The sequence below is a fragment of the Triturus cristatus genome, chromosome 6 (genome assembly GCF_964204655.1).
Source record: "Triturus cristatus chromosome 6, aTriCri1.1, whole genome shotgun sequence".
Taxonomy (NCBI): domain Eukaryota; kingdom Metazoa; phylum Chordata; class Amphibia; order Caudata; family Salamandridae; genus Triturus; species Triturus cristatus.
The window spans coordinates 148,919,179-150,072,611 of record NC_140589.1 but is presented as its reverse complement, the minus strand read 5'-3'; the positions used below and the strand labels follow the sequence as shown (position 1 = coordinate 150,072,611).

At 45.6% G+C, this 1,153,433-nt stretch overlaps 2 protein-coding genes and 2 pseudogenes across 2 annotated transcripts in view; 1 reads left to right on the top strand and 3 right to left on the bottom strand.

Moving 5' to 3' along the window:
• Positions 1-315,970: 315,970 nt before the first annotated feature.
• CNIH3 (cornichon family AMPA receptor auxiliary protein 3) lies at positions 315,971-937,417 on the bottom strand. Its single transcript, XM_085609126.1, has 6 exons — positions 937,230-937,417; positions 794,989-795,057; positions 744,446-744,493; positions 380,105-380,217; positions 369,342-369,485; positions 315,971-316,966 (listed from the first exon to the last, which is right to left on the bottom strand). The coding sequence occupies exons 1-6, from the start codon at positions 937,308-937,310 to the stop codon at positions 316,936-316,938; spliced, it is 486 nt and encodes a 161-aa protein (XP_085465252.1). The 5' UTR covers positions 937,311-937,417; the 3' UTR covers positions 315,971-316,935.
• On the bottom strand, positions 655,519-656,133 carry LOC146816538 (ADP-ribosylation factor-like protein 4C; annotated as a pseudogene).
• On the top strand, positions 748,448-748,786 carry LOC146816537 (small ribosomal subunit protein uS10 pseudogene; annotated as a pseudogene).
• Positions 937,418-1,069,557: 132,140 nt separating the features above from the next.
• The window catches only part of CLIP4 (CAP-Gly domain containing linker protein family member 4), a 188,161-nt gene continuing 104,285 nt past the window's right edge, over positions 1,069,558-1,153,433 (bottom strand). Inside the window, exons 8-14 of the mRNA XM_085609523.1 lie at positions 1,123,690-1,123,776; positions 1,108,525-1,108,677; positions 1,108,067-1,108,201; positions 1,097,722-1,097,845; positions 1,084,350-1,084,414; positions 1,080,943-1,081,018; positions 1,069,558-1,071,729 (exon numbers count right to left, since the gene is read on the bottom strand). Coding sequence (XP_085465649.1) covers positions 1,071,411-1,071,729; positions 1,080,943-1,081,018; positions 1,084,350-1,084,414; positions 1,097,722-1,097,845; positions 1,108,067-1,108,201; positions 1,108,525-1,108,677; positions 1,123,690-1,123,776 — 959 coding nt within the window. The 3' untranslated portion in view covers positions 1,069,558-1,071,410. The remainder of the gene's footprint in view (positions 1,071,730-1,080,942; positions 1,081,019-1,084,349; positions 1,084,415-1,097,721; positions 1,097,846-1,108,066; positions 1,108,202-1,108,524; positions 1,108,678-1,123,689; positions 1,123,777-1,153,433) is intronic.

The window sequence follows — 1,153,433 nt, the reverse complement described above, 5'->3', positions numbered from 1 at the left end:
TACTAGATTTATGTATAGTAGATGTAAACTTCAGATGTTGTTGGACTGTATTTAAATACAGAACAAAATTGTTAAACTCAGAAATAGTGTCAGACCAAATCAAGAAAATATCGTCTATATACCTTTTCCAACAGGTGATCTTGGAATGGTATATATTGATATCATTAAGGACAAACATGTGTTCTAGGTGATCCATGTAAATATTCGCTAGATTTGGGGCAAAAATTGCCCCCATGCTGGCACACTGTTGATAATATTCACCTTCAGACACAAAGTAATTGTGTGTCAATGCAATCTGCAAAAGTGCAATAATAAAGGAAGTGTTAACCCGATCAGGTTTAGGTCTAGTGTCTAGTAGATCCTGAATCACTTGTATACACTCTTGTTGTGGTATATTTGTATACAATGAAGTGATGTCTAGAGTAGCTAGCCAATTTTTTGTAATGTCGTATGGTCTGTCTTCCAAAAGATTTATCATATGCATAGAGCTCTGACATAGGTCTCTTGTAAGGGAACGTAATCTTTAAAAAAGAAATCTATATATTGGCCGATGGGTTCAAGAATTGAACCACAACCCGACAATATAGGACGTCCTGGGGGATTGGTGGTATTTTTATGTATATTCAGGAGAGTATACAAAACGGGAGTCCTTGGATAATCAATATTAAGATACTCAAATTTTTTTTTGTTTACAAAGCCTTGCTCTAGGCCTTCTCTTGTTCTTTTTAATATCTCTTCTTCAATTCCAGCAAGCGGATTAATCTCCAGTTTTTTGTAATGTTTTTCTTCCCCTATTTGCTTCCTAATTTCAGTGTCATAGTCTTCTCTATTCTGAACAACAATCCCACCCCCTTTATCGGCAGGTTTCAATACAATTGAATTGTCATTTTTTAATGTCAACAAAGCTTTACGTTCATCCAAACTGATGTTATATGGGATAAATTGCTTACAATCCTTCAAACTCTCTGTCCCTGACAGAATTACCTTCTCAAAGGTCAACAATTCTGGTGGCATCATGCCATTGCTCGGATAATAAGTCGAGGGTGGTCTAAGTCCTGTTACAGAATCTTGTAGAGGACTATCTTTCCCCATAAAGAATATTTTAAGACGTATTTTGCGAAAGAACTGATACATCTCTGTTTTAAGATTGAAGAAATTTGTGCGTTCAGTTATAACAAAGGATAGTCCCTTACTTAGTAGAGAGATTTCAGAAGAGGATAGGAGGTGTTGAGACAGATTAAAGATGGGGATACTTTCAGTCCCTCTATTAGCTTGATCTAATATGGTTGGGGTCCCCACTGATAATATTTGTTTCGGGTTTGACGTTCCCCTGCATACTGATGCCATGCTCTCCCCCTCCTCTTGCCTCCTCGATCTAAAAAAGGCTGGCCCGTGTGATTATCTATACGACTTGGACCAGGTTGTACGTCAGAATCACTTGATCCTCCAGAGGACTCTGAGAAGGTGATTGGTTGATTCCTCCTAAATCTCCCCCAGGTATTTTGTCTATTCTGGGTACCAGTTGTGCTGTAATAATCCTCTCTCAAATAAGGATAAGCCTTTTCTTTAGAAAAGCTTTTGATATATTTTTCTTGATTTCAAAGGAGTTAAAGTCCTCTATTGATTTATTAAGCTTATCTAGAAGTATTTTAGTCTCCGCTATACTGTCATTACTGAACAATTCTTTCTCCAATTCTTCAATTTCTTTCAGTTCTGCTTTAGCATGATCCAGTGCTGTTTCCACACCTAGCACCATCCAGTGGCGCGAACAGGTTGTGGATATGGGGAACAACCTTTACAACGCAACTTTTACAACGCACTACCTTTACAACGCATTTTTTACAACGCATAATCCATTACAACGCATGACATTACAACGCATGACACTACAACGCATTTTTAAAAACTACCTTTACAACGCATTCCATTACAACGCATACTACCATTACAACGCATACCATTACAACGCATAATATTACACTACACTATCCAACACTTACCCTACTGATGCACCCCCTGGAGTTAGAATAGTAATTTTTACCCCTATACTATCCAACACTTACCCTACTGTTGCACCCCCTGGAGTTAGAATAGTAATTTTTACCCCTATACTATCCAACACTTACCCTACTGTTGCACCCCCTGGAGTTAGAATAGTAATTTTTACCCCTATACTATCCAACACTTACCCTACTGTTGCACCCCCTGGAGTTAGAATAGTAATTTTTACCCCTATTCTATCCAACACTTACCCTACTGTTGCACCCCCTGGAGTTAGAATAGTAATTTTTACCCCTATACTATCCAACACTTACCCTACTGTTGCACCCCCTGGAGTTAGAATAGTAATTTTTACCCCTATACTATCCAACAATTACCCTACTGTTGCACCCCCTGGAGTTAGAATAGTAATTTTTACCCCTATACTATCCAACACTTACCCTACTGTTGCACCCCCTGGAGTTAGAATAGTAATTTTTACCCCTATACTATCCAACACTTACCCCACTGTTGCACCCCCTGGAGTTAGAATAGTAATTTTTACCCCTATACTATCCAACACTTACCCTACTGTTGCACCCCCTGGAGTTAGAAAAGTAACTTTTACCCCTATACTATCTAATACTTACCTTAAATGTAATTTAATATTATGCGTTGTAATGGTATGCGTTGTAAAGGTAGTATGCGTTGTAATGGAAATGCGTTGTAAAGGTAGTTTTTAAAAATGCGTTGTAGTGTCATGCGTTGTAATGTCATGCGTTGTAATGGATTATGCGTTGTAAAAAATGCGTTGTAAGTGCATGCGTTGTAAAAGTGTGCGTTGTAACGTCATACATCCTGTGGATATACCACTAAATCCGCCTTTGAATTTTGGATCGTCGCGAAAAATACCAGGGACGTTTCTGACCACCAATCCTTGAGGAATAATTCCTGCCTTCAAATATTCAGTTAGCATGCGTGCATGTAATTCTGTTCTTACATGTTTTTTCTTCGCTTTTTCTATCTTCTCTAATAATAATTAACGTGGACTCACAGTAGAGGAGAGTTGATTGGAAAATAAAGAAGGTCCACTCATTAATTTTGCAATGTATTCTTCTGTGTATAGGGGAGCTTCTCTCTCTGACATCTTAACCCAAAACTAAAAAATATATATAAACCCTATGGATCATAGGGTATGGGAAAAAATCCTGTAAAAGGATAAGACCCTTGCGGTGCAGCCACCGCTCTAAATAATCTGAACAAGGGAACCCTACTCACATGGAGCCTAGGTATTAATTATTAAAAGGAAACGGTGGCTCGTGTGGATTAATAACCAAATATATGATATACAAAACACAATGGCAGTAAAAAAAGGGGTTAAGCGTGACGTCAGAAAGAAAAGTTCACCATACACATTAGAAACTTGGTAAAAAACATTTTTCTTTATATCTATAATGAAAAAGTTTTCATAAACAATTTCACAATTTACATTCAAAACAAAATAGCAATTTTAATAAATAATTCTGAAAAGTGTCCCAGTGAAAGAAGTGATTAAACCTAAACTAAAGAAGTGACCTTAAAGTGCAACATAAATAGAAGGTTTCAATTATTCATTCTAGAAGTGATCACAGAGTGGGCACTTTCCTGCCTTAGCCCTCTAGTGCCTGTAGCCCATCTCTGGGTCACATAACTGGGTGTAGCTGGCAGTTGGGCTTTGTGTATTCCTTCTAGACAGGCACACACAACAGAGAGCTTTGGTGTGCCTGAATGGGTCATCACTGGCAGGATGAGAGGGCTGAGCTGAGCACAGTCATACTCACACTTCAATAAGCTGTGTCTTGCCTCCACGCAAAGGGCTGTATGCCCCCAGTAGTCAGTTTGGAGACAGGACAGGGAAGGCAGGATGCCTGTGTATTTCAAAAGGAAACTTCTAGAAGGTTCTCCCCCCTTCAAAGACACAGCTAGGTATAAATACTGGACCTTAGATACCAACTCTTCAGTACACCTCTGAACCTGTGGATACTCTGCCAGGAATGAGGACTGCTGTGCTGCTGACGGACTGCCAATCTGCTGGACTGTTTCCCTACTGGACTACTGCCTTGCTGTACTGCTGCCTTGCTGTACTGACCTGGTGCCTGCTGCCCACTTGCCTGGGTGAGAAGGACTGGACCTGCATCTCTTGAACCCAGAACCCCAGATTGACTCCAAAGGCTAGTTGACTGGCCTCCTGAGTAGAACCTCAGGAACAGAAGGCTCCAACAACCTTTAACCCAGCACCTGGACTTTGCCATCTGTGAGTCTGCCCTGCCAAATGGTGCCATCCCAGTCCTGAACCATTGGAAGTGGGCCTAATTTGCTTGACCAGCCTCTGTGGTTCCAGCGGAACGGACAAATCTCCTCTGCTGCATGGGTTGACCCAAAACAGAACTGATGCATCGAGGCTGCTGCGTGTATTAGACTTGTCACAAAGACCCACATCCCCTCTGCAGCATCTTCAGAACTGCCGCTGTGCGAGGCATCCTCAGCGCAGGCCCTCCCATCCCTCATTGATGGCAGCTTCAACAAGAATGCCGGACCCCGCATTACAGCCTCGCAGCTCCACGGTACCAACGCATCGCCTTGACTGCGTGACGCATCCTTGATGCCAGACTTCACACCGCAAACCCTTGTTGACGGGATCCTCCACAACAAAGCAGGACCTTGCATCGCAGCCTTTACGCATCTTGAAACCAACACATCACTTCGGCTGCGCAACACATCTTCGGCTCAGATCATCGCAGTGGTCACAAACCAGGATTGAAGGTACTTTGTTCAGCGGGGATAACCAGGGTCCCTGTAGGAGGCCCGCGATCTATCGCAGTGGGCCTAACCTTGTGACATTGTTCTGGTCTGGAGCAACCAGATATACACAGTTGTCCTGAGCGTAGTTCGAGGAGTTTTGCTTATGCGAAACTCCGTGAAGTTACAAAAAAACTCTGCGAAGTTCCGCGAGTGGCGGAGTACAGTTCGAACTGAAGTTTGTGCTGGTATTCCTGCCACTTGGGTAGAAATTCTACCCGAGCAGCAGCTCGCGATCGCAAACTTACCGTTCGCAAACTTACCGTTCGCGATCGCGAGCGGGGAAAAAACTCTGCAGCACATCGCGAAACAGAGTTTTTTGCACACTGCGAGCAGAGCGGAGTGCGGAGTACAGAAAACTCCGCAAACTCCACGAATGGAGCGAAGTTCACTGCCCAGGCCTAATCCACAGTTGACGCTTTGTGCTTTTTGGAGCTACTTTCACTAAAATCTTTAAAATTGCATATCTCCAGTTCTACTGATTGGATTTTTATCATTTTGCTCTTGTTTTATTAATCAAAAATACTCTGTTTTCCTAAAATCTGTTGTGGGATTATTTTTATGTTGTGATGTCACTGTGCTACTGTTTGAATTGTTGCACAACTACTTTACACATCGCCTCTGAGTTAAGCCTGACTGATCTCTGGAAAGATATCCCAGGGTTGGGCACAGGTAAATTTAGGGTTTGCTTGTGACTTCTCCCTGAGAAAAAGTCTAGTTGCTCTTGAGAAGGGTTCACCCCTCTCAATTTCTTACAACACTTGAGGGGGGGGATCGGGGGAAGGCGGCGGACACGTGTTGGCTTATTGTTTTACTGTCAGAGACCTGCATAAACATTTACTAAAAGATACATTATTTGACTGAGAGAAAGTAGGTTTCAGACGATAAAGCAAATTTACTTTAAAATATCCTGCCAACCCATTAGTTAAACGAGTAAGAAGATCAGGATATGGGTTTGTTAGTTGGCAGTAATAATAAGCTTTGTTTGAGGGTGAGGAATTGTATTTTAATTAATCTAGTCTACTGGAAAGATAGAGGGCTTGGGTATTTGAAATGTCAGCTTATTTCCTATGCAGCTTCTAGGGAAAGTATTGTATAAAGGTAGGATTGAAAGGAAGACAAAAGTATTTCTGTATCTCTTGACTGTTGTCCCCTGAACTATTCAAACAACATTTCAAGCAGCGATGACCCACTTTTGACTCAATACCTGGAACCTAGAGTAGAAAAATGATTGAGGGCATCAAGGAGGTATGGCTGAACCAGAGAGGCGGGCTGCAGGAAAGAGAGTATCTTGGAACCCGAAGGAGGCTGGGGCTCTGGATCCACATGCAGTGTGATCTGGTGGAGTTAAATCAGCATCAATAAAAGGAATGTGGTCAATGTAGTCACCTTTGGATAAGTTGCCAGTCTGCTCAGGTGGAACTCTTCATACTAATTGTTTATGAATAATCACAGAATTTTCACATCTGATTCACAGTTTAGACGTTTGTGGTCAAAATGTCATGTAAGAGAACGTAAACACGTACGACAGAAGTAAACACCACTTTACATACTCCAAAGTGATTTTGTGAATGGGCCCATAACGTTCACTCGGTGCACAGGTATTCCGAATCCTGATTCACAAAACCAAGACGGGCAGAATTTCACATACGCAATTTGCGAAAGCAGAAACTCAGCGAGTGTGGCAGAATATCAGCATTCACAACTTTAGTAGTGCGACACTCCAGTATTCATGAGGTGTGGGGGCAGGGCTTCCTTCGTGGGCGGAAATATTTTTCTCAGAGACAAACAAAAGGAAAAAAAGGTACAGAATGTAGAAATGCACAAATACAGACACGTCTGCGTGCAGAAATTCTACCTAGTGGTAATTCCACACCTGTATATTTTACGGATCTGATCACTATTGGAGATCTGCGGCTGGTGAGAACGGACCCGGTGAAATCACCCATTGACGCTAGACGGCTCGCACAAGACAGAGCGCATGTGCAATGGGGGTGGGGGAAGGGGGGGGGGGGTGACGTAACGCTCCCCCAGGCTATTTCTGGTGTGAAAGAAATAGGAACTTACTTCACGGGCCCCTTGGGTCTGCCTTCGTTATTTACCTCTGGTGCTATAGCTCCATGACGCTCACACATAGTGCCAATATCGGCAACAGTTATCACAACACACATAAGTACATAAATAAAAACACACGACACTGAAAGTAAGTGGAGAAATATTGCTGCAGGTTTATTAGCATAAGCAATATGCAAACATGGTGGGTTATCTTACGGGCGATCCCAGGGCAGGCCAGCCCCTATGCCGCCTGCCCGTCTGATAAGCCTAGAGTCACCATGGCAACGCCAATTGGTGTATACCTAATGTTGGGAGGGTCCCCCCCTCCCACCTGTGGACCACCAGTCCACTTGCTACACACGCCCCCCCCGTGATGGGTGGGCGGAGCATACATGGCAGCCCCCGGTTGCTCAGACCCACAACCGCCTGTCGGATAGCGGGGCGCCGTCGGTCTTCCAGTGGACACGCTAAACATCCCTGGGTATCCTGGCTTAGCACCACACGGTGCTGCTGCATGCTATACCCCTTGGTATGTGCAGACCCTGGATCGCCCTGTAACTCCTCCTGCAACACAAAGTGAGAATTGTTAGAAAACCTGGCCCCCCCTTTGTCCCTCCGGATGCCGGGTAAGCGGATGGGCGGGCAAGGCGAACGAGCGGACAAGAGGGCGAGGAGGGGGCGGAGACAGAATATGTACCCCCCTGGCTCCTCCCTGCCGGAAGCAGCTATCTGCTGGGGTCTCCCTTGGGCCATCCCAGGGACACGACCTCCCACCCCTGTGCCTTCCTGTGGCACTAAGGCGGCCACCCTCAAAGGGGCGGGCCGCTGCGCAACCCCCCCCCCGGGCAGCCTTACATAGTGCCAATATCGGCAACAGTTATCACAACACACATAAGTACATAAATAAAAACACACGACACTGAAAGTAAGTGGAGAAATATTGCTGCAGGTTTATTAGCATAAGCAATATGCAAACATGGTGGGTTATCTTACGGGCGATCCCAGGGCAGGCCAGCCCCTATGCCGCCTGCCCGTCTGATAAGCCTAGAGTCACCATGGCAACGCCAATTGGTGTATACCTAATGTTGGGAGGGTCCCCCCCTCCCACCTGTGGACCACCAGTCCACTTGCTACACACGCCCCCCCGTGATGGGTGGGCGGAGCATACATGGCAGCCCCCGGTTGCTCAGACCCACAACCGCCTGTCGGATAGCGGGGCGCCGTCGGTCTTCCAGTGGACACGCTAAACATCCCTGGGTATCCTGGCTTAGCACCACACGGTGCTGCTGCATGCTATACCCCTTGGTATGTGCAGACCCTGGATCGCCCTGTAACTCCTCCACAGCCTTGGGAGTGGCCACCGTCACTACCAGGGCCCCCCACCAAGGTAGACCTATTTCCTTACAACCTGCTGCAGCCAAAGCTTCCCCTAGGTCCAGTAGGAAAAGAACCGTGCCTAAACTAGAGAGGTGCACCCCATCTCCCTCCCGGCACCCTGTGGACTTGGCGTGTATAAGACCATGCCTGATGAAGGCCAAAACCTCTTTGCTCTGCGCAACTGCGCATGGCTCCAGGTAGACCTTTTTACCTACAGCAACTGATGCCGGGCTTCTCCAAGGTCCAGCCAAGACAATCTACGCCCAGCTGGACCGGCGGGCGGCCTGCCCCTCAGGACAGGTGCCCTCATCCTTTCTAACTCTCCCGTGGATTTTGACTGAAATGACCGTAAACCTAAAACTAGGCGTTGGTCCAATGTAGCCTTTGAATGGCTGAAGAACAATCCCCTTGACAAGACACTCCTGCCTAGCAGTGCCAATGCGGGAGGGGTAAGAGTTGACAAGCACGCCTTACCTCCTCCTTCACTCAGTTGGAGTATGTCCATCGCATTCCCTCAGTCACCACCAAATGAGAAGCCTTGCCCTCCCAAACTTTTGCTAGTATACCAGGGAGAGACAGGACTGAGTGACCACAGAGGAGGACCAACGTGTAAAATTCTTCACTATCTTGGATACTGGGTAAGCCAAATGTTCTCCTGCTAATTGGTAGCCCAAAAGCATTACCCCGGGGTTTCCCTCAATCATGTGGACCATATCGCCCCCGAGGAAGGCCACTTCCACAACCTGCATAGCTGCCAGCCAGTGCTGAAGGGCAGGATACGTTCCCCGGTACCGATACTCGCATCCATGGTACCTGTTTCGTCGAACTCAAGGACGGGCTACTAAGTGAGCAACCAGGCTCCGCCCACTCCTGCCTGGCAGTGCCCATGCGGGAGGAGGTAAGGGTTGACAAGCCTGCCTTCCTTCCTCTTTCACTCCGTTGGAGTACGCCCATCGTATTCCATCAGTCACCACCCAATGTGAAGCCTTGCCCTCCCAAAATTATGCTATTATACCAGGGAGAGACAGGACAGAGTGACCACAGAGGAGAACAACGTGTAAAATGCTTCTCTATTTGAATACTGGGAAAGCCAAATTGTTCTCCTGCAGATTTGTAGCCGAAAGTGTTACCCCGGTGCTTCCCTTAATCATATGGACCATGGCCCTGTTGGAAGGCCACCTGCATAGCTGCCAGCCAGTGCTGGAGGTCGGGAGAAGTTACCCGGTACTGATGCTCGCATCAAGGTACCTGTTTCGTCTAACTCAAGGGCGTGCTACTAAGTGAGCAACCAGGCTCCGCCCTATTACCCCGAGGCCAAACCCAAGCCCCTCCAAGTTCTGCTGCCTCACCTGCCTGTTAACACGAATCCCAGGGCAGACCACCGGCCTATAATCCATGCTTGGCCATGCCTGAGCTAAAATACCTCTGAACAGCCTGACAACAAGCTAACCACCAGCATTGAGTTCTGAATGTTTCTGACGCTGCCAAGAAACATGCGCATAACTAAAGCAACTGGCACCATGCCATAAAAGTAACAATTCAACCTTCTATGAAACAAACGTGCCCTTGTGGCGATCCGAGTAGGCTCCCTCCAAGCCAGCAGCCCTACTCAGGCAACCCGCACCCTCTTGGCACTGGCACACCCCCGCCACAGCTGCCCTCGAGTGCCTGGTCGTGTGTAGCCACAGCCTAGGTTTCATCACTGCGTCATACCGGGGTATGAAGACCCATCTAACTCGACTGCTGAGTGCCCATTGCACCATCGCAAGTATGCCTTTGCCTGCTCAGAGTCTGGCTGTAAAGTTGGAAGGCATTGACCCCCCAGCCCAGGGTGAAGATGGCAGCATTACAGTACCTGGTGCTATAGAGGGTCCCCGACCCTGATGGGACAGAATGCAAATCCCTTGCTCCTGTTGAGCACGAACCCAAAAACCAATTGCTCACCATGGTTTAATACCTTCCTGCTGCTAATCATTTCCTAGCTGAATGTTGACAAATCCATGTTCTGTAATGGCACTACTTCGCAGCCTGCACCATTCTGCCAGTGCCGAAAAGACCTTTGTCATGCTGCCTGGCCTCATCAATCTTGCCCTGTTCTAGCAGCGCCCGCTTCAGCCGTGGAGCAAACAACTCGCCGGTACCCCTAAACTGGCCCTGATGCGAGACAAACCGGGCCAAGGCACAACAGTGAGTGTACTAACTAATAGCAGGTCTAACAGCGTCAACAGGCATCCTCAGCTTACAATAGGCGTGATGGAGTGAGGGTATCCAGTGAGAAACAAGATGACAAATTCCCATCTGACCGACCGTGGTGGGAACCACTCCTGTATATTCTAGTACACATGGTCCCAGTTCACCTGTCACTGCCTGATGTACGTGACCTAGGTACATGGTCCCCTAGCATGGCGGCATGCCATTGAGACCAACATCCAGTCCCCGATAAGTACCACTATCTGCCTATGCTACAATCTTGCCTGGCGTTCCTTCATGCCCAGCTATACCAGGCGATGAATGCTCTCCTCCGTCACTTGACCCGACCACACCTAGAATTACAAAACAGCGAGAGGAGGCAGCCTGTGACCTGCCCCAAAAAACCACCATCCCGCATCAAACCGACCCGATGGAAAGACAAGCACCTAATGCTCTACACCCCTGGAAGACCCAGGAAATAACCCATCGTACAAAAGCGAGTAAATAACAACGGACATCCTTTCAGCATCTGGAGGCCTAGCCCTTCCGAAGTAACCTGGGAGCCCAACGCCAGGCCTCAGCCCTGTGTCGTGAGTGATCTTTGCCCACTACCGTGCGAGCCAGGGCCCCCGGTGAAATTTTTTTATTTTTTTTTTATTTTTGGGTCACTGAAGCACACGAAAACCCCTAGCTGTTCCTTGCTGCTAGGTCTTCCTACCCTCAGGAGGCCAAGAACGACCAGGTAACAATAACACTCACTCAACACTAGGCATTCCAAGTCCACTCGGGCTAATTTGCCATTGCAACAAAGCATTGCAACCAGGCCCCCCCCAGAACCGCTGAGGCAGGAGTACTCCCAATCAACCTCCCATCTCACATCAATACTGGCTAGACTAAGCCTCTATGGTGCATAGGATAATGCGACATCATTGTGGCTGACAGGCATAGCCTCTTGATAAATGCCTCTGTTCAGGCATGGTAAGGCCGGGTCACCAACACTGCTAGCCAAACTTACTAAAGTTTACACTCCCAAGCCCTTTCAGTGTGAATTTTTTTTTTTTTTTTTTTTAGAGGGCACCCGGGATACCTACGGGCCCCGAGACCATCCCGAGGAAGGGTGTGCATTACCCACAGTAACAGCCGTGGTCATTATCGGTGAGGGTGAGCCCAGGCTAAGTCAGGCAGATCATTGCTTCCCCAGGTCTGTTTACAACATCTAATGAGTTACCAAATACTTTAAAGACATCTGCATGCATTACCACCAGAGTACGATGTTGGGCCGGTAGCGATGAACGATGTACACAAAAGGCTGGTAAAGCAGTGGCCACCAAGAAATCACACAACAGGTCAACCTGCCTGGCCCACTGCAGGCAATAGCCGGGAAATCACATCTCCTTCCGGGTCAAGGGACGTTGACGGACACAACAAAACGGGCCCCTCACGCTATGCCATTGACCGACTCGGGCCCCCGAGGTAATCTACTGTGGCGGAGGACACCTGCCCCTTGGTGGATGCTGTATACACCTTAGCCCTTCAGGAGCATGCCTCCAAGGTGGCCGACTCACCACGTGTACTTCGACAGTCCCAGCCCGGTAGAACTCAAGCAACGTCACCCAATCTCTAAGACAAGCGACAAGCCGTTGTCATGCTCAACCCCCAGTCCTAGTTGCCCGGTGCTAGCAAGTGCTTACATAATTATCTGTTTGCTCCAGGCCCTCTGCTACCCCTGGAGGATGTGGCTGTGAGGAACAATAATGCAGCTGGGTCGAGTAAAACCGCACCCAGAAGAGGCAAACGATGTGGCACAATACGGCCATCTAGTAATGGTATACTTCATTATTTTCACATATTATTAAAAACTTGGTATACTTTCTGGGCATAGGTTGCACTTCATAAGTACCAGCATAATCCTAAAAACCGCAAAATCTATAGAAAGGTGACCAGGTGCTGGCCTGACTCGGACCCCCGGGCCGCCGTTCCTGGTCGCGGGAGGCCCCCGCCCGCGTGGACAGCGAGCCGCGGCCGCCCCAGCATGCCTCCCTCAGGGCCACGCCCTGCACCACGAAGGAACACAACGTTGCGTGTGGGGTGGGGAATGGTGGGCAGCTCACCGGATGCGCGCACAGCCGCCCCGACCAGGTGGGGACAGGGCAGACTGTGCCCCACCCAGTGCCTCTACCTGCCTGCTGGACCCCCAGTGGAGCCGTCCTCAAGGCCCAGCAGTCCCGCTCAGGCCCGCCGCGGTGGGACAAAAGTACGCGTGTGAATCGGCGTGCAGGGAATGTTACAAAGCAAACGAACTCAAAATGTAGGAACCCCAAGACATCCCTACTAGTGGGCAGCATAGCCCAAGATTGCTTGGTGTGGAGAAACACAAGCTCAGAGTCTATTACTAGCTATATAAACCCTTTTTACAATGTCAATCAATGTTCTAACACTGTATGCCTTGCGGTGTGTTTGCAGTTCTGGGATGAACGTCTGAGCTCACTGTCGAATACCATGACTTCATTATTACAAAATGCAAGCAACAGAGGGGAGCCTCTCAGAAATATTGCTGCAGGTTTATTGGCTCTCCAGGGGGAACGCAGCATCCGGTGCTTCAAGAAGCGTAATAAACTTCCAATCCCGGCGCCCCCTAAGGAGCACGCACTCGGTGCGCTGGGCCCCGGTGCACCGCCCTACCTAACAGCAGGCCACTTACACCCTTTTCCGGCAGCAAGCGTGTTCGTCTGATACACCTACCCTTGGCACGATCTAGGAGGAAGAGAGGAGAGGATGAAAACGACAATTTAAATTCCCTGCTGCTATAACCTACATGCATGTCCCCAAGGCAGCACCTGCAAGAGAGTGAACGGGGAGGGGAGCCTGGGGAAGGTAAGAAGCGTTTGTTTTAACAGCTTGTGACACATCGCAGCGTTAGCGGGCACGGGCCCCTGTCCTGTGAGAGCCTTGCTATCCGAATGTCTCGAGCACGAATTCTAATACTCGACCTTTTTTTTTTTTTTTGGGAAATGGAGCTAAAGTGATTGCGCAGAATATAGGCTGTTCGGCACTATCAGCAAGCTCGAGTTTCTCTCCCAGTTCCCCAGATCACCTCCGCTCCCTCGCTGCTGTAACAAAGAAGCTAGGAGAATGCGGGCACCGATCCCGCTACCTCTCGCATGCTACGCGAGCGCTCTACCATTTGAGCAAATTCCCTTCCTAAAGTAACGCACTGGCTCGAGGCCGTTGACGAGCCTGTTCAGATACATACACCTATGCGAACTGACAGGAGCTCCGGGTCCCCGAGGGTGAGTGGGGATGGCGCGCGCGCCCAAATCAAACCCCCCTCGCGTGCGTGAAACCGCCCCGGACGCGACAGCCAAAGAAAGTCAGGAGGGGGGGTGAAATTCCACATGTCGCAAAGTGGCGAAGCGACCACGCGCCAGCCAACTCGCGCCAGACGGGCCGTAACGCACCTATGTCGACGAAGAAACAATACACCCAACTAACGAGTCTGGTGGAATGCCGTCAGGCCTGGGCCCACGCGCGCGAGTTCCAAAGTGCATCACACCAAAGAGAAAACACTGGACAGTGGGCCGCGCAGGCACTACCACTCGACAGCAAGAATGCGCCTACAAGTCTAAATAGGACCTGCAACAATTCCCTCAACAAGCTGCCTGGTCACGTGACCCCAGACTGGGCTAAAGGCTGACTGCGAGGCTTATTTCTCCCCGGGAAGCTCAGTGCTCGACGGGGCTAGCGCAGCCATGCGCTTGACAACCCGCACCAACAGAGCCCCTGAAGCGGAGAAGCGCACAGGAAAGGAGCATGAAATTCCCATTAATAATAATTTATTTATTTATTTATTTATTTTTAAATTGCAGCCCCGACTCAGCATACCCTTCCCGCCCGGGGTACCCGGCTGATGCACAAAGAAAAACCCGGACGCGAGTAGGGACATCGCGGTAGGTGCTGGCTTGCACGTTAGGTCTGGGGGGGGGGGGGGCCAGGGGCGGCGGGGCGCCATTGAGCGAGCGCGCACCGGGAGAATATCGAAGCCCCTCCAGGACTTGCAACCGAGGCGCGCACCCCCGTAGCTATTGCCGCCGGCAGGGAGGAAGGACAAACTTGCTCCGGACGTGCTTCGAACACGCAACCTGCTGAGCTAGCGTCAAACGCGATACCGTTCCGGGCCCTGGAAACCCCCGACTCAAAATACGCACTGATACGAGTCAAGGTTTTAAAGACATGTTGTTGCCATTCAGCAAGCTAGCCGGGTAACTGATCCTGTGGTTGCAGGGGCACGAGGAGTCGCCTGCTACCAAGATCACACAGTTGCGCCTTAGTTTCCAAATGCTCCATGTAAATCCTGGGGCAAGATGTTATAATGCTGAGACGAAAACGAAGCAGGCTTCTGTGAGGCCAACAGGGCCACCATGAGCATCGGAGGGTGGATACTGTACATGTCCGTATTCATTTAAAACAAGCACTGCGAAAGCCAGTAGGTCTGGCATTAGCTTCGTGTGTCCCACATAGTTCTTGGGAACAATGGGCAGGATGCAGGATTACAGGCACAGAGGGGTCGCTGGGATCTGACCGCAGCCGCAGCCTGATACTGACGTGAGATGTAGGTGTTCTAGAAGGAGTACGCCTTCCACTGTCTCCTAAACTGGAGCATGGCTGAGGCACACAGGGGCAACATTCCCGACTCTGGGCTCTTTAAGACTGGGGAGCGCGCGCGGCAAAGTCTGCCTGAACCCTCGTTCCAAGGCTCGAACCGTGGGCCCGACCGCCATGCCACCCTACATAAACTCCATTTCGCAGCGAGGCCATCCTTACTTAGCTGTCCAGCCGCCTCAACGATCCCCATGACCCGCCCGAGGCCACCACTGGCCGGGAGTCAACAATGCGAAGGGTGGGGGGGGGGGGTTAAACATACCTAAACACAACATACCGACGCTCAACAGCAGTGAGCAGTAAAGATTATGCACCCCCCAGCGCCGATATCCTCCGGTCCCTGCAAGTAGCGATGAGGGAGGGGGGGGGGGTGGCGGTGAGCGCGAGCGGGAAGCAGAGGTCGCGTACCCTTTAACGAGAGCAAAGCGAGAGATGGGCTCCCGTACCACTGAGCCACAGATTGTGGCCTTACCGTGAGCCACAGCTTGTGGCCTTACCGTGCCTAACCGCCGTGGTGTCCCTCTCACGCACCCACCAGATATGTCTACGCTGGCATTCACCCCTTTGCTGTCGCCTCAAGTTCGCCCAGCGGCCCCTTCCCCCACCACGCACACGGTCCCGTGCCCCGCCACAACCTCGAACCCCGCGCACGGCCCCCCCCCGCCCGTGGTACGCCGACCACAGGGCCCCGTCTCCTGGTACTGCCCAGGGACAAGGCCGGGCGAGAGGGAAGTAACCGGCAGACTCACCACGAAAGGCTGCAGCGGCGAGCGACACGACGGAGCACGACGAACTGCTGGCAAGGCGAACGAGCGGACAAGAGGGCGAGGAGGGGGCGGAGACAGAATATGTACCCCCCTGGCTCCTCCCTGCCGGAAGCAGCTATCTGCTGGGGTCTCCCTTGGGCCATCCCAGGGACACGACCTCCCACCCCTGTGCCTTCCTGTGGCACTAAGGCGGCCACCCTCAAAGGGGCGGGCCGCTGCGCAACCCCCCCCCCCGGGCAGCCTTACATTTCATTAAAGCGCCTTGAGGCTGAGAAGTGTCTAGCATCAGAAACGAGCAACACAGAGTTAATCAGAGCATGCACAGGATCAGCTGAAAACCAAAGATAAAAAAATAAATCACACATATAGCAAGTAGACAATGAGAACAACATGACGTGCACACAGGGTGCCACAGGGTACGTGCTACCTTCATTTGACCCCCTTGGGAAACCACGCAATACGAAGGGATGCCAGGAAGTGCTGATGCACATGTGCAGTTTATCATCGTATAAAGGGCGCTGTAAAGATGGCCTTTTAATGATGCAGCGCTAAGAGCACAAATGGGCCACAAACATGGATGCAGGGCTCTCTGTCGCCTAAGGACAGGCTTATAATGCACATTAACCTTTCCGCTTCAAGAGTCCATACGTGCCCCTTGTTCCTTCATGCCTGTGATGTGCCCTTTACATTCAAGCGAGCCCAACACGGCTTATGTGTCCTTCACTCTGCCAACAAATGGTGCATCTCTGTCACCGAGAGACTTTTGGTCTGTCTTGCCCGTGTGCAGTCATGTGCCATCACTTTCAGGAAACCAGCATTCCCGTTAAGCAGCTCAAACTAGCTGTGCAAACATTCTCTCCAAGGTGTACTCTGAAATCGTTCTTTCCAGAGTTACACCCTGGTATTCGTGACAAAAACATGCTCTTGTAGACTGAGCGATGCTAAAACAGGCAACGAGGCCCGTGGCCGCCCTTTGTTCAGGTGATCAAGAGATTTTTGTACAGAAGTGTTATGTTATGTTATTTTCACTTATAGAGCGCACGGTTATCCTAGGGTGTCCTGGCGCTAAGTGATCTTGCTTGTGAGCGTGGTTACAGGTCCGGACTGGCCACACCGGGCGTCGGGCGTTTTCCCTGGAGCCTCGAAGTGTGGGAGCCGGTTTTGCAGCGGCGGGGGTCGGTTCTGTTATTGAAGTCTGGTTTTGCAGCAGTGCTGAAATATTGGCCTCCAGTAACAAAAGCAGCAAGCAGTGGCTATCTAGCCCTATGGGGGCCCGTGGCGGACTCTGCGTTTGCCGACCCGTGGCGGCCGCAGCGAAGAGCAGGGGGTGGTGCTGGTGAGCATTTTCTCTGTTTGCTGCCGAGCGGCAAACGGGGGTGGGAGGCTTGCTGTTGCCGCCCTGAGACAGCAGGTGATAACGATGGAGGCTGCCGCCCTAAAACATGTGCCGCCTGGGGCAGACTGGTAAGCAACGCCATTAGCAGCAAGCAAGCGCTGCCAGCCTCCCAGGGCCAGGCAGTGCTTCCTCAGGGTCTGGTCCGACAAAATTGCCAGGGCTGCTTTGAGTTCCCACTCCGGCCCTGCACTGTTCTCCTTTGCTTTGAGGCCAAAATCTAGGTGGACTCAGACCTCCTCATACCAGCACTGTGGATCCACGAATGGCACTTACTTTACCTCTCACATCGCCATGCGGTTGTCGCGAGGCAGGACTTATAGTTGGTTATGAGATGAGCGGGGAGGCACAATCCTCTAAATTTGCTTGTGTTGAAGGCTTTTCGTGAGTGGAGAGGCTGGTGGTGCACATCAAGTGCTGGAGGGCTTCACATTCATGGATTCTCAATCCAAGACACTGGTGCAGCGCACAGTTGCCCACTCTTTACACGTCACAGAAAACATGACAATAATGATACCGGACTCATAAAAGTGTACGTTCACTTGCACGTGATTTCTACGTAACACTTTGATGCGTACACACGCTCTGCCTAACAACACCATCGCGGGGAGTCTTCACTATAGAATTTATAGTTTCACAAATGGAAGGCCCACTAAAAGTGAAAGAAATGCCTCTGAATGTTTAGTTCACAAAAACCATCCTAGACTAAAGACACATATTGATAATCAATGATTTAGAGAAACTGAAGTGATATGGATTAATAAAGTGATTAAAATTTTATGATAAATGTATAAGCTTCATTGCAACTAAGAGATCTGCATTTTGACACCTGTTCTATTGTAGGCATACACATTGGTAATGTGCACCCTATTTCAAACCATCCTGGTATTGCTGAAGTCTAGTTCATGAACTTAAAACGCATGTACATTTGTCTGTGTAACTCATAGATCTATCATTATCAGTTCCCAATAATCCTTATGTATCTAGCATTCTAAATTGAGAGAAACGATAGGGAATTTCAAATGTATGCATTAAGGTTACACGTATGTACTTTCAAATGTAGCTCTAGGGCATACCCATAAATGTGTTGTTTGATTATTTCTTATATGCTAATGAACTAAAGGTACTAAAGAATATTACACTCATACATGTTTTACTGTGCACATGTGTATTAAATGTGTATTATTTAATTTAATGTCCCATGTTAGCATACACTCAAAAGCCATGTACTTTGTTTCATAATTCATTGTGTTCCTGTATTTGTGGAAGCTGCTTATCTTGCACGTATTCTCATGTCTTCTTAGAGTTAGAAATTTTACCTTTTTGTAACAATGTTAGATAGGATGTGGCCTAACGGCCTGAGCTGCCGACTTTGGAGCTGGGGAACCAGGTCCGAGGCTCTGCGTCGGCTTAACATGCTGTGATTCTGGGCAAATCACTTAATCTCCCCGTGCCTTCCAAAAAAAATGAATGTGTACTTGTGTAATGTATCTGATGCTCATGTAAAGCACTCCAATACCTTTAGGTCGAGTTTGTGCTATATAAAACTGCAAAAAATAAGAAAAAAAAAAATAACATTGCCTGGGACTGCAATGTAGTCGGCGAGTACATGGGAAACCTGTGTACAAAGAGAGGACTTTTATGCTCTGACCTGAGTATGTGACCACAACGACCTTTCCATGACTAGTGTAGGATCTTTTGCCCAGGTTGCAGTATGCCCCATATGAATCCATACAGAGATTGATACAAATATAATGGACTCTTATTGATGCAACCAAAGGGGAGTTGCCAACGGACTCTTTCAAATTTAACTTATTGTTGTCTGGCTGGAAGGGGAGGAGGACTTCTTCAGACTTTCCCCTGAGTGCATGCAGATGACTTTGGACTTTCTTGCGGGCCACATGCTGAATGAACTCTCAATGCCAAACCTATTCTGCAGACTCTGTGCAGAAACGTCTTTGGACACCGACTTGAGCCATGTCTTATGCCCTTGCTTTAAAGTCCTTGATGGACTTTAAAGTACAATCCCTTATGTCTCTTTATTTCCCTTAAAAAAGTGCCTTAGACTAATGCTTATTTTAGACCTATTGAAGACTCTTAACTGAGTTTCCAAAATTCTTCTGTGGGTATTGCTTATACTCTTGTGTCTTATCCCTATTGTAGATAACCATAGGAGAATGGATCACTTGTCCTGTATTACAACCAGGGTCTGGTGTGTTGACCGTCTTTAAAAAACCCTCAATCACGTACAGGAGTGGTGGAGCAGTGTATCTTGATTATACGCTTCTGAGATCACGTGAAAGCATCATCATTGGGTGTTTTATTAAAATATGCTTTCCTCCACCGGGGGTAGCCCAACTGGTGATAACAGTAGTGACCAGTAATCGAGTGAGTGTGAGTGAAGTAAATTTAAAATTACCTACAACTCTCAACAATGAGGATTTATTCATTTGGAGATGGGGCAAGGTTAAGATCAGAGCAGTGCAGATATAGAAATGTCACTATTCTATAACACCTGTGAATCCATGTGAATGGTCGACATGTTTCAGATGGGTCGGTGGGCTTTCTTCAGGACCAGTTTGAGGCTCATTGCCTACTTAGCAACGCGTGGGGGTAGGTAAGTAACTTACCCTTCTTCTCAATTGTTACCGGTCAATAGTACCTGTAACTTGCAAATTCCACAATAGGCTCCGTCTTTGGTGCCCCGGAGTACTCAGAGTATTCTTGTACTAGGGTTTGTACTTGGACCATTTAGATTACTAATGTATCGATAAGATAAGATGAAATTATTCTCCGAATACCAAGTACTGATGTTGTTGTTCTGTATCGTAGCCACAGAGCTGTTGGTCTGTTTGATTCTTGTTGGCCTAAATTTCTTTAGGGAGCTTGGACTCCCTGTTGCTATTCTATTTTTCTGTAGCATGATCTTAAGAGTGATTTACCTTAACTTAATTGCTAACTTGTAATAAACACCCTCGAAATTTGGCTACTGATTCCTGGTCCTCAATGTGTAGCCAAATGGCTGCACTGTTAATGTAAATTAAATTGATCGGACAAGAAATGCTAATTCTCTCTCCCCTCAGTGCATACAAGAAAGATCCATCGGAGGACCAAGTTACCAAGTAAGTAAGTGTGAGTTAATGATGCAGTAAAGAAGGTAAATCCTCAGAATTCAGTGGGCCTGGAACGCATAATTAAATCTGCTGGATCAAATATGACAGACAAATTGCTTTTCTCAGAGACCCAGGAACTCTCGTGAGAGTTGGTGATGGCGGTGGCCATCTTGGATTGCTGATAACAACTTTGCTCATGTTTCACAGCGTCCTTTCTAGGCAAAAGAGCAGCAAAGTTGTAGATTGCTAATGATGTTAATTCTTCTCTCATTTACACAAATACAAATTAAAGGCAAGAAAATCAATATCAGTAGGTGCATACATATGAAGTTGGAGGTAATTACCATGGCAGCAGGAAGAGAGACCAGTAAGCAATTTCTTTGACCACGTATGGTTTGATTCAGTTTCAGGAGAGTCAGCTTTATGTCAAGGTCTCAGAGAGTTAGTAAATCACTATCATTGTGCAAAAGTTTTATGGTGAACATCCATGGCAGACTACCCAAGAATCTCTTATTGCCTTAAATTATCCGTTCCAGCCTGTGGATGGTAGTACTAACGGAGTGAGAAGGCTGTGTGGAGATACCTGGAGTCTCTGTTTTCTATCTTATTCCATTCCTCTACCCAGATTCTATTTGTCTCACATAATGTACTGTGCGTGGTTAGTAGCCATTTTGGTGAGTGTTGGAAAAATGCTTTTAACAGCGGTTGTGATAGTAGCACACGTAAATCTCAAATTTGACCCCAGTGGTCCCAAAACATGTCAAATCCAGGCCAGAATGATACTTATGCAAAACAAATAGTATATAAAAAAAACCTTTGATTAACATGTCTAATGTTTCAGGTCCATATGGATACCCATACTTTTACTTATGAATTGCACAGTTATTTGCAAAGGTAATGGGGAAATGGAGGAAGTTCAAAAAAGATCTAGGACCTGATTCTTAAAATGCCTCCGCACATGTAGTGGAGGCCCTGCAGTCTCTGGGGAGTCTCCGCACTCGGGGCGTAATCTCCGCAATGCAGTGGTCGAAGTGGGGGAAAAAAAGTAGGGGAACTGGGGGCGGTGACTCAGAGGGCGGGAATAACCCAAGGATTTGATCAGTGGGCGGAGCCAGAGGTGTGGCCAGAATGCTCAACCATCCCAATTTTTTGTATTTGTTTGGCATTTCACTGCCCAGTTTAATCACCAAATGGATCATACACATGATTATTTAAGGTTATAATGAGTTATTGACATTAAAATACATTCAGAAAGTGGGATATACTTCTAATCACAGAATGTCCTAAATACAACAAAATGTGGAAGCACAAGCCATTTGTCTCCGAGCGATGGAGTTTCTGTTATCAGCACTTCTCCCTTTTTCCACAAACAGCAGTTCAAACACGAATGGCAAAATATCCTAGTTTGCAAATGTTTTCTATATAATCATGGTTCTGCCATATTTGCCTCATAATGCAAGATCTGCTGCACGAGCTGACCATTTAAACAAATAAATTGTTTGTAGCTCAAACATATCAAAAGTTAATAAAAAATGTGACTTGTGTTGCTGCGGAGTGGATGGCCTATTGCAAAAGTTGACTAATCACCTTTCTCACTGCTACATTTGTATGTTACATTGGTACTAATAAGGCAAAATCTTTCCAGACACAGTTAGCGTGGGTACACATGTCAAAATATTAAAATATCAGAAAATATACTGCATTACGCTGGAGCCTTTTTTAAATGCATTATTTAGTCAACACTCTGGCATAATTTTGTCCTCCTTTGCTGCATAATTAATTCCAGTGGCCCCACAGCAGGTAGCACATGTTAATAGTGCTTGTGAATGAAGCAGAGAGATTGGAAAGTTTGCGAACTTAGTTTGGTGGGAGTGCAACTCCTGCATTGCCAATCCCTGGTGAGTTGCAGCTACTTCTGCTGTAACAAGGCCAATGGAGTTACCTATGGGTGAGGCAGACTGGCTTCAAGGGCAGAGCTGGCGTTAGCACTGGTGGCGCCCTCTGCATTAACGTTTGTTGGTGCTCCCCCATGACCACCTCCGCCACGGATTCCCTCACTACCCCCCTTTAACACTGCCCCTCAAGTCTCCATAACCACAGTCTCTCTCAGTTGCATTTAATTTGATTTACAGTGCCACTCATACCATTGTAGGTTGTCAGAGCACTTTACATCACACACATTACACAATCAATATGTGTGTAAATCACTGTATAGAAAATGTTACATAAGACTAAGGAAAACAAGGTGTAGGAGTCACATGACAACCATACTAGTAGGCCGTATAGTTTAATAGTGATTGGTCTGGAGAAACACAAACTCATAATTTAAAACGTATTACCATGGTTGGTGGGTTCTCTTTAATAATCAGAATTGATTTATATCCAAAAGAACTCTCTTTGCAATATTTTACAGTGCCACTCATACCATTGTAGGGTGTCAGAGCACTTTACATCACACACATTACACAGTCACAATAAATATGTGTGTAAATCACTGTATAGAAAATGTTACATTAGACTAATACTACAAGGTGTAGGAGTCACATTTCAACTATATTAGTAGGCTGTATAGTTTAATAGTGATTGGTCTGGAGAAACACAAACTCATAATTTAAAACATAATACCATGGTTGGGGGTTCTCTTTAATAATCAGAATTGATTTCTATCCAAAAGAACACTCTTTGCAACATTAGGATAATCAAAGACTAGGGGAAAAAACATAACACTCTAATTTATACCTTGCAGTTTGTATGCAGCTCTTAGATGACAGTTAATAGCTCACTGTTCTACGTTAGGGTTTTAACTTATAAACTGCAAGTAACAAAAGGCTCTCTCTGACCAAAGCAGTAGCCCACTGACCTATTTATATTATGTGCACTTTGTGATCTGCATGGTACATGTTCTTTGCAGCAGGCACATTAACCCTGTGAGCTACCTTTCCATGAGTCAGAACTTCTACTAGACAAAACTCCGATCTCTCTCTAGGAAGAACATTAATCACCAGAGTCATCATGACATTTTTATTGTTGCCGAAAATTGCTGGAGGCCACAAAGGAGGCAGCAAGCGCTTTTAAAACCATAATATACTTGCAGAAATGATGCCTCCACCCAAAGTCAGCACCCGGTGCAATCACACTGGTTGCACCGCCCTAGATCTGGCCCTTCTGAAGGGTCCTGTGACCTCAGTGACAGAGTCACTGTTGTTCTCGGGTGTGCTACTCCATAGGTCTGCCCGCAAGACTGGAGGTGAACTTCAGTATGGATTGTGGTGGACAAGCCTTGAAGGTTAACTTAAACTTGTCATGCTAGGGTCCACCTGCTGGTGCTAAGACACCAGGCTTTCTAAGGTCTTGCGAAGCCTTCTAAGGTCTAGCATGAGATTGTGCTCTCTCAGGAGAGTGGTCTGGTGGACTGGTTATTAAGGTTAAACTTGGTTCCACAGTTCCAAATTCAGCAGCTTTGGCCATAGTGCCACATCCTCTTCCCCAAAGAACACCATGCTGCCCCACTGAGAAAAACTCACACTGCCTTCAACTACAACCCAATTGTTGCCGGCTATAAACACCTGGGTGCGGCTACATTTAAATAACGCACTAGACAAGAGCAATATGCGGCCTACAAAAAAAAGTAACATCATCTTGGAAAAAGCAAACACTCATAGGGAATGCCATGTGAAATGTAAGCAGGAACAACATGGTTACCTTAACGCTTTTACACTCACTATTCAGAAGTCAGTGAGCGGTTTTGCCTGAAAAGTTAAGGACATGACTACAGGGCCCTGTCCATTGCTTATATCCTTACAAAACGTAAGCAGTATAGTAAAAAGACCACATCCCTGAACGCAGAGCCGCAGTACACATTTGATTTTCCAATCTATGCATTGCAGTACCTCCAGGATCGGTGCACTAGTTCCAAGCCCAGGGAAAACAAAGACAAGAAAACAACCAAAAAATAGCGCTTCACTAGCAAACTTTGTAAAAGTAGCGCTAATGTGTGAATAAAATACATCTGGGCAGTTTGCTACCACTCTGTCTTACTTTATTTATTTTTCATATTTTTATCCTTTTATTCCCGATGCTTACTTTGGAATTAAAATGTCAAAAGAATAAGACACTTCCAGCAAAAGTGTTTTTCTTTTTTGGATCCATTCACAGGGGAGCAAATAAAAGAAAGGAAAGGAAAGAGAGTGAGAGCCCCTTCTTGAAGTCAGGGTTTTCAGTAAGAGGGGAACTGCTAGACAGAAAGAGAGGGGAAGAGGGAAAGAGTGAGGGGGAAGCTGAAGCGGCAGAGCAGAAGTGGACACTGTATTTTTCTTCTCAGGGCAAGAAGGAAAAGACAGAGTCCTGTTACTTCTCTCCCGCCCTGCCCATCACGAACGCCATGAACGCTAGGAACGCCCTATAGGCGATGGTGATTTCTTTCGTCCTGGGACGCATTTTCAAAATAAATAAGTAGGGGAATGGAATCTTTGGAATTTAAGAAGTAGGAGCACGCCGTGCCCTGCCGATCCCGACCACTGCGACCACTTCCGCAATGAGAATTCTCATAGTGGAAAATCCGCACGAATGCGGGGACTCCCCCACTATAGAGACGCCTCGGCCTTGAGTGCGGAGGCCCTTTGTGAATCAATGCATGGTCTGTTGTAACCAGGAAAGCCATGAACTGCTGCTCAGCATAAACGGCGCTAAATCAAAATAAAGCAGCTCAGTCTGTGCATAGCAAACAATACACCAGCAAGAAACCTGGGTACAATCTGCTTCCTTAGAGAATCCTCAATACTGTCCATAGTGCCCTCATCATGAGAAATTCCATCCTATAGGTTGACAATGAAATCCAGTGGCGTAAAGCAAAATGATGGGACCCCCTGCAGAATGGTCTCAAGGGGGGCCCCTTCGCGGTTGAGCCTCCCCCCTACACTGCAGGGACCTGCTCAGCAAAGCAGAGTGGCTTTCCTGAATGCTTAACTATTTCTTATTCCATGCCACTGTACGCATTCTGCTAGGCATGCAACAGCATGGCTTAGAGAGTGAGGGGGCCCCCTCAAAAACAAGAAAACCTCGGGGGTCTCTGTTATGCTGCTGAGGAAGTCAGCAAACAAGTTTCAAGCTCAGTACGTATGTATGTATTTATGTATGTATGCATGTATGTATGTATGTATGTATGTATGTATGTATATATGAGTATTTCTTTCTGAAGCTAAACAAAGGACTGAAAAAAGGAAAGAAGCGCTGAGATACAGTTCTGGACTGTTGAAGAATGAGGCGGAATATATGTGGTTTGGGGCTTCTATTTTGTAACAACATATTTACTGAAGAGGTGAATCTTCCAATCCTTTCTGAATTTGCAGGGGGTTGAAGTTGTTCTGAGTAGTTCCAGATTGTGGGAGGTAGATGGAGAAGGCTTTTTAAAATATTTGAAGTTTTTTTTGTTTCCAGACTCGTGACGTCTTGACTTCTTGTCTTATACTGTTTTTCAGGAACTGGACTCCATTTCCCGAGGAGCAGTGCGCCTCCCTGGATCCCTCCCCTCGGCATACTCTGTGTTGCAATATTGCACAGAGGCTCAGAGCGTCCCTGTGGGGGAAGGGTAACAGCATATAGCATACCATAGGGAAAGATAAGACAAATAAAAAAATATTTACGAGGTTAATATAGTGATATAGATTTCAAACACATAACATGTTATTTTTGTGGTCATATATTATATAATATAGCCTTATAGCCCGCCGTAGCAGGCTATACCGGCTATTAAAGGCCTGCTGCATCGTTAAAGGCCTGAGATGAAGGCGAGGGCCTTTAACAAAGCAGCGGGACTTTAATAGCCGGTATAGCCCTGCTACGAAGGGCTATAAGGCTATTAGAACATTCTGCCACTAGAGGGCAGAATGTTCTAACAAATTAAACAAAGCCTTCAGGGAGCGCGAGGGGATTGAAATCCTCTCAGGCTCCCAGAAGCCTTTGTTCACAGCCAGAGCTGTGAACAAAGAAACATTGGAATGTTGGAGCTCCGGGCTTATACCAGCCATTATAAGCCCGGAGCACCCCATTGTTTTCAATGAAGCTTCCAATGTTCTAATACCTGGTAACCTACCTCTATCCTTTATGTGAAAATCAAACGATAAAACAGTAACAACATAGAAATGACAATTGTTATTGTACTTCTAAGTCCTGGCAATAAACCCCACAATAATAAGACAATAATAATCAACAATCGTTTCTTGCCCATTATTTCAAAATATCAACATTTAACTTTATTATCAACGGTTGGCTCGTTTGAATTAACTCATCTTAACAAACTCTTCTCCAAATGAAAAGTTTATAGTTGTATTCAGTAGTTGGTGGCCCTTGCTGTCCGCTGTGCATCAATTACTCATGATATTGAGTTCATTTCTCTCCAGAGCATTGAAGCAAGCAAAGGCTCTGCCCTTTTTTAAAGTACACCAAGTCATGGAAGCTAGGGCACACTGACATCATTACAGTAAAAGTGAAAGTAAAACGAGCTGATGGGCTTGTTTTACTTTCACTGAATCAGTGCTCGGGGTATAACTCAGCCCCTCGGACACTAATTACCTGGGGGGGGGGGGGGACATCATTGGAAAGAGGAGAATTCCCCCTTTCCAATGGTACCTCCTCTCAGTGGATCCCTGCTTGAGGATCGCCACAGGAGAGCGATCCCCGATCAGGGATCCACCCACTAAGCACCAGGAATAGGGGGAGAGGCCCCTTAAGCAAGGTGTAGGAAGGTGGATATCTGACTATGGTTACCCCCAAATTTTTGCCTAGTGTCTAGCTGGTTTTTCGACTTAGTTGGCCTGAGATCCTGCCATTCAGGCTCTCAGGCTATCTGCTCTCTCTGTAAAATGGACTCCATGTACCCTAGGTACATACCCAATTGGTTGGATCACCCTGTCAGCCCCTGTACCAGTGTACACTAGGTACCCAGGGCATTGGTGTATCCAAGGCCTGCCAGGGGCTGAAGCATGTATTATGCCACCCCAGGCTTGGCCTAACAATCTGACACAACTGGCTGATCACTCAGCTGGGGTAAGTTGGTGTAATCACCTCTTACTTAGGTGTAGTATACCTATACCTAACCTTAAATGGGACACCTGGTAACCTATGAGTCACTCCTATGGCAGGCCTTAACAATCCTGAAGGCAGAGTGCTTGGTTCCATGTGAGATGGTGCTCTGGCATGAGCTGAGCCTGTCTGCAGTGGTCGGAACAACTTCCTTCTACTGTTTCCAGATATCGTCATACCATATACTCTTAAGTGCATTATGAACCTCGCGGTTAAATGCTATCTTTGGTTTGGCTTTATCAAAACATGTCGAGTAAGGTGTCATACGAATTGGAATACTAACCCCTCGCCAATTCTGGCGACGGGGTTAGCATTCCACCCTTCTAGAGGGACACGACATGTACAGTACCTGAAACCCGGGTAAAATCAGACATAGCCTCAGCTCCACAAAATGGATGCTGCCACCACAGACACAAGTCTGCCCTCCTGCTGCTGGGAGTCCTTCCAGCTTGGGAGGTGTGGACAAAGGGTTTCCTGCCAGGGGAGGTGCGTGCACCACCCCAGACAGGATTTTGTGTATTGGTCAGGTAGGGCTTGAAAGAAACCAGACATGCCTGTGGCTCACAAGGAGCCTCGGTGCATATGCCAGTTCAAACCGGTCCTGGGGCACACCAGTCCCGGGCCTGGGGCGAGCTGGACAAAGGATTGGGGGTGTAACCACCCCCCTTCCTGGTCCCACCCATAGGGAGGGACCTAGCAGGTAGTCCGGCCCCTAGAATCCGAATAAAGGTAGGAGCTGTGTCCTAAGACTTTAGACATCCTGGAATAAACTTGAAACTAAGAAGAAGACGGGAACTTCGACGTTCTGCTGCACAGAAGACTGAAGAAAATCTCCCCTGTGGTCAGGGAGTGACCACCTTGCTAACGCAAGCACCATCCAGCGAATCAACGTCTGCTTTGCTGCCGCCTCCCGCCGGAGCCCGAGCCCAGAGACTGACAAGACCTGGACCTCCAGACCTCTCACCGCCCGATCCACAGTCCCTGAAAAGAGGAGACCCGTGGAGGCACCGAGACACGTGGAGCCAGCCATCTTGGAACGACTACGACAAGCTGACCAGTGCAACAACCGAGGCTCCCTCCAAGTTGTGCTTTGGGTCCTGAGAAGCCCAACCCTCGAGCAGCATCTGCACCAAAGGTGAGCCCTCCAGCATCTCCACGATCTGCGTGGGGCCCTTCTGCATTTTGCCACTCGACGCGCCTAACCGGTTGCTGGCCCGCTGGCTAGTGGCCATCTTGGCGACGAAATCTACGACAAACACCGCTGGTCTGGTTGCTCCAGACTGGCCCTTGCTCCCCTCCAAAGGAGCAATCCCTCTGACCTTGCTGGTCAGAACCAACAGCTGATTTCCGAATCCTCCTGCAATTGCTTTTGCCAAGGCTTGTTTGCTTCGATCAAGTCGCCGACACCGCCGACAGCGAGAGCCTGCGTGGGACAGCTCGTGAGCCGACTCCTGGACGTCGTCGACCTTCAGGGACCACGTGGCTGCGGAGACAAGCTACCCCTCATCACCTGTTTGCACCCGACATCGCCTGGTACCCACCTGGTGCCACGCTGGTCACTGGCTAGTGACTGTGAACACTGTCCCCTCTGCTTACAGGTCTTCAACATCTCCGATCCACTCTTGGATCCACTGCATCTCTCCCGGACCGACCGCCTGCAGCATCTTTGTCTTCAAGCTCCACGGAACAGATAGAAGAAACCCGACGCACTTCGAGGCCTATGCACCCGCTTCCTGTGGGTGAGGTAAAGCTGGCACACCTGTGCCCAAGTGTAGTATTACATCTCTAGTGCCTGTGTTCCAAATCTTAAGTTCCTAGGTCATCCGGAAGATTCCTTTTGCAGTAACTTTGTACTTTTTACGCACCCATTGAAACCTATGGGAGCACGCGTGTGACTATTTGCTCTGCACACGCCACCCGTGGACCTCCTGGTCACTAACTGACGTTAGCTCCTTGTAGGCCCAGCGATTCTAGAGGCCCTAGGCCTTTTCCCTTTTCTGTTCGTGGTACTTATACCACTATTTTAGTATATGGTTCGAGTGGCCACCAGGGCCTATCCATATAAAGTGCAACTTCTGTGTATTCTGTGATAATCTTGTTTGACGATTTGTGCTCCTGTGCTCATAAAGAGACTAGGGGTTACTTTGATAAATAAATACATATATATTTTGAATATATATCTGTGTGGTGTCCTTTCATTGGTATAAAAGGGGGTTGCATTTGGTAAAACAGCTGGCTTAACACGCATCACGAGTTTAGCCTCAAAGACTGCTTAGCCTACGCTACCACTAGGGCAGCTAGTCCGAAAAGGTTGACTTACAACCACACCATAAGGGTTGCTTGGCATGGTACAAGGTGATCACTTTAACTAGTGAGCATCATATACCAGGCCAACTTCTCACATTGGTGAGCAGCGGTTGGATTTGAGCTTGCTGTGTTTTACCATTGTAATCTCTTGGTTACCAATTGAAAGATCACATAGGTACCTGTAGGTACATATAAAACAAGATTAGATATACATAAGTTCTACTGAACTTAGTTGTTGTAGAGCAAAGGGAGTAGCACACCCTGACTACAACTACTAGATAGGTTTAGTAGGTAAACCCAAGTGTAGGTAGATTGCAACACATCCACCCACACTTAAGAGCAATGGCCGGGGCAGAGGGGTCCACTGTACCCATCTCTGTTGAGAGTGACCCCCAGAGGGCACCATCCAGCTTTGCTACCCTTAATCAGAATGAGCTCAGGCATTTGGCAACTCTTAGAGGCCTTAAACAGCCCAAGAACCCAAACTCTGCTGAGCTCAGAGAGCTCTTACAGAATGATGAGAATCAGAGAGCACTCAAGAAAGCTTCCCAGTTAGCCCCCTTAGGGTCAGGAACAGGAGGCCCCCCTTCTAAAGATGCCACTGAAGTACCCCTTCCCAATAGTCACCCCTTAGATGGGATGCCTACCACAGAGGATGAGAGTGAAAAGGATACTGACAGTAGTGAGGATGAAGGGAGAACTAGCCCAGTGCCAAGTGTTATACTTGGCCCAGCTAAACCAAGGCTATTGGGGACTGACAGTGGGTTCAACCCACTGGATCTCCCCAGTGGACTTAACACAGGGCTGGGAAGGCAAAGGAATCGCTCAGGTGACTCCAATGCTTCCCATGGCTCTAGAGGCTCTCAAGGTCACTCCAGGAGAAGGATGACCACCCCTCAGAGGAGGGAACATGAGGCCAAGATGCAAGAGGCCCAGCTGAGGATCAGGAAGCAGGAGCTAGAAGTAGCCCTGATGGAAGAGAAACTTAGCAAGGCTAGACAGCATAAAGAGAGTGGGTCTATACCCACTGGTGGCAGCAATGTCCCTAGGGACAAAGATAGGGTCTTTGACAATAGGAACCTGTCCAAGATTGTGCCCCCCTACAAAAGTGGGGATGACATCCACAAATGGATGACTGCTCTTGAGAGAGCCTGCAAAGTGCAGCAGGTTCCTGAAGACCAGTGGGCAGCAATCTTATGGCTCTCCTTTGAGGGGAGAGGCAGAGATAGACTCCTCACTGTTAGAGAAGAGGATGTCAGAAATTACAGAGTCCTGAAGAGTGTCCTAGTTGATGGGTTAGGCTTAACCACTGAACAGTACAGGTTAATGTTCAGAGACACCCAGAAGACACAGACTCAGGACTGGTCTGAATATGTGGAATGTGCCACTAAGGCTTTGGAGGGTTGGTTGCTGGGAAGTAAGGTGTCTGATTATACAGGATTGTACAATTTGATGATGAGAGAGCAGATTTTAAGTAATTGTCAAAACCAGCTTCTCCATCAACACCTGGTAGACTCAGATTTGACCTCTCCCCAAGAATTGGGAAAGAGGGCAGATAAATGGGTCAGGACCAGGATCAGGCCTAAAAACCAGGGTGGTGACCAAAAGAAAGATACCACCAAGCCTCAAGAGAAGGGTGGGGATAAAGAGAAAGAGAAACCTTCCTCAGGGCCCCAAAACTCCACACAGGGTGGTGGGTCCCAAGCTCCCTCCTCTACCACAGCTAAAAAGCCCTACTGCCATGAGTGTAAAACTCCTGGGCATTGGAAAACTGACAGCGGTTGCCCAAGGGCTAAAAACAAAACTGTTCCTCCAATTACTCCTGTCACACCACCTATTACTGTCAGCAGTAATCCCCCAGGTGGTGGGAGTGCCCCCAGAAATCTGGGTGGGTTTACTTGGGGAACACAGGGGGACCCTGGCTTAGCCAATTCCCCTACAGCAACCACTCTTGTCTGTGATGGTGGCATGGGGTTTGCCAACTTCACTGCCTGTCCCAACACTTTGGGTAGGTACAGACAGGAGCCCTACATCAATGGTACAAAAGCTGAGGCCTACAGAGACACTGGGGCTAGCATCACAATGGTGGCCCATTGGCTAGTTCCCTCTGAGCAGCTTTTGCCCGGTTTCTCCTACCAGGTGACTAACATTGATGGCAAACAGAACAGTCATCCCATGGCAGAGGTATGTCTCAGCTGGGGAGGGGTCACTGGCCCTAAAAGGGTAGCAGTGTCCCCAACCTTGCCTGTAGACTGCTTACTGGGGAATGACTTAGAACTCTCAGCTTGGGCTGGAGTTGAACAAGACACCCATTCTAAAATGGTAGGCCTTTCACAAAAGGGTAGGGGGGTTGTGCCATTCACAACCCCTGTCCAAATAGATTTCCTCCCTGAAAAGGTTGGAAGGGCAGTGGTAGCCACAGCCCAGGCACAGACAGACTTCCCTGTAGGGACTGGCAGAGCTGTGACAGTCACAGCTCAAACACAAACTGAGTGCCTCCCTGAAAAGGTTGGCAAGGCTGTAATGGTCTCAGCCTATACTCAGACTGACATAGGTGTAGTGAAGCCTGAAACAATGGATCACTCCACACAAACTGAGAGTAGTGGGGAGGAAGAAAAGTCTCCCTCTCCCCAGACATTAGGAAAAGGTCAGCCTCCTCAGGGATCTGACCTCACCCCTTGTGAAGGAACTGCCCCAGAGGTAGCCAGGCCTGGCCTGGCAGAGCCTCTGATGTCAGTGGCCCCTTCCAAGGTGGGATCCAGTCTGGTGCAGGTAGCCTGCCTCTCTCTACCCTGCCTCAGTCAGCCCAGGGCTGCAGAGGTCAGGGAGGCCAGTGGACCCCCAGAGGGCCCCTGTCCACAAGAACCCCCCCATCAAAAGAATGAGGATTGCCTGGCTAGTAGCCCTAGTCAGGTGATGGGTAAAAACATTCCTGAGGGATCTCCTTTACAGGTAGTTAGGGACCTCCCCCAGGGGGATTCTGTTGGGCACAGGCAAACATGGGACCTTAGGGCCCCAAACCTGACCTGTCCCTCCAGTAAGCCCACAAAAGGGACCCAGCCTCCAGCTTTAGGTAGCCAGAGGCTGACCCTGAGAGCACAGTGCAACTCAGTTAAAGAAAGAAAGGCATCCATGGTGGAGGATGATTGGAGGAAGCTGAGGCCTCACTTTGAGGACACTCACTTCAGTACTCCATCTCAACACCAGCCTTTTACTTTGCCAAGACACACCACAGGTAGAGATTCCCTATGGTGGAGACCCTCTGATACCCTTAGGGTGAGGGGTTGCTTAGTGGACCATGAGACAGGGGGTAACCATGCCAGTGCTGGTTCCTCCTTATATGGCCACTTGGGCAATATAGGCTTACCTGGTCAAGGTCAGCCTTATCTCCCTTCGTTTGGGGGGGGGTTGTGTAGGAAGGTGGATATCTGACTATGGTTACCCCCAAATTTTTGCCTAGTGTCTAGCTGGTTTTTCGACTTAGTTGGCCTGAGATCCTGCCATTCAGGCTCTCAGGCTATCTGCTCTCTCTGTAAAATGGACTCCATGTACCCTAGGTACATACCCAATTGGTTGGATCACCCTGTCAGCCCCTGTACCAGTGTACACTAGGTACCCAGGGCATTGGTGTATCCAAGGCCTGCCAGGGGCTGAAGCATGTATTATGCCACCCCAGGCTTGGCCTAACAATCTGACACAACTGGCTGATCACTCAGCTGGGGTAAGTTGGTGTAATCACCTCTTACTTAGGTGTAGTATACCTATACCTAACCTTAAATGGGACACCTGGTAACCTATGAGTCACTCCTATGGCAGGCCTTAACAATCCTGAAGGCAGAGTGCTTGGTTCCATGTGAGATGGTGCTCTGGCATGAGCTGAGCCTGTCTGCAGTGGTCGGAACAACTTCCTTCTACTGTTTCCAGATATCGTCATACCATATACTCTTAAGTGCATTATGAACCTCGCGGTTAAATGCTATCTTTGGTTTGGCTTTATCAAAACATGTCGAGTAAGGTGTCATACGAATTGGAATACTAACCCCTCGCCAATTCTGGCGACGGGGTTAGCATTCCACCCTTCTAGAGGGACACGACATGTACAGTACCTGAAACCCGGGTAAAATCAGACATAGCCTCAGCTCCACAAAATGGATGCTGCCACCACAGACACAAGTCTGCCCTCCTGCTGCTGGGAGTCCTTCCAGCTTGGGAGGTGTGGACAAAGGGTTTCCTGCCAGGGGAGGTGCGTGCACCACCCCAGACAGGATTTTGTGTATTGGTCAGGTAGGGCTTGAAAGAAACCAGACATGCCTGTGGCTCACAAGGAGCCTCGGTGCATATGCCAGTTCAAACCGGTCCTGGGGCACACCAGTCCCGGGCCTGGGGCGAGCTGGACAAAGGATTGGGGGTGTAACCACCCCCCTTCCTGGTCCCACCCATAGGGAGGGACCTAGCAGGTAGTCCGGCCCCTAGAATCCGAATAAAGGTAGGAGCTGTGTCCTAAGACTTTAGACATCCTGGAATAAACTTGAAACTAAGAAGAAGACGGGAACTTCGACGTTCTGCTGCACAGAAGACTGAAGAAAATCTCCCCTGTGGTCAGGGAGTGACCACCTTGCTAACGCAAGCACCATCCAGCGAATCAACGTCTGCTTTGCCGCCGCCTCCCGCCGGAGCCCGAGCCCAGAGACTGACAAGACCTGGACCTCCAGACCTCTCACCGCCCGATCCACAGTCCCTGAAAAGAGGAGACCCGTGGAGGCACCGAGACACGTGGAGCCAGCCATCTTGGAACGACTACGACAAGCTGACCAGTGCAACAACCGAGGCTCCCTCCAAGTTGTGCTTTGGGTCCTGAGAAGCCCAACCCTCGAGCAGCATCTGCACCAAAGGTGAGCCCTCCAGCATCTCCACGATCTGCGTGGGGCCCTTCTGCATTTTGCCACTCGACGCGCCTAACCGGTTGCTGGCCCGCTGGCTAGTGGCCATCTTGGCGACGAAATCTACGACAAACACCGCTGGTCTGGTTGCTCCAGACTGGCCCTTGCTCCCCTCCAAAGGAGCAATCCCTCTGACCTTGCTGGTCAGAACCAACAGCTGATTTCCGAATCCTCCTGCAATTGCTTTTGCCAAGGCTTGTTTGCTTCGATCAAGTCGCCGACACCGCCGACAGCGAGAGCCTGCGTGGGACAGCTCGTGAGCCGACTCCTGGACGTCGTCGACCTTCAGGGACCACGTGGCTGCGGAGACAAGCTACCCCTCATCACCTGTTTGCACCCGACATCGCCTGGTACCCACCTGGTGCCACGCTGGTCACTGGCTAGTGACTGTGAACACTGTCCCCTCTGCTTACAGGTCTTCAACATCTCCGATCCACTCTTGGATCCACTGCATCTCTCCCGGACCGACCGCCTGCAGCATCTTTGTCTTCAAGCTCCACGGAACAGATAGAAGAAACCCGACGCACTTCGAGGCCTATGCACCCGCTTCCTGTGGGTGAGGTAAAGCTGGCACACCTGTGCCCAAGTGTAGTATTACATCTCTAGTGCCTGTGTTCCAAATCTTAAGTTCCTAGGTCATCCGGAAGATTCCTTTTGCAGTAACTTTGTACTTTTTACGCACCCATTGAAACCTATGGGAGCACGCGTGTGACTATTTGCTCTGCACACGCCACCCGTGGACCTCCTGGTCACTAACTGACGTTAGCTCCTTGTAGGCCCAGCGATTCTAGAGGCCCTAGGCCTTTTCCCTTTTCTGTTCGTGGTACTTATACCACTATTTTAGTATATGGTTCGAGTGGCCACCAGGGCCTATCCATATAAAGTGCAACTTCTGTGTATTCTGTGATAATCTTGTTTGACGATTTGTGCTCCTGTGCTCATAAAGAGACTAGGGGTTACTTTGATAAATAAATACATATATATTTTGAATATATATCTGTGTGGTGTCCTTTCATTGGTATAAAAGGGGGTTGCATTTGGTAAAACAGCTGGCTTAACACGCATCACGAGTTTAGCCTCAAAGACTGCTTAGCCTACGCTACCACTAGGGCAGCTAGTCCGAAAAGGTTGACTTACAACCACACCATAAGGGTTGCTTGGCATGGTACAAGGTGATCACTTTAACTAGTGAGCATCATATACCAGGCCAACTTCTCACACAAGGGCTTGTCCTTTCCCTAGCAAATAAATTACTTTAGTCTTTCTGCCCCCCTGGGGAGGGCAGATGGGGGTAGATACACCTGATTTGCCCCATTCCCCGAATGGCAGAAAACCCACCAGACACTAGGGTAAATTAAAAAAAAATATATATAGTGGTGGTCGCTGTCCACTATGGGCCTGGCCATGCCCCCAACCCTAATCAAATATGGTGATAGTCATTTGCCCTCCTGGAGGGCAGATGGAGGTGACTTCCTCCAATCAGACCTAGCCGGGGGGAGGGCAGAAAGCCCACTAGACACCAAGGAATGTCTTTGTTTTAAGAAAATATAGGGCTGGGTGCAGTCTACCAAGGGCATGCTCTCACTCGAAGATCTTGACAGACAGTCTCTGTGCCCCCCTCAGGAGGTATTGGGTACTTACCTCTGATCTACCCCCCCCCCCCCCCCCAAGGAGGTCGAAACATCATTAGACACATTGGTAAAAACATGCTATAGGGGCAGCCCACTATGGGCAGGCCCATGACCCCAACCTTAAAAAAAATTGGGACAGACTTTCTTTTTTTATCCCCCCTGGAGGGCAGATGGGGGTGCCTGCTAGACATCAGGTAATATATTTTTTAATAAAGATATAGGGGTGGGGGCTGCCTACTATGGGCATGGCCATGCCCTCACCCCAACAGGAGGACAGAGAGCCTTTCTGCCCCATGGGGTGCAGATGAAGGCAACTACCCCGATCTGCCCCCCCCACCCACCCCGGGAGGCAGAAAAACTATTAGACACCAGGGCCAATAAAAAATAAATATTGGGGTGGGGGCTGCCATGCTCCCATCCCATAAACAATATGTTGACAATGTTTCAGACCCCCGTAGATGGCAGATGGGGGTGATTGCACGGGCAGAAAGCCCGCCAGACACCAGGGAATGCATTTTTAAAAAGAAAATATACCTGTGGTGGCTGCCCACCATGGACATGGCCATGTCCCACCATTACAGGAGGAGAGACAGTCTTTCAGGTAATGTCCCCCCATCTGCCAACCCTGGGGGGGGGAGCAGAAAACCCAGTAGACACCAGGATCTAACATAAAAATAAATATTGGGATGGAAGCTGCCCACTATGGGCATGACCATGACCCCACTCCTCCAAAAAATATAGTGATAGTCTTTCTGCCCCCCCCTGGAGGGCAGATGGGGTGAATACCCCCAATCTACCCCCTAGGGGAGCAGACAGCCCACTAGACATCAGGTGAAAAAAACATAGGGATGGGGGATGCCCACTGTGGGCATGGCCATGCCCCCAACGCAAAAGGGCACAGTCTCTCTGCCCCCACTGGGTGGATTGGTGCAATTACCCCAATTTGCCCCCCCCCCCGGGCAAAGCCTACTAGACACCTGAGAATATATTTATGCAGTATTTTTGTGGGGGGCTGGCCCCTCTGGATATTGACCCATGCTCTCCCCCACCCGTGGCCCAATAGGCTTTCTGCCCCCTGGGGGTGGATAAAGACACTATTGTCCCTTCTGGGAAGGGGATATAGCTCAATGCCAGGGTAGGCTGCATCCTTCCTTTGTTTGTTTTCGCATAGTTTTGAAATGCCTAGTGTTTAGTGGGCAATCTGTCTTCCCCCACCCACTCCAGGGTTGGATACGTATATTCAACCCATTTCTGCCCCCCATGGGGGACAGATTGCCCACTAAACACTAGGCATTTCAAAACAGAAGCCAAAATAAACCAAATAAGTGTGTGGCCTACTATGGCATAGAGCCACACCCACTCCACAGGAGGGGCAATAGTGTCTTTCTGCCCCCCCTAGAGGAAGGTAGGAGTTTTGTCCCAATTTGGGAGATTGCCCCAGATATGTTCCCTGGGGTGCAGAAAGTCCATCTGACATTAGGGATTTTGCCTTTAGTACAAAAGAAAGTGGTGCAGGTGTTGCACTTCTGCGGTGGCCATGCCGCCACCCCCAAAAATGGAACAAACCAGTCTTTTGCCAAAACCCCACTCCCGGGCATACAAGAGGTTTGCCCCGACAGGAACAGATAAGACCAAGGTCAATGGGAGTCCCCTAGCAACGGCTCCCATTGACCTTGGTTTGATCAGTTCCTGTTGCGGGTAGTAGTCCCAGCCACACAAGTGGTAGAGCTTTTATATCTGCACAAGTGGGGTAACACTGGGTGGTAGGAACTTTGTGCATTCTTGTGGATTCCGGAAGATTCCATCACAGAAATGTAAGGGACATGCATGGGGGTTAGGGGAGAAACGGGGAAACTACGAACTTTCTCATCAATAATCGGGGTCATTGTTGAGCAGGCCTTGTAGAGTTTGTATATAAGGTGCAACCCATTGTCGCTTTCGATAATCAGGGAAAGTGGGCTGAACAAATCTGGTTCCAGGGGGAACCCGGGGAGCGCCACCCGTAAAGCAGAATACAGCCGCTTAAGTACAAAACTGTCCATGGAAGTGGCGTCGTGAAAGCGGACATCTTCAGTTGCCGAAAAGATATGTCCGCCGGAATACAGGTCCCCCAGTTTAGAGATATCAATCTTGGTCAGAGTGTGTTGCACTAGCTTCTCACCAGTTATAGGAAGCCAGCGAGCGTTCGGGAGAGGGAGAGCCAAGGAATATAGCACCTGAGTACCCATGTACCGTTTAAGCTTTTCCCATGCCTAGTTGGTAGTCGAAACAGTCTGTATATCGGTAGGGTCCCTGGGCACGCCCCTGTCCATCAACTGTTGTTTTTGAATTTGTCACCCTGAGTGGGACGGGTATGCCCAGATGTGGGTCCTGTGCTATCCATGCTAGTGGAATCAAGCTATCCTGGCTGAAGAGAGGTGAAACCCTGAAACCAGTCCTAGGATGCTTGTTTCCAGTCCAGGGAGGACATTGCTTGGCAGTTGGGGCTGGACTGTTCCCATGAGGCACAGGGTCAAGATTGATTTACATATGGCTGGGTGCAAACTGGAATGGCATGGTGAGCAAAAAACGATGGATTTAGGCCCAGATCTCTGTACTGGGGTGAATGTATGACATTGTTCTGCATTCTGTCCATCAACTGTTGTTTTTGCATTTGTCACTCTGAGTGGGACGGGTATGCCCAGACGTGGGTCCTGTGCTCTCCATGCCACTGGAATCAAGCTATCCTGGCTGAAGAGGGGTGAAACCCCGAAAGCGGTCCTAGGATGCTTGTTTCCAGTCCACGGAGGACCTGGCTTGGCAGTTCGGGCTGGACTGTTCCCATGAGGTTTAGGGTCAAGACTGATTTGCATATGGCTCGGTGCAAACTGGAATGGCATCTTGAGCAAAAAAACGATGGATTTAGGCCCAGATCTCTGTACTGGGGTGAATGTATGACAGGTCTGGACAGTGTGCCGTTCAGACGAAGTCACGCCATGGGGCAGTAGTAGAGCAGTGCCGTGGTAGCCATAAATCTGACCGGCATACCCATGCGGTGCATGACAGACAAAAAGAAAGGTAATTCCAATGTGTTAAAGGCCTTCTCCGTATCGAGAAGGATTGCCGCGGCTGGAACCTCAGGGTTAATCCTGTGCAGGACTGAGAACAATGTTCTAAGATTCAAATATGTAGAGCGATGAGGGATGAAGCCGGATTGCGCAGGGGAAATAATGAATTCCTCAACTGTGATAAGAGATTGGCAATAGTTTTGTGAGTATTTTATAATCTAAATTGAGATGGGGCAGAGGCCTATATGACCCGCAGAGGGTCGGGTCTTTGCCAGGTTTGGGTAGAAGAATGATAACTGTTTCGCAGAGTGTGGGGAAGGATCAGTTTCTCCAGGGCCTCAGCGTACACATCGATCAGTTGCGGTGCCAATAGATCCTTAAAGGCCTTATAGAACTCGCCAGTAAAGCCATCTAGCCCAGGGGCGGAGGAACCGCGGAGAGCGTCAATGGTTCCGAGGACATCTGATTCGGAGATTGGTTCCGCAAGAAAGTCCTGCATGTCCTTTTCTAGGTAAACTAGTGCGATTTCGGAAAGAAAGGCTTCCTACGCTGTATGGTCCTGCCCCAGCTTGGAGGTGTAGAGAGAAGAAAAATAAGTCAAGAATTTGTCGCGTATGTCTGTGACGGAGGTAAGTACCACGTCAGTGGAAGAGTGTATTTCAGTGACATATGCTTTACTGTAGGGGGCCGAAGCATCTGCGCCAGAGTTCTGCGTGGTCGTTCACCCTCGCCATGACGGTGAGCGGTTTGATATTTGCCCAGAAAGAGGATCTCACGATCAGCTGTGTCTCTGTACTCATTGAGAAGGGCTAGACGCCGTCCCGGCAGGCCCGAGATGAGGGTGTGCCGTGCCTCATTGTCAAGGTCTGTGAGTTCCTGTTATAACCGCGCCAGCGTGGTGCGAAGAGCCTTGAGCACTCCCGCGTGTTTGGAAATACACACTCCTCTTATGCATGCCTTCAATCCCTCCCACAAAACCGCCCAAGTGTCAACTGAGCCAGTGGTAATGGCAAAATAGTTTTCAATGGCCTCGTGGATCTCGTGGAGGAACAGGTCATCATGGAGACCGCGACTAGGGAAGCGCCACTGCCTTTCAAACCCATCCGGTTGTGGAACCCGGAGAAATAGCTGGACAGGGGAATAGTCGGAGTAGGTCCTAGGGAGCGTCATCAGTAAGTGATACCAGGAAGAAACTCCAGGAGAGACAAACCAGTAATCAAGTCTGGTCCATGTATTATGTTGACCCGAATAATGTGTGAAATCAGTTAGGTAGGGATTACGCATGCGCCAAATATCGAGAAGGGAGAAATGGTCGCAAAGGTCAAGGAGAGCATGGTGTGGTCGCAGTTTAGTGTCAGGGGAGTTGGCAGTGCTGTCCAAGTTGGGATTTAGAAGGAGATTGAAGTCCCCGCCTACCCTCAATAATGTGAGCATAATTTTGGAGAGCTGGGCATGTAAAGAATGGAAGAATTCCGGGGAGTCAGTGTGCAGGGCAAAAACACACAATAAAGTGACACAGTGTCCCATTAATGACCCAACTACAATGGTGGATCTACCCTCAGCATTAAGGACGACCAACTGGAGACTGAAGGGGACCCTTTTGTGAATAAGGATGACAGCTCCTCTGGCGTAATTACTGAAATTGGCTAAATATCTGTGTATGCCCCAACTGGAAGCAAAGCGAGCAGGGTCAGATTTGGGCAAATGGGTCTCCTGCAGGAAGGCAATGTCAACATTGTGCCGTAGTAAAGAATGCACCACCTGTCACCTTTTACAATTGTCATTAAGACCCCGGACATTCCAGGACATCAGGGACAAGCTGGATCGGCCATCAACAGTACCCGGCTGAGCCATCTAGTGGTAGTGGAATGTATAACAGAATCGAGCACCTGGTTTGAAAAATAATCTGTGAGTGTGTGCAAAGCGAAAAAGGATCAACAGCTGCAATAAAACTACAATCACCCCCCCCCCCACCATCCCCCAGCCAACCTTACTGCAATGAAGGCAAGACAAACCCAAAGTTGAGAATGAGAGCTATAGTACCAATTGACTTTACAGTGGAATGAAACAACCTTGAAACGGTACCTCCGGAAAACCATGAACAAACCCTAGGTGTACACCAAGAAGGGTGGCAACGCCACGCCAGTCGACCAACTTTATACAACACATTAAACTGGTTAATAGTGAAATCCCCATACAGTTTAGTGAAAGCGAAGAAAGAACAGTGCAGTACAGTCAACCAACTCCGGAGCAAGAAAAGAGTTCCATGCTCGCGTCTGATCCACTATGCAGAGGATAGGGCCCGCTCCCGCCCCAGCACCCAGCCGCTTGATTGTTGTTGTGTTTGCAAGTGCGGCAAAATTCCTGCACGCCTTTAGGATTGTTGAAGATGCATGCCCGGCCCTGTACCTCAACCCTCATCCTGGCAGGATACAGCATGCCATATTTCAGTCCCAAGTTTCTGAGGGTGGCCTTCACCCCGTTATATTTGTGTCTGGCCTCCTGTACCATGATGGTAAAGTCTGGAAAGAGAGCAAGTTTGGAGCCCTGCCAGATGGTATCTCTGTGCTCTCTGGTGAGGCTTAGCGCAGTATCTCGATCTCGGAAGTTCATAATACGTGCAATGATAGGGCGCGGAGGGCAGCCAGGGTTAGGCCGGGGCCCCAGGGTGTGATGGGCATGCTCTACCACGAAGCCAGGGGTAAAGGACTCCCTCCCAAACATATCTGACAGTAGTATCTCAACAAAGAGGTCAAGTCGGCCAGTAGCGGTGGACTCTGGCACGTCCAAAATGCGGATGTTGTTGCGCCAACTGCGCGCTTCGAGGTCCTCGTTTTTAATAGCCACTTCTTTCAGTATGCGCTCAACCCGTTCCAGCCTTTTGACAGATTGTGCGGTGCCATCTTCGATATCAGATATTCGCGCCTCTGCCATGTCTAAGAGTCTGTCGTGGACCTGGATCTTGGCCCCCAATGCCTCCATATTCTTGTCGATAGAGTCAAACCGCCCATCTAAGGCCCGAAAGCCTGCTCTCATCTCCTGTAATAGCGCATTTGAAGTGGAGGAGGAGGCGTTAACATGATCCGAACCCTGTCTGCCCTCAGCCATGGTGGAACTCTCCTCAGCGGCCCTCTCGATTAGTTTCTCGAAGGGATGGGTCTTCTACTTAGGGTCCTTGCGGCCCATGCTGCAGCGCAGCGAGCAGAATAAGGCCGCAGTAATTTGTCCGCTGCACGGGGAGTGGATTATGAGGAGGCACGGGCCCAGGGATAAAGGCCATGATGGATTACTGTAACCGGCATGTGGGCCCCAGAGTTTAACGCAACATGCGTGATTTTTCCCTCTCTATGTTCTTATGAAGCAAGCACGCCAAATTTCCCTTCAAACTTCAGCGCGGAGCAGGCCCTTGAGATGGAGCAGGAATGTGACAGGGCCACCGCAGAAATGGCGTCAGGGGCCGGTGAGAGTCCGCTTTGCGTCACCGCGGTGAGCCCCTTGAGTGCGTGTGTATCGAATCTGCCACGCAGGTGTAATGGGGAGGTGGTGGGCTGGCTGTGCGGTCTGGGGGCAACAGGCACCCCCAGGGGATGGGGGGGCCAGTAGCACTCCCAATAACCGGCGCTATCGACTGAGGGCGGTCTCGGCTGCTCCTGAACGTCCCATCGGGCCTGTGCGATGGTGGTGTGCAGGCTGTACCAGCTGGAGGCAACAGGTATCCCAAGGGGACCAGGAGGGCCAGAAGTACACCAAAGGACTGGCGCTATCGGCAGAGCACAGTCATAGCTGCTCCGTAATGTCGGATCACGCTGGGCAGCGCTCTGTATCTCTGGAAAGCACCGGGGATCTCGCAGCCAGAGGTGATGCAGCACAGGGTGGGCGGAGGCTGGGAGTTGTAGGCTGCGATGCAACAGGGACACAGCGGGAGCCAAACCGGGCGCAGGGGGCAACAGGCCGCCTCTAACTTACCCCCTCCCGCTCCGCTCCCAGCGACCACTGGTAGGCTGCCTCCTGGGCTCAGTTGCGGGCCCTGTCCCCGCGGGGCCTTTGGGATGAGGCGGGAGTGTGAGTGTTGTCACGGGGTGACCAGGAGTAGCCGCCCCCCTACCGGGCCGATCGAAAGTAAAAAAGAGGGGGGAGTCAGGCCCGACCTGCACCCAGAGCACTCACCGCCAGAGAAGGTCCCCGCTCCCAGCAGGCTGCGGTCATTGGATCACATTGCTCCGTCTCGCAGACACTCCCTGCCCCAATCCGTGATCCGTGGTCACTGGAGCGCCGTCACGGCAGCGTCTTACCGCAATGTATTCAGCTCATCGCATGCAGTGGGACATTAACGGCACAGCGGTGATGTAGTAGGGGCGATTACTGCCCAGGATGTGGGGGATATTGCAAGTTAGTTGGGCCGATCAGCAGAGCTTTAATGCCGCACGGCCATCTTGGTCGGCGGCTCGGCCAGGCCCCCGGAGGCCGAATTCTTCACGGAGAGCGGCAAAGAATTTAAGAGCACTATGTCCGAGGACTTGGTGGACGCTGTAGATGCCTGCAGAACGCCAAGCCTCCTAGTTCAACATCTCACCACCTATATCGATACCAGTGTTGCCCCATAATGGTGCATGATCGTGAAGAGGATTAACCCTGAAAAGGTAGTTGGCCTGCTTCCATGATTTGACCATGGCTTGCAGCATTGGGTTGGTGGGGCTCCGCATAGGTGTGCCACTCTTGTAGAGTGGGTGCAGTCCTTGCAGACAACTCAGCAGGGTGCGCTCCGCCAGCACCCACTGTGGCAGATTCAAAGCACGGGGAAGCATGCAAGCAATCTGTTCCAAGTGCAGGACCAGATCAATCAATCAGGGGAATTATAAGCACACTACTCACCCGTGAGGGTCTCAAGGCGCTGGGGGGTGGGGTGATCAGTAGATCCATATCAACCGAAGAGGCAGGTCTTCAGTGCCTTCCTGAAGGTATTCAGGTAGAGGGGGCGCGTCTGATGTCGGTGGGTAGCTCGTTCCAGGTCTTGGCCTCGATGTAGGAGAAGGATCTACCCCCTGCTCTGGCTCTGCAGATGCGCGGGTTTCGGCGAAGAGGAGGTTGGTGGAGCGGAGTTCTGTTTGGGTACGTGGAGGGTGATTCTGTCGTTGAGGTATTGGGGCCTGGTGTTGTGTAGGCATTTGAAGGCATAGGTGAGTATCTTGAAGGTGACTCTTTTCTTGATGGGAGCCAGTGGAGCTTGCATAGGTGCTGGCTGATGTGTTTGTGTCTGGGGATCCCGAGGACGAGTCTTGTGGCGGTGTTCTGTATTGTCTGGAGTTTGCGGAGTAGGGACCTGTTGATTGTAATTTAAAGTTTACTGCTAAAAGTAGTGTCCACCAAGTGGAATTTTTGGACATCCTCATCTCAGGGTCAAACAATGTCATTGAGGTAAGTCTATATAGAAAACCGACTGCAAAGAACACCATATTACACTACCAAAGTTTTCACCCAACGAGCCAAAGAGATGCAATCCCTTTTGGAGAATTCCTGCGTATCAGGCGCAATTGCACTGACATGCGGGATTTCCATAGACATGGAGATGCCCTTCGGGTACGACTTCTGGCTAGAGGCTACCCACATAGGTTAATAAGACATGCCTATAAAAGGGCTAAATATTATGACAGAGAGGCGTTATTGGCAGGCACTGCCCGTACATCTAAAGATCAGGTGGTATGTGTCATAAACCATTCTTCATTGAATTATAAGATCAGAAACATCATCATGAAGAATTGGAAAATCTTGAATAGTGACGAAAATGAAACCCAGCTGGAACAACCGTTGGCAGCGTATCGCAGAAACCGCAATCTACGCGATCTCCTAGTGCACACTAGACCGACTCAATTGAACGCAGCACGTCAGCTAACCATATCAGGCCTGCCTCTGATTTTAGGAAATCACAAGTGTGGCTCTTATCATGCTTGCGATAGTGCTATGGTCACAGACTCCATACAATATGATGGAAAATGTGTGAAGTTACGATCTCTAACCAATTGTAGAAGTCACAACATTGTATATATGCTAGTCTGCCCTTGCGGCTTAGCATATATCGGAGAAACTGCACGAGAATTTCGCATCCGATATAGTGAGCATAAATCGGCTATACGCACCAAGAAAACCACAGCTCCGCTTGTACAACACTGTATCGATAAAGACCACTTGGAAAGTGAATTTAAATGGCTAATTCTGGAAAAAATACAGAGTAAAGCAGGGATACCGATGGAGACTATCCGTAAACAACGCAAAACTTTTTGGATCTTTACCTTGAATAGTGTTAAAAAAGGTCTGAATCTGGATATACAATGGTATGTGACTCAGTCTTGGTGAGGTCACCATTATATCCGAGGTGCACTTATTACCTGGCACATCGGGACATTTTCTTCTGAAGATGTCCAGTCAACTCTGACAGGCTTTGCATATTATACTGGGATAGTCTGTACCTTACAAGTATGGTAGTGATAAAATGGCAATGATAAGCATCATAGACTATTCCACATTCCACCTATTCTTGTTCCAGCTGTAATTATTCGGGTGGCGTAAATAAGTCCTTTCGTTACTCTTTTATGACTCTAATTTTTAAATCAGTAATGATCCTTTTGAGAGATACACTCTATGAGACATTTGTTTCTCAGTATCTTCTACAGTATTGCACGCTGATCTTGCTATGTTGTAACACTGTCTGGCCTTTTTTCGTATCACGAGTGCCTCTTAAGAATAACTCTACCTCTTGAGAGTAATTATTGACACAATTGTGCACTACGCGAGTTCCTCCTAATTCTTTCCCTTTTTTTCGCCACATTGTGAAGTATATATTCATCCTGCATTGGTATCATTCACCATATGCATGCCTCTTACGAAGCGTATGTGCGATATGTATTATATCGATTCTTATTTAATTTAAAAATATAGATATGTCTTTCTCTAACCAGTATGGTACAATAAAGTTTTGTAGGGACAAGCGTTAATGATTGGTCACATAACACCCGTTCCAAAATGGTGCTGACCAACTATGTAAGGTAGTCCTCTTTCTTTCGCTCGATTTTTTAATCATACTCCGCCTACCCATATGCTGCGTCGTTTTGATTGGCCAATTACGAACATATTAGGTTGAGGTTTACGACGTCACTGCGTACTGCCGCACCGCTATTGCTGGTCTACCCGTACGGCCATTTGGTCGAGAATTATCTGACGACGAAGGGACTCCAAAGAAAAGGTAAGCCGTTAGACGTATAAACTACCTACGAAGAGGTGTTCGTTTTCGTCACATCTCCTCGCATTTCTATTAGTAATATAATTCGGCATAAACTAATTTACGGCATTTCTAATACATCTTTTTATGTTGGGGCATTTGTAGATGTGACGAGTCTTCGGGTGAAAGTCTTACAACATAGTTCCGAACATATCTGACTGAGACTTACGATTTGATTGCGTATTGCCGCACCGCTATTTCTGGTCTACCTATACGGCCTTTGGGTCGAGAATTACTTTATGGTGAAGGGATTTTTAACAAAAGAGGTAAGCCTTTTTGGCTTTTATACCGCTTACGAAGAGGTGGTAGTACTCAATACATCTCTTCGCATTTCTTTCTTAAATACAATCTGGTATATAACCGGTTACATCGCCTCTAATCTTCTCCGATGTTTAGGTGTTTCTAGATGTGACGGTATAGCGGACGAAACCTTTGCAATATAGAACTTTTGTTGAATAACTGGTCTTGAAGACGACTCCCTGTTCAAACTTTAGATAAAAGGTTAGTCTTTAACTCTTGGACAATACCTTTGGAATAAATCCCGCCTTTTCTAGAGTATCGTTTCTTAGAGGAACATAAAAGTAATAACCACCGAATTTATGATCGGAAAATAGTTAATTCTTTCACTATGGTGGAAATGTACATATCTATTCATATCAGCATACCAGTACAGACATAAACAGTATATGGTGGCAATGGTACTATAATGTAGACACGCTTTTTTAAAGGAATATTATCTGTTAGATTACCAACTGTCAAATACGCCAGTGATGTGTCTTTAGGAAACATAACCTCTGCAGAGATTGTCCTAGGAGTCGTGTTCCACCAACGGAATAGTAGATTCTCTAACTCTGATTTTGTTTGTCACCTTTTAGTGCCATTAGAAAAGTGATATTGCATTCGGTCTTCTTGGCCTTTCAGATAATCATATCTGGATACCTACTCTTGGAGACTGTGACCTTGCTAATAATTGTTGAGTTATGAGGATGGGCAGCGAAATTAATTGTTAATTCAGCTATTGGACCATTCTTACCCCCTTATCATTAAACTTCGGCTTGTTACGATGTAGAGAATCTCACCACTAGGTCTCTGTACTTTCTTGACAGATTCTTTATGAATCCTTACTATCGAGTATATGATGACGCATCTCTAACAGGATATCTTTTATAAACAAGTAAGCTTCTTCCTCCCCCGTTTTCCTTTGTAGTATTGGGGTTTAGGTACTGCACAGAGGACTGTCATGTTGGTGTTACACGTGGTGTTTTACGTTTTTAATGGTGGTGGTACTTTATTCTGCTTTGAGATTAGTTGTTCTTAGTTGGAGATATGTCCTTGAATAAACTGCTACCCTCACGTATTCTCAACGCATGGGCTTTAAAAGTGGAGTGTTCAAAAGTGGAGTGTTGATAGCTACTTCACTCTAATAGGACCCTCTCTCTCTTTTATATATATTCTTTTCTCTCTTTTTTGTAAAAAAAAATAATTCTATTTTGCATCTAGTGGTCACCTAACTTGTGAAGATATCTTCCGTCAGCAATTTTATAGGGAATTTTGGGCCATTAATTGAATATGTATTTTTTATGTATATGTTGTTTCAGGTATTCCCTGGGCTTTATCGTTTCTGAATACATCTGTGGTCCTAATGAAGGTGGCATCCACGCCATCGAAACGCGTCGACCATTGACCTGACATTACTATCCTGCTTTTGCAGTTGTTTTGTTAGTCATAGGAGGTTATTATGTACCTTGTACCTCCAATGTTCAATATACGATAAAAATTTTGCCTCTTTTTCTATGTTTTTATGAAATGTGTATGAATGTGGAACGATTTGGTATGTGTGTAGATGTGATTGTGTGACGATACAGATCCTTTGTGATCTACATTAGGTTCTCCCAGGGACTACTGTTTGTTGTCAATCAATATGATGCAGATTCACTGTAATGCATTTAGTCAGTGAAAATTAAAAGTTTAAGTTATTTTTTTGTGATAAGAAAAAGAAATATATTGAATTCTCCTAAGAAAAATATAAAATGGCTAAATGATAAAAAATAAAAAAGTAAAAAATTGTAAATTTTTGTGTGGTGCATCACTGTTTTTTAGGCCCTTCTGTTTCCCTATTACAATTAAATTGTATTATCATCAATAGAGGTCGTGAGGGAAATTTCTTTATATGATTGTTTCTTTTCCCCTTTTTCCCTGACCTTAAGTAAAGTTCAAGGGGGTCCCATATTTGTTGCTGTGCATTCACGGTTCTTTAACCGTGGGATATTAGTTTTTGTGGTTTCTTTGTAAAGTTATTTATTGGAGAGAAGTATTTCTTCCTGTTTGGTGACACTATTTGTATCTTATTCGATTATGTTTGTTATATTGATTATTGACACGCTTTCCTGTTAAATCTCTGTTTCCTTGTATCTGGGTGCATGCTGTAGATTTTATAATAATAATAGCACTGGGATAAACAGAACTGCTGTATTGACTGGGTTGATACACGATAATATAATCCTATATTGACTTGGTATCAGAGATGGAGGGACTTAAAACTTTTGGTTTCACGGACGATGATTTTAATACCCTATTAGGACAAATAACGTCAAGTGATAACCCAACCTCCCTACAACTGCATGACAATGCGGAATGGAACAATTTATTGAATCTAAAAAAGAAATTCAAGCGTATGGAATCCCACGCAAACTACATGCTTGAATACCTTCGCGCAGGCGTTATACCATCAGGTTTAAGGGTACGCAATATTCCAGCCCTCTTCGTAGAAATCCGTAAGTTCCTGGAGCGGTGGTCACTCATTGCTAACCGCTGCTCCAGGGACTGGATGATCCTTATAATAGAAACTGCTAGAGAGGTTATGGCTGTGTTAAATCAAGAAATACTAACCTTAGAAGATAAACTAAAGACCTCTACCGCATTGGATGATGCCAAGGCAAAACTTGAAAAAGTTGACTCTGAATTGAAAGATTTTGACATCTACCTTACAAATAAAAAAACTGAAAAACTAAAAAAGGACATCAGATGGTACACAGAAGAAAAAGCATACCCTTACCTTAATGCAACATACTACCAAGATTGGAAACAAAATCAAGACCGTCAAGGGTATAATAACTACAATCCCAGAAGAAGAATAGTGAATTTCTCGGACACATACTCCTCAGACTCGGATAATGATAATGGACAGGAGATACCAGGTGGACAGTATGGCTCATATAGAGGCAGACGGATGGCACAACAATCATTCCGTGGCCAGTCCCCTTTTTTATCGAGAGGCCGATTCAGAGGCAGGAACAGGAGGTGGGCACCGAACAGAGAGGATTCTCAATCGATGGCCCCTCAACATCAAAATCAACAACCCTACTTTAAGACCCGCAATCAACAGTACTGGCGCTAGGAGGTGAGAATATGAGATTGGGAGGTGATGACACCATACCTATTTTCAACCTCTCCTCTACCACCCTCCAAGATGATGAACGCACTGTGCTGAGTAAGGGCTTATCATTTGTTCCCTGTACTCGCCCGAATTTTTTCAAATTGCATGAAGACCTTTTTTCTTTTTTCAGAAAAGTTAGATTAAAAAAGTTCTTCCTAGACCGTCCCCCTACTGAAGACACAGACAATCAATCTAGATGTAAACCTCCATCACAGTTTACTCCCACCCTTGACATGGTGGGCCCTGAGGTCAACATCTTTGAACAGAACGTTCTCAAAGAAATAGAACGTGTCACCAAAAAGCCACCGTATGTACACAATAATCTTACCCCTTCAGAAAATACCGCATTATGTGGCATTAAGTCCAATAAAGATCTAGTGATAAAGCCTTGTGATAAAGGTGGTGGGATAGTAATTATGAATAAAAATCAATATTGTGAAAAAATATCCAGTATGTTGGCTGTCCCCCAACACTACACTAAATCTCATCCCAAGGAATTATCAAAACTTAAGGGGATCATCTTAGACATCACGAGTAAAGCTCTGAACCGTGGTGATATATGTCAAGATGAGTATAATTTTCTGAATAAATCTTGCCCTAAAATTCCAGCTTTGTATGGATTACCTAAAACCCACAAGAATATAGTGGATCCTCCCATGCGCCCTATTATCTCCACCATTGGCTCTAGTACTGAGCCTCTGTCCAAATTTGTGGACTCTTATCTCTGTCCTCTAACACAGAATTATGCCTCATTTATTCGCGATACAGGGGACATGATTAATAAGATTGAGGGCATGCCATTTAACTGCAATCAACACATATTAGTGACGCTTGATATAGAGGCTTTGTACACCAACATCCCTCAGTATCAAGCGTTACAATCTGTTTCAGCCTTGCTACTTAGAACACCAGGTGCAAGACCAGATGCATTTATTTTGGAATGCTTGGAAGTGGTGCTCATGAACAACTTCTTTGAGTTTGAAGGCTCTACATACAAACAAATCAAGGGCACCAGCATGGGAGCATCTTGTGCTCCCAGTGTGGCTAACATATATATGGGAGAATGGGAACTTAAGAATATCTTTAATGAGGCTGCTCCCTTCTCTGACAATGTCATCGGTTGGAGACGTTTCATCGATGATATTTTTTTCATCTGGTCGGGTACTAATGAATCTCTGAACGAATTTATACTTTGGCTCAACGCGAGTGATTGTAATTTAAAGTTTACTGCTAAAAGTAGTGTCCACCAAGTGGAATTTTTGGACATCCTCATCTCAGGGTAAACAATGTCATTGAGGTAAGTCTATATAGAAAACCGACTGCAAAGAACACCATATTACACTACCAAAGTTTTCACCCAACGAGCCAAAGAGATGCAATCCCTTTTGGAGAATTCCTGCGTATCAGGCGCAATTGCACTGACATGCGGGATTTTCATAGACATGGAGATGCCCTTCGGGTACGACTTCTGGCTAGAGGCTACCCACATAGGTTAATAAGACATGCCTATAAAAGGGCTAAATATTATGACAGAGAGGCGTTATTGGCAGGCACTGCCCGTACATCTAAAGATCAGGTGGTATGTGTCATAAACCATTCTTCATTGAATTATAAGATCAGAAACATCATCATGAAGAATTGGAAAATCTTGAATAGTGACGAAAATGAAACCCAGCTGGAACAACCGTTGGTAGCGTATCGCAGAAACCGCAATCTACGCTATCTCCTAGTGCACACTAGACCGACTCAATTGAACGCAGCACGTCAACTAACCATATCAGGCCTGCCTCTGATTTTAGGAAATCACAAGTGTGGCTCTTGTCATGCTTGCGATAGTGCTATGGTCACAGACTCCATACAATATGAGGGAAAATGTGTGAAGTTACGATCTCTAACCAATTGTAGAAGTCACAACATTGTATATATGCTAGTCTGCCCTTGCGGCTTAGCATATATCGGAGAAACCGCACGAGAATTTCGCATCCGATATAGTGAGCATAAATCGGCTATACGCACCAAGAAAACCACAGCTCCGCTTGTACAACACTGTATCGATAAAGACCACTTGGAAAGTGAATTTAAATGGCTAATTCTGGAAAAAATACAGAGTAAAGCAGGGATACCGATGGAGACTATCCGTAAACAACGCGAAACTTTTTGGATCTTTACCTTGAATAGTGTTAAAAAAGGTCTGAATCTGGATATACAATGGTATGTGACTCAGTCTTGGTGAGGTCACCATTATATCCGAGGTGCACTTATTACCTGGCACATCGGGACATTTTCTTCTGAAGATGTCCAGTCAACTCTGACAGGCTTTGCATATTATACTGGGATAGTCTGTACCTTACAAGTATGGTAGTGATAAAATGGCAATGATAAGCATCATAGACTGTTCCACATTCCACCTACTCTTGTTCCAGCTGTAATTATTCGGGTGGCGTAAATAAGTCCTTTCGTTACTCTTTTATGACTCTAATTTTTAAATCAGTAATGATCCTTTTGAGAGATACACTCTATGAGACATTTGTTTCTCAGTATCTTCTACAGTATTGCACGCTGATCTTGCTATGTTGTAACACTGTCTGGCCTTTTTTCGTATCACGAGTGCCTCTTAAGAATAACTCTACCTCTTGAGAGTAATTATTGACACAATTGTGCACTACGCGAGTTCCTCCTAATTCTTTCCCTTTTTTTCGCCACATTGTGAAGTATATATTCATCCTGCATTGGTATCATTCACCATATGCATGCCTCTTACGAAGCGTATGTGCGATATGTATTATATCGATTCTTATTTAATTTAAAAATATAGATATGTCTTTCTCTAACCAGTATGGTACAATAAAGTTTTGTAGGGACAAGCGTTAATGATTGGTAACATAACACCCGTTCCAAAATGGTGCTGACCAACTATGTAAGGTAGTCCTCTTTCTTTCACTCGATTTTTTAATCATACTCCGCCTACCCATATGCTGCGTCGTTTTGATTGGCCAGTTACGAACATATTAGGTTGAGGTTTACGACGTCACTGCGTACTGCCGCACCGCTATTGCTGGTCTACCCGTACGGCCATTTGGTCGAGAATTATCTGACGACGAAGGGACTCCAAAGAAAAGGTAAGCCGTTAGACGTATAAACTACCTACGAAGAGGTGTTCGTTTTCGTCACATCTCCTCGCATTTCTATTAGTAATATAATTCGGCATAAACTAATTTACGGCATTTCTAATACATCTTTTTATGTTGGGGCATTTGTAGATGTGACGAGTCTTCGGGTGAAAGTCTTACAACATAGTTCCGAACATATCTGACTGAGACTTACGATTTGATTGCGTATTGCCGCACCGCTATTTCTGGTCTACCTATACGGCCTTTGGGTCGAGAATTACTTTATGGTGAAGGGATTTTTAACAAAAAAGGTAAGCCTTTTTGGCTTTTATACCGCTTACGAAGAGGTGGTAGTACTCAATACATCTCTTCGCATTTCTTTCTTAAATACAATCTGGTATATAACCGGTTACATCGCCTCTAATCTTCTCCGATGTTTAGGTGTTTCTAGGTATAGCGGACGAAACCTTTGCAATATAGAACTTTTGTTGAATAACTGGTCTTGAAGACGACTCCCTGTTCAAACTTTAGATAAAAGGTTAGTCTTTAACTCTTGGACAATACCTTTGGAATAAATCCCGCCTTTTCTAGAGTATCGTTTCTTAGAGGAACATAAAAGTAATAACCACCGAATTTATGATCGGAAAATAGTTAATTCTTTCACTATGGTGGAAATGTACATATCTATTCATATCAGCATACCAGTACAGACATAAACAGTATATGGTGGCAATGGTACTATAATGTAGACACGCTTTTTTAAAGGAATATTATCTGTTAGATTACCAACTGTCAAATACGCCAGTGATGTGTCTTTAGGAAACATAACCTCTGCAGAGATTGTCCTAGGAGTCGTGTTCCACCAACGGAATAGTAGATTCTCTAACTCTGATTTTGTTTGTCACCTTTTAGTGCCATTAGAAAAGTGATATTGCATTCGGTCTTCTTGGCCTTTCAGATAATCATATCTGGATACCTACTCTTGGAGACTGTGACCTTGCTAATAATTGTTGAGTTATGAGGATGGGCAGCGAAATTAATTGTTAATTCAGGTATTGGACCATTCTTGCCCCCTTATCATTAAACTTCGGCTTGTTACGATGTAGAGAATCTCACCACTAGGTCTCTGTACTTTCTTGACAGATTCTTTATGAATCCTTACTATCGAGTATATGATGACGCATCTCTAACAGGATATCTTTTATAAACAAGTAAGCTTCTTCCTCCCCCGTTTTCCTTTGTAGTATTGGGGTTTAGGTACTGCACAGAGGACTGTCATGTTGGTGTTACACGTGGTGTTTTACGTTTTTAATGGTGGTGGTGGTACTTTATTCTGCTTTGAGATTAGTTGTTCTTAGTTGGAGATATGTCCTTGAATAAACTGCTACCCTCACGTATTCTCAACGCATGGGCTTTAAAAGTGGAGTGTTCAAAAGTGGAGTGTTGATAGCTACTTCACTCTAATAGGACCCTCTCTCTCTTTTATATATATTCTTTTCTCTCTTTTTTGTAAAAAAAATTTTTTCTATTTTGCATCTAGTGGTCACCTAACTTGTGAAGATATCTTCCTTCTGCAATTTTATAGGGAATTTTGGGCCATTAATTGAATATGTATTTTTTATGTATATGTTGTTTCAGGTATTCCCTGGGCTTTATCGTTTCTGAATACATCTGTGGTCCTGATGAAGGTGGCATCCACGCCATCGAAACGTGTCGACCATTGACCTGACATTACTATCCTGCTTTTGCAGTTGTTTTGTTAGTCATAGGAGGTTATTATGTACCTTGTACCTCCAATGTTCAATATACGATAAAAATGTTGCCTCTTTTTTCTATGTTTTTATGAAATGTGTATGAATGTGGAACGATTTGGTATGTGTGTAGATGTGATTGTGTGACGATACAGATCCTTTGTGATCTACATTAGGTTCTCCCAGGGACTACTGTTTGTTGTCAATCAATATGATGCAGATTCACTGTAATGCATTTAGTCAGTGAAAATTAAAAGTTTAAGTTATTTTTTTGTGATAAGAAAAAGAAATATATTGAATTCTCCTAAGAAAAATATAAAATGGCTAAATGATAAAAAATAAAAAAGTAAAAAATTGTAAATTTTTGTGTGGTGCATCACTGTTTTTTAGGCCCTTCTGTTTCCCTATTACAATTAAATTGTATTATCATCAATAGAGGTCGTGAGGGAAATTTCTTTATATGATTGTTTCTTTTCCCCTTTTTCCCTGACCTTAAGTAAAGTTCAAGGGGGTCCCATATTTGTTGCTGGGACCTGTTGATGCCTGCATAAAGGGCGATCCCATAGTCCAGTCTGCTGGTAATGAGTGCATGGGTAACTGTTTTCCTTGCCTCGGGGGAGGATCCATTTGAAGTTCTTACGGAGGATGAGGAGGGTGTTGAAGCAGCTGGAGGTGACGGCGTTGACCAGTCGGTTCATGGAGAGGGAGAAGTCAAGTACGATTCGGAGGTTCTTGGCGTGGTCTGTGGGGGTAGGGTGCATGACCAGAGCATAGTGCTCAACTGAGGGGAGGCCCAGGCCCCCGCAAGATCGGTGAGCCAGGTGTTTGCTACTGGCTAACTGGTAACGGGACATCCCCCATACAAAATACTGTATGCTCCGGTCCACAGAACGCAGTAATGAAAGAGGGTCCAGTAGAGGCAACATGCAGCGGATGTAGGTGTATTGTGGCAGTGTCACCATCTGCACCGCTTGTACCTTACCACATGATGAGAATCCAACTTCATACACGCCAGCAGAGGATTAAGATTGTCTGACACTATGCCATCCAGTCCTTGGTTTATGTAAGCTCCTATGTACTGCAGGCGTAAGGCATTCCATTGGAAAGGATAAGCTGATACTGCTGGACTAGTGTTGCTGTTCTTATCAGGGGGAAGTGGGAACTCAGGGTGGTAGGAAATATGTGGCTCCCTGAAGATTCCAGAACTTTCCATCACAGAAATGTGAGGAAAATGGGTTTTATTAGTCAAAGTTTAAGATTTTCAAAGGATTCTGGGTAAACAAAAAACAGTGAGAGCCACACAAGTGATCCCACCCTGAATTCCCCAGGTATCTAGTTTTAAAAATGTGCTAGGTTTCCATGGGTGCCGGCTGAGCTAGGACCCAAAATCCACAGCTACCCACTTCGCAAAAAAAGGATCAATATTGAGTGCAAAATATACTATATCCATGTTGAGTTTAGAGACTTTTCCTGCGTGGGCACTAGGCATACCCATGTAAGTGAGGTACCATTTTCATCAAGAGACTTGGGAGAATGCTGGGAGGAAGGAAGTTTCTGGCTCCCGCAGATTCCATAACTTTCCATTACAGAAATGTGAGGAAAATGTGTTTCTTTAATCATATTTTGAGGTTTGCATGGGATAGTGCGTAAAAAAAAACCTCAACGTGAGCCAGGCAGTCACTCCAGCCTGGATTCCCCCAAGGGTTAAGTTTTCAAAAATGTGATAGTTTGCTAGGTTTCCCTTGGTGCCGGCTAAACTGGAGCCCTAAATCCACAGCCACCCACTTTGCAAAAAAAGGGTCAGTTTTGAATGGAAACATATTATGTATCCATGTTGCATTTTGGGCAGTTTCCTGTGGCAAGGACTAGGCCCACCCAAGCAAGTAAGGCACCATTTTCATCGGGAGATTTGGGGTAATCCTGGGTGGAAGGAAGTTTGTGGCTCCCCACAGATTCCAGAATTTCCATCACAGAAATGTGAGTAAAATGGTGGTCTTGTTAGTCAAAGTTTGAGGTTTGCAACATATTCTGTGTTAAAAAAACCTGGTAAAGGCACACAAGTCACCCCACCCTGAATTTCCCAAAGTGTTTAGCTTTAAAAAATGTGCTGATTTGCTAGTTTCCCTAGGTGCCAGCTGAGCTAGGGCCAAAAATCCACAGCTACCCACTTTAGAAAAAAGGGTCTGTTTTGAGTGGAAAATGTGATGTATCCATATTGCGTTTTGAGTCGTGTCTTGCCACAGGCACTAGGCCTACCCACGCAAGTGGAGTACCATTTTTAACAGGAGACTTTGGGGGAATGCTGGTTCGCAGGAAGTTTGTGGCTCCACACAGATTCCAAAAAATTCCAACACAGACATGTGAGAAAAATGAGTTTTTTTGTCAAAGTTTGAGGTTTGCAGGGACTTCTGGGTAAAAAATAACCTGGTTAAAGCCAGACGTACCCCACCCCGGATTCCCCTTGGTGTCTAGTTTTCAAAAATGTGCAAGTTTGCAAAGTTTCCCTAGGTGCTGGCTGATTTAGAGCCTAAAATGCACAGCTAACCACTTTGAAAAGAAGGTCAGATTTGAGTGGAAAAATGTGATGTATCCATGTTGCGTTTTGGGCCGTTTCTTCTTGCAGGCATTAGGCCTACCCATACAAGTGAGGGACCGTTTTTATTGGAAGACATGTGGGAGCACAGAATAGTAGAACATTTGTTCTTACCAACTGGATTTTGCTGTATATATGCCTTCCAATAGTAAGCCAGCGTGTAAGACAGGAGATATTTGGAAAAATACCCTCTATGTTGTATGCTGGCACAGGTTCCCACAAATTCAGAGAAGTACAAATAACCGGTGCTCCTTAGCTCCACATCTTGTGCCCATTTCAGAAATACATAGGTTTCTTTGATACCCATTTTTCACTCTACATATGTCACCCTATGAATTGGTTTATACTTGGTACATAATGAAAAGAGATTGTACGGTGCAGTTCAGTTGTTGACTTTGGGTACCTTAGATTCTTAGAGAACCTACAAACCTTATATATCCCCTCAACCAGAAGGGTCTAGTGGATGTAAGGGTATATTGCTTTTGTAAATCAGACATTGCGATAAAAAGTTACAGTTGAAAGAACATGTTGTCACAAATGGCTATTTTTTCCAACTCATTTTCGATATTTCTTGACTTCAACAGTTATTTTCTGTGGAAAAACCTTGGGGGATAGACGCATATCACCCCATGCTGAATTCTGAATTTTGGATACCTTATGTTGAAAAAACGTTTAAAAGCCCTAAGCGCAAACTACACCAAATAGCCAAAATAGGGGTCAGCAGCATGGCGGTGGGGTGGGCAGGGGGTGGAGCAGGCCCAGCAGTTAAGGGGTTAAGTGCCAGGAAATTGTTTTAAAATTTCAATGTTAATTTTTTAGAAGCTGTTGACTAGCTGTTTCTGTTTTAGAGTTTACCGTATCAGGAGAGCAGATTAGGGTGGGAGGAGGTGAACAGACTTCTTTTAACACACTAGCACTGCATTCCATGCTTGGGCTATTAAACATCCTGTGCATTTGACATAGCCACACAGTCTACCCCTGAAGCAGATACCAAGCCAAGCTGCCAGGAAGCATCTAAACTTGGAAAAAAGGGGTCACATCATAGCGCCTTGAGGCCTCTTCCCTGACATTCAGTGGAACAAAGAATACATGTCAGAGACTGGTGCTTCCTGTTGTTGTTGCAAAGAGTGCCTGATTTTATGGCAACCCTGCAGAGGAAGGGTTGTTCTGCTCTGATAAGTTATTGCTACTGCTGTAGAGAGCAATCAATCAGGCAGAACATATTCTAGTGATGTTCAGTTAAAAGGTAGAGAGCAAACTAGAATAAACCCATTTAATGGATCCTCAGAGAGCGTCTAACCTGGAATCAAAGTCAGGGATTTTAGTAATTTACACACAGCTGGTTCTTAATCCAATAATATCTAAAAACTTGACACAAAATGAAGCCATTTCCGAGCTCAGACTAGACTACTGTAAAGATTAAAAGTGCAATGGTAGACAGATGTAAATATTGAACATGCTAAAAAAAAACACTCTGTTGGGAAGAAAACAAAACTAAGCATGCTTGCGTGCTGTATTAACCATTTCAGGCTTTATTTTTGAAGATATTTGATATGACAGAATGAGGGACAGTCTGAGAAAGCAAACCTAAGGCATACATAATGCCTAAATATGACCGCTATCAGAAACAGGCGTGAATGTCCAGTCCCGCCCTCCAACTTGGAATAGGCATCACTTATTTCTCCGTTAAAAGGTTTCATGCTATTGGAGTTGACATGTTGCCTGAGGTCGAGCACAGAATAATGCTGCTTCCCTTAAGATGAGCTGACAGGGTGTTACTGGGGTTGCCATCTGCATGAGTTAGTCAATCAGTGAGGTTTTTTTTAAAGCTGTGCTGTGCATTAAGTCGGTATGTGGCATATTACCGATTTTTTATTATTTTTAGGATCTTGCCAAAATATACATTAACAAATAAAAGAATATGCACAACTTGAGGGATGAGTGAAGTCTGCGTAATTTGCTTTCGTTTCTTTTGGAAATATTATGCATAAGTATGCAAAATTACGTGAAATGCAAATCCCTCATTTAATGTCATATTTTAGCATGAAATACATTGCATTTCGTGCAAAAAAAATTGAAAGAAAAGCAGAACTGACGCAAACAACAGATGCTCGCATTCTTCTTGTTCGCGTTGTTCCGTGCTCCAGCGATATCATTTTGACATGAAGGGCAGCATATTTACGCGACGAGGCATAATCGCAGAATTTCAGCAAAAACACACAAGCGGAACGCGAATTCCCAAAATTACAAAAATGGGTAGCAGAGAGAAAAGGGAGGAAGAGAGAGAATGGACAGAGGTACACACTGGATAGGGAGGCAGCGAGAAAGGAGATTATCTAGAAGGGTCAGTGGGATGGGGGACAGAAGAGCTATGTGTTGCTGTTTTTCAGGTCTCGCCTACGGAGCGCGCATGCGCTACTTAGGCAAAAAGACCTTTTGCAATCGCTTCGGCTTTTCAGCCGAAAACGTGCACGCGTTCCATTGCCTTCAATGGCAACGCGTGCACGTGTGGCGATTGCAGTAATTTGTAAAGTGTGCGGGATGCTAAGGTCTTCACGCCTCTCTCTTTTTCCTGTGTTTGTACTCTTTTCGATCAGTGGATGTCCTGCACTCCTTCGTCTAAACGCAAGTTGTTTTAATGTTCCAAATTATAAATAAGTTTTCATGCGCGCAAACGTCCTATGACCGAAAAGAGAGAGGTATTTTAGGTTACAAAACAGCTCACAAGCATAACAATGACATCACAGGAAGTGTCATTACATGACCTTTCAAAACGGGACATCAAATGAAATGACCATGTTCATCCAGTGCAACAGAAGAAATCACGACGGCGACCACATAGAAACATAGATGCCTTTGCAGTCTATGTGGGGTCCAACGTGGCTTGTCCTTTCCTAGCCCCATTTCTCACTTGTGTGTCAGCATAACTTACCGTATCCTTTCCAGCCTGCTTATGAGTCGCAGAGCCAACAGAGTATCCAGCTTTATCCTCCCTAACACCGGTACAATGCACACATGCAGTGCCACTATCTATATTTGTGTGCGCATTAAAAAGTAAGGAGAAAGGAAAGATTCATGGGCAGAAAAGAGACAGCGATACTAAGTACAAAGGGAAGAAAGTCAGGAAGGATGAAACAAAATTAGGAAATATTAAAATGAAGGAGCTGTAAGAAGAGAGAACAGAAGGTGATGAGAATGGAACAAGGTGAAAGTAAGGACGAGAAAGGGATGAAAGATGACGGAGAGAGGATTAGTATACCTATAAACCTTTCAAGACACAAATGAGGGTGATATTAGTGTGACATGGTTAACTCCTTTGGAGGGCTGGAGATATTGGGGGTTGTAGGCAGTGACAGTTCGCACTTATAGGCGTTGGGGCTCTGCCACTCAAGTGTTCTGTTCTGAATATTAAGATGGTGTACAATCAGATAAGAATTTTGTTAATGAGTTTTAGAAGTCATTTGGACAACGATAGAAAACAAGCATTGGCATAGCCAATAGGTCTCACTTTTGTGACCTTATAAGTAATTAGTTATGCAGCACAATATCCTTGGTGCAACAACATCAACCGTTGCATGGCTAAACACTTATAAGGTCCCAAAGGCGAGACCTATTGGCTATGCCAATGCATGTTCTTTAAATTGCGTTTCTGGGCACGTGCCTCGCCCTTCATCCCCATCACAAGTAGGGAAGGTCTCTGCATTGGTATAAAATGGCTCAATCTTTGACAACAAAGGTTTATTGACAAATGCGCATTTGAATGGCAGCAGATGGTTCTACAGGAAGTGACATCAGCAAAACTGCAGCTGTAGGATGCTGGCGTGCAAAAACACCTAAGTGAGGCTGGTGTTGGAACTTGCATATTCACTCACTCGTACACCTACACATTCCTTACATTGAGTTAAGAATCCTGCTCCAGCACTCTGTCTGTAACCTACATTTAACTCCTGCCTTAACTGTACATGTTCAGTGAGTGATGTGAGTGCGTTCAGGGCTGCCCAGAGGGGAAGCAACCCCCTTTGTGCGATCAGTTACCACCCGCAACTCTGGGGTCTGTAGCTGATCAGTGGTTTGCGCCTCTAACTGAGGTCACAACTATTGCTAATTTCCATTCTGAATTCCAAATGGGAGCGGGCACCAGATTCACACCCTCTACCATCTACGATTTGGATTGGATCACAAAAGCCCGTTTAGAAGATAAAACTCTCTCTGGTCCATAAAAAGGCTTTATTATATTTGAAACATATCGTTTGTGGCTGCAAATATTTTCTTTTTGCGACTCTCAGGCTTAGCGACTACACATGTGTGTTATAATTGGCTTGTGTCTTTCCTATCTTTGGCTGTGTCTTCCCTGCTGCTCAGCTAGTATGAGTGTTAGAATGCCTGATGACCTCATGGAATGTTTGAGTGCCTGGCTTGTGTGTGGAGTGTCAGTTGATGGCAGGCAGGCTGAGCGGCAGGGAGGCTGCTCTTGGTGGGGTTACATTTCCGTCTATCTTCTTCTAATGAACTTACCTTGTAAGTAAGCTTCAATAAATCCAACCTGTTTTATATACCTGGCTCAATGGACTTTCAATTTACCACATTTGGCGACGAGGATGAGACAGTGTGGGAGCTAAGTGCCCCAGTACTGGATCGTAGGGTGATGTTGCCCTATGATGTGGAGGTTGTGGGAGCAATGTGCCCCAATTCAATTTTAAGAGGTTTTGGGACCTAAGTGTCCCTGTGCTGGATCATAGGGACTTGTGTTTCCTATTACATGCAGGTTGTGGGAGCTGAGTGCCCCAGTTCTGTTCCTAGGGTGGTGAGTACCCTTTTGTGGTGAGTGTCCTTTTGCGGTGAGGTTGTGGGAGCTGAGTGCCCCAGTTCTGTTCCTAGGGTGGTGAGAACCCTTTTGCGGTGAGGTTGTGGGAGCTAAGTGCCCCAGTTCTGTTCCTAGGGTGGTGAGTACCCTTTTGCTATGAAGTTTTGGGAACTAAGTGCCCCAGTTATGGGTCATAGGGAGGTGCGTTCCCCTATTACGTGGAGATTGTGGGAGTTGAGTGTCCCATTTCTGGATGTTTACCAGAATTTTGAGTTTTTAGTGGTATGCCAATGAGTGGCATTAATGCTTGTTTTAATTTTGCATAAGGGAGGTGAATGGGGTTAATCCCAACGTGTTTATTTTTGAGAATGCAATGTTTATGTTTAGTTTTTATAACCTCTTCCATGCTCATGACGTCTCCCGGCCGTCATGAGTCACGATGGGCGTGTGCGGACGACGGCCGGGAGACATCATGACCACGCCCACGAATGGAATGTCCAGCACTGCGGCAGCGCTGCGGCGGAATTTGCGCCGCAGCGAAGAGGATAATGCATTGTACATATTGATGTTTTTGTTTCCTTCTTATATTTCTGCATTGTTGTTTCCCTAAGGAAGGGGGATATGTTATAATTGGCTTGTGTCTTTCCATTCTTTGGCTGTGTCTTCCCTACTGCTCAGCTAGTGTGAGTGTTAGAATGCCTGATGATCTCATGGAATGTTTGAGTGCCTGGCTTGTGTGTGGAGTGTCAGTTGATGGCAGGCAGGCTGAGCGGCAGGGAGGCTGCTCCTGGTGGGGTTACATTTCCATCTATCTTCTTCTAATGAACTTACCTTGTCAGTAAGCTTCAATAAATCCAACCTGTTCTATATACCTGGCTCCATGGACTTTCAATTTACCACAATGTGCTCTATGGTTTGTGCAGTTTGGAAACATTAAAAATGATCAGGTTTAATTTAGTGGCAACTGCACATTTATATTCGCCTTTGTACATTTGTACATGTGTGAACCACACTTTGCAAATCACGAATGGAAACATTGAAACCTTTCCTAGTGTAAGTCTAATTTACGTGTGGATAAAACTTTGGGAACCAGACCCCAAAGATTTTTCCTAAATAAGAGCCTTAAACAAATGTACTAACATATAGCTTACTATATATATTTGTCAATGGAATCTTGAACTCTGTCACATTTATGGAAACAGTGTTGGACCATTTTGTGCTGTTTGAATGATATTTCAATATTTGAAATGTAGCAGTTTGAGCATTTATTTTCCACTTACGAGACATTATTAGAAATATACATCTTCAACATCCACTCCAATGAAAGTGCCCGAGTTCCAGCTACCGAGTAGGGTCCAGACCGCAATCCCCAGCAGCCTTCGTGGCCGTTGCTGCAACTTGCCAGTGCCCACAGGCGCATATATTCTGTGCACGGCCCCACAGCGAGGGAAGCGAGCAGGCCTAGGCCTAGGATGGGCCCATCTGCGCTCGTCAGCTCCAGGAAGAGGCAGGGCTGGGCAACCTCTCTTTCATTCCTCCACAGCTAAGCAACAAAGTGACTGAGGAGAGTGTCCTCACGCACTGAAACGGACTCTAAGTTTTAATCATGGGGACACGCACAGGGACATTGACACTGCGGCCTGCTACCACTACCATCGACAGTATGTTAGAGAGGGTTGTTCTCATCATCTCTAGTGAAATTGAACTTACTGAATGATGCTTATTCTGGGAAGTGAGGCATTATCGAACGGTTCAACAGCAGGAGGGTTCCCAGTGGATTCAGTCTCCCGTTCCGCAGTCAGTTACATGCCTACAGTTGCTCTTAGCACCGCAACGTCTCCGGGAACCAGCGATAATAACATAGCTAACAACACAGCTTTCCCCAGTGGAAGTTCTAAGGGTGCTGACAAGACTGGGCCGCAGCTAAACATGGACACACTAACCCCTGCTGCAGTCCCTGTGGCTAAGCGTAAAAGGAAGACTTGGAAGCACACCAGTTCCAAAAGGAAACAACCCACTCGCTCTAGTTCTAGTTTATCACACACTGTCCTGAGCTCGTGGATACAGTCTCCATCGATTGTCCATATCCCTGAGCTGGCATCAACTAATTCCATTAGTACACAGACTGAGGTTGCAACCTTTATACCAGCACATAGTGTTTCCGGGGATGTGCTTTTTGACACCGTCGTTGATACTGTCCTCGCACAAGTCATAGCATTGATAGATAAGAACTTCACCTCCCTTTGGGAACGTTTAGATCACCTGGATGCTATGTTGAACAAATTGAGTGGACAACAAGAGACTGATCAGACTGTTGCTACCGCAGGGGTGGGTTTGTCTTCATTAACTAATGCTGGGTCGAGCTCTGGTCCATTGATCCCAAATCTAACTTTGTCTAACGGCCCTCGGCTCGATAGCCCATGTGTAACATGTAGCAAAGTTAAGGAGCTCCTTGTACCCAAGGCCGGTGAGCATGAAAACCATCCCTTCCTTAACAGTGTACGAAATATAGCCAGGTCTGCCCAAAACCTGCGCTCTACTAGCCAGTCTGAACCAGTGATTAGCTTACCTGGCGTGAACCCAGAGTTAGGCTCTCTGAGTAGTAGCATACCTAAACCCAAGGGAAAGGGACCATTTGAGTCTAACATGGAGGTTTTAGGACTACCAGCAGCAGCCTGTCCCTATGTTTTAGTTCTGGCAGGGGTACCAACCCTCAAGAAAGAACAGGGGGATACCTGGGACCAATTATGCAACAAATGTATGGACTGGCTATCCAAACACAGGAGGTTTAAGGTGTCAGATATGAATAACATCATTATGGTACAAAGAGTACGAAGAGTAGGATGGGTGGGGGTGTCAGCAAAGAACATAGAGGGGGACTTTGTTGTGATCAATTTTTGTAGGCCGTCCATGGTCAGATCATTATTGAGGGCACATGAAGACTCTACTACCAATCCCAAGCATATATACCCATTACCGTTGGGCTATTTTTATGAACCGTTCCCCTGATAAATAACGTTCCCCACCCAATCACGTACAATAGGTTCCTAGCACTGGCTGATTTGGATAGACAGGATTGACTAACACCACCTTTTGTAACTAATGTGTCCACTTTTATACTGAATACTCATGTGCATCCCTCAGAGCCACCCAAACATGATATGTTAAATAAAGCAACTAACGACTCTAATCTAAAAGTATTAAGTTGGAATATCGCTGGCTTACAGTCAAAAATATCTCTACCAGACTGACTAGATATAGTACAAGAGTAGGACGTTCTTATGTTTCAGGAGTCCCGGGCTACGCAAGACTTATATATCGAAGGGTTTGAATGTTTTACCACTTCTGCTTCCATTCCCAAGTTTGGTCGCCCATCTGGTGCTCTCTCAATTTGGGTCCACATTGCTGCGGAAGGTAGCATTAAGGTTTTAGATACAGATAGTGATAGATTTCAAGCATTAATCTATATGCGGTGTGTATCCATATGTTTAATTAACTTTTATAATGATGATTTTTATTCTGTACCTAATGTAAATTTCATCAACTTGTTTAATTTATCACAACCTTACATCGCAATGGATTTGGTAATACAGTTGGCATCTGTTTGGGGGGTGACGTTAATGCTAAAATTCCAAGGGAAACCACCTCAATCATAGGACCAAGCTCTAAGGTGCATCTATTTAATAGGGGCGTTGAATTACGAGATCATTTGCTTAATCATAACTTGACCAATGTTCGGGAAATTGATGCTGTATCTAATAACAATGACCCACCTCAACCAACATTGAGAGGTAGAGGTAGTGCCTCTACTATAGACTATGTTTTTATTTCTCCCACCCTTGAGGATTGTTTAGTGAAAGCTGAGGTTGTCCCGACTACTCATGGTGACCACAATCCCATTATAATAGAACTGAGAATTGCCCCAAGGCAGATATATAACAATGAGTGTGGTGCTAGGAATTTGACCCCCTCTCCAGACAACCTAAGATTGGTTTGGCGAGGAGCCAATTACACCGATCTTTTTTCTAAGATCGCAAGCCATACCTCCCTGGAATCCCCCAGGTGTCTAGTTTTCAGAAAAGTGTGGGTTTGGTAGGTTTCCCTAGCTGGCTGCCGAGCACGGGCCAAAAACCCAGCTGACCTCCCTTGCAAAACCAGGTCGTTTTGTGATAGGCAATTTTGATGTCGCTAGGACGCACTCGAACAGGCTGCCACGTTAAATAACGGGAATGCTTTCTGGGCTGTGGTCAAAAACATGAGATCTATGGGACAACCACTGACTCCAATAAGCTGGAACATAACCAGTGAGGCATGGGGAGCCAATTTTTCTATGATTTACTCAGCTCCAATACACAATGTGGCCCCTGTAAAGCATCAGGTCCCCTTTGGATCCCAATATCCTTACAGGAAGTTAAAGATGCCATCCATCAGAGCTTGGGAAATAAAGCCCCCAGACCTGATGGGCTGTCCATTAATTTGATTAAGTATAAACCTGAGTTCTGGTGGCCGGCCTTTTAAATGTTTTTAATAATTGAACAAATGTCCCTCTCCCAATTACCCAGCCAAGCTACTACAGGTCGATCTCCCTGATAGATAATACTATGAAGTTTTTAGGGAGGATCTTATACAACAAGATAAAAAAATGGGCTGAGTATGATTGTATTTTACAGCCATGCCAATTAGGATTTAGAAATAACATTGGCACTACAGAACAGTTCCTAAATCTTAATTTAATTATTGGGAAGTATCCCATAGCCTAGTAATCCCCAATATATCTGGCTTTTATGGATCTCACCGTGGCTTTTGATTTGGTCAACCGGTCACGCTTATGGTCTACCCTTTTAGAATATGGTTTAGACAAGGTTTAAGTTTATTTTTTAGCTTATCTGTATAAGGACCTGAAAGCCCGGGTGAGGTTCAATATGGGTGGGAAGGTCTCAAATGACATCAGAGTTGACAGAGGGGTTAGGCAGGGGTATGTCCTGCCCCCCTACTTTTTATTCTATATATTAATGATTTACACAAATTCTTGACTGCATTCACTAATGATGTCCCGAGAATCCATGGTAAGATACTCCCCACCCTATTGTATGCCGACGATGCGGTCCTAATGGTCAAACACCCAATGCATTACGTATCCTTGTGCAGGGTTTGGTGGATTTTATGGCTGGCTTAGATTTGTGTACTAATTTTAAAAAATCATTTATCATGTCTTGTGTGCCAAAAAAGTATCTTTTAAACACCATTGTTGTGGATAATCATAAATTACAACGCACTTGCACTTTTCCTTACCTGGGGTTGGCCTTCGCTGCCAACGGTTCCTGGGTCGACCATGTGGCATATAGCAGGAATACGTTTTCTAAAACTATAAATTCAATTTTTGGCCTTCCGCAGCCCAAAAGAACAAGGGTAATTTTAGCGCTTTTGAAAATCTATAAAGCACAGTGTATCCCAGCGGCAAAATGTGGAGCGGAGGTCTGGGGCTACACAAAGAGTAACAGTACCCAGCTTGAAGAAAACCGATTCTGCAGAAAACTTTTGGGAGCACCAATCTCCACATCGCAATATGTCTGTCATACCGAATTAAAACTGCATTATATTGAAGATTACATAAAGGCCCGCCCTGCTCTTGTTTGGTTTGCTATCTGGAAAGACCCAGCAGCGTCCCTCACCAGAGAGATGATAAGAGACTGCCTCAAGTGTGACAAGGGAAGGGAAATACCATGGCTTGCAGCAGTGAAGGAGAGCCCGAGTGGTATTTTTCATGCACTGATCTTCCGAAATCCCACTGAAATTGGTAATATGAACAAGAAAGCCCTTCGGGCCCCTTCACGCCCATTATAGAAAACTAAGACACGAAAGGAAGGCCCAGAAAACGCCGGTGGCAACTTACATGTCTATTGAGGATGCATCAAATACACCATCTAGTTACCTTTTAAAATCAAAAAGGTCGTTGGGAGAGAGGACTTCACTTCTGTTTAAGGGCTGGCACAGTTACACTTTTATTATGATTCCCTCTGGGCTTCAATGCTGATCTAGATCAATTACCATGCCCTTGCGATGGCAGGAGCGTGCAAATAACAGCCCACTTCGTATTTTTTTGTAAGTTTTACATCGAATACACAAAACAGTTTTTAATACCGTTTAAAAAAAAATCTTGCCTATTTGTTTTGACGCAGCCTACAAAGAAATTCTAAAGCTGGAAAATAATGAATTAACTGTTCCTGTAGGTACTTTTCTAAAAGTTGCAGTATGCCTCCGCAAAACAACGTGCCCTTTATGATGCCCGTTTTTTAAAATTAACTTTTATATATTGTTTTATAAATGGTGTGGCGGAAGTTTTAACCACACAAAATGTAGATTATCCTTTAATTGATGGCACGGCGGTTCCCATTTTACTATATGCGGACGACGCAGTTATCATGGCGAGAACCCAATTGGGCCTCCAAAAAGCTCTAACCTGTTTTACACTGTTTATGAGTACTAGAGGACTAAAAGTAAATATTGGGAAAACCTTTTCCATGTGCTGCTCCTCGAAGAAAAAACTCCCCTGTAATGTTTTTATTGAAAAGTCCAAGATAGCCCTTACAAGTACCTTCTCATATTTGGGGGTTGTTTTTAATGAAAAAGGTTCCTGGAAAGCAGCGATTAGGAGTAGAAACCTTGCTTTCGCCCGTGCACTAGGAGCAGTAAAACAGTTTTCCAACAAATTGGGGGGTAGGCCTGTACGCATTTTAATGGACATTTACAATGCCAAATGCATTTCAACCGCAATATATGGTTCTGGCCTATGGGGCATTGCTGACTGTCAAGAGATCCAAGTAAGAGAAAATTCTTTTCTGCGCTATCTCTTGGCGGTCCCAAATTCGTCCCCCACATATATCTGTCATAAAGAATTAGACCTGCCATACATTTCAGATTTGATTAAAGTTAGCCCCTTACTGTTATGGCACAAGATATGGACCAAAGAGGAAACTGTCTTTAATAGATCTATTTTGATTGACTGCCTTAAATTGGAAAGATGCATGGATATTCCCTGGATTGCTTACATAAAAGAATTTATGATCAAGATGGGACACCCAGCCTTCTTTGAAAACCCTGGTTCTTTAAACTCGATGTCCAGGAAGGATTACAAACAAAGGTGCCTTGACTTCCTGGAAAATCGACGTTGGTGTGATGAAATAAGCAAGAAATCAGTACTCCAACATAATTCACTGCTACAGGCCCCTGGTTTACAGTTGTACCTGTCCCCCGATTTTCCCAGTTATGACAGGATGCTGTTAGCCCGTCTGAGAGTTGGATCTTATTTTAGATTAATAACTTTCCCAGCTAGAAATGATTGGTCTTCACATCTAATTAAGTGTCCCTGCGATAATGTTGCAACACAATCGCAAATACACTGTGTCCTATTTTGTAAATTTTATTCATGGGGAAGAAGGCTATATTTGATGCCCCTACTGAAGTCCTGGGGAGTCAGGCAGTGCAGGCCTGCTTTTCTGAAACTGCTCTTACTCCAAGATGAAATAACTATTAATGCCTTAGCTAAGTTTTTAAAATTTGCTATTAGGTGTAGACTGTCGATGAACTAAGGCAGAGCTTGTCTTTATGCTGAGTAACTCGACTAAGCCGTATATAAAGCTGTAACACTTTTTTCTTAATGTAGTATTTTTAATATGTATGTATTTTAATGTTGCTTTTATGGTTTTTATACTGAAATCGAATAAAGCTATCTTGACTTGACTTGACTTGATATTGTTTTATAGAAACCCAATGGATATTGTCTGTAGATTCGTTTTTTAATCAGCCCACAATAATTTAGAATGATTTAAATTAAGAGGGTTTTTTTCATTAACTGTTTTCACCTGTTCCTAATAAGATGTTTGCTTATGCATGATTTTAGTCTTCTGATATTCTGATTAATGTACTTGTATACTTTTTCTGTTGTTATGTGAACTGTGCTTTTATGGATACACCACTATCCAAATAAAGATTTTTGAATTGAATTGAATTGAATTGAAAGTGTAACAGGAGGGAAGACAGCAAACAGACTGAAAACTTGTCAGTTCATTGTAGGATTTTTACTAGAATAAAGAGGTCTCATCTAACAGTAGATATATAGTAGCCTATAAAGAACATACTAGGCTAAGGGAAGTACGGCAGGCATCAATCACAAAGATGTTACTGTGAGTGAGTGTAACTTAACCTCCCACTGCACTCAACCTCTGATGTTCCCCAGCTTTGCCACATGAGAACACCCAATAGCAAAGGAACTTTCCTGTCCAAGTCGTTCTTTCACATAGCATGGATACAGGAAGGTTGCCACCTAAAAATAGCAATCACACCAAATTAACAATGGAAAAACATTACTACACAAGGTCACACAAAGAGACTGGGACAAACCGACAAACTAGTACAAGTTAAAAAAAATGTTCAGGTAGTGCACAGGAAGGACATGACCTATTTAACTCTTCAACCAGAGACATTTGTTTACTGAGTTTCTAACCCATATTTAGCCATTTGGTTGATAAATGGTGTCAGTCAAATAACAGCAACTCACATTTATGAAAATGGTCAACAGTGAGCTGCCAAAATGCATACTGGACCTTTCCCCTAAATTAGGCTGGATTGCAGATGCAGAAATCCAGGGAATTTAAGTTTGACCAGGTCATAGTAAGCCACAGAGCCAGCCTGACTCATCTGTCTTTGGAGAGATGTCCAGTTGGGGGGAAGACTTATTTGGTCTAAATCCGTAGGTTTGGGGGCAACTACAACGACTCAGTAGCACCTTAACAGAAGGTGAGAAGTTAAGTTGAATTTTACATAAGAGATACCTAGTTAGTTTGGATTACCAGGGGGTATTCCAAGCAATGACAGAAGAGAGTTAGGTGAAGGGTGTGCCAGTGTGTATGCAGTAACTGCCAAGAGGTGGTAGCATAGTGCTGTTCGAAGTCTGAGAAGCATCAGTGTGAAGTTGAAGCCATGAAAGGAGCTCAGTGTGTAGAAGATGCAGAAATAGGACAATATTTTCTCCTTGAGTATGTTAGTTATAAATCCTTGGATAAGGACCGCAATTGATTAGATGGATGATTGCCTCAGTATAACTGAGGAGTTGTCTATTCATACAATGCCCCAAGGCTCTTCCAGACATTCAAGCTGACAGCAATCTTGCATGGATTGGGAAGAGTCTCAACAAACTCCACAGGGATCTTTCCTTTTTAATAGAGTGAGTGCCTAAAGGCCATTACAAGGCCTGGAAGACACTGCACTATCCAAGTATATTAAGGCATTGCCTGGTAGAATAAGAATTTATTCCAGGTTTAGAGTAAACAGCATAAAAGCGATACAACCTGTTCTTCAACTGTTGCTCGGATGCAGATTGAGAGGTCACTAGGGTTCCATGGCGGAGAGGTGGGGCCTTCTGTCTAACTTCTCTCTAGAATAGCGGTCTTGGTTGCCTGACCTGGCATAAAGGGATGTAAGTAGTTCCATGCTACCTTTGAAGGTAAATATTCTATTATGCTATTTTAGGTCTTGCCTGCTAGACAGCCCATGCACTGTCTGTTGTGAGATGTATTGTTGGCTTCCAATGAGATTAGAGCTTGCCAATTGCTTACAATTGGTTGGCTTTTGTTAGTTACATATGTTTGCTTCCTGCTCATCAGCTTGTTTGGACGTTCTTGCCTGTTCGTGTGTTTGTTCCTCCCCTGGAGCATGGATGTTTTAATTGTGGTGTTACGCTGCTTGATTTCCAAGCACTACTTTTTTCTTTTTGCTTAAGCATTCTACAAGAGTGCAGGTGTTTTCCAACTCTGTTCTTTTTGTACTTTTCTCCCCCACATCAATTGTGCCCCGTGTTACACACTCTGGCCTCTGTCCTTCTCTCCATCAGCTCCACATTTCTCTCGCTTGCCCATTTGCTTCTCTCCCGCCTTTGTTCTTCTTCTTGCTTCCACCGCCACCTCAGCACTCCATGTTGCTATGACCCCTGCCCTCCATGTTGCTTCTCTCACTACCTATACGGTGGCTTCCACCCCCAGCCATGCCCCCTGTTGCTTCTGTGCCCCTGTTACTTTCCTCATCTGCTTTTTCTTTTAGTTATCGATCCAGTCCAGAGCAGTAGCTGTAAATATTTAAAAGGTTGCCACATAGTGCTGCCAGGGTTGCTGTGTAGCCTGGCTAAAAACCATTAGAAAAAACAATAGGTCCCAATGGCTTGTTTAATTCGGCAGCCACTATTGCATCCTATTCATGTAATTGGCTTGGCATTTTTGGATAGAGTTAAGGATCCTCTGGCATCTAATTCTATCCTTCCATTGATGCTTTCCTAAAGAGAGCTGTATTATTTACAATTGATTCATTCCCACCAGAGAACTACAAGACTTCCTGATTGCTGATCAACAAGGATTTTCTTCAACTTTAGAACTGCATTCTTGTTTTATGGAGGCCATTTCTGTGCTCTGACACAAAGTCCTGTGGGCAAACCAGTTATCATGACCACAAGTTAAAACTGCTCATCATAGAGGAGTGGGGCACTTTTAGCCTTTGCCTACATCCCGGGTATCTTAACATACTACCCCAATTAATTTCCACTTTTTGGAAGGCTGCTTGTGCTGTAAAGTGAAATGTGCAAGTCTAAACCTGTAGATATCATGCCCAATTATTTGGCAACACAGAAAGCTTATATCAGGTGTTGGACTATATTTGTGATAATCAGTCAATGCCATAAAGGGAAAGAGAGTGATGCTAGTGGGACAGGGATGCTAGTGGCTGTATTTGACAATCAAATTAAGGGGGTCATCAGCAACCGTAGTCTCACCTTTCCTTTCTTTTCAATGCCTCCATCATAGAGTTCTGGCTTGTATGTTGCCTCTGACATACTGTCTATGCGGATTTATTTTTGCAGTTATTCTTGAGAGGACATTGGTTCTAGCGGCTCTAGTTGCTTCCTTTAGAACCTGAGGACAAATCACTTAATCGGCCTGTGGGCAAAATATAAATTTGTGTAATTCCAACTTGATGTACATGATCTGCGATTGTCTACCAAACCCTTGTGTAATGTACAGCTAGGCTTCTGCTATGTAACATCAGTACATTCATTTTCTGAAGTTCATTGACTAAAGTGCATGCTATAAAGGCAATGGCAGATGACCTTTAATCAAGATTGGGGAACTACAGAGCTGATATTTAGAGAGGTTCTATTCCTGCGCTCCTTCATGTGCACATTTAAATAAAAAAGAAGGAGATAGTTCCTCTATAAGGCAGATGTTAGATCAGACAGAAACTACCTATTGTTTGCGTCGCTGGGGAAATTCTATTTCAGATCGTAATTCCCTCACACACCTGTTAGGGTTTCATCTTTCATCATAGGGCGCTCCTCGTCTGACCCGCGCTGCAATGTCCAGCGGGTCTGGTGGCATCTTTAGCTGAGTTCTTTTGATCTGAGAACGCCGTATGTGAATGGTGTGTGTTCGGGCTCAAAAAAGGAATTTAGTGTTGGTGTGTATCTGGTGATACGGTGATTTAAAATAGGTACCGGTCCTAAGGACCCTTTTATTCCAGAAGTAGGACTGGGGCTAAGTAAAAACAGTGTGGCTACCAATTGGTCATAAGGTACCGGGGTAGCTGTTATGCATGGCAGATGACCATCTGAAGCCTTCCTACGCTTGTGGAAAAAAGGTGAAGCTATTTAGTTTTCTGTCATTGTGTTCTTTTAGTTATAAGTTGGCACCTCACTTTTATGCTAGTGTTTTCCCATCAGTCCTTTTACCGCAGGGTGTTTGATAAACCTTTGCGTGGTTGAGTACAACCTGAATTCCATTTCTGGGATTAAACCCTAGAATGTGACATTTATCTCAGCTGGGGACTGGGCCTCTGACTCCATCATGTTTCCCTGCACCATGGGGAGTAATGTCATGATGCTATTCTTGGTCCATGAGATCTTTGCATGTTTCCCATATGATTCTGGTGGCAGGTCCATGTATACAGAGGGGCGTTTCCCAATCTATCATGGCCTCCTCTTGGATTGGATTGTACTGTGCTTTCACGTGCTTTCTGCTCAGTGCTTCCTAGATTGGTAGAGGTTAGTGGCACATTGCATTGCAACACCTTCAGTTCAGCTCTGAAATCTGGTCCCAGTAACTAACATACCACTGAAGCTCTCACCATGCCCGACAGTTCAGTTTCCTCCTTGCTTTTGCAGTGCATAGTTTACAGATTTAAATGTTTAGTTTCTGCTCAGCTGCTTTAGTCTGGCAAGCACAAGCTTTCAGATTCTTGCTAGTATGGTCGAGAAGTTACAAGCAACAAAAGAATAAGGAGAACTGGCCCAGGTAAATGGGTTAGCAGACAAGACACATTTTTAAAACATTTGTGGATTTTTAGGTTTGGCTTTAACCAAGATTATTTGATTTGCTAAAAATATGTGCATAATATGATTACTGCTCCATTGAGTGCGCAACTTTACCGGAAGGCTGGAAGCACGCAGAGATCAACCCCCTGCTGAATAAACCTTCTGCCGATCCTACGGACCTCACGGACAACAGACCCATCTCTCTGCTCCCCTTCCCAGCCAAAGTCATTGAGAAAGCCATCAATGCCCAACTCTCCGAGTTCACTGAAATGAACAATATCCTGGACTTCTCCTAATCATGCTTCAGAAGCAACCACAGCTCTGAGAATGCTCTCCTCGCCACTACAGATAACATCTGCACCCTCCTTGACCGAGGCAAGACTGCATCCTCCTGGACCTCTCGATCGTCTCCGACACTGTCTCCCACCACACCCTCTGCACAAGACTCCACGATACGATGGCATCCACAACAAATGCCCTTGAATGGAGCCTCTCCTTCCTCACCGGCTGAACGCAGAGAGTCAGACTTCCACCATTCAAATCAGAACCTACAGAGCTCAGCTATGGAGTACCTAAGGGATCCTCCCTGAGCCCCACCCTCTTCAACATTTACATGGCCCCGTTTTCAGCCAGGGTCAGAAGCCATGGACTCAACATCTTCTCCTACGCCGATGACACCCAGCTGATTCTGTCCCTCACAGACGAACCCACAGCCACCAAAAGCAACTTCCACGATGGGAAGAAGGCAGTCGCCACCTGAATGAAGGACAGCTGCCTCAAGCTTAACTCAGTCAAGACAAAAGTCCTCATCCTGGGCTCCTCCCCTTCAAGTGGAATGACTCTTGGTGGCCCGCAGTGCTTAGAATCCCCCCACAGATCACGCACAAAACCTCAGCTTCATTCTGGACTCCTCTCTCTCAACGCCTGTCACTTCTGTCTACTTCCACACACACCGCGCCCTTCATAAGATCTTCAAGTGGATCCCCACCGAGTCCAGGAAAACAGTCACCCATGCTCTCGTCAGCAGCAGACTCGACTACAGCAGCGCACTCTACGCTGGCACCACCCAGAAACTCCAAAAGAAACTGCAGACCATCCAGAACACCTCCACCTGACTCATCGTGAACATCACACTCCACAACCACATCACCGGCCACCTGTCAACAAGAGAATCACCATCAAGCTTCTCACACACGCCTACAAAGCCTTCCACAATGCCGGACCTGCATACCTCAACTACCACCTCTCCTTCTACACCCCCATCAGACATCTCCGCTCCACCCAACTGGCCCTGGCCACCATCCTAAGGATCCGCCAGACAATGCCTAGAGGAAGATCCTTCTCTTACCCCCCTGTGAAGACCTCGAACTCCCTGCCTCTGCACCTCAAGCAATCACCATCGCTGCTGCAATTCAGGAAGGACCTCAAAACCCGGCTCTTCGACTGAACCGCAGACCCAGACCCTCCCCCAGCACCTTGAGACCCTTGAGACCCTCACGGGTGAGTAATCGCACTTTATCGGTCCCTGATTGATTAATTCATTGATTGATTACTTATAGAGATTTTCAGCAGCCTTCTTGATACATTGTTCTGTTATCATGTCATTCACATTTCTGTTATCCCCATTACAGCATACAGCAGGAGGCAAAGGGCTAGCCCACTTCGGCCATTGGGTTACTTCCCTGTGATTTACGGCATTCTTGTCTTGCAAAAGGTGCACATCTAGGCACATAGTAGTTTGCTTCAGTGCTGGAGTATGCTGTGGAAATGTGTGCTTTTTGAGACACACAAATTATATTTCCTTTCACCCAATAAGGTTTTGGAAAAACCAATCCAAAACAAAACAAGCATTAAAAAAGTTGAAAGGCTGGCGGCCAAAGCCAGACCTATTGACTTTACCAATGCTTGTGCCTCCTTAAGTTTAAGCACTGCATTCAACAGGATATACATTTGTAACCTCTGTGTTCACAAGGACAAACACTGTGGCTTCTGGAAGGGATCTTCCTTTCTTGAGGTAGTCTTCCATCAGTTGTATTTCGTTCCCATTCTTTCCATTACCCAACAACGTTTCTCTTTAGTTTCTTTTTTGCACGATCAAAACATAAATCCTGCAATCATTTCTTAATTTCCTTTGTTACTACATTTATGCTATTTACCCTAACTGTAGTGTAGTTTAATACAAAAAGTCGTCTGTATCCACAATTCCTGTATGTTTCATAAAAAGCAGGACATCTTTTAAATTCTGCATAGTTTTCTTTTTTCCCATTCTTTGTTCCCATTCCTCATCATCCTTCTTTCGTCTTGTAACTATATTGAGTCTTGTGTGCACTCCTGTCTTTTCCGTGAACTGTCTTGTTCCAACATAAACAGTTTATTCTTTTGTATTTCCAGAATTTCTTATAATATTTTGTTGCATAAGGATAGTCAGTGAAATTGCAATCAGGAAACTGGAATAACTTTCACACACTATCTGTCTTTTTAGGTCTTGACCTATAGACAGGACTACATTAGACCTTTTAACCTTAGACCTATTGTCTACAATGTAATATATAAAGAATGGGGTTTAGGTCAGCCCCTGCTTATGACTAGATTTCTTTTTTGTCTATTGCAGTTCCCTGCTCCTTCCTCAATTCTCTCCTCCCTATTCTTGTGTTTGTCCCAACCCTGGAACATTTCTGTTTACCTTGTATCTATTTGGTTAATTGTGTTGTTCGACTGCTAACATGTGGGGCCAACTTTATTTTGCCTGCATTATTCCAAGAGAGTACATTATTGTACCCCCTCTTTTTCTCGCCTCCCCCCACTTCTACTTAATTTTTTACTTATTAACTTAGTTGTTCTATTTTGCTGACAGCTTTCCAGCTGTACAATGATACTGGGCCAGTTGCTTTTGGGCCTCAGCTCCCAGTGCCATTATCATCCACTGCACTCCCTATTTTCTGATTATTTTATTGCTTTCTTTCTTTTATTTTAATCACATTTTGAGAGAGCCCAGCAATGGTCTAGTACTCTGGGCTGCTCGTCTTTGACTGCGTTTCCCAAAGCAGTCACCTTACCTCCACCTCACTCCTCCTCACCCTCCCATAGTACATAATTGTTTAAAAAAAAAAACATTCAAATGCCTGCAGCTGCACTCTGCTACTGGGTTGTTCGCTTTCCACAATTACATGGAGTTGGGCCTGACATCCTTGGCGTGGTTCCCCCCAACTTTTGTCTTCCATCCTCCTGTTTTTGCAGACTTCGTTTTGGCTTGCTTTAGGGCTCTGTACACTTTACCACTGCTAACCAGTGCTAAAGTGCTTGGCTCTCTCAATTATACATGATAAAATTGGCTCACACCCAATTGACCTATTTAATTTACGTGTAAGTGCCTAGTACAGTGGTACTACCTGTACCCAGGGTCCATAAGTTAAATGCCATTGGCTGGCCTGCAGCACTTATTGTGGCACCCACTTAAGTAGCCCGTTAAACATGTTTCAGTCTTGCCATTACAGCCTGTGTGTGCAGTTTTAAACTGTCATTTTCACGTGGCAAGATAAGCGCCCTGCCAGGCCCAAACCTCCCTTTGTAATATGTTATGTTATGTTATGTTATTTTATATTTATAAAGCGCACAGATGCCACAGCCAAGCGGCGTCCCGGATATATATATCACCTTTAGGGTAGGCCCTGCACAGCCCAGAAGGCAAGGTGCAGTGTATTTAAAATGTTGGACATGTACTTTTACATTTTACAAGTCCTGGTAGTGAAAAACTCCTAATTCGTTTTTCACTACTGTGAGGTCTACCTCCTGGGTTCCCTTATCTCATTTAATAAGTGGTAACTTTCAATTGGGAACAAGTTGGAATGTTGAGTTTCGTGCCTAAAGAATTGTAATTTAAACCCCTACTTAATGGTGAAGTCAGATTTTAAATCTTAATTCTAAAAATGCCTCTTTTACAAAATTAAAGTATACAAAAAGTGATTGATGGAATGCTTGAATTAATCTCAGTCACTGGTAATTACTCGGGCCCTATCCCAGTCCATTGTTATTTTGCACACCATGTCACCTCAGTTTAGACCCAGCTATATGCAAATCAGACACATATCTAGGGACAGGAGATACGCCCTGCGGGCCCTAGAGAGGAGGGACAGGATGAGATATTCCCTCATTAAGGACACCCTTGTCACGAAGTATGGCCTCACCGCAGGAAAGTATAGGCAGAGGTTTAGGGACAGCAGAAGTTGCCCCATCAGTCCTGGGTGGGTTTTGTGGATTTCTTTTGCAAGGCAATGGTTGGTTGGGGGAAGGGCAGTGAAGGAAAAAGTTACCAGTGGCAGTTCAATTTGGTGGCAAGAGAGTACATGGTCAGCCTTTGTTTTGCAGAGCTGTGCCAACACCTGATTGATACCAAGCTCCTTGACCTCAGAGAGTTTGCCAAGGAGGATGACCGCTGGCTCAGCACACAGATGCACAAGAAGATATCTGAGCAAGATCATCACAAGGGGGGTGGGCACGGTCCCCATCAGAAGAAGGAGGGGTGAGATAAAATGAAGATCCCAAAAATAGTTCCACAAGGTAGGATTCCCAATCCCCACCTAAAAAGAAGAAGAATGAGTTTCTTGATCATAAGTTCTGAGGGAAGTTCATCCATAAGTGCTTCGAGTGTCATCAGTTTGGGCACTTCACAGGTGATACCAAATGTCCCAAGTGGGTACCTCCCCCTCCCACTGGTGGGCAGACACTTGGGCTGGCTAGTGTAGGGCTTGGGATGGAGATTTCCCCCTTTAGAATGGGGGTAGTGTAGAAGTTACCCTAGTGTCCCTGGGTGATGGAGAGGTGGTGGCAAGAGCCCATATGCCTAGCAATACCAAGAAGTACAGGCAGTGGTTCACCATCAATGAGCAGAGTGTTATGATCTGAGAGACACATGAGCCAGTATGACAACTGTCAGGTGTCATCTAGTATGCTCAGAGCAGGTAGTCCCCAATGTAGTCCACCAGGTTGCAGTAGCTGACATCCAAAACAGTCACTAGCCAGTGTCTCTGGTTTCCTTTGAATAGGGGGTGGTCTCAGGTTCCTTGAGGGTAGCTGTGAGTCCACCCATGCATGTGAATTGTCTGCTCGGTAATGACCTGGAGCATACCATCTGGAAAGTGGTGGTGTTCCGGTCCCACCTGGGGATGTTGGGGTTGCCAGAGTGGGTGTGCCTGACCGCACGGCCCATGACTGCCCAAGAGGGTAATCAGAAGGACCGGGAGTCTGGAAGAAAGTGCCAGGTACCTGTCAAAAAGAGAACAGCAAAGGGGCCCGGAAAGCCCACTCCTGAAACTTAATGGTCCAGGAGCAGGTGGAGCCTGAGGGCAAAGTCCCGGCCCTACAGGGGAGGACATTGCCACCCTGGGAAACCTACCTGAACTGACCAATTGGCAGAAGGAAAGATGTCCCACCAGGGAGGAGTACTGCAGAGTGCAGAAGGTGAGGTGTGCCCTACTATGGAGGGCCTAAAGCAGCAGCCTGTGGCCCAGGCAGCTGCAGACACATCTGGTGATCACATGATTTACTGGGAGAATAGTCTCCTGTGCAGCGAGTCTAAGGTACCTGAGCCTGGTGCAACCGGTGTGTTGTCGGTCACATGTGTTGTTGGTGCTTCAGGGCTTTCCTACTTGAGCTGGCGCATAATGATCCCATGGCAGGTTATTTAAGGCAGCACAAGACCTTTGGCGCTGACTTTCATTGACCCTGGATAAAGATGGCCCCAGATGAATTCTGCAGGTCTTGTCCCACCTGCTAGGCCAGTGAGAATTCAAGAGGGAAGCGTAAAGCTCTCCTGGTTCTCCTTGCAGACGGTAGCACCCCTTTGAAAGTGTGGACATCGACACCCGGTACCCATAGGCTATACTCTGAGGACAGTGACTGCACCCACAGTGGCCAAGGCACTGATGGGGAAATTTACCCATGTGGGGTTCCCCAAGGAGGTAGTATCTGACTGTGATACCAACTACATGCTGGCGTACATGAAGTCCATGTTCGAAGAGTGTGGGGTAACATATACATTCAGCACATCCTATAATCCCCAAGTCAATAGGTTTGTTGAGAGATTTAACAAGACCCTTAAAGGCATGATCATGGGCCTGTCTGAGCCCTTGAGGCATAAGTGGGACGTCCCCTTGCTTTACCTTTTGTTTGTATACAGGAAGATACCACAGAAGAGGGTTGGTTTCAGCCCCTTTGAACTTCTGAATGGGCATCCTATCAGAGGGCCGCTGAGCTCGGAAAGCCCCTCAAAATATGGTCAGCTAAATGTTGGCCCTCACCACCCAGATGAAATGCTTCTGGAAGGAGGTGAAGAAGAATCTATAAGCCAAGCTGGAGATTATGAAGCAGTGGTATGACCAGGAGGCCCCTCTGGTCGAGTTTCAGCCTGGCTAAAAAGTGTGGATGACAGAGCCCATGGAGCACATGGCCCTACAAGACTGATGGCATGGGCTTTATTAGGTGAAGGAGCTCAAGTGGGAGTTCACCTATCTAGTGGACCTCAAGATCCCTGGTAACCCTTTACGGGTCCTACATTTCAATTGCCTCAAACCCCACTTCGATATGTTCGAGGTCACCATGCTCCTAGTCACGGATGATGGACTGGAGGAGGACAGCGAAGCTTTCCAGATCTCCTTTCTTCCACGGAGTCGGGTGGGTCAGTGGAGTGACAACCTGTCCCCTACCCTGACCATACAGCAACAGAGGGACTCTTGCCAAGTGCTGAGGCAGTTCGTCTCACTCTTCTCCCTAACCCCATAGCTCACTACATGGTGTATTTAACACTGGGGACAGTATGCCTGTAAAGAATACGATCTACAGGCCATCCGACTAGGTGAGAGCCAGCATGAAGGAGGAGGTCTCCAAGATGCTAGAGCTAGGGTAATTGAGCCCTCATGCAGCTCTTTGTCCAGCCCAGTGGTGCTGGTCCCCAAGGTTGCCCCTTCAGGAACCACTCCTGAACTCTGGTTCTGCGTCGATTACCGGGGGTTCAATTCAGTCACTATGACTGACACTCACCCCATCCCCCGAGCTGATGAGCTCATTGATTGGTCAGGTGCTGCTAAGTTCCCCAACACGTTAGATCTAACGTCTGGGTACTGGCAGATTGCCAAAGAGAGGTCTGCATTCTCTACCCCGAAGGCCAGTTCCAGTTGTAGCTGATGCTCTTCAGCTTGAAGAATGCCCCTTGACAACTTCAAAAGGTTGGTCAGTCAGATACCTCAGAGCATGGCATAGGGTCCCTGATCTTACAGCTAAATGAAGTAGACCTATATCAACCAATAGCCTTCATCAGCGGGAGGTTGCTTCTCAGTGAACAGAGGTGGAGTATAATAGAATGGAAAGCATTTGCAGTGGTCTGGGCACTGAAGAAGTTGAGACCATACCTGTTTGGGTCTCACATCCAGGTTCAGACAGAGCACTGATGCCTCAGATGGCTACTGCAGATGAAGGATGAGGATCTCAAACTGTTGAGGTCGTCCATCTAATTACAGGGAATTAACTTCACGGTGCAGCCCTGAAACTGTCCATGTCAATGCTTATAGTCACTCCAGGTTCTTCCGCCTTACTGACAGGAACTCCCAAGATAGTGGGTAGTTCTCTCTGCTTTCAGTTGTGGGGGGGGGGGCACGTGTTGTTCCTGACATCCTTGACATGGTTTTCTCCCATCTTTTTGCCTCCCATCCTCCTGTCTTTGTTGACTTTGTTTTTGCTGGCTTGAGGACTCTGCTTACTTTACCACTGGTAACCAGTGCTAATGTGGTTGTGCTTTCTCCTTTAAATATGGAAAAATTGGCTCACACCCAATTGGCCTAGTTAATTTACTTGTAAGTCCCTAATAAAGTGGTACCACCTGTTTCCAGGACCTGTAAAGTAAATGCTACTGGTGGACCTATAGCACTTATTGTGCCACCCACTTAAGTAGCCCTTTAAACATGTCTCAGGCCTTCTTTTGCACCTGTGTGTGTAGTTTTAAATTGCCATTTTCAACCTGGCAAGATAAACCTCTTGCCAGGCCCAAACATCCTTTTTTAATAGATTTAGTTACCCCTAGGGTAGGGTCTACACAGCCCAGAGGGCAGGGTGGAGTGTATTTAAAAATTCTGAATGTACTTTTAAGTTTTACATGTCCTGGTAGTGAAAAGCTCCTTAGGATGTTATGCTATGTTAATTTAATTTAGTATAGTGAACCAATCGCACCTGAAGGTGTATTTTGGCGCTTTGCTTAAACAAAGGTAAGTCAGTACGCAAAACTAAAATAGAGCTGTCTTAAGAAATGTCCTAAATTTGACATGATCTGTGTAGGAATGGATAAGATATGGGAGATTATTACAACAGGACGGGGCAATGTAAGAAAAAGACTTGCATCTGCATGTGAATCGAAAAAGACGAATACGAGTCTGGAGTGGGACGTTGAGTAAGGCTTTATCCTTAGATCTCAAGTTCCTGACTGGGCAGTAATAATTAAGTTTCTGATGCAAGTAGCTGGGGCCTTCTCCCATTAAGGATCTGTGCGTAAGGCAGCAGAGTTTGAAAAGTGCTCTTTTTCTGACTCACAGAAAATGTAAGGCTCTCAGTAGAGGTACGGATGCAAAGCCGGAAGGAAGATTACAAACAAGCTGAGCTGCTCTGTTTTGGACTACTTGCATTTTGGACATCAGAGTCTCATTAACTGATGAAAGTAACACATTTCCAATCTACTCATAATCAGTGCCTGGACTAAAGTCTTCCTGCAAAAAAGAGGAAGCAAAGGGAAAGCTTCCCTCTGCAAGCGCATTGTGTTGAAACAGTTACCACTACTGGATACAACATGCTCTTTCATTGATAATGGTTGATTCAAGTTAATGCAGAGATTCTTAACTGACTGCCAAGAATGGGTGCATGACCTAACTCCGAAACCCCGATTCTGAAGAGCAAAGTTGTTGGACCTTGCCAAACAGCATATCTGTTTTATAACTGTTTAATTGTAAATAGAATAACATTTGTTTCCCTTATTAAATTAAATAGTGTTAACTTTCAAGTGGTAGCAGGTACGAAAGTTGAGTTTGGTGTCTAAAGAATTGTAATTTAATTCCCTCCTTAATGGTAAAGTCAGATTTTAAGCCACAATATTGAAAATGTCACTTTTAGAAAGTTGCCATATTGTTGTCCTAGCCATTTGGTGCCTGTATCCTGGGACACATGACTAGGTGTAGTTGTTAGTTGGTCTTTGTGTATTGCTCCCAGACAGAAAAACAAAGGGGGAATAGGTGTTGGCAGGATGGGCCATCTCTGACTTGATGAGGAGGAGTAGCTGTCACCAACCACACTTGCACATCACAAAGACTCTGCCCAGCATACTCACAAAGGGGTTTGACACCAGTCTTTTGTGTCCCCAGACAAGCTGGGGTCAGAGCTGGGAGGCAGGAAATTCCAAACAACTTTGAGGGTGGAAACCTCCAGAACGTTTCCTACTTCAAAATGGACACTAGGTATAAATAGTGGACCTTTAGACCCAACCCTTCAGTACACGTCTGCATCTGTAAAAGACTCAGAAAGACGGCTGTGCAGCCCTTCTGCCTGAGAGATATGGACTGGACTTGCATGTTGAACCCAGGACCACCAGAGGGACTCAAAGGGCTAGCTGGCTGACCTCCTGATTAGAGCCTCAGGGTTGGAAAAGTCTCCAACCACCCTGTGCCCAACACCTGGACTCGGCCTGCTGTGAGTCTTACTCCCAAGTGGTGCCACCCCAGTTCTTGGCCCTTAGAAGTGGGCTTGAAGGTCCCATGAACAGAACTGATGCAGCATGATACATCTTCTTGCATCCGCATCGGAACTATCGCTGAATGATGCATCCCGAGGCAGGAGCTCACATTCCAATCCGCAGCTTTCACGGAACTGCCGCTGTGCAACGCATCCTCGATGCAGGTCTCCCATTACAAGCTCCTCATCAACAGTATCCCTGACGATGATGCAGGGCTTCGCATCTCAGTTTCGCCACTTTCTCAGGACCATTCCAGCACAACGTATTTTTGACATAGATTCTCGCAATGCTTCACAAACCAGAATTTAAGGTACTTTGTTTAGTGGGCCCTGTATCCATCATGGTAAGCCTGAACTTATGACTAAGCTCGGGCGGAGTCCGCGTAAACTCTGTGGAGTGAAAAACCAGCTACGCGGAGTTCCGCTAGCAGGCGAAGTTACAGAGCATGCACTGAGGCAAGGGTTAAAAGCTGAGAGGAAGACGCTAGCCCATTCCTGATCCAGAGGAGGCAACCATAGGCTTTGGATGTTCCTTACCTTTTTATCCATCGACGATGCGAGAGGGTCCCTCGAGACTCAGGCTCCGACAGTGGCAGCCGCTGGAGGAGGCTCGGTCACGTGTCCGGCGTCCACCCGCTGACAGTACTCATATTTTCTTCTCACCGCTGCTCCTGATCCTTCCAGAGTCTTGCACCGGAGATGACGTGTGGAAAAACTATTCTAAGACGGCTGCTGCAAACATGTGGGAATGCACTGTGGCCACCTTAACTTTTGCTTTAGAAAAATTATTCCAATATGGCTGCCATGCATGTGCGCGCATATGCTGCAGCCATTGCCAGATGGTGGACTCTGAGTGATAAAAAAAACTGTGGCGAAGACAATAGGATGTACAGGCCAAACCTACTGGTTTTGCCAATGCTTGTTTAGCATTTACGTGTGTAGTTTTGTTTTTAACACTTGGTGGATAAGTTGATTTGTAAGATTTGTCTGGGAAGCCCGGTAAGTTGCAGCTTCCATGGGGTACTAATGCAAAGTCAGCAAAGACGGACATACATCATAGAAGTAAGCATCAGTATGTACATTTTCTTTTGTACGTTTGTGAATCAAGCCCTTTATTGTCTCTTCTTTTCTGTGACTCCTTTTTGAAGCCACACCCATTTTTCAACACCATAGCAAATGGGCAAATGTTTATTTATGTTCAGCACGCCTGCCTTGCACACTTGTGCAGTGGGATATTCCTTCTTCAGTGAATTAGCTAGGAACATATATCACCTTTTGAATATAATGTATTTACCAAGTATCCACTTACACAGTTATCTTCTATTGTAATTCTTTTTCAGGTTTTTCTTCAATAACACCTATTATGAAAAACAATACAAAGAATAAAGATTCGATTTTTTTTTTATATATTAATATTTTACACTCTCCTAATGGACTGCGGCTCTGGTCGTGTTATCAGCTGTAATCTTGGTATTAAGGCTCATCAAGCGACTGTTCACTGTTCAAACTTTAAAAGTACACGACTCTCGAAAGAGGCATTTGGAAATGTTAAACACTGAACTGAAGAGTTCTGGTTGTGGTGTCATTTTTAATGCGAAATATGATTTTTATTTGTTGCAATTATAAATCGCTCATGCTTTTATTATACAAAATGTCAATGGCTTTGCAGATAAAGAAAAAAATTGCAGCTAATTTTGTTCTGGTGATACAAATAGCTTAAGTTTTAACTCTGGGGAAAGACATTGCCCTTTATTAGACCCAATCATAGTGCCTACGGGGTCTGCAGGGGAGTCAGGCGCTACTAGACCCCGGCAGAGGAGGATGAGGTTGTTCGCCACTGGTGTCTTGGGGGTCCGTCCTACTCTGGCTTTGCAAACTGGGTTGAGGACAGCCCTGTATGCACTTGACTCTCAGGTTAGAAAGGGCGGGCGACCATAGCCTTCTCAGATAGGTAGTGTTGAGGCCAAGATTTCAGAACTCCACAATCAAACCAAACAACACACAAAATAACATACTGCCCAGACTTTTGTTTTTAGAAAAGAAAGTACATTTAATCTAACCTAAACACCACCCAATTCAATGAATCCACTATTCAGGGCTGTCATGAGTTGTGCTAATCAAGAGGTACTACACCCCACTTCCTACCCCGGTCACCACCTTTCCTCCTTCTGAGGGCAGGCACCGCTCCATTACTGTCCTGTATGGCAGGGATTAGTCTGTGGTGCACATTGCTCAAGGTTCTCCTGGAGCTGTTAACAATTCATTTCAAAGTCTCTAAGGTGGTTTTAAGTTCTCACAGTCTCAGCGAGCAGAGCAGTTTTACTAGTGTGCCTCTCAGTATCTCTTGTCCCCAGGGGACACTAGGCCCTGCAGCTACCTGCATTTGCTTGGCAGCCTTATGGGCTGATGTGGGTGCGGTGGGGACGGTTGCTCTCTCCTAGTGGAGCAGACTCAGTGGCCTCTGGGCTTTTTCGCTCCGGTGGTTGAGCGCAGGATGCTCTCGGCACTTCAGCTGGCAGGGGTTGCAGCCTCCAGGCCCAGTCTATTGAGGTGACGACACAGTTATGGCCAGCAGGTCAATTTAGGGCTGTCCGCTTCAGTGGCACTTTGGTCTATCGGTCGGTGGGGGCAGCAACAGTCACTTCAGCCACTAGCAGGCTGGTGGTCATTTCACAGTTACCAAAGTAGAGCGGGAGGCAGAGGTAGAGGCTAGGTTTATCCTCCTGACAGTTGCGTAGTGAGACAAAAATTGAGTATATCAAAGAAAATCTGCCCTTAGGGAATTAGATAGGATACAGCAAGAATTTGTTGTAATCACTTGTCTAGAATTTTTTTTTTTTTTTCTAGAAACCCCTCACCTGAAGGGTCTCTAGAAAAAAAGCATATTTTCTAGACAAGGGATTACAACACATTCTTGCTGTATCCTATCTAATACCCTAAGGTCATTTCACAGTGATAGGCCTCAGGTGAATTCTTAAGCCTTGTTTCATTAATTCTATACAGAGAGACCAGTTGACACTTTCTGAGCATGCACCAATCCTAGATTATTCTCACAAGCCTGCCAACTTCCTTTGGGTGCTCGTAAAGCTGGCCATAAGCTAGCTCTCCCCTTTCTTCGTAGATTCTTCTCCTGCAAGACCAGACAGACTTCTTACCTCTCTCAGCAGGTAGGGAGACTTCTCGGCTTCTTCAGACAGATCCTCAGTACCTCCAGCAGTAGTGGCGTCAGGTGATGCCCCCACACCTCTGAGAGACTGGCTGTGACACAAGTGCTCTTCGAGTACTCTGCAGACTCCTTTCCTTGGTGATGAAGAACTTGTGACTGGAAGACAGTGAGGTGAAGTTGGTCCACTTTTATATACATTTTCTATACAGGGGATGTATGTAGATCCATTGTCTCAACCTTATTTGGAGTGATTCTCTTTCAAATTTCCTTCTCAGGTTGCTCTTCATACATATCCTTTGTGGAGAGTGATGCTTCTTGCAACAGTACCAATGGAGATGTCTCCAAGATGGATTACTCATAACATGGGCACACTGAAGCGTGTGTGTTTTCTGCATGTGGCTGTCATCAGCCTTCTTGACGCAGTAATCAGAGATGATCAAAAGGCAGGCCTGGCCTAGAAATGTCCTCACCTTATACAACAGAAGCTGCAGATCTACCCTACCATCAACCAAATTACAGAGCTCAGGAAGAACTAATAAGCAGCTCTGTGCAAACAAAGTTTTCATGGAATTTCCAACTGTTGCCTTGTCTTCATTCTCCTCATTTTGATACCTGGCTCTCCACTCTGCAGCCACAGGAATGCAGGCAATACCGTGCATTGTCTGTGGAAGCAATCCTTACCCTCTGTCTTGTGTCATGCTTAGCCATGGGCATCCAAAATGGATTGTATTGGTTTCAGAGTCCTACTACCATACATGCATCAAATGCTCACTGTGATTGCACATGCAAAAAGACACTGCAGGCCTGATTCACAAAGGTAAACTTACACTTTTGTGTAGGACAGATCTGTCTTTTTATGCATGGAAACTCTGCACTTACAAAGATACTACTCGTAAAATACCTTTGTGAATTGCAAACAGTCAGAAACTTACACAAAAGTGTAAGTTTACCTTTGTGAATCAGGCCCAGGATCGGGATGTCAGTGCAAGGTGTTTGGTCTCACATAACAGTGACATTTTACATGAGAGGCTGCTCTCTGTTTGGCACAGATAAAAAGCTCTGGTTTCCACTATACATTGTTAAACCTTATTTTCTGCTTCCACTGCTTTGTGTAATGTTCCCAGAACAGAAGCAGTAGGCCCTTGTTAAATGTGAGGGCACACTCATAGTCATAGGACAGGTCCCAGACCATAATTGCCAGGGACAGCTCTAGACCTTTGTGCACACCGCCGATTAGTGTGATGTCAGGGCCAAAATAAAAGTCAGAACACCAACTTTATACTCAGCTGGGGTCTCAAAGCAGGGGAACACCCCTGTGCACCATGTAGGGGGACAGTCCTATCCCAGCATCACTGATGACACTTTATTTACTTATTAATGTATTTGAGAGTTTTGTAGAGCACTGCATGTCTCATTTCTGTTTCAAAATGCTGGAAATCTTGAGGATAAAAAGTCAGATTTGTTTATGATGAGTCTAATTGGTGAGGCAGAACCTAATCTGCTGCCCTTCATTTACATCCAGCTTACTGTACAAAGTTCAGTTGAAGGCTAGTTTAAAGGGTTTTGTTTTCAGCTGTTGTCTTAACTAATTGCCGTGGCCTTTGAACTCTCAAGGATGTGCCTCCACATTTAATATAGTTGGGTGCACTCTTTAAATACATTAAAAAAAGAATCTAGATTACCACACACATAACCGTAATGGCTTCTTGGTGCTGGCTGCAAATATGACCTGACATCAAACCAGAAAAGATAAAATAAATGGGTACAACATTGTTGGAACAACCAGGTTTTAAGCTGCTTTTGAAATGTAGATAGTTTGGATCACACCAGAAGTGGTGGATGGCGACAGCATTCCATTTGGTAGAGCCCAAAAAGGATAAGACACTAACCCCACTTCTTATCTGGAAACCACCTCCGCAGTCCTTCTGCGGTTTCAACGCACAAGGGATGTAAGGAATGAGTAACCAAACCTGGTCTGTAGATCAGCGTGGATATAAAACCATAGCTACTGAATTCCTTATAAAAGAGAAATAGGGCAGTCCTGAAAACACAGACCACTGTAAAATGCACATAACTTGGAAAATGGACCAGAAGTTCAGGGACTAGGGCAGAGGACCAACAAGACTACAGTTTGAATTTCTAATGAGGAGCCTGACTTGTACATGAGGGAACTCAGTCCAATTCATGAGCTTGCTTTCATAATTCCATGCCAGTGAGAGACTTTCCATTTGAGGCAACATTCAATGAATATGTGGTTCAAGAGAAAAATCTGGGGCTAACTCAATCGGCGCTCAATCTATCTTACCACAAAACATTTTGGTGAACTGAAGTCTCATTTTAGATTCGTTCTAAATCTTCCTCAAATTCCTTTACATAAGTATTACAGAGGTTTAAAACCTAGTGACCTGAACATTATGCATTATTTCATTTCCAAGCAAAGAAATGTATGAGGGAGGAGACTGGACCTGTGGGGGGTTACAGGTGAAACATCTCTTCACCTTCTGGGTGTGCTTTAAAAGTATTGCCCCTCACACTTATTGTCAATTCACTGGTCAGATACAGGAATCATCTTGAATGCCCTAGATGGTGACCCTCCGGAAGATGGAGACTCTTCTAAGGAATAGGATGAGAAACTTTGGAGCCACAATTCATGGACCACAAGGTGATATTGGATCTTGTTCTACTTTATCCCTATTATTCCTAGTGTGCAAATACAAAGCTTCATGTCACATTTGTATACACTGGGCCATCACATTTGTACTGCTAATTTTGCTACATTTCACATTACAATAAATATATCTACAGCCAGTGGGAAATGGAGTTGATACTGTACTTTGGTAAGGAGATTTTATGGATGTAAACACACAGGAAGAGACTGTTCCTGACATTTTTGTACTATTTCTGCTGATTTGGGCTTGCTAATAATTGGTCCATAACCTCATTAACACTCTGGACCCTAGATACTCAACATTCCTTCTCACACTGTTTGCTCTTCCAGGCAGTAGGAGACCTTCACACACCATAACGAGGTGTTTCAAGATTGTTGGGACGGAAAAGTCCTCTGCATGGTTAGACGTGCACCCCTGCCCTGAGCGCCCAAATATACTGTCATAGGCAAACATGAATCATGCTTGCACACCAAGACATAGGCTTGTCTTACAGATTGCAGTCTTGTTGGACCGAGAGGGGTGCTCAAATGCCCTACTCTCATAGTGATGGAAGGCTACCACTTCATAACATAATGTGCATTGGTAAAGCACACGTTCACCTGTAGACATCTTGGTGCTGAATAACAGATATTGTTACATATCTCAATGGTACTAATTTTATCAACCTCATATGGATAAAAAGCTGACTGGACCCACAGGAATTTGAACCTGTGTCCATGAAGTTGAACACAGACCTCTGCAGTGGACACATTAGTCCACTGAGCCACCAGACCCTTCACCAAGAGTTAAGCAGCACAAGTGCAGTGGTGGCAGCATACCATGCAGCGATCAGTAGTAGTGAACAGCTCCTTTTTATCCTGTGTCACTGGAGTGGGGCCATCAGACTCATTGACTTTTTAAATGTGCAGCTTCTGTGTGCTTAACTCACCCTTGGCCTACATCAGGTAGATTTGGAGTGAAGTGCAGAGCAGGAGTAGTGATTCTTGGCTGGATCTGAGGAAGGGTACATTGCAGGGATAGAGCAGTACTGGCTGGTACATTTGGGGTTAGTGTCTATATGCCTGCGAGGGATACATGACATGAAAGATGTAGTCCTTCGCAGTGCATCTTCAGTGGAAATGTGCTTGGTGTATGTGTACTTGTGTGAAGTACAATACATGAAGGGTGAAGTGTTGGGCAGCGTGTGTGTGGTGAGGGTGTGAGCTGACAGTACATGTGTTTGCAAACAGCACACCCTGGTACAATATTGACACGTTTCAGTGCTGAACGGTGCATTCAGACTCAATGTGCGTACTGAATGTATGTGTGCTTGCAGAGGTAAAATGCATGGAGGTAACAGTGCTGGACAGTAAGTTTGTTGTGAATATACATTGAGGAAGTGTGCCTGCATAAGTAATTATATGGAGGACCCTGGGTCATATTTTGGGTGACCCAGGCCTGCCCGGCGTAAACATGAGGAGTAGAGGAATTCCCCAGACAGATTTGTGGATAGCTGTATTCTTGTCACCTCGTGGGGCACACTGGAGGAAGGGATCCTCCTGTTACACTTCAAAAGGTTGCTCTTTGAATCAGTGATAGATCACAAGGAAGACATCAGGAAACATTTCAGGAAAGGAGATGGGGCTGATAATAGAATTAAACAGAGTAGGACTGGGAGCCTAGAATAACTTTTTGATGCACATATCACTGCGGCTTAAATTGTGGTGTGAACTCTGGTCACTCCCATGAATTGTGTTATGGGTCAATCAGCTCCAGAGTCCTGCCTACTGTGACAAACATCCTTTGAGGAGAAAAGAAAAGGAGAAATGTACACTTCAAAAGAAGCAGAACCCCTACATAAAACTTCAAAGACGTGGACCCTGACGCCTGGGAATGGACTATAAGAAGGGGAGGTTGAGACCCCAAAATGTACAATCCCCCATCTGCCAAGCAGCCCGGTAGGCTGTGTGAGAAGGGGAAGCTCTGCAAGGGTTCTTCCTGTGACCAGGATGGGGACAAAGACCTGGTAGTCTCCCTGCTGGGTGAGGGGACATCACCCAGGAAACTAAGACCACCTGCCCTGGAGCCTGAAACACTGGTGCTTGCCTGCTGGTCAAGACCAGAGTGGCCTGTGAGGAAGAAGAGAGTGTTGGAGGGAGGGAGGGAGGTCCAGTGGGGAACCCTGCAAGAGGATTCCCTGAGCAAGGTGTGAGGCTGTGCACTGATCGGGTCTATACCTGTGTGCAGTGTCGGCTCAGCAAACCCCTGTATGCCAGAAGAGGGCTGCTGGAGACTAAGCCGTGAGTTAAGCCGTGCGGGACTGGCCGAACTCATACCACTGCGCTGCGGTGACCCGTATGCCAGAGGGGACACTGATAAAGTTACTACTGTCAGAAGCGAAGCGACTCACTTCTGTCTTGGAGTGGGTGCTTGCACCAAGATAGTTTTCACCCAGGCTGCCAAATACTGTGGCAACCCAGTATGCCAGGAGGGGCTGTCAGTACCAACGTTGTCGAGGGATTCGAGTTGCTGCCTGAAGGAGATACTGAGGCTACTGTTTGGCAGGTTGGACCCTGCCCTGACTGACAACTGAGGACTGACGAGGATGACATGGATGACAAAGCGCCTTCGCTGGGCTCCAGTCAGGAGCTGAAGGAAGGCTCCTCCTCCTATGTAAAAACAGCTTACCACGTCTTCGAGAGCTGAGAGCTTCTTCAGCAACTGAGAAGAATTTCAGCAGCACCGCTCAGGAGACAGATCCTTTGCCACCGGGAGCTGCAACATGGCCGCAAGCAGCCAGACATCTCTGTGTCAGACTCAGACTCGTGGGCAATGGTGGTTGGTAACTTTTCAAAGTGGTGGGGTGTAAAAGGTTGAGAAGAGTTCAAATGAGTAAGTGACCCTAACTAACTGAAGGAGGTTCCAGGGCTGTTTCCCTCTGAGAAAAGTTTGAAAAACAGAGGGACACATTATGTATTTTCAAGTTAACTGGTAAGAAAGCAAAAACACATTTTGCCCTGTTTGGGGTGTGATGAAGTCAACATGCTTGGAGAGAAGGGTAGCGGGGAGGTGGTGAATACCACATACCATTGTGAGTACATCAACAAGAGAAATCACCCACTCACACTGGTGCAAAAATATTCCCTATAAAATATACCGAAAGGCCTAACCTCATCACACCCTAATCACATTATTGCATCTCAATTCAGTGCACATTCATTACCTCTGGGTATGCAAATTTGCCTGAGACCAGCACTTTGTCATAAGAGAATGCAAGAAATTTTTTAGACGAAACATAACATTGCATTCCCTAATTTTTACTAGAGGTGTACGAGCCACTAGAATCTCGAGCCAGGCTCTAGCTACATGACTGGCTCTGGCTCAGTTCGAGATCTTACTTGGAACCTCAAGCCCAAAACAAGCTGAGCTTTCATGCGGCTTCTGCCTGACACCCAGCGTCTGATTTCATGCACAAAGAATTAAAAACAAAGCAGTGACGTTCGATGTAAAAAAAAAAAAAAAAAAAAGAGCAAGGAATAGATATCCATCTCCTGGCTTAATTACACAACATGGAAGCAGAACAGCTTCCCGCCTTTGGCCAAATTGTGTGATCCTAGGCAAATATAGTATTTCATTGTGCCTCTTTTTTCTTCATTATTACATGTGAAAGCACCTTCAAATACATGAGAATAGGATACGTGCTGTATAAAACCTTCTAGTCTATAAAAAGAATCGCGGCCAATTGGCTGCACTTGACAATTGACTTGCCACTTGTTGCACTAGTGGTATTGACACCAAGGTGGGGGGGGGTGAAAGTTTCTAAATGTATTCTTTAAAAACAATCACTTTTAATAAATGCCTCTCAACTCTCTAATATAATGTGGAAGAATTAAGCAGAAGCACTACATTTAATTCAATGTCAAACATTGTCCTGTAAGTCCATGTTGTATTAAAGAGTAGACGTCAGATAATGGGGTGATTAAGTAGCATAATTCATGACATATGAATTCCAAGGCAGCTTTGATTGTTAAAATTTTGCACAATATAAGACCAGTGATAGCACTGATTGGGTTATGTTTATCAGCACTCGGAGGTGACTTCCTGACTGCAAAAGTGCTTTACATAAAGATCAAATGTAATCACAAGTCGAAATGTGTAAATAAACTTTTTATTTCAAGCGTACTTTTTGAGGTAAAGGAGTTTTTAAGATTAGAAAATACTCAAAGTGGCATCATTTTAATTTCACAGACCAATTTTCAATTGTTAAAGGTGGATGATTTTAAGTGTTAACCTTACAAGTCGAGTAAGCAATAGGCTTGGGTGGTAAATTCCGTTCCACTCACGGAATTTGGGTAATTTTGGGTTCCACAGAGAACACGGAATTGCCCAAAATTCCACGATCCGCGTCTTCGCGGAATTTTTTGCTTGTTCGCGCTTTCAAAATGAGTGTTCGCAAGATATTTCCCCCCGAGCACGCAAGCAGCGTTTGCGAACAGGAAAAAAGCATCTCGAACGGGCGAAATAAGCAATTCTGCGTGTTCACGAAACTGTGCGTGCTCGCGGAGATTTTTTACCGTTTCGCAGAGCTTTGCGCAGCGCGACTACGCAAATTCCACCCACCCCTAGTAAGCAAGCACCTCTTTCCAGGTAAACCACCAGAGGATTTTGAGAGCCAAATTTGTCCTTTGAAACAAGAGCCGACTCTCACTACTTAACCGGTATCACAGTTTGGAACACACACCATTCTTCTATAGTATTGCAAAACACCAAACAACATGCGGGGCTCACAAGCAGGGCTCTTCTGATGTCTCGATTGTACCTAATGGTTGTCACACCCCAGCCTGGCAACAATCCACCATGCTATGCTGTGACTGTAGTACATACTTTGAGCCGGTGCCGGTATCTGTCCTGAGCAATAAACAGCCAACACGTAGAATACAATAACAATGATATGTCTCTTCTGTCTAATAATTGCAACTTCTGTTACTTACAAGGATTAGAGCTTTTCAATAGCATCAATAACTATGAAAGGTTAGGGGGTTAAATGTGGTATTATGAGCTAGCCAAAATCAACAGTTACTGATGATATTATTAGACTCAGTCTATATTGTGACATTTTCTTTCCCTAATACACAGTCCTACTAAATTTGTAGGAGCCGTATAACAATAGCTAATTGATTGCTTGCATGGACTATAAATTACATTCTACTCAATATTGTCTAAATGAATTGGTGTCCAAACAACTTGTCAAACTGCACATATTTGAAAGAGAGTCATGTTTAAATGCCTCATGGAATCCCAACTATCTCCTTTTTGGAGCCTGTCAAGGCATGGCGATTAACTTTTCATCTTCTGTTACAATCCGCTTCTAATGCCAGGATATCTCTTGAGGTCACAGGGTGCTCTAAAAGTCCACATTAGCTCATTGTTTCAGATTCATATCCACTCCTTGATCAAATTGTTGAATATGATATTGCTGGTTGAGAAGTCTTGTTTAGCCCTTTGGTTAGAGTTTCGAAGAGATGACATGGGTTACAATCAGAACCTTGGTGGTTGGATGGCCAAGACAAGTGACCACGTTTGCTCCCAGTGAGCGGGTTTATTTGTTTCTTGTGTAGTAGATCAGAAGGCAGGTCAGAAACATGATCCATCTGAAGTAATCCATTGCCCATTCAAATCACAGCCAATCCATGACCCTCACTAGTAACAGAAGCCCAAGCTTAGAAGATAACACAACTATGTAGTTTTTCAATGCTTGCAACAAACACTTCTGTCTATAGCTTTGGTTTTTGAAGGTTGTGTGTTCACTAAAGATTGCTGGGAATACTCAGTTTTCCTGATTTTACCCTTCAGATGATTGTTTTGGAATTAAAATACGAAGGGCGAATAAATCTCATGAGATTATGCATAAAAAGGCTGTGTTGTGTGATATCTGTGAGTAACTAGTTCTTTACCTACTGAGAGGCCTTCAGCAGCGATTGAAGGAGACTTTAGCATAACAGCAGCTCTGGGCTCATCTGCTCTGTTCTTCAGCCACTCACTGTCTCTTATCTCTTTAGGAGCACTTCTGACCACACTCCAGATATTCTTATAGAGCAATGCACACAACAGATATTCTTGCAGGAGAGTGCACACATCAGATATTCTTTTTTGGAGATTATACACAACAGATATTCTTGTAGGACAGTGCACACACCAGATATTCTTGTAGGAGAGTGCAAACACCAGATATTCTTTTTTGGAGAGTGCACACAACAGATATTCTTTCAGGAGAGTGCACACATCCGATATTCTTGTAGGAGAGTGCACACACCAGATATTCTTGTAGGACAGTGCACACACCAGATATTCTTGCAGGAGAATGCACACATCAGATATTCTTTTTTGGAGAGTACACACAACAGATATTCTTGGAGTAGGGTGCACACACCAGATATTCTTGTCGGAGAGTGCATACACCAAATAATATTGTAGGAGAGTTCACACATCAGATATTCTTGTACGAGAGTGCACACATCAGATTTCTTATAGGAGCATGCATATACCAGATTTTCTGGTAGGAGAGTGCACACACCAGGTATTCTTGTAAGAGAGTGCACACATCAGATATTCTAAGTAGTCATGGGCCCATAAACACTGTGTTGTCAGTGGTGACACTACAAATTAGTAGAGGCTGATCTGGTATACTTCCAGATTCAATAGAGCACTTTCATGCATCTGACACAGAAAGAATGCTAGTGCAAAACCTACTGGAATACTTTTTTTAATATAGAAATGCTTATATTGACAGATTATCTCTAGCTGCCCAGTATATTACCTGCTGGCGGTCCCCAGAAGGTAGTTACAGTTAGCACCTAGTTTCCATAGGAAAAGTGTTTGCTTATAACTTTGATGCTGTTTGATGAATCTTCACGAAATTTTCCCAAAAAAGAGGCCTAGTTGTCTAATTCTGCATGGAAAGTTTCAGAGTGATCCGTCAAGCGGGGACCGAGAAAAGGAGGGGGGAGTACAAAATTGTGCATTTCATATGCAATTGCCCATAGGACTTTTAAACACAACTAGAACACACACTGCTGGATGGAAATACACCAGATTTAGCAGAGAGGGAGCCCTTGGTCCAGAAAGAGTTTTTTGATGTGGTGTAAATCTGTTCAGCACTTGCAGAGTTATTAAAGGGAACCAAATTGTATATCTAGGGACATGGACCCTCCGCGGATCTGTGAAATCACGCGCCACCAGCAATGCCATGATTGGCTTACCACAAGCTGAGTAGGAGGTTGCGGCCACCATTTTAAGTATCAGGGAATGGTTCCGGGGTCATAAAATGTGTCTGCAAAATGGTTACAGGGGTCAGTGTAGAGGTACCCTGACCCCACAGGGTTTTTCTCCACTTCGGGGATCTGCTGCGAGGCTGAGCACAGCCATCCATGTAAATCTGCAACAGATTCATGAATTTTGATTCACTTTGAAGAAAAAAAACACTTTCAGACCCATTCAGACACCCACACAGGTACTTCCACACCCATTTTATAGACCAGCACAGGCAGTCAAAGACCCACTCACAGACTCACACAGGTACTCACAGACCCACTCACAAACACATGCCAGCACTCAAACACTAATTCACAGACCCACACAGGCACTCACAGACCCACGCATACACTCACACATCCACTCAGACATTCGCACACCCACTCACAGACCCACACAGACTCACACACCCATTCACAGACCCACAGAGATACTCACACACCCACTCACTTTTCTAAAGGAACCATTATGTACCCAGGATATTCTGGCGTGGCGCATACACAGGAAAAGAAAGGCATTAAAAAGGCCAGTAGGTCGAGGTTAGAGGCTTGGTGAGAGAAGGTAGGGTCAGTGAGGGAAACCTGATAGGCTCACTGGGTGCGAGACATTAAGAGCTGCATGGAGGGAGAAGGGAGGCCCACTGTGCTCTAGATATAAAGAAGGGTCCAGCGGGCGAAGAAAGTGGCAGGGAGCTTAAAATAAGTATTTATATAATCACACAAAGACACACATGCACACATTGGCGGTCACCACTGGGAAGTTATTGTTAGGACTACTTTTATATAGGAAAAGCATTTTTCGGATCGCTAAAATCTTTGACACTATTTAACGAATCTTCACAAAACTTTCCTAAAAAAGTCACCTGCCTCAGCTCCTTCCTAGAAAGTTTCTAGGTGATCCCTCAAGGGGGAGGGGGGCTGAAAAAAAAGTGTGGGGGGGATTTTTTTCTTCGCCATGCAATTTTCCATAGGAAGACTTGATACAGCTACTGCCAAATGGGATAAAGGGAATTACAGCAAATTTGGCAGAAAGCGAGATCCAGAAAGCATGCTTTTTGTGGTTTGGTGTAAATATGTTTAGTGGTTTTGGGAAAATAAAAGCTCAAAATAATTGTATATTTCATGCAACGGAGGATCTGCGAATCTAACAGATCAAAAGGTGTGACCTGATTGTATGCCTCCACATCAAAAAAGAAGTGACAGCAGCCATTTTAAGACTCAGAGACTAAGTCCCTGTGCTAAAAAAAAGGTTTAAAAAACCTATAGGGTGAGAGGTCAGGTAAATCCTGACCCCTAGTCCTGGTGGGCAAACACATATTTTTTTTATCAGGTCTGCCCAGGATCGTGAGGAGGATTAGCAGATCTGCTAAACCGATAAAAAAAAGAAAATGATGGGTTCCTGCCCTTTGTAAAAATAAGCCCACCTCAGGATGAGCCAGGGCTGGCGGGGGGGGGGGGAGGCGGGGGGGTAGTCTGTGTATTTTAGTTTTTTGGGGGAGGAGACATGCCTCCTCATCCCCAAGTCGTATATCGGCCTAGGGAACCCCATCACCACGAACCTAAGCAGTGTACCGGGGACCCCATCCCCTGGGACACTGCTGTTTTCTGTCCGGGAGAGAGCGGTGGCACAGAAAAGAGCTGCTCCTGACTGCAAAAGGCAGAGTAGAATGGAGACTGCTCCCGCTAGTATCACAATGGATGCTGGCTGAGGAACCAGCATAGGTTCTCCCTGTAGCACCCAACGTTTTACCACACGTGGGTGCCTCTAGAGGGCACCATACTTTTAAGAATTTAAAAAAGGAAATGACCGTCTCCCGCCACAGTGTCTCTCCAAGCGGCCACAAACGTTAAAAAAAGGTGTGAGGGCCCCAGGAGGGCACCGAAAAATAAATAAATAAATGGAATAATAAATTAGCGGCAGGGGCCGCTCATTTATTATTCACTGCTCCAGACAAGAAGTCCCCCATAATCCCCTGCAATGGCTTTTTGTGTATATTTTAGGATCATGGTGGTGCCCCTAGAAGGGGCAGTGGCACAACTGAGCATTCTTTAAATGGTTTCAAGTGCATTGGGGGGCACAGGAGCCCCCCAGCAACATGTAAAACACAGTAAGTAAGCCCCTGCCATACACAGTGTTGTCATCAATGATGTCATTACAGATGTTGCAATGATGTTATCAATGACGTCATAGAACATATCATGATTGATGTAATATGGGAGGTAAGGAGCAGTGCATGATGAGGGCACTAAGGTGCCCCACCACGATCAAACCAATATGCCTAAAAAGGCTCTCTCAGGGCTCCGTGTCAGAGCAGTGAAAACAGTAAATGAGCGGATCCTGTTACTCATTTATTATTCTTTTTTTTATTTACAATTTTTTGGGGTGCCCCAGAGCTCACCCCAGCCAATCACAGTTTTTAAATGTATTTGTATACATTGGTGGTTGCGGGGGGGAGCCCCAAATTCCCTGTGGCCCCTGGCTGGTGGGAACTGGCAATTTTTTTTTAATGGGCACCACGGTGCCCATCTGAGGCGCCCACGACATACAAATAGCTGGAGGCTGCGGGGGCAGCTACAAGTCCATTGCGGGCAGTGCCTACTCCCCAGCTAGCACCTTTCATGGGTGCCGGCGAGACCCGACTTCTTTCCCTTGCTCCCGCCCTGGCAAGAGTAGCTTCTGTCTCTGCTCCTGCCAGGGCAGGAGCAAAATTATGTTTCCTGACCATGAGAGAGCGGGGATGGGGACCCCGGGACACTGCTTTGATCGGGTTCCAGGGAGGGGGAGGTTCCAGGGGTTGTTCTATGGAGAGGGGAGGGCAAGGTCCCCTCCCCCAAAAACATTTCTGGCCCTAGGGGATGGGGTCCCCGGGGCCCAAAAACAAAAATGAAGCCCCAGGGGATGGGGTCCCTGGGGCCTTGAAGAGGCTCAGGGAGGGGGGCCACATGCCCCATTCCTACAAACAATAAGTTGGCCCTGGAGGATGGGGTCCCAAGAGCCTTAAAGAGGCCCACTGAAGGGGGGCGCATGCCCTTGCCCCAACAATTAACAAATAATCCTCTGGGATGGGGTCCCCAGGGGCTCCAGAAGGTGGAGGTGGTGCATGCCTCCCTCAAATAAAAAACTCTGGCCCGTACTCAACACACGCCGTGAGGGGAACGGCAGTTCATTTGCATTTCACCGGAGCGCCGTGAGGGGAACGGCTGTACTACATTGCCCAGCAGTCCCGGGGCCGGCGCACAGTATTGACGCCATCAACGCGCCTGGAGGCGCCTTAAGAACTCGGAGCACCGAGTGCTCCTGGGGGTCCGTACTCAACACACGCCGTGAGGGGAACGGCAGTTCATTTGCATTTCACCGGAGCGCCGTGAGGGGAACGGCTGTACTACATTGCCCAGCAGTCCCGGGGCCGGCGCACAGTATTGACGCCATCAACGCGCCTGGAGGCGCCTTAAGAACTCGGAGCACCGAGTGCTCCTGGGGGTCCGTACTCAACGCATGCCATGAGGGGAACGGCAGTTCATTTGCATTTCACCGGAGCGCCGTGAGGGGAACGGCTGTACTACATTGCCCAGCAGTCCCGGGGCCGGCGCACAGTATTGACGCCATCAACGCGCCTGGAGGCGCCTTAAGAACTCGGAGCGCCAAGTGCTCCTGGGGGCCCGTACTTAACGCACGCCGTGAGGGGAACGGCAGTTCATTTGAATTTCACCTGAGCGCCGTGAGGGGAACGGCTGTACTACATTGCCCAGCAGTCCCGGGGCCGGCGCACAGTATTGACGCCATCAACGCGCCTGGAGGCGCCTTAAGAACTCGGAACGCCTCTCGCGTCGCGGGACGCGCGCGGGCGGCGCCGGGCTGAGCCCGGGCAGAGGGCGGGCCGTCTGTGGCCGTCAGAGGTCGGGCCGAGCCACCCCCCTTGGTTGCTTCCGACTAGAGGACAGGAAGCGGGGTGCCTTGCCAGGTGATATAATTGTTGTATGTGTTACGATATTACTACTTGGAAGTGGAATTGTCGGTCTCCCTGCAATTGGTTTTACAATGGCGAAACAGCTGGCTACATTGGATAACTACCTCGTTAAAGTGGTAAATCAAATAAACAATGAGCAGAGAAAATCCTTGGGGCGTGGGAGTACATCTTTACCTGCGCCGTTTCCTTCTCCCCCTGTGGTTGATAGTGCATTGGTTCCTGGTGCTGCCAGTGTTCCTGGGGCCGTGTTTGTGGATGCACCGGTCCCTACTATGGAGTTGCCGGAGGTAATTATTGAGACCCCAGAACAGTCTGTTGAACTATCACCGGTTGTTTCGATTAATACCCCAGAGCGGTCTATTAAGGCGAAGAGAGAAGTTAGGGCATGCAGGAAAGTGCAGCTCAAGTACGGGGGGCCTAATGTCAAGAAAAAAACTGTTCCTATATCTAAGACCATTGTCCGTAATATGGGGACTGTAACGGAGGCCTGTGCCACCAACTTGAACTTTGAGCAACTTGATATTTTGGTCAGTATTATTGAGGCCAAGTTTGTAACACTTGTCAAACCTCTGGTGGACAAATTAGACTTAATGACAGCCGAGGTCTCTAGGCTGGGTGATCTTTTGTCTGCTCATTGTGGTAATACTGTATGTCCTAGGCCAAATGAAAGAGTTGTACCAGCTAGTAATGTTGGGTTAGGGTACCAAGAAGGCATAGTGGGTAAGGCAGTTACATCTACCCCCCTGGCAGATCAGCATAAGAATGTAGCGGCAGCCCCTTTGTCGGTGATCCAGAGGAAAAAGGTAACAGCAGTCCATGTATCAGCCGACAATAGTAGGAAGGCCACAACAACACAAGCCAGTAAAAAGGAGGTGCCAGTTTTTAAGGGTAGTTAAATAAATCTCCCCCCTGACTGTGCACCCTATGTGGTGGTTCTCACTAATGTTCCACCTTTAGTCCCCAGTCTGTCTATGCCATATCATGAAAATGATGATTCTGTAAAAAACAAAACTATTTCTTGGTTACACAGACAATGTGGGTTTCCTCTGAATTACTCTGATCAAATACTAAGTACCAGAAGAGTAAATTGGATTGGCAACTCAAGGAAAACCTATAGGGGAGATTGTGTTATTGTGAATTTTAGATATCCACAACATGTTGCTACTGTTTTACTTAGAGCTGCCTCCCTAATCCCTGATGGAGACAAGGTGCATGTACACCCACTGGGTTACTTTTATATTCATTTGAATAAAGTATCTCAGGCTATCAATAGAGGTAGACCCCTTTTCCCCATTCCTTCTCCAACCTTTGACGTTCCAACATATAATAGATTTCAAGCTTTTAGCTCTTTGGACCTGAATGATTGAGAGCCAAAGGTTGGTGGGTTTAATGCGAACGCACATGGGGCCATGTTTAATTTGACACCACAACGGGGTAACATTGATACAATGCCTGCTACTAACGGGGCTACGAATGATCTAACCAGCATCTGGCCGAAGCTTGTGCCTGACGTTGAGAGGGATGCCGCCAATTCGACAGAACTCTGGGCCGGGTATTCCGACGCAGGTCCAGTCGATAACCAGACCTGTATCTCTGATAGCTGTATTAAGAAGGGGACAACAATGGTTAGTTGGAACATAGCAGGATGGGCTTCAAAGGAAAACAATCAGGGTTGGATGGACCTGGTTGGGACGTATGATATCCTCTGTTTGCAGGAAACGTGGTGTACTAGTAAACCTAGTGTTGATGGCTTTGCCTGTTACAGCTTGGAAGCCATAGAATCGAGACATGGTAGAGCAAAGGGTGGTTTGCTTTTTCTGTTGTCCGTGGATTTATCACTTACAGTTGTTAAACATATAACTGTAGGAACACACTCACAAATTCTGTGGGTTAGAGAAAAGGACGGCCATGAGGTGGTATTAATACATTTTTATAATAACATTTTTAATAACACCCGACATCTAGTTGTTGAGGAACTAGAAAGGGCACTCATGAAGCTTGTTATCGAAGCAAAATGTTCTTTTAACTTCATCTGGTTAGGTGATTTTAATCTTACCATTTGTCCTTTGTCACTCTCTAGGGCTTGTGGAGTGCTAGACAATAGTGATAATTATATTTCACATTTTCCCCATAATGCATATGGTGACGCCATTAACAATCTCATGGCAACTTATGATTTAGAGTTACTGCAACCTGGTAAGGACGCAGATGGCCAACCTATTCCCACTTATACGGGAAGGAACATTAATTCCCTCATTGATCATGTTATGGTGTCATCATTTATTGTGTCCAATTTTCAGACATCAATAATACAGGATCCTACACTTAGTGATCATAATCGTATCGTAATGGTAACTGAGATATGGAAGTGTAGCAGACAACAGGTGACCAAAAGCCGGTGTAATATTGAGTCGCATAGGCGAAATGGAACACGGTTAAGATGGAAGGGGGAAAAATCGGCAGTTGTCATGGGCATGATCGTATCCAAATCCATGGTTGAAATTGAAGGCATTCTGAATATGGATAGTACATCTACTGTTATCATGAATAACTTTATTATAATCAATAAAACTATTGAGGGTGTCTTCACCACTAGTAGGATTGCCAAGTCCCATCAGGGAAAGGGTTGGTTCGATCATACATGTACCTCTATCTTAACCCAATTGAAACAGGCCCTAGGAGTTAAGCCTAGGGATAAAACCTTGGTTGCCTACCTAAGATCTGAATATAAATTGGCATTGTGTAGGAGGAAGAAGGATTTACAACAAGAAGCGTGGGATAACCTATCGCAGGCGGCTGAAACTTCAGATAACTGCCTGTTCTGGTCCACGGTTAATTCTCCTTTTCTCAGGGACGATAAAGTACCACACCTTGTAGCTAACGTTGTAGTGAGACCTGGATTTCTCATTTTACGGCCATATTTCAAGGAACAGGCCCTATTGATGTCAAACCAAGAATTTGGCCCATAGTCCCTCTAGACATTACTCTGTCAGAAGTTGAGAACAGTATTAAGTCTAGTAAGGGGGGGAAGGCGCAGGGTCCAGATGGAGTACCCATCGATGTGTATAAGACAGTACCACTGATGTGGGGACCCATACTCACCCTGGTACTGAATGCTGCTGTAACAACCCTGATCCCACCTACGTGGGGAGATTCGATCATTGTCCCTATTTATAAGAAAGGGGACAAGGCGGTAGCTAGTAATTATCGTCCGATCAGTCTGCTTGACTCCTCAGTAAAAATTATGAGTAGAGTATTGTTATTTAGGCTGGAAGAGTGGGCGGAAGCAAATGAGATCCTGGCAAGCTCGCAATATGGGTTTAGAAAGGGACGTGGAACACTAGATCAATGCCTGAACTTAGACTTAATTATCGGAAAGTATACCAGGGCCAAGCCAGGCACACTATTTCTTTGCTTTGCCGATCTAAGCAGTGCATTTGATCTAGTGGACCATTCCATCTTATGGCCAGTCCTGTTGGAACTTGGCGAACCAGAGGCTACTCACTACGCCACTGGAGTCAAGCTATCCTGATAGTCTCGTCATGGAGCGCGGTTGCGCTGTGCCCATGACGAGACTATCTCGTCATGAACCCCACCCACTAGTGCAACGCCCGGCACAGGAGGGGGAAAGGGCGTAGCACTGAAGGGGTTAAGTACGCATGTCAGTTTTGCCAGCCGCCTTAGGCTAGCCAAACTGACATGCACACTTAGGTTTCTCCAAACCCAGCTGTATTGCACAGCCATGTTGGAGAAACAGCACAGACTCCCTGTGCCTGAGCGAGCGTTAATCACGCCCTCATGTTTGAGAGCAGCACAGGGATTGGATGGGGAGTCCGTGATGTTGTCCCAGGGTTTGCTGGGACCAGGAACTGGCAGCAGTGGAGAGCGCGAGGTGGCCAGCTGCACCAGGTAAGTGTTTCTTTATTATTAAACCCCCCTGCTGAGCACTCCCCCCTCGCACTTCCTTCCAGCCCCCTCTGCCCCACCCGCACAGCTGATATTTATCTGTGTCGGCCACCACTGACTGTAACAGAGGTAAGGGATGCAACGTCAATCAGAGTAAAGGTGGCCCAGATAGAGAAATTAAGAGAAAAAGAGAGTGAAAGAAATAGGGCAGGAAGGAAGAGAGAAAAGAAGGATGTACAAAAAAGAAGAAAGAAAATGTTAGAAGAAGGAAGAGCTGGGAGAATGGAAGGATGGGTGCAAGGGTGAAAGGATTGCGGATGCAACGGTATAAGAAGATTTACATGGTTGGCCGAAAGAAAGAATCGAAGGATCGATGAAAGGCAGGATGAATGGGTTGGATGGCTGGATGGGTGGATTGATAAAAGAAGGGTGAAATAATGGATGAATGGATGAAAAAGAATGGATGGATTGATGAGTAAAAGGATAGAAGAGCTTACTTGCTTCGCTCAACCGATGACATTCGCTGTATGGATCGAAGTGGGGGAGTGATTACATTTTGTGTCTACTTTCTTGAGTGACATCCTGCTCTGATCTCGGGTTACACCTTATATATTTTCACAAAAGATGCAAACAATAAACCCTGGTCCACACATGTTTCCCATCAACGATTTACACGGGGGAGGGTATGTGCTGTAAAAGAGCCCTCGACTGAGAGAAACTTTTCTTGTGTTTTTTGACCGGTTTAAGCATACCCATAACCCTCTTCAATCTGAGGCAGTTAGCCCTGTCCACAGAGCCGTGGCACTTAAAGCACCATTACTGTTCTGTTCCAGCACTTCTTGGTGTGGCGCACTGTATTTTCACACCTGAAATGGATATTGGATGCCGCTTCTTGTGGGAGTCTCCACTCAGACTGCACTTGAAACGAAAGCCCCCCTTTCTACCCAGTCAGGAGGTCAGCTGCCCGAGGTCCCCAGTGTAAGGCCCTGAGGGGGCTCCGCCGCGCTTCTCTCCAGTGGGAGAGAAAGCACTGTGGCTTCTAGGCGCTGTTGCACTGCTTCACTTGTGAGTCCTACTCACGGCCAAAGAGCTCACTACAGGAAATAAAGGCAAGCTCTATTTATCAACCAACCCCTGCACCCTTGCTTTCAGAACCGGGGTAGACCAGTCTCAGGGGAAATCTCACCCTTTGCTTAACTTCATCATGACAAATGTGTTACAGGAGTGTCAGAGCCTTGTTCCATGACCGAAAATGTGACAAGGGGACCAATGGCTGCGGGGAAGCAGATTCCACGGTAAATAATTCTATGATTTAATTAATACTAGGGAGTCCCAAATGCAAAGTTTGTACTGTGTTACTATAATGAAATCTTGTTAGCTTGACGTTAGTGGACCATCCCTTACTCGTGTTTTCAGAGTGGCACATTTTTAATGTGTGGTTTGCATTGCTTGACACTGACTGACCTCCCCTCTACCTGCCTGTGCACCAGGAACAAATATATAACCTTCACTATTTATTTAGTAGCATGAAATGCAGTTAGTCCTATGGCCTGGCTCACTTTGTAACATTTATAAAATATAGGTTTTCTGTTCCTGGGGTTTCTTGAGTCGACAGATGTTACAATAGTATACAATGAAGGCCTCTTCGCTCGGCCGAACAGAGGTGCTGTTTATATTTTGAAAGCAGTCTTGTTTTCTGTGTAAGGCATAGCACAGCGTTACCATTAGATGTAGGGCAAATGTTACTCTACCATGTGATGTGTTTTCTGTTTACCTGTTGGTTGTGATAAGTAACTTTCTTTGTCAGACCACAGTGACTGCACAGTTTCTCGGTCTAAAAGTGTATAAAGGCCACCATTTTGGCGATGAGCCAGATTTGTCTCCTGATTCCCTTCAAGGCAGACTTCATGTCAAGTCCTACATTACACAGAGCTTAGAAAATGTCCCATGTTCCTTCTCTCCTGCCTAACTGAGCAGTCTGTAAGACAATCGCTCCTTGAATCATATCGAGTCCACACCACTGCAGGCCCTGCCCACAGCCTGTTCACCTCTCTCAGAGGGCTCTTCCTCTACTTCAAAAGAGCCACCCCAACAGGTTACCACACAGGGCTTCAAATACCTAGGTATTTATATCACAGCTGACCCCGCGAGTAGATTTGCTCATAACCTGCTCCCACCCATGCAGGGATTGAAGAGTGATTCGGAACGCTGGAAGACACTTCCACTTTCTTTGTTGGGCAGAGCGTCCTTATTTAAAATGATGTCCTTGCCCCGGTTTCTCTACATGTTGCAGAATTCGTTAGATGTTGTCCCCGCGAGCTATTTTAAAGAAATTGAGAGCCTGCAACGAAGCTTGCTCTGGAGTGGAAAACCGCGCATAGTGCTTCCTAAACTGAATCTCACCTGGTACGACGGAGGTATTGGCCTCCCTGACCTTAAAAAATATTACTGGGCAGAGCATCTGGCAGCCGTTAATCACGGCACGTACAGGTGGGCAGATGATCCGGGCTATGCGATGGATCGGTGGTTATTACCAGGAGGGAATTACAACCCGGCGCTTTATTCAAGCGCAGGGAAACGCCACCTGACTGGACCAACTAAACACTCGGTGCAAGTTTGGCATGCGGCTAATAGAAGTCTGGGATGGGAACGTAAGTTAAGTCTAGCCATCCCACTATGGGATTCAGAACTGCTAGGGAATCTGTGGTCATCTAGAAGCTTCGACAAATGGGACCTTATAGGTATTTCAAAGATTGGGGACTTCTGGGTGAAGGGTGAGGTTAAATCATTTCCCGCCTTGCAACAGGAATATGATCTAGCTCCCACAGAATACTTTCGATATATGCAGGTTTGGCACGCCCTGCAAACTTGCCTCTAGAAGGGAGTAACCCCCCCTGACTCCTCGCCCCTTGAGGACAGACTTCTGGATGGCTATTTACCAACTAAGGCCATTTCACTCACCTACAAAAAGTTAGTGAATCACTCTGGCGAACCCCTTCTGAATATACGGGAAGAATGGGAAAGAGATGGCATTATACTTGATGACGAAGACTGGGCAATAGCGGTCACCTCACCAAGGGAGGTGGCCATCGCAGCCAGGCTGAGGCTGGTGCAGCTTAAAATTCTGCACCTTATCTACATCACGGGGCCATGTTTGGTGCAAATGGAGAGAGCAGAGGATGGTAAATGTAGAAGGGGATGTGGAAGTGAAGGAACATTCCTTCATATACTATGGGAGTTCACACACGTACAGAGGTACTGGAAGAAGATACATGAGGTAATGGGCGAGGTGCTTACACACGACATCCCCTTGGAGGCCAAAAGGTGTCTCCTGAATGTGTGGGAGCCCACTGGCCTGAATAACACACGCATCACTTGGGTTAAATTAGGATTAATGATAGCGAAATGTAATATTGCACAGAAATGGGGGGCAACACAGGCATCTACAGTATCCATCTGGAAGAGGGATATGGACTGGTGCATGTTCTGTGAGAAGACTGTATACGTGGCCAGAGGATGTCCGAAAAAATGGACCCGCATCTGGAATGACTGGAATATGTATAGAGGGAATATCTGTATTCCACCAGTAATGCCAGCTCAAGATGAATAAATGTAGACATGATACTAGTTACCAAATACTATGCTATTGTACACATGTACCTGGAAATGATTGATTTGCGAGGGAAAAAGAGAATGTACTGAGACATGCCTTGTGATGTTGATTCCTACTGTTAATAAAAAGAATTAAAAAAAAAAAAAGAGCCACCCCAGGTCATTTTGTTGTGTGTAGATTTAGATTCTGTATATAGGTTTCCCGATTTATGCCCTTATATAGGTACAATTCATATTGCCCTATTTAGGCATAGAAAATCCAGCCCTTATTTAGGCATTGTCCATGCTAACCAAATACAGGCATGGTCTCCTACATCCGTTAATCCACGTTACAACGAGTTCTTGAAAAACCAGACACTTAAGCCTTTATGAATTTCTCTTGCTTGAATATTGATTTCTCCAAGAACTCATTTAGTATGCATGAACATCTATTCCTTAGGGATTTATTCATGATGTTCCGATGTCTGACTTTTATGTCAATACAGGCATTCCTAAACACTTTCAAGGTATAAATATACCTGCACTTGCCCTGGCAAACCACGGTTCCGGTACGGTCCAGCTAGACTGCCTACTTGCGGTTCGCCACAGCAAGTTCGGAAGGAGATTGAGTTCCAGCCTGATGCACTGACCAGACGTTGTCATCCTCCTCGTAGAGAATCCAGCTCCAGTGTTTCTGACTCCCCTTGCGGGGTGTTAGATATAGAGTCCCGGAAAGAGATTCCAACCTCGCACATTCTAAGGTATGGAGCAGACTAGAACTTAGAGAAACTTTTGGCAACTCTTGGCAAAACTATAGCTATATCTAGCTATGCTTTAGAAAACAGCACCTACTTCTTACCTCGTACTACACTTAGGTTAGGTACACTGCGGTAGAACTATTTAGAAGCATCAGATGAATATCCACATTTTAGCCTGTGTTATTTATGTGTGTATTTTATAAATATATGTCATAGCTACAAACCATGCTATTGCAGTATTATTTTATCTTACTACTAACTCTGTACATATTGTACTTCGCAGCCTGTCTTACGATTGTAGCAGTTCATATCTCTTGCATGAGAAATAAGACTGTTCAATAAACCCTTTTTATTGAAACGCCCGTCTCTATTTCTGTGCAACTCTGTAGAAATGAAGCATGCACGATTGACTGAGTGAAACTGTTATCTATTGTTTCCATGGTTCTGAGATTGTTCCGACTCTAAGGGAAACAAAGTTGTCATGTTTATGCGGTTGCCAGAAACTAATCCCTTCTTGTATATTCGAGAAGTTTCTAGTGACCTCTGAGTTAGCTGGCACACACAAGTAATTAAGTTTAATGTACTCGATAGAGTCATACTGACTGCAGTCCTATGTCAAATCTATAGTGTATATTATTCCAATGCACAGAGCCTATCAGGGATATAGTAACTACACTACATGGCGCCCAACGTTTGGTAAGGCACTAATTTAACGCTAGATACTGAAGTAACTCAGTTGTGCTTTTCTCAGAGACCCCTACTCATAATACTCCATAAGACGTCTGGAGTGGGTAAGGGATAATATCCGCCATAGCTGAGTAGGACAAAAATCCTATGTATTAGCTGTTTGGTTTGTTCAACGTTGAAGGATACAGTGTTCCAAAATATTGTGCACCTTATCTTTGTTCCCTTGAAACTTGCTCTGAAACTTTCATTAAACAATGACCGAAAACGGCACAAACAACGATACTGGGGGAGCTGCGGCTGACCACGTCACAGCAGCTTTTAATCGTACGGGTTTTCAAGAAAACGACGAGGATGTTATAATCATCCATCCAAATTTAAGGATAGCCATCACTCTAAAACTTATAAAACATGGCCTAACACCAAGCGGTGGTAGAGCAGTTTTTGTGATAGAGGCACATGAATCTCACCAGACAGAGGTATTCTATTCATGGATAGTATTCCCAGAATCAAATCCAGTAACACACTTGTTTCACTTCCACAAAGAAGATGATCCACCTGAGGAATATATTCCTTTCCAGGATATTGAAATTCCACTCACATACCAGGAGCATGAGCTCTGGTTTGAAGGCACCCTAAAACATTACAATCACATTACCAGGATCGGTCTACTTGGTAGACCAGGAGCAACATGGCCGATTTTAGCCGGTTACACACCTGACCCTGACATTAAATCAATGTCGGACGAGGAATTACTTAATAACATACAAAAGCTAATAGAAATGTACACTTAAACCCCAACTGTCTGAAAGTCCTGAAAAGGCCTTTACTAAAAACAATCCTACCTCTTCTTAAAAGAAGTGGGAAAATAGCAAACAGCATTCAAAAGAGAAATATTCTCAATCCCGAGGTAGGTCTCCTCAAAAGGTGCCCTCTGAAAGGAGGTACAACCTCAGGAATAGGGATAATTTGAGAAAACCTGACAGATATCAAGATACTGATACACGTTCCTCTCGCACCTTTCAGATATCATCACAGACATCGGAAAGGAGAGGACGGTCAGAGAACAAAGAAGAACGCGTGAAGTCCAAAGACGATCAACGCGTTCAGAAAAACAAACAAAAACCTCAATTCTCCAAGAAGAAGGTAGCAGGTCTGAAGATCAGACATGCAGAGTATTCTGAGAACGCAACTCAAGAACGGAGAATAGGCTCAGACAATGTTGGACAGCGCAGCAGAAGTTACAGTAGCTCACCAGAACTTGAAGGGGCTTCTGGAGACAGTGGACATGAATGAGGACATTCAAGTTGAAACTGCAGACACCAGGGTTAGTTCTCCGCATAGGTTATATGAAATAACACTTTGTGTGTAGATTTAGATTCCGTGTATAGGTTTCCCAATTTATGCCCTTATATAGGTACAATTCATATTGCCCTTATTTAGGCATAGAAAATCCAGCCCTTATTTAGGCATTGTCCATGCTAACCAAATACAGGCATGGTCTGCTACATCCGTTAATCCACGTCACAACGAGTTCTTGGAAAACCAGACTCTTAAGCCTTTAGGAATTTCCCTTGCTTGGATATTGATTTCTCCAAGAACTTATTTAGTATGCATGAACATCTATTCCTTAGGGGTTCATTCATGACATTCCGATGCCCGACTTTTACGTCAATACAGGCATTCCTAAACACCGTCAAGGTATAACTATACCTGCACTTGCCCTGGCAAACCACGGTTCCGGTACGTTCCAGCTCGACTGCCTACTTGCGGTTCGCCACAGCAAGTTCGGAAGGAGATCGAGTCCCAGCCTGATGCACTGACCAGACGCTGTCATCCTCCTCGCAGAGAATCCAGCTCCAGTATTTCTGACTCCCCTTGCGGGGTGTTAGATATCGAGTCCTGGAAAGAGATTCCAACCTCGCACATTCTAAGGTATGAAGCAGACTAGAACTTAGAGAAACTTTTGGCAACTCTTGGCAAAACTATAGCTATAGCTAGCTATACTAAAAACAGCACCTACTTCTTAGCCCCTACTACACTTAGATTAGGTACACTGGGGTATAACTATTTAGCAGCGGCGCCACTATGGGGGTGCGGGGGGTGCGGACCGCACCGGGTGACACCCTCAAGTGGGGTGACACCAACAGGGCCCGTCAGGGGCCGGCTTTACGGCGGTGCGACCGGGTGCTGGCTTCCTGGGGGCGCCGTGTTAGAAAGTTTATTACGCTTTGAAGCACCTGCTGCAGCGTTTCTTCTGCCAGCAATTAACAGGCCTCACATAAATGTCAAGATAACTGGTGTGATTAATTATCTTCCTGGAGAGAGATCAGTGTTTTGTAAAGTTGAGGTTTTGACTTAGGTGAAGTTAGTGCAGAGGGTTAATATGCCTGCTGCAAAGAACGTGTGCCAAGTAGATTACAGAGTGCAGATCATCAGGTTACTGCTTTCAAAAGAGACATCCTTTTGTTGCAATTTATAACTTAAAGTCCTAATATTCAACAGTGAGCTATTAACTTTCATCCTAGAACTGCATATACACCTCAAAATATACATTATTAGAACATTGATTAATGTTGCAAAAAGGGTTAATTTGGCTAGAAATAGATTCTTATTATTAAAGAAAACTCCCAACTATGCTGTTTCTTTTTCGACTCTGCGTTTGTGCTTCTCCACACCAAGCACTATACTGCCTACCAGTATGGATGACATGTGACTCCTACACTTTCAGCCCTTTGGTTTATGTATCATTTCCTATACACGGATTTACACACCTATGATTGATTGTCTCTGTGTAATGTGTGTGTGATGCAAAGTGCTCGGACACCCTACACTGGTATGAGTGGCGCCATATAACTAATTCAATGCATCTGAGAGAGTGTGGTTATGGTGACTTGGTCACTGTTAAAGGGTGCTAGTGAGAGAATCCGTGGTGGAGGTGGTCATTGGGGGGGCGCCAACAAACATTGTCGCACAGGGCGCCACCAGCGCTAAAGCCGGCCCTGGGGCCCGTGTGCGCAGAGCAACCTAACCTTTTAGGAAGAGGACGTGCCTGTGCGCAGTGCACCCTGTCTCCTCTCCTTTCTTTTATTTGCTTCCCTGTGAAATGGATCCAAAAAAGAAAATCATGTTTGCTGGAAATCAATGTCGTATTTTTCTGACATTTAACTCCAAAATGCAGCATCAGGAATAAAAGTTTAAAAATATGAAAAATAAATAACTAAATAAAGTAAGACAGAGTGGTAGCAAACTGTCCAGATTGATTTTTATTCACACCCAAACACATTAGCGCCACTTTTACAGAGTTTGCCAGTGAAGCGCTATTTTTGTTGTCTTGGCTTTGTTTTCCCTGGGCTTGGAGCTAGTGCACCAATCCTGGAGGTACTGCAATGTGAGGATTGAAAAACAAAATTTGTACTGCTGCTCTGTATCTAGGGATGTTGTCTTTTTTTACCATACTGCTTACGTTTTGTATATAAGCAATGGTCATTGAAATGGGTCCATTCAGGGCCCTGTTGTCATGTCCTTAACTTTTCAGGCAAAAGCACTCACTGATTTCTGAACAGTGAGTGTAAAAGCGTTAAGGTAACCATGTTGTTCCTGCTTACATTTCACATGGTTTGCAAAATGTTGCATTCCCTATGATTGTTTGCTTTTTCCAGGATGCTGTCACTTTTTTTTGTAGGCCACATATTGCTCTTGCCCAGTGCGTAATTTAAATTGAGCCGCATCCAGGTGTTTATAGCTGGCAACAATTGGGTTGTAGTTGAAGGCAGTCTGAGTTTTTCTCAGTGGGGCAGTATGGTGTTCAGTGGGGGAGAGGATGTGGCACTATGGCCAGAGCTGCTGAATTTGGAACTGGGGAACCAGGTTCAGCCTTAATAACCAGTCCGCCAGACTCATGCTAGACCTTAGAAGGCTTCGCAAGACATTAGAAGCCCCGGTGTCGTAGCACCAGCAGGTGGACCCTAGCATGACAAGTGTAGGTTAACCTTCAAGGCTTGTCCACCACTATTCATACTGAAGTTCACCTCCAGTTTTGCGGCAGGCCTATGAAGCAGTACACCCTAGAACAGTGACCCTGTCACTGAGATCACAGGACCCTTGAGAAGGGCCAGCTCTAGGGCGGTGCAACCGCACCAGGTGCTCACTTTCGGTGGAGGCATCATTTTTGCAAGTATTTTATGGTTTTAAAAGCGCTTGCTGCCTCCTTCCTGGCCTCCAGTAATTTTCGGTAACAATAAAAATGTCATGATGACTCTGGTGATTAATGTTCTTCCTAGAGAGAGATCGGAATTTTGTCTAATGGAAGATTTGACTCATGGAAAGGTAGGTCAGAGGGTTAATGTACCTGCTGCAAAGAACATGTACCATGCAGATCACAAAGTGCACATAATGTAAATAGGCCAGTGGGCTACTGCTTTTGTCAGAGAGATCCTTTTGTTACTTGTAGTTTATAAATTAAAATCCTAACATAGAACAGTGAGCTATTAACTGTCATCTACTCCGCAGCAACACAATTCAAATTTTTTATTAACTTTTGATACGTTTGAGCAACAAACAATTTATTAGTTTAAATGGTGAGATCATGCTGCAGATCTTGCATTATGAGGCAAATATGGCAGAGCCATTATTATTTAGAAAACATTTGCAAACTAGGATTTTTAGCAATTCATGTTTGAACTGCTGTTTTGGTAAAGGGAGAAGTGCTGATGACAGAAACTCCATGGCTCGGAGACAAATGGCTTGTGCTTCCACATTTTATCGTATTTGGGGACATTCTGTGATTAGAAGCATATCCCACTTTGTGAACACATTTTACTGTCAATAACTCATTATAACCTTAAATAATCATGTGTATCCATTGGTTGATAAAACTGGGCAGTGAAACCAAACAAATACAAAAAATTGGGATGTTTGCGCATTCTGGCCACGCCTCTGGCTCTGCCCACTGATCCAATCCTTGGGTTATTCCCGCCCTTTGATTCTCCGCCCACAGTTCCCCTACTTTTTTTCCCCACTTCGACCACTGATATATCGTGTTGATGGATAGTGGGAACACCACACCAGTAAAAAGTACCATACCTATGATATTATAAATTCCAATAAACTGTTGACTAGCAGGTAGCCCACTGTACAACCTGATTAATGAATTATTATCACACTGTTGTTAACAGGCACATTTTGTAAATATAGGACCTACATTTACAAACGTTACTAAGGATTCTGTATGGTCCCGTTATTTGCCAACTGTGTCCACTGGCGGACTCGGGGCGGAGGAGGTCCATGCGGTAAGTCGTGAGGGGGTGACACCATGAGTTACCCGCACCGGGTGACACCAACCCTAGTGACGCCACTGCTATTTAGAAGCATCAGATGATTAACCACATTTTAGCCTGTGTTATTTATGTATGTATTTTATAAATATATGTCATAGCTACAAACCATGCTATTGTAGTATTATTTTATCTTACTGCTAACTCTGTACATATTGTACTTCGCAGCCTGTCTTACGATTGTAGCAGTTCATATCTCTTGCATGAGAAATAAGACTGTTCAATAAACACTTTTTATTGAAACACCCGTCTCTCTATTTCTGTTCAACTCTGTAGAAACGAAGCATGCATGATTGACTGAGTGAAACTGTTATCTATTGTTTCCACGTTTCTGCGATTGTTCCGACTCTAAGGGAAACAAAGTTGTCATGTTTATGCGGTTGTCAGAAACTAATCGCTTGTTGTATATTCGAGAAGTTTCTAGTGACCTCTGAGTTAGCTGGCACACACAAGTAATTAAGTTTAATGTACTCGATAGAGACATACTGACCAAGCCTGGGCGTAGTGGGGCTACGTGAAGCAGCGCGTAGTGGGGCAAAATCTACGCACACTCGCGCGCTCCGCGTAGCCCCACTACGCGCCGCCCGCCTCCCGCCCGCCCTCATTTTAAAATAATTTAAAGAAGGTTAAAGGTAAATAAACCACCTTACCTTCAGTGCGGCGTCCCGGAGAAGAAGTTACCGTCCAGCAAGAAGAGGGAGCCCCGGGACGCCACACTGAAGGTAAGGTGGTTTATTTACCTTTAACCTTCTTTAAATTATTTTAAAATGAGGGCGGGCGGGAGGCGGGTGGCGAGCAGCTCTGCTTCGCTGCGGCGTGTGCGTAGCGCTGCCTGCTATGCCTACTTCGTAAACGGCGAAGCAGGCAGCGCTACGTGCACTCCGTGGGCGAAGCGTAGCACGAAGCCCAGGGTTAATACTGACCACAGTCCTATGTCAAATCTATAGTGTATATTATTCCAATGCGCAGAGCCTATCAGGGATATAGGAACTACACTACAATTTCTCAAAGTCATGCTCTTCTAAGTGCTCCACTAAAATTAAGACTGCCGTGCCCTCTTTGTAGCCCCATCAATGTCAGCAGAAACTGCTTCCAATCCATGTTTTTCTTACCCTACCCATCTACCCTCACCTGCTTAACCCCTTCAGCGCTCATGACGGAGCCACTCCGTCATGAGCCACGGGTGCCGTGTGCTCATGACGGAGTGGCTCCATCATGCTGCGGCCGTTGGCCGCCGCTCCGCCCACGCTGCGCTGATTCCCCGCCTGTGCGGGCGATTAGCGCAGTGGGCGAAGTCATGACGGAACCACTCCGTCATAAGCACAGCTCAACCGTGGCTCATGACGGAGTGGCTCCATCATGAGCACAGCGCCACCGCGCTGCCCCCAAACCCCCCCCAGCGCTGCGGCGGAATTCCCGCCGCAGCCAAGGGGTTAATACTCAACTCAACTCAACTGCTTCCCAAATGCTCTCTTCTCTGCTTGATGGGCAGCCCACTCTACAAGCCAATGACCATAGAGTCACACCGACATCTTGCAGTCCCCTCACATACAGAAACTCGTAAAGACATCTTCCCTACTCCTAACACTCCCTGGAGCCCTACCACCCCATCGCACCCCCACTCTCACATACCCACAAACACAGGGTGACCTCCATTTTCTAAATGTATGCACATTCCCCTCCAAATACTCAAACTCTGTTGCTTCCATAGTCACCCCTGCCCTAAAAGAATGTGTCCCAAAGTAATTTGGTCTCACCCCCAATCCCCGCTTGACTGACCACCCGGGATCTTTCCAGGAAGGAGATGAAGTTAATTTTCTTAATTTGTGGAAATTTTGTGATGAATCGTCAAATGACACCAACGCTTTAGCAAACCAAAAGATGGCATGTCTGTGGAAAAGCAAACTAAACTAACTATCGAGTGCTGACCGCCTCTGGGTAATATGTATTGTGCTTCTACATCAGCATTCTAAGATGCCTTAAGGCAACACATTTCGATTCTCCTTACTAATTTATTTGTAAATAAATAATATAACAGTCTTGGTAATATATTATTTTAGCCAGTTAATGTAATACAACATTTTAGTTACATTTATAAAGATAATGCCATACTAGAGAACATGGAATTGTCTTTTCTTTCCTTCAATTTGTCTCTGTTTCGTTTTCCTTACGGTAACAGGGCATTTTTTGAGTAATTAGATCTTTGTATTTCTAGAATTCAAAGTCAAAACATACCCCCCCCGAGGCTCAATTGACCTTTTTTCTAGAGATTTTATAAAGCGCAAACTAGACCTGAAGGTATCAGAGCGCCTTCCATGAGCACCAGCTACGTTACAGAGACGACACATTCATGTTTGTTAGGCACAGGGGGATTCAGTGATTTGCCAAGAATCACAGGATGCTGAGCGTCCCTGCCGAGACTAGCCGTTAAGCCACATCGATGTGTGGAGAAGGATCAGGATGAAAACTTCAGACACATTTCATGATGTTTGGCGTCTCATTGTAGACGTCTGGTTCATGTTTCCAGCAGAGGCTGCCAGACTAATTGAGTTTTGTTTCAATTAGAAATGTTTCGGGGACATGCTGTTTCCTGCTGCTTTCTGCAGTGCTTAGTTAAGCAGGTTACGTGCTCACCGGAGGATCCCCGTGACGGCTGAGCACAGCTCCCGCAAGCTGGGCTAAAACACTAACCCCCCTCGGTAAAATAGGACAGAGTATCAGTCAAGCAGGGAGAAAGGCCAGCTTCATTTGCAAAAGTAAAGCTGCTTTGTGTGAGCCGGTCAGAAATGGACTGATGAGGTACTTTAGAGAGCCCAAGGGGGCGCTATTGACCAGGAGGAGAATGCTGTCTGCACACCTCAGGGATGTCCAAAGTAGTTCCAGGAGGGCCGGGTCCATGGCAATTTTTTAATACATAAAGTAAACATCCATAGAATTAATATTTCCCTTTTTATATTACATTTTCCTATTGATTTTAAAAACAAAATAACATTACAATTCATAAACTTGTCCCATACAATTGTATACATACAATTAATCTAAGTGGAATCCATTTAATTTGCCAGTGGTTATCTGAAAGATCTGTCATGGGCCTAGCCCTCCTTGGACTTATGTTGGACACCCAATGGTCGGCCACGCAAAGTAAAAGGTATGTCAAGGGCAGGCATGGTGTGCAAGCTGCTCCTCGCTGACGAGGCCCAAAACGCCTGAAAGCAGTCTAGGGTTACTTGCCTCTCATTCACAGAGGGCGTTTTAGTAGGTTGGCTGCCCCTTTTTGGGGAGGGGTGTAGAGCTCGTTGCAGCTCTCTCTGTGGTTGGTCTGGCTTTATCTGTGATAGAGCAATGAGCAAACAAATGATGGCATGGAATGCTCCCCTGGATAATGCCAGTGGTTATTCATTCAAGCATTTCATCCATCTCAGAAGAGGAGTTTGGCCATCACTGACCCCAATAAATATGCTCTTGGTAGCCTTCAGCCATATCTATGTGACAAGTATAGTTCTGGTGCAAAATCATCTTTAGCGTTTTCAATATGAAAGTGAACTTTTTATTGGAGCGTGGATTGCTAATTTCCTCGAGGGCCCAATTTTAAGTAATGGTTCGAATAGAAGTTAAAAAGGCAAAGCATCAGCGCCCATCACGTGGTTAGGTGCTGCACTGAAAAACAAAAATCCCGTTCATGAGGGCATGCGCGGGAGCAGACTCTGGGCCACTCCGGAGGCTTCCCACCATGAACCCCAAAGGGGAGCTTCCCTCCTCATCGTGAATCAGGTACCGCCCCCTTTGAGTTGTTGCTATCTGACCAATGGTGTTTCTGACTACAGTTGTGTAGAAAAGCCTTAGTAGATCTTTTACAAGAACGTCCTAGTACCTTTCCTGGGAAGAAAAGACTTCTTGAAAGGCTAGTTCTAGACTAGTCTGAACGAGCTAAGCAGGAAGGCTGGGGGAGGAGTCGTGAAGAGTGAAGAGGCTGCCCTAGAAGGGAGAAAGATGCCCGTCCATCTCCAGCTCACCCGCGTCAGTCTGTAATGCTGCCTGCTTTGTATGGAGGAGTCTTTTTGTGCAGGAAGGGGGACCTTCCTGCACAAAAACAATCCTCAGAGGCATGGTCTTCTTTCGATGTGTGCGGTAGAATGCAGCTTACAAAGAAAGAGGAAACAACCAGGAGAAATAAAGATATTTCTCCTTGTTGCGCCTCCGGTGAGGAGGCGTACAATTCTGACGCATTCCCAGGCCTACCAGTGTTGGTACATCTGGGAATGTGTCAGAATACACGGGTGGATGCGTGAAAACACCACGCTCGACCCATGGAACTCCTCCCTGCCACATATAAATGCAAGGCCGTGATTTGGTCTGCCTTGCGTTATTCTAGATTTATCAAGCCATACCGGGCCATGCTCATAAACCTCATTTAGGTTTCACCTTGTGTGGTGCAAGGATGACACAAAATGCCCCTGCGCGGTTTATGCATGCCTCAGTGGACTGAGGGAGATTGAGAGATGAAAAGATCTGCAGAAGAAAGGGAACAGAGATAGATAAGCAGAGCATAAAATAGTACAATTAGAGGAAAAGAATAAGAAAGAAATTAATAAGAGATAAGGAGAAGGGAGAGGAAATAAGAGCAGCAAAATAAAGAAGCACTGTATGCTCTGTGTGTGATTTGCAGGGCACCGGTTCCACACATTCTGAGGCAGCTCAGTGTGTCAGAGCAACTGCAGATATAGCTGTTTACCCTGCACGCTACAAGTCTTATATTCCAGTTTTGAAACCTTCTGGCCACACGCACTTACGAATAAGATCTGAGTGTTTTCTTGCAAGCCACAGTCTCTAATCCGTGGGAAAGCTGAATGGGGGGCTAAAGACATGCAGTTGTAACATATTTGCTATAGGTTCCAACCAGTGAGTTAATGCATCTAATTCAGATCGCTCTTTGGAGACTTTATGTCACAAGCATCAGTCATGGTGGTGTAGTGCCGCAGCACCGCACTAGCAGTGTGGAGTGTTCTGTGAGCAGTAATTAAAAGTGCAACAGTGTTTAAAATTGCGCGTTTCCCAATCTCTTCTGCGCTTAAAAATAAAACATGTTTGACTTTATTTTACTAAGTGTATAGTGGGCCATAAATGCCACATGCAGTTCCCTTTAAGTCCAAAGGCAACAAAATGCAAGCTATTTTTGCTTCTTTTACCCATGCCAGTTGTAGTGGGGGGTAGGTGGGGTATGCGGGGCTCCGGGGCCTAATGTACACGGTAGGAAATAAAGGGGACAACCACACTTGTTCACGGTTTGTGCCGTCAGCCACGAGCACTTACGTCACCATTATTTTATACCTCCTAGTCTGAACCTGGTCCAGGAGGGTGAATGCGTTACAATGTATGGGACGGGCCGGGTGGCTCACTACATCCCTCCTTATTCGTCTTGGTTCAAACAACAAACTAAAACAACAAACCAACAAAATAAACTAAAACAATGAAACAGGGACAGCCAATAGTCTCTCTATTCTTTGTTGTGTCCAGCAACCCTCAGCCCAGAAAGTCTCTCAGCTTTTGGCTTGGTCGGGGGTTGTTTCTCAGCTGATATGGGCCCCATCTCTGGACACCATGGTCCCCGAGCCTCGATGCGTTATTATTATTATTATTATATTTGAGTTTATAAAGCGCACAGATACCCGGGGGTTTCCCGGCGCTAACAGAGGAAGAGAAGCAGGGAGACAAGATGAACGTAGACATTAAGCAGAGAAAAGCCAGGTTTTTAGGCCCTTTCTGAATTTCAGGTAGCAAGTTTCAAAGCGCAGAGAAATAGGGAGTGAGTTCCAGAGTGATGGCGCCAGATAGGAAAAGGAGCGACCGCCAACTCTGGTGCGATTGAAACGTGGCACGGAGAAGGTGCCAAGAGAAGAAGATCTGAGGGTACGCACAGGACAGTATGGTTGAACCAGAGTGGAAAGGTAAGGGGGGGAGTTGCCTGTTTTAATCCTGTGCATGTAACAGAGAGCTTTGAACTTTGCTCTAGATTCGATGCGCAGCCAGTGAAGGCTGCGCAGGGAAACAGCAGCAGAGGCAGTTCTGGGCAAATTGCAAAGCAGGCGAGCTGCCATATTTTGCACCACTTGCAATTTGCGTGTTACTTCCTTGTTAACCCCAAGGAGGAGCACGTTACCGTAGTCTAACCTGGAGGTTACTAAAGCCTGGACCACAGTACGTAGGGTATCAGGCGGCAGCATCCATGCTATTTTTCTCAGCCATCGCATGATATTAGTACAGATGGCTGAGACTTTCACAGCATGCTGCTTCATAGACAATTGGCTGTCAAATGTAACTCCCAGGTTACGAGCCATGGTGGATGGAACCGGCAGGGGACCCATTTGCAGAGGCCAGTGCTTAGGGCCCCAGAGAGAGGTGTCAGGGCCGAATAAAAGAAGTTCGGTTTTATCGCCGTTTAATTTTAATTTATTGGTCAGCATCCAGTTGGCAATATTGATAAGCCCAGATCGAAGAGAAGAAGTAGGGGCGTGTTTATTAGAAGAAAGAGAGAAAATAATTTGGGTGTCGTCCGCATATGAAAATATAGAGAGACCAGATTGTTCTGCGAGAGAAGCGAGAGGACTAACATAAATATTGAAAAAGAGAGGGCTCAGAATAGAGCCCTGGGGTACACCGTGAGGGGACGGGAGAACAGAGGAAACAGAAGTAGGGGAAAAAACCTGGAAAGTGCGTGCGGACAGAAAACTGGCAATCCAGGCTAAAGCCATGCCATGGATGCCAGCGGCCTTTAGGGTGGAGAGGAGGATGTCATGAGAGACGGTGTCAAATGCCGCGCTTAAATCCAACAGGATAAGCGCCACCGTCTCTCCTCTGTCCACCTGTTGTCTAATTGCCTCAGTGACACCTAGCAGGGTGGATTCAGTGGAGAATCCAGCCCTAAAACCAGACTGGGATGGGTGCAAGAAATTGGTGGCCTCAATGTGAGAGGAGAGGCAGAGGTTAATGTGTTTTTCTAAAACCTTAGAAAGACAAGGGAGAAGAGATATGGGTCGGAAATTGGAAGGGTTATTGGGATCGGCGTTGGTTTTTTTGAGAAGGGGAACCACCATAGCGTGTTTCCAAACTGCAGGGACGGTGGCGTCCAACAAAGATGCGTTCAGAAGGGCTAAGATGGGTAAAAGAGCGGGAGTATCAAGACTGCTTAAAATTTGAGGAGGCATAGCATCAAGTGGGGAGCCAGATTTGATTTTAGCCATGAGTTTGGAGAAGAGTTCTCCCCTTGTCGTGGTACCTTTATTTCCATTTCTTTCTCTCCTTTCTGAGCTCCCATGAATTTGTGTGTTCTCCATCAGCAGTTTCACTCTGCCCGCTCTCCTGTCGCTACGGCGCCATGTCCTCATGGCCTCCCTGGGCGAGCTTCTTGAACCACGACATGTTTCTTGCTATCCGTCTCTCCCCTCTTTGCGCCGTCACCATTGTGCCTTGCACCTCCACAACTTCCCAGGGCTCTGATTCAAAAGGGGTTCTAAATTTCCATCCTGGGTGTCTGTCCTTTACAATCACCTCGTCTCCCCTCTAAAACTCGATGGTCTGAGCTCTTCTCCTTCTACTGGCCTGGTTGTTGTTTGTTCTCTTGGCTTGAGCCGCCGCTCCGTCCATTGTCCCTAGCTCCCAATCTTTGCTCACTGGAAAAACATCCTGCACAGCTCTCCTCATTATTAGATCACTGGGGGAACACCCCGTGGTGCTATGTGGTGTTTGCCGGTATGCTCTCAAAAACTGATACAGACACCCCTCCAGATCTTCACGCTGACCTACTCCAAATCTCAGGACCTTTTTGATCATCCTCAGGAACCGCTTCACTTCGTCATTAGCTTGAGGCCATTGCGGAGTTATTTCCTGATGCTGGATGTTGTGGTGCTCCAGGTATTCCCTGAATTCTTGCCCATGGAAGGGGGGCCCATTGTCCGTCAGTATTTCTTCCGGCGTCCCCAACAATTCAATTGTTTTTCACATTGCCGGCTTGAAGTTTTTAAAAGTGGTCAATCTTACTACCTCCACGACTGGAAATTTGGAATAACTGTCCAGCATGACGAGGGTTGATCTCCCGTCTGGGAAAGTTCAGAAATATATGTTTATGGCGGCCTAGGGTTTCGTCGACGGTTGCTCAGTGATTATTAGGGGCGCTGGTGCGTCACTCCCGGTAATCTGACACTCGTGACAGCTTCGCACTTTTTCCTCCACCATGCGATCCATTCCTGGGAACCACACTTTGGTACGCAGGCGGGCTTTGGTTTTTTTGATTCCTTGGTGCCCTTGGTGAGCCAGTTTGATCGTCCTCTTCCATAGTTTTGTCAGCATTACAATGTTCATGCCTCGGAGTATCACTCCCTCACTACTCTCGCTTCTTCTCGGCACCTCCATACTCTCATTTGTGCTTCTCTCTCTTCGTCTGTCCGCCTGCTCACTCCATCCAAGAAGTTCTTCCATTAGTGACTTTGCAGCGTTTCCTTCACTGCCACTAGACACTCATCTTCGTTGGTGGCCACCCTGATTTCCTCTAAAGACAGTGCTCGGTGACATGACACCCCCGTGACCTGCTTAATGAATGATTCAGCTCCCTCGTCCACTTCTTTTGGCTGTCTGGGGTCGAAGGCTAGGTGGTGGCGCGACATATAATCAGCCGGGTTGTTAGCTCCGGGGTGGTATATATTTTCAAAGTTGTAGTTTCTGATCTGTACGGCCCACCTCTCGATCCTCAGGGGCCCACTTCTCGCAGTTCCGGTGAATAGTGGGACCAGCGGCTTGTGGTCAGTCACTACTCTGAATTTGTGTCCGCACAGATATATGTCAAAATGCTGACACGCCCACGTATCACCAATGCCTCTCTCTCGATCTGTGCATACTGAGTCTCCACCTCTGTTAATGTCCTGCTGGCATAGGCAATGGGCATCCACTCTTCCCCGATACCTTGCTGAAGGAGTACTGTCCCCAGGCCAACTAGGCTAGCGTCTACCACCACCAGTTCCGTGGGGCGACCTGGTTTGAAATACGCTACAGTTGCCCCCTGCAGTAGAGCTCCTTTGACATCCTGAAACCCTTTCGCAGCCTCACTTATCCACTGCCACTTTGCTTTCTTCTTGGTGAGTGCCCTCAGTGGTTCCGAGAACGTAGCCAGGTGTGCAATAAACCAGCCACAATAATTCGCCATCCCTAGGAAGCTTCTCATCTCAGTTTGATTCTGGGGCATCGACGCAGCTTGGATCGCCTCCACCTTCGCAAAGGGTGACAAATGTAAAAACAACAGTTGATGGACAGAATCCAGAACAATGTCATACATTCACCAGAGTACAGAGATCTGGGCCTAAATCCATAGTTTTTTTGCTCACCTTGCCATTCCAGTTTGAACCCAGCCATATGCAAATCAGTCTTGACCCTGTGCCTCATGGGAACAGTCCAGCCCGAACTGCTAAGCCAGGTCCTCCCTGGACTGGAACCAAGAATCCTGGGACCGGTTTCGGGGTTTCACCCCTCTTCAGCCAAGGATAGCTTGATTCCAGTGGCATGGAGAGCACGGGACTCAAGTCTGAGCATACCCGTCCCACTCGGGGTGACAAATGCATAAACAACAGTTGATGGACAGAATGCAGAACAATGTCATACATTCACCCCAGTACAGAGGTCTGGGCCTAAATCCATTGTTTTTTCGCTCACCATGCCATTCCAGTTTGAACCCAGACATATGCAAATCAGTCTTGACCCTGTGCCTCATGGGAACAGTCCAGCCCGAACTGCCAAGTCAGGTCCTCCCTGGACTGGAACCGAGCATCTTAGGACCGGTTTCGGGGTTTCACCCCTCTTCAGCCAGGAAAGCTTGAGTCCAGTGGCATGGAGAGCACGGGACTCACGTCTGAGCATACCCGTCCCACTCGGGGTGACAAATGCAAAAACAACAGTTGATGGACAGAATGCAGAACAATGTCATACATTCACCCCAGTACAGCGATCTGGGCCTAAATCCATTGTTTTTTTGCTCAGCATGCCATTCCAGTTTGAACCCAGCCATAAGCAAATCAGTCTTGACCCTGTGCCTCATGGGAACAGTCCAGCCCGAACTGCCAAGCCAGGTCCTCCCTTGACTGGAACCAAGCATCCTAGGACCGGTTTCGGGGTTTCACCCCTCTTCAGTCAGAATAGCTTGATTCCAGTGGCATGGAGAGCACGGGACTCACGTTTGAGCATACCCGTTCCACTCGGGGTGACAAATGCAAAAACAACAGCTTGGATTGCCTCCACCTTCGCAAGGTCCACCTGTAATCCATTCTTCGAGAGCCGGTAGCCAAAAAAATCCACTTCGTTGACATAAAACTTTCCCTTTTCTTTGTGTAGCATAAGCCCTTGGTCGACCAGCCGTTAGAGTGTAGCTCGCAGGCATTCATGGCTCTCTTCAAGGGACTTGGAAAATATCAGCACATCATCGCTCACGTTTATCACATCCATTCGACCAGACAAGGCTCCTCGAATGGCGTCTTGAAAAACCTCCGCCACTGATGATACCCCAAAGCTGACCCGCTTAAATCTTCGCAATCCTAAATGGGTGGAAAATGTAATGATATAGTGGCTGGACTCATCAAGCAGCAGCTGGTGATATCCCAAGCTCAGGTCGACTTTGGAGAACCACTGTGCTCCGTTGATGTCTGCCACTATCTCATGTATGGTAGGGTTGATATGCCTTTCTTGTTTCCACACAAAACCTTATGGCACCCAGTTGCTTTGGTATCGGAGCAATCACAAGCCGGGACACCCACGAGGTGAGCTCCAACACCTTCTCGATCACTCCCGACTTTTCCAGCTTCTCCAACACCGCTTCCACCAACGGCCGCAGGTGAAATGGCACTCTTCGGTGTCTCAGTGCCACAAGCTTGATCGTTTGATCGATGTGTAGCCTTACTTTGACCCCTTTGAGGCACCCCAATCCTTCAAAGAGACTAGGAAACTCCTCCATGATCTTGTCTGCGTGAAACTGATGTATCTGTCTTGCAAACATCACTAGTCTCAAGTCCTCCGCTGAGTGGCAGCCCAGCAGGGTCCCTGCGCTGTCCTTGGTTATGTGAAACCTGGTCGTGGCTGACCAGTCTCCGTGAGTGACCTCCACCTCGATCATTCCTTGCAACGGAATGGGGGTGTCTCCCCCATAAGTGAAGATCTTCGCCTTAATGTTTCGAAGCAGTGGTTTGGGAGTGAGCTGTTCATATTGCTCGGCATCTAGAATGTTCAGAGAGGCACCAGTGTCTATAAATGCTGTGATTCTGTTGTCCCCTATGCAGATTTGACACATTGGCGGCGGTCTCTTTCGGGAAGTTGTCCTTCCAGTGTAAGATATCACAAACACTTTGTCTTCTTAGTCATCCCCCGTTATTCTCATGTTTTGGAGTTGGCTTGTCCCCCTGATCTGCGACATCCGCCTCTTGGACTGCTTGCCTGTGAGCTCCCAACTTTTTTGTTTTGCTGCCCAGCGTTGGAGCTCTTGTCGTACTCATGCACACTTTAGCAAAATGTCCAAACTTTCCACACTTCAGACACGCTTTTCCTTGTGTGGGACACCCCTCGAGGCGGGTGGCTGTCCAGATCGCAGTTTCCACATCCTTGGCTGCTTGTGCGTCCAATGGCGTCTCCTCTCCCTCTGCTGGTTGTTTTCCGAATTGCGTCCACTGTCTCTTCCTTGACCACTGCCATGTGTCCCTGCGCACCTCCTGTCAATCTTCTTGCCAGCGCCGATTCCATTTCTCCTGAGCGTGCATCAGCCAATTCATGAAATCTTCCTAGGACTAATATGTCATCGAGGGATATTCCCGGTTGTCCCAGAATGAGTTTCCGCAGATCCGACAACTTGCAGCCCTGAATTAGCTGAGCCCTGATCTCTAGCTGCTTGTCAATGTCCGTGCATGAACTGGCCAGCTTGCGCAGCCGCGCGAAGAACATGTCGACGGATTCCTCTTCTCTTTGCTTTGCTTGGACTACTTTAAAATGCTCAAAATCAGGATTGACTTGCGGGTCGAAGTAGTGGTCCAAGGCTCTCACCGCTTTGTCATAATCATTCCTATCACCGGTGTCCGGCAAGTCCTGAAACAATTCGTAAAGCTCATCGCCACCCATGTGTATCATGGTGGACCTCTTATCGGCACCGTTTGTTTCTCTCACCGCAATGAAGTTGTTTTCTCCTTGTCCTACCCACTTGCGCCATCTCGGCGCCGCCTTGGCCGGTCCGCCAGTTGGCTGAACTACGGGAGGGCATTCAATGTGGTGTGTGGGCTTTGTTCTGCCGCCGCCTGACCACCTCCCTCGGCTTGCGTCGACATCTTGCCTCGTGCAGTTGCACCTCTGGCAGTGCTGCCCCTTTCACCTCTGAGACCGTGACCCCCTGGGTAGGTGTGTGTACATGCTCAGCAGCCCATCCTGTGCTGTGTCTTCTCCTTTCAGAGGTGCTCTCTCTTTCTGTTGGGCCTCCTTTGCCCCTCTTCTGCTCCCCTACAGGCCTCTTCCGTTTACAAGGGTGCCTGCTCTCTCTCTGACGATCGCACCCCGATCTGGACGTTGCTGGCAGCTCGCGGCAGGGGTGCTGCACACCGGAAACACGGTACGCTCTGCTACTCGCACGTCGGCGGTCCTTCCGCCTCGTCTCCAGTCTAGTGGGGGGGGGGGGGGAGGGCGGGGCTCAGGGGCCTAATGTACACGGTAGGAAATATAGGGGACAACCACACTTGTTCACGATCCGTCCTGTCAGCCGTGAGCGCTGACGTCACCTTTATTTTATACCTCCTGGTCCAAGCCCGGCCCAGGAGGGCCACGGGCCGATGGCTCACTACACCAGTAACCCCGCCGTTCGTGCCCCACCACACTACATGTGCCCAAAGTCACCGTTTTGATGCTGTTTTTTCCCTTCGAGCGCTGCCAACAAGCAAATTGTACCTTAAACTGACTCAATTTAGTGTTACATTTTTATTAGTAAATCATACCAAATTCTGTATATACACAGTTATCTTTTGCTGTTTTTATGGGAAAATATGTTTCCCCATGAAAAACCCTTCCTCGCGGCTCCAGTAAACACTGGATGTTCCCTATTCTTCCCTACCCTTGAAATGTACTTACTCCTGCCTTCCACAGTAGTAAATCAGTATGTGTTTCCTGATGGGAAAACTGTCTGGAGGAGGAACGTGAATCCCCACCAACGTAGGAGTCTGTGGGTGTAGACCCACCTCGGCAGGATGGCCCACCAGTTCAACCCCAAACATCCATCATCTCTTCCAAGGTGTTGTAACCTGAATATTTCTTCTCATTGGGAAATTATCAGTTTAATGTATTTACATAAAATGCTCCTTCCTACTTTCCTTGGCATACGACAGGACGCAGTACAACTATCGAAGTTGTTGTAATAAACTTAATCAAGATTCTATAGGGTGCAGCTCTTTCAACCAGGTGTCAGAGTGCTTTACATTCCCCTTACAACTGTGGAGAGGGGCCAATGGGGAAGGGGAATGTTTGTGCAAAGATGGTAAGAGGGTGAAAGGCAAACCACGTTGTCAGAGGCAGGAAGGCAGTAACTGAAACTAACTAAAAGTAAAAAAGAAAATGTAAAAAAAGTAACTGAAAGTAGACGGGTCTAAACACCTACCCACAACTGCAGAAATGGCGTTCGACTTCCTCGATGGGAATTTCAGGTGGTTCTCCCCTGAGCAGGTTCTGAAAAAATCTGACTTTTCAGAACATGATTTTCATTTATAAAATATTCCAATGCTTTCATGGTGCGTTCCCAAGAATATGAGGGGCTCACCTCCAATAGAAGCCATTGCAGCAGCACTGGGCAGAGAAGGCATGACGCAGGATGCTTGTCTGGAGAGCCAGAGGAAGGACAGAGGGTTGAAGTGTTGCTTCACCTTGAATCTTTTAAGGTTGTTCTCAGGGTCAGGAAAAGTGGCCCGTTGTATCTCACGGAGACAAGTAGAGTACCACGAGTGTGGGCCTTTCCTAGGAAAGAGAAGAGGAGAGAATCCAGGGAAAAGAGACAACTGCAATTTTCTGCATGAACCAGGAAATGCAGTTGGAAATGGAATTTTGGATGTGGAGGAAAATGCTGTTTTTCACTTTGCTCCATTGTCTGATGTCCAAGGAGCAGTCCCTGGAGAAGGGTCGACCATAACAGAAGTCAGAGGAGTTTTGCTGAATCTTTGGACACCTGTTTTTGTCCGCTGTTTAGAAACACTTGTAAACTGTGCAGTAAAAGAACTGCATTTTCCAGAACTTTAAAGCTGGGGGGCAATACTTTGCTGCGCTGTCCATATACATAGCTGCTACTGCTACTCAGGGTATTGTTTTGAAAATAAGAGCAATTCATTGCTAGGTTCAAATATATTACTTCAAGAGACTGTCTCTCAAAATATCCTACTTTGTTTTTGAATATCTGCTGATACCTACATGTGATTTACTTGTACCAATATATCATTAAATGTTTTAATTTCAACGAAAATTCATTATTCACTTCTTCACCGTAGTATTGTTGTGTTGTTGCTGTGCATGTATCACACACGCTTTCTCTGAGGAAGGCCTTGTTTCTTGTGGCTAGCAGCCAAGGGCTATCTCCAGGTTCCTCCCAGATTCTTGCTTTCACTCTTAGCTTGTTTAGACTGTTTCAGAGGTCAGCCACAGCTCATATCAAAGCTGCAGCCTCTCTCTCCCTCATAGTCCATCAATAGGGTTTCCTACAAATGTGATCACATAACATAGCTAGGCTTCAGCTCAAGCAGCAGTGTTATTGCCTAAAAAAACCTCTATCAATACAGACGATGAAATACCTCCACACAAGCCAGGAAGTGACAACTAAACCATTAAATATCACTGTGGCCCACTCTGTAAATTTCTCTGGGTGATGCCAGCGAAGACATCTCCCCTCCTCCTTCTAGTCCCACCTAGGCTGCAATGTCAAGATCACAAGGCCTTGCTATTTCCTTTGTGTTCCTGTTATCTTTCCATTGTGGTGACCTTGAGAGCAAGACCCTGCAAATAACAAAGTCTTCCTTAGTAGGCCCCGATATCTGGTCTGTGATGACCATGTCTGTATCTACAAGGCCTGCAACAACGGTAAACTGGACTATCTTGTCAATAAGTTTGCAATCTCAGATGGTGAAAGGGTAACCTGCAGCCTCAACGTTGCATATGTAGACGTTAGAAACAGACATTTCCATGCTAGATAGACTTGTCACTAACTTAAGATGGATCCCTTGTCTCCTCCAGTCGAGGAAGGATCTATTCCAGTACTTTCTGCCATTCCTCTGCCCAAAAGCTTTCACCTCAAAAGAACCCTCTTATGGTTATATCTTATCACAAACCTTCTTAGATGTACTACTAAATGCCGCACTTCTGCAGTTTTTAAGGGCCTTAAAATAACTGATGACTGTTAGCCAGTTATTGGGTACTCGATGACATGTAATCTGTCCACACCATCGCATTGTTTAAACCCTGAACGCTTAATACCGAATAACGTAAAAGCAAATCGAACAATTGTGTAACTCTTGTGCTACTTCACATATATATTATGCTGAGAACCTGGATTAGTAACCTAATAATGATGCAATAAGTAAGGATCTAAGCAAACCCTGAAAGTGTACCATGCTTACTTCATTTCTCTGATGCCCCAGTGTTACGAAGAGCACCTTGGTTGATCCTCCGAAGCGGTTTACACCAAATAAAATAAAACTAATTATAAACTTTTGTCTCTGTTAGGCCTGGCAACTTTGGCGTGTTTTTCCCCCGTCTTTTTTTTGCTTCTGACCTCGTGGGTTTGACTGTCTGCTGCATTTCGTTTCTGCTGGTCTTAAAACTCTGGGCACTTTACCACTGCTGATCAGTGCTAAAGTGCCAGTGCTCCCTGTGTAAATTGGGATTGGGATTGGTTATCCATGACTGGCATATTTGATTTACTGATAAGGCCCTAGTAAAGTGCACTGCGTGTGCCCACAGTTTGTGCCACCCAGGAAAGGCCCTACGACCATGTCTCAGACCAGCCACTGCGGTGTCTGTGAGTGTACTTTTAAACTGCCGACCTGGCAAGTGCACCGACTTGTTAGGTCTTAACCTCCCCTTTTACTACATATAAAGCACCTCTAAGGTAGGCCCAAGGTAGCCCTATGGGCAAGGTGCAGTGTGTGTGAAAGGCAGGACATGTTCTGGTGTGTTTTACGTGCCCTGATAATGAAAACCACTGAAGGAGCAGTGAGTGTTGAGTAATCCGCCCAGAGACAGTCGCTGAAGCGGTATTGGCTGGGGTCAGCTCCTCCCACAGATTTCAGTAGTTCAGATACTTGATGCCAGGGATGTAGCGTGTTAAGATGCAGAGAGTGGTTCTTGGCCTTTAACACTGCGTAGGAGGACCCTTGTGTTTCAGGTCACCTTCCTGTCCACTGTGACCCATGGTCATGTTCTGGTGGGCTGGGCTGCTGTGGGCAGCTTTCAGGGGAGCTGGCATGATGGGGCTGCTGCTGGTGCTCTTCTGCTGACTTATCGGTGCTGCTGACATCAATAGTGGTCTTGCGGGGCTCCGTCATAAGGTGTTCGTGAGACTTCCAGCTGTAGTCTGTGCTCTGCGCCCAAGTGAGGGTGTTTTTCCTGCCTTTGTTGTCTGCTCTCATTCCAGGCATGGTGGTATCATCTCTGCTGGTGGCTGATTTCATCTGCTCAGGTTGTTTTATTCCTGGGACATTCACCTGTCTGTCTGCATGTCCAACCACACAGGAGTCCTTGTTTCTCCATTGAATCTTTGCAGAGCGCTTTGGTTTAAAGCACTATAAAAAGTGCGGAAAAGGAGGGAAGAAGGAGGAAGAGAAAGATAGAAAATCAGTGACAACAGGAAAAAGAACTCTGTGGAGTGAGATGGAGAGGAAGTGTGGACTGGCAGAAGAAAGAGGCAAAAGATGGAGTCACGGCTAGGCAGACTTGGCATTCAGCAACCCCGGCACTTCTGAAGCGGGTTCCTAATAAAACGTTTGGGCCCTACAGTTATTTATTTACAACTTAAGCACTAGTATAAAAGTACAAATGTAATCAGATACATATCCAGTGATCTGTACACAAGCCCCTACTGTTGCTGTTTATTTGCTCTTCATCAATATATATTGATCACTTTCATTTAATAATTGTCTTTTCATTGGTACACATTTTGATTTCGAGGCAGAATATTCTGGGCTTGCTATGGCAAATTAAACAAGGAAGCAGCGGTGTAGAAGAAAATTGATGGGGTTTATGGAGGGTTCCAAATCAATCTGTTTGCAATATGAGCCATACTGAGATTTTTCGGAGCCTATTAATATCTGTACAGGGTGCCAGCGAAGAGCCACATGCTAATTACAACACATGATGCCTCCTGTCTTCAAATGTATGTCACACTTGATGAAGAGAGGGTCTGCGCAGCTCTAGAGGGCCTGCGTGTGCTACGGCTGGATTGTGTGAACTGCACTTTGCATACTGTACCTCGAATATTTCAAGTAGATAAAAAGAGGAAGCGCATACCCTACTTTAAAGGAGACATTTAGGGTGGGGTAAAAGCACCTCCCTGTAACAAATCCTGATAATTTATGGGTTGAACGCTCTAAGGAAATACTGTCCCTCTCGGACCTCACCACCATGCCTAGGAGGTAAAGTATCCCAACCCTGCCCCCTTATGTCTTTTTATAACCTTTTTCATAGGACTCGGGACTGAGTCCAGAGTGGTAAGATGGCTGCCGCTACATCCTTGTTGATGTGGTGGCAGCCAATCATATCTCAGCATAAGACCTTTCAGCCTCGCAGATCCTTCACAGAGTGGAATATACAGTGTTTTTCGCCTTAAATTTCTCAAAAACTACTGAACGGACCAAATCACAAAAAAACCTATTTGTGGGTCAGGATCTAGCTGTCTACCAAATTTTGTATAAATGTGTAAAGCCATTTAGGCTGCAAATGTATCTAAAGTTCCTGTGGAAAAAAGAATGGATAAAACGCATTTTGGGATTCCCTCTTGACCTGCCTGCACCTCTGCATAGGTCCTGGCAGGTGAAAGTTTATTTACGGTCTGGTGGTGTCTAATTGGTTTCCTATTGGCCTCCCTATGTGCATTAAGTCCTGTTTGAGGATTGCTTCAGGTTTATTTTATTACTTGGATGTAAAGTTCACAAACATTATTGGCAGTCATCCTTGCTGTTGCCCCCTTTAAATATTAGAAAAAAGGCATTTGGAAAATGCTCTGTAAGCATTACCAGCTTACATGCCGTTCGAGCTAACCATAACTGATCATAAACATTTACTTTACAGTAATAATGGGGATTCAAGAGGAATATGATAGAAGACCCACAGTGGGCTTTAAAAAGATAATTTGTCAGGGTAAGACACCCACAGCCTCAGAGTGCCCCTAGAGAAAAAGGAACAAGCATTGGCATAGCCAATAGGTCTCGCCTTTGGGACCTTATAAGTGTTTAGCCATGCAACAGTTGCATAACTAAATGCTTATAAGGTCCCAAAAGCGAGACCTATTGGCTATGCAAAGCGGCCGTGGGGCCGCGAAAGTAAAAGTGATCACGATCAAGATCAAACATTAAAGCGGCAGTGCGGCCGCTAAAGTGAAAGTAATGGCGGTAAAGCGCGGCGCGCGCGCCCGCGCACATGCACTGTACCTCTAGGCTGGCCTGGTAGCACTTTTTGGAGCCCTCTCAATAAGTCTCGCCAGACCAGCGCATGCGCTGGGTCAGGCGAGACATAAAAATGGGCTTCCCATGTGTTCTTAATTTCTATAGAGCAAGCCAATCACATGACGTACGGGAGGGTCCAGAATGGAAATGAATAAACATTGGGTTCACATGGAGGAACACCTACGCTTCCTAAACTAGAAGAGAGAAGAGGAGATAAGAGAGTCTTATGATTTCAGACTTGTTCATCAGGAGAAAGAGCAGATTCTTTGTGGAAGATAGGAAAGCCTGTGGACTATTGGAAACAGGAAGTTTGGATATCAGCAGTTTAGACACTGAGTTCTCCAACTGGGAGTGATAGCAATAAGGTAGCAATAAGTCCATTAACACGGGTGAGAAGCTCACTGCCTCACATTAAGGGAATAAGGGATGGGTCTTAGCTCTCTGTAAATAATTATCTAGTAATGAGGGGCACTGAGAATATACATGACTAGAGGGCAAAGGGGTTCACAGGTAGAACAACCCATACAGAGATGGTAAACCATCTGGAGATGTAAGAATAGCGTTTCAGTCCAACAAAGAGACTCAGCTCTGCAATATATGGCAGGGTGGTATCTTATTCTGGACAAGCTCCACTAGATATTTCTGGGGTCAACTGTTAGATTTAGAGTGGATGCGAAGTAGAAGGTATATCTCTTCATGTGCGGTGGACCTACCCAAATGTACTGTGAAGAGTTACCAGCTGCTATTAAGGTGGAATTTCCTATACATGCCAATCTTCTCACTACAGATGGAGAAAAAAGTCAGATCACCTGAGAAGTGGGACATTTACAAAAACACAATTGATGATTTAGACATGTATTTCACACCATAATTTGTGTAACTATAGACAGGCACAGTTTTCTCAGAGAAAGACAAATCATTCTCTCAGGAAGTTACCAATTTCATGCAAGTTTGGTAACCATCAGGATGAATTAATAAGAGACTAAATTATAATGCACACTAATAATATCTGGAACCAAGAGAATTTGTGGCTATATGGTTATTCTCCACTTAAAGATGCAGTAGCATATTTGAAATTTGAAAAAAGATGAATTGTCGCTAAATTGAACTCAGGCTGCTATGGGCTAAGACAGTACTAAGGAGCAAGCTTGTGCTGGTTCTAACAAAATAAAACAGTGTATGCAACGAAGAAGGGCAAAGACTTGAATAGAGAACAAAAGCTTACTTTAAAGACAAAGAAAAATTTAAATCCAAAAGGCAAGAATGGTACAGATGAGGCAGTAAGAACTATCTGGCCCATGATAAAGGCTGTTCTCCTATAAAACAATTATGTTAAATTGCACAATTGTAGAACATTTTGCCAAAGTTTATAGGGAAAAAAGTTTCCCATCCAGGGTCATGTGCACAGTGGATAATTCAGAATTTGATTATTCTACTGAGTAGAGTAGCAATGTTAACAAATGCATTCTAAATGTTGAATTAAGTGTTTTGGATGTTAATTTACAATCCAGAAATAATAAACCAGTGCGTGAAATAAGCTTGGGTGGGGGCCTCATCATAAATATTGTAGCAGATTCGGGGATCACTTTAACTATGGCTAACAAACAGGTTTGGAAGGAAAAATGTGAAAAATGTGAAGAAACTTTAGGTAAAGACTTATTACACGTTGACATCCATCTAGAAGGTTTTACTGGTAAGGCTATTCCCATGGTAGGTTATAGATCTTTGGCATTTGAATTCAAAAAGAGGAAACATTTTGGGAAACTGTATGTGTCTGATACAGACTCTTCGGTTTGGGATGGATGGATCAAAGAGCTGTTGGGATTATGTCAGATCAATCCAGTTCAGAACAAGTTTTATTTATAGAGCAAGAAGTTGAATTCATTAACATTCTTACAACAGAATTTGTATTTCCTGGCACATTTTGGTGAACTTCAATCAATCAATCAATCAAGCATTTGTAGAGCGCACTAATCACCCGTGAGGGTCTCAAGGTGCTGAGGGGAGGGGGGGTGCAGCTATTGCTCGAACAGCCAGGTCTTGAGACGTCTCCTGAAGGACAGCAGGTCCTGAGTCTGTCGTAGGTGGGTGGGTAGGGTGTTCCATGTCTTGGCGGCGAGGTAGGAGAATGATCTTCCGCCGGTGGTTGTCCTGTGGATGCCTGGAACGTTGGTGAGGACGAGGTCAGCGGAGTGAAGCTGGCGGTTTGGGTTTTAGAAGGTGTGTCGTTTGTTGAGGTATGCTGGTCTGGTGTTGTGGAGTGCTTTGTGAGCGTGGGTGAGGAGCTTGAAGGTGATCCTTTTGTTGACTGGGAGCCAGTGTAGGTCTCTCAGGTGGGCTGTGATGTGGGTGCGGCAGGGCATATCGAGGATGAGGCGTGCGGAGGCGTTCTGCATGCGTTGTAGTCTTTTCTGGAGTTTGGCCATGGTTCCTGCATAGAGGGCATTGCTGTAGCCCAGTCTGGTGCTGACGAGGGCCTTGGTGGCTGTCCTTCTGGTTGCCATGGGGATCCAGCTGTAAATCTTGCGAAGCATGCAAAGGGTGTTAAAGCAGGAGGAGGAGAGGGCATTGAATTGCTGGGTCATTGAGAGTGATGAGTCCAGGATGACCCCCAGGTTGCGTGTGTGGTTGGTGGGTGTCGGTGAGGCTCCCAGTGCGGTCAGCCACCAGGAGTCATCCCAGGTGAAAGGGCGGAGCCGAGGATGAGGACCTCTGTCTTGTCCGAATTCAGTTCCAGGCGACTGTTCGTCATCCATTCGGCGACGGCCTTCATTCCTTCGTGGAGGTTGGTTTTGGTGGTGTCGGGGTCCTTGGTTAGGGAGAGGATCAGCTGGGTGTCATCGGCGTAAGAGATGATGTTGAGGTTGTGTGATCGGACTATGGTGGTGAGCGGTGCCATGTAGACATTGAAAAGGGTTGGGCTGAGGGATGATCCTTGGGGTACGCCGCAGGTGATCTTGGTGGCTTCGGATTGGAATGGAGGGAGGCGGACCCTCTGGGTTCTGTTGGTGAGGAAGGAGGTGATCCAGTCCAGGGCTTTGTTTTCGCATGAGGGGGGTTTCACATAACATTCTCGTAAGAAAATATAATACACATTTTGCACCAGGCTAGAAAAATGCTCTTAACTGTGAGGAAAGAGATTGAGAATCAATTGAAAAGTCTTGAAAAGGCTAAAATAATTGAAGTAATAGAATCTGCTTAATAGATGGCACCTTTGGTCGTGGCCAGACATTAACATTTTAATAGCATATTGTGCATTGATCTTTGTGATTTAAATCAAAACATTGTGAAGGATAAATTAGCATTAAAAATAATTAGTGAAGTGATGTAAGATCGAGAAATATTTTGAGAATGTTAGAAAAAGTATTTGACAGGAGAATTTCCCAAGTGTAAGATTGCTGACAAATTAGTAACATATATGGGACATCTTGTGTGTAACAAAGCCATTTTACCTAAACCTGACTTCTTAAAAGCCATAGTTAATGTTCTGTAATAATCAAACAGCCGAGCCGAATTCTACTCAAAATTTGTGAGCAATTTTGCTTACATAACTTATGAAATTTGGTAGGTATTGATGTAGGATACACATTTTTTTGGGGACCAGTTAACAAGAAAATGTAGACATGACAAAAAAAGGAAATGTATAATGCTATGCCTTTAAGTGGGATTGATTCATCTATCAGAACAATCATTAACACAGATGCCAGTAATAAAAGTAAATATGTTGTTTTGTCCCAAATTGAGGAAGGAGGGAATGAAGTCGCTGTTGCTTTTGCCTGTAGGTCAATTTCTAAGTCAGGGGAATGCTATTCTGTAGTAGAGAAGGAAATGTTGCGATGCGTGTGGGGGGTACATTAAATTCAGCTATTTGTTTGGGTTGGTGAGTTTAAAATAAGAACAGCACTCAAATCGTTACCATATAATTGTGTGGTAAATGATGTATCCGGGGACAAGAATAGTGCACAGATTTTCTAAGAAGTGCACTTCTACTATCCAAGGAGTGTTTAAGTAATGATTGGGAGGAATTTTGTGTCGCAAATATTGTATCTGATGTCAAGGCAATCTCCATGGTAGAGTTGAATGATGCAGATGAGAAAGATCTATAACTTTCTGAAGTTAAGAATATGTTTTGTTTGAATGGGAAAAAAAATAATTTGAGCAAGGAGGTAAGAACATTTTGGGAAGGAAGTAATGAACTCTCAGCAGACAATCCAGGATACATTTGAACAGGATTTAAAATAATTCCTTCAGCACTGCTGGGGCAAAAAATTTTGAAGATCAATCATGAAGGGCATTTGCATATTGTGAAGACTGAGAGAAGGACCAAGAAACACTATTGGTAGCATGGTATCTATAATGAAGTGGAGAAGTTTATTTGCTTGTGTGTCGAGTGTTCCTTTGTGTCCTGTAGCAGCAACTGATACTCCATGGGAAACTGTGTCTGTAGATATTCTCAGTCCTATATGTGATATGTGTGAGAAATTGATGGATGTATTAGACCTAGTTGATATGTTCTCAAAGTGGCAGAGGTTAAGGTAATGTCAAGGACCGATGTCGGTAGTGTAGTCAGGTTTCTTAGATGGAGTGTTTCAAACTTAGAGACTGTCGAAATGTGTGATAAGTGACAATTGCTGACAATTTTGTTCCAAGGAAGTGGGAAAATGTCCTGTCTAGGAATGTGTGAAACATAATGTTGCTTCTGCATACGGCCCTGCTAGCACTGGAATCCTGTCTTGGAAGAGCTAGGAACTAGATTGTAGGAAGTTAGATGATGATGTTACATCTGATATCTCTTTTGGGAGTGATCATATTGATGGACAAATAACACTTATTGTGAAGTAGAATCTTCATTGTCCCCACCAAGTATGAGAAATAGGAATGAGTGTGAAGGAATATTTATGATATGGAGAAGAGAGATAAAGGAGAGGTAAGGAATGTATATGTAATGAGGTTTCAATCAATTAATCAGTATTTGTATTGCGCGACTAATCACCCATGAGGGTGTCCAGACGCTGGGTAGCAGGGCTCAGTCGAAAAGGTCTTAAATCTCTTCCTGAATTTCTCCAGCAAAGGTGATGTCTGGAGATGGTGGGGAAGGCCGTTCCAGGACTTGGCGGTGAGGTAGGAGAAGGAATGGCCTCCTCTGTGGCTTCACGGGATGAGTCAGGTTTGTGCGAGGGTGAGGGTGGCAGAGCGAAGGTCTCTGGATGGTATGCTGGTCCTAGGTCATGGAGGGCTTTGTAGGCGTGTGTCAATATCTTGAATTGGCATCTTTTCTGGATGGAGATCCAGTTCCTAAGGTGTGATGTGATGCGGGCCTGTATGGGCAGGTTGAGGATGAGTTTGGCCGCTGATTTCTGTATCGTCTGTAGTCTTTTCATGAGTGCGGTGGTGGGTCCTGTATACAGTGCGTTCCCATAGTCTAGCTGGCTGGTGACTAGGGCTTGAGTGACAGTTTTCCTCATGGCAATAGGGAGCCATTTAAAGATTCTTCAGACCATGTGGAGGGTGTGGAAGCAGGCGGAGGAGACTGCGTTGATCTGTTACTTCATGGTGAGCTTGCTGTCTGGATGATGCTGAGGTTAAAGGCATGGTTTGTCGGTGTGGGGGTGGGTCTGATTTCGACAGTCCACCACCTGTCATGCCAAGGAGAGGCATTGTTGCCAAAGATCAGCACCTCAGTCTTGTCAGTGTTGAGCTTCAGAGAGTTGGTCTTCATCCAGTTGGCGACGATCTTCATGCAGTTGTGGAAGTTGGTCTTAGTGGTGGCAGGATCTGCTGAGAGCAAGAGGATCAGATGGGTGTCGTCTGCATAGGATATGATGTTGAGGTTGTGGCTTCTGATGATGTTTGAACATTCTGTAATTTGTCCCATAAAATTAACAATTTTTGTTTTCCATTTTATTGTGTATTATATAGTTTTTTTATTACATGTAAGGCTAAAGTGTTAGTGCGTTAATTGTTGTCAATACTAGTTTTGATTTATTACACAATTTTGCTTATTCTGTTTTATTAAGACGAAAGCTGTGTAGTGTGTCTCTTTTGTTCTGAGATGGGTAGCAACTCTGGGATTCCAATAATACGGATGCGCCGATCTTAGCAAAGGCTCCAGGGGTTGTCTCTTAAAACAAACCTATCCAGGATCGGGCTGGCCTGTAGGACAATCAGACAATGCCAGATGGGTTGGTCCGACAGGTGATTGTGTGTGCCAGTATGTTGTCTGTTTGTGGGCCTATTTTATGGTCTGGTGGACTAGTTCTTAGAGTTGATTTCTCTGATATTAAAACAAACATTACCTGCAGCAAGCTCGAATCCATGCAGTCTTCCTTACCGAGCAGGAATTCTATGGGGCCAGAAAATTGCTGTTCACCCTTAATGAATGCATGCAATTGAACGAGTGATTGCTGGAAGTGAACGCCCACCATGCGCAGCGTTGGAGGTTGCCAGTATTGATGGTCACACAGAAGAAAGTAAGCTAAAGATCATCTAAAGTGGACGTCCACCTGGCAGGATGAACTTGATTGCTTGTAAGAGAATACTTTGGTAGTCATCCTGTGGCCAGCATTCCTCCAACGCTTATGGTGTTTTCTAAGGTTTTCAAAGGGTAAGCGGGTGAGTTTGTCCAGGGCCATCTTGACAGCACTGTAGGCCACCGGGCAAAGAAGTACACTGGGCCCTGCCTACACAACCACTCACAGGAATAAAAATGCTTAATAGAAAATTTGTGTTAAATTCTGGTCTGAATGGGGCCCCTATACTTGTAAGGTCCCTAGGCAACTGCCCAGCATGCCAATGCGTTAAGACAGCACTGAGGGTGCCACCACGTGGGTATTTCCCTGTTAGAAATGAGGGTCTCTAGTTGGCAATGGTTTGCACCTTTGTCCAAATAGGGACACTTCCTCCTAGTCAGGGTAAGGGATTTATACTCCTAAAATAACCCCTGCTCACCTCCTTGATAGCTTGGCACGAGCAGTCAGGCTTATCGTAGAGGCAGTGTGTAAAGCATTTGCACATAACCAACCGTAATATGGTAAAAACACTACAAAAGGACACCACACCAGTTTAGAAATATATCCAATATTTTTATATATCCAAAACAAGACCAAAACTATAAATATCCAACATACAGTTACTTAAAAATATGCACTTTGCAAGAATGCTTCAGGTTTGCAAAAATAACTTGAAAACACAGGGCCCGATTCACAAAAGTAATCTGAGACAAAATACTAACTTTAAAACTTTTGGTATTCACAAAAGGCATTTAGGAGTAGTAAATTTAGGATTTTGTCTTAAGTTTGTCTTAAGTTTTGGTCTTAAGACAAAATTGTAACTTAAGTTTAACTTAAATTTAACTTAAGTTAGGATTTTGTCTTAAGACCAAAACTTAAGACTAACTTAAGACAAAATCCTAACTTTACTACTCCTGAATGCCTTTTGTGAATACCGAAAGTCGTAAAGTTAGGATTTTGTCTCAGATTACTTTTGTGAATTGAGCCCACAGTTCTTCTATGTCAGTAGCTCCGTCCGGATCTACCGGGGTGCTGTAAACAACAGTATCCAACAGTTCCATCTGACCGTGTCAGTCAGGGGCGTTGACAGACTCGTAAACAGTACCTTTTGTGTTGCAGCCGATACGTTGGTGCCAATTGTCGCGGTTGCGATGCGAAACGTAGCAGTGCGGCATGTGGTGCCCTCAAGTCGCAGTGTAGGCAGCGGTTCAGTGACGGTCATCCAGCAGCGTTGTTGAGACCAGGGCTGCGGTGCGGAGTGAAGACGGTGCTCGTTGCGGTGCTGACAGATCACGGTGCAGGCCACAGGGCCAGTTGCGGGGAGCTGGCGTTGGTCGGTTCGGAATACAATGTGAGACGGGGCAGTGCGTTGTGAGACTTACGAGCGGTGCCCCAATCCACAATGCGTTCACGGAAGTTGCGGTCAGCATGCAGCGACAGCATCGGTGAGACGAGGATGACGAAGTGAAACAAGGCAGTGCGTAGTGCGGTGCTCACATTTCACAGTGCAAGCAGCGGCTCGGTGGCGGCTGCGGCGGTCGTCGTCGATGAGACCAGGATTGCGGTGCGAGATGCAGCAGTGCCTCCTGCGGTGCCTTCAGAACACTGAGCCAACGACTGAGTCAGTGACGGAGTCAGTTGCTTTTCCCTTCTCTGTCGCAACTGAAACAAGGGTTCCAGAAGCAGTACTGAGAGGTTGGTGAAGTCATTGAAGTCTCTGAGACTTCAGAACAGGATGCAAACTCTACGTCAATCCCTTGGAGATACTCAGCACAAGTAAAGAAAGTTCAGCCCAGTCCTTTCACTGACCAAGGGCAGCAACTGCAGGCCAACCCAACAAAGCAACAACACAGCAAAGCGGCAGTACTCCTCCTGGAAGCTCTTCCAGCTCTTCTTCTTGGCAAGTTCCTTGATTCCAGCAAGTTCTCTGAAGTCTTTTATCTCCTTGAGACTTCCAACAGCAGGCAAGCTCTACTTTAAGCCCTTGGAGAAAACTCCAACAGCAGGCTGATAAGAGTACACTCCAGTCCTTTACCTGCCCAAGACTGAAGCAGCAAGCAGCAGGCCAGTCCTTACCCAGCCCAAGATGGAAGCAGCAAGCAGCAGGCCAACACAGCAGAGCACGCAGCAAAGTCGCAGTTCCTCTTGACAGCTTTTCCAGCTCTTCCGCCTGGCAGTAATCTAAAGTTCTGGGGTCTGGGCCCCAGTATTTATACTCAGTTTCTCTTTTTCCTTTTGAGCAGAGAGTATCTGTGTTCAGCCCAAACCAGTTCTGTCCTCTCTGGTCCAGATTCCCAGCAGGAGGTGGAGACAGCATTGTTCAAGGCAGATAGGGCCTATTCAGGTGAAATGAAAATCCCCCCCACTCTAAATGCAGACCAGGCCTATTCAGGTGCTAGTGAAAACTCCTCCCACTACTCTGAATGCAGTCCAGGTCTACTCAGCCCGGCCCTGACTCATTCAGGAAAGGCAGGACACACATCACCCCACCCCTACATCCCCTGTGGCCGTCTGAGAGAATGCACAGCCCCAGCACTTGTCACTCCAAAGCCAGACAGTCCACCCACAAACCAGCAGAGGCACATAGAATGGCTAAGCAAGAAAATACCCACTTTCTAAAAGTGGTATTTTCAAACACACAATATAAAAATCATCTTTACTAAAAGATGCATTTTTATATTCTGAGTTCAGGCATACTAAACTCCATCTTTCCATCTTGTCCCAATGGGAAGTTATATTTATAAGATGCTATAAATAAACTCCTATTCTATCCTCTGGGACAGATAGCCTTTTAATAGTGAAAAACGAAATACAATTTAATTCACTCTCAGGACATGTCACACACCATAGTACATGTCCTACCTTCACATACACTGCACCCTGCCCATGGGACTACTTTGGGCCTACCTTAGGTGTGTCTCACATGTAAGAAAAGGGAAGGTTAGGGCCTAGGAAGTGGGTGCACTTGCCAGTTTGACATGGCAGTACCAAACTGCGCACAGACACTGCAGTAGCAGGTCTGAGTTAAATTTACAGGCGGCTCATGTGGGTGGCCCAACCAGTGCTGCAGGCCCACTAGCAGCATTTGATTTACAGGCCCTGACACTCTCAGTGCACTTTACTAGGGAATTACTGGTAAATCAGATATGCCAATCATGGAAACACCAATTCGTAACACAATTTAGAGAGGGAGTATATGCACTTTAGCACTGAATAGCAGTGGTAAAGTGCCCAGAGTCCTAAAACCAACAAAACGGGTCAAAAAGCAAAAAGGTCTGGGTATTAACCCGTTGAAAAAGCCAAGTCTAACAATCCCGAACAACAGAACCATGTTTTCTGCCCGTCAAAGTCACAAAAATGGTGGAGCCCATCCACCGAGCTCACAGAGGGATAATTCCTCAGGGGAATAACTAACAGCAGGCAAAGCCGATCAACGCTAGGGTGGCACAACTTTCCCAGCCAGAGACCTGACAAGCGGTGAAAATCAGCTTTTTTAGCAAGTACGGTATTGACAAAGCACTCTTGATAATTTCATAGCCACTCTGTCAATCTGTTGTTTTTTATGCTCAAATGTAAAATGCATTTATCCTGAACTGCTTTAATCACTGAGCCGTATCGATTTTACTTTCCAAGTACTCCCCATGCCGCCTCTGCGCTGGCAGTAAAGGGCAGTAGGTCGCATTAGTCACCCTGTATTTTCATTCGCATCCCTTAGTACCCCCGAACCCCTGTCCACCTTTCTGGTACTGCTCACGGAGCCCCCCTCCCGCCACGCTGCAAGCGCGAGAAGGGCCGGCGGCCACGAGCCCTCTTCAGCTGAGACCTGTCAGCAGGCTCTAAGAATACAATGCCCCCTTCTTTGCAGGTCTCATGCATGCCAACATTTTAGTACAGAAAAGTGGGAGATTTAAAACAAATGGGGGAATGTATTTTCCCACTGACTTCTACTGAAGCAGAGGTAATTCAGCAAAAATAAAGCCATTTTTTATTTAAAAAATCGTGCGTCTCCCGTCTGATTCGGGACTATTGGTATACACGAGATTTGTGTAAATTAGCATTTCTGTCAATCATGAGTAGAATGGATATTTGGGAAAGTAAATTTAGAAGCAGCTGAGCAGCCCTAAATACTAGCTAGGCCGCGTGTTGAAACCAAGCGCACTCTAGTAAAGTAATCCATACACTAGTGCTTAATTTGTAATATAATAGATGCTGGGGCCCAAAGTTTTTTCTCTGAATCCCTGTGCAGTGGCGAATACCACGAGCTCCTCGTGTATCCATCACCAGACACTTTCTCTATCTTTTGTCCGCTCCTACTTTACTTGTTTTATTTTGACTTTTTTGGTCACTGCTTTTCCTTTTTTTCTGTTTGTGTTTCTCTCCCTTTTACTTTCGCCCTTTTGCGTTTTTGTCTATTGCCCTGGGTCACAGTCTGATTAGGAAAAATAAATACTGGTCGCCAGAAAAGAGTGTTGGTGGGCCCCACCCTCTACCACTGGCTCAAATTAAGCACTTTAAAACAGCTGGGAACAAGTTGAGCTGCGAACTGGCCAGTCACGGGCATCCAATTATGTTTTTACATCTGCTAAAATAATTCATGCCATTCTCAATGTATGTACACAAAGTATATTGCTAGGTGACTTTCTCATGTACGTTTTCAATCATATAAATATGCCGCAGGAAGGTGCTGCATAATGATAAGGCCAATCGTCCGGGATTTTGAATAGTGAAATGTTTTTTACACTTTCACACACACACACACTCATACACCCCCAGGTACTACAGAGGTAACAGCAATGCATGCTTCCTCACATGTGCAGGGCAAGTGTCCAGTGCATCAGCAGCACGAACTTCACCCACGTACACTGCTTTAAGCGGGATACAAAATGTATGGGGATCTCTACAAGAGGTGTTGCCTTAGAAGTGTAACTAGGAATCCTTTCCAATAGATGTGGCCGATGTAATAAAGGCATGGCTTAACAAGTGTCAACCCAAATCTTGGGCTTAACACAGCATGACCAGTATTTGAGTTCCTTCCTGTGAGTCTTCTTTTAGTGTATCCAGACATATTACAGAATGAACATACGCCTAAAACAAACCAGACATATTGACTTAGCCAATGCTTGTTAGGAGTATCAGATAAATGAGTAACAATCATTTTGTTTTGAATAATTAAAATTGAAAATATTTAAATTCTGAAAATAATGAGAATTAATTAAACATCACTACGGTGTGTGGAAGGGGGAGAGGTCTTTAGAGTGTCGCAATCACTCCAATTCTCCACTTCCCCCCACTTTACTATCCAGTCTCTCATTTTGGACGCCTACACCCTTTTTCGCCCACATCTTTTTGAAATTCACCATCTCCACATCTCACTCATCCTATCCCTCCTCTTCATCACTGTCTTTTCAGTCTGCCCTTGTATATGCACTTCTTTGCTTCAGCTCCCTTTCACCATGCCCTCCCTCTCTCCCTCTCTCTTTAATAAGATAATTGTACTACAATTCAACCAATTAGCTACACTATTTAAGGGACACTGACAGATACATCGGTACCTCCCCTTCGGCTTGGACAAGGAGAGGGGTACCGACGGATAGGTGAGCTTCCTTTCTTTATGTTTAGAACTTTGTACCTCGAAATGCTCAGTAGGAGACTTATTTTACCATGTTCTCCCTTTATTTGATGCATGGCAGGTATACTATTTCACAAGCTTGCTTGTGAGTGGTTTTTTCAAAAATATTTCTATAGACTGATATATTCAATTCTGATTTTCAAATACTATTTGTTTGAAACCTTGAGGTCAAGTAATCTGCATTGAATGGAGTCTGTTTTTTTAGGCCAGTGGTCTGTCTTTAGGGCCAACAAGGAAGTTTTATTCTAATTTTCGCAAGAAGGATCACATATACATTTTTAAGGATGTGTTTTCTTACACTTAATACAGAGCGGGGCCTCAGTACACCGAGCAGTTGCCGGGTGAGGTGAGGCACACTCCCACATAATGCTGGGTGAGTACATTCATTTTCCTAATTAATGTTTAAGGATCCAAAATTCATGGACTTATTAGCCTTTGTACTTTCTAGGCAAAGTGCTGTACTGAAACTGAGAGTCAATTATTTGTGTTTCATAAATTGTAAACACATATTTTTCTTCTTTTCAGGAACACTCAGACATCCCTTAAACTACTGGACAAATAAATGACTGTTTGATTTTGGTAGGGTATTGTCACGGTGATGTTCTTATCAAAGTATCTTTGTAAACACATATTTCTGCAGTAGCATTTTACCATACATGGTCCTGACGAAAGCCAGGTAACTGTAACCTTTTGGCTGACACATGTCGACCTCTATTGCTATAAGATAGTTATTTTTTCAAACTATAATTTTTACACTTGCTTTTTTAATCTTGGCACTTTTTTTGACACCGAATAAAGTTGGGTGATGTTATCAGGTAGCCATTTTTAATACACTTCTCTTCTGTTTTGCACTGCATCTCACATCTTTCTCAGTACCACTATGTTTTGAGACTTTTTCTCTGGAAGACTGCAAACTCATTGCATATACACAGTGTTGGTTCCCCTGAAATAGGGTGCACTGCAATGAGTTGATCCACCTTACTCCCAGATGATTATGTTCTGCCAGAAAGGTGGGCTGATGGGATTTGTCTCAACTTAGTGGGCTGAATCTGTCTTCTTCTCTTTGGCTCCCAGTTTCTTTACATTTTGACCGTCTCTCTCCTCTTTTGTTGTTTGTGTAGTTGTTGGGGGTTTGGAGTTTGCCTGGTCGTTAAAGCTTATTCCCCTTAGACCCTCCATGAGTGTTTTTTGTTGTTAGAAACATTTAGGAGACCATGGTGTGGTCCTATGAATGGCAGTCATGATTCCCAAAGTGGAAAAAGGTCCACTGAGCTGACTCCTTCTTGTAAATCAGATAACACCCACTTTGAGTTGTTGGTATCGAATGGTTGTATCAGGCTAGCCCCGCTTATGATCTTAACATCTGAGGGGCGAGGATGTTAACTTCTATGCACATAGGGGGATTGCTGGCACTTCTTGCCTTATTTTTGCACAGCATATCCCAGAACCTACATATGAAGTAGGCCGCACTTTTAACCTACTTTTCTCATAAATACCAGTTGAAGCACCACAGAATACTAGCTGCTCTAACATGATCCACATGTATGTATGTATATATGTGTATGGTATTTCTATAGCACAAAGCGAGCTAGAAATCAGGGGAGCGCTGTACATGGTCAAAGTCAAGCTTAAAGTTAGCAAGTCATAAGAGAAGAAGTTGGGTTGAGGACGGTTCCTAATCATGTCCCTTATCTTATCGTTATATACTCCGTCCCCAAGCATAGAGGCTTGTAGCCTCTATGTAAATAATGTAGAAATAGAAGGGACTCATGTTTATGTTGCAATCAATGGCTTGTCATTCGATAATGTGCAACCCAAATACACAGTTTGGCTCTTAAATGTGTTCCAGAGTTCAAGACCTCTGGCTCATACACTCTTACTATTCACCAATGCGCATGGAGGTCGTGCCCTTGTGAATATTAAGAGCCTATGGTTGTATCACCAAATACCAATGAGGTCCCAAACTTGTGCCCACTCACAAAACCTCTGCATTTGTCTATCAACTGGTGCACTAGAAAGAGGAGGCTGAGATCAATGTAGGACCACTTCAAATATTGTATTCTCCTGCCTTTATAACAGGAATCTGAGGATTCACTTCTAGCATTGTAGAGTCTATGTAAAAAGGTTAGCTGGTCTATGTTTGGACCACATACGCTTTGCACTAACATATTCTACCCATAAAGATGACCTTTGATGTCACAGAGCATCCCTCTGTGTCTATGAAAAAATCCACCACTCTGAAGGGGGTCCCAGATTTAAGCCATTTCAGGGTTTCCCTCGCTTACAAGGAGAACTCAGTAGCAAGGAGTTGGCTCCTGCACCTACGTTGAAGTATTCCAGCATCATGATTTGTGAGGTGTGTCTACTGTCGGAGTACCATCTGGTCTCCATGTTTTCAAAAATTTCACTATCAAATGCATGTTAAACACAAAAGAGCCGCTCCTAGTATGGTGACCTCAGTGCTACAATGGTATTTTTGTGAGTGCAGGCATCTCACAAAAAGTAAAAGACTGGTCTCACACACCACCTGGTGTCATGCTTCATCATTGACCAGTCCTCGCCATCTAAAAACTTGAGGGGCATATCACCAATAGACGGCGATAAATATCGCAAAGCACGCTTAGCGCTTTTTTATTTATCGCCGTCTGTCTAAAATTCCAGCGATAGCGGGGATATCGCCGTTTTCCATGGAACAACGCTGGTTTTCCAGCGATGTTCCATAGAAAACGGCGATATGGTTGATGATAGGGCCCTGTTGTCTTAGCCCCACAATCCACCTCCCATGTTAGGTATGCCTTAGTCAGGAATTTAACAGATATTAAATTCCTGCGTTAAGGCATAGTTAACGCAATTTCAAATATCGCTACCTCTCGTTGATGATATCACGAAGCTGGGTTAGCGATATTTTCCCATGGAGTTTTGTCAGGCACACCTCCTTTGCATCTCATTAACGATGCGAGGCGTGCTGACAACGGGCGCTAAGGCAAGGAAACATGCGCTAGCGTGTCCTTGTTGATAATGCGATAAAATTATCGCCGCTTTTCACCCGAAAACGGACGCTAAAGCGGCGATAATGTAATTGCCAGCCCTTGATAATATGCCCCTTGGTTTGATAGAGGGCGGGCATACACCTGAAGACAGGGATGCACTTCTAAAGCTAAGTGGGGGCCCTTACAAAAAAGTTAAGTTAAAAGGCCATTTCAGATGTCAAACTCATTTTAATGTAACTGGCATCTGTATGGTGTTTAAAATAAATGATCAGTGTGTTGGGGATTTTATTGTCCCCCCCCACCGCGAGGAGCTGGCTTCTGCATCTACGTTGAAGGATTCCAGCATCATGCTTTGTGAGGTGTGTCTACTGTCGGAGTACCATCTGGTCTCAAAGTTTTCAATCATTTCAGTATCAAACGCATGCCATGTATATGACAAGTTAGGAATGTGTACTTCTTTCATTCACTTATGTTGTTAACTGTGTGGTCCGTCGTGTGCCTTTCTGAAAGCTAGTGCCTCTTGGGTTCCTCGCAGTATGAGGCCCTATAATCTCCACCCCAGTCTCTTCTCTCCTCTCTTGTGTTTCCTACTGTTATTACCACATTGGCCATAACAAAAAAGCAATCAACAAATCCAACTCCCAGAACAAGCAAGCAAAGGATCTCCTACATCGACCTCAAAACAAAGCCTGCAAACCATCTCGTCCTCCTTCAGTGGCTTGTATTAAGAAACCTTCAGAGGAGCTGTCTATGGTCGGTGTTTCAGCTCCACTGACTGGTCCAAATCTTTAAAACCAAATTTTGGCCAAATGTCATTCTTTTCTGTATAGCAAAAGTCCTTGACACAATGTTTACCATGAAACTCCTCTCTCACTTCAAATTCAATGGTCTCTTGAGCGGTTTCCAGCCATGCACCTTTCCCATGCTATAAAACAATATCAATGTGGTATGAGTGGGACAGCGCTAAAATGCTTCACATCCTACCTCTCAAGCCACGCCCATCGGGTGAAACTGCTCTTCTCCTACAATCTACCACTACTATCACAACTGGTTTCCAGCCATGCACCTTTCCCATGCTATAAAACAATATTAATGTGGTATGAGTGGGACAGCGCTAAAATGCTTCACATCCTACCTCTCAAGCCACGCCCATTGGGTGAAACAGCTCTTCTCCTACAATCTACCACTACTATCACAACTGCAGTGCTTCACGCATCACCCTCAAGTGAAACATATTAAACATCTGCATGGCTCGCAAATCCACCTTTTTAGCAGTTGCAACATGCATTACTCACCTAAAACTGTAGAACGACAGGGTCGGGCCGCGCCGCCCTAGGGCCGCAGACCAATAGTGAATGTATAAAAATACATCAAAGACTAAGGTTATGCAACAAGGGTAACGTTGTTCCAGGACCCCTCCCACTTTTGCAGATGCTTGCATACTCGCTCCTGGAGCACCACCCTACAACTTACCTCTGACTATAGATAAGTCTCTCAGTCTCTCTCTCTTCCTTCAACTTACCATGAGTATGACTCTTTCAACTTGAGGAAGAGGACTCATCCATTAAACTCTACTTGAAGCCTACCTGTCAACTCACCCACTTTTGGCGGGAGTCATCCTCTTTCTGCTTCTATTCATCGACCTAACAATCAAAAGGGCATATGTTCAAGGAAGCGGCGGAGTGAGGCGTTAGCCATCATGGCTTAACGTCTCACTCCGCCACTTCAGAAAAGCAAGGCTGCACCATATTTACAACGATATGGTGCAGCCTTGCGTTTGCCCCTTCACTGGTGCGACACTTATATATTTTTGTTTATTTATTGAATCACAAATATGCAGTATCACAGCTACTACAAGCATGCTCAATGCCAATGTGAAATTACATCAGTTTTGGATAGATGAACCAATACAGCTTTTACTCCCTTTTGGGACTACCCACCCCCCTCCACCCTATCCACAGCAATCTAATAATGGAACAAATACAAAAAATACAGCAGTACATCATGGAGCCAGCAGTGTAAAACAATCTCATAAGAGTCCATGTAACATCTCTCAAGTTTGGGTGATAACCATACCAACATTGATCCAGGTCGTATCAGGGTGTGCCAGCAGACAGGCAGTTTCTGGAGCCCAGAAATAAATGGGCCTGGATGCCTCAGGTAACTCCTCAGCATATGTAATGAATTGTTCCTTACAAAATACAAGATCACAAACCCATTTTTTCAGTGTCGGTACAGCTTTAGAATTCCAGTACATTGCATGCTTAGCCATTAGTGTAGCTACTGCAACAATACGTGTGTACATGGTTTGATTTTATACAACAGTCCTAACAAGCACACTTCAGGTGCACATGCAATTATTTCCGATGTCATATCTGATAGTGCATTTACCACACCACTCCAAAATTTAAATATGGCATGAGACTGCCATGCCAAATGCACAAAATCCGCTCCATCCTGTACACATCTGGGACATCGCGCATCCGCACGCAATCTAAATTTGAACAGTTGTACAGGGTGTAATATGTCTGATGCAGATACCTACAATGAATGATGTGCAACTTGCAGTTGGCAGTGATTCGTCCAGTCAGTTTACAACACATTTCCCAATTTGCGTGGGACATGGGGGTCTCTGAAACAGCATTCAATTTTTGCAATGCTGGGGAACAATCCCAGTCATTCTCTCGCTGTGATGTATAATATATTCTGGTGATCAATTCCCTACATTTGCCACCTTTTAAAACCACCTGCAGTGCCCTCAGCATTTGTGGTTCGCGTGGAAAATCAGGCCACAAAGCGCATACGGCCGCCCGCAGTCTGGCATATGTAAACCCATGCATTAGTTTGTACTGCTGCCCGGCTTGAAAATCAGCCATAGTTAAAAAGGTTCCATTATGGTACATATCTCCTAATCTTGAGATCCCTGCACTTTGAAGAACATTAAGGGCTCCCATGCCACCGATATCTCCAGGTGAGCCTCGTTTGGCATGTCGGGTGCATAAATATATTCTCTCCCCCGCGCTTGGCCAAGGCAGCCCAGTGTAGCCAACTGGGTTGATTTCCCTGCTATTGCCGTCCTCGCAGCCATGGAGAATCTTCGCTGGCAATGATGTTGGATGTGCCGTATCCGCCTCCACCGCCAAATGCGGCTCAAACTTCTGCGGAAACAGCCAGTAATGTGCAAATTGCACCTGGGCACACAGGTATCTTGCGCCTCGAAACCACCTCTTTCAAACGACAGAGTTAATGTATTCCAGCTGCACCTCGGGTGCTTTCCAGCCCAAACCAGTGACAGTAAGCAAGTCTGCAGTGTTTTGAAAAATGTGATATTTAGTTTTATTGGGATATTGACAAACAGATACAGCAGCTTAGGAAGCACTGTCATTTTTACAGCAGCGATTCTATCTGCCAGTGACAGCTGCAGACGCCTCCAGAGAGAAATTTGTTTAGTAATTGCATTGACACCCCGTCCATAGTTAATAGTTCAGAGTTAATACAATCTCTGGGGTCTTTGTACACCCAAACCCCCAAATATTATACAAGGTCAGTAGACCAGGCAAGCGCATAGTCGGACACCACCTCTTGAGAACAATCGGTCAATGGAAATATCATGGACTTTGCCCAATTTATCCCCAGCCCCGAGTGCTTTTCAAATATAACATAATCGCGTAGTAGGGGAGATAACTGTGTGTCTGGATCGCGGACATATAATAACATGTCATCTGCATATAATGAGATGATCAATAGGTGCTTCCTAAACCCCAGTGTAGCCTCCGAGTGCTTCTGACGCATCTTACATGCCAACGGCTCCAGTGCCAATGAGAAAAGCATCAGGGACAGAGGACAACCCTGCCGCGTGCCCCTACAAATTGCAAATGCATCCAATACCCATCCATTCACTCTCACATGTGCTACCGGGTTGGTGTACAGTAGCTGTATCCATTTCACCAAAAAAGGTGGCAAGCCCATTCGCCGCAACACTACAAACATATAGCCCCACTGGAGCAAATCAAAAGCTTTAGCTGCGTCAAGCAGCACCGCAACGGCCGGGTCTCTTGATCCAAATGGTGTAGTACTGCAAAGATTGTACGGAGATTCTGCACTGTGGATCGCTTGGGGATGAACCCCGATTGATCTAGGAGAACTAATTTAGGGATCAGATGTTGTAGTCTAGATGCTACCATTTTGGCCAATATTTTGGTATCTAAGTTTATAAGAGATAGTGGTCTTTATGATTCACACCTATTAGCTGCTTTTTCGGGTTTTAGAAAAGTATCTAAGAAAGCTTCCCTGAGGGACGGGGGAAGTACTCCAGTTTCATAGGCTTCTACAAACACTTTTAGTAATTGTGGGGCAAGTTCTTCAATATATGCTTTATAGAACTCACTTGGCAGTCTATCCAGCCCTGGCGCTTTGGAGGTAGGTAGGGACCTAATAGCTTCTTTTACATCATCCACATCAAATGGTTGTACCAAATATTCACGTGCCCATTGGACAGCCGTCCCAGTGCTATATCGTTCAGATACTCATTAATATCAGCCTCAGCTACTTCCCGACCAGGCCCATATAGTTTGGAGTAAAAGTAAATAAATGTTTTATACTCTCAGGCGTGGAATGCTTAGAAATATCGTCAACATCTAGTAATTCGGTAATGTGCTCCTGTCCCCTGGGTGCTGAGGCCTCCCACCCTCCCCATAATATCGTGCCCTGGATCACCTGGATTTATGTAATACCTCCAAGGCCCTCTGCCTCCATAAACTCCCTCAGAATCAAAGCTGACTTCTTCCCATGTCCCTCAGTATCGGTTGAGCTACCTAATCTAGGATTCAAACAGACATTTAGATGTCCACCCCATATAACAAATGAGGTAGGATATGAGGAGATACGTCTGCATACATCATTAAAAAAGGTGAAATCATCAACATTGGTCCATAAATATTTACGAACAATACCATCTTATCACCCAGCTTACCCAACACAAGTAGTACCCTTCCTTGCTCGTCCCTTTCAGATCTATGAGGGGTATGAGGAGAATGAGGAAGCCACTCGTACCCCACCCCAGGGAGATCCAACACTTAGTTCCGTGCTGTTAGTAAGATACGTCTCCTGAAGGAATGCAACCTGTACATTCTGCCTGTCCAAGAAAGCTAGCACATGGAGGGGGCGTGGCTAGGCGCCTGAGGAGATGGCGGCGCTGGCGTGAGGGCTCCGTCCGTACTGGAGATCACGGGCGGTTCGCACACATGTTGCGAGTCAAGAAGGGGAGCATGCTTCGTCGGAAGGTCTCTGGACCACTCTGAGACCCTTCCCATCGTTGGAGCACACTTGCACAGTATTTTACCGGCTTTTACTCCCGGCTCTGCATCGGCCGCGACCGCCATTTTGTTTTTTCGCGCGAGTGGCTCCTTTCAGCAGCTCGTCCATGGTGCACTCGACGGAGCATGCCTTTAACACCCCGAGCAAATCGCATAGAGTGAATTAACATTGATGGGTGACTATTTTAATTAATTTTTGACACAACTGTCTTTTGGACTCAATTTTCTTTCCTTTTTTTATTCTCCTCATATCTGGCGGCCATTTTGTGCTCTCTACCTGCGTTTCCTGGCTTTCTGACAGAACTGCTTATCTGGATTGGCACCTCTTCACATCAAATCTCCCTGCTGCTCTTTTTCATACTTTGCGTGCTTTGGACCTTGCTCTATATTTGCCTTTACCCTCAGTTTGGTGGTCTTTACCTACATTTTGCAGTCGCATCTATGGCCGAAAATTCCGGCAAGACCCAAAAACGCAATTACATCAAAAACTCTAAGCTTTTTACGGAACTGGCTCATCTGGAAGCTTCTCAGCTTTCCCCCAGTAACGAGATGTCGCTGAATATAGATTCCTCCTCCCAGCCCTCAGTTAAGACGACACCTAAGCGTTTAAAAAAAGACCCACCTTCGCCTCCCAAGTCCTCTGCGGCCATTTCGATGGAACTAATCCTTGAGGAGATACGGGCCTTGCGCCCCTTCATGGAAGAGACCAACGCTAAATTGCAGGTTCTCACGGACAACTGGACCCGGATGGATGAACGAGTGTCATCGGTGGAGCGTAACGTCTCTTCTCTTCAGGATTCTGCAGCCAAGGTCACATTTATGCATACGCAAATTTCTTCCCTTCAGAAGCAGGTGGAAGAATTGGAAAACCGAAACAGACGCAACAATCTTCGCCTTTATGGCCTTGCGGAGGGCTGCGAGGGAAACGATCCCATCACTTTTTTCAAATCCTTTCTTCCGAAGATTCTGCATTTACCTGACGATAATCCTCTCAATATCCAGCGAGCACACAGGCTTGGACGAGCTCCCTCCTCTCTTTCCCCGTCAGTGAAGCTCAGAGGTGTTATAATGTATTTTTTGGAATACACTGATCTGCTGAAAGTTCTATCTGCGGCTAGAGCCTCTCCTCGCATCACCTGGTCGGGCTCCAACTTGTTTTTCGCGCAGGACTATGCCAAAGCAACTGCAAATCGCCGTAAGGCCTTCTTAGACATGCGACCTGACCTTCGTTCCATTGGCGCCAGATATGGCCTTTTTCATCCTTGCTTATTCAAAGTCACCCACAATAATAAGACTACGACCTATGAACAGCCTGAACGACTCCGAAGTTACCTGAATTCCTGCGGCCAGGCTGATATGGAACTCTCTGATCCTTCCTCTTCCCTTCCACCATGACTTTTCCCTGAATTCTTATATTGATGCTCCAGTTTTTTATACTTGTTGTTTTAACTTCTCTAATCCCGTTGATTCATTATGTTTATTCTCTTGTTGAGGGCTTGTTTTTCATAGTAGTATCTCCTATTCGTTCCTTATCTCATGCCCTTATTATTTGCTGACGTTTAACCCTGTTCCCCTTTTTCTCCCACAGATTTATGTTATGCGTTCCGTCCCGTATCTCTGGTTGGACGTTCCCCTGACCCTGAGTGTCCTGCCTTCTCCAGTTGGCCCTACCTCCCTCTCCCTGCATCCACGTGTACCCTTGTCTGTTCCTGTTCCTGATCATACCTTTCCTCAACCACCCCCTGTGAGTATTCCTCAACCTTTTTATATCACGTTTGTTCTTGTTTTAGCTTCCCTTACTTTGATTCCTTTTCCCATACTTTCAGGTGTATTGGTATCAGCACTCTTTATGCGATCTTTTTCCTTACTCTTCACTCTTTCCTTCTTTATCTTCATCGCTTATTGGCTCCCCCCGTCTATTTTCATTTGTTTTCATTACATTTTTCGATTTTTCTTTCCTCTCCCTCATTCACATTTACTTACCGATTTCTCTGGATTTCATTTTCTATTTTCTTGGATCTTAGCATCATCTTGTCTTTTTTCTATCTTCCCGACATCTATTTATCCTCTTTTCCTCTTCCTTCTTTCGTATATTTCCCCCTTTTTCCACATCTATTTTCTCTTTCTTTCCTCCTCTTCTCACGTGTTTGTTTCTCACTTATATGCTCTATCCCTCCTCTGTTCCTGTTTCTTTTTTCCTTCCTCCCTCTTCCCTCTTTCTTTGTTCCTATCTTTGCTCACATGTTTAAATCTTATTCTCTTATCTCTGATTGACATCTTTCGCGTTTGTAAGAGTTGCATCTCTTGTTCTTCTAGTCACGCTTCTCTCTCAACTTCCTTCTCATTTCTGGCTTTTTGGGCTAATTTTGATACTGTTGCCTTTTATTCTTTCTTCCTTGCTATTGTTCACACTGTCGAGTATCTGTCTTTGACCCTTTATTTCAGCATGTCTTTACTGGTTTTTCTTCTTTCTTTTTGTCTTCTCTCCTTTTCATGGGTTTTCCTTTCATTGGTTCTGGTTTTCATCTTTTTTGAAAATAAGCTACTGTTATGTCTTTGAATATATTGTCATGGAATGTGAAGGGTATCAATTCTCCGATTAAGCGTCAACGGATTTTATCACACCTAGCCAAATTGAATGTTGATATTGCATTCCTCCAAGAAACGCATTTAACTGATGTAGAGTCTGTTAAGCTTAAACGTGGATGGGTGGGTGAACTATTCTATTCACAGGGCGATGGCAAGCGAAATGGTGTGGCAATCCTATGTCGCAAGTCTCTTCCCTTTCAGATCCTTACCTACGAATCGGATGATTCTGGTCGATGGGTTTATGCCAAGCTGTCACTTAGGGGTGTTCCAATTTCTCTGCTCAACGTCTATGGCCCAACCACGGGTGAACCTTCTTTTTGGGCTGATTTCTCTCCACTTTTAACAAAATTTGTGGACCACAATTTTATTCTGGCGGGGGATTGTAATCAACCTCTTGATCCCTTTGTCGATAGGGCATCCATGGCCCCCCACATCCCCAACAGACCTCACAAGTTGTTTAGCCATGCTATTTCGCAGCATAAGCTAGTAGACTCCTGGTGCCTTTGTAATCCAAAGCTATGGGAGTACACCTTTTATTCTCCCTGTCACCATTCCCAGTCACGACTTGACTACATCTTTGTCTCACACAACCTTGCTCAATCACTTCTACACTCTGAGATAGGCCCAATACTACTTTCCGATCATGCCCCTGTTCTTACAAGTGTTGACATACTCCCTAAAATTGCTGTCCCTAGAAGATGGCGATTTAATAATTCCCTCCTCGCCGATCCCAAGTTTACAACCACTTTTACCTCTTTTTTTGACGAATATTTTCTGATTTAATACAGACGATGCCCTCCCTGACCACATTATTTGGGATGCTTTTAAAGCGGCTGCACGTGACTTTATTATTCGTTACGTTGCAGATAAACGCAAGACTGCGCGTAGGTTCACCAAACAGCTCCTTTCTGACATCAAGAAATTGGAACATGCCTACTTTACATGTCACTCTGCTGACAGCTTGAATGCCCTTGTTGCTGCAAAAATGAAATTCAATGAGAAGTCCACAGAGGACGCCTCCCTGTACTTGTTGAAGTCCACTGCTAAATTCTATGGGGGAAGGAACAAAGCAGGGAAGCTCCTAGCTAATTACTTGAAGATCAAACATAATAAGTTAAATATTGAATCTGTATATGACTCTGATGACACCTTGGAACACACGGATGTTGATATTCTTGCTGAATTCTCACGCTTTTATAAGACTTTATATACATCTGAAACTCAATCCTCTCCCAGCTCCCTTGCTAATTTTTTCTCCACCATTCACACACCACCTAATTTCCCCCCTGATCTTTCCTCTTTAGAATCTGACGTCACACAAAAGGAATTATTCACTGCATTGCAACATCTCAAACCCAATAAGGCTCCCGGCCCTGACGGTTTTACCGTCGAATTTTACCTCCATTTCTCTAAGTTATTAATTCCACGGCTTCACTCCCTTCTTCATACTTTTATTGATCGCGGCGCCTCTTCGGGGACGTTTTCGGATGCCCACATTTGCCTAATACCTAAGCCTGGGAAAGATGTAAAATATTGCAAAAACTACAGGCCCATATCTTTAGTCAATATTGACTACAAACTTTTCGCTAAAGTGCTAGCGATCCGATTGGATCACCTTCTCCCCGATCTCCTAGGCGAAGAGCAATCTGGGTTTGTCAAGGGCCGACATATTACGGACAATACCAGACTTTTATTTAACATCCTGTCAAAATCCTCCCGCTGTCAACACTCACTTGCAGCGATTGCCCTTGACGCCGAAAAAGCGTTTGATCGGGTCGAATGGCGCTATCTCTTTCACACCCTTACTTGGTTTGGTTTTGGCCCGAGATTTATCTCCTTAGTTTCCCTGTTATACTCTCATCCCAGAGCTGCTGTCTTTGCGAATGGTCAAATCTCCTCTTATTTTGATTTAGGTCGTGGCGTTCGCCAGGGCTGCCCTTTGTCCCCCTTATTCTTCAACCTTGCTTTAGAGCCGTTTCTGTCCAAATTGCGTCAGAATCCTGCTATTTGTGGTTTTCAGATTGCAGATTCTCACATTAAACTTGCTGCTTATGCGGATGATATTTTACTCTTTCTCTCTAACCCTGCAGAATCTATTCCTGCTTTTCTGAATGAAGTCCGAAATTACTCCTCTATTTCTGGGTATAAACTTAACCATGACAAATGTGAGATCCTTCCCCTGACCAAATTTACTTTCAAACAAGATTTCAGTGACTCTCAGTTTACTTGGTGTCCTTCCCATATCAAGTACCTGGGTTTATATATCACCCCCTCTGTTTCGGACACTGTCTTATGTATGTCCAAATGCGCACAAAAGATCGCTGATCTCACTGTAAGGTGGCATCCCTTATATTTGTCCTGGTGGGGTCGTCTTGACACTATTAAAATGATGATTTCCCCTATTATTCTTTACACGCTTTCTAATATTCCTGTACCCATCCCAATGAAATTCTTTAAAAAGATCAACTTAACGTTATCTTCATTTTTATGGAACTCTAAAAAACCCAGAATGTCTCTTGCCAGACTTATCCGTCCCGCCTCTGAGGGTGGTGTCAATTTCCCTGACTTCCCTGCTTATCAGAAGGCCTTTTTATTACGTCAAGCTTTCCTCTGGCTGCAAGATCCCACTTCTCCTTGTCCTCTATGGATTAAGGTTGAGCGCGCTCTCCTTTCTCCGTTTTCTTTTGCAGAATATCTTGCTTTTTCCCGCAAACCTTCATTGCTCCCTACTTCTATTCATAAATACACCCTTAAGCTTTTACTGTCTGCTACCCCCGGTCCCCCTAAAACTGTCGCTGATTTCCTTTCTTCTACCATCTGGCATAATAAATATCTCTTAATTGGTCGTAAGCCCTTTTATTGGAAATCTTGGAGAAGCCGAGGATTGATTTGGATCTCGCAGCTCTTCTCTGGCTCCACCCTCTTCTCTTTTCCTGATCTCCGTTCTTCCTTTGATTTGCCTTTATCCTTTTTCTCTAAGTATCTTCTACTCAGGGCTGCGGTTTTGGAGGTTTATGAGCGACTCTCGGTTTCTCCTCCCTCTCCTGCTCCGCTCACCCCCATTTCTCAACTTCACTCTATCTTGCGTACTACTCCCAAAGCATCCCTTATTTATAAACACCTTCATGCGCACGAGCTACTCAGACCTAAGTCCAAGGTTGAATCTCAGTGGGAAACCGATCTCGGAATAAATTGGCCGGTATCTCTATGGGACAAAATTTGGACAAAAATCCGTAAAACTTCTAGAGCAGCTTCCTTGACACAATCCTTATTTTTTATTTACAACAGACTACTTCACACTCCTTCTACACTACACAAGCGATTTCCCAGTACCTCAGACAACTGCTGGTCATGCGGCTCTCCTAATGCTACATTACCTCATATGCTATTTCTTTGTAAGCATGTGCATGATTTTTGGCTACAGGTGTGGGCTCAAGTTAATGTTATTTTCCACACTTGTATTCCCTTTTCTCTCACTCAACTTTTCTTGGGCAGTTTATCCCCTAGTTGGGACAATGTAGACATGTATGTTCGTATTGTCGATCTGCTATTTGCCATTGCCTTTCAGCAGATCACTGTTAATTGGAAAAATACATCCAATATCTCTTTCAAAGCGTGGTGGTACAATGTCTGTCACAATAATAGACTTGATAATGCTTTTGTTTCTTCTGTTCACTCAGCAACTAAACGTGCAGACTTATGGCACCCCATTACGTTATATTTAGATAATTGTGTTGCTCGTTCTTCTCGTCCATCGCCTGCTCAACAAGAAGTTCCTAAACCCCCATGATACCGTTCTTGTGTCCATAATTTTTCAATATACTGTTTTGTTTTTACTTTTTCTGTACTTAGTTGTTTAGATATGATTGATGCAATTTCTTTGCTTCTTTTAAAATGCCCATGATTATTATTTTGTTGTAGACTCTCTCTTACAAATTTTACTTTGCTGTAAACTCTCTCTGACATGTTGTATTCTGCAATCCCCTTCCTTCCCTTCCCATCCTCTCCCCTCCTCTCTCCCCTCCCTACCTGATATTCTGTATTGCATTCTCATTTTCCTCTGCCTAATAAAATTCTTTTAAACTGAAAAAAAAAGAAAGCTAGCACATTGCGAATTCTTTTTGGGTTATTCAACCCGCGTACATTCTATGTTATTATCTTTATCGTATCACCAATGCCGGAGCACACCATATTGTAATATAGGAATATCACCTACGCTGCACTGCAGTGATGTAAACCGTAAACAACCCATTCCAACAACCGATTCCTGCTGCTATTTTCCATGTCTGCAATGTACCCCACCTCCCCAACCAACCCCCACCCAAACAAAAAACTGTGAACCGCCCACCCCTCCCGTAACCCAAATGAATAGATGGGGAACACCCATTTGGGGGCACAAGAGTGCATAGAGCCTCCCTGTAATGGGGGGAGGAGGCTAACTGTGTCTATAAGCTGACACGACGGCACACAGTATCTAGTAATGTCTGATGGTGTCATCGAACCTAGTTCTCGCGCAGTTGATGTACATTGCTTCATGGCCAAAGTGTCAGATTCAGTCCCCGCAAAGGGCAGGATGACTCCAACAAAAGTTACCAGCCTATCAACTTTGAGCTATAGTTCAGGACTCTCCCACCTATCAGATCAACAGCCAAGGCCATGTGGAGGCCCCCATATCTGACCATAGTTAACATCCTGTGATCACTGTTCTTCATCAGCGAGGTAGTCACCTGTGTCCCGGCGACGCTTCTATAGAAGCTTTGCATGTGCCATTGCAAGTTTTGGGTTCGTGAAAACCTAGGACGCTCCCTCAAGACCAATCCGCAGCCTCGCTGGGTACAACATGGCGTACGGAATCGCCGCTGCTTGCAATATTTTTGGGTGGGAATGAACTCTCTCCTTGCAGCCTGGACAGTAGTAGTGAAGTCTGGGAAAAACACAAGCACATTCCCCGATCACGATAGTCCAGCAGCCTCGCAATGATAGGCCGCGATGGAGTGCCTGGGCCAGGACGTGTCGCCAAGGTGGGCTCGCTCTACTATTAACATAGGTGAGGAATTTTAAGCACCAGATATGTCCATAAACATAAAGTTCCATCTTACCAATATTAGTTGATTCCAAAGCCCCGTTATTCATACGTTGTTCCTCCAGGACCTCGCTTCCAGGTCTTCATTCTTGGCTTGTATTATCGCGAGCACCTTCTCCATATTGACCGATGTATCAGATATAGTTTGCACATCATCCTCAATGGTGGGCACTCTATGTTCCCCCTCTCTCAGCCTTGTGCCCTGTTTATCCAATCTTGCCACCATATTGTCCATTCATAAGTTAAGGGCATCAGTTTTACCATCTATGGATTGCAAGCTTTGCTGCATCTCAAGGAGGGTGGTTTCCAGGGTAGTAGCTGTGTCCGATGGGGCCTACACCTCTGTGTCCGAGGCCATCTTGCCTTGTTAACGACGCCCAGTTTTGAGCATTTCAAAAGTGAGGTGCGGTTGTGTCTTGTCCGGTTTTCCCATGACGCCTGACCTAGCAGTCAGGGCAGTATTAGCGTAGTACGGCACAGCCCCTTCACATTAGCCTCGCCCTATATCTGTGCCACTCACCCTGAAGTGGCTTCCAGGCCAGACTACAGAGGGCCACTTGCCATGTATCTCCGCAACAGGGGGCTATAGCTCCTGTCCAGGCGCCCCCGCATCTCTCAGGACGGTACAGGTAGACACTGATATGGGGGTCTGGCTGCTGATGGGAGCTAGCAAGTCACACAACGTTGCTCTCCTTTTCCTGAGATGAGTTCCTCCAGGCCCACGCTGCATCACAACACAGGGCTGGGTTCACCTGCATTCATCCGCCCAATTCGATTCAGGCCACCTGCTATGCCTTGCGCCTGACTAGTTGCTAATACGAGCCAGGGGGGCCACGCAATCAGCCTACTGTGTACGGCAGTCCCGTTGGCTCTATCGTCTGGAGTGCCAGCCTGGGGCTACACGGATCCACTGGCCATCTGCTTGCCTCCCCTTCCAGCTATAGCGCAACACGTTGTTCCCAGGCCTGGCAAATGTCGGTCCTCTTCCAGCACCAACCCACATCTCAATGCTCCGAGGGGCTAGTGCTATCACATCCTCCTTTCCTCCGGAATCGCTGCTGTTCTCCAGGCCACCGTGGCTCGGCAGCAGTCATGCTCTGGTCGCCGGACCTCTGCCACACATGTCAGCCACAGCCCCCGGAAGCTCGGGATCAATGCCAACAGCGGCCTTGTCTCTCGCACCAACATGCAACCGCAAGGAGTCCACATCCGAGTTCCACTGTAGTTAAAGATACCTGCAGTGCTCGGCGCTGCCATTTTATCGTAGGCATTTGCCATACCTTACTCGCCATGTCTCCGTCGACCCAATGCACAATATTTATATCGCCGTGCACTGGAGCCCATCAGCGGGCTGATGCCGCTGCCAATGTAGTGCGCCGCCGTGTTTGGGTGCAGGATTTTGGACGGATGATGTAGCTGGCTGGCGGAGCTGCACTAATGCGCAGCCATCTTGCAGTGCGCCTTCTAGCACCCCCACTGGTTCTACACTTAGCAGTGTAGCACCAACGCAGGCACACTTGCACCATAGTGCAAGGGTGTCTGCGTGCAGGGGAAAGATTGTTTATGTACAGGAAGGTTCCCCTTACTGCACATAAACAATCTTTAAATGCTATTTTGTCACTTCTATGTGTGCTGCTTAACGCAGCACACATGGAAGTCACAAAATTGCATTAAAAAAAATATATATTTATGTATAGGAAGGGGGACTGTCCTGCACATAAACAATCCAAGGCATTTTGTTTTTTCCATGTGTGCTGCACAAGGCAGCACATATGGAAAAAAGCACAAGCATTGGCATAGCCAATAGGTCTCGCTTTTGGGACCTTAAAAGTGTTTACCCATGCATCAGTTGATGTTGTTGCACCAAGGATATTATGCTGCATAACTAAATACTTATAAGGTCCCAAAAGCGAGACCTATTGGCTATGCCAATGCTTGTTTAAAGGGGGCCTAGAAATGGGTCTCTATCGGGCTCCGTTTTGTGCCCGGGCACAGGCGGTCTGTTTTGTTTTTCACACTGCAGTGACAGCAAGCACATGATGTGCACATGCTCACACTGCTCACTTCTCACTAGTGGAGAAGTCACGGCATGACGTCATGCCAGGGGAGCATTGTAGGGGGAAGGGAAATCCTTTAAATTGAGTAATTTTCTCTCTTTATTTCTCTTCTCTTTTTGAAACTCAGGAGCAGCAACTTTGTCGTGGTGTCACCAGGGCTTTAAGTGGAAGCGTTTTCAATATCATGTACAAGCCATAGTTGCTGCTTATTTATCTTATGCAGGTGACAAGCATTGACAAAGCTAATAGTCCTGACTTCTTGTAGGTATGATGTGACTTGTTGTATCATAACTGGATGCAATGACAGACAGCAAAATACAAGTCGGGCGGCACACTATTCTAAGCACAGCTTTTTAGCTGACCTGTTGAAGCCACGCCCTTAATTGCATTGGCCACGCCCCTCTGAGAGCCCCCCCCCCCCGTTTTTTCATCCCACTTAAAGCCCTGAGTAAAGGTACTGCATAAATTGCAGCAGTGAAAACATGCCCACATACACACAGACAGCACAGTGTTTGTGCAAGCTTGCCTCACACAGAAGTTTCCTTAAAGTGCAAGACAAGTAGGGCACCCTATCGATGCAAAGAAAAGGTAAAATATGGTAGCACACCAGTTCAACTCGCATACATTCGCAGAGCAGATGCATACTGGATGAAAAGAACTAGCACCGACAGAATTCAGCTGTCCAACACACATCTAATCAGCCCGGTTTTGTGCTTTAAGAGAACTCTGCTTTAATTCAACCCCCAAACGCACCCGGCAATAGATCACTTAGTCATGTTAAAATTAGTTTTTGTTATTAACGTAAATCTCCCTCGTTTTCAACCAAGTAAAGCCCCAGTTCTAACTCGAGTATATTGGAGTGTTAACAAATAAAACGGCATTTGGATTTTACATAGTGAGAAGTGTACGCCTACATTGGGCTCTCTTTGAACCACATCCCTTTTGTTCTAATTCAATTCTGAATGAATCTTTCATGTGCCTTGGGCCTACGACAGAAAGCAGACGGGGCAGCCGTCTAATTACGCCCAAAATGAGGCAGAAAGTTGTAGGGTCACCATGATAACTCTGCATAGGCGGCCCACGTCGCGCCTGCTTTCAGGGGAGCCCTTCAGCAGTAGTTGGCGAGCTAGACCTTTGCTCCCCTAGCCTTGGGTGATGGATGCCAGGTCAAACAAACCCAAAAGGCTTCCAAGGGTTTGCTCTGCTTCTAGCGGCCTGGGCCCCGCCCTTGAGATGTTGTCTTGGTGCACTAGCAGGAATCACTTACGTCTCTCTGACCCTTCTTATACCTTCCAGCTCCTACTAAAATGGTGCCAATGACTCGAATGGGCATTAGACTTAGTATAACTTACTTTATTCCACATATGTGCCAGATCAGAACAGACCATTCAGAGCTTCCTGTGAGACAGGACTGTCACTCTCTTACAAGACCACACCTTGCTACATCAAGTGGTCTATTTGGGAGTTAAATTAGAAACCAGCATTGGCAAAACAATAGGATTTGACTATTAAAAAAAAACATTGACAAACCCAATAGAATTCGCAGACATCATGTTACACAGCAACGCAAGCTGCTATGCAGCATGGCTTCAAGAAAAAATAAAAGAGCTATGATGCGGTCAACGCTGACTGCGTCATATTGCTTTAAAAAAAAAAAAAAATTAAGCCATGTTGTACAGTTGCTAGCGCCGCTGTGCAATATATTTAAAAAATGTAAGTGTCCCTTTGTAATGTAAGTGGTGTTCACGTAAAACAACCCAATACCTTCAGGTCGAGTTTGCATTACATAAAAGCACCAAAAAATGTATAACATAAAAATTAAACTCCTTCAATGGAATTGAAAAGGATATGAGGGAGCAGGGTAGTGGCCACGAGGGAGGTGAGGGGAGCAGGAAAGAGGACGTGGTGGGTTGAATGCGGGGGGGGGGGAGATTCGCAAGAACGGCAGGGGTGGTGTGTTCACACGCCAGGGTGGCGAGGCGATGGCTGCAGATCCACTCTTACGGAGTGCTCGCCAAGTGTCCCTGTGAAATGTAAGTGGTGCCCAAGTAAAGCACTCCAAAACCTTCAGGTCTTGTTTCCGCTACATAAATGCATACATAAAGGGGGAAATATTAAGCGGAGGCAGCCGACCGCAGCTACCAAGAGAAGGCACACAGGATTGGGGGTGCAGGAGCAGCACTGGGGGAAGTAACGTGGGGGCATGGGGAGGAAGCTGGGACGGAGGATTTGCAACAAAGAATGATAGGCTAAGAAAGTGAGTGAGCTAGAGGAAACTGCTGAGAAGGAGCTGTAGGAAATGGTGCACTCCAGAGGAGTGGAAGTGTGATAATCGTGAATAGTAAAGAAAGGGGAGCAGAAAGCATGGGCTCGTTACGTGTCCCTGTGAAATGTAAGCGGTGCTCATGTAAAGCCCTCCAATATCTTTGGGTCGTGTTTGCGCAACATAAATGTGCCAAGAAAGGTGCAGGTAAACGACAAACATGTGCACTCGTATGCAGCGCTCGTTCGGATTATTATTTTTCTTTTTTTAAGTACCTTCTGAGAGAGTAGCCAGTGGAAGGACAATGACTAGTCGTCGGCAACTGTATTTGGGCCAAGCTCCACACCACAGCATGTATGGCAAAACAGCAAGTGAAAGCAGACGATGGACATTCCGGCCAATCAGAAGCATGTAAATTGGAGCGACCTTGGAATGAACAAATGGCAAGTTCAGATAAGTACTGGACAGGTTCAAAGCCACTTTTAAGACTTTTTTGTTTTGTTTGAATGCCAGAGATTTCGCATACACAGCACAAGAGCGGTGCAGGCAACATCTAAAACCAAGCGTTGGCCGCGCGAGAGCGGCTGCAGACGCAATATGTGGTGGGGGAGAATCGGGAGTTGTGTGTGCACGTGCTTCATCGTGATCGCGATCGCTCTGAAAGCGAAAGTGATCGCGATGACGCACGAGTTTTCAAAGTGCTGCTGGCGGGCGGCTGCGCGCATGCACGATCGCGTGAACGCAAGCGTTAGGCCAGCCAGCAGCACTTCCCACATACAAAATGTCTCTTCGAGCCAGCGCATGCGCTGGGTTCAGCGAGACCTAAAAAACGAGGAAAAATAATGCATTTCTCCTCGTATCGCCAACTTAAGACCAGGTTTTCCCTGGTCTTTATTTTGGAGCTGCCTCCCATTTATGCCACCCTTGTAAATGGAGGGCAGCGTCAAAATCAATCACCTCTTTCTCGCTAAGCATAGCGTGAAAGGGGGCCTTATTTACAATATGAGGAATGAGCAGTTCCTGGGAATTACTGACTAAGGAGGGGGGAACAGGGGAAGAACAGGTCTTTCTTCGAAATGCCCTCACACACCCCAAGGCATGTCATGCTTCATCATTTGGGCATTTGCCCCTCGTCAGGCCGGCGCTGCAATGCCTGACGGGCTCCCGAAACCGGGGCTCTTTATCGGGGATCTTTTGAAGAAGCCGTATGGGTGCGTGTGGGTGTGAGGGCTGGGTAGTGCACAAGGAGTGAGGTATATAAAAAAGGTTTAGAGCCGTCCTACTTAATTCAAGTTTTTAATACTAAGGTAGCTCCAGCCTTATTAAAATTATGTAGAAGCCCTATTTAGGAGTAATGTTCCGTGAGGGCTAAACAAGCGTGGATGTGGTCAACATGTTTCGTGCCCCAGCTGCCCCAGAAGGGGTCAATGGCACTTCGTCAGGACCAAATAGAAAGTGTAAGGTGGGTGCACTACCGTTTAGCACTAGTTGCCAGAAATGGTAGGGGGTGATTAGATTGGGAACTGGTACTGGGATAAAGATAGACCTGTGGGAGAAGGGAAATAACAAAAAAAGGGGGGGGGGGGGAAAGAGAAGAGAGAGACACACATAACCAGCGACCACCTTATGGAACTTACCTCCGGTTAGCGGACATTACCCCTGTGGCCAATGCGTGGTTTTCCCACTGACCCGAGCTACCAAAACAGTCCAACTAACTACCAACTGGAGCTGGACCCAGAAAAAACATACTAACTGCAACACACGCAACTGTATCTACCTCATCACGTGTCCTTGTTCTTTACAATACATTGGGATGACCACACACCCAGTAAAAACAAGATTAACCGAACACAGAAGTAATGTACGTTGTAGGAAAACTAATACCAAAATGTGTTCACATTATGCGGAACACAATCACACGCCAAATGACCTAAATTGGACAATCCTAGAGGCCTTCCCTGCCATCACAAAAGAAGCCCTGTTTAGGAAGGAACAATGCTGGGTGTTCAAGCTGGGGTCACACTTAAAGGGTTTAAACGATGACATACCTTGGGCTGAACTGAATCATTAATATCTAGCCCACCCATGCAAATTCAGTATGTTATCAACCTTGTCTCTTTAGAGTCTCTTCCTTACAATTCCCTTTACAACTGATATAGTCTGACTCCCCTCTAATAATTACATTTGGTCGTTCCCTCGTGGTTTCATTGCCCACTTTGGAATTACCACGAGGTACTACATACAAAATAATTTTATCTACCTACACGTGATCAAGATTACACTTCTCCCTCCCCAATTTGACTAACTTCAATATTTCCAGCTCTCCCCGTTACAATATGGCCGCCACGACTAGTCCCTTTGGTCACTACCCCTTCCCGGATATCACCTGATAGTAGCGCAAAGGTAGCCCTATCCAAAATGGCCATCACGTTCAGGGACGCCCTTCGACTACGCTACTAAAGGATCCGCCAGGAAGTTCTCCATACGGGGCCCAGAGCGAGGGTAGGACACCAGCAAGTTGCTCGTCTACCTCCGTGAGTACTTTATCGTAAGACTGGTTCCCGACGGTAAGCATACTTGCCATTCAGGTGTGGCGATCGTGTTGGAGTAATTTTAATTTTAACCTTCCTTTCCCCTTTTTCCCTTTCGAATGTGTTCTCATAGATATCGGAGCAACTAATGTGCTCTGTTCTCATCCCCGTAAGCTGGAACTAGGTCACGAGGGATGAGTCTTTTACCGTGGGCCCCGCGCTACATCTCTGACACCAGCGCGCCTATTTGCATGCCTCTATGTCATTCGAAACTATTTCACCATTAGTCTCCCCGTTCCTCTACTTTAGGCTGGCTGTACTTGCACCAAAATGCAGTTTTTCCGCCTCACGTTTCGTAGCGTTTCGGTTGTTTTAATGATTTCTCAAAAAAAACCTTATTTTACTTTATTGGTCCACACGTATGTGCACAGTGACGGATAATTGTGGAGAACTGCACAAACTACCACGACTGATTAGAACATACAATTGCTCTTCTACTTAGTCACTCGAGATCGACTTTAGTCCGATCACTCTGCACAGGGGCGTCGGTCAAGCAACTACCCCTGACACTCTGTCGTTAAATTTGTCACGACGTACCGACCCCGTCCACCCCCTACCCACTGGCTGGACCCTGAGAGTACACAGTGATATCACGTTTTCACTTCACCTGTACGCACCACCGTCCAGTGCATCTATCGTTTGCCTCAGGCTGGTCTAATCGCTGGTTATGTGTGTCTCTCTCTTCTCTCCCCCCCCCCCTTTTTTTGTTATTTCCCTTCTCCCACAGGTCTATCTTTATCCCAGTACCAGTTCCCAATCTAATCACCCCCTACCGTTTCTGGCAACTAGTGCTAAACGGTAGTGCACCCACCTTACACTTTCTATTTGGTCCTGACGAAGTGCCATTGACCCCTTCTGGGGCAGCTGGGGCACGAAACATGTTGACCACATCCACGCTTGATTAGCCCTCACGGAACATTACTCCTAAATAGGGCTTCTACATAATTTTAATAAGGCTGGAGCTACCTTAGTATTAAAAACTTTAATTAAGTAGGACGCTCTAAACCTTTTTTATATACCTCACTCCTTGTGCACTACCCAGCCCTCACACCCACACGCACCCATACGGCTTCTTCAAAAGATCCCCGATAAAGAGCCCCGGTTTCGGGAGCCCGTCAGGCATTGCAGCGCCGGCCTAACGAGGGGCAAATGCCCAAATGATGAAGCATGACATCCCTTGGGGTGTGTGAGGGCATTTCGAAGAAAGACCTGTTCTTCCCCTGTTCCCCCCTCCTTAGTCAGTAATTCCCAGGAACTGCTCATTTCTCATACAGTACTTCATTGGTGCCTTACGAGCAGGACCTAAATAACTTGGCACCGTGTCCCTCCTTGGTTAAAAAAGGCCTTATTTACAAGGCAGCATTAAGCCATGCTAAGTGACCTAACGCTGCCTTGTAAATAAGGTAATGCCCCTATCGCCACCACAACGTCATAAAAAGTGATGTTGTGGTGGCGATAGGGGTTTGTACATATGCCCCAAAATGCCTCACAAGACTTTAATTGGATCACACACTTTTCAAACCTTTATCACCCTCCATAAACCTTTTCATTCTCTATTCACCTTTAGGGAGCCTGACTCCACCCGTATTTATGTGTCAAGAGGTTGAAAAGTATGTTCTACATGGACTACAGGTTGCTGAACTACTGCTTGGAAGTTCCTGTACCTGCTCTCCCCACTCCCCTTTATCACCACCCTCTGCCCCTGTCCCCCACACCTTCTGCCCTTCCCACTTCCAGGTCACTTTCATCCCTTACACGTACAAATGAGGTAACAGTTCCTAAGGAAAACAGTGCCAATATGGTCTGCTGTGGGACGAGAGAAAGATAGGGCAGAGGGAGGGTTGTGGGTAAGGTTCGAGAATGAAAATGTAGTGAAGACCAGATACTCCTGGGTGGTACTAGAAGTGCCCTCACACACCCTTGCGGGTGCAAAGCATCATCATCGGGCGGTGCTCCTCGTGGGGGTGGCGCTGCAGTCCCTCACGGGCCCTCAGGAGGGCTCTCTGTCGGAGATCTTTTGATGGAGTCGCCGTAGTTGTGCGTGCGGGGTAGGAGAAAGACAGTGTCGTGGTGAAGCTAAAAAGACCTTGTGGTACCCTAACAATTTATTGGTGGGTCCAGAGGATCTAGTAAAATATAACGGGGGATAGTGTATAATGACACTCTGAGTAGGGGAAGGCTAGATGTAAATAAGTCCCACTGCTCTCGACCCGATGGAGTGAGGGTTAAAATGAGAGAGAGGGTGTGAAAGGGGTGGTCATCCCTTCACAGTGGCGACCCAGCAGATAGATCACTTTACATAAAAAGACATAATAAAATGAATGAATTTATAAAACAGAAGTTAAAAATAACAAAAGACTAAAGAAAATAAGGCCCTCCTTTCCTCCAGCAAGGTAGTCAGAATTAATACGTCCCTAAAATTGCTTTACCGTCTGTATTTCATGGAGCACAAAACTGGTGGTAGAATTACACTGATTAAAAGAGAATATTTATTACTAGACTCCGTGTCATTATCCAGTCGAGAATATGGTAAACATCTAAAAAAACCTCTGCAGTGAGGCCCTTTTCCATAAGTGGAGCCACAGGCCCATTGTGCTCTGCTGAAACAAATGACAGTGTGCCACCATATGCTAGACTCCTATTAGTCACAATGGGGTCTTCCGTGCCCCGGCGCCTCCTGCCTGCTGTGGATAATGGCATTTTAATGCCTCCTTCTGCACATGTCTTTGTTTTGAACAGCGGGAGCAGGCAAAGGTTTAGAAACAGGTTCAATAATTAGGACAGGCGCTGTTAGCACTGTGCTCAGATGACGCAACTCGGCAGAGTGCACTGCAGGCGTCCCCCTACACCTGCAGGGTGACATCCATCACTCTGTACCCCCTCTCTACCTCTGCCCCTCCTCAATTAACGTGAGATAGAGGGGCAAACATGCACCCATTGAAAACAAGCATTGGCAAAACCGATGGGTCTGGATTTGGCGGCCAACATTTTGTCTTTGCCAGTGTTTGTTTTTTTGTCATGGCTTTTGTAAAACTTTATTTTTGGGGAAGGTGTCAGCCAATCATCAATATAAAAACAAGCATTAGCAAAGCCAGTAGGTCAGGCGTTGGCTGCTGTCCTTTGGGCTTTGTCAATGCTTCTTTTGCATCTTCATGGTTTTTGTAAAACTTTGTTGAGCGATCTACTGAGCTCATACCAATATATAAAAAACATTTGCTAAAAGCAAAAATATTTTTGGGTCTCAAAAAGCACGTGTGGACATTGTAGCGCCTGGCGCTGAAAGGAACTGCTTTGCGCAGTTATACTGCTTGGGAAGGAGCAGAGTGTTGTTACTCACAGTGAAGTTAGCCAGTGGCTAAAGTGGGCTGGACTATTGCTGAAAGATGTATGCTGTAATGGGTGGAAGAAAAATGTGAATGACACAACTACAGACCAATGGGTGAAGAGAGCTGCTTATAAGCCGCAATAAGTATACTATGTATCATCAAAAGATTTTAGACAATGACAGACCTAAACACCAAACACAATACCCTTACTATATGTAATATGTTTGTGAATATCCACTGGAAGCATTAATCAATGATGCTGTTTTAGCATGCTCACCATGTTAACTGATGCACTCATAAACATTGTGGTATTATGTTCTTGACGTCCCAACCGAGGTGGAAAATAAAAATGAAAGTTTCTCAGACAGTGAGAGTTGCCAAAAGATTATCTATTTGCAAGATCAACATTGAGACAGCTTGTGTGTCGCAAGAGAAAAGGGGGTGACGGAGGAGGTCCCCCCTCGTTGTGCCTCCCAAGGGAATGTCCCACTTACTTTCCATAATCCTTATTATTCCTATTCCTACCCATCCGCGTCCCAGTCATTACTTGTGGGGTGAATCCCTCCCCCTTGAGACAAGAAACTCCAGGACTGATGAAAAGGAATGGCTTGCGGAACCAGTATTGGGTGCCATAAAGAAACTATCATTCCCAGGATCCTCATGACCAACCAAGCTTAGATGGAGGCCGTGCTGTCAAGGGTGGGAAGGCGGGTCAAATGAGTAGGACGAGGAGTAATGGAGGTTACTGGTAAGTAATCAGGACAATACTGCCACACCCATCATCCTCGTCCCAGACATTACTCATGAGGAATACCAAAATCAACAAAACATAGAATGCCAGCAATCAGTCACCCTGTGAAATGTAATAAGGAAAAGCAAAGACTGTCATGGCGGAATGCAATTAGGATCCTCCGTACTAAAGTTCCTGCCATCATCCTGCAATCCATGATGATAGCAAGGTGCAGGTGGCAACCCTACACATATCTGCCATAGAGATTCCCTAAAACTCTCACCTTGAACCTGCAACATGCCCGGTTGATCAACTTTGGATCCCACATTGGACAGGAATCTCTTCCAAGGAGTAAGCTAAAGTAATAGTTTATCAGACTCATCTACTGACTGTCAAGGAGGAAGTCTTCCTGTCCTGACCTGCTGCACCGAAAGTCACAAATAGATGTTCTGTCTGACGTATCAAGATAAGTAGGCAGTGCCCATTTCATATCAATTGTGACGAGGAGCTCCTCATCTGGAGGAGAGAGAGATTGAAATATCACTGTCAGGAGCACCCCTGATCCTCAGGAAACCTGGAAATTTCTTTTGGAAGAAATGAAGGATCAGGAGACAAGACAACTTTATCTTCCAGAATGGTAAGAAAGTGAGGACAAACAAGCTAAACACCCAGTTTGCTGATCGTTCTAGCTGAAGGAATGGTTGTCAAGAATGCAGTTTTCACGGTCAGGAATTTTAAATCTACTGAAGACAGCGGCTCAAAGGGATGCACCTGAAGGGCTTTAGGAACCACAGGCAAATCCCAGGGAGTTGCAGTGGAGGTAGCTGGCAGGACAGAGGCCTGGATGAAGTATGAGACAAGACTAAGCTCTTCAAAAGGCTGACAGCCATAGCTTCCCCTTTTCGCAGAGATCCCTGTGGTTCCCTATATGCTTTCTCCAGACCGGGAAACGCCAAGGATCCCAACAATGGATACCAGGTACTTTTGCTGAGGAACCACTTTGGAGAATGACCAATGTCTTTTTGTAATTGAGACACTCTCTGGCCTGTTTTGTACTAAAAGGGCGACAGAGCTGCTAATATTAGTGTAGAGAAGGAGCCACTAACAGGCCCCCATCTCTGCACTGGCAGCAACACAAGGACTAGCAGAGTCAACTCGGCCTCATGAGTATTAATGTAGGAGTCAATCCTGCCTCATGAATATTAAAGTAGGAGTCAATCCTGCCTCATGAATATTAAAGTAGGAGTCAATCCTCCCTCATGAGTATTAATGTAGGAGTCAATCCTGCCTCATGAATATTAAAGTAGGAGTCAATCCTCCCTCATGAATATTAAAGTAGGAGTCAATCCTGCCTCATGAATATTAAAGTAGGAGTCAATCCTCCCTCATGAGTATTAAAGTAGGAGTCAATCCTGCCTCATGAATATTAAAGTAGGAGTCAATCCTCCCTCATGAGTATTAATGTAGGAGTCAATCCTGCCTCATGAATATCAAAGGAGGAGTCAATCCTCCCTCATGAGTATTAATGTAGGAGTCAATCCTGCCTCATGAATATTAATGTAGGAGTCAATCCTGCCTCATGAATATTAATGTAGGAGTCAATCCTGCCTCATGAATATTAATGTAGCAGACTCCCTCAATGCCCTCTGCCAAATAAGAACATCATCTGGCACAGCATAAAATGTTGGTGGGGTAAAATTACAGACCCTACGCAAACATCTGTGAACAGGACTACATTGCATCTAGCGTCAAGTGCATTTTACAGCACACTTAACTTTACATGCTGCATAGCAGCACTACATTTCAGAAAGCGGTAAAAAGGGTTGCTTCCCTTAAAGTTCGAACAGAAACCGACTGCATCGCGTCCGTGTAGTGAAAGTTTGTATAGTCTTACTTGTACTCGGCACTTAATGGCTATTTTAAGATAGGTTATGAAATTCTTCCTCTGGTCTTCTTTTCATATTCTGCACCAGGAACCTCTTCATCTGATAGTGATTATCCAAGGATTTGTAAAAGACTACACCAGTCTGTACTATGCGCAGTCACTAGAGAAACCAAGTTAAAGTTCCCACAGTTTTCACCTGAAAGTTTCAGTAACATGGCATGACACAGTTCCTGTTTCAGAAATGTGCTTTACTGCCCCAGCTACACCTGGGTTCTTGGTAGTACAGCAAGCCACCAGGTCATCCTGTCTGTCCACTCTCCACCGATGGCTGGATCTTGCACCGTCCTGCCTCTCACCGTAAAAAGAAATCTCCATTCCACATGACCCGGCTGCTTGCACCCCACGCTGTGAAGTGTTCCAGGATCTGGGGGTCCCTACTACACGAAGAAGTGAAATATTATACCTTGCTTTCACAGGCTGAAATGATTAGGCTCTGGGGAAATGAGGTCCCCTCCCTTTCTACAGGTCAGTGACCATTGAAGCCAGGCATTTACCCATTTAAGGCTCATGAGGACATTAGGCACGAATGGGGGATAATTAGTATTGAGTCTCAGGGGGGCTCAGTCACAGAAATCAGAATAGCACCCTGCTAGCACTTTTGATAAACATCAGACACACAATATGGCAACTTGTAAAACCTTAAGCGAGAAGTAGAAATAAGGTCTGGTGTGTCTATTGATGTTGTCTTACCTATTTATCTGCACACTGGAGATCCCTAATTTGAACTTGGTGCACACAATTACAGCTCAATTACCAAGAAGAACCGTGAAAATGTAAATACAATTTTAATGGCTGTGCACACGTACTTAGGGGCTGATAAGCAGGCCACAGCTACTCATGAGGTTAAAAAACAGATATTTGGGTAATAAAAAAAAATATGGGTGAACCCGCAAAATGATAGATGTCCTACTCATGGAAAGAGATGGCTGTCTAATGTTACAATGACAGAATTTTCTTTGTTGAGCAGTAGTCATCCCCCCTAACAAGTTGGAATTTTAAAAAGTGCCCGGCATACTTCAGTGGCACCCCTGGCAGACTGGTACATTTAGGATCAAACTATTAGCAGTTCAGGAAATCTTAAGTGGAGTAGGGTCATTAATAGATCTTGTGTCTTGGCACACAATTTCAAACCATTGTTTTCCTCTTAGTAAAAGGGTTTATATCTGCACACTATATCCGATAGGCACTGTATCCTCTGTGGCACAGATATTTGAACGCTGTACTTTCAAGTTGTATCAACCCGGCAGATATATTATTTTAGGCAAATTACTTTCTTATTTAGAAAAATATTTATTCTGACTACTTTAGAAGATCATGAATATTGTATTGTGTCCCTGTCAGGCCTGGATATACACCCTACAGATTTTAGCCAGTTTGTGTATATTGTGCTGAAAATGCAGCCTTTTGGCCATTTAAAAAAATAAAATCCACACTTGCTTGCAAAATGTAGAGCAGTCTTGGTTTTGTACATTTTTGCCACACTCTCCATATACCACTCTTGTAGCTGTGAGAGAGGTGTGACTGACATGGCCTGCTCCTGTCCTTCCCTCGTTTAGGGAGCACTCACATCTGATATGATCAAATCAAAACAGTATGACTGAAAACACAGTGAAAGCTGGGTTTGTGCATAAATAAAGTTTGAGGAAAGCGGTTAATTATATGGCGTGTAGGAGAGACCTCACTGTGTAATAAACTCACTACCTGTACTTGATCCAGTCAGATCCATTTGATAAAACCTAGCTCACCCTGGGTAGCTGTGCTCTGAGCAGTCAGCCTTTATCAAAGGAACACGAGCAAAGCATTAAGTACCAAAACAGGACAACAAGAAAGAAACAGGATATGATAAAAATCCAACATCCATTCATAGGTTGCATTTTTGTCTTTAAAAAGACACCGCAACAACACAAATCAACTGGAGGGATTTGCAGATATGATTTGTTTAGAGCAACATAAAATCTCTGTGTTTTCCATTCAATGCAATAAATCATTGTAATGTACCGTACTAGTTGCCAACCTCTCAAACTTTGGAAACCCTTAATAAAGTTGTAAACTACTACTATGACCTTGTTTGAGCGACCAACTCTAGCAGGGAGTCAGTCACAGAAGCCAAAGAGGCTTGGCTGGACAGTTACTTGGCAGTCAAAGCAGTCTCCAGATGAGCTCCGGGTTCCATGGGTGAACTACTATAGACTGCAATGGAGTGGTCCTGATGCAAGAGATACAGGATGCTGAAGGATACTGAGGATGCAGATCTGGTGTTGGGAAGGGGGTCTTCCCGGGGCAACTCATTGGTCCATGAACATGGCAGGACTACTTTGGCCACAGGGGTCAATGTCCCTTGGGGTCCAGTTGAAGTCCAGCCAACTTCCATCTTGGGCAATCAAACTAGGGAACAGCAGATCACTCCTTCTTCAGTACACTCGCCAGTACAGATCCGATCTGAAGTCTGGGTGCCAGTGGTGCCACTTTTATGCCCAGTTTGTGCCCTAGAGGAATGCAGTGACTACTAGACAACTGGATATGAGGCCTCCTCCTGCTTAGTGACAGTTTCCTGTGAAGTGTGGCATCTTACTAGCCCAGAATGCACCAGTCTGCCCACTCCCTATATGCAGAACCCTTCTCTTGGTGTGTGGAGATCACTAGCCCAACCTACAGCAGGGGATACTTGGGGACTAGGCTCCCACAGAAAAAACAGTTTGGCAATGGCTTGCCCCTCTTTGTCCTCGATGCCAACCTGTCCGCAGGAACAAAAGAGCAGCCCCTCTTGTGTGTGTCCACCATTTTGCCCTTCAATGGCAGCTTCACCCTTGAAGCTCACTTTTTGTGCTCACACACTGTTTTGGCCTTCCCGCCAGGAAGAGGTCACACTTCTTCCATAGCAGGCCCTTTGTGTTCCTTCCTGAGAGCCTTTTGCACCTATCCCTGGAGGGCAGAAGGTCGTCTTATGTCCAGCAACATTAAACAGTCACTGGAAAACTTAGGGCAACAAAGTTGCCACTTATAAAAGTTGTAATTTGTGGCATTTTTGCTAAAGTTACATTAATGTTGACTTGACCATCTAGTCAGATTTAATGCAAAAATTATTTTGTCAACTTGAGGTATCAATGTAGTAGTCTCATTCAGAAGTTAGCCCTGCTGCATTGTCAGTGTGCAACTCTGTACTCACCAATGGGGCTACTAGTCTTTTCACAGTAAAAACAATAATATGTGGTTTTTACTATCGGGACATGTAAAGTTAAGAAACACATGTCCAACACCAACATTTTAATTTAATGCACCCCCCCTTTAGGGCTCAGAAGCCCTGCTTTATGGGTTGAAGGTTTGGGCTTTGGGATTGCTTTAAATGCCAAAATCAAGTTAGCAGCTCTACCAGCCAGCAATGGTGGGCTGGAAGCCATACTCTGCTTTCTCTCTCTCTTGATGGCACAATAAGTGCTACTGTCAATGATAGACACTTTAACTTACAGCCCCTGGGTAACTCTGGTGCCCTATACTAGGAACTTCTAAGTAAGTTAACTTATGCCAATTGTGGTCTCACATAGGCAGCTTTTCTGTTGAGTTATGAGAACTACATCTGGATGGGAAACAGTCTTTACAATGCAGTTATTAACATGCAATATTTTTACCACACATCCATTACCACACATATGCCTTTACCACGTATGTCTTTAACACGCATATACATTTACCACACATGCCTTTACAACAAGAATGTAAGTATTTCGCAGGTCAGTGTGTGCATGTTTCTTTATATAATGCGGGTAAGGGAGCTTTTAGGGTTTATGAGTGGGTGAGGGTATTGTGGGGCTAGGGTGTTTTTAGGGTTTAGGGTGTGTGAGGGAATTTGGGTTGCAAGGGTATTTTTAGAGTTTAGGGTGGGTAGTGGTATTTAGGTGGCAGGTGTGTTTTAGGGTTTACTTTGAGTAAGAGTATTTGGGTAGTAAGGGTGTTTTTAGGGTTTAGGGTGGGTAATGATATTTGGGTGCTAAAGGTACTTTTAGGGTTATGGGTAAGGGTGGGCGGTAAACTCTGCTCCGCCGGCGGAGTTCACAGAGTTTTTGGCACTGGGTATTCCACTTGGAGGGCAGAGTTTGGCAAAAACTACGCCTACGCCATGTAGCAGGGTTTACTGGCAGCTACTAGTACACTTTTCCTGGACCAAGTGCTATCCTTAAATGTTTTATTTAAAGCGTATGAAGACTGCTGCAAATGCTGAAATTTAGGGATTATATTAAAACCAAGTGACTACAACGTTGGGTCCTGGTGATAAGAAGTAATCTGTTTAACAACTTAAGTGTGTGTAATTCATCCATTTCCCATTGCTTTGTCACCCCACCCTTTTAGTCAAAAGTTCCACGCAGCACGGCCACAGCTGTGTGTAGAATTTTGGACCCTGTGAGAGCATGGCTGCTCCACAGTCTGCCTTGGACGTAATTCTATATTTTTGTATTTTGAATTTACATTTAGTCAAAAGTCCTAGGCATTAAGCAATATCCCTATTGCAGGCCCCCAAACTGCCTTCCAGCCTACTCCTTCCCTTCCTGGAGTTTCACACCAGGGGAGAAGTGTAAGCCGTATCTGCCGGTATCTGGAGAACGAATGGGAAGTCAGACTTTGTTTTGGTGTCTTCTGCTTTGTTTGCAAGACTTTCCTCATTACCATCAAGCCCCTTCCATTGAAGTCAGCACTTCTTAAGGACTGCATTTTAAAGATCCGCTCTGCCGATCTAGGCAGCCAAGGAGGAGGTGCGTGTGTGCAAGAAAGCGGCTCGCACCAGAGAGTGGGAGCTGCAGCGTAACCAGCAGTGGGACCCAGCCCTACCGGACCAACAAAAGCAGTGAGCCCTGTACTGAGAGCAAAGATCAGCCACAGACCGGGGGTGGCTGATGTCAGGCGGGGGCAGGGCCATGGAGGGCGGGCAGCCTCGGAGCCTGCACCAAACTTTCAGAGCCCACAGAGCGGGCAGGCGCAGGCAGGCTTTCACATCCTGACTGTGCAGGCAATGGGCAGGAGAAAAACACGAGTCCGAGTACGGCAGGACTGTGCGTGGGGCCACAGCGGAGGCCACCTGATCTGTACCCAGGTAAGACCACCTCTCAATGACCAAGGAGTTCCAGGGGCAGAGATGGGGTCACAGCTCAAAGGCATCGGATCTGGGCTCAGGTGAGAGCACACACTCAATGCTGGGGGGGGACACAGACACAGCTAAAGGCACCAAATCTATTGACAGGTGACCACACACAAATGTAGGGGGTTAGGGAGTACAGTTAGAGGTGCATAGATCTGGAACACCTAGTGGTGAACGCCGCCGCTGCTGCTACCATGCAGCCTAGCACTCTGTGGGGCAGTGGAGGAACTCTGCCTGCTTGCGGAACTCCTTGGAATTCCACAGAGTTTTTTTATGCAACTCTGTGGAATTCCGTGTAGTGCAACTCCACGAGCTCCGCTAACCCCTAGTTTTGGGTGAGTACGTGTATTTGTCCCTCAGTAAAGCATATACGTTCATAACGTCACTTGAACCCAAGGACGTTATGGCTAGTGGGAGACAGATGTGACTACATGAATACAATGAAGTCTGGTTGAAAACAAGATTCAAGATTTGAAGATTATTTGGGATACAAAAATCTTTGGACACTGATGTGTATGTGCTCAGGGCTTAGATTTCTTAATGTTCATAACGTCTTGGGCTTGGCGAAGGCAAATCAAATATGTTTCCTCTTGTCTTCCACTTTGAAAAACAATCTGAAATCCTTAGTGGAGGTGAATGCATCATTCATCTAATGGAGCGCAATCTTATCTGTAGTGACTGTGTTGAGTGGTTTCTTTCTTGTCGTCTCCTGGTGAGAGCAGAGTCCATGATTCTACATTTTAAATACCCTAAGTATGCAAATAACCGAAAACTATAGTGCCACTCACACAACCACTCACAGACACACAGAGGCACTCACAGACCCACAAAACCACTCACACACCCACTCACAGACCCATAGCGCCACTCACAAACCCAGTCACAGACTCACAGAGGCACTCACACACCCACTGACAGACCCACACAGGCACACGCACAGCCACTCACAGACCCACACAGGCACTCACACACACCCTTACAGACCCATAGTGTACAGACAGCTACTCATACATTCACTCACAGATCCATACAGTCACTCACACACCCACTCACAAAGCCAAACCGCCACTCATATACCCACTCATTGATCTGTACATCCACGCACACACCCTCTCTCAAAATTTACAGGTTACAGTTAGGAAATAAAGTTGAAAAAACACAGAAATTCACTGACAAAAACAAAGGTTTCTATGGTTTTGTACGAGTGAAATCTGAGCCTAACTATAACGTGCCTAAAACCTTTGTTTTGTTCAGTGAATTTCTATGTTTTTTTTAATTCTATCTCCTAACTATAACTTCCCAGTAAATTATATACATATAGACCTTTGGTTTAATCACGGCGGAGACTTCTCCGACTCTGCCATGATTAATTCCCTCCGATGGAGGGCTGTCGGAAGCAGACCTCTAATTCCGTCTACCTACTTTAGAAGAGTGGAATTTGAGGTCAGTTTTCGCAGATCGTCTCCACCAGAAAAATCCTTCCATGGAGGACATCCATTGTGAGGGGAGCATTTTCTTTTTTATTTTTTTGATTGAAAAGCTCATATTGAGATATTTTTTTTAAATACAAAAGAAAACAGTTTGGTGCACGGCTCCGTCATGTTGACAGAGCCTTGCACCAAACTTCACCAAGCACTGCCAGGAACCACCATGATGGCGGTTCCTGCCAATGCTTTAAGAAATGACCACCTGCTTGGCGGTCATTTCTCGATTTGGAGGGCAGCACCTCTGTCACGGCAAGGGATTAATTTACTCCATCAATGTCAGCCCCTTTGTCCTCTAACTCAGTGGTTTTTAACCTAGGATCCATGGAGACCTGGTATCCCACAACACTTAATAAGGGGGTCAACGACTGTTCAGGAAAAATTCAATAATATTACCATATTACTAACATGTATATATATATGTGTGCATGTGTGTTTGTATATACACACACAACACACGAAAAAGACAAACACAAAATGTAAAAAATTTAAACGTTCTGTAAATTTCATGAAATTTGAAGATGGAGGTTAAAAATTAAGTTGGTATCCTTAGCTTGATTCATGGGAGCAGCAGAAGTCAAGCAAATTGAACTTTTTAAGTAGATGGGTGTCCTCATTTGACACACTAGAAAGTGCAAACAGAGCATGCAAAAGGGCTCAAAACGACAATGTGATATATCTAGCATATTGTTACATCTTTTCGAAATAAAACCAAACGTTTTCATCACTTGTTTGATGCATACTTTTTTCTGTATTTTGTGAATCGCTTTGAGGTTGAAGTCATGGAACATGCTTAGGCAGTGTTTCCCTGCTTCCAGCAGTGATTCAGTGGGGGGTCCACAGAATCCCAAATGTTAGAAACCGCTGATCTAATTGATCCCCAGGTGGTTTCGCTTAGATCAGAGAGATTGCTTCCCTTTGTGAAAGATGGGGTCTCTCTTAGCCTCTTTGTCATTTTGACAGGCATTGCCTTTGCTCGGGTTGTTGTTAGATGTGGGTCACAGCAGTATGTGTTGTATCCTACTATTTATAAAACATTTGTGGCCTGTGACATTTATTCATATAGACAATTCATGAATCGTTATATTTTCACTGAAGTATTTCCCAAACATGCCTCAGAGATCGAAGCAGAAAACATATCACTGGGAGCGTGCTTGCTATGTGTTCATTTGCACAAAGATAGCACTACAAGTTTCCATCAGCACTTAAATATGTTCACTGGAGTTTATAAAATGAAGCACTTTTTCTGTTTTGCTTTCTTTTTACTCTGTGCTCAAAAGTCTGCTGAGAGTCATATTTTGCGTACCAGCAATGTCCTGTCTTTTATTTTGTGCATAAACTGAACCTCATGTGTCCAAGAGTGATAAAGCGTTTCAAAGCCCCACATTTATTGCCAAAAACCAAGATTCGTGTGTCTGACAGGACCAACAATTCAGAACATGAGTTTTTGTGACCTATGGAGAAAAAGTAGTGCAAAGTCCAGGGACACGTCTGCAAACTTGTTTATTGCACATAGCAAAGCATTATTTTCACCATCAGCTCGTATTATGCAGATCGTGAAAAAAGTTGTTGAGGGTACACGCAGACACCTAGACAAGCTTTTCTCAAGAATCCACCTTGCCTATAATTAGAAATGTGCCCAAGCGGTTTGTATAATTAAACTTTTACCAAAGACAACAAAAACTTAGCTACGCGCTGATCTCAGGTGGACCATGAAGTGCCCATAAAAGTAAAAACGGTGTCCTCATCAGAAAAGAGTAATTATAACCTTGTTCTGTTTTATGGTGCTGCTGATGTGTATTTTAGTCTAACTAATTGTATGCAAATTGTTTTTGAAATACAAATGCTTGAAAAATATTTTTTGGCCCTGCCCAACCCTACAGGTCTGACTTAATTATGCTCTAAAGGAACATACACTGAACATACCTAAAGAAAATTTATGAAGCACAGTGTAGGATATCCGTGCCACTTATGGCATCCTTCCATTGCATTCCTCCAATACTTTTTTGTATACTTCAGTGCCAAGCCCTCAGTGGGATGGGTATGCCCCGATGTGGGTCTCATGCACAATGTGTCACTGGAACCAAGCTATATCTGGCTGATGAGCCCTACTCAGGGTGAAACCGGTCCTGGGTTGCTTGTGTTCCGGTTCAGGGAGGACCTGCCCGGCAGTTCAGTCTGAACTGTTCCAATGAGCAGGGTCAAGACTGATTTGCATATGAATGGGTCCAAACTAGGGTGGTATAGTGTGCAAAATAACAATAGACCGGTATGTAGCCCGAGTAATTACCTGTGGCTGGGATTAATTCAAGCATCCCATCCATCACTTTTTGTATACTTTAATATGTCATCCTAAGTGGCCTGGGGCTGCCCAGACGTGGGTCCCATGCACACTGTGCCATTGGAACCGAGCTATACGCAGCTGATGAGCCCATAACAAGGATGAAACCGGTCCTATGTTGCTTGAGTTCCAGTTCCGTGAGTACCTCAAATCGCACTCCAGGCTGGAATGTTCCCATGAGGAGCAGGGTCAAGACTGATTTGTATATGGCTGAGTCCAAACTGAGGTGGCATGGTGTGCTAAATAACAATAGACTGTGATGTGGGCTGAGTAATTACCAACTTTCATCCATCGCTTCTTTGTATACTTCAGGTCTCAGCCAGTTTATGGTCTAAGCCAGCAGACAATTTTGGGAAGCTGGTATTAGGATTCTCGGGCCTCAGAGTCATCTGTTGCATTGTTGTTTCTGTCATGAGGGTAAAACGGGTACACACTATAAGACCTATGGACCTGGCTGGAATACCCAGAAGTCCGTTTTGTTTTCCACAAGGACTGCTTTGCACCCCAATTTGAGATTAAGACTGCAACTGAAGTACTAATCAGTCACAGTGCAAAAACTAACATACCAGAGGAGTCGCAAAACACCCTACTTCATTAATGTATATCAAGCAGGAGCTCTTTTTTTGATTGATTGCGACTGAGAACGCAGGGATGGTGGCGTGTGAGAGACAGCAGAGCTCCATCCAAGCATTGGCATTCACTGAATGGCAAACATTTGTAAAGCCGTGCTGGACCCTGAGAGAACAGGGGCCAAATTTAAAAAAATGCTATTCTGTGAATCATACAGGAGGAACTCATGCAACAGTCCCCCAAAACACTCTTTGCTTCCATAATCCCAACGTCCTCCTTCAGAAGACGCTGGCTGTTCTACAGTGACGGCTTCCATTTTGGGAAAGGGATAACATCCCCATTATTCAATGGGAATCTGATCAACTACGTTTGCAAAACAATCATACGTTTCATTGTGACTCAGAAGGATGAGGGGGAGAGGGGTCCCCCATGAATGTTGTGTACTCTGTCCAATTTGTAATCAGTTGCAAGGGGACAGATAAAAAAATCCTTACCGATTCACAGTGTGTTTTGTAAATTTAGCAACTTGCTTTTTCACCAAATCATCGTCAGTTTAACGTCAGGGTTTACGACCTATAAATGCATGGCACACTTGTCTCCATATTCTCAACTAGCTACTGGAATAGTAAGGTGCTTAATGATTTCTCTGTCCTATTGATGTATGCATACGTTATAAAACTGTGTCCACTAGACACCCTGAAGTAAGGACGATACAGCATTTGCAGGTAAGAGCCTTTATTGCTGAGGAGCAACCACAGATACATTCATCTCCTTCCAACCCCAATACCGGTCTCCACGCAGTGGAACCAGAATCACACTCCAACCCCAAACATTCCAACCCACGAGGATGCACAGCAACTCGTAACCACGCGGATGCGCAGCCACACGTTACGAAGCAACACAACACTTCCCCCTTCCTTATACAACATAAAAATTAATTAATATGTACAACACGAAATATTTAACACCACTGTTGAAACCGTAAATCAACCTCACTCATTGTTAACCACATAATCTCTAAGCCAGAGAGGAGCCTTCCTTGCACATGGGGCTCTCTGATTATTAACAGGAGGATCAGAAAATGGAATGTTCTCCCCAGAACTAGGACCCGCCAACTCTGGAACCTCTGAGACCACCCCATCTCCCTCCTGAACACCTACAGGCTGCTGTACATTAGTACCATCAGGTAACCCAGAGGAAGGAGCAGATGCCACATAAAACTCATCTTCCAACCAGTCTGACTTGTAAGGAACATCCCCCAAGTTCTTACAAGACTTCCCCTGATGATCCATAGCAATCCTTTTTAAATTCCAAACCTCGCCATTTTTAAGGTTCACAGCATTGTGGAGCACTTCTACCACCTCTTCGGCGTCAAAGAAAGCGCTCTCTCCCTTGCATACAAACCCAGGTTTTTTAACTCTGACCCAATCTCCCACTTCAATCACAACTGGTTTGGTGGAGTGCTTAATATTATAATAGTCACTATTTTTTTTATGAACACGTTGCATTCTATTCCACACTTCATCCTTTGACCAGTTTACCAATCCTGACAGAAATAACCAACTAGGATTAAATTTGGACCGAGGATTACGTCCCCGCATGATAACAAATGGAGGTAACCCCGTTGCTTCAGTAGCAGTCACTCGGTAAGCCCAGACAGTCTTCCCTACCTGTGAGATCCAATCATGTGCATTACTGGAAGCAATTTGAATTATCCCTTTCAACACACGGTTGAATCGCTCAACCATACCATTCCCGCTAGGGTTATACAACGAAGTAGTCCTATGATTTACACCCAATTTTGCAAAATACTCCTTAGCCATATTGGAAACAAATTGGACACCATTGTCACTAATTAAAGACGATGGAATACCCTCTGAAGAAAAAACCTCATCCAAGAATTCAAGGACCGCAGAAGTATCTGCTTTATCCACTATTTTTACAACTGGCCAGCGGGAAAAAAGATCCATAAGCACCAAAATATACTTCTGAGACTCACATTTTTGATCTTTAATGGGTCCCAAAATATTGATAGCTACAATATCCCACGGCTCCTTTGCCACGATAACCTCAGACATAGGTGGTCTAAATGTCTTTAAAGATTTGTCCGAATTCCCACATGTAATACAATTTCTAACTACTCTTTCCGTTTCAATATCCAAACCAGGCCACCAAAACAATTTTTTAATCACAGCCTTGGTTCTGGAAATACCCGAGTGACCCTCATGGCACAATTCCACAATAGCAGAACGCAATCTCTCAGGAGGAACTACCCTTTCACCTCTTAACAACAACCCATCACAAAAAGATAGCTCCGATCTAACCTCCCAAAAAGGCTTCAACATGTTGGGAATACTATCTTTACGTGGCCAACCATTCAAAGAAAAAGACACAACTTTGGATAATGTTTCATCCTTACGGAATTCAGAATCCCATTCATCTCTATCAATAGCAGAGCGGCCCTGGCTATGAATTAAAGCCACTTGGAAATCATTCCATACCTCATCTTCACATTTTTCCAAACTGACTGGCATTCTAGATAAAAAATCAGCTACCAAATTCCAAATTATCTCTGCCAGGGGTATAGACCATTTTATGCGTAAAGTTCTGCATTCACATTGAAATCCTAGACAATCTAGATGGGACATTAGTTGACCCATCAGATGACAAAAGTTTAACTAAGGGTTTGTGGTCAGACCTAAGAGTGCACACCTTCCCCCAAATGAATGATTTAAAATGATCGAGGCCCCATGCACATGCCAATGCCTCCCTCTCGATTATCGGATACTTTTCTTCACATGGGGACAGGGACCTAGACGCAAACGCTATGATGTTTTCCTTGCCATTACCTGCGTACTGGGATAACACCGCACCCAAACCCTTATTGCTTGCGTCCGTAGTTACAAAACTTTCTGCAGAGGGATCAAAACTACTGAGGCAGGACGCGTTTGCAATTGAAGTCTTAATATCCTTAAAATCCTTATCGCATTCAGTAGACCAAGTGAAATTCACATTTTTCTTCAGAAGTTGACGAATATTGAAACACTTGTCAGCAAAATTCGGAACATATTTAGCACAAAATTCAGCCATGCCTAAAAAAGACCTAACATCATCTTTACTGCAAGGGGTTGCTGCCTCTTCAATAGCCGACACTAGAGATGCCTTTGGCCTAACACCGTTACAATCAATAACGTGTCCCAAATAAGTTACACTTTTACAAGCGAATTTACACCTAGTGAATTCAATAGTGAGGCCTTTACTTTCCAAGATTTTTAGAACCTTAGTGAGCCTAGCGTCATGTTCTTCCTTGGTTTCCCCATAAATTAAGATATCATCCTGGAAAAAAGTTACACCAGCCTCCTTTTTAAATAAATGGAACATTAACCGTTGGAAAACTGCACCCGCAGACGCCAGACCAAAAGGCATGGGGGTAAACTGAAAGCACCCAAAAGGGGTTATGAAAGATGTGAGGTGTTTTGAATCATGAGATAAGGAAATTTGGTGATAAGCAGAAGATAGGTCCACCGTCGAAAACCATTTTGCACCCTTAAGACAACTCACCATCTCATTAATCTTAGGTAATGGGAACCTATCAATAACAATGTTATTGTTGAGATGGCGAAGGTCCACACAGAGCCGAATTTTTCCATTGGCGCGTTTAACAATCACAACCGGAGAAATCGACTCTGATGCCTCTATTGGTTCAATAACCCTTGCTGCCACTAGTTTCTCTAACTCCTTGGATACTTCCTCTTTAACCAGTAAGGGCACATTGCGACAACGGTGAACCTTAGGGACTGCGTTTTCTTTAAGGCGAATACGATGTTCAAAACCAAGTAAATTCCCTAGTTTCCCGCTGAAAACAGACAGAAACTGTTTAATCATTTTTTCACCTAATGAAAAACCCTCATCCAGAATTAACACTTGTTCCTTGCTGTTAGGGTCAAGAATAATATGCAAAAGTTTCTGATCCAACCATCCTAAAACGGGAGGACCGTTTTTAGCCACATACAATTTAGCACAACAACATCTATTTTTAAATTAAAAAACAAACCACCTGAAACCAACAAGGTCAATTGTCTCCTCACCATAACCCTCAGGGTGGATATCTGGCTCGAATAATTGTTCCCCTTCCTTACTAATAAATTTACTTTTCCACAACTTTTCCTCAATTATAGTGTAAGGTGACCCCAAGTCAGCTATAAAATCAATTTTCACACCTCCAATTGTCATATTGCAAACCGGTTTGTTGGTACATGCGATGCCATTAATGTTTAGCATCAAATTACTCCTAAAACTGTTATTCAACTCAGCGCTCACAATCATGTCACCCGGATCAGGGTTTGGTTCATCCGCACTCTCATCCTCCGTAACACATCTTACTTTATAATTCCTTCTTTTACACACTTTTGCAAAATGACCTACCAACCCACAACTAGTGCATTTCTGCTTAATAGCAGGACAATTTTTACTATGGGCCAGGTGATCCAAACTTCCACACCTATAGCATTTAGCACGCTCTCTAAAGGCAGGTCTATCTTTAAATTTATGTTGACTCCTGTTAAAATCATTAGCATTAGGGACACTTGTCTTGCTCACTAACGCAACATTTTGGGTATCCTTTTTTAAAGCTACAGCACATCGACCTGAAATTTCCGCTTTCCTCACAATAGCTAATATATCATCTAGTGGGGAACCGCCATTCACCCATAATCTATCCTGGATTGCAGAGTTGGCGGTATGCATAACGACCTGATCTCTAATCAGATCGTCGTGCAAAACTCCAAATTTACAATCAAGAGCAAACCTTTTTAGGTCAGAAACGTAGTTATCAATGGTTTCCGAACTCAACTGTTTCCTCTGGAAAAATTGGTACCTAGTAACTCCTATACATACTTTGGGTTTAAAATAATTGTCCAGTTGTAACAATGCGATTTCAAAAACATTAACATCCCCAGCCGTAATGCTACTAGTTAATTGGTGAAAGGTCTTGATTCCCATAGCACCCAGAGCATGCAAAAGTAGTCTTTTCTTTTGTTCCGCTGACATTTTTTTCGCTTCATCCACGGCCTCAATGTAATTAACAAAATACACCTTCCACTCAGACCACTTGAGGGAAGGCTCATTTCCTGTGGCCCAAAATGGTTGAGCAGAAGAAATGCTAAAATTAGCATTATTTGGCTGAGAAGAACTTGCTCCTTCTGTAGACATGATGTAACTTGGGAAAGGTCTTGTAAAAATAGATACCACGAAGGAAAGTCACAGTCACCAGCACGAACAATCTCAGAAACCAAAAACAATAATCTTTGGAATACCTCCGTACAATGTACACGCTGCGCTGAAAGTGATCCCCTTTTTTAAGATAAACGATGAAAACGCTGCACTCTGCCGCCGATCGGCGCTTAATTCCGTTGCTTCCCCGGCTCCGGTCTTCGGTAACCTAGCAACGCCAAACAACCAAAATGGCCGAAAGGGGAGGACACTCAGCGTGGTGACGTTGCAGGATGCGCGTGATGGCAATACGTAGCTGACGAGCGATGTGTCCATGTGATGACGCTCACACGAACTCACACCCAATCAGCGAAGGAAAACGAAGAGGACGTCAGCACTCTGCCCAAGATCCAAGATCGCGCTTGTTTCCAAGGTTCCCTGCTCCCTCGAAAGATGCGATCCCTCAACGGCAACAGGTATTCATTTGCGATACATCTTGTAACGGCACTTAAGTACTTTACAGAACCACTTCCGCTCGTAGGGAACACGTAGACAATCGATCACTCTTTAGAGGCTTCACCACAAAGTCGTTTAGCTTGATATCGATCTCTCCTTCAATACTGCTCAGAGTATCCTATGAGAAATCTCCAAAAATGATCCAAAAATCGAAATCAACTTTCACGCGTGGGCTCGATGCTCCTCAGCACCTCAGTCGCCAATTGAAGTAAGGACGATACAGCATTTGCAGGTAAGTTCCTTTATTGCTGAGGAGCAACCACAGATACATCCACCTCCTTCCAACCCCAATACCGGTCTCCACGCAGTGGAACCAGAATCACACTCCAACCCCAAACATTCCAACTCACGAGGATGCACAGCAACTCGTAACCACGCGGATGCGCAGCCACACGTTACCAAGCAACACAACATTCCCTTATGGGATATATGTACATCAATGTGGAAAGGTGCCATTCATGCCTGGCAGCACTTTTTCCAAATTCTTTTGTCACTTCCCCGTGCGGGATATCTCAGTGCTTAGGTGTTGGGGGAGGGGTTTTCTGGTACCGGCAAACTCCTTAAATGAGGTGGTCTAATGCTCACTTCCAGGCCACCTCACTAATGTACAATTGATGTCTCTAGTGATGTTAAACACATATCTGATAGGCCAGAGAAGGGTTCTCTAGCCCCTCTCAGGTCCACAGACGGATTGAGCTGGTGAGCGGGTTACTGAAAAGGGCAAGGGCAGCTGTTACTGAAACATGCCTATCAGCTTGAGCCACTTTTTTGTTTTTTGGTTGGATGGAGCAATGTGGGAGAGATGGCAGGACAAGCAACCTAGCACCTCCCACCCTCCCTTGCACCACCCCTCCCATCCTCCACCCATTCAAATGTACCAGGAGGTGGAGATGGGTAGTGGGTGGAGTAGGATTGCTGCCTTTCCAATCCCCACTTCTTGATTCGGTTTCAGACAGCTCGTTCCTCTCCCAAAACATCTCTGTTCAAGAGAAGCATTAGGAGAGGAAGAAGCTTTGTGTCTATGCTCCAGCAAGGAGCCAGATGCTATTTGGATTTTCTTTAGCCTAAAAAAAGATTAAAATAGTGAAGTACTCCTTTCAGGGGTGTGGGGGGAGGGAGACAGACACACGATTCTGTACCTCAATAAGAATTCAGATGAAGTTTGGATTGGTTTTTAGCCTAAGCAATATCCAAATATTGTCACAATTCCGTGGGGTGGAGGAGAGACGACTATTGGACTCGGAGGCAGCAGGTCTGGATACCATGGATGTGTTATATGCAGATGGTGTATTGCACCCGTTTGCAGACATGCACAGAGTTTGAAATCCCAACAGGTCAGTTCCTGTTGCACGGTACTCTGACTGCGGCTGTGCACTCATTCTGGGGAGGACACAGAGTGGAGCCTAGGCTCCTCCATAGTTGCCGCTTCTTGTGTGACACCTCTAACACTCACTGTGTAGTCTCAGGATTGTATACTGTATTATGAGAGGATGTGTGTTCCACCCTTGTGGTTTTACAGGATCGTTGGGAAACAGACCTGGAGACCCCTTTAACAGATGGGCACTGGGCTAAAATGTGGGAGATGGTGCCTAGGAATTCCCAGAACGCCTTTTAAAGATTAATACACGTTTATGTCCTTCCAAGACATACCTCACACCCCTGAAACTATGGGCCTGATTATGATGTCAGTGGGACCACCACCAACAGCGGTGGCGGTCCCACCGAAATCCAGCATAGCGGTCCAACGCTTCTGACATGCTCCAGGAGCCCGACGGAGCGTTGGTCTGAGCGTAATCTCTACAATGGGGACGGTGACTGCGGAGGTACCATCATAGGGATAATGATGACCCTTTCCGACAGCCTTTCCAGGTGTTATATTCTGTAGTCAATGTTAAGTGAGCCTGAGTTATTCCCTTGTTTCTTGTAATGTGTGTGTGATGTCAGCTCATGATGTCACAGCTAGAATGTTATAATTCAAGTGGTGAGTCTTACAGATGCTGGAGTTGGTTGGCAGTTCAAGAGCTGTGTAGTCCTGCTATCTCAATAAATTCACATTATATCAACTGTATCCTGAGTGAATTACTACACCAGGGTGGTCCGACCACGATGGAAAGGCTTTCAAAAAGGGACTTTGGATGCCCTTAGCATGGCCCCCAGCCCTGTGGGCCTCCGCAAATGGAGCCTTACGTTTTCATGCTTCTACTTCGCATATACCGTTACTTAGCAATATATCATTACTTAGCAAAGTCAATTAATTTGCTGACTATTCACATTGTTGTTTGGAAAAGGAGGCGCTTCCATTTCCAAACAACGACGTGCAGCTCTGACATTGCCTGGGAGAGAGAGGTAAGTGGGGCAGTGTAGTTTTTGGGGTCATGCAGGGTGTTGTCTTTTAGTTTTTAGGGTTGTGTTTATGTAGTGTAGAGTAGTGTATTTGGGTTTAGGGTAGTGGTCGTGCAGGGGGTTGTCCTTTAGATAGGGTTGTGTTCATGTAGTGTAGAGTAGTGTATTTGGATTTAGGGTAGTGTTGTGGTGCAGGGGGCTGTCTTTTAGGTTTTAGGGTTGTGTTTATGTAGTGCAGAGTAGTGTATTTGGGTTTAGGGTAGTGTTGTGGTGTTTGTGTAGTGTAGGGTAGTGTTTTAGGGTACTGTAGTGGTGTTTTGGTAGTGTAGGGTAATGTAGTGTATGAGGGTAGGGGTAAAAGAGTCAAAAATGCATAGAAGTTGTATACTTAGTAATATACTGAGAAGTAAATGCATATTTAGTACTTTTAAATGTATTTACAAACTAAAAGCATGCGCAGTTATATCCTGCGTAGTAATGGTAGTTGCGATGTAAAAACATCGTAGTAAAAACTTGCGATTTAATGGTCTGCTAAGTAACATCAAATATTCCTTGTGTAGTGGCCCTTTTCCTGGGCCGCTGCTGAAGACGCAGTGGTAAACATCATTTTACGACCGTCTCCCCCGCGGTTGCATCATAATTGGGCTGTCAGGACCACCGACTCCTTGTCCGACCTCCTATGTACTGAGGCCCTTAGTGATTATTTTCCTCACCTGATTGCCCATGCTGTCATGTTGCTGCCGGTGATCTCCTTCACATGCTCTGGGGCAGCCCTCAGCTGACCCTTTATTGGACTGAGGTTGTGCGTCTATTAGCTGAGGCTACAGACCGTGCTCTTACACCTATGCCCCGGTTTTGCCTTCTAGACGTTTACCCCGACTCTGCTAAATATAGAGTCACTACCCGATTTATTGACTTGGCTTTGGTACTAGCTAAGCGTAGGCAAAGGGGAATGAATCACTAGTCCTGTGTATTATCAGGGTTTGGGGTTCTGGTCGTCTTAAAAACCCTCATTCACAAATTAATCTTGGGTGCGGTATACCTTGGTTCTCTGCTTCGTAGATTATGTGAAAAGCATCATCATCGGGTGTTTGTTATGCTTTCCTCCACCTGGAGGAAGACCAAATGGAATTTACAGTAGTGATTAGAAAAAGTGAGGATGAAAGTGCAATGTCATTAAAATTACCTCCATCTATCAATCTAGAATTTATTATGTTAAGGATGGGGTCAAAGTAAAATCAAGGGGGTAGTGCAGAAATAGAAGAGCTACTGTTCTAACGCACCTACTCAAAATTGTGGCTGGTTGACTTGTTTCAGCCCAAGTGTGCCCAATCGGGTCAGCGAGCTATCTTCAGGACCAAGAGGGAAAAGAGGTAGTAAAGTGCAGGGGAAAGTTGTGCACTTACCCTTCTTCTTAAGTGTGCCTGTTTGCACACTTGCGGGTTTTAGATGAATTTGTGTCTATAACTAGAATGGAAAATAGACCGTAAAGACAAGAGAAATGTACAAAACAACATTATTAGATCGATTGAGATCTCATTTTGTCAAAGATGATGCTAGTTGTTCATAATTCAAAGATTTCTGAATGTTAATAGGAGTGATAGCATAATAAATTGAGATGTTGTGATAGTTGCTGCGGTAGGCCAGTTTGGCAGCGCGTTTTGTGCATGCACCTTCAGTGATGCAGAGAGCGTCTTCCGATTTGGAAAGCTGTATTGGCATCAAAGAAACACAAGTCGGGCGATATTCATGCTCCGTAGTACACTGCAGTAGGCAAGTGTGGCGGAGAATTGTGTGCGGTCATCGACAGTGATGCAGAGAGCCTCACTGTGGACGTGGCCGCCCTGCAGACGGAGGTCCGTAGGTTGCGGCTAGCCAGTGACCTGACGGACCGTCGACTTGAGGACTCCGAAAGCAGGGCTAGACGGAACAACGTTCGTATCATTGGAGTGCCGGAAAGATCGGAGGAATCTGCTGCGGATCTTTTTGTGGAGGATCTGGTGACCAATCGTCTCGCGCCCAAGGGACTGAGCAAGTTCTTTGCGGTGGAGCGGGCCCACAGGATTCCGGGTGGTGCGCCCAAGGTGGGTGCTCCCCCACGGCCTATAATCGCCCGACTCTTTAACTTTCGGGATAGGGATGCTATCCTTCAGGCGTCGAGGGTGGCCGGGCCGCTGAAGTTTGAGAACTCCAATGTCAGCTTTTATCCGGACTTCACGCAAGCTGTCCAGAAACAACGGCTGGGATTTTTGGGTGTCAAACGGCGCTTGAGGGACATGGAGCTGAAATATGCCATGTTATTCCCGGCGAGGCTGCGGGTTGAGTTCCAGGGTCGTTCCCACTTTTTCGACCGGCCGGAGGCGGTTGGAGACTGGTTGGATGCCCTGCCTCGGGGACAGGATCGAGACAGTCGGATGGCGGAGAGCGGACGGGATGTAGTGGAGCAGGACTAGAACTAGGTCCCTGGCGATGGACTGGACTGGCGATGTTTTGTACCTTGGCTCAACTGCACTCTAGTTTGGCACAACATGCCCTCCAAATGTCTGGGGGTTGTGGGGAGCTTATTGGGATCTTTTCCTCCTTCTGGGGTTTTTTCCTTTTTTTTGTGGTATATGCTAGGGCGCAGGCACACTGCGAGTTGGGGGGGCTGTTTGGGCTCAAGCAGGGGTGCAGGGAGGGGGGAGTTGTGGTTCGGGGATTGTGGGGGAGGGGGGTTGTGGGGGATTGTTTGTTTGTTTCGCAAGGCAATGTGAAGTTTACTGCTGACTTATCCGGGTTGTGCTTTCCGGGATGTGGGTATCATATGCGGGAGTGGGATGGGGGGTAGGGGATTGAGAATCCTTTCGTGGAATGTGAATGGACTGGGGGACAGGATCAAGCGCGGGGTGGTGTTGCAGTTCTTGAAGCGGATTTCGCCCGACATTGTTTTCCTGCAGGAGACACATTTGATTGGGAACTCCTTCCATGCCCTGAATAGGAGGGGCTATCGCCTTGCCGCTCACTCTGGTTTCACTTCTGGCTCTAGGGGAGTGGGCATTTTGGTTAGGGCCTCTCTCCCATTGGAAGTGGACGAGGTGCTTCACGATGATAGGGGGCGCTATGTGGCACTGGTGGGGAGATGGGAGGGTAGGACTATTTCGCTCGTGGCTGTGTATGTGCCTCCGGGGTTACAGACGGCTACCTTTGCTGATTTGGGGCGTTTGGTCCTGGGACTCCCTGGGGGGGTTCTGGTGTTGGGGGGTGACTTTAATGCTGTTGTCTCCGGGTTGGAGGACCGTCACCCCCCCAGGGATCTCCCTAGGGCTCAGGCCTGGTTGGGGGGTTTTTTGGACCCGATGGGACTTGTAGATTGCTGGAGATTGATGCACCCGGGACAGGCGCAATATACCTTTCACTCGGGGGCCCATGGGAGTCTCTCGAGACTTGATTACATGCTTATGCCGGCGATCCAAGCTGGGATGATTGGGGAGGTGCGTCATTTAGCCCGAGGTATTTCCGACCATTCCCCTATATGGTTGCAACTGAAGGTTGTCCCTGGGGCAGAGGGGAGAGTGGCACCCATTAGCCCCTGGTATCTTCGTAACCCTAAGATCCGCGCGGAACTGGTCAAGTCCACTGATCACTACCTCACTGATAATGTGGGGTCGGTGTCGTCGGCCGTCTCCCTATGGGAGGCTTATAAAGTGGTGATCAGGGGGCAGGCCTTGTCCCTTATCTCCCATGCTAAGAGGTGCGAGAGAGCAGAGGTGGTTCGCCTGGAAGCTGAAATAGCTGAAATGGAGGAGGACTTTGAGCGGGGAGTTACTGATGAGAAATTGCATGTTCTCAGCCTCAAACAATCAGATTATAGAGCGCTAGTCACGGAAGCCGCTAAAGGGATGAGTAGAGAGCAGCAAGGACGACTATATGATGTGGGGGATAAGGCCGGAAAGTTGATTGCTTGGTTGGATAAGAAGGAGAGAGCGAGCAGGGTGGTGCCCGTTGTGGAGAGAATGGATGGAGTGCGTGTGACTGACCAGGTGGAGATCATTGACTGCTTCGCGGCTCATTTCCGCGGGGTATACTCTCCGGTTTCTGTGCGTTCGGAGGAGGATTCTCGTCTGTTGCTTAGAGACATTGCATTGCCAACCCTATCGGAGGCTGATGCAGCATTGATGGAGGCGAAGTTGTCGTCAGATGAGATCGCTCTGGCCACTCGCTCGATCGCATCGGGTAAAGCTCTGGGTCCTAATGGTCTTCCCATCGAACTATATAAGTTGCGTCCCGATAAGATAGCGCCGTATCTTCGGGACATGTTTTTTGCGGCACGTGCGGCGGGCTTCCTTCCCCCTGACCAACGCCTCGCCAACATAGTTGTGATACACAAAGAGGGGAAGCCGCGAGATCGCTGCGCCTCCTATAGGCCCATTTCGCTGTTGAACGCAGAACCCAAAATTCTGGCGAAGGTATTGGCTAATCGACTGGTTCGGGTCGTGGGCGACTTGATTCATCAGGATCAGTCCGGTTTTATACCCCATCGGAATACCGCTCTAAATTTGAGGCGGTTGCACGGCGTGCTTGCTAGAGCAGAATTTATACGTGAGCCGGCCATCTTGGCATCTTTAGATGCTACTATGGCGTTCGACACTTTGGAGTGGCCATATATTTGGGCCGTGTTGGCGAAATTTGGGTTCGGCCCTGAGTTTATTGGTTGGGTAAAATTACTATATGCTGACCCACTGGCTCAGGTGGTGGTGAATGGTAGGGTGTCGGCTCCCTTCGCATTGGGGAGAGGTACGCGGCAGGGATGTCCGTTATCACCCCTTCTCTTTGTACTTTCTTTGGAGCCTCTCGCCGCCTGGTTGCGTTGGGAGCCGTCGTTGCGAGGCATTAGATGGACGCCGGAGTTTGAAGACCGTGTCTCCCTTTATGCGGACGACATCCTTCTGTATCTCACCTCTCCCCGACAGTCGCTAACTGTATTGGTGGACGTACTGAATTCCTTTGGTCGCAACTCCGGCCTGGTCATCAACTGGGTCAAGTCGTGCGTCTACGTCCTCTCGGGTGAGGCCCCCCTCCTGCCACGGGATTGCCCTATCCAGATTGCTACCCTGGGGTTCAAATATTTGGGAATCTTTATCTCACTGGATCCCGCGGTCCGCTATGAGCGAAACCTTCTCCCTCCCCTCCAGCGATTGAAGGCCGACGTCGCGAGGTGGCGACGACTTCCGCTCGGACGGGCGGTATTGTTTAAAATGATGTCGCTACCTCGCTTTTTGTACACTTTGCAAAATACTCTAGATGCCGTGCCAGCCCGTTATTTCCGGGAGGTGGAGGGTCTTCAGTGCCAACTGTTTTGGGACGGGCGGCCGCGGATTGCTCTCGCCAAGTTGACGCTCTCTTGGTACGATGGGGGGGTCGCCCTCCCCGATATTAAACGATACTATTGGGCGTCTCAGTTGGCGGCGGTGAACCACGGGATATACGGTCCTGCCTTGAATCCGGCCTTCGAGATGGATACATTTCTGCTCCCGGGTGGGGACTATAATAGGGCTCTGTACGCGGTGACCCCGGACACGCGGTTGACAGGACCCATGCAGGTGGCGGTACGTGTGTGGCACGCGGCGAATGCTGCGATGGGGTGGAGGGATCGCTTGACTCGGGCGACGCCGTTGTATGCCTCTGGGCGGTTAGGCTGTTTGTGGAAATCGAAAGGCTTTGAGAAATGGGATATGATTGGTATATGTAAGGTGGGTGATCTTTGGGCGAAGGGGTCTTTCAAAACGTTTGAAATGCTTAAAACTGAATATAAATTAAACGATAGAGAGTACTTCCGGTATGCTCAAGTCTACCATGCGCTGTGTTCGGTTTTTCCGGACGTTGCTGCGATCCCCGAGTATTCCCCACTGGAGGATAGAGTGTTGGATGGCTATGTGCCCGACAGCACTATTTCTCTGATTTATAAGAAACTCATTAATGATCGTGTGGACTTGCTGCTCCGTCTGCGGGAGGCATGGACGGTCGATGGCTTGGAACTGGACGATGAGGACTGGGTATCGGCGGTGGCCTCCCCGAAAGAGGTGGCGATCCCGGCCCGCTTACGATTCGTACAGCTGAAGATCCTTCATAGAGTGTATGTCACGGGGCCCGGTTTGCTGCGTATGGGTTACTCGATGGATGGACTGTGTAAGCGTGGATGTGGCCTGTCGGGTACCTTTCTTCATATCTTATGGGAATGTTCGGAGGTTGTGCGATTTTGGAACGGTATCCACACCGTAATGGAGGAGGTCACGCACGTTGCTCTGTTGCCAGAGGCTAGGAGGTGTTTGTTGAATGTCTGGGAACCGAATGATTGTAATGCGGCACAGACGCAGTGGGTGACCTTGGGGTACATGGTGGCTAAGCATAACATTGCACAGCTATGGGGCTCCCCGAGGCCGCCCACGATCGAGGTATGGAAGGAGAATATGGACTGGTGTATGTTTAGGGAAAAGACGGTGTATGTGGCGAGAGGCAAGCCAGGGAAATGGACTAAGGTATGGGGTCCATGGAATTTATATCGTGGACGTATCTGCACCCCGCCTCTGCCATTAGAGGTCGATATTGCTTTGTCCCCCTAGCCGCGCATTTTGCGGGAGGGTGTGAGGTGTGTTCCATGCTTTGTTTTCCCGTTGCCCCCCTCTACCGCTTCCGGACAAGAACTGCTTTGGACACTGTATGTTGTTCCCCGTCCTGGGAAGAGCACGCTGCTATTTCGGACTCTCATTGCCTTGAGTGTGTTTTATATTTAATAGAAAATGAAACTGTTGTTTCCGATTGCTCCAGGCCTATGGCCACGGCCTGTTATATGTGCTCACGAACTGCTGGGCGCATTGCCTCTGGTTCATTTGAATGTGTGGCGTTGCACTGCGGGCCCTCGGGCTCTATAGCGGCCGGCCCTGGTGGTTGTAGGCCCTTGTCTGTATTTTATTGTGTGCTAATGGTTTCTAATAAAAAAAATTTTTTTTTAAAAACCAGTGATGCAGAGCTCGTAGAGCGAGTTTAGTGCTGCGAAGGCATTAAAACAGCAGATCTGTTACCTTATTCAGGAGATTTTCAAGCTCCGTCGGGGGATGGGCGATCGGACTCTCTCTATGGGTAGAGAGTAAAGAGGTTGAGGTATTAGCGATAGGTGCGCTATAGCGAGCAGATTCTTCACGTTTGGCATGACGTACCTCTGTGGGGTCCTATGAGCAACTTATGCTGGCTCCATCTTCCGTGCCCCGGAGGCGTGTGCCGGTAGCTGATGCTATTTGTGGTGATGACCGCATACTTAGCATAGTGGAAAGACTGTGTGCTTGTGTTGAGCATGTTTGGTGGCGAACGTTATATATATAAGGCTATTTATTTTATTTGAGGTTCTTGAAATGGTGTATTTCCAAGCAGTCTTTTGTTTAACACGTGTTTGAAGGTTGATCTTGTTGGGCACTGGGAGATGTTTTCATTCCAACCAATTGGTTGACATGGTTGACATGAATAAAGGCTGTTTGTTTACCAGATGTATACATGTGTGTAATGTAGTTGAGAAACGATCAAAGCCAATACGGATAATTCATGGGGTGTGGCCCCTCTGTACGATATAGGGAGCAAGATTAGTGTGATGACAGCAGTTCAAGTATGATATAGTCTGGCTCCATTAATGTTTATCCAGATCATAATGGATATCTATTATCAGCGTATGATTGAGTGCCACGGAATATTGTCAGTCAGCCCTTCATTATAGATTTTGAGGCGGTGGACCCACTGTTGATCTTTTTCAAAAAGGATGCTTTCTGCATTCTCATTTTTTATGATTAGTGTTTCCAGGACCACCCAGCTGATTTCTTCAATCGTGTGCTTGAAATTGATGAAATGGGTGCTCATTTTGGTGGTGGTTTTGTTGCACTTGATGTTGCTCCTATGCTCACAGATTCTCTGGTTGACCTTCGCGACAGGTCATGCCTATGTATTTCAGGCTGCACGGGCAAGTGATCATATAAATGATGTGGGTCGTATTGCAGTTCGTGTGATTCCTCATGGTCCATTTTAGGTCTGTTTTTGAGTTGTAGGGTCTTTGTGATTCTTGTGAGTTTACAGATAGAGCAGTACTCGCAGGGATAGTTACTTGTTATGGGTGCAAGTTTCCATGTGTTTGTTATCGATTCTATTCTTGGCCTGTTGGGAGGTGGTCTGGTGTGTACCAGTAGGTTGCGGATATTCCTTGTTCTCTTGTTTGGCCATTTGAGGGTTCCTGATGTGAGAATTCACCAGTTTTTGTTTACAATTTTTTTGACTGTGTTTGAAGCTGTGTTGTCACGCATGTGAGGATGTCTTCGTTTTGTTCTTTTGTGGAAGTTTCTAGAAGATTGTCTATGTGTTGGCTTCTTGCTCTCTTTTGGCACTTTTGTATTATTTTGTCGGGGTAGTTCCTTGCTTTGAGTGTGCAGCTCAGGTCTTGCGCTCGTGTTTTGTAGTCATGTATTTTATTACAGTTTCGTCTGATCCGTAAAAACTGACTGTATGAGAGATTTTCTCTTAGTGGGCGTCGGTGAAAGCTATTGAATGAAAGAATACTGTTTTTAGCAGTTGATTTGTAAAATGTTTTAGTGTTGATCTCATCATTCTCTATGTATATGGTGATGTCCAAGAAGTTTATGCTCATCTGCTGTGTATGTGAATTTGAGAAACTCATCTCTAGTGTTGATCCACCTATGGAACTCAGGTAGCTTGTCTCGGGTGTTGTTCCAGATCATCATGATGTCATCAATGTAATGTTTCCAGAAAAATATCTTGGTTTTGTAGGGATTCATGTAATTTAGAATGTGTTTGTTTTCAAAATTGCTCACGTAGAGCCCTGCTATACTAGGGGCGAAAGAACTGCCCAAAAATGTTCCGTAGGTCTGTAAAAACAGAGTGCCGTTGTATTCAAAAACGTTTTCCGTGAGGGATAGTCAGCAGCAGTCTAGTATGAAATGTCTCGGGGTGTTGTTCTCCCACTGTTGTGCGAATACGATGTCCTCAATAGTTTATAGGGTTGCTTGTTGTGGCAGGCTCGTATATAGACTTTCAACATCGAGTTCTACCAGACACATTGATCCTTCATGAAATGTCAATCCTTTCAGTTGATTAAGTAGATCCAGAATGTCTTTTATGTAAGTTGGAGTTTTGTGCACCAGAGGTCTAAGGTAGTGGTCAGCGAATTGAGATAGAGGTTTGAAGATGGAGCCTATGCCGGAGACGATTGGTCATCCTGGTGGGGGGGGTCCTGTTCTTGTGTATTTTGGGTAACAAGTAGAAGTAAGGGGTTCTAGGAGATTTTGTTTAAAAAAAAACTGCCTAATTTGTGGATATCCATCGGTTGATCTCAGCTTTATCTACCATCAATTCGATGATCCGTTGTAGTCTTGGTGTGGGATCCACAGTCAGGGTTTTGTAGAATTTTTCGTCAGATAGGAAATCTGTGCATTGTTTGTCGTAGTTGTCTTTGGTTAGTAGGACGGTTTCTCCACCTTTGTCTGGCAGTTTTATTATTAGGCCTAGTTGTTTCTGTAGTTCCTCGAGTGCTTGGCATTCTCATTTTGTTGTGTTCATGAAGGGTTTCTTCGTGGCTTTTTACAAGTTTTCTACTTCATTGAATAATGCTTGTATCTCTACGGGTACGAGATGGGTTGGTGGGCAGAAGGTGGATTTGTTATGTAGGTTAGCGTCGCTCTTAGTGGTGTTGTTTTCCCTGTCTTTGAGTTTGATTGCTTTAATAAGGGTGAAGGATATTCTTGGAAGTCAAATGAAGCACACATGGGGAGTCACAAACAAAAGTCAACTTTCTGAGGAGTGGAATTTAGTGTATAATATACAACTTGCTCTGTGTTTGTGGGTTGAACAAGCAATCCTGCGGCTTGGGCACATCAACAAACATCTTAAATTTCGTTTCGATGTGCAAGCCGAATCCTTAACCGGACAATCCACTGGTTCTACGATTAAAGTTAAGATGCAGCTTTTTCAGGTGGAGAAATCTCTTCTCCTACACCAACTATCAGAATTTTTCCCACCCATTATGGACATTTTATACTATCCCTTTTAGCTACGTCCTCGGATTAGTTTAAAAATCCACTGGGATTGCCTGTAAACTCCCACAGAGTTTTAAGTCTTTCAAGGTGTATACTTTCCCAACGCACCCCAACCACCCTTGTTCACTCCCTGTGCCCCAGCCTAACGAGCTTTGCCAAATCTGTCCTCTGGTCGATTATCCCCATGTGTGAGATTGAAGGGTTGGAGATCCTGATGCAGTAAATCAGATATTCCATTTCATTTGCAGATAGTTCTTAAGTACCAAAGCTTTTTGGGAAATGGGCCAACTATTGCGGCATGCAAAAAATTCTGTTGCAGCTGCCAGGGAGCCTCTGTCTCCTTTAGCAAGACACATACTTTCTAGTGGTCTCCCTTACAGACCTACTATCAGCCAAGGAAACAAAGGATCCCAAAACAAACAAAAAACAACCAATATAAGAGACGTTAGTAGCTCTCCAATTGGAATTCTAATTATTGCTTGTAATCAGTGCTTAATTTGAGCACGTGGTTTGATGTTCTTGGCACCAGAAGTTTATTGTGACCACCAGCACTTATGACAGTCTGCCTCTGGTGGCACTGTTTATCTAAAATATAGATGAACATAGCAGTTTATTTTATTAATTCTATATATATTAAAATGACTAAAGTCTGCTTCCCAAGCCATTGTTATAGCTCAGGGAGCCTGCAATAGTCTGAATTGTCACACTTGTAAGGTGTGATGGTTAATAGTTGTGTTAGTTGTGTCACTGGTGGCACTGTCAGGGGCAATGGGTGGTAAAAGCTGCAGTGGCCTCCTGGCGAGGGCCCTGGCACTTATTGTTTTTACAAACTAAGCACTGCTCGCAATTCCTGTGCAACCGCGTATAACGGTAACCTAACTACCAGTGGAGTACGGGTACCATCACTCTTATGTACCCTAAGACTTGCAGCATCGCTGTACATGAGCCACGCGTCTAACTAGAACTTGTTTTTAATGTAGTGCATGCCACCGCAGCTTATCGTTGCACTGTAGGTAGCATTTAATTAACAGTAATTATTGTATAAATCGTCTATGGACCATAGGAGGAGCAGGTCCTATCAGAATTAAAACCAATTGATCACACAAAGATGGCAGCAGTGACCGAATAACTCACTGAGCCGTCTTGCTGGCGGTAATATATTACATACTGACTTAGGCGTCAAGTCCACTTGTGGTAGATGTCATGCATTAGTCAATCTTTCACACATTGGTAATTCTTAAAAAAGGAAAATGAAGCATTCTTAGAAATTATCCTCACCTTTAAACAATAAACTATATTTAAGTATGTGGTTCATATTACTCAATACTCGGTACACAAAATATAAATTGGAAAAGTGCTATGTGTAAAAACTAATAGTATACAGTACAAAAGTATGATGTCCTTAATAGTTCAGGATACATAACAAGGAGGACACCTTTGGTCACCAAATGAAAAAATTTATTTATTTAAATGGGCTGATTAGGAACTGTGAGTACCTTGCATTAAGTTAACGCGGGAGCCTAGCTTAAAAACCTGTGCTTTTAAGACAATCCGAAAGGATGACCCTGACTACACCAATTTGAACAATGGAAATATGATGCTAGCTCATATCATATTTGAGATCTACTGCATCAAGGTCAGCACAGTGACCTACATCATGAGCATCTACCTGGCAGAGATCTTCGCTGGTCAACGTAGCACATGTAGCCAGAACATCACCAGCCGTATGATCATGAAACGCAAGTGAAAGACATGACCACAGGGGTCCAAATATAGGGCCTGATTTAGATCTTGGTGGACGGGTTACTCCGTCACAACAGTGACGTATCTCCTGTCCGCAGAAATATAAATCCCATAGGAAATAATGGGATTTATATTTAGGCAGACTTTTGCTGTGACGGAGTAACCTGTCCACCAAGACCTGAATAAGGCCCATACTAATATTTGGCGCAACGCAGCAAGACAACTTGCTTCACTGCACTGAGTCAAATGGAGAGGGCAGGAATGTGCCATATTTACTAATTCCTGCTATCTCTGTGTGCTGGCGTATTGAGGGCTGCCTAGTGGCTATGGAAGCATCCATGTGCCATGATGCAGGGGCAGCTGCGTTACAGGCAGGATTGTTTTTGTGCAAGAAGTGACAGCTTCCTGCACAAAAGCAATCCTCGGAAGCATTTTTCTTGTTCTATATGCTACAGAATACAGCACTCGTTGAAAGAGGAAACAACCTAGCTACACCTCAGTTAGCATGGCGTAGCACCAAATTCCATGGGTGGATGTGTGGGGACGCCCACTATCGGCCCATGGAATTCCTTCCTCACACAGAGTAGCGACTGGGCTGCCTTGCATTACTCTAGATTTAATAAGCCAGGCAGAATCACGCAAGGTGGCTTTAGTAGATCTGACTTAAGGGCTTGCAGTGCCTTCCATCGCCATGCGTCACTTTTCGTGATACAATTGCAACACAAGCCCTTAATAAATCTGGGCTAAATCTCTCCTTACTAGTAAGTAACCTGAGTTCCCGTTTTGGCTGAAAACTCTTGTTGTCGGTCAGAAAGGAATTGCATGCAGTGTGGTATTACAACGCTCAGTGCAGTAAAACGTATGGATTTTAAGGCACATAACCACTTATTAATAGCAGCTGGAATATATACCTGAAAATGGATTTTGGGAACCGCATGGGCAAATTGTATGCTGTACGGCCGACGTCTGCATGTTATTCCCCATTCCAGATGTGGCATTTATTATGATATGTTAAAGGTGAGGTAATGTCTTACAGTGTTGGTACTACCAGATGCGGGATTACTGTGCCATTTTACTGGTCCACCAGTAACGAGGTTGTAGGTGAGTAATGTCCATGCAAGTTGCCCTAGCCTTTTCCTGCACCTACTCCTCTAGTACTGTGGTGCTCCCTTGCTTTTCATCAAGCTTCGCCCATTCATAAGTGCATGAATTGATTTACAAAACCAAAGAAGTGCTCTATGCTTTTGAATATGAATCATGTGACTTCAGCAAGCAGAGCATCCTAGACATAAACCACCATGAGCAGCATTATGCAAATTAGTCCCTATATATCGAAATACAATATACATAATGATCTATCATGTTCGACAGATAAAGAAATTCAAGAACTGGGGCTGGTGCTATGACAGCGTCCACCATTTTGTTAGTGTGTTGATGATGCTTTTGAAGAGCATCTTTTACCCAGACTACCATCACCCTTTGGCTAAAGTTTTATCAGCCTGTTGTATCCAGGGTTCAAGGACCCAATGAACATGCACATTAAGTTTGGGAGAGGAGAGGGGTTTATGGCGGGTGTCGGAGATCCAGTTGGGACCTTTAAAATCAGCGTTAAATCACAGCTTGTCAGTGTGATGTGCAGTAATTTATCCAGGGCAGTGAGGCGTTTCAGCCTTTGCGGTCTGTGACTTGCGGCAAAAAGCTCCAGGCAGCCTGAGGCCTTTCAGAGATTTTTTGTACATGACAAGGAAAATGCGACTGATATTATCTGTGAAAGTTTTATGAAAGAAACACTATTTTTCTATATGCTGCACAGTAATCACGAATTTGGCTTCACCGACTCAGACTTCTTTGCAAGGTCAGTATATTGCATATCAAAAATTGGGAAATGTTAGAACCTGGTGTTTACAGTGCAGCTAGATCTGCAGAAGTGCGATACAAAGTGTTATATAAAAAAGTTATCATGATCATTATGTTATGTTCAAACATGGGGCCTTATTTACAGTTTGGAGGACGGGGTACTCCATCAAAAAGTCTTGGATCTCCTGTCCATCGTATTACAAGTGCTATAGGCTATAACATACTTCCTATTACTTTTTATATGCTTGGATGAAAGTTTTATGGTTGGGACCATCACATTATGGAATATCAATAACAGCTTTGTTTTGTCTCTCAGGTGGGTTAATCTCTGACCAAATACACAGCATATGGACATGGTTCAGTCTGTTTTGAAGTATAAGTGATCTTCACCGGGAGTAAGCAGAGTTTCCTTCGCTTTGTGTTTGGGATAAAAGGGACCGATAGCAAAGTTGTTGCCGCTAACATGATAGATCCTAACTTCTAGAGGTTGTGCTGCTTTGCCTGATACAAAAGGGTGTCTATCACACACACTGCGACTCTCTTCTCACTTAACTGTTAGATGATGAACTAATAGTAGAGACAGTGTTTCGATTGATCAAGGAAGGGAACCATCTTTACTTTAGTCTAATATGTTTGCTATCACCAGTCCAGCACCGGACCTCAATACCTCAACAAGAAAAACTCCTTCCACGTATCCAAGAGAAACCTCTGATCCGCCGACCTCGCCCTCGCCGAAACCTCCTACATCGCAGCCAAGACCTGGAATGAGCTCCTGATCGACATCAGACTCACCTCCTCCCTGAACATCTTCAGGAAGGCACGCAAGACCTGGTTCTTCGACTGAGCAGAGCTGCTTAACCCCACCCAGAGCCTTGAGACCCTCATGGGTGAATAGCACGTTTACAATCCCCCTGATTGATTGATTGATTGACTGTGCAGATCACACCTGTAAATTAGTGCATTAATTTTCCATTCCCGACTTTACCCAATTACTTTCAGGTTTGCATTATCACTATTAACTTGTATTTATTTATAACTATAGTTCCTAAATCCTGTACTATGCAATAATTCCAAAATAATGCATAAAACAAGTAAGTTAAATCGTGCCCACTACAAGTTCATTCACAAAGTGTGGCTGGATCCAAAGAACCATTTACAGCCTATAAATTTACATTTAAGGCAACAATAAGTCTCATTTTGCAGCTGTCAGATATCCACGTAAATGGTTGTACTACTGATAATTGTATGCCACAACTGCATACAATCAATCAGTAGAAACATGGTTTGCCCTTAGAGTCTGTGAATGCCCATGAACTTGTGAGAGTATGGGCATATATAAACTACTCTATGACCCTTTGCCACAATGGAAATGGTCAGAAATGTTCTCAAAGGGCTGGAGAAACCCCTAAACTTCACAGGCGGTAGGAAGGGGTTTTCCACAGGGATAAATGTGCCCTTCCCACAGAACCAAAAAGAACAAGCACTAGCAAAGCCTAAATGCGTTTTCCTTAAGGCCTATCGATGCTGCTAATGGATTTTGACTATGCAATTTATTTATTTGCAAAGTTTTATATAGCTCGCTAGACCCGGAGGTATCAGAGTGCTTTACATGAGGATCAGCGCGTTACAGGTTACATAATTACATCAATTACAGGAGCCAAGTATAGACATAGGAGAAAAATATGAGATTACACAATATTATGAGTTATTAGCGCTTACATTGCAATACAATTTTGCAGATACTGTGCAGCTTTGCTAAAGACAAAAGAAGAAAGGGTGATGACACGGCTGCTGTGGAGATGGAATGTAAAAAAAACAAGCATTTGCAATGCAATAGGTCTCGCATTACAGAAAGTTTGAGCTATTGGTGTTGCATTATTATTTACAACACCAATAGCTCAAACTTTTAATAATATGAGACCTATTAAATTGCAAATGCTTGTTTTGTATAAGCTCCCCATGCCGCGCTTTCACTTTAATGGCGGCTGCACACCTTACTTTACACTGGGCTTGTTTAAAAAAAAGAGGAATGCCCGCCAGTAAAGTGAACGTGCAGCATGGAGCACTTTTACAAAAAGAAATTGTTTTTCAACATGACAAACAAAAGCTTTTTGTTGTGAAAGCTCCCCATTCCGCGCTTTCACTTTAATAGCGGCCACGCACCTTTCTTTAGACAAGCCACATTTAAAGAAAGTGCCACGGCCGCCATTAAAGGTAAAGCGCGGAATGAGGCACTTGTAAGGAAAAAAATAGTCCAGCTAAAACGTACGGTATAAGAAAACTAATAGGCCGGTGCTCCTGGTTTAAAAATGGAAGTGATGTTTCGGGAGTTCTGGCCAATAAGGAGCAGTGATGGAGTTGTCAGCCAATGGCAAGCAGCAGCTGAAATTTCACTCCTGTAGAGTGATTACCTTGTGCATAGACTAGCCTTGTATGACCTTTCCCTGACCACTCTCTGTCTGCTTAAATTCAGGTTTAGAAAAAAAAGAATACTTGGGGCTAGGACGCTAGCGATTCTGGGAACTGCTGGTGGAAGTGGTGGTAATTCATGGGAGAAAGCGCACTAACACCAGGCGCGTGAGGTGACAGCAACAGATGCTTGCCTTGCATGATGTCACTTCCAGGTTACTCTTGGCAGGCCTTTCCTATCCCAGCTTCTGACCATTGGCTGAAGGAGAAATTTCAAAGTAGTGGGGCGTAGACTTCTATCGTAATTACACTAGTAGAGCACCAGAAGTGCTCGAGGAGTCCTTTACTTCGTTGTAAAATTTTGAAAGAAATGGAGCCAAATTGAACATTTTATAAAAAATGTACAAATAAAATGGCTAAAACGCCGTGAATTTTATAAATAATTTGGTTTCCCACCAAGAAAGATTTTAAAAAATGAGGTCAAACAATTAATTCCTGGGCAAAGTAAATAGCTCTGCACTTAACGTTTTACATGCAGGCCGGATACCCTGGAGTTTCCAAGTAGATTGTACAATTATTTATTTATTTATTTGCAGAACAGATGCCACTACAGCCTGGTGCCCTTTCACCCAGCTCCTTAACTCGCCCACCCTGCCGTTGTGGCAGCGGCTTGCCTGGCATCGCCTTTATTATTTCACTGCTGCCCCGGGTTAGTGCCAGCCCAAATGGCTCTCCCGCATGAGCCATGTTTGACCCCGGAAGCAAATTCAGTAAACACTTATTTTATCCACTATGCTCAGTTGTCCTCAGGGCCCGAGGCTTCTGCAAGATGAGTTCAAGTGCAACCAGTTGTGGCATGTCAGCAGCAGCAGTCCACACCCAGAGGCAACAGAAGTGCTTTCTTAGAAAGGCCTCCCCCGCAGGCAACATTTCTAAGTCAGATGCCTGCTCGTAACCCCAGCTCTGCATTTTACACTTGATTTGTCCTTTTTTTCTGGTTGAGCACACCCTGGCAGCCAGCTATGAAGATGCGAATTAGATTTATAATCTTTTCCTCTAGAAACCTTCCCTGATTTACAGTAGCGGTGGGCCAGGCCAGCATGCCCAATTCTTGAGGAGGTACCCACAAACCATCGCGAGGTGCAGTAAATCCATGTCTAACGGTAAGGCTGTGTAACATGGCAGCAACCGAGGTTGCAGAATGATGTAATGCCACATGTTCCTGGTGCCAGCGATGTACTACGTCAGCAGGTCAAGTGCCGCAGGGGGGTACGACAGAAGCAATAGACGAGCGCGAGCACGCTGCTGATGTCATGCTTGATGCCTTGTCTGGTGACATGATTACGATGTATGGCAGCAGCACACAAAATGGCATGTAGTGCAGTAATATGCCACCTCAGCCAGTAATATGTTGCAGCAACATGCTCAGCAGTAATTTACTTTATCACCAGGCTGGCTGGCACCATGGTGATGTACTCTATTGTGTTGTCATTTTTACATAGCGCCTTAAAATGCTGAAACAACTGTGAAGCGCTCAACATACCTCCACAGTGATGCACAACAAAGGCATACCAAATGCCGTGAGGAAGCGCACACAAAAGTGAAACTCGCGCGGCAACATAATTAAAACATAATTATGGTAAAGGAAGACACACTTGGGATGTCGGCTAGGGAAAAGCAGTACTTTGGAATTTCCACTTCAGACATCACTGAAAACCGTGACTTGAAGAAACGGTTCATAACCTCTCTTTCCTTCTTTAATTTATTTGCTTCCCTGTGAAATGGATCCAAAAACAGAAGAAGCCTGCGAGTGGTGCGCCTGCACGCACCACAGGAAGACATGTGGTTTCAATTATCGCGCCCGTGTCTGGGCACGATAATTGAAACCACATGGCCTTTGGTGCACGTAACAGACACCAATAGGCCAGGGGCGGAGCAATGCGCCCGCCTTTGGTCTATTGCCTGCTCTCTTTGGAAAAAACACGACCGCAAAGGCCAATAGCGTGTGCGATTCCTGGCTCCGTTTTGGAACCCCGGACAAAAGGACTCTCGCTGCGCGAGCAGTGCTGCGTACTGCATCGCTAGGCGCGAGACCTAAAAAGTATTGGAGGAGCTGCGAGTGTGGGTAAAGCAATACAGAAGGTTGGGGGAGACGCACATGAGAGAGAACTACATGGGGCCACAAGGAGAAGCACGCAGACAACAGAGAGTGCAACATGGAGACCCAGGGGGCAAAGAAACCCACAGGACTGAGAGAGCAACAAGAGTGCAGGTGGGGGAGAGAAAACACATGGTTCACAGCGGGGAAACACACAGGCTAGGGCAAGCAACACCAGCGTGGGTGGGGTTCAGGGGCGTGACAAAACTTGAGAGGGGACCCTCCAGACTCAGTCAAGACCTCTCAGGCCAGGGTACTGTGCTGAGGTGGCCCCATGGCGCTTGGGGCCCCCGCACCGCATGGGCTGCGGGGGCCTATGTCACGCCACTGGTGGGGATAGGGAAGAACATGGCAAGAGAGAGGAACATGAACCTGGGTTCGGGGAGAGAACCACAAGTGAGAGAAAGCAATGTGGAGCTCATTGAGGGAGAGCAGCACATGTGCAAGAATCAGCCATACCGAGTGCACTTATGCTAAAAAAGGCAGTCTGTTAAATGTCAGCACTCAGCAGTGGAATGTATAAAAGGCAGCCAGTCAGACTGATGGTAAAGAGTTTATGCTCCAGGCAGGGACGGACTGGCCTGGAGGGCAATCAGGCTATGCCCAAAGTGCTGGTTAGACAGGTCAGTGTGTGGGCCTGTTTTTTGGCCCGTTGTGCACCTGTTTAATGATCTGCTGGGCTGGTATTTACTATTGATTTCTCTGATAATAAAACAAACATTGCCTGCAGTAAGTTCAAGTCATGCCGTCTTCCATCCCTTGCAAAACACCCATACAGCGTACCTTTACAAATTCAAAATCACCCCAATTTGCAAACATGGACCACATTTTACCTATCTAATTCACTAAGGGGGGGGGGGCAAACATAATATTGGCAAGCAGCAACTTGGAAAGCCATTGAATAAGAAGCAACCAAATGAGAGTGACAAAAAGAGCCAACCAGTGGTACCAGGGGTGTGGAATTCCTAGAGCTCAATAGCCAGGGCATTTTGTTTGGGGACAAGGACAACACATTTTCTTGTTTATTTTGTCCTTGGGACAAGTAGGCCCAACCTCCTACAGCACACACCCTTTAGCTGCCAGTTTACAGTACCACATTATGGATCAAGGAAGGGCATTGTCTGCAGTTAAAAGTAATATTTATTTCCAAATAAAATTGAAATGTTGTAAGCTCAGACTGCACTACTGACAGTGGTTCCAGTGTAAAAATGTGGACCCGCGTTTGCAAAGTTTAACATTATGAGGTTACGTACAACGCTTCCAGAATGCTCTAGAATTAGATGCAAATATCGGCAGAAGCCTGAAAGCAAGATTGATGATCCTTTGCCTTTCAAAATAAATAGAAAATCCAACTAGGAAAAAAAAAACATTTTGTTAAACTACTGTGAAATTGTGGGTAACATTTCTTTGGAGCATCATTTAGTAAATGTATTGATGCATGCTAGTATTTCCCAAAAATGTTCATAATGGAAAATCAGTGCAGCCAGTTTCAACAACATAATGGGAAACATAAAAATAAACAAGCACTGGCAGCGCAATAGGTCTGATATTCGTGGTCAGCCTTTTGGTTTTGTCAAGGGATGTCTTGTTTTGATATGGTTTTCATAAAACTTAGTGGGAGCTGCCAGGCCCTCACCATTATAACAGACATTGACAAAAAGCAATAATATATTTTTGTCTCAAAAAGCGCACATTGATACAGTAGTCCCTGGCACTGAACAAAATTGTTTTGTGTGCCGATGTTCTCCTTGTGAAAGAGCGCAAGCAGATAGATAGATAGATAGATAGATAGATAGATAGATAGATAGATAGATAGATAGATAGATAGATAGATAGATTTTTAATAAAAACATAAGGTTGGTTAACTCCAGACCTAATTGGGAGCCAAGTGGCACATGCATCAAGAACTTTTTATTTCGCAAATCGGCCCGTTTGCTAACGCAAAAAATCCTTTTCAGATGTAGCAAACCCCAATTTGCGATTCATTAACCTGATACTGAATGACAAAATGGCTTTGCGATTCGGTATTTGGAAGGGGCGTGTTTAGGGCGTCCCTTCCAAATACCGAATCCTAACGGTATGCATAAATGTTTTGTGACTGTGAATGCGGTTGCAAAACATTGCATATTACCACCTACTTCAAGTAGGTGGTAACCCATTCGCTAATGGAAAGGGGTCTCCAAGAGACCCATACCCCTTTGTGAATGGTTGTAAAAGCATTTTTAAGAGCAGGCAGTGGTCCCAAATTCTTAATGAAAGTAACAAAATTTCGCCCATGGCATATGTCCTTGCATTAGTGCAGAGTTACTGCTTTCATGAATTCACAAGAAGTAGGCCAGAAAATGATACTCCTAGAAACAATGTGTGAACTTCTTTTTAGCATGAGCAAATATTGCTCATCCAAAAATCTGTTGAGCGCTTACAAGTTCAGTTTCCCTCCAACCACTTTTTTCCTAACCCTGGAAAAGGTTTTGCTTCTACCATTGTAAGGAGTAAATTTCCAATCTTTCTCAGTCTGAGAAAAGATTAGAGAAGAGCCGGCGAATACCTCTTTAGCATGCAATTTAGTAGGTTTGCACAGACTCAAAAGGGCATTCCAACCCTGGAACTATTTCTTGACGCTACCTTCAGACCTAGTATGTAGATCTGCGGAAAGGAGGCAAAAAAACAGGCAATTGCTGGAATTCAAACCCTACTATAATATGAGACCTGGCATTATCAGAAAGGCTAATATCAAAGCTTTTATATTATGAGATTGCTGCCATAACGAGTCACTGCATGCACTATGTGGCACCAAAGGGACAAGTGGATTTGTTTCACAGGACAAGTAGATTCATGAAGCAACCTGCCCCATGGACAAGTAGCTACTTTATTAAATTCTACACCCCTGTGGAAGCTCAGGTAAGTTCTTGGTAAGCCTACAATATGTATTTTGTAACCAGAAAACTATGCTGTCTGGTTGGCTCGACCTAAAAAGCAAATATGTGATTTTGCACAGCAGGTTGCCTTTCCAAAATAAAGAGTTGTACTGCAGCTTTCTATTGGAGAAATAGCATATGTCACATGTTGTTTTCATTAGTATGTCTGGAATGCTGTTACTGGCTCACCTTTCCAAGGATACTATTGGAAATGTTTAGAACTCCCAAAAGTAGTACTCTTATACTTGTATAAATGAATTTGTGTATGGGTATGGACATGAATGTAAATGTATGACTTTTTTGTGTGAATCATTCCTTTTGTACGTTAGTTTAGCATAATAAATAAGCAGGGCCACTGGAATTATGTGATTGTGTGGCTGCTGCATATTTTGCATAATTATGGATAGCCTGCAGTTTTTTTTTTTTGGAGTTTAGAAAGCTTTTATTGAATATAATAAACCAAGTAAAAACATCAATACAAAAGAAAATCATTAGGCCATAAGATAAAACATTAAAAACAATTGAATTCTTACAAGAGTTAAAGAATGCCAAAAAGGAAATAGGGGATATACTTAGGGAAAAAGCTTTTTATTTTTTTTTGAAGATATTATATTTAATATGCAAGGGAAGGCAAAAAGAAGACAAGGAAAGAGAGGGTAAGGGGGGAAGGGGGGAAAAGCATTCAATATATATGAAAGAAAAATATCATAATTAACATAAGCAAGTAAATACATATGTAAGAAAAACTAAATATCAGCTATAATTGAAAAAGGGTACAAAAACAAGATAATCAGGGGACAATTCGAGAGAGAAAATTGGTTAAAGGCAACCATATCAAATCTTTTTTGATCAAAAGGGGTACAGTGGTATCAAAAGCACGATCAAGCCTATGATGGTGACACAATACATTTCTTTCAAAAGAGGAGGGAGGGACCCCAAGGACAAAGGAGAGGGGTACCAAATATGACCTTAGTCAAAAAACAGAGCCTCCTTGTCATTAATACAAAGCAGTCAATACATAACAGTCAACGTACCTTTCACACTGCAAGGGTGAGAGTGGACAGCACAGATGTAGTCACAATAATTAAGAGAAAAAATAGTTACGTCAAGAAAATTTATTATCAATTTCATACATAAAAACTGCAAACCCAGTGCTGTATATTGTCATATGGCTATTTAAGAAGCGGTGACAGTATAAACTTATCAATGCACATTAAAAAACATCATCAACGATAACGAAACAAAAAATCATAAAATGTGAGGTTAGGGACACAATAAAAAGGACAAAAATGGTCCTATTAACAGAGGAAAATCACCAAACCAAAGACTCATTGATTGTGACCCTAGTCAATATTACTTCCTATTCAATATGTCACAAAGAATTCAGCCAAAGAAACAGCCTTCTGTGCCAATACAGCTGTATTAGCACAGAAGGCTGTTTGTACGCACCGTAACAGGCAAACGGAGTGCTTTTATTTTGCACCGAACCCTGGCTTGAATATAATTTCTACCCACATTGGATGGTGAAGCAGGGACTATATAGAAGAAAGCTGCCGAAGGTGCCAAAACGTTTGCGTGGGAGATATAAGAATATTACCTAAATAGAAAAACTTCTGTGTCGTGAAGTCTTTTTAGACTCATTTCAGATACATCCAAGGTACCTATAAACCCACCGTGAATGACTTATCCTGACCTCGGATAAAGACAGAAAGAATCAGTGGCGGTATTTGCATGGATACAGCTTCTTATATAAATAAGATCGTTGATTTTAATGTAACTGCTATTGGGACTCTATTTTAATCTTTCCTGATGAAGGTGTTGGCCGAGAATTAATAGCCCACCGAAACGCGTCGATGCTCTTATATGAGGAAACCACACAACATCTCTGATTATAATTCTTTGTGACAGATTGAATAGGAAGTAATATTGACTAGGGTCACAATCAATGAGTCTTTGGTTTGGTGATTTTCCTCTGTTAATAGGACCATTTTTGTCCTTTTTATTGTGTCCCTAACCTCACATTTTATGATTTTTTGTTTCGTTATCGTTGATGATGTTTTTTAATGTGCATTGATAAGTTTATACTGTCACCGCTTCTTAAATAGCCATATGACAATATACAGCACTGGGTTTGCAGTTTTTATGTATGAAATTGATAATAAATTTTCTTGACGTAACTATTTTTTCTCTTAATTATTGTGACTACATCTGTGCTGTCCACTCTCACCCTTGCAGTGTGAAAGGTACGTTGACTGTTATGTATTGACTGCTTTGTATTAATGACAATAAATTTCACCAGGCATTATATGAAATCTTTGAAGTATCTTTCCAATTGGTGGTAATTATCTGTAAAGAAATAGCTATATATAAATCTATAAATTTGCGTGCATTATAGTGAACATTCCATATAGGTGAATCACCACCCAAAAAGATATGGACAATCTCAAAGGAGTGGTCAGTAGTTAAAATTTAATTTAATTTTAACCAAATACGAGACCAAAAGGATTTAACTAACGGGCAGTGAAAGAACACGTGAAAAAAATTGCTATCGGTATGAGAACAAGACCAGCATTTTTTGGAATCTAACATTTTAAAGTGATGTAAGTCGGACGGGGTAAAAAAAAGTCTATTGTAAAAAAAATACAAAGTCTGTGTAGTACTAGCAGAGCGGGAAACAGTGTGTATCTTAGACCATAAGGAATTCCAAACCTGAAGGGGAAATTCCTGAGCTAGATCCTTTTCCCAGGAGAGTTCAAGTTTAGATTTGGGTCTTTCAGCAGAGGAGCAAGAAAGGAATTTATAGATAGCCGCAGCTCTGAGAGGAATAGAGAAATCTGGTAGTGGTGGGGGAGGGGTGATGTCGATAATAGGCAGAGAAGCATTTGAGAGATAATAGAGGCTAAGGAGTTTTTAAGCAAGGGATATTGAGAAGAGTGTGCGGTGGAAAGGTGAAAGGAGGCGCGAATGTCAGAATAATCTCTTAGGGAGTTATTAGCAAGTAAATGATCAAAGGTAATAATACCTTTATCAATCCATTCCTTCCAAAAAAGTGCTCTGTTATTTATCTTTAAGGATTTGTTATACCAAATTGGAGTAAAGGAAAGAAACTCTGACTGCGAAAGGGAGGAGCGAAAGATTGAGAGAGCAAGTGCTTTGGAATGTTTAAAGATAGGGGTAAGAAAACGCTGCGGAGGCTGAGATAAACGAGTAGCCGAATTGAAGGAAAAAGGTGAAAGTTGCGCAAGTTCTATGGAGCTCCAGGCTTTTAGAGGAGGATCATATGAATCAGATAGAAATTGCCATATTTGTTTTAGAGTAAAGGCGGAATGAAAACGAATGAGGTTGGGAAAATTAACTCCACCTGAATATTTGGGTTTTTGAAGACGAGAAATAGAGATCCTAGCTTTGCGTTTATTCCATAAGAATGAGGTGAAGATACGATTTATTGTTTTAAAGAAATAAAGTGGAAGGGAAATTGGAAGCATAGAAAGATAAAAATTTACAATGGGAAGAAGCATCATTTTGATAGTGGCTAACCTCCCCCACCAGGATAAGAAAAGGGGAGACCAATTGTCTATAAGGGAAGAGAGCTTTTTAACAATATCTTTCTGATTAAGCTTAATGGTTTCTCTAATAGTATTGGCGTAGAGAATACCTAGGCATTTAATATTACCAGAGTTCCATTCGAAGCCAGAGCTTTGAAACATGTGAGGAAGGCAATATTTATTAAGGGGTAAGACCTCAGACTTATCTATATTAAGTTTATAGCCAGAAACCAGAGAGTATTCTTGCAGCAATGAAAAGAGTGAAGGTAAAGAAGTGGTCGGATTAGAGATATCGAGTAAAATATCATCTGCATAAGCAGTGAACTTAATATCAATGTTCTGAAAATGTGAAGCCAGTATATGATGATGAACGTCGAATTTTTTCTAAAAAGGGTTCTAACGCAAGGATAAAAAGAAGAGGGGAGAGAGGACAACCTTGTCTGGTGCCTCTATGCAAAGGGAAGTAATGAGATTGAGAACCATTAACCCAGATAGAAGTAGAAGGAGCGGAATATAATAATTGAATATGTCGAATAATAGAAGGGCTAAAACCATGCCACCTCAATGCACCAAACATAAAATCCCAGCACACTCTGTTGAATGCTTTCTCAGCATCCAATGTAATAGCGGCAACTGGGGAATCCATCCTTGAGGCAAGGTGAATGATGTTGAGGAAGGTTCTCGAGTAATCAGTAATGGACCTGCCTTTGACAAACCCGGATTGATAGATGTTAGTAAGGTTAGGAATGACTTTATTAATACGAGATGCCAGAATTTTAGCATAAATTTTACAATCAGTGTTAATTAAAGAAATAGGTCGATAATTTTTACAAAGGGAGGGATCTTTATCTTTTTTAGGGATCAAACATATCATTGCCTGTGTAAAGAAACCTTTGGATTCTCCTTGAGCAAGACAATAGGTAATCAAAGAAAAAAAATGTGGTAAGAGGATATCCTTAAAATGCAAATAAAAACGAACCGTAAACCCACCTGGGCCAGGTGTTTTATCTTTGGGGAGAAGAGTAATAGCATTAAGTATTTCTTTTTCTGAAAGGGGGACATCGAGGGAAGAAAGATCAGTAAAACTATCAGAAGACTTGGGAATTGACTGAAAAAAGGAGTGAATTTGAGCCTGAGAAGGAACGGATTCTGGAGTATAAAGTGAAGAATAATGTTGAACAAAACAGTCAAGTATTTTGTCATCAGTGTACTGATGATTCCCGTGTGAATCAATAATGGTTATTATTTTGGATTTTTGTTTTTTAATTTTGAGATAGTTAGCGAGGGACTTGCCAGCTTTATAACGGCCCCCATACATTTTAGCATGGAAATTAAGAAGGTTATTACATGCAGAGTCCCAAGAGTGTTTCTTATATTGCATTTTAGCTTTAATGAGAGTGGAAAGTGTTTCTGAGGAACTTTTAGTGAAGTAAAGATGCTCCAGGTCTTTCATTTGTTTAAGGATTTGAGCTGACATTGATAGGGCTTTTTTCTTTTTACGGCATACAAAGTCGATAATAAATCCTCTGGCAGCAGCCTTAAAAGCATCCCAAATAAAATGAAATTGAGAAGTAGAATGAAGATTATTTCTGAAGAAATCTGCTGCAAAGAGCTTGAATTGTTCAGTAAACTGTAAATCTAAGAGGAGCGAGTTATTAAAGCGCCAGCGCCGTGAAGTATTAGCAGGTGAGTAGTCATAAATTGAAGAGCATGTTGGGTAAGAAAAATATAATCAATACGGGAATGCGATGAATGTACTGGAGAGAAAGAGGAAAATTCTAAAGTGTCAGGGTGAGAAAGTCTCCATGAATCTATAAGACCTCTAGAAGAGATGGCTTTAAAAAAGGACTTTTGCATCTTATTAGGTACATATCTGGTGAGTGACGTACGATCTAGAAAGGGATCCATAAGTTGGTTGCAGTCGCCACCCACAATTAAATTATCAGTCACATGAGAAGAAAGAAGCATAGAAAAATCATTCCAGAAGGTTAAATCTACACCATTAGGACCATAAACATTACAGAAGGAACATTTTTTATTATTAACATTAACATCTAAAAACAACCATCTACTACAGTAATGATGAAGCTTGTTCTGTAATTGAACAGACAACGATTTATGAAATAGAATAATAACACCATTTTTGTTATTTACTGCCGGAGAGCAAAAGGCCTCCCCAACCCATTGCTTACGTAAAGAAGACAAATCTTGTGAGTTAAGGTGAGTTTCTTGTAACAATGCAACATGACATTTCAATCTTGCTAAATGAGATAAAACACACTGTTTTTTAACAGGATTTCGAATACCTTTAACATTCCAAGAAATAACACGAAGACAGTTCATTTCTGGAAGTAAAATAAGAATAAATAAAAGGAAGTAAAGAAGTTAAAACAGAGTGGAAAAAGAGAGAGAAAAGGAAGAAAAATGTTGGGTAGATGTGAGTAACAAAGGAGAGCCCAAAGCGAGGAAGCTAAAGCATGTGTCCACCATAAAAAAGGTGACAGCAATAGAGGAAGAAAACAGCGGAGTACCATAAACATAGATAGGAGAGAGGAAAATATGGAATGGGGTAGGTATTGTAAATGTTGCCAAAAAAGTAGAGAAGAAAGGGATAAAAAGGAAAGAAAGGGGGAACTGAGGGTAGGAAAAAGGAGAGGGAGAGGAAAGGGGGAAGAATAGAAAGGAGGATAAGGGGAAACATAGTCCCCTAAGAAGTAGCAAAAGAAGGATGGCAAAAAGCCAGAGGGCTTTAGCCACAGAGAACAACTGAACAAAAAACATTAATGTGGGAGGGGGGCAACGAAGAACAAGACAGCGGAACCAGAAAGAGACCGCTATAAAGAGCAGGCTACCCTAAAAAAGGGAGAAAGAATGACTGAGAAGTGAAGTGCAGAATGAAAGGCAATGAAATAGGAAAAATGAAGGAACTTACCAAACATCTAGGGAAAAGAAAACAGCAGCGGGATGAGACGCACAATATAAACAACAGGGCGATATGAAGGGTGACCTTGACAACAACACTGAAGGGGGAAGACCTGCAAGACAAAGAAGGAGTGAACAAAGGAGACATAAGAACTAAAATATACATATAAAAATAAAATAAGAACAAGATTTACTACTCAGACATTAACAAAACAATTAGGATTTGCTCAAATCCATGAGTTCTCCTTTGTGAGTGTGAATGAACTTCTTCAGGTCTGCAGGATCTTCAAAACTAAAAGTTCTGTCCTTATAAGTCACTTTGAAAAAACAAGGATGGATTAGACCATAGCGTGCATTCATAGGTCTCAGTGCAGGTCGAAGGTCTAAAAATTCCTTCCGACGAGAAGCAGTAGGTTTAGAAACGTCCTGAGTGAAAAAAACTTTATGACCAGACCAAATCATTTGCTTATGTTGCTTTGCAGCTTGGAGAATCGTCATGAGGTCTGAGTATAGGAGGAAGTATGCAATGATTCCCCGAGGTTTAGATGTGGGAGATGTATTCCTAGGCCCAAGAAGATGGGCACGTTGTATATTGAAGTCTGAAGATTTTGGGAGACCAGCAATTTGAAGAACTTGAGTTTTCAAGAACTGGATCATGTCCGACCCTTCAGAACCTTCCGGAATACCATAAATGCGAAGATTGTTGCGCCTATTGCGATTTTCTAAATCCTTGGTAACCCTTTTGAGCTGGCTGATTTCCTTGGTAAGTGTGCCAACTCTGGCGACCACATCTTGAGCATCACTGATCCTCTGCTCTACATCAGAAAGTCTCGTATCTAGACTAGACCATTTATCATCCAGCCTCTGAAGTGTGGTAACGGTGTCTGTCATAAAGGGACGAATAAGACGTAGCTCCTCCATGATATCCTCAAGAGTAAGAGGCAGCGGAGATTTATTTGGGGAGGGCGGGTCTTTTTTTGTACGTTTGACAGAAGAGGCATTAGAATCCTTACGACCCCCTGAGGGGCCTACATGAGATTTGCTTGAATGCGCAGTATCCATGTTGCAAGTGTCGCAGCAGACAGCAACAAAGATGGCAAACAAAGACCGCAGGCAGAGCAGCAGTATTGGGGATGCAGCAGTAGTAATGTTGAGTGTTGCGCAGAAGAGTGAAACGACGCACCACAGCACAGCAATGGAAAGCGATAAAATATGGTGCGCTGCAAACGTGCCTCCGGGAAACACTGAGTTATCAATGAGAGCAGAACCAAGGAATCAACAGCATCAGCAGCACCAGAATTGCCATATAGTAAGGAATAAAAGTATATTAGTTTTGAGGCTGGGGACGTCACTTGGTAGGCTCATGCAGTAATCTCCTTACAGCGCTTGTTAGTGAAATTGAAACTAAAAATTACAATAGAGGCACTGAGGGAGTCCAAAGGCGGCAAAAAACCACAATGAAGAGGAAAAAAAAAGGAAGACTAGGCATGAAAAATGGCATTTTCTCTTTAACAACGTCAATTGTAGGAGGAAATGGGCCAAAGAGAAACAAAATGGGTCAAAGAGAAACAAAATAGCAGCAGACAGAAAAAAAAGCGCTGCATAATAGGCAAAATGGCGGCCGTTTTACTGAGGAAAACACAATTCAGCCGATAAGTTAACAAAAAGACCGCATTCCGATCTGATAACTTGCCGAGTCAAACGTTTCAACCTCCGACGTTAGAATCCATTCTTTTTTGTCGAATCTGCGCTGCTAAAACGTGAATCCTTCTTGATGAGCCGGCTCAGCCGAGCGGAGCTCCTCAAGCAGCGGCCATCTTGATTCGCCGCGCCTAGCCTGCAGTTTTTAACAAAACAATTAATTTGTTTCTAGCTCAAACTGTTCAAAAGTTAATTAAACCACTGTGACACAAGTTGCGGTGCAGTGGAATGCTCTTTGTAAAGGTTGACTGGTCACCATTTTGTTGCTTATTTCTAAGTTTAAGTGTTAAACTGCTACTAATGAGGTGCAACCAATGTCCTGACAGTTTTAATAAGTGTAAAAATGAAAAATTAATGAAGTAATACTTATCACAAAATGTGCTGCATTATGCGGCAGAATCTGCCTTTTGTGGTGCATAATTTATTCAACGCTGCCGCATAACTTGCCCCTTCCCTGTCGCATATTTCAGTGGCCCTACTCACCTCAAGTAATAATCACAATCCTTGTCAGGATGAACCACAAAGTGTCTTAATAAATGTGAGCTCAACCATCTGCTATCAATGGCACCGATCAGAATCAGAAAGGCTTAACTTAGGGCAAGTAATTACTTACTATGCAGTACCAAAAGAGTAAAGTTGAAATGCAAAACAATAAAAATCCCCAAATGAACTCGAAAAATTGACTTCAATTTAATTAACAAGATGACAACAATCCAATAAGTGAAACCAAAGATATTAATGTTTAACGTTTTAAGTATAAATAGTATTAAGTAGCACAAAGTGCCAACAATAGTCAAAAGTTGCGGTAGAACAAGGCATAGGCGCAATTTTACACTGAACGTGATGGCGTCCAGGTCAGATACACTATCTAGGTTTGTCCTGGTCAAAGATTTTACCTTCTGACTTCAGCCCTGTAGGTCATAATCCACCGCAAGAGAAGACTTCTAAAGCCCCCGGGACCTCATGAAAGGCACTTGGACACTCACAGGGTGGCAAGCAGAGGCTAATAGGAGAATCCAGTTCAGGTTCAGTTGCCACTGGTCAGCTGGGCACTTGCAGGAAAAGGCCTCTTGTAGCTTGCTGTATCCCTGTAGCTTTAACAGGAGGTGAGCCTGAAGTTCTTTGTCCTGGGTACAGGAGACAGAGCGAGTCCGGTTTACAAGGCTCTTTTCAGGCCACAGGCAGGAGGTCCAGTCCTCTTCTGATGTTTCGAAGGTCCAGAAAATATCCTGAAGTGGGTACTTGCAAATGCCATATTTATGTTGCGCTAAGTGGGAAGGGTATGCCCAGACGTGGACACCGTGCTCACTGCGCCACTAGATTCAAGCTAGCCTGGCTGATGAGGGGTGATACCCCGAAACCGGTCCAAGGATGCTTGCTTTCGGTCCAGGGAGAACCTGGCTTGGAATTTCGGGCTGGACTGTTCCTATGAGGAGCAGTGTCAAGACTGATTTGCATATGGCTGGGTCCAAACTGGGGTGGTGTCATGGTCAAAAAAATGATGGATTAAGCCCAGATATGTTGACTGGGGGTGAATGTTTGCATTGTTCAGCATTCTGTCCATCATCTCTTCTTTCTTCTTTTTACATTTATGCCTGGTATTTTCTAATGGGTTGAAATTACCCCTGTTGATGCCCTAACCAATATATTACCAAAGGGGATGATGGACGGAGCGTTTGAGCAAATCAAACACTCACCCCCAGTCAAATGATCTGGGTTTAATCCATCATCATTCTTTAGCTCACTACACCACCCCAGTTCAGACATGGCCATATGCAAATCAGTCTGACCCTGTGTCTCAGTCCAGCCCGAACTGCCAAGCCATGTCTTACCTGGACCGGAAACAAGCATCCTGGGACCGGTTTCGGGTTCATAACCCTCATCAGCCAGGCTATCTTGAATCCAGTGGCAAAGTGAGCAAGGGACCCACGTCTGGCCATACCCTGGCAACTTAGGGCGAACAAAGCGATACCAAAGGGGACTGTTCCCATGAGGCACAGGGTCAAGACTGATTTGCATATGGCTGGGTTCAAACTGGAATGGCATGGTGAGCAAAAAAACGATGAACTTAGGCCCAGATCTCTGTACTGGGGTGAATGTATGACATTGTTCTGCATCCTGTCCATCAACTGTTGTTTTTGCATTTGCCACCCCGAGTGGGACGGGTATGCCCAGACGTGGGTCCCGTGCTCTCCATGCCACTGGAATCAAGCTATCCTGGCTGAAGAGGGGTAAAACCCCGAAACCGGTCCTAGGAAGCTTGTTTCCAGTCCAGGGAGAACCTGGCTTGGCAGTTCGGGCTGGACTGTTCCCATGAGGCACAGGGTCAAGACTGATTTGCATATGGCTGGGTTCAAACTGAAATGGCATGGTGAGCCACAAATGATAGATTTAGGCCCAGATCTCTGTACTGGGGTGAATGTATGAAATTGTTCTGCATTCTGTCCATCAACTGTTGTTTTTGCATTTGTCACACCGAGTGGGACGGGTATTGCCAGAAGGGGGTCCCGTGCTCTCCATGCCACTGGAATCAAGCTATCCTGGCTGAAGAGGGGTGAAACCCCGAAACCGGTCCTAGAATGCTTGTTTCCAGTCCAGGGAGGACCTGGCTTGGCAGTTCGGGCTGGACTGTTCCCATGAGGCACGGGGTCAAGACTGATTTGCATATGGCTGGGTTCAAACTGGAATGGCATGGTGAGCAAAAAAACGATGGATTTAGGCCCAGATCTCTGTACTGGGGTGAATGTATGAAATTGTTCTGCATCCTGTCCATCAACTGTTGTTTTTGCATTTGTCACCCCGAGTGGGAAGGGTATGCCCAGACGTGGGTCCCGTGCTCTACATGCCACTGGAATCAAGCTATCCTGGCTGAAGAGGGGTGAAACCCCAAAACCGGTCCTAGGATGCTTGTTTCCAGTCCAGGGAGGACCTGGCTTGGCAGTTCGGGCTGGACTGTTCCCATGAGGCACAGGGTCAAGACTGATTTGCATATGGCTGGGTTCAAACTGGAATGGCATGGTGAGCCAGAAAACGATGGATTTAGGCCCAGATCTCTGTACTGGGGTGAATGTATGACATTGTTCTGCATCCTGTCCATCAACTGTTGTTTTTGCACTAACCAACGTATGGCTCAAAAAATAGTAAAAATGTTACTAGACCTTAAGGTCTAGTAACTTGAAAAATCTACTCGACCTAACTGTAATTTCCTTGACCTCTGTCTCTGAAAGCTAAGCAAATGTGACAATATATAGAAGGCAGAAAAATGTAAAGGCATCTTTATTGCTCATTCACTTTGTGAGCAATATAAATGCCTTTAAATCTTGTTTTCTTGTCACATTTGCTCCGCTTTCAGAGACAGAGGTCAAATATCATTTTGTCTTCCTACTCGACGGAAAGGTCGAGTAGGCCCTAAAAATAGCTTGTTCTGATTAAATCTAGCTCACCATAGCGAGCGGGCGAGTGGATTTTTTGAGCCCTGTACTGGGGTAAAGGTTCCCGGGGATAACCTTACCCACTTTGATAATTTTCAAGATGGCCAAAGTCCCAGCCACACTTAAGATGGGCTCTGAGGGCTGGGGCTGTGTGTGGGGAGAGTACTATGGGAATCCTAGTGTCGTCCCACATCAAACACTAAAATCCAGTTTGATGCTGTCACTGAGTCACTGAACCCACAACTACAGAGACAGATCCCTGGTAGAACAAAGAAAGAGGGTGTGGCTTAATGGCTACAGAGGCTGACTTTGAAGCTGTGGAGCCAGGTTCGAGTCTGGTGAGAGGCTCAAACATCCTGTGATTCTAGGCAAATCAATTAATCTCCCTATGCCTAAAAATGAATGTGTCCGTCTGTAATGCAACTGATGCTCATTTAAAGCCCTATGATACCTTTGGGTCAAGTTCACACTATATAAACCTGCAACAAAAAAAGCTGAGTTTCCTGTCTTCCTCTTTTGAAGCCTGTCTCAAATATAATTGATGTAAACCCAGCAGACCTGGCAAACAGGCTTTGGCACTGTAATGTCCAAAAAAGCCCATTATGAGGTGGGCTTATCAGGCTGGGGGTGGGGGGTCCTACCCAAGTTACTATTGATCTACTCTGCCATGTGTATCCCTAAATACAATTTACCTCCCAAGGTTGTAATTATGGCTTACCTTATGATAACTGTCTTCTCCTGGTCTTAATATACTGTGGGCCTTATTAGTTTCCTGTTGTAAAGCGCTCTGCCTCCTTATGGCAGCTATATAAGTGCTATATGCCTGCCATATAAAAGCAACCTGAATATGAATAGAAAGAGACCTTAGTCACTCAACTGATTTGTGACACTGTGGATGTTCTAAGGTTAGGTGGATGAGGAAAAACTAAGGAAAGCAAACAAGGGTTCTGGAGAAACATTTCCTTTCCTTTCCTTTCCTTTCCTTTCCTTTCCTTTCCTACTGTCAGGGTTGGAATGGCAGTAGCGGGTATGGCGGGCTTTTGCCAGGAGGCTGGAAGAGTGGGGCCCAGTTTTGTTACTGAGGGCTGGTTTTTCAGCAATGCGGCCCTCAGTAACAAAAGCAGCGGTACTGGGGGACGGTTTTGTTCAGCTGCAGTGCTTCACACTTCCCTCCTTTCCCCCCAGGTGGGGGCGGTCCGATAAAATTGCCAGGGTTGCTTTGGGTCCCCAGTCCGGCCCTGGCTACTGTCTTCATGACCCCTGGGATGCTGGAAGTACTAAAAGATAGGACAGTAATACCAGCTAATACCCCTATCTGACATCTACAAGTCTCCGAATCATGAAAGGAGCTAATCACCTGATGAGGATACTCAGGAATATCAAACCATTCCTTCCTCAATCTGATTTCAAGCAGGTGGTCCAAGCGCTTGTTTTGCCACGACTAGATTATGGCAGTGCTACGCTCTGTGGCCTCCCCAAATATACCTTGGCCCCACTAATGGCTTCATTGAACGCTGCTGCCAGATTTGCTACGGGTACCAAAAGAAATGCACACATATCCCCAGTCCTAAAATCCCTTAAGTGGTTGCCCTACGAATCACGAATTCAGCTAAAGATTGCCTGCCCGTTTCACAAAGCCCTCCATCTCAAAACCCCAAGCTATCTAGTGCAAAAGCTAGAACTATCAGGAGGCGGTATACCCTCAAGAATTGCTAAATCTTTCCTCCTGAAACCACAGATCTTTTGCAAAAAGAGAACGTGTCACCGTGCATTCTCCGGCTCTGCCCCGAAGATCTGGAACTCCCTTCCACCAGAAGTACGCAGAATCTCCCCCACGGTCGCTTTCAAATTGGAAGCTAAAAGATTCCTTATGATCAAGTTCTTACCTTAAATGGCTTTGGATCATCAGCTCTAAGTCATTGGGCTTACAACCTTACGACCTGCACTGGGTGCTACTCTTATTTAGCCTATCATTTGTTCCCCTCTTGCTCACTATGTACCACTTATTGTATTACTTACTATTGACCACCTTATTTTGTAACTGTTATGTTGGTTATTCTTATTGATGCCGGCACTGCACTTTATTACCTTCCTTCCCGCATATTGTAAAGGTCTCTGATAGCCTTCGGGCTCACGTTCGTGCTATATAAAACTTTATGAATAAATAAAATAAATACATACTAGGAAGCAGGTGCAAGGCACCAAGTTTAACCCGATTAAAAAATGTCTAAATAAACACAATGCATTCCAGTGCTTCAATTTCTCATCAGGTTAGAAGGCGCTATATAAGTGCAATTACAATGCAGTACAATTTATATGCAGTAACTCTTTTAGGGTTTCTGTACAGAGCGTGGTGGGAACAGTGAATAATAAAAGCATCCATGCTGCCTCCTCGTACAGTACGGAGCTGCATTCTAACGACGCCCCTTCGCTTTGACAGGCTTCTTTCCCAAGCACTGAAGCCACACGTTGGCACACTGCAGCGACACACAGCCGGAGCTGCTAATGCGCGCGCTTCTAAAACAGCACGCGCCCGCTCAAGCAGACAGCCCGACCTCCATGTGTCCACAGCATGGCGCGAGCCCCGGGCTACGGAAGCCTGCTTGGAATAATCTGATATGATAGCCCTTCGCTATTTGTGGCGTTCTGCCCGCTTCCCTGGGAGGGTGAGGGATATTTTGAGACATTAGCACAAAGGGAATGCTAAACTGCGAGATTCAAATGGTGCTTAGCACTCTCAGTAAATAATAGACATCACATCACCATTTTATCCGCATTAAGTAAGAAGTCTCTGCTTTTTCTGCACTTACGACAGTTGCATGAAATGTTTTTTCTGATTTTCAGTTAAGCTTTGGAAATCGGTACACAATTATACGTCTTACAGACACTTTATTCTTTAACAAATTGTATGTGAGGCAATTCAGAAATAGATGGCGCAGAGGTACAATTATAAATACGATGCTGAAGACGCAGTACAGTTCTCCAAATCTAATACTACCCACTTACTATATAGAGACAAATTACTGGTGTGCTCAGGCGGAGGTATTCTATTCTCACATTTTTATCAAACCCTTCAATTTTTTTATCTAATTGCATTAAATTGATGGTGGGTGCAATAATATATCATTTTACATAATAACATCTGATAGCAATATCATGAGGATATTTTTAATTAATCACTGTATAGTTCTGTAGCATTTATATAGCGCTTCAAATCCTTGACGAGTACTCAAAGTGCGCTGATTTGTATCGGGTCTCCTGGGCACCGTTTCAGGGTACATGTCTTAAAGGGTGCTTGTTGGACACGGTATGACCTAAAGGGGGTTTTTGGGAGAGGTGTCTAAGATTCAAAGACATGCTTCAAGCCTGGAGTGAAGAATGTCGCTCCACTTAAACATTAAGGGGCATATTATCAAGACAGGCGATAAAATTATCGCTGCTTTAAAACGGCGATAATGGGCTTGATAATATGCTCTATGGAATTCCAATTGAAGCCCATGTTAGATGTGAAGGACATTTAACCTGGACTTCAATTGGAATTCCATAGAGCATATTATCAAGCCCATTATCGCCGTTTTAGCGGCAGTTTTCTGCCGCTAAAGCGGCGATAATTTTATCGCTTGTCCTGATAATATGCCCCTAAGTGTTGCGGGGAGTGTGAGAAACAGACACTGCAGCGCATTTCGGCCCTTCTTACATATAATATAAGGGGAAAAGTACACCATGCCGTACCTGATAAGGATATTGAAAGTCACAAAGTAGTTCCATAACCATAAAGAGGAACGAAGCCAAAGATTGAGTTCCTTTATAAAGGTATGGCACTCCAAGGTGACTGACAATAGCCTTATGTACAGAAGTGGGTACTTTATCCCTTATAATACATGGTCACACCATCACCTTTCCCACAAACCACTTAAATCCTTTGTGTGCAGCTCTTTCATATGAAAGACAGCATGTTTGCAAACATGAAGACTAAAAGTTGAACCTCAAGTGCAAAAAAAAAAAACACATCAAAAACCTGTTAGATATTTGTTGCAAAAACAGGTTAGAATCAGTTCAATACAAGTCAGTTTAAGAAAAATAAGCCTCTGTAGCTCAGCATGAGTAGAAACATACAGAAAGATTATACATATTTTATAATTATGTAAGGAGTGCAAAAAACTAAACATGTTCTTTCTGCTTGTCACTGAAAGCTAGACAAAAACAAAGCAGAAGAAAGAAAAACAATGTTTAATTGTTGTTGCTTTGAACAGCTGCTTTAATCATGCTCTACTGTGACCTGACCTGCTTTTCATCTCAGCTGCTGCCTCTAGCAGCTGGCATTGTGAACTGTAATAAGCTATTAAAGTTGAGGGCTGGCCCTTTTCTTTTATATCTGAAACTAGGTGCGTCACAGAAATTATACAGAGATTGCAGAATCCCATGTATTATAGTATTCTATGTATTATAGTGTCCTATGGTTAAAGCCACCATGGAGTACTTAGGAAGTGGCTCGACCATGGAGTGTGCTAGTTCAGATGTGACAAAGACCACCTCCACTATGTTGGGGTATTGTTAAGCAACCGTGATATGTACTACGTGGCTCTCCCCAAAACTTGTGGTGGCCCATCCCCTAATATGAATTATTAAGCAGCCAGTGTGTACAATGTGTGAGCAACCTACATTTAAAGGCCTGACTCTATGTAGAGTTTAGCACTTAGAGTGTGTACTGAGTGGGTTCACCCAGCGACAGCTGAGCCGCATCATCACTGGAGAAACCTGAAAGCAATCATGGTGTGTATGATGTGGAGTCCACCCAGAAGGAGACAAATACTCAAGTCCCTGTATTTACAGATCAGTCAGTGATCCTACAGGGAAAAGTAGTTAGGTATGGGAAGAGAACACAAACACAGAGGACAAACCATTTTCAGCCATGTTAAAACAGGTAATTGTGGGCACAAATATTTCAAGTGAAGCATTATTTAAAAGAACCAGAGAGAGCAATTCAATATCCAACGGGAACAGTCCAGCATATCTCCGGTATCGAAGGTGGCATGGGTTCTCTTCGGTATCTTTTTCTTCATGAGACCAAACTGAAATGGCTAAGTGGCCATGTTGTGTGCATGAAGATGGAGTGGTTCTACCTACTGCGTACTCTACGAGGATGCTCCTGTGAAGGTGTTTCTGGAAACAATGGTACATGGTGATTTTCTTCTATCAGGAGACTAGTTGAGTATCCAACAAGACTCTTTAGGCGCTATCAGGCATATGTTAGTAGCCTCTGGCAGGGATTGTTTATAGTGTACTGATTGTGAGCCTATGTGGAGTAGCCTGAGCGGTAGTGATGTGCACATCTGAAGACTCTATTTCTCCTAGCCAGAGCTTGTGCATGTGTAAGTGTGACATTCAGCAGACTTCCTGGATAGGGAGGGAAGGAGGCCATCTTGTTGAAGATAGAACAGTATGCAAACCAGGGTGCCACCGGAAATAAAATGTCCAATAAGAGAAAAATTTCAGTCATGCTTCTCATTGCTCTGTGGGGGACGTCTATGCCTAATTGTAGAGGTTGAGGTGTGCTGCCTAAATATGGCTTGTTACAAGGAAATTTCAACAGGACCTATGTCACATATGTATTTAGGCACTTTACTACTGTTAGAAGGTGGTTCTGACACTCTGGGCCGCCTGGTTTTTTCACTTTTTGAGCACCTATTTGTTGGGCTTTTACTGTGGGAGAGCCTCATGAGTTGGGACTCACCCACAGTGAACTCATGATGAGAGACTGCATGTGGATTTTACTGGTGTCTTCCTAGCTTGACTAGGCTGCTGCGCAGCAGCTGGAGTATGGGGCACCGGGCTGGTAACATGCAGACACATGTGTACATGAGTGTGCACACGTGTACAGGTTGCGCACGGGAGATTCCTGGCATGCTCAGTCCAAGAGCAGCTACAAAGTGAATGGTGTGGCAAGACTAATGCAGAAATGGGTGGTGACATGGAATCTGCTTTATACAGTGGGAAGAAACATGCCAGGGAAAGTCAGTGTGCTTTGTAGTGTTTATTCCATTATTCTTTTATGGGGATAGGGAGCACCCGGGCTAGTTTTACTTCCCTAGGGCCTACAAATTCCAGAGAAGCACCACAGTCCACTGTAACCTATGTGAGAAGTATTCTGCAGAGTCCAAAGTCATATTTATACTGCTTTTGGGTCATCCAGAAATGTTATATTTCTCTGAGTTAGCACATAACCAGGGCCTGTTTATGAGCTAACTCAGAGAAATATAACATTTGCACAGGAAGAGAAGCTCTCTCTGGGGTGTGGTCTGCTGAGGCAGAGAGTGCTGGATCCTGGCGCAATGGGCAGTTGGAAGGAGGACTGTCCCAGGACCCTGAACAGCGCCAGGAGAGGAGGCCAAGACCAGTGCGCAGAAGCAGGGGCCTCTGCGCAGGGAGAAGAGAGGCCCAGGAGGAGAGCCAGGCAAAAGGCTGGCGCAGGGAGCCAGTGAAGACAGCTCCCTGCTGAATGCACCCTTCTTGAGACCAGGAGGGTGAGGGAAAGTGCTCCCAGTGGCTGGGGAGCGCCGCTAGGAGCAAGAGGAGGCAAAAATGGCGCAGATATGCCCCCCAGAAGGTAGGCGACCTTTGACCTCCAAGAAGACCGACGATGAAGCGCGTGGGGCTCCGCCACCGGTCTTGAATGTGCCCCTGGGGTGGATCAGGTCCCGGGGGCTGCGCCCAAGTGAAGCAAAGTCGGGGAGCACCGTCGTGCTCCCCGTGAAGTGTCTCCAGAAGGGGTGCCAGGAGCCCACCCGGGCCCCGAGGAAGATTGGAGACTGGGGAGCGCTGTCGCGCCCCCGGGAAATGGTGGGAGGGGCCCGGGATCCCAACTCCAGGCCCCAAAGAGAAGCCGGGGAGCGCCGCCGCGCTCCCTGTGAAAATGCCCCACGGGGTGCTAGGAGCCCACCCTTGCCCCCGACAAAAACGCTGATGGGGGAGTGCCATCCTGGGGCCCGGGACCCCCAACTCCAGGCCCCACTGAAGTCAAGTCGGGGAGCACCGTTGCGCTCCCCGTGAAGATCCCTGGGATCCCAACTCCAGGCCCGATGTGTACACGCGAGGTGGGGGAGTGCCGGTGCACCACCCGTGGCCAGAAGAAGGTGGGAGGAGTGCCTTTGCACTCCCCGAGGTCCCGTCGGACCAGCGGCAGCCTTGCGTCTGCCCGCCAGAGCAGGCAGACCAGAACAAGGAGGCCGGCTCCCGCGGCATCACGCGAGGGTGCTGGCCAGACGGGGAGCAGGAGGGGGCAGCCGGGGGTGGGCTCCCCGGGCTGTCCTCCATCACTGTAGCCATGTGGGGGTCCGGGTGGGACTGCCTCCCCCCAAGAAGAAGAAGGAAGGTGGGGGCCCGGGTGGGACCGGCCCCCCGAAAGAAAAGGAAGAGCGGCCGGAGGTGGGCTCACCGGGTCGCGAAAACACTCACCGCGGACGGCACGGGGCCCGGGTGGGACCAGGCCCCCAACAAAGAGCAGACGCGGCGGGAGGCAGACGGCACGGCCAGCGCAGCTCTCCCCGGAACAGCGGGAGAGCCGCTGTTCTGATATGCACGAGCTCTGCATGAAGTGCCCGATAATGCCTTGCAAGGCATGGGGACAGCTCTTTGTTTTGGTGCCGGGTGGCCCCCAGAGGAGGGGCTCGCCCTCCATGGTGGAAGGAAGTGCAGGGGGAGCTGCAGGAGCAAGACAGCCTCCCCCAGCATGAAGAATCCAGTCACCTCCCTAAGTCTCATGGGAACCTAAAAGAAACAACCCCTCAAGGGCTCAGCCGTTATTGTATCACCTCCTGGGCTGGAACATTCATTCTACAGCTGGGGGTGTATGGAGAAGTGCATCAAGGAGCAAAGGGCTGAGTGGGGGGGATGTCTGGAGAAGGGCATCCCCTAAAGATGAAGAGGTGTAATTGCACCAGTAGTGCATTTATTAACGTTATTTCTTTCAGAGGGACTGAAGGTCACATGTGCAATGTGAAGTACCTGTGTAAGGTGAAGTCATAAGCAAAGTGGGGTTATGTTGCCAGACATTCCTGCTAGGGTGTCAAGCTGTATATGCTTAATCCTATGATTTCATCTGTGCTGCCTTTAGGGGATGTAATTGCAAAGCATTCTAATGTCCAACAAATGTGAAGAGTACTGTCATTCTAAAGTGATGCTTAAACGTGTGTTCTTGCTGCTGCGCTTAGGTGAAGAACCCATGCTGGTAGCCCTTAAGATGTAGAGGTGTATACTTCATAGTCAGTAGGAAATGCTCCGTCAGGGTTGCGTGTCACCAGGGCAGTGGTACCTATTTTAAATGCTTGTTGAGGTACCGGGGTGGGTCGCCGCTGGGATGATACCAGTGCGCAGGGCTCTCGCTCCAGGTTAGGTTCAACTAACTGCATTTGGGGGCAAGATGATGTGCATACATGGGAGTGGTGGTACTAGACCCCACCCCCCTGCGGGAGGGGTGGAGATGTTATGCAATGTCACAAAGTAATTCCAACAGCTTATGTATATTTGTAAATTGGTGCACAGTATTGAGTAGTGTGTGTTTAATAAATGCACTCTTACTTTTATAAAGCAAAGTACAGACTGGACAATCAATTATTGAGTGTTATTGCTGCGCACCTGTAATGGCGATTACTAGCCCACACCACCTCCCTTGAGTAAGCCTCAGACTGTTCTGTAATGTAATGTAATGTAAAAAATTCTTGTAGAGCGCGACTTACACCGGACGGTTTCTTGGCGCTGATCACTTACTTGGGAAGGGGCACAGAGGGGGAGGAAAAGAGTGCTTATGTATAGATGCTGCGGAAAAGGTGAGTTTTGAGGAGAGACCTAAAGTGAGGGTAAGAGGGAGAGAGTCTAAGTTCCAACGGAAGTGAGTTCCAAAAGGAGGGAGCCAGGAAAGAAAATCTGAGACCTCCGTGTTTTTTGCGCCTGAACCTAGGCGTCTGGAGGAGCGCATGATGAGAGGATCGAAGGTGCCTAGGGGGAGCGTAGGGGTGCAAGAGAGAAGAGATGAAGGAAGGACCGATGCCGGCCAGAGATTTATGGGTCAAACAACCTAGTTTGAACTTGCAACGCTCCGATACAGGGAGCCAGTGAAGGGCTTTGAGCAGGGGGCGGACGTGGAGGTGTTTGGGTTGATGGTAGATCAGGCGGGCTGCCTGATTCTGTATCAGCTGTAGTCTTTTAATTTGATATTGTGGGATGCCTGCATACAGGGCGTTGGCATAGTCAATCCGGGAGATGACTAATGCCAACAGTGCCAGAGTAAGGGCCTCGGTGGTCAGGAAATTAGCTATTTTCCGGATCTTCCTAAGCTGGAAAAAGCAGGAGGACACAGTGGCACTGACCTGGTGTTTCATTGAGAGATCATGGGAGATGTAAACTCCCAGGCTTTTCACCTTGTCAGCAGGGCAAGGAGAGGGGCCGAGGGAAGGGGGCCAAAAGGTAGAGTTCCAGGGGTTGGATGGGCCTCCGACAAGAACAAGCTCCGTCTTGTCGGGATTAAGTTTAAGATGGTGAGCACCCATCCAATTACTGATGTGACAGAGGGTGGACTGAAAGTCTTGGATCGCTTCGTCCGAGGAATCAAGGTTGAAGACAAGCTGAATGTCATCTGCATAGTTAAATGCAGTGACATTCCTTCCCCGGAGGGAGCGGATCAGGGGGGTGAGATACAAATTAAATAGGAGTGGTGACAAAGACGAACCCTGCGGAACGCCGCAAGTAAGCTTCATTTTGTCAGCCGAAAACTGGGAGAGTCGGACAGATTGGTGGCGGTTCGTCAGGAAGGAGCGAACCCAGCTGAGGGCCGTCCCACTGATGCCCGCCTCTTTGACACGGTCGACCAAGATGGTGTGGTCGACCGTGTCAAAGGCCGCCAATAGATCTAGGAGAATCAGAGCTTGACTAGTATTAGAGTCAGCGCCTCTACGGAGTTCCTCCATGACAGAGAGGATGACCGCCTCCGTCGAATGGACAGGTCTAAACCCAGCTTGCGGGAGTCTAGGAAGTTGGACTCTTCAATAAAAGAACTGAGGACGCTGGTCACATGTGTCTCAAGTACCTTACTCAGGTAAGGGAGAAGGGAGATGGGACGGAAGTTACCCATAACCGCGGGGTCGGCGTTAGGTTTTTTTAGTATGGGAACCACCTCGGCGTTCTTGAACTGGCTGGGAACCTCACCAAGCAGGAGAGAGTTGTTCAGGAGGGCCAGCGGAGGGGCAGGGCAAGCCGAGAAGGCAGCACGGAGAATCGCAGGAGGGCAGCAGTCCGTGGGGGAGCCAGATGAAACTTTATTAAGCAGGGAAAGAAAGTCTCCTTCTAGTATGGGGGGAAGCTGGGTCAGGGAATGGGGATTAGAGGAGGGAATAGCCTCTGTAAGGGACATCGCCGGGGATCCAGAGCAGATACTATTTTTAATTTTACTGATTTTGTCTGTAAAGAATTGATTAAGGGAGTCACATAGAGCCTGGGATGGGAGGGGTTTAAGGGTCACCCTGTCCGGATGTGAGAGCTCCTCCACAATGGCAAAAATTTCTTTAGATTTTTGCACGGAGTTAAGAATTTTTGTGGAGAAGTAAGCAGTTTTGGCGACTGAGATTGCCTGTTTGTATTCTCCAGAAAGTTTTAAGAATTGTAGTTTTTCTGAGGGGTCATAGTTTCTACGCCAGCGGCGCTCGGCTTGGCGGAGTCCCAGTTTTAAAGATTTAAGGCTATCCGAGAACCATCGATGTGCGTCATGAGGACGCTTAGTTCTAATTAGCTTGAGGGGGGCAACCTTGTCACTGGCGGACTCTAGCCATTTGACAAGTGCGGCTTCTTGGAAGTCTATGGAGCCGGGACTGGGCAGACCCGAAGATGTTAAGGAGGTAAGAAATAGATCGAGGTCTGCTTTGTTCCAGTTGCGGGCCAGGAGGCTAGGGCCTCGGCTACGGGGGGCGGTGGAGGGACCAGGAGAGAAAAAGAGATTCAGGAGTGATCCGACCAGTGGCAAGGTGAGATCATGAGCGACTTAATTCCAAGATTGTAGGTCCACACTTGATCAAGGATGTGGCCCTTAGAGTGAGTGGCCGTGTGGACGTGTTGAAGGCCATTGAGCCCACTTAATAGGTCGGTGAAGGCCAAGGAGAGGGAGCTTTCATGGACGTCTGACGGGCAGTAGTTGAAATCTACCAGGACCAGGAGTTTGGAGTAGTTGATTGTGAGCTGGGAGAGTAGGTCGCCAAAGAGCGAGGGGAAATTTGGCATAGGTTGGGGAGGGCGATATACCAGAACGCAGGTAAGGGGAGACACCGAGGATTCAAATCTGATTGCCAGGTAATCGACCTGGGGGATGGTGAGTAGGGAGAGGGAGGTGAACCTAAGGGGGAGTTTGATAATGGCGGCTACGCCGCCACCAGGTTTCCCAGCTGGACGGTTGGCTTGGAGAATATAGTACCCAGGTGGGATGGCTGCCAAGATGTCAGGGGAAGAATCCTCATACAGCCAGGTCTCCGTTAAGAGTAGAATATCAGGTCGGTCTGAATCCAGGAGGTGGCATATGTCAAGTTGATGGCTGACTAACGACCGAGTGTTAAGGTATATGATTGCTAATTCCATATTAGCAGGTGCCTGAGCGGACAGGGATTTAGGGGGAGGGGAGGTGACTATGTGCTCGGGGGTAAGGGAAGACGGAAGGGTCCTGAACTCAGCGAAAGTACTACGGGCTTGGAAAATGCCTAGTTGTTGTAGTTTCAGGTAACTGGTAGCATCCAGCGGCCAGGGTGTGTATAAAGAGATCAGGTCCCTAGGGGAGTAAGATGTAAATTGGGCAGAGTGACAGGCCCCAGGCCCCAGCCGGCCGCGGACGGGCGCAGACGGGCTTGCCTTAGGTGCGCCTTCGGCGCGTCATGGTCGCGCCCGCTGCGCTCGTCCGCTGCGCTTCCGGTGGGGACACATACTATATACAGGTGGAGAAGAGGGTTGGAAGGGGGCGTGGCCAGTGCAGGTGGGCGTGTCCCACTGGAACGCGGAAATGGCGGCAAACAAAACACCAAACACCGCTCCCGCTGCAGCGCTAGATCCGCTGTGCGGGGGAGTCTCTGGCTGATAAAGATTGGATGTGCCAAGGGTAGGTAGGTCAACAAGTTTTAAAAACACAACAAATTACACTTTTAAAATAAGCTAGAGATCGTTGCTCCCGGCTGTGCCTCAGGAGAAGTAAGAGTGATGTGCGGCGCTCGTAGTCAGCGCTATAAGTAACCTAGGTGAAGGGGGAGTGGCCAGCGCAGGTGGGCGTGTCCCACTGGAACGCGGAAATGGCGGCAAACAAAACACCAAACACCGCTCCCGCTGCAGCGCTAGATCCGCTGTGCGGGGGAGTCTCTGGCTGATAAAGATTGGATGTGCCAAGGGTAGGTAGGTCAACAAGTTTTAAAAACACAACAAATTACACTTTTAAAATAAGCTAGAGATCGTTGCTCCCGGCTGTGCCTCAGGAGAAGTAAGAGTGATGTGCGGCGCTCGTAGTCAGCGCTATAAGTAACCTAGGTGAAGGGGGCATGGCCAGCGCAGGTGGGCGTGTCCCACTGGAACGCGGAAATGGCGGCAAACAAAACACCAAACACCGCTCCCGCTGCAGCGCTAGATCCGCTGTGTGGGGGAGTCTCTGGCTGATGAAGATTGGATGTGCCAAGGGTAGGTAGGTCAACAAGTTTTAAAAACACAACAAATTACACTTTTAAAATAAGCTAGAGATCGTTGCTCCCGGCTGTGCCTCAGGAGAAGTAAGAGTGATGTGCGGCGCTCGTAGTCAGCGCTATAAGTAACCTAGGTGAAGGGGGCGTGGCCAGCGCAGGTGGGCATGTCCCACTGGAACGCGGAAATGGCGGCAAACAAAACAACAAACACCGCTCCCACTGCAGCGCTAGATCCGCTGTGCGGGGGAGTCTCTGGCTGATGAAGATTGGATGTGCCAAGGGTAGGTAGGTCAACAAGTTTTAAAAACACAACAAATTACACTTTTAAAATAAGCTAGAGATCGTTGCTCCCGGCTGTGCCTCAGGAGAAGTAAGAGTGATGTGCGGCGCTCGTAGTCAGCGCTATAAGTAACCTAGGTGAAGGGGGCGTGGCCAGCGCAGGTGGGCGTGTCCCACTGGAACGCGGAAATGGCGGCAAACAAAACACCAAACACCGCTCCCGCTGCAGCGCTAGATCCGCTGTGCGGGGGAGTCTCTGGCTGATAAAGATTGGATGTGCCAAGGGTAGGTAGGTCAACAAGTTTTAAAAACACAACAAATTACACTTTTAAAATAAGCTAGAGATCGTTGCTCCCGGCTGTGCCTCAGGAGAAGTAAGAGTGATGTGCGGCGCTCGTAGTCAGCGCTATAAGTAACCTAGGTGAAGGGGGCATGGCCAGCGCAGGTGGGCGTGTCCCACTGGAACGCGGAAATGGCGGCAAACAAAACACCAAACACCGCTCCCGCTGCAGCGCTAGATCCGCTGTGTGGGGGAGTCTCTGGCTGATGCAGATTGGATGTGCCAAGGGTAGGTAGGTCAACAAGTTTTAAAAACACAACAAATTACACTTTTAAAATAAGCTAGAGATCGTTGCTCCCGGCTGTGCCTCAGGAGAAGTAAGAGTGATGTGCGGCGCTCGTAGTCAGCGCTATAAGTAACCTAGGTGAAGGGGGCGTGGCCAGCGCAGGTGGGCGTGTCCCACTGGAACGCGGAAATGGCGGCAAACAATACACCAAACACCGCTCCCGCTGCAGCGCTAGATCCGCTGTGCGGGGGAGTCTCTGGCTGATAAAGATTGGATGTGCCAAGGGTAGGTAGGTCAACAAGTTTTAAAAACACAACAAATTACACTTTTAAAATAAGCTAGAGATCGTTGCTCCCGGCTGTGCCTCAGGAGAAGTAAGAGTGATGTGCGGCGCTCGTAGTCAGCGCTATAAGTAACCTAGGTGAAGGGGGCGTGGCCAGCGCAGGTGGGTGTGTCCCACTGGAACGCGGAAATGGCGGCAAACAAAACAACAAACACCGCTCCCGCTGCAGCGCTAGATCCGCTGTGCGGGGGAGTCTCTGGCTGATGAAGATTGGATGTGCCAAGGGTAGGTAGGTCAACAAGTTTTAAAAACCCAACAAATTACACTTTTAAAATAAGCTAGAGATCGTTGCTCCCGGCTGTGCCTCAGGAGAAGTAAGAGTGATGTAACGCTACCCTCTGAGAGTCAGGCGCTACAATTGGGTGTTTGGTTCCCAGTGAAGGACAAATGTAGTCATGTTATTTGTGCAGGCCTCACAGGTACTGCCTCGTTTTCCAACAACTACTGTCTAATCTGATATGGTCTTTAGTCAGTTATAAGTACATCACAGCATTGATTGATCCTCAATATACATACAGAGCGATGCAGACATGTGTGGAAACCTTTCAGGATCCCTGCACCGAAAATGCTAGTGACAGTTTTTTAAACTTGGTTTGTACTTAGAGGAGTAAGTGTTTGTACATTTGGACACGGATGTTGGAAGTAGGTGTGCAGAAGGTGCCACAGCACCCCCAAAATTACCATCCTGGAGTTCAGAGGGTAAATGAACAATAAAGAGCCCTTTATATTTTGCTTTAGTTTTGTCACATTTGCTGTGCATTTTAAAATCAGAGGTCGAGTGCCAGGAATGTCTTCTTTCAAATTGCTGCTTATTCTTTTAACACAGATATTGGTGCTTCTTTTCTGTGACTGCAAAGTGAGAGGACTTTGTAATGTGAACTGTCTGATCATTGTGGTGGGGTACAAAGAGTGCTGCAAGATGAACCACTGGCTACATACTGCTCACTTACCACTCTCCTGTTGAATGGGTGGGGCTCATTTGCTACACTTGTTCTTTGAGTGACACTTGGATTTTCCAGAGTCCTTATGACTTGAATGATGTAACATTGATGGCCGCTTCTCCACTTTGAAAATTGTTCCAGCACTAATGCATTTGGAAACCTTTCACATGTGATTGACGCTCATTCCAGAAGAACATTTTTCATTACTGTGTCTGACTGAGGTATGTGCGGGGTTTGTAGGTTTACCCTGAAGGTGATTTTTGGACCTGGCCCTTTCTGCAGGGTCGTCCCCAGAGGTTTTGCCTTCATCCTCCTGTTTTCTGAACCCATTTTTGTTGGCTTTTAGGACACTGCTAACAAAGTGCTTGTGCTTTCTCCTTTACACGTGGTGACATTGGCTTGGCTTACACCTAATTGGCACATTTAATAGTGCCTAGTAAAGTAGTACTATATGTAACTATGGCCTGTAAATTAAATGCTACTAGCGGGCCTGCGGCACTCATTGGTCCACCCACTTAAGTAGCTCTTTATAACATATCTGAGGCCTGCCATTGCAGCCTATGTGTGCAGTTTTGAACTGCCAGGCATAATCCTTCATTTTTAATACATATAAGTCACCCTTAGGTAATGCCCTAAACAGCCCATAGGGCAGTCTTCAGTGTAGTTTAAAAGCTGGACATGTACTTTTGACTTTTATATGTCCTGGTTGGTAAAAGCTCTTACTTGCATTTTACACTACTGCAAGGCCTAACTCTTCTATAGGATAACATTGGGTTCATTTATTACATTAAACAATTGATAACTTACAATTTGGAGCAGTTAGGAATTTCGAGTTTGGTGTCCAAAGGATTGCAATTTAAAACCCTCAACCAGTAAAATCAGAATTTAATTCACCATTCTAAAAATGCCACTTTTTGAAAGTAGGCATTTTCTTGTCCCTACCATTTGGTGCCCACAGCCTATTCCAGGGTCATATGACTAGGTGTAGCTTGCAGGTGGTCTTTGTATATTGCTTCCAAACAGTGAAACAAAGAAGCATAGGTGTTTTCAGGATGGACCATCTCTGACTTGATGAGGGGGGAGCAATCACCTACCTCACTTGCACATCACAAAGGCTCTCCCTAAGCACACTCATAAAGGGTTTGTAACTATTCTATTGTGACACCAGACAAGCTGGGTCTAGGGCAGGGAGGCAGGAAATTCCAAGCACCTCTGAGGGTGGAACCACCAGAACCTTCTCCTACTTGAAAGTGGGCACCAGGTATAAATAATGGACCCTCAGATCCAACTTTTCAGCACCCCCCTGGACCAGTAGAAGACTCATAAGGACTGCACAGCTGCTTTTGGCAAAAAGGACTGCTACTCTGCTGCCCTTCTGCCTGAGTGAAAGAACTGGATCTTCATCTTCAACCCAGAACCAACAGAGTGATTTGAAGGGCTAGATGGGTGGCATCCTGATCAGAGCTTCAGGGACAGAAAAGGCTCCAACTACCTTGAACCCAGCACCTGGAATCTGTCCGCTGTGACTCTTACTGCCCAAGTTGTGCTATCCAGTCATCAACTGTTGTAAGTGGGTTTAAAGGTGCACTGCCAAACCAGCTGTACTCCAGTGGGCAGAACCAATGGCGTACAATGCATCTCCTTGCAGCTCCACTGCCGTAGCAAGATACATCCCCAATGCTGGACCTCGCATCACAGCCTGCAGCCTCCTGGAAACCGCTGCTGTGCGACGCAGCTTCGACGCAGGCGTTCGACGACAACAAAGGACTCGGCATTAAAGCTTCTTCAGGACTGCCGGTATGCACCATACACTTGACACAGGACTTCATATTACAAGCCCCTTGTGAATGCCATACTCGATGACAAGACAGGACTCCACTTTACAGCCCAGCAGCTCCCCAGACCAGCCTCTGTGCAACGCATCCTCAACACAGGATCTCGCAACACTCCACAACCAGAATTTAAGGTACTTTGTTCAGCAGTCCTAACTTGGTCCCTGCATCTGGCCCGCGCTCCATGGTGGTCGGCCTGAACTCTTGTACGGTTTCCAATTTTCACTAGGAACTCTTCATTTGTTGGACAACATAATCATTGGGATAGTGCCAGACCTGCTAGCTCACGGTTCCACCATAAGTACACATAAACCTGGTAAGGTAACAAATGGTTTGGGCAACCTCAGAACATGACAACCCTGAATTCCCAGGGAATCGTGGTAACAGATCTAGAACCTTTTCGCTGAGTCACTCGTGCTCACTCAGAGAGTTACACAAGAAATTCACAAAGGGGCCTTTTCAATATTTATTGAACCATTGCAATTCTTTTTTTTTTTTTTTTAAATTCTATTTATTAGTTTTCAAACAAAACAAACAGTAGTGTCATATACATTAACGACAGCTTGGCACAGTATTAGCACATTTATGGCACAGTTCCATCTCGTCCTGTAGGAGAAATAACAATGAGGCATTTACGCTGATATCTAAAAGTACCTTGCAGTTGTTGAAAGCATTATACAGGGCCACATTTGATCGAATTATACCTTCTGTACATAACACAGTGTCACCTCAGAGAGTTTTCAATCCAACCCCTCTAGTGAGGCTCATTCTCAGGTACCCCTGGCCAGCCCAAACCCGACGTAGTACATTCCAATCAGTATAACCCTATGACACTTCATCTCTTTAGTGGAGCCAACCCCACTGGTGTTTTTGGGGAGCCTAGGACCTCTCCAGGAAGCATGCTCCTCTTACTCTGTGGTGGTGTCCTTCCGTGGGTGTGCGATTAAATAACATTTTAGTGGCCCCCAGATATCTTTGTGCTTGGAGGTACTCGGAACAGCTCCGCATATGAAGTAAGTTGCTCCTGACAATATATTAAATCGTCCATCCAGACCTTAAATTTGGGCGCCCTCCCTCGGCCCCAGCGGCACGCCACGCGCCTCTTCGCCAGCAGCAGCGCCAGTGCCACATATTTGCGATGCACCGCTTTTAATGGCTGAACATATCCTAGTAGGGCCAGTAGGGGTGTGGGTTCAATGTGCTCATTTACCATCAAGTCTAAAGCTTCAAAAACCTTCTTCCAATAATTATATACTACTGGGCACTCCCAGGCTAAGTGTAAAAAATCCGCACCCGGTGCCCGACACCTGTCACAATTATCTGCAGCCCTCAGTTTATAGTTATACCTATACATCCTGGCCGGTGTATAATACAGTTTATGTAAGAATTTATAGTGCATTATACGCAGCCTACTGCTGGCCGAGACCTGCGCTGTCTGCGAAGAGCAGAACTCCCATTGCTCATACGTCAGCTCCAAACCCAATTCGACATCCCAGCGTGTCCTAGCTAGTGCAGATGGCTCCTTTCTGTGTGTGTGTACGGTACGATATATTAATAATACCAGTCGTTTGGCTGTCACACTTTTAAGAGTCAGCTGCAGTGGAGAAAGTTCAGGGGGCTCAGCCGGGAAGCTTGGAGTAAGGGAGCGGATGCCCTGACGAAGACGAATATATAAAAACACATCAAGCGGAGTATGCCGCAAGCCCTGAAGTATATGCTCTAGTTTCCGAAATTGACCGTCTAGATAATGATCCCCCCAAGTTTTAATGTGCGCACGTTCTGCAAATTTATGAAACACCGTTTCTTGAAGCAGGGGCATGCTGGGGTGGTAGACGAGAGGCAGCAGCGGGGAATAAAGCATAGGAGTATCTAACAGGCCACTTATGTGCTGCCACGCTGCCACAGTGCAAGCAACCGTTGTCATCGGCTGCTCCCTGCCAGTAGACACATCATACAGCGCTCTGTCTATCGGGATGGGATGAGCAAGCCAGTGTTCCGCTGCCACTTGTGGCATATATCACGGTTGACGCACCCAGAAAGAAGCATAGTGAGCCTGCGCACTGAGATAATATAATTCAAAATTGGGTACACCAAAACCTCCCTGCGAGTATGGCCTAATGAGTACACTCTACTGTAGCCGCGGGTGTTTGCCCCCCCACACCAAGCGTATCAATTCAGATTTCAGTGTTTTAAAAAAGTAATTTCCTGGATAGAATGGTATGTTTAAAAAAAGGTACAGTAATTGGGGCAATATCACCATTTTAATCAGGGATGCTCGTCCCGCCATTGAAAGAGGGAGGGTAATCCAGCGGGTCACGCATTCCGTTATACGCGTCAGGGCTGTTCCATAATTGAGGCGCATTAATGCATCCCTATCCCTCGTGACGCTAATGCCCAAATACCGCACTTCGTCCTCGCACCACTCCAGGGGATAATCTAGCGGGAAATGGACCGCTGCAGCCGTCAGAGGGAAGATGCACGATTTGCTCCAATTAATTTGGATCCCGGAGAGCTTCCCGAACACGATGAACTCCCTAAGGATTGGATTCAAATTGGTTTGCGGGTCCCGAACATAAAGAGTAATGTCATCCGCATACAAGGATATTAATATTTGCCTCATGTTGCACCGTAGTGCTTTGTCTCTATGATGCTGCCGCAGTTTTGCCTCTAGAGGTTCGACCGCGAGCGCAAAAAGTGATGGGGATAGGGGGCAACCCTGCCGGGTACCCCTTGTGACCGGGAACGCCTGGGATGTGCGACCATTGATGAGCACCTTAGCAACTGGCGAGCAGTACAATAGCTTAATCCATGAGAGAAAAAGAGGAGGAAAGCCCAAGCGCAATATCACCCCAAATATATAGTCCCATTCAATTGAATCCAAGGCCTTTGTGGCATCGAGAAACACTGCCGCCAAAGGCAAATCAGGAGCGACATTATTCAGTACCGTGAAAAGAGTGCACAAGTTATGAGAGGTAGCACAGCCGGGCACAAAACCAGACTGATCAGGCAATATTAAGGTCTCCAGCAATAAGCTAAGTCGGTTGGCTATTAGCTTGGCCAGTATTTTAAAGTCACAATTAAGGAGCGACAGCGGTCGGTATGAATCGCATTCATGAAGTGCTTTCCCAGGCTTTAATAATTAAACGATTAGGGCCTCTCGCATAGAAGGGGGAAGGTGCCCGACTTCCAGGGCATCTTCATATACTTCACAAAGTATGGGGGCCATCTGATCTATATACATTTTATAGAATTCTACAGGTATACCATCTGTGCCAGTGGCCTTCCCCGACTGTAGATGCATAATTGCATCCCTGACTTCATCAAGCTCAAACGGAGCGCATAGAAGCTCTTGTTGCCTGTCACTCAGCCATCCCAATGTCACATCATTCAAATAGCTATCCAGATCTAATTCATCAACCCTATGCGTGGCATATAATTGAGCATAATGTGTGGTAAAGGCATTGAGGATACTGGCCGTATCTCTGTGCACCACCTCCCCTGGACCCACGAGTTCCAGCACATGGGTGGAATAACTTGGTTTGCGAATCATGTCCGCCAATGCCTTGCCTGGCCGTTCACCCTCACCATAACGCCTAGCTGTCCAATATCTACCCCGAAAGCGCGCCTCTCACCGCGCTGATTCCATATATTCTGTCAGCACCTCTCTAAATTTTAGCTGGGCGGGACCATCCGGACGCGAGGTCAATTTCGTCTCCAGGACCTTAAGTTCGCTATCCAGGTTCCGCAGTGTGCCCATAATGTCTTTGAGTACTCCTGATCCCTTAGATATACAATAACCCCTGAGCGTTACCTTGAATGCCTCTCAAATGGTCTCAACCTTCTCGACTGAGTCTTTGTTCCTTACGAAAAACTCACGCACCTCCTCCCCTAGCTCCTCCTGAAAAACCGGGTCTAATAGAATGGGAGCGTGAAGTCTCCAGCTATTGCGTGGGGGGCCATAAAATGCCGACGTTAGTGTAAGTTTGACTGGAGCGTGGTCCGAATAAGTTCGGGCCAAATGCTGTACCTGTGTTATAGCTGGGCCCAGTCCGCGGGTCACGAATATATAATCCAGCCTCGCCCAGGACGCCGCCTGCGCCGTGAAGTGTGTGCCCTCTAGCTTGTGTGGGTGATAGTGCCGCCATACATCAATTAAATGATAAGTAGTACTGAGTGTGCCTTGTTGGATAGCTCGGGCTTTTGTGTAATGATGAGGGGCAGGGTGGGACCTATCAACCTCTGGGTTAAATGCGACATTGTCCCCTCCCCAAATGATATGATTTGAGCCTACATCAAAGATCCGAGCCCACAATTCGGAATAAAAGTCTGGGGCATCCACATTCGGCCCATAGCAGCAAGCCGGGGTGATGGAGTCAGAACCCAGCCTACCCCAAGTCAGGTAATACCTCCCCTGCGCATCCCAGGTAGCCGCAGCCAGCTGAAAGGGCATGCGTTTCTTTATAAGTATAGCTGTGCCCCGTGCATAGGAGGAATAAGAGGAAAAAATTCGATGCTTTGCCCATTTACTTGCAAAAGTGTTAAGGCTCCAGGGATTAAAATGTGTCTCTTGCAGCATGGCTACATGCACCTGATGCCGGTCCAGGTAGGCCAGTATGTGTCGCTTTTTACGTGCATCTCCCAACCCTCTGACGTTCCAAGTGATAAAATTCAGCTTTTCTGACGCCTTATCAATCAGGGGTATACGTATTCAATAATGACAAAAAGGTCCATGCCCGATGCCCACAATTCAAAGTTGAAAAGTGTATAAACTGCAGTACTACATCTTGTGCCACACGCTCAACACTGATATCCCCTATTATTTTCAGTACATGTAAAACCAAATCACCCTGTAGTGGGAAAAACAAATAGTAATGTAAAAAACCCTCTCAAGATCCCTCCCCCCCCCCCCCCACTGAAGCAACCCCAACTTGCCAGAGGTAATCTCCTGCCCCCCACCCTCCACAAAAAACAAAAAAAGGAAAAACAAAAAAAGAAACAAAAAAAACATTCAATAGAACAGAGACCAACACACATGGCATAGGCCATGCAGTGTGCAACCGTGGAGGAACACCCATGGGGAATCGCCATAGGTGGCAGCACTAATACTCCCCGCTCCAGTGGTCCGCCACATATGGTGAGGGTCGGACCCTAACATAGCTGAGGGCGCCCAGCATGTCGAACAAAGAACTTAAAGTGGCCGGTCAGTCGAACAGTATATGCAATGAGCACCAGACTTCCATCTGTCCAGCTATCGCAATTGTCTTAATGCCCACGCAGCAGCCCAGAGTGAGCCTGATCAGAAACAGGAAAATATCAGAGAGAAGCATTACAATAGTTACTGTGGGTCGTCGTCCGCTCCCGACGCCGAAGACCGCGGCGATGCAGCTGGTGCTCCAATATTGCGACCTGTCCGTTTCAAATGTTTAAGAAAGTCCTCCACTTGCTGTGGCTTAGTAAAAAAGCGCTGCAGGTCCTGATGGGTCACACGAAGGCGCGCGGGATACAGCAGCGCGTAATCGATTTGAGCTAGCCGCAGTTTGTTCTTGACCGCCATGAACTTGCGTCGTTCCTCCTGAACCAGGGGAGTAAAATCTGGGTAGATGAAGAATGTGTTGCCCTCATATGTCAGCTGCTTTTTGCTTCTTGCAATTCGTAAAGCGACATCCCGGTCCCTATAGTTTAGTAGTCACGCTATAATGGGACGCGACGTGCCCCCGGGTGGTGGGCGCGGCCCCAATGTGCGATGCGTGCGCTCAACTATAAACTGACTGGAGAAAGCATCCGCTCCGATAGAGGTCAGCAGCATCTTTTCCACATATTCCTCCATCCTCCCCGTATTGGTGGACTCAGGAATGCCTAAAACGCGAATGTTGTTGCGCCGACTGCGCGCTTCCAAGTCCTCATTCTTTGCGGCTACGACTTTCAGCAATTTCTCCATGTGGGTGACCTGCGTGGTGACCCGAGTAGTAGCATCCTCAGTGTCCAAAATGCATCTCTCCGTCTCTTTTATGTGATCTTCGTGTCCGTCTAATTTATGCGCGATAGCGTCGATACGTGATGACATCCTGTCGACCTTGTCCACTATGGTAGCGAACCCATGCCGGACCTCCTGAAGAATACTCTGCACATCAGTAGCCGCCATAGCTGCCCCGCTCTGGGCCTCCTCACTATTGTCCATCCCCTGGTTTTCCTGCGGGGTCCGAGCATTTCGCTTCATCGTCTCAAAACTCAATTTGGGCTGATGGTTATCTGACTTGCCCATGGCGTCGCGATGATGGGGCACTCTTGGCCTGATTGCCCACCCCACCGTCAGTGCTGCAATAGGGAGACCGGATAGAGCCCCCAAAATCCAGCAAGGGCCAGGTCGAGGTGAGGCAGCAGTACAGAAGGAATAATATGACACCCCTCCTCCAGCACATAGCACACCAGACTAACCTAGGTCCCCTAGTCCACCAGTAGCCAGCAATCCAACTCAGGTGGGCCATGGGGGAAATACAATAATGTTCCAATGATCTCAGCACATTGCTGCTCCGGGGGCCAGCACGCAAAACATTCCTCCTCTTGCCACCAGCAACTTTGAGAACAAGTTCAGGATGCCCTGTGCCCAGTGTCGTGATTCCTTGTACATCCTTAACCCCTTCAGCGCGGCGCGATCACCGCGCCATGCTGAAGGTTCTATTGAGCGGGCGGGGCCGTGACGGAGCGGTTCCGTCATGCGCACAGCGCAACCGACGCGCATGACGGAAGCGCTCCGTCATGCGCATTGAAGGGGTTAAATAGCAGCCCACGCTAGCCACCAGCCATGTAGCACTCATGACATGTATTAATTCAAAGAGCAGTTGATAGAGATTTTAATCTGGAAAACCATCAGTTTCCTGGGTCAGTTTTTGGTGATTAATAGCAGGAGATAACTAGATGTTGTGTCTCCACATAGACTATTAGATTACATTGAAAAGTCTGTTTGTCTTGAAGAAGGTGGAGTGTCACCGAAACGCTCCGTCAACAGTTGTCTTCTGAACCATTGCACGATTGGGTTTTTAGAACTTGTTTTTTCTGCACATGTATTATTATGTATCAATGTATTTTATGTTTTTATGAAATCGTCATGTGATTGACAAATATGAACTTATGAAGATTTTTGATGAGTACTTCTTAAATCATAATAATTTTTATAAATAAACCATTTGTACAAATATATTTTTTAGTTGGTTATACATCTTTATATAAAAATTGAAGTCTTGTCACTGTGTAGCAAATATATATAAATATCATATGTTGAGTATATAATAAGATTTTTATGACCTTATGTATGGTACCTATATCACATGATCAGCTGAGGTTTTGGAGTTTTGGAACAAGTGTTTTTTTTATTAAGTGGAAAAGGGATTCCTTTCTTTTAGTGTTTATGCACGGCCACACCTAGAAATGTGACAGACCTTGTAACTTTGTCCCAGTCTAGCGCACCAGATAAACACAGTTGGCGCTTTGTGCTTCTAGGCACTATTTTTACTTAAAACTTTGAAATTACACATCTCCGGTCCTATCTGTTGTTTTGGTTTGAAATAGTTTAATATTTTTTAATTCATTTTTCTAAATTGGTGTGGAAGTTTTTCTTGTGTTGTTGTTTTTTCACTTTATAACTGGTCGAAGTGCTGCATAAATACTTCACATGTTGCCTCTAAATTAAGCCTGACTGCTTTTATGCCAAGCTACAAGAGGGTTAAGCACAGGTTAAATTGGGGTTTGCTTGTGTTTTACCCTGAAAGAGATTGTGATTTATGCTTGAGAAGGGTTCCTCCCTTTAGCCAGTAATTTAATTCCCAACAGTGGACTTTAATCAAAGCAGTCGCAAGTCTAACAATCTCCTTCTTTTCTTCTCTGTTGGTTGTATTTCTAATAGAGATTGTTTTATGTAAGCCTATGACCGAACTGCCTGTAGAATTTATTAACACAATAAGCACCCTCCCAAATCCACAATCCTGGCAGCAAGAACTCATCCCTTCCTCCTACTATGTACAGAACCCTAAATCATTCTTTGCCTCACCCCACACAGTTCATATGGCCCCTTTATTGTTATGTGTAGCACTCAGTTGCTACCCAGCTAGATTTGTGCTTTAGAGGTCCCAATCCCCATATTCATTCTTAATCTAATGTTCTTGCTAAACATATTATTCAGTCTGCCTTCAACTGGATTGAAAAGCACTGAAAAATTGCCAAATTCCTTTATATAGTCAATCCAATATTCTTGCTAAACGTAGTTTTCCAGCAATCTTCAATAAGGTTGAAATACGGGGAAAAATTGGAAATTTATAATAATAAATTAAGTATGTGACAAAAAAACATGAACAAAAAATGAGTCACGCTTGAATGGAACCTGCAGGTTGCATTCTATTAGAATCAATTAAATAAAGCGGCTGTAGGTGTGTGGCATTGTGACACTGGGCACAGATTTAGTCAAGGGGCGACGGATTCAACAATGCAGCAATATATTACACATAAGCTGGTTCTGACAAGAAAGCCCTCCATACGCGTCTTCAATCTGTCCTCTTTTATCTCGGTGGTGGTAGCCTTGATAAACAAGAGGAGTAAAGTACATTATTGCGTCATGACCTTTCACAAAGTTTTACAGATTTTCATACAATGACAATGCCTATAAAATTAATTTGAATTTTAACAATGCACTTCTGACCTACTTTACTGCTCATCGTAGAGGTCATGGTCAGGTTGAACCAGTGGTTTTTAATTGGATTCACTTCAAGCGACTCTTCAATTGCATTGAATAGTCTTCTTACTTTATTTTAGAGTGCATGTTGTTATTTTATGTTCTATAAATTCTAAACAGTAAAGCACTGATGTATTATAATGGTTACCCAATTCACCAGTATTCATACAAAGTCTGCCTTCTTTTGTCCCAACCATCAAGATACAATGATTAGTTTTGGTAAAATGTGTTGTTGTTCAGTTCATTCTGGTAATATAATTAATTATATTGATCCTCTCATTGTTTATGTTGGTTTCTTAAGTGAGAAAGCAAGCTTTGTTCCCACAATGAGTTATTTAAAAAAAATATATATTTCTTATGATCTTTGACATTTTTGGTCCAAGAGTCAAAAACTCTGAGATGATGAATGATTCCAAGCCTAAAGAGGCTGAAACGTAGCGGTCCAGGTGGGTAAATCAATTAAAGAACAGACCCAAAATGAATCTGACCAGACCACTTTATTATTGTCCACGTACAAAGTATACATGGTCATAAGACCAACAGAAAATCATGCATAGATATTTACAGTGTGTGGCCAACCATATGAACGGTGCAAGGGTGTAATGTAGAAGGTGTGCAGTACTTAAATGGTATCTGAAGCAAACAAACACTCAAACTTTTATATAGATCAGAAATGAAGATAGTGCAATGTCCATTTCACATATGCTGTAATACCAAAACTCAATCTGTGATGTCTGCATTTCGATCCTTTCAATTCATTTTACAGGGTCTTCCTCATTTTCTGGGTTCTAGCTACACTTCATCTCATTGTGTGAAAGAAACTTTAAAAATAGGCATCAGCTGATCTCACAAGTTCAAGAGTTGAAATTGACTCAATTCATTTGGAGTCTTGTTGTTTCTCTACCTGAATAACAATATCCAAGTGTGGGATCAAAGAAACCTGAAAACAACACGAATCAGAGAAGATTTCCATGGAGCAGATGTATCTTGAGTGTGAAATCTTTGTAATGATAAATTGATTATTGTGGCCAATGTAGGGTGGTGTGGCACTGAAACTGTCTCCTGACAGCCCAATCATGCTTGGAATTTTTGAAAATTAGATTTAGGCAAATTCTGCTTTGGGGAGATAAAAGTGCAAGAAGAGACAAGTTACGAAGAGAAATGGCATAGAATGTGTAATTCTGTATTAAGACATAAAGCTATATGTCTTTCTTAAATGTCATAAGAGTAAGGAGCCTAGAAAAGTAAAGTGTATCATGCTTTGATTCTAGGAAGGTTAAGGACATGGAGAGGGGTGTTTGCACTTTACTGAAATGAGAAAATAAATGAACGTGTATCTGTATAATAGTTCTTGAGAATGATGTGAAGAGTTGACTGAAAAACTGTGATTGAATGTAGTGATTATATCAGTTGAATTTACTTTTGTACTGTGAATAGTTTGTCTAGTTTGGTATTTATGCCAATAATAAGTATTTTAATGCAGGTACATGGGCAGGAAGACTCATGCTAGGAGGGTAATTTATCTCGCCAATAGTAAATGCGACAACAACTTAAATTGAAGGAGAAAAGACCACTTAAGTAAAACATTGGGTCAACTATAGTGTGCTCCAACTCGTGTTTATAAGAATTTCATTGCAAGGAGGGTAGGCATGCAATTCTGTCTAATCCCATTATTAAGAGTGTCATTACATGAAGGGCACCTCTGTATGTTTTCCACCGCATGACATTTAAGGCCAGTAGATTTCAATCAGAATTGACTTTTGGTCTGACGTAAATTTGGACTGAAGGAATTTCCTTTACATCAGAGGTTTCTTAATTGCAGAGGCTCAATCTGTGGTTGGAAGATCCCATCAATGGAGAAATCTCAGTGTGAAACATCAACCACAATTTGTCACTACTTGCAGATTTCAGTGCTCATATATCTAGTCTCACCAACATTTTTTTATGGGTTATGGGCAGAGTGTTCCCCAGAATGTTGAGTGCCTTTTACTTACTTTCTATGAAGATCTGCCACCCTTTCCCTGCAATTCATGGTAGATGTTGCAGCACATCACCCTCTCTACATCACGGTTGATCCACCACCATTTGTGGTAGAATTAACATTGTAATAATGTACATTGGTGGAGTGGGTGTTGGATTTGAAGGATTTGCACTTGGTACAATATCTGTCATTTGCCAAACCCATAATTTGAAGCTATACCGCCATCAGGAGGTAGCGGGAAAACAGACATCTTTTTGGTGGATTTATCATTACTGCTTTTCTCTGTTTCAGGACATTTTCCCTTTTTCTTGACCATTTCAAAGCTGAACAGTGAGGTAAAATGCCTGGTTTTTGCTCAATATAAAGAAGATTGGGGTCTTATTTAGAGTTGGATGCAAATACAAAATCCTCATATTTCAGGGGGAAGTGCTAAATCTGGAGGAAACTCAACTGGTTGAATTTCCTTAATCAAAGGGATAGATCGAAGGAGGAAATTACACTGAAGGATTACCCTCCAGATACTTCAATAATCTAATGACTGATTCTAAAAAAGGCTCTTAAAAATTAGACCAAAGTTATTTAGAAGATAAGATGTGAATTGCCCAAGATCTAACTCCCTGTTCCCTGATCACCCTCATCTTCATCTCAAGATCTAGCCTGACTAGACACATCTTAAAACAAAACAAGCCACAAATCAAGTAAGTATTAGAAGTATGCAACAGTAACTCTTGGCAGGTAAGGAAACTAACTCAACACACACATCATTTATTCCATGTGTTTTAATACATGCACAATGTTTTATTTGGAGCTGTTTTTACATGCTGAATTAAATGTGATTCTGTACAAGGAGCTATTTAGTCAGGGTGTTTCCATACACATGATGCTATTTCAATGGCAGAGCCTCTGCTCCATGTAGACACAACCTTGGGAATGAATAACAAGTTTGTCAAACAGTTGCAAATTGTGTCATAAATGTATTAATGTTGCAAGATTTACCGAGATTTTTATTTTACTTTATTTTTTTACCTTTTATGGAGCATGAACAAGGTCTAGAGGCATCAGAGCGCTGTAAAGCATAAATGAAACAAAAAATCATGCTGGAATAAACCATTGATTAGATATGAATATATGAGAAATATGTACATAAATAAATACCAATGTAGAAGTAGTGTCAAGTCAATCTTAGAGTGGAAAACATTTAAGATTTCGAACAATTTGTGCAGAGTTTCAGACTCTGGGCACAGTAAAAATAGGTATTTGGCTCCGCTGAGAAAGATGCAGTAAATCAGAATGAAGCAGCTTGTCCCTGAAGATGTAAGTTACGCTGTTGCATGTGTAAGTGTGTATGACGGAGTAAAATAGGGATCTTCAGTAACTAAGGTATTTGACCAAGAGTGAGTTTACAAGAACGTCTGATGTTTCGGAAGAAACCAAAGACATTGAGTTTCTGAGTCAAGTAGTTTGGGGTGTTCAGCTTCAGGGTTTTATACATATTAATGCTCATCTGCCCTATTGAGATCATACACATGTAAGAGGTATTTTAGCTTTCTAACTTGGCATAAGAGGAATTCAGCCAACTTCGCCAGTGTCTGGATTTAGGCATTTAGAGGATACTGTTTATCATGGATGAAATCTAGCAAGTTAGCTAACTTCGCTAAAATTGTGAGTGACCCCCGGAGTAGACCTAACATCCTTGGTGTGGTATTCCACCAAACATTTTGCCTTCATCATTCTTGTTTGTTGAATTTGTTTTTGTTGGCTTTAGACTTTGCACTCTTTACTGCTGCTAACCAGTGCTACAGTGTTTGTGTTCACTCGCTAAAACATGGTAAAATTGGCCTGCACCTGATTTGCACATTTTATTTACTTTAAGTCCCCAGTAAATAGTACTACCTGTACTCAGGGCCTGTAAATTAAATGCTACTATTAGGCCTATTTTTCTCCCAATTTCTACCTGTGAATATGTATATAGTTGTTTACACTCTTATAATGTTCAGGCATACAGTAATTTTTGTCCTGATGATGATCCCGGCATCTATGTATATGGGATCAAAACGTCGTTGACTGCCTAAACACCGTGCACACAAACAATTTGTATACCATGTGTAACGGTTCTGCTGATTATCACGCTTGTTTTATTGTTCATATTATAAAACAAGCTTTCCTTTGTTTTGCCTGAAATTGTCCTTTGCGATTCAGCACCTTGAGACCTTGTCTTTACTCCCTTGCTATTGGATACAGGACTGTATCCCACTGTACATTGTTCGTTTAGCACTTTGATACTTGTTATTATGTTTGATTAAATCATACTATCCGGCTGGATAGAAAAATATAGAGCCGATTCTGTTCTATATTCATTACCTTGCTTCAATTTCCTTGCGACAGGGACCATTGTCCTCTTTAAAAATTGTTACCCAAGGTCCTTGCCTAATTAATTGGGTTCCCTTGTTCACTTCTAAAAACTATTGGACCTGCAGCACTCATTGTACCACCCACTAAAGTAGCCTTTTAAAACATGACTCAGACCTGCCACAGCAGCCTGTAGTCTGGTTTTAAAACGGTCATTTCAATCTGATAATATAAACCTTTTGCCAGGTCTAAACCTTTCTTTTTAATACTTATAAGTTACGTCTTAGGTGGGCTTGAAAGGCTCATAGGGCAGGGTGCGATTATTTAAAAAACAGGACGTGTACTTGAAACGATAGAGCACGACACAGCCTGATGCAGGACCTCACATCGCAGCACCCCGCAGCTCCTGATCGGCGGTGTCATCAGAACTGACGCAGGGTGATACAATGCAGCGCAGGACCTCACAGTGCAACTCCTTGCAGTTCCTGATCATCTGCTTCATCGTAACCAATGCAACCTGATGCAGGTTCTCGCATCTCAACACCAAGGATATAAAGGTACAACTCCCTGCAGGCCAAACTTGGCCCGATGCCCATCCCTCGCTCCATTGTTGTTGGCCTGAACTGGTGGCCTTTTGTCCCGGTCTAGCGTGACCAGATAACCTCAGTTGGGACTTTCTGGTTCTTGGATCTATTTTCACTTAAAAAGTAAAAAATCAATATCTCTGGTTCTGCTGATTAGATATTTATTGGTCTGGTGGCATTCTAATTATTAAAATTCACTTTATTTTTCTAAACTGGTGTGGGATTTTTCTTGTGTTGTGTTTTCACTTTATTCCTATTTGAGTGCTGCATAAATGCAGTACAAATTGCCTCTTAATTAAGCCTGACTGCTTTGCGCTAAGTTACCAGAGAGTTAAGCACAGGTTAAATTAGTGACTTTTTGTGGTTCACCCTTATATGGATTCAATGGCAGCTGGTGACATTTGAAAGTGGCAGCTGGTGGCATTTGAAAGTGGTGAGGCGTAAAACCTGGGTATGACTTTTATGTAGAGAGCAAAGCGGGCAAGCTTAGTGGACCAATGCAGGGTCCAGGGTGGTTACTCCTCCCGAGAAATACATGAAAAAAGATTGACAACTGGTACATTTGAAAGCAGATACATTTAGTAAGAAAGCAAGGTTAATAAAGCAGTGGGAACGTATATTCTTGAAACATTAAACACATCGAAAATTGCCCCATATCTTACTGCACTAATATGTTCAACAGTTACTTTAATGTGCAAATTCTACAGTATGACAACTTCAGGCCCTTTAAAGTGTGTGCTCGCCAAGTGTCATGTACTGCATTCACTGTATCAACTTTGGAAGAAAATGCTCTAACCAGGCTTCAGGAAGCACCCACAGTTGCTGGCTGCAATCAGTCATATAGAAATATGTGCAGACTGGTCTTTAAGTAGGATGAACAATTGGGGGCTCTCTAAAAGGGAACATGTAAATTACATTTCTGTGATTCCCACAGTGTGCCACCCGACCTGTATTTTGGTTTCTCTCTGAGATGTTATTGCATCCAGATATATAACACAACAACTGACATACACCTAAAACCTGTCTGTACGATAGGCTTTGTCAATGGTTATTAGCCGTTTAAGATGAATGAGTAACAACAATTTGATATTCACAATTAACACTGGAAATGTTTCAATCCTGAAGTTGTGAGGCTATGAATTAATTATTAAGGCCTGTGGAAGGAGTACTGGGTTTCAATAATATGTGCTTTATATTAGATATGCATGCCCTTTTTGTCTGCATATCTCACCCATCTGCACATTTTCCACCAACCCTCTTTCCTCTTCATCGCCCTCTTTTCACTCTCCCCCGAATGCACTTCCTTACATCTCTCCCATTTCACCGCTCCCACATACACTGCACTCACTCACTCACATTTAAAGACTTTATTTCCTTTTGTTTTTGCTTTGTAAATATTTTTACATCTGTGTACCCTCTTAACACACATTTACACAGAGTTTCAATTGCAACCTGAATACATGAACATTGTTCTGTGTGCTCTGCAGAGACGCCAACCCAATGACAGGCACTTTGCTTTGCCTTGAGCCTCAGTCAGTGGTGCTCTCAATAAAAGCCCCTCATAAACACTGTTCCCATGAGGAACAGGGTCAAGACTGATGTGCAAATAGCTGGGTCTGAAATGGGGTGGCGAAGTGATCTAAAGAACTATGATGGATTCAACCCAGATCTGTGACAGGGGTGAGTGTCTAAAAAGTTTCAGCGCTCTATCCATCATTTCCTTGTGTTGCTTTGTTCGCCCTAAGTTGGCAGGGTATGCCCAGACGTGGGTCCCTTGCTCACTTTGCCACTGGATTCAAGCTAGCCTGGCTGATGAGGGGTGTTACCCCGAAACTGGTCCCAGGATGCTTGTTTCCAGTTCAGGGAAGACCTGGCTTGGCAGTCCGGGTTGGACTGTTCCCATGAGACACAGGGTCAAGGCTGATTTGCATATAACTGGGTCTGAACTGAGGTGGCGATGTGAGCTAAAGAAGGATGACGGATTCAACCCAAATCTGCGAATGGGGGTGAGTGTCCGAAAAGTTTCAGCGTCCATCATCTCCTTATGTTTGCCTCATAAACACTTGACACAACTCAAAGTATGCACTATGCAAGAATAAGATTCACGAAAACAAATACAGAGACACACATAATGAAATAGCTAAGTCCATGGGGAATGAAAACTTAAGTAAAGCGTGTGAAATAAGAGAGGAACTAAATCGCTGACATGCATTACCTTAACGTTTTTAACATTAATTGTTCGTAAATCAATCCATGTTTTTAGCATTAGTGTTAACTTAAGGGCATGTCTGTCTGAGGTGAGGCGGAAGGGCGTTCCAGGCTTTGGTCGTGTGGAAGGAGAAGGAGCGGTCTGTCGATCTGGTCTTTCTGGTGCGCGGGACCACGGTGTAGGAGAGCTCGGCTGATCGTAGGGTCCTTTGGGGTGCGTTGAATTTGATTCCGCTGTTCAGGTATGCTGGTCCGGTGCTGTGGAGGGCCCTGTGTGTGTTGGTGAGTATCTTGAAGCTGATTCACACTTCTACGGGAAGCCAGTGGAGTGTGCGCAGGTGCTAGGACATGTGGCAGTGTTTTGGCAGGTTGAGGACCAGTCTTGCAGCGGAGTTCTGGTTGTTCTGTAGCTTGTGGGTGAGATTTTTTTTATTCCGACATAGCGTGCGTTGCCATGTCTGCTGGTGACCAGGGCGTGAGTGTCGGTCTTTCTGTGTTAGAGGGAGATCCATTTGAAGGTCTTGTGATCTGTCTTGATCCCTACGCTCATATGCAACCTATTTACTTTTCTAATTATTTTCTGGTAATTTTGAAAACCACAAAGAAAGCAAAGTATAAAAATAAACTTGTGGTTTAAAGTTTAAAACTAGCACTGTGCTGCAGCTGGAACCTTTCAACAGCGGCGTAGGGACGGGATGGGCTGGTGATTATCATTTTTCGTTGCCCATGTCTCGCTCCATCTTCTAGCATTGATTCGGAGCAGCTGCAGCCCACGCAATGTTAGGTAGAAGTTAGAACACAGCTCTGTGCATTGCTGTCCATGCAGCCATGTGTTCGCCTCATTTACAGGTTAGTCAGGACAAGTTAGGGATTGTTTTTATTCGTAGAAACAATTCCAATACAAGGTTGCTTGGTAAAGTATTTATGTGGTATGACTCTTGTTCAAACTTTAGAGTCAAATAGGAAAAGGTGACAGCCAACACATGCTTCGCCCCTTTTACATGGCCGTCTAGCCTGGGGCTTCCTCAGGGCATGGTCGGGTCTGACAGGACTTGGAATAGTCCCGTTTGGCACGCTCGTCGTGTCGTCAATCTCGTAAGTCGTATTGCCTGACGCATGTCTTCCATATCTGGCGTCATCAGCTCTCTGACTTATGAGATTGACGACACGACGAGAGTGCCGAACTGGACTATTCCAAGTCCTGTCAGACCCAACCACGCCCTGAGGAAGCCCCAGGCCGGATGGCCATGTAAAAGGGGCGAAACACGGGTTGGCTGTCACATTTTCCTATTTGACTCTGAAGTTTGGACAAGAGTCATACCACATAAATACTTTACCAAGCAACCTTGTATTGGAATTTGTTCTGCGAATAACGACAATCCCTAACTTGTCCTGACTAACCTGTAAATGTATCGTCTCCAATGGGGAAGGGGTCTCCCATTGTCAAGGACAAGTACTATACCTGGATTTCACTCAATTGATACGGTCAGTAAGGGATTGGGACTTACTACCCCTTTTATCTTGAACATGGGTTTGCCTCGCCCTGCAGGCTCGTGTGGCTGTTGGACAAAGGGCGCACAGACACCAAGCCACAATGAGCAGCCTGCACTAAAATGTAAAGCGCACGCATTAAGGCATTGCTACCCATCCATTTACCCCCTTGTTGACAATCTGCCACTCTCCTGCAAAGCTCAGGGCGAGATCGATTTTGTGTTGTTGCTGTGCCGTCACTTCCTGTTAGCTGTATGTATGCGGTGGTTGGTTACCACAAGGAGGAGCCCACTGGAGATGAGAAACCAAGAAGTGTAGGAGAGTCCGGCAGGACACATTCGAATCAGCCATCCAGCTATGAAATACAATGACAAGGAGGAAGACAGCAGCGGGGGCACCATATCTGGGAGCATGAGGTACCGACAATGCCTAATCTTACCCACAAACAACCCATCATGCCACTGCTAATCTACGTATGCATTGCCCTGCACCACAACACTGTCCGTCATGCTATGCTTATATATAGCAGCTGACACCACCCACATGGGCACAAGGATACCAAGTATGTGCACTGTGTTGCTTGGTAAAGTATTTATGTGGTATGACTCTTGTCCAAACTTTAGAGTCAAATAGGAAAAGGTGACAGCCAACACATGTTTCGCCCCTTTTACATGGCCGTCTAGCCTGGGGCTTCCTCAGGGCATGGTCGGGTCTGACAGGACTTGGAATAGTGGAGAAGTGTGGCTCAATGATTGGAGCGGCAGACCCTGATGCAGAGGTCTAGCCAGGGACCAGGGTTCAATTCCCCGCCTCGGCGGGTCTTGGGCTCAAAAATTCCACGGACCTAATAATTCTCGCCTCGGTGCCATTCCAATCATGGAGTCCCACTCTGCAACTCTGTGCAATAGCTTGCTTAATCTCCACAACGGCCCCCACAACGCTAAGGATGCCTGGCCTCCACCTTGGGGGTGCCCAGGAGTGGACGCCTCACAGGGAAAGCCAGGATGGGTTCCACAGCGGTATTCGTACAAGCGCCTTGAGACCCTTGCGGGTGAGTAGTGCGCTATACAAGGATCAATTTACATTTACTGTGTCTACAAAGAGGATTGAACTAGCGGGGGCCTGGGGAGGGGGTAAGAGCAGGAGGGATGATTGATTATTCCAGTGTTTGTGTACTGCGGACTCTACGGAATGACACGGAGTTCTTAGGTAACTCTGAGTAATTCCGCTGAGTTCAACTCTGAGAGCTCTGCCCACCCGTATTTAGAACCCAGCACCCAGTGTTGTCAGATAAAAAGAATCTAGTTTTTACCACTGCAGTCAAAAAGAATACCAGAATGGTATCATAGCTCAGGGAAAGAGCAAGCAAGGTTTAGTTACTCGAGGAAGAAGAACATGGGAGAAAGGCAGAATGAGAACACTAAGATCAAGGATACTGTGGAGACCAGTTCATGGGACGCTGAGGCTTAAAAACAGGTCTTCCAGGTCAGACAGAGAAGGAAAGCCAATCAGATTTGCATGAGGACCGCATCCTGGGTAATTTATGTACTCATGTGCCATTAGCAAGTTGCCTCACAACTGCGTAGTTGTATGGTTCCCCCTCGCTTAGTTCGATCACTGTTTTGGCATTTCCCTGCACTTTTGTTCTGCTCTACCCTTGTCCCTTATGTTTCTTCCCTGTTGTACTCCGTATGTCTCTGAAAACCAGTATTGAACTGATCTACTCCTGCCATGTAATATTCGACGTGACCGCCACTTCTCAGCGCCTCCCAGGGCTCCTGAGCTCAGGGAAGATTGCTTCCTGGGTTCATTATCAGCATTTGCTTGCAGGTAAGAGCAAAAGGGATGGGATTGTTGTGTATTGGTATTCTGATATCTCTGCGACTACTCACCATTTGCCTTTGTCATTGTAGTCAGACTTGCAGTGTCAGTGGTGTGTGCAATTCCCTTAAAGACCTCCATGGAAAAGAGTGAAAGCCTGAGTCCTAAAAATCTAAAACACCTGGAATACATGACTTCTACACCGGTGCATTTTCTCTCTCTTCTCCAATCCCTACTAGGTTATACATTCCTGTTTTTCCCCTAACTGTTCACATTTGGTAGAGAGTGATGGACTAGCATCAGAACTCCCTTATCCCTCAAATCTTCATACAGGATTGTGACAAATGGTTTGCTGATCCGCCAGTTTATCTCCATCTAGCTACCCTTGTGAATGAAACAGCTGTTCAACAACGTAAGCACTGCCCAAAATAATTCCTAGACAAAAGTATCATAACAATAATGACGGACATGCAGACTCTGTCTTTAGATGCAGGCAGAACACATACGTTGAATGGAATGGGGGACGTGTGGAACCTGAAAAAGGGTCGGGACCGGAGGTGTAAAATGAGATCCATGGCCTACTCTTGTGTAGCACATTGGAAAAATATAGGTGATATATAATGTAAAGGTGTCCCCAATCCCTCCCAGATTCCACAGTGACCATGGATCCTGAAATGGATGTGGCCTGAGCTGTTGCATGTGGTTGAGATTAATTTAAGTGCTCCCTCCCTTCATAACTTTGTTGTGTGTTGGAGTGGACTCTCCAAGTACGATGGGTATGCCCAGACGTGGACCCTGAGCTCACTGTGCCACTGAACTCAAGCTCTACGCCACTGATGAGGTCCCATATCAGATTCAACTTTTTATTAAATGCTCCTTGTCACAGTTCAGGCTGGAATGTCCCTATTGGAGCTGGAAAAAAGAGTAATTTGTATATGGTGGGTTTCTGTTTAAAGTGACACAGTTGGTGAAAAACGCTGGACTGGAATGAGGCATGCGTAATCTCAAGTGGCTGAGATTAATTTAAGCATTTTGTTTTCCATCACTTTGTTGTTTCCTGCAGGTTCCACATACACAGCAATTAGAAGATTAGAATAGTTGTAATACAGGACATACAGATGGCCATAACCAAATTTGCAACATACAAATTAGGGTAGAGACTGCACCACAATCAACTCTAGCAAACTACACTAGGGCATCTCAGAAGCCTGACCACTCCGCCATTCCATTTGGCAAATACCACCTTTTCAATTCAGACAATTTGAAGTTCCTAATCCAAGCTGGAGTAAAGTGTTTTTCTGTAATATAAGTTCCTTTTGAATCACATACGAGGAGGCATTTCAAAGTGATGGATGCATTTCAATACATTTGTTCTCTTAATTCTTGTTACTTTCTTTGCCCCCTTGCCATTATTTTTGTCTATGACTTTAAATCTGATTGACAGTACAGTTGCTTGCAGAGCTTTTGTTAACAATTATTAACAAAAGACATACATGGGCTTTGGGTCTGTCCAGAGGAGTACTTGTCTCTTGCCTCATGCTACCCGTTCATAGCTATTAAGTACACAGTGGCATCATTGCCATAGGAGTAGTCACCACTTCCTCAAGCAATCAAGAGAGGGACTCAACAAACCTTCCTTGCTTCTAGTCCATGACAAATTACTTTGCTATGACTCCTTAGGTTTCATCAACCGATAGATCCTTCCCAGGAGCAAGTCCAAGAATTACATCAATTACGCCTTGAGAATTTGGCATTAAAGTACACATTGGTATTGTGGTCTACGGCTAGCCCAGCAGTTCCTTAAAGTGTCCTGCATTTTTCTGGGGATTCTGTGATGTTAAGAGAATTTTGAGATTCTGGTGCATTATGGATTGTGGTATGCACAGTTTAGTCGAGATCTATTAAAGGTGAGTTACCGAGTGATCTTTCTGATTCTGCCTTCGCCTGGGTAACCCTTTCAGTAACACATTCAGATACTTGAATGAAGATACATGATACTTTCATTCTGAAAGACATTTGAACATCATCTGAGGAAGCATTGTGCAAAAATCAGCAAGGTAGAATAGATTTATTGACTTATGTGACTCATTTTCATCAATTAGCAATTGAAACTATCAGAGTTCATAGAACCCCCGCGCCGCACGGCCACCAGCTGCTGTGTGTGCCCCCTCGCCTTGCCCTCTGCCTCGCTGCCTGCCTCGCTGCCGGCTGACGCCGCTGGCGTCTGTTTTTGCTTGTTTTGTCTAGCATTTGTGCTTGTTTGAACTGCATTTTCCTCCCGTGTTAGCAGCTTTTGTCTGACTTTTGTGCCTGTATTTTTTCTAGTCAGTTTCTGCATTTTCCTCCCGTGTTAGCAGCTTTTATCTGACTTTTGTGCTTGTTTTGTCTAGCATTTGTGCTTGTTTGAACTGCATTTTCCTCCCGTGTTAGCAGCTTTTGTCTGACTTTTGTGCCTGTATTTTTTCTAGTCAGTTTCTGCATTTTTGCTCCCGTGTTAGCAGCTTTTGTCTGACTTTTGTGCTTGTTTTGTCTAGCATTTGTGCTTGTTTGAACTGCATTTTCCTCCCGTGTTAGCAGCTTTTGTCTGACTTTTGTGCTTGTTTTGTCTAGCATTTGTGCTTGTTTGAACTGCATTTTCCTCCCGTGTTAGCAGCTTTTGTCTGACTTTTGTGCCTGTATTTTTTTTTCTAGTCAGTTTCAGCCCTTTGCGTTCTCCTGCCTGTCTGCCCGCCTACCTCGCCGCCCTCCGCCTTCCCTCCCCGCTCCCCGCTTCCCGCCACCACCGCTGACCACGCCCCTTTTTCCTTTCTGTTCCCTCCCCGCTCCCGCCTCCCAGCTGCCCCGCCCACCCGCGCACTTGGCCTTATATGGCGACCGTGCGACGCAGGTGAGTGTGACCCACTTGTGGGACACCCCCGCGCCGCAGGCCACCAGCTGCTGTGTGTGCCCCCTCGCCTTGCCCTCTGCCTCGCTGCCTGCCTCGCTGCCGGCTGACGCCGCTGGCGTCTGTTTTTGCTTGTTTTGTCTAGCATTTGTGCTTGTTTGAACTGCATTTTCCTCCCGTGTTAGCAGCTTTTGTCTGACTTTTGTGCCTGTATTTTTTCTAGTCAGTTTCTGCATTTTCCTCCCGTGTTAGCAGCTTTTGTCTGACTTTTGTGCTTGTTTTGTCTAGCATTTGTGCTTGTTTGAACTGCATTTTCCTCCCGTGTTAGCAGCTTTTGTCTGACTTTTGTGCCTGTATTTTTTTTCTAGTCAGTTTCAGCCCTTTGCGTTCTCCTGCCTGTCTGCCCGCCTACCTCGCCGCCCTCCGCCTTCCCTCCCCGCTCCCCGCTTCCCGCCACCACAGCTGACCACGCCCCTTTTTCCTTTCTGTTCCCTCCCCGCTCCCGCCTCCCAGCTGCCCCGCCCACCCGCGCACTTGGCCTTATATGGCGACCGTGCGAACGCGCAGCGGTCACGCGCAGCGGGCGCGCCGATTGTGCGCCGAAGGCGCGCCAAAGGTAAGCCCGTCTGCGCCCGTCCGCGACCGGACCGCGCCCAGCGCCAGGACCCCTGGCCAACGAAGATCCCGACCGACCCGCCTGACGTACTCCGCCGCCACCCTCACCGCACTCAACACCGGCCGACTCCCAGAATGCCATCAAGCCACTCCACGACGTACCCACGGACCTTTCAGCTGCCACGCCTGCAAGTTCACCTGCATCCGGACCAGCCTCGCACCAGCACCCACCAAGCCGAACACCAGCAGCACCCACCTCAAGTGCATCCTGCTCAACACCCGCTCCGTCCACAGACACGCCATCGAACTCTGGAACCTTCTAGACGCCACAGCCCCTGACGTCGCCTTCCTCACGGAGACCTGGATGAACGCCTCTTCAGCTCCCGACATCGCCATCGCTATCCCAGAGGGCTACAAGGTCGTCCGGAGGGACCGAAACGCCAACCAGATGGGAGGAGGCATCGCCATCATCCACAGGAACACCATCCGTCTCACGACCAGCACCGACAACACCCTGACCAGCGCCGAACACCTGCATTTCCAGATCCACACCAACCCGAACACCACCCTCAGAGGCACCCTGATCTACCGACCCCCTGGACCACGCACACAATTCAGCGAGGACATCGCCGACTTCGTCAGCCCGCATGCCCTCCCCTCCGCCGACTACATCCTCCTGGGAGACCTCAACTTCCATCTGGAGAACAACAACGACCGCAACACCAGCACCCTGCTCGACAACCTCGCCAACCTGGGACTCAAGCAACTGGTGTCCACCCCCACCCACCTCGCCGGACACACACTCGACGCAGTCTTCTCATCCAGCACAGACATAGACTTCAGCCACGCCACAGAGCTTCAATGGACGGACCACAGCTGCGTCCACTTCACCTTCAAGAGAACGACGACCCACCAACACCAGCAACAGGCAGCCCGCAGAAGCTGGAACAAGATCACAGCAGACCAGCTCGCCACCTCCCTGAACCAGCACCCTCCTGCTAGCTCAGCGAACCCCAGCCAAGCCGCCGACAACCTCACGAAGTGGATCAGCAACTGCGCGGACGAACTCGCCCCACTGAGGACCCCGCCTAGCAGACCCGGCAGCAAGAAGGCCCCATGGTTCACCGACGAACTCAAGAGCTCCAAGAAGAACTGCCGAGCCCTCGAGAAAGTCTGGAGAAGGGAACCGACACCAGACAACAGGACCTCCTTCAAACTTGCCACCCGGAAACACCACCAGCTGATCCGCGCCGCCAAGAAAACAGCATTCAAAGACCGGTTGGACAACAACGCACACAACTGCAAGGAACTCTTCAACATCGTGAAAGAGCTTTCCAACCCCAGCGCAGGAAACAACGACATCACCCCATCGCAAGACCTCTGCAACTCCCTCGCTTCATACTTCCACAACAAGATCGCGGACATACATAACAGCTTCAACAACCAACCAACGCACACCATGACCGAACATCCACCCCCCACCACCACCCTCCACGCCTGGACCCCGATCAGCACCGAAGACACCATCCGCACGATGAACTCCATCCACTCCGGATCACCGACCGACCCCTGCCCTCACCACGTCTTCAACAAGGCCGACGCTGTCATCGCACCCCACCTGCGAGACATCATCAACACTTCCTTCGACACCACCATCTTCCCTGAGAGCTGGAAGCACGCCGAACTCAGCGCCCTACTAAAGAAACCTACAGCGGACCCCACCGACCTCAAGAATTACCGCCCCATCTCGCTCCTCCCGTTTCCAGCCAAAGTCATCGAGAAGACCGTCAACAAGCAGATGGCCGCCTTCCTCGAGACAAACGGATCCCTCGACCCCTCACAGTCCGGCTTCCGAGCCAATCACAGCACCGAGACCGCCCTCATCGCCGCCACCGATGACATCCGAGCCCTGATGGACAATGGAGAAACAGCGGCCCTCATCCTCCTAGACCTCTCTGCGGCATTCGACACGGTCTGCCACCGCACCCTAGTACGGCGCCTCAGCAACATCGGAATCCAGGACAAGGCGCTGGACTGGATCATCTCCTTCCTCGACGGAAGAACACAGAGAGTCCGCCTACCACCGTACAAGTCAGAGGCCTCCGAAGTCACCTGCGGCGTCCCTCAAGGATCATCTCTGAGCCCCACCCTCTTCAACGTCTACATGAGCCCCCTCGCGGCCATCGTACGCAAACACAACCTCAGCATAATCTCCTACGCCGACGACACCCAACTGATCCTCTCCCTGACCAACGACCCCGCCGCCGCCAGATCCAACCTGCACGAAGGGATGAAAGAGGTAGCCGAGTGGATGACGACCAGCCGCCTGAAACTGAACTCGGACAAGACGGAGGTCCTCATCCTGGGCTCCTCACCCTCCGCCTGGGACGACTCCTGGTGGCCTCCCGCCCTGGGCACCGCACCCAAACCGACAGACCATGCACGCAACCTGGGCTTCCTCCTGGACTCCTCCCTCTCCATGACCAGGCAAGTCAACAACGTCTCCTCGGCGTGCTTCAACATCCTACGCATGCTACGGAAGATCTTCTGGTGGATCCCCACCGAGACCAGGAAGACCGTCACCCAGGCCCTCGTCACCAGCCGACTGGACTACGGCAACGCTCTCTACGCCGGTACCACCGCCAAGCTCCAGAAGAGACTCCAGCGGATCCAGAACGCCTCAGCCAGACTCATCCTCGACATCCCACGAACCAGCCACATCTCCGGACATCTGAGAGACCTTCACTGGCTCCCCGTCAACAAAAGAATCACCTTCCGCCTCCTCACCCACGCACACAAAGCCCTACACGACCAAGGCCCGAGCTACCTCAACAGCCGAGTCAACTTCCACGCTCCCAAACGCCACCTCCGATCAGCCAACCACGCCCTCGCCGCCGTCCCCCGCATCCGAAGAGCGACTACAGGAGGAAGGTCCTTCTCCTACCTGGCCGCCAAGACCTGGAACTCCCTCCCTACCGACCTGCGCCTGACCCAAGACCACCTCTCCTTCAGGAAGAAGCTGAAGACCTGGCTGTTCGAGCAGTAGCGGCACCCCCCCCCCCCCCTCCCCCCCCCAGCGCCTTGAGACCCTACGGGTATGTAGCGCGCTTTACAAGTGTCACTGATTGATTGATTGATATATTTTCAACGTGTTTTAAAGGGCTAAATTAAGGGGAAGGTTCAATCACAGCTTTTTACTTCATTTTACGAATTTATTGATTTAATGCTTTGATTGAAGACAGATTACTTGCGAGACAAAACGAAAAAATGATGTTATGAGGAAGCTATTCTAATTTTTCCAGAGTTTTTTCCTCTTGTCGATCAGAGATTTCAGGAGACCCATTGCCTCATGAACAGTTTATGCATGTTGGAGCAGTTAGAGGTCTATTACCACAAAATGAAAATGAACTTCAGCAAAAGACTGGATTGTATTTATATTGTGGTGATGCTGGACATATATTTTAAGTCTGTGCTAAACAGACTCATAAGAATATTGGAAGAATCCAGTCATCTCCTGAAAAGAGATTAAAACAGGAGTGATTGGGTTTCCTAATATTATATCTTCTATGAGTTGGCTTTCCTGTTTTCAGTTCTATTTTTGGTAAATTCTGGTGGTGTTTTTTCAGTGTTTTTCAGTGATTTCAATACCTTAAAAAACAGTGATTATCAGTGGTTACACATTTTCGTGACATTAAAAACAACAGAAACAGTGTTTTCTGGTGTTTATGGAATATTTCCCTTGTATTATAACTTGCTTTCTGGACTGATAGTGCATGTGTATAGACAGTGTGCATACAGTTCCAAACACATTTTTGCAAATTAAACTTAGTGTGGTACACCATACATACTTCTTTAGTGAGTCTTTGGTCATGCACGCTCGCTCTTTCTTTTCCATGAAAACGTTTATCTGTGGAAAGGCCATCTCAACATTGGCACTCGCCAAAACAGCCAGTACCCAATTTACCTCTGGCCACTGACATAGCTTTTGGGGCCAATACGGGTGCACCTGAAGATTGTGATTCTCTGGAACAGGTTCTGCAACTTATGCGTTGAACTAGGCACATATGACCTCAGTTATTGAAGCGGTCAAAAATGAAGCAGTACTTTTCAAGGTCTGGAGAAAAATCCCCTTTACTGAAGGGATCTAGAACTTGTGCCGAGTACCTTGGTGAGGCTTCATTGACTTGGTTGGTGAAGGAACATTTCTATGCATCTTTGAAAGTCATTTCTCATGCACTGCTAAATAACATTTCCTAAATTGCTCCTCAACATTTCTTTGCTTACTAAGTGGCAAGAATTCTAACATGGAACTTGTTGCAGTGCTAAAGTCCTTAAAATTGTCGCCCTGCCTGCTCTCAAGGAGATGTTTCAGATCTACACCAATTAAACTGAACACTTGGTAGACAAGGGTGTTTTCCGACTCTAGTTATTTGATTATGTCCACTACAATAGTCATGTTTTCCTGTCAAAAACTAAGAATGCAGTAGAGTGTACTTTATTCACATCACTATCAATGTGAGACTGGAGATCCTCACATTTCTTGCCGCTGGCATCATTACTAAGCAAATATTCTGTAAACGGTCGCCACATCAATAATATAGCATTCACCGCCTCTAGGGCTGAGAACCCCCGTCTAAATGACATAGTTGGGATTACTCTTTCTTTGATGCCACATATAGCACAAAATATTTGCATTTTAGTTTACGCACATAACGAAACTGCACCAGAATGAACTCCAAAGTCAATAGCATTCTTCATTAACTCTGAAGATTGTAAAGACGCTGTCAGCATACCATCTAGCAAGTGGCAAGGAACTCTTACAGGGAAGCACTTGAGCTCGGGTAATGATTTTGACAGCTCGTCACACAACTTTTTCATATACAGAGCTGAATAACTGCGAATACAAACAATATCACTCCAATCTTTGTTGAGTTTAGTAAGAACATTTTACAGCAACATTCCAAGAGACACTTTTACATGTTTTTCAAACGTCTGGTGTTATGTTTTCACCACTATCCCAGATGCTTGGGGGCAGCACTCTTTCTACATATACTTGCCACTACACCTTGCTTTGAATGTTTAAAGCCTGGGGTGTTTGGCAATTCACCTACTATCAACACTGACACGCTAGAAAGGGGGGCTGATGTATCAGAGGGTTTCACCCATTCTCTGTCTGTGGTAAATGTGATGGTACATATTGGGAAACATTCTTATGAAACCAGCCATTTTACCTATCAGTGAAAGAATCAAACATAGCCAAAATATCAAATATGATTTTGATATTTCCTGATTCACTACAGTTTATAAAATATTTAAATAAGACCTAAAACATGATTCAAAACCAGGCATCTTTAGACCAAAGACCACAAAACTGAAAAAAGCAAAAGGAAGAAGAAACAGTATTTTAGTGACATCCTTAAACAACCAAACTCAATCAGAATAATATTAGCCCAGTCTTTCTTACTATTGCCTTGTATAACAAAGTTACATTATATTGGTCCCTTCAGGAAAAAATAAGAATGACTCTTTCACTCACCTTTTCCTATCTTTGTATGTGTTTTTTTTGTAAAGCGCACTGCTGCCGAGGCGTCGTGGCGCTGTAGACCGCTGGGGAACCCGTCCTGGCTATCCCTGTGAGATGGTCCCTCCTGGGTATCTCCAAGGTGAAACCAGGCATCCCCAGCGAATGTGGGGGGGCCGTTGTGGAGATGAGGCAAGCTAATGCCCAGAGTTGCCGAGTGTGATCCCTGGTTAGAGTGGGCGCCGAGGCAAGAATTATCGAGTCCGCTGACCCTGGTCCACGACCCTGCCGCGTCGGGAATTGAACCCTGGTCCCGGGCCGTCCTCTGTTTCTGGTTCTGCCGCCTCTAACCAGTGAGCCACACTACTCCACATCTTTGAATGGTATTTAGTTTTTGGCTGTGAAGGTGTTTTTTCAGTGTTTACATGTTTTCACTGGTGAGGACTATTTTCCTTTTGGTGGGGCATTATCAGTTATTATAGCTTTAAACCTAAAACAGGATAGCCTATCTATGAGTAATACTGATAATCATTTGTTCCTTCAACAAATGTTTTTGCATCAAAGAAAGATCAAGATATTCAACCTTGTATTCAATATAGAGGTTTTTGGTCGGATCATAATGCTTAAAGAACTTCTAAAGCACTAAATCATATGTGTACTCAAGCATCAATCTTAAGCCCTTCTGAAACTTAAAAAGAAGTTTTTTGTGGAAACGGGCAGTTGGAGTAGTTTTGTTTCATGAACAAGAAGATGATGAACAAGAACATCCTGTTTTTGTCTCACATTTGGTCCGAAAGAAACTACTTAGCTCTTGAGAGAGAACTGTTTACTTTGAAGGTGGCTTGCACTGAGTGAAGACATCTTTTGATGAACACTAGAGAACCATTTAAAATTCTAATTGATCATTGGAATTTACAGTATTTGTAAAATGTTCAGTGTAGGAATCATCCAAATTAGATGGGTTCTTTTCTTTGTAGAGTATGATTTCACTTTCATTTATATTCCTGGCTCAAAGAATGTTTTGGTGGATGCTTTTTCTTTGGACACACAGGCCTGCATAAGGTGGTTAATTGTTTATTTAGATGGTAGGAACAACCCCTTCAAACGTCCTCCCTCTCCAGCAACCAACGCTTTCCAGAACCCCACGGTGGAACTAGCAACGGTTACAAGGATACAACACATCTCCCTTTCCCACAACAATACAAAAAAACATTAATACAATACAATAAAAAGACATAACTGGATACTTGTGATACATAGCCAGAATGCATCATAGTCAAACACCAAAAATAGTACTAGAAGTCACCTTGTTGTGGAACACTAACATGCAGGTCCTAAGATCGTATGTTTACGAACATATATAATCATCTTTTTACTTGGGACTGCTCTTAACACGTTCATTATCCCTTCCTATGGCCATAGGTCTGGTAGGTTTGTTCTTATTTTTCAAAGCAGCGCAATTTCTTTAACTTCTTGCCACACCACAATCAGCCTTCTTCAACCACACTTTCCGTTCAAGTTCATTACACAGTGTAATTCTATGAAGATTCCACTTTTTTCCATCATCCAACCATACATTATTGCCAGACACCTTCTCCACACACTTTGGCTCAGACCACTGGTACAACCCCACCTTTTGAGTGCCCATTCTGCTACTCCTCACCCAATCACCAATAGTGAAAGTACGTGGCCCCTTCCTTAACTTGTCATTGTGTCTGATCACATACTTATCTTTATACTCCTTGACCCTGCACTCCAACAACCTCTTGTCCACACTTCGTGTCACATCCCTCAACTTCCACGCCAGTGAGACCCTTGTACCTGCTTGTCTTCCCTTCAAAAGCATAAAAGGAGGTTCCATTGTGACAGAATGGGGTGTGCTGCGGTAACTCCACAATATCTCCTTGACCGCTTCTTTGCAATTTCCGCCACATCCTTCACATAACTGTATACACTCCTTTAACACATGGTTAAATCTCTCAACAAGACCATTTTCTCTAGGATGATATACAGCTGTGGTATGATGTGACACTCCCACTTTTCCACTGGATTCAAGCTAGCCTGTTTGAACTGAGGTGGTGAAGTGAGCTAAAGAATGATGATGGATTCAACCCAGATCTGTGACTGGGAGTGAGTGTCTGAAAGGTTTCAGCGCTCCGTTCATCACCTCCCTGTGTTTGCTTTGTACACTCCCATTTCTGCCAGATACTCTTTGAACTCATCTGCAATAAATTGAGCTCCATTGTCCGTAACCAAGGTTTCAGGGCACCCTTCCCTGAGAAAAATGTGATCACAAAAATCTATTATATTAGATGTTTTAATTTCTCCCTTAAATGCCACTTCTGGCAACTTGGAATAGTAATCTGTTTTAATCATTTTAAAATTGTGCAATTATCTCTGGTTCCTTACCTGCTTATTGTACAGTTGGCGGGGAAGGGGGGAGAAGTCAGCAGTGGGTAGTTGCTCTCTTTCATGGGTACTTCCGCCCTGTTCCACCCCGGCGTGTGCCGATTGTAGCGGAGGGCGTTGCGCTGTACCACATTTGGCTTTCTTTTGTATTCCTCACTTCCGGGGATGAGCGTGGCGCGGGTGGAGCGGTCTAGTGCTCCCAGCTCTCATGCTATTAAAACGAATGCTCAAGCGGGTGCGCTGCTGGCGCGCCAAAGGCGCGCCTAAGGCAAGCCCGTCTGCGCCCGTCCGTGCCTGGATGGCACCAGGGGCCAGGACCCCTGCCTCTCCTATGGAGGTCAGGAAAGTGTTTACCGCTGAGGAACTGCTGGCCCACAGATGCGTGGGGGATACTGTCTGCTTACACTCCCTGCGGGCGTTGGGTGGGCGAAGTGACTGTGAGCATTGTGACTTCCCCCTGACACCTGACGTGGAAGCAAGGGGTAAAAGGGAAGTGCCAAAAACAACCTGCACCCCTCTATATTGTCTCTCTTTGAATTGTAGGTTGCTAAGTAAACATAGGATAGAAATCCGCGATCTTCTTAATGACCAAGAACCAGCTATACTATTTTTGGTTGAAACCTGGCTTAACGAGACATCTGCCCCTGATATCTTGTAGGCTATACCTGAAGGCTATACAATTCTGAGGGTGGACAGGGCGGCCAGAAGGGGGGCGGCATTGCTGCGATTTTCAGGAGAGATCTTCAGCTTAAATTGGAGAAACTCGTGCTTTTTAGCTGCGAAGGGGATTTTTTTTTGTCTGAATATCACTAGCTCTAGATCTGTGTCTGGGCTACTCATTTTATAGACCCCCTGGTCCGGGGACAGCCTTTATTGATGAACTTTTGGAAACACTTCCTCCATATGTCCTCCGCTACTCTAACTTTCTCCTATTAGGGGATTTTAATCTGCATTTGGAAAACAAAGGCTGTAATGAATCGGCTGAGTTTTTATTAGGCCTTCAGGCTTTGGGCCTGAACCAATTGGTCCATACTCCCACACATAACAAAGGTCATACATTAGACAACATTTTCACTAATTGTGCAGGGACAGTTGCCGCACTGCCGGTCCCTGTAGCCTGGTCAAACCACTACTTACTGCCTTTTAGTTTATTGGTGCCAGGTCTGGCCCTCCAGAGTAGTTGCTCCAAACCAACATTGGTCCGCAAATGGGCCGCACTAACTCAGGATGCCTTTGAAGAAGCACAGGCGGGCAGACCTCCTGAGGTAGGGGACAACATCCATCGTGCTGACAATTTAATATCTAGTTGGATGTTGGAGGCTGTGGACTCCCTGATACCGCTAAAACAATGTAAAAGTGGGCGTACATCTGCCGCTGCGAAGTGGTTCTCGAGAGATCTGGCGCAAATGAAATCCAGCTGTAAGCAACTTGAGTGCAAATGGAGGAAGAGCTATAGCAAAAGACACCTGAGGCTTGAGCCGGGTGTAGGGAGAGCACGCGGCTAGCGAGGTATTGTAATAGCCATCACTTCTTTTATTCTGATTGCTGCTGCTATTGCTTATTTGCACATTGCTGATCTCGCTGAGCTCATTTGCACATTTAGTGATTTTACCCGCCGAAGCAAGGTGGAGCCGCCATCTTGGGTGCTCCGAGGTTAGTGCTCTAGGCTTCCTCACTGTTCTCTACTTAAGGACGATGCCTACGCGAGCGCGCTCAAAGACACCTGAGGCTTGAGCCGGGTGTAGGGAGAGCGCGCGGCTAGCGAGGTATTGTAATAGCCATCACTTCTTTTATTCTGATTGCTGCTGCTATTGCTTATTTGCACATTGCCGATCTCGCTGAGCTCATTTGCACATTTAGTGATTTTACCCGCCGAAGCAAGGCGGAGCCGCCATCTTGGGTGCTCCGAGGTTAGCGCTCTAGGCTTCCTCACTGTTCTCTACTTAAGGACGATGCCTACGCGAGCGCGCAGCGGACGCGAGCAGCGGGCGCGCCGCCGGCACGCCAAAGGCGCGCCCAAGGCAAGCCTGTCCGCGCCAGGCCGGGCCCAGGGGCCAGGCACGCTGCCAACTACATCACATACTCGGCCCATTCACTTAGAGATCTGCAATTTTCATATCCCCCGCCCTCCCCTGCTACTTCCAGACGAATCATCACAGCTGGCCTCACGCGCCCTGGCGTACATCTCTCTAGTCGGCCTCTGCCCCCTGCTAACCCAGCCAGGAATGATACCCCTATCCGGGTGCTGTATCTGAACACCCGCTCCCTAATTAAACATCAAGTAGATATTTTCATCCTTTTATCTAATGAGAAAACAGATGTACTTCTACTTACAGAAACCTGGCTGACCTCAGATTCTCTTCCTGATATCCTGGCAGCCCTCCCCCCAGATTACTATATTCTCCATGCCGACCGTTCCGGTAATCGCTCTGGGGGCGGGGTGGCAGCTATTATTTCTAAACACGTCAATGCTACCTCCATTCCACCTCTTGCCCTTCCGGAAGTAGACAATTTAATCATTAGCCTGAAAACCAACGCAGGGGTTTTAATACTCCTCCTCCTATATCGGCCTCCACATCCTATGCCGCTCTTTGCATCCGCCCTGTCCGAACAACTCTCTGACCTACTGACATCCTACCCCAGACTAGCTCTTTGTGGCGACTTTAATTATTGGTTTAATGATGTCAACGCTGGGCCACACGCTACAGCACTCTTTGATGCCCTCTGTAGCCTTAATTTGACCCAACAAATCTCCTCGCCAACCCATATCAAGGGCCACATCCTGGATCAAATTTGGACCCATAACATAGCGCTCTCCAAGCCATTTGTGTCCCCTTGTGTCTGGTCAGACCATTATCTAATTGATTCCACCCTTACGGTCACTGGTTGGACTCCTGCCCCTTTGCTGGCTGGCGGCCTCTGTCGTAAATGGAACTCTCTTACGACTCCCAAAGCTACTTTACGACCTTAGCTAACACCCACCCTGCCATTGACTTCTCCGCCAAGATCGACATGTTGGACAGTGATATTGGAACCTGGTTAAAGGCGGCTAGTGATCAATTTGCCCCTCTTACTAAATTCCCCAGTGGCATTCCAACTCTCACAGATGGTTCTCGGGCGAACTGAAGAAGCACAAACTGAGGGTGCGCCAGCTGGAACGGACTTGGAGACGTGACTAATCCAAGTCTGACAGATTACTCTACATTATAGCCCGCAGAGAATACAAACACGCAATCCTCCTAGCCAAATCGGAACATTTTGCTACCAGAATCCTTTCTGCGGATAACAAATCGAAGGAGGTTTTTAAAATAATGAATGAACTAACCTCGGATGATAGAACCCTCCCGGGTCAGACCCCTACTCAAGAGACCTGCGATGCCCTTAATCTTTTCTTCCTCGAGAAAATTAATAAAATTAAGGATTCCATTCCCCCCCTCTCCCTGATACTTCCCCCAGTCCTTCCTCTGAACAACTCTTCTACTTTCACCCACTTTCCCTTCCTCAACCCCACCTCACTAGCTGATCTGGCAATTCGAGTAAAATCAGGTTCCCCCAACGACTGTTGCCCCCCTTCGATCCTGCGGGACGTCTGCCTCAAATTACCCGACTGCATTCTACCCCTATTGAATGGCTCTCTCAGCACCGGCAGCGTTCCTAACTCCTTCAAAGAGGCCATTCTGGTGCCGCTCCTGAAGAAACCTGCTTTGGACCCTGCGGAACACACTAACTACCGCCCTATATCGCTTCTGCTTTATTTCTCCAAACTTATTGAGGCTCACGTCACCCGGTGTCTTTCCAGCTTCGTCGAGACCTCTTGTTACTTGGAGCCCAACCAAGCTGGCTTTCGGCCAGCCCACTCCACTGAGGCTGTCATTTTAGCAGTTCTGGACACTCTGAGGCAGAATGCCGATACAGGGATCCCTCAGGCCCTTGTACTCCTGGATTTGTACGCCGCATTCGACACGGTTGATCATAACATCCTTCTCCAACGTGTCGAGCAGGCGGGCATCCAGGGCTCGGCCCTGCAGTTGACCCAGTCCTTTCTGAATGACAGAACACAAGCTGTCTGCCAGGGTCCTTACACTGCGCCCAAAACCCCCACCACTTGTGGGGTCCCTCAGGGCTCTGCCCTGTCACCTCTGCTGTTTAATCTTTACCTCCGTCCCCTAATCCACTCGCTTCACAGCTGGGACGTCACAGTGTTTAATTATGCTGATGACTTGCAGATCATCTTTCCACTCGATTCTCCGGATGCTGTAAACAACTTCCGCTCCACCATGATACACATCCAGGAGTGGATGGACTACAATCAGTTAAAATTAAACTCCGGCAAAACGGAGCTTCTCCTCCCTGGCTCTAGCCCCTCCTATTGGGGCCCACAGTTTTGGCCTGATAACTTTGGCCCTCCCCCGGTCCCTCTGAAATCAGTAAAAAGCCTAGGCGTGACCATCGATGCCGAACTTTCTCTCAGACCACAGGTGGGCACTGTGATCTCCTCTTGTATGTTCCAGCTCCGTAAAATCCGCAAAGTGAGCCACCTACTCTCATCTGCCGCTCTTATCCAGGTAGTCATTTCCCTGGTACTTTCCCGTCTAGACTTCTCTAACTCCTTGTACTACGGCCTCCCGAAATCCCTGTTGCATCGTCTCCAGGTTGTACAGAATCAAGCAGCCCGTCTAATTTACAACGCTCCCAGATGGCAGTCGGCCAAACCTCTGCTACATAAATTGCACTGGCTACCCATAGAACAAAGGGCGGCATTCAAGTTGGGCTGCCTCACGTTCAAATCTCTCCATTGCCCCAGTCCTGCTTTCCTGACGATTCTCATCAACCCTCACCGCCCTACACGCAACCTACGTTCAGCCCTCCTTAATCTGCTTGTTGTCCTTAAATCTAAAACCAACAATTTGGCGGACGCCGATTTTCCAACCTTGCTCCTCAGTTTTGGAACCCTCTTCCCTTACCCATCAAATCCAGCGGCTCTCTTCTTCATTTCAGGAAATTGCTTAAAACCTTTCTCTTCCCTCTACCTGGCTAATCCCTACCTCCTCTGGTCCCCCTGACTCTCCTCGGTCTTTTTTAGCACCAGGAAACCCATGGTGTCAGTGCGCTCTACAAATATCACTTAACATAACATACCATAACATAACAGGGATGAGAATAGACAGAAATATCGAGAGGCTTTGAAGCTTTACCATCGCCAGATTAGGAGAGTGCGAAGGGAATACTACACAGGGCAAATTGAACTAGCAAAAAATTCCATGAAGACCATCTTTCAGGTAGTGAAACAACTATCCTCTTTGGAACGGGTGACAGTTGCGCTACCTGCCTCTACGGATTATTGTAATAAGGTTGCTGACTATTTTAATAACAAGATTGCTAAGAATTATGCCACCTTTCCAGAAAGTAGTAGGAGGCATGCCCCCGCGCCTGGTTTGGAGACTCTGTGGTCCGAGGATAAGTTTACCCTCTGTCCTTTGGTGGAAGACGAGGTTCTCAGGCTGATGGAGGTGGTGAAATCTGGGTCACCTCTGGATCCGGTCCCTCCAAAATTTTTGCAACTAGGAAAGAAAATTATTGCTCCAGTTTTCACCTCGCTACTGAAACTGTCCTTTAGCACGGGGCAGGTTCCCAGCAACTGGAAACATGCCATGGTGGTCCCTCTGTTGAAGAAACCCTCATTGGACCCTCTCTTCTTGAAAATGTAAGACCCATTTCTCTACTTCCTTATGTAGCTAAAATTGCAGAGAAACATCTGAATGGCCATCTCTCGAAGATTTTAGAAGAGAGGCGGGTTCTTCACGATACCCAGTCCGGCTTTAGGCCTATGCATAGTACGGAGTCCACTCTCCTGCTGGCAGCCAAAGTGTTGAGGGCTGCGGCTGATGAAGGTAGGACCACGGCCTTGATTCTGCTGGACCAAAGCGCCGCGTTCCACACGGTGTCCCACGGCCTCCTTCTTGAGAGGTTACGGGAAGTCGGGGTCGGAGGTGTCATTTGGATTTGGTTGAAGAATTTTCTGGAAAATAGATCCTTCCAGGTCCTGCAACATCCTTTCAGCTCCAGAGTTTGTCCTTTAAACCAGGGGGTGCCGCAGGGCTCGGCTCTCAGTCCAACCCTGTTTAACATTTATATGCACCCGCTTGCAGATATTGCTCTGAAATATGGAATTCAGCTGGTGTCATATGCTGATGACACTCAGCTAGTTGTGACCCTGGAACAGAAGGAACCTGGAAGGGCTGCCGATTTCAGAACTTGCCTGGGGGAGCTTATGGACTGGATGAGACTGAGTTGTCTCCAGTTAAATGCAGGGAAGACAGAGGTGATGGTGGTTGGAAAACAGCCCTCTCTCGCAGCATTGGTGGTCAGAAGCACTAGAAACAAGGCCAGTGCCGAAAGCCAAGGTGAAAAATTTGGGAGTGTGGTTCGACGAAAATCTTTCCTTCTCCTCGCAAATATTGGCTGTGGCTGGGACTTGTTTTGGCATTCTGAAGATGTTACGTAAGATCTTGGACCTTCTCCCCCTGGATGCTAAAAGAACTATTGTACAGGTGTTGGTCACGTCTTGCTTTGACTATTGCAATGTCTTGTATCTAGGGGTGACTGCAAAAAATCTTAACATCTTGCAGAAGGTCCAAAATGCCGCAGCCCGGCTTATTCTGAATGTCCCAAGGAGGGCTTTGGTAGGAGAAGCTTTGAAGGAACTGCATTGGCCTCCTATCCGGGCCAGAGTTACCTTTAAGGCCTCATGTTTGAGTCACAGGATCCGTGGGCCTCTCCTGACAGTCCACCAGCCTGCTCGTAATCTGAGATCATTGGGCAGTGCAAGATTGATTGTGCCCAGGGTGCGGAAGGCGTGAATCGGCGGAAGATCCTTTGGTTTCTTGGCAGCTAAGGCTTGGAATCAGCTCCCAGTGGATCTGAGGACATCTGAGTCGGAGTCTCTGTTCCGCAAGAAATTGCAAACCTGGCTCTTCCGTCAACCCCCGAGAGGGCTAAAGTAGTAAGGTGCCATCTTGTGTGGATGTCCGCATTCATTGACGGGCAGCTTGGGAGGGTTTCTGGGGTCCATTTATGTCCTAGCGCGGGGACACTCCGGTTGGAGTAACCATTGCGCTTTATAAGCTTCCTAATAATAATAATAAGTGCAAACCTGTTAGTCATTCTCTTGGCCAAGAAAGAATCACAGATGTTCATTGCCACTTTCTGCCATCATCTGTCAGGTAATTTGGTTGATGCAATGGAGGATCCTTCAGATCGGTGGGAATTGTACACGCACTCTACGCAATCCCGCAAACACCTCTCCACATCTCTGTCCATCCCCGGCCACCAAAAAGTCTCCCTTGTTCTCCTTTTCATGCCTGATATACCACTATGTCCCTCGTGCATCAACTTAAGTAGCTTGGACCCCAAACTCCCTGGTACCACCAATCTGCCATTCCTAAGATGATGGATTCAACCCAGATCTGTGATTGGTGGTGAGTGTCTGAAAAGTTTCAGCGCTCCGTCCATCATCTCCTTGGGTTTGCTTTATTCCTACTTACCACACCATTCTCAACAGAAAGTTCTGACCATACCATCCCAAATTCTCCAAAATCTCTCTTCAGGCATAGCTTGGATTTTGACAATTTGGATAATTCCGCCAATAACCGCTTCAAAACATTGTCCTCCTTTACCGCTTGTTTCCACTCAAGTTCAGTTATGGCACCACTACAAGATTCAGCTACACTGGCCACAACACACTCTTTGAACGTCTCATCATCCTCCTCCATACACTGCCAAGGCAGGTGTGATAAACAATCAGCATTAATGTTCTGATTGCCAGGAACATAGTTCAACATAAAATCATAACCCTGTAATATGTACAACCACTGAGCAATTCTATGTGTTGCTCTGACTGCCCCTTTGGTTGTGAACAAATCTATCAATGGTTTGTAGTCAGATCTTACTTCAATATGAGTACCCCAAACATAGGTTTTGAAGTAATTAACACCCCACCAACACGCTAAGGCCTCCTTTTTTGATGACCGAATATGTGGGCTCTGCTCCCTTCAATGTGCGTGCAGCAAACGCCAATACTTGTTCTTGACCTTGTCCCTTCTGCACCAAGACAGCCCCTAACTGATAAGCACTGGCATCCACAACAATTATACTTTGATTCTGCCGGTTAAAAGGTTTCAAGGCCACTGCTTTTACTATTTGTTCTTTGATATCATTGAAGGCAGTTTGGCACTCGCACAACCACTCAAACTTGCTAGCTTTTTTTCATTAATTCTCTTAAAACATGAACTTTGTCAGCAAAACATGGAACAAATTTCGAGTAGAACTCAACTAACCCAAGGAATGAACGTAACTGTTCTTTATCGTTATGCGCAGGTGCATTTTCGATGGCATCCAACAACGTTTTCTTGAGCCTTACCCCCTCCTCAGACAAGGTATGTCCTAAATAATCAATTTCCTTGACGCCAAACTTGCATTTGCTGACACCTACAATCAGACCCGCCTCTTGCAATTTTCCTAGGTTCTTATCCAAAATGTCATCATGTTGTGAATGATTGGTGCCCCAAACTCGCACGTCATCCTGAAACACTAAAACTCTTGACATTTTTCCTAAGATGTTACACATTACCCTCTCAAAAACTGCGGAAGCAGATGCTAAGCCGAAGGGAATTGTAACGCACCTTCAGGAGTTATAAATGATTTTAAACGTTTAGACCCATGATGTAATCGTATTTTATGGTGTTAATAAATAGACAAGCTGGAGCAATACTATATTCTCCAGAAATATCACTACGCTGGCGCTTGTGGTTTCCAATGGGTCAGGAAGTGGGGGCAAGACAAGTACTCCGCTCCCTGGGGTTAGGCACAATGGACGACTTCTTCATTAACGGAGCAGTGATCAGTAGGGAAATTATCCAAGAAAGGACTCCCCACATGTCGGTAATGGCTAGATATCATTATCACAGGGCCAGACACATGCTGCAAGAGTTGCTGGGGGAGGATATGCTGGAGCCGCACGCTATAAGGTACACTCACAACATTGATACTAACAGAAACACCATCTAAATTAATCGCAACATTTTACACCAGTGCAAAGGAGCCGCGCAAACTGGCGATGCTGAAGGCCAGGATGGATTGTCAATGAGATTTGGGTGGAACCCTTAGTGATAAAGAGTGCCATTATTACTGCACTAGGACCAAAACTGTCACCATGAATGGACGACACAGGCTCATGCTCTTTAAATTCCTCCATAGGGACTTATTACACACCTGAGCAACAATATAGTTATTGGTTAGGTGAGGACTCAAAGTGTTGGAGATGCGGCGAGGAAGATGCCGGGTTTATGCACATCACTTGGCAATGCCCTGGAGTACATGTGTAGTGGAGTCAGTTATTCAGAGAATTGTGGTCCATAACAGGCATGGAATTAGACCAGACCAAAAGATGGCACTGCTGGGATACAATCTCAGTATAGAGAAATCCACCCGACCACTGAAGGCCATTGGCCTCCTGTTAGCCAAAAGAAGAGAGGCTATGAGATGGGCAAAGGGCCTGACTCCAAAAGGTTCCAAAAGTGGAAGACTGGCACACAGACATGCTTTATTGCAACACACAAACTCATGCATACAATGAGCTACTCCCTCCAAAAAGCAGACCGAAAAGCTGCTGGGGGCCATACCAAGTATACTTAATAGCGAGGAGGCAGGGATGAAAAATGGTTAGGCGGATCATGATTGATGAAAAATGAGCTATAGAGTACCTGCTAAACAGTAAGCATAGTAGCGCAAGCCAGTAGGAGCTCGCTTTCCATGCGCCAACATAGGGATAACAAGGGCCAAAGAAGACGTTCTAATCAATGTACTGAAAATGTTACTGTACCTGCTATAATGGGCGGGGAACTCAATGTCCAAGATGCGTCAAATGGGAATCTACTACTGTAAATCAATTGTACGGTGCTATGTCACATTTCAAATGATGCGATTGTATCATCTTGTTAAGATGTATTCTGTTTACCCTGGTTTAATAAAAACAATTTTTTTTTTAAGTACATTTCCACGCCTGTAAAGGTGATTTTGACTGTTTAGGTGATTGTGAGCTGAGTTAAGTACCCTTGTTATCAAGAAAGATCCTTTTTGTAAAGTACATATAGGTAAAATGGAAGTAAAGATTATGGCGGACACTGGGTCACCAATAACTATGCTATCTAAATCAACCTTTTAAAGATTCTAGTGTAACCAGAGTCTAAAGCCCTCTGCTGAGAAAGCTGTAGCTAATGGTGAGTATAGAAGAAAAAGTTTCCGATTTTTTTAGGATATGTTCGAGTTTGCAGGGAGGCAAGGGGTATCATGGGTCTTCATTAGTTGGGTCGACCAAGGTAGATTAGCAATTATATGCGACTCGCGACAAGTACTCCTGTAATGCTAGTTGAGTATATTTGGGGTAGGTATGGAGAGGTATTTAGAGGCAAAGTTGGTATGGTAGGAGGTTTTGACACCAGATTTTATTGCAGAAGGGAGCTATGCATAAGTCACATAAGTTACTTGATGTACCGCTGTGTGTTAGAGAAGACATTAAAAACATCATAAAGAATTGTGTGAACACACTTAACTGAGCCTGTTAATGCATCTGAATGGGTTAGTGAGGTTGTCATAGCAAAATAAAAGGAGCAGATAGATATGTTTATGCTCAGACCTGCAGTCTATAAACAAGAATATTTTGATGGATTGTCACCCTCTTACCAAAATTCAAGAAATGTTGATGTTAATAGGGGGAGCAAAGTGTTTTAGCACAATTGATTTAAAAGCTGCTTATTACCAGTGGGGTTGGAGAAGCATTTGCATTTTCTCACTACATTTATTACCCCATTCAGCACATATGAGTGTTTACGTTTACCTTTTGTTTTGACATCAGCCACTAGTGTATTTAAAAAATGTATACATGCGTGCCTGAGGTGCGGTGTTCATGGATGATATCTTTAATAATACTAAGAGTGTTGATTAATATATTATAGAAACTGTCCTGTGAAGGTTTGGGACAAGGTTGCTGTGGACTGTGCGGGTCCCATGAATGTTTTGCCTTTGGACATGTGTTATTCACTCATGTTCATAGCCATTGCAGCATTTAAGCTGCCAGGCCTAATGGTGTTTCTTGGGACCTCTTTCTTTCAGACACTGAGAACTGGACTACATACATAAATAAGTTGTGAAATGTCATATTGGAAGTGGCTGATATCCTGTGCAGCTGGAAGGCAGCAGAAATTGCCCCGATACACCAAATGGGCTCAAGGGATTCCCCCTGAACTACATACCAATAAGTCCTATTGACGTGGTTCAAAAGGTCTTCTACAAACAGATTCTGAAAAAATTGGATCTATGGAGAGAGGAACACCAAACCTCGTCATACCTACAAGCAGGGTTTAGGAGCCAGACAAGCACTATTGACCAGGTCCACAGTTTCATGACCATCTACTGGAAGACAGTCATCCTCCAGAAGTCCAACCTGTATCTAGTGTTTGTGGACTTAAAGTCTTTTTTTTTACCTGGTCCCTCGATGTAAACTCTGGGAGACTTTGAGAAAAAATGGTGTTCCATCTGATCTCTTAGACATTACTATCCGACTGCCCCACAACACATATGCTCATTTTTGATGGGTTTCTAGGGGTGAGCTAACAGAGCAGATAGGAGTCCACAAAGGCGTACTCTAGGGGTGTATTCTTGCCACAACCCTATTTTCCCTTTACCTTAATGATGCTGTTGCCTATCTGGAGGCTGGTGAGTGTGATGTCCCTAAGGTGGTTGGCTGAATGATCCTGCTGCTTCTTTTTGCAGACACCTTGTTGGTGTCCAAAACCCAGAGCGGCCTACAATTCCTGATGGACAGGTTTGTGGCATTCTGCGATAATCGAGGGCTGGTGATCAACTAATCAAAAACAAAACTTATGTCCATTAGCCCTCACAGATCATTGAGGGGTGCAATAATTCTGGAAGGAAAGCCTCTAGACAGGGTCACCGAATTTGACTACCTGTGAATTAAGTAAACTAGGACTATTGCATGGTCTCCCCAGGTCAAAAGAAGTAGTCTGAGCTTAACCCATCAAGCATCAGCTATCCTAAGACTTTATAAGTCCTCTCAAGTTAGGCGTATCTTCCCTACTCTGAAAGTATATAGGGCCAAAGCTGAGGGTAGTGCGCTGTATGGGGCAGAATTGTGGAGCTCATCAAGCTTAATCCAATTTGGCATAGCCGAAAATGCCTTCCCAAGAGCCCTGGTCAGTCTCCCTAAAAGCAAACCCCTAATACCACTACGTCAGGACCTGGGCATCATGCCAAATGGTGCACTAAGGTCCAGTTGTGATCCCTGCTCTATTGCCATAGGTTGAAGTCCACCGTGGAAGATTATTACAACACCTTTAACGAAATAGTAATGCTGGATAGATCTAGAAAAATCAAGTGGGTAATCTTTGTAGTGATGCTGGATAAATCTAGAAAAACCAAGTGGGTAATCTTCGTAAAGGACTCACAGACCCAGGTTGGTCTGGGGGAGTTCTGGTCTGATAACACTGGTACAGCACAACTATCTAGGGACACACACAAGGAAACCTTCTGGGAGCATAGGTGGGACCTTGAAATAAGGAAAGCGACCCAAGGTTCCCTCACTAGTGACTTCCTTGACTTTAAGCCTCAAATTGAGTTTGACACCTTTTTAGACAACATCCTTTCACCAGTTGCCAGACAATTGTACATAAAGTTTCGCTATGGCACGCTTCCCTTCTATCTTCCTGCTTCAAATGGAAATCTAGGAGCAATGTGTACACCGTCAGCCCAGCATGCCTACATGCAGAAGAAACCTTGCCACATTTTATTTTCTGCTGCCCTGGATATTCACGGCCAAGGAAAAGCAGGATCATTTCGATCTGCAGACAGCTTTGGTACAGGCAGCTTTATGCAGCACTCAGGCTTCTGCGGCTTCTGCGTACTGAGACACTAGAGTCGGTTGTTTGCGCTGTTGCCCAAAAATATCCCTATTGGAGCTGGAGCATCAGAACCAAAGCGCTGGGGTGAATTTCATACCCAGGCTCCTTTGGGGCTGCCTTCCAATTTATTCTCCTACGTGGAACTCTACACAATCTTTGCACACTTCTAGGACACCATATCAATTACATCTGTTATGTGTGTTTATAGTTTCATGTCATCACACGCTGCTTGCTCTCTGGTGTCCACTCCTAGCATTGGTATCTGTATGTCCTTTGGCCCGCAGACTTTTCCTGAGCTCAGGCGCACTCTCATAGCTCTTAGCGCACTGCCCCATTTTCTCTATGAGAGCTGCTATGATTTTGATTTATGATTTTGATTATTGTGGCTGCTATACACTATCTTTTTATTGTATGAAAGGTTTCACATGGGATTTTGTGGAATCTATGATTACCGAGGTGGCAAATGAGTTCTTGTTGAATGTTTTTCCTTGGGAGGGATCACCCAAACTGTCGATAATTGTGTTTAACTGGTTTCAGATACAAAGGAGAGATTTTTAAGGGATAAAGGTGTAAAACATTCTACGTCTTCCCTTTATAGTTCACAATCCAATGGAAAAGTGGACCAGGCCAATCGAGTAATAAAGGAAGGCATTCAGCCTATGGAATGGATGTAGTAGAATCAGTGGTGGCTCCTCCACTGAGGCGGAGGAAGGTCGCCCCACTGCTTGTAGCAGTGGAAAAGAAGGAAAAATAAAATGATAATAGCTGGATGTTATTATCATTTTATTTGTTCCTGCGTCTTTGTGGGGAAGGAGTGGTGGCACTCTGTAAAGTGTGCAAGAATGTTTGACCAGCCCTCTTGGGCAGGCCAAACAGTCACGCACACTTTGTATGTTCTCCATACAGACTGCATTACAGCCTACATGGAGAACATGCCAAGGCCCCCATTTCCCAATCGAACCACGGCGCTCAGACCAATCACAATGCTGCTAATCTCAATGCTGCAATGCAGCATTGTGATTGGTCAGGGGAGACTGGGTGATACCAATCACAACACTGTATTGCAGCGTTGTGATTGGTTAGGGGAGCCTGACGGTTCCTCTTCCGGCTGGAGTGGAGGGACGATGACGACGAGGGACGACATCGTGCGAGATGCGAGGAGGTAATTTTTCTTTTCTTTATCTTTACACCTGCCCGCCCTACCATCCTGATCCGATCCAGCCGCTACTGAGTAGAATTGTCAGAACGAAGATTTGGGCATATCATAATAACACCCACAACATAACTGGTAATTCACCTTTTAGTCTGATGAGATGCTAGGACTAGTTTCATGCCTGTCTGGTTGGAAGAGAACCGAATTGTCCGGCAGGGCTAAAGACTGTGAGTAAATGTTGTCTGCAGTTAGACAGTTCAAGATGAAAGGGCACCATGACCATAATCACTATTTATAGTCCAAAAATGCGTGTGTGGGCTCTTGGGTAATGCTGAGAGGATTGAACTTAAAAAAAGAGAAAGCTAGATTTGAACTTTTTGGGACTATTTTAAAAGTTGCTACATTTGCCTGTACCTCTGTCCAGTGGCTGGTGCAGATGATGGGCCATCATAGTCTGGTTTTCGGGATCCTTTTCAGAGAGAGGTTTGGGTGAAGTGAACTCCAACTTCTAGGAAACACATTTTGATGTTCCATCCTGACAGTGTTGTCGTAAGTGTCTGTGTGCTCAATTCTGTTTGCGATTCGGCTGGTAGGTCAGACGTGGCTGAAGGTGTTCCTGCTTCTTTGTTGTTGGATCAGGTCAGTCCTGTTGTTTCTCCTGGGTCTGGATATGTTATGCACATGACTTCTTCCATTGATGCCATGCAGCGATGGTGGTGGTCTGTGAGAGAATCAAACCACGTGTGCTTCTGGTGCTGACGGCAAAGTTCAGAACAGCAAACCAGTTTATTTACAAGATCACATGGATTGATGGGTTTTTGTTCGGGGAGGGTAAGTGTTATATCCTCTTAAATTGGATGCTACGAGCAAGTACATATTGTTTCTCGTACTTGTTCTTTTGCATGTCACAATGCTGGCTGTCTCAGGCTGCATCTTGGGACATTGTTTGCCTGTCAACGACAGCTAAATTCTTGCTCCAGAGCACCTGCTGTTTCGGGAGTTGCAGACCCGGGATCTGTTCCTGTGGGACCATGGCTTGTGGGCTCTAGTTTGCCTTTATATTAAAGGATTTTTCACTTACTTCACCATGGTTACTTCTTTCTGTTCATGCACCCTAGGACAAACACAACAGCGAGTAGTCTAATGCAGGGTTCTCTAAAGTCAGATCTGGAGCCCTGGATCCATGCCAGATTTTTAAGATAACTACATTTATCTAAATGGGGATATGCTAAAATTCTGGCATGGGTCTGGCCCTCTAGGAGAACCCTTGTTTAATGGATAGTGTAATTTGTCTGATGGTCTCCAACAAATCTGGACTGGGCCTCATCATTGAACTCCGGCATATATAATATTCACCTAGACTTGAGGTAGGGATCATTGTGAAAAGGTTAACATCAATATTAAGGAGCGCAATCAGTCTGCAGGATTTGCAATCTCTGGGATTCTTTTCAGGTTTTTGGATAAGTGCTATGTCTGCCTCTGCCATGGAAGGCATAACTCCCAGCTCCTCAGTGAAATTGTTAAAACGTTTAGTCATGGGGTGATCAGGTTTTATAGAAATCAGCTGGGAACCCATCCGGGCCTGCAATATCCCTGATTTAAGTGCGCGTCTGGCTTCTCTCACCTCTGCTGGGTCACTGGACCTACCTAGATCATATCTCTGGGTCTCTGTCACAGATGTCAGAGGTGCGGTTTCTAAGTATGTATTATGAGGCAGAGAAAGCACAGACGAAGCGCAGAACTGCAATAGTATTTATTGAGAATAATAATATAGAAGGGCAGCCGCCCCCAACTGCTGCACTCACTATACGTCTCCCTCTCACACTGGTTCTCTTAGGACTACTATCCTAGAGCTGCAGAATGTTGAACTCATACTCACAATCCAACACTACAAAGCAACCAATGCAGCCGGTAAGGTGAACTAAAGAGTACACAACAGTGGGCCCTATGAACGAAGAATACATTAGGTAAAAGACGGTCACAATTTGTTCACCGACTTTTACCGACTTTTACCGAAAGCATCCTTATTTTGCAAAACGATCTATGTATTAATAGGTCGATTCAAGTAATACATAATCGTAGGTAGCTCACAACTTGACCTACTGCATATATATTAATGAGGCAGGTCGCAAATTGCGACCCACATACGTTTGGCTACACCTACAGGCATACTGCCCTGCTGGGGTCAGCAAACCACCATGTCTGTGATTACTTTTAAATAAAGCATTTTTTTTAAGCGCAAGCCGTTTTGATACGTTTACAAAAAAAAAATCTTTACAAACTTTTTTTTTTAGATTAGACCATGGTCCATGGAACCACTGCCTACTCTTAAAAAATGATTTTTTACCATTTTGAAAGGTGGAAGGATTCCCTTGGGGAGCTCTTCCCGTTTGTGATTGGGTTACAACCTACTTTGAGTTGGTGGTAAAATATTTTTGTTTTTTGGCCAGATTTCTGTCGCAAATGAATAATACATCACTTGAAGAAGCGGTACTTGGAAGGAACGCCTTTAAAATGTTCATTCCAAATAGCAATTATCTTTCCTATACTCATTTGATGATTTGTAAAACCTTTCCCTAATCATTAGATGGATTTAGTACATTTAAAAAAGTGTTATAGCAGTTGCAAACCTTCAGATTGAATCTGACAACGGTGTGCAATTTGTCAGTCAGGAATTTCAAGAATTCTTGGTGCAAGGAGGTATTTCCCAAAGTCGAAGCTCACTTTATCAACCACAAATGAATGGTCTGGTGAATAGGGTGTTGAACAATTGTGTGCAATGGGCCATTGCAAGTAAATATGTTATGCAGAATGCTGTGCGTTCCATGTTGTGGTTTTACCCCACCACTCCACATTCCTCAACCAAAGTCTCGCCCATTGAATTGTTGAGGGGAAGAAAGCCTTCTCCTAAGGTGTGTCCTGGTTGGATGTCCGATAGGGTGAAGATGGATGCTATTGAGGGTGTGGGTGGGATAATCCGAGAGAATGTTGGCAAAGCACAACAACGTCAAGAGTTATATTGATTCTAGAAAAAGATCTCTACCACGGAAATTGCTATTGGTTAGGTGGTATCCATCAAGATTCCGGTTCATTGCAAAAAAGGTGATGAGAAATTCTCTGAGCTCATGATTGTGGACAAAGTGTGTGGACATTCCGTTAGGGTTAACAACAAGAATTGGTGGGACATGTCCTGTGTTATTAAAGTTAATGGTCAAGCTAACCCCAAGCAAACGTGCAACTATTTGGCTGAATCGGTCAATGACAATGGTTCTGATTTGCATATGCCTGTACCTACTGAGCTGCGTAGAAGCAGCTGACGATGCTCAGTTCCTGTGAGGTTTCGTTAGTTCCCTCGAAACCCTTGCCGCTCTGTTCCTGTGAGTTTTCATATGTTTCCTCGAAACTCTTTTCTCTTGTTCCTTTCTTTTCCTTTTTACTTGCTTCTGTTCCTTCCTTCAGGTTCTTCTATAGGTGTTTGTTCTCTTCTTGTCTTGCCTCTTCTTTCTCCTTTTCCCTTTGTTGATTTTTGTACTCTTATTTTTGATTTTTGTTTAAAAAACAACTAAAGGAGGAGGATAATGTAGTGGTGTATGTTTCAGCTTGAGACCTGTGGAATGCTCACAGCTTATGGTTCTGCTTGCATGTGTGCATTCCATAGAGAATTTAGAATAATACTGCCTCTGTTTTCACTAATGACAGTTGATTTTGCTTAGCTCTGTGTTAGCTGCTGTGCAGCCTCTGCCTGTGAGTAAACGTTACCTTTCACCAACCTCGTTAATTGTAGCGCTTCATTACTACAAATAGGTCAAATGTCAGGTCAGAATAAATCATTAATTGTACCTTAACCTGGATCATAAGGAACACAAGGAACAAATATAACAGTCCAACACACATTAGAATACATATATCAGTTATTCCTCTGAAATAATTTTACATGCCCATATAAAGGGCCACATGTATCAACCATTTTTGCGTTCGCAAACGGGTCAATTCACAGAATTGGCCCGTTTGCGAACGCAAAAAAGGGTTTTGACATGTATCCAACCCAAATTGCGATTCTGTAACATGTTACCGAATCGCAATTTGGGTTTGCGATTCGGTATTAGGAAGGGGCGTGTTTAGGGCGTCCCTTCCTAATACCGAATTGCATCGGTATGCATGAATGTTTTGCGACCAAAATGCAGTCACAAAACATTAGTTTTTTACCAACTACTTCAAGTAGGTGGTAACCCATCCGTAACTTCCCCGTTGTGAATTTTTGTAAAAGCATTTTTTAAGAGCAGGCAGTGGTCCCACGGACCACTGACTGCTCTTAAAAAATTAAATTTCATTTTTTTTTGTAAAGCATCCCGTCTTCCTTTAAGGAAAACAGAATGCTTTACCAAAAAAAAACATTGCTTTATTTAAAAGCAGTCACGGACATGGTGGTCTGCTGACCCCAGCAGGCCACCAACCCTATGATGTTTCCAATTCCTAGGGGTCGCAAATTGCGACCTACCTCATTAATATTGATGAGGTAGGCATTTTGTGATCTCCTAGGAATTGCAGCAAGTGTTCAACACACTTTCATGCATGCCAATTTGTGATTTGTTAATTGAGAATCACAAGGATTCACAATTAGGAAATCGCAAAATGGGGCCTTCATACATCTGGCCCAAAGTGCTTATACTGCATGCCCCATGGTAATTCAACACGCATGCACAAATTTATTTTATTCAGAGAACCGTAAAATAGGTTGTCATGTTAAAATAGCAACGACATCTATTGATTACAACCATGTGTCACTGTGATGTTTGTGTACATAATATAACTTGCAGACTATCACTTACCCCAGAGCGGGTAACTAATGGCTTGTTAAGGTTTAGGGCAGAGTAGAACGCATATTAGTGTCCTACAAATGAAAAAGAGGATCAAGAGGGGACTCGGTAGAGTCGAAGTCTGCCTACCAATTGGTAGAACACCATTGACGGTAGGTTTTTGGTTCAACTTACTTGCACGCAGATTAGCGTCCTCCTTTGGACCCACCCCAACTCTGCTTACCTCGGTGGAAGGCTGCCATGGAAGGAGGGTGGTCTATTATGGAAATGCAGCATGCCTCCATTCAAGCGTCATGCCATGTGGAGACTAAAGCACTGACCTAACCGGCCATAATGGAGTAAAAATTGGCTCCCAGCGGGTGATGAAAAAAGTTACGGTGCGGGTATTGGGCTATTCTGTGGGTATTTTTTCTAAACTTTGTCCCTAATAATGTCAGTTGGAATATTCCAGTGGTGACCATGGCCACTATATTTTGTGTACGATGAGATGGAAAATGACACAGTCTGTCATCTGATCTTGCGGTTAGTGAACACGTGCAAGTATACTCAGCTAGACATGTTCAGATCAATGGGCATATTCATTCATTGGAAAGAGCCATCTGACTTTTGTTGGTTATTTAGATGGTCCGGTAACAAATAAATAGATAGTATATTAAGTTATCACGACTACGCTTGGGGTCTGAAGTGTAATATTATAAGACCTCATTGGTCACGTCCTGGTGTATGTTCTCTCTATGACATAGTGGAAATATAAATGTTTGTATATTCCGTCAAGTCTCTATTAGTTCTCATGAAGGGCATTGACATAGGAGATCAATCAAATTGCTATTAGTCTCAGTGTTCCTAAAATCCCTTTATACCATTGGTGATCTTTGTCAACCCCTTTGGCTAAAGATGTAATTACTTGTTGGACAAGAGTGAGGAATCTTCCCTGTTGGTTGGGAGATTATGTGTGTAGATGGAAGTGAGGTAGGTACCCTTGCACTCACCATATTTTGCTTTTTATGGTCCCTTAGTGCTCGAGTACCTTTGGCCATAAATTATTTTCCTTTGTTCATTGGTTTCCTTTGTTTGTTATTTCTTTTCCAGTTGCTAAGGGGATAAGATGTTTTGCGACCTTCAGTATTAATGGAATGTTTACATCCTGTGTCGCTCTGTGATGACACTCGAGGCTGTAAGTTGGCAGCAGCAGCCCGGCCTGAGATTATCACCACGGGGTTGTTAGTGCAATAAATGTATCTGAACACAACGTACCTCAGGCGAGTTCCACAGAGCACAGTTAGCAAGACTCACTGAGAGCAACCTATCACAGTCCTTCTTTAAGTCTGTTAGAGATACTTGCAGGTCCACTTTTCATAAGGAGGTGCCTCTATTGGTGGGCTCGTTACTTCTTTCATCCCTTTTCTTGCACTCCCCCTGGTTTGGATTGATGATTCTTCGTGGAAAAGGAAAGAGTGGATCTAGCTCGGCGGCGTGTGGTACGGACCGGGGCACCTCTGCTCGGAGAGTACTTAACCACGCTGCAATTTCACTTTCCCCAAATGAAAGTGCTATTCGTTTTTAACAATGTATCAATTATTAAAAGTGATATATATTATTAATAAAAGCGATTCAATTATATTTTAATAAAATGTAATATTACTTTTGTAATTTTTAAAAAGTTATTCAAATATGTTAAAATAAAAGAAATACGGTTTTATTTTCTAACAGTTAAAATAATGCAACCGTGTTAGACCTGTCAGCCCTTTGGGTGGTCCCTCCTCATCATTATTTATTTTGTCCCACTTTTGCCTCAAACCCTGTTTGAATTTTTCCTTTTTGGGAACCACCAGACTTTTTCGTGTTGCTGCAGATTCAGGGAGCCATTTTAGCTACCCCTGAAACTTCTGTCTGAGGGCCTGGAGCACAAAATGGTGGCCACCTGTGACATCACCAGCATCCACTGGAACCTACCAGCACCTTCCAGAACATTCCAGAACCCTGTGACAGTTGGAGGCGGTTTAGAATGTTGGGAAGCTAAGACAGAGAGTTGGCAGTTGGAGCTGGCAGTTGGCACCTGACTGGTGAAGAGTGAGCAGCACAAACGTGAAGGAGGAAGGAGTGAAGCAGCAGGGGTGGAAACTTGTGCCTGGAGTGGGGTCCATAAACCCACCCTTGATACTAGTCCCTACTGACGGAGCCCAGCCTAGAGCCCTGTGTGGGAAGAAGTCAGAAAAACCATCCTGAGGACCTGGACAGCAGGAACAGGCCTTAGAAACAAGAGAACAGCAAGATCCTGACCTGGAAGCTGGTTTCCCTGAAGTCCGACGTCGAGTAGCCTAAGACCTGGAGCCCGAGGTGGAGAAGCGGCGCTGACTGGAAGAGCAGACGTCGTACCCGGAGCCGCCAGAGGTCGAGAGAGGGCGCCGTCAGAGGTCGTGAGGAATACCAGAGGTCGAGGAGGAAGTCACCCGAGGTCGAGTGAGCGGCGTCATCGGAGGAGTGAAGTCCGCCCTCCGGAGTCGTCGGAGACCGAGGTGAGGGGTAACGGAGGTCGGGAGTGAGGATCGCACTCCGGAGTCGCCGGAACCTGTGAGAATCGTGCCGGAGGTCGGGAGTGGAGGTCGCACTCCGGAGTCGCCGGAAACCTGTGAGGAGCACCGGAGGTCGGGAGTGAGGATCGCACTCCGGAGCCGCCGGAAGTCGACATCGAGGCAAGGCCGGCCGACGTCATCGAAGCCGAGGTCGCCATCGGACCGGAGCCGCCCGAAGTCGACATCGAGTAAGACTGCCCGACGCCATCGAATCGGAGGCCGAGATCGAACCGAGGCCGCTGACGTCGAGACCGGAGCCGCCGCCGGCGTCGTCAAAGAACTGACATTGTGCCGAGGCCGCCGACGTCGATCTGGAACCGCCTCACGGCATCGACACGACTCCAGCGGCGTCGGAGCATCAGAAAAAGGGCAGTAAGTGGAGTAGAGGGCGCCTAAGGCCCTGTGGAGACCTGAGAGACTGCTCTAAGGGGCTAGGGAGGTGCTGGAACCAACCTGACTGTGCCAGGGGTGAACTGGGACTAATCTAGAGAAGTTGTGTGGAGAGAGAGAGCCAGGTCTCTGGTATTTCCCCCCCTTTATCTACCTCAGTTTAGGCCTCAGCCTTGACCAAGCCAGGGAGTAGACACCCCCAAGCCTTCCACATCCCCACAAGCTGTGCCTGGGCCAAATCAGCCCTTAGGAATTCAAAAGTGATCTGATTCTATGAGTGTCACTGTCAGCTTTTAAGTATTTATTAGGGGCACTGTATTTATTGTATTTAGCCTATTTATTGTTCCACTGTATTTATTGGTCCACAGTATTTATTGATGCACAATATTTATTGGTTACAGTATTTATTGCCTCAGAATATTTAATTGCCTGTCTGTATTGCACTTTTATTTATGCCTTCAGTATTTATGATCACCCCTATTTATTGAATCAGTAAGCCAGTATTTATTTGTCCTGCACTTTCTAAAAAGCTTGTATATTGTGATTGTTATTTATTTTCTCCAATCAGCAACTAAGAGAAAAAGCAGATAAAGAAAGTTATTTTCATAATTTTTACGGTGTAGAGTCGTTTTTGGAACGGATGCACGCATGGTTATTGTTTGGGTATGTTGTATGCTTAGCACGGAGCCTGATTCCTGACCACTCGAGCCAAGCTACCACAGTGTGTCAGGAAGACCACCACCACCCCTTCTAGTGTGGGAGTGGTTTTCCAACATAAATTGGTGTTCAGTGGTGGGATAGAGCTGTGCCTACGTATACTCAACAATAACTGTGGGTAGTCCATAGGCCTACACCGGGAGTTTTCTCAAAGCGGCCTTCCTAATTGTGGGTTTTTGTTTTTTCCAAATTTACTCTGGTGGTGGGAGGAGGTATTATATAAGGTACCCCCCCTGCATAGTTACTGCACAAAACCTGTCCTCTAACCTGAGTGGGCAAGATGGAGTTTGTACTAGAAAATCTAGAAACGTACACTGTGGCCCAACTCAGGGAGTTTTGCCAGCGGGAGGGGGTGTACTGTCCCCCAGGAGCAAAGAAGGGTGCACTCCAAACCAGCTTAAGGGCTTGGGGGGAGGCACGCCGAGAAAGCAAGGCTGAGGAGGAAGACAGGGATGGAGAGCCTGACCCCGAGGGGGCTGAGATGTACCAACCTGAGGTGGGGAACCTGTCAGCAGGGCCCAGAACCATTTCTAGGAAGGGCAGCAGTGCCTCTAGCGGTGGCTTGTCTGAAGTGGAGCTAACGGACCGGAGGGAGAAAAGACAGCTCACATGGGACTTAGCAAGGCTGGAGAAGGAGAAGGAGGAGCAGAGGATGGCCCATGAATTACGACTGAAAGAAATAGATCTTCAGATCTTGAGAATCGGGGCACAACCTGTTCCTAATGGTGGCAGCCAAACCCAAGAGATCACCAGGGAACCTAAACCATACCTGCCAAAGGACATAGTAGCTAGCTATGGAGTGGGCGACGATATCGCCAAGTGGCTAGCGGCCTATGAGGTCTCGTTGAGGGCCCATGGGGTTCCAGAGAAGTACTGGGGAGGGGGATTGTACAAGTACATGCCTCCAGCTGGTAGGGATGCTTTATTGGCCCTCGAAGAGGATGAGCAGACCCCCTACCCCACCATGAAACTGGCGCTCATAAGGAAGTTTGGACTAACACCCGAAAAGTACAGACAGAAGTTCAGGGGTAGTCACAAACTGGGCACACAGAATTGGGTGGACTTCCTGGACTATGCAAAGAAGGCACTGGAAGGTTGGATTCAGGGCAGTGAAGTGAGGAACTACGAGGGGTTGTTTGACCTGGTACTGAAGGAACACCTGCTCGAGAAATGTTTCCCTGAACTGCGGCAACACCTGGTGGATAGCAAGCTGACCAGTCCCCGGAAGCTTGCTGAGGAGGCGGACATTTGGGCTAGTACCCGGGTGTCCACAAGGGGGACTGGAGGGGATACTCAAAAGGCCGGACAGGGCGCCCCCCAGAAGAAAGAGGGAGGGGAAAAGAAAAAGGAGTTCTCCAAAGGCCCCCAAAATAACTTCCAAGGGAAGGGAACAGGATTCACCCCTAAGGCTAACCCGCCCAGAAACCCTAATCCTGGCCAGAGTCAGCAGCCAAGGGTTGTCCATTGCTATGAGTGCGGTGGCGTTGGACACTATAAAGGAGATCCGAAGTGCTTGAAACGACCACCCCCTCCCACTGGAGGAAAGACCCCCGGAGTAGCTAGTGTAGTGCTCGGGGAGGAGATGCCCTTAACTAAGGGAAGGGAGTGGGCGGGTGTCACTTTAGTGTCCCTGGGAGAACGGGAGATGGTTCCTAAGATCCAGGTGCCCGCAAATACCGCAAAGTATGGGCAATGGGTCACCATCAACGGCCAAAGAGGGGAGGCTCTGAGAGACACAGGAGCCAGTATGACTATGGTGCGTAGCCAACTGGTGTCTCCAGAGCAGGTAATTCCCGATGTACTCCACCCAGCCGCGATGGCTGACGGCAGAACAGGCCACTATCCAGTGGCCGAGGTTCCCTTTGAATGGGGGGGGGTTGCAGGTTCACTTCGAGTTGCCGTAAGCCCTGCTGTGCCAGTCGATTGTCTGCTGGGAAATGACATGGAGCACAACGCTTGGAAGGAGGTGGAATACCGGACTCACACTGAGATGCTGGGTACACCTGACTGGGCCTGTGTTAGCACAAGGTCCGCGACTACCCGAAGAGGGAGTTCATTTCGGCTGGAGCCTGGAACAAAGGCCCAGCCAGCTGCCAGTCAAGGGAAGAACCGAGGACAGGAGGAGCCTGCCTCGGCGTCCCCACCCCGTAGGACGGATAGGCCACCGGAGGTGGTGGACCAGGAGTCTGCGGTGGGGGACGTTACCAACCTGGAGGACCTACCCATCCCGGCCGAGTGGCACGTGGAGGGAGGCCCGTCCAGGGAGGAATTCTGCCAGGGCCAGAGGGAGTGCCCTACCCTTGAGGGGCTAAGGCGACAGGCCGAAGCCCAGGCAGCAGGGAACGTTGAAGGGAACTACAGTGTTTACTGGGAGGATGGCCTCCTCTACAGTGAACCCAAGGCACCCCTACATGGATCGTCACGAGCCTTGGTAGTTCCTCAACGTTATCGAGCCTTCCTTCTGGAGTTGGCTCACGAGATACCATTGGCAGGACACCTGGGGCAAGACAAGACCTTCGCCCGTCTTGTCCCACACTTTTATTGGCCTCAGATGAAAGTGTCGTCCGATACCTACTGCCGGACATGTGTGTCTTGCCAAGCCAGTGGGAAAACAGGGGTGAAGCTGAAAGCTCCCCTGGAACCACTTCCTGTCGTTAGCACCCCCTTTGAAAGGGTGGGCATCGACATTGTGGGTCCGTTAGATCCACCGACTACAGCTGGTCACAGGTTTATCCTGGTTCTGGTGGATCATGCCACACGGTACCCAGAGGCAATACCTCTGAGGACCATAACAGCACCTGTTGTGGCTAGGGCCCTGATGGGAATCTTTACCCGAGTGGGTTTTCCCAAGGAAGTTGTGTCCGACAGGGGGACCAACTTCATGTCAGCGTATATGCGGGCAATGTGGAAGGAGTGTGGAGTGACATACCGGTTCACCACTCCTTACCACCCCCAGACCAATGGTCTGGTGGAGAGGTTTAACAAAACCTTGAAGGGCATGATCAGAAGTCTGCCTGAAAGCCTGCGGAGGAAATGGGACGTCCTCCTACCCTGCTTACTTTTTTCCTACAGGGAAGTGCCACAGAAGGGAGTGGGCTTCAGCCCCTTCGAGCTTCTGTATGGGCACCCTGTACGTGGACCTCTCAACCTGGTGAGAGACGGATGGGAAAGAACTCCCAGAAAGCTTCCCCAGGATGTGGTGAGCTACATGCTGGCCTTCCGGAGCCAAATGGCTAAGTTGTGGAAGCAAGCTTCTGACAACTTGGAAGCCAGCCAAGCAGTGATGAAGGCGTGGTATGACCACAATGCTCACCCGGTGGAGTTGGAGCCTGGCCAGAAGGTGTGGGTGATCGAACCAGGAGAGCTTAGCGCCCTCCAGGATCGCTGGTCAGGACCCTTTGAGGTGTTGGAGAAGAAGGGTAAGGCTACCTACTTGGTGGACCTGAAGACCCCTCGTCAGCCCCTGCGGGTACTGCATGCCAACCGCCTCAAACCCCACCACGAGAGGCCCGAAGTCATCTTGATGATGGTGACTGACGGAGGAGAGGACATGGAAAGCGAGCCTCTCCCTGATCTGTTTGCGTCCCAAGAGAAGGATGGGTCGGTGGAGGGAGTGATTCTCTCCCCATCTCTAACTCCTGAACAGCAGGAGGACTGTCGCCAGGTCCTGGGGCAGTACTCCTCGTTGTTCTCCCTTGTCCCGGGTAGGACTCACCTGTGCGTCCATGACGTGGACACAGGAGACAGCCCACCTGTGAAGTCCAAGATCTACCGGATGTCAGACAAGGTGAAGGCCAGCATTCATAGTGAAGTCACTAAGATGCTGGAGCTAGGAGTGATCGAACCTTCTAGCAGCCCCTGGTCCAGTCCGGTGGTGTTAGTACCAAAAGCTGCACCACCGGGTGCCCAACCAGAACTGAGGTTCTGTGTGGACTATCGGGGACTGAATTCAGTGACCAAAACTGATGCTCATCCGATCCCTAGGGCGGATGAATTGATTGACCGGCTGGGAGCTGCCCAATATCTAAGTACCTTTGACCTTACTTCTGGGTACTGGCAGATCTCTTTGACTGATGGAGCAAGGGAAAGGTCAGCCTTCTCCACGCCCAATGGCCACTACCAGTTCTGTGTGATGCCCTTTGGGCTCAAGAACGCACCTGCCACGTTTCAGCGCCTGGTAAACCAGATCCTCACCGGAATGGAGAGTTTCTCTGCTGCTTATCTGGATGACATAGCCGTCTTCAGTAACAGCTGGGAGGATCACTTGCGTCACCTGCAAGCTGTTCTCCAGGCCCTGAGACAAGCTGGATTGACGATCAAGGCCAGCAAGTGCCAGATCGGGCAGGGGTCGGTAGTGTACCTTGGACACTTGGTGGGTAGGGGAGCGGTGCAACCCCTCCAGGCGAAGATCGAGGCCATCATGGCCTGGGAACCCCCCAAGACACAGACTGAGGTCCGAGCATTTTTGGGCCTCACGGGATACTACCGCCGCTTCGTGAAGGGGTACGGTACCATCGTAGCCCCCCTCACGGAGCTCACGTCCAAGAAACAACCTCGACGGGTAGTCTGGACGGAGGCTTGTCAGCAAGCCTTTGAGAAATTGAAGAAAGCCATGTGCGAGGCCCCGGTCTTAAGGGCCCCAGACTTTTCCAAGGAGTTCATTGTCCAGACAGATGCATCAGAACATGGCATTGGGGCAGTGTTATCGCAACTCAACGAAGAGGGTCTGGATCAACCCGTGGTCTTCCTATCCCGGAGACTACTTCCCAGGGAACAGAAGTGGAGTGCAATAGAGCGTGAAGCCTTTGCAGTGGTATGGGCTCTGAAGAAGTTGCGGCCATACCTGTTTGGCTCTCACTTCCTAGTTCAGACCGACCACAGACCCCTTCGTTGGCTGATGCAAATGAAGGGGGAGAATCCCAAGTTGTTGAGGTGGTCTATTTCCCTACAGGGAATGGACTTTCAGGTGGAACATCGGCCTGGAGTGGACCACGCCAATGCAGACGGTCTCTCAAGGTATTTCCGCCTTAGTGATGAGAACTCCCAAGGGGTTGGGTAGCTCTCCCCACTTTCAACTGGGGGGGACGCGTGTTAGACCTGTCAGCCCTTTGGGTGGTCCCTCCTCATCATTATTTATTTTGTCCCACTTTTGCCTCAAACCCTGTTTGAATTTTTCCTTTTTGGGAACCACCAGACTTTTTCGTGTTGCTGCAGATTCAGGGAGCCATTTTAGCTACCCCTGAAACTTCTGTCTGAGGGCCTGGAGCACAAAATGGTGGCCACCTGTGACATCACCAGCATCCACTGGAACCTACCAGCACCTTCTAGAACATTCCAGAACCCTGTGACAGTTGGAGGCGGTTTAGAATGTTGGGAAGCTAAGACAGAGAGTTGGCAGTTGGAGCTGGCAGTTGGCACCTGACTGGTGAAGAGTGAGCAGCACAAACGTGAAGGAGGAAGGAGTGAAGCAGCAGGGGTGGAAACTTGTGCCTGGAGTGGGGTCCATAAACCCACCCTTGATACTAGTCCCTACTGACGGAGCCCAGCCTAGAGCCCTGTGTGGGAAGAAGTCAGAAAAACCATCCTGAGGACCTGGACAGCAGGAACAGGCCTTAGAAACAAGAGAACAGCAAGATCCTGACCTGGAAGCTGGTTTCCCTGAAGTCCGACGTCGAGTAGCCTAAGACCTGGAGCCCGAGGTGGAGAAGCGGCGCTGACTGGAAGAGCAGACGTCGTACCCGGAGCCGCCAGAGGTCGAGAGAGGGCGCCGTCAGAGGTCGTGAGGAATACCAGAGGTCGAGGAGGAAGTCACCCGAGGTCGAGTGAGCGGCGTCATCGGAGGAGTGAAGTCCGCCCTCCGGAGTCGTCGGAGACCGAGGTGAGGGGTAACGGAGGTCGGGAGTGAGGATCGCACTCCGGAGTCGCCGGAACCTGTGAGAATCGTGCCGGAGGTCGGGAGTGGAGGTCGCACTCCGGAGTCGCCGGAAACCTGTGAGGAGCACCGGAGGTCGGGAGTGAGGATCGCACTCCGGAGCCGCCGGAAGTCGACATCGAGGCAAGGCCGGCCGACGTCATCGAAGCCGAGGTCGCCATCGGACCGGAGCCGCCCGAAGTCGACATCGAGTAAGACTGCCCGACGCCATCGAATCGGAGGCCGAGATCGAACCGAGGCCGCTGACGTCGAGACCGGAGCCGCCGCCGGCGTCGTCAAAGAACTGACATTGTGCCGAGGCCGCCGACGTTGATCTGGAACCGCCTCACGGCATCGACACGACTCCAGCGGCGTCGGAGCATCAGAAAAAGGGCAGTAAGTGGAGTAGAGGGCGCCTAAGGCCCTGTGGAGACCTGAGAGACTGCTCTAAGGGGCTAGGGAGGTGCTGGAACCAACCTGACTGTGCCAGGGGTGAACTGGGACTAATCTAGAGAAGTTGTGTGGAGAGAGAGAGCCAGGTCTCTGGTATTTCCCCCCCTTTATCTACCTCAGTTTAGGCCTCAGCCTTGACCAAGCCAGGGAGTAGACACCCCCAAGCCTTCCACATCCCCACAAGCTGTGCCTGGGCCAAATCAGCCCTTAGGAATTCAAAAGTGATCTGATTCTATGAGTGTCACTGTCAGCTTTTAAGTATTTATTAGGGGCACTGTATTTATTGTATTTAACCTATTTATTGTTCCACTGTATTTATTGGTCCACAGTATTTATTGATGCACAATATTTATTGGTTACAGTATTTATTGCCTCAGAATATTTAATTGCCTGTCTGTATTGCACTTTTATTTATGCCTTCAGTATTTATGATCACCCCTATTTATTGAATCAGTAAGCCAGTATTTATTTGTCCTGCACTTTCTAAAAAGCTTGTATATTGTGATTGTTATTTATTTTCTCCAATCAGCAACTAAGAGAAAAAGCAGATAAAGAAAGTTATTTTCATAATTTTTACGGTGTAGAGTCGTTTTTGGAACGGATGCACGCATGGTTATTGTTTGGGTATGTTGTATGCTTAGCACGGAGCCTGATTCCTGACCACTCGAGCCAAGCTACCACAGTGTGTCAGGAAGACCACCACCACCCCTTCTAGTGTGGGAGTGGTTTTCCAACAAACAGTATTAGCTAAGGGGTTTTATTGTAAGTCTCTACCTCCATTATTTTCTATGTGAGGGTGTTGCAGCACTAGTGATTGGCCATGTGTGGTGCTGGACTTACTGCTGAGCTGGAGTACATGTACTACTGTTTTGTGTCCTGTCTGGCTGCAGTAACTTTAGAAGTGCAGATAGTGAACAGCAATGGACTAACTCTTACTCCCTAAATCTCACAGTGGCGGCTGGTGACATTTGAAAGTGGTGAGGCGTAAAATGATTGTCCTAATGCTGCGCAACGAGCGAGCGTAGTGAGGGGGGGAGGGCGCATACTGATTATTACGAAATAGAAGCTCTGTAATTTACAGCACTAAAAACAGCAAACAGTAGTAGACTGTAGCATAGAAAAACATGCAGATTTGACTGTAACCAAATGTCAGCAGTGTTAAGTATTGTCGTAATACATAGGAGTATGTGAAAGTGTGCGCTGTCCCCTCACCCAGCAAAACTTATGTTTGCATTTCACAATGTGTTGCCTGAAGCTTGGACGCCTCTAATGCACCGAACAACAACTATAACGTGAAAAGAAAAGAAATATGTCAAACTAAGAGCCTGACTTTGCGTCTCCAGTTCAGTAAATGAATTACACACTGTCTGTGAATGCCAGGCTCCCTCTGCTTTTTTTCGTAAATTGTTTTCAGCACCTGTCTCACCAACAAGAACGAGGGAGGAAAATAGTTGCGGCCTCGGTGCACCCACGGCTGCGGGCATGCAGTGAAATTACAAATTGGAACTAGCGAGCACAAGTTAGGGAATCCTACACCAAGGAAGGCTGCGCGGGCCAAATTCTACAGTTGACACGAACACTCCCTCCTTCCGCTTTACACCATATGTACAGTACTATCACTCATGTAAAACATACGAAAACTAAAAATGTCACTGCGGCGAAGACTATGCAATCAAAACTACATGTCCACAGACAACCAAGGGCAGGTCAAACGTCAAGCACAAGGCGACATGCAGCCTCAGCACAACATGAAAACACCATTAGCCAAGTCTGGCTGCCTCTGTGAGACGTGCCTCGAAGCCTGCGCCAAAAATAGATAATGATACGAAAGCGATGAGTTCGGTAAGCAGTCATTTCCTCCCGCTACGCCTCCCACTTTTCCTTTCACTTGGGAATTTTATTGTGATGTGCTCATAGGTTTATGGTGTAGCTACAGTTGGGACAATGGGGCGATATCCCAAATTAATGCCCTGCTATTAATTGGATAATCTGAAGGACGACCTCTGTAACTCCCTAAATCTGGCAATACTAAAGGATGTGTACAGTCGTGGCTCGCGGGGGGGGGGTCGCGCACGGGGGGGGGAATGAAATATTTTTTTTAAAAACGTACCTCACAGCCGGTCCACGCCACCTCTCAGACCTCTGATCCCCTGGGCGCCTTCACTAACGGTACTGGAGGGGCCTGCCAAGCCCTCTCAGCCAATCCTGGCGCTGCCAGCAGCGCCAGGATTGGCTGAGGGCACAGCTTACGCTACGCCCGCCGCCTGCCGATTAGGAGACCGAGGGCCTCCTAATGGGCATGCGCACGGCAGTAAAAACACAAGTACGCATGACTGGGCACGGGCTAAAAATTAATCTCCATGCCCACTCATGCGCACTTGTGCTGCCTTTCCCTGGCTTGTGACAATGCATGTCAGTCAACATGACGCCGGACCGCCCACGGTCCGACGTCATGCTGACTGACAAGCATTGTCAGTTAGTTCTCCCCACCCTCGGCATCTCTGAACTTAAGTAAACTAAGTTCAGAGACACCGAGGGAGCTGCGGGCGGGTGTGCAGGGGCGGGGGGGGCTACGCCCCAACGCCCCAATGGACGATCCGCGCCTGCCTAAACTCCTCCTTACTCTTGCCTAAAACCCTCCTTTTTCATTGCAAGTTGGCCCCATTTACCAACCACTCGGTCACCACTGCATTTAATGCTAAGGAATAAACTTACATGTGTGAGAATCTCCCCATAGAAAAGATAGAAGGGGCGGAAAGGGAGATTTACACTTGCAGGTTTGTGAACAGCATTTTGTAGAACATTAGTGCTAATGTAGAACTACTAAACATACTACACAATGCAGTTTGTGAATAGGGTGCAAACTTTTTCATTTACGCTTATGTATGTGCTTAGATCACTGCTTTTTCTTTATTTGCACACTTCTGACTAAAAGAGTGTATTTCACAACGCATATGCAAACATAAATGGGGTGTCATACAAACGTAACTGCTGTGTTCCTAACAGGTGTGTGAATAGTGCATTTCTGTTTTTCTTTTCTAATTGAGGAATCTTTTTACTAAGAATGGCACCCATTCCTATTTACAACCTCAACAACCTGGGAAGACTTGTGTACTTTGCCTTATTTTGCTGCTACTTTTATTCAAAGTGGGCTCTCACGCGCAATAAGGGTTGGTGCCCATTCCTGGCATGTGACACATGTCACTCTGTCATGTGGCATATGGCACGTGGGATGCTAGATTTGTCTGACTAACCCCAGACGATATTATTTTGTGGATGTTGTGCATAAGTTACTACTATTTCCCTAGACACTCTGCTGGAGACCTCTGACTTATGCAAAGCAAATTGGATTTTACAAGTGCAAAATGTATACAGACGTGCAAACAGTGCACGCAGGCACACACGTCGAAGTTACTCGGCCATTCGGTTTTAGATTAAATCTATAAATAAACATGAATAAAATGGCCTGCAAAAGGAACTTTTCAAACCGCTGGCGCAGTCATGATGTCATGCCCTTTTTGTTAGTGCCCTACAGGGAACCCGTCCTAACCCTGACCTCCGGCGTTGGTGGGCAGGGAGGCATCTGCAGGGCACCGACCCAAAACAACGCCATGGTAATTACTTGTGACAGATGAGAGGCGGCAACTCGCTTTGGCTGAAAGGCACACGCATGTAAACATGACTTTTCGGGCAAGTGCACAGGCAGTCACGGAAAATAATCTGCTACGTATCGGATAGGGATCGCGCCTCGCGTACCCGGCCCACAAATGCGCGAGCCCGCTTCCTGCGAGAGAGGGGGCTTATTCCGAAGGTATCAGCTTTACTACGTGAGGTATTTTCTTTGTTGTGCACAGGCAATGCGGGAGAATTTGTTATTCACCATCTCACAATATTTATTGATCGACGTAAATGTGCTTTTTTCTTTCCTCACAGAAACAGAATCCCAGGAATCTTTTAGTCTTTCTCCAGATTAGCATTGCTTTGGCATTTTAGACAATGAAAGGCGGATTTCCTAAAGGCAATAGTGCTGCACGGCCAACAACGTTTAAGGTTGATAGCCGCATCTCGACATCCACTCACACACACACTTTAGTAAGTGCATGTAGCGCCTTGAGACAAGGTAGACATTCTGCCTGTACTCTGGTCAGAGCCAACTTTTCTTGTACAGGCAGACGGAGGCACCTATAGGCTGTAACTCGGATGCACTGTCTGTCTGTCTGACTTGTCCACCATGGAAACTGATAAAGCATGCATTTAGAGTAGACCTCAAATTTGCAAGTGGTGGCCATCTTGGAATGGTATTTCATTAAACGTATTTCCATAGAAAAGTTAATACAAATAACAAAGAAAACACATCTGGAGTTAAAAAATGTTTCAAGGTGTTTTCTGCAATGACATGTGCCTTTCAAACTGAGCATTCATCACTTTATAAGTCAGTAGCCCCATCTGCAAAAATCCATTACAAAGGAAATGACATAGCACAATTTCCTGAAGGCCAGGTCATGCAAGCATAATTCAAGAATATCTTCATCGGCATATTTATTTATTTATTTTGAGGGTTTTATATCGCGCGGAGAAGACCCTTGCGGGTATCAGAGCGCTTTAGAAGGTAAATGTCGAAGACACATAAGCATATAGTAAATAACATAAAGTTCCATACACACCAAGAGTCATATCATCGCAATAACCCTGATTCAAGTGAATTTAGCCATGAGAAGAGATTTCACTTCTTTTTTCACTTCTTTTTTTAAAGATGCAGTAGAGGGATTCCGTCTAGTTTCTGGGGGCAGAGCATTCCAGATCCTGGGTGCCATCCCCGAGACGGCTCAGTTGTATGTATTCTTCTTGCAGTGGCGGCTGGTGACATTTGAAAGTGGTAGGGCGTAAAGGTTCATGATGAGTGCCCTGTGGCAAACAAGCGTAGTGAGTGAGCCTGACTGTCATTACAAGGGTTCCGGGGATTCTCCCTCGAGAAAATTTTGTAAAAAGTGTGGGCAAATGGTGCATTTTCAAGCAAATTTTAGAAAGCAAGAAGGGTCATAAAGCAATTGTGAAACTGTAGTTGACATCAATAAAAATATTTCATATGAAAAAGTCGCTGGTAACTGCTTATTCTGTATAATCATAGGACCGCTATTCTAACTCACAGGCCTGTTCACCAGAACACAGTGCACGCTTTCCTATTCAAATTGCTACTAGTGAGGCACGGGGTTGGGAAGTACTGGAGAGGGAAGGATAGCGCGCTGGAGCTGGCAAGATACTGGCAGCAGTGCTTCCCTGTGCCTCACCCACGCCAAGGTGCATTGCTGTATGTCTAAGGTCTTACTAACATCTGTTACTGTCAAAGGAAAACTCACTTTGGTGCTTTTTAGCTTATTTCTTTAGCTTTCAAAGTGACACAAGTCTCAAATGAAAGCTGCTGTAAATCATCTACCTTCCTCCTACCTCGGACAAGTACCAATTTGAACCTTAAAACTCTTCGATACTTGCCCTGTGCAATTCATATTTTCACACCTCCTCCGCTAACCAGCTCCGCCCAAAATGGCCTGGTTGTTGCACTACTTCTGTAGGCAGAATATCAATAAAATAATCCTTTCACGCTGCTCTTTCAAATTATTTTATCCCCAATTGTAATTGTCTATTGTTTATAATGAGCAACAAGTGCCAAGCTCCAGCTTCTAGGCGCAATATAAAATTATAAAAGGCAGAGAGCTAGAACAAGTGGTTGTGTTGTCTGCATTAGGGTGGGTGGCACCGGCGGCGTGCCATTGCAGGCTTTGTTAGCGCTTCAATGAAGTGAAGGTCTGTTGAAAAAGACAATTAAGTAACATCACTCCCTATGCCATTTTTGATAGGCGCCAAAGTGCATTTGTTCGCAGCGCATTGTAATACACTGGATGCCATCGGCTTATCTATTATCTACAAAATGTGGCCTGAAAGTTATTCTAGAGAAAGAGAGAGAGTGAAGGGGTGCAAGAAAACAAATGAAGGATAGTGCAGGAGTAGAATATACAGGCAGGAAAAGTATGTGCTGGAAGAAAGAACGGGGTGCAGAAGAAAAACACTGGTGGCACAACTATGGGGAGGGCTGCAAGAGAAGAAAGTAGAGGTGAAGGGTGACAGCAAGTGCAGTTGGAGTCGGGGCGCAGGTGGGGAGAAAAGGACATGAGGAGAGAGGGCCGGGTGCTGCATGGCATGGCCTGACGCAAAGGGACGGGGGGCTGAGAGGAAAGCAAGCCAGAGTGGGAAGGGCAGTGCTGGGGTAGAAACTGGGAAGGCGAACCCGAAGGACAGCACTACTAGGGGGAAACGCTCTCACATGTTAATGTCCTAAAAACACTTGTGTAAGGACACTTAGAGCCATGCCCGCACTCCTGCACCCTTCAAATGTGGTACATCAGAAACAGTTACAGCACCGAATTTTGGGCTAATCTTTCACAGTGAGCAAGAGCGACACGTGCACCAGATGGCATCCCAAATAAACGAGCCACACAAGTGTAATTCCTACCATGAGTCCAAGGGAAAGAAAAGCACTCTGTGAGGCAACCCAGGCAAGCAACTGTGCACACAAACATCTTACACAGAATTTGAAACTTTAATCTTTTGCTGCAGTAACAACAAAAAAAACACGAGCAGCCATCGCAGAATGTGCAGGATTTGGGAAGCCCGTTTTCGGATGGCATGATATGATTGAAGAAAGTAGCATACAGCTGCCCTTAATCAAAAGCTGGTAAGAGAAAAAGCTTTTCAAAGAGGGAATGCGTGCCACCGGAATATCAAAGCCTCATGCTCATGTACCATACTGTTGCACTTCATTTCTTTAGAGATGGTTAACATAAGCTTTGATATTCCAGTAGTGCGCATTTCAACTTACCGTCTTCTTTTTGAAAAGCCTGCCTGGAATTCGGCTTTCTTCTAATTCACTGAGCAATATGTCTGTGTGTTCACTCGACTTGGAGTTAGGATTCTGACGTCAGGTCACATGCTCGCTCCCATTCCCTTCAGAGGCTGCAAGCAACACCCATTTCCAACTTGTCACAAGGGGTGCTGCTTGCCGCCTGCCGCCTTTGAAGTGATTGACAGACAGCTCTAGGAATACAGGGCTTAAACCCTGGACGCCCGGGATTGCCTGAAAATCTGACGCTGCTGAGCGTCATAAATGGGAGGTCTCTTTAGACCCCCGGAAATTGCAGGCCAGGGCGGGCGCTAGGTAAGCCCTTAGCCTCTATAGGGATAAAAAACAGAAAATAAAACCTGGCTGTGTGGTGTCCCTCTCGAGTGTGCCTGGCTTCCTGACTCATCTCCGCAAGGAGAACAAGAGGCAGCCAGGCATTGAGGGCAGCACCCAGCATGGGCTAAAAGCCCTTATATAATTAAAAAGCAATTTATGTGGATGGTAATTGCTTGTGGGAATTACCATACAAATAGTTTGGAAATCTAGGTGGGCGGTGCCCTGGCACCCTCTACTGGCAGCCGCCACTGTCTTCTTGATGAATCTTTGTGGTTTCAGTAAGAGGTTATTGGCACTTCTGGACACTACCACATGAAGGCACCAGTTTCTGTGCCAGATAGCTGGGAGTGTTGTGATGAATGGCTTTATAGGTCATACATGCGATTTTTAGTTGAATTCTGGCTTCAAAAGGTAGGCAGTTAAGGGATCTTAGTTCCGGGGATATGTAGGAGTTACTTTTGGAGCCAGTAATGAGTCTAGCTATTGCGTTGATTGAAGCTCTTAGAGGGGCCGTTGAGGATCTGGGAAGACTGCAGTGAGAGACACTCCCATTTTCCACTCTTGGGATAACTAGAGCTTCTGCTGGCAGTTTGAGGTCCTTTTCGGGCAGGAAATGTTTTAGTTTTCTCAATGTGTTCATCTGAAAGTTTGCTCCTTTTGTTGCGGTGCTGATGTGTTTCTGCATATTTAGATTTCTGTCCAGAATTATTCCCAGTAATTTCGCTGAGTGGACGATAAGAGGTTGGCAGTTGAGTGCTGTTATGTGTTTGATCCAGTCTTGAATTATGGTTACTTGGGGGGAAGGAGCGATTAGGATGAATTCGGTTTTGAGGGTATTCAGTTTTAGATGGTTTTCGGCCAGCCAGGTCTGAGTTTTTTCTAGAGTTGTGTTGAGAGATTTGGTGTCTTCTAGAGAATGGATCTTTGAGTATAGTTGTGTATCGTCTGCGTTCATATGATACTGCACGTTAGAGGCATGGAGAATTTTGGTGAATTGTTCCATTAATAAATTGAAAAGTGTCGGAGAGAGGGATGATCCTTGTGGGACTCCTAAGGTGACAGGGATCGTTGCGATCTGTTTTGGAGGAACAAGGTGAACCAATTTAGAACGGAATCCGGATAATCCCATTCTATGTTTCAGAAGGTCTAGCAGGTTGTCGTGTTTGACTGTGTCGAAGACCGAAGAAAGGTCGAGCAGCATAAGTAAGCAGGCTTTGTTTTGGTCTAGGATTTGTAGTGCATCGTCTATTATGTGGGTCATAGCTGATTCAGGACTGTGTCCTGCACGGAAGCCGGATTGGAATTGGTTGAGGAGATTTAAGTGGTCTATGTGTTTTTCAAACTGAAGGTGGTGTACACATTTTTCTAAGCGTTTGGCCAGGGTAGGGATGTTGGATATTGGGCGGTAATTGTTCAAGTCCGTGGGGTCAACCATTGGTTTCTTTAGGATGGGGGATACCTGCCCAGATTTAAGGATTTCTGGGATGGTTCCTTGAAGGAGAGAGGTAGTTATAATCTTGGTCAAAGGAGGCAGTACCAGTGGGATGAAGTCTTTTAAGCAGTTTGCGGGAAGAGGGTCAGTAAAGTGATTGGCGGGATTCACGGCCATGAGAATTTTGAGTATAGCTTCTTCACTGTAGGTCTTGAAGGAGGACCAAGATGCATTATTTTTTAAGTCGAGCATTGGTGAGCTCCGGTGTGGGACTCCTCAGAGGGAATACGTGAGTCAGTATGTGTGATTAAATCGTTACGTCGGTCCTTCTTTATATTTTCGGTCTTTAGAGAGACGAAGGAGGCAAACGCTTCGCAGTTGGGTAGTGAACCAGTGTTAGTTTGGGTGAGGTGAGGTGCATCCTTAGATTGTGTTTTGATTAGCTCGAAAAGTTTTTGGGGACGATTCTTGGCCTGCTCTAGTTGATGACTGAAGAAGTCTGCTTTAGATCGTCTGATCTTTCTGTAGTAGGAGTTTCTCTTCATTCTTAGCAGCTTGAGGTGGTTGGCGGATGGTGCAGATCTCCATTTGCTTTCAATTAGTCTTAAGGATCGTCTGTCCTCATCGAGACTTCCATCCTACCAGGGTTTTGAATCTTTTATGAAGACTCTCTTCAGTTGCAGGGGGGCGACCTTTTCTAATACCATGTTCATGGAATTGAAGTAGTGGTTGGTGAGATCTTCAACCTCGGATAGCCCTATTGGTGGAAGATGGAAGTTGGAGCTGGAGGTTGTGATGAGGTCCACATTGATATTTTTCAGATCCCTCTTCCATATTTTAGTTCTTGTGGGTTGAGCAGAATTAAGTTTCACTGTTTTGTTGATGAAGAAAGTGATGATGTGTCGGACCGATCACATGGACTGATCGTAGTGAGCTGAATGGAATCGCCCTTAGAGATGACTTAGTCAAAGATTGACCCTTTATCATGTGTGGGGCTGTTACAGATTTGGGTGAGGTCGAGGTCCGAGAGGAAGATTTTGAGTCTATTGACCACTAAATCATTAGTGCCATTCCAGTGGAGATTGAGGTCTCCGAGAAATATTTGGGTATTTTGTTGTCTGGCATTAGTAGAAACAATGTCCATGAGATGTTGGATGAAGGTGAGGTTCTCACCTGGTGGTTGATAGAGAGTGTGCCAAGAGCAAACTGGTTTGTTATTGATAGTAATTTCTAAGCATAGGTATTAACAAGAGGGGAATACTGGAGACTGGGATCGGTTCACTGAGAGATTGTTCCGATATATGCAGGCAATGCCACCCCCTGGCTTATCCAATCTGTCTAGTCTGATGATGTCGTGGTTCGGGGGTACCAGTATGTCGAGGATGGGCGTAAAAGGTTCATTTAACCATGTTTCGATCAGGATTAATAGGTCCGGTTCTTGCGTAAGTATGATGTCAGCTAAATCAGCAGCATGTCTTGAGGCAGATCTACAGTTTAGCAGTATACATTGAAGACGGGGCTTGATGAGGGTTGAGTTGGGAATAATAATAAAGAATAACACTATTTGTTTTTAAATATTTAATTATGAAACGTTTAGAAAGAAGCCCAGGTTGCAAGGCAGTATACACAGATCATGTGTAAATTAATTAGCGACTAAAAAATGTGCTTTAATATTTGATTGCCAAACCTCACCAAACTGCAATCAAAACCCTTTGAAAAACAGAGCAATGAGGCAAAATGCACATTTATAAATATGGCTAGACAATGGAGATACCATGGATGTCCACAGATATCTCTGTCTTACTGTTACAACACTGAGCCAAGGAACTATGCACATTATAGCATCAAGCACTTCATCCCAGTTGATGATTTCCAGTTGAAGATCCAAGCACTGTTTCTTTCCAGATTTGGCTATAGAAATACGCAGGTTACTGACAGCTTGTCTTGTCCACTGAAAGCTCACCTATATGCAGAGAATCCACTTTAAGCCTTTTGAGGACAAAGCCCCATATATGTCAATATTTACAAACAGCTAAGAAAGAGTTAGAGAAATAAATGGGGGAATTTAGTTTCCCCATTAACTTATATTAAATGGAGGCAATTGTAACTGGGAGAAAGCTCAAATAAAAATTGTTCGCTTTGGAACTCAGTAGTCTCCCGCCTAACCAGAAGCACTGGCATGTATAACACATCTTCAACACGGATTACATTGGAGGCAGAGCACAGGACGTCTCTTACATAGTTATCACAAAACAAGTGTTCTTAGAGCTTCAATGCCTACGCTCAAGGAACAGTGTACATTTGGATAATCGTTCAAAGGTGTGCCCTGAGAAGCTGGAACTTCCTCTATCCTTTACAAAGGTCTTAATCTGGTTAACTCAACACTATAATTAAATGAAACCTGAGGAGACTTGTGTTTAGTCGTCAGCTTTCCAACTTTCTGATGCCCTTCCAGGGCTGTCAAAAGAGATGGGTAGGGAGGCATTGTTTCCTAGGCCCGCCCTCTTTCAGAGTCCCACCCTTTGTCAGAGCCCCACACTAGTTTCTTTATGGACTTAAAATTAGGCCTGCTTTTTGAATGATGAAGTACTTAAAATCACTAGACTGCACTCGTTGATGTACCACCCATGTCTTCTCTTTCCCTAATGGAGATGTTTTAATAAAATTAGAAACAGGTGCTCACCCCACGGGAGGCCCTAATTAACTTGTTGATTCAGACCCTCCAAACATTTCTAACATGCATGTCCCATCCTACTGAAACAACTTCAACTTTATTTTCCTCTTGCCCTCCTCTCTCCTCTACAGCTTCACCCTCTTGCCAGTCGTCCACTCACCCACCACTTCAGATACGTATTCTGTATTTTTCCACAATGCCCTCTGCATACATTGATATTTGTCTTGATGATCAGGTACAAACCACTTTTTCTCCTGTAAGTCCACCTCTCTTGCACAGAGTCCAATTACTTCTTCCCCTTTTATAAATAATTACAATTCTTAAATCTGTATTTTACTAAAGGCTTCACCCAGAGTGACATGGTAACTTTCAAGGCAGGCACAGCGTTTTGGAACACAAGCATTAGAGGGTCAAGGAAATGAATGAATGAATGAATGAATACTTTCTTATATAGCGCATGACTACCCATGGGCATCCCAGCGCTGTGAGACCTGGAAGATGTTGGTAGACCTACTTAAACAAAAACGTCTTTAGTTGCTTCCTGAAGATGGTATCAACGTCTAGCACACATGCTCCCTCATATAACTATAATCAAATAACGTATGCTGTTCCTGTCCTAACCTAGGGTGACACTATTCGGGCACCTCGTTAAATAAGTGGTCAGTGAGAGTGTTTTACTAATTGGAGCAAGACCCCTCATCCACCCAAAAGGAAGGCATGCTTCATCATCGGGTTAGCTGCATCAGCGCTGCAATGCCCAACGGGCCCCTAAACAGGGGCTCTTTCCTGGAGATCTTTTTCTCAGTTTGCCTTAAAAAAGTGTGTAAGTCAAGAGATGATGACAGTGTAGACTGGTAAAGTGGAAGATAAAATGAACCCCATTAAGAGTTCTTTATTCTGGGGCTTCCTGTTAAAGAATCAAATCAACAGTGGATGTACTGGAAGATAATGTTCCTATCTATCTTCTTGATCGGTCAACATTTTTCTTGCCCTTTTTAGTCTATGTAGATCTATGGCAATTCATAAGGACCACAGAATCTACATGTAGCTGGGCTCTAGTTCAATTTAAAGTGTGTACCCACAACACTAATCCACCAGGCATTGTTGGCAAAGATATAATTCTGCATCCTATTTTTTTGTGAAGAGATAATCCAAAACACTCAAACCAACTCAATCCCCACCGGAATCAGACACGCGGGTTCCTTGACCACTCATTGGCGTTCTATACGCCGCTTGTGAACATTGCCATCATCCTACCCCGTCTCTGTGGTCAACACCTTTTTTAAATTTCAAAATTTGAAAATTACGGGTCCTGCGCTAATCACTCTCATCCCTGGGTTTTTGCTACACAAATTACTGTAACTAAAAGCTCAGGGAATTTGCACAGCCAAAACAGTGCATGAATGGAAATACCAGCCATTCAACTTGTCACAAAAACATGTTACTGCATACAAAACACAAATACGACGGGCTGAAGTTTTTTTGCACCTGATAATTGGAATAAGGGGCTATAACTTATTTTCTATCAAATGCTCCTGCTTTCCGTTTCTTCATACAGCAATGAGAAGCCTCTTGGAAATGGTTTGCAATAAATGAAAGTCATGAATGATTGAATAACTAAATAATCATGGTTTAGCCCCAACATAAAAGCAACATCTTTACTCATCAGCCCTTTGCCATAGCCCTACAAACCCAACTGCAAAACCAGATCTTAATAACCCAACTAGATCCTAATTCACCCCAATATTTCGCAGTTTGATTGTACAGACGATTCAGCTCAAAATACAATAACATAAGATAACATATGAAACCATAATATATCATATCAATACATAACTTGAAAATGTATTTTTGATCTTTGCTCGTGCCATGTTCTCCAAATAGCAAAAAGAACAAATGATGGACGGAATGCTGATCAAATCAAACATTCATCCCCAGTCACAGATATGGGTTTAATCCATCGTTTTTTTCTCACCATGCCACCCTAGTTTGGACCCACCCATATGCAAATCAGTCTTGACCCTGCTCCCCATGGGAACAGTCCAGCCCGAACTTGCAGGCCAGGTCCTCCTTGGACTGGAAACAAGCATCCTGGCACCGGTTTCTGGGCATCACCCCTCGTCTACCAGGCTAGCTTGAATTCAGTGGCAGGGGTGAATGTTTGATTTGTTCAGCATTCCGTCTATGATCTTTTTTTTTTTTTTTTGCATTTGTCGCCCTAAGTGGGAATGGTTTGCCCAGACGTGGGTCCTGTGCTCGCTATCACTGGATTCAAGCTAGCCTGGCTGATAAGGGATAATACCCTGAAACTGGTCCCAGGGTGCTTATTTCCGATACCGGGAGGCGGGCCAGACAGTTCCCATGAGGAGCAGAGTCAAGCCTGCTTTGCATGTGGCTGGGTCCAAACTGGAATAGCATGCAGAGCAAAAAACGTATTGGATTTAACCCAGATCTGTGACTGAGGTGAATGTTTGATTTGTTCAGCATTCCATCCATCATCTGCTTTTTTTTTTTTGCATGTTCTCCAACTAGGACATAAATATGCATCTCTTACATACAGGTATGCTATTGAGCTAAAAAGATATACATGTTGGTTCAACAACTTTCATGGCCAAATTTGAGCAGGAACTCAGAGGTCTGTGCTATTCTTGACCTAGATTCCTTTGTAGTTCTCAGCTTGAGGAGTGCTCCATTTTATATATCAGTGACTAATTGCCATAATACATTTGCTTCATTATGCTGTTATGAGATACTCTAAAATGTATAATTTGCAGCAGTAAAGGTTATAGGACGTTTGCTTTGTTGCATATCCCCTGCTCACCGAATCCTATATATCCTAAATTAGTTGATGCTCTTGCGGCGTGTATTCTGTGAGTAGCATTGTCGACCAAGCATATCCTTCTCTTGGATGTAACAGAATTGACAATAATGAAATATCTGCTTCATCAATTTTTAATTTGTCCACATTGTCCACTCATTGTTTCACAGTAACCTGCAGCAGTCAACACTGCCACAGAGAGAGCTCCCGGAACTGCAAACATTTTCAGAGAGGTAGTGTCTGCTTCTAAATGAAAATCTAATGTTTTAAAGCAAAGCATTTGAATGAATTATAGAAATGTATTGGGCTATCCAGCATTCCCTAATTTTTTCTAGATTAAAAATCCCAGACAGTTTCCATGGCAACAAGCTTCATCAAAGCTTAAAACTGTGATCCACCTCTGTAGTATCAATTTTCTCTGGGGAGTCTATATGTTCCCAAAGTCTTATAACACCTCAAACAACATTTGATGGTTCCAGCTTATTCTGGCTCTTGCCGTGTATTTTTCCAGTCCTCGTAGCAAGTATGTTCCATGACTGGACAGACATCATATCCTTCTGAAATGGCTGTCTTTGGCAAAAGAGGCTACTCTTCTTTATGCAGGTAATCCCTGGAAGCATTTACGATGCGTCTTCATCTGATTGTCCTTCATATACCTTGTGGCAGTTAAGGGGAGTTCACAAAATTGTAGATCATGCTGGAAAGAGAACAGAAGAAAAGAGAACAATTTGAGAAAATTGAATTGAAATGTAAACATGATCACGCTTCCTTGCTTCTCCATGGTTCACTTTGACTACGAAATATCCTAAAATTGACTTCAATCACACACAATTCCAATTGACATGCAAATCTATTTCAAGCAACTGCTGGTTTAGAGTCTTTGAGCAGAAATGTGTTTATAATGGTTACGCAAGATAAGATTCAAAACACCATTTAATGGACAACTTACAACCTCAAATTATTTTTTACTTCTAAGGCTTATCATTTGCTCTAAAATGTAATACTCAAGCTGACTACTGATATTCAGCAAAATGTAAGCATGGTTTCTAAAGGCCCTCATTTTATTGAATTGCTTCCTGTTTAACACTGATGTGACACCACTGTCTTTACTCTAGGTTCCTCGGTCAAGCCATTCGCACAGACGTCTGTCACCTGTTCAGACACCATCAGGGGCCACATTGCAGACCCAGCCTCTGGTGGGCAGCAGGTGTGTGTGTCTGTTATTTGCACTCCCTCATGCCACAGGCATTTCCTGGTCTATTAGGAAGCATACCATACCCTCAATATAGCATATCTTTCACCATGACAGTAACTACGAATAGTGTTTACAAGTCTGACTCCACTCTGGCATCTGCAGGCCCTTCTGTTATAATGGTGAATGACACTAATAGTGGAATAAAAAATATTGTGGAGCATGAATATCGTGTCAAAATCATCGTGACAACCAAAATATAGTGGAACAGAATATCTAAGGTAAGAATATTGTGTTTATAGGATATTTTAAAGAATATTGTTGTATTCAATATTGTTTACTTTAATATATGTGTAAAAAAGAGATGTTTATTTAACTTAATATATATTAGATAGTATACTAATATTAAGTGTTACTACTGTTAGTATAATTGGTAATATTTTTTAATATAATTTGTAATTTTAAATGTGTAATTTAACTTTCTTTAAATTTAATTGGTAATTTATAATTTAGTAGGGAGTTGTTGATTTTGTTGGGGAATCTGGTGGGAGGTTAATTGAATATTAGTCAATTTATATTAATGTTAATTATGTGTTATTGTTAATTCCATATTTAATTGATTTATAATTATGCGAGTTAAGTGACTATTTGTTATACTGTTTATTTTATTGTAAATAATAATGTATATTTTATTTTTCATAATGTTGTTAGTAATTTCTATTTTAGAAGCAAGTTGTTGGTTTTGTAGGATGTAGGGTGGGAAGATACTGAAATTATATTATTTTGAATTAATTGATAATCTTTATTGTTTGATTGCTAGTTCTGAAATGTTTTCATTGTTTATTTATTATGTAAATTATTTGTTTCAGCTGAGTTATTTATTAAATTCCTACATGCTTTCAATATTAATATTTGTGTAATTTATTATTTACGTATTACTTCTTTATTTTATTAGTAGTCGTTTAATTTAAATAGTGGTTTTTCTAAGTGTCAGTGTTTAACTGGTTGTACGGGGACGTGAATTTAATTATACTATATATATATATATATATATATATATATATATATATATATATATATATATATATATTCACTTAAAAAACCATAGGTTTCACACATGTTATAGTTAGGTGGATATTTCACTTGTAAAAAACCAATGAAATTCCCCCGTTATAGTTACTTCAGATAACTATAATTTGCGCGCCCGCAATCCTCTGCTCATGACGTCACATATTACATCACTCATGACATGGTCAGTGGCATCACTCTTGACATCACTGATGACATCATCCTTGTGATAGAGTGGCGGTCACGCAAGTTATAGTTATCTGAAGTAACTATAACGGGGGAATTTCATTGGTTTTTTACGAGTGAAATATCCACCTAACTATAAAACCTATGGTTTTTTAAGTGAATTTGCAAGGTTTGTTAAATGCTAATTCCTAACTATAACGTGTGTGAAACCTATGGTTTTTTCAGTGAATTTGTATGGTTTTTTTTAAATGCTAAGTTATGTATGTATTATTTTTTTTTAATATATTTATTTTTCAATTCATTTTTTTTAATGGTTTTTCACCGAGCGCACGGTGCGCGCACGGTGCGCGCACCCCCGCGATTAAAAAAAAAAAATGTTTTAATGTTTTTTTCTGCCTTCGGGGTCCTTCAGGGACCCCTTGACAAAGGCTAGGGGGTCAGGAACTCTCTACCCTGCCCCCTTTTCACGTTCGCCACCTTCCTTTTCCACTCTCGCACTGAAAACAAACAAAATGGCGGCCGACACTTCCTGATTTCGACCGATTCGAATGTTGAGTGACATGTAACAACCAATCAGAATTACGCTCGCGCATGTTAGGGTGCGTGCATGGTGCGCGCACGGTGCGCGCACGGTGCGCGGCTATAGATATGTATGTGCTTTTAAATGCAATTTTCTCTGGAAATACTGAACAGATTGACTCCATATATGCAAAAGGCACTTCCCTGACCTGAGGACTACCTCTCTGCCAAATTTCAAGTAATTCTGTTCAGCCGTTCGGGCTGTACCTTCGACTAAAGGTCCTATGGGAAAATACGTTTTGGGACCCCCTTTTTTCTCGGCCCCCACTTGACGAATCCCCCCGAGACTTTCAGGGTAGGAGCTGAGCGGAGCGCCCCATTAGTTTTGAAAATTTCGTGAGGATTCGTCAACCGGCGCCAAAGTTATTCAAAATAGAACTTTGAGATTTCCTATGGAAACACGGTCCGAACTATAACTATCTACTGGCGACCGCCAGTATATATATATGCAATTAAATTCTTCTTCTCCATGAAACAATTCCTGGAATAAGAGGACGGCACACCAGGAAACGGCACAAAACTTTATTGTGCGCTAGCTTATGAAGGACGACGCGTTTCGGCGTTTGCCTTTGTCAAGGCAATCAATCAATCATGAAGGATTCCAGCCTTTCTTCCGACCTCTTCCACCAGACGGGGCTGGTGCAGGTGGGCGGGCGCTGGACCCGCTATGTAAATTCAAAAATCCTCACGTCACAAGAACATCAGGAAAAGCCGCACTCAGGATGAAGGAAACAATAAGGTTTTCAATGACTATATATATTATATATATATCCAGAAGTAATCCTGTTAAAGTCAAACTTCACAAGAAGGGGGCACGGACTTCAAATGATGCGGTGCAAAAAATGTTCAATTTATTGAATATTGCTTGATATATATATATATATATATATATATATATATATATATATATATATATATATTTGAAGCAGATAACTCTCGGTAGTTCTCAAGTTTAAGTGAAAAGCAGCTCCTGTATTCTAGAGTGTCGCTTGTGTTGAGGGTGCTCTATACAGGAGCTGCTTTCCACCCAAACTTGAGAACTACCCAGAGTTCTCTACTTCTTTTTTGCATAATTTATGCGTCACTCTATGCATGAAAGGTTATTGTTTTGACTTATACTGGGTGCTCCCTTGTGTCTGGACAAAGCTATACCTCTCTGAAGAGGTCTAATGTGGGGTTGCTTTTATTAATTTCAGGTTAGCTTGGTTAGTATTTTACCAATTCAAAGCTGTGCCTGCAGTGGTAAAAGGCTTTTGTCATTTTACAGCTCGGCATGGACAGCACCGTGCTAGTCCTCTGCTTAAAGACTTTGCTGTAGAAATGGAAAAAGACTTCGTCCCTTTCTATCTCAGCATGGATGGCACTGTGCTAATCCTATGCTTAAAGACTCTGATAGAAAAGCAGATAATTGAGGTGAGCAGATCTAGAGTGTCGCTGGTGTTGAGGGTGCTCTATACAGGAGCTCCTTTCCACCTAAACTTGAGAACTTTGAGAACTACCCAAAGTTTTCTACATCTTTTTTGCATAATGTATGCGTCACTCTATGCCTGAAAGGGTATTGTTTTGATATATGTGTGTGTATATATATATATACACATACACACACACACATATATATATATATATATACTTGTTTTCATTATTTCTTTTTTCTTTATTTTTTTAGTTATTATACTGTGTATCTTTTAAACAAAATATGATTTCATAATTTTCTGTTGTTAGGTATTTAAATGTTTTGTACTAAACAATAATGAGTGGGAATGGTATATCTAATCCTTCCGAAGTCCAAAACTTTCCCTGCTGTTCCACAGATTGGAGTGGGAATAGTACTTGACTGACTGAGTGGGAATAGTAAATATAACCTCTCTGAATTCTAACACTGTCACTACTATTGCTGAGATTGAAGTGGGAATAGTAAATCTAATGCCTCCAAAGTCCAGTGCTTGCCCTACTGATGCTAAGACTGGAATGGAGCCCGTCTGAAGTCTAACGCTTTCCCTACTGGTGCTTAGACTGGAGTCAAAATAATAAATGTAACCCCTCTGAAGTCTAATGCTTTCCCTACTGTTGATAAGATTGGCGTGGGAATACAAAATGTAACTCCTCCAAAGTCCACCACTTTCCCTACTGTTGCTTAGGCTGGAGTGGGAATACTAAATATAACCTCCCCGAAGTTCAACACTATCCCTACTACTGCTTAGATTCGAGTCAGAATAGTAAATTTATTGTCTACAAAGTCCTATCCTTTCCCTACTGTTGCTTAAACTGGAGTGGGAATAATGAGTGTAACCTCTATGAAATACAACTCATTCCCCCTACTGTCGATTAGATTGGAGAGGGAATAGAGAATCTTACCCTTCCAAGGTTGGTTCAACACTTTCCCTACTGTTGCTTAAACTGGAGTGGAAATAGTAAATCCAACCCCTCCAAACTCCAACACTTACCCTCCTGTTGGTAGGACTGGATTGGGAATAGTAAATCTAACCCCTCCAAAGATTACTACATTATCTACTGCTGCTGAGACTGGAGTGGGAGTAGTAAATGTAACCCTTTGGAATCCCCACACTTACCCTTCTATTGTATTAATTGAATTGTAAATTGTAAATCTGACCCCTCCAAAGACCAACGCCTTCCTTTTCTGTTCCTTAAATTGGAGTTTTTCCAAAGTCCCTAATGTTGGGTAGATTGAATTTATATAAATAATGTCAATGCAGGGATCCTAGCATAGGTTCAGAGGGAGAGTGAAGTGGAAGATTGCAGACCAGGTGGGCAGCCATGTTCTAAACAACTTTGAGTTTGGCAAAAAGACCTTTGTTCATTACGACCATTAGGATGTTCCCATAATCCAGGTGACTCACCAGAAGTGCCTGGGTGAATACGTTCCTAGAGACTGAATTTACATGCTCTTTCATGTATACGTTTTCATCTGAAAGTACACCAAGATTTTTTATCACTTTTTTGTGATTGGAGTCTGACCCAATTCGGTCAGCCACCAATCGTTGGAACAGACGGCAATTGCCTTCCCAAAGAAAAGAATCTCCGGCTTACTGGAGTTCAGTGGAAGGCAATTTGCACACATTCAGGAAGCAATCTTGATCATGCAATCCCTGAATTTGTGTTTAGTGGACTCCGGGTTTTACCCCATAGTGATGACGAGTTGTATGTCATCTGCATACGAGATGACATCAAAGCCGCATGATCTTATAACTTTGGCCACGGAGGCCACATATATATTGAAAAAGGTGGGACTCAAAGAGGATCCCTGCGGTACCCCCTTGTCCAAGGCCATAGATCTGGAACTAAAGAGGTCAAGCTGTACCGAGTGTATGCGATCCGACAGAAGGTTTTTCAACCAGCCTAGTGCTTTGCCTCCAACACCAATCTCCCCCAATCTCTAGATTGGGGTTGCATAAGAGATGGTGTTGAAGGCTACAGATAGATCCAAGAGAACCAAAACAGCTGAGTTCCCCTGGTCTGAGGCAAGTCTGATTGTATCTGTGACCTCCACTAAGGCTGTTTCTGTGCTATAGGATGCGGGAAACCTGAGTGGGAGGGTTCAATGCCATAAATACATAGCTACTGTATGTATATATGTATATTGGCAGGTTCTCGCCAACTTGCTCACTCTTTCATGATCAGCAACTTTCCTATGTAACTAACAGAACCACTGGCGAGAATCTGCCAATCGCTCTTTGGTGGCTGCTTACTTAAGGCACTTCCTATATATACACTTTTTTTTCTTGCATTTATTTTATTTATTTATTTATTTCACTTATAAGGCGCACAAATCACCCCATAAGAGTATCTCAGCGCTAGCACAGCAGAAGTGATCCAAGAAGACCGGATTAGACGAACAAAGTCTTCAACAATTTCCTAAAGGCCAGGTAGTCTGTACATTTTCGCAGGCAAATGGGAAGATCGTTCCATAGGCGTGGGCCAAGGTGATAGAAGGCCTTACCACCGTGATGAGACTTTTTAAAGCGTGGGACTAAAATCAGGGCTTTGTCTCCTGACCTGAGGGGTGTAAAGGGCACATAGTTAACAAATTTGTCATTGAGATAACTAGGTCCTAATCTATATACTACTTTGTAGGCCATACAGCATATTCTGAAATTAATCCTTTTGCGTATGGGTAGCCAATGTAATTTCTTCAGCAAAGGGAGTGAGGCTGTTCTTGGGGGGGCATTGGTCACCAAGCGAGCCGCGGTGTTTTGGACAACCTGTAATCTATTTATGTCTTTTACGTTGGCTGAAATCAACAGCGCTTTACAGTAGTCTAAACGGCTTAAAATTAATGCCTGAATCAGGGTTTTCCTCGAAGACAGTGGAAGGAAAGGGAAGACTCTTCTGAGCATGCTAAGAGTGTGGAAGCAGGCTCCGATGGTCGCCGAGACATGGTCTCTCAGGGTAAGTTTTTGGTCCAGTCAGACACCAAGGTTTTTCACCACTAGTTTAGGGCAAGGGGTGGGGCCTAGTTCCTCTGGCCACCACCTAGGCGACCACCTAACATTGGCATCACCAAATAGCATTATCTCAGACTTGGTGGCGTTCAATTGGAGAAAATTTGTTTTCATCCATTCCGCTATAGATTTCATTCCTTCACAGAAGAGTTCTTGGGTGTTAGGGTTGGATTTATCAAGTGGAAGGAGTAACTGGGTGTCATCAGCGTATGATATAGGGATAAAGCCCAGTTTTCTCAACAGACTCGCCAGGGGAGCAACGTAAAGGTTGAACAAGGTGGGGCTTAAGCAGGATCCCTGAGGTACTCCTTTGGTGACTTTGGTGGTTTTGGAGTGGTATGAGCCTAGGTTAGCGGTCTGTGTTCGGTCGGATAGGAAGTTGGTTAACCATTTCAGTGCTTTCCCTGTGATGCCTATTTCACCCAGTCTTCTGAGTAAAATTTGGTGGGATATGGTGTCGAATGCTGCGGAAAGGTCAAGCAGCACCAAAAGCACCACTTGACCCTTATCCAACAGCATCCTGATGTTGTCCATCACTGCCACTGGGGTAGATTCAGTGCTGTATCTGGGGCGAAATCCAGATTGTGAGTAATCTAGGCTGTTCGTGGATTCAATGAATTTGGAGAGATGTGTGTTGATGTGCTTTTCTAAACTTTTTGTGTGGAGGCGAAGGAGCGAGATAGGTCGGTAATTTGTAACGTCTTCCGGTGAGATTTTGAGATTCTTTTTAATCGGAAGTATATGTGCAGCTTTCCAATCGGGAGGGAGAGCTCCTTCCTTCAGAAAGCTATTGAGAATATTACAGATGGGGTCTGAAAGTTGTTTGGTCAAGGTGGCAGTTAGTTTAGCAGGTATCAGGTCCAACGGGTACCCTGATTTAACGCTTTTTAAGAGAGCTTCTGTATCTTCTATAGTAAGTAGTGGAAAGTTTCCTAATGAGTTGGTAGCTGGTGGGATGTGTAGGGGATCGGTTCCCGATTTAGATTGGGGGTTTATAGTGGAAGTGATTTTGTTATAGATTGTGTCTATTTCCTGTGTGAAATGATTAGCAATGTTATCGCATAGCGTTTGGGATGGAACAGGTGCTGAGTCACAGGCCAAAGGATTGGTGAAGGTTTTTAGAATCTGGTAAAGGCATTTTTTAGAGCTCACTGCTTGTTCGAGAGAGGCTGTGATATGGGTTTTCCTCGCATTTTTTAGATTGCGGTGGTAGTGGTTCAAAGCCACTTTAAATTTTGCTTTATCTGAGGGGTTTTGAGAGCGGCGCCAATGGCGTTCGAGTCTCCTGCAAGAGCCTTTTTCTAGCCGCAGGGGATTCGAGTACCACTGGGCCTGGCATCGTTTAATGATTGAGGAGCATTGTTTCAGAGGTGCTAAACTATCTAAAGTAGCAAGTAGGCTAGCGTTAAAGGAGGCTAGGTGCATGTAGTATTCACCGTGAGGCATGGGACCTTGCTTTTAGTAAATACACACAATGGGGTGGTCCATAGAACCTTTTTTCCAACAAGAGAAGTGGAAGCCTGAAAGTACATATCGGATGTGTGACAAGGGCTATTTATTGTGTTGCTAGTTGTTAGCTACCAAGAGATGAGCATGGGGCCAATTTACTGAGACCTTTATTTGACCCTATAACGTGTTGGTGGCCTTATTACTAGTGGTAAGTGCATACTTACCCCTATCAAAAACCCACTTTCCAATATTTCCCTAGTTGCCAGCTGCGCTAGAGCCCAAAATCCAAAGCTATCCACTTTGCAAAAAAGGGTTAGTTTTGAATGGAAAAAATGTGATCCATGTTACGCTTTGGGGTATTTGCTGTTGCGGACACTGGGTCTACCCACACAAGTAAGGTGCTATTTTTATTGAAGTTTAAAGAATAAAGCAGCAGGGTTTTAAGTGAGTGCACAACCTGGACTTGTCACTTTGTCAGTAATGATAGTATTGCCCACCTCAAATGGTCAGCTGCTTAAATGACCACAAATATAACAATTATCCACAAGTATGAGAGGCAACACCAAAACAAAAGTGTTAACTGGTTTTTAAACAAACAACTAAATGTCGAGTCCACACAGTAGTTGAGTATTTGCTTGTATTCCTTTATTCCAAGATTCAGTGTAACCAGATCCGCAGCCAACGTGTTTCGCCCAAGCATGGGCTTTTTCAAGGCGAGTTTCAACAATAAAAAAGTACACGTCAAATGAGGGTAGTATGACGAAAGCGGCTGGACCCAGAGTTCAATCTAACTAGGTAAAAAGCCGATAACTGTCGAGCGTCCGTTTAGGTGTATACCATACAGTAATCTGTGTAATCAATTTCTCCTAACTGGTCAGTGTAAACACAGAAAGTGAGAAGAGATCAGCCGAGGTCCGAGGTCCGAGGCACGATGAAAAACCGTTGTGTTGAAACGGATATCCGTTAACACTTTTGTTTTGGTGTTGCCTCTCATACTTGTGGATAATTGCTATTTTTATTGGAAGACTTAGGGGAATGCTGGGTGGAAGGAGGTGTGTGGCTCCCTGCAGATTCCAGAACTTTCCATCACAGACATGTGAGGAAAATATGTTTTTTTTAGTCAAGGTTTGAGGTCTGCAAGGGATTCTGGGGAAATACACCTGGTAAGGGTCAACCCCCCCAGTTCCCCTAGGTGTCTAGTTCTAAAATATTTACAGGTTTGCTAGGTTTCGCTAGGTGTTGAGTTTGCTAGGGCCCAAAATCTGCAGCTACCTACTTTGCAAAAAAAAGTGTCAGTTTTGAGTGGAAAAATGTATTGGATCCAAGTTGCGTTTTGGGCTGACTCCTGTCGCCGGGACTAGGCCTACCCATACAAGTGAGGTACCATTTTTATCAGAAGGCTTAGGTAAATGTTGGGTTGAAGGAAGTTTGTGGCTCCCCTCAGATTCCAGAACTTTCCATCTCAGAAATGTGGGGAAAATTTGTTTTTTTAAGTCAAACGTTGAGGTTTGCAAGGGTTTCTGGGTAACAAAACCTAGTGAGAGCCACGCAAGTCATCGCATCATGGATTTCTCCAGGTGCCTAGTTTTAAAAAATGTAAAGGTTTGCTAGGTTTTCTTAAGTGGTGGCTGAGCTAGGGCCCAAAATTCACGGCTACCCACTTTGCAAAAAAAGGGCCAGTTTTGAGTGGGAAAATGTGATGTTTCCATATGGTGTTTTAGGGCATTTCCATTTTGCGGCACTAGGCCTGCCCAGACAAGTGAGGTACCATTTTCACTGAAAGGATTAGGGGAATGTTGGGTGGAAAGAAGTTTGTGGCTACCCTCAGATTCCAGAACTTTCCATCACAGAAAGGTGAGGAAAATGTGTTGTTTATAGTCAAAGTTTGAGGTTTGTAAGGGTTTCTGGGTAAAAATACCTGGTGAGATCCACGCAAGGCACCCCACCCGAGGTGTCTAGCTTTAAAAAAATTACAGGTTTACTAGGTTTCCCTAGGTTATGGCTGAGCTGGGGCCCAAAATCCACAGCTATCTACTTTGCAAAAAAATGCCAGTTTTGAGTGGAAAAATGTGATTCATCCATGTTGTGTTTTGAGCAGAGCCTTTCATCTTTGCAAGATGGATAAAATGAACCCCAATGAGTTGGGCAGTGATAATATTACTATACCAAGCATGTTATGCACACTAATCCTCAACGACTATGAGATACTTCTGTATACTGTCAGTTGTGGTCGAAAGAGAGGTGTTTACAACATTAACGTGACGTCAGTGGGTGTGCGTTGGCATGAGCAGCAGATTATAGGGTACAGGCCGATGCGGGTCAGTGCAAGACTTAACTCCATGACAGCTTGAGAGGTTGTGACCAATTTCTATAGATAGTTCTCGAGGTGATGCTCAGCTAAGCGGTGCGCTATTCCGTACCTTCCTGCTGACATGATGCGTGGCCCCTTGCTTCTATGCGGGAAGGGTTAACAGGCACAACCACTACTGTTCATGCCAGTCCTCAAATGTGGCATTTTAGGAGTTAAAGTTTTGCAGCTGTGGCAGGCAGGCGGCCAGCAGCCTCCAGGCAGCCCCGAGCCAGACCCCTCTGCTGGTAATCACTCTCCGTGGGAAAGTTGGTCCCATGTGAGCTTCTCTGTGTGTGTACCCCTCACCCCGCTCTGCTGGAGGGTTGGGCATCAAAGAGAGGGCACTCACTCACCTTCCTCTCGCTCTTTCTCATTCTTGGGCAGTTCTAGTTCAGGGGAGAGCTGCCAGCTGAGCTCGTACCCACAAGCCTGCTCTGCCTCGTGAATGAGGATTCCCCAAGTTAGACAGGTAAATATTTGGTGAAGTCTGCAGATCAAACAGGCTTCCTGCCTGGGATGGAATTACTCAAAGGCTGCAAAACTTCTGCTAATTCTGCTTTCGAGTTTCTATGCCAACTGTAAACATCAAGGGATTGCCAGTCTCTGTTCTTCCTTTTCTTGCAAGAGGTCCCCCGAACTATGTGAACTCTCTGGGTGGAAGTCCTGGCGGCAGATCTCAGATGGGTTGTGAGGACTGAGCATGAAGGTAAGCACTGCAGCCTACTCTAGCAGCCAAGATGTGCCCGAAACCAGGAAACTGAATGTTGCGGCCACGCCATGCCTGAAACTGGGAAACGTAATGTTGTGGCCAGCGGGGTTGAGTTGGTCTTTGGGGTGATAACTGAGAGCCTTCGGGGACCTACAGTGGTACGTTGATGAGGATGGAGAGTGAGACTAGTGCAGAGCGGAATTCCGCGGAATCCCACACACTTTAGATACAACTCCGCGGATTTCCATGTAGTTCAACTCTGTGAACTCCGCCCACCCTTAGTTATTATCAGGAGGCTTAGGGGAATGCTGGTGGATGGAAGTTTGTGGTTTCCCACAGATTCCAGAACTTTCCATCACAGAAATGTGAGGAAAATGTGTTTTTAGTCAAAGTTTGAGGTTTGCAAGGTATTCTGGGTAAGTAAACCCCTGGTGAGAGTCATGCAAGTCACCCCACCCCTGGGTGTCTAGTTTAAAAAAAAGTTACAGGTTTGCTATATTTCTCTAACTGCCGGTTTTGCTAGGGTCCAAAATCCACAGCTACCCACATTGGAAAAAAGGGTCAGAGATGTGATGCATCGATGTTGTGTTTTGGCCTTTTTCCTGTTGCGGGCACGAGGCCTACCCACACAAGTAAGGTACCATTTGTACTGGAAGACAGGTGGGAGCATAGTATAGTAGAAAATGTGTTATTACCAATTGGAATTTGCTGCATTTGTGCCTTCCGAATGTCAGACAGTGTGTAAGAAAGAGTACGATTCGAAAAATACCCTCTAAATGATATAATTGTACGGGTACCTACAAATTCAGCGATGTACAAATACCCACTACTCATAAAATCCATATCTTGCGCCCATTTCAGAAATACATAGGTTTCCTTTATACCCATTTTACACTCTACACATTTCATCATGTGTATTGGTCTATACTTGGTACACCATGAAAAAACACTGTACAGTAGAGATCCTTGGGTTCTTGGAGAACCTACAAACCACATATAACCCGACAACCAAAAGGGTCTAGAGGATCTAATGGTATATTGCTATTGTAAATCGGCCATCATGATAAAAAGATACAGATGAAAATGTTGTCACAAGTGGTTGTTTTTTCTTCCTACTCATTTTCAATATTTTTTTTTTTCAATAGGTAATTTCTTTATGAAAACCTTGAGGGATCTACATATATGAACCCCTGCTGAATCTGGAAATGTGTCTACTCTTTAGAAGTCTATAGCTTTCCTGGATCACCTGTGAGTTTCACACTGGTTTCCATCACAAACTGGAAGTAGGTTGAGAGCACAAAAAATAGAAATAATGGGCTACTCTTTGAAAAATGGCAAGACTGTGGTAAAAAAATAGTTTTTTTTATTCAGTTCTGCATGTTCCTAAAAGCTGGCAAGATGGTGACTTTAGCTCAGCCAGTGTTTCTTTATGCCATTTTTATTTGGAAAGAAAGACACTTTTATTCAGACATTTTTTTCCTATTTTTCCCCCAAAACTCAAAATGTAGCAATATTTTTTCCCATTTTCTTGATCCCCTCCAGGGAAATCCACAACCCTGAATATCTTTAGAATACACAGGAGTTTGGAGAACAAAGACACAAGATTGACAAGGATAACTTATGTTTAAAAAAAGTTATGGAGCTTTAAGTTTAAGCGCAAACTACCCCAAATAGCCAAATAAAAGGGGCTAAGCAATGGGGGCAAAAAGGCCTAGCAGTTAAAGGTTTACGAGTAGTAGGCATATTGTGGAGAACTCTGCTACAATTTTTTGTGGGACAAACTGGGTATATATATTGAACCTCAGATACCAACTCTTCAGTACACTTCAGGACCTATGGATACTCTGCCAGGAAGAAAGACTGCTTGCTGCTGAAAGGACTGCCACTCTGCTGGACTGCTGCTCTCTGAAGGAACTGCTGCCCTGTTGTTCTACCCTGCTGCTTTCTTGCCTGGTGAGAAGGACTGGACCTGCACCTCTTGAACCCAGAACCCCTGAGTGACTCCAAGGGCTAGTCGGCTGGCCTCCTGATCCAACAGGCTTCCAACAACCTTGCACCTGCACCTGGACTCTTATCATCTGTGAGTCTACCCTGCCAAGTGGTGCCACCCCAGTCCTGGGCTCTTGGAAGTGTCCCTAAGGTGCTCTGCCAGCCTATGTGGATCCAGAATAACTGGCGCCTCTCCTCTGCTGCGCGGCACAACCCTGAGCAGAACCGCTGCATTGCTGTTGCTGTGTGTATTGGACCTGTCCCAAATACCCGCATTTCCTTTGCAGCCCGCAACTGCCTCAAACCTGCCACTGTGCGATGCATCCCAGGCACAGGCCCTGATATCACGCATCGACTGCAGCCTTGATAATGAAGGCTGGACTCTGCAGGGCAGCCTCCCAGCTCCTCAGAACCAAGGTATTGTCTGGACTGCATGGCGCATTCTCGACACCGTGCTTTGCATCACCAGCCCAGGACAGCAGGATCCTTGACAATGATGAAGGACCTCGCAATGCAGCCTCACCGCATCTCAGAACAGATACATCACTTCGGCTGTGCGACGCATCTTTGACGTGGATCCTCGCAACGCTACCCAAACTAGGATGTAAGGCCCTGTGTTCAGAGTACCTAACTAGGGGGCATATTATCTACAAACGGCGTTAAAATTATAGCCGCTTTAGCGGCAGAAAACTGCCGCTAAAGCGGCGATAATGGGCTTGATAATATGCCCTGGAGAATTCCCATAGAAGTCCATGTTCTGGTGTCAACATGGCTTCTATGGGAATTCTCTGCGGCATATTATCAAGCCTATTATTGCCGGTTTAGCGGCAGTTTTCTGCCGCTAAAGCGGCGATAATTTTAATGCAGTGCTTGATAATATGCCCCTAGGTTCCTGTAGCCATCCCGTGATTCATCGCAGTTGGCCTGAACTTGTGAGTTATATGTATTCTCCCCAACCTATGCCCTTAAGGCATCCTGCTGGAGTGATGCAAGATTTTGCCAGGAAGGTTTGTGCAACCTGTGTGGCCTAAGCTTAAATTGCTTGGTACTGCTTTTCTCAGTATACATTTTTTCATTCTTAATTGCTATGGGATCTAACCACGTCGTTGAGAATGGAAAAGTGCATGATTTAGTTTAAGATAAAGTTATCTTAGTCCATAAGCTCTTCATAATTAGCAACATCCTTATGACAAGCTCCCGGCTGCCAGTCAAAATAAACACGAATCTGTCCTGGAGAAAGTTCTAGCTCCATCATCATGTATAAAATAAATTCATTAAAAAATGCACACATACAATCACGCATACTCTCTCTCTCCCCCTCCCTCCGGCCCCCTCCTTCACTCCCTCTCCCCTGCAAAAATATATACTGAGTTGGACTTGGTCAGTTCTCTTCATGCATTAAACTGTTCCGCTATCGTTCCCATTTCGCTTCTGCACATTACAGCCTTGTGAGATGGGCAAGTCCGTTTCAGCATTCAGATCAATTGCACTTCGGCAGTATTTCACGGAACCACACATTACATTTGCCTAAACAGAATTGCACGTCAGTGCCACGGCTACTGGTCCAATACTTTACTTCTCCAGTACTTGTTCTTTTCCATTTTGAATCCATCCTTTATATTTTTGCAAATACTTATTTTTCCTTCTTTTTATTTTTGTGGCACAGGCTTGGAATAACAAATAATAATGAAAAATTAACCAAATCACCAACTTGCACAGGTCAGACCAACGGGCTGTGCCAATGCTTGTTGAGAATAGAAGGAACTGGTGACGACGTGCCCCCGTGCAGGATACGGCTTGCTGCTCATGACGCATGCGTACACATTACCAGCTGGCAAAACTCTGTTTACTTTAAACATCTACAAACCAGTGCCCTGTCCTAACCTCTCAGCAGCATGTTACCCACAGGGGACAGTGGAACCGATCCTACGGCTAAGAGGGAAGAAGAGACGATAACATTCAATTAAACACTATGCTATTTACTTCTTGTGTGCAAAGCAAGAGTCGTGGTTTGCAAAATACCGTGATCATATCACAGTAAAAAAGAAATGGAATCAAACCCGTTAGGTTAGCAGTTTTAGCATCATGAATTGCTCTGGAGCTGTCCAGGGTGCTGAAATAATATAACGTGTGAGTAAATGGAGGATGACCCCAGCGATACATTCGCTTTGTAAATTCCCCGGGCGAATATGCATTTCCAGAGTTATAAATCTGAGGCAATCAGATTGGGGCTAGATTTTCCACACGTGTGTTGAGTAGATGCTGTTGCTGGTCAGAGATCGGAAAACTTACCAAGATCCCAGAAAGCACTGCACGACCCGATGACTAGCAGCCACCACACACGGCACTCCAGGAGAGTTGCTCTTCCGGGAAACTCTCTGTCCCACCTTCACAGTCCCTGGATAGGAGTGGAGCAATGCAAGGCTGCCCGGGGGGGATTGCGCAGCAGCCCCCCCTAAAAGGGCACAAAAAACTGTCACAGTGGAAACACATTTAGAAATGTAAAAAAGCCATACATCTGTTAGCAATACAAACAAATTTTACGACAACACCTGTTACTTGCATGTATGCTCATTATTTAATGTCCAGTTTCTCAGTCCAACAAAAGGATCAGTAATTCAACACAGCGCCAAAAGCATCACAATATCAACATTTTCAAAAGTATCTTGGTGTAAGGTACGTGATAAGTGCAGGATTTTAGGGATTAGTGCAGGGCGTAGTGAGGGAGGGAGGTTGTGAAAGATTTAGGAACATCCACAATTCAATTGAAGAACCTGACCTGCCAGTTAAATGGCCACAAAACTTAAATTAGATAACACAGACTAAGACAGCAGTTGTACATTCACTGACAATCTCCTGTGTTGATTGAGGAAATGAAAAAGTCGACGTTTCGACCCCTGTTAGAGCCAGCAAATTGGTTTGCTTGGGGTTGGGGTCTTCATCAGGACCGGGGGAAGGGCTTACACCAGCATCAGCAGCAAATGTCACGCTGGAAAAATTGGGAAGGGGCCAGTCAGTGCTCCCAAGGTGTAGTATTCCAATGCTCGAAAAATGAGACAAGGGAAGGCTGAATGTATCAGCATAAACACTCATCCAATGGTGTTAGAAGCTCGAGGGCCGCGCCGTACGGCGCGGCCCTCGAGCTTCTAACACCATTGGATGAGTGTTTATGCTGATACATTCAGCCTTCCCTTGTCTCATTTTTCGAGCATTGGAATTCTACACCTTGGGAGCACTGACTGGCCCCTTCCCAATTTTTCCAGCGTGACATTTGCTGCTGATGCTGGTGTAAGCCCTTCCCCCGGTCCTGATGAAGACCCCAACCCCAAGCAAACCAATTTGCTGGCTCTAACAGGGGTCGAAACGTCGACTTTTTCATTTCCTCAATCAACACAGGAGATTGTCAGTGAATGTACAACTGCTGTCTTAGTCTGTGTTATCTAATTTAAGTTTTGTGGCCATTTAACTGGCAGGTCAGGTTCTTCAATTGAATTGTGGATGTTCCTAAATCTTTCACAACCTCCCTCCCTCACTACGCCCTGCACTAATCCCTAAAATCCTGCACTTATCACGTACCTTACACCAAGATACTTTTGAAAATGTTGATATTGTGATGCTTTTGGCGCTGTGTTGAATTACTGATCCTTTTGTTGGACTGAGAAACTGGACATTAAATAATGTGCATACATGCAAGTAACAGGTGTTGTCGTAAAATTTGTTTGTATTGCTAACAGATGTATGGCTTTTTTACATTTCTAAATGTGTTTCCACTGTGACAGTTTTTTGTGTACCTAGTTATACCCGAGTCCAGTGGTCTACCGGGTTACCCCATTAATATATAACCCCCCCCCCCCCCCCCCCCTAAAAGGGCGGCTGCCTTAGTGCCACAGGAAGGCACTGGAGGCACCAGTCTAGTCCCTGGGCCACGGCCAGGGAGGATGTCCGGCGGACCCACTTCCGGGGAAGGGGGAGGGGACAAGGGTATTTAGGCTGTCCCCGCGCGATGTTCGCCCTCTTGTCCCTCGACGTCTCGCCTTGGAGGTCGCAGCTCGTCCGTCCGCGCGCTTCGTCGTTCGCGCGCCCAGCAGCCTCGGAGCCTCGTCGTTCGCGGTGAGTCCGCCTGCCTCCTCTCCCCGCACTGGCCCCGTACCTGGGCAGCACCAGGTGACGGGGCCCTGTGGTCGGAATACCACGGGCGGGGGAGGTTGCGGGCGCAAAGCCAGGCCCAAGTCGCCGGCCAGTGAGGTTGCGCGGGCGGCGTGGGGTGGGGGCGCGGGTGCGGTTGATTATCGGTCGGGCTTCGGCAGTGCCATCAGAGTTACTGTGGACTAAGGGTTCAGGCCTGAGACTTCCACGTACAAAGTTACAGGTTCAAAGCAATGGTCTCTGTTCCGGTCGATCCCTTTTGCTAGTGCCTCCTCCGGGACCCCCGGGCCCGCGTCCCCCCCCCCACCTTCCCAGCCCTGGTTGTGGCAGCCTTGGGTCGTGGCTCGGTGGCCAAGTGGTAAGGCTTCGATCTCGAGAGACGATGTGGCCTTATGGGTAGAGCTGCGGACTGTGGCGCTGGAGCACATCGTTCGAGCGGCTTCGGCGCAGTATGGTGTGATTTTGGGCAAATCACTTGATTGCAATCTGGGGAGGAGATGGGGTCCGTCGGCTGCGCTGCCGACCTTGGTGCAGGCTACCAGGGTTCGTGCCTCGTGGTCGCGTCCACTTTCTGGGCTATTCACGTCATTCCCCGTACCTGAATGGGTATGTAATTACGGTGCCCGTGTTCAGCGCTCCAATACCTTAATTAATTATGGGTTATTGGACGCTTCCTTGATGAAATGTAATCCTACAATTTATAAGCGGTGCGATTCGCTGCTGCACGGAGTACGGGTGGGTCGGCGTCCTTCGCGCAGGCTCAGCTGGGTGCCGCAGGCATTGCTACCAGCGGTAGCTCAGTGGTAAAGCGCATGCTTTGCATGCATGAGGCCTCGGGTTCAACCGCCGGCGTCTACAGTGCACTTTTCTTTTAGGGGAAGCAAAAAACTATGTGCGCACAGGTTTTTTCGTAGATCTCGGGTTCGGACCCGTCGAGCCTCCATGTTGGTTTGTGGATTTGACAATTGGGATACTGGCACCACTCACGCGCCTTGGCCGACGCATGCCTGGGGATGCGAGACGCTTGTCGGGGAGCTGTAGGGATTAGGTACGAAAGGGGAGCAGTGAGGGCAGCGAGTCCACACGGCCCCTTCACCCGCTCACCTCTTCGAGGCAGTGGCTTGGGTCCTGGGAGGGTGTGTGGTCCGCCTGATGCGACCCTGCTGTCGGGTGCAGGAACCTGTAAGATCGTGGAGCTTCTAGGGGACAGGAGTTGGTTTAACGGATAGGGCGCTCGCGCGCAGACCTGGGTTCGAGTTCGGCATTGGCGCTGATCCTCCGTGATTCTGGGCAAATCACAATCTCCTCGTGCCCAACATATTAATAATGTGCGTCCCCTATGTAACGCAACTGGTGCTATGTAAGGCGCTCTGATATCGGATTGGACCCGGCAGGTCAGCGCTATATATAACTGCTACATTAATTAAACGGTATAGTGGTGTGGCGCTGTGGCCGGGCGACTGACTCCGGAATCTGGGGATCATGGTTCGATCCCCGGCGCCGACGGCATATTATCCCAGCACCAGGTGACTCTTGGCAATCGCTTGCTTAATCTTAAAAAAAAAAAGACCGGAGCTTGAGGGTCGTGTGTGCCAGTTTGTGTTGTGGGGGTGGCGCGGCCGAGCCTCAGTCATCCATGCACACGGGACTTTCTCTTGGGTGGGGTGCCCCATGCCTTGCCAGGCCCGTCTGCGGGCTGCGCACTGGGGTGGGGGCGGGCTAGCACCAAGCCAAGGTCGGAGCAGGTGACGGTTACTTTAATTTTTATCACAGTAACCATAAATCTTTGCAGCATCCTTTTAAAAAAAAAAAAAAAAAACACTGCTCAGGCTGAAGATGTCTATATTGTTGACGCCCCCCTTTTCTTGCATGATGTAATATGGGTAGGACATTCAAGTTCCTTGTATGTTGGATTGATTTTCGCTTGGTTGAGCGATTCGTTCGGTGCTTATCTTTCTTAGATATGTTTTTGCCGATGTCAAAAGTTGACTCAGTGGTTTTGGGAGGGCTCCTACGTTTTGGGTCCAGCCGGGTCTTGCAAGCCACTCTGGGACTGGGTGTAAGGGGTGCCGTAGGGGTTGCTTCTGCGGCGCGGATGTTGGAGGTGCCCTTTCGCATAAAGGCAGAGTGAATTACAGCAGGGCAAACGGGTGCGCGTTAGGTGTTTTCTGCCAGCAATAACTGGGGTAAAGGGCAGATTTGGCACTAGTGGTGATTATATTGGCTACATTGCCAGGCGTTGTGATCCGGGCCTCAGTGTGTCCCACGTCGCTCCAGCTTGTCGGGGGTATGATGTACCTCCAGCAGCGGCACTGTTACAGGCTGAATAGATTACCCAAGGCGACTTCTTCTGAGGTACTACGCCATGGCAGGCATTCGTCCTCCAGAGAATCCAGGGGTAGGTGGTCAGTCTGGTTGGTTTTATACTGCATTTTAGGTAAAGGGGGTTGTTGTTCCCCCTCTTTGGCTTAAAGTGTCAGGCCACTAGGTGGCACGGCTCCACTGTTTTTCTCACCCGGCCTGAATGTTACCTGGTTTTCATGCCCACAATGCTTGTGGGACAGCTTTTCAGTGCAGCTGCTCCAAGGAGGAGGGGGAGTGTAGCAGCAGAAGGCGTGGTGGCTGTAGCTTGGGTGTCGACCGTGGCTCGCGTTTTGGGTGCGCGATCTGGAATAACGCAGCGAATACGGTAGTTTGGAAGACCGTTTTGCTGGTGAAGTATCTTCAATAGTGACCGCAATAGTGTCTGAGCGGGAGCTTGCACAGCCTTGTCATTTCGTAACTGTAGCAGGTTCTAGGAGCTTGCACAGCCTTCGCATTTCAAAGCTACAGCAGGGTCATGTCCAAGAGTCACTCAAATTGCTGGGATTAATGCAGCATGATAAGATTGGGGACAGAGCACTGCAGAGTAACCTGCACACTAGTCTTCCCTGCGAGGAAGAGTTGACTTAGGGGCAGCTATTAGTATCGGCCATCCCACCACAGAGTGCGCCGTCCACCCAGCATTTCGTCCTCCAAGGGTTGCTAATTTCCGTAAATTAGGGGTAGCAAGCAACTTCTATGAGGCAGTGGCAGGATATCCCTCGGGTTGTAGGGGCACAAGACAGTGGCAAGTGATCAGGATATCCCTCGGAGTGAAGGGGCGTGTGACAGGGGCAAGTGATCACGCTTCAGCAGTAGTGGCCAGGTGATCTTTGTATGCCTGGCGGATGCCCCGGGCACCAAGCTGCCTGGTCGTGCCTTTGGTCAGGGTTTACCGTTCGTATGAGCTTGGAGCCCCGGATCCGCGCTACTGAATCGATCAGGCATAATCAAGTTGCTGTTGCATCGCCCTGGTTCCTTTTGCCCATTTCCAGCCTTTTCCGGTTTCCTGCTTTAAGATATGGAAGACTGCAGGGGGAGGGGCTGTTAACCGTTGAACTTTGTCAACGAAGCCGCTGTGTTGCGCGCTGTATGGCGGTGCAGTAACGGCCAGCGCCCCAAGACCGTAAGGGTGTAAGGAAGGTCTGTGCTTCAGGGTCTCGTAGGCAATGAGGGGGGCCCCGAGCGGCAGCCGGCTAGAAGGTGGTCGGCTTCACCGCCAGCGCAAGGAGTGTACATCACCAGTCAGGCGTCGTAATGGCTGTTGCTTTCCAGTGGGCCCACGGCACGTGTGACCCTGTTTTAATCCGCTTCAGTTAGTTCAGCTGGTTAGCCAATAGATGGGCTTGTTGTAGGGAGTGCTTATTTTGTAGTTAAGATAGGGATACATGACATGTGCGCAGTATCCCACGTAAAGGGGGCTCTTGTTTTACGTTTCAACACCTGCGTCACATCATTTACATGTGTATTTTGAGATGTATTCTCAATGCGCGTGAGATTAACGCCATGAATAGTGATCAGTCAGGATGGTCAGTGCACAGAACACCAGTAAAGGCGCGGTGTGCTGGTGGCCGGTCTGCTTGCCATGGTGATCGCCTGAGAAAGCTGTGTAGCCCTGCAGATTAGTTAACTGTTAAACGATCCTTGAACCCTACGCAGGGCTCCCTCTGCTCCGTTGGTGTCTTTATGTTAGCCGTTCACTTTGGGTGCCCGGTAATTTAATGAGTGAGGCAGTGGAACCTATGCCACTAGGGCTATCATGACGGTCTTTTGTTGGATCCTGTTGAAGGTAGGATACCCATTTTTCGCAGCAACTGTGTGCTCCCCAGTGGTAGGATTTGGCTCGTCGGTTACATTCAGCTTTCCTCTTGCCCAAGCTATCCTTCTAGCCTTGGGGGGGAGGGGGGGGGGCGGGTTTTCCTCTTTTGGCCTCTTGGAGTTCAAGGGAAATAGACGCGTGTCAGCTCCCCAAGCTTGATTGCCACGCTGCTGCGCTTCATGACAGATGTTTTATGTCTCCAGACAAGTGCTGCTTGCAATTTTAGTTTTCATTGGTTTGGTGAACACATTATCCTTTCACTTGCGGTCGGAGAACGTAGATTATGTGGTGGATTTAGCATTTCATGTCCTGGGACCATTAGGACTAATGCTCCGTTAGTAAGGGAACCCCCTGGGTTAGGCGTGCATGGCTAGGATCTGAGGGTAACCAGCAAAGGCTTGCTTCCAAGGTTTGTGAAGTGGATCAGATGGGCCAAGCTGTGCTGCATAGCACCACGCATATTCTATAGGTCACAGTTTAAATACTAGGTCCTATGCACGGTCACTGGTAGGTTCTGATTCCTATACGCCTGCACACCTTCGCGTATATTGTGCATTCGGGACGCATGTCATACGTTCCACCGACCCTCCCCCACGGGAGGTGATCACACAATTGCAGCGTTTAATTTCCAACGGGCCAAGAGGGGCGAGTTGTGGGGCAGCAAGATTCCTGCAGCAGGGAGCGCCGCCAGGCGGCAAGGTCTTGGAGAGTATCTGGGATTTGAAGGTCCCGCGGGGTGCCTGTCACCTGGCCACTGCATGTGGTTGATGGTGATCTCCAAGGGCTTAGGGGGGTCATGTCAAAAAATCACCGGGGCTGATTCACAGGCGAGTGCGGTGGTTCCGACCTCATTTCGTATGATGCTCCCTGTCGGGTCTGGCTAATGTTCATCTAAAAGGGTTTTAATTCCTCTCTTCTCAGCCATACTGTGAGCAGTATGAAAGCAGTCTGTGGATCAGTAGGTTGGGGGGAGCACGTCCGTTCCGGGGGTTGTGACTGTGAGTCCTGGTGTGACGCTTTGAGTCCTAGTCCTGCTTGCTGCAGGGCCAGATGAGGGTTGATTCACAATAGGTTGCAATGAATGAGGAGGCAGAACCCTGCAGCACACTCTGCTAAGCTGTTACTGGCGAATTGTTGACCTAAGGCCGAAGCGGGCGCGTATAGAGCAGGGCCAGAATGATTTGGCCGGGCAGCATGACAAAGGTCTTTTCGGCACTGGCAGACTGGTGCAGGCTGCTAGTAGTGCCATTGCAGAACATAGATTTCTCATAGATTATATCTATTATATCTATTATCTATTGATATCTATTAGGGACATCGATTGAACCATGGTGATCAATTGGTTGTGGGTTCGTGCCCAACAGGAGTAAGGGAATTGCATTCTGTTCCATCAGGCGACGTGTACCGTCGATAGCACCAGCAGCTGTAAAGCTTCTATTTTCACCCGGGACTGGGGCTGGCAATATCATCTAACTTTGCAGCGAGACACCGAATGGGCAAAGACATACTTGCGATGGTGCAACGGGCACTCAGCAGTAGAGTCAGCTGGGTCTCATCATACCCTGGTATCTGTCAGTGATAAAACGTAAGGTTGTGGCTACACACGAACAGGCACTCTAGGGCAGCTGGGGCGGGAGTGTGCCAGTGCCAAGAGGGGGCGGGTTGCCTGGTTAGGGCTGCCTGTTGGGAGGGAGCACTAATACGGATAGCCACGAAAGCGCGTTTGCATTCATAGAAGGCTAAATTGATACTTTTATGGCAGGGTGCCAGTTGCTTCAGTTATGCGCGTGTTCCTTGGCAGTGTCAGGAACATTCAGAAGGCAATGTTGGTGGTTAGCCTGTTGTCATGCTTTTCAGAGGTGTTTTAGCTCAGGCATGGCCAAGCATGGGTTAGAGGCCGGTGGTCTGCCCTGGGATTCGTGTTAACAGGCAGGTGAAGCAGCAGAACTTAGAGGGGCTTGGGTCTGACCTCTGGTTACAAGGGCAGAGCCTGGTCGGCTCACTTAGTAGCCCGTCCTTTAGTTCGACAAAACATGTACCATTGATGTGAGTAACGGTAACGGGTAACTTCTCCCGCCCTCTAGCACTGGCTGGCAGCTATGCAGGTTGTGGAAGTGGCCTTCCAACGGGGGCGATTGGGTCCATATGATTGGGGGAAACTCCTGGGAAGCATATTTGGGCTGTAAAGTAGCAGGAGAACCATTGGCATTCCCAGTATTCAACATAGAGAGGTATTTATGCTTTGGTCCCCCCCCCGGGTCACGCTGTCCTGTCTGCTCCCTGGTATGCTAGCAGAAGTTTGGGAGGGCAAGGCTTCACATAGGGTGGTAACTGTCGAAAGGTGATGGTCATACTCCGACTAGTGCTAGACTCAGATAACTGAGGTAAGAGGAAGTAGAGTGGGTTTGTCAACTCTTACCTCCACCCTCGGGCACTTCCTGGCAGGAGTGGCTTGTCATAGGTATTGTTCTTCAGCCATGCAAAGGTAACACTGGACCAACACCTATTTATAGGTTTCAGGTCCTATCAGTCAAAATCCACGGGGAGTTTTGAAAGAATGGGGGCACTTGTTCTGAGGGGGCATGCTGGCTCCGGTCCTGCATGGGCTAAAACTTGTTTGGATGGACCTGGGGCAGCCCGGTTATCAGCATGTTGTAAGTTAAAAGGCAAAGAGGTTTTGGCTTCATCAGGCAAGGTCTTGTACACGCCGAGTCCACAGGGTGCCTGGAGGGAGATGGGGTGCACCTCTCTAGTTTAGGCATGGATCTTTTCCTACTGGATCGAGGGGAAGCTTTGGGCTGCAGCAGGTTGTAAGTAAATAGGTCTACCTTGGTGGGGGGCCATGGTAGTGACGGTGGCCCCTCCCAAGGCTGTGGAGGAGTTACAGGGCGATCTAGAGTCTGCAGATACCAAGGGGTACTTCATGCAGCAGCACAGCGTGGTGCTAAGCCAGGATACCCAGGGATGTCTTAGGTTGTCCCCTGGAAGAACTACGGCGCCCTGTTAGTCCTACGGGCGGTTGTGGGTCTGAGCAACCGGGGGCTGCCATAATACGCTCCGCCCACCTCTTTCGGGAGGGGGGGCGTGAGTAAGCAAGTGGACTGGTGGTCCACGGATGGGAGGGGGTGGCCCCTCCCAAGATTTGGTATGCACCATTTGGCGACTGCCACGGTGTAATTTAGGCTTATCAGACGGGCAGGCGGCATAGGGGTTGGCCTGCCCTGGGATCGGATCGCCCGTAAGATAACCCAACATGTTTGCATATTGGTTATGCTAATAAACCTGCAGCAATATTTCTCCACTTACAAAAGTGTTGTGTGGTTTATTGATGTATTATGTGTGTCATGTGACTACAGTTGCCGATATTGGCACTATGCGTGGGGGTGGCGTGACCGGTTGGGGCGCATCCATTCTCCATTTTAAGCTCATGTTTCACACAAAGTAAAGTTTGATGGTCCGGGGATAACCATATAAAGGCACTCACTCCAAGAGTGAATGTGATCCCTTCTTGGCTGCAGTCACTCCTGTTAGGAAGCAGCGCTTTGCTGAGTATCATTCTTATATGTGCAATCACCTTTCAAAAAACGAACTAAGTGGTTTTGTTGCCATAGGTCACTCTGACTTTAACTTTCAAGTTTGAGTAAAAACACTCCCCCTGCCCTCCAACAACTGTCATGATACAGCGGCCAGCCAAGATCTGTATACAGTAGATTGAAGGGTACTTCTCTTGTAAAACATAGTTGGTGGGGTACAAGTTCAGCCCCCGCTTTTTGAATGAGACAGTCATATTACAGGCCCCCAACCAGAGTTAAAACTTTTAAAAGATGCAAGGGAGCCTCTGGGGGCAAAGAGTAAATGCACAAGGTACAACTGTGAACTTTCAACCTTAAAGGTCTATTTTCTACAATAATAATAATCCACATTTGTAAAGCGCAAACAATCACCCATAAGGGTCTCTAGGCGCTGGGGGCCGTCGGGAAGATTAAGCAAGCTAATGCCCAGATTCACATGGTGCTGGGCTAATCTGCCGTCGGCGCCGGGGTTCGAACCGTGATCCCCAGATTCCAGAGTCAGTCGTCCTGGCCGCGGTGCCACACCTCTTCCTCTACAATGCCTCAGCCTCTCTAATGTCATACTGCTTCAATGGACTTGGTTGCTAACAGGCTCAGCATGGAAGCCGTAGCAGAGTTTCACAGCAGTGCCTTTGTTCCCAATTTTCCTCCTGACCTGCAACCCCACCTGTTCACTGTCCTTTCTTGAGACATGAAATAACTTCTTAAAAAGTCACTCTGCTGGAGCCAATGAACGGCAACAATCTCCTCTCGCTTACTGCATGACTTCATGTCTTCATCACACGCATTCCGCATTGTAATGTACATCTTACAGTGTAGTAGTGCATCCTATGGCAGGTTTGAGCATGCTGAACTTCACTTCCGGTTAGGGAGTTCAGATACAGCCATGTTTCAGTTTGTTAATGTATTTTAGAAATGATTCTGTGGGTCACGTTTACAAATCTTTGGGAGTATAAACATCGTGTAAAAGGCATGGAAAATGGATTTCGGTCTATTCATAACAACTTTTCCATTTGGAGATTGGAGTGGTAATGCTGCATCAATAAATAGATAATACTACTGCACAGGAAGTATGTGGCTGTTGTACCTTCAAATGCGGAAAACATGCGGAAACATTGACTTTGCACGTTCTTCCCTTATTTAAATGTATATTATTGGTAATGTCACGGTTCCCTTTTGCGATAGAGCACTTACCGTAACCATCGCGTATCACTCTTGGCATTACAGTCTATAAATGGTCCCACGTGTGAGCCTGGGCAGATGGCACAACCATTGCTACATCTTCCCAATTACAGAAGGCACCAGAGTGTGTTAAACAAAATACACCACCATAGAGAGCAATTTCCAGCGAGAACATTCTACAGAACACAGGGAACATAATATCTAAAGAACCCACAGACGCATTAAAGATGTTTGCAGCATTTTTCTCGCAATCCTCTCACCTGCTGAGAATACATAATGGTGCCCGTGGGGTTAAAAAGCATTGGCCGCCATTATTCAAATTACTCCCTTTACTTGTTTCTTCTGAACATCTGTCTAATGAGACTTGGTTTTCTTCGAAAATACCCAGTGGCGTGTAAAGAGCCTTCAACCCAAGACACAAATTAACACTAGATGGAGAACTGACCCGGCTGATTAACTCTGAACACAAGCGCTCGCCGTCCCGCCTCGGGCGCAAGCAGACCCGCGCCCATGAAACTCCGCATTAAAGCGGCTCCTTCCAGGGCCACCGGGGCCGGGAGCACACGGCAGAACTGCTGCCATCAATCTGCAGGCTCCTTAGACCCCCTGCAGGCCTCAGATTACACACTGAGAAACTTACTTGACAAACTATAATGTTGGCCTGTGTGCCTGTGCAGGTGTTATATCGCATGCACCCGGCTAGGAGGAAAAAGGTACTTATATATTTCTGTTAATGGGCGCCGATGAACCAAAAGGCCAGAGGTAGCGGAAGTGACATCATACACCCTTTGACCTTAATTACGTCACAGTACGTGACGTCACATGACCATAACCCTCACATCACAATAACTGCACTCACTTATCTTGAGTCAGTCATTCTCACTCACTCACTTTCACACATACTATCCAAAATACTAACATACGTACTCTCTCACGCACACAAACTCACAGGCTTTCTCAGCAAAACTCTCACCCACATGCACGCACACAACATTCATTGAAAATCATTTTATTTTGCTTGCCTAAGATGCCAGTGAAGGCCTAGTTCCAGATCTTGCTGCTCCACTTTGTATTACATTATTAGTGGACGGTAAATTATTATCCACTATTAGTGTAATATAAAAATGAGCAGAAAAGTAGGTTGGAGTCTGCTCTGGTAATACGAGCCACTCCTGTGATCTCAAAAAGGAAGTGTCAGGGGTCCCAAGGGGCAAGCCATGGGTCACAGCTGCGACCCCTGGCAACCCCTAAATGACGTCCAAGATTCTGTTACTTCAGAGCACTAAAAGTCTAGCATTAAAATATCAGGTTTGGGTACGGTTCCATTTCTCCAACATCCCATTAGTGTGGTAGAGCTTTAATGCACAGGAACTTCAGTTACAGGCAGCTTTGAGGCCTTCTGTTTTCAGCTAATCTCTGACCTACCTAGGCTTCAATTTCCCTCTTGGATTTGGCTTCAAAACTTGCCATAGCTTAGTGTTAGTGGTTGGTGTAACTCCAATATTTTGTAGTAGTGTAATTATGTGAAATTACAGCAAAATTATGTACAATTAAGCAGAATTACTGAAAGAGCGTTACCCAGCATTTAGTACTATTTTATTATTGCAAAATGCACCATCGTGTCAAACATGGACCTTGCATTTTGCACTCAGAAAATAGTACTAAATGCAACATACACATTCAGCAATAACAAGCAGCCGCTTGCGCTCCCTAAATTTGTTGTTTCTCTGCTCCTGCTGTGGGATTTTTCAGCTAAATTACCCATAATTATGTGAATGGGCATAATCACATATATTTCGGTAATTTTACATCAAACGAGTAATGCAAATTACTCTGATTACTCCATCGTAACTCAGATTGTGCCCAGGCCTAACTGACTCCCAGGGATCAAGCAGAAATGTAGGACATTGCCAATAGTTGCATGGGCAAACCCGACACTCTCAGGGCGAGGAAGCAAAAGACACACAATTGACCTCATCATCCAGGCTAGCTTGAATCCAGTGGCACAGTGAGCCCGGGACCCACGTCTGGGCAAACCCGACACTCTCAGGGCGAGGAAGCAAAAGACACACAATTGACCTCATCATCCAGGCTAGCTTGAATCCAGTGGCACAGTGAGCCCGGGACCCACGTCTGGGCAAACCCGACACTCTCAGGGCGAGGAAGCAAAAGACACACAATTGAACTCAGTGCCTTCTTAATTATTTTATCAGAGCAAAGAAAGGTTGGGGATAGATCTTACTGTCAAAGCTGGTGAGATCCAGTATTGGTCTTCACGGAAGGGTGAGGATTTGACCTGTTTTGAGTGACATCTGGGCAGATTCTTTGTGCATGTGGTGTTTTGACTATGTTAGAGAAGGTGGTGGGAGCAGCTGCAGTCATGGCCTGCCTCAGTAAAACCCTTCTTTTGCTCCCTTGTTCCAAACGTGGCCTGATGTAATCCAGGAAATCCTTTCATATGTAACCTCTTTCCAGTTAATTCTTCCCTGACTTCAGTTGATGCAATTAGAATTTGGCCCAATTTGTAGGTTCATGCAATTTAAATAACACACTTGCAAAATCAACACCTGATGAGTTGATATTGCTGATTTTACAAACTGAAAAATAAGTGCGTGGTGCATTTGAGAAATTGGAGCAGCCAGCTAAAGAAATGAATGCAAATTCAGACAGAAGGAGAATTCCTACATTTTATGCGCTACCAGCTCCTTCATATGGAATGCAAATAATACAAGCTGAGTTGTGAAAGGAAACAATAATGAAACAGGGACATTACTTTGAAAAATGTCCGGCAAAAATTAGAGCCGGTGAAGATGTTGAAAAACATAAGAGTTGCTGGATTTAAGGGCAAAGCCTTTGGAAAGAAATTATAGTGGTGGTGCAAATGATATATCATGTTGTCCTGAGGCAACTACATTTCCTTTGAGAGTTCTTGGTCCTGCATCAAGTGGGCCAACAAACATTCATATACCTTGGACACGTCATGATTTATGGGCTTTTACAAAATAATGTTCAAAATTGAGAGAAGAACCAGAGAAATGTATTCAGAATTTTGATTGTGAGCATGTCAAACGTTTCAACAGTTCATGCGCGTTATGACAGACTGAGTAGGTGTACAGACAATATAGTAGGTTGGACGATCCTACTAAGAGAAGGTGCATCAGGTTTTGTGTCATCTTTTGCTTTGGGATTGAAACCAGAATTAAGCATGCAGATATAACAAAGTGTAATGTGCTGGCAACCAAAGTCAATTAATGAAATTGTGACTTACAAAAAATATCCTAGTGACTATTGTGAGTATGAGATGATGTAGACTGGAGTGTGCCACAGCTGTGGTCAATGTTGATACTGGAGGAGAATATGTAGAGTAAATATACAGGTGCAACCTGTCAATGAGGTAGCTGTGAAGATTTCGATGTCCCAGAATGAGACAAGACTATCAGTGATTAGTGATCAATTTCCACAATTTGCAGCTACCCTAGCGGTACCACAAGGACATAGACACAATGATGGTGCTTGTGCGGAGTGAAGACTGCATGCCTGGTGCAGTTCTTGAGGTAGACCAGATTACCATATGTGGAGGGCACAGTTAATGGTTACCCCATGTCCTTCCTAGTTGATATTGGTGTTACCCGTTCCACAGTTAGACCAGTGGGAGTTCATAACCTAGCCCTCATGGAAACAGAAGCACAAGCTGTAGGCATTACAAATAAACATGTTGTTCTTAAAATATTTGCTTTTGTTCAAGCGAATATAGGTTCTGTTACAGATAACCATGAGATATAATTAGTGAAACTAGTCCTGTTAACCTGCTAGGTGGGGATTTACGTTGTAAACTGAATTGTGAAATTTATTTTACACCGGATGGTGTCTACATTGAGACAAATAGCACAGATATTGGTTTCAATTAAAATTAAAGTCAGAGATAGTAAATGTTTTTCCAGTTTTCACAGAAAAGGACATCGCTTCAGATTTAAGACAGACTGTAAAAGGGGAGGTTTGGGATTTGACAGATAAAGACATTGGGCTAATAAAAAATGCTTAGCCAGTGTAGGTTACATTAAAACAAAGAGGTATCTATCCACAAATCCTGCTAAAGCAAAAGAGGCTTGTATATTAGACACTATTGCACTGTTAAATCATTTAGCTGAACATGGAAACAAGCTCTGACCAACACAATTACAGTACTGTCAGACAATAGTTAAATATTTGGGACAACACGTTCAGAAAGGAGTAAGAGATGTGTCCAAAGACCGCATCTCCGCAATTCTAAGAATGATCCCGCCTCATGCACAGATAGATGTAAAAGTGTCCTTGAGCACTGTAGACAACTGTCGCCAGTGGAGATGCCCAATTTTTCATTAACTGCTTAGCATTAGAGAGACACATAGTGACATAAGTGATCTAGTGCCTTGGGATAATGAATGTATGAAAGCCTTTGTTGGGTCTAAAAACAAAACAAGGTGATGAATGGAATGCTTGAATTAACCTCAGCCACTGGCAATCGCTCGGGCCACATCTCAATCCATCTTGTTTGCTCACCAGGCCACCTCACTTTGGACCCAGCCAAATGCAAATCAGTCTTGAACCTGGTCCTCATGAGAACAGTCCAGCCCATACTGCCAGGAACACTGAACCGGAACACAAGCGACCCAGGACCGGTTTCTCCCTTCTTATGGACCAGGTGTAGCTTGGTTCCAGTGGCACAGTGAGCCCCGACCCATGTCTGGGCATACCCAGCAAACTTAGGACATCAAATGCAATAAACAAAACAAGGTTATGGATGGAATGCTTGAATTAATCTGAACCACTGGCTGGTCCTGGGCTGCTTGTGTTCTGGGTGAGAGAGGAACTGGCTTGGCAGATGGGCTGGACTGTTCCCATTGGAGCAGGGTCAAGACTGATTTGCATATAGCTGCATTCAAACTGAGGTGACATGGTGTGCAAAATAATAATGGATTGGGATGCGGTCTGAGTGGCTGAGATTAATTCAAGCATTCCTTCCATCACTGTTTTGTATACTTATTGTGTTGCCCTAAGTGGGACGGGTATGCCTAGGCGTGGGTCCTGTGCACTGTTTCACTGGAACCGATCTGTACCAGCTGATGGTCACACAACTAGGGCAAACCCGGTCCTGGTTGCTTATGTGCAGTTCAGGGAGGAGCTGGTTTAGCAGTTCAGGCTGTACTGTTTCCATTGGAGCAGGGGCAAGACTGATTTGCATATAGCTGGGTCCAAACTGAGTTGGCAAGGTGTGCAAAATAAAGATGGTGTGGAATGCGGCCCGAGGGATTACCAGTGACTGAGATTAATTCAAGCATTCCACTCCTCACTGTTTTGTATTCATTGGAAGTAAGACACACTTTGTGCACAACACCGGTTTTAGAAATGTTGAATAATGAAAAATATTTTTTTGTGTTGTCATTAAAAAGATAGGTGCTCTCTTTCTGTTCTCTCTCAACAGCACAGCAGTGGGAAAAGACGTGTTGCTTATTTTTCTGGAACTCTTGATCCTTTTGTTGTTGCTCTACCTGGATGTTTGAAATCCAATGCAACTACAGCTGTAGTCATCACCCAAAGTAATTCATGGGTTTTGGATCATACATTAATTGTGTTTGTGCCACACTCAGTGGAGACGCAATTGACCCGAAGCAGAATCCAATATATGACTAATGCAAGATTGATTAAAATGAGTTAATAACTCTTGTAGCCCCAAATATGTCAATCAGAAGATGTGGTACATTAAATTCTACTACCTTTTGTGACACTTCTAGAAGTGGAAAATGAAAATATAATGATATTGACAATGCTGAAGCATTATATTTGTGAGATGTGTTTTCTGCCCAGGTTCCTGAGCTGATAGCTTTCACTAGTGCCTGTTGTTCTGCTTGCACACGGTGTTACAATTTATACCAATAGCCAGTGTTCATGATTTTGGACTGTTGTGGTCACAGCCTGGATTCATGACTTTTGCTGGGACACCAATTTGAGATGGACTGCAAATTCTTGATTTGTTCTATTCTTTGAGTTCCCCATCGAAATTGCAGTTGTAAAATGTGCAGCACATGGATGTGGCAGTGATAATGTCACTAAAGGAAATAATAATGCAGCTGCATTTGCAAGTTACTAAGCAGCACTGTCTACTGCATTGTCGATGCGGGTTGGTAATCACCCAGCACCTGCTCTTACTTTTTTGTCAATACAAACATTGCATGAGTTGAAGGAAGAACAGGATTAAATGTCCGATGTGGAAAAGAAAGAGTGGGAAAGGGTTGAATGTACCCAATGAAACCACTTCTTTTGGGCAAGCAATGATGACAGATTTGTGTTGTCAAATTCACTTGGACCTACAAATGTGGGAAGAGATGGGATGATTAATACATGTTAATCACTACTGGGTCCTTCCTCACTTTAGGAACATTGCAGGAAGTCATTGTCAGAGGTATACAGTATGGTAGCAAAATATTAGTAGAAAGAAAACTCAAACTTGAGTAGTCATGAGTCATCCGGAAAAGGTGCATGGTCTGTTTACTAGATTGCAGGTCAATGTTGTGGAAATTGCACCATGTAATAATCTAGTGTACATATTAATAGTGGTGTGCATGTTTTCAGAATGTGTTGCGGAATACCAAACAAGGAGACATGATACACTGACAGTTGCAAAAATGTCATGAAGGTGATCTGTGACACATTAGACATTAATTAAAAGTTTCATTGCAGGTTACCATTTGTAAACATCGGATGTAGTTGACAGACAATGGTGTGATCAAAAGCATGTTGGCGAAAATGTGTGCAACGGCTTCTCTGAAATGGCCAGATGTGCTCCCTGTGGTGTTACTGAGTATGAAGTATACTCCAAATGAAATATTGGTCTACGCTCACATAAAATATCGAGGAGCAGGCCAAGGACTATCTCTGGTATCCCATATGCATCTTTTCTCAGTATTACTCATGACTTGATCCTGGATTAGTGCAAATATTTGGCTGATACACTGTGTTCTATCTCTTATCAGGTACAGCTTGCCCCCTCGGTGCCCTAAGCTGCATATCTACAACCTGGAGAGTGGATACCTGCAAAAATCACATAAGAAAATACTGTTTGCAGAAACGATGGTGAAGAACTTATCCGGTTATCCTGGTAACAAACATTCCTGTGAAGTGAACCGGACTACCATTTTATATACATGCATCACACACTCTGGGACTGTAGGCCCCTGAAACGCTGTCACATGAGTTATTAAGTCAGAAAGCCTGACTCAAAACTTAGTAAGGGTGACAGAAAGGCAAGCGATAACAGTGAAAACTAAAGTGAAAAGCAAATTTGAAAAGCAAACAAATGAGAGTGGAAGCTCAGTTGCTCAAAATTGAATTCAAGGAAAACAAGTTCAAACTGAGGGTGAGAGTTCGTAAAGAAGTGTTGTGCAGAGTAATTCTGTTCTTGGTGTTTCACAAGTAGCTGAAGAAACCAGTAAAAATGCTATTGGAGAGCCTGAAGTGAGTGGCTGTATTTATGAAGAATTGAACCAGAAGAAGCATTACCTGGAAAGATCTTTGATTTATTTTTGTTTGGAGATCTAGACAAACTACCATAAGTTAAAAAAAGAGACAGAGAAATCTCTGATGCTGAATACGTTTTCCTGAAATACAGAGAACGGTTGACTGTTGCAGAATTTGTAACCGATTTTTGAAAAACGTTATTTTTGAAATTTTTGAAAGACTTCATTTTTTGAAAGACAGACAAGAAGAGAAAAAGTTCATGAAAAGAGAGAAGATTTGTATGGGTTTCAAAGTAGTTTTAGAAGTTTTAATGTCAGCTATTGTTATTGGACTGCTAGTATACGTATTTCCTCCTGTGGGTGAATCTCTCAAACACTGTTAATGACAATAGTACGAAACATGATGAATTAGATGTTACAAATAATTCTAAGAATAATTATTTAGAAAATAGTTACATGGTGCTGTTAAAGAATTAAAGAGATCATGAATGTTACTCATTTTGGTTTCTGAAGGTGTAACTTACATGCAATCACCTATCTCTTATGCTTATTCCTGGTCAATATATTATTAAATAATAAGGCATTACAGGGTTTTAGAGGAATTTAATACAGATCACAATGTCCCAATAGGTGAGTTGCCTGCTTTTGCAAATCTTGGGGGAGTTGAGTTCATGCCACTTCCTATAAAGCTTCACAGTGCCAATATAAAAAGTAATAATGTGAAGAATGTCTCTTTTCCAGAGGTAAACTAACTGAAGCAGAGCATAACTTTAATAGAGAATATAATAATCAAAAACAAAATGCTAAACCTGCAGGTTCTGGAGTAATGAGAATCAGTTTAAAAAAAGATGCTGTAATTAAGAAATCACAAATACATCGAACTTTTTGTAGTTTAGTGATGTACATATACCTATGATGCAAACAGGTGTTCCCTTTTATGTGCTAATCCTATGTTTAGAAGTATTTATCACACATGTAACAAAACTGTTTAATTGACACTTCTAATGATCTGGACAGGTACCTGTCATTTTGCATTAGTGTTTCCTAAAATCTATTATGTGAATAGTTTAAATAGTACTATATAGTAGAATGAGGCATGATAGGGTAGGGCAAAAGAATCAGGATGTTTTCTCTGCCTTGATTTCTTCTATAAGACTTGCTGTAAATGTTGCGAAGATTAGAAAGCTCTTAATAGAGCATTTAGTGGATAACACAGCATGTGTTGTAGTTGGTATTAATGAAGAGATGCTTGCCATTTGAAGCATAGTAATTCAGAATAAAATGTCTTTGGGCACACTTTTAGCAAAAGAAGGAGGTGCTTGTACGATAATGAAGACTCTATGCTGTACATATGTATCAGATAGGTCTCAGACTATTAATAGATATATTAATAATTTGACTAATATTGCACAAGGAGTTCATCCATTACAGTACCTGGAGTCTGGGATCAGATTTGGTCATAAATTAGTGGTTGGGAAAAAATGGGTGCTAGAAGTAGTTGATATCTGATTTAGTGTAGTATTGTTAGTTGTGTTAGGTGTTTATCCAACCCTTACATTGGAATTTCTCTATTTCTTCCCAAAACTTTAACCATGCTGTATTAATTTTGCTGTATTATTGGGATTTGTATTTTGAAATGCATGTCTTCAGGACAATTAACAAATTATTCTGTAGTGACTGTTAGTAAGATTCTGTAATAAATACTTTTAAAAGCGTTCTCTTGGACTGGAATTCAATTATTAAATAGTGTTTGTTATTTTTTACTTTATTAATGTTCTTTTGTGGACCTCGATGTTGAGAGAGGGGACAACTTTTAATTTTAATGTTAGCTCAAGGGTGCCGGAGTGGAACTCATGAGGTAAGGTAGGTGCTCGTGGAAGCCTTAGGTTCTTCGATAATAGAGAAAACTCTACCACAACCTATAGATTATGAATTCAGGGCCCCAAGGAAAACAAAAGAGAAAACACCATATCGACAAATAATGGTTACCAGCACAAGTGTTTCCCAACTGCCTGCAAATTTAGAGTCCAGGGGGGCTCAAGACTTCAGCAACCAAGGATAGAACCCCAGTGGTCACAAGTGGTCAGCTACAGAGTCACAAGGAGACAACAAGGAAGTATCAAGGACTCGTCAGGGTGGAGGCCTTTTTGTTAGACTTTTTTATTTTTTTAGATATTTTTATTGTTTTCCAAATTAAACATAAACATAACAATCAATGACATCAAATATATCAGCACTAATGCCGTATTGCAATCAGGATATCACATTACCAGCCCTCCCTTTCCAACTTTCCCCCCCTCCCCCTCCCTCCTTGTCTACCGGTGCGCCGTGAGGACTTTACAATACAATCAGTTGCGAGAGTCTCCTATGCAGCTTTGTTACAGTGTCTACTTAGAACAGTGTTGTACTGGGGGTAGCAATACCCTATCCCTTAATTGGCAAACTTGGCACAGCGCCAGATCGTCAAGCCATTCCGTCCCGTGGTCCGGGGCTTCCCATCTCCTCCCCATGGATATCCTCCTCTGAATCTGAATCCGGTGATCGACTTCCACTAAAGCCTCCCATGCCCTCACCGCCTCGTACTCTCTGTCGCTGCTCCCGCGTGATGCCTTTTATAGTCTGAGTGTGCTCTCACTGCCTGCCCATTTAAGTAGTTCTGCCTTCCATCTCCCCATCTCAGGACCCTGGCTCGATTTCCAATGGATAGTTAGCTCCCGTTTAGCCAATACTAGCCCTAAGTCTATAAATTTACTAGTAACTTTAGTTCTGGGAATGTGCGGGAACCAATGGAGTAGGCAAGTACCCGGATCCAGTTCCGGCGTCCTATCCGTAGTAGAATTCAATGTATCCATCACCTCCCCCCAATACGTCCCTAACTTCGTACACCCCCACATCATATGAAGGAAGTCTGCTCCCTCCAGAGCACAGTGTGGACACCGAGCCGCCACCGCCGCCCCAAAGTATCGATTGAGCTTCTCAGGTGTTAGATATGCTCTGTGTAGGACATAGAACTGTATCAATTGAAACCGGGCATTTATTATACTTTTCCACGCTCTTTTAACCAGTTGTGCCCGCGTCTTCTCCGGGATCTCCCTGCCAAGCTCCATTTCCCACTTCCCCTGCAGTGTACGCAATGGTTCTAAATTCTCCGTTAGCATTCGACGGTATAAACACGTTATAGCCTTATAGGTCCCAGCTGCCATCACTACATATTGGCCCGCCTTTGAGGTGCTGGGTTCTGACAGAACTGTCCTCCAATAGCGTTGAATTGCGGCAACTAGTGATGAATGCAACAGGTAATCCCCATTTGGAAGGTCATACTTATGTTGCAAATTCTGGAAGTACAACAAGGTCCCGTTCTCGTATAAATCGCCCATCACCTGTAGTCCCAGGGCCTCCCAATGTGCCAATGCTGTCCAATCCCCTCCATGAGGGAGTGCCGTGCACATCCCCAGCGGTATCTCCGGGGCATACAGACGGGCTATACCTGCCTTACATTGACTCCAGTTCCAGCACAGCCGCAGTGTCCGTCCTTCAGTCGTAAGTAACTCAAGCCGCATCTTTTGTTGCAAAACTATAAAGGATAAAATGTACCGTGGAATCCAGCGACCCACAGGGCCATCCGGACCTCGGAACTCCCTCACCACTGCTTGCGTGAGCCATTGCAGCTGCGCCGCTAAGTAATACCACTCAAAATCTGGGGCTGCCATGCCCCCGTCTGCACTTGGTCTTATCATTGTGGATAATGCTTCTCTTCTCCTGCCAGACCCCCACAGGAACCTTCAAATCATGGATCGAAGCTGCCGGAACACGGATCCCGGGAACAAGATCGGCAATGTCCGAAAGTAGTACAGCAACCGTGGCAGTGCTACCATCTTCAGGAGCGCCACCCACTCGGTACCGATAGGGGCAGTGCACTCCAGAATACCATACTACTCCAGAGGCCGCGTATAGCTCTGCCCAGGTTGCCCTCTAATAGATCGTCAGGGGCATGATAAATGTTAGTGCCAAGATAAGGTGACCATCTAGGCTCCCATCTCACTCCCAGCGTCTGGGGAGGGTCCCTCGATGTCAGGGCCACCGGGAATAAGCAAGTCTTTGCCCAATTCACCTTCAACCCCGAATAAGTTCCAAACACCTGAAGCAAGTGTCTCGCCCCATATAACTCCGTCGCTATATCCCCTAGGAACATCAATAGGTCGTCAGTGTATAAAGAAATAAACTGAGCCTCTCCCCGCAGATACAAGCCGGCATAATAGTTCCCCAGTCGGGCATGAGATGCCAGAGGCTCAATGGCCAGGGCAAACAACAATGGAGAGAGTGGGCATCCCTGCCGCGTGCCTCGTCCAATCGGACAAATAGAGGAGATCGTCGTGCCCGTGCGTACTCGCGCCGTCGCTGACCTATAGAGCAGCTCCGTCCACTCTATGAAGGATTTCCCAAGACCAAAGGCATACAGAACTCGGGACAAGTATGGCCATTCTAGACTGTCGAACGCCTTCTCTACATCCACCGAGAGAACCGCCGCGTCCGGCTTGTCAACATGATGTTCTCCTAGGATTCGCATAAGGTGCCTCACATTGGTAGCAGTAGTTCTCCTTGGTATAAAACCCGCTTTGTCGTCATGAACCAAGTGTGACATATGGGGCAGTAGCCGGGATGCCAGGATCCTACTTAAAATCTTATAGTCCGCTGTCAACATTGACAACGGGCTATACGCCGCCAGTGATTCCGAGTCTTTCCCTGGCTTTAACAACGGAATAATAATGGCCTCTCGGGTAGAGCTCGGCAAGCATCTCACCTCCTTGGCCTCCTGATATACCATCCGGAGCTTGGGGGTCAGCACGTCCACATACGCCGAATAAAATTCTATAGAGAGTCCGTCTACCCTCGGAGTTTTTTTGCGTGCCATATGTTTTATTGCACAATGTATTTCTCCTTCTGTGATTTCCTGCCCCAACAGCTCCCCCTGAGCTTCCTCGAGTCGTGGCAACCGCACCTCAGCCAAAAACTCTGTCAATTCTTCAGGCTCGCCCTGCAGCTTACTCTCATAAAGCGTCTTGTAATATGTTAGGAACAACTCATTAATCCCATTCTGGGTGTACTCTGGTGCTCCCAGCGGGGTAGTTAATGCCAGAATAGGCGTACCTCGCGGTGCCGGATTCCCTAGCCATGCCAAGAGGGACCCGTCTTGTCCCTCTCCGCATGTGTACGAATCAGGTATTCCTTGTGGTCAAAGCAGCGCAAGCGCTCTACCTGCGCTGCCATCTCCTCCTTCGCTGCCAAAACCTCAACTCGCAATTAAGGATCCTCCGGACAGGCTATCTCTGCGTGCCGCAGCCGCTGTTCCACCTTTTCTATATCTTGCAATAACGTTTTCCGCACACCCGTCTGTTTAGCTATACAGTCACCCCATAAGACTACTTTAAACGCGTCCCACTCTAGGCCTCGAGTCGACGCTGTACCCTTGTTCTCATGAAAATAACGCTCTATCCTTTCTCCGAGTTCCGTTCGGAAAACCAGGTCTTCCAAGATTAACGGGCACAGCCGCCAGGTGGGGATGCGCGGCCGTTCACGGGTCCATCTTACCATTAGTAACAATGGATTATGGTCTGATAGCATTTTCCCAAGATATTCACTACAACGCACCCGGGCATGCACATCCGAAGTGTACAACACCGCATCCAATCTCACATACAAGTCATGCAGGGGTGAATAACAAGAGTAATTGCGCTCCCCTATATGCTGGGCTCGCCAAGAGTCCACCAATCCCCACTTAGTCTGCCAGTCCTTCCTAATTTTCGAGATCTGATGGGCGGGAGCATGAGGTAATGGTGGGTGTGACCTGTCATGTTCAGGGTCCAACACGGAGTTAAAATCACCCCCCAGTAGTACAGATCTCATCAAGAAAGATGCTAGTTTTCCCGTTAACATGGCAAAAAAGGATTTCTGGTCCACATTAGGGGCATACACACTGCACAATGTCACATCCCTCCCATCCAATCTACCCATGACCACTACATATCTACCTTCTAGGTCCACCACTTGCTGTGTTGGCTGAAAGGGAACCCCCGCTCTCACCCAAATTAGAGTTCCCCTGGCATAAGCAGAATACGTGGTGCAGAAAAGTTGCCCTCTCCAACGGCGCTGTAACGCCCGGCTTTCACTTTGGTCTATATGGGTTTTCTGGAGGAAAGCTATCTGTGTCCCTCTTCGTACCAGATAAGCATGGATCCTGTGGCGTTTCACCATTGTATGCATCCCCCGCACATTCCAAGTAATACATTTTAGTTCAGGTATTGACCCCATTATATAGTTCGCTCATACATCATAACTGCTCACCCCATCGAGGCGCACCAGTCATACAAATTTCCCCCAACAACCCCTTAACAAAACCCACAAACCCCTCAACTCCCCATCCTAGAACAGGCTCCAAACTGCTAGTTCCCATCCAAACAGTCTCCTAATAGTCTCTCTGGTAACTACCAGAGAATCGCTCTAATAGCAAACTAAGGGGGGGAGAAGTGACCGACACCAAGAAGACCGGCCCGTCGCCTCGTCGCACTCCCATGCCAGCCCCGATTATAAAAGACACTCCACCCCCCAGCAAGGGCCCCCCCCCCCAACAGACGAGGACCAGCGTGCCCCAGGCAGGTCCTCAAACTCCATCATCTGCTGAGGCATACTCCCCACGTATCCCCTCAAACAACCAGCACTCATCACACCATGCCCCTCTTACTAGTGACCTCATCAGTTCAAGCGTCCACAAGTTCATCCGCCGTCCCCGGAGTAACATGCTGCATCGTGACACTCCCCCGTCAGTTTCATTTGAATCAGTGCCCTCCGAACCCTCTCAGAGTGTGTCAGTCCCAGTAATGCAGTATCACTCTTCTGCGATACTGCCGACACCGCCTGTAGCACCGCCAGCCTCTCCTGCTCTGTCTGAGTAGCGGTGGGCCTCCGCGCCTCAGTTTGTCGTCTCCTAGTACGCTGCTCCCGGCGCGGTCGGGGTATATGCACCCTCTGTTCATCTGTGCGCCCCGTCCCAGGCCCTCCCGCCCGGTGAGCCTCCAACCAACTCCATGCTTTGTCTGGGGTATTATGAAAGATCGTGTTGCCATCCAAAGATATTCGCAGCCGCGCCGGGAACATCAGAGAGTATTTAATGCCTTCCTCTCGAAGGGCCTTCTTGACCGCCAGAAATGAAGCTCGATGGCGCTGCACCTCAAGAGTGTAATCTGGAAACAGTGTCACACTGCCATTGCCCACCATATAGGGACCAGACGTACGTGCCTTGTGCAACAAGAGGTCCCTATCTTTGTAATGTAGCAGTCGGGCTACCACCGGCCGGGGCTGCCTCCCAGGCGCCAGTGGGTGAGCAGGGACCCTGTGTGCACGTTCCAGAGTGTAAAATGAAGTCAGACCTTCCGGGGCCACCTCCGTGCGCAGCCAGTGTTCCAGATAGTCAATCATATTATTCCCTTCAATCCCCTCCGGCAGACCCACTACTTCGGCATCCTCAGCTCTTTTCTCCAGCACCTGGACCCTACGAAGCACATCCGCCATTTGAACATCCAGTACCTTCTGTGACGGCTCCAGGACCTCCAGAATCGTTTGCTTCACCCGGTCCACCAATTTTGCATGGTCAGCTCGGAGAAGCCCCAGCCCCAGTGACACCTGAGTAATGTCATGCTGGAGAGCATCTTTCGTGTCCGAGATCGCCCGGAGAATCTGATCCACCTGCTGCTGCATCATCCCCTCGGAAGGTGGGTCCGCCAGTCCCCGCACTCTCTGCTCCGACTGCTCACCGTCCGGGTCCGGGTGACCCCCCAACCTGTTTTCCACATGCCTTTCCCATAATAACGGGGTTGTCGGGCGCCGGAGCCCACCGCTCTCTCCAATTCAAAATGCCGGTCTGCGGTAGCAGCAAAACTTTGGAGCCAACGCCGTATCAGGCCTCCCCGGTCACTGAGCGCGGGTCCAGTTCCGCTCCCGGGCAGCAGGAGTCCTGTCTTCTCCGCCGCTGGCCCCCAATGTCAGGAGGGCCCCCCCCACCAGGGTCGCCGGTGGAGCGGTCAGCGTTTAGACAGGATAACTAACAAGGGCGGCACGGAGCTCTCGGCTCACGCGACCGTCCCCATCGGCGTCCAAGCCACGCCCCCCGGCCTTTTTGTTTGACTTGTTTTTTGGGTAGCCTCTCTTAAAGGCCATACACATCATGATTTTCTTTGGGATCTTTATTTTTAACATCCTTTATACCACCAGATGCTGGATAAACAAAATGAATGAGTACCAGTATAGCTGTCATCATTCTATTACTCAAACCTATATTTTTATAGAGGAGACCTGAGCGCTTCAGAATTGAACCAAAATGACCAAAAGAATCACCAAAGAACAACACTGGCTAAAGGGTTCCATGCTAAACTTTTCAAATGTCAAGCAAGATGTTCCTACAATAATAATAAAAGTTGGGGTTTGTTTTCTGGCTCAGAAGGGGCTTGAGGCATCTTGGCTTCTTTGGTGAACCTATTCATACTAATTTACGCACCCACAATAAACCAATTTTATTTTCTAAAGTTAAAATTGTCTGGATATTCAAATTATTAAATGCTGTCTTTAGTGGTGCATTGTCTCTAATTCTACAAGAACCCGTAGAGTTAGCCCTACTTGTTCAACCCCACTGAGAAAGTCAAGTGCAAAAATGGTGTTTGATCATCCAGTCCGAGTGCAATGGCATTTCGGCCCCATGATACCAGAGATAAACGCCAATCACCCTAGCAATTCTTAACCAATAGCCTCCAATTGCCCTGGACCCACACGAAGAGTTCTTACACTTAACACTTCATTTTAAAAGAAAACCAGTGCAGACCCGGGCACTTCCAACACCAGCAACACCACTTCCTTCAATGCTAAGCAGAAAGTGATCCAATGGCAATTGACCAAGCTAGAGGAAGCTGATGATTATTTTACTTAGTATTCCAATACCTGTATCGGCACATGCAAAATGGGGAACAATATTATTGGTAAAAGAATGCAAAGTACAAACAAGCATTGGAAAAACCAATAAGTCTGGTGTTGGCTAACATACTTTTGCCTTTATTAATGAGTGTTTTGTTTATGGTTGTTGCACAACTTTATTTTGGGAAAAGCACAAATTGGAGTACTAGACCATTGCACTATAGGGAACCAATTTGTGTGTAGATGTACTCCTTATGAAAGGATGAATGCCATCAATCACAGTGATTTTAGCCAAAAGCTGAAATGGGCTGACCCATTGCCCCATGTTATATGCTGTAATGGGCTGCATGACACAAAAACAGAACAATGGATGAAGAGGGAGTCTGAAAAGTAAGCACATAACACTTATTATATCATTAAACTCTAAAGGTCTTTGCTAACACCAGCAATGGATGATCGACTAACATCTGACATGGGTAAACTTGAAAACAGTCAAAGAAGTAGTTTATTTTGAACTTGGAATCACTGAGTAAGAAATGTGTTTGTATACCAAGCCGAGCTGGTTAGGTTACTGATTTGGAGAATAAGTGTTGCACTAACATGTTAGCATAGAGAGAAAAATGTCAAAAAGCAATAAACAATACTATTGGTAATTTATTAAAACAATACAAAAACACAAGAGACAGCAGCTCTGCAATGCATAGTTTTACAGTTACTTCACACACAGAAAACTAGATCTAACAGTTGAGCATTTTCCTACATCACTCCTAAAGCGAGGATTGACCTGCCACTACACTCATGAGCTTCCTTCTCACTTATTGAATTCCACAAGAAGATCAAGAACTGGCTTCAAAAACACTCCCTCGTCGCCAGTGTAGCGTTTTGATTTATGCTAATAAGCATATCGGCGCGCTCGCGCTAAATAAACACAGGAGCCGGTGACTTTGGTTTCACACGCGGCTCCGACTGCCCGCCGAGGCCAAGCCTCTTTATTTTATACTCGCTAGCGTCTGACGTCACGCGTCAGCGCTAGCGCGCCCCGGCAGCGCGGAAGGCTAGAACGCCTCGACGCGCGCCGGACATTACAATGAGCTTCCTTCTCACTTATTGAATTCCACAAGATCAAGAACTGGCTTTTTGAGCAGCCCCACTGTGCCTTAGGCTTGGCTAGGTTCACACATGCTCAGCGCCAGGATACCATCCCTAGTGAAACTGCGCTCTACCAATGTGCATAACATAACTAGGGAACAGTAAATAGCGTTTTGATTTATGCTAATAAGCATATCGGCGCGCTCGCGCTAAATAAACACAGGAGCCGGTGACTTTGGTTTCAAACGCGGCTCCGACTGCCCGCCGAGGCCACGCCTCTTTATTTTATACTCGCTAGCGTCTGACGTCACGCGTCAGCGCTAGCGCGCCCCGGCAGCGCAGAAGGCTAGAACGCCTCGACGCGCGCCGGACATTACACTCCTTCCAACCTTTATCAAAACAACAAACAAATAATGCAAAAGGCACAAAGAACGATGGATCTGTTACCATTCTGCCAGTCCTTGCGGGTTACACCAGATAGTCAGCCAGCTGGGACGATGGCGCAGGATTCCTCCGAAGGCCATAGCGGGATTGGCCGCCTCGGGATAGGGCCACCTCGGGGGTCCTGCGCTTTGGGGTGCTGTGCTCCTCCCGGGACGGGGAGCAGCTGGGCAGGTTACCCCCAGGAGTGGCTGGCAGGGACTGGGAGTCACGATCTCTGGGATCACCATCTTCATCCGGACCTTCCTCCCCCTCCTGGTCTCCGCTCAGTTGGCTTGGGCTTCGTCCCTCCGGCTCGAGCCCGGGACGTGAAGGCGTCTCAGGATGAACTTTCTTGAAGAAGGACACATCCCGGGTAACAGTTTCAGCTCCTCTCTGGGCGGTCACCATCGTGCCTGTCCGGCGGATGACGGTCCATGGTCGTGGTTCGAAAGGGAGTCTGAATTTGCTTCCAGGGTATCGGTCCTTGACATACACCTGATCTTGCCTTTGGATCGTTGACTCCTTGGCTCCTCTCTGTCTGCTGGCTTGATCATTCGAGCGAGTCCGATTGGCCAGAGTCTTCTCGTTACTGGCCTGTACCGGAACCCAGGTCAGGTGGTGGGAAAGCGTGTCACTCACTATTCTTCCCATGGTGGCCGTTCCCGGCACTGCCTCGGTTGTGACGTGGGGGGTCATCCAGTATTCCCTCAGGAAACTATAAATCGCCCTTTCCAATGGAGATCCGTCCGCCATGGCTATGCGTATTGTCTTATTGAGGGTTCGCATAAATCTCTCCACCTCTCCGTTGGCTTGGGGCCAGCGTGGTGTCACCTTGCGATGATGGATCCCCCAACTCCTGAGGTACTCTGCAAACTCTTGCCCTTGGAAGGGGGGTCCGTTGTCAGTCTTGACCACTTCAAATATGCCATGAGTGGCGATGGTTTTCTCGAACTTCGCAATCACCTCCGTGGCTGTTTGGCTTCCCACTATTTCGACCTCTGGATATTTAGTAAAATCATCGATGATGACTAGTGCATACCGTCCATCTGGGAGGTGTCCGAAGTCAGCGCTCACACACTCCCACGGCCTCTGGGGGTTTGCTTCGGTCACCACTGGGTGAGGGCGGTCCGGCTGTCCTGCCGCTTGGCACCAATTGCAGGTTCTCACGGTCTGCTCTACCATAGCGTCCATGCCAGGGAACCATACCTTGGCTCTGAGCCTGCCCTTAGTTTTCACCATTCCTTGGTGCCCTCTGTGGGCGAGGTCTACTGCCTGCTGGGCGAGGCTGGCCGGCATGACCAGTCTGGGGCCTCGTAGAAGACATCCTTGGCCGTCGATAGACAGTTCTCCCTTTATTCTCAGGATGGATTCCAGTGTCAGTTTGGCTTGGGGTGTCCTCCGATTTAGCGATTCTTGGATGGCCTTCCAATCCCCTGACTTGACGGCATCCGCCGCGGCTCGCAAACATTCATCTCCTCTAGACGCTTCGATGATTGCAGCTAGACTCATCGGAAGGGGTCGTGACCGCTCCGTCACAAGCCGGACATATTCCTCTGTGTCCTCCGCCTCTTCCCTTTCTTCCTTGGTGGCTTTCCGCGGGTGCCTCGACAAATAATCCGCCGGGTTCGTGGCTCCCGGTTTGTACTCCACCCGGTAATCGTACCCCTGTAGTTGGAGTATCCATTTTTCGATTCTGGGTGGTGGTTTCGATGCTGACCCTTGGAAGAGAGGTATGAGGGGCTTATGATCAGTCGCCACCGTGAAGTGGTGGCCATACACGTATACGTGAAAATGTCTACAGGCCCAGTGGATGGCAATGGCCTCTCGCTCAATCTGCGAGTATCGTTGTTCTGTCTCGGTCAAAGACCGGCTAGCGTAGGCTATGGGGACCCACTCTCCATTGCTCTGACGCTGAGCCAACACCGCTCCCAGACCATAGGGGCTTGCGTCCACCGCCACGTTGGTGGGCTTTGCAGGGTCGAAGTACGATAAGGGGGTGTCTGCCAAAAGGGCCGCTTTCGTTGCTTGGAAAGCTTGCTCCTGGTCAGGGCCCCATTGCCATGTGGTCGTAGATTTTGTCAATTCCCTGAGAGGTTTGGTGAGGTTGGAGAGGTCGGGGATGAAGCGTCCGCAGAAATTTACCATGCCCAGGAAACTTCTTGCTTCTGAGATGTTGGTTGGGGCTGGGGCTTCTTGAACGTCCTTCACCTTGTCTGGGTCTGGGGCCACTCCTTGATCCGAGAATGTGTACCCGAAGAAGCTAATCTTGTTCTGCATAAATTGGCATTTCTCCCGGTGCAGGGTCAGGCCTGACTCCTGAATTCTCTTGAGGACTCCCCTCAACCTCTGGTGGTGTTCTTCTATGGTTGACGCATAGATCAGCAGATCGTCGCTTACATTCAGCACTCCAGGGAGCCCGCTGAGGACTTCTCTAATGGTATTTTGGAATACCTCGGCGGCACTCGAGATGCTGAAGTTTAGGCGCCGATACCGTCTGAGGCCCACATGTGTGGAGAAGGTGGTTATGTACCTCGAGTCTGGATGGAGTGGCAGCTGGTGGTAGCCTGATCGGAGGTCCATTTTTTAGAACCACCTGGCCCCATTCAGCTCCCCCAGGATGTCATCAATGGTGGGCGTCAGGTGTCGTTCCCTTTTTACGGCGGCGTTGGGGAGGCGCATATCCACGCATATGCGGACCTGTCCGGGCTGTTTTGGCTTCCTGGCGATGACGATCGGGGACACCCATGGGGTTGGTCCGCTGACCTTCTCTATGATGCCTTGTTTTTCCAGAGCCTCCAGCTCCTCTTCGACCTTTTGCCTCAGATGGAACGCAATTCGCCTGTGCCTCAGCGCCACCGGTTGGACAGATGGATCAATATGTAACGACACTTCCTTCCCTTTCAGGAGCCCCGATTCCTTTGAACACTTCCCCGAACTCCTCCATGATGGTATCCAGCTCCTCCTCTAGGACTGCCATGGCAAACGATATCAGTATCAGCTCTTCGGCCGACTGCCCGCTCAACAACATCCCGCTGCCTTCTTCTGTGACATAGACGGTGGTACCTGTTTTCCTCTCCCCGTGTTGCAGTTCCGTCTTAAAACACCCGATGAGAGGGATGGGCGTCTTCTGGCCGTATGCAAATACTCGGATCTTTGCTTCTCGCAGCGGGGGTTTGGTGCGTAGCTGGTGATAGACGTTGGCGGCCATCAGCTCAATGGACGCCCCTGTATCAATAGTCGCTTTTATTTCCTGTTGGTGGATCAAGATGCGACATCTTGGAAGTCTGCGCTTCTTCCTTTGTGGCTGGTTAATCGCGAACATGTAGTGGACTGGGTACTCCTCGGTGTCATCGTCCATGTCTTCGCTATCCGCCTCCTCTTGCACCGCATGTGCAGCTTCTTTCTTGACTTTGGTGGACCTGCACACCGCTGCGAAGTGGTTCATCCACCCGCATGCGCTGCATTTCTTCCCTCTTGCCGGACAGTCTTGTATGCGGTGGGGTTGGCCTCCGCAATACCCGTATTCTTTCTTTTTAGTGTCCAGTTGTCTTTTCCCTCCGGCAGGTCTCACCTTGGGCCGTACCACATTCACCTGTTCTGCCACCTGGACTTGTTCAGTCTTAACGGGGCGATGCAGGGCTGCTTCCATGTGCGAGGCCCTCGCCTGCGATAGCTCCTTTGACCGGCCCAGTGTGAGGATGTCCGCCAGGGGCTTGCCGTCTTCCTGGAGGATGGTGACTCGGAGCTTGGATGAGTAACAGCCTTGTATGATCTGCCCTCGGATCTCCTCCTGCTCGTCTCGGAACCCACACGTGCTGGCTAGCTCCTTCAATCTGCCATGGAACGCGTCTAGAGACTCTTCCGCCTCCTGCTTGGCTTGACGAAAGATAAATCTTTCATAGTCTCTGTTCGCCATGGGTTCGAAATGGGCGTTTAGAGCGTTCAGCAGTGTGAGGTAAGTCTTCGGCGTCGCCTCCACGATGGTCTTGTAAATGCGGTGGATGTCCTTGCCTCCCAGATGGAGTAGCAAAGCTCTGCGTCTTTCTCTCGATATGCCGGCCCCCTCAAAATATATTTGTAGGCGGTCTGTCCAATCCCTCCACCGCGCGGCAAGGGACGACGGGGCACCATCGACGATAAACGGCTCCAGGGCGGGAATCGACGCCATCTTGGCACGTGCTCAGCGTGCTGCGGAGACTGTCTGATTCTCTTCCCCTGGACAGACGCAAAGGGGTGACGCCCTACGCACTTCTGGTGTGGCCCACCTTCACCCCTCCACTGAGCGGGGACGCGTCACTCATGGATCCAGCTGCAGCGTCCTAGGAGCCAGGACTCTTCAACAGGGCGTGGGCCTACTCCGGGGCACTGGCCAGGCATCAGCAGGCAAGCACCAAGCTAGCTCTCAGCCACCAAAAGGTCGTGGGGCAGCGCTCCAGGGGGCTGGCCCATGGATGGGGCTCTCACCTCACGTCCCACATGCAGCACCAGCAACCTCTGCAGGGCCTCCAGGGGGGAAGATCAGCAATCACAAGCCACCAGCATGGAGCAGACACTCAGGCCTGTGGGGACATGGGCACATTTAGCAGGGTTCAAAAACACTCCCTCGTCGCCAGTGTAGCGTTTTGATTTATGCTAATAAGCATATCGGCGCGCTCGCGCTAAATAAACACAGGAGCCGGTGACTTTGGTTTCACACGCGGCTCCGACTGCCCGCCGAGGCCAAGCCTCTTTATTTTATACTCGCTAGCGTCTGACGTCACGCGTCAGCGCTAGCGCGCCCCGGCAGCGCGGAAGGCTAGAACGCCTCGACGCGCGCCGGACATTACAATGAGCTTCCTTCTCACTTATTGAATTCCACAAGATCAAGAACTGGCTTTTTGAGCAGCCTCACTGTGCCTTAGGCTTGGCTAGGTTCACACATGCTCAGCGCCAGGATACCATCCCTAGTGAAACTGCGCTCTACCAATGTGCATAACATAACTAGGGAGTAGTAAATAGCCAGATGCATTTTATATTGCATCAAACAGCAGCAAATATGAATTCTCTAAAAATACTCAAAGCTAACATTTTGCTTAGCTTGTTCAATGACATTTGAGTGTTAACACTCAGTCTGTTTACTAAGATGTTTATGGTGACTTTTGAAGTTTGGTATAATTTCAATCGCAGAACAAATTCAAAACTTTTTGACAAATGTGCTCTATCTGATTGAATTTTGCTGTGCTTGTGTAATTTACGCCCTTACCCACAAGAACCGATAATCTACCAGACACAATAAAAAACTAGCAACATTTTTGAGGTTTGCAAAAAAAAGCAAAAAAAAAGTGGTTCTTGGAGCACTTAGCGTTTTGGAAACCAGTTAGAGGTGATATATGTCTACAGATCCATCTATTTAGCAATTCCATTGTCCCTTCTATGCTTTGCATTAAATTCCTTCTGCATTTACTTGTCGCTTTCAGTATATCCCGCTTTGTCCCCCCTTTACTTTTAGACCACATATGGTTGTCGACTACAGAACAAAATTAACTACACCCTTTGAGTGCACTACTCAAAATTATTTCAGCGCAGGAAGTAGCCAGATTGCTGTGCTTCAATGAGGGTCATTCGTGTCTTGATACAGTCACTGTATTTGGCGCCAAAAAGTCCTTTCCAACTTTAAAGTGCTTGAAAGTCAACGGATGCTCATGCAGTGGATGCAGATCCAGTCCAGCCATCATTTGTAAAATGCAGTTGCTCTTATCTCAGTTAATGGACTTAAAACCAGTCCTAAGGCATCTACATCCATAAGTTAAGTTCATTAGAAAACGTACAACATAATTTACATTTTATAAAACTTTTGGTGGTGAAGAACTGTGTGTGAGGAGTGTCTGTCTGCTCTGTATGTTTTGGAAGAAATAACCACTTTTATTCACTGATGACCCTTGCTTTTCCTCATAAATGGCTTCAGCTATTCCACCTAACTTTTCATTTTTCATCTTTTATACTTCTAGGTGTAAAGTTTATCGGCCCTTTCAATGCGCAATTATTTCACCGGTAGGAACATATTTTTGCCTGTAATACTAAAAGAACTATATTGGCAGAAAAAAACAACACTGCACAAAACCCTTTCAGCTCTGTTTTTACCTACTGATATATTACCAGGGAAATATTCATGATGACCCTTCTTGACACAGATACTGACAGTGAGTAAGCACTTCTTGACCCTACAGGATTTTTAAAATAAATATATGCATTAAATTTCCTGTCTGTAGCACAACGTGTGTCAGAGCACAAGAACATGTATGGGCAGAGGCAGCCCCCCTGTTGTCCTCAGCCAAGACACTTCACGATAGGGCAGCATGTTGGACAGCTATTACCTTTTTTTTTTTAGAGTGAAAGATTATAAATGTAAAGTAGACGCTACAGGCTGCCCACTGACCTGACCCAATTTTAGCCGAGAGATGCAAGAAGAGTGGTGACGTAAGTGCATGGCAGAAGCTTACAGAATGATGGAATTAGCAGGTGGTCCGAGGTGCAAAGAAGAAGTCATCAGGCCGTGAAAAATCAAAGAGAGAATATGAGTGTTGCAGCAGCTGAAAATGGGAACCAAGGATGGATCTTACAAACATTATACAAGTGGTGCCCCCACGTGACAGCATCAGTGAAGCTACACGTTAGCTGTTCAAAGGCAAACCCAGGATAATTAAAATGTGGATGAAAGTGTGTGGAAAGAGAATAAAAGAAACAGGTAACAAGACATAAGGATCTGCGGAAATAAAAAGTTTATTGTATGCATGGGTGACTGGATCCTGACTTACTCCTTAATTAGAGACACCTACTCGAGTAAAAAAGCTTTAAGGAACATGTGCTTAATCATTTTTCCACTTTTCTAGGTTCAGCCTATAGACATCTTTAGTCGTCTGTTGGCATCGTACTTATTGTAGCCAATGCTGACATAGAGTGGCCTTTGGATTTGGCCCTAACTCATGATTCAGTGGCTTCCTTGCAAATCTCAGTTCTCCACTCCTCATTCAGTGGCTGTGTTCTCTGTCCTTGCGTTTGTCCTGCTCAAAGAGCACTTCAGTCTCACCATGTTTTGATTCGATAAGTTATTTTCTTTCACTGCTGACGTCAGGACCTTGCATTGCAACGTATGAGGGATTATTCTCTCTCTCTTTTCCCCCATGCTACTCCCTTCACTTGCCGCTCCCCACTCTCTTATGTAAATATATGTCTCTGCTTCAGTTCAAGCATGCCTATAGCGCTTTGTCCTTTTTACACCTTTCTCGTGGCTCCCCTACTCTCCCCCTTACTCAGCTCCACTCTCTTAAGTTACATATTTGGCTTTCCTCTAGTGCCCGCTCGCCACTTGCTCTCTGTCCCTTTCTCTTTGTCCTTCCCACCCCCTGGTGTTTCACAATCCCTTTCTTGATTATTTAAACAGTTGCTCCCTCACGATCCAGCCACTGCCCACTGCTCTAGCAGCGTGTGACCATTAATACACAATGCAAACACAATCAAAGTGGCCATCTTGATTTCTTTTCTTTAACCAAGAGAAAACTCATTCCAAGTTGCTCATCTTGCAAATAAGGCGCCCATATGGCAAAAAAACATTAGCAAAGACAACAGCTCTGTGCCCCAGTGTCCCCAGCAAAAGCTAATGCCTTTCCCAATGCTTGATGCTTCCAATTGGCTTCCTTTGACTTCCGAAGTAGCCCCTTCATTTGTATTTTCTCACTGACTTTGGAATAGCTAAATTCATTTCCTCCACGGTTGTGCTATGCAAACACATTTTTCCTTTTTATAAAATAGATGTTAAACTTACTTTCATTATTCCTTTTCCTATATTAAGCTGTTGTATACTTGCACCCCCCAGCACTTGCTAAGACTATACCTTGAGCTTGGCATACTGTACCTAAGTGAGAGACAAGGATACGTAAAGGGTCCAAGATTTACTTACCTGAGTGCAAAAGCATACCATAGCCCATGCCAGTGAAGGGTCTTTCTATAAATAAAACTTTTATTTTTTTGCATGCATATGTAAATTTCTTGTGGGAATTATTCCACTTACCAGTAAAGGTAATAGAAAAAGGAGAGAAGGTAAAATGCCATCTTGCACCAGGCCTCTTTTTGGCAGTAATTTAAAGTGACTGCATTCATAACTATGGGTGGGTCATATGCTAATTCGGAGCTATCCGCTGGGCAGTGGAAGTACCTGGGGGAGAATAAGCAACACAGGTCACATATTGAAGTTTTTCATTGCATTACAATGTCCACATCCAAGACTCATCTCAAAATAATTCAAACCTTCTGGGGCACAGTAAGCTGATCTGTGAATGAATGGTGATGAAATCCATGCATTGTACCCTCACTGTACTCAATGACTCATCACATACAATGAAATAAGAATATGCCATATTACATGTCCATGAATTAAGAATATACCATATTACATGTCCATGAATTAAGAATATACCATATTACATGTCCAATCCATACTTGGTAAAGCGAATAGTAAGGTTGCCTAGTTCCATGGAAATGGGGGCTATTGAACAGTTAAACAAATGATAGTGAAGACTGCCCATCATCCAAAAAAATAGCCTATTTCAATACTTCAAAATGAAACATTTTCGATCCAATAAAATCGTGGTATATGTTTTAACAATAATACAAGTACACAACATAAAGTTCTGGGGTGATATTAGTAACTACACCATTTGGTGTAAATTTAATAGTTATGAGGCTCCTTACCAACAACCATAGAAACAACATTTTTAATAAAGGATTATTTACATAAAGGTAAATAAAAAATACATCTTTAAATTAAGAACAGTGGTAGAACAGTGGTAAAAGTAAATTACACAATATATATGAATTACTATCAACAATAATCCTAAATTAAACTTTACTTTTGTCTCTACTACAACTTGATGCTCAATTTCCCTAATTTACAAAAATGGGATACTGCTAACAAAAGCAGCACTGAATAAACAGAAATAAGCACACAGTCGAAATTTTAGCAACAAGCAGAAACCTCAATTTCTGACAAAACACTGTGAGGTAAAAAGAATAAATTACCACTGGTAAAGCTCTTTATGATGGACGTTTTATTTTCCTGCAGTTTAAAGACCTTATGAATATCCTCAGGCAAAAGTGCCTAGATTTAGAGTTCTGCTGACATATTACTTAATTACAAACGTGACAGATAACCTGCCCTCAGTATTACAAGTACATTATATCCAAAGTAACTTGAAAAACGACAGACGGGAAATCTTTCACATTTGTGATGGAGTAACCCATACACCAAACCTTAAATCAGGCCCTAGATCGGAAACTATTTATCACTGCCATTTCTACCCAGAGGTGCGCGGTGGAGTTCAAGCGGACAGCCACATAACACACCATTCTGCAAATCGACATGAGATTCAGGTCCTTTTTATGCCCGTAAAAGGCACCAAAGGACAATTACTAAGACGAATGATCACAACTAAGCAGTGTACCAAACTTTCAGCTATGAACATTACAACATGGCAGACTGGAAACTTATTAACACAACTCAGAACTTACCCTGTCCCTCAAAATGGTGGTCAGTGAGGAGTCTGCTAGAAGATATGTAGGAGAGGCTATTTATCTGACTGCGGCTGGAACGACGCCTGGGCCTGATGGCGTCCCAACGGAATACTATACAGCGTACCATGACATCCTTGTACCTCACCTACATGCGCTATATAGAAAAGACAGGAGCCTTTGCCGGAGACAGATATGACATCAATTGTGGTCATACCCAAAACACAGCCCCCAATCGACCTCCTGCTCAGAGTACTGCCTGATCTCGTTAATCAACACTGAGGTTAAGATCTATGCAAAGATCCTATCCACTTGCCTTAAATCTGTCCTCAACAGCCTCATTCACCCGGACCAATGCAGATTCATGCCACGCCGCAGCACGAGGCACTGCATACGGTGCCTTCACTTGGCATTGGCCCACCGCCAACTTCTCACCCCTCACCTTGCCCTTCTATCGCTTAACTTCAAAAAAGCTTTCAATACTGTGGACTGGCGATATTTGGATGAGGTGTTAAAGGCGGTGGGCACTGGACACCACTTCTACAGTCTAGTGCGAGTATTATACTATAACCCCTCGGCACCTTAGTCCAAATAGGGACCCTTGCTTCTAAGTCAGGGAAAGGAAGGACACCTTCTCAGATAGCCCCTGCTCACCCCCTTGGTAGCTTGGCACGAGCAGCCAGGCTTATCTCCAAGGCAAATGTGTAAAGTATTTGCAACCACGCTCACAGTAACACAGTGATAGCACCACAAATGGACACCACACGAGTCTCAGAAAAATAATTATATGTTGATAAAGAAAAGATATGATGAGACCAAACGATAAAAATCTAACATATGCATATTTGTAATATTTCACCTTGCCGGTTATTAGGCCAGCAAGCACTTGTAGGTTCTTGCATTATTAATGAACCATTCGCGATGATCTAAAGCAGTCCTAATGCAATGCTATGCAGTTCATAATTCAAGAATCAGGCAATTTGTAATGCACCAATCAGGCAGTTTGTAATGCAAAAATAATGCAATTCGTAGTGCAACAATCAGGCAGTTCGTAATGCAAAAATAAGGCACTTCGTAATGCAACAATCAGGCAGTTCGAAATGCAAAAACAATGTACTTCGGCACAGATTGCGGTGCTCTGGACGGTCTCTATGCCACTCTTACTGACTCGTGGTCAGCTACTGCCAAAACATGCCTCCAACACTGTTATGATGGAAAACAAAGTGCGGTTCCACACTCTGGCAAAGTACTGCCACTCCCCGGCACGTACGAGCCGTGATACGGACTTGAGCGGACGCTCGTGCTGCAAAGATGGGAAAGGCCGAGAGCGCTTCTCTCGTAGCCCGCACCCCGCCTCAGGCGGCGACACACGCACGCTCCCTGAGCGTTACCCGGGGGGTGCGATCTCACTCTCCTCTCCTCGCGGCTTGGGCCTCAGGTGCGACCTCGTTGATCTTGGGCAGTGGAACTCGGACCCCCGACGGTGATGGTTTGAGGTCCCTCCTTGGCAAAGGCAGACTCGGACCGGCGGCGGTGACTCCTCACAGCTCCTCTGGGGATGCCGGTCTGGGCCGATGGCAATGATGATCGCAGCACTTCTGGTCACGCGGTCGATCGAAGCAGAGAACAAGCCCGCTCTGGGACACACAGTCACTGGGAAATTCTCACAAAGGTCTCAGGCTGCAACAGGGCACACGCACACAGCGTTGCTGAGACTCACTTGTGCTCCGGGTGCACACAATCACAGGGCAATCCTCACAAAGGTCTCAGGCAGCACGAAGCACACACACACAGCGTCGCTGAGACTCACTTGGACTCCGGGTGCACACGATCACGGGCAGTTCTTACAAAGTTCTCAGGCTGCACAAAGCACACAGCGTCCCTGAGACAAACTTGGAAACTTTTATGTTCCTGAGTTTCCACAACAGGGAGCCAGCTCTTCTCAGACCCTTGGAGACATGTTACTTCGGGACACAGCAAAGCCCTTTCAAGCAGGGGGACACAGCACACAGCAAAGTCGCTTAGCCTCTCTTAGTTAAATCAGCAAACTACAGGCCAGCCCCAGAACACACAGCAAGGGTCAGTCCTTCTCTTCCGTCTCTTCAGCTGTTCTTCCTTGGCAGAGGTTCCTCTTGACCGCGAAGTAGTTTCAATCCTTTTCAGTCTTGTTCAGTCTAAAGTTCAGGGGGTTCAGCTCTCACAGGTATACCCCTAAATATCTTTGAAGTCTTTGTGTTCAGGGGGCACTGATCCCTGTCCAAACCAGTTCTGGGTGTCTCCCTGCAAGTGACACCTTCTTCCTTTGATAGTGGGGGTCTGGGTCCTCAATCACTCAGCGGGAGATGGAGCCATTGTTTTATGGCAGCAGCCCAGGCCTCTTCACCTCCAGGGGCTACTCCTCTTCCCTACACTCCAGATGCAGGTCAGCCATGGCTGTCTCACCTACTCATCCCCTGGGTCAAGATATTCCCCAGATCCTATGACATTCAAATCCAGACAGTCAATCCACAACCAGGCAGAGACACACAGAATTGTTACAACAAAAAAACAGCCACTTCTAAAAGCGTGGTTTCTAAATGCACAATTCAAAAACCACCTTCACAAAAAGATGTGTTATTAAATTGTGAGTTTAGGCACACTAAACTTCAGGCACACTAAACTTCATCTCTCTCAATCTATCTTCCCATAGGCTGGAAACATATTACACAGCCTTGCCCATTCTGTCCTATGGGCAAGATGGCCTTGCAACAGTGAAAAACGAAATGGAGAGTATTTCACTGTCAGGACATGGTACACACCTCAGTACATGTCCTACCTTTCACAGACACTGCCCCTGCCCAGGGGGGTACCTTGGGCCTACTATAGGGGTGTCTGGTGTGCATGGGAAGGGAAGGGTAAGGCCTGGCAAGTGTGTGCACTTGTCAGGACAACATGGCAGATAGCAAATTGTGCGCAGGCACTGCAGTGGCAGGCCTGAGTTCTCTTTTTAGGGCTACTTATGTGGGTGGCACACTTAGCTTTTCGCCCTAAGTGGGATGGGTATTCCCAGACGTGGGACCCGTGCTCACTACGCCACTGGAGTCAAGCTATCCTGGCTGATGACGGCTGATAGCCAGAAACCGGTCCTAGGATGCTTGATTCCGGTCCAGGGAAGACATGGCTTGGCAGTTCGGGCTGGACTGTTCCCATGAGGCACAGGGTCAAGACTGATTTGCATATGGCCATGTCTGAACTGGGGTGGCGTAGTGGGCAAAAGAACGGTGGATTTAACCCAGATCTCTTGACTGGGGGAGAATGTCTGCATTGTCAGCATTCCGTCCATCATTTGTTTGTTGTAACGCAGGCCCACTAGAAGCATTTGCCAAATAGGCAAATGCTACGCAGGACTTTACTAGTAAGACAAATATAGCAATTCTGGACAAACCAATTACCATAACACTTCACACAGACAGCATAGGCACTTTAGCACTGATGAGCAGTAGTAAAGTGCCCAGAGTCCTAAAACCAATAAAACAGGTCAGAAATAATACAGGAGGACGGAAAAAGTTCAGGGATGACCCTGCAAAAGGGCCAAGTCCAACAGTTCTGAACACTAGACAGCATGGCTATGGCGTTCCTGTGGGGTATCGCAGGACCACGTATGGCCCTCACCTCCTGTCAAAAGGCCCCGTATGATGGAGGAATGGGAATGACCAACCTCTTTTTATATTATCTGGCCACTTGCCACCTGGTGATACACGACTGGTTCACCGGCGGCTGGTCTGACCCGGCATATCGGATTGAACTCGAGAGCCTTGGGTTCTCTCGGATCCAGTCCATGATCCACGGAGCCCCGATACATCACACACTCCCCGCAGTCACTAGAGTGATCTTGATCACCTGGCGCTCAGCATTGCAATACACACAGTGGGACAATAAACTGACACTTCAAACACCCTTGTGGAATGCCACCTGGCTTGGTGAAATTAGGACACTAGAGGGTTTTCACAAATGGGACTTGATTGGAATCTCACAGCTTGGGGACGTATGGAGAGGAAAACACCTGTGCACCCACCCAGTTCTATAAATACCTGCAACTCCGACACACCCTCACCCCCTACACACCCACAGACACCACATTCCCAGAAATAGGTCCCCTAGAACCCAAGTCCTAATGGGGGACCTTGGGAAAGGAGGGGTATCCAAGATCTATCGCTCATTAGTCAACAACTCGCCGACTTCCCTAGAGCCCCTCAGATGTCATTGGGAGACCTGGCTGGGATCCTTGGAGGGGGAGGATTGGAGAGATGCCCAGATGGCCCCCTGCACAACCACTTGTTTCCGGTAATCTTCGGCTAGTCCAACTCCATAACCTCCACTGTGCTTACCAGAACCCTGCCCGTTTATACTGAGCAGGGTTTCTGACCGCCCCCGATGTCCACGATGCCAGATAGAACCCGCTGATTTCTACCACATGGTGTGGCCTGTGGCACCCTCACCTGATACTGGGAGACAATAGTGTCCAAACTGAGTACTGTTCTGGGTTGGGAGGTCCCGCTAAGCCCACTAGCTCTACTCCTGGGAGTCATGGATGGCCTGGATAGGACCCAAGTGGACAAAACATTTCTCTGCATTGCTTTTAGGGTGGCCAAACGCAACATAGCAGCCGCGTGGATGGACCTTGCCCCCTCTACTATCCCTAAATGGCGCAGAGGGGTGGATTGGTGCTCTGCGCAGGAAAATCCCATCTTTGAAGCAAGAGGCTCTACCGCCAAGCATGGCCGCGTGTGGGGGAAATGTTTGGGAATATTGCTGAAACTGGAAGGGGGGGGCACTGAGGAACGAACTGGAGCCGATCATGATTGTCAAGACTTCCCTCCACTCTTGATTTGTATTGTAGGCCTTTAAAAACTAATGAAATTAGTTATTATAAATCTTTTTTTTAAGCTGCCTTACACATTATATTCCTTTACTGTGCTAGTTTTTCTCGTGGTGATATCAGTGTTTTCCCTGCTCCAAGATCCTCCCGACTCCTACCAGCTGCATCTCACACTTTTTTTCTCACTGGTACCAATCACTCATCCTCCCAGTGCCATCAAGCTACTCCCAGGCTCATTTGGTGCCAGTATAACCTCAACCGTATGTCTTCCTCAGTTCACATGCCTTAGCCTGGTACAGAACACAGCGCCCTGGCAGCACATACACTTTTGTCCATAAGGAATGGCAAAAATAAGCAACACAAGATAATCTGCTAACTCAGTGGGTACATGGGCTTTCTGCAAGCATTTTCACTCCTCAACACTGCCTAAGCTAGTTAATCCTTTCACGTCACAATATCTTCCACACACTATTCCCTATGTACTGCACACCTTCATATTGTCACTATGTTGACAATCACAACTATGTCACATGAGGGCAACTGGTCTCACACGTGTGGGGTCACAGAATAAGTGGGAAATGCTGTTGACATAAAAAAACCCTCCATAGGAAATTCTTGAAGATCAATCGAAAGATGAAGAGCCACGCAATCGTTAAAGGGAAGATACTAGGGCAAGATGGCAGCACTCAGGAAAGGCAAGATGGGAAGGTAAAATATTAGGATCTAATGGTAGATAAAACAATCTGCAGAAAAAAACATTTTGTAGGAGTGAAAATCGCAAAAGTAATGAGACTGTTTGTAATTCATGGTACTTATGATTATTACTCCAGATATAGAAGAAAGAGGAAATGAGTATAGAGTATAAAGTTAATCTGCCACGATGGATTGGGGGATTCACAGAAAACGTATTTGCAGAGGAGACCATATTGAACCGGGAGAGACGTATGGTACTTTCTGTTTTTAAAGACAGAGCAAACAGAGAATGAAGTCATATTGCATAGCATTCTGGAGCCAGATTCACCAAAAGATGTTCCTAAAACAAAGATCTGCCCCAATTGGCCTCTTGACAGAATGCAGTCAGCACAAAGACCTGGCATCACTCAAGTCCCTGCTCTTTTGCCTGAGGTGTGCTGGCACAGGAAGAGAGACAGGTATTTGAATCCCCCACTCCCAGTGCAGGCGAGACAAAGACCCGCAAATGAATAAACCCCACGTGAAGCGAACAGTCAAAGATGGATAGGTTTGAAACTTGGGGGACCCCCTGCAGCTTTGATGACCATGCGGAGTGACAATAATTTCCATCAGTGGTGCTGGAATGATTTACAGAGTGGGGGATGCTGCTATTCATTTTACGTCAATAAAGTCACAGGATTTGTGTGAAATCTAAGCGCTACATAAAGGACAAGTGTAGTAATGGAGGCACTTTCATATAGCAGGAGTTTGATTGGAGTTGTAATATGTGTTCAGTGATGCATTTTGAATAACACTGTCACACATATATGTGTAAATGATCGAGTGGTAGAGTCCTGCCATGTACACAGAGCATATTTTCCATTGAGATGCCCTCTTCAAATCTATGTTCAAAAAGAACAATGAGCTGACGACATTGCGTGGCATTTGAACTCTTTGAATGCACAGCAAATGCTGCACGATAAGAAACCAAATTGAAAGGCTTCTTTATTGATCACTCTCCTTTTGAACTCCTGCAAGGTTTTTCTTGGGGTGCTGCAGCACCCCCTGTATCCCTAATTGCAGCACCCTTGATTCCCTTCTGCTCATGAATCCCTACAGAAACATGGAAGATATAAGTACATCATTCAACTACGATTGTAGCACACAGTCAAACATTAGTGGCCAATACTAAATTCAGAGAGATTCTATTTTTAAAGTAACAGTCGGATGAGCCACCACTTAAGTGGCTATTGTCACAACATCATTAAAAGTCAAATTAGTTGCCTCGTCTGGTACTTTAGTAACTCAACAAATCTGTTAAATTGATAGATCCATCCAATAAACCGGGATCAAAATAGTGAAGACCAAGTCAGTCTCTGAAATGTTTCTTTTCTTTCTCCTAAGCAAGGCAGGAAGACATATTAGAAAATGTCTGTTATCGAGTATAAAGTGTGGAGGGTAGCAGGATTCAGACCTGTCTTTTATTAGCCACACAGAAGCCTGTTTGACACAAATATAGTACCAAAATTATCAGAGACACCCTTTAGGGTGCACAGCACACCAGATGGTAAAATAGCTCTTAGGATCTCAACATGGGTGAAAACTGGATGGAGAGAGAGGGATGGTTCTGTTAGAAATGGTAGAATTGCACTCACTCACTGCATCCCTTGAAAATGCTGCCTTTTCTCTCTTCATAAGCCATTCTGTTAGCAGATGTATCTAAGTGGACAGCAGGGGGCAATGGATTGTGGTTAAATAAGGGCAAAGCCTGCTATAAAAGACTTCTGTAAATTTGAATACAATACGGCAAGCGTCAGCAAGAAGAGGTCATCAAAGGGGGTAGACTCTGGTGGTAGTTGCAGGCGAGGATGTGGATAGGGATCAGACCAAAATAAAGGCCAGGTGGTCGGTTAGCAGACACAAAAGGGCAGGTTATTAAGAATTATTCACCAACATTATAGTCCCAGCCCAAACTACCTGGCTGGAATTATACTCAAATATTATTGGAAAAAGCCCAAACCTCTAATCTAAATATGTAACATGAGTTTGTTGATGGAGCTGATAATGTTAGACAATATAATCTAACAGTAGAATAAATGGGACAAGTGTTTGTTGATCATACGCTAATATATTCTAAGCAGATATACAAATAATTACTTGTACTTCTACTTCTAAAACTCTAAATGCACTCAGGGGAGCAAGGCATCTACCTGTTGCACTGAAAGAGGGAGTGACAAGACAGATTCTGAAACCCACCAACAGCATGTGCAAATGTCAAGCATATAGACACTGATGATGCTTAACCCAGGAATTAGGATCTTGAGTAGAGATATTGCTGTAGAGGCTGGTTGCACTTCTGGGACATGGAGATTGAGCTGAATTTGCATTCAGGGAGAAAGGAGACAAACTTAAGAAAACTCCTTAAGAATACGGATGGCACAAATGAATAAGAAAGTGAATATGCAGACATATCTTTTATGAGTGCATAGTCTGGATCCCTTGTTTGTAAATATCAGCTTGATGTGCTGAATCAGTTATACTTTGGACCCCGAATACCCAGCCAAATCTGAATCATGTAACATGAACTACCCAGTAGATAAAGTTGTGATGGGGAACACGAGAAGACAACTGAGTACCAGACAAGGATGCCATGTGTCCAAAATGGCTTGTAATACTTTATAGGGGAAAGTAAAAGCTATATTACAATAATAATGCAAACCTGTTGTATTTCGCAGAGTTGTGGAGTGCTGTAGACTTGTCTCAGGGCTTAATGTAAGCTGGGGATCAACCTGATATTTTCCCTAGATGGTCTTTGGGACCAAAAATAGCAATCAGTACCCATTTTGCTCTTATAAGACATTCAAATACAATCAAATAGCATCAATGTACAAAGAGTGCTACCTGCCATTAGATGCTTAGTACATTTTCGCTGTAGTTACCAGTTTGCGCTGCAGCAGTCCTACAATACACTTTATACTTCCTTTAGGAGCAGCCTGTTTCCTCATTTAGAACAGATTTACAAGTTAAACTGTCAGTTCTTTGAAATGCTCTCAATTGCTTATCTGATGGGTAGAAAACTGCTTGGTGATGATTTGGTGAAGGGTAGTGTGAGTCTACTGAATGGCAGGAGACCACTTCAGAATAAACTGGATAAACAAATCCATCCTGGTCATTCCTTTTGTTGTCACTTACTATCTCTCTGTAGTGAGTGCTTATCTGCTGGTCCACCATGTTGCAGCATTAATTGCTCTTTCTTTACATCCTATCTAGACTGCCTACATACATCACTTCATTCCACAAGACTGAGTGGTCTTTGCCAAACACTTCATAGACTAAAAGAGTTATCTTCCTAGTATCATCAATTATAAAAAATTTGGACTTTGTACTCACCAGTTTTCTTCTTTCACCTCCCTGTTTTTCTCTGCGACATTAACTATATATGTAGCAACTAAGATATATTATCTTAATTATTGGTACCTTAACTGTTGTTACATCTGCATTGTGTCAAATTAAGTATTTTGATAAAAATAGTTTGACATCAAATTGGTGCGATATCTTAGGCATGATATCTATTTTCAAGAATCCATGCTTTTTAAAATATTATAATTTACATTGAATACAAGTTGCAAAAATTGACTCAAAAACCCATGTGAATCTCATTGTGAATCTAAGATATTTCCCTTATCGGATATGTACTACCCTGCTTTGAATCCCCTTGAGAGTAAAGTTCCACTTACCTCCATAGGTGATAGAAAAGTAGAGGTGCGTTCAATCCCAATGTTAGCCATTCTTCTGCACATAAGAACATTATACAGAAAAGGCTGTGTATTGAATATTCAGGAAGCACCAGCTAAATGAGAAGAAACAAAGTGGAAATGAGCACACACGAGGCAACAATACACTTTCTGTGGCATATCAATACCAAGACTGGACACCGAGAAATTAGAAAACCAAGGGAAATAAAATTCTGTCACAAAATTGCAGTGGTCTCTCTAAGTGCATGTGAAGATCCGGGGCCAGGCTGTTATGTTACTGGACACAATATGGCTTTTTAATTGTTAATTTAGAATGGCCAAGGTTTGACCCTGCTATTAAGCCTACATTTGAGCAGGAAGTCTCCTTCTCTCAACTTCACAGTTACCTGAGTATAAGGATTCAGCATATGTGATTTTAGACTCTAGTCTTCATTTATCCAACCTGTGACTGGAGGTTTACTGAAGAGCCAGCAGCTCATGACAAGGCATTGCTGCTCTTGTGGGAATTTCATTTAGTACTAAGAGCTAATCTCAGCCAATGGTAAGTACATTGGCTGCATTCCATTCCATGATTGTTAACTCATCTGTTCCATTACAAACAGAAAGCAACCATATGCAAATCAGCATTGGCCACAACCCAAACGGGCAGACCAGCCTTTACCATTGGCCACTTTCCCTCTGAGTGGAACCATATGCAAACCCAGACCAGTTTGGGCCTTGTTGGGTCTCTGCAACCAATTAAAAAAACATAGAACCATTTTACAAAAAAATAAAGGGATTTGGTTAACATCAGATGGAAACAAATGGTCTTCACAAAACCACTAAAATGCCTTCTTTCTGAATTATAGAACAAAATCCACAGCGCTAAAAGTGTCTCTGATTAGGGCGACTTTCAGGCCCCTTAGTCTACCACTGCCTTCAGCAGGAGATACACCGGTACCTAATACTGCATTATCTCTGGTAGGTTAAAAGCCAGGTACTGGAAACAATATACATTTTTTTTAAGTTTTAAAAGAAAGTTTATTGAATATCAAAATACAACATAATAGCAATAGAACATAATATCTAAATATAGCAGAGTGCAAAAAATATCAAACGGGGGAAAGAAACAGAAAAAGGAGGGGGAAGGGATAGGAGGGGGAAGGGAAGAATATATCAAATGATACAACAAAACTATGCATTTAAAATGTAACAGTTGGTATATAATAAATCCTCTAATAAAAACTCATAAAATAACCAAGAGATAAAACACAATAGTTAATAAACAATCATTATTAACTTCAAGGAGGTTTGGGTACTTCTTCATTGCAAGGGGTATGTAAAGGTAAGGACTGAGCAGATATGTTCAAGAAATTAGTGATGGGTAACCATAATAAATCTCGTTTAATGGCAAGCGTAATGGGATAAACGTAAGCCCTGTCTAATCTGTGATTATAACAAACTCCGTACCACCAGGCTTGGAAAGAGACATTCGAGGCATTCTTCCATGACTTAGTGATTTTTTGGAATGCTACAGCTATAAGTAAGTCAATAATGAATGTGTTAATAATGGATGTGGACCATATCCCTGAAAGACTACCTAAAAAAATATGTGAAAAAGTAAAGGGGAACTGTGTAGAAAAAATATTATTAATTTGTTGCCACACTCTGGCCCAAAAATCATGGATCGTTGGACAAGTAAATAACATATGTTTAAAATCTGCTACCGCGGCCGAATAGGACCAACAGGTAGCGGGAATAGAGGGTTCAATTTTATGTAATTTGGCAGGAATGATCAAAAGTCTATTATATATGAAAAATAATGTTTCAGTCGTGTTTGCTCCTCTAGAGGATTTCCTTATTTTGGACCAAATTTTTTGCCAGATTAAAATAGAAAACGATTCCTTTAAGTCCGATTCCCAGTCACTTTCTACTTTAGATTTATCTCGGGTATTAGAGGTAGCTCGTAATTTTTTATAAACTTGGGATGCGAAGAATGAAGAAAGTAAAAAAGGGAGAGTGAGAGGAGAAGATTTGACATGTGTGATGGAAAATGTAAGGGTATCATAGCTGTTTTGAGCAGCTGTACTCAATAACCTATATTTGGAGTAGAAGGATAGTGGTAGAGAAAAGCGGGATTGAAGTACAGAGAAGGGGATACAAGTACCCTCCTGAAAAAGTTGGTGAATCCAATTAAGACGAGATCTTTCCATTCTCTCTGCAAAAAGCGTCTTATTTCTAATTTTAATAAGTGGATTATACCAAATAGGGGACTGTAAGAAGCGTGAGCGATCATCTAGACCATCCAGGAAAAGAGGAAGAAAGGTTTTGCGGGAATTTTTAAGAATGGGGAGAGAACATTTCTTTGGAATATGGGATAATGATACAAATTCTTCAAAGGTGAAAGGATGAAAAAAGGAGGATTCAATCTCTACCCACAATGGTTGAGAGGCGAGATCAGACATACGTTCAGATAACAAAGAAACAGAATGTGTAAGAAAAAATGAAGTGTGATATGAGGAGAAGTCTGGAAAATTGACTCCACCTAAATGTTTAGGACATTTAAGTTTAGAAAATTACATCCTAGCTTTTTTGTTTTGCCCAAAAAATGCTGATAGAATAGAGTAGATATTTTTATAGCAGGATTTAGGGATATTAACTGTGAGGTTAGAGAGGAAAAATACAATTATTGGAACTAACATCATTTTAATAGAATCCAATCTACCCCACCAGGATAAGAACAAGGGATGCCAACGAGTTGTAGAATTATTTAGAGTTGTTTGTAGATTTTTTATATTTAGTGTTACAGTATCTTTAATAGAGGATGTGAACCATAATCCTAAGTATATGATCTTAGTCAGACTCCAATGAAAAGAGGAAGCCAAGAAGTCTACATGAAAGCAAAACTTATTTAGAGGGAGAAATTCACATTTATCAACATTAAGGGGCCGATTCCGATCCTGGAGAAACCGGGTACGAATCGTCAGACGGAGCGTTTTCTCCGTCCGACTCGTACCCGGTCAAACAACATTACAAAATAGCAAGTACGATTCGTATGGAAACACCATTTCCGTACGAATCGTACAAAACACCGACCGACGAAAATATCCATACAAATGTGATCCGGGAAAGCGCCGACGTAACGTCGGGACGCATGCAGGCTGCGTTTCACGAACCAGGAAGTACGATCCGTACCAACGTCACCCCGCACGGATTATATTTTCCGACTGCCAAAAACTGCCGGGAAATCAGGACGATGCGCACAACGAGCACCTGTACGCGACGGACAGCCATGGACCCGAACCTACGTGTCATCCCGGCCCTCATAGCAGTCCACCTGCTCTACAGGAACCGACGCAGACGCCGCAGAAGGTCAGAACAACACCCAGGGGCAAAGGGGGGGGGCAGGGGCAGGACACACGACCCCCACCCAAGTTACAAATCATACATGCCCTGGACATACCTGACCGTCAGGGCCTGGTCACTTCGAGGGGGTGGGGGCGTGTCCACCAACGCATGCGTCCGCCGCAACGGAAGTGGGTGATGACGCGAACCAGCAACACAACAAGTCCGGTACGTACCGTACCCACGCCTTAAGAGCGTGGGTACGAGTCGTACCATGCCCACCCCTACATCACCCCAACAATGGCGGTACGGCCCGTACCCACGTTCTAAAGGCCTGGGTACGGTGCGTACCCCCACCCGTGTATGTACGGCGCGTACCAACACCCCACCCGTGGATGTACGGCGCGTACCCCCACCCCCATATGTACGGCGCGTACACCCACCCGTGTATGTACGGCGCGTACCCACACTCCACCAGTGTATGTACAGCGCGTACCCACACCACAGCAGTGTATGTACGGCGCGTACCCTCACCCGCGTATGAATGGAGCATACCCACACCCTACCAGTGTATGTACGGCGCGTACCAACACCCCACCCGTGTATGGACGGCGCGTACCCCCACCCCCGTATGTACGGCGCGTACCCCCACCCGCGTATGTACGGCGCGTACCCCTACCCCACCAGTGTATGTATGGCGCGTACCCCCACCCGCGTATGAATGGAGCGTACCCACACCCCACCAGTGTATGTACGGCACGTACCAACACCCCACCCGTGTATGGACGGCACGTACCCCCACCCCCATATGTACGGCGCGTACCCCCACCCGCGTATGTACGGCGCGTACCCACACCCCACCAGTGTATGTACGGCCCGTACCCACACCCCAGCAGTGTATGTACGGCGCGTACCCCCACCCGCGTATGAATGGAGCGTACCCACACCCCACCAGTGAATGTACGGCACGTACCAACACCCCACCCGTGTATGGACGGTGCGTACCCCCACCCCCATATATACGGCGCGTACCCCCACCCCCGTATGAATGGAGCGTACCCACACCCCACCAGTGTATGTACGGCACACACCCCCACCAGGGCATGTACGGAGCGTACCACCACCGGTGTATGTCCCCAGCGTACATGGCCAGACACAGGAGGGGTGGGTGCAGAGTCCTCCCAGCAGTGCCCAGACATAGGAGGGGTGGGTGCCTATCACTCCCAGCAGTGCCCAGACGCAGGAGGGGTGGGTGCCTATCACTCCCAGCAGTGCCCAGACACAGGAGGGGTGGGTGCAGAGTCCTCCCAGCAGTGCCCAGCCATAGGAGGAGTGGGTGCAGAGTCCTCCCAGCAGTGCCCAGACATAGGAGGGGTGGGTGACTATCACTCCCAGCAGTGCCCAGACATAGGAGGGGTGGGTGCCTATCACTCCCAGCAGTGCCCAGACATAGGAGGGGTGGGTGCCTATCACTCCCAGAAGTGCCCAGACATAGGAGGGGTGGGTGCAGAGTCCTCCCAGCAGTGCCCAGACATAGGAGGGGTGGGTGCAGAGTCCTCCCAGCAGTGCCCAGACATAGGAGGGGTGGGTGCCTATCACTCCCAGCAGTGCCCAGACGCAGGAGGGGTGGGTGCAGAGTCCTCCCAGCAGTGCCCAGACATAGGAGGGGTGAGTGCCTATCACTCCCAGCAGTGCCCAGACGCAGGAGGGGTGGGTGCAGAGTCCTCCCAGCAGTGCCCAGACATAGGAGGGGTGGGTGCAGAGTCCTCCCAGGAGTGCCCAGACCCAGGAGGGGTGGGTGCAGAGTCCTCCCAGCAGTGCCCATGGAAAGAAAAGTGTGCAGTACCCACAGATGCACTGCCCACAATTGTCAGTCAGGTGCTCAAAGACCCTGCAGAACATGGTACACATGTGTGCGAGGCTGGGAGTGCACACATGCATAGTGTGTAAAAGGGAACATGTCCACATGAAGTCACGTCAACATACTCGAAACTCAAGTACAGTGACCACCAAGGATGCCACTAAGGATGCAGGTGGAGACATTGCCCAGCATGCATGGGCAAAGTTGAACGGATCCATCACACACCAAGGATATGTAGACACAGCTCAGCACAACATTTAGGCAACACCCTGCAGGGAAGATGTCAGGGTCCACAGAGGAAGCAACACACCTTGGGACAATGTCACCATGCAGTAAGAGCTGAAAATGAACAAAGTTATTTTGCAAATACCTTGTGATGGCACACAGATACCAGGGTCCACCCCATGAGCAGCACACTACTACATTTCCCAGACACCTAACACATTATCCCCACCCCAAATCATGGAGCAGCACCACCAACAGCAAGTCCAGGAAAGCATAAGTGTGCAAAAGAAAAACAAAAAGCTTTAATCAGCATTTGAAATGTCATTGTTTAAATGCCCATTATTTACAAGGCCCATGGGCCAGGCCATCAGCAAAGTCCTGGGGGGTACACATGGGGACGTGTGTCCCCTAGCTTCCCTGTACAGTTCACATGTCCATTTCATCCACAGAAGGGGGGGCATCATGTGGGGGTGAGGGACCAGGCACCGCAGGGACAGGAGGGGCAAGGGTAGGTGTTGTGGGTGCAGGGACAGAGGACTCCACCACAGGGGGTGGGGCAGCGCCAAAGGTGGAGGTGAGAAGGGCGCTGCACACGTTAGCAAGGTCCTCCAGTGTCTCCCCTGCACCCGAAGGAACCACAGGCCCCAAGGAGGGGGGGGTCGGATGGATAGGTCGCAGCGCTACTGGGGGAGGGTATGGACAGGGGGGGACTCAACTACCCTGACCGGGGACTTCCTTGACCGCTTGCGGGGTGGTGTCACCTTGGGGCTCAGGGACAGGGCGGCCAGGAAGGATTCCTTGTTTGAATCTTGGCCAGGAGAGCTGAGGGGAGTGGATTTGGAGGCAGGGGGTTGTGAAGAATGTGGACTCCCACTGTGGCTGCGTGTCTTACGTTTTCCCCCCGACCAAGTGGGTGTGCCTACTTCACCCTGTGTGTGCGTGACAGGAGGTGTGCGTTTGGGCTTCCCTGGTGGTGTGGTGCCTGTGTCTGGTGGGGTGCGTGCATGGGTACGTCTGGGTGTGCTTGCGACAGGCATGGGAGTGGGAAGTGTGGATGGTGCAGGGGTAGTGGGGGGGACGTAGTGCTGCAGGAGACCCACTGCTGCAGTCAGTGTCGAGTCTATGGACCTCAGCAACTGGCGTTGGTCAGACTGCGCAGCTGAGATGCCCTCCAGGTATGCCTCCATCTGGGTGATCACTCTGGTGTGGCCATGGAGGACATTCAGCATCGCAGTCTGACCAACCTGCAACTGGCGCAGGATGTCCACAGACTCGGCATTTGAGGCAGCAGTGGAGACAGGGGCAGGGGGCGCGGTGCCAGCCAGGAAGGAGACACGTGGTGACCTAGCACGGCGTGAAGGGACCAGAGCAAGTGGGAGGCCGGTGATGGGAACAGAGGGGGCGGGTAGAGATTGTGTGCTGCTTTCAGCTGTGGGAGCAGCCTCCGCCCCCTCTGGGAGCTCAGCCTCGGACCCGTCTGCATCATAGTCGGAGGTGTAACTGGACAGGTCCTCCGCCTCACTCCCCTCGGCCTCCGTGCCACTCGATGTGCCAGACAGTATAGCACTGCTGCCACTGGTGCTTGGTCGCTCCTCACGCTCCGTGCCAGTGTCTCCCTCGGAGTCCCCCGACGATGCTGTGAGCAAGGTGAAGAGACAGGAAATAATCAGACACCTGTATACATATGTCACATGAGTCAGATCTACATAGGTCACAGTGCATAGCCTGAAAAGCAACATGAGTAACATCTACAATACAAGGTACATATGTAGGCCCTGCAACACACAGCTGGTTGACACATCATGCCACTGAGAAACAATGGAGTGCATGACACAACAGCAAATTACTTGATATCAAATTGGACAGAGGAGCCAGGCTCTGGGGACAATCGTGCACTGCATCTTTACCACACAGCGTTGCCAAAAAAGGGATGAGCAGGAACCATGTCTATTGACGTTTTGCACATGCTGCAAAGCTAACGCATTGAAACATGCCCAACATGACTGGGTCACAGCACCTTGAGTGTAAATCCAGACAAACATCACACACAGGCCAGACCTAGCAAGGAGAATAAAGATTTTGACATGTAGGCCTTGCCCGCACAAACCACCCCCTACCTGAGACAATGTGATTGAGACAGAGGAAGTACTGACACCTCTTACTCTGGGATGAAAACACATGGGCTGCACTAAATCCTGATTGTACACAAGCCACCACTGTTGCGCCTGTCCACATACATCATTGACAATCAACCATCATCAGATTGTCGTACCAAGACACACAGGCACTGCCCACCGTGAGTATGCACAAGCAAAATTGGGTCACACTGTAACGTGGACACATGTAGCACAGTTTACGCAAATACAGATGAGGCCAGGGTACAATGCCACAGAGCCCAACCTATGCCGAAGACACAGAGAATGTCCACATTGTTGGATGACACACATGATACCTAGGAAAAGGTGCCCCAGGGCACGGTAGTGGCCACACACCTCCATGGTCCGGGATGGATATGACTGCAACTGAAGCAACCGTCACAGCACTATGCATTACTCCCACTCATGCACATCATGTCAGAGGGCAGAACATTGGACATGCATGCTGTAAGGCAGTACACTTCTAAGACACACTCCTATGTCGGGACTCAGCATCAGTGCCAACTGACATGGACCCCACAATGACTGAACTGGCCAGGGCACAGGCAAGGTCCCAAAACTGCTTACACACCACCCCCACGCATGATGCTGCAAGCATTGGGCACTTGGATTAACTGCCAGACTAGATTACCTTGTGCAAGAGTGACTACCCACAGACCCAGGAACACATGGCAAGGAGGGGAAGGGATGAAGAACATCAGGTGTTCAATTTGGGGAACTGGTTATGCACTGCACATTTAAACCCTGACACTGTATCCATGCAACTGCGCACTTCCAAAAGCTGGGGACACACAACAAACACACATGTACCCACCCCCTTCCTGCTGCTGCTTCTCCTGTAAGCGCCTATCCAAGTCGGGGAAGACCACCGCCAGCACACGCTTATGGATGTGGGTCAGACGCCGGTGCCCACGGTTCTTGGTGCTCTCAGGTGAGTCCCCCAGCAGGACCCGTGCAATCCTCCTCGTCCAGCACCAGATATCCTGCCAGCGTTTCCTCACCTGGGCTAGGCGCCGCTTCCGACCCTCCGTCTTCCGCACGGCACTGACGGCTCGCCTCCATATCTCCCTCTTGGCATGGACACCTACCTGTGAGGATGCAAAAGTGAGAATACTTTAATACACCTGAGCAATGAGACAGAGACACACATATTAATAATTTGTCTGGTTTGAACAGGCCATGGTATGCAGAAAACTCATTGCACCTTTGTCATAGGGACATTATCCTCTGGGCAAGGCTAAATGCACTACGTGGCAGAGAAAGTACACAGGTGGCATGAGGGGTGCCACACAATTTAGGATCCTGGATCACACTGTGCATCACAAGCTACACCAGGATTATGTACAGCACCTCAAAGCAGTCACATGCCCCAGCCCCCTGATGCAACCTCAGCAGAGTACACAGACACACACAGGTACAGGACAATCACCTGCCATTGCCAACTGCGGGTACAAACCTCACTCTGCCCATGTGCCACTAGACTGGGGGGTGTCACAGGTGTGGGGCTGGCTCAGCACGGCAGTCACACAGCACTGCTCCCTGCACACATCACATGGCCAGGGTATATCCATCCCTCATGCAGCTGGTGTGCAACACTCCCCATATGCACTCAGCCACATGACAGGGGACCTAAACACACACACCAATGTCCAGGGGACGAACACATCATTTGGACACTCACAGCACAGGTACACTAAACAAACACACATCTATGGGTACTGTCACCTGTCACACTGGGGGGGAACACAGAATCACATCAGGACTGTAGCAACAACATTCCCAGGAGGAGTAGCCAGGCAGAATGCGGCATGCACCATGCATTGTTTTTCACAGTAAGCACTATGCAAGTGAGGAGTGCACACAGGAACTACAGCATGCGCTGCATGGGAGACATGAGGCCTTCCCCACCCTGGGACCCACTCCAAACAACATTGCATGTCTGTCACACAGGGACACAATGCCAGAAGTCACAGTCACAAAAAAGGGGGCACAGTCTAAGCTAGTGGAGTCAGCCCTCACCTGCTCCCCTGGTCGACCATACAGCATGGTGTACTGTGGGAGGATCACATCCAGCAGGGCAAGGTTCTCCTCCTGTGTGAATGGCTGGGCCCTCTCCACAGACCTGGACATGGTGCCAGAGGAATCACGAGCAGCAGCAGTGTTGTGGAATGAAAGGATGTGCAGGCAAGTGCTCTCTAATGGGACCTGGCTGCCTTATATCTGCCTTGCTGGCCGGTTTCATTTACAGGAGTACAGAGAGATTGGTCACATTAGCATCCTACGTTTCCTCCAATCCCTTTAAACCTACCCCAGTGAGGGGCTTTGCATGGTTTAAAAATTGAGCATGATGTCATGTCAACAACCACTTTGCAACAAAGTATTTGTTTCAAACCGACTTCTGCTGGCCACGTGATGCAAAAATTCAAACTTTAAACTCGGTCTCCATGACAACCAGCATGCATTTAGGCCATTATACTTGTCCCTCATGTGTCCCCTATGTTATTTCAATATTTTCACACAGGTACGGTGCGTTCCACGGCCCTAGGGCACCCCCAATACAGTAATACGGACCGTACACGCGTGTGTATGGTCCCTATCACTATGGGTGTGCTGGCGTATGCGTACGCCATAGTAATACGGACCGTACACGCGTGTGTACGGTCCGTATTACTATGGCGTACGCATACGCCAGCACACCCATAGTGATAGGGACCATACACACGCGTGTACGGTCCGTATTACTATGGCGTACGCATACGCCAGCACACCCATAGTGATAGGGACCAGACACACGCGTGTACGGTCCGTATTACTATGGCGTACGCATACGCCAGCACACCCATAGTGATAGGGACCAGACACGCGTGTACGGTCCGTATTACTATGGCGTACGCATACGCCAGCACACCCATAGTGATAGGGACCATACACGCGTGTGTACGGTCCGTATTACTATGGCGTACGCATACGCCAGCACACCCTTAGTGATAGGGACCATACACACGCGTGTACGGTCCGTATTACTATGGCGTACGCATACGCCAGCACACCTATAGTGATAGGGACCATACACACGCGTGTACGGTCCGTATTACTATGGCGTACGCATACGCCAGCACACCCATAGTGATAGGGACCATACACACGCGTGTACGGTCCGTATTACTATGGCGTACGCATACGCCAGCACACCCATAGTGATAGGGACCATACACACGCGTGTACGGTCCGTATTACTATGGCGTACGCATACGCCAGCACACCCATAGTGATAGGGACCCTACAAATGCCCTCAGAGCGTATGTACGGTGCGTTTCACACCTGACAGTGGTGACAGGCGGCACACAGAGAGGAATAGAGCTGTCATACTTGGCCAAGGATGGACATCAAGGCATTGTCTGTGCAGTACTACATGTGTCGGGCACAGGTGTGTCAGGCTGTGATGTGGCACATTACTCCTGAGGTGTGAAGCTAATTTAAGTATGATGAGCTGTGTACACATGTCATGTGTGATGGTGCACTATGTGCCACACATCCCCTTCACTCCATTGACATGTGTGCATGTAGTACAGACTTGTTGAGCTATGCGTCACTGGCATGGCACAGTCACCGACAGCCGCAACTGTCCCCTGATGCCAGGTACACGGAATATCACCCCTGAGATGTGAATTCCCGCGTTGCACACTGTGACTATGTCATGTGTGTGTCATGTGTTCCCATAGGTTTGCTGTAGGTGTTTGGTCAAATGCACCTGCAGTTGCTGCAACCAACATGTGTCTGTGTGTAGATGGGCATGGCACACTGTTACGCACACCAGCCCACATGTGTAATCCGACGTAAGGTGTGTATGTATGCATGGACGCGGAGTTTCATAACAAGGGCATATCTGCATACTCTCATTGTATGTGTGATCAGTCTTGACATGTACTCTCTCATGGCAAGGCGTGTGGTCTGTCCTTTTTCTATGACATGTGACCTGTGCATCTAGTGTTCCGCAACCTGTCTGTACAATAAACATCCTTCTTCTGCATATATGTGGATGTCTTTAACTCCTGTAATGCGTCTGCCTGTTCACTTACCCTGGCCCACAGCTAGTTTCATGGCATGGCATATTGAGGTTGAGAGTCGACGTTTGTAGCTGGCTCTTGGTAGGAGTGTCCCCTGCCTGGCATACGTGTCCAGGGCTCATTGCACAGACCTGACTCTGTATGTAGCATATGTGTATTGCCTGTTGAACATGTGCTCAGTACATTGACATTGGTGGTGTACTGTACTCACTCTTCGTTGTCCCTTCAAATTCACTGCAGGGCTCCGCCTCTCCCTCGAGCAATTCCGGACTTGGCTGACCTGAGGGAACATGACTGTATACGCCGCTACCGCTTCCCCCAACATTTGATTGAGGACTTGACGACACGGCTGGCACCACACCTCCAACCGCTACACAGGTATCCTGGTGCACTGACACCCAAGATGAAGGTGATGGCAGCCCTACATTTCTTTGCCATGGGTACCTTTCAACATACCATTGCTCACGCTGGTGGCATGTCCCAAACCATGTTCGGCCGTGTGCTGCATGATTTTTTAGAGGCCATGTTGGTTCACCTAGATGAGTTCATTAAATTCCCAACTCCTGAGCAGTTGAAAGGTGTCAAGCGTGAGTTCTATGCCCTGGGAGGGATGCCCCATGTCGTTGGGTCCATAGATGGAACACATGTGGCTTTGGTACCACCACAGGCACAGGAGGTAGCGTATAGGAACCGCAAGCATTACCACTCCATTAATGCCCTTGTGGTGTGTCTTGCCAACATGGTGATTTCACATGTCTGTGCTCGTTTTCCAGGATCAGCACACGATGCCTACATCATGAGGCGTAGCAGGGTGCCTGAAATGATGCTGCCGCTGCGCAACGAACGGGCATGTCTTGTTGGTGGGTATACTACGTCAGTCCTGTATTTAGCGTCATCTTCCTGTCTTACTGCTTCTCCTGACCCACTTTTGTCCATGATGTTTCCATGTAGGGGACGCTGGCTATCCCAACATGCCACGGCTGATCACGCCTCACCGCAACCCCAGCACGGCGGCCCAGCACCGCTACAACAACGCCCATGGGCGGACCAGGCGAGTGATAGAGAGGACCTTTGGCCTCCTGAAGAGCCGATTCCGTTGCCTCCCCAAGACCGGTGGCGCACTCCCATATGCACCGGTGAAGGTATGCAAGATCTTCGTGTGCTGCATGCTGCACAACATGGCAGTGGAGAAAGCTGTGCCACTCATCCTGGATCCGGATGAGCAGGACCATCCACCCGTGGAGGATGAAGGGCTTGGTCATGAGGCAAGTGATGTGGAGGAGGAGGAGGCGGAAGAGGACATCCGGAGTCGGCTCATACGCAACTTCTTTGCTTAGTGGTGAGTTCCAGTGTCTGAGTGTGCACGCATTGGGCCGTGTGTGGTATGTGTTGCAATGTGTGTGTCCATCTGCATGTCTGCCAGGTGAGTCAGAGGTGTGTTTGGATGTGTCACTCGGGTGATGGTGCAATAGATGAATGTTTTTCCAGAGTCATCCTTGTCACCTAGCATGTTGACAACCTTATACGTGTTGAGTACATGCACATGCATGCGGATGTGCTTCTAATGGCTGACTTCGGGTATGTCTCTCATCCACAGGTACTTGCGCATGCTGTCTGCTGGTGGCATTGTTGTGCTCCTGCTATTCCTCATGAACACGGCAACATGTGCAGAATCAGCGTTACATGCACGGACACGTTTGGAAATCGCCTTAGGGTAAGGGATGCAGCACGGCTTTTTGGGTGTGGTATTTGTTTTGATTGTGTGTGCACTGCTCCTGTTCATGTTTGGATACTTAGCATACATGTAGATTCACCATGGGGCACATGACATGGAGCTGAATTCACCTGAATTGATGGTCAGACTTGCTGACATTCATCTGTAATGGGATTGTGGATTGTGGATTGTGATGGAGCCATCAATGTGTGTGACACTGCTTCGGAAACATACGGGTTGCACCGGGTTGACATGGTGTGTGAATTCCCCATTGGAGGCACAATGGTGTATGGCAGCCTCTCCGTGAGCAGCAGGGGGTGTTTAGCTGTAACCCGTCACTTGTGTGCCAGTTCTATGGATTTCCAGCATATGTGGTGCAAAGGGGGGTGCCAGTGTCGGTCCCACATGTTCATCCACATGACCTGTGTATGTGTTGACAGAGTTGCATTAGCATTCCGACACACATGACTAATAAAGGTGTCCCTCTGCCTCCAAGGTGCCTCATCTCGGTCAATGGTGGTCTGTTGCCACTGTGCATGCGGCATGTCTGGCATAGTTATCAGAGATGGTGCATATGGGTCCATGTGTAGAGTAGCAAGATGCAAGCTGTTTGTCAGGGATTGGAATCTGTATTGTGCATGATGTCCATGGCTGTATAGGTATTGTGGCATGTCAGTCTCCACGACGGCCACTGTGCTGCATGTGCATCCATTGTGTGTGTGTGTGGCATGTTGAACTAGACATTCCTTCCTTGACATACACCTTTTGCATAGTTCCTTCCTGAGATCCTTGTCTTTGTGTGCAACTTGGGGCATTGTTTTCTTGACATGGCGCATGCTGCTGCAGGGCCTGCAGCAAGGGCACCCAGTGTCAACGGAAACGAGCTGGTGTTCATCATGGATTGATAGCTTACATGTGCTATGCTGATCAGTGGCATCTGTGCCTCATGCTGCAGCACACTCTGCATTATGCACAAGTTCCCCAGTTCCATCCACCTCAAGGCAAGAGAGACCATCCCCCAGGTCAACTACGACATCCGTGTCTAATCCTACCCTGCACTCTACAGACATGTGCGTTACAACTCCCATGATAATTGTCCACATCCAGGGTGCATCTGCACAGCTCTGCTTCTACATCCGGCGACCAGGCCACATCAACGTCAAACAGCGATGGGGGGAATGGATCACTGCCAGCTGCAGGTTCACCTTCTCAATCCGCGCACACACTCAGGATGCAGCCCACAACCACAACACAACCTTGTGGCACTGTGATCCAAGACCCCATTGTGCCATCACCAGGCATCTAACCTTGGCCGGCCCACCATTCTCCACATCCACCTGACTCAAGCATGCAGGCCATGGTTCTGCCACCTGTCTACACATACCTGGTAGTTGCACCCCAGGACAATCCACATGATCCCTGACCTCTGCGCATGACTGTTGCTCTTCTAAATAGGTCTGTGGGCACAGTTGTGCGGGCACCCCCTCAGCTGGTTGGGCCTATCATGGGTGAGTATGGTGCTCCATGTCTGTATTGGATGATACATTGTGAGCCATGTGTGTCCTGTGCCAGACTCAGACCCCAGGGTATGCATGGTTGGAGTTACTTCAAAACTCAGGCATGGTTTGACTTTACAACACACACATGTAGTGGAATAATGCAAAATGAAGGCATCATCTCGTGATTGTGAAGATATTTATTTGTGGTGGGGTACGTGTTTGGGGGGATGACAAGAGGTGCTTGGCGGGAGTGTAGAATCCAAAGTTCACTGGGGGAGTTGGTATCCTTGCCAATGGAAGTCATCAGAGTCTTTGCTACAGTCTTTGTCAACATTGGTCAGACAGTGACCAGCAAGTCCATGTGGCAGAGAATGTCATTTGCTGTAGTGCTGCTGTTGGGCCCGAGGGCCAGGTGCCAGGCCAGGTGACCTGGGAGATGGTGATGTTCCGCTGACTCTCACGGTCTTTTGCGTGGACGACCCACCCTCCTGCGGGTACCCTCAGATGCAGGCCGTGACGATGCTTGTGATGCTCCGTCAAATGAATCCTCCTCCTCCTGATCCCTCCCTGTGGGTGGTGATGTTCTTCGCCTGGTGGCACAGGGAGGGTTGCCCATGTTGTCGGCAATCCGACGGAGTACACGGGTCATTTCCGTTTGCACCGCCACGAGCTCAGCCTGTCTTGCCTTCATCCGTCCTTGGTGTCGCTGTTGACAGGCATGTTGCTCGGCCTGCAGGGTCTTGATCTCCTCGAGGGTCCCCTTGATGTCGGTGAGGGTGGACGCAATCTGGGCCATGCCCCTGGTGTCACGCCGGTATGAGTCGAGGATGTTGCTGACGTGTGACATTACCGGTTCCTGAGCCAACTGGTCAGGTTCGCGCCTCCGCCATCCTCCACTCCCACCACCCCTGCCCACTTGCACCTGGCCTGCCGTTGTGGGCACATCGGGTCTCCGGGACCCCTGAGGGATGGCATTTGCGGTGTCACCTGCCTCCTCCTGGGTGCCCAGGGAACCTTGTCCCTCCTGGACAGACTGGCTGTGTTGTTGTGTGCGGGCAGGGCTCCTGGGTGTCTCCTGGGATGTGGCAGGAATGGGGGTGGTGGTTGGCACAGTTGTACCTGAGGCAGGTGCTGCAGGTGGTTGGACACCAGAGGGGCCAGGTTGGTCTGGGTCATCCACAGAGTGTTGAGAGTCGTCGCTGCCGGTGGGGTCCTCTTCACGCAGAGCCTGGTCCTGTGAGTCTTCCCCCCAGTGTTGGGGGGAGATCGACGACGTTGACCTGTGTGTGAGAGAGACAATGTTAATTGTGTTACATGCGACATCCATGTTTCATTCATTTTTGAGTTGGCACAGTTCCTCTGGGTGGTTTGATATGGCTTGCATTCCTCTCGCAGTGCACTTGTGCATGGGTATGTCCCTTGGCCACAGCTTTCGACACTTTACCCATGTGTGACACAATCTTAGTTGATGCATCTTTTTGGAACGCAGTCAGCAGTGTAGTGAGCGGGCGTAGCAAGCCATGCAGAGCCACCTTACGTGTTGCACTGTACTTTGCCAAATGGTGTTTTCACCATGCTATTTGAGAATGCAGGTAGGTTTGTGCCTGCAGCACGGATGTACTCGTGCACAGATTGACACATGTCCCAGTGTTTATCACAGGAAAAAGGGGCCGGGGGTTCAGGCACTGCCAAACCTTGTCTACATGCACACAGTCCACCTGCTGACGAGCGGACATGGCCACACCGCCCAAGGGTGATTTGGTCTCCCTCTGTCTCCCTTTCTCCCTCCCTCTGTCAGCCTCCTCCCTCTGTCCGTCTCCCTCTGTCTCCCTTTATCCCTCCCTCTGTCAGCCTCCTCCCTCTGTCCGTCTCCCTCTGTCTCCCTTTCTCCCTCCCTCTGTCAGCCTCCTCCCTCTGTCCGTCTCCCTCTGTCTCCCTTTATCCCTCCCTCTGTCAGCCTCATCCCTCTGTCCGTCTCCCTCTGTCTCCCTTTCTCCCTCCCTCTGTCAGCCTCCTCCCTCTGTCCGTCTCCCTTTCTCCCTCCCTCTGTCAGCCTCCTCCCTCTGTCCGTCTCCCTCTGTCTCCCTTTATCCCTCCCTCTGTCAGCCTCCTCCCTCTGTCCGTCTCCCTCTGTCTCCCTTTCTCCCTCCCTCTGTCAGCCTCCTCCCTCTGTCCGTCTCCCTCTGTCTCCCTTTATCCCTCCCTCTGTCAGCCTCATCCCTCTGTCCGTCTCCCTCTGTCTCCCTTTCTCCCTCCCTCTGTCAGCCTCCTCCCTCTGTCCGTCTCCCTCTGTCTCCCTTTATCCCTCCCTCTGTCAGCCTCCTCCCTCTGTCCGTCTCCCTCTGTCTCCCTTTCTCCCTCCCTCTGTCAGCCTCCTCCCTCTGTCCGTCTCCCTTTCTCCCTCCCTCTGTCAGCCTCCTCCCTCCCTCTGTGTGTCACCCTCTGTCACCTCAGCCCAGCTTCCTGGGCACACACAGTTTGCAGGTCTTTCAAAGGCCATTGGCTTGTTCATGTGGGTTTGTTTCTGATCTCCGGGCACCCATTGGGCGGAGTGTCTGAGTCTGCGCTGCTGCTGTGGCGGTGTGTGCTGACACTCTTTCAGAGTGATGCGTCTTCATTAGCTGCTGTTATGTGCAAATTGTGCCTTCATACCTATGTCATCCGGCAACGCGGCTACCATTTGCAGGCAACACAGTACTGTGTGGGGACACACTGTTCGTATGGCTGTGCCCTAGGCCATATGGGCTGAGGGCATTGTTGTGTGCTTCTGAGTTGCTCTGTGTTAGTTATGGGGCCCACCCTCCCGGCATCAGGGACATCCTGTCTTGTGTTGGTGTTTTGTGTGGCCTGTTACTTGGCATGGCCTTGCTTGGTGCATGGGGCACGGAGGCGCTAGTGGCATGTGTGTGTTTTTGGAGTGTGGTTGTGTCCGGTGCTGGCTTTGGGGGGGGTTGCGTGCATGATTGGGATTTTGGTTGTGTATGGCGTTCCCCCCATGTGAGGTGAGTTGTTTGTGTACTCACCAGGGTCAGGGACTCCTTGTACTCCGTCTACTCCCACCGGCGGCAGCGTGGCCATCACCTTCTCCTCCCAGGGATGGTACTGTGCCAGTCTGCGGGGCGGCCCTCCTCCAGTGATGTTCCCCTGGTTGTGATCGTCCGTCATTTTGCGGCGGACCGTCCTCCGCAGATCGTACCACCTGGCTTGGCACTCATGCCTGGTCCTTCTGGTGGCCCCAACAGCATTCACAGCATCGACTATCCTCTGCCACATGGCTGATTTTTCGGATATGCTGGTCCGTCTGACCAATGTTCCAAAGAGCTGTGGCTCGACTCTGATGATTTCGTCGACAAGGACCTCCAGCTCCTCCTTTGTGAACTTTGGATTCTTGTTAGTGGGCATGGTGTGGGGTGTGGGTGTGGATGGTTGTGGGGGTGTGGGTGTGGATGGTTGTGGGTGTGTGAGTGTGGTTGTGAAGGTGTGTGTGTGTGAATGTGATGAGGGGGTGTTTGTGATGGTGGTTGTGTGAAGGAGTGCAAGTGTAAGGTGTATTGATGGCTGTAGTATGGTGCAGTGCGTTGTCTCTGTGGTCTGGCAGTGGTGGATCTGTTGCAAAGGATCATGGTTTGTGTGTGTTGGGCCTTTTTATTGGTCCATTTGTGGGTGTGGCTGTGTTTGAACTTTGGGTGGGTGTGTTATAAGGAGTTGTTGTGTTTTGGGCCTCTGTTTAGCTGTTTGCCAGTTGCAGGACAGTATATGGGGTGTATTTGGGCTTGTTGGACATGTTGTGTGGTGTTGTGTGAATCGAATTGACTTTCCTTGTGTTGTTTGGGGTTGTCCTGGTTCAGTACGTGTGTTTTTGGCGTCTGTACGGTACGTACATGCACTGGTGGGGTGTTGGTACGCGCCGTACATACACTGGTGGGGTGTTGGTACGCGCCGTACATACACGGGTGGGGGTTCGGCACGTACATGCACTGGTGGGGTGTTGGTACGCGCCGTGCATACACTGGTGGGGTGTTGGTACGCGCCGTACATACACGGGTGGGGGTTCGGCACGTACATGCACTGGTGGGGTGTTGGTACGCGCCGTACATACACTGGTGGGGTGTTGGTACGCGCCGTACATACACGGGTGGGGGTTCGGCGCATACATGCACTGGTGGGGTGTTGGTACGCGACGTACATACACGGGTGGGGTGTTGGTACGCTCCATTCATACACGGATGGGGGTATGCTCCGTACATACACGGGTGGGGGTTCGGCGCGTACATGCACTGGTGGGGTGTTGGTACGCGCCGTACATACACTGGTGGGGTGTTGGTACGCGACGTACATACACGGGTGGGGGTTCGGCACGTACATGCACTGGTGGGGTGTTGGTACGCGACGTACATACACGGGTGGGTGTTCGGCACGTACATGCACTGGTGGGGTGTTGGTACGCGACGTACATACACGGGTGGGTGTTCGGCACGTACATGCACTGGTGGGGTGTTGGTATGCGCCGTACATACACGGGTGGGGGTTCGGCGCGTACATCCGCGGCGGGGGGGGGGTTTGGCACATACATACGGGGGCTGGGGGGGTTTTTGGCGCGTATGCGGGCACATGTCTTGATGGTTGCTATGGGAGTTCGGTCCGTACGGTGTATTTTCCATACAGTTGTAAAATTGGGAGGACGAGACGGATCGTACTTGCGCGGTCGGACTTCACTTTTCCGATTCTTAGGGTAAATCGTCCGGGGATGTGTCGGACACATTTTCCGACCCGAGGACGTGTGGGGAAATTTTCCCAATGCGATTCGTATGGACTTTTTCCCATACGAATCGTACTTGGCAGTTTGTACGCTACTTGGACGATTCGTACGGTAAAAAGACCGGATACGAATCGTACGGGGAAAATTTTTACAGGATCGGAATCGGCACCTAAGTTTGTAACCTGATACCAAAGCAAAATCTGAAACTTCTAATAGAAAGGCTGGAATAGAAGTTTGAGGGTTAGAAATGAATAAAAGAATATCGTCGGCATAAGCAGAGAGTTTCAGATGTTTATCTCCATAAGGAAAACTAGTAATATCTTTATTCATTCGAATCTTTGTTAGAAAAGGTTCTAATGCTAAAATAAAGAGAAGAGGAGAAAGAGGACATCCTTGTCTAACACCTCTGAAGAGAGGAAACGAAGAAGAAACAAGGCCATTGGCTAAGATAAAGGATCTAGGAAAGGAATACAATAATGAGATATAAGAAAGAAACTTCGGGCCAAAACCAAACCAGACAAGAGTTCAGAATATAAATTGCCAATTAACCCTGTCAAATGCTTTTTCAGCATCTAATGCAACAGCAGCTAATGAATGTTTATAAGATGGAAACAATATCCATAATGCCATGAAATTAGGTGGCCGCCTCTGCCTCAGAATATTTTCGTAGGATTACCACCTAGCTTCATGCCATCAGGACACCCTTATTGCAATCCTGGAAGTGTATTTTGTAATTCATTTTCATCAGATTTGCCAGTACTTTATATTCCTCTAATCCCATTTGGCAGAGGGACTCTTTCTTTTTCAGCTAAAATGCCTTTATTTTGACGTATGCATACTTAGAAAATCACCCACTTCAGTCTCTGGGTAAATTAGATTCCATCATTTTTCTAAATCATCTTCTCTGTTTCCAAATGTTAGCTTGAATGTAGTATATGGTGGGCAAGCAACTAGTACCATTTCCAGAATGTCAGCTGACACGTTCTTCGCCTAGTGGGCAGGTGAGCATAGGGGTTTATCAAGCTTCAAAAGAAAAGTCCATGAAGAGGTCCTGAGTTTTTTTTCCTTTCAGCAGGTAGTGAGCGTGTGGAAGCGATGAGTCAAGGATGGGCTTCTTCTAATAGGGTGCCCTGCAGTCTGGCTTTGACGTCTGTGCAGTGCTTAATTTGAGCTGGCGACTTCCCGGGGCTCCACAACGGCATTTCATTTCCAGGACCGGCACTTATAACAGTCTGCCACATGGTGGCACCGTCTGCTTAATTTAGGTATGAGCAAAACAACAGCTGTTTATTAATTCAATTTACAATGACTAATACCTGCCTCCTAAGGCATTCTGATAGCTGTGGGGGCCTGGAATAGTATGAACTGTCACACTTGTAAGAGTGTGATTGTTAGTTGTTGTATCAGCACTGTCATTGGCAGCGCTGGCAGGGGCAAAGGATGGTGCAAGCTGTAGTGTCCTCCTGATGAGGGCCCGGCACTTTTTTTTTTTACAAATTAAGCACTGCGTCTATGTTGTGAGGTCACTTTACAGAGCCAAATTGCCAAAGGCAAACATAGGACCTCTTAAGGCCTTTCCTTTTGATGTCTTGAAAACGCTCTATGTTCACCAGCCCAAGGGGCGAAACATGTGTCGGCTGAGAGCCTGATTTGGAAGAATACACATAAACATATGTAAAACTGGTCGATTGCATCATATGCAATATATTGAAATCTCTACAGGGAAGCAGTGGACAGATTATAAATGTGTGTGTGGAATGATGGCAGAAGTTTTATATCCACATTTATTATCTCATAAAAATACAGGCACTAGCCATAAACTCAGGGGCAAAGTCCACCTCAGTCTTTAATAACACTATGTATAACTGTAACACAAAGCCCTTTACCTAAACCAAGGACGACAACGGGGTTTCTTTCAGCTAAGGATTTTCACAAGACTGTTCCTCCAAGAATGTATTAGGGTGTTGGATGAATGGGCAGAACAGGAAAAATTGAAAAATTGAGTCCTTATGATATGGAGCAAGACGGTAACTGCATTTTCAGGTATGAGATAGATGTCAGAATGATATACAGCCTTGATGTAGCAGGAACGTAAGTTCCATAATATGTTGCACATAAGAAGAGCAATTCACCAAAGGCATTTGAGGTCTTGTGTATAAGGAACACAAGTTCAAGAGTACTTTGCAGGTCATACACATATTGCAAATATGCACACTTCAAAATGCCTTGTGGTGATCAAAGCAAATTATAAATCCCAAATGCTTCATAATGCAGAGGACTCTGTATTGTTTTCAGAGGACCACAATGAATAAAACAAGGGTACCCTGTAGTCACAGAACTACCACCTCTTCTCTTTCCAGTCCCACCGCTCTGGTTACCCACACTACTGCCAACATTACACGCCAAAATAACTCTTCTGCACCAGCCATGCAGAACAGTGAGCCACATGTCCTCACCATTGACAGGGAAGATGTACTACGGCAGACACCCAGAGGGCAAATCAGATTGGCAACCAATGGAAATGGTGAAAACTACTCCCACAAACAAGTGCTTTGGAAGAAAGTAGGCTCACCAACAGAAATTATTCATAAACCACTCAAAAGTAAGAGACACATTTTATCAGTAGCATCCACTGTTAGTACTTTCATATGGATATTTATATAGCTCACTCTAACACAGTTTAAGGAAGCCCAGTTAATTTCATAACCAAATTACATAATGAGTTGCGATATGGGAGTGCTTTTCTTGCTGATTCAGAAAGCAAGAACAGGCTAACCCTGTTTTTGCGACTGCCTCTGCACCAACCCCCTCAATGCATTAGAACAGACAAGTGCTTAACAGCTGTCACTTTATTTCAACAGAGGAGTCACATGTGGGCACCATGGGATGCAGCTCCTGCTGATGGAAAACATGCTGAGGGACAATTGAGATTTGTAGACCCTGATCGGGGAGAAAATCTGGGTCTACTGAGATTATGAATACTACAGGAGCAGTCCTGCATATTTTGTATTAACTTTTTTTGTATTTTAATATAGCGCGAACTAGACCTGAAGGTATCAGAGCCGTTTCATGAGCATCAGTTGCATTACAGACGGACACATTCATTTTTTTTGTTAGGCACAGGGAGATTAAGTGAATTAACCAGAATCACAGGATGTTGTGTGTCCCTGCCGAGATTTGAACCCGGTTCTGCAGATTCAAGGTCGACCGCCCTAGCCGTTAGGCCACATCCTCTCCCCTCCTCCACCTTCCCAGCAGCCATTGATTTGGCTGTGGAAAGAGCATGGGAGCCAGGGGTATTACTTATTATTTGATATTTATTTATTTTATTAAAAATGTTCAAGACATAGGGCCATAGAAATCAGAGATGAAAAGAGCAAAAGTTCATTTAAAGTTTTTATACCATTTTATTTGTCTGAGATCAGAACCTCTAAGTAAATTATAAGCACTCAAAACATTGTAAAGTGTAGTATGCCACATTATAGGGTGATGTGTTGATATACAAATATCTTTTGTCATTTTAAACCCACCACACATCGCTGAAATGAAGCTAAGCAACATAAATTATCACAATGCTAAAAGCCTTCGAAGTCTATTGACTGAGGTACAAGTATTCCAAGTACATTGCTATATAGGCAATCCACATCTCTACCTACAAAATGAGTTGCAAAGCGTAAACCGCTGTAAAATGCATTTGATCAGAGTCTGGAGCTAAAATAAACTTTCATCACTATACACCTGTCATATAATTTGCATTATGCCATGTGCAGTAGATCAGAAAATGTCTGTAACAATAGAACTTTTATAAAAATACATTAATTAAAGTTGCAATGAGACAGATCTTAACATTCAATATTACGTCTAATAATGTTCTAGATTCAAAACGTTGTTTGGGCTATTTTAATCTATTCTTCTAGAGCAATTGCAACATCAAATGATCTCAGAGAAATTACAATCAAAAGTGATTTTATTCTTGTAAAACAGTGATCCTTTCAAAATATCAAAGATAAGTATTTATTCCTCTCAATTAAAAAAGACCTCAATTTAAAGGAAATGCACAATATCATATTTTACACTTAAGTATAATGGCCTTCCTTAGCAACAATTTTAGGTCTAAAATCTTTCATTTGCCATGAGGAATCAATCCCAATGATAATTCTTAGAATTTGTTCTCTTATATGTCTGATGAGTAAGGGAAAATGTCATCCACTCCTATCCAGTGACAAAAATCTTTAATTGAACATTTGGATGGCATGTAGTCTAACACAATTCCTACTTATTTCTACAAGTTTTTCATTAGTCATTGTAATCGGTTCTCCCAGTTCTAAAATACTAATCTCAAGATAGGAATTGGAAACAGGTCTGCACTTCTTTTCTTAGTATATGCAATGCCCCTAGTACCGCCTTCCGGATAATAATTTCAAGTTTCTCTTTTGCTAAAGCACGTTCTAAGGAACCTAGGGCACACAAAGATTAAGAAATAGCTAACAATTTCCATGATGGAAAATCCAATTCCAGTCTTAACGCCTAAATAATAGTAGTGGAGGGTATCAAAAATAATCTATTCAAGCAAGTATTTTTGACACACTCCCAGTCCCCACCAAAGGTCTAAGGCAAGTTACTCAGCTACATAAAAGGGTTAAGGAATCTGTTTGCAAAGAGTAGCTTTTCTTAAAGGTTCACAAGAATAACTTCAATTATTGCTATGAAACATTTTAACCAATTGGTTGTTGCTAGAATTGAGGTTTTGAAAACCAAACATTCTTATCCCAAATTAGATTTTTACTAAAATGAAGTTCTAAATATTTATTAACCTATTCGTACTCCTGAAGGGTTTCTTAATGAGTTAATACGAATTTCTCTGATCTTCCAGAAAAATAAATCTTGGTTCTGGTTTTTTAAAGATTACCAGTTAGCCACTTAATTGAGCGATCGTCACAAAGAGCCTTGATTTTCCTTTCCATGCCGACTGGAGTGTAGTCCATCAAAATTATATAATTGGCATACCTAAGACAGGGCATGTGGGCATTACCAGTTTTAGGATAAAAGGGATTGGTGTCTGCAAGAAGTTTTGTGAAATTCACAAGAAACAAGCAAAAAGAAAGTGGGCCAAGGCACAACCCTGTCTCAAACCATTTTCTATAGGAAACTTTGACCTGAGCCCAATTCTTGGTGTGAAGCAGCAGGAGCATTATTATAAGTTCTTTTGGGCTCTTAAGTTTGCTTTATATTATCTTCCAATCGAGTAAATAAAAGGCTGCATGTAGATCCACAAAATATCAGCAAAGTTTTCCCACTGTCTCAATGGATCTTCCAAAGCCCAAAGAACATACTAGTGATCAATAACTGAGTAATTCAGTCGAAAATCACCTTATACCCTCTGACTAATACTCTGCTTTAGAGTCCAGCTTTGAAGTTCTTGCAAATATCTTGGAAATTGTATCGAAAAGGTAAATTCATCTATAATTAGCAGGATCATTTTGGTCTCCTTTTTAACCAATCACCTTTAGAATGGCTCCCTTCCAAGAGTATGGAATGACTTTGTCACCCATTTGACGAAGAGCCTTAATAGATGGGCCCATCTCAATGGATCATGTTTAAATGTAACTGCCTATTGCCTATGGAACATAATTTCTTAGCATTTCCTAGGACAATACTAATATGCATTTCTAACTAACAATAATTACAATAATTGGGTTTCTTGAAGGACAAGTGTTTGATAATTGTTTTACAATTCTTAACACTTTTATGATGAAATGTATTAAATGTTTTCCTATAATTTAAACATTCGTTATCACACCATCTACATAAAGGTCTACTTTTTCCAGGACCCCACTTATTTCCTTGAGTCATTTTTACATTAAGACAATTGATGATTTCCTTTATCAAAGAAGTACACTAATTTAGATAATTAGTCACAGAATTCAGGTTTCTTCAAATCTTATATTTTCTTTTTAGTTTATGATGGTTTTCATTTGTAATTTTGTACTCGTTTATTATGTGGGCAAATGGTTTGAAAAAACTAGAGTAGATTTAACAAGTTTTAGCAGTTTTGTCTTCAGCTAGATCTCTAAAGCTAGATAGCCACTAGACCCAAGATCCAACACATAACATTTTTTTAAACCAAATTGAGCTGTTTCCCTGATACGAAAGGATAATCAATCAGGGCAGTTGTATTTCCAAACCTAAAATTTGATCTGGCTGGACTATCGTTATGAAAACAGTCATTGAAATTCATCAAATTATATTATGCAAGTAATAATAATAACTATTCTTCTCTAGAAGAGCAGCTGCCTAAGCCCATGCAAGAATCAGCGATCTTGAATGTGGAGATCAAGTCAGATAACACATTCGTTGTAGTGGTCAGTGGATGTCTAGGCTTGAATTTCCTGCAATAAGGAAAAGTGAAGCAAGACAAGTACATCTTAGGGTGTTCAAATCTCTGTCCGTAGGTATTAGTTATTCTTCAACGTGAAGAAAAGTAAGAGGCATATATACATTTATTAGCACCATTGAGAGGCTTGAGGACCAGGGCAAGTAAACATTACAAGATTTGCCAACACCCAGTTACACTCTGTTTTCAGTAATGTCCCATTATTGATAATCATTACTTATGCAAAGGTTTCCCAGCCGCCAAAAGGGCAAACTGACATTTGAAATTTGCCTTTCTTATTAGATGTGAGATATCCATTGAGTGATTGGTATGCCTCAATCCAGGTCTCAACTTGGCATCATATGTATCATCACTCACTACAAAGGACAGAATTCAGCACTGTATTAAATCCATGTGCATTCCAAACAAGGAGACCTATGCCTTTGAGCAGTCCGTCTACCTAATTATGTGCTCAACTGTTGCTAGTCACGAACACTATGAGGAAGCAGTGTCCTGGTCACAGAGTGTATGAGTGGAGAAATCTGAAATATATTCATACGTGTCATTTTTTACTGATACAGCGATATTAGTTTCCTGCTGATCTGCATAACCAAAGGGCTCCTTTCCCTTCACGCCGGGCTGATGTCAGGGAGCTTCAAACGACTCTACTTGTGTGAAAGTAAAGGTCCCATGCCTTTTTAGAAATGGTTGCTCTAGATAACAATTAATACATTTAAAATTATCTGCTGACCCATCACATAAATCAATTCCTATTTCATGTAACTCTCCCTGGGTTCCTTGTACTAATGAGGCTACTTAAATTGGATGATAGTGTAATTTGGTTACTTTAGGTACTTTATACACACAGAAAATAACCAAATCCAATAACCAAATTCAAAAGATTCCTTTAAGAGATTTAATATCTTGAAATACTACCGGCAATATACTTCTGTTTAAAGGATGGCATTTGGACTTGGATTTGAATTTTTATTTGTGTTTTCCCTTTTACAGAGTTTAAAAAAAATAAAAGATCCATTGGAATATGATCACCATGATGCTTCTCTAACTGGGTTTTAGAGCCTCTATAGCTGTACTTTGTAGCATCTGATATTTTATTTAGTGTTCTCGCCAGTAAAGCTCTTGGATGTTCTAGTCCATCATTCGAATATCAAAAATCTTTCACTTAATGGAACCCTTGTGTTTGTGTGTTCTCTAGTCATACCGGAGTAGGGATCATTGGTTCTTTCATCAAAGGCCAAGTTTCCATTTCTTCTTTCAGTGCAGTCACTAGATTTTTGCTGGAACTAAATAGTTTATATGCTTTTTTTAACAAACAATCAAGCTTTTCTGTTTTAGGCTTCTTGTTCTCTGCCAACCATGGAACATAGTAAACAATGATAGTACCACGGTACCTTACCATATCGTTCATCAATTCTATAAATCTGCGTAGGCTATAAAGAGCCATAAACATGAAGTAAATATGAGCAGTGGATATATTGAGGTTGTATTACCTTTGAATTTGGTCCAGATAAAAAAATGTAATCCTCTTTGTGCCTCCAATGAGCCCAGATGTATTAATGTGTCCTATATGTATTTGTTTGGCTAGTTGTATATTGAGTAAAACTAAAGGCTTTAGCATGCCCTCAAAAGTAATTTGCATTAAAGGCATAATTTTTAGCATTGAAAATTCTGGCATTCTTTGATTTATGGAACTAACAAAGGACAACTCCTCATAAAAACTTTTCATATTAATTGAATCCATCACTGTTTCAGGAATATTTAAATTGTTAGCGTCATTAGAGGCAATTCTCTCACAGTATTTGCTATCAGGGGCATGGCTCCAGAGGGGTGTTAGGGGTGTTACACCCCTCATATAAATGTATTATTTTAATAAATAGTTGGGTACAGAAGCTTTCAGTGTGGTATGATAAGCTGATTGTCGTTTTACACCTGGGATTTTTAAATACTCACTGAGACAAAAACACACTCCCATACACTCTCATCTCTGTTTTGAAGGTCTTAAAACATGGGTATTTTACAAAATATTGTGTTTTATGTACAGCTCACAATGCGCACTCCATTCCCTTTCCACTGACCCTTAAGCCCCGCGCGTTGCTTCTTATATAATGATTAACATAATATGCCAGCGTGATTGTTGGAAAATCTGAAGCTCAGTCCTCCTGTCTTACTGTCCAAACTACACCCCTGCTTGCTATGCTAGAATCAAACAAGTCAGGTCATGAGGGGAGGCACTATAGTCTCCCTGATAGGGTGTCAAGAGTAACATCTAATCCCCAAAAATATTTAATATTTTCTCTCTCTGGGAGTTGAAGGTTGACGCTAAATAAGTGGATGAAATTTTACACTCAGGTTGTGCAGATTCCTTTGGCGAGGCTCTTTCAGAGAATGAACAGGCTATGTCAAGTAAAAAAAAAAATCACTATGGATACTGCCAATGGAGGAATCTTTTGACTTGATGACTTACTTGAATTAAATAATTGAGCACCAAACTGGTCAGCACAATTGCTGTTACCATGTTTTTTGAGAAATTCGAGTTCCGCTTAGGGCATATTGTGCGGGAAATAGATCGAGGTATATTTCGATAGGAAGTATAGCTCGAAAGGATTTTCTACCACTCCAGCCTACAATCACTGGGTTTCAAACTTCGAACACCGAGCTCTAAATAGGAGCTTCCACGATGAGCATTTATTAGTGCAACTGATAACTGGAGCTTAGCAGCACAGTTTTTCAATGGGGGAACCAATGACCAGTCCAGTAAAATTAAGGCCTGGTGAGCGGCCACTGACAGAGTAACACATTCGCAGCCTTTGAATTTAATAAAAAGGGCCACAAATACAGGCAGAATCGGTCAACTAAGATGAAAGTGAGTTCATTCCACTTTTGTCACTATGTCAAATACCACCACGCACCACACTCCTCCAAATAAATCCATACTCAACAGACAACCAGGAAATAATGCTGAGCCCATGTCCTGTTGACAAATGCAAAAGGATTCTCCTTGCCCAACCTTCTCTTCTAAACCATGGCAATAGCAAAGACATTTCTGTCATAGGTTTTGGAGAGAAGATTTTGGAGACATGCTAGGCTAAGCATGTACTCTAGCGTACATGTTCCATATGTGCCCTTGCTCTGGTTGCTCTTGTCTCTGCACCTGCTTAAACATTAATGTCTTGAAAATAATTTCATTTGTGCCTTGACTACTTATACTGTATTGCCCAAAATAGGCCAGAAATTAACACTGTGAAGTCTGGGTCAGCATCCTGCTAGAATGGGAACCAGCTTGTCATGCAAACCCACAATATGTTATGAATTATCACCATAATGAAGGGGCAAACTTTTTAGCAGGTGTGCATGCCATGGATGCCCTCAACATGTCAAGATTTATGCAAGGAGTGCATGCAAACACAAAAAGGGCAACGGACTATGTAGAAGCCCGCAACTATTTACTCCTATTTTATCCACAAAACACAGAGCACTCGTAGTTTGCAACACAAGGTGGCAGAGTGGTGCCAACCTGAAGATTAATTCTATATCTTTGTAGCTCTAAATGCAGCTGTCTGTTTAGGACTGTTGCAGCAGGATTTGCGCCTTACAGATCTCTGGTGCAAACCAAGGGTGGATTCTCCATCAGGGCTCTGGGGCTGCACCCCCCTGAAACTATTTCCTTGACACCCATGTGCAAATATTAAATTGATTGATGTATTTAGAGATTTGATTGTATCTCTAAAGAAATCAATGTATTTAAGTCTGGGCTGTCTGTCTCAGGCTGCCTGCCCTGCCTCGCTCTGAAGCAGGAGACAGAAGCCAGGCAGTAAATCAACTTTCTGAACTGTGATGCACAACCCAAGGCTTACTCTTTTAAAGCCCTTCATAAAGAATCAATGCCACAATGGCAGTATCCACTATAGGCCAGTGACGCTTTCAGTATCATAGTTTCAGGCACTTGAATCTCCATCCTGTGAGAGAGCAACCGTCCATCATTCACAGGCATAGATCCCACCCTTTCACATTCTTCACACATAGGAGTGGATGCAAGCATGTGTGTTTTGTTGCCTTGTTCTTGGTAATGGTAAGCATTAGAATGCTAATCTGTTATACATATTGTGCTGAGACCCCTTGCCATGCTAACCTTCCCCACTGTGACACCCCAGGCCCTGGCTGCACGTCGCTGGCTCTGTTAAAAGTGAGCTGCTGCATTTGTTCTCCAGTGAAATGGATCAAAAAGCCGAGCAGGCCAGGGTTCTTGTTCCCTTGTGAAGTTGAACCAAATATCTGAGTCAAGCACAAAGCGAAAGATATGTGCTTACAGTAGACGTTTATCTGCTGTATGACATTAAAACTGGCCCTATTTTCATGCCCTTAACAACATTAATGAAAAAACATGGATTGATTTACGAACAATGAGTGTTAAAAACGTTAAGGCACTCAATGCATGTCAGCAATTTAGTTCCTCTCTTATTTCAAGTTTTTCTCAATCTTGCCCTCCTCAAGAGTTAGCTATATAATCATGTTGTGTTTCTTTCTGTATTTTTTTCCGCGCATACTTTGAGTTGTGCAAGTGTTTATAAGGGGCTTTGATTGAGAGCTCTGATCCTGATGCTGACGCTGAAGCCAAAGCAAAGTGCCTGTCAGTGGGTTGGCCTCTCTGCAGAGCACCCAGAACAGTGGTCATGTATTCCAGTTATAATTGCAATTCTGTGAAAATGTGTGTGAGGGGGTGCATGGACAGCAAAATATGTACTCTGGCAAAAAATCTAAAGTAAATAAATTGCTTAAATGAGTGTGCGTGTAGTGTATGTTTGTAAGTGGTGAAGTGGGGGAGATGCAAGGAAGAACATTCGTGGAAGAGTGAAAAGAGGGTGCTGAAGAGGAAAGAGAGGTGGTTGAAGATGTGCAGATCTTTTTTTCTCTGGAGGAGGATCCAGCCTGGACCCCACATTTGTCCATTAAGCTTGCCCACGTCGCTCACTACATAAAAGTCATACCAAACTTTTAAGCCTCACCACTTTCAAATGTCACCAGCCGCCACTGGTGCAAACTCAAGTACACCTGCATGCACTAGCGGATAGATCTTTAGTCCTGGACTGAAGTGTGACACAACCATTCAGATACAATAAAATAGAGTGGAACACTTTTTGCCCCACAAGAATGATTGAGAGCAATCTATTTGCAAACCATGAAAGTTTAATATCAAATTAGCAAAGTTATAACTCAAATCACGGAAATTAGGTGAGTCAGTAATCAGTACATAAATGCATTATTTCATTATAATTCAAATATAGCAAATACAAAGATAGGCCTTTTAAAGTTGTCATAAAAAGAATCAAAACAGGCACTACTTACCATGAAGGAAAATTCCCTAATTTGCTAAGCTAGAAAAATAGAGGACAATTTACAAAAATTCAAGCAAAAGGTGTCAGCAAAATAAAAGCCTCTAAAGGCAGAATCAGATAATGTTTCAGGGCCTTATTATGACTACGGTGGTTGATTTGGCCACCGTAGCTGTAGTGGCGCTTCGTAGACTGCCAGACTGGCAGTCCAACACCATATTCTGATTATGGCGGTCGGACCATCACTGGACCACTGCTAATGCCGGGGATCCAGATTCCTCGGCGGTGGTGCAGCGGTCTGAGGCCGCAATATGCTGGTGGTACCACTGCGGCATCACCAGGCATATCGCGAATTTCCTCACCGCCACAGTTTTCATGGCAGAGAGCCCACCATGGAAAGTATGGCAGTAAGGAAACTAAGGGGGCCCTATAGGGGCCTCTGTTGCCTCTGCAATGGGGATGCAGTCAGCATACACCCCCACTACCAGCACGGCATGGACTTTGCAGCCCACGCCGTGCAGGAACGTGCAATTGGGTTCCCATTGCTGTGCCTTCCTAAGGCTCATATATGACGCAAGACTGCCCGACCTGAATTCCTGTCGGAATACGTTAGGCGGTCTCATTATGGGCTTGGTGGTCTTGGAGCGGGGCGCTGGCATGGTGGCCCGCTCCAAGACTGCCAAACTCATAATAAGGCTCTTAGTCGAGTAAGTGGAAGGTGATTTGCCTCGGACTCTAACTCTTGCAGGCAAGCAAAAAGAAATGATGTTCCTCTAAGGAAGAGGGAAAGGACATTTAAAACTAAGCAATGGACAATTAAACTGTACAACTCTTCGCAGTGAAAGGCAACTCCCTACAGTTTCCATGAAGAGAACCAATCAAGATCAAACATTTCATGATAACTCCATGTCAGCCCTCTTCCCAGCCACTGTACAATGGAGTCTCTGCTGAATGACCTTCATTGGATATCTTGTAGTAGGAGGGTGCAGCTCAGTCAGTGTCCTTTGTGCAGGTGCAGAGGTTTATTATTCAGCTCTCCAAGGAACACATACAAATAAACATTCACACAGAAACTAAAAACATTATGCTACATTTTAATGCATGATTACTGTTATACCTTAGGTTCTGAAATGAGAGAAAGTGAAAACAATATGCACAGCAGACGAGAGCATTTCATCTTAGCGTGTGTCACGTAAACTGAGGCCTATACTAACTATTTCCAACTTTCATGTGAAATCACACTGTGTGTATATATATATATATATATATATATATATATATATATATATATATATATATGTATATATTATCTACTGGCGGTCGCCAGTAGATAGTTATAGTTAGGACCGTGTTTCCATAGGAAATCCGCAACATTCTATTTGGAATAACTTTGGCGCTGATTGACGAATCCTCGCGAAATTTTCAAAATAGGTGGGGCGCTCCGCTCCGCTCCTTCTCTGAAAGTCTCGGGGGGATTCGTCAAGTGGGCGCTGAGAAAAAGGGGGGGTCCCAAAACGCGTTTTCCCCATGCATTTTCCCATAGGACCTTTAGTCCAAGCTACAGCCCGAACGGCTGAACAGAATTACTTGAAATTTGGCAGAGAGGTTGTCCTCAGGTCAGGGATGTGCCTTTTGCAGGTCTGGTGTAAATCTGTTCAGTATTTCCTGAGAAAATAGCATTTAAAAGCATATATATATCTATAGGCGCGCACCGTGCGCGTACGGTAAAACATACCGTACGCGCACGCTGCCGTGCGCGAGCGCGCTTCTGATTGGTTGTTAGATCTTAGTAAACATTCGAATCGGTCGAAACCAGGAAGTGTCGGCCGCCATTTTGTCTCTCGCAGTCTGAGGGGGTGAAAAACAAAGGTGGAGAACTTGAAAAGGGGGCAGGGTGGACAGTTCCTGACCCCCTAGCCTTTGTCAGGGGGTCCCAGAAGGACCCCCAAGGGCCAAAAAAAGATTTTATTTTTTTTTCGAAAAAATCGCGGAGTGCGCGCAGCGTGCGCGTACGGTAGAAACGGAAAAATTCCGCGAACTGCGCAACGTGGGCGCGCGGTGCGCGCACGGTGAAGAACCATAAAAAATAAATAAATACATAACTTAGCATTTAAAAAAACATACAAATTCACTGAAAAAACCATAGGTTTCACACACGTTATAGTTAGGAATTAGCATTTAAAAAACCTTGCAAATTCACTTAAAAAACCATAGGTTTCACACATGTTATAGTTAGCTGGACATTTCACTCGTGAAAAACCATTGAAATTCCCCCGTTATAGTTAGTGCAGGCAATTATATAACACACGCGACCGCAATCCTCTGCTGATGACGTCAGATATTACATCACTGATGACATATGTGTCTTTCTGAAAAATAAATATTTGTAATATATGTATAGCTAAAGATTAATGGAAGAAGACATGGGTAAATAAGTGTCTAAATACAGTGATGTAATATCTGACGTCATCAGCAGAGGATTGCGGTCGCGTGAGTTATAGTTGCCTGCACTAACTATAACGGGGGAATTTCAATGGTTTTTCACGAGTGAAATGTCCAGCTAACTATAACATGTGTGAAACCTATGGTTTTTTAAGTGAATTTGCAAGGTTTTTTAAATGCTAATTCCTAACTATAACGTGTGTGAAACCTACGGTTTTTTCAGTGAATATATATATATATATATATGTATATATATATATATATATTCACTGAAAAAACCATAGGTTTCAGGGGTGTTATAGTTAGCTGGACATTTACCTCGTACAAAACCCTAGAAATTCCCCTGTTATAGTTAGTTCAGCTAACTATAACTTGCGCCCCCGCAATGCACTGCTGATGACGTCACATATTACATCACTCATGACATGGTCAGTGACATCACTGATGACATCTCAAATGACATCACTGCTGACGTCATCCAGTGACTGTGTGTTTCTGTAAAGTTTAAATATGTTTTATATATTTATAGTGAAAGAACCTGTGGAAGAATGAGTGGGTGTACAAGTGTGTGAATGGATGATTTTCTAGGTGTGTAACTGACTCTATAAGTGAGTCATTAAATGTATCTTACTGCAGACTAGTGACTAAACTGTGTGAATGTCTGTATGTGTCTGTGTGTAGGTGTATAAGTGGCTGCATGGTTTTGTGAATACCTATATGAGTGTCTATATGGGTTATTGATTGGTTGTCTGACTATCTGTATGGGTGCCTGAGTGTTTGTGTGGGTAGGGTGTGTGTGACTCTATGCATAGATGTGTGAGTGGGTGATTCAATGGGTGCATGGTTTTAAGAGTGCATCTGTGATGAACTGTATGGTTGGGTGAGTGTATGTATGGGTGTGTTAGGGATTGAATGTATATCTTAGTGGTACATGTGTGACTAACTACATATGTGAAAGGCAGTATATATGTGTGTAAGAGTATATAAGTGGGTATATGTGAGAGTGTGTGATTGTGAGAGTGGCTGTATGGATGAGTGTGTGCTTGTATCAATGATTGTATAAGAGTGTAAGAATGTGGTACTAATTTTATGAGTAAGTGAACTTGAGTGTGTTTAACTGTATAGGTGAGTAAATTCAACTGTGTTTAATTACTTGCACGACTGACTAGGTGTGTCAGTTCCTCAATGGTGTGTGAGTGTCTATATAGGTGTATAAATGCATATGATAGTCTTGTACGGAGTGACTGTAAGTAAGAGTGACTGTACAGGTGAGTGAGTGGAGGTGCATGTAGACCCAAGAGTTAATGAGTGGGTATGTAGTTATTGGTATTGGAGTATCTATGGGTTTCAAAATGGCCGTCTGAAATTTTGAGTCGGTGTATCAAAGGGTGTGAGAAGATGCACTAATTTATCACATGGATGATGTCATCAGTGATGTCTTCAGTGATAGTCATTTGGGATTTCATCAGTGATGTCATCAGTGATGTCACTGACCATGTCATGAGTGATGTAATATGTGACGTCATCAGCAGTGCATTGCGGGGGCGCAAGTTATAGTTAGCTGAACTAACTATAACAGGGGAATTTCTAGGGTTTTGTATGAGGGAAATGTCCAGCTAACTATAACACCCCTGAAACCTATGGTTTTATCAGTGAATTTCTAAGGTTTTTTAAATGCCAATTCCTAACTATAACGCCCCTAAAACCTTTGGTTTTTTTCAGTGAATTTCAAAGGTTTTTTAATTGCCAATTCCTAACTATAACGTGCATGAAACCTAGGTTTTTTTCAGTGAATTTCAAAGGTTTTTTAAATGCTAATTCCTATCTTTAACTTATCTCTGAAGATATCATGTTTAATGATTTTGAGTGGATTTGTATATTTTTCAAATTCAGTGTGTCAATTTCATTAATTATGTTTTTTTTAAATACTTTTTTATCACCATTTTTTAAACTTATTTTTTCAATTAATTATTTTAAAAATTAAAAAATATTATTTGAATTTAATGGGTTTTTCAAACATTTTTTTTATATTTTTCAAAATATTTTTTTAACTATATGTTCAAAACTTTATTTTATATATATTTTTTCAATGTTTTTGGATCCGTGCACCCTAAGCGCACCGTTCTCGATCCCTACGCGATAGCATCCGCGCATGGTATGCATCGGGTACGTGTTTAGTGCGCGATTCCAATGCGACTGGTACGCGACTCCCAGCCTATACGCGACATGTTCGTTGTACATAACTCGACGTTTACGCGCTTCCGCGATGCATCATCTGCGTCTATGACGCGGTAGGTGCGTGGATCCCGTGAAATATTTAACATTTAAAAAAACATATATATGTATTTCATGTGAATTTTAATTGAAGACAAACTCTAAACTAGTCTTAAAACTAATATATTTTTACATCTAATCCTATAATTTTTTTTATTAAATTTCGCGGATGTGCGCTGGGTGCGTGCTGCGTAAGCGCAGGGTGCGTGGATCCCATGTGACCTGCAAAAAAAGAGATTTGATTGGTTCATTACACTTCCTGTTCTAAATATTGAAAGACCCCACCCAATTCAATCATTCTTCTTTGACCTTCTTTGGAGGAGCATCTCTTTGCAGAGAAGAAGATTTTTTAGACTAAGCTAACACTTAGCTCTAACTTTTTTCAACTAAAAATGGCTTCAGGGCAGCAGGCATCACCTGCATCTCCTCATACATCTGAGGATGAATTTTTGGAGGAGGCACCACCCAAAGAACGTTTTTGTTCAGTGGTGTGGAAATTTTGTACTTTTCCCGAGGGGCAGAATAAGACCAATGCCACCTTGGTCACGTGCAAGATTTGCAAAAGAGTGCTGTCGCGAGGGGATCCTAACAAGAATACTCGTGCCTCACGGCAAGTATGATGAAGCACCTGAGGACCCTTCATCCGAACAATCTTGCACGAGAAGAGTGCTGACGGATGAGAAACACTCCTGCTCCTGCGCCTTCCACCTCATCGCAGCCGAGCACTTCAACAGTGCATCCATCAGCCCAAAACTTGGACATCCGTCCTCAATTTCAATATTTAAAAGTGCTCTGCACTAAGTGCAATGCGACTTTGTGCTACGGTGAGCAGTCGATCGATCTTATCTTCCGCCGGCAAGAAAGTCACATTTGTTAGTTTTTTCTTTTTAGTTTTTTTGTTCCCTGAAGTTCATTGTTTGGTTCCTCCTGTTTTCTTTTTTTTTTTCCAGAAAAACCAAAAAAAAAATCACAAAATTGTTAGAAAAACCACAAAAAAAAGAAGAAAGAAGAAAAAAAAAAGTTCTTGTAAGAACTAACTTTCCTGGTTTAAAAAAAGAGCTAAATTTCTTTGTAGTGTGTGAAAGTTTAGATGAATGTATGTGTAGTACGTAATTGAGTGAATTAATGCATTAGTAGCGTATGGTGAATGTATAAGTGCAGAACTATGGGGAAGTGCTCCAGCATCACACAGTAACCTCTTTAACTACAGTGTGATGTAGTACTTCCGAAGCACAGGGATGCAACATATGTACATAAATATGTTGCAAATCTATGCTTCTCTCTGCACGGCTGCTTAAACTGCAGCCATGTGGTGACATTAGGCACCCTTGCACCATAGTGCAAGGATATCTGTGTCATGTGCTGTTTGTTTTTCTGCAGGAAGACACACCTTCCTGCACAAAAACAATGAGAAAATGCATTTTTCTCCTTCAATGTATGCTGAACATTTTAGCATGCATTGAAGATATAAAAATGTGGAGAAATAAAAATAATTTTCCTTATTGTACTTTCCTACACCAATTTTAGAATGGTGCAGCATTCACATACATATCGAGATTTATGATTTCTGATAAATCCAGACATGTGTCTTGTTCTATGAGTATTTAGTGCAATCATGCACAACAACACTTATAGAACACCCTTTCAACGCAAAGTGTTGTGCATAATGAGGTTGTATTTACATGGAGTAGAAAAAGTACAGAGTGCCTTTTCCTCTCTTTGTAAATATAAAAGACTGTCTTGCACAATAACTATGTTACAAAAAGAGACATATTTCCGGTTTTAAAATTCCTTGCGAATGATAGAAGGTAAGCACAGAGTTTTGTCTGCAAAGATGCTCAAAGAAGAATGATTGAAATGATTGCGGTCCTTCAATAGGTACAATGGGAAGTATTATGAACCCCTCATATCTCTTTTTTTGCAGGTCACATGATATCTGATTATGGTCAGATTTCAAAACTACATAGGTATAAACAGAGTGTTTTTAGGAACGTGTTTCAACTTTGTAGCTTCTTGCAGACCTCGTCATTCTGCATATTGAGACTTAGTTAAACTTGCCTTCACAATAATAGGAATAAAAAATGGTATACATTTTTTTCATATTTTCATTGCAATCTAAATTCATATACATTACTTGTTTTAAAATTGGGAGCTGTGAAAGAAAAGAAAAAAAAAATTATAACATGTAATAATACATTTTTTACAACACAGCATAATTTCGACAAAGTAATTTGTTTGCCTTTTTTGCTGTTCTCAGAATATATTGAATTTCACTAGAAGTAGTGATTTCAATCGTACTCATCACTTAACAGCGGGCAAAAAAAAAACCTATCAGAAAGATTGTTAAAAAAAAAACAACATACTATTCTCAGTAAAATATCAGAAAATACAAATCACACATATATGAAATGCTTACAGATTACAAAATGTTATAACTTTAACTTATAAAAACTGCAAATGTTGCCGCATTAAAATAATCACCGAATGAATGACCACCAAAAAGTCCATAATTCAAAAATATGCCTGTCCTTGAGGCCAAATGGTATTTTTGCACTCCTTCTTTATGTAGATTGTCCAATGGTAGTCCTATTAAATTATAATAATAAATTCCTCAGAGAGTGAATTATCTTCCTAAAACTTTGGCTTTAAAAATATTAGGTAGGAATTTGGTAATTCACTAGGCAAACGTTGTTTGAAAACCAACTGGGCATCATTACAAAGTGTCCAGCCTTTGTCACATTTTAGATAGGTAGTGTAATGTCCAGATGTGGTGGAAGGACCATCATGGAAAATTATTGCAATTGCTACAAAAGTCCTTCCTGATACTGATACTTGTGCTGCTACAAATTGCTTTATTAAAGTATCCAATTTTCTTCCGTCAGCTGTACAACGTTGCATCATTAAAATTATGTATTTTCCATACTTTGTTAAGAATAATGTGGATAATATTTCTGATTTACATTGGCTACACTCCATGTTTTGAATTGCACCTTTAACTAATTTATTGAAAGACACTGATTTATAGTCTGGTAATGTTAAATAGAGAAATCTCTCAGTGTCTACATTGGTGCTACATGTATACATGCAATTTTCACAATAATGTTCCCATTTGTAAGAAAGGCCAAAAATATTTTCTATTTCTACACCTTCATTTCAAAAATGGTAAGCATATACATTAAAAATTCCTGAGCATCTTGTTGAATATTTTGTGTAAATTGTGTAGAACCAGAACACACATCCAAAAGACTACGAACATCTGAAACAGATTGTATTTTACACAGGTGGGGGTCCGCACCGTACATACACGGGTGGGGGTCCGCACCGTACATACACGGGTGGGGGTCCGCTCCGTACATACACGGGTGGGGGTACGCACCGTACATACATGGGTGGGGGTACGCACCGTACATACACGGGTGGGGGTACGCACCGTACATACACGGGTGGGGGTACGCACCGTACATACATGGGTGGGGGTGCGCTCCGTACATACACGGGTGGGGGTATGCTCCATACATACACGGGTAGGGGTACGCTCCGTACATACACGGGTAGGGGTACGCTCCGTACATACACGGGTGGGGGTACGGCGCGTACATACGGGGGCTGGGGGGGGTTGGCGCGTACATACGGGGGCTGGGGGGGTTCGGCGGGTACATACGGGGGCTGGGGGGTTCGGCGCGTACATACGGGGGCTGGGGGGGTTCGGCGCGTACTTACGGGGGCTGGGGGGGTTCGGCACGTATGCGGGCACATGTCTCCATGCTTGCTATAGAGGTTCGCTCCGTACGGTGTTTTTTCCATACGGTTGTACTATCGGATGCACTGGACGGATCGTACTTGCGCGCTCGGACATCAGTTTTCCGATTCGTACGGAAAATCGTCCGGGGACGTGTCGGACACTTTTTCCGACCCCAGGACGTGTTGGGGAATTTTCCCAATGCGATTCGTATGGACTTTTTCCCATACGAATCGTACTTGGCAGTTTGTACGGTACTTGTACGATTCGTACGGAAAAAAATCCGGATACGATTCGTACGGGGAAAATATTTCCAGGATCGGAATCGGCCCCAAAGTGTCTTTTCTAAACCAGCAGTTTTAGATATTTTTTTTTCTAAACAATCCAGTTTTGATCTCAACTTTCCCGTCAAAATAATAGTGATTCCTTCATGCAGTATTTTATCGATGGCTTCCATTTTTACAATTTCTTCATTTTCCAGTTTCAATAGTTCTTTGTTGAATATTGAACACTCATGCAGTGTTAGCATTAAGCAAATCACTGACTTATTTTTAGCAATTTCCACATACACTTTTGCAGGAACTGCATTTTCATTTGGAAAGACATTCCAAAGTAATCGACTCTCCAAAGCTTCTTTTCCTCATTTTGAAAGAATTCCGATTCTTATATCTTGAAGAATACTTCCATATTCAGCATCATTTGCCTGTCGCATATTTGTTGTCAGTTCTTTGTATTCAAAATTACTCCAAATGTTCACATTACCAACACTGCCAAGAGACTTTCTGGTATCTTCATGGGCAAGTGCTTTAAATACCGGTTGTCCTTTTACCGGAGTCAGTTGCAGTAGATCTCCAAAAACTATGACGTGTTTTCCTCCAAATAACACGTCATACTCTGTTTTAAGAATTTGCTGCATTCTTAAATGCACAAAGGCAAGCATCAAGTTTGAAACCATGCTCACCTCATCAATAATGAGAAGTTTCATTTTCTTCAGGACTCTTGAAACTTCACAACAAGCTTCTCCAGATAGCTTGTGGTATTCCAATTTGTTCTCATGCTCTACTGGTAGCATTAGTAAACGATGTAAAGTAATTCCTTTAATGTTATGTGCTGCCAACCCAGTTGGAGCAGTGACAACACGAGACAAATGCGACTCAGTTGTTTTCTGCAGATAACTTGTAATTACTTTAATTAAGAAACTTTTTCCTGTTCCAGCTTGACCACTCACATACATTCGGATAGGTTGAAATGATGTACATGAGCACCCTTTCTTTTCATGAAGTAATCCATGGTCAATCTGCTCTTTCACTTGCTGATATATTTGTTTCTGTTCAACATTTAGTTGCTCTTCCAAGTTTCCTAACTGTATTGCATCTTCTTGTGCTTGATACATTGCTGTTTCCACCTCATTCATTGCAATCACTGCTTCATTTTCAACAATTGGTTGTCCTAGTGGATCTTGACTCAGTGCAGCAGAACTTTGACTGTCTTGAGAACTGTCTCTAGCAATCTCAGCTGCAATTATAGCTTCTTGATCAATTTCATCATTCAACATTTTGACATAATTTGCAAAAGCACTGCATTGTATGCTATCTTTACAAGCATTAAATGAATCTTCATAGCTGGGAAAATCTCCAAGTAATTCCAGTTCTGAACGCCATGGTTTGAACATTTGCAAAAGGGCTAAATAGTAAAATTCCTTTTTGTCAGCAGTGTCGCAGTTTTCTGTGATTAATTAAATCTCCTTTCCTTTGTTTCACCAGACATCCTTTGGAACCAATCACTCCATATTTTCCATCGTTGATGTTCTCTGTAGTATTCCGTTTCAAAGTGTAGTTTTGAAGCACTTCATAGAGACACATGTTCTCAAGATGATGACTTCTATTTAGATAGTATGTGTCCAACATATTGGTTTTCAAATTATCTGTACTTTCAGGGTCATTTTCTGCTAAATATTCAATTTCTTGAACCGATCTCAGTACCCAATTTCGCATTCCTGCAAGACCTAGACTCACCCAAATGATTCTTCTACTTTTGGAATATAGACTTGCAGATGATAACGGATCTGAACATTCATATGCTCCAATTTCACGATGCGATAATATCTTCAAAATGAAACTGTATAATTTCTTACTTACAGTCTTCTCGTGAGAAATCTCCTCCCACATTTCTTTCAATTCAGTCTTTTCTGATTTAGTAATATAAGACGTTATATATCGAGCAACAGCAATGGAATTGTCCGCAACATACTGAATATCCATGTTAGCGTTCTACATGGATAAAATAACTGGATTGTAGTCATTTATGTACTTTGATTCTTCGCTTCTTCTTAAGTTGTAGGTGTTTTTCTGAGACTTTCTTGTGATGGTATGTCGTATAGCTGACATAAAACTGTTCACTCTTCCTTTGGATAATACAGGACGTGGAAATCCAAAACAACATTTGGTATAGAACTTATCCTTTGACTTGTACTTTTGTCGAGAGTATTTTCCACACCTGTGGCTTTGAAATCGTAAGACTTGTTGTTTTAAGTTTTTGTCTTCTCTGCTATTGGGAAGAGCACATTTAGCATAATCTTCAATGAAAGACAAAACAGTTTCATCTGAATCTGTTCCAAATTTGGGGGCGTCCTTGACCCATAACAACATTTGTATGTGAGGAGCACCTCTTGCTTGATTCTCCTTTCTCAAAAAGAAATCCACAACTTCTCCAAGAGGAGGATTCTTTTTATTGCAGGTGAAAGACATCATAGCTTCAAATCTATGATTGAAATATCTGCATACATTGACAGGATCCAAAGAGCACAATTCTCCAGGTGTCTTGTATTCAATATTTTTTATATTGGAATTTTCCTCTCGAAGAAATTCAAGTAAATCATCTCAAGCATACTCAGGACAGCTTAGTGTAACGAACCATGTAGGAGTTCCCAAGTTCCGTAGCATGCATTTCAGTTCTCCATGTCGACGGTACCAATATTCATTAGTCCCACGCTGACATGCCATCAGATTAATCAACTGAGATTCTAAATGATCATCTCTCTGATGCACTTTATCCATAAAATCCTTTGCAGTTACATTTTGAAGATGCATTCCAGTTTTTAAAATGTGATTTACTGCATATGAAAGTCCAGACAAGTCACTTTCAAACAGAAGATGAAACATATAAGGGATACATTGACGAAATCTTGGATCTTCTGCATATAATCTTGTTGTCCGATATTCAGATGCAGGAATCTGCACAGGACGTTCATCATATCGTCCACCTTTTCCTGTTGGAAACAACTGCGGGAAACAACGAGCTTCCAAGGTCTCTTCCCATACACTCATGGGACTGTTGCTTTTTTCATTTGAAACAACTCAATCGTATTCTCCATCACCTCTTTGGAATGAAGTGGATGTACACTGTAATGTTTATAGATCTCTTCACATCTGGACATGTCCACTTTTTCAATTTGTCCACTTAATGTTTCAGTATCTTCTGCTAAATCTATTTCTTTTTCTCCAACAAACACATTTCTATAGTACTCATTATTTTTTAACTGATACAATGACGCCTTTTGCACTTTTCTAACATCCACTAACTCTTGCCAGATTTTCTTATTCTTAGTAGGAACACCATTAACTAGAATGACGAGTGGCTCATTTTCTGCATGGTCTATACCAATAGTTTCAATATTTTTCCTTAAATCTAATGGTAAATACACAACTCTTCCTTTCAATCCTCTTTGCAACTCTGATGGAGGTAATTTACTTGTTTTGGGCTCCATACGAACAATAGCCTGAAAAGGGTCAACACATTGTATGAGAATAGACTCATACGTGTTTAAATCTATCAGCTCTGGAGAAATAGCAACCAACTCTAGATTATTATGAACAGCTCTAGCAGGCATTTTATTCTCATCTAATTTGTTATAACAATATTTGCAAATACGCTGTTCACATCCCAAATCAAAACAATCCTCTACCAACAAATAAGTTGCAAATTCCATCCACTTATCATTATCTTCTATTTCACTTTTTAAATACAGATTGACACCCCTAGTCTGATTTTTATAGTGACTTCGCCGACAACAAATACAAGAAACATTTGGTCTTTCACCTGAAATTACCTTAAACTTTGTGATTTCATCCTCAACTTTTTCTGTAATTATGGGTTCTACATTGTCTTCAACATTTTGTTATACTAATGTGTCAGTTTCTTCACTCTCTTGCTGAGGCCCAAAGTAATAAAACTAAATATCATCACAGACCTGCTTCACATCTGATACTTACCCACGCAAAAGAGCACTGTTCAACTCACTTAACTTTAGTGCTGGACTTTTTGCATAATACAACCTTCTCACTAACTTCCGCATTTGAGTATGATGTACTGCCAGCATTCTGAAATGGTGAAAAACACTTTGACAAACTTTCCTAGAAAGACAAGCCAGAGAATGACCTTGCAAACCAGTATGTTTTCTCACTTTGCAAGGGTCTAGTCCTTGCAGCAGCTTAATCTTTTGTTTTACACTTTTTTTAGTATTGGCTCGTAAAAAACTACATAATTTTTCAATAGATTCCTGTCCTACACTGCAAACACTACTGCAATCCCAAGTGTACACTGGGTTTTTAGCACGTCTCCCTAAAACTTCATCAGCTATCACTTCTTCTGAATTTCTTTCAACCATTTTCTCTTTCTCCATTGGACAACCGTCACTAACCTCATAACCTCTACCACTGGTGTCAACTGCATACAATAATTTTTTGCTCAGTGAGTAACTCTCTTCATTAAAAAAAGGCTCTGAACTAGAACTGTGTTTCCATTCTCTCAAAAAATATCACAATTTATTTTTAATTAATAACTCTTTTCCTCCTACTTTTGGCCTTCATTACATGTATTGGTTTATCTAGTGATCGAATTCTGTTTAACACTAAAATAAACAGTTTCCTTTTTACTTCAAAAGCCTTTTCCACAATGTTTTCAATATACCTCTTCTTTTTATGAAATAAAGCTCTCTTTTTATATTTCTTCACATCTTTCAGCAAATTATGCACTACTCTCTTGTAAAAACATTTTTGCGTAATTCCTTATACTGATTTTGCCTTCTTTTACCATACTTTATCTCCTTTAACTGACCATTTGCTTTTTTACTTTTCCTCTTATTTTGAATTTTTTTCTTACTTGAAGAATTCTCAGTAGTTCCAGCATTATCTACATTCTGTTTGCTCCTACAAACATTTTTAATAAATTGCTTTGTGATCTTACCAGAAGATTTTTTCCTTTTAGCCACATTATCTTGCACATTCAATACTTGTGGTTGATGTTTCTTCAAATAATCCTCCTGTCTCTGTTCTTTTCTTTTTCTTTTTTTTTCTGGCATGATTTCTCTATTTTAACGTTGAAAAACAGTATCTGTAAAAAAAGAATCACAAATAAAAGTATATTAATACATTTCAAATTTATACTATTCCATTACTGTACAAACACATTTTATATAAAAACTGACTAAGAAACTATAGCCCTGAACCACAAGTGTGACGATGGTTAAAACACTACATGCATAGTGCATACTACTTTGAAGCAGTTCATGCCCTAAACCCTACCTCACTAAAACACTACATGCTGACTAAATGATTACAGTACTATAAGGAGACACACTGGGTGAGTAACAGGGTGTTTGCTAGAAGTGTATGAATACTAACTGGGGAATTGAAGGTGTGAAAGACAACTGTGTAGGTGATTAGAGGACTGAATGCATACTGGATAGGCATTTAAAGCAGTCCATGTGCTAAGGCCTGGCTCACTGCATGAGTACTTGGGTACTGACTGAATGATTAGAGTACTGCAAAGAGAGTGTCTTGGTGAATTTATAAGTGTGTGGGTTTTGGCACAGTGAATGGATTAGTACATGGTGCTGAATGGGTCACTAGAGGACTGCAAAGGGAGTGACAAAGTGTTTCCTGGAAGTGTATGGATACTGACTAGGGAATTGAAGGTGTGAAAAACAACTGTAGGTGGTTAGAGGACTACATGCATAGTGAATAGGCGTTTGAAGCAGTCTATGTCATAAGGCCTGGCTCACTGCATGAGTACTTGGGTACTGACTGAATGATTAAAGTACAGCAAGAAGAGTGCCTGGGTGAATTTTTAAGTGGTAGTCTTTTGGTGCAGGGAATGGATTAGTACTTGGTACTGAATGGGTCACTAGAAGAGTGCAAAGGGAGTGACAGGATGTTTTCTGGACTGTATGGATACTGACTAGGGAATTGAAAGTGTGAAAGATAAGTGTCTAGGTGGTTAGAAGACTGCATGCATAGTGGATAGTGGTTTGAAGAAGCCCATGTGCTAAGGCCTAGCTCAGTGCATGAATACTTAGGCAGTGACTGAATGATTAGAGTACTGGAAAGAGAGTGTCTTGGTGAATTTATAAGTGTTTGGGTTTTGGCACAGTGAATGGATTAGTACATGGTGCTGAATGGGTCACTAGAGGACTGCAAAGGGAGTGACATGGTGTTTCCTGGAAGTGTATGGATACTGACTAGGGAATTGAAGGTGTAAAAGACAAGTGTATAGTATGTTAGAAGACTACATGCATACTGCATAGACATTTGGAGCAGTCTATTTGGTAATGAATGGTTCACAACATAAGTACTTAGAAACTGACTAAATCATCAGACTACTTCTAGGACAGTGCCTGGGTAAAACTTTTACATTTTCAGTTCTGGCACAGTGAAGAGAATAGTACATGGTACTGCACCTTAGTGTCAAACCCTGACTCATTTTATCAATGCATAAGCAAAGACTAGCTTCTAATACTACTAAAACTTGACAACATGACCGGTTTTAAAAGAGTTATCTGTCAGAAAATACACGATGTTACCCAATGCTTCTCTCACAGTGGTTTCCAAATGCACACACACTCACAGTGTGATTCTAGACAAGCACCACTATCCCTAGGAGTTTACCAAAACTCATTCACTACAGTGGAAGTGGTAAGGGAACTGCACACAATCTACATATTTCAGGACTGCACTTTAGTGTCAATGCCTGACTCATTTAATCAAAGCATAAGCCATAACTGCCTTCTAATGCTACTAAAACTTGACAACATGACATGTTTTAAAACAGTTATCTGTCAGCAAATACACGATGTTACCAAACGCTTCTCTCACAGTGGTTCCCAAATGCACCCAGACTCACAGTGTGATTCTAGACAAATAACACTATCCCTAGCAGCTTACCAAAACTCATTCACTACTGTGCAAGGGATAAGGGGACTACACACAATCTACATATTTAAGTACTGCACTAGTGTCAAAGCATGACTCATTTTATCAATGCATAAGCAAACACTGGCTTCTAATGCTACTAAAACTTGACAACATGACAGGTTTTAAAACAGTTATCTGTCACCAAATACATGATGTTACCAAATGCTTCTCTCACAGTGGTTCCCAAATGAACACATACTCACTGTGTGATTCTAGACAACAACCACTATCCCTAGAAGTTTACCAAAACTCATTCACTACTGTGGAAGTGGTAAGGGAACTGCACACAATCTACATATTTCAGGGCTGCACTTTTGTGTCAAAGCCTGACTCATTTAATCAAAGCATAAGCAAAGACTGGCTTCTAATGGTACTTAAACTTGAAAACATGACCGGTTTTAAAAGAGTTATCTGTCAGAAAATACACGATGTTACCCAATCCTTCTCTCACAGTGGTTCCCAAATGCACACACACTCACAGTGTGATTCTAGACAAGCACCACTATCCCTAGGAGTTTACCAAAACTCATTCACTACAGTGGAAGTGGTAAGGGAACTGCACACAATCTACATATTTCAGGACTGCACTTTAGTGTCAATGCCTGACTCATTTAATCAAAGCATAAGCCATAACTGTCTTCTAATGCTACTAAAACTTGACAATATGACATGTTTTTAAACAGTTACCTGTCAGCAAATACACGATGTTACCAAACGCTTCTCTCACAGTGGTTCCCAAATGCCCAAAGACTCACAGTGTGATTCTAGACAAACAACACTATCCCTAGCAGCTTACAAAAACTCATTCACTACTGTGCAAGGGATAAGGAGACTACACACAATCTACATATTTAAGTACTGCACTTTAGTGTCAAAGCATGACTCATTTTATCAATGCATAAGCAAACACTGGCTTCTAATGCTACTAAAACTTAACAACATGACAGGTTTTAAAACAGTTATCTGTCACCAAAGACATGATGTTACCAAATGCTTCTCTCACAGTGGTTTCCAAATGCACACAGACTCACAGTATGATTCTAGACAAGCACCACTATCCCTAGGAGTTTACCAAAACTCATTCACTACAGTAGAAGTGGTAAGGGAACTGCACACAATCTACATATTTCAGGACTGCACTTTTGTGTCAAAGCCTGACTCATTTAATCAACGCATAAGCAAAGACTGGCTTCTAATGCTACTAAAACTTGACAACATGACAGGTTTTAAAAGAGTTATCTGTCAGAAAATACACAATGTTACCAAATGCTTCTCTCACAGTGGTTCCCAAATGCACACAGACTCAGTGTGATTCTAGACAAGCACCACTATCCCTAGGAGTTTACCAAAACTCATTCACTACAGTAGAAGTGGTAAGGTAACTGCACACAATCTACATATTTCAGGACTGCTCTTTTGTGTCAAAGCCTGGCTCACTTAATGAAAGCATAAGCAAAGACTGGCTTCTAATGCTACTAAAACTTGACAACATGACAGGTTTTAAAAGAGTTATCTGTCAGCAAATACACGATGTTACCAAATGCTTCTCTCACAGTGGTTCCCAAATGCACACAGACTCACTGTGTGGTTCTAGACAAACAACACTATCCCTTGCACTATACCAAAACACATTTCTTCATCTACAAGGAGTACTACATTTTAGTGCAGAAACATAACTAATTTCACAAATTCATAAACAATGACTGGTTTCTAATTCTACCAAAATATAAAAACTGCACAGTTATCTGTCTACAAACACATGAAAAACACAAATGCTTATCACAGAATGGTTTCTACATGCACACACACTGTCAATAAGATTGTAGAGAAAAAAAGTACTCCCTACACTTTAGCAGGAGAAATACATTAGTCTGATTAAAATCAAAATAGTCTACATACATCCCCTCACAATTAAATGACTCACCTTTCAAGTTGCTATGTAGATTAAGAAGTATATCAGTCACACACCAGATTTTCTTATACAGAATCTCTGCACTGTGCACCTGTCACCAGCACCAAAGAATGGAAAAGTTTCCCTCTCATTTTCCCCACATATACGTGTAAACATCAAATCACATTCCTTCCTACATAAATTCAAAAGCAAACACACATTTCTATTGGTTAAACATTTCAACCCTTTCCAAATGACATAAATTTCAACCCTTCCCCCAATCTGCCTTCTGCCCGTTACCATAGAAACAGGTCATGGAACACTGTACTGAGAACACAGGTCACAAATTCAGCACACACAATGTTGCTAATCAAGACAGCAAGTGTGCTTGACTTTTCAACATATCAGCTTATCATATATAATGTTCCGTACAATCGGTTTTTGTTAACCAATAAGAATCATGCGTTTAAAAAACAAAGATATACACCCTACCTTTCAGTGTAGAAGGTTGTCAAACAACCAATGATTTCTTGTCTTTTTTCAAAATTGCATCTTAGCCACCATTTTAGAAACATCTTACTTTCCAAACTGCCATTTCATTTACAGAGACCATCTGAGTACATCCAGACCTCCTTACAAGATGCTTAGAGTGTGGATTGTGGGACACAGCTACATTTTCTGGAGCCAAATGTATGCAGAAAACAAAGGCAATCACAAAGACCTAGGTTTGCCAAATGTAGACATTAAATGGATTGGACAGAGAGGGTTAAAGTGGCACCAATTGATGCCATTGGTGAAATCCTTCATGCAAATCCAACACCCTGACCTCATAATAGTGCACCGTGGTGGCAATGACCTAGGCACTTTGACTGGGGTAGGTCTGGAAATGCTTATGAAGGACACCTTTGTGAATAAATCTGTTTCTGCTTTTCTCCGAGACTACAGAATGGGGTCCATTTACAATAACAATCTGCGCTTTCATATGCAAGAGATGTATAGGAGAGATGGAGTACACTTTACTGATGAAGGAAACAGAGTCTTCCTCAACAACTTTAGACTCTGTATAGGTACTTACTCATAAGTACCAAAAACTCTGAATGAACACAATGACTCAAGAAGAAAACACTTAACCTTGATCTTTATCTCCCAACAATTTCATTTTTTATTTCCTTGGATCCGCGAACCCAACACGAGAGAATCCGTGCATTCAACGCGATAGGATGCGCGCATCGTGCGCGCATTTCGAAGTTTTTTTGTTTTTTTTTAAAGGAGGCCCCAGGGGATCCTTCTGGGACCACCTAAGCACCTCTAGAGGGTCAGAGTATTTCCACTCTGCCCCCTTTATATATTTTACACACTTATTCCCCTTGCTTCTTCAGCCTCGCTTCTACCGAGGCAGAAAATGGCCGCCAACAGTTCCTGGTTTCGAATGTAGACAGACACTCGACATCCAATTAGAATTCAGTGCGTGATCGGGAGGGTGCACGCTTGGTTCGGGGAGGGTGCGCTTACGGTGCGGGTAGGGTCCGCGGATCCTCCCCGGCCATAGATATTTATGTACTTTTAACTCTAATTTTCTCAGGAACTACTGAACGGATTCACACCATTTATGCAAAAGGCACGAGTCTGAACTGAGGACTACCTCTTTGCCAAATTTGGTGTCATTCCGTTCAGCGGTTCGGTCTGTAGCTGCGACAACAGATCCTATGGGAAATTGCATGGGGAAACGTGTTTTTTACTCGGCCCCCGCTTGACGAATCACCACAAAACTTTCAGGGTAGGAGCGGAGCGGAGCTGGCCAAAAGTTTGGAAAATTTCGCGAGGATTCATCAACCAGCGGCAGACTTATTGGGAATTGAATGTTGCGGATTTCCTAACTATAACTATCTACTGGCCACAGCCAGTAGATAATATGTATATATATACATATATACATATACATATACATATACATATACATATACATATACATATATATATATATATATATATATATAATCTACTGGCGGTCGCCAGTAGATAGTTCTAGTTAGGACCGTGTTTCCATAGGAAATCTGCAACATTCTATTTGGAATAACTTTGGCGCCGATAGACGAATCCTTGCAAATTTTTCAAAATAGGTGGGGCGCTCTGCTCCGCTCCTACCCTGAAAGTCTCGGGGGGATTCGTCAAGCGGGGGCTGAGAAAAAGGGGGGGTCCCAAAACACATTTTCCCCATGCATTTTTCCATAGGGACCTTTAGTCCAAGGTACAGCCCGAACGGCTGAACAGAATTACTTGAAATTTGGCATAGAGGTAGTCCTCAGGTCAGGGATGTGCCTTTTGGATATCTGGAGTCAATCTGTTCAGTAGTTCCTAAGAAAATTGCAGTTAAAAGTACATATATATCTATAAGCGCGCACCGTGCGCGTACGGTAAGCATACCGTACGCACACGGTGCCGTGCGCGAGCGCAATTCTGATTGGTTGTTAGATGTCAGTAAACATTCGAATCGGTCGAAATCAGGAAGTTTCGGCCGCCATTTTGTCTCTCGCAGTCTGAGGCAGTGAAAAACAAAGGTGGAAAACGTGAAAAGGGGGCAGGATGGACAGTTCCTGACCCCCTAGCCTTTGTCAGGGGGTCACTGAAGGACTCCCAAGGGTAAAAAAACCAATATTTTTTTTTCCAAAAAATCGCGGAGAGCGCACACCGTACGCGCACGGCACGCACAACTCACCGTGCGCGTACGGTACGCACACGGTGAAAAACCTGAAAAAAAATATTAATAAATACATAACTTAGCATTTAAAAAACCGTACAAATTCACTTAAAAAACCATAGGTTTCACACACGTTATAGTTAGGAATTAGCATTTAAAAAACCTTGCAAATTCACTTAAAAAACCATAGGTTTCACACATGTTATAGTTAGCTGGAGATTTCCCTCGTAAAAAACCATTGAAATTCCCCCGTTATAGTTAGTGCAGACAACTATAACTCACGGGACCGCAATCCTCTGCTGATGACGTCAGATATTACATCACTGATTACATATGTGTCTTTCAGAAAAATAAATATTTGTAATATATGTATAGCTAAAGATTAATGGAAGAAGACATGGGTAAATAAGTGTCTAAATACAGTGATGTAATATCTGACGTCATCAGCAGAGGATTGCGGTCGCGTGAGTTATAGTTGCCTGCACTAACTATAACGGGGGAATTTCAATGGTTTTTTACGAGGGAAATCTCCAGCTAACTATAACATGTGTGAAACCTATGGTTTTTAAGTGATTATATATATATATATATATATATATATATATATATATATATATATATATATATATATATATATATATATATATATATATATATATATATATATATACATCATCACTGAGATTAACATCAATAAAATTGGATTATAGACATGCAAAGATGGCGGTGCTGGGAACTGAAGGTACTACAATGGAATCCTAGTCCTTCTTTGTTGGCTACACTGAATGGGGAGAGAAGAGGACTAAATAAACACCGGCATAACATGGACTTTCACATTCAGCATTTGAGAATGGCTAGATCGCCAAAACGCGTCATGCTGTGAGAAAGCAATGCATTTTTAAAAGGGGCACTGAGCAGAATAAATGCATTTGGAAACCCACCTGAGTGCTCCATGTTCGTTCCTTGGTGGAGGGACATTGGTGAGGAATTCATAATGTGCAAGCCACATGCACGCCGGAGGCACCTGTCGAGAAGGAGTTCGGCAGTTTATGTGGCAATTTGTGGATCATATATATACATATATATATATGCACATATATATATGTGTGTCTTGTGCAGGTTAATGTAAGTGTCTGTGCAAAGAGTAAAATGGTGAAAGGGCATCACCCACACTTAGGTGGCATACTTCATCACAGGGTGTAGGATGGGTTTAGCCACGCCCTATTTACAACACTAAGTTAGCATAACCGAGATAATTGTTAGCAAGCCAGCTTGTCATGTCTGCTACGCTGCACACGACACTGTTGTTATGTGTTATTCATTTTAGAAATGCTGACTCGACTTTGCCTTACAATATAACAAACTCTTGTTTCACATTCTTAACAGTGAAATGTGCCCTTGGTCTGTACATCATGTAAAGAACGAGTCTGGGTCACTAGACGGTACAGAGTGTTGTGATTAGATTGATCATACCACTTTTTAGACATATCATACATACAGCTGCCAATATCTGAAGGACAAGCGTCTTTAATATTGCAGAACAGTTTGTGTTTGCATTCATTCGAACAGAAGAGCTGATGCATGAGAGAGCTAGCTGATCCTTTGATGTGATTCTACTAAGCTGATCTATACGGTATGGGGTCCCCCCTGTTAACCTAAGAGACCTTCTAATAGTCTAATAATAATGTATTAGATTCTAGAGAAAGGAGTGTGGCTGTATACCACTGTCATTATTAGTATGATTGCTCCTTTCATTTTATATGGTATTGTAACAATGCTTATGGTTTTGATCTGTACTGTTAGTCTGCTAGTCTTAGCCAAAGTACTGCATCTTAGGACGCGAGGTTTATAAAATAAACTCTTTAAACTTTACCGTGTCTGTATTATTCTGTTGTGGACTAACAAATAGATACGAACAGGTATTTCGGATTCCCACCACTCCTGAGAAATATCTAAGTCGCTTGTTCTGGTTTGTCTATACATTGGGACCGCCTAGCTAGATCTAGGCTAACGAATGGGATACTAAGCTAGTCGGACAAGGGGTTCTTGGTTCTGAGGGGAATTTCTGGTGCACCACAATTCTCTGAGGTCCTGGTCTCCTGAGCATAGTTCTGTGCATAAGCAGAATCCCTGCAACATGGCGCACCTCACGTTTGGTCTTATGATCTGAGACGCTTTAGTAGTACTTGTGTCAGTCCACAACTACCCTCACTCTTGTTTCCGGATAACAGGAGTGATGGTTTAACCTACCTAGGTTTTGACTAAAGGTTCATTCAAGCTTGATAATTAAAAAGGTTGTGATTTTTGAGCCCACGTGCTACGGTAGATATCGTTGTTGCTCTTTAGAGTGTCCTTATGGCGGTTAATATTCCCGCTCATAGTAGGGTTCCTCTGCGCACTCATTTGAGGGCGTATGGGGTACCTGATGACGGGATGGCCGTGGTCTTTGTGGTCAGTGCTGATGCCACCTACCCTTATGAGTTGTTTTACTCATGGGTGACCTTTGCGGAGGTGGATACGGATGATAATTTGTTCCACGAATATACAGCCACGCCTGTGCCTGCGGTTTATGCCCCATATAGGACACTAGAGATACCTATTTCTGCTTGGCAGCATACTATTTGGTTTAATGGCGCCCTCCCCCATGAGGTCGTGCCGGCAAGAATGGGCCCGTTGTCAATTGCAGGGGCCACTTGGCCGGTACTGGCCGGATATACTCCACACCCACGCTACCTGACGGTGGGAGTGAGTGATTTACGAACGCTACACACAGCCCTGATTGCGGTCCATAGGGCTTTAGTGCAGTATGTGTCACGCACGGTTTGGGTGGGAACACCTGCGGTTGCTGGGCACGGGTCGGATCACCATCACGCGGTGGTGATAAGCCCTGTTATGGTTAATGCGGTTGTCGGCAAGCGCCCCCTCAGTAAGGATGAATTTCCTTACTGGCTTGCAGAAAAATTTGATCAATTGGAAGCCGTGTTTCCAAACACTACACCTGTGGATAAACACAGGATACTCACCATTACTTTGCCGAAGGACCTAGTCCCTGATATTATTGATTGTGACAATTGGGGCAAAGTCTTTGCTGCAACCTATTCGAAGTGCTACGGCACTCCGTCTATGTCTGTACTACCCTCCGTAATCAAGAAAGTCCAGGACAGTCATGGTGCGGAGGCAGCTATTGAGTTAGGATTACGGCTTGTCGACAGTTTTGATGTGGTTTGTTCCATGGTTATGGGCAACCTCAAAGGAGATGCCATGCAGTTCCAAGTTGGTAATATGCTGGAACTTGTGGATGATGCCGATAAACCCAGGGAGTTCGCAAAAATTATTGCGAAAGCCTACAGGATGGTTGGGCGTAGTGCCTTAGGCGTGAAACCCACCATCAAAATTCCTGATGTAGTACAGCAAACGAAGGTGAGTTCGTCTGCAAAAGACGAAAAGCCCAACTTTCCTAAACAAAGTTGGCGAGCCAAAAAACAAGAAAAACAGCAACAGAAACAGGTTTCTCGTTCTGCCTCACCCGTACAGTCGTATAGTGAGCGCACTTATGATTTGCGCGATCGTACTCGTATTAAGTCACCTGATAGGTTTCAGGTTTCTGAACAACGCTCTCCTCGTTCTTCACAGGAAACATCGACTTCGCACACTGGTGGTGGCGAGCGAGGGAGAGGACGGGGTGCTCAAGGTCGAAACCAGCCCCGCCGGACTGACAGTAAAGGCAAGCATTAAGACACTGCCAGACAACGTCCACCGTTTCAGAAAAAGAAAGTTGCTGCTATCTCAGCGAGATATGCCTCAGATGGTGCGGACACAGCTTCGGAACCTGACATGGGCACTAACGCTGCTAGACAGCGCAGCGGAAGTTACAGTAGTGCGGGAAGCATTGCGTCCATTTCTGGAGGCGACAGCAACTGACATTTATGTGACAGTTGAAACTGCTGATACTCGCGTAGCTCCCCCAGAAAGATTATTTGAAATAGTCCTTAATATTGAGGGTGACATACAACACAAAATAAAGGTGGTTTTTTGGGACAATCTTACGACCACCTATGATATTCTTTTGGCGGAGAAAGATTGGCCTCCGGCTTTCATTTTAGACGCTCCAAGGGGTGAGGAAGTAATTCTTCCTTCCTTTGGGCACGCAGTGCCCACGGATGAGTCTAATAGGTTGGCCGGGGAGTGGGCACAGGTGCTTGAACCTGCGTTGTATCGTAATCAGGTTGACTGGGATAAATGTTCTCCCAATCATGAGATTCCGTTGCGGTCCGATCCCCAGCCTCAACCCCAATACCCCATGCGTCGCGAGGCTAGATCTCACGTCGCGTCCATCCTTGAACAATTGGAATATCAAGGAGTGATTGAGACATGTGTGTCACCCATGAATAATCCTTTATTCACTGAGACGAAGCCTGACGGGTCGTACCGCCTAGTTTTGGATTACCGGCATTTAAACTCGCATTGCCGGACGTGTGCGGTACAAAATACTCACAGTTCGGCTCTCGTTGATAGTCTTGTGAGAAAACGGTTCAAAACCACGCTCGACTTTATTTGCCATAACATAGCCCCTCATAGTTATGAGTGGACGGCATTTACCTCGGGTGGAAAACAAAAATTGTTTAAGAGGCTCCCGATGGGCTATAAAAACAGCCCTGGAGTTTTTTCTGCTTGCGTGGTTTCTCTCTTGGAAATGGTAGACCCGGAGGCATACTCGTATGTTGATGACATCTATCTGACAGATGACGTGTTGCTTCCACACCTTGCTCGTGTGGATAACATAGTGACTATGTTTGCAGACTTCGGTTACAAGTTTAACTTTAAGAAGTCCCACATTGCTGAGTTCGCAGTGTTGTTCTTGGGGTACGAACTCAATAATGAAGGTCGAGGCTTGGCACCGCACTTCCTTGAGAAATGTGCATGCCTTCGTATCCCTACGACACTGAAAAAACTACAATCATTACTGGGCTTTCTGAATTTCGGTCGTTCCTACATTCCTGATTATGCCCAGCGTATCAAGACGCTTTATGCTTTGGTACAACCAACTTTTATCAGATATTGCTGGCTGCCAGAGCATTCATCTGCATTGTATTCTTTGCAGACTGATCTTCTTACTGCTACATTTTTACAAACTCGTGATAATCACACCAACCTGGTCATTAGAATTGTTCCAGGCGCGGAAGGTTTCACGTACTTAACGTTCAATGGGGGCGACACAGTCCCCATTGCTTACAAATCTCATCTGTACACTTCGGCTGAGCTGCGATTTTCCTCTGTTGAAAAAGTTGACACAGCAGTTCAGATGGCGATCCTGAAAGAACGAGCGCTATCACAAGGAAAGCGCATGCTGGTGGTAACACCGTTTCCTGCTCTCGAAGCAGTCACTAAAGCTAGTGTACCGAATTCTAAGGCTTTGCATCCAAGGTGGATACAATGGGCGACCTCCCTAGCTTCGCCTGACGTCGAATACATCTTTGACGCGGCGTTGCAGACTCAGGAGAGTTTGGAGTATGAATTTGTTCATCCTGCTCCTCTGTCATTGCGCCATATCGAGGAATACCATTGTGTCATATACACTGACGGGTCGGCGCAACCCGCAACTGGATCAAGGCACGCTTATTCAGCGGCTTGCGCAATTGTAGTCGGTACTTTCGTAAATGGAGAGTTTCAATCTGATGCAGTGCATACGCAGTCATTGAGTGATTGTACCGCGCAGTTGGCGGAGCTTCGTGCTCTAGTGCTTGCACTTGAGTTTGCTGATCACAGGGTCACTACTCTTATAGTGAGTGATTCTTACTATTGTGTACAATCTTACAACGACAATTTACTTTTTTGCGTTATGAATGGTTTTCGTGATTCAAAAGGTGGCACAGTGAAGCATAAAACGCTTTGGGCTCGAGTGGCAGAACTTAAAGGGAGTCTGCTACTTGTGAATGTAATTCACACTCTTGGTCACCAACGAGTTGGTGTCCATGCTGTCGGTAACAGTTTGGCTGACGAGGCAGCTAAAACCGCAGTGGCGACATATTTAGTAGCAGCAGTTACAAGATCTAAATCTAAGATTGATGCAGACATCATGGCAGCTATTGCTGCTTCTGAGGCAGGGACAGGCTTCCCGAGAGGTTTCCCTTCTCGATACCATTATCATTTAAGTCCTGATAACGTCCCGTTAGTGAGGATTAACGATGTTGGTGATAAATTGATTCCCAACGCGGACTGCAGACCGCATTTGATATCAGCTGCCCACGAAGGTGTTGCGTCTGCGCATGCTGGAGTGTCAGCAACTGTGTCTCTTTTGCAGCAACGTTACTGGTGGTACGGTTTGTATAAACAAGCGCGGGCTAATGTACTTGGTTGTGACATTTGCCAGCAGATTAAACCTTCTTCTGTTGCGCGTCCACCTCCAACGCAGCTGCATATATCTAATCAACCACTTGCGTGTGTTTCTTTAGATCACTGCGGTCCTTTTACCTCTGATACTGCGTACAAGTACATCTTGGTTGCAGTGGATTCGTGCACACGTTTTCTGTGGGTGTGGCCACAAAGGAGTGCTGATGCCAGGACTGTCATCAAAGTATTGCGTGTCTTTATAGGGAGTTTTGCATGTGGTACCCTTCACTCTGATCAGGGCCCGGCGTTCGCCTCTAAGGCGTACAAAGAAGCAATGAGAAGTTTGGGGGTCCAAGTCAAATTTTCGTCTCCATACCGGCCTGAGGGCAATAGTGTTGTGGAACGGATGAACCGTGACCTAAGCAATCGTTGACAGCCAAGGTATTAGGTACAGGCCGGAACTGGCTTGCCCACTTGTATGACTTCCAGCGTGCACTTAATAACCTCCCTAGAAGGTCTCTGGGTGGGAGGACCCCTTACATGATGCTCTTTGGAGTGAGAATTTTTGTTCCGGACCTTGACGGTCTAGACATGGCGGCGGCTGCCGCGCCTTTTGACCTAGATGACCACTGTGCTGTATTGCAGAATCTACAAGAAGCAAGAGACACTCTGGCTAAGGAACACGTGCGCTCTACATCTGAAGAAGCGCTCCTGATTCCGGTAGTCGGCTGGCTACCTCGAGTTGGTGACCTGGTCCGTGAGAAGGTGGAGAACAAGAAGGAGTTTGGCCCCTCTTATCGTGCACCAGTCCCGGTGCTTGGAGTATTGGGTACACGTACAGTTGTTTTACCCCCACTTCCTGGTCGCAAGGGTAACAGGTACATTTCAATTGAGAAGAATGTCAAGCTACACAGGGTGGCCTATTCTCCATAGTATGACACCTTCGGTTTCCTGCCCTTCGATGCTGAGAAACTCTGCTGTGATGCCACCCTCTATCATCGTGCCTGAGGTTTCCATTGAGATGCTTACAGTTACTGATCCGTCTGTGCCACCTACTGCTGGTGGTTTGCCTGATGATCCTGAGTATGCTTATCCTGCAGAAGTCCCATTGCCCCTATTACATACAACAGCAATTACCCAGTCCCTTTCTTCCTTTGAAACTGAATCATTGACTTCCACTGCCCCTTCCAAAATTTCTAAATTTTTTGCCTGGTTCAAGAGACATTTTTTGGTTGCACCTTGGACTTACATCTGGCTGGTGCTGATTTGTATTTTTTTATTCATGACAATTGGCTTTGTGGTAGTGTTTTTTAGACTTGTCAATGGACACTACCTGAATGAACGTTCTACAATTCGATTAATTGATGGAACTTTGGCCCCCCATTCCTCATCACACATCATGAAACGAGACCAGACGTTTGTGAACATCACCGCCTGGCCTGTACGTGATGGGATTGCTTGGGATGCAGTGAACTTTCAAATTCATGGTCCCACCGAAGTTATTAATGTGCCAACTGTTTTTCGTGTTTCTATGGGTGATGTAGTTAAACAAAACATCCACTCAGATGATTGGGATGTACAAGCAATAGAAGCACTGTTTTCTGATTTAAAATATTATGCTGCATTTGATACTGAAGATCTGTATTTAAATACTGCAAATTACGATGAGCAATTTTGTTTTGAACATTATGACACACATTTCCTACACAGAGCAAATACTTTTTGAAATTTTGTTAATTTCACTCAGTGGGAGCATTGTCCTATCCCTATGCCTGGCAGCTCTGCCACTTTATTGAAAAAATTCACATACTTTTCGGATTTTAGTGTGTCAGACCCTGCTTCTTTTTATTTTAAGGTGGCGGTGGAACCCACTTCTAAGGTTAGATTGACACACACAAAATTATTGTATTCCAAATCCTTTATGGATGAATTGGCTGTTGGAGGTTATGACGTATGGAAAGCTACTATCGATCTTAAATCGGTTTGGGGAACTACACCGTGGCAGGTACAAGGAACAGAGGCTTTGCATCCTGCCTGTCTTATCCCAAACCATATATTATTTTTGAATTCGTCTATTTTTCAGACCACTTGTTTTGGATTGGCTGTATCTAAAAAATTAATTTCCCCCTCGATCCCGGATCTGGGTGCTTATCCTGGTTGGGAGAATCACTCAGATCTGTCCCTTACTATGTTGCAGTCCCTTGTTTCCAACGGCACCTTCAATATTTCAGCATTGAATCCAGAGGGCTGGTTGGTTTGGCAAACAAGCTCAGATTCCTGTCAACGTCGGTTTCTGGATTTGGCTCCAGGATATACACAACTTAGGGTTGACCCTCGTTTTACATCTTCACACACGGTGACTACCTACTCTGTGGGTAAGTTATGTCAGTCGTGGCTGCAACATTCCACGTTAACTTCAGTTAAGCTTCATTTATCACGATTAAATGACAAAATAGATTTGAATGATTTTATTAAGGGTCCTGCAAATGGCAGGTCTAAACGATGGGCTTATGCTATTTACAATGAAATTTGGAAATTGTCACAAATTGAAGCTGCTTCTAGACTACGTGCAATTGACCAGGCCAATATGGATAAAGTATTGGCTGTGATAGATAATAGTATTAATACTTTGTCTTCTAGAATTTATACATTAGATAATATTGTTTCTTCTGTCGTAGACATTGTGCAAGATGATGTATCTGTGTTGTATCATGGTCAAAATCAGTTGCGTTCAATTATGCAGTTTGCATGGACATTACAAACGTTAAAAGCAGGGAAAGTCCCTTGGGATTACATGAATATTTCATCGTTGTTTCTTCCTTTTAATTTGACAGCAAAACAGCAGTTCATGTCCATGAAAGACGCAACTTACGCATTGCTGCACATTGAAAAATTAGAACCTTTACCTTTTTCTGTTGCTGAGTTGAATTCAGCCGTGTGGCTTATACACGGATTGGTCACTTTACCTTTTAATCTGTTTAAATTTAGTTTGTGCATGCAACATTATGCCATTGGTAGATATGAACAACTGGGTGATGCGTTCCTGCACGAAGTTTGGTCACTTCCGTTCACTTACAGATGTGCAAGGGATGGCAAGGAGGTTTACTTAAAAGGTGAAGAATGCACTTCCGCTCCTGATCATTCTGTGGTTTGTAGACATATACAATTACATGGTGCTTGCAATATACACGCTCCTAATTTGGCTTGTGTCCTAAAGGGGATTCCAATGCCAGTTATAACGTCTTCTTTTAAGCTGCTTGCCAACGGTAGTTATTTGCTTTTAAATAGTGAAGCTTACTGTGGGATGCTAGTGGGTATTTCTTACATAGTCACTGTTTCGCAAAAAGTGGTTTGCTGTAATAACGTCCTTTTCCCACCCCCGCAAGGCCGACTCGATATTTCTATCTGGCCGGCGATTCCAACCTTGAATGCAGAGTTCAATAGGATGAGCAGAATAAAGGCTCTTTTGTCTAAGAGGGAAGTTTCGTTGACTTCGTCCCGTGAAACATTTCTTCTAAATGTGGCGAACACACGCACTGAGGTACAAGCCCTTTTAAATACTGACCTCCCCCTCCATTTTGGAACCTTGATTCAAACTATCTTTAATGCCTCGTCTACGACTGGCCTTGTTCATTTTTTTAAAATTGTGGGCTCGGGCCTCGTGACATCTTTCCAGACTGTTTTTGGTGTGATCTCCGCATTTTTACACTCTATTTTTTCGAGTGTCTTCGGAGGGTTCCCCTTGCTCCTCGCTTTGGTGGCTGGGATCCTCTTGTTGATTTGCGCACTTCGATATGGATGCACACCAGGAGTTGCAAGACAGCATGCTCCGCCTGCTCCATCTTCGTAGCCGGATGCTTGATTATTACGGCGCCTTCCCTCTGGCGGTCTTAAGCGTCAAGTATGGATTGTCTTTCCGGTTTCCCTTTTTTACTTGTGTGCAACCTGTCTTTCAATGCCTAGATTGTCCCTTCCAGTGGGCTCTGGACTTGTGCTTGTCAAACTTTGCGTCACCTGACCCGGATTTTGATGAACTAATGGGTCTCTTAGTGGCTCATGATTTTGATTGTTCTGGTGTTGGGTTTATGGCTTTGGGTGCTGCACAAGGAGTCCTTGGTAACTGGGATATCGGAGAGGCGGCTATTGACTTCCTTGAAAGGAGTTATATCGAGGAGGCGGACAGTTGTCCTATTATGGTACTGGATGCTCCGATAATTGATGAACACGTATGTTCCTTTCCCTTGCTGAATTGGATGGCAGATACTTTTGCGGAACACTCCAGTGATTTCCTCTTGGAAGCTGTTGCAACTTACGGTGCATATACCTTTATGGATTGACTGATTGACATTGTCGCTCCAGGCTGTTCATATTTCATCGAAGAAATTTTTTTTTCACTATTTTTTTTAATTCTCGGACTCTACACTTACATTATATGGACTTATAGTTCATGCCCTTGGTTCCGTTCTATGTCACTTGAACTCTGCGTTCTTGATAAGTGTGTCCCTATTGGTTAGTGCTCCGATCATGGGGGGGTGTAGGATGGGTTTAGCCACGCCCTATTTACAACACTAAGTTAGCATAACCGAGATAATTGTTAGCAAGCCAGCTTGTCGTTTCTGCTACGCTGCACACGACACTGTTGTTATGTGTTATTCATTTTAGAAATGCTGACTCGACTTTGCCTCACAATATAACAAACTCTTGTTTCACATTCTTAACAGTGAAATGCACCCTTGGTCTGTACATCATGTAAAGAACGAGTCTGGGTCACTAGAAGGTACAGAGTGTTGTGATTAGATTGATCGTACCACTTTTTAGACATATCATACATACAGCTGCCAATATCTGAAGGACAAGCGTCTTTAATATTGCAGAACAGTTTGTGTTTGCATTCATTCGAACAGAAGAGCTGAAGCATGAGAGAGCTAGCTGATCCTTTGATGTGATTCTACTAAGCTGATCTATACGGTATGGGGTCCCCCCTGTTAACCTAAGAGACCTTCTAATAGTCTAATAATAATGTATTAGATTCTAGAGAAAGGAGTGTGGCTGTATACCACTGTCATTATTAGTATGATTGCTCCTTTCATTTTATATGGTATTGTAACAATGCTTATGGTTTTGATCTGTACTGTTAGTCTGCTAGTCTTAGCCAAAGTACTGCATCTTAGGACGCGAGGTTTATAAAATAAACTCTTTAAACTTTACCGTGTCTGTATTATTCTGTTGTGGACTAACAAATAGATACGAACAGGTATTTCGGATTCCCACCACTCCTGAGAAATATCTAAGTCGCTTGTTCTGGTTTGTCTATACATTGGGACCGCCTAGCTAGATCTAGGCTAACGAATGGGATACTAAGCTAGTCGGACAAGGGGTTCTTGGTTCTGAGGGGAATTTCTGGTACACCACAATTCTCTGAGGTCCTGGTCTCCTGAGCATAGTTCTGTGCATAAGCAGAATCCCTGCAAGAAGGGCTCCTCCTCACACCATGAACAACAGTCGTGGTGTGGGCTACAACTCTCCTGAAGGTCCCTAGGTGGGCTTGACGTGTGGGTGATAGTGCAGAGAGCAAAAGTAAGGGAATGTGCATTAAAACTACCTCTAGGTGGAACTAAATCTACTTTATTGTGTCCCTAAGAGATAGGATTAAAATTGAAGGGGAAGATCTTTTAATAAATATCGACTTTTATGTAATGTATGTAAATTAGTTTATTATTTAAAAGTAATATATTGGCTATTTAATATTTTTATATATTTTCGGTATATTTAAATAAATTAAACATATGTATTTTTAATATAAACATACATTATTCTAAACAATAAACTATTTTGAAATAGTGTACATTTAAATATTAACAGCAAAACAAAATCACCTTTAAAAAAAGATATAAAATCAATACAAATATTTAACCTTATTAAAATATTGAAATAAACATATCAAATGTAGTTTTGTTTATTTCTTTGTTTATTTATTCTATAAACTAAATTTTAAAATATTTAACATATATTAATAATACTTTAATACATTTAGAATGTTCAAAATGAATAATAATAGTAAAAAATTTATGAAAACACTATATAGAAAATCATCAACTGAACTAATGTAGTAACAATAAAATAATACTACTATAAAAACAAACATTTCTAAACCTATAAAAATAAACATAGGTATTAAAAGTCCACTCTAAGCGACAGTAGGAAAAGCAACAGAATGTGGAGGGGTTAGATTTACTACTCCCACTCCAGTCTATACAACAATGGCAACTGTTTTGGACTTGGAAGGGTTAGATTTATTATTCCTACCCAAATCTAAGCAACAGTAGGGAAAATATTGGAATCTGGAGGGGTTAGATTTACGTTTCCCATTCCATTGTAAGCAGCAGTATGGTAAGCATTGGACTTCGAAGAGGTTAGGTTTATTATTTCCACTCTGGTCTAAGAAACAATAGCGAAAGAATTGGACTTCAGGGGGTTGAATTTACTATTTCCAGTACTATCTAAGCAACACTAGGTAAAGTGTTTGACTTCGGAGGGGTTAGATTCACTATTCCCACTCCAGTCAAGCAACAGTAGGGAAAGCGTTGGACTTCAGAAGGATTATATTTACTATTCGTACTCCAATCTAAGCAACAGTAGGGAAAGTATTGGACTTCAAAAAGGTTACAAATAATAAAAAAGTTGTAATAAGGGGGTGTGGCCAAACGGACGTAACCCGTGTTGGCTCCGCTCCACACTGCCCGAGAAATCACTTCCAGGCTGGCCAGAGACTGCAAACCACCCGGGGATCAGCCGGACCAGACGGCGGATCTGCAAGGCCAGGATGGCTCCCCCGGCAGGATCATCTAAAAGACCCAAGAGCGAAGGATGACACGGCGCCCGAGGTGTCATGGCACATGGATGAGTAGTGGTTCTGGTACTGGCATGCGATCAGGGAATCGAGGAACGCCAGACAGAGGATTCGGACCACGCTACCCAGTTTTAATGTACTAGCAGATAAGTATTTTGAATGTTGAGGAATTGAGGCTCACAAGTTTGTTATTCCTTATTTATTTTTTCTTATCAACTTTCAAGGATTGCACAGGGCTGAAGTGGGAGAAAGGGGTCGGGCAGGAGGAGTGGATCTGGGGTGGCTGAGGCCTATAGAGGGGACGTCGCCAGTTTGGGGTTTGACTAAGGTACCCTGGGATGATCTGATTCCCCACTGCTCTAATGGTGGTGACTATTGGTACATGGAATCTCAAAGGCCTCAACTCACCACACAAAAGGTGTAAATTCTAGGAATACATCAGGGGCCATGGGTTGAGTATACTAGCCATGCAAGAGACTTACCTAAAAAGATTCAAGGAACATAGACCTTGATATACCAATCCTCTGCAACCTCTGCACGTAATGGAGTGCCTCTACTGTTTCACTCATCCCTTAAATTTCAAACCAGCAAGATCAAAAGAGACAAAGAAGGGAGGACGCTCATGGTCGAGGGATTGCTTCACAGTTGCAAATGCACAAGTGTCTATGCTCCAAATTCAAACCAGAAACAGTTCCAGCAATCATTCCTTCACCTATTGGGGAGCTTTGCAGAAGGTGAGATTGTCCTCATTGGTGACTTTAACCTTATTTGGGATTCGAGGCTGGGTAGCACACATCCTCAGTGGGTGAATGCAGGGGTCTTTTCCGAACAGGTGAAGCATGACATTACTCAACTGGTCTGGAAGATGCGTGGAGCTCATTCAATTCTACTACTAAAGATCACACCTTTTTTACCTATACTCATGGAACCTACTCTCGCATAGATTACAACTTTGTGAGTCAATCCTTACAGCTGGCTGTTTTGGCCACAAACATTCATCCAATCTCTGTCTCGGATCATGGTCTGTTGGAACTCACACTTGACTGGCCCGGTCTATAGCCCACCTATCGCAGATGGTTCTTTCTAAACTCCCTCACCCTAAGGGATGAACTTAGATTGACGATCAGAGAATATTTCCTCACCAATCACCCCCAAGACACATCATTTGAGAACATTGGGATGCCTTTAAGGCAGTAATACGAGGGAAATGCATGGCCCTGATGACCTCTCTCACAAGGCAGAGGACAGCAGAACGATTAACTCTTGAATCCCAACTGCTACAGGCAGAAAATTAACACAAAGATTCAACCTCCCTTACACTGCAACATAGAGTGACCGTACTCATGGGTAAACTCATTGCTATATGTTCCGATAAACCGTAATTAACACTTTTACGGCTTAAACAAACGGTTTATAAAAAAGGCAACAAGATAGGCTTACATTTAGCAAGGCAGTTAAGGGCAAAACAGGAGAGGAAATACATAGGTTCGATGCAGGACTCTGAGGGGACTCTGAGTCACAAAGATGGAGGCAAGGCATATATATTTAAGAGGTTTTATGAATCCCTATATTCTAAAGATTCAGCCCCCGCCTCTCTATCACTAAACTACCTGAAGGAGACCACACTCCCCCGGGTTTCAGAAGCTCAACGGGCAGAGCTGGAAGAGCCTATAAGGACGGAGGAAATCCAAATGGCAATTGACTCACTAAAACAGCACAAGTCCCCCGGCCCGGATGGGCTTACGGCCCAATTTTACAAAACCTTTAACACGGATCTGACCCCCCCATTTGACCTCCCTCTATAATTCTTTAAGGGAAACACACACAGTCACGCCCTCTATGGAAGAAGCACTTATTACTGTTCTCCCTAAATCCGGGAAGGCCCCTAGCTTATGTGGCTCATACCAGCCGACTGCTTTGTTAAAATTAGATCCAAAGCTCTGTACAAACATTCTAGCTATCAGACTGGAAGGTGTTCTGCAAGATATGATACATCCTGACTAATCAGGATTCATAAAGGGGAGACAAACACACGATAACCTAAGACAAGTGGTCCACTTGATTGATAAAGTAGAGGAAAAGAAAATACCTGCTGTGCTACTGGCACTAGATGTCAAAAAGGTATTTGACAGGGTTGATGGCACCTTTTTCTTCTCTACTCTCCGCCTCTTTGGATTGGGGGATAACTAGGTCTCCATGATTCAGGCTAACTATGCTAAACCCCGCTCGAGGGTTATGGTCAATGCGACAGTCGCTGAATCTTTCTCCCTAGTGAGGGGTACACAGTCGGAGTGCCCTCTCTCTCCCTTGCATTTTGCCTTAAGCATCGAACCCTTAGCAGCTGAAATAAGGGCCTCCCCACACATACAGGGCATCCCCTTTGGTTCGATTGCACAAAAAATCTTTGTTTGCGGACAACATACTTCTGAAACTTACTTCTCCACAGAACTCACTTGTAGCTTTGAAAACAAAACTCCAGGAGTATGAACCAGTGGCTGTCTTTAAGGTGAACCTCACCAAGTCATTTTTACTTAATCTGACGGTCCCGGAGGGCGATATGAGAACTCTAACTTCCTGTACGCCCTTTTATGTAGCACAAAATAAATCACATATCTAGGCATAAAGATTACACCCCAGGTTAAGGATCTGTATAAAGCTAATTTCCCACCCCTTCTTCGCCAATTGCAACAAGACTTGAAAAGATGGACTCCAATGTATTTAACATGGATCACGATGAATAATGTGATTAAGATGATCCTACCACGGGTTTTTTACCACTTTCAGGGCTTCCCAGTGGAAGTAGACAATCCATTTTTAATCTCCTTGCGATCCCAAATAACCAAATTTATCTAGCAGAATCGTAGGGCCCGCTTATCCAATGGACTATTAAGGCTTCCTAAACAAGGAGGGCTCACACTTCAGAACTTCGTAGCATACTACAGAGCAGCACAAATCTGATGATCTCTGAATGGTTCTTGAGGGAGTCGGAGAAGCATTGGCTCCATATGGACAGGGTGGTTACAGGTAGACCATAACGGGATCTTATTTGGAAAGCTAGAGACTCCAGAACCATGAATGTATATTCAAGCAGTCCTACCAGAACCACTTTAAAAGTATGAGATGTGGTTACAGTTGGAATGGTTTAACAATCTTCCCTTCCTCGTATACTCCCATCCACTTCAACAAGGCATTCCCACCATCTCTTACACAAGGACCCTTTGATCTATGGAGGGAGAGAGGTTGTCTCACTATTTTGGACTTCATCCATGGGTGGGATATACCTTTATTTGCCAACTGCTGTAGGGACTTTAATAGTCCCAACACAGAGAGATTTCACTAAAATCAATTGGTCCACTAGGTAGCGCAGCCTGTGAGTACAGACAAGCAGCCACTAGGGAGCTACTCCTGATTGAGCAATTTGTGCACCAGGCTGGGGGATCTAAAGGGACCATTTCATTTCTATACTCTCTTCTCAAAGCATTAAACACCACTCCTAGCCCAACATATAGGACCTTCTGGGAAAAGGTTTTGGGCGACTCTATCTCTACAAAACAATGGATCACACTATTTAAAGATATATCTAAGCACAACAGGTTGTTAGGGCTATGGGAGGCCCACTATAAACTTCTCTATGACTGGTACCTCCACCCAGCAAAGCTTCACAAATTCTACCCAGCTAACTCAGACCGCTGTTGGAGGGGGTGCAGTCCCTTGGGGGACTTCAGACATATTTGGTGGGCTGCCCTTTGATCAAGCCATATTGGAACGAGAACCTGGCCCAGATGAAGGAGATCCTTGGATTCCTCATGATCCAGATGACAAAGTGTGTCCTGCTGGGACTTCAGGACCTCTCCTTAAAACATCAAACGATGGAGGACAGATCCATAATGTGGCTGTGTTTGAGGGCAGCCAATATGGCATTAGCAGCAGCATGGAAAAAAACATTGGCCCCCTCCTTGTCACAATGGCATGTATGTTTGTGGCAAGGCCTAACCATGGAGCGGTTAACAAATAAACGTACGGATGAGCGGAAGGTGTTTGATTACATATGGGGACCTTTTGTGGAACATCTGTCAAGAGGTCTACCACAACTTTCCTGCCACCCTTGCACTCATGCACTTCACTTATTTCAGGTATAGGCCGTTAAGGCGATTTGTTACCAATCCTTTTCCAAGCAGAGTCGACCCTGACAGATGTAACATGAACCCCAATCTATATTTCATAGCTATGTATACTCATTTGTTATTCTGATGCTCTGTGTATCCATATTCTACCTTCTTTATCTTGTATATTTTTTTACTTAATTGTTAGTAGTTTCTGTATTATGGCTCAGTGCCTGTAAAACAACTGGCTGCATCTAGAGGGACAATCCCTTTGGAATTATATGAGAACCATGTTGTGGGATTTTGTTCAAATAGTGGCATGATTTTGTCAATTGGTTCACCTGCTGCACGTTTCTTTGCTGTAAATGTGCCGATAAAATCAAATAAATACAATTTGAGAAAAAAAGTTGTAATAATTAAATAAAATATGTCAACAAACAATAAAAAATCAATGATAGGACATACAAAAAAGCATAATATATTATGCAATAGAAATATGAAAAATGTATAAAACATAAAATTAAAAAAAATTGAATAACGTTAATTTACCTAACTACAAACAAATTACAGTATTTATAAACAAATACCAAATTATTTAATTTAAAAGAATAAAATAAAATTTAAAAATCATTCCACACACAAAGTTTCTACAATTCAATTAATTATCCCCCCCAAAACATAAAAAGTACAAAAACATGGATTGAAAGGATTGACATGTAGGCCAGTGCTTGCTTACATTTAGCACTTACATTACTCTTTTTTACACAGTGTGAGCACTACGTACACATTTTGTTAAAACTTTCAAATGGTAGAAGTTTTGAGGTTATGGTTTGCTGTAGAAGTAGAGATATTCAAAACAGCATATATATATATATATATATATTTTTAAATGGTTTTAACCAACATTATTACTCCTGTCTTAAATCGCATCCTATGTGTCTTGGGCAAATTAATTTCTCGCGAATCATGCACCCGGAGGGAGCTCTTAACCTGGAGTTTATACAGTTGTCTCACCCGCACAAGTTTTTAAAAACTCACTTATGGGTGTCAGGCGACGGGTACCTGAAAGGAAAATATTGACTTTTGGAGTGAGGCGTTGTGCATTTGCTTTTTTTACGGTTAAGTCTCATGCAATCCCCCTTCCTTCTTCTGCGTGGCTCGCTCGTCACCAGCAACAAGTTATTTTAGGCAACCTAAAGCCAGGAAGCGTGTGCGTGTACCAGCTGGGTAGTTCACTTCAGTCCCAGTCTAACTGCAAACTGAGGGGCATATTTACAATGTCTGGCGCATCTCTGCAAATCAGCAGGGATGTGCCAGACCAGATGCGACACGCAAGTCTCCCCTTGCGCCACCACGGATGCATTGCATTTACAATGCGGCGCGGATGTATGACGTTACAACGCACACTTTTACAACGCATGCACTTACAACGCATTTTTTACAACGCATAATCCATTACAACGCATGACATTACAACGCATGACACTACAACGCATTTTTAAAAAATACCTTTACAACGCATTTCCATTACAACGCATACTACCTTTACAACGCATACCATTACAACGCATAATATTAAATTACATTTAAGGTAAGTATTAGATAGTATAGGGGTAAAAGTTACTTTTCTAACTCCAGGGGGTGCAACAGTAGGGTAAGTGTTGGATAGTATAGGGGTAAAAATTACTATTCTAACTCCAGGGGGTGCAACAGTAGGGTAAGTGTTGGATAGTATAGGGGTAAAAATTACTATTCTAACTCCAGGGGGTGCAACAGTAGGGTAAGTGTTGGATAGTATAGGGGTAAAAATTACTATTCTAACTCCAGGGGGTGCAACAGTAAGGTAAGTGTTGGATAGTATAGGGGTAAAAATTACTATTCTAACTCCAGGGGGTGCAACAGTAGGGTAAGTGTTGGATAGTATAGGGGTAAAAATTACTATTCTAACTCCAGGGGGTGCATCAGTAGGGTAAGTGTTGGATAGTATAGGGGTAAAAATTACTATTCTAACTCCAGGGGGTGCAACAGTAGGGTAAGTGTTGGATAGTGTAGTGTAATATTATGCGTTGTAATGGTATGCGTTGTAATGGTAGTATGCGTTGTAATGGAATGCGTTGTAAAGGTAGTTTTTAAAAATGCGTTGTAGTGTCATGCGTTGTAATGTCATGCGTTGTAATGGATTATGCGTTGTAAAAAATGCGTTGTAAAGGTAGTGCGTTGTAAAAGTTGCGTTGTAAAGGTTGTTCCCCATGCGGCGCACCATGGCGCAAGGATAGGCAGATGCATATCGCAGCTTGTAGTGTAAGGGCGGCACATTGCTGGAGTCGTGTCGCAAGCGCGATGCAACTCTAGCAATGGACAGGGGCCGCCCATACCTAACGTGGTGCGCCACTCCTTACGCCTGCTTCAAGCAGGCGTAAGGTTTTGCTGCAGCGGCCTCGGAATTGTGACAACTTCGTCACTTTTACGATGCGTTCCTGCGACAGAACGCCCACCCTGCGACGGAACGCCCACATGAAACCTAACGCAGGTTTCATGTGACGCAGGGCTTTACAACGTGACGCATCTCCCTAGATGCGTCACGTTGTAAATAAGGCGCAACGTGGCGCATGATTTACGCCACCGCTGCGTCACAGAAGTGACGCAGCGGTGGCATAAATGTGTCGCAAGGGGCGTGTAAATCTGCCCCTGAATGTTCTGAGTCCTTTTTATTTGTGCTTTATTCGGGAGATGGATACCGTTAATTTGGTCAGTGCTGGCGATGTGAAGGCTAACTTTCCACAGTTCTTGTTAATTTCTTGTACATTGCAGTTGGCATGCTGCCCAACACGCCGGTCATGGATGTACTGCAGAATGTGGTTGTTTACTTGTCCTTCTGGTCAAAGCAAGGAGGGTAGTAGGCTGCGGACATCACTTGCCTGCTTTAGATCTAGCCCCTCCTTCCCCCGCGGGTTCTCGAGGCGATTGGGCTGGATGCAGTTGGATTCAAAGGGGCAGATTTACAAGCCCCTTGCGTCAGATTTACGACCCCATTGCATCATTTCTGGGTGGGCGTTCCTTCGCAAGGAAGCCCCGTAAAAGTGACGCAGTGAAATCTACAAGATTTCACTGAGTTTAGATTTCACTGAGTCACTTTTACGTCTATGCTGCGTCAAAACCTTACGCCTGTTGTAGCAGGCGTAAGGAGTGATGCAGCATTGCAAGTATAGGATGCCCCTGAGCAAGGCTGGAGTTGCGTCGCGCTTGCGACATGACTCCAGCACTGCGTCACCTATACGCTGACAGATGGGTCACGCATCTGTCACTCCTTGCGCCACAGTGCTCCTAAGTCATGCACAATAACTGGCGCATCCCTGCTGATCTGCAGGGATGTGCCAGTTATTGTAAATCTGGCCCAAAGACTTTTTCTCATCTAAAAGATTTATTCTCCACTTTTACTGCGCAGTATCTCATGACCAGGGGCGTAACACAAGCCCCCGCAGCCCCTGCGTTGCGGGGGCCCCCACTCTCCAGGGGCCCCCTCCCTTTATTTATAATGATATGATTGATATTTAAACACCCGGCCTCAATAAATTTAAGGGTGAACACGGCAGGGGCTAACACAGAGTTGAGGGGGGGGACGGGCCCACGCTCCAGGGGCCCCCTCAATCACTTTATTTTTATTATGATTTTAATGGTGCGGACGGCACACCCGGCCTCAATAAATTAAATGATGCACAGCAGTACACGGCCGGCCCGCCCTGGGCTTCAGAGGCTTACTCTTTTATTAATTTAATGGTGCAGCCCAACTGCTGTGCAGTGCGCACACGCGGGCCCCGACCGGGCCTCTAAGCCTCTTTATTAATTAATGGTGCGCCTAGCCTGCCTCTGGCTCCGCCCCTAGTTCCGCCTCACACTCCACCCCCAGTCCATCGCTCCTTTTGGAGAGTACCTGCACTTATTTTTTTCCATTTAAAGCACTGCTTGCACTGACCCCTCCCTCCCCCCACCGAGTCCCTTTGAGGCAAGGAGAAGCATGTTAACCCATGAACGACAGCACAAAGGGTGAACCCTCTGATGTCACAGGTGGTCAAAGGGTGCATGACGTCACTTTCATTGCTCCTGAGATTTTGGTGAATCAACCTCCACGTGAAAACCTCTTTTAAATAACTGTATCCACCTTCAGACAGAGATCACAGTAACACTGGTCTAAGGTATAAAAACCCTATATTTTTCGCAACAGCTTTCAAAATGTGGAATTAAAGGTCTGTAAATTGCCTTGACAAATCGGTTTTGCACAACAGAGGAGTCTGGCTTATGTCTCTTCTAATATCCTGTTTATGAAACCTCAGTTTTTTAAATATTTCTTTTCGAATATCCCCACATCCCTGATAGCTGGGGTGCATTTTTATAAGATTCCAGGGTTTACATTACTTTGCTGTTCGCAGATAACTAAAATAATGCAAGATATACAAGGAATATGAGAAAGCAAAATCGAATAAGGCAGATAAATATACACATACATTTTTAATGAGGTCTAGAAAAAGTGTAAAACTTAGTAAATGTACATTTATATTATGGTAGTTAACACCAGTGGAATTCTGCAGTGCACTCTATAGCCATTATGCCAACATGTTGGGTTTGTGAGATGCATTTTCAGATTTCACAGTCCACCTCCCATCCCTTTAAATATATATGTATTGCTGTAATGGTAAAGCAGCAATATTAGGAACTTTAATATGAGGAGCCTGATGTTCTCAGATTATGGCTCAACTAGTTTTTTTTTATTCATCAATACCTTGAAATTGTTAGTGTTTAAAAATTGTAGAAATGTGGTGTGAAGCTGAAGCACTATATCATAAATAAGGCTCCTATTTTTCCACTTTTACTGATTTTTACAGATAAATACAGACCGAAACCGATGTGTTTCCTGTCTGTATTTATTTCTAAAAGCGGAAAAATACTGAAAATTGTGGTTCTTGTGAGAATCTCCATGTGGTCTGTCATGAACTCCAGGCAAAACCTGAGCAGGTAGACAGCATGGGGAGTTAAAAATACACACAGAATGAGATTTCCTTAAACATAGGTGTATGTTAACATGTATTTGTAGTATAATGCTAATATGCAGCAGTGGGTGTAATGTTTAATTTGCTAAAATGCGACAGGCATCCACATGAGTGCACGTCTAAGAGTTAAATAAATGTGGAAATATGCCAATTTACAACTCCATTTATCTCAAAACACAAAATAAATATGGATAATTACCAATAAGATGTCCCAAAAATAAATATGATCAAATGCAGATGGAAATGTTAAAAAAATAAATGCCATAAAACCGGGAGCCCCAATCCTAAACAAGGTATTGTATGGGTTCAGTTAGTATTTTGCAGCCTGTTGGCATGAGGTCTGTCTGAACCTGTGTGGGCAGCACCTCTGATGCGATCCACTTTCAGATTGTTATGGCACAAGAAGGGGTGAGAGGTAAAACAAGAAGTGGGGTATTTGCCCATCGACTCTTGTTGTTGCAATACCCGCTCTCCTACTCCTGCTCAACGCTGACTCCTGCTTTGACTAACCAAATGCATTATTGAATGGGACTAAGAGAAAGGTGCACATGGGACATGGCAGTGATGGATCTGAGTCTTAAAAAGATGGATTTATATTTGATGCTTAGTCATTGAAACAGTTAATACCTCCTCCTTTTTCAACTGGAAGTTCAAGGTCCACACTTGTTGGTAAAGGAGAGGAACCCAAGCACTTCATGCAAGTGCTCCCTTTCTCTGTTAGGTTGTTTTTTGTACATAAAGCATTAAAGACATCTACCACCAGGATGTAGTAAATATCTGGCGATGTCTGAGGGCTGAAGCACTGTGTATTCGGCATGTGTAGAATTGTAGGTGGTGGTCGTTATGCCTGCGAGGATGTTTAATCAACCGTGAAGATATTTCATTAGGTGAGAGGTAAGTAACATAGATTATTCTGGCAGTATTAGGATAATTGTAACAGATCGATTTTTGTGGCCAGTGCAAACCCAAATGGAGCATGCCCAGCACACAATTGCACCTGGTGTTATAAGATTATATAAACAAAGTTGGCCGTGTGTGTGTGCATGCATGCGTGTGTGTGTGTGTGTGTGTCACCTCCTTATGGCACGGAGTAACTGATCCTGAGGAAGGCTGGCGAGACCCCATCATTCTGGGCCAGAGTCTGAACTCGTATTTGCTATTTTGTCTGCTAGAAATTACGGCAAACCTAACCACACGACACAGAATGGTTTACTCCCATCCAAGATGAACATGAATAGGATTGCACCGAACCCCCTTATTGTGACCCCTTCCAATTTGCAATTATGAGAATAGCAGAGGAGCGCCCGATGCCTCTGACCTTTCCCTCCCCACAGACCTTCTCAGATCCTCACAAGCAGGAGCGCTCTCCCGCCCCCAGGCCCAGCACTTTCCATATTATTATTTGGATTGATACTATTTATCTGACATGGGGTGTGACTTCCTTTCGCCTTGCACCAGAGAATCTGGCAAACCAAACAGACCGAATCAGCAGCAACCCCGTCTACACTGCATATGCAGCACCTTCTGCTTGAGTGGCTCCCCTCCCCGGATTGTGACACTGCCTGGGCCCAGCACTCGCCAGAGGTGCAACTGTAGGGCAGGAAGGCCCCACACTCGAAATCGGTGAAACTGCGTCGTCAGAGGAAAGCTGTGTGAGGCTGTTCATGTTTTAAAGCGGAAAGCATGGACGCCACTGCCCAAAAATGCCAGGGATAGTGAAAGAGACATCAGATGCCCTTTGACCTTGTGGTATCAGTGTTGACCTGCATTCCTAGACACTGTGGCTGACCCTCAACAGCCCCTATTTGCTGCTGGTGAGCGCAGATAGGCTGTCTGTGGCAACAGTACCCTGCGGCCAGCCTATATGGCGTTTGCCTCGTCACTCTCCCCATTGGCTACGTCACAGTAAGTGTTACTGTCAAGAGGTGAAAGGCGTCCAATGTGCCACACAGGCCACCCATCTCAATGCACACAAGAACGCACGGAGAGCGCTAAGCGCAGAATGCACAGGATGCAATATTTATCTTATGCACAGCACCGACTTCTCATTATGTAATGCACCACTGCATACCTTTTGTAAACTGGTTACAGAGGTTTAGGTTTTTCTGGTTCCAGGCAGTACCCCCTGGGCCTATTCCTTACATTTGAAATGTACTTTTACTGCTGTAGTGTGAGAAGGTATTTTATGAAAAGGAATATAAAATAGGGTTCCCAAAGGAAAAATGCCAGCCATTTGTTGTATAAAGACACTGAAAGACCTCGTCTTGACACTAAATAGGGTTATAAATAAAATGTATGTATTCATTTGTAATGTGACTTTTCTGTCTTTGTTCCCTTTAATTATCAGTTATGGACCATTCAGGCAGCTCCAAAACACAATTAAAAGTGTTTCTATTTATATTTGCTGTTCGAAGTATGCAGAGATAAGTGCTGAAAATACGGTTTTAGGTGACTGCTTATTTTTGTTGTGTATGGGGCATCAAAAAGAGCTGCCAACCCTAATCATAAGACTGGAAGTTTGTTGCAGGATCAGCACATTATTTCCTACACCCTCGATCCCTATTACTGCCAGAATAACAACAGTTTAACTTATACCTGAAACACTCTGCCGCTGTCAGTAACATGCTGAGTTACTTCAAGTGTCTGGGAATGCACCCTGCATTCAGACAACTCACTCCTCATTCTCGCCCTTCACTTTTACGCTCACCTGCACTCACAGCAATCACTATGCACTCACACTGACCACCATGCACTCACACCATTCACCCACTCACTCTGCACTTGTGACTTGCGTTGTTCACCCTGTACCTCGCCCTGCTGTCACACAAGCACTCTACTCACCCTGCACTCATGTCAATGATTTTTGTATATTGCTGGACTGGTGATTGCTTCATTTTGCACTTTGAAAGTATTTGCACTTTTTATTTTGCTTTACCAACTACAGTTTGTATAGATTGTCATTAGGTACTTGCTGATATGGTTTGTTTTTATTCTGCATGCAGTAGTTGGTGTTGCTTGCATTCGTCTGTAATACGTGTACCTTAAATCTTGTATTTAGCATTGTTTCCACTACAGAAATGATAAATTAAAACAGACAAACATCTGCATCAATGTTCTGAAGCATCCAAACAGTTTTCTTCCTCAGTCTTGTTTGCCTGCCTGTTTTGCAGTGCTTACTAATAAAGACATTATGATTGAAATTGCTTCCTCAGTTCACGTTATTATCATGCACAACCCTTTACAGTCGCTAGTGTGTGGCATGCAGATAATTAACCAGTCTATTTCTCTTGACTTTGCAGGATACTGAGTTATATCTTGTGTACTTCTCATATATTTTGTCAGTCAAGTTTTTATGGCATGGAAGGTTTGGGTTTGTCTTTCAAACTTTCAAGTTATTGTCCATTAATGTCAATTCGATTTCAGACCCTTCATAGTTGTTCTTTGTTCTTCAGCCATAGGCAGTTCCTGAGACAATAGGATCGCTCCTTGGTATTGTTCTGGATGGCGCATCTGCTTTTGACAGTATTGTTACAAATGGCGTAGCTTGTAAGTTAAGAGTGTTTCCCACTTTGTCATTAGGACTCAGAGAAATACAAAATAGAGGCATTTCATTTAAATGTTGGAGGTTTCAAATCAAAATATACTAGATTTCTGGGTGGTAGGGCAAAGTGGTAGGTGGTGGGCCGGGCCGCAGGGGGGGCCCTCCATGTGCTTTGCAGGGGGGCCCCCTCAAGTATGGTTACGCCACTTCTCATGACTTGTCCTTACGCTCTTGGTGTTTGTGTTATTTGTCCTTGATCTTTATTGTTTCATGCTTGTAGTTTGAGACTTGCAACTGTAGGTGGGTGTTATTCGAATATACTGTCCAGAATGAAATGTATGTATTGACACAGGCTGCCCATCCTTTTACAATTTAGAGGGAGGTGACCATCAGAAGCGGTGTGACAGTGTTGCTACTTGGCGGGATCACGTTAGCTTGTGGAACGGCATAAGCTGTCAAAGGTGAAAAGGTAACTTGCAGTGGATGTTGGATTAGTTTAGGGCGGTTTACATAACAAACACGTGTGGGTGGAACCAGTATATTGTGTGCTGGATAAAGCAGGCTGTCTTCCCTGGACTCGTCAAGTAGCGAGCAATGCCACTGTAAATCCTTGAGTACACGACGGCAGGTAAATAGACCATCTCGTTTCAATCTATTGATATCCTGACTTCAGGACTCCAAGCTGTTGGCATGGTTAAATTTGATAAAATATGTATTGGCTCTCATTTTGTTTTGACAGATTAGGTTTCCTGAATTGTCTTTTATTTTTCGTACTCTTTATTCCGTGTACCTAGTTATCTTTTGCTTGGGGGCCTTGTTTGTTGAACCCCGGTCCTTAGCAGCAAGAAATCCAAGTGTAATGCATAAGAAGACGACTGTAAACTACCCTCTCCGACCTTTCGTCTGTCCAGGATGTGCAATTATAAAATGTAGTCCCTTTCTTTACATTATTTGAAGTCCCTTTCAGTTTTTCAACTGTGGTGCAACTGAATTGCAAGTTAGTTGAATCTTGTGTTTTGAGCTGGTTCTCGGGTGTTGTATTGTGTGAGAAGGGTGGGGACTTGTATTATGATATGTCTGAAGATGGTGAGATCTGTGTTCTGGCAATAGGAGGCAAAGTCTAAACTGGCATAGTGCCAGTTTGTAGGGATTTTAGTATCACCACCCAACTTGCCACTGTTACTGGAATGAAGAGGCTCGTTTTGTGCACGTGCTGGAGGCCCCTTTGTTACTCAAGTGTCAGGGAATCTCAACCTCCTAGCAGGTGCAGCAGTGGCTTCTAAGCAGTGCTAAGAAATTAGCTTCCAGAACAGATGTGGAGTTAAGATTGCCCTTGCAAACTGCCAGGAGCTTTTTTCTCTCTCCCTCTCTCACTTTGCAGGACCTTTTTTTCCTCTCTTTCTCTCTTTTTGTTTCTCTTTCCTTAAGCTGTGCCGTAGTTTAGGACACAGGTAACACTCCATTGCAAAGCCAGTTTTCTATGACATTGTTCCACTTTGAGACAAGCATACTATCTTAATTAGTTATTTATTTATATGTTTGAGACTTCTTCGATATTCTACCGGTGGTCGCTATTGATTGATGGTTGTATTGCCTCAAGTCTATTTTGTTTGCCCACTCACAGGTGGTTAGAGGGAATTGATAATAAAACAGCCCTTATATTGGTATGCATACATGATGCATAGAAAACAACATATACTCGGCCAGTATCAGTAATTACTGACTTGGCTAACTCATAGATGAACTCAGTAATGCTCTTGGTGTCGCTGTGCAATTTCCTTGGTCTGAAGGGCCAAAGATGGTGACGAGCATGGCTGGTCCAATTTTCAAGACACAATAAATGAGTTTACAAAACCTCTTTCGACTCTTAATGTATTTATATTCCTCTGTTGTACAGCCTGATACTAAGGTCACTCAAGGGTGGCTTGTGGGTTTTTGTTGTCTTTTGTTTCTAGACTTTGTTAGTTCCTGCTTGCACAGCTTCTGCTGGACCTGTAATTTGCGATCAGAAAAGTTGGCAATGGACCTCACAGATGTAGAAAAACATGTATAATATTTGTTGGATGAGTTCAGGTGCAATTGTGCTACCGATTTATCAATCTCTCCTGAGACATAAAAATCTCTATTGCTGCAATGCTGTTAGCTTCTAGATATCCTCGCAGTGCATCATATTTCCCTACATTAATTCACCACTAGTTCTCGTTGGATTCCAGAGTAGCGTCCTTCTCGCCAAAGTACTACAACACCTCATCAGGGGAGCAAGCGCTAGATAAATGCAAACCCTTACCTCTTCCATCCCTTCACTATCCTTTTCAATCAAAATAGCAGACTAACATTTTCACCGCTCAAATTATTTTCATATTCCCCTAGACTGATTAACCAGTAATCCTTTTTCTGGTTCCAGAGTAGCGTGCTACTCCCAGAAAAGCACTTCAACACCTCATCAGGGGTAGCAAGCGCTACATAAATGGAAACCTTTTCCTCTTCTATCTCTCCACTATCCTTCTCACTCCAAATAACATACTAACATATTCATTGCTCAAAATAATTTCGTATTTCACTATACTAATTCACCTAATTTTGTGTTGCGGAGTAGCATGCTACTCGCCAAATAAGTGTTTTGACGCCTCGTCTGGGGTAGTAAGTGCAGTATAAATACAATTACAATACAATACAATAAATTTAACACTGGCGCCCGTGGAGCACAGTAAGTTATGTGGCAAGAAAAGGCAAATAATTCTGCACATTTTATGATACTATTTATTACTTTATTATTTTGTGATTTTCAAATTTGTTAACATTGTCTCAAATCCCGTCATCACCATCCCTTAATGGCACTGCGCCCGCTTTTACTTTCACAATGGCAGCGCATCACACTTTAACATTAGCGATCACGCGCCTGGTTTATTAAGGTCTGGCGAGTTCATCAGAGGAGGCTGGCTCTGGCTCCCAGGGCATCTGTTTGAAGGATGGCTCTTTGGGGAGATGCAGAATCCGGCCAGCGAGGAGGCGGTGCTACGCAGAGGTCTACTGCAGGCGAGAGGATGGATGCAAGGGCACGCGAGCAGACAGCGCTCATTAGAGCCTGCTACCCAACACTCAGAGCAGGGAGGGGTCTCTGGTCCGACTCTAAATACGAGCAATGGCGAAAGGGAGGGAGTAAGTCACGTGCATGTGTGCTCAGTGTTATGTATGCGCCTCGAACGGGTATAAGGTGCTATATCAATGCAACTGAAACATTACAAACTCCTTAGCGCTGCCACAAGACTATGTGCTCTCGGTTGTATTGTAGCCCTTGTGCACCACATTTCTTAATACATTACAAGAGTCCCGTTTTACAAACAGTTCAACACCAGCCACAGCCAAACAGAGCCAATAGGCATGCAACATTATAGCCTACCGATGATAGCCATCAACCCTTCTTTCTCCATCCTCCGATTCCATGCTGTCTCAAAGCCCCCAGTCCCTCTACCTCCCCAACCCCCTGCATGAAATCTAACTTCGAATAATAAGAACTGTTCTCTTCTCTTCAGCCTGTCCTTACCCTCCTCCTCCGCATGCCTTAGAGTCCCAGCATAGCCTGCTGTATCACATGCCTGTCCACCTGACTCTCCACTATATTTCTGCACACTGACCACACATCTCAAATCACAAACTCACCTGTGTGACCATTCACTGCAATCTAACAATATATACTCTCTGCTAGCCGACCCACCCATCTCTGGGGGCAGAAAACTGACCCCAATAATCAACTAAAAGTAATAATCACTGAAAATAAATCACCAAACTTGGGGTTCTAGAGTGGTATGCTACCCGCCATAAAGCACTTCAACAACTTAGCAGGTGTAGTAAGCGCTATATAGATGCAATTACAGAAGGACACAGTGGCACTCAATATAACACACACTCAGTGATTCCAAGCATTTCTATCACAAGTGTGGAAACATTACACAATACCATCTGCCACCCTAAATACACAAAGCCTCTTAAGTCTGCAATAAAAAGCATTCAGAGGACAGAAAAGAAATAATGAATACGACAATAAAATGAAAGATGCCTAAAATGTTTGACACTCAAATGTGTCCAAGCGCAATCCCCAATGTAGCATGCAAAACATCTGGGGGGGGGGGTGGGAGAGAACAGGCAGGACAGGTAAGGAAACAAACATAGTAAATCCAGATGCAGGAAGAACCTCACGCAAGGAAAATGAAGTATGCTGAAGTGAAAACAAAGAGGTGAGAAAGAAGGTAACACGGGGTCGATTACAAGAAACTGGAGACAGAAACACGCGCTGAGAATGATACTATCGGACGTGTTCCTTTCAGTCACGATACACATGTAACAACGCCATTGGCTCGGTCACCTCTGGACACACCGCCGGGCTGATGTTCTGTGGTGCTTTCATAGTGTACACATCAGTGCAGCCTGCTTCAGATGTTTATACATGCGGTGCGAGTGACAAAAACACTGCATTGAAAAAAAAGAAGTCCTAAATTGAATAATTTTGCCATCTTCGTCTCCTTTCTACTAAACAACAGGGTCATTGAATGGGCGCTGGAGGGCGCACGTGCTCATCACAATAGAACCATGTAAAATCCACTGAATTCACTGCAGTGAGTTATTCAGTGAGTTCCATTCGAGGCTGACAGCATTTCCGTGTTTGCAGCGCTCTTTGCATCTTTCCTGACATGCGGCTTGTAAATTAAATAAAATATATTTTGAACAAATAGTTCATTCTTAGGGTCTGTTGCAAATTAGCCTCAAGAAAACAAGAGAGGTGATAAAAGAGTCAAGTGCAAAAAGAGGAACAAGGATGAGAGCAGCGAAGTGGAAGGGTGTGTGGGGGGGGGGGGGGGGGAGGGAGACAGACAAGCAATGAAGGGGGGGGGGGAGAAGCAACAATGAAGGGGAAATAAAAAAAGAAGTACAAAGCACCCCGCAGAGATACGGAAACATCTACCTCTCAGTCTATACACCTCATCTGGGCAACAATGGGTGAGGAAGCAAGAACAGTTCGAGGGAGGGGGGCAAGCAGCAAAGAGGGAGGAGGTCGGAGAACAGGCAAGCAAGATGAGGCAGCGCAAGGACACTAATCAAACAACATCACTACCTACTGGGTCCACGCACCAGGGTGATACAAGGAAGAGAAGAAAGCACAACACTGTGTGGATGTGTCCCCCTGGGCGCTAAGTAGGTCTCCTGGTGGAGGTCTTTAGATCAATTTTTGAATAGGTTTAGCTGGTTCTTCAAAAAAAGAGAGGTAGTCAGGAGAATGTTTCTTCTGAGAGTAAGTTTTATTCACTTATCTTTGAAGATTTAAGCATTCATTTGGTTTTTGTCCTGTCCAATGCATTTCTGGTTGGAATAACCCTTCGTCAGGGACACATCTGTAATTCTGTATTTCTAATGATTAATTTTTATAAAGACATTATTGTTTACTCATTATACTGTTGCATTACAGATTTGTCCCTAAGGAAATATCATTAAATATAATTTATTTACATGTTAATTAGCTTGACACCCTATTTGTCTACAAATGTAACAACCCGCCACTATAGTATAAATAATTACATTTAAAAATGGGTGATTACAACACTTAAAATTGAAAATTGTATATAGAAAGAATTGTAACAATTATACTAACAATACTAATACCTAAAATTAATATGTTAACTAAAACACATAAAATTAATAAAAAAACAATATATTGTACAGATATATTAAAACGATAATGAAAACCTTGACAACAATATTTTTTACGAAAAAAACAATATTCTTGTCAATGATAATCTGTACCATCATATTTTTGCACTAACTATATTTTTAGATGACATTTATGTACCACGATAGTTAAAACTCGATATCTTGTCCAAATACCCATGTTTCAGCCTATATGTTACCCTTTCCTAGGTGTGGAGGCATTCATCATGACCTCGACCCTTCAAGAAAATATTTGCAAAACACTGGAGGAAGAAGCCACCGCCCTGATCTTCTCTGTCAGGGAGCCTCGAGTTGAGGAACTAAAACCGACCACAGGTGGTTTCGACAAGGGCAGACCTGTATCCGACTACTTGGCCACCTGGTAGTACTTTATTTCTCTTTTTTATTTATCTTCCCCGCTTCTACTTACGTGATATGATTATAGATCCTGACATACGCCTCCACATCTACTAAGGAGTAACAGATTGAGTAACTGAAATGCTGTGACAGACTTTGAATACTCTGTGTGTTGTGTTTTGCCATTGGTTTGTGTAATATGTCAAGAATAACCATCATTCTGTCAAGACCAGCATTGACCCAGAGATAGGAACCATCATAACATAAATGACCACAATAAGCCAGAAATTACCACCGTCATGCCATGGGCAGCTTTCTACAAAGGTGGGCTATGCGCATCTTACCCAGCTATGCACCAGTCGACATGATGCAATGGTGAACATTTTTCCATGGGTGGGTAATGGCCCACAAGTTGGCAAAAATTAACCACCATTAAGCGAAAGCCAGCCTGCCCATTCTAAGGGTGGGAATTGGCAACATTCCTTGCCTGGGCATAGGATGTCATGAAATACCACAGTAATGACAAGATGTGTAATTTACATGTGTAAGAAATGGGTGTTATCCCATATATACCCACAAGCTGCTAAGTACTACCACCATTATTCCAGGGCCTTCATTTAATGAATTGTGGCCAATGACCATCTTCTCTTGGATGCCCACATATTGCCAAGATTTACCAACATTGTGCCAGGTTCAGCATGTTACCAGAATGAGCTGTGAGCACATACATACATGCGCATATGCACCCACGTTTGTGCATATGCACATTCACATGCACACACACAAACACATACATCAATAATTTGTCCTACTTCCCTTTCACTGACTGGAATGTATAAAAGAACAGCCTGAACTAGTCAAGTAGAAGAACCTAACCTAGGGGGATGGGAGGTGTCAGAAAACAATCTTGATTCTGAAATACACCAAATGTAGAAAAAGGAAAAAATGTTCTTTTTCTTGAGTCCCCTCACTCACCAGGGTTTCCCCACGGTGACATGCTTCATCATTGGGGTCCTCCCAGTCCTCTACGGACTGAGGCGTGCTGCGACTTGCGAATTACGTAGGAGCACTAAAATCAGACTATGTGTAGTGCAAGTGAAAAGGTGGAGTGGAATTTAAAATTAATCAGCTAGTGGGCCAAATAAACTTTATTGATGCTCTAAGCTGAAAAAATTAAAAATGGGGTGATATGCTAAAGTCCCTAATTGTAATGAATAGGTGTACCTAGCATATTGTCAGGTCAACTAGTTTCGAGCTTCCCCAGCTCTTCGTCAGGACAACACCGGGACCAGCCCAGTGAGATTGTGCCACTCCTAGTCAACCTTAGTAAGGTGCAAAATGTGAGACGCTGCAATTGTAAGGCATGCGTAATTTATGATACATACGTAATGTACGTCAGACGATATCTGTAGGATATAATGAGATACAAATTATTTGGAAAAAGGTAATTCATAAGTACTGTTATCCTTTAAAATTGTGAGCACACTACACCCAAGTGATCAATCACTTCAGTCTGTGATGTGCCTCGTTGTGGGTTCTTTATAAAAAAGAAGGAAACAAATGAATGTTAATTCGTTCTCTCCATGCCGGCGTTTGTGCTGAAAAAGTGATTGTGATTCAATAAAAATACCATGTCTGACACAACACGAAACACACATACACAAACATATAGATGACATAAATACGCATTTTACATACTTTTTACAAGACATTAATATGCCTCATGGTCAGCGGAGGGGCAGTGGCGGTCTTGTACATCTAAAGAAACAATGTAAGGGTTGCCGTTAAAGCTGTGGTGTGCTTCGTGGTCAATGCGCGCCCTTTTTGGAAACAGAAACGGAAAGAATCGATGTTCTCCGTAAGGCGGGTAGGATGAAATGAAGAAACTATCCCAGAGCGTTCACTTACTTGTACACGGACAGCCACGCTTCTGAACACCTACTTGGGCCAACACCTACCGGATCGCATTCTGGCGTGTCTCCGGTGTGGTGTTGTTTATGTAGATTGATGCAGTGGAAAGTGAAGGAGGGACTCGTACTCAGAGTAACGTCCGGGTGCGGCCATCTTGGATTGGGACATGACGGTTAAAACAAACAATATTCGTGGTTAAATGAAAAATTACCAGGGGAAATGAGGAATTGTAGGGAAATATAATGGGCGAAAAAAGGAACATCCATTGGATCTGGACAGCAGAATATGCTGAAGAGAGAGAGCGCGCCGCCATAGTGAGAGGGATGTGAGAGTACTGTGTTAAGCTTACATCCATTATTAGGCTGCTCAAAAAATCCAAATTTGTTGTTAAATAATTACAAAATTGTTGTTAAGACAAGACCTGTAGGGGTATGATGTTTGAGAAAATTAGAATTAATCGGATCTCAAATGGAAACAGGAAATGGAAAAAAGGCAATGGAAAAAAGCCATGACGGTGCCAATGGTACAGTTTAAGACTATCATAGTGGGTATCAATTATTATGTGAATTGTCCCCAGGGTATATCGTCATTCAAACCGTGGCTATCAGAACGTAGCTTAAAAACCCATCGCTGTTCCTTCTCGTGTAGTTTTTTCTCAATATTTGGCTGATTGTTTACGTGTTCCAAAATGACCCAATTAAGGTCATTAGGTGTGTGCTGTTTTTCCAAAAAATGGGTGGTCATTTTGGTGTTGTTGCGTTTACATCTGAAATTGCTCCGATGTTCGATTATCCTGGTATTTACCTTCCTTGTGGTCATCCCCACATAGTGAAGGTTGCAGACACAGGTGATCAGGTATACCACCCCTGTCGTGTTGCAGTTGGTAAAGGATCGGAGGTCCCATGTCTTACTGTTGTTGTAGGTTATTGTTTTTGTCACTTTGGTTAAATGACATACACTGCAGTTGCTGCATGGGTAGTGGCCCTGAGGCAGTGGATGTAACAAACGTAAAGGGCCCATGGTACTTGTGGGGTTGGGGCGAGTGTGGACTAAAAAGTCCCTCAAGTTCTTAGCTTTCCGATGGCTGAACATGGGTTTTTGTAAGTCTAAACCTCCACTGTTCAGGGTCCGCCAATGTTTGTTTATTATTTTAGTTACTTGATTTGATGCAATATTGAAGGTGGTAATACAAATTTGTCGTTTGCGATCTGGTTGTCTGTTCTCTGGTTTTTCTTCCAGTAGTGCCTCTCTGTTGTTGTTTAAAGCTCTTTTTTGTGCTCTGGATACAAGATATTGTGGATATTGCCTTCGTAACAATTTTTTAGACAAGTCATTAGCTTCAATGTTATAGTCCTGACGTGTAGTACAGTTGCGTCGCAGGCGCAAAAATTGTCCGAAAGGAAGGTTGTCTTTCAGACTTCTGGGATGAAAGCTGTCATAGCCTAGTAAGCAATTCCTTGCTGTAGGTTTGAAATGTGTGGTAGTGATTACTCGTCCTTCATGTGCTATTATGTTTAGATCAAGAAAGACCAGACTGGATTTACTCATAGTGACAGTGAATTTCAAAAAGGGATCTTGTTGGTTTAGCCAGATCATGAAGAACTCTGCTTCTTCTTCGTTCCCCTCCCAAATCAGAAGCACATCATCTATATACCTTTTCCATAATTTTATATGGTTGATGTGTGGGTTGTGCTGATGGAGAATCTTTTGTTTCTCAAGGTGGTATACGTAGAGTCCTGCTAAGCTCGGCGCAAATGTACTTCCCATGCTGGTACCGTGGGTTTGTTTTTACAAAGTGTCATTGAATTGGAAAAAGTTTTCAGTTAAAGCCAGGCGACAACATTCAAGAACCACATGTCTGGGTGTATGGTAGTCCCAGTTGCTTAGAAAAAGTACTTCCTCCAGGATGTCCAAGGTGTCTTGGTGTGGGAGACTGGTGTAGAGGCTCTCCACATCCAAACTGATCAGTATACTGATTTTAGGATTGAACTCAAGGTCCTTGATTAAACTAAGGACTGCCTTCGTGTCCTGTCGGTAAGTTTCGGTGGCTTGGACCAAGGGTCTAAGGAATGCATCTGCAAACTTAGATAAAGGTTCCAAAATTGAGCCTATGCCTGATACTATTGGTCTACCAGGTGGCGCCTCCATTGACTTGTGTATTTTGGGAATTGTGTAAAAATATGGGATTATGGGTTTTCTGTTTTCCAGAAAATCTGCTTCTTTTTTACTGATCCACTCGTTTGCCAAGGATTCCTCCACCAGGCTGGCAATCTCAATCCGTAGACGTTCTGTGGGGTCTTGGTGTATTACCAGATAATTACGTTCATCTGCCAACAGCCGTAGGCATTCTTTTTGGTAGTCAGGGGTATTTTGTAGAACTATTGCCCCACCCTTGTCAGCTGGTTTTATAGTTAGGTCTTTATTGTTCGAGAGTTGGTTTATAGCCTCTTGTTCGGCTTTGCTAGTATTATGAAATACTTTGATCGTTTTTGGGTCTAATTCCGTTACCTCCTTCAACACCGCTTTTTCGAATGCTAGTAATTCGATAGGAAGGTTGTGTGCTGGGGGAGTGAAATTGGATTTTTTGTGTAGTCCTGTATCCGTAGGGATACTGGTATTCGGTTCCTTGTCTCTGAAGTAGATTTCCAGTTTGATCTTACGAATAAACTCTTTTAATTCGCAGACAAGTTTGAATTTATCCAGTGAGGCTGTAGGTACAAAACCCAATCCTTTTTCCAAAACATTTGTCTGAATAGTGGTAAGAGTTATTTTTGACAAGTTCACTACTAGACTGGGTTGTTGCTCGTCGAGGGCATGTTCGGTGGTCCCATGCTCCGTGTGTGGCTCCTCTCTGTCTCCAGAGGCTGGGCCCATTGTACTTGCTGGCCTCGTCTGTTTTTTCCTCTTAGAGGAGTCTTGCCTCTCCCTAAAAAAGACTGACTCTGGTCTTGGTTCTGTGGGCCATCCCAATACGGGTAGGGTTGTTGTGGGTAAGATTGGTGAAATGGGGGAGGTCCATAGAAGAAATGTGGTGGTGGAGGGGCGTATGGTGGCATGTTTTGGTATGAGGGCCAACCAAATCTTGGTCCGCCTCTATTTCTTGGTCCGCCTCTATTTCTTTGACGTCCTCCTCCGTGTATGTGTGTTTCGTGTTGTGTCAGACATGGTATTTTTATTGAATCACAATCACTTTTTCAGCACAAACGCCGGCATGGAGAGAACGAATTAACATTCATTTGTTTCCTTCTTTTTTATAAAGAACCCACAACGAGGCACATCACAGACTGAAGTGATTGATCACTTGGGTGTAGTGTGCTCACAATTTTAAAGGATAACAGTACTTATGAATTACCTTTTTCCAAATAATTTGTATCTCATTATATCCTACAGATATCGTCTGACGTACATTACGTATGTATCATAAATTACGCATGCCTTACAATTGCAGCGTCTCACATTTTGCACCTTACTAAGGTTGACTAGGAGTGGCACAATCTCACTGGGCTGGTCCCGGTGTTGTCCTGACGAAGAGCTGGGGAAGCTCGAAACGAGTTGACCTGACAATATGCTAGGTACACCTATTCATTACAATTAGGGACTTTAGCATATCACCCCATTTTTAATTTTTTCAGCTTAGAGCATCAATAAAGTTTATTTGGCCCACTAGCTGATTAATTTTAAATTCCACTCCACCTTTTCACTTGCACTACACATAGTCTGATTTTAGTGCTCCTACGTAATTCGCAAGTCGCAGCACGCCTCAGTCCGTAGAGGACTGGGAGGACCCCAATGATGAAGCATGTCACCGTGGGGAAACCCTGGTGAGTGACGGGACTCAAGAAAAAGAACATTTTTTCCTTTTTCTACATTTGGTGTATTTCAGAATCAAGATTGTTTTCTGACACCTCCCATCCCCCTAGGTTAGGTTCTTCTACTTGACTAGTTCAGGCTGTTCTTTTATACATATACTGCTGGAGGGTGAACCTAACCATCAGCCTCTATTTCCCCCCTTTTTTTGAAAACTGACTGGAATGTCACTGGTGCTCCGGACTGCCTCTTCTCTCCCTCACATGATTAGGCTGCTGCTCGTGATTGGCTTACCCAAGAGCAGAAAGGGGCGGATGAGAGTGGCTCAGTCAGGCTGGGAGAGGGAGGGTGAATGCATGAGGGAAGAAGTACACAACTGGGAATGCTTGGGAAGAGGGAGAGGGTATGCATACTTGCTTTGGGAGGAAAAAGAGGAATCAATCAATCAATCAATCAATCACTGCATTTGTAAAGTGCGCTACATACCCGAGAGGGTCTCAAGTCGCTGGGGAGGGGGGGTGTACTGGTCAAAGAGCCAGGTCTTGAGGAGTCTTCTGAAGGCCAGCAGGTCCTGGGTCTGTCGTAGGGTGGTGGGGAGAGTGTTACAGGTCTTGGCGGCGAGGTAGGAGAAGGATCTGCCACCGGCGGTGGTTTTTTAGATGCGAGGGACTGTGGCGAGGGCAAGGTTGGCTGAGCGGAGGCTTCGGGTGGGGGTGTGGAAGCTGAGTCGGTTGTTGAAGTAGGTGGGTCCGGTGTTGTGCAGTGCTTTGTGTGCGTGGATCAGGAGCTTGAAAGTGATCCTTTTGTTGACGGGGAGCCAGTGCAGGCCTCTCAGGTGGAGTGTGATGTGGCTGCGGCGGGGGACATCGAGGATGAGTCGGGCCGAGGCGTTCTGGATGCGTTGGAGTCGTCTCAGGAGCTTGTTTGTAGTTCCTGAGTAGAGGGCGTTCCCGTAGTCGAGGGCCTGGGTAACGGTTTTTCTCGTGTCGAGGGGGATCCATTTGAAGATCCTGCAGAGCATACGGAGGGTGTTGAAGCAGGACGCTGAGACGGCGTTAACTTGCCTGGTCATGGAGAGAGTGGAGTGGAGGATGACCCCCAGGTTGTGTGCGTGGTCCGTGGGTTCCGCGGTTGTGCCTAGTGACGTGGGCCACCAAGAGTCGTCCCAGGCTGATGGGGTGGGTCTGAGAATGAAGACCTCTGTCTTGTCTGAGTTCAGCTTCAGTCTGCTGTCCTTCATCCAGTCGGCTATGGCCTTCATTCCTCTGTGGAGGTTAGCTTTGGCGGTGTGGGGATCTTCGGTGAGGGATATGATCAGCTGGGTGTCGTCGGCGTAGGAGATGATGTTGAGGTTGTGTTGTCGTGCGACGTGGGCGAGGGGGGCCATGTAGATATTGAACAGCGTTGGGCTGAGGGAGGATCCCTGTGGGACGCCGCAGATGATCTCGGTGGTTTTGGAGCGGAAGGGTGGGAGGCGGACGCTCTGGGTTCTGACGGAGAGGAAGGATGTGGTCCAGGCCAGGGCCTTCTCTTGGAAACCGGCGTCATGGAGGCTGCTGATAGGTCCAGGAGGATGAGGGCGGCTGTTTCTCCTTTGTCCATCAGGGTCCGGATGTCGTCAGTGGCGACGATGAGGGCGGTCTCGGTGCTGTGGTTGCTGCGAAAACCGGATTGGGAAGGGTCCAGGATGTTGTTAACTTCGAGGTAGCGGGTCAGCTGTTTGTTGGCAATCTTCTCGGTCACTTTTGCCGGGAAAGGGAGCAGGGAGATGGGCCGGAAGTTCTTGAGGTCCTTGGGGTCTGCCTTGGGCTTCTTCAGAAGGGCGTTGATCTCGGCGTGCTTCCAGCTTTCTGGGAAGGTTGCATTCTCGAAGGAACAATTGATTGTTTTCTGGAGGTGGGGTGCAATGGTTGCGCTGGCTTTGTTGAATACGTGGTGAGGGCAGGGGTCCGATGGGGATCCGGAGTGGATGGAGTTCATGGTTTTGATGGTGTCTTCGTCGCTGACGCTGGACCAGATGGTCAAGCGACTGGTGCGAGTGGTTGTCGCAGGGGTGGTGGACTCGGTGGTGGGTGCGGGGGGGGTCGGAGTTGAAGCTGTCGTGGATGTCGGTGATCTTGCGGTGGAAGAAGGTGGCCAGGGAGTCGTACAGGTCTTGAGATGGCGGGATGTCGTTGGTGTTGGAGCTGGGGTTGGAGAGTTCTTTCACGATGCTGAAGAGCTCTTTGGTGTTGTGTGCGTTGTTGTCTAGGCGGTCCTTGAAGGTGGTCTTCTTGGCGATCCTGATGAGTTGGTGGTGTCTGCGGGTGGCGCTCTTGAGGGCTGTGTGGTTGTCTGGTGTTCGGTCGTGGAGCCCTTTCTTCTCCAGCTTCCGACAGGTGTGCTTGGAGATCCGGAGGTCCTTGGTGAACCAGGCGGCTTTCTTGTTGGTGTGGTTGGTTGTAGAGGTCTTGAGAGGGGCAAGGGTATTGGCGAAGTCGTTGATTCACTGTGTGAGGTTGGTCGCGGCGGTGTCTGGGTCGGTGGGGTCGGTGGGTGGTCTCAGGGCGAGGGCGGTAGTCAGTTGGTCCTCGGTGACCTTGCCCCAGCAGCGGCGTGGTAGCTGTTGGGTGCGGTGGTGTGTGGTGGGTTTTCTGAAAGTGAAGTGGACGCATCTGTGGTCGGTCCAGTGTGGTTCGGTGGTGTGGTTGAAGGAGACGTGGGGGCTTGCGGAGAAGATGGGGTCGAGCGTGTGTCCAGCGGCGTGAGTAGGTGTGGTTACGAGCTGTTTGAGTCCGAGGTTGGCGAGGTTGTCGATCAGGGCGGTGGAGTTGGCGTCGTTGTTGTTCTCGAGGTGGAAGTTCAGGTCCCCGAGGAGGATGTAGTCCGTGGAAGCCAGGGCGTGGGTGCTGATGAGGTCGGCGATGGTGTCACTGAACTGTGGGCGGGGTCTGGGAGGTCTGTAGATGAGAGTTCCTCTGAGGGTGGTGTTGGGGTCGGTGTGGATCTGGAAGTGCATGTGCTCGGCGGTGGTGAGGGTGTCATCGGTGTTCGTTGAGATTTTGATAGAGTCTTTGTGAATGATGGCGATTCCTCCTCCCACTCTGTTGGTGCGGTCTATGCGGGAGATCTTGTAGCCCTGTGGGATGGCTATGGCGATGTCTGGTGCTGAGGTGGCGTTCAGCCAGGTCTCCGTCAGGAAGGCGACGTCGGGGGCGGTGGAGTCTAGGAGGTCCCAGAGTTTGATGGCAGGGTTGCGAGCGGAGCGGGTGTTGAGGAGGATGCAGCGGAGGTGGTTGGGTTCTTTGGCTGGTGGTGTGGAGGGTTGGATGCTGGTGAATCTGCAGTTCCGGCAGGTGAAAGGCACCTGGGTGCGTTTCGGGGTGGCCCGGTAGCAGGGGTGGTCTCGTCTGGTGTTGAGTGCGTGGAGGGTGCTTGCGTCGTAGTGCAGTCTGGCGTTGCGGGGGGTGCGGGGTCCAGGGGTTCTGGCGCTGGGTGCGGTCCAGGCACGGACGGGCGCAGACGGGCTTGCGCGCCCGCTTCTCGGCCTCCCTATGAGGGCAGAGGGAGGAAGGAGCAGCTGGGACGTGGGAGCGGGGCGGCCAATGGGAGTGAAGGGGGCGGGGCAGCAGGGGCTCAGCGGCAGGGGAAAACCCGGGGAAAACCCGGGGAAAAAACGGCAGGAGAGGGACAACAGAGCACAGGGGTACAGAAAGCAAAACACAGGGGCACAGAATGAAAAAACAAAGTGGCACAGAAAGCCAAGCGCAGGGGTACAGAATAAAAAAGGGAGCGAGCAGTCAGGCAGCAAAAGCGGCAATGGGGGTTCAACCCACAGGGGCCTGCGTGGCGGATGGGGGGAGCGACCTGCCTGGTGACAGGGTCAAAGGTCGCTCTCAACCACCGCTTCGCGGCCTCCATATGAGGGCAGAGGGAGGGAGGAGCAGCTGGGAGGTGGGAGCGGGGCGGCCAATGGGAGTGAAGGGGGCGGGGCCGCAGGGGTTCAGCAGCGGGGAAAACCCCGGGGAAAACCCAGGGAAAAAACGGCGGGAAAAGACGGCGGGAGAGGGACAACAGAGCACAAGGGTACAGAAAGCAAAGCACAGGGGCACAGAATGAAAAAACAAAGTGGCACAGAAAGCCAAGCGCAGGGGTACAGAATAAAAAAGGGAGCGAGCAGTCAGGCGGCAAAAGCAGCAACGGAGGTTCAACCCATAAGGGGCTGCGTGGCGGATGGGGGAGCGACCTGCCTGGTGACAGGGTCAAAGGTCGCTCTCTACCACCGCTTCGCGGCCTCCATATGAGGGCAGAGGGAGGGAGGAGCAGCTGGGAGGTGGGAGCGGGGCGGCCAATGGGAGTGAAGGGGGCAGGGCCGCAAGGGCTCAGCGGCGGGGGACAACCCGGGGAAAAAACGGCGGGAAAAGACGGCGGGAGAGGGACAACAGAGCACAGGGGTACAGAAAGCAAAACACAGGGGCACAGAATGAAAAAACAAAGTGGCACAGAAAGCCAAGCGCAGGGGTACAGAATAAACAAGAATTTACAATGCAATGGTCTCGGCAACATTCTAGGTAGAGCTATTGGTATTGTTCCTTATTTTTTTATTATTTTTGTATCCCTAAATAAATGGCATTGTCATTTCTATTGACATTTTTTTTTTTTTGCATATCCTATTGCATTAGCAAAGAGAGAGCGAGGTAGTGAGAGAGAGAGAGAGGTATTGAAATAGAGAGTGAGGTAGTGAGAGAGGTGAGGTAGATAGAGAGTGAGGTAGTAAAAGAGTGAGTTAGTGAGTGAGGTTTTTTCTGACGTAGTGAGATAGAAACAGTGAGTGATGTTGTGAGATAGAAAAAGATTGAGGTAGTGAAAGAGAGTGAGGTAGTGAGGGATGTTGTGAGGTATTAAGATAGAAACATAGAGTGATGTAGTGAAGTAGTGAAAGAGTGAGTGTAAGTGACTTAGTGTATTTGAGAGAGAGAGTGAGGTAGTGAGAGAGTGTCGCTAATGAGTGCTGTTTAATAGGAACACCGGCCATTTACAGCGCCTAGAAAACACTGCACAAAAGCCAAAGGCAATACACCAAACATACGGTCCTTACAACGTGACGTGTTACACAGAATTACATATCCAAATACAAACACGCATTCAAGCTTAGGGTGGCATAAGGCCGATTGTAATCTTTAGTTTTACCAGAAGGTGAATTGGCCCCTGGACGCCTTTCTTTAACACAGGGTGCACTCTGGGAGATGCAGTCCCTGTTCAGATAAACAGAAGCAAGTGTACTAACATCTATGAAAACAGCGATGTGAGGAGATACTCCGGGACTCACCGGCGTCCCTGTTCAGATAAGCGGAAGCAATTGTACTAACATCTATGAAAACAGCGATGTGAGGAGATACTCCGGGACTCACCGGCTAAGCGAAGGTGAAGGGCAGGACCAGACGGCTGGTGGCCGAGGCGCGTCCGGAGCGTAGACTGAACGTGTTGCCGCCGAGGACGGCGGTGGCGCTGCCGCCTAAGCTACAGGGTCCTGCGGCCGAGCCCGTCACCCGGGACTAGTATTCCTTGAAGTAGGTGTCGCATTCGTCGCGGGTGCAGCGCAGGTCAGCAGGGTGGTAGCACAACGTTTTTGCACTCGCACAGTGAAAAACAAGTAAAGAGGGCACCGAAAGACCCCACCGCCTTTCTCCGAGGCAGAGCAGAAATGCCTCGGAGAAAGGCAGCGTCGTTTTCGGATTCGGGGGCGTGTTTTGCTGTTGTCTCCTCCCTGAGACTTCTTGCAAAAAACACGCCCCCCGATCCGAAAAGGACTAATCTGAATGACTGACCTCTTCTCCAATGGCTGGCCAGCATTCAAGAGGCCAGCCAATGGAGAACAGGGGAGAAGAGGGGCGGGTTCAAGCCCCTCTTCTCCAAGTCATTAAATCTCGGAGCGAGACTGCGCAAGCGCAGCCTTCGCAGCCGAGACCTAAAAAGGGAGCGAGCAGTCAGGCGGCAAAAGCGGCAACGGGGGTTCAACCCACAGGGGGCTGCGTGGCGGATGGAGGGAGCGACCTGCCTGGTGACAGGGTCAAAGGTCGCGGAAGTGGGGGAGTATCAGGTAACCTGGCGAGACGGGGCAAGGAGGGAGCACATTGGATGGTTTTACGGACATGGGCAGCCTGTGGAAGGAACATGTGGGAGACCATCAGCCATCCTTCAGGTGGGAGTACAATCAAGTGGCCTATTGGTGGGGGCAAGTAAGAGAGCACTGGGAAGTATGAGGGAGGGACAAGTGGGCGGGCCTTCAGTACCTAGGGAGAGGGAGTAAGTGGGAGAGCATGAAGCAGCCTGTGGTAGGGGTAAGCGAAAGTGCCTAAGGGAGAGATGGGCACACTGGGGTACCTCTAAGAGAGGGAGTCGGCTGCTGCAGCATTCTCCTCTCCCACCACTCCTCCACGCCAAGCTTCTGCGCCATCTGTGGCCTTGTTTCCCTGGTTGGGGGCAGATAGATGGATCAAGACTCGAGACGCTAACCCCACAAGGCTGGCAGAGAGGTTTTTTGTCAACCCCCCTCCCCAGTGACATAGACGGAAGGTGTTTTACCTTAACTTGTGCTTGAGGTTTCCTTTGACAATACCAGAAGAGTCCCTTTCTGGGGCCTCTACAAGCACAATTGAGTTGGGTAACAATATACATCTGCTATGCAGCGCCAAGATGCCCCGTTGCTGGGTGAACGTGCGCTTTACAAATACACGTTACAAATATACATGTTATGTTATGTAACAAACCGTATTGCCTCACTGCCCCTGTACACGGCACTACTAAGGCAATACACAAAAATCCCAGGATGCACTTGTGTCTTAAAGCCAACCAATCAAATCCCCCCTACTATTCCAAAGCCTGTCCCAATCACTTAGCAAGGGATCTGTTCCCCAGGACTGAAATACTGCATCATCTCCAGTTCCTCAATACCAGTGTCGTGCATCCTAAAAACTGGACTTTTCAGCCCCGCTCTCACGAATTGTAAGGAAAGAAATACTCCCCTGTGCCCATGCTGTCCTTATGAAAAGAATATTAATGTTCTCTCCGAGCCAGTTATGGGAGTGAAGCGCAGCTCGCGCCGGATCAGTCCTGTGCACACTGACCTTTCGTTCACAGCACACTACAATGCTCATGCAATTATCTGGATGCTTTGCTAATTGCCGTTCCTCAGCTTAATTAGTTAAGTAATTCCTGACCTTTAAAAGAAGGCAGCCTGGCCACTTTGGCTGTTAGGATTGCTAAAGGACACGTGTACAAGAAGCCTGAAAATCGGAGTCCCTAATTGTGATAAACTGTTAAACACTAAAGGAAAAGTTATTTCATTTTTTCTGGAATTCACAAGAGAAAGCGTAAAAGGCACGCGCTAAAAATGATTTGCTAATTAGTCAGCCGCTGCAGTCTGTTTTTCTGTCCCGCTCTGCTCTCTGAAAGGAAGGCGTCGTGCAATCGTCGACTATTATCTGAAAGTATTTCTACCTTTGGCACCCGAAGAGCGGCTCTGCGACCTTCCCTCCCTCTGAAGAGTCCCTGAGAGCACAGGTGAACACAAGGGACTTCCACAAGGCAAGGCTCTTCCCAGCAAACAATCACACACCGGCTGGCACAAAGCACAGAGAGCAGACAGCACTTCTACAGATCAAGAGCTCTCACCTTGGCACAGGTGTCCAGAAAGCACTTCTGCAATCATGCATCTTTCCAGCAACCAATCACACAGCGCCACTCCACTACCAGGGCAGAGCAGACATAAGATTAACAGCAGTCGAGGCCACAGTGCTTTTCTACACAAATGCTTTCACCAGGTGTCCAGAAAGTACGTCTGCACATCAAGGCGCTTTCTAACAAGCAATCGCAAATTGCCACCTCGTTTATTTTGTCTGGGACGGAAGAGTTCTCAAGTTCCTGACAGAATACATGAGGTGGCACTGCTATGCCTGGGGTTAATTTTTTTCGAAATGCAGTCAACTAGAGGCATAATCGAAAGCAGGAAGAAAAATATAGAACTGTGTGTTCTATTCACAACTGGGATGGGACCTCTTCAGGTCTGGCCTGGCAGCTCAGCTGTCAGACCTTGTGTGATCAACAGAAAAAGAGCTTTTAGAAGAATTTCTGGGACACATAAGCTTTGGGCACATTTTGGTTCCTTTAGGAGCAGCATTTGATTGGGCAGACGTTGTGTGCTTCCACTGAAAAAGCTCTCTTGCATTACACTGTTTGTGTCTTGGGAAAACCTATGCTCTATACATCAGGATTGAGTTGGTTTGATTTGTTTATTATGAAAAGTTATGCTAAAGCTGTGTAGGTAACACACTTATTATCAATAGCATATGTTAAAGCTAATATGCACTTAAGGGTGGATTCTATCACTCTGCATTAAAGCCTGCAGATAGCTATTTTGTTACATGGAATCCTACAGATTATCACTGTAGACAAGGGTTTTGATGTTGGGTACCTCTGACAGTGAGGTAAAAGATTTGTACATTTATAATCTTAAGGCCTTGGTATGGTGACTCATTTGAGCAAACCCTGCAGATAGAAAATGTGCACGTAGATAATCCTTAAAATTATTATTATTCCCAAACCCTTTTCTTTTAAAAGAGGAGCGGGACGCGTAGCGCCCCCTCCCTGAGCCTTATGAGGCCACGGGGACCCCATCCCCAAATCCTTTTTTTTATGAAAGGGGAGGGGGGCCGTGTGGCCCCCCGGAGCCTTAATAGGTCCTGGGGACCCCATCCCCAGATCCTTTTTTGTCCTAAAGGGGGAGGTGCATCTTGGCCCCCCTCCACGAGCCTTATTAGGCCCTGGGGGCCCATCCCCAGGCATGTTTTGTTTCTAATTAAAGGGGAGGGAGGGCACCTTTCAAAGGCAGGTGCCCTGGTACCCACCCAGGTCACCCACAATATACTTGCTGGGGACCATGGGTGGGTCCCAATGCTTCAGCGGCCCCAGCCAGCTTTCCACAAGCATCGGGAGCCAGCATTATTCCCACCTGCAGGGAGCAGCTACTGATGCTGCTGCATCCAGGCCGGAGCAATATTTTGATCTGTTTTGCTGCCAGCATCACTGCGGGCAGATCAAAAAACTGCTGCCAGATGGCGCGAGCCTTTTCAAAGCCTCTGCCCGCAGGGGGCAGACTGAGTTTTCTCCCGCTTTGGCAGATTAAAAATGCTCCAGCCAAGCGGCATCAAACACAGGTTTCATTGCCTTCACTGGTGTGGACAGGGAAACTGCTATGTTCCAGGGATGGGCTTCCCGGGACATAGCATGTGAGCCAGCCCTCAGGGAAGGGGGTCGTCCATTGGGGTGCTTTGTGGCACAGGAATGGGGGCCGTGTGGAGGGCTCCCGATCACATGTGATGGCTGGGGGAGGGGGTGCCCTGGGGCCTGTCTTTACTCGGATAGGGGGTGCTACACACCCCCTTCACTTTAGTATTGAAGTTTAGTCCCGGGTGATGGGGTCCCTGGGGCCTTTGGAAGCTCAGGGAGGGGACCGTGCAGCCCCTCTTCCATACTATGGAAATTTCGGCCCCCGGGGTAGGTTTCCTGGGGCCATTGATGGCTTGGGGAGGAGGGCCATGTGGCCCCATCTCCCCTTATTGAATATTTTCCCTGGGTGGGCTCCCCAGGCCCTATAATTAATGAATGTCAGCCATTTTTTTCCCAATCCCTCAGGAGTCCCGCAGGATTGCAGCAATTTTTGGCAATATTTTATCCGTTTGTTGCCCCAGGGCAGTCCCTCTGGGTTCCCCCCATAGGGCCTAGAAAGGTGGGGTATCCCAAACCTGTCCCCTTATTCCTTTTTTTTTTTACAAGTTCAGGACAGGAGATCAAGTTCCCGAGTTCTGTAATGGCTGCCAGCAACACTTTTCTGATGTTGCTGGCAGCCAATCAGAGTGCTCGCTCCCGCAGGAGTGAATTGCCCCAAGCGAATTGGCCCAAGGGAAAAAAGGTCCGTGGGCCAATCGGAACACTCCATTGTTAGATTTCCACTCCTGCGAGAGTCTCTCGAGCTGACCGTCCAGATATCTATTTTCTTTTTCTTACTTTAATTTCTCAATAACTACTGAACGTATTCACACCAAACCACAAAAAGCACAATCTGAATACCAATATCTAGCTTCCTGTCAAATTTGGTGTAATTCTGTTCACCAGTTTTTGTAGTAGCCTTGTCAAAAGAAGTTTGTGGAAAATGCATGGGAATTTTGCACTTCGGGGCCCCATGTTTTTCGAGATATTGTGGGTCAAAAATAATTGTATATTTTGCTATTTGAGCTCGCGCGAGTCTCCGAGACTCTTGTGGAAGCGGCAATTTAAAAATAGAGCGTTCTGATTGGCCTAAGGAGCTTTATTTCTCATGAGCCAACTCGCTTAGTCCCATGTCTTGAAACTGTTATCAAAAAAGTATATGTGGGCAAGGTAAGGATACCCTGACCCCCTAGGCCCCATGGGGGGACCTGGGGAGACCCTATAGTTCCCCCGCCCCCAAAAAAGGGCAAAAAATGCAGCGATCCCGGAAGATTCTCACACGATCAGGAAAAAAAAGAAAAACAAAATAGCGGCCAGGCAGCATTTACTCATTACTAGCATTAGGAAGCCTACCCCCGGTGCCAAAACCTATTTTTATGGGGAGAGGGGATGCACGGCCCCACTCCTTGAGCCATTAGGCCCTTGGGCCGATCTTAATATTTATGGAGAGGGTAGCCGCACGTGCCCCTCTCCCAGTGCCTCCAGAGGCCCGGGGAGCCCACCCACAGGGCAGCCATGGCCCTCCTCCTCGAGAGGCCCCTGGGAGCCCACCCCTGGTGCTAACATAGATTTGTATGGGGAGAGGGCTATATGGCCTCCATCCGAGCCTGAAAGGTCCTGGGAGCCCACCTCTGGGACCAATTTATTTAAAGGAGGGGGGGCCACATGGCCCCCTTCCCTGATCCATAAATGGCCCTTGGATCCCAGCCACCAGTCCCGGATTGGCAGCTGTGTCCCTGCCCGCAGCAGTGTGGGCAGGGAAACATGTGTTGCTTAGCAGGAATTTTTTAATCTTCTGTCAAGTGGGAGCAAACTCCAAGTGCAATATTGTTCCCGCCCACAGGGAGCAGCATTAGAAGCTGCTCCCCCGCAGGCTGGAGCAATACTGGCTCCTTTGGTTGTGGGAAGCTGGCTGGGGCCATGGGGGCCTTGAGGTTCCCCAGTGGCCTCCAATGATACTATGATGGGTGCCCTGGGTGGGGACCATGGCACCCACCAGAGCTTGCTATAGGGCATCTGGGGCTCAAATCGACCAGGGAAGGTGGGCCCTCCCCCTATTTACGATACTGAGCCCCAGGGGGATGGGTTCCCTGGGCCAAAGTTGCACCCAAGCCCCAAAAATTAATGCGGGGCTCTGGGGAATAGGGTTCCTGGGCCTGTAATGGTCCAGGGAAGAGAGCTGCATGCCCCCTCCCCCTTCAGTATGGTGCCAGGCCCCGGAGGATGGGTCCTCAGGGGCCAAAAACAGCATGGGGCAGGAGGCTGCATGCCCCCTTCCCCTTTAATATGTTGCCAGGTCCTGGGAGATGGGGTCCCTGGGGCCGAAATTGGCCCGGGGAGGGGGGGGGGGGGGTTACGAGCCCCCCTCCACAAACATGGTGCCGGGCCTCAGGGGATGGAGTCCCCAGGGCAGAGAATTGGCCCCATGCCTATCACCCCCATGAAAATGGTGCTGAGCCCCTAGGGATGGGTCCCTGGGGCCCAACTGGCCCCAGGGCCCAGGGAGGCAAATGCAACCTTCCCCTACAATTAGCATAGATCACCCTGAGGAGAGGGACCATGTGTCCCGCTCCTCATAACAATTGCAGCTGGCACAAGGGGATTGGGTCCCAGGCCAAAATCAGGTCGAGGAGAGGAACCACGTGCCCCCCTCTCCATAAAATTTGCATCTGTTCCCGGGGTTTGGGGTCCCTGGGGCCGTAATTAGCACAAGGAGGGGGGCCAGTGCCCACCTGTGCATAAAAAGTCCACCCGTCCTGAGGGATAGGGTCTATGGGGCCGAAATCAGTCTGGGTAGGGGGGCTGTGTGCTCCCCTCCTTCCATTAATGTTTTTTAAAAGTCACTCGGGATGAGGTCCCCAGGGCCAGGCCCTATGGCCAACCTCATACTGCACACAGCTGTGGGGTTGGCTGCGGTCCTGACCTCAAGTTGTAACTATAATTTTAGCATTACTAATGTATGTGTAGTTTTAGTGTGGCTTGTATGGAAAGAATAATGTTTTCCTAACCATAACGTATCTCTAACCTTTGATTTTTTTCATGGAATTGTATTGGTTTTCATGTTTTCAAAGAAAATGTGCTTCAGATAATAGTATTGAATGTTATTTATTAAGGTCTTATTAATTTGAGTGTCGTACAGTAAAATGAATGAGAGTATCGTACAGTTCAGGTTATTAAAGTATTCTATAGTGGAATTGAGTGCAGTGTAGTACAATATAGTGGGAAACAGTGTCATAGAGTGTTGTAGAGTGGAGTTGTGTAGCGTACACCAGTGGATCTGCGCAGAGTGGATGATTGGACAGTGGCATAGAGCAAGGTAAAGTCTGAGACAGTGGAGTAAAGAGGGGTAGAGTTCAATGGAGTTGCGTAATATGAAGTTAAGTTAAATACAGTGTATTAGCATGGCGTAAAATTGAGTGGTGTGAAGTTGATTATAGTCTAGTTGTGTAGTGTATAGTCAAGTAAACTCTTATAAATTGGAGTGGCGTCGAGTAGAGTGGAGTGATGTTTGGTAGAGTATTGAAAAGTGTTGTTTAGTGGAATACAGTGTTGTACAATGTAGTGTACAGCATAGATTGGACTGTAGAGTTAGACAGTGGAGAGTACATGAATAGAGTGAAGTAGAGTCTCAGAGAGTGCCATAAAGTGCATTATAGTTTTATAGTGTGCAGTTTTAGAGAGTATTGTACAGTGGAGTCGCGTACAGTGTAATGAAGTGCAGTGTAGCAACGTACATTGAATTAGAGTACAGTGGAGTAGGGTATAGTGGAGTGGCATACAGTGGATTGGCATAGACGGGAGTGGCTTACGTGCAGTGTCATAAAATGGAATACCATATAGTGGGGTTGCGTGCAAAAGGTTGGCAATCATTAGAATGGCATAGAAGGGAGTTTCATAAAGTGGTCTGCGGTACAATGGAGTGCCATACATTGGAATAGTGTAGAGTGCCGTGACGTACAGTGGATTGGCATACAGTGAAATAGCGTATAATCGAAGTACAGAGGAGTTGTGTACAGTGAAGTTGCAAATACAGCAGTGGCGTACAACGGACCGGGGTAGAGTGGAATAGCATATAGTGGAGTGTCAGAGAGTGGTGTGGCATCCAAGGGAATAGCATAGAATGGAATGGCGTACAGTGGAGTGGTGTAGAGTGGAGCAGTGTTAAGTGGAGTAGCGTGGATTGGAGTGCCATACAGTGAAATAGAGGGTGGAGTGTCGTGGAGTGGAGTGAGGTATAGAGGAATAGCATAGTGTAGAGTGGCATGGTGTGGAATAGTGTGCAGTGGAGTTGGGTTCAGTGGAGTGGTATAAACAACAGTGCCACACATAGAAGTAGGGTAGAGTTGAGTGGTGTATGGTGTAGTACTGTACAGTGTAGTGTGGCATTTATGTATTAGAAATTCTTGAAGACTGTAGATTATGGTGTGCAGAGTAACACAAGTCAACAACTTGCTCTGCATTGTGTTTCTGTACATGCACCATGCAAAGCCGAGCGACGCATGTGGGTTTGTGTAGTTTAGTAAATGCTACATAAGTATTGCTTTGCCCTTGCAACACTATGCGTAATGCAAGAGTAATGCAATAGAATCCCAAATGTGTCCCGTAGTGGTATACTGTTCCACGGTATACCACGGTAAGATTACGGCATACCGTGGTACATATCAGTAACAAGGCAGTGTAAAATTGGTTATTGTCTACCTTTATAAATTTAAAAGGTAGCCATAATCCTTTTAGTAGACTTTTGGATTGTCGTGGCTTAGGGCCTAAACATAGGTAAGTAGTATGTTTTATAGTTGTTCCAAATATAGGAGCATTTTTAAAAGTACAACTAGGTATGAGAATTTTTTGTATAATTTTCTATATATTAATTTAACTAGTTGACAGAGTACTGCGGTAATACCTAGCACGTCCTTTGTTTTTTATAAAATGTACCTTTTTGTATTTTTTTTAAGTAGTGCGGTAATATGTAAATTTTACTGTAATACTGCGTAGACTTTTTTTGACGCAATAAAACATGTGAAAAAATTGTAAAGACTCAGAAGTACACAATATTTTTGAAATATTGTGTATTACTGTTTTTTTCCCATTTTTTTCCATATCGGTTTTTCTACAGTACCGTGGTACTAACTTTGTAATAACTAGGTAGTACCTCGGTACTCTGTAATCTTTTTTTTAAATGTATACAGACTTATAATTATATTTCTCGACCCATTACCACTTAAAGTAAGTGGTAATAGTTGGGGAAAACATATGAAACCCAATACTTACCTATATTTAAAGCCCAAGGTACAACAGCGGCAAAGTGGCCTTAAAACAACATTGATTCCTGTAATTTTCGTAAAGATCGCTATGTACTGCAATACTACTTAGCAACTACTTCACTGACAGTTATCTCCAGATTTAAAATGCTAATAACTCTAGAAATACTTATCTTTTTGAGTAGCCACTATAAAAAGAATCATATGCACACCATAATCATCAATCATGCCATATTTAATCAAAATCTGACTGACTGTTTCTGCGCTATGTGAAATACAAACGTCCATGTAAAAGGCATTGGAGTCCTAGTGTGTTTTGGTGTTGCCCAATTTCTTGCATCCCATCAACCAAACGCCACCAAACTCTCCAATCATTCACCAATGTAACGGGTGCAATAGGTCTCCAAAGTTTTGCAAAGATTCATCGAACGAGTGCGAATGTTATCAAGGGACAACAATCAGAGGAATTTGCATCTCTGGGTAACCATAACTATGACTACAGATTAGCTACTGCTACTCTGCTTTATATATGGATTTTTGGCCCTTAATAACATTGCCAGATCTATATATATTCTCATTTATATCCTACCCACTGGCCAGTAGATAGTTATAGCTAGATCTGCTTTTTCATAGGAAGATCGTTTTTTGATTTACTAATGACTTTTGGCACGGTTTGATCATTCTTCACGAAACTTTCTAAAAAAATTCATCCACCTCAGCTCCTTCCTGTAAAGTTTTGGGGTGATCTGTTAAGTGGGGTATGAGAAAAAGACAGTGTCCCAAAATCAAAACCACATTCATTTTCCATAGACTTTTTTTAAGAAGCACTACTGCAAAAACAGCTGAATGGAGTTCCCAGTGCCACTACTGGCCACATGCACCCCCTCCCCTTAAAAAGAAAGACGCCCCCGGGGAATAAGGTCCCTTGGGGCTTGGAAAAGGCTCGGGCAGGAGGGCCGCAGACCCTCTTCTTCTTATAAAAATAAAATATGGGTGTCCCAGAACACCCACAGTAACTTAAAAAAAGAAGATTAAATGGGCAGCTGGCAGGGTAGAATTGGCAAGGCTTGATGTGGGCCGTTTGTTTCCCCATCAGTTTTCGGGCCGGCTCTGCTGATCTGAACTCGAGAAGCTGCTGCAGCCCCTGCCCAACCCTACACAGATTATTGTGACCCATGGTCATCTATAGAATGACAATGGGCCAAACCCAGCAGGCACAGTATGTGGTGGGAGCTCCCGCCCTGACCTTAGGGTATGACAGTGAGGCCTTGCCACTGGAGGGGCTGCTACTGAGGGGCAGAGTTTTCTCTCCCCTTGGAAGGGAAAGTGATGAGGGCAATCAAGGGGGTTCTGCTCCATCCCTACCCACAGTGGATGGCCACACCCCCATCCAAGCTGGCAAGACAAGGCATCCTCGCTGCTCTACCAACCTTATCTCAAACCCAGAATTTAACCGGGAAGCAACCTCCTGCCTTACCTGTCTCTTTGGTATTTGGCACTTAAATGAGAAACTTTGTCAGTAGATACCCTTGGCAGCGAGTTTCCTGGGCCTCAGTGCCACCGCAGTGCAGCTTTAAAATAGCCTTAGTCAAAGGAGGGCCCCACAGAAAGTGTTATTGTTTTTCTGAGAGACCAAATGTTGATCATGTACTCCTTCCTTGGAAAAACACCATAAAGCCCTTTGAAACATAACCAGTGAAACTGAAAATGTTTACACCTGTAGTTTAATGGTTGAGACAGCACAGTCATTAACGTGCAGTCTGGTGGGGGTTATTGATATAACCGGGCAACTGGAAATATGCGGCATTGAAGTGTGGTAAATAAAAATACCGGACTGAATTTCATACGGAATCTTAAAATAAAGTAAATAGCTCAAAATAACAAGAGGCAGAATCCGTGGTATAAGAGGTTTTCTAATGGGCTTTATTCCATTCAAAATGGCCGACTCGAGTCGCGGCCTTCAGGTTCCGTCACCACGAGGGTTCAGGAAGTGAAGTACAATAATTTATTAACGGACATGTATTTTTATAATAAGTACATTACAATGAAACGAATGTAGAAGGCGTAACATTTGATAAGAAAAGTGACAAAACAGTGACATAATCGAAACTAGGCGTAATAAGGAATAAAAGAAACATGATTGGTTAGAATTATCAGACATAGGTGGATCTATAAGATAATACTTGGCATAGATGCGCGCGCGGCAGCATGACGTGTAATTGACGTGCAACTAGGGGGTGAAGGGGACTTGACATTAACTCTACATATGGAGACGAAAAGTCTGAGGGGTCAAGTCAACCTAATCCCAAATCATATCTAACATCCTATGTTTAGAGAACTATGTTATCCACAAGGAAGAGACTCTCGGACAGAATCTATTCTATACTAACTGTGTGTGCGTGTACAAGCGTCTAAGTGTCTATATGAGATGCGAGGGATAGAAAACTTTCCATGGCAACAGGGCTATGAATCACTTGCAGGAGGACGGAAAGGCTGAGTCCTTTGCTTGTGAGCTAAAGGAAATGTTTACCTAAATCACTGGACAGGAATGCATCGGCTGGAGAGCAAAATAGATAATTCGAAGGTGAAATACAGCTTCTTGGCAGACAGGCGAAAACTGGCCGAGGCAGGCACCGTTAGCTGCACAGGGAGTAGGACAAAGTTCATGGATACAGATGCGAGCTCAAGCTGAAGCTGTCAGAGACAGAGAGCAGGGAAAGGCTTTGAGGACAGAATCGGGCCTACTCGCCTGAACTGTAAAAATGGAGTAACTTAGCCATATAAAGTCGGTGGCCTGTCATACCTAGGAATCGAATATCCAGCCCATTGATGGCGGATCTGACAGAGAACATGTTGACGGTAGACACACATATGTTTGCGTCTTAGAAACTGGAACTGGAGGGAACATACATGTACTTGTAACATGTATATAGAACCGTTGGGGTCCAAGATAGGGGACATAACTGATCAGGAAAATCCACATTTCCACATTCCCTCCTTGTCCCCTTCTTGCCCTTCACGAGACATCAATCTTCATCATTCCATTGATTTGCTCATGGAGCATCATTTCTTCTTCCTTCCGGCATTCTGAACGGGACCTGTGATGTGGAATGCATGATGTGGCACACAGACCACAAATCGCTGGTCCACATTGTAGGCATAAACAACAACTGAAGAGCATAAGAAGGCCAATACCTAGGAAGGATAGAACTCTCCATCCCCAGGCTGATATCACACTCCAAAACCACCCGGACCACGTCCAAGTGCCTGGATTCTCGTGTATCTGGCTTACAATCTTATGAAGGCGTGTTATAGCTTTATATACAGATGGCGAATTTTCTGGTATGAATATGCAGCAGCTGGATCCGATGACCCTGCAAGCTCCGCCCCTATCGGCCAGGATGACGTCAAGGACAAGACGATTCTGGAGAACAACAATTCTCATCACTGATTGTTCCTCTGTCAGATTGCCTAGGGCGGCTATAGTCTCGTTTACTACAGCTTCAAGAGTCTTGGTGAGTCTGCGTATCAGCTTACTATTTGATATAGTACCTATATAGGGAAAGATACCTTTATTGAAATCTACATACTTGTCCCATGCTGTCTCAGTATAATCGACAACTGGGAGATCTCTTTGCTCTCTATTGTGTACTAAATGAACATTTCGATAATAATCAGGAGGAGCTAGGAAAACAGGTGGCAAAAGGAATGCTATGTAACAGGTACCATCCCAATCTAGAGGCAGACGCATATATGCCGTCTGACCACATATGAAGTAAGAATGGCGAGAAGCTCTAAATGAAGATTTACCTTGATCACTATATTCTACTGTAGTAACGCATTGGCTATGGCCCATATGTATGGAACCAACTTTTCTTACACATAATTCACCCTTTACTGGGAATACTGACATAGTGGGCAGAATTAGTTCAACTTCGGATTTGACATTCAGAATCATAAGATTAGGCGTAAAATTACCTAATTTATACACTTCATTTTCTAAATCAGTTCCTGTTCTACTGGGGTGACCCTCCTTATTAGGGTGACAGACTTTGAATAAAACTAGATTCAGATTTCCCCATATCCAATGTTGTTGATAAACTGCTGTGTCTGGGTCTATGGAATTTAATAAACTAAACCATGCTCCACAGGAGCCATTGTGTGTGAATGGATGTGGAAAGAAAGGCAGAACTCCTTTGTTATTCTGATAGGGAGGAAGTCGGCCACACACCCAACAATTGGTCGCATTACTAGTCTGATGGGAATGATGTAACATACTAATGAAGGTGTTATTGCGCAGCGCAAGTCTATAAGATAATTCATGTGGCGGTAGGTCACTAAAAGAATGTTCTGCAGCAACATTATAAACATGTCTAGAGATAGGATGATATATGTGCAAAATCACACTCGTAATAATTACTAAAATACTCAATAAAAACAAAATTAATAATGTCCTCATACAGTAGCTACGCAGTGATTTACAATACGCCTGTCGTTTCAACATTTCTCGGGTATTTTCTCTACTCAGGTCCAAGGGATACATGTCGGAGACAATTCAACCGCTTCACCTTGGAGAGGACTTAAACAATCAAATTGCTCGACTGTTTGGGCCTAAGCTTTAATTTATAGCACTGAGAGTCATTCTGTTCAACAAAAGGAAGTTTTGAATCAGTCTGTGAGGGAGTGCAGGGCACAGTGTCTATATCTGAAGGTAGTCCATGAAATTTTTTGACGTGACTTGAATGAATCCACCCTTTACGTCCCTCGATCTTCACGGCTGTTCTTGTGGTCAACAGGACCAACTTGGGTGCTTTCCACCTGGGCTCCAGTTGACTTTTCCTGTCGAAATTTCTCACAAAGACAAGATTACCCGGAACAACGTCATGGGGTTTCGCCTCAGTGTTGTCGGGAAAGGCTGCAGCTACCTGTGAACGAGAAGATTGTAGTGCAGACATCAAGGAAGCCAAGTAATCTGTCAGCATGTTACAGTCAATGTCAGTTATTTTGCGTGGTATAGGCGTCCCCCACATATTCGGTGGTCTACCAAAGATCACCTCATACGGGGATAGCCCTGTTCTAGAGTGTGCTACCATTCTCATGTAAAAGAGTGCAACTGGTAATGCTACTATCCAGTCGACACCTTTCTCTCTACATATTTTGGACAGTCTGATTTTCAGTGTCTGGTTATGTCTTTCTACGAGACCTGCTGCCTCGGGGTGTCGGACACAGTGGAATTTCCACTGATATCCCAACAAGAGTGAGACATGTTTCATTAATTCGGATGAGAAAGGCTGACCGTTATCTGAATATACAACACGTGGTAAACCGTACCGTGGGAAGAATTCTCGAACTAACTGTTTGGCAGTAGTCGGGGCAGTGTAATCTGATACGGGATACGCCTCTGTCCAACGGGAGAGAGCGCAGACAACTACGAGGACATATTTGAATCCTCGACAACGTTCCATCTGAATATAATCCATCTGGAGGACTTCAAAAGGATGGTCAGGAGGCTGAAATCCACCCTGCTCTACGGGAACACTCTTTCCTGGATTAAACTGACAACATATCATACAGGTACGAACTTTTTGTTTAGCTGCTGCTCGTAAATGTTTGTTGAACCAAATGTGCTGAATGCTGTCTAGCATAGCCTTCTCTCCTAAATGTGCTGGACTGTGAACTGTAGCTATAATGGCTTGAACCATGGAATCAGGGAGAAACCATACAGATTTCTCCTTCGTCATCCATCCTTGATCTGTCTGGATCCCTCCTAGTTCAGTCCACTTCTTTATTTCTTCTGCTGTGGCATGTGTCTGTATGTCAATTACGTCAAGTGCGGGATCTTTAATTGTCATACACTGTGTTGGTGTCTGAACTATTGGCTTTGTCATGTCTAAGGTGCGATTCTGAGCAGTCTGTTTAGCTGTTCTGTCAGCTAAATCATTGCCTTGAGAAATGGTATCAGTAACCTTCGTGTGTGCTTTACATTTCATAATCGATATAGCAGTGGGTAGATGTATTGCATCTAACAAAGCATGAATGAGGGGCCCGTGCTGAATGTGGGCACCATGGGACGTTAGATAACCTCTCTCTCGCCACAGCACGCCGAAGTCGTGTACAACTCCGAATGCATAACGTGAGTCAGTGTATACATTAACTTTCTTATTTGTGGCTTGAATACAGGCTTGCGTTAGAGCAATAAGTTCTGCTGCTTGGGCTGACAGAGTATCTATACAATGTGTCTCAATAACTTCAGTGTCTGTTGTGACTGCATACGCGGCCACTAAATCTCCTGTACTTGCTCTCATGCATGATCCGTCTACATACAACGTCAGGTCTGGATCTAACAATGGAACGTCTGTCAAGTCTTGTCTAAGTTTCGTCTTTATTTCAATGATTTCAACACAATCATGAGCTAGTGGGTCTGTTCCAATTACAGGTAATAGTGTAGCAGGATTCAATGTATTACACCGTCGGATCTCTATGTGTGGTTGAAACAATGTCAGTTCATAACCGGTAAGTCTTGCTATGGTCAAGTGTTGTGTTTGTGTTCGGTTCACAAGAACCTCTACTGCATGTGGTACTTGAACTATCAATGGGTGTCCTAATACTATGGCATCGCTTTGTCTGATTGCTAAAGCTGTCGCTGCCACTGATTTCAGGCATGCAGGCAAAGCCTGAGCTACGGGATCTAATGTACTGGAAAAATAAGCACATGGCTTGCATGATCCTGCTTGATCCTGAGTGAGTACTGACAAGGCAGTACCTTCGCGTTCTGTAACAAAGAGTGTAAAAGGTTTGCTATAACATGGTGTTGCTAAAACAGGTGCTTGACATAAAGCTTCCTTTAGGCTTTCAAAAGCTTGTGTATGTTCCTGAGTCCAAGGGAGAACAGTCGATGTGGCTGCCTCCTGTGTGGTTAACTGAATGAGTGGTTTTGCTAGAAATGCGTACTGAGGGATCCACTGCCTACAATATGAAGTGAGGCCTATGAAAGCCCGCACCTCCTTTTGTGTCCGGGGTATTGACATGTTAGCAATTAACTGGATGCGATCTGGTGTAAGCTGCCTTCCCTCCTTGGACAGCGAGTGACCAAGATAAATAACTCGCTGAACACAGAATTGCAGCTTAGAAGGGGACACCTTGTGCCCCTTGTCGGCTAGGAAATGTAAAACTGTCAGAGAAGCTTTTTCACATTCTGGCTCGCTTCTCGCGGTGATCAGCAGATCATCGACATATTGAAGCAGTGCAGTATTGACTGGCATGTGGATACTGTCAAGTTCTCGTTTCAGTGCTTGGCTGTAGATGCTGGGGCTTTCTGTAAATCCTTGAGGAGCGCGTGAGAATTTAAAGCTGCGCCCATTTAAACTGAATCCGAACAAGTATTGGCTTTCCGGATCTATTGGGACGCTGAAAAAGGCATTCTTGAGATCAATTACAGTAAAAAATGTTGCTTCGGAATCAATTGCTGTCAACAATGATGATATATCAGGGACCACAGGGAATTGTGGTACAATACACTTGTTTAGTTCACGCAAATCAATAACCAATCGGTATACTGGCGGAGCAGTAGGATCAGTTCGTTTAAGAATCGGAATTATCGGTGAATTACATACATTGGAGTCTGTTTCTACAACTACTCCCTGGGCAATTAGCTCATCAATGATTTTCAGCAAAGCCACTACAGCATCATGCGGTAACTTGTATTGTCGCATTCGTGGTAGTACCACTCCTGCTTTCAATGTAACTCGATAGGGTGTAATGTTCATGCAGCCAACATCCGTAGGGCCTTGTGCCCATAGATGTACTGGTAAAGTCTGTAGTCGGGGATCCATGTCTCTGGACACATAGTGACCTTTAAAATCACGTAAAAACAACCTTACTCCTTCCGGAGAACAACATATTATGGCTCCTAGTGCTTTCAGAGTCTTAATTCCTAACAGATTTTCTGGGCATGATTTAGTAAGCAATAAATCTGTAGTTCGTGTCAAAGGTCCTATCGTAAGTGGTAGAGGCTGTGATACTTCATTAACAATAGGTTTTCCCGAAAAACCAAAGGAAACATTTTGAGAGCCTGAGAGGGGTGCCCCTGGAACTTCACTACGTTTTATGGTTGTTCGACTTGCCCCTGTATCGAGTAAGAATTTTCTATCTTGACCTAATAATTCACTATGTACATAAGGTCCTTCTTGATCTACCGGAATCTCGATAAGCGGTAAGTCAACTTCCCTCTCTAGGCTGGTTCATGCGTAACGCTGATACTCAGGGTATTCATACTGTGCAGTCTGATACATTTGTCGTGTTGTGGTTTGTGTGGCAGTAGCAGGCAACGGTGGTGCAGCTGGCACAAACTGTATGGGTTGCTGTGAGGCTGGCATAGACTGTTGCTGAACTGGCATGGACTGTCCATGCTGCATAGCTCCTTGTTCATTCTGATCTTGTCTAACTAATCGTGGTCTCTCTTTTGCAATACCTGTAGCTATATTTCGTTTCAGGACTTGACAATCATGTACATAATGGCCTAGTTGTTTACAGTAATTGCAGGTTCCTTTTACAGGAACTGCAGAATCACCAGAATGTGTCACACCCTTTTTGTGACCATCTGCTGGTACTGTCTGAGAAACTAGCATTTTCATTTTTGTATCCTTCATGCGTCTATGCTCGTGTTCTTGTTCATCCCTAATTCTATTGTGATGATACTGTAACATTTGTAGCATTTGCGACGGAGTGTTACTTTGCCAGGTACTCTCGAATTTCAATATTCTATTCTTCACTGGAGGCAATGCATTTTCCACTAATTTTGTCACAAATAAATGCGGATATGAGTCACTACTTGCTTTTATACCACTATTTATACCAAAACATTTTTCAAATCGAGCATAATAATCGCTTGTGTCTTCATCTTGCTTTTGTTTACAGGCTGTGATTGCACCCCAATCTTCCTTTTTTGTAGTTAATAAACGTGGCAGTACCTGTACTAGTAAACCTGGTAATAGTTTAACTTTATCCCCGAGCCCTGAACCTGCAGCTCGGCCCCTTTCTTCCTCTGCTAATGCTGTCCAGTCTATCTTTTGGTCTCCCACTTCCCACTCTTTTTCTTTCAGTTTTTCATATATGCCAGCAGGCAAAAGCACCTTTAATATCGTCATAATATCAGGAAAGGTGTACTCTCCCATCAGTAACATGTCTTTAATTTCTCGGTGGAAACCCGCTGGGTCTTTGTCATGACTAGGTACTACTTTTTTCATTTCTAATAATTCCATTTTTGATATGGGTGTGTAAACAAATACACGGTGAAACTCATTGTCTTCGCCTTTTATTGGGTGCACTTCTCGTAGGGGATTTTGTCTATCCATATAGTACGGCGCTCTTTCTCTGTGGGGCAGCGAGAGAGAATCCGGACTTACAAAAAGGACATACTGCTTACGTGACACTAATATCTCTTTAATTAGCTTGTTACTAGAACCTCTCCATCTGTTCGTGAGTAGTTCCGTTAATATATCAGGTAAAGGACCAGGGTCAGCATGTTGGCTCTTATATAATATGAGGAGTTGCTGAATCATATATATTCCAGCTAAACGTTGTTCATCTGTACTGAGGTTAAAAAACGTGTGTGCTACGGTCTCATCACCGTATTTTTCAGGACTGTCAATCCAGTGAACGGCTGATCTGGCTAATTCTTGCTCATCCATGGAATCGAGGAGGTGATAACCTCTTCGTTCTCGTAGTATTTTATCTGCGGCTTGAAACAAATGTTCAGGAGACTTCAGATTCATTACAGGCGTCGGATACGTTCTGCTATTATTTGGACATACAGAGTGTATTGGATCAGAAAAACATCTAGTATTTTCACAAGATCTTCCTCTGCCTACATAGGCTATGGTCTCTGACTGTCTTGCAGAGTTCCCTGATTCGGACACTTCATCTTGCTCAAACTCGTCTGTTCCCAATCTTTCTTCATGAATACGCTCTATTTCTTTACGGATTTTTCGGCACATGGCTATTATACAATTTTGCTTATCGTGTCTCCCTTCTGATATATTCTGACTCCATCTTGTAAGAATAAGCATTGCATTCGGGTCTACCCCCGGACGATCTTGATTTCTGATTACACAGTTTATGAGGAAACGTAACAGTTCCCCCTGTATCTCTACTTTCTGGAATTCCATAGCTCTGTTAATACATCCTGGATCTCGTCCTGTTTGAACAAAATGATATATGTTATCTAGATGCGTAGTCATTCCTGGTAACCTTGCTAAATACTCTGCGGCTCGTCTGATACGTAATGATGCCAGGACCATTTCGTCCTCTTTACCGACCACGGGGTCATATCTACAATTTACAAGGAGTTCCTTAAGCGTACGTTCATTTACGAATTTTGGTGTACGTGAATGTGTTGACTCTTGAAAGACAAGTTTATTTATTCTGGGTGGTGTAAAGGTACTGCTAGCACCTCCCGTGGCCCCATCTGGGGCGTCGGGTGTGAATGGATTCGTTGAACGTGACACAGCAACTATGGGTGTCGATACCCCTATAGGATCGACTGCGGAGACAGATGCGGAAACAGATGTGCTTGCCGAAGCTTGTATCGGGACTTGCTGTTGCACGGGGACAGATACCTGATCCTGACGTTGAACCCCTCCGCCAGACGGTCTATGTGGTGTGGCGTTAGCATACTCGGGAGCTGCATCGTCTAGATATGAGGAAAGAAAAACATCTTCTGCGGTTCTGGGATGCCCCTTTGGATGTACCTTAATTGGAAATAATGGGGGTGGCAAGTCTTTTGGCATCTCTGTAACAGCCTTAGGTAGTCCTTCGGCTAGAAGGGGATACATACCATTCATAAGAGCATTTCTTTGTCTATTCACTTGTTCTGATTTCACTCGGATACCTTCCTCAATTAATAGATTTTCTTGAACTTTATTTGAACTTTCTTTACTCCTCTCTTCTTGTCTACGTGCTTTTTCTGTTCGTCTATGAGATTCTTTACGCCATAACTCAACAGCGTCTTTCTGTGACTGTCTGACCTTTCTTTTCCATAACTCTTCCTCCACTTTCATGATGCACTCTGCATCCCAGGTTCCCGCTATGGGCCACCTTTGACTTTCCGGTAATCCTTTGGTATAATCTACCCATAGATCAAGAAACAATATGGCATCTAAGCCATGTTTATGGTACATAAAATGCCCTGGGGTGTCCCTAGGAGGAATAGGAACTGCTTCTTCAAGCACCCCTTTTCTGGTAGTAATCTGTCTTAACTTCGAGAAGAGCGGCATATTGACAACTGATCTGATACTTACTCTTGAATTTTCTTAATACGAAAAACACCATAAATGAACAGTGAACAATGAACAGTCATTCATACCACAATATGCAAGACATTTCTGAATACTTTAAACATTAAACATTAAACATTATAACAATGATCGACAATGATGACAGTCTGCCTAACTAATCACCACGCTGAATTCTTGACAATAACTGAATACTTCGGAATACTTGATATACTGCTAAACAGTACATATACACTGCTAAACAGTGCAGACCGGATTTGTGTACCCAAATCCGTCTTGACCGGCACAACCTATGTGCGCGTCAACACGCCTCCCCGGCGATGGTACTCACCGAGTAGCTCCTTGAAACGGAAGGCCTCAGAGAATGGACAGGACTCGATAACTGCGGACATCGGACCCTCTGGACGTCGGGATTTCGGAAAACCTGGTGGGCCTCTGTATACCTCGGATCTTGCTCTCTCAGCTAGGCTCTGGTCGAGATACTTCGCACTTCTCACCGCCTCGTCTGGGTTGATCGCAGCCTCAGTCGCCCCCGCTTGACCGGAGGGAGCTTACAGGAAATCCTGCTGGTACGCGTTTATGGTCCGTCCAGCTGTGGCAGGAGACCGGGCCTGCAACGCACCGCCGGCGCGTGAGATGAGAAAGTGTCCCTGTTCGGGCGCCATTATGTGGTAAATAAAAATACCGGACTGAATTTCATACGGAATCTTAAAATAAAGTAAATAGCTCAAAATAACAAGAGGCAGAATCCGTGGTATAAGAGGTTTTCTAATGGGCTTTATTCCATTCAAAATGGCCGACTCGAGTCGCGGCCTTCAGGTTCCGTCACCACGAGGGTTCAGGAAGTGAAGTACAATAATTTATTAACAGACATGTATTTTTATAATAAGTACATTACAATGAAACGAATGTAGAAGGCGTAACATTTGATAAGAAAAGTGACAAAACAGTGACATAATCGAAACTAGGCGTAATAAGGAATAAAAGAAACATGATTGGTTAGAATTATCAGACATAGGTGGATCTATAAGATAATACTTGGCATAGATGCGCGCGCGGCAGCATGACGTGTAATTGACGTGCAACTAGGGGGTGAAGGGGACTTGACATTAACTCTACATATGGAGACGAAAAGTCTGAGGGGTCAAGTCAACCTAATCCCAAATCATATCTAACATCCTATGTTTAGAGAACTATGTTATCCACAAGGAAGAGACTCTCGGACAGAATCTATTCTATACTAACTGTGTGTGCGTGTACAAGCGTCTAAGTGTCTATATGAGATGCGAGGGATAGAAAACTTTCCATGGCAACAGGGCTATGAATCACTTGCAGGAGGACGGAAAGGCTGAGTCCTTTGCTTGTGAGCTAAAGGAAATGTTTACCTAAATCACTGGACAGGAATGCATCGGCTGGAGAGCAAAATAGATAATTCGAAGGTGAAATACAGCTTCTTGGCAGACAGGCGAAAACTGGCCGAGGCAGGCACCGTTAGCTGCACAGGGAGTAGGACAAAGTTCATGGATACAGATGCGAGCTCAAGCTGAAGCTGTCAGAGACAGAGAGCAGGGAAAGGCTTTGAGGACAGAATCGGGCCTACTCGCCTGAACTGTAAAAATGGAGTAACTTAGCCATATAAAGTCGGTGGCCTGTCATACCTAGGAATCGAATATCCAGCCCATTGATGGCGGATCTGACAGAGAACATGTTGACGGTAGACACACATATGTTTGCGTCTTAGAAACTGGAACTGGAGGGAACATACATGTACTTGTAACATGTATATAGAACCGTTGGGGTCCAAGATAGGGGACATAACTGATCAGGAAAATCCACATTTCCACAGAAGAACCAAATTATGTAGCAGGGTTGCATAAATTATACTGCAAGAAATGGAAAATTATGTAATGTTGCAAATTTTATAATAGTATTACTTCAATATTTTCTCAATTTTACACTTAACAATGTCTGGGCATTGGTTGCACCTCGTTAGTACCAGATCAACACTCAAATTTAAAACAAAGCAACAGAAAGGTGAGGTCAAGCATTGCAAAGGGCCTTCTACTGTACAGTCACTTGTCTCGCTGCGGTTTAGGTAACTTTTGAACCGTTTGAGTTGGGAACAACATTTTTTTGTTAAAACTGTGGATTATGCGGCTGATGATAGATTATGTGGCAAATGTGGCAAATCTATATGCGAAAAATGCTGCGGCCGCACAATCGTATGTTTCCAGTGGCCATGGATATAACCTGCAGCCTTCATTCGTGATAGTTCCAATCCGACAATTCCTTTTTTTTTTTTTTTTAAACATATTTTATTAAGTTTCTGCTTCATACAATTGCTGTTGTACAGGCGCACATACATACACTTCCGAGGTGAAGTCGATACTATTATCTCTTCATAGTCCGTATCTTCTACCAACATGTTTATGCATTAGTATATGGTTACACATATCCACAGTACATCTCCGAATATTACACTGCTATCCATGCCCATTTCTGTTGTGCAAAACTCTTGGTTCAACTTCACTGTATGGTACATTGGTCTATTCTATTTGAAATCTAACAGCACAATAAACATAGCTCTCCCCTCCCACTCCCTTGCGTACTCAGACTCATTATGAGACAGTTGTTCTAACACCCTATCCTTGTGTCATCCCTCTATCTGGTTTAATATACAATATTCACATTGCCCACAATAAGTGTCGACTGCCTTACATGTCTTACACATCCTTTGGCATTGCAGATCTTGCTCACTACATCGCCAGGTCTAGAATTAGATTCTTCCCATTCTTTAACCAATAGGTATCTCAGTTGCTATAAGCTCCTCTAACATCACATTCCATTGAAATAGGTTTATTGCGCAGTCCCCTGTTTTCCTCTCTTTGCACCTAACAATTCCTCTTTCTGAGAAAAATGGATCATGGTATTAAAAACACCTGGTGCATGCACCACAATGGCAGAAAATAAGTGGAAATCACTTTGTAACAAATAAAATTGTATGCACCTTTCCTTTCCTGACTCTTTCAGCAACGCTCTGCCTATGACTCCGTTCCACCAATGTCTGTAGCTCACTTTATTTGTCTTCACTGAACACATCACCGTCCTTTAATCACAACATCATAACAGTGCTTAATTTGTGCAGATCTGTACTGATTGGCAGAAGCACTCATTTTTGGACACCAAGGCTTATTTTTTAACATGAGATTTTGACCAGTGCAAGAGAGAGAAAGGCAGAAAATGAGGGGAACACAGTCACAGGAAACCAATGACACAGAAAGAGGAAAATGAATTTGCAAGAGTGAAATATAGAGACAGGAAGTGTAGGATGGTGGAAGAAAGCATGATAAGGTGAAATCAATTTTTGGTCGGTTGCCTCAGTGCTGAGCAGCCCTGCATTCAACAACTCTGACCAAGAGCTCCTTAAAGAAAATCTGAGCCCCTGCAACCATCTAAAGTGTGTTTGTGTGTGTGTGCATAAATCAAGAAAATACAACAATGTATCTGTGGGTCTCAGAAATCACCTGGCGCCTAAGCATGCTATATACGAGCCTGAATAATAAAGTATATGTTCACAACCGTGACCTCTCAGTGGGAAGCCCTATTTAAAGGACAGAATCCCATCACTCACCCAAGGGTGACATGCTTCATCATCTGGGATCTCCTCTCGGCTGTAAACCTAGTACAGTCAAGGGCTACAACCCCCTCAGCTATGAGGGAGGAGCTCTGGGATGTTTTAATGAATACCACTGGATACACTAAGATCCGTCAGATGAAGAGCTAGCTATCATACAGAGTGATGGGTGCAGTGCTTGGTGGAAAACTGTGAAGTGTATTAAAACTGACTACCATGAGAAAACTACTTTAATATCTTTCTCATGGTGTCAGAGATTAAAAACAGTGCTTGTGCAGTTTGAAAAAATAACTGCTACTATCAAGTTTGTGAGGGTTTTGACTCATCATTTGTTGCCTTCATCAGGATATATATTGACAACGGCCCTCAGAGACATGAAGGGGAGCATTGGAGAAGGGTGATCCATGGACCTCAAGATGAACGTCAGAAGAAGAATGAGTGAGCTTGTGCATAGGGAGGAGAAGATGGCGGCTGGCTAATGTGCTCAGTCGGGAGCTCCGAGCCCTTCAACTCACAATTAAGTCACAATAAGGTGAAAACTGAAGCCCTGCGAAGATGTGACATATTTAGGGATCAATGTGGAAAGACCACGCACACCAATTTATGAAATAGGATTACTCCAGTTAGGGCGTGCTTTAGAGGAAAACGCCTCCTAAACCAGGGCGCAAATATAAACTAAAGAATGCACTAATCCAAATGGGTAGTGTCCCTCTACGCACAGCCGAAAGGCAACAAAGTTGCAAAATTTCAAGGAAAGTTCCAATATGCTGTTTTATTATCAAAAAGCTTAATCAATATTCCATTCCACGTTGTATTCACGGGTTTGTAACATAAACATTGTAATTCAGCGCAGGACTTTTTAATGCACTCAATGCATTTCGGGTCACGCACGACCCTTCATCAGGAGAAGTCCTAAAAGAATTCAAAGGGAGAGTTTTAGCGGCCCACTCAAATGTAGAAATATCGGTAAATTGAGCAAAAATCCACCGGTTTAAATGAAAACTCCGAAATGCCGTGATGTTAAACGAGAAGAGAACGTGGCTGATAATAGAAGGAAAACCCAGTTAAAAAATGTCCAAAAAGAAGTGATGTTAAACGTGAGAAAAACATGGTTGGTCGTTGGGGGAGAAGAGACCCTTCATGGAATCCCAAAAAGTAAAAGGTGTTCAAAAAACGAGCTAGAAGTGATCAGTTGATTTTATGACAAGAGTAAATGGAGACACGCTTTTTACCAATGATAGAGAACACCAAGTCAATCCATTATCAAAACCGCTTGTGCAAAGAAAAGAGTTAGGTGAAACATTATGACAGACCCAATAAATTACATTTAAAGAAGCATACCTGAAAGATAAGGAATCAAAGGTTTCGAACGTCCGAAAGACGGACGGCAAATACTCGTGTGGTTCAAACACCAACACCTGTGGTATGTAGTCGAGAGTGAAAAAGGAAGACGCTGATATATGTGACGTGAAGAATAGAAAGAGAAGAAGGGTTGGAAACATCCTGAAGGCAGCCATATTGGAATGGAGTCATAGTATAACAATGTTGATACAGGATAATCACAATATGTAACAAAAGAAGGAGGAGGTTAAAGAAATTCTCAAAATATAGAAAGTAAGATATGCAGAGTAAGAATATGAGGGTTCAAGACAGAAAAAAGTGAGGAGAAAAAACGAAAGTTTATTAATAATAGACACGAATGAAAAAAGTGGGTGAATAAAGTTATTCAACATACAAAAAATACGAATCAAAGACAAATTAGTAAATCAGTGGAGATTGCAATGGAGATTACAGAAATTCAAGGAATGTAAAGACGGAAAAAAAGGGGGAACAGAAACGAGGGTTAGCTGATGATATGATTGAATACAGAAGGCAAGTGGATAGAGTTGAAAGAAAACACACCTTAAGAACCATTTGATGATCAAGAGTGAGAAGATATGAAAAGAAACTAAACAACATCAAAAACAAGTAAATAGTACCTAAAGAGTACATGAGACAATGAAATTGGCAATTACTGTGCTCAAGTGAATAATACTGTGTTAACATTAAATGCAAGAAAACATAACCGATGTTTGTCATTCCATAGGATTGGGTTGCACAGAGCAAAGTTTATAGGAAACAACTGAGTTCGACGCGGTCATTAAGTCCATGTGGGACCAGGGCATTCATTCTGTAGATCCAAAACGTTTCTCTCTGGAGAAGATGTTTGCGATTGTCTCTGTGATCTTTGATCGGTACCACCTCGCATACCAAAAACCTTAAGGGTCTGTCATAATGTTTCACCTAACTCTTTTCTTTGCACAAGCGGTTTTGATAATGGATTGACTTGGTGTTCTCTATCATTGGTAAAAAGCGTGTCTCCATTTACTCTTGTCATAAAATCAACTGATCACTTCTAGCTCGTTTTTTGAACACCTTTTACTTTTTGGGATTCCATGAAGGGTCTCTTCTCCCCCAACGACCAACCATGTTTTTCTCACGTTTAACATCACTTCTTTTTGGACATTTTTTAACTGGGTTTTCCTTCTATTATCAGCCACGTTCTCTTCTCGTTTAACATCACGGCATTTCGGAGTTTTCATTTAAACCGGTGGATTTTTGCTCAATTTACCGATATTTCTACATTTGAGTGGGTCGCTAAAACTCTCCCTTTGAATTCTTTTAGGACTTCTCCTGATGAAGGGTCGTGCGTGACCCGAAATGCATTGAGTGCATTAAAAAGTCCTGCGCTGAATTACAATGTTTATGTTACAAACCCGTGAATACAACGTGGAATGGAATATTGATTAAGCTTTTTGATAATAAAACAGCATATTGGAACTTTCCTTGAAATTTTGCAACTTTGTTGCCTTTCGGCTGTGCTTAGAGGGACACTACCCATTTGGATTAGTGCATTCTTTAGTACATATTTAGGGATAGCACTCACTCCCACCAAACTGCAACACCCAAAGAGGGGAAAAAAAGGGGTATCAAAGTATCCAGTACCTGAATCAAAGCTGTGGAACCCAGCGGAGCGAGCTGTCTCTGAGATCCGAGATCGGGACAGTGGAGCCTAAGGGCGCGGTGACGAGCCGCAGTGCAGTCTAGACAGCCTGCATGTGGCCGGAAGTAGTTACAGTGTGCCACAACAGCAGGAGGGCCACCGCAAGAGTATCGTTCCGGGGAAAGCTCCAGTGCTGGCTGAGCAGGGAAAAGACTCCAGGTACCTGCCAAGCACCGAGGAAGGCGCGCTGAAGACACCGCTGGCAGGAGAACAAAGAGAAGGTCACAGAGGACTGCAAGGCTGGTACAAGCAAGGGGTAAGTGAGAGGGGGAGCGAGGCTGGACTAAAGATTGGGGGTGAGGGAGTAACCAAAGACTTAACACCACCGCTAAGCACCAGGACATTGGCAGGAGCAGAGGGCGGTAAAGGGGGAGGGAAAATAAAATCTGCCCCCCCCCTTCCCTTCTAGCCAATTCATTCCAAAGCACCCCAAGAGCTCCAAAAAGGAGCAATTCAACTTAGCCCCAAAAAGCACAAAAACAAAAAAGAAAAACATACGCGTCTGGACAATCACAGGCCCCTTTGTCAAAGGCGAGCCAGGCAAAATCAGGAGGGCGTGGTTCAAGCACTAAAAAGAGAATCACCCCCTCACTAAGGTCTTATTGCAAAGTCCAAAAAAACAAAGGGATAGTGATACTGATCAGAGGGAGAGCCAGAAAGGAAACGCAAGGGAGAAAGGGACCCCAGAAATAATGGAGAGTAACAGGTACGAGCACTAATGACAACTGAGCACCAGGAACTAAGCACAGAGAACCAGGCACATGTCGCAACCAGACCACAACCTGTAGAACAACAAGACCAACCACAGCTAAGCAATACTGAGAAGCTAATGGAAGCTGTGATGGTAGAGATGAGGACTAATTTTGCAACATCAGAAAAGAACCAAAAACAAATACAGGGAGCTTGAGAGGCTTTAGACCAGAAGATTAATACGCTAATGGAGAGAGTTTCATTAGAAGAGGATGCAGTGGATAGAAGTAGAAGCAAATCAAAAAGAAATAAAACTGCTAAAGACAAAAGAAGATGACATCAGAGATAAAAAGGAGTCGCTGGAAAATCAACCCAGAAGGAATAACCTTAGAGTTCTTAATGTCCCAGAAGGCCTAGAAGGGAAGGATATAAAACGCATTACAATCAAACTGCTTGAAGAGATAATTCCCTGGGCCAAATCGGCCAACCTCCCGGATGACATCCACAGAATACACCGCAACCCATTTGAGAAAGGGCAAAACAAAGAGGATCCCGAGAAAAATATTAAAACATTTCAAAACTTGCACCCTCAAAGAGAGAATTTTAAATGAAGCTCTAAAGGCAGGTTCTTTTACAAAAGATGGCTGGTCATTCAGAATTAGATACGATATTTCCAAAACAACCCAAAACAGGCATTGGGAACTAGGCCAGTTCATGCAGCAGTTGAAATTTTGAGGATTATGTGGGAAAACAAAATGTATAACATAAGAGACCCGAGAGAGGTTGAGTGTTTAATAGAACGCTTAAAGGCTCAACAAAAAGATCACACCTAAAAATCGAAAAAATAATAAATATGTTTACCTGAAGGGTAAGGAGCTCTAAAGGGCAGAATCCGGCCTCACAAAAGGACAAGGGAGGCTTCTCCTGAGGGCGATGGACAGGAATGACACTAAGGAAAGTTACGGAAAACAAAAATAAAATGCACAGGGTGGGGATCATGTTAGGGGAAAGAAACCCAGAAAAAGTCCAAATAAAGCAATTCTGAGGCGGAAGGGACCCCGGAAGATGCATGGAAATCCAGGGATCACACTGAAAAGGTACCGGAGGAAAAGATTTGATGGCAGTTAATATCCTCTCATGGAATATAAACGGCCTCAGAATAAAAAGACGCAGGCAGAAGATTTTGGAATACCTGAAGGCTTTTGACAGCGAAATAATAATATTGCAATTGACGCACCTCTTAAAAGAAGAATGGGCAGAAATAATCAAACACCAGAAATGGGTTGATGCATATGTATGTACAAACCAAGAATGCTACACGAAATGAGTGGCGATTCTGTTTAAGAAGTCTCTCAAAGCAAGAATCGAATCAGCAGAAGTGGACAAAAAAGGGAGATGGGCAATTGTGAAAGTTAGGATCTACAATAATTTATACACAATTGTGGGATATTATGGGTCCAACATAGATGACCCTACACCGCTCCAAAAGGTATACACTCAACTTCTGACCACTCAGTAACCCATAATAATGGGAGGGAATTTCAGTATAATATTAGATCCCAAAGAGGATCAATTCCTGGCCAGGAACAGTGCTAATTTACCTAAAATGAGAGAGTGGGTCAGTTTGTGTATTAAAGACCTAGGGATTACAGACATGTGGAAGGAGAAAGGAGATAAGGCCCACAGATTTACATTTCAGAATAAAAATCTTGGACACGCATCTTTTTCTGATAGACAGAAGCCTGACCAGTATTACCCAAAAGGTGGAACACATACCTGCCCATCTATCTGACCACTCAGCAGTCTTACTGCGTCTCTCGCCCAGAATCATCCCCCCACCTCAAGGTGGACAGTAGACCAAGGTATTTTCACAGATCCTCTCTATATAGAAGCACTAGTTAAAGAGACAGACCTATTTTTTCAACTAAATAACGAAGGGACTTCGAAACATGTAACCTGGGACACGTACAAAGCTGTTATCAGAGGGAAAATAATAAACCTTGCAGCATATAAAATTAAGAGCACAAGGACCCACATTAAGCAGTTGGAAAAAGAAATAAAAACTCTGGAAGAAGAATTAGTAAAGGGGAAACTCCTGCATGAAAAGTCCAGATTAGAAGAAGAAAAGAAAGCAAAGAAGGAGGACCTCGCAGATATACTGGAAGTAATTGTAAGGAATAGATGGGAGGCAAGTAAACTCTCACATTACAAATATGGCGAAGGATGTGGCAAGCTACTAGCATGGAAGACAAAAACAGAGTTAACTCGCAACAGGGTAGCAAGCATTTAAATAGGAAATCAACCTATATATAGTTCAGAGGACTCAAGGATCAAAGAAGGGTTTGTAAACGTTTTCGAAAATGTATACTCTGAAGAGACCCCAGTCACAACAGAACAGATAATCAGCTTACTAGATAAGATAACACTTCCTTCTGCATCCCAGGAACAAAGAGAGGATCTGAACCGAGAAATCACAAAAGAAGAAGTGGCGGTAGTGATCAAGGGCCCAAAAAAGGGAAAAGCAGCCGGCCCAATGCACTCCCGAATGAGCTATATGTAAATTTACAAGAGGTACTGGTCACTCCCCTGACAGAGCTCCTGAACGATTTTTTTTTAGCAAAAAGGAACCTCCCAGACTCCTGGAACAATGCAATCATCAGCATTTTATTAAAACAAGGGAAAGACCCAGTCAAGTGCGAGTCCTATAGGCCCATCTCACTCTTAAATGCTGACTATAAAGTTTACACACAAATATTTGCCAAAAGACTGGGAAAAGGACCCCCAAACCAAAAAGGCTTTATTAGAGGAAGACAAATACAAGATCTAACTCACAAACTGATAAGCGTAATAGACATGGCAACCCATCAATCTATCCCCATATCAATTATAACCTTTGACGAAGCTAAGGCGTTTGATAGAGTTAGCTGGCCTTTTTTAAACACAACTCTAGTAAAATACAATCTTGGGGATACTTTTCAAGACGCAATTAAATCGTTTTATAAAAAGGCCTCAGCGAAGGTCCTGGTCAATGAGAGTCTTACAGACAAGATAGCAATCAAGAGAGGTACAAGACAGAGCTGTCCCTTATCCCCGCTACTTTTTAATTTATATATTGAACCACTGGCGTGTATACTCAGAAAAACACAGGAGATAACCTCATTTAAATATCAAGGCTGGGAGAAAAAAGTAGCATTGTACGCTGATGATCTGATGGTATTTACCAGTGACCTAGCGGTCTCACTCCCACAAATAGAAGATATCATGGAACAATTTGGGAGAGTCTCAGGCTACATGATCAACCAAACAAAATCCAAAATCTTAGAGTAGAACAACGACTCTAAGAATCCAATGGTGAAAGAAAAAATAAGATATCTCGGGCTGGACCTAGTAAAAGATATTGAGAAAATAGCTTGTGTGAACTTAAACAGAATCCTTAAAGAGGTAAGGAAGCTACTCAAAGTCTGGGGAGGTCTCCCTCTGACCTTTATGGGAAATTCAAATATCATCAAAATTACAGTACTACCAAAGTTTACATATCTGTTCAGTACTATCCCACTGGAATTTAAAGTAGAGTGGATATAAAACCTGCAAGTAAAACTAAGCAGTTTCATCTGGGCCGCAAAAGGGACAAGAATTGCCTGGAAAAACTGAGAAGGAAAAAGTAAAGGGGGGGGATTGCAAGCACTGATATACTGGAATTCTGCAGAGCCTTCCATTTTAAATACACGAGAAAACTACTGGACAGATTTGAGGTATATCCCGCACACCTACAGGCATTAGTCAATGCAGAAGGAAATCATTTCCTCTAAAAATGTGGGCACCCCAAATGTTAAAAAAAAATTACGTTGAAGACCATCTAGTCGGCTGCAAAACTATGGCACCAGATAAGAAGCACCCTAAAAATTCAATATTATAGTGACTTCACTCCAATCTGGGATTCTCCTGGAACCCCAGAATGTCTCAGGGCTAAGTTAGCTACCCCTCGGAGGTATAGTTAAATGAGGCCAACTAATAAAGCAAAATTCGATCATCGACTGGTAAGTCCTTGTAGCAAAGACCAATGGCACCCTGCCGAAATTCAAATACTACCAGCTAACCAGCTGGGTAAAGAGCCTCAGAGAAGAGGAATCAGGAACCAGAGAAATCGAGAACATGTTTCAGGGAGACAGAATCATTAAAAAAGAAATCTCATGCTGGTACTGGGCCCTTATGCAGGCAGGGGAAAAAGAATACAAAATTCCGAGCAAGATTTGGGGGAAAGAACTGCCGGAGCTGGATGTGCTACATAAATGGCAAGTATCAATGGCAACATGTTGGCGAATTGCGAAATCCACCCCCCTGGGAAAAAAACACTTGTTTACCGCACACAGAGCATCCTGAACACCAAAGAGATTATCCAAGCTCAATAAACAGCAGGTGAGAAGCTGCCCAAAATGCAGGGAAGAATGAGCAGATGACCTACACATGTTTTGGCAGTGCCCCCAGTTTGAGGAATTCTGGAGAGAGGCGGGCAAGGTCTTATCCAGACTGTTGGGTCAACCAGTGGAGGTAAGCATAGATCTTGTTATTTTTGGGATAGATCACTTTAACACGAATTACCCGAAACTGAACAAAGATCAGGAAAACGTAATATTCCTGTTCGAAGGGTAAATAAATTAAATAGAAGTGGGAGCAAGAGTAAAAGATATACATTTTGGGATATCTGGGAACAAAATAATCAGAAAAATTGAAAATGTATGGTTTGTGTCAAGACTGTCCATTGATCAGGCAATACAATAAAACCAAATAAACAAAGTGGACAAGTCCTTTTAGAAGTTATCAGGTCATAGGTCCTGACCCAAACTTTCGAAAAAAGGAGCGCAAACAACTGAAAGTTGGTTTAGGAAACCCCTCACCCACCTACCTAGTAGGTGGCATGCTTCATCATCGGGGCCCAGCTGGATCACCTAGTGCAATCCAGCTGACACATGCCTGAATTACAGCAGAGCTGGTTGTTTGTGTGAGAGAAGTGAAGTGCTATGTTAAGTGCAGTTGTGTGATAAAAATGCCTCTAGGAATAGCCCTTATAAAAGTTTTAATGAAAGGGTCCTAGGACATAGGTAAAAACATAATCGGGATCAGCATGAGGTTTTAAAATGTACCTCTGTATCCCTTAAAAGATTTAGGTCTACTGGTTTCAGCCTTCAGATATGTTCAAGAGGCTTTCGTCAGGACCATTTAAGTGTGTGGCCAAAAAGAAGAAAGGCCACAGTGGTGCAAATATCAGCACACACCCTAAAGTGCCCTCAGTAGGGAGTACCTGTAAAGGTAAGAAGTATTAAGTGCAGGTACAATGCGACTGGTTGTTTTTCCATGCATGTCGTTATATATAAGCGCTCCTATATGCAAAGAATATTGAGATGATGGCATCATGCATGTGTCTGGGTGAAGGCATGCATGATGGCTATCCTAAAAATAACCATGCGTGGCTACAATGTGCCCCGGTGGTGCTTAGCTTGATTAAAGTCCAAGATTAATGGCACATTAAGACTGTTGTGTTTTTAGAGCAAAGGTAGACTGAATCTAGTCAACAAATGTATCGCGTTATGGCACATTTCGTGAAAAATTAAAAATTAAGTATTTAGTGGTTGCGCGTGAATTTTCACAAACACATACTGGTGACTAACAACATGTATGACTAACAATAGCGGCCTCACTTTGACTCTGTAGGAACATTGCCTCATGGATCCGATCGATCAATACTACTCCCCATTCTGACCCTAGAGAAGGAATAGAAATGGCCAGGACAGTGGTTGCGGTAAAGTGCTATATTGAATCGCGGCTCCTGCATTTAGCCCGCGGGCGCTGGTATTCACGTTTGTCAGGGGAAATAAATCGTTATGACTTACGTTGACGATCGGGTCCCGCCTTTTGCGGTGAGCGGATGGTCTGTCTATTTCTAGTAGGATGGAAGGCGGAAGTGCTCGTATCAAGTGGGCTTTACTGAGCAGCTTGCCTGTCCATGCATCTCGTGTGCTGACCTGGTGCTGACTATGGCCCGATGCTCATGCGTGTTAAAGCGCATGTGACTTGGGGCTATGTATCTGAAAATCGTGCCCTGGCTTAATGCTCTCTATTGCTTGTTGTGGAGGGACGTATGCCTAGGCTGGCCCTGTAAGCACAGTGTGGATAACTAAGTGCGTATATATGGATTACTTCCAATAAATGCAGCGCTGGCTACATAAATATCATGGATATATAGCTGTGCTTTCAAGGGGCATAATTAACACGCTGGTTAGATGTCGGTGGCATAAAGGTTCCTAAAGCTCCTATTGTAAATGTGTAGGTTAAATACCTATTTATTCAAACGTGAATGTGTCTGGGCTATATTTCAGACGTGTCCTAATGGGATGCATTGGTATTACATGCTTCTCACAAGGAGTTTATTAAGGATCCCTTGCAATTCGCAAAATGTAATGCCCGTTTAAAGGGTAGGTGGACGCAGTGTTATATAGAACATAGTTCTGAGAGCACGATTGAAAATTAAAACTAGATATAGTATATGGTATAAACTATGCACCAAAAAGTGTGTTATAAGATGAACCGGGGCATGAAATATAATATGCAATACATTGTGCACAATGACAGATTCATTGGAGAGCGCGAGATAGCACAGGCACTAGCACGTGCTATGCGATATGCGCCTTGGAGTGTAATATGCACAGGGCAGTGTTGTGTAACCTAACTAGTCTCTAAAGTTGTAATATAAAATATGTGCTGGGGAGTGTAACGTTCCATATGCACTGTGACAAAGATATGGATCCCAGATTGTAATATGTATGGCATAGCGCTGTGCGTTATAACATAGGCATCGAGGAAGGCACGTTAGATGGGGCAATATAACCCGTGCGAAGGCAAGTGTGGCATGACATATTCACGGGGTGGTGTTACAGTGCACATGGGCTAGAGAGTGTCATAGCATACGCACTAGCTGGTGGAATACAACACAGAGGTGTGTGGCACTCGGCGGGCACTGGTGGGTGTAACACAGCATTGGGCTCAGCCAGGAGCATGCTGTGACTCTCAAGTGAGGTTCGTCTCCTTTCCAGAGAGTAAAATAAAAAGTATTACACATCCGGCGGTGGATGTGTGTTTTATTAACCGTGAGGGAGGTTTCTTGCATAGTTTGGTCGAATTTTTGTCGAATCCCCTTTGAATGGCTTGGTGTGCGTGTGTATTAAATGTGCCTATCAACAGCTACCCATGTTTGTATAAATAAACGACAAGGGTGTCTACTTGGAGAGTACCCACAGGCGGGGGTGCCGGGATTAGGCACGGTAGGGCGTCAGACACATCAGAGCATCACTAGCGGTGTAAATACATTCCACGTGGATTCATTGTATGCATAGTCGCCTTTTAATGAATATCACGCAAATCGTCATGGTGATAGGTACATACGATTTGTCCAGCATGTCCTAGGTGTTTCTATAAATATATATATTTTTTAAATAATAAAAAACAAAGGCCGGCCCTAAGTGGCCTGAGGAGGGGGGCAACGCAGCCCCCCTCCTAAAGATTTTTTTTTTTAAAAAAGGCCATGACCCGGGGGTTGGGGTCCCCGGGGCCAATTAAGGCCATGGGAGGGCCAAATGTATATTTTTCAACAAAACAAATTAGGGTGCAGGCCCTGGGGGATGGGGTCCCCAGGGCCAATAAATTAGAAAAAGAAGGGGGGGCCACACAGCTCTCCTTCTTAAAAAAATAAAATAAATAAAAGACCGGCATCGCGCCGGAGGCCACGCCCCCTCCTTTTTACACCTCTCTGCAATGGCGCTTACTGGACGTACCTAGTGGGATATTTTGCCCCTACGGACCCTCAGGATTCAAGGGGACTTAATCTCCCAACTTAAAAAACGGCCACAGGGCGTGTTTACACAGTGGGGAAGGGAGGGGACGGGGCCTGAGGTGACGTGTGCAAACACGCCCTATGGCGCGTTTTAAGTTGGGGAAATAGCCCCCAGGGGCCCTCAGGATTGAAGGGGAATTAACTAGCCCACCAGGTGCTTCCAGTAAGCGCCACTGAGCTGCGTTGCAGAGAGGTGGTCCAGGCCGTGCCACTTTACACCTCTCTGCAACGCAGCTCTGTGGCGCTTACTGGAGGTACCTAGTGGGCTAGTTGGACCCTAGGGACCCTCAGGATTCAAATGAACTTAATCTCCCAACTAAAAACGGACACAGGGAGTGTTTACACAGTGGTGAAGGGAGGGGACGAGGCCTGAGTTAACGTGTGCAAACACGCCCTGTGGCGCATTTTAAGTTGGGGAAATAATTCCCCTTCAATCCTGAGGGACCCTGGGGACCAACTAGCCCACCTGGTGCTTCCAGTAAGCGCCACTGCGCTGCGTTGCAGAGAGGTGGTCTAGGCCGTGCCCCTTTTTTACATCTCTGCAACGCAGCTCTGTGGCGCTTACTGGAGGTACCTAGTGGTCTAGTTGGACCCTAGGGACCCTCAGGATTCAAGGGGACTTAATCTCCCAACTTAAAACGGCCACAGGGCGTGTTTACACAGTGGGGAAGGGAGGGGGCGGGGCCTGAGGTGACGTGTGCAAACACGCCCTGTGGTGCGTTTTAAGAGGTAGTTTTAATCCCCTGCCCTATTATATACTAGGGGCTTACAGAGGAGGTCATGCTAATCACAGTGGGACCCCAACGCAAAGTGTTCCCTAGTGTATGTAGGTATTTTCACTGTATTCTGAGTGTCTTTTAACATAGCACTGGCTCTAGGACTGGTTAGTCAGATTCAGTTACCACCAGTATCCGTCTGAAAAAGTTGAGGATACAGGATGATTTTGCAACAAGGCTTCTTTCTGCTCTTCTGTTTGTTCTTTCTGCACGTTATCCTTCTTCCTGCACTTTTCTTTGTCTTTGAGGACTTCTGTTGCTTCTTTCTGCATTTCTTTTTTTTCTTTCTGTGCGTTTTTTTCTTCTTTCTTCACATGTCCTATCTCTGTAGGCATAGTTAGAAATTAGCATTTAACAAACCTTTGAAATTCACTGAAAAAAAACATAGGTTTCAGGCACGTTATAGTTAGGAATTAGCATTTAAAAAACCTTAGAAATTCACTGAAAAAACCATAGCTTTCAGGGGCGTTATAGTTAGCTGGACTTTTCACTCGTACAAAACCATTGAAATTCCCCCATTATAGTTAGTTCAGCCAACTATAACTCGCGCGCCCACAATGCACTGCTGATGACATCACATATTACATCACTCATGACATGGTCAGTGGCATCACTCTTGACATCACTGATGACATCATCCTTGTGATAGAGTGGCGGTCGCGCGAGTTATAGTTATCTGAACTAACTATAAGGGGTGAATTTCATTGGTTTTTTACGAGTGAAATATCCACCTAACTATAACATGTGTGAAACCTATGGTTTTTTAAGTGAATTTGCAAGGTTTTTTAAATGCGAATTCCTAACTATAACGTGTATGAAACCTATGGTTTTTTCAGTGAATTTGTACGGTTTTTTAAATGCTAAGATATGTATGTATTATTATTTTTTATATATATTTTTTTATGGTTTTTCACCGTGTGTGCACGGTGCGCGCACCCCCGCGATTTTTAAAAAGAAATGTTTTAATGTTTTTTTCTGCCTTCTGGGTCCTTCAGGGACCCCCTGACAAAGGCTAGGGGGTCAGGAACTCTCTACCCTGCCCCCTTTTCACGTTCACCACCTTCCTTTTCCACTCTTGCATTGAAAACAAACAAAATGGCGGCCGACACTTCCTGATTTCGACCGATTCGAATGTTGACTGACATGTAACAACCAATCAGAATTACGCTCGCGCACGTTAAGGTGCGCGCACGGTGCGCGCACAGTGCGCTCACGGTGCGCGTCTATAGATATGCATGTGCTTTTAACTGCAATTTTCTCAGGAACTACTGAACAGATTGACTCCATATATGCAAAAGGCACTTCACTGACCTGAGGACTACCTCTCTGCCAAATTTCAAGTAATTCTGTTCAGCCGTTCGGGCTGTACCTTCGACTAAAGGTCCTATGGGAAAATGCATTGGGAAAACGCGTTTTGTGACCCCCCTTTTTTCTCGGCCCCCGCTTGACCAATCCCCCCAAGACTTTCAGGGTAGGAGCTGAGCGGAGCGCCCCATTAGTTTTGAAAATTTCGCGAAGATTCGTCAACCGGCGCCAAAGTTATTCAAAATAGAATTTTGAGATTTCCTATGGAAACACGGTCCTAACTATAACTATCTACTGGCGACCGCCAGTAGATAATACCAATATCTTTTCCCAACAAGGATGACAACGCCGTGTGTGAGCTGAAAGTATTTTACTGTCAAGCTACCATCGAACGCCTTTCAGCTGAAACACAGCCTTGTCCACTGATGCAGAGGTGCCATTTTTGCCCGTATTTACAAAATTACTGTATGATCTGCTACCAAAAGAAAGTGAAGACATACTTAACTTCTCGCACAGATTACGCATTTCCTTCTTATTACCACATTGACCTCAACTCACTTGTTTCATGAAATTTATGGAAATCCCCTTCCGAGAGTGCTGACCAATTTGTTTTGCGTGGAGTAGAAATTCGTTTTCGCAAGTTCACCCTTGCATGTATATATATATTCACTGAAAAAACCATAGGTTTCACACACGTTATAGTTAGGAATTAGCATTTAAAAAACCTTGCAAATTCAGTGAAAAAACCATAGGTTTCACACACGTTATAGTTAGCTGGACATTTTACTCGTAAAAAACCATTGAAATTCCCCCGTTATAGTTAGTGCAGGCAACTATAACTCACGCGACCGCAATCCACTGCTGATGCTAATACTGTATTTAGACACTTATTTGCCCATGTCTTCTTCCATTAAATTTTAGCTATACATATATTACAAATAGTTTTTTTTCATAAAGACACATATGTCATCAGCAGAGGATTGCGGTCGCGTGAGTTATAGTTGCCTGCACTAACTATAACGGGGGAATTTCAATGGTTTTTTACGAGTAAAATGTCCAGCTAACTATAAAGTGTGTGAAACCTATGGTTTTTTCACTGAATTTGCAAGGTTTTTTAAATGCTAATTCCTAACTATAACGTGTGTGAAACCTATGGTTTTTTCAGTGAATTTGTACGTTTTTTTAAATGCTAAGTTACTTTACGCCGTTCGTGGTGTGCGCGCCCACTTAACGCAGTTTGTTCTGTGCGCGCACGGTGCGCTTCGCGCACCGTGCGCGCACAGTGTGCGCTTCGCGCACCGTGCGCGCACAGTGTGCACGCGGTGCGCTTTGCGCACCGCGCGCCCACTTTACGCAGTTAGTGCCGTGCACGCACGGTGGGCACGCGGTGCGCTACGCGCACCACGTGCCTACGTTACGCTGGATGGGCCATGTACGCACGATGCGCTTCGCGCATCGTCCGCACACGGAGGACATATTATGCGCTTCGTTGAGAAACTTAATCTATTAATTGTTCAATACATTAATATGACAGGCACAAAAGGTGCCCTGCGGGCACCTTTTGCACACGGAGGAGGGGTGAGTGTGGATATTTTTTTTTTATAATTAATTTTTACCGTACGCGTACGGTAAGCGTAATCGGCGTTTTTTCGAAAAAAAATAAAATTGCTTTTTTTGCCTTGGGGGGTCTTGTGGGGCCCCTTAATCAATGCTAGGTGGTTAGGAGCTGTCTAACATGCTCCTTTACATATTTTCCACCTTTCTTTTTCCTCCCCCCCTCAGAGTGCGAGAGAGAAAATGGCGGCCGCCGCTTCCTGGTTTCGACCGATTCGAATGTTTACTAAGATCTAACAGCCAATCAGAATCGCGCTCGCGCACGTCACCGTACGCGTACGGTAAGCTTACGGTAAGCGCACCGTTAGCTGCCACAGATATATATATTGATTTAAAGGCTATTTTCTCAGGAACTACTGAACAGATTTACACCAGACTTACAAAAGGCACTTCCTTGACCTGAGGACTACCTCTCTGCCAAATTTCAAGTAACTCTGTTCAGCCGTTCGGGCTGTAGCTGTGTCTAAAGGTCCTATGGAAAAATGCATGGGAAAAACGCGTTTTGGGACCCCCCTTTTTTCTCAGCCCCCGCTTGACGAATCCCCCCGAGACTTTCAGGGTAGGAGCGTAGCGTAGCGCCCCACCTATTTTGAAAATTTCGCGAGGATTCGTCGACCGGCGCCAAAGTTATTCCAAATAGAGTGTTGCGGTTTTCCTATGGAAACAGGGTCCTAACTATAACTACCTACTGGCGACCGCCAGTAGGTAATATATATATATATATATATATATATATATATATATATATATATATATATATATATATATATATATATATATATATATATATATATATATATATATATATATATATATATATATAAGTTATTACTACCTGGCAGCACAACTCCAATGGCTCACACAGGCGGTGGCTAGGGAGTATAGAGGCCCAGAGGGCCCGCAGGGCAGGTTGATTCCTCGTCATGTGCTCGCTTTCATAGTCCTCCAGCAACAGATGGACCTCGCCCAGCTCACTCTGGAGGAACGCACCCTCAGGCTGTGCTGGAACCGGTGTCAGAAGAGGGCCGCCATAGTCCACCCTTATGCCCCAGAGATCCCCCTGGGTATGTGTACGGCGCTCCCGCACGGGGGCGATTGGTCGGGACTAGCCGTTTGGGAGGAGCTGGGCATACAAGTAGTGGGCAATTTATTTAGGGAGGGGGTGCTGTTGCCCTTCCAGGAACTGCAGGACTCTTATGGGCTCCCACGGGGAGACTATTTACTTCACGCTGCTCTCATAGCGGGCCTCCAGAGGCATTGGAATGTGGGGATCTCGGAGCTGCCGGTCGCCGCGGGTTGCCAATACGTGGTGATGGCGGCGGGGACGTCCAAGGCTATTACCTGCCTTTATCGAAGGCTGTCGACGGCATGCTTGCTGCCCCTAGACACGTTGAGGGATAGGTGGGAAGCGGACCTTGGGAAGCCCATCCCCGAGTCGACATGGTCAGCGCTGGTGCGGCGGGCCTGGAAGGGAACGCGTAATGCCCGGTTTCAGCTGGATCAGTTTTTTACATTACACAGGGTTTACCTGACGCCAGTTAAGATATTGCAATATTTTGGGGGTGCACACTCTCAGTGCCCGCGCTGTGGGGGGGGTGGGGCTGATTTTTGACATATGTTTTGGTCATGCGCGGAGTTGGGTGACTACTGGGAAGACGTCATAGACTGCCTGAATCAGGTGACAGACCGCACCATCGCTTCGGAAATGGGGGCCTGCCTGTTGCTTTGGTTCCCTCACACCCGCCGAACGAAGGTTACCAGTAAGTTCTATGACTTAGGGTTGATTATGGCTAAGAGGGAGCTAACCATGCATTGGAAATCACGGGTGGGGCCTAGCTTTCTGAGGTGGAGGACGGCGTTTGCAAAATGGGCAGGCGCAGAGGTCACACTTCGGTTGCAATTAGCGCATAGGAGGAATGACGAAAAGGCATTAGCGACAGCCCGTGCATGGGAGGCATTGGTGGTGGAACTTCAGGGGCTGGTGTCTGACACGGGAGGAGAAGGGAGCATACCTGATCGACAGGAGGAAGCGACAAGTGGGGAGTAGGAGGGGGGCCATGATGATGGGTGGACACATGAGACGCGGCTGGACATGGGGGCCCAAGTTGCCAGAGATAGGTTTGAGTACCCATACACGAATCATAGTACTGGGGGGGTCACATCAGGGGGAGGATAGGTAGATGGGGGCACACTGGCATGGGTTGAGGGAGGGAGAGGGTGGGGGGAGCCCAGGCGGGAAGGGTGACTTTTCTTATGCACAACTAGTTGCAATGTCATGTGTGACACTCTCCGGTGGTGGGCTGGGGCTGTTGTGGAATTGTATTGGGATGTTGGTACGAAAATAATAAAAAAAATGTTTCAAAAAAACAATATATATATATATAATTTATTTACAAAGCAAGCTGGTGTTTCACTTCTTTGTGGATGTAACATGCAGCCTGTGATCAAGGGCTCGAGAGAGTCTGAAAAGCCTAATGCGATGAAAGGCTGGATTCCAACTGAAATGGTTTTGTACTTACCTGCAACTTATTTCACGAGGAGTGCCGCTTTGTTTTCTGGGACAGATTTGGTGATATATATATATATATATTCACTTAAAAAACCATAGGTTTCACACATGTTATAGTTAGGTGGATATTTCACTCGTAAAAAACAATGAAATTCCCCCGTTATAGTTAGTTCAGATAACTATAACTCGCGCGCCCGCAATGCACTGCTGAAGACGTCACATATTACATCACTCATGACATCACTGATGACATCATCCTTGTGATAAAGTGGCGGTCGCGCGAGTTATAGTTATCTGAACTAACTATAACGGGGGAATTTCATTGGTTTTTTACGAGTGAAATATCCACCTAACTATAACATGTGTGAAACCTATGGTTTTTTAAGTGAATTTGCAAGGTTTTTTAAATGCTAATTCCTAACTATAACGTGTATGAAACCTATGTTTTTTTCAGTGAATTTGTACGGTTTTTTAAATGCTAAGTTATGTATGTATTATTATTTTTTTATATATTTATTTTGCAATAAACTACGTATTAAATTATTATTTTTTTGGGGGTTTTTCACCGTGCGCGCACTCCGCGATTTTTTCAACATTTAAAAAAAAAAAAAAATTCTGCCTTCGGGGTCCTTCAGGGACCCCCTGACAAAGGCTAGGGGGTCAGGAACTCTCTACCCTGCCCCCTTTTCACGTTCGCCACCTTCCTTTTTCACTCTCGCACTGAAAACAAACAAAATGGCGGCCGACACTTCCTGATTTCGACCGATTCGAACGTTGACTAACATGTAACCACCAATCAGAATTACGCTCGCGCACGTTAGGGTGCTCGCACGGTGCGCGCACGGTACGCGCTTATAGATATTTATATGATTTTAAATGCTATTTTCTCTGGAACTACTGAACAGTTTGACACCAGACCTGCAAAAGGCACTTCCCTGACCTGAGGACTACCTCTCTGCCAAATTTCAAGTAATTCTGTTCAGCCGTTCGGGCTGTACCTTCGACTAAAGGTCCTATGGGAAAATGCATGGGGAAAACGCGTTTTGGGACCCCCCTTTTTTCTCGGCCCCCACTTGACGAATCGCCCCGAGACTTTCAGGGTAGGAGCTGAGCGGAGCGCCCCGTTAGTTTAGAAAATTTCGCGAGGATTCGTCAACCGGCGCCAAAGTTATTCAAAATAGAATTTTCAGATTTCCTATGGAAACACGGTCCTAACTATAACTATCTACTGGCGACCGCCAGTAGATGATATATATATATATTTATTCATATATACATACATACATCCAAAACACCCGTAACCTCCTCCAAAAGACAGGCACAGACACCGATTCATTACTCTGTTTAATGCAGTAATGTCTGCATGATGTGTTTTGGCCGGTCCCTATATATATTATACTTACTTAAACGGACTTTAAACCAGCTGTTTTCAGCCATTGCGTCATTCACCTTTTGCTTTGCCCACTATAGCATACATACAAAGGGGTCAGCCTACATAAAGAACTGGCTAACTTCGCTTTGAGTGACTGCATTTTGCTCTTTCACAAGGAACGCATCCACACACACAAAAGATAGTTTTGTTCAATGCCATTGTTTTTGTTTTTACTTATTACCTTGATGTTGCCTTTGTATTTAGAGTCTGATGTGATAGAAGGCCGCTTTCTACCAGCTTTTCCATGTTGAGCACAGAACACATGCTACCTTTATCACTTTCTGCCTTCTGCTAATGGTGTAAATTCCTTCTGGAGTGTCCTTTGTTTATCTGACAACTGCTATTTCACAGCATGTCACATTACTCCCATTTCAAACTGTTATTCGTCAAGATTTCTTTCTTTTTAACTATGCATGCATACTACTATGCATTTATAACTGCACAGTCTTATAACATGTTGGTATGTATTTTAATTGAGGACTACATTTATATTTGACTACCCTATCTATCCATAAAACCATATCAAGCTATGCAAGTCTGTCTGTCTGTCTGTCTGTCTGTCTGTCTATCAATCTATCTATAGAACCCTATCTATCTATCTATCTATCTATCTATCTATCTATCTATCTATCTATCTATCTATCTATCTATCTATCTATCTATCTGTCTGTCTGTCTGTCTGTCTGTCTGTCTGTCTGTCTGTCTGTCTGTCTGTCTGTCTGTCTGTCTGTCTGTCTATCTGTCTATCTATCTGTCTATATGTCTGTCTGTCTGTCGATGTGTTTATCTAAACAATCCTATCTATCTATCTATCTATCTATCTATCTATCTATCTATCTATCTATCTATCTATCTATCTATCTATCTATCTATCTATCTATCTATCTATCTATCTATCTATCGTTGAAAGCCTCTCTATTTGTAAGAAAGTTTTACAAAAGCATTACAAATTAATATTAGCAAAGGCAAGAGGCTAGCAGCCAATGTCATACCAAGAACTTTTGTCTTCAATAATGCTATGAGTAGAACATAGTAATCTATAGGGGTCTTCAGCCAGACTCCATACTCTTTTGTTGTGTCATTCACATTTCTTTCCTACAGCCTTTGCAGCTTGCTTCACGTGGAAGTGGGGCAAAACACTTCAGCCCTTAGCTGACGCTACTTCGAGTTACACAGTGCTTCCCTTTCACAAGAAGCACATGAATACACAAAGTAGTCCTCTCCTGTGTTAAGGGCTACTATGGTAATGTGTGGTTTTTGAAACCAGAATTGTTTTGCCTTTAACAATATATGTTTTTTAGATTAATGAAAGCCCATTATATCCTACTGTTTTAAAATTTTAGCGGATGGGATATCTGTCACCATTGTGATGGAGTAACCAGACCGTCAAGATCTAAATCAGGCCCTATGTTTGGTATTGAGTCCATTTTAGACTCTGTCCAGTACTTTGCTAAAGCCCACCAGGCGCATTGTGGTACTTGTAGTGCTGTTCTGCCTCTCTTCTACTTGATTCAGACTCTCACAAAGCCCTGCTATTGTGCTGTGTCTGATATGCATGTCAACACTGCTGCAGTGAAGACCACAGTGCCATATCTCTATTGCGCTTGTTTGCTTCAATGCACAAACAGCCAATGGCCAGGAGGTTCAATGAAGCCAAATCCACTTCTTGGTTCCAGGTGCATGTGTAACCCTGGAAGAAGCTGCTTCAGCCTTCATTGGCACTGAAGACATACTTTATTGCAGTATAATACAACTTTTCAGAAATCACTTGGAAACATAAAGGCATTTTCTTATCCACAAATGGCAGACTGCCAACTCATTCATGATTGCCAGCAACAATTAAGTAACTATTTGCCCATCCTGTTACCACAAGGTTCTACTCATAGGCCCGCTAGGTCCCCAAATATGGCTGTTTTTGCCCTGAAAACTACAGTTAAAAAGCTGCTAAGACTTTTTTGCTATTGAGTTTTGTGAAAAGGCTACTAGGCAATGTAACCGAGTTCGAAGGATGTCTTATGGTGCATTCACTGCAGCCATGCCACTCTTCTGCTTCTCCTAAATAATGTCCTAACGCCTGCATTGGTTCTGATGTTGTGTGTCATTCTATGACAACCTTTCTTTTTTTAAGATACTAATCATGCGGATGTTGTCATAGTCAAGCCTACGGTATACCCCATTTACCTCAGAATCACTGCAGGGACTACAGTAATCTGACCACTACCTCAATTTACCACAAATATGACTTGGTACTACTGCTCAAATTGACTAGCACTGCAGTTAGAATAGTAAACCTCTGAGTCAAGGTAAGGGCAGGTTGATGTTATGATCAAGGGTGAAGGCATGGTTAAGTTGATGTAGTCATCTGTCACCGTAGTGGGGGTTCAGATCATTGGAATTATTCTGAGACTGCATTTGCCAATCTCTGGTGCTCTGCTATCTCCCCTCAAATGGCATCGGCCCAAACTTTCTTGTTTTAGTCCCCAATGCTAACAACAGACTGTCTGCTAACTATCTAGCCAACATCCCTGTTTCCGAGCCGTGACCTTGAAAGGCGGTGGAGTGCTACAAGCTGCCAATTCTAAGTCTCACCATCGGAATCCCAGTCCAGTTCGTGTTTTCGCTGCACCCGCAAAAAACGATTGGCTGTTTGAGGTCAAAGAAGTCGAAGAAGACGCGGCTCCCGCTCCCGCCTCTGTTCCCTCCGGCGGCATTGTTCCAGCATTGTTTCAGCATTGTTTTCAGCCTCTGCTTTGGCCCCCCGCTTTCATTAGCGGTCGGCGGGGGTTGGCTGTGGCGAATTGCGGTGGCAGCAGTGCGCGGTGGCCGTGGTGATTCCCGCAGTGACTCCTGCGATTCTCCTGTGGCCTGGGGGCCGCGGTGGCAGTCAGACCACCCCTTCTCTTCACCCTTTGCCCTTCACCCTTTGCCCTTCACCCTCAGACCCCAGTTGCAGCTGCAGGCGGAGCTGTGAGCAGGGCGTAGGTGGAGGTTAGGGGAGCTGCAGACGAGCTGCTCGGGCCGAGAGTCAAGTCGAGACCCGACTGAGAATCGAAGACATTGAGACTTTAGCAGCCTTGTTGTTCACCGGCTGCACGGGACACAACAAACTACTATCCGGAGGAACCCCTGGAGGGACGAGGGTCTCAGGGCCGAACTACTTACCCCACACTGCTACTTTCACTCTGGGGAGGTCTGCAACCCCCAGAGTGCACCATTTTCTGCCGCAGCTGCCGCGAGTGAGGGGGAGGCGTGGTTATCACGTTTATAGCACTGCCTCTCCCACCGCAGCCTGGGATGCACGCGGGACGTGCCCGGACGAAGCCCGGACCAAGGGCGGGCCCGTCTGAGTCCGTCTGAGACAGCACAAGACTGGGCTGGGCCACCTTATATACATCTGACTCTTTTTATTGCAAGGTACTGTTTAATTTCTCTGATCCGCTGCTATGCCTCCTGTGGGGGCTAGTCTATTGAGCAAACGTAAGGCAGGAGTGGGAGGGGGGTGGTGGGAACCCTCGATGCCTTTTTGACTAGGGCAGAATCTGCGCTGATCCACGAGATCCAACTAACAGAGCGCAGGTTATCCTTAGAACCTCAAATGCCCCTAACTTATGGTAGTTTGGCTCCCCCCACTGTTCCAACACAAATAGATACATCCTCTGTCATACCTTCCTCGTCCCTAAGTCAGTACACATCGGGTCCCAACGCTCCATTACCATCTACTCCATCTAGCCCAGATTCCAACTCAGGCATAACAATGGTTACAACCAGGGGCAAGAAAGCAACACAGGCTGCAAAAGGGGAACCACCCTCGAAGAAAAGGAAAGGCCGAGGTCCATCGAAGGCTATCCTCCAACCATCAGGGGGAGTTAAACGGAAGGTAGCCTCAAGGGGGCATGGTGGGTGCTGTCAAACCATATTGGCTTCCACTAGTGACAGCTTACCAGGCCATGCCGTTGATAGGCCACCTAGTGCAGGGAATCTCAAATCTAATTGACCCCTTGATGCAAAAATTGTGTCTGATAGAAGATAGAATATAGACTTAACAAAATGGAGCAGGGCCTATCCCATAATATCTTGAGCAATTCTAACGTACAGACGGATGGTGGGGGCATCTCTTCTCAGGGGGGAGTTGGGTTCTGCATAACAGAGGGTCTGTAACTAACGCACCGAATCTCACCGTACTAGCCTCTGCTGATAGTCATCATGTCTCCTTGCTACGGGGAGGTACTAACTTACCGGGTTCGCAGCATGCCCTGAGAGAAACTCGCACACGCTTCCCTCAACAACCACGTCCTGCAGGTGCTCGGAATGCTTTTAACTTCCTACAGCTTCCCCTGGAAGCCACTCCCGACACTGCAGTCCTAGGTAATGTCCCTGGGTTTGCATCGCAGGCATATGAGGACTGATCAACTCTGAGAAATAAGGCTTTACATTTACTGAGCTCAAGGACAGGGATCAAAAACCAACTGTTCACTGAATTTAAAATGGCTCGCAGAGTACCATGGGTAGGGAAGTCCCAAAAGTCCCTTAGGGGTGACTGTGTGGTTCCAAGTTTTAGGTCCCGCGGTTTGGTACAGCATATTCTGGAGAGGGCAGGGGACCATGATGCCAGGGATGATATCTCTGTTCTTCCCCTGGGGTATTTCTATCGACCCACAGATATCACTAGACCTGCTGAATGGAGAGGGACGGTTCTGTCGGGTAAACAGTATTGCTTCAAGAAAAATCATCATTTTTATGCATATACGAACACACATGGAGACCATAAATAATTTTTCAAAAAGGCTTTATGAATTGCATCATTCATAAATAACTAATGGCAATGGCTGTCAAATGTAAAACATAGTTGTGACAAAGTGGCATGAAGTGACATAAAGTGCTCAGTGCTCTGGTGAAAAGTGCGTAATATATACAGTGTGATTTTTGCAGGATACGAATAATTTGCAAAGGTCAGTCTGAGCGAATGATCAAAACAAACTGCAAGTCGATTGAATCAGTCTTTTATGCAGAGTATTTCAACTGATCCTTCAATAAGTGTCGACGTTTCAACCCAAGATAGCGTGATTCGCTAGTCAAAGCGGGTCTTCATCAGGACAGGGATAGACAGCCTATGAAATAGTAATAAATATGGTCAGGTGTGTTCGAAAGACTGAATGGCGTCTATAATTGCGCATGCAGGGTGAGGACTCACCAAATTAAGCAAACCAAATGTTGCTTGAGGGGCGATGTGAAATGGAGAGGCAAAAGCAGTAGTATCCTGTTCTCCCTGATTGAAAAATAAATATAAATTAGGATAAGTAGCCCTGTCGTGGCTAATTGAAAGATCAAATGAGTATGGAGATATGTAAAGACTTACTTTGAAAATGCGTGAGTTCCGTTCAAATTTGGAACGAATCCGCGTAGGGGAATGATCGTCCTTTGCGGGAGCATAAACGAGATTCTGGTATTCAGACGGATGATTTACTGTCAAAACAAATTAAATTATACTCAGTCAGGAGTTCGAGTCAAAACGGGCAGGCGGCTGACTCATGGAGGGGGAGGAGAGAGGAGATAGCGCACACTCACCATCTAGTTTCTGCAATTAATGTGTGATCAGAAGCGCGCAGGCAAGCGTCCTGTCATTCGCGATGTCTGTCAGCGAATGTGACAAGCGCTGTCAATTAAAAAAGCGAGGAAATGCACCGGATTTGGCGCGTGCGGCCGCGTCATCTGTCGGTTGCTTGGAAACGCTCGTGACTCGGATCTCAGAGTCCTGATTGGATATAGTGGCGGATCATCATTGGCTAGAATGAACGTTGTTAGGGTAACGTCAAACTTGGTTACTAGGTGCGTCGTGTGTCGATTACATGGAAACACTCGTGACTCTGATCTCTGAGTCATGATGTGGTAGCGGATCTAGATTGGCTAGAATGGACGTTGCTAAGTGATACCGTCAAACTCGGAGCCCCGGTGTGTGTAATCAGATGGGGGCGACGTCAAAGACGTGACTCGAAATAATTAAAATAATTAAAAGGAGAGGAGAGAGCGCTGTGAATTGGAGCGCGAACGGTGATGTGATGGCCCTCATAGTAAATAAAGAGGCAATCAATGGATAAATTGTGCATCAGAAATGTAAATAAAACAAAATTGAGAACAAGCAAAACATGCAGGCACAATGAGGATTTTGCTGTAAGTATTCAAAATGTATACATACATTTGGTGTTTAGGAGGCATTGGTGGAGATGATACAATAAATAGATTTTTACACACCAATGGCTATTAGGCTAACATTTGGTTCATGTGAGCGTTTGGCAATGTTGGGATTATGTACATATAAAAGGTTCAACAAAAATAAAAATACAGGTGGTTATGACACATCTGACTGGTGTTTAGGAACGGATTAAAATTAAATTAAGATTCTTGTCTAAAGGCGTGCCAACCGTCTCAAGCGATTTGGATGTGGTTCAATAAAGCTTTTAACTTAGGAATTCAAAACTTAAGAGGCTAAGCAAAGTGTAGAGACATATCTGAATGCCTTAATACAACCAGGTCTGTGTCCTGTGTGACCAAAGCGGCACATGGGGGTATGTACGGGGGATTCATGTTGCAGTGTTACCCAAAGTACTGAAGATATAGACTAAAGTTGCCCCATCTGTTTTGCCGTCTCCTCAATTTCGTTCAACCCGGTCTGAACAGAGTTGAGCAAATGGATCCACCTACATTCTTTGTAGTTTAGGGTCCCAGAAATCGCACCACCCCTAACATTGGGGCTGACTTTTTCATCAAAAAAATCGTAAAAAAGTACTGGAACCTGGTAGCGAGTGAATTGATGATCCAGCAAGACCCTATCTTTGCATTCAAGCGGGGCAAAAACATTAAAGACTCACTAGTACGAGCCTTCCTTGAACCACCCAAACAACCAGACTTGAGGAACTATTTTGGACTGCCACCAGTGTCGGGACACCACAAATGTGGGCAATGCAAAGCATGCGACCTCTGCCAGGAGGGTAACGTCTTTAGTTATGGAAATAAAACGTACAAATTGCCCCAATTCACCAACTGTAACAGTTCGCAAGTTATCTATGCCATCATCTGTCCCTGCGGCCTTATCTATGTAGGTCAAACAATTCAGAAAGCAAAAGCCAGAATCCTCCAACATACAAGCAGGATTAGGTGCAAAGTACAAGGGGCGCCTATGGTTGAGCATTTTGTGACACACAATCACCCTCCTGACAGCATCAAATGGTGGATCCTAGAAAAAGTCAGCCCCAATGTTAGGGGTGGTGCGATTTCTGGGACCCTAAACTACAAAGAATGTAGGTGGATCCATTTGCTCAACTCTGTTCAGACCGGGTTGAACGAAATTGAGGAGACGGCAAAACAGATGGGGCAACTTTAGTCTATATCTTCAGTACTTTGGGTAACACTGCAACATGAATCCCCCGTACATACCCCCATGTGACGCTTTGGTCACACAGGACACAGACCTGGTTGTATTAAGGCATTCAGATATGTCTCTACACTTTGCTTAGCCTCTTAAGTTTTGAATTCCTAAGTTAAAAGCTTTATTGAACCACATCCAAATCGCTTGAGACGGTTGGCACGCCTTTAGACAAGAATCTTAATTTAATTTTAATCCGTTCCTAAACACCAGTCAGATGTGTCATAACCACCTGTATTTTTGTTGAACCTTTTATATGTACATAATCCCAACATTGCCAAACGCTCACATGAACCAAATGTTAGCCTAATAGCCATTGGTGTGTAAAAATCTATTTATTGTATCATCTCCACCAATGCCTCCTAAACACCAAATGTATGTATACATTTTGAATACTTACAGCAAAATCCTCATTGTGCCTGCATGTTTTGCTTGTTCTCAATTTTGTTTTATTTACATTTCTGATGCACAATTTATCCATTGATTGCCTCTTTATTTACTATGAGGGCCATCACATCACCGTTCGCGCTCCAATTCACAGCGCTCTCTCCTCTCCTTTTAATTATTTTAATTATTTCGAGTCACGTCTTTGACGTCGCCCCCATCTGATTACACACACCGGGGCTCCGAGTTTGACGGTATCACTTAGCAACGTCCATTCTAGCCAATCTAGATCCGCTACCACATCATGACTCAGAGATCAGAGTCACGAGTGTTTCCATGTAATCGACACACGACGCACCTAGTAACCAAGTTTGACGTTACCCTAACAACGTTCATTCTAGCCAATGATGATCCGCCACTATATCCAATCAGGACTCTGAGATCCGAGTCACGAGCGTTTCCAAGCAACCGACAGATGACGCGGCCGCACGCGCCAAATCCGGTGCATTTCCTCGCTTTTTTAATTGACAGCGCTTGTCACATTCGCTGACAGACATCGCGAATGACAGGACGCTTGCCTGCGCGCTTCTGATCACACATTAATTGCAGAAACTAGATGGTGAGTGTGCGCTATCTCCTCTCTCCTCCCCCTCCATGAGTCAGCCGCCTGCCCGTTTTGACTCGAACTCCTGACTGAGTATAATTTAATTTGTTTTGACAGTAAATCATCCGTCTGAATACCAGAATCTCGTTTATGCTCCCGCAAAGGACGATCATTCCCCTACGCGGATTCGTTCCAAATTTGAACGGAACTCACGCATTTTCAAAGTAAGTCTTTACATATCTCCATACTCATTTGATCTTTCAATTAGCCACGACAGGGCTACTTATCCTAATTTATATTTATTTTTCAATCAGGGAGAACAGGATACTACTGCTTTTGCCTCTCCATTTCACATCGCCCCTCAAGCAACATTTGGTTTGCTTAATTTGGTGAGTCCTCACCCTGCATGCGCAATTATAGACGCCATTCAGTCTTTCGAACACACCTGACCATATTTATTACTATTTCATAGGCTGTCTATCCCTGTCCTGATGAAGACCCGCTTTGACTAGCGAATCACGCTATCTTGGGTTGAAACGTCGACACTTATTGAAGGATCAGTTGAAATACTCTGCATAAAAGACTGATTCAATCGACTTGCAGTTTGTTTTGATCATTCGCTCAGACTGACCTTTGCAAATTATTCGTATCCTGCAAAAATCACACTGTATATATTACGCACTTTTCACCAGAGCACTGAGCACTTTATGTCACTTCATGCCACTTTGTCACAACTATGTTTTACATTTGACAGCCATTGCCATTAGTTATTTATGAATGATGCAATTCATAAAGCCTTTTTGAAAAATTATTTATGGTCTCCATGTGTGTTCGTATATGCATAAAAATGATGATTTTTCTTGAAGCAATACTGTTTACCCGACAGAACCGTTTGTAATATTTTGATTACCCGCCCAGGTTCTGAGGGATACTGGGTTACCCCATTTTGATATTATCGAATGGAGAGGGACATCACAAACACTTGGCCAATTTAAATTTTCAGTCCCCCTTAACAACCGCTTCGATGTTTTTTCCTCTTTAGAAGACATCGACTGACTTGAACCACTTGACTGCACCGATTCACCTGGGACAGGTATACCTAGGGGCCACGATGACCATGGTAATGGTCCCCCTGTTTGCGATCCATCTGATTCTTTTAAAACCCGGGATATCTGAACAGAGCAGGATGCAATAGGTAATAACCCTGGCTATCTTGGGAGCGTTTATACCACCAAGGTGGAACAGAGTATGGTGGAGAGGCCGGAAGTCATGGTTGATGCTCACCCAGTAGGATCCATTCCACTAGACTGTTCCTATAGTCTGGATGCACAGGTGGCTGTGAACCTACCTCCTCCCTATCCATCGCTTGCATGTCCATCTCCAGGGCACCTAAAGTCTGTCATGACAGTGGGCTCCTGGAACATTGCAGGGCTTCTGCCCAAAACCGCATCCAGTGACTGGGCAACTTTTATCGAACAGTTTGACCTTTGGGCATTCCAGGAGACCTGGTCCATTGATCAGGTATATTATCCTGGGTTTTTAAATTTTTCTAAACCTGCCCAAGGGGGACGGAAAGGTAGACCCATTGGTGGCCTCACTTGTTGGGTGAGACAGCAAACGGGTTACAGGGTTGAGGTGGTCCCCATCGACAGTCTGGATATTATGCCCCTACGGCTTCGGACGGTTCAAGCACGAGATATTTTTATAATTAATATCTATGCAAGAGGGCAACCGGGTGGGAGGTGTTCCGAGACAGTAGCCCTCCTTCATAGTTTTCTGGATAGCCAGAGGGGTGGGTGCAACTTGTTAATCATGGGAGACTTCAATTGCACCTTTGAACCGCTTGATCTGGAAGATGGCAATTTAAGTACCGACTAGGACTCACAGTGGAATATCCCGTCCCTAGACATGAGCCAAATTAAAAAATGGACAGAAGACTGTCTGCTAACTATATAGCCAACATCCCTGTCATGTTCTTAACTCCCAACTCCCCATCTTTACTATTTAACTCGCCTTTTGATCTACTCTAGCATTACTATAATAACAATTCCAATCAAATTTGTGATTTATAATTCCAACCACACAGCATCTTTAAATAAATCAATTGCAAATTTTCAAAAACCCACTAAATTATATTCAGGTATTTAAATCCTTAAAATTCTACATTTCGTTTAAGAAAAATATATACATAAAACCATCTATGTGTTGCACCATTACCCGAATTTCTTTAGCCCTATTTGATCAGCTACTTAAAATTTACACTTTACATCAAGAAGGTAAAAGGCGATGAACAGTGATCTCTCAGAGGCAGAAATCTTAATTATGCTGCACCAACTGCAAATTCATTGTAAACGTACTCATTCTCACAGAAAATAGTGATGGGGTAGTCCTTAATTTGAACAGGAGGGTTTCTGCGTGCTTTAGGGGACAGGAGGAATACATATGGTTCTTTTATGGCAGTCTTGCGCCACCTGTGGCAGAATTATAGACTGCAACTTGGTAATTAAAAAAATAGTGCTGAAGACTAAGCAGTAACCCTTAAGAATTCATAAGGAACCTTCATATAGCGTGACCAAAATGGGACTTTGTTTGTTGGTGACCGTATTAAGTACCATGAAGTCAGCCACAGCAAATGTATGGCTTTAGTCACAAAATCTGGATGGTCTTATACAATAACAGCTTACGTCATAAGTGCAAGTGAGCTGCGACCCCCTAAGAAAATGTATGGGCACTGGCAGTTAAGTTTTTTTTTACAATTTGAGCACTTTATGGGTCACATTCACTTTACTGTAAAATAATATATACACTCATCGAATATTGAAAAAAAATTCTGAACACAAAATAATAATTATGCACTGTGTATTACACATTTGAAAGCTTACGTTTGTAAAAGTTAGTATGGAATTGCTGTACATGGAATGTATGAGTCTGACCTAAAAGCAGAGCATGATGTTCAAATAATTTATAATACTTAAGCTGGGATGCTGAAGTGGTCAGCAGCGCCATTGAACCGTGGGCAGATTAAAACACATGTGATCTCTATCTGTACCTTGCTCTTGTAACATGAAAATGAGACACATAATTACCAACAGACTTTCAATGGCTTGTCTGTCCATCAAGATGCGCAAATGAGGCTAGACCTAAAGGTGTCTCTTGCATGCCTTAAAATGGCATTTTAAATACCTTTTAAGCCTCTGGAAGTAACCACTGAAAATTCGCTTTCATTAAAGTTTCAGAATTAAAGCTGTTCATAGCTTTTATCTGCAGCCTATAAAGCAAACCCTGTCTCCTTTGAAGTTGGCTTTGGTCACAGTGTGCAGTAGAAAGGTCAATAAAATGCAAATCTAAAGCTGACTGCTCAGCAGATCACTTGTGTCAAGCGACACCCCAGATGGTGGAATATGCAAACAATGTGTCATTAGTGCACCAGGTCAGAGACAGACACCCCAGCCCGTGGAATAATCAAGCAATGTGTCACTAGTGCACCAGGTCACAGATATCCCAGTTCGAGGAATAATCAGGCAATGTGTCACTAGTGCACCAGGTCACAGATATCCCAGTTCGAGGAATAATCAGGCAATGTGTCACTAGTGCACCAGGTCAGAGACAGACACCCCAGCCCGTGGAATAATCAAGCAATGTGTCACTAGTGCACCAGGTCACAGATATCCCAGTTCGAGGAATAATCAGGCAATGTGTCACTAGTGCACCAGGTCACAGATATCCCAGTTCGAGGAATAATCAGGCAATGTGTCACTAGTGCACCAGGTCACAGATATCCCAGTTCGAGGAATAATCAGGCAATGTGTCGCTAGTGCACCAGGCCACAGACAACCCATCTTGCTTAATAATCAGGCAATATGTTGCTAGTGCACCAGGCCACAGACAACCCATTTTGCTGAATAATCAGGCAATATGTCACTAGTGCACCAGGTGACAGACAGACACCAACCCAGCTAAAGTAAAAATCAGGCTATGTGTTACTATGTACCAGGTCACAGACAGACATCGAAGATCGAGGAATATTCAGGCAATGTGCCACTAGTGCACCAGGTGACAGACAGACACCCACCCAGCTCAAGTAAAAATCAGGCAATGTCTTACTATGTACCAGGTCACAGACAGACATCGAAGCTCGAGGTATATTCAGGCAATGTGTCACTAGTGCACCAGGTCCCAGACACCCCAGCTCTTGAAATAATTAGGCAATATTTCACTAATACATCAGGTCACAAACAGACACCCCAGATGGTGGAATATTCAAACAATATGTCACTAGTTCACCAGGTCACAGACAGACATCCCAGATGGTGGACTATTCAGCCAATGTGTCGCTAGTGTACCAGGTCACAGAAAGACACCCCAGCTCGTAGAATATTCAGACAATGTTTCACTAGTGCGCCAGGTCACAGACAGACACCCCAGCTCAAGCAATAATCAGGCAATGTGCCACTAGTGCACCTGGTGATTTACAGACACCCCAGATCGAGGAAAAATCAGGCAATGTGTCACTACTAACTGGTTATAGACACCCCAGCTCGAGGAATATTAAGGTAATGTGTCACAAGTACACCAGGTGACAGACAGACAACACAGAGTGTGAAACATTCAGGAAATGTGTCAGTAGTGCACCAGGTCACAGACAGGCACCACAGATCATGGAATATGCAGGCAACGTGTCACTAGTGCACCAGGTCACAGACACCCCAGCTCAAAGAATACTCAGGCAATCCCAGATGGTGGAATATTCAGGCAATGTGTCACTAGAGCAGCAGGTCACAGACACTCCAGCTTGAGGAATAATCAGGCAACGTGTCACTAGTACACCAGGTCACAGACACCGCAATTTGTGGAATATTTAGGCAATGTGTCACTACTAGTGCACCAGGTCACACATAGACACTGCAGATGGATGAATATTCAGGCAATGTGCTGGTAGTGCACCAGGTCAAAAACAGACACTCTAGCTTGTTGAATAGTCAGGCAATGTGTCACTATTGCATCTTGTGACAGACAGACACCCCAACGTGAGGAACAATCATGCAATATGTCACTAGTGAACCTGGTGATGGACAGACACCCCAGCTTGAGCAATAATAAGGCAATGGTCTTCCAGAGAGCCACCTTAGATGCCCTAAAGGTAGGTTGCCCATTGGTTGCTACCTCTCTCACCCTTTAACACCCCTAAATTGAGTACTCAGGAGGCATCCCTGTACATTGAACTTCAATGGTCAAAAAAGAAGAAATGGTCTCACCAGGTCTCTGACAGACACCCCAGTTGGTGTAAGATTCAGGCAATGTGTCAATAGTGCACCAGGTTACATTCAGACACCACAGCTCTTGAAATAATCAGGCAATATGTTTCTGGTCCACCAGGTCTCAGACACCCTAGCTCAGGTAATCACCAGGCAATGTGTTACTAGTGCACCAGATCATTCACACCCCAGCTCATGCAATAATCAGGCAATGTGTCACTATTGCACAAGGTCACAGACAGACACCCCACCTCGAGCAATAATCAGACAATGTGTCATGGGTGCCCCAGCTCACAGACATCCCAGATGGTGTAATATTCAAGCAAGATGTCACTAGCGCATGTGGTCACAGACTGACACCCTAGATAGTGGAACATTAAGGAAAGGTGTCACTAGTTAACCAGGTCAAAGACACTCCAGCTTGAGGAATAATCAGACAATGTGTGACTAGTGCACCAGGTCACAGACAGACACCCTAGTTTCTTTAAGATTAAGCCAATGTGTCACTAGTGCACCAGGTTACATTCAAACACCACAGCTCATGGAATAATCAAGCAATGTGTTCCTAGTCCACCAGATCATCGACACCCCAGCTCATGGTGCACAAGGTCACAGACAGACACCACAGCTGATGGAATATTCAGGCAATGTATCAGTAGTGGAACAGGTCACAGACACCCCAGCTCGTGGAATATTCAGGCAACGAGTAACTAGTGCACCACGTCACAGATAGACAGCTTGTGGAATAGTCAAGCAACGTGTCACTAATGCACCTGGTGACAGAGAGACACCCCAGCAAGAGTAATATCAGGCAATATGTCACTAGTGAACCTGGTGACAGACAGAAACACTAGATTGAGGAAAAATCAGACAATGTGTCACTAGTGCACCAGGTCACACAGACACCACAGCTCAAGGAATAATACGGCAATGTGTCACAAATGCACCACATATAAGACAGACATCACAGATCATGGAATATGCAGCTAGTGTGTCACTAGTGCACCAGGTCACAGAAGCACTAGTTTGAGGAATATTAGGCAATGTGTCACTAGTGCAACAGGTCACAGACATCCCAGCTTGTGGAATATTCAGGCAATGTGTCACTAGTGCACCTCATCACAGATGGACACTCCAGTTCATGGAATATTTAGGCAATGTATCTCAAGTGCACCAGGTCACAGACGTACATCGCAGCTTGTGGAATATTCAGACAATGTGTCATTCGTGCACCAGGTCACAGACACCCCAGCACATGGAATATTCAGGCAATGAGTCACCAGTGCACCAAGTCACAGGCAGTCACCCCAGATGGTGGAATATTCAGACAATGTCTCACTAGTACACAATGTAAATGACAGACACTCCAGATCATGGAATATGCAGGTAATGTGCCACTAGGGCACCAAGTCACAGATACCCCAGCTCGAGGAATATTTAGGCAATGCGTCACTAGTGCACCAGGTCGCAGACAGACACCCCATTGTCGAGGAATAATAGGGCAATGTGTTACAAGCACAATAGTTCCCAGATAGACACCCCAGCGTGTGGAACATTCAGCCAATGTGTCACTAGTGCACCAGGTTGCCCACAGACATTCCAGATGGTGAAATATTCGGGCAATTTGTCTGTAGTGCACCAGGTCACAAACAGACACAATAACTCGTAGAATAGTCACCCAATATGTCATTAGTACACCTGGTGACAGACAGACACCCCAGAGCAAGGACAAATCAGGCAATGTGTCACAAGTGCAGCAGGCCACAGCCAGACATCCCAGATCTTGGAATATGCAAGTATTGTGTTACTAGTGCACCATCTCCCAGACCCCCAGCTGGAGAAATGTTTAGGCAATGTGTTATAAACATAACATGTGTATTTGTAAAGCGCACATTGCCTTAGGCTAGCTGGTGCCCCTCAGCAGATCTCCCATCTGCCTTCTATGAAACAACCCTGGCACAAGCTAGACGCATCTAGCTTTGTGTCCAGTCTAAAATCATCCCGCCCCATCTGGCCCAACGAATTGGAGGAAGCGGATAGAGCATATAGGGGCTGGATTAACAACTCACTAGGACACTGCATCCCTAAGAAACTGTCTTGAGCCAAGCAAACGCAATCGCATGCCTGGTTTAACGAGAACCTAATGATGGAAAAAAAACACAGTAAAACTTTGGAACGCACCTGGAGGCGTACCTATGACCCCATAGTTAAAAAGATCTATAGGCAGGCTATCAAAGCCTACCACAAACTTGTACAAAAGTTCAAAGCCGCATTCTACACCAATCTGATCACTTCGAGTCCTAATCCCTCCAAAACCATTTCTCCCTCATAAATGACATGAAAAAACCCCCGGCAGGAACTAATAATATCATATCTACCAGCCTGCACTGCAAATCTTTGGCACGCTACTTCATCAATAAAGTAGAGTGCATTTACAATACACTCGACTCCAGAAGGGCTGCCTCCATACCACGCCTTTCCAACTGCCCACTTGATCTCCCCTATTCTCTACAAGTCCTACCATCTATGTCCCTCAAAGAGATGGAAACTCTAGCAGCTAAGGTGAAATCAGGCTCCCCTGATGATCCAGTAAAACCCGACACCTTCAGGAAATTCCAGGACTGTATCGTGTTGGAGGGTAGGGAACTGATCAACAGATCGCTCCAGTCGTCAGTAATTCCCAAATCTTGCCAAGGTTGTTCCTTTACTGAAAAAGCCATCACTGGATGTTTCTCTACCAGAGAATTTCCGGCCGACTTCCCTGCTTCCTTACCTGACAAAGATCGTGCAATCCCACGTTAATATCACCCTGACCAAGTATTTGGAAGCCAATGAGATTTTGGACCGATCACAAAACGGGTTCCGGCCTAAGCATAGTACACAATCCGCCTTGTTGGAAGTCACAGAGCAGCTGCGGGCATCACTGGATGATGGCAACACCTCGGTACTGATCTTACTTGATCTGAGTGCAACCTTCGACACGGTCTCCCATGAAATTTTGCTCCAACGACTCTGGGAGATCGGGGTCAGTGGTTTGTATCTTTCCTATCCGATTGCTCTTTTCAGATCAACGCCCCTCCATACATGTTCATCACCTATGCCCTCAGCAGTGATGTCCCCCAAGGTTCTGCTCTAAGCCCCACGTTGTTTAATGTGTACGTCCGCCCTTTGGCCCTCCTGGTCAAAGCCCGGATGATCAATATGCTATCATACGCAGACTACACGCAACTGCTATTCACTTTCACCAATAACCCAGCCCAAAACCAACTGAAATTTCGCGAAGATGTTTTGGCTATCTCCGATTGGATGGCAGAAAACTACCTCAAACTTAATTCTTCAAAAACGGAGGTGCTTCTGGTTGGCAGGGATCCCCATAAATGGGACGACCAGTGGTGCCCCGCTGCACTGGGCACTCCACCCCAACCGAAAAGCGCAGTTAAGAATCTAGGGGTCCTGATGGACAACTCCCTCTCGTTCAAGCTCCATGCCATAAAAGTGACAGGTACATGCTTTGGCCACCTACGCGGTCTGAAACCCATTTTGTTTTTTTTTTACGCTTTTACCCGTCAAAGGATCATTCAATTGGTTGTTCTGTCACGACTGTAACGGACTGCTACTGGACGTAAATAAAACTGTCACATAGAGACTTCAAAGGGTGCAGAATGCGGCTGCCCGCATTCTTTGCGCCCTCCCTAAGTATTGTCATACCTCCCATCTCCTGTCCCGCTTATACTGGTTGCCTATCGAACAGAGAATTCAGTTCAAAACTCTTTGCACCACTCACAAGATCCTACATGGCCAGGGCCCCCAGATACTGCAGGGGCTCTGCACATCATATGCCCCAACGTGAGTTCTGCGCTCCGCAGATCTGCATCTGGCATGCACTCCTAGGGTGCGTAGGAGCAGAGCAGGGGGGCGTTCATTTAGGTACCTGGCCCCAGCCCTATGGAACTCTATTCCAATCATGGCGCGCAGCGCACAAGATCATTGGGCATTCCGAAAACAGATCAAAACCTGGCTGTTTTCATCTATCTAGCACTTGATATGTGGGTTTGCTGCGTTCTTGCCCCCTAGGCCTTTAGAAACAGATAATAACTGGCTGTCCTTCCATCTGGCTAGCAACACTTCACCTCGGCTATCCGTTCTTGAGCGCTGGGATGCCCCGTTGCTGGGGCAGCCATGCGCTATACAAGTACTCTTGACATAACATAACATTCACCCGAAGACATCTTGGCGCTGAATAACAGATGTTTCTTGTTATTTGCACAGACACCCCAGCTGGTGGAATATGTCAGCTAAGGTGTCACTAGTGCACCAGGTTACATTTAAATACCCCAGCTCATGGAATAATCAGGCAATGTGTTCCTGGTGTTCCTGGTCCACCAGGTCACAGACACTCCAGCTCGAGTAATCACCAGGCAATGTGTTACTAATGCAACAGGTCATAGACAACCCAGCTCATGGAATAATCAGACGATGTGTCACTAGCGCACAAGGTCACAAACAGACACCCCAGTTCGTGGAATAATAAGGCAATGTGTCACAAGCGGAACAGGTCACAGGCACCCCAGCTCGTGGAATTTTTAGGCGACTTGTCACTAGTGCACCAGGCCACAGATAGACAGCTCAGCTCATGGAATAGTCAAGCAATGTGTCACTAGTGAGGACAAATCAGGCAATGTGTCACTAGTGCACCAGATCATAGACAGACACCCCAGCTCGAGGAAAAATCAGGCAATGTGTTCCTAGTCCACCAAGTCACAGACACCCCCGCTCGAGTAATCACCAGGCAATGTGTTACTAGTGTACCGGGTCATAGATAACTCACCTCATGGAATAGTCAGGCAATGTGTCACTAGTGCACAAGGTCACACAGACACCGCAGCTCATGGAATATTCAGGCAATGTGTCACTAGTGGGACAGGTCACAGACACCCCAGCTCGTGGAATAATTAGGCAACATGTCACTAGTGCACCAGGTCACAGATAAACAGCCCAGCTTGTGGAATAGTCAAGCAATGTGTCACTAGTGCACCTGGTAACAGACAGACACCCCAGATCAAGGACAAATCAGGGAATGGACCACTAGTGTACCAGGTTAGAGGGAGACACCCCAGCTCAGGGAATAATAAGGCAATGTGTCACATGTGCACCAGGCCACAGACAGACACCCCATATTGTGGAGTATGCAGGGAATGTGTTATTAGAGCACCCGGTCCCAGACCCGCCCGCTCGAGGAATTTTCTAGGCAATGTGTCGCTAGTGCAAAAGATCACAGACTCCCCAGCTTGTGGAATATGTCTGTTAAAGTGTCACTAGTGCACCAGGTTACATTCAGACACCACAGCTCATGCAATAATCAGTCATGTGTTCCTGGTCCACCAAGTTACAGACACCCCAGCTTGAGTAATCACCAGGCAATGTATTACTAGTTCACTGGGTCATAGACACCCCACCTCATGGAAAATTCAGGCAATGTGTCACTAGTGCACAAGGTCACACACAGACACCGCAGCTCATGGACTATTTAGGCAATGTGTCACTAGTGGAACAGGTCACAGACACCCTAGCTCGTGGAATATTTAGGTGACATGTCACTAGTGCACTAGGTCACAGATAGACAGCCCAGCTCGAGGAATAATAAGGCAATGTGTCACAAGTACACCAGGTATCAGACAGACACCACAGAGTGTGCAATATTCATGCAATTTGTCAGTAGTGCACCAGGTCACAGACAGGCACCACAGATCGTGGAATATGTAGCTAATGTGTCAATAGTGCACCAGGTCAGAGACACACCAGTTCGAGGAATGTTAATGCAATATGCCACTAGTGCACCACACAGACAGACACTCCACCTTGTGGAATATTCAGTCAACGCATCCCAAGTGCACGAGGTCACAGACAGACACCCTAGCTTGTGGAATATTCAGACAATGTGTCACTAGTGCACCAGGTCTCAGACACCCCAGCTCGTGGAATATTCAGGCTATGAGTCACTAGTGCACCAAGTAACAGACAAACACCCCAGATGGTGGAATATTCAGGTAAAAAATTGTAAATTGATACTTGTATAGCGCACTACTCACCCGCAAGGGTCTCAAGGCGCTTGTACGAATACCACTGTGGAACCCATCCTGGCTTTCCCTGTGAGGCATCCACTCCTGGGCACCCCCAAGGTGGAGGCCAGGCATCCTTAGCGTTGTGGGGGCCGTTGTGGAGATTAAGCAAGCTATTGCCCAGAGTTGCAGAGTGGGACTCCATGATTGGAATAGGCACCGAGGCTAGAATTATCAGGTCCGTGGAATATTTGAGCCCAAGACCCGCCGAGGCGGGGAATTGAACCCTGGTCCCAGGCTAGACCTCTGCATCAGGGTCTGCTCGCTCCAATCATTGAGCCACACTTCTCCACATGGGTAATGTGTCACTAGTGCACAATGTAAGAGCCAGATATCCCAGATCATGGAATATGCAGGTAATGTGTTACTAGGGCACCAGGTTACAGACACCACAGCTCAAGAAATATTCAGGCAATGCGTCACTATGGCACCAGGCCACAGACAGACACCTCATCCTTGAGGAATAATAAAGCAATATGTTACAAGCACACCAGGTCAGAGACAGACACCTCAACTCGAGGAATAATCAGGCAAAGTGTCACTAGTGCACCTGGTGACAGACAGACAACCCAGATCAAGGACAAACCATGCAATGTATCACTAGTGCACCAGATCAGAGGGAGATACACCAGCTTATGGAATAATAACGCAATGTGTCACTAGTGCACCAGGCCACAGACCAACACCCAATATTGTGGAATATGCAGGGAATGCGTTATTAGTGCAGCAGGTCCCAAACCCCCCAGCTTGAGGAATTTTCTAGGCAATGTGTCACTAGTACAAAACATCACAGACTTCCCAGCTCATGGAATATGTCTGTTAAAGTGTTACTAGTGCACCAGGTTACATTCAGACACCACAGATCATGGAATAATCAGGCGTGCGTTCCTGGTCCACCAGGTCCCGGGCACCCCAGCTCAAGTAATCACCAGGCAATGTGTTACTAGTGCACCAGGTCATAGACACCCCAGCTCATGGAATAATCAGGCAATGTGTCACTAGTGCACCAGGTCATAGACACCCCAGCTGGTGGAACATCCAGGCAAGGTGTCACTAGTTCACTAGGTTGCACGAAGACATTCCAGATGGTGGAATATTTGAGAAATGTGTCTGTAGTGCAAGGTCACAAACAGACACCATAGCTCGTGGACTAGTCAGGCAATATGTCACTAGTGTACCTGGTGACAGACAGACATTCAAACTCGAGCAATATTCAGGCAGTGTGTCACTATTGCACCTGGTGACAGACAAACTCCCCAGATCGTGGAATATGCAGGTAATGTGTTACTAGTGCAACAGGTCCCAGACCCCCGGCTCGAGGAATTTTTAGCCAATGTGTCTCTAGTGCAAAAGATCATAGACTCCCCAGCTCATGAAATATGTCAGTTAAAGTGTCACTAGTGCCCTAGGTTACATTAAGACACCACAGCTCATGGAATAATCAGTCAATGTATTCCTCATCCACCAGGTCACAGACAGCCCAGCTCGAGTAATCACCAGGCAATGTGTTACTAATGCACCAGGTCACAGACACCCCAACTCATGGAATAATCAGGCAATGTGTAAATAGTGCGCCGGGTCACAGACAGACACCACAGCTCGAGCAATAATCAGGCAATGTGTCACAAATGCACTGGGCCACAGACATCCCAGATGGTGGAATATTCAAGCAGTATGCCACTAGTGCATGTGGTCACAGATTGACACCCGAGCTAGTGGAATATTCAGGCAATGTGTCCCTAGTGCACCACGTCACAGACATTTCACCTCGCGGACCATTCAGGCAATGTATCACAGGTGCAGCAGGTCACGGACAGACACCCTAGCTTGTGGAATATTAAGACAATGTGTCACTAGTGTACCAAGTCACAGAGCGACACCCAAGATGGTGGAAGAGTCAGGCAATGTGTGACTAGTGCACAATGTAGTAGACAGACACCACAGAGCATGGAATATGCAGGTACTGTGTTACTGGGCCACCAGGTCACAGACACCCCAGCTTGAGGAGTATTCAGGAAATGCGTCACTAGTGCACCAGGTCACAGACACCCCAGCTCATGGAATATTCAGGCAATGTGTCACTAGTGCAACAGGTTGCACACAGACGTTCCAGATGGTGGAATATTCGGGCAATTTGTCTGTAGTGCACCAGGTCACAATCAGACACAATAGCTTGTGGAATAGTCAGGCAATATGTCACACCAGCTCGAAGCATAATCAGGCAGTGTGTCACTTGGACACCTGATGACAGACAAACACCCCAGACCAAGGACAAATCAGACAATGTATCACTAGTGCACCAGGTCAGAGAGAGACACCCCAGCTCAAGGAATAATAAGGCAATGTGTCACAAGTGCACCAGGCCACAACCAGACACCCCAGATCGTGGAATATGCAGGTAATGTGTTACTAGTGCACCAGGTCCCAGACGTCCCAGCTCAAGAAATATTTAGGCAATGTGTCACAAGTGCAAAATATCACAGAATCCCCAGCTTGTGGAATATGTCAGTTAAAGTGTCACTAGTGAACCAGGTCACAGACAGACACCCCAGCTCATGGAATATTCAGGCAATGTGTCACAAGTGCACCAGGTCACCGACAGACACCCCAGCTCGTGGAATATTCAGGCAGTGTATCATTAGTGCACCAGGTCAAAAAAAGACACCCTAGCTCATGGAATATTTAGGCAATGTGTCACGAGTGCACCACTGCATTAACAGACACCGCAGCTTGAGTAATAATCAGGCAATGTGTCACTAGTCCACTAGGTCACAGATACCTGGTTCAAGTGATAATCAGGCAATGTATCACAGTTGCACCAGGTCACAGATACCCAGGCTCATGGAATATTTAGGCAATGTGTCACCAGTGCATCTGGTCATTTACAGACACCCCAGCTTGAGGACAAATTAGGCAATATGCCATAAGTGCACCAGGTCACAGACAGACACCCCTGCCTGAGAAATAATCAGGCAAATGTGTCACTGATGCACCAGGTCACAGACACATACCCTAGATGGTTGAATAGTATAGCCATGTGTCACTAGCGCACCAGTTCGCAGACACCCCAGCTCGTGGAATAACCAGGCATTTGTTTCACTGGTACACCAGGTCACAGATACCCCAGATGGTGCAAAAATCAGACAATGTGTCTCCAGTGCACCAAGTCACAGAGAGACACCCCCAGCTCGTGGAATATTCAGACATAATATCACTAGTGTGCTAGGTCGCATACAGACACCCCAGCTCGGGGAATATTCAGGCAATGTGTCATAAGTGCACCATGTAAAAGACAACCCAGATGGTGGAATATTCACGCAATATGTCACAAGTGCACCAGGTCACAGACAGACACCACAAAGTGGGGAATAGTCAGGCAATGTATCACTGGTGCACCAGGACACAGACACTCTTACTCGAGGAATAATCAATGTGTCACTAGTGCACCAGGTCACAGACAAACACTCCAGTTCGTGGAATATTCAGGCAATGTGTTACTAGTGCATGTTATATACAGACACCTCAGCTTGTGGAATAATCAGGGATTTTGTTCCTAGTGCACAGGGTCACAAATAACCCTGGGCGTAGTTCGCGTAGTAGTGCTAGGCGTAGCTATGCAAAGTGCACTTCGCACTACGCGAGATACGCATAGCACTACGCAAACTGCATAGTGCGCTGTTCGCGATGATTGTACAGTGCCGGATGCTTGTCCGCACTGTGCAAACATTGAACACGGCATCTTGCACAGTGCGAGCTGTCGCTCTTTGCCGCTCGATTGGATTTTTACTCGAGCGACAGCTTTCTCAACACGGACTGGTAGTTTCTCATCACGAGCGGTCGCGAGCATACGCGACCACTCGCAATGAGAAACCTGACCTCCCCGCGTTGAGAAACTCGCAGGGAGGTTTATTTTCCATGCTCGGGATCGGCAACTTGATGTTGCTGATCGCGAACGAGGAAAAAGTCTCGCTGGGATGTCATTTTGCTCGCTCGCGGTCGCCAACTTGCCGTTGAGGAGCGCGAGAAAGCAAAAAATGCCAACTAGGCTACGCGTTTTTGCACTGTGCTACGTGCAATTTGCGTAGCGCGAAGTAGCACAAGCTACGCAAACTACACGAGCGTAGCGTAGTTGTCCGCCCAGGGTTAGTCACAACCACCCCAGCTAGAGTAATAATCAGATCATGTGTTACTAGAGTACCAGGTCACAGACACCCCTGCTCATGGAATATTCAGACAATGTGTCACTAGTGTACCAGATCACAGAGAGACACCTCATTTGGAAGTATATACAGGCAATGTGTCGGTAGTGCACCAGGTCACAGAAAGACATCCCGGCTCGTGGAATAGTCAGGCAATGTGTCAATACTGCACCAGGTCACAGACACCCCAGCTCATGCAAAATTCAGGGAATGTGGCATTACGTCACAGACAGAATCCCCAGATGGTGGCATATACTGGCAATGTGTTGCTAGTGCCCAAGGTCACAGACAGACCCCCCAACCCGTGGAATAGTCAGGCAATGTGTAACTAGTGCACCTGGTGACAGACAGACACCCCAGCTTGAGGAATAATCATGCAAGGTGTCACTAGTTTACACATCACAAACAAACCCTCCAGCTTGTGGAATATTGAGAAAATGTGTCACTAGAGCACCAGGTCACAGACAGACGCCTCATATGGTGGTATATACAGGCAATGTGTCGCTAGACAGACCCCCCCCCAGCTCATGGAATAGTCAGGCAATGTGTCAATAGTGCGCCTGGTGACAGACAACCCAGCCCGAGGAATAATCTGGCAATGTGTCACTAGTGCACTGTTGTGTGTAGATTTAGATTCTGTATGTAGATTTCCTGATTTATGCCCTTATATAGGTACAATTCATATTGCCCTTATTTAGGCATAGAAAATCCAGCCCTTATTTAGGCATTGTCCATGCTAATCAAATACAGACATGGTCTCCTACATCCGTCCATCCACGTCACAACGAGTTCTTGAAAAACCGGACTCTTAAGCCTTTAGGAATTTCCCTAGCTTGGATATTCATTTCTCTGAGAACTCATTTAGTATGCATGAACATCTATTCCTTAGGGGTTCATTCATGACATTCTGATGCCCGACTTTTACGTCAACACAGGCATTCCTAAACACCTTCAAGGTATAAATATACCTGCACTTGCCCTGGCAAACTACAGTTCCGGCACGATCCAGCTTGACTGCCTACTTGCGGTTCACCACGGCAAGTTCGGGAAGAAATAGAGTTCCAGCCTGACGCACTGACCAGACGCTGTCATCCTCTTCGCAGAGAATCCAGCTCCTTGTGGGGTGTTAGATATCGAGTCCCGGAAAAGAGATTCCAACCTCGCACATTCCAAGGTATGGAGCAGAATAGAACTTAGAGAAACTTTTGGCAACTCTTGGCAAAACTAAAACTATAGCTATAGTTAGCTATACTTTAGAAAACAACACCTACTTCTTACCTCGTACTACACTTAGGTTAGGTACACTGGGGTAGAACATTTTCCTTTTCCAATTTGAGTGTCATCCCGTTTTGGAGTTAGATAGATGATACTTTGTACATTTTTCAATCATAGGGGTAGAGTATATTGTATTTTTTGCTTAGAACTATTTAGAAGCCTCAGATGAGTATTCACCTTTTAGCCTGTGTTATTTATGTATGTATTTTAATTAATATATGTCATAGCTACAAACCATGCTATTGCAGTATTATTATTTTATCTTACTGCTAACTCTGTACATATTGTACTTCGCAGCCGGTTCATATCTCTTGCATGAGAAATAAACCCTTTTTATTGAGACGCCCGTCTCTCTATTTCTGTGCAACTCTGTAAGAACGAAGCATGCACGGTTGACTGAGTGAAACTGTTATCTATTGTTTCCACGGTTCTGAGATTGTTCCGACTCCAAGGGAAACAAAGTTGTCATTTTTATGCGGTTGTCAGAAACTAATCCCTTCTTGTGTATTCGAGAAGTTTCTAGTGACCTCTGAGTTAGCTGGCACACACAAGTAATTAAGTTTAATGTACTCGATCGAGACATACTGACCTCAGTCCTATGTCAAATCTATAGTGTATATTATTCCAATGCGCAGAGCCTATCAGGGATATAGGAACTACACTACAGCACCTGGTGACAGACAGACACCCCAGCTTGAGGAATAATCAGGCAGGGTGTCAATAGTGCACCAGGCCACATTCCCCCCAGCTCGTGGAAAATTCAGGCAATGTGTCAATAGTGCGCCTGGTGACAGACAACCGAGCCCGAGGAATAATCTGGCAATGTGTCACTAGTGCACCTGGTCATAGACTGACACCCCAACTCATGGAATATTCAGACAATGTGTCACTAGTATACCAAGTCCCAGGTCGTGGAACATTCAGGCAATATGTTACTAGTCCACTACGTCACAGAAACCTCAGCTTGTGAAAAATTCAGAAAATGTGTCACTAGAGCACTAGGTCACAGACAGACACCCCAGATGCTGAAATATACCAGCAGTATGCCGCTAGTGCAACAGGTCACAGACAGATCCCCTTCCCCCAGCACGTGAAATAGGCAATGTGTCAATAGTGCGCCAAGTGACAGAGAGACACCCCTACTCGAGAAATAATCAGGCAATGTGTCATAGTGCACATGATGACAGAGAGGCACCTCAGCTTGAAGAATAATCAGGCATGGTTTCAGTAGTGTACCTGGTCACATACAGACACTCCAGCTCGAGGAATAATCAGGAAATGTGTAACTAGTGCGCCAGGTCACGGGCACCCCAACTCATTGAATATTCAGGCAATGTGTCACTAGCGCACCAGGTCACAAGCAGACACCCCAGCTAGTGGAAAATTCAGAATGTGTCACCAGGGCACTAGGTCACAGACAAACACCCACAAAAAGTGGAATATACTGGCAAGGTGTCACTAGCTTACCAGTTTACAGACAGACCCCCTGCTCGTGGAATAACCAGGCAATGTGCTAATAGTGCACCTGGTGACAGACAGACATCCCTGCTCGAGGAATAATCAGGCAATGTGTCACTAGTGCACCTGGTGACAGACACCCCAGCTTGAGGAATAATCAAGCAACGTGTCACTAGTGTACCTGGACACAGACAAACAACCCAGCTTGTGGCATATTCACACAATGTACCACTTGTGCATCAGGTCACAGACAGACACCCCAGCTCGAGGAATAATCAGGCAATATGTCAATAGTGCACCAGGTCACAGACATCCCAGATGGCAGTATATTCAGGCAATCTGTCCCTAGTGCACCTGGCCACGGACCAACACCTTAGATCGTGGAATATAAAGGCAATGTTTCAATAATGCACTGTTCAGAGACACTCTAGCTCTAGGAATATTCAGGCAGTGTGTCACTAGTACAACAGGTCAAAGACACTGCAGCATGTAGAATATTCAGGAAATTTGTTACTAGTGGACCAGGTCACAGACACCCTAGTTTGTGGAATATTCAGGCAATGTGTCCCTACTGCAGCAGGTCACAGACACCCCAGATAGTGGAATGTTCAGGGAATGTGTGACTAGTGCACCAGGTCATAGACAGACACCCCAGCTCGAGGAATAATAAGGCAATGTGTCACAAGTGCACCAGGTCACAGACACACATCCTAGCTCGAGGAATAATAAGGCATTGTGTCACAAGTGCACCAGGTCACAGACAGACACCCCAGCTTGAGGAATACTGAGGCAATGTGTCACTAGGACACCAGGTCACAGACACACCAGATGGTAGAATATTCAGGCAATGGGTCGGTAGTGCACTAAGTCACTTTCAGACACCCTAGTTCATGGAATAGTCAGGCAATTTGCCACTAGTGCACCTGGTGACAGGCACCCCAACCCAAGGAATTATAAGGCAATTTGTCGCAAGTGCACCAGGCCATAGACAGACACCACAGAATGGGGAATATTCAGGCAATGTGTCACCATTGCACCAGGTCATAGACAGACCAACTCGGGAAATATTCAGGTAGTGTGTCATTAGTGCAGCAGGTCACAGACACTCCTGCTCGAGGAATAATAAGGTGATGTGTCACAAGTGCACCAGATCACAGGCAGAGAACCCAGATCATGGAATATGCAGGCAATGTGTCACTGGTGCACCTGTTCACAGACACCTCAGCTTCAGAAATGATCGGGTAATGTGTCACTAGTGCACCAGGTCACAGACAGACACCCCAGCTCAGGGAATAATCAGGCAGTGTGTCATAAGTGTAAACAACCGCAATGGAGCGCACACCGCTAGCCCCTCCTCCGGGTCGCCCCAAGGGAAGCTGGTACATGAAGTTCCCGAGTGGTTCACCCCAGTGGGTGCAAGTGAGTACTTGTTTGATCTCTAGACCCGATACATGTCCCGGGTTTTAAAATATCGCCCGAGACATGGCTCGGGTTTCGGGATAACTTCCCTCCTCAGTAGAGAAAATAGTTAGGGGTGGAAGAGAGGGCCGCCAAGCAACCGTCAAAGGCCTCAGTGCCCGCACAGGCACGCAGGTGCGTCGTCCAGGAGCTCGTCAGCTCAAAGCTCGAGGGAGCCATTTTTAAGTGTGTCATAAGTGCACCAGGTCACAGACAGCCCAGATGGTGAAATATTCCGACAATGTGTCACTAGTACACCTGGTTACTTGCTGACGCCCTGGATCGTGGAATATACAGGCAATGTGTCACTAGTGCACCAGGTCACAGACAGTCCAGCTAGAGGAATACACAGTCTGTGTGTCACTAGTGCACCAAGTCACAGACAGACACCCCAGTACATTGAAATCTTTAGGCAATGTGTCACTAGTGCACCAGGTTACATACAGACATCCCAGTTTGTGGACTAATCAGACAATGTGTTCCTAGCGCACTAGGTCACAAACACCCAAGCTCGAGTAATAAACAGGCAATGTGTCACTAGTGTACCAGGTCACAGACCCCCTAACTCGAGAAATAATCAGGCAATGTGTCACTAGTGCACCAGGTCATAGACACCCCAGCTTGTGTAATATTTGAGCAATGTGTCGCTAGAGCACCAGGTCACAAGCAGACACCCCAGCTCGTGAAATACTCAGGCAATGTGTCACTAGTGCACCAGGTCACAAGCAGACACCCCAGCTCATGGAAAATTCACAATGTGTCACAAGGTCACAGACAAACACCCGGGATGGATCAATATACCGCAAATGTGTCACTGGCGCACCAGGTTACAGACCGAGCCAACAGCTTGTGGTATAGCCAGGCAATGTGCCAATAGTGCACCTGGTGACAGAGAGACATCCCTGCTCGAGGAATAATCAGCCAATGTGTCATTAGTGCACCTGGCCACAGACTGGCACCCTAGATCGTGGAATATAAAGGCAATATGTCAATAGTGCAACAGGTCACAGACACCCCAGCTCGAGGAATATTCTGGCAATGTGTCACTTCTGCACCAGGTCACAGACACCCCAGATAGTGGAATGTTCAGGCAATGTGTCACTAGTGCACCAGGTCACAGACAGACACCTCGGCTCGAGGAATAACGAGGCAATGTGTCACTACTGCACCAGGTCACAGGCACCACAGATAGTGGAATGTTCAGGCAATGTGTCACTACTGCACCTGGCCACAGAATGACACACCAGCTCGTGGAATACTGAGACAATGTGTCACTAGCGCACCAGGTCACAAGCCGACACCCCAGCTTGTGGAAAATTCAGAATGTGTCACTAGGTCACAGACAAACATCCCCGATGGAGGAATATACCGGCAATGTGTCACTAGCTCACCGGGTTACAGACAGACCCAACAGCTTGTGGTATAACCAGGCAATGTGCAAATAGTGCACCTGGTAAGAGAGAGACATCCCTGCTCGAGGAATAATCAGGCAATGTGTCACTAGTGTACCTGGTGAGAGACACCTCAGCTTGAGAAAAATCAAGCAAGGTGTCACTAGTGTACCTGGACACAGACAAAAAAAACAGCTTGTGGAATATTCAGACAATGTACAACTAGTGCACCAGGTCACAGACAGACACCCCAGCTCGAGGAATAATCAGTCAATATGTCAATAGTGCACCAGGTCACAGACATCCCAGACGGTGGAATATTCAGGCAATCTGTCCCTAGTGCACCTGGCCACAGACTGACACCCTAGATCGTGGAATATAAAGGCAATGTGTCAATAGTGCAACAGGTCGCAGACACCCCAGCTCCAGAAATAATCAGGCAATGTGTCACTAGTGCAACAGGTGACCTGCACCACAGCTTATAGAATATTCAGGCAAAGCGTCACTATTGCACCAGGTCACAGACAGACACCCTAGTTGGTAAAATATTCAGGCAATGTTTCACTAGTGCACCTGGTCACAGACACTCTAGCTGATGGAATATTCAGGCAATGTGTCACTCCTGCACCAGGTCACAGACACCCCAGATAGTGGAATGTTCAGGCAACATGTCACTAGTGCACCAGGTCATAGCCAGACACCCCAGCTCGGGGAACAATAAGGCAATGTTTCACAAGTTCACCAGTTCACAGACAGACACCCCAGCTCAAGGAATAATAAAGCAATGTGTCACAAGTGCACCAGATCACAGACAGACACCCCAGTTTTAGGAATAATAAGGCAATGTGTCACTAGTGCACCAGGTCACAGACACCTCAGATGGTAGAACATTCAGGCAATGTGTTGGTAGTGCACTAAGTCACTTACAGACCCACTAGCTTATGGAATAGTCAGGCAATTTGCCACTAGTGCACCTGGTGACAGACAGACACCCCAACCCGAGGAATAATCAGGCAATGTGTCACTAATTCACCAGGTTATAGACAGACCTCCCAGCTCAAGGATCAATAAGGCAATTTGTCACAAGTGAACCAGGTCACAGACAGACACCACAGGCAATGTGTCACCTAGTGCACTAGGTCACAGACACTCTGCCTGCTTTTGGAGATGACGCCTGCGCTCTCTTCTTGCTTCTTTATACAAGTGACGGCACTAAGACACACTAGCTTTTTCCCGTGCCACCTGTTTCAGGGCTGCTTTTAACCTCCTTAAAGCCTGCGAGCACTTGTGGTCAAACCATGAGGGGACAGCCTGAGCCCGCCCCCCTACCTGAGTAGTTAAATGCCCAGCAACTCTCTGGGCAATGGAGGAAAACGAGCTTAAAATGTCCTCGCTCGGGGTGCTTGGGTTCAGGCAAGCACCTATCTCAATCTGGCATGAGGAGAAAAGGCTACGATTGGAAGCCTTTGCTTCTATGCTCGCCCATCTAAGGTGCCTGCCCTGATCAGTGGGAGTTAGGGGTATCTGCGGCTGGCAAAGACCTGACGTGGGGTAACCCAATCCCGTCACTACCAATGTCAATGGATTGTGGTCGCTGAAGGCACTGTCCTCAATGTTGAATGATCCGGGGGCCACCCCCAATGATACTGTTACGAATATAAAATCTATGATGGTTGCCGCACTCCTACCTTTATAGGACGGGGTCAAGTTGGAAATGGGCCCGGGGAGCCAAAGATCTAGGGTATTCATCAAATTCCGAGTCAATAACAGGTTATTTAGAGCCTTCCCTTCCAGTGTGTGTTCCATATGGAGCTCCTCCAAAACTGGGCACGGCTGTACTTTCCCCTGCTTCTTTACAAAAGATGGACACAAATGGCAGTTGAAATCACCCACTAGAATAAAGTCCATATGCCCACACCCCTCCTCCTTTAGTTCATCAATTGCACAATTTAGAGGGTTGAAATTAGTGGGTTCCCCCTCACCCTTCTTCACGTTATAAAAGTTGATAATCACACAGGGGTGTGCTCTCCCCAAGTGCACTTCTATGCCCTGGAATACCTGAGAGTTCCAATTCAATATCTTTAGATCTTTACAAAATTCTAAGGCCACAAATATAATAAGACCTCCACTGGCTCGACCCATAGTTGAATTTAATGCGTGGCAAAAGATGGTCTTATACCCATCCAAGAAAAAAATGTTCATGGTCTCCCAGGTCTCCTGTAAACATATAATGTTATAAGACCTGACATACAATAGCCAACATTCATCAGCAAACTTAGAAGACAACACATCCACGTTCCAGGATACAAGACTAAAATCTATACCGGTAGAGTGGTTGGCATTAGCCGGTGGTAGGAATGTAAGAGATGGTGACTCCGGCCTCACTTGGGACATATGGCTAATCACGGGGGACACATGAGGTGATGGAACAGCCAAGGTCGCCTTCGGGCTACATGTTAATAAGGGGCCAACTTCCTCTACCCTCTTTCTCAAGGAATCACTCTGCCGGGGAGAACAGATGCACTGCTTGTCAACCTCCTGGAGTCAATCCAGCTAGTTCAAGTCAGATAGGGGGTGAAAGAATTAGCAAACGGCAACACCCTTCGCAGGCCTCCCTCGGCCGGCCCACCCCCTGCAGGCAATGCCCCCCCCTCAGTCTGCTCAGTTGTGGTCTATTAAAAAAGCCCAATGGGAGCAACTTAATGCAGGAGGTTAGGGAGAAAGATTTAGAGGTGCCAAACAGGATTTTACATTGTTAACTCAGGGTACTGTACCGAGATTATAATTCAGTCTACCTCGAAGCATTTCCTAGATGGGCATATCCACCCACCCTCTGTGCCATCCAAATATCTGTGTGGTCCCTGATGGAAAACCCGAAATGCATGCCCAACCAGTGCGAGGCTTTATTAATTAGTTGGACCGTGGATTCCTCTTTATGGGCAGGTAGGCCGGGTACCCCCTGACAAGACCACAGAGTAGGGAGCACATGCTGGGGGAGATCAATCACGGTACGCTGGCAAACCCCAGATTGTTGCCTCCCAATGGGGTGCAGTCTACGGGACCTAGATCCTGGCGGGCCCGCTCGGCGCTAATTGCGTCGTCTCCCAGAATACTAGTACCACCAGGCCCTGACTTTGTGGATTGAAACGTAATGCCCTTGGGCTTTGGGAGAGCATTGACATGTGGGACAGGTATCAGCGGGCATGATACGCACTGGTGGATAACCAGAAGGAAGTTTGTCTACAGATGACACAAAGGTATCAATTTTGCTTGCCAGATCCCTTGTTACTACCTCCACTTTATCCAGTCTGACCAAAACTGGGGATAAAATGTCCCTAAAAGACTTTGTAATGTTCTGTAACACTGGAACCAGGCGGGTCAACAGTTGCTTCACAAGCGCCATATTAGCAACCATCGCCTGACCCTGGTGTGTAATCGGAGCCGCTTCCATAGGCTTCTTAGCCCTCCGTTTCTGTTTTGAGGAGAGGGGGTTCACTGGGTCAAAAGATGCAATTGGTGGTGGCGGTATTAGGAGTAAAGGGGGAGACTCGGGCTCCGGGACCGGCGGCTCGGGTGATGATGCCTCCAAGGGTGCCAGATTTGGGTCCTTCAGCCATAGCAGAAGAGAACCCAGACGTAATCTTAAGGCGATTTCAAAAGAGACCCTGGCGCCGCTGATTCCCAATAATAAGTTTGCTAATGTTGGAGATGTTAATCTGGCGGCCTCTGATTTCGACTCTTCTCTGAGCAGGGCAATTGATACTTTGGCCCCCGTCACATTGCGCTATTCGGCCAGAAAGAGTCCTTCGGACCCCTGGTTTACTGATCCCCTGAGACGCATGAGGCAGGACTGTAGGAAACAGGAAAGGGTGTGGAGGGCGAGCTGGGACTTAACTGAAAGGGAAAAACATAAACTCTTTCTCAAAAGATACAAGGTGGAGGTAATCAAACAAAAGCAGGATTACTTCGCTAAAATAACTACCTCTCTCATGTCCCCCAGAGACCTCTTTCGGATTGTTGATTCTCTGTGCTCTCTGCAAACTCCCAATCCTACCGTCAGTTCTCAAGATCTCTGCGATAGGATTGCTCAGTTCTTTCATTCCAAAATTGCGGATATTTATTCCGCTCTGGAATTACAACGGGCCTCTCTGCCCCCCCTCGCATTCCGGCCATCTCGGGGGCTGAAAGTGAAATTGATAATTGGACTGTTAAGGCTAGTCTGTCCTGTTTTACTCCGCTTGACATAGTCCAACTTGATAGGCTGCTTAGTAAAACCAGATCGGGCTCACCCCTGGACCCTTGCCCTCTCAGAGTTTTTAAGGATAGTAGGGATGTTCTATTGCCCCCCCTTCTTGAGATCATGAACAGGGCAATACATGAGGGTGTGTACCCGGCCGTGTGGAAGAGGGCGGTGGTCAAGCCTCTTTTAAAAAAGCCCTCCCTTGATCCTGAAACTCTGAAGAACTTTCGTCCTATTTCGCTGCTTCCGGCACCTGCCAAAATGCTCGAAACCCATCTTAATGAACATTTGATGGCTTTTGTAAATGGGCATGGGCTTCTCGATCCAGCCCAACATGGTTTTCGGCGGTCCCATAGTACAGAGTCCGCTCTTACTGTTGTATTAAACAATATCCGCACGGAGGTGGACCAGGGCCATACTACTCTTCTGGTCCTATTAGACCTTACAGCAGCCTTCGACACCCTATCCCCGGTGACTTTGACAGCCCGTTTGAGGGAGATTGAGGTGGAGGGATCGGCCCCGAGCCTGTTGGCTTCTTTTTTGGATCAGAGAGAACAGAGGGTCAAACTAGGCGAATTCCTATCTCCATCCCTGCCTGTTCAATGTGGGGTCCCACAGGGTTCGGCTCTTAGCCCTACCCTTTTCAATATCTATGTAGCCCCACTTGCCAAGCTAATAAGATCTTATGGGATGGAGGTGGTCTCTTATGCAGACGATACCCAGATCATGGTGTCCCTCTCACACCCGGACGATTCCTCTGCTCTCAGCTTTAGAAACTGCATGGAGGCAGTTTCTAAATGGATGATTTACAACTCCTTAAAGCTGAATGGGGATAAAACGGAGGTTCTTGTCTTTGGTGGTGGGAGTGACCTATGGTCGGATGAGTGGTGGCCCCCCTCTTTGGGACTGTGTCCCTCTCCCACCTACTCAGCTCGTAATCTGGGGGTCCTGATTGATCCTTCGCTCTCCATGAACCTACAGGTAAATAGAACGGTGTCGACCTGCTGGGGCATCATCAAAATCCTAAGAAAAATAAAATATTACCTTGTTCCTTCTGCACGCAAACAAGTCGTAATAGCCCTGGTGTCCTCACGTCTTGACTATTGTAATGCCCTTTACTCTGGTCTAGACAAGGGTTTGTTGCAGCGACTGCAAACTGTTCAGAATGCGGCTGCCAAATTTGTGCCGGACGCCCCAAGGCTCTCGTCGGCTACTGCTGTTAGGAAGAGCCTACACTGGCTCCCTATTTCGGCTAGGATCACTTTTAAGATCCTCAGTCTAACCTATGGGACAATACTAGGGCAAGGAGCGAGAGGAATCAAGGATCTCTTAGTTCCCTATGTCCCCGCCAGAAATCTTCGGTCCTCAGATAAGAAACTGCTATTGGTACCCCGTTTCAGGAGAACCAGGTGGGGAGGAAGGTCTTTTTCCTATTTGGCGCCAAAGCTTTGGAATGCTCTCCCCATGGAAATTAGAGCTCAACCATCAGTCCCCTTGTTCAGGAAAGCTTTAAAGACCTGGCTATTTGTTATGGCATATCCGTGAGCTGGCCTCTGTGTTTCTGATCATATTGGTAGGCGCCTTGATGCCTTCGGGCTTAGTTTACGCGATATAAATTGTTTTTCATTCATTGTTTTTCATTCAGATTTGAAGCCGGGGGAGGGGTGGGCTGGGCCTGATCCAAGCGAATCTTTTGCAAAGTAGCTGGCGAACTCGTCCCCACCACCCCTATGTCCAATGAAAGACGCCTCTCAGCCCGAACTATCTCCTTGTTGATGGCACCCACCGCCTTAGCCAAAAATGTGTCAATGGTGCAACCCGGCGGGCACGTGGCGGTCGTCAACTGAGTCTTCTTCCCCATTTTATTGCCAAGGACCAGAGAGACCCAGGAAGACGATAAAGATATTGGCTATATTAAGGTTCCACACAGGCAAATAAGTGGCCAAAAAAGAGGAGTAACTCACGGCGTGGTCTAGGTCAGGGTCCAAAGGGCCTACAGCGACCCGCTTCAAGCAGCATGCGGCGATGGGGATGATGAAAATGACAAAACGGTCTTTCACGCTGCCCCAAAGTGTGCAGCCAAGAGGATTGGCCTAGCAATGAACAGTCGCGGACACGCGCATACGGGCCCACCCTTGGCCCTGGCTTCACCCGGGCACGGCCCGGGCACACCCGCGCGCGTCCCGCGCTGCAGGAGCCCGCAACAATATTTAAAGCGCCTCCGAGCGTGGGATGATGTCGGCAGTGACAGTGGCCGTGAAGGAGGATGCGACCGGTGGTCCTTGTCCCCCTCCTCCTCCTTCCAGTGGCAGCGGCAAGGCAAGTGTCCAGACGGGCTTCCCGTGCTGCTGGAGCCTGCAACGATATTTAAAGCGGCTCCGGGTGCGGGATGATGTCAGCAGTGACGGTGGCCGCGAGGGGGACTGGGACTGGTGGTCCTTGTCCCCCTCCTCCTCCTTCCAGTGGTAGGAGCAAGGCAAGTGTCCAGACGGGCTTCCCAAGCTGCGCGAGCCCACAACGATATTTAAAGCTCCTCTGGCGCGGGATGATGACGGCATGACGGTGGCTGTGAGGGAGGCTGGGACTGGTGGTCCTTGTCCCCCTGCTCCTCCTTCCAGTGGCAGCGGCAAGGCAAGTGTCCAGATGGGCTTCCCGCGCTGCGGGAGCCCGCAGCAATATTTAAAGCGCCTCCGGGCACGGGATGATGCCGGCAGTGACGGTGGCCGCGAGGGAGGCTGGGACTGGTGGTCCTTGTCCCCCTGCTCCTCCTTCCGGTGGTAGTAGCAAGGCAAGTGTCCAGACGGGCTCGAGTAATAACCAGGCAATGTGTCACTAGAGTACCAGGTTACCGACACTCTAGCTCGAGGAATAATCAGTCAATGTGTCATGAGTGCACCAGGTCACAGACAGACACCCTGGCTCGTGGGATATTCAGGCAATGTGTCACTAGTGCACCAGATCACAGACACCTCAGCTCGTGGAATATTTGGGCAATGTGTCACTAGTGCACCAGGTCACAGACAGACACTTCCGATGTGGAATATATTCAGGCAATGTATCCCTAGTGCATCTGGTCACTGACACCTCAGCTCGAAGAATAGTTAGGCAATGTGTCAATAATGCACATGGTGACACACAGAGATTGAGGAATACTCAGGCAATGTTTCACTAGTGCACCTGGTTACAGACAGACATCCCAGCTCAAGGAATAATCAGGCAATGTGTCCTAACTGCACCAGGTAACAGACATCCCAGAGGTTGGTATATTCAGGCAATATGTTCCTAGTGTGTCTGGCCACAGACTGACACCCTAGATCCTGGAATAATCAGGCAATGTGTCACTAGGGCCCTAGGTCACAGACACACTAGCTTGAGGAATAATCAGGCAATGTGTAACAAGTGCACCAGGTCACAGACAGACACCCTAGCTCATGGAATATTTAGGCAATATGTCACTAGTGCACCAGGTCACATACAGACACCCCAGATGGTAGTATATTTAGGCAATGAATCCCTAGTGCGCCTGGCCATAGACTGACACCCTAGATCCTGGAATATAAAGGCGATGTGTCACTAGTGAAGCAGGTCACAGACACACTATCTCAAGGAATAATCAGGCAATGTGTTACTACTGCACCTGGTCACAGACACCCCAGCTCGAAGAATAACTAGGCATTGTTTCACCAGTATGACTACTGAAATGGGTGCATTGAGTTCAGGCGCTCGTATAGAAATTACAAAAAACACTTGAGTTGCGTGTGCTTCGAATGTTGTAAATTATTGTTTCACTAGTACATCACGTCACAGATACCTCAGACAGTGGAACAATCAGTCAATGTGGCTCTAGTGCACCAAATCACAGACAGACACCCCTGCTCGTGGAATATTCTGACATTGTGTCACTAGTGTGGTAGGTCACAGACAGACACCCCAGCTCGAGGAATAATCAGTCAATGTGTCACTAGGGTACCAAGTCACAGACAGACACCCCAGTTCATGGAATAGTCAGGTAATGAGTCACTAGTGCATCAGGTTACATACAGACACCCCAGCTTGTGGAATCGGGGATCGTGTTCCTAGTGCTCTAGGTCACAGAAAACCCCAGCTCGAGGAATAATCAGGCAATGTGTCTAAAGTGTACCAGGTCACAGACAGCCCATATGGTGGTATATTCTGGCAATATGTCACTAGTGCATTTGGTTACAGACTGGCACCCTGGATCAGGAAATATAAAGGCAATGTGTCCCCAAGGCACCAGGTCAGAGACACTCCAGCTCGAGGAACAATCAGACAATATGTCACTAGTGCAACAGGTTACAGACACCCCAGCTTGTGGAATATTCAGACTGTGAGAAAGTGCCATCTTTCTTGCATGGTATGCCCCCACTTTTTGCTGAATTGCTGAATGTGCTTTGACTGAGTGTGCCCTGGAATCCTGCCAATCAGGTGCCCAGGGACTATGTTCCTTCCCTAAAACAAACAAAACCCAAATTGGCAAACCCTGGCCACATGTCAGCCCCTGGTAAATGGTACCCTAGGTACCCAGGGCCTTGTGACCAGGGAAGGCCTCTAAGGGCTGCAGCACTCATTGTGCCACCCTTAGAGGCCCTCTACCCTTACACACACACACTGCCTTTGCAGGCTGAGTGTTTGGGTACAAGACAAAAACAAAGTCGACATGACACACATCCCTGTGTGCCATGCCCATCACCTACACTGCCATGGCATGCATCAGCCACCCCTCTAGCTGGGTGCCTTATGCCAATGGTGTGGGCACAGAAGCAGGAGCCCTGTGCCCCTACAGTACCCAGGTCCATTCCTGGGCACTGTAAGTGCAGTGCTGCCATTTAAGAGTACATGGTGCTGAGAGCTCGTCAAACACGAGCTCCACAGCACCATAATGGCAATACTGAAAACTGAGAAGTTTGGTATCAAACTTCTCAGCACATTAAACCCACACTGATGCCAGTATGGGATTTAATGTACCAAGCACCCCAGAGGGCATCTTAGAGATGCCCCCTTAAACCTAACCTACAATCCACTTCTGCTCTGAGGCTGCCTTGGCTGCCACACAGCAGACATGTTGCTGGACCCCTGGGTAGGAGAGCCCCTGCTCTCCTGGGCCTGCAACAATACACATCCTGGGCGAGGTGCTAAATCTCCTCCCCCAGGATGGGCAGGGGGAAGCTTCAAAGGCATGCCGCCTCTGTGAGCTTCCTCAGGCCACTGCAACCCCCCACTCTGGCGGGAAGCTTTGGCCGGAAACCCCAAATAAGGACAGGGGATGTGCCAGCCTGCCAACCCTACCCCTCAGGTGGGGGAGGCGAGGTGAAGCACATCTCCGGGCTCTCGCCATCTTGAAGATGGGGAGCCCTACCCTATCAGGACTAGGCTACTGCCCCCCTCTCACAGGAGAGAGGCAGGATAGAGGGTGTACCCACCCCAGGACAGGGACCCATTGGTCCCTGCCCTTCACCTACCTGTAACGCCCCTAAATCTAGTATTTAGGGGCACCCTGAACCTTCCTTCCCCAGATTCCAGATTCAAAACTACAAAGAAGAGCAAGAAGAAAGAAGACCTGCCCTGCAGCTGCTAAGAAGAGGAAGACACCAACTGCTTTGGCCCCAGCCCTACCGGCCTGTCGACCCTCGAACCTGCTCCTGCTCCAACCCGGCATCTCTTGTGGCCAGCAACCTCACAAACCCCGGAGGACCTGGCTACCTTTGGGCCCTAAGCCCCTGGGACTCCCATGAGTAGAGGCTCTACTCAAAACCTACCTCTAATCCCTGGCAGCAGCCCGGAACTGCGAACCCAGCACACTCTGCACCAGCCAAGCCTGGCCAGTGCCGGAGTGAACAAAGACCACGAGGACGACCCCATGGCGACTGTAACCCCGAGTCCGGCACCCAAGGACCCCCCTCGACACTCCTGAAGAAGCCTGCAGCCTCAGAACAAGGTGCCCCTCCAACCGAGATCAACACAGGGTAAGATTTCCCGACACCAAAAGGCTCCCCTGCACGCGGCGCCCCGCGGCCCCCTGTGCCCAATCCCGGGGTACTTACCTATCCTCCAACTACCCAACTTACCTCTCGAAGTGGTGGTGGCACCTGAAAAATCCTCGTCCCCGAGCTTGCAGTCTTTTTCTAAACCGGAGATTTCCCTTTGAAATCAATTGAGCGCCCGAAGGCTCAAAAGCACCCTGCACCCAGCCGCCCGAGTGGCCCTGGCAGTGAAACCTCTACACCTACCTACTTCCCCACTTGCCCTGAGTAAGTGACCAGGAGCCCAGCTCCCACAGCCGCGTGGCTTGCCAGTCAGCAGCCACCAACCAAGGCCCCCCTATCCCTCATAGGATAACATTGGGCCTAACTCTCTCTGACCCCCGGCCGCCCTAGAGTCGCTGAGGGTCAACCAACTCTACCTACCTGACCCTGGGGGACCCCTGAGTCTATGCCCAGAACCTCAACTCTGCCAGTCGAGTACTTACCCTTAAACCGATAACTCTATTTTCCTCATAGGGTAACATTGACTGGCTTTTTCCTGAAATTTCTTCTAAGTGTGGCCTTTTCAAATCTTAAAATATTCACCAAAAATCAGCCGAGTAACGAAAACGAAATTACTCACCTGCTCTTAGGTGAGCTCCCAGTGCTGGATCTTGGTGCCCAGCACTGATTCTGAAAAATACTTACAACTGTACTTACCCGTAACCCAATTTTCTTCCATAGGAAATCATTGACTGTTTTTCTGTGAAATTTCTTCTGTCAATTTCTACAATCTTTAAATATTCTTTAAACATCGTATAATATCTGAAAACGTAATTACTTACCTGTTTTGGATAAAGGTCCCAGTACTGAGTCTAGGCACCCAGTACTGGATTACAAAAGTAACGAGAACATACTGTACCTGCAACTTGAATTTTCTTCCATAGGGAATCATTGACTGTTTTCTTTGAAATATTTTCGAAGTGTCAACTTTTAAAATAGCTAAATATGTTTAAAAATCATTACAGTAATTAAGTCGGCTTTCATCACTTGATTCTAAGTACTGACCCAGGACTGAATCTAGGATCCAGTCCTGGAATTCCAAAAGTAATCCAAAAAGTAATCTGTTGCAAATAACTTGAAATTTCCATTGAGCTCAATGCATGGTTGTGTTTAAAATAGAGTTGCCTATTGCAACCACTTGTAACTGTTTACAAAAGTCAATTGCATATTGCAAAAGTATTTATATAAAACATCTCATTCTGAGAAAGTATATTTTAAATCCAAGTGTTGGTTCTAAAATACAACAAGCATATCTTTTTTATATATAAACCATTGGCCTAAAGTTCAGTTATTGAGTGTGTGAGACCATTTGCTGACTGAGTGTGTACAACAAATGCTTTACACTGTCCTCTGATACTGCCTTACTGCTCGACCAAGCTACCACTTTAGAGAGTAAGGTTATATCTAGCTTTAGCCTCTGTCAAACCCTTGGGGACTGTGGACTCTGTACACCCTGCACCTATTAAGGAACAGTATATACAGAGCCACTTTCTCACACAGACAATGTGTGACTTGTGCACCAAGTCACAGACAGACAGCCCAGATGGTGGAAAATTCAGGCAATGTGCAGCTAGTGCACCAGGTCACAGAAAGACACCTCAGCTCATGGAAAAGTCAGGCAATGTGTTAATAATGCACCTGGTGACACACAGACACCCCAGCTTGAGGAATAATCAGGCAATGTGTCACTAGAGCACCTGGAGACCGACTGACACCCCAGCTTAATCAATAATCAGTTAAGGTTTCACTAGTGTACATGGTCACAGATATACCAGATGTTGGAATATTAAGGCAATATGTCACTAGTGCACCTGCCACAGGCTGACACCCTATATCGGGGAATATAAAGGCAATGTTTCACCAGTGCCCCAGGTCACAGACACTACAGCTTGAGGAATATTCAGGAAATATGTTACTAGTGCACCATGTCACAGATAGACACCCCAGTTTATGGAATATTCAGGCAATGTGTCACTAGTGCACCAGCTTACATACAGACAACCATCTTGTGGAATAATCAAGCAATGTGTTCCTTCTGCACCAGGTCAAATACACCCCAGCTCAAATAGTAATCAGGCCATGTTTCACTAATGAACCAGCTCACAGACACCCCATCTTGTGGAATATTGAGGCAATGGTCAAGGAATAATAAGGCAATGTGTTACAAGTACACCACATCACAGACAGACACCCCAGCTCATGGCAGAAGCAGGAAATTCACAACTAGTTACACCAGGTCAGAGATAGATCTCTGTCTCCTGCAATATTCAGGTGATCTGTCACTACTGCACTGGATCAGAGACACAGTCCCCATATGGTGGTAGAATTAGGCAACGTGTCACTAGTGCCTCAATGGGCCATCTGATGGCAGGATGGGGGGGCGGGCTAAGCACAGCTCTACTTACAACTTAATAGCCTGGGCTCTGCCTTCACACAAAGGGTCTAACAACCCTGTATTGTCACTGCAGCCAACTGGGAGCCAGGGCAAATAAATCATGAAATTCCATGCACTTCAAAGATCCTTTCCAGAAGCGTCTCCCACCTTTCAGAAGAAGGGCACCAGGATATAAAAGTAAGATATTCAGACCCACTCTTCAGTTTACTACTGGACTTGCGGAAGGACTCTCAGAGGACTACCTGGTGCTGTGATGTGCTATGTGCTCTACCAGACTGCTGCTGTACCTGGAAGGACTGCTTTGTTGCCTGGAGCCTGCCTTGAACCATTAGAGGCCAGCCCTGTTATTGAGCCTTACATCTTCATCTGCACCCAGGACTATCAGAAGTGACTTCAAGGGCTAGTTTGCTGGCTTCCTGTTCAGAGCCACAGGCACATAAAAGGCTTAGATTATCTTGAACACTCACCTGGACCCAGCCTGAGTACGCCCTGAACCTCAAGAGGTGCCCCACCAGTCTTGGACCCTAAGTTGTGATACAAAGGTTCCCAGATGGCCAATTCCCAAGACTTTGGATTTTTAAAAAATGTTGCCCAAAAATTGCTATGAGAACCAGGAGGAGACCAGGACCAATCTGCTCTACTATCAGCCCGAGGTGCGTCCCCAGTCGGGTTGACTATGCAGCTTCTCCGCTGCGTTCTTCTCCACAGCAGCGAATCACTTTCAGCAGTCCTTTGCCAAAGTGGTATCTGAGCTTGTGAAACTGTCTTCGGCTACAGCCCTCTGCCTTCTCCCGCTGGAGATTTTCGACTTCCATTTCGGTGACTAAGTCCGAATGTAGAAATCTTCACTGTGGCTTTGACCCACGGCCATTCAATGATGACGCTCCTTCCTCGAACACCTCCTGCAGCCTTGCCCCGCTGAACTTTACCTTCTCAGACACTTTTTCAAAGAATTTCTTCTAAGTCCAAAGGCAAGAGCTGACTGGGCCCAATCCACTTCTTGTATCTGAACCGCTCTCCCTCATGGTTGGCCATATTTTTCGACTTTGACCTAGTCTCGCATGACCAGCTGTCCAAAGTTGGCATTTTGATCTTTTAGGTGCCAGTTTACACGAAAAACTTTAGGAATTCGTAACCCCGGTTCTGCTGATTTGATTTTTGTAATTTTCGTGTTAAATAATTTATGAAAATGTACTCTATTTTTCTACATTTTTTGGGGATTTTTCATGTGTTGTGTTTTCACTTTATTACTGTTTGTCTACTGCATAAATACGTTACACATTGTCTATAAATTAAGTCACACTGCTTTTTGTGACTAACTACCCAGGGTTAAGCACTGGTTAATTTAGCAACTTTTTGTGGTTCAGCCTGCAAGAAATTGTGGCTGTTGCTTTACCACGGCTCACACCCCAGTCAACCAACAACCCAATTTCTAACAACTGAACTACTTTTACAAAGCTGTTTTCTCCTCACACCTTTCTCCTTTCCCATCTATTATTGTACTGATTACCACTGAATGGTTGTGCGTTCATCATTTGCTAGGAATTCGTCCCCCTGTTTTCTGTGTGCTAGAGTTTATTTTCTGCTTTTATACATGTATTGTGAATGTCACTTTTGACATTTGTACTGTTGGTTATTGATGGTGAAGCCAAATATGCTGGGTTCTTAGCGGTCCAGCAGGAGCCACCAATATACTGTCACACCCAACAGCAACTGACAAACAAATGCCACACAAAATTTTTATTTCAACAGCAAAGTTCTATGACGTTTATAAGTACCGTAAACTTTACACATGGCAAAAATACCACAAAAAATGTATTTGCAATATCTTTCTCTCTTTTTTCAGCAGAAATAAATTACCACATTTTTTCATAATTATTTAAACATCTTTGCAACGTTTACCTAACTCTCAAAGTATTATGATCAATTTCACACATTTTCCAGATGAAAAACTGTACCTTTGCACACTCCATCGAAGCCTATTCGTCTACTGACTGCACATATAGCACTCGCATTAGCATCCTGTCAAGTTAGATTATCAACTCTTTACAACAAAATCCCGAACCAAAATTAGAGGAATGCGTTTTACACCCATCTTGAATGCAAACAATAGGGGGTAGCTGTCAAACTAGTTACATTTAATGGATTACATTTTTTGCGTCAATTTTATTTACTCCCAGATAGAAAGACCATTAGGTCCAGATTTACCAGTTTCCCACGCAGCGCAGTGCAGCAGCCGCAAATGCTGCGCTGCGTGAGAAGGAGAGAGAAGGAGGGCGCCATATTTACAGAAATATGCCACTCTCCTCCCCTCTCCCTAATGCCGGTGCAGAAATGTGCAGCCGTGCGCCACAGACACACCTTTGCACCATAGTGCAAGGGTGTCTCCATGCGTCTAGCATAGGTTTTGTACTGGAAGGATACTGTTCCAGTACAAAACACTATGCTTGGACTAACTTTAACCATGTTCACTCTTTGCATGTGTGCTGTCAGTGAAGCACACATGCAAAGTCGGAAAATAAAGGAGAAAAAAAGCATTTCTCCGTCATAGCGCCTATCTGAAATGGGTGCTATTTTCTGACGCTAAACATTGTCTAATTTTTAAAGTAAATAGGGTTTAACGTCAAAAACCTTGGGTAGTTGCATGGCAACGCCTCTGCAACCCCCACTGTACGCCCCCTTGGAGCTAAGTAATGCAAAGCTGCTCTATGCGTTGCCTTTCATTACTTTCAAGTGATTTTCCAGCATAAAACGGGTTTTACACTGGAAATAAATAGGGAACAAAAGATTTGGCGTCGTTGTGCGTCACTTTTGTGACGCAAACACAGTGTTAAATCTTAGTAAATAGACCCCTTAGAGTCTCTTGAAATACAGGCGTGTTAGTCTATTTAACCCTTTTGCTGCGGAGGGAATTCCGCCGCAGCGCTGGGGGGTGCGGGGGGGCAGCGCGGTGGGGCTGTGCTCATGACGGAGCCACTCCGTCATGAGCCACGGTTGAGCTGTGCTCATGACGGAGCGGTTCCTTCATGACTCCGCCCAGTTGCGTTGTCCCCCCGCACAGGCGGGGAAACAGCGCCGCGTGGGCGGAGCGGCCGCCAACGGTCGTGGCATGACGGAACCGCTCCGTCATGAGCACACGGCAACCGTGGCTCATGACGGAGCGGTTCCGTCATGAGCGGGGAAGGGGTTAAGGAGGCATTTGACCTCACATTAATAGGATGAGCCAGAGTGTCTGCACCAGCTATAAACATCAGACATAACACTACAGGGGGCGAACGAATCACCAAGCACGATAATAAGCTGCTCAAGAGCTGCTGAACATCACCAGGCACAGACGAAAGAGGACACACATGCAGCTAATCCCAGCCATTCAACTGCAGACCAGACAATGGGTGCACCAGCAAGCAGGGGAGCCCTACAATGTATGTTTTGATTCTCATCATAAATTGTTCACAGAGAATCGATGCAGCGGAAATAATGATGTATTCAGGGGACAATATACACAGCATATGGCAGGTTATGAGCTCATCTGTTCTCCCTTCCTTTCTCTGCTAATTGAAGGCTGTAAATGTGCAAACTGCAGGATTGATTTGTTTATATGTGTTTTTTTTTTTTGCACAAATAGGGAAGCAGATGTGTTATTTGATATGGCATGGTTCAGATACATCCTTCACATACCCGACTGCGTAATGCATCAGTTGGCATGTGAATACGAACCAGAAAAAAGTGTAAAATAAAATATAATGTCATAGTAATTATATTCTGCCCAATCCAGTTTTAAAGAACGAGGTGTCCAATTATCCATAGTTGGCGCTATAGTATATAATCTCTTATATTTGGCAGATATAGAATATATATATGATACAGAGGTGGTGATAGCGCCGCTGTAGTTATGGTTAGGTCAGAATTTCCACTGAATAAGCATTTTATTTTTTACTTTAGCACTGTTTAGATGAATCTGCTCGAAAATGAAAAAAAGAAAAAAAGATTACATCCACTAAAAATAGAGGGGACCCAAAAAGTGATATTTCGCATTCTAACTTCCATAGGATTCTGTGCTCTTCGCCCAAAACGCACAGCTGAACAGAATAAAGGAAGAACTTTACTCCAGAACTGTGCACTTGTTTGTGTGGTGCAAATCCATTCAGTAGTTTTGAGATATAATAATTTGAAAAGGTGCCAAGGTTGAGCATACGCGACTCAAATTGTAGAGATACATGGCCTGTTCATTCATGTATCTGAAGTGAATTCACGAATCCAATTGAAACAATTGAAGGCACACCATTGAACTAGGGAACTTTTTTTCTACAGTTGTTCACTGAAGATTTGTGAATCTGGCTGCAAATTCGCAAATCCTCTGTGATTTGATTGGTTGGCCATCTCAGAAAAATTTCTGTTGCGGTCACCATTATGCAACATGGTACACTGAACTCCCTGTTGGAAAATATACAAAGGAAAATGGTATATAGGGGTAGGGTGAGCCTATTCTGGCTCACAAGATCATGTGGGGAAGCCCCAAAGGGACACCCCCTGTCCTCTATCGACCTTCTTGGGTTGTAAATCAAGAGAAAAGGAGGGAAAAACAGAAATGGGTTCACTCAGCTTCCAAGTGTAATCTAATCTAAATCAAAGAGGGGAGTGAACCACACCAGTCTGTGTGCCAGAGTCCCGAAAGAAATTGTCACAGAGACCCTCAACCACGTTTTCGCAACCAATAGTGTATAGTACTCAAAACAGCGGCCCTCATCCTCCTGGACCTCTCCGCCGCCTTCGACATTGTCTGCCACCGCACACTACGCACGCGCCTCCACGACGCAGGGATCCGAGACAAGGCCCTGGACTGGACCACCTCCTTCCTCTCCGGCAGAACTCAGAGAGTCCGCCTCCCCCCGTTCCGATCCGAGGCCTCCAAGATCATCTGCGGCGTCCCTCAAGGATCCTCCCTCAGCCCGACGCTCTTCAACGTCTACATGACACCACTAGCACGCATCGCCCGACAGCACGACCTCAACATAATCTTCTACGCCGACGACACTCAGCTGATCCTCTCCCTCACCAAGGACCCCCTCTCCGCCAAATCCAACCTCCACCAGAGAATGAAGGCCGTTGCCAATTGGATGGAGGACAGCCACCTCAAACTGAACACAGACAAGACGTAAATCCTCATCCTCAGGTCCAACCCCTCCGCCTGGGACGACTCCTGGTGGCCCACGTCACTGGGGTCCCCCCAGGCCCCCACCGACCACGCACGCAACCTGGGAGTCATCCTCGACTCAAAACTTTCCATGACCAAACAAGTCAACGCAGTCTCCTCCACCTGTTTCAAGACCCTCCGCATGCTCCGCAAGATCTACTGATGGATCCCGACGAACATGAGGAAAACAGTCACCCAGGCCCTGGTCAGCAGCAGACTCGACTACGGAAACGCCCTCTACGCCGGAGCCACGTCCAAGCTCATCAGCAGACTACAGAGAATCCAGAATGCCTCTGCACGCCTGATCCTCGACGTCCCGCGCCGCGACCACATCACCCCCCACCTGAGGAACCTGCACTGGCTCCCCGTCGACAAAAGAATCTCCTTCAAGCTCCTGATCAACGCACACAAGCCACTCCACAAAACCGGCCCAGCCTATCTCAACAGTCGACTCTCCTTCTACGTACCCAACAGGAAACTCCGCTCCGCTGACCACGCCCTGGCCACGGTCCCACACATTCGGAGAACACTTCCGGAGGCAGATCCTTCTCCCATCGCGCCGCCAAGACCTGGAACACCCTCCCCCGCTACCTGCGACAAACCGAAGACCTGCTGACCTTCAGGAGGCAACTCGAGACCTGGCTCTTCGACCAGTAGCAGCTACAACCCTCCCCCCCCACCCCCCCCCCCAGTGCCTTGAAACCCTCCCGGGTATGTAGTGCGCTTTACAAATTATATGATTGATTGATTGATTGATTGATTATTAGCTCACCTGGAGTGATGTAGTGGGTTGTGTAATCATTGGGTCTCTCACTTGAGTATTCATTCGGTTCTCCAAGTAAGACATACTGTGAGAAGTTGGCCTGATATATAGTGCTCACTATTCTAGTGATCACTGTGTATCATACCAAACGACCCTTATTGATGATTGGTTGTAAGTCAACCTTATAGACCAGCTATCCTAGTAGCATGGACAAGAGCAGTCTTTAGGCTAAACTCTAGAGGGCGTGTTAAGCCAGCTGTTTTACCACCACATTTACCCTTTGAACACCACGTGAAAGGACACCACACAAGTTGTTATGAAAATAAAGGATATTTATTTATAACAAGACTACCCTGGCTCTTTATGAGTCAGGGAGCTAAGCACAATACAAAACTCTTGTGAAAATACTTCCAGTTGCACAATTTACACAAATGCCCGAGGGGCACGAAAAACCATATACACTAAAAGTGGAATGCGAATGGTTAGAGAGTCTAAAGTTACTGATTCCGGAGAAATCCAATCAGTGGGACTAAACGAAAAAGGAGCTGGACACTTGTAGAGCGAACCTGCGATGGAGCACCGAAATGCTCGAGTTACCTAGCCCAGAGGCTGCGGCTGCGTGGGGTTCAGCAAGATGTCGGGAGTCCTCGTTGTAGTCTCAGGAGCCTGAAAGAAGAAGTTGCTGGCAGGCGACCAGTGTCGATATTCGGAGGGATCCAAGCCTGGATCGGTGATGGAGATGACCTGAAAGCAGAGGGGACTCAGTTCTTAATCACTAGCCAGTGATTGAGTTGGCACCAGGATGGCACCGGAGGTAGTCACCGCGATCAGGTGAGTGGGTGACGCTGGACTCTGCTGTCCCTCGGTGCAGGAGGCGTTGTCGGCGACCAGACAGAAGGGGCGGACTGTCCCACGAGGGTGTCTGCTGTCGGCGATGCTGGACCCCGGATTGGGGCAACAACCCTTGGCAAAGGCAAGCCCACGCGGTGGAGTCAAGATGGCGTCTGGAGTGGACCAGGGGGGTCCGGGGTGCTCCTCTGTTGGAGGGGAGCCAAGGCCAGTCTGGAGCAACCAGACCAGCGGCGGAAATGTCGTGGTGCATCGTTAGGAGGGCCACTAGCCAACGGGCAAGTGACCGAACAACGCGGTGAGCGGCAAAGAGCAGAAGGGCCCCCACGCAGATCTCGGGGATGCTGGGAGGCTGGTCTTCGGTGCTGGAGCTGGAGCTGCTCAGGGTTGGGGCTTCTCAAACCCCAGGAGCACTCACTCGAGGGTCCCTCGGTGGTTGTGCTAGGCAAGCGTCGTGCAGGTTTTGATGATGACCGGTCCCGCAGGTCTCGTCACACCCACGAATCTCAGCTGGGCTGATGATGCAGGTAGAGGTCAGAGATGGCAGGGAATCCGGGTCTTGTCGAGCTGGTCAGTCTGGATCCGGAGGATGGACGTGCAGCAAACCGCAAGCGCTTAGGTGGTGCCTGCTGGTGCAGGGTGGCTACTCCTTAGCCACAAGGGAGAGTCTTCAGAAAAAGTCAAGAGTTCCTTTCGTGGAAAGTAGTTCAAGATTCAGAATTATTCCAAGACGGCTCAGCTCATGCCAGAGCACCATCTCACATAATTCCAAACACTCTGCCTTCAGGATTGATAAGGCCTGCCATAGGAGTGACTGACAGGAATACATGTGTCCATTTTAGGGTTAGATATAGGAATACTATATCTAAAGCAAAGGGTGATTACACCACCTTGCCCCAGCCGTCGTGCAGCCAGTTGTGTCAGATTTGGGTGGCCAGCCAGGGGTGGCATAATACATGCTGCAGCCCCTGGTAGGCCCTGGGTACACCTAGGCCCTGGATACCTAAGGTATGCTGATACAGGGACTGATAAGGTGGCCCAGTTCCAATTAGTAAATGCACCTAAGGTACATGTGTCACTTTAGAGAGAGAACAGCTAGGCTGTGGGTCTGATTAGCAGGCCCACAGCCAGGAAAAGTCGTAAACCAATGAAGCAAAAAAGCAAAATTCTGGGGTGATCATAGGATTGCAGACCCTACTCTCCTACATGACCCCCCCCCAAACTTTGGGACAATAAGCTAACCTTGACCAGGTGAGTCTTCTGGAGAGCCCATCTGCATTGCCATGATCAGTGCCAGGTCTATGCTCCACTGTAAAGTCCATCCCCTGTAGGGAAATGGACCACCTAAGTAGTTTGGGGTTTTCACCCTTCATCTGATTTAGCCACAAGAGGGGCTTATGGTCGGTCTGAATCTTGAAGTGAGTGCCAAACAAGTATGGCCTCAACTTCTTCAGGGCCCAAACCACAGCGAAGGCCTCCCTCTCAATGGCTGACCAATTCTTCTCTCTGGGGGTCAGCCTCCTGCTAATAAAAGCAATGGGCTGGTCATGACCATCAACATTCAGCTGAGATAGAACAGCTCCCACACCCAACTCAGAAGCATCTGTTTGGACAATGAATGTTTTGGAGTAGTCTGGACTCTTTAGGATAGGTGCTGTGCACATGGCCTGCTTTAGGTCATCGAATGCCTTTTGACAGCTTGCTGTCCACTGAACTTTCTTTGGCATTTTTTTACTTGTCAGGTCATTAAGTGGGGTCACAATGGATCCATAATTTCTGACAAATTTCCTGTAATATCCAGTCAGGCCCAAGAAAGCTCGAACCTGAGTCTGGGTGGTTGGAGGAGCCCAGTCCTGGATGGCCTGTATCTTTCTCTCCAATGGCTGAACCTGGCCTCCACCTACAAGGTGGCCCAGGTATACAACCTGTGTCTGCCCTATCTGGCACTTAGTGGCCTTGATAGTGAGACCTGCCTTCTGCAGTGCCTCTAACACTTTCCTCAGGTGGACCAGGTGATCCTCCCAGGTGGAGCTAAAGACAGCTATATCGTCAAGGTATGCTGCACAGAAGTCATCCAACCCAGTGAGAACTTGATTCACCAGCCTTTGGAAGGTGGCAGGTGCATTCTTCAAACCAAAGGGCATTACCACAAACTGATAATGCCCACCAGGGGTAGAAAATGCTGTTTTGGGCTTGGCATCCTCAGCTAACCTGATTTGCCAATACCCAGCTGTCAGGTCAAATGTACTTAAGTAGTTGGCAGAAGCCAACCTGTCTATAAGTTCATCTGCTCTTGGTATTGGGTGGGCATCAGTCTTAGTGACTGCATTGAGGCCTCTGTAGTCCACGCAAAACCTCATCTCTTTCTTACCGCCCTGGGTGTGAGGTTTTGGCACGAGAACGACGGGACTAGCCCAGGGGCTGTCCGAGGGCTCAATGACTCCCAGTTCCAACATTTTCTGCACCTCTGTCTTGATGCAGTCTCTGACATGATCAGGCTGTCGATAGATTTTACTCTTTACGGGCAGACTGTCCCCAGTGTCGACCTCATGGGTACACCAATTGGTCTGACTGGGTGTCAGAGAGAACATATGTCGGAAGGATTGAAGAACCTGTTTACAATCCTTTTGCTGGTGTCCAGAGAGGCTGCCACAAAAGACAACACCATCTACTGACCCATCGTCAGGGTTCTGAGAGAGCAGGTCCGGGAGAGGGTCACTCTCCTCCTCCTGTCCCTCATCTGTGGCCATGAGCAAGCCCATGCCCTCCCTGTCGATATATGCCTTGAGCCTTTTTACATGGAGCACCCTGTGGGGGCTCCAGGGAGTTCCCAGGTCTACCAAGTAGGTGACCTCTCCCTTTTGCTCAATGATCGTGTGGGGCACAGACCATTTGTCTTTGAGTGCTGCTGGGGCCACTGGCTCCAGCACCCACACCTTCTGTCCAGGCTGATACACAGTCAGGACAGCCTTTTGGTCGTGCCAAGCTTTTTGTAATTCTTGGCTCGCCTCAAGGTTTTTAGATGCCTTTTCCATGTACTCAGCCATCCGCGAGCGGAGACCGAGCACATAGTTGTAAAGACGAAGCATCAGGAGGTTAAACTAGAGTAAGTTTATTGCTCAGATAACGACACACTCAACCGGAGGCAGAGTGCGACTAGTACATCAAAACGTTAATGCCAACTGTCCTACATGCCAACTGTCAACTGTCACTAGAATCTCCGGCTGTCAACATTCCAGCCGGGAAGTGCCACGCGCAGGAGGGAGGGGCGCGCGGGGAAACGTAAGCAAGGTGACACATTTACTATGTAACATCATAACACATCTCCCCCTCAAGGAAAGGGATATTTGTGAAAAGGAATATAAAGGAACAGCTTGGATGAGGTGAGTAACAACCAACTATTCACAAACAAAATCTTTGTATTTGCTGGGTTTAATCACGACGCGACCACATCTACTTGTGGTTGCATCTTCTTCCGTATTGTCCGTCTCCAACTCTGGTTCCAGATTGGTTTCAAGTGTTCCGTTTGGATCTGTTTGACCTCCAGGTGTGCAGGCAACTGGAACGCACCTTACTCCGCTTGTTTCAACAGCTTCCAGTTCACTCTCCAACTCAATGTCACTACCACAACTCTCAGAAGCCCCTGATTCACTCGTGGTAGCATCACAGTTCGCACCTATGGTCTCGACAACTTCACTTCCCTGTACATCTGTACTGTTTTGTCCCTTGTGTTGCAGTTGCATGTGATCTCCATCTTCCTCTGAATCCGTAAAATCCAGTTCGACTCGACCCATCACATCTATTTCTTTACTTTTTCCTTTCTTCTCCATGTGTATTTTACTCCGTGTTCCGTTAGGAGCCTTATCCTCCCTTTTACAAACAGATATTGCTGAGGCATGCCATACTTTTCCGTCACCGAGTCGTGCTGAATTGCAAAATACTTCTTTCACTTCTAACGGGTTAGAGAACCTGTTTTGACCTTTGGTTACGTTACCGCTTTTCCTTACTCTCACTATGTCCCCTACTTCCAGGTTGATTTCTTTGCAGTTGTGTTTTATGTCATATCGTCCTTTACTCTGTTCTTTTGACTCTTGTATCTTCTTTCTTACACTTTCTACAGACCATTCTGATTTTCTTGCGCTTTTTAGCCAACCAATATTGTCTTTAGAAATGGGAGTTCTTCCTCTCAGCATCTCAAATGGGCTTACCATGGTTTTTTCTCCAGGTGTTATCCTGTAGCTCCATACCATTTTTCCCAATTCCTTTCTCCAGCATTTTTCGTTATTGTTGGCCAACTGGATGATGCCTTTTATCACCCTGTTAAACCTCTCTACGGCTCCGTTGCCCGCTGGATGGTAGATGCTTGTAGTTTTATGTTTAATTCCTTTTCCATTTACATATTTTTTGAAAACGTCAGACATGAACTGACTACCATTGTCACTGACAATAACCTTTGGTATGCCTTCCCTACTAAATATTTTGTCCAAAAACTTGACAATATCAGTTGCGTCCACTTTCCTGCAGACCTTAATTTCCGGCCATTTTGAGAAATGATCTATTAAGACCAAAACATACATTTGTTCTTCCTGCCATCTCACTGGACCCATTACATCTATTCCAACTCTTTCCCAAGCCATGTTGGGGCATTCTAACGGTTGTAATGTTGGCCTTAAGACATGTTGGGTTTTATCTGAATTCTCACAGGGTACACAATTCCTCACGGCTCTTTCAATCTGTATGTCGCACCCTGGCCACCAATACCAGCTCTTTATTCTCTGTTTTGTTTTATTTATGCCAAGATGTCCCTCATGGCATAAATCAATAAGTCTTTCCCTTAAAGCTGTGGGAGGTATCACTTTGCCTTGTCTTAATGCCAATTCGTTTTCTATCGATAGCTCATTCCTTAATTCCCAATAGGCTCGCATTTCTTTCGTCATGTTACTCTTCTTTGGCCATCCTACCACAATGTGTCTTTTTACCTCTTCTAATGTTTCATCTTTTTCATATTCTTCTTTCCATGCTTCTTTGGTTATACTTGGGAATTCCTCACTTACATTGGCAACACATAGTTCTTCTTCCTTCTCAGTTTTTCCCACATTGTGCAAGGGTAACCGACTTAGAAAATCCGCTACGACGTTCTTTGATCCTGGCAAGTATTGCACTTCATAATTGTAATCCAACAATTTGATTGACAATCTTGCTAATCTTGGTGATGCATTGAATAATCCCTTTACCGTGAGCACTTTTGTCAGGGGTTTGTGGTCACTCCTTAAAATTATTCTTTTCCCCCATATGTATTGTCTGTAATGGTCCAGTCCCCATGCACACGCCAGGGCTTCTCGCTCTATTACGGAATACTTCTCTTCCGTTTGTGTTAGAGAACGGGATGCGAAGGCAATTGTGACCTCCTTACCATCAGATTCCACTTGGGATAATACTGCTCCAATGCCCTTTCCGCTTGCATCTGTGGTGACTACACATTGTAAATCGTTATCAAAACCCTGAAGGGGTGGTGCGTCACATATTTCTTTTTTTAGGTTTTTGAAACTGTTTTCACAGTCTTGCGACCACTCAAATTTGATTTTGTTTTTTAGAAGGGTTCTGATACAGTGTGTTTTCATCGAGAAATTTTTAACAAACTTTGAATAGTATTCCACTAGACCTAGGAACGCTCTTAGTTCCTCTTTATTCTGTGGCACAGGAGCATCCATGATGGCTTTGATCAATTCTTTCTTGGGTTTCACTCCATCCTTGGTGATTTCGTGTCCTAAGTATGTGACGGAGTCTTTGCTAAACTTACACTTCCTGTATTCCGCTGTTAATCCTCCTTTCTCTATGATTTTCAGAACTTGTTCCAACCGTTTGTCGTGTTCTTTTTTGTCTTTTCCCATTATGAGGATATCGTCCTGAAAAATGAGTATGTTCTTTATTCCTTTGAATATTTCGTGCATCAGTCTTTGAAACAGTGCAGCTGCGGATGCTAGCCCAAATGGTACTCTTTTAAATCTAAAGCACCCAAAAGGCGTTATAAACGTCGTGAGGTGTCTGCTCTCGGGATGTAGAGACACCTGGTGGTATGCAGCAGCCAAGTCAATGGTTGAAAATACAGTCATGCCCTTGGTAAGGGACAACATCTCGTTTATTTTTGGTAAAGGGTACTGGTCGATTAGAATGTTTTTGTTTAGGTCGCGCAAATCAATGCATAATCTTAACTTTTTGTTGGCCCTTCTTGCGACCACCAGAGGTGCGACCCACTCTGACGATTCAGTAGTCTCAATTATTTCAGCATCTAACAGTTTGTTTATTTCTGTTTCAACTTCTTCTCTTAGAGACAACGGTATCTGTCTTACTTTATGTAGACAAGGTTCTGCGCCTTCTTTCAGTCTTATTACATGTTGGAACCCTTTTAGTTTCCCTATTTTTCCGTTAAATACTTTAGGAAACTTTTTTACTAAATCACAGTCCTCCTGTAGTGTTATCAGGACAGGTTCAGCACTATTTGGATTGAGAGTTATTCCAAGTTTACCTTGATCTCTCCACCCAAGTACTGAAGGTCCATTAATTGCTACATATAATTTGCTGTTGGTTTCCCTTTCTTTGAATGCAAACTTCAGTTCCTTAAACCCCATAAGTTCTATTGGTTCTCCAGTGAATGTCTTAAGGCTGATATCTGGTTCCTTTAATTGTTTTCCAACCTTGCTCTTAAACTTCTCTTTCCATACTTCACGGTTAATTATTGTACATGGTGACCCAGAATCCGCTACAATATTAATACTCACGCCTCCTATTTCGACCAAGCAGGTTGGTTTTTTTTTCTTGTACTTCTCCTCCTCCTCTATATTAGTTTCCTCATTAATCTCCAGTACACACAAATTGTACACAGACTCGTCAGAGGATTCTTGCTCGGACTCTTCTTCTTCTATGTCTTCTACGAATTTCACCTTCTCTTTTCCCTTTCTTTTGCATGATTTTTGGAAATGGCCAATGATTCCACATTGGGAACATTTATTGTTCCTTGCTGGGCATTTCCAATCATTTGCCAGATGTTTTCCGCTACCACAACGGTAACACTTCAACTGTTCAAACTGACCAGCATTTCCTTTGTATCTGGGTATGTCCTTCATTTTATTCTTTGAATATGTTTTATTACTACTTATCTTTGCCACAACGCTGGTTTCTTCCAATTTATTCTTCCCTTCATTAATCACTTCCTTAGCACATCTCCCGGTTAATTCAGCTTTCTTTACTATTTCAATTACTTGGAGAAGTGGTTTTTCTCCCTTAGCCCACAGAGCGTCTTGTATATTCGAATTCGCAGCACACATGACAATCTGGTCTCTTATTAAATCGTCATGCATATTTTCAAATTTGCATGAAAGTGCCAAGTTCTTAAGTGCCGACACATAGTCATCAATGCTTTCATCTTTCCCTTGTTTCCTTCTGTAGAATTTGTACCTGTGTACAGCAACACATACTGTAGGCTTATAGTAACCATCTAAATCCTCCATAGCCTCATCGTACACTTTTCTATCACCATCAGTTCTTGTTTTCTTTGTAATATTGTTATATACTGTCAAACCACCTGCACCCAAACAATGTAACACATTTTTTTTCTTTTCTTCCTGTTTAAGTGGTTCATCCTCCTTGTCAAATGTTGATATATAATTGCAAAAATAGTTACTCCTTCCAATTCTCCCATTTTACACTTGGTACACCTGTACCCTTTAGAAATGCTTCTGGTGGCTGTAGATTGTATACATTGCTAGATGCCATGGTAAACTACCTTATTTTCTTTTTTTTTTCTTACCAATTAAATTTTTTCAACCAAATTGAGTAAAACCTTATTGTTCCACAAAGCAACTCTCACCTGTGTGTGATGTACACTTCCACTAGAGTTCCGTCAAAAAAAAACGTTGTTTTTCCAACTCTCCAGCTGATCGTAAATATTATTCTAGTCAATTTCAGCATCAAAACCTGTTACCAGCGTTACACTTCCTGGTTAAAATGGCGGCACGCCGGTTTCCTGTGCGTGACTACACCTTGAACTAGACCGCAGATGGAATACTCACTTCCGGTTGCTTCAACGTCACGACGTTCTATCTTGAACGCCCAAGGTCTGAGGTGAATTCCTTTCTCGTTACCTAACGACCTTTTGCACCTCCGGATCAATTCTGAAGAACGCTTTGGTGAGTTTGCTAAATGGCAATTCTTTGAAACAAGTCACTACTCACACGACTCAGATCCTTCGTCGTATTCTCTTTTTCCCGTGGAGCGTCGCCAGTGGTTCGGTCACTTAAATCCACTTACTCTCAGTTGCGCACTTCAATTGGATTCCTTTTTATTCGACAATGTCTACTGCAATCAACTGGGTAGTTCCTCCAGCCAATATTTCCTTTTCTGGCGTAGATTTTTAACGTATTTCTTTTCTTTACGTAAATAATGCTGCTTAATAGTAGTCCACCGTCAAATTTCCTCTATTTTTTTTCCGTTTGGTGTCAAAATTCACTTTTTCCTTTCTCACCACTTCCGTTGCACTTCCAACCAGTTATCTTCTTCCTTTACATCATTTTCACGATCCCTTACTTGTGGGTTCTTCTGTGTGTCGTTCACCATCACTCGTCGCCAAATTGTAAAGACGAAGCGTCAGGAGGCTAAACTAGAGTAAGTTTATTGCTCAGATAACGACACACTCAACCGGAGGCAGAGTGCGACTAGTACATCAAAACGTTAATGCCAACTGTCCTACATGCCAACTGTCAACTGTCACTAGAATCTCCGGCTGTCAACATTCCAGCCGGGAAGTGCCACGCGCAGGAGGGAGGGGCGCGCGGGGAAACGTAAGCAAGGTGACACATTTACTATGTAACATCATAACAATAGTCCACAATGTTTGATGCCGGCTTTCTGAGAGGTCTCTCCCATCCTTCCTTTACCAAACAAAGGGGTCCCCTTACAGGATGCCCGAAAAGAAGTTCAAAAGGGCTGTAGCCAACCCCCTTCTGCGGGACCTCTCTGTAGGTTAACAAGAGGCAGGGTATCAGGACATCCCATCTCCGCCGAAGCTTTTCAGGTAGTCCATGAATCATCCCTTTTAGGGTCCTGTTGAATCTCTCAACAAGCCCATTGCATTGTGGGTGATAGGGTGTGGTGAACTTGTAGTTGACACCACACTCCTTCCACATTGCAGTCAGGTATCCCGACATAAAGTTTGCACCTCTGTCAGAGACAACCTCCTTAGGGCAGCCCACTCTGGAGAACACTCCAACTAGGGCTCGTGCCACCACAGGTGCTGTAGTGGTCCTAAGGGGAATAGCTTCAGGATACCTGGTGGCGTGGTCCACCACCACCAGTATAAACTTGTGCCCTGATGCTGTCTGGGGTTCCATTGGTCCGACAATGTCGATCCCCACACGTTCAAAGGGCACCCCCACCACCGGCAGTGGTATGAGGGGGGCCTTTGTCGTGCCACCTGACTTACCACTGGCTTGGCAAGTGACACAGGAGCGGCAAAACTCCTTCGTATCTTCGGACATGTGGGGCCAGTGAAAGTGTGGAACAATTCTGTCCCAAGTCTTATTCTGGCCTAAGTGACCTGCAAGGGGAATCTCGTGGGCCAAGGTAAGAAGGAAACCTCTCAGAGACAAGGGGGCGACCAGCCTCCTGGTCGCGCCAGGTTTGGGGTCTCTTGCCTCGGAGTACAGGAGTCCATCGTCCCAGTACACTTTGTGGGTGCCTGTGGCGTTCCCTGCAGCCTCAGCAGCCGCCTGCTGTCTGAGGGGTTCAAGTGAGGGGCAGTCTAACTGTGCCTTCCCCAGGTCTTCCCTGGAGGGTCCCCCTGAGCCCAGAAACTCAACCTGACCAGGTTCAAGCTCTTTTGGCTCAGTTTCCCTTAGTTCTTTAAGGTCAGCCTCCTCAGAGACTTGATCCACGACCTGGGGCAAGGGGGAAGGCGAGGCCTTACCCTTACTGCTCCTTTTCTTGGAAGGTGTCTGGTCCGTTCTTCCAGGATCCAGCACCTGTTCAGTGGGGCATCTTTTGGCCTGTGACCTGGTCACAGCAAGGACATGTGCTGGCAAGCCTAACATTTCCATGTGAGTCCTCTGCTCCACTTCTGACCATTGTGACATTTCCAAATCATTGCCCAACAGACATTCTAAGGGGAGGTCTGAACTAACCACAACTTTCTTTGGGCCACTTACCCCTCCCCAGGAGAAATCAACAACTGCCATACTGTGATTGGTAGTGACATTGCTGGCATTGGTCACTAGGTAATCGGTACCTAGCATGATCTGTCCAGGGTCCACAAATTTAGGTGTCACCATTGTGACACTGGCACAAGTGTCCCTGTAGGCCTGAGCCACTTTTCCATTCAATCAATCAATCATAGGCATTTATATAGCGCACTACTTACCCGGAGGGTCTCAAGGCGCTCGGGGGGGGGGGGGGGGGGAGTGCTGCTACTGCTCGAATAGCCAGGTCTTGAGCTTCTTCCTGAAGGAGAGGTTGTCTTGGGTCAGGCGCAAGTCGTCGGTAGGGAGTTCCAGGTCTTGGCGGCCAGGTAGGAGAAGGATCTTCCTCCCGTTGTCGTTCTTCGGATGCGGGGGACGGCGGCGAGGGCGTGGCTGGCTGATCGGAGATGTCGTTTGGGAGCATAGAAGTTGATGCGGTTGTTGAGGTAGCTGGGGCCTTGATCGTGTAGGGCTTTGTGTGCGTGGGTGAGGAGGCGGAAGGTGATTCTTTTGTTGACGGGAAGCCAATGTAGGTCTCTCAGATGTCCGGAGATGTGGCTATGTCGTGGGATGTCGAGGATGAGTCTGGCTGAGGCGTTCTGGATCTGCTGGAGTCTCTTCTGGAGCTTGGCGGTGGTTCCGGCGTAGAGGGCGTTGCCGTAGTCCAGTTGGTTGGTGACGAGGGCCTGGGTGACCCTCTTCCTGGTCTCGGTGGGGATCCACCGGAAGATCTTCCGTAGCATGCGCAGGATGTTGAAGCATGACGAGGAGACGGCGTTGACTTGTCTGGTCATGGTGAGGGAGGAGTCCAAGATGAAGCCCAGGTTGCGTGCGTGGTCTGTCGGTTTGGGTGCGCAGCCCAGGGCGGGGGGCCACCAGGAGTCGTCCCAGGCGGAGGGTGAGGAGCCCAGGATGAGGACCTCCGTCTTGTCTGAGTTCAGTTTCAGGCGGCTGGTCGTCATCCACTCGGCTACGTCTTTCATTCCTTCGTGAAGGTTGGCTCTGGCTGCGGCGGGGTCGTTGGTCAGGGAGAGGATCAGCTGGGTGTCGTCAGCGTAGGAGATGATGTTCAGGTTGTGTTGGCGTGCGATGGCCGCAAGGGGGCTCATGTAGACGTTGAAGAGGGTGGGGCTCAGCGAGGATCCTTGAGGGACGCCGCAGATGACTTCGGTGGCCTCTGACTTGTACGGTGGTAGGCGGACTCTCTGTGTTCTTCCGTTGAGGAAGGAGCTGATCCAATCCAGTGCCTTCTCCTGGATTCCGACGTTGTTGAGGCGTTGCACAAGGGTGCAGTGGCAGACAGTGTCGAATGCCGCGGAGAGGTCTAGGAGGATGAGGGCCGCTGTTTCTCCGTTGTCCATCAGGGCTCGGATGTCATCGGTAGCAGCGATGAGTGCGGTCTCGGTGCTGTGGTTGGCTCGGAAGCCCGACTGTGAGGGGTCGAGGGATCCATTCGTCTCGAGGAAGGCGGCCAGCTGCTTGTTGACGGTCTTCTCGATTACTTTGGCTGGGAACGGGAGGAGCGAGATGGGGCGGTAATTCTTGAGTTCGGAGGGGTCCGCTGTAGGTTTCTTGAGTAGAGCGCTGAGTTCGGTGTGCTTCCAGCTCTCCGGGAAGGTGGCGGTGTCGAAGGAGGTGTTGATGATGTTCCGCAGGTGGGGAGCGATGACAGCGTCGGCCTTGTTGAAGACGTGGTGAGGGCAGGGGTCGGTTGGAGATCCGGAGTGGATGGAGTTCATCATGCGGACGGTGTCTTCCGTGCTGATCGGAGTCCAGGCGCGGAGGGTGGTGGTGGGGGGCGGTGGTTCAGTCGTGGCGGGCGTTGGTTGTGTGCTGAAGCTGTTGTGTATGTCCGCGATCTTGTTGTGGAAGTAGGAGGCGAGGGAGTTGCAGAGGTCTTGCGATGGGGTGATGTCGTTGTTTCCGGCGTTGGGGTTGGAGAGCTCTTTGACGATGTTGAAGAGTTCCCTGCAGTTGTGTGCGTTGTTGTCCAGCCGGTCCTTGAATGCAGTTTTCTTAGTGGCGCGGATCAGTTGGTGGTGCTTCTGGGTGGCAAGCTTGAGGGCGGTAATGTTGTCTGGTGTTGGTTCCCCTCTCCAGGCTTTCTCGAGGGCTCGGCAGTTCTTCTTGGAGCTCTTGAGTTCATCGGTGAACCAAGGGGCCTTCTTGCTGCCGGGTCTGCTAGGCGGTGTCCTTAGAGGGGCGAGTTCGTCCGCGCAGTTGCTGATCCACTTCGTGAGGTTGTCGGCGGCCTGGCTGGGGTTTGCTGAGCTGGCGGGAGGGTGCTGGCTCAGGGAAGCGGCGAGTTGGTCAGCTGTGATCTTGTTCCAGCTTCTTCGGGCAACCGGTTGCTGGTGGTGGTGGATCGTCGTTCTTCTGAAGTTGAAGTGGATGCAGCTGTGGTCCGTCCAGTGGAGTCTAGTGGCGTGGCTGAAGGCGATGTCTTTGCTGCACGAGAAGACGGCGTCGAGTGTGTGTCCGGCGAGGTGGGTGGGGGTGGACACCAGCTGCTTGAGTCCGAGGTTGGCGAGGTTGTCGAGCAGGGTGATGGTGTTGCGGTCGTTGTTGTTCTCCAGGTGGAAGTTGATGTCCCCCAAGAGGATGTAGTCAGCGGAGGGGAGGGCATGCGGGCTGACGAAGTCAGCGATGTCCTCGCTGAATTGTGTGTGTGGTCCCGGGGGTCGGTAGATCAGGGTGCCTCTGAGGGTGGTCTTCGGGTCGGTACGGATCTGGAAGTGTAGGTGTTCGGCGGTTGTCAGGGTGTCGTCGATGTTGGTCGTGATGTGGATGGTGTCCCTGTGGATGATGGCGATGCCTCCTCCCAACTGGTTGGCGGAGCGGTCCCTCCGGGTGATCTTGTAGCCCTCTGGGATGGCGATGGCGATGTCGGGCGCTGAAGAGGCGTTCATCCAGGTTTCCGTGAGGAAGGCGACGTCAGGAGATGTGGTGTCGAGGAGGTTCCAAAGTTCGACGGCGTGCCTGTGGACGGAGCGGGTGTTGAGCAGGATGCACTTGAGGTGGTTGCTGCTGGTGTTCGGCTTGGTGGTTGCAGGTGTGGGGCAGGTCCGGATGCAGGTGAACTTGCAGGCGTGGCAGCTGAAGGGTCCGTGGGTGTGCTTCGGGGTGGCTCGGTAACATCCAGGGATGCCGCCGGTGTTGAGTGCGCTGAGTTCGGTGGCGTTGTAGGACAATCGGGTCGTCTTCCGTCTGTGGGGGCCAGGGGTCCTGGCACTGGGCGCGGTCCAGGAGCGGACGGGCGCAGACGGGCTTACCTTTGGCGCGCCTTCGGCGCACAATCGGCGCGCCCGCTGCGCGTGACCGCTGCGCGTGACCGCTGCGCGTTCGCACGGTCGCCATATATGGCGAAGTGCGAGGGAGGGCGGAGCAGCTGGGAGGCGGGGAGGTTACAGAAGAAAAAGGGGCGTGGTTAGCGGCGGTGGCGGGAAGCGGGCAGGGAGGACAACGAGAGACAGGGGGACCGGCGAACAACGAATACAGAACAAATTAACAAAGTAAATACCACAAATGCACACAGAGAAACTCAGCAGTCAGGGGGCACACAACAGGAGACCAAGGTGCAGGAGCACGGCGCTATCGCGTAGGAGACCACGCCGCTCGGTGGCAGGGGGCGTGGTCACACGGCGGTAGCAGGGGCAGCGAGGACTCACACGCAGCAGCTGGTGGCCGTGCGGCGCGGGGGTGTCCTAGATTAGGTCACACTCACCTGCGTCGCACGGTCGCCATATATGGCCAAGTGCGATGGAGGGCGGAGCAGCTGGGAGGCGGGAGCGGGGAGGTTACAGAAGAAAAAGGGGCGTGGTTAGCGGCGGTGGCGGGAAGCGGGCAGGGAGGACAACGAGAGACAGGGGGACCGGCGAACAACGAATACAGAACAAATTAACAAAGTAAATACCACAAATGCACACAGAGAAACTCAGCAGTCAGGGGGCACACAACAGGAGACCAAGGTGCAGGAGCACAGCGCTATCGCGTAGGAGACCACGCCGCTCGGTGGCAGGTGGCGTGGTCACACGGCGGTAGCAGGGGCAGCGAGGAGGCACACACAGCAGCTGGTGGCCGTGCGGCACGGGGGTGTCCTAGATTAGGTCACACTCACCTGCATCGCACGGTCGCCATATATGGCCAAGTGCGAGGGAGGGCGGAGCAGCTGGGAGGCGGGAGCGGGGAGGTTACAGAAGAAAAAGGGGCGTGGTTAGCGGCGGTGGCGGGAAGCGGGCAGGGAGGACAACGAGAGACAGGGGGACCGGCGAACAACGAATACAGAACAAATTAACAAAGTAAATACCACAAATGCACACAGAGAAACTCAGCAGTCAGGGGGCACACAACAGGAGACCAAGGTGCAGGAGCACAGCGCTATCTCGTAGGAGACCACGCCGCTCGGTGGCAGGGGGCGTGGTCACACAGCGGTAGCAGGGGCAGCGAGGAGGCACACGCAGCAGCTGGTGGCCGTGCGGCGCGGGGGTGTCCTAGATTAGGTCACCATTGATCAAAGGTGTCTGCCTGTATTTGCCCAAAGTATTGGGACTGACATCAGGGGACATATCCATATCCCCTGTACAGACACGGACGGCCCGAGTGAGCGTGCCGACTAAGTCGTCACCCCCCTCGGTTCCCAAGGTTAACCCAACTAATGCCTTGGGAGGCGCACTACCACTGCTGACTGTACTAGGGGGTGCAGGTGCCTTAGGGGCTGCAGTGGCAGGAGTTTGCCCTCCTTTCTTGGTGCACTCACTAAACCAGCGAGTCTTACTTTTACAGTATTGGCACCACCTTTTTGACTGGCCTTCTTGAGTCTTCTTCTTCTGTGAAGCCTGACCCCCACCCTCTTTGGTTTGTTGGGGACCTGTCGAAGACTTCTGGTCATTTTGTTCGTTCTTGTTACTACCCTTTTGGTCTGCTTTCTTCTGACCACCCTGGTTCTGAGTCTGGTTCTGCTTGACCCTTGTTCTGACCCATCTGTCTGCCTTCTTTCCCAATTCTTGGAGAGAGGTCAGATCCGAGTCGACAAGGTGCTGATGCAACAATTGGTTCTGACAGTTGTTTAAAATCTGTTCTCTCATGATAAGATTGTACAATCCTGTGTAATCAGTAACCTTGCTACCCAGCAACCAGCCTTCCAAAGCCTTAGTGGCACAATCGACAAAGTCAGCCCAATCCTGAGACTGAATCTTCTGGGTGTCCCTGAACAGCAACCTGTACTGCTCAGTTGTTAAGCCAAACCCATCAATCAGTGTATTCTTCAGGACTTGGTAGTTGTTAGCATCCTCAGCTCTAGTAGTGAGGAGCTTGAATACCCTTTACCTTCAAAGGAGAGCCACAGTATAGCTGCCCACTGACTTGGGGGGACGCACTGGACAGTGCAGGCCCTCTCCAAAGCAGTTATCCACTTGTGGATGTCGTCCCCTTGTTTAAAGGGGGGCACTATTTTACTCAGGTGTCTAGTGTCTATACCCCTGTCTTTCTCTCTAATGATAATGCTGCCACCAGTGGGGTCTGACCCACTCAATTTCTGCTCTCGGGCAAAGGCAAGTCTTTCTTTGGCGAGGGCAAGTTCTTCCCGCTCGATCCTCAGATTGACTTCCCTCATCTTCGCTTCATGCTCCCTTCTCTGAGGGGACGTCATTCCTCTCTGAGAAGATGCCTGAGAGACATGTGTTCGAACAGATCTGTTAGAGCCTCTGGAGAGAGACCTAGCTCGTCCGTTCCCAAGGTTAAGCCTGCTTGAGCGTGGGCCCGGGGCTCCCCCAGTTCCATTCCCATGCCTGCTTAAGTTGGTCCTCATGAGCCTGCCGACTACTACTGGACCTTTGTCTGCCTCGTCTCCTGATAATTCCTCCTCTTCTTCCTCTGTATGGATGCCGAGGTCTGGGTCACCAAGGGTTCCCTCTAAGGGGGGCATGTTCCCATCAGGATTAGGTGGGCCTGTGTTAGAGGCCCTCCTCGCATCATAAGTCTCTAAGAGACCTATCAGAAATGTGATGGTGGGGTTAGAACCCTGGTTTAGCTTCCTGGAGGCACACAGTTGTCTCATCTCCGTGAAACTAAGAGCTGCATATCTTGACGTGACCTGTGGAGGGTCAATGACCACTAGGGGAGTCTCTGAAGACTCTCCGTGGTTAGACATGCTTTCTAGTGAGGTGTAAGTGCTGCACCTACCTACACTATGTGTTTACCTACTTATCCCTTGCTAAGAGCTGTAGTCAGGGTGTGCTACTCACTGTCACACTACAACAGCTGGTTCAGTAGAACTCAGAGTATTCTAAGTTAAGTTATATGTACCTGGGTACTTATGTGATCTTTCCCCCGATGTTCTTAGGATACGTGGGTGGCAAAACACAGCAAGCTCAAATCCCAACCGCTGCTCACCAATGTGAGAAGTTGGCCTGATATATAGTGCTCACTATTCTAGTGATCACTGTGTATCATACCAAACGACCCTTATTGATGATTGGTTGTAAGTCAACCTTATAGACCAGCTATCCTAGTAGCATGGACAAGAGCAGTCTTTAGGCTAAACTCTAGAGGGCGTGTTAAGCCAGCTGTTTTACCACCACATTTACCCTTTGAACACCACGTGAAAGGACACCACACAAGTTGTAATGAAAATAAAGGATATTTATTTATAACAAGACTACCCTGGCTCTTTATGAGTCAGGGAGCTAAGCACAATACAAAACTCTTGTGAAAATACTTCCAGTTGCACAATTTACACAAATGCCCGAGGGGCACGAAAAACCATATACACTAAAAGTGGAATGCGAATGGTTAGAGAGTCTAAAGTTACTGATTCCGGAGAAATCCGATCAGTGGGACTAAACGAAAAAGGAGCTGGACACTTGTAGAGCGAACCTGCGATGGAGCACCGAAATGCTCGAGTTACCTAGCCCAGAGGCTGCGGCTGCGTGGGGTTCAGCAAGATGTCGGGAGTCCTTGTTGTAGTCTCAGGAGCCTGAAAGAAGAAGTTGCTGGCAGGCGACCAGTGTCGATATTCGGAGGGATCCAAGCCTGGATCGGTGATGGAGATGACCTGAAAGCAGAGGGGACTCAGTTCTTAATCACTAGCCAGTGATTGAGTTGGCACCAGGATGGCACCGGAGGTAGTCACCGCGATCAGGTGAGTGGGTGACGCTGGACTCTGCTGTCCCTCGGTGCAGGAGGCGTTGTTGGCGAACAGACAGAAGGGGCGGACTGTCCCACGAGGGTGTCTGCTGTCGGCGATGCTGGACCCCGGATTGGGGCAACAACCCTTGGCAAAGGCAAGCCCACGCGGTGGAGTCAAGATGGCGTCTGGAGTGGACCAGGGGGGTCCGGGGTGCTCCTCTGTTGGAGGGGAGCCAAGGCCAGTCTGGAGCAACCAGACCAGCGGCGGAAATGTCGTGGTGCGTCGTTAGGAGGGCCACTAGCCAACGGGCAAGTGACCGAACAACGCGGTGAGCGGCAAAGAGCAGAAGGCCCCCACGCAGATCTCGGGGATGCTGGGAGGCTGGTCTTCGGTGCTGGAGCTGCTCAGGGTTGGGGCTTCTCAAACCCCAGGAGCACTCACTCGAGGGTCCCTCGGTGGTTGTGCTAGGCAAGCGTCGTGCAGGTTTTGATGATGGCCGGTCCTGCAGGTCTTGTCACACCCACGAATCTCAGCTGGGCTGATGATGCAGGTAGAGGTCAGAGATGGCAGGGAATCCAGGTCTCGTCGAGCTGGTCAGTCTGGATCCGGAGGATGGACGTGCAGCAAACCGCAAGCGCTTAGGTGGTGCCTGCTGGTGCAGGGTGGCTACTGCTTAGCCACAAGGGAGAGTCTTCAGAAAAAGTCAAGAGTTCCTTTCGTGGAAAGTAGTTCAAGATTCAGAATTATCCAATTTGGGAAGGGGGCCCGCTCCTACCTTTATCCTAAGAAAAGGGGCTGGCCCGTGACTAGGTCCTGCCTATGGGTACCGCCCCCGACAGGAAACCCTTTGTCCAAGCTCTCCCCGCTGGAAGGACTCCCAGCAGCAGGAGGTCAGACTTGTGTCTGTGGTGGCAGCATCCATTTTGTGATGCTGAGGCTCGAGTCAACTTTAACCGGGGTTCACAGTTACATGCATGTCGTGTCCCTCTAGAAGGGTGGAATGCTAACCCCGTCACCAGAATTGGCGAGGGGTTAGTATCCCAATTCGTATGACACCTTACTCGACATGCTTTGATAATGCGATACCAAAGTTAGCAAATAACCGCGAGGATTATACTGCACTTTAAGAGTATATGATACGCGTTATCCTGGAACAGCTATTAGGACTTGGTTCCGCAAGCTGCAGATGGCTCAGCTCATGCCAGAGCACCATCTCACATAATTCCAAGCACTCTGCCTTCAGGATTGATAAGTCCTGCCATAGGAGTGACTGACAGGAATACATGTGTCCATTTTAGGGTTAGATATAGGAATACTATATCTAAAGCAAAGGGTGATTACACCACCTTGCCCCAGCCGTCGTGCAGCCAGTTGTGTCAGATTTGGGTGGCCAGCCAGGGGTGGCATAATACATGCTGCAGCCCCTGGTAGGCCCTGGGTACACCTAGGCCCTGGATACCTAAGGTATGCTGATACAGGGACTGATAAGGTGGCCCAGTTCCAATTAGTAAATGCACCTAAGGTACATGTGTCACTTTAGAGAGAGAACAGCTAGGCTGTGGGTCTGATTAGCAGGCCCACAGCCAGGAAAAGTCGTAAACCAATGAAGCAAAAAAGCAAAAATCTGGGGTGATCATAGGATTGCAGACCCTACTCTCCTACACATACCTCCACCAGGAGAGGAGAAAGACAGTCTGGGTAGAGACAGTGGTGGGATCTATCTGATGCAAAGTCAAATTAACTCCTATACCTGTACATAATTCATTTAAAAATGTGGGATGGGGTAAGACTAAAAATATAGAGATGTTGTTTGGGCGGGTTCTTGGTCCGCAACATTTAGTGATCTGTCCGACATGTTTTGGCCTTGTGTTGCCTCTATGGGTCAGTGGCCTTCCTCAGGACCATGTGGGGTATATCCCTTTTGTTGTCCTTATTCAGTCGATTTAACAAACAAGTGTATTAACTTACAGTTCTTGGTCAAGTGTCTGCTTATTGGCCCTGATGGGTCATTTTTATAGGCGTAGTTGTTGCCTATAACTGGGTGGAAAACAGAAAAATTTGGGTCTGGGAAATGTTATGTATACATTATTATTTCTCAATATTTGTTTTCCCTTAAGATCTAATGTGGTACAGCGAAGAGTGCATCTACCCCTATACAATGTGTGTTCTTTGTTTTGAATGCACTCTTAGAGGCATGTTGATGCTCTTATTTAGATGTGATTCTGGCAACTTTAATGCTCTATCATAGGTTTGGCTTGTTGTTGCCAATGATGTGGTTATATCCAGTAGTAACTTGCTAACTGTGCTGAAGCAGTAAGTGAATTAGAGAAAGTTGGGGCATAGCACCAATAGACGGCGATAAATATCGCAAAGCGAGCATAGCGCTTTTTTATTTATCGCCGTCTATCGCTGGAATTTATCGCCCGGCTAGTGCGTTATTAACAACGCGTATCACCGAGGCGATAAAAATTCCAACGATAGCGGGGATATCGCTGTTTTCCATGGAACAGCAGTGGTTTTCCAGCGATGTTCCGTGGAAAACGGCTATATGGTTGATGATAGGGCCCAGTGGTCTTAGCCCCACAATCCACCTCCCATGTTAGGTATGCCTTAGTCAGGAATTTAACAGACATTAAATTCCTGCTTTAAGGCATAGATAACACGATTTCAAATATCGCTACCCCTCGTTGATGATATCACGAAGCTGGGTTAGCGATATTTTCCCATGGAGTTTTGTCAGGCACGCCTCCTTTGCATCTCATTAACGATGCGAGGCGTGCTGACAACGGGCGCTAAGGCAAGGAAACATGCGCTAGCGTGTCCTTGTTGATAATTTTATCGCATTATCGCCGCTTTTCGACCAAAAACGGACGCTAAAGCAACGATAATGTTATCGCCAGCCCTTGATAATATGCCCAGTGGTGATTTAAAAAGTGAAGAATCTGAAAGCTAAAATGTGATTCTTTTCTCTCCTTCCAGGAGAATAAGTAGTTTGTGCACAGTATATGCTCTCTTCTGTTGTTGATACACATATGGGCCTTTTTGAGCCACCTACTGTGCCTCAGATTAGTTAGATGGCAATGTTCAGGGCCTGCTAGGGGGTGGTTGGGTTCCAGGAACCTTTAGGGGGGTGCTAGCCTGTTGTTTACTGTGAATACTGTGTGCATTGTTTGTGTTTTTAAATTATAAGTGTTCTTATTCGCACTGTTTAAAATGGTGGTTAGATTCTATAGCTAGCCATCGTTTGGTTTCATGATGGCGTGCTGTATGGTTCTTATAAAGACCACAAATGGTGCTTGTGTGCGTGAGGTAGTGTCAAGTTGAGCAATGTTGGTGAAAGGGTACAGCAAAAGTTGTAGAATTAAAAAGAAAAGGCAAAACAAAAACAGTTTTTACGTCTGTGGGAAGTTTGATGAGCCCCATGGGATGTGGGTGGACCTAGATGGATGGACTTTACCTAATGGTAGAGTAGCAGTGCTCAGTCAAACTAATGGTATCTACAGTGTCTACTTAATGTGTTAACACACAGCATATACATTGTTGAAGTGCCCACTTACTTGGTGTTGGATCGTTCACCGTGTCTCTCCCGTCAATGATGTTGTTTGCTGTCAGGAGTGTTCGGGCAGGGACATCTTAAGGATTTTGGGGGCCCTGGGCCAACCGTATTTTGGGCACCCCTCTTTGGAACAGCTTTGAATTTATGTTCCATTTTCAGCTCTTTCATGCCCTCTTTGGCCAGGTCACTGATAGTGCACATGTGCAGTCGTCCAAATTCTAAATGTGCTTACATGTAATATTCATGCATAGTGACGTTTGTTTTCAATATTGTAATACAACGACAACTCACAAATATTGCTACAAATAATCTCTGTGACTCCCTCACATTTCTCATATGTGAGGTTTTGATCTATAAGAAACGGTTTTTCTTTGGTGTTACATGAAACACAAACAAAACGTTTCTCTGCATAATGTCTGTGATATACTCTTGCAGATCACTCACATTAACAATACATTATAGGAAAGGATATTTAAAACGATCCCTTTAAAATTATTCAAGGTCATCAGGGCAAGACTCTATTCTAATGTTGCTAAAATGAGTATGTTTGGGAAGATATACATTTTTATCAGTAAAGCTGACCCCCATGGAATACTCTTTAAATCCTAAAGTTGCGTTTCCCGACACCAAACCCTCTTAAAATATACTGCCCACCAGTATGGATGACGTGATTCATACACCTTGTAATCCTCATTGGCTTATGTGACATTCCCTGTAGACTGATTTACATACTTGTATGACTCATTGTCTCTGTATATTGTGTGCATGGTGTAAAGTACTGACACACACTACACTGACATGAGTAGCGCTGTACAACAAATGAAATGTATATGAGAGAGGGGCTACTTAAAGATGAGGGGCACTGTTGGAGGGTGGCAGTGAGGGATTTGAGGAGGAGGTCAATAGGGGGAGGGGCTATGGAGCGATGAGGGGTACTGTTGGAGGGTGGCAGTGAGGGAATCCGAGGAAGAGGTCATGGGGTGGAGGGGGGAGCTAGGGAGAGATGAGGGGCACTGCGGGAGGGTGGTAGTGAGGGAATCCGAGGAAGAGGTCATGGGGTGGAAGGGGGAGCTAGGGAGAGATGAGGGGCACTTGTGGCGTGTGGCAGTGAGGGAGTCTGAGGAGGAGGTCATTAGGGGGATGGGCTACAGAGAGATGAGGGGCACTAGTGGAGGGTGGCAGTGAGGGAATCCGAGGAGCAGGTTAATAGGGGGGGGGGGCATGGAGGGATGAGGAGCACTGTTGGACGGTGGTAGTAAAGGTTACTTACGGAGAAAGAGGTTATCGGTGAGGCGCCAAAAAAGACTTTCGCATCAGCGCTGAAGCCGGCCCTGTCATGGCCTTTCTGTTATTCTTTACTTAATTAGCAGTCGGGTCATAAGGGCTACTGTGGAACATACTTTAAAGTGCGTGCTAATTATATTTACAGCTATATTCAATGTTTTAAGTTTGAAGGTGATTTTACTAATGTTTTTACCGGGAAAAATGAAAGTGGAGCCCAATGGTGCCTGATATGGGGCTGGAAGAAAGAGCAACAATTCTCAACAGGTATTATTACGCTAGACAATTAAATTTGTATGTCCAAGACATCAGACCGGAGGGAAAAAGGAAGACTCTTGAAGAATGTTTAAAGAATGTATTTAGGTCAAAACATCATTTAAGCGTCATTCGTAGAAACAAGAGAAAGCAAATTTACAGTTGTATCAGCACTGTAGAAATACATATTTGAAGCAAAAAACAATAACAACCCAAATTGCACTTGGTGCTGGATGTGAAGGTGAAGGTGGCGACACAAGTGACAATTGTGAAAACAGCGACGGCGGCGCAAGAGAAGTGACAAGTAATGTACAGTGAGAGCAAATTGTATAAAATACTGTGGTAGAGGAAATAAATTGAATATTCTTTGTAATTCAAGAAAATCATTTTGAAAGGAGAAAACCACAGGAGAAATGTTGCGCGATTAATGGCGCTGAACGGTCGACGGCGTTTCGATCCTCTATGTTAGGATCATCTTCAGGACCGGGTTGTTCGATTTAAAAACGGTGCTGTACAGGGGGCAAGAACAGAAGGGCGTAAGGACAGAGAGGGGGGAAGGTATGAGGAGAGTGAAAAGACCGCAGTGGGCCCGAGTACAAGGCGAGTTGTATTTGAAAACAGCAAGGTGAAAGGGAGAAGAAGAGGAAAAGGCATGGCGGTGTTGGGAAATTAATAATTTGGAATTAACCTGAGGGGGCGTCGGACAAGAACGTAGAGGGGTCCGCATCAGTGGGAGAACGTTGTTTGCTGCAATTAAGGGGACAGAAAGGTAAAATTGGGGTGAAGGAAGGATGAGCGGGGGACAAGGTTCAAAACGAACCGGCGTGAGGGTTACCTGGGGGTGGAAGAGGTTGCGTCAAGTTTAAGTAGAGACGCGGGGCGCGTCTGTGGATCAACGTCGCCGGGCGGTCAAAGGATCTTCGGGGCTTAGCCAGGTCCCGTCAGAGGTACTCCTAAATAAAAAGGCCAAGAAGAAGCGATCCGGGGACAGGATGTGGTGAACCAAACTGGAGGCCAAAACAAGTAACGGAGCACTTACTGGGAATGCGGAATGAATCCGAGGCATGTCGGGGGCGTGTGCAGCTTGTCTTCGTGTGGCGATTCGAATGAGGAGGCCTTCGCGGGGAAGTGATTAAGCGAGACCGGGTGGGATCACGTGAGCGCGACTAGGGGGCGGGGCTAACTGGCCGAGTGCGACAGCCCGGTAGAAGACTAGAAGGCGGAAAAAGGGAAGAGGGACGCGCGGGAAGGTAAAGGTACAACTCAGAGAAGACAGACTATGATAGAAAAAATCAATAAAGGATAGTCATGTGGAAAAAACATTTGGAGACAATAATTGAAAGATAGTCATGTGGAAAAACATTTGGAGACAATAATTAATTACACAATGCACTGTATTAATGAAAGTAATTATACATTGTGATTCGGGGTGGGTAAAAGGAGGAGAAAAAAGGGGGGGGGGAACAGTGAACATGTATCTCAGTAATGGAAGTTAGTAACAGGGGTGTGAAGAGTCAGGACAAGGTTCAGAGTAGAATGGTGCTATTCCATTCATCAAGTGTGTTCAAGCCAGCATGGACTGAGTTACAAGTGGAAATCCATTTACATTCGCATTTATTGAGGAGTGCTTTGATGTCGCCCCCTCTCAGCGGTAGTGTGGGTTGCTCTATTACTTGCCAAATCATATCAGTTTCGCAGTGGTTTTTGAGAATGTAATGTGCAACCAGGGGCGCAGTAGTGACCTTGCAGTGGATTCTACTTTTATGTTGGATAATCCTTTGTTTGACCATTTGGGTGGTTTGTCCGATGTAAGTGAGGTTGCAAGGGCAGCGGATGGCATAAATCACATTTTGAGATTTGCAGTTGGTGAATGCTTTGAGTTTATAGGTGAGATTGTTGGTTTTAAACTCTTTAGTATTGACTGTAAGGTCGCAGACAATGCAAGACAAACATTTGTAGTGTCCGATGGCAGGAGGTAGGCCCCAAATGGACGTGATGGTGTTTCTTTTGGGGTCTGTAGTGGGCCATGTAATGGCATGTACCAGATGGGTAGCCAGATTACTCCCTCGTTGGTATGAAAACAGTGGAGGCTGGTCAAAGGTTTCAAAGGGTTGAAGTAACTTCCAGTTACGCTTGATGATCTTATTGACTTCGTTGCTGCAGGGACTGAATTTAGAGACAAATGGAATCCTCGTCATAGTTTTTTTGGGTTGTGGCATGAGTAAATGTTCTCGGTGGCAGTACCAAGCTCTCTTGCGGGCTTTGGTAACGAGGCGTTTAGGGTAGCCCCTATCGAGGAGTTTCTGGATGAGAATGTCTGATTCTCTGAAGTAATCTTTGCGCCACTTACAGTTCCGGCGGATCCGTAGGAATTGCCCATATGGGAGGCCATCTCGGAGACTGCGGGGATGATAGCTGGAATATTGAAGTAAAGTGTTTCTTTCAGTAGGTTTCCTGTATAGACATGTGCCAATTTTGTCATCTTCCGCGTGTATTAGGACATCCAAGAAGGGCAGGTCATTGGATTTGGACTCATGGGTGAATGTGAGATGGGCCTGAGAATGATTGAGCCATTGAATAAAGTTCTCAAGAGTCTGGGCTGAACCTTTCCAGAGGAGGAGGACATCGTCAATGTAGCGACGCCAGAGGGTAATTTGAGTGATAAAGGGGTTTCTTGTGCTGAGAATGAGGGTCATTTCCAGATTGTGGACGAACAGGATGGCAAAATTAGGAGCGAAACAAGCACCCATGGAAACTCCCTTGATTTGGAGGTAGAAAGTATCACGATACAGAAAATAGTTATTTTCTAAAGCCACTTGAAGTAGATCCATGATGAATTCCGTGGGAATTAAGGTGGGTCTTGGTCTGGATTCAAGTAAAGTTTTGATGACCTGTAGTCCCTCTTTGTGGGGAATGTTGGTATAGAGAGATTCAATGTCTAACCCCACCATCAGGTCAGTTTTGGTGTCAAAAGGCCGGTCCTCTATGGTGCAAATGAGGTCCATGGTGTCTTTAATGTATGTTTCAGTAGATGGGACAAATTCTTTTATGATGGCGTCAATGTATTTACCCAGAGGCTCGAGAATGGAGCCACAACCCGAGACGATGGGACGTCCTGGTGGGTTGATATTGTCTTTATGGATCTTGGGAAGGATGTATAAGACTGGCGTCCTGGGGTTGGGATTGTTGAGGAACAAGTACTCTTTCTGGGAGATAATATTCTGTGATTTGGCTTGTTCAGTGAGGATATTGATTTTGTTGCGAAGGTCTGGTAAGGGGTCCTTGGTGAGGGGTTGATAATGAAGAGTATTGGATAGTTGTCTTTTGATTTCAGTGTCCTATTTCTCAATGTTCATGACAACAATACCTCCACCTTTGTCTGCTGGTTTGATTATAAGATCAGTTTGTTTCTTTAAGTTGAGTAGAGCTTGTTTTTCTGCCAATGGTAAGTTGTAAGGAACAAATTCGAAGCTATGTTGGAGGATCATGATTTCACGAAGAACAGCTCGTTCAAACGTAAGGATTTCCGGAGGCATGCAGGAGGAAGGGGGATTGAAGGTGGATGGAGGGTGAAAGCGGGGTGCGGTGGGAATAGGGGTTTGAGGTTTGTCAGAGAAAAATTGTTTGAGTCTGATTCTTCTGAAGAATAGTAATAGACTCGATTGTAGATCCAAGAAGTTGGTGCGTTCGGTGGGCACGAAACTCAGGCCTCGACTCAGAAGGGTGGTCTCATCGTGCGACAGGATGTGGTTAGAAAGATTGAAGATGGGTATGGATGTGGGGTCCAAGGAGGCCCGGACAGGTGTTTGTTCAGTAACTTGGTTGTTCACCATTGGTAGTACCTGTTGCGTGTTTGTCTTTCTCCTGAGAATGGAGGTTGGTACTGACGGTTGCCCCGTGGTCGGGAGGGTGGACGGCCCTGGCTGCGGCCGCGTCCTAAAAAACCTTGTGGTAAAAGTGGAGGGGGTCTGTTGGTGGTCGTTGAAGAGCTAGGTCCCTCACCTGGGTCTGAATCTTCAAGTGAGGTATTGGAGGAGTCAGAGAAGGTAATCTGTTGGTTATTACGGTATCGACCCCAATTGCGAGTCCTGGGAGGGATGTAAGGAGTGTTGAAGAATTCGTCGCGTAGATATGGGTATGTTTTTTCAACGTTGTAGAATTTGATATCTTTCTGAATCTTGGTAACTTTTTTGTTGAGTTCAAAGGTGTTGAAGGTAGTGATAGTAAGGTTGATTTTTTCTAGGAGGTTTTTTGCATCTGTGAGAGATGAATCAGCTAGTATTAATTGTTCCAATTCTGCAATTTCTTCTAATTCTTTGCGGCTATGTTCGATAGCTGTGTCGATGCCTAGCACCATCCAGTGGCATGAGCAGGTGGTAGCTAGATGGCTGAAACCAGTACGGAATTTTGGGTCATTGACAAATATGGCTGGAGTATTTCTGATTTGTAAACCAACTGGGATCACACCTGATTTAAGGTATTCTGTGAGCATACGGGCGTGAAGATCAGTTCTGATTTGTTTTTTCTTAAGTTTTTCAAGTTTGTCTAACAGGATACGGGAGGTATTGGGGGGGGTTGTGGCTGAGGTAGTGTTCACTGGAGGGCCAGAGAGGAGAGAAGGGCCCCCAATTAGACGTTGGATGTAGTCTTCTGTGTATGTAAGAGTCTCCCTTGACATTCTAAATGCCAAAAAATTGGCAGAAGAGAAAAGGCAAAATAAATTTGTCCGAAAGTAAGATCCTAGCAGGAATCAACTCTCGCAGCTATGCAGCTGCTCGCAATCTTGTATATAACAACAGGAGTATAACCCATATACCACGTTGAGAGGTGGGTAGGTATGAAAGAAAGAGCAACAATTCTCAACAGGTATTATTACGCTAGACAATTAAATTTGTATGTCCAAGACATCAGACCGGAGGGAAAAAGGAAGACTCTTGAAGAATGTTTAAAGAATGTATTTAGGTCAAAACATCATTTAAGCGTCATTCGTAGAAACAAGAGAAAGCAAATTTACAGTTGTATCAGCACTGTAGAAATACATATTTGAAGCAAAAAACAATAACAACCCAAATTGCACTTGGTGCTGGATGTGAAGGTGAAGGTGGCGACACAAGTGACAATTGTTGGGGCTGGGGCACAAGGTCAGCTGTGAGATAAGGTGCACTGGAGAGGAGTAGTGGATAATCAAGCCTGTAAGGGAGTGTGTTGCAGAGTCCAGGGTCAGGAGGAGGTAGTAATGAAGAGGGATTCTCCCTGAAGACTCGCACAGAGGGAGCTGAGAAGGATCACTTGCCTGATACTCCCACCTCAGAAACCTCCTCTTCCCATCAAAAGAACATTACATGGAAAAAACACTTTTTGAGAGTGATAACATTTAGAAAGAGATTTGAAATAGAGTGCGTTTTACTGGACCTTGTAAGACTAAGAAGAGATAAAGGAGGGCCCTGAAGCAGGCCTGCCTAGACATATATGTGACAAATCGAGCCCGCAGTGGCCCACCCAAATGCACCCTTGGCCCACCCAAATAAAAATTCCTGGAGCCGGGCCTGTCACACTCTCTCTTCCACTCTCCCTCCCTCGCTCAGAAGTTCTCTTTCCCTGTGTCCCTCGCTGCTTCTGTATCTATCTCTGATTCCAGGCCCTCTTCTCTTTCCCACCAATATCCCCCCTTCTCCGATCTCCCCCTGCTTTCTCTCTTCTCTCTCCTCCTATCATTATCTCGCTCTCTTCTTTTCTCTCCCTCTCACACATGCACACCGCTCTCTCTCTCTTACCGTCTTTGTGACTACCCCTCTCTCTGACTCCCTCCCTTTCTAGTTCTCTCGCTCTCTCGTGCTCCTTCCCCACACCCCCACTCCTAGTTGACAAGTTAGAGAATGCATGGCACCTTTCTTAAACCTCTGCTTGAAGAGGAGGGTTTTCAAACATTTTCTGAGGGAAACAGTGTGAGCAGGCCATTCTCGTTCGCTCACAGTGCAGCCTCGTGAATATTTCCTCCCCATGGTCCCACCTGCACAGGGCGGCTGCCATTGGTCCCCCTGTTACATGGATTTTGTATTATGCCTTATGATAGGAGTGTGGACACTCTCTCTGAATACATATTAAAAGACCACCAGAGGCTCCATAATATGCAAAGTAGTATCAGCCTGGGTCATGCGTTACAGGCTTAAATCCTTTTGTGCCCTGATGATGTCCTAACTACAATTGCTTTATTAACCTTCTTGCTTTCTCAAATTTGCTTGAAAATGCATCATTTGTCCACTCTTTTTTCAAACATTTCCCTGGGGGAAACGCCCCAAACCCGCCTTATGATGGTCGGGCTCGCTCGCCGCAGGACACTAAGGTCTAAATTTTACACCCCACCGTTTCAAATGTCACCAGCCGCCTCTGTCATTCGGGGGAATTAGGCTTGGGGCTTAGTGATTGGAGGTTACTGCATGAGATATAGAGTCATTATTTGTTTCGTGGATAGGGAGGAACTTGGGCTAAAGGGTAAATAGAGGGCCACTGGGAAGACATGCAGAAGCAGCCTAGTCACACTGAAGGTTCCCAATGTTGAAAGCGTGGATATGGAGAGGCAGCTTCTGTGGCACGCAAACCAGTCATGCATGAAGCACATGGGAGGTGTATTTCAGGCACACAGAGAAAATTTGAGAGATGCAGAGAGTACAATTTGTTGTGGTGGTAAAGAGGTGGGGTTTTGTGCAAGGGGACAGAACCAACATGAGGTACTTAATGTGACTCAAAGAGCTGGCGGAAAAGGTGTGAGGGACAGAGAGGGGTTAATACTTGGACATTGCAGTTTGCTATGGGATGGTGGGAGCACTGCTCCCGAAATCCCATAGCAAACAAGTGCTCCCGTTTGTGCAAGCATTATTCTCTCACTTGCTCAAAGCAGAGCACTTTGCTTTTTACGCCCAGGGAGCTTCATGTCAGCAGAACTCTGGGGGTAAAAAGCAATGCCAGCTCCTGCAGGATGTGGGAGCTGGCTGGTACAGCGGTGGCCTTCAGGCTCCCCCCACAGTCCCAAAGGAGATGGCCAAGCCCCGCGGGACAGGCTCTACGGGGCGAGAAATGGTCCGGGAGGGGAGCCGTTAGGCCCCCTCTCCCTCGTAAGAATGTCATGTGTTTTTTAAATGGCCAGGCCCCGGGGGATGGGGTCCCTGGTGCCGCAATTGGCCACAGCAGGGGGCCCTGCGGCCCCCTTACTTTAAAAACAAATATATATATATATATATATATATATATATATATATATATATATATATATATATTCACTGAAAAAACCATAGGTTTCACACACGTTATAGTTAGGAATTAGCATTTAAAAAACCTTGCAAATTCAGTGAAAAAACCATAGGTTTCACACATGCTATAGTTAGCTGGAGATTTTACTCATAAAAAAACAATGAAATTCCCCCGTTATAGTTAGTGCAGGCAACTATAACTCACGCGACCGCAATCCTCTGCTGATGTTAATACTGTATTTAGACACTTATTTGCCCATGTCTTCTTCCATTAAATTTTAGCTATACATATATTACAAATATTTTTCATAAAGACACATATGTCATCAGCAGAGGATTGCGGTCGCGTGAGTTATAGTTGCCTGCCGAGACTTTCAGGGTAGGAGCGGAGCGTAGCGCCCCATTAGTTTTGAAAATTTCGCGAGGATTCGTCGACCGGCGCCAAAGTTATTCTAAATAGAATGTTGCGGTTTTCCTATGGAAACAGGGTCCTAACTCTAACTATAACTATCTACTGGCGACCACCAGTAGATTATATATATATATATATATATATATATATATATATATATATATATATATATATATATATATAGGGGCAGGGCTTGGGGGATGTGGTCCCGAGGCCGAAAATAGCCCAGGGAAGGGGAGCCACACGCCCCCCCCCCTTCCTTACATTAATTAAATAAATATGAAAGGCCGGGCCCGGGGCTGAAATTGTAAATGGGGTTTCTGGGACCCAGAATGGTTTAGGGAAAGGGGCCCACACAGCCCCCTTTCCTAAACAATAGGATGAATTAAAAAAAACAGCAAATCGCTGAGACCCCGCCCCCTTTCTCGACTACTCTGGAAACGCACCTCCTGGCACGCTCTTGGTTGGGGATGAAGTCCCCATCGCTCCTGAGAGTCCTTAGGGGCCAACTAGCCCACCTGTTAACTCCAGTAAGCCCCACACAGTGGGATTGCTGAGAGGTGCTCGGAGGCCGCGGCCCTTTTTCCACCACTCTGCAAACGTGCTTCTCAGCGCACTGCTGGTGGGGAGATGAGGGTTTTCGCCCTAGATGAACTGAGTATCTGGGCCATGAACCAACACATAACCTACAATGCTTAAATATATTAACTAGGTTTTATGCAACTAGCAGGGCAGGCAAACTAAACTTTAGATCACATTCTAGACCACATTTTCTAAATGATTAAAGATCTCCAGATCTCAAACCATTTACACAATGCTGGGATGAGCTACAGCTGGACAACTCTAAACCAGCTAGCATTCATGCAAACTCTATTCGCTTCTGAGGTCCTACCATAGATGACTACTCAGCCATCCTTGGTCTTGTGGGAATGAGAGTAACAAATGGTATTCTTCCTCATCAAAACAATCAAAACATATAAATTCCAAAGAAGCATCACCAAGCAAAACAAGCACTGGCACCGCCAATGGGTTTTACCTTTCAAATGCATGTAAAGAGCTATTGGTTTTGCCAATGATTTTTTCCCCCAGTTGGCCACCGTATGTGCACTCAGACAGGCCCACCTAAGAATGTTTTTTCTTAAGCTTTATGAATGTCATGATTCTCAAACCATTTGTTGACCAACATGTGGCAGGAGATTGTAAGCTTAAATCGGTCAATCAGGCAAATGAATCAGAATGAGGGACGGTTCCAATGTTACTAGCTATAATAAGAAATAATCATTGAAAAATGTACAAATGCCTGTATTGTGGTCTTCAGACATGATGGGAACCACCAGATGGTATAATTGGAACACAAAACCCAAATTGCTGTGCGACTCGCACAACGCAAGTCTCACAGGTGTTTTCATGATTGCCGCCATCTTCTGAAAAAGATAAAGACACTAAAGATGGCTTCTCCTCACTTTGCAAACTCAGCACAGGAGCAGACATACAGAGCTGGTTAGATTCTTATGTAGGTATTTGCTGGGTGTGTTCTTTGATGGATTTCTGCTGAGTGGCTGAAAGAATTCTTGGTTAAATTGTAATATGGTTTAAATTACACGTTTCACTCCTATCCAGCCAGTGCTTCCTTGTACCCACTAATACAGTAGGGGCATCGCCGGTTATACAAGCAACATTTCTTCCTACACTTGGGTTCCTCGAGGCACTACTTTACTGGGCTTGCACACTGTGCCATGCCAAGTAGGACAGCAGAGGGATTTGTGCTTACTCTCTGTTGGACCATTTTCAATCACCAGCCAAGAGACCACACCAACAAGAATAAAATGATAACCGTGCCACCAAGTTCAAGGTCTGGGAAATAGAAATATAAGAAGTTGTAACATAAAACACTTCCTTTAGGAGCCAGCAGTCATTAAAATAATAAGCATTGGTAGATGCTTTAGGTTTCGCCCATGTGATCAATTCTTTTGTTGTGTGCAAGATTTAGGTTGGTGAACAGTTGTGCAATATAAGTTACTGAAACTCGATAAAAGTGTTATGACTTGTTTATTGAGAAAACTAATATATTGCGTAGTAACTGGTGGTAATACAAAACGGTGCAATGTTTATTTTAAAAACCTCAGCACGGTGTGGATATTGTAGTATTAATTCGTTGTCTGTGAGTGTGTATTGTGCTATTGTGAGGAAGTGATGGGGAGCCTCCTTCACAAACTTGGAAAAACTTTGAATAACATTTGGTAGCCGTCTTTCTGGGACAATGAGAAATTAGGTTTTGGGTGAAGTGTGATAGACTTGACATTTGGTAGCCGTCTTTCTGGGACAATGAGAAATTAGGTTTTGGGTGAAGTGTGATATACTTGTGAAAGGAGAGCCTTTGTGGCGTAACAGCCAGAGCTGCTAACTTTAGAACTGGGAAACTGGATTCGAGTCTCATCACCTCAACATGCTATGTTTCTGGGCAAATCACTTAATCTTAATCTCTCCGTGCCTCAATATGAATGTGGCATGCACAGAAGTCATACCTTGGACTCAGGTCCAGCTTTCGATATATTATACTACCGAAAAAAAAGAAACTTCGGGTCTAGAGATAGTCTGAAAGCGATGCACTCTGATGGAGTGCTACACTTCAAAATCATAAAGTACACGAAAAAGCTTGATTACTTGCTTCAGCTCCCCAAAAGACATGGACAATTGAGCTGCATAACAAACAACAAGCACAGCACAATTGCTGTGCATGCAAAACCTAAAAATGGAAGAGTGAGGGATCAGGGAATAACACACATAACCCACCTGTGAGGGTCTACGGGGTATCTGGACCCCAGTTTTGCACTCAGTATTTGTGTCCCCCCTCCCCTGTTCTAACTGTTCATGCTCATAGCGTGTATATGGTCACACCCCCTTCATGGAGGGAAATTTAGAGCAGACTTCAGCGTGTCCGAACAGCTCTATGTGAACATACTGGATCTTCATTGACCTGTATTTCCTTTCCTTGTAGGCAAAGATTTGCCATTTCGGTAGGTGCCTGGCTCCCAAAGGTCTCAGCGGGCTATTGTCCCTGCCTTATGCAGTAGTTGTCACTATAAGTAGGCATTCTGGGCTCAAAATCCAACAAAACAGGAGTAATACACAGAGAAGTCCTATCTGAACAGTAAATAAGCCAAATGCTGCATGCGGCTAAGTGCAGCTTTGTCAGTAGCCCGTAAATGAAGGAAACGTCCGACAGCCCCATAAAAGGTTTACATGCGATTACGCGTATTAACATCTTGTGACTGTAAGTGCCACCCACAGTCAAAGCAAACGGAGTGCCCCTTGCCTACCTTGTCCAAGTCTCTGCATCCCCCTTACTGGCATTCCTGGTGAGAGGAAAGGAAATACCCCCGGCGCGTCACTTTGAATAGAGGTCAATTAAGCCCGAGACATGCTCAGCCAATTAGGTGGGGGGCACAAATGCTCATGGGAATTGAGTGTGGGACAGTTCGTGACACCGAAAATGGTATAAGAGGCAGTGTGAAATAACACGCTCATTCAGGCGAGATCGCTGTGCATTTAAAGTGCGAGGTTTAACTGTGGGTTCTGTAGTGTCGTGGCCCAGGGCCTAGAAATGATTCCACACCACACGTGTGTAACCATAGTGGCTAGTACAATCCCTACCACGCCCAACACTCCGGGCTATTTATTATCTCTGTAACGTGCCTTCCGTGTGGATGTCGGGCACGTCCACCGTGCGCACGCTCAGGAGGGGGGGGCTCATTAACTCTCGCCAGGGACCCCCGTAACAGTGGTCGGGTCCAACACTGGCAAACACTACATTCCTCCTTTACCCACAAATGCAAAAACTTTACAAACATGAGGTCTAGCGACAAAACATCTTTAAAGTCTCAAGCTCAGTCTCTGCAGGTTTTTCTGAACAAACAAAACAAAGAACAGTCTTACTTGGTCTTGGCGGAGGTACAGCTCACTTCCGCATCAGGAGTCGACAGCGGGCCACAAAGTCTCGGTAGCTCTGGGATGGCTGCGGACATGGGCGTAGATGGTACCTGCTCTGGCTGCGCCCTTCTGGAGGGGTTGGAAACATGTCCTCAGAACAGCCTGTATCCGCCACGCCCGGGCAGCTCTGTGTCCTTTGCGGCTTCAGATCTCCTTGGGCTGGTGTGGTCGAGGTGCTTTCTGTGTTTTCTGTTCTGAGTGGAGTCTTTCCTTCCGTGGCTGTCTCTTCTTCCGTGGCTTCTCGAGGACCCGGGGATGCTGCTGGGCGGTAACCTTCTGGCTCGGGAAACTCTTCCTCTCCTTCATCTGGGACTTTCTTAAAGAATGACACATTTCTATATGACCTCTTCCCCGTTCCTGATCGCTGTGAGCAGCGTTCCATTGATCCTCGTGACCGTCCAGGGGTCTAGCTCGAAGGGCAGGCGGAACTTTCCACCTGGGTGGCGGTCTTTCACGAGCACTCGGTCTCCAACTTGGATGGAGCTGTTGGCGGCTCTCCTCTTCCGGGATGCTTCGCGATTGGTTTTTGTTCTGTGTTCCATGGACCGGTTAGGCGGGGTTGGTAATGACGCCCACAGGGGATGGTGTGGGATGGTGTCTGTGACAGTTCTGCCAAAACAGAGGCGGCTTGGAGGAACCCCCGTGGTGCAGTGGGGCGTCAGCCTGTATTCGCGTAGAAATTGATAGAGGGCTAGCTCTATGCCCTGGCCGTCCGCCAGTGCGATCTGAATGGTCTTGTTTAGGGTTCTCATTAGCCTCTCGACTTCCCCGTTAGCTTGAGGCCACCACGGGGTTATGCGTCGGTGCTTGATACTGTGGTACTGCAGGTACTCTGCTAACTCGGCGCCATTGAAAGGGGGACCATTGTCCGTGCGCAGTTCCCCAATGAGGCCATGGGTGGCGATTATCTTTTCCAGCTTGGGAACTACCTCGGAGGCGGCAGTCGAGGACAGGAACTCCACTTCGGGGTACCGTGAGAAGTCATCCACCACCACCAGCATGTACTTCCCCCCAGGGAGACTGCCGAAATCTACGCTGGCTCGCACCCATGGAGACGTTGGTCCTTCCTTGGTGATTACTGGCGCCGGAGGGTTGGGTAGGCTGGTTGCCAAACACACCGGACATCGCTGGACGATTGTTTCCACTATTTTATCGAAGCCGGGGAACCAGAGCTTGCTCCGAAGGCGGTTCTTTGACTTTACAATGCCTTGGTGCGTGCCATGCGCCAGTAGGGCTGCCTGTTGGGTGAGACAGTCAGGTAGTACCAGGCGGGGGCCTCTCAGGAGGCATCCTTCCTGAGATACGGACAGCTCGTTCCGGACTTGATAGAGCGCCTTAAGCGTCGCTTGGGCATCAGGTGTGCGGAATGACGATGGGCTTTGGAGTGGCTTCCAGTTGCCTGACGTGATGGCCTGGATGGCGATCTGTAGGCAGTCGTCATCTTTGGTGGCTCGCGCCACCTCCTCCAAGGAGATTGGCAGAGGCCGTGACCTTTCTACGATCATCCTGACATACTCCTCCGTGGCTGCGGCTTCTGCCGCTTCCGAGTCAGTGACTGGGCGGGCGTGTCTCGACAAGAAGTCGGCTGGGTTTCGGGTGCCCGGTTGATACTCCACGGTGAGCTGGAATTCTTGGAGCTGGAGCACCCATTTTTCGATCCGAGGAGGAGGACGTGAGGAGGAACCTTGGAACAGTGGGACTAGAGGTTTGTGATCTGTGATTACCACAAAAGGGTGCCCATACAGGTAGATGTGGAAGTGCGGGCACCCCCACAGGATGGCGATGGCCTCTCGTTCAATCTGCGAGTACCGCTGTTCCGTTGGTGTGAGGGTTCTACTTGCATATGCGATGGGGGCCCATTCTCCGCATGCCTGTCGTTGGGTTAGCACGGCCCCTAGGCCTGTCGGGCTGGCATCCACCACGAGTTGTGATTCGTTTCGGGGATCGAAATAGGCTAAAGTTGTGTCAGCTGAGAGTGCCGCCTTGATCTTCTGGAAGGACTCTTGCTGTTCCGGACCCCACTCCCAGGTGGCAGCCACTTTTGTGAGGTCATGGAGGGGGCCGGTGAGGTCAGACAGATCCTTGATGAACCTCCCGCAGTAGGTGACCATCCCGAGGAAACTGCGAACTGCTGTCACAGACGTGGGGGCGGGGGCCACGTGAATGTCCTTTACATTTTCTGGCTCCGGGCCTATTCCTTGGTCGGAAAACCTGTAGCCAAAGAAACTAATGTCCTTACGTAGGAAGTCGCATTTTTCTCGGTGGAGGGTCAACCCTTGCTCTTGAAGCCGGGTGAACACTGCCTGGAGGCGTTGGATGTGTTCGTCCAAGGTTGGTGCGTGGACCAAAATGTCGTCACTGACATTTAAGACGCCGTCGAGCCCTTGCAGGACGTTCTGGATGATATTTTGAAACACCTCCGCCGCACTCGATATTCCAAAGTTGAACAGGGTGTACCACCAGAGGCCAGCGTGCGTGGAGAAAGTGGTAATCGGGCGCGAATCAGGGTGTAGGGGAATCTGGTGGTATCCAGACCTCAGGTCCATCTTTGAGAACCACTTTGAGCCAGACAGCTCTCCGACTATTTCGTCTATGGTTGGTGTCAGGTGGCGCTCGCGCTTGATAGCGAGGTTGGGGATGCGCATGTCCACGCAGATCCGCACGGCGTCTGGCTGTTTCGGCTTCTTGGCCACCACGATGGGTGACACCCACGGGGTGGGCATGCTTACCCTTTCAATGATTCTAGCTCGCTCGAGTACCCGCAGCTCCGCTTCAACCTTGGGTCGTAGGTGGAATGCAATGCGTCAGTGACGGAGGGCGACCGATTTGTCTATGTGGAGGTGGATGGCGGGTCCCTTCAAAGAGCCGATCCCTTCGAACAGTGACGTGTGTTTTAGAACTAGATGGTCGAGGCTGCGGGTTTGGACCGTGAGTGCAAAATGGATCAGCCCGAAGTCTTGGGCTGTTCGGCAACCAAGCAGAAATCCCGATCCTTCTTGCAACACATAGATCTTGGTTTGCAGGCGAGTGGCGTCGTGGGACAGATCCGTCCGGAACATCCCGCACAGGCGGATTGGGCGACTGGTGCCGTAGGCGTATACTTGTACCCTCGTGGGATGAAGTGCCGGGGCATTTTCTAGTGTCCGGTACACACTGACGGCCATCAGGTTGAGATTGACGCGCCCGTGTCGATCAAGGCCGCCACTGCTTGGTCTCGCACGTTGACCGTGCACATGGGTTCTGCGGATGGTGTAGCTGCCAGGGTGTGAAGCACTCGCACGACATGGACGGAGGCTGCATCCGCTTCATCATCGTCCATGTCACTGCTGGTAGATGTGCTGGGTAGCGGCTCTAACTGTCTTACCCTTCTGGGTGGGCCACTCTGTTTCTTCTTGGGTGCCGACAGACATACACTTGCGAAGTGGTTGGCTTTCCCACACGCGCTGCATACTTTGTCTTGTGCTGGGCATACTCCTCTGTGGGGTGCCGCGCCTCCGCACCACGCGCAGGCGCGGCCGGGGGGGGGCTTGGGCAAGTCTTGGGTTTCTTTGCCGGGGTTGCTTCGTGTGGTTCTCGGTGGCGTCGGTCTTGAGGGCGCACACTGGCTCTGTCTTGATTGCGACCGCCGGCTTTGGCTCCATGTGCGCGGCTCTAGCCTTAGATATCTCCTTTGACCGCCCTAGTACGAGGATGTCGCGGATGGGCATGTTGTCCGCCTCCAACACTCGCTCGCGCAGCTTCGAAGACGCTCAGCCCTGGATGAATTGGGCGTGGATTTCGTCGTCCACATAGGGGAGGGTGCACGTGCTGGCTAGCTTCTTCAACCTTGCGTAAAAGACGTCAACCGACTCCTCCGGGAGTTGGCGGGCTTGGCGGAGTAGGAATCTTTCATAGTCGGCGCTAGTGAATGGTTCAAAGTACGCCGTAATGGCGTCGCGCAACGTGGCATATGTGCTGGGCGGGCCAGCCTCGGTTACATCCTTCGATATGTCGTGGATAGCTTCTCCTCCTAGGTGTAAAAGCATGGCACGCCGCCGCTCAGCCGCGATTTCTGCCGCCACAAAGTAGTTCTCCAGCCGTTCCACCCACTTCTTCCACTGCGCGGCTTGCGACGGGGGGTGCCGGTGACAGCAAACGGCTCCAGGGGGGGTACGTTGGCCATGGCCGTTGAGGATGGGTGCAGAAGCAGGGAGGGCCTCACCGTCACACCTCTGGGGGATGTGCACCAGTCTTCCGGGCATCGTGCGTGGGTTCCTTGGGCTGCCTCGGTCCCCAGGGGCGTCCAGGGGAGCAAGAGGAGCGACCAGAGGCCTCAAAACGGTCGAAATCGTATCTCACGCGAGATGAGTGAGAAACGGCAGGTCCGGACCTCGCGTTGCACGCGAGAAGCGTGAGGAATGGCAGGCAGGTTGCGTTGTTCCGCGGGTGCAGGTTCCGCAGGGACAGAAGCTTCCCGGGCAGGCAGTAGACGGTCGCTGGGGGCCGGGGGGGGGAGGCAGGCAGCAAATCCGGGCAAGGTGCGCACAGCCTGGAGACGGCTGGGGCCACACGTGGGCAGGTGCAGGGCCTCAGGAGGAGGGGAATCGATCCGCTCCCTGGGCAAGAGTGTGAGGCGGCAGTGCACGCGATGGGGTGGCTAGACAACCTCGTCGCCAGTGTAGTGTCGTGGCCCAGGGCCTAGAAATGATTCCACACCACACGTGTGTTACCGTAGTGGCTAGTACAATCCCTACCACGCCCAGCACTCCGGGCTATTTATTATCTCTGTAACGTGCCTTCCGTGTGGACGTCGGGCACGTCCACCGTGCGCACGCTCAGGGGGGGGCTCATTAACTATCACCAGGGACCCCCGTAACAGTGGTCGGGTCCAACACTGGCAAACACTACAGGTTTCTGTTGCAAATTATAAAAATTAAAACTTAATACACACACTAAAGCCAGTGAAACAAGCACACATGCTCTCCCAATCATGCATGGGGCACAAATGCTCATGGGAATTGTAGTTCAGGACAGTTTGTGACACTGAAAACGGTGTAATGGAGAGCATGAAATAACACGCTCAATCAGGAGTCATTGCTGTGCATTTAAAGTGTAAGGTTTGATTGTGGGTTCCCGTTGAAATTATAAAAATAAATACTCAATCATCCCAAGTTAAAGTCAGTAAAACAAGCACACCTGCTCAGCTAATCAGGCAGGGGGAACAAATGCTCATGGGAATTGTAGTGTGGAACAGTTCGTGACACCCGAAAACGTGGTAAGGGAGAGCATGAAATAACACTCTCATTCAGGAGGGATTACTCTGCATTTAAAGTGTAAGGTTTGATTGTGGGTTCCCGTTACAAATTATAACAAGTTAAAGCCAATAAAACAAGCACAGCACACGCGCTGTGCAGGTAAAAACCATTAAAACATTGTTCCAGATAAGTGTATAGAAACAGTGCTTCGGAGCCAGGAAACTGATAAGTGAATCGTACAAGGAACAACACGAGGAACAACATTGAACAGTGTGCTACAGCCAATAGAAATGTAGGAAAACTAAGAGCAAGCACAGGAACCATTGAAAAGCAATGAAAGCAAGGGGGCGGGATGTAAGACCCTCTTAAGATTTATATTAAATAGAATAGATTTCACAAGCACAGAGTAAGCGCTGTGCAGGCATAACCTAAAAACAGAGTAGTAGTTACACGGATCTCTAAAAAATCAGGTCTATCTGTCGAATCTCACATCACAGATGATAAAGAAAGATGGATCCTGTCACGCTGGAAGTTTAAAACAAATATAGACTGTTTACAGTACCTCTGCAAGATGGACACAAGGTGCTGTTTAGTTTCGTTATAGCAAGCATATGACTGCAGTGTTTAGACAACAGCATATTTTCTTTTTTCTACTCGCATTCTTGTAATTTATCTTGCATATGTGGCTGAGTGTGTGTTTTTATTGTTGTTTACTCAGAAGGTGAATGCAAGAATGAGTCAGTGTATTGATGAATGGATGCAAGAGTGCAAAGATGAGTGACAGGGTGCATGTATGATAATTTATTGAGTGCCTAAACTCATCAATGACACTTTCCTTCATAAGCCAGACCTAGGGGCAATCCTTACTTATGGTAGCATGGATTATGCAGAAGACAATAAATAAATGCAATTAAGAAAAGTACACATATTAATGTAAGGTGAAAAATGCTTTCTCGACTAAACCACTCCTACTAAGATTTGTGACACAACAGGGTATAGAAGAGTCTTGCTCTGTTTAATAGGTAGCTGGGCATTCCGTCTACAATTTGATTCATAATTGTTATGTTATGTTATCTGAGTTTATATAGCGCACAGCTGCCTCAGCAAAGAGGCGTCCCGGCGTTGCCAGTGTCTGTAGGATCAGGGCTAAGAAACAAAACAGGTAGAATCCAGGAAGATACAGAGGGACAACAAGCAACTAGGCAGAGGGAAAAAGAGAAGTTTTGATAGCTTTCCTAAAGTCCAGCAGGCGATCCATACTACAGATCTAGGGAGGCAAGGAATTCCATAGCTTGGCTGCCAAGCAACGAAAGGATTGACCCCCAGCCCGAAGGCGCTTCACACGGGGGACTCTAACCAGATGCTGTCCCAAAGAGCGCAGCTGACGAGTTGGAACATATGGGGCTAGCAGCAGGCGCGGTGCATCCATTGGGGCGTTGGGGCGTAGCCCCACTAAGCCACATGGACCCACCGGCGCAATAATGATGAATACATAACATTATAAATATATTATACGCGTGTCCCGGTACTAGTAGTACCGGGACACGCCCAGACGGAGTGCGTACGCACGCTGCTGACGCCAGGGGGTGGGGCTGGGCTGCAGCAGCTGAGTGACAGTCCAGACTCAGCTGCTGCATCAGTAGACTGTGCGCATGTGCATTTTTGGGCTTTGATCAGTCCGAACATCCGCGCAACAATATTCCCATTGAGGGACCCAAGGGGGTGCTGCTTCATACAGCAGCCAGGGCCGCAGCCCCGGATCTGAATCTGGGCGAGGAGTAACTGTGCCCCCCCCTAGCCAATCCTGGCGCCAGGATTGACTGGTCCATCGCGCAGAAGGGCAGGCAATATGAGGCAATCCATTTATTGGGTGCCGTGCCGCGGGGTGGTGGCACTGCCGCCGCCGCACTTATGTATGGACAATCACTGTGTGACTTCATGTGAAGCCATGCCGTGATTGGCCATTTTCGGGTGGTGAGGTGACGTCAGGTCCAGGCTCAGGCTGAGGCTCGCAGCGCAGCAGCAGGCCGACTCGACGTCCACGACTCCCTCACGTGTTTGCCGCTACTAGAAGTGAGTGTCGTGATTAAAGCCTGCCTCAGAATCGGATGCCCAGCTAACTGTGATTTGTGAATTTACTGAGCCAGGTAATCTATGTATTGTTGCTTGCTGGCCTGTGGCTGTGAGTGTTTTGGTGCTAGGCTAGCGCGGTCGGACCTCGTGACACAGATCACATTGGAGGGCCTGGCTCAACTTCCCCCTGGTAGCTGGGCCCTGGGTAAAGATTAGAAGACCCGACGACCGGCTTAACTTGGGGCAGACTGGGGATGCGATGCCTGGGATCATGGGGAACAACAACAACATGAACTTCAACTTTATAAACAGTTTGCGGGACTCGGTCGGGAGTCAGTTAAAAAAGCCAATGCCAGACGGTGTGTGACTCAAATCCTCTTTTAGTATTTTTGGAAAACAATGTGTTCGTCATGAATGGTGCAAGCGCCATGCACGTCAAAACTAAAACCGGTCTGCAATCCGGTGGTGGGCACAGAAACATGTTTTGGTACATTATTGAACCCCACAATTTACTTACAGTTTGAGGTATCAAATACATCTAGTTTTGCAGAATGGAAACGTCAGTATACAAACCAAGGGTGTCCGGAAGCAGGCACTGTCGCTAGCAAGCTTCAGTGCGCTTCCGCCCCCTCACCCCACCACCAGACATTTGAGATGGAAGAATTTTCCGAACATATAGAAACGACATAGAAAATTCTCATTCCCTATAGAATTTCTGTTTTAGTGTTTTTTTAATCTGCATTCTCTCGCTAATTATAACTCCCCACTCGGGAGCTCTGCCATTTTTGTCCCTGTAATGGACAAAAATTAAAGCCTGGAGAAGGTACCTTTCAGGGGCGCGCTCTCCGAGGGCATCGGCAGCTCCTTTTAACAGGATCGTCGTGGAAGGATTGATTTTTTTTTTAAATCGGTTCACTAATTAACTCATAAAATCACAGATTAATCTTTTTTTCTTCCCTCCCATTCTTTGTTAACGTCTTTGCTTTGACATTTCTCCGTGGCGTTGCTTTATTGTGCTTCCCTTTCTTTTTTGTCGTGACATATCCATCCTTCCTGCTTTCCTTCTTAGTTCTGACCCTTCTTTCTGAGATTCTCAGTATATGTCGGTGCTTATTTGGGCCGCACACTCATGTCAAACCTCTGCCACCAGAGTCGTGGTGTCAAAGCTTTGAGTGAGCGCCATGGGAGGCTGGTCCAGTTCGAACTCTGGCTTGAAATGCTTTGATCTGGTTAGATGCTATTTTAGTACAGCATTGGGGATTTTTGTTGTTGTTAGGGTTAACATGGCATGGAAAAAGGCATGGAAACCCTGGTAAAACTAATCCTCTAAATACTCTCGGAATACTCGGGTTAACTGACTCTCTGGCTTGAAATGCTTTGATCTGGTTAGATGCTATTTTAGTACAGCATTGGGGATTTTTGTTGTTGTTAGGGTTAACTCTCGGAATACTCTCTGTTGCTTAGCCCAGTGTGAATGTGGCAATCTTATTTTCCACCCATAAGCCTCTCCTGACTACGTTTCTGAATATCTACCTACATGCCATCTCTGAATGGCGTTCGCAATATGGTGGCAATCCCTGACCTGCGCAGGGCGCCATGGTAGAAGAGGTGGGTGCCACAGGGGGCAGGGATTAAAGGTGGCGCCATAGTGGAAGACGTGGGTGCCACGGGGGTAGGGAGTAAATATGGCGCCCTGGTGGAAGAGGTGGGTGCAACAGGGGGCAGGGATTAAAGATGGCGCCCTGGTGAAAGAGGTGGGTGCCACAGGGGATAGGGATTTAAGATGAAGATGTTATAGGATTACTCTTGGGCCATACAAACTGGTGTCACAGAACTGCTCCATTACATCATTTAGCACTTTATAAAGGAAGGCTAATTTGAGTGGAAAGGATGGGACCACAGGGGTGGGTGCAGGTATGGAGGACTGCCACCATGAGTACAGGTGTATGAAGGGAATTCGGGTGCACTTATGTGAAAATCAGTCAATTCAGTTCAATTAAAAAAAATCTTTATTCAGCCAGTCATGGCCACAAAAGACATAGGTCAGTGCAGTACAGCTGAAAATCATGAACAAAGTACTAAAAACATCATTCTCCACTGCATTATTACTTGACATTTAAAATAACACATTAACCTGGTTTCGTACAGGCGGAACACTCAGCAGTATGTTAGCAGCAGCTTATAAATGACGCTATTAGCAGCATACATATAAAGTGCAAAGTGCGTATAAAAAAATACAGCATAGTCAGAAACAAATATTTAAAACTAAGATGCAATTATATTAATAAAAACAGGTATTATTAACCTTCCATTGTTTTCCTGGCTCGCATTGCGGCTTTTTAGAAAAGCACTCAACCTAATGCAGATAATTGGAGTATTCAATAATTGCAAATTGCACAGACCTGTACACATCTACGGTGCCTTGATGTTTTCAATAGGGATTTAAGAAAACGTCTTTGTGAATAAATGAATAATTACAAAAGAACATATAGTGCAGTAGTGATTGCAGAGAGACCCCGTTACAAGGACAAGTCCGAGTAGTACCTCCCAAGGCATCAATTGGCTTTCCAACGCCCATGAGCTGCCATACTGAGCCAGATCTAAATTGAAAAGGAGAGACCTTTCCCATTGCGTTAATTCTAGTGAAAGGTAAAAAACAGGCTCTGTACTAGCGAGTGTCCGATAATAGATCATCACAGTACTTTACACCAACTCCTTTTGTAGCCTTTTTTTCTGTAGAAAGTTCCAGAAAGAGGCTGTTTACCCATGATGTATCTTCTTACTTAAGATTCGAAGGAGACAAGAACAGGGAAGACAACTTCAACACCTGGAATGATGTAGAAATGTATTTCAGCCAAGAAATAGAACCCCAGTTATCCAAACTAAGACAACCTGAGATGACATCTCTACAGATCTTTGCTGGAGGATTCGTCCATATATTGACCCAGAATAACAAGCTCTGGGTGTGAAGCTGGAGGTAGCAGGGAGAAGCTGTAAAAACCTTCTGCATATGCGATTTTTCTTGAGCTGAAGAGGGGAGCACTTATAGGATCCCCATATCCCTGCCCCTGAGAAATCAGTTGATTATGGAAGGTAGTCACTTGCTGGAGAGTATTGCTTAAGTTTTGTCTGTGTTGAGTTTCAGACAGTTGGCCTTCATCTAGCTGGTGACTTCAGACATGCATACAGTGAGGGCGCTCCGGATGCTGGATGTTTTGTCAGAAAGGGAAAGTATGAGCTAAGTTTCATTGGCATAGGAGATGATGTTGCTTCTTTGGATCTGGGTGATGTTAGATAGAGATGCCATGTGGCGTTGAACAGTGTGGGGCTGAGGGAAGCAAAGCGCTTTAGCAAGCGGCCTCCTAACGAGAGACAATAAAAATGTTATGATAATGCTGATGGTTAATGTCCTTCCTAGAGAGAGATCAGAGTTTTGTCTAGTGGAAGTTTTGACTCATGGAAAGGTAGCGCAGAAGGTTAATGTGCCTGCTGCAAAGAACATGTACCTGATGCAGATCACAAAATGCACATGATGTAAATAGGTCAGTGAGTCACTGCTTTTGTCAGAGAGATCCTTTTGTTACTTGCAGTTTGTAAGTTAAAATCCTAACATACAATAGTGAGCTATTATCTGTCATCTAAGAGCTGCATGCAAACTGCAAGGAATTAATTGGAGCGTTATGTTTTTTTCCCCCAGTCTCAGATTACCCTAGTGTTTCAAAAATAAATTGTTATCTTTTTATTTTCAGCACCTGGTAAAGCCTGACAACCTGAAACATTGCCAAATTTTGGGGCAATTTTTCGGCGAAGAACAAGAGGCCCCACCTCCTTTGCTTCTCTTTCACCCCGGCTATGACCCAGCAAACACCAGTGGTAAAGGTAAGGAAACTGATGCTATATTTTTACATGGGAGTTAGGGCTATGTATGTGGTCACTCTCAAGGCTTTCAAGCAGTGTCTGTTTCAGTGCCTCCAGCAACCACTATGGCACAGAGAGGCAGCAGGCAGTAAGGCTGTATTTTTAGCAGTCATGTTGTGCAAAGAGGAGCTGTTGGAGATTTATTGCGGTACTGCACAAGATATATGTATTTATACTGAAATTTGATATTATTGCACCGCACCTTATACGTTGTACTTTGATTATTGACAGGTTTCTTTAATATATATTGGTAAGGCCAGCATCGGCATCATGAATACAGTACAAGAGCTGATTACAAGGTCATTCCAGGCACGGCCACTTGAAGAGAAACTACATTTAAAGCAATTAGGACCTCATCAGCCTGACATAAACCTACAGAAAACTTCACAGGACAGAGGAAAAATGTCCAAACGTACATTCTCAAATGCCTGATTGGCTTACAGGGTGCCCTTTAAGAAATTCTCTGTTCTGCTTCCCCTGCTTGCTGTTTGGTGGTGAGTTTTCTTGGACAAATCAAGGAATAACAGACTTGAAGCATTTGTCGGAAAAAATAAAGAAGCATGCATACACAAGAAGGCATATGGAAAACCTAACGAGACTGGGAATGTTGGGGGAAGACGCACCGATTGAGCAGCAGATAAACGATGCATACCGCAAAACAATACAGAAATACAATGAAGCCGTTGATAGGAACAGACCGATTCTATCCAAAATAATTGATTGCATTCGTTTCTGTGGTGCTTTCGAACTGGCATTGCGAGGCCATGATGAATCAGAAAGTTCCTCAAAACCTGGGATCTTCAGAGGCCTAGTGGATTTAATGGCAAGCATAGACTAGGAATTGGAAACACATTTAGCAAGTGCTACAGTGTTTAAGGACACCTCTAAAACAATACAAAATGAACTCCTTGAGTGTATGCTCGAAATTATGAGAAGCCATATTGTGCAAGAGTTGCACAACACCGACTTTGTGGCTATTCAGGCTGATGACACCACCGATGTGGCCACTAAAACACAGTCCGTATTAGTGTTTCGGTACATTGACAATGAGAGAGAAGTTGTGGAGAGGTTCTATGGTTTCACACATTTAAGAGACTCTAGTGCAGAAACCATTACTGCAGCTATACTGTGTCAACTGAACTTAATTTTTCCAGAGCTGCCTCAAAAACAAAAACTTATCGCACAAAGCTATGATGGTGCGTCCGTAATGAGTGGAAGCCTTAGTGGAGTACAGAAAAGAATTCGAGATGTGTACCCTAATGCTCATTATGTGCACTGTTACGCCCACCAACTTAATCTTATAATGCAACAGGCAGTATCAAAGATCACAGAGACACGAATTTTCTTTCAGGATGTAGGAGGCATGGCAGCATTTTTCTCACGTTCCCCCAAAAGAACGGAAGCACTTCATGAGATTGTGGACAAAAGCGTTCCAAGGGGATCCTCAACTCGTTGGAACTTTAACATCCGTACAGTCAACCTAATCTATGAACATAGGGAGGACCTTGAGAAATGTTTTGCCTCCATAGAAGCCAATAATGAGTTTGATTACAAAAGTCAGACTGAAGCCCGTGGCTTTGCTAGAACTATACAAGACAGAGTTTCAGTTCTTACTGTTTTTATTTCATGATATAATGGTTTCTGTCGACCTGTTATACCATCAGTTACAAGCACGAGAGATAGATACTGTCAAAGTGCAAGTATGTACCGCTATGTTTGTACAAAGCATAAGCAAAGTGAGGGATGGGGTTGACAATTTAGACCGCAAACTGCCAGAGCATTCTACTTTTTCAAACCGCAGGAAAAACAGCACCACTCTGGTCCGAATTGCAAAGGAGATATGTGACATTGTAATTGTGCAGGCACAAGAACGTTTTTCATTCACTAAACATTTGGTGAGTGCCACATTATTGCAAACTGAAGAGTTTGCAAAATATGATGAATCCTCTGAATGAGGCTGTGGAAGCTTATCCAATGCTCAAAAAAGAGCAGCTGAGTTGACTGTACTGTACGCAATGCCTGTGTACCGGAAGGCCACAAATGCCTTTACTTTGCTGGCTTTAATACATAAACTTCATATGGAAAAGTCACTTTACTCAAAATTGTCATAACCACTCCTATGACAACATCCGAGTCTGAACGATGTTTTTCAGCCTTAAAGAGGATTAAGACATTCCTCAGGAACACCATGCTTGAGGAAAGACTCAATGCTTTGGCAATGCTCTCTGTAGAGAGCAAGCTAGTTCAGAAACTCCCGGACTTTAACATTAAAGTTATTAACAAGTTTGCTGCTCTTAAAGAGAGACGTGCTGATCTCTTTTACAAAAAGTAAACAATGTTGAATGCTGCTACTTTGCAACCAGTTTAGTTGTTTGTTAAATAAAAAACATCTGTGAGTGAGGTACTCAGAAATGCATTGTATCTCGAAGTCTGTTATGAAGCTCTGTGGTTATACTGAATAAGCAGCTACCTATGTTATATGACATCTCTTTATTAATATTATAACTGCACTTTCACAATTGCTTTATTAACCTTCCTGCTTTCTCAAATTTGCTTGAAAATGCACCATTTTTCTTCTCTTTTTTCAAAATTTTCACGGGGGAGAACCCCCCCGAACCTCCCTTATGGTGGTTCGGACTCGCTCGCTGCGCTCGCTTGCAACGGTACAGTATACCAATTATTTTATGCCCCGCCACTTTCAAATGTCACCAGCCGTCCTGGCTAGCAGGTTAACTAGGAGGCTGGGCGACGCAAGCTTCAAGATCTTAAAAGATGAGCAGAGAGCCTTAAATTGGATCCGCTTGGCCATGGGCAGCCAATGTAATCTCCTGATAGCACCAGCGGAGGGGCAATTACGCGGAAGCCCCAGCAGGGCTCTATCGGCAGCATTTTGAACACGCTTCAGTCGAATGACCTCCTCCTGATTAGCCCCAAGAAGGAGCGAACTACCATAGTCTAGTCTAGATAGAAAGACTAATTGAACAATCAGCTGGTGCGTAGGCGGGTCAAAGAACCTCAGCAGAGGCCTAAGTCCCCGGAGGAGGCCGAAACAAGTAACAGCAACCTTTTTTGTGTGATCTTGAAAAATGAGGGTAGAATCCATCCATACCCCCAGGTTCTTGACCACTGACTTAGGGATGGGAGTACTACCAAGAGCGGTTGGTCACCATTGCTCACTCCAGCAACTCCTGTCCTTTCCTCCAGCAATACCTCCGTTTTACTTGCGTTCAACTGGAGGCAGTTTGTGGTCATCCATTCTGCAACGGCGGCCAGGCCACTCCTAAACCTAGAAGCATCCTGCGTGGAACCATCAGAAAGTACCACCACCAGCTGCGTATCATCTGCATACGAGACCATGGTGAGGCCCATTTTCCTGGCCAACGTTGCAAGAGGTTGAACATATAAATTAAACAATACGGGACTCAACGCAGAGCCCTGAGGCACCCCCTGCCCGATGGAATGAGCCTGGGAGAGAAACGGGGGGGCCGACACTCGGAATTATCTCTCTGTCAGAAATGATCTAAACTATTCTAGCGCTAGGCCCACCACACCAGCTTCCTCCAGACGCTGTAGCAGAATCCCATGCGAAACCGTGTCAAATGTGGCCCTCAGATCGAGCAAGATTAGTGCCGCCGTGTGACTGGAATCGAGAATGGTCCGCAGATGTTCTGTCACAGCCAGGATGGCAGTCTCCGTGCTGTGACCAGAATGGAAACCGTTCTGAGAGGGAACCAAGATGTTATTAGTATTCAGAAACCTCATTAAAATGATATAAACATGAGCCTCAGCAATCTTAGCTACGCAAGGAAGGAGGGATATTGGCCAAAAGTTTTCCAATTTTGCCGGGTCAAGTGAAGGTTTTTTAAGTATAGGAGATACACTCGCCTGTTTCCACGGCCCAGGGACCACAGCTGTAGAAAAAGAAGTGTTGACAATCTGGCACAGAGAGGCCATGAAGAAGGAAAGTGAGTCCCTGCACTGGGCAGGTTTTAAAGGATCGGCTGGAGAGACGGATTTAATTTTCCTACTCAATAGAGTAAACTCTTCCTGCGTGATACTGGGAATCGCTACCAGAGATTGCAGTGGAGGAGATCCGCAAAGAGCAGCAGGAGGAGGAGACCCTTGCGGGAAGGACCGATAGATAGTGTCCACTTTATCGATAAAGAAAGTTGCCAGGTCCTCACACTTGCTCAGATGTAATCGCGGAAGTAGAGGAGTTTTTCCATACTCTGAGGTCTTTGAAAATCTTAAAAAACCATTTGGCCGGATTAGGGCTTAGCTTAATTTCATTGGCATAATAGGCTGCTTGGACAGTACAAATGGTTCTATGATAGTTTTTAATAGCAGCCAGATAAAAATTTTTAGCCGCGGGGTCATATTCCTTTCTCCACGCGCGTTCCAATTTCTTACACGCTTTCCATAATGCAGACAGAGAATCATTATACCATGGGCTAGAGTCCAAAGTGCGACCTTTAAACCATTTAGCTGGAATGAGGGAATCCAACGCTTGGACAAACCAATTGCAAAAAGATCTATAGCCCACATCTGCATCATTGTGTGGTTCCGGGGGATTAGCAGCAAGAAGCGCGTGGAAATCCTCCAGCCTCAGTTTGCGCCACGGACGTCTAAAGATGGGCTGTTGAACGGCCTTGTCAGGGGGCTCGGGGGCAGGAAAGGACATAGATATCAGAGAGCGGTCAGACCAACCTACGGGTTTAGGTGTCTCCACTGTTGCGAGAGGAATATTAGAACAAGCATTGGCATAGCCAATAGGTCTCGCCTTTGGGACCTTATAAGTGTTTAGTTATCCAGCACAATATCCTTGGTGCAACAACATCAAGTGTTGCATGGCTAAACACTTATAAGGTCCCAAAGGCGAGACCTATTGGCTATGCCAATGCTGTTTGTCTTGTCATAGATTTTTTTGCAAAACTTTGTTAGAAAAGCTGCCGAGCCCTTAACCATGGCTAAAAAACAAAAATAGTTATATGAACTCCTGGACTTAGAAAACTCAACAAGGCAATAATGCATTCCAATGTAGGATATATGGTTTCAAAAACGTACTAGGATAGGCTGAAGATCCAATTTTCTGCGCTTTTCTTTTTTTTTACTCTAGTAGAGCACTTTCCGACGTATGGGGCCTATGATCCTATACTTCTTAGTGAGCGCGTATGCATGGGTCCAATTAAAAAACTAACTTGAAAAACCACCCACAGTGACTATCTTTTAGTTCACAGTAAGGCGGTTTAAGCATACCTGTAACACGTTCAGCTCCAACGATAGAAAAGATGACTTCTTCTTCGATCCACCCACACATTGCTGACAGAAAAAAAACCTGATTAAAAACAATCACACCACAGGACCCTTACCCCCAACGCCGATCGAGTAATAAGTAAAGTATGGGCTTCATATGTAAACAGTCACAAAACCACAATACTTAGACACCATAAAACCTTAAGCGTTGGGGGGAGGGCAAGGGGGAGCTAGGCATGTCGCGACAGTCATAGCATAAATTCCTGAGAAAAATGACCGTGTGTAGGAGATCAGTGTTGATTGGGGTATTCACCGGCTGTACAGTAGGGGAGCCATGCCCTTCTATATATAATCACACACATAACTAGAATTATCCTTTCTACGACGTTACACGTCCTCCTCACTCCCTCCAACAGACCACAGCTACTTTTTCTCCCCCCCTCATAAAAACCTCAGCCTGATAGGGCAAGCAAGCAATGCAACGCGTGCACGTTTTTGCCCCCAAAGCTGTGCCGATGGCATTAGGTCTCTCTCCTAAGCAGCGCATGCGTGCTGCGTAGGCGAGACTTAAAAAATGGGGTCTAGCAGATGGCCAGCTATATGGGTAGAGCCAAGGACCAATTGATATAATTGGCAGGCTGCCAGATCAGCAAGCAGACTGCAAATTTCATTATCTTGCACAAGATCAAAATGCAGATTAAGGTCACCCAGGATGCTGAAATTGGCTGTACCCATTGCGAGTGAGCAGGTGGACTCCATCAGGGCAGACTTAAATTTTGTAGCAGGTCCCGGAGGGTGATATACTAACAACCCTGAAATAGTCAAATGGGCGCTGAAGGTAATACTAAAACGCGTGCATTCACAGCCCTCCATTGCTTCTTTGACAAATAGGCGTGAGTAGCAGGATTTAAAAATGACCGCGATGCCACCCCCCCTAGACTCTCTATTAACAGTAAGAATGGTATAACCTGGAGGCAACGCTAAATTAGGTTCAGCCACCATATCTTCATTAAGCCAAGTCTCAGTTAGAAAAAAACACATCCAGAGATTCCTCCATAACCAGATCATAGATTTCTAAGTAATGCTTAGCCAGCGACCGAACATTCAAATGGAGAATTCTCACCAGAGAACTGCTGAGGAGGGGGAGGTAAGGGAAGCAGTGGCATAGGGGAATCATACCGACAACAAAGACAGCCAAAGTGCCCTTCCAGAGGACCTACTGGAGGCACACTGCATATCTTGACCATAGAGTTAACTGCCAATAGTTGTGTTATAGGTGCGCAGTGCTGAAGGGCTCCGGCCTGCATTCCTGGCGAGAGGCGACGTACAGGCGCGGACGAGCGCAGACGGGCTTGCCTTTTGAGCGCCCGCTTCGCGCGTCCGCTGCGCTCGCGCGCCATGTCCCGGTTAAATACCGGTAGAGGCAGGAAGCACAAAAGACTAGACCGCCACCCACCAATAATGCGGATGAGAGAGGAAATGGGGGACTCCGGCGACAATGTTTCAAGCACCCTCCATAACAATCAGCAACAAAGGTTGTGGTGGACCGGGGAGCTGAACTAATGAAAAGCATAGCAGCCAAAGAGGACACAAGGTAAAAACACAAAAAAAAAATACAATTTTTAAAATTTGCGGAGGCAAATGCAAACAGTTAAAAATAGCAGTGCTACCAACGAGGTGCTTAACCTCACGACAGCTGGAACATCAATTGCGCTCACGCGCCATGTCCCGGTTAAATACCGGTAGAGGCAGGAAGCACAAAAGACTAGACCGCCACCCGCCAATAAGGCGGATGAGAGAGGCCGACCGGAAATGGGGGACTCCGGCGGCAAAGTTTCAAGCACCCTCCACAACAATCAGCCACAAAGGCTGTGGAAAGTGGGGTGTTTCCCGGGGACTTTTCACGTAGCAAAGTCCTTTCCCAATAGAGGTATATTAAAACAAGCGGAAGGGACGGAGCTGACTTTCCTTCGGGTGGGCTCTGCTGGCACATCATTATGTGGAATGAGCACAAATGTCCAAACTTTTCCCCCAAGTCATAGCAGATAAGCCCTCCTGTGACATCCTAAATACCATATTTATTTGCGATCAGTGAAAGATTTCAAACAAATAATCAGTCTTTTGTTGCATGCAATCAAAACACTACATTTTGTTGTTGCGAATCTGCAATCAGCATCACTTTATTCCAGTGACCGTCCACTCTCCAATTTCAGGTTATCCTGGTACCAACAAATTGCATACTCAGCCAGCCAATTCTCATGTCACTTTTTAGGTCTCACTGAGCCAGCGCATGCGCTGCTCTGCAAGAAATTTAGTGTGTGGGTTTTCAAAGTGCTGCAACAGGCTTTTGGTGGCCTAGCGCTTGCGTTCACCCGAGCGTGCACGAGCGCAGCCGCCATCTGTCTTTGAACGCAATCACTTTCACTTTCGCAGGCCGTGCGGCCGTGTCACTTTCACTGCCGCGCGGCCAATGCTTGTTCCAAATTGCTAGTGGTCTAGCCACCATTACTGCTAGTCACTGCGGATTCTACGCTGCCAGTACCCTAGCCGCTACCACTGCAATCCTTTGTGATCGGTGCTGATTTCACACTGCCAGTGGCGCAGTCGCTATCACAGCTAGTGAAATCATTCATGAACAGTGCAGATTGTATACTGCCAGTACCCCGGCCATCATAACTGCTAGTGCCATCATTCACGATCAGTACTGGCTCCACGCTGCCGGTGGCACAGTTGAAAATGATTGTGGTCACTATCATTGCTAATGCGTTCTGTTCTAGTGCTCAGTCATCATCAGTCCTAGAGCTCCCCCTGCATCCATCTAGCCACCCGCCGTGACAGCACCCTGGGTCACTCACAATGACACTGGCGCCTCAGTCATATTACATGAGAGACAGCCTTCTCCCACCGTACCAATATTTTATTGCAAGTTTGTCCATTTCCCACCACTGCTAATGCCCCAGTATCACCACTGCGAAAGCCCAAATGCCAGAGGTCCCTTCGCTCTCATTTTCAGTGCCAACTATCCTGCTACCCCTAGTCACCATCACTGCCAATATCCTCCAACAAAATGTATGTAAATATTCACATCATTACCACTGTTGGCGACCAGAGTCACTTCATTGCTCGCACCTGAGTCACCTACACTAGCACAGTGACCAGTCCCGCTACTGCCCTCAGGCGCCATTAACGTGAGTACTCAGGTCACCATCCCTGGTAGCACCCAGGGCCACTTCCTATTGGAGCACGACGTAGGCTGATTTGCATACAGCTGGTCTCTGTTTAAAGAGGCCTACTGGGCAAAAAACGACGGACAGGAATGCGACCCGAGCGATTCCACTCACCACCTTCGCATTTTCTTCGATACCTTTGGTATATCACTGCCAGTCTCTATGGCACATTGTTGCGAGTACTCCCAGAATGCATCGCTGCATGTAGCTCACTCACGAACGTTCTCAGTGCCCCCTGTCAGGACACAACCACTACCCCTATATTCACATCGCTACCAGCACGCCTACTTTTTTTTCACTGCCAGTAACCTCAGTCACCACTTCCGCCAGAACCCTGGGCTGGGTCACCTTTACTGTCAGTCACATTACTGTCAGTGCTTACTCGAATCACTGCCGGTACTTAGTCAGATCACCACCAGTACTCTTAGACACATCACTGCCAGTACCCAGTCACACCACTACCGCCACTCTCAGTCTCATCACAGCGGGTACCCCAATCACACCCCTACCAGACTCCGAGTCACATTACTGAGAGTACTCAGTCACATCTAGTGGCTTATCGCTATACTTTTATACGTTTCAAACTTGATGAAACAAGCATTGGCATAGCCAATAGGTCTCGCCATTGGGACCTTATAAGTGTTAAGCCATGCAACAGTTGATGTTGTTGCACCAAGGATATTGTGCTGCATAACTAAATACTTATAAGGTCCCAAAAGCGAGACCTATTGGCTATGCCAATGCTTGTTAAAAAAGAGTGCAATTTCAGGATTGGTTGACTGTTAGTCAGTGAGGTAATCCAGCGATCTGACAGTAAAGAGTGGAACCCTCGGTGTCTGCCCACCAGGCTCTCTGTTGCAGCCCTGATGCACCACACACCAGAGGTTTTAAAGTGCACAAGACACACTGGCCGACACATCTATGCACAGCCAGATATGCGCATTTACAATTACTGACTTGGATGAAGTAGCAGAGAGACTTTTACTTGTGTGAGTCATGCCTTCTCCGATGTGAGGGCCTACTCAATTCGTGTCACGGGTTGCAGCGGCTCAAGACATGAAATAGTAAGAGATTTGGCCGGTCCTTTTGCAATGAAATAAAGTGGGACTAAAAATACATAAGAGAAAACATTGCTGATATCGGGTAGTGCGGCTCACAGGCAATGGCGCACCTCCCGACTGCCCAAGTGCATTACGATTACACGCTTGACTGTTAAATACTGGGCATTTTGAGCAGTTTTCATAGGCTCTGGTGACACTGGAACATGCCTGTAAACCCTTGACTCTCCTGGGTTACTGAATATCTGATCCGCAGGTACCAATGCACCTCTACTGAGCCGAGTCAGCACAGCTCTGGTCGCTGGTGCCCCCAGGGACCGGTGGGTGGCGGTATGCTTCTGGTCCCTGATCTCGGGAGCTTGTTATTGTTGCCTGCTGAGTTGGCGTGCGTGGCATGACCAGCATGTTTGAAAGTGCTGACAGCATGGAGCTGCGGCCGCTGGCACAGAAGGCGAGCCTCGCTGAGCTCACTGAGCTGAGAGAAGTAAACAATTAGCTGCTAGGAGCACCTCATCTATTTTGCATAAGTGAGGTGTCCACTAGCCGCGCACTGGAAGTCTGCCATATGGCGCACATAAACAGTGCCACCCCCTTCAAGCATGTATCACACTCCCAACCCAAAGACCCACAAACATACTGATGGAAAACGTCGGTCTGCTGCAGATGGGTGTGCAGCGCCGATCACGGCCGTCCCCCGCCCTGGGACATGTTGCGCTCTCCTCCGAGGAGGGCAGGAGGCTCCCACATCCGATGTCACTGACCCTGTAATACACCCTTAAGTCCACAAGATTTCAGCCAAGAAGGTCAGCTATAGGGAACCAAGCAGCGCTGGCCCAGGGGTAGACTTGAGTAAAGTGTGAGGTTTGATTGTGGGTTCCCATTGTTAATTATAACAACTTAAAGCAAGTAAAACAAGCACAGCGCAAGCGCTGTGCAGGTCAAAACCTTTAAAAAATAGTTCCACAAAAGCAGATGGAAACGGTACTTCGGCACCAGGAAAATGATATGAGAAGCACACGAGGAACAAAAGGAAAAAGTGAGCTTCAACCAATAGAAATGGAGGAAAAGTAAGTGGCAAGCACAGGAACCACTGAAGAGCAATGAAAGCAAGGGGGCTCCCTTTTAAGTTTTATATTAAATACAATAGACATCACAGGCACATCACAAGCGCTGTGCAGGCAAAACCTAAAAAGTACTTGAGTAGTTTTCTGCTGTGGAGCTCACAGGCTAGCAACAGCAGGATGCTCAATGTTGAAGCAGCTATAAACCAATAGAAGAAACACTCTACTGACAAGACTGCCGATGCCCACAAAGCCTCAGCATCAGATTAAGGGCTAGCATATAGAACTTTCATATCTTTTTTTATGGTATGAGCAAGGTCACTGGAATTATCTGTTTCTGTGGTGATAACCTCACAATGGCGGACCTTTGCATAGGTTAATTGGTCCCAATGCTGTTTTTTTATTCAGGTACTAAATGTACCAACAGGGCAAACCTTTGCCTACTCAGTATTAATGTGAGTTCATATGACAAAACAGCAAAATAATACTGCTACTTAATGTGCCACATAATTTCCCTTTTCTAATTTAAACAACCCTGCTGCATAATTTGATCTTCCATTGCTGAATAGTTTGAGTAGCCCTGCTTATGATGTGGATTTCCAAAGAGCTTCATTACTAAAGTCTAGCACTTTGCCGTGACCTTAACTAAATTTCATTGAGAGAGTCTGTCAGGCTGCCAACATTATCAAGCTGTTGGAAGACCCAGGATGTGATCTGTTTCACAATGTGTAGGAAGCTGGCTCTGTATGTACTGTACCAAAGCAAGGTATAGTGTGCACAGAATCCAGTGGAACCCCAAAGGTAGGCAGAGGTAAAGTTAGAGAGCACCTCACTCTCTATTTGTGGTAGTGTGGACGAGCAGTAAGGCTTTATCAGAGGGTAGTATTAAGCATTTGTTGTACACACTCAATCAGCAAATGATATCACACTCTCAAAGACTGAACTTCAAACCAATTGGTTTTGTATAAAAATATTCTTTTAGATATTTTATTTTCCACAACCAAGCAAGCCTGGCACAGGTAAGCAATAAATACTTTACAGTAGTAATGCAGTTTGTAAACAGTTTGAATTGTATATGCACTTTGGTTTGATTACAGTAGAGTTACTAGTAATGCTTTTGATATACTGTACATATACTTTGTATGGGTTTTTTGGTAGAATGTCAAGTAGATTACTTTACAGATTACTTTTCTTACACGGTGCAGTATACCTGGATACTGCACTGGGACATTTGCTGAAAAACAGGTAAGTAAAAGTGTTTTTGTTATTTAGTTACAGTTTTAAAGGGTTTCATAGATTTTCCAACACCACACTTAAAAAACTTTTCACAGAAAAACAGTCAATGTTATCCTATGGAGGAAAATAGTGTTATCGGTTCAAAGGTAAGTATTCCATTGTTTGGAGTTGGTATTCTGGGGGTTGACTCAGGGCTCCCCCAGGGTCAATGATGCACTCTTTATACACCCTCAGCGGCACTGGGGTGTCCGGGTGCAGAGTGCTGAGGCCCAATGTTATCCAATGGGAGATAGGAGGCATCCGGTTGGTGGCTGCTTACGAGCAGGCCACTGGGTTGTGGGAGCAAAGCTCCTGGACTTAAGCTCAGGACAAATGGGGGTTCAAGCCAGCACAAAAAGTGCACCCTTAGCGGCACTGGGGCGGCCGGTCGCAAAGTGCTGTTTTGGAGTCGGGCACCCTGTAGCTTTCAATTGGGAGTCTCCGGTTTGCAAACAAACTGCAGGCTCGGGTACGAAGGTCTTCTGGGTGTGACCACCACTTGGAGAGGTAAGTTGGGATGCCGGGGATTGATTAGGTATCATCAGTTGGGCCTCCCAAGGCCGTGGGGCGTTGGGTGCAGGGGTGCCTTTTAGGGTCGGATCTTCTTACCAGCTTCTAGTCGCCGTTGGGGGGACCTTCCGGTTTGAGGCTGCAGGCGTCGGCTGGAGGCTTGAGGCAGGTTAGGGTTCACCGGATCTCAGGTCAGGATCGCCAGGGAGACCTCCTCGTGGTGTTGGGCCACTCAAACTCGGGTGCAGAGTGGTGCAGACTCACGGATCCTTGCGGAGCTGGAGTCTGTTGGTAAACAAATCCGGTGTTCACAGGAGACGGTGTCTTCGGGATGGAAGGCAGGCAGGTCCTCCGGGTTTCTCAAGGTTGCTGGCTGCAGGACGGACACACCGGGATTTCGCTTGAGCAGATTCGAGGTGGAGACAGGCCAGTAGGGCTGGGGCCAAGTCAGTGGGCATCCTCCTCTTGTTAGCTTCCGCACTGCTGTTCGGTCCTTCTTCTTCTTTTCTTCTTTGTAGTTTCTTGTCTGAGGAAGCAAGGTTTAGGGGTGCCCCTAAATACTAGATTTAGGGGTGTTACAGGAAGGTAACAAGTTGGGACCAATGGGTCCCTTCTCTGGGGTGGGTACATCCACTATTACGCCACGCTCCAGTGGGAGGAGGCATATGCCTCACCCTGGTTGGCTGGGTCCCTCCGCAAGATGGCGGGGACTGAGAGTTGTGCTTCACCTCGCCTCCCCCACCTGAGGGGTGGAGTTGGCAGAGGTGGGAACACCTCTCTTCCTCGCTTGTTTTTCCTGCTGGTTCTCCCGCCCAAAGTGGGGGTCAGAACCAGCGGGGACCAGTTGCTGAAAGCAGAAAGTGGCCTGGGGAAGGTCACAAAGGCGGCCAGCTTTTGAAACTTCTCCTTCGTGGACCCTGCCCATCCTGGCGGAGGATGCATGGCACCTCGTCCCAGGATGTGCATTGTTTCAGGCCCCCGAGAGCAGCAGGCTCTCGACCCAGGGGTCCAGAGACATGTCTGGTGGTGGCAGCTGAAAACAGCCACTCAGCCTGGTCACTAGTAGTAGGTCGTTTTTCGGGGGGCATCTCTAAGATGCCCTCTGTGTGCATTTTTCATTAAATCCCACACTGGCATCAGTGTAGGTTTAATGTGCTGAGAAGTTAGATACCAAACTTCTCAGTTTTCAGTAAAGCCATTATGGTACTGTGGAGTTAGTAATGACAAACTCCCAGCACCGTATACGTTTAATGGCAGCACTGCACTTACAATGTCTAAGAATGGACTTAGACACTGTACTGGTACAGGGCCCATGCATCTTTACCTTCACAACTGGTACAGAGCACCCAGCTAGAGGGGTGACTGATCTATGCCAGGGCAGTGGGTTGTAGGCATGGCACACAGGGATGTGTGCCATGTTGACTCTTCACCTTGTTCTGTACCAAAACACACAGCCTGCAAAGGCAGTGTGTGTGTGTGTGTGTGTGTGTAAAGGTACAGGGCCTCTAAGAGTGGCACAATAAGTGCTGCAGCCCTTAGAGGCCTTCCCTGGTCACAGTGCCCTGGGAACCTATCGTACCATTTACCAGGGGCTGACCTGTGGCCAGAGATGGCAATTGGGTTTTGGTTTCAATGCAGTTTTAAGGAAAGAACATAGGCCCTGGGTACCTGATTGGTAGGACCATAGGGCACAGTCAGTCAAAGTACATCAGCAGTTCAGCAAAAAGTGGGGGCTACCATGCAGAAAAAGGGCACTTTCTCACACAATGTTTCTCACAAAAATGTAATTCACTAGCCCATGTAGGAACTTGATTACAAAACAATTCAATTATTGGCATATGAACTGTGCTACAGAAGGAAATATGTTTCCTTCATAAGCTGTGCATAAACTGGAGCACTGTTGGCATGGAAAAGGACAAAAACAAAATTCTACAGTATACTTTTGCAGTGGAAGATAGGCAAGGCCTATGAAATGTCTAAACATAATGGACAAGTATCTAGGTAATGTACTTTCACATCACAAATCTAGCTATGCAACAATGTTGAGTGGGTATGAATGTCCTTCAGGCACAGCTACAGTATTAGTTTTCATGTGATGTCCAGTGTTGACAATGTAAGTGGTCTTTCTTATTGTAGGCAAGATGTTTTTTGAAGCACCAAGTCTTTAATTCCTTCCCGAAAAGAAGTGATCTGAAGTGATGGTTGCAATTTGACCTTTGTCTGGATGTTGTTCCTGACCTTTAGTATTTAGCTAAGGCCAGGACTCTGTTCCAGATACTTGTTGTGTAGCAAGGGTTGGGAAGCAGTTCTAGACCTTTGGTGCTAAGCAATGATCGGGATGCAGTTCTAGAGCTTTGGTGCTTAGCAAAGGTCAGCAAGCAGTTCTGGATTGTTGGTGCATAGCAAGGATCGAGGTGCAGGTCTAGACCTTTGGTGCTTAGCAAAGATCGGGATGCAGTTCTAGACCTTTGGTGCGTAGCAAGGATCAGGATGCAGTTCTAGACCTTTGGAGCTTAGCAAGGACCAGGATGCAGTTCTAGATCTTTGGTGCTTAACAAGAATCGGGATACAATTCTAGACCTTCGGTGCTTAGCAAGGACCAAGATACCGTTCTAGTCCTTTGGTGCTCAGCAAGGATCGGGATACAGTTCTAGATCTTTGGTGCTAAGCAATGATCGGGATGTAGTTCTAGACCTTTTGTGCTTAGCAGAGGTCAGCAAGTAGTTCTGGATCTTTGGTGCTTAGCAAAGGTCAGGGTGCAGTTCTAGACCTTTGGTGCTTAGCAATAATCAAACTGCAGTTCTAGACCTTTGGTGCTTAGCAAGGTTCAGGATTCAGTTCTAGATCTTAGGTGCTTAGTAAGGATCGGGATGTAGTTGTAGACCTTTGGTGCTTAGCAAGGATCAGGATGGAGTTCTAGATCTTTGGTGGTTAGCAAGGATTGGGATGTAGTACAAGTCTTTTGGTGCTTAGCAAGGATCGGGATACAGTTCTAGACCCTTGGTGCTTAGAAAGGACCAGGATACAGTTCTAGACCTTTGGTGCTTTGCAAGGATCGAGATGCTTTTCACATCCTTGGTGCACAGCAAAGGTCAATACACCCTTCCTGACCTTGCTATGTAGAAAAATAAGGCTTATCTTCTTGCTTTCCTTTGGCCTGAGCATGTCAATATCATGTGTTGCAATGGCCACCAGAGAGCTTGATTGCTGGTCAATTTCTTGTAGCATATAAAGCATCTAGGTGAACGTCCTCACACATTGGCTATATATTACAGAAAGCAGGAAGCCTCTCTTTTTCCAATACCAGGATTCCCATGTACACAAACCTTAATGTCTTGATGGAGTCTGTTGAATGGAACAGAATGGTATCACGTATAGCACATACAACTCAATGTCTATATGTTGAACATTTGACATTGCATGAGCTGGTTGTCTTATGCCAATACTTCTACTCTGTTGCTGAGAGCAGGTCACATGCATCATCCCTAGATTATTTGTAATTACGTAAACATTTTTACCGCTTCTTAGCAAGGCACGTCCAGGAGAAGGAAGAAGGTGTTGTTATGATTATTCTCTGCCCAGTATGCACACTACCAGGAGTGATTCTGTAAAGAGCTGACTCAAATGATTCCAAAGCCATAAAAGAATATCATAGAGTTGCAATAGTGACTGTCAGATCTGGCTTTAGTGCCTGGGCCAAGTCATATCAGGTTGAGCCGATGGATCCACTAAGGACATTGGAGGATATAATAATCCACATTTGTAAAGCACAAACAATCACCCGTAAGGGTCTCTAAGCGCTGGGGGCCGTCGGGAAGATTAAGCAAGCTATTGCCCAGAGTCACATGGTGCTGGGCTAATCTGCCTCCGGCACCGGGGATCGAACCATGATCCCCAGATTCCAGAGTCAGTCGCCCTGGCCGCGGCGCCACACCTCTTCCCTATATAAGTAATCTTATATTATTTAACTTCTATCTTCTTGCTTGTAAAAACTTGGGTGTACGTAAGGTTTCCACAGAACAATTTAAATGACAAAGGGACTTATTTAGAGTTCGGTGGATGAGATACACCGTGACAAATATGGCAGACGTCCCGTCCAAGGTATTACAAGAGCATTGTAGCCTACAGCTATTGTAATACACCGGGCAGAATATCCACCAGGTTTCAACAGTGTATCCCAAACTCTAAATAAGGCCTATAGTGATTTAGCCAATGTAAAACAATTTCATTAGTTCCGTAATGTACATAAGTCTGAGTTTTCAACAACAAGTGTGGCCATAGCAGAGAAACAAAGACTTAGGAGGTTGAACTGTCTTCAACTCAAGGGCAGAATGGAAGAAAGAGTACCATCCCTAGGTCCTAAAGAAATGAGCCCTCCCCTAAGAAGGTGTAACTAACTAGGGCAGGAGTTAACAACCCCACCCGGACCAAACACAGCATTAGAGAGGAATGGATACAAGCCATATCTCTGTGCTTTGGCACTGTGAACATCAACAATTCATACCTCAGCTGTGCACAAATGGTGTGCATACAATACTCTACATTGGTCTATCTCTGTTCCCCGTCACAACAAAGAGGCCAGCTTTAAAAATAGGCTCCAATGTCTTGGATGAAGGTTACCTGCAAATTGCTTGGCATATTGAACAGACAACACCCACCCCACGCTTTGTAATGGATGGCAATGCTCTCAGTGATTCGAGCATTGAATAGAAACATTAAAACGTGCTCCCTACAACCACGCTGATTGTCTGACAGCAGCAACCCACACGATTAGTGTGAGAAGAGCACGCATGTAACGTCTCAAAGGGGAGCAAATGAATCATTTAATCCCACACAAGGACAAACGACACTTAGCTGCTACAATACAAACTCCTCAATGAGCTGCTCTTGTCAAGGACAATAACAAACAGCAATTGTGCACTTTCCTTTAGGATACAAATGAAGCAAAAGCAACCTTGAAAACATTGAAGTACATGCGTAACAGCCAAATGTCTTTCATCGAGACTAGAGGGCTGCTTCAAACACTCATTCACCTTCATGCAGACTTTGTGGCGGCCATCTTAGTTTTGACTCATGTAAAGATCTAAACAGCAGTGAACCGCGATGGCAATCAGCTTACCTCTATCTATTCATGAAGCTAACAAAACAGGTAAGTTGTCATATTAACAACTATGACCATATATATTTTAGAGGAAGGAGCTTGAGCAGCACTTCCTGGTTGAATCATTTAGTAATTTACAGTTAAGTAATGCATGGAAAGTAACCCTGAACTCTACCCAGCATAATATATAATTAGACATTATTAAATAGCATAGCTGCACCTCCCTTGTGCCTTAATCCTTAAGGTACTCAAGTAATATTTTTGTTGTTTTCATAGCAATAACCAATTACCACTAGATTAACCATTAACCTTGGATTACGGAGCAGCGTGCTGCCCAGCGTAAAACGCTTCAATGTCTTGTCTGGGGTAGTTGGGCTATATAAATGCAATTACAATAAAATACATTAGCAGTGTGCAAATCAAGTATAGTATCTCTATAGACTAGGGGTATCTCTCGTCGTTCTTGGAAGTGTGTATTCACAGGCACTGTCTGGGCCTGCACGTCTAGAGGCTCGAAGATATGCAAGCTGATTTGTTTTTGATGCACACGAGGGATGGGGAGCTTGAACAAAAGTGTACTTAACACTCTGAGGAATGAATGTAGTCCATGCGCCATAATATGAATTGGCATTGTTTCCGCCTGGCGCAGTTTCAAAACAATGCCAATGCGCCCCATTATGGTGAATGCGCTGCCCCCAGGGCAGCCACGAACTTGCCTGCCCCAGATGCAGCGCCTTCATGTGAAGACACGGAGAAGCCACTCCGTTTTTTCACAGTGCAGGCGACACCCGCCTGCACTTTCAAAGAGAATTAGAGATCCCCTTGCAGGAGGGTGAAGTCAGTGACTGCACCCGCCTGCAAGGGGATGTCTGGCGGGTCCATGGGACCCCCATTAGCTCCTGCAGAGGGTGGCTGTCAGGAGATGCACCGACTGTGCGCCACCTTTTAAATGGCGCAATGTCAGTGCGCCTACTGAGGGCGTCTTTGACTCTGCGCCTGCGTCTGTAATATGGCGCATGCGCAGAGTCAAAGGAATTCCCTCATTTGCATAGGGTTTGGCCCTATGCAAATGAGGGAACACCCTCTGTTGATGGCACTGGCACTTTAAGTGCGCCAGCGTTATCGGTATTATAGAAGGGGACGCACAGGCATCTGCGTCCCCTACTATAGTACCAAAGCGCTAACGCCCGTTGCACCCCCGGGCACCATCTGTATTATACGGCCCCTGGTGGGGCTCATTTAAAATGTACTGACAGCTACAGCAGATACATTTCCTCAGAAGTTACCCTCTGTATCCGAGTCGCGCAGATTATAAAAAAGCATAGTCACCTAATCCCATCTTGGAATAGGTGGAGCAAAAGCTGCCTCTGTACCAAACCAACCACTCTGCTGGTCAAGAGGGTGTGACAATGCCAGATTTAGGGCCTGATTTAGAGTTTGGAAGACGGGTTACTCCATCACAAATGTGACGGATATCCTGCCCGCTGTATTACAACGGCATCGCATCCAATGGAACTTGTAATACGGCAGACGGGATATCTGTCACATTTGTGACAGAGTAACACATCCTCCGAACTCTAAGTCAGGCCCCTTGGATCCATGGAGTCCTCAGGCACTACTGGACTCCCCTGGATGAAAAACTCCGAAGACGACTGATTAAGAACATCAGGCATGTGCAGGCCCTTAGTCTGGGGACCCTGCCACTGGCCAGAAACTTTTTTCTGTACCAAGATGGAGTTCACAGGCCCAATGAGGGCTCACCTGCTCTGGCAGGTGTGTAAAGCTCTTACTGGATCCCATTCAGAAGTCCGGAAGGCCTGGCGCATGGGTTGTAGGCACTTGACTGCTGGTGTCTTAAAGGACCCATAGCCAGATCCCAGGATCCATCCACTGGGCTGTGGTGTCCCAAAGTGCTCAAGACAAGATTTCGCAGGCTCCATCAGGGCTTTCATACTCCACCAAGGCTATCATACTCCAGTAGGGCTAACATACTCCACCAGGGCTAACATACTCCACCATGGGTATCGTATTCTAGCAGGGTGGAAAGCTGGAAATCATTTCTAGCCATGAGTTCAACAAGGACTTGAACATTTTTATGTCCTGCTGAAATCTTTGGTTTAGAGACATCATGCAATTCAATAACAAAGAGAAGTTGAAAGTAGTGTTAGTCTTATCTAAAAGATTTTTAGAAACCTCCAAGCAGCTGGACTGTTCTGATCAAATTACCAAACTGTCCTCCACCTGTTTCTATCATCCAAGAGCTCTCGGGAAGATCCTTATGCGGCTGCTCCCAAATTCTCTTTTTCAGGTTTTGAGTGTGACTAGTGGCTCGCACCTTCATTACTGTAATAGTCTGTATTTGACCTGCCAGATAATATATTGCATAAACTACTGATCATTCAAAACCTGGCACTGAGAACCCATCTCAGACCTCCTCCTGGACCCCAATGTCAGGTCATCTAAAACGATTTCACTGGTTGTTGAATGAACAGTGAATGAAATTCAAATACTTATCCATCTGGCGCAAGATGCCTATAACCCTTCTCGAGCCTTACACTCTTCGTTTAAGCGCCTCTTAGTAGTTGCTAACATACGCAAAGCTAGGGCTCGCAGCTGTGCCTCCCAAGGAAGCGCCTTACCTCAATTCCTTCGTCAAATGTCTGACCATGCATCTTTGAGAATAGCCCTCAATATTTGGCTTTTGAATATATAAATCCTGTCCTTCGATTCCTTTCAGTGCATGGCTACTTTCATTGCCACAATGCACTTCATGGATAACAGACCACTTTATAAAACATAAAAAAAGAATCAAATTAGGCTAATTCCAAATTTCTAAAACCCCTGTCTTAAAAGGTAAAGGTCTGTCATCAAGAAAGCAGCAGATGCTCAATTTCAGGTTTCAAGGAGCCAAGATTATTTTAATATAAGAAACCATCTAGCCAGAAGTAAACTGTGCAGGCTGATAGAGGTTTAGTAGACTACTCCCCCACTTCAACTGCAGTATACAAAGAATAGAGTGATACTGTCATTCAATAATACCCTAAATATCACTTAGATACGAACATAATCAATCGGGGCAAAGATAACTATTGCACAAACATAACAGCAAAGCTGCACATCCTGGGACATATAGCTATTTCTCTGCCAGCCCTTTCTCCATTGGACTGCCTGAGAAGTTCGGCCGCGGTGTTGACAGAGTAGTCATCACTATGGCCAAACTTTAGGTCCACCAACATTCAAATCAGGTGGGCGTACCACTATGTAGGCAGGGAGGGCGCATTGTTGCCGCTGCAATGGAGTTCCCTCTCTGCCAACATATAAATTAGGCCCTTAGCTATGTATTTAATAAACTTGCATACATGTGTATCAATGTGTTGATGTTTGTTATTTTTTGCAGGAGGTTAGAGTTAGTTATTGGTGAGGACTAAATGAACGTTAAATACATATTAATAAGAAAAAACACAGAAATTTAGGAAGGTGTACTTCTTTTTGTGTGTTACAGTAACTTCAGAGTGTAAGCCAGGCTAGATAGCAGTAGATCATGTACATCTGATGTGTATTCTGTGTTGGCTGCTGGCTGTTTGCTTGAATCTGTAGTTGTTTGGTGCTGTTTGCAAACAGGAGGAATTTTATTAAGGTTGGCTGGACTTTTAGGTGGAATAAAGTTGGATTGGTAGCCCTGTAGGTTGGTATTGTTGCTGAGGCACTCTTTCTTCTACTTGAATGAAGACTGCCGCCCTGATGATTCTTTTAATTATGTTTTTTTTAAAGAGTGCACTGTCACTTAGTAGAGTCTCCTGGGGCTTTTCCCTGAATTTAAGTCATTTAGGTTCAGCTCAAACATGAAAAGGCAAAGAGCTCCATTACACGCAAAGCAGGACATCCTCAACGTATGGACTGGCGTAGTGCTCCCTCAAATTTATATCAGCCTGCCCAGATTAATAGAGGTTAATATAAATATTTTCCATAACTAGGTGAGGAGAATACTCCTCTGGTTTAAACCTTCTTCTTCATTAGATCACTTAGTTATATAAAATCCTTGCCAACATGGATATCACAAATTTTTCATTTCCTCAGGGCCACATAATGTCATATCATAATTACTAAAACACAAACAGAAAACAAACACCATAAATGAACATCGGTTATGTATGGAGCGGCGGCCATTTCGGAATGCCTGCATCTAATGGTCCGCCATTTTGTGACATGAGTTTGCAGATTTATCATGATTAGAGTTCAGAGAGTAGAATGCAGTCAGTAATATAGTTTTAGACCTTGATCTGTACGAGGTAGCAGCCAAAACATCAACAATTCAATAATGTCAAGTTATACACGAGGTAAACTAGGACTGTAGGTTACTTACATTTTGATAGAGAGAAGTTTTGAGGGTTATCAAAAACTGGATGTGCGCGTTCCTTATAGTCAACATTAAGGAGTGAAGAATGATACATAGATATCCTTGGGGTAGAAATCCTAACCATAGTTTATGCTCTACACTGACCAGTCACCCTATGGGAAGCAATTACGAGGAGGCCAGTGTCGCGAGTAAGATATAAAGAAAAGGAGAGGTAGGTAAATGACCCTGCGCATTCTTGAACAAGCTAATGCTTTAAGATTGCTGCAGGGCCATACCGACCATTATTATCCTATTGGCCAATTCCTCAAGGGGCTAGAACCATTGGAGGCCTTTTTTAAAGGCCAAAGGCCGTCACGGACGCCTTTGCTACACACTCTCCAGTTCTCTATGGTTTATTGCAGAAGACACAACAGGAGCCCAAGCAAAGGTAGAGAAAAAAAAGAAAGAGAGAAAAGGGAAAGAGAGACAGAGCTACAGAGAGAGAGAGATGAGATTCAGCAGAAGAGGAGAGAGAGAGAGAGAAGAGAATGGATGGAAAGAGAGAGAGAGAAAGAGAGAGAGAGAGAGAGAGAGAGAGAGAGAGAGAGAGAGAGAGAGAGAGAGAGAGAGAGAGTGTGTGGAGGAAGGGAGCAGGGCTGGTTTGAGAATTTTTGCCAGGACTGCTTTTGGGTTCCCAATCAAGTCCTGGATGACTGCCAAACCTCTTCCATAAAGAACACTAAAAGTGAGTTGCCTTGGGGTCTAGACGAGGCCAGGTAGGAAACTGGGATTGATTGGCCCCAGGGCCTAGGGGAGGACAGGTAGAAACCTACGTCAAGCTCCTGATTTCTTTGCCTCAATTTTCTTCAGTGAGTGGGGTGTGCAACTAATCAATCCAAATCTACGCCTACAGAAGATGACAAACAGAACTTGACTGCTGCAGCTCTTTAAAGTGTGGTCAGCTAAGCATTGGCTGCAGGGAGGTGGGACAATGGCCACACAATTTCTGTTGGCAGTCTCTCCTCGGACAAAATCTTTTTGTGTTGCTCTGGCTGACCTACTGTTTCAACAAGGTGACTGGGAATGAAGTGGTCTTTGAGACTTAGAAGCTGCAGGTAAGGAGGCCAGTGCGACCAGTGCAGCTGCACCTAGTGCTGGCTTTGGGGTACGCTGTGATTAGAAATAACTTAAGGGTTTAAAAAAGCACCTGTTGCAGAGTTCCTTGTGTGTCTTGCAGTTTTCAGGCAACAATAAAAATGTCAAGATAACTCTGGTGATTAATGTTCCTGCTGGAGAAGGATCGCAGTTTTGGGTAGCTGCACTTTCCACTCATTATATAAAGTAGTGCCGAGGGTTAATATGCCTGCTGAATACCACACAAATCACAGAACAGTATTTTAGGCACAAAGCTCAGCATTGTCACAGAAATCCTTTTGCCACTTGCAGTTCATAAGTTACAATGCTGAACTATGAACTCTAATTAAAGAGTTGCATTCAAACCCCATGGTATAGGTTAGAGTCAGAACTTTATGTTTTCCCCCAGTCTTTCATTATCCTAATGTTGCTAAAAAAGGGTTCCTTTGGGCAAAAATACATTCTTATTAGTATAGCCAATCCCAACCACTGTAGCACATTTTAAATGTGCTTCTCCAGACCAAACACTCTTAAAATATACTGTCTACTTGTATGGATGACAAGTGATTTCTACACCTTGTAATCCTCATTGTCTTATTTAACATTTGCTATAGACTGATTTACATTTTTGTATGATTCATTGTCTCTGTAATATGTGTGTATGATACAAAGTGCTCTGGCATCCTACACAGGTATGTGTATCACTATAAAACAAATGAAGTGCATGTGAGAGATGTTTAAAATTACCAAAACTTTGCTGGAACCTAATTCCAACAGGCCTCCATCTGAACCTTCCAATTACAGGTGGAACGCCCTGGCCACCTTCTTTGAAACTAAAATCTCAGAGATCTACGTCTCCTTTCAAAAGTTGGAGGGAAGTTCTAACTCCGCCCTCCCTAGTACCCCAAGTATCTCTAAGGAGACTTCCACATCCCTCTTGTCTGTCGAAATCCCTCTTGTCTGTCTGATATTTTTGCTGCTCTTTTCAGTAAAATAAAATCTCGATCTCCACTTGGCCCCACTCCGTCAAGAACCCTTGCTCTTGGAGCAGACACAAACTTCCCCAAACTGGTTGCGATGGTCAACCTTTCCCTAGAGAATGATGTGGTGGCTCAGCCATGGAAACACGCCATAGTTGAAGGCATCTTAAAAAAGGCTAATCTCGATCCTACATACCCACAGAATTTTCGTCCAATTTCTCTCCTTCCAGGCATAAGTAAGGAGGTAGTACAATTTGAACAGGAGCATCTTTGAAATTTCCTCAGGGCCAGCCTCCTCCTGCTCCACACGCAGACCGGTTTTCAGCCTAAGCACAGCACAGAAACAGCTCTGTTAGCAGTGATGGAGGACACAAAAAGGAGATTGGATCAAGGAGCCACAGTTGCTTTTATACTGCTTGACCTTAGCACAGTCTTTGACACCGTTGATCACCTTACTCTTCTAGATAGGATGCGTCAGTCCAGTGTTGTACAAAAGGCCCTGGATTGGCTTAGTTCCTTTCTGATGGACAGATCCTTTCAGGTTTTTGACAAGGCCAGCTCCTCTACTATTTTCCCAATCACCTGTGGAGTGATCGCTTAGTCATACGTTGTTTAATGTATACATGCAATCCCTGATATCAAAACTCTGTTTGGGATTTCCATAGTCTCCTACGCAGGAAACAACCAGCTGTTTTTCTCACTTGCTTCTGACATGGATCCCCCAGTGTCCACCTTGGGTCCTTCACTGGAGCAAGTAGCCAGCTGGATGAAACAATTGGTCAAGGCCTCGCGGAGGACTGCCGGAGGGGATCCAGCCCACTTGTTGTGAGGATGTGAAAGCACGAGCAGCTGGATCCAGGGAGGAGCCAAATCCCCTGGCAGTTCAATCTCCTCCACAAGTGAGCTTGGTAGGTACAGAAGGGGGCAGGCTAGGTCCTCAGGATATGGGTCGGGCACCAAGTGGTCTTCAGCGCGCGGACTGACAGTGGGATCTGGGTTGAAACTGGAGCAATACCTGAGCCGATGATTATGGGGTCCTCATCTGGGCGGCTGCAGCAAGTGGAGCACCGTATGACCTCCAGCTTAGGCATCCGGTGGCAAAGCAAGGGGGGTCAGATAGTGTGTCCGGGTACCTAGCCTCACCTCTCCACAGATGCAAGCCCTCCGAGGGAGTACAGGACTTTATCATAAAACATATTGTGTCCAGTCCAGGCCGGCCAGTGGCATACTTGTCCTCAGGGCCAGAGGATAAGAGGGTGACCTCTGTAGTAATGTGTAAATGACACTATGATGTCATCAGTTCCAAAAGAATGTTAAGACTGAAGGAATGCTCAAGGGGCATTCAATGGATGCACTGGGATAGATGTGGAAGCTGATTTACAAGCTCCATTAAAGATATTACTAAACATCTTGGATTGTGTACCTCCTATTACAGCAAGTGAACCTCCCAATAGAAGAGCGTCACACTGTTCAAGGGGTCTGGGCAGGCGGAACGGGCAAGGTTCCAAGTTGTTGGTGAACTGGCTTGCAGGACCGACACTGCCACAGCTGTAGCCCCAGTCTCTCACAGAAGTCACTCTGCCTCAGGCCCCAGGGCCCACCAGTTCCACAAGCATCAGCAGCATCGTCACGTTGGCAGAAATAGTTAATGGGGGCCACGAAAAGACACTATCCCATTAAGGAAATGTTCCCACAGCTGAGTTTATGGGTGTGGGACCACAGGGTCAGCAAGGAGGGTCCCGGACCTGACGCATATGCACCCGCCTACCTAGAGAGGAACCAGCCTCCATGGGGCAGCAATCATTCATCGGACCGGTCAGACACCAATGCAGTCCACAGGTGAGGCCCAGCAGGGCCGGACATCATCAGATGAGTTAGCCAGTCCTCAGAGCAGAAGTCGTAAATGTCACAGGGCCTGGGCGGGACGTCCTCACACCAGCACCAGGCCCATGCCCCTTAGGCTGCAGTCCCTGGGTCCTGCAGTAGAGGTAGGCATTCATTTACTCATGGGGCTGAAGAGGTGGACGGGCCTCCGAGGTCAGGCCTGGGTACACTATCCCAGGATCGGTTGGGCCCCACGGATCTACTGCATATTGTGTCCCGATCCCGGGACAAGAAGCAGGAAGGGGGGCCACCGGGCGGGAGGCAGCCCCACAAGCCGTTGGAGAAGGGAACAATCAGCCTCCAATCTCAGCCACAGCACGGCAGCCCGGGTCTGACCACGCCACCCGAGGCTCAGCAAGATGGCAGCACAAGTCCTAAGCGGGCCGCCATGTTGAAGGGAGTGAAGTGCCACAGGATGCCCATCGAACGTAGCCCTGGTGTCTCCTCAGGATCAGGCAGCAGGCAGGGCAAGTCCAGGACACCGGTAATTGTATTTATGAAGGAATAGGCATCTCAGTGGCTTACGGATGGGAGAGGATGACGGAGGGGTCCAGAGCACTCTTAGAGTGCGACCGCCATCTTGTCACCCCAAATATGTTTTATTGAATTTGTGGGACCTGTAGAATCTCTGGGCCACATTTTTTACAGCATGAGGGAAATTTGAAAGCATCAAATTTCTGAGAAAGCCTAAGGGGTATTGAAGGAGCTCCCAGGTAGAAGATGTGAGAAAGTAAAAATAATGAACCTGATTTTCACAGGCAGTAGAGAAGGGGAAAAGAAGTTTCATGGGAAGGCATTTCATGGAAAGAGAAGAAATACAAATTAGATAAATGAGAGATGTCTCTGGTGTTCCAACACTACATTTAGCCTAAGTGCAGGAAGGATGTGATTGCACCAATATCTCCAAGTTTCACAGGAAGCATGTGTTAAGGACAGACTTGGCCTGGAAAGGATTTTCATGAAAAGGACAAATGAACAATATAAAAAAAATAAGATACCCCCAAAATAAGTTTCAACTGATAAGGGTTGTGAGTTATGATCCTAAACACATAGGGAAATGTCGGAAACTGTGGCTGTATTTCTTAGGCAATAAATCTAAAAAAGTTATAGAGTTGCCTGTTCTTCGTCTGTGTGTTCCATTTTAAATGTGAATTAATCTTGGAGTGGGCTAAAAAAAATGTACAAATAAAGAATAATGAAAAGGAGAGACACAGAGGAAGACAAGAAGTCCCTAATGCTGTTTTTAACTAGGATCTCTAACAAGTACATACACATTTCCAGCTTTACCTCACCTGATTGAAGATATAATTAAAAATCAGGTTAATGACAGAGATTAGTTACTGGTTCTCCAGAGAAAAAAAACAAATTACCCCATTTGGTGTCATCTGTACTGTAATTACTCTTCATGCAGAGAGCCATCTGAAAGGAAGTATCAATTAAATGGAATATATAGGGTCACAACTCAGACACAGCTTCCTAAAGAAATGTGCATTTTTCTCGTGTAGTTGGTGAAAATGTCAACACTGTTTTTGGTAAGAAATATCAAAAAGCTCATTTTGAGTTATAAGGTTAACACAAGGAAACCCCTGCATCACAACACAAAGATAGGTCAAAACACTGGGGTGACCCTTTCAGAGCGTTCTTAAAGAGCTGTGAGACAATTTAAGAGCCTCACGTTTACTGCCAGAGTTAGCGGTCCATGTACAGTGGCACATTTCAAATGCCCCTGGGCCTGAATAAACTCTGCTGCACACTGCACCGATGAAGCTGCAACAAGGAAGATGCATGGTCTTTGCAAAAGAAACACTCGAAAGAGTTAAAAATACAGAAAAAATGTATTCTTCGAGTGGGGTTCACACTGGGCCATTCTAGTTCTTGATACTGCTCAATAATTTTTGTTCCTGATGTACCTACCTCCCCATGGGCTGAGGGGTGGGTGGGCTTTGCCATCTGTAAAAGAACACCAGAAAACGAGCCCTCTAAGCTTTGTTAAAAAAAAGGATAATTTAGTCCCACAAAGAGTTCTAAAATACACTTAGGCTGAACAGTTAATGGTCATATTAGATTTCATCACTTGCACATAGAAAATAAGGGTGGAAAAGGACTTCAAATGGACAAGCAATGCAAATGGGGAAAACACACAAAGGAAGCCGTGCTCACAAGAACATCGATGTGTCACAAAATTAGGCAATTAGTTTCCCAATCCCGAACTGCTTTTGTTCCATGCCATTTACCAGCCAAATTGCTCTCGTGTGCCCAGCATGTCTTTTGCAAAAGAACTTGTGTTTAGGTCAAATGCTTTCATCTTTAACATTTGATGGAATTGTTCACAGAACATTTTCCGTTTGCTATCTTGCCTATGTGCAACATATAAAAACATACGATTTGACTACTGGGGTTTGTACATTTTCAATTTTTCATATTGCGTCCACGGTTTAGGAAGGCGGTATTAAGACACTTTTATGAAGGACACAATCACACCACATACCACAGTAAAGACCAGCTATAGAGGGTGGCACTCCCCTAAACTACCTACCTTCATATCTAGCTTTCATAATGTATTAACGAGACAAAGAATACATTATTTCAGTTATTCATGTCAGAACATTCTAAAACAATTTGATCACCAATGCATAGAAATGCTGTTAGAACCCCAATATAAAGTAAAAAATGAAGACAATATACAAAGGCATCAAAACCTGAAGAAAAACATTACTTTCATTCATTCTTCAAAATACTCCCAAACCCCATAAGATTTTCTTTTAACCATATTAGCCTTGAAAATAGCAGTTTCTAATTCATAACAATTGGACAGTAACTGCACACTTTTTCCAGCCACACCTCCTGGTGTCTCCAACATTTACTATTAAGTAGTAAACGTACGTATGTGAGGACTTCCCATTAGAAAAGATAGGCGAGGTGGAGATTTATGTTATGTCATGTTACGTGTTTTTGTACAGCACACTATTACCCGCAGGGGTATCCCGGTACAGAGCAGGTGTGTGTGCTTATCCCTGCCTATGGTAGGTTGCTTAATTGAAAAGCCAGGTCTTCAGCTTCTTGCAGAATTCAAGAAGAGACGAGGGAGCTTTGCTGTGGAGTGATGGGTCTGTCCATGCTTTAGGAGCAAAGTAAGAGAACCCCCGTCCTCCTGATATGGGTCTGTGTATGCGTGGAATGTGTATGAGTAGGAGTCCTGGGGAGCAGAGGTGTCTGGGTGGTTGGTGGGAAGAGATGCGACTCTGTTCAGGTAGGTGGGGCCTAAGTTGTGTAGTGCTTTGAATGTGTGTGTGTGTGAGGAGTTTAGAATACGCAGGTTTGTGTATTAGGAGCAAGTGGAGCTCCCTGAGGTCTCTTGTGATGTGAGTTCTGTGCAGGAAATTGGGGAAAAGTCTGGCTTTCAAGTTCTGGATTGTTTGTAGTCTTCTAGTGGGTTGCTTGGTGATCCTTATGTAGAGGGTGTTCCAGTAGTCCAACGTGCTGGTGACTAGGGTGTGAGTGACATTGTTCCCAGTGTTGCTTGGGAGGCATTTGCTTCTTCAGCATCTTCAGGGTGTGGAAGCAGGATGCAGTGACAGCGTTGACTTGTGCAGTCATGACCAGTTTGCTGTTGATAATTATTTTGAGGTTCCTGGCATGAGTGCTGGGTATGGGTGAAGGTCTGAGTTCGGCTGGCCACCAGTTGGAGTCCATTGGTGAGGTGCTCTTGCAGAAGATCACTACATCTGTCTTTCAAAAATCTACAAGATTTAGACTGCTAGGTTTGTGAAAATGTCCATTGGGATCCAATGAAGATCTAGTGGACATTTTCAAAGAGAACATAACACTGTAGGTGCCAGTTATAACAAATGATTTGTGAATGGTGGTTGTCTTGGAAAAAGGCTATAATACTTCCTATTTTTAAAAAAGGGAACAGGACCAACCTAGCTGGTACCGACCAATTTTGTTATTGGATGCCACCAAGAAAATCTTGGGTGGAGTTCTTTTCTTCATACTGGAAGCCTGGGCTGAGGATAACAAAATTGTGTCTGTTGTCCAATATGGATTTCGTCAAGACGTTGGTACAGTTGAGCAATATCTCAGTTTGTCTCTTTTATTGGGAAAGTATGTCAAAAGCCAGGTGCGGCATTATACACTTGGCGTTTATAGACCTCTCCTGCGCATTTGACACTGTTAAACGCTACCAATTTGTAGATTGCAATGGAAAATAGGGGTAGAGAGGACACTAGTAAATTTGTTAAGACGTCAACATTTGGGAATATCCGTAAAGGTACGTTATGGGCCAAATGACTAGTGCTCCGCTTTATATAACTGAAAATGTTGAGTACGGCTGCCTGAGTAGGACTTTCATCCTGGTCTGGCAGGCGATGCTTTGGCGGTCTCACAGAGGTGCCTTTCTAAGGCTCATATGTGAGCCTTAGAAAGGCAGCTACGTGAGAGCTCAAAAGCACCTACATGCACGCCATGGACTGGGCAGTCCATGCTGCGCAGTAACAGGGGGTGCATACAGACAGGGGGCATGTGCCCCTCCTACATACCCCCCAGGAACCACCTGGCCCAGAGAGCCCTTCGTTTCCTCAATTCCACCCTTTTCATGGCAGGATCACCGCTATGAAATGGAGGGCGGTGAGGAAACTCGTAATATACTTGGCAGTGCCGCAGTGGAACCGCCAGCATAATGCGGTCTCTGACCACAGCGCCACCGCTGCGGGATTGCGGATCTCTTGAAGTAGCAGCAGTCCAGTAGCGGTCCAACCGCTGTCAATGGGACCGGCACCCCGGGTTCGGCGGTCCCATTGACTGCCAAACTCATAATCGGACCCTATGTAATCAATTATTGAGGCACCGATGTTACCTTTTCTAGTTGAATGGGTTGGTATGTCAGACTGCACTCTACCATTTATTACTCTACCACCCTTAGCTTTTGACTGCTCTAACAAGAGAATTACACCTTTATTAGCCTTGTCTGTTTATGAGAACATATCCTCTGTAATGGTCCATGCCTCCTCTAGCTCTATGTTTCTATATGCTTATAAAGCACCATTAGACAGCTATGTATTGAAATGCCACACAATGAATATCCACAAAGTCTTTTCTCTTTCAATTATGCTATGTATAAAATTAAAACTATGGATAAGCGTAGAGTTGTGTGTCTAGGGAATATATTAAATAGAAGAAGAGAGGTATTCTGGGAATCTTTAAGACTGAGAAATCAATCTGAATGCTCTGTGGAGCATTACTGGTGTTGGGAAGATCAAATAGTTGCGTTTGTAGTCTGGGGATAAAGGTAGTGGAATATCCCCTTAGAATTACCTTTTTTTTCGTATTATTGGTCAGACTATTTATTCAATAATAGCGTTGTAGTGCAAAATTGTGTATCACTATTTCTATTAGAGGCAGACTGTTGCAAGGCCTTAATTGTTCTTCTTCCAAAGCTGACCTAAACTATTACTGATAAAGCAGCATGTTAAAGATTGAATATGTGTTCTAGCCCCTCATTTGCATAATTTATCCCAGGGGTCTAAGTCAAAAAATTAGACTGAACTGACAACACATCAAAACAATTTTTCCACAAACAAATGCAATTACCCAAGATTAGATTACTAACATGAACTGAGCACAAGGAAATTTAACTCTTCTCAGTTGCTTTTTCTTTTTTCTTTTTCTTTTTTCTTTCCCTTTTTTCGTTGCTTTCTTTTTTGAGTTCCTTCGAACTTTCCCTTCCTGTCTTGTATTCTGTTTGTAGGGATTGTGATCTACTTATAGGCTGCCTGTTAAAATTCAGAAACACAGAGGGGAGCCATGATATTGAGGAGAAGGAGAATAGTCTACCCAGAGGGTTTATTTTGTCAGTATCTTTTTCCTACTGTTTTTGAACTGTTCCCCCAAATTGGGTCCCTTGAGCTTGGATGTCCATTTTTCATTTGTTTGGGTTTTTAACTTTTACTGACTCAGTACCCTCTGTTTGTTGCTTGATGATTTTAAATCCAAGACAGCTATGCTAACAGGATCTTGGAATTGTCCAGAGAGATTAGAGCGATTCATAAATGCCAATGATGTTGTGGATAAACTTCCAATATGAGGTCACAATTAAGAGTCTTCCTTCCAGATAATTTAGGATACAGCCTAAAATTCCTTGCAATACTTGTAGGTCCTCTCCGGTCATTGAACACAGTCTCCAGGGAGATGAGAGGAAACATTCATAGAGAAATCTAGTGCACTTGACAATTCATCTATATGTAGGAAGATATCACTCGGAGTACTATTAAAAAGTCCTAGTGTCTTTTATGTCTTTATTAAGTGTTGAAGGAACGTGACAGTTTACATCAATATCAGGCAAGGTAAATTCTATTGGGATCATGCTCGTAGGCGTCATACCCGATTTATTGGTATGACCATGAGAACATCCCGCCAATGCTGCAAAAAGGTACAATAGTCTTACAAAGTAGATTTTTAATTGTCATGTTACATTTGAAAGACTTGAGTACTTTTCAAATTCAATGAATCTTAAATGATAGTGCCTTTATAAGATTATAATATTCATGAATACAGTTGTTCCGGTCCCCACTCAATTGTTCTTTGTTGGAGTAAGATGGGTATTCCTATTAGGGAGGGTAAACTCCACAAGGACAACTTTAGACAGGCCAGTAGTAAGAAGAAAAAATATGTGGAAATTCCCCAAAGTGTCCATTTAACTCATATCCACACCATCCACAATCTGCTGCCTCCTCACTGCATCATAATATGGATCAACCCTGTGTGGTTCTATACTTCAGGGCGAGTTTCTTTTGCTTTCTTTACACATTGAAGACACACCAAGAAAAGAGAGACAGGAGAAAAACTCAAGCCATTGTCTGGGGACAAAAGGTGTAGCGAGTAACCACCCCTCACTACTCTGGCATCCTGCTGCATGCCTGCTCATGCCGACGTTACAGCGTGGGCCAGCATAGTGATGTCAAGGCCCCTTGAGGCACAATGCAGCCGCATGTTGAACTAATGGACCGTTCTCATTGCCGGTGTTCGAAAGTTGGAGGGTGAAAACAAGCAGGAGACATCCACACAGCCAGACTACAAACTAGAAGGCAAGGAAGGTGTCAATACATGGCCAAACATAGTGCAAGTTCCTGGCAGTGAAAAAGACCAAGCTCCCAGCTCTTAGCTACAGCAGAATTGCCACAATCTGCAGCAGGCAATAAGGGAGCGAGACGTTGCCCAAACAGCACCTGAGCAATTTGTAGGCATGATGATGGTATGCTGCAAACTCGAACTACAGGCTGGCGAGCTGACACAGATTGACGCTGATCATGGCTGGCAGGGATTGCAAATGTATGCAAAGTCTATCCCCATAACCATATGGGCAGCCAGGGTGCCTGAATGGTAGTTGCAGAGCTCCACAAACTAAAAATCAAAGCAAACTAAATAAACAAACACTGTGCCAACATCACTTCCTGTCTCCAACAACTATTTCAATGTATGAAGTACAGCATTCTCTATCTAAAAAGTACATAGAATTAAATCCTCAATGTGGGTGATCCCTCAAGGAGACACCTTGATTCTAGTTGAAGCCTTAAAAAAAAACTGGAATATGATCTGGTGTGAAATTATAATCTGGTCAGTAAATTCCAGAAGTATTTGGGAAGAATAATTCTCCTGTACACATAGTCCTGATTCACCCGCAAGACCTATCAGGCAGATCAGTTTTTGAACACAGCTCTGGGATGCCCTTTGCTCAGCTATGAGGAATCAATCAAATCTGGCAATAGCCATGGAGAAACTGAAGACTGCTCTGTTCAATAAGGAATTTCCATCATATAACCACCAGCACTACCTCCATCCCTACCACAAAAAAGTACATGTATACAATGCATACAACTCAAACCCCACAGAAGGGCTTGTTTCACATGAGATCACAAGTTCTCCACTGCTCTGTATTTCTCATTGCCTGGCAGGGTAACCTCAACCACTGCTTTGCAACAGACTCAACTTCGCTACAAAATGGCGGCTGTCACAAGCCCGTGTGTTACAAAAGAAAAACATGAATGAAGATCAGTAAATGAATGAAATCAGCCCTTCGTCCAATGGTGTCAACGTAGATCCCCTATTCCTCATTAAGACCAGGCACCACAGTTGTATGTGACAAATAGAATTCCAACATCAACAAGAATGGAAATCAGCGAGTCAGATACTTAAATTCTTGCAGGTCATTTACCATTCTAGCAGAAGACAAGACTTTACAACAGTTCCCTCACTGTGCTGCTACCAATGTGTGTGTTGTGAGACTGTAATTAGAGAGGAGCAAACATAACAGAATTTTCCTGAAGTACAAGGAGTCCGGAATTCCCCAAATTTGCATTGAGAGGGTATGTAAGCAGAATCCTTTTCTGGTGGTTGCCACGTGCATCTTATGCAGATTTGTAGAGCACATTATCACCCTGGAGGGTACCTTGGCACTAAGCAAGTATGAGTCCAGGCACACCTAGGACCTAGTTGGACTACTCGTAAAGCCAGGTCTCCAGGTTCTTGCAGAATTCAAGATGTGACGGGAGGCTCCTATGTGCAGAGGTAGGTTGTTCTAAGCTTTAGGAGCGATGTAGGAGAAGGCTCAACCACCAGACCTGATTTTTCGTATGCGTGGGATTTCTGCAAGTAGAAGTCCGGAGGAGCGGAGGTGTCTGGAAGGTTTGTGAAAGCAGGTGCAATTGTTGAGGTAAGTTGGGCCAATGTTATGTAGAGCCTTGAAGTGGTGGGTGAGGAGTTGAATTATGCTCGTTTGTGAATGGGGAGCCAGTGGAGCTCCTTCACGTATGGAATAATGTGAGTGCAGCATGGGAAGTTGAGAGTGATTCTGGACATTGAGTTCTGAATGGTCTGTAGCCTTCTGATGAGTTATTTGGTGATCCTGGTGTTAGAAATGGGGTTTCTGGTTGGCTCGGGAATGCGCCTAAGCCAGGCAGAGACCACCACTCTAGTCAGGGCAAGGGAGTTACACACTGAAGATAACCTCTGCTCTAAGCCTGGGCAAAGCACTACGCTACGCTCGCGTAGTTTGCGAAGTTTGCGCTACTTCGCACTACGCGAATTGCACGTAGCACAGTGCAAACACGCGTAGCGTAGTGTAGTGCAGCGGTCATTTTTTGCTTGCTCGCGATCCTCAACGTCAAGTTGGCGACCGCGAGCAAGCAAAATGACATCCCGGCGAGACTTTTTCCTTGTTCGCGATCAGCAACATCAAGTTGCCGATCGCGAGCGTGGAAAATAAACCTCCCGGCGAGCTTCTCAACGCGGGGAGGTCAGGTTTCTCATTGCGAGTGGTCGCATATGCTCGCGACCGCTCGCGACGAGAAACTACCAGTCTGCGTTGAGAAAGCTGCCGCTCGAGTAGAAATCTATTCGAGCGGCAGAAAACGACCGCTTGCACTGTGCAAGATGCAGTTTGCACTGATTGCACAGTGCGGACAAGCATACGGCACTGTGCAATCAGTGCGAACAGCATCTTGCACAGTGCACTACGCAGTTTGCGAAGCTATGCGTAGCGCGAAGTGCACTTCGCGTAGCTACGTGTAGCGCTACTTCATAAACTACGCCATGGGTTACTCTGCTTACCCCCTTGGCAGCTAGGCAGAGCAGTCAGGTTAATCCCAGAGGCAATGTGTAAAGCGTTTGTGCAACACACTCACACAGCAGCGACACACTAGGCACACTACAGAAGAAACTCCACACAAGGTTATATCAAAAATAGCCTTTGTATAATCCATACAAACACATTAGAACACAATCACATATATATACTGTGCCACCAGGCACTATTCATGACTTCAGAGGTAGTACATAAATCACCTTGCCAATCGGGCAATTGTCATAACATTACATACATCGTAAGGCCAATTGGGCCACTGTCATGACCATTACAATTGGGGATAACCAATAACTAGTGGTAGAAACTGTACTTAGCATGAAGCATTAGGCATAAGCATCACCTAAGTCACAAATCACTTTGTCTCAGATGAGGCCATAGGAAAATAAGTTGCCCAGATACATTTGTGCACCCTAATGATATCCAGCACCAACATTAGTCATGCACCACAGCCAACTTGTACCAGTGCCAACAGAGGCATATCTCCATAAGCAGAATAAAGGGCTACACCTGTGCTGCTATTATATGGTATCTGGTGCCAGTAAATGGCGGCTCCTCGGAACCAAGACAAGTAGGATGGCTGACGTATTTTAACACGGGAAGTCAGCCCTGGCCCCTCAGGACCAGAAAGGCAGTTGCAGCTCCTCAGCTCTCCCCAGTAGGTACCAATGCAGTAGGAGCATACAATGCCTTTCTCCACAGGGTAACCTCACCGGGTCCCCCTCTGCATTTGATTTACCAAGCAGCTGCCCTGAGTGCGCTGTTACCACTATACCAGTACCTCTACCAGCTGAGCGAGACCTCCTGCGGTCCTCGACTGGATTACTGGCAATGCAGCCCCTCCTGCCGCAGAGTACAAGAAGTAAAGGGCCCTGAGCAGGGTAACCTCTGGGGGACCCCTCCACAAACAGTGGTGAAATCTTCGGCAGCGGGGAAGGTATCCCTACCACACATGCCTTCCTTGGGGTCAGCAGCCCTTGCCTTCACAGCAACATAAATGCCGGCTGTGTCGACGGCGGGGGGTTGGTTCCTTTCCCCAGCACGGCCCTCCGGCAGTCTTCTCCTGGCCGGAAAACAGCTAAATGGAGCCTGTGAGGCTCCGATTCCTCCCGTGTACGACTGGGCCACACCCCCCAGATCGCAGACTCAGCTGGCAGGGAGAAGGAGGGGGGAAGCAAGGTTCCAGGAAGCTCCCAGGGGCTCCCAGAGTCAGGAATTGTCTCCGGCGCCACAACACCCTTCCTTGCAGCTGCTTCTGCATCTTAGACACGAGAGGTGCAGCATGTAAACGGCCACACAGCTATTTGGCCACAAAGGCCACGTGAAAGCCCCAGGCTGGTGCGACTCACCATGTAAGCACCAGGACTCTCTCCCCTTGCCCCAAACAACGTGAAAAGCATTCAGACTTGGCAGAACAAGGTATGAGCACCAGTAGTTCCTACAACACAGTGCAGGCACTAGAACCTTCCCAAATAAAGCCAGATCATACAGAGCAGAGCTGGGCACAGGCAGGCCAGCACACAGGGTCCATCAGCAGAGGGGAATTCCTTTTAGCCAACCAGCAGGCAGCAGGTCAGCCCCCAGTGGCGGTTCCTCCTAGTGCACTGCAGTCCATGCAGTCTCTTAGCTCCCAGCAAGTTCCAAAGTTCAAGAAGTTCAACAGATATGGGGTCATGGGGTCACAGCCCCAGTACTTGTAGTACTACAGTCTTCCCCTGGCACGAGCTCTAAGCCCAGTCCAAACCAGTTCTGAGGGGCACTTTACAAGTGCACAACAACCTCCATTGAAAGAGTAAGGCTTTGCTCCCGACACACCACAGGAGGGCGGAGCCATCATTGTGGAAGGCAGGCACAGCCTTATTCAGGTGCAGGTGCTACTCCTCCCACCACTCCAAATGCAGACTAGGCCTATTCATCCTAGCGATAACTCATCCAGACTCTCTGGAGCCACTGCACCTCCCCAGCCCCTGTCACTCTAAAGCCAGACAGTCAATACACAACAGTCAGGCACAAAGACACATAGCACACAGAAATGCCCACTTCTAAAAGTGGCATTTCTAAAATAGTAATAATAAATCTAAGAACACCAATACGCAGCATTTATCACCACTATTCTAAACATACCTAACTTGATAACGCTACCCCTCTCATGTCAGAAATTACCACTGAAGCATATATCAGAGAATCCCCAATGCAGTCCTATGAGAGGGCAGCCTCACAGCAGTAAGAAACCAAATAGGCTGTTTGTCACTACCAGGACGTGCCACACAGTTAAGGCACATGTCCTAGCTTTTACCTACTGCGCACCCTGCCCATAGGGCTAGCTAGGGCCTACCTTAGGGGTGACTAATATGTAGTAAAAGGGGAGTCACAGACGTGGCAACCACTTTATGTGCCACTTCACAGCGGCAGTAACTGCACACACACACCCTGCAGTGGCAGAGGCCTGAGACAGGTTTGAAAGGCTACTTTGATGGGTGGCGCAAGCAGCGCTGCAAGCCCACCAGTAGCATTTAATTTACTGGCCCTGGGTATATGGGATACCACGGTACAAGGGACTGATAGGTAAATTAAATATACCAAACAGGTGTAGACCAATCTTACCAAGTTTACCATATAGAGCACACGCAATTTAGCACTGAACAGCAGTGATAAAGTGCCCAGAGTCATAAAACCATCAACAACAGTTCATAAAAAATACAGGAGGAAGGTAAAACGTTCTGGGATGAACCTGTAAAAAGGGCCAAGTCCAACAACCGACATAGAGGGTGTTCCCATAGTCCAGCTTGCTTGTGACCGGGGCATGCGTGACTGTTTTCTGGGTGCCGACTGAGAGCCATTTAAAAATCTTCCACAGTATCTTCTGGATAGGGAAGCATGAGGTGCTGGTGGCATTGACTTGGGCACTCATGTCGATTTTCCTGTTGATGATGATCCTGCGGTTCTTGGCGTGGATTATGGGAGTGGGTGTCAGTCCTAGCTCTTCTGGCCACGAGCTGGAGTCCCACTGTGATGTGCTCTTCCTGAAGATCACAATTTCGGTCTTGTCAATGTTCAGCTTTAGACAGATGGTCTTCATCCATTGGGGGATTTCAGTCATTCGAGCATTGAATTTGATCCTGCATAAGCAGTGCTTTTTACAAATACAGATTCCTTTCAGCTTTGCGTTGAATAACTTTTTTAAATGGTGGACCGTGGCCATAGTTTTTGTACACAGCACAGTTAGTACTAAACTCACCTCAGCCAAGCGACCTAAGCCAGGTGTAATAAATTCCCTTTGTCCCAAGTGCAGGAGAAACCTTAGTACACATTACTATATTTTGCACACTTCCAATTAGATAAAAGGGTCAACTGGAATGCATAGTAATGTCTGTATAGAATTAGGGGGTGCACATGTAGTATCCGTGTCTTCAAGTGGTAGACGCCCAATTTGTTAACTTGAGGTATTAGTAGGACCAACATGGGCTTGTTGTCAAATGAGATTCCAGGGGTGAACAACCTTTACAACGAAACTATTACAACGCACTACACTTACAACAAAATTTTTACAACGCAACATCCACTACAACGCATTCCATTACATAGCATGACACTACAATGCATGTTTAAAAACTACCTTTACAACGCATTCCATTACATCGCATACTACCTTTACAACACATACCATTACAATGCAATCCAACACTTACCCTACTGTTGCACCCCCTGGAGTTAGAATAGTAATTTTTACCCCTATACTATGCGTTGTAATGGTATGCGTTGTAAAGGTAGTATGCGATGTAATGGAATGCGTTGTAAAGGTAGTTTTTAAACATGCGTTGTAGTGTCATGCTATGTAATGGAATGCGTTGTAGTGGATGTTGCGTTGTAAAAAATGCGTTGTAAGTGCATGCGTTGTAAAAGTGTGCGTTGTAACGACATACATCCGATTCCAGGCTTCTCGCACACAACACTAGTGAAGGACAGTTTCTTAGTTTTTTAGTGCAAATGTCTCTTGGATGTTGCTAAAGTAAATGAAAATAATGGAATACTCCGCATAAAAAAATATCAGTGACTCAAGGAAACCCTTCCATAAATAGCCTACGATGCCACCAGTTCTATGTCACAATAAAAAATACCTCCACATGGAGCTATGTCAACAACAAGACATTAGTCTGAACAACTAGGTATTTATATAAGAAAGTTAATCAATATATCAACACCACGAGATCGGCAGTACCACTTAATTAACCCTAATTCTAAAACTACCTTGAACACAAACCATGTCCGACCCGAAATATAACCCCAACTCTAACCCTAACATTAACGCCTACTACAACCATAAGACTTACAGCTTTTACCCCTAAAGCTAACTCCCAGCCTAACCACAGACTCTACCCTAATCCCAAACTTAGCCCTAAGATTAAGTTTAACATTAAACCAGAACCTAAGCCTAACAATGTTAGACTAACTATAACTTTGATGCCAACCCTAATTTAAGCATAGCCTTGACCTTACCCTAACCAAAATCCTAAACCTAACCCTACCCGTCATCCTAATCCCAAAACGGACTTTAACTTTAATCATATTCACAATCCTAAATCTAATTCTACCACTTACCCCATCCTACCCTACCCCTACCACTTACTCTAACCCTAAGAGTGTAATTGTAACGTGTTTGATGTTGCAGCATGCAGGTGTATTGGTATTTTTTTTATTTATTTATTTGAGTTTTATATAGCGCTGGCTAGACCCGGAGGTATCAGAGCGCTTTACATGAGGAAACAACATGTTACAAGTTGCAAAAATAATTACATTAATTACAGAAAGGTTACAGAATCACCACAGGAGTTTTCAGCGACCATGAAAATAAGATCCACAGAAAAGAAAAAAAGAAAAATTCCAGGGAGAGCAGGGAGTCCACAGGAGGAAGTCAGCAGCGGAGAAAGAGACGAGACATAAGTCCGAGGTTCGACTGGGTAGGTGATGGCCATAGCGGTATGCCAAAGCCTGTCTCCCCTATAGCTGTCGGAGCAGTTCCACCGGGAATCGGTCATACATTTTGGACTCCGCCAGATAAAAATGAGGATCAGGAAGGGACCAAAAGTCTAAAGACCAGAGACGGGCTGGTGAAACTGGCAAGGGTGGCAGTATAGGAAGGGGGGTGTAGCTTGGCAGCCATAATAAAGTCGGGCAAATTGAGTCTGTTGATCTCCAAAACTCTGTATTTGGTATTGTCTCTAGATTTTAGGATTGTTTCCTCAGCTAAGTCCATTGTCCTACTGGAACATCGGGACCCCCTTGTCAGATGGGAGCATCTTTCCATACCGGTGAAAATACATTGGTTGGTTCAATAGGGGTCAAACTAGGTGCCAGCAGGATCCCAAAACCCGAGCTCAGTTCGTGAAAGGATGGCACCTAGATCAAAATCGTCACACTTACCGCCTCTTCACGGGCCACCCAGCCACCATCTTAGGGTCAGGCGCGGCTTTAGTACCAATGGAACGTCCTGCACCGTAGCCCAGGCAGCTTCCCCTTCTCAGAATACCTCCGCGTTGCGCAGCTGAGATCCCACATTGGGATTGCATGCGACTGTTCCTCGGCTCCCCACTCACCGCCTCTAAAGCGCGTCCGCTGTGGATCACGGAAGGCACTGCCGGTCGTGCTCAAGTGCCCCTCCCTCTCCAGCAGTAGCCGTGCTCCGTGAGCAGAGCGGGAACGCAAGACGATACAAAGCGGTGGAATCAGCAGGCAATTTGAGGTGAGGGTCGTGGTGTGGGGGCGCTGAATTGCTGGCAGGAGCGGGGGTCGTGGCATCGCGGTGTGCTCCATTCAGCACCAGGCATTTGTTCGTAGCTCATGGAGCTCTTGTAGCTCGGGAGACATCTTAGTCCATTCGAAGGGATGGACGTCACGGCAGAAATTTCTGCAAGGATCGGTCGGAGTAGAGCAAAATAAATCTCAACATGAACCGCCTGCATTCCGGTTGTAGAATCTTGATAGAGGATGGTTAGGCAATGCGGTGAAAGCGCCATTCTGGAGGCTGGATTGAGGGTTCGCAATGGAGCAACAGCTGTGAGCAGCCATGATGGGAGCTGGCTCCTCCCCCCTATGGTATTCTATGTAGTGGTATGTCCCAAAGTAAAGGCTTCTGTTTGTTTTGACATTCATGTGGTGAATTCATGAGGTTTTATTCACCTCTCCAGCCCCCCTTTATGACTCACGTCAGAGTTTCTCCTTCAGTATTGCATCCAACTTGCCAAAATGCATTCTAATAGAAAACATGCCTACATTTCTGCAACAGAACGCCTTTATTTATAATGAACAATCACTTATTACTTGTGTCATACAGAACTGTACACCAAAGTCATGCAACACAAAAAACCTTCACTAAACAATGGTGGACGCTCAAATGTCAAAAGAGCAACACAGAGATAATATCAACACAAACAACCGCTGCTGCATCCCTTAGCAACATGTATGGGGAAGGAAAGATGATTACATTTCTCAGAGAGGGGTCCAACAACCCTCTCAGAAAGACACGTGGTGAACGCCCCTAAGAAACAACCAAGGATGGATTGGCTATACACCAATTTATTTATTTATTTATTTATTTATTTTATTTTAAAGGTTTTATATAGCGCTGGCTAGACCCGGAGGTATCAGAGCGCTTTACTTGAGTCTCAGACCATAGTTGCAGGTTACATCGTTACAAAGGGTTACACAGTTATTAGAGCATGGTAACATAGTTACATGTAAGGTCGAGACAAACAAGAAGGACATATACGTAAGGGAAAAAGCAGGCAAGGGGAGAGATTCAGGGGAGGGGGTAGGAACAGGGGAAGTAGACAGAGAAAGGAGGAGGGAAAGAGGAGGGGAGGGTGAGAGACACAGCATGGAAAGAGGAGGGGAGGGTGACAGGACACAAACGGGTAGACGAGTCAAAGCTGCATCCAAAGTCCGGTAAACTGTGATCCCAGGGGATGTGGTATCATTTCCCTATCTCTGTTGCGAGAGATTCCCTATACGCAGTGGACTCTCTCAGAGGGGTCTCTGAGACTCCAAGGCCTACATACTCGATCCTTCCCCAAAAAGGGGAGAGGGAGTGCTTAGGCACGGGGTGCCATACCATACCTCAACTGTGAGTGGCTCCCTTGGCGCTGTGGACTCTCTCAGCAGGTTCGCTGAGACTCCAGAGTATAAATATTGGATCTTTCCCCAACAAGGGGAGAAGGAGTGCTTAGTCACAGGGCACACAAGGGCAGGGGCTAGGCGGTGTAGCATGCAAGGGGAGAGATTCAGGGGAGAGGGGATGAGAGCAAAGGAAGTAGACAAAGAAAGAGAGTACTAAATGGGAACAAACAGCATCATTTTGGGGGACAGACTGTTTTCTCTCTGTCGCCATGGGGGATGGTCCAATGGAGAGAAGCTTCCATTGACGTGTGGTTTCAGTAACAGTCCTCATATAGGGAATATAACAGGTCTACAGTAAAACCCCCAGGCATGCATTCAGTCCTGCCATGCTCAAATCACCACTTCTGCAGGTCCAACGGAAAGAAGGATATGGAAGAAGGACCCAAAATTGAGTTGGCTGGTGGGTTTGTTCGTGTCACAGTTCTCTCCGGTCTTTTAAGCACCCATGTCGCTACCGCTTCTTCTGTTTCAGCGACTTCCTCCTCTTCAGGATCATCTCGTAGAGTTTGACCATGCATTCGGTCAGGCCCTCGCCGATGATGACGCAGGCTGGCTGAACGTGGTAAGCAGTGGAGGCTGCCAGCTCCTGCAAGGCCAGCTGTCTCTCGATCTCCGGCACGGGCAACGAGCAGGGCAGATCCTGCTAGTTTGCAATGACCAGCAACGGTGTGCCCTGGTTCTCAGCAAATTTGGTCACCTTGTGCAGCTCTGTCCTGGCCTCCTCCAGCCGGTCTGCGTCCACCGAATCCACCACGTAGATGATGCAATCTGTGCAGCGGCTGTAGGACTTCCAGAGGGGGCGCAACTTTTGCTGGCCCCCCACATCCCAGAAGTGGCAGCTGATGGCCTTGGCGGTGCCATTGCTCAACTTGATCTTCTCGGTGTTGAAGCCAATGGTGGACACAGTGTTGACGAACTCGTTGAATTTGAGTCTGTCGAGTACAGTGGTCTTCCCAGCCGAGTCTAGGCCAAGCATGACGATGTGCAAGGACTGGAAGGCTGACATGTTGGACGAGAGGTTCCCCATAGCTCCAGGTGGGCGCCAATCCAGCTGTCCAATGGGTTCCTCTTGTGCGAGTCGATGCTGTGCGCTCTTCCAGCGTCCTGCAGCTATCCTTGGACGTCCGTTCCTCCTGGCAGGGGGCAGCCACGCTTCTCCACAACACCCAGTAGTAAGGGGAGGGTGGCAGGCAGCCAAGGGGGACACCTCGGCTCTCCGCAGCAGACCCAGGCACAGAAGCGCTGCGGCATTACTGGTGGCCGTCCGACATCAGAAACCCCGGCAAGAACGGACGAGGGTCAGCCTTCTCCATCAGAGACGGAGACACCTCTCCCCCGCCACCATCTGAAAAATGCAGCGACCAGAAAATCGATTGGTTTCCCTCGCCAGGCGCTGCTGGGTTTAGCAACACTCAGCAATCATTAACTCCTTCCTGCCCTGGCCACGGTACCGCCACTGACTTGGTGCAGCTCCCGGGGCTGTGGTCCTGCGGTTCAAGCCGCTGACGCCCACCCTACCTCTACGAGCCAGGGCTGGCGGAGCAGCGGGCGCGACAGGTGAGAAAAATGCAGCCCGCCCTGGGGTCCAAGAGACAGTCAGTGTCCATCTCAGTTGGGAAAAGGGAAGACAGTGGTCAGCAAGGTAGATAGATGTTTGGGGTGGGGGTCCTTCCCAGACCCCAGCTGAAAACGTTGCCCGCCTTTTTATATTCCTCCTTGTGCCTTCTGGAAGGTTACTGCTCCAGACACCGCCGAGCATCTCTCTCGGTTTCTCTGGGTGTCTCGAGGGTCCTCCGGTGATCGGCGTCTGTCTCTTCCAGTAGACTGCCGCAGTGGCACCTCGCTCTACGGTGAAATGTCCCTGGCGAGCGCCATTTTGAGATTAGGCGCACCATATCCCGCGTGAAAAAGCTAACAGAGTTTGTTTAATTGTGGGCTAAATTTGGGTACCCTCCGTTCCTCTGAATTCCCTTTCAGATCGCCGCATATTAACTCCACTCACCGCCTCAAAGTGGCAGAGGACACCAAACGCAAGTGAGTCACAGGCCTTTGCAGTCGCAGCAAGCACGTGGCTTCTGCGCCACGATGAGCGACACTGAACAGCCCGGCACAGCAAGGGTGCTGCCCCATCACCCCCCGTCAGGGGTCTTACCCCCATTCAGCGAAGCCGCTGACCCCACGACAGCTGCCCCGAGATGGCAGACCTGGCTGGGTAGACTGGAGAACTATTTCATTGGTTCAAGGGAGACGGACAGGGCGGTAAAATGGTCCCTCCTCCTACATTACGCGGGGGAAGAGGTGTACCTCCTATTTAAACACCTGCCTAACACGGGGAACCCAGATGACTACACGGCGGCGGTGGCAGCTCTGAACGCGCATTTCGACCCCCAGGTCAACCCAGACTATGAACACTTTAAGCTACGCCAAGCGAAACAGCGCGAAGGTGAATCTGTGGATGCCTTCCACACGAGACTGAGAGCCCTTGCTGACGCGCACCACGTAGGGGACAGGGCCAAACAAGAAATCAGGGCGCAACTGCTACTAGGGATCCGAAGTAAGACGCTTCGAGGGCTAATACTAGAAGTGAAAACAGAAAAGACGGATGCAGTGAGGGTGAAGGAAAGGCCACAGAGGCCCCGTGACCGGCGACCCCCAGTTCAAGCCCGGCAGTGCGGATACTGCGGGTATGACGACCACCTGCTCAAAGCGTGCCCGGCGAGAGGGAAAACGTGCACTAACTGCGGCATCGGCAACCACTTCGCGTCGGTCTGCCGGAGGAAGACGCAGAGAAGCGGGAACAAGCGGGACAGGCTGCTGAGGAAGCTGGTGAGACAGCTATCGCACACGTCGCTGTCGTCACAGTCGAAGTCAAGGAATGAGAGGACCAGAGACTACCAAGACTCAAGCACGGAATCAGAAGACGAAGAGGAAACATACCTCGTGTCGTTCACCAAGGCCCTAAAGAGTACCAGGCGACCGCAGCCGCGATGTGACATACTCATAGCCGGATCGAAAGTGAATGCTGTGATCGACACAGGCGCGTCCGTGACAGTGATGGGTGTACAGCAGTACCACCGCCTCAGACCAAGGCCTGAACTCCGACAATCCAAGGCCAAGATATACGCATACGGGAGTGATACACCATTACCACTAAAAGGCAAAATGACGGTAGCCGTGCAGTCCGAAAAGTCAAAAATTGTCATTGACATTCACATAATTGACCAAGAAGTGGACACCTTACTCAGCGGACACGCCGCAGAAGATCTAGGGCTGATCGCGTTCCTCCGGAAGGTCCAGGACAAGCAAGTCGAAGACCTCTTGGAAACATTCAAAAGCCTATTCGCAGGGTTGGGGAAGATAAAAAGACCACCGATACGTCTCCGCATGGACCCCGCGGTACAACCGACAGCCCTCAGGCACAGGCGAATACCATTCCACCTACGCCCGTTAGTAGAGGAGGAACTCCAGAGGCTGGAAGAACAAGGAGTAATCGAGAAAGTCACGGGACCCACACCGTGGGTATCACCTATGGTGATCGCCGAGAAACCACGACAGCCTGGGAAGATCCGGCTATGCATCGACATGCGCTTCCCGAATAAAGCCATCAAGCGAGAAAAGCACATCACACCAACCATGGATGATATTGTGTCTGATCTAAACGGTGCCCGATGGTTCTCCAAACTAGATTTGAACGCGGGATACCACCAGCTCACCTTGGCGAAGGAGAGCCGATATATTACCACATTCAGCACGCACCTAGGACTGAGGCGATACAAACGCCTAAATTTTGGAATTTCATCGGTAGCAAAAATCTTCCAAAATACCATTAAAGACATCTTGCTCGGCCTACCTGGCGTCCTAAACGTGAGCGATGATATCCTCATATATTCCAAAACAGTAGAGGAACACTACAAACACGTCCGAGCCACACTAGCACGTCTACAGGAGCATGGTGTCACCCTACACCGAGAAAAGTGCCAGCTGTTCCAACAAACGATTGAGTTCTTCGGCTACGTTTTCACCAAGGAAGGCATCCAAGTGGATCCCCGGAAGTCACACGCCATCAAAGTGGCCGCAGCCCCCGCGTCAGTGGCAGAAGTCCGCAGCTTCCTGGGGATGGCCACATACTGTGGGCGATTTATCCCGAATTTAGCCACCCGCAGCCGCGATGTGACATACTCATAGCCGGATCGAAAGTGAATGCTGTGATCGACACAGGCGCGTCCGTGACAGTGATGGGTGTACAGCAGTACCACCGCCTCAGACCAAGGCCTGAACTCCGACAATCCAAGGCCAAGATATACACATACGGGAGTGATACACCATTACCACTAAAAGGCAAAATGACGGTAGCCGTGCAGTCCGAAAAGTCAGAAATTGTCATTGACATTCACATAATTGACCAAGAAGTGGACACCTTACTCAGCGGACACGCCGCAGAAGATCTAGGGCTGATCGCGTTCCTCCGGAAGGTCCAGGACAAGCAAGTCGAAGACCTCTTGGAAACATTCAAAAGCCTATTCGCAGGGTTGGGGAAGATAAAAAGACCACCGATACGTCTCCGCATGGACCCCGCGGTACAACCGACAGCCCTCAGGCACAGGCGAATACCATTCCACCTACGCCCGTTAGTAGAGGAGGAACGGAGAGGCTGGAAGAACAAGGAGTAATCGAGAAAGTCACGGGACCCACACCGTGGGTATCACCTATGGTGATCGCCGAGAAACCACGACAGCCTGGGAAGATCCGGCTATGCATCGACATGCGCTTCCCGAATAAAGCCATCAAGCGAGAAAAGCACATCACACCAACCATGGATGATATTGTGTCTGATCTAAACGGTGCCCGATGGTTCTCCAAACTAGATTTGAACGCGGGATACCACCAGCTCACCTTGGCGAAGGAGCCACACTAGCACGTCTACAGGAGCATGGTGTCACCCTACACCGAGAAAAGTGCCAGCTGTTCCAACAAACGATTGAGTTCTTCGGCTACGTTTTCACCAAGGAAGGCATCCAAGTAGATCCCCGGAAGTCACACGCCATCAAAGTGGCCGCAGCCCCCGTGGCAGAAGTCCGCAGCTTCCTGGGGATGGCCACGTACTGTGGGCGATTTATCCCGAATTTAGCCACCCTGGCCGAACCTCTCAGGCACCTCACCAAGACAGACGTAATGTGGAAATGGACAGACACAGAGGAGACAGCGTTTGAGGCGATCAAGAAAGCACTACTGGACCAGACCACATTGGTCTATTTTGATCCGAGTAAGAAGACCGAAATTCTAGTGGATGTGAGTCCCGTAGGACTAGGGGCGGTCCTGACGCAAGAGCAAGGACCAGGACAGTGGGCAGCTCTAGCATATGCCAGTAAGGCCCTCACTGACACGGAGAAACGCTACTCCCAAATCGAGCGTGAAGCCCTGGCGATTCAGTGGAGCTGCCGTCATTTCCATCTGTACGTGTGCGGACACCCGTTCACAGTGGTGACAGACCATCAGCCACTAGTGCCACTCTTCTGAGGAACAGCGCCACACCCGCCCCCACGAATAGAGAGATGGGCTATCAACCTTCAACAGTATCACCTAAGCCTGGTATACAGGCCCGGAGCGAAAAACCCGGCAGACTTCCTATCCCGACACCCAGAGACCTGTAGCAAGCCTACGACAATGGAGGGCGAGGAAGAAGCGGAAAGTCACCTCGACATGGTGGCTGCTCTAGCGTGTCCCCGCGCCTTAACGCTAGAAGAGATTCTAGAGACGGCCGAACAGGACCCAGTAATGGTCACGGTCAGAAACACCATCCTCGAAGGAACCTGGCAGCACTTTCTACAGACAGCGAACTCATGGACCAACGAAGACAGAGGCGACCTCCAACACACGCCACGAGCTGAGTGTGACTAGAGGGGGACTCATCCTACGAGGCTCCAGAATCGTCGTCCCGGCCGCCCTCAGGGCAAGAGCCACGCAGCTGGCGCACAAAGGACACCAGGGGACGGAGAGAATGAAGGCCCGGATGAGGGAGAAGGTCTGGTTCCCGAGCATGGACGCATACGTAGACAATGCAGTTCGCAGCTGCCAGTCATGCCAGTTAACCAGCGGAGCCCAACCACCGGCTCCCATCATAACCGAGGAACACGGACGAAGCCCGTGGGAGAAAATCAGTGTGGACTTCGGGAGCCTGCCCGACGGGCGAGTCACGCTAGTAATCATCGACAGCTACTCGAAATACCCGATAGCGGAGGCGTTGCCATCCACTGCCTTCGCGCATGTGGGTCCAGCCCTGGAAAATGTGTTTGGGATGTTCGGATGCCCCGAGGAACTGCGGAGTGACAATGGGCCCCCATTTCAAGGACACGAGTTCGACGAATTCCTAAAATCACATGGCATCCGCCATTGGCGCATCACCCCGCAGTGGCCCCAAGCCAATGGAGAGGTAGAGCGGCTCATGCGCACCATCAACAAAATACTGTGCATCGCCGTGTCCGAACAATCAGACCCCGAACAAGAACTACAGCGATTTCTGGGGGAGTATCGCAGCACTCCTCATTGTTCCACCCGTCAAGCACCATGGGCCCTGATGTTCAACGGAGCTCGCCGGGATGGTCTACCAGTCGCCCCAGGCTGGACAGCCCCGCCGTTCGATGAGGAGACTGAGTTCCGGAGGCGCCAAGAACGCAATAACAGAGTCAGCAAGGCGTGAAGAGCGGCGCCCAGAGAGATCCACGCAGGAGATACCGTGGTTCTAAAAGAACGACGGCCCGGAGGAAAGTTCAAGACACGATATGAAAAGGGCTACTGGAAAGTAGTCAACCGGCAGGGGACCATGGTGACGGCGCGCCGGGGAAGAGAGCTGGTCACCCGGAACATATCATGGTTCAAGGTGGTGAGGAGGCCTGCCGACGACCAGGAAGGTACAGTAGTAGATGAAGAACATGACCCCGAGGCCCTCCCAGCGGAGTAGCACCGGGGCCGACCCGGATGAGACCGAGCGCCCGGGCGGCGAGCCAGGACAAAGGACTGCACCAACAACCCAAGACCCGGCTCCGCGAGGGACCTCGAGGTATGTACTGAGAGAAAAACCCAGGCCCAGCAGCCGGTTGAGAGACTTTACGTGCCAAGTAAGTGATGCCGCGAGTTAAAGGTTGAACTGTTGTCAAGGACTGATTTGGAAAGGGATGTTACAGTTAGCGCTCTAGCGTTCCGCTAGAGCGCGAGGCACGATGCGTAATCTGCGCTCACGTCGGCAGACGTGAGCGCGCGTGTATAAAAAATAAAGGGGCGGGCGAACGAGGTTAGTTCGCGCCCGACTGTGGCACCGCGTACGTGTGTTTATTGCGCGCCGCGCGCGCTTGGCCTCAATCCAAGGGTTTGCTGCTCCCCTGCTTATCTCCGGTTGCCCAGCAACGATAAGCATTATAACAATTGGGTAATTCTTAGATTGTAAGCAGCAAGGGCCGCTTGCAGCTGGTCAGGCTCTCCCGGCCGGGTACGCCTACAGCAGAGGTCCGGTGGGGGAGGGGCTGGAGCCTGAGTCTTCGCTGTTGTGACTCGCTTTACCGTAGTTGAGGTTAACACCGAAGGGCTCAGAATGTTCGCAGTATACCCGTGGGGGCTTCCAGCATGATTTTGTGGGTGGCTGGCAGTTTTTCGGCAGCCAGATGCAGCCAATGATTAAACCATCAATTAAAAGTAGCAGGGGGAACGCCAGACCCGGACAAACAGCCCTGATTACGAGTATAGGTGCTTTTTTATTGCACCTGATAGCGATACCATGGGGTACGTTATTCATTGGGTGCAATAAATAGAACGCATTATGAGTTTGGGAGAAATAACATGCTGATTTTGGTGTTTAATGCACCAAAATCTGCAAGACATGGTAAATACCGTATAGTTTCCTGCTTTTAAATTTCAGCCGGTTTGACCTTCTGAAATTTAACAAAGGTGGAGGTATTTAACGCATCTGACAACAGGTGTTTACGCAGGGGACGGACAATAACGGCCCACTCGTAATCAGGCCCCACGCGTCCAGCCAGAGGCAGCCCCAGAAACTGACACACGAGTGGGAAAGAAACAAACAAGAGGTACAGCCAGGGAAAATACAAAAGGCAGAAGCGCCCAGAGGCGCAAGGAAGGAAGTTTCGGAGCAATGAAGATTACTGGAAAGTGAGTCTGCCATTAGATGCGATGGGTAACGTACAGAGGTCTGCAAGGACTGTAAAGAGGACACAGTATAGATAGAGTAAAAAAGGTATTTATACAATTGTGCAAGTAGTTAGGGAAGCACTACAATACATTCACTTGTAAAATGACCTAAGCACACAACGTAACAAACTGAACGTGCTGGTGAATAGTGAGCGACGCAGTGATACAGAAGTGTGAAAAACAGCATGAACGGCGCAAATGAAAAAAGGGGTTACAAGGGTCAACAAACAAGATAAATATATACAGTAAAGTACAAGAAATTAATTGGGATGTTTTAGTTGACCACAGGAGGGCCTTAGTTCTAAGCTGTGTCGTCGACGGCGTTTCGACCTGGATGATTTCAGGTCATCATCAGGACTGAGGTCATAGATTTAAAGAGTAATGCTTCAGGATCCAGGAGGGACAGAGCGAAGGATGATCGTCCGACCTGAGCGCAGGGAGGATCGGTGGGGCACAAGGGCGGTTGCTTGTGAAGGTAGTCGTGTTCTCAATAGAAGGGTGGTAGGACCAGGGTTGAGCCAAGTGGCCAATTTTGTTTAAATTTCAGAACGACTGGTCCACGACGAGGGAGTGAGACTGGTTAGAGTAGTCCTATTGTCAATTGAAGGATGGTAGGGCCCATGTCGATCAGAATGGCCAATATTCATACGAGGTCCAAACCGACTGGTACACGACGAGGGAGTAAATCCAGGGCCAGGGAACAAACCGCAAAGCCGTCGGAGCAAACCTTCCGACGGCTAGGACTACTCTAACCAGTCTCACTCCCTCACTCCCTCCCTCACTCCCTCGTCGTGGACCAGTCGTTCTGAAATTTAAACAAAATTGGCCACTTGGCTCAACCCTGGTCCTACCACCCTTCTATTGAGAACACGACTACCTTCACAAGCAACCGCCCTTGTGCCCCACCGATCCTCCCTGCGCTCAGGTCGGACGATCATCCTTCGCTCTGTCCCTCCTGGATCCTGAAGCATTACTCTTTAAATCTATGACCTCAGTCCTGATGATGACCTGAAATCATCCAGGTCGAAACGCCGTCGACGACACAGCTTAGAACTAAGGCCCTCCTGTGGTCAACTAAAACATCCCAATTAATTTCTTGTACTTTACTGTATATATTTATCTTGTTTGTTGACCCTTGTAACCCCTTTTTTCATTTGCGCCGTTCATGCTGTTTTTCACACTTCTGTATCACTGCGTCGCTCACTATTCACCAGCACGTTCAGTTTGTTACGTTGTGTGCTTAGGTCATTTTACAAGTGAATGTATTGTAGTGCTTCCCTAACTACTTGCACAATTGTATAAATACCTTTTTTACTCTATCTATACTGTGGTCTCCCTTCTTGCCCCTTGGTTCTTATGTGATTTATCTCACTTGGTCAAAATTGGTTCCCCCTCCAAAATATTCTCCAGTTGAGACATTGTTTTTTTTTTTTTTTTTGTTGTACATTGCGCCCGGTCTCTCCTGGGTTAACGGGTTATACTCCTGTGTATTGTTACTGCAAGGACTGTAAGGCACTGTTTATCGAATACTGCTGCACCTACATCGGTTTATCAGAGATATGGTGAACACAAATTACAAAATACTGTGATGACTAGCGGCGTAGCTAAACCTAGGCTTAGGCCGTCCGTGGCCCCCCAGAGTTTGCCGCCTGCGGCCAGCCGTATCTAATAGCGGTCGGGGGGGGGGAGGGGGGGGCGGGGGGGTCTTTTGGGGGGCAACTGCTGCCCCAAAAATCTTGCCGCCTGGGTTGGACCGTCCCCTCCTGCCTCCCCCCTGCTACGTCACTGGTTATGAATGAGCAATTGATCACACGTGCTCATAAACAATTGCACGTCTCATCAAAGGAAATACATTTTATATAAATCACCAAAACCACCCTCTCAATAATCGTTGCAGTGTCTTGATGGAAAAGCAGTAGACAACCTTTAACTCTCAGTGGAAATCACTACTGCCGCCAAGTGATGAATGTTTTGACACAATGATGCTTGGTGAGAACCAGCCCTTAAATACCATTGCCAAGTATGTACTTCAGTGGTAAAGAAACACACTAAAAGCACTTCCGAGTCCAACTGTATTCGCCCACCGCGCATTCTTTCGCAGGCCTCTCTCTCCACGCTACAAAGTACTCACTCTTTAGCGCTCTAGAAATATGTTGAATGTATTATTAACCAATCCTACATTTTATGCAGGGCCGGACTGGCCGTAGCGGACACCGGGCAATCCGCACAGGTGGGGGCCGGTTTTGGGCCCCTGCGGGCCATTTTTGTTACTAATCGGCCCTGTAACAAAATCGGCCGAAAACCGGCCCATGCAAAGAGCTCGGCGGTACCCCCAAGCCCCGGGGGGCCGGCCCAGCACTTTGCCAGGGCCGGTTTTGGTTCCCAGTCCGGCCCTGATTTTATATATTTTACATCACAACCCAAAGAAGGACTGAGCTCTGGATTCAAATCAGTTCTAAAAATAAACATGATGTATGATGCAGAACATGTATAACACATTTTGGCAAAGCTAATAGGCCTGGCCTTGGAAAACTGGTGCACTGACTATTTTAACAATGCAAGTACAAGCCACAAAAAGAGAAAGAAAACTATAATTGGTAGCAATATGCTTGCAGTAAAAAAAAATACGTCGAAAAAAATAACCATAGCATATATTTTAAATACCACACTATGTGTGTTTACTTTGAGGCAGGTGTACATATAATTGCTATAGAATGGCTTTCAATTTCTTTTTTTTGATTACCAAATTTGTTATTTAGTTTTTAAACAGTCGTAGCAGACAAGCTATACAACGTATATCACCAGCAGCTGAAGGTAGTACATAACGTTTCCTTATATACATTTCAGAGCTAAACATCAGTATGTATTCGACAAACCCGGGCCCAGCCTATAGAAAAAATTGCTTTTTTGTCTTAATGCACATCACATGAAAATATGATTGTTACTGGGTCTAAGAAAATATAGTATTGGCTCACAATTACTCCAACTTGAAGACTGAATTTAGGACCACAAGAATGACTAACAAATATAATAAATGGAAATAGAAGGCATAGGCAGAGTAAAGTATTGGCCATGGCACTTAAGTGCACATCTTTTGAGGCAGATGTGCACATGTGATTAGGGAACACGATGTCACTCATAGTGCAAGAGGCCAAAGGCTGAAGTGAGCTGACCTATTGCCCCATAATGTATACTGTAATGGGTGGAAGCAAGATGGATATGATGATTAAACAGAACAATGGCTGTAGAACAAAACCCCTATAGAATTATATGTATGTGTGCATTTTAATGTTTTCATTTTTTTTCTTACATGAGGCTGACAAACAGCTAAAGCGATTTCTCGGGCAGATCTAAAAGTGAAGGTCGAGCCTAAAGATGGCTGCCCAGCACATGCAGGACTGTGTTCTTGTCTTGTCAGTGGCTGGAAAGTTGCTTACGTTTATGTCAACTCTGTGCCCTCAGTTGCACTGGTTTTGCTGCTAGTATTATAGAGGTTGGTGCATTTTAGACTTACAGGGTCCTTTAGACTGTATTAGTAGTGGTAAAACCAGAGAAGTTACAATCCACAAACATTTTATCACTAGCATCGATTAGTGTATAAGCGCAAATTGCCCTCACTCCTATGTTTGTCCAGGCACTTACCACTAGATCCTTCGTGGTCATATTCTGGCATAATACCAAATGCAAGGCATAAGGAAATACCCTCTGCATGACGCACTCCTCATTTTACCCCCAATCTGTAAAACATGTGCGAAGGTAGGCCTTTAAGCCTTCCTCATCTGTGCTAATAACTAGTAGTGGTCGGAACTGGCACAATTCTCTCTAGCGTAATTAGTCGCAATTACTGCAAAAATACTCATAATTATGAGTAAGTGTGTGAGAAGAGTAATCGAGCATTTAACGTTAAGATTTTAGTGCAAAATGCACCTTCTCGTCCGAAATGGGCCCGGGGATGCATTTTGTGCCAAGAAAATAGCATTAAATGCAACAGGACATGAACACCAGTCGCCATCAGCTGCTCTCTCTCTTAGTTTATTGTTCCTGCGCTCCTGTGGTTGGATTTTTGCCCTAAATTACTCTGAATTACTCAAGCTGGCGTATTCGCCTAATTTTGCATCACAAGTACAATGTGTAGTAATGAACTAGTCTGATTACTCCGGCATAATTAAAATTTCACCATGGCCAACTAAAAACCAGAGCATATAGAATTTACAGATTTTTTCTGCATTTACATAAGGAATGGAAAAAATACATTTTATTCAGTTTTAAATCTAAAAGATAACCGTGGGCATAATACTACGCTACGCTCGCGGAGCGTGCGTAGTTTGCGCTACTACGCGAATTGCACGTAGCACAGTGCAAAAACACGTAGCGTAGCGGGCATTTTTTGTGTGTTCGCGGCCCTCAACGGCAAGTTGGCGACCGCGAGCGAGCAAAATCAACATCCCGGCGAGATTTTTTCCTCATTCGCGATCAGCAACATTAAGTTGCCGATCGCGACCGTGGAAAATAAACCTCCCGGAGAGATTCTCAAAGCGGGGAGGTCAGGTTTCTCATTGCGAGTGGTCGCGAATGCTCGCGACCGCTCGCGATGAGAAACTACCAGTCTGCTTTGAGAAAGCTGCCACTCGAGTACAAATCTACTCGAGCGGCAGAAAACAACCGCTTGCACTGAGCAAGATGCCGTTTGCAATGATTGTACAGTGCGGAGAAGCATCCAGCACTGTGCAATCAGTGCGAACAGCATTTCCCTACCACACTACGCAGTTCGCGTAGCTACGCATAGCGTGCGTAGTGCGGAGTGCACTTCGCGTAGCTACGCGTAGCGCTACTAGGCAAACTACGCCCAGGGTTACTAAAAGATGAAATTAAGTGTAGAAAACTGCAAATGAAAAAGACCAAGGTATTGTTCATAAATATTTTATTCTCTTTGCCGTACCGGTTAACTTGTTCTTCTACATTTGGAGCGCTTGACTCTCAAAATGCATGCCTTGGTTACAAAAAACAGGTCTATCCAAATTACCAAAATATAATCTGGGATTATAAATAGCTATTCCTAAACATAATGGTTCATTCATTTTCATTTAGAGGTCAACCTATTTAATTTCTTCGCAATCCAGGATTTGGCAGCAAGAAAAAAGAATCTGAAGGCAATAATGTTTTCTTTGCAATCCAATACACATGATTATAAATAACACTGATTGTCAGCAGCGGCCGGTGCAGGAAAGCGCGGTGGGGCGGGGGGATGTAGATAAACGACAGAATCAGGGAAAATTTAATAAATAAATACATCCTATTCCGCTATCTGCCGACATTCTCCTGCCCGGCCTCACGAGCTTACTTGAACCGGCCACTGCTGCCGATCATTAGTAGACAATGAGACTACTGGTCAAAAAGGTGGTGTAAAAATCAATCTTGTCATTTTTTTAATATAGGTGCAATGGTGAATCCGGCTCAGTGCCCAACATTTTTAAAACAAATGCAACTGTGTTTTGTCATGAATGTTCATACTTTAAACAATATATACAAGCAAGTGGAGAGATATTCTTCACGCACAAAAGGAGGAAAACCTTGGCTATTTCTTGCAACAGGCTACGGAGAGGTCATATGTCTCATTGATCCACTTAGGATTGTAGATGTTTCAGCTCTGGATTATTCAAGTTCATAGGTCATCACCAGGACAAAACCATAATTTTGTGTGCATCCAGGCATCGGTATACATGATGTAAGGTCTAACAAATGAAGGTGAGTCAGCTGGGTGATTCGGGGTCTTCCATGATGGTGGCCAACCACACACATGGTGCTGGTCAGGGGCTGGTGATGCCAGAGTATCACAGGAAGCTCCTGTAGATGCTCACACTTGAGGTCCTTGAGACAGAGGTCCTCATCCTCAGACCCTCCCCCTCTGCATGGGACAACACCTGGTGGCCCACCACCCTCGGCAGTCCTCCCATCCCCACTGACCATGCCCGGAACCTCGGCATCATTCTCGACTCCTCCCTCTCCATGACCCAACAGGTCAACGCCGTTGCCTCCAGCTGCTTCAACACCCTCCGCATCCTCCGAAAGACCTTCAAATGGATCCCCCCCGAATCAAGAAAGACCGTCACCAATACACTCATAACCAGCAGACTCGCCTACGGCAACGCCCTCTACGCCGGGATCAAAAAGTCTCTCCTCAGCAAACTCCAGACCGTACAGCACACCGCAGCCAGACTCATACTCGGTATCCTTCGACACAAACACATCACCCAACACCTACAAAACCTCCACTGGCTCCCCGTTGAGAAGAGAGTCACTTTCAAGATACTCACCCATGTCTACAAATGCCTCGACAACACCAGACCCCAATACCTCAACGAAAGAATCTCCTTCCATCTACCCAAAGGAAACCTCCGATTGGATGACCTCACCCTCTCTGAAACCCCCGCGCATCTGCAGAGCCAGAACAGGCGGAAGAGCCTTCTCCTACGTCGCAGCCAAGACCTGTAACAAGCTCCCGATCTACATCAGACGTGTCCCCTCCCTGAACATCTTCAAGAAGAAACTCAAGACCTGGCTCTTCGACTGAACGAAGCTGCTTAACCCCCCCCTTCCCCCCTGCAGCATCTTGAGACCCCCACAGATGAGTAGTGCACTAACAATTCCCCTGATTGATTGATTTATTGATTGATTGATTGAGGTCCCTCTGGTAGGGCATGTGAGGGAGAAGAAGGCCAAAGAAAGGCTTTTTCCACATTCTACCAGCTTAGTATGGATGCGAATGCTGAGAAGGTCTGATACTGCAATTCAATCTGCGCAGCATTTGCTATGTCATGTGGAAAGGCAGCTGCCTTAGTGTCTTAGTGTCTAAGTGTGTTACACTTAATAGGACAGGTGTGTCCAGACGTGGGTCCTATGCACACTATGACACTGTAAGCAAGCTTTACCTGGCTGATGAGCCCTATCTAGAGCTAAACTGGTCCTGGGTTGCTTTGTTCTGGCTCCTGGAGGCTCTGGCAGGCAGTTCGGACTGGAATGTTCCTACTAAAGCAGGGTCAAGACTGATTTGCATATAGCTGGGTCCAAACTGAAGCAGCATGATATGCAAAATAAGAGTGAATTGGAATGCAGCTCCAGTAATTACCAGTGGCTGAGATTAGTTCAAGCATTCCTGTAGTAATCTGTTTACATTCTTGTCTTGGTTGTGATGTCATCCTATGAGCTATGGAATGTTGCTGTTTGAAATCCAGGGTCTGCTGTGACAGTTCCCTGGAGGCTGTGGAGATGAATGGTCATTAAACATAGTGCTCTTACACTTACTTGATGTTGTGTAATCACTTCAAATTTGGCGACGAGTTGGTCTGACCGTTCAATGTCTCCATCCACGTGTACAGCAGCAGCCTTGTTTGCTACGGTGATGTGCAGATGACATCTCTCTGTTCAAGGATTTGAATTTTGAGTCGTGTTCAAAGGGTCACTTTCTCTTCGTCATCTGTGGGACGTCGGTCCTAGTGTCTTTGCAGTGAACCTTTTCACCTGTCATCGTGGTGGAACTGTTTGTGCTGCGCAGTTTAGTAAGCCTGGCAAGTCTCTCATCCTCCGGTGTGGCAAAGGAGTCTGGTATCCTGTTTTAAAGCCCATCTGATCCTCACTGATCCTGGATTTCCGTTTCATGCGAGAGGGGAGAAGTAAACATGGCAGCACGCTACTGAGGTACTATTAACTGTGGTCTCCTGTGTGTTACTGTCAAGCCCTCACTGTTTGTTTCATCAGTCGGCACTCCTCAACCTTCCTCATCGGCTCCCAGCTCCGTCTGATGACGTCTGAGAATCTTGGTTGTGGAGCGCATCTAACGTAAGATGTGCTGTCAGCACGTTCTCCTCGCAGAGTGCGGTGTCCCTGACAACGAGTGACGTAGGCTTGCACACCTTACGTTATGTTATGTTATGTTATGTTATGAGTTTGTTGAAGCGCGACAGCTGCCCCAGCAACGGGGCGTCCCGGCGCTGAGAAACCATAGCATTACCTACTGAGAAGGGCGGAGAGGGCAAAGGCTTAAGGTGGTGGGAACAGATGAGTTTTAATTGCCTTGCGGAAGGCAGATATATTATCAAGACAACGAATATTGAGGGGAAGAGAGTTCCAGAGTTTGGCTCCCAGAACTCTGAAGGAACGCCCCCCGATACGGCAGAATTTCGTACGGGGGACCACTACCAGATGTTGCCCTAGGGAACGTAGATTGCGCTGGGGGATGTAGGGTAGTAGCAGTGAACGGAGAAGTACAGGGCCTTCAGTTTTAAGGATTTTGAAGGCAGTAACAAGAGCCTTAAATTGGATCCTGGCTTCCATTGGGAGCCAGTGGAGCTTGTGTATGGTGGCTCTCGCCGAGCACCTTCTAGGAAGGCCGACTATGGCCCTGGCTGCAGAGTTCTGAATTCGTTGAAGCCGAGTAGTCTCTGCTTTATTAGTGCCTAGTAGTAGGACACTAGCATAGTCCAGCCGGGAAAGAATAATAGATTGGACCATAAGCTGGCGTGTTTTGGGATCGAAGAAGCCAAGAATGGGGTTAAGGCTTCTCAGCAGGCCCACACACGTAGCTGCCACTTTTTTGGTATGGGTTTGATAGCACAATGATGAGTCCAGCCAAACTCCCAGGTTTTTAACCAAAGTTTTGGAGGGAGGGATGGGGCCCAGCAAGGAAGGCCACCAATGGTTGCTCCAGCGGCTGGCGTTCTTACCGAGGACCAGGACCTCGGTTTTCCCTGCATTCAGTTGAAGGCAGTTTCCCATCATCCATTGGGCGACTGCGGCCAGTCCATCCCTGAATCTCGCGGCAGAGGTAGAGGGGGTCTCAGTAAGGGTAATCACCAGCTGAGTGTCGTCAGCGTACGACACCAGCGTGTGGTCCCATTCTCTAGCCACCGCTGCGAGGCGTTGAACATACAAGTTAAAAAGGGATGGACTGAGTGCCGAACCTTGCGGGACGCCTTGGTCAATTGAGTGAGACCGGGAGGTGAACGGGGGTGCTGAGACACGGAAGGATCTGTCCGTCAAGAACGAACGAAACCATTCGAGGGCCAAGTCACTAATCCCAGAACGTGTGGCTATTCCGGTGTTTGTCCACTAGAGCGTGGAATGCTTTGACGACGTGTGTGGCATCTCCTCTCAGCTTCCCGTAGTGCGAAGGATTCTGACGTGTGGCGAACGTTTGCGCGTTCTTCTGCTGACGTTTTCATTTCTTGGTGCACCTGAAAGCTGCGTTTGGGAACACAAACTGCTGGGAGTGACGGATACCTTCTCAGACGGTTTACGATAACGGCGGTTTACAGAAGCAGCAGTTTACTACAAGTACTCTTCGTCCATCAAGTGATGTACAATGTTTTTTTTAGGTTTCGGCGTGTGAAGTGTTTACTTTTCACATCTGTTGTTTGGAAATAACTGTGTAGTTTTTTCTTGGGGATATTTCCTTTCATTTTTGTGCATTTTCTTACAGGATAACGCTAGTGCTCGCTTAATTTCTTTTTCTTGTCTTGGTGGTTATTGTTTAGTATTGTTACGCTTTGTGTTATTGATAATTTATTGTACTGTATTATTTAAGATGCAGAGTGTCCAAGCTCCTCCTCCTTTTATACAGCTTCCAGGAGACCCTCCTGTGAGATGGAAGGTTTGGTTTAGAGCATTCACTAAGTATTTAGGAGCTATTGGGGGCATTAGGTTTAGAGCGGAACGAAGGAGATTTATTCTAGAACATAACCTAGGTCTAGAGGGACAAGCTGTTTTAGAGCACTTACCCCCTTTGGAAGTTCCAGAAGGTGAGGAACCCCTCAATGAGTATGATCAAGCGATAGCCATGTTGGAAAAACAATTTGATGTAGAAGGTAGTCTTGTTGTAGCGAGACATACATTTTTTACTAGGCACCAGGGTAATGATGAAAGTAGTGTATCCAATGTTGCTGTGTTACTTATTCTCGCAGCTGAATGTGAGTTTGAACAGTTTACTTCGCAACTGATAAGGGATCAGATAGTTGTTCATTGCAGTGTCAAAAAAGTACAAGAAAAGTTGCTCATGTTAAAAAATCCAACTCTGCAAGAGACTATTTCTATTGTTAACATTATAGAATTGTCTTAGTTGGTTTCTAAAGAATTAAAACACGATAAAACAAGTGTTGGGGCGGTTAAAGAAAACAAAGAGCTATCAGAAAAACAAGTTAATGTTATGCATGGTAACAAGAACATTTCTAACAGACCTGAGGAAAGGTTTAATCTACAAAAGAACGTGTGTATGAAGTGGGGTTTTCAATCACATTTTCCAAATGTTTGTCCAGTGCTTTGTGTCGCGAATGTGGGAAGTTTGGGCATTTTGCCAATTTGTGCATATCTAAGGGCAATCCAGTCAATTCTGTTCACGATGATGTAGATAAAGGTGAACAAGTGGGTGAAATGGTAAGTTCCTTGAGGGACCTTATTGTTTTTGTTAAAGATGATGCTGATAAGTGCGTTGATCCTGTTGTTGAGGTGATTGTTGATGGCAAGTCCATTCAACTCTTGGTTGATTCAGGGGCGCGCATGACCATGATCACGGAAGAATTGTTTGATAGTGTTTGGCAGGATAAACCTTTGGAAGCTCCTGACAGGAAACCTGTATCTTATGAGGGCAGGAAAATTGAGCTGAGGGTTTTTTGAAATTAGGTTGATTTTCAAAGAGAAGTGTATCTCTGGGAAGGTGTATGTGGCAAAGAAAGGACTCAACATTTTGGGGTGGTATCACCAAGGGTTATTTGGCATGACCCTTAGACCAGGTTGGAAGGAGCAAGTGTCGGTTGTGAATGAGGCAGTACAGAGTGAGTGTTTGACGGAATGGAGTGACAAGTTCGAGAGTGTGTTTGCTGACAATTTGGGATGTATTAAAGGATTTAAGCACCGTATTAAAGTGAAAGATCAGTCACCCCAGTAAAGTCCAAATTGCGTAATGTGCCGTACAGCATGAGAGATGATCTGTCGGATGAACTTAAAAGGTTGTGTGAGTCTGGAGTTATCCAACCCGTGGAGACTTCCCTATGGTTATCTCCATTGGTCGTGGCCCTTAAAAAGATGGAAGTGTCAGGGTATGCATTGATTTGCGCAGTCTTAATAAAGAGATTTGGGTTGACTCCCATCCTCTTCCTCGTATTGATGACATTCTTGCCAAATTTGCAGGATGTAAGCTTTTTTCGAAAATAGATCTTTCATCCGCCTATCATCAGGTGGAGTTGGACCCAAGTTGTAAGCATGTGACTGCTTTTGTTTCACCTATAGGCACTTTTCAGTTTAGGAGAATGTCTTTTGGGCTTGCTTCAGCTGCGTCAGCCTCTCAACGCATTATTTATTTATTTTTATTTTATTTAAGAAGTTTTATATAGCACTGGCCAGACCCGAGGGTATCGGAGCGCTTTACAGCAGTCATGTTGCAAAGAAACATAAAATACAGTAATAGTATAAGTATAGATCATAAACGGAGAGTTCCAACATGGTGAGTGACCTTGAGGCGCTGAGGCCTTGGAATGTCTTAGAAGAGAGTTGTTGTTGGGCGCAGAGCTCCTCTTTCAAGGAGGAGTGAACGATAACAAGTTCAGGTACGAGGAGGAGGTAGAAGTCTTGAGGGCACAGAGTCGAAGTGGGGAGAAGTGCTTACTTCAGCGTTTTGGCGGCTCTTATGGGTTCGCTAGGGAACGATCGAGAAAAAGGGCTTTAAGCTGTGTTTTGAATTTTTTAAAGGAGGGGATAGTTCTGATGTGGGGGGGAATAGAGTTCCAGATTTTGGGCGCGTTACCAGCAAAGGACCGGGCCGTGTTTTTTTGTTTGCGTGTTTTCAGCAGGATGAGTAGTAGAGAGTTTGAACTTCTGAGGTTCCTGATCTGACCGGCTTTTTTGAGTTTGGAAGCCAGATATTCCGGTTTACCTGTGTGTAGGGCTTTGTGCGTGAGGCAGGCTGTTCTGAAGCTAGCACGCCATTCCGCTGGGAGCCATATTAGTTCTTTGAGTGCGGGCGAAATGTGATCAAATTCCTTGACTCCTGTGACCGTTCTGGTTGCTGCATTGAGAGCTGTTTTGAGGTGGGCAAGGTGTGATTTTGCTATCCCTGAGAGGACTGCATTCCCATAGTCTGGTCTTGACAACACTAATGCTTGGGTGGCTTGTTTGAGGTCATTGAGCGGGATGAAAGGTTTTATTTTGTTCAGTAGCTTCAGGTTGAGGAAGGCACTCTTGGCTGAGTTCTTAATGTGTTTGGTCATGTCCGATTTTGGGTCTAGCGTAATACCTAGTGATTTTACAGAGTCGGCCAGCGTGAGGTTCCTGTTGAGCGCATCAATAGCTTTTAGCCATTCCTCAATTTGAGGGTTCTCTTCTTTGTTAGAGATGAGGAGTAATTCCGTTTTGTCCAGATTGAGTTTAGGTGGTTACTTGACAGCCAGTGTTGGACTTCTCTTAGTGTGTCGTTGAGTATTTGAATGTCATCAATGGAGGAGGTTTCCAGATAGATCTGTGTATCGTCTGCATACAGATGGAAAGAAATGTTGGCTTTTTTGAGTAGGGTGATTTGGGGTTCCATATAAATGTTGAAAAGTTGTGGGGAGAGCACTGAACCTTGGGGACTCCCCTGCTGACTGGTTGTAGGTCCGACGCAAAACTTTTGATTTTCATTCTTTGGGTGCGGTTGTGAAGAAAGGAGGAGAACCAGTGTAGGACCACCTCCTCGAGGCCGGCCCTTTCTTGAGGAACCTTAATGAGAAGTTTGTGATTGACCGTGTCAAAGGCTGCCGATAAGTCTGGTAGAATGAGGAGGCAGCATTGGTCCGAATCAAGTGATTTGTGGATATCATCAATGACGTTGAGAATCACAGTTTCAGTGCTGCAGCAGTTTCTGAAGCCTGATTGGTGGGAATCAAGAAGGTTGATGCTATCCATGTGTTGAGTTAGTTGTCGGAGCACGCATCTTTCCAGGATTTTGGATAGAAGAGGTAGGTTAGAGACAGGTCTAAAGTTGTTCAGGTCATTTATGTCAAGGCCTGGTTTTTTCAGCAGTGGTGTGACTCGTCCAACTTTGAGGCAATCTGGAACGACTCCGGATCTCAGGGAGCTGTTATTGATTCTGCACCAGAGCGGGGCTAGGGAGAGTTTCAGCTTTTTGGTCAATTGTGGAGGTAGAGGATCTAGGACGTGGGATGAGGGATTGGAGGTGGAGATCAGTTTGACCATCTCTGCCTCCTGAATGGAGTTGAAGGCTGTCCAGGGTTTAGTGGGGGGCTTGGATGCGATGTCTTTAGACCCCGGCATGATGCTCTTGATGGGAGGGGTGATGTTGATGTCCAGAGAGAGCTCAATGTTGGTGGTCCTGTCATTAAAGAAGGAGGCGAAGTTGTCACACAGTTCTTTGGAAGCCTGCACTGAGGACGTAGCAGGCTTGGAGGTTTGTTGCCTAATGATGTTAAAAAGCTCCCTGGGTCTGTTTTTTGCGTTTTCTAGCGCGGTGCAAAAAAACACGTTTTTTTTGTTCTTGATATGTTTGTTGTACTTCCTGCGAGCTGCTCTGAGTTGGTCGTGGAGGATAACGGTAGGGTTGTTCCTCCAGCATCTTTCTGTGGCTCTTAGTTGTCTCCTTTCTGAGTCGGTGTTAAACCATGATCCTGAAGGAGTGATCCTGTTTTTCTTTAATTTCAGGGGGGCTAGTTGATCAAGAGTGGCCTACATATTTGAGTTGTAGAGCGAGGTGAGTTCAGTTGTGGTGAGGTGATCATTGGAGCTGGGGAGGAGCGCGCTTATCCTTTCTTCTAGGACGGCTTGGGGAATCGGAGTTAGATTTCTAGTCCATTTGTGGGGGTCTTGCAAGGGGGGCTGGGATAGCACTTTTTGGTTGATGCGTAATAGGATGATGTGGTGGTCAGGCCAGTCCACAGGGAAGATGTGGATTATGGAAAGTGTACTTGAGGGTTTGGAGGATACAGTCGTCTTCCAAGATGACATTTTGGTTGCTGGCAAGTGCAAACATTCTCCTGACAGACAGGTCTCGAAAGTGCTATGTAGGTTACAGGAAAGAGGTATTATAGCCAAAAAACTTAAATGTGTCTTTGGTCAACAATCCGTAGAGTACTTGGGGCATGGGATTTCGGGCGAAGGTATTCAACCGAGAGAAGGCTTGATTGAGTCCATCCGGAATGCTCCTTCTCCCAAATCAAAGGAACAGGTTTCTTCATTCCTGGGTGTGTGTGAGTTCTATTCCAAATGTATTCCCAAATTTGCAGCTCAAACGGTCCATCTGAGTGAGCTTCTCAAGAGGAAGGTTGCTTTTGTGTGGGACCAGGTTGCCAGGACGAGTTTACTCGCATTAAGGAGGAACTGAGTACGTGTAAGATTCTCCCACCTTTTGATCCTCTTTTACAGTGCATTGTGTCAGTGGATGTGAGCTTGGATTGTTTGGGTGGCACGATTATTCAATTAATAATGGGCAAGGAGCATACTATTGGGTTTGCTTCTCATGCTTTGCGGCCAAGAGAGAAGAATAACTCGGTCATTGAAAGGGAGTTGTTGGCTTGCTCCTGGGCTGTTGAAAGGTTTAAGTGTTTTCTTTGGGGTAAGTCCTTCAAGTTATTAACTGACCACAAGCCACTTCTCCCTTTTCTAAATGGTCACATTGTCAAGGAGCATACTCTGAGGATAGCAAGATTGAGTTCAAGGTTGTTGCAGTACAACTTCGACGTCGCGCACATTCCAGGAGGGACACATACTAGGTCGGATTTCCTGTCCAGATTACCTCTTCCTCTGGCAGTGGAGGAGTTATCTGTCTGTGATGATGATGAGGAGTGTTTGATTCCTGCTGTTGATATTTGTGGTGTGGGTGGTTTTTCCAAGAAGGAATGGTTTGATGCAATGCAATCTGATTCTGTTCTTAAGAGAGTTAAGAAACACGTCGTTTTAGGTTGGCTTAAAGAAAAGCATTTAGATGCTGAACTCCAACCCTTTTCCAAGATTTCTGTTGAACTCACTTTGGAGGGGGGAGAATTAGTCTTGCGAGGTAATAAATTTGTTCCTCCTGTATCTTTGAGGTCACGCATAATTACGATGGGTCACGATGGTCACTTGGGTCAAACCAGCACTAAGAGGAGAATTCGCTCTGTTTATTGGTGGCCTTCGATGGACAGGCAGATTAATGATGTTGTTAAGGGGTGTGTGATTTGCTGCTCGAGTGATAAGGTTATCAAGATTGCCACGCCTCCTATTCAAGTGGTGACACCTCCTACCGAGCCTTGGATGAAACTTGTGGTAGATTTTGTAGGGCCTTTTAATGCTCTTCCCCACAGATACAAATTTGCTTTAGTTGTGGCGTATTATCACAGTAAGTGGTGGAAGGTTCATTTTATGATTGATCCCAATACTAGAGAGGTCATTCGTTTTTTTCAAAGCTTATTTGCAAGGGAAGGCTTTCCCAAACAGCTTGTCTCGGATAATGGTGTGCAATTCACATCAAAAGAGATGTCTGAGTTTTCATCCCAGTCTGGCATTAAGCACTGCCCTGTGGCCTTATATCACCCTCTGGCAAATGGTTTCATTGAGCGCATGAATCGTATCCTGGTTGAGTGTGTGCAGTGGGCTATTTCTAATGGTATTGACATCAAGGAAGCCGTCCATAGCATGCTGTGAGCATATCGCACTACTCCTACTCAAACTATGGGAAAAAGTCAGTTTGAGCTGTTGCGTGGTAGAGTTGCAACTTTTGACATGTGTCCAGCGTGGATGAGAAAGTGGGGATTGCGTTCAAAGGTTGGGGGTTCAGACAGTTTTATGTTTGTTTCTCCTGCTTCAGGTTTGGGTGCAAACAATATCACATCTGGTGCATCTACAGGTTTGGGCACAAACAATACCACACATGGTGCATCTTCTAATTTCAACAAGAGTTCTTTTATTAACAAGATTTCTGTTGGCGATATGGTTAAAATCAAGCTTCCAGTCAAAATGCCCATGGGATTATCAAAGGTCAGTCCTCCGGTTAAGGTGGATGCCATTTCATGTTTTGCTGTAAGAGTCAATTCAAAGAATTGGTGGAATTGTTCCTGGATTTACAAGATTCTCAAGAATGTGGTTCTCAAACTGGGACTTGGGAGTGGTATTGGGGAGGATGGTGATTTGGGTCAAGCTCAAGTCAATTCTGCTTTGATACGCAGGAGTTCTAGGAGAAGTGTTCCTCCTCTACGCATGGATTTATAGTCCTCCTTAACATTTGGACTTGTAATTGCTTTCTTTTGTCTGTATGCATTGCTTTTATAGTACTCTTTAATGTATGGTGTTAAACTGTAATGTTTCTTTTGTCTTTTGTCTTTTCCTTTCTTTATTTCCATCATACGGTTGTTTTTTACAAGGCGACCCTTGTTTTCTGTCATTGTTCCGTTTCCTCTATACCACTGCAACTTTTATGAAAGAAGGGAAATGTTGTAGTAATCTGTTTACCTTCTTGTCTTGGTTGTGATGTCATCCTATGAGCTATGGAAAGATGCTATTTGAAATCCAGGGTCTGCTGTGACAGTTCCCTGGAGGCTGTGGAGACGAACGGTCATTAAACATAGTGCTCTTAAACTTACCTGATGTTGTGTAATCACTTCAATTCCATCTGTCACTTTTTGAATACCATGGTGTTTGGTGGCATTGTCCATCACAATATGTATGTATTTGCTACCTGAAATAGTACAAGCTCCCAGATACCAGCAGTATCCATCCTTAACCTCTAGAACAGAACCCTGACCACTGGCACCTATGAAAGCAGCTGCTTGCAAATCAGTCTTGACCCTCCTATAAAGGGCCCTAAATAGGGCAAAACTTGTCCTGGGTTGCCTGTGTTCTGGTTCAGAAAGCCACTTGCCTGGCAGTTTGGATTGAACTGTACCCATTGGAGCAGGGTCAAGACTGATTTGCATATGGCTGGGTCCAAACTGATGTGGCATGTAGTTTGAAATAACGAAGGATTGGGATGTGCCCCCGAGTAATTACCAGTGGCTGAGAATAATTCAAGGATTCCATCCATCAATTTTTTGTACGCTGTAGTGTTTCACCTAACACCGTGGGCCAGAGCTCCTCAGAATCATTACTGCCCTTATGGTGGATTGTGACCTGCTGGGACTCTTTAACCAGGTTGGTTTCCCAAATAAATACTTTTCATTTGGAGAACCACCTTCATGAGCAACATATATGAAGGTCATAAGGGACGACCTATTAGTGGGTTATTACTTCTCCATTTCCTTCCATCCCCAGACTTACAGATTGGTTGAGCACTTTAGCAGAGTACTCAAGACTATAATAAACTCTCTAAAAGCCCAACTAAGGAGGATTTGGTGCCTCCTCCTCCCTTATTTGCTTTCTGCACCCTTACGCAGCTTCAGATGCTGCGTATGGGAGTTAGCTTTAGCGCTCTTGAGCTACTCTTTAGCTACCCAGTCCAGATTCCCTTACCCTTATCAAGGGAGGTTGAGTAGGCAAGCCCAGGACTACCACAGTTGATGAATGGCATATGAGGTAGGTTTCCTTGAAAAGATGGCCAACATCATGCACAAAGCAAATGAAATCTCCAGGCATATTAGGAACTCTTTACGGAGTGATATGACCAAACAGTCGCTTTAAATGGCTATCAAGAGACTAGGAACTTATACAGCCTATAATAGCAAAATAATCAGGCAAGTCAACTATTGGTTGACAATGGTGGCAACAAACAGTCACATCGGTTTTACAATGTAAACCAGCTCTCAACCTACCATTTGCTGGGTGCAACTAGCAATCCACAGCCTTTCTTCAGAGCAAAAGGAGAGTCAACTTGTCACTGACATGCTGCTGAAGACTGAGAAAGATGACTCTGTGAAGCGAGTTCAGTTCTCCCCTCACCTACATCTCAGCTGACTGAGAAGTGTAGATAAAACCCACCACGGCAGAATTAAACTTGCAACTGGTTAACAATACCTTTTCAATGATGTTAGCCTTGCTTTCCTTTATAAATCATATAATCCTCCCTGCCTTTGATCCATAATGGACTGGTCCTCTTCTGATGATACTCCACCCCCAAAGCTGGTCTTGGCTTGAAGGAGGCCTGGTGGCCATTACTAGTTGCGGGTCCTGCTGACCCTGCTCTCCAGCTGCCTCGTGGCTTGATGGCCCCACAGGGACAGGCCTCTCTCGCTCAGCAGCTTTCCACAGAAATCATCTGGTTGTTGCATGTTGAGACAAGGCTAAGGGGTCATTTTAGGAGCTTGTTAATAAACACAGATATAATGTTTTCAAGAGAATAGTCAAAAGTCTCATTTTAGAAACTGTTTGCATAGTAAGTTACAGGACAAAAAAATATCAAATCTGTTACATATAGTTACATATAGTATCAATCAATCAGTCCCTCAGTGTTTGTAGAGCACACGCTGTCACTCCTAGGGGCATCTAGGCGCTGAGGTGCCGTGTCTCTATCAGAAAGCCAGGTCTTGAGCTTCTTTCTGATCTCTGACAGGGATGGAGCTGTTTGGAGGTGGAGGGTTAGGGCGTTTTAGGTCTTGCCAGCGATGCAGGAGAAGGCGTGGCCCCTGCTGCGGCTGCGATGTATGCAGGGGAAGTGCAAGGGCGAGTGAAGTAGAGCACACATGCATTTCAGGCAGGTGGAAGTTCAGTCAATGGTTGATGTACGATGGTCCTTGGTTGTGTGTGTAGTACTTTGTAGGCGTGAGTGAGGATCTTAAACTGACATCTCTTCGGGACGGGGAGTCATGGGAAGTCTCTGGGGTGAAGGGTGATGTGGGTCCGGTTGGGGAGGTCCAGTATGAATACACAACAAAACAAACATACCCTTTGCAAAACATGAGCCTACATTTCAGGCTCACCCAACCAATTCGTGAGGAATTTCTCAAGTGTGGATGGATCCAGTCTTCCTGGCGAACCACTACTATATCTCAAGGCATTTATAAAAAGTAAGGGGATGGCCTCACAGACCCCCGGGTGTCATGCTTCATCATCGGCCATCATGCACTCGCCAAAGCATACTCTAATGGTGGGTGGGCCCCTCGTCAAAGGCAGAGGGGAATATTTTTTGGAAGGGAACTGAGGGATGGGTAATTTCCTATAAAAATCCCTACCATCTAGCAAAAAGACTATTCTGAGTTTATTATATGGCGGAAGAGGGATGGTTAAAAACAGTAACAGAACAGATGAGACTCAGCTATGGAGCTCCAGTTCTTATTTGGTCGACATGTTTCAGCCCTTAGCTGGCCCCTAACGGGGTCCAGTGCTTTTTTAGGACCAAAAAGTGACCCTATTATATTTCCCTATCTACATACACACACTCTACCGGGGCGGCTCCTCCATGTGGGCGGAGGAGCATTGCCTCACTGCGTTCTCGCAGTGCTAAAAGCAGAAACGTTTCTGCTTCTCGCACTGCGAGAAAGCAGAAAGAAGAGCTTGGTTGGGGGCAGAAGGGTGGGCAGTCCTGCTGCAGGGGAGGAGTGGCTTTCCCACTGTTGTGGGTGCTGACAGTTTGGTCAGACCCAGGGCCGATCAAACCAGTCATACGCACTCTCCTGTTTTCTCCATGTAGGCTGCATGCAGCCTGCATGGAGAAAACGGCCTCCCTATAGACATCTGTGCCGCCGGCTTCCCAGCCAATCACAATGCTTCCATTGCAGCATTGTGATTGGCTTAGAGGAGGAGAGGGAGGCTGCCTGCTACCTAGGACTCGGAGCAGAGAGAGAAGGAGACGCAACGCGGGAACGGAGGCGAAGGTAAGTTTTAATTTTTTTTTTAATTAACCCTAACCACGAGTCATGCTGGCTGCGACTAACACACTATGTACATTCATACAATACCAGATCACTAATTTCTGGTCCATTCTGTCAGGAATTTTTACTTTTTATCATGGGTCTTGTGGAGAAACATAGAAAAGCCATTTAAAATGTTGTTGACATCAAAAGGACAAAACATATTTTACATACATCATAGTTTAAACGAGACAATACATGTGTAATCACCAGGACATATATACACAATTATCAAATACAAATATGGTCAAAATCGCCATATTTGGGTGACCATATTTAGTCTTCCCAGTATGTACATGGCACACTGCAACCAACTGATTCTTGTGTAAGCCTAACAACAAAATCATGCTTGAAAATGCATCATATGAACCCTGGATTTCGTCATGAACACACTGAAAAATTCTCACCGTAGCTGCAAGAGAATCCTACTCCATGAGGAGGGGAGAGGGGGAGCCTTATAGTCACACACGGTAAATAAAAAGATGGTAAATAAAATGACAAGGCTAAGATATGACTCATATCTGGTTGGGAATGCACCATCGCTGTTTGTTCAAAGCAACCCAACTTACTTCGTCAAAGGTTTACCGCCTTTATGACACCTATTACACGGTCTGATCTCCTCCTGGCGCTGCCATAACAATGGCCGTTGTGGGAATATAAGGGGTCAGCTGGTAGAGGCATCAGAGCGATGGTGTCATGGGGAGCGCCTTGGCTAGACTATCGGGGATTGTAGTCCCAGCACATTGAGAAGAATGCCAAGCGGTCCAATCTCCTCTTGGCGCTGCCATGGCAGTGGCCTGTTTGGGAATGAGATGCAGGCCGCCAATCATGACGTAATGCGGAGCGCCTGGCTGGGGATTCTGGTAAATGTAGTACCAGCCCGTGCCCTCATTTATATAGATGTTTTTAGGCTATACAAATTAATGGGTTTGTCCACTATGTCGAGAATGGTAAAATATGGCAAAAGAGGTCCAGGATGAGTCTCACTGCAGTAAAATAGGTTTGCTCTTGTTCCAATTAAGTGAGCAACATATGCAAAGCACAATCATTTTTCTAAATTTCATCAGTAGTGCAAAATGTGTACATAATACTACTCATCAGCAAAATGTTTACGCTCCTTTATACAATATAAAAATGTTACAAAATGGATTTGCTTCATTTTTTAACAGAAGCACTGTAGGGCGGTGGCCAAGTAGGAACACACAAGGATCACGCTGCGGATACTGCGGAAAGGAAGAGCACCATCAAGAAGAATGTCCCACGTAAGGACGGACGTTATCCAAGTGTGGCACCCCCAACCACTTTTCAAGTGTGTGCAGAGGGGGACCACAGAATCAAGGAACTCGCGGAAGAAGACCACCATCAAAGGCAGTAAAGCATCTGTCACTCGAAGATCCCGAAAGCGCTCAAAACACCGGCGAGAGGCTATACCTAGAGGACTCATCCACCGAAGAGGAAGGCAAGTGTTACCGCATCTACTTTGCCAGTGACCCCAAACAGAGGCAGTGCCCTCAACCCACTTGCGACCTCGAAATCCCGGGATCACAGGACACAGCGCTGATCGACACAGGAGCATCCGTCGATGTGATAGGGTGTCAACAGTAAAAGCGGCTGAACCCAAGACCCGCATTGACCCGTTGCATGTTAGGATTCTCACATATGGCAGTCAAACACCCCTACCCCTCAAGGGTAAGATGGCGGTGCAGGTAAAATCAGAAAGCCACGAAATCCCCACAACATTCCACGTGGTGGACAAGGAAGCTGTCATTTTAGTGGGGAGCCATACAGCTGAGGATCTCGGCCTGGTCACGTTTGCCAATGCAGTCAGAACCCTGCAGACCAAGGTTGTGCTAGAACTCTCCCCACAACTGTTCAAAGGACTCGGGAGTATGAAGATGCCACCGATAAAGCTACACATCGAAAAGGCAGTAAAACCAGTCGCCTTGCGACACAGACGCATACCCTTCCATCTCCGACCACTCGTCGAGCAAGAACTCTACAATCTCAAACAGCAAGGGGTCGTAGAAAAAGTTACTGGGCCAACCCCATGGGTTTCCCCCATGGTGATAGCAGAGAAGCTAAAGCAGCCAGGCAAAATCAGGCTATGTATCGATACGCGCCTACCCAAACAGGCAGAAAAGACACCGGACGCCAGCAGTCGACGACATCCTGGCTGATCTAAACGGGTCCCGCTGGTTCTCCAAGCTAGACCTCAACCCAGGATACCACCAGTTGAGGCTAGCCAAAGAGAACCGGTACATCACAACCTTCTTGACCCACATAGGACTGCACCGCTACAAGAGGCTGAACTTTGGAATTTCCTCGGCTGCGGAGATATTTCAGAATACCGTCTGAGAAGTACTATCGGGACTCCAAGGAGAACTAAATGTCAGTGATGACATTTTAATACACTCTGCAACCATAGAGGACCATCACCGTCACCTCCGGGCCACTCTCCAAAGTCTCGCCGAACATGGAGTAACCCTCCACTGGGACAAATGTCGGTTCTTTCAAAAATCCATTGAATTCTTTGGCTACGTGCTCAGCCAAGACGGAGTGAGGGTTGATCCCCGGAAGTCATAGGCCACACAGCGAGCCCCAGCCCCGACGACAGCATCAGAGACCTGGAGCTTCCTAGGGATTGCCACCTACTGTGGGTGTTAATACCGAACCTGGCCATGGTAGCCAAACCGCTTCGTGCCCTGACGAAGAAAGATGCTACCTGGAAGTGGGAAAAAGATGAAGAAGAAGCCTTCCAGAAGATCAAGACAGCACTCCTGGGAAAGACCACCATGGCGCACTTCGACACCACCCAGATGACAGAACATCTGATGGGTGCCAGCCCTGTCGGGCTCGGAGCGCTCCTAACCCAAGAGACGGCCAGAGAAATGGGCTCCACTCGCGTTCACAAGCAAGGCCCTCAGGCCGACGGAAGCCCGCTATGCCCAAATTGAAAGAGAGGCACTAGCGATTAAGTGGGTCTGCAACTACTTCCACTTATTTGTCAGTGGGCACCCCTTCAGAGCGGTCACCGACCACCAACTGCTGATCCCATTTTTTAGAGGCACTGCACCACACTCGCCACCAAGTATCGAGCGCTGGGCGATACAATGAAATGAAATTAAATTAAATTAAATATTTATAAACCGCGCGGATACTCGCACAGAGTGTCCCGGCGCTGATCTCATGGCAGAAGACCTCAGCACATACTAACCCCGCCCATAGTTACTGTTGGAACAACCACGTTTTCAGTTGTTTCCTGAAAGACAGCAGGTCCTGTGCTTGCCTCAAATATAGGGGTAATTTGTTCCATAAACGTGCAGCATGCACCTGAAAAGACCTTCCTCCAATCCGGGATTTTATGAACTTAGGGATCACCATGAGAGATTGCTTAGAGGATCTAAGGACCCGTCGTGGCTGGTAACATTGGATCCTGTTCCTCAGGTACACAGCACCCGTATCGTGGAAAGCCCGATAGGCAAGAACTAAGGCCTTAAACTGAACCCTTTCCCTCACCGGGAGCAAATGAAGTGTTTTCAGGAGGGGTGACATACAACTATAGCACTATCAAATGGAGCTGCTATATCGTCCTGGGGCAAAGAACCCTGCAGACTCGGCACCCACCAGATGTGGCATGGAAAGAATCAGACAGTGGCCAGCTAGGAAAGCTCTGGAAGGTACGGGATGAGGTGAGCACCGCTGCAGATGGCATAGTGCTAAGCAGCTCCCGGATCGTCATCCCTGCAAGTATACAGGAGCGAGCCACAATATTAGTTCACGAAGGACACCAGGGGACTATGATGATGAAGTCAAGGATGAGAGACAAGGCATGGTTCCCTGGCCTTGAAGCAGCAGTGGACGCACTAGTGAGGAACTGCAGACCCTGCCAACTCACCAGCAGCCAGGAGTCCCCGGCACCCATGATAAAAGAAGACCCTGCACCATCCCCTTGGTCATGGGTGAGTCTGGACTTCGGATGTTTTCCGGATGGGCGAGTGACTACCGTCCTGATCGACAGCTACACAAAACACCTGACAGTGGAAGTGATATCGTCTACATCTTTCACCCACCTACAACCAGCTCTTGAAAAGACGTTTGCACTCTTCGGGTTACCGCACAAGATCAAGACAGACTAAGGGCCCCCATTTCATGGAGAGGAGTTCAAAAATCTGTTAGCAGTGCTCAGAGTCCACCACCACCGCATCACCCATAGTGGCCTCTGGCCAACGGTGAAGCCGAACGCTTCATGCAAACCCTCAATAAGATCCTCCAAATAGTGGGGGCGGAGCGGTCCGATCCCGAAGTAGCGCTTCAAAGGTTCCCACGGGAATATCGTAGCACCCCGCACTGCACCACACAGAGGTCGCCTTGGTCCCTGATTCTAGCTGGACCTTGTCGAAACACAATCCCCATGGCGGACAATTAGGTCCCTGAGTGTTATGACCCTGCCAACACCCAAGCACGGCGAGCAGCAAACAACGTGCGGGCCAGAGGGAAAAGGAGAGCGAAGGCTCGCGTAATCACGCCATGGTGTACTGTCCTAGTACGGAGCCGTCGCAGCGGAGGGAAGTTCTGCAGAGCGTATGAACTTGGGCTGTGCACCGTGCTGAAGCTCAATGGAACTGACCTTACAGCCTGGCGAGGAGAAGAGATAATCACCAGGAACATCTCCTAGTTCAAGAGAGTACAAGGGTCAGATGCATGCAGAGATGATGTCTCCTGGACTGGTGGAGAATGGAGAAGCCGCGGTTGAGGTCTCACCCCGTGCCTGGACGAAGAGCAAGCCGTGGCAAATTCACCTCCAACCCAGACTGCAGAGGCTCGACCAAGCATCACCCCAAAGGCCTTGTCATCTGGCAGTCCTACGAGGAGTCCAGGGGATCGCCAACGCATGTACAATCTGAAGCCCAATCCAAGACCAAGCCATAGACTCACAGACTTTATGAGTTTGTGCTGCTGTTGGGGGCTTCCGTGTGCGGCTGGGCTTACGCTCCGCTGAGCACACTTTCCATCTACTTCCCTCTTCAATCTAACGACCGGCCGGGCCTGGCTCCGCCGGCCGGGACTACACCTCCCAGCATTCCCTCACCTGGTGACGCTCCCGCTGATGAGCTTTCCCGCGCCTGGAGGCGTTTAAATCAACGGGCGGTGGCGAGGACTTTGTGTGCTGCTGTTGGGGGCTTCCGTGTGCGGCTGGGCTTACGCTCCGCTGAGTACACTTTCCATCTACTTCCCTCTTCAATCTACCGACCGGCCGGGCCTGGCTCCGCCGGCCGGGACTACACCTCCCAGCATTCCCTCACCTGGTGACGCTCCCACTGACGAGCTTTCCCGCGCCTGGAGGCGTTTAAATCAACGGGCGGTGGCGAGGACTTTGTGTGCTGCTGTTGGGGGCTTCCGTGTGCGGCTGGGCTTACGCTCCGCTGAGCACACTTTCCATCTACTTCCCTCTTCAATCTACCGACCGGCCGGGCCTGGCTCCGCCGGCTGGGACTACACCTCCCAGCATTCCCTCACCTGGTGACGCTCCCGCTGACAAGCTTTCCCGCACCTGGAGGCGTTTAAATCAACGGGCGGTGGCGAGGACTTTGTGTGCTGCTGTTGGGGGCTTCCGTGTGCGGCTGGGCTTACGCTCCGCTGAGCACACTTTCCATCTACTTCCCTCTTCAATCTACCGACCGGCCGAGCCTGGCTCCGCCGGCTGGGACTACACCTCCCAGCTTTCCCTCACCTGGTGACGCTCCCGCTGATGAGCTTTCCCGCGCCTGGAGGCGTTTAAATCAACGGGCGATGGTGAGGACTTTGTGTGCTGCTGTTGGGGGCTTCCGTGTGCGGCTGGGCTTACGCTCCGCTGAGCACACTTTCCATCTACTTCCCTCTTCAATCTACCGACCGGCCGGGCCTGGCTCCGCCGGCCGGGACTACACCTCCCAGCATTCCCTCACCTGGTGACGCTCCCGCTGATGAGCTTTCCCGCGCCTGGAGGCGTTTAAATCAACGGGCGGTAGCTCGTCCCACGAGGACGCACGCGGGACGCGCCGGGCAAAGGGAGGGCCGTCGTGTGGCCGTCAGGGGGTCGGAAGAGGCCGGGCCGTGCCACCACCCTAACCAGCTGAAAAAGGGAGCATCATCGCCACATCTGTTGGCAGGACATTAACGGACTATAAATCGTTTGGTAAGGTTAATGTAAGCGCGCCCAAACTTGTTGTACCCAGTAGTATTTACAATTGTATGGTGTTTAAAGCCCTTGCTGATAATCATGACAAAGAAAAAGACTCAGCCACTAGCGGCGAATGCCTGTAACACCATAGATACATATTTGGTCAAAGTGGTCAGCGCCCTAACCAAGGAAATTGACCGCATAGAGAGACGACTCTCCATGGGGCCTATTATAAATTTGTGTGAACAAATCGACTCAGGCACGAATAGCAGGGAGAATATTGAAATAATAACTGATATCGATCCGGAAGATGGAGCGAACACAAAGGAGAAGGACGGCTCACGAGTGTCCCTAACCTTTGGGTCACCGTTAGCCGCTACACCTTCCAATACTCCACCTCCGACAAACAAATCTAGGGGACCTAGAAAAACGGGGGTTAGAGGTTCAAAACGAAAAAATGAAAATAGGCCTCAACCATTACAAGGCAATATGGCGGTCACAAGATCCAAACGCACCACTTCATTACCTCATAAGAATACCGATTGTGAGGATATTTATGACAAACTAGCCGAGCTCATCCGACCCATCCATGAAAAAATAGATAACTTGACTAGAGAAATACATAAGTTAAGGAATTATGTGGAGAAATTCAACACAGTGACCCAGTCTGACGGCCTTATGATATATCACGACAAAGGTGGGCTAACTGACAACGGTCGTCAGAGTGAACCATATTTACCTGGCCCTTTAAGAGGGTCAACAATTGTTAAAAAGACCCAGTCATCCAAAACTACTGATCCTAAACCCATCCAGAGGACAGAGGCCAATGTTATAACTCCCCCATTAGTTAATTCATATACTGCTTGCCCTACCCCGGATGCAAGTCAGATAGTGCAAGCTAGACCTACCAAACCTGGCACTCTACCCCCGAGTAAATTACTGAGCAAAGTACCAGATAGAGAAATCATCAGATCGGATGCAAGTCAGACAGTGCAAGCTAGACCTAACAAATCTGGCACTCTACCCCAAGTAAATTACTGAGCAAAGTATCAGATAGAGAAATCATTAGATCGCCTAAAGTCCCTGATGTTATTTACCTGCCCCCTGAATGCGCAGCCTACGTTGCAGTTCTTGTAAATATACCTAAACTAAGGCCAACTCAAATCGAAACCCATGACATGCTCAAAAATAAAATTTTACATTGGGTTTCCAGAAACTGTGGTTACCCTATGTATGGGGCTAATCAGATATTAACGACCCAAAGGGTAGGATGGGTTGGCCCTTTGCGAAAGGACATCAAGGGTGACTGTGTCATCATTAACTTCAGAACACCCGACTGGACTTGTGACTCTATCATGAATGCCCCACCTCTTTCTAACTGGGAGCATAATACAACCTTATATCCATTAGATTCCTTCTACAGATCCCCAATAGATAACCCAAGAAATGCCCACAACAACGGCTATCTTTATGATGACCATTATGCAAACTCTTATATACCAAATAACTTTTCTAGATCCTGTGATTACTCTAGAATCCCGACCTCCAATCGATTCCAGGTTCTCGAATCACTGGAGGACGTTGATTGATTCTCAGGATACTGTACTGAGAAGTACATTGATAATATACCTATTCCTCCGAGGGCAGTAAGTGACCACAATAGTCATACCACTAACAGGGAAGCATTATTAGGGGTTAGACCGAGTGCCATATCTAGAACACCACACGTGGTGGAGCCCAATGAAGTACCCTTGAGGACATGAGCAGTAGAACAAAATACTCCTGAGATAGGTGTCGTCAAATCGACAACTAGCCAAATAACACGCAAGATCGCTATATTACCAGAGGCAGGACTTAACATCACGACCTGGAATATAGCTGGCCTCAGTGCGAAGCTGAACACCCCTTTTTGGAATGACTTTATCACACAAGTGTTTGACATTATATGTCTCCAAGAGACCTGGTACAAAGAACCAATTCATGTGGAAGGCTATACATCCCAATGGGTACTGGCAGTGAACTCGGCTGTAGGAAGGGCGAAAGGTGGCCTTTGAATTTTAACATCAACCAAGCTAATCAAGTTTAAACCTAACATTCATCATGAGGTGGCCCCCTATGCCCAGTTACTACGCCTGGAGCATGTCACGGGCAAGGATTTAATTATAATTAATTACTATAATAATACCTTTGATGCACGCAGGGGTCCTATAGCGTATGACATTGGGAGAGAGATTGATAAGATGTTGGCTCTATCTAAGAGCCAACCAGTCCTCTTATGGGCAGGAGATTTTAATATACAGGCTTGCCCATATGCAAAACAAAGGACATGCGGCTTTTTGGGGGAGCCAGACCTTAATGCTAGTATACCATATAACCATTTCCCACATAACGACTATGGAATTGTACTTAACAACTTGATAGCCAAACTGGACCTAGAATTACTTGACTGCTCCACGAAAAAAAGGCAACATTAAATGCCCAACTTTCAAAGGCAGGGATGCCCACTCTAACATCGACCATATCCTCGTCTCCTGCAACACTGCGTATACCGAATTATGGATAACAGAGCAAGCAGTAAGTGACCACAACAGTATCTCTGTAACATTACTGACCTGGGGGCATATACACTCAGACCCCAGCAGTTTTGTTAGAGACATAGTTGCAGAGAGACCCAATGGGGCAAGAATTAAGTGGGCCAATGTTAACCCTGTTGTACCATTGGACGTGATCAAAACCAAATGTACAACAGAAATTGACTACTGTCTAAGTAATGAGATAGTACCAGCCATATTGCTCTCTAAATTTTATAAAATTAACATTGTCATCGAGGGCTTACTGACAGGTAGGAATAGGCCAACGAAAACTAGGTTAGTTGGCTGGTTCGATAATAATTGTACACAGGCCTTGTCGAAATTAAAGGCCGCTCTGGCCGCTAAACCTAGGGACACCACTCATATTAAGGCTGAACGCCATAACTATAAGATTTCCTTGGAAGTTCGGAAAAAAGAAATACAAGAGGAGTTATGGCATAAACTCAATTTAGCGGCAGATACAAATAACAATAAATTATTTTGGGAGACCATTAACTGCCCTTTTTTAAAGAATGACAACATTCCTGAACTAACATCACATGTAAACTGCAACGCCTGGATAGACCATTTTACTAACATTTTTAACCCAGATAGGCTGGTTTTAGATTTTGTAACGAACACCAATTCTGTATGGCTATCGTCACCTTTATCTATCAGTTTGGATGAGGTTTATTTGGGGCTGTCAAAGAGTAGCGGGGGTAAAGCTCCGGGCCCTGATGGTGTTCCCGTGGACTTGTATAAACAGGAGATGAACTTATGGGCACCAATTTTAACCCGCTTCTTTAATGCTGCTATAGAAGGCAACCTTCCTCTGACCTGGGGACAATCTATAATTGTCCCCTTATTCAAAAAAGGGTCCAGGTCCGAGGCACGTAACTACCGACCGATCTCCCTCCTGGACTCATCAATCAAAATCCTGAGCAGAATCCTCCTCAACAGACTAGAAATATGGGCAGAGGATAACACCATTTTATCGCCAGTTCAGTACGGGTTCAGGAGGGGATTAGGTACAATGGAGCAGTGCCTGAACCTCGACCTCATTATAAACAAATACACTACGGTCAAAAAAGGGAAGTTATTTTTATGTTTTGCTGATCTTAGCAGCGCTTTTGATTTGGTCGAACATTCAATTTTATGGCCTATACTATTGGAGATGGGTGCACCAAAAGATATCGTACACTTCCTGGCTAGAGTATACGAAAGGCTATCCAGTAAAGCGCGTTTTGGGTCTAATGGGGAATCTACACCTTTTTTTAGAGTGACCAGAGGCATCAGACAAGGTTGTGTTTTAGCCCCCCCTGTTATTCTCCTTATTTATTAATCAAATTGATACAATCCTGTTACCACAACAAATCCTTAGACAGGTCCCAGCTGATGCCCCTCGAATAGACGGCGATCCAATCCTAATACTGTTGTATGCGGATGATGCCGTCCTCTTGTCACGTACCCAAATCGGCCTCCAACGCTTAATTGACAGCTTCCTGCGGTTTATCGACAGCAGGAAGCTGCTAATTAATAAAGAAAAAACATTTGTAATGTCTTGCGGGAGGAAGATTGGGGTTAAAAGGACCTTCCACCTGGACGAGGCAAAAATTCAAACCGATAACAATTTTTGTTATCTTGGTGTTACATTCTCTGGTGATGGGAGATGGGACAACGAATGTGAGAATGTGCGCCTTAAAATGGTAAAGAATAACAACGGCGTATTTAGATTTGCCTCCAAGCTTGGGAACCGTAGAATTAAGGAAATGATCTCGATTTACAAAGCCAGATGTCTATCATCTGCTTTGAATGGGGCTGGTGTGTGGGGCCACCATACCCATTGTGGTAACCGTATCCAACTTGACAAACTCATTTTTGAGACGTCTATTGTGTGCCCCTGCATCAGCCTCTACAGAGCTAATCCACAGAGAAGTGGGTTTAGATTATATTAAAGATCTTGTAGCTTTACGGCCACTGGCCTTATGGTGATCTATGTGGTCCAAAACTGAAACCATTTTCACCCAAATAGTAATCAGAGATTGCCTAAGGTTGGACCACTGTTTGCATATTCCCTGGCTCAGACACATCCACTACTGGTATAAGCTTCTTTTTAATTTGGATTCTTTTTCTGCGCCGGACGAAGCTGCCAGTATATCTAAATCAGAGCTTAAGGTGACCTTTCTATGCAACTCAAGAAAATCTAGAGAACCTGTTTGTGCTAAACAATGTACCTCCGTTTTTTACTGTGAAAACAATGTGAGTGAGGGTTTCCAGCTATATTTAACGGAGGTCTGAAGAAATTCTCACTGTTTTGTTCTTACTCGTTTAAGGTTTGGTATAGTACACCACCTTGTGTCTTTCCCCATTATTAGGCAGCACAGTAACACTCCATGCCCCTGTGACGATATATTCAAACAGAGTTGCTGTCATTTTATGCTGTTTTGTAAATTCTATACTTTTTTAAGAAGATATTTTTTAAAACCTATCTTTTTAAAATATAATGTCCGGTCTACCAGGAACGCGATGCAGTTAATGTTTACTCGGAAAGTGCAGATATATGTTTTTATGTAGCTACTTATATTTTAAAATGTATGGCCGCCAGAAAATCTATTGTTATTTAATCATTTAGAATTTTTAGCAAGTTGCATCTGTCACTCTGCCGAGTAGAGCAGAGTCTTTTCTTTGCGACATTTTCACATGTTCCGATACGGGAACTGCACCTTAGATAGCGTATTTTGCACACTACTCAGCACCTTAGCAACTAGCACATGTCAATTTACTGAGTTTACCAGAGCCTTCTCTTCTTGTATCTACACCGACAATTCTAATATGTATTGGTATTGTTAGAGGAGATTGTACCCTAGTTAGTATGTTTTGTACATATTTAATGTATTTGGTATATGTACTTTGTTCCTTTTATTGTTTTATTGAACGATTGTTGTATGTTTTATATTTTATGTCTGCTATATGGTTGTGCAAACAAACCGAATAAAGCATTTTGAACTGAACTGAACTGAGTTGATTTATTTCATTTGTTTTGAACATTAACTTGGGATGGGATGAAGCGGTCTAGATCCGCTGAGCTCAAGAACCAGGAACCTTGGCCCGGAAGGGCCTCCACACATTGTATCACTCTCTGGCTAGGCGTGGCAAGGGAGCTTAAATAAACGAGCAGAGGTCGCTCGTGACTTCCGACCCACATAGTATACCCAAGTGGCTGTGTCTCTGTTACGCTCCAGCTGCTAGGCCATCGCTGTGGCGCGTAGCAGCACCACACCAGTGATACTGAGTCTTGGTCACCCTGCTCATGGATGACATAAAACATTACCTCTGTTCCCCAAAACGCGGTCCATGAGTGTTGCATCAGATACAATATTTACGGTCACACTAAATTCTGCAAAAATACTTTTTTCAAATGTGGACCACTTGTTTCCTCACAAACAAACAGCAAATGACACACAGGAACGGTCAACATTCTATAAATTATGAAGCTGGCCCAGCTGGGCACATGATGTGTATACAGACGAACCAAATGCATGCCAGATCAGGACAACAATCAGGACAACAATCATGAGTTCTGTTTGGATGAGCCTGGCGTGGATATGCCCTCCTGGGCCTAGGCTGGATTCGAACCCAATACAACACGCCACTTTTGCTGCTACGCGTATTTCCTGCCTTCGCTTTGTCAAGCCGACTGTTCAAACAGTAAAACATGAGGCGATCTCTGCTGAAACGGCAGATATTTGCTCATAGCCTGGCGCTTCTCATCAGCGCCTCCAGCTGCCCTTGCAACTCGTGCCACCAATCACGCAGCAGGCACAACCTCCAAATGTGACATGACGGACTCCTGCTGCAGGTGCTGCCGCTGCCCAGCTGGTGCGTCGGCCTCTGCCAACGCCTGCTACTGACGGATGAGGTCTGGAGAGATGGCGGCATTGGGACTGTCGGTCAGCTGCGAGCGGCGCGTGCAGGGCATCACCGCAGAGCACGCACGCGCCGGGCCTCGCGCGCAGAGCTGCGCTCACTCTTCCGCCCTCCGTCAGCAGATCTGAATCAGCTGCGTCAAGCCTTCTGCGCTCCTAATACTTTTCTGTCACAATACACATTTACGGATTATAAAAAGCACATTGCTGATTACTGCACTTTCAGCGAACTATAAGAATTCGGTCTGTTCCACTTCTTCAGCGTTCTAGGAGGCGGTGTGCTTGTCAATAGAAATGACTCAGTTTCTTCCAAGTTACAAACTCGTGGCCATGTGCCAGGTGTGAGGAGTGTGCGCCAAACGGGCCCAGGACAGGGTTCTAAGCACACTTGTTCTATTGGTTTAGAACGGTGAAAGATTACGTTATGCCCAGGGCACAAGTCCTAAAAAAAGAAGTGGGGGGACTAACAAAGTTAGGCAGTATGCAAGTGAAAGCATCACAGCGCATGATGATGTTACGACGCCTGACATTGCACGTGACATCACAGGAAAGTGACATAACAAGAAGTGACATCAGATATTAAGACCTCACATATATGTTTATCAGGTATATCATGAGAACATTTAAGCGCACTATGATATTTAACAAATGAGATTTTGCGTTGGGTTTGTGCCAATAAAGTGACGCAATCCTGATGTAAAATCTGGGCCCCAACTAATACAATTATTTTTTTTAAACCCTGCCAAAAAGATTTTGACAACAAGGAGAAGCATGTCAGTGGATCTGTTCTGCTTAATTGGCGGAAAAGCCTGCATATTAAACTATTCGATTGGGTTGAGGCATCTAGTGCACAATCTCAGGGAATAGTAGTAATGGTGAGATAACTCTGGAGGTTAACGCATTTGTGGGAGAGATATGTGTTTTGTGAAATCCCAGATTTGAATCAAAGTAGCATAAGGTTAATGTGTCTCCTGCTAAGCACATCAGGTAACATGCAGATGACAGATTTTTATTTTATGTAGATAGGTTACTGCTCTTAAGACAGATCCTTTTATGACTTGCAGTTCATACATTGTAATCCTTCTAATATGGTACAGTGAGGTATGAAGGATGTGAATCCTACACCTTGAAGCCCTGTCTCATGTCACTCATCTTGTACATTGATTTACACACTTACATGATTTATTGTCAATGTATAATGTGTATGTTTCGTAAAGAACTCTGACACCCTCCATTAAGTTGTGTAGCGCTATAAAAGAAATAAAACAGTGCTATTGAAATTGTTATTTGTGTAAATACTGGAACAGACCAACATATCTGACATTCTTAAAGTGCATGCACTTATATAGAGGGACTGAACAAAGTCAAAAGCATGCCTCTCTTAAGTACCTGAGAAGAGATAGCAAGCTGTGTGCCTTTGTTTCCCCTCTGGTGCATTTACTTTTAAGTATGAAGCTCCTGGCCGTCTCCAGTCAGCATTTTTAAACAAAAGGAGGCCTGATGGCCTCTTAACTTCAGCCATTATCTTCGGCCCCACTGGAGGTGAAAAAAAAGCCCCCTTGCTGGCTGCACTTTGCTGCTGCGAATGGAAAGCAGACAACGTACAGGCGCTGCTGACTGTGTCCTAGTGTCTGAAAATTACACCAGGACAAGTTCAACATACTTCTGTGGGGCCAAAGGTTTTGGCAGGGTGGACAGCGTCCCCCCCCTGAAAATAGCAGGTGGACGCCGTGTACCCGCATGTTCCCCCGACTTGTGCCCTGGTTATGCCATCTGTACAGTGAAGATTTCTCGTGCGGCCACGTGTACTCTAAAGGCAACATGATATTTTTATAAAAGGGGTACAGATGCATAATTTATTTATAGTGATATCTACATTATTTAGTGTTTAGTATTTTGGAGAATGTATGACACTGGGTCATATGTAATTTAAAAGATTTATAAAATGCACTTCATTTTGTCTACTTCTTTTAATCATATGACCTACCATTTAACTGAGTCTTTCGGAGCTGGAAAATACCATTACCTGTACCAAGGAAACAAAAGTTTAGAACAGTTTCAGACTAAGGCCCTAATTACGAGTACGGCAGTCCATACACGTGGTGGTGGTCCGATGACCGCCGCACTGCAGGACCGCACGCGGTATTAAGATTGCGGCGGTCGGACTGCCCTGAGACTGCTGGGATCAAGGATCTCGCTGGGCCAGCAATCTTTCCCTGGCAGAAATATGCTTGCGGTACCGCAGCTGGCACCGCCGAGCATATTCCGAGTTGACGTTTCACCTCCCTCTTCATGGCAGTGAACCTGCCGTGAAAAGGGTGGTGGACTGGCAACAAAGGGGGCCCTGTACTGCCAGATTTGGGCCTGGGGGTACATGCGGGGGGCACATGTAGTGCCTCCTGGATTTGCACCCCCTTCCTGCGTGGTGTGGCATTCATGCCACACCGCGCAGGAAGGTGCTGTCGGCGATATGAGAGCAGCGGTCTGCCTGTTAGACTCTTTTACGAGCCTGACAGACTGCCGCTCTCAGACCACCACAGGACCGCCCACTGGACCAGGAAAAAATTATTGATCTGGAGGGTGGTCGCACCATTGCACCGTCCACTGTGGAACCGTCAAACTCGTAATCAGGCCCTTAGGTATTTAGAAAATATGAGCAACTTGTAAAAAGTACATAAGTATATAAACGCATGCTATGCATGGTAATATATATATTAACAATACTGTAGTTCCGTTCAATGCCATACAAAACATAATGTCGCAACAGCAACATCTACAGTTGTTGCTGCCTGATTAAGGTAAACTTATTTTTTTATCTAGAGGACATAATAAGTGTATTTGTAAAGCGCATGTTCACCCAGAAGGATATCTTGCCGCAGAATAACACGTTTATTGTTACCCAACTCAATGGTACCCATTTTATCGACCTCAGGAATATGAAAGGCTAAGTGGCCCTGCCAAAATTTGAACCCGTGACCATATAGTCAAACATAGGCCCATACAGTGGAAGCATTAGTCCAGTAACCCACAAGGCCCAGCTACAATGAAGCCAAGTGGTTCATCAAAAGTGCCCATTACTCTTCAAAAGTATTTTTTATGCGCTTAAAGTGTAAAAAAAAAACGTCAGTATACATTAAATTATGAAAAATACTATTACTTCTAATGATCAAAAGTGAGGAGCAAATTATTTTCCCTTCAAAAATTGTATTTGGAAATCAACATCTAAATGTACAACTTTACACTCAGGCTCGCATATACCTGCTATGTTCCCTGCACATCATCAAAATTACGCATTCTTCACAGAGATTTCCTGGGAATGATAACTAATGTCTGCAATAAGCCAACGTGATGACTGGTTAACTGTATATATTCAATGCTCTGAGGCTGGTTTTTCATTTGTGGGCACTGTACAGCAAAGGTAATTGCACAAAGTAATCTGCCATCTTCTCGACCAACAGCTGCATAGCCATAATAGCAGAATCCCACCAGGAAATCCACAGAACCCTTGAAGAGCTGGAAAGTGCATGTAAATGGTTCAGGATGTGGGTGGCAGGTGTGTGGAAGAGGAGACCAGATGATGCAGGTGTACTGATGCAGAGACTTGAATAAGGTCAGTTGCATGCAGGCCATCATATAGCTCAGCACAGATTTTGACATATCCGAACAGGAAAAACAGAGGTCTTTAAAATAAACGGTCCAAGAAGCGAGAATATTGAAGTACTAAAACTGGTAGATGAAGTGATAAGCAAGACTAATATGAACATGTTACATCAACTAAAATCATCAAGACATCATCACACAAGATACTTGTTGGACTTGGCCCTTTCTGCATAGTCATCCTAAGACTTTTTGCCTTCCTCCTCCTATTTGTGCTGAATTAGTACTTGTTGGCCTTAGGATTCTGCACACTTTACTACTGCTAACCAGTCAGTCAGTCAGTCAAATAACTTTATTCGATTTGAATGAATCATAAAAGTTCACAGAAAAAAGTATGCATTCAAGAATAAAAGTTTCTACACCAAAAATTTAAAATAAACAAGACAAAGACAGCTTACGGTCTGATCACATGGCCCCTAAAAATTACTTTTACATTGCATAACGTTTCCTTATTATAAAAACAATTTTTATAAAACTAAGCACAGAACACTAACCAGCTAAGTGCTCTCTCCTTTAAGCTTGGTAAAATTGGCTTATACCAAATTGGCATTTTTGATTTACTTATCGGTCCCTAGTAAAGTGGTACTACCTGTGACCAGGGCCTGTAAATTAAATGCTACTAGTGGGCCTGCAGCCCTGGTTGTTCCACCCACTTAAGTAGTCCTGTCAAACATGTCTCAGGCATTCCATTGCAGTCTGTGTATGCAGTTTCAAACTAACATGTCGACCTGGCAAATAAACCTATTGCTAGACCCAAACCTTCCTTTTTAATACATGTAAATCACCCCGGGGTAGGCACGGTAAGCGGGGAAAGCAGGGTGCAGTGTATTTAAAAATTTGAATGTGGACTTTTAAGCTTTACATGTCCTGATACTGAAAAATTCGTTTTTCACTACAGCAATGCCTACCTCTCTCTTAGGATAACATTTGAGTTGGATGTATGACGTTACAACGCATACATTTACATCGCGGTACATAACATCGCGGTTTTGACAACGACTTAACGACTTGCGTTGGAGGGCGCTGGACTTAGGAGTAGTATAATTTACTATTCCAACTCCAGTCTACGTACAGTAGGGAAGGTGTTAGATAGTAAATTATACTATTCCTTGTCCTAGAGCGCCATCTAGCGCAAGTCGTTGTAACGACTTGCGTTGTAAAAACCGCGATGTAATGGCATCGCGATGTAATCCCCGCGTTGTAAACGATGTTTCCCTTTGAGTTACAATAGTACATTTAATAAGCTGTAACTTCCATTAGGGAACAGGTAGACAGGTCAAATTTGATGTCTAAAGTATTGTAGTTAAAAGCCCTCTCTAATGGTAAAGTTGGATTTTAAATCCCAATTCCATAAATGCCACTTTTAGAAAGTTGGAATTTTCTTATCCTAACCATTTGGTGCCTGCTGCCTGATCCTGGGTCACATGACTAGGTGTAGCTGGCAGTTGGTCTTTGTGTTTTGCTCTTAGACAGTTAGACAAAGGGAAGCTAGGTGGCAGGATGGTCTCCTTTCACACTTGCACATCACAAAGGCTCCTCCTGAGCCCTCTCACAAAGGGCTTGTCACTAATTTATTGTAACTTCACACAAGCTGGGGCCAGGACCAAGAGTAAGGGTATGTCTAACACCCCAAGGGGTTGAGCCCTCCAGTAGCTTCTCCAACTTAAAATTAGGCACTGGATGTAAATATTGGACCACAGACCGCCAACTCTTTAGTATACTTTTGGACCTGAGGATACTCTGCTGTGCTGCTGAAAGGACTGCCACTCTGCTGGACTGCTGCTCTGAAGGACTGTTGCCTTGCTGTGCTGCGATGCTGTATACTGCCCTTCTGCCTAGGAAGAAGGACTGGGCATGCATCTGCTGAACCCAGGACCACCAGAGTGGCTCCAGGGGCTAGTTGACTGGCCTTCTGACTTAAGCCTCAGGGACAGATGGCTCCAACAACCTCGACCCCAGCACTTGGACCCTTCCATCTTTTATTCTACCCTGCCAAGTGGTGCTACCCCAGGCCTGGACCCTTGGAAGTGGGTCTAAGATGCTCTGCCAGCCTCTGTGGACCCAGTGGAACCGATTTATTGCTGCTGTGTAGCACAACCTGAGCAGAACCTACACACCGCTGCTGCTGCGTGGAACTTCCCCGACACAAAGACCCACATTGCCTTCACTGCCCACAGCCTCTTCAGAACCGCCGATGTGGATCCTTGGTGCAGGCCCTCGCATCCCTAATTGATGGCAGCCTCGATGATGATGGCGGACTTCGCATCGCAACCTCGCAACCTTGTAATTCCTCAGAACCGATGCATTGCCCTGACTACGTGACGCATTCTCGATGTCGGACTTCGCATTGCATGCTCTCATTGACAAGTCCTCGAAGATGATGCAGGACCTCGAATTACAGCCGCGTCGAATCCCGTAACCAACGCACCACTTCGGTTGTGCGACGAGGACGCTAGTAACGCTCTGCAAAGCAGGATTGAAGGTACTTTTTCAGCAGTCCTATCGTGGTCAGCCAGAACTTGTGACTTTGTCCCAGTCCAGCGCGACCAGATATCCACAGTTGATGATTTGTGCTTTTTGGTGCTATTTTCACTGAAACCTTTAAAACTGCCTAAATCCGGGTCTCCTGATTGGATTTTTGTTATATTGCTCTTCTTTCATTTATTAAAATTGCTCTATTTTTCCAACTTGTGGGATGGTTTTTGTGAGTAATTTTCACTTTATTACTGTTTGAAGTGTGGCACAAATATTCTACATTTTGCCTTTAAGTTAAGCCTGACTGCTCTGTGCCAAGCTACCAGGGGGTTGAGTATAGGTCAATTTGGGGTTTGCTTGTGCCTTACCCTGACAAGGATTGTGTTTGCAGCTTGATTATGGTTTCACCCACCTCAACCAGTAATCCAATTTCTTACAGTACCGAAATAAGAGAGGTAGAAAGGGAAGATCCCCAAATAACAGCAATGTCACTGTCATGACAGTGTTGGTGGTCTATCTGGAGTACCCTTTCCAGAAGACGTGGCCTTGCTGAGCCAAGAGCGGGTAGGAGTATATTCAGAGAGCTCCCTTCCAAGCTCCAGCTTTCTATTTGGTGTTTGCAGGTGTGTTTTAGTGTAGAAAGATGCAAGCACTTGTTTGCATGTTGCAGAGAGTGTCACGGTGGCAGTCATCGCTGAGAATTAAGGGAGTAAAGGTGTTGCTGAAATGGAGCAATCCATGTAGCTCTTGCTGAGGGAGGCAAGAGTCACATGTTATTTGAGTGCAGTGAATGGTCTGCTTGACTGTGCCGCACATGGATATGTCTATGGATTAAATGAGCTGGTGAGTGTCCATTTTGGAACTATCAGCTGTGTGACCTGCAAAACATGTCCATTAGCATATAGGTAGTCATTACATTGCTTAATACAAGTATGAGACACCTTTGATGCTGCCTGAAGCGAAGTTAGGTAAACTTGCTTTGGCTGTTGACATTTTGCTTGTGTTCACAGCATTGTGATGCAACATTTTCAGTTGTTGGTTATAGTTACTCAGTCCATTGTAGGTGGAGTGCTTCAAAAAATGGTTTTATAAAGGGTAGATTTGGGTTACAGTCACTTTCTATGTGAGTTCCTCAAAGTGTTTTCCTAATAATAGCGGCTGAGATAATTTCAACCATGTACTCTATGAGAAAGTTGATTATTAGTTGAGGTGGATGGTACTGCACCACAATTAATGATGTCACTATCATTGTTAGGCCAAGAAAAGGTTTCAGTAATTTAAACCTGAACTCAACCCCTGGTAGCTAAGGTACAGAGCACACAGGCTTACCGTAAGAAAATGTGTAAAGTATTTAGAAGGACCAAACAGTTGAAAAGTCAAAAACACAACACAGTAAAAGTCCCAATCCAATTTATAAATATAAAAAATCATTTATCTTATGTTAATATCATGCACCAATCACCCCAGTGGTGGCTAAGGATAGACACAACAGCTGGACCAGAGAGCAAGATTAAAATAGGTGAGTCTTTACTAATTTCTTGAATGTGGTCTAATCCGTGCACTGACGAATGTGAAAAGACAAATGATTCCAGTAGGTGGGGGCCATGTAAGAAAAAGATCTGCCTCCACACCTTGATCGATGAATGTGGGGAATGGTAAGTAGCTCTTTATTCATTGATAGGAAATTCCCACAGGGAGATAGTGTTTAAGCATCTGGTGTAGATAGCTTAGTCCTTTCCCAACTAAAGCTTTGTGGCTGAGGCAACAGATCTTAAATGGAATTCTCTTTCTGACCAGAAACCAGTGTAACATTCTTAGAAGAGGATTAGATGCAGCTCTGGGAGGGCGATTACAAATGAGCCGTGCAGTTGTGTTTTGCACAATCTGTAGTTTACAGAGTAATGTCTCATTGGCAGAAGCCAAAAGAGCATTACTATAATTTAATGAACAAATAACTGAAAATATGAATGTTTAAAGTACGACAAAAAAATACTGCCAAAAAGCGCAAAGCACCAACTGCAGGCCACTGGTCATGCCATACTGGAGCAAGCCAAAAGTGACCCCATACAAACCGGAGGCCAAAGGAGTAGTACAGCTCGGCCAAGTGGTTGGACTCCAAGGTGGTAATAGAGAGGAGGTTTTCCATCACCCTCCATGTACTTGGAGACAGATAAAATTGCTGAAACTTTGGGAGTGATCAGCATATGGAGTCAATTGATTTTTACAATGAAGCAATGGCCTCCCCAGATGACCAGCAACCAATACATTATTGAGTGCAATAAGACTGACAACTAGGGAGAGACGAATGACAATGGTATGGTGCTTACACCACTGTAGGTTGTGGCTCATTGCTAGGTCATCTTGTTATGAACAACTAAATTGCATAAGGTGCGGCATCTAGGGCACAAATTAGCTCTTCACCCAACATTATATCTGCTATCAGATTTTGTTTAACTGCATGATCAGATTTCTAATCGACTATCAGAAAAGTGGAATATGTTTTGGGCCAGTGATTACATAAAAAGAAGGATTCATAGTGCTGCACTCAATGAAGTTGGTTGAAACAAACTCAGTTTGCTTTCTGCTTGGACTGCAGATTTGGCAGTCCCGCTTGAGCTAGTGGGTGGTAAATAACCATGGGGCTCCTCGATAGAGACTCCGGGGCTACTGACTATTTAATTGCATCAGGCTTCAGTCTCCCAGCGGCAAGTCTCAAATATGGTGCCTTCAGGGGAATTACTGAGCGCTATGTGCAGACACAATTCAAATTGCTACGTCTGCAGTTTCTTCTAAGATCCGTATGAAGATGCTTGTTTCAATTAGGACACGAAGTACAAGGTATAAAATATCTCTTGCAAATGGCTCATGGTTGCACTTGTAAATGCTGACTGTACTGATGCATCCCAGTTGTAATCTCAACTGCATGGCTGGTGACTGAGTTCTTGCTGGGCCCTGTTCCAAATCAAGCAATTGTACAGATTAACTAGTAACTTGTATTTCTACACTCATGTAAAGCAAGGGAGGTTGAGTTTTCCACAAGCCCTGCATCTAGAAGGCATGGCAACAAAGTTTGTGTTGCCCCTGTACAAGATTCATATTCTACAGGAAAAAGGTGTCCCTTGATAAACCCCTTAAACCGGCTTTATTGCAAAAAAATGACAAGTCAACAAACATACACTGCACAGTACAACTGAGGTGACTACTGGGCAGCTGGAGTTACTTTCAGGTAAATCACAAAGCCTTCCGTGGGAATGGATGGTGTTGCAGCCCCGCCATGTTAACAGTAGTTCAACACACCTTAAAAGCATATATCCCACAAATAGCAATCTTCCATGATGGACTGACTACAAGTCTACCGTATGTGAGACATGCCTCAGTTGACGTATCTGCGTGACTGGCATCCATTAAGATTTGACTGAAATGGAAGCTTGGTTAGTTCCATTCCATTCCATCCTTGCTCAAAACTCACAGCTCTCCATGTTTTGAAAGCCCTGCTAACCCTTCATAGAATGCTAATGCAGTGTCTACTGCCAACTTTAACAAGGCCACCATTGTGAGTGATGATTGCTGTTAAATCCCATGTTATCATTTTTTATAGAGCTGTGACCTGAATCTGAGTACAGCACAGAAATAAACAACCAACAAGGACCATTTAATAGTTCTGTAATAATTAAGTGAGCAAAAGGAAAAAATGATACTTCTGAATCATTACCATATCACTTAACCAACTTGGAGACTACTTAAGCGCCACCAATGAAAGGATGATGATCGATCATAATAATGCTTAATTCTGCAAAAACCTAGATCACCACCTGCGGACAATGGAACAACTAGCAACCTACAACAATTGCGGCCAAATGATTGGAGGCTCTGCTAGACGACCGCAAGTGAAGTAAGAAACCTCAGAATTACCATGGGCTTCAAGCTGTCCTTGACCTTACATGTCAATGGAGACAATGGGAGTACTTTATACACAATGCTGACACTAAGACACATCTTTCCTCATCTGGGATACCATCAGAAAGTAGAAGCCATTTTCATCTTCGTAATATCCTGGGTAAATTATACAAACATCTTGTACCTGGGAGGTCCATGCTTCCTGCTACATAAATTGCAAAGGATTTACCACACTACAGCAATAGTGATACTACACCTTCACCCAAAGGTACACATGCCACCAGTGATTCAAGCATAGCACTGACTGCCATGAGCAAGCTCTCTATCTTTAAAACACCATACATCATCCACAGTCATTCAAGCGAAGGGCCTGCAGCATCTACAGGTAAAGGTTCAGGGGGACTCCCAGAAAGGGCACTGTTCATTAGCCCTTGAGGCTCGCTTTGTTTATTATGACTAGCTGATGTCAAGATATGCCCTCTCCCTGTGCTACAGGGACATGCTTATGGTCTCCCCATGCTGCACAATAGCAGTGGCAGACGTAGAGACAGAGCCATCATCCTGGGAAACTGGTTCACGGACAGGCAATAAAATAATCATCTGACCAAAGCTTATTGGAGGGCAGTGGGATTTTGCCTGTTGAAGTTCTGACACCTGGTGGAAGTGGCTCTGTGGAAAGGAAGAGAAGCTTAGTGAAATAGTTGAAATCCACAGAGTTGAGAGGTATGATTCTGTGGATATTATTTGTGGTGATGCTTGTGTGCCCTTTCCAGACCTCAACCCAGAGATCCTTGAGGGAAGGAACCTCTGTTAAGGATTTAGCTTGAGCATGAATATTCAGACCCACTTACCTACTCGCTGCACTGGAGGGTGGAAGACGAATGTAGGGTATTCCTTCAAGCAAGTGGAGGTAACAGGTAAAGGGCGAAGAGTGAAGAATACAGGCTGGCTATTGTAGAGCCTTGTAGGGCACCTGGAGTGGGGATGTTCCATCCAGAGTTTGTAATCTGTAAAGTTTGTGTGGGTACTTAAGTTAACAAACCTTTGCCTCAGCTCTCTTTCTCAATGTGGGTTCTTACACGCTCAACTGGATGTCTTACATTGTTAATGTTGTGGGGTATAACACAATGATAAAGTTGTTTATTGTACCACCGCCTGACTGCATGGGTTGGTTACTGTTGTAAAGTTGCTCTTGTATTGGAAGTATAGGAATTAATGGAACTTTGCTACTTATTCCTGAGTATTTAATTTTTCACATTTTTTATTACAATACTGATTATTTTAATGAATTAGGAATTAGTTGTAGTATTATTATTAACATTTGAGAATGACATTCAAAAGTTACAAATTCAAATACACACTTCTGTAGAATACAGCAACCAAAGGCAGGAGGGGATACATAAAAATTATAAAGCTATAAGACAGCATACAATATGTAGTATTCAGGTCCAGGCCAGTTGTGATGATTTAAGAAGATTTATTCCGTTGGTTACAAGATCAGTAATACAGTAGTATTCAGCCCCACCAGGAGCAGCCAGCAAGGCGCTCAGCCCTTCTCAAACTGTGCATTTCATACACTAACACTCTATGTCACATCATTCTCTAGAGGATTCCACTGGTGGAGCAGTAGATGACAAGAACAGAATTATAACCAAGATACTACATATCCTCCTTTCTTCCATAAAAAAAACAGAAAAGAGAAATATGAAATCAGATGTAGAAGCTAGAAGAACAAAATAGAGAGAAGAGTACTAGAGAGAAATCAAGCAGAGGCAGAGAGAAATAAATAAAGAAAAGAAAAATAAACCATCAATGAGTACTCTCTGTACACCAATTGGCAAGGTGAGTAAGCGAGAGAGCAATCCACATCAGGAGAGAAGCAGAAGATGACAGAGAAGAAAATAAATATATTATACAACACATTCTTCTCCATAATGTAATAAACATTTGAGTTAAATAAAATAGAAGAGTACTGGGCTACAGTGTTGAGAATGAAAAAGAAAACAGATGAGACAAAAACGCCCAGCGTAACGTGAACCAATGCACTATAGCTACTGTGTAAGACCAAAACTACAGACCCATGAGGGTAACTGTAATAATGTGCATAGGTAACAACAAGAGAAAATCAAACTATTGTGCACTGTAGAATAAAACAAACAACCCACACTAGACACCTTAAGAAAGGTAAGAACGTGCACTGTAGTGAAGGTATAAATAATGTAATGACATATGTAATGTCATGTACTTGTAAGGATGCACCTTAAAAGGAGGTACAGTGTTATGCACTAGATGAAGGGAAGACCCAACAAACATACCTTCGGAGAGGTCCAGAGTTTGTGCATTGTAGATGCGAGACAGAAACCACGCAAGGTGTGAACCTAGATAGGTGTGCACTAAAACAAAAGAGACAAATACCTCGTGGAGAGGTCAACGTTGTGCACTAGAGTAGCAGGACAAAAGCCCTTGCGAGACACCTTGTATAGAGGTAAGAACAATGTGCACTGTAAAGACGGGATTAAAACACCTGTGCACTGTGATGACAGGATGAAAACCCCTGCGAGACACCTCGTGTTGAGGTAAAAATTGTGCACTCTGTGAAGGTAAAAACCTTAGACACCCTATGTAGGGTAAAAATAAACAGAACACCTACCCCGCGTGGAGGAAGTGACATTGTGCATAGTGTGAGGAGACTGCAAATTTAGATTATAACATCCTCGATAGATGCAACAACGTTGTGTACTCTAGCAATGCGACAGGAACCCTCACAACACCCTATGTAGGGTAAAGATAAGACATACGTGTGGCATAAGTCACTTTCTTTGAGGAGTAATACAGTAGTATTCAGCCCCACCAGGAGCAGCCAGCAAGGCGCTCAGCCCTTCTCCAACTGTGCATTTCATACACTAACATTCTAGGTTACATCATTCTCTAGAGGATTCCACTGGTGGAGCAGTAGATGACAAGAACAGAATAATAACCAAGATACTACAAAATACACACATTTAAGGGTACAATGCAGGCCAGTGTAAATATGAGATATTTATGTGGGCTAAACTGTAATAAAGAAACATAAAGGAACTAGAACTATAGGTAAGCTCCATCAAGGATGAACAACAAACAAAAATTACTAAAGGAGAAATTCCTTTTTAAATACCAAAAGCCTCAGAAACAAGTCAGACAAGGTTAATCCAAACATTAACACACAGTGTCTTTTTAGGGCAGTGAGCCTTCCAAGATGTAAGGTCATAAAAGAAAAACAGACTTCAACTAAGGAGTCAGAGATAGTCAAAATCTGACAGTATTCTTTAAAAAACAATCACATTTGAGTTTTATGAAAAGAAACATTTTTGTTCCAACAATTTAAAAATGGGAATTTACTAATTCACACAAAATTTCATATTGAAGTATTTCCCCAAATTACCAGAAATACACACAAGCCAGATAGAATATAAGAATTTCACCATGTCTACCCTATTGCCAAAGATAAGTCATAAGACACTTGGGGGGAAAAGTGATGCACTGGCGGCGCATGGGGCTTGTAAACAAGCCCCTTGATTTTTTCAAAACAGCAGAGCTATTGAACTTCAGTAACTCTGACTACGAGAAAAATCATCAGGTCTGACAAATAAGCCTTGAATGACCAATCATAAGATGGTTCTGAAAATGTCAGGCAAATGGATGCAATGGTCTTTATGGACTCAAAACTATACGAAAGATGGAAGAACACTGAAGAGACACAAATTACAACCAACTACTCACTGTAGACAAACCCCACAAAAGAGTATCGAAACATTTTAATAAGATGTTGGAGGAAGCGTTGTAAAAACATCAAATAATGACTAACACAGAATTCTTGACTCTGGCAAACCCATGCATTCCTGTGATTGACACAGTTCCAAAATTTCACAGTGAGTTGACAGAGTCACCAATTAGACCAGTCATCTCATTAACAGATTCAATCCTCCACCCATCACCCAGTTCCTTTGGAGTTTCTTTCTAGTCGTCTCTCTACCTCTCTTCCCATTGCTTCCTTCCTGCTCTCCATTCCTTCTCCTGTTGTTTCTCTCCTTTCCTTCCTACCTTTGGCTCGTTCCACTCCTCTTTAATCATTGTCCTTCCTCTGCTTGTATAATTTTGCCCTATCTAACTCCTCGCCTTCCTCCTTTTCTCACTTTCCCTTCTAAACCCCTTCCCTCCTCCTTTAGTCCATCTCTGTTCTTCCTTCTCATCTCTTTACCTCATCCTATTGTCTCTCGCCTACCACACTGTTCAACTTTCTCTCCCTTCTCCCCCCCCCCCCGCCCTTGGGGTCTCTCTCTCTCTCTCTGTCTCTCTCTCTCTCGGTCTCTCTCTCTCTCTCCTTATACTCCTTTCCACCTCCGTTTCCCTCCTTATCTCTCTCCTCCAGTCTCCCTAATCTTTGAGATTCCTCCGCATGTTTGGTACTCCTGCCTGCTGCTGTGTGAAAGGCCTCACTAGAGGGTATTCTACACATACCTATCAAATGAGGCTTTGTCTCGTTGCATAGACTTTAATTACTATCCATTTTTTATGTAACTTAAATATGACCCCTTCCTCACTTCCTATAAACACAAACCCAAATGTACTTATCTTCTTATTTTATTGTGTTAACTTTCTTTTTGAAAAATAAACACTTTGCAGTAAGGAATCAAACTCTAGCAAATATAGAAAATTGCAGGCCTCATTCTCTATTTTATTTGTGACATTGCTGCCAATGTTCTGTATCACGTAGATAAAGTCCTATTCAGCAGAATAATGTCACAAGCAAGACCACAACCTTCACACGAATGTTAAAATGTTGTTTCCTCAGAATTGTACATGTTGAAGGTTTCACCTAGTTGTTATAGCAGAATCACACAAAATGTAGCAGTATCTGTTCTAATAAAGGTGGGATCAGTGAGAAGTTCCATGTTGGGGAAGAGGGGAGCAGCACAGACCACAAACACCAGAATTGTTTGTGAAAAAGGCCGCTTTATTGAAACAGGTGCCCATTACAACATAACCTGGGCCTCTGCCTTACAAAACTATAACCTCACGATCCATCTTTAATTACCTATGATAAGCTTCACCCACCCCTAAGCACACCCCTCTCCCCATAACAATCTTAAAAGCTGAATAAAATACTTGCATCAGTCTACGCAATTGTGTATGCTTTGTCCTCTTCTCCGCCGCCCCCCACTACCACCTCCTGTCAAGAGTTATTCCAGATAACGTGGATCTTCCCCCGTCCTGGGGAGCGCACGCTGCTATTTCGGACTCTCATTGCCTTGTTTGTGTGTTATTGTTTGTTTTTAATAGAAAATATGAAACCGTCCTTTTTGATCGCCCTTGGACTGTGGCCGTGGCCTGTTATATGTGCTTACGAACTTTCGGGAGCTTTTGCGTCTGGCTCATTTGAATGTATGGCATTGCCTTGCTGGCTCCCGAGCTTTCTAGCGGCCGGCCCTTGTGGTTGTAGGCCCTTGTTTGTATCTTTTTAATGTGTAATAAAGGTTTCTTATAAAAAAAAAAAGAAATACTTGCATCAGAGCTGGTCAACTGTAACTGGTACAACTAAAATCCCTTGGGGTTTCCAACCTCAATAACCCTTTGAACCCCATTGAACTTCCTACCTAACCTTGAACTTCCTATGTCGTTCAGGCGTGAACTTGCCTACCCATTCCCTTTCAGCCTGAACTGCCGCAGACAAACAATAAACTTCTGTCAATCATGGCAACTTCTCAACCAGCCGTTTATGCACCTGAGTCAAGCGACAACCTAAATACATATCTTGCGCACCAGTCAGAAGTAAAGCAAGCCAGCCCTCCACTTGAGAAGCACTTAGCCGAGACATAAATTCAGAACCCTTATGACAGTGACAGGCGGGTGAGGCAAAAAAGTGATCCTGCCTAGGTACCAGCCACCGTGTCACAGAGACAAAATGGTGGCTGGTACCTTAAAATTCAGGCCTATATATGTGTTGAACTATGAATGTCAAATTTCTGGCATGTAGTCTCCTGAAATCAGGTGAAGCTAGAGATATAGGTTATATAAGAAAAGGAAATCCAGGGCAGTCTTCCTGTTTTTCTAATGCAGTGGCGGCTAGCCAGTGTGGGAGAGAATTGAGGATACGTCTACATCCAGGAAGTGCACTTCCAAAAGGAAGCATTCTTTAAATATGACAGATTCAGAGGAGGGATCTCAGGAGAGTATAACTAGGGCTCCCGTTTTTATCGTATTTATGTTTTCTTATCATTTCTGTCTGTATTTTTCCATATTTTTTTTTTGCGTGTTGAGAATAAATGGATATTTCCACATGTATTTAATTGACACACGTACTCATACTTTGATGCCTCTCATGTTTTAGCAAATTAAGCAGCAAAATATAACAAAACATTACACCCACAGTTAAATATTACCATTATACTTCATATATAGGTTATATATTTGCCGGTATTTAAGGACATCTCATTCTGTTTTAAACTCCCTATATTGTCTATCTGCTCAGCTGTTGACCTGGAATTCACAAAAGACAGCATAGCAAGTCACTCACAAGGAGAACAATTTTCAGTATCTTTCTTATTTAGCTGTATAAATCAGTAAAAACGGAAAACTGGGAGCCTTAAGTATAACTAATATGACTTTTATGAAGATGATTTAAGATATGCTTTATAAAGATATGGTAGTGGCACTAAAGGCACAAATATATTGCTCTTAAGCAAGCCTGGTGGGAAGAACACCCCGAGACGGTTCGCCCAGAGGATGATGGGAAACAGAGGGATAGAGTTGTTCAAGGGGCACAACTGGATGATGTGTTAAAACACATAAGAAAGAATCTAAATTTGCCGGAGGCGGCAGTGCGGGAAGAGGATGATTTCGTATAGCATAGCTTGATAATGTTATTATCTCAAGAATGGATGTACACAGAGAAGTCTTTGTTTCCTCACTTTTTGGCAAAAAAGGTACGCCCTCGAACATTTCCAAGACAAGTTTCACCCAGTCAATAAAGTAGGCTCCATAATGGCAGGACTTTCTTGACTGTGGTCTGTCATTTCAGAGTATGTTCCATTTGAGATGTTTTTGACAAGAAAGTAGATGTATCTGTGAAAAGGGCATATACAGGTAAAATTTTGCCTTCATTGCAGGTGCCTATTCTAGGTATGCTATTCATGCACTATTAAAAGACTTTCAGACTTTGGCAGAAAACATACAAGAGGGGGCTGAATGCACAGTCATACGTACGGCAATTGTGCATTATATAAGATATTTATCTGATATATCCTATGATAATTAACTGATTGCTCCAGCACAAGGTGCAGATAGAGGGAGAGGTCATTTGTTAGGCCAAAGAAATGTGGATTTATCCATTGATCAAACACAATCTCATGCAGCAACTACTCAAGCCGCTACCAAGCTTCCCAAATCATGACTACATGGTAGAGTGCCGCCTAATAAATGTCATTCAACTATTGGAGAATTCAATGACAGATTCATAGGTCCTACAAATTTTGGATCAAGCCTACAAAATAGAATTCACAACAGAGCCAGAAGATAGTTTTCAGTTTAACATCAATTCCCCCCAAAAACTCAGAAGCAGCAAGGAATTTGGCAAAGAGTTCAGGGTCTAATGTCAAAAGTTGCAACAGCTCCTGTACCAGAAAGCAAAAGAGGAAAAGGATGTTACCCTTTAACGTCCTTACTAAAGAAGGCTTCGGGGAATTTTGACCTGTGTTAGACTTTAAAAAGGTGAATCAGTTCTTGCTACGCAACGCCTAAAGAAGGTGACACTTCAGTGGATTCTGCCTCTGATACCTCAAGGAGATGTACTAACGTCAATAGTCTTATTGGATGCATATCTACAAGTACGAATACATCAGGACTCACAGAAGTTTCTGTGATTTGTCGTGGGGTAGGAACATTATCAATTCTATGTATTACCTTTCAGATTAGTGTGCCCCAGAGTGCTGGCACCAGTGGTGGGAATTATACAAAAGATAGGTATTCAGATTTCACACCTGGACGATCTGCTCATAAGTTCTTTTTCCAAGGCCCAAGAAGATACAAAGCAAGTCTGCAATCTTCTCCATAAATATGTGTTTCTAAAAATGTACAGCATCTGGAACTGACACACAACTTGTGGTATGAAGGGAAATTCAAACAGATGTAGGGAAGATTTGTATTCCTCAAACCAGAAAGAACAAGATGATGCGAAGACTTTCAAATCTCTTGACACAGAACACAGAGATGGCCACAGAATAGCTCAGGGAATATGGTAGCCTATCTGACAGTGACCCCTTGCACTCACCTACACCTTCATCTTCTAATACAGCATCTGTTGCAATTCTGGAGGCTTTGTGCCTATTGACTCTAGTGTTACAGCAGATAAGGGAAGATCTTTACTGGTGGTTGATACTGAACAATTTGGAACAGGGGATCCTTCAACTCCAGTAAATCCAGTTGTAGTGGCTGCAGATGCCAGCAGGAGAGGTTGGTTGGCCTGTCGTCAGTTTTTGGGACAAAAAAGGTGACCTCTGGAGAATGCTCAGAAGTGGTTAAAGGAGGGTATCTTAAATTAATCTATAATGCTGACACCTGGGCAACCTTATTACTTTTGTGTCTCATTATAGATTGGTGTTGTGTGGTTCATTGTCCTCATTGTTCGTATCAAGAGTCTTGTCTGCAGCGCAAACATAAAGTTGATTTTTTTATGTTGATTTTTCTTCTATAATATTTAATATTTTGGTGCAGTTGGATTAATTAAACACTTGGTGTGAATTGATTTGCAAACCTTCGTTATTAATATTTTTCTTTGTCATAAGGATTCAACAATATAATTGTATTATTTAAAGGAGCTTGGGTAGATCCTCATTTGTGATGACTGTGATGAGGTAGATGGAGGAAGAAGTAATGCTCAGACTATTTACAGGTAATCTTCATTACTCTGAGTCATAGCTACGCCTGGGTGGAGCTTGCAGAGCCACCGAAAAACTCAGCGAGAGTCCGCGGAATTCTGTGAGTGGGCGAGCACGCATTCTAGGCAGATGTATTGCAAACGTGAAGCTGCACAACACAGACTAATGTGCTAATGCTCACCCCGATTCTCTTCTAAAAATCTTAACATGGTTGTGTACTGTTTTAGAGAGGTACTATCCAATATCTATGAAACATCACAGGTGATAGTGTTCATACACAACAGGTGTACTTTGTAATGTGTAAGGTAATGTGTAAGGTAATGAGTAAGGTAAGTAGCTCACCTTTTTCACAACTGTTCATTGTTGACACATTGATCGGATGCGTGTGTGTGCCCCATGCCACCTGATGGAGAGGTGTTCAGCTGTTCTTGGAGTTGGATAGCCTTCCTGAAGTAGTGCTACAGTTCTTCTAGGCCCTTGTCCTAACTCCCGTCCAGCCGACATGGTGCATTGTACCCGGTTCGATGCCCCAGTTCTTGACTGCACTTGTGCCCTGTCAGCCTGGTGATCACATGTATGCTGCTCAGAGAATCATGCTCTCTAAGTTTTCTCAGCTGCACACCTCCCCGGAAACTCATACATATAGGGCGTAGCTTGCAAGGACAGGTGCAGGAGGAAACTTCTGAGGAGGTGAGGCATGAGGTTTCACTTGGTTGCACCCTGGAAGTAGTTTGTCACCTCGGGAGTGCCTGGGCCAGCAGCTTCCAGTTCTGCACTCACTTCTCTTGGTCGAAGGACAGTCAAGGTCAGGATACTGGGCTGATGAATCTGGAGAACTCAGTAAGCATTTAGGCACTCAGAGTCCATAACCCACCCACTGGTGAAAGATGGACGCATGCAGCAACTAGTTGCTGGGGCAGATACTTTACTTTCTGACAACCAATTAATGATGGACTCGCGTTTGCTTGCCTAAGGCTAGGTCACAGTTCTCCCTCCAAGACCTGACAACCAATCAAACATGGCAAGAGCTCCGACAGCTTATCCCTTTTTGAGTGTCGGCCCACTTGTCCCCACCACAGGCCCCGCCTTTCATTCCCTCTACTCCAGTCCTGTCTTTATTATACGTACCTATTAAGTACCTCTTACTCAGTGAACACTCTGACACCGTTGTGGAAATATGGATTTTTATGATCAGTTATGTCCCCTATCTTGGACCCCAACGGTTTCATGTATAAATCACAAGTACATGTATGTTCCCTCCAGTTCCAGTTATGAAGACGCAAACACATGTGCGTCCACCGTCAACATGTCCTCTTTCAGATCCGCCATGAATGGGCCGGATATTCTATTCCTAAATATGAAAGGCCACCGGCTTTATATGGTTCATTTATCCCATTTTTCAGTCCAGGCGAGTAGGCCTGATTCTGCCATTAAGCTTTTTCCTGCCTTCTGCCTCTGAAAGCTCCAGTCTGAGCTCGCATCTGTATCCATGAACTTTGTCCTACTCCCTGCGCGGCTAACGGTGCCTGACTCGGCCTGTCGGCCTATCTGCCTGCCAAAAACTGTATTTCACCTTCAAGATTATCTGCTCTGCTCCGCTCCTCATCCAATGCATTCCTGTCTAGTAGTTTAAGTAAACATTCTTCCAGCTACCGAGCAAAGGGCCCGGCTTCTCTGTCTTTATGCAAGTAATTCATAGCCCTGTTACTATGGAATATTCCTACCCCCTCGCATCTAGTGTAGACACTTAGACGCTTGTACACGCACTAACAGTCAGTATAGTCAGTATAGAATAAGATTCTATCCTAAGAGACCTCTCTTTTTGGATAACACAGTTCTTTAAACATAGGATGTTAGATATGATTTGGGATTAGGTTGACATAACCCCAGACTTCTGTCTCCACATGTAGAGCTAAATGTCAAGTCCCCTTCACCCCCTAGTTGCACGTCAATCACACGTCATGCTGCTGCGCGCGCATCTCTGCCAAGTATTTTTGCTGACATTGCGAAATTCTTTCATGGTGCCACCCATTTGTGACCTCATACCTAAATGACGTTCTTTAGTTACGCCTAGTTACACCCATTTTTAGTTACGCATGTATGTTTTATCTTTGTTATCAACTGTTACGCCTCCTGCATCTGTTTTCACTATAATGCCTCTGTATAAAAATGATTACTTGTCAATAAAGTATTGTCCTTCACTTCCTGAACCTTCGTGGTGATGGAATATGGAGTCCATCAATTCGAATTGATTTTGGAATAAAGCCCGTTCCGAACCTCTAATACCACGGATTCTGCCTCTTATTTTACTGAGCTATTGTTATAGATTTTCCGCATCAAATTAAGTACTGGTAATTAAATTATTTACCACATAAATGGCGCCCGAATAGGGACACTTTCTCATCTCACGCGCCGGAGGTGCGTTGCAGGCCCGGTCTCCTGCCACAGCTGGACGGACAACAACGCGTACCCACAGGATTTCCTGTATCTCCCTCCTGCCGAGCGGGGGTAACTGAGGCTGCGATCAACACCCAGACGAGGCGGTGAGAAGTGCGAAGTATCCCGACCAGAGCCTAGCTGAGAGAGCAAGATCCGAGGTATACAGAGGCCCACCAGGTTCCGAAGTTCCGAAGTTTCGAGTCGAGTCCAGTTCAGTCCGAGTCCGAGTCCAGTTCAGTTCAGTTCCGAGGCCTTCCGTTCCGAGCTACCCGGTGAGTACCATTGTCGGGGAGGCGTTCTGACGTGCACATAGGTTGTGCCGGTCAAGACGGGTTTGGGTACACAAATCCGGTCTGCACTGTTTCAGCAGTGTATCTGTACTGTTCAGCAGTATATCAAGTATGTCTAGTATATAATTCAGAATTACCTAGTTAGTGTCGAGTATCATGCTTAGTGACTAGTTCCCTAAATGGCCATCATTGTTGTTCATTAAATGTTAAATGTTAAAATGTTTTAAATACGTTCTGCATATTGTGGTGTGAATGACTGTTGATTATTGTGTTTTGTTGTATTAAACGTGTTCAAAATTAGGTATCAGATCAGTTCTCAATATGCCGTTCTTTTCGAAATTAAGACAGATCAAAACTAGAAAAGGGGTACTCGAAGAAGCTGTTCCCATTCCTCCTAGGGACACTCCAGGGTACTTCATGTATCATAAACATGGCCTAGACGCCATATTATTTCTTGATTTATGGGCAGACTACACCAAGGAATTACCAGAAAGTCAGAGGTGGCCCGCAGCTGGGACCTGGGATGCAGATTGCATCATGAAAGTAGAGGAAGAATTATGGAAAAAGAAAGCTAGACAATCACAGAAAGATGCCATTGAATTATGGCGTAAAGAATCGTATAGACGTACAGAAAAAGCACTCAGACAGGAAGAGAAGGGTAAGGAGAATTCAAATAAAGTTCGAGAAAATCTATTAATTGAAGAAGGTACTCGAGTAAAATCAGAACAAGTAGACAGACAAAGAAATGCCCTTATGAATGGTATGTATCCTCTTCTGGCCGAAGGGTTACCTAAGGCTACTCCGGAGATACCAAAAGACTTGCCACCCCCATTGTTTCCGATAAAAGCACATCCCAAAGGGCATCCCAGAACCGCAGAAGATGTTTTCCTTTCTTCTTATTTAGACGACGCGGCTCCCGAGTATGCTAATACCGCGCCACATAGACCGCCTGCCGAGGGGGTTCAACGCCAAGACCCTCCGTCTGTACCTCCGCAACAACAAACTCCGACACAAGTTCCGGCAAGCACATCTGTTTCTACAGCTGTACCCACACCTATGGTTGCTATATCACGTTCAACGAATCCTTTCACATCCAGCACCCCAGGCGGTGCTATAGGAGGTACAACAAACATTTTTTCCACGCCACCCAGAGTAAATAAACTTTCCTTTCAAGAATTAGCCCACCAACGTACGCCCAAACTAGTAACTCCCGACACGCTTAAGGAACTTCTAATAGATTGTAGATATGATCCTGTGCCCGGCAAAGAGGACGAAATGCTGCTGGCATCATTACGTATCCGACGAGCTGCAATATATTTAGGGAGGCTACCAGGAATGACTACACATTTAGAAAATATATATCACTTTGTCCAGTCAGGGCGAGATTCTGAAAGTATTAATAGAGCCATGGAGTACCAGAAAGTGGAGATACAGGGGGAACTGTTACGTTTCCTCATAAATTGTGTGGTCAGAAATCAAGACCGACCAGGAGTAAATCCGGAAGAAATGCAAATTCTTACCACATGGAGTCGGAATATATCAGAAGGGAGACATGATAAACGATTAAGTATAATAGCTATGTGCCGAAAAATCCGCAAAGAAATAGAACGAATACACGAAGAAAGATTAGCAGTAGACCAGCCTGAACAAACCGAAGAGGAGGAAGAATTAGAACTGCCCACAGGACAGTTAGAAACCATGGCCTATGTAGGTAGAGGAAGATCTTGCAATAATACTAGATGCTTTACTGATCCGATACGTCCGATACGTCCAGATAATAACAGAAATTTCCAAACACCTATAATAAATATAAGGTCCCCCGAACATGCGTTCCAAGCCGCTGACAAATTACTCCGAGAACGAAGGGGTTATCATATACTCGATTCTATGGACGAACAAGAATTAGCCAGGTCAGCCGTTCACTGGGTTGACAGTCCCGGAAAATATAGTGATGATACACTAGCACACACGTTTTTGAACCTCAACCCAGATGAACAGCGTTTAGCTGGTATCTATATGATTCAACAACTCCTCGTATTATATAAAAGCCAACACTCTGATCCTGGTCCCTTACCTGATATATTGACTGAATTACTCACGAATAAATGGAGAGGTTCAGGTACTGAGTTAATTAGAGAAATACTAGAATCCAGAAAGCAGTACATTCTTTTTGTATGCCCCGAACATGTCTCACTGCCCATCAAGGAAAGAACGACGTATTATATGGATAGACAGAATCCCTTACGCGAAGTACACCCGATAAAAGGTGATGACAATCAGTTTAAACGTGTGTTTGTATACACAACCATATCTAAAATAGAACTATTAGAAATGAAGAAAGTGGTACCCAGTCATGACAAAGACCCAGCGGGTTTCCACCGTGAAATTAAAGACATGTTGCTCATGGGAGAGTATACCTATCCCGACATTATGAAAATATTAAAGGTATTAATGCCTGCGGGCATTTACGAAAAACTCAAGGAAAAGGATTGGGAGGTGGGAGACCAAAAGATAGATTGGACAGCATTAGAAAACGAAGAAAAAGCTCGAGGTCCAGGTTTAGGGCTTGGGGAAAAGACCAAAATACTACCAGGTTTACTAGTACAGGTACTGCCACGTTTATTAACTACGAAAAAGGAAGACTGGGGTGCAATCTCAGCCTGTAAACAAAAGCAAGATGAAGACACTAGTGATTTCTATGCCCGATTCGAAAAATGTTTTGGTATAAATAGTGGAATAAAAGCAAGTAGCGAATCGTATCCACATCTGTTTGTGACAAAATTAGTTGAAAATTCCTTGCCCCAAGTTAAGAATAGAGTATTGAAATTCGAGAGTACCTGGCAAGGTAACACGCCGTCACAAATGTTACAAATGTTACAGTACCATCACAATAGAATTAGAGAGGAACAAGAACATGAACAAAGACGCATGAAAGACACGAAAATGAAAATGCTAGTTTCCCAGACAGTTCCAGCTGACGGTCATAAAAAGGGTATGACACAGTCCAGTGGTTCAGCAGTTTCTGTAAAAGGGACATGCAACTATTGTAAACAGCCAGGTCATTATGTACACGATTGTCCAATTTTAAAACATAATATCGCCATAGGTAATACAAAAGAAAGACCACGGCCATTTAGACAGGATCAGAACCAACAAGGAGCCCCGCAGCATGCACAAGCCATGCCAGCTCCGCAACAGTCTATGCCAGCTCCACCACCGCAGCCTATTGCTGCCACACAGACAACGACACAACAGATGTACCAGACCGCACAGTATGACTATCCTGATTATCAACGATACTCATGAAACAGCCTAGAGAGGGAGGTTGGCTTACCCCTTATTGAGGTCCCTGTAGATCAAGAAGGACCTTATGTACACAGTGAACTATTAGGCCAGGATAGAAAATTTTTACTTGATACAGGGGCAAGCCGAACAACCATAAAACGTAGTGAAGTTCCAGGGGCACCCCTCTCAGGCTCACAGAATATTTCCCTTGGTTTTTCAGGAAAACCTATCATTAACGAAGTATCACAGCCTCTTCCCCTTACGATTGGTCCTTTGACACGAACTACAGATTTATTGCTTACTAAATCATGTCCAGAAAACCTGTTAGGTATAAAAACATTGAAAGCTCTAGGAGCTATAATATGTTGCTCTCCGGAAGGAGTAAGATTGTTTCTACGTGATTTCAAAGGGCACTACGTGTCCCGAGACATGGATCACCGACTGCAGACTTTACCCACACATTTATGGGCACAAGGCCCTACAGATGTTGGTTGCATGAACATTACACCATATCGAGTCACACTAAAGACAGGAGTGGTACTACCACGAATGCGACAATACAAGTTACCCCCAGATGCTGTATTGGCTTTACTGCAAATCATTGACGAGCTTATTACCCAAGGAGTGGTTGTGGAAACCGACTCCAATGTATGTAATTCCCCGATAATTCCGATTCTTAAACGAACTGATCCAAAAGCCCCGCCAGTATATCGATTGGTTATTGATCTGCGCGAATTAAATAAATGTATTGTACCACAATACCCCGTAGTTCCAGACATTTCTTCATTACTGACTGCCATTGATTCCGAAGCAACATTCTTTACTGTAATTGATCTCAAGAATGCCTTTTTCAGCGTCCCAATAGATCCGGAAAGCCAATACTTGTTCGGATTTAGTTTAAATGGACGAAGCTTTAAATTCACACGCGCACCTCAAGGATTCACAGAAAGCCCCAGCATCTATAGCCAAGCACTGAAACGAGAACTTGACAGTATACACATGCCAGTCAACACTGCCCTGCTTCAATATGTCGATGATCTGCTGATCACCGCTAGAAGCGAACCTGAATGTGAAAAAGCTTCATTGACGGTTTTACAATTTTTGGCCGAAAAGGGGCACAAGGTGTCCCCTTCTAAGCTGCAATTCTGTGTCCAGCGAGTTGTTTACCTTGGTCACTCGCTGTCCAAGGAGGGAAGGCAGCTTACACCAGATCGCATCCAGTTAATTGCTAACATGCCAATACCCAAGACACAAAAGGAGGTGCGGGCTTTTATAGGCCTCACTTCATATTGTAGGCAGTGGATCCCTCAGTATGCATTTCTAGCAAAACCACTCATTCAGTTGACAACACAGGAGGCGGCCACATCGACTGTCCTCCCTTGGACTCAGGAACATACAAACGCCTTTGAAAGCTTAAAGAAAGCTTTATGCCAAGCACCTGTCCTAGCAACACCATGTTACAGTAAACAGTTTACACTCTTTGTTACAGAACGCGAAGGTACTGCCTTGTCAGTACTCACACAGGAACAAGCAGGAGCACACAAACCATGTGCTTATTTTTCTAGTACATTAGATCCCGTAGCTCAGGCTCTGCCTGCGTGCCTAAAATCAGTGGCAGCGACAGCTTTAGCAATCAGACAAAGCGATGCCATAGTGTTAGGACATCAATTGACAGTACAAGTACCACACGCAGTAGAGGTTCTCTTGAACCGCACGCAAACACAACACTTGACTATAGCGAGACTCACCGGTTACGAACTGACATTGTTTCAGCCACACATAGAAATCAGACGTTGTAGTACATTGAATCCTGCCACACTTTTGCCAGTAAACGGAACAGACCCACTAGCACATGATTGTATTGAAGTTATTACTATCACGACGAAACCCAGACAAGACTTGACAGATGTCCCATTGACAGATCCAGACCTGACGTTGTATGTAGATGGTTCATGTATGAGAACAAGTACAGGAGAGCTAGTGGCCGCGTATGCAGTCACAACAGACACTGAAGTCATTGAAACACATCGTATTAATACCTTGTCAGCTCAAGCAGCGGAGCTCATCGCTCTGACACAAGCCTGTTTTCAAGCCACAAATAAGAAAGTCAACATATACACTGATTCACGTTATGCATTCGGAGTCGTCCATGACTTCGGCGTGCTGTGGCGAGAGAGAGGTTACTTAACTTCTCACGGTGCCCACATTCAGCATGGACCCCTCATTCATGCCTTATTAGATGCAATACATCTACCCGCTGCAATATCAATTATGAAATGTAAAGCTCATACGAAAGTTATTGATATCATTTCCCAAGGCAATGATATAGCTGACAGAACAGCTAAACAGACTGCTCAAACTCACACATCTGACATGACAAAGACAATAGTTCCGACACCAACACATTGCATGATGGTTAAGGATCCCGCTCTTGACGTAATTGACATACAGACACATGCTACACCAGACGAAATAAAGAAATGGACTGAATTAGGAGGGATCCAAACGGATCAAGGATGGATGACGAAGGAAAAATCTGTATGGTTTCTTCCCGACTCAATGGTCCAAGTTATCATTAATACAATACATAGTCCAGCGCACCTAGGAGAAAAAGCTATGCTAGACAGCATTCAACACATTTGGTTCAACAAACATTTACGAGCAGCAGCTAAACAAAAAGTTCGTACCTGTATGATCTGTTGTCAGTTTAACCCAGGTAAAAGCATTCCCGTAGAACAGGGTGGATTTCAGCCTCCTGATCACCCTTTTGAAGTCCTCCAGATGGATTATATCCAGATGGAACGATGTCGAGGATTCAAATATGTTCTTGTAGTTGTTTGTGCTCTTTCCCGTTGGACAGAGGCATACCCGGTTTCAGATTACACTGCCCCGACTACTGCCAAACAGTTAGTTCGAGAATTCTTCCCACGGTACGGTTTACCACGTGCTGTCTACTCAGATAACGGCCAGCCGTTCTCATCCGAACTAATGAAACACGTTTCACTTTTGTTAGGCTATCAATGGAGATTCCACTGTGTCCGACACCCCGAGGCAGCAGGTCTCGTGGAACGACATAATCAAACTCTGAAAATTAGATTGTCCAAAATATGTAGAGAGAAAGGTGTCGACTGGGTAGTAGCCTTACCAGTTGCACTCTTTTACATGAGAATGGTAGCGCACTCTCGAACAGGGCTATCCCCTTATGAGGTGATCTTCGGTAGACCACCAAATATGTGGGGGACGCCTATACCTCGCAAAATAACTGATGTTGACTGTAATATGCTGACAGATTACTTGGCTTCCTTGATGTCTGCACTACAATCTTGTCGTTCACAGGTAGCTGCAGCCTTTCCCGACAACACCGAGGTGAAACCCCATGACGTAGTTCCCGGGGACCTGGTGTTAGTGAGGAATTTTGACCGGAAGACTCAGCTGGATCCTAGGTGGAAATCGCCTCAACTAGTACTGCTCACCACGAGGACAGCCGTGAAGATCGAAGGTCGCAAAGGTTGGATACACTCGAGTCATATCAAGAAATTTTATGGACTACCATCCGATATAGAGACTAAACCCTGTATTTCCTCAAAGACAGACTCAAAGCTTCCTTTGGTTGAACAATCGAACTCAGAACTATATAGACTAAAACTACGGTCCAATAAGTCAGACAATTTGATTGTTTAAGTCCTCTCCAAGGTGAATCGGTCGAATTTGTCTCTGACATGTATCCTCTGGACCAGAATAGAGAAAGAAATAATCAAATACAGTTGAAAAAACATGCGTACTGTAAATCACTGCGTAGTCATTGCACAGTGACGTTATTAATTTTGTTTTTCTTATGTCTTTTAATAATCGCTGCAAGTATATTGTTGCACATATATTATTCTATTTCTAGACATGTTTACAATGTTACTGTTGAACATTCTTTTAGTGAATTACCCCCGCATGAGTTGTCATATAGATTTGCGCTGCGCAATAACACTTTTATTAGTATGTTACATCATTCCCATCAGACTAGCAATGCTACAAATTGTTGGATATGTGGCCGACTCCCTCCCTATCAGAACTATAAGGGAATTCTGCCTCTCTTTCCATATCCGTTCACACACAATGGCTCCTGTGGAGCATGGTTTAGTTTAATTAATTCCTTAGATTCAAACTCAGCAGTTTATCAAGACAACTGGGTATGGGGAAACCTGAACTTAGTTTTGCTTAAAGTCTGCTACCCTAACAAGGAGGGACTTCCCAAAAGAACAGGAACTGATCTAGAAAATGAAGTATATGGATTAGGTAATTTTACACTTAACCTCATGATCCTGAATATTGAATCCGAAGCTGCACCAATTTTGCCTGTTATGTCAGTACTTCCAGTTAAAGGTGAACTATGTATAAGAAAGAATGGCTCCATACACATGGGCCATAGTAAATGCACCACTGTGATAGAATTCAGTGATCAAGGCAAGTCTACATTTAGAGCTTCTCGTCATTCCTACTTTGTATGTGGTCAGACTGCATATACACGTTTGCCTCTAGATTGGGATGGTACCTGTTACATCGGATTCCTTTTGCCACCTGTTTTCCTAGCTCCTCCTGATTATCATAGAAATACTCATTTAGTACACAATAGACAGCGGAGAGATCTCCCAATAGTCGACTACACTGAAACAGCATGGGAAAAATACACAGATTTCAATAAAGGTTTCTTTCCCTATATAGGTACAGTCACTAATAGTAAGCTGATACGTAGATTAACTAGAACCCTTGAAGCAGTAGTGAACGAAACTATTTCCGCCTTAGGCAATTTAACAGAAGAGCAGTCTGCTATGCGGATTGTTGTGCTTCAAAATCGTCTTGCCCTTGACGTCATCCTGGCCGATAGGGGCGGAGCTTGTAGGGTCATCGGATCAAGTTGTTGCATTTTCATACCAGAAAATTCGCCGTCTGTATATAAAGCCATAACCCGCCTTCATAAGATTGTAAGCCAGATACACCAGAGTCCAGGCACCTGGACTTGGTCCGGTTGGTTCTGGGGCGTGTTGTCAGCCTGGGGATGGAGAATGCTCTCCTTCCTAGGTATTGGCTTTCTCATACTATTCAGTTGCTGCTTATGTCTACAATGTGGGCCAGCGATTTGTGGTCTGTGTGCCACCTCGTGTATCCCACATCCAAGTTTTCGTTCGAGATCCCGGAAGAAGAAAGAAGAACAAATGATGTTGTATGAACAGATCAACGGATTGATGAAGATTGATATCTCTTAAGGGCAAGTAGGGGACAAGGAGGGAATGTGGAAATATGGATTTTTATGATCAGTTATGTCCCCTATCTTGGACCCCAACGGTTTCATGTATAAATCACAAGTACATGTATGTTCCCTCCAGTTCCAGTTATGAAGACGCAAACACATGTGCGTCCACCGTCAACATGTCCTCTTTCAGATCCGCCATGAATGGGCCGGATATTCTATTCCTAAATATGAAAGGCCACCGGCTTTATATGGTTCATTTATCCCATTTTTCAGTCCAGGCGAGTAGGCCTGATTCTGCCATTAAGCTTTTTCCTGCCTTCTGCCTCTGAAAGCTCCAGTCTGAGCTCGCATCTGTATCCATGAACTTTGTCCTACTCCCTGCGCGGCTAACGGTGCCTGACTCGGCCTGTCGGCCTATCTGCCTGCCAAAAACTGTATTTCACCTTCAAGATTATCTGCTCTGCTCCGCTCCTCATCCAATGCATTCCTGTCTAGTAGTTTAAGTAAACATTCTTCCAGCTACCGAGCAAAGGGCCCGGCTTCTCTGTCTTTATGCAAGTAATTCATAGCCCTGTTACTATGGAATATTCCTACCCCCTCGCATCTAGTGTAGACACTTAGACGCTTGTACACGCACTAACAGTCAGTATAGTCAGTATAGAATAAGATTCTATCCTAAGAGACCTCTCTTTTTGGATAACACAGTTCTTTAAACATAGGATGTTAGATATGATTTGGGATTAGGTTGACATAACCCCAGACTTCTGTCTCCACATGTAGAGCTAAATGTCAAGTCCCCTTCACCCCCTAGTTGCACGTCAATCACACGTCATGCTGCTGCGCGCGCATCTCTGCCAAGTATTTTTGCTGACATTGCGAAATTCTTTCATGGTGCCACCCATTTGTGACATCATACCTAAATGACGTTCTTTAGTTACGCCTAGTTACACCCATTTTTAGTTACGCATGTATGTTTTATCTTTGTTATCAACTGTTACGCCTCCTGCATCTGTTTTCACTATAATGCCTCTGTATAAAAATGATTACTTGTCAATAAAGTATTGTCCTTCACTTCCTGAACCTTCGTGGTGATGGAATATGGAGTCCATCAATTCGAATTGATTTTGGAATAAAGCCCGTTCCGAACCTCTAATACCACGGATTCTGCCTCTTATTTTACTGAGCTATTGTTATAGATTTTCCGCATCAAATTAAGTACTGGTAATTAAATTATTTACCACACCGTGCAACGCACAGAGGCCTCCTCACACTATATTCTACATAGTTTAGGATCACTGTCTGTACGCTCATTGTACTTGAGCGTTAAGGTAGTCGCATTGTGAGACTTGTGTAATTCTGCCTGGCGCTAGCTGATGACGCTCGCTTCCTCACGCTTGTTTTTATCTCACTGATTGTCACTTTGATATGTGTGCACCAATTTAGTTTTAGCAGCAAAAATTTAAAATAGCTACAAATACCTGCAGATTGCAAGGAAACTGCCTCAGCCCTTCGCTTATCACCGCCGCAGCCCTTCCGGTTCTCTCCCCGGTCCACCACGGGTCCTAATCCCGATCGAGTGGAGGGAGTCTACTTCCGGTTAAGGTTGGCGGTCTAGTTTCCTCTTCTACCCACCACATAAAAGACAATGCAGAGCGGAGCGCGCAGCGGACGCGTTAAGGTAGTCGCATTGTGAGACTTGTGTAATTCTGCCTGGCGCTAGCTGATGACGCTTGCTTCCTCACGCTTGTTTTTATCTCACTGATTGTCACTTTGATATGTGTGCACCAATTTCAATTTAGCAGCAAAAATTTAAAATAGTTACAAATACCTGCAGATTGCAAGGAAACTACCTCAGCCCTTCGCTTATCACCGCCGCAGCCCTTCCAGTTCGCTCCCCGGTCCACTACGGGTCCTAATCCCGATTGAGTGGAGGGAGTCTTCTTCCGGTTAAGGTTGGCGGTCTAGTTTCCTCTTCTACCCACCACATAAAAGACAATGCAGAGCGGAGCACGCAGCGGGCGTGCTGGCGGCGCGCCAAAGGCAAGCCCGTCTGCGCCAGTCCGTGCCAGACCGGGCGCAAGGCACAGGATCCCTGGCCCGCTCCCCCCAGCCCCCTTACTTTACTCCAGGGCAAAACTGCTTCACATCAGGGATACCTCTAACGCAACCTGTATCTACCCCATCTCCCTTGAAACACTCAAAGGAAACTACCCTCACTGTTCATACAAACTTCCCCCATGCCAAACAGCTCGCCACCCACAAGGAAGCAGATTAGCATGGCTCTGTTGAACTGCAGATCTCTGCCAAAAACTGGCAGTAGAAATCTCCATTCTGTTACATGATACAGGAATAGATGTTCTGTTCCTTACAGAGACCTGGCTGTCACCTAGCTCAGACCCTGATGTGGTTCAGGCGCTCCCCCCGGGCTACCTGATTCAACGCTTAGACAGAGCAGGCAGCAAGGGCGGAGGGATCGCTATTGTCTACAAAGACCAATTAGTCTGCCGCATTCTAGATAGCCCCCTGTCAGATTGCGAAAATGCCCGTTTCTCTATTCAATTCACCCCCTCAATTACTTTTTCTGGTATCCTTCTATATCGCCCACCAGGAGCTCATGGACAATTCTGCTGCTCATTACGCAAATCTGTTCTAAACCTTGCAAGCACATCACCCAACTTCAATCTTCTCGGGGACTTTAATCTACACTTTGACGAGCCCTCGGACAAAGTGTCGGCTGACCTTACCCAGGATCTTGCAGCCTACCAGATGCATCTTAAGAACCACCTCGCCACCCATTCGAAGGGCCACCTTCTCGACCCTATTTTCTCAAACATTGCAGAATTAGAAGGAATGGATCCCATCCCCCTCCCCTGGTCAGACCACTTCTTAATCCCTTTTTCATGGCACCCTACCTCCACGCACACCCACCTACTGTCATCTCACACCTTGGCTCGCCACTAGATCCCATCCCCCTCCCCTGGTCAGACCACTTCTTAATCCCTTTTTCATGGCACCCTACCTCCACGCACACCCACCTACTGTCATCTCACACCTTGGCTCGCCACTGGCCCAAGCTTAGCATTGAGGATTGGACCCGTGAACTGGAACGGAACTTACCTACCCACGATCCCGATCCCGCAACTGCCAATAAAAAGCTCTGCGCATGGATCGAAAATTCACTAAATGTAGTACTTCCTCGTAAAAGCAGTCTACAACAAATCGGAACCAACAAATTCCCCTGGTTCACCTCCGACTTCCGCAAACTGAAACAGCAATGTAAAAAATTGGAACGAGCTTGGAGGAAGGACTTCTCAAGTGAGAAAAAATTAGCCTATAGAACATCCATTATATCTTTCAAAGCAGCACCTAGAGCAACACAGGCCACCTACTACAAGGAAAAAATTCAATCATCCTCTAACTCCCCCAAAGAAATATTTTGGATCGTAAAAAAACTCCTACGAGCTCCCGACCCCCCTCCTGCCGCCGACCCTACCGCCGTCACTGTGAAGATCTGGCAGGCTTCTTTAACACTAAAATTAAAAACATCCTCAATCTTCTCCCACCTATTAAAACTGATCGAACCCCCGAACTCCCCGAATTGGAACCTCAGAACAATATCAGTCACCTCGAAGCATATGCCCCTCTCTCGGAGGAACTCCTCCACCACATCTTAGATTCAATAAAAAGCGGCTCCCCAAGCGACCCTGCCCCTTTTAATATTTTGAAACTAGCAATGCCCACAATTATCACTCCCATTACCAATTTAGTTAATGCCTCCCTAGCCTCAGGCATAGTCCCTCCGGACTGGAAAAACGCCATGGTGAGGGCACTTCTAAAGAAACCCCACCTGAATCCCACAGAACTGGGCAATTATCGCCCCATCTCCCTGCTCCCCGGCATCAGCAAGGTCGTAGAAAAATACGTCAACCAAACACTCTCCGCGCACCTTGAGACCTTCAATCTGCTCCACTCCTCCCAGACCGGCTTTCGCCCTGGCCAGGGCACTGAAACTGCACTAATAGCGGTGGTAGAGGAGTCACGAAAGATTCTTGATGCAGGAGGCTCCTCAGCTATCATCCTCCTAGACCTAAGTGCAGCCTTTGATACGGTGAACCACCGTATTTTGATATACCGACTCAAAAATGTGGGAGTGACAGGCAAAGCCCTGTCTTGGTTGGAATCATTCCTGGAAGAAAGATTCATCCAGGTATTTGAAGGCAACATCCGGTCCCAACCAGTACCTCTCCAATGTGGGGTACCTCAGGGCTCCTCCTTGAGCCCCACTCTTTTTAATGTGTACATGTCCCCACTAGCACAGATAGTTGCCCCTTTTGAAATCCAACTGGTCACCTATGCAGATGATACCCAGCTCATTGTGGCCCTGAACCAGGAAGAGCAGTCCGACAAACCTCTGCTCATGTCTTAAAGAAGTTACCAGCTGGATGAGCTCCTCCCACCTCAAGCTTAATGGTGATAAAACCGAGCTCATGCTGCTGGGCAATCATGCAAGTTTCAACCCCAAGAATTCGTGGCCACTGTGTATGGGCCCCGCACCACTGCCCAAACAGGAAATAAAAAGCCTGGGCATATGGATCGACCACGATCTCACCTTTAGAACTCAGGCAAGAAAAACGGCCGCCACCTGCTATGGTATGCTTCGTACCATACGGAAAGTACTCCCTCTTCTGCCTGTCCACTCCAGAAAGCTTTTGGTTCAAGCGCTCGTCCTATCCAGGCTGGACTATGGCAATGCCTAGCTCAGTCATCTCCAAATTACAGGTTGTCCAAAACTCGGCAGCTAGGTTACTCACAGGCACTAATAACCGCTGCTCAGCCAAGCCTGCCCTGAAGACACTCCACTGGCTCCCGATACAAGAGAGAATACACTTCAAGGCCCTCTGTATCGCACACAAAAACCTTCATAACAAAGGCCCCCCCCATTATCAAAAACCTTATCAAACCTTACAAAGCCACCAGAAGTCTCCGCTCAGACCAACTTCATCTAGCGGAAGTTCCCAGAGTCAGAAGGGCTCGATCAGGAGGTCGCCTTTTTTCCTACAACGCCTCGAAACTCTGGAACACCCTTCCTCTTTCCATCCGTAAGGAAGCTAATCTTCTGTCATTCCACAAACAACTGAAGACCTGGCTATTTCCATAACTTTGCTTCCTCCTCGATGCCTTTCCGCAGCGCTGGGATGCCTCCGGGTAGCCATGCGCTATAAAAGAATATAATAAAACAAAACAAAAACTTGCCTCACAAGCTGTGCTAACTCCTTGCCCGATGGACTCTGTGTCACGCACACGTACATCTAATACTTTATTCTGCGCATTGAGCATTCACCTAAAGCACTTTTCACTCTCACTGACTGTGCGTGTCTCAAACTCGGTGCACTCACCGCCAGGTGGACACAATGTCTGCACGGTCAATTCCTGACAGTATTCCTCACTGTTTCCTTCAAGCGCATGCACTAGGTGCACACTTACTCCCTGAACTTTGCCCGATGGTTGCGCTCAGCTGGCACATGTTCAATTCCGTTCTGTTGGCAGTCGTGTGGCTCACTGCGATGGAATCCCCCATGGAGTGCACAGGTAAGGGCAGCACCTGAGGGAAGGCCACTGGAGGAAAGCATCGGTCCTGGGCACAATACTAGGAGTGAGCAGTGAGCGCACTGGTAAAGTACGCTTTGCCGGCTGTTGGCAGAGTTTTTGCCAAGCTCCGCGTTCCAAGAGGAGCCCAGAGTGGCAAAACTCTGCAAACTCAGCCGGCGGGGCAGAGTTTACTGCCCACCCCTAGTCATGGTCTGCCTCATTACAGTCATACCTTCCACACTCCTCCGAAAGAAAACAGGGAATGAATATATATATATAAATATATATATAAATATATATTATTGCTGCGACTCTCCTTCTCACATCCACCATCCAAAGAGAAAGACAGCACTCACGGGGGCCGTTTCCAAAGTTTATTAAATGGAAACTGTCACGTAAACAAACAGACGCGATAGCATCAGACGTTTCGAAGCCCGAGGTTATAGCAAAGGGGTTCTTGAGAAGGCTTTTGAAAAGGTGAAAGTCACTAAAAGGGCTGATTTGCTGAAAAGTGCCGAAACCAAGAATATGGATGTCATCAATGGGGGCAAATTCAGACTCATAACGACCTTCTCTAGGGATGCAGGGGACCTCAAAAGGATTATGCGTAAGAACTGGCACATTTTACAGACTGATGGCGTGATAGGGACAGATCTTCCACCCTACCCCCTTGTCACATTTAGAAAAGCTAGGTCCATCAAAAATGACTTAGTGTGTAGCTATCTGAGGGATGCCCCTAGATCACCTTTTGGAGCACTAGGAGGGTTTTTTCCATGTGGCAAATGCAAAGCCTGCAAAGGGAGTAAAAGAGTGCTCAGTTATGACATTCCCATCATGAGAATTAATAGGAACATCAGGAAGTTTTTAACATGCACCACTCCATATACTGTTTACTGCCTAGTATGCCCATGTGGCCTGCGCTACGTGGGCAGTACTATCCATCCTACTAAAATCAGGATCTTAGAACACATGCGGGCCATCAGCAAAGGTGACGAGACCTACCCCGTAGCACGTCATTTTGACAAAACTCACAATCGTAATCGAGATGAGTTGAGCTACTTTTGTTTGGATCATGTACCGTTGAATCCTAGAGGGGGAGACAGGATACTGAAACTCCGGAGACTGGAGTCACGGTACATCATCGATCTCCAAACTAAAACACCATGGGGCCTTAATAGTAGTGAAGAGTTAGCTGTGCACCTAGGGGAGTGAAGTTTACTTTCATCTTCCCCCTCCTTCACTTTACTATAGTATGATGATACTGGATTTTGCTGTTGTATATATTGTACATATTGTGTGTGTATATATATTCGGTATGTATGCATATGATTTACATGTGTGTATATATATGGTCCATATGTGTTTGTGTATATGTGTATGTGTATATGTACATATATGTATATATTTGCTGGTATCTATATTTGTATTTGTATTTGAACCCGAGTATAGGACCCGTTACTTTACCTTGGTTGCTTCCTGCGGAAACATCATGTACGGTAGATTGTATTGTATTGTATATAGTATCCCCAGATGTATAGACACAGTAGTTTGCTCACCCACTCAGTATTTTTTGCTAATATGAATATATAGAACATTTAGTAGTAGGCAGCCCTAGCCATGTTTTATTTCTGTTGGAGAATTTCTCCAGGTGTATGCCCATCCAGGGCTGGATTGACGTGCATGGATTGATTCTTCCTTTACTCTATTTCTATTTTCTAGATTTGGTAAAGCGCAACAGCTACCCCAGCAATGGGGTGTCCCGGCGCTAGCAACAAGCAAACTCCTACTAAACGGGGGAGGGAAGGCCAAGAACCCTAGAAAGCGGGGAAGAGGTGGGACTTGATAGCTTTGCGAAAGACTGGGAGACAGTCTATAGAGCGGATGCTGGGGGGGAGATCGTTCCATAGTTTAGGCCCTAGGACGCTAAAGGAACGGCCACCAATGCGACTAAGTCTGACTCTGGGAACTGTCAGAAGAAGTTGATTAGAGGAGCGAAGGTCACGGCCAGGGACATAGAGTCGGGCCAGCTTTCGCAACAGAGGGGGATTTCCCTTTTTGACGATCTTGAAGATCGTGATAAGAGCTTTGAATTTCACTCTCTGTTCTACGGGCAGCCAGTGCAGTTTGCGGATGGTGGCTCTGGCTGAGCATCTACGTGGGAGACCGACCAGAGTTCTGGCCGCCGTGTTCTGGATGCGTTGGAACCTGGCCGTTTCAGCTTTATTTGCTCCCAATAGAAGGACGTTGGCATAGTCCAGGCGAGACAAGATGGTTGCCTGGATAATTAGCTGGCGAGCTTTAGAGTCAAATAGCCCAAGTATTGGCCGGAGGTTTCTTAGGAGCCCTATGCAGGTGGCTGCCACCTTTTTAGTATGTGACTGAAAGCTGAGGTTGGCATCCATCCAAACTCCCAAATTTTTTACACAATTTTTAGGGGATGGAATGGTGCCAAGGGATGACGGCCACCAGTGCTCATTCCATAGGCAGGTGTTTCGGCCGAGGAGTAGCACCTCGGTTTTCCCGGCATTAAGCTGGAGGTAGTTGTCCGTCATCCATTGAGCCACTGATTCCATGCCCTCTTTAAACTTGGATGCCGCGGTGGACGGACTTTCAGAGAGGGTGACGACAAGCTGGGTGTCGTCGGCGTATGAGACCAGCGTAAGCCCCCACTCTTTGGCCACATCAGCAAGCGGCTGGACGTATAAGTTAAAGAGGGAGGGGCTCAGCGCTGAACCCTGGGGGACTCCTTGGGCTATGGGATGAGATTTAGAAAGAAATGGGGGGGCTGACACCTTAAAGGATCTGTCTTTTAGGAAGGATTGGAACCATGAAAGAGCACGGCCTGTCACACCGGCCTCCTCTAGACGTTCCAAGAGGATGTCGTGGGACACCGTGTCAAAGGCTGCGCTGAGGTCTAATAGAATCAGCGCAGCACTATGTCCGGAGTCCAGGATCGTCCTGAGATGTTCGGTGGTGGCCAATAAGGCAGACTCAGTGCTATGGCCCGCTCGAAAGCCATTTTGGGAGGGATCCAGAATACCGTGACTGTCCACATGTTTCGAGAGAATGCCGTTGACATGGGCCTCTGCTATCTTGGACAGCCAGGGTAGAAGGGATATTGGACGGTAGCTTTCCGGTTTGGAGGGGTCGAGGGAGGGTTTTTTAATTATTGGTGAAACCCACGCTTGTTTCCAGGCAATGGGTACAGAGCCCGAGGAAAAGGAAAGGTTGAGGATGTCCAACATGGGAGATAAAAAAAGATCCAGTGAGTCCAGGAAGTGAGAGGGGCTCATAGGGTCAGCGGGGGAACCAGACTTCACCTTCCTGCAAAGTTTGTTCAGTTCGGCAGCCGAGATGGCAGGAATTTGGGTGAGAGGAATACGGCTGGGGGCTAAAGTTGCAGGCTGTCTGGAATGAGGGGAGTTCTGTAGAAAGGTGGCATATATTTTTTGAACTTTTTCAACGAAGTATATGGCAAGCTGCTCACATTGTTCGTTGGAGGAGATTTTTGGAGATGGTGCCCTAGGGTTTTGGAGTTCTTTGACTAGTTTAAAAATGGCTTTAGCTGGGTTTGAGTTAGAGCTGATTTTGTTAGCATAAAATGAGGCGCGGGAGGATCTGATGGCTTTATGGTAGATTTTGAGTTTGGATAAATAGTTTGTTTTATCCTGATTATCAAAGTTTTTCCTCCATTGGCGCTCAGCTTTTTTACAATCCTTGCGTAGCGTTTTGAGGGTATCGTCGTACCATGGATTGGAGGGCGTGTTGCGTCCTTTAGTCAGTTTAGCTGGGATGAGAGTGTCGAGGCCATTGGTGATCCAGGTAGTGAACGAGGCGTAAGCCGCTTCAATCTCCTGATGAGTTTCACAGTGGAAGTCACCTAAGGTTTTGTGTAAGGCGGATGTGGTGAGCTTATGCCAAGGTCTTTTAAGGCGTTTGTTGGATTCAGTTTTGAACTGCCGATGAGGTGCAGGAACCATTAGTTTAACGAGGTAGTGATCTGTCCATCCCATTGGGGAGGGAATATCAGTGACTGCCTCTTGGATGTTAGTGAAGATCGGATCCAGGGTATGGCCTGCCATGTGGGTAGGGGCGTGGACTAGTGCGTTAAGTTGTAGCGCAGAAAGATCAGCAAGAAGCACGCATTTGCGAGTAGAGTTTGTCATTTAGGCTTGTTGGTAATCATACACTATAAGATGGCGCCGACATTGGGAAGAAATGTTGGAGACCACGTTATCGACGTTGGTCCCTCATTTATGTTTATGTACATTATGATGATTTAAAAACATGGCGGGCGGGCGCTTCGGTAAACATAGATGAAGGTTGTTACCGAAACGCGTCTGTTTGTTTACGTGACAGTTTCCATTTAATAAACTTTGGAAACGGCCCCCGTGAGTGCTGCCTTTCTCTTTGGATGGTGGATGTGAGAAGGAGAGTCGCAGCAATAATTGAATGCGGGTACACCCCCGCACGAAGAAGCACCCGCCTGTGAGTGCACCTGACTGGTGTTTCGTAGCAGCAATATAAATATATATATATATAAAACCACACTCCTCTTATTTTCAAAAGAAAAGTCGGGCACACACGGGTTCTCCAGAATGAATGCTGCTTTAATTGGCTCTCAGCATGACGCGTTTCGTCATAGTGACTTCATCAGATGCTTGCCAACCATGAAAAGAAGTAAATTCCTCATCCACTTTTAAACAGCAAATGTCTCACTCCAATAGGTGTAGGCGTTGCTGACACGTCGTGAGGGGGATGTCTCAGACCCGGTGCTCCGAGTCCGCATAGAGCAGGCACATCAGCGTCAGTACTTCCCCAGTGGGCGGTGTCTGCTCTCACCCCACGGCAGTCTGGATCTTGTAGTGGATGGCGGGCAGCTCTCTGGGACCCTCATCCCACCGCTAACATCCCGAATCGTGCCTTGGAAGCCACTTAAGTAAGTAGCGATCCTCCGTGTAGTCACAGTCCCAAATTGATGGAAGGGCAAAGTTGCGAGGGTGCGGTGTTTTGGCGCTTTCCAAAAAGTTTTTAGAAATACCACTAGCTTGCCACACAATCGCCGAACTCTTCAGGGATGGGTGCCCACAGGTGCTTGTGGCCGCACCTAAACACCAAACCACACTCCTCTTATTTTCAAAAGAAAAGTCGGGCACACACGGGTTCTCCAGAATGAATGCTGCTTTAATTGGCTCTCAGCATGACTCGTTTCGTCATAGTGACTTCATCAGATGCTTGCCAAACCATGAAAAGAAGTAAATTCCTCATCCACTTTTAAACAGCAAATGTCTCACTCCAATAGGTGTAGGCATTACTGACACGTCGTGAGGGGGATGTCTCAGACCCGGTGCTCCGAGTCCGCATAGAGCAGGCACATCAGTACTTCTCCAGTGGGCGGTGTCTACTCTCACCCCACGGCAGTCTGGATCTTGTAATGGATGGCAGGCAACTCTCCGGGACCCTCATCCCACCGCTAACATCCCGAATCGTGCCTTGGAAGCCACTTAAGTAAGTAGCGATCCTCCGTGTAGTCACAGTCCCAAATTGATGGAAGGGCAAAGTTGCGAGGGTGCGGTGTTTTGGCACTTTCCAAAAAGTTTTTAGAAATACCACTAGCTTGCCACACAATCGCCGAACTCTTCAGGGATGGGTGCCTACAGGTGCTTGTGGCCGCACCTAAACACCAAACCACACTCCTCCTATTTTCAAAAGAAAAGTCGGGCACACACGGGTTCTCCAGAATGAATGCTGCTTTAATTGGCTCTCGGCATGACGCGTTTCGTCATAGTGACTTCATCAGATGCTTGCCAAACCATGAAAAGAATTAAATTCCTCATCCACTTTTAAACAGCAAATGTCTCACTCCGATAGGTGTAGGCGTTGCTGACACGTCGTGAGGGGGATGTCTCAGACCCGGTGCTCCGAGTCTGCATAGAGCAGGCACATCAGCGTCAGTACTTCCCCAGTGGGCGGTGTCTGCTCTCACCCCACGGCAGTCTGGATCTTGTAGTGGATGGCGGGCAGCTCTCTGGGACCCTCATCCCACCGCTAACATCCCGAATCGTGCCTTGGAAGCCACTTAAGTAAGTAGCGATCCTCCGTGTAGTCACAGTCCCAAATTGATGGAAGGGCAAAGTTGCGAGGGTGCGGTGTTTCGGCGCTTTCCAAAAAGTTTTTAGAAATACCACTAGCTTGCCACACAATCGCCGAACTCTTCAGGGATGGGTGCCCACAGGTGCTTGTGGCCGCACCTAAACACCAAACCACACTCCTCTTATATATATTTGTGCATATATGTATATACCAAGGACTTGGAAAAAGCAGCACAGCCAGGCACCAGCGAGTTTGTAAGTAGCCCTTACTTTATTCAATTCTCATAATTCATCCACCAACAGTGCAGTAAAGAGACCATATATATATATATACACACACAAGTCACTTCTATAAAGGGATCGGCAACAATCGTTACGTTTAGACAAATAGTCGTAATCATAGAGAAGCACCGCAGTTGTTACTCATGGGCTCATGCTGATCGTAGTCCCAGGGTCCTCAATTGCCCAGAATGCACCACAAACAGATTTCAAGCATCAGCTATGAGTTCAAGTTCAAAAATAATAATTGTTCCAGTCCAGTGCTTTATTCATTTGCATTAAAAACTTTAATAACAGTTATTACTTGTCCGTGGCGCATTTTAATTCTCATGCTCATTATTGCTGCAATCATTAAAAATATAATTTGCACCATCATTTCCAGTACGCAAGAGGTGGTCTCAATACCCTCCTTAGCTCCATTGCGTTCCCATTTTTCAGTTAATATCCTGGTAAGAACGTTCAGGTAGAGCGGGTCATGCTCCCAAAGTCAATGCACACAATACACCTCCGTAAAGGGAGCCCCTGACCCTGCAGGGCAGCGTCAACTACAGCTGGAACGTAGCATCCTGCCAACGTGCCACCACAAAGGAAAAACTGCTGAAACACAGCTAGAAATTGAACATGCTTTGTTTGTCACAAGGTGGCAAAAATGTGTTCATTTTCTGACACGTTTCAACAAATAGTCGTAATCACAGAGAAGCCCTGCAGCTGTTACTCATGGGCTCACACTGATCGTAGTCCCAGGATCCTCAGTTGCGCGGAATGCACCACAAACAGATTTCAAGCAGATGTTATGAGTTCAAGTGCAAAAATAATAATTGTCTCAGCCCAATGCTTTATCCATTTGCATTGAAAACTTCAATCACAGTTATTACTTGTCCGTGGTGCATTTAAAATTGTATCATTCTCGTGCTATATATATTACAGAGTGGCGGTAGCTGCAGTTAGGGTGACCAGTGATAGGGATTTTTTAGATTCTTATCCCTAATAACTTTGCTCCCATTTGACGAATGTCAACAAAACTTTGCAGACCTGACAGTTTTGCAGCGTTTTGTCAAAGGAGTACATAGATAAAAAGGGAAACCCAAAATGGGCATAGAATCCAATGCGTTTTACATAGACTTTTGTGTTATACATAGCACGAACACCGTCTGTCGGATTTTGACGAAAATTAGAATGATTACATGTTATGGTTCACAGATGGTTCTGTTGGTAGGTAGGGTAAATATTTCACAAATTATAAGTGTTTTTAATTTAGGTATATCTGTGACAGCAGTAGTACCACGGTACTCCTGAGGTATATAGCAATGACATGTCATTAGCTAATTGGCTAATGGCTGCCTTTACAAAATGTAAAGGTAGCCATATTGTTTTTACCTTGAGTTTCCCTATGTTTTGCATCACATTATTCAATGTAGGCAAGTATTAGGTATGCTACTTTTCCTATACATATTACCACTTTAGTTAAGTGATAATAAGTAGAGAAAAATATTTATACATTTATATATATGTTTAAAAGAAATGTGGAGTTTCATGGGAGTACCGGGAATCCCTCAAAAAATAATTGGAAATACACTGTAAGACACTGTCTTTTTTTAATATAGTGTGCTAAAGTTTTTTTCAATTTTTCCGATATTTAAATATGCACATAAAAGTGTACGGAGTAGCACGGTAATTACTAAAAATTACAGCTCTACTGAAAAAAAACGCATTTCACCGAACAATGGTATAAAAATGTAAAACATTTTATAAATAAAAATGTTAACCTTTCAAAAAAAATTGGACGTATCACAGTACTCCTGCGCTACTCCTTAGTTTTTTTACAAAAATATATAGAAAGATATAACTATTTTGCTCTACCTGTTACTACTTTATTAAAGTGGTAACAGTTAGGGCAAAAATAAAAAACCTTGGGGCAGATTTATGTGGGACTTTCGCCCCTTTTACGCCGCCGTTGCGTCACTTTTGTGACGCAGCGGCGGCGTAAACCCTGCGCCACGTTGCGCCCGATTTACATCGTGACGCATCTATGGAGATGCGTCACGGTGTAAAGCCCTGCACCACGTGAAACCTGCGTCAGGTTTCATGTGGGCGTTGCGACACAGGGGGGGGGCGTTCCGTCGCAGGAACGCCCCTGAAAAGTGACTCAGTGAAATCTATAAGATTTCACTGAGTCACTTTTCCGACGCTGGTGCGTCAAATCCTTACGCCTGCTTGAAGCAGGCGTAAGGCTTGACGCACCATGTTAGGGATAGGGTAGGTTGGAACAGTGCTGGAGTCGCTTGCGATGCAACTTCAGCACTGCGCCAACCTTACGCCGGCAGATGCGTCACGTATCTGCTTGTCCTTGCGCCACGATGCACCGCATTGTAAATGCGGCGCATCTGAGGTGGCGCAAGGACAAACTTGCGTGACGCATCTACCCTAGCGCATCCATGCTGATTTGCAGGGATGCGCCAGGGAACATAAATCTCCCCCTTATACTTACCTGCATCAGAAGGCATAAAGCACAACACGGGAAAGTGTACTTAAAAACAACGAGGCCTCCTTCAACATTTAGAAAGCCAATGTTTTCCTAATCAGCTAATGACTTGTGATAACTATGTGCAGTCATACTGATGCTAATTACCCTCACAGTTCACCAAAAAAACACAATAAGAGATATCACTAGCTTTAAGTACATTAAAACTATAAAAAATGATTATATCACTTACCTGGACTACACAACATAATGCAAAATATAAAACTGTATGTTAAATATATTGGATTAACGTACATTTTGGCACCCTCCTTTTTGCTTTACACTCAGTTCACCCAAATCTGCAAACATTTGATTTCTTTGAGAATTAAACTGCTGGAAGAAGTGTGGTCAAAGATGCCGACATTTCTGAAACGGGTGCAAAGTTAATAAGGGATTCGTTAAAAAAAATCCATAGGGGTATAGTCTTTATAAATTTGAAAACAAAATACCTATTGCCACATAAATAAAGTGGGAATAAGTTATTAACAATAACACAAATTAATAGATAACCATATGTAACATCTTAACCCACAAGTCAGCAATGCGCTGACCGTATAATTATGCAAAATTCTGCTGATTGTTACTTTTGGTAAACTCAGCCATCAACCTATCACATCACCACTTCCTCCAAGCCCCAAGTATCATACTATACTGTCAACTGTACACATTATACTATAGCACAATATATTAGGTACATTTTATGCAACATATACATTTACAAATATTTACACTATTTATATATATATACCCACAGAATTAACATTTTATTATAATTGATATTTTGAAGATACAATATTGACTTGTTTTCATATAATTCTACAGCACCTTTTAATTTACACACTCCACTTTATGCCACTCGAATCCATAAGGGCTGACTTCACGCCACTGCTCTCTGCACTATTTAGAGGATGCCAGGCCACTTTACGATGCTCCACTGTGCACAACTAAATTCTACACTAAACCACTTTACATTACTTCACTTTACTCCACCCAACGCCACTGTACACCATGCCAATGTACACCATTATAGTCTATGCTATTATATAGTTCCCTACTGTATTAGATTACACTTTTGTATATGCCACTTTACTCAACGCATCTCCACTATACTGCTCCCAATTGTATGCTACTCCAATGTACACAAATCCACTGTACGCTAATGCACCATATGCTACCCCAGTATGCCCCACTTTATGGTACACCACAGGAGTGTATGCTATTACAGTGTACGCTACTCCACTCTGTGCCACTAAATTCTACTGAAATGCAATATACAACATTGCATCGTACCACAATAAACTGTATGCTATTTCAGTTAAAAAAATTACATTGTGTGCCACTCCAGTAAATGACACTTCAGATTCTACTAGTTACTAGACTCTGCACTTCTATAATTAACCCGATTTAAATCTATGACACTCTACTGTACACTATATGCCACTGTAATGCACATCTCAAGACTTAACACAAGTAAACTCAACGTTATTACAGTAAACACTACTCAATTCTATATTGTTCCACTGTATGGCACTACACTGTATGGTACTCCAATATATGTCATTGCACTGTACCCTATTGCACTGTACCCCACTGTATTGTAAGCTATTCCACTCTGCACTACTCCACTGTACGGCAAACTTGAAAAGCAAAAATTGGGGATAGAAACCAGACAACAGAGGAAATTCATCAGGGACTAACATGATTACCTAGATGGAACTGTCTATACCTTCGCCAAACGATTTGATATAAAACAATATACTTCAGATTCTAAAACAAAATTACGGGGGCCCTGGAGGAAATCAGTGAGTCGGACACTGACCTCAGTTAAGACGAAGGAACTTCCAATGGCAGAATGAAGATGACTGTGCTGGAGGAAATGCAACTAATGTATCTGGATCAACACACCTCAAGAGGGAGGGGGGAGGACACAATCCTGTCAGAGGCCAATCAAGGAACAAACAATGTAGAAGAGGGCATGGGAAGAAAAAAGTACCCTCTACGAAACAGAGAGAAGAAATAAAACAAACCACAGCCATGGAAGATAATTTAGTAGTGAATCTATGCAGTTATAGACTGCAAAGGATGAATAATCAATCCTTAATAAAGGTCTTTCTTTCTGTCCAAACAACATTTTGGAATATTGAAAACCAAAGATTGATTCCTAAAAATGTATCAGAAAAATCAAACTTGCCAAGTACTTTGCTAAAAACGAACCCAAAACTGTACATGCCATCAGACGCCAAGATACATGTGACCTTATGATTGATCAAACAAGTAATGTTCACCTACTGTTCGACCTGAAGGATGAGGATCTGATGGAAACTCTCTATAGGCACCGAACCCTCCCGCTTATGGGTGCATAACCCCCAGCTGTGCAAGGCTTCAGATGCACCTTCTTTGGGGTTGGGCTCAGGGCAGGGCCTGTGGCCTGGCACTGCACCCAAACACCTTGAGATGCCCAACCACTGAGGCACACTCTGTTGGGTTGGGCACAGGGCCTGGGCCATGAGTGGCCTACTCACTTTGTTAATTTCTTGGGGGTTCAGTTGATACTCTGACTCCAGGGGTGTCACTCCAGATCCACAGATCCGCCACAAAGCCCTTCAGTGTCATGCTGAGCATCATGGTGGATCCGCGGATCCATGGAACCTCCCCAAAAACATTTTCTTTCACATTTAACCATTCCCCCTCCCCACAAGACCCAGGGGTCAGGGTACCCCTAACCTGCCCCCTTATATCTTGTTTTGTTCTATTTTTTAGGACCCAGGACCAAGTTTACAAGTCCAAAGATAGTGACTGCAATTTTTCCTTCAGATTGCATCCAGCCAATCACAGCCTGTGGTTCAGCTCACAGAGCCGTGGCTCAGTCCCAGATCCTCCGCAGCATAAAATATACAAAGTTTTTTAGGCTTAATTTACTACTAAATGGATACAGCCCAAATCACAAAAAGCATGCTTTCTGGGCCAAGATCTAGCTTTCTGACAAACTTGGTATAAACACATTCAGCTGTTTTGGCTGTAGCTGTGTCCAAATTTCCTATGGATCAATGAATGTGGAGACGTGTTTTGGGCCCCCTCTTTCTCAGCCCCCACCTGACAGATCACCCTGAATTCTTTCCAAAAAGGAGCTGAGCTGGAGGAACATTTTTTGAGAACGTTTCATGAAAATTTGTAAAACACCACCAAAGTTATAAGTAAACCAAAAAAATTTTTTCCTATGGCAACACAAGCCTAACTATAACTACCCACTATCAACCACCACTGGAGGGTATAGGTATATGTGTTTTAGTTACAAATATATGTAAATGTATAGCTATATACATATTTCTGTTTCCACTTGAAGAGTACAGGAAGTTATGTAGTTTATAGAAAACTCATGAGGAAGGAGGTATTTCCTTAAGGACCATGTTTAAGTTGCATAGAAATAGAGAGTAATTAAAGTCTGTTAGACAAAGCAAAGCCAAATTTGTGATGACTGTAGCAATGAAGACTATGATTGTGAGTAATAAAAAGTATTGGTAAGTAATTCAGACAGCTCTCATGGGTCCTGTGTATTTGAACAGCATGAATGGTCTCGCAGGTCCAGAATATTAAAAACAGGTTTAGCAGGATTGAAGGCACTAAAAAGTAAGACAAATAATGTCCTCCTTCTAAACTTGCAGCTGTATTCTTTAGAGAAATTCTCTTTCTGATGCTGCAGACCACAGCAGAACAGGTACTGCCATAGACAAACAAGCATTCTGGTATATTATAATACCCACACAAACCATCAGGAATGATGGGGCTGCAAAGAAGGCGTTAGAATCTACAAGGCATATTTTAGCATCACACTGTCACATACTGCATAATTCTATAAATAAATAAATAAGATATAAAGCTATGACCAATGTGATCTTTATTGCCAGTCTTCTGAACATAAAAGTAGCGCTACCCCAGGCAGCAGCGGAGGATTCTTTGAACTGGAGTTCCTTCCATCCCTATGAAGTACTTCCTGCCTCTTAGATACCAAAGGTCACAGATAATCAACTTTACACAGCAGTAAAGGTCAGGCTTACCTTCCGCAGCAAAAAGCAAATGCGTTCAATGTTTCTTAAGCGCTCCCGCTGTTAAAATGATGAAGAATAACAAACATGTCAGATAATAACCAAAGCCCCAGATTAACATCAATAATCAACAGATGTTTTTCAAATAATTTCACGTTATAGATAGTACACCTGTACTGTCCCTAAAAATATTAGCATATTTTTTCATGGTTACACATACATTGGTTAGCCAGTGTTAGAACACTGGGGTGCAGTCATCTGCTCCCCCACACAGTAAATGAGTCCTATAAAGCAGCGGTTCTTAACTTGTGGTCCAGGGACACTGAAGGTCCACAAAGCCTTCTCAAGGGGGTTCGCGACTGCTTAGAAAATTAAACAATATTAACAGGTTTAGAAAGTATTAATAAATAAAGAAGTAAAATTAAAATGTTAAAGTGTTCTGTCTGTGAAGGAATGCGAAATTGGAGGATAAAAATTAAGTTAGTATGCACAGATTGATTTGTGGGAGCAGTACAAATGCATCAATCTGAATATAATATGGACAATGAGAGGCTGCAATTGAATTAACTCCCCCCCCTTAATATAAACATTTTGTTGTGTTTCTGTTTCTGAATTATATCAAATATTTCATAATATGTATATTTGTTTGATGAATGATTGTTTCTGTATTTATCGGTATTGGTTTGCGGTTCAAATCATCAAAAATGCTTAGCCAGGGTCCCTGCCTTCTAATAATGACTCAGTGGGGGTCCCCGGAATCGAATAATGGTTCAGTGGGGCTTCCTGGGTTCCAGTAATGATTAAGTGGGAGTCTCCAAAAGTCAAAAGGTTATAAACCGCTGCTCTGAAGGATCTTGCTGTGCTGGTCACAGCGACAGGGAGTTGGGAATACATATAACCAATAGTGGATACATGCCCTCCACTTGCTGTAGTGAAGCAACCAATCAGATTGCATTATTCAAAAAGTTAATATTGTTAATACATTCATGCACCAAAAACACAGGGCGGTGGAGCACAAGAAACAGGGTTGATTCTAATACGAAAGAGCCATGATCTTCTTTTAACTGTTTTTATCCATTTCTTTTAATGTTATTGTTCTTTTACAAAATAAAAGATTTTAGTGAGAAGAAAGTGTCTAAGTTGGTGTCAGCAGTCTGCGGAAGAAACGGTGGATTAGCTGAGCTCTCACGGTTGAAGATACATTTATCGTGGGCCATCTATTTGTAAGGACCTGCATTCTGCCTAAAGTTTTGAACTTGGATGGTAGGTGAACTGGGCGGTAGTGTATCTCACATTCCGTGTCTGGTCATTGTGTGTTCCTGGCACCCTTGAACAGAAGGCTTTGGCCTTGGGTAAAGCACTTTAACTTTGATGCTGGCATCCCATGCAGAGGGTTCTATTAAGGCCTATATGATGTGATCAAACCTTCCCCATTTAAGGGCTAACTTTGCGGCTTGGATTTGAAACTACTGAAGTGGGTCAACACGTTTTTATGGTCTGGCTTGACAGTGCAGAGAACCACGAAGAGATGGGCTGTGGCTCTGCCCACATGTTGGGAGCCAGGAGTACATGTTTTGATTGGGCAGACGTTGTGTGCTTCCACAAAAAAGTGCTTGACCTCCACGATGCTGTGATCATTTTATTTGTTTATCCAGCTGCCTGAGGTTGATGTAAGCCATAGGGGAGCGAGCTCAATCAGGGTAAATACACTCAATGATAATGATGAACTACTTTGCAAAAGACTGAATTCTTCGCGTCCTCCTCACAGTGCTTACTATTGTGAGGATGAATCCTCTCCCAGAGACAACCATGCATACCTTCTATAATGTAATTTACATTTTTGGTTTCTGCTCCTTACAGTATACAATCTCCTCAAATCAACACCAGAAGCTGCAATTATACCCAGGAAAGGTGGAAGAGTGGTTGAGAACACTGAGTACAATGGAAGAAATGGAAGGACCGAGATACAGAATAATAGGATTTAGTGTAAACACTCCCCACTACCATCTCCTCTTTGAATGCCAGGCTATTCAGTTTTAAAGTTTGCTTTTTGAGGCATGGATCCACTCCGTCATACACTGATGCTATTGGCGAGGCATGCTTACTGCGTCATCAACAGTCTAAAACAAAACCACTTTGCACTGAACATGTGAATATGGCCTGTGCTGTTTAAAGGAGAAATATTTAATAAAAATATTTGGAAACAAATCATGTCGAATCACTAAATTAGGGCAATGACTACTTACCTTCTAACTCTATTATGCTAATAAAATGAACCAATAGTAAAATAAATACTTCTTGGGCAGCACATCAGTGAGAATTCTGTACCGTCCTCTCCAGCCCGGAGCATGCACAATTAATATGCCACACACGGAGCTCTGGATTGTATGACTTTATTTGTCAGCATACAATAACACTCTGCACTTTCATTATGTCATAACTATCAATAACCACACTTTAACACCTCCCAGCAAGTTATGTAATTCCTTATTGAGTCCGTCTTGAACCGCAAGGGTCCTCGTGCAAAAGCCTCATGGCACTACATCTCCTCCATTGTTAAATAAAAAGTATAAACAACAGTCACATCATATTTCTTCAATAAGGTGTCGAGGTGCTCGCCTCAGTCAGCTAGATCGAGTGGTACAAGATGGTTGAGATGCACTCTGATTCCTGGTCGCCTCATTGACGATTGCAGGAGCTGATGAACATTGAGGTAGGTACTTAGTAGTGTGACGAGTCCTGTGTGATTGACTTTCCGGGATGATGCGCTGTTACCATATGTCCTTTGCACGTCACACCCTCAAAGGATTGACAGAAAATGGAGTGTCTGTCCACTAGGGCAGTTTAGTTTTGATGGCTCTTGAAATTTTCTCGGGGGAAGACGCCCCCGGACCTCCCTCGCTCACTTCACTTGCTCACCAGCGAGCACTCATCCCAAACTTTGGTGCCCCACCTCTTTCAAAGGCCACCACTGGGTATACACTTCCTGTTGCTTGGTGATATGCAGATATCTATGCCAGCAAGGTCTGGGTGTGGACAACAAGAGGGCAACTCAAGCGGGGAGTTGCTGTGTTCCCACGAGAAACTTGGCCATGGTCATTCCTTTTAAGGTCACCTTCATGCATCTAACTTGTGTAGTATTGCCTATTATTAACCATGGAGCCACCCACTGGAACCAAGTCTCTACGTAACATGTTTCAAAGTTAGGGACGTTTTGTCTCCCTTTGTTTATAGGAAGGAACAATTTGGTGACTGCCACTCTCTGCCTACTGTTGGTCCAAACGAGTGGTACCAGGACCGTGTTTAGGTCTTTAAAAAACACCCTGTAGGTATAGTATACTCTGCATGTATTCTCAGTATAGTAGAGAAGTAGTAGAGTATTTGTGGTAGGAGATTCATTTCTGCTAGAGCTACTATATATCCAGCGTTTTTTCCAGACGGTGACGGATTGCAGACGCTAAAGCCCTTTTCAGATTACCTGCTGTGACATCCTCTTCCCCTCTGGACACGTTCACACCTAAGTACTTGAAGGCATGTGTTGATAATGTAAGGCCTTGCTTGTCCAAGAAAGACAGTGTTCGGGCACTCAGGTCTTTTGGGGGAACATGGGAGACTTGCTTCTCTTCAGCTTCAGTCCTGAGATATTTTCAAACTCTGTTAAGTTCTGCAGAGAGGCGTTTGCGAGCATCATGTAAATATAGGAAGGAATATATCTTTCCGCGTATAGAGAGGTAAATATGTTTTTGACCTTGCAACAATACCCTGTGATACTTCCTTTCTTTACACATGTGATTTGAGAAGCCCACCATTGCCAGGCAAAACAATAATGGTGAGAGAGGGCAACCCTGCCTTGTACCATCTGTATGTGTATCTTCTCCTATAGTGCCTCCACTGACTTCATCCTCACAGTGGCTTTCAAACTCAGACAGCAAGATCTGCTGTTTTCTTCCTGGCTCACCGCTGTTCCTTTGTTCATTTAGTGAGTATGAATAAGTCAGTCAGGGAGCATCAGCCATGGCCTTTAAAGACACCGGTAAAGCACCAGTGGAAAGGAAGTAGCGATCCGCTGTATCAGAGTCACTCTGACTATTCGCAATGTGAAGTCACTTTTAAAAGCGTGTGCGGAACTTATGAGCGGTGCTGAGGAGAGAAACCTGAACATGAACAGACTAGCTTGCATGCCTAGCACGACTATGCAAATTACGTACTAGTCGAAAAACTTCTTGTGGTGAAGGTTCAAAGACTTGGGATGGTTTCCAGATGCATATTCATAAGTGATTGATTCCCTTCCCCATCACATTTATCAGTACAGAACCAGGGGTAGATGTGGAAGTTACCAGTGCTGATACATAATTTACTACTTTGATGAATTATTGTTCATCATTAAAAAAATAAACATGTTTGCAGTGGAGCTCTTTCATAACAGCTGAATCCATAAGAGAATTCCTACAGCAAATCCCAATTCTCTCAAAATATGCAGTAAGTAGCTCCAGCTCATCGTATCAAATGCCTTTTCCATGTCTATAGAAACAAGAACTGCAGAAGCCGGGCCAGGCAGCGCTTGATCCAGGACATGGAATAAACAGCATAGATTTCCAGCAGTATTTCTTTTTGGTACAAACCCATTTTGATCAGGGTGGATAGGTTGGGAGAGTGTTGTGTAGTCTTTTGGATAATATCTTCCAAAATGTTTGATTGTCAAGGTTTAGCGTAGACAAGGGTTCTTAGACCAACCGGTCGATTGTGTCTCTGCCTGGTTTTGGCGGCACTGTAATGATTTCTTTTGTTAGTGAAAGGGAGGATGGAGCCTTTGTCACATGCAGTTTGGTACATTTCCAGTAAGTGCTGTGCTAATGATGTTTGATAGGTCTGATTGAATTCTTAGGGCTGTCAATCACTGCCCAGAGTTTTCCCCACAGCCAGTTGCTCTATGGCTAAGTTAACCTCTGCTCAGAGTCGTGTATCTACTTCTGGAGTTTGTTCAGAAGACAGGTGAAATACAGCATCACCGCACATACACTCATCTCACATAGTCTGGTTCAGTGCTTAATTTGAGCCAGTGGTTTTCCAGTGCTGGGCACTGGCACTTAATTGTCAACACCAGCGCCTGTGACAGTCTGCCACAAGTTGGCGCTGTCTGGCTGATTTAGAGATGACCACAACAGCAGTCAATTATTAATTCAATACACATTAAAAATGACTATTAACTGCTGTCCAAGCCATCCTTATAGCTTCGGGGGTCTGGAATAGTCCGAATGTTCACACCTGTAAGAGTGAGATGGTTTGTAGTTGAGTTGTTACTACCATTGGCATTATGACAGGGGAAATGTGTGATGCAAGCTGCAGTGGCCTCCTGATGGGAGCCCCGGCACCTATTATTTTTACAAATGAAGCACTGGCTTGTCTATGGCTTGTTTGCAAAGTGTTTACGTTACTAGGTGATTTCAATATTCATCTGGATAAACCAAAGGACCCCTGGTCCTTTTGCCATTTGGAATCCTTTCCACATTCAATCTCCTACGTGCTGACACGGCCCCACACATAAAGCAGGCCATGCCATTGAAGGTATTAGATCAAATCTATCGTTCCATTGGGAAAGTCCAAAACATCCAATACAGGTGTGCTGGTCTGATCATTTTTTAATCCTGTTCACCTGGCCTTATGCACGCTCGCAGGAGAGAAGAGCGCTTACCCAGGAGCAAGGTACCAGAACATGAAGGTTACCAAGAAGGGGTCGAAGGTGCATTCGGCCTGGTGGTTCTCTCAGGATTTAGCCCTTGAGAGAGCCACTTGTAAAGAGTTGGAGAGAGCGTGGCGTCACCACTTTCAAAATAAGGATAAATACTTTATGAAGTGGCTTTCAATATTTACCATACAAACATTAAAAAGCGTGCCCCTGTTTCTATACCCAAAGTATTAGAGAGGCCAAGAATGATGGCAGGGAAATTTTAAAAAAGGTCTCTAGTTTCACAGACCCGAAAACAACATCCCCGCTCCCAGAATCCAATCATTCACTTTTTGCTAGATTAAGTAACTTTTTTAAAGAAAAGATCTTCATAATACAGGCTAGCATTAAGAGCTCCTACTAACTGGCCGATGCCACAGATTTTGGTGACATTGAAGGCCCATCAGCTAAGACAAGGCTGACACACTTTTTGCCACCCTCATTAGAGGAGCTGAAGAAGCAGTCTGCTTCCTGTAAATCAGGATCCCCTGAAGATCCGCTTCCGCCTCACATATTGGTGGCTGGTGCGGATAATTTAGATCCGATTTACCAGGAACTATTCTCGGTTTCACTTCATTCAGGCACCATTCCTGACTCTTGGAAGAGAGCCAATGTGGACCCCTTCTTGAAAAGGCCAATGCAGATCCGGAAACACTGGCTAACTTTCGTCGGGTCTCATTATTGCCAGCGGCCTCTAAGATTTTCGAAAAATCAGCAACTCACCACTTTTTTGACAGATAACAAGCTGCTACAGACCTCCTAGTCCGGCTTTTGTTCGCGACATACTACGGAGACAGCTTTCCCTGAAATGGCAGTATCAATAAAGATCAGCCTGGACTCTGGTCCCAACACAGCATTGGCCCTGCTGGATCTGTCAGCAGCATTTGACATGGTGGACCACAGCATCCTGCTAAAAAGACTGGAACATCCGGGCCAGGCAGACTCTGCTTTAGGATGGTTAAGGTCCTTTCAGAAGGAAAGAGAGCAGGTAGTGTGGATGAAACCTTACTCTTCTAATGGGGGGTGACCCAGGGATCTGCACTGAGCCCCACCCTTTTCAACATCTATATGCCTCCTCTGGCATTTCTGATTGAACCGTTTGGCATCAAGATTATTTCCTATGCAGACATTACACAGCCCCTTCTCACCTATGATGGGGATTCAGCTAGAGCCAAAGAAACATTCACTCTTTGCTTAAAGATGCTACCTGACTGGCTCGGGAAGAACAAATTACTGTGTAATCTAGATGAGACTGATATCCTATTATTTGGGCCAAATCTCCTTCCAGGATGGACTGGAGCTTGGCCAAAGAATGTTTCCCCCACCGCTCCGGTGGAGGTGGCAATAAACTTGGGAGTTCTGTTTGACTTGCACCTTTCCCTCAATGCCCAGGTTTCTTTGGTGGTAAAATCTTGTCTTTGGATTCTGCACCTGCGTAGGAGATTTCTACATCTGATTCCTCAGGAAGCGCAGATCACAGTGGTTAGGGCTTTGACATTATCACAGCTGGATTATGTTAATGTACTCCACCTGGGTATCCCAGAGTACTGTCTTGCTCTTTCGTGAGCAGCTTCACTGGCTCCCAGTGGGTAAGCGGATATTGGTCAGAGCTCTATTACTGACGCGTCAAGCCCTTCATAATAAGGGGCTGCTATATCAGAATGAGGGGATCAATGCTTTCATCCCAGGGAGAGTGTCGCGCTCCAGTCAGGCTGGGCTGCTAACAGCACCCCACTTTAAGAAGCGGCGAGGAGTCTCCTCCTTTACAGTGCTGTCTGCAGGTTTGTGGAATCAATTTCCTAGTCAGCTGAGAATAATAAAAGAGGACGTGAGCTTGAAAAAAGCACTAAAACATACCTCTTTAGCCCTCAGGGCAGGGGTTGGCTGGCTGGGGTCTGTTCTTCTGTTGTGCCATTGATGCTGAGCCCTGGGACACTCTTGGAGGAGCCAAGCGCTATATAAATGATTTTCTTTCCTTCATATGTGCTTACAATAGACGATAAACACCACATATATATCTGCCTGTGTATGTGTGAAGGATATGACCATGTGGGTGTTTGATGGCAGTAATACTCGTGTGGGGAGCTTCACTCTGTATTAGCCTGGCTAAAAAAACAGCCAGATATGTCACTGTCTAAGATCTTCAAAGCTTTACACTCTTTATAGTGGTGGGAGCTCAGTCTAGCCCGCAACACCCTGTGTAAATGCCTCCTTTTGCTGAAGAGCGGTGTTATCAGCCACTAGGGCATGGAGCGCTTTTTCCAGACAGTGCATCTTCATTTCTAATATATGTAATTGTTATTGTAGTAATATTCATACCCCATTTATGCAGATATCATGTACTTAAACCTTAAAGGACTCATTTTCATTCAGTATTTCTTCTGTGGAACCCGCGTTTGTGGCAAAAACAGGTGTTAGTTTTACGTGTATAGTAGCCCAATAGAAGGTTTTCCAGACCATAGGGGGCTGCAGTCCGCATGTGGCATACTCACTGATAGTGCCGTACACTGTAAGGTGAGCAGCAGGTGCTGTGGTCAGAAAGGGTCTTGGCTGGGTAGTCAGCTCCAAGAATCAGCTTGTGTATATGTATTGTAGAGATGATCATGTCTAAACAAGTGTACAGCACATCAACATTGAGTACTCTCCAACTCGCAGATGTATTTGCTTCCCATACATCCGTGAGTCCTCAACCTATGACTTCTTCCGACAGGTGTTCAGAGAAATTGCTAGAGGAAGTTCCTGGTGGTGGCAGGGGCTGCCTATCTAGGTCTGTGCATCCAGGAAACAATTAAAATTGCCAACCACAGTGTTTGGTCGCAGGGGATTGGTGTCATCAAGACAGATATACTGTTCAAGCAAGCGAGTGGCCCGTGTTCAGAAAATACAGTGCAAGCAGGTGTACCCTTCTGCCATCCAGTAGGCTGCCCATGTGTACATAGCACCCCTCGGGATTGATGTTCTGCAGTTCGGCTCAAAAGGGAACCCCCAGATCTAACTCATACTAATACTCCCATCATGGGTCCCAGCAAATCCTAGGGATGCACTCATTCAAGTGTACGGCAACATGAGAAATTGAATAACGCATTGGATGATTAGGCGATGGGTCCACAAGCCTTATGGCATCCCAGTTCCTTAGTGATGATGATTATAGACTTTTTAATATATTTTTATTCCATGCTCATTTTATATAATTGTGACCCTTTTATTGTATGGCTATGTTTTTAACATTGTATGATGTTTTTTTTTTAAGGATGATTGTTCTGTATATTCTTATGTGAATGATCATTACTTGGTCGAATAAAGCTACTACTACGATTACTACTACTCCCAGCATGGGCTGAGGAAGTTGTAAAAAAAATAAAAAAACCTGCCCCCTATTTCTTTGTTACAGCCATTCACCCTCAATTTTGGTATGGTTTGTTTCCCGGAAAATAGCAGTGTGCTCCATGCCACCTTAAAAATGAGTCTACATGATATCTTTTGGTAAGATGGCCTAGTCCCTGGCATTTCAAGTTACATCTATGTATTGGCCCATTGTAATAAAAGGTGGAGGTTGATGGAGTAAATGTATGTTCACTTACTCCTATGTAGGTCTGTAATATGTTTAGTGAATGCCTAATTTATGCCTTGGTCTTGGAAGAGATAAAACCTCTGGTATACGTCAGTAAAATTATCTGATTCAAGTTATGCAACCGATACTTCATCCTGCTCTCAAAGAAATAACTGTTGAACTCTACCAAGTTTAACTGTACAGGGCTGGATAAGAACTTCCTCTTGACCAAGCATAGTAGAAGAACAGTGTTGTACAGGATAGAAAAAATGGGGTGGGTTGAAGACTATCACTCGAAAGGCTTCCTTCAAGCACTTCGAGGCCCCTAAATCTCTGTCTGCAATGTGTTTAGTGATGCCTAAACAGCCCACCACAAAGCCATGTCTATGTCAGATTGTAGCATTCATCTCTTAAAGCAACCGAGAACTTAAGAAGTTTCAAAGGTTATCCCATGTGTTTGCATCAGCTTATGCCTAAATAGATCTGTTGCAAACCTGCCGGACATTGTCAGAACATGGGCTACGGTATTTCACATCACAATTACGTGCACCTTTCCTAAACTTTTTCCATTAGCCTTCCACATATTCACCCTCTAACACCAGTCTATGCTCATGAACCCCTCAATACTCTGCACCTGGGGTTGCTAAAAAAGCTAATTAAAAAAAGTCACCTGCAGTTTGTGGGGGGATTTGTGGCATTCATCTAGATTCGGAATCCGATGTGGATGGAGCCGATGTGGATAGAGGCGATGTGGATAGTGCCGATGTGGATGGAGCCGATGTGGATGGAGCCGATGTGGATAGAGCCGATGTGGATAGAGCCGATGTGGATGGAGCCGATGTGGATAGAGCCGATGTGGATAGAGCTGATGTGGATAGAGCCGATGTGGATGGAGCTGATGTGGATAGAGCCGATGTGGATGGAGCCGATGTGGATAGAGCCGAAGTGGATGGAGCCGATGTGGATAGAGCCGATGTGGATGGAGCCGATGTGGATGGAGCCAATGTGGATGGAGCCAATGTGGATGGAGCTGATGTGGATAGAGCCAATGTGGATAGAGCCGATGTGGATAGAGCCGATGTGGATGGAGCCGATGTGGATAGAGCCGATGTGGATGGAGCCGATGTGGATAGAGCCGATGTTGATGGAGCCGATGTGGATAGAGCTGATGTGGATGGAGCCGATGTGGATAGAGCTGATGTGGATAGAGCCGTTGTGGATAGAGCCGATGTGGATGGAGCCGATGTGGATAGAGCCGATGTGGATAGAGCTGATGTGGATAGAGCCGTTGTGGATAGAGCCGATGTGGATGGAGCCGAGATGGATAGAGCTGATGTGGAGAGAGCCGTTGTGGAAACAGCCGATGTGGATGGAGCCGCTTCCTTATCCTCCTTAGTCCCAGAAGAGTTAGTCCTGATGCCAGCATTTTTGGGTATGGAGGAAGACTCCGGTAGCCGGGCAATGGATGTCGGGCAACAGGGTGGCTACACGAGTCTGGAACATCATGATATCAGCTGGTGTATCTTAACCAGCTGATAGAATGTATTATGGTTTGAGGGATCAGAGAAAGTTTCACCAGGGATACAGATGAAATGATGAATGGAATCTCCTTTGGAATACAGCAACTTGGTTTTGGTAACCCTGCTACCTCTGAGTGTTATTTACGGTGATTAAAACTTGAATTGTCACACTGGCGTAGTCGGCAGAATCACCAGCGGAGATCTCAACACCAAGGGAAGACGGCGAGAGTTCGCCCTGATCTCCACTAGACTGAGGCCGTCTTTCCACAGGACTGGCTGAGGTTGGGTGAGGTCGGTCCTGTTTTGTGACACTTCTTCTCCCTCATGTGATGAGGCAGGACTCTTTATGGCTCTTGGACCTGGGCGCTGTGTTGAATCGGTTCTGTTTTGTGTAACCTTTACCCCGTGGAAGGAGTGGGCCTTATTGTCTCTAAAACTGCTGTCGTAATTCGGATGTGTGACACTGCTTCTCCTCTTGTGTTTGAGGCGGGACTCTCTCTGGCTCCTGGTCCCGGGCGCAGTGTTCACCTGGTTCTTTTTTGACTTGTTTGGCGCTTTTGGCCCCGCACAGGGCTCTCTGTGCCAGGCTGGCATTAGTCTCGAATGCTGGCCGGCTCGAGCGTGGGGTTGCTATCTGAGCATGGCCAGCTGGAGTTTTGAGTGCGAGCAGCTGGGACGCGGGCGCCTTCCCACGCGCACCAGCATCAGAGCGTTGGCGCGTGGACGGGCCTGGTGAGCGCAGTTCGCTCCAGTGCCACCGACTCTGAGGCACTTGCATGTTGCCTTGGGTTTCTATTCAATTTCACACGGTGACTCACCTCTTGTGCTTGTTATATCGAGGTCGGAGCCTCCTGTTCGGGGTTCCCCTGAGTGCAGCTGGAAGCGGCGCTTTGGGACATCTATTAACGTGCCCGGCATGCCCTTACACGGGCACACACAATAAACGCTAACCTGCAGCAGTGTTTGTTTTGGTTTGAGATGGCATTGGAACATCTCTGCCGCTGACCGCGGCCCCCGCAGGGGGCCACTCGGCGGTCGGCGCCTTAGTGGCCCCGGGGCCCCGGTCACCCCTCCCCACTCCCTCCCTTCGGGGGGGGGGCAGGGACACAGACTGGAGCCCCCCTCCGTGTCAGGGCCGGAAGTGACGCGCAATGCGCGTCACTTCCGGGCCCAGGTGTGAGGGGGAGGCTATTTAGCCTTCCCCCACCCTCACTGGCGACCTCTTTTGTCGCCCACCTCGCCTTTTTCGGTCGCAGTCTCTGGCTCCTTCGTTCGTCGTCCTCGCCGCTGCGATCCCGGCCCTACCACCATCTCGAACAACGGTGAGTCTTGCTCTACCCTTCCCGCCCCGGCCCCGTCCCTGGGCAGTACCAGGTCGCCGGGGCCCTGTGGCCCGGATGGCCACGGGCGGGGAGGGCGCAAGTTGGGCCAAGAGGGCTCAGGGCCGCGTTAGGGATGTGGTCCGGTTGCGTGCACGTAACTCGTCATGCTTTACCAGACACCCAGCTTAGAAACTAAACATGGAACGTACCCTCGACTACTCTCTCACAATCAGACACCAGCAAACATGAAACCTTTCCAGCTTCATGCGAAAGGGGCCCCGTGATAATGTGATGCAGTGTCGTAGAAACGATCGTTTGTGCTATAAAAATGTAGAATGAGCGGCGCTCCCTGGGGAAGGTTATTGCCCCCTTCCCAACGGCGCTCCAATACATTTGGGTCGAGTTCGCGCTATAAATAGGCAACAATCTTCACAACTTTTCAAAGAGGTGCAGCTCCCATCTTTTCGATCGGTCGTCGTCGGGTCTCCAGATTGCGGTGAGTCTTGCTGCACCCACTCCGCCCTGGCCCTGTCCCTGGGCAGTACCAGATCGACAGGGCCCTGTGGCGCGGTCGGCCACGGGCGGAGGGGGCGCAAGATTAGGGCGAGGGTGGCGACTTTAAAGGGCAGTGACGCGGTCCGCCGGCCGAATTTATCGGTGTACCGAGGGACGTAGACCCGAATGGTAGAGCTCCTGATGGAGCGCTGCCGACATTGGTAATAGGAAACGAGGTTTGAAGCCTCGGCGTCGGCAAAAACATCCCGTGATTCTGGGCAATTCACTTAATCTCCCCGTGCCCAACAAGAAACAAGCATTTACGCGCGTTTAAACTATTCACGGCCCCGATGTGTAAATTTAGACGGTGGTTATGACGTGCGAGCACCCGTGTGGCCCGGTGATCAAAGGCATATCATTTGGTTTGAATTACGGTGACGGGGCGGCCGGGGTCCAACAGGAATTGGGGGCTGCCTAGAGTGCATAATCACGGAGTTTTGGACTTGTCATGTAAGCGCACCAATACACTTTGTGCTATGCAGCCGGCGCTCTTGCAAGCGCTTCAATGCGTTCGTGTGGAGCTCGCGTGATCTGGGGCATTCAAGCATGTTATTATTGTACTGCGAGACTTAAGTAAGGCGCCACAATACCTCGTGTCGATTTCGCGTTCGAACGCGATTGAGGTACTGAGTTACCAGTGCCCTGGGTGGGGTCAATACGATGCTCATGCGCGTGCAAAGTAAATGAATGGGGGTTGGACGGCAAAGAAGCCGCACACCCTGCGCCGGGGGAGCCGTTACGAGATTAGCGTCGGTTCACGGCCCTAATACACCAGCACTGCAAGGCTGGGAGCTGCCTGGGTCCCCGCTGATCGCGGGCGGTGCAACACCTGTGGCGCTCCCTGGTTAAGGTTATCTCCCCCCCCTCCCGCTGCAGTTGGGGGTGGGGGGGGCATGCAGTGGGCTGCGGCAGGCGCAATGGACCTGGCGCGGGGATCGTTTAGTATGGTACGAATCTTGTAAGCTCCCCGTGCTTGAATGTGTAATGTAATAAGGTTCTCAGGTAAAGCGCTCCAACACCTTCAGGTCGCGCTCGCGCCATATAATTATGCAACATGTATTGCTGGCTTCCTATAAGGCAGATAAATGATACAAGTGCATGCATTGTTCACATACGCGATTACGGGCATTAATAAACCCCCCGCACGTCAATGGATAATCTGGTGCGGTACTCGCATGATCTGGTTCGGGGAGCTGGTAATATGGTATGAATGTCTTAAGCACCCCCTGCGTGTAGATGTAATGTAAATACGGTGCTCATGTAAAGTGCTCCAATGCCTTCCGGTCGAGTTCGCGCTATATAAATATTCATCATGTAATTGCACGCTTCCTATAAGGCAGATACATGATACCAGTACATGCACTGTCCACATCACGCGTTTACGGGTATTACGAATCCCCCCCCCGGACCCCAAGGGTTAATCTGGTGCGGTGCTCGCGTGACCTGCCACGGGGATCGTGTTATGGGTACTAATCTCCTACGCTCCCCGTGCCGGTTTGTGTAATGTAGATACGGTGCTCATATAAAGCGCTCCAATACCTTTGGCGTCGAGTTCGCGCTATACAAATATGCAACATGTATGTGCTGGCTTCCTATAAGGCAGATACTTGATACAAGTGCGGGCATTGTTCACAAGATTTTGCTCCAATACCTTCCGGTCGAGTTCACGCTAGATAAATATGCAACATGTAGTGGCTGGCTTCCTATAATGCAGACACATAAATCACTAATCGACCGTGCCCTAATAGGTATGTAAATACGGGGCTCATGTACTGCACTCCCAACACCTTCGGGCGGGTCACGCTGTGACTCTGGACAGATAATTATTATCCACCTGCCTGATGATGTATGTATATCGGTGCTCATGAACGGCGCACCATTACCTTCGGATCGAGTTCGCGCTGTGGTTGTGACTCCGGGGAAATCACTGATCACCCCATGCCCAGATATGCATACGTGCTGCTGGGCCTGGTCCACCTGGACCCCCGAGGGTCGCGAATATGCATGCGTGCTGCCGGGCCTGGTCTACCTGGCCCCCCCGAGGGTCGCGACTCATGATCACACTTCCGTGCCCGAATATGTATGTAGATACGGGGCGCATGGACTGCGCTCCATATACCGTCGGCCGAGTCGCGCTGTGACTGCGGGCAGATCACTTAATCTCTCCGTGCCCGTTTATGTATGTAAATACGGTGCTCATGAACTGCGCGCCTATACCTTCGGATCGAGTTCGCGCTGGGTTTGTGACGCTGGGTAAATCAATGAATATCGCCGTGCCCGAATATGTATGCGAGCTGCTGGACCTGGTATGCCCGGGTTCCCGAGAGTCGCGGACCTGGCGGCTCATGATCTCACGCCCGTGCCCGAATATGTGTGTAAATATGTTACTCATGCACAGCGTTGCCATACCTTCGGGTCGAGTTCGCGCGACATAAAGGTGCTAATTACAGCAAGGGTCGCGCAGTCCGATCCTGACCACACGTGACCACGTGTCGCTCATCTCCAACCTTTTGCTTACGGCCTCGCCCTCCCAGGTGCATCAGTCCTTGGGCAGGGCGGACCAGTGTGGGGATAGTCCTAACGTAGAACTGTCATTGCCATGTTAGTAACAGTTAAACACGGGTCGCTGCCGACAGTCGCTTAAGCCCGCAACTCGGCCCCGCCAACATGTTTATGTGGGCCGCCTTCAACGGTCACTGATATGGGGAACTCACACATATCTAACTGTAACCTAGACACCCGGGTGGGTGCCTAGTCGGGCAGGGCAACGCAACCAAGATAGAATGGTAGTTATTATCTAATGCTAAAGGAAGTCTGGATTGAGCCACTAGATGGGTTAGATATGGGTGCAGCTCAGTGCCCCAATCGCATTGAATACGGGGACGCACTGACATAGCGGCAAAAGAATAAGTGGTCACCACATAGCGCATCACTAGGGCCTAAATCACGGCACAAGGTTACCGGCGTGATTGTCCAAGTGGTTGCGGGTGCGCCGCTCGCGAGCGGATTGCAACCCGTGGTTTACCTCTGTCTCAAATCGACCGATAGTTCATGGTTAAGCCGATTGGCCTGCAGAACACTGAGCTGGGCACCATAACCAAGAGTTAGGCCTGCAGGAGGAGTAGCTGAAGGAACCATATAGGAATAGGTCCAGATGTACTTTGGGGGGCATTCCCCTGCAACCAAAGACAGATTTCGGGTTGCTTCAATGTAGACCTTCCACCCGGCTTGTGGGTGGTATGGTTGTTATATAGCAAGTGTGCGGTCGTTTGGTAAAGACCACGTAGAGCCCCAGGGCATCAGGGCATTATTGACCGTGCAGCATTCGCTACGTTCAGAATAGGGCCGGTATTTGCACCAAAGTTTCCGGTTGGTTCCCACAGACTTGTCTGCCCCCAAGGTTATCCTCTAGGGGTAGAACTTGAGACTAAGGGGGCATTGCCTGCTTCGGCGGCACAAATAAGCGATAGCTACGCCGGGATTGAGTTACCATGCAGGTCCTGCCACCACTGGGTTCCCCCCAGGTGATGGGATCAAGTTAGGTGGGACCGCGAAGTCTACGGTTCTTGGGAAACTTCCTGCAGTAGGGCATTTAGCAACAGATAAGGTACCAGCGTGTGAGTATCAGATATCTGCTTTCCAGCAGCACCGTGCCCTGGGAGCACACGCGTTGCCCTAACTCTGAGGCCCTCCCAGAAGGGAGCCGGGTAGCAAAACAAGTGAATAGGCTCCTTAGGCTGGCCTCTGGCCTTCAGCTGGGTGAAGCTGGTATGCCTAAGGGATCATCACTGAGGGATCCGTAGGGGCATAATTCCTATAAGGGATGGTGGGCAGGGGCAAGAGTCGCCCCTTGCCCATGGTCACGCGCTGGCAGTTAGGTGCACTCCCGTGCCCCAGGTTAACTATCTGAGGGGACTGTACAAATGTTAAGTAAAACCCTTCTCGTCATAATAGTCAAAGCGGGCAGGCCCAGGATTGTGAATAGGTGTAACCTTCCCGCTGGGGGGCGAATAGTTATTGCACATCTTCACAGGCCCCTTTATTTCAACAGACCCTATCCGACTAGGATAGCGTCTAGGGATTGGGAACATAGATGGGGCCATCTACAACTCCAGGAGCTATGGCTCACTGGTATGTCTTGGGCCTGTGGTTATAAGGGATCTCCCAGGGTTTGAGTCCCGCGAGCACTGTCAAACTGTCATGAGGTGGCAGAATGTCAAACTCTTCTGTCTGCAGGGATGGTTCCCTTCCAGCTAGTAGCAGGAAGCCCTAGATAGGAGAGGTGCAGGTAAGACTATAGCGGGTTGGTGGGGGGCCCTGGCTGCGACGGTTAGCCGCCTCCAGGGCTGTGGCGGAGTTACAGGGCGATCTGGAAGCAGGCCGGTACAAAGAGTACCTCTGCGTGGCACCACGTGGTGCCTGAGCCAAAACGAGGAGCCTCCAGAGAGGTCCCGGAAGCCGGTCGGCGCCCCGCTAGTCCTGCGGGCGGTTGTGGGCCTGAACAACCGGGTGCTTGCTATGCGACGCTCCGCCCCGAGAGGGGGGGCGTTAGTAGAATTACCAACGGCACGTGATCGTAGAAAGAATCACTTGGGGGGCAGCACTTGCGGGCTTCGCTCCTGCGCTGCCCGGCTCATCAGGCGGGCAGGTGAAGTAGATGGTCGCCTGCCCTTGGATCGCCCGTAAGATAACCCACCCATTACATATACTGGAATTATGTAATAAACCTGCAGCATTTGTTACCCACTTACAACTGTTTCTTGTGTTTCATTGGGTAACCTAATTTGGGGAAGGGGGGAAAGCGGGGTGCCCCTGGGGGTACTATGCTGCTGACCGCGGCCCCCGCAGGGGGCCACTCGGCGGTCGGCGCCTTAGTGGCCCCGGGGCCCCGGTCACCCCTCCCCACTCCCTCCCTTCGGGTGGGGGGCAGGGACACAGACTGGAGCCCCCCTCCGTGTCAGGGCCGGAAGTGACGCGCAATGCGCGTCACTTCCGGGCCCAGGTGTGAGGGGGAGGCTATTTAGCCTTCCCCCACCCTCACTGGCGACCTCTTTTGTCGCCCACCTCGCCTTTTCCCTCCCTACCGCTTACCCGGCGTAGGCGTGGTTGGGGGGGGGGGTTTTCTGAGCGTTGTAATGTTTTCCTTTTTCGTTGCAGGCGGAGTTACAGGGCGATCTGGAAGCAGGCCGGTACAAAGAGTACCTCTGCGCGGCACCACGTGGTGCCTGAGCCAAAACGAGGAGCCTCCAGAGAGGTCCCGGAAGCCGGTCGGCGCCCCGCTAGTCCTGCGGGCGGTTGTGGGCCTGAACAACCGGGGGCTTGCTATGCGACGCTCCGCCCCGAGAGGGGGGGCGTGAGTAGAATTACCAACGGCACGTGATCGTAGAAAGAATCACTTGGGGGGCAGCACTTGCGGGCTTCGCTCCCGCGCTGCCCGGCTCATCAGGAGGGCAGGTGAAGTAGATGGTCGCCTGCCCTTGGATCGCCCGTAAGATAACCCACCCATTACATATACTGCAATTATGTAATAAACCTGCAGCATTTGTTACCCACTTACAACTGTTTCTTGTGTTTCATTGGGTAACCTAATTTGGGGAAGGGGGGAAAGCGGGGTGCCCCTGGGGGTACTATGGTGGAACGTGCCGCAGCGTGATCTTACAGTGGGGTGCACCCGAGAACGCCGACTTGCAGTTGTGTTTGGGGGGTGTCAGGAGGGTCGGAGTGAGCGTATACCAGCATGTTTTCAGTGACACACACACTAAACACCACAACAACAGTGTCTTTCAGCGTGCTCTGCAGAGACACACACTTGTTGCTGGTGCAGTGCTGCTTTAACTTGGAGGGTGCTCTGGTTCATAGTGGTACGCTCACTAAAATTTGTTGGTGCATAGTACAGGTCATTTCCTGTTCACTACAGTGATATGCAAACTAAAACGTGCTGATGCGTGTCGATGCTGGTTGAATTGCAGTGTTAAGCACACTCTTTGCAGTGGTTTGCACACTCCTACCACTTTCAGCGTTGATTGGAGTGCCTTCTTGTGGGTTCACTGGCAGCAAAATGCACATTAGACTTTTTGCTGTGTGTTCCTGTCAAGTCAGAGAAGCTTATATAGCGCGCATATCACCGCTAGGTCTCATGGCGCTTGCAGAAACTCCAGAGCCTGGGGGACAAATCCGATAACGTTAATTCTGGTCGAACAACCATGTTTTCAATTCTTTACGGAAGCGCTGAAGGTCCGCCATGGAAAGGAGATGAGGCGGCAGCTTGTTCCAGAAATGAGCGGCAAGAAAGGAAAACGATCGGCCCCCATTGCGAGTGGTGAGAAATGGGGTAAGAAGAGATTTGGAACTAGATCTAAGTGTTCTTTTTGGTTGATATTTTTTAAGTTTTTTCGCTAAATAACCGGGTCCGGTACCATGGATACTTTTATGAGTTAGGCACAGGATTTTGAAATGACCTCTTTTCCTAACTAGAAGCCAATGGAGGGATCTCAGACTTTGGACTAAAGGAGATCTTGGAGGAAGGTTCAAGATCAGTCTGGCCGAGGTGTTCTGCAAGACTTGCAATTTAGAGACAAGATCTTCATTTAGGGAAGCTAATAAAGCATTCCCGTAGTCCAAACGGCTTACAATTAGGCCCTGGACCAAAGGCTTCCTGGCTTCAATAGGTAGCCATTTAAATATTTTACGTAGCTGCCTCAAGATCCCGTAACAGGTGCCCAGCACAAGGTTGACATGATTTTTCATGGATAACTTGTTGTCAATCATAATTCCTAAATTGCAGACTACTTGTTTAGGGGACGGGCATGGGCCCAGTGCCTGAGGCCACCAGCTGCTAGACCAATACTCTTCGGCCCTGCCAAACATAATGATCTCGGTTTTGCTGCCATTTAGCTGTAATTTGTTATTGCTCATCCAGTTGTTTGTTTGGGTCAGACAGTTTTTAAACCGGATCATTGAGTCAGTAGGGTCAGGACCAAAGGTGATCAGCAGCTGGGTGGCATCAGCATATGACACAACCTCAAACCCATATGACCTGATTATCCTGGCCAGAGGAGTTACATGAAGATTAAAAAGCGTCGGGCTCAGAATTAACCCCTGAGGGACTCCAGTGCTTACTGGTCTGCAGCGTGAGGCCAGTGTATCCATGTGCACAGTAGTGGAGCGGTCCTTTAGATAGTTTTTAAACCAGTCCAAGGCTTTCCCTCGAACCCCCATTTCCCAGAGCCGTTGTTTGAAAATTTCATGGGAGATGGTGTCGAATGCAGCAGACAGGTCTAAAAGAACCAGCATGGCTAATTCTTTTTTATCCAAAGCCAGCCTGATGTTATCCACCATCTCCACTACTGCCGTTTCGGTACTGTGCGCCGACCGAAATCCTGATAGCGATGAGTCAAGAAGTCCATGACTTTCCAGATGGACAGTAAGCTGTTTATTTACCAGGTATTCAAGCACCTTCCTGAAGTAAGGCAGTAGCGAGAAGGGACAGTAATTACCAGGCTCTCTGGGATCTAAAGTTGGCTTTTTCAGAATTAGCCTGACTCAAGCTGATTTCCAACTTCTGGGCACCATCGCCTGTTCTAAAGACATGTTAAAGATCTCTGTTAACTTTGGTATTAACAGGGATGCTAGCTGCGTGAAGAAGCGGGGAGGTAGAGGATCTGCTGGGGAGCCGGATTTGATCTTAATGATGGCTTCTGATACCTGTTTACAGGTTACAGTTTTAAATGCACCCAGCAAAGGCACCCGCGATTGACTGTTCACCGCTGAATACAAGTCAACATTGCTTACATTATCTTGGGGGAAAGAGCTATAGATGGCTTTAACCTTTTCATCAAAAAAGGAGGATACTCTATTAACCCATTCTTGTGTGGGGAGAAGGGTAAGCTGGTTGACCTGAGGAGTAGTGAACTCCTTCAAGATTTTATCCAGCTCTTTACTGGAGTTCGCGGTGTTATTAATTCTCGCTGTTAGATAGGTCTTTTTAGCTAGTTTGATATTGTTCAAATAGGCCGTTCGGCAGTTCTAAGGGCGGGTTTCTCAATTTTTAGTGCTGATGTAAACCATGGAGAGGCTTTAGCTTTGGTCTTGACTCTTGACATGGGTGCTACACTATTCAGGGCACGTGTAATTGCCTCTTCAAAAGCAGACGTTGATTGATCTACATTCTCTAGGGGTGGTATGGCGTTAGCGTTAAAGTAAGTAGAGAATGATTTAGACGTGACTTTACGCCAGGGTCTGATTAAGATGTAGTCATTATCCTGATAGATTCAAGGAGCTGCCATACAAATGCCAAATTTGAGCAGATAATGGTCCGACCAGAGTAAAGGTTGAGGTTGCTCAACTGTGAGTTTAGTTGCATTGGTGAACAGTAGGTCCAAGGTATGACCAGCCTGGTGAGTAGGCCCCACTACCAACTGTACCAACCCTAATGCCTGTAGTGCAGTTATCAATTGGTCTGTGTCAGGGTCCTCGACTATGTCCGCATGATAATTGAAGTCTCCTATGAAAATGAAGTTATTTGCCGCGAGGACATAAGGTGCAATAAATTCCAAAAGAGTGTTGACAAAATAGTTTTTTTGGCCTGGGGGTCTGTAAACTAAGGCCCCTGTCCATGCATCCGACGATTGGGTTGTAATTTTAAAAATAAGTATTTCCACTTTGTCCGTCGTGCAGGAGTCTAGTGTGATGATTTCAAGCTGATTTCCTGCTATTTTCATTTGCAGTGATACGCATACTATATCCCACATCTATTGTTACAACGTCCTATGATATCTTCTCTCAAACTCACTGTAAATTCCATGTTTTCCTTGGTTATCCTGTGGTACTGCATATTAGTGTAGTTGGACACTACATTTGTTTGTAAATACCTCTCAACTGGTGTTACAGACATGTAAAATATTCCTGCACCTCCTTTCTTTCTCATGAGCCCTCGTACTTCACACCTGAAGTGGCAAAAGTGAAAGAAGGTTTTTGAGGCATATCCAAAGGTGTATGGTGCATCCTTGAGCATTGAGAGAAAAATGCCTCTTCTTCTCAATGTTTGGGTTCAGAGGGCCGGGAGATCCTTGAACACCTCCGCTAGCTCTCGTAATCTGAATTGGAGGACATGAATGACTATGAGGCATGTATCAAGAAATTAGATAATCACTTGTTGCCGAAGGTGAAAACGATTCTGGAACGTTATCATTATGCAAGAAGGTTTCAAAAGGAGGGGGAGTCTATAGAATTGTATGACTCTGAATTGAGAAGGCTTGCTGCATCCTGCAAATTTGCGGGTATGGTTGACGAACGCATACATGATCAATTCATGGTGGGTTGTGGGATCGAAAGAGTGAGAGATGAGCAGTGGTGGAAGGAGGATCCTACCTTGGATGAGGTGTTAGTAGTTGCAAAACGTGTAGAGCACTCCATGGAGTGTGTTGGAGTTAATAAGAGAGTAAAAGAAAAAGAACAGAGGTTAGTGAAGTAAAAGAGAAGAATAAGAAAAGCAATGTGATGCCTTAAGATGGTAGTGGCAAAAGTAAACCCACTGTACGCAGATGCTCTAGGTGTGATAAACCTGGTCACCGGGCCAATAATAAAACTTGCCCTGCATTGAAGGCAGTTTGTGTGAAGTATAAGAAGAAGGGGTATTTTGCTGAAGCAAGCAAAATGAGGATCCTAAGGTCAACAAGGTGTGTGTGTGAAGGATGATCAAGAGGAGGACGACACAGATTTTGAGTGTGGGCAGATTGTTCTTCAGGTGAGCAGTGAAGGCAAAGTCAGACCCAGTCCTGAGGATGAAGTGTTAATAGAAGGTGAATCCACGAATATGCTATTTGATTGAGGAGAAAAAGTAACTATAATATTGGATACGTTTTATTGCAGCAAGTTAATGGATAAGGTAATTGAGTGCAAACCTGACATTAGGCCTTGTGCTTATGGGGGTGAGCCCATAATCCTGCATGGGTATTTTCTGGGTTTGATTGAATACAGGCAACGTTGGGTTTCATGGAATATATTAGTGTCTAAGAGAGGTGATAGCTTGACTGACGCCTCAAACTATGACTGGGCAGAGCCTGGAAAGAGAAATTCACCCGCCTTGAGCTGCCACTCCCCCCGCCTCGACTCCCTCATCCCTGATGCCGGTGCTCTCCTGGACGTGGTGGCTTGTCATCCAGCCGGCCCGGGGGAGTGTCTTGGCTCCAATCCGGCCCGGCTCCCTCTTGGTCTTTGTGGGGAGATCGAGGCTCATCGTACACTTGATGGGCCTGCGACGGCCCCGGACCTGCTGGCAATAGAGCCCTGCTTCTTCTCCTCCTGGTGTGTACCCACGCCGCTTGCCGACCCGCAGTGGCCAAGAGGAGCCTGAACACAGACATGATCCGGACCAGAGGCGCTGAATCCTGAGGTGGCGCAGAGGTGAGCCAGGTACACAACCTGGTTTCGGAGGAGGGTATGTGGGGTAATCCCGGGAGCTGCAGACTTCACCTGCCCTGGTCCCCCGGGCATCTCCCTGACCCAGCCCTGCTGCGGGAAGACTCCGCCACATCCTGGGACCCCATAGTGGGCCCTTGCCGCCACAGCCTGGCAGATCTGAGTCTGGCCCTGTCTTGAAGCTCCGACTCTGCTCCCGTCCTGGGCTCCACGCAGACCAATAGAATCCACAGGGCGACATCCTTGAACCCACGAGCCTGTCAGAGAGTGGTGCACTGCATGTCCCTCCCTGAATCCGACCTTGTTGCCATCACTCTTGGTCCTCGGGGTGCACCCACGAACCACAGAACCCCGCAGCTTAACCACAGGCCCATGACCCCGTGATCTCAGGGCCCTGACCGCAGAGGACAGAGGAACTCCCCCCTCAACGGCTTCTTAAGAATGATCTGGGGACAACCCCTGTCCCCTGAGCCCGACCCAGACATCATCATCACCCGTCCAGTTGAAGAACCCTCCACCACCCACTATGGGGAAAGATAGGGGCCCCAAAGCACCCACTACACAAACACAGACCAGAATAGACCAATTCACCACGGTCGAGCCTGGCTCTTCCAGGAGGGCTACGGGGGGCACCTCCCTCCCTGGAGTCGACCTTCCGCAATCTTACAGGCAATCAGCACATCCAGGTCTCGGTGGAGGGTAAGCTTGGTGAATTCCAGGTAGACATGGCACTCATCCGACAAGACCTGCGCAACGCTACAGCCCACATCTCAGAGGCAGAATCCCGCCTCTCTACAGTTGAAGATGATATCCACCAACTAAAAGAACAGGTATCCCACCTGCAGACCCACACCAGGGAACTGCACAGACGTGCTGAGGATGCAGAAAATTGATCACGGCGCAACAACCTCTGTCTGGTGGGATTTCCGGAGGGGAGTGAACTAGGTAAGATGGCAACGTTTATTTAGAAATGGAAAGAATCATGGATGCCCAAGGACACATTATCGGCTTTGTTTGCCGTTACACGAGCCCACCACTCCCTTGCGCCTAAACCACCACCTGGTGCTCCACATCACCCCATCATCACCAGGATCCTCAACTTCAAGGGCAGAGACGGCGTCCTGAGAGAGACGCGGACCCTGGGCACTCTGACCTTTCAAAATCATAATATAATGGTCTTTCCCGCCCATCCCAAAGATGTTCAGACCCAAAGACGCTCCTACACAGATGTCAAACAAAAATTGTGTGATCTCGGTCTCCAATATAGACTGCTCTTCCCAGCCCGTCTTTGTGTCGTCTTCCAGGAGAAGGCGCTCTTCTTCGAATCCCCACAATCTGCCTGGACCTGGCCGGCAGAATAGCGACCCTTCGGGGTCCGTCCCGCCTCTCTGCCCGTGCCTTCTGGGTCCTGGGCCCTGGGTCCATTACCTCCCAAACAGCGCAGGAGAAGCACACAGTCACTCAAGGGCCGTGAATGCCGCAAAGAAGCCTCTAGATCCTCCGGCTCGGCCACTCAGGAGCCTGCATACACCATCAACCAGACGAGCTCCTCGCCTCAATGGCGGACAGGATCCACTGACAATTTGTCCCTTGAGCACAGCCCTCCTGGATCTCTAGACTTGGCGACCGTAGACTCTGACATCTCCCGAAGTCCAGCAATCTGACCACCACAAGAGTGCAATGAGGCGGAGCAGAGAAACCTCACTCCACCGAGTCCCGGGATATATATCCCGCTGAACTATAGAACTCAGAATAATCTGCCGATGCTGCAGCCACATCTGATATCGAACGAGGGGTCCTCCACGCAACTCCCAAGCTAAGCGTTTTAGGTTAGCCTGTTACTTTCTAGTTATAGGGAGACAGATGCTTCAGTTTCAGAAGTATAGGGTGGGGGGAGGTTGGGAAGGGAGGTCCTGGAACGATGTCTATTGTTTAGATTTGTGTTTTATATTGTGATTCCTTTTGTTCATCACTTGCAGCACTCTAACAACTGATTACCCTGCATACATCTTGATTCCGCTCACTATGCGTCAGACATTGGGGTCACACTCTCTTGGAATTCTGCACAGGGCCCGCACTAGGTCTGAGTCCTATGACCCCAATGCTTTATACACCTCACATGATGCACACACTTAAGGGAAATAATTCCCTCTGTGTCTTATCGGGGAATGTCAATGGACTGCTTGATTGCATTAAGCGCACAGCAGTGTTAAAGTATGCCCAAAGACATGCTCCCGACGTTCTCCTGCTTCAGGAGACCCATTTCCTGGGAACCCAATGTCCCTTTCTTGCATGACACAGGTCCGACAGGATGTGGCACTCAGGCTTCGAAAGAGGCTCAAGGGGAGTTGCTATCCTGCTACGACGAAGCCTTGCCTTTATTCTTACCCACATCAATAGAGATCCACAAGAGCGATCCATAACTATAACCGGGACTTAGAAGGGAACACCCTCAACCTGATCTCTATATACATCCCACCCCCACACTCACACTATCACTCAAACATCTCACCGACATAACCCCTACCCTGCCCTTAGGTCAGAAAATATTAGGGGGCCACTTTAATAGGGTCATGCAACCGGCACTTGACACTACCGGCTCGGATAGCGCACGCAAAAAGACTGGCTGACTTGGCGGCCACTTCGGGCCTCTGCGACATATGGAGAACCTGGAACCCCCGAACTCCCCACTATACCCACACCTCGGCAGCACACCACACGCAGGCAAGAATCAACATGATCTTCGTGCCCGCCCCGACTGCCATAGATTAGCCAACATAGTTATCCTACCCAGGGGAATCTTCAACCACTCACCCCTACTCATACACCTAGGCAAAACCCCTGGCACACTTTGCCCGGTATGGCAGTTAAACGCCTGGTTTTTGCAAAACAAAGAGATTAACCCCTTCGACGCGCTTGACGGAACGGTTCCGTCATGCACGTCGGTTGGGCTGTGCTTATGACGGAACCGTTCCGTCATAGCCCGGCCCGCGCACGGAATCTTCAGCGTGGCGCGGAAATCCGCGCCGCGCTGAAGGGGTTAAAAAAGGTATTGGGGAGGAACTACGCTAATACTTCCTCACCAACCTAGGTTCTGTTCCCTCCCCAGGAACCCTCTGGGAGGCAGATAAAGCCACTATCAGGGGAGTGGCAAAAATCCTGCTCCGGACACGACTATCTGAAAATAGCCGACTGACTCTTCTAGAGGCACAAGCAACCCGTCTGGAAACTGAACTAGCCAGATATCCAGATGAAACACAAGACAGGCAGCTTGTGATAGTCTGCGGAGAGATCAAGCAAATTACGCTGGACTAGGCCAAGTTGCTATGGCGTTCTTTTATCGCCTGAGTGTATGGTTGGGAGGACTACTATGCCTGCTTATACTCCGCTCGCAAACCCGAAGCCTCCCTCTCGGACTTACTCAACCATGAAAGAGTCCATCTTCCCTGCCTAACACAGTCCGAAGCGGCCGATCTGGACCTCCCCTTTACCCCAGAAGAGATAAATACTGCGATCTCCTCACTAGCAGCCGAGAAAACATCGGGCCAAGATGGACTCCCCCAGGAGTACTATGCTACATACCGGGACCTCCTGGTCCCTCATCTCTCCGCACTATTCCAGCACTTCACAGACGTCAGGACATTTCCCCCAGAAATGGACATAGCGACCATTGTGGTTATCCCCAAGACTCAACCGCCCTCAACAGCCTGTGCAGATTACCGCCCGATCTCCTTCATCGGGTGTTGTCCCGATTGTGTGGAGGGAGAATAGGCAACTTCGGGGGTTATCGCTCTAGCCTTCGCGATTCCCCCGCCATTTAACCAGATGCCCTGGTCTTCGCAGCGGGCGCGCCAGAGGCGCGCCAAAGGCAAGCCCGTCTGCGCCCGTCCACGCCCGACCGAGCCCTAGGGCCGTAACCCCTGGTTTTCCTGGGGCTGACCCTATTGTCTACAGCTCACATTCTCTCCATGCACTTCGTGCAGTCACTCCTGAAGCTTGCTATCATTCTATGAATGTATTACATAAAACCAGGCAGTGCCCTCACTGTGACTTTGCCTCTTCGTCCCTTGTTAAGCCGTTCGACTGCCATGGTTCCCTCCCGTGCAAAAAATGTTTTTACTTAACTGTAGATCCCTTCCCAAACATTCCACAGAACTGGCTCTGTTTCATGATGACACTAAACCTGATATTCTTTTTCTAACCAAAACTTGGCTCCAAGATGACTCAGATCCGGTTCTAGTACAAACCATCTCCCCTGACTATTCAATAAATCGGGTTGATAGGAAAACTGGTAAAGGAGGGGGTATAGCTATCATCTATAAAAATATCTTTTCAAGCCGCATCACTGCAGACCCGCTATTAATATTAAACTGTGAGAGCCTGACATTTTGCTTAGTGATCTCTCCTACCAGCACCTTTTCCGGTATTCTACTGTACCGCCCTCCTGGGAAAGCTAGACAATTCCTTGATGCACTTCCATCTGCAGTAGCAGAATTAGCCCTGGGTCCAGCTAATTTCACCATATTAGGTGATTTTAACATACATTTAGACTGTCTATCTGATAAAACAACTATAGAGTTAATGGATAGTTTATCAGCCCTTCAGCTCACGGAGAAGGTATCGCACCCTACTCACTCTAAAGATCATCTTCTTGACCCTGTTTTTAGTAATTGTAGGGAACTTTCCAGCGGACTGCTCACCCCCCTTCCCTGGACTGACCATTTCCTAGTCCCGATTAACTGGGTAATCCCCAACTCAGCTCGCCCCTCCAATGCGATTTCCGTATGTGAGCGAAACTGGTCTAAACTCCCTGTGGATCAGTGGAAATCTCTCCTGGAAATTAACAGGCCACCCCTGGATGAAAACTTGAACTTAGAAAATACTAATAAGAGATTTAACTCCTGGATACAATGCACTTTAGATACTATTCTCCCTAAAAAATCTTCATATATAATTAACAGGATAAAAACTGCACCGTGGTTCACTCAAAATTTGAGAGAACTTAAACAACGGTGCAGACGGCTGGAAAGGAAGTGGAGGATGGACTATTCCAACATTAATAAAATAAAATATAGGGAGTCCATCAGATGTTACAAACTGGAAATTAAAAACACTCAAACTACTTTCTACGAACAGAAAATTGAATCTGCTGCGAATTCGCCCAAAGAAATTTTCAAAATTGCCAGAACCTTGTCTAAACCACCCCATAATCAGCCCAGGCCTCAGGATCCTTTGGCGCATTGTAACACCTTGGCAGACTTCTTTCATAAGAAAATTCAGAATATTTATTAGACCTTTCTGCCCTCGCAGCCCACTATTTCCATCGCCACCTCTGCTGGGCCGTCTGTAGGACCCCTGCTCTCACTAGCTCACATTCCTCTCCTCGATCTCACTATGCTGGATTCAATCATGGAACATATTAAATCTGGTCCCCCGATGGATCCAGCTCCCCCTCAGGTCCTTACATTAGTTGCTGACACCATCCGGCCGCTTATTTTGGACATGGCGAATTCTTCCATCTCCTTAGGAACAGTCCCGGCAGCATGGAAATGCGCCATGGTCAAAGCTCTCTTAAAAAAACCTAACCTGGACCAGGACAATTTTGCCAACTACCGTCCCATTTCCCTTCTCCCTTGGGTGAGCAAGATTCTAGAGAAACATGTAAATAATACTCTGGTCACCTTCTTGGAAACCCATAACTTGTTACACCCTTCCCAGACGGGGTTTCGTCCCCAACTGGGTACAGAAACTGCTCTTCTTGCAGTAACAGAAGAAACTAAAATGATCATGGACCAGGGTGGCACGGCGGCCATCATCCTTCTGGATCTCAGTGCCGCCTTTGACACTGTTAATCATGCCACCCTGCTCCTCAGACTTAAGAATCTGGGAGTATCAGGTATGGCAATACAATGGCTCCAGTCTTTTCTCAGTAGCCGTTCGTTCAGGGTCTTTGAGGGAAATGTGGTCTCTGAGGAGTTTTCCCTTAATTGTGGAGTCCCTCAGGGCTCCGCCCTAAGTCCCACGCTCTTCAATGTATATTTGCAACCTCTGGCAGACATTGTCCAACCGTTTGGTATAAAAATTGTTACCTATGCTGATGACACCCAACTTGTGGTGGCACTTAACCATTGTAAAGGACCTCCTGGCTCTCTTGGCACCTGCTTAGAGGAGGTCTTTAAATGGATGGAACTGTCATGCCTGAAGTTGAATGGGGACAAAACAGAGCTGATGCTCCTGGGCAATTCCCCGGTTTTTAACCCCTCACTCCTTTGGCCGGACTGCCTCGGCCCTGCCCCAGTCCCTAAGGAGCAAATTAAGAGCCTAGGAATCTGGATTGACCACTCTCTTATCTTTAGTCATCAAGCAGCGAAACTTTCAGCAGTGTGTTTTGGGATCCTAAGGGTGCTCTCTAAGATTCTGCCCCTTCTTCCTTTTAATGCTAGAAGGATCATGGTTCAAGCCTTGATCCTTTCTCGCCTGGACTACGGGAACGTGTTATATCTAGGAGCCCTGCAGTACACTATTGATAAGCTTCAAGTTATCCAGAACTCTGCCGCTCGTAGACTCCTTCAAATCCCCAGTTGGCATTCTGCCAAACAAGCTCTTAAGACTCTGCACTGGCTGCCTATCAGGAAAAGGATCCAGTTTAAAGCTATGTGTATGGTCCATAAAATCTTCTGGAAGAGTAGTCCTCCTATTCTTCGGCCCCTGATCACCCCCTATCGCCCGGAAAGAGACCGCCGGTCGTCTGCATTCCTCCTTGCTGACCAACCCAGAATAAAGAGGTCAAGATGTGGGGGCCGGTCTTTCGCATATAACGGTGCTATTGGTTGGAATGCTCTCCCTCTATTTCTGCGGAAAGAATCTAACTTTCTCTCATTCCGCAAGCTGTTAAAAACCTGGTTGTTCTAGCTCGTCCTTTACAGTGCTCTTCGTTTGTTCTTTGTCTGCAGCGCTGGGAGACCTCCGGGTAGCCAAAGCGCTTTACAAATTCCATTTCATTCATTCATTCATTCAATACTGAAATTAAGATTTACACCCCGATCCTGGCCCAACACCTGCATCCATTCCTAAATAAACTGATCCACCCTGATCAGTGTGGCTTCATGCCGGCACGCAGTACCAGACACTGTCTGCGATGCCTCCACTTGGCTCTTGCAAACCACCAACAGCTTAAGCCCTATCTAGCACTGCCCCTCGTCGACTTCGAAAAGGCCTTTGACAAGGTCGATTGGCTCTACCTAGAAGACGTGCTCACAACGATGGGCCGGGACCAACCCTTCCGTGACTTTATTCGGGTTCTGTACTCCCACCCTAGAGCAAGAGTACTCGTCAATGGGGATCTCTCTGAGGCATTTCCAGTTCAACGAGGTACACGACAAGGCTTCCCCCTTCCACTACTCCTATTCGCTCTGGCGATGGAGCCCCTAGCGTGTCTTATTTGAGCAGATGACCGAGTTCAGGGCTGGACCTGGGGGAGCCACAACACCGATAAAATTGCCTTATTTGCAGATGACGTCCTGCTCTTCCTGGCAGACGCGGCCCACTCAGGCCCTAGATGTCGTCAGACTCTTTGGGTCTTTGAGAACGTCTTAGGCCTCCGGCATAACCCAGCAAAATCGACTCTGGTACACCTCCACCTCTCCAGGGAATGCATTAATTGGCAATCAACCATCCCCATTAGACAACAGTCATTTAAATATCTGTCCATATGGGTTGCGCTGCTCCCTGAGCTAGAATGGGCATTAAAAATTACCCCCTTGTTTAAAAAGGCAAGGTCAACCTACGGCGTTGGCAAAATCTACCACTTAACCCACTCTGGAAGGTAGCGCTATTCAAGATGATGATCATCCCCCGCTTTTTATACATTATTCAAAACACTCCCTTCCACTTCTCATGGAGTTGTTTCAAGGTGATGGATAGCATGGCTACTAGGTTTCTGTGGGGAGGGGCGAGGCCACGCGTAGCCCTTGCTCAATGTCGAATCCCACCTTTTGATGGAGGTATGTGCATGACCGATCACTATCTATATTATCTAGCTACTCGATTACTCGTCCTCCATGATTGGTTCACATAGGCACAGATGGTTGGTCTGACCCGGTCTACAAAACCGAATTTAGAGACATGGATTTCTCCTGCATCCAGGCCGCTCTGTATGGCTGCCTAATACCTAGAGCACTGCCGACGGTGACTCGTGCAGTGTTATTAGCCTGGCGATCGGCCCTACGACACACATGCTGGGACAATTAATTGACTCAACAATCACCTCTCTGGCAGGGCACACAGTTGGGTGAAGTGGCAACACTAGAAGGCCTCAAGGAATGGGACCACATCGGTATATCACAACTGGGTGATATTTGGACGGGCGACCACAGTAGGACTTTCCAAAACCTACAAAGGCGCTATACCCTCCATGCTTCACAATTTTATAAATATTTGCAGCTGCGGGACGCCCTCAGTGCCCACATATCAACAGGCACTGCGCTCCCCGAGTTTAGCCCACCGGAAGCACAAGTCATGATGGGAAACCTGGGCAGAGGGGAGTATCACGGATATACCGCACCCTTACTAATAATGGCCCTGCAACACTCGACCCACTCCGACACAGATGGGAGGGATGGCTGGGCCCCTTGGAAGAATATTGGCGGTACATCCTTTTGGCCCCCAAAACCATCACCATTTCAGGTAAACTCAGATTAATTAAACTATATTACCTGCATACCGCTTATCTCACCCCGAACGTCTTTATAGGGCAGGCCTGCGCATCTCACCAGAGTGTACACGCTGCGGACGACAACCAGCAGACTTCTTTCACATGGTCTGGTCCTGTCCCCGACTCACAACGTTAGAGTAGAATCTGAACTCACACACGTCCTGGGTTGGCAGGTGACCCACAACCCTCTACACCTTATCCTGGGTGTAATGGACAGCCTAGATGGGTCCCCGGCAGATAAACTATTCCTGGTGACAGCTACTATGGTGGGCAAACGCGACATTGCTGCGACATGGTTACAACCTGATCTCCCGAGAGTAGTTACATGGTGCTGAGGGGTGGACTGGTGTGCTGCCCAGGAGAAACCCCTGTTCATAGCCAGGGGATGCCCAAAGAAACATGAAAGGATATAGGGGAAATGGTTGCAACTACTGAGTTGATATAACCTCTATGTCTGTACACTCTCCATGAAAACATTGTTTATGTAATGTGGTTCGCGATCACTATGTATGCGTACACACTGCCCAATACGGACATATTATGAGATGCTAATGTATAATGATCACCTATGCTGCACTGTTAATTTCTTTTTCTTTTGTAAGTTCATTCAAAAATCACTAAAATTGATTATTAAAAAAAAGAGAGGTGATGGCATATTCAGTTGGGTGCATCAAGGTGATTTAGGTGTTTTGTTGGATCCTGGCAGCTCCTTCCCTATTTGTTTGAAGGAGAGGGATGAACTCTGTTCTGTTGATACCATGGCTAAGGGCAAGTTGTTGGAACAACTTAAAGATGAATTCCTGGAGGTATTGAAAAAGGATTTAGGCTGTTTGAGGAATTATTAGAATGAGATTTGTTCATTTTCTAGAGCTCAGCCTGTTTGTTGTAAATTCAGAAATTTACCCATAGCTGTCAGAGAGGAGATGTGTGAAGAAATCATAAAACTCAAGGAGAGTGGCATCATAGAAGAAGTTAAAGGAAATTAATGGTTTGCGCCTGTGGTGGCAGCCAGAAAGGCCAATGGAAGCTTGTGCTTAAGCGTTGACTTGAGGCACCTAAACAAGTATCTAATTGTTGAAAAGTATCTGCTTGCCAATATCATAGAACTTTTCTTGTTGCTGGGTGGGGCCAATATGTTCAGTACCATGGACCACACCTTGGTCTATCTTCAGATTGAGCTGAAGGAATCCTCTAGAGATCTGACTGCATTTATAAAGCCCTTTGGGACTTTTAGGTTTGTCAGGCTGACATTTTGGTTGGCCTCGCCAGCCTCAGAGTTTCAAAGTGTGATGGAAAGAGTTGTACAGGAAGCCACAGAGGTTTGTGTGTACCGGAATGATATCTTGGTTTTTGGTAAGGACTCTGAAGAACATGATGCCTACTTAAGGGATTTTTTAAGAAGGTTGGCTGACTGCAACCTCGCAATAAAATCAGAGAAGTGCAAGTTCAGGACCAAGACTATCAATTATTTTGGGCATACCATCTCTGGTGAGGGTATGTTTATAGAAGGGTGGCTGGTGAACGTCATTTTACACATGAGCTCGCCTTCGTCCCATGAGAAGTTGATTAAGTTTCTGGGGATGATACAATAGTAAATTTATCAAGAATTTTGCAGATTGAAGTGTACACATGAGGAGTGGTTTAAGAAAGGGTGTTGAATTCACCCGGGATGACAGCTGCGAGAAAGAGTTTCTTGTTTTTGTGTTGAAGGAACGACTCATTGCAGCTCCTAAATTCAAAAATGTTGAGCTCAAGAAAAAGCTTATTATAGCAACAGACACCAATTTCAAAGGACTTGGGGCTGTTCTGCAACAGGAGGGCAAGGATGGTATGAATACCATCATGTTCATCTCACGTGGCTTGAAGTACACGGAGTCTAATTACGCTGTGATTAAAAGAGAAGCCCCTGCAGTGTCCTGGGCAGTGAAGAAGTGGACAACATTTTTGTGGGGGTCGTACTTTGTGGTTAGGATGGATCACAAGACTCTGTGTGAGGTTTTAAAAAAAAAGGGGTGGATTTGGGGTCAGGCAGAATAACGAAGTGGGTCATTGCCCTTCAAGAATATCATTTTACTATTGAATATTTACTAGGAGCAAGAAATGTCATAGCCGACACACTCTCAAGGTTGGTTCATAAATGCACTGATGAGTCTGGTGTGGATGAGATGGTGGATGAAAATAACAAATTAGTCTGTGGAGCTTATTGTAGTGTCATTACTGAGGAGAAATGGTGTGAGAAATGGAAAGCAGATACAATTCTTAACGAGGTAATGGACTTAGTGAGGATAGAGTTGAAAAGTGAAAAACAAGGATCAGAAGGTTGTCAAGCCTATTGGTGTGTGCAGAATTAATTGTGTACAAGTAGAGACTTGTTGTTTAGAGGAACCAGACTTGTACCAACGAGCTGTCTTGTGGAAGAGTTAGTTAGTCTTACTCATCAGAGGCATCAAGTCATGTCTAAAAGTAAAGAGAGGCTGTGATGTTGTTACTGGTTGCCAGGTATCGAAAAATAGGTTGAGAGAGTGGTGCGTGATTGTTCTCTATGTGCTCTAAGTGATAAATCCAAACAAAACCAGAGCTCATCCTATGTTTATAAGGGAACACCCTAAGGGTCCGTGGAAAGAGATTGCAAAAGATATTTTAGATCCAATCCATGGTGGAGGGCAACAGATGTTCCTCATAGTGGTATTAGACATGTTTTGAAGGTAGTCAGAGGTGTGCTTTACAACTGCTATAGAGAGTAAGAATGTAATCATGTTCTTATGTCAAGGAAAGGGTTCCCACACATCTTGTTCACAGACAATGGGGTGCAGCTAACATCCAGGGACACTGAGGAATTTCTGAGTAACAGGGGAATAAAGTGCAAAAAGTGTTCATTGTACCACCCTGAATCCAATGGAATGGTTGAGAGCCTAAATAGGGTGCTCAAGTAGCCAGGCAACAGGATGGCTGCATGAGTATGGAACATAATGATGTCAGCTGGTGTGTTAAAAGCAGCTGATGGAATGTGTTATGGTTTGAGGGATCAGAGACAAATACCCCAGGGACACAGATGGAATGATAGATGGGATCTCATTTAGAATACAGCACCTTGGCTTTGGTAACACTGCAACCTCAGTGTGTTATTCACAGAGCTTAATACTTGAATTGTCTCAAAGATACAGTTACTGCACTGCAATTTTGGGTTCTTTAACTTGTTATTAGGTAAGCATGGCTGTGGATATTGGGGTGCCTTGCTAGTTCCAGTCCATGCCTTCTTGCATCAATGTCTTCTTGTTTGTGTCTCCATTCTTGGCTGTGTGTCCCCCCCGCCCAGATGTTTCATACTGCTCATTTCAATCGCAGGCAGCTTCAGGCACTATACAAATAATTCTTCCCCCACTGACATCCTCAATTTGGCTGAGAAGAGCAGTCCAGTCCATATTTTAGGCTCATACAGTGGAGTAGCTTAGTCAGTGAGATTCGTGGGGTGTGAAACTCGAAATTCCCAACTAAAACACAATGACCACAGAGTAAATGTGTGAGATGACCACGGTTCGGGCTGTATGGTTCCCATAAGGAGCAAGGTCAGTACCGATTTGCATTAGGTGGGCCTTTGGAGCTGATTTAGAGTTTGGCGAACAGGCACGCTTTTGCAATGATAACGGAGTGCCCTGTTCAACAAACTCAGGGTCCGCCCGCCTGATGCAAAACACCCCCACCCCATGGGAGAAATCTGATATGGTGATTGTTATGGTTTTTTTTACTTTTCAAAAACAAACTCCAGCTCTGGAATATTGTTTTCAAAAAATAAAAACTTTGGAAAAGTCTGATGGTCAGGCCTCATGTTTAACAGAGCCATTCATTAAATGTTTCCTACATTGACTGGAACTACTATGATGGCAGGTCCTGCTAATGTATAGGCTGCTGGTCTGGCGGACATCTCAAAATTCTGTGGGCAGAGTAAAAGCAATAAAGTCATCAACCACCTTGTCTTCCTTTACTCTGTGAGCCAAATCCTAAATCAGGCCCTCTGTCTAGAACCGCACACTTGGCGAAAACTATTGGTTAGAAATGCTAGTTCAAGGAATTGCCAGTGATTTGCAAACATTAGTCCCATGACCGTTTTGGGAGTTTGATTGCCTGAAAACTAGACTCTGGCATCTTTTCCCACGCCTATTACTTCCAATGTTTGTGAATTCTAAAAAGTAGTACATTTACATCCATTTGAGTAGTTATTCTATGGGGCCAAATTTGCTACTCTTCAGTAAACTGGTCAATTAGGGGCATATTTACAAAGGAGTGGCGCAACACAGCAAGCAAGCAAAATTTCGGCACTGTGCCACCTGAACTGAGCAGAACTATGCCATATTTTCAGAGAAATTACGCAGTTCTGGTCTCTCTCCATGCACTGGTGTAGTATTTATTGCAGACAACATAGCATTAAACTTATCCGTGGGTTCCACTGCATAAGCATGTGGTTGATCTAGTTTGTGGCTCACACAAGCATCATCTTTCTTTGCCAGTGACACCCAGGTTATCTTATTGGTCTTAGTGAGTACTGTGATGGAGTGAGTAAGATATTGTGTGCTGCTGTTTTCCTTGCCACCTATCAGGGACAGGACTCACTTATATTGCTCACATAATATTTCCACTAATTAGTCAAAAATACTTCATGATCAATCCACTTTAAATCAGGCGGAGATGCGGCTTAATGGCAAGAGCTGCCAACTTTGCCACTCGGGAACCAGGGTCGAGTCTTGGCTCTGGCTCAGCATCCAGTGATTCTAGGAAAACCACATAATCTCCTTGTGCGTAATTAAAAATAATCTGATTTTACGTAAAGTAATCTGGTCCTCATATATATGAAAGAAAACTGCAAAGAAAACTGCACACGTTCTTTCAATACTAGGTGCATGGATGGGTGGAGACATGATCATAACCAAGGGTGCAACTGCCAGTTGTGTGAGGATTCAGTTGGAGGGTTGTTCCTCCAGAGTGAACTGTCCAATGCCAGCCATTAGTGGGAGACCGTATTCACTGAATCACAGAGGTTACTCCCTCGGACCGGGCTATGGTGCTGGAGCGGGTAGTACAAAATTTTGTATACCCCCCCCCATTCTGCATGTTTATATTAATCCGAATAATCTATTAATTGTAATATTATTAATCCATTTGAAGTGATAACTCACCAATTATATTAATGAAAGAATTATACGTGGGATTTGCATTTTGCATGGCTAAACTAATTGTATACTAATATATGTATGCATACTAATGGTAGAAAATTAGAATATTGCATGATATATGTTGCTTTTGTGACGTAATTGTAAGTTGCACCAGATGACATCACTGGGTGAATATGAATGCTTTAAATGTTGCTATTATGCTAGGTAATTACATACATATAGGGGAATTAGTGAGGGTTTAACATTTTATTAGCCATTTCAATGTTTTAATTACGTTTTGTGTTTGTTTTGCTTAAGTTGACCGTTTGGGCGTAAGAAAAGATGGCCGACTGAGACACACAACGTGACTGCTACAGTTCCACGAGGTTTCGGGTGAAGTGCGCCTGCGCCACCGCCAGCAACAGTGGCCTCATCCTGACCCCAGGCAAGATGTACCAACCAAGGTCGTACTGGGAGAGTTGGCAGGACCACAAAACAAAGGGCTGTCTTTAAAACCGGAACCAACAAGTGTGATGACTTAATCTAACGGACTATGTGAGAACTTTACCGAATGACCCCAAATCCACCAATCAGGACTGTCTAAAACTTATTCTTGATACATTTTGACATTAAAATCATTATAAAAGTCGGTAGAATAGTGAGTTAGGGGTTCGTGGTTCGATTTGTCTTGCTGCAAATTTCCTGACGTTATGCTGACGGAGAGGACGATGACACTGCTGGACAGCTGTTATCCTGAATCTTTGAAAGACTGAATTGCGACCTGACTTTGATGAATTTAAGATTTTTCCACGACTTGACTGACTTAGAGGACGACTGATAGCCAGATTAGGTAAATATGATGTTCTGCGGTTTGGTCGATGATTTTCTACAATGTGCAATTAATTAGATAAACGATGCTTTGATTAATAGACAAATATGTTGTGTTGTTTTTTTAAAGAAATTAGATAAAGAGAAGAGCATAAATAAAATAATTGAATTACCAAATTACAATCCAACTTACTGATTCATCGCCAAATGAGGGGAATATCACGAGGTTTAAAGTTAATAAAGGTATTCAATGTATATTAGGGTTTTAGGTGAAAAGATATTCCTTTCATGTCAGCGTATGGAAACTTATCCCTCCCGGGAAAGCAGATCAATGAAGTGTGAGTGTTGGTGTTATGGGCCCCACCAATGAATGTATTGAGTTAATGTGTTATTGCGATATTTGGTCTGTGCCGAAGGGAGGATTTGACATTCCACGCTGCATCAATGGCAGGTATGTCCATGACGGGTAAGGGAGGGGCCTAAATGCCTCCAGGGCTTGGAGCAGGGTCAAACAGAGTATGTAGGCCAATTAATGTGGGGGCGGCAGCTTGACAGTAACTTGCAGCATTTTTGATGGATCTCTTTTTGCTTGCTGAGTTCAGTGCTCATTTGTGGGGGCTAAGAGATCATACCCCCACTGAGATGAAGAATGTCTTTCTTCACAGGGATAGGGGCTTGCATCCACAAGGCTCCTCTTGGAGATGGTCCGATGACTTAAAAGGGGACCCCCCACCTAATCTATGTCCTTTATTAATACAAAGGGTCCTTAGTGGTCCTCATACAGTCTACCAGTCAGAGGAAGGGGTAGCTCCTGCACAGATCCTGCATAGGCCATACAGCCGGCCTAGACCCGTGCAGCCCCAACAAGAGGCTGTACGGGCCATTCTAATCACAGTATGGCCTTCCGGTGACTTCACAGTGAGAGCAGATATAACCGCATTTATGCCAAGGGGTGTTACTTAAATTCTGCCTTGTCTGTGGCTGCCGGAGGGCAACTCCTTCATTCTGTGCCCTCACTGGTGTGCATCTCGGTGCAGCTGCGACCCTGCCTCCCTATGGTGCACTAAGCTGGCTCTGTCCGGCACTGCTGCAGTTCTGAAATGGCATGGCAACATCTCAGAGGCAACACAGATAGGTGCTGGGCAGTTTTTGTGCACATATTTGCTGCATAGATGTCAGATTGTGCCAGAAAGTTAAGGATGTCTGAACTTGCAGATGGGAGCTGCTTCACGATGCCTGACATCTTCTTGAGCTTGGCCATGAATGATCACTTGTGAATAGCGTCAAACTGAGCCTAAACTGTTTTATATATGCCTCTTACTCAAAGGAATCAGCACTTTCTTTTATTTACTCAAACTATACTCTTAATCAAACATGCATAGGGGAAGCACAGGTGTAAGAAATTGGATTATAAGGTGTGCAGTGTTTGAGGCCTGCGCAAGTAATAGTTCCACAATTTCCCCTTACTGTAGCGCTTGACTCTCTCAGGGTAGCAAAGCAGAGCGGTCCAAGGCCTACTCAGGGGAAGTGATGTGGTCTAGCAATCACCATTCACTGGCACACAATAATAACACTCAATAAATGATTGTCAAGTTAGTGGGTTTTTGTTTTAGAAATGGAAAAGTACATTTATTATACACACAAACTACTAACTACTACTCATTGATTTACAAATTTATACATCAGGCAGATAGAAATACCTTGGTGACACTGAAATCACATTTTACGTCTAATGGGCCATGATCCCTAAAATTGTAATACCTCCTCACCTACATCAGATAGAACCTCATAGTGCAGGGGGTATCACATTAAATGAAACAGGCCTATAGGCTTTGTCAAAGGTTCACCTTAACAAAAAATCAAAACATTCACATCTTCAAAAACAACCATTATGTCACCATAACCAAGATTAAATTGAATCATTATCAGCAATAAAACAATTTAAAGGTTAGCAAAAACTATTGTCAATCATGTATTGTCAATAAAGCATACAAAATAAACATAATATGTGTCTGTGTCTTTTATATACACCTTCAAACCACAGAAAATACAACTATAGAACTAACTCTTAAATGTTATTACACTCCCACCGAAGAGCAAAAGCTTACGCATTGGGAAGTACTTGAAAATAGTGGTGAAAATCCTGGAGGCCATGGATTCCAAGACCTCAGAAACTTCGGGTCAGATTTAAATAATGATCAAAGAGGAGGGTCTGCTCGTTCCTGCAGCCCTCAAGCACTTCCTTAGACATGGTGATGGTGCCCCTGCTTTACTTGTGGCACATAAGAGGCAGATAAGTATGGAAATAAGCTTCTCCTGAGGCATTATAGGGCGCTCCAGCCAAGAGCAGTAAATATTAGAGCAGCGGCTCTCCCACTTTTCCGGAGAGACGTTTATCCTCCTTTTCTCTTGTTTTTGTTTAATGTTTTGGGTCCCGGTCCGACCCGGGACACCCAAAGGCAATAATGATTGGTGGGGGCTGAAGGCGGAGACCCAAGGCTCCCGTAATGCCAGCCAGCCCCTGTACTCGCAATCACACCTCTGGTGCAGCGCAGAAGTCAGAACCTTTCTTTCTTCCAGTGGTGGCTGGTGGCATTTGAAAAAGGTGAGGCGTAAAATAATTGTCAAACTGCACTGTGGCAAGCGAGCGTAGCAAGCGTGCCGGAACAAACTACGGGGTGTTCAGGAGGGTTCACCCCCCCCCGAGAAAAGTTTGAAAAATGAGTGGACAAATGGTGCATTTTCAAGCAAATTTCAGAAATTAAAGTAGTAATAATACATTTAAATGACCTAACACATGAAGTCAAGTTGGAATAAAGTAATTAGAAGTAGCAATGAGAAGTAGACCTTAAAACATGTAAAATAAATTACAGCATGGGTTTTAGTGAAATGTAAGGTGTAATATAATGACTTTCTCAAGTAAATGTGCTGGAGATTAGACTCCCAAAAGAGTTGATCCCTTATTTAAATAAGTGCATGGCACACATACTTTGAGATGAGGAGGCCTGGAGTGCAGGTGTCTGTCTGTGAAGGGAGTGCACTGCCTTCTGATTTCTAAGCTGTAGGCCGGCATTTACAGCTACAATTTTCCACTCGTAGGCAACTTGCCTGCCACATTTGCAGACCAGGCTGTTTTCATCACGGACATCTGAAACCATCAAGCTTCCATTTTACTTCCTATCCCACAGAGTATTTCCCTGCCTTCTTGTAAAAGGCAAGACTGATATCTTGCACGTGACCGCCTCTGCGTTTGTGTTCACTGCAGGAATATAAGGTGCAAGAAAGTGAAAAGGTGTTGGGAGGTGCTTCTACTAAACTTATTGCTGATCGAGCCAGACACGGCCGTGAAATGGAAAATGTAAGGAGTACATTTAGCGAGCTTGCCTGAGCACGTATATGTCCAACACGAACACAACCTCAAACCCAATAGCTATCTGTGTAGGTTTTCTGCAGTGAATCACTTGTAACAAGGGGCATGATGAGCACCAGCGGATTTTCCTTTTAAATTGCTTAATGCATGTTCAGTATACTTCATCACTCTTGCCAAGGCTCACTTCAGTACTTTGCACACACAATTTCCCTTTGCAACTGTCCGAGAATTACATTGCCAGCAATTTGATGCAATATGTTCCGAGTAGATGCGATATAGACACATAGGCCACAGCGCCTACATGTGTATTTGTTATCAGTGTTCCATCCAGCTCTGATATATGTTCTTGGGAGCAGCTGAAACTGGAACCACATGTACCCATGTTTTATTTCTGTTTTCAAATCTTCGGTTAAATCAGTCAGTCAAAGTTGGCTTTATTTTGATATAAAACATATCTTTAAAAGCAATACAATACATCTATTTTTAAAAAGAAAATAAAAGGCCAATTCATACGAAAACAATTATGCAGGTTCAAGATACGAATGGCATAGATAAATTACATAAAAATTCCAATTTTTAAAACCATAATTAAACAACATACAAAAGCCTTTTTGATCTGATCGAACATGCCCAATTTAAGAACTTCGCCATACCGCAGGCGAATAAAGGGCGTGTGTCGGATTTTAAAATACGGAGAGCCTCACTACATTGTCTTGTGCCTAGCTCTTTACATAGGGGTTTCAGCCACCTGAGGCGAGGAGCTTTATATGCAGGACATTCAAATAAAAGGTGGGAAACCGACTCAATCCTGGTCTCACAGAAAGGGCAGAAAGGAGTAGTCTGTGCTGGTACCTTCCATCCTGCGGTCAACTCACACACAAGCAGCACACCTATCCTAAATTTAAAATATAAAGCCCTATCTCTTAATTTTGAAATGATATCGAGATAAGGCTCAAGTAGTGCCACCTCCTTTACTAATAGGAATTCAGCAGAACATCTACATAGATTGGGATTAGAGTTTCTGGAATCCATTACCCATTTCCAGTACAGTTTTTTCAGGACAGACTTGGATGGTGCGGTCCTGGACTGCCAGGCCCCTCCAAGACCCAACTCGCCCAGCAACCGCTTAACATCCCTCAACCATCCTATTTTATGCCAACCAGGCATTGATAAAACCTCATTTAGCCCCTCCGCATAACTAACAAGCTCCGGAACTCTCCATATGCGGGCCCAGAGGAGTAGAGGGCGCAACCTTGCCTGGTCTTTAATAGGACAGCAGCCCATGTCAAGGAGTAAGGGAAGGGTGGGGGTACTATAAGGGAGGCCCATTAAATCCTTCAAAAACTTATTTTCTGAACGGGTCAACTGATCCACATTCTGCGCCCCCAAAGCTCTGCTCCTTAAAGCACCGCACTCACCCCTCTTTCCTTGTAGATGTCAAGTACTGGGGCAATCAGTTTGAGGGTGGAGGACCGTTGTTCTTTGAGCAGTGCCCCCACCACCCTTTTATGACTTAGCAGCATTTTTTGGAGATGACAATTCCACCTCATGGTGTCAGAGAGGCGGATTCCTAAATAGTCAAACTCCTTGACTCTTTCTAGGGACACTGAGTTCAGTGCAGGTGGCCTACCCCTTTTTTGGGGGGGATTCAAGACCAAATATTTGGTCTTTCCCGTGTTAATTTCTAATCCCCTCAAATTACAAAAAGTTTGGAACCTATCAAGGAGGCTCTGCAGTCCAACTGGGGTCTTGGAGATCAAGAGGGTGTCGTCTGCAAATAATAGAGTGGGTATTCTCCTGCCCGCCAGGGATGGAGCATCTGAAGGATTTTGTAAGAGATGCTCCACCACTCCATTGACGTACAATGAAAACAGAGTGGGGGCTAAAACACAGCCCTGACGGACACCTCTATTTACAGTTATTCGGGCGGTCTTTTGGCCCTGATTGCCCCACCGAACCTGTGCAAAGTTTTCTGCATGGAACTTAATTATCAAAGATAATAAGTACGGTGGCATACCTAAATCTGACAACACCCCCCATAGGCGGCTGCGGGGCACTAGGTCAAAGGCAGTCGTAAATCTATAAAGGCAAGATACAGACTGCCTTTGCCCAGCACAACCACCTTCCAGTATAACAACAGCAGACGGAATGACTGCTCAATCGTCCCAGTACCTGACCTAAAGCCCGCCTGGAAATCAGAAAGTATCCTATTCTCCTCTACCCACTGGAGCATCCTCCCTAAAACCACCTTTCCTGCCACCTTTTGCGATGAATCCAGTAGGCTTATAGGGCGATAATTAGCTGGGTCGTCCCGACTCCCTTTTTTGAAAATCACGACCTCAGCGCCCATCCAGGAGTCTGGGAGAGGTGCATCATAGAAACTTGCATTAAGTAATGATGCAATGAGCTTTCCCCATTCTAATATATTAATGCGGATCAAATCCCCGGGTAGCCCATCCGGCCCGCAGCTTTATTTGGGACAAGACACGAAATCGCAACCTCTACTTCCTTCCCTGTAAACAGGAGGTCCTCACTCAGCCCGAAAAAATCAACCGAAAAAGTTTCAGCTGGATCTACCCCAACCCCGTAGCCACAGTATAAAGGTTGGAAAAATGGTCAAACCATGACGCCTCAGGGATATTGCATGTTATAAGGGAATCTATGGGTTTATCCCTGGTTCTAATTAAATCCCAAAAACCCTTCGAGTCCCTCCCAGCACTTGCCAGTTTTAGATCACACCAGAACTGATTTTCCCACTCTTTCTTCGCCTTACCAATAGCACCCCTGTACAACTTCCTGGCTGTACTAATCAATTCGGTATCCTTAAGTTTAACTGCATTGATTAAGTCCCTTTTCGCACTTCTTCAGGGAGCAGAATACCAACCAGGGTTACCCTTAGGGCGCCCCATCTTGTTGGGCCTATAACCTGGATTTCGCACAGTGAAGAGGTCACCTAATGCTTTGGTAGTATGGCTAAACAGAGTGGAAATCTCATGAACATTCGTCGCAAGGGAATCTAGTCTGGACAAGGCGTTAGCCATGATTGATCTTATTGCCACGATCTTGCCCTCATCGAAAGCTACATTTTTCCATTTTAGGCGCCTACCGCAATTCGAGGGACAAACATCGCTTGTTGACTTCCATGCCTGGGGGGCTTGCAGTTTCTCCCCAACCGTCCACATTGGGGACAGTGACAAAGACAGCGGATTATGATTGCTGTCAGACCAAGGGAGGACTGCCATATCCAACAAATGCCCCCAGAGCTTGAAATTCAGCAGGATATAGTCAATTCGAGATGAATGACCTACCCTATTGAAGGTGTGGGCCCCACAGGAGTCCGACTTTGACCGTCCATTTACTGCCCTCACACCATATTCCAGGGTTAGGGCATTTAAATGGATAGCACTTTGGGTCCAGCTCTTAATAGGTGGTATTAACAGGGGTGGAATGCCTCTCCTAACATCTTCTTCTTGAGAGCCTAATATGTCATCCTCGGCTAGGGGTTCAAGGGTGCAGTTAAAGTCCCCTGCTATCATAATATACGTTGCTGACCTACAGGATCTAAGTGCATCCTCTAAGCCCAGTAGGGTCAATGAGGGCGCGCCCCCTTTCGGGGATCTAACATAGATAATAAAAATCTCTAAAGTCCGCCCCCCAGAAGACCCTCTGACTACTAGTCTCTGCAAATCTGGGGACTTAGTTTCTATACACCTATTCTGATACCCCAATAAGATGCTTACCCAAATTAATACACTCGCCTGAAGGTCGACCTCTCCCAGCGGACGAAGGGGTTGCAGGTACAAAATAGGTGGTGTAACCAACCTTGTATCGTGGTTCCAGACACCAGGTTTCCTGAAATAAGCATATCCCGAATGACTCAATAAAAGAGTTCCATTCCGGTATGTCCAGGTTGCGAGAAATGCCCGCTATATTCCAGCTGACAATCTTCAGGACCTCATCATCAACTGCAACCTGCGCAGAGGAAAACCTCTGCACGGATAGACTATCCTGAAATCCAGAGTTAGTTGGTACATCACTTACTGGTTTCAGCTGGTTAGGGGCTTCCAGGGCGGACTCATCGGGATTTGAATAACCTGTTGACTCCACAATATGGGACACAGCACTACCCTCAAAAGAAGATAAGTTATAACAGGGTGGCCCCAAAACTACCCCTTTACAATCTAAAACACAGCTCTCCTCCTCCTCAAGTACAGCAGGTGACTTCATGGGAGGTTGGTAACTATTTTGTCAACAATCCTGCCAGGACCAAGTGGGAAATGGGCATGGATTTTGACGAAACAGGCTGAGTTGGGGGAGATTTTGAGGAGTTTGTCTGCCAATCCATCCCTCCCAACTAGCGATTCTAGCAGGCCGGGCGGGAGCTACATAGGGATTAAAAAAACTAAGATCACGCGTACCAATTCCTGTGTTGGGGCCCATACCACCCTCACTATTGTTGAAACTACAAACATAGCTGGCTACCCTAGGGTCTTCAAAATTAACTATAATACAGTCCCCCATTATGTCTTTGGGCCGGGTGCCTAACCAGCTAACCCTCCTCACATGGATAACCCGACCACCCAATGAGCTAGGGAGAGGTCTGTTTTCCTTTAGCCAGAATAGGGTTTTATTCTTAAGTTCGGCATATGACTCATGTTTACCTGGCTTTAGCACGGGAACCCCAGTAAGTACTGTCACAAAGGGCTGGCAGTCTGGGGGTAAGTTGACATTGGGGACAGGAAAAATGCTTGGAGCATTTCTTGGTTGTAAGATGGAAGTTGGGGTTATTTTGCCAGATTTGGTATTAGTTGTACCAGTACAATTACTATCGCTAGATTTTTTAGTCGTAGCGGTACCGCTTGTGCTTGGGCCCGTAGACCTCACAATCGTCACTGGATAGACAATGCTACCCAGTGCTGCGTTAGATTGCGCCGTTACCCCAACTGTGGTCGCCCCGAACTTTGGGATGGCTCCAGAGGAGGCCACAGTTTGCACCGCAGGGCTATTTACCTCGACCACCCCCTGCACTGCCCCACATGTGTTAGTTAGACTTATTGGGGCAGTAGGTGACTCTCGAGGAGCAAAATTCCCTACTGAGACATCCTCCCTAATTCTAGAGTGGAGTTTAATGAGAGATTTTAGGGAGAAAAAATGATCAAGAGTGACTTGCTCGAATCTGTCCAGTCGCTCTGTTAGCCCCTTCACTCTCTCTAGAACCGGGATCAACAATGATTTCATGATTTTTTCGAGCTGGGTGATTAATGGGGTCTCGGTAGGGGGGCCGTCGGCAGATTCAGGAGGATCGGACATCAGATCCACACATGTCTTCTCTACAATAGCACCAGTAACTGCTCCCCCTTTAAGCCCCTGTGGATAACCAACACCCACCCCTGCACCCTTATGGGACCAACCCACCCTACTTCCAACTCTCCTGGGTTTCTTAAAAGGTTTTAAGTAACTGCCCTTACGTGGACTAGCCAGTCGTTTCCTTTTGCTAAAAACTTGGCCATTTACTGCCAGTGGTAATGGCACAGAAGGGGCGGTGGAATCCTCCTGACGAGGTGGGGTAGCAACAGGGAGCAAAGGCGCAGATTTCCCAATCGGCCGTGGCTCTGGCAGGGCGCGCTCACCTCCCAGCGAAACCGCAGCAGACAAACTCTCTAGCCGGTCCAGGCTAGCCCTAATCGCAACAACCCGTGGGTGGTCAGGGTCTAGTAAAACATTAACTAAGGGATCAGATGCATGAACAGGAGAAACATTAACTAGAGGGTCAGTTGGGTGTACTGGGGAGGGAACTAATGCCAGAGAGCCCAACGATGAGCGTTTACCGGTCAGAGGTTCCCGAGAAAGACGCCGTTCCGTCATGGCGATTTCTTTCTCGATAACCGTAACAACCTGGGTAATAAATTGGTCCATAGTCCCAGAAACACAACCAGCGCCCGCCCCGCCTACCCCCCTCAAGCCCCTACCAGATCGGGTAGACATTGGCATAGAGACCTCAGCAAAGATAGTTAAGCCACTAACTGCGCCTAGAGAAGGAATCCTTCAGCTAACAATCCAATACACTCACAATACTTGCTACCCGTGCACCTCCTAAAGCAGATATCAGAGGGGTGGCCCAGCCCAGCATTGTCCAGCCCCGGACGGCCACAGACGGTCCCGCCCTTGTCCCGGGCTTCTCCCGGCATGCTCTTGCGCGCTCCCGCGCTGCGGCTCTGCGGCCTCCTTAAGTAGAACAAAAGGGGTGATAGGCGGGGGGGCGGGTCCGGCGAGTTGCTGATGAATTTCAAGTCAAAAAAGGCAGAGGGCAACAATGGCAACAACAGCAGACCGGTGGCAGGTCCAGAGAAACAGCCAGTAGGAATTCAACAAACAAAGTCCTGAATCCCAGTTTTAACTCTGTGGGCGGGGGGGCGGGTGCAGCAGGGAGAGCAGCCCAGGTGAAACAAATTGGGCTCGCAGGGACTCCTGGGTGATGTAGTCCCTGCTAACGTACTCGCAGCCCTGCCAGCAATAACACACCCCATGTTTTAAGCACAAGACAGCCCCTCTCTCAGCAGCAACTCTCGCTGGTGGAATGTGCGCTGCGGGACCCGCGAAGTGGGTCCGGCGAGTTGCTGATGAATTTCAAGTCAAAAAAGGCAGAGGGCAACAATGGCAACAGCAGCAGACCGGTGGCAGGTCCAGAGAAACAGCCAGTAGGTTAAATAAGGCTGCAGAGCTACAGAAGTGTATGTTTAGATAACAGTGTTCTTTTTTTGAGTCAGCTAAACCTTCCCGAATCACTGCTAAAGGATAAAGTGAGCATAATGTCTTTACCCGTGCTGTGATGGCATCATACCGTCTCCGGATAGACCGGTCTGTGGATATTTCAAATTGATCAGTAATCAAATTTATTTGAGTTGACCAACATTGGCAGCTGTACTAAGGACTGACCCTTCTTCCCATAGCATGTTCTTAAGTAAACTTTCTGGGGCACTCTTCAGTCATTAACAGTAGTCACGGTCGGCAAAACGGACGGGCAGGTGGGGGGTACGGTTATTAAAATAAAATATAAAACTTACCTTGGCTTCCTCCAGATCACGTGCCGCCGCCTCAGCTCTTGCTGCTCCTGGCCGCGTTTAACCTAGGCAGCCTCCCTCCCCTCCCCTAAGCCAATCACAATGCTGCAATGGCAGCGTTGTGATTGGTGCGGTGCAGCGGACAGCGCCCAAGCCGGGTGCCTGTAGGGAGGGCATTTTCTCTATGGAGGCTGCATGCAGCCTCCATAGAGAAAATGTAAAGTGCGCATGACTGGTTTGGTCGGCCCCAGAGGGCCGAAAAAACAGTCAGGGCCCAAAGCATTGGGCAAGCCACTCCCCCCCTGCCCACGAGAAGGACCGCCCACCCGCCCACCCCCAACCAGGCACTTCTGCTTTCTCGCAATGCGAAGAAGCAAAACATGAAATGGTAGTTTTACCATTTTATGTATCTGCTTCTCGCACTGCGAGAAAGCAGTGAGGCAACACTCACCCACCGCAATGGAGGAGCCGCCACTGCTTTCTTTTGCTCCCAACTACAGCGGGAGCAGCGCTCCATGGGCACAGGGAGCAGGGAGGTGCTCTTTGGTTATTTCAGGCCTCATGCTGGTCCTCTTCTTTTGTTCCGGGCCCACCATCAATGCGCTGGCCTGGGGGATGGGGACCCAGGCCCAAAGTAAATGGGGGCGGTGGCCCTATGCACGAGTGAGTGGGGGGGTAGCCCTATGCATGCCCGACCTTTGCAAAATAAAAATAATAAATCCTTTATTGATCCTCCTCCCTGGCCCACCCGGGGGGTATTCCAAGGGAATTCAGCAGAGCACCACATGCTGGGCTTTCCGTGGGGGGTCAAAGTTCACGAATCTGTAATTGAGCATAACTCGGGCCACATTGGGCCGATCTCAGCAATCTTGGGCTCATTTTTTGCCTGGTGGCAAACTCTGGAATCAGTTTCAGTAGGCCTCCTGACCAATAAAGGGATGCACTCTGGGGGAAGCTGAGCTCACTGGGTCCATGTGCCACCCTTCTCATTTTGTTGGACTCGTTCTCCTCTTCTCTTGTTGGGGCACAGAACTCAAGATGTTCCCCCAGCTGGCACTTAGAGGATGCAAGGGAACCTGCCGTACTGGTCCTGGAGAGACCCACTGGTCCTGGGGTCAGTTATAGCCAGAGTCCATAGTCCATTAGGGCACCAGGGGTGCTTGTCCCTCCAGCTTTCTATGGTGCTACCACCGTCCAATTCTAGTGTCCAACCCCAACAACTCTTTCTCCCCTTTGTATAAGAGCTTTTACATGGGGTGGACATTTCTAGAAGCCAGGCACCCCTGGCCAATCCCAGGGTCCCACATCGCCCCCGCCACCCCTGTACAACCCTCCTGCACAGCATGTTGGGACAATTCAAGATGGTGCCGTCAAGTGGACACTGTTCACATGTTCTCTGGGGATCTCAGCTCTGGCCCTAGCTAACATCATTGACAGGATCATTCCCACCAAAACTTCAACGCGAAGCCCCCTCTGTGTTTGTTCCAGATGTCTAGGCTTCCTCCTTTGTTCAGTGGACCTGGGCTGTCCTACCCCTTGTACAGTGTGACAGTTTATTAACAGATGCAGATTTTCTTCCCCACGCTTTCCTCCTTAGGAGCTGAGTGAAGTTTTGTTAATTACTCCTTTTGTGTGGGGAAGCCTTTGCTACCTCCGCTGGCGAACAGAGTAAATAACTTTGCCCAGCAGGGTGACAAAAGGCCTGGCCTCTGATTCTGAGCTGAGTCAGAGAAATATGAGCATTCTGGATGACCCATAAAGTGCACATGTAGAATCTTGGGGCCTGCATATTCAAACTGGGCTCATGTCTCAGCTCAGTTTCATACCTTATGGGACTTTGTAGGTCGAAGGGAAACAAAACTGCACTCTTAGGAAGTTTTCCCATTATGTGTATAATTTAGTGACACTGCAGATAAACCAGTAAACCCTACTGACCGTACTTATAAGTGCCCACTTATATTATAAGGCCTATCCCAAGTCACCATCTAACCTTGCAGAGTCCCCTCTGCACCAGGCGTCTGTGCTGGGCACAACAGTAGTCTCGTACAGGCAGTCTGCACACTTGTGCACATGCACGTGTACATATGTTTACATGTTTACATGTAACTAGCCAAGTGCCCCTGTCCCTAGCTGTGTCACAGAAGCCTTATCTTGAAAGGTATACACTGGCGGTAAACATCAACAGTTCATTTACCTATGTGCTTACCGGGGGTAAGACACAAATAGTGAGACTTCCCACAGTAAAAGGTCCAAAACCCAGTGATCAAAAAATCTGGGCATACTAAACCCAACTACAACAACAGGGAATATTCACAACACCAGAACTCATAACTGATGGTACTCACAGCATGTGCTGGATTACACTGATCTATTGGGCTCTTGAAATCCGTTCTAAGCTCATCGAAGGCGATTATCTGCACACAAAAAAGAGAAGGCAATTGTCATTCCTACAGGCCACAAAGAAGGTTACCAGACATTTAGAGGTACACATTAACTCAAGGGAATGCCTGTCAATCGTCAGGTATATTCAGACTTCTATTGGAGATATTTTGGTATATAACGTAGCTGGTCTCCAGGTAAAACACTGCTCACTCAAAATGTGAGTATTCAGTTTTAGCATTGGGTCAGTTAGAACTGCATTTGTTATCCTGCCCTACAACAGGAAAAAGTACTTTTTCACAAGATTTTTCATCCAAAGGGACTGAAACCACAATTCATGCCACATGTTGGCATAATATGATTTACAAAGAAAATAAATGATACATTAAAAAGTGTTTTTATGAAATGGTGTGAAATCTCTGCCCTTGGAACATTGTGAATTGGCATGAACATGCTAAAGAAAGATTTAAGAGGCTAAATTCATAATTCCTTTGGTGTATACATAAAGTGGAATTTACAGGTGGAAATCCTAAATCCTGAATCATCAACCAAGTGCAAATTTCTAATCCCATACATTCTAAGAATGTTACGAATGGAAAAAATATTAGATATGTATTGTATTTCTGGAGTTCGAACATGGGCATTTCCAGGAAATTAATAATGGGGCGGGGGCAATAATGGACACCCTCAAAGTAATCACTCTGTGCATATTCACAAGCAGTGTAACTCAGGTGGAAAAGAGTTTCTTCTAACACACATGTTTTTTGGTGGTTTATAGGAATGGATTCCTCACCTCTAATAATATTTTCAAGCTATGGAAAGACAAAAATGTGCATGTGCTAATGAACATTTCAACAATGTTTATTCATTACAATTTTTCGCCTTGTAGACAAATGCACCCAAGTACATTTTAGTGGGAGTATGACTATAAATGTACAACTTGTGCCTTTCCATGTGTTCTCCTTGGGATCTTTGTGAATTTCTAAATAGACTAAAATAAATTCAATTGATAGGAAAAAGCCTAAAGCACATCGAATTCAGACTTTTAAATGTTTGTTTCTGATATGCCTCATGATGATTAATGCACCTGTTCAGTGCTGATCTGTCGCGTCACATTACAATACTGGGGGAGTAGGCGGGCAGTCTAGGCGCGGACGGTGCATTTAAGCCGGGCAGTTGCACGCGTCAGCTGGACAAGGTGACAGAGCTACTACCTGCCTCAGACTCCAGCGCTATTTCGCTATTTTAAATTCCCCGTTTTAATATTTGTTTTGCTTATAATTTCTTCTTCCCTGATTTTATCTGAATCGCGGCCCTCTTACCCGCATTATAAATTGTTTCAGCACCGCTGTTTGGCGGGTCCTGTCCTTGGGGGAAGCGTGGGTGATCTGTGGACGCCATCTTGGCTTGGGGAACTGCTGGGTCATTGTTGGGCACCATATTGGGGGAGTAGGCGGGCAGTCTAGGCGCGGACGTGCATTTAACCCAGCCATTTGCACGCGCAGCGGTGATGCGCAGTGGTGGGCGCCCTCCCTGCGCCGGAGTCGCGCCAGAGTCCTGCCCATCTGCGCTCGTCCGCGCTTCGGCAGGGCTAGGGCAGGCCACGTAGGAGGTTGATCATGCTTGCGGCGAGTTATCTATGCAGTTTCAGGAACAGGGTGAGTGGATGTGTGCATGGAGCTCTTGACCCTCTTTCCGGCCCTGTGCAGTGTGCTGGGTGCAGGTTTGAGCTCCCATTGTCCATGCCTATTAGGGCTTTACAGCCCCCATCAAGTGTTATTAACACTGTAAACTGTCCTCCTGTCGCTCACAGGCAAACCACTTTTAAAATATTTCACCTAAATGTGAGGTCGTTAGTCTGTCACTATCTAGATGTTTTTACTTTACTTACTGATGAAAGACCGGATATATTTTTTTTAACGGAATCTTGGTTACATGACAATGCTACGGCGGCGATAAATCTTGCCTTGCCTACGGACTATACTATGTATACTTTACACCGTAATTCGAGAGGTGGAGGGATTGCGGTCGTGGTAAGGACATGTTATCCTTGTGTATGGAATGCTGTAAGTATAGCGGGTTGTGAAAGTGCTCACTTCGCTATCTTGATGACCTCTCAATTCACCTTTTCTGGTCTGGTTATTTACAGACCCCCTGGTCCTGACGATGCCTTTCGGACAGCTCTTCCAGAGGTGGTCTCCTCTTTAGCCCTTAGATCAGCAAATTTTAGCATAATAGGTGATCTTAATCTCCATATGGATGCTCCTCAATCCTCTGCGGTGTGCAGTTTTCTCACAGATCTTGAGGCATTACGACTACATCAGCTAATTTGCGGTCAAACTCATGTAGGGGGTCATACCTTGGACCCCTTCTTGACGAATCTGGATAATGCAAAAGCACTGCCACCTAAGCCGATAATCTGGACAGATCACTATCTGATTGATATCCGGTTTACTTTGACCGTTCATCCTTTCAGAAGTACCACACCTGTCGTTTTTAAACGACCTTGGAGGAATTTGAATCTGGAGGATTTTCATCAGCTTTTACTACAACATCCACCAGAACATCCTACTGATGTTACCTCCGGGTATGATTACTTTTGCAAATGGTTGACCCAGGCCTTAGACATCTTAATACCAGCAGGCTGGAGTAAGACCAGGCCTGGCCACTCTAGCCCATGGTACGATGAATCCCTTAGGCTCCTCAAGGTCGCCTGTAAAAGGGCAGAAAGAGCCTGGCGCAAGGCGTATGACCCTATCCTTAAACAGGGTTATCAGGCCAGCATTAAGCTATATCATCGAGCTATTTGCAAAGCACGGGCCTCTTTCTACTCCTCAGAATTAAAGAACTGTGCTAACCCAACCAAATTAATCTTTAAGGTTCTCAAAGATTTAACCAATAGGAAAACCGTTGTGTTGGGGAATGGCTCTCAGGCTCATTGTGAAGAACTAGCGTCTTTTTTTGTGGAAAAAGTGGATGCGATTTACAGATCCTTTCCCTCCTCTACCACATCCATTAACAATGTAGAATCTATGTATATTGTCTCTAGTCCATTGTTAGTGCTTCCTGTGCCATCTCAGGAAGAATTTGATTCCCTAGTGGTGAAGGTCAAATCGGGTTCTCCGATGGACCCTCTGAGACCTGCACAATTTAGGGAATCCGCTGAGATCTGTCTTCCGTTTCTTCACAATCTCATCAGGTTATCTCTTAGTTCTGGGTCGGTACCTATAAGATGGAAGCAAGCCATGGTTATGCCGATATTGAAAAAGTCTACTTTAGACCCAACAAAACCAGAACATTACCGGCCCATCTCTTTGCTTCCATGGGTCTCTAAGATTGCTGAGGCTCATGTTAATAATATTCTATCTGGTCATCTTTTAAACACAGGTATCCTTCATCCCTCCCAGAATGGCTTCAGAGCAGGCCATAGCACTGAGACAGCTTTGGTGGCTATGGTTGAGCATCTACGAAGACTGTTAGACTCTGGACAGACGGCGGCACTGATCCTTTTGGATCTTAGTGCCGCTTTCGACACTGTTTCCCACCCTATTCTGCTCCAGAGATTAAGAGAAGCCGGAGTGGAGGGTACTGCTTTAGATTGGTTTCGTTAATTTTTGGCTGAGCGTACCTTTAAAGTGTGTACATCCCCCTATGAATCTTCTCCTCGCCTTATTTCCCAAGGAGTTCCGCAGGGTTCGGCACTCAGTCCGACCCTGTTTAACTTGTATGTGAGACCGCTGATGGGGGTTGCCAATAAATGGGGCCTAACCATGGTGTCATATGCCGATGACACTCAATTAGCGGTCGCACTAAATGAGAATACTGCGCTGAATGCCTCCAATTTTCAGAGAGCCCTTAGGGAGGTGGCAAGCTGGATGACCGATAACCGTCTCCAACTTAATGCCACTAAAACTGAAGTTTTGGTGTTGGGCAAAGAAGCTCACCTTTGGGGAGACGATTGGTGGCCGTCAGAACTTGGCCAAACTCCTATTCCGGTAACCCAGGTGAAGAATCTTGGGGTTTTGCTTGACGCCAACTTATCATTTACCCCTCACACAAAAAAAGTGGCGGGTACCTGTTTTGGTGTTCTTCAGAGCCTTAGGCCTATTTTTAAATTTTTCGACGCCTCTACTAGGCAACTTATAGTTCAGGCCATGATTCTCTCTAGATTAGATTATGCCAGTGCACTTTTATTGGGCACCATCCAAGCAGAGCTCACACGCCTTCAGCGTGTGCAAAATGCGGCCGCTCGAATGTTGATTGGTTTGCCTAAGTTTTGCTCAGTCAGGCGTCCCATTTCTGATCTTCATTGGTTGCCCGTTAGGCAGAGGATAAAGTTCAAAGTATTGTGCCTGGTTTTTAAAATTCTGAAGTTTGCCTCTCCACCTATTTTAGCTCAGACCATCTCCTACTACACCCCTGCTAGAACACTACGTTCAACGGGTCAATTCCTGGTTAAGGTTCCCCGTTTAAAAAAAGCCAGAATGGGCGGCCGTTCATTTGTGGTTTTGGCAGCGAGCCTCTGGAACACACTGCCTGTTAGCATCCGTTCTATTTCTGACTTGCTGCCTTTCAGAAAAGCTGTGAAAACTTTTTTGTTTCCTTTGGTTTAGTGGTCGTGGCTGGTACTATATATCTGGTGTTATGTTGCTCGTCCTTTTATAGCGCCAGGACGCCGCTTGGCTGTGGCATCTGTGCGCTTTATAAATATAAAATAACATAACATAACATAAATGTAAATTGTTGTTGCACAGCACAATGCATTACAAATGCTGAAAGGCTCTTTTTGGTTGAATTTGATCAAGAAAACAGTTTACAGGACAATAGTTATTGAAGAGTTGTGTCTATTTCGGAGCACAATTATGAAGAATTCCTTTCTGGCACCTTAGATAATGTCTGGAGCATCTTGCGTCATTTGCTCAAGTCAATATGGCTAGTGAATCTGGAGATCACCAGAGGATCTTAGAGATGTTCATGGGCAAATACAGTTCAGTGACAAGTTAAAAGTCATTTTAATATCCACAGACTATTTAATTCATGATCTGGAGATTTACTCTACTGCAAATCCCTCACTTATCCACACATTTAAATGATAGTATGGGGTACATTTACAAGCCCCGTTGTGTCGCTTTTGCACCACGCAACGTGGTGCAAGAGCGACGCAACACAAAAAAGAGATTTATGAAGCCATGCAAGGCCACCTTGTGTGGGTTCATAAATCTTTAGTAACGTAACGCAGCGCAAATTGCTGCTTTGCATTACTCTGCGCCCGGGAGGCATTTACATGGGTGTTGAGTGGTGTTACCACACAACATCCATGGATTTTGATTCATTCCCAAAGTGTATATTTATTTCTCCTCATTTTTTCCTCTCTCTGCAGCACACATAGAAAGAGGAAATGCCTTTCAGAATTGTTTTTGAGCAGGAATATGGCCCTTCCTGCACAAAAACAACCCTGCATGCAACACAGGCACTCTTGCTCCATGGTGCAAAGGTGCTTGCATTGGCGCTAAGCAGCCCATTGTGCACCAGTGCAGGGGAAAGGGCAGGAATGCGTAGTATTTTCGATACAGCACATTCCTTCTCTTTCCCTGTAACATAGCGCAGCTTTCATGTCATGAGTAATGTAATATGTGAGGTCGTAAGCAGCTAACTATAACTGCTGAATTTCTCTGGTTTTGTAGAAGTGGAATGTCAGCCTAACTATAAAGTCCCTGTAACCTTTGTTTTTTTTCAGTGAATTCCTAAGGTTTTTTGTAAATTCTACTTCCTAACTAGAACGCCCCTGTAACCTTTGTTTTTTTCAGTGAATTTCTAAGGTTTTTTAAACGCTAATTCCTAACTATACCTTCTCTTTAACGTTGAGGTTTTTTCAGTAAATTTCTGAGGTTTTTTTAATTCTATATCTGAATTGTAAAGTCCATTTTATTTGAACCTCTTAAGATTTTAGTATTTTCTTTCAATAATTGAATATTATATGTTATATTTATTTTATATACCACTCATTTTTTGATTTGCTATGTGTTTATCAGAAAGTGCATTAATAACTGGTTTTATTTTTAACAATTTTGTGAGTCGGCACAACATTGTTGCATTTACTGTGAAAAATCTGCGATCAGTAAATGTATTTCACATACTGAAAAATACACTTTTTTAAATAAGGTTTAAGACTAAATATTTAGTATGAAATGATGGAGTGCACTTTAAAAATGAAGGCAACAGAGTGTTTCTAAGAAACCTTGAAACTCTGCATCCGGTCTTATGTGTAGCAGCGATATACACACAACCAACGCAATGGCTCTTGTCAATGCCACTTGAGTGCCCAAAATATTGAACACAAAATTCTAAAGGTTTATTTTTAGTTTTAGGGGTTTGTCATGACAACGTCGCGATCCACGCAGAAAACAAAAGCAGACATTAAATGACCACCCACACATCCAAAAATAATATTTAAAATAATCCATTATGAACATTGCACTACACATATTACTATATACATAATTCTTTCAAAGCATGTTTAAACTCAAATTTTTGTACTAAGTTTCTGTAAAAACCATCTTTCAGACCTATTTTCCATTTTTGCGGATATTCGAGATGTTGCAATGACGTTATTAACTGTGACGATTGTGCCTTTTCCATAAAGTCTAAAACACATATATCCACACATATTACAGTATTTTAAACACTAAGGGTTTCTTACAGTATTCTCTAAAGTCATGTTTTTCTAGAAAGTTTCTATAAAAACCATCTCTAAAACCTATTTACTGTTTTCACGATGACTCATTACACGTTGTGAAAATGCAAAGCAACAGTAGGAATTCAATAGCCACCACCACATTCAATAATTATAACTATCTTACTTATTCTAACCATTACACTAGATAAATCACTATATAATTAACGCTATAAAAACATTTATCAATCAATCAATCAGGCATTTGTTATGCACAACAACTCACCCGTAAGGGTCTCAAGGCACTGGGGGGGGGGGGGGTGCAGGTTCCAGTCCATCAAGGAGGGGGTCTGACAAAGAGCCAGGTTTCGAGGTTTCTTGCGAAGATGGGGAGCGATGTTGTCTGCCTGAGGTGCAGCGGAAGGGCATTCCAGGCTCTGGCCATGAGGAAGGAGAAGGAGCGGCTTCCCAATCCGGTCTTTCTGGTGCAGGGGACCACGGCGTAGGAGAGCTGGGATGATTGTAGGGTCCTTTGGGGTGCGTGGAATTTGAGTCGGCTGTTCAGTATGCTGGTCCGGTGCCTTGGAGGGCATGGGTGAGCATCTTGAAGGGAACTCTAGCCTCAATGGGGAGCCAGTGGAGTGTGCGCAGGTGCTGGGAGTTGTGGCAGTGTCTTGGCAGGTTGAGGACCAGTCTTGCGACGGCGTTCTGGATGTTCTGTAGCTTGTGGGTGAGGTTTTTGTTTATTCCGGTGTAGAGTGCTTTGCCGTAGTCAAGTCTGCTGGTGACAAGGGCGTGAGTGACGGTCTTTCTGTGATCGAGGGGGATCCATTTGAAGGTCTTATATAGGAGGTAAAGGGTGTGGAAGCAGGAGGACGAGACGGAGTTGATTTGCTGGTCCATTTGGAGCTCGGAGTCCAGGATGATTCCCAGGTTGCGTGCGTGGTCCATGGGGGTGGGTGGGATTCTGAGGGCAGGGGGCCACCAGGTGTCATTCCAGGCGTCGGGGTTTGGGCCCATGATGAGTACTTCTGTGTTGTTGGTGTTTAGTTGTAGGCATCTGTTTTTGATCCATTCAGCAACGGCTTCCATGCCTTCTCGAAAGTTGTGTCTGGTGGTGTTGGGTTCGTTGGATAGGGAGAGGATGAGTTGGGTGTAGTCTGCGTATGACACAATGTTGAGTCCGTAGGTTCTGGCGATGGGGGCGAGCGGAGCCATGTAGATGATGAAGAGCGTAGGGCTGAGGGAGGACCCCTGGGGGACTCCGCAGGTGGTTGGAGTAGGGTCTGAGAGGAAAGGGGGGAATCTGACCCGCTGCGTTCTGCCTGAGAGGAATGAGTGGATCCAGGCAAGGGCCTTAACCCGGATCCCTGCATCATGGAGTCTGCGTATTAGGGTGCGGTGAGAGACTCAACTACTCTATAACAGTCTGCATTAATGATTCACTCTGTTGTGTGAGTGCATGCATAAGTCTCCTAGTGGGTCTGCCACTGCATATATAAGTCTATGACTGGATATCAGAGTAGATTCATGAGTCTTTCAGTAAGTGTGTCACTGGGTGTATACGTCTCTGAGTGTGTCGCTCTGTCAGTGAATGTATGAGTGGAAGTACAAGGCTGTCAGTGGCTCTGTGAGTCAGTACGTAATTGTCAGACTTGATCTGTGACTGAGCCAATCAATGTCTCAGTGGGTGTTTGAGTGGAATTATAAGTCTCTCAGTGGGTCTGTGAGTCAATGAATGAATGTCTGAGTGAGTCTCTGGGTGTGTGAGTGTCTGAGTGGATCTCTGAGTGGGTGCATGAGTGACTGCATAGGTCTGTGAGTGGGTGTATGAGTCTCTGACTGCGTATGTGAATGGGTACATGAGCCTAGGACTCGATCTATGAGTTGGTGCATAAGTGCCTGAGTGGGTCTGTCTATCAGTGAGTGTCTCAGTGGAAGCAAAAGTCTAACACTGGGTCTGTAAGTGGGCGTATGAGTGTCTGAGTGGGTCTTTACATACGTGCGTCACTCTCCAAGTGACTGAAAGTGCGTGCATGAGCACCTGAATGGGTACTACAGTGGGTACATCAGTATCTGAGTGGGTATGTGTCTGGATATATATGTGTGAGTGGGTATGTGAATGGGTGCATAAGTGTCTGAGTGAATATGTGAGTAGGTACATAAGTGTGTGACAGTCACTGGCTAGTGTGTACAAATATATATATATTTTATATTTTCACCAATATTCGCATGGACATCACGATAGTCGCGACATCCCCTCAACAGTACACGGGGGGACCGCGCTGGCTTTTGGGGCACCATCGCAAATATTGCACACAATTAAAAAAATCCATTCTTCTCCCATTCGATGTCATGTATACTTTTCAAAAAATCAGTACTGTCTTGGCAATACGATCTGAGATCTTTAACATATGGTGCCAGGAAGTAATCCAAGAAGACGCAAGTGTTCTCCAGCAGTCCCCCATTGGAGGAGACAATGGGTCTCCCTGGTGGTTTGGTTGCGGTTTTGTGCACCTAGGGTAAGAGATATAGGCATGGAACACGAGGGTTATCATTTTTGAGGAATCTTAGTTCATCATCATCCAAAAGATCAGCTTTCCACCAATTATTTAACATTTCATGATATCTTGTCACAGTATTGTAAGAACATATTCAAGGTCTTTCCCCCATGTCTATGAGTGAGTTATTTGCTCGTCATTCTCTTTCTACAGAGGCAGTCAATATCACGTTCGAAATATTATTCAAATGAGCTTTAGTGACAAAAAATATTGTTGCAATATAAAATTAGGCCAGCGATATGTGCAATGCGGCATCAGCCAAAATGTGTTTTTTGTTTTATTTTGACCTGTTTAATCATTTGACGACACTATGGTGATGTAGTATTTTGTCGATTTCCTTGTATACAAGCGCTCTTAATGGCGTCAACAGCGAGTGTGTGTTAACTCGAAAAAGGCCAGTGCGGCTGAAATGCATTGTTATTGCTTTAATAAATTTCCTTGGCTGAAACGGGTGTGCCGCCTCCTTCCCGATCAGCATTATGGGGCATATCAACAAGGGCTTTAGCTCTGCTTTTTTGGCTTTAAAAGCCAAAAAAGCAGAGATAAAACTAGCGCCAACAACAGGGTGCTAACACGCAAATTTGCATGTTAGCACCCTTTTACTCTACGCTTCCCCTTGCATCTCTAATGAGATGCAAAGGGGGCGTTCCAGAGTAAAATAATAGGAGAAATGTCGCTAAGCGACATTTCTCCTATTATCAAGAATGTCGCTAACCCTGTTAGAGACAAAAAAAGCAGCGCTAACCGCGGTTAACGCTGCTTTTTTACGTCTGCTAATTTTCAGACTTAGCCATGATATCCTATGGAAGGAGGATATCATGGCTAAGTTTGCCTGTCCCTATCAACAAGGTAACGTGTGATTATCGCTGGGTTTCCAGCGATAATCTCACGTTAGCCTGTTAGCATGTAGATTTTTATCGCTATTGAGATAAGCGTTGCTAATAGCACGCTATCTCAGCGATAAAAATTCACGCTAGCCGGCGATAATTATCCTCACGCTAAGAGCGCTGAGCGATAATTATCGCCGGTTGTTGTTGATATGCCCCTTGGTTTCTTCGTGATATATGTGGCTTGTGCCGCCACGGCTGGCACCGATGATTTGAAGGCAGGAATACGATGTAACAGGCAACATTCTTTTGAATATACATATAGATATAGATATATATACTTATCTATACATACATACATATATATATATTTATGTGTATATATATATATATATATATATATACACACATAAATATATATATATATATATATTACCTACTGGCGGTCGCCAGTAGGTAGTTATAGTTAGGACCACGTTTCCATAGGAAATCCGCAACATTCTATTTTGAATAACTTTGGCGCCGGTCGACGAATCCTCGCGAATTTTTCAAAATAGGTGGGGCGCTACGCTCCGCTCCTACCCTGAAAGTCTCGGGGGGATTCGTCAAGCGGGGGCTGAGATAAAAGGGGGGTCCCAAAACGCGTTTTTCCCATGCATTTTTTCATAGGACCTTTAGACACACTACAGCCCGAACGGCTGAACAGAATTACTTGAAATTTGGCAGAGAGGTAGCCATAAGGTCAAGGAAGTGCCTTTTGCAGGTCTGGTGTAAATCTGTTCAGTATTTCCGGAGAAAATAGCATTTAAAAGCATATATATATCTATATGCGCGCAGGGTGCGCGCACCGTGCGAGCACCGTGCGAGCACCCTAACGTGCGCGAGCGTAATTCTGATTGGTGGTTACATGTTAGTCAACGTTCGAATCGGTCGAAATCAGGAAGTGTCGGCCGCCATTTTGTTTGTTTTCAGTGCGATAGTGAAAAAGGAAGGTGGCGAACGTGAAAAGGGGGCAGGGTAGAGAGTTCCTGACCCCCTAGCCTTTGTCAGGGGGTCCCTGAAGGACCCCGAAGGCAAAAAAAAATTGTTTTTTTTTTTAAAATCGCGGGGGTGCGCGCACAGTGCGCGCACCCTGAAAAACACACAAAAAAAATAATTCGCAGGGTGAAAAAAAAAAAAAAAAAAAAAAAAAAAATTTTAATACGTAGTTTATTGTAAAATAAATATATAAAAAAAATAATACATAAATAAATTAGCATTTAAAAAACCGTACAAATTCACTGAAAAAACCATAGGTTTCACACACGTTATAGTTAGGAATTAGCATTTAAAAAACCTTGCAAATTCACTTAAAAAACCATAGGTTTCACACATGTTATAGTTAGCTGGACATTTCACTCATAAAAAACCAATGAAATTCCCCCGTTATAGTTACTGCAGGCAACTATAACTCACGCGACCGCAATCCTCTGCTGATGACGTCAGATATTACATCACTGATGACATATGTATCTTTCTGAAAAATAAATATTTGTAATATATGTATAGCTAAAATTTAATGGAAGAAGACATGGGCAAATAAGTGTCTAAATACAGTATTAGCATCAGCAGAGGATTACGGTCGCGTGAGTTATAGTTGCCTGCAGTAACTATAACGGGGGAATTTCATTGGTTTTTTATGAGTGAAATGTCCAGCTAACTATAACATGTGTGAAACCTATGGTTTTTTAAGTGAATATATATATATATATATATATATATATATACATAAATATATATATATATTCAGTGAAAAAACCATAGGTTTCACACATGTTATAGTTAGCTGGACATTTTACTCGTAAAAAACCATTGAAATTCCCCCGTTATAGTTAGTTCAGCTAACTATAACTCGCGCGCCCGCAATGCACTGCTGATGACGTCACATATTACATCACTCATGACATGGTCAGTGACATCACTCATGACATCACTGATGACATCTCAAATGACATCACTGATGACATCACTGATGTCATCATCCAGTGAATGTGTGTTTTTCTGAAAATTAAATATGTTTTATATATGTATATCTCAAGGTCGATGGAAGAATAAATGGGTATATAAGTGTCTAAATGGATGATTTGTTTTTAAAAAATTGATTGTGTAACTGACTGATTAAGTGTATCATAGTGAATACATGGCTTAGTGAGTAATGTTTAAATATATAAATATCTGTATCAGTCTCTCACTTTGTGTATAAGTGGCTGCATGGGTTGGTGAGTAGCTACATGGGTGTCTATATAGGTTATTAGTTGGTTTTTTGAGTATCAGTATGAGTGTCTGCATGGTTCGGTGGGGGGTATGACGTAGTGCATAGGTGCATGAATGAGTGACTCACTGTTTGTATGTGTTGAACAGAGCATGTGTGCAGGACTGCATGGGTGGATGAGTGTGTGTATGGGTGTGTTAGTGAGTGAATGACTGTCTCAATAGTGTCTTTATGAGTAACTACATATGTTTAAAACTAGTATATGTGACTATTGGTTTATATATGTGAGTATATGTGAGAGTGAGAGATTGAAAGAGTTCCTGTATGAATAAGTATGTATTTCTATAAGTGATTGTTTAAAAGACTAAGTATGTGTAAGTTTCCGTAGAAGTAAGTGTGGTGGTGTGTGTATAACTGTATATGCAAGTAAATGTATGTTTGATTCTTTATTAGCATGAGTGACTATGTGTGTGAGTAGCTCTATGGATGAGTGGCATTGTGTAACAGGATGTATAGGTGTATGAGTACATATGATAAGTGAGTACATGTATGAGTGACTGTATTGGACTGTTGGTGAATGAGTGGATGTGTATGTGGATCTTAGAATTACTGAAGAGGTTGTTGTAACTGTTATTGGTATGTCCATTGTTTTGTAAATTTTAGTCTCTATTTTTGAATGTGTGTATCAAAGGTTATATTAGGGGAAGAGGAGGTCTGCCACTCTATCACAAGGATGATGTCATCAGTGATGTCATCAGTGATGTCATTTGAGATGTCATCAGTGATGTCATGAGTGATGTCACTGACCATGTCATGAGTGATGTAATATGTGACGTCATCAGCAGTGCATTGCGGGCGCGCGAGTTATAGTTAGCTGAACTAACTATAACGGGGGAATTTCAATGGTTTTTTACGAGTAAAATGTCCAGCTAACTATAACATGTGTGAAACCTATGGTTTTTTCACTGAATTTCTAAGGTTTTTTAAATGCTAATTCCTAACTATAACGTGTGTGAAACCTATGGTTTTTTCACTGAATTTCTAAGGTTTTTTAAATGCTAATTCCTAACTATAACGTGTGTGAAACCCATGGTTTTTTCAGTGAATTTGCAAGGTTTTTTAAATGCTAATTTTTTTTTTTTTCTTCTATTTTTTTAAACATATTTTTATTTTAATTTTCTTACCTTTTATAAAGACTATGATTAAATTTTTAAAATTCTTTAATATGTTTTTTTTAATATATTTTTTAAAATAAACATGTAAACATTTTTTGCAGTACTTTTTTCCTATTTTTTTCATTATTTTTTTAGTACGCGTACCGTAAGCTTACGGTAAGCGTACGGTTTACGCAACGTCCGTAATTTATCTACGCTGCTTGCGTATAGTTACGCAATTTGCGTAGCCGCGCGTACTCCGCGTGGGACGCGTGCGCGCGTGCGCGCGTACGCTACACGCGCACGTTACGCGGAAGTGTCGGGTAGTGACTGTTATGCGCATGCGTGCAAGCGCGTGTCTTTTTTACGCGCATGCGCACTTTTGCCGTAAGCGTACCGTAAGCGTACCGTAAGCGTACGGTAGGTCATGTGATCATGAAACACAACTTTTGATTGGTTGAAACTACTTTCAGTTCTAGAACTCTCCTACACCACACCCATTCCTCTCATTTCTGCTTGTGATCCCTTAGGAGAAGGAGCTGGGTTGTCTTTGTGATACGATGGCAGAACAGCAGAGCTCTTCTGAGAGTGAGGCTAGCACTAGCAGCACTGTTTTGAGGCAGAGAGCGAGGAAACAAAAGCCCTCTTATGTATGGGATTATTTTACTTTTCCTGAAGGCCAGCAAAAGGTGAATGCACCCTTAGTAACTTGCAAGCTGTGTCAGCGTGTACTTTCTAGAGGTAATCCTGACAGGAAGTATTCCTTTGGGAATCATACCATGAAGAGACACCTCAAGGATGTACACAGAAGGACACATGGTCATCTTTTTGGAGGTAACTCTTCAGAAAGACAAGCAAGTACATCCACAGCAGCTCAGCCTGGACCATCATCTGCAGAGCTGACTCCTTCTTCTGCAGGTCAGGTGAGCCCTTCATCTGTGGGGGGAGCATCTCCTTTTGCTGGCCCTCTGGAAATGAACCCTCGATTTCGAAGGGTTGATATTCGATGCACCTTTTGTCAAGATCTAATTTGCCATAGGGAGACCAGTGTTTCCCTAGTGAACAACAAAATAGATCAGCACATTTGTCGCTTTGAATAATTTTCCCATTCTTTCTTTCCTCTGTCCCTGCATGAACACAACGGTTCTTTTAAGAGCCAACCTTATCTTTCATCTTTTTTTTACATATGTTTTTAAAAACTTTTTGCGCGTACTTTTTTTTTTTTTAAAAAAAAAACCCACTAAAAATCAATTATCACATTACAAGGTCCTTGAGAGACTACAATTATTATTATTGACTTACCATACCCACTCAAAAAAATATTTATTCATTTGTTTTTTAAAAAAATAGCTTTAAAAATGGTTTTAGTTTTCGAAATTTTTCTATATCAATCTGAAAAAAAAGAAAAAAGTATTAATATTTTTAAAACATTTTATAATACAGTACACATATTTACATATTTTTCAAAAAATATTTTTGCCTTATTTTTGCTGTTTTCAGAATATATTGCATTTCACTATAAATTGTGAAAGCAATTGCATTCATCATTTTACAGCGGGCAAAAAAAAATAACAATCACAAAGATTGTATTAAAAAAGCCCAGAATCTCTTTTTACTTAAACTTAACATTATAGAAATGCATAATATTCTAAAAAAATATCATCTAATACCAATACTTATTTCTTTAAAATACCGTCTGATATGTTTGTTTCAGAAGTATAATCACAATATTATATCTCAAATAACTCCACAATACATCTGATTCCATTTCCTTTAGGCCAAATAGTAATTTTAAATTTTTTTTGGGAATAAATTTCCAACGGTAATCCAATAAAATTCTAAAGTTTAATTTGTCCAGATCTCACCGATTCTCTGTAACATTTTGGTTCACGAAAATTTTTTGAATAATTTATTAAGTCCACAATAGAATTGGTTACTTTTCCGCATGGCCAAATAGTAATTTTTTAAATCATTTTTGAAAAAATTTCCAATGGCAGTCCAATAACATTCCAAAATTTAAATTGTGCAGATGTGATGCTGAATGTATTTGCATTACAGACTGAAACCTGAAAACCCCACTCGCTTGTAAATACTGTGCATGATTATACATAGAAAGGAGCAGGGTGTGTGCTAAGAGTCTGCTTCTTCCCCCAAAAAATCGCTCCCCCTTTTTCCTACTAATGCAACTGTGAAATCACCAGAAAAAAACGCAATAAATCTCTGCCTGTAATTCCTATTTCCACACAGAGTCATGTTTTCACATTAGTCCCAAAACGAAATTTCTTTGCCAATTTGAAAGCACACTTACTGCTCTTTTTTTTTGGCAAGTGAAAATCACTTTTACAGACTGACACATTATGAAACCACTTTTTTGATTTTTTTAAATGCACATGTCCAAACTGCTTTTTCAGACCACCACCATGTGTAACCTGGGTGGCTGCCTACATTCCAGCAAGGGCAACCAGCCTTAGTGATGCTGAATGTATTTGCATTACAGACTAAAACCTGAAAACCCCACTCGCTTGTAAATACTGTGCATGATTATACATGGCAAGCAGATGGGTGTGTGCTAAGAGTCTGCTTCTTCCCCCAAAAAATCGCTCCCCCTTTTTCCTACTAATGCAACTGTGAAATCACCAGAAAAAAACGCAATAAATCTCTGCCTGTAATTCCTATTTCCACACAGAGTCATGTTTTCACATTAGTCCCAAAACGAAATTTCTTTGCCAATTTGAATGCACACTTACTGCTCTTTTTTTTGGCAAGTGAAAATCACTTTTACAGACTGACACATTATGAAACCACTTTTTTGATTTTTTTAAATGCACATGTCCAAACTGCTTTTTCAGACCACCACCATGTGTAACCTGGGTGGCTGCCTACATTCCAGCAAGGGCAACCAGCCTTAGTGATGCTGAATGTATTTGCATTACAGACTAAAACCTGAAAACCCCACTCGCTTGTAAATACTGTGCATGATTATACATGGCAAGCAGATGGGTGTGTGCTAAGAGTCTGCTTCTTCCCCCAAAAAATCGCTCCCCCTTTTTCCTACTAATGCAACTGTGAAATCACCAGAAAAAAACGCAATAAATCTCTGCCTGTAATTCCTATTTCCACACAGAGTCATGTTTTCACATTAGTCCCAAAACGAAATTTCTTTGCCAATTTGAATGCACACTTACTGCTCTTTTTTTTTGGCAAGTGAAAATCACTTTTACAGACTGACACATTATGAAACCACTTTTTTGATTTTTTTAAATGCACATGTCCAAACTGCTTTTTCAGACCACCACCATGTGTAACCTGGGTGGCTGCCTACATTCCAGCAAGGGCAACCAGCCTTAGTGATGCTGAATGTATTTGCATTACTGAGTCCAACCTCAAACCCTTAAACTATTCTTTTTTTTTCTAGTACACCTTAATTTATCGTGAAAACATAGTCCATATTATTTTACATGTTCCTCACATTTAAATTTCTCCCAAAACAGAAAATGATAAACGCAACTTCAACAAAAAGAATTTCCATTTCTATTATTCATTTCTTAATTTACCATATACATCTCCTCTCAAATTCTAACCTCACCTTTAAAATTAGTTAGTTGTGAAAGAAATGTGGCACTCAAACAGCAGATTATCAGAGCCAGGATCTCTGTTCTGTTCACCTCTCTCCTCTCAGCAGAACCAGATAATGGCAAACTTTCCCTCTATTTTTCCACACATATACATGTAAGTTTCAAATCTCAGTGCTTCCCCCTTTTTTTCAAATGTAATCACACATTTCTATTGGTTGAAAACCAACCCTTTTCCAAAAGTACCCTTCCCCCAACTTGACTTCTGCCTAGTACCCTTCCCCCAACTGGACTTCTGCCTGCTACCATAGCAACTGCTCATGGAACACTGCTGTGTGGAGTTAGGTCAGAAGTTCGCCACACAATGTTTCAATTCCACAGAGCAAGAGTGCTTGACTTTTCAAACCTAACAGCAAATCCATAGTACTGTTCTTTGGTAACACATTTTTTTGTACCAATACAAAACATGCTTCTATTAATTTACACATACAGCCTAGTTTTTATTCTAGAATGGTATGAAACAGCCAATCAGTTCTTTTTGTTTTGAAAAAAATATGTATGCCTCCATTTCCAAACTGTCTTTCTTTTCATATTGCCATTCTACTGAAAGACACCTCCTGAGTGCATCCAGTTCTCCTTTGAAGATGTTCACAGTGTGGATTGTAGGGCACAGCTATGTCTTCTGGAGTGAAAAGTTTGCAGAGAAAACAGATATGGTGAGAGACCTTGCTTTGCCAAATGTACACATTAAATGGATTGGTCAGAGAGGGTTAAAGTGGCACCAATTGATGCCATTGGTGAAATCCTTCATGCAAAACCAACACCCTGACCTCATAATAGTGCACTGTGGTGGCAATGACCTAGGCACTTTGACTGGGGTAGGTCTGGAAATGCTTATGAAGGACACCTTTGCACAACTGTTTTCACTTTTCCCTAAAACTGCCTTTGTGTTTTCCAACATATGCCAAAGGCAAAAATGGAACTGGTCAAATCATTTCTGTCCGCAGATTGACAAAGCAAGAAAGCACGTCAACAAATCTGTTTCTGCTTTCCTCCGTGACTATGGTATGGGATCCATTTACCACAACAACTTGCGTTATGACATGCAAGACATTTATAGAGGAGATGGTGTGCACTTCAATGATGAAGGGAACAGAGTCTTCCTCTTGAACCTTAGACTCTGCATCGGTACTTACTTGTAGGTACCACTAAAAAAATGACTTCATAAACACAACGGCTCTTTTTAGAGCCCCCTAATATCTAAACTCTTAAATCTGCATTTCATTTCTTTTATTTTTTTTTTTTTACCGTACGCTTACCGTAAGCTTACCGTACGCGTACCCCGTGATTTTTTTAAAAATCAATAAATGTTTTCTTTGTACTTTACAGTCCTTCTTTGACCCCCTCACAAATGTAAGGGGGTCTGTAACTCTCCTCATTGCCCCCTTTTCTTGTTTTCACTCTTTTTTTTCTGAGTGAAACACACAAAATGGCGGCCGCCGCTTCCTGGTTTCGGCCGATTCGAATGTTTACTAAGATCTAACAGCCAATCAGAATCGCGCTCGCGCACGCCACCGTACGCGTACGGTAAGCGTACGGTAAGTGTACCGTAAGCGGGCTCAGATATATATATTGATTTAAAGGCTATTTTCTCAGAATCTACTGAACAGATTTACACCAAACCTACAAAAGGCACTTCCTTGACCTAGGGACTACCTCTCTGCCAAATTTCAAGTAATTCTGTTCAGCCGTTCGGGCTGTAGCTCATTCTAAAGGTCCTATGGAAAAATGCATGGGAAAAACGCGTTTTGGGACCCCCCTTTTATCTCAGCCCCCGCTTGACGAATCCCCCCGAGACTTTCAGGGTAGGAGCGGAGCGTAGCGCCCCACCTATTTTGAGAAATTCGCGAGGATTCGTCGACCGTCGCCAAAGTTATTCAAAATAGAATGTTGAGGTTTTCCTATGGAAACGTGGTCCTAACTATAACTACCTACTGGCGACCGCCAGTAGGTAATGTATGTATGTATAGATAAGTATATATATCTATATCTATATGTATATTCAAAAGAATGTTGCCTGTTACATCGTATTCCTGCCTTCAAATCATCGGTGCCAGCCGTGGCGGCACAAGCCACATATATCACGAAGAAACCAAGGGGCATATCAACAACAACCGGCGATAATTATCGCTCAGCGCTCTTAGCTTATATATATATATATATATATATATATATATATATATATATATATATATATATATATATATAACCTACTGGCGGTCGCCACTGGGTAGTTATAGTTAGGACCAAGTTTCCATAAGAAGAGCATTTTTTGTTTTGCTTATAACTTTGGCATTGTTTGATGAATCTTCATGAAATTTCCCAAACTAATTCTTTGTTCATATTAGCTCCTATGTTGAAAGATTGGGTGATTCGTCAAGGGGGGGCCGAGAGAAAAGGGCGGTCCCAAAACGTGTTTTCTCCATGCAATTTCCATTGGAAACTTTAGACAAGGCTACAGGTCGAACGGGTGAACGGATTACCCCAAATTTGGCAGGGAGAAGGGTCTTGGTCTAGAAAGCACGCTTTTGTTTGTTTGGTGTAAATCCGTTCATTAGTTTTGGAGAAATATCGAAATTTACAGATATCTATATTTGGGAATTCTGCCATCTGATTGGCTGAGGCGTTACGAGCACAAGCTTGCTGCTTATTGGCTGCGAGCTGTTGCAACTAGGAAGTGCTGGCAGCCATTTTGTGATTCCCTTGAAATGAGTAAGGGGAAAAAAGGGCAAAAAGAGTAGGAAACAGGAGGATAGGAGCACTGTAACCTCTGTGGGGGAGTGCGAAGCGAAGTACTCACTCCTGAAAGTGCGGTGTTGCTCAGAGTGACATGGTGCTGAGATGAGATGCTGCTACACTCGGGTAGGAAACCGAGAGCCTAAACCGTGAGCTCATTGCTGTAAAGCAATGTGCTCTGGTCTTTGTAGCATACCTGTGGAAGTAGTGTTAGTAGGCGTTTATACCATACAGGGAGTGGGAAGCGAACTACTGACCCCTACTGTGCATTTATACTATACCGGAAGTGGGGCGCAAAGTACTCACGCCTACCGGTGTGAAGATTCGGGGATCAAACCGAGCTGATTGTTGTAAAGTGATGGGCTCTGGGCACTGGAGCATACTGGCCGCTGTAGTATAACTGTGTAAGTAGTGTGAGTATGCGTTATACTATACAGGGAGTGGGAAGCGAACTACTCACCCCTACTGGTCTAAAGACACGGGTATTAAACCGTGAGCTCATTGCTGTAAAGTGATGTGCTCTAGGCGCTGTAGCATACCTGTGGAAGTAGGGTTAGTTTGTGTTTATACAATACAGGGAGTGGGAGGCAAACTACTCACCCCTACCGGTCTCAAGACTCGTGGAGGAAACCATGAGCTCATTGCTGTAAAGTCATGTGCTCTGTGTAGTATTCCAATGTAAGTCATAGTAGAATGTTAGTATGTAATGCTACTAGAATGTAAGTATGTAATGTTAGAAAGTAGGGCTGTCATGAGGGGAATCTTGGGGCGTTTGTACACGGTGCTGGAGAAGACGGTTGCCTTGCTGTCTGGTCCTGTTGGGGGCTGTTTAAGCTGTCTTCTTTTCCTGTAATAAATCTACTTATCGGATCCACTGCTGTCTGCCTATTCACTACATAAATTTGGCGAGGAGCGGGAGAAGGTAAAAAGAAGGCAGCACTCACCAATATTTCGAGCTTCCTTGCGTTCTGCTGAAGATCCGTTTTCTTCATGAAGCTGTTTCTACTCATCCCAGGGTCGTCGGCTCATCGAACTATGTGATCCGACCTCTGGTAGGATTTATATTTTTTGATTTTGGGCTTCCTCTGCCTCTTCCCTACACTCTGGTCGCTGTACTACACGTGTGCAAGTAGTTTTAGTATGCGTTTATACTAATTCTGTAGTTATGCAGTAACCAATGCACCATGGCCCTATGGAGCCCCACCTCCCAGGCGCAGCTCATACAATGTCCCGGGGTGTGCATCCGCGGGATATTTATGTTTGCCATTACAGGGCGGGAGCATGGCTTCCACCCTGTGATAGCAAATCCTTGTTTGCCTCATTGAAGTGAGAGGAGGAAAACCTCGTATCGCTTCAATATAGCGGATCCGGATGGTAAAAATGGAGAAAAAAAAATGAAGCGGGGTCTCACCCGTTCATTTAAATGAGGCCCCTGGTGGGCAATGTTCCGGGACCAATCCTATTATTATATTGCGGGGTCTCTGCAGCACTGGGGACCTTAATCTCACATGTAAATTAGGCGCGGGAGGGCACAGAGACGTTTCGCAGCCTAGGGGATCGCCACCTCCCCGGGTATTGTTTACTAATTGTTCAGGGGGCTTCGAGGCCAACTCAAGTCCGGGGATCAGCAACCTCCGGGGCTTTACTTAAATATGCAGGGTGGGCCTCACCAGTCCCTGAAGCCTCGGTGGCCATAGGCAGTGCCTTATTGGTTCTGTAATCACACGGGCAGTTCTCATGGTGTTATAAAGTGATGCACTCATAGAACCCTTGCAGTTGTAGAATTAGCCTGGCTTCATTTATGTAATAGTCTGTTGGTTTATATTTTGTAGGTGCACCGCAAAATTACAAATGTTTTCCCTCATAACCTCCTATCAACCGCCAATTTTCACAATAAACTACAGACAAGTTTTGTTAGAAAAAGAAGACCCATACACTCACTTATTTATTGGTAAAAAATATAACCTTTATTAAAACAACACAAATAAATGGAAACGCAACTTTATTCGAAGAAACAACAGTATAACATGAAACAAGTGGGTGGGACTCCTCCGGAAGCAGCATACAAAACCTGCAAGACAAAAAATAAACATACGTATGTGTGCCATGTCCAAGAGAAAAAGAAAGGTAGTCAGAATGAAAGGAAGAAATTGAGAATGGGACAGAGAGCGAGTGGGTGGAAGGGAGAAGGGGAGGGAGAGTCAAAAGAACAGAGGGAGGAGGAGACAGAGCGTCGGCCTACTGCACCCAGCCCTCACTGTTCATCTCCCGTCACCCGTGTGTCTGGGACGCTGGGGTCCGCAAGAAAGAGTGCGGTCCAGCAAGTCCTTAAAATGAAACAGAGATATGAATGAGGCCAGAGATTACATTTTTATCTACGGCAACATCGCTTGCCTGTACCTATGCACCCAGGCTGCTGCACCTCAGCCCCTTCCCCCGCACTGTGCTCAATTGTAGCTCCTGCGCACCGAGGCTTCACAGCTCACCTGCCACCACCGGTGTGTCCAACGACGTGCCGGTGTGAGCTGCGACTCCGGGGTGCCTCTCTCAGGGTGGCACAGCAGGTTTCCGGTCTGGGACGGTGTCTTGATACCACAATGGAAGGCGTCAGAATGCCCAGGGCATCATCACGGCTGAGCACCTGCTGCACGCATTTTGGTGCAACTGAGTGTCTGAAAAGGGAGAAATAATATAATGCTAGAAACGTATTGCGGTAAATGAAGGTTTATTTCAAACTTAATAGAGAACACCAGTTGAGTGCATCTTTCCTTCTTGAAGTACGATCTACCAACTGTTAGTGGTAATCGTGGGTCAATGAGAAGTTGGAGTGTACGAGAATACACAAGGTTAAATAATAATATGTTATGCCAACGTTCACATACAAAGGAACAGAGCGCATGCTAGAAGCATAATGTGCGCTTGTAATGCAGCGGCACAAGCCTGTGTGCATGTACACTTAGTAATCAGCTCACTACAGAGCTCCAAAAGCCAACGCCACGTGTTTGTAGGGCAGCGCTGCCAGATGGCTCAGGCCTACGGTACGGTCCAGCAGGTCCTTTAAATGAGACAGAGATGTGACTGAATGAGGTCAGAGATCACATCATTACGCATAACATCGCTTGTTCGCACCTGCGCACCGAGGCTGATGCACCGCACCGCAACCCTCCCGCAGCACCGCGCTCAATTGCAGCCCCTGTGCACCCAGGCCCCACTGCTCACCTGATGTCATTGTTTTGTGTCCAAACACGACGGCCAGCAGGGTTCACAATTCAAATGGAGTTTTGATTGCGAGGATGGTGTACACCTCATGGATCCCTTTTTTTAAAATTGCGATTATGATATGCGTGGTGGATGCGGCATATCACCTGAGGCAGTGTGGAAGAACTGGGAAATGTGGCGTCGTCGTTATCCTATTGATACGTACACAAAGTGGGCTGGGCTGGGCTGGGCTTGCGTACGCCAGGCCAGCCTAGGGGTGTGAATAATTATTCTGGGAACCTGGGCGTTGTTCAGTTCCTGCCTGGCCAGGAAGTGTACTTATGTGTGTGTCCCTGTTGCAGTTTTGACGTTGCACAATCCCAATTTACATTAATGTAGCATGTACCGGGAGGGCGGCAACTATCGGTAATGAGGTGCTGTCCGAAAACAGTAAATGGCCAATACCACATGTCGTTGTCAAGCTTGTGGATATGCGCAGACACGCATGTCAATGGTGTGCGGTATTATTGAAAGTGTTGCTATCGCGAAGCGCACACATGTGAATGTGCTCGGATGGAGGGAGGATCAGCAGTGAGGCTATGTCATACACAGTGATAACGCTCATTACAGTCAAGCAATGCATGTCAAACAGGAATCTGAAAGTCTCACATATGACACACTGCTATACTGGTAAAGCCTGACAACTGAGCATACTGCAACACAAATCTACACATTACTCTTTACTGTTTGCCTAGGATGTGCACTCTGCCCGTGGCTGATGATACCCCTTCAAGCCATCAATACCCAGGTCGAAAGGCAGCACAATAATGCAGACACACACACACCAGGGGCATCGTGTAACACACATTTGTTTTTTGATGTAACGTTTCAGATGCATGACCATCACACGTGGAAGGCTACGGTACAGACCATGAATATTGATCAAGATGATCGTTTGCTTGTTGTGTGTAGTATAAGATATGTGTACACAGAAAAAAAACTTTTCAAAAAAGCTCTCTAAGCAGAAGAGGTGTCTCTCATCAAACGCTGTAGAGAGAATGACTAAAATGGGTGGGGTCCTCCAACTGTGACAATGGGAAATGTTATGAACCAATCAAATGCTTTTTTTTAAGGTCGCATGGCAATAGCGCACCGGGCGCGCAAGGAGGACGCACTCGACGCGATTTTGAGAAAATATATTTACCATAATATAAGTTTATTACAGTTAGAAATACATAAATGTTTAAAATATTTTAGATTATCGCTTGCTCTCATATACACTTTAAACTTATTTAGATATAGTTTTGAGACATAAAAAAAAAATTATGGAATGGCGTACCCGGCGCGATACCATACGTCTATGACGTAACACAGGGCCTGGCAGCGTGCACTCGTCGCATACACAACACGCAGCGGGTGCGAACCCATACGTACATGACGTAACGCGGGACGCGGTGCCACGAACCCGTCGGATACGAAATACATATCATATACGAGTTTAGCAATATGGCGGATAGGATTCGCGTGCTGATGGAGCTTGGTATACTACCGGTATGGGACTCCAGTTTTCTAAAAAAAAAAAAAAAAGATATACATATTTTTGTTTGAAGATATAAAACATTACATCATTTTTTTTTTTTTTTTTGGAAAACCTTTATTTAAAAAAAAACCGGACACAGCTATTCAGCCGACAGCCCGAAGTTTCGGCAGCATTGAGGGTTAGATACAGTGATGTGTCCCCAGTACAGTACAATGAATAGTGCAAAGGTCCAATTTTAAGTAAACACAAAAGAACTCACAACAAACCCCAGCAAGGCAAGAAAACATTGAAAGCCCATGGTGAGAGCCCCCAGGGGAGGCCGGACCCCACTCATCTACTAGGTACAAGACAGTGTACGGAGGAAGAAGGGGGGCAGCAGAGGCCCGAAACGGTTCCTAAAACCAAACTGTGCTGGAAAGAGGGTCAGGGGGAAAGCTGTTCCTCGGGAGGTTCCAGATCCGGGGCAAGACATATTCCCCCCCTGTATCGGTTCCACCGCCCCCAGATGGCATGCCACTTCCGGGGGCGACCTCTAGAGCAATAGACCGTCTTCTCCCTAAACATGCTCCAGTCCATGTTCTCTTTCCACGCGGTCAGTGTAGGGGGTCCCGAGGAGCCCCACAATCGTGCGATATCCCTTTTAGCAACCATGTTACCCAGAGTCACCCATTGAGTCTGCGCCTCGTCGAGGTCAGTGGGCCCCCAGACGTTCAGGAGGCAACACCGCGCCTCCGGCTGCACAGCTTGGCCCGTCACCTCCCCCATAACTGCATGGACTCTCCTCCAGAATTCCACAATGACACCACATTCCCAAATGATGTGCAGGAAAGTACCCACCATACCACATCCCCTCCTGCACAGGCCGTCCTCCGAGAATCCCATATGGACCAGCCTTGGCCCCGTCACATACACCCGGTGCAGTATTTTAAGCTGCACCAGCCTCAGACGCGACGGGATCGCAACCTCCTTAGGAGAGGAAACCGCTGACTGCCAGTCCTCATTATCCAACTCAAGGCCATCCCTAGTCCACTGTTCTCTCAGCCCCAGAAGCATGTCTGCCCGGACGTTAATCAATTTCTTGTATATAAGCGAGATCGTGCTCTCGGGCATATGACCATCAAGGACCCGGTCCTCAAGGGGAGAGGACTCCGGCACCTTCTCACCCTCCACGAGGACCGATCGGAGGGCGTGGCGCAGCTGGATATACCTGAAATACTCGGAGGGCCCCAGCTCATACTCAGTCTGCAACTCCTCGAAGGACTTCACCCTCCCCTTATGCAGCACATCTCCCACCTTGGATATACCTATCAGGTCCCACTTATCGAAGCCCTTCGTATGCCAGAGCCTTCCCAATCTCTCCGAATCAAACAATGGGGTAGCGAGAGTGAGCTTGTCCTTCCAGCCCAGCGAGTCGGTCGCCATCTTCCACACACGCACCGCCACACCTGTGGGCCCCGTGAGGGACGAGTCTAGGGACCGCGAATACAACGCCCTGTAGTAGTTCCCACCACGCAGCAACCACCTGTCCATGGCATATCCAGGGCTGAGGGCGGGGCCATAAAACCCATGGTTGATCGCACTCAACTGCGTGGCCCAGTAGTACCGTCGGATGTCTGGGAGCGCAATGCCCCCATCGTACCATGGGAGCGTCAACTTTGCAATAGCTATCCGCGGCCGCCCATCCCACAGCAGCGTCCGTTGGAGGCCTTCGACCTCCCGAAAGTATTTAGCCGGTACCCAGTCCAAAGTGTTCTGGAGGGCGTAGAGGAAGCGGGGAAGAGACATCATTTTGAACAGGGCCGCACGCCCTACAAGGGAGAGCGCAGCCTCCGCCAACCTTCAACATCTCGCCTCAAGCGTGCCAGGGGGGGGAGCAGATTCTTCTCGTAGCGCACAGCAGGGTCCATGGATATAAAGATCCCCAAATACACGAAACCCTGCTGGGCGACCTGTATCGAACATGTTCTGGGGATCGGAGGGACCTCGCCACTAAGAACGTACAAGTACGACTTGCCCCAATTAATAACGAGCCCCGAGTTCCTACCGAACGCTGCGAGTACGTCACAAACCACTATGAGTGACTTCTTAGGTGAGGCAAGGTACAACAGGATATCGTCGGCATAGAGCGAGATACGGTCCTCGTGATCAGGCGACCACCGAAGGCCCCGTATATCCGGGTGCCAACGTATCCACGCAGCCAACGGTTCAAGGGCGAGGGCGAACAACAGAGGCGACAGGGGGCAACCCTGCCGAGTACCCCTACCAAGCTGAAACGGAGCAGATGCCCGACCATTCACCACCACATTCGCTAGCGGCCCCTCATACAGCAACCTAACCCAACTCACAAAACCGCGACCAAAACCAAACTTGGCCAGCACGGCCCATAAGTATGCCCATTCCACCGTGTCAAAGGCCATCGTGGCATCAAGAGATGCCACAATAGCCGGCTCACGCAGCGTGCCCGCCCTGGCGATGACGCCATGAAGACGCCTAAGGTTTAGTGCCGTGTTTCGGTGCGGGATGAAGCCGGATTGATCCGGGTGGACCAAGTCGCCAAGTACCCTAATCAAACGGGTCGCCAGGAGTTTAGCCAGGATTTTCGGCTCAGCGTTGAGGAGTGAAATGGGCCGATAGGAGGCGCACCTATCTCTGGGTTTACCCTCTTTATGTATGACCACGATCGACGCAATCCGCTGATCCAACGGAAGGATCCCAGCCCCCCGCGCCTCCAAAAACATGGCGCGCAGGTGAGGGGCGACCCTATCCGGGAACAGCTTGTACAGATCGATCGGCAATCCGTTCGGTCCAGAAGCCTTACCCGAGTGTAACGCGCAAATAGCCCCCGCCACCTCGTCGACCGTTATATCACCATCCAAATCGTCCCTATCTATTTCAGAGAGGCAGGGCAACTCGATATCACGGAGGAGATCAGCCGAGTCCTCGGGCGGCCTGTCCGATACAGATGAATAGACCCTACGAAAGTACTCAGCGAAACACTTCACAATCCCCTCAGGTTCCACAATCGCCTCTCCCCTCTCTCCCGTCAACTCTGGCACCACTCTATTGACCCGTTCTTTCCTGTCCAACCACGCCAAGAGTTTCCCCGCCTTATCACCAACATCATACAGGCGGCCCTGTTGTTCCCTACTGAGGGTCTTAGCGGCGTCCGTCACCAGGTCCCTATACTCCGTCTGCTTCAAGCAAAGCTCATGCAGCGAGGACTCTGTAACCCCCTCCTCCATGGCCCCTTCAAGGGCAGCGATCTCCTCCTCTACCCGCCGTACCTCGCCATCCCTCCGACTCTTGGCAGCCACCACCAGGGAGAGGGCTTCCCCCCGAAGCACGGTCTTAAAAGCTTCCCACAGCGACACCGCCGAGTCCACGGTTCCCAGATTGTCCTTGAAGTAATTATCTACCTTCTTTACCAGGGCGCTGCGCATCTTGGGGTCTCGGAAATACCATGGGTTAATGGGGGCCACTCTCCCTCCTCCCTCCCGACCTAGATCCAGCCGGATCCACACAGGCGAGTGGTCAGAGATACCGCGTGCCATGTGCCTCGCCTCGGATACCAACGAGGCATGTGCGGCCAGAGTGAGCAGGTAGTCAATCCTGGAGAGGCTACCATGCGCACCGGAGTGGAACGTGTATTGACTCTGTGTGGGGTGCCGGAGCCTCCAGCAGTCTATAAGACCAAGCGTGTCTAGGAAATCTGGAAGCCATTTCTGAGCCCCCCCTGTGTCCCTAGGAGGGTATCTATCCAAAAGTCCGGAGCCCACAGCGTTGAAATCCCCTCCCACTACCAGCAGACCCCCCGGGAGAGTCAGCAAAGCCCTACCCAGATCAGCAAATGTGGAGGCCTGCAGGGCCGGCGGGACATAAACCGAAACCAAAACCAAGGTCCTTCCTTCCCACCGCCCCGCCACTGCCACAAACCTCCCCCTATCGTCAACAATGGTGGAGTCCACCTCAAAAGGCAACGATGTTCTAACCAGGATGCCCACTCCCCTGGACCCAGAAGAGAATCCCGAGTGTGCAATGAATTTATACCCCTTCCTATTCAAGGCATAACACGTGTTACCTATGAGATGCGTCTCCTGCAGCAGGGCAACATCTGGCATTGAGCGTTTCAAAAATTGCAAAACAATCCCCCTCTTGATACGATCCCCCAAACCATTAACATTCCAGCTTATAACACTTATGCCTCTACCCCCCATCCTCAAACGGAAAGAGGCCCACCCCACACCCGAGGAGCCACCATGGAACAGCCCTGAGGATAATCATCATGCCTTGCAGAAATAAACCCCCAAGAACAAACCCCAAATCCCGGAAACTCCCCCCACCCTGCACCCCTGCTGCAGCTTACAAAGCCCCCCCAACTTGCAGTGTGCCTGTCGCCCTACAAAACCCAAAATCTACAAAAAGTACCCTAAGGGAGGAAAAGAGCACCCCTCGACCTCCCGCCACCCTCCACAGTTACTGCGCTCTGTTCAAGTTCTCAGGGATAGTCAAATCAAGTCAGGCCGGCTCCGAGATATCAGTCCTGTCCATCCCGGCCACTGGCTCCATGCTCGGCTGTGTCGTCCCCCGTCCGTCGCCGGGGCAAAGCGTCCAGCCATTCGTCGGCCATGACAGGAGAGTCAAAAAAGAATGTCCGATCCTCGTGCACCACCCGTAGTCTGGCAGGGAAAAGCATGGCATACTTCAGATCCAGTTCCCGAAGCCTCCGCTTCACCCCCAGGAAGCTCTGTCTCTGTCTCTGCACCTGCTGGGTGAAGTCCGGATAAAGATTAACCGACGCATTCTGGAAGGGAACTGGGCCCGTCACCCTCGATGCTTGCAGGATAGCGTCCCGATCTCGAAAATGAAAGAGCCGGGCGACAATCGGCCGCGGCGGGGCACCCGCCTTGGGCCGCCCGCCCGACACCCTATGGGCCCTTTCCACCGCAAAGAACTTTCCAAGGCCCCTAGGCTTCAGATGATTCAGGACCAAATCCTCAACAAGCAGGTCCACCGAAGCCTCATCCGAGGACTCCGGGACCCCGATGACGCGCACGTTGTTGCGCCTGGCCCGGCTCTCGTAGTCCTCCAGCCGGCGGGCGACGAGGTCACTCTCGGCCCTCAGCTTACGGACCTCGGTCTGCAGTTCCGCTACATCGTCAGTGAGGCCAGTGGTCTTGAGGTCCAGGCTCTTAACGCGCTCGTTCGTCTTGCCCTGGTCCGTGCGGATCAGGTTGACATCCACCAGGATGGCATCCACCTTATGTGCCAGGGCCTCGAACTGTCTCCCCATCGAGGTCTGCATCCCGTCGAGCGCGCCCATGACATCCTGTAGGGAGAGCTCCGGTGTCACTGGCGAGTCCTCCTTCTGGGCCTCCGGAGCCTGGCTCGATCCACTCGGTGATGCTTTCTGAAGAGCGTAACGATCCATGCTGTTGACTTGGGTATACGGTCCCCGCCTGGTAGACTTAGTCTTCAGCCGATCTCCCTCTGCCTTGCCCGACATAATGGACTCCAGTCAGTCCAGTGCAGTTAAGACTAATCCCTCTCAGGGAGAGGAATAAGGAGTGAGCAGTTCTGTCTTATGCTGCCAGAGTAGCCCGCCGAGCGTCCTTGGGGTAATAAAGCCACCCAGAGTTCTCCAGTGTCTGGGCAGACAAAGGGAACGAAATCGAAAGTGAAAGAGCGGGGACCTCCGTCCGACAGTTCACACCTCGCCTGGCCGTTGTTGATCAACTAGGAGCCGGGCATCCTGCCAACTCTGGCCCCTGGCATCCCCGGGAGATAGGCCGCAATCTTCCGCCAGGCGTAAGTCCGGTTCCCGATGGACGATCCGACCACGGGTGGCATCAATCGCCTCCCTGACAATTCAGCAACACGATGCCATGCACACCATCAGGATTAAAGACAGGATAGTCGACGGAGGGCGCGAGGGTCTCGGGAGCTCTAAGCTCACGCGGCCATCTTGGTCGAGCGCTAGGCTCCTCCCATTACATCATTTTTAAAGTTTAAAAAAAAAGGATAATAGCGGTCCAAAATATTACAAAAAAAATAGAAAAAATATAGGTTTTATAAATATTAAAATATGACATTAACATCTAAAAAACATTCAAAATTCACTGAAAAAACCATAGGTTTTACAGACTTTATAGTTAGGAATTTGCATTTAAAAGACCTTTGAAATTCACTAAAAAACCATAGGTTTTAGGGACGTTATAGTTAGTTGGACATTTGACTCATATAAAACCATAGAAATTCCCCCGTTATAGTTAGTTGAGCTAATTATAACTCGTGCGCCCGCAATGCACTGCTGATGACGTCACATATTACATCACTCATGACATGGTCAGTGACATCATGGATGACATCTCAAATGACATCACTGATGACATCACTGATGACATCATCCACGTGATAATCTGATGCACATACTGATGCCCTAATATAAACTTTGATCCACCCACTCTAAAGTACAGACTAATATTTTTGAAACCATAAACACAACAATGCCAGATAATACATAAAAACCGACTAGTTCCTAGGTCTACACACACAACCAGTCACTTATACATGCAGTTACTCACCAATACAGTACTATAATATGCACTCATACACCTATACATACAGTCACACTCCACCACTCATCCATAGAGTTACTCACACACCTAGTCAGTCATGCAAAGAATCAATCACATACCCCTTTACGCATGTCTACAGTTGTACACACCAACTCCGTTATTTATACACACACCACATCACTTATTTATGCAGATACTAACACATACTTACTGTTTTATACAATCACTGATACAAGCAGACACTCATTTATACATCCACTCTTCAAATAACTTACTCTCACGTATAGTCATTTATATACTCCAACACTCACATATACTGCCTTAATACATATGTAGTTAGTCAAACATATACCACTGAGACATTCATTCACTCACCAACACACCCATACACACACAAACTCACCCATACAGCCCTTCCCGTATGCACTTTTGAATCCATACAACCAGTGAATCACCCACTCAGGCATCTATGCACAGAGTCACACACCCCCCACCCACCCACACAGACACTCAGGCACCCAGGCACCCATACAGATACTCAGACAACAAATCAATAACCCATATAAACACTCATGTAGCTACTCACCAACCCATGCAGTTGCTTACACACCAACTGAGAGACTAATACAGACTTTCACACAGTTTAGTCACTAACCCATGCATTCAGTAAGACACGTTCAATCACTCACTTATACAGTCAGTCACGCACCTACTAAAAAATCCCTTCAGGCACTTGTAAATCCACTCATTCTTCAATACACCTTGGCATAGATATATATGAAAAACACACATGCACTGGATGATGTCATCAGTGATGTCATCAGTGGTGCCATTTGAGATGTCATCAGTGATGTCACTGACCATGTCATGAGTGATGTAATATGTGACGTCATCAGCAGTGCATTGTGGGCGCGCGAGTTATAATTAGCTCAACTAACTATAACGGGGGAATTTCTATGGTCAAATGTCCAACTAACTATAACGTCCCTAAAACCTATGTTTTTTTAGTGAATATATATATATATATATATTACCTACTGGCGGTCGCCAGTAGGTAGTTATAGTTAGGACCACGTTTCCATAGGAAATCCGCAACATTCTATTTTGAATAACTTTGGCGCCGGTCGACGAATCCTCGCGAATTTTTTAAAATAGGTGGGGCGCTACGCTCCGCTCCTACCCTGAAAGTCTCGGGGGGATTCGTCAAGCGGGGGCTGAGATAAAAGGGGGGTCCCAAAACGCGTTTTTCCCATGCATTTTTCCATAGGACCTTTAGACACAGCTACAGCCCGAACGGCTGAACAGAATTACTTGTAATTTGGCAGAGAGGTAGCCATAAGGTCAAGGAAGTGCCTTTTGCAGGTCTGGTGTAAATCTGTTCAGTATTTCCGGAGAAAATAGCATTTAAAAGCATATATATATCTATATGCGCGCAGGGTGCGCGCACCGTGCGAGCACCGTGCGAGCACCCTAACGTGCGCGAGCGTAATTCTGATTGGTGGTTACATGTTAGTCAACGTTCGAATCGGTCGAAATCAGGAAGTGTCGGCCGCCATTTTGTTTGTTTTCAGTGCGAGAGTGAAAAAGGAAGGTGGTGAACGTGAAAATGGGGCAGGGCAGAGAGTTCCTGACCGCCTAGCCTTTGTCAGGGGGTCCCTGAAGGACCCCGAAGGCAAAAAATTATTTTATTTTTTTTAAATCGCGGGGGTGCGCGCACAGTGCGCGCACCCTGAAAAACACAAAAAAAAAAAAATTTTTTTTACAAAAAAAAAAAAAGAATTCGCAGGGTGAAAAAACCAAAAAAAAAAAAATAATAATTTTTCATACGTAGTTTATTGTAAAATAAATATATAAAAAAAATAATACATAAATAAATTAGCATTTAAAAAACCGTACAAATTCACTGAAAAAACCATAGATTTCACACACGTTATAGTTAGGAATTAGCATTTAAAAAACCTTGCAAATTCACTTAAAAAACCATAGGTTTCACACATGTTATAGTTAGCTGGACATTTCACTCATAAAAAACCAATGAAATTCCCCCGTTATAGTTACTGCAGGCAACTATAACTCACGCGACCGCAATCCTCTGCTGATGACGTCAGATATTACATCACTGATGACATATGTGTCTTTCTGAAAAATAAATATTTGTAATATATGTATAGCTAAAGATTAATGGAAGAAGACATGGGTAAATAAGTGTCTAAATACAGTATTAGCATCAGCAGAGGATTACGGTCGCATGAGTTATAGTTGCCTGCAGTAACTATAACGGGGGAATTTCATTGGTTTTTTATGAGTGAAATGTCCAGCTAACTATAACATGTGTGAAACCTATGGTTTTTTAAGTGAATATATATATATATATATATACACACACACACATATATGTATTATTTGTTAAGCGGTTTGGGCTGTACCTGTGTCTATAGCGCCTATGTAAAAATTAATTGGGAAACGTGTTTTGGGACCCCCTTTCTCCCTTTTTAGTAACACAAAACTACACATAGGCAACCTCCATTGTGTGTATATATATATATATATATACACTAAAAAACCATAGGTTTCAGGGACGTTATAGTTAGTTGGACATTTGACTCATATAAAACCATAGAAATTCCCCCATTATAGTTAGTTGAGCTAATTATAACTCGCGCGCCCGCAATGCACTGCTGATGACGTCACATATTACATCACTCATGACATGGTCAGTGACATCATGGATGACATCTCAAATGACATCACTGATGACATCACTGATGACATCATCCACGTGATAATCTGATGCACATACTGATGCCCTAATATAAACTTTGATCCACCCACTCTAAAATACAGACTAATATTTTTGAAACCATAAACACAACAATGCCAGATACTACATAACACCGACTAGTTCCTAGGTCTACACACACAACCAGTCACTTATACATGCAGTTACTCACCAATACAGTACTATATATAATATGCACTCATACACTTATACATACAGTCACACTCCATCACTCATCCATAGAGTTACTCACACACCTAGTCAGTCATGCAAAGAATCAATCACATACCCCTTTACGCATGTCTACAGTTATACACACCAACTCCGTTATTTATACACACACCACATCACTTATTTATGCAGATACTAACACATACTTACTGTTTTATACAATCACTGATACAAGCAGACACTCATTTATACATCCACTCTTCAAATAACTTACTCTCACGTATAGTCATTTATATACTCCAACACTCACATATACTGCCTTAAAACATATGTAGTTAGTCAAACATATACCACTGAGACATTCATTCACTCACCAACACACCCATACACACACTAACTCACCCATACAGCCCTTCCCGTATGCACTTTTGAATCCATACAACCAATGAATCACCCACTCAGGCATCTATGCCCAGAGTCACACACCCCCCACCCACCCACACAGACACTCAGGCACCCATACAGATACTCAGACAACAAATCAATAACCCATATAAACACTCATGTAGCTACTCACCAACCCATGCAGTTGCTTACACACCAACTGAGAGACTAATACAGACTTTCACACAGTTTAGTCACTAACCCATGCATTCAGTAAGACACGTTCAATCACTCACTTATACAGTCAGTCACGCACCTACTAAAAAATCCCTTCAGGCACTTGTAAATCCACTCATTCTTCAATACACCTTGGCATAGATATATATGAAAAACACACATTCACTGGATGATGTCATCAGTGATGTCATCAGTGATGCCATTTGAGATGTCATCAATGATGTCACTGACCATGTCATGAGTGATGTAATATATGACGTCATCAGTAGTGCATTGCGGGCGCGCGAGTTATAATTAGCTCAACTAACTATAACGGGGGAATTTCTATGGTCAAATGTCCAACTAACTATAACGTCCCTAAAACCTATGTTTTTTTAGTGAATATATATATATATATATATATATATATATATATATACATACACACATATATTTATTATTTGTTAAGCGGTTTGGGCTGTACCTGTGTCTATAGCTCCTATGTAAAAATTAATGGGGAAACGTGTTTTGGGACCCCCTTTCACCCTTTTTAGTAACACAAAACTACACATAGGCAACCTCCATTGTGTGTATATATATATATATATACACTAAAAAACCATAGGTTTCAGGGACGTTATAGTTAGTTGGACATTTGACTCATATAAAACCATAGAAATTCCCCCGTTATAGTTAGTTGAGCTAATTATAACTCGCGCGCCCGCAATGCACTGCTGATGACGTCACATATTACATCACTCATGACATGGTCAGTGACATCATGGATGACATCTCAAATGACATCACTGATGACATCACTGATGACATCATCCACGTGATAATCTGATGCACATACTGATGCCCTAATATAAACTTTGATCCACCCACTCTAAAATACAGACTAATATTTTTGAAACCATAAACACAACAATGCCAGATACTACATAACACCGACTAGTTCCTAGGTCTACACACACAACCAGTCACTTATACATGCAGTTACTCACCAATACAGTACTATAATGTGCACTCATACACCTATACATACAGTCACACTCCACCACTCATTCATAGAGTTACTCACACACCTAGTCAGTCATGCAAAGAATCAATCACATACCCCTTTATGCATGTCTACAGTTATACACACCAACTCCGTTATTTATACACACACCACATCACTTATTTATGCAGATACTAACACATACTTACTGTTTTATACAATCACTGATACAAGCAGACACTCATTTATACATCCACTCTTCAAATAACTTACTCTCACGTATAGTCATTTATATACTCCAACACTCACATATACTGCCTTAATACATATGTAGTTAGTCAAACATATACCACTGAGACATTCATTCACTCACCAACGCACCCATACACACACTAACTCACCCATACAGCCCTTCCCGTATGCACTTTTGAATCCATACAACCAGTGAATCACCCACTCAGGCATCTATGCACAGAGTCACACACCCCCCACCCACCCACACAGACACTCAGGCACCCGGGCACCCATACAGATACTCAGACAACAAATCAATAACCCATATAAACACTCATGTAGCTATTCACCAACCCATGCAGTTGCTTACACACCAACTGAGAGACTAATACAGACTTTCACACAGTTTAGTCACTAACCCATGCATTCAGTAAGACACGTTCAATCACTCACTTATACAGTCAGTCACGCACCTACTAAAAAATCCCTTCAGGCACTTGTAAATCCACTCATTCTTCAATACACCTTGGCATAGATATATATGAAAAACACACATTCACTGGATGATGTCATCAGTGATGTCATCAGTGGTGCCATTTGAGATGTCATCAGTGATGTCACTGACCATGTCATGAGTGATGTAATATGTGACGTCATCAGCAGTGCATTGCGGGCGCGCGAGTTATAATTAGCTCAACTAACTATAACGGGGGAATTTCTATGGTCAAATGTCCAACTAACTATAACGTCCCTAAAACCTATGTTTTTTTAGTGTATATATATATATATATATATATATATATATATATATATATATATATATATATTTTTTTTTTTTTTTGGCTGGTGAAGAAGAGCGCTTGCTCGAAACGCGTTGCCATTAAAATTCTCTTTAAAACGAGCCTTGGAGTGCGAGAAATTTCCTTTGCTGATCTACTGTGGGATTTTCGGCAATATATATATATATATATATACACACACACATATATGTATTATTTGTTAAGCGGTTTGGGCTGTACCTGTGTCTATAGCTCCTATGTAAAAATTAATGGGGAAACATGTTTTGGGACCCCCTTTCTCCCTTTTTAGTAACACAAAACTACACATAGGCAACCTCCATTGTGTGTATATATATATATATATATCCAAAACGAATCCCGCCTCAGCCATAGAAACGGGTCTGACACATGCTCGGGACCTCTCCAGGTAGGCTTTATTCACCACTCGGACTGGTACAAAGTCACAAAATAAAACACCTGGCAGACGCGTTTCGGCGAATGCCTTCCTCATTGCCAGCATTGTGTTTCACAAAGTTAATTTGAATGGGGCTTTTTCATACTGTTTGTTGTCATCCTATTGGTGCTCGTGCAACCAATCAGAGAGCTTGCTGGTAAAGTCTCTGTTTTCAGTATGGTAATCAATTACGTTGACAATCATGAAGCCCCTTTTGTCAAGTGACATCCAAAAACTCCCTTCAACCGGGGCATGTAGGCAGTTCCGTTCAGCGAACGTAGGTTAAGTAACCGGTTCGCGCATTAAGTAATGCACTGACGATGTCAGCTGTGAAGCCGCCCACTCTCCGTTGCGGGGTCATCGATGGCGATAATGTTTGCCTGGAGGTGTCCCGTTCAGCAAAGATTTGCTGCTCTCTCCCCGATACCTCAATCCATGTCTCTGCCAGGGGGGGGCGCCGCCTTGTGCATTCAGCACTACACCACAAAGTTTGTCGGCTTGTCGGCGGAGCTCCTGAACGAGAGGCGTGTCAGTGGTGCTGCGCCGACCGCTGCAACAATATCCAAAACAAATCCCGCCTCAGCCATAGAAACGGGTCTGACACATGCTCGGGACCTCTCCAGGTAGGCTTTATTCACCACTCGGACTGGTACAAAGTCACAAAATAAAACACCTGGCAGACGCGTTTCGGCGAATGCCTTCCTCATTGCCAGCATTGTGTTTCACAAAGTTAATTTGAATGGGGCTTTTTCATACTGTTTGTTGTCATCCTATTGGTGCTCGTGCAACCAATCAGAGAGCTTGCTGGTAAAGTCTCTGTTTTCAGTATGGTAATCAATTACGTTGACAATCATGAAGCCCCTGTTGTCAAGTGACATCCAAAAACTCCCTTCAACCGGGGCATGTAGGCAGTTCCGTTCAGCGAACGTAGGTTAAGTAACCGGTTCGCGCATTAAGTAATGCACTGACGATGTCAGCTGTGAAGCCGCCCACTCTCCGTTGCGGGGTCATCGATGGCGATAATGTTTGCCTGGAGGTGTCCCGTTCAGCAAAGATTTGCTGCTCTCTCCCCGATACCTCAATCCATGTCTCGGCCAGGGGGGCGCCGCCTTGTGCATTCAGCACTACACCACAAAGTTTGTCGGCTTGTCGGCGGAGCTCCTGAACGAGAGGCGTGTCAGTGGTGCCGCGCCGACTGCTGCAACAATATCCAAAACGAATCCCGCCTCAGCCATAGAAACGGGTCTGACACATGCTCGGGACCTCTCCAGGTAGGCTTTATTCACCACTCAGACTGGTACAAAGTCACAAAATAAAACACCTGGCAGACGCGTTTCGGCGAATGCCTTCCTCTTTGCCAGCATTGTGTTTCACAAAGTTAATTTGAAATGAATATATATATATATATATATATATATATATATATATATATATTTATATATATATATATATATATATTCATAGGTATAAAATACAAATCAGTTTTTTTTTAAAAAAAGGCGCAGTAGCTTGGAATTTCTTTTTAAACAGTCAAAAGATTTTAACTTTTCTATAGTTAGATAAGGACAGCGAAAGATAAACATGTTGCCATATATATCTAGTTTTTACTGTCACTGCACAGCTGGAAAAACTGAGCCGAAGAAGGAAAAGCAATAATTTGTTTTCATTCTTTAAACAACTACTTTCATTATGCTTTGTATCCAGACCTGCCTCTCTCCTCAGCTGCTGGCTCTGGCAGCAGTCATTGGGATGTCCGACCTTAACTGTAATAACTTATTAAAGTTGAATTGTGACATAATTTCTTTATTATTGGTGGCAGGGTGCGACACAAGTCACCTATTATAAAGAAATTAGAGACAGGTTTTATACAGGGATTTCAGAATCCTATGTATTATAATTAATAATATCAAATTGCAATAAAAAGCGTTTATAATAATAATAATAACACAAAGTAAATATAAGTATTAACAATCAAGTATTAAATGTTAACAGTCATAGTAATTTGTTTTGTAAAGAACATTGTGCTGAAGCAGCGTCATTGTATTAATGGAGACAAATAACACTTGGTTATATTAACTGACATTCTAATACCACGGGATTGGTGAGTACAAAGTAAGGGAGCGCACACAAAAAGCAATTCGATTTAGAGGTAGGAACAGGATGAACTATATAGGAAATTAAGTATCTGTGGGAAAAGGGGAAAAGTTATTGTCAAAGTCCATCTCAGCTGGGACAACACAAATGAAGTCATATTTCTTAAGATGGAATATTCATAAAGAAGTCAAGTATATATTGAAGGCTTTCTTTTACTTAACTTACTCTATGTCCTCTTTTTAACAGTGATGACACACTCAAGATCCTTGTGACACAACTACTTTATAATAAAGTACTGACATAATCAAAAAGCTAATAGGACTGACCTTTCGTTTGAAGAGAAAAGTGCTTGCCTGCTCAACAGGAAGATGTATTTTGTGTCCAGATTTGTAAGATTTTGGGAAAGAGAGTACCAGTACATGAAGCTCAGGCCTTCCCTTACATTGCCAGCACCTGAATACCCTCATGGGTGACAAGAGGTACTCTACAAATCTACAGATTGATTGATTTATTGATTGGTTTACATTGCTCGCAACTGCCTCCGGCTTCCTACAGGATATCTCTGGCTGTTTTTAGGGAGCCTGAGTCTTGTGCACAAATATTACATAGAGTAGACTCTTTGCAGATAGTGGAGTAATTTATGATTCACAAGTCTGATGTGTGTTGGAATAGTGTCAAAGAGAACCCCCTAGCAGTTGGCACTATGAGCTCTTTTTAAATGTATCAAGGGCAATGCCCAGCTCTGGAGGATATGTAATGCAGCTATCCAATTGGTCAATATCAGTTTTTAGGTCCTGACCAGGGACAGCTTTTAGCTGACTGTGTTAAAGACTTAGGGGCAGATTTACAAGCCCCTTGCAACACTTTTGCGCCGCCGTTGCGTCACTTCTGTGACGCAGCGGCAGCGTAAACCATGCGCCACGTTGCGACTTATTTACAACGTTACACATCTAGGCAAATGCGTCACGTTGTAAAGCCCTGCGCCACATGAAACCTGCGTCAGGTTTCATGTGGGCGTTCTGTCGCAGGGTAGGCATTCCCTCGCAGGAAAGCCCCGTAAAACTGACCCAGTGAAATCTACAAGATTTCACTGAGTCAGTTTTACGACGCTGCTGCATCAAATCCTTACGCCTGCTTGAAGCAGGCGTAAGGAGTGACGCACCACGTTAAGTATGGGCGGCCCCTGTGTATTGCAGGAGTTGCATCGCGCTTGCGACGCGACTCCAGCAATGCGCCACCCGTACGCCACAAGATGCGTCATGCATCTTCCCCTCCTTGCACCATGGTGCGCCGCATTGTAAATGCGACGCATCCGTGGTGGCGCAAGGGGGTGGATTACGTGACGCATCTGTTCGGGCACATCCCTGCTGATTTGCAGAGATGTGCCAGAAGTTGTGTCCAAACTGGGGTGGTGTAGTGGGCAAAAGAACGATGGATTTAACCCAGATCTTTTGACTGGGGGAGAATGTTTGCATTGTCAGCATTCTGTCCATCATTTGTTTGCTGTAACACTTTTCATCCTAAGTGGAATGGTTATGCCCAGACGTGGGTCCCTTGCTCACTGTGCCACTGGATTCAAGCTAGCCTGGCTGAGGAATGGGGGACATACCCTGAAACCGGTCCCAGGATGCTTGTTTCCGGTCCAGGGAGGACCTGGCCTGGCAGTTCGGTCTGGGCTGTTCCCATGAGGCACAGGGTCAAGACTGATTTGCATATGCCTGGGTCAAAACTGGGGTGGCGTAGTAGGTAAAAGAACGATGGATTTAACCCAGATCTTTTGACTGGGGGAGAATGTTTGCATTGTCAACATTCCGTCCATCATTTGTTTGCTGTAACACTTTTCGCCCTAAGTGTGTATGCCCAGACGTGGGTCCCTTGCTCACTGTGTCACTGGATTCAAGCTAGCCTGGCAGAAGAAGGGTGACATACCCTGAAACCGGTCCCATGATGCTTGTTTCCGGTCCAGGGAGGACCTGGCCTGGCAGTTTGGCCTGGACTGTTCCCATGAGGCACAGGGTCAAGACTGATTTGCATATGGCTGGGTCCAAACTGGGGAGGCGGCAAAAGAACGATGGATTTAACCCAGATCTTTTGACTGGGGGAGAATGTTTGCATTGTCAGCATTCTGTCCATCATTTGTTTGCTGTAACACTTTTCGCCCTAAGTGGTATGGGTATGCCCAGACGTGGGTCCCTTGCTCACTGTGCCACTGGATTCAAGCTAGCCTGACTGAAGAAGGGTGACATACCCTGAAACCGGTCCCAGGATGCTTGTTTCCGGTCCAGGGAGGACCTGGCCTGGCAGTTCAGTCTGGACTGTTCCCATGAGGCCCAGGGTCAAGATTGATTTGCATATGGCTGGGTCCAAACTGGGGTAGCGTAGTGAGCAAAAGAACGATGCATTTAACCCAGATATTTTGACTGGGGAGAATGTTTGCATTGTCAGCATTCCGTCCATCATTTGTTTGCTGTAACACAATCTACCTTGCGTACTACTTCCCTCTTCAACTTTCTGCGTGGTGCACTTTTTACGTTGCTCATACCCACAATCTCATCCACTGCTTCACCTATTTGACATTTTTTACATTTTATTTTTTTAGCCATCCCCTGCCACGCCCCTCCTTATCTCCTCACATTGACTTTTACAGTTCTCTAAAACACTCATCTGTTGCTCCACAGCCCTCATTGTAAAGTTCTTTTAAAATAATCTGTTTTGGAGAGCCAGAAGCTAAAATTTGATAGATGGTCACTCCTTTTTCTTTAATGCGCTTTCACAAATATTTTGCTAATTTACTGCTCAGGATTAGCTGCTGTCATCTTGGAATGGTAACTTAACAGTTAAAAAAGGGAGAAATGGCTGTGCATCATGATGGAACGTATGTGTGTATCTGTCATTATGCTGTGGCTGCTTGTTTTTGTTCTTGTCAATGCTTTTCCACATCAGCAAAAAATATATATATTTTTGCTGATGCAGAACAGCACAGGCAAAAAGTAAAAAGGTATGATAACAATATTGAAGGATGAGACCTTTTGACGTGGCCAATGCTTGACTGGCATAGATGTAATTCTTTTGAATCGAAAGCCTGCGTAGGGTTAGATTATGCATTTCAGAAATGTGTACAGATAAATAGGTCTTCTTTATTATTTTCATGACACTCTGTACAAGAAAGCAAATAAACTAATCTATAGTGCATGGTGCATCTGTCCTGGTTGTTAGGTTACAGTTGTTTAAGCTCTCTTTGCGCCAAATGTATGCAGTACATTTTTATGAACAGTGTGTGGCTGGGCCAATAGACCCAGCAGAGCTGTTTGAATGATGCCATCATCTGGGAATGTGTGTGGAAAGATGACACTTTGTCGGGGGCGTAGCTTGTAAATTTGGGGAGAGGAACTACAGATTTTTCCAACAATCACACTGGCATATATTGTTGAAATACATTATAGGACAAGCAGGGTGCATGAGAAGGCCTATGGGGCAGTAGTAAAGGGATAGGAATGTAGATTGGCAGGAGTACTACGTGAGAGAAAATACAATATTTTGTAAAATAACCAACATTTTCGAGAACTTTTAAAACAGTGAGGGAGACAGTGTATGTGCGTTTGTGTCTGTGTGTACGTAAACAACATTTGTGGTGCAATCCGACAGCCACCTCACCATACCCGACTAAAAGCACATATACCCAACTACTTATCAGAAAATAAATAATTAGCTAGGGGTTGTCAGACCCCAAACACCCCCCTTGAAGGTACACCCCTGCATTTTGGTGTGTGAGATGTCTTTTTATTAGGACGGCGGCCATTTTAGTTTGGAGAGTGCTACAGCCCCCCTATGGAGAGAACATACTTTGGATGGTATACTGACTTCGACTCAACATGTTTTCTAGGACCGTCATCTATAAATGTTGGCGCGCCCAGGCAGAAATGCACTATTCCTCAGAAAGATAGCTGTGTTATGAATTGATGTGAATACTAAGTTGTGTTACCAAATAATCAGCAGGTTTTCCTGCTCTTCTTATGTTTGCAGCCATTCAGCTTCTAAGAACAAGTCTGCACCACCTGAGAAAACATGCGTTGCAGTTACATAGAGAAATCTTGGTGGATTGATGCTGCTGATGCAGAGATTAGGAAGGTACAGTAAAAAAAGGCGCGATAGAATGATGGGACTAAGGCAAAGCGGTCCCAGAGTCCACAGATGATGGCCATAGAGCAGAAGAGAACACTAAGAGCATAATCTGATGACATCCATGATTAAAAAATGGGGATTAGCAACTTTACTGTAGCACCTTCTATGATATATATAGAACGCTTTGTGGTCAACAATGTCAATCATACCTGAAAAAAATAGGATGACAACTTTAATCTCAATGGAGTTCCTTTTATTGTGAAACAGAAGTTGTTGCATTGAATCTTGCTCACAAGTAATTTCGAAATATTTACAAAGTGGGCTTCAATTTGGCTGTGTGAAAGTGGTATAAGGGAGGTAATTTTAGGGGGCAAATCCCAGCTGCTCCTTTCATGTCAGCTATGGCGTGATCTATGGTCTCAAGCCTTACAATTCATCATCTATTTTGCAAATTCCAAAGATGAAAAATACACGGACTCTTGATCCATCTCTTTCCTGCTGTGCTCCTGGATATTACGATGACCTATCCTGCCCTACTTCCGGATAATCCGATGACCTAATAGAGACATAAAGAAACTGAACACTCCTTTGAAAAAAACAAAATCCTCACCATTAACAGGTAACTTTCTCAGGAGTCTTGAAATGTATTATATACTTTTATCATTTATCATCGAAATATGATTTTTCTGTCTCATTGAATGCACACAACATGGATACGTGTGGGTTTTGTTCGCTCTATAGGTCAGTTAGAGACGGAGTAAGTGCTCTGTACATTGTCCAGTACTTTCAAGGGTACAATTTAGGAGCCACTTATGACTGTGAAACTGGACTGATCATTGTAGAAATTCTGGTTTTCTTGGAATAAGGCCTCTAACTGGAGGGACGCGCATTGTTCATATGAAGAATAGACCCAAGAGTATTAATTGCCTTTTTAGGTTTCGCCTGCACAGCGCTTGAGTTGTGCTTGTGAAATCTATTGATTTTAATATATCTTAAAAGGGACTTACATCCCGCCTTCACTTTTAATTGGTTCGTATTCTTGCCAGTTTACTTTCCTCATTTTCTATTGGTTGTAGCCTGTTCTCCATCTATCTCTCTCTTATCAGTGTGCCAAGCCTAACTACTCATTCCCATCCGCACGGGTGGTTCAAAGATTTTTTCTTTTGGAAAACACTGCATACCATTTACTGTTTATATTTTGTTATATTTCCCTCCCACCTGATATTGCTATATTTTACTTTTAAACAGGCAGTTACAATTGCACTTATCTTGCAGTTAAAAGGGGCTTGATTTAAATGGTGCAGCAGGTGCAGTAGCACCAGCGCCAAAAGCTCTAGGGATTCCACTCAACATAGATTATTTCTACATTCTACTGCTAAAAAGACAGTCACAAGTGCAGTTATCTAGCAGGAACTAGGGTCATAATTACAATGGTGCAGCAGGTGTAGTGACACCAGGACCAAAATCTCTAGGCACACCCCTTAACACCTAATATTGACAAATTTACTACTGAACAGGCAGTCACAAGTGCAGTTACCTTGCAGGCAAAGGGGTCATGATTGAAATGGTGCAGCAGGTGCAGTGGCACAGGGGCCAAAAGTTGTCATACCTCCTCTAACCGCCAAATATCACTGTATTTTGCTACTAAAGAGGCAATCACAAATGCAGGCACTAGGGTCATGATTTGAATGGTGCAGTGCCACGGGGCCCAAATGTTGTCAGAACTCTTCTAAATCACCAAATATTGCTATATTTAAATACTAAACAGGCAGTCACATGTGCAGTTACCTTGCAGGCACTTGAGTCATGATTTGAATGGAACAGCAGGTGCGGTTACACCAGGTCCCAAAGCTCTTGAAACGCCTCCAAACACCAAATATTGCTATATTTTTCTACTAGACAGGCAGTCACAAGTGCAGTTAACTTTCAGACAATAGGGTCATGTTTTGCATGGTGCAGCAGGTGCAGTGGCACCTACTCTTAACACCTAATATTTCTATATTTTACTACTAAACAGGCAGTCACAATTGCGGTTACCTTGCAGTTAAAGGTGGCTTGATTTAAATGGTGCAGCAGGTGCAGTGGCGCCAGGTCCAAAAGCTCTAGGGATTCTCCTAAACACAGATTATTGCTAAAGTTAACTACTAAACAGTCAGTCACAAGTGCAGTTATCTGGCAGGCACTAGGGTCATGATTACAATGGTGCAGCCAGTGCAGTGACACCGGGACCAAAAACTCTAGGCACACCACTAAACACTTAATATTGCTATACTTTACAACTAAATAGGCAGTCACAAGTGCAGTTACCTTGCAGGCACTACGGTCATGACTTCAATGGTGTAGCAGGTGAAATAGCACCGAGCCCAAAACTACTCATAATTCCACTAAACACCAAATAGTGCTGTATTTTACTACTAAACAGGCAGTCATCAGTGCAGTAATCTAGCAGGCACTAGGGCCATGATTTGAATGTGCAGCAGGTGCAGTGGCACCGGGCCGGAAAGTTGTGACCTTTTTTTCTTACGTTAAGGCTGCACATCGTTTATGGTTAAACTCTGCTTTAGTGGGTGGAACTTTTAACTAATTTTCACTTTCTTTAGGATATTTTTCTGCTAATAAAACTGGATTTTTTTGTGTCAAGTGACTATTGTTAATGAAATCGTTTTTTTTCTGTTTCATTTGTTTGGCATATTATGTAGCGTAAACCAGAGTGGAGTGATTGCAGTTCTTTACATGAGCATGCTCCGTGGTGCTCTGAAGAGATTTTTTAACCTCCTTTAGCTGTATAACATTACAGCGCCAGACAACTGCCACAGAGTCTTGGATTGTAAACACGGTCACATGCCTGTTCTAAAAGTATTCCTCGAGTTTTGTGAGTTTTGTGATTGTAGTCTGTTCCATCTACTGGCTAGGAAGGGAGGCTGTATAGTTTCAAGAGAAGTGAATTTGAAAATTCCAGCTGCTGGGCATTGTTGTCGCATTGCATCAAAGCTTGTCTTTGTGAGCAAGTGTATTTGGTGACTGTGTGGGATTTGTGCTACTGTTCTGTTTTTCAGAAGGCATCTATTATTTTGGAATACTTTAAAAAAACAAAAACATTTTTTTCTTTGGTGTGAGTTCTCCACTTTTTTTTATCACCAAGCATTTAGCTTAGCAAGCAGGTAGGTGATAAAACTGCCTTTTTTTGGACTGATTTTTACTGTGCAGATTGTATTGTTTTAGCACCAAAAGCATGTTATATCGTTTGCTGTATTCTCTGTTGGCCATATGAATAAGCAACGTGGTAATTGTGCGATAATCTTTAAACTAAACCAGGAGTTATTTCCTAACAGTGAGAATTTTGCCATTCATCTTTCCATGGATGTAAATAACATGTGGTATTTTTAGCTTAATAATTGCCAAAAATGGATGGAGTAATTTAAATAGCCACCTGTGTTTTCGTTGTTATATAATAAAAAGAACATTAACTGCACATTCTTAAAACAGGCAAAGGCTTTGTCTGTTTTGGCTCGCTTTATGCCTGGTATTTTAGGGTAATAATTGCTAAAAAGGGATTGAGTTGTCCAAAATAATTTAAACAGCCTCCTGTATTTCTGGTGTTATATAATATAAAGAACACCAACTGCACATTCCTAAAACAGGCAAATTGTAGTTATCTAGCAGGCACTATGGTCATGATTTCGATGGTGCAGCAGGTGCAGTGGCACCAGGACTTATTAAAACAAATGCCTTGAAATGAAATACAGTATTTGTTACAACATGCAAACTTCAAAGTATATAGCACAATAATTAAAAATGTCACAGTGTACTGTTTAAATAAAGAAAACATGTAAACCATAATTAACACAATGCCAATGACAACGCAAATGCGAATATATACTATATGCTCATTATTGTTTCAGAGTTTATGTTCATCTTTAAGTTTTTTCGCAATAATTAAAAAGAAATATGCAGTGTAAACTAAAAATCTGTGTAAGAAAAATCTGTAATAAAAAAATAAACTTGCCCGTCTCAATAAAGCAATAATCCCACTTTCAGTGTGTTTCTTTCACTTACATTGCGCAACTACTCATTTTAAAAATGTAAAGTTCAGTTTCATTTGTTTATCTTAACAATGAACAATAACCAAACACTTTTTCATCTAGTTTTCGTAATCTTGGCTTTTGGATTGAAAAAGCAGCACTTACGCTGTACTTGTATGGTTTTTTATCCACCCTTTACCTATTCTCCCCATAGCTGCAACACATTCAAGCCTACTTATCGTGTTCATGTTTTTTTTATTTTTGTCCTCCACCATTTACCAAACCTCCCCACTTTATAATACTACTAGTAACAGCACAATATATTGCCTTTTTGTACATAAACAAGTCATAGCACTTTAGCAGACTTCCTGTAACTTATATTGTACAAGTACTCAGCAGACTACAATTTACAACAAAAAAAGCTTATTATTAATCAAGTCAAGTCAAGTCAAGTCAGAGGTACTTATATCGCGCACATATCACTCTTGCGAGTCTCATGGCGCTTGCAGAAACACTCCGAAAAGAAAGGGGACCACAGATTAATTTCCGAAGAGCCAGGTCTTTAACTTCTTGCAGAAATCGCCGTGATCTGGCATGTTACGGAGATGATGAGGCATCTTGTTCCATGAAGATGGGGCCAAATAGGAGAATTCACGACCACCCTGCCTAACAGTGTGGATTCTGAGGGGGGTAAGCAGGGCAGCATCACTGGAGCGCAGAGCCCTATAGGGCTGGTACCAACGAAGTTTCGGCAACCAATATTTGGGACCATTTCCAAACATTTGCTTGTGAGTTAAGCATAATGTTTTAAAAAGAGTTTGTTTTCTTACTGGGAGCCAATGGAGGGTGTTTAAGCAAAGTCGAGCCGAGGTCCTGTATGGACGGTCCAGAACTAACCTGGCGGCCGTATTTTGGAGGACTTGAAGTTTAGCCAAAAGATCTGAATTAATAGCATGCAGAAGCGAATTGCCATAATCCATTCTGTTTATAATAAGGCCTTGTATTAGAGGTCTACGGGCCTCAAGAGGAAGCCACTTAAAAACTTTACGAAGGCTCCGCATAACACCATAACATGTGCTAATCACATGCTTTACGTGGCCCCTCATAGACAAGTTATTGTCGATGTAGAAGCCCAAGTTCCGGACCACGTTCTTGTGTGAAGGGCATGGGCCGAGCCTAGACGGCCACCAGTCATGCGTCCAATGATCAGCTGTTTTGCCAAACAGCATGATCTCGGTTTTGGTTCCGTTTAATTGGAGATGGTTGGATGACATCCATTCATCCACCTGGATCAGACAGTCTTCAAAACGTTGCCTAGTTTCCCCGGGATCAGGGCCAAAGGAGATTAGGATATGAGTATCATCCGCGTAGGATATGACATCAAAGCCATATTGCCTAATCACTGCGGCCAGCGGGGTCATATAAAGATTAAAAAGGGTGGGGCTCAATATAGAGCCCTGAGGAACACCCATCTTTACCGTTCGTTCACTAGACGTGATGGTGCCCATCTGGACCATGGTTTTGCGATCCCTCAAATAGCTGCTGAACCAGTTTAGAGCTGGCCCCCTGACCCCCATCTCCCAAAGTCAACGTTCAAGTATATGATGGGAGATGGTGTCAAAGGCCGCCGACAAATCAAGCAGGATGAGGATAGCTGACTGCTGCTTATCTAAGGCTAATCTGATATTGTCCGTGATCTCAATGAGTGCCGTCTCCGTGCTATGTGCCGTTCGGAAACCGGATTGGGAGGGATCCAAAAGGCCATGGCTTTCAAGATGATTCACGAGCTGCTTATTTACTAAAGACTCCAATATTTTTCCAAAGTAGGGTAGCAGAGAGATTGGCCGATAGTTCAAAAATGTTTCTGGATCCGCCGAAGGTTTTTTTAAAATAGGCCTAATTCTGGCCTTTTTCCAGCACAATGGAAAGTCTGCTTTTACTAAGGACTTATTGAATATTTCTACTAATCGAGTTAGGACTGTAGGGGCCAATGAGGAGAATATTTTAGGAGGGAAAGGGTCATCAGGGGAGCCAGATTTGATTTTTGTAATGGCCTCGGTGACCGACTTGAGGTCACACTCCTTAAAATTTAATAAAAGGTCACCTGAGCTCAGTGAAGTATGGGAGAGTACTTCCAGGTCAATGTCAATGTGTGCAAGGGTAGGCGGAAAGGTATGATGAATATTCATAATTTTAGCCTCAAAGAAGTCTGAAAGGGAATCAGTCCACGTTTGAGAGACGGGCACTGTGGATGTGTCAGTAGTGGTTCTGAACTCTATAAGGATATGGTATAGCTCCTTTGAGGAATTCTCTGCCATATTTATCCTATTGACCAAATATGATTTTTAGCTAGTTTAATGTCGAGCATATAACCATTATGCATCTTTTTATAGTTGTCGCGATCAACGTGGTTTCTTGTTTTCCTCCACAATTTTTTTCGGTACGGCACAAACGTTTAGTGGCCTTAAGTATATCAGTAAACCAAGGGGAGTTTCTGATCTTGGGCCTAATGTTCTGTACCGGGGCGATTAAGTCTAGAGTGGTTACAATAGCATTATTTAGTTGTAATACATCGTGATCAACACTCGTTTCGGGGTTCAGGGGAAAAAAGCAGAAATTATCTTTGAATAGTGGAGTGGTAACTTTACGCCAGGGTCTGCGAAATACAGACTCATTATCAGAAAGAAATTTCTTATTAGGTACGGAGGGGATGGTGAATTTCAATAGGTAGTGATCAGTCCATATTAATGGTACTGGAGTTTCGACAGTCAGTTCCAATACATTAGTGAACAGGAGGTCAAGCGTATGACCAGCACAATGGGTAGGCCCAGTCCCCAGTTGGCCTAGACCAAGGGTTCTCATGTCTGAGAGTAGTTTATCTGTGTCAGGATTGGCAGGTAATTCCGCATGATGATTAAAATCACCAATAAGCAGGAATTTATCTTAAACTAAAACATGAGGGGCGATGATTTCAACTAGCTGGTCGGAAAAGTTGCCCTTTAAACCAGGGGGGCGGTAGACCAGGGCTCCTCTCCAGGAGCCATTTAAAAGACCGACAATTTTAAAGGAACAGATTTCAATATTGCTGCAAGATACATAGTCCATGACGCTTATAGTAAAAGCTCCTTTGTATATGATAAGCAGCCCACCCCCTCTTTTCTCCTTTCTGTCAATTCGAATAGTTTTATATTCAGGGGGATGGGCCACATGTAAGTCAGGACAAGAGTGCTCATGTAACCAGGTTTCAGTAATAAAACAGATGTCTGGGTCTATGTGAGTCAGAAGATCCCATACGTCCAGGGCATGTTTAGAAATAGAGCGGGCGTTAAGATAAATGGCAGTCAATGAAGTAGGAAGAACACTATTTTTGTTAAGAAGTTTTGGTCTAACACATGGGATAGGACAATTCCGATCAAGAGGACGTCTAATTTCTGGGCACTGAAATATGCCGGTTTCATAGGAGCCCGAGTTTACAATGAGCGGGATATTGAGGCATTTCAATTGAGAACTAGAGTATTGTATTAAGCCCATTTTAACAATTTCTCACGTCGAAAACCGGAAGTAATTGGGGGAACAAAATGCCGAAACCTATTAGGGGCAAGACCTGATCAGGGCAGAGTTTATGGCCGCCGGTGCGCCGCTGCGCGCGTCCGCGCCCTCGCCCTGTTTAAATAAGAATTGTGGCACAAAGACTAGAGCGCGTCCCTAGACTTCCGCAAGAAGCCGGAAGTGTGAACAAGCCTCTACTGACCCTCCGTGCAATCGGCACACGCCGTGACGGAACGGGGTCTGGGCTAGAACTAACAGGAGGCAGGTGATCAGAGCAGGTAAGTTAAAAACAGTAAAACAGCAATAGTAATGACCATTCAAGTAATTAAAATTTAAAACAGATTTGACCTTTCCGATTTTCCTAAATACGTGCAAAGTGCAAAATGCAGCGAAAAATGGTGCAAACAGTCAGGGCAGTTCAAACACATTAATGACACAGTTTTAATATTTAAAAAGTTTAGCGATCTCAGAGGCAATGGATAAGTGCTGAGAGCAACAGCCAAACTGTTCTAATCACCTGATGCATTTACAAATGGTTGTTTAATAAGTCATCGGATAGTTGTCAGCCTAAGTTTCCTACCTTATAAGTAATGCTATCTAAAGATCCAGGGGGTGGGAAGCCTATGTGTTAGGATTCTCATTAGCCTTTGCTCTCAGAGAGCACTAGAAAGGTCATGTTGAAATCACCAAATGACTGTTACAAGTGGCTCTTTAATTGGCAAGTGGTGCACTCCTCGCCTTCCTACTACAAGTGATGCAAAGAGGGCTTCAACCACTGTAAAATAACAACCCAATGCCTTGTTTGCAGAAGAAGGCCAAGTGACCCATCGGGCATGGTTTTGAATTTGGCTGAAACATGTTGGCAAATTAGAGAGTTGGGAGCCATTGTATTTCCAATTAGCATCCTGATAATTTATTTGTAAGCTTGGTGTGAGTCCCCATCAAATTAAGAAATTCAGTTTAGGGATTGAGTTGAGCCCACCAAGGTGGCAGTGACCTACCTGGGTCAGAAGTGCTATCACTGATGAACCATGCCATCCTTTGGTGGGTGATGTGTATCCTCTCATCATCTTTAATGGTCCTGTAGGATAGAGGTAAAGATATGGGCACAATGTGTCCCTGAGCTTTCACACTCTGTGCTGAGGATAGGTAATACTTTCAAATCACCCTCACCGTATTATATCTATTTGTCTTTTTATGATAATAAACCATTTGTAAGACTAAAAAGCATGTATAAACCTTTCCATAAATCAACATATAATGTCCCTTATATAATTCTCAGCGTTAGGTACAGTTAAACCATACATTATGCACATTTTACAAGAAGTGCTGCTGGCTTCTCAGCACAACTCGGGCTGCAAATCAACCACTAGTCTTTTCACATTATGTGAAGCCAATTCCAGCCCTATTGCTGGTTCTCTATCATGTATCATAACCAGCAGCCTCAGTGCATTATGCCTACCCCTAAGCATTCTTCAGAAACAAATGCCAGGGCATGTGCATCTATGTGCTTAAAGGTTTAGGGCGGTAAACTATGTAGGCTACATTTCCCCTTAGATCTGATGGGGTGGGATCGATTTCCGCAACTTAGACCAATAACAATTTGAAATGATACCACTTTTAAAACCCTCATTAGGAGCGGGCCGTTAAATTCTGGTAACTCTTGTTATCACACATACTAGCATTTTAAGAGTAGCAGGTAGCACTGCACCTCTGCAGGTTTCCCAGGTAAATGTCAACAGGTCAAACCTGCTGAAATTTAACAGGTAGAAATGGCCAGTAATTACCGGAACATGCATATTTTAGTACATTAATCATTAAAATCAGCATATTACTCCACCCCCCAAAAAAGGTGCAATTGATAATATCCTACCTGTGAGGAGTCTAATTTTATGAGGTTTAATAAATGTGACACCAAATACCAGACCACTCCTAATGAGGGCCAAAAAGTACTCAGGGAACCAAATAACGCTCGTGATCGGGCAATTTTCTTGGTCAAGTCAAGTGATTCTTAAACCTGATACTGCACGCGGCTGTTCCTACTGTCACCTGCCTCGTGAGCCTTAACCATTGCTTTAAAACTGCTTAAGAAGCGTATTTGGGGGCCCAAACCTAGCATTAGCTTTTGATTAAGAATAGTTTTTACCTCCTGACCCACCTTATATGCAGTGTCTAATATGTATAGAATGAGTGCTGGTGTCCAAAGCTCTGTTCCGAAGCCCGCGGCCAGTGAAATAAAATATTGGCGCGCTCAATACCAAGGCGGCGCAGTCTTGAATCCACCACATGCCTCTTTAATCGACTACCAGACACTCCCTGCCCTTTTATTTCACTCTTGCAGGTTCCTGCCTTCTCCGTTCAGGACGGGTTTTCCACATTTCTCTTCCTCCATCTTTCCTCTTTGTTTGTTTTGCCCTCACTTGCTGTCAGTAAATGTGCTTTTATCCAACAGTAAAAGATTTGCTTGGAAAGTCGACTGCCTGTGCCTGCCTCTTTTTCCAGGCACACATGTTCTCTGAGCCACATATGAATCATTATGTTCTACCCTTGCCCCAGTCTACAACATCACCATTTTGCACACATGGGGAGATGTCTGCCTCCTAGAATGCCCTCTCAATCGAGAGAATGCTGTGCAGAACAACTGACGGACCCTCCACTCTACTTCCAGTTGGGACGGCAAGGGAGACATGACTTTGACAGCTATCGCGGACTGCAGGAAGGCTACGGTGGATTCAGTTGCGCTTGATCTTGGCCTCCTGCATAAAGACTGTGCCTCAATAACTGGGCTGAACATACCCTCCTGTTCACGCAGTGGCCCCCAGAGGGGGAGCCGTAGACCTAGACAAAAGACACCAAGTCTGAACATCATCACTCCCTTTCCAGCACAACCACAGGAGGGCAGCACTGGCTGCTGATACCCAACTTTGAAGACGTTCCACCTAAAGCCCTCCAACTGGCCCTAATGTTCACAGGATGCTAAAACCTGAACCTGGTTACCCAGTTCCTAAGTTGGCAGCTCTGGCTGTAATGCCACATCCCCTAATTATGCATGTCTTGCCACAGGTGTGCTCATCAAACATTATAGGTGTGATGTGGTGAGGCCTAGCTGGCTGTTACACTGTGAATGTTTAAAGTATACATACTTTAATATTATGCTTATCATGGGCTTGCAATGCTAGACTTGTTAGTTCACTGTACAATACTTGTCACTGACTTTACAAGAGTCAAGTGTTGGTTAAGTCTCGTGATCCATGACCCGGCACTTTTCCCTACGTTGTCCTCACCACATCATTGCTCACTGAACAGTGTCGGAGTGCTGTAGTGAGACCAAGTCTGCCATCAAGCTGTGAATGTTCAAAGTATACCTCCTTCAATAGTATGCTTGTAGCGGTCTTAAAAATCTGGGCTTGTTAGCTCATGGTGCAATACTTACCAATGGCAATGCCTTTACCAGAGTTAGGCTTTGGTTCAATATTTACGACAAGCATTGTATACTCATCTGTCCCCAGCAACCTATAAGTCCACACTTCTGACTATCCTGTTTGCTTTATTTAACCCAGCAGGATGCTCTCACATGGTAAAGTTGCCCCGTGTAGTGTTGAGTGGGCACAGTGTATCCCGCTGTTACAAATAACTGTCCTGTTATAGACAAAGTGAACTACCATCCCCATGGGCCGTCACAACCACTCACACGTCCCTGGTCTTGCACTACGATTGAGGATAGGATACATTACATTGTTTTTGGACACACGTTTGGCTGATTGGGCTATGTCCCTCAGACCCGGGGAAGGAAGGATGGGAGTGTCTTTCAAAGTCAGGTTCGGGTATAGGCTGAGGATATTCACACACAGACTTCTCACCTAACTCAAGCCCAACAGCACAACCCATTTGAGTTGTCTCAATACAGGGTCCCTCATATACACACCCAAAGAAGAATCCCAATGGTAATAGTCCCACCAAACAAAATATCACTCATGATCCAGAATGTCCATGAATGACTACAATAAATATTATTCATTAATAGATACACCCCTAAAACTGAGCAATCCCATTTCTTTTCCAAATCATTCTGTGTACTCATGAGATGGTCACACCAGCCTTACACCCTGGGGGAGACTAGAATTGTGTTCTAGATATCCAGTGAAACAGGTCAGACCCTCCACTCTATCACACAGATGCAATCCAAAATACAAAAGCCCCAGGACAATGGCTCTCACAATGGTCACTAACTGATGTGCGGAGGTCATGAAATGGAAATCTTATGGAATACTATTTTTACTCACCCTCCCTTTGCCTACATGTTAGATTAGATAGCATTCTCTTCTATGATCTCATACAATCATTGAATTCCCATACTAATATATATGTATGACTGCGTGTGATCACAAATCACAATACCTTATTGGTCAGTGGGCTCTGAGGTAAGACTCAACATCCTATACTGACATGGAAGCTAGAAACCATTTTTGCTGGCAGACCCGGTCAAAGCTGATTTGAGAGGACATTGCAAACAATGTAAAGTAGGATCTCCCTGAACTCTCAAGAGGGACCTGCGCACATTAGAAAATTCACTGATACATTCAGAAGATGCAGCAATATGCAGCAACAGCAGCAGAGACTCCCAAGGTAAGGTCAAGGAACTTCATGCATCCTTAATACAGAAATTGAGATGCATAGATCACACTGCTTATATGGCTAGGATCCATTCTAAAGGAGGTAAAGTGGCAGGCTACTTTCGCACTTGGCTACATATGACATCAGTGGTTACAGCTATTCGTTCTTTCCCAAACACTGTAGACTATACTCAACATGACATACATTCAGTATTCCATTTATACTACAATAAACTGTAAGGTGGAGTGTCAGACAGCCCCACTGCAATCATTACCACCCTCTTAAAAAACCTAAGGTTGCCCAGAATGACCTCAGAACTGAGGAAGCCAATGGAGTCATTGATCTCGGAAGAAGAAATCTACTCACGTCATTCATAGTGTTTTTATCAATGATGTTGTTGCAGTTGTCATCAGTGATGTTATCAATGATGTCATAGAACATGTCATGAGTACTGTGATATATGGGGGCATCATATAATTTAAGACAAAAAGTACCCATATGCATCCTTTAAGGTATAGAATATGGGACAGCTTTTAACTGTTTGTTCAGGATGAGACAGAGAAATTGAACTGTGGAAAATACAACCAATATTGCAATCTAACTAGCAAATAGAAAGACGTACTGTTGAATTTAGTTATAAAAAAGGACATCATATTGACATGGCTGACAAGAAGGAGGATTGGTGGTAATGGAAAGAGAATATTACAAAAAATGTATAATAACATATGTATCCGATGAGAATATATCACTGAAGGTCCTTGAAAGGAATTTAAAAAAACGTGAGTTTGATTTTGGAATAAGCAATGGCAAACTGATAAATCAGTGGAAAAACACAAAATCTTTCTTAATTACATACAATCCAAAAGACCACAAATATCTTAAATTGTTATACTGTTATTTTTCCTTAGTTTAACAGTCTTGTACCATGTTATTGAAAACATGTTTCAGAATCAGGCTGAGCATAAATCAAGAGATCAAGACATTGGTTTTAATAAGTTGGTGAAACTGATGTACCTTTGGCACAAGTTTTTATTTCTAAGCAATTCATATGGAAATGGTGGTTACTCAGGTTTCACCTGACTGCAAAATAGCCTTATTTCTTCTTAATTTTCCCTGCCTGATTTTTCATTTACTATGTCGTTCTCTGTTTTTTCATTTGATGCCAGACTGATTGAAAGAAATACTGATCTTTAGATATGCTGCTGGTGCAGTGCAAAGGTTGCTCACCTTTTTCACATCACAAATACGTCATAGATACTTAGCAGACACACTGTATGAAATTACATTTAGCTTGTTTCTTGTATGATTTAACAAACTAATGTAAGTGTTACACTTGACACTCAAATTAAAAAGTGCATTTATGGAAGGTTTTGAGAATTTCCTCATGTTATGAGTTTTAACAGAATCTAATGAGAAAGTAACAAAGAATCCTCATTTAGTGGATAATGTCCTCACTATAAAGATGAAATGTGATTTTTCATATTGTATGTGCTATATCACATGAATATTATCTTTTGACTTGCAAACTAATTAGAATCCATCCTTACTTATGTAGAATGTGAATTTACTTAAAACGATAATAAGTTTATGTAATGTGTGCATAAATATTTCATATATTTGATTTAAATGTAGTTCTTAGCCATACTTATGTTATGTTATGTTATGTTAATAACTTTTATTAGGCGCACAGCTGCCCCAGCAAAGGGGCGTCCTGGCGCCTGATCAAGTACACAACACAACAGGTCAAGGCCAAGAGAGTGAAAGATCAAATAGCAGAGGCAAACAGATGTGTTTTAATGGCGCGTCTAAAAAGAGTCAAGCTATCTAGGGCGCGAATGTGTAAAGGAAGTGAATTCCATAAATCAGCCGCCAGAACACGAAAAGAGCGACCTCCCATCCTACTCAGCCTGAACCTAGGCTTAGTCGCCAGATGGTAAAATTCAGACCTGAGAGACCGCGTGGGGACATATGGAGAGATAAGGCCCACCAAAGCAGGGGGAGAGGAAAGCTTCAGGATCTTAAATGTCAGACAGAGAGCCTTAAATTTGATTCTCTGTCTGACCGGAAGCCAGTGCAGGGAGGTCAGAGCAGCAGAGACAGATCCTCGTCTCGGAAGGCCAACAATGGCCCGTGCAGCAGCGTTCTGCACCCTCTGAAGCCTAGTCGCCTCAGCCTGGTTAACTTACAAATGAATATTTTAAAGATTACTGAATGTTATATGTAATGTGAAACCTATTGCATTAGAAATGTATATCCATTTGTGTTTAAATGTGTACATGCATATTAAATATACACCATTGAGTTCATGTTTAAGTTGTCCTATGTAGGCCTGTATTTCACCATTCTGCCTAAAGCTGATTTCATTTTGGGGCGCTAGGTGGCGCACAAGCGGAATGGCCGACCTAAAGTGAGGCTCCCGCAGCCTGGTGCCGTAATCCTACATAAGATCCTGCTCAGATGGCCGTAGAAGCAAGTAAACTGCAGATTTCTGATATATAGGCGACGAGGTACGAACGGTGAAAGTATGGCAAAAATCCGACTTGGAATGGTGATGCAAGCGGCAGTTAACACATGAACCAGTGTGCGGAATTGAATGGACTGGAACTGGCAAGCGGCGCGGACTACTACGCAAGTGCCGCGGCTCCCCACGAGGTGCGCAGGCCTCTGTACTGCACCTGAGGAGAACGTTGGGAGGCGGTGAGTGCCATATAATAGCGGCACTGGAGGGCCCTGTGGGACGGATAGCTGAGGTGCGAAGCGACAGATGACTTTCCCCCTGGAGGCGATAACTCAGCCAAGCTCTGGTGCCATAGCAGACTATCAACAATAAGAGGGTGGCAGTTCGACCGCTAGCGGCGCGGCATTCAACAAAAGGCCCCCATAGCTGCACACAGAGACCGCATCGTAGGGGTGCTCAACCTGCGGGGCTGCTTCAGGGACGCGAGAGGCGCCGAGCCGCAGCAGCGACGCGCGTGGCCCAGTGGGGACACCCGGAGCAGACGATGGTGGTGGTGTGCCCAGTGGCCTTGTGTTCCTGCGCGAAGGCGCCACAATTGACGGACATACTGCGCGGCGGCCGGAGGAGCCGCATGTAGGGTAGCCACACGGATCACAGCGGGAAAGGACATGGGAATGCCGCGCTGCGGGGGAACTGAACTCCATGGGCATTTAGAAGCGCACCTGAGCTACACATAATAGCGACACCCACTGAAGCAAGCACTATCGGAGATGACCGCTCGTATTAAAACCTGAGAATCAGATCCCACACTACAATTTCCTACAGGGTTTTATACCATAGCGGTATACGCCTGAATGCTCGTTTTAAAAACTGGACTGGTCTCACGGTGACTACCTCGTAGTTAGGCACTGCATCATAATAGGTGTATTGTGCGGCGTCAGCGACGTCGAATACAGACAAGGTAGAAAAACAAGGAACTCCCTGCATTGGTACCTAAACCCCTCCGTCTGAGGGAAAGGTGACATACACAAACTGACCTCAATAATGGGTAAGCCCGACGTGCGGCAACCACGCCTCAACTTCGATGCTAAAAAAAAGTGCCCGACTGCAGCAATCGGAAGCGGAAGGTGGAGCTGAAATGGTATTGCAAGAATCCCTTCCCACTAAAAATGAGGACATGAAAACAATCCTGTTGGAAGTTCGACAAGGCCTTACCACCATTGCCAACAAAATGGATGCAATGACTACACACATGGACAATATCGTGTACAAGCTAGACGGCCATGAAGAGCGAATAAAAGAAACTGAACGTTGCATATCGGATGCGGAGGACGCAACGGAAAATTTGCAATGCACCGTAGCACAAATGGAGAAATTACTGAAAATAATAGCTGCTAATAACGAGGACATTGAAGCGAGAAATCGTAGGAACAACTTTCGAGTCCTAGGCCTACCAGAAAGCGCAAAAACGGGCAAAATGGAAGACTACATAGAGAAACTACTGCTGGCGGTAGTGGGGGTGGACCGTCTCTCACCCCACTTCATAGTTGAGCGTGCTCATCGCTCCCTAGGCCCGAGACCTCCACCTGGAAGCACGCCGCGTCCCATATTCGCACGCATCCTAAATTACAGGGACTGAGATGTTGCCCTCAGAGTAGCCAGGGAGAAGAAACAACTTAGCTGCGAAGTTGTATCATTCACCATATATCCCGACTTTACGGCAACCGTGCAAGAAGAGAGATGTAAATTCCTGCCCATGAAGCAGAAGCTACGACACGCCCAAATAGATTATGCACTGCTGTGCCCAGCCAAACTCCGAGTTACATATCAAGGAAAGCAAACCTTCTACACGAAACCCCACCAAGTTGAAGAGTTTTTGAAACACATGAAACAACAGAAAGTGGCCACAAATACTCCTGAGGGCTCGCCGAGACCAGTCTCGCCAGACACCGACTGACTGATCACATGAGAGGGGGCCATATAGACTTTGCGCAGAGATCAAGGCTACTCTACTGTTGGGAAGTAGCATTTGTAAATATAACTTGAGTTTCGTAATGTGTGACATTTGAACACTGTGGAAATAATAGCCATATGATGGGCAATAAGGGATGAATGCTACCAGGCACCCTCATGCCCTGACGGGGGTTGATGTATCCATCTTATTACCCAGGTAGGGCGAGGAGTTTCTATGCGCCATCCAGTAGAATTCCCCATACGGGAAGTCCCCCTTGTAACTCTTTATTCTTTGGTTATATAGAGTAGTATTGTTTTATCTGTTATAATGCTACTAGTTGGTGGGAACAGGGTGGGGGGAGGGGCAGGGAATGCTGGCATGATTGGGATGCTTCAGTGGGAGGGGGAGGTAGGGGGGATTGTTCTCAACAGTCTTGACAAATGCACTGTTAAGCACTACAGACAAAAGTTGGAGTACATTCTTGATCTCATTGTACTAAATGCAGGACAGCACAATACGAGTCATGACACACATGGGGAGTACTGCTGACTCACTGAATACGCAACAACTGCAGATATTGACATGGAATGTCCGGGGGCTGGGAGATCCGCAAAAGCGTAGACAGATACTTGCATATCTAGACCGCCACCAGATAAACATAGCCCTGCTGCAAGAAACCCACATCAATCCACAAAAGCCCACTACATTCGCCAGCAAATGGGCGGACCATAAGGCATCCTCTTCATATTCATCCTATGCGAGAGGCACAGCTATCCTGATAAAAAGGCGCACACCCTACACACCAATAGGCACAATAGTAGACCAACAGGGGAGATACACAATTGCATGGGGGCGGCTGGGCAGAGACTCGGTCCCGTTAATAAGCTGCTATGGCCCCAACACTGATACACCGGATTTTTTTTCTAATCTCTGGGGAAAGATTATGAGCATAGAATCCACCCACATCATCTGGGGGGGGACTTCAATGTTGCTCTCAATCCGGTTACAGATAGATCCAATACCGCTCCGCACCATTACACCAAGGCCCGAGTGACCCTACAGGGAATTTTAGAGGTGGGAGGCATAGCTGATGCATGGCGTCATAATCACCCTACTACTCGAGAAGGTACATGCTATACAACACAAGCTGCAATGTGGTCTCGGATAGACTATTGTTTACTCTCGCGAGGTCTAGGACCATGCATAAGAGACGTCAGGCATCTAGCCAGGACCTTCTCAGATCATTCACCTGTACAACTCACAATTACACCGCCAGGTTACGATATGCCCAGATGCAGTTGGAGACTACAGCCTACAGCATTGTCAGATACCGTATTTCACAGCGAGTTAGGTGAAGAAATCAAAGATTTCTTTCAAAGAAACAAGGGCTCTGTTGACAGTGTCGAGACTATCTGGGAAGCATTTAAGGTTACGATCAGGGGGTTCTGCATCTCTAAGAGTTTTGGAGTGCTCAGGGACATACAAAGCACATTGCGGAAACTGGAGCAGGACCTGAGAATGCTAGAGACACAAATGGTCAGGGGTGAGGTAGGACAGACACACACGGAATTCTGGGAGAAACTGTCCGAATATGTAGATACCGCGGTACGAGAGACAAAATTCAGGGGAAGGCATTGGGTTGCTCGCAGGTATGGAGAGGGCGAGAGACCGGGGAGAGCACTTGCGGGGATCCTACAGAAACCTCGATTCTCCAATTATATACTAGAAATTGCAGGAACTGAAGGGATGACATACTGCGATACCGCTGACATATTGGAAACATTCACCACACACGACTCTGCGCTCTACACCTCACAAAGACGAGATCACTTTGAACTCAACAGTTTCCTTGGGGACATAGCGCTGGGTTGGTTATGAGACACACAGAGAGAGTTTCTGAGTGCCCCATTTGAGCTCGACGAAATCCGTGAGGCGGTAATGCAGCTAAAGTCAGGTAAAGCACCGGGATTGGATGGCCTTCCCGCAGAATTTTATAAAACATATATAGATATTATGGCCCCCATCCTAAAACAGCTCTACGAGGAATCCATGGAATGCGGCTTACTACCCTCCTCAATGAGAGAGGCACTGATCACGTCTCTACTGAAGCCTGGTAAAACCCCAGATTCCTGCGATTCCTATCGACCGCTCTCACTCATAAATTGCGACACGAAAATATTAGCGAAGGTACTAGCTAATCGCTTGAACCTATTAATGGACAAACTCATACTCCCGGACCAGTCAGGCTTCATCCCGGGCAGGGCCACCACACACAATCTCCGCACTCTCTTCTCCATACTTCAAAACGTAGCCCCTGACTTGCCACTAGCTGCAGTGTTTTTAGATGCCACCATGGCATTCGATTCAGTAGAATGGGATCTCATTGGAGTACTGCAGCGCATGGGATTTCCCCTTCTTTATTTCAAATGGATACGTTTACTGTATCAAACCCCACAGCTAAGGTACTTATAAACGGACACTTATCGGCCCCCTTTCCTATCGCGAGGGGCACGAGGCAGGGCTGCCCGCTGTCGCCCCTCTTATTCGCTCTTGCGATCAAACCCCTTGCATGCAAACTGCGCCAACACCACCAGGACAAGGCGCTCCGATGTAACCTACGTCAAATTCTCCTTTCCCTTTATGCGGACGACATCACCCTCTATGTACGAGATCCCCAGAACAACATAAATCCCCTCCTACGGGAATTCATTGTGTTTGGTAAACTTTCCGGGATCCACATTAATTAGGCGAAGTCGCAGATATTCCCCTTAACGCCTGCAGCCACCAGATTTGCACTAGACTACCCGCTGGAATGGTGTGATACAGATCTAAGATATCTGAGAGTCCAAATTTCAGGGGACAGGGACGAAATGATCCGCCTTAACTATGGCACGGCCATAGACCGCCTCACCAGTAATATTACACGATGGATCTCCTTGCCTCTCTCGCTCGCCGGTAGAGTGTCTTTGATAAAGATGGTGGTGCTCTCACAATTCTTGTATTTATTCATGAATATATCTTACCATCCCGGTTGTAATTTTTTTAAGACACTCCATACAGAAATGATACGATTATTCTGGGGAGGCAAACAGTCACGGATACAATGGTCAGGACTCACGGGGCCGTATGCGTAGGGAGGATACGACATTCCATTTTTCGAATTATATTTCACATGTACCCAGGTTCATTATAGCTACTACTGGATTACCCCCGCCCCCCCACGTTACATGCCACAGGTAGCGGCGGAACACTGGCTAGCAGATCCTATCCCTCTAGATGGGTTGATACATGCACCCCCCAGTACACGAGGCATAGTGCCTACCACCATCACGGGCACGATAGATGCATGGCACCGCATAATACGTCTACTAAAATCTCCCATGTTATACTCGTCACTGCTACCCCTGACATATCATCCCCAAATGCCCTTGCTTCATGAGGTAGGCTTTCGCAAATTATGCAAGCGCACAAACATCACTAAATGGGGGGACCTCTTTCATAATGGTGCATTTCCATCCTGTGATCAACTATTCCACGGGGCATGACCTACATCTCTTGACCTCTTTTTATATATACAGTTACGACAAGGACTACGCCCCATTCTCCCAGAGTTCCCACAGGAGCCTGCAAACTTCGCGCCATTACATCAGATGTTGCGCGCCAAGGTGCCGGGACACCTGGTGTCTACACTCTATCACAGCGTCCGCACACATAGGCCAGAATCCCATCACACATCTCGTACACACTGGTCCACTGACCTGGAGAACACAGTAACGGATGAACAGTGGGAATATTGCTGCCTGCAGACCGCACATATATCTGCGAGCTGCAGACTTCGAAATATACATTACAAGTTCCTACAGCAATTATATTATACCCCATCCAAGACGCTTAGATTCCAACTGAAAGATACAGATCAATGCGAGAGATGCAAATGCCCAGGTGCCGGGTTCCTACACCTTGCCTGGGAATGCCCGAAGGTAAAAGAATACTGGGTACAGCCTGGTATTCGAAGCCCTAGAGAAGATGACTGTATTATCACTGGAATGTATACCCCTAGTGGCGTTATTGTGTTACACTGCAAAGATCCCCAAGCCACAACGTCGATACATTACTTTGTCGCTGCTTTAGGTGAAACACAGAGTAGCTTGTAGGTGGGGTAGGGGGCGTGCCCCAAAATTCAAAGAATGGTTGGATGATCTAATATACTGCCAAGAACAATTTGCCGTCTATGCCGAAACCCTCCAGCGGGCATCTAGACCCAAGGACATATGGGGACCTCTCCAGAGATATCTCCTGGAACGGGCGGCAGAGACAACGTCGGACACACAATCTAACACGCTACTCTGTCACTGAGGTGATATGCCCCAGCTGAACAACATCATCCTCCCCTAGATTATGCAATTATATGATGTATGAGCTTTGCAGTGAATGAAATAATAGTACAATATATGTAATGCCTCAAATGATATATGATTGTCATTGTTTAAATTGAGCTAGACATACCAGGATGGAGAAATATGAAGGACTCAAGCCATATCCCCGGACTACTGGAAAACGAGAGACAAGAATGATGAATGTATCACATTTATAAATATCTGTACTTGTTAATCATAAAACCTCTAATGTGTGATGTTTATGAAGAAAAAGCATAAATATTTTTTTTTTTTTAAAAAGCTGATTTCATTTTTCTGATAACTTGACATTTCTTGCAGGTAGTAACATGCAGTGTTAATTGTAGACTAGATATATTACTGTCTTAGAGATAGAGAAAGAGCCTGAGAAGAAGACCTTGACGAAGGAACATGGGGAATCAGAGCGCCAACTGAAAGGCCTATTGATCAAATGTAACAAACTGATGCGTATGTGAGAAACTGATGTCATTCCCATGTCCAGTTTAAGATTTTTCCCCAATGTTACAGTCTGCCACCTGAGAACCAGACCGAAAAAATGGACCCCTGATGATCAGCACAAAGGTGTGTTACCTAGTGGATTTTGTGTGTTCTAATATAGTGTTCACACCGTAGATATTCAGAGGCCCCTTTCACTTTAGACAGATGCCTCCCAGACTAGATAGAAGAATTCTCTCTTGGAGCCTTCCTAACCCCTCATTGCAGATCCCAAATGCTTAGAGCATTTTTCCCCGAACCTTGTGAGGTTTAGACCTCAATGTCTATTTGATCTCTTCCTAAGGGTGGCTTAGGCTAACACCTTCTCTCTGACCCATAGAAGACTCTTGATCGAGCTTCTACAATTCTGACTCCTTCTAAACTTAACTTTTCTTGCTTGACCCTGATTTCCTTTATGGAATTTCCTGATTTTTGAACCATCATCTTTGTTTGGACCTTGATTTCCGTCACTCTAGATTTATCTATGTATAGACAACAATACTTGCGCCTTTTCTCTGACCATCAGTTGCATTTATTGATTTTCTGCATAGCTGTGACAAAATTCCTTGATTATTTAATTCTGGTACACCTAAACTTCTTTGAGAGGTTGGATTTCCCAGTTTTTATTCTATATCTTTATAGCACAGTGTTAAGAGTCATGTATTTGAACTTAAATTGGAATTTGCAATAAACCCTCTTAACCCAGGCTACAAATTCCTGGTCCTCATTGTATAGCCAAATGGGTTGCGCTGTTAATTGAATTTGACTGCTGTTAAAGCTAACTCCCATCACCTCTCAGTCTGATAGCAGGGTCTGCAGGAGGAGCAATGGTAAGCAAGTGGGCCCTGAAAACACTGCATCACTGCCTCTTTCTGGAATTTCTGAATTATTGACAGTTTCTGATGTATCAAAAGTGCCTCTGTGTCCCCCTGCCCACCCTAATGCCGGGAGACGGGGATTCGTTAGATGGCAAACTTAATTTTGAATTTGCAATAAACCTTCTTAACCCAGGCTACAAATTCCTGGTCCTCATTGTATAGCCAAATGGGTTGCGCTGTTAATTGAATTTGACGGCTGTTAAAGCTAACTCCCATCACCTCTCAGTCTGATAGCAGGGTCTGCAGGAGGAGCAATGGTAAGCAAGTGGGCCCTGAAAACACTGCATCACTGCCTCGTTCTGGAATTTCTGAATTATTGACAGTTTCTGATGTATCAAAAGTGCCTCTGTGTCCCTCAGCCCACCCTAATGCCGGAAGACGGGGATTCGTTAGATGGCGACCTCACTGAGGAAGAAATACAGGCAGCAATTAGAAGCGTGCAGTCAGGAAAGGTCATTGGGCCGAGCAGCCTACCGATAGTCGCCCCCAGAATGACACCCTTCCTTCGTAACATGTACCTGGAGAGCTTTCAGAAGGGCTCTCTGCCAAGTGATCAAAGACTTGCCACACTAGTGATGATTCATAAACAGGGAAAATCGTCGGGGGACTGTAGCTCATACCGGCCCATATCATTACTAAATACAGAAACTAAAATTCTTGCGAAAGTATTAGCGTCCCGCCTGACTCCCATCATCTCCAAATTTGTCCTCCCGGATCAATCCGGATTCATTCCAGGGTGCAATACGGCCCTCAATATCCGCCGCCTACGGGGGGTGATGGGTAGAATAGGGACAGTACTAGAAGATGTAGCTATAACGTTCCAAAATGCCAGAATGGCATTCGACACTATGGAATGGTCTTATTTGTCTGCAGTCCTGGAACGGATTGGCTTCTGACTTAATTATAGAAAATAGATCAAACTCCTCTATACTGACCCAATGGCGCAGGTGACCGTTAATTGTCATACGTCCCGACGGTTCCAACTGTGGACAGGAACTCGACAGGGATGCCTCCTGTCGCCACTAATATTTGCTCTGATGTTGGAGCCCCTTGCGACATGGGTTAGAGGGGAACCTATGATCAGAGGATTAAAGTGGACCGAAGAACATGAGGACAAAATATCGCTGAACGCGGATGATATATTATTATATGTAGCAAAACCAACTGCCGCCATTAATAGAGTCCTCCACATCTTTTCTATCTTTAGCCAACATTCAGGCTACACTATTAACTGGTCCAAAAGCATAATTTACGTTATCCATGGCCCTTCCCCAAAACTGCTACCAGACTGTAAAGCGACAGTGCTGGCAGAGGGTTTCCGCTATTTAGAGATCTTTATAACACCAGACCCACTCCTCTTCTATAACAACTACCTTCTGGGGCACCTGACCCGCCTACAAAAGGACATACGCCACTGGAAAACATTTCCTCTGACACTTCTGGGTCGTGCGACCCTATTTAAGATGCTACTCCTTCCTCGATTTTTATACGCACTACAAAATACACCTTATAGAATCCCTGACTCGTATTTCAATAACATCGAGAGCGCAGTGAGAACCCTGTTATGGGAGGGGAAACCCCCATGAATAGCGATGAACAAGCTAATGAGGGGTTGGTACGACGGGGGGATCGCTCTACCCAACACCAAATTATATTACTGGGCCTCTCAAATGGTGGTAGTAAACCAATGTGTATACTGCAATCCTACTGAACTGGGATACCTAATGGACAAATGGTTAATGGACCTGGATGGATATAAAAGAGCCCTCTACCCAACTCACATCCGTCAAAACGTAACAGGACACACAGCCCACACAATAGCAATCTGGCACCAAGTGACTAAGAAGCTAGGCTGGCATAAAAAAATAACACAAGCAATGCCCCTGTAGGAAGCACAAAACTAGGCAAAATGTGCATTTGCCCGGGATTCGCTAAGTGGGACACAATAGGCATCTCAACAGTACGTGATCTGTAGACTCAAGAGGGAGTAGTTCAATTTGCCAGGTTGCAATCAGAATATAATATGGCAAGCACTGAACACTTTCGGTATTTACAGAAATATAACATGCCTTGATGTCTGCAATCCCCGATGGGGAGACCCCTCCCAAGGGGTGTCCACTGGAGGACAGGCTCCTGACGGAATCACTGAATCGGAAGGCCGTATCCGTGACATACCAAAAACTTTTAAATAACCTGCCATATCCACTTTCGTGGCTGAGAGACCTCTGGCAGGCGGATGAGGAGTGGCAGGAGGCCCTGGCCTTCCCATGGGAAGTAGCTATGCCCCTGAAACATAGACTTATCCAACTCGGAATCCTACACAGGTCTTACTTATCCATAGGAACGTTGGTCAAAATGGCAAAAAGTGAGGATTCCGAGTGCCTCCGCCATTGAAGCCGAGAGGGCACGTTCCATCACATAATTTGGGATTGCCCTGCCATTAGACCATATTGGGAAGCCATAGCAAGTAAATTGCAAAGAGTGTGCAACAAGGAGATAGTCCCTACCCCAAATCTTTGCCAACTTAACATTTGGGAGGCCACGGACTTAACCCACACAGAACAATCTTGGGTCTCCTTGGGGTTGATCTTAGCCAAGCGTAATATCGCCCAGAAATGGGGGACAGGATACGCCAACACTGGGCAGATGGGAGAAGGACATGGACTGATCTATGATCACTGAAAAAGATGTATTCAAAAATCGAGGATGCCCGGGAAAATGGGACTGTAAGTGGGCGAAGTGGAATGCATACAGGGGTGGGCTCTGTATCTTCCCGACAGAGGAACTAAAAAGGCCGGAGGGGGGAATGGTCCACTGGGTGCAGAGTATTGAATCTATGTACAGAATGTAATTGGAAGGTATGAAGCCAACAGATTGTGGGGAAATGTATATTCACAATATGTGTCTGTATACACCCTGTTCAAAGTTGTAAGACTGACACATTTTTCAATAAAAGATTTAATCAAAATAAAAAAAAGTGCCTTTGTGATTTTTTTGTGTTTGCTCTGAAAGACTGTTTTCTTCAGTTAGGTTTGATTTGTTGATTCAATGAGTGAAGTAGACTTCCACCTATGCATAAAATTAGTCAAGCATATAATCCATGTATCACTCAAGTTTCTTACTTTTTATTCATGAATTCCTCATTTATGTCGTAAAGTCTTTTGCTCCACTCAGTCAGTTCTGTTTTGAAGAGATGTCTTTTTTACTTTGTGCTATGACTTCCAATTATTTTAGTACTCTGGCAAGCTCTTCTATAGGGGGAAGTATGTTCAGTGAAACTTTATTTAAAATTGCATATCAAAATTCTACAAATTATTCTTTTGCTCAAAGTTGAATTTCATGCTATGCGTCTATCTCTTGACATTCTCCTTGCTCTGTTGTACTGCATGAGAGTTGTGAAGAGGTGCTAGTTTACCTTTCGTTATATTAAATGTTATGTTATATTGCCCTTATTGATTGCACTATCACCAAAAGTGTTTATATGAAATGGAAGATCTAGCTAGCAACAGTGCAGAGAGCAATCTTAGAGTAGAGAAGAAATGGTCAAACAGCTAGGTTTTGAGAGCACGGCTAGACCTGGCTAGGGACATTTTAAGAGTGCCGTGGCTTTGCTGTACAGGTATGGTCAGGTTTTCAAATTGGTATTCATTTCCAATTGTCCAATGTTATTAAAGATATTACCTGTCAAGTTAGCATCCTGCTTTGTCACCTTGATTATTTATTTATTTATTTATTTATGGGTTTCTATAGCGCTGGAATCGACTCCAACCGGAGTATCTCTGCGCTGTGATACCAAATAGAGTCTAAATAAATATGCAGATGAGGGGCAGGGTCTAGATTTTATCAGTAAACAGCAGAGTTTTCAGTTGCTTCCTGAATTTTAAATGGTCTGTGCAGAGCCTGAGGGCCAGAGGCAGTTTGTTCCACAGTGTGGGCCCTGCAACAGATAAAGCTTTCCCTCCATGTCTGGTTTTTTTTGCACGAGGTACTGCCAACAGAAAATTCTCACTAGATCTCAACGATCTGGAGGGAGTGTAGGGGATGAATTTCTGCTCCAGGTATGTAGGGCCATTTCCGTTTACGCATTTATGGATAATGCAACATATCTTAAACTTGGCTCTTTGTCGAATGCTCAACCAGTGTAGTTTCTGTAATAGAGGTTTTGATGCTGTTCTGGGGGGAGCATTTAGGACAAGGCGAGCTGCCGTATTCTGGACCACCTGGAGCCTATCCAGAACTCCTTCATTAGCAGAAAGGAGCAGTCCGTTACAGTAGTCAATACGACTCAATATAAGGGCTTGCACCAAAGTTTTTCTGAAGGAATCCGGTAGCAGTGGAAATATTCTGCGCATCATGCTGATGGTAAGGAAGCATGAGCCAGCTACCATGTTACTGTGCTGTTTGAGGGAAAGGTCGTGATCAAGGCGTATCCCCAGATTTTTGACAATCTGTTTGGGCTCCGGAACAGTGCCAAGATCAGATGGCCACCAGTCAGGAGTCCACAGTAATTTGGCATCTCCAAACAGCATTACTTCCGTCTTGTTGACATTGCACTGTAGGAAGTTGGTGGACATCCACTGTGCGACGGCTTTCATGCCAGCGGAGAAGGAGTTTCTTATTTCTGTGGTGAGATTTTGAAAGGGAAAGAGGAGCTGCGTGTCATCCGCATATGACACGGGGATGAAACCAAATTTGCGCATCACTCTTGCCAGGGGTGCCACGTAGATGTTAAAGAGTGTTGGGCTCAAACAGGAGCCCTGTGGCACCCCTTTCGTAATCTCTACCTCAGTTGATCTGTATTCACCCATGGTGACAGTCTGGGTCCGATCCGTAAGAAAACTCCTTAGCCAAGCAAGGGCCTTGTTCTTGACCCCTACGTTCGACAACCGGTCAATGAGGATGTTATGTGACACGGTGTCGAACGCGGCTGAAAGGTCTAATAACACCAAAATTACCGAGTAGCCTTTGTCCTGAAACATATGCAGATCGTCAGTGACAGACAGGAGGGTGGACTCTGTACTGTGTTTCGGCCTAAACCCAGATTGAGAGTAGTCTAGGCCGCCAGCTTTCTCAATGTAGCTGGATAACTGACGATTTACATACTTCTCAGTGAGCTTTCCCAAAAATGGCAGCAACGAAATAGGTCTGAGATTTGACAAATCAGTCCATGGAGTTGTGGTGTTCTTCCTGATTGGCCTGACTAAGGCCTGTTTCCACTGCTTGGGGACAGAACCTGTACAGAGGGATAAGTTAACAAGTTTTTCAATGGTGGGAGATAGGATTCCGAGCAAGGTGGACATGAGTCTTGCCGGGATGATATCATCAGGACTTCCACTTTTAATCTGCGTCATGAGCAAGGACACCTCTTTAGGAGTGATAGGGGGGAAGAGGTCTAAAGTATGAGGGCCACTATCAAGTTCTGAATCCTGAAAGATAGGGACTGTATTTGTAGTCAAATTGTTGTTAGAGTTGACTATTTTAGCATAGATGAGATCGATTTTGTTGCAGAAAAATTGCGATATATTGTCGCAAAGTAGTTGTGACGAAGTGTCTGCACTCTCACATGCTGTAGGATTGGTGAAAGAGTGAAGGACCTGGTATAATACTCTGGGGGAGTTGTCTGCAGCCGTGATAAGAGTGGTAATATGGGTTTTTCGCGCCGTTCTGATAGCTTTATGATATACACTTAGAGCGTCCCAATAATGTTTCCTATCTGTTACCAGATGGGTAGATCTCCAAATCTTTTCTAATTTCCTGGCTGTTTTCTTGAGATTTCTGAGCTCTTCAGAGAACCAGATCTCTTGTTTTTTGGCTGGTCGGGGTCTAAATTGTTTTAATGGAGCTATCTTATCTATGGCTGTTTTAATGTCTTTGCTAAACATATCAATAGCTTTATTGATATCATCAGGAATCACATGGTGGGGTTGGACAAATTTCTCAGCAAAGGAGGCCTCATTAACTTTATGCCATTGCCGCCGTATTTCAGGGATATTGGTGGTTTTGAGGGTAGTGGTTGCAGGATAGGGAGTATAAAACTCAAGGATAAAATGGTCAGTCCAGCTGACCTGTGTAGGGGGAAGGCATGTGACACTAGGGAAATTGGTTATAATCAGGTCTAGAGTGTGTCCGGCCACGTGAGTTGGGCCCACATTGTGTGGTTGGAGACCTAGCAATGAGAGATCGTTAAGAAAAGCCTGTGCTTCTTTACAATTTATAAGTTCACTGTGAAGGTTGAAGTCACCTATTAGCAAGAATTCTTTGTCTTTTTGAACATATGGCGCAAGATTTTCCAGTAATATGTTGACAAAGTTGGAGCTAGGTCCAGGGGGACGGTAAACCAGGGCTCCTAATCTGGTTTGTTTGGTGGAATGAGTTGTTTTAAAAATCAGCAATTCAATGTCCGGAGTGCAGAGTTCTGCCAAAACAGAGCAATTGATGTGATTTTTATGAGCAATAGCAATCCCTCCACCTATTTTCTTAGGTCTGTCTAACCTAATCATTTTGTATCCTGACGGAATGGCCAATGTAATGGAGGGAGTGGAATGGGGTTTAAGCCACGTTTCAGTCATGAAGCAGTAGTCAGGCTCATTTGTAGAGATTAGGTCCCATACTTCAGAGGTATGCTTAGGTAAAGAGCGTAAATTGCAAAGAATGTTTTTATGACCAGCAATTTTAGGTGTTTTGTAAGATGGTGTATGGCTGTTCACACATCTATCAGGGCTTTCTCCCTTCAGAGTAGTGAACTGGGATTTACAATGTAAGCATGTAAAAGGCCCTTCTACAATAAGTTTAGGGTCTTCATGACAATCAACAATCTGTAGATCCTTAAGTACCTGAGCTGAGTAGGTAATCCTGACAGGAAGCGGGACAAGCGGGGAGGTAGGTGAGACCGCCATGGCCCCTGGCACCGTCCTGGCGCGGACGGGCGCAGACGGGCAGGTCTTTGGCTTGTCTTCGGCGCGTCTAGAGGCGCCTCCCTGCGCGCAATCGCTGCGCGCTTGATCCCGACGAGTGGCTAAATAGCCCCAGTAACAGCAAGGCTAGAGCGCTACCCGCTCAGTGCTGCAGCGGGAAAGCGGAAGTGTGTCACTCAGGCTCGTACCTGTCCCGCCCTCCGCTCAACGGTATTGGATACCTAGTCGGACCAGGGCGGGCAGGCTGTAACACAGAGCGCTGAGTGTACACGTAAGTTTTTAACCCCTGTCAATGCCTAAGATAAGCGTCTAAGCCCTGAATGAGAATATTGTGGCACAGTTTAAAATATACAATTCTGTCAACTTTAAAATCAAGCTTTCTAAAATATCGCTATAGGGCTTTGCGTTTCAGCAATACAGCATCAGCAGAGAATTCACACTGTACCTGGCATCAAGCGGGGTCGGCCGACACTGCCACTGTCAGCCTTACCGCACTTTTCCTCGCCGCCTAAATAGCCCCAGTAACAGCAAGGCTAGAGCGCTACCCGCTCAGTGCTGCAGCGGGAAAGCGGAAGTGTGTCACTCAGGCTCGTACCTGTCCCGCCCTCCGCTCAACGGTATTGGATACCGAGTCGGACCAGGGCGGGCAGGCTGTAACACAGAGCGCTGAGTGTACACGTAAGTTTTTAACCCCTGTCAATGCCTAAGATAAGCGTCTAAGCCCTGAATGAGAATATTGTGGCACAGTTTAAAATATACAATTCTGTCAACTTTAAAATCAAGCTTTCTAAAATATCGCTATAGGGCTTTGCGTTTCAGCAATACAGCATCAGCAGAGAATTCACACTGTACCTGGCATCAAGCGGGGTCGGCCGACACTGCCACTGTCAGCCTTACCGCCGATTAGAGAATATATTTCTTTAGATTCTTGTTGTGTGAATCACAATGTAATAGCTCGAGTTTCTGTAAAATATGAAACCTGCCTGAGGAACACACTTATTTTATGTAGGCGGAAAGGTGTGCTCTGGCTGGGATGACTATGAAAAAACAAGATGTAAGTATCCCTGTGTGATTGCACACTGCTAGGTCTGCAAATATTGAATATCTGAAATCTAATCTAGGTGTGCTTTGGAGGTGTAAAACGTATGATGGATACAGCAATACATTTTGTCTTAATTGATTCTTGTAGTGGCAGATGGTCAAATTGTTCTACTGGTTTGGGGGGGTTTACTGCTGCTTCCTATACCATGGATTAATAGCTCATATTCCAATGTGCAACAAGAGTAGTTGAATGTTTCGAGGTCCTTTAATCAAACAGGAATCGGCCTTCAAAGGCTTTAAATTGATTTCACTATGCACCACAAATCCTGTTTGGGGAATCTCTTTCTTGGTACAATCTGGAAAAGGTGTAACTGGGTACCAGTGCTTATGTGGAAATTAGCCATCCCCCCTGCCTGTTAGAAAAGCCAATATAAGCTATTCCCACCCAACCCCTTTCTAAGACGATAACTACAAAGCTACACTGAGAGTCACATATCAAGAGCTTATGTTGGCTTCCAACCACCACAGTAGTCCACACACTATGGGCCAGATTCAGAAAGGCAATCTGAGACAAAAGATTAACTTTACGACTTTTGCTATTCACAATTTGCACTCCCCTCTGTGAACACTGAGGAGAGCACAAATTGTGGACTGCATGTACCATGATGCAAAGGAGCAAACCTTTCTCCAATATGATGTAATGTCCGGCCACACCCTTTTCCCTGCCCAAACTGATTTGCATGACCTCCTCTAGCATTTATCACACGTTCCTAATGTTTCTTTCTGTATTCTGGCACATTGATTACACTTCATCTGGCCCGAGCTGGAGAGTACCACCCGAGCCGGATAGTACGGCCCGAACTGGAGATTCCGGCCCAACTGCAGACATAAAGATACGACTCGTAAATTACCTACGTGAATAGCAAAAGTCGTAAAGTTCGGCTTTTGTCACAAATTGCCTTTGTCAATTGGGCCCTATACCTGTCTCCGTATTCAAGCCACAACCAATGAATGGCATTCACTACAAACACTATTGCTAGCCTGAACATTTCTAAACATTGTTGGAAATTAAGTCTCAGCTGAATTCCTATAAAAGTCTCCACTCACTTTGAGCCAAGGCAAATCTCAACCAGTCAGGTAAGCACCAGAACTGGACCACAGCTGCTGTACTTTCAGATCTCAGGATCAGACTACATCCTTCAGAGGTGTGCCCTATATCTTTCATTTTCCTGCATTCAGCACTGAGTAAATCTGCTTAGGACAGGAGCTTACCATAGATTAGCCATGTATAAGGATTTCTCCTGTCATGGCCAGCTGGCATGGGACACAGGGGACCTTGTAACGAAAATGAACTTTTGTTTTAATGGGAAAGTGTTTAGATCACACCTATAGTTATGACTTGCGATGCCGCCCCCCATATGCAGTGGATCTGTCCCATTTGCCAAGCAAGGGCAGACTTCTTGTAGGTCTGCAGACATTGAAAATTGGCAAACAGAGGAAAAAAGCAAGCTATTCACAGCCAAGCACATTCAAAATCCAAAATCTAAATTCAAAATCTGAAACCAATGGTTATCAGCATACTTGAGGAATTTTTCAGCCTAGATAGCTATGTTTTTTTAACCTTAACTTTCAAATTTTCAGGCAAATCACTCAGCAACTGGTGAACATATTTATACCAAATTTTTATGAAACGCCACATAGAACATTGTGTGTGTCATATGTTGTGTCATTCCACACCGTGTTTAACTGTGTAGGTGCAATGACAAAATCTCCATGATATTTAACATGGTATGCCCTATACCTTTCCCCAGTTAAACAATCAGCATGAAACTATAAAGAGGTAAGAAACGTGAATTACATCAAGCTAGACAGTTTCAGCTCCTACAGCTGATGTGAGTAGGAAATGAGAAAAATACACTGAAACTTACTCAGCTTCTCTGTGGCTCAGAGAAGTCAACGTAGGGTTTATAAAAGGTTCTTCAAATCTGGAAACATTCACAATTCGCTATTACCTACCCTGACTGTCATTTTAAGAATATGGATATCTAAAGTATTTTGCTTATACTTTTGAGGCACACCAACATCAAAAGTGGGAGAATAAATGTATGTAACAAGCAAATGATACAAGACAACGAGTTGGCAAACTAATACTTTCCCCTTTCTAGGAAAGAGGCTTGTCTTTACTAGAGAAAGGACAGGCAGTGTTGTGTTGTGTTATGTTAACAGAGATATGTGTGGTCTCGCAGAGCTGCTGGGCGTAGGTACCTTCAGGCCTTGGTCTCAAGATATACATCACAGACCGGAGTCTGTCTTCTGCTGGTTTGAGTAGGATCATCAGAAGGGAAGATGTAGTTACTAGGTTGTGCATACGTTTTGTTGCACGTTTGCTTTATTGGTTATTGATATGTAGTGTGTTTAGCCGTAGATCTTTACCATATTTGGGCATTTCATTTCAAGAATTAGTCTGTGTGTCGTCCAGCTTGAGGTATATGTGTGACACAATCGAGAGTATGTCATATGGCTATAGTCCACAATATCCCTTCAAACCATAATAATTGTGTGTTGTTGGATGCATGTGGTTTGATGTGGTATCTGTCACCATAGAGAAGTTGATCGTTTTATGAAGCGTGGAGTGCTGCTGTGAGCTTGGTGAGATCCAAGTATTCAGGGTGCCTCTCCATTGGGTGAGTGTGCATTGTTCTGAGTAATATGTTCGGCTGGCGCTTGTAGTTGTTTACTAGGATGGTACTGTTGTGGGTTTGACGCTACTCGACTATATGTGTTGCAGACGTGCTCAGAGTTTTGTCGGATGTGTTCTGATGAAAGTTGAGTGCAAAGAGACAAACACACACCAGAGCCACCTGCATGGGTCCGTCACATATATACAGCCGTGAGTGTTGTTTATGTGATGTGTGACAGTGTGAACACCTTTTATAACTCTCTAAACACATCACACACTGAAGCTCTACAGTACCAAGAACCATCAAGAAACAACTGGTGGCCATTTCATTTCCAGGCTTTCCCATCTAAATTACTACTAGACATTCATCAAAAAGTCTCAGGGCCCGATTCACAGAACTAATTTAAGACAAAATCCTAAACTTACTACTTTTGGTATTCACAGAAGTTAGGATTTTTTCTTAAGTTTGTCTTAAGACAAATTTAAGACAAACTTAAGACAGTCTTAAGACAGACTTAAGACAGTCTTAAGACAGACTTAAGACAAACTAAAGACAGAATTAAGACAGACTTAAGACAGACTTAAGTTAGGATTTTGTCTTAAGTTTGTCTTAAGTCTGTTTTAAGTCTGTCTTAAGTTTGTCTTAAGACAAACGTAAGACAAAATCCTAACTTCTGTGAATGCCAAAAGTAGTAAGTTTAGGATTTTGTCTTAAGTTAGTTCTGTGAATCGGCCCCTACGTGACTAGAAACTTAAAATTCCCAACACAACCTTCCACGGTCTATAAATTCAGTGGGCTAACAGCAACAACCACTATTTCCAAAGCTTAGAAATGTAATTCAGCCCTAGACAACAAACAAGCCATCATTTTCGATTGTGCTCTCTAAATGTATAATTAGTGAGATATACCGAAATCTATTGTTATATACAATATAGCTAGCTATTATATTCCCATTTATGTTTCCATAATTCTATAATGTTTTCCCTTCTGAACTGAAGTGAGTCATTTTGTATTACATATATGAAAATGCAGAGTAACTGGAGAGGAATCATGTTTAACAAACATATTTTCAATCTTTGTGGAGTTTTAATGTAAACAATTAAGGGTAAAATATAGGATCTTGAGAAAGAAGACTCAAGACAAGAAGTGAGAGGAATGGTATGGCTGCTACTTTTAGGTCTTGGATTCAGCAGCATAGCTGTCAACAGACCTGTTGCTGGCGCATACACAGAGGGGGCTTTGAATCTGCCCTTTCAGTCTCCTTCAGACATTGGCTCATCTCGCCTTGAATCAGCTCGGTGCCATATATATCACTCACCTAACACTATAGGCTGTTTAGGCCTATCCACCAGCCTCGAGGACTACTTAACAATAATAGCCTTCTATGACCGCTATGTCGGCTTCCACCAGTTTGTCTCTTTTTTTTTTCTTTTTTTTTTTATTGAGCAGAGCAAAAAGGTACATACACGTTTTCAGAAACAACATTTGAAACACCACAATTGGACAAACCATTGATATTAGTATGTTGACAGACTACTTACTAAGCAATATACGGGGTGCTATGCATTTTTTGTGTTTTATATGCTGTATCATACCATTCCATTGTCTATTGACAAGTTGACAAATAAAGTGCAAATGCAAAATGTAACCACAAGTTCACATATAACTCAACTAAGATATAAAATTCATCTTAAATCACTCAAGACAAAAATTAAGATCTAGATTAAAGTGCCCAATGCAATAGCAGCCGGAATTTACCTTGGCAAATACAGTACTATTAACGTCAAATACGAATATTGACGAATCAAGTGCAAATGCAAAATGTAGCTACGAAATCACACATAACTCAACTCATCTTAGATCACTAAAGACATAATAAGTTCTAGATTAAAGTGCAAATGCAATAGCAGACGGAATTTACCTTGTCAAAATACAGTACTATTAACATCAAATACAAATATTATCACTGCTTGAAGTGCAATTGTAATAGCAGCAAAACTTCACTTAAAAGAAAAACACGGTATTTCAGTCATAAAATACAGAATGTAAGGCTAACAGGGTAAAGTGCAAATATAAATAGCAGCCAATTAAAAGCTGCTAAAATCACATAAAAAAGAGAACAACATTTTCGTAAATTGACCCCCAAAGATTGTACGTTATGAATAGTATAAAACTTATACAAGTAGGAAGTCATTGCACCAGTCCATTTGGGGATCAATAGTAACAAAAAAAAATTTTTTTTTATAATTGAAGCTGAATTATTCTTTAACAATTAGAAAACCCGCGACATCTCTACGACCTATCCTTAAGTAGGAGTAGTTCTTTTCCTTATGCCTCCTACTCTATTGGCATATGCCTCTTCAAATTTCCAAATCGTTTTCATTTTATTAAACCAATTTAAATGATTGGGAATCTCCTTTGATTTCCAATTTTGAAGTACCAAGGAGCGCGCCACCATACAAGATATAGCTACGAAAACCCTATCAGAGCTAGATAAATTGGCCTCGTCCCTTGAATACCCGAATAATGCAGTTTCAACCTGGGGAAGAACACTCATGCCTATAACTACTCCCATATCGTTGAAAATCTCCCCCCAGAACTGCTCCAGTTGCGGGCAGGAGAAAAAAATGTGTAGCCATCCTCCTTCCTCCTCCTGGTGGCAACGGAAACACCTATTAAGATGGTCGGGATATCGTTTCTGAATCATGGACGGGGTCCAATAAGCGAGCCATCTTGATAAAAAGGACATTCTTTTAAAATTAGCGGCACGTAGAGACCTATGCCCTAAAAGGCATATTTTTTCCCATTCCTCAAGGCTAAATCTGCAACCAGTATCCCTTGCTATTTTTTCAATGTGGGAGACTATCCCCTTTGCCTGTTCATCCTTCCGCAAAACAGAATACCATTTCCCAAGTCCCAAAAACTTGAAATCATAAAGTCCTACCATGGTATTATGTGGAGTATTCAGAATGCCCTCGATATTGGAAATAAAATGAACTATCTGCATATATTTAAGAAATGTGGGCTTTCTACAACCTTCTGCCCTATCCATAATTTCTTGCCAGGATATTATTTTATTATGGGCAATGAAATGTTTAAGCTGAGAGAACCCACACTCTCCCCAAATCTTAATATATCTTAGTTGCAGATGTAGGCCCAGGCTGTTGCACTCACCCAGACCCAAAAATTGAAGGCCTGAGGAGCTATTTTTTTTAAAGACTGCCTGATGCCTAAACTGAATTTCTCGTAAAGACTTGTAGCGGGTCTTCTTAGGTAATTTAGCAGTCTTTAAAAAGGCAGGCATTTGCGTTCCCCCTTCTACTATCATTTTATCGATAAAAAAAACTATCATAGATGCACTTATAATAAATTAGGTCAACCACTAAATTCAATAAGGCTGCCTGATAATATGTCTGTACCTGCGGAAATGCTAGACCCCCTTGATTTATGGGCAACTGGACTGTAGTTAATTTTACTCTGGGAACCTTTTTTGCCCAAATAAATTCCCTAAACAATGTATCTAATTCATTGAAGTAAGATTGATTGAAACGAATAGGGACATTTAAGAATAAAAAGATCAATAGGGGAAGAATGGACATTTTAATCAAAGAGACTCTCCCTATAATAGTAAGGGGGAGTGCAGACCATTGTTCGAAAAAGCTTTTGATCTTCTGTTTAGTTCTAAGATAATTTAGTTCAAATAATTTCTGATACTGGTTAGTAACATAGATACCCAAATATCTTATCGAGTCAGTTTTCATAGCTTGGACCCTCAAATTATTAGGTAGAGCATTGGGATCAATATTAAGAGCCAGTATCTCGGTCTTTTTTTCATTTATTTTGTATCCACCGATTTGCTGAAACAAAAAAAACTCTTTAAAGGCAAGCTCTAGGTTCTCGTTTGTCGGGGTTAAATATAAAATGATGTCATCAGCGAACAACTTAACTTTTGACATCCCTGGTATAGGAGAAAAAATAGCAGCATTATTACGGATTCTTAAAACCAAGGGTTCAATAAAAAAAGTAAAAAGTAGCGGGGAAAGCGGGCAACCCTGCCTGGTTCCCCGTTTTATTATAATTTCCCCTATTTGTTCCTGATTAATAACCACCTTAGCGCTAGCACTATGATAAATATTCTTTAACATATTAACAATCTTTTGTGGAAGACCAATACGCCTTAAAGTTAAAAACAATGTTTGCCAATTCACAAGATCAAAGGCTTTTTCAGCGTCAACCATGATTATTGCGGCAGGAATTTCGTTAGTGTTAAAAAAATCTAAGGCATGAATTAAAAATTGAGTATTTGTAGCTGTAGATCGACCTGCTATAAAACCTGTCTGATCCTTATGTATTATTTCTTGAGCAGCAGGAAGGAAGCGCTGAGCCCATACTTTCATCAAAATCTTGTAATCGGAATTAAGCAGACTGATTGGCCTAAAAGAGTTCACATCTAATGGGTTCTTATCTTTTTTCACAAAGGATATTATTATATTCAGTTGATGCAATTCCACCCTTTCTAATATCATTAAAAAGTCTCTTTATGGGAGATGTCAGTTCTTTAATAAAAACCTTATAAAATTCGATGGGAAATCCATCCTGACCACATGCCTTTCCCCCAGCAATAGATTTAATTGCACATATAATTTCCTCTTCCATTATTTCATCATCTAATTCTTTGATTCTGTCCTCTGAGAGTCTAGGAAAATCAATATCCATCAAATACTTCGAAATTTGTTCATTATTAACCGGATACTCTGTTGAATAGAGCTGTCCGTAGTGGTGGAAAAAGACCCGTGAAACACTATCCCTATCTGATACAACCAATTCTGTTGCAGGGTCCCTGATGGAAGTGATTAGGGAGGATTCAATTTTTTTCCTGGTGGAATTGGCTAACAGCTTCCCCATTAACTGGCTCTCTTCATACATTTTTTGCTGATATATTTTGGAGTTACATATTTCCTCCAGGATAAAAAAATCTCTTAGTTCCCTACTAGCTTCGTTAAAGAAATTGGGGGAATGACGTAACATTAAGGCATATTCTTGATCCACCTTATTCTGAAGGTGCTCAATTTGTAACCTCCGAGTTTTAGACTGACCGGCCATGACAGCTATTACTTGGGCCCGGGCCGCTGCCTTAAAACCTCTCCAGACAGCAAAGGGGGTGGCGGTGTTATTATTAATCTCAAAATAATGAGCAATCCACTCCCTGAATCCGGTAATCCAATCTGCATTTTGAAGGCGGAGACGATCCATCTGCCACCTTGATCGTTCCTTATCTCTCCCCCCCAAAAGCAAAGAAACCCCTACCAGTGCGTGATCAGAAAAGGAATTACTACTGATCCACGCATTTGTCACCTGTATAGATCTTGATGTTAATAGATAGTCTAGTCGAGAGGCCGAAGAGAAGCGATGGGAGTAAAAGATAAAGGATTCCGTTTCTTGATGGAGAACCCGCCAAGAATCAACGAGCCCAAACTGTTCCATAATTACCACCATCATTTTTTTTGTATTGGGCTTCAACTGTCTTTTGTTTTTATTAGTGGTATCCTTCCTAATATCCATAATATAATTAAAATCCCCCCCTAGAACAATTTGTCCGGGAGAACTAATCAGCCTTTCGTGGATCTGGGTCAGAGGTAAAACATTATCGGATATTGGGCCATAATAATTGATAAAATTTATTATCCGACCCCTGATTTTAGTTGTTACCCAGATCCATCTCCCTAAAATATCTCTATGTACTTGAAGAAACTCCCAATCCATTCTATTAGAAAAATAAATTGCTACCCCCCTCATTGCTGCCCCTGAAGATGCAAAAAAGGCCTTTGAGAATTTTTTGGGGATAAACAAGTTAGGGGAGTTGGTCTTAAGATGGGTTTCCTGAAGAAAGAGAACGTGGGGGTCCAGAAAAGCGGCCCATCTTATAAGTGCACCATATTTCTTTTTATTTAATATCCCATTGGTGTTCAATGACAGTATCTTACAACTACCAGTAGCCATACTTCTTTACTCTGTAAATCAATCCTGGCCTTCTTACTACTGCTCTTTTTCCTGCTAACACCCAGCCCCCCACCACCCTAGAAACCCCTTCCCCCGGAAATGTGGAAACCCCCCCCTACACCACACAGGCCACATCTCCCACCTCCCACAATCATACCTGCGTGTCATGTTGTTACACCCCATTTAGCGATCATGGTCACACCCCCCCTTGCCCCTCCCGACCCCAGATTAGAACAAACCAAGGGAAAATATTTTAGAATACATTTCTTGTCACGAATAACCAACACCGGCTTGAATAGAACTAGGAATCACACTTGACCTGGGGGGCCGGATATCCCCTTCAAACAAGTCTGGGCCTCCTCAATATCCGAAAACATAAAAAATCTCCCCTTCACCAGCACTTTTAATTTCGATTGCTGAACGATAGAGGCCTGAGCCCCATGAGCCTTAAAGAGATGTAGCATCTTAACAAACTCTTTTCTTCTTCGAGCTGCAACTGCTGTCATATCGTAGAAAATTCTACACTTCTGTGTCTCGTTAAGGGGGAATTGTCGTTGTTGAATAGCCTTTGCCAACACTTTCTCTTTAATCCTATAGTCAGCAAAGTTTAGAAGAATTGTTCTTGGATAAGGAGAATTTGGAAAAGGTTGGGCTGGAATACGATGTGCCCTAGTGATAGACAAATCTCCTTCATAATCTGGCAACACTTGCTGCTTGATAAACGTGTTTACCCAAAGGAGGATCTGGGCACCCTCAATCCCTTCAGGCACCACCACGAGGCGCAGATTAGACCTCCTAGAATGACTTTCCAGCTCCTCAACCTTATTCTCAAGATATCTTTTCTTCTTGTCCGCTTCTTTTGTCTCAGTCATCACCGTCACCAATTGATCTTCAATGGTGGAAATTCTGGCCTCTACCTCAGAGAATCTGGAAGGGAGACCCGTAATAGCCTCTTCGATTTTATCTAGCCGGTGATTAAGGGTGTTGATCTCGATTTGCTGACGCTTTTTCATTTCCCTTATCTCTCCTAAAATTAAATTCAGCATATCACGGATATCGATTTGAAAATTTTCAGATTTCTCCGTGCCAAATTTCGCAAGCCGTAGAATTCCAGCGCTGGATGATGGTAGAGTTGAGAATAATTCTTGAGATTTCGGACAGTGATCCAATAATAGCGGCACAGAAGCCTGTGGATTGCCTGGAGTTTGTCTTAATTCTGAGAGATCTGGCAGATCTAGCAAGTCCTGGATCGGAACAGGAGTATCAGCCTGCCCACCCAGCCCAACTTCCCCTATGGGGTAGGGTTGAAGACTTATTGATATTGGCACCGAATTTGGGTGCTCGGTGTCTCGCCCCCTGTCAATAGGAGCCGATCCAGCTGCTGGGGAAGACATGCCGAGATCAATAGACTGTAGAAGTGAAGGGGAATGAGGAGGTGGTAAAATTTGTTTTTTAGTAAATAAAGGAAATTTCTTCACCTCCTTTTGCACGTTCCCCCCAGTGCAGAGGTCTTGGTTATTCCCTTCCAGGCTAGCATTCAATTGTGCCCCTTGCGTCTCCTGTTGCAAGGTTTGGTTATCGACAGCCATGGTAAAGGATATATCTTCATCTGAGGTGATAGGTGAACTGCGACTATCTGGTGAGGAAGGGGCAGCCCCTCTGTCGCTTTTTTGGACTGCTTGGCGTGCTAACTTAGTGAGAACGCGACAATTTTTCTTCACTTTCTGTGCTTCCGTTCTGGACGCTTTAAAGTTAGCAGCACCCTCCCTCTGAGGTCTCACCATTTTCCTCTTATAACTAAGGAGGCCGGCTCCCCCCGGCGAAGTCTCCAAACCGAGGGAACTGAAAAGAATACCCCTGTATAGAGTTTATCTGTTAGAATAGTCTAGTCCAGGTCTCGAACCAACAACCCCCTTTTATTTCTCCTTACGTCTTAGAACGGGGGGGCCTGTGCGGGCCCGAGGTGTGCTAGGCTGTTCCCCTTCAACGTGGTCGAAAACAGGACCGAGGAGCAGCTGGTTTGTGCTCCTACCAAGCGGCGCGTCACCCGATTATTCTCCGTTTTTCCTTTTTCTTGCCCTTCATAGACAGCAACTGAGAGCGCGGAACTCCTGCTCATGTCATCTCGAGCGAGTTTGCAAAAGCGTTATACGAAGCGTTTTCATCCGGCAGCCGCGATCCGCCATCAGCGCGGCATTAACGCGGCATCCAGCGAGGGGAGGGGGAGGAACCATGAACGCGCCTAGCAGCGTGGAGGTGTGGTTCCCCAACGCTGCATCCCGGTTGTCTCAATTTAACATGCTAATACTGCATGTGTTAACACATTTAACTCGGACCTGCTGGGCTTTCCACTGTTTGTCACAGAAGTTGTCCCTAGAGGGATAGTGCAGTTAAAGGGATGAGGTGGGTTTTAAAACACTAACATCAGCATGAGGGGGGAGACAAAGCTAAGTATACCTGCAGTAAATCTGCATATCCCACCGTGTCATTATAGGATAGTGAAAAACCCTCTTTAGGTCAGGCATTTGAGGCAGCCTTAGTTCTCTAGCCAGGCTATGGTTTTTCCCAAAACATTATCCATAATATACATACACGAAGGGGTTTCTGTCATTCACAGTTTGGTTTCCTCCACCACAGTATCCAGCATGGAGCAATGGGTCAGCCCACTTAAACCATTGGTTGCCTTCACTTTGAGTGACGGAACAAAGCCGAAGCACACTGTTCACATCTGCTTAACAATAGTGCATCTCTCTTCACTTGCAAAGCTGGTTCAAAATGTGATTTTTTAATTGTGTTTATTTTTTATGTTAACCTTAAATACCGGCTATTTATTTTTCCTGTACTTTGTAAAGTTTATGGTATAAATTTGATAAAATGTCGTACAATATAAAGATATTGAAATTCACCAAGGTGTGCCATGTCCATACACAACCAAAGGCCAAGTTTCTTTATAAGGCCATGGAGCGCCAAGGTTACTTGCAATATCCTCTTAACGAATGGCAGAAGGTATTTTATTCCTTCTAATACATGCTCACACCACCTTCCTTCCCACAAACCTTTTAAATACCTGGAATCTTGCTCCCTCACATGAAATAGATTATATTGTTGCAAACATGAAGAATAAAAGCAAAATCTAAAGTATGAAAAAGCAATTCATAATTTGGTGTAAAAACATATTAGAATCAATTTAGTGGAAACCAGATTTAAAAGGATTGTAACTTAGAATGAGCAGTAAATGGAGAGATTCTTTCTCTCCTGAAATGAACTGTGTGCAAATAAGAAACACATCACCATGAATCCATCCTTTCTGCTGATCACTGTAAATTTAAAAATAAAACAGATTAGAAAAGCTAGATCTCGTTTTTGCTGTTCAGGCTGCAGCTGCAAAGATGCTCTGTGACCTACCTTTCACCTTGACTGCTGGAGCAGACAGCAGACTTTATGGCATCACAACTCACATAGAATAAGTTGTTACAGGTGAGCAGCTATGCCACTTTATTATTACAGGTGACTAGAGACATCACAATTTGACTGTAGTAAGGAATTTAAGAGACTTTCTCAGAGTGGGGATTGCAGACTTCCTTGTATTATAAAGTATTTATGTGGTATTGTAACATTGTAGCTGCCTGAGATTTGTAGCTGTCTGAGTTTAGATACATAGTCTCATGGTGGGATTGAAGCTTCCATGTATTACACATGTTTAAGTGACATTGTAACATTGTAGCTGCCTGAGATTTGTAGCTGTCTGAGTTTAGATACATAGTCTCATGGTGGGATTGAAGCTTCCATGTATTACACATGTTTAAGTGACATTGTAACATTGTAGCTGCCTGAGATTTGTAGCTGTCTGAGTTTAGATACGTAGTCTCATGGTGGGATTGAAGCTTCCATGTATTGCACATGTTTAAGTGACATTGTAACATTGTAGCTGCCTGAGATTTGTAGCTGTCTGAGTTAAGATACATAGTCTCATGGTGGGATTGAAGCTTCCATGTATTACACATGTTTAAGTGACATTGTAACATTGTAGCTGCCTGAGATTTGTAGCTGTCTGAGTTTAGATACGTAGTCTCATGGTGGGACTGAAGCTTCCATGTATTGCACATGTTTAAGTGACATTGTAACATTGTAGCTGCCTGATATTTGCAGCTGTCTGAGTTTAGATACATAGTCTCATGGTGGGATTGAAGCTTCCATGTATTGCACATGTTTAAGTGACATTGTAACATTGTAGCTGCCTGAGATTTGTAGCTGTCTGAGTTTAGATACATAGTCTCATGGTGGGATTGAAGCTTCCATGTATTGCACATGTTTAAGTGACATTGTAACATTGTAGCTGTCTGAGATTTGAATGTGTGTTAAGGTAGTGATGTATTCCTCTCGCTCATGGCAAATAATGATAATAACAATACACGGCACAATGGAAAGGTCTGTTGTTTAAGATAACTCACTAGGAAAACAACTACATCAATGAACTTGTTTCCAATTTATAAATGCTGATGTGTAGTGACGCAGTCCAGATGAACATCTGCTCATGCAGTTTCTCTTCATCAAAAGTAGGGCAGAATGTCGACAGCACATTCCTGCACCTGCACATCCAGATGTAGTATTCATTTTTGCTTCGCCACAGTCCAATATTTATAAGAAAAACACCTTATCTGTTCCCTGAACACTAAACGCATCTGACTAGATGGTTCTCGTGCATGAACAGTTCAAGCAATTTTCTTCAACGATTCAGAAGATCTGATCTTTGCTGGACTGGGTGTGTTTGTGTGTGAGTGTATGTGTGCTGTCCTTCGTGGTAGTATTCCTGGAGGTGGATGTATATATGTGTGTATGGAGGCAGACACTGGAGTTGCAGGAAATGGTGGCTTTAGTTGTGTGGCTGGAGGAGGGGGGTAGGTGGGCCTGGTGCCCCATCTCTAAATGTCCTGGTCCCACGTTCTGCCCTTCAACCAGTGACAGCCACAGCCAGCACAAACAGACACTTCCCTCATACCCTGGGAACAAGGATGCTGTTACAGTTTGCATTTCTCGTTTTAGTTACTCTTGCATTCCCTAAAAATATTCGCTTTTGTCATGATGGTGTGTTTCTGTATTTTTTTCATGTAACATATTATTTGTGTACAGTACGTAATGTGAAAAGAGTCAGTTCTTGCTGTCTGTATGAATTTAGTTGTAGGTGAGTGTTTATAATGGGTCCGATTTATTTATTTTTGCAGATTTATATAGCGCGAACTCAACCCGAAGGTATTGGAGCGCTTTACATGAGCACCAGTTACATTACACAAGGACACACTTCATTTATATATATATATATATATATATATATATATATATATATATATATATATATATATATATATATATATATATATATATATATATACATATATATATACATATATATATATATATAATTATTTTTTGGGGTAGGCACTGGGAGATTAAGTGATTTGCCCAGAATCACAGGATGTGGACGCGACCCTGAGGCTCGAATCTTGGTTTCTAGCACCAAAGTCGGCAGGCAAAACACAGTGAGACTTTCTCCGTATGCCTGTCAGTGGTTCATGAGGGGTTTCAGAATACACAATCATCAAAGCCTTGGTATCTCTTGAGAGCCCACAGAGCAATGGTCAAGTGTGACAATCGTGATTCTATGGGAAAGTTTTGGGAGGAGGTACACAGTTGACAAAATATTGACAGGGTGAAAGTTAAAGCCAAAGCAATTCTTAGAGGTGAGTGGGTGTGTTGTGTGTGTGGGTGGTGGTGAAGTGAAGGAGTTGCAAGGAAGAGAGCATGAAAAGACTGTGGTGAAGAGTGAATAGATGAGTGTGCAATACACAGATGGAGTGTTTCAGAAAGGTATGAGAAGAAAACCGTTCAAGAGTCTAACTGAGATACTGCAGAAAACAGTAGTGTGAAGAGGACAGTAGGAGGGATTGAGACACTCTAAAGACCACCACCCTTTCACCACTTCATAGTAAAGTTTATTTCACATTCTGTTCAAAAATGTTAAATTACAAAGGCTAAAGTGACTGTATACTAAGGTGAAAATGTCAGTTAAAAAATACAATTTGAAACTAAAAAGGCACTGACATTCACAACAAACTAAAATGTGTGCCCCGCCATGGACTGCTTATGACCTCACATATAACCTTACTCAAGACATTTTCAATGGCATCATCAATGACATCACAATACATCACTGATGATAAAGGTTCTATAGTTCCACAGGGCACAAACCCCAAAAAAGAAGTTTTAATTGCAGCTCCAATGCCCCCCACAAGATCTAGGGAGCAGTATAGCCCTACCCTACCCACGTCTGTACTTTTTGTAAAACTTTAACAGGACAGGATACCAAGTCTCTAAGTCTTGTAATGGCCACGGCAACATTTCTCTAAATGTTGCGGCCAGCCAATGAGAATGCTCACTCTAAAAAAGCCACCTCAGTCAATGAGAAGGATTACATTTTTTTTATTTCAGTCCAGCTGTCAATGTCTACATTTTTTAGACCTTACATTCGCCAAAACTACTGAACGGATTTACACCATTTCACAAAAAGCACTGAGAAAAGAGCTAGCTTTCTACCAAATATGGTCTAATTCTGTTCAGCCATTTTGGTCGTAGCTCTGTATAAAATTGTGTATGGAAATTGTATGGGAAAGTTGCAATTTGGGATCCCCCTTTTTCTTGGCCCCCGCCTGACTGATCACCTTGAAACTTTCCAGGAAGGAGTTGAAGTGGATGAACTCTTTTGGGAAAGTTTCATGAAAACTCGTCAAAGAGAGCAAAGGTATTAGCTAAACAAAAGATGCCCTTCGTATGGAAACGCTAATCTAACTATACCTACATAGTGTCGATATGTACTCCCTCTAAAGTAACACCACTGGTGACATCAGGGCAGGAAGCTTGTGCAGATGGTCAGTTTTGAGGTGTTGGGTGGTGAGAAGTAGCACCCGTCCTCTAAAGCTATTGTGCAGTATGTCACACTTGCCATCTGAGACTTCAGGTCATTTAAAAAATATATATATATATATTAAAATTATATTTTTGCTGGACAGCTCACAATCAGGGATCAAGACTACTCGAGCTGACTCATATTTTCCCCAAATATCCTTATGGGCCTAGGTGTGTGTCTGTATCACTTCTCTTCCTCGATGAACATGTTGTTATTCAAGCAGAATTTAATGCTACTTATCGGCATTATGGTATGATCATAATGCTCGATGCTCTGCTTCTGAAGACGTATCTGTATGCTGAGAGTTCACCCTGGTGTTGAATACATGCATATAATGTGCAAACGTCATGTGTGAGAAATAATATAATGCATGTTAGTTAATATGAGCTATATTCCTTAAGAAGTCACGGCTATCCTGGCAGTAGAAGGTAAGAATTAGTACAAATCGACCAGGAAATGATTTAAGTTCATGACCATGTTCTCCAATACGCTGCCATTGAAAGAAACAGTGGGTCTCCCGGGGGACATAAATAACAAGCATTGGCATAGCCAATAGGTCTCGCCTTTGGGACCTTATCAGTGTTTAACCATGCAACAGTTATTGTTGGTGCACCAAGGATATTGTGCTGCGTAACTAAATACTTATAAGGTCCCAAAAGCGAGACCTATTGGCTATGACAATGCTTGTGTTTTTATATCAAAATTTGTTTTTCTTCAAAATATATAATTTTATTAATTTGCACGCACAATTTAAAAAAATCATTACTAAGTGATTACAGTTCATAGAGTAATTAATAACCACTCCACAAACTTTTATTTCTGGTCTGTATGAGATAGCGAGTCAGGCATAAAAAGGAAAGCTTCATGCAGTTTCAAGTAATTTTTCCAGGATAGAACACAAATGTTAACAACTGCCAGAGAACTACTGTCGTTGTCAAATATTGCAGGCTCCTTCCCTTTCGTGTCCAAAAAACGTAAGTCGCCAATTTCAGATTTCCTTTTTTCTCCCTTTCACAGAAACAGTGAGAGACTTTAGTGCACCCCCAAACCCAAAAAACACTCTTCTTTACACTAACGCTAAACCTCCCCATCACTAAAACTTTAACCCCATATTTAATCCTAAAACATGCTCCCTAAATCTACCTTTTTACTTTTAACTACATCTGAACCGAACACTAACACTTATCAGAACGCTCCTCCAAAGTTTGATACTCCAGAGTTTTTGAAATTCCAGTTTTTTTTTTAAATAAGTCTGAGATTTATTTCAGTATTTATATTGATACTACATATAGAGAAGAGGCAGTGTGAGAGTGAAGTAATCTGACAGGAAAAGACACACAATAAACTTGAAACTCACGGCATTAGAAGGCAAAAGCCTGAGCCACATCTTTAAAAACCAATAAAGATTATTTAATAAAAGACTGGGCCTCATCTCCTCCCTCGGTCTAAAATGCAATTATTATACATTTCTCTTGACACACCATATCCCTTTGTGGCTTTTAACTTGTAAACTGCATTAGGGAAGAGTTGTGGCACTTTACAAATTAAATATTGAACTCAATATTCTATAGCCATATTCTACCTTTCACAAAGCACAAAAAACAGGAGGCATTAATCCTTGTTCTGACTGCCTGTAATATTCTGTATTGAGAACAAAATGATGCAAAAATACATTTATACAAGTATGGATCTGTTTTACATTAAAACAACTGGCCTAGTGAGGCACTGCAACTGCTGGTTATCAGAATTTACTGGCACAACATAGTGGTAAAGTCATTGAACAAGAAATGAAAAGGTTCCCGAAAGGCCACTTAATTATTGGTTGTGCAAGTAGGTGCAATACTGCAAAGATGCATTGCCTGCACATGCACAGGAATGCTGAATTTCATGTGCATGGAATCCTTCCATGTTGGCAAGTCATTTGCCCACAGATGTTATAGCATATTATGGGATTTCACCTTCAAGTGGTCTAGTTAAAGACTCACCACCCCTAACAGTGAAGAAAATATTTGGAAGGAGAACATTTTTAACGAGATAGCAAACTTTGCCTCCATGTTCCCTTGCAATTCCAAGCTGTGGCAAACTGATATGTCAAGGCAGTGTGGGCCTCTGAGAACTGGACTGGTTTGGAGTCTTGGAGTGAGAATGCTGGCTGTCTGCTTCTTAGTCCATGTCCCAGAGCCCTGCCTCACTCATTTTGTAACCCTGGTTATCAGAAAGATGAGCTGCTGGAGCGGTCAACCCTGAGCTCCAGTAAGCAAAGACCCTCTCATAGTCCAGGTGCTCAACTGCTGGAAGAGCGAGTCTTATTGCATAACTCGACGGAGAGGTGACGAGTCCACACAAATGTGACTTTAACCACTAAATGCAAACCAGCAGGAGCCAGTATGACTGCGGCTACCTGAGTAACAGGTTGTTCTTAATTTGTACATAGACTAAATAAGGCTGTTGGTATAATTGCTTCTTCTAAGTCCCTCCAAAGCATGTCAGAATACAATCCACAATTAGCATCCTGGAAATGGGCAATTCATCAAACCTCAAGCGCACCTGGACCAACACCACTGTGATGCAGAGAGAGTCTTGCAGCACAACTCCACCCACCCTCGTTACCCTGCCTCCACGTAGCGAGCTCCATCTCCCCTCACCACACTAAACTAAGAGGGGAGATGCAAGTATGCCAATCGACAATGGTATTCATCAATATGTACGCCACTGACCGGGCAATAACCTCCATATATATGGCAGTAAATGGCCTCCTGAGTACAGGGGGAAAAAAATAACCCTTCTAGTCTTGTACCTGAGGCTCTAGCATCGACCAAACATAACTCAAAACAACCAAGGTCAATAGCAAAGCGAACAAAGAAAAATCATTATTTAAGTAAGTATATATGTATGTATCTATGTATGTAAATATATGTGGTATTTTTAATGCACAAACCTAACCAAAAGGCAGCAGAGGATGGGGAGTAAAGCAAACAAGCATTGACTAGGCTGACAAATCTGGGTTTAATATGCTAACGCATGAAGCATTAGCACATTAGCGCGAGTCACAGAGGAGGTAGCCATCAGGAGTGGACAGATAGAGCTGTATCTGTAAAGTAATCTCTCTTGCTGTTCAATGCATGTAATAGAATGAAGGCAGAAGGACACACTCAAGTGGCCAATAGCAGTAGATGAGAGATGAATACTCCACTGGGTTTAGCCAAGATGCGAATGACAACTTTTCGAGCCAAAGGCTGAAAGACGATGGTCGAAGAAAGCCAGTGGTTGAAATGGGCAGACCCAAAACCTATTCTATGTATATTGTTATCAACAGGTCTACTTGACAGCTACAGTGTCAAAACCCATACCTAACAAGCATTGCCAATGCCAACTGGTCTGGCTTTAAAAGAATGGTGGGTGGTAATGTGAACCATTACAAGTAGACCGCATGGGAATGAATAAATATGTGTGGAAGCAAAGAACTGTAGAATAGTATTGGTGTAGGTTAAAAGGTCAGGTGACAGTTGCACTGTCAAGCCAGACCTAAAAGTCCATGTAATTTAATGATGCCCACCTCCCGTTTGTACTTATGCCAGAGAAAAACACCATAAATTATCTAGTTATCTAAGACACTTTAATAGCATTACAATGTCATATGTGTGGCCCTGAAAGTTAAAGCTCAGGCAACTGGATAAATAAACAAAATGATCATTAGCTGGCACACTCACTGGCAGAGCTCCATGACCACAGCACTGAGCTGCCATGGTCACTGGCAAACCTCCATGACCACAGCATTGAGCTGGCACAGTCACTGGAAGAGCTCAATGACCACAGCACTGAGCTGGCACAGTCACTGGAAGAGCTCCATGACCACAGCATTGAGCTGGCACAGTCACTGGCAGAGCTCCCTTACCACAGCATTGAGCTGGCACCGTCTCTGGCAGAGCTCCATGACTACAGCATTAAGCTGCTATGGTCACTGGCAAAGCTCCATGACCACAGCATTGAGCTGCCATGGTCACTGGCAAAGCTCCATGACCACAGCATTGAGCTGGCACAGTCACTGGCACAGAACCATGACCACAGCATTGAGCTGGCACAGTCACTGGCGGAGCTCCCTTACCACAGCACTGAGCTGGCACAGTCACTGGCATAGCTCCCTTACCACAGCATTGAGCTGGCACCGTCTCTGGCAGAGCTCCATGACAACAGCACTGAGCTGGCACGGTCACTGGCAGAGCTCCATGACCACAGCATTAAGCTGATACAGTCACTGGCAGAGCTCCCTTACCACAGCACTGAGTTGGCATGGTCACTGGCAGAGCTCCCTTACCAGGGCACTGAGCTGGCACAGTCACTGGCAGAGCTCCCTTACCAAAGCACTGACTGGAACACTGATAGAGCTCCTTGAACACCACTGACTTTAAGCGCTGCAGGGCGCCATGAGCATGTCGCTGACTTGGAACCGTGGCAGAGCTCCCTTACCACAACACTGACCAGACTAGTAGGACAGCTCCAGTCGCACTGGCCTGCCCCATGGTAGAGCCCCTCAACCAAAATACTGACACAAGGCGGAGTCTCCGGACAGCTGCACTCACTCCTGCCAGACCTCCATGACCACTACCCTGGCCCATCACGGGGTTCACTGCCAACAGCACTGCACTGACCCGTGGCACAGCTCTTCCCCAGAGCACTGATTCATGATAGAGGTTGCAGACTACAGCTCTTACCCATGGCAGCAGCAAAGAGCCTTTGGTCTGTGGAACCCTTGGTAATCAGCAACCCTAGCACAAGGCATCCTAAGAAAATGTCCGGGTCTTTACCCCCATTTTCAACAAATTAAGTGCTTACTAGAGGGCAAGCAATCGTACCCACCCTGATGTAGAGAACCCAGCAGTCACATACATACCCAGTTGATAGAAGCCAGCAGTCACAACCCACCCTAGCTGACAGAATCCACTATGTACAACCCACCCCAGCTGACACACTCCACCATTCACAACCCACCCTAGCTGACAGATTCCGCTATTCACAACCTACCCTAGCTGGCACAAGCCACCATTCACAACCCACCCTAGATGACCCAAGCCACCCTTCAAAACCCACCCTAGCTGACACACTCCACCATTCACAACCAACCCTAGCTGACACACTCCACCATTCACAACCCACCGTAGCTGACAGATTCCACTATTCACAACCTACCCTAGCTGGCACAAGCCACCATTCACCACCCACCCTAGATGACCCAAGCCACCCTTCAAAACCCACCCTAGCTGACACACTCCACCATTCACAACCAACCCTAGCTGATAGATTCCACCATTCACAACCCACCCTAGATGACCCAAGCCACCCTTCAAAACCCACCCTAGCTGACACAGTCCACCATTCACAACCAACCCTAGCTGACAGATTCCACCATTCACAACCCACCCTAGATGACCCTAGCCACCATTTACAACCCACACTAGCTGACACAGTCCACCATTCACAACCCCCCATCTGAATGAAACTACCATCCATAACCCACCCTAACTGAAGCAAGCCAGCAATCATATAGAACCTGAACTCATCAAATAATGACACGGCTGCCTACCAATTTAACCAACACAATTCACTGCCTTCAGCACTGACACACGCGACTGCAGCCCTCCCTGATGAAGTACAATGCATACAATGCAGTGACAGCGCTATCTGACCTCAGGGTTGACCATCCATCACAGACAGCAGGAGCACCCTTCCTGGACGAGCCCCTCTCCCCGCCACTAAACATGGTGGCCGTGCCTTTCTCTCTACTGTTACAAACCTGTTGAAAACAACGGTTTTATTCAGGCTAAGACCCTAACTCACAGCTGGCTCATCCCTGAGTAAGTTTACACCGGATGGAAGACACACTGGAGGCTCGTCCCGGTCACCACGTGCCCACTGGAAGCCAAAAAACAGACACACCTCTATGCACAAGTAGCACCCACAGGCCGGTGCATGCACAAAGTTGAGCGAACAGCTGCGAGCTCCTTACCATCTTGTTAATATCCATGGTGGGAAAATGCGCTGGAGTGAAGTGCACGGACTCAAGCTGCACAGATGTGCTATCCCAGCAGAGCGGCTCCTTTCTCCCCCAGCAGCCTGGTCTTTATCCCATCTGTTGAGCGAAGAGGCCCCGGAGCGTGCCCCGAACCATCAGATGCAGGACGAGGGCACGGGATGCCTGTCCCCTCCTCGCATGGGTACCGACAAGCGGCACTGACTCCCAGAGATACTGTGGTGTATTCAAGCGCCGGCTCCTCCTGCGAGGGACTGCAGCTCTAGCCGCTTGGGCCGTGGGGCCCTCTTCTTTCCTCTGGGTGGGCCAGTCCCTATGCCATCTGTGGAGAGAGCAGACCCCAGTGACGACCAGCAGGCTGCTCTGTGCCAGCCTCAGATGCGCTGCCCTTCAGCACCGCGGCTCTCCTCTCTGTCCACCGAGGGGGACCCAGTTGACATCTCATCCGCTGAACCGAAGGAGGCCGGCGAAGGTCCAAACTTGGCCCCCTTGCACTGTCCCTCGTCGCAGCCTGAGAGGGACCCGCTCACACGCCCATTGTAATGAACTAGCGGATGAGCTCGGACAGATCACAAGATGCGGAGTATCCAGCGATCCCTCCGCTCCTCAGGGCACCACGGATGACTGGCGCCTGTAAACTGCTCCCAGCGCTGCCTAGGAGCACACAGCGTGTCTGGGCGATGAGCTATCAGTGTCAGTCGCCTGGCTGCCGGAGCCCTGTCTGGGGAAGTGGCTAGAAAAGAGGCAGGATGGAGCCGGATTCGTGAATCCCCCCCGTGCCCTAATTACCAGATACTACTCATCTATGCTGAAGGGGGGCCCTGCTGCACAAGAAGAAACAGAAAAGCGAGATCTATACAGATAATGAAATGTTAAAGAAAGGAGAAGTAAATAGAGGTCTCGAGAGTAAGAGTGAAAGGAAGGAAAATACTTTGTGGAAAAGACTGGAATCAGATAATAAAATAAACGGGGCCGGAAGAGAATGAAAGGAGGATAATGCCAAGGGAAACAAGCGCGCGCGCCTCGCGCAAGCAGGGGGTGGGAGGGAGTGCAGCCGAGAGCTGCCAGCGTTTCCCTTGCGGGAGCAAGCGCAATTATTGCCACCATATGGCGCCGCTCGCTCCCGCAAGGGAATCGCCAGACGTGCACGAGTTGCCATTGGAAGCAATGCAACGCGTGCACATTTAAGCCCCCAAAGCTGTGCCGATGACTAACGGTCTCTCCTAAGCAGCGCATGCGCGCTGTGTAGGCGAGACCTAAAAACTTGGTACACTGGATTTGTCTGTTTTTAAAAAGCAATACTCATCATAGTCAAGCCAATCTTTTTTTCTTTCCAATCCCATAGAAAAGCATGACAAATGCTGATCATCTATTTGCATGTCCCTATCTGAACCTGTTCAGAACAGCCTGAGCTATGCAGTTGGCAAAACGATCCCTGTTTGTAATTCATCAAATCCAGAAGTTCCACATTGCACCTCTGGTCTGAGGGCTTTTATGGTCATTCTGGTGTCCTCCTGCTTTATTTCTATGGCTGCCTTTGTCAGCTGGAAAGATTCCTAATCCTGTTCCATGTCTTGCATTTATTAAGATTACTGAGGTACTTCAATGAACAAATCATGGGTATTATCAATGTTATCATTTGGTAAACTGGAATTGAATATAGATTTCGGTTTGAAGCTTCTGCCTCTGCTCCTATCAACAATGACTCCCACATCCTGTGAATGTTTTCATTCTGCCTTGTCCTGGCATCCCTCATTCTTCAATGTCTGCAATGTAATACAACCTTCTACATCACTAATGCACTGTGGTGGTGTTCTAACAATCTTAGTCACAGCTGCAGGTTTTTTAAAGATTTTATTGGCCTGGGCAATGTTCTTGTAAACAATGTGTAGGGGACAATATTTCTGCCAGGCAATAATCTTGCTAGAGTATTCTCACATTCAACCGGAGAATGTGTTATTCTTGCTAACGGTATTCTGACACAACCAGAGAATGTGTTACTTTTGCAAAAGATATTCTGACATACAACTAGAGCATGTATCATTTTTTGTTAACAATATTCTGACACACAACCAGATATGTGTCATTTTTGCTAACGCTATTCAGATATACAACCAGAGAATGTGTCAATAGTCTGACTCACGAGTCACAACCAGATAATGTGTAATTTTTGCTAACGATACTCTGACTTACAACCAGAGAGTGTGTTAGCTGAATTGCTTTGCTAAAACTGAACTGGGAATTGATGTCAGAGGCCAACCTACTTGACAGGAATGATCCAATAAGGTATGGATGTGTGTGGAATTGAGCTAAAGGTGTGTCACAGTACAAGCAACCTTCTAACAATTGAGGGCTCGATATAAGGAAGTTCATAGACAGGTACTAGCCTCGACTGTGTAGAATAGCTCCTGCCCACATATGATCACAGACAAACAAAACTGAGAACAGATTCACTCTTGAAGGCACTGATTACACTGGTTCCAAAAATATTCAGATGACAATTGGGCATTCACTAATTTGCAGATGTGCAATTTGCACCCAATTATGGGTTTGACATCCAATAAGAGGGGAGAAGTCCAATGTGCATATGATTCTACCCGTTACATAATGTGGCACAACTTGGTCCTGCGATTTGCAGCTGAATTTCCCTAGTACAATTTGTTGGGGCAAACTGCAGATTTGGGTATAATTTGCGATAAATCCCGTTTGAGCGCAAACTAGAGAATGGTGTAAGAAATTGGATTGTTGGTTGACTGGGGTGTGAGCCCTGAACAAGCAGCAACCACAGTTTTTCTCAGGGTGAAGTCACAAGCAACCCTAAATTAACCTATGCTCAGCCTCGGGTAGCTCGGCACAGAGCAGTCGGGCTTAACTCAGAGGCAATGTACAAAGCATTTGTGCAACACTTCACCCAGTAACAAGATCAAAACAACAAAAATCAAATTAGTAGAACCGGAGACTTTCAGTTAAAAAAAATTCTGTCAATATGACTCCAAAAAGCAGAGTGCCCACTGTGGATATCTGGTCACGCCAGACCGGGACAGAGTCACCAGTTCAGTCTGACCACGATGGAGTGCGGGCCGACTGCAGGGACCCAGTTAGAGTACCTAAAATCCTGGCTTGTGTAACATTGCAAGGATCCACATCAAAGATGCGCCACGCGGCTAAAATGATGTGTCAGTTACGAGATGTGGCAAGGATGCCGTGTGAGGCCCTGTGTTGTTGTTGAAGATCCCGCTGATGAGGATGTGCGATGCAAAGTCTGCCATTGAGGATGCGTTGCAATGTCAGGGCAATGCGTTGGTTCTGAGGAGCTGCGATGCCGAATATGGCGTCGTCATCGAGGCTGCTGTTGATGAGGGACGCAGAGACCTGTGCCGAGGATGCATCACGCAGCGGTGGTTCCAAAGTGGTGACAGGGTGCGATGCGGGTCTTTAAGGCTGTACCGATCCACGCAGCAGTGGCGACGCATCGGTTCTGCTTGGGGTTGTGTCATACAGCAGAAGAGATGTGTCGATTCCTCTGAATCTACAGAGGCTGGTAAGCACCTTAGGCCACTTCCAAGGACCCAGGACTGGGGTGTCACCACTTGGCAGGGTAGACTCACAAATGGCAAAATCCAGGTGCAGGTGCAAGGTTGTTGGAAGCCTGTTGTTTCCCTGGGCTTCAGATCAGGAGCCCAGCCAACAAGCCGTTATAGTCATTCTAGGATCAAGTGATGCAGGCCAGTCCTTCTCACCCAGACAGAGGGCAGACCTGGGCTTCAGATCAGGAGGCCAGCCAACAAGCCGTTATAGTCATTTTAGGATCAAGTGATGCAGGTCCAGTCCTTCTCACCCAGGCAGAGGGCAGACCTGGGCTTCAGATCAGGAGGCCAGCCAACAAGCCGTTATAGTCATTCTAGGATCAAGTGATGCAGGCCAGTCCTTCTCACCCAGACAGAGGGAAGACCTGGGCTTCAGATCAGGAGGCCAGCCAACAAGCCGTTATAGTCATTTTAGGATCAAGTGATGCAGGTCCAGTCCTTCTCACCCAGGCAGAGGGCAGCAGGTCTGCACAGCAGGGCAGCAGTTCCTTCAGGGCAGTAGTCCAGCAGTGGCAGTCCTTTAAGCAGTACAGCACTTCTTCTTCCAGGCAGAGTATCCACTGGTCCAGAAGTATAGATTGTGTCCAACTTTTTTATCTGGAAGTTGGGGGAAGCTTCTAGAAATCCCCTTTGAAGTCTGAAGGCATCCTGCCTTCCCTGCCCAGGCTCCAGACTAACTACAGGGGACATGAAGCCCTTCGTGTGGAGGTAGAACAAAGCCCATTCAGCTGTAAGTGGGGCTGGACCCAGCTCCTTCCATCCATCCTACCAGTGATGGCTCATCCTGGCATACCTAAGCTTCGTATTGAGTGTGGCTGTCTAGGAGGAATACACAAAGTCCAGCTGTCAACCACACCCCGTCATGTGCCCCAGGACCAGACTACAGACACTAAATGGCTAAGGCAGCAAAATGCCAACTTTCTAAAAGTATGCAACTAAAACAAGTACCTTACCTGAATCAATTTAAAATGACTATTTCCTCATACGACCAGACGTTTTATTTGCATTATCACATTGATTAATCAACAATAGTTAGTCATCATCTTATACATTACTTTTTGTACCAAAGAAAACTTTTACATATCATACACACCATATCAAAATATGATTAGACATTTAAAATACAAGTTTGACCCACAAAACCTACATTTGTGCTGATTGCTGAACCTAGACCATTCAGTGCTAATTGGATGGCGCCTATGTCTAATATTCCCCACAAATTCCGCACATTTTTTATGTTTAATTTTTTTCTAATGTTTCATTGATCCTGAGGAGGCCTTATGTCAATAGACATAACTCAAATCCAGTCCAGTTAATTGAAACATAATAGTACAGAATAAATGTCCCAGTTATAATGTCCGTACTCCGTTTTGTGCAGTAAACAAGGGGTTGAAACAAGTCATTTATGTAAGGAGCAACCTGGATTTTCGGGTGTTCACTCCTCCTGCAATTTCTTTCAATCAACACCCTAGAAGAAAATGTTGGCGCATTTCAACACACTTGATTTACTGAAAAAACTCAACTCGACACTTCGCCACCTACTGGATGAAAGAAGCAAAATGTAATTTCTGATTGCATCGAGAATTTGATACCAAAGTAGGGTCCAACAAGTTGGCCAGGGTATTCCAGTGTATTAAACCTTCAGACGAACAGCGAAGTTTGCGAGTGTTCTGAAATTTACTACGGGCTGTAAGGAATGGATGCTCGAATAGCTCCTTCAGTATGACGCTGCTCTAACACAGGTCTCTTAGGGCAAACCCCGTCCAACTTCTGCAAGTCAGCAGCTTTGTCACCTCAGTGAACGTTTTAGTCTGGGACTACAACCCCTTTAAACAAGCCGATTAATGCAGTTACTAGTGAATACACACGACTGCAGCGCACAGCTTAGGAACATCTTAAACACAAGGAACTGGTAACCGAAGCTATGCAGACCCCCAACAACAATCATAATGCTGAAGCAGAGGTCAGCATTCACCGACATCATCTTGGGTCCGTACAGCATTGATGCGGGCTACGAGACGGTTTGAGTCTCCCTTTCTCCCTGTGATTAATAAAAAAAATCAATATATATAAATGATAATCATTTGTTAAGAAAATAAAACTGGTAAATGGGAAACAAAATAATAAATGTACTATGGCTACCGCAGTACAGGAAGCAGGAAGTGGGATAAGGGAGGGGGTGGCAAATGGTGTGCACTTTCGCGGCCGCTTTGATGTTCTCAGTGGCAGCGCGGCTCACTGAGAACATCAAAGCGGCCGCAAAATGATCACGCAGGCTGCCAAATGGTGCGCGCGCCCGGTGCACATGCACTGTAGTTGGCGGCCTGAAAGCGCTAGTTTGCACTTTCAAATCCCCCGTTTACAAAAGCTCTCGCGAGAGCAGCGCTAAAGCGCTGGCTCAGGCGAGACCTAATGAATGTGTCCTTGTGCAATTTAACGGGTGGTAGTGTAGGGCGCTCCAATACCTTGGGGTTGAGTTCGCGCTACATAAACCTGCAAAAAAAATGGTACGCAGTCTGTGTGCGGCATGGAATGGAAGGAAGGGGCGAGGGTCAGCCAGAAACAATCCCGCTTCCTCCGCCCTCCTTCCCCCTGGCATAATCCAGTGTTGCTGGAAGCGCAGAGAAGCCGACGTCTCTCATACTTGCTGCAACATCTACGTACGGGAACCAATGACCGACGCTGAGGGGGTGGGTACCTGACTGATTGGCCTCCCAGGGCAATACTAGAAATGTTTACTTAGAACAGAGGGGCGGGGCCTGAGACCTGAGCCCATCTTCATCACCCGCCATGCCCGGACAAGTTCCCACTCTGTCGGGTGACAAACAGTGCTCGAATTGTAAAAAACATAAGTGAACAAATATGTACAGGAGCCACACTCGGGTGTAGTTTCCATCAAGAAGCAACAGAAGGTAGGAAAACAGCGAGCAAAAGAGAAATCGAACACGAGACTGCAAGAGAGAAACAAAGAGACAGGAGGCGTGGAGTTCTGTAAAAGACCAGCGGTTGAATCAAGACTTTTCTTGAGTTTGACATCACTAATTTGTGTGGTTTGCGCTGTGTACATTTTTTGCGGGATTGCTACTAGACGTTATAATAGGAAGAAACATGAATAGCAAAAAAAAAGCAATTTTCTTTGGCTAACCTTTGGGACAAAATCGAAAGTAATTCTTAACCTTAATCATGGAACTGAGGGGCTGATTACGATGGCGGGCGGACTTGGTCCGCACGCAGTGGCGGTGCGTCCATTGGGGCGCAGGGGCGGAGCCCCACTTAACGCGCGGTGTGCTTGGAAATTGTAGCGGCCGCCGGCCGGGAGTCACTCGGGACATGAAGGGGGTGGGCCGGGGGGCAAGCACTAGAGGTTGAGTGACAGTCGTGTTCAGTTGCAAGTTGCAACTTTCAGTTTTCTACAGCGGCTCGCAATTTATTTGCGCATGCTCGAGTTTGGATCCCGGAAAACACGAGCATGCGCATTCCCGCACTGTCTGCCAGCCAGCTATGTGCTGAGAGGGAGGGGGCCGAGGGGCCGAGGGTTGCCTCATGCAGCAGCCCCGTCTCTCGCCCAGGGCGAGCTCTATCCGTGCTCTTTAGCCAATCCAGGGCAGGCGCTGCTAATGCAGCGTCTCTGGATTGGCTGAGAGCCAGACAGCCTACGAAGAAACTGACTGCATTGGGTGCCGGCGTGCCGCGCAACTATGGCCAATCACTGATCACTATGTCTGAACACAGTGACAGTGATTGGCCATGAGGTGCGCAGTGCACTCTCTGCAGTCCGTCGCGTGTCGCGTGACTGCATACACGACACACCTCGTGGCGGCAGTGTACAATCTGCAGCAGCATACAGTGTGTCCCGGTCCGGACCCGTCGTCGTGTCGTGTGAGTGACTGAGACTTCATTCATTAGCTTATTTATGTATTTATACCGAATGTTGGATCGTGTCTGTCGATCATATTCATACATTCGTGATTTCGTGTATGCAGCTACTCTTTCATTCATGTACTTTATTCATCTTTTACATGCGTCTGTATATATGTATTTAGTTATCACAGTTGTTGGCTAGATCCGACAATCACAGTGACTGATTCGTTACTTGAGCTGTTAAGGCGCCTTGATGCCTTGATAACATGCTCAGGTTCCAGAATGGCATAATGTTCCAAAAAATATGACCCATCCCCTCCCCTGCCCCCGACCTCCACAGACGCCTCGATGTAAAAGTTACCGTCAGTGCTTCGAAGCTTTTCCAGAGTGCAGTAAGAGCCATTAAACTACTACAGAGCAGTGCGTGAGGAAAATGAACGCTCTCTACAAATCGCATGTCGACTTCCTCAAAGCTCCCCACATAGGGCAGTTCGTTATCATTTTCATCATTAATCAGTAATATTGTTGGCATTATTATTAATAATTAATATCACTAGCGTGTTTTTTTAGAACTATTAGTCGTATGATAGAGTAATAATATCTTAGCCGCCAACCCCGCTTAACTACCACAGGGGTGAGTGAGTACGTATGTTTGCTGGCATGGCGCTTAATTGCGAGCGTGTCCAGCCTCGAAGCGCTGCGCCGGAAGTAGATGCCAAGCCTGTCCGTGCGTTCTCCTGCTGCCTCGAGCTCCCCGCTTCAGGCGGGAGACTGGCACGGGCTCCTCGCCAAGTCGCCAGACATTGCTGGCCACCACGGTCCACCGAGAGGAGCCGGGAAGTGTGAACACGGCCCGCTGCCCGGGCAGAGAATTCAGGACCCCACATGGAAGGGGGTTTTTACTGAGGGGAAGAAACCACAGAGGGGTGGATGCACCTCGTCGAGTGGGACCGCCCGCCAGACATGCGGCGGTCTAACCACTGAGACTAGGATGCGCCCGCCATATTGGCAGGCGCATCCTCGGCTTTTAACATTGCGGGCGGTGCTGCTGGCTGCAGCACCGTCCACAATGTTAAAAATGCTTGCACTGCATTTCCCTGCACTACGTGGCAGGCACCACGCGGTGCCTACCACTTGGTGCATGGAAATGCAGGGCTACCATGGGTACCCCCAGTGCACCAACACCCCCCCCACCAAACAAGGGGGGCCCGCAAGGGGCCCCCAAACCCAATCCCTGGCTGCCTTTCCATGGCGGCCATGGAAAGGCATTTTTAAACCCACATCCTAATTTGGTGGACGGTGCCTGCTAGGCACCGCCATCATATTAGTGGCCCTGCTCCGTCCGCCAGGCAATCGGTGCAATTGCCTTTGGCGGTGAAGCGGCAGACGGACTTTGCGTCCGTCGCGGTACCCACCGCCATCCTAATTTGGCGGTGGGTAAATCACTATGTGATGGCGGAAGTGTTTGTGTCTGCGATAGAAAGAGAACTACATAATGCACCATAAAATAGTAATTTAACACAGAGCAATGATAAACCAGGACTCCTGAATACAAACACTATCACTAAGTACTCACAAACACAGGAACAATCCTGAAAGAGAAGATACAATAGCAAATACAATGCAGCTATAAAAGGTTGGAATGGTCCAACCAACGACTGCCAGCATCTTCTGATGGTCAATTTTAGCCTTATCTTTGATGTGAATATTTATTGTTGTGGAGCGCTCTGATACCTTCGGGTCTAGCTAGCGCTATATAAAACTCTCAACTAAATAAATTAGAATGATCACTGCCATTCTCTAAATCGGACCCTTACTCTGCCCATGTGGCTTTTTTATTTATCCAGTATCCCAGATACCAGCAGTCATCCTGGCAGGAGGGTGAGGGGAATCTGAACTCAAGATGCCACCCATAGAGGTTGCATTTTCCAAGAACCATCACTATACTTCAGGAGTGAACATGCCCTGAACCGTACTATCTTAAACCCAAATTCCATTCCCTAAGACAGAGTAGTAACTGCTCTCTGCCTAGCAGACATGTATGAACTGTGTATTTTCCTGCCCATTTAGGAGGGAAAAATCTAGGAAGTTGGCTGCTGCCTCCATAGCCCCTTTCCCCTGGCCTTTTCTGCCTCCCCCAGCATTCATATGAGTTTGAGCCCCCAGGTTAGGAGCCCCCTCTAGAAAGCACCAGTGGCGGCTCCTCCGTTTGAACAGAGGAGAGTCGCCCCACTTAATTGACCCAGAAATGCCCTAGAGACAAAAACAATATGGTAATGAAGTAAATTCATTACCATTTTATTTCCTTCAACCCGTCCTGAACTAAGGGTCAGGAAGGGGCGGGGCCTGCTGAGTGGCAGCAATGGTAGGCTGCCTGACTGTGCACTATTTTATAGTGTGCCTGTCCCTTTGGCTGTCATGCACACTATAAACCTCTCAACCCAGCTGTCTTAGTCAGCCGGGTTGAGAGCCTACACATGCCTCCAGTTTCCCCAGGAGCGGCGAGTGGGGCTGCTCCCTCCAATCCTGGCTCTGCTCTCATGCAGCGCCAGGATTGGTTCAGCCCCGCTGCACATGACTTCAGGAGAAGAAGACGACAGAGCGAGGAGGAAGTGTCTCCGGAAAGCATGGTAAGTTCCTTGTTATTTATTTCTTTTGTGTATTTAACTGTATTTCAGTATTTTTTTTATGTATTCACCTTTTTTCATGCCCTTCCATTTACCGTACTTTCCAGCCGCCACAGGAAAGCAAGCCTCACTTAAGCAAAGAGTAGATCTCCACCCTGTGCTCATGGAATTGCACTCTTTCAGTGAGTGCCAGCACCTGCCTTTGCAGTGTGGTCGCACTTGGATGTAGTTCATTCGCTGCCTGCTGAACACAATCCGACAATGTCCTCTGGTCATCTTGCAATAGCCCATGTCATTCACTACTGTGCTCATCTTAGCTTCCAGCGCCTCCATTATGGCATTGGTCGCATTGAGAACCTTGTCTAGTTTTCCTGGTTGCACAGAGCTCAGCTATCCTCTTTCGTCCACCCGACTGAGACTGTCCTTTCCTGTTGTGCCTTTTCATGGCCCTATTTCTTGGGATTTGGCTCCATGACACCTGCTTCTAGTTTGGGTGCCCTATATTTACCCACTGCTTCCCTTGTGTAATATGATTTACTAATTGTGTTGTATCCTATGTTCTCCCAATTGTTAACAGCCTGAGACCATGCTTGTCACTGCCCTAAGGGGAGCTGGTTACCACTACCTGCCTCCCTTAAGGTGGGGCTTGTATCACCACAGTCCAGCACCTCGATTTCTGACAATGAGTCGAGGCGGACTTCTCACAGCTCCTTTCACCCTGTTACACAAAGTTGTTTTATGGGAACTTCAATATACATTTGAAACCCAGTTGCCATTTTTTTGTGGTTGTAGCACTGTTTGGGTAGTCCACATGGACAAAGCATATATGTTAAGATAAGGGAGCTGATGCCTTGCGCTGGCTCCCAGAACTGTTAGGATATTGATCATTTGTGATGCTGGTGAAGAGTTCAAAAGGGGCTGGTGTTGTACTCCTCCCACCTGTAAGAAGTGTCCTGCTCTATGCAGTTTGACAGGTGCCTCCAACCTCATTAAGGGACAAAGGCACTCTGCTCCTCCATCAGTCCATTCCATTGCACCACCGCTTATTCCAGTCTGGGTCTGGACACATACAGGCGGGTTCCAGTGGCTGTCTCCTCAGTGTTAAATGCCGGGTAAGTCCATGTTTCACCACCTGTCTCCAACCCACCTCCCACAGCACCAGCCTAACCGCTGATCAATTAGTGCCTCACCACACTGATGTTAGCTCTTTCTGGCTTTTGTCGTGCTCAGAGTCGACTTCCCTGTTTCTGCAAATTATCTCAGCAATAGTTACTACTGACCAACAGCACAGGGCCCGCGACCTGGGCTTCAGATCAGGAGGCCAGCCAACAAGCCGTTATAGTCATTCTAGGATCAAGTGATGCAGGCCAGTCCTTCTCACCCAGACAGAGGGAAGACCTGGGCTTCAGATCAGGAGGCCAGCCAACAAGCCGTTATAGTCATTTTAGGATCAAGTGATGCAGGTCCAGTCCTTCTCACCCAGGCAGAGGGCAGCAGGTCTGCACAGCAGGGCAGCAGTTCCTTCAGGGCAGTAGTCCAGCAGTGGCAGTCCTTTAAGCAGTACAGCACTTCTTCTTCCAGGCAGAGTATCCACTGGTCCAGAAGTATAGATTGTGTCCAACTTTTTTATCTGGAAGTTGGGGGAAGCTTCTAGAAATCCCCTTTGAAGTCTGAAGGCATCCTGCCTTCCCTGCCCAGGCTCCAGACTAACTACAGGGGACATGAAGCCCTTCGTGTGGAGGTAGAACAAAGCCCATTCAGCTGTAAGTGGGGCTGGACCCAGCTCCTTCCATCCATCCTACCAGTGATGGCTCATCCTGGCATACCTAAGCTTCGTATTGAGTGTGGCTGTCTAGGAGGAATACACAAAGTCCAGCTGTCAACCACACCCCGTCATGTGCCCCAGGACCAGACTACAGACACTAAATGGCTAAGGCAGCAAAATGCCAACTTTCTAAAAGTATGCAACTAAAACAAGTACCTTACCTGAATCAATTTAAAATGACTATTTCCTCATACGACCAGACGTTTTATTTGCATTATCACATTGATTAATCAACAATAGTTAGTCATCATCTTATACATTACTTTTTGTACCAAAGAAAACTTTTACATATCATACACACCATATCAAAATATGATTAGACATTTAAAATACAAGTTTGACCCACAAAACCTACATTTGTGCTGATTGCTGAACCTAGACCATTCAGTGCTAATTGGATGGCGCCTATGTCTAATATTCCCCACAAATTCCGCACATTTTTTATGTTTAATTTTTTTCTAATGTTTCATTGATCCTGAGGAGGCCTTATGTCAATAGACATAACTCAAATCCAGTCCAGTTAATTGAAACATAATAGTACAGAATAAATGTCCCAGTTATAATGTCCGTACTCCGTTTTGTGCAGTAAACAAGGGGTTGAAACAAGTCATTTATGTAAGGAGCAACCTGGATTTTCGGGTGTTCACTCCTCCTGCAATTTCTTTCAATCAACACCCTAGAAGAAAATGTTGGCGCATTTCAACACACTTGATTTACTGAAAAAACTCAACTCGACACTTCGCCACCTACTGGATGAAAGAAGCAAAATGTAATTTCTGATTGCATCGAGAATTTGATACCAAAGTAGGGTCCAACAAGTTGGCCAGGGTATTCCAGTGTATTAAACCTTCAGACGAACAGCGAAGTTTGCGAGTGTTCTGAAATTTACTACGGGCTGTAAGGAATGGATGCTCGAATAGCTCCTTCAGTATGACGCTGCTCTAACACAGGTCTCTTAGGGCAAACCCCGTCCAACTTCTGCAAGTCAGCAGCTTTGTCACCTCAGTGAACGTTTTAGTCTGGGACTACAACCCCTTTAAACAAGCCGATTAATGCAGTTACTAGTGAATACACACGACTGCAGCGCACAGCTTAGGAACATCTTAAACACAAGGAACTGGTAACCGAAGCTATGCAGACCCCCAACAACAATCATAATGCTGAAGCAGAGGTCAGCATTCACCGACATCATCTTGGGTCCGTACAGCATTGATGCGGGCTACGAGACGGTTTGAGTCTCCCTTTCTCCCTGTGATTAATAAAAAAAATCAATATATATAAATGATAATCATTTGTTAAGAAAATAAAACTGGTAAATGGGAAACAAAATAATAAATGTACTATGGCTACCGCAGTACAGGAAGCAGGAAGTGGGATAAGGGAGGGGGTGGCAAATGGTGTGCACTTTCGCGGCCGCTTTGATGTTCTCAGTGGCAGCGCGGCTCACTGAGAACATCAAAGCGGCCGCAAAATGATCACGCAGGCTGCCAAATGGTGCGCGCGCCCGGTGCACATGCACTGTAGTTGGCGGCCTGAAAGCGCTAGTTTGCACTTTCAAATCCCCCGTTTACAAAAGCTCTCGCGAGAGCAGCGCTAAAGCGCTGGCTCAGGCGAGACCTAATGAATGTGTCCTTGTGCAATTTAACGGGTGGTAGTGTAGGGCGCTCCAATACCTTGGGGTTGAGTTCGCGCTACATAAACCTGCAAAAAAAATGGTACGCAGTCTGTGTGCGGCATGGAATGGAAGGAAGGGGCGAGGGTCAGCCAGAAACAATCCCGCTTCCTCCGCCCTCCTTCCCCCTGGCATAATCCAGTGTTGCTGGAAGCGCAGAGAAGCCGACGTCTCTCATACTTGCTGCAACATCTACGTACGGGAACCAATGACCGACGCTGAGGGGGTGGGTACCTGACTGATTGGCCTCCCAGGGCAATACTAGAAATGTTTACTTAGAACAGAGGGGCGGGGCCTGAGACCTGAGCCCATCTTCATCACCCGCCATGCCCGGACAAGTTCCCACTCTGTCGGGTGACAAACAGTGCTCGAATTGTAAAAAACATAAGTGAACAAATATGTACAGGAGCCACACTCGGGTGTAGTTTCCATCAAGAAGCAACAGAAGGTAGGAAAACAGCGAGCAAAAGAGAAATCGAACACGAGACTGCAAGAGAGAAACAAAGAGACAGGAGGCGTGGAGTTCTGTAAAAGACCAGCGGTTGAATCAAGACTTTTCTTGAGTTTGACATCACTAATTTGTGTGGTTTGCGCTGTGTACATTTTTTGCGGGATTGCTACTAGACGTTATAATAGGAAGAAACATGAATAGCAAAAAAAAAGCAATTTTCTTTGGCTAACCTTTGGGACAAAATCGAAAGTAATTCTTAACCTTAATCATGGAACTGAGGGGCTGATTACGATGGCGGGCGGACTTGGTCCGCACGCAGTGGCGGTGCGTCCATTGGGGCGCAGGGGCGGAGCCCCACTTAACGCGCGGTGTGCTTGGAAATTGTAGCGGCCGCCGGCCGGGAGTCACTCGGGACATGAAGGGGGTGGGCCGGGGGGCAAGCACTAGAGGTTGAGTGACAGTCGTGTTCAGTTGCAAGTTGCAACTTTCAGTTTTCTACAGCGGCTCGCAATTTATTTGCGCATGCTCGAGTTTGGATCCCGGAAAACACGAGCATGCGCATTCCCGCACTGTCTGCCAGCCAGCTATGTGCTGAGAGGGAGGGGGCCGAGGGGCCGAGGGTTGCCTCATGCAGCAGCCCCGTCTCTCGCCCAGGGCGAGCTCTATCCGTGCTCTTTAGCCAATCCAGGGCAGGCGCTGCTAATGCAGCGTCTCTGGATTGGCTGAGAGCCAGACAGCCTACGAAGAAACTGACTGCATTGGGTGCCGGCGTGCCGCGCAACTATGGCCAATCACTGATCACTATGTCTGAACACAGTGACAGTGATTGGCCATGAGGTGCGCAGTGCACTCTCTGCAGTCCGTCGCGTGTCGCGTGACTGCATACACGACACACCTCGTGGCGGCAGTGTACAATCTGCAGCAGCATACAGTGTGTCCCGGTCCGGACCCGTCGTCGTGTCGTGTGAGTGACTGAGACTTCATTCATTAGCTTATTTATGTATTTATACCGAATGTTGGATCGTGTCTGTCGATCATATTCATACATTCGTGATTTCGTGTATGCAGCTACTCTTTCATTCATGTACTTTATTCATCTTTTACATGCGTCTGTATATATGTATTTAGTTATCACAGTTGTTGGCTAGATCCGACAATCACAGTGACTGATTCGTTACTTGAGCTGTTAAGGCGCCTTGATGCCTTGATAACATGCTCAGGTTCCAGAATGGCATAATGTTCCAAAAAATATGACCCATCCCCTCCCCTGCCCCCGACCTCCACAGACGCCTCGATGTAAAAGTTACCGTCAGTGCTTCGAAGCTTTTCCAGAGTGCAGTAAGAGCCATTAAACTACTACAGAGCAGTGCGTGAGGAAAATGAACGCTCTCTACAAATCGCATGTCGACTTCCTCAAAGCTCCCCACATAGGGCAGTTCGTTATCATTTTCATCATTAATCAGTAATATTGTTGGCATTATTATTAATAATTAATATCACTAGCGTGTTTTTTTAGAACTATTAGTCGTATGATAGAGTAATAATATCTTAGCCGCCAACCCCGCTTAACTACCACAGGGGTGAGTGAGTACGTATGTTTGCTGGCATGGCGCTTAATTGCGAGCGTGTCCAGCCTCGAAGCGCTGCGCCGGAAGTAGATGCCAAGCCTGTCCGTGCGTTCTCCTGCTGCCTCGAGCTCCCCGCTTCAGGCGGGAGACTGGCACGGGCTCCTCGCCAAGTCGCCAGACATTGCTGGCCACCACGGTCCACCGAGAGGAGCCGGGAAGTGTGAACACGGCCCGCTGCCCGGGCAGAGAATTCAGGACCCCACATGGAAGGGGGTTTTTACTGAGGGGAAGAAACCACAGAGGGGTGGATGCACCTCGTCGAGTCGACTCCTCCGAACGAACTCTCGTGTCATCTCACTGCAACACTGATCGAGGGCTCCCGGCTCAGCGCGAGGTCAGGTCAGATTAAGAGTTCCAGAATTTGAAATTGAATTTGCCTGTCTGTGTCTTGCTTGATATAAATATATGCCCCGTAACCAGCCGTGGCATAAAGGTTCAAACCAGCTCTACCAAATAGGAGGCGGCAGCTAAAATGAGGTTGTGGGTCATTGCATCCTGAAAACCCCAATTCCTGTAAAATGTTATCTTAATCCTCCGCCTTAAAATACACCCAGGTTGCTTGCGCAAAGGTGCTTTTCAATTGTATCCAGTTTTACCCGATGTGCTGTCAATGGCGCATTTGCCAGCCGGTTCCGAAGCATTCTTTGATAAAGAGACCTGGCACCCTCACTGTCTATAAAGCTTATCCAGTTCAATGTTACTTTTATAGCGTGCTCTAATATGCCACTGATTTGTCCAAGTAATCGTTCGTAGAGACCCCTCCAATTACCCTCTGGAGTTGATTTTACATTTCATCTCGTTTTCATGAGTTCTACTGAGCCAGCGGAGTACATTTTTGTCTTTTCTTGACACTTGTGGGAGCTGATGTCTTTTCAGGGGCTGCCATCGCCTAAACTAAAAAAGGTGCACGACGCTATTAAGTTTTAAGCAAAGATATCAGAACAACGTGCCCTAAAATGCTCCATTTCCCACTATATTTCTCCCAATAATCCTCTCATAGAGCCCCCATTTCTCCTTGTGAATTTGCTCCTGCAGCTCATGCATACACGTCCACTTCCTCAGCCAAACCGCATTCTGTCACAGCCCTATCAGTTAGAAATCCGTGGGTGAGCCCTGCCGTCAGGGTGGGCCTGGGCTCTGTCAGGAGGGGTCAGAGGGTCAGTCCATGGTGTCTGAGGGCAGTAGAGGACCTGAGAGCATCCTGAGGGGTTCTCATGATGGAGACTGCTGGTGCCTGAACACCGTCTGAAGCATGCCTCATCTTGTCTCTGAACTGGGGGAGGGTCGGGCAGGAGGGTTTGAGGCTAGCTAGCTATGGATGGCTGAGTTATACTTTGGGACATCACAGGGTAGGTGGAGAAACTATGAGGGCAGGATTAGTGTCTGTGAGCACTTGCTGAGGAAATGTTAAAGTCACATAAAGCCCTTGAATGCAAGCTACGAGTAGCTGGGGGCCTAGAGTAAGTCTGGGGGCTCCTCAGTGGCCAGGCTGCATCACTACTACCCACGATGTAACGGGTTTGTGTGGGATATAGGTTCACTTGTGCTGTTTGAGAGAAAGCTTGAAGGGGGAGGGGGCGTTTGTGTGCGCATGTATGTGTCTGTGTGTCTGTTGCTTGTCCTGAACACGCAATTGAATACAGTTTACATCTAACGTTTGGGGAAGTTCCTCAAGTAATACTGTGCATTGGTTGGACAACATAAACGTTGTACTGGTGCAAGACTGATTCTGAGCACCCCTCAGGATATGGTGACCTATAATCCTGGTAGCTAACAGTGCACCATCTGCACCTCTAACCTACAGGGTAGCAAATGTGTGTGTAACCTCAGAACATGACAACCATGATCTCTAAGGCAATTGTGGTAACAAATCTATGGAAAAGTCACTTGGAGAGACAGTGGCTTTACTTAAAATTGTCATAACCACTCCTATGACAACAGTCGAGGCAGAACGATGTTTTTCAGCCTTAAAGCGGATTAAGACATTCCTGAGAAACACCATGCTTGAGGAAAGACTCAATGCTTTGGCAATGCTCTCTGTAGAGAGCAAGCTAGTTCAGAAAATCCCGGACTTTAACACTAAAGTTATTGAAAAGTTTGCTGCTCTTAAAGAGAGACGTGCTGATTTCATTTACAAAAAGTAAACAATTTTGAATGCTGCTACTTTGCAACCAGTTTAGTTTGTTAAATAAAAAACATCTGTGAGTGAGGTACTCAGAAATGCATTGTATCTCAAAGTCTGTTATGAAGCTCTGTGGTTATACTGAATAAGCAGCTAACTATGTTATGACATCTCTTTATTAATGTTATAACTGCACTTTCACAATTGCTTTATTAACCTTCCTGCTTTCTCAAATTTGCTTGAAAATGCACCATTTCTCTTCTCTTTTTCAAAATTTTCTCGGGGGCAGAACCCCCCCGAACCCTCCTTATAGGGGTTCGGGCTCGCTCGCTAGGCTCGTTCGCAACGGTGAAGTATACCAATCATTTTACGGCTCACCACATTAAAATGTCACCAGCCGCCCCTGTCCGCACGCCATGGTAGCAGTTTTTGGGACCGCCCGCCAGACATGCGGCGGTCCCACCACTGAGACTAGGATGCGCCCGCCATATTGGCAGGCGCATCCTCGGCTTTTAACATTGCGGGCGGTGCTGCTGGCTGCAGCACCGTCCACAATGTTAAAAATGCTTGCACTGCATTTCCCTGCACTACGTGGCAGGCACCACGCGGTGCCTACCACTTGGTGCATGGAAATGCAGGGCTACCATGGGTACCCCCAGTGCACCAACACCCCCCCCACCAAACAAGGGGGGCCCGCAAGGGGCCCCCAAACCCAATCCCTGGCTGCCTTTCCATGGCGGCCATGGAAAGGCATTTTTAAACCCACATCCTAATTTGGTGGACGGTGCCTGCTAGGCACCGCCATCATATTAGTGGCCCTGCTCCGTCCGCCAGGCAATCGGTGCAATTGCCTTTGGCGGTGAAGCGGCAGACGGACTTTGCGTCCGTCGCGGTACCCACCGCCATCCTAATTTGGCGGTGGGTAAATCACTATGTGATGGCGGAAGTGTTTGTGTCTGCGATAGAAAGAGAACTACATAATGCACCATAAAATAGTAATTTAACACAGAGCAATGATAAACCAGGACTCCTGAATACAAACACTATCACTAAGTACTCACAAACACAGGAACAATCCTGAAAGAGAAGATACAATAGCAAATACAATGCAGCTATAAAAGGTTGGAATGGTCCAACCAACGACTGCCAGCATCTTCTGATGGTCAATTTTAGCCTTATCTTTGATGTGAATATTTATTGTTGTGGAGCGCTCTGATACCTTCGGGTCTAGCTAGCGCTATATAAAACTCTCAAATAAATAAATTAGAATGATCACTGCCATTCTCTAAATCGGACCCTTACTCTGCCCATGTGGCTTTTTTATTTATCCAGTATCCCAGATACCAGCAGTCATCCTGGCAGGAGGGTGAGGGGAATCTGAACTCAAGATGCCACCCATAGAGGTTGCATTTTCCAAGAACCATCACTATACTTCAGGAGTGAACATGCCCTGAACCGTACTATCTTAAACCCAAATTCCATTCCCTAAGACAGAGTAGTAACTGCTCTCTGCCTAGCAGACATGTATGAACTGTGTATTTTCCTGCCCATTTAGGAGGGAAAAATCTAGGAAGTTGGCTGCTGCCTCCATAGCCCCTTTCCCCTGGCCTTTTCTGCCTCCCCCAGCATTCATATGAGTTTGAGCCCCCAGGTTAGGAGCCCCCTCTAGAAAGCACCAGTGGCGGCTCCTCCGTTTGAACAGAGGAGAGTCGCCCCACTTAATTGACCCAGAAATGCCCTAGAGACAAAAACAATATGGTAATGAAGTAAATTCATTACCATTTTATTTCCTTCAACCCGTCCTGAACTAAGGGTCAGGAAGGGGCGGGGCCTGCTGAGTGGCAGCAATGGTAGGCTGCCTGACTGTGCACTATTTTATAGTGTGCCTGTCCCTTTGGCTGTCATGCACACTATAAACCTCTCAACCCAGCTGTCTTAGTCAGCCGGGTTGAGAGCCTACACATGCCTCCAGTTTCCCCAGGAGCGGCGAGTGGGGCTGCTCCCTCCAATCCTGGCTCTGCTCTCATGCAGCGCCAGGATTGTTTCAGCCCCGCTGCACATGACTTCAGGAGAAGAAGACGACAGAGCGAGGAGGAAGTGTCTCCGGAAAGCATGGTAAGTTCCTTGTTATTTATTTCTTTTGTGTATTTAACTGTATTTCAGTATTTTTTTTATGTATTCACCTTTTTTCATGCCCTTCCATTTACCGTACTTTCCAGCCGCCACAGGAAAGCAAGCCTCACTTAAGCAAAGAGTAGATCTCCACCCTGTGCTCATGGAATTGCACTCTTTCAGTGAGTGCCAGCACCTGCCTTTGCAGTGTGGTCGCACTTGGATGTAGTTCATTCGCTGCCTGCTGAACACAATCCGACAATGTCCTCTGGTCATCTTGCAATAGCCCATGTCATTCACTACTGTGCTCATCTTAGCTTCCAGCGCCTCCATTATGGCATTGGTCGCATTGAGAACCTTGTCTAGTTTTCCTGGTTGCACAGAGCTCAGCTATCCTCTTTCGTCCACCCGACTGAGACTGTCCTTTCCTGTTGTGCCTTTTCATGGCCCTATTTCTTGGGATTTGGCTCCATGACACCTGCTTCTAGTTTGGGTGCCCTATATTTACCCACTGCTTCCCTTGTGTAATATGATTTACTAATTGTGTTGTATCCTATGTTCTCCCAATTGTTAACAGCCTGAGACCATGCTTGTCACTGCCCTAAGGGGAGCTGGTTACCACTACCTGCCTCCCTTAAGGTGGGGCTTGTATCACCACAGTCCAGCACCTCGATTTCTGACAATGAGTCGAGGCGGACTTCTCACAGCTCCTTTCACCCTGTTACACAAAGTTGTTTTATGGGAACTTCAATATACATTTGAAACCCAGTTGCCATTTTTTTGTGGTTGTAGCACTGTTTGGGTAGTCCACATGGACAAAGCATATATGTTAAGATAAGGGAGCTGATGCCTTGCGCTGGCTCCCAGAACTGTTAGGATATTGATCATTTGTGATGCTGGTGAAGAGTTCAAAAGGGGCTGGTGTTGTACTCCTCCCACCTGTAAGAAGTGTCCTGCTCTATGCAGTTTGACAGGTGCCTCCAACCTCATTAAGGGACAAAGGCACTCTGCTCCTCCATCAGTCCATTCCATTGCACCACCGCTTATTCCAGTCTGGGTCTGGACACATACAGGCGGGTTCCAGTGGCTGTCTCCTCAGTGTTAAATGCCGGGTAAGTCCATGTTTCACCACCTGTCTCCAACCCACCTCCCACAGCACCAGCCTAACCGCTGATCAATTAGTGCCTCACCACACTGATGTTAGCTCTTTCTGGCTTTTGTCGTGCTCAGAGTCGACTTCCCTGTTTCTGCAAATTATCTCAGCAATAGTTACTACTGACCAACAGCACAGGGCCCGCGACTCACTGCGTTCCACGATGCAACATTTCTTCAACCTTAGGCCTCTACTGATACTGCCATTTGGAGAACATCTTCTTTGCTTTGCCCAATTTATTTTTCATCGTGCCTATGGCTACTGTTGTTCACTGGAGGGGCCAGGTATGCCAGCACACTTGTACCTTCAATTAAGGGTCTCAGATTCAAGATATAATGGGGAGTTGGGCTAGGTGGCAGGGAGCTCATGATAGTGTGCAGTGTTGCACTCCATGAGCTGCCAGCAATGTCCCTGCTGTAGCTGTGAAGTTAAAACTAGACAGTTGTGTGGAGTTGATCACTTAAAATGTGGATAACTTGTGGTATGTGAGATCAAGAGATTCCTGACCAGCAGCTCCTCACTGAATATAAAGGTTTCAGACCAAATTATAACAAGTGGAATGGGTATAAGCCCACAGGTTTCTCTGGATTGTGCTAACTCACAAGCCAACCGGGTGCCCGCTCACTGCCTGAGTCACAGAGTCAACAAAGAATAAAATAACATGGACGATGCGTGCTTGCCTGGCAGCTCACTTGCAGCACTAGTTTCTCAGTCCAGCACTCCTCTGTGCTCTGGTAATGTTATGCAGATTTGTAGAGCGCACTAGCACCCGGGAGGGTATCCTGGCACTGAGCAGGTGTGAGTCTAGCCATACCTAGAACCTAGTGGGACTATACCAAAAGCCAGGCCTTCAGCTTCTTGCGGAATTCAAGAAGTGAGGAGGAGGTCCTTATGTGTAGAGGCAGGCCGCTTCATGATTATTTACGATGTAGAGGTGGAGAGGTGTGGTGCAGCGGCCGGTGCAGCGGCCAGGGCAGCTGACTTCAGAGCACAGGGTTCACGGTTCGATCACCAGCTCCGGCGGCAGCTCAGCTCAGCACCATGTGACTCTGGGCAATAGCTCACTTAATTTCCACGACGGCCCCCAGCACCTTGAGACCCGTAAGGGTGACTAGTTCCTGCTTTACAAATACGGATTTTATGTAGGATAAGGCTCGACAGCCAGATCTGGTTTTCCCTATGTGTGGGATTTGTGCAAGTAGGAGTCCGGATGAGCGAGGTGTCTGAAAGGTTAATGAAAGCAGATGCGATTGTGGAATTATGCTGGGCCACTGTAATGACTTGAAAGTGTGGGAGATGAGTTGGAATTGTGCTCGTTTGTGAATGGGGAGCCAGTGGAGCTCTCCCAGGTGAGGTGAGATGTAAGTGTGGCGTGGGAGGTTGAGAGTTGTTCTGGCTGCGGAGTTCTGAATGGTCTGCAGCCTTCTGCTGAGTTTTTGGTGTTCCCCTAGTCCAGCTTGCTTGTGATCAGGGCATGCGCGACAGTTTTTCCAGGTGCTAATTTGGGAGCCATTTGAAAATCTTCCTCGGAATCTTCTGATTTACTTCAGACTTATGACTTATTTACTTATGACGCCCCCAGAGCGACCGCGCCGATTGTGCGCCGAAGGCATGCCAAAGGCAAGCCCGTCTGCACCAGTGCGCGCCTGGACCGCGCCCAGCGCCAGGACCCCTGGCCCCCGTGAACGCCAGCCAACACGACGGACTTACGACCCCACCACCCTCAACGCACTCAACGCCGGCCGGAACCCCACCTGCTACCGTGCCACCCCGAGACGCACCCACGGACCCTTCACCTGCCAAGACTGCATATTCACCTGCCTCCGGACCTGCACCGCTCCCGCCAAGCCAGACACCAGCAACACCCACCTCAAGTGCATCCTGCTCAACACCCGCTCCGTCCACAGGCATGCCGTCGAACTCTGGAACCTGCTCGACGCAACAGCACCAGACGTCGCCTTCCTCACTGAAACCTGGATGAACGCCTCCTCAGCGCCCGACATCGCCATAGCCATCCCGGACGGATACAAGATCACCCGGAGGGACCGCGTCAACCAGACGGGAGGAGGCATCGCCATCATACACAAGAACACCATCCGCATCTCGACCAACTCCGACGAAACCTTCACTGCCGCCGAACACTTCCACTTCCAGATACACACCGACCCCAAGACCACCCTCAGAGGCACCCTCATCTACAGACCCCCGGGACCATGCACACAATTCAGCGAAGACATCGCAGACTTCATCAGCCCGCACGCCCTTCCCTCCGTTGACTACATCCTCCTAGGGGACCTCAACTTCCACCTGGAGAATAACAATGACAGAAACACCACCACCCTACTGGCCAACCTTGCCAACCTCGGACTCAAGCAACTGGTGAACACCCCCACCCACTACGCCGGCCACACGCTTGACCCCGTCTTCTCATCCAGCAAGCACATCTCCTTCAGCCACTCCACCGGACTCCACTGGACCGACCACAGCTGCATCCACTTCAGCTTCAGAAGAACCACGACCCACCACCACCCGCAACGGAGCTGGAGCAAGATCACCGCCGTGCAGCTCACCGCCTCCCTCAGCCAGAACCCTCCCACCAGCACAACAGACCCCAACGAAGCAGCCAGCAACCTCACCAAGTGGCTGACCGCCTGCGCCGATGACCTCGCACCACTAAAGAATTCTCCCAACAAACCCGGCAGCAAAAAAAAACCCTGGTTCACCGACTAACTCAAGGACTCCAATAAGAACTGCCGCACCCTCGAGAAAGCCTGGCGGCTCGACCAGACCACAGACAACAGGACCGCCCTCAAGCACGCCACCCGCAAACACCATCAGCTGATCCGCGCCACCAAGAAGACAGCACTCAAAGAAAGACTGGACAACAACGCCCACGACAGCAAGGAACTCTTCAGCATCGTCAAAGAGTTCTCCAACCCAAGCGCCGGAAACGACATCACTCCCTCGCAAGACCACTGAAACTCACTCGCCTCGTTCTTCCACCGCAAGATCGCTGACATACACAACAGCTTCGACGCACAGACCACGCACCCTACCATCGAACCAACGCCCGCCACCACCACCCTTTGCAACTGGACCCCTATCAGCACCGAAGACACCACCCGCACGATGAACACCATCCACTCCGGATCCCCCACCGACCCCTGCCCCCACCACGTCTTCAACAAGGCCGACGCCATCATCGCACCCCATCTCTGGGACATCATCAACACCTCCTTCCACACCGCCACCTTCCCGGAGAGCTGGAAGCACGCCGAGCTTAGCGCCCTCCTGAAGAAACCAACGGCAGACCCCACCGACCTCAAGAACTACCGTCCCATCTCGCTCCTTCCTTTTCCTGCCAAAGTCTTCGAGAAGACCGTCAACAGACAGCTCGCCGCCTTCCTCGAGACGAACGGATCCCTCGACCCCTCGCAGTCTGAGTTTCGGGCCAACCACAGCACCGAGACCGCCCTGATCGCAGCCACCGACGACATCAGATCCCTGATCGACAACGGGGAAACAGCGGCCCTCATCCTCCTGGACCTTTCTGTTGCGTTCGACACTGTCTGCCACCGCACCCTAGTGCAGCGCCTCAGCAACATCGGAATCCAAGAGAAGGCACTGGAGTGGATCATCTCGTTCCTCGCCGGAAGAACCCAGAGAGTCCGCCTCCCCCCGTTCAGATCCGAGGCCACCGAAGTCATCTGCGGCGTACCACAAGAATCATCACTCAGCCCAACCCTCTTCAACGTCTACATGATCCCCTTCGCAGCCATCGCACGCCAACACAACCTCAACATCATCTCCTACGCCGACGACACCCAACTGATCCTCTCCCTCACCAACGACCCCGCCACCGCCAGAGCCAGCCTACACGAAGGGATGAAAGACGTCGCCGAGTGGATGAAGAACAGCCGCCTGAAACTGAGCTCAGACAAGACAGAAGTCCTCATCCTGGTATCATCCCCCTCCGCCTGGGACGACTCCTGGTGGCCCCCTGCCCTGGGCACCACTCCCAAACCAACGGACCACGCGCGCAACCTGGGCTTCATCCTGGACTCCTCCCTCTCGATGACCAGACAAGTCAACGCCGTCTCCTCATCATGCTTCAACACCCTGCGCATGCTCGGCAAGATCTTCAGATGGATCCCCACAGAAACCAGGAAGACCGTTACCCAGGCACTCGTCACCAGCCGACTGGACTACGGGAACACCCTCTGCGCCGGAACCACAGCCAAACTTCAAAAAAGACTCCAACGCATCCAGAACGCCTCCGCACGACTCATCCTGGACATCCCCCGACAAAGCCACATCACCGGACACCTGAGAGACCTGCACTGGCTCCCCGTCAACAAGAGAATCACGTTCAGACTCCTCACCCACGCACACAAGGCTCTCCACGATCTGGGCCCCAAGTACCTCAACGACCGCATGACCTTCTACACGCCCACCCGCCAGCTACGATCGACCAGCCACGCCCTCGCGACCGTACCACGCATCCGCAGAGCCCCCGCCGGAGGAAGATCCTTCTCCTACCTGGTAGCCAAGACTTGGAACTCCCTCCCCATCCACCTTCAGCTAACACAAGACCATCTCTCCTTCAGGAAGCAGCTCAAGACCTGGCTGTTCGAGCAGTAACGTACCCCTCCCCCCCAGCGCCTTGAGACCCTTCCGGGTGAGTAGCGCGCTATACAAATGTCGTGATTGATTGATTGATTTGATTGATTGTGGAAGTATGAGGTGGTGACGGCATTGACTTGGGCGGTCATGTGGAGTTTGCTGTCGATGATGATCCCGAGGTTCTTGTCATGGGTGGTGGGGGTGTGTGCAGGTTCCAGCTCTGTTGGCCACCAGGTGGGGTTAGAAGGTGATGTGCTTTTCCCGAAGATCATGATTTCGGTCTTGTCGGTGTTCAGCTTTAGCCAGTTTGGTCATCATCCAGTAGGTGATTCCACTCATGCAGTTAGTAAACTTGATCCGGGTACAGGTACTTGGCATTGTGTCCATGAAGGAGAGAATGAGTTGCATGTCTTTGGAGTAGGAGAGGATGTTGATATTGTGAGAGCAGAGGATGCTAGCTAGAGGGATCATGTATGCGTTTTGAAGGTGGGGCGAGCTCAGGGGGGATCCTGGCAAAACTCCGTATATGAGGTCACGGGTGTCTGAGGCGTACGGTGCCAGGCTCACTGACTGGGTATTTCCAGTCAGGAAGGAGCAGATCCATCTGAGTGGTTGTCCTTGGATTTTAATGTTTTGTAGACGTTGGATGATGATCGGTGGGAGACTGTGTCAAATGCTGCGGAGAGGTCAAATAGGATATGGGCCATTGTGTCTCCTCTGTCAACGAAAAAGGATGTCATCCGTGGCAGCGATGAGGGAAGTTTCCATGCTTTGGTTGGATTTGAAACAAGACTGAGAGGTGACCAGTAGTTGTGGTTGTTGAGGGATTTGGTGAGGGGCCAGTTGATAATTTTCTCTAGAACTTAGCCGAGAATGGTAGAAGGAAGATTAGTCTGAAGTTGAGGATTTCTTCCGCAATGGGAGTTCAGTTGCATTCCTCCATTCCTCCAAGCATCTGGCATGTTGCGGAAGTGGTAAAGGCATTTTAGAAAGGGTGTGAGCATGGCATGGGCTGCAGTACTCTGGATTAGGAGTATTGGGAGCAGGGGTCCACTGGGGCAGATGAGTAGATGGACTTCATGGTGACAGCGGATTCTTCTGGAGTGATGATGGACCAAGTGGTTAGCAGTGGATCTTTGGATAAGGTCTGTTGGGTTAGCAGTAAATGGCAGTGATTTTGTTGCTGAAGAACTGAGAGAGATTGTTGCAGAGGTCCAGCAAAGAGGTGATACATTTGGAGGCAGCATATGTAAAAAAATTCACAATGGCAAAGATTTCTTAGCTTCTGTTGGTGCTGGCTTCAATGTGGTCCACCAGAGTGGAGAGTTTGCTGGCCCGGATCATTCGGAAGTAGTATTTTATAGCAGATTTGAATGTGCTCTGTCTTCATTGTCCTGTTCATCTCCATTTACAATCCATTTGTTTACATTTTCATCAGTCTGAGTTCCTCTGTGTACCATCAATCACGAGGTGTGCTGTTCCTAATAGAAGGAGAGAGATCAGTTTGGAAATCTAAACAGAATGGGGGGATAACTCCTATAAGGAGCAAGGGCCCTCACACACCCCGGGAGGTGTCATGCTTCATCATAGAGCAGATCCTTCTTGGGCCGGCGGTGCAATGCCCAACGGTCCCCACAGGGGGGCTCTTTACCGGAGATCTTTTCCTTGTGGTTTCTGCCGTAGATTAAGTGGGTGTGCGTGGGAAATGTGATGTATGTACAAGAGGAGTAGAGTGTGGGTTGGATAACTCAGGGAGTGCGTTCAACACATACAACCTTGGAAGATGATAAATAGGGAAGAAAGAGTTTAGGTGCCGGTGGGCTGTCACTGTTACTCCAGGGGTAGCATACAGCCATCGGCTTGAATTTGCCATGCTTTCAACCCACAAATGTTCATGATCAGTTACAGGTCATCCTAATGACAAGCAATCACAAAGCAAAAGCAATCACAGACCATTTACTGTGCACACACAATCCCATGTTCACAATCAAAAAATATGCACATAATGTTCAAAAGCATTTCATAACTTCAAAAACAACACGAAGAAGGGCACATCAACCCTAACCACTAATCTTCAGGTACATTTGGAGGTCAGCTGACATCTCCCTGGGTGCCACTACTGCACCCTAAAACCTACCAAATACTGCCCCCAGACAAAACCTGTGCCGAGGGGACAAACCAGGCAACCAACTATCGGCTACACACTGGGGAGACAAAGGGAGGGTCACCCCATCTACGTACACACCGGAGGGTGCGCTGAAGAGGACTGACTTCCAGCTTGGGGAGAAACTGTTGCCAACAAGCGAAAGAATTGCAGAGATGGCACCGCTGAGACTGTTATAGGGGAACTTTCGTCCTTACACAGATACAACGCTCACCTGCATTCCTGAACTTTCTTTTACAGTTTGAAGCTAAACTTGAAACTGTTTTAGGGATTTGGTCAAGAAAGAATTTCAAGTTTCATCAAATGAGCGTTCATTATATTATTTATTACGTCATGCATTTTTTTCCCAAAATATCTTTCGTGTTTGGAAGTAAAAACTATGCAGTCAAACCATGGTAAGACCCAACTTCTTACAAAAACATAAAATTAATCAGAATTATATTTGACGAATAGCCTGTTTCTTGACTAATTGTGGGATTATCCCGTGTTTAATTATTGCATTATTATGTTTCTTGTATGAACAACTTTTTAGAATAAAAGGTCGTCCTCTTTTATTCATGCCTTTGCTGTATGATGGACTCCTGCGAAGCCACGCGCCAGGACTCCATCACAAGCGCTGTGGGCGCTGTGAATGTGACAGGCTCCTCCCGGCATATGTTCGTCAGGGAAAGTCGAGTTTTATTTATATCTGGCAGGGTGGCAGTGACTCAGCTGCAGCAGCTCTCAACAACTTAGGATGCGCCTTTCATCTCCTTTGGAAATGTCAAAGAAACCTAGGGCATTGTGGGAACAGAACAGTGCGTCCTAACGCCGGGGTCATCTCAAGACGTGGGGTCACGGCGCTACTGTTTAGAGCTCAGCTGTGCTGTGCGGGTTTACACGAGGACATTACGGTGTGTTCTTGAGTGTAGCAACATGAACAGCAGGAGAGTAGTAAGGGAGTTTGTAGCTGGTGGTGCATTTTGGAGCACACTGTTGCAAATGTAATAACAACCCTTGGTGTGGTAGATGAGGCAGCACCTTTCCCATTAAAAGGGCCACTACATGTTCACAGACGTGCAGTCTTGCAGATTAAAACCATGTTGCACACAAACGATTGTGTGTGGAGATCGGGGTTCAGTCAATATTCATTATTGTCGCATCACCAAGTAAAGTGCCTTGATTTAGTTTTATCCTATTACAATTCTCTGGTTCCCTCACACTTCAGAATTGTTTGCATTCTTAACTGTTGTTCTGTTTTAAAATGTATATACAGTCCATTTAAAGGTATTTAAATTTGTTGTGTATTTGAAAAATATTGACATCCTACAGCCTTTCCTTTTACTCTCCCTGTAAACAAGTAAAATTGTCTCATAATTGATTTTGAAAAATCCTTTTCTGCAGTCAGAGAAAGAAAATGAAATGCCAATTCACCTGCCAAAAGAAAGGAAAAGCAGCAAGACATAGCCTGGCATTGTACCTCTGTCTGTGGCACGATAAAAACAAAATGTAAAGGCATCGTTATAGCGTATTTGCCATCTGAACTCCAGCATGGTAACATTCCCGCTGCCTGCTGGTGGTAAGACTCAAGCATAAAGGAGCTGATGAAACCCACCTTCATCAGATGCTTGGCAGAACTACCTCACCTCGAGCGCCAAGCAAGACCAGTCACCGAATCCACAAGTTAAACAGTGGGAGTGCGATAACAGTGCAACCTGCACTGCGAATCTGCACTGCAAACTCCTGCACTCCGCGTGCAGCGCGAGCCACCTCAGGGCCTGTGTGTTACCTCAAAGAATAGGCCTCAATGAGTGTAGTCTACAAGAACTGCCTGTGCGTTGCCTTACACAAACCAGTAGTGCAGCACTTAAAGCATAGTGTCTGTGCGAATCTGCACTGCAAACTCCTGCACTCCGCGTGCAGCGCGAGCCACCTCTGGGCCTGTGTGTTACCTCAAAGCATAGGCCTCAATCAGTGTAGTCTAGATGAACTGCCTGTGCGTTGTCTTACACAAACCAGTAGTGCAGCACTTAAAGCATAGTGTCTGTGCGAATCTGCACTGCAAACTCCTGCACTCCGCGTGCAGCGCGAGCCACCTCAGGGCCTTTGTGTTACCTCAAAGAATAGGCCTCAATGAGTGTAGTCTAGATGAACTGCCTGTGCGTTGCCTTACACAAACTAGTAGTGCAGCACTTAAAGCATAGCGTCTGTGCGAATCTGCACTGCAAACTCCTGCACTCCGCGTGCAGCGCGAGCCACCTCTGGGCCTGTGTGTTACCTCAAAGCATAGGCCTCAATCAGTGTAGTCTAGATGAACTGCCTGTGCGTTGCCTTACACAAACCAGTAGTGCAGCACTTAAAGCATGGTGTCTGTGCGAATCTGCACTGCAAACTCCTGCACTCCGCATGCAGCGCGAGCCACCTCTGGGCCTGTGTGTTACCTCAAAGCATAGGCCTCAATCAGTGTAGTCTAGATGAACTGCCTGTGCGTTGCCTTACACAAACCAGTAGTGCAGCACTTAAAGCATAGTGTCTGTGCGAATCTGCACTGCAAACTCCTGCACTCCGCGTGCAGCGCGAGCCACCTCAGGGCCTGTGTGTTACCTCTAAGCATAGGCCTCAATCAGTGTAGTCTAGATGAACTACCTGTGCGTTGCCTTATACAAACCAGTAGTGCAGCACTTAAAGCATAGTGTCTGTGCGAATCTGCACTGAAAAGTCCTGCACTCCGCGTGCAGCGCGAGCCACCTCTGGGCCTGGGTGTTACCTCAAAGCATAGGCCTCAATCAGTGTAGTCTAGATGAACTGCCTGTGCGTTGCCTTACACAAACCAGTAGTGCAGCACTTAAAGCATAGTGTCTGTGCAAATCTGCACTGCAAACTCCTGCACTCCGTGTGCAGCGCGAGCCACCTCTGGGCCTGGGTGTTACCTCAAAGCATAGGCCTCAATCAGTGTAGTCTAGATGAACTGCCTGTGCGTTGCCTTACACAAACCAGTAGTGCAGCACTTAAAGCATAGTGTCTGTGCGAATCTGCACTGCAAACTCCTGCACTCCGCGTGCAGCGCGAGCCACCTCAGGGCCTGTGTGTTACCTCTAAGCATAGGCCTCAATCAGTGTAGTCTAGATGAACTACCTGTGCGTTGCCTTATACAAACCAGTAGTGCAGCACTTAAAGCATAGTGTCTGTGCGAATCTGCACTGAAAAGTCCTGCACTCCGCGTGCAGCGCGAGCCACCTCTGGGCCTGTGTGTTACCTCAAAGCATAGATACTCAGAAGAGAAACCAAGACCGGTTCAATAGGTATATATTAGGGCCTAATAAATAGGTACCTGATAGAATGCAAGGCTGAACTGGAAAGGAATGGACAGATAAGAATGTATAAAACACTCAACAAAGGTTATAGGTATAAAGATAGACCTTTTGTATTTATTTTACTTTTTGGTTGAAGAACTCATTTTTAATTTTAGACAAATGTTTTTTATATCAAGTATGTACATATGTAAATTTTATACAAACAATCAAAACCCATCAATAAATAGATCTGTTAATCAAAAACATAGTTAATGCCCCGCATAAAACTCAGAATCATCCATACATACACTCAATCAAAACAACATTCATTACATCAAATCAAATTGAGGGTGAGAGCAAATTATCCTTGGGTATTCAAATGGATGAATTGATTGTATCTCATCCAGAAGAGGCCCGATGGTACTCGAAAAGGGAGAAGGTCATCAAATCAAGCGCCAACGCGCGTTTCGGTATAGGACCCACACAGGGGCCCCACCTTCATCAGGGCGTAGACCAGGGATAATGGGGGGCAAGAACAAGATTAAAAGCCAAGTCCTTGGAAGGCCGTGGATATCCAACCGCTGAACCTATATGATAACGCAGTTCGGTGTCCCGTTAGAGCGTCCAGTCAAGCTCCACAATAAGGGAAATTCCTTTCTTATAGCTGGAAGGTGGACGTGAGGTATATGCTCAAGTCGTGAGCACCAGAAATTTGGATCAATAATGGTTCCCTCTGGGCGCGAGCCAAGAATGCTTCACTAGAGGTCTTGTGGGATTAGGCGCATTGAAATACAAGTTTTAGCATTGACGAATGGGTAACCCGCTATCCGATATCAGGAAGGTTGCTGGCAAGCATACACAGAATTTTGCCTCATGCAAGGTCCAGATCCCACATTAGTCGATATCGCAGGGACGGCAAAGGAACGGCGTTGCAGTAACCTTCGCTTAAAGCTTAGAGCAGCACTTAAAGCATAGTGTCTGTGCGAATCTGCACTGCAAACTCCTGCACTCCGCGAGCAGCGCGAGCCACCTCAGGGCCTGTGTGTTACCTCGAAGAATAGGCCTCAGTGAGTGTAGTCTAGATGAACTGCCTGTGCGTTGCCTTACACAAACCAGTAGTGCAGCACTTAAAGCATAGTGTCTGTGCGAATCTGCACTGCAAACTCCTGCACTCCGCGTGCAGCGCGAGCCACCTCAGGGCCTGTGTGTTACCTCAAAGCATAGGCCTCAATCAGTGTAGTATAGATGAACTGCCTGTGCGTTGCCTTACACAAACCAGTAGTGCAGCACTTAAAGCATAGTGTCTGTGCAAATCTGCACTGCAAACTCCTGCACTCTGCGTGCAGCGCGAGCCACCTCTGGGCCTGTGTGTTACCTCAAAGCATAGGCCTCAATCAGTGTAGTCTAGATGAACTGCCGGTGCGTTGCCTTACACAAACCAGTAGTGCAGCACTTAAAGCATAGTGTCTGTGCGAATCTGCACTGCAAACTCCTGCACTCCGCGTGCAGCGCGAGCCACCTCTGGGCCTGGGTGTTACCTCAAAGCATAGGCCTCAATCAGTGTAGTCTAGATGAACTGCCTGTGCGTTGCCTTACACAAACCAGTAGTGCAGCACTTAAAGCATAGTGTCTGTGCGAATCTGCACTGCAAAGTCCTGCACTCCGCGTGCAGCGCGAGCCACCTCTGGGCCTGTGTGTTACCTCAAAGAATAGGCCTCAGTGAGTTTAGTCTAGATGAACTGCCTGTGTGTTGCCTTACACAAACCAGTAGTGCAGCACTTAAAGCATAGTGTCTGTGCGAATCTGCACTGCAAACTCCTGCACTCCGCGTGCAGCGCGAACCACCTCTGGGCCTGTGTGTTACCTCAAAGAATAGGCCTCAGTGAGTGTAGTCTAGATGAACTGCCTGTGCGTTGCCTTACACAAACCAGTAGTGCAGCACTTAAAGCATAGTGTCTGTGCGAATCTGCACTGCAAAGTCCTGCACTCCGCGTGCAGCGCGAGCCACCTCTGGGCCTGTGTGTTACCTCAAAGCATTGATACTCAGAAGAGAAACCAAGACCGGTTCAATAGGTATATATTAGGGCCTAATAAATAGGTACCTGATAGAATGCAAGGCTGAACTGGAAAGGAATGGACAGATAAGAATGTATAAAACACTCAACAAAGGTTATAGGTATAAAGATAGACCTTTTGTATTTATTTTACTTTTTGGTTGAAGAACTCATTTTTAATTTTAGACAAATGTTTTTTATATCAAGTATGTACATATGTAAATTTTATACAAACAATCAAAACCCATCAATAAATAGATCTGTTAATCAAAAACATAGTTAATGACCCGCATAAAAACTCAGAATCATCCATACATACACTCAATCAAAACAACATTCATTACATCAAATCAAATTGAGGGTGAGAGCAAATTATCCTTGGGTATTCAAATGGATGAATTGATTGTATCTCATCCAGAAGAGGCCAGATGGTACTCGAAAAGGGAGAAGGTCATCAAATCAAGCGCCAACGCGCGTTTCGGTATAGGACCCACACAGGGGCCCCACCTTCATCAGGGCGTAGACCAGGGATAATGGGGGGCAAGAACAAGATTAAAAGCCAAGTCCTTGGAAGGCCGTGGATATCCAACCGCCGAACCTATATGACAACGCAGTTCGGTGTCCCGTTGGAGCGTCCAGTCAAGCTCCACAATAAGGGAAATTCCTTTCTTATAGCTGGAAGGTGGACGTGAGGTATATGCTCAAGTTGTGAGCACCAGAAATTTGGATCAATAATGGTTCCCTCTGGGCGCGAGCCAAGAATGCTTCACTAGAGGTCTTGTGGGATTAGGCGCATTGAAATACAAGTTTTAGCATTGACGAATGGGTAACCCGCTATCCGATATCAGGAAGGTTGCTGGCAAGCATACACAGAATTTTGCCTCATGCAAGGTCCAGATCCCACATTAGTCGATATCGCAGGGACGGCAAAGGAACGGCGTTGCAGTAACCTTCGCTTAAAGCTTAGAGCAGCACTTAAAGCATAGTGTCTGTGCGAATCTGCACTGCAAACTCCTGCACTCCGCGTGCAGCGCGAGCCACCTCTGGGCCTGGGTGTTACCTCAAAGCATAGGCCTCAATCAGTGTAGTATAGATGAACTGCCTGTGCGTTGCCTTACACAAACCAGTAGTGCAGCACTTAAAGCATAGTGTCTGTGCAAATCTGCACTGCAAACTCCTGCACTCCGCGTGCAGCGCGAGCCACCTCTGGGCCTGGGTGTTACCTCAAAGCATAGGCCTCAATGAGTGTAGTCTACAAGAACTGCCTGTGCGTTGCCTTACACAAACCAGTAGTGCAGCACTTAAAGCATAGTGTCTGTGCGAATCTGCACTGCAAACTCCTGCACTCCGCGTGCAGCGCGAGCCACCTCTGGGCCTGGGTGTTACCTCAAAGCATAGGCCTCAATCAGTGTAGTCTAGATGAACTGCCTGTGCGTTGCCTTACACAAACCAGTAGTGCAGCACTTAAAGCATAGTGTCTGTGCAAATCTGCACTGCAAACTCCTGCACTCCGTGTGCAGCGCGAGCCACCTCTGGGCCTGGGTGTTACCTCAAAGCATAGGCCTCAATCAGTGTAGTCTAGATGAACTGCCTGTGCGTTGCTTTACACAAACCAGTAGTGCAGCACTTAAAGCATAGTGTCTGTGCGAATCTGCACTGCAAACTCCTGCACTCCGCGTGCAGCGCGAGCCACCTCAGGGCCTGTGTGTTACCTCAAAGCATAGGCCTCAATCAGTGTAGTCTAGATGAACTGCCTGTGCGTTGCCTTACACAAACCAGTAGTGCAGCACTTAAAGCATAGTGTCTGTGCGCACCAATTGTGATACAAATAGTGAAGTGCGATAACAATGCGCGTGCCTGCCTACAGTTTTGTGTTTCCAGTCAGTCCGTGGCCTCAATGCGCGACGCATGTGACACACTGTTATGGTCACTGACTCACGTACCTACGGTCAGTGACGTATAGAGTGTGAATTTGCACGGTGCACGTAGTAAAAAAACACAAAAGCAGACAAGCGGTGTTCAAGATCCGTCTGTGTGTTGGTGTAGTGCTGTGTCCTGTTTCCCGAGGCTGACCCCGTGCCGCCTTCACCCGGAGGTGTTGCTTATATGCCGGCTCCTCGTTCGATGCCCACCCGGAGCCCCGCAATGAGTCATGCGGGGCACCGCGGCAGCAACAAGCCCCGGGAGGACAATACAAAGCACAGGAAGCGACACCACCAAGCGTGAACCGTGAATCCCCGGGGCGAAGAAGACGGGGGCAATGGTGAAAGTCTGCTCCATCTCCCAGCGCCTAGAAATGAAGGCTCCTCGGCACATTTAACACACAGAACACATTCGGACTTTGCAGCAGGATGGGGGAGATGTTACCAGAGTTACGTGATTGGCTGTTAAGCAGAACCACTGGAATTATGCGATTTTGAGTCTGCAGCGTTGTCCGCATGATTATGGATTTGCTGAATTCACCACATTATCCATTATCCACTGCATAACCTGCAGAGTTTAACACACTGATCTAACTCAAACGGATCAAAAGTTACTAACAAGCATTTGCAATGCAATAGGTCTCGCATTTGCGAGAGTTTAAGCTAATAGTATTTTAAATGACAATGCCTTTTATTTATATTTTAAAACCCAAAACCTAAATAACAGGCATTGTCATTTACAATGCCAATAGCTCAAATTCGCGTAAATGCGAGACCTATTGCATTGCAAATGCTTGTTACAAGATCCTCTCAGAAAGCAGCCCACCTGAACAGAACAGCTTCTCGGTGGACTGTATCAACCAGTTACTTTCCGCCAGCACCTGATTTCTCCACACACACAGGCGGACACACAGGCGCACACTCACACACACAGGCGCACTCGCACACACACACACAGACTGGCGCGCACACACACAGGTGCCAACGTGCACACACACACACAAAGGCGCCAACGCGCACACACAGATGCCTGCAACACACACACAGGCACTCACACACACACACACACGTGCTCACACACACACAGGTGCTCACACACATAGGCGCTCACACATATAGGCGCTCACACACACAGGCACACACCATCAAACAGGCACACACCATCACACAGGCACACACCATCACACCGTTCCCACTTAGTCCGCTAGGGCAAGAAACTCATGAATCCAACACCACATACTACAATGCCTTCAACACGTATCGAGCTAAGTTGCCTGGACGGGTGTGAGATCTGTTACCCCTACTGAGATATTTTGGCAGATAGACAACTCGGCGGCAGACACCAGGGGTTAGCACGAGCTCCACCCCTACAACGGATTACTCAGGGTTATTTTATGATAATTTTAATTTACCCAAGTTGCGATAGAGGGCTGCCTACACCCCACCTACCCTGAACCCCTCATCAACTTCCAACATTGGAAAGCCCACTCTACAAATTTAACCCCACTCAAGCCACGGGAATATCGAGTCCCCCGCCTCTCGACTGAGAGGGTCTGTCAGCTAAATGCACTATCACAGACATCTTCACCTGGCCTTGAAACCATCCTTTGCTCCTCTCTGAATACTCAGCGCCTAAAAGGGTTTGCTTGAGCTCTAAAGGTGCCTCCGGACAAGGACACCAGTCCAATACAGTCACACATTAGCAGTCACAAAGCTTTAAAAACATTATATATGATGGCACATGTCAGTATGCAACATGCACAATGAGCAATGACGTTACACTAAATGAAGTTCACGTGAAGTCACTGTCCTATCCAAATAAAATTGATTGCAAATAAGCCCCGCCCATTTAACGTGGCAATGCGAACTTTGGTGAAAGTAGAACATACAAACGGAAGCACATGCACATAGTAAAACTATTTCTATCTACACAACACATTCATGTCGAAGTCTGTGAAAGAAAAACATAGAAGGTTTTAAGCAATACATTAGTTTGCATTTAAGGTGATGAATTGACTATTTTAGTTATTATGGACAAAGCACTGTCTGGGCCAACTATTTAAATAAAATAATGCTTACAGACTAAAAAAGACTCACTTTCAGCTCGAGCTCTTCTCGAAGCCTTTTCCGGGCCGCTCTCAGCATGACCCGGAAGTCAGGCAACCTTGCCCGGGACATGGGCGGGGCATGGAGTACGCAGCCGGAAGTGTCTGGGGCTCCCGTGAGCAGAGGGAGCCCCACGTGTTGCAGCCCGCGTGGACAAGCGAGGCGGGAACCCTCCCCGCACTGGCAAGCAGTAGAGGAAGTCCAGAGCGAGCCCACTCCGCCTTTGTGAATGCCGCAGTATAGGAAGTCCGGCGGGAGCCCACCCCGCCTTCGTGAATGCCGTATGGTGCGGCCGTATGGTGCGGCCGGGGCAGGATTTTAGGCGGGGCTCCTGTGAGCAAGACGGAGCCCTGCGTGTTGCTGCAGTGACTGGCTGAAGAGGCGAGACCAGCCGGGGAGCAGCGTACAGTCCCCACAAGAGCCGGCGAGTGGGGTGAGGCAAGCTGTACGTGGTAAGCGCGCCGCGCCTGATTAGGAGATGTGCACGCGTATGGTGCCAGCTATACACGTGCACATCCCCTGTCCTGCAAGTTAATCTAACGCCACGGTGCGCATTCATGGGCGCGTTCATAATTGCAGTCCTTCCTGCGCGTGCACATGTCCTGTCTCCCTTCCAAAGCAAGTCAGTAACAATAGATCTCGCTAGCGACAGCACTTTCGTGCCGCATCGCTAGGCGAGACCTAAAAATGCAGCGACTCGTGTTGCATTGCAGTGAAACGCATAAACATATAAAGGTACCGCCTAACAATTACTTTCAGGTCTGGGAGAAGGGGGAACAAATGAAACAATATAGCAAAATGCCTCCTACAAGACCTATATTCCTTTTATGTTGGATGACAATGGCTGAAATGGGCTGTCCATCAAACAAACCTCAGTTTCTGTATTCCTTTGTCATGTTTTTATTATGAAATTATTTAATCATTTTTTTTTTACTTATATACAAAAAGTAATAAAATATACACATTTTATTTCCACATCAAAATTTTCTTTCTCACAATTTGTCTTTTGGACGACAATACCATCAATTTTAACAGTGTAACATTACCATTGTTTTTTCATCAGATATAGTGATTTCATTATTTCATCATAATCACGTCCCCTAGAATATAACCCCACTCTCATACAACCCTATCGTAGTGTCACACTCTCTCACTCTTTCCTCACACATATTGAATACCCAACCCGCTCACTCACACAGAACAAGATCACAGTAAAAACAGATTGAAAACAATATCCATGGCTGTGCTATCAGTTCGGTATCAGACATGGTGCCACAGGGCACCATGCAGCGTTGTCCCCTCCACATAATTATGGATTTGCTGCATTCGCCACATTATCCATTATCTACTGCATAATCTGCTGTTTAACAAACTGATCGAACTCAAACGGATCAAAAGTTACTAAAAATGCAGCAACTCGTGTTGCATTGCGGTGTAACACCCTCTGCAAAGCTTGAACGGTCACCTTTCTGTTGCTTATTGCTATATTTGAGTGTTGAACTGGTATTAATGAGATGAAGCCTAGACAATGTTAAAAAGTGTAAAAATGACAGGAAGTAATAGTATCACAAAATATGACTCATTACACCACGTAATTAGCTTTTTCCTTGCTGTATACTTTAGTCAAACCTGCCACATAATTTCATCCTCCCCTGTCGCATAATTGCAAAGGCCCTGCTGTTAAAGATTCAGGCACGGCGCTTGCACAAAATGTCACTTGTGCGTGTTTGTGGAAAGCACGTGCGCAGGTACCCCACCATGTACAACCAGGAGTATTTCACCTGAACTGTGTGTAGTGCCCTGTGGCGCCATTCAATGGCACAGTAACATCTGGGTTGATTTCTATGTCACTAGTTCATAGAAAATGTTTGCTTCCGTTCTGTTGACTTAACAATAACCAGGGTTATTTCCAGCGCTTAGAAATGGCAAACTTGTTGATATAAGCCCTATACTGAAATAGGGTAATGATAATATGGGGGAACGTTCTCGCTGATGTTACATTGTGATGGCTACATTAGACGTTGGTGGACTGACTGCATGGACTGTATGTATTTGGGTAACTGAATAGCACACATCTAGCCAATGGGAAGGCAGTGCGGTGGGGGGTAGGGGCCAAGATTTTGACCAATCCGATTTTAAGGTACCAGAGAGGAGAGGGGGGGAATGCTGACTCATTAAAAGCAGATGTAAAGCGACACTTCCTCAGCTATGGTGGAGGAGCTTCGCTCCTCTCTTCCAGCAGCGCAAAAAAGTAAATAAAACGATAATAAACCTGGGTTTATTAACGTTTTATTTTGTTTTACGGCGAGTCTCGGGGCTGGGGCCAGGTGGATGATAGGCACTGACGAGGAGTGGTATGCACTGCTATCAGTGCGCATATTGGTTTCGCCAGTCATCTAAGGCTGGCCAAACCGACAAGCGCTCTGAAGCTGTCTCCAACCCGGGCTGCATTGCCGGGTTGGAGACAGCAACCACAGGCTCCCAGTCTCCTGGGAGCGCAAATCGAGGGAGCACCGGCCCATCCTGAAGCAGCTCTCATGCATGAGAGCAGCTTCAGGATTGGCCGCAGGGCAGTCTGGGAACCTGTGCCTGCAGTGGAGCCAGGAGAGGTGCAGAAGACCCGCGGCAGGCTGCATGAGGCAGGTAAGTTAACTTTTCCCCCCTTTTTCGAAGTCGTCTCCTCGCCCCAACCCCGCCACCGCCCACCACTCTCCTCTGACACCGGCTGCTACTGGAGATGTAGTGTGTGTTTTTTTTAATGAGGTGAGCCTTCATCCAAAAAATGTAATAGCGGTCCAGTCAGGCTCAGGCTGTTTTGGGTCACTTATTTCCACATTCATTCAATATAGCGATGACACCCATGTTGTACATTTATTACACTCTGTGTTCACACACATTCATAAAATAATATGCCTTGCTATATCTAAATTACGACTTTAAATAGAAAGCGGTGGCAATACGTAACTCCATTGTTAATAAAAAGGCTCAATAAATAATTTAATTCAATATCTTTAAAAACCTAGGGCAGTGCATTTCACCCTATTGCTTATAAAAATCCTGGAGCAACATGTTCCCTCCATGGTCAGTAAAAGGACTGGGCAATATATTCAATCCATGCTAATAAAAGGATGAGGCAATTGGGTTCCCTCCACTGTTAAAAGTGTCGAGGCAATGTGTCTACTCAGTCGTCAATGAAGGACTGAGGCAATACATTTCAAACTATTGCCAACAAAAAGCTGAGGCAATATGTTACCTCCACTTTCATTAAACAGCTATTTAAATATGTGCAATACATGTCAGTCCAAAGCTGGGGCAGTATGTTTAATCCATATCAATAAAAGGAAGAGGCAATTAATTGCATCAATGTCAATAAAAGGTTGGGGCAATGTGTACAATCCAGGTCAATAAAATGCTGAGGCAGTGGGCAAAATCCATGTCATAGAAGGCTGAGGCAATGGGTAGAATCCATGTCAGTGATAGGCTACATCAAAGTCTTCAATCCATGTCAAAAGGCTGAGGCAATGGGTAAAATCCATGTAAAAAATGACTTAGGGACTGGGATCAATCCATGTCAATAAAAGTTTGAGGCAATGGGTACAATCCATGTCAATAAAAAGCTGAGGCAGTAGGTAAAATCCATGTCAAAAAAAGGTTGAGGCAATGGGTACAATCCATGTCAATAACAAACTGAGGCAGTGGGTAAAATCCATGTCAGTTAAAGGCTGAGGCAATGGATACAATCCATGACAATTATAGGCTGCAGCAATGGCTTAATTCCATGGCAAAAGGCTGAGGCAATGGATACAACTCATGTCCGTAGAAAGACTTAGGAAGTGGCTTCAATCCACGTCAATAAAAAAAACTTAGGAAGATGAGTACCATCCCTTTCAAAAAAAGGCTGAGGCATTGGGTACAATCCATGTCAATAAAACACTGAGGCAATGTGTGCAATCCATGTCAATAAAAAGTTCAGGCAATGGGTACAATCCACGTCAATAAAATGGTGAGGCAGTGGGTAAAATCCATGTCAGTAAAAGGCTGAGGCAATGTGTACAACCCATGTCAATAAAAGGTTGAAATAATGGGTGCAATCCATGGCAATGATAGGCTGTGGCAATGGGTACAACCCATCTCAATAAAAGGCTGAGGCAGTGGGTACAATCCATGTTAATAAAAGGATGAGGCAATAGGTCCAATCCCTATGAATAAAAGGCTGAGGCAATGAGTACAATCCATGTCAATAAAAGGTTCAAATAATGGGTACAATCCATGGCAATGATAGGCTGTGGCAATGGGATCAATCTATGTCAAAAGGCTGAGGTAATTGGTACAGCACCCTTTCAGTCAGTCAGTCAATCAGTCAAATCCACTTTATTCGGTTAATAAAAACCATAAAAGTACACAACATAAGTAATATACAACACCATTAGACAAGCGTCATAATTAAAAATAGTCTTAGGCTCCATAACGTTTAAATTGATTGGTAAAAATCTAAGCACATGTTTCTTTATCAATTCTCCAAAATAAAAAGAACAATCACGCTTATATGACAATTTTCTTTCACTCATGTCCTAAAAAGATACACCACAGTGAAGAGGGCAAACATTTAAAACATCTTTCAACATGATTCTAAAAGAACTACAGCATTACTGGGCATGAGGCAGCGGGTACAATCCATGTAAATAAAAGACTGAGGCAATGGGTTCAATCCCTTTCAATAAAAGGCTGAGGCAATGGGTACAACCCATGTCAATAAAAGGCTGAGGCAATAGCTCCAATCTCTTTCAATAAAAGGCCGAGGCAATGAGCACAATCCCTTTCAATAAAAGTCTGAGGCAGGGGGTGAAATCCATGCCAATGAAAGGCTAAGGCAACAGTTCAGTCCATGTCAATAAAAGGTCGAGGCAATGAGCACAATCCCTTTCAATAAAAGTCTGAGGCAGGGGGTGAAATCCATGCCAATGAAAGGCTAAGGCAACAGTTCAGTCCATGTCAATAAAAGGTCGAGGCAATGAGCACAATCCCTTTCAATAAAAGTCTGAGGCAGGGGGTGAAATCCATGCCAATGAAAGGCTAAGGCAACAGTTCAGTCCATGTCAATAAAAGGTTGAGGCAATAGATTTCCCGCCACTATTATTAAAAGGTTGAGGCAATGCGATCCATCAGCTGTCAATATAAGACTGGGTCAATACACTCACCTCAATTATCTATAAAAGCCTGGACAATATATTTCTCTGCATTTCTAAAAACGTGCTGCTTCCCAATTGGTAGGAAAGTGCCCAACCCTGCCCTGAAAGTCATAATGATTCAAGGATGGACATAAAAATGACCAGCTGGTCCACCCGTACAGGGTGTGGGGGTGATGTTTGTTGTTTCAATATTGTCTCATTTGCCTTCGCCAGACTGTGTTGGCAGTACTGATTACACTTATTTATCTAGGCATTTCAAATTGCACATACCTAGCCCCAAGGATAGGCAGAGAGGGTTCTAATGAGAGCATTTCTAGTGCAGCGGAGAACCAGAAACAAAAAATGCGGTACTAAGGATAGTATTGTGTGTAAGGGGTGGGACAGAGGGTAGGTAAAAATAATGTAAAGCAGATATATATTTAGAGCAGTACTAGACAGTTACCTTTTTTGTCATACATATGTGCATCGTATATATATTTACAATATGAGGCACAGTGCAATATAGTGATTTGCCCAGAATCACCCAATTTTAGTTACTCTCTGAAGCTGGGATTAGATTGCTGGTTGTCTGAACCACTTGAACAAACGTCACTCCTCTCATAGGGGTGATTGACTTTACACGTCTATGCAAACATTATTCTTCATCTGGAATAACATCACCTACGGAGACTGATTACCTACATCAAATTAGCGAACGCAATGAATTTCTTTGCCAGCCCTGCAAGCCAAACTGTTCTGAAATGTGCATCTCCCTGTGAGCTGAGGACAATCATTTCCCTCAGGGATATACTTTGACTTAAAACGAACACTTCTACGCTACTCACTTCCTTTCATTTGTCACGGTCCGGCCCATCACTGGCGAAGCAGCCTTCATCAGGGCCCTTCTGGAGCATAAGGAATCCTGGAGCTGGATGAATCACTAAGGATTCATTGTGTACCTCTCACTTAGCTTCAGCATCATGAGGCGCGGTCCATCCTAAGATCTGTCCAACGGATGCCTTGGGTCTACTCCATGAAGTGATCCCCGGCCAGCTATTTCACCCAGGCACAGGCATGTTACCCTTGCACGACCAGATGAAGTTATATTCTACTTATTATACGTTTTGTCTCCACTTCCTGTTGTTTGCTGAGGATCAACAGCTGAGTGATGTCATGTTTAAAGATGACATGCGGTGAAAGGTCACGTGATGTGAATTCCTCTGATGTGATCAGGGGATCAAAGGGCGGGTGGTGTGACCAGTGCTTACTATAGAAATCATTTATTGGCGGAACCTACACATTAAGGCATAGATTTACCAACACTTTGCATCAGGGCAGACTGGGTACCCAAAGCGGCCCTGGCAGTTTTGTCAGACCAGACCCTGAGGAAGCACTGCCTGGCGCTGGGAGGCGGGAAACGCTTGCTTGCTGCTTTTGTTACTGGGGGCCAATATTGAAGCACCGCTGAAAAACCTGCCCCAATAACAAAACTGGCCCCCACCTTTCCAGCCTCCCAGGGAAACGCCTGATGCCCACCACGGCTGCTTTGCACCATGACTGCATTATTTTTGCGCTGTTTTGTGATGAAATGTACTTTCCAACACCAATACGGATTTGCATTGGAAAGTTGGGCCGCTAACACAGAGTAGCCCTATGCACTACTTTGCGTTAAGGAGGGACTTTGATGGGTGGTACGTTGCACTATGGCGTGAGGGTGTTTGCACGCGGAAGCCTAAAGTGTGCCATCGTAGGGTGGGAGGAAAACAACACATATCTTAGTAGACATGGCTCTGTTCTGCAATCTCCCTTTCACAGCTGCGCTGTGTTGCATGAAAAGTTAGTAAATCTGCCCGTGAGTGGACATACATGGCCGCAGACAGGGACAGTCGCGAGAGGCAGAGCCATAAGCAGGTGTCCAATGAAAGGCAGTCTATGAATTACACTTTAAAGACTCCGACCCCACTGGAAATGACAACATGGAAGAAAGGGACAGTAAAGCTAAATTGTATTTCCTAGTAGGTCACAACTAAAACTGTGTATAAAATAGCTTGCAGAGTTAAGGGACATGCTGCAGAGATCTATACTGGTGTTTCATACATGTAAGATATCTCAGCTGGCTAAAGCGCTTGCTGGAGAGATCTGTGTGTAATCTTCACTCACAGGTTTGAATCATTAAATCGTTCGGTGGATTAAACTTTCTGTTTGTATAGATCCTTGTTTAACATGCAGGTCACAAGTTACAATCAGGGAAAATCAATGAGCTGTGAACCTATTGCAAAAATGTGCATGTAAGCTGCAAATAATTAATTATGGATCCTCCCAGGTGTTAAATAAACTCGTTTGCTATTAAAGGTTTGTAAAATGGGTTAATTTGGGTTACTGCTAAATACATACTACTAAGTGTTGAAAATCTTCAGCTTGCTGTGTGTTCACTTTGTATTGTGTGTAAATGAATATTACTGCTGGGACATATCTGATATTCCTCCAAAGCAGACATTCGTACTCACAGAACTGGAATCAAAAACAGTTTTATTGTCACTTTGGCTCTTAGAAACTTGTGAAGAGATATCGGTGTGTGATTGCTGCTGAATGTGGAGGCAAGGTGGCTAACTTTGAGCTTCCAGCCATCCCAGACCACTCAACGCACACAAACAACGATGTGGTGACTCTCTCAGTGCTAAATTTGTAAAAAGAGAAAGGTGCATTGGCCCATAGCTCTTCTTAGCAGTCCCTGGTAGCGCTGCTGAATGCTGGAGTGGTCGGATACCAAGGCTGTCTAGTCCTGACTCCACCTTATGGCTCTTACTTTCACCGACCCACACTTTCTGTCTATTTATCTCTCTCCTACAGTGTCTTTTTCATTCCTGCGTTGTCCCTTTTACACAGTTTCATATCTTTTTGTCATTCTAACTACATTTCATTCTCTTACTCAGCCCCACCCCTCAAACAAGAGTGCTGGTGCCCACATGATGCACCCACCGGCACAAATTAAGCACTGGATAATCAGCGACGTGAGTGATTTATTGCTGGACTGTGCTTGAAGGGAAATAAGCATCACAACCCCCCTCCAGGCTTTCACTGACATTTCTAAGGGGAGGCCAGAGAGAGCCCATGCCGTAGGTCTCTCTTTCATGGACCCCCTTGGGCCCCACCAGCACAGCTATTAAATGTGCCAGGAGCGACACGGAAAAACACATATTTATTCATAAATCTTTCACTGCTAAGCAGTGTTGCTTGCTTAAAATGATGAAATCCGATCGTGTGTGTATGTGTGCACACCTATAAAGACAATGAAACATACAAATATATACACACATGGAAAGTTTGATTTAAACATTTTAACACTACATATATTATGGTTCTTAAGATTGTAAATCCTGAAACAGTGACCCAAGCCCTGGAACACAAGCTGATGTAGGTTCTATGGGCCTGAGTCACAAAATAATTCAACAATAGTGAAAGTTCAGCTACAGGAGTACTCTTTTACATACTACTGCATGCCTGTGCAGTGACACTGAAATGTCTAACTCACTATTAATAGAAGTGCAAATGCGGCACAGTCCTTTTACTTTGTACTAATTGTATCTGAATATGACCCCAAAACATAATTTTAGATGTTTTGGGGTACGTTCACAAAGGCATGTAAGAGTACTACATGAGTACTGTGTTAAGTACCCTACAATGCCTTTGGGAACGGGCCCTTATGAGGTATATGTTACTGCAGTTCATTTGGTTTTGTTTCTGTGCTTTTGTTAAAAAAAACTGTTGTAATAGCAAAAAAACACTGCATTAATGCAGACAAGTTCAGTAAAGAGGGTTCTGAAAAAACAGACAGATAAATAATTACACGGCTAACCCGACAGACTATGTTCACCTGAAAAACAGTCCATTCTCTTGGTGTTACCATTAGGATGGCTGACTTGCTGGATCTGAGATCAAAAATATATTAACAGTAGTTTTAGTGTGGCAGCTCGGTGGCATGAAAGTGGCAGTGGAAGCTTTTAGGTGTAACAAGTCCGTCAAAGCTTGTAAATAAAACATTTGGAATTGGTAAGCAGAGACAATTTATGGACATAGGGATGCTTAATTAACACTGCAGGATACAGAGAAACATTCGGCATTTACTGTGAGTAATGCAATTTCACACCCTCGTCGCCACTGTAGTGCTTTTCAAGTCATCTAGTTGCAAAACATATAAAAGACAATATATTTGTATTTATTTTGCACATAAAAGAAAAATATATATATATATATAAATATATATATATATATATATATATATATATATATATATATATATATATATATATATATATATATATATATATATATATATATATTTGTACATCCACGTGGAAAAGTAGTGTCATGTACGTGCAAAAGTCCATAAGACATTCCTGGTATAGTGAGCTTTCTACAAACCACACACGTGCTATGCCATGTCCCCACTTCCCCAGAGGAGTCCACCAACCCATGACTGGTACTCACATGCCAGATGGCGAAGACGATGAGTGCGGCGCACAGCACCAAGGACAGCATGTAGCAGAAAGCAGCGAAGGTGAAAGCCATGGGGGACGAGATGCCACTGGGAGGACCCCTCAAACAGGCAAGGCTCCCAAAGAGGCCACCCCTGAGAGGTAGGAGCAGGTGCAGCCGGCAGCTCCACAGCTCTCTCTCTCTCTGCCCACCAGTCTGAACAGGGCACATTCAAATCCCGGCGGTGAAGTGGAAAAAGCACCTCCTGCCACCCTGGCTCCAGCCTGCAGAGCCTGAAACTTGGAAGGATGCGCCGGAGCTCCCCGCAGACATACGGATCCACATCCCATTCAACTTTTACATGAGCCGAGACAGCGGCGCTGGACCAGTGACGGAGCAGGGCGGGCGCCCTCTAGCGCCAACACACAGGCTTGCAGCGACCATGTGGCACTTCTCTTATCCTAAGAATCTAGTATAACGCTCACAGAAAGCACAAGCGGAAGAAACGCCTCAAGCGGCACGCGGCATACCGCCCCTACTGAGGGGCAGATTTACAACCCCCTTGCGCCACTTTTGCGTCATTTTTAACATGGGAAAGGTGACGTACGGGTGGCGCAAGGGGCTGGTAAATAAGCCCCTGATTTTCAAACATAATATTAGAATGTTATATATGTGTTTCTGCAAACTATGTGGACGCGTAGGATGTAATGCGAAATAAGAGCGCTGCCGGCTTTGGAATTGGGAAAGGTTCTGGTCCTGGTGGCGCATTAACATCCTGTGAGCCAGGGCAAATCACTTAAGCTCCACGTTCCGATAAAAACAGAATACTCCCTTGTGTGATAGTGCTCATGTAAAGAGCCTCGAAGCACCTGGGTCGAGTGCGCGCTGTAAAAAACTGCAAAAAAGACATAAATAATAGGGAACAGGCACTATCACTATAATAGACAGTTGATAACACCTTCTGCGAAATATTTCACTTTCTTGTTTTGTGAACGCGAAAACCATTTTGCCTTGGAAGCGCTTCAGAAGTTATACTAAAGTTTAAAAACAGTATTTCAATATACTGGTTTTAAAGACGCATTGCCGTGCCAGTCACTGTCATAGTAATACTATATCGTTGGAATGCCAATCACGGTGCATTCACTCTTTTTATGCCAACTGACGGCTCTACGCCTAGAAGCCATCGAGTTTAGTTTCGTAATGTGCGAATTTCAAGTAAAACAAGCATAAATATGCTTATGAGCGCCTCGGCATTTATATATTGAAAAACGTCTATGCATTGGTAAAAAGAGTCCCTTGTGCAGTGGGGACGTTGCCCCACTCATATTTTGGGACGCTGGCACCCGCAATTAGATGTATGTATTTCAATCAGAAAACTACTCGCTGCATGTCGTTACCACTGGGCGCATGTAAGAAAGCAGTGCTTAATTTGAGCCGGTGGTTTCCGTGCTCTTCACTTAATTATCAACACCAGCCCTCATGACAATCTACCACGCGGTGGTGCTATTTCATTTAGAGAGGAGCACAACAACAGCTGTTTACTTATTCAATATATATTAAAAATTACTAATACCCGCCACCAAAGCCATATCTTTAGCTCAGGAGGCATGGGGTAGTCAGACTTGTCACATTTGGAGTGTGATTGTCAGTGGCGGATGGTGACATTTGAAAGTGGTGGGGCGTAAACTTTCTGTCGGAGTGCACCGTGGCGAGCGAGCGCAGCGAGCGAGCTCGACCACCTTAGAGGGGGTTCGGGGGGGTTTTTCCCCCCGAGAAAATTTTGAAAAAAAAGTGGGTAAAGGGTGCATTTTCAAGCAAATTTCAGAAGCACAGAGACTAGAGCTGCAAACACACATAGAGCCCACTGCAGAGGGTATGTTCTTAGGTGAAGTCCTGCTGAAACTAAAATGCATTAACATTATAATCTCAGTTTCCCCACTTAACAAAGAGAGTCTGACTAACGTTATGCCCACTTCGCCGGGCAATTATTAATACTGTCACTGGCTGCCCGCTCTCCTGTCCTTTGCTCATTAATTCTTTCACTGGCTGTTATTCCCCCTTTCCTCTATCCTAATGTTGGCTTGTATGTTAAAAACTACAAACCAACAGGTACATGGTACAGCATGAGGTATCTGCATCACAGTGCACCTGTACTGCTAATCACATCTAACAAATTCAAAGAAAATGGAAATGGAAAAGAGGAAATGCATTTTTATTCCAAATACCACATTTCTAAAAATAGCCATCAAGTTTATGAAAGCAATGCAGCATTCTCAGAATGACAATCAATGGCTGCCCCGTGTTTCTATTGGTGAATGCTCTCCTGAGCAGGATGTGTCACCACGCTCCCAGCAGCGTGGTAGCAGTTCCCGCTGGGTTCTGTATACAAACATGGATGTCATTGGCTGTAAACTGCCCCTGGCAGCCATTTTGTTTACAGTAAACACCAGGACCTCTCCATTATTGGTCAGTAAATGTCACATGCGCTAGGCCTGTTTGGAAAACTTCCTCTCTCTGATTGGAAAAAAATAAAACAACTATATTTCCGGATTGAGCATCAGTTTTGCCCTATAATTCTCACCACTATTTTGAGGGAGAGATGAGGACAGGGTTAAATCATAGACAGCAAATCCGCCCTTACAATGCCAATGAAAATTAGAATTTAGCAAGCCCTACTTTAATATTAGTCATTCCTCGATACAGTTCAATGAGTGAATAATGTTTGTATTGTTCGCCTCACAAAGAAGCCAAATAGAATAATAAAGTGATAAAAATAGCACACAAACGTGGTGCCAACGCCGAGAAATAAAAAAAAAGTGAGCGCCTCTTAGGACGTTGCAGTCCTTCTCCAAACATTGCATGAAACCAACCAGCGTTATAATTGCTTCGAGTTGTAGCCAATTAAAGCGTAGGAACCGGACATTTAAAGGACAAAACACGACAACGGCTCCAGGTAAACAAGACACCGTAGCAAGGCTTCTGCCTCGAGGCATTTCAAAGTGCACGCAATGACACCGAACTAGTGGTCACAAGTGCGGCGACAGAATTTAAATGCCCACTTACACTTCAGGGCAAGTACGAAAACAGTGGGGCAAATCTGCGCACTTCTAGCCCCTCCTCTAGGCTTGTTCTACGGACGGGGTATGACAAAAAGGCATTCATTCATATAGTATCGGTCACTGTACACGCATTCATTTATGAATGCACGAAAGGGGGGCTGTTGCGAAACACATGAAGCCACACGTATCTGTCAAAAAACTCTCCCCGACTCCCGGGTGAGCACACGCAGATATAGTTATAAAGTAGTCAAAAACTAAGACGAGTACACACAAAGTAAACACTCTCTTTCAGGCACACCTCCCCAGTGAGCGCCATATGAATGCAATTTAGAAAGCGATCCACACACTATGTATGATCTACTCCTGTGAAGATTTGTCCACACTTTATAAACAAACTGTTTCTCTCTCACACACACACAAATATCGAGTGTGACATACAGTGACACAACTTGCTTTAAATAGGATACAAAAACAAAAAGGTAACAACTAAATCAAACATCAAGAGAGCCATAGGGCAGAGATTAGAGATTCTGATGTGTAGTTCATAAGACATATATACATATTAAAGGTGATCAAAAACAAAAAGACTAAATCAAGGGCCAATATGTATACTTTAAAAATTACTGATGTTTATTGGTCCATTTGTATTTATACATTGTCCGTTTAAATGCAAAATGTGCATTGCCTAGTCAGGAGGTGGTAGTGGGACGGGGAGGGAGGAAGGAGGGGGTTAAAAAAAAGTTCACTTACCTGTCGGCTGCCTCCGTCCTCTCCCTGGTTCTCGGCCATCATTCATTCCCTATGAGGGCTCCTTAAACACACTCCGCTCGTGCTGCCAATTCTTACATTACTCGCTTTTCTTCATGTCCAGGCCCGCGTTGGCGCCTCTCTGCAACTGCCCCTTCAAACGATCCAGAACACCACGTCCCCGTGACGCAACCCGGCCCTCAGCCAATCCTGGCGCTGCAGCAGCGCCACTGATTGGCTGACGGCACAGCCTACTCCTCGCCCGCCGCCTGCCCATTTAGGAGACCGAGGGGCTCCTAATGGGCATGCGCAAGGCAGCAAAAATACAAGTACGCATGACTGGGCACGGAGTAAAAAATTAAGCTCCATGCCCACTCATGCGCACTTGTGCTGCCTTTCCCAAAGGCGTCCGACAATGATGTCAGTCAACATGACACCGGACCGCCCACGGTCCGACGTCATGCTGACTGACATTCACAGAGGGAGGACTCGGGAGCTGCGGTTGCGGACAGTCACAGAGGAGGGAGCTGCAGCTGCGGGCGCGGCGCGGGCGGGGGGGCTACGCCCCCACGCCCCAATGGACGCACCGCGCCTGGTGATTGTTAGTAGTCGTGTTGGTACTGCCACTGGCAGCCCTGGTAGAGGCAATGGGTGGTGCAAGCGGCAGTGGCCCCCTGACGAGGACCCTGGCTCTTGTTTAAAAAAAAAAAAAAAAAATAGCACTGGAAAGCACACCGTGCGACCACTTGTCCTGTGACGGCCCCCTGTGTGAGGAAAGTTTGCGCTTTTGTGGGCGCTTAGATTGTTCCATCCAAAAGCATGGAAGATCGCAGCTGCGGCCCATGCAGGTAAGAGCGGTGGGGTGGTGGGGCGGGTGGGGGAGAGTTTCGACAGACAACGGCGAGGGGGAATTATTTATTTATTTAATTTTCCCCGTGGTCGTCCATCAAATCCCCCCCCTAACCCCGACCAACTGCTCTTACCTGCACGGGCCGCGGCTGGAAGATTGTCTTGGCAAAGCAGAATGTATTGAAAAGTTAACGGGTTCTTGAGACCTTTTTGCATAACTTTTGCCACACTTACCTGCCGTGAGGGGAACGGCCATCGCAGTGGGGTGACTCTGCTCTCTATTCTGCCCACGAACTTCGCCGCCGTGAGGGGAACGGCCAATGAGAACCACATCCCCCAGCATTCCCTGCTCTCGGCGCTTGCTGGTGACGGCGCCTGGTAGCGCCTGAACACTATTAAGGCCGCCAGGTGCCCCCGCAGCGCGGGACGCGTTCTTGAGACCTTTTTGCATAACTTTTGCCACACTTACCTGCCGTGAGGGGAACGGCCATCGCAGTGGGGTGACTCTGCTCTCTATTCTGCCCACGAACTTCGCCGCCGTGAGGGGAACGGCCAACGAGAACCACATCCCCCAGCATTCCCTGCTCTCGGCGCTTGCTGGTGACGGCGCCTGGTAGCGCCGGAACACTATTAAGGCCGCCAGGTGCCCCCGCAGCGCGGGATGCGTTCTTGAGACCTTTTTGCATAACTTTTGCCACACTTACCTGCCGTGAGTGGAACGGCCATCGCAGTGGGGTGACTCTGCTCTCTATTCTGCCCACGAACTTCGCCGCCGTGAGGGGAACGGCCAACGAGAACCACATCCCCCAGCATTCCCTGCTCTCGGCGCTTGCTGGTGACGGCGCCTGGTAGCGCCGGAACACTATTAAGGCCGCCAGGTGCCCCCGCAGCACGGGACGCGTGCGGGCAGTGCCCGGGCGAAGCCCGGGCTTAGGGCGGGCCCGTCCTTGCCCGTCATAGGCCGAAGGAGGCCGGGCTGGGCCATCCCCCCTTACTGGTGATAGCGGGTTAGTTGTTTTTTTTATGTCTAGTGATTTTATTGTTTTACCTTCTTGTAAGTAATCAGTCAAAAGCTGTTAACATAGTGTCGCTATTACAATTACCTGCGTCTTTTAGCTAATTAGCTAATACCTAAAAGGTTGAGTGTGTCCTTAAGTGATTGGTGCCCTAATCATGGGGAAACATTGTAAGCCCTCTACTGCTCGACCAATGACTAGGCAACTTGCTAATTCGAATCCGCCGCTCCCGAGCCTCACAGCTATTGATAAAATGCTACAGAAAACCATTGGGGTGGTAGCCACAGCAATTGAAAATACTGAAAGGCGGCTGTCAATTACTCTCGCTATTCCTCCTGCACCCCCTTTGGATGATGGTTCGGTAGAGTCTTTTAATCAGGTTGATGCGGAAGCCTTGTCTTTTATGTTGCCCTCTTTTACACATCTACCATGTGCCCAGACTTCATCAGCTGAGAATGTGCAAGTGGAAGCAGGTCCGCTTTCATCTTCTCTGGTATCCACAGTGGCACATAAAAAGCGGGTGAAGGTAAAGAAAAGAAAGAAAGTTAAAATAATGGTAAAAAATTCTGCGCCTTCTTTATCTAGCCCTGATCATTCGGATATTGTTCGCCATCCACCTATCTCAAGTCCACCGGTGTGGGTTACCGACTTATTAATAGATCTACAGTCTCATATAGACCAGACCTTAAACGCTCTTTTAAAAACCCTGTCGACAAAGATCGACAGATTAGTATCCTTGATCAATACTAAGGGTGTTGGGAACAAACAGTCAAATTCTGCTTTGCGAGATCCTGGTAGCCTGGGGGGTTTGGGAACACTAACCATGACTAGCAAAGCTACCCCACAGGTTCCCTCTATCTCCCCTCAATCTATTTTACCTGATTCAGTCCAGCTGCCCGTGGTGATGCCAGTGTTACCTCCAATTGCTGTTGGTCCTTCTATTTCTTCCAACACGTCTCGAGTGCCTATTGGTCCAGCCTCTTGTGAACAACCTTCCAGTATTAAGGCTTGTGCTACACGGAGCCTGGGGGTGGGTAGGCTGCTTCGCCAGCCGGCTGTGAATACATGCACAACGGGTTCGGTTATATCTCCTCCCTATCCGCAGCTCCCCCCCGAGGCTTCACCCTATGTGGCGGTGCTCACGGGAGTACCTCCACTATCAAGTGATAGGGGGGAAACATATCAAGAACTAAAAAATAAAGTCATTCACTGGTTATCTAAATATAGACCACTGAATGGAGTAGGTCGGGGGGAGATTCTTTTTGTACGTAGAGTTTGCTGGTTGGGGACCAGACCTAAAGATATTGGTGGGGACTGTGTCCTAATTAATTTTAGGGACCCGAGAGTAGTGGGCCACATACTGGACTTTGGAGGGACGACTAAAATAGGTTCTATTGACACCTGTCACTTGGGGTATTTTTATATGCGCCCTTGTGCTTCAAGCCCCATGGAACAACCCTATTTTCATCAAGTCACCCACCAATCTCATTATAATATTCCGGTTGCCAATTCATTTGATGTACTTAGCTTTGTGGATTGACCATCATTTCTGAGGCACACTGAAGGAACGCACATGTATGTGAAAGGGGGCCAGGTAAAGGGTGGCTGTAGTATGAAGGCGCCCCTCCTTAACCCAGCATGTGAAACTGGGAAGGGAGTAATTTCTATCCCCTTATCCCCCCAAAACAACAGTTTTACTCAAGGGTCATTAGAGTCTGGTCTTTCAGACCGAATAGCTTCCCCCTGTTCTGTTGACTGTGACCCTTTAGTGAATGAATGAATAAGCTTTATTTCGATATAAGTATATCTTAAAAGCACATACAATTATAAAAAGTAACAATCATGAAATCACAAGATTTAAGAATAAAAAAATAACATCACCAGAGTTCCTAGGCAAATAAAATTTAAAAACAATACATATAACATAATAAATAGGACAATTGCATTATAAAAGATAGCAAAGGACAAAATGACAAAATAATTAATCCGCATTACGTTTGGGCTGCGAGGGCTTTAGATCTTAAAAGCCAGGCCCACCTTAGGAACTTAGAGAGTGCGCAAACATACAAAGATCTGGTATCAGATTTAAAGATGCGCAAAGCTATAGTGTAATCTCTTGTCCCAAGTTCTCTGCACAAAGGTTTAAGCCAGTATGTCCTTGGGTTTTTATACTCTGGGCATGCAAATAAAATGTGTGCGATTGATTCAGGCCTATTCTCGCAAAAAGGACAAAAAGGTGATGTTTGTAAGGGGGGTTTCCAGCGTGCGGTTAATACGCGCACTGGAAGCGTGCCAACCCTGAATTTGAAATAAAGTGCGCGAACAAAAGGTTTTTGAATAATATCAAGGTAAGGCTCATAACGCACTTCATCCTTGAGCCTTAAGAACTCGATGGTGCATCTAGCACCATGAGAGCTTGAGATCCTCTTCGCAGTGACCCATCTCCAATATATTCGCTTGAGTTCAGATTTAGGTGGAGAAGTTCTATTCACCCAAGCATCTTTTAGGCCAAGATCGAGCAGTAAAGTCTTGACGTCCTTTAACCATTTAATTTTGTGCCAGCAAGGCATGGAAAGAATTTCGGACAGACCCTCGGCATACTTCGCTAACTCCGGAGTACGCCATAGCCGCGCCCATAGGAGAAGGGGGCGAACTCTTGCCATATCGCTCAAAGCCTGGCACCCTAAATCCATTAATAAGGGTACAACAGGTGTGCTCTGGGGTAAGGCCATTAGTTCCTTGAAGAAGCTTGAGTCGGATTTGGCAAGCTCGTCAATATTATACATGCCCCATAATTCAGCTCCATAAAGTGCTGAACTTACACCTCTAACTTTGTATATCTCAAGGGCGGGTGCTATTGGTCTCGAAGAGGAAGTTCGATGCTCTCTGAGGAGGGCGCCAGTAACTCGCTTGTGATTTAGGAGCATCTTGTGTATGTGTGTTGACCATTGCATAGTATCGGAAAGGCGAATGCCCAAATAGTCAAATTCTTTTACCCTGTCCAAATTGACTGTGTTTAATACGGGGGGGCGACCTAACTTTTTTGGAGGGTTCAAAAATAGGTATTTAGTTTTGGTGGAATTAATTATGAGCCCTCTATTGTTGCAGAAGGTTTGAAAGCTGTCTAGTAGAGCTTGGAGACCCATGGGTGATTTAGATAGTAGGAGAGTATCATCAGCAAACAGGAGAGTTGGAATACGTTCGCCCGCCAGGGATGGTGCATCGGAAGGAACTTGCAACAAATGCTCTACTACGCCGTTCACATAAAGTGAAAAAAGAGTAGGGGCAAGAACACATCCCTGGCGGACACCCCTGTTCACTGGAATTCTCTCAGTTTTTTGACCCTGGGGACCCCAGCGTACCTGAGCGAAGTTTCCCTCATTCAGTTTGACTAGAAGGGCCAGTAAGTAGGATGGAATCTTCATACTGGCAAGGACGTTCCAAAGAATAGAACGGGGGACTAGGTCAAAGGCTGTTTTAAGATCTATAAAGGCGAGGTAAAGGCTACCCTTACCAAGAAAAACAACCTTCCAGTAGATAAGGAGCAGTCTAAAAACCTGCTCTATAGTACCTGTCCCGATTCTGAAACCTGCCTGGTAATCTGAGAGGATATTGTTGTCATTTATCCAGGATAATATCCTTTCCAAGATCACCTTCCCAACAACCTTCTGAGTTGAGTCTATCAGGCTAATGGGGCGTTAATTAGCAGGGTCATCCCTGCCACCCTTTTTAAAAATCGGGACTACCTCAGGCCCCCTTCCAGGATTCCGGGACCGAGGCGCCAATGGTAATGGCATTGAGTAAAGTTGAGAGAAGCTTCCCCCATCTAACTGGATCTAGTCTAAGTATATCCCCAGGGATACCGTCAGGTCCTGCTGCCTTCTGGGGGACAATGGATTTGATGGCATTAACCACTTCCCCTTCGCAAAAGGGATTAAAAGACGCTTGACCCTGAGACGGGAGAACCTCCAAGCAGGGAAGCTCCCCCTCACTCTCAGGTCGAAAAGAATAGAGCTTGGAGAAGTGTTCAAACCAAGCCGCACAGGTAATGTTACAAGTAATAAGATCTTGGACGGGTCTATTCTTGGTCCTAATTGTGCTCCAGAAGAGACCAGAATCCCGCTTAAGGGAGGCCTCCCTAAGTGTCTGCCAATACGAGTCTTCCCAGGCCTTTTTGGCGTCAGACACACAGAGCCTATACTCTCTCCTAGCCAGCTGGATCTCGGACGTAGCTCTTCTTTTGATGGCCCCGATTAGGGCAGATTTCTTCCGCCTGCAATCTTGTGTATACCAACCACCTGATAGATTCTGCTTGGCTCCCCCAGTTACTTGTCTACCTGTACCATTTGCTAAGAATAGAGTCCCCAATTCTTTAATGAGGCCTTGGAAAAGAGTGGAAACCTTGGCATAATCGGTCTCGTGGGAATGAAGGGAAGCTAACTCTTCTTGTGCTATACAAGTCAAGTTTCAAAGCTTTATTCGACAGCATGTCATAAAAGCACATAAACATCCTAACAATACAATAAATACTATATTAAGATACATTTAAAAATACATTAAATCATGATGCTGGCGAATAGTTTGTAAAACATCATATAAAATTAATCTATATTAATATTAAAATTTCTAATTAGAATTAATCATACAACATTTGGTGTCAAAAAAAGTTCATTGGCCTGCTTCTAGAGATTTTAGGGTGCGAGAGCGTATTGACCAAGTCCACCCTAAGAATTTGGCAACAGCAATGGCCAGACACGGAGTGCAGTCAGATTCAAGTATTCTTAGAGCTGTTTTGTAACTACGTGTTCCCAGATTTAAGCATACTGGTTTTAACCACCTATGATGTGGAGCGGTATACAAGGGACATACAAACAGCAAATGACCTGTATCCTCAGTCAAGTCTTTACAATGGGGACATTTGTTGTCCTGGGATGATGACCATCTATGGGTAAATGCTTTTACTGGGAGGGACCCGATTCTAAACTGAAAATACAGCTTTCTATCAGCGGCCCTCTCTATAATATCCCAATATGCCTCACAAGATGGTATAGATTTTATATCAAGAAAATGACCAGTCATAAGATGGATCCAATCGACTGAACTTTCTTCGCGTCAAGCATCACTTTGCGCCGTTTAAGGCGTCTTTCACAATTTGAGGGACATACTTCAAGAGTTGACATAAAAGAACCGGCTGGCGGGATCGTGGGACCAGTCAGTCCCTCCCAAAACGGATAAATACTTAAAGATAGCTGATTGTGGTCGCTATCAGCAGCCAAAATTACTTCCATGTCTTGGACGTATGGCCACAATTTGAGATCTAGGAGAATGTAATCTATCTTTGAGGAATGGTCTATCCTGTTATAGGTATGAGCACCATGTGAGTCCGATCGAGTTCTGCCATTAGCCGCCCTTAGACCAAACTCTAGGGTCATGGAGTTCATAAGCATAACTGGCTTTGACCATCTCCTAATGGGAGGCAATGATAGTGAGGGAATGCCTCTATTAGCATCGTCCTCCAAAAACTCGGGGGAATCTAAAACTGAGAGGGGCTCAAAGGAGCAATTGAAATCTCCTGCTACCAGAATGTGAGATGCATGATTACACTTACGCAATTCACATTCAAGGGATATGAGAGTTGATGGCAGGGCTCCCCTGCTTGAGCCTCTAGCATAGACATTGAATAAAACAAGAGACTTGCTTCCCTGGGCTCCCTTGATGGTGATCCTAAGTATGTCAGGAGAAATGTGGCAAGCCTGCCTGACAGTGCATCCCAAGGAAATGCTAACCCAGATAAGGAGACCGCCAGACGGGCGGCCTCTCCCAGACGAGGATAGAATGGCCGGCTCAAAGAAGGTAATGTAACCCACCATATGGTGGGGCACTGTACTCCAAGTCTCCAGAAATATGCAGATGCAATAGGGCGCGATCAAGGAATTCCAAGTTGGAAGATCTAGTTTGCTAGAGATACCAGTAACATTCCAGCTTAGAATCAATAGAGGAGGATCAGTTGTAGGCGAATCACAAAGGGGTAGTGAAGTTGTGAGATTAGAGACGCCGTGGGGACAATTGGGTAAGGGGACCGAAGGGAGATGGTTTTTGTACTGGAGGTGCAAGCCGGGCTGTGGCCCCTGATTGAGGTCACAAGGTAGAAAGGGGCTGGGGGGAGAATCCCTAGTCAATTCAGGGATAGATTCTGCTGCATCACTAAAAGCCTCGCCTACAGGGATACAGAAATCAACCAACGGAAAGTTTCCATGTCAATAGGAGTCATACTGGAAGTGAGGTGCATAGTGTCTAAAAAGGGAGGGAATAGCAGGGTCAGTGTAATTGGTCAACTGGGTCCCATCTTGAGACCCATCATAGGCTGCATGGAAAGAAGACTGTGAGTGCTGGAAATAAGAAAAATCTGAGTAGAATTGGCTAAGATCGAAACAGCCTATGCCATTCAAAGCAGAACCAGGATGATGATTACAGATAAACCTAGGGACACGAGGATCCCTGAAATTTACAAGGATGCAGTCCCCAGATATGTTTTTACGTCTGTTGCCCACCCAGGAGACCCTTCTGACGTGAAGAACATGGCCATCCAGGTGTCCCGGAAGCGGCCTGTTTTTATTCAGCCAATAGGTTGTTTTATTTTTTAGCTCGGAAAAAGATTCAGATTTACCAGCTTTGAGATGAGGAACTCTCACTAAAACAGCCACATAAGGTAGACACTCTGGAGGTAGGTTAATGTGTGGTAATACTTGCTGAATGTGGGCAGTAATAGTATTCGAGTGGCCTGATACAGAGTTCACACTAGGTGAATTAGGTTGGCTCTTGGTAGATTCTGACTCATGAGTCACCACTCCTACACTATCACGGCATGAGGTTTGACCATGAGCTAAAGTGTCTTTATTCGTAGAGTTGTTGTTCCGGGAACCTTAAGATGGTGCAAGATTGTGACATGATGTGAATGCTACGTTCTTGGGCCTGGTACTTGAGATGATGTTCGAGTTTAACAAGATTGGCTGGGAGGTGGGCACACTTGGTGTATTTAAAATAGGTTCTGCAATAACAGGATTGCCTTGTCCAATCTTCGCATGCAACTTGATCAATGATTTAAGAGAGAAAAATTATCAAGAGAGGCCTGTTCAAACCTCTCAAGCCTCTCAGACAAGGTCTTCACTCTTTGCATTAAAGGAAGTGTGAAGGATTTGAGGAGAAGTTCAATTTGGTCAACTAGAGTAGCTTGGGGCTCAGGGCCGTGAGCACCCAAGTTAGGGAATGGCTGCTCAGCAAATAATGAATCAGGGGCTAGATTAGTAGGGAGCAAAGGGGATAAGTGGTTTCTTTGGGAACAAGGGGAAGGTAACACTGGTCGGCTAGATTTAGAATTGGTATTGTTACATAACTTAGATTTGTGTTTCTTGGATGCTTTTTGGCGATCCCCCTTATGACCACTACCTACTCTTTTCCTTTTGCTAGGGACAACTATTGGCCCTGCGATATTAGAAGCATCAGGAGAAGGAGCAGTGGCACGGGCTAAAACTAAGTTAGAGGACAGCTCAGGCGGCTCTAGATGAATTGCCTGCGATGGAGAGCGGGAAGAGTCTAAGTGTGGAAGAGGTCCGTGGCTGGGGGAGCTATTGGTAGAGGTGACCCCACTATGCTCCGTGCAATGATTAAATCCTGAACTAGGCGCGATGACCTGGGCAGAACCTAGCACAGGGGAGACAGCAATTGCTATGTTACCCAGCGACGAACGCTTGGTGTTTAGCTGGTCAAGAGATAGACGGCGTTCCGTAATAGCATTTTCTTTTTCTAGCACTGAGCAGGCACGTATAATAAAGTGATCTAGAGTGCCGCTAACGGTGTTTCTGCCATGCCCACCACCCTTTCCTGAACTTGTAGACATAGCCATAAACACAAGTGAGGGGGACGATATTAAATCAGAAATACAAGTAATGACTGAATGAATGGTTAACAGACCGTTTAACCAGAGACAGAACAATCATACAGGAAGACCAAGAGGGGTGGCCCAGACCGGGCTCCCTAGGCCCCTGACGGCCACAGACGGTCCCGCCCTTGTCCCGGGCTTCGCCCGGGCTCGTCCCGCGCGCGTTCCACGCTGCGGAAGCTGAGGATAGATTATATAATCCAATGGGCGGGAGGTCCGGTGGGCGGCCCTAGGCACAGGTGAAGTATGCAGAGGGTGCCTGGGAAAGGTAGTTTTCTTCCCTCCTTCCTTCGTCCACACGGCCCAAGCAGAGACCAGCAGCGGGAGCTTCAATGCGGCCAGAAGAGCTCGGCTGCAACACAGCAGGTAACAATGTTTCAACACGAATCAAAAGGAAACTCCAAGGCGAAGCGGGACCCGCGCCAGCGGGTTCCGCGAGGTCTTTTGTAGCACCTGTGGGCGAGAGGTCCGGTGGGCGGCCCTAGGCACAGGTGAAGTATGCAGAGGGTGCCTGGGAAAGGTAGTTTTCTTCCCTCCTTCCTTCGTCCACACGGCCCAAGCAGAGACCAGCAGCGGGAGCTTCAATGCGGCCAGAAGAGCTTGGCTGCAACACAGCAGGTAACAATGTTTCAACACGAATCAAAAGGAAACTCCAAGGCGAAGCGGGACCCGCGCCAGCGGGTTCCGCGAGGTCTTTTGTAGCACCTGTGGGCGGGAGGTCCGGTGGGCGGCCCTAGGCACAGGTGAAGTATGCAGAGGGTGCCTGGGAAAGGTAGTTTTCTTCCCTCCTTCCTTCGTCCACACGGCCCAAGCAGCGACCAGCAGCGGGAGCTTCAATGCGGCCAGAAGAGCTTGGCTGCAACACAGCAGGTAACAATGTTTCAACACGAATCAAGAGGAAACTCCAAGGCGAAGAGGGACCCGCGCCAGCGGGTTCCGCGAGGTCTTTTGTAGCACCTGTGGGCGGGAGGTCCGGTGGGCGGCCCTAGACACAGGTGAAGTATGCAGAGGGTGCCTGGGAAAGGTAGTTTTCTTCCCTCCTTCCTTCGTCCACACGGCCCAAGCAGAGACCAGCAGCGGGAGCTTCAATGCGGCCAGAAGAGCTCGGCTGCAACACAGCAGGTAACAATGTTTCAACACGAATCAAAAGGAAACTCCAAGGCGAAGCGGGACCCTTTAGTGGATTGTCCCCCCCAAGTAGTTACACGCAGTCCCCTAGTAGGGTCCTGGAACGTGGCTGGTTTGGGGTCTAAACTCCCCAATCCAGAGTGGGGAGAGTTAATGGACAAATATGATATTTGTTTATTCCAAGAAACGTGGCTACGGTCCATCCCAGTGAGGGTGGGCTATGCATCTTTTTTCGTCCCTGCGGTTCAAGGTGCTAGGGGTAGACCTTCGGGGGGGCTAGCTGTCTGGGTTGCCCCTCACCTAGGTTGTTCAGTTAAGACCATAGACACTCAGTGCCCTGATATTTTATGTTTGCTACTTACTTTTCCCGCTGGATATTCGCTGGTTGTACTTAATGTCTACTTGCGTCCCCATCCTATACAGCTGGGTTTATCGATTTTGGGTGCCTTAGATGCCATTTTACATTCTCTCCCCCCTTTGTCCCACAAAATTATAGGTGCCGATTTTAATTGCCATTTTGAACCCCTCCTAGGGATTCCTTCTGCTACTCTGGATGAGGATGAAAATGATAAAATCCCAGACTGTATTATGTACCCAGAAAAACGGTTATTGCCTCTGGACCTTGAGATTAATAAAATAGTTGTTCTTCATTGCTTGAGGGCCTGTAATGGCAGACTTCTTCCCGATGTCCCGGGTTCCTATACTTTTAATAGACCCGGGAATTTTTCAACAATTGATTACATCTTGGTGAACGTCGAATTCTGGGGCTATCTACGAGCTTTTTCTGTTATACCTAGGGATTACAGTGACCACAACTTATTGTCATTAGAACTATTAACTAATATTGGCGGTCGTATAGTTCCTGGGGGTTCAGGAACGCCAAGAAGCGAGAATTTGGTTTAATCTGCAGGTGGTAGACGCATCAGGTGGGCAAGGATCGCGACTGAGGAGGCGAAGCTGGCGTAATTATACCGCAGTGTCGCCTGCTCTTTGGCGGAGGTTTCCCACCTTTTGAGTCCCAATGGAGATATTTTTCAGCATTATCTCCCGGACCTGCAGGGTATTCATAATAAACTTCTTGGTTGTTTGGCTGGCTACTTTTATAGCTCTACCACACAGAGGCCAAGGACTCCAAAGAATGATCATTGGTATAATAAAAGTTGTAGGTTGGCCAAGACTGTTTTGATCAGGGAAGTAAAAGAGGGTACTCAGTCAAGCATTAGAGCTGCAAGGGTCTACTACAAAAACTTGATAAAAGAGGCAAAATCCGAGTGGGAGGACTCAAGGTGGTTAAGCATGAAGCTAGCATTAGAAGATCGTGATTCTAGGGCATTTTGGAATCTTGTTCGAGCTGGTTCGGCAGAAAGTCCGTCTGCTAGCATTCCTAATCTTAGCGAGGAGGTTTGGCTTGAGTACTTCAAGCCCCTCTATTCGCTTAGTAATATCGATAGTAGATTAGACCTAGTAACCCAGCCAAATGATATTGTTGCGGCTTATCCGGAACATGTGGATCTGGAGAGTCGTTTTTTGCACCCTTTCGGAGATTGAGTTGGCTCTTAGTACCCTATCTGTGGGGAAAGACCCGGGTCTCGATAGGATTCCAGGTGATCTATTTCGAAGTGAAATAAAAATCTGGGCTCCTTACATTCGGGTTTATTTTAATGCTATTCTGCAGGGCCTTGAGATTCCCCACTCCTGGCTTGGAGCTGAAATTATACCCATCCATAAAAAATCCTCCCCTTTGGACCCGGCCAATTATCGCCCCATAAGCCTGATCGATGTCCTACAGAAACTGTTTGCCCGCATGCTTTTAACAAGATTACAGACTTGGATGGAGGAACATCAAATCTTAACCTCTCTTCAAGCGGGCTTTCGAGCAAAAGTCTCCACCATTGATCAACTGTTCAGGCTACAGTTGGTCTATTGGAAGACGGTTTCTATGGGTGCTGGCAATCTGTATCTGATCTTCGTGGACCTTCGGTCCGCGTTTGATATGGTCCAAAGGGAGAAACTATGGGCTCTATTATTGGAGATGGGCGCTCCCCCTTATCTCTGCCATTTATTCAAACGTATGCATGAAGGTACCTATGCAAGGGTGAGATATGGGAGATGTGGGGAAATTTCGGGTCCATTTCCGGTCGAAAAGGGTGTGAGGCAGGGATGTGTTTTGGCTCCAACACTATTCTCCCTTTTTATTAATGGGCTGATTGAGCGCTTATTGTGTGCTACTAATCTGGATTCCCCAATGTTAGCGGGGCGTAAGATACCTGCCCTAATGTTCGCGGATGATACGCTCCTACTGTCAAAATCATTTATGGGCATCCAGCTTTCCCTAGAGGCATTTTGCTCCTTTTGTAAAATAAGGGATATGGAATTGAACTTATCTAAAACCAAATTTATGGTCTTCAGCTCTAGCTCAGCCAATTGTCCTCATCCCCAGATGGATGGTATAAAGTTGGATCGTGTATCCACATTTGATTATTTAGGGGTAACTCTTAATGATAAAATGAAATGGGGGTCTCATATGGCGAAGGCCAATTTGAAGTTAACACAATCCGTGGGGGGTATTCTGAAAGTTTTTAATAATACTACTTCTAAACCCATGGGCCTACCTATGGAAATTTATAAATCCCAAGCTAGAGGGGGTGCGCTCTATGGCGCAGAGCTTTGGGGTCACTGCAGTATCGCGCCTCTAACTTCAACCGAGAATTCCTTTATTAGGCGACTTCTGAAATTACCTATGAGCACTCCCTTAATCCCCCTGAGATGGGATTTAGGTCTAGTTCCCATTGAAGAGATCGCCTTGAACCGCCCACTCCTGTATTGGAGACGACTCTGGTCAACACCCGAGCTTGCGAGCTATAGGCAGGATCTTGGTGATCTCTTGTCAAGAGGGAATTTGGGGAAAATACCATGGCTGATGCATGTTAAGAATCTCTGTTATGTCTTAGGCAAGGGGGACTTGTGGTTGGTACCCGAAGAATCTTGCCGTTTGCTAACTAAGAAATCACTGATTGTGGCTTTACAGCAGTATCGAAAGGAATTACTATTACATTCTTCCTTGGGTAGGCTCACCAACACCTTTTTGGACATCAAATCTAGTCCCCATTTTGAAGCTTTCTTGGATGTTATTCAGCCCCCTTTGGCCAAGAAACTATACATTCAGTTCAGACACGGCTCGTTACCATTGAGGGCTCCTTCCCATAGGTGGTCTAGTGTGCCTTGTCCTACGAGCTCCTGTCCAGAATGTACTGATACCTGTGAGTCAGAGTTGCATGTTGTCCTTTTTTGCCCTCTCTACACCAGGACAAGAACAAAATGGATCATTCAACTCTGTAAGTCCAGGGGCCTTAGGGACTACCAGGAGGTGTTCAGAATTCTCAAATATGACACTACCCCTATGATAGTGTTTGCGACGGCTAGATTCCTCCTCTCCATGTGGTTTTCTAGGTGTAAAAAACTACAAAATATAAGGTAATAATCTGTTCACAATGATGATTTTAGTGCTGTAGCGAATGAACGTCCAGATATGAGATTATTTAGGGATTGGACATTGTTCTACTTCGCCCCTACTAATAATGCTTTCAATTGTGTCTGAAATGTAATTTTATTTGTAAATCAAGGTGTCTATGATGGATTTTATTGCACATTTTAACTATTTTTATTGTATATATGTATTTATGTCTTTTTATGGTATTATACCGAAATAAAAGCTTTGACTGACTGAAAAGTTAACAAAACCATTTCAATGAACGCAGCAACAATAAAAAATTATATTAAGTCATAGAATCATATAAGATCATTTGTCGCACAACCTGCAAGGAGACAGATCCCTGACCTTCAGTGCAGAATCTAAAAGACATATTAATCAAGGCGGCTGTCTCTGACATCTAATCACCGATTATCATGTGTCACCAAGAAATCTACATAAAAATGATGCTTCAATAGACAACAATAAATGCTTAGCCTCAGTAATCAAAAGAAAAGCCACACAGAGACATGCACTTGACCTTCGATTCTGAATCTAAGGTAATTAAGGTGGCTGTCTCTGACATATGATAACTAATTAGCAAACGCTATAGCAAAACTTGCATACAATATTTCATATAAAATCATCCTGGAGCCACATGTATTAAGCATTTTTACAGTCGGAAATGGCAGATTCGGCCATTTTCGACTGCAAAAATAATTTTACATAATAGAAAAACACACATTGGCATTAGGAAATCGGTATTCCTAATGTTAGTACATCTGGCCCCATGTATTATACATTTCTCACTGATACTTTCACTTGATGTTCGGAAAACTGGTCCTAGGAGGAAAAAAACATCCTTGAAGTGGTGTCAAATGGTGCAAATGATTACTGCTACCCAAAGTTGATGGCATACTCGCAGAGAGACAATCACCGGGCATGAAGCAGAAGTAAGAAAAAGCTGGTCAAAACCAGCTGCGGCCCGTGCAGGTAGGAGCGGTGGGGCAGTGTGCGGGGTATTTCAATGGACGATGACGAGGGAAAAATAAATAAATAATTACTTTTTCCTTGTCATCGTCGCTACCGAAATACCCCACACACGGCCCCACTGCTCTTACCTGCACGGGCTCGGCTGGTCAAAACAGCTGCCATTTAACTAGTGGATTCTGCTTCTGTTAACCCTTATTGCCTTCATACATTTTGTGAAAGCACTTGCTGTCTGTAATCAGACCTATAAAACAGCCCTTAAACAATCCTTGAAATAGCTGCCAGGAGCAGCAAATATGAGTAATTACCTCCACAACCCTGTGTTGCTACATTAAGGCAGCTGCAGTAGAAGATGGTCGTTGTCCAGCTGCAAACATCAGTGGAGGAAAACGCTCTTGTAAATTCCCTCCTGATGGGGTTCCAGCCAGACCGCGGCACAGAGTCAGTTCTGGTGTCGGCGCTGCATGATCCATACGGACTGGTCTATGGTGGTGGTGTTGGTCTTGTTACTTGTAGACCTTTCAGCAGCCTTAAGAACCACTGACCATGCCTTTGTGACCAGCAGTCTCAGTTCTGGAGTAGCTAATACCATTTCTAGTTAGTGCTAACAACTCCTTGTTGATCTTGCCTAAAGGCGCTCAACTGTGGTGACCCACAATGGCCAATAATATCCCCTTTTATGTTCATCTTATCCAAGAGTCCCCTTGCAGTCTTCTCCATTCTGCAGGGAGGCAGATGGCACACCGCTGACATTTGGGCTGGGAACACCTTCGGTGTCTCAGGGTTATCTCATCTTAGCCAAGTCCCTGTCCCTTACCAGATGTTGATGTCAGCATTTATTTAAATCTCAATCACATGAAGACTGACCTGCTTCTCACCACAGCAGATTCTTCCACTTGGGAGAAGGTAGTGTGACCCGCTTCATGAGCACCCACTTCTATGCCTGCACGTACCAAGGCGATCAACAACCTGGACATTTATCTGGAGACCAATCAATCCCTGTAGATGTAGGTGACTAGTGACAATTGTGTGCTTTCTTCAAGAGAAGGAAAAACCAAAGGAAATGATGGACGGAGTGTTGAACATTGCAAGCACTCACCCCCAGTCAACTGATCTGGGTTTAATCCATCACCGTTCTTTAGCCCACTCTGCCACCCCAGTTCAGACATGGCCATATGCAAATCAGTCTGACCCTGTGCCTCATGGGAACAGTCCAGCCCGAACTGCCAAGCCATGTCTTCTCTGGACCGGAAACAAGCTTCCTAGGACTGGTTTCTGGCATTTCAACCGTCTTCAGCCAGGCTTGCTTGAATCCAGTGGCAAAGTGAACAAGGGACTCACGTCTGAGCATACCCTGCCAACTTATGGCAAACAAAGCAAAAACCAAAGGAAATGATGGACGGAGTGTTGAACATTGCAAGCACTCACCCCCAGTCAACTGATCTGGGTTTAATCCATCACCGTTCTTTAGCCCACTCTGCCACCCCAGTTCAGACATGGCCATATGCAAATCAGTCTGACCCTGTGCCTCATGGGAACAGTCCAGCCCGAACTGCCAAGCCATGTCTTCCCTGGACCGGAACCAAGCTTCCTAGGATCGGTTTCTGGCATTTCAGCCGTCTTCAGCCAGGCTTGCTTGAATCCAGTGGCAAAGTGAGCAAGGGACTCACGTCTGAGCATACCCTGCCAACTTATGGCGAACAATGCAAAAACCAAAGGAAATGATGGACGGAGTGTTGAACATTGCAAGCACTCACCCCCAGTCAACTGATCTGGGTTTAATCCATCACCGTTCTTTAGCCCACTCTGCCACCCCAGTTCAGACATGGCCATATGCAAATCAGTCTGACCCTGTGCCTCATGGGAACAGTCCAGCCCGAACTGCCAAGCCATGTCTTCTCTGGACCGGAAACAAGCTTCCTAGGACTGGTTTCTGGCATTTCAGCCGTCTTCAGCCAGGCTTGCTTGAATCCAGTGGCAAAGTGAACAAGGGACTCACGTCTGAGCATACCCTGCCAACTTATGGCGAACAAAGCAAAAACCAAAGGAAATGATGGACGGAGTGTTGAACATTGCAAGCACTCACCCCAGTCAACTGATCTGGGTTTAATCCATCACCGTTCTTTAGCCCACTCTGCCACCCCAGTTCAGACATGGCCATACGCAAATCAGTCTGACCCTGTGCCTCATGGGAACAGTCCAGCCCGAACTGCCAAGCCATGTCTTCCCTGGACCGGAAACAAGCTTCCTAGTACCGGTTTCTGGCGTTTCAGCCGTCTTCAGCCAGGCTTGCTTGAATCCAGTGGCAAAGTGAGCAAGGGACTCACGTCTGAGCATACCCTGCCAACTTATGGCGAACAAAGCAAAAACCAAAGGAAATGATGGACGGAGTGTTGAACATTGAAAGCACTCACCCCCTTGCTCACTTTGCCACTGGATTCAAGATAGCCTGGCTGACGAGGGTTATGAACCCGAAACCGGTCCCAGGATGCTTGTTTCCTGTCCGGGGAAGACATGGCTTGGCAGTTCGGGCTGGACTGTTCCCATGAGGCACAGGGTCAGACTGATTTGCATATGGCCATGTCTGACCTGGGGTGGTGGAGTGAGCTAAAGAATGATGATGGATTAAACCCAGATCAGTTGACTGGGGGTGAGTGTTTGATTTGCTCTAACGCTCCGACCATCATCCCCTTTGGTATCGCTTTGTTCGCCCTAAGTTGGCAGGGTATGCCCAGACGTGGGTCCCTTGCTCACTTTGCCACTGGATTCAAGATAGTCTGGCTGACGAGGGTTATGAACCCAAAACCGGTCCCAGGATGCTTGTTTCCTGTCCGGGGAAGACATGGCTTGGCAGTTCAGGCTGGACTGTTCCCATGAGGCAGAGGGTCAGACTGATTTGCATATGGCCATGTCTGAACTGGGGTTGTGGAGTGAGCTAAAGAATGATGATGGATTAAACCCAGATCAGTTGACTGGGGGTGAGTGTTTGATTTGCTCTAACGCTCTGTCCATCATCCCCTTTGGTATCGCTTTGTTCGCCCTAAGTTGGCAGGGTATGTCCAGACGTGGGTCCCTTGCTCACTTTGCCACTGGATTCAAGATAGCCTGGCTGACGAGGGTTATGAACCCGAAACCGGTCCCAGGATGCTTGTTTCCTGTCCGGGGAAGACATGGCTTGGCAGTTCGGGTTGGACTGTTCCCATGAGGCACAGGGTCAGACTGATTTGCATATGGCCATGTCTGAACTGGGGTGGTGGAGTGAGCTAAAGAATGATGATGGATTAAACCCAGATCAGTTGACTGGGGGTGAGTGTTTGATTTGCTCTAACGCTCCGTCCATCATCCCCTTTGGTATCGCTTTGTTCGCCCTAAGTTGGCAGGGTATGCCCCGACGTGGGTCCCTTGCTCACTTTGCCACTGGATTCAAGATAGCCTGGCTGACGAGGGTTATGAACCCGAAACCGGTCCCAGGATGCTTGTTTCCTGTCCGGGGAAGACATGGCTTGGCAGTTCGGGCTGGACTGTTCCCATGAGGCACACGGTCAGACTGATTTGCATATGGCCATGTCTGAACTGGGGTGGTGGAGTGAGCTAAAGAATGATGATGGATTAAACCCAGATCAGTTGACTGGGGGTGAATGTTTGATTTGCTCTAACGCTCTGTCCATCATCCCCTTTGGTATCGCTTTCTTCAAGAGAAGGTTTATAAGAAAGTGCTAATCTTTATCAACTTGTTGCCCCATGTGTCAGTGATTACAAACAAATCCTGCCAATTTTCCAAAAAGCTGAGGCGAGGCTGATCTCAGGTCGCTCTGGACGATGATGTTCTTCAGGCTCTCAGAACGGCTCTAGGCAGATCCAGGCCGCCACCAACAAGCCAGTCATTCAGAAGAATACGGTGAAAGGACCAGTAGTACAGGTTTAAGTCTGTCATGGCTAATGGTCTATGATATGGTGACTTGGAGCATTTAGCCCTCAAAACTGTATTTCCTCCACCACTCTAGAGAAAGGGACTAATGTGGGCTGGGGTTTGTCTTAGGAATACCATGGTGCGCAAAAACAGTAGTTTTGGAACTAGTAAAACTATTTTTGGACCACCATCAGTGCGAATGCCATTAAACCGCCCGCACCCTCCACCTTAGAAAAAATATAAATATGGGGCAATTGACATGAGTGCATGAGAATATTGAGGAAATAGAATATTGTGAAAATATTAATGAACTGCACAATGCGGTGATGGTGCTCCGTGTAAAAAAGTAGATGGCCGGCGATGGAGAAGCTCTTGATCTTTAAATCCCAGAACCCACTTGAGTCCCTGGAAGTGAGCAGAGGTCCGGATCTCCTCTGCAGGTGGCCTCAATGTCAATGCAAATATTGGAACGGTAGGCCTCCCTGTCCGGTGCGGCTGGCAATGGGAAGAAGCCCTAAGAGGACACTGTCCATGAAAACTCTTGCCATCGGTCGCTTGTAGAAGAGCTTGACATTTTTCAGGCATTGGGAGCCAGTGTTCATTCTTGACTGAAAAAGATAATCCTGTTCTTAGATTCAGAAGGCGTTTTTAGTGTTGACGTACACCACAGCAGGGAGACCCACTAGCCGGTACTCCAAGGTGGTACACTGTGGAGGCATATGATGTAGTGGCAGATTGAGTGCCTAGATTTAAAGCCATCTGGAATTACAAAATACCAGAGTATATAGGGTGTGACTAAGAACAAAGAACATGCATATTTCACCCTGACCCACAGTGGTATCCTCAACTATAAATAATATTTAGGCATTATAGTAAGCACCGTAAGTGCAATGCTTTGGGGAAAGCAAAATCACCATTGACCTGTAAATGTAACTGTTTCACAAATATTATTTTCTCCACAAAGACAAAATAGGAACCATACAAAATGTGTTAATAAACATGACTGAAGTGGTTCCTAAACAAGACCAAATGTATAAAAGATGTAAAGGAGAATAATCCCAAAGTAAATAGTCCTTCTTGTTCAGTAATGACAAAGATTCCTTCTCTCTGATAATTGGTTTCCATCCTTTGAAACACAGTTGTGATAATATTTGAAGAAGTACTATAAATCCATTCCAAAATGTTCCTTAAGATATTATGTGCAAAATCAGGATCGTAATCCTTCTGTATAGAAAATAGATCTCTTTATTTGCACTGATATATATTACAGCAAGCCAACACGCATATCATCGGACCATTTTCGCTTTTCCACAACTCTGTACAGAAAATACTACTAGACGATCAGAACCAGTGTTGAAGTATGTATATGTGTATGTATATATTATATTATATTACATTATATCATATTATATTATATTATAATATATTATATTACATTATATTATATGTGATCAGTCCTGTAAAACTCACAGGATTATTTATTGTTATTCGGTTCCTAATCTTGTTTCATCATGAATAGACATGCTCAAGAATACACACTAGGAATATATTTTATGATTTTATTAACAACAATGTCCTATTCTAGTGCAAAGACTGGAAAATTTGTCATTAATTTAACATTCTTCAGGCAATGGCTTTAAGTCAGTTATCATGAACTGTCACAATTGTACAATATTTTTGAGAACAATAGAGACAATTAACAGTTCAATTTAAAACATTAGGTACAACTAAAGCCAATATAGAATTTACCAATTCCATGTCTCTTATAAACAAAACCCAAATATATGGGAACATGCAGAGGTAGAGTTCCTTCAGCAGTACGTATACCAATAACTTAAGTGATGTAACAGCCAACCCACTGGGAACTACGGGTTATTAGACATTCACTGTATATAACCTCCAATTATCTTCAATCTCTACTAGTTAAGTAACTACTTATGTAAATATTCAAAGAAAGAAACAAAGGTTAAGCCTAAGTTATAGTAAGCAAAACCTTATTTATTCTTTCTATACAAACCTAACTCAAACTATACAAACATTACAAATCCTAAATTTATAGTTATAACATAAATGTATAATTTACACACCACTTTCAAATTATTATAAGTCACACACCTCCTCACTTGCCACACTACATTAACTATAAGTTTCGCCTTCCTCAGGTGAAATCATAGCATTCATAACAACACTTATGACACCTGAAAATGATATAAATTTGTGAGAAGACAGTGCATGGTAGAGTGGCAAGTTAAAGTTAATGTAGTGTGGCAAGTGAGGTGACAAGACTGTGTATGGAGATGTGGGACTTATAGTAATCTGAAGATGATGCACAAAAAGTTCCCCTGCTTCTCTTACAAAACCTTCAGGGGTGGGCCAGGGTCTGGGGGGTGGCGCAGAGTCTTTCTTTTTGGGGAGGAGGCACATAGCCCTGCCTCCCAGAGCCTCAGTGAGGCCCCAGGGACACCATCTCCCAGTGTCAAGGCACAAAAAAAAAGGCACACATCTCCAAGCCTTAAAAGGGCCCAGGGACCCCATTCCCGAAGGCCAAACTAAGCTAAAAAGGAAGGGGGGCCATGCAGCCTGCCATCCCACAGTCTGCTAAGGCCCCGTGGACCCCATCTGCCGTGGCCGGCTAATGTACTCAGTTCCACCCCAGGACAGAGTAGTTTCTGCGGGCTCCCACCTTGTGAGAGCATTTTTAAATCTCCAGTCAGACAGAAGCAAACATGCCTTCCCTGCCTGCAGCAGTGCTGCCAGGTAAGGCAAATCTGCTCCCAACAGGCGGTAACTTTAAACATGCTCCCTCTTGATGGGAACAGACTTTTGTTTTTCTGACTGCACTTCTGCCCGCACCAAACCACTCACACACCTGCTCACGGACCCACACAGCCAGTCACACATACACTCACACACCCACTCACACAGTCACACACCCACTTACACACCCACACAACCCCTCCCACACCTACTCACATACCCATTAAGCCACTCAAACACCCACTCAGAGACTCAGAAAACTAATAACACACCCATACAGCTACTCACACATCCACTCAGGGAACCAGACAATCACTCACACACCCACTTACACACTCATACAGCCACTCACACAACCACTCACACACCCACATGCAAACCCATACTGCCACTCACACACCCACTCACAGACAACACAGCTACTCACAGACTCACACAGCCAGTTACACACTCACTGACATGTCCACCACACATGCACACATTTACTTACACACCCACACAACCACTCACACACTCACTCACACCCCCAGGTTACAGGGACATTATAGTTAAGAAATAGTATTAAAAAACATAGACATTCCCTGAAAAAAACAAAGGTTATAGGGACGTTGTAGTTAGGAAATAGCATTAAAAACATGGAAATTCACTGAAAAGACCAAAGGTTACAGGGACATTATAGTTAGGAAATAGAATTTAAAAAAAACTTTGAAAATCACAACAAAAAAAAAGGTTACAGGGACGTTATAGTTACGTTCAGATTTTACGCATGAAAACCATAGAAATTCCGCCATTATACTTAGTTATTTCAAGCTATAACTCATACCCTACGGTAACTATAACTCACTCCCTCGCCATGCACTGCTAATTAGCCCACACATTACATCACTCATGACATTTTCTATGACATCATTGATAATAACACTGCAATAATTGCAGTGAAATTATTGATGAGAAAAATGTGCATGGAGGCACGAGTTATAATTACCTTAGGGCATGAGTTATGGTTACTTGAGATAACTATAACTGCTGAATTGCTATAGTTATGTGTGTGTGTGAAATCTGAACCTAACTATAACGTCTCAGTAACCTTTGTTTTTTTAGTGAAATAAATATATATATATATAGATAGTTATAGTTAGGATCATGTTTCCATAGGAAATCCGCAACATTCTATTTGGAATAACTATGGCGCCGATTGACGAATCCTCGCGAAATTTTCAAAATAGGTGGAGCGCTCCGCTCCGCTCCTTCCCTGAAAGTCTCGTGGGGATTCGTCAAGCGGGGGCTCAGAAAAAGGGGGGTCCCAAAACGCGTTTTCCCCATGCATTTTTCCATAGGACCTTTAGTCCAAGCTACAGCCCGAACGGCTGAACAGAATTACTTGAAATTTGGCAGAGAGGTAGTCCTCAGTTCAGGGATGTGCCTTTTGCAGGTCTGGTGTAAATCTGTTCATTAGTTCCTGAGAAAATTGCAGTTAAAAGCATAAATATCTATGAGCGCGCACCGTGCGCGTACGTTAAGCATACCGTACGCGCACGGTGACGTGCGCGAGCGTAATTCTGATTGGTTGTTAGATGTCAGTAAACATTCGAATCGGTCGAAATCAGGAAGTGTCGGCCGCCATTTTGTCTCTCGCAGTCTGAGGCAATGAAAAACAAAGGGGGAAAACGTGAGAAGGGGGCAGGATGGATAGGTCATGACCCCCTAGCCTTTGTCAGGGGGTCACTGAAGGACCCCCAAGGGTAATAAAATAAATAATTTTTTTGCGAAAAATCGCGGGGTGCGCACACAGTACGCGCACGGCACTAACAACGTACGGTGCGCGCACGGTGAAAAACCTGAAAAAATTTAAATATTAATAAATACATAACTTAGCATTTAAAAAAACTTACAAATTCACTTAAAAAACCATAGGTTTTACACATGTTATAGTTAGCTGGACATTTCACTCGTGAAAAACCATTGAAATTCCCCCGTTATAGTTAGTGCAGGCAACTATAACTCACGCGACCGCAATCCTCTGCTGATGACGTCAGATATTACATCACTGATGACATATGTGTCTTTCTGAAAAAAATATATTTGTAATATATGTATAGCTAAAAATTAATGGAAGAAGACATGGGTAAATAAGTGTCTAAATACAGTGATGTAATATCTGACGTCATCAGCAGAGGATTGCGGTCGCGTGAGTTATAGTTGCCTGCACTAACTATAACGGGGGAATTTCAATGGTTTTTCACGAGTGAAATGTCCAGCTATCTATAACATGTGTGAAACCTATGGTTTTAAGTGAATATATATATATATATATATGTATATATATATATATATATTCACTGAAAAAACCATAGGTTTCAGGGGTGTTATAGTTAGCTGGACATTTCCCTCATACAAAACCCTAGAAATTCCCCTGTTATAGTTAGTTCAGCTAATTATAACTCGCGCCCCCGCAATGCACTGCTGATGACGTCACATATTACATCACTCATGACATGGTCAGTGACATCACTGATGACATCACTGATGACATCTCAAATGACATCACTGATGACATCACTGATAACGTCATCCATTTGAAAAATTAGTGCATCTTCTCACACCCTAATATAACCTTTGATACACCGACTCAAAATTTCAGACGGCCATTTTGACAACCATAGATACTCCAATACCAATAACTACTCACCCACTCATTGACTTTTAAGTCTACATACATCTCCACTCACTCACCTGTACAGTCACTCATACTTACAGTCACTCTGTGCATTTATATACCTATATAGACACTCACACACCGCCAATCATCCATTGAGGTACTGACACATCTAGTCAGTCATGCAAATAATTAATCACAGTAAAATTTACTCACCTATACAGTTAAAAACACTCAAGTTCGCTTACTCATAAAAATACTAACACATTCTGTGTCTTCCTGCAGAAAAACAAACAGCACATGACACAGATATCCTTGCACTATGGCGCATACAGCCACTCCCAAAATCACACACTCTCACATATAGATAGTTATATACTCTTACACACAGATACACTGCGTTTCACATATGTAGTTACTGACACATGTACAACTGAGATATACATTCAATCACTAACACACCCATACATACACTCACCAACCATACAGTCCATCACAGATGCACTCTTAAAAACATGCACCCACTGAATCACCCACTCACACATCTAGTCACAGAGTCACACACACCCTACCCACACAAACACTCAGGCACCCATACAGATACTCAGAAAACCAATCAATAACCGATATAGACACTCATATAGCTATTCACAAAACCATGCAGCCACTTATACACCAACACACAGACACATACAGACATTCACACAGTTTAGTCACTAGTCTGCAGTAAGATACATTTAATGACTCACTTATAGACTCAGTTACGCACCTAGAAAATCATCCATTCACACACTTGTACTCCCACTTATTTTTCAACAGGCCTTTCCCTATATATATTAAACATAATAAAACTGTTCAGAAACACATACTCAATGGATGATGTCATCAGTGATGTCATCAGTGATGTCATTTGAGATGTCATCAGTGATGTCATCAGTGATGTCACTGACCATGTCATGAGTGATGTAATATGTGACGTCTTCAGCAGTGCATTGCGGGGGCGCGAATTATAGTTAGCTGAACTAACTATAACAGGGGAATTTCTAGGGTTTTGTACGAGGGAAATGTCCAGCTAACTATAACACCCCTGAAACCTATGGTTTTTTCAGTGAATTTCTAAGGTTTTTTAAATGCCAACTCCTAACTATAACGCCCCTGAAACCTATGTTTTTTTCAGTGAATTTCAAAGATTTTTTAAATGCCAATTCCTAACTATAACGTGCATGAAACCTATGGTTTTTTCAGTGAATTTCAAAGGTTTTTTAAATGCTAATTCCTATCTATAACTTATCTCTGAAGATATCATGAAAAGCATTCTTTTTTAAAAGTAGGGTGCACATTAGTTTTGTGGAAAAGCATCTTTGTGATTGGTTAAGAAAAAGCAGTTTCAACGTGGAGTACATATCATAGGATAAAATTTGCTCAGCTCAACCACACCTGCTACTTGCATTTGGAAGGCACTGTTCAAACTTAAAACAATCGTCAACTTTTAACCTGCACGTGTCGTTAAATGTTCAAGAAAATGTTACAAAAAAATATCGTAAAGTTTAAAAAAATTGATGAACTTTTAACCTGCACGTATTGTAGAATGTTCTAGAAAGTGTGTTGATAGAATACGTTGCACTTCTGACTTCTATGTGTTATTGAATATTAAAAAAAACGGTTCATATGGAAAATTAAAAAGAAACCAATAGAGAAGTTTTGAAACCTAAAAGAATCAAGGAACTATTCTAATTTATTCTTTACATGTATTTATGTGTGCAGCAACAAAATTATAGACACAACAGCACTAGGAAAAGGAAGAAACAGGGAGTGGGGGGAGGGGGAAGATGGGCAGAATGGCACACATGCACAATTAAGTACAACAAACATATAGACTAACAATGGCCAAAATGAAACACACCAACAAGGAGCACAAGTCACACAACCTGCCAACATCACACCACTGGACGAGCATAGAAGTGAAAACCACGCTGAATTCATACAGGATGTGTACAAAGGCCAGTCGTTGGTGTTGTGGGATGTCTGCGACTGTGGTCATCATGGATGAGATGCCCAGCATGTGGCACATGGTCGAGTTCACTATGTGTTATGTTGCCAAACGGCTGCTCTGTAATTCCTATTTGCGCATGTCCTGCTACATTCCAACTACAACATCACAGTGCCGTTTGGAGGTGGTGCATGCCACTTTACAACATCGACTGCTGCAGCTCTTGTAACAGGCCACACCAGAACACAGAGACACACTTACCGCACTTCCTGTACACGGACATGTCCGAGACACCCCGTTCCCGTTGCCGGATAGGCACACCCCTGCACTGACCTGTGAACGACAGACCAGCACACACCAGTTGTGCATGCAGGAGGATGCGTACATAGCTACACATCCAGGCTCACTGCCAACGCTGAGGTGACAGCACACTCTGATGTTGCATGGCTCGTGCCTATCATGCTAAGACAATGACCACAGGGACACACTTACTAAGATGTGGGTTTGGGGGGCATTGGCGGTCCTGGAGTTGTTGAGATGAGTCTTCTGGCCCTCATGGGTATCCCTGTATCATGCTCATTGACTCTATGGCACCTGTGGGTGTTCTGGTGTGGCTCTTGGCTGTGTTCTCTTTCATGGTGCAGGTAGTTGTCCTGCTTAACACCAGCAGAAAGCAGGTGTAAAATCCCTGGTGCTAACGTGTCTTATCGCCGGAATTTGTATCACATTGCAATTGGTGTAAAAGTTGTGATGTGATTTTTTTCATGTGCACAACAATATACGAACTGAGCAGTGTATCTCCTCAAGATCCAGCACCTTACGCACTATTCCCAATCAATATAAATACAATGAGATTTCTTAACCCCTTCGACGCTTGTGACGGAACGGTTCCGTCATGCACGTCGGTTGGGCTGTGCTTATGACGGAACCGTTCCGTCATGGCCCCGCCCGCGCTCAGATCCTTCAGCACTGCGCGGGAATCCGCGCAGCGCTGAAGGGGTTAATAGATTTTGTGTGCAGCCAATACCTCAGTGCAATACAATACAGGATTTTAGTATTTAGAATAAATCGCAAAGGTGCACCTCATGTCTTTTTGCACTGGCACGGCTACTCTCCATTTCATTATCAGCACTTTAACGGAAGTAAAGTTGAGATAAATCTAACACACTATTCAGAAGTTGGTGCAAACTGCAGATATCACCAGTATTCCAGCGATAAGTGCCCCAAAATGTAACACCATGGTGGACTCCATCAAATAACAGTAATAAGAACAAGAAAGAGTCACACAGCAGTTAAGAGAACAACCCAAAACATTATTAATTTTTTTTCAAACTTTTTTTTTAATAATAAATATATAAACGATAAACTATTTTCAAACTTTATTTTTTTATTAACATAAATATAAACAATAAACTAATAAACAAAATGTAACAACAATAATACAAAACAACAAGGCGGAACACTCCTGTGGGAACCACGGATGTCGACGACAGACCTGGAAAAAATCAGAAAGATTGTTAAAAAAAAAACAACATGGTATTCTCAACAAAATACCACAAGAAACAAATCACAGATATATAAAATGTATCCAGCTAACAAAATTTTATAAGTTTAACTTACAAAAACTGTAAATGTTGCCGCTTTAAAATATTTACCGAATCTGAGGAATTTTTTTTGCAGAAGGCACCACGCCCACAACGTTTTTCTTCAGTGGTGAAGACATTTTTAACTTTTTCCAAGGGGCAAAGACCAATGCCACCTTCTTCATTCGCAAGATTTACCAAAGAGTTCTGTTACGAGGGGATCCTAACAAAAAATACTCGTGCGGCACAGCAAGTATGATGAAACACCTAAGGACCCTTCATCCAAACAATCTTGCACGAGAAGAGTGCAAACAGATGAGAAACACTCCTGTTCTGTATCTGTAAAAAAGAATCACAAATAAATGTATATTAATAATTTTCAAATTTATACTATTCCATTACTGTACAAACACATTTTATATAAAAACTGACTAAGAAACTATAGCCCTGAACCACAAGAGTGACGATCGTTAAAACACTACATGCATAGTGCATACTACTTTGAAGCAGTTCATGCCCTAAAGCCTACCTCACTAAAAGACTACATGCTAACTGACTAAATGATTACAGTACTATAAGGAGACACACTGGGTGAGTGACAGGGTGTTTGCTAGAAGAGTATGAATACTAACTAGGGAATTGAAGGTGTGAAACACAACTGTGTAGGTGATTAGAGGACTGCATCCATACTGCATGGGCATTTAAAGCAGTCCATGTGCTAAGGCCTGGCTCACTGCATGACTACTTGGGTACTGACTGAATGATTAGAGTACAGCAAGGAGAGTGCCCAGGTGAATTTATAAGTGCTTGGCTTTTCGCACAGGGAATGGATTAGTACTTGGTACTGAATGGGTCACTAGAGGAGTGCACAGGCACTAGTGCTGGACTGTATGGATACTGGCTAGGAAATTTAAAGTGTGAAAGACAAGTGTCTAGGTGGTTAGAAGACTGCATGCATAGTGCATAGGGGTTTGAAGCAGTCCATGTGCTAAGGCCTGGCTCAGTGTATGAATACTTAGGCACTGACTGAATGATTAGAGTACTGCAACGATAGTATCTTGGTGAATTTATAAGTGTTTGGGTTTTAGCACAGTAAATGGATTAGTACATGGTGCTGAATGGGTCACTAGAGGACTGCAAAGGGAGTGACCGGGTATTTCCTGGAAGTGTATGGATACTGACTAGGGAATTGAAGGTGAGAAAGCCAATTGTGTAGGTGGTTAGAGGACTGCATGCATAGTGGACAAGGGTTTGAAGCAGTCCATATACTAAGGCCTGGGTCACTGGATGAGTACTTGGGTACTGACTGAATGATTAGAGTACTGCAAGGAGAGTGCCTAGGTGAATTTATTAGGGTTTGGCGCAGTGAATGGATTAGTACATGATGCTGAATGGGTCACTAGAGGAGTGCAAATGGAGTGACAGGGTGTTTGCTGGAAGTGAACGGATACTGACTGGGGAATTGAAGGTGTGAAAGACAAGTGTGTAGGTGCTTAGAGGACTGCATGCATAGTGGATAGGGGTTTGAAGAAGTCCATGTGCTAAGACCTGGCTCAGTGCATGAATACTTAGGCAGTGACTGAATCATTAGAGTACTGGAAAGAGAGTGTCTTGGTGAATTTATAAGTGTTTGGGTTTTGGCACAGTGAATGGATTAGTACATGCTGTTGAATGGGTCTCTAGAGGACTGCAAAGGAAGTGACAGGATGTTTCCTGGAAGTGTATGGATACTGACTAGAGAATTGAAGGTGTAAAAGACAAGTGTATAGTATGTTAGAACACTACATGCATACTGCATAGACATTTGAAGCAGTCTATTTGGTACTTAGAACCTGACTAAATAATCAGACTACTTCTAGGACAGTACTTAGGTAAAACCTTTAAATTTTCATTTCTGCCACAGTGAACAGAATAGTACATGGTACTGCACATTAGTGTCAAACCCTGACTCATTTTATCAATGCATAAGCAAAGACTAGCTTCTAATGCTACTAAAACTTGACAACATGAGAAGTTTTAAATTAGTTATCTCTCAGCAAATACACGATCTTACCAAATGCTTCTCTCACAGTGGTTCTCAAATGCACACAGACTCACAGTGTAATTCTAGACAACAACCACTATACCTAGGTGTTTACCAAAACTCATTCACTACTGTGGAAGTGGTAAGCGAACTGCACACAATCTTCATATTTCAGGACTGCACTTTTATGTCAAAGCCTGACTCATATAATCAAAGCATAAGCAAAGACTGGCTTCTAATGCTACTAAAACTTCACAACATGACCGGTTTTAAAACAGGTATATGTCAGCAAATACACGATGTTACCAAATGCTTCTCTCCCAATCCTTACCCAAATGCACACAGACTCACAGTGTGATTTTAGACAAGCAACACTGTCCTAGGAGTTTACCAAAACTCATTCACTACTCTGGAAGAGTTAATGGTACTGCACACAATCTACATATTTAAGTACACCTCATCAGTGTCAAAGCATGACTCATTTAATCAATGCATAAGCAAAGACTGGATTCTAATCCTACTAAAACTTCACAACATGACAGGTTTTAAAACAGTTATCTGTCAGCAAATACATGATGTTACCAAATGCTTCTCTCACAGTGATCCCAAAAACACACTAACTCACAGTGTGATTCTAGACAAGCACCACTATCCCTATGAGTTTACCAAAACTCATTCACTACAGTGCAAGTGGTAAGGGAACTGCACACAATCTCCATATTTCACAACTGCAATTTACTGTCAATCCTTGACTCATATAATTAAAGCATAAGCCATAACTGTCCTCTAATCCTACTAAAACTTGACAACCTGACTGGTTTTAAAACAGTTATCTGTCAGCAAATACACGATGTTACCAAATGCTTCTCTCACAATCCTTACCCAAATGCACACAGACTCACAGTGTGATTTTAGACAATCAACACTATCCTAGGAGTTTACCAAAACTCATTCACTAGTCTGGAAGAGTTAATGGTACTGAACACAATCTACATATTTAAGTATAGCACATCTGTGTCAAAGCATAACTCATTTAATCAACGCATAAGCAAAGACTGGATTCTAATGCTACTAAAACTTCACAACATGACAGGTTTTAAAAAAGTTATCTGTAAGCAAATACATGATATCACCAAATGCTTCTCTCACACTGATCCCAAATACACACTAACTCACACTGTGATTCTAGACATGCACCACTATCCCTAGGAGTTTACCAAAACTCATTCACTACAGTGCAGCTGGTAAGGGAACTGCACACAATCTACATATTTCAGGACTGTACTTTTCTGTCAAAGCCTGACTCATTTAATCAAATCATAAGCCATAACTGTCTTCTAATGCTACTAAAACTTCACAACATGACAAGTTAAAACAGTTATCTGTCAGCAAATACACGATGTTACCAAATGCTTCTCTCACAGTGGTTCCCAAATGCACACAGACTCACTGTGTGATTCTAGACAAACAACACTATCCCTTGCACTATACCAAAACACATTTCTTCATCTAGAAGTAGTACTACATTTTAGTATAGAAACATAACATAACTCATTTCACAAATTCATAAACAATGACTGGTTTCTAATTCGACCAAAATATAAAAACTGCACAGTTATCTGTTTACAAACACATGAAAAACACAAATGCTTATCACAGAATGGTTTCTACATGCACACACATTGTAGAGAAAAAAAGTACTCCCTACACTTTAGCAGGAAAAATACATTAGTCTGATTAAAATCAAAATAGTCTACATACATCCCCTCACAATTAAATAACTCATCTTTCAAGTTCTTTTGTAGATTAAGAAGTATATCAATCACTCACCATATTTTCTTTTACAGAATCTCTGCACTGTGCACCTCTCAGCAAAAGCAAAGAATGAAAAGGTTTCACTTTCATTTTCCACACATATACATGTAAACATCAAATCACAATCCTTCGCACATAAACTCAAAAGCAAACACACATTTCTATTGGTTAAACATTTCAACCCTTTCCAACTGAAATACATTTCAACCCTTCCCCCAATCTGCCTTCTGCCTGGTACCATAGAAACAGGTCATGGAACACTGCACTGAGCTCACAGGTCACAAGTTCAGCACACAATGTTCCTACACAATACAGGAAGTGTGCTTGACTTTTCAACATATCAGCTTATCATATATAATGTTCCTTACAATCTGTTTTTGTTAACCAATAACAATCATACCTTTAAAAAACAGAAATATACACCCTACCTTTCAGTGTAGAAAGTTGTCATACAACCAATGATTTCTTGTCGTTTTTCAAAAAACTTTGCCGTGGATCCGTGCACCCACCGCGAGAGAATCAGTGCATCCAACGCGATAGGATGCGCACCGTGCGCGCATTTCCCCGTGTTTTTTTTTTTAAAGGGGGCCCCAGGGGGTCCTTCTGGGACCCCCTAAGCACCTCTAGAGGGTCAGAGTATCTCCACTCTGCCCCCTTTATATGTTTTACACACTTATTTCCCTTCCATCTTCTGCCTCGCTTCTACCGAGGCAGAAAATGGCCGCCAACAGTTCCTGGTTTCGAATGTAGAGGGACACTCGACAGCCAATTAGCATTCAGCGCGCGATCGGGAAGGTGTGTGCTTGGTTCGGGGAGGGTGCGCTTACGGTGCGGGTAGGGTCCGCGGATCCTCCCCGGCCATAGAGATCACTAACTATTTTACCCTAATTTTCTCAGGAACTACTGAACAGATTCACACCATATATGCAAAAGGCACGAGTCCGAACTGAGGACTACCTCTTTGCCAAATTTGGTGTCATTCCGTTCAGCGGTTCGGGCTGTAGCTGCGACAACAGATCCTATGGGAAATTGCATGGGGAAAACGTGTTTTGGGACCCCCCTTTTTTCTCGGCCTCCGCTTGACGGATCACCGCAAAACTTTCAGAGTAGGAGCGGAGCGGAGCTGGCCAAACGTTTGGAAAATTTTGCGAAGATTCATCAACCGGCGCCAAAGATATTCCCAATAGAATGTTGCGGATTTCCTATGGAAAATAGGTCCTAACTATAACTATCTACTGGCGACCGCCAGTAGATAATATATATATATATATATATAATTCACTTAAAAAACCATAGGTTTCACACATGTTATAGTTAGCTGGACATTTCACTCGTGAAAAACCATTGAAATTCCCCCGTTATAGTTAGTGCAGGCAACTATAACTCACGCGACCGCAATCCTCTGCTGATGACGTCAGATATTACATCACTGTATTTAGACACCTATTTACCCATGTCTTCTTCCATTAATCTTTAGCAATACATATATTACAAAAAATTTTTTTTCAGAAAGACACATATGTCATCAGTGATGTAATATCTGACGTCATCAGCAGAGGATTGCGGTCGCGTGAGTTATAGTTGCCTGCACTAACTATAACGGGGGAATTTCAATGGTTTTTCACGAGTGAAATGTCCAGCTAACTATAACATGTGTGAAACCTATGGTTTTTTAAGTGAATTTGCAAGGTTTTTTAAATGCTAATTCCTAACTATAACATGTATTTATTTATTTTTTTTAAGGTTTTTCACCGTGCGCGTACCGTACGCGCACGGTACGCTTCGCACACCGTGCGCGCGCTGTGGGCGCACGGTGCGCTTCGCTTACCGCGCGCCCACGTTACGCAGTTCGCGGAATTTTCCGTTTCTACCGTACGCGCACGCTACGCGCACTCCGCGATTTTTCAAAAAAAAATTAAAAGAAATTTTGGCCCTTGGGGGTCCTTCTGGGACCCCCTGACAAAGGCTAGGGGGTCAGGAACTGTCCACCCTGCCCCCTTTTCACGTTCTCCACCTTTGTTTTTCACCCCCTCAGACTGCGAGAGACAAAATGGCGGCCGACACTTCCTGGTTTCGACCGATTTGAATGTTTACTAAGATCTAACAACCAATCAGAATCGCGCTCGCGCACGGCAGCGTGCGCGTACGATACATTTTACCGTACGCGCACGGAGCGCGCCTATAGATATATATATTGATTTAAATGCTATTTTCACAGGAAATACTGAACAGATTTACACCAGACCTGCAAAAGGCACATCCCTGACCTGAGGACTACCTCTCTGCCAAATTTCAAGTAATTCTGTTCAGCCGTTCGGGCTGTAGCTTGGACTAAAGGTCCTATGGAAAAATGCATGGGGAAAACGCGTTTTGGGACCCCCCCTTTTTCTCAGCCCCCGCTTGACGAATCCCCCCGAGACTTACAGGGAAGGAGCGGAGCAGAGCGCCCCACCTGTTTTGAAAATTTGATAACTATCTACTGGCGGTCGCCAGTAGATAGTTATAGTTAGGACCGTGTTTCCATAGGAAATCTCAAAATTCTATTTTGAATAACTTTAGCGCCGGTTGACGAATCTTCGCGAAATTTTCAAAACTAATGGGGCGCTCCGCTCAGCTCCTACCGTGAAAGTCTCGGGGTGATTCGTCAAGCGGGGGTCGAGAAAAAAGGGGGGTCCCAAAACGCGTTCTCCCCATGCATTTTTCCATAGGACCTTTAGTCGAAGGTACAGCCCGAACAGCTGAACATATTTACTTGAAATTTGGCAGAGAGGTAGTCCTCAGGTCAGGGAAGTGCCTTTTGCAGGTCTGGTGTCAATCTGTTCAGTATTTCCTGAGAAAATAGCATTTAAAAGCATATAAATATCTATACGCGTCCACCGTGCCGTGCGCGAGCGAAATTCTGATTGGTTGTTAGATGTCAGTCAACATTCGAATCGGTCGAAATCAGGAAGTGTCGGCTGCCATTTTGTCTCTCGCACTGAAAAGGAAAGGGGGAAAAAAGGTGGAAAACGTGAAAAGGGGGCAGGGAAGAGAGTTCCTGACCCCCTAGCCTTTGTCAGGGGGTCACAGTAGGACCCCCATGGGTGAAATCAACATTTTATTTTTTTTTATAAAAATTGCGGGGTGCGCGCACGGTGCGCGCACGGTGCGCGAAGTGCACCGTGCGCCCAAAGCGCGTGCACGGTGCGCAAAGCGCGCACGGTGAAAAACCTTAAAAAAAATGTATATATTAATAGATACATAACTTAGCATTTAAAAAACCGTACAAATTCACTTAAAAAACCATAGGTTTCACACAGGTTATAGTTAGGTGGACATTTCACTCGTAAAAAACCAATAAAATTCCCCCGTTATAGTTAGTTCAGATAACTATAACTCGCGCGACCGCCACTCTATCACAAGGATGATGTCATCAGTGATGTCAAGAGTGATGCCACTGACCATGTCATGAGTGATGTAATATGTGACGTCATGAGCAGTGGATTGCGGGCGCGCGAGTTATAGCTATCTGAACTAACTATAATGGGGGAATTTCATTGGTTTTTTACTAGTGAAATGTCCACCTAACTATAACCTGTGTGAAACCTATGGTTTTTTAAGTGAATATATATATATATATGTATATATATGTATATATATATATATATATATATATATATATATATATATATATATATCTCAAGAGCACTCCACCCACCGCTTGCAGATCCTCCACAAGGACTGGAGCACGATACGTGCTAACAAATTCATTATTGTTCCGTTAACAGTTGTCAGCCATTACGCGTTTCAGCCCCGGAGGGTCTTGATCACACGACGCGCTCCACAGCTTCACTTTGCCTTTTATACCATTTTAAAAAAAAAATTTAAAGTGACAAGTGTAATTATTTAGGGGTCATAGACATAAACAATATACTTCATGTTTGCATGAGTTGTACCTTGTCTGGAGCCGGGTTTTAAAAACCATTTAATTTTTGTCAAAGCATTAAAATCATGGTATGAATACATCAATTTTCATGCTTAAATCATTGTATAGATACAATAAACTTTAACTAATCTCGCTATGCTTTTAATTAAACATCGGCAAGGTTATCTTAATGATTTTAGTTTCTCAGTGCCATAAATGTATATTACAATCATATTCATTGATAAGGTATATAAATAGCTAAAAACCAATCATCATAGTTAATGTAAAATACATCTTGAACATAAAATATGTCGGATATATAAACTTGGAAACATTCATAATGTAAACATCTTGACTACTTAAAGTGCTAGTGCAAAAGGTATGAAAGTGCATGTGACACCAAAATGAAAAGACTAAAATTGTTAAAAACTGTAGATTGGACTGGGAGGACGGCTTAATTTACCAATTGAGTTCATTGTATAAATAGTTGTGTTACTGCACCGTCTCATTGACTTAGCGACCCCTTGATTTGTGATCTTCACTTCACCTAACCTTGCTTACAGTAATGTGTAGAGGTCTTCCATGGCATTTAATCCGCCCAGATATTTGAAATCTAGGTCTAGGATATACCAGGTTTCTAATTTACGTAGATTCCTTTCCCGATTCGCTCTTCTTTTGGTAGGTGGTACAGAATCAATTACATAGTACTTGAGATCTTTTGGATCGGAGTTGTGGCTTTCTCCAAAATCCATATGTGAACTCCAGCACATAAATGACATGATCAGTCTTGCATGTTAATGCCTTAGTGAGGACCTGATCTTGGCTGCCAAATGGTGCAGAGTACGTTGTTTTGTTTACTCCATATTGGCAGGCTTAACACATTTTACATGTGTAAAATCCTTTGTGTTGTGTTAGCTTAGTGGTCCCTGTCTGGCTCTCAAGGTTGTTTCTTACTAAACAATCCTTCATTGATGGAGCCCTGCTGTAAGTAATGGCTAGATTACTTGGCAGCAAATGGCCTATAATAAGGTCATTAAGAACTATAGGCCAGTTTCTTTTGATGATCTTTTTGATCGCCTTTTCCTGTTTGCTGTAATTTAAAATCATTCTAAAGGTCTCATGCCCTTCACTTGGTTCCATATTGGTCGTAGCAGCAAGCCAAGTGTGTTCTTGAGGCTTCAGATTTATGAGTAGATCCGACCTGGCTAGTGCATTACTTTTGGTGATTGCCAAGTTGATGCATTTATTCGAATAGCCTCTAGCTAGGAATCTTGTCTTGCTAGCCTGTTGTGCTGCTTTAAGGTCATCCTTATTACTGCAAATCCTTCTTAGTCTAAGCATCTCCCCGTAGGGGATGCTTTGATCTGGATGACGTGGAGCTGAGCTGGTTGTATGTAACACTGAGTTGCCTGCAGTCTGCTTCCTGTATGTTTTTGTTTCTATCTTGCCATTGCTAACATAAATTTGGACATTTAGAAAATTTACTGATTCTGCACTGATGGTTGCAGTAAAATTCAGGTTGATATCATTACTATTGAGCCTCTTAATAAATTCCTGTGCATTCGACAAGGTCCCTTGCCAAATTATAAAAAGGTCGTCAATATATCGAAACCAAAGTTTAACATTGTTGTTAAAATATATATCATGCGTTTTCTTCAGTAGCAGCTGCTCCCAACAGCCCATGTGAAGACAAGCATAGCTGGGGGAGAAGCTGGCCCCCATTGCCACACCTCGTAGTTGCTGGTATAGTAAATTTTGGAGCATAAAAATATTATTGTATAGACAGAACTCAACCATATTGACAAGCATTTTGTTGTGCTGTGCCATCTGGGATGGTCTACAATTGAGATAATGCTGTAGAACCCTTAGTCCGTCCTGATGGTTTATGCTTGTATAAAGTGCTGTTACGTCAAGAGTTATTAACAGGAACTCCTCTTGCCACCCAAATCCTTAATTTAGGCCAAAAAGTCACCCGTATCTCTAATGTATGACGGAAGTTGCCGAACGTGTTCCTGAAGAAAATAGTCTACATATTAAGATGATATTTCTAGTACACTATTACGTGCTGATATTATAAGACGTCCTGGTGGCTTTAATGGGTTTTTATGAATTTTGGGAATGAAGTAAATAATGGGTACTGTCGGATTGTCATTCCTCAGAAAATTGTATTCCTGCATTGTTATTAATACAGCACTTTTCCACACCAATAATTTTGTATAATATTCATTATAGCTGGTTCTCAGAGATAGTGCATCACTTTTCTGATAACAATTCCTGTCAGAAAGTTATCCGACAGCTTCCTCCACATAGTCTTCTTTACCCCAAATTACTAAGTTTCCTCCCTTGTACGAGTTTTGTATGATAATTTGGGTATTGTTGCGTAACTTAGTCAGGAATTGATGGTACTGATGTTCTTGTTTGTTATTTTTTTCTTTTTTAGTTCCTTGTACTTTGTGATTCAGCTGTTTGATTCCGAACACTATTTTTTCGTGAAATATGTCAATTGCATCCCTGGGTGTTATGGGATTAAAGGTTGACTTGGGTTTAAAGGGCGTGATAGTTTTGCCCTGCTCAATTGTACTCATGGTTGCTTCACCTTCTTGATTGCCATGATTAAAATTTTGTAAATCAGATATTGAATTATCATCAGCTAGCTCCTGAAGATCCCTCAATATTGGTAGGTCGTATATAGTTAAATTGAGAGGAGGCGATTGTGATGGTTTGCTGTGTTGGGTACTGTCCTTTACTTTATTCCGAAGTAGATAATATCTTTTTAGTTTTAGTTTGCGTACACTTTTAGATATGTCCATTCTGGTTGTGGCTTAATTGAAAGTACTTTCTGGACAGTACGACAAGCCAAGGGATAAAAGTTGTTCTTCTGCTTTGTTTAAGTCTATGTTTGCCAGATTAACAATGGTGGTATTGTTGGTTGGACTCTCAATTATTTCCTTTTCCACCTGCGCACACAGTACATCACTCATGACATTTTCTATGACATCATTGATAATAACACTGCAACATTTGCAGTGAAATTATTGATGAGAAAACTGTGCATGGGGGCACAAGTTAGAATTCCTTTAGGGCATGAGTTATAGTTACATGAGATAACTATAACTGCTGAATTGCTATAGTTATGTGTGTGAAAAATCTGAACCTAACTATAACGTCCTCAGTAACCTTTGGTTTTTTTTGTGAAATATATATATATAAATATTCCCTTACGGGCCCCTAACCCATAAACTCACCCACACCAAATCCTAAAAATACCCTAACCACCAATACCCTTACCCTTCTCTAAACCCTCAAAACACCCCTACCACCCAGTTCCCTTACACACTCCTAAACCCTGAAAATACCCTTACAACCCAATACCCTTACCCACCATTAAACACTAAAAACACCCTTACAACCTAAAAAAACCTCTACCACCCAAAATTCTTACCTACCCATAAGCCCTGAAAACACTTATGCCACCCAATACCCTGACCCACCCCTAAACCCTAAAAACACCTTTACCACCCAATACCCTTACCCTCCACAAATCCTAAAATTACCCTTAAAACTCAATAACCTTATCCACATCTAAACCCTAGAAACACTCTTACCACCTATTAGAAATGGGGTCTCTAGTTGACAGTGGGTTACACCCTGTCCAAGTATGGACCCTGACTCTAGTCAGGGTAAGGAAGTCACAAAGCTAAGATAACCCCTGCTTACCACCTTGGTAGCTTGACAAAAGCAGTCAGGCTTATCTTAGAGGCAATGTGTAAAACATCTATACATACACACACTTTAACACAGTGAAAACACTACAAAATGAGTACACACCCGTTTATAAAAATAGCCAATATTTATTTGAATATTACAAGAACAAAATGTCAAAAATCCAACATACATAAGTAAGGATATCATTTTCAAAGGTCAAGTAAGTTTAGTCCATAGAAATCTATGGATGCGTCACTTTTAGCACAAAGTACCTTGAATGCATCAAAATTCAAAGATGGAACCGTCACAGGGGAGGTAAGGTGCCAGAAAAGCAAAGCGAAGTTTCTTACTCCCAAGGAAGGTGATGCATCAGTTCCTTACTGCCTGGGAAGGTGATGTGTTGGTTCCTTACTGCTACACAGGGGAGGTGATGTGTCGGTTCCTTACTGTCAGGGTGGGTTATGCATCGGTTCCTTACTGGAAGGGGAGGTGATGCATCGATCTACAGACACGCAGCCTTGGTTCCTTAATGCTGGGCAACGTCGATAAAGAAATAGCCTACGGATGATGTATCAAAAATACAGATGCGCTGCACCGATTCCACAGGAAAGAAGCAGGTGCTGAGTCGGAGTTGGAGTTGGAGCGGTGCTTCGCGGACTTTGGTGATGTCGTGCTTGAAACTCACACTGCCACGTTCTTCTGACGTGCTGTGTTGGAAAGTTGGGACCTGCGTTGAAGTGTGTAATGCTTTGTTGATAATAACGGACGCTGGAGGGTTGATGTGTGGATTATCTCTTTCAGTTCACCAGATTCAACTTCCAAGGGCCCATGGGCTGGATTTGGCACCACTTGGCAAGTCAGGACACTCAGCAGAAGAGGTACTGGTAGGTGAAGTCTTAGGTGCCCTGGGACATCTTAACAAGAGGAAAGCACACACAAACTCTTGGAGAACCTTGGAAGCAGGATAGAGAAAGCAAAGGCCAGCCTCTTCACTCCCAAGACAGAAGCAGCAGGTCAGCACAACAAAGCAACAGGCAAAGTGTCAGTGCCTCTTACTGCATCCAGCTCTTCTTCCTGGCAGAATGTCCTTTAGTCCAGAAGTGTACTGCTTTTGGGGTGTCAGAGGTCCAATACTTATACTCCTTTCTGCTTTTGAAGTAGGAAATTCTTTGTAGAGCACACGCCCCTGTCTTTCCCTGACCTGGCTCCTGACACACTACAGGGGGGTGGATATAGCTTTGTGTGAGGATAGGCACAGCCTATTTCAGGTGCCAGTGACAACTCTTCCCACCACTCTAGCTCAGAAAGGCCCATCAGCCAGGTGATAGGCCATCAGGATATGCAAGGCACAACACAGTTCCTTTTATGGGGCAGTCTAGAGTAAATGCACAAGAGACCAAGACATGTATTCTACAGACAGGCAGACGCACAGAATGGTTAAGCAAGAAAATGCCCACTTTCTAAAAAGTGGCATTTTCAAACATGCAAATTAAAAACCAACTTCACCACAACATTTATTTTTAAATTGCAAGTTCAGAGACCCCAAACTCCAAATCTCTATCTGCTCCCAATGGAAAATTACACTTAAAAGATATTTCAAGGCAATCCCCATGTTACCCTATGGGAGAGACAATCCTTGCATTAGTGAAAAACGAAATTAGCTGTATGTCACTATTAGGACATGTACAACACACCAGTACGTGCCGTACCTTTTAAATACACTGCACCCTGCCCATGGGGCTACCTTGGGCCTACCGTAGGGGTGCCTTACATGTAATAAAATGGAAGGTATGGGCCTGGCAAGTGGGTGCACTTACCAGGTCTAAATGCTAGCTTACAACTGCACTCACAGACACTGCAGTGGTGGGTTGGAGACATATTTGCAGGGCAACTCATGTGGGTGGCACAATCAGTGCTGCAGGCTCACTAGTAGCTTTTGATCTACAGGCCTGGGCACCTCTTATGAAGTGTACTACTGACTTACTAATAAATCAAATATTGCAATCATGGATAAACCAATCACCAATACAATTGAGACAGACAGCATATGTACTTTACCACTGGTTAGCAGCGTTAACGTGCCCAGAGTCCAAAAAAACAATAAAAACAGGTCAGAAAAAATAGGAAGAAGAAGGTGAGAAGTTTGGGGATAACCCTGCAAAAAGGGCCAGGTCTAACACCACCCAATACCCTTACTCACCCCGAAACCCTAAAAACACCCTTACCCACCCTAAACCCTAAAACCATCCTTACCACCCAATACGGTTTCCCATCCCTAAGCCCCAAAAATACCCTTACAATCCAATACCATTATCCACCACTAAACCGTAAAACTACCTTTACAACCCAATAACGTTATCCACCGCAAAACCCTAAAACTACCCTCACAACCCAATACCCTTACCCACCCCATAATCCTAAAATCACCCTTACCACCTTATACCCTTACCCACCTTAAACCCTACTAACGCCTTTTTCCACCCAACACCCTTAACCACCCCTAAACCCTTAAAACACCCTTCCATATTATTATGTGAGTGGCTCCTTGACTTTGTATCCACTGTATGTGTGTGTGTGTGTGTGTGTGTGTGTGTGTGTGTGTGTGTGTGTGTATATATATATATATATATGTTAGAAATAGTATCACTTATTAGTAGTACACAAAGTATAGTAATTTACCTTCTGTAGTACCTTAGTATACATGTTTAACACTCATACACTTTTAGAAAACACTCACAGTCACTGATTGATATAATCAGTGATGTCATTTGAGATGTCATCAATGATGTCATGAGTGATGTCACTAACCATGTCATGAGTGATGTAATATGTGAGGTCATAAGCAGTGCATTGCAGGGGCACACATTATAGTTAGCTCTGGTAACTACAACTGCTGAATTTCAATGGTTTTGTACCTGTGGAATCTGAGCTGAACTACAAGGTTTTTAAAATTATATTTTCTAATTATAACATCCCTGTAACCCTATGTTTTTCTCAGTGAATTTCTAGTTTTTTTTTTAACTGCAAGTAAGATGCCCTTGGCAATGCACGGTGGGGGTATGAGGGGTGGACGCAGGGCCTGTCCTGCCATTGTGCTGCCCCTACCCAAGCCTGCTGCTCTTGCCTCCCTCCTCCTTGCCATTCATTGTCCAAGTTCATGCCCGGCTCTCTCATTACAGCTTTGTGTGGCTGTTGTTCTGCCACTGCCCTTCCCACCTGCCCTGGACAGTTAGCTTGTTGCCTCTTCTACCTATTCCCTGCCCTCTGTTGACCGAATCCATCCACCATCCTCCTTCCTTCCCTGCAATGGTCTGATGTGATGCCACTGCCCTCCATTTAGCTTGTTGTCCCTACTCATGACTCCTGCCCTCTGTTGTCCAATTCTTTGCCCCATTATTGCCCTCCTGCTTAGCCTCTGTGCTTAGATTCCTGCTCCTACTCTCCTTCCCTTCTCCCTTCAAAGTCTGTGTGCATGCCCCTGTTCCTTCCTTTTTGCCCACCATGTTCCATGGACTTGCCACTGCCTCTCCTATCTACTCTTGAGTGTTCTGCTGAGGTGTCACTGTCCCTCCCACCAGCCTAGCATAGTCATATGGCTGCTGCTTGTCTCTGCCACCTCCCCCCGCCCGTCCAAGTTCCTGTCCACCATGGTCCATTTTGCTGCCACTCCCTTGTGCACTCCATGCTCTGTTTGTGCTGCAACTGCTCTTCCTGACTGCCCTGAGTGATTGATTGTGAAGGCAGCCCCTTCCCCTGCCTTCTGTGTCCAGCCCCAACCCCTTCCTTCTGTTCTCCGTGGTCCTTTGTGCATGCCCCTGCCCCCTCTCTCTTACCCACCATGGCCATTGTGCTGCCACTAACCCTCCCGCTTGACATGCATGCTCTTCTGTGCTGCCACAGCCCCTCCCACCTGCCTTGTGTGGTCAGCTTGTTACTCGATCCAGTCCCACCTTCCCTCTATTGTCTGAGTGTATGCCGTTTTAATCTCACTGTTGCCCTCCATGGTGTGTTGTGCTTCCAGTGCCCATCCTGCCTGCCCTCCATGGTCAGCTTGCTGCTCCAGCCCTACCGCATTGCCCCCTGCCCTCCGGTTCCCATGTGCAGGCCCCTATCCCCTCCTCCCTGCCTTGTCTTGCCCGTTGTTATGTCCCTGCCCCTTCCTCCTGCCCTTCACGGTCCGTTATGCTGCAACTGTCCCTCCTATCTGTCCGGTATGGTCAGCTTGCTGTCCTTGCCTCTTTACCCACTGCTCTCTGTTGTCCATGTGTATGGCCCTGTCCCCTCACTATTGCATTCCATGGTACGTTGTGCTGCACTGCCTTCCCGCTTGCCCTGTGTTGTGTATTGTGCTTGCAACCCCTGACATCTGCCCTGTAAGGTCAGTTTGGTGCCCCCTGTTATCCCAGTCCAAGTACCTACCCCATTCTTCCTGCCCTCCATGATCCAATGTACCATACTTCCCAACATTTTGAACTTGGAAAGAGTGAGATTTTTTTGGGGGTGGGGGGGGGGGGGGGGGGGGGGACAGGGAATTAATTTTCCCCATTGACTTACATTGAAAAAGAGGAGATTTTAGAAGGAGACAGATAAAATAAAGCCCTTATGGGCTTAAAAACATTGGTAGTCTTCTGCCTGAATTGTTCTGTTGGCATGTATGGTTGTGCTGCCACTGCCTCCTCCTTCTGCCCTCAATGGTCTTTTATATTGCCACAGCCTCTATTGACTGTGCTTCATGGTTGGCTTATGTCCCCTGCCCCCCTTGCCCCTGACCTTCATGGTCCGGTGTGCTGCCACTGCCCCTCCCGCCTGCCCAGTGTCTCTTTGTGTAATGTAACTGATGCTTATGTAAAGCACGCCAATACCATTGGGTCACGTCTGCACTATATAAAACTGCAAAAAAAAGTAAAGAATTTTGTGTTTTGCACACTTCTCTCATAGGGCTATACTTGGGCTACATTTGGGTTATATTTGTACTATATTTGGGCACTTTTTTCTCTGGTGGCCATCTTGGGAGGCTTATTTGTTATGAAGCTCCCTGATTTCCTCATTTGCTGCAGTACCTCAGCAGAAAATGCTTTCAGTGATCCACTTCGATTCCATCAAGATAGCGTTCAGATGTGCTACACTTTTGGCATAAATCCAGAATGTTAGCACACTAGTTGCTCATTAGAACACTGTAGTAAAGCTGCTGATCACCAGAGAGGTAACTGGCAGTCTGCTGCTGGTGTTGAAAGTGCATGTTTCAGTCTGCATGTCAGAATGTTTTAATGAAATAGAAGAGGAAGATATTAGAGAACTCACTTAAAATGTGTCCTAATTTTTCTTTCTATAGCACCAACCATAATTTCTATGACAAACTGAACCCCCTCATTTTGTTCCTTTCTATATTAAATGTTTTATGTTTCACCAGTTTGATTCAATCTAGATGGCTTCAGGTGTGCCATAGGTTTTTCATAAGTAAGATTGTCAACATTCTGGGAGGCTGCAGTAGAACACAAGGGAATCACCTGACAGGCTGCTCCTGTTGGAAGTACATGATCTACTGAGAATGTCAGATTCCATTCTCATATGGCTGAGAAAGGTGGTGCGAATTTACAGAAAAAATGCTCTCATTTAAGCTTCTGGAGCACCTTCCATAACCTCTATGAGAAAATCATTAGAAAACAGTATTCTCTCAAACATGACTGATGAAATACCAGCAGAAGGCTTTTTCACAGGGTAAAATCACCTTAGAACACATCACCATTTCTAAATTTAGCATAGTACCATCAACAAATGATTTATATTGTAACTAAAATATGTTATCACCCTGTATACATTCTCCTTTTTGTGACCCTTACAACCTGCCATTCACTACAATGCATTTCAATAGGGTGCTATCCTGTATATTGATCCCAAGATGGCTGCCAACACTGGATGAAGTGTTGGCAGCCAATCAGATACCACCATGAGATTTGTGCCTGGGCTCCATCTCGATAGACCAATTTGACTTTCTTTTAATATCTCAAAAACTACTGAACAGATGTATGCCAAATAACAAAAAAAAAACACTTTGTGGACCAAGAGCTACCTTTCTGCCAAATTTGGTGTAATTCCATGCAGCGGTTCGGGCTGAAGTCGCATCTAAAATCTTTATGGGAATTAACATAGAAGCACCCTTTTTTGACCCCCCCCCCCTTTTCCATGGCCCCTGCTTGACAGATCACCCCGAAACTTTCCAAGCACAACTATAATCAGCTGGGCACTTTGTTTTGAAAATTTCGTGAAGATTCGCCAAACGGCGCCAAAGATATAGGCAAGTTAAAAAACACTTTTCCTATGGAAACATGGTCCTAACTATACCAACCTACTGGCGACTGCCAGTAGGATATCTACCATTTCATTGTAGAAGCATTCATGGTAAAGGCATATGCACGGTAAAGACCTGTGTGGTAAAGGCAATGTGTGGTAAAGGCATTGGGTGGTAATGGATGCATGGTCAAGGCATTGCATGGTAAATGCAGCAATGTAAAGGCTGTTTCCCGCTTGAAAGCAGTGGACAGCTCCTCTGCTGAGACTTTTCCCAAACTATTAACATTCTATATGAATATGAAGAACCTTTTGGCCCTTCCTTTAAGTGCCCATCCTCTGTGGGATTCTGGGAGATACAACCCTGGCGGGCAAGCAAAATATTATTGCATTAAGCTGTTTAGACCTGAGTTACATTGATATGCCAAGTGAACCAACATTGCCCCTTGCAGTCACTCGCAGTCTTCTGTGAGCACTAAAATATTTACCCTCCTAAAAGTTTCACTCAAAGCAGCCTTTTATATCTAACTGCAAATTAGCTACCCTACTAAGAGAGCATCGTGTCATTAGAGTGTCCTGAGAAGAATTATTACTCAGGACCTTAGTATGTGCATCAATTCCATTGGGGTCTGCCAGATTTTGTCTGTTGCTGCAATGGGTGTATAACTCTGGCTATTTTGCAATCCTTGGTCTTTTGGCCATGCTACCCTGATAACAATCTGGATAGCTAATCACTTGGGAAGGAGCTCCCTGCACTCAGCAACCCAGTCCCAAGCTGCCTCAGGAGTCTCGTAGAAGTAGAATTTGGAATTAAATGTGACTAATAATTTAACTAGAGATAGAAGCATATGATTTAGTTCCATCGCACCAATCAGTTTCTTCATAAAAGGATTTTAATTGACACTGGATCAGATGGTTATAGACTCGAAAGCAGATGGCATTGAATGGTTTATATCTCACTTCACCAGGTATCTTGCACCCCTCGAAAGAGAGCACCGTAATGTAGTTAAGGAATTTTGTGATAATGGTCTAGGGAGGAGGGAGCTGTGGCATGAAAGGACAGGGGGCATATTTGCACAAAAATCAGCATAACAGATCTTTAGAGGAAGTTAGTGCACTGCTTCCCCTCGGGGATCCCTAATATCTCCAGATTGTTTCTTTGTTCATGATCTTCAGTGGCTTCTATTGAATGTTGTAAAATATTCCACCACTAATTGTTGTCTTCAGTGCCCAGACAATGACCTCCAGCTATGGGACACAACTCTCAGACTCACTCGTTTTCTCGACAATGATGTGAAGGTCGCACCAGGGCAATTTCTACCCCCACATCACTGATCTTTCCTCCCAAGAGCAGGTGATACCAATGGCCTTTTCGATCACATCAGTTGAGGAGGCATGTGTCATGGAGTTCTGTCAGCGGTCCCACCTCACCACTGACAGCCTTTTTCTAGGCTTGCAGGTACCTTTTTGCTTTGGTTGGACTCATGTCTGCCTTAGGTGTATGTTATAATCACTATATAGAAGGCCAAGGCACACAGCAAGGATGTCAGTCTGTTATAGGAAGAGTGGGCTTCATGTTTAGTACAACTTACCAATAGGGTCTCAGAGGTGGATGGGTGAAGACCAGCAATAGGACACAAAATGTATGTTGCACTCAGCAATTAAATCACAATGATCAGCAGCCCAAAGACGAGGGCTCTTCATGTCCTCCCCCTCAAGCCACCAGCGGCAGGATACCAGTCATAGGACCTGACGCTTCCAGCATGCCCGCAAAAAAGAAAAGTGCTGTGTAGTCTCAAGCATCGAATTTCCAGGTAGCATCAGCCAGTAATAATTTACTTCGGCCTCTAGCATCACCCAACAGGGTTAATTAGAGGATTTGATTGTAAGCAGCATGTAGTGTATAATAATACTATGATGCATTCCCCACCACTGCTAAAAGCACTGGGTTACTGCCCGCTCATCACAGGATAGAGGAGAAGCTCAGAAGGGAGGAGGGGACAGGCAGTGAGGGCCTTTTTTTTAGAGTTTGGTGGATGGGATACTTTGTAAATTGTCGGACAGGACATCTGCCACATTTGTGATGTAGTGTTCTGTCCACCAAACTCAAAATAGGGCCCTTAATTACTAACCCAGCCAAGCAGCCATCCACTTGCCAAAGTCCTATAGGAAATTGCCAGAGGCAGTCACAATCACAGTCACCAAAGAGAGCCGGACACAGCCACGTCCCACTATAGCCGGTCACAGTGTCCTCTACGGGCTCTGGCACCATCTGGGCTATGGCACCTGCAATTCTCTCTACTGCCAAATGGGCAACTGCTCACAGCATCACAACCAGCACCTCTCACCTGGAGACACTGTACCCACAGCCGCAGAAGAATACTGAGGGTGTCACTAATAGTGTCTCTCACAGAAGGCCTCAAAATCCATTATTGGTGAAGCACAATCGTTGCCATCTTACCGAAGCCTGTTCCGCTCCGTATGTAAAATATCTTAGCCAAGCCAACTTGTCGTAGCCCTACCCACTGCCTCTGCTTCTCCGTCACTTGGGTACGCTCTCTGTGCCTATTACTCTTGCAGTGTGATAACGCCCGATGACTTACACTCTTTGAATTCCAGACACCATAAGTCAAGAGTCTGCAGAAAGTGGTGGGGAAGGGGTCGGCACTGACAATTTTGCACAATGTATTAAAGCCATTTTAGGATTCATAAATTTTTTTTTGCTTAAAATGGCTTTAGGGCACCTACTGAATAGCTCATTGGAGGTGGCGTGTTGTAGGCATCCCTTCCAAATGGTATTTAGGTATTAGATATGTCAATGTTTTTCAACCAAGTCACAGATTATTTCAAAATTACCGACTTGGGATGGTAATGCATTTGCAAATGGCAAGGAGTTCGCTGGGGACCCCTTCCCCTTTGTGAATAAAAAAAAGTTCTCGGGGGAAAAGCCGTGGTCTGGGGAACCATTGCCAACTGTCAAACAAACATTTCAGAAAAAGTAAACTTTTTTTTTATACTGAACACCATTTCCTTCCAGGAAAAATGTCTGCATTACAGAAAAGATTTACTTTATTTAAAGACGATCATCGACAAGGTGGTCTTCTGACCCTAGCGGGCCACCATATCTTTGATGGCCACCAATCAGAATGAGTTGCAATTTGCAGCCTCCCTCATTCATATTCATGAGGTAGTTAAGTCAGATTGCGACCCACTCCGAACCGGAATTTTATGATCCGACTTATTGGCACATAGGTCGGTTCGTAAAGGTCTTTATTGGCTGCAAAAATACTGGTCGCCATTGCAACCAGGGCCGTATTATGCATAGTGACCTGGGTGCGCAACAGGCTTATGTGGCCACTTGCTGTGCTGTCATGGCACTGTGATATAGCAGAAAGGGCCGCAGGTGCTTGCGCGGCCCCTTTTGTGGTACAGATAAGCGCTGGTGCATATGTAGCAGCAGCTGTATCTTCAGAGACCCTTCCGTCATTTGCACGAGGGCACGGCCACTTGTAAAGAAGGAACTCACTTTGCCTTTGTGCTTGTGTCCTATTACAGACGTGGGCACAGAGGCAAACAGGCCCTTAGGAGAGGTAGTGACAGTGAGCGCCACAGAGCTGGCACGCTATCAGTGCGCCTCCTGAGGGCAGCCCTCAGAAAGGGTTGATGGGGGTTCTTTGGATCCTCCAGACACCCACCTGCAGGCGGGTGCAGTCACTCACTGCACCCTCCTGCAGGGTGATCTCTATCCCATCTTTAAAGTGCAGGCGGTTGCCACCTGAACAGTGACACACAGAGTGGCTTGGAAGCTGGCGCTCTGTCTTTTACTGAATGCGCCTGCCCTGAGAGCAGTGTATTCAAGAAAATAGAGCTCAGTGCATTCATGAAAATGGAATTCAGTGCATTCATGGAAATAGAGCTCAGTGCATTCATGAAAATAGAGCTCAGTGCATTTATGAAAATAGAGTTCAGTGCATTCATGAAAATGGAACTCAGTTTATTCATTAAAATGGAACTCAGTGCATTTTATGAAAATAGAGCTCAGTGCATTCATGAAAATGGAACTCAGTGCATTTACGAAAATAGAACTCAGTGCATTCATGAAAATGTAACTCAGTGCATTTATGAAAATGGAACTCAGTGCATTTATGAAAATAGAGCTCAGTGCATTCATGAAAATGGAACTCAGTGCAGTCATTAAAAATAGAACTCAGTGCAGTCATGAAAATAGAGCTCAGTGCATTTATGAAAATAGAGTTCAGTGCATTCATGAAAATAGAGCTCAGTGCATTCATGAAAATAGAGCTCAGTGCATTCATGAAAATAGAGCTCAGTGCATTCATGAAAATAGAGCTCAGTGCATGTATGAAAATAGAGCTCAGTGCATTCATGAAAATAGAGCTCAATGCATTCATGAAAATGGAACTCAGTGTATTCATGAAAATAGAGCTCAGTGCATTCATGTAAATAGAGCTCAGTGCATTCATGAAAATAGAGCTCAATGCATTCATGAAAATAGAGCTCAGCACAGTCATTAAAAATAGAACTCAGTGCATTTATGAAAATAGAGCTCAGTGCATTCATGAAAATGGAACTCAGTGTATTCATGAAAATAGAGCTCAGTGCATTCATGAAAATAGAGCTCAGTGCAGTCATGAAAATAGAGCTCAGTGCATTCATGAAAATAGAGCTCAGCGCAGTCATTAAAAATAGAGCTCAGTGCATTCATGAAAATAGAACTCAGTGCATTCATGTAAATAGAGCTCAGTGCATTCATGAAAATAGAGCTCAATGCATTCATGAAAATAGAGCTCAGCGCAGTCATTAAAAATAGAACTCAGTGCATTCATGAAAATAGAGCTCAGTGCATTCATGAAAATAGAGCTCTGCGCAGTCATTAAAAATAGAGCTCAGTGCATTCATGAAAATAGAGCTCAGTGCATTCATGAAAATAGAGCTCAATGCATTCATGAAAATAGAGCTCAGCGCAGTCATTAAAAATAGAACTCAGTGCATTCATGAAAATAGAGTTCAGTGCATTCATGAAAATAGAGCTCAATGCATTCATGAAAATAGAGTTCAGTGCATTCATGAAAATAGAGCTCAATGCATTCATGAAAATAGAGCTCAGCGCAGTCATTAAAAATAGAACTCAGTGCATTTATGAAAATAGAGCTCAGTGCATTCATGAAAATAGAGCTCAGTGCATTCATGAAAATAGAGCTCAATGCATTCATGAAAATAGAGCTCAGCGCAGTCATTAAAAATAGAATTCAGTGCATTCATGAAAATAGAGTTCAGTGCATTCATGAAAATAGAGCTCAATGCATTCATGAAAATAGAGCTCAGTGCATTCATGAAAATAGAGCTCAATGCATTCATGAAAATAGAGCTCAGCGCAGTCATTAAAGATAGAACTCAGTGCATTCATGAAAATAGAGTTCAGTGCATTCATGAAAATAGAGCTCAATGCATTCATGAAAATAGAGTTCAGTGCATTCATGAAAATAGAGCTCAATGCATTCATGAAAATAGAGTTCAGTGCATTCATGAAAATAGAGCTCAATGCATTCATGAAAATAGAGCTCAGCGCAGTCATTAAAAATAGAACTCAGTGCATTTATGAAAATAGAGCTCAGTGCATTCATGAAAATAGAGCTCAGTGCATTCATGAAAATAGAACTCAGCGCAGTCATTAAAAATAGAGCTCAGTGCAGTCATGAAAATAGAGCTCAGCGCAGTCATTAAAAATAGAGCTCTGTGCAGTCATGAAAATAGAGCTCAGCGCAGTCATTAAAAATAGAGCTCAGTGCAGTCATGAAAATAGAACTCAGTGCATTCATGAAAATAGGGCGGATTGCACCAGCCTGCTTTAAAAGGCACGCCCGGCGCAGACCGGGAGAATACTCCCTGCTCGTTGGGTCCCCGTTTTACATCAGGCGCTTATTGATTTCAAATCAATCTCAAAATGACCAGGTCCATAAGAAACAATTTCTTATGCAGTTTCTTAATTTTATATTTCGGAACTGCCACTATTTTACACCGAGTCCAGGGCGAGCTAGGAGCAGGCGTCTCGCTTGCAGCATCTGGCGCCTTTACTGTGCCAGGTGTCCCCTTTGCACTGTTTCCCAGATTCATTTCCTGATTTCGATGACTGACTGGCAGCTTTCCACTGTAGCCAGGTGCCATAAGCGTCGTCAGGTTGGCATAGGCATAATTGCTCTATTCACATTGCCTCTTTCCGTATCTGAAAATGCTTGCCTGCTTCCTGTATGGAAATCTGGGGTAGCGCCTCCCATCTTGCATCCATATATGGTTGAATGTTCTGAGAATGCTTTGAGGTTTGTAGTTGGTAAGTATAGCGGGTCCTGTACAGATGGGTTCACCTGCCTCCATGAGCTGTGTGGTCGGCTCCTTACAGCTCCCTTCAGGGACATCTTAAGGATTTGGGGGGCCCTGGCCAAACTTATTCTGGGGGCCCCTGTTCGGAACAGTTTTGAATTTATGATCCAACTTCAGCTCTTTCATGTCCTCCTTGGTCAGGTCACTGGCAGTGCACAGGCACACTGGTCCAAATTCTAAATGTGTTTAAATGTAATATTTAGGGATAGTGACCTATGTTTCGAATATTGTGCAGCAGCTCACTAATATTGCTGCATATAATCTCGGTGACGTATGAATATGTGAGGTCCTGTTTTGATCTAAAAGAAACCTTTTTATGGATGTTGTGTGAAACAAATACATTTCTCTGCAAAATTTCTTTTATAGATTCTCACACATCACCCACTTAAAAAATAAAGTAAAGGAAAACTATATTTGAAACAATCTGCTTAAGAATTATTGAAGGTTATCAGGGCAAGAGTCTCTGCAGAACAGAGCTGGCTCTATTAGGGGGCCCCCTTAAAGGTTGGGGCCCTGGGCCAGGGCCCACTTTGACCATGCCTTAAAACGTCTCTGGCTCCCTTGTTCCTGTATATGTGGGCTTATTACAGACCCAAAGGGAGATATTTGTGTTCGAGAGGAAAGGATGTACAGGGAGATGGAGGGCTGAGAGGATAGGACTCAAAGGTCTCTGGACTCTTTGCACCAAGAAGGTCCGAGACAGCTCGGCTTCTTCAGGGAGAGGTTTCCTAATGAAAGCTTCAGGAAGAGCTCCTTCCTTCCAACTGCTCTGTTCTGCCCACTTCATTGTTCCAGGAGTGTCAGCTCTGATGCTGAACACGAGTCAATGCACTTTGTGACTCTGGGGCTCATTTACAAGCCCTGTGCGCCCGCGGAACGTCGCTTCTTGTTCCGTTCTGGTGGTGCACAGGGCTTAGCCAAATCTACAAGGCCACGCAAAACCACCGTACGTGGCTTTTCATCGCCTTGTAGATATGGAGTGAGGCAACGCAGCGCAAGTTGCTGCGTTGCCTTAAACTATGATGGGGAGGTGTGCCATGGGCGGTACGGTGGGTGTTCCCACATAACACCCATGACATTTGGCACATTCCCAGATTTACAGCGTCCTGTAAACCTGGAATGCATCAAAAGCCTACGCCGCACCAGGAGGCGCAACCAAGAGAAATAACCTTATTTCTCCTAATGTTTTCCTCTTGCTATGTGTGTGCATTTAACAGCACACATAGAAAGAGGAAATCGCGTTGATTATTATTTTTGTGCAGGAAGGTGATCAAGCAGCAGCCACAATTCTTGTCATTGTGAAACACAAGCAACCCCGAAATTAACCTGTGCTTAATCCTCTGGTAGCTTAGCACAAACACAGTCAGGCTTAAATTAAAGGAAATGCATAAAGTAGAGACTTGACGACATGGGGTTACGCCGGATATGTGAAATTGCCAAAACCTAAAGGCAAGGTAGACCCTACCCCCAGTTTGCTGTGGTCATTTGTATTTGTATTAAATTATATGGGTGCTCCATAATCATCCCTAAAACGCAGACGCCCTTGCACCATGGCAGCCCTTTGAGCGCCAGCGCAGGGAGAAAGCACAGGAATGCGCCCTATCTGTTAGATACATGCAAAAACAACAGCTGATGGACAGAATGCAGAACAATGTCATACATTCACCCCAGTACAGAGATCTGGGACTAAATCCATCTTTTTTCTGCTCACCATGCCATTCCAGTTTGCACCCAGCCATATGCAAATTAGTCTTGACCCTGTGCCTAATGGGAACAGTCCAGCCCGAACTGCCAAGCCACATCCTCCCTGGACTGGAACCAATGATCCTAGGACTGGTTTCGGGGTTTCACCCCTCTTCAGCCAGGATAGCTTGATTCCAGTGGCATGGAGAGCACGGGACTCACGTCTGAGCATACCCGTCCCTATCTGTTAGATACAGCGCACTCCTGCCCTTCTCTTTTGATGTAGGGCAGCGCAGCAGGAAGGCTTGTAGCGCTGCCCTGCACCAAAAAATGTAAATGAGGCCCTCCGTCTTTAGTGTGGCCCTTGCGTTACCAGCTAATCACTGCCTAATTTTAGAAAATGAAAATATATGCTCAAGCATCACCCCACCCCATCACACAAACACAGAGAGAAAGGTGAATCTTTTTACCTTCCATTCTTCAGTTGATGCTGCCTCACACTGTAAACACCAATAAGAACAATGATGGACACTCTACTCTACAAGTGGGTAATATAACGACAAACATAAGCTCAACCCCCATGTGCATGGCTCATTACAACAAAAGATCGCCCCTTTCTGAAACAGCGGCCTTGGGCTTGTAATATACTGGGGCAGAGGCCTTCCCCTACAAACAGATATCCTCTTCTGTTCTATTCACTCCAGTACCTCAGTTATTCTCAGTCTTTCATCTATGTCTGTTTCCACTTTCACGAAACTGTTGGCTACTAGTTGACCTTTGGGCTCGCCTTGTGACCTTAGCCCCTTGCACATCTAAAAGGTTTGGGCAGGGGAACAAATTAGCATATGCACTGTATAGTATTTGTTGGACTTGGTCCTTTCTGCAGGTTCATCCCCAAACGTTTTGATTTCAGCCTCCTGTTTTCTGAACCCGCTTTTGTAAGGTTTTGGGACTGCACACTTTACCACTACTAACCAGCGCTATACTGCTTGTGCTCTCTCCTTTAAACATTGTAACACTGGCTAACACCTAATTGACATATTTAGTTCACTTGTACATCCTTAGTAAAGGGGTAACACATCTACCTAGGGCCTATAAATGAAATGCTGCTAGTGGGCCTGCATTACGTATTGTGTCACCCACTGAAGTAGCCCTTCAAACATGTCCCAGGCCTACCATTGCAGCCTGTGTGTGCAGCTTAAACTGCCATTTCGATCTGCCAAGATAAACCTCTTGCCAGGCCCAAACCTCCCTTTTAAAATGTATTCTCACTACTCTGAGGCCTACCTCGGCCATATGATACCATTGGGTTCCCTTATTACATTTAATAAGTGGTAACTTTCAGTTGGGAACAGAAAGAAATGTTGGTCTCTAAAGAACTGTAATTTAAAACTCTCTTTAATGGTAAATTCAGATTTTAAGTCACAATTATGAATATAACACTTTTGGAAAGTTGGCTTTTTCTTATCCAAACCATTTGGTGCCTACAGGCTGTATCCTGGGTCACATGCCTAGGTATAGCTGGCAGTTGGTCTATTTGTATTTCTCCCAGAAAGTGAAACAAAGGGGAAATTGGTGTTAGTAGGATGGGCCATCTTGGACTTGATAAGGGGAGGAGCTGTCCTCTACCACACTTGCACATCACAAAGGCTCTGCCTGAGCACACTCAAAAAGGGTGTGAGCCTTAACTTTTGTGTGCTCAGACAAGCTGGGGCCAGGGCAGGGAGGCAAGCATTTTCAGCACCTCAGGGGGTAGAAGCAACTAGAAACTTCTCCTACTCCAAAGTGTGCACCAGATATAAATATTGGACCCTTAGACCCAACTCTTCAGCACACCTCTGGACCTACAGAAGACTCAGAAGCAGTGGCGGCTGGTACGGGATATGGGTGGCAAGGTGAAAGAAAAAAACACTTAACTCTGCACGCCATTGTCTCTCCTCCCAGATGCACACAGGATCCCCTGAGCCAATCACGATGCTGCTGCCACCAGCATGACAGCAGCGTTGTGCTTGGTGTGAGCATCATGGTTCGGTGCTCAGACAGGAACTGTGTGCCTGGGCATGACCTCCACCAAGTCTGTGCATTATAGCCCGTTGAAGAAGATGCTAAGTGCGGATGACTGTTTAGGAGGCCCAACACGGCAAGCCAAACCATCATGCACACTTAATTGCACATGTTTCCTTCTCCCCTTGCTGGCTATGATGACAGCCAAGCCCCGCCCCAAATCTGGATTCAACATGGAAGAATAAGATGATAATAACAACATATTATTATCATTTTATTTTTCCTTTTTTTTCATTGATGAAAAGCAGTGGGGGGACGCTCCTCCGCCTTAGCAGAGGATTCTCCGCTGCTCAGAAGGACTGCTGTGCTGCTCTGAAAGACGGACTTCTAGTCTGCTACCCTGCTGCCCTGCTGAAAAGGACTGGACCTGCATCCTGAACCCAGAACTACAGATGACTCCAAGGGCTAGTTGGCTGGTCCTCAATCAGAGCCTGAGGGACAGGAAAGGCTCCAACCACCTTGAACCCAGCACCTGGACCTTGCAGCCCATCAGAAGTGCTGCTGCAAGATGCATCTCGACGTAGGACCTCGCATCGCAGCCCAGCAGCTCATTGGAACTGCTGCTGCGCAATGTATCTCAATGCAGGTCCTCACATTGCCGCTTCGAAGCACATCAGAACTGCCGATGCGTGCCACATTCCGATGCAGTACTTGGCATTGCAGCCCTACAGCTCATCGGAACCGCCACTGTGCAACGCATCTCGATGCAGGACCTCACATTGCCACTTTGCAGGCCATCAGAACCGCAGCTGCACAACGTATCCTCTGCAAAAGACCTTGCAAATTCTCTGCAACCCAGATTTAGGGTACTTTGTACAGTGGGCCCAACTTGGTCCCTGTATTCAGTCCATGCTCCATCGCTGTCGACCTGAGCTTATGACTTTGTCCCCGGTCCATTGCGGTCAGATAACCACAGTTGTCACTTTGTGCTTCTAATCACTGTTTTCACTTAAGTCTTTAAAATCACATATCTCCGGTTCTACTAATTTTTGTCATTTTGGTTTTAAATGTATAAAATGTTACTCTATTTTTCGGATTTAGTGTGGATTTTTATTATGTTGTGTTTGCACTTTATTACTGTTGGACGTGCTGCATAAGTACTTTATGTTCGATTCGTTCCTCTTTGGCTGGCCCTACTTTCAATACAAAATGGTAGTGAAAATTGCCGTAAATCACATGGCGCTGTGAGGGTCTGCCACAATAGTGCTTAGTATACCATAGTTTCACTCATTGTTTATCGGGGCACTATTTTGCCGATTGCGAGGCTTAACTCTGAATGTACCACTGTATGGGTGACAAGTATTAAAAACAACCCTGTTCCTTAAAAAAACATTGTGACCTCGGTAATCTCTCGTCCATAGTTTCTGTATCTCAATACACCCAAACAGCCAAACGGGTGTTACAGATTCACTGCATTTACTCTAGGGGGGTCGCAATTAGTATTGGGCGTTACATGCCAAGCCACCTGGTACGTCCCAGGACCCTACCACGTTATTTGCGGAGGTCCGATAACGTTTATCCCCTTTCAAATACAAATCGGGTATATTCCCTTTCCGTGATAGTCCCTTCATCTAACGTATCTTAATACAAACGCCCACAGCAAACTGGGGGTAGGGTCTACCTTGCCTTTAGGTTTTGGCAATTTCACATATCCGGCGTAACCCCATGTCGTCAAGTCTCTACTTTATGCATTTCCTTTAATTTAAGCCTGACTGTGTTTGTGCTAAACTACCAGAGGATTAAGCACAGGTTAATTTCGGGGTTGCTTGTGTTTCACAATGACAAGAATTGTGGCTGCTGCTTGAGTGGGGTTTCTCTCCCTCCTCAACCAGTAACCCAAGGTCCTACAGTGTTGTTACGCAAAGTGAGTAAGAGGCATTACTTTTGCATCTCAATCATTCCCCTGTCTTTCTTAAGAAAGGGTTCGCTCTTTTACAGTCAATGACTTTAACATTCTATGCATTCTTCGATAGTGCATCTAGGGTTGGTCACTGTCAGAATTGGAGGTCTCTAGTTGGCAGAGGTAGGTACCTTTGTCCAAGTAGGGGCCCTTGCTTCTAGTCAGGGTAAGGTGGCTGCTCACCCCCTGGGTAGCTTGGCATGAGCAGGCAGGCTTATCTCAGAGGCAGTGTATAAAGCATTTGTGAACACATACAGTAATACAGTGAAAACACTACAAATGGACACCACACCAGTTTAGAAAAATAAGTAATCTTTATCTAGACTTAACACAAGACCAAACGACAAAAATCCACAATACAGTATTAAAAATAAGACTTTCAAATGGTAGAAATATCTTAGTCCAATATAGATGGTAAATGCAACACTTTATTCTCAAAGTACCTTGGATGCGTAATGCAAAACAAACAAAAGGGTCGCAGGGAAGGTGATGCGTCGGTTCCTTACATGCAACAATGGTGATGCATCGGTTCCTTGCTTCAGGGGAGGTGATGCGTCGGTTCCTTACTGCAGCGCAGGGGAGGTGATGCATCGGTTCCTTACCGGAGAGGAGGTGATGCGTCGAGATCTTTACAGCATGGGGAGGTGATGTGTCAGTTTCTTACTGCGTTCCGGTTACGATGAGACAAGATGGAGCCTTGATGTGATGAGACAATCCGGTTCGATGCGACAAAATGGCGTCTTTGATGCAATGCGACAACGACGGCCGCGCGGCGAACTTGGTGAACTCTTGAGCTGCAACAGGCCCTGCGACACGCTTCTACGGTGATGCGACGACAACCTCTGCGGCAGCGGAACGCTTCTCCGGTGATGCGACACACTTCTTCAGCAATGCGACGGCGAACATCTGCGGTGGCGACACGCTTCCTCGGTGGTGCGGCGGCAACTGCTGCGATGGTGACACGCTTCTTCCTTGTTGAGTCGTGCTTCCAGCTCCCAGCGACACGCAGTCTTCAGAGGGACCAAAACAACAGCAGGCACCTCTCTGCAGGTAGAAATCCCAGCAGGGAAATTCAGGGGGAGCTCTGCTTCAAGCCCTTGGAGATCTTCCTCAAGATAGTAAAAGTACACACAAAGTTCCTTTTCTCCTTTCCTTGGCAATAAGTAACCACTGCAGGGCAACCCCAAACAGCAAACAGCACAGGGGCAGTCTCCTCCTTCAGCTTCCTTGGTTTCTTTCCTTGGCAAAGGGTTGTCTTAATTCCCAGAAGTGATCTATGTTCTGGGGTCTGGGCCCCAATATTTATACTGCAAAATCCTTTGTTCTCTGAAGGCAGAGAGTGTCTGTGCCGAGCCAAAACCCGTTCTGTCCTCCCTGGTGCAGCTTCCTGGCAGGAGGTGGAGCCAGCATTGTTGAAAGTAGACCTGGCCCAGGTAGCTGAAAGGAAATCTCCTCCCCCTACTCTCTATTCTATGAAGGTTCAGGCAAGTGAAAGGAAGTCTCCTCCCCCTAATCTCTATTCAATGCAGGTCCTATTCAGCCCAGCCCTGACCCATCAGACTACTGGAGCTAAGGCCCACTCCAGCCCCCTGTCACTCACAATCCAGACATGTAATACACAAACCTATCAGAGGCATACTGGATGGTTAGGCAAGAAAATACCTACTTTCTAAAAGTGGTATTTTCAAACACAGACTGTAAAAGTCACCCACACTAAAATATGTATTTTAACATTCTGAGTTCAGGCATACTAAACTCGTTTTTCTACCTGGTTCCCTGGGTCAGTTAGGATTGTAAGATGTTATAATCAAACTGCCCATTCTGGCCTATGGGAACAGGGAGCCTTGCAATAGTGAAAAACGAAATTGGCTGTAATTCACTATCAGGACATGCCACACACACCAGAGCATGTCCTACCTTTCACATACAATGTACCCTGCCCATAGGTGTACCTTGGACCTACCTTAGGGGTGACTAACATGCAGAAAAGGGAAGATTTAGGGACTGGCAAGTGGGTGTACTTGCCAAGTCGACATGGCAGTCCCAGACTGCACACCGGCTCTGCAATGGCAGGCCTGAGCCAGATTTTACAAGCTGCTTCTGTGGGTGGCACAATCAGTGCTGCAAGCCCGCCAGCAGTATTTGATTTACAGGCCCTGGGCACACATGGTGCACTGTACTAGGGTCTGACAAGTAAATCAAATAAGCCAATCATGGAGTCACTAATCCATTACACCAATTTACAAATGAGAGCATATACACTTTAGCACTGATCAGCAGTGGTAAAGTGCCCAGAGTCAGAAAACCAACAAAAAAGGTCAGAAAAAATACAGGAGGAAGGCAAAAAGTTCAGGGCTGACCCTGCAAAAATGGCCAAGTCCAACTGTCACCTATATAAGAGCGTGATTATAACTCTCACATACTGCTTTGCCTAATGTTCTAGTGTGTTAGATCAGAGTATTGAACACCTACATGTATATTTTAATAATGTTCAGTCAGTCAACCACCTTCTCTTGAAATGTGCTTATGGGTGTGACCTTGAGGTCACAGTTTAAGAAATCAGACTATTGAACTCATCCTTTCTTCCTTTTAGAGGTCAAAGAAAGGATTATTAATTTAAAAAGGCTAGTTTTAATTTCATATAAAAGTGTTAAGGTAAAGTGTGATGGATGAAAGTGCTGTTACCATACCTGAACCCTAGCAGCCTGCAACTTTGCTGAAGCATCTATATACGATTTGCTTTAAAAAAAAAAAAGATCATGAAAAGGCCCCCACTAACCAGCTAACCAGAGAGAAGCCAAGAGCAGCATCCTCCTTCAGGGCTGGCAGACTGGATCTAGCTGCAGGGCAGTGCAGAAGGTAACCATTCAAGGATTCTACAAAGCACTTCAGATCTCCTCATACTCACAGCCTCTCTACAGCCTTGAAAGCCATCAAACACTTTGTCCTGCTTGACTTCCTGGCCCCCAGAACGTGCTTTGATGGTGTCGACCAGCACTTAGCCCCCTCCTAGCTGAACAACACATTCCAAATCATCCAAATGAGACCATCCGGGTCTGAGCCAAGATCCCCATCCTGTGGTGTCCTCTACGGTGAAAACAAAAGGTATGCAGTTCCTAGAGTGAATGCAAGGTGTGACAGAATAACTAAGGGGTACCAAGGTGGTAACAGGGAACTGAAGTGAAGAACAGGAGTACAAGTAACTCCTTATTTGGAAAAGAAGACCCTCACACACCCAACAAGCGGGTGTCTTGCTTCATCACCGGGTCTTTGCTCCTTATCGGGCCGGCAGGTGCAATGCCCGATCAGGCACCTAATAGGGCCTTCCTAGCGGAGATCTTTATTCCAATGCCGATGAGTGAGGTGTGTGTGGGGGAGGGGGAACAAATGTTATGGTATGAGTGAGTGTAGGTGCATATGAGGTAAAAGTGAATAGATTAAAACAGGGGTAGGTGATCCACTAAATAATTTTAATACAATATGGTCACCATCCTGGTTAAAAAAATGTATAATCCGCACATTTAACACCGTTAGTTATGTGAGTGTATGTGCTGGGGTGATCAATAGGTCAACATGTTTCTTGCCTTTGCATATACTAAATGGCAATTCATCAGGACCGAGGAAAGTATTGCGGCTACCTACACCTCTTTGGTGGTGCCCAACGTCTCTAAGAGATTACAATAGTAGGCACGCATACAGCACCCTAAAAAAGTGTGGTACCGTAGCTAAAAAGCACACCTGCAGAGAAGGAAGATAACAACAAGTAAAAAGCATGAGAAACAACAATTTGATTGCAACAACAGTTAATTCAAGACAGTTGGTGGTGTCAAGACAACCGTGACATGCAAAGCTATTGAGCAATGTATGGAGGACTTGTAAAGAACTCAAGGTAAATGCAGAAAAACGCACAACAACCAGTAATTGATACCAGAACCATTAGGATTAAAAGAAACAAAACAACTAACGAACTCACCCTCCTGGGCTGTGCTGAATTCAAGGCCGGGGGGAGTAAACACTAAATTTTAGTGTCCTGTAATGAGGGAAACAAAGGGGATACCGAACACTAGCAAAATGTTAACAAATGCATCCATCACAGTTGAATGCGGTCAGGGAAGCGGATTAATAGCGCCTCTACTGTACAGCATGTCGCAAGAGGAGCGGTAAATAGCTCTGTGTAGACCGCCAAAACACAATGCAGGGGTGACCATAGCAACTCAGCTCAGAAGGAGCATGAGGCCAACGAGGAGGATTAACCATATGTGAATGTCACCACGTGTACAAGAGCTCCAAGGGCCCCCCTCCCACGCGCTAGGGGGAGGGACAAGGGACAAGCAATGAAGCCGTGGCAGACCGCGTGGTACAAGGACGCATAGTGGGACCAGCGCGGTGCAATATATAGAGACACTGTGTGACTGGAGAAAAAGGCGTTATCGGGGGTGAAAACGCTAACAGTATCGTATTGCTGTACTCACGGTTCCGTAATTAAGGAAATGCCGTCCACCTAGTATCTCGCCAGCCGCTGTAGACTGGTGTGGGTGTGTCCAGGCCAATCCTGTATAACGCCACCCACCGGCGTGCTAACGCGAGAGGCGGGTGAAGCCGGAAGTGAGCGTGTCATGACGTAGGAAACGCTAGAGCGCTAACCGGCCGAACGTGAGGGGCAGCGCGTGATACTCGTTGTCATGGTTGCAAAGATACGCGCAGACAAGCCATAGTCAGTGTTTGAAACCGCGCGCCAGATCACAATAACATGGCGATGTTAACGGGTGTCGAAATGGACTCCATCGGGGTCGAGGTGGAGAGCCAAAAGCAATAAGCTGCAAATCCCGAGAAAACTGGGGAGTTCATAATAGAAGTAAACCACAGGTGACATTCATAGATAGTTGCAGGCATGGCAATTACTTAGGAGTTACACACAGTGGGTACGGCAACTAGAAGAGTGTCAAAAGTGTGTGAAAGGCAGTCAAGATGAATTCAAGTCAGCATACTCCAAGGAATTTCCTCATTAAGGCCCGTGGTATCGGCAGCCAATCTCAGGACCCACCGCTGTTCGAGTCTAAAGAGGGTTCTTTTTGACATTTGAGGATGTGCTTCAAGGACAATCCATTGAAAGGAGTTAGGGGCGTGGTGTTCAAGCTGATAGTGAGTAGTCATTTTGGTATTGGTTTTGGCGCATCGAAAACTACTCTTGTGTTCTAACATGCGTGTCTTAACTGGGCGGGTCGTCATGCCTATATATGGTAGACCACAGGGACATGTCATCATATAGACGCAGTTCAAAGAGTTACAGTTTGTGTGTTTGGAAATGTTCCATATTAAACCGTTAGGGAATGTCACTTCTTTACTGGTGCGTGTCTGGGGGCACATGGAGCATGATCCACAGGGATAATGCCCTTTGACTGGAGGAAGATCCCATAGCATTCTTTGTGAACTTATGGTAGGTTTCTTTGGTCTGGTATGGATCAGTAGATCCTTCAGATTGCTGGTGTGCTTGAATGCAAATCTGGGGGCCTGCAACTCCAAATGACCAGTGTTAAGAATTCCCCAATGTTTTTTTATGATGGATTTTATCCTGTTGGAATCAGGAGTGAAGGTAGTGACACATGTAATGGATTTGTCAGGTATCTTGATGTTAATGTCCAACAAGCTCTCCCTGTTGTTGTTCCTTGCTCGTTTACGAGCCTTCGCTACCACATGTCGAGGATAGTCTCGTTTGAGCAGATCATTCATGAGCGTGCCTGATTCTTTCTGGTAATCTGTCACAGAACTGCAGTTTCTCCTGATGCGCAAGAATTGCCCGAACGGCAAGTTTTCCCTCAATGCCTTCGGATGAAAACTGCTAAAGAGGAGCAGGCTATTCCTGTCAGTGGGTTTGCGGTATAGGCTCGTGGTGATTTTATTGTCACCGAGACGAATACAAAGATCCAAGAAGGGAACTGCTGAGTCAGAGATGGTGTGTGAGAATCTCAAGTAGGGAAAACCTGCCGTTCGGGCAATTCTTGCGCATCAGGAGAAGCTGCAGTTCTGTGACAGATTACCAGAAAGAATCAGGCACGCTCATGAATGATCTGCTCAAACGAGACTATCCTCGACATGTGGTAGCGAAGGCTCGTAAACGAGCCAGGAACAACAACAGGGAGAGCTTGTTGGACATTAACATCAAGATACCTGACAAATCCATTACATGTGTCACTACCTTCACTCCTGATTCCAACAGGATAAAATCCATCATAAAAAAACATTGGGGAATTCTTAACACTGGTCATTTGGAGTTGCAGGCCCCCAGATTTGCATTCAAGCGCACCAGCAATCTGAAGGATTTACTGATCCATACCAGACCAAAGAAACCTACCATAAGTTCACAAAGAATGCTATGGGATCTTCCTCCAGTCAAAGGGCATTATCCCTGTGGATCATGCTCCATGTGCCCCCAGACACGCACCAGTAAAGAAGTGACATTCCCTAACGGTTTAATATGGAACATTTCCAAACACACAAACTGTAACTCTTTGAGCTGCGTCTATATGATGACATGTCCCTGTGGTCTACCATATATAGGCATGACGACCCGCCCAGTTAAGACACACATGTTAGAACACAAGAGTCGTTTTCGATGCGCCAAAACCAATACCAAAATGACTACTCACTATCAGCTTGAACACCACGCCCCTAACTCCTTTCAATGGATTGTCCTTGAAGCACATCCTCAAATGTCAAAAAGAACCCTCTTTAGACTCGAACAGCGGTGGGTCCTGAGATTGGCTGCCGATACCACGGGCCTTAATGAGAAAATTCCTTGGAGTATGCTGACTTGAATTCATCTTGACTGTCTTTCACACACTTTTGACACTCTTCTAGTTGCCGTACCCACTGTGTGTAACTCCTAAGTAATTGCAATGCCTGCAACTATCTATGAATGTCACCTGTGGTTTACTTCTATTATGAACTCCCCAGTTTTCTCGGGATTTGCAGCTTATTGCTTTTGGCTCTCCACCTCGACCCCGATGGAGTCCATTTCGACACCCGTTAACATCGCCATGTTATTGAGATCTGGCGCGCGGTTTCAAACACTGACTATGGCTTGTCTGCGCGTATCTTTGCAACCATGACAACGAGTATCACGCGCTGCCCCTCACGTTCGGCTGGTTAGCGCTCTAGCGTTTCCTACGTCATGACACGCTCACTTCCGGCTTCACCCGCCTCTCGCGTTAGCACGCCGGTGGGTGGCGTTATACAGGATTGGCCTGGACACACCCACACCAGTCTACAGCGGCTGGCGATATACTAGGTGGACGGCGTTTCCTTAATTACGGAACCGTGAGTACAGCAATACGATACTGTTAGCGTTTTCACCCCCGATAACGCCTTTTTCTCCAGTCACACAGTGTCTCTATATATTGCACCGCGCTGGTCCCACTATGCGTCCTTGTACCGGGCGGTCTGCCACGGCTTCATTGCTTGTCCCTTGTCCCTCCCCCTAGCGCGCGGGAGGGGGGCCCTTGGAACTCTTGTACACGTGGTGACATTCACATATGGTTAATCCTCCTCGTTGGCCTCATGCTCCTTCTGAGCTGAGTTGCTATGGTCACCCCTGCATTGTGTTTTGGCGGTCTACACAGAGCTATTTACCGCTCCTCTTGCGACATGCTGTACAGTAGAGGCGCTATTAATCCGCTTCCCTGACCGCATTCAACTGTGATGGATGCATTTGTTAACATTTTGCTAGTGTTCGGTATCCCCTTTGTTTCCCTCATTACAGGACACTAAAATTTAGTGTTTACTCCCCCCGGCCTTGAATTCAGCACAGCCCAGGAGGGTGAGTTCGTTAGTTGTTTTGTTTCTTTTAATCCTAATGGTTCTGGTATCAATTACTGGTTGTTGTGCGTTTTTCTGCATTTACCTTGAGTTCTTTACAAGTCCTCCATACATTGCTCAATAGCTTTGCATGTCACGGTTGTCTTGACACCACCAACTGTCTTGAATTAACTGTCGTTGCAATCAAATTGTTGTTTCTCATGCTTTTTACTTGTTGTTATCTTCCTTCTCTGCAGGTGTGCTTTTTAGCTACGGTACCACACTTTTTTAGGGTGCTGTATGCGTGCCTACCATTGTAATCTCTTAGAGACGTTGGGCACCACCAAAGAGGTGTAGGTAGCCGCAATACTTTCCTCGTTCCTGATGAATTGCCATTTAGTATATGCAAAGGCAAGAAACATGTTGACCTATTGATCACCCCAGCACATACACTCACATAACTAACGGTGTTAAATGTCCGGATTATACATTTTTTTAACCAGGATGGTGACCATATTGTATTAAAATTATTTAGTGGATCACCTACCCCTGTTTTAATCTATTCACTTTTACCTCATATGCACCTACACTCACTTATACCATAACATTTGTTCCCCCTCCCCCACACACACCTCACTCATCGGCGTTGGAATAAAGATCTCCGCTAGGAAGGCCCTATTAGGTGCCTGATCGGGCATTGCACCTGCCGGCCAGATAAGGAGCAAAGACCCGGTGATGAAGCAAGACACCCGCTTGTTGGGTGTGTGAGGGTCTTCTTTTCCAAATAAGGAGTTACTTGTACTCCTGTTCTTCACTTCAGTTCCCTGTTACCACCTTGGTACCCCTTAGTTATTCTGTCACACCTTGCATTCACTCTAGGAACTGCATACCTTTTGTTTTCACATATTTATGGGCATGTATGCTGGACCTGTGATAACAATAAAATTGATTGTTATTACTTTAAGCCCTCCTTTCCCTCCATTTGTTTGATATTGATGTGTCCTCTACGGTTCCATCATTTCACCACCAGTCTTCGTATGTGGATAACTCTCTGGTGGTCCCTTCTAGGTTTGGCATTTACTCTCTGAGAGGGAAGCTCACCTGGAGTTAAGCAAGGATGGAAAAAGCCTGCCTCAAGCTCAGGCAAACAAAGGCAGAGCTTGTCCTCATTGGCATTGACAGCAAGCAACAGCCAGTGCAGGCTGGCTCCGGGCCTTGATTGTTGAAGGCTTCAGCCAATACCTCCTCACCAGCATCTCCTCACTGGTCTTCTACACAGACAGCAGGTCCAGCTTCAGAACTTACATCAGACAGAAGACAAAGGTGCTTGGCATAAACTGGGCTTGTTTCTAAAAGTGAAAGTCTTTCTGTCATAAATGGACTTCAGAACAGCTCTTCAATCAGTGGCTTTATCCCATATAGGCAGAGGCACCCGCGACCCACCGGGTGGCACCCCTGATACACAACTGTCCACTCTTGAATAGTGTTGTCCGCGATGTAGTACGCCTGATCCAAGGTCTCGGGGAGCATGGCTGAATTACCCCCACCCTCAGCGAACTCCATAAGCTCCCTCTCCCTACAGGTATCACCTTTAGCACCTGTTGGCAGTGCTTAATTTGAGTCCCTGGTTGCCGGTGGCGGCCACCGGCCATTAGGGCCTTATTTACAACAACTTGATGCAGGGCAGTGCTACACATCACTTTGCTGTGCTGCCCTTCATCAAAAGGAAAGGGCAGCAATGCACGCTATCTATGAAATACAGTGCATTCCTGGCCTCTTCTACTGCGCCGGTGCACAAATGCCTGCTTTGCACCAATGCAGGTACCCTTGCACATTCGTGCAAGTGTGTCTGCGTTGTGAGAATGATTCTTTTTGTGCATGAAGGTGTCCATTCCTGCACAAAAACAATCAATGGAAATGTTTTCCTCTATCTATGTCTGCTTCAGAAGGCAACACACATAGAAAGAGGAAAAAATGAGGCGAAATAAAGTTATTTCTCCTCATTACAACACTCCAGGGCATGCACACGGTCTTGATGCATTCCCAGATTTATGCTATTTGGTAAATCTGTGAATGTGTCAAAAACCATGGGTTGAGTGGGAACATCGACCGCAACACCCCTGGCATGCCTCCCCGATGCAGTGTGAGGCAACGCAGTGATTTGCGCTGTGTTGCATTTCACCATATCCACGAGGCCATGAAAAGCCACGCAGGGTGGCTTTACGTGGCCTCGTAGATGTGGGTCTGCAATGTGCATCGCCGAAACGTCAAAAAGTGATGTTCCCGCAGTGCACCAGGCTTGTAAATAATCCCCATATTTTTTAGGACAGGCCCTTTTTTTCCTATTTACTGCGCGCAAAAGAGGGAAAACACTTAGGGGCATATCTACAAGGCGACGATGTGAAATTATCGCCGCTTTTGCGGCCGTTTTCGGCCGAAAAGTGGCGATAATTTTATCGCTATATCAGCAAGGTCACACTATCGCGTGAAACCTTGCCTTAGCGCCTGAATTCCGAAAGCCCATCTTTGCATCTCTAATGAGATGCAAAGTGGGCGTTCCTCCCCAGAATAACAGGAGAAATGTCGCTAAGCGACATTTCTCCTATTATCAAGCCTCACGCAAAGCAGCATAGTGACAAGAAAAGTAGCGATAACCTCTGTTATTGCTACTTCTTACGCCTGCTTTGAAACTGACTTAGCCATGCTATCCATAGGATATCATGGCTAAGTATGTGAGGCCGTATCAGCAAGCTATCGCAAAACTTCGTGGGATTATCGCTGGGTTTCCAGCGATAATCTCACGTTTGGCAGTTAGCGTGAGGATTGTTATCGCTTTTGAGATAAGCATTGCTAATAGCACGCTATCTCAGCGATAAAAATCCACGCTGGCCGGCGATAATTATCCTAGCGCTAAGTGCGCTTAGCGATAATTATCGCCGGTTGTTGCTGATATGCCCCATAGATTGGAATGAAAGAGGAAGAGAAAGACGGGAAAACTGTCATAAAGCAGGACGGGGCTGTTCGTCCTCAATAGCAGGCGCGGTGCGTCCATTAGGGCGTTGGGGCGTAGCCCCCCCGCCCGCAGCGTCGGCGACGGCGTCTTTGAATTTAAGTAATCAGTTTACTTAAGTTCATCAAAGAGGAGATCTGACAATCATGCCAGTCAGAATGACGACGGACCGCCCACCCGGGGGTGGGCGGTCCGTCGTCATGTTGACTGACATGATTGTCAGACAGACCAGGCAGGGGCAACAGGCAGCAGCACAAGTGCGCATGATTGGGGAAGGTGAGCGAATTTTCGCTCCGTGCCCAGCCATGCGCACTTGTGTCTGCTCTGGCTGGCGCATGCCCATTAGGAGACCGAGGGTTGAGCAAAGGCTCAAACCTCGATCCCCTAATGGGCAGGCGGGCGAGCAGTAACCCGTGCCCTCGCCAATCCTGGCGCTGCTAGCAGCGCCAGGATTGGCTGACTTAGCCAGACAGCCAATGAGAGCCTGAGAGGGGCTGTACAGTAGGCGCCATTCCAACGGATGACCCGAGGCGGTGCGGACGTGCTCAGGAGTCCTCAGCTCAGGTAGGATAACTAGTTTTTTAAAATTTATTTTAACACCCCCGCGCGATACCCCCCCCTGCAATATCCCCCCCCCACGCGACACATACACCCCCCCTCCCCCCCCCGCGAGCCGCAACTGAGCCCTAATAACCTGGCGCCTACGCATGCCACTGAGGCTCAGCCCCGCTGCTTGACTCCTGGCACGCTGGATGAGAGCGGGCAGTGTGCCAGTCTGGAACACTATGGAACCAGAAGCCAACAGGCTCTCCAGGGGTCGCTCCTGAACGGGAACCCTGCCATACAGATGACAACACATGAACGTTTCTTGGTTCAAACACGCGAAGAACACTGATTCTCCTCTTAGAAAGGGGAATTAATAGAGCTTGCTCGACATTAAAACGTCTCATATTAACCATTCATACAGCACACCCCAAAAATTGCATGTTTGCAGATGCTCACCATGAATAACCAGAGTTTTGCACTGGAATTACGAAGTGTATGTGTTTCACACACACAGTTCAAATGCTGAAAGCCGTCGAAAGGTCCATTTGAAAGACCAATAGAAAAACACGCAGGAATCGATGCGGGAACACCGATTCTCGCATGCTCGATCCCAAATTATGAAAATCCCTATTATTTTCCTACCTCTGAAATTACGGGGACCGGTTATGATAAATTGGGAGCAGGTGGCCTTACGAGGGGGGGTAATTAACGAGCCACTTGGAAAGAGAGCCTGCCAGTGAAACTCTTAAACTCTGGGTGTGGCAGGGCCAAGCGCTGCGTGAAGCGCCTGTGCTTCGGTTGTGGGAAACCCCTGACTCGAAGTGTGACTGTGAACCACACGAGCTCTGCCTTTGGCAGTCACAGTCACAGATGCCACGTGCTCTGGGTACGGCAGTGCTTGGCTTTGAAGCACTGTAGGTCTGGGTGTCAACCACCTCTCAGAAAGAAGGGGTTGGTGCCCCGACTCCGGGTGTAAACAGGGGCCCTAGGAAGGCCTCACTTGACTCGGACTCTGAAACGCGGCAGCGCTTATCGCTCCCTGGAACAAGTCGGCGCAACCAGGCCTAACTCCGAGGCCGAGCTTTGAAACATGCATGCTGCACATGTCTCGACGTGTGTGACATGCTCTGCGTGGCGACCCTGTCTCTTAACGAAACACAAAAATCGGTCCTAAACAAGGGGTTGTGTATTTTTTTTTCTTAGTATTGTATTACAGCGTGTGTGTATACTCAAGTTGGGGGAACTTCACTACAATTAGTGCCATAGGGTTATTGTTTACTGCGCTATGCTGCTACTGAGAATGTGCAGCTCACACCGTGGCGTCATGCGTAGTCCTGTGGCATTTATGGCTGCAGGACTTCAACGTGCGCAATAATTTGCAAGTTAAAATATAGGTTTGGAAAGTGATGTTGAGGTGTTGTTTAGTGGCTAAGCTATTAACTTTAAAGCCTGGGACCCTGGGTTCTGATGCCAGCTTCAAGAACTAAATAAAAATCCTGGGATTCTGGGAAAATCATTTACGCTCCCTGTGCCCGATATAAATATATTCGAAACGTAATATGATTGTAATTATGTACCATAATGGTGTGCAACATCCACATGACGCAGTAGATCTTTTGTTTTCCCTTACCCCCATCACTGCTGGGCTCACGCTGTGATCGATATCAGCACATAAATAGCCATCTTTAAATTAATTAGCACAGACATCTTTAATAAAACTCGAGCTCTATTTCTTACCGCGTGATATGCACTATGGACTTTGCATTGCTATACGTTGCTCCTTGGTTTACACACGAATGCATATATTTTCTCCTTATAGTCATGTCTTTGTCTCTTAACTCTACAAATGATTAACAGTGTCTCATAATTTAAACAAAATAAATCAATAACCGCTGGAGGTTTTACGCATTACAATTGCATTACAATACAACACTCACCCAGAAATATGAAAGCCAGCCATGTGCAACTCACATACATAATATACGGCAAACATACTGCGCTCATCTTAAAGTCATAAAAGCACCCAAAAGCAGTCCACTTACAATCCTAAATTTCTGCATGGAGGCGTTCTTGTGTGTTGTCTGGCCGCCCTTAGCTCTTATCTGGCTCCCGAAAAGTTGTGTTGAGTTTGACAACCGGACTAATCTGCAAGGCGGGGTGGAATGCGGGCTCTTGCTGTTCTTTTATGTTTTCCGCGAGCCAGTGGCCCATGCCATTACCATGGCAACCAGGAAGAGTGCCCGGAGCCTGCTAATTCACCTCTTTATTGTTGCCATAACCGCACTTTCACAATAGCTTTCTTAGCCTTCTTGGTATCTCAATACAGCACGGTAAGCTTTCCTGTGCTGCATGTGCCCAGTGGTGGACAACTGTGAGGCACAGTCAGGAACTGAGTACCTGCACTGCTTTCCTTTGACAAGATATAGCCTGCACTTCTTTCATTTGCAGTGAGAAAGTCTATACTTCTTTGATTTGCATGGAGCGAGCCTGCACTTCTTTCATTTGCAGGAAGAGAGCCTATTTGTGTGCTAATTAGAGTGTAATAAATGATTGGCTGTTGCTGCATCGCCGTAAAGGGTACCCAGATGTACACACTACGTGAACATAATGTGCGCGGGCATGGCGCATTAAAGTTTGCCAGCTGCATTACCTCAACAGGTGTGGGGCCTGTCGGAGGAAATTTGCTGATAATTGTCCCATATGATTTAGTGGCTGACTTGGCAAAAGTGAAAGATTTAAAAATGCTAGTTTAACTCTATGAATGGTTTTGGCAAAAAAAAGTTTGTTAGTCTCTATGGATGGATTCATGCTTTGCCTGCCTTATCTCAAGCATGCTGAAATTCTCTCTCACCACTCATGTTGATTTTAATTTGCAATATTTCCCACTGCACTCCTGCATTTTGTTTGAACATTGCTGCCTAACTTACAAGTACTTGTTATACATTAGCCTGTTGAATAGGTTTTAAATCTGGCAGGTGGCCATAGTGACCAGAAGCAAGACTGGCCCTTCCAAAATACAACATCCTCATGTCTCAGCCATGCTTTTTCTGATGTTGCCCCTGGTATTAAAATAATACTCCACTACAAATCGGACGCTTCCTTCACTTCAATACATTTGAAGGGCTTTATTGGGCTCCTGTTGTATTGGTCTTTTTTGCAGATGATTTGGGGTGTCTGGTGACCTTCTTATTGCTTCCATGTTTTTTGTTCTTTTATTAATCTGTTTACCTGTATGGAAATTCTTTTTGTGGATTTTGCTAATTTCTTTGATCTCTTTGGCACTCAGTCACACTTAGTGAACCTAGTCTACTTTCTAGAGCAGGCATCAGCAACCGATATGGCGATTACTGTTGTCGTGTGCACCTATTATAAGCAAGATTGAGCTTTTTTCTCCGTTTAATTTGTAATTTTGCCTTGTAATTGTGTTTTTCAGGCTGGTTTTTAGATATGCAATGATGTATAGTGAGCCATATGTTTAACCTGTAAGGCAGGTGCAAGGGATGTATTATGTTTTGTGAAATTGACCTGTTTTATTCAAGTGGCCTGTTCCAGATCATAAACGTTCAGGCATGCAAAAAAAAATGAATTTAACCGAGATCTGTGACTGGGGGTGAATGTTTGATTTGTTCAGCATGAAGACTGAAGGTGGGGAGCTGGTTTCTGGCGTGTTAAACATTTAATGCTCCACAGTGTTTGGTTTCCAGTTCCCTGGGCCAGGCAGGTATGTCCGTTAAACATGTGGGTGCTGCTGAGCTCATGTCCTGAGCTGGGAAGCTTATGTTCAAGGCTATTTTTCAGCACCTTGATCCTTTTTCATGTTTTTCTTCTTTCTATATTGCATCTTGGAGTCTTGGTACAGCACTGTGGCTCATTAAAAAATGCTTCCTTTGATATTACTCAGCAATGCATTGTATCTCGAAGTCTCTTATGAAGCTCTGTGGTTATACTGAATAAGCATCTACCTATGTTATATGACATCTCTTTATTAATGTAATAACTGCACTTTCACAATTGCTTTATTAACATTCTTGCTTTCTCAAATTTGCTTGAAAATGCACCATTTCTCTTCTCTTTTTTCAAAATTTTCTCGGGGGGAGAACCCCCCCGAACCCTCCTTATAGGGGTTCGGGATCGCTCGCTACGCTCGCTCGCAACGGTGAAGTATACCATTCATTTTACGCCCCACCACTTTCAAATGTCACCAGCCGCCCCTGCTCAATAGCAAATGGGCAGTGCCCTGCCACCTGCGAGGAGCTGCACACTCCAGATACTCGGAGAGAAAGAAGCCACCAGGGCCTCACTGACACATGAAAACACGTTCATTTGCACATGAGCGTGCTATAGGCATTCTGCACTGCCAGTGTGTGTAGCAGCCTCTCTAGCTCATTGCAGGGGGAGGAGGGAGTGGGTGGGCTGAATCATTCATCTTCAGATTGCCCTGTATGTTTATGGCAATCTGGAAATGCATGCCTGGATTGTGCATGTGTGAGGGCGTAATTCAGCTACGTCCCCTCACACAGGCACTTTCTATTGAATTTAACAGCCATACTGAGCATGTCTTAATCAGCACGGTCCACCTGTTAAAACGAGGGGTGTCGGGGCACAAATCAGTGCATCCCGGCAACCAATTGGAAGACAGACACAACATCAGGGGCAGGATTTTCAGCCCTGTTCCAACTTCTGATAGGGCTAGAAGCTGAGAGAGGATTTAGGATGGCCCTTCTTATCTTAGTCCCACCTCTGCGGTACTATTCCGGCTGCCTATTTGAAAGATGCAGCGTTGGGTTCCTGCCTTTACGTCCGACGTGGAGATTGAGTGGAGGCCTTTCTGGGGGAAATAATAAAGAAAGCAAGGTAAGAGATCTATTTTTCCTATACTGATGGGGGCATGCATTTCTGAGTGATTGTGTAAACATTTTTGTGTACCAGGCAGTGTGTCTCTCATAGTATGTAGTGAGAATTGTAGTGATGTGCAGGTCAGTGGCGGCTGGTGAGATTTTATAATGGTAAGCCTAACACTGATCATGATTTGCCAGTAATGAGGGAGCGAAACCAAATCTTCCAAAGGAACAACGATTGGGAGGATTCTCTCCCAATAAATCTTTGAAAACAGCAGGGCTGTTTGCATCTAGACCACCTTTACTCAAGCAATTGTTTTAACAGCTATAGGTATTAAAAACAGAAAGTTCTATTGGGGTACCAACAAGGCCCATACACTCAAGGTATACACTAGATTATTTAGAGTACTGATGCAAGCAACAGCATGTACTTCTTCTGTCAAATGGTATGTGGGCTCATGTAAGACAGCCTGTGATCCTATCTTTATCTGTAGTGTCAAAATAAATGTCATTAGTCTCTTCATTAATACTACCTGGGCAAGAAGGTTAATCTTGCTCGGCATGCAATGGCATGAACTGAGCCCTCTCACTCTCTCACTTTGAGAGAAATGGGGAGGAGGTGATAAATACATCCCATTCTATAGGAAAGTTGCGTGTGATACCGCGACGTACCTAAGGAGCACAGGTTTGTTCTATCTCCACCTTTCTGAGTCCTGGACAGGGTGTCCACTGGTGACTCGACCTTTTTTTTTTTTTTTCTTGCATCTTTTATATAGCGCGAACTCGACCCGAAGGTATTGGAGCGCTTTACATGAGCACCGTATTTACATTACATATTCAGGCACCGGGAGATAGTGATTTGCCCAGAATCACAGGATGTGGACGCGCCCCCGAGGCTCGAACCCTGGTTTCCTGCACCAAAGTCGGAAGTTTAAGCCGACGGACCACATCCTCTCCCCTTATGCTGTGCTCTTTTCTCTCATCTTTTTTGTAGTGCTCATTTGGGGGTCATTTTGTGCCCCATTCGCCTAGCATACGCTTAGATCTTAAATGTTGACAGATGCCCCCCGAAACACTTTTCCCCTCAGCATGGGGGCCTGGCCTTCTACTTGCACCAGAAAGCAGAGGAATACCTACAGGATCCCTGGCAATTTGCACATTTAATCTAAAATTCGCCTCTTGAACTGTTCTCTTCATTGAATGTTGGATTCCCAACTGTAAGAATTATGCACAGTGTTTCTTGTTGTGTACTTCTGAGGGTTGTCAGCATTAAAACAAAAAAAACAGGTGTTACGCTATCACTATATCTATCGATATTCAATTGATCTTTCTCAGAAAGATGAAAGGCTGATTGGCCCTGCCAAATCCAAACTCCTTATTTGCAGATCATAGCAAGCATCAGCGAGAGCGTTTGAGATGCTCAGACCTCCTACCATCAGAGCGCTGCTGTGTTTGATGCTCTCTGTGCTGCTTTTATACATTTAAATCTGTTCCTTTTCACCTTCTGGCTGATTTATTTAAGGGTTATTCAATGTTGCGCGTCACACACAAATAGGGATAGAGCAACACGCAACAATCTTGACAGGACTGGATTAAATCCAGAGCCCTTGTCTGATGGGTTAACCCTGAAGCAGGAAACGTAACTTGAATTGCTGGGCATCAGATGCAGGTGTAAAGCATCACAAGACAGCACATTCACTGCACCTTGCATTGCGTCTTCGAACTGCTATGGGCAGATTACAGCTACGTGAAACAGGAAAACAGTATGGCATTTTGAAAATAAGTGAAAATAAGTCATTGGGGAGAACGTTCTAGATGGCTGATACTAAAGCACACCTGTGCATGTGTGCAGGAGTTTTATATAGCGCAAATCACCAAGCGGTCTCTAAGCGCTTGCTTAGGGAACCCGTCCTGGTATTCCCCTGTGAGATAACCCGGCAGGGCATCCGCAAGGTGAAAGCCAGGCATCCCGCCGCGAGGGGCCCATGTGGAGATTAAGCAAGCTATTGCCCAGAGTCGCAGAGTGTGAACCCATGAATCGAGTATGCACTGGAGCGAGAATTATCGAGTCCATGGACATTTATGGACTCAAGACCCAGCCAAGCCGGGAATTGAACCCTGGTCCCGGGCTGACCTCTGCTTCCAGGTCTGCCTCCTCTAACCAGTGAGCCACACTTCTCCACAGCTGCTGTCTTGAACACACTGCGGTTTGAAGTTTGGAAATGGGGGCAAGAACACTCACGTGTGTACGCACACATTTAATGACCCTAAACATTTGAACTATCTACCTTGCACTGGTGGGAGATAATGCAGACACTTTAAATCTCCTTGAACACATAGGGGCAGATTTACAAGCCCCTTGCGCCACTTTTGCGTCACTTGTAACATGGGAAAAGTGACGCAAAAGTGGCGCAAGGGGCTTGTAAATCTGCCCCAGAGTTTCAAAGACACATGAACCCTCTCCATATGCCAATTCTGACTGCACACCTCAATGTAATATAGTAAATTCACACTGGGGAAAAAGGATTCTTTCCAGGCCCCGTTAATACCCCCATCAACTAGCGTCGTCATTACGTTTTGTCTTCCTTGGGGGGTGGGGGGAGGGAGTCGCTGCTCATGTCTGATGTGTTAGGCCTAGATGGTACCTAGTAGGAACCTACAAGAGCGAGAAAAAGGGTCTGGGGGTGCCTGGTAGTAGAGTAAAGACCACCCGCCTTGGTGTTTGGCACCGCGACGATTAATAACACCGGCCCCCTGCTTCTGAGCAGAGCTTGGGGCATCGGCACTCTTGGGTTCTTTCTTAAATCACGCCAGTTGGGTGAATGCCCTAGCCAACTTTGGGGATGACGATCTTTGCATTGATTCCATAGGTAAAACATGCATTGCCATGATAGGTTCTGCCATGCACACTTTGAATATCATTAGAGTGGAATCCCCAAATCCTCTGCAAATGTGTATTTAGATAGGAATTAGGTTACTGGTCCACGTGCTTTGAGATGTACCCTTTGCCACAACAGTAAGCAAACGTTTCCTGGGAGTAGGAGAACCCCCACCCTCCTCCGCCCCCACTAAGGCTGTACTTAGATACCCTTTTGGTGACTGTTACAGATTCAATGCACTTGACACGGGTGTCCTCAAAAATGACTCGTCGGGAAAAAACAACATTGTCCATCAAGTGTATTTACCTTTGACCATTGCTAATGGCCAATTACCCCTTCACAAGCGGCTAAACGCCCAATGTCCTTGTTTTACCGCATGATGTCTCGGTTTTACCGCATAATGTCGCGGTTTTACCGCTAATGTCCCGGTTTGACCGCATCCCGGAAGTACCGTACCACCGCATCAGCTGAAATACCAGTGACAAGGTGGTTCTGCCACTCTTCAAAATCCAAGAAACTTATACAATTTATGTCTCTCTAAAAATAGATGAGAACAATCAATAAATGAGATATAGGACATTATATCCAAACCAAAAAACGCAAAGCTCGTGTTTTATATTTAAACAATGTATTTGTATCTGTTTGTGAAAAATCAGTGTACGCTTATTGTCATACATATATTTATATACATACAGAATAGCTCTTTAGAACTAACATTAAGGACTCCATTGTGCACATACATTGAAATATTTAAAATCACAAGACATTCCACAAAATAAATGGACATATACTACATAGAAAAATTATATTTGAACACAGTGTGAAAAAATAATAAAGAGAAAGGAGTCACAACCCAGTGTGCGATTAATCAAATTATTGGTCTAGTATCCTGGGTGATCCTCTACACTTGTCATTAAAGCGTCGACATTTCGACCCCTCAGTAAAAGCGATATTTTAACCGCCTTAATGGGGTCTTCCTCTGGACTATCTGGAAGTGTCTGTGTGCAGCCAATTTAAGGAAAACAAATGGGGTTGGTACTTTAATATATTGCGTGGTTTGGAACCGGCAAGGTTCATGTCATTGAGCCAGATTTGCACCGTATCTTGTTTGTTCTTCTTGGCAAATAGTACAAATTCTGTCTTAGATGGGTTGAGCTTCAGGTCCACACTGGACATCCAGGGCTGGATAATGTGCAAACAATGATTGTGGCGTTGGATCTGAAGCAGGAGACTTTCAAGTAGAGTCATCAACATATTGGTGAATTTAACGTTGTTATCTGTGAGCAGAGCACCAAGTGGCTCCATGTAAAGATTGAAGATGAAAGGAGACGGTCTGGATCCCTGGGGACCCCACATGTGATAGGGATCATTGTTGCCCTGGAGAAGCCCATGTGAACCAGCTGATAATGGTTGGAAAGGTAGGAGGAGAAGCAGTGAAGGACATTGCTGGTGAATCTCTTTCATGACTCAATTGTGCGTATGAGGGTAAGATGGTTGACTGTGTCAAAGGCATCTGAAAGGTCAATCAGTAGTAGGAGGCAGGAATAGTCTTCATCTGTGGTCAAGAGGGCATCCTCTATGATGTGTAATGAGGCTGTTTCCATGCTGCAGAATGATCTGCTGCCAAACTGATAGTTGTGCAGGAGATGGTTAGTATTTTTGTGATCTTGGAGGTGAACATAGACTGCATTTTCAATCATCTTGCCGATGAATGGTAGATGAGTGGCGGGCCAGTTGTTAGTGAGGTCATCAGGGTCTAGTGTAGATTTCTTTAGGAGTTGGACGCTCTGGCCAGTCTTGAGAGCTTCTTGAAAGATGCCTTGAGCGAGGGGAGCATTGACAATGGTAAGTTGGGGTAAGCGAGCATCCCTAGAGAGAGCTCTGATGAAGGACAATGGTAAGACATAAGCTTCATGAGAAGTGACTTTGAGGGGCTGGAGTATGTCAACCAGGTGTGAAAGAGACAGGGCTTTGAAGGCTGACCCTTGCGGGATTCTACAAGTAAGGATCAGCGTGAGAGATGAAGGTAGGCTTGGTAGCATCAATGTACTGTCAGATCTTCTGTAATTTTTTCACTGAAGGAGAGGTTGATGAATTGCACTTTTCTGTGGAGTGAGGAATAGGTGGGTCTGGCAGAGGGTTGATGTAGTGCTTAATTGTCTTGAACAGTATTCTGCTTCTGTTGGTGGCTTCACTGATAGTGTAGGACTTAGCTTTGGTTGATGTGATGAGCTATCTGCATGTTGCACTGAGGGGCTTCAGAATCAAGGGTGTTACTTGCTTGCCTAGTGTGAAGGACCAGGAGGACGTATGGACGAAGGCTTTCTCCATCATGTGTGCGGTCCACATGACGGATGTTATAACCTATGGGAGGAAGGACATCTAAGATGTGTGAAGATATGGGGATGAACCATATTTCTGTGATTAAGAGGGCATCAAGCTTGTGATAGATGATGAAGTCTCTGGTGTCTGGTGCGTGGAGTACTGCAGTGCGAGCATTAAAAATTAATGAGCATGAGTCAGAATGTGTGTTCTGTAGTTTGAGGGTGTGTGCTAGTGAGTAGGATGTGTATATGATTGTATCTATGTGATGTGTGAAAGCTGTGTTGGTGCCTGGGTTGTCTACGTCTGGGTATGATCGTGGGGATTGGCAGTATGGGGTACTGAGTAAGGCACATGATATAATCTTACCTTGTAGGTTACGCTTAAACAGTGGTTCTGGCCCAAAGCCCGTCCAAGCCTTAACAGGCCCAAATGGGCAATGCTCTTGCCTGTGTGCACTCTTTGCTGGGGACGCATGGACAATGACACACCCTGAACAGTTAATTGAAGTAGGGAGAAGGCAGAAAGTGAAGTCACTTCCTGTGCAGATGTATGTTTGGAAATGCAGTGATGTCACTCTATGCAGATGGATAATGGGAAATGATGTCCTTATGCTTGGCTTCTTCTTTCAAATATGATTTTGGTAGGAAACCAATGATGTAATTTCCTGTGTAGATAGATGATGGGAAATCAAGTGACGTCACTTCCAGTGGGAAAGTATGGCTTCAAGTCTAGCCAAAACAGGACGCAGTTACACCACAACATACTGAGGAGCCTGGATTGAGCCCATGGTTCATACTTTCACATTGTGCAGTTTAGAAGCTAGATGGGAATCTCTTTCTCTCATCTGTCTGTTTTACATCAACGGTTAATGGTTCGACTTTAATTCTTAATTCCACAAAGCAGAAGAGTATGTCCTTAAAATATCAGATTATGTCACTGCATTGAGAGACATTTATTAAAACTGTTAGCTTTTAAAATTCTGCCTAAAACATCCCTGTCCCACGCCCAGACGACAATACCATGAGTAAACACTAAGAGGCAAGGCAGTTGTCATGGATGCCCTACATTCTTATTGTATGTGGTGTAACATTAGAGCAAACACAGCAGGTGTTTGTACAGCTCACATTCCGAGCTCACATATTTGAAGGTTTTCTGATATGCGATAATGAAGAAAGATTTGGCCCCTTGAAACAAAATATTTGCCTAGGATCAACATTTCTTTATCTCTCCTGTTTTACAGCAAAGGCTAATACTTTGACTTTTATTCATGGCTTATAGCAGGGGTGGTGTTTTACTGCAATAAAGGTCGTCTCATATTAAACTCAAGGTTTGAAGAGGAACTGGAGATGAGCTACAGCAGAAATCTGGCTTGAACTTTCAGTTGCCTGCCCACATCTATTTTCTCACCAGTAAAACCGGAAGTGGCAGGTAGTGTCATTGAGTTAGTTACCCAAGTCTAGTCCCACTATGGCTTAAGCTGCTGTTTTTTAAACTGGTGCCATCTTCAAAGCACGTAGAAGCTATTATGGGGAGTGTAGGGGTATGCAAGTGTAGCACAATAAATGATTTGATATTAGTTGAATTCCAGTACATAACTTGTAAAAGAGTAAGAGCCGGGACCCAAAGTTTTGCTCTGAAGCCCACAGCTGGCACTATTAAAGGCTGGGGTGCCAAATACCCCTGGCGTAGCTAGGGGGGGGGGGGGCGGTCCGCCCCAGACGGCACTATTTTAGGGGTGGCCGGCGGCAGCTGCGTGGCACTGGTGGCCAGCCTAGGATTTATTTGGGCACATAGTCACTGAATGTGATGTACACCCACCACCCCCACACGTACGGCTGTCGCTGAGCAGCACTGCACACGTCACGTGTATGTAAGTGCAAGCGCACCTGGTCCCAGGGCCGTCAGTCTTGTAGCGCGCAAAAGTACTACCATTGAAGGCCCTGGGCATCATTTTGGGCCAGCCCCCGCACTGTGCTGTTAAAATGCAGCAGTGATGCGCGCGCGCCACCACTATGTGCTCTCGGAGCCTCGGCAGTGCTGCTGGGCGATTTTCTGCAGACAGTCCAGCTAGATTAAAAACAGCAGCAGTCTCACTTAGTTTGAGACCGACCACCACCGCTCCAAGCCGCCTACATAAGGAGGCCCTAGCGATTTGAATTGGCCAGAGTGAAATAGCACAGAATTCTCAGGCAAGCTTTATTTAGGATAGGTCTGCACTTGTTAAATCAGTTTATTTTACGCGTTCCCATGCACCATGTGCGACACTGACCGCTCCCAAAAAGTCAAATAAGCAGAAAGGCACTCACTGTAGTATAATAAAGTGCTGAACATCCACGCGAATCCTATGTTCGCCCCGCCCGTCTCTCTGCTCTCCTCTCCTCGTGTGCTCTAGTATGCGAGGCTCACTCCCAGTACCGCAATATGCAAAAAGTCAGTTCATTACATTTTGTGGACTAGCAAGAAGGACACCAAACATGTCTGACGTGAAAACCGGAAGCACCCCCACAGCCCCATTTCCAGGGGACGGCAACTTGCACGAGATGTATCCGTTGTAAGAATAAACCTGCCTTTAAGAGCCTTATCTGTTGCCAACTTAACGCTGGGAGGCCTACTTGGATAGCTACGTGCTTTATAAGACCCTACTAATGGAATAGAATCAGAGCACGGTCCAGATACAACCCCATTCATCCTTCAACCTACGTCACTCTGCATCCCACCAAAGCCCTTCCACTGTCCGTGACACATTGCAGTACTCTGTGAAAATGGGTGGTGAGCGCACTCGTTTTGAATTGTAAAGCTGATTTTTTAGCGGTAAGCGTGCAAAATTGCCATATGCTTGCGTAGCACGTGTAATGAATGAGGGGGGTGGCCTAGTATAAAAGTAACTAGGGCTGCAATATGCACTGCTGTATGGTTATTTCAAACATTTAATTCTTTTTTCATCAATTAACAGTGGTCATATACATTTTTTAAATGTGAATTTCAATGGTTGCTGAATGTACATAATCATTCAATGTATATACATTTATACTCAATCGTTAAACAATAATTGTAAAACAAATTACAATACATGCACCCAATGCATTTCGGGACATTCTTGGTCCCTTCATCAGGGGTAAACTGTAAAAAGAAAAGGAGAAGATATCAAAATCTTGCACATTGCGTGATCAGTAAATAGTAGTGTAAACTTAAAGTAGGGTATACGATACCTTTTTTAATGTTCGCTAATGAGCGTGTTCATTTTCTAAAAAATAGTGTAAAAGTAGAAGTTGAAGAGAACTCATCTCTCTAATTTTTAGTTCAATTCAAAGCGCATTAAAATCCCTAATTCATACCTGGTCGGTTGTATATGGTTCTGTATGACATGATGTGGCACAATATCAGGTCTGCGGAAATAATAACTAAGTTTTAGCCATACTGTGTATAAAGTCATTGATGGTAAACACTAGAAATAAGAACGAGGCTCACCTTGATTAAAAACGTGCGAATAGTGTGAGAACCGTTTGGCTTCGCAAAAACCAAGATCAGAAATGAGTGGACCGTTGTCTGTAAAGTGTCTGAAATATAAGGAAAAAACCGTGCGCTTCAGTTGAAATCGAGGTTTTAAACCCGTTTCAAGAATGAAAGAAAACCGGGGGGGTTTGCTTACCGAATCAGCGGAGCAGAGAAACGTTGTACGCATCCACGGGTGCTCTCAGTCGCGGTATGCTAACTGATCAGTTTCCAGGAAGTTTAACGTCACGCCTTAGGCGTAGACATTGAAGAAAGACTCAGGGCTTGTTAACAACGAAGATACGAAGTCGTAATCATTGGTGTGAAATTAATAATCTACGATGGTAGACTTATTTTTTTACAAAAGATTGAAACGTGTGAATATTCCGAGTTTATGCTAGGGATTTAAAAGAATATAAAATGTGACAAGATAATCCAGTGTGAGTGGAGGCTTCTCAATAAAGTTGTGTGCCGAAAAAAATTCTCATAAACCGAGACTGAGTGAGATAGATGGCTGTTGTTCTGTGCTGCGGTGTTTACTATGAGTGTTCTACCCTGTAGTAAAAGAGTTTTTGCACATTATTTCAACATCTTTCAATGAAATACATGGGTGATTTTCATATTTACATGAATCCAACTTCTTTAACAAAAGTATATAATTCATTTTGGGTATGGGGTGAAATGCGCTTTGAATGGGAGTAATTTTAAAATGAGTTGGGATCCCGAGGTGGGGTCTGATTATCAAATAGTGGTGTTAGTCTAGAGAAAGCGAGCCATCTCGAATTTATCATTGAGTCCGTGCGGAGCAAGGGTTTTCAGTTTCTTGATCCAAAATGCTTCTCTTTGTAGTAGATATTTTGAGTTGTCACGATCTATGTGTTTTGGTACTTCTTCAATGATTTGGAATTTCAGTTGGGCGATTTGGTGTCGTGATTCCTCCCAATGTGTTGCGATGCTTGAAGTCGTGCTTTTGGTGCGTATTTTGCTTTTGTGTTCTGTTAGTCGAATTTTCATTTTTCTTTCAGTTTTGCCAACGTATAATAATCCGCATGGACATTTGATGGTGTAGATGACGTTTTCAGAATTGCATGTTGTACTGCTATGTATCTTGATCTTTTGGCCCGTAGATGGATGCAGTAAGATATCTCCTGTAATCACGTTGTTGCAATGAGTGCAATTCCAACATTTTTGGGTACCTTTACTTGGTTCAAGAGTCCGTGTTGGTTTCTGTCTTTTAGTTAGCATTTCTTTTAAATTTTGAGCTCTTGTATAGGCAAACAGTGGTTTGTCTTTAAACAGTTCTTTGAAATCTGTTTCTAGTTGAAGTAAGTTCCAATGTTTGTGTATGATTTGTTTGATCTTCCTGGATGCCGTCGAATATTTGGAAACAAAGACAGTTCGTGTACCGGTCTTCTTAGGAGTTTTTTTCAATAGTTCATCACGTGATCGAGTTTTGACTTGATTTAATTGCTCTCTCAATATATTCTCAGGGTATCCTCTTTCTGTGTAATTCTTAAACTGTTGTTGCCATGTAGATTCACATGCCGTGTCAGTGGAAGAAATTCTTTTAGTTCTCATGAATTGGGAAACTGGTAAATTCCGAATCAGTGAAGGAGGATGAAAGCTACTGAAAAGTAGAGCATTGTTTCTGTCTGTAGGTTTTTTGTATACGCTCGTGTGGATTTCACCCTGTTCAACGTTTATCCAGACATCTAAGAATGAAATTGATTTGCGGCTTATGGTGTAGGTGAATTGTACTCGAGGGTCAATCAAGTTGAGTGTTCGTATATTGTTGATGAGTGCTGGTTCTGACTGATTCCAGATGAGGAAGATGTCATCTATGAAACGTTTAAAGAATATCAAACCTTCTTTCCATGTGGGGTCCTGGAGAATGTAATCATGTTCGAACTTGGCCATGTACGTATTAGCGTATACTGGTGCTCCTGGAAAGCCCATTGATGTACCATTAAGTTGTATGTAGAATTGTTCATCCCAACAAAAATAGCTGTTTTGCAGGCAAAACTCTAGTAATTGTAGAATGAAATATTTGGGTATTTGTATGTTATCTTGTTGTAATAAAGCCCATTCCACTGCTTCAATTCCGTTCGCGTGTGGTATCGAAGTGTATAATGCGACCACATCTATGGTACATAAAATCCAGTTTTCTGTGTTTTGGTCTTTCAACATTTGTATATTTCTCAGGAAGTCCGTGGTGTCTTCAATATATGTATTCCAATTTTGAACGAATGACTGCAGAAAAGTATCAATGTAGCGACCAGGTTTTTCAAATATAGAATCGCATCCAGAGACGATAGGTCTGAAAGGAGGATCCATCAAATTTTTATGAATCTTTGGTAATAGGTAAATTTTGGGTCTCCGAGGAAAATCCGTCATAAGGTATTTTTTAGTAGAAGAATCAATCCAATTAAACTCTTCTGCTTTCTCTAGTATTAGATTGAGATTTTTAGAAATTTCCTTTGTGGGATCTTTTTCCAGTTTTCCATAGATTGCTTCGTTCATTATGTGTTCAAGGACTTTCGTTTGATAATGTTCGGAGTTCATGATTACTAGTCCTCCTCCTTTGTCCGCTTTCGATATCACAATTGTGGGGTTTCTGGCTAGTCTAGTGAGTACACTTTTTTCAGCCCTGCTCAGGTTGTTTATTTTACTGGAGTACTGAATTTTTTTAAGATCTTGTTGTACCAATAATTCAAATGTATCCAGCGTTTTGTGGGACGCTGGAGCAACAAAGGTACTCTTAGGCTTAAAGGTTGGAAATGTTGGTACTGTGTTTGAATTGTCACTTGAGTCTTGAGGGCAAATGTTAGTAAAAAAATTCCGCAATCTCAGTATCCTCATGAATTTATAAAGTGCTACTTCTGTCTCCAATTCTGTGCTGTGATAAGTGCTCACAAAGGACATGCCTTTATTAAGTACGTTTTCTTCAAATGGAGTCAGTTTGAGAGAAGAAATGTTGATTATGAGATTTTCGTTTGACTTCTCAGACCCTTTTTGCTTTTTTCTCTGTCCTTTTCCTCTCCTTGTTTGTCGGTGCCGCTGGTTGTTTTGGTTTGGCTCTTGTCCGGTGGTCTCCCGTGTTCTGTGCTGGGGTCCAAAAAAGAAGATGAACCAGAAGTACTTGGCATGGCTGTTGAAGAACTTTCTCCTGGTAATTTTCTAGTGGCTTTCGAACTGGTAGTGGTTTTAAGGGATGCTCTCTGAGTGTCGATATCTGAATCCGAGACTACGCTTTCCTCTGAGGATGCTTGGGTGGTTTTTTTAGTAGTGAATCTGCGTTGTGCGTAAACCTCGGCCCAAGTATAAGCTTCATTCAGCTTGTAATCAATTGTGTCTCTTTTAAATTTTCTCAATTTTGTTTCTTGTAGCTCTTTGCCGTATTTGTCTAATTTTAAATTGAGACTTTCTAGGAATTGTCCCCAAGGTTCAGCTTCCATTCTTGTGGATAAATCAGTTTTTAGTGTATTTATTTCTTCTTCTAGGTCATGAATTGTTTTAGACAGTTCCTCAATTATCAGCAAGATCAGATCCAGCGAACATTTATTTAAAATGGAAAACCATTTCTCCATGAATTGTGAGTTGTTCTGTAGCCTAAACAACATAGGACGTATTGATAATCGTAAGCCACGTGGGATCCGTTTAACTCGGTGGTATTGGATTAGTGTAGAGGCATGTAAGCGTTGATTTAGCTCTCTTCTGGTAAGATATTCCAACTGACGTAGTTGTTGTGTAACTGATCCGCTTTGTGCGTCAAATGATTTTGTCTCCTTTATTAGGTTGTAAATTTCATTTGCATTTTCAGTTGTATAGACTTTGGTTGTGGCTCTGTTTTCAGTTATATTGGCAATGGATTCAAAAGACATTTTGTCGTGGTGCAGTTCACCAGGATTTTAATGCGCTTTGAATTGAACTAAAAATTAGAGAGATGAGTTCTCTTCAACTTCTACTTTTACACTATTTTTTAGAAAATGAACACGCTCATTAGCGAACATTAAAAAAGGTATCGTATACCCTACTTTAAGTTTACACTACTATTTACTGATCACGCAATGTGCAAGATTTTGATATCTTCTCCTTTTCTTTTTACAGTTTACCCCTGATGAAGGGACCAAGAATGTCCCGAAATGCATTGGGTGCATGTATTGTAATTTGTTTTACAATTATTGTTTAACGATTGAGTATAAATGTATATACATTGAATGATTATGTACATTCAGCAACCATTGAAATTCACATTTAAAAAATGTATATGACCACTGTTAATTGATGAAAAAAGAATTAAATGTTTGAAATAACCATACAGCAGTGCATATTGCAGCCCTAGTTACTTTTATACTAGGCCACCCCCCTCATTCATTACACGTGCTACGCAAGCATATGGCAATTTTGCACGCTTACCGCTAAAAAATCAGCTTTACAATTCAAAACGAGTGCGCTCACCACCCATTTTCACATTTTCATATTTTTGCGCCTCTTGGTGAACTGCACCACGACAAAATGTCTTTTGAATCCATTGCCAATATAACTGAAAACAGAGCCACAACCAAAGTCTATACAACTGAAGATGCAAATGAAATTTACAACCTAATAAAGGAGACAAAATCATTTGACGCACAAAGCGGATCAGTTACACAACAACTACGTCAGTTGGAATATCTTACCAGAAGAGAGCTAAATCAACGCTTACATGCCTCTACACTAATCCAATACCACCGAGTTAAACGGATCCCACGTGGCTTACGATTATCAATACGTCCTATGTTGTTTAGGCTACAGAACAACTCACAATTCATGGAGAAATGGTTTTCCATTTTAAATAAATGTTCGCTGGATCTGATCTTGCTGATAATTGAGGAACTGTCTAAAACAATTCATGACCTAGAAGAAGAAATAAATACACTAAAAACTGATTTATCCACAAGAATGGAAGCTGAACCTTGGGGACAATTCCTAGAAAGTCTCAATTTAAAATTAGACAAATACGGCAAAGAGCTACAAGAAACAAAATTGAGAAAATTTAAAAGAGACACAATTGATTACAAGCTGAATGAAGCTTATACTTGGGCCGAGGTTTACGCACAACGCAGATTCACTACTAAAAAAACCACCCAAGCATCCTCAGAGGAAAGCGTAGTCTCGGATTCAGATATCGACACTCAGAGAGCATCCCTTAAAACCACTACCAGTTCGAAAGCCACTAGAAAATTACCAGGAGAAAGTTCTTCAACAGCCATGCCAAGTACTTCTGGTTCATCTTCTTTTTTGGACCCCAGCACAGAACACGGGAGACCACCGGACAAGAGCCAAACCAAAACAACCAGCGGCACCGACAAACAAGGAGAGGAAAAGGACAGAGAAAAAAGCAAAAAGGGTCTGAGAAGTCAAACGAAAATCTCATAATCAACATTTCTTCTCTCAAACTGACTCCATTTGAAGAAAACGTACTTAATAAAGGCATGTCCTTTGTGAGCACTTATCACAGCACAGAATTGGAGACAGAAGTAGCACTTTATAAATTCATGAGGATACTGAGATTGCGGAATTTTTTTACTAACATTTGCCCTCAAGACTCAAGTGACAATTCAAACACAGTACCAACATTTCCAACCTTTAAGCCTAAGAGTACCTTTGTTGCTCCAGCGTCCCACAAAACGCTGGATACATTTGAATTATTGGTACAACAAGATCTTAAAAAAATTCAGTACTCCAGTAAAATAAACAACCTGAGCAGGGCTGAAAAAAGTGTACTCACTAGACTAGCCAGAAACCCCACAATTGTGATATCGAAAGCGGACAAAGGAGGAGGACTAGTAATCATGAACTCCGAACATTATCAAACGAAAGTCCTTGAACACATAATGAACGAAGCAATCTATGGAAAACTGGAAAAAGATCCCACAAAGGAAATTTCTAAAAATCTCAATCTAATACTAGAGAAAGCAGAAGAGTTTAATTGGATTGATTCTTCTACTAAAAAATACCTTATGACGGATTTTCCTCGGAGACCCAAAATTTACCTATTACCAAAGATTCATAAAAATTTGATGGATCCTCCTTTCAGACCTATCGTCTCTGGATGCGATTCTATATTTGAAAAACCTGGTCGCTACATTGATACTTTTCTGCAGTCATTCGTTCAAAATTGGAATACATATATTGAAGACACCACGGACTTCCTGAGAAATATACAAATGTTGAAAGACCAAAACACAGAAAACTGGATTTTATGTACCATAGATGTGGTCGCATTATACACTTCGATACCACACGCGAACGGAATTGAAGCAGTGGAATGGGCTTTATTACAACAAGATAACATACAAATACCCAAATATTTCATTCTACAATTACTAGAGTTTTGCCTGCAAAACAGCTATTTTTGTTGGGATGAACAATTCTACATACAACTTAATGGTACATCAATGGGCTTTCCAGGAGCACCAGTATACGCTAATACGTACATGGCCAAGTTCGAACATGATTACATTCTCCAGGACCCCACATGGAAAGAAGGTTTGATATTCTTTAAACGTTTCATAGATGACATCTTCCTCATCTGGAATCAGTCAGAACCAGCACTCATCAACAATATACGAACACTCAACTTGATTGACCCTCGAGTACAATTCACCTACACCATAAGCCGCAAATCAATTTCATTCTTAGATGTCTGGATAAACGTTGAACAGGGTGAAATCCACACGAGCGTATACAAAAAACCTACAGACAGAAACAATGCTCTACTTTTCAGTAGCTTTCATCCTCCTTCACTGATTCGGAATTTACCAGTTTCCCAATTCATGAGAACTAAAAGAATTTCTTCCACTGACACGGCATGTGAATCTACATGGCAACAACAGTTTAAGAATTACACAGAAAGAGGATACCCTGAGAATATATTGAGAGAGCAATTAAATCAAGTCAAAACTCGATCACGTGATGAACTATTGAAAAAAACTCCTAAGAAGACCGGTACACGAACTGTCTTTGTTTCCAAATATTCGACGGCATCCAGGAAGATCAAACAAATCATACACAAACATTGGAACTTACTTCAACTAGAAACAGATTTCAAAGAACTGTTTAAAGACAAACCACTGTTTGCCTATACAAGAGCTCAAAATTTAAAAGAAATGCTAACTAAAAGACAGAAACCAACACGGACTCTTGAACCAAGTAAAGGTACCCAAAAATGTTGGAATTGCACTCATTGCAACAACGTGATTACAGGAGATATCTTACTGCATCCATCTACGGGCCAAAAGATCAAGATACATAGCAGTACAACATGCAATTCTGAAAACGTCATCTACACCATCAAATGTCCATGCGGATTATTATACGTTGGCAAAACTGAAAGAAAAATGAAAATTCGACTAACAGAACACAAAAGCAAAATACGCACCAAAAGCACGACTTCAAGCATCGCAACACATTGGGAGGAATCACGACACCAAATCGCCCAACTGAAATTCCAAATCATTGAAGAAGTACCAAAACACATAGATCGTGACAACTCAAAATATCTACTACAAAGAGAAGCATTTTGGATCAAGAAACTGAAAACCCTTGCTCCGCACGGACTCAATGATAAATTCGAGATGGCTAGCTTTCTCTAGACTAACACCACTATTTGATAATCAGACCCCACCTCGGGATCCCAACTCATTTTAAAATTACTCCCATTCAAAGCGCATTTCACCCCATACCCAAAATGAATTATATACTTTTGTTAAAGAAGTTGGATTCATGTGAATATGAAAATCACCCATGTATTTCATTGAAAGATGTTGAAATAATGTGCAAAAACTCTTTTACTACAGGGTAGAACACTCATAGTAAACACCGCAGCACAGAACAACAGCCATCTATCTCACTCAGTGTCTGTTTATGAGAATTTTTTTCGGCACACAACTTTATTGAGAAGCCTCCACTCACACTGGATTATCTTGTCACATTTTATATTCTTTTAAATCCCTAGCATAAACTCGGAATAGTCACACGTTTCAATCTTTTGTAAAAAAATAAGTCTACCATCGTAGATTATTAATTTCACACCAATGATTACGACTTCGTATCTTCGTTGTTAACAAGCCCTGAGTCTTTCTTCAATGTCTACGCCTAAGGCGTGACGTTAAACTTCCTGGAAACTGATCAGTTAGCATACCGCGACTGAGAGCACCCGTGGATGCGTACAACGTTTCTCTGCTCCGCTGATTCGGTAAGCAAACCCCCCCGGTTTTCTTTCATTCTTGAAACGGGTTTAAAACCTCGATTTCAACTGAAGCGCACGGTTTTTTCCTTATATTTCAGACACTTTACAGACAACGGTCCACTCATTTCTGATCTTGGTTTTTGCGAAGCCAAACGGTTCTCACACTATTCGCACGTTTTTAATCAAGGTGAGCCTCGTTCTTATTTCTAGTGTTTACCATCAATGACTTTATACACAGTATGGCTAAAACTTAGTTATTATTTCCGCAGACCTGATATTGTGCCACATCATGTCATACAGAACCATATACAACCGACCAGGTATGAATTAGGGATTTTAATGCGCTTTGAATTGAACTAAAAATTAGAGAGATGAGTTCTCTTCAACTTCTACTTTTACACTATTTTTTAGAAAATGAACACGCTCATTAGCGAACATTAAAAAAGGTATCGTATACCCTACTTTAAGTTTACACTACTATTTACTGATCACGCAATGTGCAAGATTTTGATATCTTCTCCTTTTCTTTTTACAGTTTACCCCTGATGAAGGGACCAAGAATGTCCCGAAATGCATTGGGTGCATGTATTGTAATTTGTTTTACAATTATTGTTTAACGATTGAGTATAAATGTATATACATTGAATGATTATGTACATTCAGCAACCATTGAAATTCACATTTAAAAAATGTATATGACCACTGTTAATTGATGAAAAAAGAATTAAATGTTTGAAATAACCATACAGCAGTGCATATTGCAGCCCTAGTTACTTTTATACTAGGCCACCCCCCTCATACATTGCAGTACTCACCAGGTACCATCCACCACCAACTTAACTCCACCCATCCACTTGATACCCATGCCTCCTTTCGGGGCATAGAGAGGCCCTACCTAACCAGCAAAGAGCTGAAAAGCAATACCAATGGCACTGGTGCGCTATATAAAAATTTGTAACATAACATCCAATCATGAAATAAATTAAGAAGTACATCCTAGGGTTGAGTTGTAATCCCAAAACAGATCCGGTTAGTATTTTAAACCTGTGCATCGTAAGAGAACTGAAGAGACTGTGGTGGTTGTATGCAATAATACCATATACAAAAAATTATCTGGCATAAATATGGTGTCCTAAACATTGTTTCCAACACTATTGTGCCACTGGTTGTACATTTTCTATTATTAAATCCAAATTTTGCAATATTTTATAGACAGTATATAGGATACAATATATGTATCAAACGATATATTTACAGCGATATTCTGGGACAACACCTTTGTGGCGCTTTGCACTCAAGGCAGAATGTATCACGACAAAGGTACCCAGATTTTTTTAAAATTTAAAGTGAGTGCTACTTCTCTTTTCAATAGTCAGCACATACTGCTTTATTTGATGGAGAGGCGAATCAGTTGGTTTTCCATGCAGTAGAACATTTTTGTTATAACAACTGCTTGCTGCCAGGGGCGTCATGAACCCCCTCTTTAGCAGCTACAGCATTGGTTGGGGCAGGGGTGTTCTTTATGGGCAACTTCTGTGTACAACTCGGCAGTCAAAAGCTCATCCTTAATGCTGGATACAGCCTGAATAGAAGAGCAAGCAGGGGCGACGAAAACCGACAGCTGGGTAAATAGAACCGGGAAAGAAAGAAGGAATGTTGGAAGAAAAGGGTGAAAAAAAGGAAGTAGGGATGAATGAGTAGGAGGATGAATGTATATGTGGATGAATGAGTGGGTGAAAGAAGAAGCGAATGATGATGGATGCACACATGAAAGGATAGTAAAGTTAAGGGATGGGTGGATGGGCGAGTGAGTGAATGGATAGGTGGATGGACAAGTGAAAGGATGGCAGAGCAATGGGATGAATCATTGAGTGAATGAATAGGTGCCGGGACAGCTGAAAGGAGGACAGAGTAAAGGGATGGATGAGTGGGCAAAAAGATCTGTGAATGGAAGTCATAGTGGATGGATGATGAATGGATGGCAGGGTGAATAGATGGATGGCAAAGTGAATGAATGTATGGGTGGATGGCAGATTGGATGGATGGCAAAGTAAATGGATGGATACGTGGCAGCGTGAATGGATTAAAGGCAAAGTGACTGAATGCATGATTGGATAGCAGAGTGGATGGATTGATGAATGAATGGCAGGATGGATGGCAGAGTGGATGGATGAGCGTATGGATGGCAGAATGGATGGATGGCAGAGGGGATTGATGCATGACAGAGTGGATGAATGGGTGGCTGAATAGCAGAGTGGATGGATTGATGGATTAATGAATGGCAGAGTGGATGGGTGGTTGAATGGATATATAGAAGAGTTGATGAGTGGATGGATGGTGAATTGGTGGCAGAGTGGATGGCAGAGAGGGTGAATGACAGAGTGGATTGATGGATGGATGGAAGAGAGGATAGTAGGCTGATGGATGGCCGAGTGGATGAATGGAAGAGTTAATGAATTGATGAAAGGATGGCAGTTGATCGATGAATGGCAGAGGTGATGGTAAGATAACAGAGTGGAGGATGGATGGTAAAGAGAATGTATGGCAGAGTGAATGGATCAATGGGTGGCAGAGTGGATGGTTGGTTTTTAGACTGTATGGTTGGGCAGATGGATGGAATAATAGATGGATGGCAAATTGGATGGATGGATGGATACATAGATAGAATGGGGACATTTTGAATGATGGAAGAAAGAATGAATGGATGGCAGAATCTAAAGGTGAAATTGTGGATATCAGTAGGTGGATGGAAGGGTGAAAGAATGAATAGATAGATGAATGGATGGAAGAGACAAGGAAGCTGTTCTATTGAGGGTTCGGCTCACTTGCTTTGCTTGCTTGGCGGCATTAGCGCTTTAATTCAAAGTAGAGGCTACTTTAATTTTCTGCAGAAGCAATTGTTAGGACCAATTAATGTCAATCCCTGCCACCTATAAGTTGCCACATTTTGTCCCTGGCCACTGCTCATATTTTGTCTACATTTTCATTATCAGTGTTCGTGGGCACTATGATTATTTTCAGAAACACTGCAGTGCGCATATCAAGCCACCAGTGTCTGCTTCAGATCACCAGCTTCCTCTGAAGCTGACAGGAGGATGACTGAGGGGGCTGAGGCAGACCCTGAAAGTACTGGAATATTTCATCATCGCCCCTATAGAACCTTTTTTTTTTGTTGCTTTAAAATGCACCATTTAACCCCCTTTTTAAAACCATTTTCAGTGTGAAAAACCCTACCACAAAGTCCCCACAAGAAGTCAGACTCGCTCGCTGGAGTTCAGGGTATGTATTTTACCCCATCACTTTCAAAGACAACCAGCTGCCACTGCATCCAGGAAACCAGTGATATCTTTATTAGAGCAGCAGTGAGTCACCTGATTAGGATATGCTTAATTTCTTATTGAAAGTTCAAGTTCTTACATTGCTGTTCGGATACACTCATCCCTAAACATTCCCTATAGAACCCTCCTAATTTGTGGTCCTTTTTAAGAAGCCTTCCTCATCTGTTGAGGCTATTGGAGGTCGAAAAGCCCTGTAATAGCAGAAGAGACACCTGAGATTTTCAATAGATACTCCTATGTTTTTAGTCTATTTGTGAATGAAAAGAGTTATGCAATTCAGTAAACGACCGCCGACATATGGCAGAATGTCCAAGTGGGTAGACTATTTTCTTCCAGCGCAGTTACCTCTTAAAGCATTTTGTCAGGTAGTTTTATTCTTCGACCTGTTTTTATCAAGTTTGCCATTTGGCTTACCAGTCTGCATGGTACGTTTCCACCTAAAGTAGGATGGTCCACTCTGAGCGCTATAACTTCTATCTGAACGGTCAATGGGCTTATTCTTTTTTTCAGGACATTTTCTTTTCTATTGGACTCCTCAGCCTTAGTCTCTTTTTTGGAATTTGTTTAATGATGGCTCCTTCTTTGCATATTCCTACTATTGATTCCAGTGGCGGCTGGCTTGTACTGAGGGTGGTGGAGGTCACAAAAACTAACAAATAAATAAAAGAAATACACTTACCTCCGTAGTGCGACGTCCTCCTCCCTTAGGTGTCTTCCAGGAAGCTCCTGATGCAGGAAATTGCCCTACCCAATCCTGGCGCTTCTTTCACAGCATGAAAGCAGCACCAGGATTGGATAGAGCAGGCTCTCTCGGCATTCCTAAGAGCACTGAAGGCCTGCACTTTCTCTAACCCAGCTGTCTAAAACAGCTAGGTTAGAGATCTTTAAAATGTGCGTGTCTGGCTGGCCGTACCAAGACAGCCAGTCAAACAGACATGCACATTTTAAAGCGCACATCTCCCTGCTGCTGACACTCAGCCGCACTAGCCTCACCTGATCCTGACATTTAGTTAGGGACGGGTTGCTGAAAAAGAAAACGATAATAAATAAGCTTTATTACATTTTATTTTTCAGCTCTGGGACTTGTTGGGCGACGCTCCTCTGCTCAAATGGAGGAGCTGCCCCCGATTGCCTCATATGATCTTGCCTCATGTGGGGCCAAATTGCACATGTCTGTAGAAGCCATCTTCCTACACAAGTTTTTATTTCCTACAGCTCTCCACTGTCAAGCACACCAGCCAATCAAGGTTCTGCATTGGCATTTACCATCTGCTCAGTATGTACATAAGTAGATTGCATTATAGATATTGAATGATGTTGACTCTGCTCATATACTCCAATTGCTATCAGCAGTCAGATTTCCAACACCTATACTTAGGAATATCCGTCGTGAATTTGTTTTCATTGATGGTAACTTCAACATCCAAGAAGATTATGGTTTTGTTTTGTATTTCATGTGTAAATTGGATGGGTTCATGTATGTCATTTAGTTTCTTCGGGGCCCCAGTGAGCTCTGCTTCTGGTCCATTCCATACTATAAAGATATCGTCAATGTAACGCAAAAATAATTTACAATGATCGATCCATGGTTGTTTAGATAAAATGTTGTCTTGTTCAAACTGATCCATGAAAAGGTTCGCATATGCCGGTGCTATACCCAGGTTGTGTGGTACGGAGGTGTATAGCGATTTTACGTCCACTGTGCTCATCAAGATGGTGTCATGGTCTTTGATTTCAATCAGTTGTAGTTTGGGTATAGAAGCTATTGAAAACAAGTTGTTACACTCTGACATAAACCCTGACATGCAATCATTCTTAATGCAACTACTCCAGTTTACCCTCTTTCATAGCCATTTCAAGTGGAAAGACGAATGTTTTTTACAGACAACGGGAACTTCCACTGGGAATTGTGCCGCACCGGCATATGCGAACCTTTTCATGGATAAGTTTGAACAAGACAACATGAACGCATCCAATTTACACATGAAATACAAAACAAAACCATCATCTTCTTGGATGTAGAATTTACCATCAATGAAAAAAATTCACGAGGGATATTCATAGAAAACCCACTGACCGTATTAATACTCTACATTATGGAAGATTCCACCAAGAACCATTGAAACGTCATCTACCGTACTCCCAGATGTTGAGAGTAAAATGGATAGTATCAAATCCATCAACAGCTACCATGCGCATCGAAGAAATGGCAACACGCATCAAACAGAGGCTACCCTAATGCGGTAGTGGAGGAAGCCAGACAAAGAACCAATGCAAGCACGAGAACACAACTCTTACAAAAAACCACACGTGCATCAACTAATCGAATTGTGATCACATCTAAATTTTCAACAGCAACCAGAACTTTCAAACGAATCATCATGCAACACTGGCCGATATTGACTCAGGAACAAGATTTCAAACAACTGTTCTCAGAACCTCCGATTTTTGCATTCAATAGAAGTAGAAATAATGGCAAAATGCGAAAAAAAACACTCCTTAAGACAAGAAAGAAAATTATCAAGGCACAATTGCTTGCCACAACTGTAATAACTGTCACAACATCATACCGGGAACAGTTATTACCCACCCAAGAAAAGGAAATAACATCAAACTACGAGTAACAGCCACATGTGATACAATGAACGTTGTTTATCTACTTAAATGTCCATGTGGACAGGTATACATAGGAAAAACAGAACTAAAAATTTAAATCAGAATGAATTAACACAAATCAAACATACGGACAAAGAATTTGAAGTCCGTTATCGCCAATCACTTCAATGAACTATATCATAATATAAGTCAACTTAAATTCCTGATTTTAGAAACTGTAAATAGAAGAGAGGGTCAAGAAATAAGAAAATACCTCCTCCAAAGGGAAAATGATTGGATCAAAAGGTTGGACAGTTTAAAACCCCATGGAATGAACGACCGTATGGAATATTCCTGTTATCTATAACCAGACTGAATACTCTTTTTTATATGCCTTGATTGATATCTGCTTCTAAATTGACATATATGCATTAACACCTCGCAGATATATCCGAACCTTCGACTAATCTTTCACTGATTCGCGTTTTGCCACTTTAGACATGTAACAGCACACAGATCTAGCTCATTGCCGATAGTAGTTTTTCGTCAGCATAACCTTGGTTAAACCTGCTTACCACGGGCTCGAGTAACATGGACACAATCAAAGAACGTTTTTCACCATCATTTTCCTACTAACAACAACACACTGTAATTACATGCGCTATAATTCATCGTAAGATACAAACGTGCACACCCTAACGCCACCGTTCATAAGAGTAGTATTATGAATGAGTTGAAATACCATTTGTTTCGTCTCCTTATTGTATTCATACGTTATTTGCAGGATGGTTTCCCTGAAGAAGGGTTAATTACCCGAAATGCATCGGATTAATACCAATATCCAGTCATCATAAGTTTAAAAAAACGGATATAAAAAAAACTGATTTAATTCTATGAAATGAAAAAGCACTTATAATGAGAACTTCAATAAAGCAGTAATTGAATCTCACCTGAGAGTTGAGTTTAATTTGAGGAGCCTATCATGGACCAACAGTAGTGCCCAGGGGGGACACATCGCTTCACAGGATGTGCTAATATTCACACAGACCAGACGTTCTGGATCGGAGGACGCCACCCCGAGGAGCACACCAAACATCTATCAGAACAATATCCACCATTACCCACAAAAGGTTGTAGCGCGTAAATACCTTTCTTCAGTCGATTATGGGGCACTCCCACAAACAACATGTGCAGGAAGGACCCCCTTTGACCGCAGGCATGCCTCATCTGCTGCTCTACCAATCCTATGTAGGAGTCTCCTTGTATAGTATATCTTGTGCAGAATCTTAAACTGGAGTAGACAAAATCTCACCTGTATGGACACTTCCTTAGGAAACTGCAATGCTTCCTGCCATTTGCCATCCTTTAACTCCCACACATCTATCTGCCAGTGTGCCCTTAGGTTCGTTAGTACCCCCTGGGTGCAGTTCATGAGCATTTTATATGTCAGGGAGATTGCTTTTGTCATCATATGGCCATCTAGGAGCTGACTGTCAAGGGGGACTCCTACATCGTTCACTGCTCCCGGGTAATTCTCTCCCGCAGGGCATGCCACAGTTGATAGTATTTAAAAAACTGTGTGTGTGGCATGCCATACTCCTCTCTGAGATGGACAAACAGCACCATAACATTTGCGTCCCATACACCCTGCAGTGTAGTGAGGCTGATGAGGTCCCATTTCCTAAATTCCTGCAGGTTCGAAGATACACCCAACCTGGTGGCCAGACACAGCAGGGTTTTAGGCGTCAATCTCTTTCCCCATCCCATTTCCTTCTGGAGGTTGCCCCAAAGCATGTACACTTTTCTGGTCCCCACTGGGGCATTTGGGCTAACTCTGCCATCCTATAGAACATGTACATAACCCTTGGCACCCAAGTCTTCTCAATCATGTCGGTAGGCTGGGTCCTTCCGTGCCGCATATGCCCTCTCATTCAATATACTGACCTGGGCAGACTCATAATATTTGTGGACGTCTGGCAGGACTATTCAACCATCGTATGTGGATTGCTGTAGGGTGCAGAGCGCCACGCGTGGCGGTCCATTCATTCACACTAAGGTCCATACACACCCTTCGAGTTTGCGGAAAAATGCCTTGGCACTGGGTGTGCGCTATTCTGCAAGACGTACGAGTCTGGGGAGAGCGATCATCTTAAAGAGCACTGCTCTATCAATTAGAGCAGGAACTTCCTCCAGTGTGTGACATCCACCTCCAATCTATGCTATAATGGGGTCAAGTTAAACTGATAGTCAGTCTGTCCATCTCTTGATATCCATATATCCAGGTATCTAAAATGATTGTGCACCACACTGAGCAGTATGGAGAGAGGGCCTCGGACTGCCCATATCCCCATGGGGAATATGAGGGATTTCTCCCAGTTAATACCCAACCTGAATATTCATTGTATATCTTAAAGATCCCTCCCACCCAGGCTAAGGACAACTCTGGCTCTGCCAGATATAAGAGAATATCATCGGCATATAGCGAGACCCTCTCTTCCCACTCGTCTTACCATCTCCAGCCCCAAATCTGTACGTCCACTCTAATCCAGTCTGCCAGGGCCTCCATAGCCAGAGCAAACAACATCGACAACAGGAGGCAGCCCTGCCTGGTACCCCTGTTTATTGGAAACTCCAGTGAAAGGAATCCATTTACCTTGACTCGGGCACCGGGCATCCCATAGAGAAGTTCGACCCACTGCAAGAATTTGGGCCCAAAGCCCATTTTTTCACAATTGCGAAAATAAACCGCCACTCTACTGCGTTAAACACCGTATTGGCATCTAATGACTACCACCAGTGGGTTTGCAGCGTCCCCAGGCTATATTGTTATACAGGCGGTGAAGATTAAGCCTAGTCAATCTATAGGGCATAAAACCCTTCTGGTCTGGATGGACCAGGTCTAGGATCAACCCTGCAGGCGATTTGCCAGTGCTTTGGATAATACTTTAGCATCCGAGTTGAGTAACTATATCGGCCGATACTAATCCCACTGCTCTGCCGGTTTCCCTGGCTTCCTCCACCCCCACTGGCCAGGTTTAGGGCCCATTTCTCAAATGATCTCCTCTGATGTCATCAGCATAATCCTTGGTGGCGACGCCTTCTCTGTTGTGCCTCCGTGGGGCCCGTCCTCATTGAAGTATCGGGCACCACCTCATGTTGGAGAACATCTGTTCTCCAGCTCTGGCCAGGGGGTTCCTTGCAGGCTCATGATCACCTTTGCCCTCTATGTAACCGCCTGTACTTTTGTCGGCCCCGCCTGCAGCAGGACCCTCCGACGTCTATGCCTCTACTGTTCCTGCCATGGCTGGGTCTGAGTGTTATCGCCCCTACCTGTCGGTAGCTGGAATCCCCACTACTCAAGGCAGTCCCAGACCTCTGCTGCAGAGTTGAAGCAGTGTGAGCAGACTTTGTCAATGATCCTCAATTTTGCCTGGAATAGTAGGGCATAGAGGATGTCCAAAGTTCTCAGGTGCTGCTTAACCCGCAAGAAGGTCTCTTGCTGTCTTTGGAACAGCACCATGTAATCCAGATAAATGTTAACTGGTTGCTCCTGTACAGTCCGGGGTTGTGGGTGTGTGCCAGATTGCGTCCTGATCCCAAAAGTTGAACAACTGTACAACAATTGGTCTTGGTGAGGTCCCAGGCAGTGGCGGCTGACCCGGAACCCTATGGGCACGTTCCACACTGAACCACTGGGAGGTTTTCCCAGCCAGTACCACTGACGCCAGCCTATCTTCAAGGAAGAGGTCCAAGCTGGGGCCCTCCGGGACACTGAACAGTTGAATATTACTGAGGCAGGATCATCATTCTGCATCCTGAAACAGCTCCTGTAGCTGAGTAACCTCCTACTCCATCCACTGTAGTCGAGCGAACTGCTCGGTCCGTCGCCCGTGTAAGAGCTAGATTGGATTCCGTCTTGTCCACATGGTCTACCAACTTCCTGTGGTCAGCCCGGAGAAGATTCACATCCTGAGTCACTGTGTCTATTTAAAGTTCCAGGGCTGTCTTCATGCCTTTGATCGTGGCTAAAATAGTGGCTGTGTGGGACTCCAAGTCCCAGTACTCTTTCGTCAGCACTCTTTCGTCCCCCATAGGGTGTGGCGGGTCCAGCTGGGGGGCTCTGGCCCCTTTAGGCCTCACTATGGTCTCCCTGCCAGTCATGTGTATCAGCACCTCCCCAGCTTCTCCACCCGGTATCCCAGTACAGGGCTACCAGGGCCAGGCTTCGCCTCCTAGAGTGTCGCAGCTCTGGGTCCCCAGGTCCGTCCCGTCAGCTAAGCACCGTCTTCACAGGGAGAACCCCAGGGAGAGGCAAGAGCACTCCCAGTCACTGATCCCTACACCAGAGGCACCAGTGACTGGGAGTCCCATCAGCTCAGAGTCACCACCGAGACTGGCCACTCGAGCTAAAGCGACAAACTTGAGCATATGGAGCCCTGCATCATTTGTGCATCACCAAGTAAAATGCCTTGCCTATTTAGATCCTTTTAAAATCTTTGTTTACATCACACTTCAGAATTACAAAACAATTTGCTTTGATTTTGCTTTCCTAACTTCTGAACTTATACAGTTCATTTACTGGTATTTGCATTTTGTTGTGTGCTACAAAAAATTGCATCCTATAGAGGTTCCTTTCACACTCCCGGTAAAGATAGTCGAACAAGTTACTTACCTTCGGTAACGATATATCTGTAAGAAACATTAGTTAGTTAGATTCCTTACCTTAGAATATCCCCAGGCGTCAGGCTGGATCCGGAAAGATTTTTCGTCAACAATACTCTTGCGCGTCGCTAGGCGTCGTCTGCGGCTCCGCATCCATCGTCGGCGTCGTGATCGCCGGGATGACGTCGTCGGAGTACTTAGACGCCGCCCTCGCGTGCTGACGTCAGTTCTTGTACATAGCTTTCCGCGCCAGGAACGCAGAGCCATGCAAGAAACCGACACTGGTGCCATGAATCTAGGGCCCTGAAAGGGATGACCTTAACCCTAGATATCAGTTCGCAGAACGGGGAGGATGGGAAGGGCGGTAAGGTATCTAACTAACTAATGTTTCTTACAGATATATCGTTACCGACGATAAGTAACTTATTCATTTGAAAGAAACACGTTAGTTAGATTCCTTACCTTAGAATAGATACCCCAGCAATACCAACCCCAGTGGTGGGTCTGCGAACCAAGATCACACCAGGAAGTCCTGGAGAACGGAACGGCCAAAGAAGCCGTCTCTCCGGACTTGGCTGTTCAGGCAGTAATGCTTGGCAAACGTGTGCAGCGAGGCCCACGTTGCTGCCTGACAAATGTCCTGCAGCGGCACTCCCTGTCCCAGGGCTGTAGTAGCCGCTGTGGCCCGAGTGGAATGGGCCCTCAGCCCCACAGGAGGTTCCTTCGTAGCCAAGGAATAACAGGCCTTAATGCACAAAATGACCCATCGAGAGATGGTCCGCTTGTGCACTGCCCGCCCCTTCTTAGCGCCCACGTAGCCAATGAAGAGTTGGTCGTCCAATCGGAACTGTTTTGTGTGGTCCAAATAGAAGGAGAGCGCACGTTTTGGGTCCAGACGGTGGAGCCTCTCTTCCTCTTTAGAGGGATGCGGAGGCAGAAAGAAGGTGGGCAGTGCAGCAGACTGGCCGATGTGAAAGGCAGTAACCACCTTAGGGAGAAAGGAAGGACAAGTCATGAGAACAACCTTGTCCGGATGGACAGAGAGGAAAGGAGGTTTAGAAGAAAGAGCCTGGAGCTCACTCACTCTTCTGGCAGAGGTGATGGCAACCAGGAAAGCAGTCTTAAGAGTCAGAAGACGAAGAGGACAATTATGAAGTGGCTCAAAAGGAGCGCACATCAGATAGGTTAACACCAGGTTCAAGTCCCACTGAGGCATTACGAAAGGGACAGGAGGAAACATGTGAGTAATGCCTTTAAAGAATGTAGCAACAACAGGGGACTTGAAAAGAGAAGGCTGATCAGGAAGCCGCAAGAAGGCAGAAACAGCTGATAGATATCCCTTGAGGGTGCCCAGAGCAGAGCCATGCTGGGCCAGGGAAAGAAGAAAGAGGAGTACTTCAGAAAGAGGGGCGGAAAGGGGATCCACAACCTTTGCTGTGTACCATGCCACAAATTTGTTCCACCTGCAGGCGTATACCGTTTTAGTGGAGGGAAGCCTGGCTGCCAGAATGACATCACAGACTTCAGGAGGCAAGTCAAATGGCATCAACTGTCGCCGCTCAATCTCCATGCATGGAGGTGGAGGCTGGACAGGTTCGGGTGGAGGACCGTCCCCTGCTGCTGCGACAGAAGGTCCTCCTGAAGAGGCAGTCGAATCGGGGGATCGATTGACAGACTGAGTAGCTTGGGATACCAGTATCTTCGTGCCCAATCCGGAGCCACAAGGATGACTTGGGCCCGGTCGCGCCTGATCTTCTTCAGCACTCTGGGTAGAAGTGGTATAGGCGGAAAGGCGTACAACAGACCACAGCTCCACTCGCGGCGAAAAGCATCTCAGAGCAAGTGGCGCCTTGGAAATTCCAACGCGCAGAACTGATGACATTGCGCGTTCTCTTCGGTGGTGAATAGAGCTAACCAAGGCTCTCCCCACTGCCGAAAGAGGCCTTGCACCACGTCCGTGTTCAGACGCCATTCGTGATCCATCATGCACCGGCAGCTGAGTTCGCCCGCCCTGGCGTTCAGAGAGCCCACCAGGTGTTGAACCACCAGAGTGATGCCATGATGTTCCAGCCATGTCCAGAGGCGCAGAGCCTCCTGACAAAGGATCCACGACCCCACCCCGCCCTGTTTGTTGCAATACCACATGGCGGTGGTGTTGTCCGTGAACACCTGCACTACACTTCCCCGAACAGAGGAAAGGAATGCCTTCAGTGCAAGTCGGATCGGCCGCAGCTCCAATTGGTTGATATGGAGCCGGGACTCCGCCGGAGACCAGAGGCCTCTGATCTCCGTCTTTCCCATGTGGCCCCCCATCCCAGGAGGGACGCACCCGTCACCACTACATGCTCCGGTTGGGGTAAGGAGAGGGATCTGCCACTGACCCAATCGCGGTTTGTGAGCCACCACTGCAACTGCCTTGTAGTGCGCTCCGAGATCAGGAAGTGGTCGGACAGGTTGCCCCGATGTTGAGTCCACTGGAACTTCAGGTCCCACTGCAGAGCCCGCATCCGCCACCTCGCGTGATGCACCAGCAGGATGCAGGAGGCCATTAGACCCAGCAGCCGCAGCACCAACCTGACTGAAACTCGGGATAAAGGCTGTAAGATCGGAATCAGAGCCTGAATATCCCGAATCCACTGTGCCGGAGGATAGGCACGAAACAGCGCAGAGTCCAGAACCGCTCCAATGAAAAGAAGCTTCTGGGAGGGACTCAGATGCGACTTCGGCACGTTGATGGAGAACCCCAGCAAATGCAGGAGGTCGTCCGTAGTCTGGAGGTGGGAGACGACTGCCTGGGGCGAGCCCGCCTTCAACAACCAGTCGTCGAGATAGGGGAAGACTGGAACCCCTAATCTGCGCAGATGAGCTGTGATCACCGCCATCACTTTCGTGAACACCCAAGGGGCACTGGTGAGGCCGAAGGGGAGCACAGTAAACTGAAAGTGCTCGTGGCCTACCGTGAACCGCAGGTAACGCCGGTGGGCCGGCAGGACGGGGATGTGGAAATATGCGTCCTGCAAGTCCAACGCTACCATCCAGCCTCCAGGGTCTAGGGCAGCCAGAACCTGAACTTCTCCTTCCGGAGGAAGGCGTTGACGCTCCTGAGGTACAAGATAGGGCGTAGGCCCCCTTTGCCCTTCTTGGGAACCAGAAAGTAGTGGGAGTAACAACCCCAACCTACTTCTGGGCCAGGAACGCGCTCGATGGCCCCCTTGGCCAAGAGGGCCGTAACTTCCTCCTGTAGAAGTTGCAAGTGATCCCCCGACATGCGGTGGTACTGCGGTGGCATGGCTGGAGGGGTCACCTCGAAGGGGAGGGAGTAGCCCCTTCGGAAGATTTGCAGCACCGACGTGATGGTACGCCAGTGGAGAAGGTGATGGCGAACTCTGCCTCCCACTGGCGTGAAATGGGCCTGAAAGGTCAGACTAGGAAGGCTTTGAGGTAGATGCTGCGGGGGGCAGATGTGGGCTGGCCGGCTCTCTGTCCCCCTGCTCCACCTCGGCGGAATCCACGTCTGCGTTGAGGCAGGTTCTGCAGCCTGTGGCTAGATGGACGGGCAGGGGCGCCCCTTCCTTGGCCACGAAAGGGGCGAAAAGCGGAAGCTTGCGGGCGCGGGCTGAGAGGCCCAAGGACTTGGCCGTAGCCCTGAAGTCCTTAAAGCGCTCCAGCTCCACTATCCGCTTTGTCGCCAAATAGGCGACGGCCATCGAAGGGCATGTCCATTAGGGTGCTCTGGACATCCCCGGAGAAAATCGTGGATCTCAGCCAGGCGTGGCGACGAATCGCCACTGTTGTTGCAATCGCCCTACCTCGCGAGTCCGTGGTGTCAAGACCACATCGAATCGAGTACCGTGTTGCATCCCGCCCCTCAGCAAGAGCGTGGGTGAGCCTTGTCCGGGACTCGTCCGGACACTGGGGCAGCACGTCCACCACCGTATCCCACAAGGAGTGGGTGTAACGGTCCAAAAGGCACGTGGTATTAATGGACCGCAACCCCAAACTGAGGGAGGAAAACAGCTTCTTCCCAAACTGTTCCAACCTTTTGGATTCCTGATCCGGAGGAGCGGACGGGAAGGCGGTCTAGGACGTAGAGGCCTGGATAACCAGGTTCTCAGGGGTGGGGTGCACCGACAGAAAGCTGGGGTCGCCCGGTGCAGGGCGGTGGCGCCGGGCCACGTTCCGGTCCACAGGAGTGACTGTGGAGGGCTTGGACCAGGTGCCCATCAGAACGTCAGTCAGTGCTTCATTGAACTGCAGTAGAGGCTCTGAAGAGCTTACTGGCGTTTGAAGCACTTCAGTGAGGAGGTTAGTCCTCACGGCCGCTGCAGGGAGCTCCAGATGAAGGGCTACGGCAGCCCTGCGCAGCACCACAGAATAGGTCGCACCCTCCTCCGTAGCCACGGAGGGAGGAGAGATGAAGCCAGTGTCAGGGGAGGTGTCGAGACCACTGGCATCCCCCAGCTCTTCTGCCCAGTCCTGTTGAAACTGGCACTGCTGTGCCAGAGGGTCCTCAGACCCCTCCCAGTCGTCCCCTCATCCGACTGGTAGACAGGTTGAAAGGACGGAGCCGGGCGGTAGATGAATTGCTCATCCATCGGCGCCGGAGACGGTGCCGGGCTGCGCCGCTCCAACACCGGACCCGGACCGGGGCTAAAACTCGGGACGATGCCGTCCGAAGACGGTACCGGGGGCTGCACTATAGGGGTCGGCGCTGGCGGGGGGGTCGTAAGGTCAACCGGCGTCGCCCGGGATCCAGGCCTGGATCCCACGGGGGCCTGTGGCGGCGGAACTGAAGTCTGCGACGGCGCCGGGGCCGCCGTTGTTGTATTGGGCGCTCGATAGCAGCCCCTCCTAAGATCATTTCTTCACTAGAGATAGTAATTTCTTCCTGAAATAGATCCGAAATGAAATTAGATACTTCTATCCTAAGATTAGTAAGTGATGGGCACGTGGCGAACATGTGAATATCGTTAGCTCCCGCCAATAGACAGCGTGGACAAGCGGTTCCCGAGCCGATTGCCCATTTGCCGCTTTTATACGGTGTGTAGTACAAGGCAAAAAATGTTTTATAAAATTGTGCTTGTAATTTGATTGACATTAGCAATATTTGTGCAAGCTCTAACGCTCGCTCCGGTATTACTCGCTGTACGAATAGGTTAGTCTGCCATCTAGCAAGATGTTTATCAAGATCATCCGGGAAACTACCAATAAGGTCCTTATATATTTCCCCGATTCTAGGAGTAGTTTCCAGGCATAATTTATCTATTAGTATGATATTCTGAAAATTACAGCGCCCCCCGATTTTCTTTGACAAGAAATCCCTGACTTGTACGTACTTAAAGAAATCCCTATTGCTAACATTGTAATCATTGCGAAGTTCTGAAAAACTTTTCAATCGGTTTTCGATATAGAAGCAACCAAGTTGGGTAATCCCTACCCTGACCCACCTGGACATATAGCCATCATGAAATATCTCAGAAAGATCAGAGTTGCCACTAATTGGAGTATAACATGAGAAGCGTCCCAACCCTAGGAATTTACGGATATTGCTCCAAACTTTCCAAATTCCCTGAATAGTCTTGAGTTTAGTTTTCTTAAAAAAATTATCATTCAGATGTCTCCATAAACACCCTTTACTTCTATCTCCTAATACCATTTCCTGTGGGGTCGGGATCGCACAATGACTCGGCTCAATAACTATCAGGTTTGTACAGTATTTGGCCACTGTTGCCCAATAATAGATCCTAAAGTTAGGCAGCGCTAACCCACCTCTTTCTTTTGGTAACATAATCCATTTTAGTGCACTTCGTGGTTTCTTAAATCCCCAAATAAATCTGGAAAACAAAGATTCGATGTTTTTAAAGTAATACGGGGAGAACTCGAGACAAATTGTTCTGAAGAAGTATAAAAATTTAGGTAGAATCAGCATTTTAATCAAATTACATCTGCCACCAATAGTTAAATGTAGATTATCCAATCTAATTAAGTCATCTCTGGTGCGCACTATTAGTGGGTCAAGATTTATCTGTACAATTTTATCTACCTTGGCGCTTATATTGACACCTAGATAAGTAGCGTGTTCCACAACTCCATCGTCTTCCATCTCCACTTTGTCATTAATGATTATTTGAGTTTTCCCCCTATTTAGTTTATAACCAGAAGTTTTGCCGAAACGTGATGCTTCCTTCTCAACCATCTTGATTGCCTCCTTGGGATTGGTGGTAACTAAAGCTATATCGTCAGCGTAAGCTAGGACTTTGGTTTCATAATTGTTAATCGTAATAGATGGCACATAAGGATGGTTATCAAGTTTACGTATAAATTGGTCAATATATATCGCGAATAAGAGGGGCGAGCAGGGGCACCCCTGTCTAGTTCCCCTCGTAATCATGAAGTTCTCGGACATATTCCCGTTTATCACGACGTTGGCCCTTGGATTGACATATAGTCCTTGGATAGCTTTGATAAATCCCTTCGTTAATCCCCGATCTGACATTGCTGCCCATAAAAACTTCCAGGAGACCCTATCGAACGCCTTTTCTGCATCCAGAAGAATAAGGGCCATAGGGTCTCCTGTAGTTTCTGCATAGTCAAACAAAGAGATAACTCTCTGTATATGATCGCTTGTTGATCAGCCGGGGATAAATCCGTGTTGTCGGACTGATACAATATTATGGATTATAGGTGCTAATCGCCCTGCAAGGAGTTTGGAATAAATTTTTGAGTCTCCATTGATCAAGGTTATTGGGCGATACGAGCCCATTTCCAACGGATTTTTGTTTTTCTTCAGGAAGATCATCATTTTTGCTAAAGACCAAGACGGTGGTGGGTTTCCTCCCTGAACTATGGACTTAAAAAGTTGTAGCATGATAGTTTTTATTTGTTCTGCAAATTCAAGGAAAAACTCTGTAGGGATTCCATCTACACCTGCTGCTTTGCCAGCGGTCAAGGATTTCATGGATAATAGAATTTCCTCCCAACAAATGGGAGAGTCCAGTAAATCCTTATCTTCTTGTTCGAGGTGCTCGGCCAGCTCTTTATCCAGATAGTCTCTAGCATCCTCTTGCCCTCCTAGCGGTTCCTCATACAATTTTTGATAAAACATTTGAAAAGCAGTTCTAATATCGAGTTCTTCTACTCTCAATTCACCATTCCGATCATTTATAGCTTTTATCATATTTCCCGTCATCTCCTCCCTTGTACGAACAGCCAGCTGGTGCCCTACTTTCTCGCTGAGTTCATAAGTTTTTTCTTTGTATATCATAGCTTTGGTGATTGCTTTTTCCGTAAATATATCAGATATCTTATTTCTAGCGATTGCAACTTGCGCTAGTCCTTCAGAACCCAGACCTGTTTGCAAAGCTATTATCAAATCTGCTTCAGCTTTATTCAATTTCTGATATAAAGAGGCTAGTTGTTCTTTACCTTTCCTGTTAGTGCGTACTGAGAATTGCAAAGTCTCCCCTCTGATGCCAGCTTTCATTGCATCCCAAACTACCTCGACAGGAGCACTGCCCATGTTTATTTCTAAAAAAAATGGTAGCCACTCTCTCATAAGAGTACGGTACTCCTCCTTTTTTAAAAAGGCTCTTTCAAATGTCCAAAGGTTTCTAGTACTAATAATATTACTACATGCAATATTCAGTTCTAGAGGGTTATGGTCGGATAATACCCTTGGATGCTTCCTCATAGTGCAGCCATCCCTGATGGAATTCGACAAAAGGATATAGTCTAGACGGGCATGACGAGAATGGGGATGGGAAAAGAAAGTATATCCTTGGTCTCTAGGATGACCCAATTGCCATCCATCCAGCAGGCCATGTCGTTCGCACAAGTCTTTAAATGCTCTAAAGACTTTAGGTTTTCTCCCTTGATAGTTAAATAAAGGACCAGCGGTCCAATCTCCGGGTAGGTGAAGGTTTAGATCACCACACACAATAAGAGGCAAGGGCCAATGTACTAATTCATTAGAAATGCTTAGAAGGGTATCATGGTCATCTCCTAGATTCCCATAAGCTGTACATAGGGTAACCGTATTCTGACCACTATTGTAGCGGCACTCAGTAATGGCCCATCTCCCAAGCTTGTCTGCAAGTGATTGACTAAATTGTAAGCCCCCTCCTTTAGCCAGAATGGCCACTCCCTTCGTACGAGTTCCCTGGGTGGATGCAGCTATAAGTTGAAACCCCAAGGATTTCAACAGATGTTGTTGGCCTCTCTCTATATGGGTCTCTTGTAAGCAAACTATATTAGCTTCCATGGCTTGGAGACCTTCTGCTACAATTTGTCTCTTTTTTAGGTCATTGAGCCCGCAAATATTTAGAGATACAATTCGTAGTCTAGCCATCTATATTATAAATCTTACGTCGTGTAAAAACGATAGTTGTTATTTTTAATCGCCATACTCTTCCTCCCTGGCCCTTGATCAGCTCTTTAAATCCTACTAACAAATTTATTTCTTTTGATATACTAAAGGTACTCCCTTCACTGATTGTCTTCTCTTGGTCTTCCCCCATCCCAGCCCTTCCCTCCCTTCCACCTGTTTGCCCACCCCCCCACCCCCCCTTACCACCCTATGAGGCGTCCTGGGTCCTAGGTACCCAGGTGTGGGCGTCGGTATGATCAGTGCGCCTGCCCCGTTGCCTAATTATATATACACCTTAGACATATCGACTAGAAAGTGGTATAAAGACATTAATCCGTTCAGCCATTTCATTGCATATTAAAGAACAATCCCAAATATACCAGATATTAATATCATATTTGTAGAACAAGTTTTTCGTTTGCCATCCCCAACCCCTTTCCATGGTATGCCCCCAAGCTTTAGCAAGATTCGCATGACAAACCCTTTACATTTTCTTTTCCTTTTTTTTTTTTCCCTATTTGTCATTGTTTTGTTTTACTTTCTCCGATATTTCCCTCAGATACGCCTCCGCCTGAATTTCACTTGAGAAACTTCGCGTTGTTACCCTGAAGTTAATTTTTAAGCGAGCAGGATTTTGCAAATATACTGAAGCTCCAATTTGTTCAAAGGGGGTAAAAAGTTGTCTCATTCGCCATCGGCGTTCGACAGTTGCATGTGCAAAATCTGGTCTGACAAAAAACATAAAGCCCTTGTGTTCTTTTTTACTAGTAGGCCTTGCCAGATCATACATAGCTTCGCGCAATGTGAAATTGCCAAAATTAACTAGCATAGCCCTCGGATATTCAGGCGGATTGTCAGAGCGTTTTGGTAAAGTAAGAGGAAATCTATGGGCTCGTTGAATTTCTCTGTCCATATCCCATGAGCTGAGTTCCAGAAATACAGATTTAAGAAGGTTGACCACGAAGCCCCTTGAATCACTTCCTTCTGCGCCCTCAGGAATCCCGAAAAAGCGTAAATTATTTCTCCTTGCTCGGTTTTCGTGATCTTCAACCTTTGCCATTAAGTCTTTTAATATCTCATCTTGTTCCTTTGCCTGGAATTTAAGCTTGCCCACATCAGCTTCTAAATTATCTGTACGTACTTCAGCACAGCTCATTCTATCGGAGATCTCCGAACAGGTATTCCCCACTTTATTGATAGCCCCCTCAAGTTTTTGAATAGCCAGATGATTCCGATGGCTATCTTTTTTTGCATCTTTGTGAAGGATTTTGATTGAGTTGAGGACTTCCCTCAGCGAGGGCTCCGTTGCTGTTCCCGATCCACTGCCATATTTATTTCACATTTGCCCCCCTTCTTCTTCAGGTTTACTCATGATGATCTGCCTCCGTTCAGGTTCGGCTTTTGATATTGGGTGGGGGCTCTTGCAAGTCGATTTAGCTCTGCTTGAGGTTTGCTCCGTATTGCTTCCCGGATCTGTTGTTTCCTCGTAGATTAGTTTAGATTGCCTCTTGTTTCTAGTTCTTTTCTTTTCAATCTTTTTTCTGGGCGTTATGTCTTGTCCTGATTCATTCATATTTTTTAGATCCATGAAGTCTGATGCCTCCGGGCTTAGTCTTTCAGATTTAGAGTCCTCGCTAGCTTCACTCTCCTTGCTTGGCTCGCTGGAAATGGAGACACCTGTTTCGTACAAATCCGAGTCTGATTCTTCGGAACTTGCGTCATTAGCTAGTTGGGGATTTTCCCCCGAGGGGAGTATTTGTAGCTCTGAAGGAGCATAGGGGTGGTTCTCTCTACCTGCCTTGCGTTTAAGGCGACTCTCGTTATGATCCAGTGTACTTGTGCCAGCTCTATAACCTTCAGCATCGGGGCATGTGTCCACATTTGGATTTTGACTGGGACCCGTAGTGAATTTGTCCCCTGCAGCTCCCGATTCCAGGCACACTGCCAAGTCTACACCGCCATGGACTCCCTCTTGCTTGTCTTGATGAGGCTTTAATTTCTGTAATTTCTCATTATTAGAGCCAGTACATAGCCCATCCTTAGTGAGAGGGCTAAATAAATTGTCTATCCTAGGCTGTGAGTCTATTGATTGACCAGATGATTTGGCCGCAGCCTTCAAGTTTTTAATAGTTTGCATCCTTTTTGCCTTTTTCTCTAGTAGCGCATCTTCTGTTTCCTTTCCCAGCTCTTTCTCCTTCCCTTTTCTTTTCCCTTGATCATTATCTTTATTTACATTCTTATCTGCATCACTGTTTTTAGTTTTTGTGTCTTGTTTTTTTGCTGTTACTTTGCCATCTTGTTTCCCCTCGTGGTTTTCCTTTGCCCGGGACCCCGTAGTTTCTGGTCGTCTTTGCGAGTCTTTTGCCATCTGCGGGCATTGTTGGCTTCTCGTACCCTTAATAATTCCCTGGCTTTCTGTCCTCTCTAGTTTCTCCGACTTCTTTTCCAGGCTTTCTGGCATTGCCGTGTCCTCCGTGTCCTCAGACTGAGTCAGTTGTAGAATATGTATGGCTTGTGACGAATGACTTGTACCTTGGGGGGGTTGTGGATTTAAGGGGACCTGAATGTCTAGTACAGCTTTTTCTTGGGTAGTTTCCGATGTCAATAAGTCGTGTGCCGGATCCTCTTTGCCTTTCCCTGAGCTCATGATATCGGCCATACCCGATGCCCGTACTAATCTAAAGGTCTGTGGGAGTGGCAATGGTATTGTCAATGAATTTAGCTGCCTTGGCTTCGATGCTAATTGTCTGAATATCTTTTGTCTATTCTTATTGGGTTTTTCACCAATACTTATACTCACAGAGCTATATGCTCTTTTTCAAGCTGCCCCAATTTCAATTTCGATTCCTGATTTCGTATCAATAACTAAATTAATAACAAATTGTGCCGCACTTTCAGCAGCTTCTGATGTATTAGCACGTGTTCCTTTGAATCCTTTGGATCCTTTGGCTCCCCTGACTCCCTTGACTGTCAATCTTTTTTTAGTCGCAAAGGGACCTATCCTTTTGAGACATTTCAGGTATATAGGGTGAAAGTCTTGTTGGGCTAGTATTGGGTCGGTCATGCGTGTTACCAGAACCTGGCCCCCCGGCGTCCCCAAGCGACTGTTACTTGTATTCTTGTATTCTTGAATTCTTGTGTTCTTATGTTCTTATGTTCTTGCGCTAATTCAGCCCCTTTTTTTTTTAGCCCCCTAACTCAGACTCAGCCTCAGCCTCAGACTCAGTCTAACTCAGACTTTTTAGCCCCCTAACTCAGACTCAGACTCTAGCTAGATTTGAGACTAGATCAGGCCAGGTTCCGGTTTCGGATTCAGATTCCGATCAGGTCCAGGTATAAATAGTTATAAATTTATTTATAATAGCAGTATAATAACAGTATTATTCAGTTACAGTCCAGTTCAGTTCAGCTCGAATCGGTTTTCCTTTATAAACTTCCTGCCCCAGACTTCTCCAGATTTCCAACTCAGTTCTCTCCTGGCTCTGTACTCTTTTTTTCCCTGACCTTTTTCTCCTCTTTATCTTTTCCTTTTTTTTTCCTCCCTTTTCTTTTCTTTTATCTTCTTTCCATAGGATTTTTTAGTCTTTTATCCCACACGATCCAATAGTTCTGTCAGTATTTTGCTAAATCTTGACTGACAAGCTAGCCAACCAATGACATTGACCTTGTCTTCAGGCAGCGTGCAAAATGTGCCTCCTTAAGCATGTCCTACGGTGTTCGCCGATGAGATGTCAGTCAATCAGTCAAGCAGCAGGCAGGCAGACTGACAGGCGGCAAGCAGGTCGGCAGAGCCTGCCGGAGAAAGGCTTCGGCGCTAGAGTTTTCGCTGTGGTAAGTTGAGGATGAGGTTTGAGCTGTGAATGTGAGCGTGAGTGTGATGCAGGTAATTGTAGCGCATTAGAGGGGTCTCGTCCCAGGTTAGAGTTAGGATTCCGGGACTCCTATCTTACTCTCCCCCGGCGCTGATTTCAGTTTCGAGTGCTCTGTGCTCTGTGTGCTCTTCGGCTTCGAATCTCCGGTGGCCTATAGCATTTTTTTTTTCCTGGGGGCTCAAAAAGGACACGAGGGTGACAAATTCTTTTAATCACGCACCATATTTCGAGTGCCCAGCCAGCAACGTTATATCATCACATCATCGTCAGTCATAAGTCATGGTTATACCCTCTATCACACACAGTTGATATCACTGCAGCAATACTCACAGTCTTTCACAGTCTTTCAGTGTCTCGCCGTGTCAGCCCCAGTTGTAGCTGTTGTTGCCGCTTTCTTTCCCCGGGTCAAGGCATGTGGTCCTAAGCGTTCTAGATGACCCCCAATCTCTCCTTTCTCCTTCTCCTTTACTGCAACCGCGACTCTCAGTTCCTTTTTCCACGGCTCCGGTCTTCTCCTGTCTCACCTCACCTCAGCTCACCTCGGCTTGACATAAACATGGCATGAATTGAATTGAATTCCTTATTTCGCCGGCTCAGTTTTCTGGTTTTCTTCAGTGCTCAGGCTCAAACAATGGCTCAAATGGTGTTTTTTTTTTTGGGAGTGCTGCCACCCCAAAGCAAGGTGACTAACACCACAGAGATCACACACTGCCGCCTCCGCCGATCGTCCTCTCTCGTTATTTCCTAATTAATATCTCAGAATTAGCACGATCATCTAGCTGACACGGACATAGTATAGTCTCAGCTCCGTCCGTTCAACTCCGTTCAGCTCCGTTCAGCTACGATCTAGCCATAGTCCTAGTCCTAATCATGTAGGCTGCAGGCTCACGGAGCAAGCTTCCAGCGTCCTCTCACACTGACGCCATCTTGCGCATACAAATGTCTTAAGGTTTTGCCTGGGGGCCATGGCAATCAAAACCAGACTTTCACTGTACCAAGGACTCTGGCTGGATTAGGAGGTATCATACTATCATAATGCATCTCAGAGACCCACCATCTTGTCCAAGCTGACTATCACTAGTCTATTCTGCAGGAGGTCAAATTCTACAGTGTGAAAATCAGCAGACGGCACCAGCCACTCCAATAGTGCTACCAATAGCAATACGGTGCCTCGAACAGTCACTGCCTCATATCTAAAAGTGTGGAAATGTACCCCGGCATAGCCTGATGTCACACTGCATACCACCCAGAAAGCCATCACTTTCCAAATTCTGCATAATCTAAAAAGTGTCTACCTTATCCAAGATATTAGCTATGACGATAGTCCTTTCATGGGGCAAGCACTTGCAGAGTTGGCGAGCCTCAGAGTTTGCTTTTTCAACAGAAGAGTAATCCATGACCATTTCAGGCAATCCGGCACTGTATTCTGCATAAAAGATAAGTCAATCATTTTTGTGATAAAAATAAAATATTTTGTCTATTATGAAGACAAAAGTTACTGTAAGAAATTAGGCCATTGGTTGAGGGGAGTGAAACCCTTCTTAAGCAGCAACCACAATTATGGACAGGTTGAAGTTAAAGGCAAATCCTAGATCTACCTGTGCTCATCCCTCGATTAGCTTGGCACAGAGCAGTCAGGCTTAACATAGAGGCAATGAGTAAAGTATTTATGCATTACTTCAAACAGTAATCAAGTGAAAACACAAGGAAGATCCCAGACCAATGTTAGAAAAATAGAGTACATTTTAATAAATAAATCAGAAACTAAATGAAATAAATCTAATCTGTAGAAGCGGAGATATGCGATTTTAAAGATTTACGTGAAAATACTGCCAAAAAGCACAAAGCACCAACTATGGATATTTGGTCACGCCGACCGTGAGAATGTCACAAGTTTAGGTCGACTGTAATGGAGTGCAGTCTTGCTACAGGAACCCCGTTAGGCCTGCTGAACACTAGCCCCTTAAATCCTGGTTGCGGAGCGTTGCATGGTCTGGCGTCGAGGATGTACGCACAGTCGTGGCAATGCAAGGTCTGAGTCGGAGATGCATCGTGTAGCATCAGTTCCGAGGAGTTGCGAGGCTGCGATGCGAGGTCCTGCATCATTGTCGAGGAGGCTGTCAATAAGGGGGCTAACGATGTGAAGTCTGGCATCGACGGTGCGTTGCGCACGAGCTGGTTCCGAAGGGACTGCGGGACTTGCGAAGCAGAGTCTTGCATCATCGTCGATGCTGCTGTCGATGAGGGGCTTGTACTGCGTTGAGGAGGAGTCATGCAGAGGTGATTCCGATAAGGCTGCGGACTGCGAGGTGAAGTCCTGGCACCGGGAAAGTCCATGCAGCAAAAGTGATGCATTCGTTCTGCTCTGGGTTGTGCTGCACAGCAGAGAAGATGCATAGGTTTGGCTTGATTCACAGATGGGCTGACAGAGCATCTTCAGGCACGCTTCCAAGGATCCAGGACTGGTTTGGCACCACTTGGCAGGGTAGGACTTACAGTTGCAGAGTCCAGGTGTAGGTTACAAGAGATTTAGCCCTTGAAGTCATTCTGGTAGTCCTGGGAAGAGGCTACAGGTCTAGTCCTTCTCACCCAGGCTAGAGGGCTGGAGGGCAGCACAGCAGGACGGCAGTACAGCAGTCCTTCAGATCAGAGGTCCAACAGAGTAGCAGTCCTTTCTGCAGCACAGCAGTCCTTCTTCCTGGCAGAGTCTTCCACAGGTCCAGAAATATACTAATAGAGTATACTGAAGAGGCGGGGTATCAGGTCCAATATTTATGCCAGGTGCCCATTTTGAAGTTGGAAAATGTTCAATCAAGCAAATAACATTTATATAGCACATGGTTACATCTTCAGGGGCATCCCAGTGCTAACTGCCAGAGAGACTGACCAGGCAGTAGCAACACTGAAGGATATAGACTTTGTCAAAAAGAAAGGTTTTTAATTCTCCTTTAAAGAAAGACACAGAAGAAGCCCTTCAGAGGCTAACAGGAAGTGCGTTCCACAGTTTGGACGCCAGAAATGCAAAAGATCTCCCTCGTTGCCAGGCTTATAAAAATCTGGGACCGGCATAAGTCGAAGATTATTTGACCAAGCGATCTACATTGCGTGTAAGGGTGAAGTCTTTTTCTCAGATAACTGTGGCCTTCACCTGAGAATGCCCTAAAAGCAAAAGTAAGGGCTTTAAATTTGATAAGGTTGTCTACTGGCAGCCAATGTAAATGTGTCAGATGAGGTGAGATAAACTGCAGATAAGAAGCTTTCAGGATCAGTCTTGCTGCTGCATTTTGTATATCCGGAATCTTCGGATTGAGAAAGCAGAAAGGTCCAAAAGAGACTACTAGCATAGCCTAAACTAGAGGATACCGCGGTGTGATTCATTGTTTTATGCATGTCCTTCGGAACCAAATGCAGCAGTTTCTTCAAGGATTTGAGCTTATCAAAGCAGACTGACAATAAGGCTGTAATTTGTGCAGAGAAAGAAAGATTGGAATCAAATATTATTCCCGGATTTCTGGCTGTGGAGGTGGCAGGAGTGGGTGGGTTGAGTTCCTCAGGCCACAGAATGTTAGGGGAAGGGGGACCACTTGGTCAGAAGAAAAGTACTTCTGTTTTGTCTGAATTTTAATTAAGGAAGTTGGCATCCATCCATCAAGCTAGCAACTCCTTTTAGACACTCTTTAAGCCCAGTAAGGGCATTATCCGAATGCTCCTGAAAAGACACTAGGAGCTGGGTATCATCTGCATAAGATACCACTTGCAAACCCCAGGATTTGATCAGCTGGGCCAGCGGTGCTAGATAGAAGTTGAAGAGAGTGGGGCTCAGAGCTGAGCCCTGTGGAACTCTGTGTAAAAATGGTTCAGGGGAAGAAGTAAAAGGATAGAGGTAAACCAGCTGCGGTTTAGCCATGAGAAAGCCTTACCCTGAATACCTGCCAAACTAAATCTGTATATAAGGGTGGTGTGCAAGACCATATCAAATGCAGGCTATTAGATTCCACAAAGGAAGATAGCTGACTGTTTTCCAGTTTCTCCAAGATTTTTGCAGCAGCCGGTAGAAGAGAGATGGGTCTAAATTTATTTAGTAGAGCCGGGTCTGCTTTGGATTTATTAAGTAAGGAAAAAGCTTCCAGTCAGAAGGAAATAATCCTTCTTCGAGTGAGGTGTTCAAAATTTTATTGAGCACCAGATTAATAGTAGATGAGATCATCCTTAGGATTTGGGGAGGGCAAGTGTCCCCTGGGATCCCTACTTACATTTCTCAAGTTTCTTCACAGAGACTTCCCATGCAATTAAGAGAAAGTTTGAGAGTAGATGTCCTGAATTTGGCACAAGGTCTGCCTGCCACCTCAGATGAGGTTCTTGTAGAGCAAGTTGCATAGATTTCCTGAATTTTCTTTTGAAAAAGATGATGATAAATCAATACAAAGTTCAAAGGATGGGCTGAAACTTGCAGCCTCAGGAGATAGAAAAGAATGAACAGTTTTGGATACATCACACAAAGTATTAGAAGCCGCTGAACCTGGAGAAGAGAAATACTCTCTCTGAGCTCTTCAAATGGATTTACAAAACTTTTTTAATGCTTCTTTGTATTTCACCTTGGCTTCAGGCAATAGGTCTTTCAACATTGTTGCTCAAGGTTTTTACATTGGTCCTTTTTAAAAAAAAAAAACTTTATTTAGCAAATTTTCTGATATACAAACAGACGCATTAAATCATATTGCAAGCAGTCATCGCAGGATCTGCATATATGACACACATGACATCAACACACATGAATGAGATACACAATCTAATACATACCACCCCTCGCGTGCCATGTTGAAGGCCACATCCAGCCCATAAGTTCATAAGCCAGCAGTCTAAGCCAGATTCCCGTTTCTTATGGCAGAACCCACAACGTTAAGCAATTATCTATAATCCCCCTTGCTGGAGGAGGCTAAACTGTTCCATACCCAAAGTGCCACCACTGACACTCCAGGCCATCCAGTGTAAGCTAGGAGGAGCCTCCTGGGGTATGTAGCAAGAGATACTGCTTAAGTGGTCCCCATATATCCTTGGGCCTCGAAGTTCTGGGCAACGTTTCTGCATAGATGGAGTGTTGATCCTGACTATAGATCAGGTCCTCGAGCCATTCTTTAAATTTGGGGGCCCGCCCCCTTCCCCATCTACATGCTATCCTCCGCTTTGCCAAGAGAAGTGCAAGCTGAACATAACGACGGCTCGCCTGTGGGATTCGCTCAGTATAACCCAACAATGCCAGAAGTGGACTACATTCAACTACCACCGCTGTCATCTGTGTGAGTGTTCTAAGACCCTTGACCAATATTCTGAGACCCTGGGGCATTCCCATGCCAAATGTAAAAACCCGGCCCCCGGACTGCCACATCGGTCGCAGCTGTCGTTATCACGCAGCTTGAGTCTGTATAATTTTGCAGGGGTACAATAGATACGGTGAATGAACTGAAAGTGAATAATACGCAATCGACAACTAGCGGAAATTCGTGTAATCTGCCCACAACAGTACCCCCACTGCTCAGGAGTCAGGTCAAAACCCAGGTCAGTGGACCAATGGTGCAATGCCGCATGTGTCGGTTCTGGTTGAAGAGCATGTACCGTGTGGTATAGTAGGGAGACCATGTGCGCTGGGCTGTCTGCCTTCAACATACGATGGAAGGGGACTAACGGGTCCGGTTCCTTAGGAAATTCCGGGAGGATATGCCGCAACCCCTGTTGCAATCGTAAGTACAGAAAAGTATCTAACGGAGTGGGGGTTGCCTGCTGGAAAAACTGATCGGCCGAACGAAATCTGCCGTGTAGGAAAAGGTCCCCCCAGGTGCCAATTTGGAGTCTCATGCACAATCTAAGAAACACCTTCTCCTGCAATAATGGCATCCTTGGGTGATAAGAGAGAGGCATCAATGGTGAATATACCATTGCAGCACCAAGGCGTCGCCCTATGTTGAACCAGGCCATGATTGTTCCCGTGACAGTGGTGGGAGGAGTATTTCTGGGTGATATAGGTGCATGTACCGCCCCATTCAGCGGAATCGGATCCGACAACCAGTCCTCCGCCGCAACCTGAGGCATAAAGCTTGAGTTGTGCATCCAATAACGCGCGTGCTTTGCTTGTGAACAAGTATAGTATAATTCAAAATCTGGCAGGTCAAACCATCCTTGCGCGTATGGCAGTGTGAGCACAGCCGAGGCTGTTTGCCCCCCCAAAATAATCTCAGCAATTCTGTCCTGAGAGAGGCAAAAAATGTCGCCCTGGGGGATAGGGGATATTTAAAAAGAGGTACAAAAATTGAGGCAGTATCACCATTTTAATCAACGAGGCACGGCCAGCCATGGACAACGGCAACGCTATCCAACGCGTGACATTGCACGCCAAACGTTCCATCGCCGTGCCATAGTTAAGGCGTATAATCTCATCTCGAGTACTCCCAATTCGAACCCCCAGATAGCAGAGGTCCTCCTCACACCACTCAAGAGGAAAATCCGGCACAAAACGAGCAACTGCAGGCGTGAGCGGAAAAATCAACGATTTCGCCCAATTAATATGGACACCTGACAAGTGTCCAAACACTTTAAATTCACGTAGGAGCGGATTAAGATTATTCTGCGGGTCTCTGAGGTATAACGTCATGTCGTCGGCACAGAGCGATATTAGAATGTGCCGCAGGTTACAGCGCAGAGCACGTTCTCGATGGTGTTGCCGTAGTTTACAGGCTAATGGCTCTATCGCAAGGGCGAATAGCATGGGCGATAGCGGGCACCCCTGTCGAGTGCCTCTCGATATGGCAATTTCCGCTGAAGTATATCCATTTATGAGAACCTGTGCAGTGGGGCAATTATATAGCAGGCTTATCCAGGAAATGAAGACCAATGGAAAGCCCATCCGGCCGAGGATTGCAGTGAGATAATCCCATTCCACTGAGTCGAATGCCTTCGTGGCATCAAGAAAGACCGCAGCCATGGGCAGTTCCGGCGACACATTTTGAAGTATGGAGAACAATGTGCGGAGATTATGCGACGTATCCCTTCCCGGTACAAAGCCAGATTGATCAGGCAACACCAGTTTATCTATTAGGAGCAGTAGCCTATTGGCAAGGACCTTAGCAAGAATTTTAGTGTCACAATTCAATAGAGATAAAGGCCTGTATGAGTCGCATGAGGTAAGGGCCTTGCCAGGTTTAAGCAGGGATGAGATCAGCGCTGACCTCATCGACGGGGGAAGCTTGCCTCCCTCCATAGATTCCACGTAAACATCTTTCAATACCGGGGCCATGATATCAATGTATGCTTTGTAAAATTCGGCTGGCAGCCCATCAAGTCCCGGGGCCTTGCCGGATTTCTGTTGCATAATGGCCTCTCTAATCTCATCAAGCTCAAAGGGGGCGCTAAGGAACTCCCTGTGATGATCATCCAGCCACCCCAACGCCACATCCCCTAGAAAACTATCAAGCTCTAGATCGCCCTGGCGTTGGGAGGCATATAAGGCTGAGTAGTGTGTAGTAAAACAAGCTAAGATTTCCGCATTGTCTATATGTGTTACCCCTTCTGAGTCATGGATTTCCAGTACTTTCTGCGACCCTCTAGGTCTCTTAATCATCTCTGCCAGTGACCCACCGGGTCGCTCCCCTTCACCATACCATCTCGCCCTCCAATATTTCCCCCGAAAATTGGCCTCCCGAGCCGCAGTGGTTACATATTCAGATAGCTTCTCTTTAAACTGCAGCTGAGCGTGCGTGCCCCCCTCCCCTACCATCCCCCTCTCTAACATCTTAAGCTCTTGCTCCAACTTCTGTAATGTATTTCGGAGATCTTTCAGGAGCCCAAAACTTTTCGAGATACAGAATCCTCGAATGGTGACCTTGAAGGCCTCCCATAATATCTCTATGGAGTCAACCGAGTGTTTATTTCTACTGAAAAAATCATGTATATCCTCTCCTAATTCCCTATGAAAACAGGCATCTAGAAGGGCGGTAGGTCGTAAACGCCAATGCCGCCTGGGTGTATCGTAGCTAAGCATGTGAACCTCCATTTGGACAGGTGAGTGATCAGAAAATGTTTTTGCCAGATGAGTAATTGCTATTATGGAAGGCGCTAGATCCCTGGAGAGCAAGAAATAATCCAATCGTGCCCAGGATCCCGCATGAGTATTGCTATGTGTCCCCTCCTTAACCCCCGCATGACGGAGACGCCAGGCATCAAGCAGGCCGCCCTCTTGTAGGATCTCCAGCAGATGCCTGTGCCTTGGTATAGTGATGCGGGGCAGGATTCGACCTGTCGAGAGACGGCTGAAGGGCCACGTTAAAGTCGCCCCCCCAGATCACCTGTGCAGAACCCAATTCCATGATCTTACCCCAGAGTACCGAGTAGAATTCAGGCGCATCAATGTTGGGACCATAGCAGGACACCATAACAACGGAAGCCATCCCCAGACGACCCCACACCAACACATAGCGTCCCTGAGGGTCCACGGCTGAGCCCATAAGCGTGAAAGGGGTATGTTTTTTTATCAATATGGCCGTCCCTCGTGCATAGGAGGAATAAGAAGCAAATATTCTATGGTCTGCCCATTTGCTGGCAAAGACCGTCGGCCTCAAAGGGTCTATGTGGGTTTCCTGTAGCATGGCCACCTGGATGTGGTGACGATCAAGGTAGGAGATGATTTGCCTACGCTTTCGTGGATCACCCAACCCTCGAACATTCCAAGTGAAGAATCTGAGGCTAGGAGGCGGCGGACCTGCCCTTAAAGACTGTGTATTGTGTCGCGACATCTCACTGTCAGCGGCTGATCATCTAATACTTCATGTCTGTGCATCTCTAAATCTGCAAACATTGTGGAAACATACCTCTTACAGAAACAAAACCCTCCCCTCCCGCCACCCACAGTGACATCCCAATCATGCCAAGGAATATACCCCTCCCACCCTCTTCACCCCTCATTTAACAACCAGTGCTTTAGTGCACAACCAACTGGGGGATTACCCATGTGGTGGAACAACCTAGGTGACTCCACCAATCCTCACCGACTCCGAGGCAATAAGACGAGGGCACCCGCCTCTATCCGAGTCAGTGAGGTGTTCGGCATTAGTGAACCGTTGAGCCAGCATCGCGAACCGGGGAACAAAGAGTGAGACGCCACGGAGCCTCCAATACCTAACAATTCCATACACGCCACCACCCTCCCCACTTCCTCCCGTGCAACAGTGATGACTTGACAGAGGCATCAAACCTACAGAACCACAAACCAGTCATTGATTAGTCCACTGCATCGAGGCCTTCCGAAGCTCCGCCACCATCCCCAGCCTTCCGGAAGCGTTTCAAAAATTCCTCGGCCTGTTGAGGTTTGGTAAACAACAGCTGCTTTCCTTGATGTGTAATTCGCAGCCGCGCAGGGTACAGTAATGCGTACTCTATTTTGGCTTGTCGCAGCTTTTGCTTTACCGGGAGAAACCACCGTCTGTCCTCCTGTACCAGTGCGGTGAAATCTGGGTAGATGGTGAATGGAGTGCCATCGAAGTGCAATGTTTTCTTCTCACGAGCTATCCTCAGAACAGTATCCCTGTCCCTATAATTGAGAATACGGGCTATAAAAGGCCGTGCTGCAGCCCCAGGGGGCGGCCAGGGACCAAGCGCCCTGTGCGCGCGTTCCACAATGAAGTGTGGGGATAGCACATCAGACCCAATAGTGTCCAACAGTAATTTTTCAATGTAGGATTCCATCCTGCCCGTGTTGGCACTCTCCGGAATTCCAAGCACGCAGATATTATTTCTGCGACTCCTCGCTTCCAACTCCTCATTTTTCGCAGCGATTACTTTGAGTAATTTATCCATTTGAGCAACACTACTTTGGAGCTGCGCCGCTGTGTCCTCAGTGTCCGATATCCTACGCTCCGCTTCTGTAATGCGCTCCCCGTGTTGATCGAGCTTATGTACCATGCTGTCTATGCGAGAAGTCATTGAATCCATTTTGTCTGCCAATGTCGTCAGGCCCTGCCGAACCTCTAACATAAGCGCTTTCATTTCCCCGCTAGGGCCAGCCTCACCCCCCGACGCACCTAGCTCCGCACCCGTGTCCATTTCTGTCGCCTGGGAGCGCATAGTTTTCTTGGCCTCAAAATTGATGCGTGGTTGCTTCGCGTCTGTCTTTCCCATCGCTAGCGCGAGCCACCACTGTCACAGCTTCCCAGTTAACAGCCTGGAAGTATGAACGAACTGGGGAGTTGAGAGTCGCACTTGTCCACTATGCCACTGTTCCCGCCTTTCTGACCTCACAATCTCAAAGCTAGGCCCCAGCCAATATCGAAGTAGCAGTGTGCAGCAGTATGCGGCAGGTTCCCATGGATCTCAGCTACCCGGGGATCCCCACCAAGCTCTCGATCACAGCATAAACAGGCCACCACCAGCCCTTCGTCGCAGCCAGCGCCTCAAAATCAGGATGGACGTCTCCAACTCACCATATGCCTGTATGCCAGCCGATTCCGCAGCGTCTCCCAAATATCAGGCCAATAGAACAGTTAAATGGCAAGTCAAGCAGGCCTCGGGGGAGCCTCGGAGTCAGAGCCCACCGCCGCGGACGGACAGCGACCAACAAGGGCAGTTTGCGGCACCGCAGGCCGTCACCAAGGCGCAACTGCAGTGTTCCTCCTATGACGGTAGCCCCATGAGCAGCGCCGGTCATACAGAGCGCCAACACTGCCTCCACCCATTGCCGCCGCCCGGTGTCCGAAGGGGAGCGCGCAACAGGTACCGGCAATTCTGCACCGTTGTCAAAGGGTCCACTCCAGGTATGATATTCTACGCCTCTGCGCGGCGCCAGCCCCCCGGGGGCAACGATCTTCAGCGCCCGATGGCACTTGACAAAGAATCCTTGTTCTAAAATCGTCCTGCCGGGCAGTCAACCTGTCGCTACCCCAGCGCAGATTTCACCTCCAGTTGGGAGTCCAGTGCAGCCGACCTCCCGCCGCTCCGCACCCACGGGTGCCGCCAGCCGCCAGCCGCCAGCAGCAATGGCGCCGCCGCCTATGGCCGACCTGCCAAACCTGCGGCTCGCTCCGCTCGCCGGTGACTCCCCCGTCACCCCGCAGCACAATATGGCACTCAACGCTGGCGGAAGAGTGCGGCTCCACCGCCGATGAACACCGGGGCACGTCCCTCCAGCCGCACTCACCCGGGCGATGGTCTGAGGATTACTCCGCTGCGGCCTTGGCTCCACGCGGGAAGCCCCGACGCAGCGCAGGCTCGTCCGCCGCCGTCCCCCAGCAGCACTCAACTGCTCACGCACGGTTGCCGCAGCAGGCTCGTCCGGGGAACACAAACGGCCACCTCTTAACACCGCAATCACCACAATCGATGCCCCAGAGGCTCCGCTGGCCGACACTCCCGATTGTGTATGGAAGTGACTCAATCGGACAGGATAAATTACAAATCTTTATGCCGAACTGCGGGAGCTTCACTCAGTGGCAGCCATTCCGCAAGTGCGCCACCTAGCACCCCCCTTTTACATTGGTCCTTCTCTTCCCTTGAAGAGGAAGAGAACGAAGGGGCGAGGGTTTTGTCCTTTTGGGCACTTGAGGTTTTAACTGCGCCATGAGAACTAGGGCATTAGTGAATACATTTGTTAAAGTTGGCCACATCCATATCGAGGATGCCTATTTGTAAATAAATAGTGGAGTGGAGCTTTTGAGAAAGAGGCACTTCAGAGCTTTTATGCCATGCTACTGAGAGAAATGGGGGCTTATCCAACTTCTTGTGATGCAACATGCTGTTAAATGAAAAGGGAGCTAAAAAATTATCTGACCAAATAAGGCCATCTGCCAGAAAAACTTTCAGATCACGAAGGTTGGAAAAGATCCAATCGAGCGCAAGTCCTGCCTTATGTGCAGGGATCAAGACCAGCTGAGGGAGGTTAATATCTGCCAAAGTAATACGGAGCTGGATAGCCTGAGAACATTTAGGATCGTCCATATGCAAATTAAAATACTCTAGGCCTGTAAAATTAGAATAATGCAAGGAAGGTTGAGCAACAATGACAAGCAATTGTGGGAGACAGCTAGTAGAGCAGTCAGGGGGTCTATTTATCAACATACCTGAAAAAGAGAAAGAGGGAGATCATTTAAAAGTAAAATTAAGACCCTCAATATTCTCTTCTTGAATCAGTGGGTGGAGGTGCCAACGAACGAATCCCTGAAAATGACAGCGACACCACCTCCCATTTATTCCCCCTCACGGTTAACATAAGAGGATAGCCTGGGAGGGGTAGAATGCTATGTCTGGAGCAGACATTTCCTTCGGCCATGTTCCGGTCACAAATATGAAGTCCCAAGTTTTACTTGAAAGAAGACTAAGCACGTCAAAGTAGTGCTTAGGGAGCGATCTACAATTAATAAGACATACTCTATATAAAGGCTGTTCATAATGAGGGAGAGAGGTTGGTTTGTACAGCTTCTAGCGGTATCCACCCCCCTGTGGTGTCAGGTATCCCCATCCTCCCCGGCCTGGCTCCAGCCTGTTTAGGGTCACAAAAGACGTGTCAAACCCCTTTGTGAGAGTGCTCAGGCAGAGCCTTTGTGATGTGCAAGTGTGGTAGGTGATAGCTCCTTCCTTCTCGTTAACTCAGAGTTGCCCATCCTGCCAACATCTATCTCCCCGTTGTCCCCCTGAATGGGAGCAATACACAAACACCAACTGCCAGCTACAACTAGTCATGTGCCCCAGGATCAGCCGGCAGGCACCAAATGGTTAGGACAAGAAAATGACAACTTTCTAAAAGTGGGATTTTGGGAATTGTGATTAAAAAATCTGACTTTACCATTAAAGATGGCTTTTAATTCGAATTCTTTAGACACCAAATCCGACCTGTTGACAATTGGAAGTTACAGTTTATTAAATGTAATAAGGTAACTCCAGTGTTATTCTATGGGAGAGGTAGGCCTTGCTTTTCACTAACAAGACATGTAAAACTTAAAAGTGCATGTCCAACGTTTTAAATACACGGCACACTACCCTCTGGGCTGTTCAGGGCCTACCCAATTATGTGACCAATATGTATTCAAAAGAAAGGTTTGTGCCTCGCAAAAGGTTTATTTTGCCAGTTGTAGTTTAAAACTGCACACATAGCTGCTATGGCAGGCCTGAGACATTAAAGGGTTGCTTATGTGGGTGGCACAATCAGTGCTGCAGGCCCACTGGTAGCATTTAATTTATAGGCCCTAGATAGATGTATGACCACATCACTAGGGACTTAAAAGTAAATTAAATATGCTAGTTGGGGATAAGCAGATGTTACCATGTTTTAAGGAGTGAGCACACGCACTTTAGAACTGGTTAGCAGTGGTAATGTGCACAGAATCCTAAGACCAACAAAAACGAGAAAAATATAGAAAAGTAAGGCAAAAACTTTGGGGGAAAGAACATCCTAAGGCTGGCACGTCTAACACTTACTAAGTGCAACACCACTCATGTGAGGCATTTCCCCATGCACAATTGTACACTATGTACATTTACACAAGCAGAAATGCCTTCACTTTGTCAATGGGAATTACCTATCGATTTCCAGGGGTACTGCTGGGATCCTGAAACTCTCACAGCTTCCAAAGCACACTCCTAGAAAACTTCAGAAATAAAAAAAAACATACATTTACTCCAAATGTGTGAGGAAGTTTGAAGTAATAAATTTCAAAATACTCTAGGAAGCCTCAGCGGCAACTAAGGAACCCTATTTCCATATTATCACTGTAACTCCAGAGGACAATAGAGACGAGGGTCCTCTACCCTGAATGCCAAGACAAAAGCAATTTAATTTCATACAAAGCAAAGGTGCCAGTCCTTAACCATGTGTCTAACACATGATTCACTCTGTCTTAATCCATCCAATGGCTCGCTGTGTTTGTTGCGCCCAGGCCTCCCCCACGCCTGGCAAATATACCCCCTCACAAAAACCACACTAAGGTTTTAGGGATGAGAGGGGGGGAAAGAGAATAGTTAATAATGCAGCTTTGAAAAAGTGCTTTATAGTTCTTGGGCAACTTGCTAGTAAATAGTATAAGGCTCCACAGCAATCACGATGGATCATTCTAACATGAACCACCAAGAAAGGTCACAATACTTACTGTAATTTGATTATATTGCATTCTGATTTAAAAATAAAACGTGGAAAATCCTTGATAAAGAAAAGAGGTTTTCATCTTTACCTCACAACATGAGTGGCTGTTCAGAAAATACTATACACATTATAAGTGTGCGAGTTATGAAGCCTATTTAAGGAAAATAATGAGCTTGGCACAAACATATTGCTGAACATCAAACAAAAACATACACAAAACATGATTAACTACCATCTGTAACTTTTCTAAACATATGCAAATTTCATCGTTGTTTTCAGGTTGACAATTTCAAACATAATCTGAACAATCACAAAAACAGTTTTAGCTTTCAAGTGATCATTGTATATCTGCAAATAATATTTTAGTATCTGTATAAAACACAACAATGTTATAGACAACATGATTGTATTAAAACATCTGTATTGTATTCATTGTGGGTAACAATATTTTTGCTCTAGGACAAAATCTGTCGATACAAATAAAAGTACAAGACAATACAGTTTGATGCATGCACACACAAGCGTGTGCAAATGAAACAAGAAAATACCATTACACAATGTACGAACATACAATACAAACAGAACAAATGGTCAAAATATCAGAATTCAGTTGACAAAGCTTTTTTTATATTTAGAATTCAATCAAATTACGTGTTCAGGGGCAAAACATAATTATATGCTCATATTTAATTTTACATTTAAAACGTACATTCTTTATGACCTGAATAAAAAATAATCACTGGTGATATTAGGAAGCAATATGTACCTTTGCTGTGCAAACAAAGTCAAGAAAAATATCTTTTGCAATATATATAAAAAACACCCACATTTTGTAAAAACTGCAGAATGAATCCACTCAAAATATAGAACATTAACACTTTTGAATGCAATGTCAAATATTAAATAACATTCAAGTCAGACACATTCTAAAGTCGCAGAAGTGCAAAGGTATTACTTTCTTTCTGAATGGCACAGTTATATCACATTCAAAACTGTTCTGTTATATAACCTGCTATTAAATGATTGAATAGACTATACTTAATGTAAAACAATCTAGAGCTTTTTAAAATTTCAAAATGGCATTAAAGCTTGAAGTGCTTACACCTGTGAAGTGTTCAGTTTTTCAATACGATGCTCAATGTTTTTCTGCATTGATACCAACATAATGCTCTTGTGCTATAGACTCACAAATGCTTCTTTTTTGCATATCCCACCTTTATAAGGAAAGGCAATTTAAATACTATATTCAAGATTATAGACCATGGAGCAAAATGCTAATCTACTGAAGAGATATATATATAATTTTTAAACAGTATTACTTTTAAGCTTCTGTGTATAGAAATATAACAGGCTGTTGGAAGAAAGTTTTGGGTGGTATCTATAAAACACATCTCCTGTCACACCTTTGACACGTAGTGCCATTAATGGTTAGAACTGTAGAAGGCACTCCTCCTAACCAATAATGTTTCTTGCTTTAATTTCTTTGTCTTTATTTCTTTTCTATGTAACTATCTCTTATGTGGGGCAGAAGCTCCACTGAGTTGAAAGTGCATTATGTTTTAAAAAGTGCTAGCTGATGCCTGAAGCTTATGATGCAAATGTCCACAGTGGAAAAATATGGCTTTAAGTGCTTGCAATCGAGCTCAAACAACATTTGTATTTAAGATCCTTTTCTACTTCCACCGTTATGTGGGCTCCTTTACCCAAAAAACACTAAAACAATTATGTATGAACTATTATTGTCAGTTTTTCAGTTTTCCCCTCCTGCTGGTGTGCTTTAGGTTTACATGATTGTATTGTGCATGCTGCACTGCTGGGGTTGTTAGGATGTAAAAACAGATATAAAAAGTGATAGAAAGTTTCACTGATGCTTCTTATTTCTTGTACTGCTAGGATGAAGTCTAGATATGCATATTATTCAGCAGTAAAAAACAATCTCTTTATGTTACACATTTACTCAAAATCAGTGCTGTTTTTTGAAGACTATGAAGTAGTATGAACTACCACCACTGGTACATATGAATCAAAATACCCATTGACTTAAACAGGGATGTATTCTGAACTACAATATCAATAAGAGTTTTTCAAACTCCTAGTTTTTAAAACTTGTATTTGTGTAACAATACAAGAAATGCAAAGCAGATCTTCAGAAAAGTAAAAGGTTAAATACATTTTCATGCAAACAATGTATCCTCCCACTACATTTGTATTCTCATTTTGCCACAAGCGGAGTTTAAAAAAAAATAAGTCTCTCTCTTCAGCAAATATCATTGACAAGTTTGGAGCCATTTATCCCACGGTAGGTTACCCTACTTGGACGAACCAGTACACCATAATTCTGCTTGCACTGGAAATATCGTTTGTCCCCCACGGAGCCATCATTCTTCCCCTTGGCAGATCGGAGCTCAAGCCCTAGCCAAAGTCCCTGTGCAAAATCAGTCGGGCCAATATACCGGATGATAGCCATCTCATTAGAACTGGTTAGAAGGACCTGCGAACCTTCGTGCAGTCTCACATTTCCCTCATTACTGTTTGTGGTTGTGCTGCTCCAACTACGCCGTACAGGGTTCTTAGATCTAGGAGAAAGAACAAACATCAAATGAGGATCTTAGTTACTTTTAAGGACTAATCTGCCAAGGACATTTTCAAAGACTTTACTGCATTGAAAAGCAAATACACCCTAAAGGTTTAGCAAAACAAGCAATGGAAAGGAAGTGGGGTATCACCTGAAAAAGCTTGTTATAGTCCTGCATGAAGAGAAAAGAAGTATTTCTAGTTTGTGTAAAACATTTGGCCCAAGTTCCTATAAGATAAATGTTAGAACTGGGGGTCTCTAGTTGGCAGAGGTAGGTACCTTTGACAAAATAGGGACCTTTGCTTCTAGTTAGGGTTAGGGGGTACACTCCTAAAATAACCCCTGCTCACCCCCTTGGTAGCTTGGCACGAGCAGACAGGCTTATCTCAGAGGCAGTGTGTAAAGCATTTGTGAACACATACAGTAACCCAGTGACAACACTACAGATGGACACCACACAAGTTTTATATAAAAAATGAGTATTCTTTATATGGACTTATCACAAAACCACAAACGACAAAAATCCACAATACTGCACTATAAAAATGGTAGAAAATAGCTTAGTTCTCTTAAGATGTAAAATGCGACACTTTGAGTTCAAGGTACCTTAGGATGCGTAACGCTATACAACGAAAGTGTTGCAGGGAAAGGTGATGCGTCGGTTCCTCACACGCAAGAACGGTGATGTGTCGGGTCCCTACTGATGTGTAGGGGATGCGTCGGTTCTTCTCTGCGAGGGGAGGTGATGCGTCTGTTTCTTACTGCGCTTCGTGGCGATGAGACCCGCAACGCCGTGATGTGATGAAGATCCGGTGCGATGAAAAAAAGATGGCGTTTCTTCTTGATGCGACACGATGCGTGCATGCCCGACGGCGACTCAACAATTGTTCTGAGCCACGACAGGCCCTGCGATATGCTTCACGGTAATGCGGCGGCGTCTGATGCGACGTCAATCCTCTTCTCCGGCGATGCGAGGCGCTTCGGCAACGATGCGACAACTGCAGCGGCGACACGCTTTCCCAGCGATGGGACGACAGCGGCTGCGCCACGCTTTTCCGATGATGTGGCGGCATCTGGTGCGACGTCGATCCACTTCTCCGGCGATGCGAGGCGCTTTCGTGTTGTGAAGCGACAGCGGCAGTTCAGCGACACGCGTCTTCTTTGTGCTTCGCACTTCCAGCTCCTTACGACGCGCAGTCCCTCAGAAAGCCCAGCACAACTGCAGGCACTTCCAAATAACTCTTGGGGAGCTGGTGGGTGAAGTCTGTTTTCCCTGAGACTTCAGCAGGAGGCAAGCTCTTTCTCAAGCCCTTGGAGATCCTTCACAAGTTGAATAAAGTACACACAAAGTTCCTTTCTCCTCTCTTTGACAGTCAGGCAACCACTGCAGGCCAATCCCTCAAGTTTAGGGATAGTCTCTCCTCAGTCTCTCTGGTTCCTCTCCTCATCAAAGGTTTCTTCTTGTTTCCCAAAAGTGATCTAAAGTTTTGGGTTCTGGGCCCCAGTATTTATACTCATATTTTCTTTGTTCTCTGAAGGCAGAGAGGCCTTTGCCTAGTCCAAACCAGTTCTGGTCATTCTTGGAGCATTTTGTTTACAGGACTCCTTCTTTCCTTTGACAGTGTGGGCCAGGGACATCAGACGCACCACAGGAGGTGGAGGCAGCATTGTGGAAGGCAGGCACAGCCCTATTCAGGTCCCAGGTGCAACTCCTCCCACCACTCTACAGGCAGATCTCTCTATTCAGCCTTGTGCTGACTTACCCTGTCTCCCGGAATCCCCCAGCCCCTGTCACTCAAACTCCAGACAAGGAATACACAATCTAGCAGAGGCAGGCTTGGATGGTTAGACAAGAAAATACCTACTTTCTAAAAGTGGTATTTTCAAACACAGAATGTTAAAACCAACTTCACTAAAATATGCATTTTATCATTCTGAGTTCAGGCATACTAAACTCGAATTTCAACCTAGTTCCCTGAGTCAGTTAGGATTATAAGATGTAATAACCAAACTGCCCATTCTGGCCTTTGGAGAGCAATAGTGAAAAACGAAAATGGCTGTAATTCACTATTAGGACATGCCACACACATCAGGGCTTGTCCTACCTTTTACCTACAATGCACCCTGCCCTTGGGCCTACCATAGGGGTGACTAATATGCAGAAAAGGGAAGGTTTAGGGACTGGAAAGTGGGTGCACTTGCCCAGTCAACATGGCAGTACCAGACTGCACATAGGCTCTGCAATGGCAGACCTGAGACACACTTTACAGGCTGCTTCTGTTGGTGGCACAACCAGTGCTGCAAGCCCACCATCAGCATTTGGTTTATAAAGCCCTTAGCACACTCAATGCACTGTACCAGGGTCTGACAAGTAAACCAAATCAGCCAAGCATGGAGTCACTAATCCATACATCCATTTACAATAGAGAGAGCATATGCACTTTAGCACTGATCAGCAGTGGTAAAGTGCCCAGAGTCATAAAACCAACAAAAACAGGTCAGAATAAATACAGGAGGAAGGCAAAAAGTTCAGGGATGACCCTGCAAAAAGGGCCAAGTCTAACAATAAACAAACCAGGTCTGGAGTAACTCGACTATTCTGATATGCTTAAATGTAGCTCCTCTTTGCATTAAAAAAAATGTAAGGACCTTCGGGACCTGCTAAGAAACTTTCATTGATTTTCAAAGATCAGAGAAGTGAAACTGCAGTGTATAATAGCCCACGTTATGCACTAAAGAATTTGAGTACAATGACTAGCTAGAAAATTATATTTCAAATTGTTTCAGTAGGAACATAATATATGGCAAAGCAAGGTGTGTCGAACAATTATACATTGGGCGTTCAATCAAGAAGTCAGAAAGAGAGTGATGCAGCACATATCACCTTTTAGGAGCAACACACCAGTGGCATAATGGTAGTACACTAGAGCAAACAAACACAAACCAGATGAAGTTAAATGTATGGTACAATTAATTAGACAGGAGAGGTGGCAATACAAATGCAAAGCTAGCTTGCTAATAGGAATCATTTCTGATACAAAGCAATGGGTTCAATGAAACAGATGAATTACAGAGCTTACTGTGAACCATGCTATATGAAATTCAGAAACCAATAATATCAACACAGAAAATCAAACCCTCAGCAGCCATGTGCATTAGAATCAGGGAGAACAAGTATAATCACAGAATGCAGACACTGGAAGGAATGTTGTGTAGACAAATTGGGCATTAAAAACGTGTATACATGCTTAATTATATCTGAAAGAGCAATTTACGACTGCTATGCAATTAAAATTACATACTGTCTGTGCTCTGTAGCAAGGTTAAGTCTGGCTCCCCCACCGACCTCCTTAAGCCTGCTCAATTTTTTAAAATCTTACCTGGGCTCCTTACACCCCTGAGCCAGGTGATCAATCTGTCTCTTTCTATGGCGGTTGTTCCTAGCTCATGGAAGCAAGTCAGGGTGATCCCTCTGTTAAAAAAAACCTAATCTCGATGCAGCAAAACCAGAGAGCTTCCGTCCCATCTCCCTCCTGCCCTGGGTCTCCAAAATCTCTGCGGCCTACATCAACTCTAGCTTGACGGGATATCTGGAGGAAAATAACATACTGGACCCCTCTCAGAATGGTTTTCGTCCTGGTCACAGCACGGAATCTGCTCTCCTAGCTGTGACCGAACATCTGAGGGGGGCTCTAGACGATGGTCATACTTCGGCACTAATCCTAGTAGACCTTAGTGCCGCGTTCGACACTGTGTCCCACCAGATCCTGCTGAAACGGTTGGAGGAGGTGGGCATTGTGGATTCGGCCCTGGATTGGTTTTCCTCTTTTCTTACGGAGAGGACCTTCCAGGTAGCCGCCCCACCTTTTTCCTCTAGGGTCCATACTACCAAACAGGGGGTGCCGCAAGGCTCTGCCTTAAGCCCTACACTCTTCAACCTATATGTTCAACCGCTAGCGGCACTGGCCGAGAGCAGAGTGCTCACACCAATATAATATGCTGATGACACACAGTTGGTAGTCACACTCTCGGACGACTCCACTCGGGACGCCTGCAAGTTCAGGAGTGACCTTGAGGCTATTGCGGAGTGGATGTCTGCCAACTGTCTCCAGCTCAATGCCAGCAAGTCCGAGGTGTTGCTGGTAGGGAAAGATACTGAGCTGTCAAGCAAGCATTGGTGGCCTGCCACTTTGGAGCATGCACCTGCCCCCAAACAGGTGGTAGAAATCCTGGGTGTCTGGGTAGACTCCGCCCTTAGCTTCCAGACCCAAACCAAGAAGGTGGCGGGGGCCTGTTTAGGTATAATGCGGGGGCTCACACCATTGTTGGGGTTTTTGACCTCTCCATCAGGCAGGTTATGGGACAGGCTTCCATACTGTCGAGACTTGACTATGCCAGCTCACTCTACCTGGGTTCTAACAAGACCAAAATCTCGAGACTACAAAGGGTTCAGAATGCTGCGGCCAGAACTCTCCTTGGCTTGCCTAGGACTTGCTCTGCGTCTAATGCTATTCGTCGGCTTCATTGGCTGCCTGTGGCCAAACGTATAGAGTTTAAGTCCCTTTGTATCTCTTTCAAAATCTTGAACTCCTCTTCCCCAGGTATTCTGGCCAACCTGCTTGCACCATACACCCCTTCCCGTCAACTTCGGTCGATGGGGCAGCATTTGGCGGTGATCCCTCGGGAGAGGAGCGTACGCGCCGGGGGACGTTCCTTCCGCACTTTGGCAGCCAAACTCTGGGACACGCTTCCTATTTTCATCCGCAGTTTGAAGAACTATCTGGCATTTCGCAAAGCAATTAAAACGTACCTCTTGCCTCCATTGCAGGCCTCTTTCCTGTCAGAGCCTATGCAGTTTTTTGGAATCAGCGCCGGGACGCCCCTTTGCTGGGGTAGCTGTGCGCTCTACAAAACTGCATAGCGTAACATAACAAGATGAACTGCGGTCTGCTCCATTAAATATTATTTAACAGATAAGATCACAGTATGTAAACTAAGATAACAAATGTTGGTGGATAACATCTCTTACATACGCTTATTATTGTGTAGTACTTTTAATACCTATGTCCAATTTCTTGACCTTTGCTACCACCACAGGAACAGTTTGAGCAAAGAGTCTAACTCCAGGAGATTGGGGACAAAACACAGGCCTCAAATGGCATGTACATCGCACAAACACAGCTTCAAGTGGGCCTGGGCAATTTATTTCAGAATATAGCCCATTTGTAAGACCATGGTTGTTTCCTTCATGAACACAGTAACACCACAAAGATGTAGTTCAAAAGAACAAACATATAAATAAAGTGTGTGGATAAACACAGTTGATCCATGTCAATGTGCAAGGCTATGATGTAAATAAGTGATTTAGCTGCTGCATGCACTAGAATTACAAGGATGGAGCCTGTAGTAATGAACACACACATAGGACACAGGTCAAATGTAGATGTAGTTACCAATGTTTGAGGCACCTAATGCTTAAATCCCAGAGAGAAACAGTGCGCTTTCTTTTAAAAACTGAGGTGGGTATAGCAAGACAATAAAGGAGCAACGCCAGCTCATGGGCCTTAATGGCACCAGGAGAGCTGGCCATATCTGGCAAGCTAGTTTATCCAATTTAGCCTTTCCACCAGGTATATTATATTGACTGTCTATGGAAAATAGAGGTTTCCAGGTCAGAGAGGGACCCTGCATGTCACCCATCAGCTTAAATGTGGAGTACCCCAGGGCTTGTCCTTTAGCCCTACTCTTCTTAATATATACATGCGCCCCTTAGCTGACATAATCTGCTCTACAGGTTTTACAATGGTCTCATACGTAGAAGACACCCAAATTGTTGTCTCCCTTGCCTGTAACATTAGACAAACTGAGGCCAATTTAGCAGACTGTATGGAGTAGGTACACACGTGGATGTACAACAGTTGCTCTAAACTGAATGGCGACAAGGCAGAGGTTATGCTGGTCGGAAACCATCCCTCTCTCTGGTATAATTTTTCCTGGCCCACATGCCCGGGCGATCGTCCTTCTCCAAAAGAGGAAGTTAAGAGCTTGGAAGTATTCCTTCCTAAAGATCTCACCATGGCAGCACAGGCCAGGAAACTGGCGGGGACATGTTTTGGTCTAAGAGCCTTCAGGAAAACAATTAAATGTGCTTCCTATCATTTTGTCACGCCTAGGTTATGGCAATTCACTTTATCTTTAGACTCCTATGTAGGTCACCAGAAATCTGCAGGTCATACACAATGCCGCAGCCAGAATCTTGCTGAATATCCCCACATCACATTCAGCATGACTGGCACTAGCTAGCGTTTATTTGATGCCAGTGAGGAAGAGAATCAAGTTTAAGACTTTCTGTACTGTTCATAAAGTAAAGCACGCTCAGAGACCACATATTCTGAAGCATCATTGTTCCTCACCATATAGCATGTGACCTAGGGTCAAATAACCAATTTCTTCTGGCAATGCCACGAATAAAAAAGGCCAGAAGCGGAGGGCGTTTCTTTGCTTACCTGGCACCCAGGTTTTGGAACTCCTTCCCTCTCTGTCTAAGATCCAATCATAATTTGGTTAGATTCAGAAACAAACTTACCTGTTCTCTTGAGTTAGTATGTCATCCCTCAGGTCTCCTGTCAGCGCTGGGAAGCCCGTGTGTGGGTAGCCATGCGCTTATCAAGATCCAGAAAATAAATAAATAAATAGACGATAGGTAGAGGCCTCTCCCCAAATTGTCTTAGACACAAACTCTTGCTTTTCACTTGATTTCCTGCCCTATTTTAAGTGCCTTTTGGATATATAAATGCATATTTTTTGCACAATGTACACATTCATTTGAAAGACAATTTGCAGATATACTGTTGAGCAGGTTTTGCATGGTTTCAGTTGTAATACACATGCACACCATGATTTGAAAGGGGCAGACTTGTTATGTGTTTCCGACTCAGAGGTGATTCATTGTGACACCAAGATGTTTTCTAGGTTAAGCTAATTTATGCATAGGGTCAGAATTCCAGGGGGGTAGTTTGTAATGTTTTTCAGGATTTCAACCATTTTCTTTCATTTTCTTTAACAAGTCTTGAATCCCTTTTCTTAACTTCTCCATTTGTATGTAATTTGCTATATGGCTTATCTCTTCTAAAAACTGGTTTGTACTCTTAAGATAATTCTTTCAGGAACTTGCTCACTGTTGTTTTGTTGCACACAGCTCCCCGACACACTCCCTAAGTTGTTGCTTTTGCTGAAGGGCTTCATCACTGCTCAAGCCAGCCACTGAATGAACGCCACAAATAACACTGGGCAAAGGTTTTATATCATTTGGTTGCCTTTCTAATTATACAGTTTAGGAGCTCAGTCATTGCTGATCTTGTCAGGGTCACGTCTCTGACCCCCTAAGAGCCGGCCACTCAGAATCCCTGCAGCATGCTTGTGTGACAAACCCAATGTGTAAATAGGCTGTGAACAACACCAACAGTGTTATTTATTATTTATTTGTAGAGCACATTTACCGTCATCAGAGGCCAATAACAAACAAGATATGAACAGAGGGAAGAATAACAAAACTTGTTACAACAACCTGTGACACAAAGAACAGAAGACCATTATAGACCATTAACAAATCAGGAACGTTTTTAAACATCTTTAAAATAGTAGTCAGGCAGCAGACAGGGCTGGAGGAGTTGGGGATGAAGGACTCCAAAGGTCCTCTCAATGCAATGCACTTCCTTGAATTGGGGCACTTTAGAGAGAAGGATCACAAGAGGTGCTTTGAAACATGGGGGATAAGATCTGGGAGAAACTTTGGGTCAGTTCATGGGACGACCAATTTCATAAGACTTAACCCTTACAATGAACGTGTTCTTCGGTTGGAAGCCATTGCAGGATCACCGGATATTTGACACATATTTCCGAATACAAGCTCAATGACAGCTCTCTCAGTTGTAATTCCAGTACACAGAATTACCATGATCCAGCCGACTAGAAACAAGGAGCTCACAACTGGAAGGCTTTCCCCGGTGGAACAAAAGGCATGAATTGTTCCGGGTGGGCTGGAGGAGGAAACAGGATGCCCATACATTCAGGACCTGAAGATTTAAGTTCAAGTCAAGTTTAAACCATATGCCTACTTTTGTGCCTTACAGCAATTGGAAGCAGTTTTCCAGTACAGTAGGACAAAGCTGTTCAGACCAAGCCATTGAATCTTCCCTGATCAACAAATATTGTCTTGCTGCCATTTAACTAAAGAAAAGTGTCTGCCATCCACATGTGGACAGCTGTAAGGCAACTGCAGAAATGACTGATTGTTCCTGAGTTGGCTTGATCAATTTTCAGAAGCAGTTGAGTGTTAGTGACGAAAGACAGCGCCTTAAAACCAAAACTGCAAATAAACTCACCCAGAATATTCTTACAAGGATGTTAAATAGTATGAGCGAGAGAGCAGAGCCCCGCGGCATCCCTCTAATCATAGGAATATCTGCTGGTCAGAATGGCAGTGCCGAAACAACCTGTGTAAGGCAACTCAGAAAGTCCAAAGCTACACTAGCCGTACGGATCCCTTACCAATGGTCGACTAAGCTGGTGTGGTCAACAGCAACAAGAGCTGCTAATGGATCCACTCATTTTAGGCCGGTTGGCTGCCCCTTATCCATAGTGAAGTGCAGTTCGTCAAGAGTTGACACCAGGACTGTTTCAAGCTCCTAGATGCTATGGTCAAACACTGCAAACGTAAAGTGAAATACATTCTTCAGAGCTTATTAGACTCTAAAAGCAACATTGCTTTTGGGTAAGTTAATGGATAAGGAATAGCGTACAGGAGACTAGTGATGTGATAACATACGCCAAGGTAGAATCATCAAGGCTACCCACTAGGACTGCCTTAGTGCTATGTCTAAGTCTAAAACCCACTTGTGAAAAGTCCAGAGCACCAAGGACATCCAAGGTGGCAGACGATCCCTAAGCGAGATGTCGCTCTATGATCTCAGAGAGAGCAGGGTAATCAGTCTTTAGGTTGTCACATCACTGGGGTTTGGGCCAGCCTTTTCCAGCAGAGAAGTGACCACTGTTTTCTTATAAGCATGGGGGACCATCCCTTCAAACAGGGTGGGGTTGATGAAATTGCACAGCGTAAAGACAAGACATTGCCACTTTTCCATCTATGCACGGCATTTGGTTCCAAGGTCAACTAATTAAAAAAGTACCCCATTTTAAAACTAAGCATGCTTACCTGCCAAAAGAGTTCTTTCTGCTTATCTCCCTCTGTGATGGCGATGCTGATGTTGTACTGAAACTTCGCCGGAAGCCTAAATGCGGAAGAAAGACAACTGTTCAGTAGAGGCGCAAATACTTCGGTCAGTAAAGATGCTCAACTATGCTTATCTGCAATTTTCATTTTCATTTTGCTCACGTAATAAAATATTTGTCAACAGAATCAGGCTGCAAATTCATCATTAGCCCATTTTTATGGTTATTAGTAGCTCTATGAAATGTATGAATATATGAAAAACAGAGCGCCTCATTCCCCCAGCCACAATTGGAATAAGAACTCCCACTGCCTAAATCAGGATTATAACTGGTTTGGTAATACTGTACCCTACTGGTCTTTGTGCACACCCTTGGCTCTAGATACAACCTGGCCCAAATTATGTGTACAAAAAAGAGCACATTTTGAGGGTGCACAGATTGCAAGAGGGCAAAGCATGTGGTATGAAAGTATTATTTAAATCCCAGGTCCAAAACTCCAATGATGCACACTACGGTATTGTTATATAAGCACCGAGTATTGAGCTGGCCTAAAAAACAACCCATATGTGATCAATCAATATTCAGACCAGGAACACAAATAGAATTATACATGGGTAGCTGTCAATATAAGGGTTATTTTCCATTCAGGGTTTCCAAGTGACATCATGTAGACAACAAAGGTGGAGCTAAAACTTTCTACGGTCACAGAAAACTCCACACAAATACCCATGTACACATTTATTTTGCACATGGCTCACCAAATCCTCTTCCTCTGTTCATCTGATTCCATGGATCTCATAGATCCGCTGCGGGGTAGAAGAGCTGCAGAGAGCTAAGCGCCTTCATCTGATCACATTTTCCCCTTGAACCCATCCACCAACCCCCACAAACCTCTAGCCTAAACAGTGTCCTGCAAGGCTCTCTCATCGCTCTGGTTAGCCACCCTCTGTGCATTTCTCCAGCTCCCATGATCCAAAGTTTTGGGCAAGGTCAGACGGTGCTGCACTGACTGGCTCTGTAAGACCTGCTTGTCAGCTCAGCCTGTGATTCCCTGTCAGCGTGGGTCTGTAGAGACCTACGCTGAAGGTGGAGATAGCGGTTGGTGGTGCAGGAGTATCACCCGCACACCACTGCTTCCTCGGAACTCTAGAATTTTATGGATGGCGGTGGATCACCGTTAACTCCGAGCAAAGACTTTGGATTCAGGTCTTTGCAGTGCTTAATTTGAGCCAGTGGTTTACGATGCTCGGCACTGGCACTTAATTGCCAACACCAGGTCTTATGACTGTCTGTCACATGGTGGCGCTGTTTGTGTCTTTTAGAGATGAGCACAACAATTGTTTATTAATTTACTATACATTAAAATGACAATTACCGGCCACCCAAGTCATTCTTAAAGCTTTGGGGGCCTGGAATAGTCTGAAGTGCTGCACTTGATAGAGTGTGACGTTCTTAGGTGGGTTTGCAGTGTCACCAGCAGTGCTGGCCGGGGCAATGGGGGCTGCAAGCTGCAGAGGCCTCCTGATGACAGCCCTAGCACTTTTACAAATTAAGCACTGGGCCCTTCGTTGCTCTGACATTAAAGCAGTGAGAAACAGTCCTCAAAACCTGTGCTCTTAATGACTACTTAACGTGGAAGCCACCTATAATAATGTAATTAATGAGAGAAAAAAAATGTGATTGCTGGCTCAAGCATAGTCACACAGTTGCTTCCGAAAACGTTGCCAAGACGACCCAAAGTAAATGATTCATTGTATCCCAATTTCTAGGTATTTTCAATATAGACACAATCGGAAAAAAACGTTCAACATCACAGAATGTATTTGGGTCGCTGATCATACAGGTGTTAATGATGTTTTTAAAAATAAAAAAAAATCTTTCTAGTTTCCCCAAAATCCTTCATAATCAAGCAAAGCACCAAGTTCCAGGGAAGAACGAAATACTTTGTCTAAAACCATTCCAGTCCTGCACCCAACACAGAGAATATCTGATTGGACGTGTGGCTATGGGAAGGAGTAACACCCCTGTAGTGGTGGCTCGGTCTGGATTAAGACATGGTCAGCCAGCCTCGATTCAAGGGTACTCTGTTGTGATGTGATGCCAGGAAGGCGAGCTGGGCACAAGCCATGGTCAGCTTTCTTTTACCTTTAACCACAGCAGGAAGGGCATTGTGCAACAAAAGCTGGTGTGGTGGCCAACCGAGCAGCGGAGAGGAAATAAACTGAGAAGAAAGGCCAGGAAAGATGACTATGGTACCGACAAGAACGTTTTAGATGTAAACCAACCTGAAGGTGTTGAGTAAAGCTGAGTAACCAGCAAATGGTTGGTCGTAGACATATAGGCGAATGACAACAGTCTACATACGATTCAGTGCAGAGATCACCCCACTAGAAAGGAGAAACCGACCCCTTCCATGCGTGATGGCTGTTGAGTAACGCTGTACTTAAATTACATAGGGAAAAGATGTACAGTTTAAAGAAACATTTCTTTACACTGCAAACAAACTGTCGCAATATTCTGATGGACCGTATTTTTATTTTATCAATGCATCAACAATTTATAAAACAGGAATCTTTAATGCAAATTCACTTTTTACATGTGGCAACTGGCCTGTGGCACTATTTTTTATTGCATTTGAAAATGGTTAATTTTAATTTGCGAATTTAAATTATTGAATTGATATGTATTTTTACCTCTGTGATTGTTTGAAAGACTTTTTTCTAAATAAGGAAATACAATTAAAAGGACCCGATTTCTTCACAAGCTGAAACAATTCAAACGGAATTTCCATAAATGCTTGCTTCTTGAGTGCAGACATAGGTTGAAGTATAGGTGCCAAAAATATGGCTCAGTGAAATAAGTGCTCACTCGTGACATCTGTGTGTGACCCCGCAAGGCCAAGTCAGTCTTTCATCTTTTCGAGGTCAATATAATAAGCACCACTTAACTTCTTAGTGCTTAAACCAAAATAATAGCATTAAGCGCCATATGAAAGACACAAGTCACCTCAAAGGTGCCATCTTCACCCTCAGGAAATCTTCTATGGAGAGGTGTGGTGCAGCGGCCAGGGCAGCTGACTACGGAGCATAGGGTTCACGGTTCGATCCCCGGCTCCGGCAGCAGCTCAGCTCAGCACCATATGACTCTGGGCAATAGCTCACTTAATTTCCACGACGGCCCCCAGCGCCTTGAGACCCGTAAGGGTGAGTAGCTTGCGCTTTACAAATACGGATTTACATATATATATGGATGAAAGACAATCTTAATGTGGCTTACGCTTTCACTAATACATGGCTGAAAACAATGTTTTACGCTCAAAGATGACCTTTTCACTTATTTGCATTGGTCTGTGCTTAGGGGAAAAAAGTAGAAAACAGAGTGTGTAATTACCTGGAAAGGAATGATTCAACCTATTTGCAGGAATTTCTGTCAAGGAATCCAGGGAACCAGATATCCTAGAATTAAGCAAACAAGTTGCGTAAATATTTACAAATAAGCGGTTATATAAACATATAATTAGCAAGTTCTAGTTTCAAAAGGGACAGCAAATTCATACAAAACAGGAGAGGCTAAATTTCAAATGTAAATGTATAACACTCATCTACTCACATTTATACATTTGCTTTCATTGGTGGGTGAGGGGCTGCATTCTGTCAGGTGTCCACTAGTGGCAGTGCAGTTCCATACTCACATGCACACTGTGAGAGTTCACTTGATTTTCAGCATTTATTGTTTACCGTACAGGTTATTATGACCTTATTATGAATGTTGAACACGCTTGTTTCTTCAAAAAAAGAATTGCTGAGTACAAACGAACGCAATAAAGTAATTGTTCTGATTTTATCAACACATGAAGGAAAACACTTAGTGAATGTGTTTTTCTCTTATACAATATATTTCTATAGTTCATTTCTGACAAACGCACTTCTTTAACCATTACCTTGCTGGTAGAAAGTCACATAATGCACCTTAGGAAGTTTATGAAATGTGATGTTTTACCTTACATAATACCTTATTATGTTTTATCACATTGTACATTCCTGCTCGTTATGTTCTGGCTTAACAACTACATTGCTGGGTTACAAATAGTAGCGAACACTTAATGTCCTTTACGTGGGAGGGATTATTGGCTGAGTGTGGCAATAGCATACAATTGTCAATGAATGGTACTGTTTTTGGTTGGAGAAACTGAATATTTAAAATGCGGGTTTAGCAACAGTTACTTTCACACAATACAAGAAATTGCATGTCAAACATTCAAAATCGATTTTTTAATGGGAAAGTATGGGTGTTAAATAGCATTTACACATATAGGGCAATGTAAGTGACATGTTCCTGTTAGGAAACTGGGGGTATATATTTTGTTAACGTAGGATTATCAGTGTTATATGGCTTTTACATATACCTGACACTACAAAGCATGTGTTTCTGCAGGGCTTTTTATTAACACGAGGAGGATTATTGATATAAAATCTCGGACACTTTGCTGTTTTTTTATTGGCATATCAATATTCTAGATAGGAGTTTTGGGTGTTAATGTGTTGTCCCATTGTGTAGTTTAGTGATTTCTTTTGGGGAAACAGACAGCTATTTTCTACCGTGGGGTAGGAGGAGGGGGTGGTTGGTGTTAAGGCGGTTACATTTACCTGGCACAGAACTTTAGTAACTGATGAAGGAAAATGTTCACAACTATTCTCTAAAGGGGGGATTATAGCTGTTATGGGGCCACTGAATATATGCGCCACCGCATTCTACTTGTTCCTGATGGAAACAGGCATAGCAATTTACATGGGGATGATGGGTGCTACGTGGCTGACGTGTATGCAAAGCACTGTAATCAGTGAGTCTCTGTTAGGAACTGGAAATAACTATTTACATTATGGAGCTATATATGTGGTACTGTATTTTACTGGTTCCTGTGAGGAAATTTGACACAGCTAAATTTTACAGAGTGGATTGTTTGAATGCCTTATACGTACAGTTGGCACTGTAATTTATTGATTCTGCTTGGGACAGTGGGGATAATGGGTGTAAAGTGTTACCTGGTGCATATACCGGACACTGGGAGAAAACATTTTGCAACTGTCCAATGTGTATGCACAGTGTTAACCTGAATGCATTGTAATACCTAGTTAATGGATGGTCCACTTAAATCCTGCTCAACGCTTTTTACTCTGCTATATAAAATCCACAGCCAGATCCCAAAAAATAACATACCATTATTTATTTACTCCTCACCATTAAACAAAGTAAACCTACCATAAACTCCTATCAATGCAAAAACTAAGAATGATGTCCCTAGAACAACAGCAATCGACTTTGAAGAATTATGAACACAATTATGATCCATAAAATATTTAAAATAGACCCAGAAACATCAATAAAAGTGTTATTTTAATTTTAATCTGACCCTAAGCATTGGTTATGGAACCATTAGTGAACTTGCGTTTGACTCAATTCTAGAGAACTAACAATGACAAGCTATACAATAACTCAAAATAGCTAACAATCTTCTAAACCTAACTAACAAAATCACCAACACAAAATCTAATTGCCTAAACAAACTTAATACTGCCATCGACTATATAGATATAAATGTATATTGTTAGACTCCTAAAATGAAAAGGAGAACTGGATACTCACAACCACCATCCACATTGCTTTAAAGTGATGAAGAAAAAAGACTAAGCTATGGACTTAACCATAAGACATAATGGGGGGATACTGGAAATAAAAAGACTTGCATTACATTGAACTGCATGGAGAAAAATACAATGTTCCCGATTAATTCTTTATTCATTATTACAGTCAATTAAAAATTAATGACTTTTAAAAAAGAAATAACCAGATTTTTGTTTTATTTTTCAACACATAAAACGGTTTAAAAATTACTATAAACAATTAGAAGACAATGTTACCTTATTAAAAAAATACTGTAAAAAAGGTATTTGTGCATAACCATTATCATACATGATAAATGTTAATAGTTATGTTTAAAATAAGTTTATTGATTAATTTACCTTTACAGTATGCAGTGTGAATACAATGTGTTTGTTTTAAAATATTTTTCATAAGATTAGTAATTACATTAACGTTGAATTTAATTTTGTATTGTTTAAAAATGTATATAAAAAAAAGTAAACTTTAGAAATAAACACTGCTTTTTAGGTTGAGCCTAGCTCAGCGCACATGCGCTGCTCTAGGTGATGACCTTTTGGAATTGGTCGGCACTTTTCAAACACTCGTGCGTGTGGCGGCATCCACCTTGCGGGAGCGAGCAGCGGCACGCAAGGGCCATCTGTTTCCAATTAGCGTGGCCGTGCTTGTTCTCTTGGTAACAGAAAGAAGTCGTTGCTTAACACATCACGCATTTCCCATTGTAATCCCTCTCCCCTGTTGTGTTATGCTACCACCTGGTGGCGGAAAGCACCTGCGTACATAGTAGGCTACGACCTCTCATATCATGTTTGCAACAAGGGCATTTACCGATGAATCTCTTCATGTCCAAAGGAGGCAATTGGGGAACATGGATGTAAACTGACTCTTTAGGCGAAATGCATGAGAAGCAGAGCCCCTTTGCGAATATTTACTATTTTGGAGCGGCTTCTTGGCATTCTGTACAGAGCAGATTTGGAGCGGCTTCTTGGCATTCTGTACAGAGCAGAATGTGCACAAAACAGATGTAGGTGGAATGTAAACATGATCAATGGCCCACAGGCAGCTTGTGTAGGGGAGAAGTATAAAGGCCGGGAGCCGATTTGAGCCTCAAGCTGTGACGCAGTCTCACATCCCAAGCCTCAAAGAAAAGGCAACCAAAATTTAAGAATACGTCTAAAGGGCACCAGCAGCCCACCACCATGCATATATACCTCTGGTACACAGCGTGTTGCTAACTCTCTTTTCTTCGACTTTGAGAGTATGTTCAATACCACTATGTTTTACATGACGCATTGCGCAATTGTCTCCGTGGTGCCATATTGGTGATATAAAACAGAAATACACCCCCAAAAAAATGATTCCTTCTAGATATTCGGTTTTATGTCCAAAGCAATTTTATCCAGTCTCTCTGCCAAGAAGCCACGAGATGGCGCTGTCCCATGACCAGGAGATGGCCTTTTGTTGTTTCCCCACAGACAGGACTCTGCTCGCATGCCCGCCGCCTCGTGTTTACTGCATTTTTATGAGAACCGTGGCAGACGGGTGCGTAAAGCTTCAGTTTTATGGCAAATGCTGCTAAAGAGCAAAATATTGATAATTGCTGGCCCATCTCCTCTTTAGGATTATCACCTAGCTTACTTTGGTTGGTGTATTTAATAGATACGTGTCTTAAGTACATTTATAAATGCATTATGTTTTGTCTTTCCCAACCCGCTGACTAACTCCTGGGTATTGAAAACATGTTATCTGCCCTAGATTTTGGAGAGAATTGGCTGCGCACATGCATTATCATACACGTCACATATGTTCAATGCCAGCATACCACGCTGCCTACAATATGCCAGGAATTACTAGCTTTTGGCCTGAACCTGCATTGTGCTACAGTGGGCACAACCACTGTGGGTGATCATGTGGGAGCCAAGGATGTCTCTAATACGTCAAGAAGAAACGCAGTGGTGAAAAGGATGCCTACAATATCTATGAATGGTCGCATTTATGCCAGGGTGAACCACATGCCACAGTTTGGCGCCATGGTGTAATGGATGAACAAAGCGGTACAAAAGAGGGTGGTGATGGACGGAGCATCAGAACCAATCAAACACTCACACCCAGTCAACTAATCTGGGTTTGATCCATCACCGTTCTTTAGCCCACTCTGCCACCCCAGTTCAGACATGGCCATATGCAAATCAGTCTGACCCTGTGCCTCATGGGAACAGTCCAGCCCGAACTGCCAAGCCATGCCTTCCCTGGACCGGAAACAAGCTTCCTAGGACCGGTTTCTGGGATTTCAGCCGTCTTCAGCCAGGCTTGCTTGAATCCAGTGGCAAAGTGAGCAAGGGACTCACTTCTGAGCATACCCTGCCAACTTATGGCGAAAAAAGCGGTACAAAAGGGGGTGGTGATGGACGGAGCATCAGAACCAATCAAACACTCACACCCAGTCAACTGATCTGGGTTTGATCCATCACCGTTCTTTAGCCCACTCTGCCACCCCAGTTCAGACATCGCCATATGCAAATCAGTCTGACCCTGTGCCTCATGGGAACAGTCCAGCCCGAACTGCCAACTCCCCCTTTTGTACCATGGTGTAATGGATGCCAACAAAATGCTAGTAATTAGCTCCATACTGCCACAATTACCATTATGTCCTAGGTGGGCCCACAGGATGCACACGACACGTCACAAATGATCACCATTCTGTAAGGGCCAGTGTTAGTCAGAAATAGGAACTACCACCATTGTGTCAGACCAGAATGTTACCAGGGACGATCAAAGGGCCACCTCCCACTGACTCTCTGACTGACTGACTCTCTGACTGACTGACTCTCTCTCTCTCTCTCTCTCTCTCTCTCTCTCTCAGTGACTGACTGACTCTCTCATTGACTGACTGACTAACTGACTGACTCACTGACTGACGGACTGACTCTCTCACTGACTGACTCTCTCACTCACTGACTCTCTCTCACTGACTGACTGACTGACTGACTCTCTCACTGACTGACTGACTCTCTCACTGACTGACTGACTCTCTCACTAACTCTGACTGACTGACTCTCTCTCACTGACTGACTGACTCTCTCACTGACTGTTATACAGGTACTATTTCCCAACCTTCACCCTCCTGTTGTTTATGCCCCCCATAACAAAAAAACCATAACAAGCAACCATTGGGACAGGCAGATAGAAGTTGCCAGCATTAAAAGGACAAAAAAAAACTCAAGACATTATTTATTGTTAATACTTTTTTAATATGGTAGTTCAGTTGTACATAATGCTTTCTTGGTCATTTATAAGGTAACAAAAATGCTTCTGACACTTCTTTATTATACCTTTTCAGCATGCTGCATTCTTCTGTACAGCACAGCATAGGAAAAGTCAATATCTCTGGCAAAACACTTATAAGGTTCCAAAGGCGAGACCTGTTGGCTATGCCAATGCTTGTTCGAAAATGTATTGTTTTTATGTTAATTAAAACTTTTTTTGTGTTAAGTGGTATTTGGTATTTATTTATTTAAATGCATAAGTTAATTAAAACCATTGCATTACAATCGAGCATTAAAAAAAAAAAGAACAAAAACTAAAGAAAAAGCCACACAATACATAAAAATAAAACCGGTCTAAAAACGTGCAATAATTAAAATGCCAGTGTTTGTTTAAGGACTTCTTATCATAGTTTTGCTTGGGCATTGGTTTTTTGTTTCCATAAGAAAGAGTTATCCTGCTGGCTCCTTCAAGTCACCAAGGCTGCTTTAATTTCTTTTCTTTTTGCTGATAGTCTTTTTCTTGTCAAGTGATTATGCTTGGCGATTGTGTTAAGTGCATAACAATTACATGACTTTACTTTTCAGTGGACTTTTGAGGAACAACTGACTTTACTTTAGGAATTTAAAACGATACCTTTGGCTATTTGTGTTTGACTTTTTCGCCTTTTATTATATGAGGCCCTTTTGACTATGTAAATTGATGTGTTGATGGTGGAGCCCAGCCCAAGATGGTGGCAGACACATGAGTCTAAGCTCCATGCCACTGGTGGAAAAAACGGTGCCTCCCTGCCCCTATTCAGAGGACCATGGCATGGGTCTGGATTGGCCCTATGCCCGGACAGCAGCAACTGCAGAAGTGGAGAGAAACAGCCTCAAGAAATGCCTGGCCTGACGGAATTGATGAGGATGAGGTGCCAAGCTGAGTCTACAAGATGGTAGCCAGGCAACCCGACAATAGATGTTTTGAAACTGAATAACACCAGGAGCAGGAACTCTGCCTCTCGCAGGGTCACTGGTCGGTTGTGAGACACATGAAGCGGCCCCTACAATGATATACATTGGGCGCCATAACTCAAGGTTCTGAGGTAGATTTCGAGTGGGTACACCTACTCAGGAGAGAATATAGTCTACCATGAAGTTACTTTTCCTTCTTTGAAGGATCAGTGCTCTGTTTGCATTTCCCAACAAACAAACCAAATACGTTGATCCTCTGCACCTTTTGCAGTTACATAAGCCTCTTTGGCTAAATGAAAACGTTTTGTCAACGGGCCAGAGATGGCGAGAAGGCGGACTTTGCAAGACTTTAAACCTCGGTCTATACTTTCCCGCAGATCCTTCTCTCTTTACTACTGAATGCTAATACTTTATCGCCCAATTAGTCATGTGTGTTTTTTATCTGCTAAAAAAGGCTTTGGACACTCAGAACAAAAACTCTTTCTCGCCTGCTTAGGAATTTCTCTGCTAAGCGATTATCCCACATAATGAGCCACATGGTGGATTGAGATAACTCGGGGATAATGAATGTTTAAATGGAAAAGAGACAAACATGTCAATACCTAGGAGATCGACAATTGTGCCTGTTTAGGTCTTATCTGCCTCCTCAGTTTTACTGTTACTCAGGGTATGAGTCAAAATCTGACAAGCAGGAAATATCTATCTTCGCATCCTCCAATACATTCTCATCTCCTTTAAAAGACAATTTGTCATCCTTTTAACATGAACACCTCTGGGCCTTTCTTTCATCCATCACATTGTCTCCAGCACTATAATAACTTCTATCAAGGTTTGCAGTCCCCCTAATCTGCAAGCATCATTTGGCTTCTCTTCTTAGGCACAGTCATTGATTCTACATTTAAAACGCTTTTCTGTTGTACCTTTCCAACCCAAACAATGAAACCTGTCTCCTCATGCTTATCTGACCTACTCTCACTTTCTCTACAATCGCTCCATGTTCCAGAACCAGTTTTTGCACCATGGTAGAATTCTACCTTCTATTTACTCTGTTGGTGCTTGTAATCTTTTACATTTGCTTTTGTCTAATGGTTGTCGCAACACACATGTTTTACACTAGAATGACGCCGGTTTAATAAATGCTTATTGAAAACGTCCCCAACGTTTATTCTGTGTATCTCTGTGAGACTAAGTCGGCATGATTGACTGAGCGAAAAGTTCTGTACTGTTTCCACCATCCCTGGGTCAAGGGTTGTCATTTTTTTTTTTGTTGAATATTTTTATTGGCATTTAAACACTCAGAAAACAATACAATCAACGACTATCCCCCGCCTGGGCATGTCAAAATACAATTTCCATCGCATAAATTTCCCAGCTATGAGTCCACAGTACATGGGTAAATCGTTGCTCCCCCCAGTCACCCTGCAGGATAATCCTTAGAGGCCCGCCCCCTGGCGGCCCCCCGTAGGCATAGTATAGACTAGCAGGGCGCGGGGTCCCCACACAGATAGTACCCCCGTGAAATTGGAGCAGCCAAACAAAGTTCAAACTTCAAACAACCACCCCCTACTATGACCCTTCCCCCAACCGCCCCCCCCCTACACCCACCCCCCCCTCCGGCATGACTGCTTGACAGGATACCTGATGATACATTAAAGTTGAGAACTCTATATCCCTGACCTTCCCAATCCAGGCCCGCCGACCCCCCAGTTGTGCTATGTCCCAATCGCTACTCTCTGCCCTAAGCAGATGCAGGAGAGGCCGGGACCTGCCCGACCTCCGCCTCAGAGGCCTCATCCACAGTAGGGTCAGCCACTTTCAGCAGATCCACCAGCACACCCCAAGCTCGGGCCGACTCCATCGCCCTATCACTATGCACCCGGGCAGCCGACTGCGTTCGAAGGACCGCCTCGCAGTCCGCCCATCGAGTAAATTCCGCCCTCCACTTCTGCAAACGTGGTCCCCGCTGCAACTTCCAGTTAGCTGTTATTTCCCGCTTAGCTAACACCAGCCCCAGATCAATAAATTTGCTAGTCAGTTTATTCCGGGAGGTGTGGGGGAACCAGTGTAATAAGCTCGGGCTGATGCCAAAATCTATCTCCCTGTCCGTGATAGTGCACAGCAATGTCCACACCTCCCGCCAGTACTCCCTAATCTGGGGGCAACCCCACAGCATGTGGCAGAGGTCGGCACCCTTCGCCCGACAGCGAGGGCAGAGCGCCGTGAGAGTATGAAAATAACTCTGGATCTTGGTTGGGGTGAGATAAGCCCGGTGCAAAATAAAAAATTGAATCTGCTGAAAACGAGCATTCCTAGAGCATTTCCAAGGACGCTCTAGCAACTCAGCCCACACCTTATCAGGAATTTCCCTTTCAATATCCTCCTCCCAGTGCTGCTTTAACCTGTCAAGGGGGGTCAGTCGCTCCATCGTCATCCGCCCATATAAACATGTAACCGCCTTTAGTGTGCCCGCCGCTAAAACCACATATTGGCAAGATGCGGAGGTCTGTGGCTCCGATAAACCGGTCCGCCACCGACGTTGAATGGCCGACACCAGAGCCGTGTGAAGCAAGTAATCTCCGCACGGCAGCTCATAACGCCCACGGACTGAGTCGTACGGCAGGAGCACACCATCTTCGTATAAGTCCCCTATCGTCGTCAGCCCCGCGTCGCTCCACCCCGATAACGCCGCCCAGTCGCCCCCGTGCGGGAGCTGCTCGCACATCAAGAGCGGTATCTCGGGCGCATAGGGACGAACGACCCGCGCTCTCTGCTGACTACGAGACCAACACCGCCGAAAAGTCTGCACATCAGCAGGCAAATCCCCCACTCGAAGCGGCTGCTGCAGGATTATCTTTGCCAGAATTGAGGCCGGTATCCGCCCTCCCGCACCCTCGCCAATTCCCCGGAACTCTCGGGCCACAGCCTGGGTCAGCCACTGCAATTGAGCAGCCAAATAATAAGTCTCCAGATCGGGTACCGCCAGACCACCCTCCCCCCGCGGCCTCATCAGCTTGTGCAGGGCTACTCGACGCCGGCCCGAATTCCATAAGAACCCCGTGATCATCTGCTGGAGCCGTTTGAATGTCGACGCCGGAACCCAGATTGGCAGCGTCCTAAAGTAATACAGCAGCCGAGGGAGTGCCACCATCTTAAGTAGAGCCACTCGTCCAATCAGGGAAAGTGGCAGCGTCTGCCAGAAGTCCATTGTGCCTCGGAGACCCCGCACCGCCCTGCCGATGTTGCCCTCCACCAAGTCCGCGTGGTCATGGTAAATGCGGGTCCCCAAGTATGTGACGCAGCTATATTCCCAGCTGACCCCCTCCGTAGTACTAGGGCCTCCAGTCGTCCGGGAAGCGGGGAAGAGGCACGACTTAGTCCAGTTTACCTTCAGACCTGCCAAGTCCTCCAGACAACCCAGCAATCTCTTGGCTTCCTCCAGATCGCCCCGGGTATTACTTAAAAACAGGAGGAGGTCATCCGCGTACAACGCGATGTAGTGGGTATCGTCGGCCACCTGGAGGCCCTTGAACCAACTGCCCGTACGGGCTTGAGCCGCCAGCGGCTCTATGGCGAGGGCAAACAGCAGCGGCGAGAGGGGACATCCTTGGCGTGTGCCCCTGCCCACCACGCACGGGGGAGACACCAGTCCCCCGTTCGAGTACGGGCCGTGGAGCCCCTGTACAACAGCTCTGTCCATGACACAAAGCGATCACCCAGGCCGAAGGCGCGCAGGACCCGGTACAAATACGGCCATTCCAAGCTGTCGAAGGCTTTTTCCATGTCGACCGAGAAGATGGTAGCAGTTTGGGAGCTATGCGAAACCGCCTCTAGTACCCGAAGGAGACGCCGGACATTGCCGGCTGTCTCGCGTTTGGGGATGAACCCTGCTTGATCTTTGTGCACCAGTCGAGCCATATAGGGCAGGAGTCTGGAGGCCAATATCCGACTTAGGATTTTATAATCGGCGGTGAGCATTGCCAACGGGCGGTAAGCGGCCACCTCAGAGGGGGACTTCCCCGGCTTCAGCAAGGGCTGGGTCAAGGGTTGTCATGTTCAATGTTTTCCAGAAACTATTCGCTCCTTGGTAAGGTTAGGGAGCTTATAGGGGCACTGTGAGCGAGCTGTCTACAGGCTGACATATCCTGTGGGGGTGTCCAGAATCAGTCTCGACACCATTCCCTCAGTTTATGTTACCTACAAACGTGCAGATCCTATGTATTTTCAGGAACTACACGACAAACAAAAGGAAACAGAACTGGATGAATGTAACCCATTTACGAAATGCCATGGCCTTTATGGACAGCATAGCCAAGCAATGACAAACTATGAGAAACATATGAAAGCCAATTGTTTAAGGAGGCTGACCCAAAGCCCAAGCTCTCTCTACTACTTTTTTATAGCTCTGATTACATGAAGTTTACAGACACTTCAAAGTTGTCTGTGGCCAGACCTCTAAATGATGTGTTAAACATACAAGGGGCAATCTTGCAAATATATTCTGCTGCGTAAATTCTTAGAAACAAGCTTTGTGATAACGTACTTTTTATTACTTTATTGTGCTGTGAGCACATACAGGTGATATGATTGAATGCATCGTGCACCTGGTGCTTAATATAACTTTGATAACAAACACAGTGCAACCCCAGAGCCACACTCACACAATTTCACATACATTTCCCTCACTTTGGCCAACAGAGACTATACCATCAACTACACACAACTATTCATTCCCTATACACAATATCATCAAGGCTATCCAGGTATGCGATCAAGGGAATCTTGTGGTCTGGAGGTCCGTGGGAAAGTAATGGTGTAGGTATACTCCATTCTGTACATAGCATAATTGAGTGGTCCATAAACCACCAGTCAGCCTGACTCGGTCTATGCCATACAGCCCCATTGGTCCATCACTGTAGCCCAACTCATATGGAACCACAAAAATGAGCCAACTTTATTTCAAAGCAGGAATAATGAAATAAGCCATCTGAAACACTTATCATACCCACATTCACCCACCACACTGTACCGGTGTAGTGAAGTCTGGAAAGATCCTCATCCAGGTGGCATATTCTTCGTTCTTTTCACTAGTTAAGAAAAGCATAGTGTCTCTGTCAATAGGGCGGCAAACGTTTCTCCAGATCTACTGCTGTGCTCTGGAAGTCCTTGCCTTGGGAATTTAAAACCTCCCCCGTTTACAGGATTTCATGAGCTCCCTTTAAACCTGGCTCTTTGTCTCCAGCTAGGCAGCATTTCGGGTTTGACCTTCTGACTGGTCTCTACAGCGCCCAGACTCCTCTGGGCACTAGTTTGCTCTTAATAAATACTTTTCATTCATTCATTCATATACAAGCTTTAATTGGGCCAGGGACACCTGATGGGAGATGCCAAGTTGTGCACTTCCCACCTTAAAATAACCAGATGAGGTGCTGCTGAAGAGGTCCTGAGGTAATTGTACTACAGAGGGCTCCATGTTTGGAATCTAGTTGGTCTCTTCAACTCCAAGAGTCCTGATTTTATATCTTCTGGAATGACCCTCCAAATCCTCAGTCTAGACGTCCATGGCCATCATTTGTGAATGAAGGTATGTGACTTCAAGGTGGTTTTACAACCAAAGTCTTCCAGGTCCGATATATGCACTTCTCTGCATGGTTCGGTCTGTTATAATGCTTGTCCACTCCAGCCATATATGTGTATGCTTGACTTTACAAAACAGTGCATCTAGCTTGGTATCCACACCTGACATACATTCCTGGTCTCACATCTTGGAGAATGTCACAGGCAGAAGTGCCTCGGTAATTCCTTCTGCACGGTGAGCAGTATTTTCTCCAGTCCTACAAACATCCCTCCTACAAGAAAACTGCAATTGTGGCCACTGTCTGTCACCTTGCCCATGATGAAAAGGCACAGATGAGATTTAGCCACCAGCAGCAAAATCACACAGTCCAAAAAAAACCTTCAGCAACAATTCAATGGTCACAGCGGAGTCTTACCAGCTACCCTGAGATAGTTGAAATATATCATGACTCTGCATTGAGGAGACACTTATGTGGTCTTCACCAGTCTAGGCCTTGCTCCTCAATATGATGGTGTGTCTCAAGCAGCATGGCTGTCAGCGTATATCTCAAGGCAAAGAGGTTCACTAGGCTCCCCTCTGGCCCTCTGCCAAAAATGACCATACTTCCCAGGGAGGCACAGTCTCCTAGAAAAAGGCCAGCCAATATTGTCTGTCCAATCATTCTCCACCTCCACTAGGGAAGAAGTGAGAGGCAGGCATTGCGGGAGTAGTCTCACACCTGACAATCGCTGTAGTGCCGGCAGTCCCTAAGGCAAGTCCAAATAGTTGACGAGCACACAGAGCATGCGCAGGGTACATCAGAGTGATCAGACTAGGCCGGCACACCACCTCAGCATCCTTCAATACAAAAGGAACCTCCAACAGCTTTACACAAAGGCAGGCATATGGCGCGTCTGTGCATATCTGCAAAAACGTATTTAAGCAGACAATACAATTTAACTAGCCATTCCCTGTTTTTCATACGACCGTTTTACGCTGCTCCAGCTCACTTCCAGGAGCAAGGACAAGATAGGTTTTTTTTTACTGTCTGCTTACGTTTGAAAGTTTGCAATAAAAACAGGCAAATCATTTCCAAACTCCTGGTCGTCTGAATGAGCCTTTGCTTATCTGGCTGGGGTAATTCAGTCAAGCAAGCAAGAAGACAGACACTAGCCTCTCAATGAAATCCCACAGTGTGTAGCAGTACAACCAATTACAATGAGTTTCCCGTAGAACTACAATGAATTGAAAAAACATCAAAGTAAGCAAGCAAGTAACCAAGGAAATATACAAAGATAAATCTCCCAGACAGCAATTTGTTTTAACTCACCTTTGCACCCTAGAGGGTGGGGCAAAAATTCCATGTTTGGGAGGACAACTGAAGTACTGAACACCTCCAACAGAACCATCGTTCTTGCCATGAGGTTTGTCCAGCTCAATACCATACCAAAAGCCTAAAACAACAAACAGCACAGTTGAATCATTAAATCAAAAATGCCCAAACATTGAGAAACATGGTCAGCAATGGCATGCAGACATTGACTGTGGTGGTGCAGACTAGTACAACATAGGCACCCATTTCATTAGCACAGTCAGGGGTGCAATGAGGAGAGTTAAAGTGGAGCTCAGTGAACAGTTATACTCCCTCTGTTGGTGCACATTCACCACTTCTATACTTGTTAGCAGCCTTTGTGGTGTCAATTGCATCACATGTGGGTTAAGTAGCTGCAGGAGGCAGTGAAGCTGCCGCATTCCATGACAGTCAATTTCTCAGCTCACCTAAGTGTGGACAGCTTAGTATCCAAGCAGATCACACAGGCCTCACCACTAACACAAAGGTAGCACAATCTTTGATACCGTCAATTCAAATAATTGAGTATGTCATGATCTTCATTAATGATGTCAGAGCCATAGGGTTTCCGGATGAGCAGATGTAAAACACACATACGTTTTATCACTGGCCTATGGGCCTTGATGTGTTTGACTTAGTACCACAGACTTCACATTTATCAGTCATAGGCAGATGCAATTTGGGAAATTTGCTTCAGTCAATTATGCTCCTAACACTGATGTAATTTCATTAGCATTTTCAATTTCTTCTTTGTGGTGTGGTGGAAGTGAGGGCCATTTTCGTCTTCCTCAATTTTATTTTACCACTTTAGGAAGACCACCTTACTTTCCTACCCCACATTGCTTTGCCTGTTCCTTTTTAGGTCTGGCTACACACAGTTACAGCTCAAGGTGTGTGGCAAATCTAGTGCCAGCACAATATGCAATAAATACAAATGGATCTGGATCAGCTTGTTAGCTTGTGTGGGTGTGCACCTTAGCATGCTTAAAGGGTCCTTCACATTCTGCATCAACCTACATCATTTTGCTGTAGGTTACATTTTCTACTTGCAGATTTTTAAATTTTTTACAGTTACACTTTGCAATGATGATTGATCCATTAAGTAGTACCTGGCTGTGTGCCACTACTACTGTTAGTATTAACGTTCTCCCTCCCTCCTCTCCGGCCTCTTTTACTCCCCAGCCCCACTCTGCTCTGGGGATGCTTCCTACTGTATCCCGCATCCCTTTCCCTCGCCAAAGATTTCCCACTGAGAGGATGCTGCGGCTCTGTGGAGAACTGGTGCTCTGCTGCTCCCTTCTATTTATTTTAATTTGCCGTTTTATATAGCGCAAACTCGACTCGAAGATGTTGGAGAGCTTTACATGAGCACCAGTTACATTACAAAAGGACACATTCATTTTTGGTAGGCACAAGGAGATTAAGGGATTTGGCCAGAATCACAGGATGTTGAGCAAGCGCAGAGACTCAAAACTGTCCAAAGTCCAGCTCCAAAGTCAGCAGCTCTGGCCGTCTTGGAATTATACAATTATTTCCACAGCAATAATAATTGGTAGTGCTTTGCAACCAAAGGACTGACCAAGAAGGAATTTTGTTTACATTCACCGTCCCGGACTAAAGGAGCCTATCAGCTATCCTCTCTGACTGAAGGAGCCTATCAACTACCCTCTCTGACAAAAGTAGCCTATCAGCTATCCTCTCTGACTAAAGGAGCCTCTCAGCTATCCTCTCTGACTAAAGGAGCCTCTCAGCTATCCTCTCTGACAAAAGGAGCCTCTCAGCTATCCTCTCTGAGTAAAGGAGCCTATCAGCTATCCTCTCTGACTAAAGGAGCCTCTCAGCTATCCTCTCTGAGTAAAGGAGCCTCTCAGCTATCCTCTCTGACAAAAGGAGCCTCTCAGCTATCCTCTCTGAGTAAAGGAGCCTCTCAGCTATCCTCTCTGAGTAAAGGAGCCTCTCAGCTATCCTCTCTGAGTAAAGGAACCTATCAGCTATCCTCTCTGAGTAAAGGAACCTATCAGCTATCCTCTCTGAGTAAAGGAGCCTCTCAGCTATCCTCTCTGAGTAAAGGAGCCTCTCAGCTATCCTCTCTGAGTAAAGGAGCCTATCAGCTATCCACTCTGAGTAAAGGAGCCTCTCAGCTATCCTCTCTGACTAAAGGAGCCTCTCAGCTATCCTCTCTGACAAAAGGAGCCTCTCAGCTATCCTCTCTGAGTAAAGGAGCCTCTCAGCTATCCTCTCTGAGTAAAGGAGCCTCTCAGCTATCCTCTCTGAGTAAAGGAACCTATCAGCTATCCTCTCTGAGTAAAGGAGCCTATCAGCTATCCTCTCTGACTAAAGGAGCCTCTCAGCTATCCTCTCTGAGTAAAGGAGCCTCTCAGCTATCCTCTTTGAGTAAAGGAGCCTCTCAGCTATCCTCTCTGAGTAAAGGAACCTATCAGCTATCCTCTCTGAGTAAAGGAACCTATCAGCTATCCTCTCTGAGTAAAGGAACCTATCAGCTGTCCTCTCTGAGTAAAGGAGCCTATCAGCTATCCTCTCTGAGTAAAGGAGCCTCTCAGCTATCCTATCCTCTCTCTATTACACCCACATATTTCGCATCACAAATGGAAAGAGAAAATGATGGAGTTCTCTTATTATTTTGAAACTAGCTTGGCTACTGTGTTAATGAAGCAATAATTTCACCAGCAATTTGTTAAGCTCTGCCACCTCTCCGGACATTATTAATTTACATCTTATTCTGTTAAATTGGAAAACAAAAGAGCTCTTATTTCCAAGCACTATTTCAGTGGCTGCCTTTACCATGCATGTGTACAACAACTGGCCACTGGACCTGCTGGAGGAGAAAGTCATCAGTCTAAAGATTCCACAGCATATATAGCAACCCTCTCTTCTACTCCATTTTACTTAATCCTATTTACTCCTAACTCTTACTCATACTTACTTTATTAACTTCTATTTCCGTGTACTGATACTTGCTTCTACTCTGACTTGTGCTTACTCTGGCAAAATTCTACACTTAGGCCCTCTTAACAAGTCCCTGTTGACTCCGCGAGGAGATACTGGGGCTGTAATTACATGCTGCTTTATCCCCGGGTGTTAAAGGGGATAACAAGTTTAAGTCCCCAGAATGGGAACTAACCCACTGGACAGAGATTTATCAGGCTTTTAAGCACAGGTTTTCCGCCTTCTGCCATTTACACCAGATTAAATAACTCTGGGGGTGGCTAGTGCGGGTCGGGTTGTAGAATCTGGATTCAGAAGAAATCACAGCACCAACATTCCCCAAGTTGCCACCACCGACGACTTCCGCACCCTCCTCGACCAGGGCGAAATGACAGCGCGCATCCCCTGGACCTCTCGGCTGCATTTGACTCTGTCTCCCAACGTACCCTCGACTGGATCCCCTCCTTCATAACCGGCAGAACTCAGCGGATCAGACTCCCTCCCTACCTCTCGGAACCGACAGAGATCAACTGTGGAGTGCCCCATCGCTCCTCCCTCAGCCCCTCCCTCTTCAACATCTATATGGTTCCCCTCCCAACCATCATCAGGAACCATGAGCTCAACATCGTCTCATACGCCGACGACACCCAGCTGATCCTCTCCGTCACCAACGAACCCAACATCACCATACACAACTTCCAAGAAGGGATGAAAGCCGTCGCCACCTGGATTAAGATAAGCTGCCCGAAAATCAACTCAGAAAAGACAGCAGTCCTCAACCTTGGCTCCACCACCTCCGTATGGAACAACTCCTGGTGGCCCTTCCCCCTCGGAAATTTCCTCCACCCTGACGAACCATGCATGAAACCTCGGCATCATACTAGACTCATCGCTCACAATGAACCGCCAGATCAACGTCGTCTCCTCGACCTGCTTCAACACCATCCGCATGCTTCGAAAGACCTTTAGATGGATCCCAACAAATCCAGGAAAACTGTCATGCACGCACTCATGAGCAGCAGACTGGACTATGGTGAGCGCTCTCTACACCGGAATCAACAAGAAATGCCTTGCAAACTCAAGACTGTTCAGAACACTGCATCCAGACTGATCCTCAACATCCCCTGTCGCAGTCACATCACCCAACACCACCGCGATCTCCAATGGCCACCAGTCAAAAGAAGAATAACTTTCAAACTCCTCATCCACGCATACTAGGCCCTTCACAACAACGGGCCCGCATACATGGAACAGCTGTCTCTCCTAACACTCAGCTAAAAGATACTCTCCTTAACCCAGCTCTCACTGGCCAACGTCCCATGTATCAGCAAGGCTAGAACGGGAGGAAAGTCCTTCTCCTACCTCGTAGCCAAAGCCTGGAACAGCCCCCCCCCCCACCTCCAGCAATCTCCTGCATTGCCCCAGTTCAGGAAGGACCTCAAGACCTGGCTTTTTCGGGTGACCCCAGCACTCAACGGAGCCGCCCCCTCATACCCTATTACACTATGTTTTGTAGTATTTTTGTTTTGGGTGAAGTAGTGTTTTGCTTTTAATAAGAAGTGACCTAAAGGTGTTATATTAATGTTGGTCACTGTTTACTTGCCTGTATATGTCTATATGATTTTTATTGTCAGTTTTTAACACCTGGTTTTCTGTGCATTATTTTTTTTTGTTCATTGTTTGTTTCAGTTCATTGTTGTTTTGCTCTCTTGATCTTTGGTTTTTTAAGTTATTCCGGCTGGGGTAATTAATTTTTTTTTTTAATTGTAGTAATAAAATGTAAAACTCTGATAATTGAATTTGATCATGGAACTGATTTTTGTATCCAGAACAACTGTATTTCATTCTTTGTTAAGGGGTCGTTGTCTCTAGAATTTCTAAATGTACCCTTGGTCGCTTGCGATCTTTGGGTTCCCTTGTGTACATATACTAAACTGACATTTCCTGTTAGCAGAACTGTGCAGAAGGAGTATGAAAAGTTGTGGTTTAGTAAATGGCTCATTTTGGCAATAGTCATAGAGCCTCCTTCAAAAGCAGCACAACACAATGTCGAAAGCACCTAATTTCTCACGTATGTGCGATGTTTCCACCCCACACAGCATCCTGCCTGTCATTTATGTAGCATTATACTTTTTGGCAGTTGCCACTGGCTTGGTTGCTATATTTGTAATGTGAGCAGACCATGAGTTATTTGGGCGAGGAATTTTATGGCAGCTGCAGATAGAAGAGGGCTTTGCATCGTTTTGAAAGAACTTTTTGTTCCCCAAGGCTACATGCTGAGCCCCAAAATCATGACCACGGATTCCTCTTCCTTATCTAAATTGGCTTCATTTCGCAGTGGCTGCCTACTGCAGCCAAACGTTTCCGCAGAGCAAGATGCTTTGTGGACCACACATCGAAACATCAAAGAAGAGTAGGAGGGGAATTTTCAGCCCCTCAAAGGGAGAAGTCAACAGTAACATTTTTAAGAGCTGGCAAAAGGTTGCAGGCATGAGTTGAACAGGTTAGGCACAATGAAGCGGCCCTTATGCAGGTGTGGATGTCAACATCAGTAGCTTTCTTACTATGAACCTTACTTAGGTAGACATGTTGTAAAATGGTTCTAGAATATTTATCACTAGCAATTGACAGCGTTTCTTCCTCAATAATTTCAGTGTGCTTTGTCAGTTCACCTGGTCCAAGACCGTGGCTAAGTCTAGAAATGCCACAAGACTAGCATTTTTATTTTTGGTTACACTGGTCTGTAAGACAATAATTTGGTTGATGGTTAAGCTCCTGCTCTGAAAGTTACAAGGACCAAGAGGTGCTGACATTTAACCAGTTTTACTTTGTCTTTTCTACACATTTGAATTCTGACGTAGTTCCTACAGGAGTCAAGGCGTTTGTAGTGACTGAAAGATCCTGGAATGCATTAATCCTTGTGACCTTTCAACGGTATATGGATAGCATGTTTGGGCCAGGGACTTTACCGCCTTTGTTTCTCTAATATATGTCACAATGGAGTTAGCTCTGAACCATTCAGAGGTTTAATGTGTTTGCTCCAACAAAGTATGCAGATCGCTGAGATGGGCCTTACGATTGTCCCTAATGTTCTCCATCTGCTCGCTTCCTTTCCCTAGCTGCACAGGATGCTCTACTTGTCCTTTTGTTTGACCAATTGCAACTGGATCCCTAGAGAAGGCTTAATGGACATTGTTGAGAGGTATTGTAAGATCCAGTATTTATTTAATGTGGACAGGATCACCTTCACTAAGTTGCTTCAACACTAGACATAACTATTGTCTCAGTCTGTCCAAAACTTTTAAGACATACTACTGTTGTGTCGTGGGCCCTCGGCCCACATAATTAACGAATGAAGACACAGACACGGTGTAGGTGGTTACTGGAACTGACCTCGATCACGTGCACTCTGGCTCTTTTATTGGCAGGGTCACCTGACCGGTGACGCCTGTGTAGGATGGTTGTGGGGTGGGTGTATGGGCCAACCCTCAAGGGAGTGGCTGGCAAAACACTAGACTGTGTCCAGCAGGACACAACATTCCTCCCAAATTGTACAACTAACAAGAGTCCAACCTGTGGGAAGGAATGAGAAGACAACTAAAAATATCTGAAGTCTCACAGTTCTGAGAGGCAGTCCGATGGACAGGTGCAGCTGGGAGCACCCGGGCATCTTCGCACTAATCCATACTTTAACCAGGTACATCTGGACACGAACACGGTGCTGTTGAAGTCCGGACCTTTCAGCTTTGCGTCAGTTGAGTGACAGTCCACATATATGATGTTCATCGGTCCAGCGTACTCTTGCTGTAAGGCATTGGGTGTCTTATGGTTCAAACGTAAGTGCATCAGGAGCGTAGGTGGAGTCCATTGTGAACACCTGACGATGATGTTGCTTGATCCCTTGAAGACAGTCTTGGCATTCTGTGACCTATTGAATTCTCTGTTGCATGGCCTGGCTACTTCCTGGAATCCATCGGAAGGGCAAAGTAAAGTCTGTCCCTCACGCATGGGACAGCCCCTCGGCTCAGTTGCCACGGGACTGCCTATGGGCTGCACTGGGTCTGCTTGTGTCTGCATCCGGACAGCCACAAGACCACCTCGGAACCACCGCCTAGTCACTCTTGCAACGTCAGGGGTGGATGTGTCCTGGTCAGATCATGCTTTCGCTACAGGGATCAGGATGTAAGCCAGTTAAACAAATGGTCACTGATTCTTCAGATCGTCATTCTGTACGGCAATGTTGCAGGACTCTAGTCGTGTTACTTGTTGCTCCAGGGATGGTGGTGATGCACATGGCAACTGATGGAGTGGCTGCCATGAGATGACTTGTAGGACAGGTGGTAATGACTTGCATGGAGAAAGGGTGAATGGAGAATCTTTGCAGTCATGTAGGTCATCGCACACTTGGTGCAGCTCTTCTTATTCGTGTAAGCAAACAGGGATGCCATTTACTTTAAGCAGCCAGTGACAGGTGGCTGGATGGTCATACTGTGAAGCATGGGGCACAAACACAGTTCGCGCATGTAGACGGCTTATATTTGGTACTCCCACTGAACTATCTCCTGTGACGGCATCGCACCTCGGTGGATGGCTTGTATTAGTAGGTGCACTCAGGTAATGGTACGAGTGCTCGTTCCTGTCCCCTTGTTTACTTCTCCTGTGCACCTGTAGTCGTATGCTCTCCTGTGATAGGATTGGCACCCTCCTATCTCTCCCCTTCTTTTCCTTGTTTGCAAATGTGGCAACGTGCCACGCTCTCTTCTTCCTTAGTTCTTGCTTCGTGTGTAATGTGGCGTCCGGTGACATGTCTTCTTTGTAAATGTTGCAAAGTGGAGACAGGCCACGCATTGCATGTCTTTTCTGCACATGCTCTGAAGTGGCAATAAGCCACGTGTTCTTACAGAGACATCCTGCTTACTCCATAGTGTCCTTTTGATTATGCAGCCTCTCCTGCCACAGACCACTCGCAGGTCCGCTCCTGTCTGTTGGACGGGGCATCTTCCCAGGTGCATCAGCCATTTCATTGACGGCAGTGGAGGTTGGTGTGCTTTGATGGATCCGTTCTGCAGCGCCTTCCATACCCTTCTTCTCCTAAACAGAGTATTCCGGCTGCAACTCAGGATTGCTCTGGGAGGTAAGGGTCTCCTTTCTCTTGCGTCAGTGGCAGCTTGCCACTTGGAGTGCGCGACTCTCCTCTTGCCTGTAATGAACCGATGCACGACAAAGACTTAAGGCAGTATTGGGGGCACTCCCTGAGTAGTCACTGGCCCACTACGGGCAGTGCTAGTGCAGTTAGCGTGTACTTGATCTCTTTCCTGCGTTCGGGCTACGCTAGGCTTTACCTCTGCTCTAATTTCTATGGAGCTGGCTCTCTGTATTCCTGTCTTGTGTTTTGCAGTGGTAGCATCCTGCCACCAGGGGTCTGCAATGCTCTCTTTCTGCTCCCCCTCAACAACTCGAGGATTTGAGCTCACTGGACCATAATTCAACAGACAATTCAATAGTAAAATCAATTCCCCATCTAGGAATATGGCGGACTTTACATCTTTCACTTGGCTTCTCTTAGGGGATATATAACGTACAGAGACAAAGTTTGGCTGTATTCCTCGGTGAATGGTCTTACGACAGAGGTCATGGACCCTGGTCCACCCTTTTTAAATGTGGGTAGACTGAAGCTTGTCATTTTCAAATAATACAACAACAGCTTTAGAAAGCTCTGAAACATTTGGCTGTAATTAGACAGACAGTACACATGTATTAAAAAACACTTTGAATTAAATAAACAAATGAGTAAAGAGGCTTGCTGGACAGTAAGGTATATCTTGTGGGACTTCATGATGACTGTGTTTCTGATGGTGGAAGTGTGATGTGGGTAAAGGTGGCAACCAGTGGTTAGTTACAGGGCTATTGTGCTGTGGTTTCTTTATTTAGGGGTCTTCTCTGAGTCTTTGTGTTTATTTAATCAATAGTATGGACAGCAGCCCCTAGGCCCATCTCAGTCCTGCTTCTATTGTTTTGCATTTTCCCATTGGAAGAGAAGAATACCGTAATGTCAAACTGGTCTGAGAGCCATTTACCTGCAGACAACTGCAGGCCATCTTTGAAAGATAATTTAGAAGAGACCTGAATGATCAGGAGCTCATCTTCTGTCCTTATATTCTGGAAGTCGTCAACATACGACTGACATTGTAGGTGATGTTTATGGATAACATAGTACCGGGTGATACTGAAGATGTTTGTAGAACCTCACAAAAATGGTTTGTAAGGGTCTTGAAAGAATCCACTAGAAAGTATTATAATCTTCAAAATTGAATTTTATTAGAACAACTTGCAGTACTCAAGTAATAAGACGTGTTGCACTAAATGTGGCGAATATGGAGTAAATATTGTTCACATGTTTGCTATGTGCACTATGGTAACGACTTTTTGGGAAGGGGTTCGGAATGCACTAAGAAATCGACTTGGACTTGGATTAGATGAGGCTTTTACTACAACTGAGATAATGCTGGGCTACAGAGATGTCTCCAAAGCTGTGTAATGAAATGGAGTGGTGGAGTATTTTTATCGAAATCTTTGCAAGAGAAAAAGCATTGGCTAAAATTAGAGGTTTTAAGGCACTACGAAAATGTAATGCTATTTGGCATGGTATGATTCAGGATTAAACTGCTAATTATTTTTTTCCGGTTTTGTTTTTTATTCCTTATTACTTAGTTAGTCTTTCTTACTGCTATTTTTGATTGTATTAATACTACCCCCCTAGGGAAAATGAAATGAATGTGAAAAAGTATGTGACAGTTGATTTTCTGTTTGTATATTTGTGTTTGAACCAAAAAAAAAAAAAAAAACTCTAGTTGATGCTAAAGTACACTACTGACTTTTGTATTTTGCTAGTAGGCGAATTAGCAAATAAATCACACATGCACGTAATGCTTTGTAGAGTACACACCAGAGATTACTTTTTCATTTTACTTGTGTTATTTTTCTACAACTCTTCGGAGAAAAACTTTTAAAATTCAGCAGCCAGGCAAGCAATTTTCTTTCCGTTTCCCACCGACTTGTCCCATGAGGTCTGTGAGGAACCCAGGACCCACTTGGCTGATAAAAACTCTACAGGAAACCCTGCCATTCAGTATATACCACAATACAGTTGGTCAATGAGTACTGTGTGTGCGTTCGTCCTAGCCTGCTCCACCAAGCTAAAATGTGTGGAGGACACCAGATCAAAAGTGAGGGAATACAGGTCAACACAATAATAAGTCTCCAAGGATCCGTTAATGAAAACACTTTACCCTACCCGAATTATTGGGAAGAATTTGCATTGATACATCAGTGAAGTAATGAGTATACAGTCACCAAAAAGGTACATTCTGTAATCTACCTGGGGCGAAACTGGTTTCTCCATAAAATCTCACTGTGCCCATTCTCTGCCCGACAACTAGCACTCGACTTCCAATTCGGGCCTCTACGTCATTGGTGCGATTTTCAGCTGCAGTCCGAGCGTGGTTCTGGACTCCTAAAATAGGAGGATGGAAAGACCTTAGTGATTTTGAGCAAGTTCTGAGGCCTTCTAACCAAAGGCATGCAATACAATCATGCAAACATGAATATTGTGTTCCACAACCCTGTGCTTCATGCCCAAAAAAGTGTTAATGTAAAACTATTCTTTTTTTATAGTTATAATGCACTGTCACCCATGGGACTGATTCATGCTTCAAGGATTGTTGTAAGTGGCAGAAGTGAAGAATTAACAAGCATAACTATTTATAACCATGCTGGAGGAGACACAAACACTGCAACTGACACAAAACATCTGTGGGTGTTGACTGCAATCAGTACCCGCAGTGGCCCTCAAAGAAGGGGGCACTGGCTTAGGAGAAGTCTTCGTGTTTCGGGTGGTGGGCTTGGGTGGCTGAAGGTGGCTTTGTTGGCATTGTTTAGTTTCTAATGAAGAGGTTGATGAAGAGGAGTAGCTCGATCCAGGAAAGGAAGCTGCAACAAGGAAAAAGCAATAACTCCAGCAGCACAGCTCCAACAAATCCATGTACATGTGCAGCCTGAGAGCACTGCCGGTACTTTAAAGAACTGAGTCGGTTGAAACAATACAGAAAATATGAAACCGATATTGCCAATGTCAGACAAAGATTTCAGTCAAAACGTTCAAATGCATCCCGATATCAAGAGAACTCAAGAAACTTTAATGTTTAAATTTACTCTTTGTGCATGTTTTTATACGAGTGACCTGGATGAAATTGCATCAAAGCCTTCCCCATGAAGAGAGATGACTGTAGTTCATATTTCAGGTCAATTAATCTTATAATTGGTGAAAAGATTGAGACAACCAACAAGTGATTTTCAACATGACCTGGTTTAGCACAAGAGTGCCCAATATTAGACCAGATGTTCAGGATACCCACATAATGCATACTAAATGAATATCATTATATCACCTGTAAATCTTGCATAACTGCTGCCCTTTGAAACCTATGTTAGACACGTCCAGTGTCGATCATGAATACAATCCCCTTGACAAAGAGACAGGTCATTATGACCCCATAATGTCTTCACTGAGCTAAACTTTTAGAATAAGCTTGGTTATTCCTCTTTTGCCAGTCAAAGAGGCAGAGGAAAAAGTATGAATGATTTTGCCCCATATTCATTAGCTCCTACATATTGAATCACACTGCCTGCCATAGCTCTAGCACAGATTTCTATGTTTTGAAGAATGAACAGTGGATGCCTAGTAACCACATCTGCAGTGGTGTCTTGGGTGGGTTGGGGAGTCGGAGTAGCAGGTGGGGGGATGGGGTAAGGGAGATTGAGGAGACTGCTTGGACTTAGGCTCACATGATTGTTGGGAAGTGAGTTTTTAGTGGTGGTAAATATGCATCTACCGCTGACAATAAGGCCACTAACTCAGTCTAGGCCTCAGTACAGGTGTCAATAAATTATTCCCATGCTCAACCCTGGGTAGCTTGGCTGCGAGCAGGCAAGCTTAACTAAGGAGACCGATATGTTAATCACTGAAAACACCAATAATAAAGACACAACCCACAATAAAAATCCAACACCGATTTATAAAAATAGAAGATATTTTTTTCTATAAAATTACACCAAAATGACAAAAATCCAATGCAGGAAACCGGAGATATGAATTTTTACAGATTTAGCACTATATAGCACTTAGAGAACTATAGCACCACTCTGGGACATCTGATCACTCTTGACCGGGACAAAGTCAAAGTTTCAGGCCGATCGCGATGAAGCCCTGCTCGGATTCCCCTCGTGATAGGCCTTGGTCGGGAATTTACCGTCAGACTTAGAAACATTTCTGGAGCTTTTTTTGCCGGGGTCCCTCGATGCTCTTCACCAGTCAGGATTCGGTGAGTGCTCGCCGGCTTGCTTTCCAGGGAGCTCCAGTCAAACTCTGGAAGTCGGACCTCCGGAGCTTTTCAGTGGAACGAACCAGTTGTCAGGCCGGCTCGCGATTGAAGGTGGCCGGCTTGACTCTAGCGTTTGAGTCGGTTCCCTCATAGAGCTTTTCTCCAAACTTCTGGAACGTGCTCCTGAAGTTCCTCTTGAGGGTCCAAATTGTCCAAAACACAATCCAAGGGTCTGGAATCTCTAAGATGGTCCTTGAAAGGTTGGGACCATAATTCCCACAATGCACCTGGACAAAACCCTTAAAAACCCACTGGACGCACTCCAGGCAGGGGATCCTTGGTGGTGATGATCCAGGTGAGCTCTGTTAACTTGTAGCTTTCAGGGAGTCCACTCTTTATTCCTCTAGAAGCAAGGTACATCCAAAGGGCTGTAGTTCCAGATAATGCAGCAGGTGTAGTCAGTCAGAATGCAGGGCCATATGGTGCAAATCAAGTTTCCAGCTTGGCAACCCGCCTTCATCTTTTAGTTTCAAGCAGCAGATCGGAGAGGCTCTGCACCTCTCACATATTTGGTCTGTGTTCTCTGGGGTCAAGCAGGAGAGCACTCCTGTCCAATTAGATGAAGGGTAACACCCCAGAGCATGACCACTTCCTCTAAAGTGTGGCATAATCTTCTCCCAGAAAGCACTATTCCTCCAAAATTCAGTATGGCTGAAATCTCAGCAGGTGAGCAAGAACTAGTTTAGCCAACCTAGAGTGTGGCTCATTTCCAGAGCTCTCCTCCCCCTACCATCTGCAAATTCCTGCCTTAAGCCTGACATCTTGCTGGGTCAGAGGGGGTGGTGGGTAGATGGATCTGGCATTCCCTGCCTGTCCTGTTGCCTTTGAAGTTCATGCTTTACTACCTCTCAACCCATTTCTGGCATTCCTGTGTAGCAGAGCTCTCTCCTTGGGTGAGCAACTTATCACTTCATCAAAGCAGCCTGGCTAGTCCTGTTAACTCTGACCAATCAGGGAGGACTGCAGGAAAGCTGAATTTTGGCTTACAGACAAGAAAGTCTTATAACTTGTTTTCTGTTTATTTTAGGATGAATCCAACAATGGCATATTTTTGGATTTATCAATACCATTCTCTAAAGTCCTTGAACTGTATTTTAAATTTAATTTCTAACAATATTTATGCATTTATAAACTATTGCCATGTTATCCTATGTGACTAGACATCTACAATGGGGAAACTGCAATGGGCAATTTCTCCCTCATCAGGGCATATTTTATAAGGCACTTGCTTATAGTTATATGACCCTCCCCCACCCCGGGACACCTAGGGAAGGCTTTAGGGGTCCTGAATATGCAAAAATAGTGTAGATCCTCCCCCGCAGTGCTCCTAGCACCAACGTCGATTTGGTGAGGCACTTTAATATAATTGGGAAAGCGAAATGTGCAATTTCTCTATCCTCAGGGCATATAAAACATCTTTTATAAGGGACCTCCTCATAATGACATGGCCCCCACCCCTGGGACACATAGGGGAGACCCAGGGGGTACCTAGAATGCCAAAATGTTATAGTTTATCACTTTTTAAGTGCCCCCACCACCAAAGTCGAGTACACTTTACGCTTACCAGGAGTACAGCAACACAAGGCTGCTTTTAAAATTACCTCAAGTGCCATGCCCTATTATATACTGGGGACTTGTAGGTAGTTTTAATTCTGTCAAGAATTCCTGTCATACAAGGGAAACACGCCCTTATGTAAACAGGAGAGCTGTTACATAACTCAAGGAAAACACGCCCTTATGTAAACAGGAGAGCTGTTACATAACTCAAGGGAAACACGCCCTTATGTAAACAGGAGAGCTGTTACATAACTCAAGGGAAACACGCCCTTATGTAAACAGGAGAGCTGTTACATAACTCAAGGAAAACACGCCCTATAAAGGGAGGAACCGGGAGGTACAACGCTGTCGGATATTGTGTTCACACCGACGTACCTGCTTCGTGAAGAGCAGTGTTCCGGAGTGGTGCTCCAGTAAGGCAAGAACGGAGGTAGGTCGAGTCGTTACTCCCTGGGCCGTGTCTTGCCCCATCGTCACCTGTGAAGGACCCGGAAGCTCTACCGGTCAACCATTGAGCTTCGCTTTTTGACTCGGCTGAGTCCAAGCGCAGTGGCGCTTTTGCTGGTTGGAGTCGTAACTCCCAGCCCGACCAGAGACACAGGGACTGCCAGCTGTAACGCACACCAGGAGGTGTTTGCCGCGTTACAGACTCGGAAGTCCACAGGATCGATCGAGCGGCTGCTCTCGGTTCAGTCTTCTTGCTTGTGATTGGGGTATCGGTGACGCATCACCAGGAGGTGACTCCGCGTCCCGGTGCAGTCTGAGGAAGAGGTTGAGCGGCTGCTCCCTTCAGGTAGAGACCCCGGCTGGGTGTTTCCCTGACTCCTCGATTCTCCCCAACACTCTTCGTGCCCCTCACAGCCTACCGATTGGCATTGTCGGCCATTTCATTTCTGCCCTCTGTTGGCATACGCCGGGACCGGCGTATATGCAGAGGACGGTTAGGACCATCCGTGCTGTGGGCTGGTAACGTACTTAGCCTGGAGGATTCCAGTGACTATAACTTGTTTATTCTTTGTATTATATTTGCCTTCATTAAAACAACTAACCCTTCACTAGTGGTTGCGTCCTCATTGTCGTGTCTGTTAAACGATCCTGAGACGTTCAGGGCGTTACAAAATATCCGACCTTAATAACACTAACTGTCTCCCGGTCGATAACAGACATGGCAACACTTGATGATGTGCTGGCTGCTTTAGCGGCCATGCAAGTTGAAGTGGCTGCCTCTAGGCAAGAAACAGCCGATGTAAAAGCCAGACTGGATGCTATCCAATTGGACCCGCTCACGCCCAGCACTTCCCTCACGAATCAGACCCCTGCGGTAGTAGTGGAAATGCCGGTAGCCATCCCCTTGGCGACACCAGAGAGGTACAGTGGGGATCCTAACACAGTGCAGGTATTCCTCACACAAGTGGCGCTACATTTATCGTGCAAACCAAAGGCGTTCCCCACGAGTCAGGCTCGTGTGGCTTTCCTTATATCCTATTTGGCTGGAAACGCGGCACAATGGGCCGTACCTCTGGTGAGCAGGGACGACCCCCTCTTATGTGATTGGGGTGCTTTTCGCGAGGAATTCCTGAAGGTATTCGACAGAAGGGCTGACTCGTACACGGCGGACCGTGAAATGCTTGAGTTGAGACAGGGATCCAACGACCTGGTGCAGTATCTCAACGCGTTCCGAAGGCTGGTTGCGGAAACCAAGTGGCCTGTTGCTAAACAGACGGCGCTCTTCCATCAAGGGCTGTGCGATGAGCTCAAGGACGCCGTGGCTCATATTGACCCTCAACCCAAGACATGTGAGGGCCTTATCAACCTGGTATTACGGCTGGAACATAGGCTAAGTGAAAGAAAGGGGGATCATGGGAGAAAAGGAAAATCCCTTCCATCCTATGTGACGGTGGGAAGTCCTGAAACTTCCACCGCATCCAAGGGAGAACCCATGGACATCGGCGCAATACGAGCGAGCCTCACAGCCACGGAGAAAGAGTCACGCCGTAAACAAGGATTGTGCCTATATTGTGGCAAAAAAGGCCACTACGTACGTGAATGCCCTGCCAAACCGAAGACGTCACGTTATCGGGCCAACCGGTCGGTAACAGCCGTGGTGGACATACCGGCGGAAAACTAGAGGACTCCAAGACCAGAGAAGGGGCATCTCGGAGTCACTCATCCATCCCTTCACTTTCCAACTCGGTCACTAAGGGACAACGACACCTGTTTATCACGGTGCACGTGGGAGTGCATGACCAGTGGATACCCGTTGTGGCCATGGTGGATTCAGGGGCCACTGGCATGTTTATGGACCACAACGAGGCATGCAGGCTAGGGCTAGTGCTTCTTCCCAAAGCTGTACCCGAAGACGTCTATGCTGTAGACGGAAGGCGATTGGTGACGGGGCCCATCGGGCAGCACACGGGGGTCCTTCCGATGAGATATGGGTGGAACCATTTGGAACAAATCGATTTTAACATCATCCGAGCGCCCCAATATGGCGTCATATTGGGATTGCCGTGGCTACAGAAACACAACCCCTTTGTGGATTGGCCAACACATCGCATCGAAATGACGTCACCGTATTGCATCCTGCATTGTGGAATAAGAACGGAATCCCTTGACGCAGATGAGAGCGGGAGTCAGACGGTGGCTACAGCGGCAGAAAAATATGTGGCTCTCCCCCAGGCTTATCACAGTTTTGAGGATGTATTTGATGAGGTGAAGGCGGAAGTGCTACCACCACATAGACAGTTTGACTGCCAGATCGACCTGGTGCCAGGGGCCAGCGTTCCCAGCGGCAGGCTGTTTGCCCTGACGGAGCCTGAAAACGTGCATCTCCGGGGGTACCTGGATAAACTCCTCAAGCTAGGATTCATCCGCCCGTCCAAGTCTCCGGCCGCCTCGCCACTCTTCTTCATCCCGAAGGCTAATGGGGAGCTGAGAGCCTGTGTGGACTTTAGGGCATTGAATGCGATAACCATAAAAAATCGGTACCCCTTGCCTCTCATCAGTGTACTTCTGGAACAGGTCAAGAAAGCTCGTATCTACACCAAGTTGGATTTGAAAGGGGCATACCATCTGGTGCGCATGAGGGACGGAGACGAGTGGAAGACCGCCTTTAAGACCAGGTTCGGCCTTTTTGAGTACCTCGTCATGCCGTTCGGTCTGTGCAACGCCCCGGCAGCCTTTCAGTACTTTTTGAATGAGGTAGTCAGAGAGGAGTTGGATATCTACGTGGTCGTATATATCGACGACATCCTCATCTATTCGTCCAGTGTGGAGGAGCACGTACACCACGTCAAAGCTGTGCTCCAAAAGCTGAGGGAAAACATGCTGTTTTGTAAACTCAGAAAGTGTGACTTCCACGTCACATCCGTGGAATTCCTCGGAGTGATGCTGAGTCCAGAGGGACAGGAGATGGCAGAACGAAAGATCAAGGCGGTGAAAGAATGGCCGGTGCCCCAAAGCGTGAAGGACGTCCAAAGTTTCATTGGCTTCGCCAACTTTTACAGGCGGTTCATAGATGGATTTTCAGGAGTGGTGGCCCCAATCACACAGCTACTGAGGAAGTCCAAGGAGTTTGTCTGGTCCCCTGAAGCGAACAAAGCCTTTGAGGCCCTGAAAAGCGCCTTTGGTAAGGCGCCGGTGTTGGCTCACCCCGATCCGGATCTCCCCTACGTGGTGGAAGCGGACGCGTCGGATGTGGCGCTGGGGGCTATCTTGTCCCAACGCAACCACGACACAGGGGTGCTTCATCCCGTTGCGTACATGTCCCGCAAACTCAACGACGCCGAACGCAACTACCATATTGCGGAGAAGGAGCTTCTCGCAATCAAGGACGCCTTCACCGAATGGAGGCATTGGTTGATGGGGGCAAGACATGTGGTATCGGTGTACACGGACCATCGGAACCTACAGTTCATGACTGCCACTAGACACCTTTCTCCCAGGCAGCTGCGGTGGATGATCTTCTTTGCGGGGTTCAACTTCCGCATCACATATCGGCCGGGGACGGAAAACCGAAAGGCGGACGCCCTGTCCCGTCAATCTGCAGTTAAGGAACCATTGCCTGCGACCGAGCGTTCCATCATTTCCCCGAGGATGGTATTGGGGGTTATCCAACCGGATACTTTCCTGAGGGGAATAAAGAGAGGGATCAGGTCATTCGCATGGCGGAGGTGGCTCCTCAGTCACAGAGAATGGCAGCTGAAGGACGGGATACCCCTGAAGGGCAGGTGCCTATTGATACCCACGCCTAGGCTAAGGAAACAAGCATTCATCTGGTGCCATGACTCTCCATGCGCAGGTCATTTGGGCTTTGAAAAAACGGTGGCTAGCATGGGACGGCATTTCTGGTGGCCAACCATGAGAGTGGATGTCAGGAGGTGGGGACAGGAGTGTCCTACGTGTGCTACCATGAAGGCCGACCATGGCCGAACCCAAGGGCTCTTACATCCACTTCCAACCCCGGATAGACCATGGGATAGCATATCACTGGACTTCGTGGTGGGCCTACCGGTAGACCAGGGGATGACGGCAATACTGGTGGTGGTGGATTACTTGACGAAAATGGGGCACTTCATCCCCTGCAAGAGAGTCCCTACGGCCGGGGAATTGGCGTCACTACTCCTAAAGAATGTGGTACGACTGCATGGATTACCTGGGGTGATCGTGTCGGACCGGGGGTCGCAGTTTACTGCGCAATTCTGGAAGACTTGGTGCACTGCGCTGCATGTTAAGACCGCCCTGTCCACCAGCTACCACCCTCAAACGGACGGCCAAACCGAGCGCCTGAACCAAACGCTCAAACAGTATCTGCGATGTTTTGTGGACCAGGGCAGGGAAGAATGGGTCGACTTGCTATGGGTTGCAGAGATAGCCTATAACAACGCCACTCACAGCTCCACACAGTCATCTCCGTTCTATAGCAACTATGGCCAACATCCCAGGTTCTTGCCATTTCTACATCCGTTCAGAGAGGACAGGATTCCCGCCACAGCGGACAGGGTGGCACACATAAAAGACACATTGATGCGCTCAAGGGCTGTCCTAATAGAGGCCAAGAGAAGATACAAGGCTGCGGCAGATAGGAAGAGAAGGCCCGGGCCACTGTACCGCACTGGAGACTACGTCTGGATATCCACAAGAAACATGAGGTTTCGAAAGAACAGTGTGTTCCATCCCAAGTACATGGGCCCCTATCGAATTACCAAGTGTATGGGTCCCGTGAACGTGAAGGTGTGCTTGCCCCAGTCATTGCGGATACACCCTGTCTTTCATGTATCATTGCTCAAACCAGCACCCTCCAAGCCGTCTGGGACACCTCGGCCGGTATGCGTGGAGTCGGAGGTGGAGTATGAAGTGTCGGGCATACGGACGTCCAAATGGCGCAGGGGGAAGCTGTGGTACCTGGTTGCGTGGAAAGGCTATGGCCCGGAGGAGCATTCATGGGAACCGGCTGAAGGGGTTCATGCTCCGCGCTTGGTCTCCTTGTTCCATCGGCGTTTTCCTGCCAGCGCTGGACCCGTGGGGAGCCGCTGAGAGGGAGGATGTACTGTCAAGAATTCCTGTCATACAAGGGAAACACGCCCTTATGTAAACAGGAGAGCTGTTACATAACTCAAGGAAAACACGCCCTTATGTAAACAGGAGAGCTGTTACATAACTCAAGGGAAACACGCCCTTATGTAAACAGGAGAGCTGTTACATAACTCAAGGGAAACACGCCCTTATGTAAACAGGAGAGCTGTTACATAACTCAAGGAAACACGCCCTTATGTAAACAGGAGAGCTGTTACATAACTCAAGGAAAACACGCCCTATAAAGGGAGGAACCGGGAGGTACGACGCTGTCGGATATTGTGTTCACACCGACGTACCTGCTTCGTGAAGAGCAGTGTTCCGGAGTGGTGCTCCAGTAAGGCAAGAACGGAGGTAGGTCGAGTCGTTACTCCCTGGGCCGTGTCTTGCCCCATCGTCACCTGTGAAGGACCCGGAAGCTCTACCGGTCAACCATTGAGCTTCGCTTTTTGACTCGGCTGAGTCCAAGCGCAGTGGCGCTTTTGCTGGTTGGAGTCGTAACTCCCAGCCCGACCAGAGACACAGGGACTGCCAGCTGTAACGCACACCAGGAGGTGTTTGCCGCGTTACAGACTCGGAAGTCCACAGGATCGATCGAGCGGCTGCTCTCGGTTCAGTCTTCTTGCTTGTGATTGGGGTATCGGTGACGCATCACCAGGAGGTGACTCCGCGTCCCGGTGCAGTCTGAGGAAGAGGTTGAGCGGCTGCTCCCTTCAGGTAGAGACCCCGGCTGGGTGTTTCCCTGACTCCTCGATTCTCCCCAACACTCTTCGTGCCCCTCACAGCCTACCGATTGGCATTGTCGGCCATTTCATTTCTGCCCTCTGTTGGCATACGCCGGGACCGGCGTATATGCAGAGGACGGTTAGGACCATCCGTGCTGTGGGCTGGTAACGTACTTAGCCTGGAGGATTCCAGTGACTATAACTTGTTTATTCTTTGTATTATATTTGCCTTCATTAAAACAACTAACCCTTCACTAGTGGTTGCGTCCTCATTGTCGTGTCTGTTAAACGATCCTGAGACGTTCAGGGCGTTACAAATTCCCCTGCCCTATTATCTACTAGGGACTTATAGGGTAGGTCATGCCAATCATAAGTGTACCCTAACACATAGTGTACCGTAATGCATTTGTGTGTTTTCACATTGTGTTTAACATAGCACCGGCCCTAGGCCAGCCTCAGAGTCAGAAAAACAGCATCCAGGGGTCCCAAATGGGGCAAAAAGTGGGGGGACACTGAAAATAGGTCCTGATTTCCAACAATGATACAACTATAAACAAAACCACAACTAGTTAGAGCTCTTGCTTCAGTTCATCCACTGGAGTCACCAAGAACCAGCACTTAAAGAGAAATGCCTGTTATATCTTTAGGGCCCCATCCTCCTTTGTCAAAAGCGAGTGAAAACTGTAATTGCCAAACACATGCTGTCAAAAGGCCCTTTATGCAAGCTCCAAGAACCCCTTTCATGACTCTTGAAAGTGCTGGATAATGGAGAGACGCCCCATGTCAGATGCAACTGTAGCTGCCGATTGGCTACTACTACTTTGTGACTGTTACTTGGCTACAGAGGGCCTGATTTAGATTTCGGCAGACGGGTTACTCTGTCACAACAGTGATGGATAGCCTGTAATATACATCCCGTAGGATATTATGGGAATCTATATTTCGGGTGGACGGGATATTTGTCACCATTGTGACGGAGTTACCCGTCTGCCAAAATCTAAATTACGCCCCGAGTCTTGACTTCCAACCCCAAGATACGTAGTGCTCCGATAACTTACAACGTGCAACAGGAAATGGATAAAATAGTCTGTCGGAAGCCGAGCAGGAAGAATCCTATGAAAGACTAAAGTGAAAACCCCTTCTGTGCAAGAAAATGTGCTGATCAAGACCACCTCATTAAGCCAGGATATGTGCTTATAAACCATACGCAATAAGGAATCGGTAGAGCTGGATAACTAAATGGAAGAGATCGTGTTACATTTGCAGCTTTAGGTATATTAAGCTTATAAAGCTATATGTCGTCGCCTTTTAGAATATATAAAGATACACCTTGTTCATCTGTATAGTCATTGACTGATATTGTTGCAGTGTCTAAGTCACTCCTCAAACGTTTACACAGACCTGAAGCCTGATTTGGCCCTTTTCGTTAGGGAATCACAACCACAGGGTAATGACCTGTTCCCTGGGCTCTTATTTCCCCCAAAGTGCAATAGTACATAGTTTACAACTTTTTCCTTTCTATTTTTTGTCACAGTCCCCATCTCTTCCATCCCCTCAACGTTTAGAAGTGATGTGTTACTCTAACCCTTAGAGTAAATCTCTCACCTCTTTTAGGGACGGATAGCATCAGATCAAAGTTTGTGAATGATAGCAAACTCAAAGGTTTGTGGGGGTTTACAAACTTTCAAAACAAAACATGCCTTGACTCCTCCACTCCTCACCCTCCGTGTAGAGGTTACTAATGCAGATTTCTCCACATTGGTTATAGAGATACTTGCATTAGTAAAACAATTTACATTTGTTGGGAATACTAATGTGAATTCCTGACAGGGGTTAAAGAAGCTATTTTCTGCCACATAGGCACATTTAGTGCTGTTTTTTTTTTTTTAAATCAGGCTCTGGGCTTGCAGGTTGAATATATTTTTCCACTGCGAAAAATATTGATGGATGTCAAATGTCATTCATGCCTGTGCATAACCTCAGAGCTCACTTTGAGTTCCTTATTTAGCAATGGATGACTGGGGTTCAGCCCACTGGATTGTTGACATTTTTGGTAAATGATTTGCTAGCTGTAGTTTTGCAGAAAAAATACCAATGTTTCTATGTTAAGGAGAAAAGGTCTAGCAAAGAGCTTCTCTTAGCAAGCCAGCTGGATTTAACCAAGATATTTGTACCTAGAGTAATTGTACCAGAATATGAATGGAATGGAACAGAATATATCTTTAAGAATGTGTGGGGACGCGGCAATGATACCACAGTGGATATAATATTAATAGAGATTATATTGTCTTGACTGTAACTACCTAATAAGGATATGTGAGAATAACTACTTCAATTTATTTTATCTTATACTTAGTATTTTAGCTATTACTTTAAGACCTGTCTTTGAAAACATCTGATATCAATATTCATAAATATTTTCAACTACCTCCAAGAGAATAGGAAAGGAATATTATATAAAAAAAAAACTAGAGGGATGAATGCTGGCGTCAGCCCAACTTAGAAACATTACCTCTATTTTTTTTTTCAATTAAATCTTTTTATTACATTTGTGGAACAATAATAACAGAAAAACATTAAAATCATAAAAGAACTATAAAAATACACATTTTTGGAATATTCACAGGTAAGGATACTTTGTGGTAGGTGCCAAACTGTGAGGGAGCAAACTGCCAGTGTCACTCTTTGACTGGTGGTGCGGCTGACTACGGAAGCCTTAAGACTTGGAAGTCCTGCCTGAACAGGTCACAAAAACCTCAAAATGGACCCAAACCATGACCATCTGAGGCCTTTCTTCCATCAGTAAATACTCCTCAGACTTCTTCTTCCCAGCGGTCTTTGGTAGGAGCCTAGAGGCCCATAATCCAAGCCTTGAATTACATCATTGAATTTGTGATTGAAGTCAGTATTGGCAATGCTGAACCAATCAATGTTTTTGGGAATGGAACAAGATACACGTTCTTCAGTTCTTCACTGCCTTCCAACCTGAGATGAGAACAGCTGAAGTCAGATACCACAGCAGAGGCCACCACTGCCACCAAAGGGCCATAGCGCCCGAGAAGGAGAAAATGCTAAAATGGCCTTCTGAACAGCATCAAATTGGGCCTGAGAGGCACTAGGAGCTAGTAAACATACTTGTGGGATAACCTGTAGGGTCGAGATCGGTTCAGAGGAAGAAACTGAAGACGTCCTGGGACTTTCTGTGCCTATTTTACTTCGATAAGAGCAACATTTATTTTTGGATTTGTTGTAAGACAGAGAATTGATGCTATCCACTTACTATACCGCTCCTTCTTTCGAAGACTGTATAGCAGGAAAATACAAGGTTTCACACTAGAGTAACTACCTGGAAGGGTTATCTGGCCATATGCAAAGAGACACGAAGAGGAAATGTGACAAAGTGTACCTTGTAGTACATTTAGTAGTACTCCATTAGCACTACGAAAGTACTGCAAAATGCTATTTACAAACCTATGCGCTGAGATGTATGCGCAGAGACCTCCAGACTTCTCCAACGCAGTTGCTGAGGTCTCCGCACACCTAGGTATGTCTTTTAGTAGCAAATGTGGAAGGAAATTGGGGGGATGGCTTTAAAATGAGGAATACGTACGACTAGATAGTCGGGGAAAAGAGCAGTGTTGGAAGGGGGTAAGGAGAGATTTAGCGATGGTCATGCAAACACAAACACCAACCCACAAAAAAGTAAGCCTATTGCTGTTCACAAAATGCACTTCTAAAGTTACTATAGCTGGAAGGGATCCCAAACCGTTGTAAATGTGCTCTAGTCCAGCCGTGGAGTAAGTCCAGCACCACACATGTCCACTCATAAGGTACTGCAACACACTCCCACAGAATAATGGAGGCAGGGGCATAAAATCGCACCCCATAGGAGACGGTTAAAAGTTATATGCGGTTTCAAAATCTTATAGTTTACTAAGTTAATGTTTACGTTTACTTAAATAAAATGTTAAACCTTTAATAAAAACATCAACATGAATAGAAATTAATTAAACAAATAACATTAAATAAAATTTAGTAAAACATTAATAGAACAATGATAGTGATTTGGGGATTTTGTTTAATATTTTTAAATAATAATAACTATATTTAATTTACTTTATTTCATTATTTATTAAATGTTCGATTTTATGAGTTAATGCTGTAACTGTTTTTCTTTAGTTCTATGTTGATAATTATTGTAAGGTAATTTACATTTTCATTATTATTAAAATATTTGTTTAAGAATTAATGCACTTTATTATTTTTCCCAATGCTTTACCACAGGGAGATCTCCGCCCGGTGGAGAGCACTGCCTAGCTGTGAAAAGGTACTAGTAGTAACTTTACACTCATAAATCCTGTTCTAGCAGGCTACCTCCCCCTGTTCAGAGGTTGTAGAGACAAGTAAGTCTGCACCTAGTAGAAATTTTACAAGCAAAAATGGTGACTAGCAAAAATGTGTAAATATATTTCTAGGTGCAGTTTACACATGTGTAAATTTACACATGTAAATCTGCCTTTATGAATCAGGCGCAAAGTATTGCAATACATTCTCGTTAGTGGATCTTCTCCAAATCCTCTTGGAGGAGAAAAAGTGTCCTACAGCCCAACTGCCTTGCTTCTTTTAGTCTGTAGCAGGGTTAATCAAACCCGGTCCTGGAGGGCCAGATCCATGCCAGATTTTAAGATAACTACACTAATCTAAATGATAGGAAATGCTAAAAATATGGCATGGATTCGGCCCTCCAGGACTGACTTTTGAGAACCATGGTCTGGAGTATGCCCCACTGGCTGGCAGTTGATCGTAGCCCAACACCCTGAACTTAAACTTGTAAGTTGGACCTTTCCTCCAGCTTGTTAAACATTTCCTGCATCTGGACCTGTATGGACCCTCCTGATATTCCTGCTCCCAGAACGTGAGGCTGAGGACCGCGTGTTCCTCCTGAGATGAAGAACGCTAGGCTGAGGACCGCGTATTCCTCCTGAAATGAAGAACGCTAGGCTGAGGACCGCGTGTTCCTCCTGAGATGAAGAACGCGAGGCTGAGGACCGCGTGTTCCTCCTGAGATGAAGAACGCGAGGCTGAGGACAGTGTGTTCCTCCCGAGATGAAGCGAGGCTGCAGCGCCTGCTGAAGCTGAGCGACCGTTGGCCTCTTTATCTCAACAGTGATAGTTGTTGGGTAAAAATGTACTGTAACTAGACTGGAAGTACAGCACCTTCCTTGAGCCAGGCCTTGACTCCACGTCTACCTGGACAATCAGGGAGGCTTCTTATAGTCACAGACTGTTAAGAGACAGGGTACCCTACGCTCTGGTTAGCAGAGACCACCGGACAGCCCTGCTTTTAGAAATCTGGTCACCCCGGTGCGCCATTGGGATCATTTTGCCTATTCTGATGCACCCCCCACCTTTTTTCCTTTGAATTCTTTCATACAGTGTACTTAAACACCATTCAAATGTGCCAGGCATTTTGCACGATAAAAACATACATTAAAAATATGTGTATGTTAAATCGTGGAGCAGAGTTGGCTGATCTTGACATGTGTAACGATAAACAATGAAAAGTTTAACATGTTCAGTCTGGTGAAGTCTGCTCCAATATTTCAACATCGTAGGCTGAAAAGTATTTTAGATGTTTTATAGAATTCAAACAATTCAAAAATTGCTAATTAGCGTTTAATTAAAAGTAAAAGCAAAACAATTACCTTCTTTGCCGTTGCCAGTCTGCTCGCCTTCCCCTGTTTGGGGCGCCTTTGCTGGCTCTGAGTTGCTTTTTCTGGCTGGCCCCAAGCCTGAGTAAAGAGAAAAACACAGCTGTAAAGACAGATAAGCATTAGAAGCTGTAAAAGCAATTCCAACTTACAACGGGAGATTCTCCGACTGAGTCAGAATTCTTAATAACCCTATTGTTCATTTTTATACCGTACACAGCTGGCTTTGTGGCCAAAAACTGAAGAAATGTTAAAGTCATATTTATTTTTCAACTCTCATTAGTGGCTTATGTATTTCTTGATAGTTTCCTGTTTTTATTTGTGCAACCTCCTGGGAAGCTATATTTGAAGCCCTTGTGTGCTTCCTGACTGCATGCCTAAAGAGAGATTTATATAGCGCCCTGCGTGTACCTCTAAGCGCTGATGACATAACTGCTGCAACAGCTAGAAGAGCAGAGACTGAGCTGGGGTTTTAGGCTGTTCGCCTTCAGAAGTGATGCTCCTGACCTTCTATGGATGAGACAGGGGCTTCCATGAAGCTGCCTTCTGAGTCCTCTTTCTATGTCTGATGGCCCTCTGAGCTGTCAATGTGATCTTTCTTATTATGATTCTGTGGCTGAGGTCTATAAGGTGGTTCACCATGCCCTAATGATAGGCACGACTCCCTATGAACTCCTATTGCTGTGAAAAAATACTCGCGGAAGTGTCAAACTAGTTTAAAACAACCATTTGATTAAAGACTCATGACCTATTATGTGTGACATTTCTCTGGTAGTAGCATGCTGGTGTGCCATTTCTCTGTTTACAGCATGCTTATGTGTAACATTTGTCTATTTGCAGCATACTTATGTGTGATACTTCTGTTTGCAGCATACTTATGTGTGACATTTTTGTTTGCAGCGTGCCTATGTGCGGCATTTCTCTGTTTGCAGCGTGCTTATGTGTGACATTTCTCTGTTTGCAACATGTAGGTGAGCCATTTCTCTGTTTGCAGCGTGCTTATGTGCGACACTTCTGTTTGCAGCATGCGACATTTCTCTGTTTGCAGCGTGCTTATGTGTGACATTTCTCTGTTTGCAGCATGCTTATGTGCGACATTTCTCTGTTTGCAGCATGTTGGTGTGCCATTTCTCTGTTTGCAGCGTGCTTATGTGTGACACTTCTCTGTTTGCAGCGTGCTTATGTGCGACACTTCTCTGTTTGCAGCATGCAACATTTCTCTGTTTGCAGCGTGCTTATGTGTGACATTTCTCTGTTTTCAGCATGCTTATGTGCGACATTTCTCTGTTTGCAGCATGCTTGTGTGCCATTTCTCTGTTTGCAGCGTGCTTATGTGCGACACTTCTGTTTGCAGCGTGCTTATGTGTGACATTTCTCTATTTGCAGCGTGCTTATGTGTGACATTTCTCTATTTGCAGCATACTTTTGTGTGATACTTCTGTTTGCAGCATACTTATGTGTGACATTTTTGTTTGCAGCGTGCCTATGCGCAGCATTTCTCTGTTTGCAGTGTGCTTGTGTGCCATTTCTCTGTTTGCGGTACAAAAGGGGGTGGTGATGGACGGAGCATCAGAACCAATCAAACACTCACACCCAGTCAACAGATCAGGGTTTGATCCATCACCGTTCTTTAGCCCACTCTGCCACCCCAATTCAGACATGGCCATATGCAAATCAGTCTGACCCTGTGCCTCATGGGAACAGTCCAGCCCGAACTGCCAAGCCATGCCTTCCCTGGACCGGAAACAAGCTTCCTAGGACCGGTTTCTGGCATTTCAGCCGTCTTCAGCCAGGCTTGCTTGAATCCAGTGGCAAAGTGAGCAAGGGACTCACGTCTGAGCATACCCTGCCAACTTATGGCGAACAAAGCGGATTCAAGCAAGCCTGGCTGAAGACGGCTGAAATGCCAGAAACCGGTCCTATGAAGCTTGTTTCCGGTCCAGGGAAGGCATGGCTTGGCAGTTCGGGCTGGACTGTTCCCATGAGGCACAGGGTCAGACTGATTTGCATATGGCCATGTCTGAACTGGGGTGGCAGAGTGGGCTAAAGAACGGTGATGGATCAAACCCAGATCTGTTGACTGGGTGTGAGTATTTGATTGGTTCTGATGCTCCGTCCATCACCACCCCCTTTTGTACCGCTTTGTTCGCCATAAGTTGGAAGGGTATGCTCAGACGTGAGTCCCTTGCTCACTTTGCCACTGGATTCAAGCAAGCCTGGCTGAAGACGGCTGAAATGCCATAAACCGGTCCTAGGAAGCTTGTTTCCGGTCCAGGGAAGGCATGGCTTGGCAGTTCGGGCTGGACTGTTCCCATGAGGCACAGGGTCAGACTGATTTGCATATGGCCATGTCTGAACTGGGGTGGCAGAGTGGGCTAAAGAACGGTGATGGATCAAACCCGGATCTGTTGACTGACTGGGTGTGAGTATTTGATTGGTTCTGATGCTCCGTCCATCACCACCCCCTTTTGTACCGCTTTGTTCGCCATAAGTTGGCAGGGTATGCTCAGACGTGAGTCCCTTGCTCACTTTACCACTGGATTCAAGCAAGCCTGGCTGAAGACGGCTGAAATGCCAGAAACCGGTCCTAGGAAGCTTGTTTCCGGTCCAAGGAAGGCATGGCTTGGCAGTTCGGGCTGGACTGTTCCCATGAGGCACAGGGTCAGACTGATTTGCATATGGCCATGTCTGAACTGGGGTGGCAGAGTGGGCTAAAGAACGGTGATGGATCAAACCCAGATCTGTTGACTGGGTGTGAGTATTTGATTGGTTCTGATGCTCCGTCCATCACCACCCCCTTTTGTACCGCTTTGTTCGCCATACGTTGGCAGGGTATGCTCAGACGTGAGTCCCTTGCTCACTTTGCCACTGGATTCAAGCAAGCCTGGCTGAAGACGGCTGAAATGCCAGAAACTGGTCCTAGGAAGCTTGTTTCCGGTCCAGGGAAGGCATGGCTTGGCAGTTCGGGCTGGACTGTTCCCATGAGGCACAGGGTCAGACTGATTTGCATATGGCCATGTCTGAACGGGGGTGGCAGAGTGGGCTAAAGAACGGTGATGGATCAAACCCAGATCTGTTGACTGGGTGTGAGTATTTGATTAGTTCTGATGCTCCGTCCATCACCACCCCCTTTTGTACTGCTTTGTTTGCCATAAGTTGGCAGGGTATGCTCAGACGTGAGTCCCTTGCTTACTTTGCCACTGGATTCAAGCAAGCCTGGCTGAAGACGGCTGAAATGCCAGAAACCGGTCCTAGGAAGCTTGTTTCCGGTCCAGGGAAGGCATGGCTTGGCAGTTCGGGCTGGACTGTTCCCATGAGGCACAGGGTCAGACTGATTTGCATATGGCCATGTCTGAACTGGGGTGGCAGAGTGGGCTAAAGAACGGTGATGGATCAAACCCAGATCTGTTGACTGGGTGTGAGTATTTGATTGGTTCTGATGCTCCGTCCATCACCACCCCCTTTTGTACCGCTTTGTTCGCCATAAGTTGGCAGGGTATGCTCAGACGTGAGTCCCTTGCTCACTTTGGCACTGGATTCAAGCAAGCCTGGCTAAAGACGGCTGAAATGCCAGAAACCGGTCCTAGGAAGCTTGTTTCCGGTCCAGGGAAGGCATGGCTTGGCAGTTCGGGCTGGACTTTTCCCATGAGGCACAGGGTCAGACTGATTTGCATATGGCCATGTCTGAACTGGGGTGGCAGAGTGGGCTAAAGAACGGTGATGGATCAAACCCAGATCTGTTGACTGGGTGTGAGTATTTGATTGGTTCTGATGCTCCGTCCATCACCACCCCCTTTTGTACCGCTTTGTTCGCCATAAGTTGGCAGGGTATGCTCAGACGTGAGTCCCTTGCTCACTTTGCCACTGGATTCAAGCAAGCCTGGCTGAAGATGGCTGAAATGCCAGAAACCGGTCCTAGGAAGCTTGTTTCCGGTCCAGGGAAGGCATGGCTTGGCAGTTCGGGCTGGACTGTTCCCATGAGGCACAGGGTCAGACTGATTTGCATATGGCCATGTCTGAACTGGGGTGGCAGAGTGGGCTAAAGAACGGTGATGGATCAAACCCAGATCTGTTGACTGGGTGTGAGTATTTGATTGGTTCTGATGCTCCGGCCATCACCACCCCCTTTTGTACCGCTTTGTTCGCCATAAGTTAGAAGGGTATGCTCAGACGTGAGTCCCTTGCTCACTTTGCCACTGGATTCAAGCAAGCCTGGCTGAAGACGGCTGAAATGCCTGAAACCGGTCCTAGGAAGCTTGTTTCCGGTCCAGGGAAGGCATGGCTTAGCAGTTCGGGCTGGACTGTTCCCATGAGGCACAGGGTCAGACTGATTTGCATATGGCCATGTCTGAACTGGGGTGGCAGAGTGGGCTAAAGAACGGTGATGGATCAAACCCAGATCTGTTGACTGGGTGTGAGTATTTGATTGGTTCTGATGCTCCGTCCATCACCACCCCCTTTTGTACCGCTTTGTTCGCCATAAGTTGGAAGGGTATGCTCAGACGTGAGTCCCTTGCTCACTTTGCCACTGGATTCAAGCAAGCCTGGCTGAAGACGGCTGAAATGCCAGAAACCGGTCCTAGGAAGCTTGTTTCCGGTCCAGGGAAGGCATGGCTTGGCAGTTCGGGCTGGACTGTTCCCATGAGGCACAGGGTCAGACTGATTTGCATATGGCCATGTCTGAACTGGGGTGGCAGAGTGGGCTAAAGAACGGTGATGGATCAAACCCAGATCTGTTGACTGGGTGTGAGTATTTGATTGGTTCTGATGCTCCGTCCATCGCCACCCCCTTTTGTACCGCTTTGTTCGCCATAAGTTGGCAGGGTATGCTCAGACGTGAGTCCCTTGCTCACTTTGCCACTGGATTCAAGCAAGCCTGGCTGAAGACGGCTGAAATGCCAGAAACCGGTCCTAGGAAGCTTGTTTCCGGTCCAGGGAAGGCATGGCTTGGCAGTTCGGGCTGGACTGTTGCCATGAGGCACAGGGTCAGACTGATTTGCATATGGCCATGTCTGAACTGGGGTGGCAGAGTGGGCTAAAGAACGGTGATGGATCAAACCCAGATCTGTTGACTGGGTGTGAGTATTTGATTGGTTCTGATGCTCCGTCCATCACCACCCCCTTTTGAACCGCTTTGTTCGCCATACGTTGGCAGGGTATGCTCAGACGTGAGTCCCTTGCTCACTTTGCCACTGGATTCAAGCAAGCCTGGCTGAAGACGGCTGAAATACCAGAAACTGGTCCTAGGAAGCTTGTTTCCGGTCCAGGGAAGCCATGGCTTGGCAGTTCGGGCTGGACTGTTCCCATGAGGCACAGGGTCAGACTGATTTGCATATGGCCATGTCTGAACGGGTGTGGCAGAGTGGGCTAAAGAACAGTGATGGATCAAACCCAGATCTGTTGACTGGGTGTGAGTATTTGATTGGTTCTGATGCTCCGTCCATCACCACCCCCTTTTGTACTGCTTTGTTTGCCATAAGTTGGCAGGGTATGCTCAGACGTGAGTCCCTTGCTTACTTTGCCACTGGATTCAAGCAAGCCTGGCTGAAGACGGCTGAAATGCCAGAAACCGGTCCTAGGAAGCTTGTTTCCGGTCCAGGGAAAGCATGGCTTGGCAGTTCGGGCTGGACTGTTCCCATGAGGCACAGGGTCAGACTGATTTGCATATGGCCATGTCTGAACTGGGGTGGCAGAGTGGGCTAAAGAACGGTGATGGATCAAACCCAGATCTGTTGACTGGGTGTGAGTATTTGATTGGTTCTGATGCTCCGTCCATCACCACCCCCTTTTGTACCGCTTTGTTCGCCATAAGTTGGCAGGGTATGCTCAGACGGGAGTCCCTTGCTCACTTTGGCACTGGATTCAAGCAAGCCTGGCTGAAGACGGCTGAAATGCCAGAAACCGGTCCTAGGAAGCTTGTTTCCGGTCCAGGGAAGGCATGGCTTGGCAGTTCGGGCTGGACTTTTCCCATGAGGCACAGGGTCAGACTGATTTGCATATGGCCATGTCTGAACTGGGGTGGCAGAGTGGGCTAAAGAACGGTGATGGATCAAACCCAGATCTGTTGACTGGGTGTGAGTATTTGATTGGTTCTGATGCTCCGTCCATCACCACCCCCTTTTGTACCGCTTTGTTCGCCATAAGTTGGCAGGGTATGCTCAGACGTGAGTCCCTTGCTCACTTTGCCACTGGATTCAAGCAAGCCTGGCTGAAGATGGCTGAAATGCCAGAAACCGGTCCTAGGAAGCTTGTTTCCGGTCCAGGGAAGGCATGGCTTGGCAGTTCGGGCTGGACTGTTCCCATGAGGCACAGGGTCAGACTGATTTGCATATGGCCATGTCTGAACTGGGGTGGCAGAGTGGGCTAAAGAACGGTGATGGATCAAACCCAGATCTGTTGACTGGGTGTGAGTATTTGATTGGTTCTGATGCTCCGGCCATCACCACCCCCTTTTGTACCGCTTTGTTCGCCATAAGTTAGAAGGGTATGCTCAGACGTGAGTCCCTTGCTCACTTTGCCACTGGATTCAAGCAAGCCTGGCTGAAGATGGCTGAAATGCCAGAAACCGGTCCTAGGAAGCTTGTTTCCGGTCCAGGGAAGGCATGGCTTGGCAGTTCGGGCTGGACTGTTCCCATGAGGCACAGGGTCAGACTGATTTGCATATGGCCATGTCTGAACTGGGGTGGCAGAGTGGGCTAAAGAACGGTGATGGATCAAACCCAGATCTGTTGACTGGGTGTGAGTATTTGATTGGTTCTGATGCTCCGGCCATCACCACCCCCTTTTGTACCGCTTTGTTCGCCATAAGTTAGAAGGGTATGCTCAGACGTGAGTCCCTTGCTCACTTTGCCACTGGATTCAAGCAAGCCTGGCTGAAGACGGCTGAAATGCCTGAAACCGGTCCTAGGAAGCTTGTTTCCGGTCCAGGGAAGGCATGGCTTGGCAGTTCGGGCTGGACTGTTCCCATGAGGCACAGGGTCAGACTGATTTGCATATGGCCATGTCTGAACTGGGGTGGCAGAGTGGGCTAAAGAACGGTGATGGATCAAACCCAGATCTGTTGACTGGGTGTGAGTATTTGATTGGTTCTGATACTCCGTCCATCACCACCCCCTTTTGTACCGCTTTGTTCGCCATAAGTTGGCAGGGTATGCTCAGACGTGAGTCCCTTGCTCACTTTGCCACTGGATTCAAGCAAGCCTGGCTGAAGACGGCTGAAATGCCAGAAACCGGTCCTAGGAAGCTTGTTTCCGGTCCAGGGAAGGCATGGCTTGGCAGTTCGGGCTGGACTGTTCCCATGAGGCACAGGGTCAGACTGATTTGCATATGGCCATGTCTGAACTGGGGTGGCAGAGTGGGCTAAAGAACGGTGATGGATCAAACCCAGATCTGTTGACTGGGTGTGAGTATTTGATTGGTTCTGATGCTCCGTCCATCACAACCCCCTTTTGTACCGCTTTGTTCGCCATAAGTTGGCAGGGTATGCTCAGACGTGAGTCCCTTGCTCACTTTGCCACTGGATTCAAGCAAGCCTGGCTGAAGACGGCTGAAATGCCAGAAACCGGTCCTAGGAAGCTTGTTTCCGGTCCAGGGAAGGCATGGCTTGGCAGTTCGGGATGGACTGTTCCCATGAGGCACAGGGTCAGACTGATTTGCATATGGCCATGTCTGAACTGGGGTGGCAGAGTGGGCTAAAGAACGGTGATGGGTCAAACCCAGATCTGTTGACTGGGTGTGAGTATTTGATTGGTTCTGATGCTCCGTCCATCACCACCCCCTTTTGTACCATTTCTCTGTTTGCAGCATGCGACATTTCTCTGTTTGCAGCGTGCTTATGTGCGACATTTCACTGTTTGCAGCGATCTTATGTGCGACATTTCTCTGTTTGCAGCATGCTTGTGTGCCATTTCTCTGTTTGCCGCGTGCTTATGTGCGACATTTCTCTGTTTGCAGCATGCTTATGTGTGACATTTCTCTGTTTGCAGCATGCTTGTGTGCCATTTCTCTGTTTGCAGCGTGCTTATGTGTGACATTTCTGTTTGTAACGCGATTGTGTGACATTTCTCGGTTGGCAGCGTGCGTATGTGCGACATTTCTCTGTTTGCAGCATGCTTATGTGCGACATTTCTCTGTTTGCAGCATGCTTATGTGTGACATTTCTCTGTTTGCAGCATGTTTGTGTGCCATTTCTCTGTTTGCAGCGCGCTTGTGTGACATTTCTGTGTTTGCATTTTGCTTATGTGTGCCATTTTTGTGTTTGCGTATGTGGGCCATTTGTCTGTTTGCAGCGTGCTTATGTGTGATATTTCAGTGTTTTGCAGCGTGCTTATGTATGGCATTTCTCTGTTTTAGCTTGCTAATGTGCGACATTTCTCTGTTTTCAGCGTGTTTATTTGTGACATTTCTCTGTTTGCAGCGTGCTTATATGTGACATTTTTCTGTTTGCAGCTTGCTTGTGGGACATTTCTGTCTGCAGCATGCTTCAGCGAAATTTCCCTGTTTACAGCATGCTTATGTGTGACATTTCTGTTTACAATGTGCCTATGTGTGACATTTCTGTTTGCAGCACGCTTATTTTCGCCATTTCTCTGTTTGCATGGTGCTCATGTTTGCCATTTCTCTGTTTTGCAGTGTGCTTATGTGCGACATTTCTCTGTTTGCAGCTTGCTTATTTGTGACACTTCTGTTTGCAGCGTGCTTGTGGGACATTTCTCTGCTTGTAGTGTGCTTATGTGTGATATTTCTCTGTTTTCAGCATGCATGTGTGACATTTCTCTGTTTGCAGCGTGCTTGTGTAATATTTCTATTTGCAGCGTGCTTAAGCAACATTTCTCTGTTTGCAGCATGCTTATAAGTGACATTTCTGTTAGCAGCACGCTTGTGTGACATTTCTCTGCTTGCAGCGTGCTTATGTGTGAAATTTCTGTTTGCAGCGTGCTTATGTGTGACATTTCTCTATTTGCAACATGCGGATGTGTGACATTATTCTGTTTGCAGCATGCTTATGTGCGACATTTCTCTGTTTGCAGCATGCTTATGTGCGACATTTCTCTGGTAGCTGCGTGCTTACATGTAACGGTTCCCTTCGGAGCGTGCTGGTGTGACATTTATCTGTTTGCAGCATACTTATGTGTGCCATTTCTCTGTTTGCAGCATGCTTATGTGCAACATTTCTCTGTTTGCAGCAGGCTTATGTGCGACATTTCTCTGGTAGCTGCGTGCTTACGTGTGACGTTTCTGTTTGCAGCATGCTTGTGTCATATTTCTCTGTTTGCAGCATAATTATGTGTGCCATTTCTCTGTTTGCAGCGTGCTTATGTGTGCCATTTTGCTGTTAGCAGCATGCTTACGTGTGATATTTTTGTTTGCAGCACACTGTGTGACATTTCTGTGTTTGCAGCGTGCTTATGTGTGCCATTTCTGTGTTTAAGGCGTGTTTATGTGGGCCATTGGTCTGTTTGCAGCGTGCTTATGTGCGACAATTCTGTTTGCAGCGTGCTTATGTGTGATATTTCTGTGTTTGCAGCATGCTAATGTGTGATATTTCTGTTTGCAGCGTGCTTATGTGTGCCATTTTGCTGTTAGCAGCATGCTTACGTGTGATATTTTTGTTTGCAGCACACTTGTGTGACATTTCTGTGTTTGCAGCGTGCTTATGTGTGCCATTTCTGTGTTTGCAGCGTGCTTATGTGGGCCATTGGTCTGTTTGCAGCGTGCTTATGTGTGACAATTCTGTTTGCAGCGTGCTTATGTGTGATAATTCTGTGTTTGCAGCATGCTAACGTGTGATATTTCTGTTTGCAGCGCGCTTATGTGACATTTCTCTGTTTGCCGCGTGGTTATGTGTGAAAATTCTGTTTGCAGTGTGCTTATGTGTCATATTTCTCTGTTTGCAATGTGCTTATGAGTGCGATTTCTGTTTGCAGTGTAATTGTGTGACATTTCTCTGTATGCAGCGTGTTCATGTGTGCCATTTCTCTGTTTGCAGTGTGCTTATGTGTGATATTTCTCTGTTTTCAGCGATCTTATGTGCGACATTTCTGTTTGCAGCGTGCTTGTGTGCAACATTTCTGTTTGCAGCGTGCGTATGTGTGACATTTCTCTGTTTGCAGCATGCTTGTGTGCCATTTCTCTGTTTGCAGCGTGCTTATGTGTGATATTTCTGTGTTTGCACCGTGCTAACGTGATATTTCTGTTTGCAGCGCGCTTGTGTGACATTTCTGTGTTTGCATTTTGCTTATGTGTGCCATTTCTGTGTTTGCGTATGTGGGCCATTGGTCTGTTTGCAGCGTGCTTATTTGTGACAACTCTGTTTGCAGCGTGCTTATGTGTGATATTTCTGTGTTTGCAGCATGCTAATGTGTGATATTTCTGTTTGCAGCGCGCTTATGTGACATTTCTCTGTTTGCCGCGTGGTTATGTGTGAAAATACTGTTTGCAGTGTGCTTATGTGTGATATTTCTCTGTTTGCAATGTGCTTATGAGTGCGATTTCTGTTTGCAGTGTGATTGTGTGACATTTCTCTGTATGCAGGGTATTCATGTGTGCCATTTCTCTGTTTGCAGTGTGCTTATGTGTGATATTTCTCTGTTTTCAGCATACTTATGTGCGACATTTCTCTGCTTGCAGCGTGCTTGTGTAATATTTCTCTGTTTTCAGCATACTTATGTGTGACATTTCTGTTTGCAGCATGCATATGTGATATTTCTATTTGCAGCGTGCTTAAGCGGCATTTCTCTGTTTGCAGTGTGCTTATATGTGACAATTCTGTTTGTGTGTTAAATGTCTGACATTTCTGTTTACAGCCTGCTTGTGTGACATTTCTCTGTTTGCAGTGTGCTTATGTGTGCCATTTCTCTGTTTGCAGCGTGCTTGTGTGTGACATTTCTGTTTGCAGTGTGTTTATGTGTCATATTTCTGTTTGCAGCGTGCTTATGTGTGACATTTCAGTGCATTATGAGTGACACTGAGTGACACTTCAGCGCAGGTAGTCATTGCAGTAATGTTCGTGCAACGAGGTTATCTGCCTTTTTTGCAGTGTAATGTTCTAGTGACCAACATAAAAGAGCTTTGGAGTCCAGTCCGCAGGCCGGATGCAGAACTGTACAAAAGCCATAACCAGCCCACAGGACTGCCTGCATGAAGGATGCAACGAGAGAGGCGCTCCAGCAGGTGGCGCCACTTGGAGAACATCTTCTACCTGATAAACTTCTACAGACAGCCCCAGCAGCGTAGTTTGTTGAAGTGGACAGGTTCTCTACTTTATTTACTTACATTATCAATTGGGTGATATGCTAGAATTGTGACTTTACCCCCCACAAACCTAGTATGGTGCATAATGCTATGCCAAACAGAAGTATGGTTAGACAATACATCTGAATTACAAAGGCGCTATCACACTGCAGTCCACAGCTGCATAATTCTGGGAGAAATAAAATTAAGTGTGAACGAGGCCTTTTGATGGGTTTCACATCCAAACAGGCTTTTGAGCTTCAGTATTTTAACTACCACATCTTCTCACACGAAAAAAAGTATTAATATTCTAGAACATGGGTCTCCAATCTTTTCTGTAACAAGAGCTGCTTATGCTCACTGAAAATCATCCTGAGCTACTAATATTATTAGTGTTGTAACAGTGACCACACCAGACAAGATTACACGAGTGGCCACTCCATGCAAGATTACCAGCAATGATCCCCTCAGTGCATAAGGTAGGGTTGCGAGCAGTGACGTAAAAAAGGCTTCATCAATTTCGAATATCTTAACATGGGTATTACAAAGAAACTAAGCTGCAATGCCCCTGGCGCCAAGCTTGTCATATTAGTAAGAGGTCTGACGAATGCCACATGAATTGTCACTCCAATATCAGCCTTAAAGAGATTTTGAACATTTTGCTTTTTTCCTCAAAACATCAGCAAATGAGTTCTGAAAATACACACATTTTCATCTCAAATACTTGCAATCAGTTTTGTTACACAAATATTAATTTATTCAAGTAAAAGCATCTAATTTAGTAGGCTGGGCTGCACACAGGAGAGCTACTCACAGGTAGGGAAGAGCTACCAAGAGGTCACAAGCTACTCATGGGGGAAACCACTTTTAGAGCATACAGTCACCAAGTCTCATGTGGGGTAGGTTTGCAGATGCTGACTCGGTGGACTAGGCTGTGGCAGTGCCAGGTTAAGTGATGGCTCCTTGAAACACAACTGGCCTCAGTGCAGTCTGCCAATCCTGTTACAGTGTCAGCAAATACAGGAGGAGCAGCAGCAATGCTACTGGGCCCCTTATGTTAATGGCCTGGGTATGTGCACAAGTGCGCGAGGCACATAAGAGCTTTAAAATCCCTGCTATGGCTGCTAGAGTGAGGCAGGAGGCGATGCAGCAGCATCAGCGATGCGCTGGCCTCGGCGATGCAGCAGCATCAGCGATGCAGCGGCGATGCAGCAGCATCAGAGATGCAGCGGCGATGCAGCAGCATCAGAGATGCATCGGCGATGCAGCAGCATCAGCGATGCACCAGCATCGGCAGTGGCGATGCAGCAGCATCAGCAATGCACCAGCATCGGCAGCGGCGATGCAGCAGCATCAGCAATGCACCAGCATCGGCAGCGGCGATGCAGCAGCATCCGCAGTGGCAATGCAGTAGCATCCGCAGCGGCGATGCAGTAGCATCGGCAGCATGGATACAGTAGCATCGGCAGCAGCGATGCAGCAGCATCCGCAGTGGCGATGCAGTAGCATCCGCAGCGGCGATGCAGTAGCATCGGCACCACAAGCCACACTTCTGCCACAGAAATCCTTTGAAACGCTGTTAGGTGTACACAGCTGATTTGCGTGATATATCTCAGACAATGCGGCAATACAGGAATTTCCTTAAAAAGCATTTGTTTAACCCACAATGCGTGGCCCTTGGCAGGGCTGATTCATCTTGTCAGCACTGGATATGCTATCTTTAAAGGGCATGCATCCATGCAGAGCACACCAGTTCTAAGGGGAGAGGGTGTTGCAGGGGGGCCGGACCCTCCCAAGGGAACCCTCTGGCCCACTCAAGACCCATCCACAAGTAAAAGGCCACCCTTTTATGCTAGGTCTATTCTTTCACATGTGCCTGTAGCCTCTGCTTTCCACCCCATCTACTCGCTTGCATGAACACTAGCAATGATTTGTGGGAGCTCGTGTCTGTGTGACAGAACATAATGGTCTAACCGGGAGAGATTGCAGAGGAAAGTGGTGGGAAGATGAGAATAGGAGGGACAGACACACTCCAAAGACCACTACCCCTTCCACATGCTTGCAATGCTTAAATTCACAGTCTTGTATTCTCAGAACACATGCATTTTTAATTATAATTATTGGCCGCATTCTCCTTGTTACTCATGTATTGGATACTGTCAGTAAGCATTGACAAAGCCAATAAGTTCGGTTTAATTTGGTTGTGTGCTATGTCTGGATTGAATAGTGCAGAGCATGAAGCTAAGATGGATTTCACCAGGATATGGACAAATTATCCTACCCTGGTGTAAATGTGCCTTCATGGTGTTGGATGGACTCCATAAAGTGATTTACTGTTGATGTAACAGTGGCTCAAGCAGGCATTTTCAGACGAGGCCCAACTCCAACCATAGCCCATTAACAAGGCACCTTCTCAGCCGTGGCCCGTGCAGGTAGGAGCGGTGGAGCGGTGAGGCGGTGGGTTTGGGTGGGGGGGATTTTGACAGACGACGAGGGAAAATTAATTATTAAATTTTCGCTCATGGTCGTCTGTTGAATCCCCTCCCAACCTGGCCCCACCACTCTTACCTAAACGCACCTTCTCTGATCCTGCCACTCCACGCGTAGATCTAGCCGCCATTCAGAATAATAAACGTTGAAGCCACTGGTTTTCAGATCACCAACAAAGACTATGGCGCTCCTGTAAGCAACACAGAGAACATCAAATGACACATTCACTTTTGTGTACTGCCTCATGTGGGAAGCGCTTACCTGCTAATGTGGCAAGTGTGGAGCACACTCTCCAGGAAAGAATGCCTGAATTTAATGCTCTACACGTTATATGACTGCGATCAACACCCTTCCACATCCATGCACTGCAAGAGATGCCCCTATTTAATCATCCACCTGGAGTACACTTTGAAGCCTCAGCAGCATAGAAGACCAGAAGGAATCTCTGGGTGGCAGGTAACTGCCTCCATCTTTCTAGGGTTTCTAGAGTTTCTAGGGTTTCCAGTCCGACCTCTCCTCATTACAGACACTGGCCCGAGAGCCTGCAGCTGATGTATCTGGATGGAGGGACAATAGTGCTTCTAATAGTACGGACGTGATCAGGGTTGGACAGGGCAGGATTTTAACCATGGTTTAAAAAGGTAGACGGAAGGGAGGGTAGCATGCGCTTTTGCAGGAGACGCACCTGACTGCCGTTGAGGCTACCCGCTTATGCCGACGTTGACGTGGCTAGGTGTACAAATGCAAAAACAACAATTGATGGACAGAATGCAGAGCAATGTCATACATTCACCCCAGTACAGAGATCTGGGTCTAAATCCATTGTTTTTTTGCTCACCATGCCGTTCCAGTTTGAACCCAGCCATATGCAAATCAGTCTTGACCCTGTGCCTCATGGGAACAGTCCAGCCCGAACTGCCAAGCCAGGTCCTCCCTGGATTGGAAACAAGCATCCTAGGACCGGTTTCGGGGTTTCACCCCTCTTCAGCCAGGATAGCTTGATTCCAGTGGCATGGAGAGCAAGGGACCCACGTCTGGGCATACCCTTCCCACTCGGGGTGACAAATGCAAAAACAACAATTGATGGACAGAATGCAGAACAATGTCATACATTCACCCCAGTACAGAGATCTGGGCCTAAATCCATCGTTTTTTTGCTCACCATGCCGTTCCAGTTTGAACCCAGCCATATGCAAATCAGTCTTGACCCTGTGCCTCATGGGAACAGTCCAGCCCGAACTGCCAAGCCAGGTCCTCCCTGGACTGGAAACAAGCATCCTAGGACCGGTTTCGGGGTTTCACCCCTCTTCAGCCAGGATAGCTTGATTCCAGTGGCATGGAGAGCAAGGGACCCAAGTCTGGGCATACCCTTCCCACTCGGGGTGACAAATGCAAAAACAACAATTGATGGACAGAATGCAGAACAATGTCATACATTCACCCCAGTACAGAGATCTGGGCCTAAATCCATCGTTTTTTTGCTCACCATGCCGTTCCAGTTTGAACCCAGCCATATGCAAATCAGTCTTGACCCTGTGCCTCATGGGAACAGTCCAGCCCGAACTGCCAAGCCAGGTCCTCCCTGGACTGGACCAACTATTCGTCCATGGCTAGAGGGGTGATGATATGGATTAAAGCAGGGGTTCCATGGGAGGAGAAAGAAGTCCTGATAGACCCCATGGGGCGCTACGTCTTGGTGAGAGGCAGACTGAATGGCCAACCACTCTTACTCGGCTCCCTATATGCCCTCAAAGTTGCGCAGGGTACATTTCTGAGTGATCTCTCCGAGGTACTGCTCCAATGGAAAGATGTCCCGTGGCTCCTGGGCAGTGATTTTAATGCTGTGCTCGATGTCTCCCTTGACCGCTCCTTTCCCCCCTCTCACTAGTATGCCTCCTCTAATGCTCACCTTTTAAAAATCTGGTTGGGTAACTGGGCCCTTTTGGATGTCTGACGGGACCGTCACCCTCGCTCCAGGGTATACTCGTTTTATTCCCCAGGACATAAGCAACATGTGCGCCTCGATCGTATCCTTACGTCCGCTGCCCTCCTCCCCTTGATACAGTCGACTGATTATCTGGGCCGGACACACTCAGATCATAATCCCTTGGTGATGCACCTGGCCTGGGAACCACCCCCCACCCCTGGTCCCGGCCTGGTGCCTGCAGACCGCAGCTTTTGAAGATCCCCTCTTCCGAGGCTCACTGGAATCGGCGATAGCTAGTTATTTCGCACTTAACACTGGTTCCACGGACTCGGTTGTCACTGAATGGGCGGGTTTTAAAGTGGTGGTTCGGGGGCATTGTCTTGGGCAGACTTGGAATATCCGCAAACAACTGGACGCCTCGCTGGCGCATATTGAGGGACGGCTGCTGTTGCTGGAGACGCAGGTTGTCGCCAACCTGGCCGGACGACAGCGCCTAGATGCTGCCCATACCGAACGGGAGGCACTACTGGACCGACTACGATGTCATAATTATCTGGCGCACTCGATTCGCTCTGACTCTGCCGCGGACAGGGCCGGGAAGCTGCTGGCTTATTTGATTAGGCAAGAACATCCCCAGTGCCCCATACATTTCTTACTCAACGACTTCGGTCGAGAGCGCAGTACCCAGAGAGACATCCACGCATGGATGACTGAACACTACTCTCACTTATATGAGACCCTCCTGACGGACAATGCCCGGGATGTGGGGTCCCTTCTAGACACCGTGGAGTTGCCCACCCTTACGATAGACCAGTCCCCGGAGCTGAACTCTTACACCCTGGGCAGTTTCTTTTATGTCAGTGATGTCATTTCAGATGTCATCAGTGATGTCACTGACCATGTCATGAGTGATGTAATATGTGACGTCATCAGCAGTGCACTGCGGGGGCGCGAGTTATAGTTAGCTGAACTAACTATAACGGGGGAATTTCTAGGGTTTTGTACGAGGGAAATGTCCAGCTAACTATGACGCCCCTGGAACCTATGGTTTTTTCAGTGAATTTCTAAGGTTTTTTAAATGCCAATTGTAGGAAGGTGGATATCGGACTATGGTTACCCCAAACTTTTTTGCCTAGTGTCTAGCTGGCTTTTCGACTTAGTTGGCCTGAGATCCTGCCATTCAGGGTCTCAGGCTGTCTGCTCTCTCTTTAAAATGGACTCCATGTACCCTAGGTACATACCCAATTGGTAAGGGTCACCTTATTGGACCCTGTACAGTGTACCCTAGGTATCCAGGGCATAGGTGTACCCTAGGTCTTCCAGGGGCTGCAGCATGTATTATGCCACCCCTGGTCTGGCCTTCCAATCAGACACAACTGGCTGATCACTCAGCTGGGGCAAGGTCGTGTAATCACCCCTTGCTTAGATATAGTATACCTATATCTACCCTTAATATAGACACATGTGTACCTATCAGCCACTCCTATGGCAGGCCTTAACAATCCTGGAGGCAAAGTGCTTGGTAACATGTGAGATGGTGCTCTAGCATGAGCTGAGCCTGTCGGCAGCTTTCGGAACCATGTCCTTATAGCTGTTCTATGATATAGCCTACCATATACTCTTAAAGTACCTTATAATCTTAAACGGTTATGGTAACTATGGTTTGGCTTTATCAAAACATGTCGTGTAAGGTGTCTAACACTTTGGAATAATACCCCCATACCATTTCTGGTGATGAGGATATTATTCCTCCCTTCTAGAGGGAGAGACATGTTAAAATCCTACTTTGCTGTTTAACTCTCACCAAAGCCTCAGAATCACAAAATGGATGCTGCTGCCACAGACACGAGTCTGACCTCCTGCAGCTGGGAGCCCTCCCAGCCAGGGAGGCCTGGACAATAGGTTTCCTGCTTGGGGAGGTGCTAGCACCTCCCCAGACAGACTTTAGTGTATTGGGGCAGGGAGGGCTGAAAGGAATGAGACATGCCTGGGGCACACAAGGTGTCCCATGCATAGTCCAGTTCAAACCGGCGCTGGGGCATTCCAGCCCCAGCTCTGGCGCGAAACTGGACAAAGGAAAGGGGGTGTAGCCACTTCCCTTCCTGGTCCCACCCATAGGAGGGACCTTGCAGGTAGCCCAGCCCACTAGCCCAGTATATCAGTAGGTAGCTGAGCCCTGCTATATTGGATTAACCTGAATCTGCAACTTGAACAGAAACTCTGGACCTTCGACATTCGACCTCAGGAAGAAGACTGAAGAAATCTCCCTTGTGGCCAAGGAGTGACCACCCTGGGCAACCAGGCACCATCCAGCGACCGCTGCTTGCTTTGCGACTGATCCTACGAGGGACGACTGCAGAGACTGACCAGCGCCGTAACTTCCAGACACCTCTGAACCAGATCCACATCGACAGCAAAGCTGAGACCCGTGGAGGCGACGAGGGACGTAGGACCGGCGACTTGGGAAAAGTGGCTAGTAACTGACTAGCGCGACTTCTGAGGCTTCCTCGAGGCTGTGCTTGGGGAATTGAGAAGCCCCAACCCGAGCACCATCTGCAAAGAAGATCAGCTCCCCACACTTCACGTGTTCTGCGTGGGGCCCTTCTGCACCTGAGTTGCTCGACGTGTTGTCCGGTTGCTGGCCCGTTGGCTAGTAGCCTCTGCGACGACGAACCTTTGTTTTCATCTTGCTGGTCCGGCTCCTCCAGACTGGCACCCGCTACTCTGTGAAAGAGAAGCACCCCAGACCTTCCTGGTCTGCACCAGAAGCAAGTCCTCCATCCTGCGTGGGTTCCGCTTGCCAAGGCTTGTTGGGTCCTAGCTCGATATCGCCGCCGCCGACAGCAAGAGCCTTCGTGGGACAGTTCATCTCCTGGTCCTGGTCGTCCTCTATGCCTCCTGGTACCCGTGGCTGCTGCGACAAGCTTCACCTCTTCACCTGCATCTTCACGACATCGCCTGGTTCCTTCCTGGTTCCTTCCTGGCTCCTGGCTGGTGACCTAGACTCTGTCCCTTCTGCTTGCAGGTATCCTTCCTTCTTGATTCCATCCTTGGGATCCACCGGACACTCTTCACTGACTGCCTGTCAGCAACTTTCCTTCAGGCATCCATAGGAGTCAACGACGAAACCCAATGCAAGTTCACACCTATGCATCCGCAGCCCGTGGGCTAGGTAACTTGAGTACTCCGGTGCTCACAAGGGTATTGACTATCCTAGGGTCTAGTTTCCAAGTCTCGACTTCCTAGCTATTCCAGAAGTGTCCTAAAACTGTTAATTTCTAATAACTACTATTTCTATTGACTTTTACGCATTACGCGTGAGTGTTTCCACTCTGCACCTGAATCCCGTGGGCCTTCCACTTCCTAACCTTTGGTAGTATAGTGTAGCCCCAGCGATTCCCTAGGCCTAGGCCTATCCTGTGTTCGTGACAGTGGTTCTTATACCACTTACTTAGTATATGGTTTGCGTGGCCCCTAGGGCCTAACTGTATTACTTACCTGTGTGACTTAATGTATGCTTAAATAAGACTGTGTTGTACTTACCTTGAATCTCATAAAGAGTGCTGAGGGTTTGACTAGAATAAATACATTCTATTTTTATATATATCTGTTGTGGTGTCCTTTCATTTGGTATTCAAGGGATTACAAATGGTGTAACAGCTGGCTTCACAAGCCATACAGAGTTTAGCCTAAGACTGCTCTTGTCCATGCTACCACTAGGATAGCTGGTCTATAAGGTTGACTTTACAACCAATCACCATAAGGGTTGTTTGGACTGATACAAGGTGTACACTAGAATTAGTGACATCATATATCAGGCCAACTTCTCACATTGGTGGCAGCGGTGGGATCTGAGCTTGCTGTTGTTAATACCATTGTAATCTTGAGATAGTAAATTGAAAGATCACACAGATATTGTTAGGTACATATAACAGATTATAAATACTTAAGTCCTACTGGACTTAGTTGTTGTAGGTTGAAGGGTCTAGCACACCCTGACTACAACTACTAGAGTGGTTTAGTAGATACAACTAGTGTAGGTAGGTGCACACACCACACCCTCACTAGATCATGTCTCTGAGAGGAGATCAAGTTGATTCTCTCTCAGGAGGGGTAGATCCCAGAAATATCCCCTCTAGATATGATACCCTAACTTTTCAGGAGATGAGGCAATTGTGTACCTCCAGAAAGTTACAACAGGGTTCAAACCCTACCCTCATTCAACTAGTGGAGATCCTAGAGGAGTATGATGCTCAGAGAGCCTCCCAGGTTAGTACTCTAGGTACAGGTGAGGGTCTACCCACTACAGATGAGTCCGATGGGACTTCAGAAGATGAGGTAGACAGCCAGGTCCAAGTTGGGAGACTTAGCACAGGCTAACTTAAGTCTACATGGGAGTCTGACTGGGGCCCCCCCATTCAGAGCCTCAAGTAGACTTAACCAGAGAAGCAGGAGAGGAAGATCCCCTTCAAGGGAATCTATCCACTCCCATGTCTCTAATAGCTCCCATGCCTCTTCTCACAGGGGAATGACTTCTCCAGAGAGAAAAGAGCATGAGGCCAGAATGAGGGAAGCCAATCTGAGGATTAAAAGGGAAGAACTTGCCCTTGCCAAGATGAAGCTTGCTCTGGCCAGAGAGCAAAAGTTAAGTGGGCTAGGACCCACGGGTGGCAGCAACATTCCTTAAGATAGGGATAGGTCTTATGACCATAGAAACCTAAGCAAGATAGTCCCCCCCCATTTCAGAATGGGGATGACATCCACAAGTGGATGACTGCTTTGGAGTGGGCCTGCAAAGTACAGCAGGTACCCCAGAGTCAGTGGGCAGCTATTTGTGGCTCTCCTTTTCTGACAAAGGTAGAGACAAGCTCCTCACAGTTAGTGATGAGGATGCTGACAATTACAAAGTCCTGAAGAGTGCTCTGATAGATGGGTTTGGCTTAACCACTGAGCAATATAGGTTGTTGTTCAGAGACACCCAGAAGACACAGACACAGGACTGGTCTGATTTTGTGGATTGTGCCACTAAGGCTTTGGAGGGTTGGTTAAATGGTAGCAAGGTGCAGGACTATACAGGATTGTACAACTTGATTATGAGGGAGCAGATCCTTAATAATTGTCAAAACCAGCTTCTCCATCAACACCTGGTAGACTCAGATTTGACCTCTCCCCAAGAATTGGGAAAGAGGGCAGATAAATGGGTCAGGACCAGGATTAGGCCTAAAAATCAGGGTGGTGACCAAAAGAAAGATACCACCAAGTCTCAAGAGAAGGGTGGGGATAAAACAAAAGAGAAATCTTCCTCAGGGCCCCAAAACTACACACAGGGTGGTGGGTCCCAAGCTCCCTCCTCTACCACAGTTAAAAAGCCTTACTGCCATGAATGTAAAATTCCTGGGCATTGGAAAACTGACAGCAGTTGCCCAAAGGCTAAAAAAAAAAACTGTTCCTCCAATTACTCCTGTAACACCACCTATTACTGTCAGCAGTAATCCCCCAGGTGGTGGGAGTGCCCCCAACAATTTGGTTGGGTTTTCTTGGGGAACACAGGTGGACCCTGGCTTAGCCAAGTCCCCTGCAGCAGCTACTCTTGTCTGTGATGGTGGCATGGGGTTTGCCAACTTCACTGCCTGTCCCAACACTTTGGGTAGGTACAGACAGGAACCCTACCTCAATGGTAGAAAAGCTGAGGCCTACAGAGACACTGGAGCTAGCATCGCTATGGTGACCCACAGACTAGTTCCCTCTGAGCAGCTTTTGCCTGGTTTCTCATACCAGGTAACTAATATTGATGGCAAACAGAACAGTCATCCCATGGCAGAGGTATGTCTCAGCTGGGGAGGTGTCACTGGCCCTAAGAGGGTGGCAGTGTCCCCAACCTTGCCTGTAGACTGCTTACTGGGGAATGACTTAGAACTCTCAGCTTGGGCTGGAGTTGAACAAGACACCCATTCTAAAATGGTAGGCCTTTCACAAAAGGGCAGTGGGGTTGTGCCAGCCACAACCCCTGTCCAAGTAGAATTCCTCCCTGAAAAGGTCGGAAGGGCAGTGGTAGCCACAGCCCAGGCAAAGACAGACTTCCCTGTAGAGATTGGCAGAGCTGTGACAGTCACAGCTCAAACCCAAACTGGGTGCCTCCCTGAAAAGGTTGGCAGGATTGTAATGGTCTCAGTCCATACTCAGACTGACATAGGTGTAGTGAAGCCTGAAACTATGGATCACTCCACAAAAACAGAGAGTAGTGGAGAGGAAGAAAAGTCTCCCTCTCCCCAGACAGTAGGAAAAGGTCAGCCTCCTCAGGAATCTGACCTCACCCCTTGTGAAGGAACTGCCCCAGAGGTAGCCAGGCCTGGCCTGGCAGAGCCTCTGATGTCAGTGGACCCTTCCAAGGTGGGACCCAGTCTGGTGCAGGTAGCCTGCCTCTCTCTACCCTGCCTCAGTCAGCCCAGGGCTGCAGAGGTCAGGGAGGCCAGTGGACCCCAAGAGGGCCCCTGTCCACAAGAACCCCCCCATCAAAAGAATGAGGATTGCCCGGCTAGTAGCCCTAGCCAGGTGATGGTTAAAAACATTCCTGAGGGATCTCCTTTACAGGTAGTTAGGGACCTCCCCCAGAGGGATTCTGTTGGGCACAGGCAAACATGGGACCTTAGGGCCCCAACCCTGACCTGTCCCTCCAGTAAGCCCACCAAAGGGACCCAGCCTCCAGCTTTAGGTAGCCAGAGGCTGACCCTGAGAGCACAGTGCAACTCAGTTAAAGAAAGAAAGGCATCCATGGTGGAGGATGATTGGAGGAAGCTGAGGCCTCACTTTGAGGACATTCACTTCAGTACTCCATCTCAACACCAGCCTTTTACTTTGCAAAGACACACCAAAGGTAGAGATTCCCTATGGTGGAGACCCTATGATACCTTTAGGGTGAGGGATTGCTTAGTGGACCATGAGACAGAGGGTAACCATGCCAGTGCTGGTTCTTCCTTATATGGCCACTTAGGCAATATAGGCTTACCTGGTCAAGGACAGCCTTATGTCCCTTCGTTTGGGGGGGGGTTGTGTAGGAAGGTGGATATCTGACTATGGATACCCCAAACTTTTTTGCCTAGTGTCTAGCTGGCTTTTCGACTTAGTTGGCCTGAGATCCTGCCATTCAGGGTCTCAGGCTGTCTGCTCTCTCTTTAAAATGGACTCCATGTACCCTAGGTACATACCCAATTGGTAAGGGTCACCTTATTGGACCCTGTACAGTGTACCCTAGGTATCCAGGGCATAGGTGTACCCTAGGCCTCCCAGGGGCTGCAGCATGTGTAAAATGCCACCCCTGGTCTGGCCTTCCAATCAGACACAACTGGCTGATCACTCAGCTGGGGCAAGGTCGTGTAATCACCCCTAGCTTAGATATAGTATACCTATATCTACCCTTAATATAGACACATGTGTACCTATCAGCCACTCCTATGGCAGGCCTTAACAATCCTGGAGGCAGAGTGCTTGGTAACATGTGAGATGGTGCTCTAGCATGAGCTGAGTCTGTCTGCAGCTTTCGGAACCATGTCCTTATAGCTGTTCTATGATATAGCCTACCATATACTCTTAAAGTACCTTATAATCTTAAACGGTTATGGTAACTATGGTTTGGCTTTATCAAAACATGTCGTGTAAGGTGTCTAACACTTTGGAATAATACCCCCATACCATTTCTGGTGATGAGGATATTATTCCTCCCTTCTAGAGGGAGAGACATGTTAAAATCCTACTTTGCTGTTTAACTCTCACCAAAGCCTCAGAATCACAAAATGGATGCTGCTGCCACAGACACGAGTCTGACCTCCTGCAGCTGGGAGCCCTCCCAGCCAGGGAGGCCTGGACAATAGGTTTCCTGCTTGGGGAGGTGCTAGCACCTCCCCAGACAGACTTTAGTGTATTGTGGCAGGGAGGGCTGAAAGGAATGAGACATGCCTGGGCACACAAGGTGTCCCATGCATAGTCCAGTTCAAACCGGTGCTGGGGCACTCCAGCCCCAGCTCTGGCGCGAAACTGGACAAAGGAAAGGGGGTGTAGCCACTCCCCTTCCTGGTCCCACCCATAGGAAAGGACCTTGCAGGTAGCCCAGCCCACTAGCCCAGTATATCAGTAGGTAGCTGAGCCCTGCTAAATTTGATTAACCTAAATCTGCAACTTGAACAGAAACTCTGGACCTTCGACATTCGACCTCAGGAAGAAGACTGAAGAAATCTCCCTTGTGGCCAAGGAGTGACCACCCTGGGCAACCAGGTACCATCCAGCGACCGCTGCTTGCTTTGCGACTGATCCTACGAGGGACGACTGTAGAGACTGACCAGCGCCGTGACTTCCAGACACCTCTGAACCAGATCCACATCGACAGCAAAGCTGAGACCCGGGGAGGCGACGAGGGACGTGGGACCGGCCACTTGGGAAAAGTGGCTAGTAACTGACTAGCGCGACTTCTGAGGCTTCCTCGAGGCTGTGCTTGGGGAATTGAGAAGCCCCAATCCCGAGCACCATCTGCAAAGAAGATCAGCTCCCCACACTTCACGTGTTCTGCGTGGGGCCCTTCTGCACCTGAGTTGCTCGACGTGTTGTCTGGTTGCTGGCCCGTTGGCTAGTAGCCTCTGCGACGACGAACCTCCGGCTCCTCCAGACTGGCACCCGCTCCTCTGTGGAAGAGAAGCACCCCAGACCTTCCTGGTCTGCACCAGAAGCAAGTCCTCCATCCTGCGTGGGTTCCGCTTGCCAAGGCTTGTTGGGTCCTAGCTCGACATTGACGCCGCTGACAGCAGGAGCCTTCGTGGGACAGCTCATCTCCTGGTCCTGGTCGTCCTCGACGCCTCCTGGTACCCGTGGCTGCTGCGACAAGCTTCACCTCTTCACCTGCATCTTCACGACATCGCCTGGTTCCTTCCTGGTTCCTTCCTGGCTCCTGGCTGGTGACCTAGACTCTGTCCCTTCTGCTTGCAGGTATCCTTCCTTCTTGATTCCATCCTTGGGATCCACCGGACACTCTTCACTGACTGCCTGTCAGCAACTTTCCTTCAGGCATCCATAGGAGTCAACGACGAAACCCGACGCAAGTTCACACCTATGCACCCGCAGCCCGTGGGCTAGGTAACTTGAGTACTCCGGTGCTCACAAGGGTATTGACTATCCTAGGGTCTAGTTTCCAAGTCTCGACTTCCTAGCTATTCCTGAAGTGTCCTAAAACTGTTAATTTCTAATAACTACTATTTCTATCGACTTTTACGCATTAGTGTTTCCACTCTGCACCTGAATCCCGTGGGCCTCCCACTTCCTAACCTTTGGTAGTATAGTGTAGCGCCAGCGATTCCCTAGACCTAGGCCTATCCTGTGTTCGTGACAGTGGTTCTTATACCACTTACTTAGTATATGGTTTGCGTGGCCCCTAGGGCCTAACTGTATTACTTACCTGTGTGACTTAATGTATACTTAAATAAGACTGTGTTGTACTTACCTCGAATCTCATAAAGAGTGCTGAGGGTTTGACTAGAATAAATACATTCTATTTTTTATATATATCTGTTGTGGTGTCCTTTCATTTGGTATTCAAGGGATTACAAATGGTGTAACAGCTGGCTTCACATGCCATACAGAGTTTAGCCTAAGACTGCTCTTGTCCATGCTACCACTAGGATAGCTGGTCTATAAGGTTGACTTTACAACCAATCACCATAAGGGTTGTTTGGACTGATACAAGGTGTACACTAGAATTAGTGACATCATATATCAGGTCAACTTCTCACACCAATTCCTAACTATAGCGCCCCTGAAACCCATGGTTTTTTCAGTGAATTTCAAAGGTTTTTTAAATACTAATTCCTAACTATATCAGGCCTAAAACCTATGGTTTTTTCAGTGAATTTCAAAGGTTTTGTAAATGAGAATTTTGAATGTATTAATTGTTATACTGATTTTTTTGATACTGATTTACTACATTTTTTAAACTATTTATTTTTAGATATTTTTTTTTAATTACATTATACATTACAATACAAAATATACTTTCTCAGAATGAATTACTTTAGTTTAAATACTTGGCAAATAGGCAACAGACTTTTAAGTACAGTAGTTACAGTTGTTGCAATGGGCAACACAATTTCAAACACTGAGCTCAATGTGAATTTCTAGTTAAATGCAATTAGTTACTTTATGGATTACTTTTTTAACCACAGGACTGGATCCTAGATTCAGTCCTTGGACATCTCCTGTAAACATTTGAGTAAAAGCGCTTTGGTTACAGTAGTAATTTTTAAGGAATATTATTGTGTTTTAAAAGTTGACACTTGGAAACTTTTTCCCATAGAATCACGAATTTTATCCTAAGGCAGTAAATTCACTTAGCAGGTAAGTAGTGTTATTGTTACTTTTTCTTACTCAGTGGTGGATCCTGGATCCAGCACTGGCCAACCTCCTGTAAACAGTTGAAAGAATGTGTTTAAGTCATACAGACGATTTTTTAGGAATATTTTTAGTTTGTGAAAATAGCCACTTAGAAACTTTTCTGGTGAAAACCCCACAATGGATTCCTATGGAAGGAAATACAAGTTACTAGTAAGTACGCTTAGAATTACTTTTCAGGGTCAGTGCTGGGCTAAAAGATGCAGCCCTGGGTTCTCTCCTGATAACAGGTGAGTAAATCGGAATTCGTAGTTCGGCTGATTTTAGAGGAATATTTGTACAATGGTGAAGGAAGGGGGAGGGGCCTGAGGTGACGTGTGCAAACACGCCCTGTGGCGCGTTTTAAGTTGGGGAATTAATTCCTCTTCAATCCTGAGGTCCCCTGGGGGCCAACTAGCCCACCAGGTACCTCCAGTATGCGCCAAGGAGCTGCATTGCAGAGAGGTATTCAGAGGCCACGCCCCTTTTTACAACACTCTGCAACACAGCTCCGTGGCGCTTACTGGAGGTACCTGGTGGGCTAGTTGGTCCCCAGGGAGCCTCAGGATTGAAGAGGAATTAATTCCCCAACTTAAAAGGCGCCACAGGGTGTGTTTGCACAGTATCACCTCAGGCCCCGCCCCCTACCTTCACCACTGTGCAAACGCGCCCCATGGCGCTTTTTAAGTTGGGAGATTAAGTCCCCTTGAATCCTGAGGTCCCCTGGCGGCCAACTAGCCCACCAGGTACCTCCAGTAAGCGCCAGGGAGCTGCGTTGCAGAGAGGTGTCAAAAGGGGCGTGGCCTCATTACACCTCTCTGCAACGCAGCCCCCTGGCGCATACTGGAGGTTCCTGGTGGGCTAGTTGGCCCCCAGGGACCCCCAGTATTGAAGGGGAATTCGTTCCCCCTCTGCAAACGCTCCAGGGGGCGTGTTTGCAGAGTGATGAAAGGAGGGGGCGTGGCCTCCTCCACGATCCTGTTTTTAAAAAAATATATATTTTTAAGAATGGGGGCTGTGTAGCCCCCCTTCTTTTTCTTATTTTTTGGCCCTGGGGACCCCATCCCCCAGGGCCTGCCCCCAATTTGTATTTTTTTATTAAAAAAAAATCAAAATAAAAATCGGGAAGGGGGCCACGTGGCCCCCCTCCCAAGGCCATAATTTGCCCCGGAGACCCCATCCCCCGGGGCATGGCCTTTTTTTTTTTTCTTTCAGTTTTTTGGAGGGGGGCTGCCTTGCCCCCCTCCTGTGTCCCTTTTTGGCCCCGGGGACCCCATCCCCCGGGGCCGTTTTTTTTATTTATTAATTTTTTTGATTTTTAGGAGGGCCCCTCCCGGGCCACTACTGGCCCCGGGGACCCCATCTCCCGGGGCCTGGCCACCTCGTTGGGGACCGTGTGGGGGTCCCAATCCCCCCACGGTCCCAGCCAGCTCCCGCTTCCTGCGGGAGCTGGCATTGCTTTTCCACATGGGGAGCAGCTAACATGCTGCTCCCCATATGGAAAAGCAATCTGCTTTGCTTCATTGAAGCGAGAGCAGGTTTCCCTGCTCTCGCTTTAATGAAGCAAAGCAGTTTGCAATGGCAGGGTGGGAGCCGCGAGGCGGTGGGAGCCGCGGACCCTACGAGCATGTCGCGATTTTTTGAAAAAAAGTATTTTTGGGGGCCCTGGGGGTCCTTGTGGGACCCCCTGAGCAGGCCTAGGGGGTCAGGGTGTTTCTACCCTGCCCCCTTGTCGCATTTTGCGCCTTTTTTTCCGGTTTTCTTGTGCCTCGGTTCTACCGAGGCACAAGATGGCTGCCAACAATTCCTGATTCAGAGTGTTGGCAGCCAATTAGCATTCAGCTCGTGCTCGGGAAGGTTCGGGGAGGGTGCTGAGAGGGTGCGCGGATCCTCCCCGGCCATAGATATCACTAACTTCTTTACCCTAATTTTCTCAGAAACTACTGAACGGATTTACACCATTTAAGCAAAAGGCACGAGTCTGAACTGAGGACTACCTCTTTACCAAATTTGGTGTAATTCCGTTTGGCAGTTCGGGCTGTAGCTGCGACAACAGATCCTATGGGAAATTGCATGGGGAAAATGCATTTGGGACCCCCCTTTTTTCTCGGCCCCCGCTTGACGAATCACCACAAAACTGTCAGGGTAGGAGCGGAGCTGGCCAAAAGTTTGGAAAATTTCGCAAAGATTCGTCAATTGCCGCCAGACTTATTGGGAATAGAATGTTGCGGATTTCCTATGGAAAATAGGTCCTAACTATAACTATCTACTGGCGACCGCCAGTAGATAATAAATAAATATATATATATATATATTCACTGAAAAAACCATAGGTTTCAGGGGTGTTATAGTTAGCTGGACTTTTCACTTGTACAAAACCATTGAAATTCCCCCGTTATAGTTAGTTCAGCTAACTATAACTCGCGCGCCCGCAATGCACTGCTGATGACGTCACATATTACATCACTCATGACATGGTCAGTGACATCACTCTTGACATCACTGATGACATCTCAAATGACATCACTGATGACATCACTGATGACATCATCCTTGTGATAGAGTTGCAGACCTCCTCGCACCCTAATATAACCTTTGATACACACATTCAAAAATAGAGACTTAACTTTTCAAAACAATGGACATACCAATACCAGTTACAACAACCTCTTCAGTAATTCTAAGATCCACATACACATCCACTCATTCACCAACAGTCCTATACAGTCACTCATACATGTATTCACTCATCATATGTACTCATACACCTATACATCCTGTTACACAATGCCACTCATCCAGAGTTACTCACACACATAGTAACTCATGCTAATAAAGAATCAAACATACATTTATTTGCATATACAGTTATACACACACCACCACACTTACTTCTACGGAAACTTACACATACTTATTTTTTGAAAAATCACTTATAGAAACACATACTTATTCATTCAGGAACTCTTTCAATCTCACACTCTCACATATACTCACTTATATACACCAATAGTCACATATACTAGTTTAAAACATATGTAGTTACTCATAAAGACACTATTGAGACAGTCATTCACTCACTAACACACCCATACACACACTCATCCACCCATACAGTCCTGCACACATGTTGTCTTCAACACATACAAAGAGTGAGTCACTCATTCATGCACCTATGCACTACGTAATACCCCCCACCGAACCATGCAGACACTCAGACTGATACTCAAAAAACCAACTAATAACCTATATAGACACCCATGTAGCTACTCACCAACCCATGCAGCCACTTATACACAAAGTGAGAGACTGATACAGATATTTACATATTGAAACATTACTCACTAAGCCATGTATTCACTATGATACACTTAATCAGTCAGTTACACAATCAATTTTTCAAAAACAAATCATCCATTTAGACACTTATATACCCATTTATTCTTCCATCGACCTTGAGATATACATATATGAAACATATTTAATTTTCAGAAAAACACTCATTCACTGGATGATGTCATCAGTGATGTCATTTGAGATGTCATCAGTGATGTCATGAGTGATGTCACTGACCATGTCATGAGTGATGTAATATGTGACGTCATCAGCAGTGAATTGCAGGCGTGCGAGTTATAGTTAGCTGAACTAACTATAACGGGGGAATTTCAATGGTTTTGTACAA

What these genes read in the sequence shown, in the direction of transcription:
- CNIH3 (XM_085609126.1), bottom strand. Translation starts at nt 937,310, where the DNA reads ATGGCTTTCACCTTCGCTGCTTTCTGCTACATGCTGTCCTTGGTGCTG. An exon ending in TTTGCTTTTTGCTGCGGAAG is followed by an intron (nt 380,218 to 744,445) that starts GTAAGCCTGACC and finishes CTTCTCATTTAG; the next exon opens with CTGGTGCTTCCTGAATATTC. An exon ending in CTTTTCTATCACCTATGGAG is followed by an intron (nt 369,486 to 380,104) that starts GTAAGTGGAACT and finishes ATTCTCCCCCAG; the next exon opens with GTACTTCCACTGCCCAGCGG.